Source organism: Dromiciops gliroides, chromosome 6 (assembly GCF_019393635.1).
Source record: "Dromiciops gliroides isolate mDroGli1 chromosome 6, mDroGli1.pri, whole genome shotgun sequence".
Lineage (NCBI taxonomy): Eukaryota > Metazoa > Chordata > Mammalia > Microbiotheria > Microbiotheriidae > Dromiciops > Dromiciops gliroides.
Genome location: NC_057866.1, coordinates 114,430,471 through 115,583,903, shown reverse-complemented (window position 1 = coordinate 115,583,903; position 1,153,433 = coordinate 114,430,471). Strand labels below are relative to the sequence as shown.

The following is a 1,153,433-nucleotide window of genomic DNA, read 5'->3' as shown; positions in this document are numbered from 1 at the left end:
CTTAACACTTACTAGCTGTGTGACCCTGGGCAAGTCACTTAACCCCAATTGCCTCACAAAAAAACCCCAAAAAACAAACAAACAAAAAGATTATATACTAGTTAAAAAAATTAAAACGTCAACCAGTAGAACAAATTTGGAACATTTCAAATAAACATAATAGCATAATAAAATCAAAGACCTTTACAACTGAAGTAAAGATCCATAATTAGAGGAGCAAGGAAGGAGATAACTTTTAGAACTCAGAAAAGGGAAGTATCTGCGACTAAATTAGAAATAAGGAGGATCACATAAGATAAAATGTACAGATTTGATTACATCACAACTTAACACATGGTAGACACATTGTTGTTGTGGTTGTTGAGTAATTTCAGTTTTGTTGGACTTTTCATGACCCCTATTTCGAGTTTTTTCAGTAAAGATACTGTAGTAGTTTACCATTTCCTTCCCCACATTGAGCTTATTTTACAGATGAGGAACCTAAGGCAAACAAGGTTGAATGACTTGCACAAGGTCACATAGCTAGTAAGTATTTGAGACCAAATTTGAATTCAGGCCTCCCTCATTCTAGACCCAGTGCTCTACCTGTGCCACCTACCCATCTCTAGTAGACACTCAAATGTTTATTGACTTGACTTGTTGACTCAAAACTGAAAAGTTTCTGCACTTAGGAAAAAAAAATCAATGCAGTTAAAATTAGAAAGGAAACTAACTGGGAAAAAATCATTACAGCCAATTTCTCTGCTAAAGGTCTGATATCCAAATATAGAAGGAACAGATTCAAATATATAAGAATGATGGCAGCTCCACAATTGGCAAATGGTTGGAGGATATGCATAGGTTGTTCTCAAAGGAAGAAATCTAAGCTATCTGCAGTCATATGAAAATGTTGCCCAAAACACAAAAAATAATGGATAGGGATTGGAGCTGGAATTTTAATAGCACAAAGAACTCTGTGGATGAGGAAACTACCTCTACCAATGTATATTAGCATCGTTTCTGCAATTTATAGCCTTAGAAATTTGTGTGGAGCATTGAGAGGAAAGGTGACTTGGCCAGGGTCATATGTCAGAGTCAGGATTTTAACCCAGGTTTCCCTGGCTTCAGAGTCAAGTCTTTATCCACTAATAATGAGAGTAATAGTGGAAATGTGAAGTAATATTAACTCTGAAGTTCCACCTTACTCTATTGACCAAAAAGATGAAAATGATCATTTTTGAAGGAGTTTTGGGAAAATGAGCACATCAATGCATTATTTACTAGTAGAGCTGTGAATTGGTTCAGTCATTCTGGAGAGCAATCTGGAATTATACCCCAAAAGTCACTTTGACCCAGAAATACCACTACTAGCCATATAGTTCAAAGTGGTAATGGGAAGAGGAAAGAACATATATATATATATATATATATATGTAGAGAGAGAGAGAGAAATATTTATAGCAAGTTTTATGAATAGTAAAAATCTGGAAAATAAGGGGGTTTCCATCATTTGAGGAATGGTTAAACAAATTATAGTGTCAATGTAAGGTAATGTTATTGGACTGTTGGAAATGATGAGATAGATTCAGAGAAATCTAAAACATACATGAATTGATGCAGAGTAAGAAGAACAATGAAAACAATTTGCCCAATAAATACAAGATTATAAAGAAAAACAACTTTGAAAGACTTGAGAACTCTAATCAATGCAGTGACCAACCACTATTCTAGAGGGCTGATGATGATGTATGTTACCTATAGCATTAGCCCGTGAGCTCCTCAAAAGCAAGAATTGTCTTTTGCCCCTTTTTTTTGCAGGGCAATGAGGGTTAAGTGACTTCTCCAGAGTCACACTGCTATGTCAAGTGTCTGAGGCCAGATTTGAACTCAGGTCCTCCTGAATCCAGGGCCAGTGCTTTACCCACTGCATCACCTGGCTGCCCCCTGTCTTTTGCCTTTTAAAAAAATCTCCAGCACTTAGCAAAGTGCCTGGAACATAGTAGGTACTCAATAAATATTTATTGACTGACTGACTGACCATAACCTGGAAAAGAGGTGGGGGATCCATTGATCAGATTGAGATATAAATTTTCAAACATGATTAATTGGTGCATGTTTTGTATGATTGTATTTTGTTACAAGGGTAGGTTTTTGTTTGTTTGTTTTGATGGGAGGGGTGTAGGTTGGAAGGACAAGGACAACTGATAAAAGTTTGCAAAAGGAAGGGAAAAAGATGTCATTGTAGCATTTTTAAAAAGAAGAAAATGGCAGGGGGCAGGTTTAGAATAATAGAGACGAGCTGGACAGCTTTGAGATGAATATGCTGAATGTGTTTATTCTTTTGAAAAATTCAAGCCACATATAATAAAGATTCATAGTTTCATGTACAATCCTGCCTTTCTGTTGCTCTTTGTGTATGGAAATGCTCATATTTGATGCCATTTGTAAAGGATAGAGTAACAAAGAAAGAAAGAAATGTCCCCAGTTCTCATCGAAATTGGTTTCAAAATGACTTAATCGAGTGATAAGGTTTCAGGAACTTATTTTTGGTAGATCAGGTAGAGATTTGAAGATATGTGTGCATCTTCCAGCAACAGCCACATTTCCATTTCCATTCCTACTTGCCTGCATTGTGCTGGGTCTTAATATATAGGCAAAAGATGAACAGGTCTGCAACATGAGGGAACTTTATTGCTGCAAAACTACTTTGGAAATCATTGCAGCATTATATAATTGTGGGAACTCTAAAGGGACAAAGTTAGCAGCAACTCATAAGGACTAATAACTCTACATAATATTATATTCTATTTCACTATATTTTTAATAATATCATTAGGCTATAATAATATGTCATTCTATCCTATTATCTCTCTATTGAGGCACATTCATTGTCCCATAGCATGCAAAGAATAACTCATATTGACTTATCACTTTGTGGTTTACAAGGAACTTTTATTTACATCAAAATAGGTAAAGTAAGTATTTTTACAGATGTAGAAGCTAAGGGTTAAGAGAGGTTAAGTGATTTGCCCGCTATCACACAACTAATAAGTAAAGGAGGTGAGATTCAAATCCAGGTCTTCTGATTCCTGGTTTAATGCCCTTTCCACTATATATCTCTTTTCCATTCCAATATTGTAAGGTGATGTGTTAGTGGTAAGAGGTAGTGGTTTATACAAGTTGTAATGGACCAGAACAGATTCAGGAGTGAGCAAACATTCTCAACCTGACAAACTTAAAACTAGGGGATCGTGGGCTTTTTAAAGCAGATGATGAAGTGATTGATAATCAGTGATTGTTCTCCCCCACCCCTTTGATAAACAAGACTGATGCTGAATAGACCATGGTGGACCAGGGGCTCTTTATGCATTGTACGCACCTTGTCTTGGGTTCAATGCATCCCATGACTGTTAGTGGACAAGACAAAGAAGGTAATATGGGGCCTTCCAATTTGACCTTTCTTTTTTACCCAGGTGTCAGATGTGTCAAAGTGAGGTAGGATTCCATAAAGCCTTTCTATGATTTTGTTTTCTGTTGATCAGGAAATCATGAAGTTGATTTATATTTTGATTCATGGCCATGACTACAAACACTGAAGCATTCTGAGGCATAATGGTTCTGGCAATTTAATTGATCATTAAAATTCCGAGATTTTACTGTCATAAGAAAAATCAAGGTCCACTGGGGGACTAAGGCTATTGGAAGCTGCTAGGAGAGCTGGATTTTGAATAGTTTACTCTCTCAAGATAGATGCAAAACATACATTCTTGAATCTAAAACAGAGATCAAAACAACTCTCTGCAATCTGAGCGGGAGTTGCTCTGTCTAACCTGATCAGCAGATGTTGTGCCTCATGAACTTTTTGCCTTTGGTTGCCTCTATTACCAAGTGTTTTATAGTGACGAGTTATGAATAACATTGATATTAGAACCTGTACGATTAGTTCCTATAACATGTATCAGTTCCTGTATCACTGATGCAATATTATTAACCTGGGTTTGCTTTGGGCCATTAAAAATGTCCAATTTAGTTCAGTGAAGAAATACAATTAGAGAGCCTCATCATGAACTCCACTAAAAAAGTGTTCCTGAAACATCCTTTCTTAGAACTGCACCCAAAATAGAGTCATACAAAAAAGATGTGGCAATACTTTCACTGGGCTACTGATTTCTTTTGGGAAAATCAAATCTCTGAACAATGACTATTAATAATATAATAATAAGCAATAATGAGAAGTGAGTAGTAATAAGAAGTAATAATGAGTAATAAGAGCTTTGAAAGTTATAGTGGTGCATGAATTTCTTGAACAAACAATAGATTAGATATGATTTCATTTTGTGATAGTCAAAAGTGCATACATACATCAGACTTGGAATGTCTGATCTTGATCAGATGAAACCAAATTGAGTTGGGTTTTCCAACTTTAGTTATTTGCCAGCCCTGTATGAATTGAGACCACAATATAGAAATAATCACCACTCAAATTTTATCATGTTCTTTCTCTTTGTCAGAAGAACTCAGTTTTGTCTCTGACATCACTTCTCCCTGTCCCTGCCTAATGGTATTTTATTTTTTCCAATTACAGGTAAAGATAGCTTTCAAAATTCATTTTTAATAAGATTTTGATTTCCAATTTTTTCTCTCCCGCCTTCCCCCCCACCCAACACAACAATCTGATATAGGTTACACATGTACAATTATACATGTAATACATATAATAACAAATATAAATGTATAATAAGCATATTTTCACATTAATCTGATGTCATTTCTTCCACAAAGAATGACCAGGTTTTGTAAGGTAGAAGGGTTAGCCAGAGAGAAAAGGGTCATCCAGTGACATGGTTGGGAAAACAGTGATGGAAGAAAGTGAAGAATTGGTCCAGACTGATAGCAGCATGGTATCCAGATCAGCAAGTCAATGCCGACATGAAAATGGACATGTGATGTTGGTGCACTCTGTTCTCCCTGTCTTTCTTGACCTACTACTTTTCCTTTTCATCTTCATTCTCCTTTGCTTTCTTCCTCATCTCTTCATTCTCTTCCTTAGGCTCAATTCTGGAATGTAGCTCTTGGCCATGAATCACAGAGACCCATAGTCACAGCCAGTAGCCTTCGAAAGCAAGACTACCAGGTAGGGTAAGGTGGGTGGATCCTCAGCTCACCTTTTGTTCACTCCTGATTGAGACAGAACCTTAGAAATCTGAATGAATAAAGAAATCTCCAAAAAATGATTCACTATCTTCTCAAAGAAATGCAGAGGACCTTAAGTTCTTAGCATGAAGTTTATTTTTTTAAACAAAGTTACTATATTGAAATAGAGCAAAAATTCAAGTACAGTATTTGTTTACAGTAACCCACTATTTAAAAGTTAAGATTCTAAAATTTAAATTCTTTGCAAATACTTTTGCTTTTCTCATATTCTCTGGGCTAGGATTACATAGCAGCATGATATGAATCATAATATCTTAGGTTGTTATTCTGCAATGGGCATATACATATATACAAATTGTTGGGTTTAAGCCAAGCTGAATTATTCTATTTCTTAGTGTGCAGTCATCTCTGATATATGGACAGTACAGCTAGGTGCTGAAGTTGATAGAGCCCTGGCCCTAAAATTGGGAGTCTCTGAGTTCAAATCTTACCTCAGACACTTACTAGCTGTATGACCCTGGGCAAGTCACTTAACCCCAATCGTCTTAAACATCTGGGGCCATCTCCAGTTGTCCTGATGTATATCTTGCCACTGGATCCAGACAACTCTGGAGAAAAGAGCTCTCCCTCACTTAAATCCAATTCACATCAAGTCATGACATCACCTCCTGATGTCATGGTCCTTTTCGAGAATGAAGGACAAACAACAACATATGGTCTCAACAAAGAGAGATTGCAATTTGGCAATGAGATGTCTTACGTTTTCAGGTTAGAAAGGTGAATAGCAGCACACTGAAAGAAATGTTGCTTCATTTGTAACCAATAGAACAACAGCCTCTAGTGAACTGAACTATTGTCTAGTTCTGATTAGCCGGAAGATATTTGAGGTTACTCTCCCGCTAGCCAATAGTGGCTTATTTCAAGACAGTCTTAGAATCAAAGAGCTGGGAAATCAGCAAAATTACCAATAAATATGCAGGAGGGCAGGAGGACATTCTGTTGGAGTGATGAAATGTTTATTGGGTTCAAATGAACAAAGCAATAGCCCTGAAAGGGACATCTTATATATGAATTTAATATAAATGCCATGAAAGAAATAAGACAAAATACCGGAAAATCAGATCAAATCTGTACATTTCACCAAGGTTCCTGATGGCTTAGGATCACTCCAAATGTACAGTATTCTGCATATCTTGGTTACCTCCAAAATGTGGTCCATATTACTTTCTTATGTATATGTCATGTTTTTTCTATTTATAATATTGTTTATTTATATTTCTCTCCATAGCATTGATTTTTATCCATTCTCTTCTCTCCATTTGACCCTTGTCATCCCCTAATGCTGTTGATTTCTACCTCTCTTCCCCTTCACTACCAATCTCCTATAAATACCTGTCTACTCCCCTTCCCCATATTTCCTTACTTCCTATTCATTTTCAACCCCTTATGAAAAGGCTCCCCACCACTCCACTAAAACTGTTCTTTCTAGTTAACTCTCTTAACCACTAAATCCAATGGCCTTTTCTTAGTTCTCATCCTTCCTGACTTCTCTGAAATTCTTTGACACTGTTGATGACCCTTCTGCCTAGATATTCTCTCATTCCCTGACTTCTGTGATATTTTTCTCTCTTGGAATTCTTATCTCCTTGTGTAGTTCTTTTCTTGCTCTTTAACTATCTCTCAACCCCAATGTATGAGTATCCCTCAAAACTGTTATAAGCCCACTTCTCTTTTCACTCCACTCTTTCCTTTGCTGATCACATGAACTCCAAAGGATTCAATTATTTTTCTTCTATTCAGAGAAACTCCCATATTTATATATCAAGTTCTAATCTCTACCTTGAACTCCATTTCCATATGGCCAACTGCTTACTAGACATCCCCATCTGGATATACCATTGGAATCTCAAACTCATAAAAAATGGACCACATGAACTTTCTTCCTAACCCCCTCCTCCAAACTTACCCATCTATGACAAGGGCACTAATATTCTCCTATTCATCATGGTCCTCGATTTTTCTTTGCCCTCCCCTTGTTTTGGCCTCTCTCCATCTCAGGTTCAATCAGTTGCCAAGTCTTGATGAGTCTATATTCTCAGAATTTTGCACATCTACTCTCTTCTGCCCCACCTCATAGATAGCTCCAACCTAGTCCAAATATTTTCTCTCTTACTTGATTATTGTAGTCATCTTCTAATTAGTCTCTCCCCTTCTAGTCTTTCTTCTCTCTAATCTATACTGTACAGAGTTGTCAAAATAATTTTCCTAAAGATGAGGCTTGAGCACATAACTTAAGTTGTTCAAAAGCCTTCAGTGACTCCCTATTGCCTCTAGGTAAAAATATAAATGGCTTTGTCTGGCATTTAAAGCCCTCTAAAATCTTTAATTACATTCCAGCCTCATTTCGCATTACTCCCCCCCTACATTTTACGTTTTGGGCAAATGGATCTTGACAAGCAGTCTCTTGTTTTAAGGTTATTCCCTATTCTTGGAATGTATTTCTTCCTCTTCCTTCCTTCTAGAGTCCTTACCTTTCTTCAAGGCTCCATTCAGGTTCTGGTGCTTAGGTACCCTTCCTTGACCCCTGTTGAAAATATTTTCCCCCTTTTCAAATGTTCTAAAATATTTCCTGGGACAGATAGGTGGCTCAGTGGATGAAGCAACAGCCCTGGATTCGGGAGGACCTGAGTTAAAGTCCTGCCTCAGACACTTGACACTTACTAACTGTGTGACCCTGGGCAAATCACTTAACCCTCATTGCCCTGTCAAAAAAAAAGTTCTGCTCTAAAATCTTTCCTTTGCCCCTAGAACTCTCTATTTTTTAATCTTAGTTATCTCTGTACCTTCTGGAACTGCATTTGTCCATAGGAAAATACTTTCTTTGGGGAGATGGATCATATTATTTTTAAAATCTTTTTTTTTCTACTTCTCACAATGCCCTGAACATTGGCTGCCATTGACTTGCCAAATTGAATGAAATCCCAGCTTAAAGACTAAAGGTCTCAGAACTACCATGTCAAATTTTAGTTATAAACAAATATTTTTTCATTTACAAATTCTCTCTCTCCTTTCACTCCTCCTCCACCCACCGAGAAGACAAGAAATACATAGGAAGTCATGTAAAACTTATTTCCACAGTAAATTTGAATTATTAAAAACCTCCACCAAAACCCAAAGCTCTACTGGAAAATAAACTATATATAACAGAAGTTTGCCATTTCAAATACATTCCCCCCACTTTTTTGCTTTTCTCTGGATATTTTGAAAGGTTCACATCTGTTGATGCTTATTTATCAAGTTCATCATTAAAAAAAAGAAAAATATTTTAAATTTAAAAGTAGGGCCCTTTCAGTACCTACAAATCAAGCCTGTTCTAGTGAACACTATATTAAACCAGTGCAATGAGTGCCCATCAGTTTCTCCACTCTCTTATACAGAGAAGCTTTACTTGGTATGGTGCACATGAAAGTGCTATATAAATGCTAACTATTGTTAATCTTAGTAGGTTCCCCTTCTCAGGTACATTTGTTTTGGAAGAAGAAACTCTCTTTTTTAAAATCATAGATGTATTTTATTATTTTCCAGTTACATGTAAAGATAGTTTTCAACATTTGTTTTCATAGGATTTTTGGTTCCAGATTTTTCTCTTTTCCTCCCTTCCCTCCCCCCTCCCCCAAGACAGAAAGCAATCTGATATAGGTTATATATGTACAATCACATTAAACATATTTCTGCCTTAGTCATATTGTAAAAGAAGAAGCAGAACACAAGGGGAAAACCTCATAAAAGAGAAAAAACCCAGACAAATAGAAACAATATGGTTCAATCTGCATTCAGAATCCACAGTTCTTTTTTCAGGATATGGAGAACATTTTCTATCAGGAGTTCTTTGAAATTGTTTTGGATCATTGCACTGCTGAGGAGAGCCAAGTCTATCACAGTTGATCATCACACAATGTTGCTGTTTCTGTGTATAAGAAAAAACTCTTGAAGACAGTGAAAGCCTTGAAATTCTAACTTCTTTCTTTCTTTCCTTCATTTCTTTCTTTTTCCTTCCTTCTTTCCTTTTTTCTTCCTTCCTTCCTTCCTTCTTTTCTTTCTTTCTTTCTTTCTTTCTTTCTTTCTTTCTTTCTTTCTTTCTTTCTTTCTTTCTTTTTTTCTTCCTTACTGTATGGCAATAGGGGTTAAGCAATTTTCCCAGGGTCACACAGCTAGTGTCAAATGTCTGAGGTCAGGTCCTCCTGACTCCAGGGCTGGTGCTCTATCCACTGCAACTTTTTCTTTTTTTGGAAACTCTAACTTCTAAAGAAAAGAACCTCTAAGTATAGAATTTTAGGCAGAATGATAGGGTGAGATGTTAGCCTAAGGAAGCAATTTTTCCTGAAGTGACTGTTTTCATCACATAGTTGATTACACTTCTCCATTCTCATATGCTCTAATCCATAGCAAACTTTCCTCCACAGAATTGCATGAATCCTGTCTCAGAACCCAAAGTCATAAAATTAGGCAGAATATGTTTTAAATCTATTGCTTAGAGTTCATTAAAATGCTCCCCACTTTCTTGAAAAAAAACCCATTATTAGGGGTAATAATAACTAACATTTTATATAGCCTTGTAAGAGTGCTGAACACAAAGAAAATATTAGCTGTTCTGTATGTTATTAACAAAACCCAGTAGAGTTAGATATAAAAACAAATTCCATTCAAAATAACTACAAAAATGTGTAAAACATCTGGGAGTTCACCTTTCAAAATATACTCAGTTTTTTCACAAACACAATTACAAAATTGCTAATACAGAAATGAAGTGAGATTTAAATCACTGGAGAGATTTTAGTTGCTTGTGGTTGAGCCATGTGAATAGAAGAGAAATGACTGTGCCACTGACATTAATTAACAGGCTTAGTGCCATAAAAATCAAACTACCAAATTCATTTGTACAACTAGACAAAATAAAATTTCATCTGGAAGGATAGAAGGTGGAGAATTTCAAAGGAAATAATTAAAAAAGCATAAAATAAAGGAACCTTATGGTACCAGATCTCAAGGAATATTACAAAGCAGTAATCGCCAAAACTATTTGCTACAGGTTTTAAAAATTACTTGTATGAACTGATGTATAGTGAAGTGAGCAGAACCAAGAGAGCGTTGTACACAGAGACAGCAATATTGTTTGACAAAGAACTGTGAAGGACTTAACTATTCTCAACAATACAATGATCCAAAACAATCCCAAAGGATTATTGATGAAACATACTATCCACCTCCAAAGAAAGAACTAATATTGATGGAACACAGACTGAAGCATGATATTTTTCACTTTCACTTTTTTCTTTTATTCAAGTTTTCTTATACAAAATGACTAATATGGTAATGTTTTACATAATCATACATGTATAACCTATATCTGATTACTGCCTCAGGGAGGGGGAAAGGGAGGGAGGGAAGGAGGGATAAAAATCGGAACTCAAAACTATAAAAAATGTTTATTACTTTTAAAAAAATGCTTTAATAAAGTTGCTTAGTAAGACTGACTGATACAATGACAACAACATTATAAAGGAAAGCAATTGTGAAAGACTTAGGAACTATGACCAATGAAATGAGCAAGCACAATCTAGAAGACTGATGATGAATCATGCTTTCCACTCCTTGGCAGACGGGTGAGGAATTAGAGGGACAAAATGAAACACATATTTTTTAGGTTTGGCCAGCATGTGAATTTTCTTTGTGTGGTTATACTTATTTGTAACAAGGAAGGGCTTAATTTATTTATTTTTGAGAATTTAGTGGTGCTAAGAAGGGAAGAAGAAAAAGAGAAAGGTCAGGGACAGCTACATGGCACAGTGGATAAAGCACCGGTTCTGGAGTCAGGTAGATCTGAGTTCAAGTCTGGCCTCAGACACTTACTAGCTGTGTGACCCTGGACAAGTCACTTAACCCTGATTACCTCAAAGAACGAAAAAGTTCAATGAATCATCAAATAGTACAGAGAAAGAAAGCAGAAAGAAGTTGACAAGGGAACACAGACAAGCAGTGTTGGAAGAATGTTTTATCTGTAATACTCCTTTCCTGTTCTTTGTATGGGGAAATAGTAATGCTTGTTTATATTTGCCAAGTTCATATAAAAAGGAAAATTATGGTTTTATTTGTAGTAAAAAAAAGAAACACCAAATATGATTGTTTCAGAGAGACTGGAGAAAATGTATGACAATGCAGAAGGAAATGAGTAGGACTAAAAGAAGAACTTACACAATGACCACAATAATGTCAAGGAAAACAATTTTGAGAAACTTCAAAACCCTGGTCCATGCAAAAAATCCCACTAGCTTTGGAGACAACAGACCTGGGTTTGGATCCTTCCTCTGCTGCTTGCTTCCTATGTGACCTTGGACAATTCATTTCAGCTTCCAGAGCTTTGATTTCCTCACCATTAAAATGAGAGGGCTAGGGGCAGCTAGATGACGCAGTGGATAGAGCACTGGCCCTGGAGTCAGGAGTACCTGAGTTCAAATCTGGCCTCAGACACTTAACACTTACTAGCTGTGTGACCCTGGGCAAGTCACTTAACCCCAATTGCCTCACTAAAAATTAAAAAAAAAATGAAAGGGCTCAACTAGATGGCTCTTGAGATGATGCCCTTCAGCTCCAAATGCATGGTGATGACTAAACAACCACAACAAACTCATTTGTTACTTGAGAAAGTCGCCATTTGCAAAAGAACTCAATTTGATTCATAAATCATCCCAACTATCAATTTGTCAGAAGAGTCTGGAATCTTTGTCTTACCTCCTCCCTTGAAGCTATTGAGGAGTCTCATTCCTCCCAGATCAGGATGACTTGATTACACAATTCTAAGGCAGTAAGTCAGGAAACACTCATTTATTAAGCTTTTACTATGTGTCAGGTGCTTTGACTAGTGCTAGGAAGACAAATACAAGCAAAGAAAAAGACAGTTCCCTGCTTCCTTTCAAGAAGCCTACCTTCTAGTGGGAGAAGACAGTAAATCAAAGGGAGATAAAAAGGAGAGGGGTTAGTATAGCAGAGAGAAGGCCACAAGATCATGGTGATGAAGTCCAGAAGGTCAGAGGCACCCCTGGGAGAAGAAAGAAACATGGCTGGCCCAGGCTTACTCCCTAAATGAAAGCCCTGTAAGGATTGGTGAGAATCAATAGAGAAAGGGGCTGGCATTAGTGCAGGGTGAGACAGCTGCAAGTTCTGAGGGAAGTCCTAGGATGAGAAGCTTCTAAATCCATAAGCTTCTATTAAGTGTCTTCTTCTATGAGTCAAGCACTATTTGGGATACAAAAAGAGTCAAAAGACAGTCCCTGCCCTCAAGGAGAACACAATCCAATGGGGGAGACAACAAGCAAACAAATATTTCAAAACAAGCTGTATGTATCAATAATAGGAAATAATTCACAGAAGGTAGGCACTAGAATTAAGAGGGGTTGGGAAGGGCTTCCTGTATAAAGTGGAGTTTTATTTGTGACTTGAAAGAATCCAGGGTATCTTGGAGGCAGAGATGAGGAAGGAGAGTATTCCAAGCATGATGGACAAATGGATAAAATACGTGGAACCAAGAGATGGAGTATTTTGTTCATGAAACAATATGGAGGTCAGTATCACTCATTCAAAGAGTAGGAGGCAGGGGGTAAGATGTAAGTGGACTGGAAAAGTGTATAAGGTGGCAGGTTATGAAGGGCTTTGTATGCCAGAGGATTTTATTTTTGATCCTGGAGGTGATAGGGAGTCAGTCAGTGGAGTTTATTGAGCAGGGTGTAACATGGTCAAACCTGCACATTTGGAAAGTCACTTTTAGTGGCTGGAGGATGGTTTGGAGTGGGGAGAGACTTGAGGCAGGCAGACCTACCAGCAGGTTATTTCAATAGTCAAAGTGTGAGGTGATGAGGGCCTCCACCAGAATGATAGCAGTATCAGAGGAGAGAAGGAGATATATTAGAAAGAGGATGAAAGGTGAAATCCACAGGCCTTGACAACAGATTGGATGAAGGGGGTGGGGGAGGTTGAGAGTGAGTGAGGAATTGAACATGACACCTAAGTTGCCAGCCTGGGAGACTGGGAGGATAGTGGTGACCTCTATAGCAACAGAGAAAGTAGGAGGGGCAGAGGGTTTCGGGAGAAGACAATGAGTTTAGTTTGAGATATTCTGAGTTAAAGGTGTCTACTGAACATAAAATTCAGAATGTCTGAAAGACAGTTGGAAATGTGAGACTGGAGGTCAGCAGAGAGTTTAGAGCAGGATAGGTAGATTGGAGAATCGTCAGCATTGAGATAGTAAAGAAATCCATGGGAGCTGATGAGCTGATGACCAAGTGAAGTAGTACAGAAGCAGAAGAGAAGAGGATACAGGACAGAACCCTGTGCAACACTTACATGTAATTAGAGAGTGTGACTTGGATGAGGATCCAGCAAAGGAGACTGAGAAGTTGTCTGATAGGTCGAAGGAGAACCAGGAGAGAGGGGTGTCCCAAAAACCTAGAGGAAAGAAAATATCAAGAAGAGGATGATTAACTGTGTCAAAGGCTGCAGAGAGATCAGGGAGAATGAAGATTAAGAAATGCCCATTGGATTTGGCCATTAAGACATCATTGGTAACTTTGGAGAGAGCATTTCAGTGAAATGATGAAGTCAGAGTGGAAGGGGTGAAGAAGAGAAGAAGGAAAGTGCCTTCTCAAGAAGTTTAGCCATTAAAATGACAAAAAAGGAAAATAATAAATGTTGGAGAAGCTGTGGGAAAATTGGAACACTAATTCATTGTTGGTGGAGCTGTGAACTGATCCAACCATTCTGGAGAGCAATTTGGAATTATGCCCAAAGGGCGATAAAGCTGTGCATACCCTTTGACCCAGCAATTCCACTTTTAGGTCTTTTCCCCAAAGAAATCATGGAAAGGGGAAAGGGACCCACATGTACAAAAATATTTATAGCTGCTCTTTACGTGGTAGCAAGGAATTGGAAGTTGAGGGGGTGCTCATCAATTGGGGAATGGCTGGACAAGTTGTGGTATATGAATACAATGCAATACTATTGTGCTGTAAGGAATGATGAGCAGGAGGAGTTCAGAGAAACCTGGAAGGTCTTGTGTGAGCTGATGATGAGTGAGATGAGCAGAACCAGAAGAACATTGTACACAGTATCATCAACATTGAGTGTTGATCTACTGAGATGGACTATATTCTTCTCATCAATGCAATGGCACAGAAGAGTTCCAGGGAACTCGTGATAGAAGAAGATCTCCAAATCCAAGAAAAAAAAAAAGAACTGTGGAGTAAAGATGCTGAATGAACCATACTATTTCTTTTGATTTTGGTGCTGTTGGGTTTTTTTCTATTTTGAGGTTTTGCATCATCACTGCTCTGATTTTTTCTCTTATAACAGGATTAATGCAGAAATAGGATTAATGTTATTATGGATATATGTATGTGTGTGTATAGATATATAGATATATGTATATGTATATAGATATATAGATATAACCTATATCAGATTACCTGCTGTCTAGGGGAGGGAGGAGGGAGGGGAGGGAGGGGAGGGAGGGAGAAAAATCTGAAATTTTAAAGCTTGTATAAACAAAAGTTGAGAACTATCTTTACATGTAACGGGAAAAATAAAATACCTTATATGTAACAAAAAAAAAAAAGTTTAGCCATTAAGGATTGACCAGATAGGGGCGGCTAGGTAGTGTAGTGGATAAAGCACCGGTCCTGGATTCAGGAGTACCTGAGTTCAAATCCAGCCTCAGACACTTGACACTTACTAGCTGTGTGACCCTGGGCAAGTCACTTAACCCCCATTGCCCCGCAAAAAAAAAAAAAAAAAGGATTGACCAGATATAGGATAATAGTTAGTGGGGATAGAAGGATCAAATGATGTTTTTTTGAGGATGGGGAAGACATAGGAATAGTAAGCAGTAGGGAAGGAGCCAGTAGTCATGGAGAGACTGAAGATAAGTGAAAAAGGAATGGAATGGGATAAGTTGTGCAGGTAGAGACATTTGCTATGGCAAGGTGTAAAGTCATTTCTTCCTGTGAGACAGTGGTGAAGGAGGAGATTATGGAAGAAGGCATCTGAGTTATATGGGATGAGGAGAAAGGAGAGGAGAAGAGGGAACTCATGACAAATGGTCTCGATTTTTTTTCCTGCAAAATTTGACGCAAGATTCTAAACATGTTTCTTAAGCCATACACATCTAATACACTATTAAAATCTACTGAGCTTTTGTGAAACTGTTGATAGGAAATAAACCATTGACTATGTTACATGGGCCATTAAGAAACTATCACATTTGTCCAAGTATGGTATTCACTTTCATCTTCTGTAATAACTATGCCTGCAGGCATATTGGAAGGTATACTTGTGGCCTCATTTCTGAGAATTTGCTCCATTTAATTATTTAAATATCTCCTCAAATAAATTTCAATCTTTGTTAATGTTCTCTGAAATAAGTGGAACTTATTGACATTTTTCTGGGCTGGCAGACGAGGGGTAGGTGGTGGTGTCTGATAATGTAGTGGGGAAAGAGGTAATCCAATATACTACAAATCCTTTGCCATAGTATTATTTCATTCTGAAATTGTTTAGGGGTAAAGAATGCCTGAAGGCAGAGGGATGGATTGACTGACTTCTGCAGGTTCCTGCTAACCCTATGATTCTAAGATTATGATTTTATTTTTATTTATTAGCATTTATTACTAAGCCATTTTAGTTGATTAGCATAATGTAATTACTAAAAATGTGCAGCTGACATTTCTGGGAAATTTTTATATTACTAGGAAATGATATGATATCATTCCTGATTTTCAACAATCTAATTAAAACACACAAGGATATTACCTATATATTAGAGCATTCTCTTAAAGCAATTTCCAGTCTGAGAAAGAGCACATTCTGATGCTTAAAGTGGGAGAACTGAAGTTAGTCATATTTAAAGCTAACATTTACTGGTTAGTACTTCAACATACATTATCTCATTTGCTCCTCACAACAACCCTGTGAGATAGGTATGACAGGGATTATTATCTCTATTTTACAAATGAGACAACCGAGGCTGAAAAAGGTGATGTTCCTTGCCAGGGGTCACAAAGCTAATGAATGTCAGAAAGCACAGGTCTGGGATGTTTACCATGTTGCTTTTGACACCAGATCTACAATAAAATTCATAATACCTTTTTTTGGATGTTGTCCTTAGTCTTATTTTGCCATATTAGATCAATCTGGGTATTAGCACTTCTCATAGGATTCTTACAGGATGATGCCACAGTTTTTTACTAATCTGCTTTCGCTCCTTCCTTCCTATTAACCCCCTTGTTCCCACCTCTTGTACCTATTTTTTTTTTGGTGGGGCAAGAGGGTTAAGTGACTTGCCCAGGGTCACACAGCTAGTAAGTGTCAAGTGTCTGAGGCTGGATTTGAATTCAGATCTTCCTGAATCCTGGGCCAGTGCTTTATCCACTGTGCCACCTAGCTGCCCCCTGTACATATCTTTTTACATCTAAGTTGGTTGATAACCATGTGTATCTACATTGGTCTCTTGGAATCAAGGGTCTGTGTTGCTTTGTGCTGTTCTGAGAGTAGGGCAAGAATATGTTACAGTGAAAAATCAACAGACTCCACCCCTATAAGGCTAGAAAATATCTGGGGACAGAATTATGAAGTAATATAACTTTAGTTTTCTCTCTTCTCCCCAATCCCATATCATTTAGATCCTAGCTTCTTGTCTTGTTTTTTTTGTTTGTTTTTTGAGAGGCAATGGGGGTTAAGTGACTTGCCCAGGGTCACACAGCTAGTAAGTGTTAAGTGTCTGAGGCTGGATTTGAACTCAGGTCTTCCTGAATCCAGGGCCAGTGCTCTATCCACTGCCACCTAGCTGCCCCTAGATCCTAGCTTCTTAAACTGTGAGTCATGACCCCATATGGGGTCAAGTAACTGAATGTGGAGGTCAAGAAAAATTTGGCAAAAATAAAAGGTTATGTATACCTATTTTATATACCTATGAACCTGGGCTTGTGTCAAAATTTCTTGGGCAAAAAGGGGTCTTGAGTGGGAAAAGTTGAAGAAGCCCTGATTTATATGACTTCTACCACTATTTCCTCCTTTATTCGTCTCTCACAGGAAGTTGTAACCTTACTCCTTACTAAAACAAATGTCTCTCTACCTGCACAAGTGTTGCCATTCCACCCCATCTCCTCCACTTCCTTTATCAGTATCTTTTGCCTCCTTCCTCTTCTTCAATTTGCCTCCCACTGTGAGTCCTCCATTGCCAATCAAACATTACTTTTGTTTTCGGTTTTGATTTTTTTGTGGTTTTTTTTTTTTTGTGGGGCAATGAGGGTTAAGTGACTTGCCCAAGGTCACACAGCTAATGTCAAGTGTCTGCGGCTGGATTTGAACTCAGGTCCTCCAGAATCCAGGGCCAGTGCTTTATCCACTGTGCCACTTAGCTGCCCCCTACCTATCAAACATTGCTGTCTTAAGTCTGTTAAGCTAACCTCATCTAAGGGAAATCTCTTCCCTCCCTGCCCCTATCACTGGAATTGTTTCTGTTTGTCTCCAGAACTTCATTCTTGAAAACATCCTGACCCTTCTGGCATGGTTTCCCCAGTATAATTTTAGTCTTTGAGATCTTACCTAGCCTTTCTCTTCCTTTGAAATATGTTTCACCAACATTTTGCCTGGATGTCAAACTACACCTGACTTTCTTCTTCTCTATCCCACATTCTAATAATGTAGAGAGTGTGATCAGGAGAACAGGTCACCATTCTTGGGACCAGTTTCCTAGGGAGGAGCCCTGGAACCATATAACCTTCTCTACTACCATGGGAAATTCTTTATGAGTAGAGACACGTCACCAGATAGGAGAGTTAAGATAACTTTCATGTTTGTGGATTTCTGTAAGTACATTGTAAGTTTGGGGTGGAGGGAGGGGAAAAGGACATTCTTCCATGTATCCAAAAAAATTGCATGGGAGCTGAGGTCCCTTAAATTAACATAGACAGGGGGCAGCCAGGTGGTGCAGTGGATAAAGCACTGGCCTTGGATTCAGGAGGACCTGAGTTCAAATCCAGCCTCAGACACTTGACACTTAACTAGCTATGTGACCCTGGGCAAGTCACTTAACCCTCATTGCCCTGCAAAAATAAAAAAAATTAACATAGACAGCAGCTTTATCATGAGATTTCCCAAAGAAACTGTAGGTAGGAGCATAAACTAAAGAGTGTGAATTTATGGAAAGCCTTGAAAGACTGAACCTGGTCCATGTAAGTTCATGGTTTGGAGTTACACTATGAAGACTCATCCAGGATTGTTCATTTAAAAAAACCCCAAAAAACCCACTAGACTAATTGCCCTAGAATGGCATAGATGAAGGTAACCTCTCAAAATTGTACATGATTTTGTTTGTGGTGGAATGTTTTATTTCTTCTATTCTCATTTAAAATTTTTGTTGCTGTTTATTGTTTTTATTTTCTGTTTCATTTTATCTAATTGTCTGTTGACATTTTTTCCTATGTTGTTATTTGTTTGGGGGTTTAGGAAAGACTCTTTTAAGCACAAAAACAAAAACAAAAACAACCTGGATTAAGCCCAGAGGAAATCTGTACAGTTGTATGGTTACAAGTAAATGTTAGCACTAAAATTACCCAGCTATAGGAAGACTGAACCCTCACAGAGGATTGGTAATTTGAGGAGCATCTAAGAACTGTCTATCATAGACACTGCTTTGGGTTATGTAAGGTGCTAGGAAAGGTATTCAGGAAAGGGTACAACTGTTACATTGTGTTAATTTTTGGGATATAGTGGAACCTTTCTAGTTTCCAAGAAAAATGGACAGAACTGGAATTTTAAGCCAATTGACTTGAAGGTATCATCTTGTCATTTGTAGAGATTATAAGATTTTAACTACAGTAAGAGGAAGCATATAGAGTGTGAACAAGAGAGTCTAATCAATTTAATGACATTTAAATGGGGTACCTAACCGTTTTTTATGTCACAGATCTTCTTGGCAGGCTGGTGAAGCCTATGGACCCCTTCTCAGAATAATGTTTTTAAATGCTTAAAATAAAATACATAGGATTACAAAAGACACTATTTACATTTTTTTCTTTTTCTTTCTTTTTTTAGTAAGGCAATTGGGGTTAAGTGACTTGCCCAGGGTCACACAGCTAGCTAGTGTTAAGTATCTGAGACCAGATTTGAACTCAGGTACTCCTGAATTCAGGGCCAGTGCTCTATCCACTGCACCACCTAGCTGCCCCGACACTATTTACGTTGAAATACATTCAGCAAAATAGTTTTAAAACAAGTTTATGGATCTCAGGTTACAAAGCCCTTCATTAAAGGATGAAATAATTGTTGGGACTTTGTGATTCCTTCATTAGATGAAAAACATTCCTACTGAATGGAATGCTTGGCATTCAAGAATCATCTGATTGGATCAGGCTCTTGTGTAGCTTGAACCTATAAAAAAGAATGGACAAATCTTTCAGAGGGTTCAAAGAAATTCAGAAAGAGATGAAGACATTCTAGAAACAAGAGAACCAAAAATATATTATGATGGGAGATCTAGGGGTGGCAGAAAGGGGATGAAGTTCAATTATTGGCACAGTCTGAGGGAACTACAAGTCCCCAAGCCCTAGAAATGGCAGCTATGAAGCAACAGTGTCCGACCTTTTCATTCTGGAAGATGGAAGCTATTGGGAACAACATTGGAAGTACAAAAGCTCCTGGACTTTGAGTTTCTGGATCTGGACATGGAAAGGCAACAGCAGAGCAGCAGAGTTGGAAGCTGTGCATCAAAAATGGTGGAATTTCCAAGGAGTTCCTGAAGAATAACCATTCAACCCCATGAGGAGGTAGTTTTGCTGGGTATTCTCCATTAATACTGGACCTAGTATCCTAAAGAAGAAATGATCATTTTGGACAGCAACAAGTTCTTGGAGAAGAGGCAGCACCATGCTTGGACCATGCAAGAATGATGGATGAGGTCTTAACTTCCAATCAATCTCAAATGCTTTATCCCATTTGAAGAGAGCCTCAAATTTCAGGGTGATGTAATGGATTCAGAGGAATGTTAAGTCATTGGAAGAAAGATGGAACTCACTGCAAAGACAAGGATAATAGCATGAATGTTTATGAACTTCTATGAATCTCCTTTGGGGTAAAACACTGTGTCCACAAATCTTGTTAGTGGTGTGTTTGCATGGGAGCTGAGGATCCTTTTACCCACACTTTTGGAGACTTAGACATGATATAGATTCTGAGATTTCTATAGGAAATTATGAGTAGGGATACAGATAGAAGACAGTTATTTTGTGAATAGCATCCAAAGATTGAACCTAGTCCAGGTAAGCCCTGAGCTGAGGGTTCTAGTTCATGGGTTACAGAAAGCTTAAATGGTTACTTTTCCCTAACAACCAATTCTTCCCTTTTGGTGAGAAATAGATCCAGAAAATAAGTTCTATTTCCACCTTTTGGAAAATGAAATTATCAGTAAGGCAAGTCAAGAAGTTATTAGTTGCTTTTCCTTAGAATTGAGAGAGACAGCTCCTACTGAAGTCTGGATAATCGAAGCCTCTGTGGTGCAAAATTTTCATCACTGTGTGGTTAACTTGGTGAGGAGTTTCTCTAAATTTAGCTAAGTTGGAATTTGGAAAAGAGATATTCAATCCATTGCTAGGCCTACATTCAAAGCCTTCCACCTTGGAAAAATGATAAAGAACTTGCCTCCAATCTCAAATACGGATCTTTCCCTTTCAGTACTTGTTGACTATTGGTGTGGAGTCAGGATGTAGCCTTTAATGGAGCTTACCACCCACTTTGGGCTGCTTTCCCAAGGTCACTTCCATGCCGCAATGAGACATCAGAGGAAGACTTTAGTGGAGGTCATTACACTTAATGGGTGAAAAGACGGTATGCATTCATCATTATAACCACGTTATTGTCTTAAGGCTCCTGAGGTCTGGAGAAATGATGCTAGAATGCATGGTAGCTGTCCCTGAACACTGAAGTTTACATTTGAGTCTGAAATCTGAATCAGCTTAAATTTGAATTAAACTGTGATGCTCTTCATTGGCAAAAAGAAAACAAAATCAAGTCCGAATAACAAATGATCATTGTCAATGATTTAAACAACTCTTATTCATTGCATTTATTTCAAGAATGAGCCTGGTAAGAGAGTGGAGGGCTTAAGTGTTTACCTCATTCTTTTCAGTTTGGATGCCCCCCTTTCTGAAGATCTGGGTACATTAAAATGCAAAATCCATCTCAATAAAGAACTTTACTTAGAATTTCTTGACCTTAATCGGAACTGCATGCATAAATTAAGGAAACTTAAAACCCTATCATACCAACAACTGGGGCAGGCTCAACCATTAATGGAGTAGGTGGCTGCATACCAGGTGTGATTTCAGTGACCCAGGAAGACACCACACTCTGCTTCATCACCCATGCTTAATATCCCACCATTTATTTATTTGCATCTCGTTGTTGTTTCCAGGAATACTCTTTTAAAATGTAAATTCACCTGAGAGGGATGATACATAAAGACTTGGATGGTGTGGCATAATGGAATGAATGCTGGCTTTGGAATCAGAAGAACTGGGTTCAAATCCCAGCTCTGCCACTTAATACCTGAGCAGCATTTGTGTTGAGCTGTTTTTCAATCGTGTTCAACTCTTTGTGACCCCAATTGGGGTTTTCTTGGCAAAGATACTAGAGTGGTTTGCCATTTCCTTCTTCAGTTCATTTTACAGATGATGAAACTGAGGCAAACAGGATTAAGTGATTTGCCCAGGGTCACACAGCTAGAAAGTGGAGTCTTCCTGATTCCAGGCCAGGCGTTCTATCCACTTTGCCACCCAGCTGCTCTTGAGTAGTGCTAAAGTAATGACCTCCATTTCCTAATCTATAAATGGAGAGGGTTGGATTCAGATGACTCCTAATGTCCCTTTCCATGCTAAATCTATGATTCAATGAGTTTAAATAGGAGAAAAACCTTCTATAAGTTTTTCCATGTGTTTGAAGTAGATGATAGAATAGCATTCCACCCCAAATACACTCATGTACAATTTTGAGAGGTCATACTGATCTATGCTATTCTGGGGCAAGTAGTCTAGATTTGGGGGGGGGCAATGAGGGTTAAGTCACTTGCCCAGGGTCACACAGCTAGTAAGTGTCAAGTGTCTGAGGCCGGATTTGAACTCAGGTCTTCCTGAATCCAGGGCCGTTGCTTTATCCACTGTGCCACCTAGCTGCCCCTAGTCTAGATTTTAAAAAAATCAAACAACCCTGGATAAGGCTTCACAGGTGTACCCTGTGTCCCAGCAGCCCAAGCCATACATTCACATGGGCCAGGTTCAATCTTGGAAGGCTTTTCCCCAAAGCATAACCTTTGGCTCATGTTCCCAACCATAGTTTCCCTCAGAAATCTCATGATAAACCTTGTGTCTATGGTAGTACAAAGGACCTTAGTTCCCGTGCAGATGTCCAGCTAACCATATATTTTTGGATATAGCTTTTATGTTATGTCATTGGAAGAATTCCCCACCCCCAAACCAACAAAACACCCACAGAAGTTCATAAACATGAAAGTTATGCTTACTTTCTTTTCTGATGAATTATTTCATCCAATATTTCAAAATTTTATTGCCTATAAATATTTGTAAATTATTTCCAATATCTTAAAAGATTCTAAGAGACTGTCGGGAGTAAGAAGTCAGCCTGCCATAGAGGGAAGAGGTTTAGATTTGAAAGGACCGGTGATATTATCTTCATTTCATAGAGACGAACTAAGAAACTGAGGCAAGGGAAAGCCAAGCATTCAGAACATCTCCTGAACTTGAGTTCAGATCTCTTTTGACTTTGGATACTTGGAGCTTTATTTTTATGCCCCTGGGGATACAAAGCTTTGTCCTATTACTCAGGCTCACACCACTGTCACTCACTCAAACCTTTGATTTTTGTTTCTGTCTCTCTTCATATTAGTGTTCAGGTTTTAATACTCTTTTAATAAATGATTTTTATGTAGAGTTTCTCACTTAAAGCTAGAAGGAACCTTAGAGATCATCCAATTTAACTTCCTCATTGTACCCATGAGAAAGCTGAGGCTAATGGAGGTTTTGACTCAAATTGAGAGTTGTAACAAGCCTTAGGTGTCCTTTCCTTTTACAGATGTGGAAACTGAAGCCTAGGGAAGATAAATGGCTTGCCCAGGTTCACACTGAGTCCTTCCAGCAGAGCTGTGACCCAGATCTTCTGTCTTTAAATCCAATGTTCATTCCAGTGGACCATGCTGACTTTTCCTTTTTTTTACAGTGCTCTCAAAATTCCAAGTTCCACACCCTTCCCGCCTTGGCCCTGCTCCTCCCTCCAACATATTTAACATCCTAAGTTTTCTTTCTATTAAAACCTCTTGATGAAAAAAAAAACTCTCAAAAGGATCTAAAATTTATTCACACTCAAGTGAAAATGACTAGAAGCTTAGGGAACTTGGATTTCAACAGGCATCAAGGAAAGACTGTCCTAACCAAGGATTCAGTAAGTGTGCTAGATCATTTTGATGGAAGGGGGAAATTCTTTTTTAATGCAATCCTTTTGTAAATTGGGGACTGAAGGTATCCAAAGTAGTAATGGAGGTTCTAATGATATAGTAATCCAGGAAGCATCAAATGTTTAGAGCTAATTGAAACCTCAGAAATCATCTGGCAAAACAATTAAGTAAAACAATAAAAGTTTCTCCTCCAAATGCCTGTATATCTACCCAAGTTCCCATAGGTGCTAAGGTGCCAGGATTCAAAACCAGATGCAAAGGCTGACTTTGGAGTCAGCATGTTTGCCACGATATCATATTGCTTTGTGATTTCTATGATGCTAAGAGATCCTTATGCATTTGGTATGGAGATTCATAGTTCTAAGTTATTTTTGCAACAAAAAGACACACAAAAAACCTCTAAGTACAAGAAGAGCTTCTGATATTATCACAGTTCTTCATGAGAGGAATGCCAAAATGGTCATGAGAACTCTTGGTTATTCTGTGTGGAGTGTGTTTAAGTATTCTTTTTCTGTTTCCAAGCCTCCAGTTCATCCCTGTCTTCTCACTCAGGATATGGCCTAACCTTTTACTTTATGAAGACTGAAACTATGTAACACAAGCCTCCTAGGTTGCCCTTCTGAGCTCTTCTAAGACTTTCTAAGTCCTTCACCCTCTCCTTCTTCTGTCCAGTCTCAGAGGATGAGATAGATGTTTTTTATCTTGGCTTTAAGGCTAACCTCTTCACCTGTGATCTCATCTCCTCCCATATGCTCCCTGACCTCACTCCTCCAGTTAGCCCTTCTGTCTCATGCATCTTTAGTCACTCCTTCCCTTTAAGACTCTTCTCTGTGACCTAGAAGTTTGCTTAGCTTTTCCCCACAAAAAACAAAAACAAAAATGAAAATTTCCCCCTGACTCACTAAATCTACGATCTTATCTCTTTTTCCCATTAACTGCCAAATGTCTAGGAAGAGTAGTGTATATATTCCCTGCATCCACTTCCTGTCTTCTCACTTGTTCAAGGAAAGCCTTGGGGATAGAGACTGGCTTTGCCTTTCTTATTCTCACCATTTAGCACAACGGCATATGGTAAGTGTTTAATGAATGCTTGATGAAAGACCAGCTGATTGGCTTCTGCCCCTCTGCCATTCTAATGACATGATCACTATAAAATCATGAAGTATCCCCTTATCACCAAATCCAGTGGCTTTTTGTCTGTCTTAAAGTTCCTTGACTTTTTTACAGGCCATTCAACAGCCCCTTGAATCTTGACAATCTTCATTGGCTTCCCTAACACCACATATTCATGACTATTTTCTTTTCTTCTTTTATTTTTTTTTTCCACTTTTTCTGAATCCAGGGCTGGTGCTTTATCCACTGTGCCACCAAGCTGCCCCCTTATTTTCTCTTTAACTCTCCAACCCCTTTCCTCATTTCATCTACTCTCCATTGCTTCAGTTATCATCTCTATGCAGATGATTCCCAAATCTTTATCCCTAGTCCTGCTCCCCATCAGAGCTTTATTGAGAGCTGCTTGGATGACATCTCCTCCTAAGTGGTCCTTGGATACCTCAAATTCAATATTAAAATGTCACTATCCACTTGGGTCCTCACCACTCTTCCTTCCCCCTCTCCCTTCTAACTTCTATATTTCTCTTGAATATAGAATAATCAGGAGTGTGGTAGGCAAACTTGGTACCTGTCTAGGACATAACACAGAGACAGCTTAAGGAGGAACAGGGTATGACAAGGGACATTCAAAATATTATTTTTTTATAAGGACATCTGTGATGGAGGATGGTTTGGGCCAGGGCTATGATTTCATCTATGTAGGGAATTACAGTACTGATGTGAGTACTCTCTCCCCAGTGTAGTTCTAAAATGAATGTCAATTAAATACTATCTACACCAGGCTGCCTGTCCATATAGTTTTTGATGTCAAAAAATTCCATTTTGCATGCTATATATATTTTTAATTTTCTAGTTCCTAAGTTTATTTTTAATTTATGGCATAAAAAGCATTTCCATATTACAATAAAAAAGATGATTGCACAATATGGTTTTAGTTGGGGGGGGGGAGTCAGTTTAAATGTCTTATAGTAATGACTTCCAGTTGATAGTAACACAGAGCAGGGATACAGTTTTCAAAAGCAGGAGGACACAATTTAAAAATCTTGATTGGGACACAAATGCTTAGTCCTACTAGTGGGTTTTCTATATATCTGTGTACCTAAAAGAAAATACTGAGGTGTAGTAAAAGAGAGAGACACACAGAGAGAGACTTATTTGGGTATTAGGAAATCTCAGGTCTGCCTCCAGTTCTGTCACTAACTACCTATAGAATTTAGGGCTTTGATTTCAGTGGTCTTTGTTTTCATCATCTAGAAACTGATACTTGACCTTAAAACTCCAAATACTCTCTTATAGGACACCCGATTTTACATGCATGAGTAGCATAGAGAGAAGAGAGGGCATTAAAGAGACTAAGTGTAGAAGTCATCTGTTACTATTTATCAAGAATTCATCCTGTGCTCCAATATAAGGAGGAGACTTGAAAGACTTTCCTTTCTGGGATAGTGAAGTTTGATTGTCTTTTTTGGCACATGCATAATCCAGTTCTCTGAAAGGTGGAAGGAGATTAAGAGACAGTTCATAGCTGCCAACCACAAAATCACTCGTTTTTAATAGCTGTCATCAGGAGTTTTTACATGGCCTTAATGTAAATCTCTTTTTGAGTCTACTCCAAAAATAGACTAGATCCCAAGTCCCCGAATACTACTGAGTTCTATTATTTTTTTTATATTATTGTCCCCCAAATAACTTCTCTTTGTTCTTAGAGCTGCTGATATACTGGGAAGGATTTCCCAACACTGTACTTCCCTTACACAGGTCAAGTACTGCTTGGCTCGGCTGGATAGACTTACTTTACCAGTTTTATTTAGAAAGATCACCTTCCTTCCCCTATAAGTAATGCCTGCAAGTCTCAGAACACTGCTGCCCTGGGATGTTGCTATATCAATTACTTTGGCAGCTGCTTGTCCAGAAATCAGGGTGCCCCCTTTCAAGTCCTCTTGCTCATGCTGCCTTCTTGGTCAAGGCTTGTGGGTTTTCCCCCTCTTTTTCAAACAGGTTTTCCTCCACACAGAAAGGCCTCCCTGCTTAATTTAATTTCTTTTCCCCTTCCTTTGTCACAAGCAGATGTCACTTTTACATCTGTGAGTCAGATCAAATGCCCTGTGTCTCCCCAGCCCAGCAGATGTTACCGCTGTTAACCAAACTCTAGCAAAAAGGAAAAAAAGGGGAAAAAAAAAAAGGTAATGGGCAGCTCCCTCTGCTAGATAGAGTTTTGTGAGTGGCAGGTTTGGGGTATTCATATTGCTTTGCCTCCTTTTCCCTCCACAAATACACATAGAGCATTAACTATAACCCTGCCTCCTGCTTACTTAAATATACTGTATTTCTGAAATTATAGCAGATGCAGAAAATGTATAAAACTCTCCCATGTACAAATACCTTCACAGCATTTACAAGGCTAAATTATCCTTGTTAGTCTGCCAAATATAATATACCCAACACAAATCATACACATATAAATACTGAATCTCCATTGAACAGAAAACATCTAAAATCTGAAACCGGTTACTTCATTTCTCTGGGACTCAGTTTCCTCATGTGCAAAATGAGGAGATTAGACTATATAATTAATTCTGGAGCTATTTTTAGCTCTAAAAAATGTGATCCTCTTCATAATCCTATAAATGACACCTATGAGATAATCACCTTCTACTAGTAAACCACTGAAAAATGGAAATTTCTAAATACTTGTTTTCCTTTTTCTATCCAGCATCTTATAACAGTTTTTCTGATTTGGTTGTTCTCATCTATAAGCAAAACAAACATGATAAGAATGAAATATGAAAGAATCACGTTTTAAAACAACTACCAACTCTAGATACTCCATCACCATTATCATCAATCAATCAATAGCTTAATATTTGCTACATCCTGCGGAGTGCCGTGTTTGAAGAGTCTGTAACCTGAAGCCAGTACAGGTGAAGGGGAAAGGGGAGACTGTTCTCTTTTTTTAGAGAAATGCTCTTATTGGCTGGTTCTCAGACCCAGAATGCATCTTGGTTGGTTTATTTTATGTTGTGGACGAACTGATTTCCCAATTAAGTCACTTTAAGTGGATTTTCCTGGGCAGGTAACTGGGAAAAGGAGAATATCTGCTGGATAACGTGTAGACACATCGAGGGACAAATCTTTGCTTTTCCTTTTCTTTTTATTCTCCAGTTGAGAAAACTTACTTCTGGTCGATTCCATGACAGGCAATGACTTCTGTGGTGGGATCATTTGGATGCAGCACCAAATAAAGCAATCAAAAAGAAAATTCCTCTGAAATTCTCACTGGTATTTAATATTTTATTCATTCCCATGTTATTGTGTTTAGCCTGCGGTAAAAACAGCCTCATAGAAGTGAGACATTATGAGGCTGACAAGCGTTTTCCCATGAATTGCTACTTCAATACAATGGCATTTTGTTTGCTGTTTTGTTTCCTTGTCTTCTAACATTCTTTCTGACTTTCAAGGAAAAAAGAAGAAGAAAAAAGAAACCCTCCGATGAATGGCAAAGAAAAGGAAAGAAAAGTTTCTTTTAAACTTTCAACCTTTTTCATTTTGGTACGGGGTAGCATGTAAACATTTTTTTTTCTCATGGTAGATATACCCGGCTGCCCTTCCCTTGTTTTGAGTTTTAAATGACCTTTTTTTTTTCCACATGGCATTGCCTTTGCTTTATTGATTCAGTAAATTGGCAAGGAAAAAAAAATCAACCGTGTACACATATTAAGAAAGGGAAGTCAGATGAAGATGGATCTCTCCATCCATCTATCCATCTATCCATTTATCTATCTATCCATCTAGCTACCCACCCGCCTATCTATTAAAATAAATAGCAGCCACTGTACACATTGCTGGTTGGCTGAATTTGTGATCTAGACAAAAGGTCTGTTTGGGAAAAGGATGCTGAAGCTCTAATTCTATTTGTGCCGGTTGAAAATCAGAAGGGGTTTTTCTACACTTCACGTTTATTAGATTATTTCTTATAGATGGCTTCTTTTTTCCTCCCAGACGCGTGGTGGAGGCTGCTGAAGCAGTTGGTCTATAGTTGGAATAATCAAATTAACCATTTGGTACAACTTTTAGGGGAGAGCTCGCGTGTAGAAAGCACAACTCGAACAAAACAGGAGGTTGGGGCTGGTGCTGTCAGGCTTGGCCCGGCCCGAGCGCCTTTCATCTTCAGAGGCGACGAAGAAACCCGGCCACAAAAGAGGGGCGGAGGGGTAGGGACAAGAGGGACCCGAGGGGGAGGTTGTTACACTGGAAAATAAACCTACACATATTACAAAGGGGAAAATGAAGTCAAGCGCATTTGCGCATTGGACCGTGAGGCTGAGACTGAAAGATCCAGCTCCACTTTCAATTAATGGGATGGAAAGAGAAAGTCAGGCCGGACAGCAGGCCAGCTCTACTCGCCACCTCTGTGCCCGGGGCGTCGCCGGGGCCAAGAGGGGGCGCCGCGAGAGGGCAGGGGCATGAGGAGCCGGTCCAGCTCCGGCGAACAAGCCTGGGCGCGAAGGGGGTGGGGTGGCAAGAGCTAGGAGAGAAGGAGGCGATCCGGTGGCCGGCAATGAGAGGCTCTACGCCGGCCTCCGGAGGCTATAGAGAGGACCCGCGAGGCTCCGGGAGACTGCCTTAGTGGAAAACCCGAGTCTCCCTCAAGTGGCTAGGGTAGGGTAGTGGCAAGTTAGGGCTTTGACTTCGGAGGTGTTTTGCTACACAGTCATTTCAACTTTCCCCGACCCTTCCTCCCCCCCACCCCCAACCCCCCATCACCCTCATCACAATACAACTCCTTCCTAACTCTCCGAGCCTCGATCCCTGGCGCGAGACGCAAGAGTTTCCCCGCGCCCGCCCAGGTGCCACACTCTTCCCCCCGCCCCCCACCCCCACCCCTCAGCCCACCCGTAATCTTCAGTCCTTGGGGTGGGAGCCTGGGAGAGACAGATAGACAGACTGACAGACACAGACATCAGAATTGCCCAGAGCTTCTCGGTAACTGAGAGAGTGCAAGAACGCTGGGGCCATGCCAGTCTGCAGGGTGTACAGGTGCTCTGGCGCCATAAGGATTTTGAATGGAGCTCCTCTGAGCACATCACTCACTTTTCCTTATTCTTACCCCCTCCTCATGCGGAAGCCAATAGGCAGTAAACTGATTTGGGCGGAGGTGAGCGAGGCAAGGAAGAATGATTATCATTGTTATTTCCGATCATAGACCACAAATCTAAGCTCTCTCTCTCTCTCTCTCTCTCTCTCTCTCTCTCTCTCTCTCTCTCTCTCTCTCTCTCTCTCTCTCTCTCTCTCTCTCTCTCTCCCTTCTCCCTTCCCCTTGCCTAGTTCTGTCTTTGTTACTCGTCCCAAACTTCTATACACACATTGTCTCAATGTCTCTCTCTCTCTTTTCTCTGCGACTCCCTTCCGTCCCTTATTTCTTTCTATCTATTCCCTTTTTTGCCACCCCCACTTCTTTATCTCTACAGCCCCTTATGTCAATTTCGATTCCCTTACTTTCATTACCCTTCCCCAGTGTTTCTTTTTGCCTCTCTCTCTGTCCCTCTTCTTTTCTTTTCTCTTCTCTTCTCTCTCTCTCCATGACTCTCCCTATCTTTTCCTCCACTCACTAGTCCCACTACCCGCCCCCAAAATATATGTGAACCCAGAACCAAAATCAGCATGAAGTCGGGAACCCCTCTGCGCCCCCAGAGAAGGGTGCTACTTATCCAGGTTGAGAGGACCGACCTTATCTACTTTTCTCTCCCAACCTGACCGAAACCAATTCACCTGCCGATAGGAGAATTCAGCAATTGGGGTGATGGGGAATTATTATTTTTAATCTAGGAAACGAAACTCGCAAGGGATGGGAGAAAGAATTAGACAATTGGGGCCTTGTGCATAGGGAGGCTTCCCTGTGTTAAGGGTCCGGGGCGGGGGGTGGGGGGAAGGGGGGGCTTAGGGGGAATTCCATGTGTGGTTTCCAGAGGTGAATAGTTACCTCCCCGGCCCAAATGCGTATTCATATTCATGAGCGCGCTGATAAATAAAGACAAATCCCCTCTGTAATAACACTTAGATTCACATCCGTCTTTGCTGGCCTTTAGGTTTAGGGGACTGAAGACAGATGTTTGTGTCGCTTTTCTCCTCTTGTCTGGTGACCATAAAGAAAAACCATTTAGAGCTCTGCAATTTGTTTCCCGCCGCAGTAAAACCTTGTTCACATTTATTCTCATTTCGCCTGTGCACAAAAAAAAGTGTACACAGGCCACCAAAGGCCGTTCTTTATCAAATACACATCGTACAACATGCAACTGCAATAAAACTATCAGACTTCCCCATAAAACTATCAGCGGCCTCCTCACTGACTCCTTAAGAAGCTTTCTCTCCCCCGACTCCTGCTCGCTCTTTGTTATTTCTCACTTCCCTCGGTCTCTTAGTGGTCACCACCTAAAGCCAACCTGAAAAAGACCAGCACAGAAAAGAAAGAGTGGAGGGGGCAAACCTGCCTTGTTTTAGTCCATTGCCACTTCCCAGTCCTTCGAATGGGCCACAAAACGTTGTAGAGCTGAGGAAACAGGAACCGCTTCCTGGTCCATTCACTCACTCCCCGGCACTAGCATCGAATTAAACCATTTCGTTTGGCAAACACTGAAAGCCTAAATGCTCGTGTAAAGACTTTATGAGTTTGTTACTTTAATTACTGACTTGTTACAGAGCATATAAAGGGGGTAATGAATGTAATAAAACTAATTATCTACAGATTTAAATCATATAAAGTATCCGGCGTTTGTTTGTACAACAGTGCGATTCAACTGAGCATTCCCCCTCTTGTCCACCGAGAGGAAGGGTTTAATGAAATATTTTTTCCCTATTCTTCCAATGCCTAACAAAATGAAAATTATCCTCAGTTTAGATTATTGCCCACCAAAGTCTACAAATGCTAACGGCTCTCTTCTTTCCTAGCCCTCAAGTGTACGTATCCAAGAGTCCAAGGAATTTGACTCATACAACAAGTCTGTTGGAACTTAAAGGGAGCCTTAGCTTAGATTTCTCCCCCCAAGGGGAACGAATTCCGAAGACCAAACATTGTTTCCTATTGGCAACTCCAGAAACCTGAATTGGGTAAGACATCAACAGTCTTTTCCCATCCCGACACACCTAATCTGTTCAAATTTGTTGCCGCTTGAAAGATGAATGGGAAATGAACGAAAGGAAAAAGAATGGAAGGAAAGGAAAGGAATGAAAAGGAAAGCAAAGGAAAGAGAAGGGGAGAGGGGGCACATTACAGATAAACTTCATTCCTGTTTATCGATAGTATATTAAACCCTCCCCTCCCCCAGAAATTCTACCCCAACCCTCCCCCCACCCCAACAACCAGAAAATTTCAAACACACAGGCGGACAGGTAAATAAAATCCAGACTAGAGAGCTCAAATAAGCTTTCCAATTTAGAATCCATATGTTTAAATTTAGGTAATTTACTCGATTTTAATCTTTCTTTAAATAAAAAATAAAAGTAACAGCGACAGTGTCAACTCAATCCCTAGGAAAGATTAGCCTTTGATTTTTAAAAATACAATTTATGTTTCTCTTTTTTCTCTGACCAGGTGTATTTTAAAGAAACACACTCTTGCTTCACATAAACCCCCTCCCCACTGGCCCACTTACTCTATTTTACAGGGTGCCTGAGTCTTGCCAATGTCCCAGTCCTTTATAACATTTCATGCACTTCGGGGGGTAGGCTTGTTGTTAAATTGAGCGTGTAACGCTCCTACAAAACAGGTTTTCTATGACATCAAGGTTTCTTCTCCCTAACCGAGGGGAAAAAAAAAAAGAAGGGGGGAAAACACACACACTATCTCAATTTATGCCTAAGGTATATGATCAGTTAAAAAGGCTTAAAAGCTCGGGGAAATTGGATCAGGGAGAATCGTCACCCAACTTTCATTATTTCCAAGTAGTGTGATTGAATTAAAGGGCAGGAGCTGGTTAGAAGGGAGGATCAGGGGATCGGTACGTAATGGTGTGGTATTAAATTCTAATTAGAGATGCAGGAATCAATGATAGGGAGGTTGGACAGCTCGGTCCCCCAGTGCCAGCCCAATAGACTGATGAGTTATTGTCATGTAAAAAGCGCCAGCAATAAGACCAACCGCTTTTGCTATTGTCCAAGTGGAAGAGCCAAGTTTATTATGAGGACTATATGCTCTAGAGACCTCAGGCAAGGCATCTCATAGGAGGCTTTTTCATAAAACTAGGCTCTGCTGGTAGTAAGGAGGCCAGTTTCGAAGCAGGCGTTGAGCTGTGCACATCTCCCCACTGCAGGCACCTTCTCCATACCCATCTTTTATTTCATTTTTCCACTTGGCTGAGCCATCCAGAACCTTTTCAATGTATAAAATGGAATATTCTTACCTCAATTCCTCTGCCTACGAGTCCTGTATGGCTGGGATGGACACCTCGAGCCTGGCTTCAGCTTATGCTGACTTCAGTTCCTGCAGTCAAGCCAGTGGCTTCCAATATAACCCTATAAGGACCACTTTTGGGGCCACCTCGGGCTGCCCGTCCCTCACTCCAGGATCCTGCAGCCTCGGCACTCTTAGGGACCATCAGAGCAGTCCATACGCAGCAGGTAAGGACCTCCAGCTTTCTTAGCTTAGGAAGACGCCTTTCTGCTGGTATATAGGAAGCCTTGATTGCATTTGAAAATGGAAATGTGTTTAGTATTTACCAAACGAAATTTGCTTACACAAATGAAAGAATTTATCACGTTAGAAGCGATTGCAGGGAGGGGTAATTCACTTACAGGGTTACACTATCCTAGTCACACCCGAACCGCCAACAAAATTATCTTAAGCTGCCAAAATGATAGGCATAATTTATTTACTTTGCGATGAGACGTAAAGCTTAGAAAATAATTAAATAACAAAGAGTAAAGCTCATTACTGGCAGTGTCTTAAAAAAAAAGAACTCAACAGTGGATCGCACTTCTTTGGTTGGTCATTTTTATTAGTTTCGGTTTTGTTTTTTATTTTTGTTTTTATTTATTTATTTTATTTTTTGGGAAAATTCTGCACCACTTTCTCCCAACTTCTGAACACGATCGACTTCTTGGAGCTGAAAAGTTCTGAGAAACATTTAAGTGTTAGTTTCCTCCTCGCTGTCTCCCTGATATTCTGCCTGCTGCTTCCTTTACTACTTTCTATCTTTTCCCCTCATTTCCCCCCCTGCGCAGCCTTCGCCTCTTTGCCTCTCTGGCAACTGGGTACCAGTGGGCGGCCACTTTGCATTCGCCCAAAGGCATTTACCCTGGAAAGGAACTCCGCAAGTCCGGAGATTTTTTCACTCAGCCTAGAGTAAAACCAATCCGCTGATTCTCTCTCCCTCTCGCCCACCCCTCCCTCTGGCTTCCCCGGGACAGCTAGCAGGCTACTCTTTTCTCCAGAGGACTGGGATAATCTTTCCACTTTCTCGTGTCCTATTCCCCACATCCGAGATCTCCAGTCTGGGGACGGACCGGCCTTGTGGCCCTTTCCCGGACTGGCCCACGCGGCCCTCTCTCAGGCCACCCGCTTTATTTTTTCTCTCCGATTCTTCTCCTCCAGTTCCTTACAAACTCTTTACGGATCACGGCGGGCTCAATGAGAAGAGAAAGCAGCGGCGGATACGCACCACGTTCACCAGCGCGCAACTCAAAGAACTCGAAAGGGTCTTTGCGGAGACGCATTACCCGGACATCTACACTAGAGAAGAGCTCGCTCTGAAGATCGACCTTACAGAAGCGCGAGTGCAGGTATGTGGGCGCCAACCGTGGACGCCGAGCGAGACGTCTCGGGTGTGTACTCACGTACCTCACGGGCCTTAGGGCCAAGCCTCCAGCTCACCCCAAGCCTGGCTCATCAATCAGAAATAGAAAGGATGCCTTCATTTTGGTCACTGAACTAAGTTTGAGGGAAATAAAACTGCCCCAGGGCCTTGCACACCGTAGACGCTTAGTAAGTGCTTGTTGAAATAAATTGAATTGTGTGCGCATAAATGGCCCACCTACACGCTCATAGATCAGATCTAACTCTTCTTTAGCTAACTATATATTTCCATTCCATTACCACGTTAGCTAGCTACACGTGAGGAGATATATCCGTGGCTCTATGACGTACACGTGTATGCATTTGAATTTCTATACAGCCACAAGTGCCACTATCTGGTTCGGTGTCTGAATGTGTAATGTAGAGTTACTTCCACGGGTAGTGGTGATGTGTCGCCGGGCTTACCGACCTCCTCCAAACAAACAGGAGAAAGACAGCCAAGGTCTGCTAGAGATCCCGAGCCAAGGAACGGTTTGGTCCTTATTCAGGCTACCACAGACAGACTCAATGACAGAAGGACGCATGGAAACTCCTTTTCCAGAAACTTACATACACTTGGGGCTTTCTGCTATGTGATCGCTCTTTGCTTCTGGTAGGATACCAATGCCGTTCCTGGCCTCTGCACACTGTCCTACATTTCGCGTGTGTGCTAGTGCCTGTCTGGAAGAACGAAGGATGTAGGACCCAGGACCTAACCCCGCTCCTTTGAGAGATTAAACTTTAGGACTGAGGGGCCAAGGCCGGATTACTAAACATTTTGGAAAAGTCCTGTGCAGTCTCCCTGAAGTAAGGGCAACCCAACGTGGGCACAGTCCCCGAATTTTCAGCTCTCCGTTGTTCCTTATACCTCTTCCCTCCGCCTACCCCCCACCCCTTCCTCAGCGCTTAAGTCTTACAAGAGGAGGGGCAAAGTGGAGGACTGGGGAAAGGAGACTAGGAAACAGTCCTCGGGGGGAAACAAGACTTCCAGTATGATACACTGTCAGTAGCGGAATTTAGTTGGAAGAGTGGTATCAGTCTAACCTGTCTTTCTTCTCCCTCTACCTTCTTTTTCTGTATTCCTTCTCTTCCTTATCCCTATTCTACCCCATTCCTTTCCCCCCTTCTCTCGCTCTCTGTCCTCCCACCTTTTCTGCGTTTTCTATCTCCCTTCTTCCCTTGCCTGTCTTGCCTACTAGGTATGGTTCCAGAACCGCAGGGCCAAGTTCCGTAAGCAGGAGAGGGCAGCGGCGGCCGCGGCGGCCGCAGCCAAGAACGGCTCATCCGGCAAGAAATCGGATGCGTCCCGGGACGACGAGAGCAAAGATGCCAAGAGTACCGACCCGGACAGCACTGGGGGCCCGGGGCCCAACCCTAACCCCACCCCGAGCTGCGGGGCCGGCGGTGGAGGCGGAGGAGGCCCCAGCCCTGCAGGAGCTCCGGGGGCCGCGGGGCCCGGAGGCCCGGGGGGCGAACCCGGCAAGGGGGGTGCGGCGGCGGCGGCGGCTGCAGCGGCGGCTGCGGCGGCAGCGGCGGCCGCAGCGGCTGCTGGGGGCCTGGCTGCTGCTGGGGGACCAGGACAAGGCTGGGCCCCGGGGCCCGGCCCCATCACTTCGATCCCAGATTCTCTCGGGGGCCCCTTCGCCAGCGTCCTGTCCTCCCTCCAGAGACCCAACGGCGCCAAAGCCGCCTTAGTAAAGAGCAGCATGTTCTGATCTGGGACCCAGCGGCAGCTGCGAAAACTAGCGGGCGAGCAAAGGGTCGGGCGGGCGAGTGGGCGGGCCCAGGGCTATTGTGTTCGCTGCTGCCGCGGCTCTTTCACCTCGAGCCAAAAATGATCACGATAAGAATTATGAGAAAATGGCGTCGCCCCCTTCTCCCCCGCCTCCTCCCCGCGCTTTCCCCAACAAAAAACAAAACTAGAAAACTTTCCTGGCCCCGCACCTGCCAGGGGTCTGGGGGTTTGCGGGGAGGGGTCGGGCAGGGCTGGGGCGGGGCCGGAGGAGCTAGAGGAGCGGCGCTGCGGGGACTCTCAGGGGGCTGTGTCTGTGTGTCCGTGTGTGTCTGTTGGGGCGTGGATGGATGTGTATGTGTGTGGCCGGAGCGGGTTACAGGGAGAGACGGGGGCTGGAACCAACTCAGTGAGTGACTGAAAAACAAACAATCACCCAAAAAACACACACCAAACAAAACGAAACCGACAACAACAAAAGCCCACACACAAAAAAACCCACCCGCTACAACGAAAAAAAAAACCAACAGCAAACTCAAACAGCAAAATACTGGAAAGAGGGGGTCGGGAGAGGGATGAGATTCACGGAGAAACAAGACGAAAATTAGGAGGGGAGGGGCGGACTACTGTCCGAACTGTACTGGGGTCTTTGGACTCTTGGGAGAGCGCGGGCTGACCCTCGCTGGGGCCCTGCTTCTTGTACGGGAGAATCTGGCTGACTTCATCTACCCCTTCGCTAGTCCCCGCGTCCTCCCCGCCGAAGAGATCAGCCGCAGCGAGGACTCCCTAAACTGAGATTTGCAAAGGTCTCAGGTTGTCTGCCACCTGGACTGCTTGCCACCCTACCCTGCCTGGCTGCACCGTGCCCAGCGTCTCCGATACCCTCCGTCACACTACTTCTCGAGTCACAAACAGAAACCCAAAACGAGCAGAACCAAACCCCGAATCTTCGCGGGCTTCCCGTGTTCGAAGATTTCCCTACAAACGATTTTTAATGGCCTTTTCATCCGTAATATCTGCAAAAGTATTTTTCCCCTGGGGGTATTTCTTATTCTGCAGTCTCTTCTTTTTTCTCCTCCCCCCCCCCAAATCTTCCTCCCTTTCTCCTCTTTCTTCTCCTCCACCAGCTTTTACTGAACTTTTAAAGCACTGATTTTATTTTATTTTTTTCTATTGCAGTCCATGCAACTGACTGCAGAGAAATATACCGTGCAGGGAACAGTGCGTAAGGTCGCAGAGCCTGTTTGAATGTCCCTCTCCGGACCCACATCCTTTATGGTAGATGGGATGTATATTTATTATTACATTGTTCATGCAGTTTAGACCTACATCTCTGTTGGGATTTTTATTTTTATTTTAAAAGGCACAAATATAGATATTAGTTGAATGTCGATGCTTTAACTTTTTCTGTGTCTTTCTACAACTGTGTTTCTGTGACTCAATTGTATAGTGTTAATATCAGTACGAGATCGTCTACTCTAGTTGACCGTATAATGTTTTCCCTCCTTGTAGTCTCTTTGGCGTGTCTTTATGGAGTAATAAAGTTCTCACGGGTTCCCTTCCTTTGCTTTAGAGAGACCATGGAATATATTTTTGTTATCAGTTGCATGTTTGTCTGATTTCTTTTCTCCCTGTTGGAATATGTTTGTGAGCATAATTGTCATAAGTTATGTTCAGGAGCTACAGATTTATTTATATGTGGTTATAATGAATGCTTCTATTTAAAAGGGAAATATTTCTACATGTGCATATAGTTTTCCAAGAGTGTACCATTAACTTGATTGTTGATAATAAAAACAAAAACAAGTCTACCAGTGGAGTCCAGCCTTTTTCTTAAATTTTTTTTAAAAATAGATTAACCCAAGAAGAAAATGTTTGAAAGTGGCCGAGTAATAAAAATAGTAATAATAATAATAACTTCCACATATATATTGGAAGGTTTGCTAAGTGCTTTACATACATTATCTCATCTAAGCAATGCATTAGTGCCTACATGCACTTTCTGAGATCCAGTCAATTTCTCATTTCAAAAGCAGAGCAGCCAAGAGAAGTAATCAGGGCACATGCAATCAGGATTCTGCTAGTCTATGCTAATTAATCATTGAGTTAAAGGAAAAATAACACACAAGATTATTCCTGTTTATATTTTGGTATTTATTCCTCCTTATCTGGAGACTTGGGTGACTGGTTATGTGTTATACACTGCTCACATTCTCCATGTGCCTACTCTGTATGATACTGAATATTCATTCTTTGGAGACTGCAGGTACTTCATAGCATCAGTAGCCCAAGGAGCCTCTTTGGCAATGAATGAGGAAAGTTGATTCCATCCCCAGCACCCTTGAGGAGACAAGCACTTCTGGAATGAGAAGAAACCTCTCCCTTGAGTTCCTCCCGAATCCCCCAAACCTACAAATGCAACAGCAACAAGGAAAATAATTACAATTCTTTCCCCTAGATATGGAATCCAAAAATATAGGGAGAGTTCTGTGGAGGTCACTCTTTGCTCCAAGGACGTATAAGGGGCAGGGATTGGAACAATGGAGAAAATAATAACTAAAAAAGGAGGATGGGTGAATTAGAGCTAGGAACAGACAAGGAGGGATCCAGGAGATGGGGCCAAAAAGACTTCATCTGAGGAGGGATAAAAAATAATAATAATCCCAGCCCTAGTTTTGTCACTGGCCAGGATAAGGTTTCCAACAGCCCATTAACATTCCACTTAAAAATGAAACTAATGGTTAACCATTTTTTTTTAAGTGAAAAGGACTAATTACCATATTTAGAACCAGCCTGGAAGAAGTGAAAGTACCAGTCTTATCCTGAAGCTCTACCTAGCTTTGTGAGATCCGGTCCCTATCTATTCCTTTGGCTCCAATATCCCCGGTCTGGAAAATGATGTAATTCTATTTAGAAGCAGTCCCTGCACTTCCAAGCATGACCCTGGTCTTAATAAATAATAAAGGAAATAAAAGATAAGGATTTGGTGCAATTTGAAAGTTTCCATTGAAATCCCAGATTTTTCTTTTCCCATCTCTAGTTCAGTCTTAAATTTTGCAAAGGGATATTTTTTTTTCTAAAAAAAGGGAAAAGATTTTAAATGCCCTTAGTAAACCCTCCAGAAGAACAGTATTGTTCATAGACAATGGCATTAATTGTTCTGGGCTGAAATTCCAAAGCCTCCCAGATCACTCAGACCCCAGAGTTTGGCTATAAATAAAACTTTGGGGGTCAGGAAGAGGCAAAGAGGAAAAGAATTTATATACAAAGAAGAAAGTTCCAGGCTCAGGTATCCCTGGCATCTCAAACTAAAGCCCCTGAGGGCCACTAGAAGGATTAGGAAGTGACTGGGTTTTGCTAGCAGGTCAAATGGAATTGGCATTTGGGAACGAGGGAAAAGAAGGAGGAATAAGAGAAAGAAAAGATGGAGAAATGGTCAATAAAAGGTTCCACTTAGTGGAGGCATGATCACGAATGACTAGAAATTCCCTTAAGTGTTTCTGAAAAGCCCCAGGTCATAGTTTTACCTCCACCTGACCTTGACATTGAGGAAGGGGGGTAATCTATGCTTCAATTTGGAGGTTGCTAGAGAAAAACTTGCTGTTAAAAAGCATCTTCTCTGCCATATGAAAAAATCAAGAGAATTCTATACTACAGTTATGAGAAAGACATACTCTTGAGTAGGGAATTGCAATATATGTTTATATGATATATTCTCTCCCCCTTTCCCCTAAGAAAAATTCTGGGCTATTTATTTATAGTCTCTGTCACCTCTGCTTTTCTTATTGAGCAGCATAGCAAAGAGCTAGTTTAAGATCTGAAAACCAATAACTAAAACCAAAACTAATGCCCTGACTAGGCAGGAGGTAGTGTAGAAATAAGACCTGGATCATGGTCCCTGCTCTGCCACTTCCTAGTGTGTCACCTTGGGTAAGTGACTTAATCTCCCTGGGCTGCAGTGTCCTCAAATGCCAAATGAGCTGTTTGGACCTCAAGCTCTCTAAAGTCCTTCCAGCTCTAAAATTCTATGGTTTTCTATTGTGTTATCTGGTGGCAGGACATTGTGTCTCTCCATCATCTGCTGGAGCTCTTCACTGTGTGAACAAGCTCACTTTCACTTTTCTTCTCCTTTGAAATTTCCATTTTGGCTCATCAAGGCATCCTTTTTCCTGGCAACTTCAGGACCACATGTGACTTCACAAAAGCAGCACGATCTGCTGCCAGGGGGCTAGTTCTAAGCCAAATCTTCATCAATATGGTAAGCTGCAGGAAGGCTGAGAGTATTTCCTGAGAGCTGATAACTGAGACAACAGGAGATTATTGAAACCAGGAGAAATGTCATCCTGGGTTCTTGCCTGTGGATAGCTCAGGAAAATATCAGAAATTCAGGTAAAATATTTAATAAGCACCTGCTATGTACAGAGTATCCTGCTAGGAGCTCACAAATCATCAAGACAAACAGCATATAGTCCCTGCTCACAAGAAACTTATACTCATATACTCAAGGAAGTATAAGACATATTTTCCTTGAGTACACCAGATTATCAAGGAAAATAAGATGGATGTACAAATACCTTTAATATAAAATAGAGCATGCTAGGTATGTCAAAGAGGTACAAAGTGCAATTTGTGGTCTATTGAAGGAAAGTTCATTTTGGACAGAAGTAACACAGAAGCATCCATCTGGTTCACTAGGTGGGGTCCTGAATTCAAATCACATATTTACTTAGCTGTGTGTGACCCTGGGTAAGTCTTTTAACCTTGTTTAGCCTCAGTTTTTTCATCTATTAAACAAAAAGCTGGGGGGCAGCTAGGTGGCGCAGTGGATAGAGCACCAGCCCTAGATTCAGGAGTACCTGAGTTCAAATCTGACCTCAGACACTTAACACTTACTAGCTGTGTGACCCTGGGCAAGTCACTTAACCCCAATTGCCTCACTAAAAAAAAAAAAAAAGCTGGGGCAGCTAGCCCTGGAGTCAGGAGGACCTGAGTTCAAACCCTGCCTCAGACACTTAACACTTACTAGCTGTGTGACCCTGGGCAAGTCACTTAACCCCGATTGCCTCACAGGGTTGTTGTGAGGAGCCAGTTAAATATATGTAAAATACTGTGTTATTCAACTTGTTCCTATTTTTATTATAAAATGGAGGAGGTGGGCTTTGAAGGATAGGTAGCATTTCAATAATCATGATTAAATTCAAGGGCATTCTAGGCATAGTGGATGATATGCTCAAAGGTACAAATTTGAGAACCCCTGGGACATATTAAAGGGATTTGGAAAGCAATCTTTAGTGCAATATAAGCTATTTCCACATCAGATAAAAGAGATAGATCTATTCAACCAGATTAGGGAAAGGGAAGATGATCCTTGTTGAGATCAGGCCCAGCAAGGCTGAGATGAGGTTAGTTGTCATTTTGACAGATGGCTCGGAAAAGTAGAACTGGGAGGATCCAGAAGAACATGGAAAGTAAAACTAGTCACTGAATTGCAGAAATATGGAAAGAAAAATTACCAAGAGGTCACAGACCATTAAAGAGCTGGATCCTCCTCTTTGGCTATGACCTTGGCAACTTCGCTGAGCCTTGGTTTTCTCACCTGTAAAATGAGCAGTTTGGAACAGTTAGCCATCAAGTTCCTTTCCTCCTTTGACACTTAATGATTTTATGACAGAGTGGAACTTAAAAAGAACCTGAGGAATGAATGAGATGATTGCCAAGGGCCATAAAAGGGGAAACATGAGAAAGAATTCTGAGCAAGAGTTAGTTGGGCAGTCTGGTACATGAAGTAAAGATCAGAACTCACCAGGGTGTGGTTGAGCATGTTTTCTGTATGGTAACATATTTACGTCTCTCAGCCTTTTCCCGGTAAGTGAACCAGACAGGGAGTAGCCGGGGGCATAGGACATGAAATGGAGAGCATTTACGTTTATGAAGTGAAGACTGCGGGAATAGATGTCAATACAGATACTCATATATCATAGTCCTGACAGTTGGGATGGCAGGAGCGTGAAGGTTTTCACACAGTCCTCCCTCTCCTGGCCTTGGGTCCAGGTCCCTTTTTGCCACCACGCCTTTCCCAGTATAAGGGTGTAGGATGGGGATGACGGCTCAGGGTTGGTCATAAGAACATTCCAGGGGCAGCTAGGTGGTGCAGTGGATAAAGCACCAGCCCTGGATTCAGGAGGACCTGAGTTCAAATCGGGCCTCAGACACTTAACACTTATTAGCTGTGTGACCCTGGGCAAGTCACTCAACCCCCATTGCCCCACAAAAAAACCAAAACAAAACAAATAAGAACATTCCAGATTTTTATGTTTTTGTTTTGTTCTATTTTGGTGAGGCAATTGGGGTTAAGTGACTTGCCCAGGGTCACACAGCTAGTAAGTGTTAAGTGTCTAAGGCAGATTTGAACTCAGGTCCTCCTGAATCCAGGGCCAGTGCTCTATCCAATGCACCATCTAGCTGCCCCCCAGATTTTTAATAGGAAGGGGACAGTGCAGAGTTCTATGAACTCCTCTGGTAAACAGCCACTATCTGAATCCAGACCATGGACATATCTATGTAATACCACCATTTATAAGAGAATCTGTCACCTTGGTCTCAGTTTATTTTTGCCAAAAGATCTAATCAATTATGAATAATAAGTAGTTCCGGCTCCAGTGTTAGGTTCCCTGTTTAGGATGTTCCATCTCCTGCTTCCATGACTTTGTCTAAGATATGTCCCCATGTTTAAAATGAACACCCTCTATCTCTTGGAATCTCTCATTTCTTCGGACACTAGGCCCTTCCTGAATCCCTGCTAAGGATCAGTACTAAGATTACTAAGAACTGTGAGTACTCTCGACTGCTTTAAATGACTGATGTCATTTTCCAAATGTTTTGTATTTTGTCAGCTGTGTACATGATGTGTCCCCCAGTAGACGGAAGGCCCATAGAGGACAGGGACCGTTTCATTTGTCATTTTATCCCCATTATCTAGGATAGTACTTTGACCACAGAAGGCATTTAGTAAATGTTTGTTCAACCGAATTAAATAGAAGGATAAACAAGCCTCTCTCTGGCTCCCAGAAAACAAAAGTTCAAGAACAAAACCTCTAAAAAAAAAGCCCAAACCCTAAAGTTTAACAAATTCCAAAAGACTAGTCACTCATGCTTATCAACTAAGGTGGGGAGGTAGTCAGGAAGCAGGGGGAGAGTAGGGATGATTCAGCTGTCTTAACAGACCATTTTCAAAAGGTTAGGGAGGAAGAATAAACCACTTGATTCAGTTGACTGGCACCATTTTGATCAGAGGCTGTCTCCATTTTTTTTTAGCCATTAGAATGCCCCAGGGCCAGCTGCTTCCACAGTATTTTAAAGTCCCCACTCACTCCTTTTAAATATTATATAGGAGGTTTATTTATCCTTTTAAAAATATCAGAACAATTCCTGGATTTCCCTCCCCATCCACTCCCAAACTATGAGCCTTCCTTCCTAACAAAGAATAACAATGAAACAAAACCAACCAATTTGACAACTATGTTTGACAGTGTATGCAACACTCTATACTTGTGGTCCCCCACCTCTCCAAATAAAGGAAAGAAATGCATTTTCTCATTGTTTCTCCTCGTGAGGCTCAAGAATAACCATTATAATCACACAGATAGGCAATCTCTCCTTTTATTTATATTATTGCAGTCATGTATTTTGCTTTTCTGATCCTATTTACTTCAGTCAATCAAACAATAAGCATTTATTAAGTACCAAGTGTGTGCCACCTAGCTAAACACTGAGAATATAAAGACAAAAGTTCCTCCCCAAAGGAATTTACATTTTATCAGGTAGAAACATATATACTTATAAATATAGTATATAAAAATAAATAAGTACAAGATAATTTTGGGGGGAAGGCACAAACAATTGGAGGAATAAGGAAAGGCCTCATGCACACTTAAGCTGGGCTTTGATGGAAACCAGGAATTCAGAGGTGAGAATGAGGAAGAAATACTTTCCAGGCATGGGGGGGGGGGGGGACAGCCTATGCAAAGGCATAGAGACCGTAGATACTGTTCTTGAATAACAACAGCTGGAAGGTCAGTTTGGCTGTATTGTAGAGTACCTGAAAGGGAATAATATGAAAGAAGCTTTGAAAGGTCATGAAGGGGTAACTGTCAGACAGAGAAGCCTGTAGTGTATCCTAGATGTTATAGGGAGTCCCTAGCATTTATTAAGCACAGGAGTGATATGGTCAGATCTATTCTAAAGGAATGCCATTTTGGCAGCTATGTAGGGAGGATAGATTGAGAGGGGGGAAACTTGAAGTAGGGAGATAAGTTATAAAGATATTGGAATAGAATGGGCATCAGGGTCTGAATTAAGGTGGTGGTGAAGAAGGAGATGCATGCAAGAGATACTATGGAGATAGAATCAACAAGAGTTGGTAACTGATTGGATATGGGGTGCAACGAACAGTGAGAAATAAAGGATACATTTGTACAAGTCTTTCCATGTTTCTCTGAATTGCTGTTGTTTGTATAATGATATTCCACATTCGTGTGCCAAAATTTGTTCTGCCATCCCCCAGTCAAAAGTTACCCGTGGTTTCTATGCTTTTGGCCACCTTGTTATATCTAGGACCTTTCTTTCTATTATTGACCTTCTTGGGATTCCAAGAGGTAGTGGTAAGGAAGAAAAGGTTCCACATGTGATAAACCCAAAGGAATGACTCTCAAATATAGGAGTTCTTAACCTTTTTTGTCTCTTGGTCCCTTTTGGTAGTCTGATAAATCCTATGGATCCCTTCTTAGACTGTTTTAAATACATGCAATAAAATAGGATTAAAAAGGAAACCAAGTATATTGAAACACTGTTATCAAAATATAAAGTTTAAAAAATAATTTCACAGACTCCAGGTTAAGAAGCCCTCCTCTTAAAAAAAAAAACCCAAACCCCCAAACCAAGAAGTCCTCCTCTAAAGGAATTTCAACTTCTAAGATAGTAAAAAATGGCTTTCTTACTGCTCATTTCAGGGAGCTTCCTAATGTCTCTCACATCACACCATAGAGGTGGCAGCCTACGTTTCCCTATTCGCAAAGCTAGCCCTACATGGACTAGTCCCTAAGTAGGATGTAAAGGGGGAATGTTCAGTTCTTGGGAAGACTGGATCAAACAAAACATTCTTTTTTTTTCCCCAGGGCAATGAGGGTTAAGTGACTTACCCAAGGTCACACAGCTAGTAAGTGTCAAGTGTCTGAGGCCGAATTTGAACTCAGGTACTGCTGACTCCAGGGCCGGTGCTTTATCTAATGTGCCACCTAGCTGCCCCTCAAACAAAACATTCTCTCTCTCTCTCTCTCTCTCTCTCTCTCTCTCTCTCTCTCTCTCTCTCTCTCTCTCTCTCCAATTATATTTAGCAATTTTTTAAAATAAAGAAATGTGAACTTCATTCAACCAGCTAAGTCAGTCTTTCAGCCTTCAGTTTATAGACTATGAACTATAAATGGCAATGAGCTCTCGCTCAGGGTCACTCAGGGAGGGTCCTAATATCATTGGCACAATGACAGAGCCTGAGGTTAGAACTTAGAATTATCTGGTTTTCCACCTTTCACCCACCCGGTTCCCTGAGGTTATGTTTCAACCTCAGCATCATACTAGTAAGAAAGAAGGAAGTCAGATATTAGGAACAAATGACCCCATTCATTGCAGTTCTATAGCCATCTCAGCTTCATTTTGTAGAAATTTGATTTCTCAGTCTTGCTTAAGGCAGAATAACAATAATAACAACAATAACAATAATGAGAGCTGAGAAAAAAAACCCACTATAAAATGCTACTCTTTTTCTGAACTAATTCCGCATCTCCAGAGAATATTAGAATAAGTGCTCCAATAAAAATTTAGAAGGAAAAATTAATCTTTCACGTATGTAACACTCCATATTTTGAAAAAGTCATTTCTAATGTTGTCCTAAGAAGTTTGACTTTTTGAATTGTTCAGCTTATTTCAAAAGCTACTAAAAATGACCTCATTAAATAAAAATCACACAAAGAAAAAATATCTTTAACCCCTGTTTCACCACATGTAGCCTTCATTATATGCATGTATTAGATAAGTGTCAGGTCCACAGACCCAACCTTCAGTGGTTCCCTCCGGCACTTCGGTAAAATGCAAAGTCCTCTATTTTTCATTTGCAGTCATTCATAACCTAACTCCAGCATAAACCCAATATAACTCCAATATAATCTTCCTGCTTCTCCACGATCACTGTATACTCTTCCCTTTCTCCTACTCTTCATTCCAACCAAATTGACCCACTTTCTCTTCCCCAACTTTATATCCTCTCTCCAGACTCTGTGACTTTAAAAAAAGTTGTCCCTTTGCATAGAAGACATCCTCACTGCCACTTTTAAGATGGAAAGTAAGTGACTTCATGCTAAACTTGGAATTACAAAGACCTGGAAGAATTAGAAATCCTCCCTCAGGCACTTAGTAGCTCTGTGACAATAATAACAACAATAATGAAGACTAAGGAGAAAAAAACAAAACCTATAAATGCTACTTTTTTCTTAACCAATTATGCACCTCCAAAGAATATTAGAACGAGCGCTCCAACAAAAATTGAGAAGGAAAAAATTAATTACAATTTCTATTGTAAGCTGCTTTAGGGAAGGGACTGTCTTTTGTTTCTGTATCCCCAGTGGTTAGCACAGTGCTTGGCACATAGTAGGTGCTTCATAAATGTTTACTAATTGATCATTTGAATAATCAGGGTAAATTACTTAATCTCTGGTCTCAGTTTATCTGTTTACCTGTTTTATTTCTTTTCTTTTCTTTTCTTTTTTGGTGAGGCAATTGGGGCTAAGTGACTTGCCCTGGGTCACACAGCTAGTAAGTGTTAAGTGTCTGAGGCTGGATTTGAACTCAGGTCCTCCTGAATCCAGGGCTGGTGCTCTATCTACTGCACCACCTAGCTGCCCCTCCTGTTTTATTTCTTAAGCAGAATGCCTTGGGTTTTGTTTTCGTTTTCATTTTTGTCTTTGTATTCCCAGTGCCTAGGACAGTGCCTTGATCATAGTGGTTGCTTAATAAATGCTTATTGGTTGGGTTTGGACCTTGAAAGATTCTGGAAAGGTTCTGGGTGGAATATTTACCTGCTTTCACTCTGATTTTCTTTGATAAATTCATTTGTACCCTAAACATGTTTGTCTTCAAGGACAATTCTCAGGAGACCATATCTTCAGTATAAGCCTATTTGCAGAAATCAGTACAGCTCATTGTACAAGGAAGCAAGCCGTGGGAAGAGTAATTTTTAATTTGTAGGTGGAAAAAATATGTCTGAATAATTCCACCACTTTGTAGGTGTTCTCGATCTTAAATAAGGATAGCTTTTTTTTAGGCCAATAGGCACAATTGAATCTATTTCTTAACATTATTAGAACCATATTATTTTTATGATCTCTCAAAGTTCTTCCTTGATCCATGTTGATATGAACTTTGTGATATTTTTCAAGTAGTGGGGATAGACGTGTTGACTTTCCCCCATGAAGGTGACAGGGGTAAGAGAGTATAAGATCATAATCTTAGGGTTGGAAGGGAACTTAGAGCTCATCTAGTCCAACATCCCCATTTTATAGAAAAGGAAATTGAGACCTAGAGAGATTAAATGATTTACCTAAAGTCACAGAGGTAGTAGGTAAGAGAACCAGGATTTAAATCCAGAGCATAGACCATATATTTAGAAGGCATCATCAGTCAATTGCCCTTATTTTACAGGTGAGGAAACTGAGGTCCAGTGAGGTCAAGTGTCTTGCCCAAGGTCATATAGGCTGTAGTTGTCAGAGATGGGATTTGAACCAAGACTTCTGTGTCCAGAGCTGGGGTTCTTTCCACAGCATCACTGTTCAAGTTCTTGTCCCCAAGTAGTTTTTCTCTATAGGAAATAGTCTGGTCTGGAAAGGGATTAACCCCCAACTTGGTAAATGACCTGTATGGAGAAATCATTGCTAAAGTATAGACTCTTACATGAGAAAAACATGAACAGCTCTCTTATTTATGCTCTCCTCCTGAGAAATTATACTCTTTTTATTCACAGAAAAAGGTGAAGTATTTTGCTTCGATCTTGAACTCACCTATGACTATCATCTTAATTCCTCATGGGATCATCAAAAAGAGAGACAATCTTCCCAGGGAGTAGATGGATTCTTGGCAACCAGTCAAGAAATAAAGGGTGACTCAAGGACACTTACTAGCTCTGTGACTCTGAGCAAGTCACTTAATTCTGTTTGCCTCAGTTTTCTCATCTGCAAAATGATCTGGAGAATGAAAAGGTAAATAACTCCAGTATCTTTGCTAAGAAAATGCAAAATGGGGTCATGAAAAGTCAGACATGTCTGAAATGACTGAAGAACAATAAGGACATTCAGGTATGTATGTGTGTGTGTATATATATATATTTCATGACAGCATGTCACTAATAAACAAATATTTGGAATATGGTAAAATAATGATTTGGTTGCATGATTTGTTACTATATTTGATATGTCAAAGTGTCCAATGAATATCCAAAGAGACAATGTGGGGTAATGGATTGAGAGCTGGCCCCCGGTTTAGAAAGGCTTTGGTTTAAGTACCAACTCTGACAAATATCGGCTGTGTGACCCTAGACAAATCATTTAACCTCTCAGTGCCACAGACTTGTGTTCCTTTCAGGTGTGTCCAAGCATTATTTAAGTTTGTATTTTATATAAATTTTAATTGTTAATTTTAAAAATTAACTTAAGTTGTTTTCAATTCTTTAGTAAAATGAACACAAATAATGTCTTTTATACTAAAATAATCAATAAATATTTGCCTTAAATAATCTACAAATCCTGAAGAAATATTCTGCTCATCCTTTCCTTGGTTACAGGGGACCCTTCAATACTATACATTGCAGAACATTTGCTTATCTCCATTCTTAAGACAATTGTCAACTCTGGGGAGCTCCCTGCATTGAGAAAACCACAGGTTGGGATTGCTGTTGTTGTTTGGCCTTCGTTCTTGAAGAGGACCATAACATTGGGGTGATGTCATGATTTGCAGTGAATTGGATTTAAGTAAGGGAGGACTGTGCAAGGTCACCAACCTCACTCTCTCTCTTCCAGAGCCATCTGGGTCCAGTGGTAAGATATATTCCAAGATGACAGGTTGGCATAAAAAAACAAACATATAAAACATCAACAATTTATTAATATGTTTTAAAATTTATATATTTGACCTAAAAGTTCAAATATTAAACTAATGTGTTCATAATTAACACATTAATTTAGGTTCACATGTATTTTTTCTTTTTCTTTTTTTCCACATATATATTTTTAGTTGGAACTTTTTGGGGGCACATATATATTTTTAAAAGAGAGATGTTCTATATATCTATGCAGGTAGTAGGCATCAACTAATGACCTCTCCCAAGGACTGTGGACTCTGGGGGAACATGGATTGTATGAATTTTCCGAGTACCCACTGGTGTAATTGGAGAGTGCACCCACTCTTGACCTTGTTCTCACTTAACCCAGCATTACTGAATGCCAAAGATGCCCCCAGCCAGGATCCTACACTCACCACACTTGTAGGGAATGGTGGAGGCTCAGTTTCATTTGGAAAAAGCTAATAATAGAGGATGCAATGCTTAAGCTTTGCAAAGCACTTTCTATGTATTTGATCTTTACAACAATCCTGTGAGATGGGTATTATTATCATCAGCATTTAACAGATGAAGAAACTAAGACTTAGGGAAGGTGTGACTTTCTGAAGATCACACAGCTAGTAAACACCCGAGGTAGGATTTGAATGCAGGTCTTCTCTTTCCAAGTCCAGAGCTCTCTGGATTATGCCACCTTGTTACCACTACAAGCTTATGCCCTGTCCCTTTATCCTTTTTCTCTCCAGGCTTGGCCATTCTCCTGGTAGAGGAACAACTAATCAGCCCCTAATGGGGTACATTTCCTCCCATCTTATTTAAGATTTTTGAATCGATGCTACATGAGGCAGCAGACCGAAGCACACACCCTGAAACTCAGGCTAGTTCTGGGAATTCAGCCTCCTGGGGACAAAAGCATGATTCTAGCTTCTGTTCAAATCATAGGATCAGAGGTTTGGAGCTCGAAGAGAAATTAGGGGTCCTCAAGTACAATCCCCTCATTTGATTGGAAGGGTAAATGGTTAGCTCAGGTCAGGGACATGAATTGAACTTGTCTTCTAGACTCCAAATAAAGCATGCTGGGGAGACAAAACTTTTCCAGGGTTACAAATATAATGAGGATTAGAGTTGGGAATTTAACCGCTGATTTCTGATTCCAAATAAGGGGTCCTTTAGACCACACTGCCTCCCCCTATATCTAACTTTGGGACAGCATGGTCTCCCAAACATCAGTTCACTGGCTCAGGACTCCCTCCCTGTCTTTTAGAGCTATGGAATTACATTGGACCATGCCACTGTGCCGAGCCAACCATCTGGAACAGGGATCAGACAAGTTAGGTAGGAGACAGTGGTAGGGAATCATACAGTTGTGACCATTTTCTAGTTTTCTGCTGCATTATTTTCCCTTTAAATAAACTTAACATGGGAAATTAATATAATAAAAGTATTTCTTCCCTCCTACTTCCTCTCAGCAGAACCGCATTCTGGAAATATTGATTTGCTCAAGCAACACTTAGAAATGGAGAGTTAAAAGAAGACTTGGCAAATCAGACCTGGAGGAGCCAGGCCTGGCTCATGGTTGTCAAAGAAATATTAGCATTAAGTTATCTGGCAATCAGATCATTTCCAGCCTCGAGTGGGGACAGTAGCAGCATTAGCCAGCCCGGACCTTCTGAATGCTTGGATCAATTCACAGAAGCACTTTCAAAGGAAACAAATCGACATGTGACTTTTCCTAAAGATTATGGCATCAGAAAGCAACAGATGAATTTTCAGACATAGCATCCCATCCGGGTGAAAGCAGCTGACTACGTCACAATTAGAAATGCCTCTGGAAAAACATATGTGGGGATAAAAGACATAGAATTTGAGCTCCATGCCCCTCCTATTTTGAAGGGGGCCTAAATTCAGCTCCCACTCCTCATTATCTTCCCTACGCTTTGTATTTACTAATTTGTGTATGTGATATCCCCCAAGGAGAAAGTAAGTTCCTTGTGGGCAAACTTTCATTTTTTTTCTCTTTCACCCAAGTACTCAGCACAAAGTCTTGCATACAGAAGGTACTTAAGAAATACTTGCCAAGTTGATTTGAGAGAGATAGTATGGTATGGGGGGAGGGGGGGAGGGGAGACATTCTATTTGGAGGCAGAGTATGTGGGTTTAAATCCCAGTCCTACTATTTACAACCTGTGGGACTTCCAGCAAATCATTTTTCCTCTGATTCTCAATGTCTTCTCCAAGAAAATGAAGGTTTGGATAAGATGACCTCTGAGATCCCTTCTGACTCCAAATCTAGGATTTGTAAATGGATAGACAGGAGGGTGGCAAGTGTGAGATCTGACTCATTGAGCAAAGAAGAATCTTATTCTTTATTAATTGGACTTCTGGGGGTGGAGCCAAGATGGCAGAGCAAAGCTAGGAACTTGCCTCAGCTTTCCCATATTTCCCTCAAAAACAACATTAAATCAAGCCTCTAAACAGAATCTGGAACTACAGAACCTACAAAAAGAGAGACACAATCCTGCTACTTGAGATAATTTAGAAGACTTCAGGAAAGGTCTGTCTTACCTGGGTGAAAGGGGAGGGCAGCTCAGCACTACTGTCTCAGCTGGCAGCTCACCTCAAGAAAGCTCCGCTCAGTGGGCAGCTCAACACTGCTGCAACTCGACAGCTGAGAGTGGGGCAGCTGAGAGCAGTAAGAAGCTTGCAACAGTGAACCCTGTGCCCCAGGAGCCAACGTCAACTTTTTAAGTTTAAAAATAGCCTACAGGGCAGCTAGGTGGCACAGTGGATAGAGCACCGGCCCTGGAGTCAGGAGTACCTGAGTTCAAATCTGGCCTCAGACACTTAACACTTACTAGCTGTGTGACCCTGGGCAAGTCACTTAACCCCAATTGCCTCACTAAAAAAAAAATAGCCTACAACATGAGCAAGAAACAAAAAAGGACCCTTACCATTCTTTATTAATTACTAAAAAGAAAGATTGATTGAGATATTTGTAAAGTGCTTAGTATAGTGCCTGATGGATGATTAATAAATGCTTATTCCCTTCCTCATACAAACTTTAAAAAAAAGATGGCTGACATTTGTTCTAGTTGTCTTCAATGTTAAAAGATTTTTGCTCTTTGTGCAAGTCCCACAGAGACTTAGAATTTTAGTTCCTATCTTCACCCATAGTTATCTCTTCCAGGTAAATGTTGTTGTGTTGGAAAACTAAGAAAAAAGTATATTCCAATTAGTATTCTCATCCCTATTCCCTGTCTACATTCCCAACTCACATCTACAAAAAATAACCCCTCTGATTAAAGTAAGATCAAACAAGGAATTAACCTCCTTTGTGAACTATCTCAAGCTTTGAATTTCTTTCATGGAATAACTTGCCTATATTCCCACAGAATTTGAATCCAGGTCTTCCTGACTCCAAGGCCAGCCTTCTAGAAATTATGCCAACTGCTCACTAGAGATTTTAAAATATGGTTAAAAACAAAAACACATTTTAATTTATTAAGTGGCTGTGCTTGCCACTACAACTCTATTCTCATACACTTAAGTTGGAAAGAAAAATATGAACTAAAGCAAAGCTCAATAACTTGTTCATTTTTTTCTTTTAGGTTCTGGCACTGGCCTGAATTTGCTTTGGCAAAACAAATATCCTCAAAATAAGCTAATTGATGTGTCATTTTACCTTCTCTGAAGAAAGGATCAAATCATGATAATAATAAAAGCTAAAATTTATATAGCACTTCCTGGTTTGCAGAGGGCTTTACATATATTATCTCTCTTGCTCTCATAATAACTCTATGAGGTGGGTGCTATTATTATACCCATTTTATAAATGTGGAAACTGAGACAAATTGAGATTAAGGGACTGGCTCTGTGTCACACAGCTAGTAAACTTCTGTTGTAGCGTTTTAATTCAGTTCTTTCTCACTCCAGAACAATGCTCTATCTTCTATACCTACTTGTCTCCGGCACTGTGCTAGGTACTTTACAAATATCTCATTTGAGTCTCACAACCATCCTGTGAAATAGGTGCCATTATTATCCCTCTTTCAGAGTTGTGGAAACTGAGGAAGACAGCAGTAAGGTGCTTTATAGAAGTCTTGCTGATATACTCAATAATATACCTGAAGCATTTTTCACAGATCCTTATGAGTCCTTGACCATACTTTGTAACACCAGTTCAGGTGGAAGATAACACAAAACATCAGCAGCTTAAACAGGTGCATTTCTTGGGAGGAGGCTAGTATTCTAAATGACATTCGAGTTTCTCACAGCTGATTTCTTAAAGGCCCATCCAAGTTTGGACACGGACATATACTATTTGGGTGTGGAATTATTTTATAGAATACATAGTTAAATGTGTCCTGAAGGGGTCAGACCCAAAGATATTGGTGCTGAAAGGACTCCCTAAGGAAACCGCAGATCTGCTATGCTTGTAGAAGGCTTTGCTGATTGATTATTGAGAAAACAAGGGGGTCAAAACGAATGGCGAGATCACAAAGACTGACCAAAACACATTCTATTTATTTATTTATTTTGGTAAGGCAATGAGGGTTAAGTGACTTGCCCAGGGTCACACAGCTAGTAAGTGTTAAGTGTGTGAGGTAGGATTTGAACGCAGGTCCTCCTGAATCCAGGGCCAATGTTCTATCCACTATGTCACCTAGCTGCCCCAACACATTCTATTTCAACACACATTCAATGTAGCAGGAAAAGGATCCAAAAGTGGGAAGATCAGAGTGCCCTATAATTTACCACCGTAAAGCTCTAGCCCAGATAGCCTGCATCTGAGTTCTCTCTGTCTCAGGCTCTCCCCCAGTCCCTCTCACCCCGCCCCCTGTCTCTTTTTCTGTTTCTCTCTGTCTCTGTCTCCATCTCTCTCATTTAGAATCTCTGTACAGCCTGGGGCAGCTAGGTGGCGCAGTGGATAAAGCACTAGCCCTGGATTCAGGAGGACCTGAGTTCAAATTCGATATCAGACACGTGACACTTACTAGCTGTGTGACCTTGGGCAAGTCACTTAACCCTCATTGCCCCACCCCCGAAAAACCAAACAAAGCTTTGTACACCCACAGAATTCCACAGGAACTCCTGCAGGGGAAAAGAATATGTTCTAAGAATAATATAGGCTATAACTTGAAGCATCTCTGAATCTCTTTCTAATTAGATCATATGCACACTCTGGGAAACAACGCTCACAGGTTCTTTCCTTTAGTTGGTTAAATATTTTTTCTTTTTTTTTCAAAACAACAACATGAGAGGCAGCTAGTTGGTGCAGTAGATAAAGCACGGTCTCTGGATTCTGGAGGACCTGAGTTCAAATCCGGCCTCAGACACTTGACACTTACTAGCTGTGTGACCCTGGGCAAGTCACTTAACCCTCATTGCCCCACCAAAACCAAAAACAAACAAACAAAAAACTCCAACAACATTTCATTAATGCATTTTATTATTACACTGGGAGAATTTCCCAGTACTATAACTCTATCCCTCATATTACCCTCCCTTACAAATTTTTTTTAAACCAAGACACTCAAAGCAAAACCCTCCAGTACAGAGACCATGCCTGACAGAACAGGTATCATTCCACAACTGTAGTCTACCACCTCTCTACAAAAAACGAAATGTATTTCAACAGCAGTCATTTGGAACCAAAGCTTCATCTGATCGTTCCATTATTGTAGTTGTTTACATTTTCTTGGTTCTACTTTCTTTGTTATGCCTCTGTTCCTGCACATCTTCCCATGTTTCTCTAGGTTTTTTATATTTGCCAGGCAAAAATATTCAATTGCATTCACAGACTTTAGCCCTTCCACAATCAAAGGGCACATTCTCTATGTTCAGATTATTGCTGCTACCAAAGACAAAAAGTTGGACTTCTACAATTTGTGTCCCTGGTTCACAGAGGTCTGCATTTATCCCGTTGAATGTGCAGATGCTGAACAGAGGGGCTCTAGAGGGAAATAAACTTAGAGCTCAGCCCCTCTATGAAGTTGCTGTAAGGAAAGTACCTTGGAATCTTAGAGTATTACAGTAAATGTGAGTGTGTGGTATTGTAAAATAGCAGGGTGGGGAAGGGGATTTATGAACCCTCTCCATCTCGATTTTCCTTCCCTGACAATCTCCATTGCTCGCAGGGGGTCTGATTAAGAAATATGATATAAGGATTCACAACATATTTCATAGTGCCTCATTGTGATTTACTGGAGAGAATACTGGCCTGGGAGAGGCGAGCTCTGGTCCTGCTAAGACTTTCTGTGTGACCTTGGAGAAATCTTTTCATGTCTTTGGGTTTCAGTTTCCTCAGACAAGGATCTTGGACCAGGGATGAAGCTCCCACATGTTCTGTACCAAGATCCTCCTATCTGAGAATTGAGGGTGATTTAGGCAGGTCTGGTGCTAGGAAAAATTTGAAAGTAGTTGGTCTTTCAATTCAATGCAATTTAGTTCAATTCCACAAACCTATTAAGCCCCTGGGGCATCTGGGTGGCGAAGTGGATAGAACTCTGATCCTGGTGTCAAGAAGACGAGCTCAAATCTGTCTTCAGACACTTACTGACTATATGACCCTGGCCTAGTCCCTTAACCCTGTTGGCCTCAGTTTCCTCACCTATAAAATGAGGGGGAGGAGGAAATGGCAATGTGAGAGATGGACCATTTGAGCTTGGAGAATGCCTGGTAGGAGCAGTAGCCCAGTTTGCCTGGAATTAGGTAAAGGGAGCGATCTGAGATGAGATAGGGAAGAGCCAGATTGTCTTAAATGGCCAGGTTAACGAGTTCACGTTTTGTCTAATACATGATGGGTGGCATTGAACGTTTTTGAGCGGAGGAGTTCCACGGTCATACCTGTGCCTTAGGATGATCATTTTGGCAGCCAGAAACAGGGAAGACACAAAGGCTGTGACTAGTCCAGGTGAGAGGTAGGGAGGACACTGTACTAGGGCATCAGCTGGGTGAATAATAAGAAATGGATGCTTGTGGGAGGCATTATGGGAGGTTAGCCATGGAGGCATAATCCTCCCAAGACTTGGGAATTTACTGGACCTGGGAGGTGAGGGGAAGGGGAGAGTCACTTGATACTTTGCCTTTGGGTGCCTGCCCCTCCCCCAAGTCTTTGTTCATCTTCCCGTAGGTCTCTGGTTGCCTACCCAGGTCCTTCGCTGGGCTGGCCATAGGCAGCTGCAAATTCTCTTTTTGTTCCCTCCCTCCCCCAGCCCTTGCAGGCTCTGCACAAGAGAATGCTCCTTTTCTAAGATCCCCATAGAGGTAACCAGGAACTTGGATCAGTTCTGGGGCACATGGAGACCAATCCTTAATGAGCTTTTTCCAGGTCCCTGGAGTAGTGTGCCCTCACTCTGGGGCCACCTACACTATGCAAACACAAGGGTCAGCCATGGCTAAGGCTTGCCTTCCACAGGCCCCTTTCCAAGAGGGAGTTAGTTGAACACTAAATCACCCCTACCACACATGCAGCTCCACTTCAGGGAAGGCTGACTTTCCAACCAATTACTTCGTTGAAACCCCCCAAACGTAATTTTGTTTATTATTAAAATTTTCCAATAATAAATATATCTTCCCCATTAAGTAATCCATTATTCTTCTCCAAAACAAACAGTGAGCTGGAATTACTAGGCACTGCTTATATTAAATTGTTGCTTAATAAATTAAAACTCCTATGGTTATGAATAAACTAGGTCATCTGCACATTTTGTAAATTAGTAGTTTCCTTTATTTATCCTCCCTTGGCCAAAGCTTAGTTGGGGGTGGGGGAGGGTGAAGCAAAATTACTATCATTATTGTTTTATTACTTTCAAGCAAAGTAGTACTCACTGCATTGAAAAAACAGTTTAAAACAAGCCACTCAATCTAATACAGTGGAATCAATATTGTTAAGTATCAATCAATAAGTATTAAATTTATAGACTGTACACTGTAAGCTCTTTTAGTCCCATTAGAGTCTATGATCACTCAATAAACCACTAGATTATAAGCTACCTGAGGCCAGAGGGGTTTATCTGAACTTTAGAGCTCTCACATTACCTGAAATTGCACTCTCTAGTGTTCAAACATGTGAAGGGCCACTCAAGCATAAAGGACCCCTGGTGTGGGCCCTCTGTCTGCAAAGGCAGATCTTAACCCATCTTTGACTTATTACTATGTCCTTAATAGCTACCTCATACTCAGAGAGGTTAAATGGCTTTTCCAGGGTCACAGAGCTAACAAGTGTCACAGATGAGATTTGAACCCAGGTCTTCCTGTGTCAAATTCAGCCAGATATACACCATGGCCCATACTGTTTCTCTGGAGGAGTGAGGCTGATGACTGAACAGCTTTGCCTCATTTAAATTCAATTCACTTGTAAATCAAGACATCACGCTCCTGACGTCATCGGTCCTCTTCAAGAACCAAGAGCAACAAACATTTCCAAAAATATTTGGAGATCCAGTGGGCTACGAGGACTTAAAGAAGGCTTGATTTCCACTCTGTCCCTGTGCTTGTATTCTGATAGTTGTCAATGCTTTTTTTTATCATTTTGAGTATCCATTCTATCCTAACTGTTTTCCTGCCTGGAATATAGTAAGCATTTAATAAGTGCTTGTTGATTTCCTTTTTCTTTTTCAGTTAACAAGATGAGAAGAAGCTGTGTTTCCATATAAATTTTCTCACCAGTGTAGGGTAGGTAAAAAGTCTTGAATCTGGAATCAGACAACCTGGGTTTGAGTTTAGACTCCACTACTCTATACTCATCATCTCTGAGCTGTTGTGAATGAAGGGATGGGAGTAGTCTCTAAAGTCCCATCAGATTCTAAATCTTGTCTGAAAAAAAGTCCTCAAAATTGGTGGACTCAGATAACTAACCAACTACCACCCACCAAGTTAGAAACCCATGTGAATAAGTCAACAAGCATTTATGAAGGAAGCACCTATGAGGATGTGTCAGGCTAATTGCTGGGGATACAAAGAAAAGCAAATGTCTTACCCTCAAGGATCCTGCTCACAGTCTATTGGGGAGACAATATGCAAACAACTATGGACAAACAACATATATACAAGATAAACTGGGGGCAGTCTCCGAGGCAGGAAATTAGCATTAAGGAGGACTGGGAAAGGCTTTTTGTAGAGGGAACTTTAGTTTAGACTTCAAGAAAGTGAAGTTAGGAGGTTCAGATGAGGAAGGAGAGCATTTTGAGCAAGGGGGGCAGCCAATGAAAATGCCTGGATCAGAAGACAGAGTGGTGCATGTTAGGAACAGAATGGAGGCCAGACTCACTGGATGACAATGTCTGTGCCTTTCTCCTTTCTTCTCTCATTTTGGCCTTTTGTTTGTTTCATTTTTTCCAATTCTTTCCATCCCTTTGGGGCATTTTGTTCTGATTGTTTTATTCCTTTTGTTGCATCCCTGAACCCAAATCAAGCAAATCAATCCAATCTTCATCATGGTTGATAAATAATATTGGTGAGATATCCATATTGAGATATCCTGGGGAGCCAAGATGGTGGAGGAAAGGCAGTGAGCTCTCAAATTTGTGACACGATTGCTCCAAAAAACATCCAAATAATGTCATAGGACAATGTCTGGAGCAGCAAAACCCACAGTAGAATGTGCTGAAAGCATCTTCTAACCAAGAACAGCTTGGAGGGTCAGAAGGAGGGAGCTGCTGTGCTGAGATAGGAGTGGAGCCCAACCCCACACTCACCCTGACACAGATCCAGTCCCAGGAAGGCCTCACCAGAGAAGGAGACCCCCAGAGCCTCTGAATCAGCTGAAGCACCAGTGTCATATGGAACTAAGCTCACAGTCTGGTGAGAGGGCTGAGCCCTTGGCAGGGGGGAGACTACAGGAGTCTATGCTGGTGCTGAGGCAGAACTTGGGTTTTTCACCCCTGCTGGGAACCAGGAGATAGGCTTGAGTAGCAGTGGCCGAGGTGGGGGAGGGGCACAGGCTCATGGGAGCTGACAACCACAACACACAAAGCTGATTGATTAGCAAGTAGGTTTGGAGTCATCTACGGACCAGGGAACAGGCCAGGGGAGTGAAAAACCTGATCCTGCTTAAATCATACCACCTGGGACTTCTGAAGCTTGGGATACTGCAGCCTGGAAACAGTGCCCCACTTTAAGGAGCTAAAAGTCAAGTAAAAGAAAGGCAAGATAAGCAGAGAAAGGTGAGGACCACAGAAAGTTTCTCCAGTGACAAGGAAGATCAAGGTGCACCCTATATCTAAAGCTTCCAAGAAAAATATGAATTGGTCTCAGGCCATAGAGGAATTACAAAAGGACTTTGAAGATAAAGTTAGAGAGGTACAGGAAAAAAATGGAAAGAAAAATGAGGGTGATGCAGGAAAGACATGAGAAAAAAAGTCAATAGCTTGAAAAGTCAAATTGGCCAAATGGAAAAGGAGGTATAAAAGCTCTCTGAGATATCCTGAAGGCATTTTGAGACATAGCTCTAGAGTTTGGAAGAGATCATCATAGGATTTAGAGTAACCGATTTTGATTCTTTTTGTTTTCGAAAAGTCACTTTTGAAGAGAGCTGTTTCCAATACTGCCCTCCATCTCAGAATAGAACCTTCCTTTGTAATGAAGCAAAACTGCTAAGCAAAAAAAAAAACCCCATATAGTTATCATACCTGATGATGTATGAGACATTCAATTTCCATTGTCCCCTGCCCCTATACTGAGAAGAGGGAGATATGTGTCATGATCTCTTCTTTGGGACCAAGATTGGTTAATACAATTGCTTAGAGTTTGGCTTCTTTTTTGTTTTTTTGGGGTTTTTTTTTGGTGAGGCAATTGGGGTTAAGTGACTTGCCCAGGGTCACACAAATAGCAAGTGTCAAGTGTCTGAGGCTGGATTTGAACTCAGGTCCTCCTGAATCCAGGGCCAGTGCTCTATCCACTGCGCCACCTAGCTGCCCCTGTTTGGCTTCTTTTTTGTGTGTTTTTTCCCCATTTACATTACAGCAATTTTACATATTGGTTTCTGGTTCTGCTTACTTCAATCTGTAGCAGTTCATAAAAAAGCTTCCCGTGTTTCTTTGAATTCCATATATTCATCATTTCTTACTGAACACTCATATTCTATTAAACTTACATACCACATTTTTCTGCCATTCCTTAACTAATAAGCACCCTCTTTGTTTCCAGATCTTTGTTAATGCAATAAATTCTGTCATAACTTATTTAGTTCATATTTCAACCTTTATTGTTGTCTTTGACTTTATTGGGATATATGCCTAGTAGTGGAATTGCTGGGTCAATAGTTATGTACAATTCTATGGCTCTTTTTGCCATAGTTTTAATAGATAACAATTTCAGAATTGGAAGGGTCATCAGAACTTTTCAGGTTCATTCTCCGGACTGAATTCTGTCTACACAATTTGCTACAAAGTGTTTAGTCAGCCTTCACTTAAAGACCTCCAGTCATGTGACTCATTGTGTCCAGAGGCAGCCCATTCTACTCGTGTGAAGCTCTATTAGGAAATTTTCCATTATATTTGGCCAAAATCTACCCCTTTGAATTATCTGCTCATAGCTCATAATTCTTTGTTCTGGACCCCCTCCCCCCCCCCAAAAAAAAAACAAGTTGAATTCCCTATTCCATGTGAATGCCCTTCAAATACTAAAAGACAGCAATTGCATTCCATCTCTGTTTTCTATTCCCCAGGTTAAATATTCCTAGTTTTTTAAATGGATTCAGACATAGTTTCTAGTTCTCTCATCTCATTGGTTGCTCTCTTTTAAACCCCCTCCAATTTGTCAATGCTACTCCTGAAATACAGCCCCCCAAACTGAATACAATAGATCCAATGACCTAAGGCAGAATACAATAGTATTACATTGAATAGAATACTTTCAGGATAGAATAGAATACTTTCCTTGTTATGTGTATCATGCTTCTATTAGCATTGACAAAGACAGAATTAGTTTTTTTGACTCCCCATGCTAACTCAAATAAGTTAACATATGTGATGCACTTTGCAAACCTCCAAGCACTATGTAAAGGGTACCTATTAGTATTATGTTACATTGTTGACTCAAGTCGAGCCTGAGCCTGTAGTCTTAAAAAATACCAAATCTTTCCCATATGAACTGTGTCTTCTATCTTGTACCTTTATAGTTGATATTTTGAACCCAAATTTAGGAATTAAATTTCATCTTATTAGATTTGACTCATCATTCTAGCCTACTAATATATTTTGTGCCATAATTCTGTTTTATAGTGGACTAGCTAACCCATCCCACCCTCAAGTTCATGTCATCTGAATACACACAGACACACAGACACACTATATGTATGTATATATATATATATATATATATATTCATTTTATCATTTGTCTACATGGGTGATGCCTTGTGGTCCAGGCATAAGCCAAACCCCCATTATCTTTGTATTACCTGCCTTATATACCTCAAAGAGAGCTATAAATAGGAATTGCTAATATCACTGAGAACAACTAGGAGTTCTCTTCTTTTCTCATTTATTTTGAGAGGCAGTATGTGTAGTGGATAGAATTGTTATGGTGGGAAATGGGGTACGGGGTTGGTGGGAGTTGGGATTCTTGGGAATTCCTCTTTAAAGAATTACACCCTCTTGCACACAAAACGTAGTTAGAATAAGGTGATAGTTTATTTAGGAGCAAGGGAAGGGAAGGGTGGGGGGAGGGAAACCATGAAAGAAATCCTTGGACTTTTCATGGGGAGATTTGGCATAAAGCACATGGCTCAGAGGTACCAAATCTCCTCGAACAGGAGACTGGAAGGTACTTTTATAGAGGACTGATGGGGGTGGACCATCTGCCCATGAAAAGTTCCTTTAGTGAGAGAGGACCATCCCCCACTGGTGGTAGCTGGGGGAATTGGGTGAGGGGTGGCTACAGATCCCTTTTCAGAACGCAAAGGGCGCAGCCACACCCAAATTTATCTCCCCAGGGTAAGGGAGACCAGAATGTAGGGTAGGAATCCCAAGCTAGCTCAGTCTTGGTTCAGCTTATCTCTCCAGGCGTTATCTGTCCTCTGGTTTAGTTTCTCAAGGAGAAGCTTCCTTGATGGCCCCAGAGAACTTCTGGGGTGCTCTGCACCCCATGACAGAAGGAAATGACTAACCAGAAAAGGACACCATGACTCTTGTTTCTGGATATTTTGCTGAATGCATCAAATCCCAGAATATTATAGGGTCATTTCAATGAAATTCATGACAACTTAAAAGATTAGTTCAAAAATACATACTAGAAAAAATCCAATGGATGGAGGATGCCTATGGAATGACACACAGCTGAGGGAGCCATCAGTGGAATTAATCCATCAGGATATCTGTCTTGTATAGGAACTCCTCTCAGACAATAAAATGGGCTTAGGCTTGGATAAGAGAAAGAGAGTAGGATGCATTGCATGAGGACACTTGTACAGTGCTTTTTTGTAGATTTGATGTTATTCCCAAACACAAAACCCCACATTTCTTAATTCCCATTTTGATACGCGGGCTATAAATCATGGAATATCACAATCTCTGAGGAGTCACAACTGTAGGTGACCCAAGGGACAATTGTAGGATGGCTGAAGTTCACTAACAATGGCTATCAATGTGTAAAAAGTGGCATGAAAGACACCACTACAGAAATGGATCTGATTCCTTCCAACAGTGTAGATTGTAACCCATGCTTTACTTTTCATTCTGTGCAACTGTTATCTGTGTGCTCCATAAATCCCAATCAAGGGTTCTACTCAGTGTGCTCAGGGGAATCATGGAACACCAGTCTTTAAGGGATGAGGATTACGGATCACCCAAAGGTCAATGAAGAAATGGATGTTGGACAGAGACTATAGCATATTACTCACAGTGAAGTGTATGCAAAATGAAATATAAAATAGATTATCAGAGATGGATGGTCAGGAAGGGAGTTGGCTGGCCATGTAGTGATGGCAAAGTAGAACAGCTAGATATTTCCACCTGCCACATGGGTAGCCTTGTAATGTCAAGAAATCTAGAGGCTGCTGTGAACAAAAATTATCCGTGGATATGTGATTAGAAAAGGAGGAGGTCCAGGCATGTAGTGGGAGCCCAGGTGCTGCAGTGGAGCCCATATCAAGTTACAATATTCACAGTTTGGAACAGAGATTGATTTTTGCCAGAAGCAAGGCAAGCATGTAATTTAAATGTATTCATTTAACTTCCTCAAAAAATTGATTCCTTCCCATTGCTAAGGAAATGACATTATCTGATGTGACAAACATGATTCTTACTCATACTCTGGAATATTTCTCTGTGCTGGTTTTCTCTACAGAATTTTCTCTTTTTCATTTGCTGAGAAATGAAAATTCCATCTCGGTTGAAGGAGTACTTAAACCCCGTAATTTGCTGTGATTGGGCGTTTCTTCTTATATAAATCAAAAGAATCTTATTTGTTAGGTGATGCGGTGAAGAGACCACTGGCCCTGGAATCAAGAGTACCTGACTTCAAATCCAGCCCCAGACTTTTACTGTGTGACCCTGGGCAAGTTAGTAAAAGGGACTTTCTGAATAGGGCATGATCTGACAGCATTCCTCTCCCAACCCCCTAGTCTTGTGGGCCCCTGGGACAATAGAGAGAAGGCTTAGTATAATGGGTAACATGCTGGGCTTGAATTCAGGAAAACCTACTTTCTAATCCTACTTGGAACATCTATGAGGTCTACCAGCCTAGGCTGGGCTCTTGGCCTCTCTTCTTTCTTCCTTTCTTCCTTCCTTCCTTCCTTCCTTCCTTCCTTCCTTCCTGCCTTCCTTCCTGCCTTTCTTTCTTTCTTTCTTTCTTTCTTTCTTTCTTTCTTTCTTTCTTTCTTTCTTTCTTTCTTTCTTTCTTTCTTTCTTTCTTTCTTTCTTTCTTTCTTCCTTCCTTCCTTCCTTCCTTCCTTTTCTTCTTCTTCTTCTTCTTCTTCTTCTTCTTCTTCTTCTTCTTCTTCTTCTTCTTCTTCTTCTTCTTCTTCTTCTTCTTCTTCTTCTTCTTCTTCTTCTTCTTCTTCTTCTTCTTCTTCTTCCAATGAGAAGGTTTGATTGGATGGTCTCCATCGTCCATCCCAGATCTTATGATCCTTCTGAAGGGCACAGATCTGAAGAGCTGACACTCCCTGTCAGCTATTGAGACTGCTGGGATGAAGTTCATGTTGGTTCTTTCATGTTGGGTGACCCCACTAGAGCTAAGAAACCTCTTCCAACTAGTTACTTTTCCAGAGTCCTCCACTTTTGTCATGTCCCAGTCTCCTGGATTTAATGTAGTTAGTGGATAAAATCCCTACATCTGGTCTCTGATATCCTCTAGTCTTCTTATAAATCCTAAAATTCAACTGCTCTTTCCTTCTTTTCTTTGCCCCCCCCCACATTTCAATGAATAAGGATCTATTTTATCTCCCTTTCCCACTAAATTAAAAGAAAACAAATAAGGAAAAACCCTTGTTAAAATATGCATAGTCAAGCAAAATAAACTCGTAATGGGGCAGCTAGATGGCGCAGTGGATAGAGCACTGGCCCTGGAGTCAGGAGTACCTGAGTTCAAATCCGGCCTCAGACACTTAACACTTACTAGCTGTGTGACCCTGGGCAAGTCACTTAACCCCAATTGCCTCACTTAAAAAAATAAAAATAAAAATAAACTCGTACTGGTCCATGTCCAAAAATCTATGTCTCACTTCATTTGAATTTCAAAGTACTCCAAGAGCTACTTGACTTTTGAATATAAGCTTGGTGCTTATGTTTACATTGACTCTGGGAGCTGCAATAGACATTCTCACCTTCAAGATATTTACATTGAAGTGCAATTCTCAGCTCATGTGAATAATTCTCCTAGAAGGCTTGGAAGAGAGTTGTTATTCTCTGGAGATTGGGGAGGAGGAAGGGGAGGCTGGAGAAATCCTGCTCTAACAGCATATACTAACTTCAAGCCTTCTTTCTCCACCCATTGACCCCAGCTGTGTGGGGTCTGTGGAAGTATTTTTTGGTCTTGGAGTTTCTTAATTCCAATGGTATAAAGCCCCACTGGGCTTTGGGAAAACAGGAAGATCCCAGATGTCTCACCATATTAGAAATGTCTGCAAGCATCCCAGAATTTGCCCAAAGCAGAACTAAAACCAGCACCATTGGCAAAATTAGTGAAATGGTACCTAGGGCGATTAGTGCAGAATAGAAGTTAGGGCAAGTAGCCCTAGCCTTTACATTTAATCAGCTGGGGGCCGGGATAGAGAGGGAGACCCTCACAGTGGCTCTGTGATAGAAAGACTGGAAGCTTGGGACCCTGCAAGGCCATTGATAGGATGGAGCAACTGAGGGTCAGGTCAGGCAGGAGCTCACCTGGTTGGCAAGATTGCTGTTGTGGGTAGGAGAAGTAGGGGGAGGGGGCATGCCATTTGCGAACTGCCTAGTTTAACCAGGAAGCTAATTCCTTGAGGCAGCTAGGTGGTTTGGTGGATAGAGCTTTCAGTTGGAAAGAACTGAATTCAAAAATCTGGCCTCAGACACTCCTAGTGTGACCATGGGCAAATCACTTAATCCTGTTTGCCTCAGTTTCCTCATCTGTAAAATGAGCTGGAGAAGGAAATGGCAATCCACTCCAGTATTTTGGCCAAGAAAACCCCAAATAGGATTACCAAGAGTCAGATAGAACTGAGATGACTTAACAACAACAACAAACTCCTATTAATTAATTAGTTTCTATGGTTCTGAAAGAGTAAAAGTGCCACCAAAATGTAAATTGACTAAATTTTTTTTTTGGTGGGGCAATTGGGGTTAAGTGACTTGCCCAGGGTCACACAGCTAGTAAATTTGTCTAAGGCCGGATTTGAACTCAAGTACTCCTGACTCCAGGGCCAGTGCTCTACCCACTGCGCCACCCAGCTGCCCCTAAAATGACTAAATTTTAAATGTGTACAACTATTTAGAACTGTTATTTAAAATCTTTGTGTTTTCTAAATGTCAGTGTCTTGGGGGCAAAGCCCTGCCTGCCCTGCCTTAGGTATTTAGAATAGATGCTTTACCCACTTTTCTTGTATTCCAGATCCCCCTTCCTACTCCTGATGGCTTTGAGTCCTGGAAGCCAGGGTTTCCCGAAAGAAAGTGACATTTGAGGAAAAGATTAAGTTTTTTTGTCCCTTTAAAATTATTAGGTGAACACTTGCTAAGAGCAGAAAGCTGAATAATGTCATTGTTTTAAACTGCATCTTTGACTCCTAGTCACCTTATCCTATATCTAATCTGCTTTGAATATTCTATCACAGTTCTGGAAAGAGATTCTTTGTCTTTGGAGAGTTTCTTCCTTCCCTTTTTTGAGGTTAAGGTCCTACATCCCATGTTAGGTGAGAAAGCACCCCCTCGGCAACAAATTGATTTTATTTGGGGCTATAAAACTGAACTATGTGATTTAGAAGGAAACATAATTATTTCTCCAAGAATTATTACTAATATAAGATGCTAAATGGCTAAGTAAGAAGACAACAAATTAATTTATCACCTAAAAGTACACTTAGAAAATTTTGTTCTAATGATAAAAAATGAACTGAAATAAAACCTAGGATATAAATAAGCCATGATAAACTTTCCTAACTAGTGGAAATAACAATTTTTCAGCAGATGTTTAATTTAACGAATACACAGTTTCTACATTTGCTGTTTTGCCTTCTATGGGGGGAAAACCAAACCCTAAAACATATTTTCCCCTATAATTTGTCAAAGAAAAACTGTGATTTCCTTTGAATAAATGATGAACAAAAATAAAGTTGAGCTTTCTAGTATGGAATCTCAGGCATCCAGCGACCAGGAGAAACACAGTAGAAATCATTCAGTTTTAACCCAGCAGTTTTCATACTGAAATTTTCCTATAGTGGAAAAAAAAACAATTTCCCACCATTCCACTTCCCCCCATCTCTACACAATCCTTTCCCCACCCCCACCCCATCATCAACTCTCTAGGCTCACTATGGGTCTACAGATAAGATGTTGACCAGAGCAAAGAGATTTTGTTTGCCCTGGGAAGGTTTGAAAATTAGTAGTGCCATCCATTGAAGGGTTGGAGACTTCATTTGTGAAACACATGAATTGACTTGGTATCTTTACACCTTACAGCAGTGGCCTCCAAACTTTTTTGAGTGCATATCCTACCAGCAAAATACTTTAAAGCATAGATGCCCAATATATGCATATTTGTTTACTTATAGACTATATACATATACTTTACTATTAACATGTTATAAAACATATACAAAATATTTAAAATAATAAGTGAAATAAAAAGTATTTTAAGTAATTTTTAAAAAATGAGATAAATATGACATAAGCAAATTTTTAAAAATTTAAGTTGCATTTATTAGTGAAACAAAAATCCTTTCTGTTCCTATGAGCAGTATGACAGAATATACCTTTTTATATTTCAAAAAATCCCTATGTGTGTGTCTTGGGTGATAGAGTGGGCTTGGTAGTAATAATTGTTTGTTGGTAATTCATCATTCAGTGAATTTGATTGATGTATCTATTCAAACAGGTAAATGTTGTTTTTTTTAAATAATATATTCTCATTGAAAGGTACACAATAGAACAATCAAATAACAGGTCTTAACAGAGAATAGAAGAGCTTTGTAGTAGAAGCCATGTTTCTCTGCAAGCACCATACACAATGCAACAAAGTAAGTTGTCTTTGATTTCCTTTCTTAAGTTTTAAACAATATTTTATTTTCCCCCAATTACATGGTCACACAACTTAAAAACCCCCAAAACATTCGTTATTTGTTTTAAAAGTTTTGAGTTCCAAATTCTATTTCTCCCTTTTTTCCCTCCCTCCCTGAGACAGTAAGCAATCTGAGATAGGTTATACATGTGTAATTATGTAAAACATTTCCATATTAGTCATTTTGTGAAAGAAAACTCAGAAAGAAAAAGAGAAAAAGGGAAGGAATAAGAAAGGAAGAGAAAGGAAGGAAGAAAAGAAAGGGAGGAAGGAAGAAGGAAAGAAAAAGAAAGTGTGAGATTTAAAATTGGATACTAGAGCATTAACCTCCCCTTTTAACCTTTCCCTTATTTATCTCCCAGACTAGTAAATTAAAGAAGCCTCTGATCTTTAGTTAGAGCTTTTATTGTTTGGAAATTACAAGGTGATGTTGATTAAAGAGATAGGAAAGTAGAAATACAAAGAAATAGTCTTAAATCTAAGCTTAGTCTATATTCCGTATAAAAGTCACCAAAAACCGTATAGGAATCACCAAAAAACCCAAGACCACCTCTGAAGCTGAGAGCCGCATCAAGCACATGCTGTTACGGCAAACCGGGCAAGTAGAACCTCAGTCAGCATCTGTGTGTGCAGTGCAACCAGCGGACAAGGAGAGCCGACCAAAAAGACCTCACTTCCATTCTCTCCTTGCCTTTTAAGCTCGCACCCGGAAGTGGAGTGCCTAACAGATGGAGGTGGAGTGCACGGCTGTTTGTCACGGTCTCCTCCCTGAAAGGGTAGTCCTTCAAAAACTGGTGTACTTTTTACCACAAAAGGAAGGAAAGAAGAAAGAAAGAAAAAGGAAGGATGGAAGGAAGAAGGAAAGAAGAAGGAAGGAAGGAAGGGGAAAAGGAAGAAAGAAAAAATAGTATGTTTCAGTCTGTATTCCGATGACCTCAGTTCTTTCTCTGGAGGCAAATAGAATTTTTCATCATGAATCCTTTGGGATTGTTTTAGATCATTGTATTGCCGAGGATAGTTAAATAATTAACAGTTGACCATTTTACAATATTGCTGTTACTATGTACAGTGTTCTCCTGGTTCCGCTCACTTACTTTGTATCAGTTCATGTAAGTCCAGGTTTTTCTGAAACCATTCTGTTTGTCATTTTTTACAATCTGATTTGCTTTGGATCTAAGTTTTCAAAGAGAACTCCTCTTCTTTTTATGATTCTTCTTAAAGGATGATATCATGCCTTACTTTCTTATTTGTTTGGATATTTTAGTTTTGTTTTGCTTGAAAATAAAATGCATGACTGGACCTTAGAGTGCAGGGAGGAGAGTAATATCTACATAATATAACTGTCAATGGCTTTCAATGCCAAACAAAGGAGCTTATATTTGATCCCAGACTTAACAGAGAGTCATTGGAGTTTATGGTGTACAAGGGTGCCATGGTTAGACCCTGCTTTAGGTAGAACCCTGAGGTAGTTGTGTGTGCTAGATCAGAGAAGAGGGACTCTTGAGATAGAGGCTAAGTAGGAGGACACTGAAATAGGCCAGGTGAGAGGTGAAAAGGGCTGAGCTAGAGTGGTGGCTGTGGAAACAGATAGGAGGGGATAGATGAGAGAGATCTGGAGAAAGAAGCTACAAGATTTGATAACTGTTTGGATACACAGCATAAGCAAGAGTGGGGGGGGTTGAGGATGACATTGAGGTTGTGAACTTGGGTCAGTGGAAAGATGTTTCTCCCTAGATGGGGAGAAGGTGGAAGATAATGTAATGAGACCTGTAAGGGAGAGCACATTCCATCTGTGCTTGTTCATTCTGTACAGAGGCGCCCTGTTCTAACCCAAACTGAAAAGGCATGCAGGACTCTGATTCATTCATTGCTGTTGAGTGCACAGACTGTTCTCTGATAGGTGCCTGCTATAATATTCAACCAAGAGGTAACCTGAGGAGCAGAGCATGGATATGCTGAAAGAAGAGAGGATTTTCTCTATGATACTTGAGTAGATGGTGCCATGGGTGGCCAGGAAAGGGAAGGAAATAAGCATTTCTATAGCACATACTACATGCCAGAGATACATGCTACAGAGATGTATGCAAGCAAGACTTGAGGACTCTGGGAATAGACACTGGCAGCTGGGAGGAGATGGCCAAGGACCATGCCCAAAGGAATTCAGTACTCAGGAGCAGCTTGCACGCAGCTGAGATGAGCCTCCAAGCTCTGGAGGAAGAAAAACGAATGAGACGCAGGAACCAACAGGCAACAGAGAGTGCAGTTTTTCGATGTCCTCATTGCAGCAGGAGCTGCGGCTCCCGTATCGGACTGCACAGCCACACTGTGGCCTGTGGCTTTTCAGGGCGCTGATCCATGGTAGTCCTCGACTGGCGGAAGCCTACTACTACATGCCAGGCACTGTACTAATGGCTTTACAAATATTACTTATTTAATCCTCACAATAACCCTGTAACATAGGTATTGTTGTTATTTTCATTTTATAGTTGAGGAAACTGGCAAACAGAGGTTAAATGACTTGTCCAGGGTCATACAGCTAGTAAGTGTCTGAGGTCCAATTTGAACTCAGGTCTTTATAACTCCAGGCCCAGCAATCTGTCCACTGCCTTAGAGTATTAGATTATATTGGATGAAAGCTAGATATGGTTTGTTGGAGACAAGCACCATATTTGGCTGTTCAGGGATGATGGAATGGAACCCATTTTCCTACCCTCTGACATCCCTTGAGAATTTGCTAGTGCTAAAAATATGTGGGTTGTTTTTTTTTTTTAAAGAAAAAGGCCGGGGGCAGGGGAGCAGGGAGGCATCAAGATCTGTGATTTCAAGAATGCAGAGGACTCCCAGGAAGGCAAGTCATTCTATTAATGCAAGTTGTAGTCATAAAGAGTTGTCTTGGTACCTATTTCAATGGGATTTTTGGTTACTTACAAATAGAGACTGACAGCTGTGGTCCCTGAATCTAGGAATCTATGATTTTATGTGATAAAACTCAGTTCACTGACAGACTGAGCCCACAGTATGGATTCCTATTCTTCATAGACTCTCCTCTAGGTAATGGGTCATTTCTCTCAGTAGCAGTCGTTGTACCCTTAGAACAAAGGGGTACAATGATTCTTCAAATCATAGAGTCCCAAGCTCTTTAAAGGCTGGGACTATTTTTTTAATTTTTATTTTTCTATCTTTTTCTTTCTCTTTCTTTCGCTCTCTTCTTCTTCTTCTACCTCTTCTCCTCCTCCTCCTCCTTCTCCTCCCCTTCTCCTCCTCCTTCTTCTCTTTTGCTTTTGCCAGTGCCTATCACAGTACCTCGAAAACAGTACACATGTAATAAATGCCTGTTGATTTGAAGGTTGGACACAATCATTGTGTCCCAGGATTTGCTGAAATCACTCATTCATTTTGTTCTTGCTCTATTCATCACTGTTCCATTGTCAACAATTATGAACTACCTACAAGAGATATTAGAGAAGTGTCCTTCCTGCAGTAACAAGCACAAACATGTTTTTTTTTTAAATATGACTAGTAAGCTCAAAATAACTTTAATGAATGCAGCAGAGCATTGAGATTTGTCCTCCTAGGCTGACTGAAAATCATTCAGCTTGGGATTCTTTATGAAACCAGGTGCTTCTTGGTCAGACTGACCCCAGCCTGGAGAACAGTGTTGATTTCCAAGCATCCAGCAAGAATTTGAGACACTTACCTCACTTGCCTCATGTCTTGTGTAAGAGAATTAGCAGAAACTCATCCTGGGGTGGCTTCAAAAGAAGAAAATAAGCAGACAGCCTTGTTAATTTAGCATATAGACTTGGAATAAGGTACAGCATCCATCATCTCATCAAAATTCAATTAAAATTTGGGTCACTAGCCAAGAAAAAAAGGAGCCAGTTTTTTCCCCCTTCTGGAAGAAGAGTTCTTGGAACATCACTAAAACCTTAATGGGTCTTTCCTCCCAAAAGCCAATTTGAAAGAATAACTAGTGGGAGAGTCAGAATGACCCCTGATATTAAAAGCTAGAACATGTGTAATCTTAAAACTGTTATTCATTTAATGCACGGTGTCAGGTGGGTTGGGGTGGGAGGCAGCTTTAGCTGGGTACTTGGGAGGAGACTTTAAGGTCTTCCCATTTGGAAGGATGTCCTGTCTGGTTCACAAACTCTTTGGATCCCACACCTCCCCTCTCTCAGTGACTCATGGCAATAGCAGAACTCTCTTCAATGGGCAGGGCACCCAGGGGCACAGTAATCCACTTACCCCACTTCCATTCCATGATAAACAGTGATACTTGCTCTCCCAAACCAGGCCTAACTCATGGGAAAGGTAAGCCTGCAGGGACTGCAACCAGATTTGCAGCATTAAACACAATTGTATTCCAAGATTTCAGCTGTTAACTGTCTTAATTTGTTTTTTTTTTCTTCTTGCAATAATATAATGATGATAAACTTTGACACACAGATGCTCCAGCAGAGAGATTTTGTCTTGCTCCGTGTTTCTCAAAACCAATCTCCTTGGTTGAAATTTGATTTCTGAAGTGCCTTTCAGTCTTTAAGCTTGGTGGCCAGTGACTCTACTTGCAACCCTTATAGTCATGAGAAATAGGGGGTTTGGAGGTAAATTGCCTTTGGAGCTAGACAGACATTTAAAAAAACTTTAGCAGGGGTATTCACCAAGATGAAATAAATTCTTTAACCTTTTAGTATCCTCCTCCTTTAGCGCACTGACTCAAGCATACTTAATAGTAAAAAAAAAATCTGGAGATTGGCTTTGTTTCTGAAAAGAACCAAAACAAAACCAAAACAAACCAAACAAAAGAACCTAAAAGCAGTGTGAATCTCTTGAATTTTAACTCATATGTGACTTGCACAACAATGGGGACTCATTTTTTCTCTTGTTCTTGGATGTATATATTGTATAGTGGAAGCTTTTCATTGGGATTGGTAGAGGGGAATTGGTGACATTATAACTTCCTCCAAACTCCTCAAGGCAAAGCATCCTGAGGGAGTGATAGCAGGTGACATGTGCCAGGTGGGTCAAATCATCCCACCACCTTCCCTCAGACTCTGGTGGATATATCCCACAAGCCCTGGGAAAAGCAGTTCTTCCCAGATCACTGACCCTGCTTCCAACATTGAGGAGAGCAGCAACCCTTATGGAGGAGTCCACACTTTGTTTTGCTTAGACTATGTATAATTACGACAAGATTTTTGGTTTTTTATAATGTGGGGAGGTGGGAGGCATGAAGGAGAGGTGAATATAGGTTTTCTCTCTCTCCCTCCTCCCCAAATAAACAGAGAAAAGGACCTTTATAACTCAGTATTTCTTAAGTTTGAAGAAGGATGCTAGGACGGGGTACGCAAGACCAATGAGATGTTATTTCTATCGCTATTTGTGGTAGAAAAACATGGAGCTGGACTGGACTCCCAGGTGGTTATTCTTGAACAAAACTGTCTTGGGCCACATTTCTTTCCCATCACTCTATTTGACTGAGGAGTATCTGGCCTTTATTATTTATGTAGGGACCTCATAAACAGGAGGGGGCCCTCTTTCCATGAATGCAGCTAGCTTTCCAGAATTTTTATGGGGCTGTAACTATGTTGACTTAAGAAGGCACGTTAAACTTTTTCCTTATGTTAAAAGAACAGAAAAAGGAGCCTGGGAACTACTGCCACATCTACCTAAAACCCCAAATGAAGGAAGGGGCAAATGATAGAGCAGGGGAAATCAGAACTCAGAGACAGAGATGTTGCTGGTGCAAAAACTACAGAAACTTCAGAGAGCTAATGTGAAGAGCAAACACAATCTAGCAAAGCTGAGACAGCCCTGCATCCCAAGACATCCTAGCCACCAAGGTTCATTTTAATGGGATTTGAGAGCAGAGCTGTGGTTAAATAGCTCTCTTGGGGATACAAGGTCCATCGTCCACCCTCCCTCCCCCTCCCCAGCAGAGGCAGTTAGGGATATAATCATAGTCCTTGTTGCTTCTGGGAAGGCTTTGCAGTAACCACCTTGCTGGCTGGTATTGTGCAGTGCAGAGTTAGGGAGCTGGGTTAACAAGCCTCATCTCCTGTGTTATTCACATACATGTTCAGCTATGAATCCTGACTCTATACAGAGTTAGTCACACAGTGCAAAAAAGGCACTTTGTTCATTGCAAAGTGTATATAAATGTTTTTCCAATGTTCATGCTCATAAGAGCATTTTTGTTTCTTTCTACTAGGTTCTGGAGATCAATACCATTCAAAAAAGACCCTAATGAACTGTAATTAATATTCTATTTAGATAGTCTTCCTTGGTTCCCCCTTTTCCCTCTCCACAAGATCAATTAAATAGCTAGAAAGGAACCTCCATTAAATGTCTCGTCCCATTCATGATACTCAAAATGTGGCTTTTAGACTGGATTTAAATTTATAATCTTTTGATCCCACTTCATTCATTCTAAAAGCATTTATTAAGTGTGTACTATGTGTAAGACACTGAGGATATGAAGGCAAAAAAAAAAAATGAAACAATCCCTGTCCTCAGAGCGCTTATATTCTAAGGAGAGAAAAGGAGAGAGAGACACTCACTATGCTATTGAAAAGCAAGATAGAATATTCATCCAAGACAATCTTGTTTAGCCATTTATTTGTTTGGTTGTTTTCAGTTGTGTCCAATCCTTTGTGGCTCCATTTTGGGGTTTTCTTGACAGAGATGGTGGAGTGGTTTTCCATTTCCTTCAGATGGGGAAACTGAGGCAAACAGGGTTAAGTGATTTTCCCAGGGTCCCAGTAAGTGTCTGAAGCCAGATTTGAACTCAGGAAGATGAGTCTTCATGACTCCAGGCCCGGCACTCTATCTACTGCAGCACCTAGTCATTTATTTATTTAATTTTATTTTTTTGGTGGGGCAATGAGGGCTAAGTGACTTGCCCAGGGTCACACAGCTAGTGTCGTGTCTGAGGTCAAATTTGAACTCAGGTCCTCCTGAATCCAGGGCCAGTGTTTTATCTACTGCGCCATCTAGCTGCCCTCTAGCGCCTAGCCTTTTAAACAATGAATTAATCCCTGGAGAATCCATCAGGTTAATCAATAAGCATCTATTAAGCACTGTGCTAGGCGCTGGGGATACAAAGACAGAAGTGAAATAGTCCTTATCTTCAAGGAGCTAACATTCTATGGGGGGAGCATAGTATAAATATAGACATAGTACATGCAAGTTAGCTTTGAAGGGGAAGGCACTAACAGCTGTGAGGATCAGGGAATGCCTCATGCAGAAGGTGGCACTTGACCTGATCCTTGAAGGAAACTATGGATTCTAAGAGGTGGAGTCAATTAGCTTTTATAAGGTACCTATTATGTGCCGAGACAGCAAACAAACAAAAAAAATCAGCTTCTTGCCCTCAAGGAGCTCATAGTCTAATGCGGGAAGGAGGAAACACCAGACAGACAAACAACCAAACAAAAGGATGAAGAGATGAGAAGAGGGAGAATTCCAGGCATGGGGAACTGCAGTCAAAATGCTCAGATACTGTGGAGGTTGAGGTGAGGAGGAAGTATATTCCAGAAAGGTGGATAGGAGAGAAATGGTCTGCATTGGTCTGCAGTTTGGTGCTGAAGCTTCAAATGGCTGATATACTCTTTGAATGCTGGTTTGGAGGTTTTATTTCCCCAACGGCATTGGCAGGTACCTGGAGGTGGGATAAAGCACACTAGATCTAGAAGTTATTCTTTTTCTTATAATATGGAAGAGGTAAAGATGTTATATATGGGGGAAAATAAGAAAGTCAGTTTGGTTGGACCAATAGTGTGTAAAAAGAATGGTAAGCCATAATAAAACTGAAAAGGTATCTTGGGGACAGGCTTGTGAAGGGTTTTAAAGGCATTTGAATTTCATATTAAAATTAATAGGGAGTTCCTGGAAGTTATTGAGCGGGAGAGTAACCCAGTCAGACCTGTGCTTTAGCAAAAATCACTTTGACATCTTAGTGGAGGAGGAGGATTTGAAGCAATGGAGATACTTGAGGCAGGGAGACCAAGAGGGTGGTTATTGCTGTAGTCTAGCAAGAAGATGATGAGGACTTCAAATTGGGTGATGGCTCTCTGTCTTTCTCTCTGTCTTTCTCTGTGTGTATGTGTGTGTGTGTGTGTGTGTGTGTGTGTGTGTGTGTGTGTGTATACAGAAGGGGATAGATGCTATGTCTTTTAGTTTAGATGTCCAGGATACCACAGAAGACCACTTAAAAAAATAATAGCTCACGTTTACATAACGTTTCTTAGTTCACAAAAATCCTATGAAACAGGTAGTACCAAGTATTACCCTTATTTTCCCATGAAACAACATTGGGGTTAGGACTTGCCTAAGGTCACTCAAAGCCTGTGAGTGGCAAGGCTGGTACTCAGACCCGGTTTGCTGATATTTCAATCTAAGACTTTTTCTACTACAGCATATTGCAGCATGTGGATTGAGGGATCAACAGTTCCCTCTATCATCATGGTACAATTCTTGGCACGATCACATGAGAGAACATATATAATGTGCTTTGGAAACCTTAAAACCCTTTATAAATATCAGCTATTATCACGATCAGGATTATTATCATCAACATCATTATTTCAAACATCATTCCAAATTCAGTTCAAGGAGCAAGGAGTTGCATCCCATTTAAAGATGAATTGAGGTCCATGCCCTTTGGAAATATCTAAGGCCATGGTTTGGTATTGCAGATCAAAATGGCATCCTATCGGATGTTATATATGGGACCTCACCTCCCCAGGGTTAGTGGCAAGTATTTGGGAGTAGGGAGGAGGACATTGATTCTTGAATTTACTCTTTTTCTTTTAATATATCACCATCTAAATTGTAGGATTTTTAGAGCTTATGTTTATTTGGTGTTATTAATGACTTGTACTTAAATGGCCAGTTGGTTTGAGCGCAAGCATTAGGAGATGCTGGTTTCTTATTTTCTTTCTTTCTTTCTTTTTTTTTTTGTGAGGCAATTGGGATTAAGTGACTTGCCCAGAGTCACACAGCTAGTAAGTATTAAGTGTCTGAGGCCAGATTTGAACTCAGGTCCTCCTGATTCCTGGGCCAGTGCTCTATCCACTGCGCCACCTAGCTGCCCCTGGTTTCTTATTTTCAATCATAACTTAGGGTAGGGTTGCTAAAGGGAGCACAAATTTGCCATTGGCAAGTTCTTTTGGGAAAATCAAGATAACTGAAAGGTAATCCATCTTCTTCCTATCTCCTTGCTACCCTGGCCCTAACCTTGTTGAGTTTCCTGCTTACTTCCCCCATGTCACTAGGGACCATTCGGTCCTACTAAATATTTGTTGCTCCTGGGATTGGTTGGTTCAAGTAGGAGAGTGGATGCCCATTTAGGAAATTTGATGGATGCTGATATTTTCCCTCCCACATAATGACCATAAAATACCCAGACACCAACCAGACGGGATATGGATGGCCTACAGTTATATAACATTTGAATGGTTGCAAAAAGCTTTACACAAATTTGCATACATCCTTACAACAACCTTGTGAGACAGGTAATGCATGTTGTATTTACAGATGAGTGAACTGAAGCCCAGATCAATTAAATGACTTGGCCAAAGTCATACAGCTAATGAGCGGTAGTGCTGGGACTCAAGGCCAGGTCTTCTGACCCCAAGTCCAATTTAATCTAACATGTTACACCAAGTGACTGGCAACCTTCCAAGTTGTATCAGCTGCCTATATCAAAGTGTCATATTTTCCAGAGATGGCTTTTATGTTTGATTTTTATATTGATGTATTTGGAACTGTAACTAGGATGGAGTGACTGGGATTTAGCCACAGAGTACTAAAATTTAGAGGGTGCTACACCTAGTTATATGACTAATCCCCATCCTGCTCAACTAAATGTCTTAATTACTTCTTATATTATTTTATATCATAATTTCTTCTTATATTATTTTACATTATAATTTATAAGATTGGTTTGAAATGCTTTTTTGTTCTGACCTGGGTACCAAAATTACTATTATTCCTCTGGATAGGTTATTTAGTCCATATTTTACAAAGACATTTAACAGAGAGAATTTTATCAGAAAAAGGATTAAAAATGTGGACAAAGGCCCTACAGTCATTTCTGCCAAGGTCTAATTGAACAATAGCAATGTCTGGAATACTCCATTGCCTTATTGGTGAGAGCAGAGACTAGATACTTTTTCTTATTTCCTTACAAAGTAGTTCTGCAAGCACGTAAGAAACACTTAACCTGGTAATACTTTGGTTCAAACAAGTTGGAAGCAAGGAAACTAAATTCAAATGTTTTCCCCAGTTCCTTTGAGATTTGTTGATTCTGTATGTAGGTAAATGCGGATTGCATGAACTACAGGACATGAGTTTTAAGTATAAGCTTTAAATCCTAGTATAATCCTAGTATAAGCTTCAAATCCACTTGAATATCCATCTTAAAGACATTCATTTACATATAAGGCAATGACTAAAATTAGAGGGAGGGGACTAGGCTGTGCAGTGGATAGAGCTCTGGGCTTATCTGGGAAGACTCCCCTTGTTATAACCATGTGTTGGGTCTGGGGAGGATCACTGTGAATTCCTTTTTACTCCTTTTGTTAGATGGAAACCACAGGCCTGACTAAGGTTCTACTGACATGGTTGTCTCCTTTTCTTCCCCTTCTATATCCTGTTTTGAAGGTGGTCACTGATAATCTAGTTAGGAAGGGTGTGATGCTACCATTGGGCCTTTTCCTTGTTTCTCCTGCTTCCCTTCTCCATCACCTCAGCCTTCAATGTCCCCAGTTAAGCCACATGGCCTTCTTTTAGATATGCCAAACCAAAGTCACTGCCTTTGGGGATTGAGTGACTGAACCAATTCTTCTCACTTTCCTTGAATTCCCAAAGCCATTCGATCAGGCTGGAACATAGCCCTTAATAACTGTTGAATTGAATTGAATGATTCAGTAGACACTCAGAAGTGATAACTTGGAATCTTTCTGAATAGCAATTAACATGAAATGCACTGTATTGTCTGTAGAAGCTGGCTTGTACCTGCAAGTTTCCAGTAGTTATAATCCTATGGTAACTTTCATCCTTAGTATTTTTTAACCCAGGAATGAATTTTTTCCTCCTCCTCCTCATAGTATTGCAAGCACTCACTGAAAATATGAAGCATTGGGCATTAATCTCTAATAACTAATATAGTTAAAATGACTATCTCACCAAATCACAAATAGCTTTGTAAGACATGGAATCAGGAATTTAGAATTAAAGGAACCCTTAAAAGTCATTGAATCCAATCGGTTCACAAATTTAGAAACTGAGGTTTAGAGAGATTAAAAGTTTTACTCTAGATCCTGATCAATCAGTCAATAATTGAGCATCTCCTGTGTGCTAGGCACTGGGCATACAAAATTGGAATAATATTTCTCCTCAAGGAGTTTACATTCTGATAGGGGAAACAAGTACAAATACACACAAATACATACATACATACATATATATATATACATATGTATACATACACATACACACACATATATTATATTCAGATTATATATATGTAGGATATATACTAATAGTATTTATATTGTGCTTTTCTTATTTTATGCTCACAACAACTCTGGGACATGGGTACTATTATTATTCCCATTTTATAGTTGAGGAAACTGAGGCAGGCAGTCTTTAAGTGATTTGCCCAGGGTCATACAGCTATAAAGTATCTGAGGCTGCATTTGAACTCAGATCTTTCTCACTTCCAGTGTTCTATCCACTGTGCCACCTACCTGCTTCATATTGATTAAATATAAATATACACAGGACATACAGATTAAGCATAAAGAAAGTAAATAAAAAGAAGAGCAGACTGCTTTTGGAGGGCAGGTGCTAGTAGTTTTTTGGGGGGTGGGAGGTAAGGATTTGGGAAGCTTTCATGCAGAAGGTGGCCCTTGAGTTGCCAGTTAAGTGAAAGAAAGAATTCCAAGAGGTGGGTATAAGGAGGGAGTATATTTCAGGCAGTTAGATGTGGTAAAAGGAGGAGCTGGGATTTGAAGCCAAGGACCCTCTCACCAGTGTTCTTTCTTCCAAATCAAGCTGCCTCCCCTTTTTGTTCCTCATTTTCTTTGTTCGGATAACAGAGATCATAATTCTTCCTTTGCTAAAATCCTTTTCCGATTGCTGTCTCACCTGCTTCATCTGTGAAGGTCATCTTTGATTCCTGAGGCCACAATGGTGGAGTACATACTCCAGATGATCCTCCCAAGCTGGAAAGATTTTAAGTAAGGATCTGATAATAGATGCTTTTGGAGCAGATGATTTTTTTTTTGCCACTGTAATTCATGGGTGACCACTTACTAATTCCTACTATGCTACTTATTAATAAACTTTAAGGTTTAAAAAGTTCATTAAATATAGTTTCATTTGATCCTTTGAGTTAAGAATAGGCATTATAACTCCCATTTTATAGATTGGGAAACTGAGGTTCAAGACATAAAATGATTTGCTTAGGGTTACACAGTTGGTGTCAGAGGAAGGATTCAAACCCAGGTTTCTCCTGATTCCAAGAGTAGCATCCTTCCTTCCTTCTTCCTTCCCTATTTTCTTCCTTCCTTTCCCTTTTCTTCCCCCTTCATTTCCCTCTTCCCTTCATCTTCTCCTTTCCTTTCCCTCCCCTTCCCTCTTCTGTCCTCTCCCATTCCTTTTCCTTTCCCTTTCTCTCCTCTAAAAAGATACTGAGGATATATAATCTGCATGGAGATTGGGTAGTGGAAAGCACTGAACCATCAGGCAGAGACCCTGGATTTGAATCCATGTTTTACTACCCACATATGACCTTGGGAAAGTTACTTCAACTCTTCTTCTTCATCTGTAAAATGACAGGATTGAACCAGATGGTCTGTGAGGTCTCTTCCAGCCTTAGTCTATGAAATCTAAAGTGGTATGGGAATATCCATGGAGACAAAATCACTCCTCCTTGAATTACTGAAGCAATTGCACATCTTTCCCTTCCCTAGCTCACTGCTTAGGCTTTAAGGTTGGCAAAGCACTTTACATACATTATGTTGTTTGATCTTTGCAAAAACAAACCCTCAGAAGTAGGTGTTATTATCCCAATTTTATCGATGTAGAAGTTGTTGGGCTGCATTCGAACCCAGGTCTTCCAGATTCCAATTCCAGTACTCTATCCATTATGCAAGCTTTGACCTTTTGTGAGAAACATGCTGGGATTGCCAAAAAGACCATTTGATGTCAGTGTTTTATTGAGGTCCCTGAGCCTTTTTACATTTATTGGTCTACATAAATATAGATTTTAAGCCCCCAGCAGGCAGTTCTAAGCTCAGTAGTGCACACAGGCAGATATTTAATAAACAATTCTTGCTGCTGTATAAATCCAACTTACCATGAAATGTTACAAAGACCAACCACTACCATGATGACCAAGTGATTAGTCACTCCAGAAGCCACTTTTCCCTTACTTAACCTGATGTACTTACTGCTAGAAGGAAATGGGCTTCCTGGCCAGTTCTTGATGTATTTCCCAGAGTGACTCACAGCAGGAAGATAATTGGGTAGCAGCTGGAAACGGCACAAAGAATATCAATCACAGAATCCCAGTATCTCAATATGAGAAGGGATCTCAAAGGTCACCAGATCTAAAGTGTGCTGGATCAGGAATCCTTTCTCCCACACTCCTGACAAAGTAGTTCAGTCAGTCTCCTCTTACAGACCTCTGGCAATTTGGAAGAATATTTTGCTTAGAGATAAATGTCTTCCAACAAAGACTGGAAAACCCCTTTTCAGTGATGTTGTCAAGAAGGTTGTTCAGGTCCAGGTAAGAATAGGTGGCCTATGAGGTCACTTCTAACTTTCTGAGGTTGTGCAGTCAATGATCATTGATCAGGTACCTATGTGCCAAGGCAATGTGCTCTAATGGCTCAAAATGACTCTAAATTGTCAGGAAGATATACCGCTAATAAGCCTTTCTGACTTCTACCTGTTGCTTCCAGTTCCATCTTCTGGGGCCAAGCAAAGCAAGTTTAACAAGATTTTTTCATGTAACAGAGCTTCTAATACTTGAAGACAATTATTCCGCCCCTTTGTCCCCCAAGTGTTCTCTCTTGTGGGCTGTATTCAATCTGCACCCCCCCCATCATTGTATCCTTTCCAACTTGATTGCTTTCTTCTCCAAACATTTAACTGACTTTAAGTATCGCAGAAGATGGCAATGGCTTATTATATGTTTACATTTGCCACACTCTGGGTCTTAGAAACAAATCATTAGATACAGAGCTTAGTATAGAAGGACATACCAGGACATGTCTAAGAAATACAACCTGTTAGGTGCTAAACTTTGGGAATGCTATGTTTAATGAGAATATTATTTGTGTAAATGGAGCTCAGAGTGCTATATATTATTTGTCGCTGACATCAGCTCCCTGTCGAAAGGACATACTTCTAATTCTTGGTGGACAGTACTCTAAATCATCTTAATGGTTCCAAAAACTCACAAATAAACAAAAAGAAATACATCTAGGGACTTGGAGTGGGATAGGTACAACTTTTGAACCATCATCCTCAACTAAGCTGAGTTACCCATGTTCTACGAATTCTTGTGTAAGGTGTATGAGACAGGCTAGGGGAGGAAGAAGGGATTGGGAGGACTTTAAGGAAGCTAGAAGGATATCAGGTTTCAATAGTCAGTGTTAAAGGGGACAATCACCCAGATAATATGATTGATTCCCATTTCATGTCTACCTGGGTTGTGACTCCACAGAGATAGATCTTGTTGTCTATGTGATCATCCAGGGCAATGACAAACTCCAGTATCTTCTTCCCTAAAGGGGCTGCATCCTTCCATGGAGGGATCTCACAAAATAGGCCAGAGTAGTATCCCCTCCCCTCCGCCCCATGGAAGTTTTCCTCAATTCATATCTTCCATTCAACTGTACCAAGTCAGAGGGATTCTGCAAACAACCCAATCAAACAATAAGCATTTATAAAAGGTTTATGAGCCAGGCCTCAGGCTCAGTGCTGGGGATGTAAGGAATAAGTAGAAAGTGGTCCTTGCCCTCAAGAAATTTACACTGGAATGGGAGAGAGAACATATATAGATCAGTAAAGGTTGAGTATAGACTAGATGAAGGAGATCCCCTTGGAGAGGATGGCACTGTGGCATTGGCAGATGAAGACACCATGAAAGGCCTCCTGGAGGAGGGGCTGCTTGAAGGGAACCAGAGTTTGTAAGAATTGGAGGTGGGGTACAGCTAGGTGGCGCAGTGGATAAAGCACTGGCCCTGGATTCAGGAAGACCTGAGGTTAAATCCAGCATCATACACTCAACACTAACTAGCTGTGTGACCCTAGGCAAGTCACTTAACCCTCACTGCTCCTCAAAAAAAAAATAATAATTAGAGGTCGGGAGGGAAGGCATTCTAGGTAGGCATGGGCAATGTGGCCAGTACAAAGTGACAGAGATGGGATATAAGGGGGGGGGTGTAATATGGAGTTTGGTTGATTTCAGAGATAATAGGGAATCCCTGGAATTTATTGAGGTGGAGGTGGGGGTAGAAACATGGTCAGGTCTGGGCTTTAGGAAAATCACTTTGGGAACTGATAGGAGGATGAACTGGAATGGGAAGAGATCTGAGGCAGGTAAGAAATGGATCTTCCCTTCCTAGAAGAAATTAAACACAACCCCATAAAACCATAGGAAACCAAAATTCATTTGAGTATTTTATTTATAAATGTACATTTGCTATAAAAGCTGTTGCATTTTAGACAACTTTTTGCTACTCTTCAGAGGCATTTTAGAATAAATATTGTAAATGAAGGTTAGTTTAACTGATATAGCACATTAGCCAACCCAGAACAGTAATTATTCTTCTGGCTGGTCTTGCATATGATGTAGATCCTTTTACTTCATTAACTTTGAATGCTTCAAATAGATAGCTACAGTATATTTTGCATTAATAACACTACATAGAAAGAGCGAAGAAACATCACAAAAGTTTGATAGTGAAACACACATACACAGTTATAGTGGAGTTATCCAGGTTCTCTGAAGAATGAGAAGGGAATAGCTTTGGGAGGATCTAAAAAAAATCAGATCTCATCCTTCCTCAAGAATAATAAATCACTTACTTTTCTCCTTTTCTTTCTTTGTTTCATCCTAAAACTAAACACGCACATATATATTACAACCCAGTGTAGCAAAGCATTGTTTGTTTGTTTTTTTCCTCCCCCTGGGATCTCCAAGATTATTTAACAAGAAATCTATCATCCTTATTATGTTGAATTGGAGAAAACAAGGCCTAGGCTTTCTAAAATGCCATGTAACAGACTCCAAATGAAATATAAATCAAATAGAAATAGGAACAGTTGGCAATTAGAATTTAGAATGCTGAAGATTATTCTGTGCTGGTGACTAGAGTTCATTATGAAAAAAAGCGCATCTTGTGGTTGGAAAATAGGTTTTTATTTTTCTTGACTGGATTCTAGTTTCAATACGTGTATGAGGAGACTCACTAAGAAAAATGCAGAAATGAGGTTGTGGGGACCAAAAAAGAATGTGCAATATTCCTGTATTCCTTATGTAACGGATGGAGTTTCATAGGTTAAAAAGGGTTCTATAAAAATCGATTATGAATGCTGAAATTGTGCATGTTTTGTGCATTACCATGGGAGAGTACTCTGTGAACACCATGCAAAATGTAAACATCAACATTATCAAAATATCTAACAATAAAACATGCAGATGGTTAATCAAAATATCGAACTGAATATCTGTACATTTCCAAAACTATTTTTTTTTCATTTTTGTAAAACAGCAACCACTACCAGGAGAAGTCTCGGGAACTGAAGGTCTCAGGAATGACTTAGTTCCTCTTGAATTCACTGTAACCATAAGTCATCACTGACTATGTGCAATAGCTTTGCGTTTTCTAAGGCACAATTTTAATGAAATGATGTGTAAGGTTCAATCCAACAACATTTCCAATTGACAACGTAGTAAAAATACCTTCAGTGACCGAGGAGAAATTCTGCACAAGCACGGGACTGGCATGCAAAGGAACGTCTAGCATAGCATGTAAATAAATAGTTGCTATCTCAAATAACACATAGAAAAATTATTGCTTATCTAATAATCATCCACGTTATATCCCTTTACTAATACAGCAACATACTATGAATGGGTTCATTTTCGACAATTGTAACAAATCTCCATTAATTTAACATGGTTTTAAGGCAGAATAAATAGGTGTCCCAATACCACCTGCTCTTCCCCTGCCCTCCCATCCCTAGTTTTAAAGAAAAAAACATCCCAGGAAAGTTAAACAAGGATTTTAAACAACTCTCTCCTTTCTTCAGCCAGCTGGAATTCAATATGTGATATATGGGGTTAAGGGAACAGCAAGTCAATTTGTGGTTAAAATTCTCCATGATCAATAGCTGGAACTCTTGACAATGAAGAGGAGAGTTATGGGGAACATGCATATGTCCATTAAAATGGACATGGTACAATGTGAACTGTAGGATCTTACTGGTCACATTAGTCAGTGAAATATCACCTTTTTTTTTTTTTTTTTAAAGCAACAACAGCGGAGGTTCTCAAAGCTCATCTCTGTACACATATGGTATAGGGCACCAGGTACCCAAGGCATACAATGCATCCCTCCTAGGCTGACATGTGACAACTTCTGCTCTTTCTCCTGGGAATGTTGTAAATGATATTGACTGAGAGCATCACGTTATTCCTGCTTGTCGTTGGGACAGAGCCGATTTCCTCTCTCTCTCTCTCTCTCTCTCTCTCTCTCTCTCTCTCTCTCTCTCTCTCTCTCTCTCTCTCTCTCTCTCACAGATCCGGGTAGTTTGGTAAACTGCAATAATCCTGAAAAAAGACAGACTGAAATAATCTCATCTCTGTTTCTCATACTCTTGGGAAATGCCTCCAGTCAGTCAGAGTATAGGCCCAGCAGGCTTTACAAGGGTTCTCTTTATTTGACAGAATAATCTACATTTAATGATGTAACTTTGAAAGTACATGAATGTTAATGGCATAATAATTTATGGGCCTGCCCGTGAAAGGTACAGAACACAGATGGTTCAGAATTACAGCATGGATTATCAAACTAGTATTTTTGTACAAAAAAAAGTTATGGTTCAACAGAAAAATCACTTCCTGTGATTTTTAGTTCAGAAATGCTCCCTCAGCAGAGTGCTCATCTCACGTTGGCATGTCCTGCACTTTCTAGAGTTCATTTTGTAAACTTAAAATGTTTAGTTTCTAGAAATTTCAAAACAAAAGGTTTTATTGCATTTTTTATCATAATTCCCAAAGAGGATAATATCACATTTTGAATCATCAACATATTTTTCCATACCAAAAAAAACAAAAAAAAACCAAACCAAATCCACACAACTTTCTCAAGGATTCGGGATCAAAACAATTCAATATTCTCATAAGAGATACTGTGCAAATGCAAAAGAAAAAAAAAAGAAAAAAGAAAAAGAAAAGAAAACAAACATACATTGCGCTATAAAGGAACAGACACAGTCTCTTAGTATAGCTTTTTAAAAATTAAATGAGTGCCACGAAGTCCCACAAATATGGGCGTTTGTAAGCGATTGTCCAGGACATCCGCAAAGGGAGCAGTGGGAGGCGATTTGTAGGAGCGAAAACCATGTCACAATGTTGTTGGCTGACCAGCACCTAAGTGAAAAGAAAGCCAGAAAGGATTTAGTGACAGTATTTAACATTTCTTGCTTCTTGATTCCATAAACCTATAGAACAGTTTCATAGAGGTCTGCATTTTGTATTTATTCTGCTTTTCAGTTTTGCTAAGCTCTTTCACGCTTAGCCACTCCAATGTATTCTCCACATAATTCCATGCAAGTAATAGAGGTATCCACCCAAAGAAAATGCACCCTGGAGTCCTACCTATACAGGTTCCGATGAGACTCAAGTTAGAAAGAGTTTAAGACCAAGTTTATCATTAGGCATACTACACTGCCTAGTTACCAATAGATATTTGTTATCTCATCTGAGCTTCACAACTCTGTGAGGTGTATGCTATTATTGTCCCCATTTGACAGATAAGGAAACTGAGGCAGGAGTTTTAGTGACTTGCCCAGGTTAACTCAGTTGGTAAGTGCCCAAAGCCAGTCATGCTGTATCTAGACTTTGTGTCTCCAAATCTTGCACTTGGAGTACCTGCTACCCTGATGATTTCGCCCTAGCATTAGTGAAAGACAGAAAAATTGGGAAGCAGGCCATCCTTCAAGTAAAATTGTTTATCAGCACACCAATACACACTCTTTCAAATGCAAAGGACAGCTCCTAATCTCTAGATTTCACTCCAAAGGAAATTTTTGGCATTCTAGATTTTATCTTCTATGGTGATTAAAATAAAAAAAAGACTAGAAAACTTCTCCTCTGATATTACCCCAGAATCGAACAACATCTGTTGGGAATATGTGGTGGGGAAGAAGTCGGAAGTCTGAAGTAAAATGAAAGTGTTCATTTCAGACCAATGGGCTGGGGTTTCTATATTCCTCATGGAAATTTTCATAGCATTTCTCCATCTTCAGCAATAGAATGAGGAGGAGGAACATATTCAATTATAAAGTACCAAGGGTCCTTTCTTAAATGTATTTCATAGTAAGAGATGATTGAACAGAACACAGTATACGGAGACAAGCTCATCCAACACGTAAGTTACCAGGGACAGAAATTAAGCATGTGATAGCATTACGTGTTATGGGCAATTTATGACCCATTTTGGCTGCTATTTGCATAAGATCTTAAAAGTATTTAGGTGGCTTTCAGGAATTCCATTTTAATATGCTCTTATGCTATCAGCTTAAAAACTATTTGAATATATCTCCTTACTCCTAGAAAACAAGATTATGTATATTTCATTTTTATTATTCAATTGAATAAAATTATTTTCATTTACTCAGAAAACTATTATAGTAAACATTCCATACTGATCCCCCCCTCCTCTTTTTTCTCAGATAAAAATAAGGATATGCAAAAACATTTCTAGAGCTTACCTCCAGATCTGATTATTTCCCTGGTATCTGGGATTGCTTCATCCATTCAAATGCATTAACACTCTTCTAGCTAAATGTATGGTTCCCCCCCCCCTTAACTTTCAAAGCTAATTCAGTTTTTATAACAGCAAAGACAGGCATGGGAACCCTTGCTGAAATAGATAAGGGCTTTTAGCCCTCTTTCAAAACTCCATCAGCCCTTCTTGGAATCATTTTTGCTATTCCAATTGCGAGTGAGATTTTCTATGTTTGTAAGGTCAGAAAGGAGTGTATTGTGGATGAATACAGGCTTAAATCAGGTGAACAGATTCATCTCCCCATGTCAGCTTTACTAAAAGTCTGCAAAGGAAAAATGTAGCTGTGTCACCACACTGAAAATATGATTTCCCAGGTTTCAGATTACACAAAATGGCATAACTATACAGATTCAGCATTGTCCAGGGGGGAAAGTGGGGGGCTAAGGAATCAGAGGACCTGGGTTCAAATATCACTTCTATGGGCATTCTGTCCAGAAGCCTGAGCGATCTCCCTAGGCTATGGGATAAAAATAGTGAGCTAGACTAGATGCCCTCAGAGGTGTCTCCAGTTCTAGATTAGTGACACTATGAAGGGACATCTCAATCTATTTTGACCTTTAAAAAAAAGTGCCAGTGAATTCATCTTACATTTTAATACTTAAAAGAAAAAAAATCTTTGAACATGTTAATTCCCCTAAATGTCACATTTTTACGGCTTAATCTGCAAACATCCTTCAAAACCAAGTCAAGATGAAAAGAATCAAGGTCCTCCCCTTCCAACTCCAAAGGGCCTGTGGGATCTTTTACATTCCCCTGGTATCCTCAGTGCAGTTCAAGGTGGGAAAGGATAGAGAACACCATGCAGCATCACTTTTATTTTTCTGCTAAATAATTTTTCAACTTAACAGTGCCCTCTTCTGATTATCCAAGTCGTCACATTCAGCAGGAATACTGAAGAAAAAGCTCCATCCAAGAAGATGAGGGGAAATTACTTTGAAAAAATAGGGGTTAAAAAAAAAATTTCTCCCCTGGAGTAGATTTTAAAAGTAAATCCACCTGTATACCTAAATCTTGTACGTTGACACTCAAGAAGGTGTTATGCATTTATTTTTCTTGCCCCTCAAAGACAATTAAGCCAGATTCATCGGAAATCTACTTTACTTTTCATTCCTACGTTTTTAAAAGGCAATAAGTATAGGTGTGTATTCCACCCCCCTCAACCTTCCACAATTTCACTGTTTAAAAGGAAAACACAATCCATGTGAAATAGATGGATTATAATTAAATGATCACAAAGTAAAATTTCAGTTTTTTCTCAAAGTTAAAGTGTTTATATACTCTATTTAATGATTTTGGTAAAAACATGAAAACCTATAATTTTTCTCATTTCTTTTTGCGGGGGTGGGGGGGGGTGGGTGAGGCAATTGGGGTTAAGTGACTTGCCCAGGGTCACAGAGCTAGTACGTGTCAAGTGTCTGAGGCCAAATTTGAATTCAGGTCTTCCTGACTCCAGGGCCGGTGCTCTATCCACTGCGCCACCTAGCTGCCCCAGTTTTTCTCATTTTTAAGAAACTAAAAAACAACCCACTGTTTTACATTTCAAAGGACATTTTGTTAACCTAAAACAAACCTAAAAATACCAAAAAAGATTCTAGAATTTCTGAGTAATCTTGTTGCAGCTGACTAAAATTTTCTCAGATTAAGTACTCTGGGACTTCATGTTCTCTAAGGGTTTAGAATTTGGAACGGAATTTAGCAAAGTGAAGACAGCAGTTGTGCAATATCGCCCTCTGGTGTTACAAAATATATAAACAGCCTTTTCCCAGAGCACTCCATTTCATCTCAATTCAACTATGAGCTTTTCCTCCCTTTTCTATTTCACATTCTGCTAGGGACTTGGGGGATATCCAGGAGTAGAAGAGATGGCTCTTTTTCTTAAGTTTATGGATGAGTTGGGAATATTGTCATGGTTTGGGGGGGAAAAAGCCTGGAATCTAGAACTAAGAGGACAAATCCTGACTCCTTGACTCATGACCAGGGTTATCTTGGACAAATTGCTTTCTCTCTTAGGCCTCAGTTTCCTTAGCTAGAAAAAGAAGGAACTTTTTTGTTGTTGTTCTTGTTGTTCAGTCATTCTTGGTCATGTCCCAGGCTCTTCATGACCCCATTTGGGGTCTTCTTTTTTTCTTTTTTTGCGGGGCAATGGGGGTTAAGTGACTTGCCCAGGGTCACACAGCTGGTAAGTGTCAATTGTCTGAGGCCAGATTTGAACTCAGGTACTCCTGAATCCAGGGCTGGTGCTTTATCCACTGCACCACCTAGCCGCCCCCCTGGGGTCTTCTTGGCAAAGATACTGGAGTAGTTTGCCATTCCCTTCTCCAGCCTATTTTACAGATGAGGAAGCTGAGGCAAAAAGGGTTGTGACTTGCCCAGGGTCAAAAGCTAGCAACAGTTTGAGGCCAGTTTGGCCTGATGAAGATGGGATTCTACATCCTTTTCTAATTCTTTGTTCTAGTAACCGTATGCGATAAATATATTTCAGTACATAATCAAGAGCTACAACAGGAGGCATATGCTGTAGTGTCGTGATTGAGGAGGTCAGGAAATGGATCCACTGGGGATTAGGTAATCAGAGGAGACTTCACAGTAGACTGTGCAATGTTCCTTCAGGAAAACCCTTGGCCTGGGACAGAAGGGAAATACATTTCCAGCTTAGTGGTTATTACTTGAGTCAAGAAATGGAGGTAGGCATACTCCATATAATACATATGAGGAACAATAAGGATTTGGCTAGATAGGAGTAAAGAACTGATGATGCCTAAAAAGGATTCTAGGGATTTCTTTATAGTTTAATGTTCTCTTGGTGATATCCATGCCCTCTTCTCCCATCTTCAGATAATATTAAATTTACTTTGTATTTTCTTAATCTGGGTACATGTTGTATTACGGAAGTGAGGGAGGGAATAAAGATTTATTAAGTACCTACTATATACCAGGCACTGTGATAAGTGCGTTATAAATATTACCTCATTTGATTCTTTTCTTTTCTTTCTTTTTTTTTTTTTTTTTTGCAGGGCAGTGAAGGTTAAATGACTTGCCCAGGGTCACACAGCTAGTAAATGTCCAGTGTCTGAGGCCAGATTTGAACTCAGGTTCTCCTGAATCCAGGGCCAGTGCTCTATCCACTGTGCCACCTAGCTGCCACACCTCATTTGATTCTGGCAACAACTCTATGAGGTAGGTACCATTATCCCATTTTACATTTGAGGAAACCGAGGCAGCCAGCTGTTAAATGACATGCTCAGGATCACACAACTAATAATGTGCTGAGGCTGGATTTCGACTCAGGTTCCTAACTCCTGGCCCAGCATTCTATCCACTGTACCACCTCACTCCCGCTAAATAGAGCATTTCAAGGTTTGCAAAAGCTTTTTACAAATATTATTTGATCCTCACAACCACCTAGGGAGGTAGGGGCTGTGATTATCCCCAACTTACAAGTGTGGAAACTGAGATAGACAGAAGTTGAGTGACTAGTCCAGGGTCATACAACTAATAAGTGTCTAAAGCTGGATTTGACCTCAGGTCTTATTGACTGCAGGTCCTGTGCTCTATCTACCATGCCTCCTAGCCTTCACTCAATAAGGTATCAACTCCTTAAGGGAACTGGGTTCTATTCCCAGTGCCTAGCATGTTAATAAATGCTTACTGGATTGAATTGGCATTTCCCTTCTTTTCACTTGGATGCTGATCAAGCTCTGTTTACCAGACATGACTTTATTGAAGATAAAGCCTATAGAATTGGGCCCCAGGATACATGTGGACGTTGACACAAGAGATTTCCCGCATCTCGGGGCTCTTGGGGTTGGCTGCAGCACTTACTTCTGGACCTGATGTAGCAGTCATTGCAGTTTAGCAAACCATTCCGAATCCTGACATCTGTTCCACTCACTGAATCTCCAAGTTGTCCTTTGCAGATTCCACACTGTCCGTTAAACGAGAAAGAAGTCATAAGAAACGTGAGAAATGCATCCTTGTATCTACTGACTGCGTGTGTCCTTCACAGAGAGGTCATCACAAAAGAAGAATCCCTTTATATGGATCAAACGTAACCCCACTGGTGTGGGATTTGGATAAGCAAATGACATTCAGAGCACTGACTGAAACCTGTCTGAATCTTTCATGGGGAAAATCTGTAAATAGGACAACAGGAGATCTCTAGAATTTGGCTGAAGCTCTAAGGAAACAAAAAGCTCTTCCTCCTGATATTTCAGCTGTTTTCCATATAGCGATCCCTAATTAACCCTCCCTGGGAACAAGGGTTTTTTGAGCCGCTTTTGTTCAGTTGTGAAAAGACATTCTGGTTTCCTCAATATTGGGTCAGTGGTGCTGGTGCTGGTGGTAGTGACTAAGGAGGAGAATTTGGTGGCTCTTTCGTGTACAGCCTTTTTCTTTTCTTTTTTTTTTTGTTTGTTTGTTTTTGTAGGGCAATGAGGGTTAAGTGACTTGCCCAGGGTCACACAGCTAGTAAGTGTCAAGTGTCTGAGGCTGGATTTGAACTCAGGTTCTCCTGAATCCAAGGCCAGTGCTTTATCGACTGCGCCACCTAGCTGCCCCCTACAGCCTTTTTCTGAGGGAGGCCAAGAGCCTAGAGAATATAGCCAGAAGGTTTATGAGTAGAGTTGGGGGCGGGGGAAGAGGTGGGAGAGTGGTGGCTCCAATAAAGCCTCCGGCTGCCTCAAAGTCACTGGGTGAGGGACCACCTCAACAGGGGTGGGATGTAGGCCAAGTGAGCTGGGCAGTTACTACAACTGGAGGAGAGGGAGTAACCTCACCAGGACTCAACAAAGAAAGAATTTTGTAATTCCCTATATAGCCTCCTTAGATTATTTCTACTTTTTAAAAGTAGGGTTTTTTTTGTGTTGTTGTTTTTTTTTAAGCGAGGCAATTGGGGTTAAGTGACTTGCCCAGGGTCACACAGCTAGTAAGTGTTAAGTGTCTGAGGCCGGATTTGAACTCAGGTACTCCTGACTCCAGGGCCGGTGCTCTATCCACTGCACCACCTAGCTTCCCCAAAAGTAGGTATTTTTTGAAGCTACCAAAATAAAAATATAAAATTGTACATTTGTATATTAATAAGTTCTCTTATTGAAATGAGTTTGCTTGTATTTTTGAGTTGCTTTGTGATTAGAAACACAATATTAACTTAGGGTAGAATCATATTCATCCTAATACTGTGGATACAGAGTCGATCAAGAGGCATCATGCTATCATGTATAGATTGCAGCCCTCAGAGTCAGGACAACTTGGGTTCAATTACCAAACTATGATAGGTGCAGACTGTGTGACTCTGGGAAAATCACTTGACCTCTCATTTAAGCAGGAGGCCCCCTAAGACTATAAATTATGAAACCAGGGGAGGGTGAAGCCAAGATGGTGGAGGAAAGGTTGTGACTGTCTGCGCTCCTGAAAAATTTGTCCACATACCTCCAAAAAAAATGCCATAAGACAACTCCTGGAGCAATATAACCCACAAACGAACAGAATGATACTATTTTGCAGCCAAAGGCAGCCTAATTAGGCAGCAGGGATCATCTGCTGTACGAGGTAAGAGAGGAGCTCAGCACGCATCCAAACCCAGGCAGACCTTGCCTTTGGAGCCTTGTAATCTTTAGTGTCAGTGGCTTCTTCTGAAACTCGGCTCACAGACCAGTAAGGGGGTCCAGCATTTCCCCGGGGGAAATAGTGGGGGTCTCTGCAGGAGCAGAGGCAGAGCACATTGCCCAGGAAGTGGACTTGAGTGGCAGAGGCCCAGTGGGGGAGGAGCACAGGCACACCAAGCTTTTGAACATAGAGAATCAGATTTCAATCAGATTTCTGCTTCCTTAATGGGTTAAAGAGAAAGTGGGCCCATGGTTACTTACAGGCCAGGCAGGCCGAGAATGAGCCTAATCATACTACCTGGGACCCCTTGCAACTTGAGACAATGCATCCTGGAAGCAGTACTACATGTTAAGAAGGAGTTAAAAGCCAAGAAATAGGCAGCCAAGATGAGCAGGCAGAGAAAGCAGCAGACCATCGAAAGTTTCTTTGGAGGCAAGGTAGATCAAAATATACCCTCAGAAGAAGATAATAACAAAGTCATAGCTCCTACATCCAAAGCTTCCAAGAAAAATATGAATTAGTCTTAGGCCATGGAAGCTCTCAAGAAGGATTTTGAAGATAAAGTAAGACAGGTAGAGGAAAAAATGGAAAGAGAAATGAGAATGATGCAGGAGGGTCATAAAAAAGTCAATAGCCTGAAAAGCCAAACTGACCAAATGGAAAAGGAGGTACATAAACTCTCTGAAGAAAATCATTGCTTAAGAATTAGGATAGAGCAAATAGAAGTTAATGAATTTATAAGAAATCAAGACACAATAAAGCAAATCCAAATGAATAAAAAAATAGAGGGCAATATGAAATATCTCTTTGGAAAAACAGCTGACCCGGAAAATAGATCCAGGAGAGATAATTTCAAAATCATAGGACTACCTGAAAATCACGATCAAAATAAGAGCTTAGACATCATCTTCCAAGAAATTGTCAGGGAAATTTACCCTGATATTCTAGAAGCAGAAGGTAAAATAGAATTTGAAAGAATCCACTGATCACCTCCAGAAAGAGGTCCCAAAATGAAAATTTCCAGGAACATTATAGCCAAATTCCAGAGATTTCAGATCAAGGAGAACATATTGCAAGCAGCTAGGAAAAAGAAATTCAAATACTATGGAGCTACAGTCAGAAAAACACAAGATCTAGCAGCTTCTACATTAAAGGATCAGAAGGCATGGAATATGATATTCCAGAGGGCAAAGGAACTGGGATTACAACCCAAAATTCCCTCCCCAGCAAAACTGAGTATAATCTTTCAGGAGAAAAATTGGGACTTCAATGAAAAGGAGTTTAAAACCAAAGCCATCCATTACCTAAGGGAATTGGGCAAGATCTTAAGAGCTCCTAATATTCATTTATCCAAATTTTAGGGATTAGGAAGAATTCTAAGATTCTAATAAATCCAGGGGCTAACAGACTTGTAATTAGCATTTTCCTCTCCGAGTATTTCAGGGTAGAATTCTTAGCTCCTTACAGGAGCACATGTTTCTTCCAGCCACACACTATTTAGGGAAGGGCAAACACCTACAAAGCAAGGTAAACAAATTTACTTGTGCCTTTTAGGGACAACAAGATGGCGGGAGTGAGCCTATATACAGAAGGACAGAAAGCACAGTGGCAATGAGGAACAGCATCAATCTTATAACTACTGGCACGATGTTTTCTCCACACACAGAGTGATAAAACAGGATGTCATGGAATCTTATTTAGCCTGAGAAGTAATGAATACATACCCTGAAGCACTGGATGTGAAAATAAAGGCTAAGTGTTTCGATGATCATAGCTGCTCCTTTCCCCAGAGGAAGTCCGCAAGCAGAGCATAACTTCTTCCCGCTTATAGACCTGCATGAAAACACATTTTCACACCCTCTGGATGACACAGGACAGGATAACTCATCCTGCTACTAAGACATGAAAATGCAAATTTTAAAAGGGCATATTACTGGTTATTTTCACTGCCCCTAAAGGTGACTGAGTTAAGTCATCGAGATGGTCACAAGTACTGACAGGAAGCTTCCTGAAATGCAAGATTCAATTAAGTAAATTCAATAAATGTTCAATTCAATAAGCATTTATTAAGCACCTTATAGTGTTATGGCTCATTTATTTGAAGATAAAAAGACACTGGCTAACTAGGTCCATAGGACATCTTTCACTGTCTTTGTAGTTGGTTACTGCCCTGAAACTGGTACAATTTTAGAGCGGCATGATGCCTCTGGAAGAGTGGCATTCATTCACTCACTCATTCAATAAACATTTATTAAGGACCTATTATTGATGAAGGTTCTGCTTCAATACTCCCAATGAATCACTCTGATCTTATCAGTAGCAGCACTACCTCCAAGGGATCAGATTGTAGACTATACATGCCTTCTTATCCTATGAAATTCTTGTCTTTTGTAAATCCCTCATGGGCTGTGTGTGTGTGTGTGTGTGTGTGTGTGTGTGTGTGTGTGTGTGTGTGTGTGTGTGTGGTGGGGGTCTCCAAGGAATACATAATAATCACAACACACATTTGTATGGTGCTTTAAGGTTTGCAAAGCACTTTACATAGATTAACTCAATTGATCAACCTTGTGAGTTCATGGTTGCAGAATCTACACCCCATATAAAAGTTCCATGACTCCACCTTGAAGTAGGAATCATGTAATAAAGCTGTGTTCTATACTACTTATTCTCTGAAAAGCCCAGGTCATACCTTCTCTAAAATATGCAAATAGCTCTTAGGTAATTTAAAAAACCAAAGCAGTGACTAGGGGAAATGGGGGTGTGGGGAGGGCAAGAGATTATTGGATAGAAGTTGCCCCAAGCACATTTACATTCTAAGGTTTTCTTCTCTTACCCCTTCCCCCTCACCCCATTTTCAGGTGCTCAATTAAATTTCTCAATCTACCACCCCCTCTAGTTACTTAGTAATTAATTACTGGTAAAAGGATATTTGAGTATCCTTCAAGAATACGGTGGTGCTCAATATCTAATAGAAATCAGACAAGGGTTTCAGCTAGTTAAGAGAAGGATGAAGTTCCCTCTCAGCCTACTTCCTGATTTCTGCAAAGGGGATTGTGGAATCCTGGCCAGGAGGTCTATGTGGCCTCGGAAAGGAAAGGAGCCAGCTCAAGACCTGGGTCATTGTATACTGAAGGTTATTATTAGCTCACATGCGCCATAAAGAGTAATTAAAGCCTTGTGGAAACAGCAGTGCCAATGTCCAATGCTTCACTTCTTTATCCTCGTTTGATTCCCTAATAAATCAGAAGCTGAAATAGAATGGGTTTCCCATATTGAGAGAGGTGTGGACAAACCCTGCAAACCAAGTTGGCCAGTACCAATTCAGGTAAAATTATAACGGCTTCTAAGGCCTATTGCTAAGAGTACACCCAAAACAAAATGGCAGCCCCAGAAGAGCCTATTGGCCTTTTGTACCTGTTGGGAGATTGGCCAGGAGGGGTAGGAGAGCATGGAGATAACTGCCCAGCTCTGAAATTCTCATGAGGGCTTGTCCTGAAATGTGGAAAAGAAATGAAGAATTATAACAAGAATAAATAAAACACCAAGAGGCCAGTCACAGGACAGAAGCTTTTTTCTTAGAATAAAAAATCACCATGAAGACAACAAAGACCCTAGCAACTCTCCATTATTAAAAGAAAAGGATGAAAAAATGGCACTTGTAATTTACTAAGGCTTCTCAGTAGATTCTCTGCCTAGTATCTATGATAAAATCAATGTGGCTTTGATAGGACAAGACTAGAAAGGTCAGGGTGCCTTTTCTTTTCTAATATTTATTTTGGAAAAAAGGGTAGGGGCAGCTAGGTGGCGTGGTGGATAAAGAGCTGGCCCTGGATTCAGGGGGACCTGAGCTCAAATCTGGCCTCAGACACTAGACACTTACTAGCTGTGTGACCCTGGGCAAGTCACTTAACCCTCATTGCCCCGCCCCTCCCCCCAAATTTATTTTGGCCTGGTAGGTTTTTTAACTAAAATTCCTAAGATGCTCCTATTCTTCTCTATACTGAAATGTGACCTGCTCCAGAGGAAAATGTCCACAAATAACACAAAAGAATCAAGAAACTAATGGCAAAGTGTCGGTATGTGGGCAGCCTCATTCTGACAAGGCCCTCCCTCTAGGAAAGAAATCTATATAGTCATATATTTAATTAGCATTTCAAAGGCAATATTTTAAATGTGTCAACCCATCTCATCTTGTAAAGTCAATGATCCATGGATATTTGTGATTAAAACTCTACTTTTGTGCTTTTTTTTTTTCTTTTTTGTTTTTCTTTTTAATTTTTTTTAGTGAGGCAATTGGGGTTAAGTGACTTGCCCAGGGTCACACAGCTAGTAAGTGTTAAGTGTCTGAGGCCGGATTTGGACTCAGGTACTCCTGACTCCAGGGCCGGTGCTCTATCCACACTTTTGTGCTTTTAAAATAAAAAAATTTTTTTTTTGGTAAATAGTATTTTATTTTTCCAATTATGTGTAAAGATTTCTGTGCTTTAAAAAAAGTCTATAGGGGCAGCTAGATGGCGCAGTGGATAAAGCACTGGCCCTGGATTCAGGAGTACCTGAGTTCAAATCCAGCCCCAGACACTTACCACTTGCTAGCTGTGTGACCCTGGGCAAATCACTTAACCCCAATTGCCTCACCAAAAAAAAAAAGGTCTATAACTTCCTACCTTGTAAAAAGATACATTCAAAATGCAAGAAATTTAAAAAAAATTAGCGACAGGTGAATAATACAATTCCTAACTCCAGCTCTTTATTTTTGGTGAGGCAATTGGGATTAAGTGACTTGCTCAGGGTCACACGGCTAGTAAGTGTCAAGTGTCTGAGGCTGGATTTGAACTCAGGTCCTCCTGAATCCAGGGCCAGTGCTCTATCAACTGCGCCACCCCTCCTCCAACTCATTTTTAAAAAGTGGCATGGACTCTACAGATAAGCCCCAAAGAAAGAAAAAAAGGAAAAAGAAAGGGAAAAAAAGGAAAAGGAATTTGAACACTCAACTAAGAAAAGCAAACTGATTTAACAAAAAAGTTGAGTAATCATCAACACACTAGAATCTTTTAAATCCAACAGGTGAAATTACCAGCTAAGTTATAAGAAATGTGATGTCAAAACTCCTAGAACCAACAGAAGTCTAACTGCTCAAATAGAAGAAGAACAAGCTTTGGTAATGTGTGGTAGGGGGAGGCAAATTTTTGCCATAGTCTCAGCAGAAATACATTTTCTATATAATTAGAGTAGGCCTTAGATGAATTCCCTATTTCCTGAACCCATATTTCACTTTTAGTCTTTGAGCCAAGTGATTTAATCTGCTTAAAATAATTTCTAATTCTAATCTTTTGCTACTTAAATTTGGAAAAAAACCCAGCAGATCCACATTTCCCCTCTTATAGAGCTTTTAATTTTATTTCAAAATCCATTTTTCTCAGTTTTAGTTTCTATGGGCATTTATTTAAACAATTCAGTGTGAAATATCTTAATAGGCAAGATACCTGATCTGGGCTTTGGAAACTAGTCACTACAGTCAGAACTTTACCTTAGTCACAAAAAGCAACACCAGTACCCCACCGTCTGTTTTTCTTTTTACTTCATTTTTCTATTTGGTGAATGAATAAAAAAAAGAAATCTACCCGGTACTCACTTCCTTCTCTCACTGGGAGAGGCAACCTGATGGTTGATGCTTTGATCCACTGGGAGGGTTTTCTGTTTCACATCTTCTGATGCATGTGACAGCCCAGGTGATCCTGGCTGATTCCATGATGTGTCTGAGGTTGAGGGATTAGTAGCAAAAAAATATTATACATATATATACACAGACAGACAGACAGACAGACAGACAGACACACACACACACACACATATATATATATGCATACATACACACACATATTCATTCATTCATTCCAGTAAAGTTAGGCATACCAAAAAGAACTTTTCAATCATCCCTCAAAGAGAATTTCAGTCCACCTTTGGAGAAGTCAAACACAACCTGGAATATACTTTCTAAAATATGCCCTCAAATGTGGGCCACATTAAAGGCAGTGAGTAGTGCACTAGAGAAAGTCCTTTCTCTATAGAACATTGCTATAACCTGTGCCTCAATGTAGATCAATGCCCAGATGCAGATCATAACCTACCAAGAGAGACATCCATGTTGATAATATGTTACAATAAATTCATTTATCCTGGAAAATATTTTTATTTGGTCAACATGCTTTGCTTTGCTCTCTGTATATATCTGTTAACCTTGCTCCTCTTCTCAGCTATGCCCTTCAGACTCATGCTGACTATTACAGAAGGAGGGTCTAGCAGAACGACGGTTGAATCTCATCAGCAGAACTTGGTTAGGACAGACCCTGCCAGTTAGAAACTAAAGACATCTGGCAAAGTATTTTCTCTCTCTAAGCATCAATTTCCTCAACAATAAAATGAGAAGGTTGGATTAGATGACCTCTAAGGTTTTTTCTAGCTCTGAATCTAGGATCTTGGAAGAAAGAATATTTTCCATGAGAAAGGCAACTCAGTGTCACAGCCCACTTCCCATATTCCCAGCAAAAACCACAATGCTAGGGGTGGCTAGGTGGCGCAGTGGATAAAGCACTGGCCCTGGAGTCAGGAGTACCTGAGTTCAAATCCGACCTCAGACACTTGACACTTACTAGCTGTGTGACCCTGGGCAAGTCACTTAACCCCCATTGCCCCACAAAAAAAAAAAAAACCCACAATGCTCAGAAAAATAAAGTGAGATGGAAATGGAAAAGAGAGAATTAAACTGTGCTAATAGCACTTCACATTTATATCTGAACTTTGCATAAGTCTTTATATCCATTTTACAGATGAGGACATTGTCATCGCAAGTGGTTAAGTGACTTGCCTGTAATTACACAGATTCTAGGTGTCTTTGTGAGACCAGCACCCTTGTCTCCTATAACTGCAAATCTATACACTATGCATGATTCCATGCTGCCTCTCAATATGGTAGAAGGACCATAATACTTAGCATAAGAAGGTTAGAAGATCATTTTATAAAAACCATTAAAGTTAATTTGTTCTGGTTTTTGAGAGGTTCTTGTTATAAACTAAGAAATTAGCAAAGATTTATTTCCTTTTATTCTTACCCTGAGATAACTCTAAGTTCAGCCTCCGGTCTGGCGTGCCAAGCTCGGTTGTTGACAGCTGATGGTCCTGATGAATTCCTTTTGGTACAGAGGTCTCTGGATGTGCTGGGGTCACCTGGGGCACACTGCTAATGATAAAATCATGCAATATTTTCAAAATAGAAAGGAAGAAGAGGGGATATGAGCAGAGGAAAACCTTTGAAATCTGGTATGTTTGAAAAATGGGCATGTGAGTTAATTGAGAGACTTACGGAATGTAGGATTAACTATGACTTAATTTATGTTGCTTCCAGTGGCCTCCCTCTTTTCATTTCCTTTGATCTATTATCCTGTTAACCACTAAGTGAAGGAAGAAGCAATGAATCTTCATCATTTGCAAACAGCCTTAAGAGGCAGGGATCTGACATTCTCCCTTCCTCCCCAAAGAAATCAGCCAGAATGTAACACAGCTGTTCAGCAAGGTGTTCAGATTTGTCTTGGCATCCCCAGTAATAATTGCTAGGTTGTAGAGTTTATTGGGACATATCAGAAATGCTGATTCCTAGAGTCTGGTCATTCCAACTCATGCGACTTTGACTACAGCTTCTCACTGAATAAATGAAAGAGCATTTATTAAGTGCTTACCATCTAGTACTCATTATTCCTATGGATCTGCGATCTCATCCATCATTCTTGTTACATGACTGGGATGCCTGCTTTTCCAGTCACACATCTTTGAGGTTGTGCTTTGTGCTACCTCTCATGTGCAGGCCATTACTGGTAGTCTGCTCTAGCCTACTTATAGTCACTGGGCATCTTTTTATTGCTCCTTCAATCACCTGCAATGTGGTTCTTCTTCTGACATCAAGATTTGTGGACATTCAGTATCACCCAAAGACTACTGATGTATACCTGAGGATAGGAGGCAGCACGTGTGTCAGGGGGTTCAAACTGTATGTCTTCGCTATGTCTTCTCAGGTCCTCACGGAGACAGTCCAGGAGACTGAGGCCAAGAGCCTTGGGGAATCCTAGTGCCCTCTAGGATGCCTGTTTAAGTACATGCCTAGTTGTCTAAGCATCTACATTTTTCTCATCTCCTCTGTTTTGTACAGATTAGGTCAATCTCTTTAAAAAATTATTTATCTTTCAATTAATGAACATTTATTTTTATTTTCTTTCCCTCCCACCTGGATTGAAGAGAGAAAAACAAAACTCTTATAATAAATTGCAGAGTCAGCAAAACAGATTCTCACATTGTCCACGTCCAGAAATGAATGCCTCACTCTGTGACCTGAGTTAATCACCTCTCTGTTAGGATGTGGAAAGCATACTTCATCATTAGTCTTCTGGAATGAAATATGGTTGATCATAGTTCTTAAGTCTTTCATAGGGTTTTTTTTTGGCACAGTTTTGTTGTTGTTACTGCATCAATTGTTCTCTTGGTTCTGCTCACTTCACTCCACATCAGTTCGTATCAGTCTTCCCTGGTCTCCCTGAAACCATCCCTTTCATCATTTCCTACAGCACAATTTGTTCAGCCATTGCCCAATTAATGAATATCCCCTTAGTTTCTAGCTCTTTTGGGCCAATCTCTTTAGCAGCCTGGCAAAGGGGCCAGGACACAGAATCAAGGTTAAGGGCCTTTGATATAAAGGAAAAAGAGAAGGGAGCCTAGGATGGAGTCCTGAGGGAGATGGAGATCAGTGATTGATTACCTAGCAAAGACAAGAAAGAGGAACAAGAGAGAATGGCTTTGTACAAAAACCATGGCATAAGAGAGCAACAAGGAGAAAGGGATGGTCAATAATATGAAAAAACAGAGAGGCCTAATAATTATTGTCTTGTCTACTGCACAGATCAAATGAATTCATGTATGGGAAAATACTTTGAAAACTACAAGGTTCTATATAAAATTGAGGCAATACAATAATGATGAAGCTAGAAAAACTCAGCATTGACAGGAGACATGACATATCTCATCGTCTTCACTGCTGGCCTGCTGTTGTCACCAGACTGGAGGGAACAGTCACAGTCAGAATGTTTATGTGAAACAATACAGCTGGGTGTAGACTATGCCCAGATTTCTGGTGGTTCTCCAAGGGTCTCCTCAGTGTAGGATGAATATTTCACTTGGACAGGTTGGTGGTCTCAAGGAATCCATTCTAACCTAGATCTACAACTGGAAGTCTGCTTTAGGCCTGAGTTGGCTCTGAAATTCCAGGTGGAATGTTGGCTCTGGGAACCCTCCAAAGATTTATTTATGTTTTTTGGGGGGGTTCCTTAAGCAAATCTAGATTGAACTAGGCTGCCTACAATCCTTGTGGAATAGACTAGAAGCACCAGGGACAAGGATCTGCTCACCTGGTCCTCATTCAGACCAGGAGATGGAATAGAATGATGTCATCCTGATATAAATTTGTGCCCGAGGACATGGCCTTGGGACCTTACCACAGCTGGTGCTAGGCTCCTGAGTATGTGAAGGTTACTGCTTTAATACCAGGATTAGAAGTATAGTAAAAGGGAAGTGGGACCCAAGGTGTGTCACAGGGACATTTATGCCACTCCTCTTCCCTTGGGGCTGCTGGTCAATGGTAACTAAGAAACAAGAGAAATTAGATGACCCATTCAGTGGAACTACAAGAAAAGGGTAAAGCCATGTGTGGAGCCTAGGGTAAACAACCGGGTCTTTTGTTAATCAGTATTTAAAAATAGCTCTCTGTGTTTAATACAGTAAGGACTTCCATTTAATAGCCATTATAACATGTCAGAAAAGAGCAGAATATATTATTGGAATAACATTTTCAAGGCTGATTACAACCGGTGAGCAATGACCCAACAATGAGGCAGGTTGGTTTTTTTTTTCCTCTTAAAGGTTGGCAGGAAGGACCATGGCCTTCTCCTCTCTTAGAGTTCTGATCAAAAGTCATACCTTGTTTCCTCTAAAGCATCACTTTTCTTATTCTTCAGCATCAAGTCATTATCTTCCTCCCAGAGTGGTCTTTGCCTTTTTTCTTCCTCTTTAGAATCTTCCAAATCCATCTTATTCTAGGAAATAAAAGGGCAACCTGAAAAATGGGAAGCCTTAAAGCACAGAGGGCAGCTCTTACCAGCCCCAACCCAGGAGTTAAGGATCAACTCATTATTCTTTCATGTTTTCTATGATTCAGAATTATTGGAGGGCTCTAAATCTCAATCAATTGTGACTTTGTTCTGTGTTAGGCCTCTCTCAAAAGCTCGTATCAAAGTGATCTTGCCAGCAACAGCCCCCCACAAGGCAGGGAGGGTGGGGAAGGGAAATCAGAGGCATCAAGGGGTTGTTTATACATATTATGAATCAGCCAGCTCTTTGGTACTCCCCTATCCATTCCCGAAGTGATGCATTTTGGGAATAGGGAACAAGAACAATGAAGGTGCTTTCTTTGGCCTCTTATGATGTATCCAAACATTAGGAAGACTAAGGATTTCAAGAATGGGGCTGGAATTGGCTTTCTTAGAATCCACTTGGGACTGCACTTGTAGGTGTCACATCCTCTGCTATCTCCAAAATCCCAAGTATGCTGGTAACACAATATTAACATGGAGACTTCCTCATTACTGCAGGCCTTTGTATGGTCTTATTAGACTCTTCTAAGGGGTTTCAGTTAGCCCGAATGGGAGACAACCTTACTTTCTTCCACCTGGAAATCATTCTACAGAGATAGCCAGTGTGCTGAGTGGGAAGGTCATTGAATTTGAAGCAGAAAGATCTGGGTTTTTATTTCAAGTATTGTTATAAAATGAGGAGCAGGCTACATCTCTAAAGTCCCTTATAGCTCATTAGCAGCCGTGTGCCTATGGGCCCCCAAAATCTCTCTGTGCCTCAGTTTTTCTCATCTGTAAAGTGGGTATTTGATTACTTGCATAGCGAAGCTTATAGGGTTGGTGGAGGGAAAGTACTTCGTAAGCAATATATAAATGTGAGCTTTGGTTATATTATTGCTTCTGGCAAATGGTTGGGACACCACAGTGGAAACTGCCCCCACAAAGGAGTTTCAGTCATTCTATGGAATGGATGAAAAAGCCCCCAAATCCTCTAACTTTCCCATCAGTAATCTCACCACTGGTCCATTTCCTTCTGTGACAGAGGAGGAGGTAGAAAGCTGGTCGGCTGAATTTGAAGAAACTGTGAAGGGAACCACAGTGTCTTCAATGATCTTGCGCTCCTAAGGAAAAGGAACAAGGTTAGCTAAGGAGAAAAGTAATTCCAAAAGTACATGTTGAGAGGGCACTTTTTACTAGTGAACTTTGGAAGTAAGTGGGAAGATTTATTTTACTCCATAAGGCTTTCCAAAAGGGTGCAAACCATATGAGGCAGGGCTTATTTTTTTTCCAAAATGCAAATGAATTCATACACAGGACCCCTAATTACTTACTAAGCCTAGTTTGAAATGCTCCTAGGTAGCAGATTAAACACAAACTTTGTTATTGCGAGAGAAAATGATACAAACAATATGAGAACTGAAAATACTGTGTGTGAAATATGGCCTTTATGCCTAATATGAGGTGGTATTTTGCTGTTATTTTAAAACCACACTAAAAACTCAGCACTCATGTTCCCGGGTTAACATTGTCCCAAATGATTTTACAGTAATATCACCGATAGAGTGCCAACACACTCCCACCTTAACTTTATAAAACTAAGCTGTTATGTCTTAGGTCAACCATAAAAAAGTCTTAGGCCAGCTAGGTGGTGCAGTGGATAAAGCACCGACCCTGGATTCAGGAGGACCTGAGTTCAAATCTGGCCTCAGACACTTGACACTGATTAGTTTTGTGACCCTGGGCAAGTCACTTAACCTGCCACACACACACACACACAGTGCCCCACCACAAAAAAAAAAAAAAAAAAGCAGAGGATATACTGCTTTCAAATCTAGGATCCTACTATGCCACATTTAATGACCCCAGGCAGTATGTGCCTGCATACAGTCTTCTTAGCCACAAAGTGAAAATAGCAGGATACATAAATGCTTTCCATTATACTACAAAAACGATTCCCTCACCTCACCTGTACAAACAAACAAATCCCACATCAGACAACTATGTTCTCATATGTGGGAGAGGCCGCTACGTAATCGACACCGAGAGTGGGAAAACTTTAACTCTCCATCAAAACTGACTTTATTTTGAGAGTGTATTCTAGGAACTCACTCATTGGGATTTGTTGTTTGGAGGAGAATTTACCACCAGACAGCTCTTCTATACTCTTTTTCAAGGGGGCTACCATTAATCTTTCCTGGTGATGGATAGACATCCACCTACCAAGTTAGAAGACCGAGATTTCACTGAGTTGTGACATATCACAACCTGCTTCCCAATAATTATTCTTACCTCCTCATAGTATCTACGTTCTTCTTCTTCCACTTCCTTTTGTGCTTTCTCCCATTCTTCTTTCAGTTTATCCTGTTCTTTCTGGTATCTCTCCTGTTATAGAATATTTCAGTAAATTGGACCCAACTGATCACTGGGAGTCATAAAAAAGCAAACAAATGAACAACCCCACACTCCATGTGTGCAATATGTTACTTCTTGCTTAATGTTATAAGTGGAGTAGATGACATGCAATGAAGCAGGATGAAATTTTTGTGGCCATTTAAGAGTACTCAAGCTGTATCTGCTAAGGACTTTTCTTCAGACACATTCAGCTACAGAATACTTAGTTGGATCCTAACTTATGGATGCAGAAAATTCTAAAGAAAAAAAAAAAGGAACATAAGCTAAAACCCACCGTTAAGAAATTTTGCATTAAAAAGTAAGCTAAACCTATAGTTTACTTTAACTGGATTTTTCAAAACAGCAGCTCAACACCGTGGAAAGAGTATTAGACTGGGACTGAGGAGAACCTATGCTCACATCTTGGTTCTAACCCTTACTTGCTGTGTGATCCTCAGGGGATGTTTTTTCATGTCTCTAAACCTAAATTTTCTCATCCACAAAATGGCAGTAAAAATATCTGCCCTAAACTATCTACCCCAAACAATCGTTTAAAACATGTGCTTCATAAGACTCCAGTTTTATAGCAATTGTGTGAGTTCTATATAAAAAAAAAAAAAAAGCTGTCGGGGCAGCTAGGTGGCACAGTGGATAAAGTACCAGCCCTGTATTCAGGAGGACCTGAGTTCAAATCCAGCCTCAGACACTTGACACTTACTAGCTGTGTGACCCTGGGCAAGTCACTTAACCCTCATTTCCCCCGCAACCCCCCCCCCCCAAAAGCTGTTGCCAGGGTAGTTCATATACATATACACACACACATATGTATGCATATACATACACATGCATGCATGCATACATTACATACATGTATATGTATATATAGTCTCTTGTAGTTTTACAGAAAGTGGATAAGATGATAATTAGCCGAGTATCTGGATTGCCTTTTGTTTATAGCCTTCCACCAAAATGAAATCTTTTGATATGAATAACTACTGAATTAAGGGAAGCTTTTTAATAGTCCATTAAAATGTTATCACTCTCTCACACACACACACACAAAATGTTATCATGGGGCAGCTAGGTGGCATAGTGGATAAAGAGCCGGCCCTGGATTCAGGAGGACCTGAATTCAAATCCGGCCTCAGATGTGTGACACTTACTAGCTGTGTGACTTTGGGCAAGTCACTTAACCCTCACTGCCCAGCCCCCAAAAAATATTATCACCATTAGAACTGCCCTTCTTGTGTTCAAAAACACTGCAATACCAGTCAGCACATCTGAGAGAACATAAGTGTTCTGTATACGGAAGTCTTTAAAGATTAGTTGAAATATTTAATCAGTAGTCTTTACCAGGAAGAAATTAATAAATCGATGCCAAAAAATCGTAGCTACAATGTAAAACTGTTGCCCAAATGACCAACCCTTCAATGGTTAGGCAGAATGAGGGAAGGAAGGAAACATTTATTAAGTGCCTACTACGTAGCAGGCACTCCGCTAAGCCCTTTACTGATATTATCCCATTTGATCCTCAAAACAACCCTGAAGTGTATGTTCTATTATCGTCTCACTTTACAGCTGAGGAAACTGAGGTCTACAAAGATTAACTACGTAGCTAGTCAAGTGTCTGAGATAGGATTTGAACTCAGGACTTTCTGATTTCAAGCCCAGCACTCTGTCCACTGCACCACCCAGCTGAAGAAATGTTGACATGTAGAACCTTCAGCCATGTATTGTGATTCACTGTCATCGAACAATACTTAAATACAAGTTATTCCTTTGTATTGTTCTTGAGCATCTTTTGGAATATCAAGAAGCCACTATTTTTGACTCCTCCTATAAGCTGGCACACCACCATCCCAGTAGCAAAAGTACATAACTAGACTCTTTTGAAGACTTGTCTTACTCCTATACCTCTTAATGCTCCAGAAGAAGCATTGTTGGGCAACATGAGGCAACCCCAAGCCATGCCAGCCAACTGAACTCCAGGCCTGAAACCCTGACTTTTCAGTGAAGTGCTAGAATTTCAGCAAAAATTCTGCTTCTAAGACTCTGATCCTGAAACTTTAAACACAAGGGCAGGTTTAACAAGCAGAGCTGTGGTGTGGGCTTGGGAGCTTTCAGCCATCCTTTAAGGATACAACTCAACATTCCTTAGCCAAGAGGGCCAATGATCAGAAAGAAGACCTGAACTTTATTGTGTGAACTGGTGAGATAGATAAATTTCTCTTACTTTGCATGGTACCATGTTCCAAAACCCAGGAGGAAACTAGGCAGGGAGGGATGTAAAGGCAGCTATTAGCTGAGGGGCAAAGTGAGACCAAACTCTGCAACAAAAGCCACTTTTCTTAGCCTAACAGCATGAACACTATGATGAGGGGCACATGGGAGGTCCTTTTTCACACACTATGGCATTTTTGGTGTAGATTTTCACCATTTAACTGGGTGGAAGGCCAAGAAATGAGATGCAGGGATTCTATTAGACAGCCACATATACTTTCCATTTCTTCAATTTTATGAGCAGAAAAGCATGTGACTAGAACTAGTTAGCACCATCCAAGTGAACCAGATTTTAAAGAAAAACTGGGCTTCTTTCCTACAAATACATTTGCTTCTTAAAGTCATAAAAATGTTTTATTTCCCCCGGGCTTGCCCTAACTTAAAATACACCAAACTCATCAGGTTCTTAAAAACCTTTAAAACAGAACTAATGCCTTGTTTGATTTGGTTGACTTTCTGCAATAGTTTTGGAATTGAATTTCTAAATTTTGAAACTGCAAATAAAAATTGCTTTATGTATTATTTTCTGTATAACATATAATGTAGTTAATTCTTTTGAAATTCAATGTTCATTTCCTATGGTGGGGGTAGAGGAAGAGAATAATTGAAGAGTTGGAAAGTATGGAATTTCCAAGGCTTCCTTGGTAAACACCACTTTTTTTTTTTTAATTAGAAGAGAAGTGGATCACAGCCAGACAGTGGAGGTTTTGTAAACAGAATATTTCTTCGCTAGAACCTGGACAGAGACCATAGTCTCATTTCAGGAAAGTGATCACACAGCTCTTTGAGAACTGATTTCTATCACTATCTTGTTTGGAATTTGATTAGTGACCAAGGGAGAAGAGATTCTATCAACCATTAATAGGATAACCGGTTTTGACCATGAAAGGTTAATATGTGGATTTTCCCACTTCATGCTAAAAGCTGTTTTCTGTAAATATGAGATAATATATAATGATATCTGAATGGTCCCAGCTAAAATGTCAGATCAGTCAATGGATAAAGACTACCATCTTGCACTCAGAGATTCTGCTCTGAGAGGCATCATGGTATATAATGTATAGAGAATTGGATTTGGAGTCAGGAAGAACTAAGTTTGAATTCCACCTTGGACACTAGCTTTGTGACCATGAGGAAGTCTCACTAAAACCTCTCTGGGACTCGAGTCTCCTCATCGGTAAAATGAAGGGGTTGAACTAAGATGATCTCTAAGGTCCATTCCAACTTTAAATCTATGAACCTATGGCTTTTCAGGCACAGATAAAAAATACTCAAGGCAAAAAGAAAATGAAAACTCGAATTAAAAACAAAGAGCCCCAAATAAGCAAAATCCAGCCATACCTGAAGCAAACGTTCCTGTTCAAGTTGCCATTTCTCCTGCCGGCGGCGCTCCTCCTCTGGATCCCATGCCCAAAAGTTGAAACGCTTAGAAAAATAAAACCATGATCAGAATCCAGCAATATATCTCAAGAGCAGACGGGGCCAAATGAACACAATTAAGCTATAGTCTAACGCCCAAGTGAAAATGCTGAAGCTTAAGTTTTTAACATTTCTAAAGGCCTTTCCTGGTTGGTTAAAAAGCTTTTGTATTTTGTCCCACTTTGGTTTTCTTCCAAGATACTGGCTGGATTCAATGAGTCCTTTATGAGTTAATGAATGCATAGAGTAATTAGCTCCTGGCATGAGGTAGCCTTTGCTTCATCCCCCCATAGGAATGACGTTTTAAAATTTGTTCATATTTCTGGGCACAGGATGTACGTGCATTCAGAACAAAGATCTCAGGTCAGGTCACATATATCAGACCAATCTTATCTGGTGTTTATGTATGCAGTTACACAAAGGGACATGGCACTTAGCAAAACATGGAATATAACTAAATTTTTGGTAAACTCAGCAGGGAAATTACATTTCTGTTGGCTAATCATGGAGTGAGTTGGGCTAACCTATGTGGAATTTGTGTGGGAACTTTGGCACAGATCAATCATGTCAAGTTCCTGGAACTAAGGCAGGGGGTGGGGGTGAAGAGAGAGACAGAGACAGACAGACAGAGATGGAAGACAATCACAGTGAAAAAGAATGAGTCCCTAAAAAAGTGTGCAATAAGGGAGAAGATGATGAATGCAGCAAAAGATAGGCCCCTTTGGAAGGACAACTAAAACTTCCTCAAAGAGGAAGCAATGAAAAAGAACCACAAAAACATCACCAGGATTGGTCCTTGTTCACTTATTTGACATGTATTTATGTAGAAGCTGTCACATACAAAGTACTGTGCTAGACACTGTGGTTAATATAAATATGAATGAGACTTGGTTCCTGCCCTCTAGGAAGTTATAGTTTAGTAAGAGAAAAAAAACACGTACACAAATCACTATGATAAAAGCCAGCAGGTGATAGACAAAATGAGTGGTACAAAGACAGTGATGTAGGATTTCAGAGGAAATAAAGCTAATCTTTTAGAAAGTCCTTTAAAACTAGTTATATACGCAGAAACTCTAAGTCCATTATTTTATAATCAAATGTTTATTATCTTCTATTCAAGTGAGAAGGCAGGTGGCCCTATTTTTTTTATCAAAAGGCCATTAGACATGGAAGCTTATGGATATTTTACTGAAATATTTAGCTTTTCTCTGAGCTACACTTCTTTCCCAAACTCAAAAAGATGCAGCATTTCAGTCCCTTCTCTACCAAGCTAGCCAGAGCAATCTATCTGGTAGATTCTGAATTCAGTAAATACCAGAGTGAAGACCATGGGGCAATTAATTAGCCTATACAGAAATACCAACAAGCTCTGAGAACCTTTTAGGTATTCTATAGTCCACTAGAGGTAGAGTCCCAAGATCGAATCAAGCCCTTTTGCCAGCAAAACATAACTGAGTAAACCAGTTTCTCAGATGCCTATCAGATTATTTCAGTCAGTTTGGGACTGAATCATACGAATACTTCTCTATACTAAGCAGACTGTGGAGTCATAATACCAAGGTACTCAGAGCCATAGGGACAAGTATAATGGCCCACACATTGGGTCCATGGCTTTTTGGCCTCAACTGTTTTGGGTTTTTTTGTTGTTGTTGTTTTGTTTTGTTTTTCAACAGCATTATTCTATTAAGTCTCATGGAGGAAAGAGAACCTATTGAGTTTGTAAGTAGAAAAGCAAACTTGGGGCAGTATAAGCAAGGTCTATGATGGTGAGATTAAAGAAAATGAGAGAGGGAGGGAGAAGGAGAGGGAGAGAGAAGAGAAGAGAAGAGAAGAGAAGAGAAGAGAAGAGAAGAGAAGAGAAGAGAAGAGAAGACTAGTTCTTAAATGCCACAAGGGGGCTCAAATTATTTGTGACCAGCCACTTGTTAAAAAAAAAAAAAGAACACCTGAGGGTTATGTATTGATTGGAAGTAAAAGGAGGGGGAGAGAGAGGGATAGAATTTTAGAGAAAGGTCAAGACTTGAGGTTGTTTTGTTTTGTTTTGTTTTGAGCATGATGTAGAGCCTCATTTACTGGCCTGATGCCCTGGAATCTCAATACACAGTCAAGTAAAGAAAATCGAGACCTAGAGAAATGAAGTGACTTGTCTACTGTCATAGAGCTAGGAAGTGGCAGAGGTGGGAATGAATCCAGTTCCTCTGATATCAACCTACCTTTACATGGTAAAGTTTCCATGATCCCCTCCAACCATCAATACGAAAGTATTTTTTGTATTTAAAAATATATTTTGAATGAATGATTGATGAAATTCATATACTTTGAGATTTGTTATAATCCTGGCTCCCCTTTTCATATTTATTTTTAAATGGTTTACTTTATATTTTATCAATCCTAACTGAAGTACACCAGGCAATCTCCTGGCAATTTGAATAATTTCAGCATCCTGAAAATTGTGAATTATTTTCATTCATTCATTCATTCATTCATTGCTCCAAATTTTCTCTTTCTTGATTAGCAATATGCAAATGAGGTCCCTTAAAATAAATCAAGTATGCTATTAATCAAATCAATATAAACATCACATTTTAAAAAATAATAAAATCAGTTACTTACAGGTGTATTGGCAGGTGATTTCTCACTGCTATTAGACTCTACTGTACAAAAACAAAAACAAAAAAAACAGAAAATGAATTGTTTCCAGCTTCCTTTTCATGATTTCACTTGTGATTCCTGGGCCACTTTAAAACCAATTACTGCTTTTTCATAAGCCAAGAGCATTAGAAAATCATGATGAGGTAGACCACAGAAATAGGGTGGACCCAACACCAAGAGAAGACTAATATATAACATATGTATATATGATTGCATAAGTTAGCACCAGTTTCTAAACTATAGGCAGCAACTAACTATTCCTTACTTTGAAAAGATAGGAAATTTCTGGGATGCACATTGTACTCAGGCTTATGTCTTTTCCCCTTCCCTGCCCTACAGGGGGAAATACTAAGCAGAAAAAAGGCAGGAGAAAAGACCTTGTGCCACAGTTACCAACAGAACCATTACCATTAAATGCTTCTGATCTCCCTGTTTAACAAAACAGAAGAGGAAAAACAAAACCGAAAAATATATATAAATGTAAGTAAATGATGCAGTCTTCTTTTAGGGTCTCAAAAACCAAAACAAAACTGGTCTGGCAAAATGATCAATGTTTTGTTTTGTATTTTTTTAAGGTCTAGAAATGTCACATATACGTTCTTTGTGGAAGAAATAGCTCTTTGCCAACTGTGTGTCAGAAACAAGCACTTGTCTATAAAGCAGAAAGGAAAACAAATACCAGCCGTCATCGATTCACCCCCCAGCAGGTATTCTCATGCCTACTCAGTGCGACAGAAGAAATGGGCAGCTATCCGACACGTCATTTACCTGACTGGGAGAAAAACTGTGAACGTCGCCAAGAGTTCCGAACCCTAAGCGGAACAGTGGCTGTGCCAGGCGACTCTAGATCAGATGTTAGAACAGAACACATTACAAAACAGGAAGACAGGAGGAAAACAAAAATGAACCTCGAGAGAGGTTAAAAAAGGATGTGTACGTGTGGGGTCCTGGTCACAGGTGATGCATGAGAGGTTGGCTTGGCTGAGGCCAAGAGATTTTGAAAAAAAGGGAAGCATTTCAATAAAATGTGCATACAATCTGAATGCTGATACCCCACCTTCCCCCTTTATGGTCCGGATCTGTGAGTGTCTCGAACTCTCTCCACCAAAGCAGACTGACACTTTGTTCAATTGGCCTGAGAGGTGCTTGTACCAAGAGGTTAAATGACTCACTCAGGGTGAGATAATATGGGGTCTGAACCCAGAAGGACACACTAACTTTTTTCAGGTGCCTGGAAGGCTGTTAATATGGGGGAAGAATTACATTTGTTCTGTCTGGACCAGGAAATTGTAAAGAGGCCAGTTTCAGCCTGTGGCCCAAAATAAACGTCTAAATATTAGAACTGTCTGAAAGTACACTGGGTTACCTTTAGTGGGGATGGTTTCCTCTTTCTTAGAGAGTGCTCCCAGCAGAGGTTATATGCCCACTTGTTGGCTAAGTTTTTTTTTTGGTTGTTGTTATTGTTTTTTTGTTTTGTTTTGTTTTATTTTGTTGGGCACTGAGGGTTAAGTGACTTGCCCAAGGTCACACAGCTAGTAAGTGTCATGACTTTGAAGCTGGATTTGAACTCAGGTACTCCTGAATCCAGGACCAGTGCTTTATCCACTGCGCCACCTAGCTGCCCCTTGTTTTTTGTATTTTTTGCAGGGGAATGAGGGATAAGTGACTTTCCCAGGGTCACACAGCTAGTAAGTGTCAAGTGTCTGAGGCCGGACCTGAACTCACATCCTCCTGAATCCAGGGTTGGTGCTTTATCCACTGTGCCACCTAGCTGCCCCTGTTGGCTAAGTTTTATTGAGAATTCCTTTTGATTACAGATTGGATTGCATGGCTTTAGAGGTTAGTTCCAAAGCCCCAATTCTATGATTCTGTCTTCTGACTACCGACTTCTGCACTCTAACCACCATGTCATATGCGGCAGCATATATTTACAAATGTAGTGAGGATTTTTTAATCTAGATCTGTGATTTTACTGGCGCAGGTTGCTTCCAGGAAGGAAACTTCACAAATTAATATACATGTTGTAGTGAATTTTTATTTATTTTGTTAAACATTTCTCAATTAATCTTAAGAGCTTTGCAGATCCACAGTTTTGACACCTCTGCAGTGGATAGAAACTGGGCCTGGAATCAGGAAGTCGTGAATTCAAATCAGCCTTTAGACACTTATCCAGGGCAAGTCTCTTCTTTTTGTTTCAGTTTCCTCAACTGTAAAATGGACATAATGATAGCATCTAATTCCAAGAGTGTGTGAGGATCAAATGAGATAATATTATAAAAGTACTTAGCATGGTACCTGGTCCATAGGAGGCACTATATAAATGCTCATTCCCTCATATTATATTCCTAATTTTCATAACAAATAAATAGTTACTAAAGTATGAGTACATTTTATTGAAATACCCCTCCATTGAGATACCATTTTTCTTTTGTTAGATAGTTGGTGAAAGAACTTTATACTGACAAACTTTCAATGCTTTTTTGTGGGGCAATGAGGGTTAAGTGACTTGCCCAGGGTCACACAGCTAGTGAGTGTCAAGTGTCTGAGGCCAGATTTGAACTCAGGTCCCCCTGAATCCAGGGCCGGTGCTCTATCCACTGCACCACCCAGCTGCCCCTGATTTCTCTTTTCTTACCTGGCTGTACAAATTTGAGACTTCTTTGAGTTTTCCACAGTGCCCCAGGAAGCTCATCACTGGGGGAACCTCCCAATGGCCTTGGTACTCTACCTCATTCACCACCCTTTGTCCCTCTGGTTGGAGGGTGGAGCCATGAATTCACCAATCTCCATTTAAGGAGGGAGTTCAGCTCCCTTCCCTAGCACCTTCCCTCTCTCCCCCATTTCCTTTTGTTGTCTTCCCTCATTAGTTTGTAAGCTCCTTGTGTACAGCTTTGGTTGGTTCTTTCTTTCTTCTCTCTTTCCTTCCTCCCTCCTTCTATTTGTAGCCTCAGTGCTTTGCACAATTCCTGGCATATAGTAGGCACTAAATAATTGTTTATCGACTGATTCACTGGTGGATAGACTGAGAGCCAGGAGACCTAGTTTTGATATTGCATCTATTTTGTTTTGGTTTTGGGTTTTTTTTTAGTGAGGCAATGGGGGTTAAGTGACTTGCCCAGGGTCACACAGCTAGTAAGTGTTAAGTGTCTGAGGCCGGATTTGAACTCAGGTCCTCCTGGATCCAGGGCCGGTGCTTTATCCACTGCGCCACCTAACTGCCCCGATCTTGCATCTATTTTTGATATGAGGAGCCACCTAAAAATGTTTTGCTTTTTGTAATTCATAAGAAGAGATATTACTCAACATCAATTGTCAGAGACCTGGGAATGCTCACTTAAAAAAAAAAGGCAGTTGTTGCAGGGGTGGGGGGTGCCACATAAGGTCATATGTATATAAAGCTCAGTGTTTCTCAGAAAAATACAATGGATAAACAAAAGGCATCACTATATTTTATTATTCAATGAGCAATGCCCTTAATGTGCACTTTTAATTGTCTAACATTTGTAATCATTCTACAAGTATGTATGGAAAATTAAATAATAGTATATCTCCCTAATAGATGTGTTCAATTACAGGAACACAGAGGAAATGCAGAAGCATTAAAGTTTGTCTTGATGAAAACATGTTTAAACTCCTAGGATTTAGTCTAGGTATAAAGGACCATTAAAACTCATCTATACAAATGGTCCTTAATTGTTTTTTTAGATATGCTACAACTTGGGCAATTTACAATGAGTGGGGTAAATTCCTTTGGTTTAACAGAACATTCTCTAGCATAAAATTCCTTTTAAACATGTAAGTGAAGATGTGTTTACATAAGGTAAACATGTTCTGCATCTAATATCCATTTATGTCCATTGGTACTAAATCCAATCTAACAGGAATTTATTGAGTGTCTGCTATATTTAAGGGATTAAAGAAGGTTCTGGGGACACAGGAACCAAATGGATTAGAACCACACTGAATATGATTCATTGACAGGCAATTATTGGCCTTTAATCCCTTAAACACATTGGTTTGAAATGGATACTTTAATGACAGAATGGAAGTAGTTTTCACATTAAGAAGCTGGTACCCACAAATATGTGCCCTGGTTATTTCTCCCCTAAAACAGATGTTTGCTGTTAGGAAGACAGTGCCTAAATCGCTTCCCAGAAAGCAGCATAAACTATGACAGTCAACTCTAATGCCATATCAAAATAATGGTTCTAAGAGTAAGGCAGAAACAGGCATTCAAGAGAAGAGGAAACAAATGACCAGACATCTCTGGCCCACACTCTTGTGTCCAGTTCCAAATCACAGTTAGCAAAATGCTAACAAACTCTACATTCCCCCTCCTCCCTTCTCGCTGTTTCTCCTTCAGCAGTGGAGCCAATTAAGGCCAATGAAGCTCACAGGTGTGATTTATTGTACATTATTTATTAAGGCCTAGAGGAAAACAGTCTCCTGAATGTTGCTGGGGTCCTTGGCTGAGGGAGGGGAAGGCTGTGTCACTGTTGTAGCAGCTCTGTTGGATATGTCAAGTCCATCCCCTACAGCAGTGACATCAAGTTCAAGTAGAAATGGGGGGCACTAAACCATACATAAGGAACCTTGCAGGGCACACGTAGACTTAGAAAAGCTATGTTATAACACAACTATGTTATATTTATTTTGTTAAATCCCGACTGTTTCCCCATTATATCTTGATCCGGTTTGGGCCACCCTTGAGAGTGTTGGGGGCCGCATGTGGGTCGTGGGCCTTGTGTTTGACACCTCTGCTACAGCTGTGGATCCCTGAGTAACAAGGCGTGACCAAAAATGAAGTCACAGCCCCCATCCTCAAGCGGGGTCTGGGAGCCTGGAGCCCTCCCTCCCCCATGAGGCAGCTTTGGTCATAGGCTGGATTATTTGCAGGTTACAGACCCCCATTCTCTGGTCACATAATCCACTAGAGACCCTGGGAAACGATCAGGGCTGATGGCTCCCCCATATATAGGATATGGCTCATCTTTCTTGTAGAAATGAACCTTTCATGAAAGCCCTGAAACTCATATGAAACATTCTCTTTCTCTTTACCTTGTGAATCAAGGTTTGGCAAAGTTGATTGGTCGGTTTCTGGTACTTGGTTCAGGTATGGAAACAACAGAACTGCTTTCGGTTCTGGAGACTTTGGCTTCGTTGCCTGTGTAAATAAGCAGCAGACATGACTATGAAGAGCATTTTAAGTATTAATCGCTCAGGCCGAAGGGAAATCTAAGGTTAGAGAGGACAACATTGCACTATTACAGAAATATGAGGGGCCAAAACATTTGACCTGACTGATCCTTTATGAGTTTCTGCATTTAAAGGACTGTCATTGGAGATTTTAAAATAAGCCAAGGGTCTCAAGCCCCACCCCCTTTTCTTAACCACTTTTTCTCCCAGAAAAACTAAATTCGATGTAGCAGAAGGGCATGCAAAAAAAAGGGAGGCAAAATTCTAACTCAGTTACATAAATGAGTGGGCACTATGCATTGTTCTCTTGTGTTCTCATGACTGACGTGAGCATATTCTTCTCTTACAAATGTCAATGCTTATTCATTCCGTGTTTTCAAGGAATGAAGACATAAACAAGTTTTCCCAAAGTCAGAGTTATAAATGTTGAAAAGTTTGTTAAAATTTAAAACTTTTTTAATGGACAAAATTTTCTTAAACATTTACATATGGCTGCTCCTGGTCTTTTTTATGCTTATAGTTTTAATTATGAGCTATATAAGGCCAAGAAAAATTAAATGACTCACTCTCAGGGTCACAAAGTTGTTATGTTTTGAACTCAAGTCTTCCTGACTCCAAGGCCAGGAACATCCTATCTTTTTTTTTTTTTTTGGGTGAGGCAATGAGAGTTAAGTGACTTGCCCAGGGTCACACAGCTAGTAAGTGTCAAGTGTCTGAGGGCAGATTTGAACTCAGGTCCTCCTGAATCCAGGGCCAGTGCTTTATCCACTTTATCCACCTAGCTGCCCCTATCCTTTTGTAAACCTCAAATAACAATTAATTCTTTACACTTTCTAACCTTATTGTCTGTTACCACCTTCTATATACTGTATGCTCTAGCCAAATTGAGCCAATCCTCTATCATATATCTTATTACAGTATTCCCTATGACCTAATGCTACCTCTTCCTTGGAGGCTTTCCTCATTTCCTCCTCTTTCCCAATCAAAAATTATCCTTCCTTCCTAGGACTTCACATGGCACCTAGTTGCACACTGTTACTATTCCTAAAACGCAGTTCTAAGCAAAATTCTCCTCTTCAAAAATCTTCAGTGGTTCTATAGTACCAATAAGAAAAACAAAAACAAACTCCTTATCCTTTGGTTTCTTCTGCAAAGAGACCTCCCAGTGGGGAACTTCCTCTACCAAGGCAGATGGGCACCTGCTTTCCTGAAACTCGTGACCTCAGAGATTTGCCTAAGAGCCCTGAGATTTGCTAAGGGTCACAGAGCCAATGTTTTATAAGCAATGGGACTTGAACCCAAGTCTCCCTGACCCCTGGCCACTTATAGTCTGAACCTATCTTTTCCCCCTTCTCCCTGACAACTACCCATGCCCCATGAATGTCTATGTGATGGTATAATACATAAGTAGTTGTAATCTTTACACAACAATCATGGGCTTTACACCGATAGCCGGATACCTGCAATCTTTATTTTAATCCAAGATTCCTTCACTCAGTAGGAAGAACTGGAGCCACAACTGGTAAATTTCTCAGTTTCCTTCCAGACCCACCCTTGATTAGAAGCTAATCGCCTTGATAATGCACAGGTGACATAATTAGCAAAGGCCTGTAAACTCTATGTTAGGAATTCAACCTGAGTGAGCATTTAAGAAAAATGGAATGTGTGACCCACTGAAGTAGAATGCCATTATTGAGCATTCTGATACCACAAACTGAAAGATGGGTCATTGCCTTGGGTCACTAAAGAGTGTGAGGAGGATCAGAGATCATCATACAGCCCGATGCCTTTTAAAAAACAAACTCCTTGGGGCAGTGAGGTGGTGCAGTGGATAAAGCACCGGCCCTGGATTCAGGAGGACCTGAGTTCAAATCCAGCCTCAGACACTTGACACTTACTAGCTGTGTGACCTTGGGCAAGTCACTTAACCCTCATTGCCCTGCAAACAAAAAACAACCAAAAGCCAAAAACCAAAACAAAACCTTTACAAAGAAAAAATCCGAGAATTTGTGCGTTGCCATTTGTCCATTCTCTTAATTCCATCACCTTCTGTGACAGCACCAACTCCACTTTCCCACTCATTTCGCTCTCCACTTTCCTCTGGTCTTTGTCTTCTCCCTCGTGTTCTTTAGGCTGGTGGCTGGGATTGAACTCCACAAAGGCCACTGTAGGGCTGGCTCGGGTCACAGTTGTGGTAAAGTGCTGACTCTCTGAAATGAATACAGAAACAGAAGAATGGACCCAATTTTAAAAGAAATATACAAGATTGAAAAAAAAGCATCAAATGAACCATTCATGATACAGTATTCCAAAATATGTTTATCTTTCATTATGGCATTAAGTACTGAACGAGAAGTTAGATCAGACATGGTGACAGGAATGAGACATACAGAACAGCTCATTCATGGCCACTTTAATCTAAAAACACAACACTCCCAATAAAATCTTTAGTTTACAAGTGAATGTCAGCACTCTGAAAATCCCAGAGAAAAAAAACACCACAATGAAAATTATGACTTACATGAAAATCAAACGAGATGATATATTGGAGCAAGTTTAATAATTTACATTTATCTAGGACTCTGGGAAGAGCCCAGGAAAAGTATTATTATAATTTCTCTGATACAGAAACTGAGTTTCAGAGGGATTAAGGGACTCCCTCTGGGGAGAGTGGGGCAGGCTTCAAGCCTAGGACTTCTGACTCCCAAGTTAAGGATTCTTCCCCATGCTACACTACACCAGTCCAAGCACTTGCTGCAGTAAGGCCTTGAATGCCTCTGCTTGTTACAGAATGATCTGTCTACAGAAAAAGAAGACCTTGATCCGAAAATCTTTGGACAGCTCTTAAGAGATATGTACCATCCACGATATTCATCTAAATCCCCTTGTATAATACATGGAGATGGTGTATATTCAACATCCAGTTTATAGGACTTGGAACATAATTTTACTATTTAAATGGTCATAGAGATTTATAGCTTTTACAACATATTTCTGGCCAAAGATTTGTTTGATATGGAGTCTTTGGTTACGGTTAAGCCTCAAATTACAACACTGCTCCCATGGGGAAAATGAATTAGTTTATGGTTGCTAGCTTAGGACTCAGATTTGAGGCATATCTATGGTGGTAAATAAGTCAGGACACAATTTCAAGATAAAGAAATTTTCTAACAAGACCTCTAGATGTCAGTATAATCCTATCATTGGGAAAGGACACTAAGGGCTCATTCCATCCATGTTAGCCGACCTACTGGAAAGGAAACAGGAGACAACATGGTACAGTGGATAGAGAGATGACTTTGGAGTCAGGAAAACAAAAAAAATTCAAGTCTCACATCTAATATATATTGGCTGTGTGACCGTGAGCAAGTCACTTTAACCCTTTAATGCCCCCAAGTAACTCAGACCACAAGTTGCAGAGCAGGGGCTGACCTACATTGGTAGAGGGAGTTTCATCAACCAGAAGCTGCCTACATAAAATGAATAGTCTGGACTCTTCCCCCAGAAACTGAGGAAGGGAGGGAAGGAGGGATAGAGAAAGGGAGGAAGGGAGGGAGAAAGAGAAGGAGGAAGGAAAGGATGGAGAGAGGGACTCAATGCTTTGAATGGTCAGTAGTTTCAATGATGTGATTAGGGAAGGGCCCCTGAAAGATCAAGCTTAGCTTCTGATAGGACTCTACTCAGTGGACATGAAATGTAAAATGGCTAATTAGTAACATCCCTATATCATTTATGTCTTAATGAAGCTTGAATATTAGCACCCCAACTGATTATACTAGTAGTGATAAGTTATTGGATTTTCTTTTAATCATTCTACAACACATGCTGTGATTCTCTTATGCTTTCATTCCCTTTTATGAGTGGGAATAAACCAGTTCCATATCTGACCCTTATTGGTACACTGTGAGCCTGGATTTTTTTTTCTTCTTACAATTCCCTCACCCCCTCTCTTGACTCTGGTTTGGAGCAAAAGAGAACATTACTGGAATTAGCCATGCTCCTTTATGAAGTCCCCATATGGCCGAATTGTCAATGACTGTGAGAATTTCAGGAGCCTACTTCTTCTTTAATTATTTAAATTTTTTTTTTTTTTTGGTGAGGCAATTGGGGTTAAGTGACTTGCCCAGGGTCACACAGCTAGTAAGTATTAAGTGTCTGAAGTCAAATTTGAACTCAGGTATCCCTGAATCCAGGGCCGGTACTCTATCCACTGCGCCACCTAGCTGCCCCGAGCCTACTTCTTCTAATAAGAAGTCAGGCATCCCTCAAAGCTTAACTCTGGGTGAATCACACTGGCAGGTAAAAGACAGGGACGGCAGCCTTCCCCATAAGCTCCTGTGACTAACTTGGAAGACTCTCAGACAGCATTGTATCCCTGGACCTGTGCCTAAGCTTTGTGGATTCTTTGAGAGCCTATGGTCTGCCTAACTAGCCTTTCATGAAAAAAAGACTATGGTTTAAAAGTCCAGGTGAATGACCCCAAAACGGCATTTCCATGGAACAAACCTGGTGAGTCACATTCTGCATTCCCACTTTCTTCTTGTCCACAATCAGTTTCATCCTTCTCAGGGGGTAGTTCAGCTTCCTCGGTGGTGGAAGTCTGTAAAGAAGAGCATTTTCATGAAAAGAGAGAGCCGAAGCACTAATATTTGACCCTTTAGATCTTTTAAAAAGTAGACTCTCGCAATGGATAGAGCACCGGCCCTGGAGCCAGGAGTACCTGAGTTCAAATCCAGCCTCAGACGCTTAACACTTACTAGCTGTGTGACCCTAGGCAAGTCACTTAACCCCAATTGCCTCACTAAAAAAAAAAAAAAGTAGACTCTCTGTGCCTTAAGTCTAAAGGTCATCATCAACTACAGGATTACTAGAGTAGCTTCCTAATCGGTCTCCCCGACTTCATTCTTTCTCCAGGCCAAGCCACCCTGCATCCTGTTATCATGTGGATAGTTTTTTAAAAAAAGAATCATGCCACTACACCACCTTATCAAGTAATGAGCAAATAAACTCCTCAGCCTGGTGTTCAAGGCCATCCATCTAGCTTACCACCTTCTACCTTCCCAATTTTACCTCCTGTCACTCCCCTACATAAAATTCCTGTTCCTTCACCACCCACCGGGCTTCTCTGGGTCCATACCTGTGCTCATACCATTCTCTTTGCCTAGAAGTCTTCCCTAAATCTTTGTCTATCAAAATCCTGCCCATTTCTCAAGGCCCAGCTCAAGGATCATCTGTTCTATGATGCCTTCTCTGATCAGGATGCTTTCCTAAAGGATTTTTTTTTCTCTCCACACTTTAACTTGTAACACACTTAGATGGTATTTACCACTGTGCTGTATTGTTATTTGACAGGTATTTTACATACACTATAAGACCTATTTAAGGGCAGGGAAGGCATCTCGTACATAATTTTATCCTCTAATGAACTTGGCACAGTACTTTGTGTATACTTGATTCTCAATACATATCTGTTGAATAAATGAAATTTATGTTGACCTATCTTGGGATAACTAAGATTAACATGTTATTGTTAACATGTTTTTCAGCAGGGAAGAACTGCTGCCATTACATGGCTAAAAGTGGTTATTCTTTTTATACATTCTAAAAACAAAATAATTCTGGGGGCATTAAAAAAATTGAATTTATACCTTCACAATTTTGTATTTTTTTTCTCCAAAGTCTGTGTCCAAATGTTTTTTTTAAAGTATGAATGGTCTTTAAAGTTATATTTTTAATGGAAAATTTCAAACTATAAGTACATTTTAAATCAAAAAGCTCTCTCAACTCATGGGTAGGAACAATCTAAATGGTGGATTCAGAGACAAAATGTAATTTTTGTTTATAATGGGCCAAGAAAGACTTTTTAGAAGAAGTCTGGGGCAGCTAGGTGGTGCAGTGGATAAAGCACTGCCTCTGGATTTGGGAGGACCTGAGTTCAAATTTGGCCTCAGACAGGATACATACTAGCTGTGTGACCTTGGGCAAGTCACTCGAACCTCATTGCCTCACAAAAAAAGAAACAAAACCAAAAAAAGAAGTCTATATCAAATGACAGTCATATATCAATACTGAAACCATAATGATTAATGATAATACATACTTCTGAAAACAATAGATAAAATTGTACATGACAGTTTCACATAAAAATTTTTAGTGTTTCCTACTTTTTTTAAACAAGTGGTTTGCTGAGATTTATGACTTTTGGAGACTTAATGAAGAGCCCAAAGTGAATGGGTCAAAGTTTCTGGTATTATAATGAATACTTCAAACATAGACTTTATTTTTAGTTGTTATAATAAGAACAATTTGACATGGTGACTAGAACATTAAGATCAACTGAGGAATTAAGTTGAATTTTGAGAATCTGGAAGGCCTGACGCATATCATCATGGTAAAAATGACAGTCACATTGTCCTGTTACATTAATGTGGATAATATTGTCAGAATGTTAATTTCTAGGAATTTCTATACAAATAGAATAAATTATAAAAATTATTTGATGCTGGGAAATGCCAATATGCTATGCCAGATGGCTGAATTATGTTCCTGAGAATGTGAATATTTCTAGTCACCATAATTAAGTACAAAAAGACCCTCTAAATACACCAGCAAACCTCACCAACATGTCAAAAGAATTCATTTTTAAACCTTTTAAACATGCAGTACACCTATAAACCTACTGTAAACCTAAATGCAAAGAAAAAAGTTATTCAAGTATTCTTATCTGATTTAGAATTTATCATTATTATTGTTTTTACTATATAGTGGAGCACCAAGTGGGGAGTCAAGAAGATCTGAGTTCAAATCCAGTCTCAGATATTTATCAACTGTGTGATCCTGTGAAAGTCAACTTAATTCTGTTTGCCTCAGTTTCCTCATCTATAAAATGATCTGGAGAAGGAAATGGCAAATCACTCCAGTATCCTGGCTAAGAACATCCCAAATGGGGTCATGAAGAGTCAGACACAGCTAAAAAAAACAACTAAACAACCACAACTAAGGACTTTAATTGCTTCTCTCTTCAACACTGTAACACGTCACATTTTAACTAGAAGGGTCAGGATGCAATAGTTAGGGAGGACCCAGAAGTGACAGGCTCTCCATGAGTTAAATGTCAGTAACCTCTGGCTAGGAGCCCTTCACAGCCAATATTGTTCCATAAGCCTGTGTGTATAGCTGTAATTAGACACAAAGCTAAAAGTTTCATATAAACAGAACTGCCTAAACTAATAGCCCTACCACTGTATCTGGAAGAAACATAAACATGTTTTCTAAGAGGCTTTTGCTGAAATCTCTTTTTGAAAAGGAATTTGCAGTTGGTCCCAGCTCCTCAAAAACCTTTTTAATACAGTGAGAAATGTTTCAGTAGACATCTGATTGTACATTTCCAGGACCATTAGAAGCATCTTAGCAAGGCATTGAATTATGAAGTAGAATTCCAATAGTTTAATCAGGGTGGAAAAAAAAATTCTTACCTCTAGTCTTAGTCTTATTAATTTTATTGAGGGGGGTGGAAACGGAGCATTTTAGGTACCAAAAAACAGTTTGACATTTGCTAAATGTGAAATTAAAAGAATGAAGGAGAAGAGCAATGGAGCTGGTGAGAATGAGCTGGCCAGTAGAGAATGGGAGGAGGTTATTTGGTACTAGGTGGCAGAAGGGAGCTGGTCTATAGTAATAGGAGGAACTTGGTCAGTGGGTAGGAGTTTGGGGAGTCAAGGTGGCTAGAAGAAGCCAGGGAGGAAAAAGGATGAACAATGGGAAAGGCAGGGGAAAAGTCAAAGGAAATCTTTGGAGTGCCTAAAAGAGCAATCATCTTATGGTGAAAGATATTTAAATCCTGTAAATTTCTTTTTTTAAAAGTGTGTTTGTGTTTGTGTGTGGTGTTGTTGTTGTTGTTGTTGGGGGGGGGCATGTACTTTTCTGAGAAAAGTACACATAAACCACCCTATTTGTATGATTTATTTATTTTCAAAGGGGCATAATCCTCAAAAGCTTAATCTTTATTCCATTTTTAAATGCTAAATGTTATATTTATTGTCATCAAGTTTTAGGGGAGGAAGAAGTGCAACAGATTTATATTTTCTCCTCCTTCTACACAATTCCCAGAAGGAATCCTTCACAATAATCTGTGAAGTAGGCCCAGGCCCAGTTCAGACAGTCATTGCTATAAGTTATGCTGATTTTACATGTGTGACAATGCAGCACGGTAGATAGTGTAAGAAACACTGGAAGTAAAATCTCAAGAGTATTTAATTTGGGGGCAGCTAGGTGGCGTAGTAGATAAAGCATGGCCCTGGATTCAGAAGAATCCGAGTTCAAATCCGGCCTCAGACACTTGACACTTACTAGCTGTGTGACCCTGTGCAAGTCACTTAACCCTCACTGCCCCCCCCCCAAGAGTATTTGATTTGAATACTACTGAAACTGGCTTTGTGACCTTGGGGAAGTCACATACTTGCTATGCCTCAGTTTCCATATCTGGAAAATAGAGATAATAATACTTGCACAATACCTACCTGACAGGTTTGTTGTGGGGAAAGTACTCTGCAAACCTTAAAACTCTATAGAAATTTAAGGCTTTATAGCACTTGGTCATAGGAGCACAGATTTAGAGCTGAAAAAGATCTCAAAAGCCTTAGTCCAATACCTTTTTTTTAAACATATGAAGAAAATGAGGCATAAGGAAATTAAACAATTTGCCTTGGTAGTAAATGTCAGAGGAGAATTTGAACCCAGGGTTTCTGACTATAAAGCCAATGTTATTGTTTTTTTCCCCACTGTACCCTGACATCCCACTGTTCTTGTTGTTGTGGTAGTTCATTTGGAATATTACCTATTGGCTTTTTCTACCCCACTCCCACCCCTTAAGGCTGAACAAGGTCAAAGTGTCATCACAGTAATATCTGGCCAATGAGAATGAGTATGAGTGAGTTTGCAGGATCAACCTTATCCTTCTTTTTTTTCTTTTTCTTTTCTTTTTTTTGGTAGGGCAATGAGGGTTAAGTGACTTGCCCAGGGTCACACAGCTAGTAAGTGTCAAGTGTCTGAGGCCGGATTTGAACTCAGGTCCTCCTGAATCCAGGGCCAGTGCTTTATCCACTACGCCACCTAGCTGCCCTTCTTTGGGGTATTATAATAGTTTCCTAACTGATCATCCATTCTAGTCTTTCACCCACCCATCTCTCTTATGCTTTGTTGTAAGCTCAATTTTATAAAAACTCAAGTTAGAGAGGCAGCATGGTGTTGTGCATAGAGAGTAGGTCTTGGGAGTCACAAAGATCTGTCTCTGATATATTTGAGCTATGTCACCCAAGGAGGAAATTACAATCTCTCAGTGCCCCAGGATCCTCTAGAAAACTTTAAGTTCCAGAGGAGTTGCCAGTCTGATTTGGTGGAAGGAGTCTCCATTCCTGGAGTTATCTTTTATCAATGAAATCACATCTGGACATCTACCCATTCCCCCCAAACCAAGCCCAAAACAAAAACCCTTTCACCTCTTTTTTTTGGGGGGGGGGAGTTTGTTTGTTTGTTTTGGTTTGGGTTTTTTTTTTTGTGTTGGGCAATGAGGGTTAAGTGACTTGCCCAGGGTCACACAGCTAGTAAGTGTCAAGTGTCTGAGGCCAGATTTTAACTCAGATCCTCCTGACTACAGGGCCTGTGCTTTGTCCACTGCAACACCTAGCTGTCCCCTTACCTCTCAAACTCTTCATTTGTTCTATTTGTTTTCATTATTATGTGTTCCACATTCCACCCACCCCAAATAAAGCTAAGGATCATGTCTACCCTATCTTTGTATCTGCTCCTGGTGCCTAACAGAGAACTTGGCACACAGTAGATAAGGGTTGCAGTTGATGTTGAAGGTCTCAAGGCACCTCCAAGATGAGGAAAACCCCCTACTTTTGTGTAATGCCCCACCTTCCCACTAGCATACAAGGAGATTGCCTTCATTTTCCCTTCAAGTCTCTTCTATCAATGAGCTGCCAACCCACACCTCTTCTGTTGAGTCCTGGTCTTGGAGTCAGGACTGGGAGTTCAGATCCTTCCTACCTCTATGACCTTGGGCCACTCACTGGCCCTCTGGGGCCTGCTTCCTTAGAAGGCCTCTCAGGTGCTTTCCAGCTCTATGTCCATGACTCTAGGATCCTTACTGTACCGCCATATGCAACCTCTTTCAGTTTCCTTCTTTTACTCCTCTTTCACACTTTCAATTTTCACTCCAGTTCCCATGCCTTTCTTCATGATACTGCCCCAACTTGGACTTCTTTCCATCTTCCCTCCTGACAATCCATACCTTATATTTTCCTTAAGGTCAAGTTCAAGACCAATTCTCTGAAAAGGTTTCCCTAATTCCTGCTTGCCCACAATGATCTTCGTTACCTCTGAATTCTCAGAGCACAGTTGGAGATGCACTGGATAGAGCACTGGGCCTGGAGTCAGGAAGACCTGAGTTCAAATCCAGCTTCAGACACTTACTACCTATGTGGCCTTGGGCAAATTACTTAACTTTTTTCTGCCTCAGTTTTTCCAAAGTAGAATGGGGATAATAGTAGGAGGGTTGTTGTGAAGACACTGCTTTGAAAAACTTAAAATTATTATTTTACATTTTATCATGCCGTGTCATATATTATATTAATGATGACTTTCCCCACTCCAAAGCACTATGTAAATGCTGGTTCTTATTAAAATTATTAGTCCCAGAAGTCTTTGGACATCTATTTCTTTGAACAACTTGTTTCATAACACTTTCCAATGAGTTTATGTTCAAGAGCAAATAGTGTGTATTCTATTTTTCCCCCATCTCCCATAGCACCAAGAACAGTAGTGAGTAGTGGGCATACAATGGGAACTATAAATGCTACTTTATAGCAATGGTGTCAAACTCAAATAGAAAAGGGATCACTAATCCACATATAACAATTTCCTGAGGACTGCAGATGGATTTAGTTTTAAAATGTAATATTATTTATGTTTTATTTTATTTTAATTTATTTTGTCAAAATTTCCCAATTACATCTTCATCTAGTTCAGGCCACTCTCATGTCTGACGCCTCTATTTTGACTATATTTTCCTTGTAAATACTTTCTGAGATATTTATCAATTTGATCTCATCTGTGCTTACCACATATCTTGCTTTTAATCATTGTTGAAATGAATGGATTTGGACTGAGAAGATCATGACATGCAGTCTTCTAGTAATAGTAGATCAAGCTATGTTAATTTAAAATCATGCTTATTTGGTTTACTTTTGATTTGGGGTCTGTTTCTGAATGGGAGTATCCCAATTCCTCCTCCCCTCAAGGGGAAAAATAACTGACTAGAAAAAGAGGAGGAGGACAGGAGAAAAACTAATTCAAGATACCACAGCACAATTAAGAAAGTAGCATAGAGGGGCAGGTAGGTGGTACAGTGGATAAAGCACCAGCCCTGGATTCAGGAGGACCTGAGTTTAAATCCACCCTCAGACACTTGACACTTACTGGCTGTGTGACCCTGGGCAAGTCACTTAACCCTCATTGCCCAACCAAAAAAAAAAATAGAAAGAAAGAAAGAAATAAAAGAAAAAAGAAAGTAACATAGGAAACTCGGTGCCATCAGGTTAACATTCCAACTCCTTTCACTTCCTTACTGCATTTTCATAAACATCTATTAGGACCAGTGGGTATAAGTAACATGGAGGCAAATTTCACTCCATATAAGTCACATTTTTCCAGCACCTGGAGTTGTCCCAAAGTGGTACAACTATTATGAGGGTACTCTCCATTCACTAGATTTGTTCAGAGACTCTGATCAATGATCACAGAATTATAGGTTTACAGATCAAAGAAGAAGGGATTTAAGATGAAAAGGGGGGAATGAATCATGTTCAGGATGATAATTGGATTATATGTGCTCTAAAGTTCCTTCCAACTGGAAAAATTTGTGATCTGGCTGAGGTTGCTCCCCAGTTTCTGACTTCACAATCTTGCCTGCCCACTGATGAAGGAGGCCATTTGTATAGATGCTGTTCACTCCTGAGGAATTGGGACAATTTGGTGGTGGGTGAGGTGACTCCTCTGTAGGATGCTTTGGAAAAGCATTTTAGGATGAAAGACACTATTTGAAGAGGAGAACACTATTCTTTTGAGAATCACAGAGAACTGGACAAATGGGTCAAAAATAGAAATAAGCCTGGGGCTAATTTCAATCCCCCGGAGGCACTGAAGTTGGGTCTGCCATTGTTAGTCAGTCACCTTATTTTGCCACATAAGCTTTTTTGTTGTTGGTCCTCTGAACAAAATAATTCTGTCTTTGCAATAGAAATGTAATTGCTGCGAGAATGAAATACGGCCAAGAAAATGTTTTCCTTGGAACAACAGGGAATGAAAGAAAATTAGAAGTCAGCTCACTATGGAAAGACTTCCTTAATAAAATGTTTTTGCTAGAGCTAGGAATTTTCCCAGTAGAACACACTTAGTATGTTAATAGTAAAACTTGAGTTTTAAAACATTTTAGGAAAAAAACAAACTTCTTTACCTAACTTCTGTTCTAATTCTATGTTTCTGTTGGATTTCTGAGTTCAAGCTAAATGTGGTTAGGTAAAGCTAATGAGGTAAGTAATACACTATTTATTTTATTTTATTTTTTTAGTGAGGCAATTGGGGTTAAGTGACTTGCCCAGGGTCACACAGCTAGTAAGTGTTAAGTGTCTGAGGCCAGATTTGAACTCAGGTACTCCTGACTCCAGGGCCGGTGCTCTATCCACTGCGCCACCTAGCTGCCCCAGTAATACACTATTAATGGGATGTTTAACTCAAGAGCCTGCAATTCTGAGGACAGGGCTAGACAGTTTGGCAAGTGATGTCTCACCATGTTCACGTTTTGGTGCCATATCTGGGTTTGTTCCAGAATTTCCCAGGCTCCTTGAGGGTCCACTTGGGCTAGGGATGACTCTAGGTTATTTATTTCTTGATTCAATACAAGAGCAGAATCCTTGGTCTTATTAGTTTTAGATCTATACCTGGAGCCTGGACCATAACTAGGATCATATTTTATCCCAGTTGAGAAAACCAAATACCAACTTTATCCCATGTGTGTGTGTGTGTGTGTGTGTGTGTGTGTGTGTGTGTGTGTGTGTGTGTGTGTTTCCTATTGGGTTATCTAGTAAAAACATACTGGGAGGAGGGTACAGTTTGGGAGGAGATACATATTATTTTTGTTGTTGAAAAAATACCTTACCCCAAATAGAAAAACCCCATTATGCCAAAACAGAATTAAACCTTAAAAAGGTTTTGGGCAGCAGTTAGATGGCTCAATCAATAGAGTTCTAGGCTTGGAATCAGTAAGAACTGAGTTAAAATCTGGCCTCAGACACTTACTAGCTGTGTGACTCTGGGTAAATCACTTAACCTCTGTTTGCCTTAATCCACTGGAGAAGGAAATGGCAAGCCAATCCAGTATCTTTGCCGAGAAAACCCCATGGATGGGCAAAAAAAAAAAAAAAAGGTCACAAAGAGTCTGACAGGAATCAACAATATAAGTTTTGGGGGCAGAGAATCTTCCATGTTTGGGATGGGATTAGGGATATAACTTCCATTACAGGAAAGCAATAGTTCTAAATTTTCTTCTTCTTTTTGTAAAAATAGGAGAGACCCCCCCAAAACCCAAACAAAAACAACACAACTTACTACCAAGTACCAATTTGCTACTTAGAATATGAATATTTTTTTGACATTGTTTTTTTAGTTTTAATTTTAAAAAGCGAATACATCACCCCCAACACTTTAGGAACTAAATGCCTCATCCCATATATTTTAGATACATAAATAGACAGACTGACGTGTCATCTCCTTATCTTACCCCAACTGCAAAAGCAGCAGATACCCATAGAAGCAACTCCATTGCTAATCTGCAAGGAAGCTTTGCCTTATTCTTTTTCTTACTTGGGCTGGTTTCTTCCCCTCCCCATTAAAGCAGTCTGCTGTCCTCTTGTATTCAGGGATTCACCATATTGGTATCAAACACTCCCAACTGGTTCTAGCCCTTTTGATGCTGTTCAATTGTTTCAGTCATGTCCAACTCTTTGTAGCATCATTTGGGGTTTTCTTAACAAAGAGTCTGGAGTGCTTTGCCATTTCCTTTTCCAGCTCATTTTATAGCTGAAGAAACCGAGGCAAATAGGGTTAAAGGACTTACCCAGGGTAATGTGGCTAGTAAGTGTCTGAGGCTAGATTTGAACTCAGGTCTTCCTAACTCCATACATGGTGTTCTATCCACTAGGCCACCTAGCTGCCCCAGGGTTTAGCCCTCCTGTAGCTCAGAACCTCAGAACTCAAGCAAGGTCTATAATACCATGCTTATGCTCATCCCATATAGTTTAGCCTGGGATAAGAGAAGATTATCAATGTGGAACTTAAAACCCAGACACCAAGCAAGCTACCCCTGTAGTGTAGGCCTTTAATCTGGGGCCTCTGCAGTCTCTACCTTAACTTCTGCTCTGTTGGGAATAAAATATTTTTTGATCACAAGGAATACACATCACAAACTGGATCACAGGCAGGCACAGAGCTCTCTGCCTGGCTATTACAAGAATGGATAGTCAGAGAGTAATAAGGAACTTCATTTAAAAGCAAACAAAAAACCCCTGAAAAGCTATTCCCCTATAATGAAATCAGCTTTGCATGATATATGTCAGAAGCAGCTATTCTATCATTGGGGTTAAGAGAGAGAATAGCACATAGATTTGAGGCACTTCCCAGTATGGCAAGGGAGAAACACTGTATGTACAATGGGATGTATGGAGAAAGGACTTGATACACAGAGCGTAAAAAGAAATCTATGGCACATATAGAGCAAGGCACTTTATGAATTCATCAGAAATAATGGGAGCAAAAAGGACAGAATTCAAGACACAATGGAAAGAAATATTTCGAATGCATGCAACTGGTTTGTGAAAAATGTCTAATCTTGTGGGCAGCGAGTTCCATAAGCACAAGTTGTTGTTTATTCATTCTAGAAAGCAACTCTAGTAGTGCTTCAGATGGTGCGCCACATGGAAAAGGTCCTTTATAAAACCCTTCAGGTGAAGACCCGTCTGCTTGAAGCAGCCGAGAAAACCAACTTTGCACACTGGGAGGATGGGCATCTGCCTCGATGATAAAGCTGTGTTGCTGGAGACAAGGAGAAGCGTTGCCATGGTGAGGAAATTATTTTTTTAGGTCATTCAAGTCTGACCCTGCATCTCCACAGGGCTTGGATGTGGCAGGGCAGACCTACAGCCTCCCTAAGCTACCTCAGGGAAGCTATTAAAAGGATGGGTTTACTTTTTTATAGAGGTCAAATTCACAAACAATAGGGAAAAGTCATGTCTCCTATTGCACAAGTAGTGAACTAGCTTTCTCAACTAGTAATTTAGCAGTCTGAATTCATATTTCCAATACACTAATTTAAAAAAGCAAAGCAGCAGCTGCTGAAAAAGAAAAAAAAAACCTCCCACCATCACACTCCTAATAGCCTCATTCTAAAAATCTAAAGACAGTAAGCTCAAATTGCAAAATCTCCACTGCCAGTCAGGATCAACGAGTTGGAAAAAAGGTCTAACTTACCCTTTCAAAGCCGTATTATATCTTCAGGGTCTATAGTTGTAAAATATCTTGTTCAGTCAAACAAAGAAAACTCCTCTCTAGTGGGTGGAAGATCTGATCAATTTAAGAACCCCCTATAGATTTATAATTCTTCCCACTCCAAAGAAGCAAACTCTCATCCTCTTTTCTTGCTATTTTTAATGAATTCTGGACTTTAGTTCTTTGTCTTTCAATGTTTTGCTACCAGCAATATAAGCTTCAATCATTTATGAAGGTATTATCTCTGGCTCTGAATAATTTTAGGAGTTCACATAAGGCTGAATTTACCATATATTAGATGTTTTCCACAGGGAAAATTTATATAGCCACAGAACACTAAGATACCCTAATTTGGTTACTGCTCTTTCAAGTTGGACCAATAGGTAAATATTAAATCAGCTCCGTTCGGGGGCAGCGTATAGAGCACCAGCCCTGGAGTCAGGAGGACCCAAGTTCAAATCTGGGCCTCAGACACTTAACACTTACTAGCTGTGTGACCCTGGGCAAGTCACTTAACCCCACTTGCCTCACTAAAAAAAAAAAATCAGCTCTGTTCATGGCAAAGGTTTTTCATTGGCCCCCTTTTTCTTCCAACTATTTTTCCAAATGAGAAAAAATACCCTTTTCTTACTTTTCTTTCATTCTTTCTTTTTTTTTGTCTAAACATCTACAGGTTTGACATACCACTTGGCTACTGGCATGTATGCATTATCAAATTATTTTAACTTCCTCAGGGGTATATATAAAACAACAGGAGTAAAAAAACCTTTTATTAAGTTCCTAACTTTTTCACCAATTTTTGGCACCCCAGAAATGCAAATAGCAAGTAGAAGTGAAGCCCAGCAATTAGGTCCAAGCAAGGAGACCATCTAAATACACCCTAAGTCATCCATAAATGATATCATATTGTCTTTTAACCCAAATCATAAAAACACACAAAAAACCAAAATCAATTTCTACAGAATTTAATTTTTCTCCTTTTAGTGACCTGATTTTAAAAACATAAAGATCTTAAGTATAATAACCCATCTTAGCTTTTCCTTACTGTTAATTCTCTGTTCAGTGAGTTTGCCCTCTTTACACTGATCTCAATGGTACCGGTGTCCTGCTTCAGTTCTACCGGGGAATCATCCACTCTGGCCACACCTTCAAATCTCTGAGATCTAGTTAACGAGGGGGAAAATGTTGCTGTTGTACACTCTCTTTCTTTTTCTTCTTCTACACCATTAAAAGTTTCTCCATTCATGCTGACTTTTCCATCTACCTGTAAGTAGGAAAACAGACACAAAACACAATACAACTTAATAACGAAAGAAAATGGCCATGCAAAACATTAGAATAATGATAAACCCACAGAATCATGGAATCTAAGAGTTTGAAGGGACCTCGGAACTCATCGAGTCCAACTCATGTCCAAGCAGGAAATCCTCATTACAGCATAGCTGACAGTACCTAGCCTTTGCTTGAAGGCTTCCAGGGAAAAGAACAGCACTCTTTCTCAAGGCAGAAAATTCCCTGGCAGGATTGTTCTAGCCATCAGGCATTTTTCCAAATGTCAAGCCTAAATTGACCTTTTTGTAAGATCCAACCACTGGAATTTCCAATTGTTTCTAATTCTGACCATTAGGACCTTGTTCATTCTTAACTTAGCCTAAGATGGCATGATCTTGAGGCCCTCTACCACCCCGCTGCCCTCGTCCGGATGTTCTCAAATTTGTCCTAAAATGTGGCACCCAGAACTGAACAGATCTGACCTGAGTAGGGTAGACCACAGTGGATCTATAACCTGCCTATTCCTAGACTTATTGTTGTTCAGTTATAGCCAACTCTTTGTGACCCCATTTTGAGGTGTTTTTTTTTTTTTGGCAGGGCAATGGGGGTTAAGTGACTTGCCCAGGGTCATACAGCTAGTAAGTGTCAAGTGTCTGAGGCTGGATTTGAACTCAGGTACTCTTGAATCCAGGGCCGGTGGTTTATCCACTGTGCCACCTAGCCGCTGCCATTTTGAGTTTTTTTAGGCAAAGATGAGTGATTTGCCATTTCCTTCTCTAACTCATTTTATAAATGAGGAAACCGAGGCAAACAGTTAAGTGGCTTACCCAGGGTCACACTGCTAATAAGTGTCCAAGGCCGGATTTGAACTCAGGAAGATAAGTATTTCTGATTCCAAGCCCAGTGTTCTATCCACTGGGCTACCTAGCTACGACCTCTTCTCTTAATGCTGCCCAAGAGCATTTGTTCCCCACACTCATTTGGAGCTAAAGACCCCTGACCCCCCTTCTCCCTAAGACCTTTTTAGAACAAATGTTTCTGGTCATGGGTTTCTATGTTATGCTTGTGAAATTGAACGTGAGTGTATAAGACTTAATATTTATTCACACTGAACTTCATCTTTTTCAGATTTGGCTTAGTGATTTAGCCCAGAGGCTTCCAAACTTTTTCAGTTCATGGTGCCTTTAGTGTTTCCATAATTTCTGCAGAGGCCCTCTAGGTCAAAAGAAATATCTTGGGGGCAGCTAGGTGGCACAGTGGTAAAGCACCAGCCCTGGATATAGAAGCACCTGAGTTCAAATCCGGTCTCAGACACTTGACACTTAACTAGCTATGTGACCCTGGGCAAGTCATTTAACCCTCACTGCCCTGCCTCCCCCCAACTCCCAAAAAAAGAAAAAGGAAAAAAAAAGAAAAATCTAATAGTTATATTTAAGTTAAGTCCTGATATTTCCATTTACTAAATAATTAGGTCAAAAATTTAATATCCCATAGCACCCTAGAACCACCATGAGTTTGTGTGGCAGTGCAGTTTGGGAAGCCTGGATCTGGTCTGTATCCCTTTAAATGTTGTGATACTACAGCATCAAATAGAATGGGATATTTGAAGGCTTAGGAGTGTTTTAGAAATTGGAACTTCCAAATTCTGCCTTTTAAACCTTTATAAGAAGTGTTTGCATAACAGTTAAATGCTAACTGGCCATAACCATAAACTTTTAAAAATTCCCATTACATTTTCTTCCTGTTGTCTAGTTATTATTATATCTTTATAGATGAGAAAACTGAGATTCACAAACATTAAGTGGCTACCCTGTGGTAACCCAACTAGCATTAGAAGATGCAAAATGAGGTCTTCCCAATTCCAAGCCCAATACTCTATTCACTAATCCACACTCCTTAATAGTGGTGATGATTATAGTTATTTGAGGGAGTAGACTAAATATGTTAACAATTGCCCATATCTGCATGTCTTCTTCCCTGTTATTATTTGGTATCTGCTGGTCTAGTTACATCTTATCTTTGACCACCAAAGCTTCTTTTCTGCAATAAGGTGGTTCTTCCAGGGAACCTCATCACACATGCTAGAATTGTTAGGGCAGTGGTAGTGAGGCCCAAGAAAGTCTGTTCCAGGAAAAATGGTGCTGGCCAACTGAAGCACCTCTAACTCACCCGTTTCTTGGAAGGCCCCACAATGTTCTTTCTATGACCTACTCAGGTTTTACTGAAACAATGGGAGGGAATGGACGTCTTGCAACAGGGACTATACAGGCTAATGGTACAGTGGTAGCAGTAATGAATTTAAACAGGGAAACTCCTTGAGCTTTTCAAGGCCTAATAAAGCTTTCCACTTCTACTATGTCACCCTGGTTTGTCACTGGAGGAAAAACCACCCCGTCCATATTTAACTCTGGGAAATGGTTTTTTTTTTTTTTAATCAGGGAAATGAGAAGTGTAGCACTGAAATGAAGCAAACACATGAGATAGGGCAAAATACGCTGTTATAAGAGAAGAACTAAACTACCCCTCTATATTACATTCCTATCAAAGATCTTGGGAGTAAAGCAGGTGTTCTTAACTTTTTTGTGTGTGTTATTTCCCGCCCCCCCCCCCCCCCCCCCGCCTTTGCCTCTCTGATGAAGACTATCTTAGAATAATGTTTTAAAATGCATAAAATGAAATGTATTAGATTTTAAATACAATACACTGGGATTCTAAAATGCAGAGGAAACATGTTAAAATTACAATGGATGACCAAAAGCTTTAAAAGTAAAACCAAACCAAGGTCACAGGCCCCAGGTTAAAAAGCCCTGGATTAGAGGGAGCAAGAAATACTCCTTCATAAGAATCACATTTAATGCTCAAAGAAAAGTAGATACCCAGGAGTAAAACCTGTCACCACTGCACAGAATTCTCATATAGAGCAGCTCTGAATGCACAATGCAAATGAACACGACCAATTCTTAAACAAGAACAGGCTACTTTTCTTCCTCTGTCTCAGCTTAGTCTCTTCTATGCATTTCAACGATCCCTGACTTCTGTGCTGGGATAATTCATTAAATGAATGGAGTGATAACCGATAAGAGCAAACCCTATACAATTAAAGGCTTTCAGTTGCTTCTCAAATCAAATCCCAGGCTCCCATTTCTACATGGCAATTTGTTTCAATGGATTTTGATCATGAGAAGCAATTCTGTCACAAAGAAAGGGGTCCATGATCCCAGCAAATGTTATTTCTGGTCATTCCAATGGACCAGGCTTAGAGAATACTGGGAACAGAAGTGATGTCATAAAGGACCCTGGGGAGGGATATCACAAAACTGGGGTTTAAGTCATCTATTCTACTATTCCTGTTTAAAATAAAACATTATACTATATACATGAAGGAGGGAAAGCAGACATTCAGGTTATCCACTCAGAAGCAGAATTAAACAAACCCATTTCCTTCTCCTGCTCTGCATCAAATTCAATACAGTATCATTTGTGAATAGCTTTCTTGTTAGTTTAAATAGGTAATGCTGCTATTGCTGAGCTACATCTGAATCTTAACTCATAGAGCTCAATGTAAAACAATGCTTTGGGTCAGCTCAGGTTGTATGTGCCCACAGAAATTGTCTTTGAGGAGCTGCTTCTCCATTTTATTTCATACTTCCTGGGAGTGAAGTGACAGAAATTCTCAACTTCGCCAAGTCAGTTCTGTCAGGGAAATTTTCATTTGTCCTTTCCACAGAAGCTATAAAGCTCTGACTTTAAAAACATCAGCACATTTAACCCCACTTGCCTCAAAAATATAGCAAATGACCTGAAGACAAAAGGAAGTTGTTTCTGTGATGAAGCCAACGGCATCTCTCTCTCTCTCTCTCTCTCAGCAAAGGTCAGAAAGTTTAGCTCTGTGTACTTTGAAATTAAATGAGGAAGATAAACTACTTTGTGCTAACCAATTAATTTAACTAAACAATGTCCTTGCACTCATAGTTTAAATCTCCTAGCTGTGAATTCCAGCTCTGTCTTCTTCTGTGAAGCTATTATAACCCCATGTGGCTTAGAGTGATAATAGAAGCTGATTTTTGTTTGCCATGAAAAGAACTGAAGACAAAGGATGAATGCTCCCTTGTGATATGATCCCAACCCCATTCTCTCCAAGAATAAAGAGCAGAGTTTGAGGATATGGGCAGGATGCTTCAGTTTTCACAAGTTTCTTGCTTCTGGATCTGGTTTACATTTCTCTGGGTAGAACCTCTAAAGTCCATAATCAATAGGGCTTATAGCTTATATTGCCATCCCACTTTTCAGAGAGAAGGGATGGATAGCCAGGCACCACAGCCAACCCTGACCACCTGAGGTAGCAATGGACCGTCTTCATTTGTTCACATCCCTCTTATTTTTTTTGAAGTAACAATACCCTAGATATGTTGGTTATTTGGTCTCATGGAACCTTCCTCTTAAAGGATGTACTACTCTTTTACAGGCTAGATTTACTTCTTTAATTATATTTTGCAATACCTTTTCAAAGAATAATTTACATTAGTATAGTGCTTTAAAATTGCCACCTACTTAACATAGACTGTGCCTCACTAAAGTAGCCAGGTGATACAGTGAGTAGGGTGCTACAAGTGAAGTTCGGAAGAAGTGAGTTCAAATCTTGTCTCAGGCACTTAATAGCTTTGGGACTCTCAGCAAGTCACTTAACCTCCTTCAGTTCAAGTTTCCTCACCTGTAAAATTGGGAATAATGACAACACCTAACTCCCTGAGTTGTTGGGAAGGCTACATGTTTAAAGAGCTTTGTCGATCTTAAAGAGCTTTATAAATAGCAGCTATTATTATCAATCCATATAACAACCCTGCGAAGGAGGCATTGCAACTATTTTATTCCCATCTTACAGGGGAGGAAATGGGGGTTAAAAAATTAAGTGATTTATCCTTTGGTGCTAAGCCAAAGAGGTGTCTTTTTGATTCCCACTCCAGAACCCAATACACAATGCCATGCTCCTTCTCCTAGGCAGATAACTAGAGCCACTTAGGGGTTCTGAGAAGGCAGAGCTGAGAATCTCCATGATATTCTACCATCTCAGAGAACATATGGAACATATAGGACTTAGTCTTGAATCAGACTGCATGAAGACTAAATCTTTGCTACTATGTTTTAGAGGAATAAGACCTCCTTCCTAATTATTACTAAGCCTCAATCTCTGGAGGAATATGGACTTGGAAGTTATCTGTTTTAGCTCTGTTTGAAAAAGGAATAATTGCATTTTCTTGAATTAAGCCTGCCTTTTCTAATCTTCCTCTTGGGAGTCAACAGTTTCATTGCATACTCAAGAAAGCCACTCCTACCTTAAAGGTTTTCAAAACCTGCTGCGTGTTCTTCGGCTGGTGGTAAGGCTTAGGTGTCAGCATAGGCACTGCTTTTGGAACAACAGTTTTGCTTGGAGAGGTACTGCCTCCTGAAACGCTGGGGTCCAGTTCACTGGGGTGAGCAATGGTAGTTTCCACAGTGGCAGTGAATTTGGGAGGAGGCAGTGACTGTTGCCGCAAATATTTCATGGGATTTGGGTCTCTCAGGGAAGATGAGTTTGGCTCTGTTGAATGGCTTCTTTCCAGAATTTTTGGCATCTCCAAACGCTCCAGGACAGCCTCACTAATAGTAAACCTTTCGATGTACTGCTGGAGGATCCCCTCTGCCTCCTCTCGGGTACGAGCATTCTTGTAAGCCTCATGTAGTTCTCTCTCCCTCCGTTCCCTAAATGGAAGTGGGGGGAAAGCAACAAGAGAGATGTCATTGAGAAATGCTTTGCAAAGATGGCCACGGGTGGGTGCTGGAGCAAGTGCTGAAGGAACAATACCAAAAAATATACTTTTTGACTAATTCCATTATATTTGCAGAGAAAGAATCATTATGTCTAGGACAAGACTCTTGTGATCTTCCTTTTAGATTTATTTTTGGTTTCAGATGGATGAATAGAATATGAGGTTACCACATAGTTAAGACTATAACAAAAGACTTTTAAAAAACATATTGCATGTTAAAAAAAAAGAACCCACTTTTCCTGAACAATCTCTCTGTAGGTTTTAATGCTTTTCCTTCGTTCACTTGTTCCATCACCTCCAGCTAATAATTTTTCCATTTTTTTCCTCTCAGCTTCTTTCTTGATCAAGTCCTGAGATGCGCTTCTTCTACGACTTTTCCAACGAGCCAGGTCCTAGAGAGGCAGAAAAACAACAAAATGATATTTCCTATCAGATTCACATTGTCAAATACATGTCATCCCTTTCCTCAAGAGCTTTTCACTTTTGTCACCATCCCAGCTTTTTTGTAAGATGTGCTTTTCACAGTCAAGTCAAAAAATATTTAGTGAGTGCTTACTATATATGTGCAAAGCACTGGGGTTACAAAAAAAAGGGCAAAAACACATCCCCTACCCTCAAGGAACTCATATTTCAATGGGAGATTATATATACATCGATGTTTGCATGGTGTGAATCATGTAACAGGCTAAATGAAAGATAATCATAGAGGAAGGCAAGAGCAATAGAAAGGGGGTGATGGAAAACTGGGATGGGGAGAGGTCTCCTGTTGAAAGCAGGACTTGGGCAGCTGCTTCAAGGAAACCAGGAAATGGAGATGAAGAGATGGAATAGTCTGGTTTCCTTTTTCCATTTTATTTTTTTCTCAAGGTTGTTCAGAAATGGTTAATTTTGTCTTGTTAGAATGGAATCCCAGGGGCAGCTAGGTGGCACAGTGGATAGAGCACTGGCCCTGACTTCAGAAGGACCTGAGTTCAAATCCAGCCTCAGATACTTGACACTTACTGGCTGTGTGACCCTGGGCAAGTCATTGCCCCACAAAAAGAATGGAATTCCCCTCATGGTCAGGAAAGATACCTATGTACTAACAGTCTTTATTCCTCCAGCAATAGCTCTGGAGTACACTGCATGATAGGACTGTTCACGAGTGGTCGATTTCCAGAGACCTTCATCAGAACAGGTCTATGCTTTCAAAATCTTTTCTACACAATTTACATCTTCTGGGAATTACAACATTACCATCAAGAGTTCACCACCAATTAATTCCAGGTTAATGCAGCTTCCTGCATTAAAATGATGGCCTCCAACCTCCACTTAGTCCCTAAGCTACTTGTGTCATTGGGTCCCTTCAGCGTAGTCAGATCAAGGTTATCTTATGGAATCCAAAGCTTTCATTAAGTAAGGATTATTTGCTTCCCTGGCAATAACTTAGGACACTAGAGGGGAGAATGTATTTAAGGAAGAAATGTGCACAAGTGAGTTTTGCTTCATGTTCAGAGTTCGGAACTGACGTGTAGCTCTAGTTTTCTAATAAATAGGTAAAGGAGTTGGTAAAAGAGAAGATGATTACGGGTTCTACCTGCTGCTTTATTTTACAAGGGCTTTGTCATGAGTCACAGGCAATCAAGAGCTATGCACTATCCCAACTCCCAACTGCCTCACAGCTTTCATGATTGCCTGGTTGCCTCTTCCACTATGTCCTGATTACTAATGTTAGATCACACACATATGGCATATGGGAGTTACTTTTACTAAGCAGCTTATAACCCATCAGTGACTTAGAAGATAAGTCCTCAAGGTTGTTAAGGCTTATATAGTTAAGCGACTCGTTTAATTCCATTGAACTGTAGACAAGATAAAATACTTGGGAGTCTACTTGCTAAGACAAAGCAAGGAACTCTATCAACACAATGATCAAACACTTTTTACACAAATAAAATCAGATCTAAATAACTGGAAAATAAATGACTTGTTCAGGATCACACAGGTAGGTGAGAATTAAACCCAGGCCTTCCTGATTCTAAGCCCAATAATTTTTTACACTGTGACCGACTCTAATGTTTTTGCCTCTAATGCTAGATTAATATTTTTTTAAAACATCATCTACATCATGTCACATTTCTGTTCAAATACTTTCAATGGCTTCCTATTGCCTAGCTTTATAATCTCGCTCTTAATTTGCATTTTACATAGCACTTGAAGGTTGATCACAAGTTTTCTGCATGAAAATCGTGTGATATAGATAGGATGAATATTAATATTAATCATCATCATCATCATTTTTGCAGGGCAATGAGGGTTAAGTGACCGGCCCAGGGTCACACAGCTATTAAGTATCAAGCGTCTGAGGCCAGATTTGAACTCAGGTCCTCCTGAATCCAGGTTGGTGCTTTATCCACTGCACCACCTAGCTGCCCCAATAAGCATTATTAATAACATTAATAACTCCTTAAGGATAAGGACTGGGGTTTTTTTGGTGGGGGGGGCATGGAGATAGTCTTTCTTTGCATTCCCAGAACTCAACAACACCTGGCACATAGAAAATACTGAATAAATGCTTAGGGGTTGGCTGTGTATCATGTAATCACATCCGGTGATTTGGGATTGCCCATTTTACAGATGAGCAGAACTAAGGCTTGGCCCCAGTTCACATATCAAACTTGGGCTTGGCCATTTGGCTTTCCAGACCCACTCTCTCCAAACAATGTCATTTTTCATTCATCTCCAGGCCATCATGTGCCCTTCTGTCAGGGCTGCAATGGGATTTCAGAGCAGCCTCGTGCTGTCCTTACATCTTGCCATTTGTCGTCCTCCTCCTTCAGCTGACTGTTGATGAACTGCAGCTGCTCCTGCCGAGCCTTGCTGTGGGGCTGCACAGCGGCTTCCTCTTCACACCGCATATCAAGCATACTCATGCTCCTGAAGCAAAAAATTAGAAAATGGAACGGTCAGCAGGCAAGCAGGCAAGGTACCTTTCTCCAGTTTCTCTAGGATTCCACCACAGAAGGATGCTTTAAGGCAAAAGGAAAGTCATCTTTCTTCAGAAGCTGCAGCGACTACCAAATAATAGCAATGGCCTACCCTAGAGCAGAGGTATCAAGACTCAAGACTCAGAGAAACAGGGTGCCACTAACCTGCATGTAAGGATCCCCAAGGATATTGGCTTAGAAAACCATGTGTTTAAGGGTTTCTTTTTTACTTAATACATGAACACATTCATCTAAAGTTTTTGTTCAGGCATCTTCAGAGGCTTCCTTTATAATTTCAGAATGAATTTGCATTTTACGTGGCTGACCACATGCTTTCTTCTCAACAATCCTGGGACGTTGGCAGTATGACTTAATTAGCATGTAAATTCCTGCCTTTCGGGAGGGCAGGGACTGTCTTTTGCCTCTTTTTGTATCCCCAGAACTTATGCAGTAAGTGCCAGGCACCGCACTAAGTCCTACATGTTTGTTGATGATTTAATCTGGTTCTGGGATGAATTTGGGAGAGCTATGGGCCCCATCTGACACCTCTGCCCTAGAGTACTCTCCCTAAGCACATCAGCACTGCCAGCCTCTACTATTCCTCTTGGCTAAAAGCAAATCCTGATTGCCTTTGTCTTTAAAGATGAGCTTGATCCATCTTTACTAAGTTTTCAAAAGTATAAGAGACAAAGAAAACTCTTTAAAATAAAATCAGGAAATACTTCTGTTTAAAGCTTCATATTTCCTTGATCTTATAAGGTATTAAAAATAAAAAGAAGAAAATGGAGAAGGGAGGCACTGGAAGGATTTGAGGATACACCCCTGGAAAAACTTGTACAAAGTCTGTCCTGAGACTCACATGCAATGAAAATCATTACATTATGTTCCTTAGTGTAAAGACCCTGCTTCAATCCTTTTTGAATTAATACCAGTGTTTCTGAGCTATTTGAAGTATTTTTTAAATGGAGGAAAAGAACAAAAACTGTAAAATAATATTCACTTTCTATTTTTGAATTTCCCCAAGGATTTTTTTTTGCTTAACCATGTCTCTGAACTTACTCTTTGAAGAAAATAAGGATGCAGTAACTATTAAAGAAAAAATCCTGACAAGCTGTGGCCATGCTCCATGTTTTGCCCAAGATGTTCAAACCTTGTGCAAGAACACAGCTGTTGACACTGTCCTTGGTTACACTAGACAAAGAAGCAACAGGATGAAAACAGCAGCCAGAGCTGAAGGAAGACCTTCCAACTTTTCAAGGGTCATAGAGACATATTCCCAGGAAAAGCAAAGATCCTTTATGCAAATGATAATCGTGAAGGGGAATTTAACCACCTGGAACAGACCCGCATTCACAAGAGTTAACTTCAGGTGCAAGTTTTAAAAAAATAGGTACACACTTTCATCTGAGGTAATTTCACAGCAAAGGACAGATGTCATTAGTGATATGCCCCAAGAGAGCCATTTGTAATCAGACAATCAGCAGCAGAGACATCAGCTGAAGACAGAAGGGTCAGAAGCAGGTACTACCCAGGAAACTAGAAATTTTCTCCTTGCCGCCAATGAATGGAAACTCAACTTCATCTCTCCTGACTCAACCTACATCAGCATCTGGGGTTACATCCCTCTTCTGGTTACAATGCCCCAGTGTTTAGCACAAGTGCCTAGAAAACAGTAGGTGTTTAATAAATTGATTGATTCTTCCACAATTTCAGGGAAAATTATACCTGACAACAGAACAACAAACAGATCTGGTGAAAGGAAGGAAAAGTAGCTCATTTTGCTGCTACACCAAACACGAAGGACATTTCTATTTTAATGTCTCATTACCACTGGTTGGACTAAGTCACAGCCACGAAGATGAAAAGGCATATTAAAAAAGAGGAGCTGTAATTTCTATGGATCTCTAATCTATTTTTAATTATTAGTAGATGTTTTCTAAGACAGCTATAAGATTGACTAAGTAAGGAAGGAGAGAAGGCTATAAATTCTCAGTTAGTAACCTTGCATTAAACCTGACAGATCTGCCATTGACTTTCCTCCTTTCCATTCCATCCCATCCCCACCAGGTCTTACCTCTAAACAGAGCTTTTACCGCCACCTCCAATCCAATCAGTTCAACTTTGGGGTCATTTTAAGGTATCCTGAAATCTTTGCCAAGGGCCCAGGAGGTTTGCTTCTCTGAAACATAACCTTCCTTCTAATTCACCAAAGTGATGGCTGACTTGGGGGAAGAAAAATGGAATCCCCTTTTCTATGGTCAATTTTTAAATTTTCTAAAAGCCAGGCTTTCAGACTGAGCCAGATTTTAATACTAGATAGCCAGGGTACCCTAAAGAGGATTCCAGAAATAATACTATATCTTTTTATTATTATTTTAGATTTGGGTTGGATATTCAGAATAGGAATTTCAGAATCAGACTGACGACTGCACTAAAAAGAGACAAATGGATCTCTTATGTCTAACTGAGCCCTAAAGATAATGAGTTAAATAAAAAGAGGAACAAGTTTTTTCTCTACCCCCCTATACTTCAGGAAGGATAATATCTTCCAAGTTGAACTTTTAGTAACTGGGGCTAGGACTAACCCAGCCAAAGAAATTTAAAAAAAAAACAATGCTGGTTCCTTTTCTGGCCAACTCAAAAAAGGAACCAAAAAGGTTAAGGAACTGATGATAACCCTAAGCAGAAAATGAGCTGAGTCACCAATCAGAAGAGTTTCTCCAGTTCAGAGCCTAGATTCTATCTGCAGAGTGAAAGGAGAAGAGTATTTTTGGAAAGAGGAGATAGTGGAGCCCAGCAGGCTGAAGCACCCTGGTGTGCTTGAAATAGATTTTGTTCCTTTCACAGGTGAACTTCTCTGTAGAATCCAATAGTATCCCCTAATACTGTATTATATAGGAATCCATGATTCTCTAAGGTCAAAGCTAGGTAACCTTAAAAGAGATTCTGGGATTTGTTTCTGTGCTTGGGTCACAGCATAGTATATAGTGACCAAGAGATCCTTGGGATATTTAAACGCTGACTTACTGGGGGTGGGATTATGGGGGTGGAGCCAGTGTAAAACTGAGGAAAAGGATAAAAGGAAGAAATAGTTTGAGACATGAGCATTTTGTGGGATTAGCAGACCACTTGGTTTTATCTCCAATTGAAGTATTATGATCCTTGTACTGTCCTTAAAGGTCTTTCTGGGCATTGTTACTGGGCTAGATTTTAAGACTGTTATTTACTCTGATTCCATTTTAAATCGCTAAAAAGAAAAAAATTTTTTTGAGAGATTCTGAAATGATACGGGTGTTAAAATGGTATTTCAGGAAGGAAAGTCAGCATTCTGCTCAACATTTCTACACAACTTCAGCCGAGGAAGAAGCTAATCCCACTCAGTAGCTTTTGCTTATTTTGTTTGGTCAGACTAGTTTTTGTAATTTGGAAATCAAAAATTTGACACAGGGCCCTCTTGGACTCATGAACAAACCTTTTCTGTGGATGAACTGTTCTCTGAAAGTTCAGCTCAACTTTCTGAAGCCCTTCTACTTTGAGAGCGCTTCAGCACTACCTTTTCTTGTTTCAATCTCTTAAATGTATTTTATGCAAATTGCATAATAGATGTGCATTAATCCAGTTGTGACTTGAAGATATCAAATTATTTCTGAAAATCGAATCCAAGCAGTGAATTTTACCTATCAATTTCTTTTTTTTCCCTTTCTGGCAGATAAAAAGGGAAAAAGACTTATTTTGACTGTACATCTTAACAAGTTCATTTTGCTTTAGTTCAAATGCTCATTATCTGAACACAATCACTATAAGGAGCCATGGCTAAATTTTATGAACTATTTCACTAAGTATGGCCGGTTGAATTCAGTAGCTCTGTTCCTTAATGTGAATTTTCAAAATGCTGAAATATGAACCCAAAATGGCACATTGAAAAGCAATTGGTGCTTGGCCCAGACAAGGCTCACATTCCTTCAAAAAGCACCAACTGTATTTCTAAACCAGCTGGCATCTTTTACCAGGAAAAACAAAAGAACAGAAGGGGCCATTTGGAAAGACTTAATTTTACTTACTTTTATTTATGACTTTATAAAAGTGTTACTTTTGTGTTTTCTGCTCTTAATGGAATTTTCATTCAGCAAACATTTGTTGAGTTCCTACTATGTGCACATGTAACCAGAGCTCAGGCTGGAGAAGTAGACTGGGATCATCTGGTTATTTATATGGTTCCAAGGAGCCAAAAATCAGCAGCACTTTTTGGAAAATTTATCAATGAATCCCTATCACTTGACATCATAATTCCTCATGAACGGTCATGAAGGTTTTTTTTTTTTTGGTTTTGGTTTGTTTTGAGGGGCAATGAGGGTTAAGTGACTTGTCCAAGGTCACACAGGTAGTAAATGTCAAGTGTCTGAGGCCAGATTTTCCCCCAGTCATGAGTTGTGTTTTTTTTTTTTTTAGTGAGGCAATTGGGGTCAAGTGACTTGCCCAGGGTCACACAGCCAGTAAGTGTGTGTTAAGTGTCTGAGGCCGGATCCGAACTCAGGTACTCCTGACTCCAGGGCTGGTGCTCTATCCATTGCACCACCTAGCTGCCCCCCAGTCATGAGTTTTTTAATCAGAGCTAATTCATTTTTGGAGGTGTAAGGTAGCAAAGTATTACTAAGGGATGAGGAAGACAATTCTCAATCTACTGACAACTGAGCAAGTAATTAGCTGACTGACTATTTAGAAGGACTCAGATCTGGGGCTGTTTTCAAATCTGAAACTTTTCTCCCATTTATATCGTGGCAAATTAAAAATGAGCTAAAACATGGGGAAATTGAACATTTAAAAACAGAAGAAGGAAGGACAGATATGAATTATTTTCACATTTGGTTGGAATGTGAATTTTTAACTTCTTAAAAAAGACTAGTTAACTAGTAACCATATTTCTTAGGAGTTCTAATGTACCCTTCTCAACCCTACCCACTCTTTTTTTAAACCACTGAACTCTTAACAAAACCCCAAAGTTTTGGTCCTAAGACCTCAACAGTAAGATGTAAATGTTTTGCCCAACATAGTAAGGATTTGGGCTCTGAGTCTGTAATTAGTGGTTAAGGATTTATTTTCTTTGCTTAAACTTGTGGCCAGTTCTAAGATTCAATTTATGCAAGAATGAAACCTAAGACTTCTAATATTTTTGGGAGGTAACTGAATGACTTAGTAAGCACACAAACTCCAAAGCCAAGAGCACCAACAACAGCACTGCCATTCTGCTGATGAGTAAATGTCAAGTTGGAAGCTTCAGCCATCTATATTAGTATCATGCTCATGTTACTTTCTAATTCATTTCTGCAGCAAGGGAACACATGGCCTCCATTCCAACTTCAAGTGCTTTCCTTCCCTGAAGCAGCACGTGGAAGAAAGCCATTCAAATTTGTTGTAGCATCCCTTGCATTTCAATTAGTGGTAAGTAATGAAAACATGCAGTTTAGACTATTTTATTAAAGGAACCCTATTAATGTGAGACAACTTACTCTGCGTCATCAGACACAGCAGTTCTGGGACCGTATCTACAAGACCAAATACAAAATTAGAAGGCTAACAACATGCAAAGTTAACATTGCAGAGAAAACCAAGTCAAAAATGCTTATAACATAGGAACTCCAAACCTTTTTGTTGAATATACTAGAAAATAAATGGATCATTATGCAAATTTCGATATTCATTAGCTCTATAAATGGAAGAAAAACTTCAAGATTTTTTTCAGGTGCTAAATTTGGGACAAAGCAATGTAAAATGCAAGAAGGGAATCAAGCAAACAATTTGCATATTACCCACAAAAGACAAGTTCAGTTGATTTTGAATATTAAAAAAGAAGATAAATTAACTATAACCTAGGATACATAGAAAAGCCAACATTAAAAATAATGTGTATTGTCACTAGCCACAGTAAGAAAACTGTTAATGCTTTCATGTTTGTAGTAATGGGCTATAACTGACTCCCAACATACAACAAGCCAGATGTCACAGACCCAATTCCCTTAGGTGTTAATGCATTTACACAAATTACAGCAAAGCCAATTGCCAGTATCTGGGAAACAAACCAGAGCACCAATCAGTGCTTCAGCAGCCATTTGACAGAAACGACAATTTCTTTATAAAACTAGCCTTGGAGTTTAACCTCCTACAACTTGAAAAGGAAAGTTTCTTCAGTTATTTTGCATGTTTCTTATAATTTATATTTTATAAAAATATCATCTTTTGCAATAGTCACCTTAGTAGGCAAATACAAATTTGAAACCATTAGCTCTACCTTGCTAAAACATAGACTAAAAGGTATGCAGTATAGAAAACAAATAGAATTCATCCGTGTATTAAATATTTTTTTTTCATCTGTATGTTTTTTAAAAAGCCACTTTAAAATGCACATCTCCTTAGGAAAGGCCAATTAAAGGAATAGCATCTTGACTAAGAAGGAGATTATCTCTGTCCTCTATGGGTAGGGCTTTTTTTTGGGGGGGTGGGGCAATGGGGGTTAAGTGACTTGCCCAGGGTCACACAGCTATTAAGTGTCAAGTGTCTGAGGCTGACTTTGAACTCAGGTACTCCTGAATCCAGGGCCCGTGCTTTATCCACTTCGCCACCTAGCTGCCCCGGGTAGGGAATTCTTTAGGCAATTTTATTTTATTTTATTTAGGCAATACCCTATCTTTGGTTCCCAATAAACTGAATTGAGAAAAAAATCCCCTGGCCAATCTTAGGTGCTAAAAATAATACAAAGAAGGAGAGCAAATGTATATGGATCCCTTTCCTGTAATTCCTCAGAGAAGTAAAAGAAACAAAAAAACCCACACACAATGTTTTAATTACTTTGTGGCAACATACCTTCACCTGCAGTGGTTATCATTCAAAGTGGTGACGAGTATGTAAATGCAAACAGCAAAGCTTGAACTGAGATTGCATAAAGAAAGATGGGTGCTGGCTAAGTTAGTTGTTTCCAAATCTGTAAGGGCTCATCAGCTGGAAACAAGATTTGTTTGTTGTTTCTCTCAGGGAGAATTTCAGAACATGCTAAGATCCAGACTAATATAACCCAATTTTCAAAACTATTATCAAATTACAGCGAGCTTGGCATTCCAATGGGAATCTGTGAGTGCTAGTATTCTGAAGAAAGAATGGCCAGTGGCTGGCTGGACGCTTACTTGATTTATCAATAGGCCTGCTGGAGGTGTAATGGATCTAAATTGATGGTAAACTAAAAAAAAAGCAGATACAAAGCAGTGTTTTCTTGACCAGCCATGATGATGATAGAGAGTAGAGTGACAGAGAATTCTAAATAACCTAAAAGCCAGAAGCAATTTATGTTTTTGGTATATGTTTTTTGTACTTAAATCTGAATACTGGTGATGGGGAATTTACCTTATTTCAAACAAATGAAGTCATCCTATAAGGACCTACTTAGGAAAGGTTTGAAAACTGTCTAGATTTGCCATTCTGCCCTCATCACTCCTCTGTAACACATGACAAACTAGGAATAAAGCATGTTTCACCTCTCAGACTAAAATAAGGCATCAACTTAAAACGGAGCTACTCTTGCTGGCAAAGGAAAGTTAATTAGTGCTTTGATTTCAAAGGTCTTTCTTGCTGATCCTACTGGATACATTCAAAAGAGGAGGAAACAGAAATAATACAAATTATCAACAAAGGACTCAATTATATAATTGGGTGCTGTCAAAAGGGAGCTGAACACAAGACATGTCAATAGGAAGTCAAAAGAGTAAACTGGGGTATGTTAATAAAGACTCATATTTAGGGAAGTGAATTTAACATAAGTTAAAATATGGCATATCTGTTGCATTTATATAATTTTCAGCACTTTTAAAACATCTGAAAATAGTTCTTTTTGGTACCTATATTCACAGGGCAGACTGACATTCATCACATTTTACCTCTGAAGCAAGAAGTTAATGATACAACCCAGATGAGAATACTCTCAAGGACAATGTTTAATCATAGAATTATGCTGTAAAATTACCCTAATCATCCTTACTTATACTAAATTCACTACATACATCTACCATTTTAAACAATTGGGGTTTCTCTTCTACAGGCTTGAACTTTCAACTGAAGTCTGGAATTCCATATTTTCTCATCAAATTTAACTTATTCAGTATTTCATTTTACATGGACTTATTTTCAAGTGGATCAGGTATGCAATGGTCATGCACTGTCTTGGTAGCACTGTGTAAATTGTGGTGTAAAGAACCCAGGTCTGTTATTAACTAGGTGTGTGACCTAGTTCCATAAATGCCCTATGCCTCATCTGTAAAATAAAGATAGCAATATTTACTTTTCTTGTGAGAAATTTATACAATGAAATTAGATGTGTATTTTTAAAAGGTAAAAATATGTTATAAGGACAAAAAGGAATTTTATCCTTATTTCATGACACCAGGGTGAGGGCATGATTCCATTATTATTCAGGAAGAAATGTTGAACTGGTGATGAGTTGTCTGGCAGTCACTGGCAACATTTGGAAAGATTTAGAGTCCCTTCCCTCAAAAAATTCCATCTTCCTGGCCAATGCTTTCAATTTAACAATCCAATACTTGTTTCATGGAATAATATATAATTAGGCAGAGTCAGTGCTTTCCCCCTGGGCTGACTGGGTTAAATACTTTCACTTAGATTGGCAATATAGGGTCTGTCTGATTACATTTTCAAGCAAAACATACATATACCTCTGGGAAAGGATCTTTTTTCATTCCCCATCCTGTACCTAAAATCAAATCATCATCTTGTTGGGTCCCATACATAGTAAGCACTGAGTAATATTATTTGTAACAGGATTATCAATACAAATAGGCTGATTTGCCCCTTAGGGATTTAGTAGAGACCCATCCATATCAGAACTTACCTCCTTTACCCACTGGAAAGTGGAAGTTCCTAACCTGATATTGTTTGCCAAATAAGACTAAGTATAACACATTCAAATTCAATTTTCCCAGTTAGTAGTGATCCCATTCTACGGAAAGGTCAGATAAAATGTCATAGTGTGTTGCCCCCCACCCCCACCCCCAAGTCTACCTTTTGGACCTCAACACTAGAAATAATTACTTCAACTCCAGTGGGTCCAATCAATTCCAGTCTTTCAACAAATAGCGAGCAACAAATGGATGAGTGTCACTAACGCTTTCAAAGAAATACAATTCAACAAGCATTTATCAAGCACCATTTCTCTGGAATCCATCTTGGGGAACAAAATGGCAATGGCATGGCATAACCTTCTGACCTCTCCTCTTTGTTTTGAAGTGCCTTGGTAGATTCCTCCCCGTCCTGCTGCTGCTTCGCAAACGGAACCGGAAGGAACCGGTTTGAGTTGGATCCAGTGTGCTTAAGGAATGCCCCTGTCCTTCTAGCCATCATGTCATCTTTCTGTGGGTCAGGCTTTTTCCTTTGCTCTCGGGCTCCACTGCCAAGCTGGACACCACGAGTTGTCATCTTCTCAAGACTCTTTTCTGCCCCTGTAGTCCCATTCACAGGGGCAACAGAGTTTGCTCTAGGATAACATTTAGTTGGGCCAGTCACATGGATGGTTATTGCCAAGGCTATTTTCAGAAGCACTGCTCACTAGGCATTAAGGGTCTAAGACCAGAGCTAACGTCCACGGCAGCATCAGAAGCATGGATGATGAATGAGTAAGGAACTATTTGAACAGCACAAACTTTCATTATGCCTTTGGAAACTGAGAGCCACTAGTTAGTGCTAGTAGTACTTACGTGGCGGCACATTTCCAGTGAACCTTTTCCTAATCCCAGTGATAAAAAGTCTTTTTGAGAATAAGACAATTCACCGCACACAAAACCAACATGCAAATACAAAAAACAAACAATAAAACCATCCAAATCCTGAAACCTCTATTCGTTCTCACTATCGCAGGAAATCCAGAAGGCAGAATTGTGACCCATACGATGCATAAATTCCTGTCAGTCAGTCTACTACATGCTACATAAATCATTAATTGCAGCGAATCTCTCTCAAGCTGGATGGAATGGCCGTACAGCATGAGACAGCACGACATGAAACGCAGGCAAGCAGCTCACAGTTGTTGGCTCCTGTTCCCACATCTTCCACTCTTCAGTTCAGTCTCAAAATCTCCTTTAGTAAGTCTATCCCCTTTTTGGTCATACTGTGGCAGCTGGTTGGATGTGGCTGAAGCCAGAGAGCACAGTTTTGTTACTGAGGCAACATGCACACTAGAAACGCCTGCCCTGCTGCTAGTGGTTAATCTTCTTTGGAAACTGGGTCCACGTTCAGGTCTCACCTTCTTTGCTGTCTCCCAGATGGTCCTCTAAGATGTAGGCCTTCTGCTTCTGAACCTCACCCATGGCTGTAGATGTGGGGCTCCCTTTGCAATTTTCATCTAAGCTGGAATACACTAGTTTGCTGGTAGTAAAGTATTGATGGTATAAAAGAATAAAGGGGGAAAAGAGTTGGAAAAATGTGGGAGCAGCAAGAAGGCTGATGGGAATTGATTAACAAGTGGGGACAGATAATTTTCTCATTTCTGGGTCTGTAAATAACCGATTTGATTAGTACCAAGAAATTTCCTAGAAATGCTTACCATTTCCAATAGTGATGATGTAAAGAATAAGTTTAGTTGTAAGTATATGAATGTTAGCAGGAGACTTAGACATGACATACAAAGTAAGCCACAGATTCAATATTAATGCTTAAGTAATAGGAATTTCAAAATTACAATTATGAGAGGCTGGAACTCTGACCTCATACCCATACCTATCAATAGATCCCTAAATCTTTACCAAAAAAACAAGCTATGTGTATGCTGTTGGGCTTAGAGGGAGAAAAGGGAAGACATGGAAGCCTTCCCTGTAGAATTTCTAATCTACCTGTGCCTTTCCATCATGAAGTGCAAAGGAAGATGTCACCCAGCAGCCATAGAAAATCCTCACTGCTTGGGGTGGGGGGTGGGGGGAGCTGGATTTCTTGGTTTTATCTGGAGTTTCCTCTAACCATTCCTTTAACCACTTTCTTTTTGAAAGAGAGAATAGCTTCATAATAATCCTCTCCTTTGGAGAGAGGCCAGTAACACATAGTTGGAGTCCTCACTAGCAGGCATTAGAACCTGAGGATGTTCAAAGGCCTGTGGCAAACTATATCATCATATATCAGGTTGCTGTCAAAACTATGACCATATGTGTAAATATCACTGAACTAAGGCCTTAAGCTGCAGGGTACCTATAAAAAGACCCTCACCTCTACTAGAGATCTATTTCCTTTCTAATATGAAAGAATAAAATGAATGGGTTTTGTTTGGTTTTTTTTTTTTTTGGAATACAGGATGAGAATTTAGAGGCCCAGAATTTGAATTTATATCACTGACAACATCCATATTTTTACTCCAAGAGGTTTCACAGAATGGGAAAACCAGCAGGTGATGAATTTTATCATCAACCCTCCAAAATGGGGGGGAAATTTAAAACAAAATTGAAAATAGATTATGTAAAAAGTTTAATTGATAAAACTACAATCAAGCCTCAAAAAAATTAAAGAATTCCTGCCAAAAGGTATATTTAATTGAAACTAGTGATTTTACTGACTAGAATATCAAAATGTGATATTGAAGTTGAGACTCCCACAAACACTCCCACTGGGTGTGACATTATAACTCTCCTTTTGCATTATTCTGCATTCTGCCAGTTTTTATAAAAATCCCTTTTGCTCCCTAGAAAGTTAATATCCAGTTAGAAGAGAGTTCCAATCCTTTTTTTCCACATGCACGGTACAGAATACCTGGAATTCTGTAGATGAGAGAATTTGTCATCCTCTAGGCTGTGAGGAGCTGCTGAATCAGGGATCACATGACAAATGTGAATCTTATCACCATCGCTAGGAATCTCTTCTACTTCCTCTTTGGGGCCAACCTTGCCAATACTAAGCTTCCTCCATTTCTGCTGATCTATCTCTGTCACTGGTCCAAAGTGCACAAACTTTTGCTTGGGGCTAGAAGCTTTTTGGTAGGCCCTGGCTTTGCGGCTTGCAAAGTCATCACGAATTGCAGTTTCTGCTTGGATTTCAGGTGAGGGGGTTGGGATGCGGTTGTTCTCTGTGTCTTCATCACTAATCAGAATTGGAAATAAGTTCCAAAAGTTTCAAAGGAAGATTTAGAAGTAGAAAAAAATACTTAATATTTTTTTTTAAAAATCATTAACATGAAGTATATTTTTATAACAGAAGGAAAATACTTCCTAATTAATCCAAATTATGGAAAGATATGAAAAACAACTTACCTCACTAAACACTGGTACTTAGCTATCTATAGTTACTCAAAAGACTACTTCTAATATCAAAAAACATGCCCCAAACAATTTGGGTAAAGTGCAACAATGGCTCGATTAGGACAAAAATGTTTATAGTAAGGCAACAGGAAGAATGACCACTTATGGAGAAGAGGGTATTGCTAGACAGTCTTCTGACCATGCAACATTTATGGTTTACTATTTTTCAACTCACTGGAACACACTCTTTTGCTTTAAATTTGCCTTAAACTTGAATTTTTCAGGTTATTAAACTAATGTAACACAAGTTTAAATATTTTTTTATTTGTTTTTATTCCCTCAGAATTAAGTTACTGTCAGCAAGAGGGAGGAAAACAAAACACACCTCGTCTTGCCTGATACTTTCAATCTATCCCATGTCTCCAAGTCTGCTTCTGTTATGCTCGAAATCTTCACAAAACTCACAGCCTCCCGGTGTGAGGAGAGGTTACTATTCTGAATCTTCCGCTTGGCCAGGTCATCCTTCTGAATATCAGGAGCCTTCCTGGGCTCTTCTGTCTCACATGCATTGCCTGGAGGCTGATGCAGGCTTTCTTGGTGGATCACAATTTTCTTCACTTCTTCCTTTTGTACCTGATTTCTGCCAAGTTAGCATAGTCCCCATGTCCCCAGAAAATTGTTTGTGAGAAAAGGAGCAAACAAAGTCAGTCAGAGAAAGTCAGAAAGTTAAGGACAGAGTGAAGTGAGAGAGAAGTATTTTCCTCATTCTCTAAAATATGGAATCCACTGAAGCTGAGATTTCTCTCATCCATGCTACCCTTCTAACGCTCCTCTACAAGGAGATAGTTTCTGATTTAGCTTAGGCAAATCAGCATGAACTCACTGAAAGACTATTAAGAATGGTAATGAGGTTTGTTTGACATTAATGATGCCCAATTCCCACACTATTCAAGTTACTTTAATGAATTCAAGTTTTCTGATTGAATCCCTTAGAACTCTGGAATGTCTTTTATAATGCCAGTAAAATGTTTGTTACAAGCTCCACATGATCCAAATTCTAGGATTAGTTTTGAGATAACTAGGACATTATTCACATGTTAAACATTTTAACTGAGTCCACCATTGCCAGAAAGTACATTTTATCTATAGCTAATGGTAAATGTGTCTAAAAAGATAATGGAAGCATTGTTATCTCATGAACAAAGTTATGTCTTTGGTTGATGCTAACGTTAGCCAATTTAGCTAATGGTCAATCTCAAGGAGAATTAATAGAATTTTTTCATTAACTGGGCTTAGAGAGGTATTAATTTACATGTTAATTAATATAAGCTGGCTTGAATGTGTAAAATTAATAGCAATGACAAATTTTACATTTTTATTCCTAAATTAAACATAATCTGATTAATGCTAATAATAGTCTGCAATTAAGTCCTAACAAACGTGCACACATATACACACACATATTCTAAGTCCTAGAACAAGAAAAGAACCAATAAAACATGTTTTAAAAGATTTACTAAGCTTTCTAAAATAGGAAAGCCCAAAAATGTATGTCTATCCACATGTGTATGTATGTATATATATATATATATGTGTGTGTATATGTATACACACATATATATATATATATATGTATACACATATATATATATATATATATATATATATATACACAATGCCTACATACACATATACATATAGCCTAGGTTATTTGGATTAATGTCTAGTTCAAGTAGAAAGCACCATATTTTTATTAATTTTAACAGGGTAAAACAGGAAAATCATGACACAAAATTAAAGTCTTTTCTCTACATTCCCCTCCCCCATTTCTTTGTTGCTCTTTTAGGAAGAACATGTGCTATTCTAGACCAATGCAGAGTTACTGTAATAGAGAGTTAGTAGACAATAAAAGTTAGAAACACCAGGAATGGAAATTACATGGAGAAAGAGGGAAGAAAATATAAAAATCTCTTCTTTTCCTTATTTCAAGATGCCGACCCTTTTCTCATTACATCCAGGATCTGATTGATTCCTTGAATATACAATGAGTTTTGTATCACTGTCAACAATGGCTTTCTCAAAGGCCTTAGGAATACCTCATGACAGAATACAACATATAAACTATAAATACCATTCATAATGGGATGACCTGCAAATCATTGATGCCACGTTCACTAAGCTTTGAATTCTATTGTACTATACTTATTAGTTTCTTATAAATTCCAGGTGGTGAATTGAGGCCCAATTAAAAGTTCCAAAGAACAAACTCTCTATCCTCTAGTTTGATTCTCTTATACCCCAAGACTTCCTTTTCATCTTGGAAAACAGAATAGAAGAAAAATTGGAGAATGGATGGAATTCTCTTCAGGGAAATATTCCAAATAAGATTTACTTCATAATATATGTTTTTATTTTAAAGAAAACCATTTCACCAGGAAACACGTGGTCCAAAAAAAGATGCCTGAGGCCTGGTAATTTAGAATAAGCTCCACATCTTTCCTCAACCAATAGCTGAAAGATATTAACAAGAGCAAAGAGTGTGCTCCATGAATTGTAACCATGACCCTTACAAGTCCAGCTATGATGCTAGTACGATGATACCTTGGAAGAGAACCAAAGTGACAGAGCTGAGTGTCAGGGAAGCATACCAAATGGCTACTGGGTATGCTTGTGGTTACACACACAAATCTAGAGAGGTATGCTAAGGTAATTTATTTTATACTGATCTTGATTCCTCTTTTATTTGGGAGTAAAGGCGGGGCACAGATTATGTGGTATTTCCAGCCCTATTCTAGATAGTACCAAGGACTTCTCTCTATGCCTTTGAGTGAGCAGAATATTCTTTTTTGTTTTGTTTTGGTTTTTGCAGGGAAATGAGTGTTAAGTGACTTGCCCAGGGTCACACAGCTAGTAAGTGTCAAGTGTCTGAGGCCGCATTTGAACTCAGGTCTTCCTGAATCCAGGGCCGGTGCTTTATCCACTGCGCCACCTAGCTGCCCCCATGAGCAGAATATTCTATGGGCTATTCTTCTCAAATAGCTTCACAGGTCTAGATTCTCTAAAGTGTCTGAAACAAATAGAAGTAGTATGAACAGGAGCAAAAGCCACTTCAGATTAGCAATACTACTACTACTACTACTAGTACTACTACCCCTGTACAAATATTTTCATGTAAGAATGCACACCTTGTAGATCCTTGACTTTTCTTCTGTGATGTTCCCTTTGAGGACTGTTTGACACCATCATTCTCTTTTTTTATATAAGGCCCAAATAGCAACTGATTCAGTGGTACTGTAGCCTTGGTTTGGTTCATCCTTGCTCTCCGAGCAGCAAAGTCATCCTTCTCTAGATCAGGAAGTCTATATTCACCACCATCTTCTGTCTCAGATTCATGACCAGACTGACATTTCAGAAAAGGGTTCTCCTTTCGAAGGATAATGTCCGGAACGATTTCTTTCTCTTCACTTATTTGCTTTTGACTAACAGAGCAAAATTAAATGCAACCCCACATGGGTTCATTCAGGAAAGGCAACACCTCCCCCTCCAGAGTGATGTTAGTTAAAAACATTCTCAACACTCTTAGTTCAGACAAGACCTCTGCGTGTTATTTTAATCAGGGATGGGAGAGGAGAAAGCATGTCTTCTGAAGTTTTTTTTTTAAAGCCAGTCACTAGCCACAAAGACAACTTGTCTATGCCACAACACTACCTGGCTAATATTCTGGCCACAGTCTCCCTGTGTTCTAAATGGCTCAGAACTTGGGACTTCCCTTTTTTCATTAAAAAGGGGAACCATTAAGTAGCCCTCTTAACAGTCAAGTGATATTCCTAGTTTTTCTCATGTGTGATTTCTATGGTACAGGGAACCCCAGTAAGGAAATTCTGCCCATTTATTCTAATGAACAAGGTTCAGAGCGGTTGACACAGGGTCACACAAAAGCATGAATCAAAGGGTGGATGTGAGCCTGGATCTTCCTGATTCTGAGAACCACTTTCTAGCCATTAGGCTATGCTGCTTCTCAATTCCTGGCTTACTCAGTTGATAAAGCAAATGAAGCTCCTTTCAATTCAGGGGTCAGATATCCTTCAGATCAATAAATCACTGTAGATTGTTGGGACAAAGAGGCCAGTTCGGGCAAAAATGATAAGCCACAAACCGGCACTCTGGTGGCACACTCAAAATGTGACTAAAGTTGGTTTTAGCGTTGATTGTGTCTTTTTTTTGAGCTTTGTGAAGCTGTTTGGCTTACGAGCAGCTGCTTTGTTGTGTTTAATTCTCACGTGCTATGGCATCTCCACACCTGCAGGCACATACCCAGTGTCCCCATTTGATCAATTATTATCTGATAATTGTTCTTCAGGGTGTAACTCTACTCTATCCCCTCCAGGATTTTCCCTTTTGAAAGGAAACCAAAAATCTTTAAGAACTAAAGAATGAAACTATAATTACTGATGGTGGAATTATTTTCTGGCAGGCTCTGTTTGGCACCCTCTCAAATCACACTATCTAGGTACCTATTCGTAAGGCTGATCCATCAGTTCTGAGAGGAAAAAAAGATCCAAATGAAAATGAAACAGGTTTTTCTACATGGTGCCATATGCTACATTCCAATGTACAATGGAAAGAAGAGATTAAAAAAAGGAGAAGGTGACTAAAAAACCTTAACTCTTTAAACAATCATTGCCTTGACAATTTTTAAAACTGTTTCTGGAGAACTAGTTTAAAATAACTTCTTTGCCTCCCAAAGCTAATGTTTCAAAGAAAAAAGGCAAAAAAAAAAGGTTATTTTGGATGAAACAGTACAATATTGATTCTCTTCTCCATTCAGGTGATTGGCACTTCTGGTTTTGGAAGAGGTGCAAGAATTCTGCAAGGACAAGTGTCTGCAGGAAAACGTTCTGGGTGATGTCCAGGGGTAGAGAACAAATCAGTAAATGTCAAAGGCTTGAAAAGAAGGTTCAAGCCATAGTAAGAGACCAGGATTGTTAGGTAGAGCTCAGAGATCATTGGGAAAGCAGTGAATAGAATATTTCCATTTAAAATATATATTCTACAATGTAGGGAAAGGGGTATGTTTTTACTTTTTTATTTAGTTTCTTTGGGGGGGAGGTGTTGCTCTAAATGGATGAACTTTGGAAAATAGGAGGTCAAGAGAAGTGCTAGGAATAGTGTTGGACAATGGCTAGTTAACAGTTAGCTAACAGTTATTAAGTAAAAACTGATTGTTAGCAGTAGTTGAGTTAAAAAATCCTTTGATACCGGAGCTTTGTCCAGTGACCCAAATATGAGGTTCAAATATATTTGTGATAATTTTATTTACTTCAACATACAGAAATGAAAAGCTACCATTGCCAATATGTAAGGCCAACTTTCAAAGATAAAATCATGGTATCAAATCAAAGATAGCCTCACGTGGGAGGAAGATGGACAACCCAGAGCAATATCCCTCTGCTGTCCCTATGTTTGTGTCATATGTTCAGGCAAACTTTGAAAGACAGAAAGAGCCATGATTTCATCTATATAGAAATTTGTGCAGATCATAACCCAGCTGTAACTTCACATCCTGTGTAATTATTGCTCTAGTCTTTCCATACATCCTCAATTGTGTTGTATCCAACTTGAAGAAGGCCAAAGCTGAATGATTCAGGTCAGTTTGATAAGCCTCTTCATTGAGAGGAATTAGGGGAACATATAGAGCTGACTGATTAAGATCCCTGTATAGAGACCCTGGCTTTACCGGACTTCAGATGAGTCTTATATAACCTATTCATAATTGGTATATTGAAAAGAGCCTGGTATTTACTTAGGAATATATACTACAACAGCTTTTTTCTATCTCAGTATAAAACTCCACAGTCCCACCCAAACAGCTGTAGGGTGTCCGGAACCAGTTGATTACTTGAACAAAGCTGTCTCAGACTCAATTATGTTTACCTTATACCTTAGCTTCACTTCAGCAAACTAGGCCACAATGGGTTCTCAGAATGGCAGTGAGAAGGGTATATTGTCTTGTACCCTCTTCTTGTATAAATGAGCATATCCAGATGGTGTGGATATTATTCAATAAATTCTACAGTTTCATCAACTTAGTGGGAGACTTTAACTACGGTCTTTGAAGCACCTGACCTTGACTGACATACTTACAGAGTTCAACACAACTAAGAGAGACTTTGCATTTCCTTTGGCCCCTTTGACTTGGCCATATATACTCAATTCAACAAACATTTATTAAGCTGCTACTGTTTGTAAGATGACAAAAAAGAGACTCGCTGTCTCCAGGGTAGTTTAACCAAAAAAGCTCATGTCAAATAGCCAAGGGACCCCGAGTAAAGAAACAAGGAAGCCCCAAAGTCTATGATACCACATGTGAATGCCCGGGGCAGCACAGACAATCTCACTATCCTCCAAGACCCAAACAAGGGCAATGACATCTAGCATCATAGGAAAAGAACAGATTCTGTATCTGACTGCTCTCCTGTATCAGTGTGGTCATATGCAACAAAAAAAGGCATCTGGCAAGGGGGCAGGGGGCTGGGGGGAACTTAGAGGAATATGTGTCTGGCATTTAGCTACATCTGCTTTTCCTCCACAGAATCCTTAAATGTCTATTGTTCCTTGGAGAGTTTTTTTCTGTAATTAATTACTATGTGGTTGAGAAGATTCACAGACTAGCAAAAAATACCAAGTGCTGAAACATATGAAAACAATTAGAAAAGAAGTGCAATCACGTGAAACCTATAATTCAGTTGTTAAAAAAAAAGTTTACTTCTCCAATGGGAAACACCATGCAACTGAACTCAAATCTCCATGGCATTTTAATTTGGAGGAAGCAAATCCTGGTTCTAATTTTATCCTCTTAAAATCTAAGTTCTTGGCTTCATTTGTAATGCCCTTTATTTTAAAAAACCAACTCAAGTAAATCAATCATAACTAAAAAAGCAAATTAGAAAGTAGCTTATCTTTTAATGAAAAGAAATACTAATAAATATTAATTTCTGCATAGTATAAAAGTAGACCTTGTTATGAAAGTACTTCCAAAATATATGTATATAGGTGGTATAGTATTCTTAAATTTCTAATGTCATTTGAAAACAAGAGTAAGAACTACCTTTATTGTCTGTCTCTTCTCCCTACCTACTAGGTTATTTAGAAAATAAAATAAGACATAGGCAAAAGTACTTTGAAAACTAAAAAGCACTTTAGTTATTAAACTTTGGGTTCCCCCCTCCTATATGCCCTATTCCCAAGCAACCTGACTCATATCTCGAATTTTGGGCATTTACTGACTTAATGTATGGGCAAGAGGAAATTTCTTAAATCCAACTGGATAATTTGTTGAATCCAGTTCAATGGACATTTTTTAAAAAGTATTCACTAACACAAAAAGAACTGGGGGAATAACAAAGGCAAAACCAGAACAGCCCCTAGCCTCAAGATGCTTAAAATTTACTGACAGGATACAACCGCCACACAGATAAATAAATGCTATATAATTTATAGAGGGAGAAAACACTGACAATTCAATGTATCAGGAAAAACTTCAAAAGAGGAGGAGGACAGAAGGAACATTTGACATGACAAGGGTAGGGATTCCCAGAGGCAGAGTTTTAGGAGGGAGGGTGCTGACACACACTGTGGGGGATGGATTGTCGGGTTTAAAAAATATTTAAGCAAGGGGCAGCTAGGTGGCACAGTGGATAGAGCATTGGCCCTGGAGTCAGGAGGACCTGAGTTCAAATCTGACCTCAGACACTTAACACTTACTGGCTGTGTGACCCTGGGCAAGTCACTTAACCCCAATTGCCTCACCAAACAAACAAACAAACAAACAAAACAAAAAAAAAATATTTAAGCAGAAGAGTCCTATAGGAAAGGGAGGTGTGTGAGCCATCTTGTAGAAGGCCTTAAAGGTCAGGATGAAGAGTTTTCATTTTACACTAGAGATAAAAAAGGAACCAAGGGTATTTGATCTGGGGAGGGGCATGGTCAGACTTTACTTTTGGAACATCATTGAGGCAAGTAAGATTTAAAACAAGGAGACCCAATGTTATGAGGGTTGTGATGGTGTAAGTAGAAAGAAGAGATGTGTTGAAGGTAGGATCCAAGTAAGTTCTTGGAAAGAAGAGTAGATGAAGGAGACGGATCAATCAAGGATGATCTTGAGGACACAAAAGTAGGCTAAATGAAAGGAAGAGGATGGCACCCTAAGTAGAAATGTTGATGTTTTGCTGAGGGGCAAGTCTGAGGAGAAGGACAATAACAAGTTTCATCTTGGGCATATTGAGCTTGAGATATAGATGGAACAGGTAACTGGTGACAAAGAATGTGAGTTCAAGGGAGAGACTAAGGCTGAATATATAAATGTGAGGGTCTCCTAGTTATCTGTATATGGATGACAATTGACTCCATGGGAGCTAATGATGGCTATGAGAAAGAAGAAAACCTCAGTCCTGCACAGAGGCTTGGGATACACCAATGTAGACATGCTGCATTCTGCAGAGAACACAGAACAGAAGTCAAATAGGTAGGAGCAGAATCAAGATAAGAACAATGTTACTGAAACCAAGGGAAGGGGATTTATCCAGAAGAAAGTGGGGAGGGGGTAGCCAACAAGGTCAAAAGCATCTCCACGTTCAGAAACGGTGAAAACTGAGAAAAGGCAAATAAGATTTCACAGCAGGATTTCATATTTGAGAAATCAATAACCTTGAAGAGAGAGGTTTCAGTTAAATTGTGGAGTCAACGGCCACATCGCAAAGGGTTGAGAACTCAGTTGGATACGTGTGTATGTTAGGAAGTAAAGTCAATGAATGTACCTGTTTTTTTCTAGAACTTGTCCATGAAAGGGAGAAGTTTTATAGGATAACAGCCTGAGGGCATAGGAGTATTAAGTGAAGGGTTTGTTTTAAGGAACAGGAGAGGACTAGGCCTATTCACAGATAAATGGAAGGCTTCCGAAGATGGGAGAAAGCTGAAGATCGGTGGAGACAAATGGGGGGTGAACTCCTGGAGGGGATAGGGCAGGAGCAGAAGGGTTCATCTTGCCAAGGAGAAGAGCCTGCTCTTTTTCAGAAGTCCCAATCTTCTTAGTGAAGTAGGAAGCAAGATCATCTGCTAAGAGGAAGGGAGAAGGGGGTGTGGTGGTAGAGAAGTATAAGAGGGAACAGAAGGAATACTGTAGGGACAAACAGGCCCAGCCAAATAAGATAACAGCAATTTGTAGGGGACTCAGTGTAAGGCCCCTAGCAACATTCATGAGCACTAGACTGGAAACAAAGACTACAGAGGGTGGGGTGGAGGAGGGGAGTGGTCCCACCTCCATATAATGGTAGGCCATGGGGGAAAGGAGGTCAAGGATGGAAAACAGTAGAGAAAAAAGTGATTCCATAACAGATTACGATGTCATTTTCACTCATGAAACAGCAATACAAAGGTCAAACTTCAAATTCAAATAAGAGGGGGAAATCATAGTAGTCAGAATAAGGGCAATTTGCATTTATGAGAGGGCTTGTGGGTTTGCAGTGTTTTTCTCACAAAGGTCCTGTGAAGGAAGTAGTGCAAATATTTTATAAACAAAGAAACTGAAATTCTGAGAAATGAAATAACTTGCTTGTGGTTACACACGGGCAGGGTGTGAGATGGGATCTGAACCCACCATTCCTTTTCCTAATATAACATACTGCCTTATATTTACATGTTCAAGCATCCTCAGGTTTTAGACTCCAGTAGTCCTTCCTGCTTCATAATACTCATCTCATTTGTAATTGAATTCTATAAATGGTGAAATCAATTGCTATTTATCAGTATGACAGAATATTAAGGCATCACGAAATGGGCAAATGTGAAAAACGGAAAGACATACAAAGACATACAAAGTGATGCCAAGTGAAGAAAACAACATTCTATTGTCAAATGGGAGCTGGATTTAGAGCCAGAGGATGTGGGTTTGAATCCTGTCTTTGCTAGTGATCATAGGGAGAACTACTGGCATGTGATGCCTTTTTGGGAGGACAGCTTTTAAGGCAGAATTTTGTTCTATCAGATCTAAGGTTTTTTAATGGCTAACAAGAACAACAGCAGGATCTTATCTTCTCTATACCTTTCAGTCAACCATGACAACAAAACTGTTTCTGCCATAGTGTAGACTATAATTTTTGGAAGGCCATTTCCCTGATAAACATTCATCAAGGCTGTTCTTCCCAGTGCATGTGTAGATAAAATTCAACAAGCAACAGTGTTTATTTTTACTTTAAAGTATGGCAAAACAAATATAGAATAGTTATTGAGATGTCATAAGATAGTTGGTAAACACATCCCATGTACCCATCATACTGTTATCTTGGAATTCAATTTGAGAAACATTCACATTTACTAAGTACCGACTTACAGGCTATAAGGAGTACTGGCCCGTGATGAGCATAATCCAGTAAAACAAAACACTCCCTTGCTCACAAGGAACTTAGGTTCTGCTGAAGGATACAACATGTGCACAGAGAAGTACATATCGGGTAACTTGAGAAGGGAGGAAATACTAACAAAGGTTAGATCAGAGAAGGTTTCATCAAGGATGGGGCACTGGATCTGAGCCTGGAAGTAAGACAAATATCTGAAAGGTCACAAGGGATGGAATGGAGAACAGAGGAGAGGAGGGAGTGCATTCTCAGTATGGGAGGCAGCGTATGTGAATGCATGGAGGTAGGATATGGCATGTTGAGTTCATGGAAGTAGGTCAGTTTGGCTGGAATGTCAAGTTTGTGAAGGAGAAAGATATACAAAAGGGCAGATGGAAACAGATTAGGAAAGGCCTTAAGTGCCAAGCTATGGTGTTTTTGTGCTATTATAAGGAAAAATGAAGCCACTAGAGCTTTTCTGAGCCAGGAATCAATTTGGAACCTTAGGAAGTTTATTTTGGTGGCCATGTGGAAAATGGATTGGAAAAGAGAGAAAGCTTAAGTAGCAAAGCAATTAGGAGGATGCTACAATTGTTTTTTGGCAAAAGGTGATGAGGACCTTGAACTAGCAGTCTCAGTATAAATGGAAAGAAGGGGAGGCACAGTATGGAGGCAGCACTGATGGAACTAGGCAACTTATTAGATCCATGGGGGCTGAGGGAGAGGAAGAGTTCCAAGATGGTGTCAAGGACACAAACCTGGGTCACTGAAGATGATAGCACCTTCAAAGGATATAGGGAAGTCTGAAGGAGGATTTATGGGATAAAGAGAATCAGTTTTGTTTAGGACACATTAAATTTGAGATGCATGTGCGACATACAAAGGGAAACTGTCAGCCAGGTGACTAACATTTCAGGCCTGAAGTTGGAAAGAAAGGTTAGGGTGATTAGTTATTTAGATTTGGGAGCAATCTATATAGAAATGATACTTGAACACAAGCGAGTTGAGGGGATCATGGAGAGTATTGAGGAGGGGTCTTTACTTGTTTTTTGTGTGTCATAGACTTTTTTTGGCAGTTTGGTGAAGCCTAAAGGACCCCTTCTCAAAATGATGTCTTTAAAAGCAGAGAAGAAAATACATGGCATTACAACAGAAATCAATTATATTGAAATAATTATCAAAATTTTAAAACACACACACACACACACACACAGAGGTTTACGGACTCCAGGGTAAGACTCCCTGGTACAGAGAAGAAAAGAAAAAGGCCTAGGGCTGAGTTGGGGGCAAGAGGTGCTAAGGAACCTGAGACTGTTGTTGATTCACAGGGCACCAACCATAGAAACTAGTGTCACAAAAAATAAGGCAGCAGAGAATATCCAGCAGAAAGGGGTGGGGCAATACAGTCAAACACTACATAGTTCAGAGGATGAGAACAGGGCCCTGAGATATATTGGTTAAGAGATGGTGAGGAACCTTTGAGAGGGTAGTTTCTAAAGTGGTGGGGTCAAAAGTTGCATTAAAAGCAGTTGGAGGGGGCAGCTAGGTGGTGCAGTGGATAAAACACCAGCCCTGGATTCAGGAGGGCCTGAGTTCAAATCTGGTCTTAGAGACTTGATACTTACTAGCTGTGTGACCCTGGGGCAAGTCACTTAACCCTCATTGCCCTGCCCCCCCCCCAAAAAGAAAAGAAAAGAAAGAAAGAAAAAAGAGAAAGCATCTGGAAAGTGAATGGGTGATGAAGAAGTAAAAGCAACAAGTCTATTTTCAGGAGGGTGGCAGCAAAAAGGAAGAAAGATAAAGGACATTCACTTAAGGAGGAAGCATCATTGAGCTAAGGGTTTTTATGGATATGGTAGATATAGTCATATTTGTTGGTAGAGGGGAAGGAGTAAGACAGGAGAAATTGAATATAAGAGTCAATGGGATGAGCTGCCAAGGAATACAGGAAGAAAAGGGATCCATATCTGCACAAGCAGAATGACTCATCCTATCAAGAAGGGCCACCTTTTCAGAGAAGAGGATGATTTAGAGAAGCTTTAAGTTTGTAAAGAAGGGGAGAAAAGAGGGGCCATGATGGAAGGGCTCAATTTTCTTTTTTTTTTTTAAAAAAAGGCAAGATCACCTGCAAGGAAAAAAGAAAGGAGACGAAGGGATCACACAGGCAGTTTGAAAAAGAGTCTGAAACAGCTGTTTCAAGGAGTATGAAAGTCAATCATGGAAGAATAAAAGGAATTGCCGTGCAGGGATGAGGGGTCGCTGTGAATAGTTGTCTTCCAAGAGTATTTAGCTACACAAGAGTAGGAACCCAGAAAGCAGATGGTGGAGGTGGTCCAGGGTTAGGTATTGACAAAAGGATAACGGGGCAAGAAGACTGGACTGTGAATAATGATGCACAGTTGAACTGGTCAGCTAAAGGGCCCTAAAGAGTGGAAAGTGACACCAGAGCAAGGGCAAAGGACTGTCATAATGAGGAAGAGTAGAGTGAGGACAAAGAATAGGTTCAGGAGAAGTAAGGCACAGGGAGAAATGGTAGGAAATGGATTAGTGAGGAAAACTGCAGAGTTCAAAATCATGATTGTTTGTGGATTCATACTCATAATGACATTATCTGTAGGACCTAAAGTCCCCTTTATCAGAGTCAATTTCATTCAACAAACATTCATTAAGAATCTATATATACTCAATGTCGATTTGGTCTAGAAAAAAAAGACTCTAACATATGTAAAATTTCTTGTCTTTTAAATGAGGAAGGAGGGGAAAGAGGAAGGAATTTGGAAATCAAAATCTAAAAATGTAAACATTTCTTTTAAAAATCAATGTTTTGGGGCAGTTAGGTGGCACAGTGGATAAAGCACCAGCTTTGGATTCAGGAGTACCCGGGTTCAAATCCGGCCTCAGACACTTGACACTTACTAGCTGTGTGACCCTGGGCAAGTCACTTAACCCCCATTGCCCCACAAAAAAAAAAATTAATGTTTCTAAATGTAATTGGAAAAAATGAAATTAAAAAGGGTTAAAAAAATAAGACTCTGTATGCTCAGGGAACTGGGCTGGGGATATGAAATCAAAATAAAACCTGTTCCTAACCTCAAAGAGCTTATATTCTATTGTGGGACAGAGCATTTACATACACATAGTACAATGAAAACTGAGGAGCAAAAGGGCATGGAAGTCGGCCAGTGCTGCGGTTTTGGAATAAGACGATGACTAGGAGCTTAGAATAGGAAATATGTAATATGACTATGCAGATGTGTGTGATCTATATACACATATATTATATGTGTGTGTTATACATATTATATATGACACACATATACATACATATTTATGTAAATGTAAAGATTGATGGTTTGGGTTATTTTATATCTGTTCCTTTTCTCGTTTTGCTTTAGTACAGATGGTATCTGAGGGTTTGGATGGTGTATACATATTTAAAATAACTTCTGCATTAGTTTTCATGTTGTAACATATACATTTGTAATGTGCATATGTTTATCTGTTGGTTATCATAGAAAGGAGGACATTTATTTTTCTTGAAATAAAAGAATATAGTCAATATATTCTATTCAGGACTGCTATGAACCATAGAAATAATTGTATATATTAAGTGTGCCACTGCATAGTAAAAGAGAAAATATTTAATTCAGTGTATGCAACTATGTTGCTTCATGGTTATTAAATATAAATATCTCTAAAGTGATCATTGTTTCAGAAGAATAAATATACTTGTGTATTTTAATATGATTATTACTCTGATATTTATTTTTATTGTTCAGGATTCTCTGATATGTAATAGGAGACAATCATAACTGGATACTTGTGGTAGACTTTCAATTACCACTTAAATATTTAACCCCATTTACTCTGAATCCTTGGTAAATCCCCCTCTCCCCAAACCCAAACTACCAACAAATAGTGTGCTGTGTTCATAGGAGATCCTTACATAGCAAAGTTATTTACTAGGCACTTGAGATTCAGAAGGCAAGGAAGGACTAGCCATCCTTCATAAAACTTTCCTCATTGAATGTTAATATGGACCATTTTCTAATGATGTTTGGATATGAGCCATTTACAACTGGTAGAAAAAGGAACGAAGCACTAATAACAACAGAGCAGTAAGTAAAATGCAATGACTCAGTCAAGAGCAACCATCACATGGTGCTTTGGAGTTATGAAATTCAATCACAACAAATGCATTAACCAATAAAACTACCCTTTATCAAGCCCACACAAGGCGTCATTCCTTTTCAGGCATGTATGCTTTCTAAAATACTTGACCAATAAGCAGAGAAACGTCAGACACATATTTAAACTGCTGCTTATTTTTCTACCCCCCTCAGCTGGGAGAAGCAGGGAGGGGAGGGGAAAGACATGAAGAGAGAAACCAAAGGACCAAGGTGAACCATACTCCAACACATTTCCAAGCACGAAACATGCATGACTATCCTGCACCCACGGAGCTAACCTGGCAAAACGCTGTGCAGCTGGCATGATCTTGATACCAGCTTGCTCCAACCTTCTGCGTTTTCGCATCTCTTCAAGATCTTTTGGTGTGGCTTTCTGGGCTACCATTTCCTTTGTACTCTCTGGAAGAGACTGTTCCTTACCATTCTGCTCATTCAGTTCTAAGCCCAGCTCTGAAGGATTTCCACTAGGATCCGAGGGGGCAGCCTGTGCCTCGTCATCACGAGCCCCCACTTCATTTTGTTCTTCTTCCTCTATGGTTTCTGGGTAGCTATTGAGTTGTACAATACAGTTTGCCAAACTGTAAATGCCACATTGACAGCTGAGCTGAGACCAAATTTGATACCGTTCTTAACCATTATAAAATTAATCTTAGCTTTTAAAATGAAGTCATAATTCAACAAAGGTAAAGATATGACATAGTTACCCATATAATTTGACGAAAAAAGTCCAGATGAATATAAAGTAGAATAATTTCTTAACAGTTAACGTAATATATAATTATTTCAGTAGTTCTTAAATGCTACTGCAAATGTTTTCTACTACTGTTTTCTACTACCTTTATTATTTAATAAGATCATTCCCATTTCAGATCTCATGCAAGAGTAAACCATACAATTAGACAGAAAACATTCAGATAAATACAGTCACCTAAGAGGTTTTGTACTGCTTATCACCTGTAAAGAGTACTGGAAATGGGGAGGGGGTGGTCAAGTGACCTGGGTTTGATTCATGGGAATGATTTATTTTCACAAAGCTAGTAAATGGCAATCACTTAACCTCTATGAGCTTCAATTTCCTCTGATATAAAAGGAAAGTGAAACTACTACTGACTTCTTCACTGTGCTATTATTATGATCATCAGATGGGATAACATGGGTAGGTGAAAGAACTTTGCAAAATATAAGTGCCACACTAGGGTAAAGGCCTACAATGCAATTTTAAAAAACTAGATAAATTACCCAAGATACTTCCTCCAAACTGGGAGAGCCAAAGGTCCTGACAGATGACTATTATTTTCTCTATGGAAGATCTCACAGACTTTCCCTTTAACTCCCCAATACATTATTCAGTCTCCCTAACCTGGCTCTCAAGGAAGCCAGACAAGGCTCTACGACCAGCAGAGTTCTGGGCACAGAATGGAAACCTGTGTTTTCTATTCCCATGTCAACAAGGCAAATGCCATGCCCCAGTGTCATGATTCTCGTGTGACCAAAGGTGAATGGATGGGCCTACCTGAAAGTTCTCTCTCCCCCTAGGGGTGAGGTTGCAGTACTCCAGCTCTTTCGGTACTCTGCTCGCTCAGCCTTCTTCCTTCTCAGAGGTGCAGGTACATAAGCTGTCTGGTTGCTCTTGTTGGGGAGGTACTGGTTAAAAGGCACTGCTGATTTCAGCTCACCATGAGAAGTCCTCCTTGCTGACATATCATCCTTCTTTACATCTGGCAGCTTTCGATGAGGCAAGTCAGATTCCGAGTCACTTCCTCTGCCTAGGGAAGAAGGGAAAAGTATTGACAATCCAGTTGTGGGGGGCTGCCTATCAGGAGAGCTTAAATAGGCCATATGCTTTGCAATGGCAAGTTTCTATAGCGTTAAGAGATTTGTTCAAGGCCATAAGAGTACAGGGTTTCTGGGGCAGCTAGGTGGAGCAGTGGATAAAGCACTGGTTTTGGATTCAAAATCCGGCCTTGGACACTTGACACTTACTAGCTGTGTGACCCTGGGCAAGTCACTTAACCCTCATTGCCCTGTCCCCCCCCAAAAAAAATCTAAAAAAAAAAGAGTACAGGGTTTCTTTCTTCCATTTCTCAGTTAACTATCCTAAAGTATCAATATAAATTGAAATATTCTGGGACACTAGGGGTAACCCCGACTTTAGTGAAGGGGAAAAACAAACTTAAAAGTCCAAACAATAAGATTTTTCAATTAGTAGCAAAATTACAACAGAGATACTATTTTTGCTACTATCATAATGCAGTTTATAGTTTTATTTCATTGACACCTTCTAAAACCACATTCGTTTCAAATGACAATCCCTTCTATACCTCTTGAATCTTCTCTTTTGACAAAAAGATTAAAAAAAAAAACCCAACAGTTGAGCAAAGCCAAATAACACTTGGAATGATAGAATGTGCAACACACCATACTCATAGTCAGCTTCCTTAGCAATAAAGAGAGAGGAAGGTACTTTTTTTTCAACTCTTCTCTAAGGTCAAATATGGTAATTAATTATATAAGGTGAGTTTTTTGATATTTTCATTTTCATTAATACTTATATTTTATTTTATTTTATTTTTTTTTGCGGGGCAATGGGGGTTAAGTGACTTGCCCAGGGTCACACAGCTAGTAAGTGTCAAGTGTCTGAGACTGGATTTGAACTCAGGTACTCCTGAATCCAAGGCCGATGCTTTATCCACTACGCCACCTAGCTGCCCCCAATACTTGTATTTTAAAGATTAACTATAAATCAGCCAACCATGTATTTATTCAATATCCACTCTTGATGTGTCAAGCACTGTGAGAGATAGAAATATGTAATATATGACTCTTTTGCCCTTCATGGTATGTATTAGATGGGATGATATTAATTGGGATAGGATGATAATAAGACATGAATATACACAAAACATTTAAAAAGCAAAATAAAATACTATGTAATCAGGAAGCAGACGTTCAAGGAGTTCCAAGAAGGGAGAGATTAGTAGCTATTAGTCCAAGAAGGCTTCAAAGATGGAGGGGGGCACATCATCTGGACCTTAAAAGAACAGGAAGGATGTAGTTGATGAATGTGGATGGTCCAGAAAGTAGGAACAGTCAGAGCAAAGGAAAGAGGTGGGAACAAGCCTATGATGTGGAAGAGACAGTACAGAGCAGCCAGGCTGGAAGATAAGGCTTATCATAAGGCATGAGAAAGAAGTATGGTTTGGAGAGGTCTGGTGGAGCCAAACTGTGCAAGCTTTTCAAAGACACAGAGTTCTTGCTTGATGCCAAAGACAATTAGCAAAGAGAACCTCATGTCACTACAGAAATGATACTTGAAAGCAGCATAGTTCCTAAAGTAGAAAATTAAAGTTGTTTTCAAATATTTGATACACTGTCTTCCGAAGGATGATGGAACAGTTGACTTGACTCCCCAGTTTCCCCTGAGAAAGGGGGGAGACCTGAATTATAGCATGAGGAAATTGCGGTTAGATAGAAGAATTTCCCCAAAAGTTACTATTGGAAAAATGTTAGTTGTCAGAATGGACTACCAAAAGAGGTTATAAAATCTCTTTCTTTACAGGTTTAAAAAAATGGGGTGTGATAGGGTAGATTCTCACCTGAACCTAAACACTTAGTTAAATGTATATGTGATGACAAGCAAGAGAAATATTGAGGCAACTAACCAGCCCTGAAACTCTTCCTGTGGCATACTACCTTAATCAGATACAAGCCAACACCTGTGAATATGCTATGAAGGGCACATTAAACTATAACAACAGATCATGCCAATAGAAAAGAATGAATAATGAGCAAATTTCAGCTGAGCCATCTATAGCCAAGGACAACTGGCTCAGGAGAGTCTCATTAATATAGGATTTCTTATTTACATCTTTGTAAGTTGTGTGCACTTGGCAAACTCACACTCCCTGACAGGACATTGGTTTTTTTTAATATCGTGGACCCAGCTCAAACAAATCTTAAGGAATCTGTGGGGACAGGATTTCGGCTGGATACAGTTGACACTGGCCTCATTGCTGTCCCTCACACAAGAAACACCTCTTCTCCAGGCTGTTGGCATTTTTATCAGTTGTCCCCATGCCTGAAATTATCTCCTTCCTCATCTGTCTCCTGGCTTACCTTGGTTTCCTTCAAGTTCTAGCCAAAATCTCACCTTCTACAGAAAGTCCCTCTCACTCCCCTTTAATGCTGTTATCATTCTGTTATCTCCAGTTCATCCAATATAAGCCTTGTTTGTACATGGTTGGTTTCATGTCATCTCCCTCATTAGACTGTGAGCTCCTTGACAGCAGGACTTGTATTTTGCCCTTTTTTGCATCATCAGCACATCTTAGCACAACGCCTGGCATACAGTAGACACTTAATAAGTGCTGGTTGATATGTTGAAAAAGCTCTTCCAAAACTTCAGTTTTGTTCTGACCTTGCTCTGAACACAACTCAAAGCAGACACTCTTAACAATTAATTACCCTGGGAAGGATGTTTACTAATAAGAAGCAAATCTTATTTCTCCATAGCTTCTCTCCCATATGTCACCTCTCTACTCACATGACCATCACCCTGATTCAGGCTTTGTCACTTCTTGCCTTGACTCCTCACCATTCTGTGTCATCCCACCTATGCATCTTCCCGAGTTCAAATCTGGCCTCAGACACTTAGTAGCTATGTGACCGGGGTAAGTCACTTAACCCTCTTTGCCTCAGTTTCCTCAATTATAAAATAAGCTGGAGAAGGAAATGGCAAACCACTCTTTGCCAAGAAAACATCAAATGGGGTCACAAACAGTCAGACATGATTAAAAAAAACTGAACAACCACAAATGGTTAGGTGTATTCAGTACTGAAGACCCCAAAAAGAGTCATTAATGAATTGCTGTCCTATTGGAAAGGTCTCTTAGTACAGTGCTCTAGGCCTCTATCCCTGACCCCATACTGTTTAATATTTTTATCAATGACCAAGATAAAGGCATAGGTAACATGATTATTAAATTTGAAAATGCCATAAAAGACAAGAAATAAGCTAACATATAGGTGTCAGTCAGTATCTAAGAACATATTGACAGCCCAGAAAATCTGGACAGAATCGAAAAAGAAATTCAAGGATAAATATGAAGTCTTACTATTAGATGACTACCTCCCCACCCCCAGCCAAGGAAGTCCCTACGTGCTTGCATGAAAAAAAATCTGGGGTGCTGGGGTTTGGTAGGTGGCCAGAAGAAAAGATGCAACCTTTGGCTGTATAAAGGCAAGCATAGCACCAAAGACTAGGGGAGTCACTGCTCTACAGCACTCTCCCCTGGGCTATCCACATCTGGACTGCTCTACTATTCAGTTTCAAAGCTATGTTTGAGCAGTGGTGATGGAAGAAAATTGTACTTGGAGTCAGAGGGACCTCAGTTCAAATCCTACTGGGGCTGGAGTCAGGAGGACCTGGGGGGCAGGGATAATTGTTATACCCACTTTACAGATGAGGAACCCAAGGAAGAGAGAGAGGTGAAATTTGTGCCCTAGTTCACAGAGCTAGTTAAGTAAGTCCTTATCCGAGACTGGATTTAAAATCACTTTTTCTTAGTTTAACTCCAGCACTCTATTCACTGTACAATTTATTTGCTCTGTCTGGAGCACAGCTTCTTAAACTTTTTCCATTTGTGATTCCATTTCACCTGAGAAATGTGACCCTGGGCATATAGGTATATAAAATAAATACACATAACCTTTTACTATTGCCAAATTTTTCATGACCCCCACATTCAGTTACACAACCCCATATGGGGTCACAACCCACAGTTTAAGAAGCTTTGGTCTAGAGCAGCATAATATAATAGAAATTCTGCTCTGGAGTCAGAGGTCCTGAGTTCAAATTCTAGTGCTGCTACTTTACTACTTGGATTAGTTTTGGCAATTCCCCTAACCTCCCTTGCCCTCACCTATAAATGAGAAGACTAGATAGGATCAGTGGTATCGAACTCAAATAGAAACAAGTTCCCTGAACTGCATATAATAAACCCAGTAGGCCACATATTAGCTTAGAAAACCACATATTAACATCATCTGTATTTTGTTGAATTTTTATTTATTTTGTTAAATTATTTCTGAATTACATATTAACCTGGTTCCAGCTGTACATTTTTGACACCTCTGAACAAGATGACCTCTGAAGTCTCTTCTAGTTCTCAATTTATAATATAATAATTTATAATCTGTCCAACAAAAATTTTTATTAAGTAGCTACTATGTTCCAGTCACTATGCTAGGTATTAGAGACATAAAGACACAAATTTGTATAATAGTCCTTTTCTTTCAGGAGTACCCTATTGGAATCTGAGGATCTCAGGCCTATATAACCTTGGTAAACTTCAATCAGCTATCTGACCTACTCATCGGAGGTCTGACCAGATGGCCAGTCTAAAGTCCCTTCCAGTTCTAAATCTATGATCCTAGACAGGGAGAAAGAAGATATATTTTGTGTGGGGGAGGAGAATCGAGAAAGGCTGCACACAGGAGGTGGCACTGCACTAAGCATCCAAGGAAATGCTGTTCAGAGATCACAGAATCCTAGCACTAAAGCTTGAAGAAAAGAGACTGTAGAGAAGCAGTCTGAGATCTTGAACTATAGCTACAAGTTTCAGAAGCAGTAACACGCAGTGTGTACAAATACAAGCCCATTCTCATAGAACCCAGCTGTCTCTCTACCCAGCTGTTTTAGGCAGAGTGAAGCCATCAGCTCTCTCTCTACCTCCCAGACAACGAACAGGTACTGAATGAAATGAATTATGAAGAATGAGATACAGTTGAATTAAGCAACAGGAAGACGCTATTTAGAAGAAAACTTCAGACCAGTTCTTGGCTGGTGATTTTAAAAATTCTCTCTAAATCAGATGTATCCCAGGAACGAACAGACAATCTGGCTATGTTATCCACTGTTGTCTTAATAACTACTGAAACTTCTAGTCAATCTGTTAGATCACCACATTATTAAAACAGATTATTGAAAAGATTCTCATTCGAGATTCCATAATATCTTGGTTCAGCATGATCTTAATAATTTTTTTATAATAAAATTTTAATTTATTTGAAGTTAAGCCTTTTTTGTAGCTGGTGTGATATTCGTTTAAACATTTCCTCTACTGGTACTCAGGGTACATAAACCTTTAGGACAGTTTACGAGTTAATATGTCTGCATAGCATCTTGTTTTGCTGAAATCCAGAGAGGCATGGTTTCAGAAATCACAGCTCAGTAAGTGCTATGATGTAACACATTTTCCAATAGCACATACAGTAACTGAGGCAAAGTTCAAACAAACTTCTGGCAAAGTCATCCAAACCTCTTGCATCACTAAAACAACATTTTTGTGCTTTTTACCCCCAAACCTCTTTTCATCTACTAGTCTATGGAGTTGCCTGGCTAGATCATCCTTAAGCCTAAACCTAAAATCCTAGTCCCCAACAACAAATTCCTTGTGAAAATTTAATCCTGAGACATGTAATTAATCAACAGCAACTTACCATCACTGCTTCCCCTGAGGACTACATCTGGGGAGGGTGTCTGCTGAGAACGGGAGCCAAAGGAGTCCAGACTATCAAAAGAATCATCTCGCCCATGCCGGGGTGGAGAGAGGGAATCACTGCGCTCAGAATCCCAGCAGTCTATATAGCCACTGTCACGAATGCTGCGCTTGGGGCTGTCAATATCATCCGTTTCCTATAGGAAAGAAAAAAGCAAAGCAAAGAAAAAGTTACAGAAACTAATAAAGACCAAATCTCTGTAGTCTCTACAAATGATGCATTCATAGGTAATTGTCCTTTATTTGATTTAAGAATGTGAGGGTTATGTGTGGCTGCCACTTAAAAGTTATTGATAATCTCCTTCTCATTCCTTCCTTTTTGCCTGAATTCTCACAACTATAAAAACACATACAACCTTAATAAAATTTCCAAAGTGACCCAATCCCCTGCACCACACACACACACACACACACACACACACACACACACACACACACACACACACACACACACACCCTTTCAAGCCATAAGATCTTTAACTCCCATGAGTGATTAAAATGAAAGAGTATCAGATCATTTGAACTGGCAAGAAAAGACATGAGGTGAAAAAGAGAAATGAAAAACTAAGACCTTAACCTTGATTTGTCTTTCGGAGTCCATAACTACATTTCTAGAATGGAGAGAAGCTGCTAGCTTAGCCAACAGGACTGGTCCTGTCTACTCCTCTATGTCTGGCAGATGGTGGGCAAAGCACTTGTTTATGCTGCAGAACCAACTAGGCAAGAAGATCCTTACTAGCAGGCTCCCACTCTCCCTCAACCTCGAAGGGAAATTCTTGTTATGAAAGAGAGATGTCTTTCGGAGGCAATCAGCAATGAAAAATATGCAAAATGCTTCTCCCGATGCCTCAGAAGAATTCAGTCATGCTCTTCCCTCTTTGCCAGCTCTTGGCTCTAGGGGGATATGAATGCACTTGGAGCTGACCCACATGTTCAGAGCAGTGAGAACAATGCTTGTCTTTGACAGTCCTGTGATTATAAATTCTTTCCAGCACAAGCAACACATACTAAAACATTGAAACTCCAGCAGAGAGAAAGGTCAGTCGAAGCCATCCTCACCCTCGCGTTATAATAAATCCCTTGTTTTAGCCAGTGTCTTAGCATTAATTACAACAGCCCAGGCTGAGGAAAACAAAAATAACTATGGTCATTCAAAGATAAACCTAGATTTAATTTCTTAACCAATCCTCCCGCCCCCCAAACCCCACTTCCCAGACTGTCACTTATAAATCAGACATTCATAGATTGGCATTTTCTAAGCTGAAAACTTGGAATTTCTGGAGATGCTTACAAATTCATTTCAAGATGTCCTCCCACACTATAGAAATGAAAAGATAATTTGAAATGTGAAAAGTTCTTAAAATGAATATAGAGTTAGCCAGCAGAGATAGGAGCAGGCCTCTGAGGACACAACAGCCAAGGCGGCTGAAGTGACTACCTTCTGGGATGAGTGTGTGACTGTTCCATTGTGTCTCAGTGTAGCTGACATAGCTGCCTCCCACCCCCACCTCAACCTAGGAGGATGCCGGGGTGGGGTGCTGGGGGTAGCTGCAATGTGCAAAGACAGACAAAAGCTTTGCACCAAATAGAAGAGTGGGTGAGATGGAAAGGGCAAGACTAAAATATTAGCACTCTCTGACTCCTTCATAAAAGAGGACCAAGTGCAACTAGAGAATGAGCTGCCAATCCTTTGAGTGGCCACAAGAAAGATAGCTTTCAACTAGCCTCTTCTTAAGGGAGGGTTGGAGAAGCTCGGGGCAGGGATCGGGTGGGGGGATGATTTCCATGAAATAGTTTAGGGATAGTAACAAAAGTTCTAAAAGATATGAACGCACATTAGGCACTGTGTACTATAGTGTGTGTATTCCAGTGAACGGGAAAAGACACCAGCGATTGGATGAAATTAATCTTGTGACTAAAAAGTTGGCTTTTTACTGGTTTAGAATCAATCAATAAATGTGCCTGGTAATGGCAAATAATCATTTGTCCTTTTATAGACTATGCTGATTCTTTAAAATACCATATACATGCATCTGTGTCTACTATATTTCTATCAATTATCATAATGGACAATTGGTCAAAATCAGGAAAACAAGAAAAAAAAAAGTGTTCACAACTCAGATGATGAGGAAGCAAACATTCCTAGCACAATACCTAGACTAAGGTAAACCCCAAACACAGAAGCACTAGGAACGTGATGGCAACCATCAGTTTGGGTGTTCTTGCAGTCATATTAGTAGAAAAAATAATTCCATAGTCAACATAACTACAAAGGCATTTTAATATAAAACAGAATTCAAAAGCAAAAGCAAAAGTCTTATTTTTATTTTTATTTATTTAATTTTTTTAAAGTGAGGCAATTGGGGTTAAGTGACTTGCCCAGGGTCACACAGCTAGTAAGTGTTAAGTGTCTGAGGCCGGATTTGAATTCAGGTCCTCCTGAAATCAGGGCCGGTGCTCTATCCACTGCGCCATCTAGCTGCCCCAAAAGTCTTATTTTTAAAGGCCAAAATATGATTAATTAAAAAAAAACCAATTACTTCCAATATGATTCCCAATTTAAAAATTTTAAATATTTAAAAATTTTTATTTATAAGAAACAATTATATCCTTCTCAATAAGTAAACTTTAAATGAAATGCTCCAAAATTATAAAGAACAAGCACGGCTTAAAAGAAAAACCATGAGAAGCTACTCCCAACTCCACTCCTTTGCTGAGGTGGAAGTATTGTGCATTGCACATATTTTCAGACATTTCAGATGCATTGACCAGTTATGTTGATTTCTTTTTCCTTTTTTTCCTTTTGTGTTTAAAAATATTATTTGTTACATGTGATAGTTCTCTGGAAGGAGTAAAGGAAAAGATACTGGGTGAAACTATGGTGGTGTAAAAAATGATATCAGTAAAGAAACTTTAAAAATAAGCTTTAGGGGGCAGCTAGGTAGTGCAGTGGATAAAGCACCAACCTTGGATTCAGGAGGACCTGAGTTCAAATCTGGCCTCAGACACTTGACACTTACTAGCTGTGTGACCCTGGGCAAGTCACTTAACCCTCATTGCCCACGCTCCCCCCCCCCCAAAGCTTTAATTTAATTGTTAAAGAATCTGGAAAAAATGTTCTCAAAATATACTTTTAAGAAATCAGCCTTCTGTTTTCTGGGACAATTAATAATAAGCATTAAAATATTTTAAAATAATTTTACTATAAGGTTCCACCACCACAAAAACTTCAAGAGCCTTTGCTCTGAAGATAGACATTTTATTTATGTCTACTAACATTTATGTAGTACAATCATGTGTCAGACACTATTAAGTGCTTTACAATTATTACCTCATTTGATCCTCCCAACAATCCTGGGAGGAAGGTGCAATTATTATCCCCATTTTATAGATGAAGAAACTGAGGCAGACAGAGGTTACATGACTTACCCAGGGTCACACAGCTGGTGTCTGTGGCCAGATTTGAACAAAGATCTTCCTGATTCTAAGTGGGCAGTCTAACCACTGTGTCCCTAGCTACTAGTATTTTACAGACCAAAAGTAAAACAGGAACTTACCAAGAGCTGTAAATTCTGAAAATGGGTAAATCTTTTGGGCTGATGATTTGCAGGCTAATGCTCTCATCAGTATCATTGCCAACACTGTTATTAGACATATGGTATTATGACTATCTACTCTCTGAATGGCATTGGACTTTAGAAGCAGTGTTTGGTTCTGGATAGATTATAAAATTATTTATAGTCCAAAAGTGATATGCATTTTTAAAAGAAATTGGGCTGAAGAAGAAGAAGAAGAAGAAGAAGAAGAAGAAGAAGAAGAAGAAATTGTGCTCTCTCAATACCTGTGCTTTTATTGGTATAAGAGAGAAAACGGTAATTAACACTTATGTAGTGCCTTAAGATTGATCAACAAAAAGCACTACACATACAGCATCTCATTTAATTTGCAAATGTTCTACAAATTATGGTCTTGGGGAGCTGCCTGGAGATTTAGTGATTTCAGCAGCGTCAAAGACATAGTTTGAGTCAGAGGCTGAACCTGAACCCAGATCTTCCTGACTCCAAGACCAGCTCTGCATCTTCTATTCCATACTTTAGGAGAAAGCCATGAGAACACAAAACCTTAGAAAATATACTTGGGCACCTGGCCTATGTTGTATCCTATTTCTCCCTTTGTTGTTCTTGTTGGTGAGTCTTTGTGACCCCATTTGGAGTTTTCTTGGATACTAGAGCAGTTTACCATGTCCTCCAGCTCATTTTACAGATGAGGAACTAAGACAAACAGCGTTAAGTGACTTGCCGAGGGTCACACAGCTAGTGAGTGTCTGAGGTCACATTTGAACTCAGGTCTCCCTGACTCCAAGCCCAGCCCTCTACCCACTGAGCCGCCTAAGCTGCTTTCATTTCTTTCTTAGATTGGTGCTATTTAGTAGATACAGTTCAACACTGATCATTATGGATAATCCACTTCAAAGTATTCAAAATTGACTTTAGTTGACTTTAAAAACCTAGGTATTGTTGACCTCATCTAAAATTAGCTGTCAAAACAGTCCCATTCATAGTTATTTGGCATTTCACTATCAGAATAGGTTTTCAAGGGGTGGAAAATATTAGAAGGGCCCAAATATCTCTCCCCCAACTATAGGAGAAAGGAAAGTGGGTGGAGGGGGAAGGAAGTCAGTCAATAGGTTATTACTTTGAGCTCCATCTGCTCTCACACAGCTAGTTATGGGAAAGAAAAACAGTCAAAAGTCAAGATTTGTTCATGACTGAACAGCAAGCCAAGAACAGAAAACCTGGATCAAGTGTTGGAACTGGAAACAGAGCAATGTGGACCATCTGAAAAATGAAAATGTGGTCACCTGTAGTCATCCTTGGCCAGCACCCTCCCATAGGAATCTAAACAGGGTGTCTTGTCATACAACCAGAAATATATGGGTGGGCCCCAGAAACGAGTCAAACCCTCCACAGGCTCCTACCAAAGTACCATCCTGGTATGTATTTTGTTCCCAGATCACCCAGCAGGATGATTCTGACAAGCTCACAATGGGGTCCCCACATACCTACCTGCCATCCAAGGGCATACCAGAAAGGCTTCTGGACACGGGAGTGAGAGGGCATGGGTTGAAGTGCTTACTTGCCATCCCAAGTGCCCAGCTGAACCAAAATGTTCAAGGAGAATAAACAATATGTTAAAAGGCTGGGGCCAACATCACTCTCTGAACTCCCTGCTGTTGGCCAGCTTTCTCTCCCACTGTGAGCAGCCATTTCACTAGGCGTTCCCCCATACGTGCCTGCATATAGACACATGTAAGTATATTTACACAGGCTGAATCTGCATAACACACACATACCACACATACAGACAGACCTGGTGATGGACTGCACATCTGTTTTCCAAGAATCAGCCTAGCTAAGTTTGAAGAGGTTCATGCCTACAAGTTTGGCCACAAGTTAGTTCATCCATCCATCCATCCATCATTGGCAGCAATAAATATGTACAAAGACATCGAGGGACTGGGTTGTGTATAAATACAACAATAAAAGAGAATTCCTCAGGAGCAGTACGATACAGAGGAAAAAGTGTTACCTAGAGTCAGAAGACCTGAGTTCAAATTCCACCACTAGATTTGCTATTTCTGTAACAATAGGCAAGTCATAATCTCTCTGGGTCTGAGTGTTTTCATTTTTAAAACAAAGGTGTTGAACTAAATGGATATGAAAGTCCCTTTAAGCCTTAGACCTGTGATTCTATGAAATTATAGATGCTGAAAATACTGAAGCAATTAAAACTTATCTATGGTCTCAAATGATTACAGCTCATACAATTATATGTGGCATGTGGAATTAGGCCCGAGCTGTTCAACAAAAGGGCAGGTCACCCAAGTATGGTGGCACATACCAATAATCCTCTGCTATGAGGGAGTTGGGACTGTTGGGTTGCTCAGACTCAGGAGTTCTCTTTAAGAGGCAGTGAGGCAAGTCAATTGGGTGTCCACAGGAGGTCTAGCACCAATAGAGTGAACCATGGGAGGACCCAGGAGTGGACCAATAGAATGAACCATGGGAGGCCTAAGGAGAGAGAAACTATTTCAGGTTGGAAGCAGCAAGATAAAGCTTCCATGTTGATCAAAAAAGTGGGATGGAGTACATGAATGATCACTGCAATTTCTGCCTGGGCAACATAGCGAGAGCTGGACTCAATCGGTCAGTCAATGGTTTGGTCTCCATGACCTCTATGACTCTTTTTAGCTCTAAGATTTTATGATTGTGACTCCATTCCCCAAGGTACAACAGAGCACTTTGAAAACCTTGATACACTATATAAACACTACTGATTATTTTCATTACTAGTAGGAAAGTCTAGAGCTAATATAAAATTGTGAACAGGGGAGATTTCAAAAATGAATGAATACTTTGAGAGATGGGGGGACAGTAGCCAAATTCAGGAAATACTTTACTGTATGAGATGCAATATCTTTTAAGTGAGGCAATTGGGGTTAAGTGACTTGCCCAGGATCACACAGCTAGTAAGTATTAAGTGTCTGAGGCTGGATTTGAACTCAGGTCCTCCTGACTCCAGGGCCAGTGATCTATCCACTGTGCCACCTAGCTGCCCCAGAGATGCAATATCTTGACAGGTACTGAGAAACAGGGTAGAAGGGAGGAGGATAGAGCACTAAACTTAAAATGAGGAAAATCTGGGTTCAAATTGTATCCTTACTAGAAACTGCTAGTGGCAAAGAGATTATCATTTAACCTCTCAGCCTCAGTTTCCTCATCTGTAAAACAGGAATAAGATGTTTTACCTACCTTATGGAGTACTTTGCATAAAGTGCTCTAAAATGTCAGTTAGCATTACTATTATTATTGTTCCCTATCCTACTTCTTAAAACAGTAAGGTATAATTTGATATATGTATTCCAGCATCCCTATTTCAATAAGTTTTTTAATCAATTTGATTTTGAAAGATCCTAAAATATATTCCCGACCATACGAACCCTTGATGTATATAAATGTATGCTGTTAATTAAAGACATATTGTATCTATACATCAAAGCAGCCTCAACTGCATTTTTCCTGGGAAACATTTTTAGCAGAGCTCATGTTACTGTATATATAATTCAAGATATAAACACATTTGCATTATTTTTTAAAATTGTCTAACTCAGACTTTAAAAAGAAATTGATTGGCTTTTCTCCAACTTGAACCAAACTGATAAGTGTACTGTAAAAATGAAAATGATATTAGGCTGCTTAATTTTCTTTTCAATATCCAACTCATTACTGTGTCATACTTGTAATGTACATTGGCAACAGAGTGAGAACCATTTTAGTTTGTCCAGATTTTCAGATCCTACATCATATCTAGAAAAAGTCCTTGGTTCTAAAGGCTTAGAAAAATGATTTTTTTCACCTGATACTCAAATTTTATTGCAAAAATTATATGTAATAAGTGCTACAATTAGTCAATATCATTGTTGTTGTTTAGTGATTTCAGTCGTGACCTCATTTGGGGTTTTATTGGTAAATATCCTATAGTGGTTTGCCATTTCCTTTGTCATTTCCTTCTCTAGCTCATTTTACAGATGAGGAAAATGAGGCAAACAGAGTTAAGTGATTTACACAGTGAGTAAGTGTCTGAGGTCAGAAATGAACTCAGAAAGATAAGTTAATGATTTTTAAAATTAAGGTGCAAGTTAAGTGTTCATTTTCTATAAAACTGCATTGCTTTAATCAATTTCCTTCTTTAAAAAAATGAATGAACTTTAGCACTGACATATTTTCCCCAGGCCAGTGAAAGATAATTCTAGTCTGAATTAGATCTTTAGTGATCCAATCCTAATTGGACTCAATGCTCTTGTATGTGAAGGCCAAACAGTTCAGGTATGCAGGGGATATATGTGGCAAAGATTTAATCAATCTTAAAACGTGGTGGTTTGCACATGCCTGAAACATTTTTTGTGTCCCCATGAAATAACTGCAAAGCTGAACTGAGATGCCCTTCAAAATCCAGGAGACTCGAGCTTATTCCTTTTCATCCTTTAACAGCCCTCATAAGCCAAAGATGAAGAGTATAGTTACCTTTCGCATCTGTGCCAACAATCCCTCAAACTCCTTCAGGTTCAGTGTGGTTCCACTATATGCGGTGCAGCTGTTTGCTGCTTTTCCCAGCCAGTAAATGGTAACTAATACCTGAGGGGGGAAAAAAGGAGGCATAAGTACAGAACCCCTTTGTAAGATTACTTTTTGACTTATGAAGGAATCTGTACTCGGCACTAACAGGAAGGCAGAAGAGGGAGAATGTCTGATACTGATTTATTAAAAGCTCACCATCCATGAGGTACCCATTAAATATAAAATTCATTTTAATAAGAACCTAATGTTATGTTAGTCTGCACAAACAGGCTTCATTAGTTGACACTGGACTAAGGTTTTAGGGAAAGTTCAGTAACGGGAATGGGCTCCCAGAGAAAGACTGGAAAATCCTACAACGTTATTTTCAAAGAATGAAAGTGTTTCAAAATTAACCCATCAAAAAGTCTTCAACTGTCTGAACTCTTCATTGACCTGGAGCAATCTGCCAGTAACTTTAAAGAATCACAGTGGAGGTGGGAGTGGGGAGGGGGGGTCTAAGGCTAAAATGTCTCAATTCTACATAGGGGTTTTGCTACATAATACTGATGAGAAGAAAAAATGTAGGAATGATTAAAAGTCTCTAACATGCCTACCATGAAATGGCATTTGAGTAAAGCTGAGCATGGGGGGGGGTGTATCAAGGGGTTGGGGGAGAGGAGGATGGTGACTATAACTCCACAACTATAAGCCAGGGATGTAATGAGCGGTGGAATCAGGAAGTGTATAAGGACTTGATTGGAACTAACAATTAAATTTCATTTAATCTGGAACTCAGTGACTTGAACCTTGCTGATGCTGATGCTGACACACTGATATCAATTCAACACCTCATATGTTTGTGAATCTTTTATTCTCAATTCAATGTCGTGAAGCTGTGGTCCCAAGTTAGTGTGGGTTTTCTATCCCTCAAAAGAAAATGTCGAGAAAAACCACATAACATACATCAATTTGCATCCCCCAAATCGAGGCCAGAAAAGTTTCATTGGAGGGTTAGTGGGTTAGTCCCTTAGAAGGGAACAATCCAGGTCCAGGCAAGGTTGCTCTTTCATTTCCATCTTCAGTACTATTTTATTTGCAAAATTAGGGAGGGTTCTAAATATTTAGTAGAGTTAGCACTCATTCTGTCTTGCCTCCCTTCATTAACCAACCAGGCCTGAATATGTTTTGGAGGACACAGCATTTACACATGGCTTTAGATGGCAATAAGCCCAAAATATGAACTTTGTATTATGGCTTCAATTATATTTTGATTCTATACTTCTGCAGGAACAATCTCCTTCATGACTCTCTCCAAACATCCATTTCCATGCAAATCTTGGCACTTGAATACATTTAACAAGCAAATTTCCAGAGAATAAAAGCCTCCAAATGTGAGTACTTTAACCAGGGTCATAAAGTAACTCTAATTTAGACTAAGTGTATCAGACTATTTGGAAAATCCTAATGGTAAGACACAAAGGCGTCAAAAGACAGGCACCTTTCATCTATGGACTTAAAAAAAAATACAATTGAAATTCTACTAGGAAAGATTCTACCTCCTGTGGAATTTCAGCATGAGGAAGAGGTAGAATGGGAAAAGAGGGTGTCAGTCAAGTTTACAAGCTAACAGGATAAAAAAACAACCCCACCCCACCCCCCCACAAGCTACCACTATACCATAACCAAAAGAATCCAGATACTCTCTGCCAATATTATAAGCATTAGACCATTTCTGATATTCTCCAATTCAAAATGGAATTGGTTTAACCTATTTGCCTTTTGTAACTGAAACCCAACTGGGGAAATGCTGGTTTGGAATAGCAGCTTACTTCATATGACTGTACAATTATAAAGTGTTTTCACATATATTGTTTGCTTTTCTCTTTGGAAAACACCAGTGAATACTTGAAAGGTCCATGTGAAAAATAAATTAGCAAAAATGTAGCCTCCTACAATAGTTGCCACTTCAGGTTACTCTACTGGTTTCTTAAAACAATTTGCTCAAATATCTTAATTTAATAATCTCGTCTGTGCCTACCAACCTGGTGAGAGGCTGTATAACATAACTATTACCACATGTCACTTGGTCTCTTAAGAAACCAAACCACTCACTGAAGATAAGCTGTCATTTCTTTCCAAATTTGGTGTTTGTAAAATTATAATGAAACCCTAAAATTTTGCCACTCCCATTCCCAATAGTGTCATTAATTACTCTATCAGCACAATATATATTTTTATTCCAGTGATGGTTCTTTCTCGGTAAATGAAGGTATCATATCATGAACTGAATTTATCGCTTTGGACATAAACAAAACCTGAAGTATACAATAAAACAGATCTATATGTAAGTAAAAAGTAAAATTGGAACTTACGTTTTTCAGCTTTCTACTACAGTCAATGCTCCTAGTATAGAAGAAAAGGAGAAGGAAAGTAATTAGAAAAGCAAATTCTTCATATATGTATATTTCCTCCAGAAATCTATAAAATATTTTTGGAATTTAAATACAAAATAACTAGAAAGATAACAATAATTTAGACATATATAGCTAAGGATTTCAAAAATGGAACAAAGATCAAGTGGAGGGTTTAGCCTTCATGAGGGAAAAGCATGATTGTAGCACTTTAATGAAATATTATAAAGATGAAGATAGGGACAGAACCTGTAATGACACTGGTCTAGGAACTCCCCAGTGAAGAAGAAACTCTTTCTACAACCCCACTTTCTCTATAAATAGAGGGTTCTTAAAAGTGTTGACTTGAGCAGTGAGAGGCTAAGTGACTTGGCCAAGGTCATACAGCCAGTATTTGTCAAAACTAAGACTTGAACTCAAGTCTTCCTATGTTCGAGCTTACCTCTCTTTCACTATCCCATACTCTTTAATCTATCTTTCTCTAAAATTAAATGCTATTTAGTCATAGTAACATAGAAGAACAATTAGATTCATAAATTTTAAATTCACAAATACTTTAATGTATTTTACACATATTCTCAAAGCTTAATTGCTTAAAACTAGAGGTATGATCATAGTAATTAATAAGGGAGAATGTAACTATATTTCATAAGTCTTACATTTCACCCTAGGGAGCTCAGTCAATACTTATCCTCCCTTAAGCACAAAAAATTTATTTAAATCCTCATAGATTTGATAGTAGATGTTTAAGAAGCAATATAATTAATAAATTAAGTTATTTAAGCTGTGAACATCAGCCAATGTTGGAGTTTTAACTACAGTGTGTATGCATACATGTAAACACAAAAATGTGCATGAATTCAAGAAGGCTTCCAAAATTAAACCAAAGTATGTAAAGACATATATGGAAAATTATTTTATGGTAGACATATATGTGAGAATTCCAAACACTCATGTAAAAGTGTCCACTTCAAAGTTTTCATCATTCAAACATAAAGGATTTGTTTCCTTTTAAGAATAATTAATTAGAAACTGGGAACCTAAAAGGGAAAGGGAAGAGAATAAGCATCTATATAACAATTACTATGTGCCAGGCACTGTGCTAAAACACTTCACAAATATTTCATTTGATTCTAACAACAATGCTGTGAGATAGGTGATATTATTATTCCCATTTTAAATTTGAAAAAACTGAGGCAAACCAACTTGCCCAGAGTCACATAATAGTGTCTAAAGCTGGATTTGAGACTAGATCTACCTGACTCCAGGCTACTACCTTATTCAGTACACCACCTTGCTGCTTTTATTGAATGGTACATTCTAAAAAACTGCATCTCTCTCTCTCTCTCTCTCTCTCTCTCTCTCTCATGTTCAACATATACAGAACATATCAATTTTGTATACTCATACATATGCATATCCTATAATAATTCTGTATAATTAAGTGAAAATGTTGTGAAAATAATACAAAGAAATGGTTGAGAAAATCTCACAATACTCCTTCCTAACACCATCACGTTGCTTTGTTTATTAATATACCTCTCTAAACCTTGGCTTTGATTACTCGTTCTAATTGTCTGACATATGTGCCAAATTGCATGAAATTAGAAATAGTGAAAAAGTCCTTGCCACCAAATCCTTGGAACTGTCCAGTGCTACAACAGGTATAAAATGGTGCTGAAGAAGGTACATTACCATATGGCTTGCTGCTACCAGGAGCAGTGGACTTTTCCATTGGATTTCTAGTTGAAACCTCCACTGCTAAATGTACACTGAACAGCATAACATGTTTCATCCTTCCGTATTTCATTGACTCCCAATTTTTGGTTCTATCCATTACTTATTAAAAAACTAAAGTTTTATATTAAAAAATGTCAACAGTTGCTCTTTAAGATTAGTTGCCATACTTTGTGGATTACAGCATACAAAAATGTAAATAACAAATTAGTTTTTTATGTATTCACCAGCTCTCCTGATCTGACAGAAGAAGAAATCAAAACTAGAGGACATGCTGTTATGGCTTCAATCTAGCACTGAGATAACAGTTTTACAATGTCCCCTTGTACAGTGCATCCTGGGGCTGATATCATAACAAATAAAACCTGCACTCTTGATGAAGGACTTTGGAGGCAGGCAGTTAACTTCTCTCCTGTACCCTGAACCCCAGAAACAAGAGGAAAAACATTTGGTAATCCTGGTACTATGGGTGGACAACAACATTATAACCTTTTTATAAAAATGGTTACATTCGGGGCAGCTAGGTGGCGCAGTGGATAGAGCACCAGCCCTGGAGTCAGGAGTACCTGAGTTCAAATCTGGCCTCAGACACTTAATACTTACTAGCTATGTGACCCTGGGCAAGTCACTTAACCCCAATTGCCTCACTTAAAAAAAAAAAAAGAGAAAAATGGTTACATTCAAACCACGGTAATAGAAAAGGGAAGGACTTAAGGGAAGATGATAGATTAGTATCCTTCTGACTATAATTATCAAGAGGGAGAAAGAGGAAAGAGCAAAACTCAAAGACCAGGAAAAGGGGGCGGGGGAGGAAATGGGAGGACTGAATAACAGGAAAAGAAAAGGAGGGGAAGAAATGGAAATAGAAGAAAAGAAGGCCGGAGAACAAAGAAGAATTGGGGGGGGCAGAGGCAGAGGGAAGAAATAAGAACACAGAAAGTCATTGGGAAGTAACTGTATCCACATCATTAAAACCCATTGGCTCATCTTTTCTTGGACTCTCCTCCCTCCCTCCCCTGCCTTCCTTCCCTCATCGTTTATAATTATAGTCATACTACAATTAGCATAAACTCTTTTGTAATCTGAATGTAAGAGTTTCTAGGATGTGAACACTGAATTCCCAGAACTAGACTCCCTAAAACCCCATGAAGATGACATCAGGACTATACTTTTTTTTTTTTTTTTGGTGAGGCAATTGGGGTTAAAGTGACTTGCCCAGGGTCACAGGGCTAGTAAGTGTCAAGTGTCTGAGGCCGGATTTGAACTCAGGTCCTCCTGAATCCAGGGCCAGTGCTCTATCCACTGAGCCACCTAGCTGCCCCAGGGCTATACTTTTTTTTTTTTTGCGAGGCAATTGGGGCTAAGTGACTTGCCCAGGGTCACACAGCTAGTAAGTGTCAAGTGTCTGAAGCCAGATTTGAACTCAGGTACTCCTGAATCCAGGGCCGGTGCTCTATCCACTACGCCACCTAGCTGCCCCCCCAGGGCCATACTTTTACAAAGGGATAGTCACTTCCTAAGTGAGGTTTGCTTTCTCTGGCTTCCCAGGTGAAAATGCATGGAACTTTTTTGTCAGATAAATCAATTACCATTACTCTTGGCCAACTGTAATTCTTATCAGAAGATACTCAAAGATTATGAAATTATTTACCATGGTTATTTGCTCTACTGAAGAAGTCTCAAAGGGCAAACAAAGTCCAGCCTCTTTGGCAATATTACATATTATATGCAAATGTGTATGTGTACACACATATACATAGCTATCCAGTGCCTAGAATCAGAGTCCCAGAGTGATCTTGTCCACTCCCTGAATTGCAGTCAAGAGGAAAGAGAACTAGATAGGGAATGAAGCCCCTTGGTACCAAGTCTGCCCCTGTCACTTTGTATTTGTGTGACTTTGGACAAGTCACTTTACTCCTCTCTATTTATCAGTTTCCTCCTCTGTAAAATAAGGAGGGAGGACTAACTTATTCAGTCTGAATCTAGTTCTAATTCTAAAACTTTGTGCACACAATCTTTCATTTTACAGAAGATGAGGCTCACAAAGGTTACCTGCCCAACATCCCAAACACAGTAGCAGAGTTAAGACTAGCATATGAACCTCCAAATACTCAATCTAGGTTTCTTTCCACTTACTATTTCCAATTAAATAAGAACATCATTTAGCTGGATTGGGCAAAAGAGGAAAAAAATTTATTTGGATATTTCAAAAAACCAGATGTTTAAAAACTCTTTTCTTGAAGAATATATGATTTATTAGGTGTGTGTCTTCCCCTTTAAATAATGCAGTCAGTAATTCTAGACAGTTTTGAGGTACCTATATAGCTCATTGGATACAGCACTGGGTCTGGAGTCAGGAAACCCTGCATTCAAATCCAACCTCACTAGTTGTATGATCCTGGGCAAGTCACTTAACCTCTCTTTGCCTTAATCCATTGGAGAAGGAAATGGCAAACCACTCCAATATCTTTGTCAAGAAAACCCAGTACAGAGTCATGTAGAGATGGACATGACTGAATGACTGCATAATAAGAGGAATTGTGCCTTCTCCCCCGCCCCCCCCCCAAATCATCATGGGTTAGCCAGCCTTCTGGTGATAAGCCCTTCCAGACTTAACTAGACCATTCCTCAGATGTCCCCAGACTAGACTCTATCCTCGGCCTATGAAATCAAAGATTTTTCAGTTTAATAGCTGTTAAGAAAATAGGATCATCTTTACACCACAATAAGAATCAGAGTAGACTTCTATTTTTAAATTTATCACTAAGACCTCATAAGATCTTTCTTTTTTTCTTTCTTTCACTATCCTGGCCATGAGCTCACCCTTTCATTAGAAACTGGTCAGCACGGGGCAGCTAGGTGGCGCCGTGGATAAAGCACCGGCCCTGGATTCAGGAGTACCTGAGTTCAAATCCGGCCTCAGACACTTGACACTTACTAGCTATGCGACCCTGGGCAAGTCACTTAACCCCCATTGCCCTGCAAAAACAAAAAACAAAAAACAAAAAAAACAAAAACAGAAACTGGTCAGCTTCCTTCACTACTTCACTACTAATATTGTGGTGCAGAGAAATTGCAGCCCAGAAGATTACTGGATTAGTCATGTTACACTGATGCAGTACTTTGCAATGGGCTCAATAAAGGATTCGTCTTCAGAGAACTTGAGGAGCTGACAGAGGAAATGGGTCTCCATGGTCAATTGCTTTCACTGCTTAATTAATTGATTGTAGCTTTATCTGCCTTGTACCTTCAAACAGCCTATTTAAATGATCAGAATTGGCGTCCCTAAATGTTTTGGTTTTAGCCTACAACAGATTTTACACAAATATCTTCACTTTCTTCCCTCCTCAGAAGCTTTTTTACTTTCCAAAAATCTGGACTTCATGACCAGTTTCTTGTGTCTAAAAGAATTATGTTTAGGTTTATCAACAAGTACACAGGAAAGAAAGTTATGCTGTGAAACTCTGATTTTGACCATCACTGTTACATGCCTGTCAGCATTAACAATCTTCTTTGCCCATCCTCAGTTTCCCAGCCCCCAACACAAATGATACATCATTTGCCGCTCTACATAAGAATGTACATTATTACTTACTTGACTGCTACTCTATTTGAAGTGTCCTGGAGATCACCTGGGTCAAAGAGTTGAGATTCTTTAAGCCCGAGCTCTTTGCAGCCTCTTAAGAATAAGATGATATTGTCCTGAAAGAAGGCAAAGAAATTCAGTTTTTCTTTATGGCAGAATATCTTGGCAAACTATTCCCTTTTCTTTAATAGATTAAATTATTAAGAAACTCCAGGGGTGGCTAGGTGGCGCAGTGGAGAAAGTACCGGTCCTGGATTCAGGAGTACCTGAGTTCAAATCCAGTCTCAGACACTTGAAACTTACTAGCTGTGTGACCCTGGGCAAGTCACTTAACCCCCACTGCCCAGAAAAAAAAACAAAAAAACAAAACCCAAAACTCCAGTCATTTATATTTAGCTCAACTTGAAGCTAACTTGTATATTACACAATAAAATAACACTACACAGCCAAGACAAGTCCATTATGTTTTATTTACCTTGGGATACTTAAAATTAAGGCATATTCACATGCCTGGGTATATGCTGTTGCCTTATACCCTTAGTTAAATTTTCTTCTTGTGTGTGTCTTTTCTCCCAGACTAGATTATAAGCTCACTGAGGGCAAGTACTTGTGACACTTTGACAGTAGATAGTGTGGGTGATTGTGACTCATGCAGCATCCTGGAGACTAGGGGAGTTCTTGTGAAGACACAAAAGAACGTCATCCACATCCCTACCTTAACTAGACTTTTGGGAAATTTAAAGAAGGCAAATGGCAGAAATGGAACAGAGGCAGGAGAGGAAACTAGAGAGTTGGACACTGGAGAATATATGGAGAAAAAAACAAAGTGAGCAGCTACAGTCCAACGTAAACAACTAGGCTTCAGTGGAAAAGCCCAAACTATTTGTTTTTGCACCGAAATGGATCACTTTTTAAGCACTTTGGGTATATTGGCCTACTGAGCAGATCTCACTGCTTAATACTTCCATCTGCTGCCCTTCAAACAACCAAGCAATTTTAGCTTTGGTCTAGGGGATCTCATTTTTATATTCATCTTGAGATAGATTCAGTCTCTTCAATCTTTATTCAACTCTTAAGCAGAATTTTCCCCATGGAAAGATGCATTTCCACCAAAATAGCCCATATATTTTAAAAAATTCCTAAATTTGCCTTAAAATTCTCAGCAATCATGATCCTTTCCCCATTTTCATGAGAACATTTTAGCCCAACAAATAACCTAAGATACAGTATTCAGACCAGATTACTTTCACTTGTATCATTTCCTCAAAGAACAAAGTATGAAATGCAAAGTCAAAAACGATTCTCTAAACCTGATCAGTTTCTCTGTCAAAACAATTGCTTTTAACTGAGGAAATTCTGTCTAATCTTTCTCTATTTTCTACTTCCATTCCTGTAGATCATTAAGTTTAAAACTTTCTTGGTCATTTCCCCCCCTTTTGACACAATTCTGGGGAAGGGGGTGGGTGGGAAAAGGCATATGTTATGCCTATGATGTAAAATTATCTTCCTGTTTGAAAATTAAAACAAACAGTTCTGTATTATGCCAGTGACCTCTACTGTCTAAGGACAAGCCTTGCTGAGTTCACAGGGACTCCTCATGGGGTTGGTGGCAGGGTGATGAATGTTGTGGTCATAAAACTCTCCAGGATCATCTATTCAACTAAAAGTTGATTATATCTGTTTGAGTGGAGGAAGTATCCCATTGACCAAATCATAGATGCCAGAAGTGGGTTCTACTCAATGCCATTTCAAATATTAAGGCTATCCTTTCTCCTCATAAAATAATTTGATCACATACAAATACACTGACCCATCAGTAAAGAAATTAGAGCTCATATGTCCCCATTCTTCCCCACCTGCCTTCATTTCCACTATTCACAAACCATTACAAAATACTCCCATCCATTCCCCCAATTATCCAAGGATAGTGCCCCATCATCTCACTCATTGCCCTCACAGTAACAGCACAACAATTAGCCTGGTCACTTGGGGCTCCTGCTTCTTCCCTCCTCATGACAAAGGCGACAACTCTACTGTAAATGGTCCCACATATCTTTCCTCTACCCAAATTCTTCCTAACGATTAAGGTAGTGGTCAACAAATTACCATTATGGAGTTAAACCAGTAAGAACTGGTTCCCACTCTATATTATTCAATAGCAAGTTTTATTAACAGACACTTTCTCATTTGATATATAAGGATGGCTGATGTCCATTTTTTTGAGAGGAAATTTCTTGCTTTCTGAATAATTAAAGAAAAATTAAAAGTATATTCACTATAGCTCTACTGTTTTTAATTTTACTGAATTCTTATTCTTTGAAAATTGGTACAGCACTACATGATACACATGTGTTAGGATTGCTTATAGTATGGTGTGTATATATATATATATACATATATATATATATACACCATTTCTCCCTATATATATATATATATATATATATATATATATATATATATATATATATATATAGGGAGAAAGCATATATTTACATATAATCTAGCTAGATAATATGCAGTAAATTTGAAAAGTAAAATTTGGCTAGATGGATGAAAGGAGAGGAAAATACATTTGGTTTTAGGGTGTTTTTCCTTCAATCAATCAATGAAACATTTTTAAAGAACAATGTTCCAGATACTGTGTTTGGAGCTAGAGATACAAAAATAAATATCCAACATTTTCTGCCTTCAAAGACTTTACATCCTACTCATAGGAAACAAAATATACACATATAAATAAAATTAAATATTTACGAAGCAGATACAAGGTAAGGGGAGGAAATAAAGCAAAGTGGACATGGAATCAAAAAGACCTTTTTCCCTCCTCAACCCCAACCTTGGACACTTAATGTATGACCCTGGGCAAGTCACTTAACCTGTTTACCTCAGTTTCCACAACTATAAAATGAGGATAATAATAAAGCCTTCCTCTTAGTGTTCTTGTAAGGATCAGATAAGATAAAATTTGTCAAGTGCTTAGCTCAGTACTTGGCACATAATATGCACTATATACATGCTAATTCCCGTCCCCTGATAGATTCTTTGATAGAATATTGTCATAATATATGATAGCACTAAGATGTTGTGAATGGCATTTTAGCCAAGGAACAGGCAAATATTTTGTAGATATTATGAGAATTTATTATGATTTGGGGACCCTGCCTTTGGGCTGAGATTAAAAAGCCTTAGGCCCTCAGGGTTTGTTTGTTTTTTTCCTCCACTTCAACCAAGTGGAGAAGCCCCTGGGGCCTTAGAGAACAAGGGCTGGGCGGACAGCTGGGGAAAGCCCCAGCTCCCTCCATCCTGAGGGAAGCTGCCCCAGAGATCCCAGGCTTGTCCTGCCAGGCCCTGGGTGTGCAGCAGGGTGCATGGGCCCCTCGAGCCCTGGGTGTGGTACGAACAGGACACTTGAGCCCCCTGGCCACTGCGGCTGGGGGATTAGCTTGGCTTGGGTGGGTGGGGGGGTGCAGGGAGCCCAAGGTTTGAGGGGAGAGAAGGAAGATATATACTGGGGAGTTAGACAGTAGGGGCAGACTGACAGAGTAGACAGACAGAGAAAGAACAGTAAGAGGAAAAAGGTTTTTTTAGTGAGTTAGAAGGGAGGATGCTGGAGAACTAAGAAAGATGCAGGGGTTCAGCACAGCAGTTAGACAGGAAAGGCTAGAGAGCTGAGAGGTTGGTGAGAGAAGAAACACTTGGGGATTCGTCACGACAGTACAGAAAGGGGGTTCGCTAAGGAGACTGAGGCTACAGTAGTGAGAGAGAAGTTAAAGAGTGAAGCAAGGAGCTTGGAGTTAGAAGAAGGGAGCTGAGCAGTGAAAGCTAGGGGAGCTGGAGTGAAGGTGAAAAAGAGTGAAAGTTGGATAGGAGTGGAGGCAAACAAGTCCAAGCAGCATACCTTCAGGCAAGAGGCAGCAATGGCCCTTATTATATTAAAAACAGTCAGGTCTCCTATAACTTTGCATTTCTTATCTCTTATGTTTATTTTTATAAATAAACCCTGCTTCTTTGATTATTTAATTAAGAGGCTTCTTAATTGTTTGCTTATCAATTTGGGAGTGGAGCAGTGCGGAGAAATTTTTAAATGGCCCATACTAAAATAGCTGTCAGATAGCCAGCCAGTCAAACAGTCAACAGATTAATCCCAGCAAGTCAGTTAAAATATTTTTACAATATTTAGAACCCACCTAAACTCTCTATGGTACTTGCATTAGAATGAAAACCAAGTGCCCCTACATTCCTTGAAAAAATCTCTCTCTCTCTCTCTCTCTCTCTCTCTCTCTCTCTCTCTCTCTCTCTCTCTCTCTCCAAGCAATGAAGGTTAAATGACTTGCCCAGAGTCACACAGCTAGTAAGTTTCAAGTGTCTGAGGCAAGATTTGAACTCAGGTCCTCCTGAATCCTAGGTCAGTGCTTTATCTACTGTACCACCTCACAGATGTGACCAGGTGTGAGAAATCTCAAAATGAAAATGAACATTCTCCACATTGATAGACCCCTTCTTGCCCCAGTATCCAGATTCTTTGTTCCTATTCTCTTTATGTCACACTAAAGACTCTGAAATGTAATGGCAACTATACAACTATGCAAGCAAATGTATAACTTAAAAGATGGAACTTACAAAGGAACAGAGAATATACACATTTGATTTTTTGTATTTGTACCCAGTTTTTTATTTTTATTTTTAATAAAAGTATTTTATTACTTTCCAGTTACATGCAGAGATAGTTTTCGACCCCTGTTTCCATAAGACTTCCAATTTCAAATTTTTCTCCCTCCCCCTCTCTTCCTCTCCTAACTCACCTATGGTATCACCTCTTATGTTTAAATCATGTACCCATTTTGACCTTATTTTAGTATAAGGTGTAAGATGCTGATCTATGCCTAATTTCTGCCACACTATCTTCCAGTTTTCCCAGCAGTTTTTGCCAAATAATGAATTCCTATCCTAGAAGCTGGAATCTTTGGGTTTATCAAACAGTACTGTACCTGGTTTTTGAAAAAAAGTTCTTTAAAGGCTTCATTGATGCATCACCTAGCAAAATGCTTTGCATTTGTAAATGCTTAATATTTAAATCTTCATTGAATTGATTTGAACATAACTGAACAAAATCTCTAGTTTATTTAGGGCAGTTCTGATTAGGTTCAAAAATTCTTTTCAGAGCATGCTACCCAAGAAAAAGGAGATGAGAAAAGATGCTATCTAGGAATTACTGGGGATCCTAATCAAGATGCTCAGTGTGATCACAATAGACTTCCATAGAATTCCCTAACTCCATGCTTGTCCAGATTCCTGAGAAAGGCCTGCATATACTTTTCCTACAGGCTGCCATCCTGGACAAGCATTCACCCTCTCTAATGACACGGTATTTATTCATTGCGTGAACAGTGGGCACAAAAGCACTGTGTTGCCAGCCAGCATGAACAATCTGAGCTGGAAGGTTGAAATTGCTGTAGGTTTCCTTCCAGCTCCTTGATGCAATTTAATGACTATGGACAACTGCCAAGTTCCAACCAGGAGGAAAGCCAGGAGAAAGAACCACCCAGCCAAGAGTTAGCATTGGGGCAAAGCCAAGCAGTGACCAGAAAAAGCAAAAACTTTCAGTACATGAAACGCATCATCTGGCTTGCTCTTCACACTGAAATTTTTCCACATTCATAATTCCAAGCAAAATACATCGTAGTATCTAAATTTTGAATGAGCGTAGGTAGACAGACACTGGTTTACTACTATTTTCCTTGCTGAAAAAGTTAGTATTTCAACTCCAATAAAAGTTTGGCAACAGTTTGTGATGCTTTAAATGAGTATAGACCTGCCATAGTTTTAAATTTATCTAACAAAAAACCAACCACTTTAAGGCAGGTTATAGAATATATGATGGATGTAAAACTTGGCCTATCAGTGATGGAAAAGTTCTTACCATCTCTTGGTTAATTAGAAAGTGCTATAAATTTACTCTCTATTCAATCAGAAGTACTTCCAAGGGGAAATTCTATTCTCTATCTAGAATGTGCAGGGCTGGAACCCTAGAACTTGTGAATTCCCAAACTTTCAGTCACTCAAGAAGCAATAGCCAAGACTGGTACGGCCCAGGAAATCTCCCTTCTTGGTATAGAAAGCCAGATTCTGGAACTAAAAATTGTCCCTTTCCTACTTAGTAATTTGGAGTTCAGAATCCCTGTCCATGAACTCCCTTTCAGGCCAAAGGGGTATACACATGTCTATCAGTGACCCTGTTATCTATCTCCTCTCCTGTCCTCTTTGCCATTCTCTTCTCTGATTTGCTCTCAGCAACCTGTGTACAACCTGTATGCAAACATAGATTATGTTCCTGACTCCAAAACAGTATAGTCATTCCCGGTTCTTGGGGAAAAGATGCAAGGATCCTCTAATCCCCACTTCATAATACAAGTTCACTTTGTAGTACACACTGTTCTGTGTTCTCTATAGTGAAAATGCAAACGCTTAGGTTATTTGAATTATGGTTATTTGTATACATAAATGTTTCCTCTCCAAATAGATTATAAGCTCCTGGAGCAGGGACTATGTCTTGAGACTTTAAATATTCTTACAAGATTTCTAGCATAATACCTTGCATATAGTAAATCATTTCTAACCCAATAGTTCTATCAAAAATTTATTTTTCCTTCCACATACTTACGAGCAACTGGCTGATTCCAATTGGAGGATTCTTAGAATGCACTTTTAAAATTACCTTTTACCTCTATTTTTCAGGCTCTTCCCTTTGATCCCCAGTGGCCTTAGAAGAGATCCTGGGGGGCAGCTAAGGTGGCACAGTGGATAAAGCATTGGCCCTGGATTCAGGAGGACCTGAGTTCAAATTTGGCCTCAGATACTTGACTCTTACTAGCTGTGTGACCTTGGGCAAGTCAGAAGAAAGAAGAAAGAAGGAAGAAGGAAGGAGGAAGGAAGAAGGAAGAAGGAAGAAGGAGGAAGGAAGAAGGAAGAAGAAGAAGAAGAAGAGATCCTGACTTTCAACAGGTCTTCGGGAGGAATTGTTTACTACTTGGCAGATGAAGAAAGATACACCAATTTGTAGTATGAAAATCATTACATTTCTGGAAAAATCCCATCTTTTATTTGATTACCCCAAATCTTTAGAAATGGATTAGGAAGCTCAAGTGATTTTTAGATCTGATTTGAAAAGTTCTGAATCCATTTACAAAACTGTTAATCATTTGTATCTTTGGACTTTCCACACATTACCCATAGGCTCTTTTGAGTGTTGTTTTTTCAAATCTGATTTCATATATATATATATATATATATATATATAGATATATATATATATATATATTATATTTCCCTTAACAGAATTCACTTGAGCATTCAAAACTTAAGGATTTGATTAAGTATAATTCTGCTGCTATTTTTGCTCCTACCATCCTGTCCTGGAAGCTGCCATCACCTGGGGGGAACTTGATTGTTTCCTTACTAAAGGGTGAATGCTACAGCCAAACTCAGAAAACTGCTAATGTCTTTTTCTAGACAGTGTTGTGCTAAATGCCTTTACTAGGGCCACCAAGAAGCAAAGAATTGGAAATGAGAGTATGTCTATCAATTAGGAATGACTAAACGAGTTATGGCATATGAATGTGATAGAGAATACTTTTGTGCTGTAATGAAATACTTGGGAAGAACAATAAGAACTGAGCAGAAACCAGGAGAACAATTTCTACAATTACAACACCTTTGAAAGACCTAGCAATTCTGATCAACATTAATGCCCAACCATAGTTCCATAGGACTCATAATGAATATGCCACCCACCTTCAGATAGAGAGGTGATAGAATACAGACTGAATAATGTAGTTTTCTGAACATATGGAATTTGTTTTGCTTTACTATGTGTATATATTTTTGTTTTGTTTTGTTTTTTATTTGAGGAGCTGCCCCCTATATGTATATATGTATATATTTGTAAGGGTTTTGTTTTTCTTGTTTTCTCAGTGGGCAAAGGAAGGGGAAGGGGAAAAGAAAGAGTGTGAAACTTAAAATAAAATTTAATTGAAAAAAATAAGGCCACCAACACTTAGTTGAATAGTAAACAAACTGTTAGCTGTAGAACTAGTCACTGTAAGTAGAATTTGACATGTTTTTAATATTATCTGATTGCCCAAGAAATTACAACTGCTAGATAAGAACTGAAGATGGCATCCATAATTTTGGACATTGTTTTCTCTTCCCATTTAAGTTCGTGAAAGCCAGTGGTGGAACTATTCTTAGCTAGAAAAGATGGGTAGAAAGAAGGCAATATGAAAAGAATTGTTAATGAGGCCACTTTAGGGAGAACAGATTCTAATCAGGGTAAAACTTTTGATTGTGTGGTAGTACTATGCCAGGTGCTCTTGACAATTTCACTTTCAGTTCTTAAATTCTGGGGTATTTGAAATAAAATACATTATTATTAATAACATTAAAGTATAATTATAAATGGTAATCAGATTTATGGTTCTCTCTTTAGTGTGATTTGGGGGGGAGGGGCAGGGCAATGAGGGTTAAGTGACTTTCCCAGGGTCACACAGCTAGTAAGTGTCAAGTGTCTGAGGCTGGATTTGAACTCAGATCTTCCTGAATCCAGGGCTGGCACTTTATTCACTGCACCACCTAACTGTCCCCTAAGTGTGATTAAAAAAAAATTTTCTCCTTAACATTGTATTATGCACTTTTATATACTTATCTCCAGTAAAATGTCTCAATTTTATAATGGAAATCAAATGGAAATTAGGATTTACCTAGAAATTGATATTGTAGAAAAATTAGGTAGAGGTAATCATCATGCTCAGTTAAACAATCTATCCCTTGACATTTGAGACAATCTTACTATTTGTAAAATAATCTTGTGGAAACTCTGTAGTTGAACAATTAAAATACAGTTTATAGTTCAAAATATGTTCAAACAAGACAGATGTAATCAAACTTCTCTTGCAACCCCAATCTCAAATTGACAATCTTTCTGAGTGGCCTTCAATTGGTTTATTACATTGGCTATGTCCTTATGAGCATAAGACATGACAACTTAGTGTGAACCAAACATTCACTGCAGGCCAATCATCTCCCCACAATTTACTAGACAGATGGGACTTGGCCCATCTCCATCTCTTTCATCCTTTACAATATGACTAAGTATTCACACTTGTCTTTATAGTGCTGCAAATCAAGACAATGGTTTAATAGTTAGGAGTGACCTCAAGAACAAAGTATCGCATGGTTTAGGTCAGACACATGGATGACATTAGACAAAGAAACAGGTTTGTGAAATGGCCAACTTGGTGTGGTAAGTAGGAGCTATACTGATAGATCAAAATAACCATTACCCCTCTCACGTTTGCAGGTCACAACCTCTCTACTGGAGGACTAAACAGTCATCAAGGACGGAAATACCACAAATTAAAACCCAAAGGCAACCTTTGTACTGGCTGACAAACTCACTGCCTGAAGTAATTTTGGTAGTCAAAATTTACAGCTGAAGAAAAAATTCCCTTGATGGCTTCAAGGCAGAGAGGGGGGAAATCCGGGCAAAACATCAATTCCCTCTCCCTCCCCCACAAACTTATCAGGACTCTAGCCTAATTTTGAGCTCCTTTATGGTAATTTTCTATGTAATTCAACAGAAGTGTAGGGAAAAGACTATTGAGTTTGTAATTATACATAAATGAAAAGTACAGGTCATCTTCAATAAACACAAAAATGAAGAAAAGATCAGAATACATTTTCTACAGCTACTTTCTAAGCATACAACTGGCCTAATTTAAAAATGAAAATTACTGAATTGGGACATCCTAAAGAGTTTATAATTTCCAGATCAAGGGAGATATAGTTTCCACTGCATATTCTATGGCGATCAGATCACATCTAGAAGGTTGTATTGTAGGCCCTTACAAACATTGTACCATTTGATCATCACAACAACCCTGGGAAGTAGGTGCTATTATTATCCACATTTTACATATGAGGAAACAGAGGCAAGCAAATGACTTGCCCAAGGTCACATAGCTAGTTAAATCTTGAGGTTGGATTTGAGCTCAGTTTTTCTGATTTCAGGCTCCCACCCTATCCACTGCATCACTTAGCTTCCCTACTTATCAGAATGGTAAAGACTCAAAAATTGTCTTACAAGGAAAAGTTGAAGAACAAAGAAATTATGAGAAGAGAGGACTTGGTGGCAAAAGAACATACATGGGGGCAGCTAGGTGGCACAGTGGATAGAGCACCGGCCCTGAATTCAGGAGTAACCTGAGTTCAAATCCGGCCTGAGACACTTAACACTTGACTAGATGTGTGACCCTGGGCAAGTCACTTAACCCCAATTTCCTCACTAAAAAAAAAAAAAAAAGAACATACATGGTAGTTATGGTCAAATTTCTGAAGGAATTTGATATGAATGAGAATTCATTCATTCAATAAAACATTTTAATCGCTCACTATGTGCTAGGAACTGTGGCTAAGGGCTAAGAGCAAAAAGCAGTTCCTGCCCTCAGGGAACGTTTAAAGAGGAAGACGACATGTAAGCTATGTACAGGTAAATTTTAAAAATACTTAAAAGAGGGAAAGCACTAGAATGAAGAGGCCGGGGGAAGGCTTCTTATAAAAGGTAGGATTTTAGAAGGGACTTAAACAAAGCCAGGGAAGTCAGCAGTTGGGGCAAAGAAGTGTGTTTCCAGAAAGGCAGATTCAATTCGACATAGAGAAGGTCTTTTCCTACAATTAGAAGTGATCCAGTGACAATGATAATATCCACCTTGCATACAGTGAGTAGACACATCACTAAAAGTATTCAAAGTCCCAAATTGGGCTTCAAAAGGATGTTGTGGAAGGGCATTTCTGTATGGAAATGAAACTGAACTAACTAGCTGATATTCAAATACCCTTCCACTTCTAAGATTCTAAGCTTTTTTGATATGCTGAGTAAAACAGCATTCACATTAAATGTGGAAATTATAGTTCCATCTAAATTCAAATTCTGTTCTGACAAAGGCTATCAAAATCCTTAGTGTGAGAGAACCATTACAACATTACTAACAGTTTTCAATTCATCCATATTTCTTTAATATGAATCGAATGGCCCAAGAATAACATGCATAACTGGTAGTTCACTGAACACTAATTTTCTTTTGGTTTTATGACAATTATGCCAGCAGAAATAGCAGAGAAACACTTGAAAATTCTTTTCTAGGATCTTCTCCTCCTACCATCATGCAAGCCAAGGAAACAGAAATAAATAATTTAACAGAAGAAATACAGTTGAGATTCCCGAATAAGGAAATTTCATTCTCACAAGAGATTTTCTACTCCACATTTTAAATTCTACTAAAAGCCTGCACTAGGGAGTTACCAATTAAAATGTTCATGGAAGATATATAATTTGTGGAAGAATCTGAAAGAGGAAGAGGCAAATAAATGATATGCTCACTAAGCAAGAAAAGGTTAAGGGGCAACTAAAAGGATGGAGGAGACTAAAGGATTTCATAAGGAGAAACTATAAGATTACTTTCAGTATGGGGTGGAGCAGTATTTCCAAGACTATAAAATCAGGAAGATCTTGGCCAAGGAAACAAATGTTCATGAAATTCAGAATTCTGAATTAGGGGGAACCCCCTTGAAAGGTGATAAAGGGGAGATTTAAGACAAAGGAAATGTATGTGTAACCAGTGAGTAATAAAATATGTATTCACATCTCCAAATGTTGTTCATGCCAAAAAAAAAAAAAAAAAAGTTAAGTTCAAAAAGGGCTTAGATACTATGATAAATGATCAACTTCTAAAGATTTTTGAAAAGTTGAAGTTATCTATGGAACAAATCTCCAAGGATGACATCACGATGGAAAATCATTCACAAATTAAATTAGGGAGGGGCGGCTAGGTGGCGCAGTGGATAAAGCACCGGCCCTGAAGTCAGGAGTACCTGAGTTCAAATCCGGCCTCAGACACTTAACACTTACTAGCTGTGTGACCTTGGGCAAGTCACTTAACCCCAATTGCCTCACTAAAAAAAAAAAAAATTAAATTAGGGGCTGAAACGTCTAAGTATTTATCACTCTCTGCTGCTGGGATAGAAAGGTGACAGTGTACAAATTTTGGCCACACTAGTTCATTTACCATATTTAGTCATATTTATTTCTCTGTTTTCCTCCTCTCAAATTCTAGCCTTTAAAAAAGGGGTGGGAGGTTATGTAAACATCAGAGTCCTAAACTGCCACCGTTAGCAAATTTCATTAATCTTTGATTATCATCACTTTATTTACTTAAGAGTAATGACTCACCCACAGTTATAGAGCAACCAATAGCAAAATAAACTGACATTGAGACCTAAGACACTTCTCATTTCCTAAAGCAATTCCTTGCCTACACAGTGTGAAATCTCCTTTACAAAGTATGGTTCAAGAAAAAGAAAGGGAGGTGATCTGTGAGTGACTGACAATGATTGGGTATATTTAGGATTTTCTTGTTCTTTTAAAATTTGTGCTTTGGAATGTAAGCAATTATGGGTCCAAAAAAAATACAGGAAACTGAACGCCAATCATTTGGTTAAGAGAACTATTTGGGGGTCAGTGGTATATCTACAGCTCAATCATGGGAAAAGGGAGGGAGTAAGATAGAAATATGCAAGAAGGAGGGGTAAGTTTGGGCTTAAAGTATAGGGGTGCAGGAATGGTTTTCTAAGTTTTCCACCCCAAATATTAGAAGCCAACTGAATTCTTCTTAAATTTTACCTTTCTTTGCCCTGGGGGGGAAACATTTATTTTGCATTGTGCTTCAATAAGTGTATTGGCTACACAAGTAGCTATGCAGAAAATATGTATACATGCAACATGCACATATGTATATAAACATGCAGGGAGAACACTTAATTTTTTTACTGCATGAGCTAAGTGAATTAGTTATGAACATTAATAACCATTTAAATGATTTATAAATTATCATAATAAAATATTATTATTAAATAATACATATTTAAATAATTGCTTCTGTCTGCATCACAGGCTGTTAGGACATCAAAGTGATGTCCTGAACCTGGAAAACTCCTAAATGTTGTTGGACTTTAGTCAATTCTATCCATAGAGGATATTCCACTTTTAGGAATTAATAGTGCCTGGATGATAGAGGAAGAAACTGATTCTCTAAGTTCCAGTGGTATTGTTTGTTTGTTGTTGTTGCTGCTTAATTTTTTATTTTAATAAACATCCTTATTTAAAGTTTTGAGTTCCAAAGTTCTATCTTTCCTCCCCTCTCTCTCCTTCTCCCTCCCCAAGGCAGTAAGCAATCAGATATAGGCTATACATGTACAATTATATAAAACATTATCATATTAGTCATTTTATATAAAAAGACTTGAATAAAGAGAAAAAAAAGGAAGGAAAAGAAAGTGAAAAATAGCATGCTTCAGTCTGTGTTCAATCAATATCAGTTCTTTCTTTGAAGGTGGGCAGTATACTTCATCATTAGTCCTTGGGATTGTCTTAACTACTGAGAGTAGTTAAGTCATTCATAGTTCTTCAGCAAACAATATTGCTGTCACTGTGCACGACATTCTCCTGATTCTACTCACTTCACTACATATTAGTTCATATAAGTCATTCCAGGCCTTTCTGAAATCATCCTGCTTGTCACAGTCGTATTGTTAGTTAAATTAATGACTTCTTCATATTAAAAATTTGGCTAAGTGAATTTCTGTTGAGTAAGAGATAGCTGGTACTGAGTCACCTTGTTTGTTATAATAACTTATCAGTCATTTTGAAGAGAATTCCCTCTAAACCCTTCTTTTCTAAGTGATCCAATCTGCTGCTGAATACTAGCCTTAAAAAGAATGAAGCAGCAGCCCCTAGGAAAGCATTTGAAAGTCCTAAAATACATCTCACTAGAAAGTATTATACTCTTACTGCCTCCCCCGCCCACCTTGTGCATTGTCATGGAGTGAAGTACAATTGCAAAAATTCCTCCTAGATGTATCCATATACCAGTATAATACATTCAAAAGTGACCTTAAGATATGACTCCACAATCTTGCTGAAACTAGTAGAGTCTACCTCCTAAGATAAGTGATGAACATTTCTATCTGACAGTCATACAAATGTGAAGATTGGTGAGCAGGTGACTCAAACTTCTGGTCAGCTCGTGCTTGTAGATTCAAGGGTTGGTTTTGTCTTTGTTTAAACACAGTGTTTAAGGAGGCATTTCACAAAGCAGTTCCATGCAGTAAATGTGTGCAAAGAGACCAGAAGACATCATTGACAGAAGAGCTGGAAGCTGTCTCTGAGCCCATCTCTTCCAACCCTCTCATTTTACACATTAGAAGACTAAGGCCCAGAGAAGCTAAATCATTGCCCCAGGCCTGAACCAGAGAAACGTTCTATCTAGTAGTATCAATACTCATCTGTAATTAAAACTACTGTACTTGATTGCTATTCCAACTATGCACTTAAAAACTCCTATAAGGCCTAACTAGATGACTTTCATTGTCTACGCCCAAGACATCATGTTTCAAATGTAAGAGCTTTCTTGCTATAAATGATAGATTTTTTAAATTAGATGATGAAATGCTAAAGCAGAAATCAGACTGTAAGAAATTTCAAACACGAAACCTGAGGCAAGAAATGTGTGAAAATGAAACAGGTTCTATTACGGCCATCTGGGCAACCTAACCATTCGAGGTCTTTGTTACTGTGCTATCTATTAATGGGACCGAACGTTTCCCTCCTCTTTCTTGTCTCCTGAATTTCTTCTTTTCACATATTAAATAGCTATCTAAATCCAATAAGCAAGAACAATTGACTGATACTATGGCATTGTGGAAATCTGTCCCTCTACTGGACACGACAGCAACAAGAAGAACCCATAACATAACCTTTGCCTGTGCTGCCTCCTAGCAGTATCTGCTACACAGCTGCTGGAGTGCAGGGCTCCCAAGACTTGCTCCAATCCTTAACTCTAAGAGCCATATCACACTGACACAGAGACATCAGTTCTTGCTTAGAAGAACATGGCAACTTGAAGAGGAAGTCCAAACTTTTCTTTACTCTTTAATGTCACCTCTCCTTGCCAAAATGTATGTGTTTTTGATCATTTTTCACGTTCAGGTCTTAGATGAGGTATAGATAGGTTTCTTCTACTCACTAGACTTCCTAATAGTTTTCCATTGTTATCTTCATTCTTAAACCATTAGGAGATAAAATAATAATTTTTGTCCCAATTTTAAAATTATGAGAAAATAAACAAGTTAGATCTCAATCTGAACTAGATCATAGCCTATTGAACGTTATAATACATTCAAGTTTCAGAGCTTTTAAAAAAGTCTAATGACTAACGACAGAATTCTCCTACGTGAGCTTATGTGCATCTGGGGTGAAAGAAGATGTGCACTACACCTATTGTATTATGCCACAATACAGAGTTATTTAACACACTCGCAATTATTAAATAATGCAAATAAAATGAGAAATGCCAAAGACATTCACATCTATAGAGGTAAAACAAGTATGTCCTCATGTAATAAGGTGAATATAGAATTCTTTTCCTAGTTTAGTTTCGAAATTTAAATCAGAAATTTGACTACTTAGAGAAGGGTAGTTACTAAAACCCTAACTAATGCAACACTTCATATATCCCTTTCCTATGACCTGCCAGCCTAGAATGTTCTTTGGTTATAGGACCTTCCCACCCCTCTCTTGTTTCACCTCTTGAGATTTCCCTTCACTTCTGCCTTGTCTCCCCCAGCCAGGTGGGAGCCAAAGTGAACTATTCCATTCACTCAATCCCTTTTCTCCATTAATCTCTGGGCAAGGTCTTCAGTGCAGACAGGTTTGGATGAAAAAGCAGGGGAGCCTCCAAGGGTCCCATTACCACTCCCCCATTAGTGTCCTAGCCCCAGTGCTACTGGTCCCTTTCCGCAGTATCCTCAGGTTTGACATCAACCAAAAACCAAATACTTTTTATTTTTTAACTAGGGCTACTAACTTCCATGACAAAAATACACATGATGGACCTGTTTGCTTTTCCTTTTAAATATAGACAAAACTTAATTAGTCCTTTATTAGTCAAAGACCTTGATAATAGATACCTATAAGCTGGCCTTGGAGTCAGGAAGACCTGGAATTCAAGTTCTGGCCTCTAACATACACTGGCTGTGTGACCAGGGAGTCACTTAACACTCAGTGCTTGTTCTTGGTCTTATTGAGGACTGTTAAGCTGGAGGCAGGGCCAAGATGGTGGGGGAAAGACAACAAAACCAGTTGAACTCTTCCAAAACTCCCTTTCAAACAACTTTAAAATAATGCCTCAAATCAAATTTTGGAGTGGCAGAACCAACAAAAGGCCAGAGAGAGGCATTTGTTGAGTGTAAGACAACTTAGGATACTAGCACAAGAGGTCTGTACATAGGGGTAGGGGGCCAGCAGCACCAGTGGTAGGTCTTGGGGGTGGCTAAGACAGTCACAACAGCAGATTCAGGAGCTCTCAGCACAAAGACAGTAAGGGAGTTGGCCAACTGATCAGAGGTAGACTACAGGGACTCTTTGCTGGCACCAGGTGAGCTGGTGCTGACTAGCAACTCTATTGCCTATATGTAGTTCTCCGTCACTGTTCCTGTGCAAAGAGGGGCACTAACTCTTACAGTTACAGGAGAACAGTGTATCTGATCATAGTTCCAGGGACAAGGGAAGCACTAGCACTTTTGGCTGGGGGGGAACAAGGACCTTCCTGGTAAAGACCAGAGCATAGACCAGTAGATCGTGATCACGTCTTTTCCGGGGATCATATCACCTTGAAAACACCCGAAATTTGCAGATCACTGAACTAGCTCTGAAAATAGCAGCACAAAAAAGCCTGAAGCTTGGGAGAGTGCCTTTCAACCACCAGATGAGCAGAGCCCAACTTTAACATGAAGTTCAAAGTCAAGAAATAGGGATGGAAAATGAGCAAAAAACAAGAAAAGAACTTGATCACAGAAAGGCTATCACAGTGGCAGGGAAGAATAAAAACTCTGAAGAAGAAAAGCAATTGAAATTAGCTACAACCAAATGCTCAAAGAAATGCTAATTGAACACAAGTTCAACAACAATTCTTGGAATAGTTAAAGAACAAGAGTGGTAGAGAAAAAAAGGGACAAGAAATGAATGATAAAAGAAAATTATGGAAAGAGAATTAACAGCTTGGTAAAAGAAGCACAAAAATACTGAAGAAAATACCCCTTAAAATATGGAATTGGCCTAATGCTAAAAGAGTAACAAAAATTCAGTGAAGAAAAGAACTCCTTAAAAAGAAGAATTGGACAATTTCACACAAATGGAAAAAGAAGTACAAAAGCTTACTGAAGAAAATAATTCCTTAAAATTAGAATTGGGCCAGTGTCAGCTAATGATTCAATGAGACAATAAGAACAATAAAACAAAGTTAAAAAAAGATGAAAAAAATTTTAAAGTGAAATATCTCTTTGGAAAAACAACTAACCTGGAAAATAGATCAAGGAGAGAAAATTTAATTATTATTATTGTACTACCTGAAAGTCATGATAAAAAAATTGCAGAGACATTTTTTTAATTTCAATAAAAACTGCCCTAATCTTTGATAGAGAGGGTAAAACAAAAATTAAAATTATTCACTGATCACCTCCCAAAAGAGACCCCAAAATGAAAACTCCCTTGGAAAAATTATAGCCAAATTCCGGAGCTCTCAGGTCATGAAGTAAATAATGCAAGCATTAGAAAAAGTTCAAATATTGAGTAGTCACAGTTAGGATTACACAAGACAGCAAGCTTCCACATTAAAGAAGCAAAGGGCTTGGAATATGATATTCCAAAGGCAAAGGATCTAGGATTACAACCAAGAATAACCTACCCAGCAAACTGAGTCTAATCCTTCAGGGGGGAAAATAGACATTTGGTGAAATAGAGGACTTTCAAACATTCCTGAAGAAAAGACTAAGACTGAATCAAAAATCTGACATTCTAGACAAAACACTCAAAAGAAGTATAAAAAGGTAAAAATGAAAGAGAAATTCTAAGGGATTTAATAAAGTTTAATTGTTTACATTAATATAAGGAAGTTGATACATGTAATTCCTAAGAACTCTTATCATTATTAGGGCAGTTTGAAAAAGTCTACATAGTAAGAGAGCATGGATTATGAGTCCATGTTGGGAAGATCTCAAAAGAGGAGAGGAGAGGGGGGCAGCTTGATGGTGCAGTGGTAAAGCACCGGCCCCGGATTCAGGAGTACCTGAGTCAAATCCGGCCTCAGACACTTGACACTTACTAGCTGTGTGACCCTGGGCAAGTCACTTAACCCTCATTGCCCTGCCAAAAAAAAAAGGGATGAGAAACAAAAAAAAAAGAGAGATGAGAAAGAGGGATGTGCTGGGAGGAGGAAGGGAGAAATAGAGTGGGGAAAATTTACTCACATAAAAAAGGTACACAAGGAAGAGCTTTTACAGTGGAGGGGGAAATGGGGGGAGGGCAGGAAGTGCTTGAACTTCACTCCCATAAGAATTAGTTCAGAGAGGGCAGAATATATATGAACACTTAGTTGGGTATAAAAATCCATGTTACATAGAAGGGTGAGGGGATAAGAGAGACAGAGGGACAGAGAGAGAGAGAGAGAGAGAGAGAGAGAGAGAGAGAGAGAGAATGGGATGGAGGGAAATATAGAGTTACTAATAATAACTGAATGTGAATGGACCATGAAACTGTATATAACCCTTGACCCAGAAATACCACCACTAGGCCTGTATCCTAAAGAGATAAAAGGAAAAGGATATGGATATGGATGTATATATGTGTGTATATGTATGTTTGTATGTAATACGTGTATGTATATGTGCATATGTGATGAAAAGATTTCTAGAATCTCATTTGGGGTGGCAAAGAATGTAAATTTAAAGAATGCTCATCAACAGGGGGAACAGCTGAACAAATTGTGGCATATTACTGTGATGGAGGATATTGTGCTATAAGAAATGACAAGAGAGATGCTTTCAGAAAAACATGGGAAGACCTATATGAACTAATGCAAAGGGAAATGAGCAGAACCAGGAGATACTGTGCACAGCAACAGCAAAATCGTAATCATGATCAACTGTGAAAGACTAAGCTGATCTGATCAATAAAATGATCCATAATAATTCTAAAGGACTCATGATGAAAAAATGCTATCCACCTCCAGACAGAGAATTGATAAACTGAGTGTAAAAATATGATTTTCTCACTGTCCATTTTCTTACCATTTTTTGGCCAAATAGCTAATATGGAAATGTTCTGCATGGTTTCACAAGTATAATTGATATCCCATTGCTTGAGTTTCTCAGTGAATGAGGAAGGTGTGAAAGAAAAGGAGAGAATTTGGAGCTCAAATTTTTTTAAAAGAACACATAAAATAAATACATTTTTACAGAAAATACTATAGTTGTAAATATGAAACAGAGAAAAAAAAGAAAGGTAACATGAGGGAACAGACTTGTCTTGGGAATATTTCTTTCTTTTTTTTTTAGTGAGGCAATTGGGGTTAAGTGACTTGCCCAGGGTCACACAGCTAGTAAGTGTCAAGTGTCTGAGGCTGGATTTGAACTCAGGTACTCCTGAATTCAGGGGCCGGTGCTTATCCACTGCACCACCTAGCTGCCCCGGGGAATATTTCTATCTAAACAACAAAAGAACGAAAGAGATAAGATGAGATAATAATAGTTCACCATTATATAGCATTTAGAGATGATAATATCCTTATATAAATCATCTCAGTTTGATAAAATCAAAAGCCCTTAGCCTGGCATTTAAAGTCTAGCATAGAAGCAGCTAGGTGGCGCAGATGGATAGAGCACCGGCCCTGGAATCAGGAGGACCTGAGTTCAAATCCAGCCTCAGACACTTAACACTTACTAGCTGTGTGACCCTGGGCAAGTCACAACCCCAATTGCCTCACTTTAAAAAAAAAACAAAAAACAAAAAAAAATAAAGTCTAGCATAATTTGGCCCCTACTGATCTTTCCAGGCAAATTTCACACTGCAACCTCTCCCTCTTCAGTATCCTATATGCCAGTCAAACTAGCTTGCTAATGTTCTTCACAAATAGTTGTCCTCCCACTAATGCACTTTTTTACACAAATCATTACCCTTGTCTGGAATATACTTCATCCTCACTTCTACCTCACAGACTTCCTGGCTTCCTTTATGGCTCAGCTCAAAGGAATACAGTGCTGGGCCTGGAATCAAGAAGAGTTGACTTCAGATCCAGTTTTAGACATTTACTATCTGTATGACCTTTGGCAAGTCACTAAACCTCTCTTTGCCTTCAGTCTCCTCAACTGAGGAAAAAAGTAAAAACCAAGTAAAAATGGGGATAATAATAATACCTATCTCAAAGGGCTGTTGTGAGGACCAAGTAAGATATTTGTGAAAAGAATTTAGTCCAGCACTGGCCCTGGAGTCAAGAGGACCTGAGTTCAAATCTGACCTCAGACACTTAACACTTATTAACTGTGTGACCCTGGGCAAGTCACTCAACCCCAATTGCCTCACAAAAAAAAAAAAAAAGAATTTAGTCCAGTGCCTAGCACATAGTAGGTACTATATAAATGATTATTTCCTTTCCCCTCCAACCCGGGCTATACAAGGCCCTTGTGGTGTACCTAGTTACAAGCACTTTTATTTCTTGCACTATTTTTACATACTTTTTATTTATTTGTGTATGTGTTTTATGCCCCTAGTAGAATGTAATCTCCTTGAAGGCAAGGACTGTCTCATTTTTGTCTCTACTTGCCCAGTACCTAGCACAGTGTCTCAAACATAGAAGGCATTTAAGAAATGTTTGTTAAATTATAGTAATGATGATTCTTACCATTCATTTATATTGGTGCTTTAAGGTTCCCTAGCATTAAGTTTTGAAAACAGGTAGCACGCAGTTTACTAGACTCATTTTACAGATGAGGAAACAGGAGTCTCATTAAATTTTGGCAGAGATAGGACTTCCCACTACCTTTCACTGTATCTATAACTAAAAGCTGAGCCCTATGAAACTTAATACCTTGTTTGTTTGACTGAATTGAACTTTTGGAAAACAACCAAGTGATTTACCTCTCTGTCTTCACCAAGCCACGTGTGTATTAAATCAAGGTGGCTAAAATTAAATGAATTAAAACCAAGCCTTGGGTGGCCAGCAGGTGGAAAGTTTTAATGCCTAGGCAAAACCTTCAAATTTTAGCATTTGGAGTTCTGCAATAGGAATGGGGAACACTGTGTCCCTGGAGTGGAATTTAGACAATATTACACCAAACAGTGAAGAAACTCTGACTGGAAGCCATTCAAATCTCCTTATTTTCTAAACGTTCACCTCATGACATTTGTCAGATCACACTCAACCCTAAACCACCATGTACTTACTTTATGATTTCCCCCAATACGTCCAGCCAGCATTCTATTTAAAGCCTTGCGATAATGTTATCCTCAGGGTCCTTGCCACAAAAGACCACCCTATGGGTGAAATTGCTTAATAGTGAGGGTCTTTTGGTTTTTTAGCAACACCCTTCCCCAATCGGGTCCAAGTCAAGTCTGCCTTAGCTGACATTGGATAGTGTCAAAGCTAGGTTGCAATGTACTTAAATGGTACTTAGTGCTAAAGGCCTCAAGTGACCCTTAACCCCCATGATCACAAATCTTCCTGCTGACTTTTGCTGCCTGTACTTTTTCTCCAATTACCATGAACTATTTTACTCTCCTCACTGTTTACCATTTAACCAATTTCATTTGATAAATACTCTAAACAAAGAGACAAAATTTAAATGTCACCTTTTTCGGACACTAAGTTTTAGTAGAGAAAGAAATGTAAAATGCTGAAAAATGATCTGTGGCTTTCATTTGTTCATACAGCCATACATGAGTAACCACCTTATAATGTAATGACTTCAGGGGATGAAGAATCTTAAGAGTAAAAGACTGAGGGGGTGTTATATGTGAACAGGAGAAACTGTCTGACATCCATCAAGATAAAAGTTCTTAACCTTTTGTGTGTCATGCATCCCCCTTTCTCAGTACAATATTTGTAAATGAACACCAAAAAATGGAAAGAAAAACTAATTTTCAGATAAGAGTTTGATAAAAGTAATAAATTTGTTTTTAAAAATCCAAGTTCATCTGCTTCCTGCAGTAGAAGAATCCCATTAGCATTTCCCTTTTCCAATTCTCCTAATTGACCATCTTAGTATTTCTGATCTTAGTAGAATACCAGTGCCCTAACATTTGTATAGTGTTCTGCGGTTTACAACATATCTTCATACAAAATTACAAATTTGAAAAAGGAAGCTTAAAATCCAAACTCTTAATTGTGCAAAGGAACAAAGGCCAACAGATCACGTTCTGCATGCCAACCTTTTAGGAAGGATTTTAATAAGCCAGAGAATATCCACAAGAGGGCAACAGGGACAGCAAGAGGACAAAGATCATGACACAGAGGATTTGTTGACACAATTTGGGGAGGTTTGGCAAGGAGAAAACCTGGAGGCAAAACATGAGAGCTGTCTTCAAGAACCTGAAAGAGTGTGATATGGAAGATTTGTGCTGCTTGGTACTGCAGAACAATGTGAACAAAAGTGGGTAGAAATTTCAGAGGCAAATTTCAGCCTTATAGTAGTAAAAAACAAACAAAAAAACAAAACTTGTCAATAATAAGAACTATTCAAAAGGGAAATGGAGTTAGATTTCTTTACAGTAAATGTCTTTAAGCAAAGCACTTATTGGTGATGCTAGCTGGGGGATCTACAGTCCGGTACAGGTTTGACCTGGTGGACTCTAGATTATCTTCCAAATTGAATTCTGTTACTATCACTCAAAAGGTTAAAAAAAGTAAACTTAGTTTACAGGTGGCTTGTGTTTCAAAAGTTCTTTTATATGTTAGTTTTGTGGAAGCCAGAATGCATTTTTCCCAAAGAAACAATAAATGTTATTGTGAGAAAATAATGGGATTTGGCAGATGCCCCACCTGAAGACTGATTTAGAATTGATTGAATTCAGTGAGACAGAGACTGACTGAACCTACTCGAGGTTGATTAAATTGTGACCACACCTGGTCAGCCCTGAGTAGGGTGTTGTGCTCAGAGGCTGTGGACTAAGAGATCAACAGGAGACCACCCTCAACCAATCAGCTTGAAGGATGGCCCCTTCCAGAGAGAGAGAGACAGGAAGTAGGAAGGTGAGGCTGGCTCCCTGGATCAGCCTCTTCGGTTCTGGAACAAGCTTGTGGTGGCAGAAGAAGGAGGAGAGTAGAGAGGTTTCCTAACTTTCGGAACTTCATGCGTTCCCTCTTGGATAGCTAGGTGAAGGCAGCTTTCTCTCTCTCTTTGCTAACCCCTAATATACTTTAATAAACACTTATAAGCCTAAAACTGTGGCTGAATTTATCAGTAAATCTTAGCTAGTTTCCCCTCCAAAACTGGGGGTGGGAAGGTAAGGACACACATTAGATTTTTTTTTAAATTTTTTGGGGGGGTGAGGCAATTGGGGTTAAGTGACTTGCCCAAGGTCACACAGCTAGTAAGTGTCAAGTGTCTGAAGCTGGATTTGAACTCAGGTCCTCCTGACTGCGGGGCCAGTGCTCTATCCACTACGCCACCTAGCTGCCCCACACACATTAGATTTTAAACAACACATTATACAATATTATAAATGACAGCTAGATTCCTGTTAGCCTACAAAAAATCAGTTGAAACCATAATGTAGTTGAAATTCTTTATAGTGCTAGGAAAAGTAATGCTGTAATATGAATAAATTAACAAAGACAAAAAATTGAATATTATTCATCTTAAATGATTGCTACTGAGAAAAAGAAAGCTTAGAGGTGAATAAAAAGAGAAATGGTGACTTTTGTTGAGATTTTGAGAGAGATCTCTGAGTTCTTTCCAAAAGCTTTAATGGTTGATTGGCTCTCATCCCTTAGGATATTTGACTACACTTAACATCTGCTATCTCTTTCCTTTGACATAATTATGTCACCAGCATAATTGTTATACATATGTTTAGGGTTATTTTTGTTTCACAAATGACAAAACAAGATAAGACAAGATTTTCCTGAAAGAACTAGGCAAGACTTTGGAGAGGGGAAAAAAGAAAGGAGATTAAAGGATATTTGAACATGTGGAAAAGAGGTTGCCTAAGATGAAATTCACTGAGCTGTGAAAGGTGAGAGGAAAATGAGAGGGAAGGAGCAAGCAAGATATGTGCATAATATATCTGACAGAGAAGAAAGGATATAGCAGGAAAAGAGTAATTGAGACAAATAGTACACCATGCTGGCCATCAAATGGCACCATTAGCTGATCATACCTTCTTTGGAATCTAATGTGAATGGAGATGGAGAGGACTGATATAGCCCGATAATGGGGAGAGAAAATATGCAGTTCAACTGCTCCAATGAATGGAGCATTCACAATTTGGGTGATCATAACTTGGGGAATGCCTCTATTTGATACTATATCTAAAAAGTTTCTATTTATTCAATTGGATATTAAAACTCCCCATGACTTTTCATAAATGCAATGATTTGTTTCTGGATTAGTGGCCAAAATGTCTTGACTTATTTCTATGTAGGACTTGGAAGACAACTGGGTATCTCCCTACCACCCTAGAGGCCAGTTATAGATGAATATACAGAACTTGGAAAGTGTTTGGGGATCCTTGGGGATGAAAGACATTAAACTAAAAGTCATATTTTTACAGTTTCAGAGCAAACATTAAACATCATAGGACAGAGTGTGCACAGCAAAAAAAAATACATACACCAGATGAACTTCAGGTGGAAAAGATGAACAATGGAGCAATATAAATCATTCTGAGGAGTCAATTTACTTCTACACATGTTTCCTAAGTTTGCTAACCTCATGACTGTGCATAAATCAAATAAATTTGGGTTCAGCTGTTGGTCTTTGCTTAAAACAGGATCATGTGTCATTTAAAATCTAGTTAACTTGAATTAGGCTAATCAGCTGTCAATCACTCTCACTTAATTCAATCATACTCTTAATTTTAAAATGTAGATAAAACAGCATAAAAAAGAAACCCTTATGTAACATTTGAACTGACATTATTTCTTTGAATGGATTTGGAATATTTTTGATTTCTATATCTAAAATCCCCAATTCTCACTTTAATATCTTGCTGTCTACTTCTGCATTTCAGAAAATTATGTTCCTGTCTATGGCAGTAGAAGCAGATTCTTGAAATGTAATGATAAAGTTTCTCTTGTTTTTCTTCAACCCCTTTATTTTCTCTGTTGGTCCTTTCATAAGACCAATACTTTATAAAGTTATTAGTTAAAGACGAAAGCAGGTAAAGATAAATCAAAATAGAAAATCCAGAAAAACAAAGCATTAACATGATCTTATCTCCTATTTGTCTGATTAAACAGACTAAAGTTAGAGAAAAGCAGGTACTTAAGAGGTACTTAGCAAGTAGAAGAAACCCAATTGAAAATTTAAAGTGAGAAGCACATAAAAATCAATGAAAATAGGAGAAACGTACAAACAAAAAATTTCTTACCCAATGTAAATATCAGAAGGTTGAGGGGTCCAGCAATCCCTTCATGGTCACCAAACTGTGTTGTTTAAAATCTAAATGTGTGGTCGCCTTAAATTAGAAGCTTTAGCACCAGTCTTTGGGCATTAAGCATTTATTAAAGCATACCAGGTATTAGAAAAATGAGAACACATGGAGTTAAGAAAAGACCTATCTAGCCTAGAGTTCCAGCCTGCTTTGGTTCTTCCTCAAGTCCTCCGCCACAAGCCTGCTTCAATCATGAACTGCTTCCAAACTGAGCGTGGAAGCTTTTTATAGGTCTGGAGCAAAAGCAGTCCTTACACACTGCTTCAAGCTGATTAGTTAGTGTCATTCAAATCCATTGGTTCACTGGACTTAAAGGTGGTCTCGAGTTGAGTTCAAAGTCCTTAGCTCTTGAGAAAAATACCTTCTTAAGGGCCAGCCAGGTGTGCTTACAATCTAGTTAACTTGAAGTAGGCTAATCAGCGATCAATCACTCTCACTTAATTCAATCAGTTTAGAGTTATTTCCAGGTGGGCCTTTGAGTATCTGCTAAATCCCATTATTTTATCACAATCATGACAGTTAGGAAGCTAAATCATTCCTCATCTATATAAGCATGAAGAAGTAATAAATGATGGTAATAAACATACTTATTATAGCTAGTATTTATATAGTACTTTAAATTTTTGAGAGCACTTACATTACTTTTCCCTTATTCTATTTGTCCTTTTTTATATAATTTGATTATCTAATATCTAATAATTTCTATATCTAATAAAATCAAATAATTATCTCATTTGATCCTCACAGCAGCCTTGTGAGGTAGGTGCTTTTATTGGCCCAATTTTACAGATGAGTAACCTGAGGCTGAGAGGTTAAATAACTTGCCCAAGGTCAGAGGAAATGTCTGAGGTAGGATTTGAACTCAGGTCTTCCTGACTCCAAGCCCAACACACTTTACTACTGCCCATATCTAATTAGACTGACCACAAAGTCCCATTCTACATACAACCTATAAAATGCCCATGTCTGGGGATTAATATCTAACTAGTCAAACATTCCTTGTTCACTCTTGTCTTCTACAATCCTCAGTACTTCCTCAAATAAATTAAAATTTCCCAAAAAATTCTGCAAAAACTTATGGGAAGGTTAGCTACAGAAGAACTTGTCTACTTCTCCTATGTTCAATGAAAAAATTCCAGAATGACAGTAAATCTATGATGCTTTAACTTTAAAGAGAAGGCATTTTTACCTCCTGTATCATTTTGAGCAACACAATGAAGGTAGAAGTTAACCCTGCCACACTGAAAGAAACGCTTAGACCTGAATTTTAGTGTCCATTTTGTCACAACCAGCTTTATGACTTGGGGCAACTTAAAATATCTTTGGGCTTCAAGGGCTTCACTTCCACAAAATGAATAGACTGGACTACATGATTTCTAAGAGGTTTCTTTCAAGTCTAGCATTTTATGAGGCAGCAGAAGAGTCATGGACACTCAGGAGGAAGTCCATCCAGATGATTCAGAGGAAAAGTGATAGAAGACACTGGAGATCAGTTTTCTGACTGGAAATTGAGCAGAAAGGTCAGAAGGCCTATAGGATGGTACACTGGCTGGAGTTGAGGAGGATGACTTGCCCCAATATTCTCCCAACAGTATATCCTGAATCTAGGGAAACATGGGCTCAATCTTAGAGAGCACATGTGACAAAGGAATACCTCACAGCCATGATTCTTGGTGACCCATAAAATTCCCTTTAGGCATATTATAGCTTTTATGCTGGGCTCCTAAAAGATCCCTTATCAATCAATCAATATTCATTAAGGCTCTATGTTAGGGCAAAACCAAGATGGCGGAGGAAAGGCAGTAAACTCTAGAACTCACGACATAATTGCTCCAAAAAATCCTCCAAATAATGCCATAGGACAATTCCTGGAGCAGCAAAACCTACAGAGGAACGTGCTGAGATAATTTTCCAACCAAGGACAGCTTAGAAGGTCTGAAGGAGGGGGGCTGCTGTGGCGAAAGGGGAGTGGAAAAGGAGGATGATGACTCACAATGCTGGATTGGGAGGAAACATTTAAGGAAGATTTGCCAAAGATGATGGTGAGCAAGTGGTTCCAGAAACAAGAAGAGGGTGAACAAGAAGAGAGACAAAACTGGATGAGCCATCAAGTGAAAAGTCCTTAAAGAAGCATGGAAGGTGGAGCATCTGATTCCGAGAGCAAGGCGACAGAGAATGCATTCTTCAGGGCCTCAGCACTTTGCTTAGAGTCAGTCCTAGGAAATCTGATGTGGAATGTGCATTTCTATATCTCTTCCCCACTTCCTGAATTAGAGAAAGGTTTCTTACTTTTTTCCCCCTTACCCATATCTGAGATTGGGAAATAAAGGAAATCTTGAATGCCTTAAGGTCGAATTTTTATTATGTTATATAACAGATTCTCATATTTAGCTATTTGTTATCATTCAAGAAGATATTTATTTACTATTTCTATTTTTGGAATAGAAGAAGTTAGACATCTATCTCACAGAGCTTTCACAAACAAAGGTGTTGCATTTTTGCACCTATAAGAATGGTCCCATTCTTTTTACTTTTCAAACATCATTGTAATTTTTGGCAATGGTAATGTAGCTTCATCTTTGTTTCTTCAAGTTTTTGTTTTTGTTTTAAACTAAACTAATCCAAAAAGGGAAGAGGATATTTCTTTGTGGTCTTGCTCTTTGTTAAAGAAATTTAATCTTTTCTGAAGGAATGAGAGAAAACAAAACAATTTTACAACCTAGGTGTCTATAAACACCGGACTAGTTACTAAATCAATCAAATATGTGATAAGTGCCTACTATGTGTCAGGCACTGTGCTATGCACTGGGCATACAAAAATTCCCAGCCCTGGGGCAGCTAGGTGGTGCAGTGGATAGAGCACTGGCCCTGGATTCAGGAGGACCTGAGCTCAAATCCAGCCTCAGACACTTGACACTTACTAGCTATGTGACCCTAGGCAAGTCACTTAACCCCAATTGCCTCACTTAAAAAAAAATCCCCAGTCCTTGAGGACCTCACAATCTAGTGTGGAGGGAGGGGAGGGTGTAAACAGACAACAACAGGAAAAAAAATACACATACAAACAAGTTATATACAGTATAAGTGGGAAATAATTAACAAAAGGAAGGTATTTGAACCAAGAGAGGTCGGGAAAGGCTCTTTATAAAAGATGGAATTTTAGTTGGGGCTTAAAGGAAGTGGGGAGACCCAGTAGGTATGTAGAGGAGGAAGAGTTTCCCAGGCAGGGGGGAAGCCAGAGAAATGACCTGTCCTGAGAGATGGAGTGTCATGTTCATGGAACAGCAAGGAGACTCTCAACACTGGATGGAAAAGCACATAGCAAAAAGTGAGGCGTAAGAAGACTGGAGAGGTAGAAAAGGGATAGGTTATAAAAGGCTCTGAATGCCAAACAATTTTGTGTTTGATCCTGGAGGCAACAGGGAAATTCCAGAGTTTATGAAGCAAGTCATATACATTAAAAGCTATTTTGGGAGAAACAATTATCTCTCCTCTAAGGAATAGAATTACCTACATGTGTAATTCCTGCTTTCTCAGGTCTTAGTTGGCATTTGGGTGCTAGAACCGGTAGCTGTTTTTTGTCATAAAAAATAGTCTAGAAATTGCTTTGGAATCGAACCTTTTCTCCCCATGGATTTCTTTAGACTTAGCTGTCAGAAATGACACCCTGTTTTATTTCAGCTAAAAGGGCTTTAAAAACTGTTCAAATTTAGGAGAATTAGACCTTTTCCTCTCAGTTCTTTGGATGTCTGAATGGTTCTTGCTATATTCAAGCCTTTATGCATGCATGGATGTATGCCTTCAACAAACATTTATTGTAAGCACCTACTATGTAAACTACATGTGTACAGCTCCCTTTTTACACTCAGCTGGTAAAAAAGAAGCCCAGGTATATTTTAAAACCAAATTAATTCTTTCCACATAAAAGTCTAGGTTTCATTTCTTCTCATTGGGGACTGTTAAAGTCATTTTAAAAAAATTAATGAGAAAAAATTCCTTGTGCTTGAATGATTTTTATGTTTCCTTTCATGTAGGCAATCCAACCACCAATGCAAATCATAATCCCTTCACACTTCTCATCCTGCATGAATCCTGTTCATTTCCCCCTATATAACCTTCATAAAGTATCTATCCAACATACTAAAGGTTATTTTTTCCCTGTCAATTTCAACACCTTAGGGCTAGCAATGGAACATCTGTTGTCTCTTGTTTATTGGTCCTACCTTTTCCAATAATACATATTCTTGATATCTTTTATATCAAGTCTCTCCTACAAGTCATCATTGGAAACATACTGGAGCCTGTTTACATCAATAACACTGGTCTTAGGGTTTTCATTTCCATTCTCCTAAAGCTACGGTATGTCAGGATTCACTGGTACTGGTATTATCAAGATGGATTTTAGAGATATGGACAGTTTAGGATCAATCACTGAAACATTCAATTTTTGAAGTATGATATAGTTCAAATCTCCTCTTCCGCTATATTACAGACAGAACTCATTAATCATCTGTAATATGTCTTTAGTGTAAACATATTGTTGAGCTAATTCAAAAGGCTGCCCACCCAGTTCCATATCATAATTTGGGCAATATGCACTTTTAGCCACTTCCTTTTTTCAGCTGGGGGAAGGGGGATTTAGTAATCAAAGAAATTTTTCTCACAACATTCTTCATGGCACTCACAATCATGTTTGGCATATATGTTTCTCATATTTAACACTTTGCTTGATATGAATATTCTTTGGATCACTGGAAAAATTATTTCTGAAGGTTATAAAGTATTGCATAATTCTGATTTACTTTTATTCATAAGACACAATATGTGAAGAGAATTGACAAATGTGTTTACTTCTCTACAGAGTCAAATGTTTTCTTGAAACGATGCACCATCCATGGCTACATCTCAGCATATGACCATAAGGAGGGTACTACAGAATATTTCCTATGAAAACCTGACTGCTCCTTCTCAAGTTCCCATTGAAAATGCCCTTGATGCATGCACAGACCATTCTCATAAAGATATTACAGAGACAAGAAAGTAAGTCGTATGGTTTTATAATTGTACTTGGCTTCACCTTCTGGGAAGAACTTGAAGCAAAACCTTGATGGGCAATTTGCTGGGTAGAAGAGATTCTCATTCAGGCACAGTAAAGGGTTGTACTATATTGTGTCTGAGGTCCCTTCCAAATCTGAGACTCTGATGCAGTGCTTTCAAGATACAAAAAAACTGATCTAGAATCAGAGTATGGAAGACTAGAATGCTAGGCTAGCAAGCCTCTGAAGACTATTTAGTTTTTGTCTTTTAAAGTAGGGGTTTAACAATCATAGCTATGGTCAGGGAAAATTAATATGCCAGTAAAATGGTAAAGAATGCAGTTACTTCATTAGTGCAGATTAGGAGCAATGGGAGTCTGACCTAGGATCCCAGAAATCGGAACGGTAAAGAGCAGACTGTTTAAATACAGAGGTGGCAGAAGTCAGCCTTGCTTCGAGTGTTGCGATATCACTAAGAGAATAGTGCCATCATTAACAGGATTGAGAAAGTCAAGAAGAGGTTGAAGGAAGAACGAGATGGTTAGGTTTAAGAAATGGAGCATCTGAGATTCAGAAATACTTGGCAATCATCAGAGAAAGTTTGGGACTCAGTCTACATAATCAATTCAATTCAGTAAATATACTGAGTGGCAATTATGTCCAAAGAATTGTTGAGACTCACAAAAACAATTAGGATAATGGTTGTCAATAGGGAATCAGTCAAGCAGTATTTATCAAACACCTACTACGTGCCAAGAAATATGTTATTATAAAGGACTAGATATTTGTACAGAGATGATAGTTGAAGCTGTTACAGGCAATAAGGCTTATTATTAATAATGATAACTACTTACAATTATTTTTGTCTTTAAGATCTTCCAAGGAAATGTCTTTTAGATCTGTCAAGGAAAAGGATATGGAGGGAGGAAGGAGAGCAAAATCCAAGGGAAAAACTATCTTTATTTAGGTGATGGGAGAAAGCAAGAGAGTTCTTTCCTATACTATAGAAATAAAGGGTTCTACTTTGAGGAAAGAAACTGGAGAGTGCTTTTAAGCATGGGGAATAAGAGCCAGTGGTGACAGATACTGAAAAGGCAAGAAAAAGAAGGGTTACTGATGGATCAAGGTCCTGGAGGAAATGGGAGGGGTGAAGGCCAAGAGCCCAGGTGAAAGGGTTAACCTAGGAAACAAAAGGGCAGGAAGGAAGGAAAATAGGGTTGAGCTTTTTTATTTGTCTCCAATTGTTTCAACAACAGCAATGACAGGGTGTTTTCTTTTAGTTAAGTTTCTCCTATCTCTCTTTAAAAGGTCATTATATAAAAAGAATAATCATAAGGGGAAAAATTCACAGCTTTCAAGTGTGCTATGTTGTTACTAAAGGGAAATTAACATTGATTTTTGCCATCCAATTAGACAAAAGATGTCTTCCTTTATCTGCAATCCCCTTATAATATATTGTAAACATAAAATAAACACATTCAACAAAGCTGAACTTTTATTATCAAAATCAAACATTCCTAGTATTCTTAGAATTTTAAAATGTTTTGAGGACATTAGGCTCTTGGGTCAAAAAACCACAACAAAAGAAGAAACAAAAAAGTTTTCTTTATGCCTAATTACAGTATAGATAGTCCTCACCCTCTGTATATCAGTGGCAATAGGTGAGCTCAAGTTCAAAAGTGCCAGATGGTTGAGACAACAGTTGAAGTATGCTACTTAAAGTAGCTTCTTATAAATGCTAAGACATCTCACAGTGATATCCACTACTCAGTATTGGAAGTTCTGAATAAAGACACTTTTTTCTTTTGTTTTTCTTTTCATATTCCCCCTTTTTTCACTGTTATGAAGTAAAGGCATGCATATCTAGTATGATGACTAAGTGACATTTAAAAATTATTTGTGAAAAATATCGTGCATTTTAAAAAGTAATTTTGTGAGAAAACGGAGCATTTTCAGAAAGGATCACCATTACTTTTTAGTCATTTATAAAATTTTATTTTATTCCTTCAATTATCAAACATTAATTTTTTGTCTCCCTTCCACGTCCTCTACCCTACAATTGAAATGAAAAAGAAAAACAAAGTCCCCATAATAAATATGTATCGCAACGCAAAACAAATTTCTATGCTGGCCATGTCCAAAAAATATGCCTCATTCTGCATATGTAGTACATCATCTTTCTTCCAGGAGGCAAGCACCGTTATTCACCATCCTTGCATAACAGTAGTCAAATTCCAGAAAAGACACTCATCGTTTCAGAGGCTAAAAAGCTAGCCATTAAAACTTGTTAAATTTTGGATATATTCTAAAAACATACCTCATCTTACTTATTTGTCACACGACATTTTAATAGCTTGCACTTTACTTGATTAACATGCAGATTTATCAAGTAAATCACTTAAAATCATGCAAAAATATTTAGCTTGAAAAGAAACTGAAAATATTTTCTTTTAATTTTTTTACAGACCCAATTTAAGTTGAAGAGAAAGAGAAATGATGAAAACTGTGTTATGTGGTATTACTTTCACAAATGAACATCAGAGGAAACAAAAACCATTGCGTTTTTCTATGTGGAAAAAGGTAACCTTCAAGTTATCCTTCAAACTAACTGTACCTTCACCTTCTGTATAATTTTGGATTTTATTGATATGGAAATATTAAAATTAATATGTTTCATTTCTTCTAATATCAATTTTCTGGTGACTGAACAAGGATCTTACATTTAATTTAGAAACAGTTAAATGAATGTATATAAATTATTTCAATATTATATGATTCTCAGCACCCCCTGCTCCTTTTTTCTTTGCCGTCATAATCTCAAAGGGTTGGGGGATAATTTTATATTTGTTTTTGCATTACTGGTCACCAGAGCCAAAAAGTACATCCCCTAATGGTCAGCCTTCTGGTGATCAGACTTTCTGTACTTAGTTTAAAAAAAGAGCACAATTTTTATCATAACTCTAAGAATCCAGAGTCATAATAAGGTATCAGAGTAGGATGTGAATATCTTGTTTTTATTGTGTTTACTTCTATAAGGCACCTCAAATATTGTCTGGAAATGTTAGGGCATAAATCTCAAAATGAATATATTTTAATATAAATAAATAAAATAAAGAGGAAGAAGATGTTAGGGAAAATTGAGGTTTGTTCCTTAAATCTAAAATATCTTTTTTCAGTGAGAACCATCACACCACCAATGGGGGAAAAAAGTATGTCTCCAACTCAGCACAGTAATTTAACTTCCAGTCACAACCACTACAATGATTTTGAATGCCTTTGTTTACTAAGTGAAATTTATAAAGAGAAAAAGAAGGCACTAGTTCAAACTAGCTTTTTTTTAAAAGACATAAGCCATGGGGCAGCTAGATGGCACAGTGGATAGAGCACTGACCCTGGATTCAGGAGTACCTGAGTTCAAATCCGGCCTCAGACCCTTGACACTTACTAGCTGTGTGACCCTGGGAAGTCACTTAACCCCAATTGCCAGAAAGAAAAGAAAAGAAAAGAAAAGAAAAGAAAAGAAAAGAAAAGAAAAGAAAAGAAAAGAAAAGAAAAGAAAAGAAAAGAAAAGAAAAAAAGAAAGAAAGACATAAGCCATAAAAATCATTCCTAAATGCCCTTCCAAATTCTAAGGAAACAGACAAAATCAGTATTAAATGTTTACTGCCAATAAGGATTAGGCCAAACTGATGATTTAGTAGAATTGTATTGTTATGTCCTCTATGTATAATTCAGAGTACACTGTAGTAACTCACTGTAAAATATTTGGAGCACAATTAAAAATATTTGGAGCACAATTTTACTATTGTATCATTGCATCTTGATATATCATCGGTCAGACTTATTATTGAATACTTCATCCTTAGTTAGGAATGCAACCCTCATGTATGTAATTGCTCCTATGGGAAAGCTTAATACACTCTATAACAATCCAATTTATGACACAGTTTCCTGGAAAGCATTATGACAGAAACCTATTAAATACTACCTGTGTCTGATGAGCATCCAGACTGTTTGGCACTAAGAAGTGACTGGGGTTCAAAAGAAAGAACATAGTCTGTCTCCAAGGAATTAATAAGTTAATTCAAAGACACAGAGCAAGTTATATTAATTTCTAATAGAGGTGTCCAATGAGGAAGAAATAAATAGTACTGGTTAAAAATCTCAAGTCAAAAACTTCTTTATGACTACTTAGCAGAGACTTCCTGAAGGAGGTGAATTCCAGGCTTGAACCTAAAATCAGTCATGCAAACTAGTGTCCCTGACGTATTTGATTGATTAAAAAAGCAGTGAGTATCATGAGGCCATTTATTTACCTAAGTTTAGCAGACCTTTAATGCTTTAATAAAAGTTCACTCTCAGAAGGAGAAGCTTTGAATTTTGCATGTTAAAAATACAGAAACATGGGGCAGCTAGATGGTGTAGTGGATAAAGCATCGGCCCTGGAGTCAGGAGGACCTGAGATCAAATATGGTCTCAGACACTTAGCAGCTGTGTGACCTTGGGCAAATCACTTAACCTCCACTACCTTTAAAAAAAAAAAAGATTAGGGGCAGCTAGGTGATGCAGTGGATAGAGCACCAGCCCTGGAGTCAGGAGTATCTGAGTTCAAATCTGGCCTCAGACACTTAACACTTACTAGCTGTGTGACCCTGGGCAAGTCACTTAACCCCAATTGCCTCACTAAAAAAAAAAAAATTTTAATTAAAAAAAAATTTTTAAGATTTTTAAAAATGCAAAAATACAGAGATAGTTACTTGCTCAAACAAACCAGGTAAGGTTTCTTCAAAGTACTACTTTAAGAATGAAGCCTCAGGGCAGCTGGGTGGTATAGTGGATAGAGCACTGGCCCTGGAGTCAGGAGGACCTGAGTTCAAATCCAGGCCTCAGACAGCTGACACTTGCGGGCTGTGTGACCCTGGGCAAGTCACTTGGCCCCAATTGCCTCACCAAAAAAAAAAATTAAAATTAAAATTTTTTAAATAAATAAATAAAAAAGAATGAAGCCTCTATTTAAGGAAGAATCCTTAAATACAGACACTAATAGAGTTGGGGCTGCTTTTGCAGAACTCTCCCCTTTTAGAACTCTTCCCTCCTCCCTCTTTACAACTGCTTCTCTTTAGAACTCCCCTTTAAAGCTGTGTTATCTTCCCCCATCCCCCATTAGATTGTAAGCTCCTCAGGGGCAGGAATATCTTTGTTTTTATTTGTATTTGTATCCCCACTGCTTAGCACAATGCCAGACATATAGTAGGTTAGCACTAATAAATGTTTATTGACTGACTAAAGAAATTTAATACCTAAATTTAATGCAGAACAAATAGGAAATAGTTCACTTGCAGAAAAAGGTAACATTATCAATTACCCCACCAAAACACCCTAAGGACAACTCACCCTTACTACTGTGGTAAAAAGTTTTAACAGTCGGTTAGATAATGGAGAGACGCCAGTTTTTTTTTAGGACCACCCTTTTGGGGAGGAGACCAACAGCATGAGCTACGCACACCAGTCTGCCTGCGGCACGCCAGATTGCCTGCTGAGCACTCGACTTCTGGGGTGCGAGCTTAAAAGGCAAGGAGAGAACGGAAGTGGGGCCTTTTTTTCCTGTTCCGCTAGTCTCCTGGCTGCGCTGCACAGACAGACGCTGACTGGAGTTTGACTTGGCCCAGCTCTCGGTTAACAGCACGGGCTTGACTCGGTCTCTCTCCCCAAAGGTGGCCTTGGGTTTTGGTGAGTTTTATATGGAATATAGACTAAGCCTAGACTTAAGACGATTTGTATTGTATTTCTACTTTCCTATCCTTCTAATCAACATCACCCTGTGACTACCATACAATAAAAGCTCTAACTAGAAAACCAGAAGCTTCTTCCATTTACTAGTCTGGGAGATAAATTAAGGGAAAGGTTAAGTAGGGGAGATTTATGATCTAATATCCAATTTTAATCTCTCACTACCTGTTCTGCTACTATATTCCCCAGAGTCTCAGTCTCCCATATGACCTGCCACAAGACCATAAGACCCCCCAGGCTTTTCCATTTCCCCTGCAACAGAATCTCTCTTTAAATATGGCATAGTGAATAGAGTGCTAACCTCAGAGTCGGGAAGATTGGTGTTCAAATTGTACCTCTGACACAAACTGTGTGCCCCATGGCAAGTTACTTAACTCTTTAGTGTGCTAGGCAAATTTTTAAAACTATAAATTGTAGATATGGTGCCAACTTGCATTTAGAAGTCACTCCTAATGCATTGTTGGTAGAGCTGTGAACTGATCCAACCATTCTGGAGAGCAATTTGGAATTATGCCCAAAGGGCGATAAAGCTGTGCATACCCTTTGACCCAGCAATTCCACTTTTAGGTCTTTTTCCCAAAGAAATCATGGAAGGGGGAAAGGGCCCCACATGTACAAAAATATTTATAGCTGCTCTTTACATGGTAGCAAGGAATTGGAAGTTATGGGGGTGCCCATCAATTGGGGAATGGCTGGACAAGTTGTGGTATATGAATACAATGGAATACTATTGTGCTATAAGAAATGATGAGCAGGAGGAGTTCAGAGAAACCTGGAGGGCCTTACGTGAGCTGATGATGAGTGAGATGAGCAGAACCAGAAGAACATTGTACACAGTATCATCAACATTGAGTGTTGACCTACTGTGATGGACTATATTCTTCTCACCAATGCAATGGTACAGAAGAGTTCCAGGGAACTCATGATAGAAGAGGATCTCCAAATCCAAGAAAAAAAAAAAAAGAACTGTGGAGTATAGATGCTGATTGAACCATACTATTTCTTTTGTTTTGGGTGCTGTTGTTTTTTTTTTCTATTTTGAGGTTCTGCATCACTGCTCTGATTTTTTCTCTTGTAACAGGATTAATGCAGAAATAGGATTAATGTTATTATGTGTATATATATATATGTGTGTATATATATCTATCTATATGGATATGGATATGATATATAGATATATAGATATAACCTATATCAGATTACCTGCTGTCTAGGGGAGGGGGGGAGGGAGGGGAGGGAGGGAGAAAAATCTGAAATTGTAAAGCTTGTATAAACAAAAGTTGAGAACTATCTTTACATGTAATGGAAAAAATAAAATACCTTATATGTAAAAAAATAAAAAAAGAATAAAGAAAAAAAAAAGAAGTCACTCCTTTTCTGGGAGTTTTCTATATCAGTGAAATCAAAGTTCTACTCCCTATCTCTTGAGCTTCTTGAGAATGTAGGTAGAAAGATGATAGATAGATAGAGATAGATAGACAGACACAGATAGACACAGAGACAGATGACAAATATGATAAATAAAATCTGTGAATGCTTTAAATATATTCATTCAATACATGCGTATGTATGTATATATCTCATGTCCAGAACTTAGCACAATGCTTTGCACACAGTAAATACTAAAATGATTCATTTATTCATGTAAATCATTTTAATATAGAATCATCAGAGTGTATAAGGCACAAAGTAATCCAGAAAGTTCAATCAACTGGTCACCACATAGACACATAAATGCATGCCTCTACTACATAGCACAATGAAAAAGGGCAAATTTTTTTTCCCAAGTAAAAACTGACATTGTGTGACAAAGGTCAAGCAAGCACTTAATGCTCTATAGAATTCTATTATTAGACATGTATTCATACTGTCCATGGCAGCTGTCTATATTTCATTCATGCAGATATACAATTATTAGACCCAAACCCTAAATGTCATTCAAATGACAGTAGAATGTGTGTCTAATCAAGAGATTTGGGCTGGGGATTAGGGGCTGGGATGAGATACATGGGAGGTGTACAGAATTATCTATACACTTTTATCCCTCTTCCCTGATTTTAAGAATCTATTTTGTCCTCTGAAAGTTTTAATAATCTGATGACTTATCCAGACCCCCAGATGGCCATATGATCTGCCACTACAATATAAGGACCACCAGGTCTTTCCATCTTCCCTACTTCAGGGATTTTCATCCCTAGCACTTAGCATTATAAACTGGCATATAGTAAGTTCTTAATAAGTGCTCATGGAATTGACCTGAATACAAAATATAGGTGTTGGCAGAATTTATTGGGAAAAAATGAAGATTGAGGTACTTCAAATCAGTTGTCCAGTAGAGGATATGAGTTGTAATTCAGTGCCTTGTATTTAGAGGAGCTTAATATTTGTCAAATTAAAATAAAAATAACTCAATTTTCTATAGTGCATTAAACTATTTTCCTCAAAATAACCTTCTGAGGTAGAAAATGCAAGAATCATCATCCCCATTTTACCTATGAGGAAACTGTAATGTGAACATGGTAAATGACTTGCCCAAGGTCATTTAACTAGTAAGCAGTAGAGCCAAGATTTAAACCCAGATATTCTGACACTAAGTTAACCACCCTTTTCTTTTCTTTTATTTTCTTTTCTTTTTTCTTTTTGGCGGGGCAATGGGGGTTAAGTGACTTGCCCAGGGTCACACAGCTAGTAAGTGTCAAGTGTCTGAGGCTGGATTTGAACTCAGGTTCTCCTGAATCCAGGGCCAGTGCTTTATCCACTGCACCACCAAGCCGCCCCCTCACCACCCTTTTCTAACTCTAAGACAAAGCAAAAAATTAGTGAACAGTGCAACTCAGATGTGAAATACACTAATATTATCTTAGGTTGCATTTATCTATGCAGTGTGAAGATCATAGGAAGGAAGAGTTTCACCGTAACATCCTATAAGGGGCAAGACCATATCTGGCATATTGTATTCAGTTCAAGGTGCCTTATTTTAAAAATGGCAATGGGAAGGCACCCAAAAGAAGGTAATCTTTGTAACTGGTCTAAAACACATAAAATTTAAATAGGAGAATGACAGATATCTCCACATTTTTTTTTCCTTTTTGCGGGGCAATGAGGGTTAAGTGACTTACCCAGGGTCACACAGCTAGTACGTGTCAAGTGTTTGAGGCCAGATTTGAACTTAGGTACTCCTGAATCCAGGGCCAATACTTTATCCACTACCCTACCTAGCTGTCCCTGTCTTCAAATTTTCAAAGCAGAATTGTCCTATGTTGCTTCAAAAGACCAAACTAGGCTGAAGTTACATGTAGATTTCATTTTAGCTCAACCCAAGGAAGAGGAGCTATTGTCTGGAGCTGTCCATCACTGACACTGACTGCCTTGGAAAGTTGTTGATTGGCTTTCAGTGGAGTTACTTAAACTGTAGTTGTTCTAAATTGTGAGGTTCAATTAAATCCAATGAACAGTTATTAAGTGCTATTAAGTGCTTACTATGTGCTAAGGTAGAGTGAGGGCATGAAGCAAAACTCTATACTACAAATACTGCTATTTTCCCCCTACCCAAGAAGACAAACTTCAAATTCAAGTCAACAAAAGTGAGATTAAGCCAGTGAGTTCATTACAACCGGTGAATGCACCTTCTTTCACAATATGACTAGTGCAGAAATTTGTTTAATGTGACTGTATATATATATAAGCTATATCAGATTGCTTTCTGTCTTAGAGGGGGGAGGGGAAGAGGAAGGGAGAAAAATATGGAACTAAAAATGTTATGAAAACAAATGTTGAAAATTATCTTTACATGTAATTAGAAAATAATAAAATACTTTTATGATTAAAAAAACAAAAACAAATGGTGAATGCAGCACAGTATTAGTTAATACATTATGAATGAATGAGTTCAGATTTCTGTCAGCAGGTGTCAAATCTCAATGCAGATATGCCCTGCAAACAGAACACTCAGGGTCATAGTGTTTAAAAGTGAATTTAAACTATCTTTGATGGCCAGGTAGGTAAACAGTTTAAAGAGAAAATCCATAGGAGCACCAGATGCTATTAAAATTAAAGACAACAGTTAAGCCAACAAGAATTTTTAAAGTGCCTACTACATGTCAGACACTGTGCTAAGTGTTGGGGATACAATAGCTTAAGGATTTTTTTTTTAAAGCTGAAAATCAGGAAATGTGATTCATTGTATTTATCACTGTAATCCATAAATACTACCATTTATGGAGAGGAAAAACTGCTAGGTTTCTGTAGGATGAATGTTTTTGTTGAAGATAGTAATAAATCTAATAAATCCAAACATTTTGAAAGTGTATATGTCGAAGATATTGGGCAAGACTTCCTTTTTTTCAGAGAAAATGAGATACTTTTAACAAAGAAAATCTTTTTCAGAAACTAGAACTGTATCATCAAAAGGATTGCTTGCATCATCTGAGGTTGCTTATAGGACCACTGGGAGCAAAAAGCCTCATTCTATAGGGAAAATGTGGAGCCTTAGCAACTGATATGGTCAAAATAGTGCTTGGCAAATTACATGCAAAGCAATTTGGAACAGTTTCACATGCAGACATATGGTGGGAAGTAGAACAGAACGCGTGTCTTAAGACCTTTGTGATCAATTAACTGAGAAGCTAAAATGTTCCTAACTTACATTGCAAATACATAAACAGGATGAAATATGCTCAAACAGGTATGATTAAAGATACGAATTTGATTACATATGTAAAATATGTAATATTTGATAATTTTGAAACTGATGGCAAATATTTGTGATTTATTGATGGCAAACCTAGTAAGAGAAAGTTTCAATATAATTGAAATTTTTTTTTCAGATGAAAATGATATGTGGGAAAAACATACTGGATGCTGAACTGATATAGCTCCATCAATGTCAAGGCAAAATGAAATGGTTTACAAAAGAGGATCTTGAGCAATCTGGACATATTGTGTGCTTCACAAACAATCACTTGTTTGAACAATATGAGGTGTTACATGAAGTCTTTCAAATTCCACAACCTTAAAACTTTTTAACAAACTTACAAAACAGTTATTTAAAAGAAAGACTGAAAATTATATAGTGATATGGAGGCAGAGCATAAGGTACTTCTGCTGGCTTTCTTGTGCCAAAGTACTATAAAAGGGATTTGAACTAAAAGGCTATTTTTCTTGGTGAAAACAGATAGAGCAAATTCATTTTAAAACAAAACAGGTGGGGGCAGCTAGATGGCACAGTGGATAGAGCACCAGCCCTGGAGTCAGGAGTACCTGAGTTCAAATCTGGCCTCAGACACTTAACACTTACTAGCTGTATGACCCTGGGCAAGTCACTTAACCCCAATTGCCTCACTAAAAAAAAAAAAACAGGCACCTGAAACTTGTGAATGTGATATCTTCTAAAAACTGAGTCAATTAGAGGTCCTCAAAATATTCTGATCTAGAAAGATAAAAGTTACTAGATTTATGAAAAGCTCAGGACTATAATATTTCGGTAAAATATTGATTAAATATTTTAATGTTTCCCAATTCTTAAAAAGTACCTGCCCCACAAATTGTGATAGAAATTATTAATATTGATACCTTGGGGTACCCATATTCCCCCCCTTTCTTTCTTAGTACTTTCTCTCCCCCCACCCCCAACTCCAAGGTCTGAGTTCTCCTTGAAAGTAGGATTCATCTAGGCCAAAGAATCTTGAGTGGAGACAGATCAGTTTATCTAGATGGCAGAAGGACTTTACTGATGAGATTTAGACTGTAGCAAATCACACTGAGGTGGAAAGCACTGTGTCCGCATCAGCTTGGGTAGGGTCTACATTCTTTCTCTTACCAAGATTTGAGTGACCTACATCATACATACCCAGACTTCATTTGATTTGATTGCTATGTGATGGATCTCCTACAGTTAGAAAGGTATATAAACTGTGACCCCACCCCCATTAGGGGTCTTTGGTTTGAGAAAGATAACCAATTAATAAAATTATTAAATTACCCAGAAACTATGTCTCTCATATTTTGAATTATCACAAATGAAATAAAAGAAAATACAAACAAGTTTGTTAGTCAGATGATCGGTTTACAGAAAAAAAAAAAACCCAACTCATGTTATTTTAGAGACTGTGAGAAAATAATGGGATTTGGCAGATACTCAAAGGCCCCACTTGGAGATTAATCTAAAGGGACTGAATTAAATGAGAGTGATTGATTTTGCTGATTAGCCTACTTAAAGTTAATTAGATTGTAACCACACCTGGCCAGCCCTTAAGAAGGTATTATTCTCAGAAGCTAAGGACCTGAACTCAAATCCAGACCACCTTCAAGTCCAGTGAACCAATGGATTTGGATGGCACTAACCAATCAGCTTGAAGCAGTGTCTAAGGACTGCCTATGCTCTGGACCTATAAAAAGCTTCCACACTCAGTTTGCTGAGACAGTTCATGGTTGAAGCAGGCTCTTGGTGGAGGACTTGAGGAAGAACCAGACCAGACTGGAACTCTAGGCTACATAGGCCTTTTCTTAACTCCATGTGTTCTCTTTTTACTAATACCTGGTACACTTTAATAAATGCTTAATGCTCAAAGATTGTGCTAAAGCTTCTAATTTAAGGCGACCACACAAGACCTAGGTATTTCTAAATATAACTGAGTAAAGAACCCATTGCCATAAGCAAATATGACACATTTGGTCTTATTTCACCTACACAAGGCCAATTAATGAGTAGTTTTGTGAAAATACATTGAAACCTGCTATTTTAAACTAGGGATTTTATAGTATCCAAGCTGTAAAGTTGAATTCTCTTTTATCTAAGTGATACACATTTTACTAACATTCATAACATCTTATTTCTGCGAAATAGTTTTCTACTATAGCTCTCATAAAGATGCAATGATTGATCTTGTTAGTGACTGAAAAAGAATTATGCATAATAATATTATCTACACATTTTTTTAAATGTGGCACTAAAAATAAGCCCATTGAAAATATTAACAGCATTATCATGGTCATTTTTTAATAGAATTTTATTTTCCAAAATATATGTAAAAACAAATTTTAACATCAATTAAAAAAAAATTGTTCCAACTTCTCTTCCTCCTCTATTCCCACCCCCCACCCACTAGAACTCAAGCATTTCAAAATAAATTATACATGAGTAGTCATGGAAAACATTCCCACATTAGCTAGGTTGTGAGAAAAAAACAGTCAAAAACTCCCCCCATAGAGTATAATCATAGAGTATAATCATAGAGTATAATCATAAAAATTATAATGGATTTTATCAGTAAATACATGTGATGTGGGCTGAATTTAGGGTGATCAAATTGATAGTGAGGCATCCCAAAAGAATTACAAGACTCAGTGACTCAGTTTCCCAAGTTTTATTGAAAGACTATTGACCACAGGGAGAGAACCAAATGGAATATAGAAAGGTATCTCTCAAATAAGGAAAGATAGGAAGTTATATTTATAGTATGGATTAATTGATTATCAGTCTCATTATAATAATCTCCACCTTAGGGAGGTACAGGGGAGGGCTTATCCTAATTTGGAGTTCCTGGGGTCCTAAGCCAACCCCCAAGGTGGGTACCTTTTTCTGTAGAGGTGTGTTTTGGGGGTTTACACATCATAAGGTGAATCTGGGAACCGATTTGGCCTTTTCTGCGCATGTCTCTTTCTGATTCCCATGGCTAGTTTCATTTATTCCTAGTTTGAGTTTCTATAGCCTGTCAATATATCATTGTTATAGTCTAAGGTCTTCAAGGCCTGCCTCCCTGTGTTCCCGTTATGGGTACTGATTTATGTGTGTAAGAGATCTTAGCATCCTGACTTGAAAGTTATCCAATAACTGGGCTCTGAATCCCTCTTAGAGCTCATGTCTGCATTAGAGCTTGGGTCTTAGATTTTTCTATTAACCCCTTTTTTGCCTCCTACATCACATGTGTGTTACACTGTGTTATTATTTGGTTAAGATCTGTGTTACATAAATTGTCATTTTACTTTTAACTGAATAAAATACATGTTAAGAAAATAATTTGCACTGTAAGTTTTATAAAGGGGATGTTACTTTTTTACTACACAAAGTTTGGAAACTATTAATTTAAGCAGAAGTGAGACAGCCATTTCTCAGGGAAGACAGCAATAGGACATATTCTTATTTTGTGTGGGAGATTAGACTAAATTATTTCTAAGGCCCTTTCCAAGTCTCAAATTCTATGATTCTAAGAAACTCCACTCTGTCACTAAATGTTTTATACCTTCGAGAACGGAAAGAATGTCTACTCTTCATACTAACCTAAGACAAAGTTAATTGTAAAAGATTAATTAAACAACTTTCAAATGCTCCAGAGAAATGCCACAATTCCATTGCCATAAATCTATCAATTCTTAGTTCTCCAAAGCTGACCTATTATATAATTATATTTTGCTTTAAGGTTATCATCATCTAATAATAACAAACCCACAAAGCTGAGGTTGGTGGTGTACACACCAAAGCAAACAGCATAAGGAAATATAGAAGTGATCTGAATTACTATTCAACTCTGCAACTAACAGACTGAGATTCACAGGCAAATCACCTTTAGTCTAAATTCCTTTATCCATTAATCTTTTTTTTTAAACAGGGCAATGAGGGTTAAGTGACTTGCCCAAGGTCACACAGCTAGTAAGTGTCAAGTGTCTGAGGCCAAATTCAAACTCAGTTCCTCCTGAATCCAGGGCCGGTGCTCTATCCACTGCACCACCTAGCTGCCCCCTATCCATTAATCTTGAAAGGAAAGATATCTTTTTATGAGGGTAACATTAAGGATTAAATGACAGGCTTGGTAAAGATAATTTTGATTATTCATAATCAAAGGTGATAAAAAATTTTACATAAATATACTGGAAATGCTATGTTTACACAGATACACCATAAACCATGCTAATGATTCGCTCAGATCAAAATTACTCAAAGGCAAATATTTCTTACAAAAGGACTGTCTTGTGTTGTCTTCCATTTGTCCATATGTTTTTATTCTTCATAGCCTGTCAAGTTCTCCATTGCAATGGCATTTAATATTTATACAAACAATAAAAATACAGGGACAATTCTTGCCCACACCCAGACAAACTATCTTGTGGAATTTGAGGGAGAATAGAATGTGTTTGCAACCCATTGCACAAAGAGAGGGTGAGACAAGATTGCCCCAAGCTGTTTCTTCAAGATAGAAACAGTTTAGAAAGCTGCATACTTCTTAATGCTAAGCTGAATAAAATAAGCTAAAGTTACCTGTCTATTATTATTGCTCTTTGGGTTTTTTTGGTTAGGGTCCAGTGAGTAATTTGCATAAATATCCAAACTGAATCAGAAGGCCTAGCTCCAAGAATATGCAAGTTATTTTTTAAAATTTAATATTATAATGTACATGAATATATCCCATTTCAAAATGTGGGTCTCACTCCTCTTGAAATACTTAACAAATATTTTAGCACTATCTATAAAAAGGGACTTTCTAATAAATTATCACTGTAGAGGAAATATTTTCAAGTACTAGTACACTGACAGTATCCATTTAAATATAATCAATGTCAGGGCAGCTAGGTGGCACAGTGGATAAAGCACCAGCCCTGGATTCAGGAGGACCTGAGTTCAAAATCAGCTGCAGACATTTAACACTTATTAGCTGTGTGACCCTGGGCAAGTCACTTAACACTCATTGCACCACTAAATAAATGAACGGATAGCTAAATAGCTAGATAGATAGAAAAAAAAGAAAGAATCAATGTCAATTATTAAATTATTTTTATTTATTCATTAGAGTAGTTCTCGCAAGACCTCTACTTTAAAATATGTTATACTACCCTACTCTTAAAATAGGTTGAACTTTAGTGTTTTACTAATTCAAAATAGGACACCTGGAGTCCAACTTGGTTTGCCTTAGTGAATTTTTAAGCCTGAGAGAAAATGCATGGCAGGAGAATGTCTAAGTGACAATCAAATGAGCAAGAAAGAAGCAAAATTGTGATGAGGGTATAGTACTAATTTCCCCATCAGAAAGAAGAAATAAACAATAAGCTCCTTGCAGAGCAGGCATTAAGTCATAAGGGAGCTGTGGTGAGGAACTCTGACAATGCAGATGTCTGCTAAACTTCAAGTACTATACTAGATACATTCTTGACTTCATGATAATTTCACATCCCAAATGATGGACATTTTGGACTAGGTTCTACCTGAGGGCAGTGAAAATGACAAACCTTGGAGGTGGTTATCATGGTATATACATAAGGAAAGGAATGAACCTCACAATATGACCTATAAGCCTGGAATTTAGAAGGGGCTTACTTAAGCTTTATGCTAGGACTAACTTGATTGAAATCTGGAAGAGACAATCAACAGAATAATTTACAAGTGTACTGATTCTAAACTCTTCCAAATGGGAAATTGATAACTTGATGGACAAAATGCTACTGATGAGTATAAGTAGGCAGAAAAATGGCATTTCAGTGAAGGTTCAAGAGAACACATTGAGGTATTTTTGAAATACAAACTATACATAGAAACTGAAGGGCATAGAAAAGGACTTGGAAATCGGTTCTCTTGAGGATATTCTCCAGATGTGATAGCTCAGTCCAAAAGGCCATGCATATACATAAATTTGCAAAGTATGGGCAATATAGACAAAGGGAGCTACAGAGTCTATGAAAGGAGATAACCTTGACCTTGTGGCTATCACTGAGAATTTGTGAGATGTGAATCATGGCTAGAATATGATTATGAAAAGTATCTACCTTATTCAAAAGGAACATGTTAAATAAAGAGGGTGGCAGAACATAAGCATATTTTAAGAATATATACATACATGAAGAAATTCATGAACCAAAATGAAGAAGCAGAACAAGAGCCATTAGAGCTAGGACCTCCAAGTAGATTTTAAAAAAACCCACAACAGAAGTAACTGTGTGATAGGACTAAACCACAGACCACTCGCAAAGAAAAAAGATGAATGTCAAGACTTACATTTGGATTTATAAACTTTACTGCACAAGTAGGAGATAGGAGAGGAGAAGCCAGACTATGGTCCTTGTGAAAAAATTCTGAGATTTAGTGGACTGCAAATTCAATATGATTCAACAGTGTGAAATGCCAGCTCCCAACACACACACCAGACTCTTCTGCATTGCAGTACGAGGGCTTCAGAACACAGGACAGAAGAGATTATATCTCCTTGTACTCTGTCCTGTTCAGACCAAATATAGAGAGAGTGCTATATTTAATTTCCAGATTCTACATTTTGAAAGACACTGACAAACCAGAGTCTATCTAGAGGAGGGAGGACACGTCGTGCTAGAATTGGAACACTTTCGCCTTGGGAAGAAAAGACTTGCAGGCATATGATAAACACCTTCAAGTATCAGAACAGCCATCACATGAAAAATCTTGGATCCCCAGGGCAAACTAAGTGGAAAGGATATAATCAATATTTTTCATACAATTGCAAATGGTATCTTCCAATTGCTAAAGTACAGTAAATTTGGGGTCCTTTTCACAACTTAAGATTTTTTAGAGAATCTGTTTACTTAACTTAGATACACAATCTTTTTTTTTTAAAGACAGTTAAATATCACTGATATTTTTTTCAGATCAACGAAAAACAAACAAGCAAAACAAGAAACAAAATTCAACTGGCAAGCTTGCCTTAGAAAAAGGGAGGGTATTAAAATTAAAAGGCAAGCATGAACCATAGACCAGTCAAGGTCAGTGATAAGATAAATTGTCAGATAAAGTTGCAGCCCCTTAATTACTTTTTCTTTTTCTTTTTTTAAGGAAAACTTTTTGTTATCTAAATCTCCCCATGGATGACCTTCATTTTTCTACAGTATTTTTTCTTCATTCTGTCAAACACAATAAAAACATACAGTGGCTTAAAAAACAACAACAACAACAAAATTCTTATCCACCATAAAAAGACCTGCTAGAAATATTTTAGTACAAATAAGTCCTTTTCTCTTTTGGAGGATGTCTTTGGGATATAAACCTCACAGTAGTAGTATGTACAGTTTTATAGCCCTTTGGGCATAGTTCCAAATTGTTCTCCAGAATGGCTGGATCAGTTCACAATTCCACCAACAGTGTATTAGTGTCCCAGTTTCCCCACATTTCCCGCAACATTCAACATTTTCCTTTTTTGTCATATTAGCCACTCTGATAGGTGTGAGGTGGTATCTCTGTAGATTATTTAAGATCTCTTTTTAGTCTTCTGTTAGTTTGGCTATTTTATATGTTTGAAGGCAATTTATTTCTTTTGTGTTCTCAGTTTTTTTAGCATATAACTGCAGAGTCAGTTCTAAGAACTTTTTTTAAAAAAAGTTTTCTTCTGTTTCTGTTTTGATTTCATCTTGTTTATTTGTTATTTTGTTCATTTGATTTTCTTCCCTCTCCTATTTAATCAGATTGGCTTACATAGTTTTCTTTATATTTTTTCCCTGTCATTTTCAATATCTCCTCTGAAGCTTAATTTAGGTTCATTTATTTGTTAACTTTTTAATTTTTTAAATGTATATTCAGTTCATTAATCGTCTTTGTCTATTTTAATGTATGTTTGTGGGGATATGAGTTTTGCCCTGAGGACAACTTTAGTTGCATCACATAAAGTGTGGTATATTGTTTCATTATTATCACAATCCTTTGCATAATTATTTGTAGGATTTTAGGATTTACTTCTAGGATTTGTTCCCTGACCCACTCATTATTTAGAGTTTCTCTGTTAAGTCTCCTGTTTGGTTAGTGGTCTTTCTGATCCCTGAAATGAGTATTGGGTTTTTTTTATTCTTTTGTTTTGTTTTGCTGAGGCATTTGGGGTTAATTGTGCGACTTTCCCAGGGTCACACAGCTAGTTAAGTGTGAAGTGTTTGAACTCAGGTCCTACTGACTCCAGGGCTGGTGCTCTATCCACTACACCACCTAGCTGCCCCATTAGTATTGTTTTTATTGCATTACAACCTGCATATGGTGAGTTTATTATTTCTGACTTCTCACATGGTCATTTTTTTTTTAATTCCACATTTTTTCACTAGGTTGGTTTTTTAAAATTTCATTTTCTGAGAATTTTTCTAAAATAGGATTTCTTTCTCTCATTCTCTTCATTATTTATCTTCCCTTTTGTGTGTTCTAAACTTTTATATTTAGATTCATGGGCCTTATACTTACTTCATCTTTAGTCTCTGTATTCCTCTTCGAACTAAAACTCCAAAAGTACCCATGATGTGTTCTAACTTCTAAACACTTTCCTTGTTATTGCCTTGTAGATCTTGCCCCTCCGGGCCTGTTTTGCCTCATTCTTATTGCCTCATTCATGAATTAGTATTTACTAATTCATGCTGGTGATAGAGAGGATATTGCCACACGATAGGAATTTCCCTGTACCCCAGATTGTGCAGTTCAATATTAACTTTTGCCTTCCCCATGGTCATTTTACCCTTATGTGCTATAAAATCTCCCCTCTGGGTCAATGTTCTTTCATATTTCTGGGTTTCAGTCATACCTAGGAGTTATGATCCCTTTTCTCCTGACTCAGGATGAGTGGTTCTAAGCACTAAACCCTGGAAAATTATACCCAGTGTAAGATCCCGCTCTCTTTATAGGATATCTTTCTTCCCCATAGTTACCTCACACCACTTCTGTCCCTTTGCTTCCTTGCCCATTTTCGTCCTGTATTAAAATTCTATCTTGTTCTGGTCCCCCTGACCACACATTCCCCCTTCTAGTCAGTAAAGCAAATAAGTTTATAAGTAGACAGTAGAAAGGGGCAATAGCAGGAAATGAAATTGCAAAAGGAAACTTGGAAGTCATGTACAAACCATCCCAAAGATCAAAGGGAGTATAATTTATAAATTGTATCCTACATTAACCCAAACTCACATCCTGGCAATATGTAATGAATCAATAGAAGTGGTCTAGGTACTACTGTCAAATTTCTAGTCCTGTGATATGTAAATTCCAAACAAATTCCAGACTTACACAGCTTGAGACCAGCAAAACATTAAAAAGGTGCTTATAACTTTGAGATGGCAACTTTGAAGTTTTACTGATTACTTTCAGATGATTCAGATATATTAATGAAGTAACTCCAAGGTGGCACAGATAGAAGTTGGTCTGTTCCCCCCAAAAAACCTATAAAAACGAAACATCAAACTCCTCCCCATGACGAGGACCACCACCACCACTCTCTGCTTGTATCTCCATCTGGTCCATGCTGCTTATTGTTCCCAACTCTAATCCATGTTACATGAGCAATTTTCTGCTGCCCTCTTCCTATCTACCTTACCTACATTATCATCTCTACCTTACCATTCTATCCCCAGTTCCGTATGCTGCTGTCTGCCCTCTGTATACTTTCTCAATTTTTTGCTGTTTGACTCTGTGCCTTAATTAAAGTGTGATTGCATACTCCATTTCCCACTGCAAGTACCCCCCATGAACCAGGCATGCCTGCCCCCATTTCATAATTTCATAAATTATCAATTAAATAAATTATCAATTCACTTTAGACTATCTTCTTCCTGAGAGACTACAGGACTCATTTTCCTTTCACTGTTAACCTTTGAAGTGATTAGGGTATAACACATTCCCCTACAATCTCTTACTCCCTACTAAACCTCTCATTCTGTAATTAGGACACACAAAAATGTTTATTCATTTGTAAGCAGACAATTGTGAAGTTTTAGCCATTAAATTTCAAGAGAGAATGCCCTCTTGGGGTGTCTGGTCTAATCTGGCATCAGACTAACCTTTTGTGAACTTCTTATTTGTCATTGGAATTGTTCAATTTAACCACTAAGTGTCTTGTAGTTTGCAGGACAGTTTTTGTTTTGTTTTGTTATTTTCTGGGAAAATCTTTGGATTCTTTCTATTGGCATTTTGTTTTCTATATTCAGAAGTTCTGGGGAAATTTCCTTGCATTATGGTCTTCTGGTATTTTGACTTGCCATGTTCTTCTGGGAGATGTATAATTCTACTTTGTATTCTGTGTATTTGCATTCCTAATCATTTATTCTCTACTTTGTTTCTTTGGTGAGACTTACCATTGAAAATTCAAATTTTCCCATCGTGTCAATAATTTTGTTGTATGGACCATAAATTATAACAGGAACATCCTGATTTAATTCCACGGTGTCTTGGGAATCTACTGGGTCCTCTGCCTCATAAGATGGTTATTCACTTTTCTTTGTCTTGTAATATTTAGTCATAGATGCCTGAACTCTCACCTGATCTAGAGAACATACATACTTCTGCTATTAATATCTTCTCAGTTGATTTATCTGTTGATGTTTAAGGTCTTTATCTTTAATTAAGTTTTCTTCCTTCTGAGATCTTTTTTCCTTATATTTCTCTATTGGTCACTTTCTGACTCCTTCCCCTTTGATTGCAGTTTCCATAAGGACTGGACTTCAAAGTCTTCTCCCATGCTGGACAATTCAGGTTTGATCAGCCTAAGTTTCATCCCTAAGTGATTTCTGAGGAGATAAAACTAGCCTCTATTCCTATAGCTTAGTGGAATGCAAAACAGTGACACAATGTTGGTGTCCCTCCCCAGTTCCTTCCGTACATCATCTCTCTAGCTGAGTACCACTAAGCACAGAGTGTGGCTTCACAGTTGTTCTGCCCAAGACAAGCTTCTGAGTTTTACTTTTCCACAGCACTGGGGGGAGAGAGAGTGCACAAGAGAGCAAGAGAGGAGACAGAGAGAGAGAGAGAGAGAGAGAGAGAGAGAGAGAGAGAGAGAGAGAGAGAGAGAACACTGAATTCTATTATTTTCATGGGTCAGCATTAGCAGCACTGTTAAAGTGCAATGGATGGTTGGGGATGAAGTATTTAGTGACAGCATTAGGGGTTAGGGATTAGCCTTCTCTGCTGCTAGTTCATTGGGGTTTTACCTTCTAATTATCCTTGGTATCAGATCCTGGAGACCAGTGAAATGTTTTATTTCTTGAGCATAATTCTATATTAGAAATGCACTATGGATCAGAAAAATTTTGCCTAGTCTTGTTGGTCCCAAAGATTTTGCTTTTAAAAAATATACAAAGGTTACATTTTCTCTAATTGGTATTAGGATACTTAATCCTATCATATCACAATTCAATAGTGTTTTTATTTAAATTTTAAAATTAATGTGGCTACTGTATTTTTAAAAATTAGTATTTGCTACTTATATATGAATGGATATTGCACCCATTTTGTCAGTAAGTATTTATTATTAATTAATGTTATATATTAATGTTATAAAGTATATATTAATGTTACATAATTATATAATATAATAATGCTATAAATATTGGCCATGTGGCATTAAACACAAGCAGGAGAAAGCCCCCAGCACCATGTTGTCTCTCAAAGAGAGAGCACATGACCTTGAGGAGAGTTCAGAAGCCCTACATTATCTACTCTCATCTAAGAGGGAGAGTGAGCACCACGAGGCAGCATTCCGAGCCAAGAACATGAGCCAATATGAGGGTCTACTATACATGATCAAAGCCAATTGTTAGCATCATTAAATTCCATTGGTTGACTTTGAGGGTGGTTCAAGTTAAAATGAACTGTACGTGACATCATGATGTAATGACCTAATGGGAGGGACCCTGCAGCAAAGGGATAAAGTCCTCTTAGCTAAACAAAAGGTAATCAGTCTCCATCTCTATTGTGACCCTTGGGCTGGTCCCAAACCAGCTAAAGTTCCTCAAGAAGGGGAAGGAGAGAAAGGGGACTAAAACTGGGTCTGGATCCCCCCATGAAACTTATTATAATAATTATTTTCTCACAGTATGTTTCATAGCTAGCATAAGTAGACAGTGGGAACTTATTTCAGGAAAACTGAGTGTGATCCCAACTAACATACTTCCTAACCAGGTGGACTCTGTGTCAAGGTCACTTACTTTTCTCAGGCTTCAATTTGCTCAACCCTGTAATTTAAGGACAACTGTACCTATTCCACTAAGGTTATTCTACTGTGAGGAATCAAATGAGGTTATTTAAGTGTAAAAGTATTTTGAAAACCTTAAGATACTATAGAAATCATTGTTGGTATTATTCATGGAACCAGTTTCCTGGCAACTAAGAACTTATTGGTTCCTGGCAACTTATAAGAGACAGGGAATGGTACAGAGGAAATCCTGGAGGTAAAATATGAGGACTTCAAGCACCTTGGAGTCACCTGACCTGTTTCGTTCGGTGCTCCTACAATGGGTATGGGCCTTGTCATGATGGGCCAATCACCTCTCAGAGTTTTCAGGGGGGGTTTTTTTTGGTTGTTTGTTTTTATATGTTAGATGGAGATGGATAACTCTTGTACTAATTAGAGCCAAAAGTAATGAAGGTAGATGCATATGTGGACCTGGAGTTAGGAAGACCTGAGTTCAAATCTGACTCAGAAATTTACTAGCTATGTGACCAACCCTGGGTCAGGTCACTTAATCTCTGTTTGCCAATCTTCTCCACTACTAAAATGGGTGATAATATTAGCACCAATTTCCCAGGATTATTGTGAGGATTAAATTAGATAATATTTGTAAAGTGCTTAGCACAGTGTCTAGCACATTGTAAGTACTATATAAACACTAGCTTTTATTGTTATTATCATTATTATTAACCTCACATGGTCATTGAAAAGATTAAATGAAAATACAAATGTTAAGTACTTTTAAAACCTTAAACCACCCAGTAAAGTGTGTTACTGTTGATATCTTAACCAGCTGCCAATAGCAATGATGAATGAGGATCCTAGCATGAGGCCTTGACTTATCTCCAGAGGTGAATCTTGGGGTGATAATACCAGTACCATTGTACTAATCTTGGATGTTCTTAGAATGTAGATAGATCCAAAGGGGTTCCTAGCTGCCAGAGAGAATACAGGTAAAGTTTCTCCTTGTGCCCTGGACTGTCTACATTGCTTTTATTTCCCTATATTTCCAGCATATATAATTGTGATCTAAATACCACTCCCCATGCCCCTTCACACACACACACACACACACACACACACACACACCCATCCTACAACAGGAATTAGTTTTCCCAATAAAAGACAGCAAAACTGTCCATTTGGATTGATTGGCCCCTCTCCTTGCTGGTAGCTTCCTGGTCACCTAAGTGCATAAAAGTCCAACACATGTGCAGTCCAGGCTCTTCTGACTTGGTACCATGAAAATTATCATACCCTGCCCAGATACATTTCCATACTGAGATGAAGGGAAGGGAAAGAATGTGCAGAGAAGCTAAGTGTTATGGTATTCTTGCTATGTTAAGGCAAAGTCAACATCCTTTTGTTAACTATTTAGTGGACTTGCAAGTGTCTCAACTAATAACATAATAGGTAACATATATTTTATATAATAATAATAATAATATAATATAAAAATATATAGCTAATTATAACAATATGCTAATAGATAACATATATATGTGCATATGTACCCACCTATACACACACACACACACACACACACACACCCCTTACTATATGCCAGGCACTGTGCTAAGCACTTTCCATATATTAACTCATTTGATCCTCACAACAACCCTGGGAGTTAAGTATTATTATTATCCCCATTTTGCAGTTGAAGAAACGGAGGCAGACAGAGATTAAGTGACTGGCCTAGCATCCCGCAGCTAAGTGTCTGAAGCCATATTTGAACTTGGGTCCTCCTGACTCCAGGCCCCACGTTCAATCCACTGCACCACCCAGCTATTGCAGCTTGGTGTCTACAGTGGTACAAATGAGCTGGAGGCTGGGTGTCTGGGGACTCAGGGGATTTTCCCTGTCTGTCTTTTCTGCTCCATTACTGCCTTGCAGTTTCCTGAGCTACAGACTGCTGCCCACAGCAGGACTACCCAATAGGCGACAGACGAGTTTCCTTCAAGCCCTGCCAACAGAAATGCTCTGGGGTTAAGAACACAAAAAGCTTCAAATATCTTGCTACTGAGATTTTTTTAAAAAATAAGTTTCTGTATGTATATACACACCCACTACAAACAAAACTCAAGTATTCAAAGGGTTCATGGGTTTGGATCATCTTTCATGGAGACTCTGTGTTCCTGAACTCTTTCGGCAGCTCGATTTGTTCTTATGAGCGTCACAGATTCATTTAATTGCAGCTCATCTTTCAATGCCAAAGCATTGCACATAAAGCATCGAACTTAGGGGCAGGGGGTGGAGGGTAGGAATTAAAAAGAAGACTGACATTAGGTTATATTGTTAATTGTAGAAAAGTGATTGCTCCTAGCTAAAAGGGTTGAATTTCAAATTTTAAAATGCTAAGTAAACATCTAAAAAAAATTTTCAAAAGTAGTCTTGTCAACTGATTACCAAAATCCATAATCTCTGTTTTTTTTTAAAGGCATGCTTCCACAATCTGCTTAAAAAAAAACACCAAAAAGTCTTCTAGGTAAGTGGTCATAATGTCATCTTTCTATGGATCCAAAGTAGTCAAATTCCATCAAAAAAAGGAAATTTCCATGCATTCTATATAGGTAAGGTATTATGGGTCCCTTGATTCTTATCAGAAGCACAGCTACAAATAGCAGAATCCCAGAGGATGCTACTAGTAGAAGCCAATAGAAACAAACTATGCCTTGGTCCAGGCACAGCAGGGTTCCCTCACCATCACTTGGTCACTTCCAGAACTAAGGGAGGGATGCCATAACAGCAAGAGTGAGCCAAAAAGATGGACATTATCATGTTTAAAGCCCTTGCTCCATGTACTTAACCAAAAGATTGAAATTCTTTTAACTAGTAAATTTAGCTTCCCTGAATCCTCCCTCATCTGTCTCTTCTACAAGGGAGTTATTTAAAGAGTCCATCTTGCTTACCTAACAGGTTGGCCTGTTTGAGTGAGATACCAGTACCACTTATTTCAATATTATATATACTCATTAGAGCAAAGATCATAACATCGTTAGGTTTTTACATATCTGAGTTATGTTTCCAGGGAGGCATCATGAAGGAGGCATCATGAAGTTCCTTTGGGCTGATTAAGCATCCTTGAGAGAATATGGGGTGAACTCCCACAGTATGCATCTCCATGTACCAATTCAGATGGGCAATTCACTATAAGTTATAGCGTTATAATGATGCTGAGACATTAAGAGGATAAGATTTTGACTAGGATATGACTACAGTCACATAGCTATTAAGTATCAGAGCCAAGTCTCATGCCTAACTACCTCCAAAAATGCTTTTCTATCAACAGTGCCCCTGACTCTCATAAAACCATAAAGAAAATTATATATGTGTGTGTATGTATCAACAGACCATATTTAGCATCTGCTGGAAACAGCACCCCACTGCCCATAAACCACTGTTTTTAGCTACCAACCTGGAAACTTAGCTATTTTTTTTTTTGGCCAAGAGAATTCTCATTCACCCAAAAAAGTATTATCATCATACAGATATTCCAGATAATTATTTTAAAAGCCAACTGTATATCTTGACAAGTATGTATTATAATCAATTATAAGAGCAATGGAACTTTTTATTTCTGTAATTCTTAAATTCAATATGATTGTTTAATTTACATGATTGGGAAGTTTCCCAATTGGGTTCCAAAATCCCAAAACAGGATGGGAATCACATTTTAGGAATAGTGGAAGGTTTTAAGATTATGCCAACTAGGGGCAGCTAGGTGGCGCAGTGGATAGAGTACCGGCCCTGGAGTCAGGAGTACCTGAGTTCAAATCCGACCTCAGACACTTAACACTTACTAGCTGTGTGACCCTGGGCAAGTCACTTAACCCCAATTGCCTCACTAAAAAAAAAAAAAAGATTATGCCAACTAAAGGAACTAAAGAAGATGCATGTTACACATTACATGATACAAGGTACATGCTACATGATACACATTACATAGTACATGGTACATGATACACAGTACATGTGTACAGTACACAATACATGGTACAGGATAGGTAAGACTCAATTGGAAGTCTCCCAGTTGGGTTCCAAACCCCCAAAACAGGATGGGAATCACATTTTAGGAATAGTGGAAGGTTTTAAGATTATGCCAACCAAAGGAACTAAAGAAGATGTGCGCTACACATTACATGGTGCATGACATATAGTACACAATACATGGTGCATGCTACACGATACATGGTACATGGTACACAATACATGGTGCATGCTATACTATACATGGTACATGGTACACAATACATGGTGCATGCTACACGATACACAGTGCATAGTACACAATTGGTAAGACTCAATTGGTAGTCTCCCAATTGGTTTCCAAAACCCCAAAACAGGATGGGAATCACATTTTAGGAGTGGTGGAAGGTTTTAAGATTATGCCAACTAAAGGAAGTAAAGAAGATGTGTGCTACACATTACATGGTACATGACACACAGTACACGATACATGGTACATGGTGCATGCTACACAATACAAAGTACATGGTAGCATGCACCATGTACTGTGTACCATGTAGCATGTAGCATGCACCATGTAATGTGTAGCATGTAGCATGTATTATATACCGTGTATCATGTACATGATACAATGTGTAACACACATCTTCTTTAGTTCCTTTAGCTGGCATAATCTTAAAACCTTCCACTTTTCCTAAAATTTGCTTCCCATCCTGTTTTGGGGTTTTGGAACCCAACTGGGAGACTTCCAATTGAGTCTTACCTATCATGTACTATGCATTGGATACTGTGCAGTGTAACATGTAGCATGCACTGTGTACCGTGTACCATGTTATGTGTAACATGTAGCATGCACCATGTGCCATGTAACATGTATGTTTACTGTGTGTCATTTAGCATGCACCAAGTATCATGTAGTGTGTGCCGTGTAGTATCATGTACCATGTACTATGTAGCATGCACCGTGTACTAGGTATAATATGCACGATAATGTGTGCATGTTATGTGTAATGCAAGATAGTATACCATGTTTATGTACTGTGCAATGTACCATGTACCGTGTAACACGCACTGTGTACCATGTACCGTGTAATGTGTAATATGTAGCATGCACAATGTACTGTGTACCACACACCATGTAATGTGTATCATGTACCATGTAGCATGTACTGTGTGCCATGTACCATGTACCATGAAATGTGTAGCGCACATCTTCTTTAGTTCCTTTAGATGGCATAATCTTAAAACCTTCCACTATTCCTAAAATGTGATTCCCATCCTGTTTTGGGGTTTTGGAACCCAATTGGGAGACTTTCAATTGAGTCTTACCTATTGTGTACCATGTATTGTGTACTGTGTACATGTACCTGTCCTTTGCCATGTACTGTGTGTCATGTACCATGCATCTTCTTTAGGCTAAACACTCTTAGTTCCTCTAGTTGGCATCATCTTAAAACCTTCCACTATTCCATTTGCCATTCTCTGGCATATCCACGGGCTTATCAGTGCTTTTCCTAAAATGTGATTCCCATCCTGTTTTAGGGTTTTGGAACCCAGTTGGGAGACTTCCAATTGAGTCCTATCATTTTTGTTTTCAGCTCAATATCTAGCCTGATAATATTATTTGTTATCTTTATTCTTTCACCCTATACCTCAGCTGATTCTCCCAACTTTGTGCCATGTGCATTGCTGAGAAAAGTTTTTATTTATGTTTTTATTTGATTTTGAGTCATTGGTTATAGGTCAGAACTCCCAAGTTCAAGTGATCTACCAGACTCAGTCTCCGTATAGAAGAACCACCATGGCTGGCTATTTAACTGGATCTAAGCCCACCTGAATATATTACCATGTGAATAATGAATGTGATAATTCCCAGGCACAGTATGAAAAGTTTTATAACATAATTTGCTAAAATATACATAATTTACTGTATTGCCCTGAACTGCCATGCTAATGCCTATGCTGTTAAAAAGAAAAAAAGGTTAGTCCAGTATACCCTATTTTTTGATGAAACCACGGCTGAAGCAAAGGAAGGAACAATGGCTCTCAAGTTAAGGGACCTTGATCCAGATCCTACCTCCAGTAATGATTCTCTGTGTGACCATTAAGTCACAACCTCTAGGACCTCATTTTCTTCATCTATAAAACAAAGGTATTAGATGAAATAACCTTTGAGTTCCCTTCCAGTCTATAATCTTAGTTTCCTTTGCTAGATATTCAAAAATCGTCGAATTGATGTTCTATATTTTTTCCCATGAAAAATATATAATTATATTCTATATTACTGGCCTTTGGTTAACTGTGATGGTGCATTAGCCTCAGGCCAAAGACCTGCCGGACGCCCCCAGCTTCACTACAGAGATGTATGAAAGCGAGACTTGAGGGCTCTGGGAATAGGCATCGGCAGCTGGGAGGAGATGGCCAAGGACCGCGCCCGATGGAGTTCAGTACTCAGGAGCAGCTTGCACGCAGCTGAGATGGGCCTTCAAGCTCAGGAGGAAGAAAAATGAATGAGACACAGGAACCAACCGGCAACAGAGAGTGCAGCTTTCCGATGTCCTCATTGCGGCAGGAGCTGCAGCTCCCATGTCGGACTGCACAGCCACACTGTGGCCTGTGGCTCTTCAAGGCGCTGGTCCATGGTCATCTGCAACTGGTGGAAGCCTACTACTACTACTATGGTTAACAGACTCAATTCTTGCCTCCTTAAAAATGGTACATTTTCTCTTCTGCAGTCTTATGACACTTTCCCCCTTCTCCACTATTTTTCAAAATTCATTGACAGTGACTCATCAGTCACATCTACATGTTTTTTTCTTATGTGAAGATATAATTTGTCTGGGTCTCATGACTTGAACTCATCAAGGGCAGCTGGATATTTTTTTTTTTTACTTTTTTTGCTCATTTTGAATTTCAGTTCCCTAGTAGCTCTTTTTCTTCTGCCCTTTCCAAAGATGTTTGGACAATATTTTTCATTTTCTCCTGTGGGACAGTCAATCATGTTGCATCCCCTAAGTGTAGGATTCCCCCTAGGGTTTTCCCTGGACCCTTTCTCTTGATAATCTCACCAACTCCCACTGGTTCAAGAGTTATCTCTAAACAGATGCTTCCCAAGTAGACAAGGCAAGCTTTCATGTGTCTCTTGAACTCCAAGTCCATAATAAACAAGCGCATGCTTGGATTTCCACTTGGATATTCTTTAGGTATCTCAAAGTGAAATAAACTCATCTTCCTTCAAAGCCTCCCCCTCCTCCTGAATTCTGGGTTTCTGTTGAGGGAACTCCCCTTTCTTTTAGTCTCCCAGATTAGAGGTTCAGACTCATCATTGACACTTCACTCTCCCTCAGCACCATATCCCATTTTTAATTAAAAAAAAAAATTTTTTTAAGTGAGGCAATTGGGATTAAGTGACTTGCCCAGGGTCACACAGCTAGTAAGTGTTAAGTGTCTGAGGCCGGATTCAAACTCAGGTCCTCCTGAATCCAGGGCTGGTGCTCTATCCACTGCACCACCTAGCTGCTCCCCATTTTTTATTACATTTAATTTTTGGTGAATGTAAGACATCCAAGCAAAAATGCCCAGCAGAAGATGGGAAATGAGAGTCTCAATTTCTGAAGAGAGGTTGGCTCAATAAAGTTTAGAAATTGTTTTTTTTTAAAGGTTAGGATTAATGTCTGAAAAGCTAGGTGGCTGGGCCTAGAGTCAGGAAGATCCAAGTTCAAATCTAGCCTCAGACACTTACTAGCTGTTACCTTGATCAAGTTGCTTAACCCTGTTTACCTCAATTTCCATAAAAAGGGGTCACAAAGAATCAGGCATGATGGGAACAACTAAACAACAACGAGGGTTAATTTCTGAATGTTGATGGGATCTCCCCATAAGAGAGTAAAAGAATGGAAGAGCAGACAGCCAGAGGCAGAGTCTTAGGGGACACCGATATGTTGGGGGGTGGGGTAGGAGGATTCTTAGCAAAGAAAGGTCAAAGGCTACATATTCTTGGAAGTTTAGTAAAACTGGATTTACTTTTTTTCAGCACTTCACCCGGCATAGAGGGAACTAGATCATTTTGAGGTGAGACTGCAGCATTAGAAGGCCTTGTTCTTCATACAGACATTTTACAACTCCAAATGTCTGTTTCATCTGTCATAAAAGTGGGCGGAACATACTGTACCTTCCCTGGAATCTGAGCGTAGTTGTAGGAAATATACTTGTGGCAAATGACAATTTCTAACACAGCAGAACCAGATGAAAAACTGCTTCAGAGACGGGATGGGGTCTTTGTGGATTTAAGGCAAGGGATGACATTGTTAGAACCTCCTTTGACCCACTACACTTAAAAAGGCCCCTTCCCACCATAAGTTACCACTGGAAGTTTTGGGCCTTCACTTTAATGCAAATGATTTGACTTATAACAAAATAATATGTATTCCATTGGGAGTAGACTTTATAAAAAGTACCAAGTAAAAGTTTGCCTCCTCCCCTGTGTTTGTGCCTTGTTACTTCCTTGTCTCCCCATATGATATAATGGAAAAAGCAGTGACTCTGAAGCTAGAGGATATCTGTTCAAATCCTGCCTCTTGACACAATATATTTTTTTCACCTTTGGTCAAGTCATTTAATCTTCATGATCTTCAATTTCCTTATTTGTAAAAGCAGGGGGTTACACTAGATAGATGCCTTTGGAAGTCCTGCCCAACTCTAAATCTATGATCTTATTACTCAGTCTGCTATAACGAATCACAGAAATATCCATAAATTGATGATTTTTATTTTTGGAAGAGACTTTATTCAGACTCTCAAAGTTAGAAGAAACTTCACCAGTCATCTATTCCAATTTGTATTCCATTAAGAAGTCCCTCTAAAATATACCCAACAGATGTTCACATAGACTTTGTTTGAAGACTTTCATTGAAGGAAAAGGAAAAAATACTTTCTAAGAGAACCCATTTTTCTTTGAGATTACTCTAAGAATTATGGTGGTGGGGCAGCTAGATGGCACAGTGGATAGAGCAGCGGCCCTGGAGTCAGGAGGACCTGAGTTCAAATCCGGCCTCAGACACTTAACACTTACTAGCTGTGTGACCCTGGGCAAGTCACTTAACCCCAATTGCCTCACTAAAAAACAAAAAAACCCAAGAATTATGGTGGTGCTCCTTACCCAATTGCAACTACTACTCACTGATCCTTCTTATTAACTTTGGGGTCAAGTGGAACCAGTCCAATCCTTCTTCCATACAACAGTCGTTAACATAATTAAAAACCATCTAAGTCTTCTCTTCTATGCGCTAAACCTCCCCAGTGCCACCCACTGATCCTCACGTAGTAAAATCTTGAGACCTTTCACCATCCCTAGTTGTCCTTGTTCAACCTTCACGTGACTAACACAAAAATTGGAGCTGTGACAAATTCCTTCTAATCCAATAGCAATTGTTTCAGTTGAGCAAGCCTAGATGTGTTTGTTTTTTTTAATTTACATGTTTTTGATATGCTGGACTGTTCTGTGTGTATTAGTTCTAGGAGATGGAAGGTTTGGAACTAGAAAGGATAAAGGCCATGCAGAACTTCTATGGCACAGATCACTGAGAGTGAAGGTTTTAAAAGGAAAAGAAATCTTTCGGGGGAACCAGTATAGCTCATCTCTCATGCTGTTACAGACAGCCATGCTGTTAACAGAGTGGCTAACAGTTTCCTAGTAGATATGTCCTCTTATTTTCACATGATTCATGGCTTTAACATAGGATTTGCTTTAAAACTTGTGTGTGTGTGTGTGTGTGTGTGTGTGTGTGTGTGTTTGGGATTTATGATTTCATAAGTATAGGGAACTCAGTGTAGAAATTTTTTTAGATGCAAATTGGAAACCTGCATTTATATTATAGTCTTAGACTATAATTTTGAGAGTTTGAATGAAATTCTCAGGGTCTAGTTTGTATCAGAGGCAGGTTAGAAATAAAGATGTTTCTGAGTACAAGGCCATTCTTGGATCTCTTATAGCATACTGCTTGTTACACACACACACACATACCTACATATACATATTTATATACATATATATTTGGGAAAACAAATATTTTTCTGGAATAAATAATTTTCTTAACTATGCTTGTTTTATATTTCAGATCTTTGAGGGTTTTTAAAGTTAGTTTAGTTCCTCTCCAATTTGTCCATTCTGGGTTTTAATAACATTTCTCCTAAGGCCATTTTATTTCATAAAATAAATGTAATGTTTGATAAATGATTCTCTCTTCTTTTGATAAGCAAAGACCTTACCATTGTCTTTTTTACTGAGATCAATTTCATGTCTCATTCCACAGTGTCCAGGTAATGGACAACCTGAATTTTGAAGCCTTGAGAAGAGAAATTTGTATATTCTGGAACTGAATATAAGTCTTACACAAATTTTTCTTAAGTGTATGGAGGATAACAACAGGGAAAATAAGTTATAAAAGAGAAGAGATAGAGTGTGAGTACAGGAAAGAACCTGAAAGAATATCTATTCTATTCTTTATTTCAGGGAGAGTCTGCAGGAATAGGAGAGGGAGAGCTGGTCTCAGAGCCAGAAAGAGCTGAATTCAAGGCCTGTCTCTGACACATTCTGGCTGTGTGTGACTGTGGGTAAATCATTTAACTTCTTAGAGTCTTAAAACATCTCTCTAAGACTGGAATCACAAAGAAAGAAAGGACAAACCTGTAATAGTAAAATAAATCCATCCCCAGGAGCTCTGAACACTATTAAGTGGCATGTTCAATCCTTACTCTTTTTATTTGACAGATGGCAAAGCTGGCCTCCATATGGAGAACTTCAAAGAACATAAGCAAGATCTCATGACTGGAAAATTATAAAGCAGACCCCTGAGCTCCTGACTCTCAGTCAGGTACTATGATGTCCATTCTGCCTATCCAATATAAGTAGAAAAGATAACAACTAGTCACTTTGAATAATATAACTATATATATATATATATATATATATATACACACACATACATACATATAAAATTTTCCCCTCTATTTGTTCTTGGCTACTGAGTTCATCTTTTCAAATTCTACAGACTTTAGTCATCCTTTTAGAACAAATAACTTTAGATCAGAAGCATCTTGACATGGACACCTTTCATTCACCATGAGGGAAAATATAAAAGGGAAACCTGACACTTTCTCTCAGTGTGAGTTGTTCTTTCTTAGGGGGGGGAAATAGCGATACAGCAGCATGAGTAAATTCAGCAATAGGAAATTTATAAAGTTAATCTTTCCTCCAGGGAATCACAAATCAAAAGGAAATGGGGAAATGAAAATGCCTCCTTTTCAAAGAAGAATCCAGAAGGCAGAGGGATAAAATGAAGATGCACAATACAGGAGAGCAAGGGAAAATAATTTGAGCAGAACTAGGACCCTGTGTAAAGTAGCCAAGGAGCCAAAAAACACAGCTCCGCTCCAGACCGCTGGTCATGCCACAAGTATTACTGAGGTCAGATTTTCAGATGTCAGGACTGGGGTCAGCCCTGGGAGGTGTAAGAAAACCAATGACTTCTTAAGCTGCAGCCTCTATGGTATTAGCCGGGGTCATGGCCAACAACTTAGGCTAGGGGGCTGTTTACCAATTTCATTCTCTACCACCACCACCACCCACATGGTGATCCATGCCAAAACTTACATGGGAATCAAAGAGAAACAGTTCAAAATCATCTAAAACATGCCCTAGTGATTTCATAAGCTACATTTTTATAGAGATAGCTGTGGTGAGCAATAAATGAAAATAAACTCGAGAACTTTAGCCACACTATGGGATGAAAGAAATAAAGAAAGATTTTGTTTCAGACCCTAAAAGTTCTGTGCCACAAGAAATCTGACAATTTTGCAAACATCCCCCCCTCCACTATGCAAAAAAAAAAAGTCTGGAGAAGAATGAAGAGAAATGAGGATATGTGACATCTTGAAGGCCACTGAAACCAAAATACTAGACATCACATGAAAATAACAATGAAAAATAAAAAGTTTCATCCATGCCTTTAATACTAGTGTCTAGCAACATGAGTCTTAGGCAATGACAGAAGCTTGGCAAAGACTGAAACAGCAGAAGGGACTGGAGTACAGAAAACCCTGGGAACAGAAACAAGTGTCCACAATATATTGCCCAATCTGCAATGCAGGATGTTCTGAAGTCTTGTGGATGTCAATATTTGAGGGAGAGGTCACTCACTCCTGTCCTAATCATCACAAAACCACTTTGATCCTCAACCTTTCATTTCTTATATTATATATATATATATATATATATATATATATAATATATATATATATATATATATATATATGGAAGTGCATTATAGTCTCTTGAGACTACTCCGAGAGTAGCCTTTTGTGCTACTTATCTTTCAAATCTGCTGGTCCAGCCAAACTGACTAATCTATCCTGATTTGGGCCCACATGCTTTCCTGTCCTTGTGTTGGTGAGCCTCTCCCCCTCTAGGCTGGAACATATTGCCCTTTTCATCTTTATCTGTTGAAAATTTTCTCTTCCTCCAAAGAGCAGCTTGGGTACCACTGCCTCCATGAAGCTTCTCCTATGCCCTTCCCCATCTACCCACCCAAACTGAAACATTCCCTCCCTCATTAAATTTCCTTGAGCAGTTTTTCTGGATCTGCCTCTTCTATGACTCTAAATTCATTTTACTCATTTATATTCCTATCTTATCCCCTCTATAGACTGAACTCTCCTAGAGGACAGGGGTCCTCATTTTTTGTCTCTGGGTAGCAATGTTACTTAACACATGGGGATAGGACAGGACTGGACTTAGGACTTTATTAGTATAGAAAACTTAGTGAAGAAACTTTCCTAAGGCAGAAGAGCTCAGAGAGTTGATAGGGCAGAGATCTCAACCATGTGTCCAAACTAGATTAAAATGTTACTGGGAAATATTTAACACAACAAACAAAACTACAATAGAAAATAGGTAATATTAATCTGTGGTTTTCTAAGTTAATATGCAGTACAAGTAACATTTAGTCACCCTGTTTCTATTTCAGTATGAACCACTGGTCTAAGAAGCTGAGAGAATAAGTGATTTGCCAAGGATAACACATTCTGTATGGGTCAGAAGTGGGACTAGAACCCAAGTCTTATAGGAAAAACAAAACAAAACATAACTCTCTATTCACTAAGCCAGGCTCCCTTACATATATAATCGTTACATATTTTACATACAGACTCCCTTATATACATACGTTACATTAAAATTTTAATTAATGAGAGAACAAACTAGTTCCTTCTAAACTATCATCTTTCTGAAAATATTGAGTGAAACTCAAAGGCTCCCAAGGAAAAAGACAAGTACTATTCACACTTGTAAAGAGGAGAAAATAAAGCACACTGATGATGATATTCTCCCCAATTATCTCAATTATAACAAATTAGCAGCAGCAACAGATTGCTTAGTATTCATGGACTCCAGAGTCCTACCTACTTAGATTTGCTTCATTTTCCTTATGACTTAAAGACACACTTACCATTTAACAAAGAAAAGTTTATAGGTTACAGACAACTCATCTATATTCCTTCAAACATGATCTCCCCGAGTACCGGACAATTAGAAAGTTGCATTAAATGATAGCTGAACCAAAATATTTGCCAACAAATTAAAGCTGTTAAGTCCTATTCTCTCAGTTCATGATAATTGTTCCTTAATGGATAAAATAACATCTCAGTTACTGCTTAAGACAATGGACCTTTTCCACACATTTCTAATCCTAGCTCTTCATCTACCATCCCCCACACCTACCCCTCTAACACACCCAACTAAACATATTTAAGCTATTTTTATAGCTTGGGGAGTTAACAAGGCATTTGAAAAAAGAAAGTCAAATTATCTCTTTTCAAAAAGATTTTGCAAAGAAGAATAACTCCTTAGCCAGTCAGTGGCGATCCACTAAAAGGTGAGACTGAAAACAGCTATTTATGAAATAAAAATGTCTATCTCCATTTCCATAAACTGTCTTTCTGGTAGAACTGCCTGGAGGCAGGGAGACTAAAGGGCTTCTGCTAAAAGTCCCTTTCTGCCTCTGTTATTATGTAAAATACTTTTAGTAGAAGTTTTTCCCATCCTAGTCAATAGCTATAGAGGCAAGCCATAAAGAGAGCCCTGTATTCTCCCAGATGGCCCAAGGGCCAGCATCCCCTGGGATGGGGGGTGGTTAAGGTGCTCCTCCATTAGCAGTCAAATGGACCTCAGTGACTAGCTACCCACAATACCTGGGTGAGAGGAACATTAAGATAGTATGAACGGGGGCAGCTAGATGGTGCAGTGGTTAAAGTGCTGGCCCTGGAATCAGGAGGACCTGAGTTCAAATCCGGCCTCAGACACTTGACACTTACTAGCTGTGTGACCCTGGGCAAGTCACTTAAACCCCCATTGCCCTGCAAAAAAACCCCCAAACAAACAAACAAAAAGATAGCATGAACAGTAAAGAAGCTGGAACATGCGAACTTTTTTTTAAAGCAACCCTTTTGGTAGTCTATTACCCACTCAGACAAAGCTGAGATACTGCCATGCTCACATGGGCTGCTGAATCAGCCACTCAAAGAGTAACCCTGCAGGAAGAAGCTGCAGACTCTGAAGCCATTTGGTAGATTAGCACAGCGTAGGAAATAACAGTAAAGCGGGAGAGGACAAAAATGAGTATTTGGCTTAATAAGGATCATAAAATAGATTTCTCAGCTCTTGGAAGATGATGCTATTGCTGCTGGGATTCGGGCTTTGTTTCAGTCCAGTTCCAGAAACTTGGCAATGGAAAATTTCCTACTCATCTATATCTAATGCCATGAAATCTTTAGTATTAGGATAGGTATGCCTGGATCTTGTCAAATCTGCCCATAAAGAGTCCCTGGTCCATCCCCAGCTAACCATAAATATCAACCCAGGGGGAACAAAGGCCTCAGATGGCCTGCTTGGCTCAGCAGCAGTAGATCCAAACTTCTTTCCCTCTAGGCTCCTCTCCCCTATATCCCTAGAAAACAAAAAGAAGAGGGGGAGGGATTCATATATATAAGCAAGAGGAAAGGAATGGGTTCAAAGGGAGCTACTTCAATTAAAACAATAACTTCTCATTTCCAAGCTCCCATATTCCCACATGTTCTCCTTAAAAAAAAAAAAACTGAGGAGTGGAACCATGCTTTGTGCATACTCTTAAATACAACAATTTGACGCTCCAAACTTTTCATAGATGATGCACCTACGGTATTAAGTTTCCGTATTCTGGCCAAAAGTAATTCACTTGTTTCCCTCCCTAAGGAAATTCTGTTCTCCCTTTGTATGAAAGGAGAGCAAATGAAAAACCAATGAAGCCCAAGAAAGATCCGTGGACAAAGTTGTCCTTCAGAAAGAAATTCAAACTTTATTTTAGGCCAGCAGTGCCACCACCCAACATTTGGTGCCAAATATTAAAGCTCAAGTGTATTCCCTCCTTCCCCTACACAGATTTCTAATTTTTGAAATTTATATTTCACTACCCCAGGAGGTTCTTTAATGTGCAGCAAACACCGACATAGCCACACTCAAGATGTGCTGGATGCTTTTCATGTGTGGTCAAAGGCAGTACCAAACACAGTACCCAGACCTTCCTTACATTTTCTTTCCAGAAGCAGGTCATCATCATAGTAAATACACTGCTCTGGCCAAGAGCATGCTGCAGTACACAGACAGAGGAGCCAAAGAAGTTCCTTCTTAGCAGTTGAATGCTGCTGCAATAAAAGGGAATCACTGGAGGAGAGGCTGATGACCACACCTATTGGGGAGGGAGGAGAATCTTGCTGCCTTGAGGAAAGACAAATCAAAACCCCCGAGTGGAGTCCATGTGGGGGCCTAACTTCATAGCTTTAGGGAAGCAAGAGAGACATCATGGGGTGAGATAAAGAAGCCTAGACTGAGAATCAAGAGGCTGGGACCTCTAGTCTCATTTCTTCCAGTAAGGAGCTCATGTGACCTTGGGTAAGTCACTTAATCAATTGGTTTCTGCATCTGTAGAAATAAGTGCTATTCGGCTAAACTTCCTCAATATTTTTAAATTTCCTAATTCTAGATTAAGCTATAAACTTTGGGGAACACACTTACATTTGGCCATTTCATCTTATATGCCAGGAAATTCAGTGATTACTGAGAATTCCATTTCTGCTCCATTTTTTTGACATTCTTACAATTCCTTACTTGAGACATTCTGTGGCACTAGGGAAAATGGTAATGGAGGTTCAAGCTATGGAAAGCATCACACATCTTCCACTTTTTAATTCTTTAATCCTCCCCAAAGAACACAAAATATGTTTATCCACAAATTCCTATAGAAATGCTCTACATGTGGCAGCTAATTACTAAAGTTATTTAAGTTTTAATTAATACCTATATTCTGCCTGTTTCTTCTATGATTTATGATTAGTTATTTTTTAAACTTGTGGGGAAATTTTCAAGTCAAAACAAGATGAGCTTTGGAATGCATAGATTAACATTGTGGGAAAGCTTAATTTAAAATCAAAATGAAACTTGAAATATTTTTTCCTGCATAAAAACTAAGGGAAGGGCAAATTTTTGCATATATTTGGAAATAAGGATAGGTTGAGAATTCCTGCCCGGCAGCCAGCTAATTACAACTAGATGTCTTGCAAGTTCTTGAGAATTTGCTTACCAACACAAACTTCCTACAAAAACAATTTCAGTTGAAGGCAGTTTTCAGGAGAACTGCTGGTTAGAACACAGCATGTTATGATTCTTTCTCATATAGTGCCTTGATTGCACACTGAGGTCTTATTTTGGGGAAACTGTTTTTTCCTATTGCCTAATGATAGAACTCCTTGCAAAGGACATGCTCTATGTACTACTGTGAAATTAATACCCTGTAGAGATCCTTCTTTAGAATAACTATAACTGAGAAGTGAAAAAGCCAAGTACAGTGTAGCCTCTCAGTTTCTTTCTTTTTTTTTTTCCCCACAGAGTTCTTAAAGGGAATGTCCTATTCCTAAGGGGAAAGTATAAGGAACTGATGTAATGTTATAAGCTCTGTTACACTCTGTTAAACAAAAGATAAGGCAGAAATAAGTGGTTCTTTCCTTTACCGAATGCCATTTTCATGGAACAGGAAGGAAAATTTAGAAAGAGAAATTTTAACAGAGTTCTATATATAACCTTCCACCTCTGCAGAGACACAAGAGTGCTATGAAAACAAGAGAGGAAAAATGACTGATTCTAGGTAGAGAGGGTTTCATATCTCATTTACAAATGCAGACCTCTACTCCCAAGTGGATTTTCCTCTGGGGAATGAACAGAAGTCCCCAATGAGTCCCTGTTGGCTTCCCAAACTCAATTCTATTCAACTAACATTTATACAGTATTCATGATGTTCTCTATACTGTGCTACTGATTGGGGTTCCAAGACAAAGACAAAAGACAAAGACAAAAAAGACCCTACCCTCAGACACTCTATGCTATAACCAGCCTAGCCCCAGTGAAAAGGTTGTAATTCAACAGAGTCAAATGGAGAGTTAAGAATGTAGAAGATGAGTATGAATTTCTAGTCACTGTAGTAGCCTGATTCTAATCACTGAGAGTTAATATACCAATGATCTCTTTCTCAAAGTTGTGCCTCTAAAAATGGTCATTAATATATAACTTAGAGCTTCAAATGTATCTAAATCAGGTGAATTTCCCTTCTGGGTCTAAACTTTCCTAGCTAGACCTCATACTAATCTACAAAAACAATGCCTACACCTAACAGATATCCAATGAATTTTTTTGACTGTCATCTCTATGCTGATTCCCAGTTCTAAATATATCCAGTCATAATCTCTTTTCTGACCACCAGTCAACTGCCTTTTGGATATCTGACATCAGATGCCCTGTAAGGATCTCCAACTCTACATATCCAAAACAGAACTCATTAGTATTTTCCCCAAACCCTCCCCCCTCCTCCAAATGTCCTTGATTACTGTAGAGGACATTGCCATCCCCCAGTCACCTAGGATCTCAACATTGTTGTGATGCTCTATTCCTCACTCATTCCTCATACCCAATCTATCTGATGATAGATTGTCCTGTCATTCCTACCTTTACAGCATATCTTGTATATATCATCCTTTTTCCAATTGCTCTCCCTGTCTCAAGTTTCTCCCTATTCCAATCCACCTTTGCTCTCAGTTGTCAAAATGATTTTCCTAAAGCATAGATTTCATTAATTACCCCATTGTTCTGTTCTTAAGTCATCTCTGACTTGTGAACCCATGGACAATAACACACCAGGCCCTTCTCTCCTCCACGGTCTGTCCAGTTCATGTTCATTATTTCCATGACCACTCTCTATTCATCTCATCCTCTGCAGTCCCCTTTTTCTTTTGCCTTCAGTCCTTCCCAACATCAGTAATCTTTTCCAGTGAGTGCTATCTTCTCATTATGTGCCAAAGTATTCAGGTTTCAGCTTCAGTATATGACCTTCTAGTGAATAGCCTGAATTAATTTATCAAATAATATATCACCCCACCCACTCAATAAAGGTTAGTGGCCTCCTATTTATTGACTTTCAAGATCAAATACAAAATCTTCTGATATTTAAAGACCTTCACAAACTGGTCCCTTCTTACCTTCCAGTCTTCATAAACTTCATAAATGCCCCCAGCTCCACATTCTACGTTCCAGCTACACTGATCAGCTTAGAGTCCTTCACATACCACATTCCAACTCCTACCTCCATGCTTTCTCTTGGCTGTCCTCCATGCCTGGAGTTAATTGCTTCCTCTGGTCCTTCTCCTAGCTTCGATAGCTTCCATGAAGACTTAGCTCGAATCCCACCTTCTGTAGGAGGCCTTTCCCATCCTTTCCAACCCTCCACTAATGGTGACTTCCCTCTGATATTACCTTCATTTACACTGGATATTTACCCTTTTATTTACTGAGATTATTTAGATGTGTCTACCCAATTAGAATGTAAGGCTCAATGAGGTGAGGGACCCTGTTTTTTTGGGTGGTTTGTTGTTTTTACTATCTTTGGATCTCCAGTGCATATCACAAGACCAGGCACATCATAAACACTTAATAAATTTTTTTGGTTTTTGTTTTTGTTTTGGTTTTGTTTTTGCAGGCAATGGGGGTTAAGTGATTTGCCCAGGGTCACACAGCTAGTAAGTGTCAAGTGTCTGAGGCCGGATTTGAACTCAGGTATTCCTGAATCCAGGGCCGGTTGCTTTAACCACTGTGCCATTTAGCTGCCCCCTTAATTATTTTATTAATATTTATCTAAAGGTATAGCCAGATTTGTGGTTTATTTTACACTTTGTTTCACACAAATATTTCATACTTTGAACCATGACGTTTTTCTCCTCAAACTTCTAAAAAACATTAAATTTAAGAATCACATTCTAAAGAATAAAGGTGGGGGCAGCTCGGTGGCACAGTGGATAAAGCATTGGCCTTGGATTCAGGAGGACCTGAGTTCAAATCCAGCCTCAGACACTTGACAACTTAACTAGCTGTGTGACTCTGGGCAAGTCACTTAACCCTCATTGCCCTGCCCCCCCCAAAAAAGAATAAAGGTAAGGTATTGTTTCAAACAGATCACAAAAATCAATGAACAAATATTCATCTCAATTCACTTGAGAAACAGGAATGGCAGAATAACAAACATAACCTAACTGGGAGGTAAAAGAAGGTTTTCACTCGCTTTTCATTTTCCAGGACTGAGTAGTAGTTCTCTTTCTGGCAAGACTGGGACAACAGAGACTGGGAAGGAGGACTTCAGTAGCATGAAGGAGACTTAGGGAATAGAAGGTTTGGTTACCCTTGAAGCCCTGATCAAAAGGGTCAGAGTTCAAGAAAATACAAGACACGGGTGCCATGACTCAAAAATTGAATGATGCAAACATTACAAGGACATGAAAATAACCAAAGAAGCAATAACATTCAAATAAGGGAGGAAAAACAATATTAGGAAGCTGCCACTGAATCCACTGAAAAGTCAAAAAATATAAAAGGAAAATGTTACAAGGGATTTGATCAAGGAACATCAGTGATAATATATTTTAAATTATCTATGTCTACATGTAGTATGGATAATATAATTTATGCATACACATAACACAGCACAATGTATTCATGCATGCTCCAATGAGCACTGGAATTCCCCTATGCCTGTCCAACTAACAGTGGGTAGAGCTCCTTTTCTTTTTGCCAACTGCTTCAATTTTTAATTCACCGTATGACATAAGACTTTTCTAGTTATACATTGTGTGGGTGGGCATATCTCTCTGGGTATAAGCCCAATGACCACACTGACTAGGATGTCAAATAAATTGAGACTAAGCCATCCCCCCCAGGGAGCCTCCACCTTCCTGGCGACAGTGAGAGGTGTACCAGAGACCTCTGTGCTATGCTGCTCCTTCTGACTCTTGAATTTTGCAGAGGAGGGGGGGCAGAGAAAGAGGGTGAATTTTTTCCTAATGTGCCACGGGTGAGGAGAGAGAAAAATCTGTCACTAAATTCAACTTTAGCCATATTACCTCACAAGGGCTTCTTATACAGTAGGACTTGCCTTTCAGTTTTACTGGTCCCCAAAAGAATAGGACAAGGACCTCAAAGAGACCTAATCATACAAGTGCCATCTAAATTCATGAAATAGTGCACATTGGTGTGCACCCAGGTACTGCTTAGTATTTATAAAGACTGTACAGAAATTTGGGGTTACATATTTTCTCTTTACAAGAAAATTCCTTGCTAATATGTTGGCTGTTGAAATTTCAGTGGTTGGGGGGTGGGGATAGGGAAGGGGAGACATACATGATTAAGCACTTAACTATGTGGCTGGGCACTGTGCTAAATGTTTACAAATATTATCTCTTTTGAGAGTTATATGAAAGCTTTTTCCCAATTGTGCATAGATCGTGTTTCAAGATAAAGGGTGTCAGCAGTGAACTACAGGCTTAAATGGAGTGAGTCAACCTTTACCTTGATAGCTTTCTGTCTTCTCTCTTTTTTTAAGTCAGCTTTCATCCCAAAAGAAGTAAGGAGAGAGTAGTGCCAGACCTTTGAGTTGCAATGGGTGTAGCTGATAATGTCAGCTTCCGTTTTTTTGGTTGTTTTTTTTTTTTTGGCAGGGGGGGAGTGGAATGTTGGGAACATAGAGTATTGGCAGGAATGTGGTATTGGTTATAAGAATTCTGGTGGGGTGAAAGAAAATTGGAGAAACTGACTTGAATGATATTGACCACAGGAAAATGCAGTTTCTGGTGGGCATTTACAGAAAACTCCTTCTTGGCCCGGCACAAGTTAATTTATTGCCTAATCTTCTCAAAGACATCTGTACATAACTCAAATTTTCTTTTTCTCACTTTCTTGGTAACCACTAGATGACTCCCAAATTGATATCTCCAATTTCTGACCTATCTTTCTTGATGCCACTCAGCATTATATAAGATCAACCAGTAATTCCTATAAATTTTGACTTTGCAATATCTCCTATCTAGTCCTTTTTTCTATTCTCACGGTCACAATGCTAGCAAAGACCCTCATTACCACTCACGCTAGAATATTATAATAGCCTTCTAATAAGTGTTCCTGAATACAGTCTCTGTTTTGATTTATCTATCCTTCATACTACTGCTAGAATGGCCTTTCTTCTGTGTATCTGGCCATTTGCCAAAAACAAAAACCAATTTCAATGGCTTTCTGTTGCCTGAGTAACATCATTTGGATCCCTCATTCGGCCTTCAAGGCCCTCTACAATCTGGCACCAACTTCCCCTTATATCTTTCTCTTTTTTTTTTTTTTTGTGAGGCAATTGGGGTTAAGTGACTTGCCCAGGGTCACACAGCTAGTTAAGTGTTAAGTGTCTGAGGCCGGATTTGAACTCAGGTACTCCTGACTCCAGGGCCAGTGCGCCATCTAGCTGCCCCCATATCTTTCTCTTTTATTAGTGGCTTTTCACATTTTCGGATGGCTCTAACAAAGGTAAAATACTTTCTGCTCCCCCTCAAAAAACAAAAACAAAAACATACAACATTGACAGTTCCATGTTCTTTTACTCCCACTGGAGCCACCATCTACAGGCTATCCCCATAATCCTTTTCTCTGTCTCATCATCTGTTCAATTCCTACCCATTAATTAAAGCCCAACACAAACGCTTCCATCTACCTTTCCCCGGTACTCCAAATCCATATTGAATTTTCCATCCATTCTTATTTACACAGACCCTTTGTTTGTAATTTTCTAATAAGGTTTTAAAGGGTTCCAGACCTGTGATTTTTATCACTATTAGGCAGCTCCATGGTAAGGGAACTCCGTGGTATAATAATATATATTGTAACTATGTTTGTTTGATATTTTATCCCCCAACAGAATGCAGGCTCCTTGATGATGGGGCTCTGCTTTACCTAAACTTTGAATCTTCCCCAGAACCTAGCAGAGTGCTTGTTTACTTAAAACCTGGACTTCACTTGGGAAGTTTTCCTTTTCGACTATTCATTTTTTTAGCAAATTCCCGTGTCTTCATGTTTGCCGAAAATATTAATGATTTTTAAATATTTCCCTACCTTGGAATAGGATCTGTGATTTTCTTTGGTAGAGTGAATTCCAGTAAGGACTCTCCCTTTCCCAATGCAGACTGTCACTTAGTCTCTGAGAAGCCAGGGTCAGATAGCCATGATGTATCAGAGACAGGACTCCAGCCCCGGTCTTCCTGACTCCAAGACCAACTCTCTAGCCACTATGCCAAACTAATTCTTAACATTTCCTTCAAATGTGGTCATGTCTCCCCAACTTTCAGCATTTTTTCTTGTCCTCCTCTGACCTCTGATCAACAATCAAACTACCACTGTTCTTGCTTTCATAAAGCTAGGCAAACACCAACTTCCTTAAGTACACAAGAGGTTTCTGGAAACTTACATTTTAATCCTTTTCAGTAAATCCCATTGCAAGCAATCTGTTTTGTAACTCTATCTTTTAGGTTAAAAAATTTTTTTTCAGTCACTTTTCCAAAAAAATACATTCCTGAGTGGGCTAGGGTGACCTGAAGGAAACCAAGATTTTGTCCTCACTCTGGTAGAATAGCTTGCACCAGCTATCTTTCTGCTGTGATGTGACCTGACTCTGTGACACCAAGAATTCAACCAGGACCAAACCAACTCTAAGTGGCAGCAGCGTTAGGATGATTCTTAAGAAATGAGGCTTTGTTTTTGAGAGAGAGAGAGAGAGAGAGAGAGCGCGCTCAAAGATCTGTCTCCCAAAGCTAACTGCTTATCTCTTTTTTTCCAAAGCAGTAAGTTAATAAGTTAAGTAATAGCTAGTAAGTGTCTGAGGCTAGATTTGAACTCAGGACTTCCTGATTCCACCATCGGTGCTCAATCCACTACACCACCCACCTACCCCTTCCTATCTCTTTTAAGCGTAGTCACTAGAGAGTTGCCAACTTGAACACAACCAACAAAACAAAGTGAATTTGTTTTGATTTTCTAAACTAGAACACCTTCACTTAAAAAGAATCTTCACTCCTGCAACTGAACTGAGCTAAATATCTAATTATCAGCATCTTCCAAAATCTCTGCCTCCAAGGTCTCATGATGACAACAAGCTACCACCTTCTGACAGACAAGTGATGGACTCAGAGTAAGACTGAGACAATGTATGTTTGTTTTTTTAACTACAGCCAAAAAGGGGATTTTGCTGCTTGACCATACATACATGTTTGTATTAAGGGTTTTTATTTCTTTTCTTTCTCAGGGTTGGGGGTGGAAGATGGGGGAACTGAGAGGATTATTGGGGAGGTAGAAGGAAGAGAAAATGGATTTTTATTTATTGAGAAAAATAATTAAAAAAAAACTCTACATTTGGATTAAGGAAAAGTCAGGAGATGCAAGTTCTTAGAAAGACTGTGAATAACTTCTCAAGGAAGACCTTGGTTTTTCCTTGTTGTATGAAATGATTGTATGATCTCAACCTTTCCAAAAAGCTCTAAGATTCTAGGGGACTGGGGCAGCTAGGTGGTGCAGTGGATAGAGCACCGGCCCTGGATTCAGGAGGACCTGAGTTCAAATCTGGCCTCAGACACTTGATGTTTACTACCTGTGTGACCCTGGGCAAGTCACTTAACCCTAACTGCCTCACAAAAACAAACAAACAAAAAGATTCTAGGGGACTAAGATCTCGTTTGTTCTCTTAGAACTACCCCTAAAGAAAAGGAAAAATTCTGATGAAAGGTTAGAAAGGAAGCCTTCGGGAAAGGAGGTCTACCACTACAACCAGATTCCAAAGGCAGGCCCCCACTTTTGGCCACCACCTTCACTGACAAAGAGAACTGTCCCATCTGGGACAAGAAAAAAGCTAATTGACTCAAAGACAGGGATTTGAGGCAAGCATTCTGTACATATGTTCTTTTCACAAGGATGTCTAACATTCCAAGATGAAACAAAATTGAGGATGATCTTTCCTGACCGCTAAACTGGAGCTCCAGTTATGTGGCTTTATTGTGCAATGTTTTGAGACTTGGCCCATAGGAGGGTAGCATTTTTAATTCTTTGGCAAGGCCGAGCCTCTATTTGAGGCTGTCTGTCTGTCTGTCTGTCTGTCTCTTTGGCCGCAGTTAATAGCATCACTAACACCTAACAAAGAATGTGAGCATCTGCGTGCAGCCCTTACCCAGCTTCAGATGTCAGCAATTGTTATAGAAGAAACACAGACCCTGAACTCAGGGCTTGGCTTTCTTGCCATTTTTTTTAACAACTTTAGCCTCGAATTCTTTGTTGAACCACAGTTCGACCCAGGTGCTAAAATACACCTAGTTCTAGGCTTTTAAGTTTCCACATGTTTATAATTTTGGATGACTATTTTTAAACAGGGCTTTTATATTTATCTTCAAGTTAAACAGCTGGGTTATCTAAAGGGATTGCATTCTCAACACCACAAAGCAGTTAAGGCACACTTCTAAAGAGCCTCACATGGTGTCCAGGCACAGGGAATTTCTTCCTAACTCAATTGCTCAGATCAAGGAAGTTGCTAATGCTGACATTATTTTCACCCCCTCAGTCAACATGTCCCTCTCCCTGATGATGGACAAACTGTGACAGAGGCCTAATGGTGCACCGTAAATGATTCATCATTTGCCTCCGATGCCCTAGTTTACTCTGGCTTGGGATTCTGAAATTGGAGATTTTATATGTAACCTTAGTCATATCAACTTATGTCTATACTGAACCTGGCCCAAAATACTGTACTATACTATGCTTACTATACTAGACTATGCTATAATTACTGTACTATTCTGTTCTTACTATACTATAGTTATTATACTATACTGTACTGTACTTACTAGTCCAAATCTCTAGCCAACTCCAAGTCTACCCACTAAGGTTAAATAAAAGAAAAAGACAAAGTTGTTCAAGTACTGCATTTGTTTTCTTATTGTATCACCTTCTCTAGTCTTGGACTTTTAAGCAATACTAGGACAATCTCCTGTATTTAGTGCCCCTCCCCCAACATAATTGCCTTGTATTTCTTTTGTATGTGTTTCACATGTATGTATATAAACACACATCGACATTTATATATCATATATGTAATGTGTGTATATAAACCTATGTTGTGACATATATCATATATGTAGCATGTATCTATGTATATACATGATATCTCACTCATAAAATGCCTTCTCATTGAAGGCAGAAGGTATTTCATTTTTGTCTTTTCCCAGCACCTAGGGGCAGCTAGGTGGCTCAGTGGATAAGGTGCTAGGTCTGGAGTCAGGAAGACTCATCTTCCTGAGTTCAAATCAGGCCTCAGAAATTGCATGACCCTGGGGGCAAGTTGCTTAATTTTATTTGACTCAGTTTTCTTATCTGTAAAATGAGCTAGGGAAGGAAATGGTGAACCACTCCACTATCTCTACCAAGAAAACTCCCAGAAAAATCTCCAGAAAGGGATCATGAAGCGTGGGACATGACCAAAACTGATTGAACACATAGCACCTAGTTAGTGCCTGACACTTAAGCAGGTGTCTACTAAATGCTTGTTGATTGCTTAATTTACAAATGCATGCCTTGATACCATTCTCTTACCTTGAAACAGTTATCAAACCTAACATGCATCCCCCGCAATGAATATTAATAAAAGAGTTGAAATTGTCCAAGATGGCAAACAAATTAAGCATGGTTTAAAAAAGAAAAAACAACTAACAGTATTGCCTAGCATACCTTCTCCACCCCACCAATAAAATCCCATACTTCATTTATATGTATCTATACAATATTATTCTTTGTATAACTCTAAACTCTATAGTTCTAAACAGTACTTTAATAGATATTCTTGTTGAATGTTGGATAGATTCACATATGCATTTGCTTGATATGATAGGTATGTCACTAAGTCAAGGACCTGATACTGTGTTGGTATGAAAACTCCCAACATGGGAAACTCCTTCCACTACAACAGACCACAATCCATGGATGATTTGTAATGTGAGCCTCACCTAAAACTTATGGAGATAAACTCAAAGTGCCAAAGGTAGATTTTGAACCCAGATCTTGAAGCTGAGAATAACACCCTATCCATTCATTATGCAATGCTACTTCTCATGTTAATAGATATGCTCCTAAAAATTATGTATCAAGTAATCACTTGAATGCTCAATAGGATTAATGGGTAATGCTGATATAATTTCTAAATACTTTTGTCAATAAAATCTTATTTACTAAACATAGTAGGGGAATGCTATGTAAAAGCATACTATGATAAATTATTTTGCAAAGCAAATAATTCTTGGTTTATCTATTTTTTTTCTAGTTTACATTTTTATAGATGGGATTTTCCTAATATGTCACTTCTAGTGGGCAAATAAAATACTAATACTAATAATTGCTATGGATGTGATTGGAAAGATTGATTTGTTTTCAACTTTCTTCATTTTATTATTCATGAATGAATGAATTAAAGAAAAAGTATTTACTAAGCATTTATAAGGTGCCTAGCAACATGTTAAGTACTACAAATATAAATTTTTAAAAAGCAAGATCCTTCCGGCACTCAAGGAACTCACACTTTAAGTGGGGGAAACAACATTGAAAAGGTTCATCTGCAGGGCATAATGAAAGATCCAGAATGCTCCTAAATTACAATGGTGGAGCAAATGACAGTGCCAGGGTCTGGAGCACATATAAGAAAGGCAAACATCAAGTCCTGGACCAAGAAGACCTAAGGATACAGTAATAGAAAAGATGGTATGTAGGGGGGCAGCTAGGTGGTGCAGTGGATAAAGCACTGGCCCTGGATTCAGGAGGACCTGAGTTCAAATCCAGCCTCAGACACTTGACATTTACTAACTGTGTGACCTTGGGGAAGTCACTTAATCCTCGTTGGTCCACCCCGCCCCCCCAAAAAGAAAAGGAAAGATGGCATGGCCTTGCAGTATTTTTCTCCCAAGACATAAGGTTAATATATAAAACAAAATATGCATGAGGAAGGCAGCAGGTTGAAGGAGAGCAAATCCATCCCGAGACAGATGGAATCAAATAAAGGAAAAAAGAAATACAAGGTGAAAAAAGAGAAGAGATTTCAACTTTTAGACAGGCAAAAAGGGCAGTTGATTTCTCCATGGATTTTTTTTTAAGAAACTGTTCCTTTGTTCTGAACCAGTTTCAATAGATAAGGAGCCATATTTGATAAGACAATGGAAACAGCACCAATATAATAGGATCAGAGATTTAGAGCTCATAGGGACTTTAGGAATCGCTGAACCCAACTCCCTCCTTTTACAAATGAGGAAAATGAGGCTCAAAGAGATACAGTGAAGTAGTTCAGGGTTGCACAATATGACCCTAAGGGCTTCACATCGTCCACATCATACATCTAATTCCTCTTGAGATTCATGGAGATCAATTCCTTGCCCATGGTTCCAGAGTTCATCTTAAGTGCTTGCCTTAGATATAATTTACTTTCCCTGTTCTCTGGAATTTCACCGTGTGGGTATCAACTTTATGCATAAATTATTTAAGGTTCTTGGGCATTAATTATCTGGGCCTCAAGGTATGACTGATAAAAAATGGAAATTGTCAGAATCAATCTCTATTAACTCTATCACTATAAACATTTTAAGAAAATCAATCTGAATGATCAGTTCTAAAGATTTTATTAAAGAATGGAATTAAGGCATTTTAATGACAGCTTCTGAACTAGCTAAAGTATAAATGGCAAAAAAAAAATCAAGTAACCAATTAACTATACACAGAGAGAGTCAAACTCATCCTCCTCCCCTCCTGCACTTTAGCTCTATGTTTATCAGGTGAGAAAATGTCTCAAAGACTTCGGACTGAAAAATCCTTGAAAGCCACTGGATGAATTCCAGTGATCTTGCACAGTAAACCTGTTTGAGTTGGGTGAAGGACGGTGGCCTGTGGGACCTGCATAAAAACTATGGAGTTCATTCAGAACCCAAGAAATTTGAGCAAACAGGAGAGAGCAATCCAGCCAAACCCCTGGGGAAAAAGTAATCAACATAGGCTGGGGGAATAGGAACAGAGCTCCTGGCCTCTTCCTTAGTCTCATCTTGGTCATATCACCACTCCAGAAGACCAGAAGAGGACTTCATGAACTTGGGTGATCAGAGGACTCCCATTTTCCATATGCATCCTATCAGAGTCCCCAGATCAGCTGAAGAAATATTTGTATTGGGAATCAAGGGCAGGTGGGAGAGAGAAAAGGTTCTGGCAAGAACCTGACCTACAGGGGCATTTGAAGGACTCGAGCCAAAAGGCTCCCTGGACCTGTGAGCACACCCAAGGTAGAACTATCTTTCCTTGGGACTCTGACTAATGGTTATAAATCAATCATCAGACCATGAAGAACAATAGGGGTTTATGAACTACAATATTAGTATAAACCTTCCCTAACTCCTCAGTGCTAATCTTAATTGCAAATGGACTTGGGATGATAGCTCTAGAGTATACTCACCTATTACAAACTTAAAAAAAAAACCCTCAACCCATGTAGAAATTTAACTGCCTGAGACCACATACATTATCCGTGTGACCCTACATAAGAAATTGTGTACACAATTATTTTATTGCCACTCATTGACAAGATAGGAATGAACTGGGTCATGGCCACACAGTTTCAATTCGAAATCATTTTATCATTAAAGTGTATCTCTTGTCTAGATTCTTGACACTTTTCCCAGTGGTTTTCTGAAATTTTGCATACGTATTCACAAACACGGTGACTGTCACTACAGCAAATATCCAACAAACCAGTTGGATTCCACTTGTAGTTCTTACCTTCTTGTCTCTATAATAACCAAATTACTGTTTGTCTATAGTCTTCCCATCTATCCTCCCACTGCATTATCTTCATTTAGAAAAAGGAAACTCAATCCATAAGAGCTAGAACTCTACAGATATCCAAAATCCAAAAAGCTTATTCAACAATACATTACAAAAACAAAAGTGCAGAACAGGGGTGTACCCCTCCCTAGTCAGACCAAATGTAGAGTATCATGAAAAGTTCTGGGTACCATGTTTTAGAAAGAATATTGACAAACAGGGATGCACCGAGAATGGAATGACCAAGATGGAAAAGAGCCTCAAAATCATGCCAATCAAGGATAAATTGAAGAAACCTCCAGATGTTTAGTCTAGAAAACAGAAAACTTAGGGGTAACGTGATAGCTGTCTCCAAATATTTTAAGAGCTTTCATGTGGAAGAGGGATTAAATGTGTTCCACTTGGGCCCAAAGGGCAGAGCTAAGACCAGTGGGTGGAAGCTACAGTAAGCAGATTTGGATTTAATCCTTCCTAAAAGTTAGAACTATCCAAAAGTGCAGTGGGTAGCAAATCCCTTACCACTGACTGGAGGGTGATCACTTTTACAGGCCATTATAGATGGGTTTAATGCTTAGGAAGGGGGGGTTGAACTTGATGACTTCTGAGGCCTTCGAATTCTACAGTTTCATGATTCTATAAGCATTAATTAAAGCAATGAAAATAATACCCCCCCACCCCAAGTCAGAAACCCAATACATCATTTTAAGCAGTTTGTTCTTTTCTTCTCTGGAGAGCAGAGTAGCCTGGGTTATCAACTCCAGGACAGTAGAGACTATGTTTATAGTTAAACTTTGTATTCCCCTAGGGTCTAGCACTGGGCTCTATATGCAGTAGGTACACAATTAATGCTTACTAAATGGTTAAATGCTGAGTAGAGTGCCCACTACAACACGATATTAACTCAGTGCACTATTAGAACTTCTATCAGTCAATGACAATAGACTTAACTATAACTCTCTGTGCAGAGCATTGCACTGATTTGGGACCTTTAAAACTCAAATGAATTTGTCAAGATTATCTTTTAGTTAAGAAAAGTTCTTCTCTTAATTTTTAGGACAAATGAATTAAAGACTGAAATGAGGCAATTGCTCCTATATTCATCCACAAATACAACTGAATTATGAACATCTGACCCAGAAACAAATTCATCTCCACAACAATAAACATCCAAATTAGGGGGAAGGAGGAGACTGAGAAAATATTCAGGTACCACTAAAGTGGGGTTCCCTCCTGTCACACATTTTCAGATTCCTCTGCATCCAAAGGACTGGATACTGTCTCATCCAATACTGCAGCCAAGCATTGAAGTAAATTATGCTGCTATCATCTTTTTCCACTTAAGGCAAAGTCATACTACAGGATACTCACCAATCCCGCAATGGGCGTGGGCAATCTATTGATCTTTTTGACAAGTCCTGGTTTTATAGCATTCAGCAGCCTGTCATGAGAAAGACAATATGTTAAAGTAAGAAATGAAGATGATCACACCAATCATTTTCATCCAGTGATACAAGATGAATGGGGTGGGGGATGCCTGTAAATTTAAAGCAGGTTAAAGGAAGCACACACATAAATAGATCTGGCAATATCAAACTTTGGTTGTGGTGGTTCAAGTTTCAGTATTTGAAATGGTCAGGGCTTTATTTCCATTAATGGGGAGGTGGAAAGAATGGCTGTCCAAAATTGCCTATATTGTTAGTCTTGTTGATATTTATGAAGGGATGAAAAATACCAATAATTTTTTTAAAATTTTAAAGATATGGTTGAGAAGAAAAAGGGAAGAGTTAAAAATAATAATAACAACAATAACAACCTAACATTTACATAGTGCTTACTGTGTGTCAGCCACTATGCTAAACACTTTAAAATTATCTCATTTGATTTTCCCAACAACCCTGGGAAGTAGGTGCTATTATTACTCCTATTTAGAGATGTGGAAACTGAGGCAAACAGAGGTTAAGTGACTTGTCCAGGGTCACAAAGTGAATAATGTACATAAGGCCAGGTTTGGACTCAGGTCTTCCTTACTCTAGACCCAAGGCTCTATCCCCTGTCCCAGTCCGTTTTGTGAGGTATTATAATGGAGAGAATCAGGAGGTAAGCAAACCTGGTTTCTGATAGGCAGCTAGCTAGGTGCTACAGTGGATAAAGCACTGAACCTTCAGTTGGACCTGAATTCAAATCCATCCTCAGATACTTAACACATGTGACTCTGGGCAAGCCAATTAATCACTAGCTGCCTCAGTTTCCTCAACTATAAAATGGGAATATAAATAGCTCTTACATCCCAAAGTCGTTATAAGGATAAAACAATATTTGCAAGCTGCTAATTGAAGTGTCTAATACATAAATACTTGTTCATTTCCCAGCTTCTCCTTCCCTTGATAAGATTAAGGCATATACATCAGCATTAAACCCATGCTTCTTTTCTCTCCCCCAAAACATCTTCCCCCACACTCCCTCTTTCCTCTTACGACAAGGATTCATTTTTCCCAAAAGAAGACAAAGTGCTCCCCCAGGCCTGATTGGCCCCAGCTTCCCTGATGTGTCCAAGATTATAAAAAGTACCCCCAAGGTGGGGTCAATTTCTGAAGACCTTGCAAGTCACCACATCCTGCCCTTCTTACTGGTTACCTTTCCATATGGAGACAGGGCAGGGGTTGGGGGCAGGGGAAGGTGACTTTTCCAGAAAAGCTAAGTGCTAGTGCTATCCTTATTACATATTGCAATTTTGTTAACTGTTAAATGACTTTCAAAGGCTGACATTTCATTCCAACAACAAACCTGAACAAAGAGGATACTGGCTGATGGTTCACCTCCAACATGGGAACAATGTAATGAGATGATTAATAAATAGGAGACTGGGACAGCTATGTGGCACAGTGGATAAAGCACTGGCCTTGGATTCAGGAGGACCTGAGTTCAAATCCAGCCTCAGACACTTGACACTTACTAGCTGTGTGACCCTGGGCAAGTCACTTAACCCTCATTGCCCAGCAATCAATCAATCAATCAATAAATGAATGCATAAATAAATAAATGAATGAATGAATGAATGAATGGATAGATAGATAGATAGATAGATAGATAGATAGATAGATAGATAGATAGATAGATAGATAGATAGATAGATAGGAGACTGTGAGGGAAAAGACTGAGAAAATACCTAAAATAAAAAGGGTGGAATTATTAGATCGGCCCAAGGGTTCAAAAGACCTGGAGGCTGGTAGAAGCAGCCAGTGTCTGGGCACCATGGCAGAGCCTTCAAAAACAAGGAGATGATGGTGGAAGAGTCAGGCATTAGTGGAAGACCTTTCACACAGTGGATAATACAGGCTTTTAAACTGAACTGAAATGACTAGCTGGGTGATCTTAGGAAAGTCATTTCACTCTGGGTCTTAGGATCCCCCATGTGTATTGTAAAAAGGGTATAAATGAGGCTTTCATTACTTATCTCAAAGGGCTGTTCTGGGGGGTGGAAGGGGAATACTTTGTAAACTTCAAAATACACAAACATGAGCTACTACTGAATCCTGTGGACGATAAACTAGGTATGCTATATGGGGTACAATGCCTAGGAGTCACAGGCTTTCTGGAGAAAAGGTATTTCTGGGAGTGAAAATGGAAAATGGGAAAAAAACAAAACAGAACAAAAAAAAAGAAAATTGAAAATGAGAGTGGAGATGGGAATGAAAGCAGGTCTCAGGAGCCTGTGGTTAACTCCTGAAAGACAAACATGGGGAGAGTAGGATGTAAGAAGAATGACAAATCTCACTTTCTAGAGACAGGTCTGTTTTGACTGGCATGATGGTAATTTGTTGAAATAGAGTACGAGAAAATATAGTCTATTCAGAAAGGACAGATTGGGGATAAAGGAAAATTTTGTGTAAGCACTTATTCCCCACATGCAGGAAGTAGGAGGAGACCAGAGGCTAGAAAAATTTCTGGGTTAAGTTTCAAGAGGAACCTTCTGGTCGGGGTTTATTACAATCCTCCAAACCAAGAAGAAAAACCTGGTTTGGCCTTCTTTCAGAAGCTTAGTAAAGATGCCAAGTCCCAGAATATATTGGTGATGGGGATTTTAACTAACCCAACATCCGTTAGAGAAGCAATATACAAATACATCCTAAGGGAGCATTAACAATATGTCTTGAATGTAACCTGGCATTTGATTTTGTCTTCATTGATATAGGTGGGCATGCCAAAGGAACAATGTTGTCCCATGTAAAGTAATATGATAATGGCCACATAATTACCATTCACATGCCCACATAGAATTATAAGACTCATAATGCTGGAAGAAACCTTAGAAAGCATCTAATCCTACACCCTAGTTTTAAAGTTGAGGAAAAGGAAGCCCAGAGAGGTCGATGGATTTATTTGCTGAGTTCACACAGGTTACTACATAGCAGAGGAGACCAGTTTACCAAGGAAAGCATCCAAGGTGGGGAGTCTACCAGATGGGCCCTGACTCTTAAAGCATGCTGGCTTCCTTGGAACACTTGTCTACCTGCCGAACTTCTGTTCCTTTCCTCTTAGGCCTCAATTTCCTAGGAGTCAGCTCATTCCTCAAACTAATCTGGGGAAACCCCTTGCCTTTGGCCTAGGGCATGAATCTTTCTGGCCATTCTCTATATGGAAATTTGGTATACCCTAGATCCAGAGTTCAACTTTTTTCTTTCCAGCTACCATATATTCCAAACCACAAGTGGGTTCCCTGAGGCATGCATTTAAAGCTTAAAAGACTATTCATAGAGGGGGCAGCTAGGTGGTACAGTGGATAAAGCACCGGTCCTGGATTCAGGAGGACTTGAGTTCAAATCTAGCCTCAGACACTTGACATTTACTAGCTGTGTGACCCTGGGCAAGTCACTTAACCCTCATTGCCCTCCCCAAAAAAATTAAAATTAAAATTAAAAGACTATTCATAGAAATAACAAAAGTAAAATTCAGTTAATCAAAAAGGCTTAAAAGACTTCTGTCCAGAAGTCATCCCAGATAGAGAAGATTTGGAACCCGAATGTTTGTGTTTGAATTCTACCTTCTGTGACCCTGGGCAAGTAGATTCTCCTTCTTAGGCCTCAACCTCTCCATCTGTAAATGTGAGGGAGTTAGAATAGATTGTTTCAAATGTCCTTTCCAGTTGTAAATACTATGGTTCTGTGGATGGTTTAAAAAGCTTCCCACTAAACCACTAAATAGCCACCATTGTCTTACACATGCTCCCCCATGAAGAGAGTACTATATCCTTCAGCATTACAGGACACATGTTACATAATAATGAAAGGTACAGAAACACACCACAAATGAAGACAAATTTCCAAATGTGTGTCCCTCCCCTCCAGCACCCTTCCTACTCCACACCCACCCACCTCTCTTCATCAATACCATTTAATCTGTATCTCAGGCAAGTATCCAAGTGTATTATTATTTAAAGCTTTACTCATTCGATCCTCATGACAACCCTGTGAGATAGGGTTATTATTATATTATATAAATACATATTATTATATAATAGGCTATAAGTATTATATCTATTTTACAAATCAGGAGAATGAGGCCAAGAAAGCCTAAATGGCTTGATTTGCCCAGAGTCACATGGCTAAGAAGTAGCTAAGAGAGGATTCGAACTCCAGTCTTCTAGGCGACTCTTCACTATGTAATCTACTTGCCTCCTATTTTCTTATCAGTTTGTCACAATCTTCCTTCAGTTTTGGCCATGTGTGTTGATAGGGTTGTTGGAAAACAACATCTGTCAAGGGTATTAGTCAGGAAATGCTTATAGTGGGGCCTAATGATGTCTGTTTTTATGGTTCTATCACTTAAGCTACAGAATGGCAAAGGAAGGGGCAGCCTGTCAAAAAGTGTGGAAGAAAGAACACTGATCACACCGTGAGGGGAGAACTGGTTTTCAATTACATTTTGAACCCATTAGCTGGATTCAAATGAATGGGGGGGGGTTAAATCACTTTACCTTTCTGAGAGTTTGTCTCTATGAAAAATGGATGAGGGGCAGCTAAGTGGCACAGTGGATGGAGCACTGGCTTTGGGCTCAGGAAGACCTGAGTTCAAATCTGGCCTCAAACACTTAACACTTATTAGCTGTGTGACCCTGGGCAAGTCACTTAACTCCAATTGCCTCACCAAAAAAAAAAAAAAAAAATGGATGAAAAGAAGTACCCTTAACTAAGAGGGTTGTTCCTGAGGATCAAATGAGATAACGTATAGAAAGTGCTTTGCAAACCTGTGTATTAGCTAATACAAAGAGCTTAATTTCCCATTTTCTGGTCATTTTCACTGCAATAACAATGCACTACCACTAAGTGGTGAGAGTTAACTACTGTGGTCAGTTCAAAAACTGGACTTTCACTAAGGTTCAAGTTCATAGCTCTTTGCTTAAAGCTACACAGATTTATCACCACAAGTTTGCCAAATTTGGGAAGATAAAAATGTATTTATCTATAACTTAACAATTAAGCAACTTGGAGTTGTATCCATAGCAAACCTATTAAAATGAATAAAATTTATGAATAAAAGTCATGACCCCCCCCCCATATTTCTATAATAGCTATGTTATACGACTCACTCTATCTTGGCTTTTGCCAATTGTCCCTCCAGTAATTTGTTTTTAATTTCACGGTTTGATACCTTCTCTAACAAAAGAGTCTTTTCTATAACTGCTTCCCTGTTAGCCTAGAGATATATCTATATTGCTTCTGAGTTAGATGATTACTTCCAGGTACAAGTTTTCCCCCCCTTCTTTCTCCATTCGAGTGTCCTGTCTCCTTCTGGTTTTCTCCTAGCCAAAAATCTCTGCTCAGGAAGTATGCTAACTAGTATCCTGCTAATGACAGCTCCTGGTATTATGTCTATCTTCCAAACATAGAAGCCCAAACTTTAAAAACAAATCACTCTAAGTCTTTTAGTCTGCTTTGTACTAGAAACTTAATCTGGTTACAAGTGATAGGGAGGTGACCAACTACTTTCTTGAAGAGTTCTCTGGTCTCCCCTAGCAACTTTAGATAATAGCTTCTTTATCGAATTCTACACAAAGTTTAAAGTGACAACATCCATTACAAATATAATGGCAAATTGAAAACCCAACTAAAGAGAAAAAACTGGCTAGCTGTCACATCAGTTCACCATATGAAATCAGAGAACCTGTCAAACTGGTTGCTCTCAGAAGAGACTTTCTAGAAGTGTGATAATTGTCTTTAATATTTGAGGACAAGGGGACAGCTGGGTGGCACAGTGGATAAAGCAATGGCCCTGGATTCAGGAGGACCTGAGTTCAAATCTGACTTCAGACAGTTGACACTTATTAGCTGTGTGACCTTGGACAAGTCAATTAACCCTCATTGTCCTGCAAAACAAACAAATGAATGAATGAATAAATAAATAAATTTTGAGGACAATGTTGTGGAAGAAGGATTGTTGGTTCCATCTGGCCCCAGAGGGCAGAGGAACAATGGGCAGAATTAATAGAGAATCACATTTAGGTCTGATGTCAGGAGAGACAAGAGACTACTCAGTTGTCCAAAAGCAGAATGGAGAACACTTGAAGTACTGATCTCCCCTTCACCGGAAGGCTTGAAGTAACAGCTAAATGACTGCTTGTCTACAACATTGTAGGAAAGGATTCCTTTTCGGAGTCAGATTGGATTAGATCTCCCCTAAGATCCCTTCAAATCCTCCAGTGCTGTGATGCTACTTTCTGAAAAAAGCATTAAAATTTTAAATTCCACCAGAATATTATTAAAGTACCCTGAAAAAATTCCTTGGGGGAAGTCTCTTAAGTCCCACAGAGTCTAAATGTAGTGCTGGATACTACCCAGTAAAGTACCCAGTAAAGACTTTTTGACTGACTGAAGCAACTGATTCAAGATCCACTGGAAGAATGAGGAGTAATCATAACCACTCCTGAGGTCTGACTCTCCAAGTATTTGTGAACTCACTTAAAATCATGTGATTCATACCAGCCTGAATCAACTGCCCTCCGTTATAATGGCATGTCTGCTGCTGCTGCTGCGGCTGCTGCCACTTCAGAGGGACTTGGTTAGCTGATCTTATCTTCTTCTAAGGTAGCTGTAAATAGTTAAGTCCTATTCTAAGATCCCTCATTTCAGCTCTTCTTAATTTAACCTACAATAGGGGTTTGTCATCTGGGAGCCATGCACAGATTTCAGGGGGTCTGTGAACTTCTAGAGGAAAAAATTTACATCTTTATTTCAATATAATACATTTCCTTTGGAATTCTAAGTATTTTATTTTATATATTTAAAGACATTTTTTCTAAGAATCAGTCCAAAGGCTTCACCAGACTCTCAAAGGGGTCCACAACACAAGAAAACATAAACAGTCTCCAACCTGGAAACCTATTTTGGCCTTTATTTCCTAGAACTAAAAAGTACAAGGGGTTGGGGGGAGGGCATGTATATGAAGTAATGGATAGAGAGCTGCCCCTGGAGTCAGGAAGAGTCATCTTCATGAGTTCAAATCTGGCTTCAGACACTTACCAGGTGTGTAACCTTGAGCAAGTCACTTAACCCTCTTTGCCTCAGTTCCTCACCTGTAAAATGAGCTGGGAGAAAAAAGTGGCAAACTATTCCAGTATCTTTGCCAAGAAAACCCCAAATGGGGTTACAAAGAGATGAAAATGACTCAACACAAAACAACAACAATGGTATTCCTATTTCCATCAGGTTATAAATGCCTCATACTTTATACATAAAAGGCAAAATGTGGATAAACATGCCTAGTAGTTCCACGATTAAGACAGTTTTGTTACTTTCTCATGTAAATATTTCCCTAATGCCATATGCAGTTTACTATACACAATAATAATATTTAACATTGAATTCACATCATCCAACATACCAGATACCTGCTATGTTGCAGTTTGAAGGCTTAAGAACTTTTTGTTATTGTTATTGCAAATAGCAGGTATCCTGTGAGAAGCCCAACAACATTTGCATGGTCAACTATGAAGTCATTAACCTGCATTTTTTTCTAAAGAACATATTTCCTTTCTACAGAAATTTATGCATGAGCACATTTCAATCAACAAGTATTAACTGAATGAAGGAGAAATATTAAGCATTTACTATGTTCCAAGCAATGTTCAGTACTAAAAATATAAATACAAAAGTTAGACTGTGCATGCCCTCAAGAAACTTACATTCTGATGGGGGATGAGGACACAGAAAAGGACTGATGGTCAGGGAAAAGACTTGGGACATGGGAAGTCACAAGCATTGGTGAATAGTGGAGTAACACAGTCCATTTACATACCCTTTCCAGAGTAGTGATTACAGTCCATAATTATCAGAGAAATAGTTTGGAAGGGGTTGAGGGGAGAGGGGAGAGAAGGTAAGCACACATGATCCCATAGAGGACATAACCCAATGGCTTAGCTTTGGTACTAGAGAAGATATAAAGCAGTAAAAGAACAGTCTTTGCCCTCAAGTAATTTGCTTGGAATCAAAGGATCAGAAGGGTGGTAGAAGTTATCTAGTCCAACCCCAGAGTAGCCTCCTGAAAGTACTCAGCCAGCCTTAGCAGAAACACTTGAAGTGACAGGCAATTCATTACCTTCCACTTGATAAAGACAACTCTGACCATTAAAGAAATTGTTCCTGATGCATGGTCACATTTGTTTCTGAAATTGCTCTAAATGGTAAGAGCACAGATCGACCAAATATCAAATTGTGCTTACTCCTGTTTCCATTTTGGTCCAAACAACCACTGGCTAACCTGTGGCTAACCATATGTGGTCTCATGGTAACCAGTGTGTATATTGAGCAATTCATAGCTTGTCCATCATCCTAGCTGTGTGACCCATCCAGGCTCATTGCACATGATAAACTGCCTCTAAGACATCTGACACCCAGGACCTTTTGTGGCAAAGCTCTTTATTTGTCATGCAGGCATGCATGCAGTGAGATTCTACATGCCATTCTTTTTACTGCACACTGAGAGACTACAAGGCTGCTGCTACATCCTCTCTGTGAGCTGAACTTCTGGTACACAGACCTCTCGTAGCACCATAGTGTGAAATATTTCTGTGCTGATCTATATTAATAGAGTGTGTGTGTGTGCATGTGTGTGTGGATATAAAAGGGAAGTCTTTCTTTACACTAAACAACTGACTCTTTGCTGCCCACTTCTCCTAGTTCTGGGAACACTCAAAAGAAGTCTAGTCTTTTCCCCAAATAACAGGGCACTGTTCAAGCTTTGTACATAGGCTTATGGAGTAGAAAACTAGTTCCCCCCACCCAAAAAAAATGTCTTATTCTGTGACTGACATGAATTCTGAGGCTCTCTGAACTTAACAAGGCTGGTTCTGGTTAAACTGGCCATTCGCTGGATCCATATTCAAAAGTTTTCCAAAGTTATAGGACTGGCCAGAGCTTAGTCTCTGCTGGCATATATGCTTTGAGCAGCCACAGCAATACTCACATACCAATGAAACAAGTGGTTCTATCCAAATACAGTGGGGGGACATTAATATGGATCCAACAAGAAAATATTTCAGAGAAGCAAAAGACAAAGCCAGGCTATCTCTATTACAGTGATGACATCTAGGTGAATATGGGAGAAAATACTTCCTATTTTTGACCATAAAGTCTCAAAAAATGTTTCTTTTTTTGTTGCTAGGAGGTATAGGAGAAGCCTAATTTAATTCTTTTTTACAATCGAATCTCCCACTCAGCAGAATAACATTTATTTCTATGTAATAGTTTTGTTTTTTTTTAAGTGAGGCAACTGGGGTTAAGTGACTTGCCCAGGGTCACACAGCTAGTAAGTGTAAAGTGTCTGAGACTGGATTTGAACTCAGATCCACCTGAATCCAGGGCCAGTGCTCTATCCCCTGCACCAATGTAATAGTTTTTACTCTGCAAAAGCTATTATTCAGAAAAATTCAGAAAAAGCTTCTTCCAGTGATACATCATATTAATTCTGACCTATTAAAAGATTTTTTGGAAGGTTTACGTGTCTACTACTACACAGAAGAAATGGAGGAAATATGTTTTCTCTTTTGCTCTCTTAGCTCATAAGGTAACTACCATGCCACCAAATACAATTAAAGGCATACTACTGTAATCTAGATACAATTCCTACAACCCTGGGCTAATCATGAGTGTCTTTTCAGAAGTATATAGACATACTTATGTATCAAGCAAATCATTAATTATCTAAAGCTGTAGGATACAGAAAGTACAGCTAAACAAAATGCACAAATAATTCTAAATATGTACTTTGGACATTCATTTCAATATCCTTGACCCCACTCCCAAGCTACTGAAAGACAACAAAATGAGAGATTTACTGCTTTTGAAAAATTACTAGAAGTGGATCTTAAGTTGTCCAAAAATAGTACACAGATATGTGAAATCTTCAACTATAGAATCAATAGAAGAAAAATTCAAAAGACATGATACACTAGGACCTTATGTTCTATAGTCAAATAATACTTTTCAGCACATGCATTTAAGAGATGAAGCATGGGCATGATCATCTTTATCACCAACAGAAAGGGAACCCACATTAAAAGGACAGAGAAAAGGACTTAAACAGCATGGTCATTGAATGTTCCACTATTTAGCCTTCACTTGGGTTTAAAACTGTTGCTACAGTAACAGCAACATTGTGTGATGATCAACTGTGATAGACTTGGCTCTTCTCAGCAGTGTGATGATCCAAGACAATTCCTAAGAACTCATGATGGAAAATGTTCTCTACATCCAGAAAAAAGAACTGTGGATTCTGAATACAGATTGAACCATATTGTTTCTACTTTCTTTTTTGAGGTTTTTTCCCTTGTATTCTGATTCTTCTTTCACATGACTAATGCAGAAATATGTTTAATGTGATTGAACATATATAACCCATATCAGATTGCTTTCTGTCTTAGGGAGGGGTCTGGGAAGGGAGGGATGGAGAAAAAATTTGGAGCTAAATATCTTATGAAAACAAATGTTGAAAACTATCTTTACATGTAACTGGAAAATAATAAAATACTTTTGATTTAAAAAAACAACAACTGTGTGCTGCCAACTGAACTGGGACTAGACTTGTGATTTCACTGATACAGAGAACTCCTAAATAAAGTAGTTAGGTCTTAGACACTAATCTGTATGTGATGTTTATGATTCAAGAGTTTTCCTGAACATACTTCTTTTTTTTTTAGTGAGGCAATTGGGGTTAAGTGACTTGCCCAGGGTCACACAGCTAGTTAATTGTTAAGTGTCTGAGGCCAGATTTGAACTCAGGTACTCCTGACTCCAGGGCGGGTGCTCTATCTACTGCGCCACCTAGCTGCCCCTGAACATACTTCTTTTTAAAAAAAAGAATATTTTAATTTTAGTTCTCATTTGCATGTAAAAACAATTTCAACATTCACTTTTTCATAATTTTTGAGTTCCAAATTCCATCTTTTCCTCCCTTCTTTCCCCTCTCCTTAAGAAGGTGAGCACTTTGATACAGACTATACATGCGCATGCAGTCATGCAAAACATATTTCCATATTAGTCTTATTGCAAAACAGAACACAGACCAAAAGGACAAATAACACCCCCTGGGGGGAAAAAAAAACCTAATGCAAAAAAAACAAAAACAAGAAAAATAAAGTTTAAAAAGTATGCTTCAATCTGCATTCATTCTTCATCAGTTCTTTCTCTGGGGATGGATAGCATTCTTCATCATAAGTCCTTCATAATTGTCTTAAATCATTGTATTGTTGAGAATAACTAAGCCATTCATAGTTGACCATCATACAATATTAGTGTCATTGTGTACAATGTGATATTTAAAATCTAAATGTGGGTCCTAACCTGCCCCCCGCCCCAGTTTTGGTGGGGAAGCTGGCTAAAATCACTCATAAATTCAGCAAGAGTTTAGGCCTTTAAGGATTTATTAAAGTGCATTAGAAGTTAGTGAAGAGAGAGTCGGTATAGCCAGAGAGAAACCCTTGCTTTTCCTAGCAGTCCACGTGAAGTGCCCCACCACACCAAAGTCCTGGACACCACCAAACCAGTTCCAGAAGTAAAAAGCAAGATCCAGCAAGCCAACCTCCACTTCCTACTTCCTCTCTCCCTCCCCAAAAGGGGAGGTCCTTCAAGCTGATTGGTTGAGGGTGGTCTCCTTTTGGCATAGTAGTCCACAGCCTCTGAGAACAACACCCCACTCAGGGCCAGCCAGGTGTGGTCTTGATTTAATCATTCTTAAGTAGGTTCTCAGTCAGTTTCTAAGTCTCACCCAATTCAATTTCAAATCAGTCTTCAGGTGGGGCCCCTGGGCATCTGCCAAATCCCATTATTTTATCACAACAATGACTTCCTGTCTCTACTCACTTCACTTAGCATCAATTTATATGTCTTTCCAGATTTTTCTGAAACCATCCTGCTCATCATTTTTTATAGCACATTAGTTTTCCATCACAATCATATACTACAACTTGTTCAGCCATTCCCCAATTGAATTTCCAATTCTTTGCCACCAGAAAAAAAAAAAAGAGTGGCTATAAATATTTTTGTACATATAGGACCTTTTCCTTTTTCTTTGATTTTGGGATACAGACCTAGTAGTGGTATTGCTGAGTCAAATACTATGCACAGTGAACCTATTTCTTAATATTAAAGCTGTGGAATACAATTCTTAGAAGAATGATTTATTTAGTAGATTTCTTGAAAGTGTAGCTACCTTTGTGAAGGCAGGGAGGGCTACTGAAATTCCCACAGGGGAAAAATATTGGGGGGGGGGTGTCTTAAAAAGAAAGAGATAATACTCTTTCTATATTATAGGTTCTCTGAAGGTACAGACAATATCCTACTCAACTTATTTCATCAGAACTTAACAAGTGCTCAATGTTTGAGGAAGATGTCCTCCTTCACCTTTGTCTTTTGAATTCCCCACTTTCCATCAAGATTCATTTTAAGCACCATCTTTTGGAGCAGTTAGTGGTAGCAGATAGAGCACCAACCCTGGACGGAGTCAGGAGGACCTGAGTTCAAATCCGGCTTCGACCCTGAGCAAGTCACTTAACCCCAATTGCCTCACCAAAAAAAGAAAAGAAAGAAATTAAGCACCATTTTTTGCTGAAGGCCTTTCCTGGTCTCTCCCTCATTTACCCTACCTCCCTGCCTGACCCCCATAATCAACAGTGTCTTTTCTAAAATCATCACATATCTACCTTACAAGGATTTTGTATGTAAGAGATTGTCCCTTTTACATATGTCCTTTTTGCATATTTTATGTTTCAATTTAAAACAAATAAACAGGCTGTCAGAGACACTCTGAGGACCAGAGAGAAAACAAGTCACTTGTTTTCAATTATCTCAAAGGCAAACCTACTAACTAAATGCAAAGTTAGCCAGTTATCAATTAGCTCATTTACAAATGACTTTTCAGAAATTTATAAAATATCACTGAGAAACTAGAAAATAAGCAACAACAATTAGGCACTCTGAGGAAATGTGTATATTGTCTGCTTGAGCTAGTTCCCCGAACAGCTGTACTTCACTGGGTGCAGCCCAGCAAGGGAGGACACTGCACTCTGTTCCTGCAATACCAGTGTCTGTCTGGTGTTGGAGTACTGGAGCTGAAGAGAAGACTGTGCCCAGGGTTTTATAGTGCCTGCTGCCTAGGTAGTGTAACGATTGGAATAACGCCACCTGCTGGATACTTACTGTAGAGGAGTTCTGCCCATGAAGGGAAGGTCTTTGAGGGCAAGACCAGGAGTCAGGAAGTGACGCGGGCTAGTGGGAGGAGGAAGGAAGAGACTGGCGCTCAGTCTCGCTCTCTTTTCCTCTGGACTCTGGTGGAGAAGGGAGCTAGAAATGTGCTCTCCCTTTAATAGATAGAAATCTAGGCCTTTCTCTCTCTCTTTACCAAATTCTTATTCTCCTTAATAAATGCTTAAAAGTCTAACTCTTGCTAAAGCTTATAATTTATTGGCGACCACTCATTAGATATTTTAGACAGTTTAGCTAGAATTTTACCCCTTAACAGATGGTGACCACGAAGAGGAAAGCTAAACTTCAGTCTTCTGATCTTCTGGTTGGGTAAGAAATTTCCCCTCCCTCTCCCTTTAACTGCTAAGTACTGGCGTACTGGCTGTGTTTTCCTTTAAATTTTTTCGAATGGACCTTTTAAACTCCCTAATTACCCTATTTTTGATTTTAGTCTGTTTAACCAGACAAATGGGGGATAAGATCATGTTAATGCTTTGTTTTTGTGGATTTTCTATTTTTCTTTTTATTTTTGTTAAAAGAGCCAGTAACTTACTCACAGGAGGAAATATCACTCCCTCTCCCAACCATGCTTTTTCAGAGAAACCTGAAGAGATTCCTGCAGCTTTTCCCAATTCTAACACTAATTGTTGCTCTAATTTTGCATGCCTGGAGGCAATGACCCACCCTCTAGAAGCTTTTAATCCCCTAGCACCTGGAGGCAAAGTGGGGGAAGAGGAATCCAGGCCTGAGTTCAAAATCAAGTCGGATTCAAATTGTGCTGGTCCCTCCCCTCCTCCCCAGACCCCACCCTCTACTCCTCCCATGGCCAAGCCCATTGCTTCCCCGGCCTGGGAAGTCCAGAGAACTGATGCGCATGCTCAACTTTCTCTAACTACATTTGCAGCTTCAGGCTCAGCCCTTTCCCAGCCTGGCTGTGCTTCTGAGACAACCTTAGAAAGCCCTTTAAATTCCAGATATGCTTGTTTTGTTCATAATTTTGCTAACCTGCTTTTGTCTTTAATTAGTAATCTTATAAAGCATTTGTATGGTGAAAAGACTGACAGACAATATAGAGGGGTTAAAGAAGAAAAACTTAAGCTGAATAAGAATGACAATCATCACCATAGTTCAAGACTCCGCTTCTTTTGCCATGGAAGTATATATATTTTACAGAAATGTAGAAGTAAGAAGCAAGGTATTGATATGAGTATTGGGGATTTTAGATATCGGAATCAAAAGTGTTCTAAATTCACTCAGATTATTAATAGTATCAGTTCAGAGGTTACATAGGATTTCTATGCTATTACATATACATTTTGAAATTAATGGTATGGGTTTATTTTCATAGAGATTTTAATGCTTTTGAGATTGTGTCTTATACTTAGTTTCTAAAACAAGGAGAATATTTGTAAAAGCTTTTTATAGACATGTGATCAAGTTTATATTTTATAATACTCTTATTGATATTAAGTTCATATTCATTTAGATTTCCTTAGTTTGAATTTCACTGTATTTTATTGTTCAATGTGTATTTTCTTCTATTCATTTGTCTATCTAATTTTGAAACATTGCAAGATGGTTTTGATTTTATTATACAATGTTAATTCTAGGAGTATTGTGCTCCCATATTCTGAGTTGTTTGTTTTTGTTATTTTTTCTCAACTGATTATTTGATCAAACTCTTTAAAGCATTTCCCTGGCAAATTGGTTGCCATGGCAAGTGTAAATTGATTCTAGAAGTATTATTTTTGATAAGCATATTCCCAAAAAAAAAAAAAAAAAGAGGGGAACATTTGTAAAAGTTTTCTATTTTCAAAAAAAAAAAGTTCTTTGAGATTCTGTTGTGCTTTAACTTGTATTTAAGTATGTTCTGATTTTTCACAAAAGTAATTGTATACTAAGTAAAAAAAAGGGTATTATTTGAAATTGTTGCATAATTATATATTATATTTTGAGTCAAGATGTATTCACATTTTTTGCAATCATTTATTATCCTCAATTTTAAATCCATATGAGACTTGGATTATGGGAACTTATCATTTAAGACATTAATTGCCTTTATTCTGAGTTATCAGATGCCAGTTGGCCAAGATGCCATCCAATCACAAGAGGAATACATGCAAGAGCAGACACTGAACTGTCACATGAGGGGAGACATGCATGAAGTCAAGGTATGGCCGAGGGAACGGCTTTTGACAAATGTTGAGGTTGGATTCTCTTGGTTTAATATTTTATTCTCTTTTTCCCCACAATATTGTACAGATGGCTGGAAGTATTCATCCCACCCATCTCACTTCTACACCTGGCTTCTATGCTCCCTCCTATATGCCTGATGCCATGGACATCTCAATCCCATGCATCTGATTAAGTCTGACTCAGTTTCTTCCAATATGTTCGGTGGCATGGACATATATTCCATCCACCTATTTTAAGCCTGAGATACTGTATGGGCAGTACATATTGCTCAAGTGTGGGAATGCTCATATCCCATCATTTCTCTGTTCTTTTATGGTAACCCCCATAATTATCTCAGGTGTCATGATAAATACAGTGTTGAATTTGGCCTTGACACCTGTTACCAATTATATTAGATTTTTAAATTTCTCATAATGGCATGAGGATAATTAGGCAGATGATGCAAAAAGTGATAAAACAAAGATAAAAATTATTTTTATTAATTAATATTGCAGCAATTGTCTTCTCAATTACCCTCCATAAGGGGGGACTATAATAATAATATAATTTTAAAGAATGGTTCAATTTTTGTTTTATTGTATGTTTCACGTGTTAACAACTAAGATTCTGTATTCCCTTAGACATGTTTTTGAGAACTTTCGTTGTTTGATTTGATTATTGACAAAGCTATTTTAAAGTTGTGTTAAGCTCAATTTTGTAGGAAATTTTCCTGGCTGATTACCAGCATCCACACATCAACCCCTGAAAAGACTTCCATTCCACGACTACACCTAGAGGACATCTGAGAAAAGACTTTCAGAGACTTTAAATGAACAGTTTTGATTTGTTCTTTTTGTTGGTTTTTTTCTCTTTCTGTTATAATATACACCATCTGTAACATGTATTCTCTGCAGAGGCCCTCCCTTTGCAAGACTAATGTCAAAGCGTCGGTTCATGAGGACAAAAAAAATCGCCCCTCTGGACAAAACTTTCCTCTCTTCCTTTTCTATATTGTTGTTCACATATTATTAGTTAGCAATAGTTATCATATTGTTTTTACTGTTCCGTCAAGGAAACGTTTTGTTTCTTGAGGAACAACAGGGGGGACTGTAACTATTGGAATAACGCCACCTGCTGGATACTTACTGTAGAGGAGTTCTGCCCATGAAGGGAAGGTCTTTGAGGGCAAGACCAGGAGTCAGGAAGTGACGCGGGCTAGTGGGAGGAGGAAGGAAGAGACTGGCGCTCAGTCTCGCTCTCTTTTCCTCTGGACTCTGGTGGAGAAGGGAGCTAGAAATGTGCTCTCCCTTTAATAGATAGAAATCTAGGCCTTTCTCTCTCTCTTTACCAAATTCTTATTCTCCTTAATAAATGCTTAAAAGTCTAACTCTTGCTAAAGCTTATAATTTATTGGCGACCACTCATTAGATATTTTAGACAGTTTAGCTAGAATTTTACCCCTTAACAGAAGCAAACCAAAGGTGTGCATTGTGGTCATTTAGATTCTTTCTGGCTACATCGCAATCCAGGAGCTCCTGATTTCCAGTCCTCTCTACTACATAATGCAGTCAGGTAGCCTCATGGCCCTTACCTGCCCACTGCTGAGCTGGAGATTTCCCCTGTCTTCTTCCTGTAAAACTGGAACTCTTACAGGAATCTGGATGCCTTGCTAGTTTCCTTAGCTGAGTCCTATCCCTCCCTTTAAAGTCCAACTCAATTCTTATAGCTGCAGTGAAACCTCTTCTAACCATACCAGCCCAGAGTCCTATCTCCTTCCAGACTCCAATAATACCTACTATCTATGTCATTTGATTGGGTTTTTTGCCCTACTGTCTTATCTCTTTCTTCCAAACCCAACACTGGTTTCATTCTAGTGCCCCATCATACCTTTCCCCAATGGCCTCAGAGGTTGGGTTCTCTCCATTCATTACCCTCCTTCTTCCAAGAAAAAATCCAGGATAAACTGGGTTTTCCTTTGAAATATCAATGAATCTTGATCCAAGTTTTTGTGTGGCTAGACTTTACCTGATGTTTATCTCATCTTTCTCTACCAGTTTAAGTTGAAGGAGGGAAGGAGGGAAGGAAGGAAGGGAGGGAGGGAGGGAGAGAAGGAGGGAGAGAAGAAAGGAGGGAGGGAGGATAATGATGGGCGTGAAAGTTTGTTGCAATAAAAATATATAGAAAACCCTAAAGAGGATGATTTACTTGTTTCAAGGACAAGAGGTGATGGAAGAAGCTGTAAGACCATATGCAGTGAGATGAGAAAATCTCTAATCAAAATCAAAAGAAGCAAATTGTTCCCATCTTCCCACCATCTAATCTTGTCATTCAGGTATATATTATCATCACTAAGAACTATTCTAAGAGGGCAGCTAGGTGGATAAAGCACTGGCCCTGAATTCAGGAGGACCTGAGTTCAAATCTGGCCTCAGACACTTGACACATACTAGCTGTGGGACCCTGGGCAAATCACTTAACACTCATTGCTCTGCCAAAAAAAAAAAAAAAAAGAACTATTCTACATCCAAGATGATCAGCTCTGAAATTCTTCTCTATGACCATAATCTAGTCTCTGTTATTCCTTCCTTACCTGCTTCAATACAAATCTAGTCTCTATTATTCCCTCCTTATCTGCCTCAATACAAGCCAAGACATCTGTTTAACAACTCTGTTCTAGATTTACTTTCCTCCTCATTCATTTTCTTAACTATGAAATGAGATATTTGGATTTAGATGATTGTCAAACTTTCTTCTGATTTTGATATTTATACAATTTGGGGGGAAACAGCAGAAGCAAAGCAGCACAGGAGATGTAAACAAAGAACTGACAGGCCATGGTTACAGCTAGGGTTCTCTCTTCCACCCATGCCCCATGACCTTTCATTGTTTTCATTTTATTGACCCTAAATCCTGGAAAATTCATACAAACATCCATCTACTCTGTTCTTGCTATCAAGTGGCTAAATCCTGTTGAAGGAAAAGAGGAAATGGTAATACTTAACTACATTACTTGGTCTCAGAGAGGGAAAATCTTCCTGACAATTGGAGCTATTCAAAAGTGGAATAGCTGCCTAGGAAAGTCATTTGTGGGGCTCCTCACTTGAGATCTTCAAACTAGGGCTGAGTGATCTGTTCATTGAACCTGTACCTCACCAAGAATGACTCCAGTGAAAGGTTAACCATCACCTTCCCATGTCTAATCTGACTCTAACTTCTACCTATGACTTGTACTACTCCTGAGACTAAGAAAAGAAAGTCTACTCCCTTTTTCCACATGGGAGCCCTTCAAACACATGAAAATAGGTGTCGCATCTCCTGGAATTTTCCAGACTAACCATTCTTAGTTCCTTCAACTGAAATCAAGGCCTTTCGTCAAGGCTAGGTCTAGTGGTGAAGACAGCATTGGTCCTAGAGTCAGAAAGAACTGAGTTCAAATCCAGCCTCAGTTACTTCCTAGCTGTGTGACTGTGGGCAAGTCATTTAACCTTTGTTTGCCTCAGTTTTCTCATCTGTAAAAAGGGGATAATAATAGCACCTTCCTCTCAAGGTTACTGTGAGGATCAAATGAGATACTATTTTTAAAGTATTTAACATAGAAACATGCACATAGTAAGTGCTATATAAATGTTAGCTCTTATTATTCATCATCATCCTGTCTGCTCTCCTTAGGATTGTTCTGAAGCTTATGGAATTGAACAGAATTCTCTAAATGAAGTGTGGCACAGGCATAACTCTCGTGTTCCTAGACATGATGCCTTTATTAATACAACCATGAGCACAATAGAGTTTTATTTTGGTTTGTTCTAGTTTGATTTTCTTGGCTGTCAAATAACAATGTTGCTTCATATTGAGCTAGCACTAAACCCCTAGAACTTTTTCCTATTATCTCTAGCAGTCTAGCCACAACTTGATTTTTTTTAACCCAAATGTAGGGCTGGGAGAGAGCATGTCTTAAGCCTTTTAAGGACCTACTATTGTATAGGCACTGTGCTAAGCTTAGTGCATAGAGTGTGGATTTAGAGCCAAGAAAACGGGTTCAAATCCCACTTCAGATGCTTACTAGCTTGTGACTCTGGGGGTCTCAGTATGTTCATCTGTAAAATGAGGGAGCTCCAGTGGGATGGCCTCTAAGGTTCCTGTTAACTCTAAATATCAGTTCCTATGATTTTATATTTAGCCCCTATTAAATTTCTTCTCATTAGATTTTTCCCCAGCCTTTTAGCCCATCAACATCTCTTTGGATTCTTATGTCATCTGAAAATTTGATAAGTATCCCATCGATACATTTATCCAGATAATTCATAAAAATATTAAATAAGAGAGAGCCAACCAATAGCTCCCCGGGACACAAGAGAGGCCTTGATCCAACTCAACAAACAATATTATTAACTATAATTTAGATCCAGGCATTAAAACAGTTCCAGACCCACCCAAATACTTATCTTGTTGACAAAAATTTTGATTTGTTGAGACCCAAGAACTAGCACCAAGTAGGCAGCCTACTTGGAAATGAGAGAATTCTTATTCAATTAAGCTAGTATTCCAAAAGCAGGTAATGTTAGCTGGGAGTACAGACAGCTGTTCCAGCATAGCAGAAGCTGCCAGGGATAAGACTTTTCTGGCATAGCTTTTAAGAACCCAGGTTCACATCCATGTCAGAACGAGGGACATCAGAAGAATACAAATCCTAGCAAAATTTTAGAATGAATAATGAGATAGGCAACTGAACATCTAGAAGAGGAATTAGTGATTCCAAGATGATGGCTTCATCAAGAGTAGGTCATACTAGACTAATCTTATTTATTTTCTTTTTTGACAAGTTTATTGGGTAGAATTCTAGGTTTCCTTTTCAACATAATCATTAATATCATTTTAATAATGCATTCCAGATTTTTGCCAGGAATCAAGTACAAGCTCACTGCTCTATAACAGCTACATATCATACTCTTTCTTGTTTTGAGAATTGTAACAATATTTCCTTTTTTCCAATCCTTTGGGCCTTTAACGCTCTGTAGATACCAGTGCATATATACCCCATGGGTTTTCCACTTGTTATCTTTTGCTCTTACTACATGACTAGACCAATTCCTTTTCTGTTCACACAAGTCCTTTGGGAATAATGCAAAACATCTTTTAGTAATATGCTAATTCCTGCTTATACCCATCATGAAGCCCTCCATTGCCCTGTGGCTCATCATATACCTTGCACATAACAGGCACATAAGAAATATTTCTTGAATAGAAGAGAGATTGTGTCAATTAGCCTTGAAACCTAAATTCTGCTGTATCACATTTTTCCTACTAGGAGAAGTGCATTCTGAGTTTCAAACAATAGACATGCTTTTGGAAGACAACTAGTGTATAAATCAAGGGGGGATTGACTCTGTTCCTTTTTGTAAAAATCTCCTCCATTACCAGCTGCCCCTGTAGTTCCTAGAAGAGTGTCTTGGACATAGGTACTCAGTGAATGTGGGCTGATTAATAATGAAGCAAACCCAAAATAAAAACAGCTGGATCACCAAGACAACAGTAATGAAACAGCAAGTAATGAAACATTAACATTTTAAGAGAATTAATTTTTTATAAAATCCTATTCCATGATTCCATTCCACACTATGTGCCAAGACTATAGTTTGAGCTCAGAGAAACAGAACTTCATGCAAGGATCAGTTCACACACACTGAGAACTCATTCCCACTGGTTTTTGTTATTTCACCCAGTTGCTGCCTGCTTGTTGCCATAGCAACACAGAATAATGGGAAGGGAGGAGGGAGGAAGATAAAAATTCACAGAGTTGTCCTCTAACAGAGGGTTGGGTTGAGGGGTAAGGGGCACAGATAGAGGGGCGGGAAGAAGAGAACAGAGAGGGAGGCAAAGAAGCCTTGGAATTTGCCAATATGTACAGTCACTTCCCAGATAGAAAAAAGAGAAGAAAAGCTCCCTGCTCTTTCTCCTTGGGAGGCACATAATTCTATTTGGTTTGGTACAGAGAAGAAATACAAAAAAGTAATTTTATTCAGAACCAATTTCATTCAAACCACTGGAGAATATGTTACCGAAGGCCATAGGCACTAGGAGAGCAAAGGATCAGTCTCCCAAGAGGAGCATTTTCATCTAAAGATGAGACCAAAAGCTTCAAGCAAAAAAGCTGAAAGAGGCTGAAGTTAAATCTTCTTTTGAACGCATTCAAGAAAGAATAGCAAACTTCCCATATGGCATTGAGCTTTAATTATCTGGAAATGTACAAAATAATGGTAGGAATCTATTTCTGGATATGTTTTAAAAAACCTTGGGACTATAGGAACAACTAAATTCTAGTGTGAGTTTCAAACCAAATGACCAATTATCAAAGTGCTAATGACATGATAGATATCTTAAATTGTTATTAATTTTCTTCAATAAGTATTTGTTGAAAATTAACTACTATAAATATAAGGCACCATATAGTGATGCAAAGACGAATAAGATACTCTCAGATTTCCAGGATTTTAAAGTCTAGAGGAATAGATAACACAAGGCAAAACTCTTAAGTACCAGATAAATAATACAAAATGCTACCGGAATTCAGAAGTATGATGTGGGTGATCTCAGGGGGCTGATCAGATGAAGGATGATTTGAAACAAACCCTGAAGGTCAGCTAAGATTTCAGTAGGGGGAGTCTTTCAAGCAAGTAGACCAGCACAGGGAAATTAAAAAGCAGAGGAAACATAAGGCATACTGGAGAAGTAGACAATAGTGCAATCTGGCAGGAGCATGAAGTATGTGTTAAGAGAATGAGGCCAAAATTTAGGTTGGATAACACTTAATTGATCTGGTAGTGCTATGCGCTATCAATTAAAGCAGTAGGGGACCATTCTGGAGACGACTGAATTAGATGGTATGTGCGAGATGGACTGACACATAGAGAGGTTGGAAGAAGTGAAAATAAGACTGAGAATATGGTGGAAAGTAAATTGGATTTGAAATGAGCACCTAGTTTTGAATCTTATCTCTATTACTACTAGTGTGACTTCAGGCAAGTCAGATCTAGGATGTGTAAAATAAGGGAGCTGGAATAAATTATCACTAAGGTTCTTCTATATCATGTAATCCTTATAACAGTCCTGGTATGAGACACAAATGTATATGTACTTGTATATGTATGTGTGTGTGTATGTGTCTATGTATATTCACACATATATCTATATACATATATGTAAAAATCCACAACAACTTCTGAACATCGATGAAATAAATGGTTTCCACATGGTGGAAAGAATCTAGTAGGCATTCAGATGTTTACTGACCTGAAAAAATTACATATAATGTATTTCCATCCCAAAATGATTTCAAGAAAGGCACCTCCACTGTACAAGCAAAGACCTGCAACCTGGGGGAAATATTTACACATATTAACTCCTTCAAGTAGACAATACTGATACCGAATTAGCTTTCTAAGGAAAGCAACCAACACAACTTGATCATTAACGATGCTTAAATAATAGATTAAAGGGATAAAATAAAGGTGACTTTTAATCCTCCTCTATCTAAAGAAAATCTAAAACTGCAAGTGGCTGCTACAGATAAGCACTGGGTTATGCTAAATTTTTTCTCTTTCATTAAAAAAAAAATACTTTTGTGGTTGTTAAATGAAGCTTAAGAATTAGAGTCAATTATTCCAACAACTGTATAATGAGATATAAGACCAATGACTTCAATGAGCAGTTATTTAATAAGTATTAAATAAGAGAGATTAAGGAGTGGAAATCCCAAAATGTCTGAGGGCAAGAGTTTGCTAGAAAACAGTTATTTTAAATAGTTTCCAGATCATCTTCTGTAAGTTTAAAGGAAATCTATCCATTCCCTCCTAGAGCTGGATAGTTCACATTAAGCATTGAGAACAGAAGATAGATGCTTCACTAGGGACATTATTATTACATAAAATATTTCATGTTCAAGCATTACTATGTATCTGGGTGAAGGTTCCTGAAATGCTGCTATTCATTTAAAACACACACACACACACACACACACACACACACACACACACACACACACAAGATGAGGGGATCTTTATAATTTGTGCCCAGAGAGCAGTATGAATGGGGTCACTATTCCCCACTGTGCCCTGTGTATCTCTAAGAAGTCTCTCTTTAGTAGTAGAGACTAAGGGTGCATTTAGGCTGCAATGCTGCCAAAATACTCTAAAACCAGGGACATTCTGCAGCTCAGAGGCTATGCAGATTCTTCTCAGTAGTTCTCCATCTGTTGTTTTTTTTTTAACTTTCTCAACAAGTTAGGTGGGAGTGGGGCCTGGTGAGAGGGTAGAGGTTGAATTTTACATCTTCCTAAATTTGGGGCCCCATCCGAAACAGGCATATGACTCAAACTGCAGTGTTTCCTTGGACCACAGTACAGCTAAAGATCTTAAATAAAATAAAATGGCTCCAGATGTCCTCACTTGAACCTAAATGCTAATGCTTAATGAGCCTTGGTGCCCCACATACCTGGAATCAGGCCAAGTGAATGATGCCAATGATGTTTTGGCATGAAGATAAATAAGTAACCTACATAACAGAGTCTACTGAATTCTCAGCCTAGGATTCAGTACTTTGAGACCAGAATCTATAAAGGTAAAAGAGACTGGAGTCTGCTTCTGAAGCCAGTCTAGGAATTCAGCAACCATTTGGACACAACTTGGAACACCAAGAATTTTAATAATTCAGAACTTCAAGGTCCTATCAAATGCCTTCTATTGGAATGGCCATAAATGGAAGTCGTCATAGATAAAAGATGAATAAATATCTAAAAGATGGAAAGGTGGAAATAAAGAGTGAAAAAGGGGTGGGGTGGGGAGTTTATCCCCACTAAAAAGCAACAGAGCAAATTAAGCTCCAACCTTTCAGGGATGGGGGTGGGGAGTAGGAAGTAGGCAGCTTTTAAGCCCATCTTAATTATCATTGTCAGCTTTGTGTATTACATTCCATGCTAAATAAAACTAATTTCTGGCCACCTTTTCTTCATTGTACACTATCTATGTTTTCCACTTGATGCCCAAGCAATGAGCCCTAGAAGAATTCAGACCTGCTTACTTTGAGCCTATTCAAAAATAAAATTAGGAAGTCAGAATTGCCTATCAACCTGTAGCCACCCATTTACCTTCAAAATGACCAACATGTGGGGCACCCTAACCACATATAAATGAACATTAGATTATTCATTGCCTTTAGTTAACCAAGTCAGTACTACACTGTCTCTTCTACCCCTACTGGTTGCTTCCCTCTTACTGCCTTTACTTCCTTCTCTAAATTCTTGATTCTGATGTGATTTTCAGTGCCCTTCAATGGCTTACTTCTTGACAAATCCAATGGTTTTTTCTTAGGTCTTGTTATAGAGTTGGGAATTTGGGACTATTAAAGTTTGAACCGGCCAGCTAAATTAAAGGACATGGGTCTGGGGTAACTCATTGTGAAGCTAAACTAAAGGACAGACACCTTGAGAAGTAAGGGAGATTAGCCCATTAGGCATAGCTGCTGCCTGATCAGCCCAGGGGACAGAGATAAATCAAGAAGTCCTCTCATTCAAGCTTTCCCCAGCCCCAAAGGGAACTTTCCTTTGCAAGGTGGTGACCCCCATCTGGTCACCCCATCTGCCATCTATAAGAGCTATTGCCTTTCTCCTCTTCAAAGAGATAGGTATCTAAGAGAACTATGTCTCTGGAACTATCTCCCCTCCAGACTCCTCTCAAGGTCTCCTTTTTCTGGCACCTAAATAAAAGATTATTTTATTCTAATAGGATTTGTGTGAGAGATGGTGTAATTCTTTAAGAAGAATACCTAAGGACCCCCACCACCAATTTCTCCCATAACAACCTCATTCCTTTTGATCTCCCTGAAAATAACAGGACTGCCTACTCCATTCTTTCAGAAAGAAGCTCTTTCCTCCCTCTATTTCTATAACATGGAAACCAGTTGGTTTTCCTCCTATATCCAAATGGCACTTTCCCTATCTCCTTTGCTAGTTCCCCTTTTCTCTTCTACCCTCCCTAGGTTTCCAGCAGAAGATGGTCACTGCTGCAGCTAGCTCCTCTCTGCAAGAGCTATGAGATCCCTGATGGTCAGGTTATCACCAATGAGACAACAACGAGACCAATGATAATGAGAGATTCTAGTGCCCAGAGACTCTCTTAAGTATAGAATCCCATAGAACCCACCCTATTCCTGTAGGTATTCACCAAAACTATGTCTTTGGTCTATCATCTCAGTAAATATAGTTTCAGAGTTTAACCTTTATAATGATAGCCTGATTCTCACCGCAAATTCAATCCAGCTTAAATGACTCAACACCCATCACCTTAAAATTCAAAACGCCCACAAGTAAATTTCATTTTTGTCAACAAGCTGTCACTTACAACTTGAAATCACCTGGACTTGAATGAAACCTCTGCAGGATCTTATAGGACGTATCCAGTCAATTACCCAATTACTAACAACTTCTCCTTCAAAACCTCTCTCTTCAATATGTCCCTTCTTTTCAGTTCCCACTGTATCCATCCTAATTCAAGTCCTCATCACATTATGCTTTGATTACAGCTGACCTCCAAACTTCAAGGTCTTCTCTCCATCCAAACCACCTTACCCATTGTCACCATAATATTCTTCTCAAAACACTGAAGTTATTATGTTCCTCCTCAATTCAAAAACTCCAGTGGCTCTCCAGTGGCTAAAGAATGAAGTCAAAGTATTTCAGACGGGAAGTTAAGTCTCTCCATAATCTATATTCAAACTGCTTATCCTCTTCCTCTTCACCTTCCTCCTAGTCCATTGCAATCAGCCTATTGTTTTCTCATCTCAAACATAATATATTCCCTCATTTGGGGGGGGGGGGTTGTGAGGCAATGGGGTTAAGTGACTTGCCCAGGGTCACACAGCTAGTGAGTGTCAAGTGTCTGAGGACAGATTTGAACTCAGGTCCTCCTGAATCCAGGGCCAGTGCTTTATCCACTGTGCTACCTAGCTGCCCCCCCCCCAATATATTTCCTTCTAATCAGAAGCCTTCGTCCACATTTTCTTTCATGGATACAATGTCCATGACTTTCTCTTATTGTCTATAGACTCTTCAAGATCCATATTCTCCATTTTTCCAGCCCATGTTGATTCCCTCTCTCTTTGAACTTCAGCAACATTTACATCTTTTACTGTTTAAAACCTAATTCATATACTGCCTTTTACTGCTATTTAACTATTCCATATGTCTGTATCTCTTATCTTCCCAACTGGACTGTAAGTTCTCAGAGGGGAATAATTCAACCTCCTTTTTTCTATTTTCTCTCAACAACTAACACAGTGCTACCTACGCACACAGTATACTCAATAGATATTTGAATGCTTGGATGAAAAAAAATGAGTCATGTAGAATCTAGGTACCAAATGATACCTTAGGTTGAATACTTGACTGTTTATTCAAGGTATTAGCTCTAATGATCTATCTATTAGATCTCATATCTATTAGAACTAATGACCTATCTAACTCCATGACTATGATTTGAGCAACAGGCAGATTCATAAACAATACAACAACCAACTCTCTCACCAGTTCCTGGAATTAATATTATTTCATAGTGTAGAACTGTTGTTGTTGCTACTATTGTTGATGTTTTAAAATTAATTTGGCCTGCAACCAACCTGTCTTGGAAGATGTGAACATGTACATATCAGTCTTATGCTGGATCATGTGTTCTAGTCATGACAAAGATCCAAGACAATTATTTCCGGGATTAAGCAATTTATTCATCAACTAAAGTATAATAAACAAGTGTTTGCTAACAGATATTTTATCTTTAGAGAATTATTTTAGCAACAGGGCAGATTTTTATTCCTTTCTTAAAAACTTCTTTCAGCAACTAGGGTATATGCAAGTGTTTGCCAACACCTCCTTTATCTTTAGAGAATTATTTTAGCAACAGGGCAGATTTTTATTCCTTTCTTGAGAAGTTCTTTCATCATTTAAATGTAAACTAGCCTTCAGATCCCCTATTACATGCAAAACACATACTGGCAGATAAATGGCTCTTATAAAAACAAAAACTATTGGGAACTCAATTCGACAAGATTTTTATACCTTACAAAAATGACTATGACCATATTTTTTATTTCATCTGTAGGGCTGTCATTTGTGTGTAAACCAACCCTTGCCACAGTTTTAAATGTCTTTAAGAGAGAATAGGATCTGTTCTGTATAGTTAGATTCATTCATCATGATGAATGAATGGGGGGGAAAAGCACAGATATTAGTGTTAGTCACTCAATCACACACAAAAATATCTATTTCCTCATCTGTAAAATAATAATAGTATCTGTATTATCTAGCCTGCAGGGTTGTATCAAAAAAAAAGCATTTGGAAAAATTTGCATTACTATATATGCAAGTCATTATTGTTGTAATTGTGCATAATAATACAAGAGCTGGGAACAACAAGATGAGGTAAAGGAAATAAGGTAAGGGAAAATTGAGTCACTGGTAAAAAGAGAAATGAGTTCAAATCCTTTCACTAATGTTAACCATGCAAATAGGAAAAGATGACAAGATGGATTCAGTCAAAGTTGGAGGGGCTGTAGGAAGAATCAGACACATTGATACCTCATTAGTAGTGCTATGAATTGTTCCAATCATTCTGCTAATAAATTTGGAAGTGTGCAAGAAAAATGACTCAGCTCTTCATACCCTGTAACTAATGTCTCATTACTAACGTAGTCAAAGTCAGAAACAAAAATCACATATAGCAAAATATTAATAGCAACACTCTGTGGTAACCAAGAATGAAAAACAAAGTGAGCATCTATCATTTAGGAAATGTTTAAAAAGAAAAAAAAGTTGGTCAGGTATATAAGGAATTTATTCAAAATTATCAATAACCATGTGAAAAAATACTTCAAATTACTAATAATTATAAAAGTGAAAATTAAAAGCAACTATGAAGTTCCACCTTGAAAACATGATGAAGGAAGAAAAATACAAAATTTTGGAGGGCCTTTGGAAAAACAGGCATCCTAATGTACTACTGATGGAGCCTTGAATTGGGCCTTCTGATCTGGAAAGCAATTTGAAACCATGTCCCCAAAGCTACATAACTATAGATATCCTTTGTCGCAGCTATGCCAACTACCAGGCCTATACCTAAAATAAATGAAAGAAGGAAGAAAATAATTAATATGCATGAAAATATTTGTAGTAGTTCTTTATTATGTAGTACTAAAAAAGAGAGAAACTGAGGGGAGGTCTTGATTTATCAGGGAATGGGGCTAAATAAATTGCAGTAAATCACTGTCCCATAAGAAATGATGAAACAGACATTTCCTGAGGAGACTGGGAAGACCTCTATGATCTGATGCAGAGTGAAGTAAGCAGAACTAAGAAAACAATGTATACAATGATAATAAAATGAGAGAGAAAAACAACTTAAAAGGACTTTAGAACTGATTAATGCAATGACAAACCATGTGTCTAGGACTGACAATGAATCACACCTCCCACCTCCTGCCAGAGAGATAGATGATGGACTTAAAGACTGTGGTATGGGAGTGTAATTAGATGTTATATGATAGAGGGCAGCTAGGTGGCACAGTGGATAAAGCACTGGCCCTGGATTCAGAAAGACCTAAGTTCAAATCCAGCTTCAGAAACTTGACATTAGCTGTGTGACCCTGGACAAGTCACTTAACCCAAGAAGAAGAAGAGGAGGAGTAAAGATGTTATACGACAGGAAAAGTTGATAAATATGAGGAAGTACAAGAAACATGGGGAGATTTTAATGACCAAAAGTGAAATAATCAGAACCAAGAAAATAATATACACAATGGTTAAAATGACATAAACAAAAATGTTAAGAAGACAAACGGAGTAAATGGAAAACCAATGAGAACAGATAATGAAACACATTTCTTCTCCTTGTAGCAGAGGTGGGGAAGTTTCATAAACTACAAAACTGGAAGTGCCCACCGAATCCTACTCTCTCTCATTCTAACTAAACTGAGGACCAGAGAAATGAGGTGACTTGACTTATGTCACCAAGGAGTAACAAGATTCAAAGCCAAGTCTGTACTCTATCCAAATAACTCACAGAAACATAGCTCTAACAATTTGCATGTATCCATCCTCTGTTTCTAGCTTTATCTCTTGCTATGTCCTTCACATACTCTATAGTGCAGCAAATCTAGGCTATTCTCTACCACTATCCCACCTCTATGGAGTCTCTGGCTTCATAAAGCTGTCCATCTAATATAGGCAATAAGATTTTACGTCTGTGTTTACCTTACTAGTCTACTATTGGACTCCTACAGGGCATGTATGTAAGCTTGCTCGCTCAAAGTTGATACTGAATTCCCTAAGTTCTTAAGTTGTAAGGCTTGGAAAGTCAGTATAATTCATATACTCAAATACCTGTAATAGTAGGTTTTTTAGGTTATTGTGTTTTTTTGCTTTTTGTTTTTTTTAAGTGAGGCAATTGGGGTTAAGTGACTTGCCCAGGGTCACACAGCTAGTAAGTGTTAAGTGTCTGAGGCCGGATTTGAACTCAGGTACTCCTGACTCCAGGGCCGGTGCTCTATCCACTGCACCACCTAGCAGCCCCTGTTGTGTTTTTTTTTTAAACCAAGTGTGAAAAGGACAGGAGATACAAAGAGTCATGAAAACTGGGGGGGGGGGGGGAGAGGAAATCAAGTTGTAGAACCTGACTTAAAAAAACATGGAACCAAGAAACTTAACCCCTAATTTCAGTGACTTCGTAAAATTCTGTAGCTTTAATTTTGAGTCTTTCATTTTCTTCTCCCTTCTCTCTCCCCCAGAACGTTCAGGCTGGAGGTGCAGCAGCACAGCTGATCCCAACATAGGCATACCTTGATTAATTATGCTCTGCTTTACTGTACTTCACTGATATTGCATTCTTTTTTAAACAAATTGAAGGTTTGTGGCAACAAAGGTTGAGTCAGGTCTATCGTACCATTTTTCCAACAGCCATGTGCTCACATCTTGTCTCTGTGTGACATTTTGGTAATTCTCACAATATTTCAAGCTCTTTCATTATTATATGTTACCATGATCTGTGATCAGTGATCTTTGTTGTTACTATTGTTACTCTTTTGGAGTGCCACAAACTCCACAGACCTGCCACCCCCCCCCCCTTTTTTTCTTTTTGGGCCTTCCTATTCCCAGAGACACAGCAATGGCCTCTAAGTGTTCAAATGAAAGGAAAAGTCAACATGGAAAACTTCATTATGACCTTATTTTAAAGAAATCACCACAGCCACCCCAACCTACAGCAATCACCACACTCATCAATCAGCAGCCAACAACATTGAGGCAACACCCACCACCAGCAAAAAGGTTATAACTTCCTGAGGGCTCAGGTGATAGCTAGCATTTTTTAGTGAAAAGGCATTTTTAATTAAGGTATGTGCACTGTTTTTTTAGACATAATACTTTTACACACTTGTGCTTCACTATAGTGTAAACATAACTTTTACACGCGCTGGGAAATCAACAAAATTAATGTTACTGGCTTTATTGTGGTGGTCTGGAACCGAGCCTGTCAAGTCTCCAAAGTATGCCGGTATTCATTAACTCGGGAGTTTTAGCCTACTCTGTTGCAATCCGGGCTAGTTTATCCATACTTAGATAGCCTGGTACCCCTCCACCGCCGAGGGGGGAAGAGTGAAAGGAGGAGCTATTGGTGCTAGACTTAGTGGATGGAGACAACTCATTGGTTTAGCTCACTGTGGCTCCTGAATTCCTGAGACCCTAACAACCCCGGCCTCCTCAGCAGCAGAGACTGGAGGCACGTACAACCCCACAGCAGATTCCTCAATTTGTGTATCTGTAAACGTAGCTTGGTAGTGCAGAGTAAAGCAAAAACTACAAATATTTGTTCAGTATTAATCCAACAGGAGCCCTGTATGATAAATGAAGACAGAAATCGCTATTTCTAGAGACTAAGAGAAGAGAGAGATAAGAGCCAGGGCAGGAAGGGAAGAAAGTATAGAGTAGCACAGGGTGAACAAAAGGATGAAAGCAGGAAAGCTAAGGGCCCTTCTGCGTATTGGCAGGCAAGGCTGGAAAGGTAGGTTGGGACCAAGCTATAGAGGACTTTGAATGCCGGGCTAGATTCTCAGTGGACGATGGGGAAATAAAGCAAGGAAAGAGGAAAAGGATAAACTGCTGTAATAGAAGTGACAATTGTGTCACAAATACAAACATAAAGGGGGCAAGCTAGGTGGTGCAGTGGATAAAGCACTGGCCCTGGATTTAGGAGGACCTGAGTTCAAATCCAGCCTCAGACATTTGACACTTACTAGCTGTGTGACCGTGGGCAAGTCACTTAACCCTCATTGCCTCAGCCAAATAAACAAAAACAAACAAACAAACAAACACCTCATAAATACAAACAGCATCCTCTCTTTCCCCTCCTTCATCTCCCCTAAGGGAAAAAGAGAGAAACAGTTTTGCTAGTGCAAATAGTCTTCCACCTCTCATGAGCATTATTGACCTTTAGTCAAACACCACAAGAGAAAGGCAGAATAGCCACAGAGATCAAGAAAAACCTGTGGCAAAGGAGAAGCCCAACTTACTGAATTCACTTGTCAGAGACAATATCAGAAATGTGGTTAAGCAGGAGAAATTAAGTTCAATCAAACAAATAAGATAGGCCCAGTTCAGAAACTAGGATGGTAGAAGGAGAAATATTCATTAGCCTAGTGCCCGTGAATGTCCTTCTATTTGATCAGAACCATGGGTGGGTTTTGTTTTGTGTGTGTGTTTTTTTTTTCTGGGAGCACAGAAATGTTTTACCAAACACACAGAGCATTGGCTTCTAAACACAGCTGCAAACACCATTAGGATTGGCTCCACTAATAATAACAAGATTAGCCCAGAACAAAGAGAAAGGATTCTCAGATGTAATTTACATATTTGTCAACTGGGGGTTTTAAGCATTCTTTATCATCAGATGCCAACCAAATCCCTACTTTCCAAGTTAAAAAGAAGCACCAAACAATTTCAAATGAGGAAGGCAGCTGTTCTTAAATGTCCCTAAACACCGCTGATTTTATTCTCAGTTGAGGTCATATCATAGATTTAGAGGAAGATACTCCCTTTGAGGTCATCAAATCCAATTCCCTTGTTTTACAAGGGAGGAAACTGAGGCCCAGAAAAATTAATGTTGGGTTCCCCCCTGAGTCCCACAGCTAATAATTGTCTGAAGGGAGATTTAAACACAAGTCTAGCCCTCCATCCAGTTACTATACCACACTCCCTCTTATATGAATTCCTCAATGGTTATTGTTCCTAATTCTAAAATCATCCTTTTGTAAACCTTTGCTATTTGTCCGAACCACGATTGTGTCTGACCCATTCAAGGTTTTCTGGGGAAACATACTGGAATGGTTTGCCATTTCCTTCTCCAGCTCATTTTATAGATAAGGCAAGCAAGGTTAAATAATTTGCCCAGGGTCTGAGGTCTGATTTGAACCCAGGTCTTCCTGACTCTAGGCCTGCCACACTATCCACTGTATAACCTAGCTGCCTATTGAACTGTAAAGGTTCTCCCAAAGACTTTGCTTGTACTGCAATCACCAACTCTTAGAGAAACCTGTTTCACTCTGGGAATCAGTAGTGGGGGAGTGGGTTGAGGATCCTATAACAAAGGTCTACCTAAATTCTTTTTTTTTATCTACCTAAACTCTAACATGGATACACACATATGAAAATTAGACCCAGAGTCTGCTAGCATAAAGAGAAGGTGGAACACACAGCCACAAGGAAAAGCAAATACCCAAAGAGGAAGGGCTAAAGGATTTCAAGGACCTCTTCTCATTAATAATAATGTGTCTATGTACATATTGTTAACCCCAATAGAATGTAAGTCCTTTGAGGGTAGGGACTATATTATTTTTCTCTTATATCCCCACTGTCTAGAGATGTGCTTGTTATGTAAGAGGCACTTGAGAATTGGCTTTTATTAAATGCCTACTGATTGAGAGTGTGACCTAAAAAGTGAACTTCAAATGGGTAGAAGACAGATGGTCAGGATCCAAGTATGTGAAGTGGTGAGGAGGTACAGAGAAAAGAGAGCCAGCAAGAGCCAAATATAAGATCATATTTAGGTTTCAAAGAGGCCCTAGAAGTCATGCAGTGCAGAGGTGTCAACAGGCCACCAACACCCAAATGAGATTAAAATATCATTGGGAGATATTTAATAAAATAAATAAAAATATAATAAAACATAAATAACATTAAGATGAGGTTTGAGAAGTCAATATAAAGCCCAGAAGACAACCCCTTATGCAGATGATAAAACTGAGGCCCAGAAGTTAAATTACTTACTTGAGGATATGCAGTTGAAAAGTAATAGAGCAAGGATTCAACCCATTTGAACTGACTCTAAATCCCTTTTTATCAAATTATGCTGCTTTTTCAAATAGCGAATGCTTATCTGTGTGAGAAGGGAGAAAAAAAGGAATCTGTTTGGGTTGGACTACAGTCCCTCCCAACTCATATTCTTTGATTTTGTATCTGATAGAGAAGAGAAAAAGAATGAATGATATGTTGGGGCCTTTAAAGGTATGGATGATGAGAATGGGAGAAATAAAGGTCAGACACTGAAATGTGAGAAATACTGTTATATTTACAGAATTTGAGAAAGAGGAATTTTCTCCCTGAAATCAAATCAGTGAATCTTGAATGAAATAAGAGATGACTAAAAAAAACCCTGCAGCAAGTGAATTAAGAAACGAATTAAATCCAGATGAGGATTTTAGTCCTGGAATGAAGAATTCAAAAGCTCTTATCAGAAGAGAGAGTTATTACAAGTGTGGGGAACTTACTCATCCATTTAAAAAGAAACATGCCCTTTTAAAATGTATTGTGAAGGCAAATGTTGCTAGGTTAGGAATCACTGTCATCTAACTCCTAGACCCTTTAATAGAGCCATTTATGTCAGATATCAATACCCCACAATATTTATCATTGTTTTAAAATTAATCAGCATGTCATAAAGCAGCTAGTTGGTTCATCCAAAATTCTGTGGGCGAACCACAGCACTGTGCAGCATAGGCACTACAAAATTGTAGAGGACACGATGCTGTTGGGACCTAGAAAGGGGAGAGAAGCCATTTACAGAACTAAGCACAGTGCAATGTAGTGATTGTTCCCAAAGGGCCACAAAGCTTTGGGTGTTCTATCAGAATCCACTTGTGATAGCATCCCCAATGGCTACTTTAGCTGTCACCTTCATGCACATGATTCTCAAGCATTCCAGTACTATCTCACAAATTTCCCATTCCCATTCCCAGCTGCCCTTGAGAGATTTCCACCTGGATATGTGGACACCTAAAGTTCACCTTGTCTTAATGAAGTGCCTGGCACATACTAGGTGCTTAATAAGTGACTGATTTATTGACTGACAATGTCTAAAACTTAGCTTACTGATTTCTGATGGTGAACCATTTGACTTGGGAGCTCAAACTTTCTGGCTTTCTAATGCTAAAGAGGCAGAAGCTACAACCCTCAGCAAGGTCATTTGTATCCTCCAGAGTTGCTCTCAGACTCTTGGGCATGGGGTCCTGAGCATTCAGTGTCCAAGGTGGGGTAGCTCTGTTCACACCACCTCGAGTCTCTTCTTAAGGCCATCACTATTTCATCTGAGCTGGCTCATCAGCCCACGGGACCATGATTACATTTTAATGCTCAAGATCACCTCACACAGAGAAAAGAAAGATATTGCTAATAAGAATTCCTGTCATTAGACAGGTTCACATCCTGACTCTGCTGCCTACTTTCCCCATGGCCCTGGGCCAATCACTTAAACCCTCTGGACTTCAATTTCTTCCATCTGCTAAAGAGAGGTTTGAACTAGGAGATCACTAAGATTCTTTCCAGTTGTAAGTACTTCTTCTTCTACCTATTCCTCTAACTTAACATGAGGGAAGAGAAAGAGTATCCCAATTAGAAGATGGATAAATTTATACTAAAAAGGTCCAAAAGATCTAATGTCTTTTGGGATTAATGTGGAATTTAAGAGACGTTACTCCAAATATGTGTTTCAAAAAGTAACAGGATTTGATAATTGTCCAACTCTAGGGAAGGAGAAAGATTTCCAAGTATCTTAATTTGGCATGCAATGTAAGAAAGCTGCCTGTCTCTCAAAGAAGCCAAGAGATGAGGTTTCCAAAAAAAAAAAAATGCTGTGAAGTTGTAGAGCAGAGAGATTTCAGGAAGAAACATGAAGATTTTGCCATCAGGCTTTTGAGTTGGAAATAACACATGATAGGACCCAACTCAATTCTGTTACAGATATACTTATGCCTTCTAATTACATGAGCATCTGAACATCCCCAAAACACATTATTTACTTGATGACCTGAGACTGTAAATGAACAGAAGGCAAGACTTGCATGTGTGTAAATCTTCTGAAGAGGAAAGGGCTATATACAGAAGCAGGTTTTGCAAATAACAAGCACATGGTGAGGAACCTAACCTGCAGCTGGGAACAATGAAGAAGGAAATAAACCACAGAGAAATGCTATTACTGTTTCAGATTGTTGTGGCATAGAGTTAAGTGTAACATATTTTGTTAAGATGTAGATATTTAATGTTGTTTCAAAGACAGAACAATGAATTTCATTTTGGCTTTTTTTGTTTTGTGTCTTAAAAGGGGAAAAAAAGATTTGGAAAAAACCATTATCAGCTTCCAAATCATGGTAACTATTAAACGCAATCTTTGAAAACTTCAGGTGAAGTTCATGTCCTCCTCTTGCAGTTTTTACAGCTGCTGCTTATTTCATTACTAGTTTAAAAATAGGATTCTGTTGTTTTATTAAGGAAAAAAAACTTCAAATACACCCTTACTCCAGCATTCCAAGATACATATGATCAGTGAAAGAGAGGGAGACAAAGAGAATAGTTCTGAAGCTGGTATTCATATTTTAATCATATTCATTAAAGATGATTCATTGCATTGATCAGGAGTTGAAAACTGTCATATTTTAATCATATTCACTAGAAATGATTCATTGCATTGATCAAGGGGTCTAAAACTGGATGGGGAAGAGAAAAGGGGAAAATAGGCAGAGAGATGGGAGAGGATAAAGAGTAGAAGAGAAAAGACTGACGGGGAGAGAAAAAAAGCAGAGAGGAGAGGGAAAATGAGAGGAGAGGAAAAAGGAAAAAAGACAAAGGAACAAAGGAGAAAGGTGTTTGAGAAATGAGGAGAAGAGAAAGAAAGGAGGATGGAGGAGTAGAGAGGAAATGAGATAGAGAGAAAAGATGAGGGAGGAGAGGACAGGGAAAAGAGATGAAAGAGAAAGAGACAAAGAAGGTAGATTTTCATTTGGTGTTATCTAAGGAAGAAAGATAGAGCCTTGGCCTTAGATTCAGGAAGACCTGGGTTCAAATCCCAGCCCAGACATCAATCAGTTCTGTGACCTTAGGTAAGTCACTTAACTTCTCATGGTCTTCTTGTGTTAACTGACAGGAAGAAAGCTGCCTACCAACAAAGTTGAGTCTAGACAACAAGTCTGACACAAGAATTATTGCTTGACAAAGCACATAGAGCATCAATGAAATCAATGCAAATGGGAACTTTAAAATGTTATGGACAACATGAATGGGATCCTTTTTTTCCCCCCTTTTAATGTCAACAATTCAAATGAATCTTACTTACTCGCAGAGCAGGATGCCATTTTCTAGTCCTGTTCGAAAATCTCTGTCACCAAAACTTCTGCCAGTTACTTGCTGCGAAAGAAAAAGAAAAAGGTATTAATGTTTCCCTGTAATCAGGAAATTCAATATTTTTCCTGTAATTCAATAGCCCAGGAAATTATTAGTGACATTCCAGGAATGGGAAAAATGTGTTATGCCTATGTTTTCTCCCCCAGTCATGTGGTCTTGCCTGAATCAATTAAACCTAAATTTAGACAGTTTTTATGCTACTTATTGTCTATCTTCTACATATACAGCCTTAAAATCATAGCTCTAGAGATGCAAAGGACCTGAAAAGGGGTTTACTCCAATCCCTACCATTTTGAGATGAGGAAACTGAGGTTCAGAAGAATTAAGTGACTTGTTCATTCTCAAACAGGTAATAAAGCATTAGAGGAAAGATTTAAGTCCCTCTAACTCCAGTTAGTTAGAAAGTTAGAAAGTCTTAGGAAATTTCCAGTGAGAAAGACCCAAGTGCTGTTTCTCAGTAGTCCTATCTCATGTGGCATTCTGCTTTTGCAGACTGGGTTAATTTCAGCCTACTACATAGCCTGTTTCATTCAAACCTCATTATATTCAACTCATTCATCCCTAAACATTTACTGAGCACTTACTAAATAACGAGTTAATATTTATATGGAGTTTTACAGTTTTCAAAGTACTTTTTAATATTCTTTGATCTTCACGACAACCCTAGAGGCAGACACTATCACCACCCTCATTTTGAGGAAAAATTAAGTGACTTGCTCAGTCACACAACCAGTAAAGTGTCCTGGCTGGGATTTGAACCCAAGTTTTATTGTTTCCAAGGTAAGTGCTCTATCTACTATGCCACATTGCTTTTCAATTTGTATAAACACCAGACCAGGTGGAGAGGGGGACAGAGAGAGCGAGAGCGAGAGCGAGAGCGAGAGCGAGAAAGAAGGTAGTGGTTGGAATGGAATATAATAAGAATTAACTGAAAACCTAGTTATAGGTTCCTCCAAACAAACTGTTCATTCTGTGTGTGCCTTTCTCTTGATGAACAAGATAAATGCCCATGCAGGTAGGGGATCCTTGCAGGGAAAGAAATCACCACAGTGGTATGCTGCATTCATCTTCCATTTATAGCAGTTCAAACTCTTAATGTTTCTGCATCATAGTTCTGTCTTAAATTTGTCTTATCTTCCCTACCAGACTATCAGTACTTTGAGGGCAAGGCCTGTGTTGAATGTCAAGCAAAAATCTCTTTAGCTTTCTAGCAGATGCTGATTTCTTGTCTTTAATAACAAACAAAAAAAAACCCAACCAAACAAAAAGCCACAGGGGTGAAAAGTGGTGCCACACATTTGATGTCTCAATTTAAAACACTTTTGCTACTGGTCAGTAACTGTCTCCAACTGCACTGGTCAGGAATGATCTCAAGTGCATGGATCATTTATGGAGCCTTTGAAGTAAGAGGTGGCCCTTTACAGGAAAGGGGAAAGGCTTTCATGTGCCTGGAGAAAAAGGCCATCTGTCATCACCCTCTTCTAGCCAAGTAGTTGTTAGGAAGTTTATCTGTATTCTCAGGGAGAGCTCCACCAGTTTTATTTGCGGGTAATGATTTCCCCAAGCTATGTCCCTTTCAATGACATGATACTGACTCATTGAAGTAAATGAACATTTGAGCCTTTTGTTTTTCCTTTTTAAGGTGACTATAGTAAGGAAAACCACAGTGCCACCGAGTCCATTACATAACTTCTAGGCAATGTCTTTTATTATGTGTTTACAATATAACACATTGTATAATATGACTGTAAATGTTAATTAATTGGCTACCTTCACTATTATGTCATAGCTGGAAAGAAGAAAAATAGTGCCAAGAATTAGCTACCCAAGCCCCAAGGATAATTGTTATACAAATTTTAGTTTAGAAATAAGCTAATTTGGGGCAGCTGGGTGGCACAGTGGATGGAGCACCGGCCCTAGAGTCAGGGGTACCTGAGTTCAGGTCCGGCCTCAGACACTTGACACTTACTGGCTGTGTGACCCTGGGCAAGTTGCTTGGCCCCAATTGCGAAAGAAAGAAAGAAAGAAAGAAAGAAAGAAAGAAAGAAAGAAAGAAAGAAAGAAAGAAAGAAAGAAAGAAAGAAAGAAAGAAAGAAAGAAAGAAAGAAAGAAAGAAAGAAAGAAAGAAAGAAAGAAAGAAAGAAAGAAAGAAAGAAAGAAAGAAAGAAAGAAAGAAAGAAAGAAAGAAAGAAAGAAAGAAAGAAAGAAAGAAAGAAAGAAAGAAAGAAAGAAAGAAAGAAAGAAAGAAAGAAAGAAAGAAAGAAAGAAAGAAAGAAAGAAAGAAAGAAAGAAAGAAAGAAAGAAAGAAAGAAAGAAAGAAAGAAAGAAAGAAAGAAAGAAAGAAAGAAGCTAATTTATCTTCCAGAATCTACACAAAGCAATATTCTCTCTGACAAATAATAAATTGCAGGTACAAAAAGTGGTTTAAAATAAAAATTAAGTGAGAAGAAATCACCCAATGAAGATAAGTTTAATTAATAGGTTATGTGTAAATTAGTTGTTCAGGACAGTTATTTGGCTGTGTAGATCACTGGAAAGAGTGAAGGATTTGAAGAAGGTTTGGGTTCAAATGCTAACTCTGAGAGGTACTAACTATATGATCTTGGGTAAATCAATTTCTCTGGGCCCTCCAAACCCAGGGGGTGGGAGTGGAAGACTGTTGTGTGTGTTTTTTTAATAGTTTATATAATTTTATTTTTACAGTGCTTAAATTTCCCCTTCTGTCCACCTCCTCTTGCCTTCCCAGAAAGCTAGTCCTTATGAGAATCATAAAAAGTGGGGGAAATTGTTTTCATAGTTCATAGGAATTATAATTTTACAGATGGACTGTGCAGAGAGGTCATGAAGTCCAGCCCTCTTTATTGGAAAATGAGGTTCATAGAGGTGACTTACCCAAAGTCAGCAAGCTAGCTACTATGTGGCTCAGTCAACATTTACCCCAGATCCTGAGAATCCAGATATTTCACTCAACTTTCTCATTTGTTAACTAAGGGGACTGAACTATGATCCAATAATCTCAGTCTATAATTTTTTTCCCCACAAAAACATTATATAAGTTGGATTCCTAGGATCATAGATATACTACTAGAAGGGCAGTTAGAGGTCATCTACTCCAAACCTGTCACATCACAGATTAAGAAACTAAGGTTTGGAATTCTTTTATTTATTTATTTATTTATTTATTTATTTTGTTTTTGTTTGGGGGGGGGGCGATGAGGGTTAAGTGACTTGCCCAGGGTCACACAGCTAGTAAGTGCCAAGTGTCTGAGGTCGGATTTGAACTCAGGTCCTCCTGAATCCAGGGCTGGTGCTCTATCCACTGCGTCACCTAGCTGCCCCGGTTTTTTTGTTGTTGTTGTTTTTGTAGGTTTGGAATTCTTAAGACTCACTCAAGGTCAAGAAGCATAGCCAGGATTTGAACCCAGATCCTTTGACTTCAAATCTGATTCCCTTTACCAGCCCAATCCTCAAAATCCCATTTAACCATATTCTTTCTGAAACACAGAACCTGAATACCCAATCAAGACATCAAAAACACCTTTTTTCCAGTCTACTCTCCTTCAATTGGATTGAGGATTCCCTCTCCCTATAAGCCCCTGACATTGTGAGTAAGAACTCTTATAGCTTCAACCCACTGTTGTTGGCTTGAGGCTGAAATTACAGTAGAGCAAAGGAGGACAAAGACTGGGGGTCTGGAGGTACAATGAGGAGTGAGAAGGGGGCTAAAGGACGGGCAACTATCTTTTCTTAAAGTAAGCTCTATCTCCTCAAAATCCATGAGCTCTCCATGGTATCACTGTCCACCCCTATTCTGAAATATCCCAAATCTGCCTAGAAAATTCTATTCCTCATGCAGTTTTGAGAATGGGAACCTCTCTGCCTGTGATATCTGAGGTAGGAAACCCCTTCCTGGCCCTCCAACTCATCAACTATTTATCAAATACCTACCAAGGTACCTATGCTAGGTACAAAGAATGAAACAATCTCTCCTACTGAGGAGCTTATATTCTAACAAAAGCTTCTTATGTGAGACAACCCAGGGGTGTCCCCACTCAACTGGGAGGAGTGATAAAAGCCTGATGGAAGCCTCTCAATGGGTCACTGATCAGCTTCTTCTTCTTGCCATGGCCTGAAGATAATTCCACTTCTTTCCTGGGTTCCATTGCTGGCTAAGTCATAGATGTGTCCTGCCCTACTGGAGATCTAATTGCATCCTTACCTTAGTAGGGGCTGTGATTCACATGAATCTTTGGTCTTTCTTTTCTATCACCCTCTACCACCAACCCCTATTATATTTCTGAGCACCTCAAAATTAAGCCACAAGTTTTCTCATCCTTAAGGTAAAATGCACCCAATAATAAAGTCCTATCTATTATTAATATTGATAATTTGATTTTTAGTCATTTTAGTCATGTCCAACTCTTAATTAGATAATTTGGGCTTTTTTGGCAAAGATATTGAAGTAGTTTGCCATTTTCTTCTCCAGCTCATTTTACAGATAAGGAAACTGAGGCAAACAGGGTTAAATGACTTGTCCATGATCACAAAGCTAGTAAGTGCCTGAGGCCAGATTTGAACTCAGAAAGATGAACCTGACTTCAGGCTCCACACTCTATCCACAGCACTACCTAGATGCTGTTAATATTAATAATAGGTGGCATTTGTATAGCATTCTGGGGTTTACAAAGCACTTTATATGTTTTCTCATTTGATCCACACAACAACCAGGGGAGTTAAGTGATGTTTTTGTTCATTTTTTTGGGGGGGGGGGGAATGAGAGTTAAGTGATTTGCCCAGGGTCACACAGATAGTAAGTATCAACTGTCTGAGGCTGGATTTGAACTCAGGTCCTCCTGAATCCAGGGCCAGTGCTTTATCCACTGTGCCACCTAGCTGCCCCCAAAGTAAGTGATGTTTCTATCCCCATTTTCCAGATAAGAAAACGGATTCTGACTAACCCAGGGTAACAGAGCTACTCAGTATCTGAGCCAGAATGTGAACTCATCCTGTTTCCAAGTCCAACACTCTCCACCATACCACCTATTTACCTAAGGAATTACTGGCCACTTTTTGAAAGCTTCCCAAAAACCTCAGTCTCCAAAAGCAATTGCAGAGGATTGGCATATCAGCTTCAGAGAGTATGTAAGAAGGGATTATGAGAGTAATAACTTTCCTTGAGGTGAATTAATCCCCCAACTCTTTGCCCAGGAGGGGCCTCGTACCGGGTAAAAAGTAGAGATGCTATGTGGTGGATAAACAACAGCAAGTCTAGTAGAAAAAGAGAGGAGGGCAGGGAAATCCCAATGAAGAGCAGATGTGAGAGAAGAAAAGTTGTTCTGGACATGGGACCATCCTATCCACATGGGCAACTATTTTAAGATGGCCAGTTTATATGATAACATATATATGTGTGGAGTCAGAGAATCACAGAGTGATTTAGGAGTGGATCCCATACCTTATACCAGAAATGAGTGTTTCAAATGCTAAAAAATGTAAAGATTTGGACTAAATTTGTCAGACATATATTTTATCTCTAAATCGTTAAGAGAACACAAATACTTGGAGGAGTATGGATTCCTCGAAATGTATAAGTGGTATAAGTGTTTAAAATTAAAAAGCACGAATTGAAATTTCATAATTTTTACAACTGGAAACGGTCTTTTTTTAGGTGTACCCTATAAATTTTACAAGAATGACACTCTTCCACATAATTTTGTATGTAAATTGTAATACACATAAAAGTACAAATTTTCTTATTTCTTGAAAGTCAGGTTGTGTTGCCATTTCTTATATATCATTGGCAAAGTAATTCATTATCTCTCTCCAACTTCCTTGATCCCCAAAGAGCCTTGTGAACTCTTCCTCCTCATGTCTACACGAGCTCCCAGCATTTCCCTCAATTATTTATCCCCCACCTTCGTTCCCAGCTGATGAGCAACACCATCTGGTATGAGCTGATCCAACAAGCACCCCCTCCTGCTCAACTTATTCTATCAACAACTATCTTTACCCCTTTCTACCAATCTGGTCTGGGATGTGGGGCGTCCATACTCTTTTAAAGCTAATCTTTGCATCTGGGATCTGGCCACCCCAGGGATCTTGTTTCTATACATTGTCTTGCTCAATCACTCTTTCAAACTCTCCGTTTTCATTCATTCCTTTCCTTCTGACTTCAAACACTGAAAAATTTCCCATTTTTAAAAAAGCAAAGAAAGATTCATTGATGTTTCTGTCTCATTCACTTACCATCCTGTTTCCCTCTTTTTCACAGCCTCATTCTGTAGAAAAGAACCTCAGGCCCACAGGCACTGTCTTCTCAATCCCCTTGCACTCTCAATTCTTCCCTCCTTTGCTAAAACTGCTCTAAGATAGCTCATGATCTCCTTCGGGCTATTGTTTTTATCCCTGTCACTTCATTCCTAGTGCCCTTGAATATGGATCAAAGGTTAGATGTGTCCGAGAGAGACTAGCCCTCTCTTCTTCCTCTACATTTCATTCTGAAAGTTAATCCACAGCCACACCTTCAGCAATCACCTCTATACCAATTATTCCCAAAGTCACATCTTCAGCCTTGCCATCATTCTTGACCTAGAGTTCCCTATTTCCAGTTGCTTCCAGAAGCCACACTTCCCACAAACTCATTCCCTAAAATACGAGTTCCTTTGTTTTCTGCACAGATCATGCAGTCATAATTCCTTACTGGGAACTTTGAGGTCAAGTCCATCCCCCTCATTTTATGGATGAGGAAACTGAGGTTAAGAAAGATTAAGGGGGCAGCTAGGTAGCACAGTGGATAAAGCACTGGCCCTGGATTCAGGAGGACCTGGGTTCAAATCCAGCCTCAGACACTTGACACTTACTACCTGTGTGCCCCTGGGCAAGTCACTTAACACTTATTGCCCTGAAAAAAAGAAAAAAGAAAAGAAAGGAAAAGAAAAAGAAGGAAAAAAAGAAAGAAAGATTAAGGTACTTGCTCAGTGCCACAAAGCTAATGAGTATCTGAGAGGTAGGATTCAAACCCAGATCCTCCTGACACCAAATCCAGTCTACTACATCAGCCTGCCTCTCTGATGACATATGTGATAAAACAAAATTAAAACCCTCTACCCCCATCTACTAGTGACACTTTAAAAAAAAAAAAAGGTTCCTGAGTAGGAAAAGTACACTACAAATGTACTGCTATGATTATTTTTACATATCTAGGTACCTTTCTGTCACTAACCTCCTTAAAGTATATGCCCATTGGGCATATGCCAGTTCAAAGGATACAACAGCCCAGTAACTTTTCTTCTATAATTCCAAATTGTTTTCCAAAAATGATGAGCCAATTCACAGATCTGCTGGTGCATGTATATACACCTGTCTTCCAACAGCCTCACCAACATTGACTTCTTCAATCTATGTCCCTTGGACAGCTTAAACTCAATATGTCTAAAACTGAACTTGTTATCTTTCCCCAAAAAACCTTCCCCATGACCATCAAAGGCACCACCATTCTGCCATCCGCCAGGCTTAAACGGAGATGTCATCCTCATGTTCAACTGTGACCAAGACCTGTCCATTTCACCTTTACATATTCCTCCTTCTCTCCCTCTGACTTTCCAGTCTTCTTAGACCTTACATACTTGTGATCCAGTGACAGTGGCATCCTTGCTGTGCCTTGAACAAGACGCTCTTTCTCCAGGCTCTGGGCATTTTCCTGGACTGTCCCCCCATGCCTCCTCATCTGGCTTCACTGGCTTCCTTCAAGTGCCAACTACCCCTCCCCCCAACTCTTTCCCCTTTTCCCCTCATCCCCCCTGCCCCCCCCACTCCTTTTATAGGAAGACTTTCTAAACTCTTCTTAATTATAAAGCCTTCACTCGGGTGATTACTTCCAATTTGTCCTGTTTATAACTTATTTGTACGTGAACTTTGCAGTTTGTTTCTGTCTGGGAGCTCCTTGAGGGCAGGGACTGTCTTTTATATCCCCAGCTGTTTAGCACATGGGAGGCACTAAATAAATGCTTATTTACAGGTTTACTGATGATGGATTTTCTGGTGAGCGATCAGCCCCATCTCTATTCTCACCTTCCATTCTCTCTAGTGTCTTTTTCTTCTCTCAGTGACTGCTGTTGGCACAAAAATAACTGTTCCTCATTAGGGAAGGTAAGGGAAGAGGCAAACCAGCCTCATGAGCAACAGCAACTCCTCAGGGACGTCTCAGAGAAGAGGGTGGTTCTTCTTGCCTTAGCTTAAAAGCCCAAAGATCACATTCAGGAGATCCCCACTTCCTCCTGACAGTCTGATCTCCCTTCTCTCCAACCTGCTTCTCTTTCATCCTCAACTCTGATTTCATCTGTGCCTCTACATTTTACAGATGCATGATCCCACAGATGTGTGGCTTGTCTTTCCATGCTCAAACTTCACATTAGCTCCCCCTGGCCCTTAAGGTTGAATAACAGAATTGCAGCTTGATTTGTATGCAATCAGTGTTTTCCCCCAAAGGTTGCATACCAAAATTATTTCTAGTAAGATGAAATGCATTTTGAATACCGGATGTATTTCTTGGTAAAGCTAATGAGGATCTTTCATTTGACAACAGTTAAACAAATCTGGGCTTTTTGCTATTAGGTTTCTTTAAAGCTATGTATGCCTGGATTTTATTTCATTTGTAATTCCACATATAATAGAATACTCTGCACATAGCAAGTATTTGAAGAAGATTCTTGGTTAACCCCAAGAAATCTAACTCTAATTCTGAGGTATTATGCCCTTGCTCACACTTAGTTCTGATTGAAAGATCAATACTGTGTTCTTATCTAACAAAAGATCATTCATTTTAAACCGGGTGAGAATCAACGGAGTCCAACCCTTCCATTAGCCATCGCATCTCGTACATAGTAGGCACTTTATAAATTATGCATTTATTAAAGCCTATCCTACCAGACACTGTGCTAAATACTGGGGATACAAAGAAAGCAAAAAGAGTCTTTGCAGTCAAGGAGCTACCAATGTTATGGAGGACACAGCAGGCAAGCAACTGCATACAAACAAAACACATACAAGATAAACTGGAGATAATCCAACACAGTCACTTGCACTAGGGGGAACAGGGAAAGGCTTTTTGCAGGAAGTGGGATTTTGGCTGAGACTCAAAGGCAAGGAATGATTGGGAACAGATGGGTATCTATGATGGAAATCGTAAAGATCTTGGAGGACAAAGACTCAACCTCCACTGGCTGCAGATGCCTGATCCCAATGTAAAGCCAAGAACTAGTTTTCTTGAAACTAAAATATTTCCTGCCATAAAGTCAGTCTTTGTTAAAGATCTTTTATATTTTGGGAATACTAATTAAGTCAATATTTTACAGTATAAAAGCTTCAATTTTTTTTTCTCAAGAAAGAAAAAAATAAACTCCAGTATTTTTACTCTAAAGGGTCCAAATGAGAAAATTAAAAAGCAAAACAAAAACACTCCTTCATGGTTTATACAGACTGATAGTGTTCTTTGTCCTTCCTTTAGGATGGTTATAAATTCAATTAATGAAGTACTTATTAAGCACTGTTGTTCATCCTTTATTTAGAAGAGGACCAACGAGAATCAATGATATCATGAAATTATGTCATACATTCTTGTGTGAATTCGACTTAAGTGAGTCAGTTGCGCAAAGTAGTCAATTTCACTCTGTCTCCAAGAGTCCACTGGCAAGATAAAAGTCAGGAAAACTAATGATGGCCCAGGACGCAATGGATGACCTTGGTGTCTTTGATGTCTAAGTGCTCCACAGTGCCTGCTTGGCCAGTTTCATGGCCATTGGAACAAATTGTTCCCATCTACCCATTCTCTCCAGAGACATCTTCACATACTTGGGGTAGACATCTTCCTAACTTACAGATGGGTGAACCATCAGTTACCCTCAACATGATTTAATCGGCCAAATTTGTTTTATCAAGATGTGGCTGATGTGCATGCTACAGCTTCTTGGAGCCAGAGGTGAGAGTTGAATGCCAGCTGGACATCAAAGGTAGATGAGTTCACCAGAATGATAGCAGACTAAGTTTGGAGGAATTTTCAATTTATCCATTCTAACAGAAGAAAGTCAAATGGTATCTTTAGATCTGGAGTATCCCTTTGTGTTTGGCTTTAAAATACAGGATCTGACTCTTTATTCTCAAATAATTCTTACCTGTCAAACTGGTATAGGGATTTGACCCAAAGAATTGAGTCATAGGGAATGGCTGGTTTACAGTTTAAAATTTGTCAAGTAAAATCCACATCTGGATAATTAAGATGATCATTATTGCTCATTTTTAAAAATGACATAGCAAAGAAAAATACAAAAAGACTGATGTAAAATTCTCACTTGAAAACACCATGAACACTACTGACATGCTATGGTCCAAAGGGTAACTAAGAATAAATAATTCCCTGCTCTACTAAATTATAATCTCCTTGAGAGAAGAAATAAAATCTAGTTTCTTTCTCTCTACACCCCACACAATTCCCTTAACATGAAGCTGGAGCTCAACAGAATTAACGAAGTCCTAAGGAGACACAGCTATGACTTAAAAAAACATAAGACGCAAGAGTCGAACTCATTTTGCCTTTCCAAAGGCAAAGGTTAGATTGGAAAATTGAATTTAATTCAACAGATATTTATTGAGGGCTCTATGCTTGCTAGGTACTGGGGGTATAGGGCTGAAAGACAAAACCATCATAGGCCTCAAAGAGCTTCTAGTCTACTAGTGGAAAATAATATGTGCACAATTGTAATACAAATAAATTAGAGTGAGGCAGGGATAAAAGAGAGATTCAGACAAAGCACTCCAGGAGAATTTAAGGTCAAAGAAATTGTTTTGAGGGGGGTGGAGTGGGGAGAGAATCAAGGAAGGCTTTATGGAGAAGGTAGCACCTGAAGTGACTCTTATGAGGGAGTTTGGAAGATGAAGATAAAGAAGGAATTCCAGGTATGAGGAACATTCAAATGGGGCAAAAGGAAACAGGAAATGGTATGTTGAGTTTGAGGCTAGCATTTATACAGTACCTTAAGGTTTGCAAAATGCTTTCTTTACACATTACCCCATTTGATCCTCAAAACAACTCTGAGAGACACAACACTATTTTACAGATGAGGAAATCAAGGCCTTGGCCTTGTCATTCCCCCAAGGTCACGTGTAGCTATTAAGTAGCTGAGACAGTGTTTGAACTCTTCCTGACTCCAAGTTCAGTGTTCTATGGATTACACTACATAGCTGCTTAATAAACCAGTTTTACAGTTTGTGGTGGGGTGGGGAGGGTCAGTCAAGTCACATCAATAAGCATTTATTAAACACTTTCTGTGTGCCAGGCACTGTGCTAAGTGCTAGGAATACAAATACAAGGAAATACAAATGGAAAGGTAGTCTGGAACCAGATTATGGAAGGCCTTAAATACTGAGGATTTTATGACTATTCTTAGAGGCATAATCAGTCCATCTGTCAGTCAATAAACATTTATTACATGCTAAGTACTGGGGATACAAAGAAAGGCTCTAAACTCAATCCCTGCTCTCAAGAAGCTCACAATCAAATGGAGGAGACAATCTACATACAACCATATACAAACAGGTTATATGCATACTAGACTGGTAACAGCCAACAGAGGGAAGGCAGTATTATAAGGGGTGTCAGGGAAGCCTTTCCGAACAGGAAAGTCACTGAGCTGTGCAGACCCGCACTTTAGAAAGCCGTTTTGGGTGGCTGTGTGAAGGATGGAGTGGAGAGAGAAGAGAGTGGAAACATGGGGATGGGGAGGGCCATTGGCCAACGTGGTAGGAATAGGATGAACCTGAGAGATGCTGTGAAGATAGAATACACAGAATGTAGCACCTGGTTTTCTGTGTCAGAAGTGAGGACAGAGGAGGCATCAAAGATGATACTGATGTTTTGAGCCTCAGTGATTGAAAGGATGGTGGCACCAATAATGGAACCAGGAAAGCTGGGTTGGGGTGCAAGTCTTAGGAGGAAGACTAGTGTTAGAGGGAAGGGAGGTAGTCACCAGTGTCGAATGCTGCAAAAAGGTCAAGGTGATGAGAAGGAAGAGAGATGAGGACACTCATAATAGAGAGATTGACAGTCAAATAGGAGGTAAGAACATTTGCTGCAGGAGGGACTTGGGGCTTGAAGAAAAGAGAAGGTCTAAAATAGCCATTGTGAGACAGAGTGAGTCAGAGACCAATAAAGGAAGTGCTGTACGGCCGTGCCGCCTCACTTGAGATGAGATAATATACATTTGCAAAGGACCCAGGACATATAGCTTCATGGCCTCCTTGAACAGTGTTCCAGTTGCTTGGGAAGAGATACAGAGAAGAGAGATGGTGAAAGCGACAGGGATGAGAATTAGTGGATTAGAAGTAGTGGAGAACAATGGAAGATAAGTCTTTTGGAAGAGATAGAGAGTTGTGCTCGATTCGGCAGCACATATACTAAAATTGGAACGATACAGAGAAGATTAGCATGGCCCCTGCGCAAGGATGACACGCAAATTCGTGAAGGAAGAGATAGAGAGTCCAAGATTTAGACTGTGAAGGGAGGTTAAGTATGGCCAGAAAGAACACTGGTGACAGAAGGGGAAGAAGAGGGAGGGATGGGGTACTGAAGATCATTGTGACACAGAACAGATACAGAGATGGACAAGACGGGGCAGCTAGGTGGTGCAGTGGATAGAGCACCAGCCCTGGAGTCAGGAGTACCTGAGTTCAAATCCGGCCTCAGACACTTGACACTTACTAGCTGTGTGACCCTGGGCAAGTCACTTAACCCCAAGTGCCTCACGAAAGAAAGAAAGAAAGAAAGAAAGAAAGAAAGAAAGAAAGAAAGAAAGAAAGAAAGAAAGAAAGAAAGAAAGAGAGAAAGAAAAAGAAAAAAAAGAGATGGACAAGACAAGGGCAGAAGGGGAAGCAGATCTATAATTAACCTAAGGAAAACAGGACTTTGAGGGTTCTGGCATTTAGGGGAGCATGGGAAAACTTCCTCCTCCAAAGGGTATACTTATACCCTACGATAATCCTCCTCTTCATACCTCAGCTCAGGCCTCTCCTGCCCTATGTCCCTGACTCTGGACCAACACCTCACAGATTGCCCACCTCCCATTGTCATAGAGTCTCCTTCAGAGCCCACCTTCCAACTCTGGCCTGCACCCTTTTCCCAGCATGACTGTGCCTGTGGCCAGTATTCTCTATGCCAGGTCTGCTCCCTCCCACATTTTTATTCTTCTGGGTAACATGCACATGCACACACACACACACACACACACACACACACACACACACACCCCAGGAGATTCTGAACACAGAGTAATCTCAGAACTCAAGATCTCAGAGAACAGGGGTGCTACTAAGGTCTAAAGTGTGACTATCCCTGTAAGGTGGCTATGACAGAGGGGGAGGCAGTAGAAGTTACAGGAAAAGAGGATGTGAAGAGAGGCCAGGGTGTTCAAATACGTTAGTTTCAAAAAAGCAAATATTGATGTCACTAAGGATGAAGGCAAGGGTTGAAGAGAAAAGACTCTAAAGGGACTATAAAAGTACTAAGTTCATGACCAAGGGAGGGGAAAATGACCTAGAAATCAGTAGATGGGAGGGACAGCTACTCTCATCTACTGACAAGGACATCAATAAACACAGACTGCACATAAGAAGTGCTGTGAACTTCAAAGGAAGGAAAGGCTTCAGGGGCTGTTCCCGAAAGCCAGGAGGCAGGAGAACACTATCTTTCCACCTGATCCATGAGGATGGTTTGCAGAGAAGAGCAGCAAGGAAAGAGTGGGAAGGGATGTGGTGTTCTTAGGAACAAGCACCAGGAGATGAAAGTAGTATAAGAGGAAGAGATCAAGGAGGAAGATGGGCTTGTGTAACCAGGGAGCAGGGGTCCTGGAGCACATAGTGGAAGGAGTAGGTAAAGAAAAATAGGAACTGAGAAGAGAGGGAGGACTGAACTGAATAATGTTGTGGGAATACAGTGAGATCCCAAGAAACCTAAAGATCCCAACCCCCAAGGAATGCCTCAAACTTTCCCAAGGGAAAAGCAGCTCTGTTTCCCACCTCAGGAATGGGTGTTGCTGAGCATGACCCTGGCATGCTGATAAGCAATACCAAGGTCTGCAAGATGATAATGCAAGAAGATATGGTTGGATGCTGCATAGCTTACTGATTTATAATTTCCTCCCCTTTGTTTTGTAAACCTACAAAAGACCAGGTCTTCTCAGACTCGAGTGAGCCAGCTTTCCGTAGTGAGTCTGTCTCCCGGCCATATATTCCTCTCCTAATAAATCTCTTTTTATTTTACAAGATTCGTAATGGGCCTCCAATTCTTTGGGTGAGCTAGCCCCCCAATCCAGGTCACAAGTTCCCCTCCCCCCAATAAATAAGGAAGAAAACATAGATGGAAGTAACATTCAAGAAGTATGTGGGCCAATCTGATCCTAATGTCCTAACAAGGATCTTGGTGTGATAGCACCTCTGTACATCCCTCCTCCCAGGTGGAACTCAGTGGTTATGGAGGAGAGTGAATGACTTTGGGTTCTTTCCTTTTAGACTGGATATGCTCCTCTGACCTCACATTTTAAGAAGATCTATGATTTTCATTTGCTGACTGAATCACGTTTCTCAGTTTGGTGAACAACAATTTGGCTTGGATCAGTTCATCTTTTCTATCTGCTCTCTCTCCGCACTGAGAGCATCTGCCAGCTACCAAAGGAATGTGATGCTATTGTGGAAAAGGGGGAAACGGAAAGAAAGAATGGACTGCCTGCTTCCTCATTTGGAGTACCAATGGCACTGGGGAAAAAAGAAGAGGCTCTGATAAGTACACAGAGTCCTATAAAACTCACTGCTAACCGAAATCTGAAGAAGCACTAAATAAAACCTACTGCAATTAGATGGTCTAACTTGATATATTTAGGCAAGAATGAGAAGTAGTCAAAAACCATCCTTATCCATCTTCTCAGCATACAAAGTAGGCAAAGCATTTTCAGATTCAAGCTTTTAAAAACAGCCATAGTTAGAAAATCACCAACTAACTTTTTAGAAAACAGCTAGTGTAGGAGGCAAAATATTTGTTATACTGATTAGATAAACAATTTAAAAATAAACTATTTTCATTGCCAGGTAGGAAATGGGGGGTGGGGGGAGGAGGAAAGAGAATATAAGGCCATGGTATTTTTTCTTCTGTTGCTTCTACCATCTATGTGTAGGGCATGTTTCCATTTGATTTTGTTCATGAGGGACCCCACAGCATGAAACAGTCACATTCTTCAGCAAAGGAAAAAGGGATCTCCCTTTAGTAATGATATAGCTCAGCTAGTTTCCTTAATCAGCATGCATTCATTACCTACTGCACAGATTCTGGAAAAAAGATTTTTCAAAGTTGCTCAAATTAAAGAGAAAGTCTAAATGACATTCTTCAAGTTAACCTAAATAAATAGCTATGCTTCAAAGTTTTCGTAAGGTGATTAATTTATAGTATTTCAGCTGAGAATTCTGTTCTGTGACTGAAATAATAGATCTAGAGAGAGCTTCTCCTTCACCTCATGTCATCAATTCCTCAGCTTTCACTCCACAAAAGGGAGCAGCTAAGATTCCTTCTAACTAGTCAAGGAATGGATTGGTATAGGAATAGTCTCCTACAGTGGTTCTCAGAGGAGTCTCCAAGATCCCTTCAAGGGGCCCTGAAGGTCAAAATTATTTTCATAATAATACTTAGATGTTATTTGCCTATTAAAAACACTCCCTTTCCCAACTAATATCTATTTGGGGCTGGATTTTTCTTCATATATGTCAACCAAAACAATATATCGCAAATGATTGTATTCAGAAGCAGAGATGAGTATATAGCTTTCTTTTATTATGCCAGACTTTGAAGAGATTTAAAGAGATATGTAAAACAATTGCATTCTTTTAGATAACTTTGTTTAGCAAACAGCTTATTTAAAATGTTATTTATATTAACATGTAATAGGTTATTGCTATTTTAAATGAATTAATATTTTACATTTTTATCAGTTTTATTTTTTAACATAGTACATATCAGTAAAAGTTCCCATAAACAAAAGGTATTTGGGGTCCTCAATAATTTTACAGGAATAAAGGACTTCAATTTTTTTAGTGTAAAGGAGACCAAAAAGTTTGAGAACTGTTAGTCTTTTAGAACGCCCTGGGACTTCTGTTAAAAAGGAATCTGGACACCAAACTAGCTTTTCCACTCACTAGCTAAATGGTTTTGAGAAAGCCCTGAATTTCTCTGGGTCTCCTTCCTCCTCTGTGAAATAAGAGATAGAATAGATCCTTTTCAAGTTTCCTTTCAGCTCTAAAATTTGACTTCTTGTAGCTTTTCTCCAGGATGAACTCTGTGAGGTGCCAGGTTCAAAGGAAAATGGTCCTTGCTTGGAGGGAGTGAACTATATGAGTGTCACCATGCTGCTCATCCTTATTCTCAAGAATTAATTTTAATTAATTTAATTAATTTTCTCTTTCCTTTTACCATTCACCTTCAGGGGCAGCTAGGTAGTACAGTGGATAAAGCACTAGCCCTAAAGTCAGGAGGCCCTGAGTTAAAATGTCACCTTAGACACTTACTAGCTAAAACATCTGGGACCATTTGCAGTCGTCCTGATGTACACCTTGCCCCTGGCACTGGACCCAGATGGCTCTGGAGGAGAGAGTTAGGTGACCTTGCACAGCCCTCCCTCACTTAAATCTAATTCAGTGCAAGTCATGGCATCACCCCTATGTCATGGTCCTCTTTGAGAACGAAGGACAAAAAACAACCATCATTCACCTTTACTAGTTTTGAAGAAAGCCAACACAGAAAAACAACAGAAAGCCTGTTTAACTACCTATATTAGTCAACTAGCATTTAAGAAGCACCTACTATGTGTCAGGCACTGTGCTAAGCACTGAGGAGATAAAGAGGGGCAAAAGACAGTTCCTGCTCTCAAGGAGCTCCCAGTCTAATGGGGGACATTCAAAAAACTACATACAAACAAGCTAGACACCAGATACCCTGGGGGCGGTCTCAGAGGGAATGCACTAAGATTAAGGATGACTGGAAAAGGTTTTTTGCAGAAAATGGGACATTAGCTGAAACTTGCCGCCTGGGAAGCCAGGAAGTGGAGATGGGGGGGGGGGGAGCACCAGGCACAGAAAATGGAAATATACATTGAATATAAGTATATTTTGAGGAAAAGATCAACTTTATAAAATAATTACATGGCTGTTTCTATTTGGGCAAATACAAATTAGTCCATTATTAGAAATACAGGAGATACCCATGACAAATTCAAATAGAAATTCAAATCTATGGAGTAATAAATTGTAGACATTAAGGTTTACAAAGCACTTTGCACATGCATTGAGTCTGACAGCTCCGTGAAATGTGTACCATAGTTATTTTACAGATGATGAAATTGAAGCTCAGAAAGGTTAAGTGACTAGCCCATGGCCGCACAGCTATTGGGTATCAGGAGGCAAGATTTAAATCCAATTTTCCTCATTCCAAGCCCAGCCCTCTTTCTATTATGCCATAATACTGAAAATGTCTGCTATATACGGAGGTGGGTGTGTAGATAAAAGATGTCTATTATTTAAGAACATAAGTCATTCCTGCTAGCAAATATTTCCCTGTTTGCCTTCCACTGTTTTTCTAAATCTAATAAATGTTTTATTAAGGGAGGGAATCTGTTATTTTGGCTGAACAGTGATGAAGCAGGTGATCATCCCATTTCATTGAAGCACCACTTATCACGATGGCTCCACATTTCACACAGAACACAGAAGTATGGTGGGCTCAGAAGACAAGTTCCTTTGCCAATGACAGATGCAACAGCAGCAGGCCAAGGCTTTAAATGGAGAGACAATTTCCCAGGCTCATCTGTCCTGGATGCCAAACTCAACTTTTATCTATCTAGCAAAATAATACCTAGAAGCAGGAGAGAGAATTGCTGTCCAGGATATTACAAAGGCATGTAACAAAGCACTGTAACATAGGAGTGCTTGAGTGAAATTAAGGAAGGAATGAGAAAGGCTTTCTTGATAAAGTTAATAAGGGAAAGCTAGCTTTCAATCTGGCAAACAGAAACAAGGCCCTCTCCACCCACATGCTATCTTGAGCTGCCAAAGACAAAGCACAAGAAGGCAGAAAGACTGAGAAGGTAACCTAGGTCATTTTTGCAGCATTTACACTTTTGTGATGATCTCAAAGGCAAGTTTTGGCCATGCATCTACCCACTGGGGTAACCTAGTATTTATTTTATGCATTCTGTACATACTATCAACATTTCCACTGTTATTTTAGATGGCTCATTATAGGTACTTTACAACAGTGCTGCATTTCTGTCCAACAATTATTATGGTAAAGTGTTATTATGACAACTCACTTATATATAATATATATAAAATCTACAAATAAATGATATATTTATATCCAGGTATAGTAATCATGTTATGAAACTACATATTTTATTTATATAAAAGTCACATTTTCCAGTTAAATTAATGTGAAAAACAAAGAGAAAGGGAAAAACTAGTGTTTCCCCTCAAAATTCTATATACAATGACAGGCTAAATAATAAACTATTTTCCTTCCAAGTATTTACAGTCAAGCTTATATTGTTTCCGCTTTTATTTTTAAACTTAAGATTCTTTGGTCTTTAAATATGATCAAATTCTCAGCTTATTGCATCCTTCAGCTTTTATTCTCATAATATATGTTCTTTCTATGTGTACATACACACACACACACACACACACACACACACACACATTCCTTCCTGGGGACTAAGGAAGAAAAGAATGGCTTATTTCTTTATTCAGTAAAAGAAACCTTAAGATAACAAAAATGTCATTTCCGAGCTATTCTATTGTGCAGTGAAGCAAATCTCTGCTAAATGGAATCCATGAGCATTTAAGTATCTGCAATAAATTTTTGGAAAACAAAAAGAAAAAAAAAATACACCACTTACAACTTAGTGACACACAAGATCCAATCAAGATCTCTTAACTACACGGCCACTGAGGTAATAAGTAGAACTAGGTGAACAGGCCAGTGGCTCTTTTATAGCTGCCTGACACAGGGAGGTTTTGTGTGTAATGGGAAGGGAGGGAGGATTAATGTGGGTTGAAACAATCAACAATGTTCCTTTTTTTTATTGCTAGGACACCTGCTGCCTCCCTTAGTGTGCCCTCATCCATAATGCAACATGTTGGCTGGGATGGGCCTGAGTAGCCACTGAAACAATGACCAACCTGGGTGAAGAAGCTCAAACAAGCATACTCCCCTCTCAGCCAAATAAAAAGCTAACACTTTCCCTCTCTTCCCTCTTTGCTCAGGGTTACTATGTGAATACAAAGGAAATTAATGTGTATCAATCGGGCCTTCCAGACACTGTGACATTATCAAGACAGATAGGAAGAAATAATTCATCCTTGAACCATACTCTGGGACAACAAAAGGGGTAGGGGTGATCAATTTATAAAGTGACAAGGGCTTTCTCAATGTGATTTTCACTATGTGTAAATAAATGGATCCATATAGTAACAATTCTAACTACTACCAGATACTAAGTTTAGGTTTCCAAGAAGCAACAAAGTAAGTTTAGGTCCCGAAGAAGTAAAAAAGTAAGTTTAGGTCTCCAAGTTGTTTTGTCTTGGTTTTTTAGAACAACATATCAAATCCTGGTCTGATAGCTCCCAAAGCCTGCCTATAACTTTAAGTTTCAGAGTTGCTGCAGGCACAGAACTTACTTACCCACAGTCATATAGCTAGTGAGAGACAGATATGGGATTTTAATCCATTTGTTCCTGACCACTTTCTGTTGTTTTTTTTTATTTTAAGGATAATCTATTCCACATTATGTTGAGCACACATTCAGCACATTATACTGAACACAGTAGGAAGGGTAACCAAGAAACACCCTCAAGGAGTTTACCATCTAACTGTGGGGACAAAGTAATACTTCCATCAACAGCAGAATGCTGGGTACACATAGGAACAACTTAAAGTGTAAATGAAGAGTAAAGGAATGATTCAAGTAGGGGTTAATATACATATTCTCATAAAGTAAGATCAGCAAAGCTTCCTAGAAAAAAAATTAGTTTTGAGCCAGGTCTTGAAGGAGGCAGTGGTAATTGACTGGTAGATAACAAAACAAAAAAGCCAAGTATTTTTTTTTAATCTATACCTCTTATGTTAATTTCTTTGTCATCCACTCAGTCTTTACTATCTAACTTGCACCTCTTACTGATAACACTTTCTTCCTACAGCAACATTCTAGCCACAAAGTTGAGCATCACTTTTTTTCAGCCCTCATTCTTTTTTATTTCTCTTCAGAATCAAACTGTTGAAAAAACATCTATAGTAACTTCCCTTGGTTTTCTTACCCCTTCTTAGGGGACTCCTATATCTGCTTTGATGACTTTGGTTTAAACTTCCCTGCTTTAAGTGTAATCATAACTCAAGACACTTCTAAGCAGGTTTTACAAAATATTATTGTCACCACTGACTCAAGCTATCGTGCTCTCTCCTTTCACTAGAATACCCATAGAAAGAATTTATATTCCCTGTTCTTTTTTACCACCCATTCATTTCTCAACTGCTTGCCATTTGGCTTGACCACATCACCCTACTGAAAGTGGGTTTTATTTTTTTCCAAAGCTATGAATGAACCAATAATCTTTTTTCATTCCTCAACCTTCTTCATCTTTTTTTGTTTTGTTTTGGCAGGGCTATAGGGGTTAAGTAACTTGCCCAGGGTCACACAGCTAGTAAGTATCAAGTGTCTGAGGCTAGATTTCAACTCAGGTCCTCCTGAATCTAGGGCTGGTGCTCTATCCACTGCACCACCTAGCTGCCCCAACCATCCTCATCTTAATAGCTTTTAATATTGTAGAACACTGCCCCCCCCATCCCATCTTGGTTCCATTGACACTGCTTCCTCTTGGTTTCCTTGTTGAGTCTCCTTTGTTAGATCATCATCCTCCCCTTCCCCCCTCAGCATGAATGATCCTCAAGGCTCACAACTGGGCCCTTTTATATCTGAATCTATACTCCCTCTCTTTATAATCTCATATGCTCCAGGAGATTCAATTATCTCTACACATTTGACTTCCAAAATCCATATATTCAGCAGCCCTAATCTCTCTCCTTAAGTATTATTCCATACCAGCCTGCTGGTTTTCTCTTCTTGGATACCCTGTAGTACTTCAAATTGAAGCTATCCAAAGCAAAACTCTTTATCTTTCCTAATCGTGACCAATGTCCAAACTTGCATGTAAACTGTTATAAAATATGAAACTTCTATAGTTCTACCATCCGTAGAAGAAAATGCAGGGAGGAGGGGGAAGATTTATCTCAGTATTTGAAACTCTTAGACTCTGAAGATGTTTGTATTCAGTTCTCATAATCAGCAAATTTGAGTAGAAACCTGATCCTTTTGTGGCCAGACTAGGAATTATTAAACTCAAATTAACTATACCAAGCGACTCCTCTGTACCTTGCACTATACCAAGGCATTCAGAGAGATGCATATAGCAAAAGGAGTTCCTGCCCTCAAGGCTTTTTATTGGACGTGGCATGAGACAGCCTGGAAAAAGCCCTGACTTTGAAAAACCACCCTGAAAAATTCTTATAGTATATCTCATCATACTGATGCCCCGAATTGCCCTGGTCATAGAAACAGTAAAACTCTAAATATGTATTCAACATGTGCCATTACGACTATGTCCAATGACTTGTATGAAAAGTTGGAATTTCAATATTGACTCTGTTTGAAGAGTACAAGGCCCATTTTAAATTTCCAGGCAATTACAAGTGAGAAAAAATGCTGCCTTTTGCCAGGCCTATTAGTTTGAGGAAAAGCAAAGCAGGAGCCAAATAGGATTCTTTTATGTTTGAGACCATAAGCCAGCACACAGTGGTATTTACTCCAAGGTTAATAAAAGTAAATTACTCCACAGTCTTTGGTCACTGGTATAAAACCTGTGCTCCCTTTTGAGTTTATATTATGTACAAAAGTTCAAAATTTTAAAGAGCCATCCAGCACCAACTGATGACTTACGTATGCTTTTCAATGTTATTACAGGCATTTTCCAGTTTATGTTTGAATTGCTTCTGCCTTCCCTAAGCCAAATACTCTAATGATAGATGTGGGATTTTTCACTCCTCCTCTTCTATCTTTTGACCTAATGATGCTAGCATTTTTTTAAAGTATCTCCTAGGGGGAAAAAAATTCCCCGCCCAAGAAGGAGACTAAATGCTTGAAAAGTATTTTACCCATGAAACATTCTCTCTCATCATGCAAGTTGTTAATAAAGACTTTGCAGATTTTCCAATCTAATTCATTTTAGTTGCCCCACCCCCACTTATTTTTTGGCTAAACAAAACAAAAAGTCAACTGGGACCCAAAAAAGTACATGAAAAGAATATTATAGAGAAGTAGAAAGCACAGATGCCAAGCACGCTGCCCCTAGATATATTGTTAGCTAACCAGATGTGGATGTTACATACAAACCTCAGCATGTTTTGCAGTCCATCACTTCATCAGCCAGATGCTCCAGTCAACAGTTTAGTTTATAATTATTTATCAGACAAGTCTAACTTTGCAAACCTGAAGCAGCAACCATTTGGTAATGTGGGCCAAAATGCTAAACAGGTCGGTTTTCTGCAAAGTGTCCAAAAACATGCTACTGATTTAAACAGCCCTGCAGAACAATCTATCACAGTCCAGGTCAGGGAGAAGTACTGCAGTGTGCACATGTTCATTTCATTACACTCTTATTGCGGTCTGGGGACTTTACTCCTTTGAGTTTCTAAAACTGAGGTAATCACTTCCATGCAAAGAAAAGGGACAACACGTGGAAGTGAGGGGAGAATGTCACTTGTGCTAATGTATCACCAAGAGCTTTTAAAGTCTTAACTCTTCAAAACTGAGAGCATTTAAAATGCTTCCTTGGCACCCAAAGTATTAGTGAGTCTCTGGAACATAACAAAAATCAGGCTGTGGCCCTAAAAAAAATGAGTCTAGTAATCACCTTGCAATTACCTTTCTTTTAGGTTTTCATGAAAGATTAATGAAATCCTTGGGTGTCACTCTGAACATATTTAGCTTTAGGGGTTAGATGGATGCCTTTCAGCCTTCTGTGCTGTTGCTGTTGAATCATTTCAGTCTTGTCTGACTCCTTGTGACCCCATTTGGGATTTTCTAGGTAAAGATAATGAAGTGGTTTGCCACTTTCTTTTCTAGTTCATTTTACAGATGAGGAAACTGAGGCAAACAGGTTTAAGTGACTTGCCCAGGATCACACAGACTGCATTTGAACTTAGGCCTATCCTGACTCCAGGCCTGGTACTCTATCCACTGCACCACTGAGCTGCCCCTTTAGGTCTCCTGTAGGAGAAAGCAAGTTCAGATGGCCCTATCAAACCTAAATGGATCTACTGACAATCTTGATGAATTCAAAGGCTTCCTGAAATAATTCTTAGAGTTCATTTACAAATATTGGTCTTTTATTAAAGAAGGGAGGGACAGAGGGAGGGAGGGAGGAAGGGAGGGAGGGAGGGAAGAAGGAAGGAAGGAAGGAAGGAAGGAAGGAAGGAAGGAAGGAAGGAAGGAAGGAAGGAAGGAAGGAAGGAAGGAAGGAAGGAAGGAAGGAAGATCGAAGCAGTTCATCTGACCAGACCCCTTTGTTTACCTCATTTTAGGTTGCTGAAAAAGAGCCCTGTTCACTTCATTTGGAATCATGATGGCTTGAAGGGGAGAAAAACAGGTAAAGTCATTTTCCTCCAGGTTCCCTAATATTGTGAACAAAATAATTTGCTTCATCTTGTCCGGGTAAATGAATAGAAGGAAATTAAAGCGTGAAGTGAAATTTGTTGAAAAAAGTGTGGATCTTAGAAAGAAGAATGTATAACCCCTCTAGTCACTGAGCCTGGGCAAAGTGAGGACAGTAGGAAGTCCATCCTCATAGGAGTTTCCCTACAGCCAATTGTTTTATTTCAGCTCCTGAGATCAGTCACAAACAAGGGTTAAATAAAGGGCTTATCTAACAAAGGAAAAGAAAAAAGGACACACACCTCTTCAATTACCCGAACCTAAAGAGAAATAAATATAAGAAAAGACTGAGAATATCAAGGCTTACTCCCAAAGCTGACCAGACATTTCCAAAGAAACAGGTTTTGCAGTTTGCAAATAAGTGGTAGAAAACTACTATAGTGAAGGTCTATGAATCAGCTCAAGGACAATGCAGGGGCTGATTCTAGAAGAAATCTGAAAAGTGTTGAACTGGGAAATTATCCTACAGCATGAAACTAACTTCTTTTTTTTTTTTTTTGATGAGGCAATTGGGGTTAAGTGACTTGCCCAGGGTCACACAGCTAGTAAGTGTCAAGTGTCTGAGGCTGGATTTGAACTCAGGTCCTCCTGAATGCAGGGCTGTGTTCTATCCACTGAGACGCCCCCTAGGTCCTGACCTTTCTTAAAGTCAGCCCAGAGTCAGGAAGTTACCTCACTCAAAACCACACCTACCTGAAAGCCTTGTTCCCACCAGAGGATCTGTTCTCTGACCTCAGCACAACTCCATCCAGTGAACCAATAGATTTGAGAGATGTTAGCCAATTAGCTTTGAACAATGTTCATGGGTGGGCTTTGCTCCTGCCCTCAGCAAGCTTGCAGAGACACTTGCTCTCTTTGGCGCGGGAACTGGATGAGAGCAGGAACAGCCCTCTAGGCTTCCCCATTTTCTCTCTTCTCTCTCTTCTATTTCCTAGCTGGGCTTTCCTATCTTTCAGAGCCATGCATGCTCTCTTTACTAATACTTAATAAGCTTTAATAAATGCTTAATGCCCCAAACTGGTGCAGTAGCCTCTAATTTCTAAGTAACAAATATATTAGAAACCCCAGCTAATTTTCCCTACACTTGGGACAGTAATAGGGCCACCACATATAGTTTTACTCTCCACCCATTGATCAGAGTAGCTATATCTTTCACAGTTGATCATAGTTACAATACTCCTGTTTCCGTGTACACTGTTCTCTTGATTCTGCTCATTTCACTTTGAATCAGTTCATATGTCTAGTGGCTTGCCCCCCCCCCCCGAAATCATCCTGCTCTTTATTTCTTATGGCATATTAGTGTGATGGGTAAAACTAAATTTGTGATCACCTTATTCCTGTCCCCAGTGTAGGGAAAACTCACTAGGGTTTACCTATAAATTAGAAGCTTTAGCACCAAGTTTTGGCATTAAGCATTTATTAAAGAGTAAAGAGAGAACACGTGGAATTCAGAAAGATAGGAAAGCCTATCTACTCTAGAGGGGAGATCAAAGTTCAACCTGGCCTGGTTCTTCTCCCAAGTCTTCTGCCACCACCATAAGGTTACAGCAATGAACTGAGAGAGGAAGCAGCACTCCCCCGGAAGAGGCAGTCCTTACTGCTTCAAGCTGATTGGCTAGCGTCACCCCAATCCATTGGTTCACTGGACTTGAGGGTGGTCTCATGTTGAGTTCGAAGTCCTCAGCTTCTGAGAACAATACCTTCTTGAGGACCAACCAGGTATGGTTTCAATTGAATTAATCAGTTAAAATCAATCCCAGCTGGGGCCTTTGGGTGTTGGCAAAGCCCATAAACCCATTATTTTCTTAGATTAGTAAGTATTCTGTCACTATCATATACTATAACTTGTTCAGCCATTTGCCAATTGACAGACGCCCCCAGTTTCCAGTTCTTTGCCACCACAAAAAGAACTGATGGAAATATTTTTGTGCATATAGGTTCTTTTCCTGGAGATGATGTTTATGCTGAGCTTTGAAAGAGGCTGAGGAATCTAAGAGGCAAAGTTGAGGAAGGGGCACATTCCAGCAAAGGACACAGGAAGGAGATGAAATTTTGCTTGATGAATGGCAAGTAAGCTAGTCTGACTAAAGCACAGAGGAATGAAGGAGAAGGACAATAACTAACGTTTACATGGTGCTTACTGTAGGCCAGATCCTCCTAAGAACCTTGGGAGGTAGGTGTCATTATCATCCTTATTTTACAGATGAGGAAACTGAGGTAAAGAGAAATGAAGTGATTTCCCTATGGTAACACAGCTAATAAGTATCTGAGGCCCAAGGCAAGGTTTTAACTCAGGGCTTCATGATTCCACTCCCAGCACTCTATCCACTGTGCAGCTAATTTCATTGCCCCAGGAATATAGAAATCAGGCTAGAAAAAGAGATGAAGCCAGGTTACAAAGGGCATGCAATGCCAAAAATTGAGATTGTATGTGATGCCACAGGCAACAAGGTTATACCACTGGAGTTTACTGAGTGAGAGAATGACATGGTCATACCTTTGCTTTAAGAATGTCACTTTGAGGGACAGCTGGGTGGTGCAGTGGATAAAGCACCGGCCCTGGATTCAGGAGGACCTGAGTTCAAATCTAGCCTCAGACACTTGACACTTACTGCCTGTGTGACCCTGGGCAAGTCACTTAACCCCTCATTGCCCTGCCCCCCCCAAGTCACTTTAGGAGGTAATTGGAGGGAAAGGAAGGGGGTGGCTGATTCATCTTGGTATCCCACAGTGCCCTTTTTATATAGAGAATGCTCTATAAATGTTCATTAAATTACTTTGTATAACTCATTGCAGTGGCATGAGGGTTTTGGTGATTAATGACAGAACTTCAATCAGAGAACCAGTATAGGAACAACAACAAATTTACTCCTTTGCTGATCTTCATTCTATGCCAGAAAAAAAAATATCGCTTCTCAGTACAAAGCACAGCCTAAAGTAGGCCTGAAAGAACTCTGCTAATTTGCTGGCACAAACATACTTTCCTCAGAGTCTCCTTTGGAGACTCCTGCTGGGCTAGCATAGGTAAGGGTTGAGTTAATAATAATAAAGTGGTTAATTACACAGAATAGGTAACAAGGGCAATAAAATTGAAAGCAAGATGTGACTGATCTAATAAGATCTGAACAGACATAATTAAGAGATTTACACATCAAATAATTAGAATACACTCTGCAAATCCAAATTTGGATACATTTGATTCAATACAATATTTTTAAAACTCTTGTGTATATGTCATTGTGCTAAGCAAAAAAGGTTACAAAATGATAAAAAAAAAAAACCCTGGTCTAAAGAGATTTTCTCTCTCTCTCTCTCTCTCTCTCTCTCTCTCTCTCTCTCTCTCTCTCTCTCTCTCTCTCTCTCTCTCACCCCCCTCTTCCTCTCCCTCCTACCCTCCCCTCTTTCCCCTTCCTCCCCCCCCCCAACTAAAGGTCACATGGTATGGTAGATAAAAGTGCTGATCTTGGGTGTCAAGAATGTCTAGGTTCAAAATCACCTCTTATACAGGCAGAGTGATGTTAAGCCAAACACTTAAGTTCCCTGGAACTTGTCTTATCTGGATTGTGATTTGAGTTGGTGGAGGGAGGTCCTCTTCTGCATATATGTAATTCTTTGGATATAAGTGGTTGGTGTCATTTGGAAAAACTAAGTTTCTTGTTTTAATTCAACAGTCTCTCTGTGCCATCCTGACATCTTTGTGCCAAGCAGCCTAGCACCCCAGGGTTCTCCAACTCCTGCCCTGAAGCCCTGTGCTGATTGCTGAGGGTTTTCCATTCCCAGCTTCACCCAGAGCCACCAAGATCATGTCCTTCCTTCCCTCCCCCTACAGTTCTGGAAACAGTATCCATATTACCATTCCTGGAAAGAACATTTCAATTATCCTATCGCACCACTCACAATCCCTGTGACTTCCCAGTCCAAAATACCCCTCTACTAGGCCAGCAATCACTTGTATGTGTTGTCTTCCCTTATTAAAATGTAAGATCACTGAGGCCAGGGACTGTCTTTCTTTTCACATTTGTCTCCACAGTGTTTATATAAAGCACAGTGCCTGGAATATAGTTAGTGTTTAATAAAAAAAAATTTTTTTTGCATCTAATTTTGTCCCCTAATCTCGCTTGGGCTATGCATTCTTTCTTCTCACACCTTTCATCCTAGCCCCTTTTCATCTGTTGTTATTCATTCCTGCCTGACTCTTCATGACCCCATTTGGGGTTTTCTTGGCAAAGATACTGAAGTTGTTTTCCATTTTTTTCTTCAGCTCATTTTACAGATAAGGAAACTGAGGCAAACAGGGTTAAATGACTTACCCAGGGTCGTATTTGAGGCCAACTTTGAACTCAGGTCTTCCTGACCCTAGACCTGGTACTCCATCCACTGTACCACTTAGCTGCCCTAGCCCCTTTTTCTAGAATCCCTTATATCTAGAATCTTCTATTGCAAGCTAGAAGCTTCTAATTTCCTGATTGGTTTCTCCCTGTTTGTGATTTTAGGGATTATAAACCAATCACATCTGCCTGAGTAGGGCTGCCGTGATCCCTGAGCAGAACACACTACCCTGAAGTACAGTGGCAAGAGTTCTAAATGACCTTGAAATTTATCTTCCTGCCATGCCCTGAAAACTGTGATGCCAAAGGCTACCCAGCAGCATCCTGGCTGACTGAGGAAAATGCAAAGCATGTTCAAGGGCCAGGGAATCATCCAGTTTGGTTTGAGCACCAACTACAAAGAGAACAGTAGTATGAGATAAGACTAGAAAGGAATGGTGGACCTAGACTCCAGAGGCACTTGGTATAGGGGAAAGAGCACCAGAAAAAAGAATTTGCACTTTATTTGGTAAGGATTCAGAAGCTCACTACAAAGTATATCAGCTAATAATAACAGCTAACATTTATATAGTGCATTAAGGTTCTGCAAAGTGCTTGTGCATTTATTATCTCGTTTGGACCTCATGATAACCCTATGAAATAAGTGCTATTATCTAAATTTTACAGATGAGGAAACTGAGGCTGGAAGAAGTTAAGTAACTGATGCAGGATGGATTAAGGATAGGAGGGAGAGTGAAAGATCTGTAAGGAAGATAAAACAACAGGCCAAGGAGGTGACAATGGGAATTTGTACCATTGTGGTACAGTGAAAAGAGAAAAGAGAATACAGAAGAGACATCGTGGTAACAAATTGACTAGACTTAGTAAGTGGGTGGCTCAGTGGGTAGAGCACTAAGCCTGGAATCAGGAAAACTTGAGTTCAAATCTGGCCTCAGGCACTTAATGGTTTGTGTGACTCTGGGCAAGTCACTTAACCTCTTTTTGTCTCAGTTTCTTCATCCTTAAAATGGAGGTGATAATAGCATCTACCTCCCAGGGTTGTTGTGAGATTATAATTACAAAGCACCTAGCACATTGCCTGGCACACTGTAAACACTATATAAATGTTAGCTATTCGTAACTACTATTAAATCAATGGAAGAGATGAGAGGTGAAGAGAGGGAGGGAAGAGTCTAAGAGAATGTCAAGTTTTCAAGCACAGGAGAGCTGGATATATTTGAGCACTGCTGACATTAACAGTGATGTCCTAAAGAGGAAGGGGTTTAGGGGAAAACACAATAAGCTCAGTAACAGATCCGTTTGATGTGCAACACTAGGAGGACATCTAAGCAGAAATGTTCTACACATGATTGAAGACTCAGGTTGGGGGTTCTGAAGAGGTTAAATGAAAGGTCATCCTGCAGACAGGTGGTAAATGAAACCATAGAAACAAACCTAAACCCTGAGGAACATCAATTTGAAGGGGGTCAAGATAGGGAGAAATAAGATTTTGCTATTGGTCCAAACCTGTGATTTCATCAGGGTAGAGAACTCTCCAATGCAGACAAGTAACTCTTTTGCAACTTATTTTGTTAGAATTCTTTGAGGTAAGTGACCTACCCAGAGTCACAGGGACAGGCTATATCAGAAGCAGGACTTGAAAATCCAGGTCTGCCTTATGCCAAAACCAACTCATTAAGCTCTACCTATTCTGTCTTTTAATAAGATATAATATCAAACCCACAAACATAAATTAATAAGTGAATCATACTCTAAACAACAACATAAGAATGTTTCCCCCAAATAACTATAACCCAGCCCCCACATTAAGATAAAAATACCCAGGGAGCAGCTAGGTGGCACAGTGGATAAAGCACTGGCCCTGGACTCAGGAGGATTTGAGTTCAAATCCAGCCTCAAAAACTTGACAGTTATTAGCTGTGTGACCGTGAGCAAGTCACTTAACCCTCATTGCCCTGCCCCCCAAAAAGATATAAATACCTTGACCAAGAAACTTAAGTATTCTGTTCTTTGGGGAGGGAGGGAGAAATACTGCAGTAGATTGTAGTTATTATAACTGTGCCAATGACACCAAAAGAACCTCCATAGAAAGAAAAACTTGATATCTGGTATATAAACTGGGAAAGAAAAGATGAAAATAGAAGGATCATATTCTGGCAAATCCAGTGATCTCAGCACTGGCATTGGGGTAGTTTCATGTACTATCATTATAGACTTCAGTATCTAGGAATTTGACAAGCATTGGCAATACTTCATCAAGCACTATATGCCATATGACTAGGAAGAAGTCTACTCCAACAAGACTCCAGAGAAAACAAAGTTTAACAATGTAGGTTGGAATCTTTAAGCGCACACATCACACCTCATCTCTAACTTAGTGGATAGATGGTCTTTGAGTGACGTTGTGGACAAAATATTCTGCATGCTGCAGCCAACCTGATGAGAAGTACCTATCTACAAATGTAGGCTGGCTTTCAAGGCACTGGACATAAAAACCATCCCTGAATCCATACCCAAAGGCAGTTCAACTTACAAGGAAGTGACAAAGCTTGTGTTTTTCTGCTCTGAGCCTTTGAAAACCCAAGGTCACCTCCATACTATGATGAGGTAGGAATTTAGTGGAGCAGTTAAATTAGTATCATAAATCTGCCTGTGATGCTATCATGCATGAAGCCTAGAGTAACCACAACACTGTAATTTGAAAGAAAAAAACACACAACAAAATAGAAAGTAACCAAATGACCAGTGTCCTTTTTCCTGACAGTCAAATATACATTCCCTTTATCAAGGTGGTATGTGGTGTGTTTTTTAAGTGTTTTATGGAAAAAAGTCATGGTGTTCTCAAAAAATTAAGGAATCTCTATTTGGGGGGGAAAAAAGACCAGAAAGAGAGGTGAAGTTTTTACCTTTAATCACTTAATCTATATGCCACATTCTTCCAATTAGAAGCTGTTATGAAGAAAATAGTAGCACTGAAGATTCTTCAAAGCATTCAGCATAGTTGTAGGAAATCCAATCAACTCATCCACTGACCAATCCAAGCAATATGTCCTCCAGGCTATATCAATCCAGTCCTGCTGGACCACAGATGAGTCACACCCTACACTGACTCCTAGCTCACCCTTCGGATTTATGGGGAAGGGAAACACACCCAGATGTGATAGACTGAAAGTTGCTTAGAGGGTTATCTAATTTTTAATCAAAAACTAAATTTTTAGAAAACATTGCTATTTCCAGCAGGTTCCTATTTTCCTTGCTGAAGTTTTGAGATCCATCACCCGTTAATTCTTCTATTCCAGAGAAAATTATAATTGACTCAATAAATTGAATAAAAATTATTTATACTGGTACAAAACACAAATGCATAAATGCCACTTTTTAGGGATCCACATATAGGATGCATGATCTTCACCTCAATAAATTCCCTCAAAGAATACATGTTGTCGTGTGATTTTGAAAATATATTGGGCTCAGACACTTGACACTAGCTGTGTGACCCTGGGCAAGTCATGTAACCCCCATTGCCCTGAGGGGAAAAAAAAGAAAAAGAAAGAAAATATATTGGGGAAAGGAGGAAATTAAGGGAAAGGTGCAGAGGGTACAAAGAACCAGCCACATTTAACTGTAAAGTCACAGAATCTAAAGTAGAATCATTACAGATCAAAGAGTCCTGTTTCCTATGACCTTTCACACTAGAATAAAACATTTTAATGGCCTTTGAATAGTCCTGATACCGGACAGGTTGGATTGGGAAGCAGGAAGAACAAGGGCTGAATTTAGCTTCAGAAACTTACTAGCTGTTTGTCCCCTGGTTAACTTATTTAGCCTCTCTCAGTCTCAGTTTCCTCATCTGTAAGAAATGAGAACGGGGCAGCTAGATGACACAGTAGATAGAGCACCAGCCCTGGATTCAGGAAGACCTGAGTTCAAATCCAACCTCAGACACTTGACACTTACTAGCTATGTGACCCTGGGCAAGTCACTTAACCCCAACTGCCTCACAAAAAAAAAAAAAAAGAAAGAAAGAAAGAAAGAAAGAAAGAAAGAAAATGAGGATAACAAAAGCATCTACCTTTCATGGTATATCTATAAAGTACCATGTAAATAGTAGCTAGTGGACATTCTAATTTCAAAGTGCTTCTTGATAAACAATTCTTTAATACCATAGAAACACCTTATATATCTTCCTTGGATATTCAAGGATCTTTTCACCAAGCTATAGACCTTACATGGCATGGCCTAGATTCTATTCAAAACTAAGGTCAGGAGCTACAGATTTCTTTGTTGTTCATTTTTTAGTCATATCCCACTTTTCATGACCCCATTTGGGGTTTTCTTGGCAAAGATACTGAAGCAGTTTGCCATTTCCTTCTTCAGCTCATTTTACAGATGAGAAAACTGAGGCAAACGGGGTTACGTTACTTGCTCATGGTCACACAGCTAGTAATCATATTGATGTCAAATTTGAACTCAGAAAGATTAGTCTTCTTGACTCCAGGCCTAGTTTTCTGGCCCCTTAGCCACCTAGCTGCCCCATACAGGTTCCTACCAGAGCAAAAAGAAAGAAACTATCGATCAAGGCAAGATACAGCATCTTACCAAGCCAGACCTAATGGCACAAGCCACTCTCTGATACTAAAAGCATGATCCATAAGGGCTGCTATTGTTTTCCCATAGCCATCTCTCTCCAATAAACATTTGCTGCCACACATGCATTCCCTCAAAAATTCAGACATTAAACAAAAGCTTCTATTTAGCAGATCATTCCCATTTAGCAAAATATGTAAATGCCTTTTTCACAATCTAAGGTGACAAGAGAAGTGCTAAAAAACACATACCCACACACCTTTAAAAAAGAACCTTTAAACTACAGACTAAAGAAAACACTGAGTTAGGGTTATACTTACACACATATAATGTAAAGAATTATTGCTGCAATGAACTCAGATCCCTAGTGGCTCCCCAAAAAGACTCTTTATCCTTCACAGAATACTTTAAAAGAGGGTAAGAGATCCAGCTAAAAGTGATAGTTTGATGTAGAGTTGAGCTATTCAGAAGAGCCATTATATAAGGGTCAGGGCATGGAACAAGGGTCTTCACACTAGCCCGGAAAGGATTAAATGCCTCTAAAGAGAATGAAGTCACATGAAACTATGCTTGTGATAGATATCAACTGTGCAGGGGGTCCCAAAAGCCTTATTGTGCTTCTAAGCATTTTGGAACACCCTGTATATATAGAATGTGCTCAGAAATGCTTTTATAGTTCAAAGAAAAACTAGTTGTGCACCTAGCAACTCTATGTGCTAGACTATTATGGATGGGGTGGGAAGACTGGGTCCTACTGGAGAAGATGCTATAATGGTAAAAAGGTAGGACCCGCAGCCAAGTTTTTGATCAAGAAATCTTTCTCATAAGCAGTGGAAATAAATATGAATAACTCAAGTTTTCAGGAGGGAAGACCCATATATTGCTATTCCGATGTTAATAATTGGGGCAACTAGGTGGCACAGTGGATAGAGTGCAGGGCCTGAAGTCGGGAAGACTTCATCATCACTGGCTGTGGGACCCTGGGCAAGTCATTTAACCCTATTTGCCTCAGTTTCCTCATATGTAAAATGAGTTGGAGCAGGAAATGGCAAACCATTCTAGTATCTCTGCCAAGAAAACTCCAAATGGGGTCATAAAGAATCAGACGCAACTGAAAAACAACAAAATGTTGATAATTACAACGTATAGGTCAGACATACACACATCAAGACAGGTAGAAGGAGGGAGGACTGAAAAGGTAGACTCCTTTCTCATCAAATTGGGCCTACCGGAATGGGTAGGATTTGAAGAGGCAGAAAAGATGGTTAAGGACATTTATAAAATTTAGATCAGACATATAAATAAACAGAAACTCAAGACCTAACAAGCTAGATCAGACCTTTTTTTTAAAACCCTCTATAAGAGTTGTTAAAATAAAAGTTGTAATCATCTAACAAGCATGGGGACTCTTATCTGCTAGTAAGTTCTGACACTGATATGTCAAAGGAATCAAATGAGGCTGAGAAGAATTAGTAAAAGGGTTTGGGTTTTGTTTCATTTTGTGTTTTGCAATTTCATTTGCTCAGAACATATTATCAGGAACTGATGTGCTCCATGTAAGTGCTTCTAAGCACTAAGGTGCTGTACTAATGAGAGTTTCATTATTGTTACTAACAGTGAGTAGAACATGCCGACAACAAGGGGAGAAAGTCACAAATGTTACAGCTAGGATGAACCTTACAAATCATGTACTCAAATCCCTTGTTTTATAGAAGAGAAGTAAAGTGACTTTTCCAAGGTCACATAACAAGTAATGCACAGAGCCAGGATTCAAATGCAGGTCTTCTAACTCCAAGTCCAATATTCTTTCCACTATCCACATCACTCATCAATATTCCACACGTGTCCTGCTATTTTTTTTTTTGCAGGGCAATGGGGGTTAAGTGACTTGCCCAAGGTCACGCAGCTAGTAAGTGTCAAGTGTCTAAGGCCGGATCTGAACTCAGGAACTCCTGAATCAAGGGCCGGTGCTTTATCCACTGTGCCACCTAGCCGCCCCCACGTCCTGCTATTTTTACAGCTCATTTTTAGACCTGCTAAATAAGAAAAATCTCCCTCAACACGTGCATACAAATGAGGTAATCAAAAGAATGATTACTTGCTGGGCTACATAAGGGACTGATGCTGGTGAAGGAAACAGAATTTAATATCTGTTAATAAGAGTATCAGCCAAGGAATTTTCAACCCCAGATTATGACCCAGAGATGGGAAAACCTGTGAGAAAATAATGGGGTTCTATGAAACCCATAGAGCTGGACTGACCTTTCTTAAGGTCAGCCCAGAGTCAGGAGAATTTCCAAGGAAATGTAGATTGAACTTCCTGACTACCTAAAGGAAGTTACCTCATGGACCACCCTCCTCAAGTCCAGTAAACCAATAGATTTGAATGATGCTAGCCAATTAATTTTGAGCAGTGTGGAAGGGCCGCCTCTCTGCTCTGACACACTCTCTGGATTTTGGAACTTGGAGGGAGCAGATGCAGCTCCCTACTATCTCTCCTTCTGAGCCATGTGCTCTATCTTTACTAATATTTAATATGCTTTAATAAATGCTTAATGTCCCAAAACTGGTGCAAGTAGCCTCTAATTTCTAAGTAGCAATATATTAGAACCCCAGCTAATTTTCCCTAAAACTTGGGACAATTATAGGGCAACCCCATATAATTTTAAATGCCACAAACCAGATAAATTACTTTGAACAAAAAAGATTCAGATGTCTTAACAGAAATTTTAAAATAAAAGCAAATCTTCACTTTGGTTAGAAATTCAAAATTCAGGCATTTTTTTTTAATCTACTGTTTCTTTTTACCCTTGCTGATCTTGCAATAGCCCAGTGCCTATAGTATACTTCATGTCTCCAAGTCTTTTATATTGACAACATGAAGAAACCTACAATATATTTCTTCTCCCCTCTCTTAATAGTGAAAAGATTTTAGGAGCAGCTAGGTGGCGCAGTGGGTAGAGCACTGGCCCCGGATTAGTTCAAATCCAGCCTCAGACACTTGACCCTTACTAGCTGTGTGACCCTGAGCAAGTCACTTAACCCCAATTGCCTAACCAAAAAAAAAAAAAAATAGTGAAAAGGTTTGCATTATTTCATTTGAGCATTACAGTAAGGTAGTAACTATAGGTATTATTATCCTCATTTTACAGATGAAGAAACTGAGGCACAGAGATGCTAAGTTATTTTCATATGGCTATTAGGAGTCAGAGATGGAATTTAAACCCGGGTCTAAAGAGCTTGGACTTTGTTAAGCAATGGGGAATTATTGCAAGGCAACACACTGCTGTAGAAAGAGAACTGGTGATTCAAGGTAAAACAATTTCAATTCAATCCCCAGCCTTTTTACTTATAACTGCAGAAGTCATTTAACATCCATGGGCCTTGAGTACCTCATCTGGCAAACAAAAGGGTTGGACTAGATCTCTTGGGCCCTTCCAGCTCTCCTCTCTTAACACTGTGATATTTCTGAGCAGAAAGCAGTGTTGGGGCAAGCCAAGCTAGCCCCACAGTGAGTTCCAGATCTTCCTCCACACACACAGTAAACTGAAGCCTAGCGCCCCCCCCCCCCCATTCATTGCAGTCTTCTAAATGAAAGCCCACCTAAGGGACTGCCTTGGAATGACAGAAGTTAAAATCCAATCTGAGCTATGCCCATGGCAACTGGCCCTGGTGCTAAATTCCAAACGTGATACTGACGATTCCCTCAGACTGCCTGCTCAGCTGTGCCCTTTCAAAGGTGAATGCCTGCAAGTGTTCCATAGAATTTAAAAGGCAGGTTTTGTTTGGTTGGTTTTTTTCAAAAGCTTTACTCCACCAAAGTAGATCTAATAGCTACTAGGTACAAAATGGGGGTGGGAATGGAGAGAGGGAATTATAGGATACTCTGACATGGGAATAATAACTTTCATTTCCATAATGGTTTTTTGGGGGTTTTTTTTTTTACTGGGCAATGGGGGTTAAGTGACTTGTCCATGATCACACAGATAGTAAGTCAAGTGTCTGGGGCCGGATTTGAACTCAGATCCTCCTGAATCCAGGGCTAGTGCTTTATCCACTGCGCCATCTAGCCGCCCCGATTTCCATAATGTTTTAATGTTCAAAATGAATTAACAGATATTAAAATAATATCATTAGACTGTGAGTTTCTTGAGACCCAGGGTGATCTCTTGTTTCTTTTTGCATTTCCAGCATTTAGCACAATTTCGGATACATAGTGGGTAGTTAATAAATCTTTATTGACTGATACATCATCTCATTTGATCTTCACAATGACACCTAAGAGTGGTAGTGAGTGCATTATCCTCATTTTGCAGATGAGGAAATGGAGATTTAGAAAAACCAAGTTCAGTGAGGGGGGAAAGGCTGAATTTGGAGGAGTCAACAGATCCAGGTTCAAATCCTAGTTCTTCAACTTAGCTGTATGACCTTAGACAAGTCACTTCATTTTGCTGAGACTCATTTTCCTTATGTGTAAAATAAAGGGGTTAGATTAAACAATCTTTAAGGTCCCTTATCATTCTAAATCTTGATCCTATAAGGTTGTAACTGATAGCTTATCTATTGTGTAAGTGGGACTTCAAGGTATAAATGGAAGGAATAATGAATTTGTCCTCAGAGGATTTGGCTTCCATTTTTAGCTCTGCTTCTTATTCACTTAAGTAGCCTTGGACAAATAACATAACTAGTCAGGCCCTTGGTTACCTCGGCCATAATATGAAAAGGTTAGACTCAATCATATTGATGGTCCCTAGCTACTCTAAACCTATAATCCAATGACCATAAGAAGACAAACTTGCTGAGTTAGGAATAATAGGTTTTTAATTTAAATTTAATTTTTGAATGACACTTTCTCAGACCAGAATTATCAGAATTATCATTATGGGGTCAGGTCAAAAATCATTGTATATACATAAAAACATTTGTTCTTAGGATGATCTCATATGTCGGATTAGAAATGCAATCCTTTCAGTCACTGAGCAAACAGCTGATGGAAAGTTTTTGACGGAAAACCAAGTAAAGCAATATAGAGCACAAGACAGTAGTTTTTGAAGTTTGGGGTTTTGGGGTTTTTTTTGTGGGGCAATAAGGGTTAAGTGACTTGCCCAGGGTCACACAGCTAGTGTCAAGTGTCTGAGGCTGAAATCCAGGGCCTGTGCCACCTAGCTGCCCCCAAGACAGTGGTTTTATTCAATGAAGATCAATATTTCAAATTTTAAAATAATTAACCTTTCACGTGTTGTTGTAAGTTGGTGACATTTCTGTAGTATCTGTTTTGCTTGTCTTACAAGGAGACAGCTTTCAACTATCTCCATGACTTAAGTTCTAAGAAAGCAAATAAAGGAGCATCGGTAGCCCCAGGGAATGCTGGACTTCAGAACAAGTTGAAAGGGATGGGTGGAGGGCCCTGCACTGGCTACTTACAGTAATTTACACAGAAACCACACAAAAGTAAAAGGAAGACCAAGGGGGCTTTTGAAAGTCTTCTGTAAAATGCCCTGCTCCCTCCCCTTTACCCTCACCATTTTTTTTTAATGGTAGTAGAGTTCTTGGGCTCCTACCCCTCCTCTACCTAAAGTACACCCACACAATAAATATCCAAGCTCAGACCTCAACCTATACTGCTGGGGATGGCCTTGAGAGCTAAATCCAGATTTCCAGAAACCAAGAACTCCATGGTAATCATAAACAAAAAGCTTTCCTGTTTCTGAGAAAAACAACAAAACCCAGTAACTTTCAAAGATGCCTAAAAAAAACCTTACAGACTGGCTTTTGTTGGGTTATGCATAAATTATCCCAAAACACATTGTAGCCACTTCCCTTAAAATTCCTGTGCCTGAGAACTACACTTCCTGCCCCACTCTTTCCTTCTATTCCTCACAGTTTCTCATCCCCTTAGATTTTAGTTCTTTAACTCCACTTTTAACTGGCTATGTGACTTGCTCTCAGTTTTCTCAACTATAAGGCAAGGAGGGTGCCCAATTGCCCTTTTAGAAGTTCCTTCTAGCTCTACGAATCTTTTCTAATTCCTGCTTACCCCAGTGACTTACCTAAGCCAAGAATCTTCTCCCATTTGTACTGGGAGATCCCTTTCTGAACAGCCAGCTGGCCACTGTTCTGCCACTTGGCCCCAGGAGACTTGCCTGGGGGAGCCAAGGAGTTAAATGACTGGCCAGGAGCATGTAGCTCAGTCTTCATGGTATCAAATGTTTAAAGCTGGAAGGAATCTTTGAGGCCACTGAGTCCAACCCCATCATTTTACAGCTGAGGAAACTGAGACACAGAGAGGCTAAATGCTTTCCCCAGGGTCACACAAATAGTAAATGTCTGAGCTGAGTCTTAAAACAGAATTCTTGGGGCAGCTAGGTGGCTCAGTGGATAGAGCATTGGCCCTGGATTCAGGAGTACCTGAGTTCAAATCCGGCCTCAGACACTTGACACTTACTAGCTGTGTGACCCTGGGCAAGTCACTTAACCCCAACTGCCTCACCAAAAAAAAAGAAAAAAAAAACAGAATTCTTCCCAAGTCAGAAGCCAGATCCTATCCACTATGCCAAGCTGCCATTTTGGAATTTACTTTTCAACTATCTATGGGAGGGAAATTGCTATGCAAAAATAATAATAATGTAAATAAAATTTCAAAGAAGATGCCTAGCACACTGATAACCTTTTTATTACCCAGAGATAGACAGCAGACAGATGAGAGACAAAGGCAGAGAGAGTGAGACAGATAATACTTCTACCAAACCTTAACACTTAAGAAAGATTTTTTTTATTCCCCTTAAAGCTTTCCTCAACTGTGTTTGAAGCAGTTTTTTATATGCATGTATCCATTTGCATACAAATCCAATCATTATGATTGATTCCATTAATGATTCCCTCAGGAACCTCTACTAGAATACCCTGGCAGCTAACTAGGTTGGAATGGTTATTATTGAAAGTGGTAAAATATAAAGCTGAAATTGTATTTTAACTTCTCTTTTATTTAGATTAGTCTTCCTCCAAAGCAGTCTGAGCTAGTGAGGTTCTCCTTGACTGCTACAAGTGAATGGAAGGAAACAGTTGTATAGATGGTTACACTCAGTCCCGGGAAAGAAAGGTGGAAATGAAAAACTGCTTGGGCCAGTAAGGATGTCTATGGGAATCTCTCTACAATAGGAGGAAGCCTACCCTGGGAAGAAAGCAGGGCAGTGGGAGGGAGGGTTTGGAATTCACAATGGAGGCTACCCCCTAGATTTCAGAATGAAAGCCAAAAGTGAAAAGCGAACAATTTTTTTGGCTTCCATCCTACCATCCCCACTCCTGGCCACCTCATTTGGGGTGGTCTTGACCTAGAAGATAAATCAGCCCATATTATGATCATATCCATTCTAAAGGATTCTGGATTGGTGCAGATCAATTCCATTTTAGTCCAGGTTTCTTCATTCTACTGTACAGAAGGATTTATGAAGCTTTATAAGGTACTCTGCTATAGTAAACCATCAAGCAAGAGCCCTTCACTTGAGGTCAGTGAAATTCTTTCTAAAAACTGTTAAGGACACTCATGTTTCTTTTGTCATCCTATGTATTTTTATGCATTTAAGAACATTATTCAAAGATGGGGTCCTAAGGAAGGAAGGAAGGAAGGAAGGAAGGAAGGAAGGAAGGAAGGAAGGAAGGAAGGAAGGAAGGAAGGAAGGAAGAAAGAAAGAAAGAAAGAAAGAAAGAAAGAAAGAAAGAAAGAAAGAAGAAAGAAAGAAAGAAAGAAAGAAAGAAAGAAAGAAAGAAAGAAAGAAAGAAAGAAAGAAAATCCTGCCCTAAAATGAACTGTAGATGAACCTAAAATTCAGGTTCAGTAAAGCAAACCAGCCATGACCCCAAAGTCCTCTGGACAGTGAATGGCTCCTGGTCCTTCTTGCAATATACAGGGATAGGGGTTCCTAATACTAGCAAAAATCCAGTATAGTCTCCATGAGCAAAGAGGTAGGGTGAATATTTTGAATAGCCATTTTCCAGGATATATTTCTTTTTGTCATTCTACATTCTCAGGGTGCCTAGGATCTAGAATTAATCCACTCAACAAGAATTTGCTCTTAACAGGGTAAAAGATGTAGCTATTAACACATGTTGTGCATTATGAGAAACAGATTTTTAAGAACAGATGGGAAAGGTCCCCAATACACTGCTTTATTAAAAAAAGAATATTTACTTTTTTGCTGGAAATTCTATGAATCATAGTTTGAATTTACATCAGTGAAATAATAATAATAATAAATAACCTTTTACAGTTTGAGCCTTGTCTTACTTTCTTCCAGATACAGAAGACAATGGTGACCCCATTAGGACTAAGAATTTAAACCAATTCATTTTCAGTGCCTGGAGCATTTTATTAAATAGCTTGGTCCTTGTCAAAGGCAATCCAGTAGTTTAATCATTTTTCTCTGATGTTTCTCAGTTATGCATTTGTTCAGCTGTGATGGACCCCTGAGTGTTCCAATTATGAGCTAATCAGAGTATAATAAGAAAAATAACTTATTGCATTTCTAATGGTTTACAAAGCATTTCCCTTACAACAAACCTATGAAGCAAGTAGTACAAGTACTATTACACCCATTTAACAAATGAGAAACCTGAGGATAATGGAGGAGGTTTGTTGACTAACTTGTCCCTGTTCATACATAGGAGTAAAGAACTGAGATCAGAACTGCAACCTAAATCAGAATTTTTTCAAGTTGTTTGTGTCCTATTCTGACTTTGAGATTTCCACAAGTATATTTTCTTTAACACTTACCTGTGATTTCTGAACAGACATTATATTTACTAGACATTAGAATGTGAGCTCCTTGGGGGCAGATACTGCCTTTGCCTCTCTCTATATCCCCAATGCTTAGCATAGTGCCTACCTGATACATTAAATATTTGTTGACTTGACTTGATATTCCTGGTGTAGATGGATGCAGACCACAATTCACCAACATACCAAGAGTTTCCTTTCAATTCAATCCCACACTTACTAAATGCCTACCATGAGCCAGGACTGAGAATACAAAGGCAAGAACTAAAAACAGCCCCTACCCCACGTGGAATTGACATCCTACTGGAGGATACAATATATAAACAGATAAGTAAATAAAAGGTCATCTAAGGGAGGATAAAACTCTTTAAAATAGTGGTACCAGGAAGAGCTTTGAAGAATGGGTGGTAACTGAGATGGACCCTGAAGCGAGCTAAGGACTCAAATGAGGCAGAGGCAAAGGGGGGGGGGGGGGCCCGCTGGGATGGGCAGCTGATGCAAAGACATGGAAGTAGAAAACTGATTATGTAAGTTTGGGGACCAGGGAGTTCAAAGGTTTTTCAATGGAAAAAGGAAAAGTAGAAATAAGTCTATAAGTAGGTAAGCCAGAGCCAGACTGTAAAGGTCTATACATGCCAGGGGGAGGAATCTGTATCTTAACCAAGAGGCAACTGGAAGCACTAGAGAATTTTGAGCTGAGGAATGACATGACAGTCAGACATGTGCTTTAGGAAGATTGGCATGGCAGTTTGCGTGAGCTGTTGTGGCCCAAAAAATCAACATGTGGTGGACAAACTTTTGGTGATGAGCCTTTCCCAAAGTTAGCCAGACTGGTCCTCCAACCATGCACAGTCCACGTTCAAAGACATTCCAGATTATTAGGGCTTGTCAAAGTTTGTGCTCTGCTGGCTTCACTTTTAAGGCCCCAATGGAATGTGTCTGTCCCTTCCCAGCTCAGCTCCAGTGCCGCTCCCTACATAAAGACTTTCCCTCCTCCTCATCTCACATCATCCTGGTATCTTCGTCATTACTTCATCCTTCTTCCCAACACAAACTCCGAACTTTCTTCCTTCATTCCATTCCATCCTCAACTTCTTTTTGTGTTTGTTTGTTTGGATTTTGTGAGGCAATGAGGGTTAAGTGACTTGCTCAAGGTCACACAGTTAATAAATGTCAAGTGCCTGAGGCCAGATTTGAACTCAGGTCCTCCTGAATCCAGGGCTGGTGCTTTATCCACTGTGCCACCTAGCTGCCCCCCATCCTCAACTTCTTAAGCTGATTACCTCCTCTATCATCTCCAGGCTTTTCACTAATCTTCACTCTACTGGCTACAAACAGGCTCACACCCCTTCCGTAGAAAAAAGAAAAAAAGAAAAAAAAAAAACCTCACGTGATATAACCATCCCCCATGGCAATAATTCTATGTATCTTCTTCTTTTCATGGCTAAAGTCCTGGGAAAACTCATCAGCTGGTGACTCCACTTCCTTGTAGGTCTCCCTGGCTTCAGTCAACTCTGTCCACAGTACCATGCTGCCTTTATTTAGTCAAGGTCCTTCCCAGAAGCTACTTTGCTATGAAAACTTTCACCAGAAGCCCAACAACTGAAGGCTTCCCAAAACACACATGGGGGAAAATAGAAGGGGCGGGGGATGGGAAAGCCAAGCAAAATGAGTAAAGGGGTCAAAAGTCCTATTCCTCTGAGCTGGATAACGACTCTTGCTAGTGTTTCTGAATCTCATTTAGCTATTCAGTCCAAAACTGAGATCCTTCCCTCTCTTAGAGTAGCCAAGTGCACTTCACCCATTCAACAAATGATTGACAGCAAGGAATTCATGTTATATTCTAGTCTAGTCTGTTCTCTTCCATCATGAAAATGGAGTGACACCAAACCTGAAAGTTTCTAGCAATATGTCACTATTTTAAAGCAGTTACTCTTAATGTAATGAGGCTCAAACCACAATCCTTCAGGGAAACTAGCTTTTAGTTGTATTTGAGCTTGTAATTCTTTTCCACGATTGCCCATTTAGAACACTATAAGGAGTCGTGTAAATATCTCTAGGTTAATTTTTTTTTCTGTATTACTAACCAAAGTACTCCATGGAAACCAAGAACTCATCTAGACCCTTCTAGGAATGACTGCCATTATGGCCAATATCAACAAATACTCAAATACGATTTAAAGGTCAGTAGCTGTCCCATCTCCAAACACACATTCAGTTCAACTGTACAAACATTTATTAAGCATCTATTATGGACAAGGCACTTTGCAGAAAGACAATTGGGGGGGGGGAAGGAAATCAGTCACTATAAAAATTAAAAGTTAAGCAATATTTTACATATCTATACTTTATGGGAAGAAACTGCTTCTGATATGTTGAATGAGCTTTAGTGGCAATTATTTTTGCCAAAAATGTTGAGAATAGGAATTCCACAGGCACTTCTGACCCCTTCTCCCTTCTGAGTATAGGTATTATCTTTTAAGAGGATCTCATTTCAGAATACCCTTCCTATAATCTTCCAAGCACTTGCCAGTTTGGACAAATGGTCAGTAACTGTTTGGCCTCTCTCACATGTACACAAATCTTAGGCTTAACATGCTCACCTTACCATAAATTAACATAAAGCGGATAAATTATGTGTTTAGATAAGATTCTTCTCTTATTCTAGAAATGTAATAAGCTTCTAAGGAGATAGTCTATGACAATGGGTTACTGAACCTGGCTGACAAGAGAACTATGAATAATGCAGCTCTTTCAAAACTCAAGTCAGTGATCTACTCAGGGAACAAAAGATTATCAGTACTCAGAACTGGGTCCAAATATAGACCATGGAAAAATGTCTTTTTGTGAACTGTGATGCTAACCCCTGAGGGGAAGGAAGACTTGATATAAAGCAGGCCTAGAGAATACAAAGGAATTGTGGATTTACCCATTGGTAGATGGTTTCTAGGGGCACCCAATTTTAGGGCTTTAGGAATTTTAGTGTTTGTCGAGCTTGGTAAGGAGGGGACAACATGTATTAACTCTTGGGCTACTACGATTAGTTTGAGAAGCCCAGCTACTATCCTCAGTTAAACAAATGAGTCTAGACTTTGAAGACAAAAGCATTACTGTGAGAAGTTAGAATCCTGTGTCACTTATTTCAGAGAGACAAGCAAAGCAACCTCTGTTCTAGCCCCTTCTAGACCCTTCTAAAAGATCCTAAAGTGGAAAAAAAACAAACAAAAAAAAAACCCGGCTGGTCTGTGGCTTGATTCAAATGCACTCCTCTGAGCATAAACAGGGGTGCCCATTCTCGAGATAATGCAATAAAAAGCCTTCATCCATGCTCCACTACAAGTCTGATTATTTGCAAATACTTCCAACATTACCTAGCTTTTTAAAAATGAAATTTTTTAAATCAAAAGGAAAGAAAGGGTAAGAAAAGATAAAGACTAAGAAAAGTTCATAGAATCATAGATTTAGAGCTCGAAGGGACCTCTGAAACAATCTAATCCAATTCCATTTTTACAAGAGGCTGAGAGAGGGTCCCGACGTATATAAACAGTCAGATTTCAAAACCAGATCCTCTGACTCAAAGACTAGCTAGCACTTGTTCTACCTCATCATGATGGAGTTTCTCCCTCCCCCTTCTCCAGGAAAGGGAAAAAAGGAAAAGGAGAAAATAAAAAAGGAAAGAGAAAATGGGGGGGGGGGAGAGGGGGGAAGGAAAGATCTGACCAAAATAAGCCACTAATAAGAAGTCCTTAGGTGAAAATGTGACTGGACTTGTGACCATCAAGTCACAAAACATTTATGCAGCCAAACACTGAGGTAAGTAAGACATGGGAATACAAAGAAAGGTCAAAACAAAATAAAACAAAAGATCTCACAGGATCTCACAGGACTGTGAGAAATAATTATTAATAATGGATTTCTTAAGGGGCAGCTAGGTGGCACAATGGATAAAGTGGATTCAGGGGGACCTAAGTTCAAATCTGACCTCATACACTTGACACTTACTAGCTGTGTGACCCTGGGAAAGTCACTTAACCTTCATTGCCCCAGAAAAAAAAATGGATTTCTTGGGGGCCCCAATTTGAGTCTCTGTGTCATATTGGGCTTTCTCCCCCCACCCCTCACTGGAATGTCTAGTTCAGGAAGTTTAGCTAATCTCTTTCAGAGCCAGCCTAAAGGTAATATAGAGAGAAGAATCAGGGTTTCTGTTTTCCACTAGACCCTGATGTCAACATGGTACAGCTCATTTTAATATGGACCACCCTCAAGTCAAGTCAATCAATGGAATTGAATGGCACTAACCAATTGGCTTTGATCAGTATGTATGGAGCCACCTCTATTGGAAGGAGGAAGAGGACTAGACCACAGGAGGATTGCTCTCTTGCTTCCCGGGACTCTCTTGAACTCACCATGTGCCCTCTCCTCTCCCTCTGGGGTCAATATGGTGGGTATGTAATTGTTTAGGTCTGTAAGCCTGTGACTAGTGATGAAATTAGGGAAATGCCACATGGTAAATTTTTTACTAATATTTAATATACTTTAATAATAAATGCTTACTGCCTAAACTGGTACAATAGCCATTAATTTATAAATAGTGATAATTTAGCTAAACCCAGCCTAGTTCCACAATAATTGAATTACATGGCAGACAGCCTGGTTGCTCCCTCTCCATTCTCCCCTCAGGGTAAAGGAGGCCATTCTTTGCCTCACTTCTTACCTAGTTTTAATCACTGAATGGGTGTTGCCTCAGGCAAACTGAGACCTGGGAAAGACCTTAGTTTAAAAAAGCCAAAGTCTCCCACTGAGTCTAAGCTATCTCCAGTCAACAAATATCTTGTGACTCTGGAGGAGAGAGTGAGGTTGGTGACCTTGCACAGCCCTCCCTCACTTAAATCCAATTCACTGCAGGTCCCAGTGGACAAAACAACAACAACAACAACAACAACAACAACAACAACAACAACAACAGTGCTCTCTAAGGACCAGCCAATAATGGTCCATTTGTTGTTCTTGGCATATGGCACTGATAGTTTAGGAAGCTCTTCAGTTAAATATAGTGTTCTAGACTTTAAAGACAAAGAAGTATCACCTATCTTTTTAAAAGGTATAATTAAAGAAAGCAAAAGGGGGAGTTCCTGTCTCTAGTTTACACCTGAACTCCTTTGAATTCACGGCTTCCTTCAAGACTCAGCTCAAGTAATATCTCCTGCAAGAGACCTTTCCTGGTCCTCCCAAATGGCCAGAGCCTACTTTCTAACACAACTTTCCATCTATTCAGTAGGTACTTGTATGTACTTTTAAATTTACATGTTGGCCCCCAAATTAGAATTTAAGTGCTTTGAGGTCAGGAACGTTTTTACCCTTTTTTTATCCCCAGCATTTAACACAATGTCTAGAATACAGAATGGGCTCAATAAATGCTTGTTAATTGATTTATTACTGAAAGGGAAAAGTAAATTGTACATAATCCACATGTACAATTTCCTGTAGGATCCTTTTTTTCTGTTTTCTATGTGGAAATGATGGTTTTTATTTGGTATTTGTTAAGTTGAGAAATTAAATATGTCACTAATGTAGAAGGGGAGGGATTAGACCAGTGATTTATTAGTATAAAGAGCTCCTCATAAGGAAACACCCTCTAGCAATACAGATCTGCATCATTTCTACAACCTCATCAGATTGCCTAGAATCCTGCAAATTAGTGGGTTTGCCCAAAGTCAGGTAGTCAGTATATTTCACAGCAGAACTTTCTAGCCACTATGCCACATTGGCTGTCTAATGACTACCTGAAAATTAATGCTCATTCACTAAATACTTTTGATAAACCACTGTACATGATTTAGATGCATCTTACAGCAATGCCTTCTATATGCCTCAGAGGGAAAAAAAAAAAGGACATATATGGATCAGATAGTTGGCTTATTTAGGGCTTGGTTTGGGGTTGAGTTTGTGGGATTCTTTTAAACAACAGTTAGAAGCATTTAAAATAAAATCTGTTGGAATAAAATTTGCCAGAACCTAGATTCAAACCAAATGAGTAGTTTAAGATTTCAGAGCCATTCATAAACTCATGTGAACTGGAAGCCTTCTTTAGGTATTGGCCCATCTTCTGCATAGATTTCATCACCCTTAAATCACCCTGAGTACAGCTAAGTCTGGTTATTAATATCTGTATTATCTGTGATTCTAAAACCTTTCCAGGCAGCTATAGCCTTGTAGATCAATCATTGTTCTAGTTAAACCTTTTATTATTTAACCTAGATTTTACTTGGTTTACATAAGTCTTTTAATGACATTATCACATATGGTACAAGACAGAGGAAACAAATTAAGGGGGAAATTACGGAACCATATTCTCCTGCCAATGAGGCCATGTTTACTTTTCATTTTCCTTAGGAGTCCTGAATTAAAGGCTCACACCACTCCCAGAAGGAAGTTCAGAACATATTATTTTATCTGGCAAAAGTGTTTTCTTTTCCCAGGTGTATTCCCAATGTCTTCTAAAGGGAATACAGCTATTGCTTATAAATATTGTACATTAACACATCATTATTTCTCCTAAAGGAAACATACTTTTTTGGATGACATGGGTGGGGGGGGGGAACAGGGAGGAGAAACACAGCTGTCTCTATTTCCTATAATTTAGCCATGGTTGTATTTTTTTTTTGTTGTTTTGAGAGAGAAAGAGAGGTCTTCCTCAGATAAGCCCCTATAAGGAGGAGCACAATTGATATGAAAAACATCCATTCACTGCTTAATCTGAATATTTTTTGCTTTGTTCTAAGTACTACAAACAATGTTATTTAAGTAGATTCAGAGCCTGGAAAAGATTCCGGTGTCTCACAGGTGGTCCTAAACCACCATGCTGGCCAAGACAGATGTAATTCCCAGGGATGTCAGGGAAGGCAGTCAATGACACCTCTATCCAATGTGAATTTGTACTCTCTACAAGGAACAGGAGAGACAAAGTGATAATGATGAATTTTTTAAAAAACGAGGATGTCTCCTGATAGCTCATGTTTTCCATTTGGTTCTCCTTAACCAAGCACAAGTGAAAACTATATTGCCTTTCCCTTGATAAAACAGGCATCCTAAATTGGCAGTTACAACCTAAGCTGTTTCCTCAGTTGTTCATGTTCTGCCACCCCCTCCCCAATAAGAACACGAGAATTACCAAGAACCGCACCTTAATTATTCTACAACTTCTCCCCCATTTTATTTCATCATGAAGGCAGGGTGGCACAGATTACTAGATTTGGAGTTAGAGAACCTAGGTTCGAATCCAGGCCCCCTAATTACTATCTTTGTCATCTTTTGCAACTGAATTAATCTTCTCAGTAACCAGTCAATCGAGTGAGTTAGATTTGGTACATTCCGACTCCAAATCTGTGATCCCAATAGTATAACCTATACAATAAGCCAAGTAAGCAAGCATTTGTTAAATGCCTATCACATGCCAGGCACTCTGCTAAGCACTGGATGGGGGATAGAAAGGGTGGCCAAAAATAGTCTGCTCTCAAAGGGTTCACAGTCTAATTGGAGAGATAACATGAAAGTAATTATAGACAAGCAAGACATATAGAGGATCAACTGGAGAAAACCACAGACTGGATCTACTAGCATTAAGGAGGATGAGGAAAGGCTTTTTATAAAAGGTGCAGTTTTAATTGGGTCTTGAGAGAAATCAGGCAAATCAGAAGACTGAGATGAAAAGGGAGAGAATACCAGGCATGGAGGATTTCCAGTGAAAATGCACAGAGTCAGGATATGGAGAGGGATATTTGAAACAAGTAGGCCAGTGTCCCTGGAGTCACTGTAGCTTATTAAATTAGGGAGTGACATGACCTGAGCTGTGCTATAAGAAGATTAATTTGACAGCTTGAGTAGAGAAAGGACTGGAGTGGAAAGAGACTTGATTAAAGTAGGAAAACCAAGCTGTGTGATATTTAAATTATCCAGGAGTAAGATAATAAAGGCCTTTACCAGAGTGTCGGTTGTCAGAGGAGAGAAGGAAGCATAGAGCAGAGATGTAAAGGCAGAATTGACAGGACTTGGTAACTGATTGGATGTGGAGAAGTAAGAGTGAGGAGTCATGGAGGACACCTAGGCTTCAAGCCTAGATGTCAGGGAAAACAGAGGAGCCCCTGACCATGATACAGAAATTAAGAAAAGGAAATGAATCCAGTTTGGGACACGCAAAGTCTTTGAGACATGCAGTTCCAGAAGTGCACGAGGCAGTTGGAAGTGCAACACTAAGAGGTCAGGAGAGAGTCTGAGGTAGGATAAGTACATCTGACATTAACCATATAGATTTTCAAATATCTACATGGTTTATCCCAATAGAAGAGTTTGATATTGATGCAGTTCAAAGTAACAAGCAAATTTCCCAAGTACCTCCTAAGTGATAAGCTCTGAGGATACACACACACACACACACACACACACACACACACACACACACACACAAACAGTACCTGCCCACAAGGAGCTTATATTCTATTTGAAAAACAGAACAAACTGCAATGTGATGGTAAAGCTAGAATTGTTATCCGATGATGCTTATGCAAATTAAAATACTAAACTGTGATGCTCCAAGCTTCATTCAGATGAAAATTAAATTTTAATTTATATAAAATGGACAGTTTTAAGGACCAAAAGCATCATTCCTAAGATACCCCCAAAATAATCATGCCTTACACTTGCATGGTACTTGACTGCTTTTACATATACCATCACCTTGCAACCTTGCAATAACACTGTGAGGTAGGTAGGGCTTATAACTAAGGCCCCCCAAATTTTAACAACTTGCCCAAGTTGACATAACTAGTAAGAAACTGAGCTGGGACTTGAACCCAGGTTACTATGATGATTAAAAATATGAGAGACATAGTTTCTGGGTAATTTAATCATTTTTATTAACGTCTGACAAGTTATTAATAAAAGGATGGTCAATGGCGGTCTCTCAGACTAAAAACTAAAATGGGGGTAGACTTACAGCTTATATACCCTTCCAAACAGTAGGTGGTCCATTGAATAGCAATCAAATTTAATTAGCTGATATGATTGGAAGCGGGTTATATTAAAATGAGGGGGGCGGCTAGGTGGCGCAGTGGATAGAGCACTGGCCCTGGAGTCAGGAGTACCTGAGTTCAAATCCGGCCTCAGGCACTTAACACTTACTAGCTGTGTGACCCTGGGCAAGTCACTTAACCCCAATTGCCTCACTAAAAAAAAAAACAACACAAAAAACAAACAAACAAAAAAAAATAAGGTCTTGGGGTAGCTAGGTGGCGCAGTGGATAAAGCACCGGCCCTGGATTCAGGAGTACCTGAGTTCAAATCCGGCCTCAGACACTTGACACTTACTAGCTGTGTGACCCTGGGCGAGTCACTTAACCCCCATTGCCCTGCAAAAAGAAAAAAAAATGAGGTCTTGGTCTTGGTGAAAGAGAAAGAATGTAGATCCAAGTTGACCTGAGCACAAAAGTTACCACCTAGGTGTAGTCTGCTAGTTAGTCCAAACATGAAGGATTTAGAAAGAATGGGGGAGTACTGAAGGAGCCTAAGATATTGATTTCTCACACTATATCCCAACAAAGACAAGCTTCTTTCTACTACCCCAGGGTACCTAATACCATTACCACCCAGACCAACCATATGAGTGGAGAAAATACACAAAAAAGGAAGGGAGGGAGGGAGGGAGGGAAAAAACTACTGATCTAAGTTAAATATCATTCACCACACCCAACTAAATCTTCACCTAAATAGATAGATCTTGTGGCTTCTCTTGTTTGGTTTATTCTTCTTTAAAATTAAGCTTTGATTAATAAGGCATTTAAAAATACACCAAAGAGAATTTTTAAAATTCAAAAGAGGAAATAGAGTAAATTTTGCTACATTATTAAATGTACAAAATATACAAAACAGAAATTTATGGTTTTGTACAAAATTTTCTGTCTTTTTGGAATGTTTTTAGATCATGAAATTCATTATTAAATAGATCATGAAATTCATTATCAAATAGATTTTTTTTTCTTTCTAAATAAAGCTAAATTCTAAAAGAAATAATCCTGTCGGGGGCAGCTAGGTGGCACAGTAGATAGAGCACTGGCCCTGGATTCAGGAGGACCTGAGTTCAAATGCGACCTCAGACACTTGACACTCACTAGCTTTGTGACCCTGGGCAACTCCAGTTGCCTCGCCAATAAACAAATAAACAAATAAATAAATAATCCTGTCTTTTACTTTATATATTGTATCTAATATATTCTGGGCAAATAAAGTACTTTTTTAAAGAACAATAAAGTAAGTTTAAAATAAACTGAGCCTAGTGACAAACCCAGTTGTTTTTTTTTAAATTCCCATCACCAAAAAACTCTTCCACTGCTCTTTAATCCCAAATTATCAATACCTCAGCATTTATCTGGATGCTTTAGGAAGGGGCTAGAAACTACTTTTTAATCATAATATTACCTACCTCTTTTGCAGAGAGCTAATAATCAACATTCTCTCAGTAAACTAATATGCTATTATATCAAGCAACTGCTCCTTTAAATCAAGGAAACAGCTCGATCCTTTAAATGATTGCTATGGAAACAGCAGCTTCTATCCGTTAGGAAGTTAAAATAGAAACTATAGGGGAAAAAGGGGGGGCGTTATTATGCAGCATTTTGCAATCCAGTTTTGTAAATGAAATTATGCTATTCTGGAACTAAGAGGTCTTCACCCTTCAGAAAGGCATTTTAAAAGCTATCTTATTCCAATGTAAAAGATCCTGGTTCTCTTCTCTGTTTTGAATCTCAGGAATATTTTAGATGTTCCTTTGGGGGAAAGGGGAGGAGGGACATGTGATAACTATGAACAATTCCAAATATTTTATTAAAAATTCCACCACCCCCATCTTTTTTCCTAACCCTCCCCTGCCCCACCTTAAGCCTAGGAAAGAAGTGATGACGGCTTAGAACACAGGAACACACAGGAGGACCTAGCTAGAGCTTTTTTAGAGCTAAGGCTTTTTAAAGCCTCACCCCAGAGAAACAAAAAATCATCAAGCTGCAGGATCTAAAACAAATAGGAAACATAGGAGTATTTCCAGATTTATAGGCATTATTTGTTCATTGAAGTATGACTATAAAGGGGATTTCTGTAAAACAAATACTATTAGAAAGACCGTTCTAAAAAAAAAAAAAAAAGAAAAGTAGCAAGCTTCCAAGTCAGAAAGCCCTGGGTCCCAGCTCTGGCTCTAACACTAGTTGTGTGACCTTCTGCAATTAATTCACTTAGCCAATTAACTCTCTAAGACTCTCAGTTACATGGGTTTTGTGCTTTCTCAATGGAGATGGAGGATGGGGAGACAGAGATAAGAGGGAATGTAAACCCCAGAACAAAATCAAATTGAAAATAAAATTTTTAAATTTAAATTAAAAAAAAGACTCTGAGTTATATATGACTTACATTGGTGGAGGAAGCACCCAACACAGATCAAATCACAGGTCCAAAACATACAACAATAACAACCATGCTGGGCACTGGCTAGGATAAAAAGGTTATATCAGGTAGTCCCTAATTTCTAAAAATGGGCACAAAGTGGCACAATGGATAGAGCACTAGCCCTGGAGTCAGGGAGACCTGAGTTCAAATCTCAAAAATGAGACATGCATCAGAGTAAGATTATGGGGAGTGATGAATATTATACAGACCTCACATAGTACATTCAGAGCAGTTCCCATTCAAGTGACCTTTATAGGTTTAATTGTGCCTTATTGCTTTCTCCCTTTCATGAACTTGAGTCTTCCAGAATTCAGGTCCACCAGATGACCTAGGTGCCTTTCTCAAACCACCTTGAAGTTGCTTAACTGGGTATAAGCTAAGTCTCCCAGGATCTCTGAGGGTATGGGTTGTTTTATTGTTGTCTTTCTAACCCTGGAATCCTGAACATGAACAAGATTTTTTTTTTTTTGGTGGGGCAGTGGGGGTTAAGTGACTTGCCCAGGGTTACACAGCCAGTAAGTGCCAAGTGTCTGAGGCCCCATTTGAACTCAGGTCCTCCTGAATCCAGGGCCGGTGCTTTATCCACTGCACCACCTAGCTGCCCCAGAAGAAGAATTCTTAGCCTGGGGTCTTCTGTGAAATTGCTTTAAAAAAAAAAACATTTCAACACAACTGATTTCCTTTGTAATCCCATGTATCTTATTTTATTCATTGAAAAACATTATTCCAAGCAAAGGTCCACAGACTTCACCAAACTGCCCTGGCCTCAAGGCCTTCCTCGGCTTCTTCTAGGAGTTCAAGTGTAACATTCTTGACAGGGGTGATGGATTAAAGAAGGAGACATACAAAGGTTAAGAACCCCTGACATCCAAGGTGGCAATGCAAGTTCTTTGAGAAAAGAGATAATTTTACTCTCTCTCTTTTAATCCCCAGCAGCTGGCACATAGTAGGCACTCAACAAATGCTGTGTATTGATTCCCTCTATACACAATACATCGAAAAGAACCTCAGTAAAATGCATGGCAAATACAACCTTGGTAGAAATCAACAGTTATGACAGTGTCATGGAAATGCAGTGGGACCCTAAGAACCCTAAAGATCCCAACCCCCAAGGAATGCTTCAAACTTTCCCAAGGGAAAAGCAGCTCTGTTTCCCACCTCAGGAATGGGTGTTGCTGAGCATGACCCTGGCATGCTGATAAGCAATACCAAGGTCTGCAAGATGATAATGCAAGATATGGACGGGTGCTGCATAGCTTACTGATTTGTAATTCCCTCCTCTTTATTTTCAAAAGACCAGGTCTTTGACTCAAGGGAGACAGATTTTCTATAGTGAGTCTGTCTCCTGGCCATATATTCCTCTCTCCTAATAAATCTCTTTATTTTACAAGATTCGTGATAAGCCTCCAATTCTTTGAGTGAGCTAGCCCCCCATCCAGGACACAAGTCCCCTCAACAGTAGCAATATTAATTACAACAGTCTTGAATTATTTTTTCCCCGTTTATCAAACTGTATAATAAGCAGAGAGCATCCAAGCCAATATCCCAAGAGGAGGTTCCAGTTCACACCACGAAAATGAAATGCCAGGACTAATTTAGAACATATAGCCATCGAGGTAGAGTTCTTTTCACATTTCTGGCTCCCGTTACACCAGCAAAGCTAAAGGTCAACCAGGTCACGTCTGACTTGACAGGGCTTATTTGAAGAATGGTCCTTTCTGTGCTCCTTCCTTACAAAATTCAACTGCTCAAGTCTGAAGTCTGGACTTGGCAGAGCTCTTAAATGAAAACAAATGGTGTTAAAGAGAGAGAAACTTCCTGTTATTTAAAAATTGGGGGGGGGGTGGAGAAAGGGCACCCAGAGAGCTCCAGCTTCCTTTCTGGGAAATCTTCTTAAGACAGCACTGGCTGTTAGCATCGGGCACACCTCCACCAGTTACACAGAGCATAACTAACAGGATTTGAAGTTGGCTTTCACAAATATTTGACAGGTAACCCCGGATACTCCTAGGATGGCATGTACTCCTAGATTAAGGGAGTCCTCTTCAGATAAGATAATTAAGGAGGCAAACAAGACTGCATTTTTAGCTTCCTTTACCCAATGTTAAACTTGTCTTCTTAACTGACCTTTTTTGCCGGGCCCATTCCATCATTTCCCTATTATGTAGATAAAACTAGGGATCTGGACTAGAACAGGGATTTCACAGGTAAAGGGATACTCTACCACACACACAAAAAAAATCAGCATCTTCTCTGAAACTTTTAGTCTTGGGGAGTTGTTGCTTATTATGCATAACAAGCAAGATTTGAATCCTAGCTTGAAGGGCCCATTCACATGGCAGCTAAGCACTTTACAGTTATTATCTCATTTGATTCTTACAACCCTGTGAAATAGGAGCTATTATCCCCATTTTACAGGTGAGGAAACTGAGGCTGACAGAGGTGAAGTGACTTGCCCAGGGTCAAACAGTTAGTAAATGTCTGAAGCTGAATTTGAATGTACTTGTATAGGTCCATGTTGTCTCCCAAGAAATGGGGCTTACATTCCCAAAGTCTCCATAGCTGCTATTCTCCATACACCTATCATATACTTAATAAACACTTGATGAAGACACGAAGTTTTGCAGGACTGAATTAAAAATCCTCCCCATGTAGTTGGTGCTTCAGAATCCTGGCCTCTTCATCACTGTGGGGACCAGAGATTCAAACAGAATGTGAGCTCCCTGAGTACATGTAAGGAGTGTTTTTTTGTATTTGTAATCTCAATACCTGGCACATTGTCTGGCCCAAAATGGGGGTTTAATAAATGCTTACTTAACATGGAGGGCTTCTGGCAGATACTTACACCAGTTTTTAGAGGTTACACAAATTGCTGCTTCTTTTTCCCTCCACCAAAACTACTGCAACATCTGCAACACTTACTGAGAGATCCTTTCAGTGCATGACTATGGGATGTACACAGTAAGTCAGAAACCTGTGATTTCCTCCCCCAACTCAGACACCTCCTCTCACACATAGCTTGCTATGATTTCAGGTTTATCTTGTGCTGTTTACCCCTTGCTGTCTACTACCCCACCACCGAAATAGAATGATAATCATTAGAGCTCACACCTCACAAAGCACAATGAATACTAATGTTGGTTTTGGTTTTTTTAAAGATGCCATATTGGTTCTCAGATACCTTCAGCCTGCTAAGAATTTTCAGAGTACAAGCAGTCTTCTCTTCACCAACACTAAATTTCAGAATGATCTGTACAAAGACAGGACAGAAGGAGGAGTGCCAGGCCTGACCCACAGAATTTGGTAGCCAGCTAGTCCAGTTTATACCTGAGCAAGAATCACCTCTGTATTTCCCACAAACTGCCACCCTATCGCTCCATAGTAATGGGTCCCACTACCTTCCGAGACAGCCCATTCTATTTTCAGATGGCTCTGTCAGAAAAACGTTCCTTTCTTAAAGACTAATAACTCTTCCGGTTTGCGGTTTCCATGGACGGATCCTAGTACTACCTTCCCACAGGATGGATAATACAATCGAATCCCTCTTCTCCAAGACTATCCTCAAATACTTTAAGACAATGCTCTCGTCAACTGCTGGGGCTTCAAAAGCTCTAATCTAGGCTAAATGTCAGACTCAAACCCTTCAAGAGGTGCTGTGGGTGGTCTTAAGTACATCATCCTAATCATCCCTCCTCTTGATGCTCTATAATTTAGTTATAGTACCCAGACCCCAAAACAATACCCTAGACAGGCTTTAACTACTGGAACCATTCTTTGCCTAGTCCTGAACTGTCGTTCTGACTGTAGTCTAAGATCACGTTAGCTCTGCATCACCTGCAAATTTTAAAAAGATGCCACCTATGCTTTGAAACATCACAAGGACATCACAGGACCAAACACATACCTGAAATAATCCACAAGGGATGTTGATTCATTGTTGATGACTCTTTTGGTCTGTTCATTGAACCAGTTCTGAATTCACTCATCTATCACCTGCCTATCATCTCTGTAGTTCATCTCTAAGGATGGCATGAATGACTGGCAAATGATAATCTATGCCTATGACACTCTGATAAAATTGTAGAAATGCTCTCAAAAAAGGAAATTTCATTAGGTTGGCATAACCTGCTCTTGATGAAGACAAGCTGGTTCTTTGTGACTACTGCTTCCTCTTTGTGAATATGGGTACCTTGATTTGCTTGAGCCCCTGGATTATCCTGGTAACCAGAATAATTGTACAAGGACTGGCTTCAAAGGCTATCATACCAACAATCATTTGCGTAAACCCAGTTCAAAGTGCAGGGAATCAGTAACTCTGAAGCCAATCAAAGACTTATCTGACTGCAGGATATGTACCTATGGAAATGGACCTTATCTTCAGTTATTCCCCAATTTTAGAATAATCCTTTTTCTTTTTTGAAGAGCTCTATCTTTTGAAGACCTATCACCAAGAAGCCTTCTGATTTGTACATCAAAGGTCACATGCTCCTCCCCTAGAATTCCTCACACACCCCTTCCTCCCTTTGGGAGTGGGCCTTTTTAAGCCCACCTTCCCTCTGAAATTCCTTACCTGCCATTGTATAAACTGTATAAAAACCCTTGTAATCTATTTCATGGTGTCCTGTTCTGCAATAAGCTGAATAGCACCTATGATCAAGCTAGATTTTCTTCCCTGCTTAATAAAACCTTTATTTTAATTTTTACAAGCATTGTCTTTCTCTGATTTTCCTTCCCTTTTAGGAAGAGAGGGATTTAAATCTCAAGAACTGACCTTAGTGTTCTCTGGTCTTCTCCATTGGAGAAAGAGATCTAAATTCCATTAAGAGAGCTCTCGGTTTACATCTTCTAACTTTTCATCAGCTATTCCTTTAAATAATACAGCCCAGAATATTGGGAGGAATCAAAGCCAGGCTCATTAGGGTGTGAACAATTTCTCTGTGTTCCTTAGTTTAAAACAAGGGAATAGTGACCGACTCAGAGTGCTTTCCTTTATGCATAGGCATTGCATTAGAGAGGAGGTAGATTCCAAACATGTTCAGTTAGAATATGGAAGCACACTTTCCAATGGAAACAGAATTAGCAACAGCAGCTAGCTATACAACCAAAGGAGCACAACTGGAATTGTAATTCAGGTACATTATGAGTTAAAGAGGGTTTTGTAGGCTGGCTTGGGAACCTAAATATCATTATTTATACCATTTTTTGTTGAAGGGGCTGATGCACAGAGTTGGGATTTCAATGGTATCATACTCATTGAGATTCCCCCATAAATAAAGCTCAATAATTCACCTGTAATTGACAGTTTTGGTCAGTGGGGCACTCAAAGGTTACACAATTTGACCAGGGTCCTCCAACCAGTATGTTTCAGAGACTGGAGATGAGCACAGTTCTTCCTGACCAGATCTATTCACTATCACTGCGGATCATTGTTTCTCTGGGAAAAGATACTCCAAGTTTCTAACAATTGGCTTACAAATGAACTTTCAAGAACCCTACTTCCCTAGAAAGACATTCTAAAGTATGAACAAACCGATCACTTTTATAATACTGAAGTTGAATTCTTTTTCTTAATATAATTCTGAAGAATTTGATTTCAATTTACTACTTACAGCATATGACCTTGGTCAAATATTCAATCTCTCACTTTATGCCTCAGTTTTTATCATTTGTCAAATAACAATAGAAACTACCTTTATTAACACAAATTAGGGGATAAGGAATAAAAATCGGTTACAAAGCAAATGCAAAATGGTAAAATAATAATAAATATAATTGTAATAAAGCTCAGACTGTTCAGTGGATGGGTTATATTTTTGTTTCATAAGGGATTTTTTTTTTAATTCACTCACCTCACAGTGTCAGAATCATTTAATTCATCTGTAGCCAACTCCTTTTTTTCCCCTTCCAATGAGTATACAGGGATTTTCCTTATTATTAAAGGAGAATGGAATATGCAAAGTCACCCAACCTCACTCTAGCATAACAAACCAAGCCTTTTGAGATCAGTGAGAAAATTCCCCAAGAATGCATAGAACATAATACAAATTGTTAAGTGCGAAATTCCAGAGTCTTAACTCTTAGAGAGCCCCTGTCTGGTGTGGTTTGGGTGGATCAAAAGGACCATGAAACTGGATTGGAGCATCATAAAATAGATTGGTCTGCCAGTAAGAAAATTAAAAGTGCCAAGCAGAAACTTAGGGATTCCCGTGAGTACTTCCAAGCACACTCTTTCCGAAGTCCTGAACATTAACAACTAAAACAAAAATGTCACCTAGCAAAGTGGACCTCACAATTGAGAGCAAAAAAAGATAAGTTCCTACAGACTCTGCCTTATAGCACTCAGCTACTATTTGACTTTTTAGAAAATCTTTTTTTTTTTTTTGGCGGGACAATGGGGAGTTAAGTGACTTGCTCAGGGTCACACAGCTAGTGTCAAATAGTCTGTGGTCGAATTTGAACTCAGGTCGTCCTGAATCCAGGACCAGTGCTTCATCCACTGTGCCACCTAGCTGCCCCTAGAAAATATTTTTTAAAAAGAAAAGAAATTTGACAAAGTCATTCCTGGATAAGAAAATAACAGTTCTTCCCAAAGAAACCCAGTGATAAAGTTATGTAGAGCTCTGTGTGTGTGTGTGTGTGTGTGTGTGTGTGTGTTTGTGTGTGAGTGTAGTTGTTCTGTTTTATTAGGGGATAGAGGAGGTGGTAGAAAAGGGAATATTTCTCTTTTATACGTAATTAGGTAAATAAGTAATAAAGAAGGGGTTGTTTGGGTAGGAGAGTAATATGGTCAGACCTGGGCTTTAGATGGCTTTGACAGCTGTGTAGAATATGGGCTAAAAAGGGGAGAAACTTGAGGCAGGGAGACAAATTAGGTAGTTTTTAAAGTAGTTCAGCCAGAGTTGATGATGGCCATGGAAGTTGCCAGGTGATATATATATTTTTTAAATATTGTGGAATTGACAAGTCTTGGCAGTCTATTCGATATGTGAAGTATGAGAGAAATTCTTAGGGTACAAAACCAGATGACTAGAAAGAATGATATTGGTGTCATCAACAAAGATCTAGAAAAAAATTAAGTAGAAGTGGTTCCTATCTTAACCATTCAAGATATTCACAGCTTTCCCTTGGTACTTTAGACAATCTCTTTCTTCAGCCCATAATGTCCTTTTACTTCTTTTGTTTTGTTTTGTTTTGTTTTGGGTGGGGCAAAGAGGGTTGAGTGACTTGCCCAAGGTCACACAGCTAGTAAGTGTCAAGTGTCTGAGGCCTGATTTGAACTCAGGTTCTCCTGAATCCAGGGCCAGTGTTTTATCCCCTTCGCCACCTAGCTGCCCCCTTCTCCTTTTACTTCTTGACACTAGGCTTCAGATCATATACCTTTTTGTAGCTATGAGTTGGAGAAGAATTCTTAACCTAACAATGGATAGAGGCTTTTTGCATAAACAAAATTAGTGTATTTCCAGTCACAGGAGAACTGGGGGATGGAAGAAAAAAAATCTGTATCAAACATGTCCCATAAGGGCTTGGTATTCAACATATACTGACACTAATGAAAACCAAACGTTATTCCCCAATAGACAAGTGATCAAAAGATATGAATAAACAAAATTTCTAAAAGAATTGTAAACTATTAGCAACCATTTGAAAGAATGCTCCACATCATTAATTTTAAGAGAAAGGCAAATCAAAACAAGCCGAGGTATCACCCCACACTCAGCCAATTGGCAAAAATGAGGGAGGACAGACAGACTGACTCACTGTTGTTTCAAATGTGAATTCCTGCAACCACTCTAGGAAGCAAAGTGGAATTCTGCAAATAAAGTAGGTAAGATGGCTACACCTTTTGACCAGATTCCACAGCTAGGTATTAAGCCTACACAGGACTGTATACAGATACATACTTACAAGAAGGTTCCCATCAAAAGGGAAGGCTTCATATATAACAAAATATTTCTAGCAGAGCTTTTTGTGGTAGCAAAGAGCTAGAAAAAAAATTGGTGTCCATAAAATAGGGACTAGCTAAACCAATGATATACAAGGATGTGATGGGGCTACAGTAAGAAATGATTAAGATTATGAATACAGAGAAACATGAGGATGAGGAGTAAAGTAAGAAGATCTAGGAAAATGTCTACTATGACTCCAACAGTGTAAATGCAAAGAATCACCACCAGAAATAACTGAAAATGACTGCTGTGAAATTTATATATGTGTAAAATATTTATTAAGTGCTAACTATGTGCTAGGTACCTTGCTAAGTGCTGGGGACAGAAAACCAAGATGGTGTTCATTCTCCAAGAGCCTACATTCTAAAGGAGCTAGAAAAGAGAAGAGGTAGAAAACTTGCTGGTGAAGAGATGACACTGTCAGGATAGTAAGCTGAGCAGCAGTGAAGAGAGCATGGCAGAGACCTCAGGAAATGTTGAACCCATTCAGAGACTCACCAATCTGGAGGGCACAGAGACATCTCCAGGTGAGCAAGGTGAGATGGAAAGACCAGCATCGAGCTGAGAGAAGACCTACCTCAGGGCAGCTAGGTGGCACCAGTCTTGGATTCAGGAGGACCTGAGTTCAAATTCAGCCACAGACACTTGACACTAGCTGTGTGACCCTGGGCAAGTCATTTACCCCTCATTGCCCCACAAAAAAAAGCGGGGGGGGGGAGAAGACCTAGACCTACCTTAAAGAAGAGACATAATTAGATATGAGGGAAGTTAGGATGGGGATAAGGGGAAGAAATTAGGGGAGAACGATTGTACAAGTGTGGAACATTATATATAATGACATTTTTCCAATGGATTTATTGGTTTAGCTAATTTTTTTCCTATTCTTCCTTTTTCTTTTTAAAATTTATTTTGGTTGTTATAGAGAATGGCTTTCCAGGAGAGAGAAGGGAAGAGATATAAGAAGAAAATTTGAGGACATAAAAATATAAGGTTTCAATAAAATTAATTTTTCAAAAAGTTTGGACTTCCCCCTCCCCCTTCCTCAAAAAATTTTCCATACAGGTCCAAAGAAGGGACAAGATATTGCAATTAATCCTCAACTTATTCTCTGAAGGTAGTGGGGAGTGGGGTAAAGGGCCTGGGGGAGTTCATTCAAAACACCCAAAGCAATCCATGACTTATATTATTCAGTAGAATTATGTCTTTTTGCAGTTTTTAAAACAGACCCTCAGAGGTCTGCCCCCAAATTCTCCTAAATCAATTGGGGGGGGCTGGGAGGGAGAGGGTTGAAAGAAGGTCAGAGATGGAAGCTCAGAACCCAACCTGAGCCTAAGCAGGGCTTAATTTGTGTCAACTTCAAAATAATCCCTGCCCATAAAGAATTTATTGAATAAACTTTTAGGAATTGAAGGGGAAATGCCTTTGTTATTAAAGTGCATGGTGCCTATTACCTAATCCCTATTCTAGTATCTATTTATAATTTATTTTGATGGATCTTGTGATCTCATTGGTGCTGTGACCCCCCTTCTACCTGCAACCTTTCCATCTCTCATTACCACTGTCATCATCCCCCAAAGTATTATTTCATTGGCTCTTAGTAATACACCTGTGAGGTGGGTACTACAGAACACAGTGGATAAATAATGCTGGACCTGGAATCAGGAAGACCTGAGTTCAAATTCAGCCTCAGGTACTATCTATGGGACCCTGGGCAAATCATTTAACTTCTCCCTGCCTCAGCTCCCTTATCTGTAAAATGATGATGGTAATAACACTACCTACCTCTACAGGTTGTTGTGAAGAAAAAATGAGATAATACTTGTAAAGCACTTTGCCAACCTTAAAGTGCTGTATAAATGCTAGTTATTTTTGTTGTAGTTGGTATTATATCTGGCTATGAGTGATTCTCCTCTATGTGTTCCTATTCCTATAAACCCTCCAGAGATGACTCACTCAGACTCTAGAGAAGCAGTTTTTAACTTAGTGCTAATGAATAGATTTTAGGGGGTCTACAAACTTTTGTTTGTTTGCTTTTCTTAGAATCTTGATAACTATTATTTCAACATAATTGGTTTCCTTTGGAATCTTATGTATTTTATTTTGTGTCTTTGAAACTATAATTTTGAGAAGGGGTCCAGAGGTTCCTCCAGACTGCCAAAGGGGTCCATGACACAAAAAAGATTAAGAACCTGTGACCTTAAAAAAAAGAAGAAAAGAACCTATGACCTAGAAACAGACCTTCCTCTGCTTCTTTTAAGAGTTCGAGGGAAACCTCTTGACAGGAAAATGATGAACTGGAAGTGCAAAATAAGATGTACATTTTCAGACACTGTTAATATGTGAATTCATTTTGCTTGGCTATGTCACTTTGTCAAGAGGCATGTTGGGTTGTGGTTTTTTTTTTTCAATTAGGGGAAGGGAGAATAGAAAGAAGAAAAGGAAGCCAGTGACAATGATCCCAAAAATACAAAGAAAAGAGTGTTATTGAAGCATTTTTTTTAACTGCAGAAAGGATAACCAAAGGAAGCATGGAGAAAGAAACAGATAAACAGGATGGCTTTGAAACAGGCTGAATTTATTATGCATTTTTAAACAAACCAAAGCTGAACATAATAGAAATTTGCAGTTTCACATATACAACCCTTTTCCCCAGTTCCTCTTTGTATATAGAGATGCACTTGTTTGTTGGTGTTTGTCAAGCTCAGAATAATAAAAAAAAAAAAGAAAGGAGAAAAATAAAGAAGGGAAGGAAGGAAAGGAGAGAGAGCGAGAGAGCAAGAGAGTGAGAGAGCGAGAGCGAGAGAGAGTTTTAAAGAGCTCCAAGGTACCAATGTAAATAGCACTTGGATTTTCCTTCTATTTTGTCTCATCATCACTCCATAACGAGTCCAAACGCTTTCCCCTTTTCTCCTTTTTGTGAAGATAATGAGTTTTCTTCCAACTCTGGTTTTGTGATTGCAGTGTTCTATGATTCTCAGAATTTTAGTATTCCTGGAAAAGTTCTGGCATTGTCTTTGGGGGCATTAAGTAGCTTAAGATCACACAAAACCATCTCCCAAATGCAATTCATTCTGATGATCTCCTCTTCACCGTCCATCTGCAATGCATATCTTGGATTGATGGATGGACAAATTCAAAAATCTATTTTTATAACTAAATGTCATATTCTTTTGCAATATATACTTTTCATCCATTTTGCTTTTCTAATATAAATTTAAACTTTCAAATAATTATGGATTTTATTATAAAAATTTTGGAATGATTCCATGGTCCAATGCCACAAATACAAAGTCACCTGTTATCAATAATATTTATAATTCAGTTCTTTGTAGGACATCCTCCTTAAAAGTCAAGAAGCATTTATTAAACACTTAATCTGTGGTAAACACTGTGCTAAGTAGGGATAAAAAAAAACAGCCAAAAAATAGTCCCTACTCTCATGAAGTTCACATTAAAAAATATCTTAGGAGAACATAAAATTTCCTGTTTTATACCTCATTTGATATTGATATGCAAAAGACTGCTGAACAAATATCTACAAAGAAGTATTGATCATAAAATGCTATATAATTTTAATATATGTGTGATGTCTACTTTGAGAAAAAGCACTAAAGCTGCATTTTTTTCTACTGAGCTCAGTGCTTAAAAATAATAAACAATAGAGAGGCAGCTCATATTTTCTATACCTCTTAATCCTGTGTGTCTAAGGATTTGGTCTATTGTAGAAAAACATCTGTGGAATCCTGCCTGTTCTAATCTTAGAAAGCATACACAAACCATTTCATAAAGATTACCAATCAGATATTTTGTTTACTTTTAAAAGCATTCTCTCTCATCTTTACTATGGTAGCTTTACCATCACTGATTAAAAAATAGACTCCAGACATGGTAGCACGTCTGTTGCATTTTGTTTCTATCTGGTTGTGCCTGATAGCTTCAGGATGATCTGGTTAAACTGGACCTGATGTCAAGTATTTATCAGACTTTTCCCTTCAACTGCTAAGACTTGTTTTGTGAGGCTTACAATTGTTTTGTATAGCTTAGATTTCTCTTAGAATATCTTGTTAGAGTCAACGTCTCTTGTCATCTCCCATTTTGGGTGGGGAGGTGGAGTGGACATCTTATTTAAACAGATTGTATGGGAGTTATTATGGATAGAGGATTCATGATGTCATCCTGTTTTTAATGCTTAAAGTTATTTCTTTTCTTTAATGTTTAAAATTCTTTCTTTAATGTATACTGTTCTTTCTTTAAAATTTGCCTTTGCTCTAAATAATCAATATGACTAGGGGGCAGCTAGGTAGCACAGTGGATGAAGCACCAGCCCTGGATTCAGGAGGACCTGAATTCAAATGGGGCCTCAGACACTTGACACTTACTAGCTGTGTGACCCTAGGCAAGTCACTTAATCATCATTGCCCTGCAAACAACAACAACAACAAATAATCAATATGACTATAAAAAGATAGCTGATTTGGAAATAACTAATAAGTTAGCAATTTCATTCTTAATCTCTTAATATATAATAAGATATATAAGCAAACTGGCATCATCTGATGTTCACTATATATAGCGTATTCCAATTCACTTCTTTAAACAAGGCATGAACAGTCTATTATTAACTGTAATTTTAAAATAGTTCATACTCATGTTATTAACCCATATATTAATGACACAGATGATGCTCCATTTTTTAAATCTCCAACAAAATCACAAAAAAGTGAGATTCTATTCCTTTAAAACACCCATCAGTACTTAACAGCAACAGATTAATCATCATTCATAAACCAGGAAGAATGGCAAAAGTTAACTATGAACTAGGTATCATTAGTTCACACTATTATTTTGCCCCACAAAATAAATAAATAATGAACTCGAGCACAGAATTTATGCATCTTTAGTTTCTCCTGAATTAAATATAAAATAATGAAGAAAATGAGGTTTCTTTTTTTTTTTTTTTGCAGGGCAATGAAGGTTAAGTGACTTGCCCAGGGTCACACAGCTAGTAAGTGTCAAGTGTCCAAGGCCGGATTTGAACTCAGATACTCCTGAATCCAGGGCTGGTGCTTTATCCACTGCGCCACCTAGCTGCCCCGAAAATGAGGTTTCTAATCATTTCTACTGACATATTAGCTTTCCTTACCCTGAAGATACAGTCAATTTATCATAAACTAATGAAACCGCAGTAGGCTAAGGATAGGGACCAGAGTGTGATATCAGTGGTCTCTGGAAACTTCTTCTGCCAGTGTAGGTTGGTACCTCTTCTACAACTTAAACTCTTAGAAAGTTGTCTATAGCTTTCAGGAGTTAAGAGACTTGCCCAGGTTTACACACTGAGGTGTGAGAGGTAGGACTTAAAACTTCTGGCCAGTTCTTTGTTGTTGTTCAATGGTTTTGGTCATAGATGCCTCTGTGACCCCCATTTATGATTTTCTTGGCAAAGACACTGGAGTGGTTTGCCATTTCCTTCTCCAGCTCATTTGACAGATGAGGAAACTGACATGCCCAAGAACACATACCTAGTAAGTTTCTGAGGTCAGATTTGAACTCAGGAAGATGGGTCTTCCTGACTTCAGGCCTGGCCCTCAATCCATTGCTAGCCATCTAGTCTCTATGCTATACTCCCTCTCATTCTATACCTAAATGTATTACTTTCCTAAAGCAGAATTTTTTTTCTAAGTCAGCTATGACTCCTTCAAAGTCTTATGGTGCTGTGTATATTTTATTTACAAGAAACCCCATCAATAGGTATCTTTTCCCTTCCTTTAATATACATTTCAACAGGCTCAAATAACATAATAAAGGAGAAAGCACTTGTAAAACAACATAGATACAAACTATTGCAACTTTCTAGATATGGCTTCAAGTCAAGCAAGGGAGGACAGCATTTGTTGAGATATTTCTCTGAACTTTGTAAAGAGCGACAGGAAGTTGATTGCATAATCAGTTTTCATTTAATGTCTAGACTCTAGGAAGCAACTCCTAATCCACTAGGAAGCATACAGAGAGCATGAGGCTGTGAACCAGGGAGGCATCTGGGCAAAGTCTAGCAACAACAATCTAGACATTTAGGAGCAGATTAGAGGATCAGAAGAAACTTTAGACAGTTGTCTAATCTTGCTTATGACTGGATCTTTTTGTGTATTGTGTAGAATTGCTATAATTTCTACCATGAAGCAATGTTATTGGTCCGTTTCCAATTTCAGCACCAAAGGATACAGAATAAAAGTAAAAAATAGAAAAATACTGACCTTGAATGGAATTCTGTCATAATTTAATACAATATGTAACAAAAAAATATAATTCACTTAGCTGAATTCCAATTTTCAGGCTAATAAACCAAAGCTATGTATTTTTAAACAGACTCAAAAAGGACATATAATGTAGAGAATTGGATGAGCCTTCAGTTTTGAAAGTTTCTTCAGAAAAAACAAACAAACAGGGACAAGGTTAATTCTTCTTTGAGCTATAACAGAAAGAAGACTGGATTGGGAGATTCTCAAAACCTGGATCCTCTTCCCAACCCTGTCACTTTTTAGCTATGAGTCTGTGGAAGAGTTTTTCTAGGCCTTAGTTTTCTCATCTGAAAATTCAGAGGGTTGAATCATCTCAGATATGGGTACCTTCCAGCTCAATTACTCTACTTTTGGAATCTATAATTTTAGGAATAAAACTTTACGTAGAGAAATACATTCCAGACAATAGCTAGCATTTATTATAGCTCTTTAACATTTGAAAAACACTTGCTAGTAGTACACATTTGTTGTTTGTGGACTCTCTCCTATTAGATTGTGAACTCTTTGAGGCTGAATTTGAACTCAAATTTTTCTGACTCCAGGTCCAGTGCTCTATTCACTAAGCCAAGTAGTTTGCCTCCAACAAGAAAGTAGGCCTTTTCTTTGGTCACTGGCTGCCCCCTAAACTGCTGGGCATTCTAGTATTAAAAAACAACAATTAGCTACAACAAAATTAGCACTTAGCAAGAAAGGATCTTATATGGCAAGTTGCATTGTGCACTCAAATTTCCCTTTTTTCTTCTTTTTTTTTTCCAGAATCATTCTTCAAACATGCCAAACACATGAATTTACTAAGTACAGATTTTTCTCAGTTGCCCCTGAAACAATGAATTTATGCCTCAGAAATTAGCTTCTTTCTGTCAATATCTAAATGTGGACAAGTTTACTACTAATACAAAAAACAAACAAATGAAAAAACGGAGCATATGTTAGAAAGAACAAGAACATAAAAGAATATGAGTCAAGTGTAGAGAAAAAGACAAATGAAATAAAGTAAAACTTAAACCCAGAATGTAAAATAACGGTGTACAAAGGTGCTCTTAAAACAAAAACAAAAACAAAAAAACCAACCTGCTATTCTGTCCATAAACATGCCAGGCACTTTAAACTACTCTTACTCTCACAGAATTCACAGGAAATAGTTGCATCTCCTTTTTACCTCTGGCTCACATTTTGAGCATTTTTTTTCCCTCCCAATCAGAAGAATTTAGAATAAGAAGGTACTTGGGAAGAGGAAGAGCTCTGACCACAAACCAGATACAAAACCCTAAGAAGAGAAAGTATCACAAAAAGGGAACTAAATGCCAAAGCAAGTCAATAACCAACTGTCTTGATGAAGATCTTTACCTCGGAAGCTTTGACAAAATCTTTCTCATGAGACACCAGAGCACAAAAATTGGGGTGGGACAGAATCTCAGCTTTGGCCCACTGGGGGAAAGACATGAATTCCAGATACATCTTAGCATGGAGAAAAGCTGGGATCTATGTTTATATTTTTTTACTATTATAAAAGGTCCCCAGGGAATATTTTCACACACCAAATGCTTACAGCGCATCTACTATATACAAAGTACCATTCAACTTATATATGAACAAGTCCAGATTAGAAAATGCAGTGTAGAGAAAATTCCCAACATACACATTCTAAGAACCAGAGATTGTGTTATGCCAATGGGGGGTTTTCTCATAGACACATGATTCAGGTGGTAGGTTCTGTCATGGCCTAGAACATGAGCTAACAAGGAAGCCACAAAAAAAGGACCCCAAGGGTAGAACAATCCATACTTCCAACTTGCAGACTACCCAGTACATACCATTTACCCTTCTCATACCCAGGAGTGGGAGAAATGTAGACTGAACATTCATTAAAGTGGACACACACACACAAAAAAGACCAGTAACCAAGTGAGACTTGTAAACATTTTAAAATTTGACATACCACAGAATGGTCTGGTGGTTATACAGGGTAAGGAAACTAAACCTGAAGATTAGACAATGTGATTTGTATGAAAAGATGAAGAGAGACTTGCATTAATATATCAGTGTAACTGATTGAAAATTAACTCTGGTGTTCATTTGTTTGTACAACCCACTGAGGAAGGAGACCTGCTTTAGTAAGATAACCCTAAGTATACTTCTGTTTTGTTTGTTCTGCATTTTTGTAATTTGGGGTATGCGTGTGTGTAAGAGCAGCAGGCGCCTTTTTAAAACACTAGAAAAATAAACAAGAAGCATTCATGTCTCACTACAGTGAACAGCTGTCTTACTTTCAAACATTTTACCTTCCACCTCCTTAAGGAAATGAGTTCATGGAGGTTTTCCCATCAAGGCCTTATCTAACTGAGGTCACTGCACTAGTTGGGAGTGGAGGGAGTACTGAGGAAAGTGAGTTTCCAACTGATAAATATACCATTTCTTACCTTTTCCAACTATCACATACACAGCAAAATAAGACTGGGGAAATATCTCAGTCTGAAAAGTCTATGGAAAAAAAAAGCTTTATTCTCCAAATAATGTTCTTTTTCTGAGTAGGAAAAAATAGACTTACTGATAACATTCAATTATCCAGTACTTTCTGACACATATTGGCTGTGTAACCCTGGACAGGTCACTAAATTCTCCATTCCTCTGACAATTCTCTTAAGACAAGTGGAAGAGCAGGTGTCAATGAAACCACAAATCTTATTTTTTTAAAAGGAGGAAAGTTTTGGTTTTATTTTGAGAATTATTTTACTTTTCTCAAGTCATGTTTACAACCTCATCTTCCATCAAAACCTCAAATGCTGGGAACAAGTGACTTAATTTGAGTTTCATCATTTATTCTGTCTCCTAACGGTGTACTCATAAGACATTAAGTAACTAATGGGAGCAGGAGCCACTGATAACCCCAAACTCTGGCCATGCATACCCAAAATATTGAGTGTTCATTTTAATGCCTTCATATTGAAAACATCTAGCAGACCCATTCCTGGTGTTTAGAGGCAGTACAAAATAACACTGATATAATACCTTACTTAGGAAGAATATTCATGAGATAAAAAGAGACATTAATACCAATTACTCTGTACCTGAATAGGCCGAGACTTGGGTTTTTTCCATTAACTTCAAAATAGTATTTCAAGGCTGAAAAAGTTTGTTTACAAAAGGCCCATGGGGCAGTCATTGGTAGTCCTTTTGGGACAATACAGGCTAAGTGCCAACTACATAATAAACATAGTTTACAGAGACAATTCCAACAGTAACAATGTCTAAAGGGTGAAGAAGTCCACTGGTCACATATCACTCTCTCTAGCTGAACATCCGCACACTGTCCCCAATGTCAATGTCTTCAGTGTCAATTAAAAAGAACATTCACGATCACATCCACCTTCATCTCCTGAGATGAAGAAAACAAGACCCAGAGGTTAAGTGACTGTTCAGGGTCACACAACTCTTATAGCAGAGTTAGGACTAGAAGCTTCATATCCAGATTCTAATACAGTGCTGTTTCCCCTAGAATCCCACCAACCTTCTCCCCTCCTCCTCCAGCACTCTCAAGAGCCAAGGTCAAATGTCAGGAACAAAGAACTTACAAAAGGCCTTATATGTCTGACTTATGTAAAAATTACTCTAATATTTAATAAATATGGACAGGATTTTCATACTTTCTAGAAGCTTTTTAAAGGACTAGACATATAGATATGTAGAGGAAAATAAAGTGTAAGAGGACTGAATGGGCCAAGTTGCAAAGGGTTTTAAAAGCCAAACAGAGGAATTCATATAAGATCATAGAAGTTATGGGGGGGGGCAGTAAGCATTTCTTGAATGGCTGTGGAAGGGGGAGGGGAACAGTGATATGTTCAGGCCTGGACTTTAGGAAGATCACTTTGGCATCTGAGTGGACAGAGACTTAAGGGCAAGGAGACCAAACAGAAGGCTACTGTAATAATTGAGACACAAGGTGATGAGGACTGGCACAAGGGTGATGGGAATGTCAGAGTAGAAAAGGAAGCCTACGTGAAATGTTATGAAGGTAAAATCCACAGGATTAGGCAGCTGATCTGTTTTGAACCTGGGTAAGTGGGACAATGATGGAGCCTTTATCAATAATAGAGAAGTGAGCAGAATGGGAGGGTATGAGGGGAAAGATAATGGGTTCAGTTTTATAAATGTTGAGTTTTAAGATGTCTACAGGATGTCCAATCAAGATTTCCAACAGGCGATTAGAGATGAGAAACTGGAGGTCAGGAGAAAGGTTAGGCCTGGACAAACTGATCTAAGAATCATTCGCATACAGATGATCTGTGATCATGGGAGAAGAGGAAATTGTCGAGTAAAATACTATAGACGGGGAAGAGAAGAGAGTCTTAGCGAGTAAACATGGTTACTGTGACTAGGATGACCAGGATAAAGATCCAGCAAAGAAGACAGAGAAGGGGCTCAAACAGGTAGAAGAACCAGGAGAAAACAATGAGTACCAAGATGAGGGTGATAGTCAAAGGCTTCCTCAGAGAGGTCATTAAGGATGAAGATTGAGAAGGGCCATTAGAACTGGTGATTAAATGAGCAGAACCAAGAGAACATTGTGCACAGGGACAGCAAAATTTTTTTGATGAAGAATTGTGAAAGACAACTATTCTCAACAAAACAATGATCCAAGACTATCCCAAAGGACTATTGATGAAACACACTATCCACCTCCAAAGAAAGAACTGATATTGATTGAACACAGTCTGAAGTATGCCATTTTCACTTTCATTTCTTTTATTTTATTCAAGTTTTCCTGTACAAAATGACTAATATGGTCATGTTTTACATAATTGTACATGTATAACTCATCTGATTGCTTGCTGCCTCAGTAAGGAGAGAGGGAAGAGAGGGAAGGAGGGATAAAAATAGGAAACTATTGTGTAATTTAAGATTCTAAATGTGGATTCTAATCTGTTCCCCCAGTTTTGGGGGAAACTGACTAAAAATCACTGATAAAACGAGTTTAGGTTTTTAAGGGTTTATTGGAAAATAAAAAGAAAAAGATTGAGAACAGAATTCCAACAGCCTGGCATTCCTATCTTTCCTCAAATTTCCTGTGAAGTCCTCTGCCGCCACCACCATCAAGTCAGGAAGCCAAAAAGCCCAGCGTTCTCTGCGCAGGCTCCCTTTCCTCCTTCCTGTCTCCTCCCAGACCATAGGAGGCTCCTCAAGTTGATTGGCTGGTAGCCTTGATAGACAGCACCCATGAGCAAACGTCATTTCCTGACGCCAAGGAAAAGCCACAATGCCTCTGAGGCATTTTCCTCATGGTGGAGCTTTTCCCACAGCAAGTCTCCAGTAGGTGGCGTCATTCCAATCATTACACTATAAATAAAAACTATTAACTATAAACAATAAATAAAATATATAAACTATAATATAAATATATAATATATAAACTATAAAAATGTTTATTACTTTTTTTAAAAAAGAAAGAAAACGGAGCCAATATGCCAGTGGTAGAAAAGAAGAAAGGTATGTCTGAAGAGATTCTTACTTTACAAATATTAGCTTATGTAAAATATAAAAATGAATTAATTGGTAACTGGGGAGAGTTTATAATGTAGGAGATGCCAACGTTCTTCTGGTGGTGGCTTTCTGAATTTCAGGGACAGTACCAATATACATAAATGTAACAAAGATTTCTCCTTGACTTTGTCCAAACTTCTTGGTGGCAGAGAACTAATATTTGCCTTAAAAGTAGTCAACATCTGTTCAATTTTGGTGACACAAAGAGACATAATGCTGCAACTAGGACATTGGAAAGAAACACTAGGACATAATTTTAACTTGTGTATTGTTATTGACTGCATGTAACCTCAGGATGTTGGTCATTTAACCTCTGCTAAATGGCCTTAGCTTCCCCACATGAGGGAGGGGACAATGAAGTAAGCCTCACTAAATCTTAATCCATGTTGAATCCATTTTTGTGTGTTGTCACCAGGCTGACAGGATAGGACTAACACACTGGAGTTCTGATAAAATGGCACATTGAGAGACAGGACATCCTGTCTTTTCAGACTCTTTTCACTTCTGTATGTTTACTTTTGGTCCTAATTTACAGCCTGCAACATGAAAGATGAGACCTCATAGCATAAATTCCCATATATAAGATTTCCCAGAGAACTACTCTAGCACAATCATTCCCCTTCTTTGTCACTCCTCAATATCACTTTTCTGGCTGCATGCAAAATTTCCAAGATCAAATCATCAAAATCTCTTCTTTCCAAGACCAATTTCCGGTCAGCTGTTCACAAGTACTTTGGAGTACTCAAATATTTAAATGTTTCTTAAATGCAGATGGTAACAACTATTTTGGTAACATCTCTTTCCAGTTCTTGGGGCACTATCTGCATTATTCTATGCTCAAAAAATAGGAATTGCTGACTAGCTTCCATTTGAATTTATACTTTTCCTTGACAAGTTCTATGCGTTGCATGCAAAATTCATCATTATAGCACATCTGTGTGAAATCATTTATAGTGTAATTTAACAGATAAAGGAGGACGGGAAATACATAAAGGAACTCAGATAAAGCAAGTCATTTACTCAATGTCAGAGATCTAAATTGGTTTGAACACATGCTGAGGCTAAGGTCATGGGTTCAGCCCACATATGGGCTAAGTTGGAACTTCACCCAGAAAAATGCTGCCCCACAGTTTCAATGCCTCTACTCTGTTTATCCAATGAGAAATCATGAGCTACAAAACCATAATCATAAAACCTAGCAGGTAAGCCAGTGTGAAGGCTCACAGTAATCTACATCCCCAGTGGGGAAAAAAGAACTTAATATTATTGACCTACTATTAATAATGGATCAATACCATCTAATAAACTTAGTTTGATAAATTATCAAGTTTTTAAAGAGATATATGACAGGTGGAAGCTTATGTTACTCAAGCCTATTATTGAAAGATTATATGTTTCAGAAATTTAATTCTAAAGGATGACTTTAACTTGATTTGAGATAAGAATAAACAACTGGTTAAAAATGGACATCAATGCATAAGGGTGTGAGTGTGCATGGAAACAAAGATGAATACGACATAATCCCTGCCTTCGAGAAGCTGAGCCTTTATCATAAGGTATCCTTATTTTTTTGTTGTATCCTAGACTGATGAAGTCTATGAACCCCTTCTCACAATAATATTTTAAATATATAAAATACATAGGATTACAAAGAAATCCAATTATATTGAAATATAGTAATCAAACTATTAAAAAAAAAACACATTCACAGACTCCAGGTTAAGAAGCCTTGCTCTAATAGAATAATAATCTTATTAATTAATCAATGCTAATTATCTTATAGCACGATCAATAATAGAACACAACCTTTTTATTTCAGGTTTAGTATTCTTTCCATTGGCAGCTAGGTGGCTCAGTGGATAGACCACTGGGCTTAAAATCTGGAAGATTCATCCTCCTGAGTTCAAATCTGTCCTCAGACACTTAGTAGCTGTGAGACCCTAAATCACTTAACTATGCTTACCTCAGTTTCCTCATCTGTAAAATGAACTGGAAAAGGAAATGGCAAGCCATTATAGTATCTTTGCCAAGACAACCCCAAATGGGGTCATGAAGAGTCAGACATGACTGAAATGACTGAACAACCAAATTCTTTCCATTAGGAAAAAAAGCAATTGACAAATGACTGGCAGCCTCTGGAGGAGTACACACATAAACAGCTCCTGGCCCACTCTATGCCCTGATAAATGGCAAGAAACCATCAGGCCAGGAATTAAGTACTTATTGGAATGTGATGAAAGGCAGTCCCTGCACCTTCTCAAATTTCTTTTATATTTCCAACCACCTAGCAAACATTGTGGTCAATAAAAACATACTCCCACCATTCCATTAACAGAACTCTCCTCACATCCTGATCTCACTGTAAATTAGCACAGCTCTTACTTTACTGAGAACATAGATAAGATGAACTCTTTGAGAGCAGAACCTGTCTCAACTTTCTATGTATAGCCAAGTGCTCAGAATAGTGAAAGCACTCATTTATTCATCCTTACTAATCTCTCATTTTTTCCTACTTTATACCTCAATATCTTGGACATCTTCACTGGCCTTAGTCTCCTTTGCTCTGGTCTCTGAGGAAAAGAAGGGATTTTTCCTTATCAAAGCCAACAATGCTTCTTATGACTTTGATTACCTTCCCCTCATTTCTTCCAAAAGTCTGCTCTATCAATTATTCCCACCCCATGCCTATTTTCTTTTTATAAATTTATTTTCAAAAATTTATTATATTTCCCTCCCAAATGAAAAACAAAAGCGATTTCTCACATTGGTCATATCCAAAATATAAGTTTCATTCTAAATTTTCATCTTCATCTGGAAGCATGATTTATCATTGCATTGATCAGATTCTGAAATCTTTCAAAGTTGTTTTTCTAACATCGTTGTCATTATATAAATTGCTCTAGTTCTTATCGCTTCATTTGGCTTCATATCCAAGAGATCTTCCCAATTTCCTCTGAAACAATCATTTCTTACGATACAATAATTTTCCATTATATTCCTATACCATAATTCATGTTAACATTTCCCAATAGGTGTGTACCCACTTAGTTTGGGGGGGTTTTTTGCTACCATGAAAAGATATGTTACAAATATTTTTTTGTACATAGGAGTCCTTTTGCTATTTCTTTGATCTCTTTGGAATATAGATGTACTAGTGACATAGTTCGACCAAAAATCTTGTATAGTTTATTAATTTGTGGGAAATCATCCCAAACTACTTAACTACTTCCCAGAAGTGAATTCACTTTTGCAACTCCACCTACAAGTATGTCTATTTTCCTACAGCTTCTCTAATATTTGTCATTTTCCTCTTTTGTTAACTTGGCCAATTTGATGGGTTTCATTTATGGAGATAAAAAAATTGGAGGCCAAGGAAGGTTAAGTTACCTTAACCAAAGTCACAGAGGTGATATATCAATGGTGGGATTTTAAGCAAGGTCCTGATGCCAGATTTTTTTCTTTCCACTGTACCACAAAGACCTGCCTGGGTTTAAGTCTCAGCTCTACAACTCGCTACTTGTGTGACCTTGGGTAAGTCACTTCAACCCTATTTTACTTATCTGTAAAATAAGAGGTCTGGACTAGATGACTTCCAATGTCTCTTCCAGATTTAAATCTGTCAAACAATCTGCAAATGGCTAGACATATTACAGCTAGACAGCAATATGGAAACATCCATGACGGTGTTTCCTTTCCTGACTAAAGGAATTGACTCCTCGGTAAAACAGACATTTCTAGATGGGCCTTTCTAATTTAGACATTTGTGTAACATTTTCCTGGCTTGTGGTCTTCATGATGTCAGTTTTTAGCTAGCTGCTTATTCTTGTCTTAAATCAAGTTAAAAGTCATCACTTCAAAATTAAATATCTGAAACACATGATCTTACATTAATAACTACAAGTAGCAGAAGCTGACACCTGACATTTTCCATCTAAAAATAAAATGAAATCTATCAGATTCTACGGTCACTAATGAAAACTCCCAAACCAGACAAAAAAGAAACCCATGTAAATCCCCTCGTTACTCTGCCAAAAATTTGACAGATACAAATAAACAAATACAAGAATTCATATACACATTCTGTCACATTCTCTTTCCTATGTTTGTCAGTTGACACATTATAGAGAGTGAGCTGCCTGCCTAAGGAAAATTAGGTGATACTATTCAGTGATGACATGCTAACAAATATCTCTGGCTTAAAGCAAGTTTTCCCAGGATACAAGTTGTACATTGGCTCCAGTCTTCTCAAATCATAATTCTATGTGATTATATGATATATACACCACTACAAACTGGTGACATCCTTTGTCTTTTGGCTGCCTTAATAGTGATCATTTATACAGAACTTCAAGGTTTTCAAAGCATTTTACAAACATTATCTCACTTGAGCTTTACAACAATATTGTACTGTGACATATATATAGATGAAGAAAGGCGGAGATGATGAGGCTGAGAAAAGTGAATTCACTTTAAGTGTTTCAGGCAGCATTCAAGCTCAGATCAGTATAAGTTCAATAGTCTATCCACTACAGCACCTGTCTTCCTGTCATATATGTTGTTGTTGTTGTTGTTTGTCCTTCATTTTTTAAAGAGGACCAATGACATCACAAGGGTGATGTCTTAACTTGAGTGTGAATTGGATTTCATTGAGGCAGAGTTGCACAAAGTTGTCAGCCTCACTCTCCCAGTCATCAAACTCCAGTAGGCAAGACAAAAGTCAGGATGACTGGTGATGGCCCAGCATGCAATGGGTGACCCTAGCATCTTCAAGGTATGACCAAGCTCTAAGCTCTCCACAAAGCCAGTTTCAGCGGCTGTCATGGCAGCTGGAACAAATTGTTCTCATTTGACAATTCCAGTGGGGAAAGTCTTTACAAGCTTGGCATAGACTCCCCTCTGTTGGCTACCTTCTGGTTTAGCCCATTTGCCAAGATGTTTTACAAGAGGATGTGGCTCTCTGCTTGCTTCTTGGAGCCACAGGTAAGAGCTGAGTGCCAGGTAGACACCAAAGGTAGATAAGCAGCCCTAAGAAGTACTCAGGGAGCCCTCACACCAGAAGTGCTAGTCTTCCTTTAACGGGCCACACACTCCTTCCTGTCACATATATGTAAATAAGCACTGGCACAGGGTCAGCTACAGGCAGAATTATTAACTGCATAATAAATTGCTATTAGTAGTTGTCCCAATTGTGTCTCCTTCCTTCTAACATCCTTGAAATCCCCCCTGCCCCCGCCTCTAGATGTTTAGGGTCCACTCTTGGCCTAGAATTCCTCCCCAGGAAGGATCCCATGCTAAAAACTTTTTCTTATCATTATTCCTTATGTATGTGTATGTGTATGTCTGTCTTCTGTGAGCCACAGAAAGATATCACTTTATTTTTTTCATACTACTTTGAACTGTTCACCTACCAAATATCAATAATTATAAGAAAATCTAATAGAGTAAGCCTTCATTCTGCACATTCTTTAAAATGTAGGTTGTAAACTAAGTTGTATTGTCTCAAAATGAGTTATTAAAAAGCGACAATAAAAAATTGTTTTGCCTAGTGCTCTTTTTTTTTTTTTTTTTGGTGAGACAATTGGGGTTAAGTGACTTGCCCAAGGTCACACACCTAGTAAGTGTCAAGGGTCTCAGGCTGGATTTGAACTCAGGTCCTCCTGAATCCAGGGCCGGTGCTCTATCCACTGCGCCACCTAGCTGCCCTTACCTAGTGCTCTTTTAACCAGAAATCACAGCTAATAGTTGCAGCTCTACTTCACACACCAACTAAAATGAGACTGATACCATCTTATGACCACTCTTTAAGCAACAACCTCCACACACCATAAGATACTTATGCGCCTTCCATATCATCATTCAAAAGTTTCAATTATCCCTAGGATCTGGTATTCTAGGCTTCTGTTATTATATGTTGTTCCAGGTATAGGGGGATAGAGACTGGGCCTAGAATTTTGGTGCTAATCAGGAACCTCCTTCTTCCTTTGCAGATTGGCACACTGTCTGAAACTTAGACTCTTAGCAAGTTGTCTAGAGAATTGAGAGGTTGAGTGACTTTCCCAAAGTTATGAAGCCAACATGTGTCAGAGGTCTTCTGGGTCAGCTCTCTCCAACTCTATCACCATGCTGCTTCTCATATTTTACTCGATTTTTACAAGTGTTTACTCGTGTTTGCCCTATTAACCAGTTTATTTGATTTCCTGACCTTACCATATGACAGAGACCCTACTGTATGTAGAAGTTGAAAGCTAATATTAGGCTTTTCTAGGTTATTTCTTTTTCATAAATGACACATATATAAATGCCTCTGGTTATTCATAATCAGAAGCACCATCAGCAGTGTTCTCTATGAAAACTCAGAATGGGGGAGTTTGGTTTTCAAAGACTACCATTAATAGCGTCACAAATAATTTACATAACCAGTAGGACCACAACAGCATAATTATGGATCAAATAAAAAATTTGGAGGAAAAGGCAAAACCCTGACTTCCCAAAATAAAAGACCCAATATATTCCAACAGCAAAAACACATTCCACCAAAAGAATAAATTCCAAATGCTAACCAGTTAGTGGGAAGGGGTGGGGGTAGGGAACGTATCTTCTGGCATCAAGAAAATGTCATTTAAGAGATATTCTTGGCATAATCTATGGTGGAAGAACACATGCCAAGAGCCTTTGTCCACTGTTGAGAGACTTAACTATTGCTTCAGAAGCACCAGTCTTTGGGACTTATTTATTTTCTCTTTGATTCCTCTGTCCTAAAGCAGCCCTGCCCATGCGCATTTTTCAAAAATCATTAGCTCTCCAGATTGAGTGGCATCAGTTAATGGGGGTACGGACAGGTCTTCCTCCTGTGAACCAAAATCACTTCTATTGTCCCCTCCCCCCACACACACACAGTCACCACACTCTTTTTTTTTCTTGCTGTGATTAATGAGGCAGGAACATGATTTGGCCAGCAAGCAGGAAGAGGAAGAAGGAGGAACACAGTAGAGAGGAGCAACCAAGCTTTGGCTGCTGGCCAAAGGAGGAGAGGTAAAGAGCCAAAGAGATGGAGGAGGAAGTGACCTACGACGAGATAAGAATCTGCTGTTCAAAGAGAAGTATAAAGAGAAAACGGCAGGTGCAGAAGGAGTCTCTTGGCATGCTGGGACTGCCCTTAAGCCCACTCCAAGGCTCCACCATTGAAGAATACATAACAAGGGCAACAGGGGTCGCATACGACCCAGGCAATAAGCCAGGCACATTAAGAAGTAGTCAGAGGGCAGGGTTAGCAGCAAAAGAGAGGTGAACAAAGCAAGCAAAAAAGAAATCCTCTGACCTTGGGATCAGAGTTCATCCACTGGACAGTGACCCTGTGGCCAAGAGTGGAAAAATGAAAGAAGCTTGCTGAGAGCCAGAGAAGCCACAAATGTGCAAGTCTAAGACTAAGCACCTGAGCAGTGTTCCCGGAATTCCTGAGTTTGAAGCATGCTGGTAGGAGAACACTGTACACAGTATCATCAACATTATGTGTTGATCAACTATGATAGACTTCATTCTTCTCAGCAATACAATGGTACAAGATAGTTCCAAAGGACTCATGATGGAAAATGCTCTCCAAATCCAGAAAAAAAAAGAACTGTGGAATATGGATGCAGATTGAACCATACTATTTCTTTTGGTTTTGGTGCTGTTCTTTTTCTTTTTGAGGTTTTTTCCCTTTTTTGCTTTGATTCTTCTTTCACAGCAAGACTAATGCAGAAATGTCTAATGTGATTATACATATATAACCTATAACAGATTACTTGCTGTCTTGGGAAGGGGGAAGGGGGGAGGGAGGGGAGGGAGGGAGAAAAGTTTGAAACTAGCAATATTATAAAAACAAATTTGAAAACTATCTCTACATGCAATTGGAAAATAATAAAATACTTTTATAATTAAAAAAATATTATAGGCTGGTAAAAGTCTATAAACAATAGACTACTTAGGTATTGGAGGAGCCACAGGAATACAGCCCATGATTTAGCTAATAAATTTGACTTCACTCCTGTGTGTATGGAGGGGAGAGGAGGAGGAGGAAGAGAGAGAGAGAGAGAGAGAGGGAGGGAGCAAGAGAGTGCTTAGATGATAAACTCCATTATGTTTAAAAGCTTTAAAAGCTTAAAAATGCCCAAAGACTTCTAGGTGTAATGATTGGAATGACGCCACCTGCTGGAGACTTACTGTAGAAAAGCTCCACCATGAGGTGAAGGTCTCTGAGGGCAAGACCATGCGTCTTTTCTTTGGCGTCAGGAAGTGACGTTTGCTTGTGGGAGGAAGAAGGGGGAGGCTGGCACTCTGACTCGCGCTCTTTCCTGTGGACTCTGGTGGAGAGCGGAGCTAGGAACGCTCTCTCCTTTTAATAAATAGGAATCTAGGCCTTTCTCTTTCTCTTCACCAAATTCTTATTCTCCTCAATAAGCGCTTAAAAGTCTAACTCTTGCTAAAGCTTATAATTTATTGGCGACCACTCATTGGATATTTTAGACAGAATAGCTAAAATTTTAGCCCTAACATAGGACACCCTGCATAAACATTATTTCTTAACTACCTTCATATAGAATCTTAGCAGTAACTAAATAGTTTTCACATCAGACAAAAATACAGAGTTATTATTCCATATACATTTGGATAGAATGGCTTTTCTTATTGTGTTAAACATTTTATTGTTTATGGATGACAGCAGGAAATAGACATTAGCATAAAACCTGTCTACATCCCTCTTCCCAAAAATTAAACTAGAACATCTCACCAGCTACGCATGTGTTTGTTTGCATTTGATTTTGACAATAAGCTGTCTACTGGAGGACCAGACAAGCCTAGACCAGAGAGGTTTGTCTCCGTTAGGTTGGACATTAAGTAACAACATTTGGGGAGCAATAACCTACAGAGCAAAGACAAATAGAAAAAGTGCTTTGAAGCCTCCTTCCACATCTGCTATGGTGACACGTGGACAAGGAGGCAGAGCATGCTAAGCATCCTTAGAGCCATTTTTAGACTGTTTTACAGATATTAATTTAACTGTCTGCCCTCTAAATGTGAGGTTCTTTGCCAATGAACAACAACTGGTCTGCTCCTGAATGAAATGATTCATTATCAACACTGACATGATTGCAAAAAACCAAGCAAGAATCCACTGAAGTCCTGAAGTGAAGGAGTATTTTCTTGTGACACCTCTATACACACCTATGATACGATAGAGATTTTGCATTACTGCTAAGTCTCTATAAATGCAAATGATGAATTCCATGAAGTGATCACATTTATTTGAATTTGTGCTGCATATTTCCATTCAGATGGAGCCAGCTGACATACTTTACATAATTATAACTCCAAATAGTGCTACCACTTTAGAGTTCATCATTCTCACCAAATGGGACCTAGCTGTACAGTTTCTTGAGTACATGTCTCTTCTCACCCACTACCCAGATGTAGCCTTCCTGAGGAAGGGGACTATGTTTTTTCATCTTTGTAGCATCCTAGCATATAGCTCTTAGTGAATGAATACAAAGATATGGTCTATCAGATCAAAGTCAGAAAATCTCCTCTTTAGCACTTAATTTTCCTTAGTAATTATTTACCACTTATCATTATGGGCTCTGTAGTCAGAGAACCTAGTTTAAATCCTGCTTCTGACACCCCTTTCCCTTTTTTACCTTGCGGTTCTTCTGATGTTAACTGCCCTTCTCGTCCCCTGAATTTTATGTATAACTTCCTGGTCACTGTGTTAGGAAAAGTGTATATACTATAAGAATTAATATGTTTATATAAAGAACTATATGCAGAAAATGTGTATATTCAGGAATCTCTAGTGAAAGATTATAGTTTTTGATGGTACCAGAACCTAAACCCTATTTCCCATAGGTTCAACGTATCAACATCTGTGTTTTTTACTTTCCTGCAGTTTTCTTAGAATGTTACCCCTGAAAAAGTTGATGATTGGCTATAATTATAAATACAACAATAAAATAAGACTATAAGATCTATGGAAAAGAGTGGACAATCAGAAGATAAGGACTCTGTCGTTGAATTTACTAACAATGCTGTGACCTTGCAAAGTTATAGCCTCTCTGTAACTCAGCTTTCTCTTTTACAACATGAGGATAATAACAATTCTTCTAGCTATTCTAAGATAAAACAATATTATACTAAGACACTTTACATTTTGGGGAGTCATAGAAAACAGAGACAGCATCTAATTTACATTTAACTTATCCACCAAATAACTGGATAAAAGTAAAAGCAAATTCCATTCAAATACGGTTGATAGGTCACTTCCAGGAATGGGTGAAAATTAAATCTCACACAAAGTCAACATTCTTGACCATCTTATTCATCTTCTCCAACCAAAGCAAAGTGATATGTTGACCTGTTTCCACCCTCATGGTCTATACAAATGGTTCCATGAACAGTTGTTTTCCACTTTCACTAAGAATAAAACAAGATGTGTATACGGTACAACTTAAACCTATTATATAGAAAATTTAATGTAGTTTGTTCATTTAGAAAGGACTTTATGACTCAAGGATGTGTGAGTGAAATATTGGTACCCATTTTTAAAGAAAGTTCTGAAGAACATCCCCCAAGATTAAGAAAAATGGAAACTAATTCTTTGTGTAAAATGTATATGCAATACTGTAGAAAGGGACAGTGGGTGAGTTTGTCCCCTCCAGTTCCCTGATGTTATTTTATATAAACTCATACACAGTGGAACCACAAGTTTGCATTAATTCTCACATTGGGAATTACTTAGAATAGGTTTGTGGTCACTGAATACAATTCAGATTTGGGATTTGGCTCCCATACACACATTTGTATCCCTGGAATCTGACAAAACATCTGGACCAATAACTGCTGAGACAGCTCTTGTGGTAACAATAGTTCCTAAGGCCACAAAGAATCTTGGAATCCCACAAGCAGTAAGCTGCAGGTGCAGGAACATGCAGACAACCAGAACAATTTTAAGAACTTCAGTTTAACTTCCCCAGTATGGATTTTTGCACCACATATTGAAAAACTAGCTATTATGGTATAAACTATGAGCCTATGGAAATGAGCTTTGGAAAGAAGCTGAATATATTTAATTTCTACATGTAAATGAATGACTGGGATAACAGAATTAGAGCCAGTTTCTAGTCCAACTCACTCCTTTTACATATGTAGAAACTGAGGCCCAGGGAAATCAAACGATTTGTTCAAAGGTCACAGAGATAGTAAATGATAAATCCAGCATTTGAACGCACATCTTCTGATTTAGGCTAGCTTTTAAAATTATTTTCAACTTGAATGAGCAGCAGTTACTTTATGACTGGCTAGTAGAGAATAATTCTAGCTTAACTAGTTTTACTAACTCACTATATTTTGGGGAAGACTAATAGAAAATGTAAGCTTTATTCCTTTTTTGTTTACTTGTTTTTGTGCTTGTTTGGGAAAGAGGGAGTGGGACTGGAGTCCTTATTTGCTTGCCAGACAGCTGTTGTCATTCTAAGGAGGAAAAAAAGGTGGCAAAGACTGACATTAGCTTGCTTGTTTGATAATAATTCACTTTATTCTCTTGAATCCATTCAAACAGCCTGTCAACAGCACAGAAGGAAGAATATAAACCGACTGCACAACACCTGAGAACCAAAAAACTGAGAAAAGAAGGAAAAACTCATCAGAAAGGCAGACCATTCTGCTCTGAATGTGCTATTATAGCCCCAGAACTTCCCCTGACAAAGAGACCTAGAATTATGGCGGCCCCTCATTTTGGTCCCTCTAGTCCCAGCTCCTTCCTGGAATCAGCTTGGTCTGGTATTAAATAAATAGAGTAAATACACAATGTCATCCCAAATTTCTCTTTACAAAATTGGGGCTGTAGAAGAGAAGGGAAGGAAAAAGGGATGCCTCCTCCAACAGATCTGCCCCAACTGTCATCCCCACTCTATCACTTATCTTCAATTTCTCCCTGTCTACTGGCTCCTAGCCTACTACCCACAAACATGCCCATGTCTCCCCCACCCTCAAAAAACATTCACTTGATCCGTATTCTCTCTCTGTCTCTGTCTCATCCAAAAACTCTTCTGCCCTTTGTGACTCGACTCCTTGAAAATGCCCCTCCACTTTCCCCTCATTCTCTTCTTAAGCCTCGACCATCCACCTTCCAACCTCATCATTTCACTGAAACTCCTCTCTCCAAAGTTACTAATAATCTCTTAGTTGCCAAATCCAGTGGCTTTTCCTCAATCCTCATTCTCCTCAATCTCTGTAGCCTCTGACAGTTACCCTAGCCTCCTCTCTCTTGGTGTCTGGGGCATCATTCTCTCCTGGTTCTCCTCCTACCTGACTGCTCCTTCTCAGTCTCCTTTGTTGGCTCCTCATCCAGATGAAGCCCTCTAACTGTAGGCGTCCTACAGGGTTCTTTCCTGGATCTTCTTTCATTCTCCTTCACTTGGTGATCTCATCAACTCCCATGGATTGAATGACCATCTCTATGCTAATGATGATCCGATCTGCCTTCCCCACCCCAGCCTTTCTGCTAAACTCCAGCCTCACATCTCCAACTGCCTTTCAAACAGTCTCAACTGGCTGTTCAGTAGACATCTTAAAAAGTTCCAAAATGGAACTCATTATCTTCTCCCCAAGACCAGCTAACCCCGTCTAATCTTCCCTATTACGTTAGAGGAAAATACCATCCTCCCAGACCCTCAGGCTCATAAGTTTGGTGTCATCCTCAACTCCTCACAATTTCTCAGCCCTCTTCCTATATCCAATCTGTTCCTGGAATTGACTGGGTGGAATGAGAGACATTGTCAAAAGACCATTCAGGATGAAATACCCACGTCAAAGAAGGTGCTGTACTCTATGAGCAAATCAGAACTGGAGTACCTCAAAAGAACTGTGAGATGCACAAATTTAGAGAACTGAACCCAATGTTTACATGGACTATTTATACCCTACCTGTGGTAGAGCATTCTGCACTCATATTGGTCAGACACACTGTAACTTGACTCTGACGGTGACATCATTTTGGTCCTCTTTGAGAATGAAGGACAACAACCAAAGCCTGTCAATTTGACCCTTTTTTTCATGACATGGCTATCACTCTGGTGCAGGCCCTAATATCTGTACTATTGCAATGCCTACCTGATGGATCTTCCTACCACAAGTGTCTCCATGCTCTAATCTATCCTCTATTCAGCCACCAAAGTAATTTTCCTAAAGAACAGGCCCGATCAAGTCACTCCCACACCTCAATAAACTTCAGTGGCTCCCTATCACCTCCAAGATTAAATACAACATGCTTTGTTTGACATTCAAAACCCTTCATAACCCCAACCCACTCCTATCCCTGCAGTCTTCTTACACCTTACTCCCTACCGCAGTCTTCAATCCAGCAACACTGGCCATACTGTTCCACAAACAAGACACTCAGCCCTCACCATTTTCTCTGACTGTCCCTCACATCCCTGAAATGCTCCCTGCCCCACTCCAGTCCAAACTACTGACCTCCCTAGAGTCTTTTAAATCTCAATTAAAATCCTATCTTCCACAGGAAGCTTTCTCTAACCTGTCAATTCTAGCACCTTGCCTCTGTTAATTATTTCCTATTTATGCTCCAGTATGGCTCACTCAAATACAATTCACATGAAAGTCAAGTTATCGCCTGTGATGTCACTGATTCTCTCCCCAAAACGAAAGAAGAACACATTGGTGCTGTATATGCCTTATTTGTATATGTTGTTTGCCTATTGACTCCCTCATTATTAGACTGTGAGCTCCTTGCAGGCTGGGATTGTCTCGTCTCTTTTTATATCTTCAGCTCTTAGCACAGTGCCTGGAACATGGTAGGCATTTAATAAATGTTTACTGACCAACAGACTGAGAAAGGAAAATATAAGAAAAAAATTTTTTTTAGAGAACAAGAAAATATACAGTAAGAGTTAGAAAACCTATTCTACCTCCTGATTTGATGATCCCAATACCATGACTATATGCAAAGATGTTATTAAAAGAAAAGGCTTGTTTGTATAAAAAAATCTATAGTTGTCTCTATTTGTAATGGGGGGGGCACAAACTATTTTCCCAATGATTGGGAATAAACTGTGGTATGTCATTGTTGTGTAATAAAAACGGCATTCAAAAAAGCACAAAGAAATTCAGATAGATGGAAAGTAAATAAAAAGAAAGAAGGAAAGGGAGGAAGGAAGAAAGAAAGAGAGAAAGAAAGAAATTTAAACCAAATACTGGAGTTACATAAGAAACATAGTAACAGCTCATTATAAGTAAACAGTTGGAAAAGATATCAGAATAGGGGAAAGAAAGAACAAACAGGCTATTACTGTTCTTTTGTTAAAGTTTATATCTTTTTCAGAATGTAAATAGTCCTGGTTTTGTGCTGGTTTTTAAAGGATGTTCACTATGCAGGATCAGCCATATAAGGGGGACTTCGATTTAACTGGGTGTCATATAACTAAAACGTATTAAGGTCTATTTCATCTCCCATTAATATTAAATCATCCAGGGGCAGCTAGATGGCGCAGTGGTAAAGCACCAGTCCTGGATTCAGGAGTACCTGAGTTCAAATCTGGCCTCAGACACTTGACACTTAACTAGCTGTGTGACCCTGGGCAAGTCACTTAACCCTCATTGCCCTGCAAAAAAAATATATATATATATTAAATCATCCTATTTCCTTAATCTACATGAATTCAAACGGTATCTATGTTCCATGAGTTCCAAACTCTAAAGATGACAATAGCTAACATTGAGAAAGTATCTAAAGATTGGATATCATCTCATTCAGTGCTCACAGACCACCTGGGGAAGTTGGTGCTATTATTATCCCCATTTTACAGTTGAAGAAACTGAAGCTGAAGGTTAAGTAACTGACTTGGGGAGGAGGGGAGGCTGCTGCACCCAGATATTAAGTGTCTGAGGTTGGATTTGAACTCAGTTCTGTCTTAGTCCTGGTCTAGCACTCTCTCCACTGTGCCACCTAGCTGCCTCTAGGAAATAATTTCCATTTATCCCCATAAATACAAAGGAGTGGGGAATAAGAACTTTTGTACATAAAATTTTTTCTTTGAAAGCATAAGATGGGGGCAGCTAGGTGGCGCAGTGGATAAAGCACCAGCCTTGGATTCAGGAAGACCTGAGTTCAAATCCAACTTCAGACACTTGACACTTACTAGCTGTGTGACCCCGGGCAAGTCACTTAACCCTCATTGCCCTGGGGGAAAAAAAAAGAAAGAAAGAAAGCATAATATTTGGGGGACAGCTAGGTGGCGGAGTGGATAAAAGCACTGGACCTGGATTCAGGAGGACCTGATTTCAAATCCAACCTCAGACACTTGACACTTACTAGCTGTGTGACCCTGGGTAAGTCACTTAACCCTCATTGCGGGGGCCTCCCCCCCCCCCCCGCCAAAGTATAAGATTTGTCCAAATGAAAAAAAATCACCAAAATACTGGAAGCTTTTCAAATTTGGAAATTATTCTTTAAAATAATAACAAACTCCCATTAATAAGTTTTCACAACCACACACAGACAAAACACCTGAAACTGGAATTCATTCTCCCAACCACTGTCCTTTGCATGCAAAATCAGGACTACTAATCAATGCTGATAATTACGAGCAGCACATTACAAAGAGCTTCCCTCACAACCACCCTCTGAGTATGTAGTACAAGCATTATTATTTCCATATAGATGAGAAAAGCAAAGGGTCTGAAGTTAATATGAGCTATCAAAAGTCAAATGAGTGTCCGCATCTGGATTTGACCCAGGTTCAGTGCTCTCCTACTGGACCCTACTGTTTCTGTGAAGGATGTTCAGTTAGTTTAATGTTATTGTGAAGTAGGTGCTATTATTATCTTCATCTTACAGATGAGAAAATTGAGGCCCACAGAGGTTAATTTAGTTGCCCAAGGTCACATGCCTACTAAGTATCTAAGGTAGAATTTGGTTTTGGGGGGAGGAGCAATGAGGGTTAAGTGACTTGCCCAGGGTCACCCAGCTAGTAAGTGTCAAGTATCTGCGGCTGGATTTAAACTCAGGTCCTCCTGAATCCAGGGGCAGTGCTTTTTCCACTGCATCACCTAGCTGCCCCCCACCATCATTTCTTGTAGAACAATTATATAGCACTAATTTCATTACATTCATATATCACCTAGCTGCCCTAGTGTAGGATTTGAACTCAGGTCTTCCTGACCCCAAGTCCAGAACTCTATGCTCAGCACCACCTAGCTTTTCTCTTTATTGGGAGCTTACTTACAATAATGAAATCATGGGTTTGACAAACAAAACAAAAATGGTAATACTCCAATATTTGTCCTATAAACTGAATTTATTGTGGCCAGGTCAGAATTCATTCACACGGTACTTACCTAAACAAATAACTAACAATTACAATAAAATTGAACATCAGAATTTTTGAAAGCATTTCCACTAAAGTTGACCATAGTTTCTTTAGAAAACAATTTTCACCAAGCTTTGGTGGCCCATGCCTGTCACCTTGTAGATTGCTTGAGCTCAAGAGTTCTGAGCTGCACTAGGGCTACAAGCCAATCATGCGCATCTGCACTGAGTAGCACAAACATGGGAAGCCCCTGGGAGTTGGGGCAACCAGGCTGCTTGAAAGGCAAACCATGCAAGTAGTAAGAATAGGTCCAGGAGTAGGCACTGTGCTTCCAGCCTGGGCAAGATTCGGGGCTCAAGGCGGGACTCCGGTTCCCCTCCCATCCCCAAAGAAAGAAAAACAATTCAGCAAACTCAAACCACTGAAACCCCAAATCTAGTTCCATTTATCACCCATCTTCCCTCTCCCTTCTCTCTGAACATATAAGCTATAAACAAAAAATAAGGCAAAACTGGGAAGATGAGAATAAAGCACAGAGGAAATGAATCTTCTCACTGTTTCAAAAATAAATAATTTTACATGATATTCATTGTTTTGCATTCTACACAAACCCTGTCCCTTCCTGCTCCCTGCTTCCCAGTGAATAATGAATTTTTATTTAGACCTGTAATTTCATTGGTGTAGAGAGCTCCCAGAGAGAAAAACCCCCTCTACAAAGGCAAATAGACAATTGTTTGGTAACTTAGAGAAGTTGCCCAGGGGCACTGACAGGTTTATATATTATTCATTGTTTTGTATCACACACACACACACATCCTCTCTTACTATCCACATCATAATTCCAGTGAATAATGGAAGGCACACTTTATTTCCTTTACTCTCAAAAAAAAAAATGGTTTCAGAAACAGGTTATGTCATTTTGCTCTTTTTTTCTAATATAAGAACAGAGAAGAAGGGTTTAGATTAAATATATTTGCTACCCTTAAGTGGGGCTTTTTATTCTTTGAGGGAAGAAAACAATGCACCCACCATGAATCTACTCCAGGGTTATATTGTGCCCATCAGAATACACTGGCTTGTTTAACTTCTCTCAATTTCCTTCTCTCCTCACCACTTTCTTTCTTCAAATCAAATCTCCATCCTCTTTCTCCCCTCCTGCCTAAAGTCAGTTTTCAATTACACTAGTTGCTTGAAGGGTTGTTCGCACGTTCTCCTGAGAAAGATAAACGAAAAAAAGTGGCAGTGTGCTCCCAAAAACAAGCAACAGAATTTCATAAAACCCTTGGTCATCTCACCTCACATTGCTTGCAATGAGCAAACAAATTGCCCTGATGCTAAGCAAAATTAAATGGACAAACATTGGAGGGGACCCCACCAGAAACAAGTGGAAAGCAGGGCTATCAGCTGTCACCTTACTAAATCATTTTAGAAATGCTAGCTATAGCAAGAAGAAAAAAAATTAGGACAGTAAGAATTAACAAAGTTAAAATGTCTAACTGAAGATAAAATTATGGTATATTTAGAAAATTTTGAAAGTAGGAGAACAATAAGAGCAATTTGAAAGCATGCATACCTAAAGAGTATTGCTTGGAAAAGAATTGGAAATTGAGGAGATGCTCATGAATTGGGGAATGAATGAACAAGTTGTGATGTGAATGTAATGGAATACTACTGTACTATAAGAAATTATGAATGAGGGACGGCTAGGTGGCACAGTGGATAAAGCACCAGCCCTGGAGTCAGAAGGACCTGAGTTCAAATCCAGCCTCAGACACTTACCTGACACTTACTAGCTGTGTGACCCTGAGGAAGTCACTTAACCTTCGTTACCCCACCTAAAAAAAAAAAATCATGAACAGACTACTTCTGTGACCCTGGGCAAATCACTTAACCCTCATTGCCCTGATGAACAGATTTCAAAAAAACCTGGAAAGACTTAATGAACTGATGCTGAGTAAAGTAAGCAGAACCAATAGAACATTGTACACAGTAACAGCAACATTATGTCATGGTCAACTGTGATAGATTTAGCTCTTCTTAGCAATACAATAATCCAAGACAATTCCAAAAGATTCATGATGGAAAATGCTCTCCACATCCAGAAAAAGAACTTTGGAGTCTGAATGCAGATAGAAGCATACTATTTTCACTTTTTTGGCTGTTTTTTGTTTTGTTTTGTTTTTTGTCTTTTCTTTCTTGTGATTTTTCCCTTTTTTTCTGACTACTGTGGAAATATGTTTAACATGATTATACTATATATAACCTATATCAGATTGCTTGCTGTCTTGGGGAGAGGTGAGAGGAGAAAAATTTGGAACTCAAAAATCTTACAAAAATGAATGATGAAAACTATTTTACATGTAATTGGAGAAAATAAAATACTATCAAGGAAAAAAGAGTATTTCTCATAAACAAATAAAGAAAAAGAAGAAAAGGTGAGTGTAGGCAGAGAAGAAAAAGAGGAAGGCAATCCTTTACTGAACGAAGGAGAAGATAATGGAATTTTAAGAAAACTTTAAAGGATCACAGATTTAGCACTAGATGGGATCCCAAAAAAATTTTATAAATGAACCTATTGAAGCTCAGAATGCTAAGTGGTATCCCAGAGACACACAGGCCTAGTGGAAGATGTACATGACACTTAGAGGAAAGGGCAGGACAAGACCGCAGAACAGTTTTTGGTTTAGTTTAACTGAAACATGTTATTATGAAAAGGATGAAAAGGAAATGGTTGGAAAGTCAAATCAGGGAGGTCCTTTATGCTGAAAAGTCTATATTTTATCCTTCAGGCAATGCCTTCTACATACATAATTCTGGGCCAACCTGTACTCACTCTCCCATATCTAACTAGTTACCAAATCTTAGTTTCTTCCTCCACAATATCCCTCTCATGTGCCCCTTTCTCTACATACCAAGGTCTCCCACTGGATCCAGAGCCATCACCACTCCTTTTAACCTATGTCTTGCCACCCACTGGAGTCCAGTAACTATGGAGGAGAGAATGAGGCTGATATCTTTGCACAGGTCTGCCTCACTTAAATCCAATTCATTTACAAGTCATCACCCTCCTGATGTCATTGATACTCTTCAAGAATGAAAGACAAATGGGGCAGCTAGGTGCATTTTATGGGAGAGTTCATCCCATTCACATTTACAGTTAAAATTATTAACTGTTATACTTTTTCCCTTCTTTCATGCTATTCCTCTTGACTAGTATTTTGCTTCTGACCTCTGCCTCCCTCAATCTGCCCTCCCTTTTATCAGCTGCCCTTCTTTTTCTTGCCCCTTCCCCCCCACTTCTGCCCTCCCTTCAATCAATACCACCCTTTCCCCCTTCCCCTTCTGTTTCCTTAAAGAGTAAGCTAAGCTCCTTTATACAAATGGGAGTGTATTTTATTCCCTCTCTGAACCAAATCTGATGAGAGTAAGGTTGCAACAATGTTCACCCCTCCCTTCTTTCCCTCTATTGTAGTGGGTTCTTTTTGAACTTCATATGATGTAATTAACCTCATTCCACCTCCTCCTTCTTCTCCTCCCCCTAGTCTTCTTTTATTCTACCCCTTAAGTTTCTTTATACCATCACATCAAAGTTGATTTAACAATACCTTAACAGAAATACAGATCCCAAGAGTTAAAAGTATTATCCTCCCTCATAGGGATGGCAAGCAGTTTAACATCACTGAACAACCTTCCCCCCACCTTTGTTTACCTCTTTATATTTCTCTAGTCTTGTATTTGGAGTTCAAATTTTCTGTTTAGTTCTATTCTTTTTCTTAGGAAGCCTTGGAAGTCCCCCAATTCACTGAATGTCCATCTTTTTCTCTGAAAGAGAATGATCAGTTTTGCTGGGTGGTTGATCATGGGTTGTAATCCAAGTTCCTCAGCCTTCCTGAATGTCATATTCCAAGCCCTACGATCCTTCAGTGTTGAAGCTGTCAGGTCCTGTGCAATCCTGACTGTGCCTCCATGATATTTAAATGGTTTCTTTCTGGCTGTTTGGAGTATTTTCTCCTTCACCTGATAATTCTGGAGTTTGGCTACAATATTCCTTGAAGTGTTTCTTTTGGGGTCTCTTTCAGGAAGTGATTGGTGGATTCTTTCAATCATGATTTTATCCTCTGATTCTACAATTTCAGGGCAGTTCTCCTTAATAATTTCCTGGAATATGGAGTCTAGACTCTTTTCTTGAACATTGCTTTTAGGTAGTCCAATAATTCTCAGATTATCTCTCCTGGATCTATTTTCCAGGTCAGTTGTTTTTCCAATGAGGTATTTCACATTTTGTTCTATTTTTTCAGTCTTTTGATTCTGCTTGACAGATTCTTGGTGTCTCATGGAGTTATTAGTTTCCATCTGCTCAATTTTAATTTTTAAGGCCTTATCTTCCTCAGTAAGCTTTTGTACCTCTTTTTCCATTTGACCAATTTTTTCTCTCATGTGGCCATTTTTTTCTCATTTGGTCAATTGTATTTTTTAAGGAATTGTTTTCCTCAGTCAATTTTTGTGCTTCTTTTTGCTGTGAAACTCTCATTTCTCTTTCCATTTTTTCTTCTACCTCTCTTATTTGGTTGTTAAAAGCCTTTTTGAGCTCTTCAAAGAAGGCTTTTTGGTCTTGAGACAAGATCATCTTCCCACTTGAGTCTTCTTTACTGTCTATTTCTTCCTGTAAATCCTTTAAATGTTTAGTTGCTATGCCATTCAGCACAAATTAAGTATTGATATTAATTCACTGTCTATGGTGTCATTAGGAATAACATAGTTTTCTTGTTTATCTCTTAATCAGAGCTAATTTTGTTACCTTGTCTGAAACAATTGTTACCTTTGCTTTTGTTAATTAACCACAAGTACAATACATTTTACCCCATGCTTTACCAACTATCCAATAGACTACTGGAGATGAGAGACTGGAGGTCAGTAGAGAGGTTAAAGCCGGAAAGGCAGATCTGTAAAATCATCAGCATAGATACCTTATGAATTCTAAATATCAAGTTTATATTAGAGATATTAACTACAAATAGTTTGATTCATTTTCCTTTTGAGGGTCCAACAGGGGGATAAGCATTCCTTTTTGTGATGTAGTACTTTAAAGATATGTGATTTTATTGGTGTTGGTACTCTCTCCCCCAAAGTAGAGTTCAACTCCTTTGTAGGTTAGAAAATAGTCTTTGTTGAGTTACTATGACTGGGAAAAAATTTTCACCTCATCTGTTGAGGAACCTCTCTAAATATAATAAGGCTGGAGCACAAGGGCTAGACAAGAAGGAGTCTCCTGGACACTGTAAACAGATAGCCAAGTTAAAAAAGATCAGACAGAATTTAAAGGGCAAAGTCCAAAGCAAGCCGTTAAGAGCAGGGAATAACTAGGGCAGGAAAGAGCTGGGTAAGCAGAATCAAGGCAATCCTGAAGTTTATAAGAATTATACCTAATGAGCAGAAGACATGAAATGTAACTTCTGATTCTCTTCCCTGTTTATATTCTCTGGTGCTTGGAGGTAGACAAGGACTTACAGTTGACACAGAAAAACAGTGCTTGGCACATAGTCAGCGCTTAATAAATGCCTCGACTTAAATTTCTTTTTTTTTTAAAAAGCAAAAAAAAGATTACTCCTTTATCTGTTGCCTTTCTTAGAATATATAGCATTTTTCAAACTTATACTATATTAATGTTAGCAATTAAATTACACTCAGGTTGAGATTATTTGAATGCAGATCCTTCTGTAGCTGGTAAGACCTTGGTAGTTATAAAATAATGGGGACAGGAAAAAATAATTGTTGCTTTAAAATGTACTACTAAATTAGGAGTATGACAAGTCTAATTGCATACAAAAATGTGAAAATTCAAAATAGCTGAAACTGCAGACAAAGAGAATGCTGAAAGGCTCTTAGGGAAAATGAATTCTTGAATTAGAAGCAATATGGTACTGCAAAGAACCACAAAATCTAGCCTATTAAAAATGATCCCTATATCATTATAATCAGCATCCTGTATGAAGTGGGTATTGTCCTATTACTATAGGTTGTTAAATCCAGCCCTTATTTTTCTATGCTTTCATTTGAAGTCTGATGAGCTTTTTAAAAAAAACATAAAATAAGATTTTTCTGCTCTACGAAATGTAAAAAGTGACTCTGACCCATTTCTTAGGAATTACAATAACCTTACTCAGCTATTCTAAGGAACTTAACAGATAAAGAAGCATTTGAATTTTTTGCTTTCTTCTTTTTTTAAAGGCTTAGGTCTTCCCCATCTCTCTCAGGTTGCAATTTCAACAGGCTCACAGATAATCTCACTGCTGTTGGGTACCGGAAAGAACACTGATCTGTTCCATTTCTGACCTCGGAGGGTTTGTCCTTTCCTTAGACAACCTGGTGGGCTGTGTCACCCCTGATCCTCCCCATGCTCACCATGCTCACTTGGTGCTGACAGTCAATTGGCATAGCCCAAGGCAACATCCAAACTCCTCAATTTAACAAGCCCATCAGGCTCTTCCTCCCCAATAGCTGGGATTCCAGGTGCATGCCTGGCTTCCTTTTTTTTTTTTTTTGGTGAGGCAACTGGGGTTAAGTGACTTGCCTAGGGTCAAACAGCTAGTAAGTGTTAAGTGTCTGAGGCCGGATTTGAACTCAGGTCCTCCTGACTCCAGGGCCGGTGCTCTATCCACTGTGCCACTTAGTTGCCCCCGGCTTCCTTTTTATTTTGTAAAGGAAGGACTATGCAAAAGTTTTGCCCCATTCATATCCAATTCATGAGTGTGAGTCAAGACATCACCTTCATGATGTCATTGGTTCTCTTTGAGAATGAAGGAGGAGTAACAACAATGACGGAACAATTCAGAAGAAAACTACAGATCATTTTTATTTGAAAACTTATATGGCATTAGGGGAAAACGAAGAACGATGGATAGTTGTCAATTCAGTCAATCTGTCACACGGAAACAAATTTAACATTATTCGACATTTTCACTGGAATCAGTTAATAGGGCAAATTTCACATTGTTTCAAATTATACTGCAGCTCTAAATTCTGGCACAAGTAAATAGAGAAGCCAACAATGAACAATGAACTCTTCCAACATTATTACAGAATTACTGTATGATGACATCACTGAGACAAGCCATCCAACATTACTTAAACAGAAATGTTGATACAGATCCACTAAGACTAAGACAATAAAAGCTGGCATCTATCTAGTACATTTTCTTTCAGTTAAAAATTCTAGTTTTCTAGTAGCTGTATGGTGAACAAATTTTTCAAAGCTTAATTTGAAAATCAACCAGTGTTTACTAAGTAAAATCTGCCTTTATACCTTCCCAAAATAAAACTACCTTCCTTGATTTCCTCTCCTTTATGTTTTGTGTCTCCACCTTTAGCATGTTAATTCCCATGAGAAGTCAAGTCATTGAGCATTTATTAAGTGCCTAGAAAGTATCAGGCACTGTGCTAAATGATAGAGATACCAAAAAAGGCAAAAAATTTAAAACTCCTTGTTCTCAAGGAGCTCAAAATCTGATGGAGGAAATCACATGCAAACAACTCTGTTATAAACAAGATATAGAAGGGATAAACTGAAAAAAATAATCACAGAGGGGAAGTACTAACATTAAGGAAAGACTTCTGCAGAAAGCAGGCTTTTAGTGAGGGCTTGAAGCAAACCAGGTAAGCCAGGAGATGATGTGATAAGGGAAAGAATTCCAGGCATGGGAAACAGCCAGTGCCAATATATGAAAAGTCAGGCGATATAGGGTCCTATGGCCCCTGAATCCCAGAGTTTGTGGATGGAAGGAAGGTCTGGAGGCCTGAAAGGCAGAGTTTGGGGGCAGACTTATGAAAGCTTTAAAAGCCAAACAGAGGAATTTATATATGATTGAGGAGATAATAGAGAGCAACTGGAGTTTACTGAATAAGGGGGTGAAGCACAAGAGTTTATTAAATAGGGGGGTGACATGTCAGAACTTGAGTTTAGTGAGATGACTTTGGCAACTAAATGAGTGATGGACTGGAGTGGAGAGAGAAACTTAAGGCTATTGCAAAAGTCCAGGCCTAAGGCCATGAAGGCCTGGGTGATGGGAGTGTCGTCAAAGGAGAGAAGATGGTGCATGTAAGAAATTGCAAAGGTAAAATCAACAGGCCTTGGCAATAGACTAGATATAGGGGAATGAGAGAATGAGGAGCTGAGGACAACAGCTAGGATGTAATCCTGGGTGATAACCTTGAAAGAAGACATCTTTCCCCTACCTCCTTTGCAGGTCCTCCTATATAGAACATTACGATGTCAGTTATTTTTAGTTTATGAAATAACACAAGCATTTTCATAACATAGAATTTTTTTAAAAAGGCGATTGCACATGAAACTGCAAATCTATTATGTATAACCTGCTATTTCTTTTAAATGTATAATAGTTATCATTTAACCTTTTCCCCTTTTTTCTTCTCTCCCCCCAGATTTTTTAATGTATTAATTGTTTGTGATTTTTTTAAATCCTTTTTTCTTAAAAAATATTGTCATGGGGGCAGCTAGATGGCGCAGTGGTTAAAGCACCGGCCCTGGATTCAGGAGGACCTGAGTTCAAATCCGACCTCAAGCACTTGAGACTTACTAGCTGCGTGACCCTGGGCAAGTCACTTAACCCCCATTGCCTAAAAAAAAAAAAATAACAACAACAACAACAAAAAAATATTGTCATAAAGAAGAGTAGCTCCCTGGAAAGAGGGAAGAGGGGAAGGGATACCAGGGTAAATGTAGATGATGTAATATAAGTTTCTTGAGGACAGAGTCTTTCCCTCTCTTCTCTCTTCCTTTCTCTCCCCTACCTCTTTTTCTTGTTCTCCCTCTCCCAGTATTTGTAACCTTATGGCTTATCACAATGCCTAGAACATAGTGAGCCTTTAATAAATTCTTTTTTCAACCATTCACTTCTCAAGGAACAGTGATTTTGTTAGTACTACTTTCTCCATGGGCTTAGATAGAAATATGTCAAAAATTTATACTTAGTTGCCTATGACTTGGCCAGGTTAAATGACTTGCCCATAGTCTCACACAGCTAATGTCAGAAGCAGGATTTGAACCTCTGTTTTGAGGGTTCTGTATCTATCCAGCATGGTAAACTCTCTGACCCAGTTAATTGAATCCAAATTTGAAAGTTCCCTGAGAACAAAGCTGTCATGTCCTACAACATTTACTTTAACAATTCTCTACAGTGCCTCAATAATTCCTCCCAGTGCCCAATATGGTCACGATCAGCACAAAGGGGAAACTCCAAAGTCATTCAGTGAATGAATGAACATCCTCAAGATGCAAAGCACTGAGTCCTGCTATGGCTGATAATGACTCAAACCTTCAAGTTGAGCTTGGCTTTATTTATGAAGGATGTGATTTCTTTTTATGTTTGCCTAAACTCTTTAATGAAGAACATGATTTTTGTATTTTCAAAAAAGAAAAATCAAGACCAATAGTGGTATAATTTCCAGATTGCAAAGCAATATTTATACCACAACCTCAATCCACAACTCCAGTCAGTACTTTGTAGTTTCTCAGCCTAACCCAAAACCGCCTTCAAGGATAGTCCAAAAAGATCTAAAATAATTGAGCTTTCCCAAAATTTTATTGTTGAAAGCAAGTATACAGAGCAAAACATATAAACCCATGAACTAATGGATCCGGGCAAGCTCTTGTTGCATGAAAACATTTTTATTATGAATTTTTGTTCAGATTCAGACAAACAGTGCCTGATCATTACTCAGATATCTTAAAGAAGAACCTTACTCCCATGACCACATTTCTGACCACCCTTGGAATAAATCAGAAACATCAGGGCCAATTTCAGTGTTGAAAAAGTTCCATGGTTACAGCTGAGGCAATAATTATCCTATCTTGAATTCCCCCATTCAGTGAGGTCCATAACTACGAAAGTTCAAATGGTCATAATAGAAACGAACTAAAGAACAGAAAATTGTTATTGTAGGTTGAGGCAACTCTGTTAGTAATGAGCTAAACTGTTGTGCAAATACAGGAACAATGTCAAGAGCATTTCAATTAACCCTTAATTATATATCCCTTTCCCAGTTCTGTTCATAATGTGTCTACAAGTAACAGCAAAATCTATACCGTGCAATCAAATTGCTAAAAAGGACTGAGGCGTGGGGAAAACACTTCACTATCTTTTCTCAGAACATAAAGATCTTGTAGCATGGCCATGCTCATTCACAACCAGGGCACTGACATAGTGATAAGGTTCCTCTTTACATGTGGGTGCTCTGCCCAAAGGAATATACATTTTCTTTGCTGAAACCTTGCAAGATATCTTCAATTTGGGGGACTTTTTTTCTCTTCCCTACTTATTTATTCTAGCACTTTTTAATGGGACAATTAACTCTTTTGTCCTATGTAGTTCATTTATGATTACTTGAAATAGAGCTCTGGAAAATGAGGTTTTGATTTTAAAGCCTGGGATTCACAGGAGCTTCAAATGGAGCTATTGACCCAGCCTGAAACCCAAATCACTAGCTTTCACTGATTGGTCAATAATAAGTCTCAGCCCAAGGCTCACTTGATCAATGTTTAGGTTTGGATGGCTCAGGAGTATAAATAGCAATTGTTTTTATTCTGGTCAGAAACCCTGAGGGTATTCTCCTCCCAGTGTGATTTTTTTTTTTAGTAGGTAAACTAGATCATCTTTTGCCTCATTTCTTACCTAGCTTTAAATCACTGAATGAGTTTTGCCCCCAGACAAACTGAGATCAGGGAAAGGCCTTAGCTTAAAAATGCCAAGGTCTCCCATTGCATCTGGGGTCATCTCTTGTTATCCTGACCCATGTCTTGCTACTGGACTCAGATGACCAGGAAGAGAGAGTGAAGCTGATCACTTTGCACAGCCCTGCCTCACTTAGATCCAATTCACTTGCAAGCCATCATCCCCCTGATGTCATTGGTCCTCTTCAAGGACAAATAACAATAAGATCCTTCCTCCATGACTCACCATTGCCTTTGCCATGAGGTGCACCTGGGTACCATTCCCTTATGTAGCCTTCCATCTGTGGTAAAAATTATTTGTGGTAAAGATTAATATCGAAAATTTTAGCTGAATCATTTGAATGGGGCCACACCTGGCCCACCCTGAGATTGAGCATGCCACTGAATGGCTTTTGAAGGACCTCCCCTTTTGGGGAGGAAAACACGAGGAACTTCCGGAATGTCAATTCAAAAGTGATGGCAGGAATGGAAGTTCACGCTCTCTGGTGGTTGACTTAGTCGTCATCGTGGTGGCACGCTGGTGGCGTCCGGGACCTGGCGGAGCACGTGTTTCATACTCTGTTTTGGGTAACTGCTAAGTTACTGCAGACTGACTGGGTTGGTGAGTTAATGAAGGAAAACCCTAAGTTTAGTGTTAAGACTATCTATCTGCATTTCTACTTATTTCCTTAATTGGTTTCACCTTTGTGGTCTAATTAATTCCCCAAGCAATAAAACCTGATCCTTTATGAACTAAAGCTCAGAGGTTCCTTTTCTTATTGGCCTGGGAGGTGTATGAATGTGTGTGTGTGTGTGTGTGTGTGTGTGTGTATACATACATACATACATACATATATATATATATATATATATATATATATATATATGTAAGTATAAAAGGGGGGAGATTAATGCTCCATATATCCAATTTTAACTCTCACACATCCCAATGGTCTCTTTACCATGGTCTGTTTCCCCTCATACTATACTACTCTACATCCCTGCCTGCCCTCTTCCCCCCTCAACTCACTCTTAAGGTTTCATGAGTCAGGGACATGAATCAGATTCTCTTGGGATCAAGCTGCTACATCTCTCAACTGACCTGGAAGGACCGGCCTCTGGGTTCTTCAGTGACTGAATTTGCCCCAGTGCAAAAATTCATAACTATGGCTCTTGTGACCTATGATGATATCTTCTCCAAGGAAATGAAAGCACATTATAGCTCCTCTTAAACTTTTATTGCTCAGACCACTGTATCCTAGGCTTAATGGAATTAGTCTGAGTCTAAAAGAAAATCAGACAGCAAGAGGATGGCAGTTTTAATTAAAATAAAAACTACTCCAAATAGTATGGTTACTATTTGGGCTTCAGATGCAATCCATCAGAGGAATCATTTCTATGACACAAAGAAATTAGGGCAAGGCTAGGTGGCACAGTGGATAGAGTGCTGGGCCCAAAGTCAGGAAGATTAACCTTCTTGAGTTCAGTGGGTTCTCAGATACTTACTAGCTGTGTGACCCTGGGCAAGTCACTTAACCTTGTTTACCTCAGTTTCCTCATCTGTACAATTAGCTGGAGAAGGAAATGACAAACCATCCCTCTGCCAAGAAAACCCCAAAATGGAATCACAAAAAGTAGGACACAACTGAAAAGACTGAACAACAACAGAAACCACATGTCAGGCTAAAAATCTCAGGTAAATCAGATAAATTATATCTGTCTAAGAGATCAAAAGTTCTCTGAGTTCCATCATAAGTCCAATTCACTCACTTAGAGCCAATATGGTAGAAAAAGAATTTGGAGGCAGAGAAGTCCAAACAAATTTCACCTCTGACACTTCCCTGTGTGATCTTGGATAAGTCCCTTAATCTCCCTGAGCCCAGGTTTCTTCATCTATAAAATGAGGGGTTGGACAAGATGACCTTTGAAGAGCTATGATCCTATGAATCTAATACCCAGTATCTTCTATATGCTCTTCCAGCATCAAACCGATGACAACATGGAAGTCACAGAGCTGAACTTGTTTTTTGCTACCTCCAGCTGAATCCAACCATCCACATACTCAGTAATAGGAGCAGAGACACTAAGAGACTCAGTTTTGTCATATGAACAGATACCCAAAAGCTACAGAATAAGTGAGTCCCACATGACTTAAAAGCATCTTATGGCCAGTGATAAGTTAGTACAGTTTGTGGTGCTGCAACTTTGACCACAAAGCCAATTTAAATTTAGGCCAGGATATGTACAGTAGTCTGAAGAAAATTTGCTCCATGTTTGGACAGATTCTATTGGGCTTTTATCTTAAATCTGCTGACAACATTTATTCCCAAACCTGTTTCTCTTCATTTTTGAGGTATACATGTTATGTTATCCTTGTTATGTAAATTTTTTTAATTTACATAATAAACCCCACAAACATTTTGGGAGGAGTAACAGTGGACCAGATTTCATTTGTGTTGGGAATTCCTGATAAGAAAATGCCCTTCAATTACAAAACACTTTTTGCATGAATAAAATCATATCTAAACAAATTGAAAAATATAAATTGCTCATGGGTAGGCTGTATTAATATAATAAAAATGACAAATCTACCTTAATTAATTTATCTATTCAGTGCCAAACCAATCCAACTACCAAAAAATTATTTCATAGAGCTAGAAAAAAATAATAACAAAATTCATCTGGAAGAACAAAAAGGTCAAGAATATCAAGAGAATTAATGAAAAAAAAATGCAAAGGAAGGTGGCCTAGCTGTACCAGATCTAAAACTATATTGTAAAGCAGCAATCATCAAAACTATTTGGTGCTCGCTAAGAAATAGAGTGATGGGTCAGTGGAATAGGTTAAGCACAGGAGACAGAGTAGCAAATGACTATAGTAATCTACTGTTTGATAAACCCCAAAACTCCAGCTTCTGAGATAAGAACTCACTATTTGACAAAAACTGCTGGGAAAACTGGAAAATAGTATGGCAGAAATTAGGCATAGACCAATATGTTACACCATACACCAAAGTAAAGTCAAAATGGGTACAAGATCTATACATAAAGGGTAATACCATAGGCAACTTAGAAAAGGAAGGAATAGTTTACTTGTCAGATTTATGGAAAGATTTATGACCAAAGATGAGATAGACAACATTACAAAATGCAGCATGGATCATTTTGACTACATTAAAAAACATTAAAAAATATATATTTATATATATATAATTTTTTTTTTTTGGTGAGGCAATTGGGGTTGACTTGCCCAGGGTCACACAGCTTGACCACATTAAATTAAAAAGGCTTTGCACAAACAAAACCAATGCAAACAAGATTAGAAGGAAAGCAGAAAGATAGGAAACAATTTTTACAAGTTGCATTTCTGATAAGGGCCTCATATCTAACATATATAGAGAACTAAATCAAATATATAAGAACACAAGTCATTCCCCAATTGAGAAATGGTCAAAGGATATGAACAGGCAGTTCTGTGATGATAAAATTAAAGCTGTCTACAGCCATGTGAACAAAATGTTCTCAATTACTACTGATTAAAGAAATGCAAATTAAAACTACTCTGAGGTACCACCTCACACCTATCCAACTGGCTAATATGACAAAAAAGGAAAATGATAAATGTTGGAGAAGATGTGGGAAAATTGGAACACTAATGCACTACTGGTGGAACTGTGAACTGATCCAACCATTCTGGAGAACAATTTAGAACCATGCCCAAAAGGCTATAAAATTGTGCATACTACATCTCAAAGAAGTCATAAAAAAGGGGAAAGGACCCACATGTACAAAAATATTTATAGCTGCTCTTTCTGTGGTAGCAAAGAATTGGAAATTGATGGGATGTCCATCAGTTGGGGAATGGCTAAACAAGTTGTGGTATATGAATGTAATGGAATACTATTGTGCTGTAAGAAATGATAAGCAGATAGGTTTCAGAAAAACTTGGAAAGACTCACATGAATTGATGCTGAGTGAAATGAGCAGAACCAAGAGAACATTTTACACAGTATCAACTACACTGTGTGGTAATCAATTGTGATAGACTTAACTCTTCTCAGAAATGCAATGATCCAAGACAATGCCAAAAGGCTATGATGGGAAATGCTCTCTACGTTGAGAAAAAGAACTATGGAGTCTGACTGCAGATTGAAGTACACTATTTTTACTTTTGTTGTTACATTTTTGTTATTGTTCTTGCTTATTCTTTCTTGGGTTTTTTTTTCCTTTTGTTCTGCTTCTCCTCTTACAACATGACTAATGTGGTAATATGTTTAACATGATTGTACTGTATAACATATATCAAATTGTTTACTGTCCTCAGGAGAGAGGAGGAATGGGAAGGAGGAAGAAAAATATGGAACTCTAATATATATATCTTTACATGTAATTGGAAAAATAATTAAAATATTTTTAAAAAAACAGGAAAAAATAAAAGAAACACCCCTCACCAAATGCAGAGGTAACTATTCTGTAACCAAAAGGGATAAAGAATTACCTGAGGGCCCTGAGAGGAAAACTATAATTTTTTCTCTAGTAATTTTATCCATTTTTAAACAAAGATGTTCATCTTTTTCATAGTTCTAATACTGTTTTTGTTCCAACTTAGCCTTAGTCATTAGATTTGTCTTTTCTTAAATCATTTTATCAAAAGGGAACACAACATTGCTTGTTCTTACAAAAACATAATTTAATATAAATAAATGTACAGTCCAACACTTGAGTTTTTTTTTAAAATCCACAGGTACAGGATGGGAGTGGCCTTGCCTGGTAGACATTCAAGAGAAAAAGATTTGCATGTTCTATTTTAATAGTGAAATACAGAGTGCCACATTTGGGATGAATAAAAAAATCTTTCAGTGACAACACCCAGACAGCACAAATAAAATGCCAATTCTTTATTAAGGCATACTTCCGTCCAAGTAGATAAAGCTATTTCCCCCATCAACAGCCCTGTCCTACATAACCTGAGTGCACTAAGGGGGAATAACTGGTGAATGGACAGGAAGAAGGTGGAAGCAGGCAGTACAAAACCTGCATTTACAAAGGATTTACTTTCCCCTAACCACAGAGCATAGAGAGCTCTTAAACATACACAAAGATTCTTTATAAGAGAGGAGAACACATTCTCATGGAAATAGTGTTCTCCACTCAGCTTCTATTATAATAAAGCTAGGCATGTAGACCTAAACTGCTATGTGAGAACTTTAGAAAACCCAGTAAGGAGAGGCTAGTCAGATACTCTGTTAGTATAAAGATAAAACCCACCCACATACAAGTGTTCTAGTAGTTTTACACATAGCACTAACCATCCACTGTATTTCATGAACATAAAAAAAAAGTTTTATAGAGAAAACTATCTTGGGGGCTGGTGGGGGAAGATAGCAAAGATTTTAAAATGTTCCAAAAATCAGCTCCCTCAAAGTCTAAGACTTTGTTGCTATATACACCTTCACAGAGAAGGTGGAATTATTCAAACATTTTGCTACAATATTTTTACTTCAGTGACAGATGCCTATCACTGTCTTTGAATGTGATACTCTAATCCACAGCAGAAACTCTTTTAGGAGAGGCTTGTAAAGAATCACAGCTAAGATTTTTTTTTCTTTATAAAGTATTAATCGGAAAACTTTTTGGCAAAATGGTACTGTGAGAATGAGAGCTAATGCACCTGTTTTTAGGACAACTACAAAATGAACATTAAACAACTTTAACATCATTCCCTACAAATAAGTTTCAGGATATAACTAAAAGGTCTGTTTCCACTACACATGAAGAGTCATTGTCTTGACAAATCTAACTTCACATCCTTTCAAAACTTTTCTTTTTTATGGCGAGGCAATTGGAGTCAAGTGACTTGCCCAGGGTCACACAGATAGTAAGTGGCAAGTGTCTGAGGCCAGATTTGAGCTCAGGTCCTCCTGATTCCAGGACTGGTGCTCTATCCACTGTGCCACCTGGCTGCCCCTATCCTTTCAAATTTATAAAACATCCACTATGGATTTACATGAGAAAATCTCAACTTGGTTCTCACTGCTACACAGCAATCATCTCTTTCTTCCCTAATTGACTCTCTTAAACATTTTCCACTCTCCACCCCTTTTCACCTGAGAAATTTTTACATGACCCCGGGTATACTGGCATATAAAGTAGGTATAACCTTTTACTGTTGCCACATTTTTGTGATCCCCACATTCAGTTATACAGTCGTGACCCACAGTTTAAGTAGCTTTGCTCTAGCACACTCCTCACAGTGGCTATTTCAAACCTCCTCAAGCATTTTCAAGTTCCCTAAAACTTACAGTCTGCTCTTCTCTCTCTCCACAAAAGACCTAACAGCTCCTCCTTTATTAAGAAAATAGAGGGGGCAGCTAGGTGGTGCAGTGGATAAAGCACCGGCCCTGGATTCAGGAGTACCTGAGTTCAAATCCGGCCTCAGACACTTGACACTTACCAGCTGTGTGACCCTGGGCAAGTCACTTAACCCCCATTGCCCCACAAAAAAAAAAAAGAAAATAGAGATTATTCCTCACCAAGTCCCTCATCTGTTCTATTCTTCCCTTGAAGACTTCAGCATCACCCCACGTTGTCTCCTACCTTGTCTCAGTCAATGACAAAGAGATGGCTCTTCTCCTGGCCAAGGTGAAACCTCTCTACTTCTGCCCTCTTCTCAGCTCCTTCTGGAGACTCTCCTTTTGATTATGACCTTTATGTCTAATATTCATCCTCTCCCTGACTACTGGACACTGCTCTGATGTCTCTGAATGTTTCCAAGTCTCTCCCAATCCTTAAAAACCCTTCACTTGACCCTACTACCCACCCACCTCAAGTTATCATCCCATATGAACTTCCCTTTTGTAGCCAGGCTCCTGGAAAAGCCATCCATGCTCATTATTATCACTTTCTCACTTCCCCTCCTTACTTCTCAATCCAACGTCCAGCTACAACACTCAACTGAAACCTCTAATTCTCTAGTTGCCATTTAAAGCCCTTCTCCATCTGGCTACTGACTACTTTTCATCATTTATTTCTAATCAAAATGCTACGTTCCAGTAAAAATGGGCTTCTTGTTTCTTATACATGACTTTACACAGGCTGCCATCTTATGAGCTGTGTGCAATGTGCTCCTCTTCCTCTACCTGCTAAAAGCAGCCCCTAGTTTCCTTCCAGGATCAGCTCAGCTATCACCTCCTAGAAGCCTTTCCTGATTCCCCGAGTTGTTAATGTTTTTTTTCCCTCTTCAAATAACCTCATGTATCATTTTCTATTTAAATGCATCTTCCCACCAAAATATAAACTCTTTGAGGTCAGGGATCTATATCTTCATTTTTGTCTTTGTATTCCTAAATCCTAGCAGAGGAACTTGTCCAGGACATGTGCTTAATAAATGCCTGCTAAATTGACTTCAATATAAGCACCAGGATAGTAAAGATTAATCTCGACATTTATTATGAAATAATGTGCTACTTTGGTGACCATTCACAATTAGCTGAAAGCACAGTAAGACTTAAAGTCTGGAGTCTGATCACACAACTACAATTGTTACAGAAAATTCACTAAATAAAATTTGAAGTAAACATCCAGCATAGGTCCCAACAATTACTCAGCCCCCCACCCCCATGAGAACATGGATCTTGTATACTTGTGTAAATTTATGTTAAGCAAAGAAAGCCATTTGGCTTTGAGTCAGAGCATAGCTATCAAATAAGTTTTGATAAAATGTCAGTTAAGAAGATACTACAAAACAATGACACTGGGTATGGCTACAGAATACTGTAACTTTTCCTCAATCACCCCCTTCCCAAAAGATAATGGCTAAAAAGTGTTGAAGAACATACCAGTTAGATCTGAATAAGCCTCATTTTTCATTATATATTCATTATATCAGACCACATCAAAAACATCTCAAGAACTGCAATTTACCCAAACAAATGCTTGCCCTGAAACAAGTGGAAATAATTTAACCAAACAAGAACTTTCCATTAGAAGAAATATCCACTCTTTCCCAGTCCTCTAATGTAACATAGATGTTGTATTAAAAGAAATGTTCTGTTACTTAAGAAATTTAAATGAAAAAATCTTCAAAGTAGTTCTACCACAAAAGTCAACTACAAATGAACAAATATGATGTTAATAAAATCTGCTGCATAAGACATAATCATGCAAGAAATAATCAAAAGAGAATGCTTTGAAAGAAGATAATTTTCACTGGCCATTTTTCATTTTGATCATTGGAAAAATTTTTAATGAACTTAATTACACACATCAGAAACACCTAATCCTGATGGCAAGAGAGGTGTGCATTATAATTTTAATATTTTAAGAAAAAATCAAGGTACTATAGTAGGGATTTTTTTTAATTTTTAAAAAGTGTAAACTGAAAGAAAAAGAAAAAAAGGAAAAAAGTGTAAACTGATTAAGAAAATTACGTATTTTATTCAGGTATTTCATTTCACAATTACCAAATATTTATTAAGGACCCACAAGCTCACTAGAATATAAACTCCATGATGGCAATAATTTCAACTTATTCTATTTTCCCTAGAACCTAACAGAAGATTCTCAATAACTTCTGTTAATTCAACAAACAAATGGATGTTAGTCTTAGCAAACAGAAAATACCTATGCTCAGTAAAAAATTATGACAGTGGATAAAACACCAGCCTGGATTCAGGAGGACCTGAGTTCAAATAAGGCCTCAGATACTTGCTATGTGACCCTGGGCAAGTCACTTAACCCTCATTGCCCCACCAAAAAAAAAAAGAAAGAAAAAGAAAGAAAGAAAGAAAAGAAAATTATGATATAAAATGTATATTAGTTTAGCTACACAAATACATAAAATAGGAAATCTCTTCTAACCATTTTAGGGTTTTAGGATTTGATGAACATATAACTTGTTCGTAGGCATGTAGTTTCATATTATATAACAAGGAGAGGGGTTTCTTTCCCCAACTGAAATGAGAATAATGTAACATAAAAATCTCAGTGACAACTAAGATATTTTCACATCATTCACCTCACTTTCCTGGAATTTATTCACCAAGAATTTTCCAAACCTTAGAAAAGATCGAAGTCATGACACCCATTACAGGAAACAAAATCTTCAAAAGGAAATATTATTTTACATAATTACTAACATTTAATCATTACATCTTTTTTCACTAGGATACTGTTTCTTTGGGATTTTAAAAATATGAAACAAAGGAGTTTTTAAATGTTTAAATATACTTAGCTTCACATGGGCCACAGCATACTATGAGATAGCTATTCTCTCACCCAGTCAGCAAAATGTAGCACTATAATCCATATTTATCTTGACTACTTAGAAGAAAAATAACTAGATTAATCAAAATTTTTGAATAACCATCTGTATATATGTATGTGTGCATACATACATACATACATACATGATGCCTTTAAATAGGCTACTTTATAAACAGGAATCATTTTGCAATTTTTGTTCCATAATTGTTGGTTTTATTAGGAAAGGAAAATTACTGGCATGTCAGTATACTTTTCAAATATACCACATAGTAAGGTTTCAGTTCTCTCTTTTTTTTGGGGGGGGGGTGAGGCAATTGGGGTTAAATGACTTGCCCAGGGTCACACAACTAGTAAGTGTCAAGTGTCTGAGGTCGGATTTGAACTCAGGTCCTCCTGAATCCAGGGCCGGTGCTCTATCCACTGCGTCACCTAGCTGCTCCAAGGTTTCAGTTCTCTTAAGAAAAGTTATATAAGGCAAAAAAGCGTCTTCCACTCACAACTGTGCATTCAGTACTAATTGCCAAAAAACACATCGCCCTCCAAACATGACTAATGCCAGTCTGAATTTTAAAAAGATGCATAAAAGTAGTTGTAGGAAGAACACCATGGATACTAAATCAGCAGCAAATTAGGATAAAATTTACCCAGAAACAGGAGCAGTGCTTTGATTTTCTTTGATATAATAGAGGAAAGCAATTTCAAGTAGGACCCATAAAAGTCAGTTCAATGGCTCACAGGCAGAAAGACAATTTAATTATACAAAGATTTATTAAGTGCCTACTATGCATCAAGCAATATGTGAAGGACTGGGGATATAAAGACGAAGACAAAAACAGTCTCATCCTCAAGGAGCCTATATTGGATTAGGAGGAAACAAGATGTACTTGGCTAAGTAAACAGAAAATATATACAGACGCGATAGAATTTTTAAAGAGCGTTTTAAAGTAGTTTCAACTATGTCTTTATTAACATTGCCGCAAACAGACCTCTTCTATAGTAAATGCTATCTATTTCCCATTTCTTCTAAAGGATATTGAGGCATTATAAGTATATTTTTTATTTGTAGCAAGCAAGAGTCTATGTAATAGGGGAGATTGTTTCTTTATCACCACCAGTTCTTTAATTTAGACTGACAACTCTGGCATTTCCTGTCTCCTAAATTACTAAACTGTCTCACTCTCTCCCTCCCTTCCATCATTCTTGTGACTTTCTTTTTCTCTTTTCCTTCTCACTTCTCCACAGTGCTACTTTCTACAACTTTCCCACTAGGCTCCTTGAGTATAGCAAACAAGAAAATGGAGCATTTTCTAGTTATATTTGATCAGACCTTCCTTTGACATAACTATAAAAAATAAAATGAATTTTATTAAACCACACATTAAAATCTGTTCCATTCCTGTAGAGTCATACCTTGTATTTTGGTATCTAAGTTGTCTGATAAGAAGAGAAGATATAAGGCACTTGAGAATGAAAGCCAGATTTTTTTTGTTTCTACAAAACATTTTTAAAGGCACATCCTACAGTTTTATAGCAATGAACAGTCTATAAATGTTAATTAATGGAATTATTTCTGAACAGTTTGGATTTAACAGTCCTGGGAACCACCACAAAAGATTTGCTGAAAGGAAGAAAGAACTTTCCTGCTAAGACTTGGAAATTGTTTGATTTTTTGGCTTAGGGATGGGGGGGTGTTCCCCCAGTAAACTCCCCCTCCCAAATTAATATATGACTAAGGTCAGAAGAATAGGAAGAAAGAGAACTGAGAAGGGAATACTTATTTTACTTTTTCACTTTCCCAATTTTCCTACAAGGCTTAGAATGAGAACTGCTTTTCTTTGGGGATTGATTATAAGATGCCTGTCAAGCATCTAATTCCAGTCTCAGCAATCAGAGAAATATGCACAAAGCTACCTTGTACAGTAACTTGGGATCTTCTCAGATTTCAGTTCAGTTGCAGAAAAGACATTCACTGTTAACATTTTCCCAGGGTTTCAGCCAAACTTAATTTCACCTGTTTGCTACCCCATTTGAGAAGCAAGTTTCCATTCCAAATCTTTACAAACTATGTAGAACAGAGATGCTTTTAGACCAATTATTTTTTTTTAATTTAAAAGACCCAAGATCCTTCATTTAGATATTTCAAGAATCTGAATTTACCAGGGTAGGTATACATCCCACCAACATCAATACAAACAGAAACCCTAACCCAATTGTTGGGGGGGGGCGGGTCTTCTTTAGATGTCTTGGCTTAGTGCAATTTAATGAAACTGCTGTACCTGGAGTCTGGAAGACCCAAGTTCAAAACCAAACTCTGACACTAGCTGTGTGACCCTAAACAAAGTACTTAACTTCTGTCTGCCTCAGCTCCCTCACCTGTAACATGGGGATAATAACAGCACCTACCTCCCAGAGTTGTTCTGAGGATAAAATGAGATAATATTTGTAATGCTTTGCAAACCTTAAAGCACTATAGAAATGCCAGCTGTTATCATCATCATCATTTACTTATTATTATCTCATCCTTTGGCAGATGAGTAGCCCACCCTTATGCCCTTGATGGCACTATTGCTCAGGACTCTGTTGGTCATATGTCACCACCCATTTAGATGCATCATCAGTGTCTCCACTGGCCTTTGGGAGATTGGTAACTTTAATCCTTCAGAGATTATGGAGTACATTCCATTACTTCCAACCACAAAACTAAAAAAATCACCAGAAGCACTAACATAAAAATATGGGCCTCTGTTTGAGAAGTTTTCCTCTATTTAAAGCTTGGACAATTTCCCAAAGGTAATCCAACCCAATTCTCTTCAGTTCTTCAGTGGGCCCAGTCTTTTCTCCATCAGTAGTCTCTGTCCATGGTATGTGTCCTGAGAGAGGGGGAAATCAAAGATTCAGAAAAAAAAAATCACAGACCTTGTTTTAAAACGAAACAACAACAAGACCTTTAAATAGATTTTGCTTTGTTTCTGGAATGGAATATCGACAAAATATGAGGATAATCTATACATGCATCAAGAGCATTTTTGATGACAGGATGATAAGGGGACCAGCATGCTTTCACAGACTTCCTTCTACAGCCAACTACGTCATTACATAATTATGATAAATGTAGAAGATACTAAATCTCAATGCAGTGAGTGTTGGTTGACTTTTTGAAAAGAATAAGATTTGGTAAAAGATTCCTCGAAAGATGTTACAACATAGATAATTGAGTTGTTGAGCAAAACTTATCAAATATGGCATACACACAAAAGATATCTACCACACTCTTGGAGGATGTTCAGTGGAGATTCCAAATGACAGAATATTTCCTATGATGGTGAGGTACTGCAGTTGCTCTTCCACACACTTTTTATTTTGCCACAAACCATTTCAAAGTCTCTTAAAATGATATAAGTATTATATAAAAAGAGTTCAGCCTCACCATTCAAACAGGAAAAAAGCAAATGAATATGATATGCATTTGGATGGACAATTCAATGACCTGAAACATCATTGTAGAGATTTAACCAACTTGTATTAATAATAATAATACCTTTCAATAATATTGTTAATGCTTATAAATATGAATGGCTCTCTTAAAATTCAACTTTTCTGTTCTTTGTCATTTTAAACTGCACACATGACAAAGAGAACAGAATGTCATCATCTTGAAGAAGTCTTGGGGAAGAGGAGAGGATGGCTGTCTTTGAAGGGCTATGACATAGAAGGGAATTGGACTTCTTTTGCTTGGTCTTAGAGTCAACAAGTCAATGAGCATTTATGAAGTGCCTACTATGTGCCAGGAACCTTCTAAGTCCAGAGATAAAATAAAAGGTGTGGGGAGAGAAGAAATTAGTGCTTGCTCTCAAGGAATTCACAGTCTAATGGGGAGAATGAGAAAGGTTTGGGCTTGATGCCCCTTTGCTTTCCAAATGCAGAATAGACTATCTCACTAGAAGTCTTCAAGGGAAGGCAAGCTAGCTACTTGTCAAGGTACTGTAAAGCAGGTGTCAAACTCATGGCCTGCAGATGGCAAAACTCCCCAAAGCTGCCCAACCACATTAAAATGGAGTAAGTCCAGGGCAGCTAGGTGGTGCAGTGGATGGAGCACCGGCCCTGGATTCAGGAGGACCTGAGTTCAAATCAGGCCTCAGATACTTGACACTTACCAGCTGTGTGACCCTGGGCAAGTCACTTAACCCTCATTGCCTCACCAAAAAAAAAAAAATTAATAAATCCACATATGTTTCTATTCAAAACACCATTACTGATAGATTATGGATTGTATTTGTGAGTCCCAAGGTCCCTTCCAAATCTGAAATTCTATGATTTGGACTAAGTTAGCACAAATCTTTTTCAGTTTATGAAGACATAGTTTTATCATTTCTTGTACCTATGGATAGCTTCAGTTAATATACACTTCTCATGTCACTGTAAAATGCCACCATTTTTCTTCAACACTTCAAGGCTCTGTGATTTAACCAGTATGGTAATCCCTGTCCAAATAGAGACTATAACTCCTCAATTACTGAGCAAATGATTTTCAATAATTGGTTGTCAGGAAATTCATAACCCTGAGGCTAACCTAGTGGTTAGTGCTCTCAAATTTAAGTAGTCTGATGTCCTTGGACAAATGACCCACACAGTCCAGCAACAGGCCTACACTCAAATACTTTCTAGCTTGGAAGCACTCTCCAGACATTTATTTTCCACTGGCGTATGCTTGAAAACTGAATCAATATTATACCTCAAGGATTCAGACTAAGACTTTGGTGAAGGCCAGCATCTTAATTTAACCAATTTGTTCAGTAATGTGGAAATTCCCAATACTAATTATCACTCAGGCAGCTAGGTGTCTCAGTGGATAGAGTACTTAGTTCAAATAGGATCTCAGACACTCACTAGCCATGTGACCCTGAGCCAGTCACTTAACCACTGTTTACCTTAAACGACTAGAGAAGGAAATAGCAAACCCACTCCATTATCTTTGCCAAGAAAACTCCATGGACAGCATTAGTGTGCTAAGGTCCATGGGGTCACAACACAAACAGACTAAATGAACTAAACAACTGAACAACAGAACAATAAAAAATCATCATTGAAGAGGCCTAATAAGCACCTTAACTGGTGAGGTAAGGAGGTGAGATAGAAGCCAGGAATAGCCTCTGGGAAATTAAGAGTCTAAAGCAAATCTTAAAGTAAGCCGGTGTCAAGTTTAAATAGACAGCTAAAAAAGCATTCACTAAGTTACTTTTTCACTTTAAGTCTTCAGTATTATATTTGATCAGTGCATAAAGTACATATTGTGGGATGGCAAATGGGGGAAAGTGTATGAGAACTATATATTTACCTACATTTATTACAACTATTGCCTTTTGTGACAAATGTACCAAGAAGCACATTAAGAAAATGACAAAGGCCTCAATTATCTATATTTAACAGATTTGTTCTTTCTTTTGGCTCTATGAGAACTTGGTAATTCTGTTAGTGAACAAACAGGTGGCATAAGTGGCAAATGAAAGATTAAGGAAGTGTTAACATATCCAATTCTTATCAGGAGATAGTTAATATGGCATTGCTATTTTTAAAACTAGTACATGGAGATGCCACCCTCAAGAATATGCCAAACTTATAAATACACCTAGGAAAGTGATGAAGGAAATGGACAAGGACCAGGAAAGAGCTTAATAAAAAGAATGTTATTGATGGAATAGAAAAAGATTTATTAAGCCTTCCATGTGCTAGGCACTGGGGATAAAAACAAACCAAAAAAAAATTGAGATAGTCTCTGCTTGAAAAGAGCACATCATGGGGCAGCTAGGTGGCGCAGTGGATAGAGCACCGGCCCTGGATTCAGGAGTACCTGAGTTCAAATCCGGCCTCAGACATTTGACACTGACTAGCTGTGTGACCCTGGGCAAGTCACTTAACCCCAATTGCCTCACCAAAAAAAAAAAAAAGAAAGAAAGAAAAGAGCACAACATAACTGGGGAAACAAAACCCCCAAAAAAGAAGGGTTCCTGAATATTTCTTGGCAGATGAAAAGGCCTGGTAGTATTTAGGCAGGGAAGGCAGCAGAGCAAGAGTATAGGGAGTACAAGGGCTAGAGTTGAGTGAGGGTCTAGAACACCTCCACCAGAATTAAGGACAGAGTCAAATGGGCAATGGGACGGTAAGGGTTGGTCTCATTCTCTCTAGGATGCAGTCAGGATTTCTCCATCATGCCCCTCCATCTAGGTAACTTCTCCCTCAGTCTCCTCTACCCCACCCTTTTCCAGATTCCCTTTAAGAGCTGTTTTTCTCATTGAAAAAGAAAGCTCCCTAAGGGCAGAGATGATTTTATCTTTGTGCTGGTATTTGAAATCCCAGAGTTTAGTAAAGTAAGCACTTAATAAATGTTTGTTGACTGCCTGGGTGACAGCAATTGGAGCTTATCTTTCCTAATAGAGAGTAACAATGACAAAAAAAAATGCCAGGCACCTCAAAGCCAATTCACATCAGAAAAACTCTCTGAAAATACTAAAAAAAAAAAAATATATATATATATATATATATATATGTATGTATGTGTATGTGTATATGTATATGTATCCATTTCTTTTTCACTGAGGCCATTTTGGAGGAGTTGTGCAGTGAGCCAAGCTCTCCTTGAACACCTACCTTCAAGAGATCAATGTGGTAAAATGAAAAGCACAGTGGATATGAAGACCTCGATTTTAACAGAAACTGCAACTTTCTGCATATGGGACCTGGGGCCATGCATTTCTAAAATGGTGGCAATAATATCTAACTCACATCACGGAATTGTCTGGAGGATGAAATGAAGAAGGCTTTCTAAACTGTTTATAAAACTTTGTGACTCTGTGCTGTATTACTAAAAGTAATGTTAGGACATTTGTAATCAAAATGGCTATAGAATTAGTGTTTTTCATGTCCAACCATCACCATGTAACAAAATTTTAGGGGATGGCAAAGGACCAAGAAAAGTTAAGTGGGGCTCTTTTATGTTCTTTGCCAACTCCACAGTCATGATATAGTCTAATGCACTCAATGTTATTGGTTTTTTCATTGAAAACAGGCCTATTAAGTCACCTGGACCAATACACTCACTGAGGAACCCAAGGCCCAAAGGTCACAGGATCACAGAGTTACAGCAAGAAGGAACCTTAGAGAGTCTATCAAGTACAACTTCCTTATTTTACAGATGAAGAAACGGAAGTAGAGTCAAGTGTCAGGTTTCACCAGGCCCTCTAGCTCCAAACGAGCACTGGATGGCACTAATATCCTTGAAAGTCAGTGAGTCGATAGGCATTTATTAAGCACCTACCAGGCATGTTGTTAAGCTAAACCCTGGGGATATAAAGAAAAGTAAAAGATGGTCCTACTGGTATGCTGATGTTTTACATGGTCACACATGTATAGCCTATATCTGCCTGCTTATATCTAGAGAAGAGAGGGAAGGAACCCAGAACAATAAATAAAAATGTTTATTACTTTGGAGAAAACCAATAGAGCAAAGATACTAGCAATAAGGAGAAATGAGGAAAGGTTCCTCCTAGAAGATGGGATTTTATCTGGGGTGTGAAGGAGGCCAGGAAGCAGAGAGAGAGATGAGAAGGGAGAATATTTTCAGGCATGGGAGGCATTTAAGTGGAAATACCAGGAGCCAAGAGTCGGATGTCTTGAGTGAAAAATAGAAAGGAAAGCAGTGTCACTGGATCATAGAGTATGTGGGGGAAGAGGGTATGTACTATATTAAATGCTGGAGGGGCAGCTAGGTGGCACAGTGGATAAAGCACCAGCCCTGGATTCAGGAGGACCTGAGTTCAAATCTGGCCTCAGACACTTGACACTTCCTAGCTCTGTGACCCTGGGCAAGTCACTTAACCCCAATTGCTTCACCCCCCCCAAATAAAATAAAATAAAATAACATGCTGGAAATGGAGGATGAGACCAGGTTGTGAAGGGCTTTGAATGACAGGATTTTACATTTGATTTGGGAGGTGATAGAACCACTGCAGTTTACTGTCTAGGAGAGGGCCATGGTCAGATCTGTGTTTAAGGAACATTAATTTGACAGCTCAGTGGGGGATGGACTGGAGTGGGAAGACATTTGGGGAAGGGAGACCAACCCATTAGCCAGTATAAGGATTTTGAGGCAACTGACTCAAATTTTAGTGATTTACATAAGAGTACTCAAGGACTAGAAATCACAATCTTAGTTTAAGCATTAAGTGATAATGTTATTCTTGTTATTGTTCAGTCATTCAATCATGTCCAACTCTTCATGACTCCATGGACCAAAGGATGTTAATGCTGCCTGTGAGTTTTCTTGGCAAAAATACTGGAATGATCTGCCATTTCCTCCTCCAGTGGATTAAGGCAATTAAAAAGGCTAAAATGACTTGCTCAGAATCACACAGCTAGTGGGTGTCTGAGACCAGATTTGAACTCAGATTTTCCTGTCTCCAGGCCCAATGATCTATTGAGTTGTCTCCAGTAATATTATTACCCTACCCTAATTTCTACAAGGTACTCAGGTTCTTCCATACATAGCAGATGCTTGGTGAATCATCTGACTTTCTCTGTCCAACTACAAAATCTTAAGGGACACCAACTTGGGCTCTTCACAATATATCTGCTTCCTAGTGTAATTTTATAGTGGCTTATGGTAAGGAAATCTGGATTAAAAGCCAAAATACAACAGATCAAAAAATAAAGTGATATATTTGGCATTTTTGTGCCTACACACATTTCCACTACCAATCACCATGAAATCCAAAGTCTTTAAGCACCAAGTCCTGTCACTGCAGTCCTGTAACAACAGCTTGCAAGGGCCAGTATGATTGAGATTTTCAGATTAAGTTTAGTCAACAATAGCTCTTTATTCTGAGACTCCTATATGAAATTTAAGAATATAGCAGGTTCCAAGCAAATGAATATTTCATTCTTGTTTCATGGTATAATTTTTTTAAAGTCCTTTTCATTAGGAGTGTTTAAATGTAACCTGAGAATCTAAGGTCTGATTCTATCACAACTATGGTCCTATTGAAAATGCTCATTTTTTTTTAAAGTACCAGAGCTATGAGCCAAACAGGACTGTCTTGGCAGTGGTGACAAGCCTCAATCATAAGGTGCCAATAACACATGAAAAAGAACTAAATTACTTTGGATTATGTAGAAATATGTAATAACAAATTCTATATGATAGTTAATTTATTCTTCATGAATTAAGCTTATGGATTTTGACAGTCTAAAAAAATCCAAACAAGAAAAGCAAAAACAAAAAGTTGGTCTCTGTGGGAAACCAAACTCATAAGTTTTGCTTCATTCCATTGGTTCCACACTCCAGAATGCTGCTCATCATTTCAAACTGTTATTTCTCCCAGATTAGCAATATTATTTATGACCAAAAAGATTCAACTAAGAAGGTATAATTTTGTAAAACAGAAATAAGTAAATGAAATAAACTAACAAGACTGATATCAAACCATTGTTTGGATAATTTACCTCATCTTATGCATGTAACTTTGTAGATTTATAATATCACAAGCTCTGACCAAGCAGGAGAGGCTGTTAGTACCAGCCTGGAGAATGGTATGACTACTGCCAGAAAATTATATTCCCTAATGAATGACTCACTATTAATCCCAATGATCCTTTTCTTTTTTTCTGTCATCCTCCTTGACCTTTCTGAAGCATCTGACACTGCAAATCTGCTGTCTTCCTTTCATTTCCATGACATTGCACTCAGCTGTTGCTCCTCTGTCTTTTCTACATGATCCTCACTTTCTTTCCTTCCTTTAAAACAAAGGTGTCCTCCAAGGTCCCTATCTTCTTTGGTTTTCTTCTCTTTTCTCTACACCCTCCTCCTTGGTGGGCTTATCCACTCTCATGCCTTTAATTACCACCTTTATGCAGTAAATGATAAAATCTACCCCCCATTTCCCCAGAACTCAAGCCCTGGATTAGATGCCTCTACCTACATCCTCTTCTAATACTACAAATTCAGCATATTAAAAAGTAAATACATCTTCCACACAAAACCCGCTCTCCCTTCTCACTTCTCTAGTCCTCTATTCTACCTTAATCCTCCAAATCCCTCAGCCTGTTAACTCTAGTCACCTTTGACTCTTCCCTTTTGCCCACCATATTTAGCCAATCAACTTCCAATTCCCAACAAGTTCAATCCAAGATTTCTTTCACATTCAACCTCATTTCTACTCACAATGTTATCACCTTAGTTCAGACCCTCCTTAATTATTTCCTATTTTGATACCGGCCTCCAACACATCCCCTTCACACCACTGCTCTTATAAGTAATATTCCCAAAACAACCAATGCTCATCACTCTTCTACTCAATTCAATAGACATTCATTAAACATCTACCATATGCAAAGCAAAAGGGCAACTCACCTATAATCTAAAGTCTTAAACAAAAACCTGAAATTCTGATCAGACTGAATAAAAGAAATTCAACCGCAAACTGCAATAAGTTGACTTGTTCTACTCCAAAACTATATATATATATATATATATTTTTAGTGAGGCAATTGGGGTTAAGTGACTTGCCCAGGGTCACACAGCTAGTAAGTGTTAAGTGTCTGAGGCCGGATTTGAACTCAGGTACTCCTGACTCCAGGGCCAGTGCTCTATCCACTGAGCCATCAAAACTATATATTTTTAAAAAAACTCAACCCCAAGTGGAACCACAAGAAATGGAAGTCAGCACAAGAAGCACAATAACCTGCAGGTTAAGAGCAAACAGGGCTAACCAACCTACCCAATGCAGAGCAGGAGGCAGAGCCTGGCCCCTAGCACAAATTCACCATTCAGGAAGGAATAAGCCTTGAGAATTAAGTAAACAAAAGAAGATAATATTAAAAATTGTGGTAGCTCTAGATCCCCCCCAAAAGGGAGAGAGTAACTCCAAGCAAAGGCTCAAAGAAAAAAGAAGAAACTTTCCACAAGGAATCCTGACGTTAAATACTACCTGTCTCCCGATAAAAAATTTTTAAAAGGTACAAAATGAGACGTACATTTTTGGACATGATCAATGTGGGAATTTATTTTGCTTGACTATTAATATTTGTTTTAAGAGTCTTTTCTTCTCTTTATTTTTTCAATAGAGAAACAGGGACAACATAATAAAGAAAAACAACATAAGTGCAATAACCAACCATGTCTACAGAGGATCTAGGATGAAGCATGTTACCTACGTCCTGACAAAGAGGCAATGGACCCAAGGTATAGAAAGGCATATGTTTGTTTTGCTTTACCATGCTTATTTGTCACAGGGTTGTTGGGGTTTTTTTTCCCTTGAGTATTTAACTGGGGAGTGGAAGGGAGTGTTATGCCTAAAAGAAGTTGACTATAAGTGATACCAAAAAAAGGAAAAAAAAGAAAAGAAAAAGCCATTGAAACATTTTTTTAAAGCACAAGGAGAACAGAAGGAAGTTCAAAAGGAAAAAGACAAGCAAGGCAGTTTTGAAAGGGAAATAGGAAATATATCATATATTCTTTTTTTAAAAAAGGCAAATAGTATGAAATGGAGATTCAAAGTTCCATATACAACCCTCTTTTGTGTTCTGCTTTATATTCAGAAATACTCCATTTTGGGGGATTTAAGTGCAGAATAAAAGATAAAATTTAAAACAAACAAAACAAGCAAAAACAAAAACAAAAAACAGAGGCCTCTAGGAAGGAACTGTAAAGCATTTACCACAATGCTTGGCACATAGTAGTCAATACAGAAAAGCTTAATCCTTTGCCCTTCCCCTTTCTAGTAAGCATATAATGTGTATTTATATATACTAGTTCCTTGTCAAGGACTTAGTCCTTATAGAAACAAATTAGAAAAGAACCAGATGGTCAATGAACATATACAGATTTTTTTAAATTTTGCCAGCTTATCATTAGTAAATTAAGGAAATGCATTCATTTACAAAAGAAAAACTTGTCAAATGGTAAAAGAGCCAAGAGAATTTATTTTTTTATTCAAAATACCACTGAATTCCAAAATGACAAACAGAAGTCGAATACATTCTTTAATTACATATAGAATTTGAAATTACCCTAACAGCACAGGCCTAAGTCTTACTCACAAAGATCATCTCTCTTGCCTGGAATGCACTCCCTCCCCTCTACACTTTGCTTTTTGAAATCTCTTTTTCCCAAAGGACCCTATATTCCTTAGGTGCCAAATACTCTGTGAAGTACTCCCTGATTCTCTTAGCTGGGAGTGATCTCTCCACTATCAAATCTTCTTGGCACACAGGAACCAAATGTTTCCTTGGTCCCTACCACATTTGATTGCATACATGTCTTAAAACTCTAGATTATATGCCCTTGAGGTTAGGGGCTGTCATTTTTCATCTGTGGATCTATCAGTGACATGCACCCAATAGTCATTTAAGCAAAGTCAAAGAGTTCTAGTTTAACTTGGTGAAAATGTCAACATTTTAAACTCACCATTCTTTTTCAGAAATCCTATTGTACTCTTCTTTCCTTCCCCATTCCAATCACCCCCCTACTACAATATTAAGGGAAAAAACTTTAGTTTTTTTTAACCTCAGCTGTATCCATAGAGAATTATCAATATAAGACTAGTCTTGCTATTTTATATCTCCTTCTTGAACTAGATAGCATATTTATAACAATTTTCAATCCTTAAAGCACTAAATGCTAGTTATTGTTATTATGGATGCTAGTCAGCACTAGACACTATTCAGATTTATGAAAATCCAGATGGTTATAATATAGAATTGGAAGAGATCTTAGTGGTCGTCTAAACTCAAGTCCAAACTTTACCAGATGCACAAATCACCTCTACAATATCTTCAATAAGAGGTCAACCCTTATATATTCAAAAAAAAAAAAAAAAAAGGAAAGCTGACTTCACATGGTAGTCCATTCTACTTTTGGATAGCTCCAACTTTACTGGACTGCAATTTGCCAGAGAGATGTCTCAGACCCCCTTCCCTTATACTGAATATAGAAGTCCAATGCAAGAGAGGCCAGCCTGCTAAGTGAAGTGATACACTGGAAGCTTTCCAGAATGTGCACAACTTTAAGGAGATAAGCCCTCAACCCTATTGGAGGGAAGAGGAGAGGATTCATTGTACAAACTAGTGTGCACCTAAGTGAACATCCATATTGGATGGGGCTGGATAAATAAAGCTCTATTCTGTTTTCTACACAAGACTGCTATCTGTACATGGCATAATGCAATAGAATTTCTGAGAATATGAGCATGATCCTTTCCTGTCTGAATAACCACAAAACTTCCATGTAGTATGGAAGGAGCTCTTTTAAAAGTATCACTTCCAATTTGGGATAAGTAGAGGAAAAAGTTTAAACTGAGTTCTATTTGCTCTAGTTGACAGAGTAGGATGTATAGGTATTTCTTTTTTAAAAAAAAACTGAAGAAATGTTGATATTGTGCCATGTCAAGGTCATTTTTCTTTTAAAATAATTTTGCACATCATTTTCTACATGTCTTAAATATTAAAATCCAATATCCTTTCTTAATTGCTATGCAAGGAAAAAGTCATCTGGGGCTTTAATTTTCTGTCTTATAAACCACAGAGTAATGCTTACATTAAAAGTCACAAAGTGTCTGACAATAATCTTATATAGTTCAAAGCTTCAAGTCACTGAAGAATATAAAACCACCTTCCTCAAGCGCACATACATGCACAAAATGTTTTCATTTTACATTCAAAATGGAAGGGCAGAACCCTTACTTTATTTTGCATAATTTGCTACAAACACTACAACTCTATCTTTCCCTTGGTCACAAAGAAATCCTAAAATCTATGGAGAAGTTTTACACTCTTCACATATAACCAACTCTATTAAATTTTGAAGAACAGAATTCCTTAAGACAGACTTTTTTTAAGAGGGAGAAGGATGCCTATGAGAGGCTGAGGATTAAAAAAAATACAACACACACAAATAAGAAACTCATGTCCAAAGCTCAAAGAGATTTTATATTCTATGAAAATGAGGGAAAGTGTTTATTCTGCAAATTCTCTACTAGCAGGATAAAAAGTAATGCCATCTGTAGTTGTTTCATGTGAGAGCATTTTCATTGATCTAAAGATCTGGAAAACCATCCACCCCTACCACGCCAATCCACCAACCCCATGAAAGAATAAACATCTGTTTAACAAACTAAAGAAACTGACAAACACAGTAAGCTTTAAAGTGCCCTGATGGAACTTCAGCAGACTAGCCAGTTATAAAAATAACCTTCCACCCCCCATACTAGTGTTATACACTACACCAGCTGTGATGTGCCAATCTGGGACACTGAATACCAAGCAGCTGTACCCACTTTTAGAAAGTCCCTAGATGCCTGGATAGTGCTGAGGCTGAGATTTGAACATTCCCTAGATCCAGCATTTCTACTGGAAGAAAATAACATGTTGGATATTTATTTCTAATGCTTGGTCTCCTTGAGAAAGTATCACAACCTCAGAAATATGAAACAAAAAAAAATTAAAGGGTACGACCAATCGTGGTGTATTCTGGATAGGCAATCTGTCCACTGAAAAAAACACAATCTGCCATATTATAACTCTCAATGGTATAAATGAGGGACAGGATTCCCATAGGATTGTGATTGATTCTGTAGGTCCTTTTTAGCCAATGAAGTAGCATTTAATTCTGCTAGACCAAAAGGAAAATGAAACACTTGAGCCTTTGAGGCCAATGACATTCCCTCAGGCTTATAAACTCCTGAAACAGAAATTAAGATTTACGTTGATTTTTCTTAGTGACATTTCATTAAGCTAGCATCAGCACAATTTTTTTTTCATGAAAACTCTTCCACAGGAATCACTCTTGGTAGATAGCCAGCAGATCATTAGATTTGGAGTTCAGGAGACTTGAGCTGAAATCCTAGTTCTGGCAAGTACTAGGTACGTGCAACAAAGTAAGTTACCAGCTTCTAACAGATTATAAGTGCTATATAGATTTATTATTCTCGTTACAGAAAAAGAAAGAAGTTTCCCCAACTCTGCCTATTCCCAAGATGGAAAGAAATTGGTCAAAAGATATTATAATTGGGGGACAGCTAGGTGGCAAAGTAGATGAAGCACTGGCCCCGGATTCAGGAGGACCTGAGTTCAAATATGACCTCAGACATTTGACACTTGCTAGCTGTGTGACCCTGGGCAAGTCACTTAACCCTCATTGCCCAGCCAAAAAAAAAAAAAAAAGATATCATAATTACAGACACCTGTTTGAACGACCAGACCCAAAAAGGAGTCATTAATGATACAATGTCAGCTTGGAAGGAGATCTTTAGTGAAGTACATTAGGTATCTGTGCTTTTTTGTTGTTCAGTCATGTCTTACTATATGACCCCATGGACCATACATTTCTCCATTGGATTAAGGCAAACAGTAAGTTAAGTGACTTGCCCAGTGTCACACAGCTAGTAAGTGACTGAGGCCAGATTTGAACTAACGTCTTCCTGACTCTAGGCCCAGCACTCTACCCACTGTACCATCCATCTGCCTCTCTCTGTCTTTGGCTCTATGATACTGAAGGTGTTTATCCATTACTTGAACAAAGACCTGCTTATCAATTTTGTACATGATACCAAACAAGGAGGCCTAGCTATCACAACAGAGAATCAGGATCCAAAACTATCTTGAGAGACGAACACTGGGCTAACATTAATAAAATGAAAATCTTACACTGGGGTTCCAAAAATTGAAATTCACAAATACAAGGAGAGGAGGAATGGACAGAGAGCAGTCTATTTGGCTATTTCAGATAAATGCAAGCTTAATATGAATCAATGGATTTTAAAAGCTAATATATCCTAGATTGCATTCAGAGATATATAATGTCCAGGATGTAGAACACAATAATCCCACTCTCCTCCACCCTAGTCAGATCACATGTGGAATATTGTATTCATTTTAGTCACCATTATTTCAGAAAGGACACTGATAAACTGGAGAGGCAGACAGGATTGTAAAGGACCATAACACTGTGTCATGTGAGAGTTGAATCAGTTTATAGAAAATACATGGGGGAGGGGCAGCTAGGTGGCTCAGTGGATAGAGCACCAGCTCTGGAGTCAGGAGTACCTGAGTTCAAATCTGGCCTTAGACACTTAACACTTACTAGCTTTGTGACCCTGGGCAAGTCACTTAACCCCAATTGCCTCACTAAAAAAAATAAATAAAAAGAAAGAAAGAAAATACATGGGGGGGGGGTGCAGCTAGGTGGCACATTGGAAAAAGCACCGGCCCTGGATTCAGGAGTACCTGAGTTCAAATCTGGCCTCAGACACTTGACACTAGCTGTGTTACCATGGGCAAGTCATTTAACCCCCATTGCCCTGAAAACAAACAAACAAGCAAAAAAAACAAAAAATGGGTATGGAAAGCAGTAAGAGTATGATAGTTATCTTCAAATACTAAATATGTGAAGGGTAATCACCCATACCTGGGATTGGGCCTGCCCTACTTGTCCTTAGAAGGAGGAACTGGAAAAAATCAGAGGTAAAGGGTGGATTAATATAAGGAAAAACTTTTGGTGGCAATTAAAGAAATCTAACAGAATACTGTGCTTCCTTGAGAGGTATATTTCCCCACTACTAGATAGAGGCGGAAGTTTGGATTTTTTTTTTTTTTTTGGAGACAAACAGGGGTAAGGAACTTGCCTGGGTTCACACAGCTATTAAGCATCTAAGCACAGATTTGAACTCAGATCCTCCTGACTCCAGGGCTGGTGCTCTCCCCACTGAGCCACCTAACTGCCCCTGGGTATGTTTGGATTCTTTTTCATATGCTAGTGGTTCATAGGCTTGGACAGAATAGTCCCTGTGGTCCCTTCCAACTTTCAGGTTCTATGGCTCTGAAACTGCAAAACTCTTCCAAGGAGCACAGCCCCATTGCCATGTAGCTGTGGGTCAAGGTCAAGAGCACCAACTCACACAGGTGTCTGTTTCCAAAATCAAGAAAATGGTCTGTTCCAGAGACAGAGTCCACTGGAGCAGCATTGTCTAGAATTCTACAAGTAAAACTTCCCTGAGGCCTCCTACTCACATCAGTTGTCATAAGAGCTTCCCAGCCCTACAATTCCTCCAAGCTACTCTATCTTTTCTCCCCAACAGTGAAAGGATTACTAAGGGTCAGCTCTAAATACAGACCCCACAGTCTCACCTCCCACTCAATTCTCTGCCCCAGGCAGTCTGGCATCAGCAGTACTACTGAATTTGAAATTGTTCTCTGAAGGTTGAGCTCTTAACTGTCACACTTGAATGGCCTTTCCTAAATTCTGATCGGACTTTGACCTTTCTGCAGCTTTTGACACTGTAGATCTCTCCTTCCTCCAGTATCTCCCTGTCCCCCTATTGGCTTCCATGAGAGTGCTCAATTCTGATACTCCTGTCTGACAACTCTTGCTCACTGTCCTTTGCTGAATAAGTCATCCATCTTTCAAACACTGTGGGGGCATCCCTCAAAGTTCTCTCCTGTACTCTTTACCCACTACTATCTCTTTTTTCATCAGTTCCCTTACGTTCAACGGCCTCTGTTCAGATGGCTCCCAAATCTATATGTCCAATCCTAATCTCCCTCCTGAACTTCAGTCCTACATCATCGACCCCCTATTCAATATCTCCACATGGATATCCCATCAGCCTCTCAAATTTATTAAGTACAAAAACAGAACTCACCATCTCTTCCCCCCAAAACTCTTCTCCAAACCTTCCCACTTCTATGGAAGGCACCACCATGAATGGCATTGCCCTTCTCTCAACTTTATAACTTCTGAATTAACCTCAATTCTTCCTTTTCCATCATCTACCACATCCAATCAATAACCGAGTTCTGTTAAGTCTACCACTATATCAACCCTCATCCATTCCCTTCTCTCCACTCAAACATCCACTACCCTAATTCAAGCCCTCATCATCTCTTAATTGTTCTCCCTGTTTCCAATCTCTTGCTCTCTTTAATCTATCATCCACACAGCTGCCAAATCAATATTCCTAAAACACATGCCTCACCATGTCACTTCTCCATTCAAAAATTTCCAGCAGTTTCCTAATGTATCTAGGATCAAATGCAAATGCCACTATTTATTTATCGATTTAAAGCCTGTCATAATCTGGTTGTAACCCACCTTTACAGACCTTCAAGTTATTCATGTGAATATTACATATTATCCCCAAATTTCACATCCTCCCTGTTCCAGCCAAAGTGGCACATCAGCTGTTTCCCAAACCAAACCCAACCTGCTCTATATTATCCTCATATCCCTATTCTTTTTCACAGAGGGGCTCCTCTTCCTCCACCTCTTAGAATTCCAGGCTCAACTCACATGCCACCACCTATGGAAAACCTTCCCTGATCTCTCTCATAGTTGGCATTTTCTCCCTCCAGAAATTGCCTTTTTATTTATATCTTTTATTTTTTTTATTCATTCATTCATTTATCCTTTCCCTTCCCCCACCAACATGTAACTTCCCTGAGGACAACTGATTCTTTTTTCTTTGTATCCCAAGCCCCTAGCACAGTACTTTGAATATAGTTGTTTTTTTAAAGAAAAGAAAATGTATATATCTGTATTATATGTTCAAAAGGAGTAACAAGTACATAATAGATTTGCAGTTTTATGAGCAAACATCTTTTTTTATTATACTATGTTATGGAAATGCTTGTTTTATTCCATAAATCAATAATTAAATAAATAAAATGGTTTTTTAAAAGGATATAGTAGGCACATAATAAATGTTTGTTGAATTGACTTGAATTGAGCAAGGAGTATGGTGTGAGGTCTATGCCTATCAGGTAGGGACTGTGGGGTTTCCAATGAAGTCCCCTTGGAGTCAGTTCCAGAATCCCAGCACAAGAAACCTTATAGCTAAACATTTGTGTTGTAATAAGAGACCCTGGCATGTGACACCCTTGCAAGCTATGAGTTTTTTTCCCTACCCCAAAAAAGAATCCCTAACAGCTTCTTCAGTCCATTCCTCCCCCCAGTTTGATTGAAACCAGTGTTCTTTAAATGGTGGCAGAGGTGCCATGGATGAGCTGGCAAAGTTTCTAGTGGCTGCCTCCATTTCCCTAAAATCTAGAATCATCTTATAATTGTGAAACAACTTTATACCCTCCCAAACAGCAGAGATACAGCAACAGGGTAAAGAGCACATTCCAGTATAGAGTAAAGAATTCTGCCTCAATTATTGTATCTGAGGGGAGAAAAAAAGAAGTCAGTGTAGGGTTAGGAGAAAGCATTCTAAAATATATCCAGGCAAACATTTAGATCACATGGAAATGCATATGCAGATACACTCCCAACCTTTCTGTTTTTTACATCTGAATGTGACTACTGGGAAAACCATAATAACAGGTGTTTATTAGTCATTCGAGTTATAATGGAAAGTGCTTCCCCCCACAACACGCAGCCCTACATATATCATCATGGTTCCTGGCCTTTTTTCTGGCATTCTGCTGTCTTCTAAGGGATCTTAAAGACTAATTCTTGGAAATCACCCTTCCCTGAGGGTGATCTGCATGCAGTGCAAGAGGATCTCATTTTTTAATCACCCTTCATATTTATCACATTTTGCAAGGCCCATTGGGAAAAGAGTCAGCTAGGATCATAACAACATCTGTTAGCTGACAATAGCACTAAGCTCTCTCATCTCTTTTTTTCCATAGGAAAGGCAGAGAGGAGGCTTCTCCTCAGTGTTTCCATGATGTCACTACAATTGTTGAGCAAGGCATTGTTCATGCATCAGAACTACCAGCCATTATTTTTTCACTTAAATGATGTACATTTCATTAATGTTCCAGGCATTTAAATGCCACTAGAAACAATTTCAAACTTCAGAGGGACCCTCATATTATTCATCCCTCAGTGAAACCAGTCACTTGAAAAGCACAGTGCCGACCTACCTGATGCACACAGCTGAGCACAAGGCATATAATAAATACCAATTGATTAATTAATTGAAAATAATCTGTCCACATAAATAAAATTAGTATTTAGTCCCTTCCTCCTTAATTCTCAGGTTTCTCTTCACACACAAAAACCCCAAACTGTAAAACATTCTAAATAATTTGAATGGCTAATTCTCTGACTTACCATATTAGACTCAATGCTACAAGCTATACTGTTTGGAGTGAGATAAGATGCTAAGACAGAGAACAAAGTGGGGAAGAGAAAAGGAAAAGTGAAGAAAGAAAGAGAGTCATCCAAAATGACAAAATGCCATAGGCTTGTTTATTTAAAGAAAGAAAAATGATCTCAATCCCTGTAGACAGAACTCCTTGTGAGAAGAGAACAGCATAAGCACATGATGAGGAGACAGCCAGCTTCCTAAATAATTCCTTCAACTAATACTATTTAACCAAGAGCCAAGCATAGAATAGCTCCGGGGGCACCCAATCACTGACTATCACCGGGCAACTATTTTATAAACTGCTTTTTTTAACTACTCAGAAAAAATAAATAAATAAATAAATAAATAGACCAACCATTTTACTTCTTGACAGCATGAGGGATAGCAACAAAGTCTATTTTCTCTCCATTGGGGCCAAGGAATTCCACACCAGCCTGGCACCTGTGTAGCAGAGTCTCAAATCTACTGGGAAGCCCTGTCACAGAGCTGTATAACATGAACAGTGTGACAACAGCAGGGAAGAGACCATGCAGTAAGAAGGCAATGGTGAGCATAGGCAGGTAACCTCAGTCAGGATCATTAAGATCGTAGACTTCAAGCTACATGAGACCTCAGCAATCATAAGCCAGGTGAAAAGGAAATGAGGCAGGCTACTACTCCAAGAGTGAGAAGTGAGATAAAAGAAGTGAGAAAGTTGGAGTCTAGGTCAAGCAAATTTGGGATTATCTATGAGGCAAGCCCAAAATTCAACAAGGCAACCCCCAAATTTAATGGAATTGCCTTTCTCTGGTTACTGGGCCAGATTCTAGAATCACAATGCCTAGGAAATCCGCCACACCCCAACTAGAAGAAAAGCACAGGAATGTTATGGTCTAGAAAATCTCTCAAGTAACATAGGATGAGTAGAGCATATCTTCTTCTGACATGCATCACCACTCCTTCAACAAGCATTTATTAAGCACCTACTATGTGCTGGGCATGGTGCCTAGCACTAGGGATACAAGGATACAAAATGAAACAGTCTCTGACCCAAGAGAATTTACAATCTACTGAGGAGATCTAACATGGACAAGTTAAGGAAATACCTACAAAGTCCATTTGATCGTAAGCTCCTTGAGGACAGGGACTATCTTTTGCCTCCTTTTGAATTCCCAGTGCTGAGCACAATTCCTGCCACACAGTGGGTGTTTATCGATTCGTTTCAATGGGTAGGGAAATAGCAAGAATAGATGACTCTAAAAGTGCTGTTAACACCTGTGTTCTCAGGATCTCTGGGTGGAAAAGAAAAGTAGAAAAATGTTCAGGTTATGTTGCTGTTTTTATTTTCAGCTGGGGAAGGTGGGAAAGGAAATAAAACTTCATTAAAAAAAAAACAATTTAAAAAATGACCTGTTGTTTCCCTTTTAAAAGCCACAAAGGGGTAGATCCAATCATGAATCTATCCTCCCCAAACCAGAAGACAACTTACTTCATTTTAAGAGTAGCCACAATCATTGAGACTTATTTAGGTTATTCTTCTCAACAAGGTGAAAAGGAGTGTGTTCACTATCCTAGGAGAAGCAGTCCCCATAGAAGAAAGGCTCATTAACTAGTACGCTCATCAAATCTCCCACAAAGCCTGCCCCCATGACTGAGGAACTCATGTGATCCAATCCCTAAATTCAAGTCAGTGAAGTCTGTATAATGTGCTTGCTGTTCTTCCATCATTTTATGAAAGTCTTCATAAATGTATGTTTCATTCACAGAATCACCTTCCATGACATCTGCATACCACAATTTATTTGGCCATTCCCAACTGTTATACATGTAGCTTCTTTCTGGTTTTTGCTATTATGAATATTTCTATTAACATTTTTTGCATAGCCAAGATTTTACTGTCAGTGATGTTAGTGAGAGGAGAAATATAAATTAAGGGGGGATTACTGGGTCAAAGGATATGAATAGTTTTGTATTGAAAGTCTTATTGTATAATGACATATTATCTTCCAAAAAGATCGCAGTAATTTCTGGCTCCACAGGCCCCACTGACTTTTCTATTTTTTACTTTGGAGAAGCAAAGTGGCATAATGGATAGGATGCCAGAGAGTTTAGACTCACATTCCACCTCAGACACTTATTTTGCTGTGTGACCTTGGGCAAGTCACAGGTTAACCTCTCTGTCCTTCAGCTTTTGCTCATTTGTAAAATGAGAGTGTGAGAGTCCCTTCTAGCTCCAGAACAATGAATTTATGATTAAATGGACATCAGGGGTAAATTAGAGTTGCCTTATCTGAGTTTTTCTGTTTTTGTGAGAGCTTGAACCATTTTCAGGTGTTTATTGATAATTCATGTTTCTTTCTTTTCTTTTTTCTTTTTTTGCAGGGCAATGAGGGTTAAGTGACTTGCCCAGGGTCACATAGCTAGTAAGTGTCAAGTATCTGAGGCCAAATTTGAACTCAGGTCTTCCTGAATCCAGGGCTGGTGCTTTATCCACTTCACCACCTAGCTGCCCTGATAATTCATATTTCTTTAAGAATGATCTTAGAAAAACATGGGTAGACTTGCATGAAATAATGAAGAGTGAAATAAGCAGAACCAAGAGACATTGTATAGGGTAACAGCAATATTGTTTTAAGAACAACTTTGAATGAATAAGCTGTTTTGATTAGTATAAATAACCAAGTTAACTACAAAGAATATATGAAGGAAGATGCTATCTGCATCCAGAGAAAGAACTGATAAATTGAAATATGTATAGAAAGATTATACACATAGATACATATTTATGTCTAATTTGGGGGGGAGAAAAAAAGGAAAACATAAATGTACATACCTATTATATATTTAAAAGGAATAGCAAGTTATACATAATAGATTTGCAGTTTCATATACAATCATATTTTTTATTATACTATGTTATAGAAATGCTGGTTTTATTCCATAAATTCCATAAGTAAAATTTTTTTAAAAATGTATCATTCATGTCCTTCAATAAATTATCTCCTGGGGAATAACTCTTTTACTTCTTTTGATTTTCACAGTTCTCCATTACTAGGCCCTATCTCATCTGCCCAAACCCACCTTCATCTTCCCACTGTTTTGTCAGGAGTCAGACTGATATTTTCAAGTGTTCTCCACAGAAACCACATTAATTCCCAACTTTTTCCCCCTATTTTGAATTTCTTCCCCACTTGTCCAAATCCAAACTCTCTTCAAGACCCAAATAAAGACTCGGCTTTTCCATAAGGCCTTCCCTCTCTTCTTTCCTTCTCCAAAGACCTATAGCACTTAGAGTCAGTATCACTCAAGGACTTAATCATGTATCATCACATATTGTTCTCTCATTTTTCATATTTATTAGTTCTATATCTTAAATGATCAGCTGTTTGAAAGAAGATAGGATCGGGGGCAGCTAGATGGAGCAGTGGATAGAGCACAGGCCCTGGATTCAGGAGGACCTGAGTTCAAATGGGGCCTCAGACACTTAACACTTACTAGCTGTGTGACCCTGGGCAAGTCACTTAATCCCAAATGCCTCACACAAAAAAGAAAAAAGAAAAGAAAGAAGATAGGATCATAGATTTAGAGTTGGAAGGGACTTTAGAAGCTATCTACTCCAACCACTTGATTATTTTATACACACACTAAGGAGCAGAGAAGGTAAGCACCTGGCAGGTAAGTAGCAGAGTCCTTGGGTCTCCAAATTCCATTGTTCTTTCCACTGTATCACATTCTGTCTGAGGGCAAGACACTAATTTATACTTCGGGTGTATGTGGAGAAAAAAACAAAAATGGGGATTAGGAAGGTAAAAGCTGACCCGGACCCTCAGGCTTCAGTGCAATGCCATCTCTATGAGAGGAACATCCAGTGTAAGAGATACCTGGGGGATACAGGTAGGACCCATCTAACATTAATTCATTTTACAGAAACACAATGTTATGTAAAAGAAGGCTACAGAGACAATTTGTTCCTTAGAAACCTCAGCCTAAATGTTATATGGGCAATTAGTTGAATGATGTTATGGCAAGGCTTCAATTTCATAGTTGATTTTAGTAACGATGTGTTGGTAATATGATTTAGAAATGGTGCTCTTTGATGAGGGCAATCTTATACAGAGAGGGTGTACCTGTACTAGACTGGAAGCTCTTCAAAGGCAGGGATACCATGACTAACTTATAGTAGTAGCTCTTCAAATGCTTAGCATGCTGCATTACACATGATAGACACTTGTTAAATGGTAAAATCTACATTCAGTTATCAAATATAATTTTGGTCTTTGGGGTCAAATCTATACTAGGTCAAATCTATTTCCAGGCATAATTTTAAGCTCCTCACTGGAGAAATGCATGGTGGGGCAGCTAGATGATACAATGAATACACCATCACCCTGGAGGAGTCAAGAGAACCTTTGTTGAAATCCACCCTCAGACACTTGACACTAACTAGCTGTGTGACCCTTGGCAGGTCATTTAACCCTGACTACCTTACAAAAAAAAAGTGCATGGAGAACTTAAAAGAACTACTCCACATGCTTGTGTATTCAATAATTCAATTCAATAATATTTATTAAGCACCTACTAGGTACCAGGTATTGTGCTAAGTGCTGATTTTAAATCTCTTATTTCTAAAATTATAACTCTTCTCAATAAATTAAATATAGAGCTATAGCTATAAAAAGTACTTTAGTTTATTATTTCCTTTTTTTTTTTTGGCAAGGCAATGAGGATCAAGTGACTTGCCCAGGGTCACACAGCTACTAAGTGTCAAGTGTCTGAGGCCAGATATGAACTCAGGTCCTCCTGAATCCAGGGCAGGTGCTTTATCCACTGCACCACCTAGCTGCCCCCAAGTTTATTATTTCTTAATCACAACTTATAGCTAAAAGTAAATTTCCAAATGATTGAAATTGAAAATTATTTTGTTTAACCTACTAAGACCAGACTGTTTCTTTAGTATTTTCTTTTTTCTTTTTTTTCTTTTCTTTTTTTTTTTGTGGGGCAATGAGGGTTAAGTGACTTGCCCAGGGCCACACAGCTACTAAGTGTCAAGTGTCTTAGGCCGAATTTGAACTCAGGTCCTCCTGAATCCAGGGCCGGTGCTTTATCCACTGCACCACCTGGCTGCCCCCTTCTTTAGTATTTTCAAGTACTAATTACCCATTAAAATAAAAATTTACAAGGTGATACTTTCAAAGAAAAAAAAAATCAGTGCTGACTAGAGGGGAAACAAAAAAACTTAACAAATCCACATTTAGATCAGGCCTGTTCCAGTTGATGAAACAGAAGTTTAAGATTTCTTTTAGTGTGTTACTTACAAAGCAACAATAAAAATACAATTAAGTCTTTCTATCCTTCTCTTTTATTATTTTGTTTTCAAAGAAAATCATTTCCTGCCTAGATTCATAATGGATTATTTGGAATAAGTAGTACGTTTAAAGGCTAAGAAGTAAAAGGAGAAGAAAAGTCTGCAGAAAACTTGTCATGACATTCAAGTAGGTTAGAATGGTTTTAATTTCAACCAATCAATGAAGTACCTATTAAGCAGCTACTACAAGCTAGGTACCTTGTTGTTCATCCTTCATTTCAAAGAGGACCAATTACATCACAGGGTGATGTCTTGACTTTTAAACAAATTGGATTTAAGTGAGGCTGAACTGCACAATGTCATCAGTCTCATTCTCTCTTCCAGAGTCTTCAAAGTCCAGTGGCAAGACAAATGTCAGGATGACTGGCGATGGCCTGGGATAAAGTGGATGGCCTTGGCATCATCAATGTCTGACCAAACTCTAAGCACTCCCCTGCACCCACTTCAGACACCTTCGTGGCTCTTAGCAAATCTGGACAGCATACTAAAAAGCAGAGACATCACCTTATTGACAAAGGTCTAAGCTATGATTTTTCCATTAGCAATGTATGGCTGTGAGGGTTGGACTCTAAGGAAGAGTGAGAGTGCAGAATTGTGGTGCTGGAGAAGACTTTTGAGAGTCCCTTGGACAGCAAGGAGATCAAATCAGTCAATATTTATTTATTTATTTATTTATTTATTTATTTATTGTGGGGCAATGGGGGTTAAGTGACTTGCCCAGGGTCACACAGCTAGTAAGTGTCAAGTGTCTGAGGTCGGATTTGAACTCAGGTACTCCTGAATCCAGGGCCGGTGCTTTATCCACTGCGCCATCTAGCCGCCCATCAGTCAATATTTAAAGAAACTAATTCAGGCTATTTACTGGAAGCTTAAATACTATGGCCACATAAGAAGATAACAGGACTCACTGAAAAAGACTCTGGTGTTGGGAAAGATTGAAGACAAAAGGAGAATAGGATGGCAGAGGATGAGATGGATAGTGTCATGGGATCAAAGAATATGAACTTGGACAGTTCTTGAAGAACTTCTTCAAGAGATAGTGGAAGAAGGGAAACTAGGTGGAGCAGTGGATAAAGCACTGGCCCTGGATTCAGGAGGACCTGAGTTCAAATCCGACCTGAGACACTTGACACTTACTACTAGTTGCCCGCCCCCCCCCGCCCCCAAAAAAAAGGAAAGGAAAAAAATTGTTTCAGCAGTTAGGTGGTTCAGTGGATAAAGCACCGGCCCTAGATTCAGGAGGACCTGAGTTCAAACCTGAATTAAAGGATGTCATCAGTGAAATGCAAGCGTAAATTACAAAATATGTAGCTGTTCATGTAGCAATACCAAGTGATGAGCTGAATAGCCCAAGTATTCCACTAGAATGGTCAACATATCAGTAAAAAGCAAGAAAACCGACTGCTACTGCTGCCACTCCTGCCCCTCTCTTAAGGGAACTTAGGGGATGGTGTGGGAAAAGAATCCAATGGGATGGATAGGTTTTAATCTAAGTAAGCTTCTGGAGAAAAATATCCACAGCAAGGTCATGGATCCTTTTGAGTCTATTCTTATGGGCACAGGAGAGAGAGAAAATGTTATCTTTCTGCTAAGACCATTGTAGACAATAGCTATCCTTAGGTGGGAAATAGCCCTAGTCAGGGTTTCTCCTTGAAGTATGCCACATCAATATATGATTTCATCTTGTATCTTCCCCCATCCTGAGATGCAAAAACTATAAAATCTCAGTATCATAGTCATGGAATTTTACCATACACAAAGTGAACTGAATATCCTTCCTTACACATAAACCTTCCAAACTTTGTGTCACTCTTTTTCCCCAAAAGATTTTTCCATTTGACAGCTTTTTCCTATGTCATTCAGGATTTTACTGGAGGGGGCTGGGGTGCAGGAAAAATGACCTTCTTAGATACTTAAAAACAGGTCTGGTCTGTTTTTTTGTTGTTAGTTTTCTCCTTTGATATTACCTCTTCAGTTATAAGACCCACAGATGAAATCCCGGGTATTTTTCCACTAAGAACATATACGTCAAATCTGTGATTTCACTGGGTGTAAACAGTTTGTCTAATCACACAAATCATAAGTGGTTTCATGAGTTTCTATGACCAAAAACAATTCGGTACCCAGTGACCAAGTTTCTCATGATGTGCCCCAATAACATTAGCTGGGCAGGTCTAGATCCTATGATAATAGACACAGTCTATCACTAGGTAAGACTTGGAACAGCTTCTGTTCCAGTAGCCTGGAACCTAGGGTCACAACAGCACAATGAGGCACCAGAAGAAATACATGTTAGGAGGTAGAGCAGATGACATGTTAAACTTGGAGTTAGAAAGACCCAAGGTCAAATCCTGAGACATTAATTAGCTGTGTAACCCTGAGCAAGTCACTTAACTTTTCTCAAACTGAGTTTCCTCATCTATAAAATGGGGATAACAAAAGCATCTACTCATAGGGTTGTTATGAGGATCAAATTAGTTCAAATGAAATAAGAAATGTAAAGTACTTTGCCAACCTTAAAGCACTGTATAAATTCTATTATTGTATTAAAAGCTACTGGCCGTTTGCCTCTAATACACAATGATGTCTTTTCCAATCCATGTCTTTAAACAAATAGCCCCCTAAAAGTATCAGTTTAAAGGTAATACTTTGTAAAAGGGGGAAAACTATTAAATTAAGCTCAAAATAAAGCTGGACAACAGTAGCCATTCAGCCAGCAACCAACAGGCTCCATCATGAGAGTCTCACTAACACATATAAGGATTGACACTCTTCACAAGTGAGCCAAAGTTCTTCCAGGTCATAGAAGAGCCTTGTGCAGATTATTCAGCTATCAGACTATGAGCCTGGATATCTAATAAGACTGTCAAACTACTCTCCTCTGTGAACACACCTTTTGATTAAACTTAATAACTAATTTGTCCCAGGTAAAATTCTCTAAAGAAAGAATATTCTACATGGAAATCATTCACAGAACCATGGGGAAATAGGTCCAGAGGGCTGTGTGTGTGTTCATTTTAGTGGAATGAGCAATAGAATCAAATCAATGTACATTGATTGCCTGCCATCTTGGGGGGGAGGGAGAGGAAAGGGAGGAAGGGAGAAAAATTTGGAACTCAAAATCTTATGAAAATGAATGTTTAAAACAATCTTTACATTTAATTGGAATTTTTTTTAAAGAGTTAAAAAAAGAATCAAATGAAGAAAGATAGCTAGAGGGTCAGCTAGGTGGCTCAGTGGATAGAGTACCAGCCCTGGATTCAGGTGGATCTGAGTTCAAATCCAGCCTCAGACACTTGACACTTACTAGCTGTGTGACCCTGGGCAAGTCACTTCACCCCAATTGCCTCACCCAAAAAAAGAAAGATAGATCAAAATCCTATCTTAACATTTATTAGTCCTGTGTGACCCCAGGCAAGTTTCCTTATCTTTAAAATGGAGATGATATCAACTATGGGGTTACCCACTTCAGTGTTATCATGAAAATTTTTTTTAAATCATGCATAAAAGTTTAAAATTTTTTAAAACACAGGGACCAGCTAGGTGGTGAAGTAGATAAAGCACCAGCCCTGGATTCAGGAGGACATGAGTTCAAATCCAGCCTCAGACACTTGACACTTACTAGCTGTGTGGCCCTGGGCAAGTCACTTAACCCTCAATGCCCCCCCCCCCAAAATTAAAAACATTATCACATAAAAGTCCTTTTAAAAACACTAAAGCACTATAGGCCATCTATTATCATTAAAGTCAAAGGTCAAGAGAGCTAACTAAGCTGAAATTAAGGACTGGTTCAGAAGTGATGTTCCCTTATACCAAAATCAAGATGTAAAATAAGTAATAATACCAAAGAGCTATGACACCATCCTGGGCCTTATGAAGCCTGTTTATACTGTTATTGGAAAGATATGCCAAACAATTGAAGTATATAAGGGAAAATATTTAAACAACAAAATATATGACACAAATAATAAATACTGTGTAAATTCATAAAAGAGAGAAGTCAACATAGGCCAGAATATCCAGGAAAGATTTCACAGAGGTGGGCATTTCATAGGATACCTGAACTTTTAACAAAAGAACAAGGTTACAAAATGGGGCAGCTAGGTGGCACAGTGGATAGAGTACAAGGCCTGGAGTCAGGAAGACTCCTCTTCCTGAGTTCAAACATACCATCATATGTTTACTGGCTATGTGACCTTGGACAAGTTACTTAAACCCCATTTGCCTCAGTTTCCCCATCTATAAAATGAGCTGGAGAAGGAAATGACCAACTACTCCTGGATCTTTGCCTACAAAACCCCAAATGGAATCAAGAAAAGTTGGACATGACTGAAAAACAACTCAACAACGACAACAACAACGAAATAGTCAACTTTTAATTTCATTTTCTCCTCTTCCCATCAGCAGAAGAATAGAAGCAAAAAGACTGAAATAGGGAAACTGGTAAGATAAGGCCCACATGATTTATATGCAAAGGTTCCACCTCTGAAGCATAAGGTACAAGCAAGGGCACTCATGACATTCAAAGTTTTAGCAAGAGTATTCAAACAATAATCACTGGCATTTTTGTAGCACTTAAAGGCTTACAAAAATGCTTTAAATACATTATATTTCACTGGACCCTTAAAACAAGGTGCCTCCTCTTGTGCCAGCCTCTTTATATCAGACGACCTCTATATTTGATTGGTTTCTAAACTTCACTCTGACCAAAGGCCATTCTGAAATTATTGGCACAATTACATCGGGCCTACCTTACACACCGACAACACGACTGAAGGCAATGGTGAAGGAAAGCAAGAGACACAATGGTTTGCTATCATCTCTACCTAGAAATGGCAATGATAACTTCTTAAAAACGATCGCCATGTATCCAAGAGATTATTGGTTAGTATACGGAGGGGCTTTTATCAAACACAGCAATACCTCATCATATGGTTAATAAATTAGGGACTTATGTTTATTCTCCCCTACACATCCAATGGGAAAGCCAGTTCCACTTATCCTGTGTCCACACCCCTACCCCACCCATAATTTCAAGGGCGGCTAGGTGGGGCAATGGACAGAGCACTGGCCCTGGAGTCAGGAGGACCTGAGTTCAAATCTGGACTCAGACACTTGACACTTGCTAGCTGTGTGACCCTGGGGGAGTCAACCCCAATTGCATCAAACATCCTGGACCATTTCTAGTCATCCTGATGTATATCTTGCCACTGGACCCAGATGTCTCTGGAGGAGAGACTGAAGCTGGTGACTTTCCACAGCCCTTCCCTCACTTAAATCTACTCTGTGTTAAAATAATGGGATTTGGCAGATGCCCAGGGGCCCCCCACCTGAAGATTGATTTGGAATTGAATTGGGTGAGACTGAGAGACTGACTGAGAACCTACTTAAGGATGATTAAATCAAGACCACACCTGGCTGGCCCTAAATGGGGTGTTGTTCTCAGAGGCTGTGGACTATGACATAAACAGGAGACCACCCTCAACCAATCAGCTTGAAGGACCTCCCCGCTTTTGGAGAGGGAGAGAGGAAATAGCAAGCTGAGGCTGGCTCCCTGGATAGCCCCTTTTTGTCCGAGACTTCAATTTGGTGGCAGACAGAATAAGAGAGAGGAAAGTAGATAGACTTTTCTTGCATTACAGGACTACATGTTTTGTCTCTACTCTTTAATAAATACTTAAAAGCCTAAACTCTTGCTGAATTTATCAGTAAATCTTAACTAGTTTCCCCCCAAAAGTGGGGAGGGGGGCAGGTAAGGACATCACATTAGATTTTAAATATCACAACTCCAAGTCATGACAATAACTTCCAGATGTCCTGATCCTCTTCAAGAACAAAGCACAAACAACAACCATCAATACTATAAGCCACTCATTTGGAATTCAGCAGCTACCAAAAACTGGAAACAAAGAGAAAACCCACTGATTAGGAAATGGCTGAACAAGCTATGCTATATGAAATGTCATGGAATATTACTATTTCCTCAGAAATGGCAAACATGATGAATTCAGAGAAAGACAAGAAGACATATACACTGAAAGAACAAAGGAAGAAGTAAGGAATGACTATACACAATAAATACAATAATCTGAATGGAAATAACAGGAAAAGGCAGCTCTTTCTTATTAATTGAAATGACCAATCTCAGACCAAGAAGTAGGAGACAATTAGGGAATGAAACCTTACACATAGGGTCAGATGCTGTTAACTGTTAGAAGAGAAGGTTCAATGGGGACGTATGGGGACAGGGAAATATCAAACAAAGACTGTTACAGAAGCAATAGTCATCAATGAAACTTTTTTCTTTTAGTTCTATAGCTATAATCACCAACTGATCAAGAACATCAACTGACAATGCACCTCCAAGGGCTGCCAAAGGCTTGAGATCTTGCCTTGTCCCACCTAGCACTGACTGTAATCAGGGAAGGCCCTGCCATATGTCTGGGATGGCAGCTCCATTATGCAGTCAGCCAAGTGGAGGCAGAGCCAGGAGAACCAAGCTGTTAGGAACACAAGCCTAATCCTGACCACTCCGCTGCAAATAGCCAATACTTCTGGCTCTGCCCATCTGGAATTCATCTGATGATAAATCAGTCTCCATGATGACTCCTAGGCAAGAAGTACCAGCCCCACTTCCAATCCTGCCCCCCTCCAGGGTGTGCGACCTCACAAGTTCTCCCATCACGTGACCGCATCTTGTAATAGCATTCCTTGTATACAAACAAGTCAAACTATTTAAATGTCATTGTAAGAAAGATGCATTATAGCCTAATTTGCATGTCCATTCACAGATCACTCCTTCCTCCATTTATCTAGCCAGAAAGGTTTCATTCCTATCCCTTGGCTCTCCAAAGAAGACAATAAAGAAAACTTAAATCTTGATTATAATTAAATTATAAAAGTCCTCAAAACCCTACAGGTGTAAAGAATTAGAATGAATGACAAATGACACATGTTCATTCTAGTACTTACATCAGTCATTTAATACTTTACTGATCACTAAATCCTGGATTATCACAAAGGTTAGACACATACAAGCACTAGTTCATTGCCAAGTAGCATTAAAAATTTGATCTTGAAGAGCTAAAGCAGCCTACCAATTTAGTTGTTCCTCCACCCCAAACACACACACACACACACACACACACACACACAAGTGCGCGCACACACTCACTCACTCCCCCCCCCCCTTTTAAATTGAACCAAACCCAAACTGAGAGTTATGGGTTAAGGGGTGGGGTGGGATTAGGGAATGATCAAACTGAGTGTTCACTTCACCAACTAATTTCTCCACCCATGTGAAAACTGAATTGGGTCACAAACAAGCCTCCTAAGGATAAGCAAAAGAGTTGAAGAAAAGCCCTTACACCCATATTGACAGAGTCCAGCCTCTCCCAAAACCCTGGCAGCCTAGTCCAGAATAACAAATGTGAAAACAAGTTGAGCAACTGTGAGACAAAACAGCACAGATTCCGAAGTCTAAGAGGACCTGAGTTCAAATCCTACTTCCGACAACAAAATAGTGTAACCTTGGGCAAGTCACAAACTCTCTTGGGTCTCAATTTCATTATCTGTAAATGTAAATTAGTATGAGGGACTACTGGGGGAAATCACATACCTATTAAACACTTCTGGTCTAAACAATGCAGCCCAGGGGGATTCTCTTAGCAAGAGATGATACATACATTTCTATTCACTAAAGTTCTTTGGAATTTTAGGATTAAAATGTTCAGGTATGGGGCAGCTAGGTGGCACAGTGGATAGAGCACCGGCCCTGGATTCAGGAGGACCTGAGTTCAAATCCAGTCTCAGACACTTAACACTTACTAGCTGTGTGACTCTGGGCAAGTCACTTAACCCTAATTGTCTCACCAACAAAAAAAATGTTCAGGTATATAAGAGTTCCTATTGTTTATCATTGTTTAATATAGAATATACCAAGTTCATAATCTTAATCTTTTTTTTTTTTTAGTGAGGCAGTTGGGGTTAAGTGACTTGCCCAGGGTCACACAGCTAGTAAGTGTTAAGTGTCTGAGGCCAGATTTGAACTCAGGTACTCCTGAATCCAGGGCCGGTGCTCTATCCACTGCGCCACCTAGCTGCCCCCATAATCTTAATCTTAAAGCATTACAGGGTAATTGTATATGCTTTTACATAGCAGAAGTTATTGTATGAGTTCACATGACTAAGATTTTCCTCAAATCCAAAAATAATGGTAATGTGCAGCTTATAACTTCGTTTCTATCGCAAGATATCCTTCGTTTTGTAGCTGAGATGATGTCAGGCAAAATTTTAATTTATGTTTTTACACTAGAACTTGGGATTCATAACCTACTATTTCCAAACTAGCCCCAACTGGGGAGGTCTGGAGAGAAAGCAGATCCTAAGCAAGGTCAATGTTTGTTGACTGCTTTTGCCTTTTTCTTTTCTGAGCTGCCTTGCTCCCCCCATTCTCTCCTAACCCATAGTAAAATTCAACCTGCTCCCAGGGCTATTAAAAGTTACTGGAAGTGTCGCTGAGCAACACTATCTGTACCAACATCAACCTCGCCTATTATAAGTCTGACTCCCATTCGGAATCCAACCTTTGCCAGCCGTGGTAAAAGATAGCCCAGAGTCCCACTGCCAGGTTTCCTGCCCAGTAAAGCATTCCTCAAAAAGGCAGGACAGCCCAGCCTGACAGAGAGAGTTCTCATTAGAGACTTATCTCTGCTGGAACTTCTTCCCTGGGTTTCTTCCTTTCTTCTTCTTTTTTTAAAGTATCGGTATCAAGAATGGATATGCGCTAGCTAACATATACAAAGAGGTGAAGGCAAAAATAAAATACATTGTTTATTATTAACCTATTCCACATAGGGAAGCATTCTGAGGAAATGGTGAAATTCCTGACCAGTAATAGCCTGTGGGAACCTATCACCAAGAGAACCGCGTAAAAAACAAAGCCGTAATAAGGAGGATGTAGCAGGAGAACAATGCAGCTACTTGAGGAGATGAGATTGTCTGAAGATAACAATACCCCCAGGAGTCACTCTAGCAACTATATTACTATATTAGCCTAGGAAGCTTTGTTCAACCGGCAGGGCTCTCCGAAACCATCTGTCAAGGCTCCTGGGTTAATTCTGGTTTGCACAATCAGCATTAACATTTCAAGATTGTTAACCACTACCAACTAACGCAGATTCTTTTTTATCCCCCTCTAGTTGTAGCTTATTATACCCTCGTGAAGTGAAGATACCCTTTCAATGAAATGGAGATGCTGTAAATGAAAGGAGATATGCTCTCTTAATAATGTACATCGAGTTCAAAAGAAAAGTCCCACAACCCAGGCATGGTGCATTTACGGAGTCTTTCATTCTACTAACATGTCCAGCTTTGGTTTTCCTGTTTTGATGGGCATAAATACTCAGAAGATCAAGGACAACACGGATGCAGCCATAGACGGGCCTCCTCGGGAGCTTATGTATAAAACCGAAGGAAATGTGAGAGGAAATTAAGTTCTCCCCATTCGGTGCTGCCTCCTCCCCTCAAACCCCCGAACAACAAACATAGTCTTTTAACTGAAGAACCAGAGCAAAATCTGATAATTACCTGCTTCATGATACTACTCAATCTGAATTACACCACACTTAAAAGGCTGCTGCACTAGTTTTATTTCTTTATAAAGAAACGTGGAACAGACCATTTACCACAATAATGCCACGGATACCCTCAAAGTGTGTTCTTGCCCCAATTTAAGAGATTTTTTTTAACCTAAGAAATTAAATAATTGAAATTAAAGCATCTGGATGCTTGATCCAGATGTCTACTAATGAAGTTATTACAGGTGCTTCACATGTGTCTCAAACAAATGTGACAGCCACTGCTGCCAATAGTAAGGATATTTATCAAAACATGAATTTTCTTTAGTCGAGTATTAAAAAAAATGAGAAGCCACACAAAAGCCTTTGGTACTAGACTTTCTTTCCTCTACCCTCCCTCCCTCCAAGAATTGAGAATACCAGCATTGTTTGGGATAAATGCTTTGGCTTTCTAGCAATTTTTAAAACCAAAAAAGATTCTAGAAACTACTCATACTGCATATTAAGTTCTGTTTTTTAAAAAGATGCTTTTAAAGTCGGTTGTTGGGTAGAAGTCAAGCCTTTTGAGGGCAAGTACTGTCCCTCTTCCGTATTTGCTCTATTCCCAGCAACCACAGCATAGCAGGCAGTTAATAAATGCTTGTAAATCAATAGAAATACAAGTAAAAGTGGAGGAATTTACCTGAAGGAATGATGTCTAATGTCTGTAAGCCCAACATGCATTTAGGTAGTTGGAAGTCAGTCTACAGATTCCCCAATGCAATAGTAACATACGAGGATATAAATATATGTGTGTGCCTGTGTGTAAAAGAGAGGTTAACAGGCTAGAACTCTGAAATGCTTAATCACTGCTTAAACCCCAATCAGTGACAATTGAGAACTGTGAATTCCACCTCAAATTAACTAAAGGAAGTTGGTGTTATACTACAGCAGCATCACCAACAATTGTGCATCTTTTAAAAACTTTTTAAAAACCTAAATTGGTTTTACAGCCGCAAAAGTTGTAAAAAAAAAAAAAACTACAGTCATAATAATAAACAATTATTGCAACTCCAGTACAAAAATTCTCCGTTCCCTTTTCATTCCCAAAGGGGTCCAGGGAACCTCTTGCATATCCTCGAAAAAGACTAGAAATAGCATTTCAAAGTTCAGGTCTGCATCTACTGACACTCATCGTGAATCAGAATAACCCAACTCATGTGGGTCAGAGCCTCCTAGATTAGGAATGAGTGGGTCAACTGATTTCCCTGGCCTGCCACCTTAGACATTAAGAAGTGAAAAATGACAATCGATCATACATTCTGCATTCTTGACCTAAGAAGATTCCACCTCTGGTAACATGGGGAGAAAGTGCACTTGAAACCCCCTGCCACCTCCCTCCCTCCTCCCCCCCGCCCCCGCCCGCCCCTTTCCTTTTCCGACCTAGGGTCTGCAGGAATTCTGCTGCCTGGGACTCTGGAGCCATACTAGTCCTTAGCACCTCAGTTTTGGTCATTGCATCCCTTGTATCCAATATAGAAAGACAGAGAAAGGCTTCACTAGTTGGGGATATCTCTCTCTTCTCCCCGCACACCCCCGGTCCCCAGCACCTAGAGTCAGCCTCTTGCTGTAGACTAGAGTGAGGAGTAGACGGATTTTGGACATCTTGGTGGATCTTTGCAGACCTGGTTGGCTATCAGCCAACACCTCCAATAAATAGGATGTGCACCAAACCAATGGATGTGTGGGTCCTCTCTTCCTGCAGCACTTTCTCGACTGCGCAGAGAAAGGAGAGGCTCAGAGCACGGAAATCGGCTGGAGCCGAGATTTCCAGGGCTGGGAGAGAGTACCGGTTTCCCTCCCCCTCCGCCCGCTACAATTACAGTGCAAACCCCCAATTCAGGTGTCCTTCCGCAGGAGCCTCCCCCTGCCAACATGACAGTGAAGAGGCAGCGCTGTCGCTTTGGGAGACCCGGAGCCGCTTCCCCAAGCCGGCAGGGATGATGTCCGGCTCCAGTCCGGCCGGCTGTCCCTCCACTCCCCCAGCCCGACCGAGGGCGGTCACCTACCTCGATCCACTTCTGTGCCTCGTGGAAGGCGGGCTCCGGAGGAGGGTCGTGCGGCAGCTCTTCCAGACCCAAGCCAAGACTAGCCATTTGCAAACGTCCCCGGTCCTCTGCAGACTCGGCCGCCGCTGGAGATGGGAGAATGGACGCAGGGGTCGTTCTACTCCCCCCCCCACTTCCCTCCCTATCTTTCCCCAGGGCAGGTCCGAGCAAGCTGGAGGGAGAGGTTAGAGGCCGCCACGGCCGCCTCCGCCACCGCCACCACCGCCGCCGCCGCCGCGGGCTGTCTGCCAACACCGCCCCGGGAGACCTGGCGAGGGGGCGGGGGCGGCCTGGGGGAGGGGGAGGGGGAGGGAGGGAGAGCGCACGCTGCTGCAGCGGCCGTTCCCAGCGCCGGCTGCGCTCCGCGGGGGTGAGCGGGGTCCCCGCTGGGAGGCAGCGACGCAGCTCGCGCTCCCCACCTTCTCTCGCTCCTCCTCCTCCTCCTCCTCCTCCTCCTCCTCCTCCTCCTCCTCCTCCTCCTCCTCCTCCTCCTCCTCCTCCTCCCCCCCCCTCGCCGCCTAAAAATAAACAAGCGGCGCTACTGCGGTGCCCACCCCCGACCTCCTTTCCTCCTCCTGGAGCGGAGGTCACACGCCTCCAGACCCGGCAGCGGCCGGGGCAAGGGCGAAGGAGAACCACAGAGCTAGCCCTGCACCTGGGAGGAGAGGGGCGCACGCCCCGGAGTGCTAAAGCTTTGCGGCTGTGGGCGGGCGGCGGGGCGGGTGGCCTTCGCTAGGGACACAGAGAAGAAGTGACAGTGTCCGCCTGCATCCGCAGGACAGTGAGCTGCGTCCCACTCTCCCACAGCCTCTGCAGGCTGAAGGCGGGAGCCAGGACAGCCCTTGAGCCGTCCAGAAACTGCTTTAAGCAATTTGATCACTTTGGGGGGGGGGGGAGGCAAAAGCATCATACACACAATGACCTTTCCCTTTTTCTTTACTGGAATTTGTGTCGTCACATAGGCCATTTCCCTTTGACTGGGAGAGAAGCTGAACGGGTCAGGTATTTTATGCTCCTAGGGAAGGACTGGCTGGCAAAGGGTGACTGCAGCTGGTATGAGGTTTGCGAAGGCCTTTGGTCTGACGCTGGGAAATCCCCAGGCGCTGGGCTCTGGTCCCATGGTCAAGTAGCGAAACCAAAGTGGAATTTACCTGTTTTTCCTGTTACTCCAGTGACAGGTTGAATGGTTGGATGAAGCAAAAGAGATAGTCTTGAATTTCCCTCACCCCCACCCCCTAACTGCTGTCACAATTAGTTTCTTCTCCAAGCCCCCTCCTCTAAATTGAAGGCAGGAAGCAAGAATCCACTAACAGGAATCCAGGAGAAAAGAAAAAGGAAATGAGTAAATGGTGAGGGTGGGATGGGAATTGGGGGTGTCTATGGATGTAGACAATGTAATGTAGCTTGCAAAGGGCATTGACTGGGGCTATGGGGTCTTGGGAGCTCAAGTTGAAAATGACCTGCCTTAGAGATCCAGGGGTTCGTAACCTTGGGTCCGTGGATAGGTAAATGTGTTTATAATTGTATTTCTATGTAATTGGGCTCCTTTGTAACCCTATATATTTTATTTTTATGTACTTTAAAGCATTATTCCAAAAAGTTCATAGGCTTCACAGACAATGGAGTCTCTCTGTCCAGGGCCAGTGCTTTATCCACATGGCCACCTAGCTGCCCCTAATCTAATGTACTTTCTGCTGCTAGTTCCAAGGAGAGCACAAAGTTCTGATCCTGACTCAATCACTCACCACATTATGACCTTGGGCAGGTCATAATCTCCTTGGGCCTCAGTTTCCTTTTATAAGGATGGAAAGTAATCATACTAGATGATTTGGTTCCTTCATAGCCCTAGAAACTTGATCCAATCAATCAATATTTATCCTAAGAATTAGAGGAATTCTCAGGAAATGCTGATTATTGTGAAAAATAATCTAAACACTTAGGATTAGGTTTGCCGGGGTTTATTAAAAATTTACCTGTGCCATTTCAAAGTCAGTGATAAATGTTTTAATGGAGTCATATTATTCAATTCAACAAATATTTATTAATGACTTACAAGCACTGTGCTTTACATTACAGCTACAAAGACATAAATGCAGTCCCTGCCTTCAACAAGTTCACACATCCTTTTTTTTTTTTTTTTTTTTTTTTGGTGAGGCAATTGGGGTTAAGTGACTTGCCCCGGGTCACACAGCTAGTAAGTGTCATGTGTCTGAGGCCGGGATTTGAACTCAGGTCCTCCTGAATCCAGGACCGGTGCTCTATCCACTGTACCACCAAGCTGCCCCAAGTTCACACATCCTAATGGAGACAAACAGCATGAACCTAAATAAGAAAATTTGAGGTGTATGCAATATAATTTGCCTGAGGGAAGATACTAGCAAATGAAGGGATAACCTCATTTAAGAGGTAGCACTCAAACTGAACCTTGAAGGAGGTAGGGGTTCCAAAAGACTGAAATAAGGAAGGAGAGACCATTCCAAGTATGTTAGTTCAAAGGCAAAGAAAGAGCTTGACTGGAATGTAGGGAGGTGAAGGGAAATAATTTGAAAGTCAGCTGGAAAGATAGTTTAGAGCCAGATTGCCAAGAGCTAGCTTAAATGCCAAATCCAAGGAGCATGTATTTTATCCTAGAGGTAAGAGGAAGAAGACACTGATGTTTCTTGAACAGGGCAATGGTGTGGTCATGATAAGTATTTCACTTTAGTAGTGGTATAAAAGATTGGAAATGGTAGAGGGATTCCAGTTGGTAAACTATTGAATTGGTAGAGGCAAGAGATGCAGAGAGCCTGAACTAAGGTGACTGCCTCAATTAGAAAGAAAGGAATAGTTATGAACAATATTATGGAGGTATGTTCAGGAAGACCAGGCCACTGAGTTGACATGGGAAGGGCAGGGAGAAGGAAGAGATGAGGTCAAGGTTTCAAACTTGATTGATTGGGAAGATGGTAGTGCCCCCGACAAAAATAGGGAAGGTAGAAAGAGAGAAGGAAAGTTGTTTTGGACTTGTTGAGTTTGAGATGCATATGGAACAACCAAATGGAGATGGCCAGCAGGTACTTGGTGATCTGAAATTGTAACTCAGGAGGGAGGTGTGGACTAGATATGTAGATTTGGGAGTCATTTATGGAGAGGTGATAATTAAATCCATGTAAACTGGTAACAAAGAGAAAAGTATAGGGAGAAGACTGAGAACAGATCCCAGTGGTACACCTCAGTCTGGAGCCAGGACTTGAATGAGATGACCTTGTCAAAGCAGCTGAAAATGAGCAATCAGAAAAGAAATAGGGAAATGAGGAAGAGCAGGAACAGGAAAATCTAGGGAGGAGAGAATCTTAGGCCACCTATGTTCACTGGTCAACAATATTAAACACTACGGGGAGATCCAATGTGATATGGTTAAAGTGAAGGTCCTTGCAGCTAGGTGGTACAGCACCGGCCCTGGATTCAGGAGGACCTGAGTTCAAATCTGGCCTCAGACACTTGACACTAGCTGTGTGACCCTGGGCAAGTCACTTAACCCCAAATGCCTCACCAAAAAAAAAAAGAGAGAGAGAGAGTATTGATAACTTTGCAAAAAGCTGTTTCAGTCAAGTAGTGGGTACTGAAAACAGATTATTAGGGGTCAGGAAATGAGTGGGAGATGAAACGAAAGCAACCGTAGACTTTTCTTCTAGAATTTTGGCTGTGAAAAGGAGGCAAAGCTATGGGACACTAGTTTGAAAGCATGGGAAATCAAGTAAAGGTTTGGGGTTTTTTTTTAAAGGATGAGGGGATTGGGGCATGTTTGACAGTGAATAAGGTAAAATTGAAGATCAGAAAAAGACAATAAAGGAGAAAGAAGGGAGGGGAACAAAGGCAGAAGTAGAGGGGGTTGGTTCTAGCAAGAAGGATCACCTCTTCCTCAGAGATCTGGGATAAGGGAGGAATGAATGAGAGATAATGCTGAGTATATTTGAAAATTGTGTAGAGAAGCTTCTCATGACAAGTGGCCACCATTTTGGTAAAGTACAAGGTTTAGTCATTTGCTGAGAAGGAAAGGAGAAGGTGGCTTGAAGAAAAAAGAACAGGTTTATAACAGAAGCTGTGCAGAATGCTAGAGAGAGTCAGTCATGAAATAAGGGGGGGAAATGGACATGCAGCAATGAAGGTCCATTAAGGAAAGATTTTTTTTTTTTAAATGAGTCCTATGATTTCATCATTGTAGGTAGGTAATCTAGATCATGGCCTTCTGTGCAAATTATAGTATTAGAAAACTGCCTGGGGCACTGAGGTATCATGTAATTTATCCTCCTCATAAAGCTAGTATGTGTCAGAGGTGTAGATTGAACCCTGGTCTTTCTGACTCCAAGGCCAGCACAATGTAACACTTCCTCTCAGTGAGATTATAGAATATGTATTTATACCATTGGGAGTACTTCCCTCCTGCAGCATTCATTAGCATACTAGTAAAGAGTAGGAACTGTGAAATTCAAACCCAGATATAGCCTCATGTTTGGCTTTTCTTCCTTCCTTCCTTCCTTTCTTTCTTTTTTTGCTGGGGGAGGAGAGGGTAGGCAATTGGGGTTAGGTGACTCACTCAGGGTCACATTTGAACTCAGGTCCTCCTGACTCCAGGGCCAGTGCTATCCACTGCACCATTTAGCTACTCCTTGACTTTTCTTCTGATGACATATAGCCTGGAAAGTTTCCTTGTGTCAGTCCAGCAAGAGACTATGTGTTGGTTGTCTGACGACCAGCCTAGCTAAGTGCCAAAGGGTCATCACCAGAAGCTTGGTCAAGGACATTCTAGCTGAAACAATTCACAAATGCTGCCTACTGAGGTATGCCTGGACTTTCATCTGCATCAGTGGCGTCATCCTTGAAGTTGTTAACTTTGGTTCATGTGTGGGGATTTAGAATAATAAGGCTTTTTAACTAACAATTTTTACTAAACTACCGATATGAGCAATGAGTTAGGCTTCTAAAGACCCAAGTTCTAAGATCTCTGATGATAATCCTGGGGAGATTACAAACCTAGTATCATCATTATCACCGACAACAGATATTTACAGTGTAAAAAAAAGTATTATTAATAAGTATATCTAATCTGGAAAATTTATATAATTGGATTTACATGAAAAATTATGATTATATGAAAAATGATAAGTTTAGAGAAATTATAATTGGGCCATAAGTCCTGCTGTGGTCGCCATTCAAATGTGAAAATATTTTGAATGACTAGCCTAATTTGGGGGGCTAATCTGACTGGGGTACTTAATCTGGGACTGTTGACTGTTTGGCTATCTGACTGCTATTAATTTAGCATGGTCCATTTATAAAGTTCCACCACACTGCTCCCAAATTGATAAGCAAAATATTAAGAAGCCTCTTAATTAAATAATCCAAGCAGAGTTTATTTATGAGATACTATTTAAAATTAAGAATACAGGGAAATAGGGGTAGCTAGATGGCGCAGTGGATAGAGCACCAGCCCTGGATTCAGGAGTACCTGAGTTCAAATCCGACCTCAGACACTTAACACTTACTAGCTGTATGACCCCAGGCAAGTCACTTAACCCCAAATGCCTCACCCCCCCCAAAAAAAATACAAAAAAACAAAAAAGAATACAGGGAAATAAAATGTACAACCTGACTGCATTGCAGTGCGTCTCTTTCCACTTCATCTCTTTCCCACCTGCTGTGCCTGAAACTTCTAATCTTGTCCGCCCAGTCTTTCTATCTTGTCCTTCCCCTCTCTGAGTCTTGTCCACTGGCCTCCTCCTCTTGTCAGTCCTAGTCCTTTAGCCTTCTCCTGCATCCTTGTAGCCCCCTTAATCTTGTCAACCCCCCTGTCTGTCTTCTCCAACCTTTCTAATCTCATCCGCTGCCCCCCTGAGTCTAACCGCCAGGTCTATATATATCTTTCTTATCTCCACTCAAATCTCGGGGCTTTTTGCACTCACACACCAAGCTAATCTGCCACTCAGGGCTGCGGCTAGGGCTGGGGGGATGCTTGAGCATCCCATGCCTCAGCACAGGCTACACCAGAGCCCAGCCTGGACGACTCCGGGATCTCTCGGATAGCTCTCAGGTTGGAGGGAGCTAGGGGCTTTTTTCCCCCAGCTGTCTGACCTGGCGTCTTGTACAGCCCACAGGACTTTTTGGCTCAGCTGAAGCAGAGGGGGAGGGGCACCAGCACCTCCCACACAGAAGAGACTCTGAGGGCCTAAGACTTTCTAATCTCAGCCTAAAGGTAGGGTCTCCAATTCAAAATAAATTTCCACAACTGGCTATGGAGGTCACAACGATAGAATGGTACACTCAGAGTCAGGTAGACCTGGGTTCAAATTCCTTATCAACTACTCATTAGCTATGTGACCTTAGTTGAGACACTTACCCTTTCAGCCTCAATTTCCTCATCTGTAAAATGTAAAGAATAGGGGGCAGCTAGGTGGCGCAGTGGATAGAGCACCGGCCCTGGAATCAGGAGTACCTGAGTTCAAATCCGGCCTCAGACACTTAACACTTACTAGCTGTATGACCCTGGGCAAGTCACTTAACCCCAATTGCCTCACTAAAAAAAAAAAAAGTAAAGAATAATAACACTATCCCCCACCTCATAGCAGGAGCAAATGAGATAACATATCAAGTACTTGGTAAGTTTTAAAGTGTTATATAAATAAATATTAACTATTATTATTATTATTATTATTATTATTATTATAGAACCTACCTTATTGTATACCCTCACTCTACTGGGGATGTAGAAGATATAAAATATGACATGCAGTCCTTGTATTCCGTGAATTTGCTATTAAGACAATATAACAGGGACAAATAACTCATAAGTTGCTCTATGCTAAGTGCACAATGAATGGTCCATAATAATAATGGATCCTTACATTTCTATTGTACTTTAAGGTTCACAAGTTCTTTCCTCAGAACAGCCCTATGAGGCAGCTAGTGCAAGTGTTACTGCCTCCATTTTGCAGCCTTAGGAGCTAAAAGATAAAGTAGCCAACTTGCCCAAGGTCACACACAGCTGGACTGAGCACCCATATCTCCTAACTCCAAGGCCTACACTCTTTCCACTCCACCATATTGCCTCTCATGTCATAAATAGTTGAAGCACCTGACCCAGCACCATATTGTGCTTAACAAACAGGAAATGATGCAAAGTAATGAAATCCCCTTGAGCAATGCTTTACTCTAGCTCTTGGTTGTGTACATAAGTCAGACTGGATAGATGTCAAACCATTGTCATTAGGGGATTAGTAATTTTTAGCTAGTGAAAATGGAAAATGGGCAAGGACTTTGGAACACTTATACCTGAGGGACAAACATAACTATAACAAACACAAGCAATAGGGTATAAAAGATACAGCGCTGTATTTGGAGTCCAGAGGATCTGAGTTGAGTCTTGGCTCTCAATTTTCTAGTTGTGTGGTAGTGGACAAGTCTCTGAGTCCATCTATAAAATGAGGATGGTGCTAGCTGTAATATCCACTTCTTGGAATATTATAATGAAATAAGGTGTGTATAGTGGGGTATTGAACAAGGAACCCCTCCCTGATCAGTTGAGTTGCCTAGCCCACGTGATGAAATTATGGGATATAAGGGACAGGTAACAGACAATGAAATGTAAGCATGTACTTCTTACAGATTTTGAGTGACCCATTTGTCCCTAATGGTAACTAGATGGTATGTGACAGCTAAGTTACATAGTAGATAGAGCACTGGACTCAAAGTTGGGAAGAACTGAATTTGAATCCTGCCTGAGACACTTGCTGGATGTGTGACTCTGGAGAAGTCACCTAACTTACATCAGCCTCAGTTTCCTCATATGTAAAATGTGGATAATGTTAGTCCCTATCTCATAAGGTTGTGGCGAGGCTCAAATGAGATAATATATGTTAAATACTTTGCAAATATTGAATTGCTATATAAATGTTGGCTATTATTGTTAATAGACCACTCACCATTCATTAGGAAGGCAGACAGGTAGCACAGTGCCAGGCCTGGAGTCAGGAAGACTTATCTTTCTGAGTTCAAATCTGGCCTCAGATATGTACTAGCTGTTTGACCCTGGGTAAGTCACTTAACCCCATTTGCCTCAGTTTCCTCATCTTTAAAACAAGCTAGAAAGGAAAATGACAGACTACTCCAATATCTTTGACAAGAAACCCCCAAATGGGATCATGAAGAGTCAAATAGGACTGAAAATGTTTGAAAAACAATTCAACCATTGGATGAAGGCAACTGATGATTGACTGAGAGGATCAACTGCACCCATTATGACCTACATAAAAAGCAAGGCAGGTCCAATCTGAGACTGTTGAGAACCAAGTCAAGTATGGAGGGGAAAACCCCAGCCCTTGAGTTCAGTCTTCACCTTTTCCTTTCTACTACTCAGAGGAAATACTCCCTGCTTCACTTAACCAGTGACCCTGCTGACATAACCATTTTTGCTTATTTTAGCTTATGCATAATATGTCACCCAATGGAATTCTGTACTTTGTATAGCCACTTTAGAACATCCAGGTAATAGCTCTGGTATCAAACTGTATAAAGATAAGGCCCTGGAAGAAGGGGGTATCTCGGATTATGAGGAAGATATGAGGTCCACTTCATTAGAGGGGACCACGGACTCTTTAATAAAGTGCCATTGGCTCAGAGCAGCTTTAATTCCCACATAATAATCCCATAAACCAGGATATCATCTGAGCCAAAACCTGGAAGATGTGGTGACTACCACCAAATAGTTAAGAAGCATCTATCCAAGCAGCATTCTGTGATATCCAATGGGGACAATAGCTGCAAACAGTGGCAATGTACCCTGCAGAAATTCTGAGACCAGGTCGATCAAGAGCAGTGAGACAGAGTAATGATAGCCCTGAGATAGTAGAGGCACAAGTTGCTCCCCCTCTTACGTATGTTGTCCAAATGTATTTCCTATATGTGTGCCTCTCCATTTATGAACCCTGTCAAAAAACAGAAACCTAGCCCCAAGAGAAAACAGAGTAGAGCATAGTTATCTAGACAAGCACCCATTTTATTTCTGCTCAGCAAGATGGACATGTATGCATGGGGAATCACAAGAGAGACCCCTCATTAACTCAGGGAAGGGGATATTTAAACAGCAGGGTCAGAGTTTTAGGGGGTACAGTTAAGATTTGTGACCTTGTTTTTTCCTGATAAATAGGATGTTTGTAAAATCAGGAATCTGCTACTGGTGCTGATAACACTTGGGTTCCTCATTCACAGTCTGACAGTTCAAGCCTCCAGCATAAATAGTAAGGCAAAGGCAGGGGAGAGTCAATATGAGCTCTAACAGCTTCAGAGGGTCTGCTGTTGGTTGCCTCAATAAATAGTTGATATGTCAGCCAAGGTCTCACACAGTTCTCTGGTTACCTGGATAATTGGGGCCTCAAGCAAATTAAGGTATCCTTATTTTTTTCTACAACCCTATGTATGTTCCCACTGATACTGTGTGTATTTATGGGAGAACATGTCTCAGGTTTATAGGGGGAGAGGTTACATTGCTACTGTTCTTACTATGTTGTTGTTCAGTTGGTTCAGTCATGTTTGACTCTTCATGACTCCATTTGGGGTTTTCTTGGCAAAGATATTGTAGTGGTTTGCCATTTCCTTCCTCAGCTCATTTGACAGATGAGGAAACTGAGGCAAACAGGGTTAAGTGACTTACCTAGCTACTAAGTGTCTAAGGCCAGATTTGAACTCAGGTCTTCCTGATACCAAGCCCAGTGCTCTATCCAATGCACAACTCAACTGCCCTGGGTTTTACTATACTATTTCACTAAAAGCTTTTGAGATAAATGTGTCTTCTGACTTCTTGACTAGAGTCAAGGAAAACAAACTAGAAGAAGGGAATAAGCTGTTATTCATGGGATCCATAGGATCATAGATTTAGAACTGGAAGAATCAGTCCCACTCTATAGTTTTGCAGATGAGGAAACAGGCAGAGAAAAGTTAAGTGACTTGCCTGGGGTCCACAGTGTCTGAGGCAGGATTGAAACTCAGATCTTCCTTCTTACAAGGTCAGTGCTTCCTCTTCACCACCCACTGGACCCACAGAATACCTTGAACCTGCAGTAGTCATCCCCTTGAAAACCCAACGTACAAGTGTGAGTTGGTAGGATAAGCTCCAAAAGACACTGCATATATAAAGCACTTTGTGAACCCTAAAGTGCTATGTAAATTGTAGGTATTATTATAAGTCCATTTTCAAATTTATATTTGTTTTTATTTCACAATCTTTTTATGCTGAAAATGCCAGAGAATTTTTAACACTGAATGCTATATCATAAGCAGACATTTTAGGAGATGATTTAATTTGAGAAAATTTCCCATTTCAAATTTCTTTAATCTATTACTTATTTTATCTCTGCTATTTTTGTTGGAAGAGGTAGTCAGTCAGGAAGGTTTGAGGTCCAGTTTTGACTCCCATGGAAATGCTGCTTACCCAGGAGACTCGAATTAAAAATTGTTTAAATTTTTATTCAGAACTTAATAAATATCAACTAGAATGATCATTTACATCTACATATAGAACAGAAAAAGAGGATTGTACATGAAACTACAGGTCTCTATTATGTCATTTACTTTTCTTTTTAAGGTATAATAAGATGAACTTATAGTTTTCAAAGCTATCCTGCTTCTCTGGTTTTCCTTCTGTTCTTTTCTATTGTTAAAAAAATGTTTCAAATACCACTTTCTCCCTCCTCTTCTTTTTCAGTTGTATACCTTTTATTCATGGAGGCAGGATGGTGCTAATGTTAGAGTCAGCCTTCATGTCAGAAAGACCTGGATTCAGATCCAGACTCTGACAACACCCCAACCGTGTGACCATGAGCAAGTCGCCTGATTTCCCAGTGTCTCAGTGTGAGTGGGGGGAATCTCTATCTGAGGAGTTCCCAAGAGCCTAGCTTCTTAAACTGTAAGTCCTGACCCCATATGAGTCACATAACTGAATGTGAAGGTCCCAAAAAAACTTGGCAACAGTAAAAGGTTATGTATAAGGGGCAGCTAGGTGGCACAGTGGATAAAGCACCAGCCCTGGATTCAGGAGTACCTGGGTTCAAATCCGGCCTCAGACACTTAATACTTACTGGCTGTGTGACCCTGGGCAAGTCACTTGACCCCCATTGCCCTGCCAAAAAAAAGTTATGTATACATATTTTATATACCTATATACCTGGGGGTAGCATAAAAATTCCTTGGGTGAAAGGGGTCAGGAGTGGAAAAAGTTTAAGCAGCCCTGCCCATGACTGATGTAATCACAGACCCAAACCACTACCAGTTCATAGACTTAAAAATCTTATTTTAGAACAAGGAGGATTATCATTCAAACTGAATAAACTAAGGTTAATGAAAACTTAAGCAGATCTGGGGAAAGAGGTGGAATTTCTTGTACATCTTTGCCGATTCAGGGCCAGACATTATCTCTGCTTCCCTGTTCCCATGGAAACATGGTCTCAGATGCAGTTCAAGCTAATTTCTTACTGCCATCTGCCTGTTGTGTTACTGAGGTTTCTTTAAGCTAAGACCATGTGAAGATCTCTTGGGAGAATAAGGTTTATTTAGGGTTTCGATTGTCTGCATACTCAAGACAGAGAGATTGAAAACAGATTCAATTGGACTTCTTTGTTTAGAATTTCTTGAAACATAGGAAACGTTAAATATTATATGTTTTGTTATTAACTGTTACTTAAAACAGTTCATATTACATGATGTCTTAATTTGCATAGTTTTATCGTTACATTAAAATCATAACATTGACCAAATTCCTATGCACTACTTGAAATGTTTAATATTTTAAAACTTTAGAGTTTTTTGCCTGAAGAATAACACAAATATTCAAGGCCAAAAAAAGTCTTCCTTGTAAAATATTTTATGTTGGCAAGTTTTTCTTCCAGAAGACACAGAGGAGTAAAATTAATATTAATAATATTCTTTTGTACACTCTAACATAAATTATTACTTGCCCAAGGCAAGTAGCTATTTTCAAGGCTAGAGAATGCATAGATGGTTGTTAACATTTTTGTTCTGAACCTAATAATGTGTGTATTTGGTTATCCTCATAAATTTAATGTAACTCAATTCAATTCAACAATTATTTGAGCTACTTATAATTTGCCCCTACTTGTAGAGATTTCAAAAGTAGTATAATCTAAGCTTCTTGCTCAAGAACATTACATTCTAATGGAGAAATTCATATAAAACAATTAGAAAACAAAACAGAACAGAATATATTTATGTAACCATAACCTAATACCCCAAACTCTGGAATTATTCATGCTGAATTCAATCTTAGTTGTAGGGTTGTCCCCAAAATTTGCTTTTTCTTTAGCTAATTTTTTTCTGGGAGCTTCAGAATATAACTCATGTTTAGGTCTCTTCAGATAAGGGAGGAAAAACTTCCAATTCTAGTATATTCCCTTAAATAAGAAAGCATATTAAATAGCCTTTATGTGATCCCACAGGAAAACAACATGAAGGAGTTACAATAATCAATTCTCTTCCTTCTCTCTCCCTTCCAGTAAGTCCTGTCTACCTTTATCTCAGGGACCTATGCAGACCTCCAGCTGCAGACTACTACCCTGAAGTCTTTACACTTTCTAGAAGGAAATTAACATGAGATTACCAGCCAGGAACTTCCTCACATTTCAGTGAGTCCTGCTTTTTCTCCTGAGACTTATACAAGCATCCAGTCTTATAGTACTACCATAGAGAAACTCCCAGAAGGGAAATGAGCTTCAAGTTTCTAAAGAAGCAGCCTCCTTCCCTATCCAACTTCCTTAATCAAAATAACTCATTCTAACAGAAAAGGTCACTATGCAGGTTTTTTCTTCTGCCTTAGTCCCTTGCTACTCTTACAGTTCAAAGGCTAGACTTTCTTTTTTTTTTTTAATTAATAAAGTATTTTATTTTATTCCCGTTACATGTAAAGATAGTTCTCAACTTTTGTTTATACAAGCTTTCCAATTTCAGATTTTTCTCCCTCCCTCCCCTCCCTCCCCCCCTCCCCTAGACAGCAGTTAATCTGATATAGGTTATATATATATATATATATATATATATATATATATATATACATAATGACAATAATCCTATTTCTGCATTAGTCATGTTATAAGAGAAAAATCAGAGCAATGATGAAAAACCTCAAAATAGAAAAAACAACAGCACCAAAAACAAAAGAAATAGTATGGTTCATTCAGCATCTATACTCCACAGTTTTTTTTTTTTTCTTGGATTTGGAGATCCTCTTCTATCATGAGTTCCCTGGAACTCTTCTGTACCATTACATTGGTGAGAAGAATATAGTCCATCACAGTAGATCAACACTCAATATTGATGATACTGTGTACAACATTCTTCTGGTTCTGCTCATCTCACTCATCATCAGCCCACGCAAGACCCTCCAGGTTTCTCTGAACTCCTCCTGCTCATCGTTTCTTACAGCACAATAGTATTCCATTGTATTCATATACCACAACTTGTCCAGCCATTCCCCAATTGATGGGCATCCCTTCAACTTTCGATTCCTTGCCACCTAATAAAGAGCAGCTATAAATGTTTTTGTACATGTGGGTCCCTTTCCCCTTTCCATGATTTCTTTGGGAAAAAGACCCAAAAGTGGTATTGCTGGGTCAAAGGGTATGGACAGCTTTATCGCCCAAAGGCTAGACTTTCAATCCTCAATCTAGGAACACTTGACACTTCTCCATGACTATGGGCTTCAGGAATATCTATCTTTCTCCACTTCTGCCATATTTCAGACATACCTCCTTGTATCTGTGTTCAGGGAATCAGGATTCCAGAATTAGCTCTTCTTTCTCTATTCAAGAAGCTGGGTCTTATACAGGCACCATCTTCTCCTAGAGCCATGAAATTGGTAGGCTCTATCATTGCATCTTTCTTCCACCTCCTGGACTCTGTGTATATGAGCACATCAATTTCAATGTTCCTCTGGCCATACTACTCCAAGATAATGGTGATGCGAGGAGAAAAAGAGGAAGGGGCCTTGCACAGGGTTTAAAATATACTTAGTTATGCCATTTTATCTCTAACTGTCCTAGACTTTCAACTGAAGTGTCACTGATCCCTTTTAAACAATCCAAAGGGATGGCTCTAATCAATCAATAGAAACATTTTTTTAAATATAATGCAATATTATAACAAAAACAATAACAATAATCCACAATAGCCTGAGGCAATCGAATCAACACCTCTTTACAATCACTATTTCTCTCTTTTTTTTTCTTTTTTTGTGGGGCAATGAGGGTTAAGTGATTTGCCCAGTGTCACACAGCTAGTAAGTGTCAAGTGTTTGAGGTTGGATTTGAACTCAGGTCCTCCTGAATCCAGGGCCGGTGCTTTACCCACTGTGCCACGTAGCTGCCCCTCAATCACATTTTTTTCAATGAAATATGAATAAGCTGACAATTACCCAAACCCAAGAGAAGTCCTCAGCCTTTTCAAGGAGGTGTTAATGAACATGTCTATACCTTCCATTCAAAAATACAAAATCCCATAGGTTTACCTCCTGGTAACCTTTTAAATCTCTCTTCTAAAAACATATAGAGTCAATGCAACTCATGAGAGGCAGTATGGCGTAATCTATAGAGAGCTCCCCTGTAAGCCAAAAAGACCTGAGTTCAAGAACTGTCTCTTATAGATACCGGCCTTGGGTAAGTCTTAGTGCTATTGGCAATTGTCTAAGACTGAGATACATAGAAGTTGCCCACCTGCATTAGTAGAAGGATCTTTTCCATCCTATAGCAGTGAAATAGCAGGTTTGAATCCTATCCTAACCCCAGTAAAAATCTCACTGAAGGGGCAGCTAGGTGGCGCAGTGGATAGAGCACTGGCCCTGGATTCAGGAGTACCTGAGTTCAAATCCGGCCTCAGACACTTAACACTTACTAGCTGTGTCCCTGGGCAAGTCACTTAACCCCAATTGCCTCACTAAAAAAAAAAAAAAAAAATTAAAAAAAAATCTCACTGAGATGCTTTCAGGCATGATACTCTGTATCCCCAAGTATAGAGATCTCTCTGGCAACCTGGGAGGCTTCTTAGTATTGGGAATCTCACTCCTTCCTAAACACTTTGCCAGGACCTTATGTTCCCCCAAAGACTGTATAACAACGTCCATGATACAGTTCTCAGAGGTTCCCAGAATCCTTTCTGAGGGTCCAGGCATCTCATAAATGGGTGGTTCTGTCACATATTCATTTCGAAAACATAGCAACTGTATTAGTTTTCTCTAGGCTCCCACCTGTCTGGCCCCTGATAACTTTTCATGTTGACCAGGATCCCCTTAACAAGTAAGCACCTCAATCTTTGGTATAGGCAATAAGCATGCGAAGAGTTCATAAGAGAGAAATATCAAGGGGAGTTAGGGGATTTGATGGCAGAGATGGGACTTGGTGGGACTTGCCTGGATATTTAACAGATGGAAAAGATCTGAATCATTGGATACCAAAGTGAAAGGAGTTCCACCTTTTGATTGGAGGAATAAGTCTAAGTGCTGTCTTTTTTTTTTTTTGACCAGATTCAAAAAAACCTTCTTGCATAGGCTTGTAACCTTTAATGAAAGCAGATATTATTCACTAGATATGCAAATGAGAAGGAGATGCTTTGCAGTAGGTTTGAATCCTGACTGCTTTTTACTGCTTATGTGACCTTGAGGAAGCCCACTATCTAGGCTTCTGTTGCATCTTCCCTAAAATGAGGAGATTGGATGGGTTGACCTCTGAAGTCCTGGCTCTAAACCCAAACTCTTGGGCAAATAACAGAAGCATCAAGACAACTATCTCTACAAATTTTCTTGACCCAATGATAAAGACAAAAGGGGTTTGACAGTTTTCCCTGAGATAAGGGATATGCTCTCAGATCGTTCCTAGAAGGTATTACACCACAGGGCCTGGTACATAGTAGATGCTTAATAAATTTTATTTGGGGGTAGCTAGGTGGTGCAGTAGATAGAGCACTGGCCCTGGATTCAGGAGGACCTGAGTTCAAATCCGGCCTCAGACATTTGACACTTACTAGCTGTGTGACTCTGGTGGGGCCTCATTGCCCCACCAAAAAAAAAAATGCGAATTGATTCCCTCCAAAGGTTCAGGTCACAACCCATCCATGCCTTCTAATGCAATTGAACTCTTGTTCATATGTTACCATGAATTTTCAAAAAAGGGTCCTCCCATCATACTGGGTAGTCCTTCCTTTACATCTCTTGGTACTGTATAGATCTCAATACATAACCTACCTTTTGGTTATGCCTTGCCCTTGCTATTTCACAATCATCATCAATAAAGATTTATTAAGCACCTACTATGTGCCAGGCATTTTACTAAGCACAGAGGATACAAAAAGAGGCAAAAGATAGTCTCTGCCCTCAAGGAGCTTACAATCTGATGGGAGAGATGATTTGCAAATAGATACTAAGCAAGCTATATACAGTATAAATAGGAAATAATTAGCAGAGGGAAGGCATGAGAATTAAGAGGAGTTGGGGAAGTCTTCCAATAAAAGATGATATTTTAGTTGGGACATAATTGGTTCCTCTTTTCTGGTTCTATATTATATCTTTTTGATGGCATCCTTCATGACACTTCTGTGTCACTCCTACTCACACTCATCTTGCCCTTTGGGTGATGTGCAATTTTATCTCTTTGGAGATGGGCATTTTATTATTTGCAGCTACCCAGGGTATAAATTCAATGTGATTTTTTTTTTTGTTTTCACTGGTTTAAATAAAAAATTACACTTCCTTAAAATTAGTGCCTAGAAAATAATACATCTATGGTATAGAATTTGCTGTCTATACCACTAGATTTTATATATTTCCTTGAACTTATATCAACTAATGCAAAATGAAGTGAGCAGAACCAAGAGAACAGTAGACACAGTAACATTAATATTGTAACAATAATCAACTGTGAAAGACTTAGCTACTCTGGTCAATACAATGATCCATGACAATTCCAAAGGACCCATGATGAAAAATCTTATCTACCTCCAGAGAGAGAACTGATGAACTCAGAATGTAGATTGAAGCATGTTTTTTCACTTTTTAAATTTTTTTCTTGCTTTTTTTTCTTTTGAACATGGCTAATATGGAGACATATTCTTCATGACTACCCATGTATAACTGATATCATCCTGCTTGCCTTCTCAAAGGATAAGGGAAGGGTCAGGAGGAAGAGAGAATTTAGCGCTCAAAATTTTCAAAAATAAATGTATAAAAACAGACAGAAAGCATATATACTTCTTTGACATCACTTTGTGTTAGATAACTTTTTGTGTTTTCCTACTCCAATTAAATTTGAAGTTCCTTTAGGGCTGCTTAAATTATCCTGATTCTTGGTGGTTCTATAGTCCCTAAAGTACATAGCATGTACTTGCATATAGTAGGTCCTCAATAAATACTCCTCACATAGTTAAAGCTAGGCCTTTGGATGTTTAATTTATCATGCAGTCCTCTTGTAATTATGAGTTTTTTACTATGTTGAACTTTTCCATTTATGGTCCTCAGTTTTCTCATCTATGAAAGCAGAATTATAACTTACCATTCTCCCAGATTTTCAAAATCAATAAAACCCAGCCCATTTAGTCAAAGCCGCATTAAAATCAACCAAGAAGCCCTTTTCTATTTTGAGATTGGCAGTCTTCTTTTGTGACGTCATGTAACACAAAATCACCAGGCCCCCATCCTTTTTAGCACATGGGCCTGAGACTGAGAATATTTATTTAGATTTTTTTCTCAATTTTTAAAGTAATAAACATTTTTATTTATAATTTTGAGTACCAGTTTTTATCCCTCCTTCCATCCTTTCCTTCCCCCTTCTTGAAGTAGTAAGCAATCAGATATGGGTTATACATGTATGATTATGTAAAAGATGACCATATTAGTAATTTTGTACATGAAAACTTGAATACAAGAAAAAAAATGAAAGAAAGTGAAAAATAGCCTGCTTCAGTCTGTGTTCCATCAATATCAGTTCTTTCTTTGGAGGTGGATAGTGTGTGTCATCAGTACTCCTTTGGGATTGTCTTGGATCATTGTATTGTTGAGAATAATTAAATCACTCACAGTTCTTCATCAAACAATATTGCTGTCTCTGTGCACAATATTCTCTTGGTTCCGCTCACTTCACTATCCATCAATTCATACAAGTCTTTCCAGGCCTTTCTGAAATCATCCTGCTTTTCATTTCATGTAGCACAATAATATTCCATCACTATCATAAACCACAACTTATTTAGCCATTCCCCAAGTGATGAGCATTCCTTTGATTTCCAATTCTTAGCCACCACAAAAAGAGCTTCTATAAATATTTTTGTACAAATAGGTGATGATTGGGGCAGCTAGGTGGCACAGTGGATGAAGCACCGGCCCTAGATTCAGGAGTACCTGAGTTCAAATCTAGCCTCAGACACTTGACACTTACTAGCTGTGTGACCCTGGGCAAGTCACTTAACCCCCATTGCCCCGCCAAAAAAAAAAATAATATTTCAGGGGCAGCTAGGTGGTGCAGTGGATAGAGCACTGGCCCTGGAGTCAGGAGTACCTGAGTTCAAATCCAGCCTCAGACACTTAACACTTACTAGCTGTGTGACCCTGGGCAAGTCACTAAAAAAACCCATTGCCTCACTAAAAAAACCCAAACAAAAAATAAATAGGTGATGATATTTATTTTGTTAATGAAGTTTAATTTTTTCCAATGAACCAAAATCCATTTTCTTTTCCTTCTCACCTTCCCCAATGGGGAAAAAATCAAAACAAAACTCATGTAACAAGGGGCATCATCAAACATAACAAACTCCCACATTGGCTATGTGCAAAAAGCATTCATCTCATTATACACCCTGAGTTTGCTTCCTCTCTGTCAGGAAGTAAGAAGCAGGCTTCATCATCAGTCCTCTAAGGATCTTTTTCATACCCTGATTCCTTTACCTCAATCAAATGGAAATTTGTTGAAGACATACTTCACAAATCTCCCCTCTCCCAAATTTAATCAGGAACTAGATACTAACCTCTATAAAAATCCCACTATGAGAGCATTTAGAATGCATACTTAAAGGTTATTCAATGGATAGTATGCACTCATGGTACTGTATCTAAGATTTGATTCTAAACTAGGAGCTTTGGCTACATCTCTAAAAAACAACAACAGAATAATTGACCCGCAGCATAGCTATGAGATGACCACAATTTTAGTCCTCCCAAAACCTCAGCACTGCCAGTCACATAAGACTAGTACTATGGGAAATCCTGCCTATTAGTTGAAACAACTGGGTGGAGTTCCCCATATCAGAGGCCTAAAGCTTTCTATACCACCCTGGATGCCCTTGGGGGGAAAGATAGTAGAATCAGAATGTTGAAACAGAACAGGAAAGCAACTTCTCCAGGTTCCTGTGCCAGGAAACCGAGTTCCATGCCAAGACTCAGATTCTGGTGCCAAGACACTAGTCATATGAAGTTCCAAATTTTGTGTCTGATCTCACTGCTATTAAAGGAACAATAGGGTAGCTGGTATGTTGCTTTGGATAACTGCAACAATCTAAAATATATACTGTTTTTGCAGAAGTCCTTGAGCAAGAATCTGTCTCTACTTTTCATATCAAATAGCAGGTCAAAAGTCTCCACTAAGAAATCCCTATCACACAGCTATTCCAAGTCCCAAAGGCCATTTAAAAAACTCTCAAAGAACTTAAGAAGAGCCATATTGGATTAGATCAATTGTGTGGAACCTGGTATTCTGTCTCTGACATTGGCATCAAGGAATAATTTACAGAAAGGCGTAATTGTCCTTGAAAATACCAACGGGGGGTGGGGTGCAGCTAGGTGGCACAGGAGTTAGAGTACTGGCCCTGGAGTCAGGAGGACCTGAGTTCAAATTTGGCCTCAGACACTTGACACTAGCTGTGTGACCCTGGGCAAGTCACTTAACCCTCATTGCCCTGCAAAAAAAAGGAAAGAAAGATAGAAAGAAAGAAAGAAAAAAGAAAAAAAAAAGAAAATACCAACATGGAAAGGTTAGGAATGGTACCCTAGGTATTTTTAATTTTCTTTAATAATCTGGATGAGTCACTCATGACTTAATTTAAATGTCTTGATGTTATTTTTATTTGTAGCCCATTTCCCTTTTCTGTGCATGTTTCATCGTTTTACTATCCACTCTCTAAGTGCTCTGGATCACTGAATGAGCCACTTAGCCCAGACAGTGTCTAGAATGAATGACAGAGAAATTGGCCAGTTTTTAGCATTTTTCTCACTACTCTACTTGCTCAATTAAAATGCAGCAATGCTATTAATGGAGAGCATGCATCCTGATAACTTACTCATTTCCAGAAAGTTGGTAGCTAGAAGTAAAAATCACACAGCAAGATGTGGGATGCAAGACTGGGAAAGGATTGGCTTTAGGGAGAGCCATAACTTAGACAGAGGGTGGGGGAAGGGTTTGGGGCTTTGTCTCAGAGCTATATTTCAAGTGTGCTGAAAGACACCACTGCATTTAACAGCTAGTTAGCAAGAATAATTAGCTAAATAGCTCAGAAATCTCTTCACCCAGGGGCAGCTAGGTGGCGCAGTGGATAAAGCACCAGCCCTGGATTCAGGAGGACCTGAGTTCAAATCTGACCTCAGACACTTAACACTTACTAGCTGTGTGACCCTGGGCAAGTCACTTAACCCCAATTGTCTCACTAAAAAGAAAGAAAGAAAGAAAGAAAGAAAGAAAGAAAGAAAGAAAGAAAGAAAGAAAGAAAGAAAGAAAGAAAGAAAGAAGGAAAGAAGGAAAGAAGGAAAGAAGGAAAGAAGGAAAGAAAGAAAGAAAGAAAGAAAGAAAGAAAGAAAGAAAGAAAGAAAGAAAGAAAGAAATCTCTTTTCCCCAGGTCATAGGCTTGGTTAGCTCTTTCCCAGCCCATCCTACAAGGAATATCCCTCCCTCTTCATGTGGCTTACTCCCTGCTTGTGACAGCTGTGACTTCAGACAAAGCAAACTGTAGTTCCCAGGCCCTCTTGTTGATTGCCAGGGTGCTTCCACTTCTCTGGGACCAACTCTCATGTAATGATGTGGATGAGGCTATATATGGCCTCAACCTAGAAAGTACCTTCTTCTTTTGTTGTTTTTCAGTCTGACTTTTCATGACCCCACTTGGGATTTTCTTGGCAAAGATACTAGAGTGGTTTGCTGTTTCTTTTTCCAGATGAGGAAACCGAGGCAAATAGGGGTTAAGTGACTTGCCCAAGATCACACAACTAGTAAGTGTCTGAGGTCCAATTTTAACTTAGGTCTTTCTGACTCCAGGCCCATGTGTTCTATCCACTGTGCCACCTTGCTGCCCCTGTACCTTTTTCACCCATAGGTAATTGAGCTATGGAATCCCTGGGAATTCAGGTCTCTCCAGCCAAATGAGGTCCTAGGACCAGCAACAAGAGACCTCTGCTTGAGTCAGTGCTGCTGCCTCCTTTTGCTAATCCAGTGCTCAAGAGACAGGAATTTCTCTAAACCCTCTTCACACTCAGGACAACTCTGTTAAAAGAAATTCATGTGTTTTCTCCCCCAGAGGATTCATTAAGTAAAGTATCACTGCAATGAACTGAGTCAGGCAAGCCAATAACTGGATTTCTAGAAGATGATTAATGTCTAGACTCTTTTGTCATTAGCCTACATGTTTGCAAATCTAATATCTGTATTAAATATGTTATGGATTTTTTTCTGAGAAAAAAAAAACTAGCTTAGTTTCTGTTTAGACTTATAACTGCTAACAGGTGATCGATCCTTCCACAGCTAGACATCTATTGTCCTCGTTCCCATAGCTGAGATTTTTTTAGTTGCTTTGTTTGAAGTCCTTTACTTCACTTGCTTTGAAGACTAGGACTGTACTGGGGGAATTATTTATCATCTCTTCTGCTTTCATCTCAGCAGGATATACTTATACCTCAAGCTCTGTGTGTGCATGTGTGTGTGTGTTCCTGGGGCTCTATTTCTGAAACTCTTGATTCATTGAAATCAATATCTAAGACTTACATTAAAAATGATGATATCCCTGAGGTTTGAAAACCTGTTTTCTTCACATTCTTTAAGAGTCTGTTTTACATGGTAAAAGAGGCCAAAAGATAAAGAATGCTATTCACCAAAGAAGGAATTTTCAAAGGGTGATGCTGAGATGTTGATGTTAGTGGGAGGGCAAAGGTTTGCAGATTTCTTTCTAGTCATAATTTAAATAGATCTTTCAAAAAGAAAGTAGATGTCCCTAGCACAACTTATGTGGATACTGGGACATTCTTATAACAAAATTACTTACTGAAACCAAGTCATAACACTAAAATTCTAATTTCCTATGATACTCATTTCAGAAATTTCTGTTGTGCAATTTTCATACACTTAGGGATTTTCCTATAGATGAGAAAGCAGATCTTATATTTGCTGATTCATTTGTTCTCTTATTTATTCACAGGTTTGCTCATACAGTAGGTATTTATTGGGTAACTGCTACCTTCAAGGCTCTGCACTTGATATTGTCTTCTTATTTTTATTGATAAAGAGAAACAAGGTCCCCTGCCTGCTCCCATTGAAGGGCCACTTAAAATTGGGCCCTTCTGATAACATATATAAAATGTATTCATACAGAAGACTCAGAAGCAGTGATATTCCATCTCATTGTGCTAATATGATCTGAACTAAACTGCAAGGAGAATGGACAGAAAGAATAAATGAGACACCCTGAAAGACCATGCCACTCAAAACAAATCATAGAAGACTGTGGCAAAGTCCTTTGCTTGTGAGAAGGAAGGACTCAGAGAGGTAGGAGGAAGAACTCTGTTCCACAGATGTTATCCATTGTGTCTGACTCTTCATGAACCCATTTGGGGTTTTCTTGGCAAAGACACTGGTATGGTTTTGCCATTTCCTTCTTCAGCTCATTTGACAGATGAGGAAACTGAGGCAAACAAGGTTAAGTGACTTGCCCTGGGTCACATGGCTAGTAAATGTCCAAGGCCACATCTGAACTCAGGAAGAATGAGTCTTTAGGCACTACCTAGCTGCCCTAGCTCTGTCTAGGGAGAGATCTAGTTACTGCTGAACAGGGTCAGCCTACTATTGAATTTGGACTTAAACATCCCTCTAAAAGAGAGAAGAAGAAAAAGAGGAAGGTAGTGCATAGAAGAGGGAAGAGAAGGAGAAAAAGAGATGCACCTATGGCAGTGGAATACAGCTAGGCAGAAGAGCAAAAGGGCTTGGTATTGAAGGTAGCAAAGTGTTGTGGGGAGAGCCCAGAGATGGAAATGAGGACACCTGGTATTGAAACTGGATTCCACTACTAATATATATATATATAGGACTGCAACGTATTTAAGACAATGCAATCACAATGCCTTGCACATATGCATATTTGAGAAGAATCCATGATTTTTGTCAGCATGGGGACCTCCTTGTGAGTAAACTCTCATGCAGATAACCAGTATCTTACTTTGTAAATTGCCCCTAGGGAATTGCTTAAAGACCATAGAAGTTGTGACTTTATTATCACATATCTATTATCTATTGTCAAGTAACTTTCAGAAGGATTTGAACCCACAGCTTTCTGACTTCCAATCCTTATTCATTATGCCACATTGCTATTTGCTTTGTACATAGTAGATATGTAATAAATAATTATTGGACTGAAAAGGAATAGATTGAATGAGACATTGTGAGAAATAATTTAATTTTTGTGCTTTTTTTCATCATATATAAGATGAGGGGAATAAACTAAATAATCTCTCCAGTCCCTTTCAGCTATGATCTGAGATCTACTAGAGACTAGAAGTGTAATTATGATAATGAGCAGAAAATAATGGATGAGGTTCTAGGATTGTAGATTTAGAATGGAAAGGAATGTTAGAAGCCAGCTAATCAAATCTCTTTTTGTTTTTTGAAAGGAAATAAAATTTTATCTATTGAACAGATAGAAAAAAGGTTTTAAAGGACGAGGTGGATGAATTCAATTATATACAAATAAAAAATTATTTCCCACAAAAACCAATATAGCCAAAATAAAAAGAAACACAACAAATCAGGAGAAATATCTGGAACAAAGATAACCAAAATTTAACAGATAAAGTATATTGAAAAGCTGACACAATCATAGCACCCATTCTCTAACATCAATGTATGTAGACAATTTGCAAAAGAGTATTCACAAATTATAAACAATCATTTGAAAAAATGTATTAATCTTTGCTCACACAAAAAACTGAAAACGACTATAACTCTAAAGTACTACCACACATCCATGAAATGGACAAAGATAAACAAAAATGACAAAAGTCAATGCCAGTGGGATTGTGTTGAGAAACATATACATTGCTGGGGGAATTGCAAATTGGCAGAATATTTGGGGAGAATAGACTGGCATCACTGTTAGAGATAATATCCCATTATTGAAAATTTAAATAAAACTGAAAATCTAGGAAAAGTGCATTTTAGAATATCTCAGCAATTTAGTGGATTCTGCACTAGTGGAATCCACTTAGTGGAGTTGTAATTTTATCAATATGTGATTTTCCAGCAAGGATGCAGCACAAGCCTGACCAGACCCTCACAGCCTTGGTGACTATTGTACAAGGTTTTTCTATGGAACCTCTATGGGGACTCACCCAACCCACTGGGAACCTGCCCCTTGACCTCAGGACACTGTGCGGATACCAGTTGGGCACGAGAGTGAACTCACAGTCTCTCCCTTGCACTCTGTCACCAGCCTTTTTCCCATCAGCTTTCTCTCTGCTGACTCCCTGTACACCATTTCTCTCCCCTTTTTTCCTACTATCACTAAGACTTGACAGTTTAGGTCATTCTCTTCTCCTACAAAATCTGTGCTTGGGTATATGGAATTTTTTTAAAAGGGTTGTTTCTCTAGATAAGTCCATTCATCCCAAGAGAGAAGAGCATCATAGCATTCCCAAGTGAATCTAGGAAAGCCTATTAACCAAGGGAGCAAAGTAGATTGTGGAGGTGGAACTAAAGAGTGGTAGGGTAAGAAATAATAGAAAAGAGATGGGGAAAATTCAGACGTCTGAAGGAAGGAAGGAAGGAAGGAAGGAAGGAAGGAAGGAAGGAAGGAAGGAAGGAAGGAAGGAAAAACTATTAAGTAGTTACTATGAGCCAAACACTGTGCTAAATGATGGGGACACAAATAGAAGGAAGAAAGAAAGAAGATCAAGAACCACAAAGAGAAGGAGGTCATCAGAGGTGGGGAAAGTAAGCATTCATTTAAGGCAATGAAGGGAAACAGAAGACAAAGAAATGAGGGCTCAGAAGAGAACCAGTCAGGTGAAGCTGGCCACTAAGAGCAAGGCAGCAGTAAGAGAAGAGATCTTGCCAGGATAAACTGGAACTAAGCTCAGGAGGGAAGCATCCTTCTGCTAATTATTTTTCTTAGTTCTCAGTCCATTGCTCTGACTCATTTTTCACATCAACCTTTAAAACCTAATAGAGAGGGGTGGCTAGGTGGCGCAGTGGATAAAGCACCAGCCCTGGATTCAGGAGTTCCTGAGTTCAAATCCGGCCTCAGACACTTGATACTTACTCGCTGTGTGACCCTGGGCAAGTCACTTAAACCCCATTGCCCCACCCCCCAAAAAAACCTAATAGAGAAAAGAAAAAGGCAGAAGTCCTGTGATGTAAGGCTCACTGAATATCACTGATTTTCTCAGACTTGGGCAGGGATGTCAGATTTGTAGATTGTATTTGAGTATGGAAGTGCCAGATCAGGCATCGGCCTTGCTATGACTAATGTTTTCAATGTCATAGCAACAAGCATCCTTATCTCCTATGATAAAATGGAGCCATTTTCTAAGGACTGGGAGAATATATGTGTTTGTGGTGGAGGCTGGCAGCTGGTGCTGTTCCCAGGATTTCTGTGTTTTCCTTGGTCAAAACTCTCCAAGTGCTTTCTTTTTTTATCTTTTTTTTTTTTTAAGGATATGTTGTACATGATGGGAAAGGGTCAATGACTGTACTAGAAATCCCTCTGCCTGAGTCTTGATCCCCAAGGAGTTTTGGAGCACCTCTGAAAGAAATGTATAATGAAAGAGAACCCATCCAGTTGAGGGGTGACCTGAAAGGTCCAGACAAAATCCAAATGCACCCAAAGGATAAGATATTACCCATAGATACTGGCCATGATGAATCTTTGGCAGAAGGAATGTAAAATTGATGTGAACTATAATCCCCAATGGAATAGTTTTACTTTAATTCATAATTTCATAGATCTAGAATTGCAGAATACTTCAGAAACCATAGAGTCCATCTCCTCTTATTTTGATGTGGGATGGAATTTGGGTCAAATTGATCATGAGTCATCCCAAAAGAATTACAAGACTCAGTGACTCAGTTTCCCAAGTTTTATTGTAATACTGTGGGTGACCACAGAATAGTGGTTTATTTATTCTGTTGAATAAGGGGGGAAAAAGACAGTTATATTTATAGTATGGGTAAATTGATTTATCAGTCTAATTATAATAATCTCCACTTTAGGGAGGTACAGGGGAGGGCCTGTCTTTCTCATTATAATAATCTCCACCTTGGGGAGGTACAGGGAAGGGCTTATCCTAATTTGGAGTTCCTAGGATCCTAAGCCAACCCCCATAGCTACTTTCAAAACATCTTCATTTTTCATTTATTTCTGGTCTAAGTTTCTATAGCCTTTCATTTCCTTTATTGTTATAGTTTCAGCTCTTTATGTCCTCTCTCCCTCTGTTCTGTTATAGGCACTGATTTCTGTGGGTAAGAGAACCTAACATCCTGACTTGTAAGTTATCCATTAACTGGGGTCTGACTCCCTTTGAGAGCTAATATATGAATTAAAGCTTGGGTCTTAGGTTTTTCTGTTAACCCTTTTTTCACCTCCTACACCAATTTGAGAGATGAGGAAACTGAGGCACAAGGTTAAGTGACTTGCCAAACAAACATTACATAGAAAATAAGAGGTAGAATTTTTGAACTCAGGTCCTCCTAATCCATAGCTAATGAGTCCTCTTTCCTCTCTATGGTGATGCCATTGATTGGAAGGAACAGGCCCTAGTTCTTTCAGAACAAACAAATTAGGCTTCAGGGGTAGAAATTACTATGTAGACTCTGGCTGCCTTCAGATAAAAGGCAATTATTTCTGAGGTAGTCACTGAGCAGTAAGTTTCCTTCAAAGCCATCTGTATGAGAAATCTTTAACCAGTTTATTTATTCTCACTCACCAACTGAAAATTGTCCTTTCATCCAGTTCGGTCTGCAACTCAAGCCCCTGGGTCTTGTTCATTGGTCTGCTACCTCTGCTGTAACCTCTGCCTATGATGACTGTGTCCATAGCTTGGATTCTACGAGTGACCCCAGTATATATGGAGTCCACGTGGAACTAGACTACACTTTTGTCAGTGGTCAGGGCATACCCTATCCCTGCCTAGATTCTGACCCACTGACAGCCTGAGGGCAGCAGTATCTATATGCATCATTAATAAAAAGAGAAGAAAGGAAACAAAAACTCACTCTTTTTTCCTTTGGTAAGTGTACCTTAGCACTTCTCCACATCCCCATGAAGATGCTGAGTACATTTAATCCATCACTCTCCAAATGTCTTTCACTGAATACCAGTGAGCTGGCTTTTACTAACACTTCATTTAGCCGTCACTAGGTAATTAACTTTTCCCAAGATTTACCTCGACAAAAATCGAGAAGACAGCACTGGTTGATCACTAAAGATCAAGACATCCAGATGTAACGTCTGGCTCTCCTCACTGGTTTTCTTTTCTTTCCTTTTATATAACTTTGTGCTAAGATCAGCAATGAGAAAAATCTAACACATCTTTTCATTTTCTCTTACTACCTTCTTCTAAGTTGCCCTCACTATTAGTTTTCTGATAACATGCCCTACTTGTGACTACAATTCCTACATGCCACTGGCTATGTATATATGTGATAAGAAAGATGGCATAGTGAGGTAGTGAGGGAAGAGAAGGCAGGAAGGGTCCTCAGGGGTCATTGAACCCAACTCTCTCATTTTATAGGTGAAGGAACTTAGACCCAGGGAAATGAAACTATTTACCCAAGGGCACAAATGTAGTAAGTATCAGGGAAGGGTTTGAATTCAGACCCTCTGACTCCAGAACCAATGTTCTTTACATAATACTAAAGCTGATAGTGAATGGGTTGAGAGGCTGCAAGGCATGGTAGATATAGAACTGGCCTTAGAGACAGGAAAATCTGGGTTCAGATTCCTCTTTTGACACATCCTGTGCATGTCACTTGAACTCTCAGTTCAAGACCGGGCTTCTTAAACTTTTTTCACCAATGACCCCTTTTTGCCTGAGAAATTTTTATGCAACTCCAGGTATATAGGTATATAAAATAGGTATACATAAACTTTTACTGTTGCCAGATTTTTCATGAATCCCACATTGAGTTACTCAACTCCCTATGGGATCACAACATACAGTTTAAGAAGCTTTGCCCTAGTTTTCTAAAACTCTTAAGTTTCATCGGTAGGAGTTTCCTTACCCAAGAATTCCCTGTGCCAATGAAATCAGTAATCTATTCCCTATCCTTACTAAGTAGACTTTTCCATTTAGTAATGCAGATAGGGGAAACTGGAAAATTATTGTCTCCAAAACCATTCCTCTCTAATTGGACAGAGTCCATGGTCTTGGTATTAAAAAAGGATAGACAGCCCATGGCAATGCCCAAACATTCATACAAGACAGGGAAAGGGAAGACAAGTACCCACCATTAAAGACTAAAGGTTTGGAGAGACAGTTTAATTCATACAAATGGTCAGCTCCTCGGACACACTCATATCTTTCCTCGATCAAGTATTTATCTCCTAGGATGAATTTCTTCTGTTCCTGAAACCCTTTTCCCACTCCATCTCAGCCCCTTGAATTCTGGTACTGCCTATTGGTACTAGGACAATCTGCCCTTTTGGTTATACTTGCTCAGATCCAGTTCAAATTCTCTTCCATTTCCCTGGAGGAAAATGACCTTCTCTCACCTGAGCCTTCCCTAATCATTGGCATGTTTTGGTCTTTCCAAGATCACAACTAGATTCAATGAACAAGCAAGTCAGCCACCTTCCTTATCCTCCTTATCCCTCTCCCACTAGAACCTGGACTTTGCTCCTAATACCTTGGATTCTGATAGGTGACCTTGTCTTGCCTGAAACCAGGACTCTGTGTCACTATCCAAGTCGTGTTGCTGTTCATGGACAAGTCCCTGTCCCCTCCCCTCTTTCTGGCAGCTCTTTAGAGGTTGTCTTTTCCTACTAGAAGGTAAGTATCTTGACTTGTGTATCACTGACCCTTGGCAGAGTGCCATTAATAAATGCTTTTTCTTTCATCCATTCATTTGTGCATTCATTAATTTAGTGAGTGCATACCACTGTGTTAAACCCTGTGACAGTTTCAAAGACATGTAGCTCTTGCCCACATGACTTGTGCACTGTTTCCCTGGGAAAAGAAAGCTAGCCAGTAAGACAATGAAAGAGCATTTAAAGGTTATAGTGTGTGCTGCTAACTAAAGCTAAATTAACTACTAAATTCAGCAGTTCAGAGAAGGGGAACATCAGCGCAGGCCCCAGAACTAAGAAAGGCTTAACAAAGAAGGCATTTGTGGAAGGAAGTTGAGAACAAAAGGGGGAAGAAATGGAGGGGGGAAGAAATGGCTAAGCAAGGAGAGACAATATTTCTCCAGAAATGGAAAATATTTTAGTCATTAGAATACTCTGCTTCCCAACCATGTTTGATAAGTTATTTGTACTCAAAGCTAGAGAAGTTATTGTCAATATCTTTTTTGAGGCAATTACTTTCTCTGCATGATAAAGAAAAAATCTTAATATATTTGGGGTTTAGGCACAAGTCTGTCAAGAACAATTTTTAGTTAACATTATTCTATACCCAAGAATGTCTAGCATAGAGAAAGAAATGCTTCTATTAGCATAGCCCCTCTCAGGCCCTCTTACATGATTCTACTCTGTTGATTTGAGGTGACATTTATAGAAATCTTGAATAAGGAAAGATAAAAACATGTTAATATTTTATAATTAATTTCATATATAATTTGCATATATTCATATATTATGAAAATTATAATTAATTATAAATGATAAAAGTAGTATTAAAATAATAAAACAAGTTAAATATAAATAAACATTATAAAAATAAAGACATTAAAATTATAAAGTTATAATTAATTTTATAATTAATAACAGTTTGGAAATAGTCACTAGTCAATTCTTCTTTAAACCACTCCCCTTAAGAACTGAAAAGGTTCTCTTCCTACCCATCCCCATCCCCCACCCCCATCAATATCTTAACCTTGAATGAAAAAGAGGACTCTGTCCTTAGATGGGTCTTGGTGTCAATCACTTTCGGCAATGACCTCATCAAGACAAGAATTAGTTCTATGTATTACTACAAGATTAGAATTAAGTCTGGTTTGTGCTCTTAATCTATTTACCTAAGAATGGCCTTACCTTTTGTCCTCCACCAGTTTCCTAAAGTAAAAAGGCTAGAAAGGGTTTTAAATTGGGGAAATGTTATTTCTTAATATTTTCCATTCAATTGAAAAGGGAATTTTAAATGTGCTTCAACATTCATTAATCCATGAAAACAAAGAACTAGAGAGAAACAAGACCTGACAGTGCCATGTAAATACAAAACTGTATTGAATTTGAAAAAAAAAATCAGTAGTGATCCCAAAAAACAGATAATGAAACATACTTCCCTCCTTGTGGCAGAAGGGTGGGGGGGCCTACCTATGGGAAAATATTGTATATATCGTCAGATATGGTCACCTCATTGGATGTTAGTCTTTACTTGTTTTTGTTTTTTGTTTTTTGCAGGGCAATGGGGGTTAAGTGACTTGCCCAGAGTCACACAGCTAGTAAGTGTCAAGTGTCTGAGGCCCGTTGCTTTTGTTTTTGATTTTTACAAGAGAAGGTTCAGTACTAGAGAAGGAAAAAGTATATTTGTAGAAATGACCAAGAAATAGAAAAACAAAAGATATCAATGAAACATTTTAATGATAGATAGAGATTAAAAAAATAAAAGCTAAACGAGCCAACCAAATCTTCCTGATTATTTGGTTCTTGTAGTCTTTTAGCTTGTTTTGTTAGAAAATAGGGAAAATGAAACCATGATCACGAGTTGAATCTTTAGGAGAATTTCTTCCAGAGCATGGCCAGAAACTGCATTCCTCATTTAATCTGATTTGTTACAAATTTTGTCACTAGCTGATGAGCAGACTGGGAGAGAAGGTATGGATGCATCTGTACAGCCAATCCAACTACTAGAAAAACATCTCTGACACTTACCCCCTGCATGGCCTGGGCCAAATCACGTCTCTTGGCCTCAGTTTCCTAATCTGAAAAATGAGAGAATTGGACTTGATGGTCCCTGAGGTCCCTTCCATCTCTAGATGTATCATCCTGTAATCCATGAACTCAACTATAACACATCAAAGATGCATCAAAATCTTCATGCCTGTATATGGACAGGTTTCACACACACTGCCTTTCCTTTCAAATGATAATGATGACATCAAATCAGATAACAGATTCAGCTGAATCCACTCCATGAGTATTTTTTCTTTTTCTTTTTCTTTTTTTTTTGTGAGGCAATTGGGGTTAAGTGACTTGCCCAGGGTCACAGAGCTAGTAAGTGTTAAGTGTCTAAGGCCAGATTTGAACTCAGGTACTCCTGAATCCAGGGCCGGTGCTCTATCCACTGCGCCACCTAGCTGCCCCCATGAGTATTTTTTGAGTGCCTACTTGGTACAAAACTCTGTGCCCAACACTGGAGAAATAAAATCTGAAAGTAGCCCCTGGGGGCAGCTAGGTGGCATAGTGAATAGAGCACTAGCCCTGGAGTCAGGAGGATATGAGTTCAAGTTTGACCTCAGATACTTACAAGCTGTGTGACCATGGACAAGTCACTTAACCCCAATTGCCTCCAAAAAAAAGAAGAAACTTAAATTCTACTGGGAAATAAAACTGGTAAACTAAGCAAAAACAAGATAATTTGAGGACGGTGAGAATGCAGTCAACTGGAGGGGTGCAGAGAAGGCTTCATGGAAGAAGTAGCATTCTGCTGAGCCTTGAAGAAAGATGAAGAAGCAGATAAGCTGAGGAGGGATCCCTTTGCAGACATGGAAGAAGGCAGGCACTAATATAAAGATGGGAGATGGCATGTCAATTTAATTCAAAAGATACTGATTACTCGGTGTAAGGCCCTGTTCCAATTGCTGTGGAGTTGGAGAACAGCTTCTATAATTTGGCTGAAATCAAGAGCACATGAAGGGAAGTAATTCGAAATAAGGTTGATGAAGTAGGCTAGAGCCAATTTGTGGAGAGTTTAAAATTTAACCTATTGAGGGGGCAGCTAGATGGTGCAGTGGATAAAGCACTGGCCTTGGATTCAGGAGTACCTGAGTTCAAATCCAGTCTCAGACACTTGACACTTAACTAGCTGTGTGACTCTGGGCAAGTCACTTAACCCTCATTGCCCTGCAAAAACAAAACTAAACTAAAAAAAAACAATTTTAACCTGCCGAGAAGGAGACATTGTAGCAACAATAACAAACATAGAGACATAAACCATTTAAATATTTTCAGGACACTGGAAGGCTCCCTATGCAAGGTTACTGCTTTTGATTTGTAAACAGCCGCTATCAACTACATAATGAGGGGGAAATAGTTGAAAGCCAAGGAAAAACCCACACCCGATGTTGATAAAACATTAATAATAGCACCCATTTACATAGTTTTAAGGTTTTAAGGTTTACCAAGTGTTTTCTTCACAACACCCCTATATCTATCTATTTGCTCCAAACTTTGGTGTAAGGAGTTCCAGGAAGAAGAAATTCCCTCTAGCAAGGAAAACCAGCAGCTTTGAGTTTTAGAGGGTAACCTAGGGAAGCACCAAACCATTAAAAGACTCACCCAGAATCTCCTGATCAATGGTAGAACTTAAAGCCAGGTCACCTTAACTCAAGGCCTTACCCTAACTTAGACCCTCATCTATTCATTAAAACTGTCATTCTACTGATGAGCCTTATAGAGGTGAGACAGGATGAGCAGCTATGATGAAAAACAAATCTCTCTCCTCTATCAAAGAAGTAGCTGATACTTAGATGCTAAAAGACACTGGGACTGAGCCCAAGGCTTCTAGGTAGCAATATGACTGGAACCTAGGATGTCCTTGGGCTACAGAACAAACCAAGCAGGGAGCACCCTCAGAGGAAGTCTTGCCCTTCAGCATATTTTTAAGTTGTTTCAACAATTTAAAGACCTCTGACAAGGGCTGCTGATGCTCTGGTGCTCTGACTTCCCATTTGGTATTCTAAGCATCTGAGGGCCGCTAATCGGTAGGCCTCTTAAATCATTTAAATGATGTTTTCAGGAGTATTTTCTTTTTCTTTTCAACTCAAGCAGCCCTGAAAAGAGAATCTTCTTTTCCATCACAAAGCTGACTTGAACTCGCCTCCGGCAAAGTTTTCTGGGTTTTCCACTCACTCCAAAGCTTTGCACATGGGACAAAGAAGATGCAAGGTGAGGCATCCTTGGGGATTTCAGAAAAAATCAGACCGAGATCTCCTCATGCCTGATGTTTTAGGAGATATTGGGCATTTCCAGTGGTTTGCAGAAGATATATGGGCTTGCTTGTTTTCTTTTGCTTTAGACCTGCACCACCAGCACCTCCTGTCCCCGACCTCCCCTCCTCCCCCCATCAAAATTAAATTGCTGCAAACCCTGGGGGAGGGGAGTTGGGAAGTGAAGGGTAGCCAAGATGGACCCGGTAAAACTGAAGTGACGCCAGCACAATCTTCCTTTGAAAATGAGCATTTCTGTAGAATGCTGACTCAGGTGCTCTGTCGGAAGCATGCAGGCACACAATGGCCTGCCTCTGCATTAACTAGGTCACAGACTGTAATTCTAGTGGGTACTAACATTTTCAACTGATTTTTTTTTCCTCCTGTGTACAAAGAACTGTTCCCATTCAACGTGATCATGTTATGGGGTTGTGAATTTTTCTTCAGGACACAGCTGTAGTGTTTGGTACAGAAGGATGTTACATGACATAGGTCCATTAGAATTGTCACACAAGGGCACAATCCATTCAGATTAGCAGAGCAAGGAAGAAATTGCATTTGGTTCTATGGATGAGGAAAGAGTCCGTGATCCAACAAGGGATGGAGAGGATGACGGAAGATAAAACAAATAATTTTGATCACGTATAAAACTTTTAAAGTGTTTGCACCAAGAAGTACCATAGAGGTTTCTGTACAAGTAAATCATAATGCCTATGAAATGGCTCTTATATCTGCAAAGCAGAGAAATTCACAGAAAGTCAAGGAGTTCAAAGTCAATATAAAGATGACAAAGCCATGCTTAATGAAAATTTAAAATAACCACGTGTATAAATAGAATTTGATCCTTGCATGTAAATCAAGTGTGATATAAGTCAAAGACATGTCGGCGTCAGAGGACCTGTAGCAAGGTAAGTACATCGCTATACTGTTAGTGGTGCTGTGTGTTGGTCCAATCATTCTGGAAAACAATTTAGAATTATGTAAGAAAATTCATTCAAGTGTTCGCACTTGTTAAAAACTTAACAAATATTATCTTATTTGAGTCTTATAACAACCCTGAGAGGTGAGTGCTATTATTGTCTCTATTTTACAGCTTAAGAAACTGAGGAAGACAGAGGTTAAGAGATGTGCCCAGGGGCAGCTAGGTGGAGCAGTGGATAAAGCACTGGCTCTGGATTCAGGAGGACCTGAGTTTAAATCTGGCCTCAGACACTTGACACTTACTAGCTGGGTGACCCTGGGGAAGTCACTTAACCTTCATTGCCCCACCCCCCAAAAATTGATGAACAGACTACTTGTGTGACCCTGGGCAAGTCACTTAACCCTTATTGCCCTGCAAAAAAAAAAAAGAGAGATGTGCCCATGGTCACCCCGCTAGTAAGTGTCTGAGGCCAGATGTGAATTCAGGTCTTCCTGACTCCAGGCCCCATGCTCTAGCCACTGTACCATTAAGCTGCCTAACATCATCTAAGTTTTAAGGGAAGACAGGAGAACTGAGAGACAGAGGGGAAGGGGCAGAGCGTTCCGAACAAATACAAAGGCACCGATTTGGGAGATGAATACGAGGAATTCAGGCAAACATGGGAACATTCGTATGAAGTAAGGCAGCTTAAATCCCCCCATACCCCACTCAGTTGCTAATGCTTTCTCCTTTTAAATGATCTTTATTTACTCTGTGTGTATGTGTGTGTTTACAAACTGATTGAATACCTGGCTCTCCTTTCTTCTTTCTACATCAGTTGATGCATTTTCTGCTGCTTACCTGTCTTACTCATAGTCCTTGTTTCTTATGTCACAACAATATTCTTTTACGTTCATATGCCACAGTTTATTCAGTCATTTCCCCAGTTGATGTGTATCCAATTTGATTCTATTTCCTTTGCTACTACATAGAGAGCTGCTGTGTGAGTATTTTGGTATATATAAGACTGTTCTGTCTTTGATTTCCTTGGGGAAAATGCCTATTGGCAGTATAGCCAGACAAAGGTTGTGAACACTTAGATGAATTTTCTTACTTAATTGGTCCTCACCAGTTTTCAGCTGGGCAGATCCTCTTCTACTTATTTGTTTTTTTCATTTTTGGAGGGGGGGAAGGGGTGAGGCAATTGGAGTTAAGTGACTTGCTCAGGATGACACAGCTAGTAAGTGTATAAGGCTAGATTTGAACTCAGGTCCTCCTGACTCCAGGGCCAGTGCTCTATTCACTGTACCACCTAGTTGTCCCCTACTTTATTATAAATGCTCTGAAAGTGGGAGAACCATATTTTAAACCATAGATCTAAGCAATACCTAAGTGCTGGTCTAGAATACCAGTACCACATACAATAGATGCTTAATAAATGTTCAGTGAAGTGAACTGAATTGATTCAACTGACTTACATCAGAAAGAGACATTACTTTTCATTAGGCAGAGAACAGATAGCCCTGTGCGTTTCATTGAGTGAAAATGATAAGAACCTGAATTTCCAAGTTAGAAAACCTGGAATTGAGTCATATAAGATTGCTTGTTACAGTAATACTTTGGGCAAGTCATTTAAATTCTCTGAGCCTTAGTACCTTTCATCTCTAAAACAGGGATAACATTTGCACCATCCTTCCCTCCCACACATACACATGCCTATCATGAGGATCAAATGAGATAATATATGAAATGTGCTTTCTGAACTGTTAAGCACTATATAAAATTAAGCTATTGTTATTATTTCAGGGGAGCTAGGTGGCAATATAGTTCATAGAGTGCAGGGTCTGGAGTCAGAAAGACTCATCTTCTTGAGTTCAAAAACTGTCCTCAGATACTTACTGACTGTGTGACCCTGGACAAATCACTTAACCCTGTTTGCCTCAATTTCCTCATTTGTTAAATGAGCTGGAGAAGGAAATGAATGGCAAATCACTCCAGTATCTTTGTTTTTTTTGTTTGTTTGTTTATTTGTTTGGTGAGGCAATTGGGGTTAAGTGACTTGCCCAAGGTCACACAGCTAGTATGTGTTGTGTCTGAGGCCGGATTTAAACTCAGGTCCTTCTGAATCCAGCTCTATTCACTGCGCCACCCAGCTGCCCCCACTCCAGTATCTTTGGCAAGAAAAGGCCAGATGGGATCCTGAAGAGTCAGACACCACTGAAAACAACTGAACAACATTATTATTTCTATCCTTCCTTTAGCTTCTCTCTTAGAAGATACAGAGGCAGTTTTCAGAGGAATAAAAGTAATATACCATCATTTATTCAGTTATTCCTCAAAGGATGGGAACTTGTTCATTTCCAGTTCTTTGTCACTACTAAAAGAACTGCTATTAATATTTTTGTCCACACAGGTCTTTTTCCTCTTTCATTGATTTCTTTGGGATGTAGGCCCTAGTAGTAGTATCACTAAAACAAAAAGTTAACACAATTTAATAACTTCTGGGTTATAGTTTCACATTGTTTTCCAGAATGACAGGACTAATTCATAGTTCTACCAACAGTGTAGTCATTTGCCTATTTTCCCTCAGCATCAATATTTGTCATTTTACTTTTTGGGGGCAACTTTGTCAATCTGATGATTATGAGGTGAAACATTAGAATTATTTCAGCTTGAAATTTTCTAATTATTAGTGAGTTGCAGCATTTTTCATATGACTCTTGATAGCTTGGACTTCTTCCTTTGAAAACTCTCTGTTCTTATCCTTTGGCCATTTATCAGTTAGGAAATGGCCTTATATATATGTTAGAGACAAGATTTTCAGAAAAAATTGCAAAAGTGATTTTTTTTTAGTTAGACAAGATGGTCTCTTACATGCTTTCTAACTTATAGATTCTATGATAACTTTGTATGATAAAATTTTTACTTATTCATACTTTGAAAAATCAGTGAATTCCTGGGGCAGCTAGGTGGCACAGTGGATAGAGTACAGGCCCTGGATTCAGGAGGACCTGAGTTCAAATTCAGCCTCAGACACTTAATACTTACTAGCTGTGTGACCCTAGGCAAGTCACTTAATCCCAACTGCCACACACACACACACACACACATACACACAATCAATGGATTCCTAATTTCTTCCCCTAATTGATATAGAATGCAACTTTGTAGGAGTTGCCATGGATAAAGAACCAACACATTGGTGCTAAACATCTTCATATGTATCTAGGCTATTTTCAGATGATAGACATAACTCATTATCAGGGTCATTCTTGAAGTCTTTCCAAATTAGTAAGACCTATCAGCATCTTCTCTTTAGCAGAGCCTCTAACAAGCTAGAGTCACTTCCATGCCATAATAAGGCATCAAAGTAGAACTTTTGGTAGAAGCATTTGTCATTTTTGCTATATCCTATCACCTATGTAGGGAGAGTCTTGAGATAGGGATAAACCTCACAACATGGCATAGTTTAGAATCTTCCATAGCACAGTCTGAGTGTCTTTAGGATTATGGTCCCATGGATCTGTTACCTTATTGGATGGGAACAACTGTGGTGTGATAGACTGAACAAAAGGGACCAGAAGTAAGAGACCTGTCTGGAGACTGGATAAATATAATTGCCCATAAGGAGTCAGTGGGACTCAAGGGAGCAAGCAGAATCAAGGGTCTGAAGTAAAATTGAAGGCCAGAAAGATCAAAAGAACAGAAATCAGTTTGAGTGACAAATTTATACAAAATGGCTTGCTCAGTGATATGAGTGCACCTGGGAAATTTTAAACTAGGGTGTATAGGACTTGTCCCCTCCTCTTCACAACCTTCCTGGTCAAATGAGTTGCAGCTGTGGACAGCTCCTGCATGCTATTACCGTCTCCTGAATGGGTGGTAGTTATGTCAGGGTGGTGGTGGACTTCAAATAAATTGTAAATTCCTGAAAGACAGGGACCACACCAATGATTTCCATATGTCTAATGCAATCTTCATAAAAATAGTAATTCCCTATTGTATGAATGAATGACTTTAAGGTAACTATAGGTGCATTTATAACAATAATAGTTTGTATGTTTGTGTAACTTTGTTTGCATAGTCTTGCATAATGTCACATAATGAATTTGTTTTGATTATACTACTTAATTTTTTGAAGCAATTTTATATCAATTATCTAATTTTCTCTTCATGAGGTAGAGACTTTACAATGAAGAAATTGAGGTCTAGATTGAATGGCTTGCTTAAAATCACAAAATTAGCAGGAACAGTACAAAGTCAGTACAGTGAACAACAGGGAAATACTCTGGGGCTCTGAGCTACAAGTACCTGGCAGGAGGTTAACTGACAGGCAGGATCAGGCAATAGAGTTAGCTATTATCCTGCAGAACCAATACAAATCACAAATACAGTCACATGGCAAGGTGAAAATAGCCATGGAGTTGGTACAACTCAAACTATGTTCTCATTAACTGCTTCTTCTGTTGGAGGTGGGTAGCTTAAGTTTTTATTTACCAGCATTAAACATCCCTCTAATGCTGGTGATCTGATCAGTCACCATTCCCAGACTTGCTTAGAGTAGCTACTGTAGATCAGGGATTCTATGCCACGAATGCTCATACAGGTCTATATATAGTTTTGGTGTCTTCCTTTCCTATTATGTTTAAGACCCTTTCTTCAAAAAACTTTTTGTGTAAGTTTGTAGTTCCCTTTTGATCAACTCACTTAATAATGAAACAAGGAAGACATCCTTGCAAGACAGCGGGAATTTCTGAGAAGGGGTACCATGATTCTGGTTTTGTCTGTGGGTATAGTAAGGACCATTTGGTGGAGATGAAATTAGGCACAGAAGTTATTATGTGAAATGTTCCCTATACTCCTCTTAGGAACAATTGAGAGGAGTAGAAAATAATGGTATTACACTGAAGTAATTGATTATTTAATTTCTATATATTAGTGTTATACACTACTTGTACTGTAATAAATGATAAATATTAAGGATATAAAAATATAAAAGGTCTTAAATGAAGTGTTAGAGTGAAGAAAGTAGAATCAGAATACCGTCTTACATAATTGACTATGATTAATTATAAAAAATAACAGCCAAGGGGCAGCTAGGTGGCGCAGTGGATAGAGCACCGGCCCTGGAGTCAGGAGCACCTGAGTTCAAATCTGGCTTCAGACACTTGACATTTACTAGCTGTGTGACCTTGGGCAAGTCACTTTATCCCAATTGCCTCACACAAACCCCAAAAAACCAGCCAAAGCTGAAAAAAGATATAAAAGGAAAAAGTAACACAGAAGAAAGCATTTTTATTGTTATATAGTGAAAGTGGTATATATGCATATAAAAAGAAAGGGTTTTGCTGTACCTTTTCTTGCCTAATCTCCAGTCTTTGGAGGAAGGGAAGCTGACCATCTGACTCTCTGACATGCACCTTCCCTCTCATACTGCATTTGTCTCCAGCCCAATTGTTAGCCTCCTTTGGGAATGATGGACATTGTCCAACTTGGTCATACCCTACGTATCCTAGTGTTTCAGAACTCTTACAGGTCATTATCCAAACCCCATTCTCTATCTTCCACCAACCAACTCCTTAGTCACATCCTCCTCAAACCTCCCCCCACTAAAATTCCAACCAAATATCATTCATCACTTTCACTGTGTCCCCCGGAATTCCTGTTCCATCAGCAACAAACTTCCTTTCATCTTAATTTTCTTTCCTTTCCCATTCTTTCCATCTACTAGCTACTACTGAGAATTACTTCTCCCCTGATGACACAGCCTCCCTGGCAACTCTTTTCCAATACTGCCTGCATCTTCATTTATTCCCTTCATTTTACTGGCTGAGGTGGGGGAGTGGTAATCCACCTTGTACCCCATTGACTCTTCCATCACTCAGTAACCTCTCCTTGTTCGAGGTTCATAAAATCCCTATCTACTACCCAATCAAAATAGCTATTGTCTATATATCCGGAGGTCATTTCCATTTCTTCCTCGATGAGTTCAGAACATAACTCACAACTTTTCTCTCCTCTTCGATGCACCTCTTCTTCTTGAATCCAAATTCTTCCTTATCATATGACCAATTGCTGTCTTCAAAGCCTCAGCCTTGGATAACTCCCACTTATGAGGTCTTTACTCCTACACTCATGCTTTTGAAGGAAGTTGGAGAAAATCATGCCACTGTTTTGACTAAGTCCACTACAAATTTATGTTATATAACCTCAAATGGGCAAAAGGCAAAGTTTAAATAACATATGGTCACTACTCTTATGGAAACTCCGTAGTGTTTTGAAAGTAAGCTTGTATCCTGAATGAAGTTGCCCAAAGCTTTTCGAGTTTTGTGTTGGCCAAAGTACTGAAGAGGGGACAGGAACATGCAGAACAATAATGGCCAGTCAGACACTGCCACATTGTATGTGCTTAATAAATGTTTCTTGAGTGGAGGCCTATTCCATGTGCCTTCTAGTATTCTCTTATTACCTTTGAAGAAGGAAAATGGCCTTAACAATTTTCTTAAAATAACCAGAGTAAAATGCTTAAATGTGGCTTTCTCATTTAGAAGAACAAGAGAAACTTCCAGAGGGAAATTGCATCTTTGGGCAGGATGAGAGCCCAAGAAATTCATTAGGCAAACAAGCCATGGGGTGGCTAGGTGGCGCAGTGGATAAAGCACCGGCCCTGGATTCAGGAGTACCTGAGTTCAAATCCGGCCTCAGACACTTGACACTTACTAGCTGCGTGACCCTGGGCAAGTCACTTAACCCCTTTTGCCTCAGTTTCCCCATCTGTAAAATGAGCTAGAGAAGGAAATGGCAACTGACTCCAATGTCTTTGCCAAGAAAATGCCAAATGGGGTCATGAAGAATTAAGCACAACTGAACAATGACTAAACAACACCAATTTGTCAGTTTTATAACAGAAGACAGAGCCCGAGGGAATGGGACACAGAAAAGGCATGGTTTTGTGAGGGGGATGCAGGATCAGGAATGCCCAGAGATCAGGTAGATATCCTAATGAGTGGCGTTCTAAGTAGGCAAGGAGCAGCATGAGAACACTGGACCCCTTACAGGAAGACACTCAATCAGGAGATGAGTAAAAAGGGCTGTTCTTCCTCGTTCTCCCTGGCAAGACACTCTGCGTATTATAGTATAATGGGAATTCAACACATTCCCAAATCAACCTAAGAAAGAGTCGTCTTCGTGGGAAGTACTGGGGAATCTGTTTCTGGGAAACATAACTGGCACATTCATGGACATTGGCCTATCACACGCTTAAGAAGAGCTTCTTTCTATTGGCCATGCAAGCCAGAATTGTTTATATCTTTCAATTTACTTAACTGAGCACAGTATCTCAATTTCTGGTATTCACATCCAAGGATGAAGGACTCCTTCCCTCACAGCAAGTAACGTCATGCATTAAGAGTGGAGAACCTAAAGGTTACCTCCTCCTGATCCACCCTGTTTAGGCCATGTGGGCTTGGGGTGTGGGTTTTGTGCCATTTGTCCCTTTTCATTGGGAGGTACAAAGAAGAGAACTTCTGACCCAGGAACCTGTATATACCAGAATCCAGGAATCTAGGCTTAACCATTAGGGAAACCCTAAGGAGCAAGGAACAAGGTTGCTAGCTAACTCAGTTGGGCTTTGAACTTAAACTTGGTGAGACTAACGTCATGTAGGAACTGAGTCAAACTGTGAGACTAATGCCTCTCCCCTCCCTAGGTGGTGTTAGGAAAATATTTGTATGTTTGCTCTAGCTATGCTTTTGGAATAAGCATTACTTTGTAAAATCTAATCTGACATCAAGAAGTCAAATGGAAATGGTGCTAGTTGCTCATCCTTAAAAAAGGGAGAAACAAGGGGCAGCTAGGTGGCGCAGTGGGTAGAGCGCCGGCCCTGGAGTCAGGAGTACCTGAGTTCGGATCCGGCCTCAGACACTTAACACTTACTGGCTGTGTGACCCTGGGCAAGTCACTTAGCCCCAATTGCCTCACTAAAAACAAACAAACAAACAAAACAACAACAACAACAAAAAACAAAAAAGGGAGAAACACAACAGTGGAAGCTCAAGCCAAAGACAAGAGAGCAGAGACAAGGAAAGGTTGAAGAAAAGTGATAGAGTGGGGATAAGAGAGCCACAATCTGTTGGAGGGCCAGCCTTGGTAAGAAGTGATGCCACTTCTTCATGTGAGAAAAGAATGAAGGAGATAGTGACAAAAGGAATGTGGGTGATATGAGATGAGGAAGAGGGGACGAGAGGGAGCTCATAGTGAAAGATCTCAATTTTTTTGTAAAAATGTAAGACAAGTACGTGAGCTGATGATGAGTGAGATGAGCAGAACCAGAAGAACATTGTACACAGTATCATCAACATTGAGTGTTGACCTACTGTGATGGACTATATTCTTCTCACCAATGCAATGGCACAGAAGAGTTCCAGGGAACTCATGATAGAAGAGGATCTCCAAATCCAAGAAAAAAAAGAAAGAAAGAACTGTGGAGTATAGATGCTGATTGAACCATATTATTTCTTTTGTTTTAGGTGCTGTTGTTTTTTTTTTCTATTTTGAGGTTTTGCATCACTGCTCTGATTTTTTCTCTTGTAACAGGATTAATGCAGAAATAGGATTAATGTTATTATGTGTATATATATATGTGTGTATATATCTATATCTATATGTATATGTATAGAGATATATAGATATAACCTATATCAGATTACCTGCTGTCTAGGGGAGGGGGGAGGGAGGGAGAAAAATCTGAAATTGTAAAGCTTGTATAAACAAAAGTTGAGAACTATCTTTACATGTAACGGAAAAAATAAAATACCTTATACATAAAAAAAGGAAAAAAAATGTAAGACAAGGTTTTCAGCAAAGAGGGTGTGGGAGCTATGAGAGGTTTGGATCGTTATAGCATAAATTGCTCTCCTGTTTTTGCTCACTTCACTCTGAATCAGTTCATACAAGGTTGTTTTTTGAGGTCTCTGAAATCACATTTCTTCATTTCTTAAAGCAAAATTGTATTACATTACACTCATACTTCATAATTTGTTTTCAGCCATTCTCAAATTGATGGGCAGCCCCTTAGTTTCTAGCTCTTTGCCACTATAAAAAGAGCTGCTATAAAATGAGTCAGGGTATGGAATGAGAGAACTGATACATGAATTTACTTTGAAGTCATGATTTTCTTTGGACAAACCTCTTAATCTTTCTGGGTTTTAGTGTTTTTATATAAAAAATAGTGTTGGTTTACATGATCTCCAAGGCCCATTCTAGCTCTAATAACCCTGGTTTCATTTATATCTTTCAATTCGCTCTTCCATATTTGAAAGAACAGATGCATATTCTCCCAAATGAACAAATGGCTCTTTTAACAGTGGAATCAGAACCAATGTGTCTAGTTTCAAGAGCTATAAGTTACATGAAACTATTTTTCTGTTTTTATTTTTATAATGTCAATTTTCAGATGAACAGTATTGCAGAAAATGTTTTTCTGATGAGGAATCTCATCAGAGTGGATACTCCCTCTACTGGTGAAAAGCATAATTCGTCCATGCCTTCCCATTCAGATGATTCAACTAAAAGTTCTTTCTTCATCTGGTTCACTTTAAAAAATATTTTTATCCTTTTTACATCTTGAGAAGACCAATACAAAATTGTACACTAATGTTAATGAAATATTTTTCCAAGGTCTGATGCAACTCTGGCAATTTAAATCACAGAAAATTAATCTGAGCTATGTCATGTCAATGAGAACTTGAAAGCAAGATGTACCTAAAAAATATTTGGATATCTTAATCCCTTTATCTCTATTGGTACTAAGTTTATAATTGCATATCAGCAGAGGGAACATGTGTTTGCACTGGTTCTGATGTATGATTTGGATTCATTGCTACTGATTTTGCATTTCTGACAGGACACAAATCAGTAATTTTTAATTCTGGTGTTTAAAAATAACTAATAAAAAGGGTCTGACTTCATAAAGTAGGTACGCGTAAAATCAATCTAATCTCTGAATAACCTATTACCAATATAAAATCAATGTTTATTTGAGTTCTATGGCTTGTACTTATTAGGTCAGTTACCAAAAGTTTCCCAATGCTGCCACCTACAGAATAGCATGAGTATAGATTTTAAGTAAATGAGTTAAATTTTAAGTAAATTGTTAAAAAAAATAATAATACCTGTACTTTGGCCACACTTATCCAACTGTAGTGGACAATGCAGGCACTTACTTGAATATATAAATATGAAAAAAATCAAGAAAAATAGAAGACATTAGTCTTCTAGGCTTGTAGGCTCATTGTAAATCAGCATTCACAGAATGGATAGTTAACAACCCATTGACTAAAATTCCAGATTTGAAATAGGTCATAGAGGGATGTGATGCTCTGAAGAGCAAAATTTTGAAAATACAATTAATATAGAGATTGTCCAAAACTTGTGTAAGCAATATATCATACTAATATCTATTTTTTGGTTTTGTTTTTTATTAATATTTTATTTTACCCAATTACATGTAAAAGAATTTTAAACATTTTTCTTAAAGTTTTGGGTTCTAAATTTTCTCCTCCCCCCTCCCTGAGAAGGTAAGCAATTCAATACAGGTTATATGTGTGCGGTCATGCAAAACATATTTCCATGTTAGTCATGTTGTGAAAGAAGACAGACAAAAACAAAACAAGAAAAACAAAGACTAAAAATAGCATATTTGATCTGCATTCAGATTCCATTAGTTCTTTCTCTGGAAGGGGATAGCATTTTTCATCTTAAGTCCTTGAGAATTGTCTTGGATCATTGTGTTACTGAGAATAACTAAGTCATTTGCATCTGATCATCACACAATATTGCTATCATTGTGTATAATGTTCTGGTTCTGTTTACTCCACTTTGCATCAGTTCATGTTTTCTTTCCAGGTTTTTTCTGAAATCATCCTGTTTGTCATTTCTTATGGCACAATAATATTCCATTATAATCATATGCCATAACTTGTTCAGCCATTACCCAATTGATGGACATCCCCTTAATTTCTAATTCTTTGCCACCACAAGAAGAGCTGCTACAAATGCTTTTGAACATGAGCCCTTTTCCTTTTTTATTTAGAATTTTATTTTTTCCCAAATTACGTGTAAAAACACATTTTAACACCAATTAATTTTTTTTTGGTTTTTTGTGTGTGTCAGATGTAGTGTTTATTTAGAATTTTATTTTTCCCAAATTACATGTAAAAACAAATTTTAACATCAATTTTTAAAACTTTGTGTTCCAAATTCTCTTCCTCCCTCCCTCCCCCCCCCCAAGAACTCAAGCAAGTTATACATGTGTAGTCATACAAAACATTTCCACATTAGTCAGGTTGCAAAAGAAAACAGACCAAAAAAAAAATTTTAGAAAAAGGAACTAAAAAAATTATGCTTCAATCTGTATTTAGACACCATCAATTCTTTCTCTGGAAATGGATTGCACTTTTCCTAAGTCCTTCAGAGTTGTCTTGAATCATTGTATTGCTGAAAATAACTAAGACATTCACAGCAAATCATCTTACAATAATACTTTTATTTTGTATACAGTACATTTCACTTTGCATCAGATCATGTAAGTCTTTCCAGGTTTTTCTGAAACCATCCTGTTTATCATTTCTTATAGCACAATAATATTCCATTACAATCATATACCATAACTTGTTCAGTTATTCCTCAATTGATGGGTATAGCTTCAATTTCTAATTCTTTGCCACCACAAAAAGAGCTGCTATAAATGTTTTTGAACATGTGGATCCTTTTCTTTTACAAAAAAAAATATCTTTGGTATGCAGACCTAATAGTGATATTACTCAGTCAAAGAGTATGCACAGTTTTATAGCCCTTTTGGCATAGTTCCAAATTCCAAACCTCCAGAATAGTTGGATCAGTTCACAATTCCACCAATAAATTTTTAGTGTCCTAATTTTCCCACATCCCTTTTGGCATTTGTCATTTTCTTTTTCTATCTTATAAGACAATCTGATATGTGTCAGGTGGTAATTCAGATTTGTTTTAATTTGCATTTCTATTATTATTATTATTATTTTAGTGAGGCAATTGGGGTTAAGTGACTTGCCTAGGGTCACACAGCTAGTAAGTGTTAAGTGTCTGAGGCCAGATTTGAACTCAGATACTCCTGACTCCAGGGCTCTATCCACTGCGCCACTTAACTGCCCCTGCATTTCTAAATAATAGTAATTTTATTTTATTTTTTTGCTTTTGAATATTTTTCTTTTTTCCATAAAAATATTTTATTTTCCAGTTACATGTAGAAATAGTTTGCAACATTTGTTTTTATAAGATTTCTAGTTTCAATTTTTTTCTCCCTCCTTCCTTTCTCTCCCCCCTCCCCATTATAGTGATTTTGGAGTATTTTTTCATATTACTGTAGATAACTTTGATTTCTTTGTCTGAAAACTGCCTGTACACATCCTTTGATCATTTATCAATTGGGGAATGACTTGTATTCTTATAAGTTTGACTCAGTTCTCTATATATTTTAGAAATGAGGCCTTTATCAGAAAAAATATGCTGTAAATTTATTTTTAGTTATGATTACTGTGTATTTCCCTCCATCTTAGTTTATCCTACTCACTCTCTTCTTTCACTTTGTCCTTAAAAGTGTTTTGCTTCTAGTTACCTCTCAGTGCATTTCTCTTTCTCATCCATCAATTGTATTTTTTTAGATATATTCCCATTATATTCAACTCACACCAATGCCCTCTGTCTGTGCATACTCCTAGATGCCCTGACAAAGATAAAGTTCTTAGGAGTTACAAGTATCATCTTGCTATGTAGTAATGTAAACAGTTTAAATTTATTGAATTCCTTATGATTTCTCTTTCCTGTTTACCCTTGTGTGCTTCTCTTGAATCTTGTATTTGAAGGTCAAATTTTTTATTCAGCTCTGGTCTTTTTATCAGGAATACTTCAAAGTCCCCAATTTCATTGAATATATATATTTTTTTTTTACTGGAAGATTTTACTCAGTTTTTCTGGGTAGGTGATTCTTGGTTGTAATATTAGTTCCTTTTGCCCTCTGGAATATCATATTCCAAGCCCTCCCAACCTTTAATGTGGAAGCTGATAAACCTTGTGTTATCCTGACTGTGTTTCCATGATATCTGAATTTTCTTCATGGCTGCTTGCAATATTTCCACCTTAACCTGGGAGTTCTGGAAGTAGGCTATAATATTCCTGTGAATTTTCATTTTGAGATCTCTTTCAGGAGATGATGAGTGGATTCTTCTGGTTCTAGAATATCAAGGCAGTTTTCCATGATAATTCCTTGAAAGATGATCTCTAAGATTTTTTTTATCATGACTTTCAGGTAGTCCAATAAATGTTAAATTATTTCTCCTGAATCTATTTTCCAGGCCAGTTGTTTGTCCAATGAGATATTTCACATTTTCTTCTACTTCTTTCTTTTGACTTTGTTTTAGTGTTTCTTAATGTCTCATGGAGTAATTAGCTTCAATTTGCTCAATTCTAATTTTGAAGGAATTATTTTCTTTAGTGAGTTTTGGTGTCTCCTTTTCCATTTGGCCAATTCTACTTTGTAAGGAGTTCTTTTCTTTGATGAATTTTTGCACATCTTTTTCTATATGGCCAATTCTGCTTTTTCAATATTAATATTATCAACACAAATTGAAACCAGAAGACTAAAGGAAGTTGGAGGTAAATGGAAGGATGCCACAGAGATCCTGCTTGAAAAAGAAAAGAAGGGAGTTGGCAGAATTTTATTTTAATTCTTAATTGTATATCCAAATGCTATTAAAAACATCATTTTGTAGGAAACCTGGTCATATCATATTGAACACTGTTCACAATATGCAGTTACAAAAAAAAAGACCACCATGTAGAAAATTGTGACATAACTCACTCACTCAATCAATCAAAAAGTATATATTATTCATGTATTATGTGCAGACACTGTCCTAGGAGATAAAGATAAAAAGTCAGAAATGACAATTCCTTCCCTCAAGGAACTTGAGGAAGATAACACGTACATAGACAAGAATATACAAAAACCATAGAAAATAAATACAAAGTAATTTGGGGGAGGAGGCTGTAGCAATTTGGGATACTAGAAAATGACAGGTGGTAGAATTCATTCCAGAAATGGGGAATAGTCAGTACAAATGCATGGAGACTGGAGATGGAATGGCATCTTTGAGGAACAGCAAGAAGGCTAGTTTGTCTCAATTGTAAAGTATGTAAAGGGGAGTTATATGTAATAAAAGTGAAAGGTATGTTGCAGTAAGATTGGAAAGGGCTTTAAAAAGACAAATGGGGGAGCAGCTAGGTGGCGCAGTGGATAAAGCATTGGCCCTGGATTCAGGAGGACCTGAGTTCAAATCTGGAATCAAACACTTGACACTTACTAGGTGTGTGACCCTGGACAAGTCACTTAACCCCAATTGCCTCGCCAAAAAAAAAAAAAGTCAAACAGGGGATTTTCTATTTTGATCGTCAATATAACAAGCTATTAGAGTTTGTTAACATGGTCAGACCTATGTTTTAGGAACATAAATTTGTCAGTAGTGTGGATAAACTGAAAAGACTTGAGGAAGGGAGGCCAGTTAACACGCTGTTGTAATAGTTTAAGGAAGTGGGGAGAAACCTGAACTAGGGTGGTGACCACATGAACTGAAGCTCAGGAGAGAGACTAGAGACTAGAGCAAATGTATAGTGAAGAGGGCAAAACATTCCATGAAGAACATAAGACTATCAAAATTAAATCAAAATAGGATTTAACATTTGATGACTTTAATGCAAGGGTGGACATAGGGAGGATGGCAAAAATATGTTGAAAATGATGGCTGAGGATGAAGAAACAAAACAAAGGCTTGTAGAATACACAGAGGTCTCATATTTATATATCATTAATATTTCTTCAAGAAGACAGTTTGGAAGTAAAGGACATAATTAGTACAATATAATATCACATCATATGAAATTGAGTATCACCTAACAGAAAGGAAATTACTGGATAGCAATGTGTTTGTGTGTGTGTGGGTCCATTTCCAAATCAGCTGTATATATACTATCAGAAAATCAACTTATGAGAGTAAAGATGAACATCAACACCAAATTAGGGGAAAGAAAAAAAGAGAAACACATGAAATGGAATTAAAATAGCTAAATAACATTTAAACATGATTGCAAGTGGATAAAGGAACAGACATCTACAAAGATAATCACCATTCTCTTACAATGAGAAAACAAAAAAAAAATCAATCTACGAATCAATTAATCCAACAAAAAATTTGATCCTCTTACTAAGCATATAAAGATGATAGGCAGGGACAAATTCTGCTTTGGCATGTAAACACATTTGTAAAATCTTAGAAGAAACGTAGAAGACTATTAGAAGTATTACCTCATAAAACAGCAAGAAACAATCGAGAGAAAGATAATTTTATAGAAAGTTTGGCAAGAATCCCAATTAAAGGGACAGCTAGGTGGCACAGTGGATAGAGCACCGGCCCTGGATTCAGGAGGACCTGATTTCAAATCCGGCCTCAGACACTTGACACTTACTAGCTGTGTGACCCTGGGCAAGTCACTTAACCCCAATTGTCTCACAAAAAAGAGAATCCCAATTAAGCCATATCATCATAGGAAATTTTAAGAATAAAAATGGAAAGAAGACAACAATTAGATGAAAAATGGAAAAGATATGTCAAGGTGGCTGTAGCAAATTATTTTCTTTTTTTAAAAATGCATTTTATTTTATTTTCAGTTCTAAATTCTCTTTCCTTCACCCTCCCCCAACCATTGAGAAAGCAAGAAATATAATATAACACATGAAGTTATGCAAAATATATTTTCAAATTAGCCATGTCCTAAAAAACAAAAAATAGAAACAAGAAAAAGAAAAAAAATATGCTTCAATCTGTACTCTAGAGTCCAGGCAAATTATTTTCTACATCAAAGAAAATGTAGCCACCACTTTTGGACTCTAGCAGCAAACCCTCCAGTATGTTGCATGAGTAATTAGGAATGATGTTTAAAAAAACAACAAAACAAAACAAAACAAAGATCAGAAGAGCAGCTATATCAGACCAAGTATACACAGAGGAAATCTATGCTCGAGATATACAATTTTGAGGGCACCGAAGGATCAATTCTCTAGATAACTGAAAGAAAGGATGAATATCAAACACTTAGAAAAAGTCCTGAATATCATTACTCCCTTTGTCCCCTCCCTCAGTCAGCTAAGGAAGTCCTATATCTACTTTCCTATTACTATAAAATCTTTATGAGCACAATCTACATGTACATCAAGGATGAGAGAACAGCCAATCTTTCTTTTTTTTTTTATCCCTAGGGGATGGGGAGAGTAGCTCCCAAGATTATTAGTGAAATAGTAATAACATGTACTAAACAGTTCCTCATGGTGTTTTGAAGTTCATCTTAACTATAAGGTTGGATAACTTTCAGAGTAGACAAATTTCCAAAGTCTAGAAGTTTTAGTACGTCTTTATTATCAGGATTCACTTTAATGATCTGATCCAGAGTTGAGAATTCAGAAAAAGTTATCCCTCTTTTTTTTTCATTTTCCTAAAATTTGATGGCTATAATTCTCTTTTCAGATGAGTAAGATCTCACAATCTCATTGAAGAGCTTTTTGCTGGGGATGATAGCCAAGACATCACACAAGTGTTTGTTTATGTGTAAGTCACTCTCCAGGAAGATGAGGTACTTTTTGTTAATAACCTTAATCCAAGTAGTGGCCTGGGTGTGATTCATGTTATTTCCAGAGACAGAAAGTCAGGAAATCTTGCATAAAGGACATTCTAAAGTTAACTATGTCTTTGCAGTCATACAATTGATAGAAAGGTACAGAGAAAACAGAACCACACTATTATTATTGACAGTGACAGAAGGTTAAAATATGATTAAGCAACTTATAATTATTTTTATGCTCTCCTGGGAGATTGAGACTTAATGTCCTAAAAATATAAAGTAAATCAACAATTATTTATTGAGTGCTCATTGTGTGTTAGGCACTGCGCCAAGCACTAGGGTTACAAAGAAAGGCAAAAGAAAAATCCCTGCTTTCAAAGAGCTCACAATCTAATGGGGGACACAACCTACAAACAGCTTGGTATAGACATTATACATACAGGATAAAATGGAAATAATCAATAGAGGTAAGGCACTATAGTTAAGAAGGGTTAGTAAAAGGCTTCCTGTAAAAGGTGGGACATTACCTGAAATCTGAAGGAAGCCAGGACACTTAGGAGGGCAAGATGAGGAGGGAGAGAATTCCAGGCATAGGGGACCACCAGTGAAAATTCCTGGAATTGGAAGATGGAGTGTGTGTCTTGTTTAAAGAATAAGAAGGCCAGTGTCATTGGACTGCAGAGTACTTGATGGGGCAGGTTTAAGAAGATAGGGAAGGAGGCTTGTAGTTGGGGTGGGAGGGGAAGGTTTGAATTCCAAAGAGAGGATTTTCTTATTTGATAAAGTTAGATCTGCACATTAGGAAAATAACTTTGACAGCTGAGTGGAAGATAGATTAGAATGGGGAGAGACTTGTGGCAGTCAAACCAACCAGCAGGTTATTGTAACAGTCTAGGTGTGAGGTGATAAGGGCCTACAATAGAGTGATGATAATCTCAAAGGCGAGAACGGGGCATATGTGAGAGATATTACAAAGGTAAAATCAACAAGCCTTGGCAACAAATCGGACATAAGGGGGAGTGAGAGTGAGGAGTCAAAGATGACACTTAGCTTGTGATCCTGGGTGACTGGGAGGATAATGGTATGTTCAGTAGTTATAGAGAAGTTAGAAAGAGGGAAAGGGATCAAGTTGAAAAGGGGAAGAAAACAAATTCAACTTTGGACATGCTGAGTTTGAGATACCTAAGGGACAAAGGGTTCAAGATATTTAACGAGCAGTTGGAGATGCAAGACTGGAGTCTGCAGAGAGGTTAGGGCTGGATAAGTAGATTCAAGAATCATGAACATAGAGATGATAACAATCTATGGGAGCTGATGAGATCAACAAGTGAAATAGTTTACAGGGAGAAGCAAAGAGAGACCAGGAGAGAGTCCTATGGGACACCCTTGGTTAGCAGACGTGACCTGAATGAAGAGTCAGCAAAGGAGACTGAGGAGTGATCAGATAGGTAGGAGAACCAAAAGCGTTAGTGTCATGAAAACATAGAGAGAAAAGAGTACCAAGGAGAGAAGACTAATAGCCAGCTGCTACAGAGAGGTCAAGAACAATGAACATTGAGAAAAGACGATTAGATTTGGAAATGAAGAGATCATTAATAACTTTCATCAGCTGAATGATGAGGTTGGAAGCCAGATTGTAGAGAATTAAGAATGTGAGAGCAAAGGAAGTGGAGGCATTGTAGATAGCTTTCCTGACATGATCTGTAACCTGGAAGAGAAGAGATTCACTGAGGGTCAATACACTGTTAGTTGCTCTATCTTCCCAGTGGTCAAGAAGAGGATTGCTTTGTCAACCACAAAGCACCCATTATTCAGTGGTTGTTGAATACACTTTGTGCTTCTTGTTCAAAGGCCACAAAACCAGAAAATCTCTCACCAATGGAAATAACTGGATCCTAGGGCAAACTGAATCCTAGACATAGTCATATAATTGAGTCTTCCTCCTGAGTTTAGAACATAATGTTAACAAACCAACATATTTTGATATCAACGAACTCATCATTCTCTCTAAACCTGCTGCTTTTCCTGATTTCATTTTGTCTTTGACACCACCATTCATTAACCTTGTCTCCAATGTTTATAACTCTGGCTTTATGTTTTCCTTCATATAATAATGATGATCATGATGATAACTAGCAATGGACAGAACAGACTTGGAGTTGGGAAGACCCGTGTTCAAATTTGACCTGAGACATTTTACTAGCTGTGTGACCTTGGGGAAGTCACTTAAACTGTCTGCTTCAGTTTCTTCATCTATAAAAAAGGAATATTTTAGTACCTACTTCCTAGAGTTATCATGAAGAAAAAAATGAGTTATTTGTGAAACACTTTACAAATCTTAAAAGTACCAAATAAATGTTAGTTATCATTATCTATCATGTCAATCATTTAACATACTGTCAATTCTTCTGCAAACTCTCTTGTACCAGTCTCTTACACTCCTTTCCATTTCCACTACTGCTAGCCCAGTAAAGGCTCCCTACTATCCATTTGGATTGTTGTAATAATTCCTTAGTAATCTTCCCAACCCCCTTTGCACCTCATCTCTAATCTATCCTATTACTTCAAGAATAATATAACTTTTATTTGGCATATTCAATTTTGTGAAACACTTTAAAATTTTTACTTTTGAACTTTACAACCCTGTGAGCTACTGCAGGTATTGCCCTCCATTTTACAGATCAGTTCAAGTATACACCTTTCTCGGGGAATTTGGCAATCTAGGAACTGGAAGAGAAATTAAATGGTGCAGAATACCCAGGGATTAATGAACAAGCACGTATTAAGCATTGACTATGTTGCAGGCACTGGCACAGGAACAAGGTAATATTAGTAGGTTAGAATGCCAGAATTAGGTAGGAAGACAAGGGATCCTTGGGTAGTAGCCAATGAAATGGATTTAACCCTAGGGTCAAGGCTGGATATAGAAATAAGGGAAGGCAGCATAGAGAAGAGAGGTGGATATATTTAGGGAAGGATTAGATATATTTAGATATAAGGGAAAACAGAATAGAGAAAAGGGGTAGCATGGGAACCCAAAACCAAGAAAAGACTAAAGTTAGGTAGTCCTGGACAGTAGCTTTTAAGTTTAGGATCTTTTAGGTGGTACAAGATGAGATCTCAATATTCCAAATGTGACTGCCTATAAGTGAGTGAAGTGGGATGAAGAAATAGATTGTTGGAGTTGAAGAATATGAGCAGGGTGTAGAGGAGTTATGAACATGATGTTGAGAATCAAGATAAGAAAAATCATAGGGTACTAAAAGGTACTAAAATCGCATATGCAGTTGGGACAATCACCTGAAGGAGGGAATCAACTTAAAAGTATTTCAAAATCAAAATGCTGAGCTATCCCTCAACCCATCTCAGGGAATAAGGAATCCCAAATTCTTTCCCTTGCTGGATCAGGAATAGCCTCCAAGCAGAGAAAATCAGATTTCATTTCCTGTGAATACATGGGAATGTTCATTGAAAAGTTTTAGAATGTATGGGAGCTGGTTGATAAATGAACAGATATAAATTGCACATGAGAAAATGAACTAGGAGATGAAAACTAGCTGGAAGCAGGACCACTTAGAATCATCTCTCCATTATTTTCATAGATCATCTTAGGAAGAACCCTGATGTTTTAACTAGTCTAGCCCCCTTTCATGGATGAAGTTAGCTGAGACTCAAGGAAATCAAGAGATTTGCCTATGGGTACCCAATTCATGTATCAGAGAAGTGATCTGAATGCTTTTTTTTTAAACCTAGGCTCCTTCTAGGTGTATGATATATATATATATATATATATATATATATATATATATATATATATATATATATATATATATATATTTTGGCAAGGCAATGAGGTTTAAGTGACTTGCCCAGGGTCACACAGCTACTAAGTGTCAAGTGTCTGAGGCCACATTTGAACTAGGTCCTCCTGAATCCAGGGCTGGTGCTTTATCCACTGTGTCACCTAGCTGCCCTCTGACTGCTCTTTCAACTTCAAACTACAATGGAACCATTTTCTCATTTTGAACAGGAATCGATCATTTGACAACTCAGTCTGATCATGACTAGAGAAGAATATAATGATTATGACAAAGTTGGTTGACTTCAATGGAGATATCTTTATGTATAGAGCTAATCCAAACTGGCCAGAATTGGCAACATAACACAAACTATAATTTATACCTAGTTTTGAATCTTAACAGCTATTAACTTATCAATTAAGGATCCTTATTCTCAGTGTAGTCCATTATACCAGTTTTAGAGGGAATCACCAGACTTTTTTTTTTTTAAATCAGCAGAAAACTTTTATTCTTTTCTATCAGGTACATGTAAACCACAACCAGGGGCTTAAGTTACAGGCACAAGTTAAACTAGCTATAGAAAGCATTAAATATTCCTCAGGGCAGAAGACATCACAATATTGAGGCCAGGGAAGGGGGGGAGGGGAAATTCCCTCAGACATATATGCAATGTCTTAAGAGTTTCTATCAAACTTTTTTCAAAACTTAAAAGTTAAGCTCTGACATTACTTGGGTGTGGTTAGGGCAGGAGCAATTCTGCAGAACCAAAAAGATACAACAGCTGTGTCATAAGTATTTAAGCATCTTTGACTGCACTGTTAGGCATGTGCTTTAAAGCTGAGGAAAGAAGTGAATTAAATCCTTCCTGTGAGGACATCAGGCAGCCTTGCAGAGGGCCACAGCAGAAAAACGAACTTCTCCTTCCTCACGTTCTGTGAACTGTCTACAGATCTCGGCAGCCCCCTGTAACAAACAAGGTCAGAGTTAACATTCAGCAGCAGATAAATCAAAACACTATCCTGCAGTATGAGAGAGAGAAAAACCCCCACAAAATTAATGGAATTTATTAATGTCTCAAACTTCCTATCAGCTGGAAGTTTGAATTGCTTTTGAACAAACCTAAAAGCTCAAGGTAAGAGGGTGAGACCACACAGTATCTTCAATTTACTTAAGAAGGTTTATACTGTTTGTCAGATTAAAAGCTCTCAGACTGTTTTCCCCTCTGTATTTTTTTTTTTTTGGTGGGGCAATGGGAGTTAAGTGACTTGCCCAGGGTCACACAGCTAGTAAGTGTTAAGTGTCTGAGGCTGGATTTGAACTCAGGTACTCCTGAATCCAGGGCCAGCATTTTAACCACTGCGCCATCTAGCTGCCCCTCCCCTCTGTATTTACACCTACATCTAGATTTATAATTTAGAAGCTTTTTGTAGTGTTCCTATGGGGAAGAGGGGGAAAGATAGTAAGGAATGTCTTCCCTTTCCAGCTTTGTTTATAAGAGAGTCAGAAATGATAAAACTAGCCTCTCTAGATTCCTTCCATGGAGATGCTAATGATCAAGGGGCCTAGTGACTATACCAAGTCTCCCAGTTTGTCTAGATTGAGATTTCTCCAATTATCTCAAATTACAATTTTTCTAAGTATCTCAAACTGAATTTTAGTGCTTGAAGGGACCCTAGGAAGAGAATGTAACCCTGTCATTCCACCGATGAGGAAACTGTCATTCATTCCATTACGTACCTGGGTAACTGATGTGCTAGACATTACAGAGGATACAAAGATGAGTGGGACAAGGTCCCTCTTCCTCAAGGACCTTATCTACTAGGAGAGATAAGCATACAAAATACAAGGCAGGGGACAATGTGCTATGAGCAATTCAGAAAGAAAACTTACTTAGGGACCTTAAGGTAAAGGTGGTGGTTGGGCTGCACTTGGAAATATGTACGGATAGGACTTCTCCAATTGGAAATATTAAGAAAGGATTAAGTTACTTTCCCAAAGATATAGGTGGGTCCATTGTTCTTATTATTTCTTCACTGTGTCATAATTTAAGTAAATGTCATCAGGGAAAACTTGCTACTTACTCCCTAACCAATCTGGATGTCTGCTGATCAATTATTCTGGTTGAAGCCACCATGCTTGGAGTCAGGAAGACCTGAGTTTGATTCCTGGCTCAGACACTGACTAGCCATATGACCTTGAACAAATCACATCCCTTCTCAGCCTCAGTTTCCTCATCTGTAAAATGGGATGACAATAACAGTATCTACCTTATAGGGTTGTTGTCAAGTGAGATAACATATATAAAGTACTCCACAAACCTTAAGCTCTATAAATGCTAGCTATTATTAAGTAATTAGATGACAGTAAAATATATTTAAAACTTTAGTGAACTGATTTAAATTCATTATAAGATCTATCAGAATATTAAGAAGATATATCAGAATCACTACACCTTGAAGTAATAGCCGTAAATAAGATATACATTTAAGGAAGCCTTCATTAGCAATAATATCTTGTATCTTACTTAAGGACCTATAAGCAGGTGGGAAGAAAATAAGTGCTTCTATAATTGGACAATTAATTCTATTGTAAATTACTTCTTATATAGAGTTAAAATCTTCCCCCTTTCCCAGTTTCCCCCTCCAAAACTCTTAGTTCTACCCTCTGGGGCCAATCAGAAAAGGTCTGATCCCTGGGGCATGTAAAGGACCTATTTGGTTTTTTTTGTTTTTATTTATTTATTTATTTATTTTAGTGAGGCAATTGGGGTTAAGTGACTTGCCCAGGGTCACACAGCTAGTAAGTGTTAAGTGTCTGAGACCGGATTTGAACTCAGGTCCTCCTGACTCCAGGGCTGGTGTTCTATCCACTGTGCCACCTAGCTGCCCCATAAAGGACCTATTTGAAACCTGGTTCTTCCAGCTTTCCTGGGCCTCAATTTCCTCATCTCTAAAATGAGGGGGTTGGACTAAACAGCCTAGGAGGTCCCTTTCGCTCTAAAATTTAATAAAATATTGCTAGCTGATAGAAGCACCAAAATGTTTGGGAATCAGTGACTAGATTTACCATTTTTGGTTTGGTCCTTGCATATATCAATCAATCAAGTCACTAATGTCCTGGGTATTCCATTTTACAGAGCTAATTTATTTGTTTTATTTCAGTGATTAAACTTCAATCCCACATCCCACCCTTTCTAGGTTTACTCTGACTACTAAAGTCTTTATACCAAATAGTTGATATTTCAGCATACAACCTCTATTAAGTTCTTTGTATGGGATCTACTCATCCCACATTTTTCCTGAGCTAGCAAAGTACTCACTGATACTTACTGAATTAGAACATTTAAATACAGTATCTGACTTTTTAATCAAATGGGCAGCTTGCTGACAGGCCAATATACAAGTAATCTAAAATTTGGATTAATTAATTGCATTGGGTAATGAATTAATACATAACTTGTTAAAATTTTTTACTAGCTACGTCTTGTTTAGGATGAAAAATTTTACCAATAAGAGAATTTGTTTTTATTTAACTCTATACTAACAATTTTTGTAACAGATTTATTCCAATAATTCTACAGAAACTTATTTATGATATGGGCAGCATTTGATACTTTTTTTTACTAAATGAGTGATTATTATAATAGAATTCAGACAGGTTTTTAAATAAAATGTTCTTCAATTCCATAATGCCAGGGTCAGCAGGGTGGGTCTGTTTTGAGAAAAGGGGCGGTATATTAAGAAATGACTATGGCATAAAAACATTCAATAGAATTTCTTTAAAAGACCTGATATAAAAAAAATATTCTGGGGCAGCTAGGTGGCACAGTGGATAGAGCACCAGCCCTGAAGTCAGGAGTACGTGAGTTCAAATCCGGTCTCAGACACTTAACACTTACTAGCTGTGTGACCTTGGGTAAGTCACTTAACCCTAATTGCCTCACTTAAAAAAAAAATATATATATATTCTTCTAGACTGCTACCCCAAGGTAGTCCTTAATCCACAGGACATTATCCTCTTTTCCATCTTAAAAGACCTATCGAAGGGGGGAAAACCCCCCCTAATTTTGGAGTTTTGGCTAGTTTAGGTCATACCTTCAGTACTGAGTCATCTGAAGTGGACCCATGATTTATAGGAAATGGCATTCGTCCATCTAAAAGAAAAAATCAGCAAGGTTAATTTGTAGCACATATCAACATACTGACTTTGTGAGCACAGGCAAATTATTTAGTCTTATAGTTGCCTGCCATCACTGAAGTGTTAAACCTAGTTTACCATCTATATTGTTAAGGGTAAAATTATAGCTAGTCTGTCTAAAATATTTAACGAGTAGTCACCAATAAATTATAAACTTTAGAAAGAGTTAGGCTTTTAAGCATTTATTAAGGAGAATAAGAATTTGGTAAAGAGAGAGAGAAAGACCTAGATTCCTATCTATTAAAGGGAGAGCACATTTCTAGCTCCGCTCTCCGCCAGAGTCCACACGACCAAGCCAGAGTCAGAGCGCCAGGCTCCCCCTTCTTCCTCCCCCAAGCAACGTCACTTCCTGACGCCAAAGAAAAGACGCATGGTCTTTCCCTCAAAGACCTTCACCTCATGGGCGGAGCTCTTCTACAGTAAGTCTCCAGCAGGTGGCGTCATTCCAATCATTACAGTATCAGTAGAGGGAACTGACTATACCAATGAAAATACACAGGCATTTTCCTCTCAAAAAACAAAACTACTATTACCTTGGCTTCATTAATAGTAAGCATAGTGGTAATAAAACACAATAATAGGACTGAATCAGTCTGCACATGTGAAGCTTCATTTCAGGGCAGCGTACATCAACACTTAGTGCTTTATTACTTTTTTAAAAAAGAATTCTATTCTTATATAAGACATACCAAGTTCATAAAGATGGCCATCCACGTTGTTGAAAAGGATGAAATGGAAGTTCACTCCATCATCCACCTAAAGAAGTAACAGACAAAAATGAGAATTTCACAATTTAGGCTTAAGTCTTGACTTTTAACCAATAGATTTTTTAAAAACACCAAACAGAATTCTGGTCAGAAAAACTGCAAATACATTAGAAATTTTAATAGTACCAACATTCAAGGATTTTGTTTGTTTGTTTTTAGTAAAGGATCAACAGTTAATATGGAAAGTATACTTTTGTCAAGAAAATCATAGGACCGAATTGAATTTTATTTTATGTTGTTTTTAGGCTATACTGTCTATAATCCCTACAGGAAAGGACATTTCCTTTTATACTTTGATGAAATACTTTATTTCAGGGACAACGTTGTTGGATGCTACATTAGGATTGATACTTGAGAGACTAAATTTTAAGCAAAACAGTCTATCAAATAAACTACAGAATGATCTTGGCAAGTTCCTTCCATGAGGAACTGTATCACTTATCAACTAGACTTCTAAATGAAAGTTCTCATAAAGAAAAATGAGCAAAGGATTTTTTTCAGATAAGACTTTTTTCCCTTCTATTAGCTGGTCTTGTGTGAGTATTAAAACTGTCTAGGAGATGTGGAAAAATGTTTTGTACACATATTCCCATGAATTACACATCGCAGTGGAAACATAAGTAGGGATAGCCTAGATATTCTTGATTTGCAGATCTGAGTTTACCCGACATTGGCCTTCCTGGGCAACAGCATCATGGGCTGCTTGAATGGCCTGTAAAAGAAACAATTCTATTAGCTCAATGAATCATTAGAATTCATGGGCCACAACTGTTGTCTAGTTTCTCCTACCTCATTCTTCTCAAAGCACTTTGCTCTGTCTTCAGGAGACAGCTTTTCTGTTTCAGAAATAAACTGTTTCAGAACTGACCCATCATCTAAAAATATATAAAGATGCATGTTAGTGCCTAGTAAGAGACCAGGAAGCATGCTAGTCTTAAGAGAAACGCTTTAATTTTGATATCAGTGTAGCCAAGTCATGCCACATGACAGCTAACCAGCCCTTATATGAACCTGACATGGCTGAAAGAGACTTGAAAACATTAATTAGTGATGTACTGCCTGGGTCAAGTGCTAAAGAGTCCAGCCAGGAACCAAACTATTGTGTATTTTTTTGTTGTTGTTGTTCTTGGTAGGGCAATGAGGGTTAAGTGACTTGCCCAAGGTCACACAGCTACTAAGTGTCAAGTGTCTGAGGCTGGATTTGAACTCAGGTCCTCCTGAATTCAGGACTGGTGCTTTATCCACTGTACCACCTAGCTGCTCCTGAACCAAACTACTGTTAAGATGGCATGGACCAGATTTTCTTCAGGGACAATAAAACTGGGCTATCACAGAGTAAGGCTAAAATGCTACATTCACTGGCAAATTCAGTTAATGACTTCCCATTTGGATCTGTAACAGACTGACCATGCGACTGGAAGAGGCTAGGCTTGCTACTACTTCAAAGCATCTTCCTTCTATATAAGATTCCAGTTTAATTCATTCTCTCTACCACCACAAGCCTCAATAACTTCATCTGCTCAGATTACTAGAACCTCAGAATTGGAAGGGATTTTAAAGATTCTTTTCTACATGTCCTGGGAGGAATTCCTTCCATAGCGCTCTGATATCCAGGCCACATCTTGAGTACCTTTAGGAACATGGCACTCACTGATCTGAAGATAGCCCATAATTTCCAGACACCTCTGAAAACGATGTGTTTAGAAACAGACCACATGCAGAGCCAGAGGAGGTTAGAGCAAATATTAAACATAAAGGACTTATTCTAGAATACAAATGGTGCCCAACTATAGCTTTTTATTCTGTCGATAAGCATTAAACACCTACTACTGTACCAAGCACTTGGGATACAAAGACAGATAGCATAGTTGCCAATCTAGAGCTTATAGTCTAATGGGGGGGGTGATATAAAAAAAAACAAACCTATGTACAAACAAAATAAACTGGAAAGTCAAGAGGGAAGGGAAAGTCAATGGGAGGGTCAGGAAAGGCTTCTTATAGAATGTGGGATTTTAGTTAGGACTGGAAGGAATCACCATGGAGCCAGGTGGGAGAGAGGAGGAAGGAGAGAATTCCAGGCATGGGGTCCAGAGATGGGCCTATCTTGTATAAGGAACAAGAAAGTCAATGGTTAATGGATCACAGAGCACATGGTGGGGTGTAATATATAAGAAGACTGGAAAGGTAGGAGGGAGTAGCTTATGAAGGGCTTTCAAAGCCAAACAAAGGATTTTCATATTTTTACCTTGAATTAAGAGGGAACCACTGGAGTCTACTTAGAGGGTGAACATGGTCAGATTTTTTTTAGAAAATCAATTTGTTGGCTAAGTGGAGGATAGACGAAGAAGTGAGAAACCTGAGTCAGGGAGAGCAGTCAGTAGGCTACTTCCATAGTCCAGGAGTGAGGTGATAAGGGTCTGTCCCACAATGGTGGCAGTGTTGGATAAGGGGAAGGGGTGTACATGAGATTGGTCATGAAGGTAGAACCAACAGGACTTGACAAATGATTGGATATTCAGGGGCTTGTGAATTAAGAATTGACACCTAGGTTGTAAGCCTGTATGATTGTGCTGCCCTTGAGAGTAAAGGGGAAGTTAGAAAGTGGGGGAGGGCAATAGTTAACTTTTGGACCAATAAAACTTTCACTGTAGGGTCTGTTAAGAGAACTTAAGAGATTCAACCATTCGTTTGCAAGATTAATCACTTATTGCAGTGTTTCAGTAAAGTTATTAACATGAAACAGCTGGTCTTGCTTATAGTTACCAGTGGATAGCTGGTAGCAACATGCACAAGTAACCCAAAACACAGGATTACTGGCTTTCATATTTGTATCTCCAATGCTTAGCACTGTTCCCTTGCATACTAGGGTGATTGACATTTGATTGATTTGACAAATTTTGTCTGAAAGCACATTTAGACCTTTCATTATAAATTTCTAATCATCTCATGTTGGCTTTGAATCTTTAAGATAAAGGATCATGTCATACTTCATATTTTGATACTAGCCCAAACACTATGGTTATGATGGGCACAGCAGTAGGCAGAGAGTAAGCATCTGACAAATACTTGACTATGCTCACAGCTTAAAATCTTTCAGCACTTGGGCCCAGGATAGCTTGCAAGGCTATTTCTGGAGAACGAGAGATTTTAGGCCCTCTTTGTATCAGGGCTACCTTAATATCATTAAGTTTAGTTTAAGCTTCTGTGCCACTTATTTCCATAAGTCACACTAGAGTATACTGAGAAATTGATGCATTACCTCATTAAGCTTTTATTTTATTCTCTATGTTTCCTCAGATAGTTACTATGGTTACTAGCAAGCAAGTCAGCTTTACTAGGCAGTCTAAAACATCTCTCCTGCCCACTTCAGTCTTTAACAGGCTCTTCAGTCTTAGCTAGGGCACAATAGTACCTTTCACTATCCCTTGATGCTCCCTGTCCTGAACTCCTCAACCTAGACAAAAAAAATATGCCAAATCATGCTTATAGTAAAGCTGAGCTCTCTTTCTGAAGGAAAGCGTTACAATACAGGCTATGCAAAGGCTAAAGGTCACTGGTTAGCAATAAATTACATACTGGCTATAATCCAATGCCCCATAGAGAGATCAGAGATAGTTACCAAGTCATGGGCCTTCATAAACGTACCCTGGAAGTTCATGCATAGGGTTTCTGGTCAATATATTTTAAAACATAAATAGAATATGCATGTGACCTTTGGATCAGAGTTTCTCTTTTTTTGTGGGGCAATGAGGGTTAAGTGACTTGCCCAGGATCACACAGCTAGTGTCAGGTGTCTGAGGCCAGATTTGCACTTATATCCTCCTGAATCCACCGTGCCACCTAGCTGCCCCCGGATCAGAGTTTCTTAACCATTTTCTAATGTCATGGATTCCTCTGAGAGTCTACTGGAGTCTATGGACCCATTTTTAGAACTGTGTTTTTACATGTACAAAATAAAATATCAGATTAAAAAGAAAATCAAATATATTTAAATTATTAAATTAAAAAAATGAATGAATGCCAGGCTAAGGAGCCCTGCTTTAGATTAAGGAAGAGAAATTTTGAGGGAGAGCCACACTTACCAAAGTTCAGTTTGTCTTGATTATTAGCAACTGCATGTATGAGGCCAATGGTGCCACAAGAGTTGCCTACGGTCTGCTTCATGAAGTACACCTTAGGACTAACTTCTTGTCCCTTCAGCTCTTCAATCTGTTTTTTCCTGAAGTTCTCATGCTATTAACAGTAAAATCAACATCTGTTCTTTGTGGACTAAACAGTTCAAAGTTAAGTCACAGGTGGTATTCAAACTTAAAACTGGAATTTTACTACAAGTCTTAGTTTTAAAGGCTGGGTAGGTAGGGCCTTGGAAATGGATTGTCTCCAGATAATCCCAACATCAGCCCTTCCCCCAGCCCAGGTTGGACAGCATCACTCAGAGCCCCACCCTGATGCTGCAGTGCACCATCTGCATTAGAGAGAAGCCCTGGGTTTTGTCTAGACACCACTGCCACCTCTGGCCCGGAATATTAGCTACATCACGAACTCAGAGTAAGCAGTTTAGCTCGATTCCTAAAGATGTATTACCTTACAGTTAAAATCTTAAGCACACCTATATTTCCATTTAAAATATTTCAGTTTGATATCAGGTTAATTTAGACAAATGAATAGCTAGAAATATCTATTAGAAGCATGCTGATTCTAGGGAGACAATATCATACAAGATGGCAGCCCATGAATATTTGCAATTTTTATAGTAAAACCTCTAAGATGAAATTCTTTTCTTCTCTACCCACACTTGTTTGACTTTAACCCTTTAAATCGTTTGAATTTAAAATTAAACCTTTTTGAGGGTTTTTTGGCAGGGGAGTGGTAGAATGAAAAGGGAAAAGATTTAACTCTAAAATAAAGAAGATCTGCATATTCATTAAATATTGCTTTTAATTCTGAACAGACAGACCCTAGATTTTGTTGTTGTCTGGATTTGTGATTTCTTTGGTTTGGGGAGCTCCTGGTGAGAAGATGCTTCTCTATAGTCTTAGATTTCTGAAGGCTCCAAGAAGGTGACTTCCCCAGGCTCAGACACCTGGTATGTGACAGAGGCAGCCCTTGAACCCAGGTATTCCAGACTCAATGGATGGGTCGATTCTCTATCTGCCATGCCATACACTACCTCTCAGATACATAGACTATATTTCTTGTCCTGAAAATTTTTGTGCAGCTTAAAGCATTAAAGATAAAAAATACACTGATTTGTCTATATGGATATATACACACATACATATGCTTATGAATATATTTTACAAAATTGAGAAATAATGGTCACATTCATTTCACAGTGAATTTCTCAAGAACAAAACAATGTTTCTGTTAGAATTTTACAGTTTCTGGCCAGAAACGTTTAGCCTTATCTTTTTCAAATGGACGAGCAGTATGAGCTTTTGTGGCATAAGGATGCCACAACCAAGTTAACATTTGTTGGCCCGGTTCTTTGCTAAATCACACAATAAGAAATTGGCTTTAAGAGCTTCACATAGTTATAAAGCAATAGGTATTTAGCAATAGTACAGCAAGCAATAGTACTGCCACCAAGAGGCTTGTGACCAGAAGGCAGACCAAAAAATAACATATCGGGGCTAAGTACTAAGCAATAGGTTTGGGCTTAAAATACCCTCATAGATAACCTGGAAATCAAGAATATTCCGGTTAATATTTTGTCATTGATTCAAATGAAACATAAATTAACTTTAGAGGAGATTGGATAGTACAATTCTACTTTTGCTTTTTAAAGTTTTGCAGCAAACTATTGCTTAGAGACAATATGCACAGTGGTATATCCACTTTTGAGGTTGATTTCAAAAAGGACACGTACCATAAACTTCCACTTACAAGCGATTTGGCTTAGTCTGAAGACTAAATATCTATCACATCTCATAACAGAATTTTTATTATTTTTAGAGCTGGAAAGAACATTTGAGTTAAAATCCGATACCAATGTGGAGAGGAAATGAAGGCCTATAGGTGGGAATGTGACTCCATTTAAGATCAGTTAGTGGTGGATTCAATACTAGAGAACACATATATGATCCCTGTTTTAAGGTTCTTTTTCTGCTGAAAGGTAGGCTGAAAGTAAGTTTTTGTTTTGTTTAAAAGCTTTTGAGTCATAGATGAGTTCATGCCTTTGAAGAGAAAAATCTATATTGCTACACCCCCAAGGTGTAGCTCTGACGTACTTATCAAAAGCCCCCAAGTCATGGCATGATTGATCTAAGGCCTAAAAGCTATGCCACCATATTGAACGGGCAAGTTAGTGTTGTGCATTTAAAAATCAACCCAGAAGCTAGTCTGAGAGTTGCATTTGCAGGTGGCAACCTCTTTTCTGCTTTGTGTTAGCATCTGACAAGAAACACTATTTTATTGTACCACAAAAATTCTCCAGGCTGCTATCTTATCTTCACAATGTACCCATAATAGTAACTTTGTGTTGCTGCCTAAAGCACAGAATTAGAATCAACACTGATGTGACCACTTCTCAGACAGTTGGTACAGCAAATTTGGCAACTGAATTTTTAAAGGCCAGACAAGTTTACACTTCCTATCAAGGTAGAAAGGGTCTGAGTGCGGATCCAACAAAAGGCTCTCATCTGAGGGTTGTCTTAAGGACTGCCACCAAGAGGCTTGTGGCAGACCAAAAAATAACATATTGGGGCTATGGCAACCCCAAAAGCCAATCAAGCATGGAATGGCTTCATGGTTCATGGGTAGAAGAATATTCAGACAAATGAAAATTATGGATCTTTAGAGTTTCACATACTCACATATGCCATTTGACACTTCATGGCAAGCGGAGGCAAGGGAGTGCTAGAAGTTTCATGCAAACTAGTTTATCCTACCTCTCTTATTTTTTTATTCTGAAACCTTTTATTCCATTATCTGGGCATGTAGTAAATGACCTGTAATAAGACAAACTTTAGTGCTTACTGAGAGAGCATGGTTTCCTATATGCTATGAAAAACATTACTGAAAAAGTATCTTTTCAATCTAAACTGTTAGGTGACAAGTTTATTTGGGAAAGGAGGCAAAGTCATACTCAAGACCTCACCACAGATGCAGTAAGAGAATTCCAGACACAAAGGGGGTAGAGTTGAGAGCTTAAATTAGAAGCTCAGATTTTAGACTAGGAGTATTTACCTCTTTGCTAGTCTAGTGAGGCCCGTGGACCCCTTCTCAAAATAATATTTTTAAATCCATAAAATCCATAGAATTAGAAAGAAAATCAATTATATTGAAATGCTACTGTCAAAGTATTTTTAGGAAGCTGTTTAGGGAACTCAGGTTAAAAGCCTGTTTCAGGCTGAGTTTGAGAATCTACTGTGCAATTCACCTATTTTGATGTTGCTAAGTGATGACCTTCCATTTTGTAGAAAGAGAAAGCAGTTCCAGTCACAGAGCCAGCCAATAGTTATTTAAGGGTTGAAGTTCTCTTTATTCATTGGACCACGGGCATTAAAGAAGATGGTTCCCCAGCTATCCTTAGAGCGTTACAAAAATCAGAGAGACCTGAGTGATGTTAAAAGTAATCTTTAAGACAAAGGCCAAAAGTAGATGAAGGGAGGGGAAAGAATGGGGGGGTATTAATTTGGTAGAAGTTTTTCTGAACTGCCCATAGCATTTTAGAGTTGATGATGCACCTCCAAGATAGAATTTTAGAAACTGGTAAGAGAGGGCTTTGATCTGTCCAACCTTTTTATATCATAGAGGAGGAAATGGAGGCCCAATGGTTTGGCTTGCATCTTTTTTCACTCTTCCTAAATCAGAGATCTTCATTAGCAGCTAAAGATACCTACTCATTCTAGAAAGTTTGACTGCATCTCCTTTTGCAATGACTAGCTAAGGAAGTAAATAAATACGTTCCAAGGGAAAGGAAAGGAAGGCCAGGCTCCTCCTACTCTCTCCCCGCCCCCCTCAGGGCACACCCTTTGTTTTCCCCATCCTCAGAACGACAGCTTCTACACATTTAAGTTTCTAAGCCAGATAACACCACTCTTTCCTTTAACTATGATCCCCACCCCCACGTTTCCAAAGAAAAATCATCTATTGTAAAAAAGACCCAGCTCATCCATATCCCCCATTTCCTACCTGGGCAGTGAGGGGAAACAGTAGAAGCAGCGCACAGGCTGGGGATGGCACGGAGTTCAAAGACTCCTCTTCCAACCCCAGCACGTCCACGAATTGCCAGTCACCCCCGACCCCCAGGCGGGTCAGTACCTGTGGGATACAAGACCAGAAACCAGACCAACCGACCACACCTGCTTAGGGGATGTAGTGGAGCCAGGAAGCCAAGGGCTCCCTCTCATATTCCCTCTCCTCACCCCACCTCCCCACTGGCCCCCTCCACCCACCGCTGCCACCCCCCAAGACCAGGCTAGGAGGAGGGCTCCGCCCTGCTCCACTCTCGGGGTGCAATGACACAGCACAAAGCTGCGCGCTTCCCACACGTGTCCTGCTCCAAGCTGTTGCATCCCAAGCGCACTGGAATAATCTGGACTACATTTGGGGGGGGCATCCACTAGCCTCCTGCAGTGTACTCCCCCACAACCCCTCCACCCAATTAGGTTGCTCTACCTCTCCCTCCCCCCACCTCCACCATTCTAGGCCCTGGCATCGCAGTTACCATCTGGGGTCATGGTGAGCCGGGCAGGAGGGGGAGGGGTGGGTCTGAGACTCAAGACCCATGGTGTGTGTTGGGGGGGCAGCAGAAGGGCTCCCCCCATCGCCCACCTCCGGAACGGACTGGGTGGGGCGGACTGCGGCTATCCTGCGAAAATAGCCAGACCCGGGGTACCCAGAAGGAGACTGCCCAAGATGGAGGAGGAAGAAGAGGAGGAATCCTAACGGGAGCCACCACTCACTTTGTTCAGCATCTGAAACGCACAAGAAAGAGAATAGGAATGGGAGAGGGGAGGGAGAGATGAGAGAGCAAGCTGGACGCCCCACCCCAACACCCCCTGTCCCCCAGACCAGGAAGCTGTGCACCTGCCGCTAACCTCGGGGTTAATCTCCATCGGCTTCAGCTGCATCTTTGCACGTTCCGGCCCGAGTCTCGAGCGCAAGGTGAGCGCAGAGAAAAACAGCCAAGAGCGAGCAAGCGAGGTAGCGGACCCGCCCGGCTGCTCCGCTTTATATACCGCTGGTCGGACTCATTGTGGACGACTGCGGAGGGGGGGGAGCGGAGCAGCCCAACTGGTGGGACATAGACACGCCGCGGAGGATCGGCATTCTACACCCCCTCCCCCTGCAACGGAATGGTACAGCCGGCCCCCCAAAAACAGTGCGGTGTCGGTTTCCACTGGTGAGATAATATGAAAGCTGATAAACACCCTAGAGGTGCTTAGGTGTTATGGGTGAGGCCTTTTCGGTGTGTATCTTTCTTCCCCTGCTCTCTGAGCAAGACATGAGTAAGTCCATTTTCCATCATCTCAAATACGAGGACGAACGGTCACATGCCCCGGTGCTTCCAGTACAGGTTCAAAGTCAACAGGTATTTATTTTTTTTAAATGAAGACTTTCAGGGCAGCTAGGTGGCGCAGTAGGTGGAACACTGGGCCTGGAGTCAAGAACACTAGAGTCCAAAACCATCCTCAGACGATTATTAGCTGTGTGACCTTGGACAAGTCATTTTATCTGTTTGCCTCAGTTCCTTCAACTGTAAAATGGGGATAATAATAGCACCTCCCTCCCAGGGTTGATGTGACTATCAAATGAGACATATTTGTAAAGCACCTGACACATACTATATAAATATTAGCCATTATTGTTATTATTATTTCTTTCTTTTCCTCTCCTCCCAATTGTAAAGCCATCTCTACTACTCCTATTCCACCTTACAGAAGAAAGTACCCCAGTGCCTCCTAGCTTGGGCCTAAAGTGCTCTTAATTTACTAAAAAAAAATTCTCATAATCTTATATACCTTCAAAGATAAGGTGTAGCTCTCTTCCTACAATTGAAATTGGATTGCTCACCTACAGTTTCCTAAGTAAACTGATAATAACATTTTAATCCCTCAATTCTGTTTTGAAGAACAAATGAAAAGTATATTTCTGTCTTAGCATTTAAATGTCAACCAAACCAAAGGATCTCAAAGTGCTTCCTAAAAGTGCCATTTGGTGATGAATATTAATAGACTGATTTTACATGTGGAGCAATAGAGCAGACAGATGCTGAAATGTATACCCTGGGGTCTTCCTGATCTTGAGGAGCTCTTAATTTTGATGGTTGGAGGGAGATGACCTTAGAGTCTGTGATTTTTCTATTCCTTTTGTGATCCCTTGGGATGACAAGCATTTTAGGAAGAGAGAATGTCATAAGCAAAGGTGTAGAGAAGGGAAATTGTATGAATTACAGATGGCACTAGACCTATTTGAACAGAACAGTTTATGCAGGGGGAAGGACAGAGGAATAGAGGGAAATTAAATAGGAAAGGTGGGTTTGGGAAAGACTGTGAAGGGCCTAGGGTGTCTAAGGTCTGTAATAGTTTACCCTGTAGACAGTTGGGAAGACCCTGAAGGTTTCTGAGCACAGAGTAACCTCATCACAATGATGTTTCAGGAAGATTAATTTGATAGTGTTGCATAAAATGGCTTGTAGGCGAAATAAAATAGATTTGGAAAAGGGAGGATGCAGTTGAAATTGTCCAGCTAAGGTAATAAGAACCTGTGTTAGGGCAATCACAGTGGAAATGGAAAAGGACAGATTCAAGAAACATTATGAAAAAAGAACCAATAGGATTTAATGGCTGGTTGGCTACTGAGGGTGAGGGTGATGGTGACAGGGTAGTAAAAGATGATTAAGTTTTTTGAGCCTGAGTTACTGGAGCAATGGGAGAATCATTGATAGAAAGTGGGAGGGAAGTGCATTGTCTTCGGTATCTTTGCTTTTTTTGTTGTTAATTTTTTTTTATGACAAGAATTCTTCAGAGTTAAATCCTTTGAGATTGAAGATTTCTAAAAGTTATAAAGGTTTTCTGAAGGTTCTTTCACTTTAGCTCATAAGCTTTTTCAGAACAGGAATCTATTTGTACCTTGTTCATAATTCTTCACAAACCTAGCATTTTAGTGTTTACACAATGAGAAATGTGACAATAAGGTGAAGGAAGAAACAGAATGAGCAGATATGAGATGATCCCTAATGCTAGTCAGAATCTCTTAAGAGCCTAGTAACTCATCAGATCCAAACTCTGTCCCTCTAGGCCAATAATTAATGGGGAATTGTTTTGACTTCAGTGACAATATTTTCCTTGACTCACTTCTCGGGCCTATCAAGTAAATTGATATATGCAAAAAATCCTTTGAAAAGTATAAAAATGCTATACAAGTTTGACAAGCATTGTTTTCTTAATGGTAACACCATGGTGCTCTTTATGCAAATTATTTGAATTAGAAGCTTTGGCCTTTTTTAATACCTCAGGGTATCCAGGTATCCAGGGCAGCAGTAAGCTATAGTGATAAGAAATTGGATCAGTAGTCAAAAGACCTGGATTTAAATTGCAGATCTGTTATTTTATTACTTGTGAACTTTGAGTAAATAATTTTACCATTATATTGGTTTCCTTTATTAGTTTCCTCCTTGTCTATAAAATGAATGGGGTTGAACTAGATGAAGCCTAATTCTCTTCCAGCTTTAAATTTTCTCCAAATAAAAAAAAATTAGGAAATGTTGGCTGTCATTTTCACTGTCTAGCTAATTTCCTGGGAGCATGTTAGACAAAGAGTGAGGTTCTTTGATTCTTTTTTTGGCGTGGGGCAATGAGGGTTAAGTGACTTGCCCAGGGTCACACAGCTAGTAAGTGTCAAGTGTCTGAGGCCGGATTTGAACTCAGGTCCTCCTGAGTCCAGGGCCGGTGCTCTATCCACTGCGCCACCTAGCTGCCCCTAAAAAAAAAGTGACATTCTTAAAGCAAAGGTATGGCCATGTCATTCTCTCACTCAGTAAACTGGGATGGAGAATTGAGGATAATCCAATTGGGTGGATTTATAAATGTTAGAATACTAATGGATGGATTACAGGTGTTAAAGCACAAGAGACCTTTCATATGTCCTCCCTCTAACCCCCTTGCTATTGCCTTTCCTCTTGGGTATATATGGATGTATATATTTTGTGTGTATATACTCGCACACTCACTCACACACCCCTACACCTATACATTTAGTTGTCTCTCTTTTTAAGAATATGAGCTCCCTGAAAGCAGAGACTTTTTTTTAATGGCTTTGTATCCCTAACACTTAGCACTGTGCCTATCACACAGTAAACAAGAAATAAACTCTTGTTGATTGATAGATTATAGTTTGATTATATAGTCATAAGATCATAAATTTAGACGGGGGGGGGGGGCGGCTAGGTGGTGCAATGGATAAAGCACTGGCCCTGGATTCAGGAGGACCTGAGTTCAAATCCGGCCTCAGACACTTGACACTTACTAGCTGTGTGACCCTGGGCAAGTCACTTAACCGTCATTGCCCCCACACACACACAAAAATAAATTTAGACCCAGGGGGGTTTCTGAGGGCCACCACTTAGTCCACCCATGAGTTTACCGAAGAGGAAACTGAAGTCTAGGAATTTAAAGTGACCTTGCCCAAGGTCATACAGTTAGTAGGTGGCCCAGTTAGGATTAAATTTTAGGCCTTCCAACTGCAAATCTAGTGCTTTTCTTCTTGTATCTTATCAACCTATGGGAAGTCTTTGGTAGCATGCCACAGAGTGCCTTCTTTGGCCTTGTTCGGTAGATGATTCATAATTGAGAACACATGAGTGGGATGATTAGTGAACATTTAGAAAAGGAAGCGGTGCTCACAAAGAACGGCAGGGTTTTATCAACAGTGTGTCATGCCAGACTAAACTTATTTTCTTTTTCTCCAAAACAATATTTCTGGATATACTTTACTGAGATTTTAGCAAATATGAGACAAATCCTCCTATGATATTCTTGTGAACGGGATGAAGACACACCAGAGGATTTTGTTATTTGTTGTGGTTCCATTGTTTCAGTCATGTCCAACTCTCCATGGCCCCATTCTGGGGTTTTTTGGAAGAGGTACTTGAGTGGTTTGCTATTTCCTTCTCCAGCTGATTTTACAGATGAGGAAACTGAGGCAAAGAGAGAGAAGTGACTTGTCCAAGGTCACACAGCTAGTCTCTGAGGCTACATTGAATTCACAGAGGTGAATATTCCTGATTACAAGCTCAGTGCTCTATCTACTGGACCACCTAGCCACCCAGTGGTCAAATGGCTGGATTCAAAGTTTAGTTATTAATTGCTTAATATCAACCCAAGAGGGGGCAGCTAGATGGCGCAGTGGATAGAGCACGGGCCCTGGATTCAGGAAGACCTGAGTTCAAATTCAGCTTCAGACATTTGATGCTTACTAGCTGTGTGACCCTGGGCAAGTCACTTAACCCCCATTGCCCCGGAAAAAAAATCAACCTAAGAGGTCTCCAGTAGAGTGCCTCAGGGATTGGTGCTTACCACATCAATGACTTAATTAATTACTTAATGACTTAATTAACAACTTAAAAGATCGGATGATATGCTTATCCAGTTTGCTGATGACACAAATCAGGTAGGGGTTGCTTACATGTTGAATAACAGAATCAGGATTCAAAGAGGTCACGCTATGCCAGAGGATCTGGCCAAATATGATAAAATGATATGTAATAGAGATTGTTATAAAATCTTATATTCAAAACTCAACTTCATAGATCCAAGATGAGAAGTTAAGTCAAAATATCAATTCAACATAAAAAAAGAGGAGAATATTTGAGGATGGTTTGTGGACTGTGTGCTCCATATTTGTCAATAGTGATGCAGCAGTGCAGAAAATTAATGTGATCTTTGGCTGCATTAGAAGAAGCATGCTGGCTGGGTCTGGGGCTTGTTAGTCTGTGCGTATTCGGCCTTGGACAGACCACATACTTACTTCTGCATCTATACCTGCATCCACATCTGCACCTCAATCACAGTGTTGTGGGGAAAGCACTTTGTAATCCTTATGGAATGTTTTGTTTTTTGTTTTTTGTTTGTTTTTTTTTTTTAGCGAGGCAATTGGGGTTAAGTGACTTGCCAAGGGTCACACAGCTAGCAAGTGTTAAGTGTCTGAGGCCAGATTTGAACTCAGGTACTCCTGACTCCAGGGCCAGTGCTCTATCCACTGTGCCCCCTAGCTGCCCCCTTATAGAATGTTATAAAACTTTTGGGACACTGTAGGAACGCAAATTGTTATTCTTTTGATTATAGTTTTGAAAGCATACTAAAGTGAATTAGCTATTTTATTTTTTAAAAATTTTTATTATTATTATTTTTTGCAGGGCAATGGGGGTTAAGTGACTTGCCCAGAGTCACATAGCTAGTAAGTGTCAAGTGTCTGAGGTCAGATTTGAACTCAGGTTCTGCCCCCCCCCTTCCCCCACCCCCCAGCATAAATGAGAGGCGATAGAGTACAAGACAAAGAGTATTGACATCAAAGGACCTGGTCCAAATCTCTGCTCTGCTTCTGAACTCCATCATGACCTTGGCATACCACAACCTCACCACGCCACTGTTTCTTCTTTTGCAAAATGAGAGGGTTGGACTAGATGACTTCTTAGGCTCCTTCCAGCTCTTAATGTATCATTCTTGTAAAGAGGAAGAATCATCCCAGTTCATGTTTGATAAATTTAGATTCCAGTCTAAATATTTTAAAAACACATCATGCTCTTGTATAAAAGAATTTCTTGATTTACAACTTCTTACCAGATGAGAATTAGGGACACCTTTCACAGTCTGTTTCTTCACAGCTTGCCAGAATGAAGTCTTGGATCTGAGTTTTGGGGAGATACTGGCTGGATCAGATAAATTCCATCACAATATAGCACTGGTTAATTTTCCGTCTCCCAGCAAAGCTATTCAGAATCAATATTGCACCACAGTGACTGTTTCCAGTCTGCATGTCCATTGCTGATGCTGCAGAAATGGTGCCCAGTGGGGGCTATGCCTGGGAGGGGGGGAAGCCCACACTTACCAGCTGAGGCCGTCAAAAGCTTAGCCATTGTCCCAGCCTGGCCGATCTTTAAATAGCTAACAGGGAGGAGGTTTCCTTCAATGCTGTTTATAGTCCTGTTCTAGCTTTGAAACAAGCAAGAAAGATGCTTGTTAGGAATAGACCAAAGCTAAGAGGCTATTGCTGTGTGAGAAATACTGTATGTAGAACTTTAATCAATAAGGATGCTGCAGGAAAGTGGTTTCCAATGAAATCTTCTCAATCCTGAGACCTTCCAAAGCAATTAAGACAATAATTAGTGCAGGGGTTCTTAAGCAGAGATTATTTCAGGCAGTTTGTGCACTTGGACTGGGGGGGAAATTACCTCTTTATTTTCACTAACATCTATCTGCAATTTATCATTTCCTGCACATATGAATTTAATAAATAAAACATTAAATAAAGAAATAAAAGCTAATTTTCTTTAAAAACCCTCTTTGTGAAGAGGTCCATTGCCTTCACCAAACTACCAAAGAGCTCTGTAGCAAGAACAAGGTTATGAACTCCTGACTTAGAGGGAATCCCTCCCAAAGATCCTCCTCTACTGTTTCAGCAGGGCCTAGAGGTGACCCTGGATTTTCAAAGGCTATGCCAGCAAAACCCAAGCTCTGATTGTTCCTCTCAAACTGGGACTGCTTTGAATAAGGTCCTAACCACAGTTTCATTACTAAGGAACAAGTCTAGCTAAAGATGATGAGGCCCATCCATAGGACACGGGCAACCTGAAGGTAAACAGGACAACAATATGCAGATACCTGGTGTCCTGGGTCCTTTCAGGTGACCCAGTTGATAATGATTGGAGTTTTGGCTTGCAGTTCTAGGAATCCTTCTTGATGGAAGAATAAAGCTAGCAAAAGTATGTTAAAATGAAAAATAAAAAAGGTTTCAGGTCTTGGGGGCTTCTCCATGACTTCTAGCTAACCTTTCAGTTCATCTCTTTAGGAAGGGGGAAAAATCAATCTTTGGCCTGTGTAAGCAATATAATAAGTTGATTGATTCCTTCCCCATTTTAAACCAGTTATTTTTGTAACAGCTAAATGGACACAAGATGAGCTTTGAAGTCAGGAAGATCCACCTCCAGCATAAACTGCCTGTGTGGCTGAGGGCAAGTCATGTAATTAACCTCTTAATATCCTGAGAAGTTTTCTAAGACTATTTTCACAGTGGAGGTTCTCTGCATTATTGAAACCTCAGCTCCAGATTTTTGGGGGGCACAGGGGTATCTCATAGGCACCATCCAGATATAAGCAGATGAGAGATTTGTTGGAAGTTCACTAAATTCTCACCTATTTCTATGTTTTTGTGAAAAGTACCAACGTTATGAACAATGTCTCCTTGCAAGCAGAGGGTCTGCCTATAATGTTCACATAAGGCCAGTGGCCAAGATTGTCCTGTTAACTTTCATTTCTGGGTAATATGCATTTTGCATGTCTCAGGAAGTTAAGGTAGATTCTGGTTACAATGTTTTTCCCTTTACATTCAATTTTGCTCTCCACTCACTGGGTGTGATACTGTGGAAGTCAATCCATCTACGCTTCTGTCTGGATCTTAAAAATAGGTTTCATATTACGTGTTCATACTTTTACAGGGATTTTCAAGGATTAATGAAACAGTGTATATATCAGGTGTTCCAAAGTCTTTGAATGAGAGAGGCTTTCTGTAGTACAAAGCAGTATTATTTTTAAGTGAAGTGTACTCTGGTATAGGAATACCTTAAGAGCAAGGATAGCATGATAATAACTTAAGCGAGGATTACAAGATCACTCATCTACACCTCTCCTTTTAGAGTTGAGTGATTTAACTAAGGTCACCTTAAGTAAAAGTGAGATGTAGACCTAGGTCCTCTGATGCCAGATCAAATACTCTGTCCACTACCACACTGCCTTTCATTTCAAATTTCTAAAAACTCAACAATAACTCGATTGTATATATTCACGTGACTCCACAAAATGTATTTTTTAAAAAATTTGTAAAGCTTAAACAGAAAGGTAGAGTGGGAAGGAATAGCTACTTGTGCCTTCTTTTCATATGGAATATGGCCAGCAACAGGATAGAGCTAGCCAGGAATCAATCAGCAAGCATTTGGAAGCTCCAGGAAGCAAGCTTTTGGGAGGAAAGCTGGGCAAGAGAAAGTGGGAGAGTCCAATATCTAAGATCTAGGCTGGCAAGAGCTTCAGGGTTCAGATCCAAGAAGAAAACCAAGGCACCTATCCTAGGTCTAGACAGGGAGATGGAGTCCAGAATTCATCAGATAACAGTCAAGAAGAGCAATTCTGATAGATTGCTGGGTGAACCCTTATTATTATAATTTCTTCTGGCCATAGGTGGCTCTCACTCAGCAGAGCCAGTGATGGTAGGATTACTCTTAGCTGGGGTGTTTGAAGAAATACTAGTTAGTTAAAGGAAGATAAAACAGATTGAAATTTTGTGAGGATGATCTAATTTGAGGGCTATTGAAATGAAAAACTATGATTCTAATTTCACACATTGCTTTTCTTACTTATAACATTTTTTTTTGCAGGGCAATGAGGGTCAAGTGACTTGCCCAGGGTCACACAGCTAGTGTCAAGCGTCTGAGGTCGGATTTGAACTCAGGTCCTTCTGAATCCAGGGCCGGTGCTTTATCCACTGCGCCACCTAGCTGCCCCTATAATAACATTTTTATTAACATCTTTTGGTTTTGTATCACCTATGTTACACAGTGGATCCTTCCTTGCTTTTTCCCTTTCCTATAACAAAGAGGAAAAAGAGGAAAAGAAAAAAACTTGAGCAAAACTAGTCTTAAAAAAGGATATGTAGGGGGCAGCTAGGTGGTGCAGTGGATAAAGCACCAGCCTTGGATTCAGGAGGACCTGAGTTCAAATCCAGCCTCAGACACTTGACACTTACTGGCTGTGTGACCCTGGGCAAGTCACTTAACTCCCATTGCTCTGCAAAAAAAAAGGATATGTAGTGTTCCACCACACATAGTCCCCCACCTGTGCAAAGAAGGAAGAAGATGCCTTTTCATAATTCTTCTTAAATTTATTCATTATGATTTTGTATCATTTGGTTTTGATTGGTTGTTCTTTCCATGTACATTATCGTAATTTGTTGGTTCTATTTCACTTTTTGTATCATTTCATATAAGTCATCCCATGCTTCTCAGTATCCATCATACTTACTGTCTCTTATAGCATGGTAATATTACATTTTGCTCATATAGCACAGATTGTCCAGCCATCTCCCAATTGTTGGGTATCTACACTGTTAGCAGTTCTTGAACAGAAAGTGCTGCTTTTGTTGGTGGGGTTGTGAACTTCTCCAACTATTCTAGAGAACAATTTGGAAATACGCCCAAGGGGTATAAAGCTGTGTATAGCCTAGGACCCAGCCATACCACTAAGTAGGCCTATATCCTAAAGAGATCAAAGAAAAGGGAAAAGGACCTAGTTGTACAAAAATATTTGTAGCAGATCTTTTTGTGGTGGCAAAGAATTGGAAATTAAGGGAAAGCCCATGAGGTGGGGAATGGCTGGACAAGTTATGGCATATGATTTTGATGGAATATTATTGTTATAAAAATGACAAGTAGGATGGCTTCAGAAAAACTGTTAAAGTTGCATATGAACTGATATAAAGTGAAGTGAGCAGACTCAGGAGAACAATTGTACACAATAACAACAGTATTTCAACAATAACCAAATATTAAAGACTTAGCCACTCTGAGCAAGACAGTGAACAAAAATCATTCCAAAGTACCCTGAAAAATGCATTCTACTTCCAGAGAGAACTGATGAACTCTGAATGCAGATTGGAGCATACTTTTTTCACTTTTTTTTTCTGTTTTGTGTGTGTGTGTGTGTGTGTGTGTGCGTGTGCGCGTGGCATGTGCACACACATGCGCATTGTGCATGTGTTTTCTTCTGCAACATTGCTAATATGGAAATATGTTTTGCATAACTTTTCATGTATAATTGATGTAACATATACACACACACACACACACACACACACACACACATATGTATATTTTTTTTGGTGAGGCAGTTGGGGTTAAGTGACTTGTCCAGAGTCACACAGCTAGTAAGTGTCAAATGTCTGAGGTCGGATTTGAACTCAGGTCCTCCTGAATCCAGGGCCAGTACTTTATCCCCTGAACCACCTAGCTGCCCCAAATTGATGTAATATTGCTTGTTTTCTCAAAGGATATGGGAGACATAGGAGGGAAGGAGAGAATTTGGAACTCAAAATTTTAAAAAATGAATGTTAAAAAGTTTTAGAAATGTAAATTGGGAAATGAAATAAAAATATTTTTAAAGTGCTGCTATAAATATTTTGGTATCTACAGAACCTTTCTTTTTATCTTACTTTCTGGGCCTCCTTTTCCTTGATACAGATACATCATTAGCTTATGCTTAGTTGTAATAAGAGTACAGTGTTGGCTCACAGTTGAACAAAATAGAAGGGAAAGAGACTGAAATCTTCTTGAAGCAATTGGGCAAACATTTTCAATAGTCTCAAGTTGTACACTATTATTAAGCACTTCTAATCTGCATATGTTCTTGATGCCATAGCTGTGAATCATGTAAATATGTAAGGACAATTAAAACTATATACAGACAAAATGCCAGTGAAAAGACAGATGGGGGGTATAAGCTGACTATAGCAATTAATGAAGGGAGACTTCCATGTACAAAGAGAGACCATATAGGCTTGGAAACACAGTGTTAAACATATTGAAGGTATGACCATGTTAGAGGTTAATGATATTCTTCAGTAGAGAGGCATTTACTATTTCTTCAACCTTAGAGTCTCTTTCCCTCAATTTAATGTGCTTGTTTATATTCTAGTCATTATTTAAGTTACGAAAGGAGGAGGGGAGATTTAAGAAGGAAACCAGATCCTGAAATACTGGCTGGCCTTCATTGCCATACTAAAAATAGTAACAGAACACTTATTTTCTCTACTAGTTAATGATTGCCCAAGCAGACTTAGTAGTAGAATATGGCAATTCTTTTGTATTGCTCCAACGGGAATTGTAGTTCTTCCCAAAAAGTACTTTTTATGCACACATAAAATTATTTGAAAGATACAGAGGTTTTGATTTCTTTAAACTGAGCAATACGATTTTGGTAAAAAAAATTCAAGTTGCTTAGCTTTTAGAACAGTTTTGCCTTTTGACTCGATTTCTTTGATTTTTTTTCTAAACTGTTTTTTATTTCTTGGGGCAGCTAGGTGGTGGCACAGTGGATAGAGCTCTGGTCCTGTCTGGAGGACCTGAATTCTAAAGTGGCCTCAGACACCTGGACAAGTCACTTAACACCAATGTGTGGGGGGGAGGGGGTTGGAGGTGAGGAGGAGAATGAAAGGAAGAGAGAGAGAGAAATGTAGAGATGAATCAAAGGGCGAAGGGACAGATTACTGTTGCTTGGTTTCTGCTCAGTTTTGGAGATAAATTCCCTTTTGAAAGGTGAAAAATACCTGGTGCTCTTCCAGGTCACTCACCTTCACAACTGCTACTCTACAGGTATCCAGACTACTTAGCTAAGAAGAAAAGTTAGATTCTCACTGTTAAGCACACTGAATCCCTAATTTGTGACTAATTGTGCCTAAGTGTAATGATGAGGAAAAGTTTTACAATACCTCTTTTCTTTACTTTTGGAAAAAAAATAATTTTGATGCTTTTTGATTTTTTTACTCTCAATCATTTCTCAAGCTGCTCCTCCTCATTCACTCCTCTCTGGTGGTAAAGACCAGCAAAACTGACCACATGGGACAGTGTAGGCAACATTGCACACATTGTTAAGCTGCATATAGTGATAACTGTAGTCTGTCCCTTCTCTGCTGAGAAAAAGGAATTGTATTTGATCTTCTATTCAAATACAAGTATCTATGTTGGTGATTGCAGTTCATCTGTGTCCAGATGCCTGTTAGTATTATTTTCCTTTACACTGCTGTAGTCAGTATATATTATCATCTTGGTTCTGCTAACTTCATTTAGCATCAGTTCATCCAAGTTTCTTATTTTTCCTCTGGATTTTTCATATTGATTATTTTTTTTGGCTGGATAACTTTTCATTATGTTCATATATTCCCTTATGAACAACCATCCCCCCAGCTGATGAACACATACTTTTCCCCTCCAGTTTTTTGCTTCCACAGTGCAATGAATATTTTGGCATATGTGAGCTCTTTCTTTGTTTGACATTCTTGGAGTGTATGCCTGGTAGAGTCACCTATTTCTCCCTCACAAATATATTTCTTTTGCTTACATAAAACCTTCCCTCCTGAGAGTTCATATATTACTTTAAACCAAGATCTTTTTTTCTTCATTGTTTCCTTTGAGGCCCCCTGATCTTAGCTGCACAGAATTAGTTAACCAATGAAAAATAAAATTCTGTATTCACTAGGAAAAAGTCTGTAAGAACATACAGAAAATCATTGACTATACTATCATGCAGGATATAACACTAGGTGTGGGGAGGGGGCAGGAAGGGGAGAAGGATAGAATATTAATGTGTGCATTAATTGATGCAAGAGGCATCTTATAAAACTGCAAAATAAAAAAGGAAATCATTTCTAGAGTCTGACTCCATATGTCTCGTAGTTCAAGATTTATGTCTAGCAACTCAGCAGACATGGAGAACATTAAACAATATACAGAATCATTATCTTGAGAGGGAGCAAGCCTGCTGTAATCTATTCCCAGTGAAGTTAGTAGTAAGAGATTCTGAGTAGGTTTTTCCCCCTTCAGACGCTGACCCAGTTTCTTTTTAGGTCCAAAGAACTATAGGCAGAGAACTGAGGATTTTGGTTTTTTCCTTCTAGGAAAAATTGTTTTAAACTGACACTTTCTGATTTTTTTTAAATTCTGGTAAATATTGTCTATTAAGCTTTACATTTAATGAAGTAGTAATAAAACTGCACTATTTGTGTCTACTTGTGGATTTTTTTGTTATTTGTATTTCTATTTCTTTCCCTTTCCTCTGTACAGATGCAGTTTTCTTTTTCTTTGCATCTCTATTACTTCTCACCAACTTATCCTGCAACAAAATAGAAGGCTTACCTTCTAAAAAGTATATTTAAGAAAAACAGATCTAGACATTGGCCATGTCTGAAAAAATGTGTCTTATTCTGTACTTCTGGGCCATGTGCTTCACCCCACTGATACCACTGCTGGTCATATGCCCCAAGGAGATTAAAGACAGAGAAAGGTGTGCGTGTATGTGTGTGTGTGTCTGTGTATATACATATATATATATAAATACATATATATAATATATATAAAATCCATTTTTCTTAAATATATTTGTTAAAAGATTACTTATTTTCTCACTTATTTTCATATGACAATAGGTAGAACCAATTCATGTTTCCATGTTACCCAAAAAAGCTATAATTATGAAATGTGGTATGAATTAAGTCCATTATTAAAGGAGAAGATATATAAGACCAAAATGATGGTAAGTTTTTACTTTTAAGAATAAGGAAAGCTGGAAAGGATTGACATTGTAGGTTAGTGTGTTAAGCTACAGCAACGCTTAACTAGAATATCAAGCCACTGAGATGTTGGGAAGGACTAGAGAGTCCTTCCAAGGATGACTCAGACTGCAGCCATAGTAATATACTCCTTTTGTATGCAGTCTAAACACACGGATGCATCAATAAACCCATATACTCAGAAATTTCATCCTACTGTGTCATGGTCCATTTAACAAAAATAGGTTGTTAGCTCAAAGTCTGCCCTCTTTTGGGACATGCTATCCACAAAGGATTTGTGGGATATGGGATGGAGAGGCTTATCTACCTATCTCCAGTGTTAAGTTTTTAATTCCCTCAAATGTTAACAGTCAACATTCTAATTTCCTTCCAATTGTATTCTTTAAATAGTGTCCCAGGGACAGCTAGGTGGCACAGTGGATAGAGCACTGGCCCTGAAGTCAAGAGGACCTGAGTTCAAATGCAGCCTCAGACACTTGACACTAACTGTGTGAACCTGGGCAAGTCACTTAACCCTCATTCCCCCCCAAAAAAACCCCCACAAAAGCTTATATATATATATATATATATATATATATATATATATATATATATATATAAAATAAAAGCTTATTTAGGCTTTTAAAGCTTAAAACTGCTAAGGCTATTGGGATAATTTATCATATATACATAGGTGAATATTTATTTGCATGTAGTTCAATTCCCTGATTACTCATTGAGCATGACTAACTATTTTCTTGTACTACTCATTTGGCTCTTAGCATGTTTTATATTAGTGTGTGTGAAGGGGGTGGGGACTATAAATTATTTCATTATTTAGATTGTAAACTCTTTGAGAGAGGGGTCAAGTTTATGTTTCTATGTATCTCTTCCCCTGGCTTAGTGCCCTATAAAGAGCAGGTACTCAAATATTTCTTGACTTAATGATGCATGTTTCTTTTCTCCTTGTGAGATTTGCCATAATTTATGTCTTATAGATCTTCTCCTTAAAGAATGAGATTGGGGGCAGCTATGTGGCCACTTGGATAAAGCACTGGCCCTGGATTCAGGAGGACCTGAGTTCAAATGTGACCTCAGACACTTGAGGGCAAGTCCCTTAACTCTAATTTCTCTGCCCCCTCCCCCCCAAGGAATGAAATTTATTCACACCTTATTCCATAATTGTAGCTTTTTCTAGTAGCATGGAGGTGTGAATGGGTTCTAACTATTGTTATCACATGAAAATAAGTTTGATGTATAGAAGGGTTTGTGAGAAGGCTAGGATTCTAATACACTGTTAGTGCAAATCTGAATTGGTCTAGCTGTTCTGGAAAGTAATTTGGGAACAACAAAAGAAAAGCAACTGTCCATACCCTTTGACCCAATGATCACACTACTGGGATCAATGACAGGTGTAAAGGTCCTACATGTGTCCTAATGCTCACAGCGGCAGTACTTGTAGTCTCCCCAAACTGGAAACAAAGTGGATACCCATGGATTGGGGAATAACTGAGGAAACTGTGGGCATGAATGTAATGGAACTCCATTGCACCATAAGAAACAATGAATATGAGGACTTCAGATAAACATGGCAATGCTTGTATGAGATGATACAATCAAGGAAGCAGATCCAAGAGCACAATATGAATGATAACTATAATAATATAAATGAAAACAACACCAAAAGCCAACTCAGTTAAACACGCATTTTTGTTACACTTAAGGGCTTTTATTTATTGTAAGGGAGGGTTTCATGGAATAGGGGGAGCATGTCAGGAAATGACTTATGTAACAAAAATAAAAGTCATTGATTACAATGGAAATATAAGTAAATGAATTGAGAAGGTCTGGGTTAGCTGAATTATTAAAAAGAATAAGCTTTTGATATATTACCTGCGGGGCTAATTTCCTTAAATGTCCATTTTTATAGAGTCACACAAAGGCTTAGACAGTTGTTACTGAAAAGATGAGTAATATCTACTATAAGGGACACAGATTCAATGCTATGTATTTGGGGAGTATTTAATTATCCCTAATTTATTCTAAAGCATACCTGGTTAGAAGTTCACCTTTAATAAGATTGAACTGATTTCCCACTCCAGTGAAAGAGCATGGATTGCCCTGTAAATATAGATTACATTATGCAGCCTATACCAGTGAGAGATGACATTCAGCAAACCTTGAGATATTTACTGTGCTCTTTTTGTGACTACAAATCATATTTGTAGGCTTCATTCATCAAATTTGCTTTGCATTCTGCATATATGACAAAATCAATACGAAAATAAAATGAGGTGAAATAAGCCTCCATACATAACTAAGGCGTTTTCCCAGAGTCATCAAAATGTCATTATGTAGTAAAAACTAAAAGATGACATTGCTCACAACCCTTTTGCACTTCACCAACTTTTCACCTCTGCTACACACCTTGAAGCTTGATGAAATCATTTGGAATCATAGAATGATGCTTAAAATATTTGCATTTAACAGAAATTTCATGTGGAAAATCCCTCTGATTATAACATATACTTACTTTGGAGGGAATAGAGTCTGAAATAGAACTATGTCTCACAACATGATATCTTTGAGGCAACAAGTTAAATGTCAAGGTTGCCACATGACTATGTGGGCCTAGAAAACAGAACTGGTTGCAAAATAGGTAACCCCACCGTTAGGGCTGCTATGAGACTGGGGCTGTTTGTTCCCCAAATTCCATTTTTAATATTAGACCAAGGAAAACCAAGGCAGGTAAATATACTTCTGAGAAAGGTGATCCATTCCATTCCATCCCATTCCATTCCATTATAAGTTGGTTACGTATGCCCAAAGGAAGCTAGAAATATAAATTCACAGGACACTTTGTCATCATGCTTTGTTATGCTCATGAGAAGCATGAACAAAAGATCACTGTGCAGATAATTTCAGCTTATGTGCCAACATCTGTTGCAGAGGATGAAGAAGTAGAGAAATTTAATTTCTAACTTGCCAAGATTCATCAGATTTAAGTCAACCTGTAGTTTAATGTCCTGTGACTTTAATATGAAGGCGAACAAAGGAGAGGGCAGAAAGAAAAAAAGGTGAAAATGAGATTCAAGATTTTTTTCATTATTGGAGCTGTAGAAGGGACTCCCCCACAATGAGGAAACTCCTGCTGCCAATGCTACTCATGCAGACTGGCAGGAGTTCTTCAACTTACAGTCTTAAGGCAATTACCTGGAAGCAGAAAGATGAAGTGATTTGCCCCGGAGTCACAAAGCTAGTAGGTGTCCTATGAAGTATCTGAACCCAGATCTTCCTGGCCATATGGCCATCTCTGTAGGCACCGTCACATTTCCTTACACAATGTGAATGGCCACAGCTTTCTAGATAACTTACACCCATGAAACAATAACAGGATCACTGGTGTGAAATGTTGCAGCGCAATGAAAAGAGAACAAAGAGAATAGACGAGATGACCACAATCATCTTGTGGTATATTTCATGATGAGAGGTGGTGGACTACAACGGAATAATGAATAATATGCAGTCAGATGTGTCCAGTGTTTCAGTTTCTTTTGCTTAACTGTACTTCCTTGTTACAAGAGAGGATTCTGTGTCAGGAGGAAGAAAGGTGAATACTGGGAAATAATGATGGTTCTTTTTTTTTAAAGCAAAGCATAAATTAATATTTTTAAAGGTAACTGAGAAGATATCAATAATTATTGATCCACTTGCCTACTTTCTCATCTATATAAAATCTTTATGAAAATGATCTCTGTGTGCATGAAGCCATGCTGCATGAAATCTAGCTCTCATCTTCATCTCCATCATTTCTTTCCATATGGAATTGCTTTAGGCTATGATAAATACATTTCTGCTTTCTATTTCCTGGATCCAGACCCCTATATCCTGGCCACCATTCCTAGACAATGTTCCTTCAGTCATACCATTCCACCCTTTCCAGGTCTCCTTTATGTATTGTACTTCCCATTAGAATAAGAGCTCCTAAAAGGCAGGGCCTTTCTACATTCCTTTTTTTTTTTTTTTTTGGTGAGGCAGTTGGGGTCAAATGACTTGCCCAGGGTCACACATCTAGTAAGTGTCAAGTGTCTGAGGTCGGATCTGAACTCAGGTCCTCCTGACTACGGGGCTGGTGCTCTATCCACTGGGCCACCTAGCTGCCCCTATCTTACATTCTTATATTTGTATTCGAAATGCTTAGCACAGAGCCTGGCATGCAGTAATCTCTTAATAAGGGCCTTTATCATCCATTTGTCAGGGGGATCTTTGATCAGAGTAAGAAGAAGGAACACACTGTCAGATGTATTTTCCTATAATGATTCACACTTTCACAGTCATACAGTTGACTGAGAGATATAAAGACCAGAACTTCAGACTGTGTTTGTTGTTGACTAGAAAAAAAAAATCATTTGACTTGGTACAGCCAAGGCTCAGCCTTGAGACTCTTTTCAAAGTGTCTCCCATTCAAACGTTAAGATCATAGTCCAGTCCTCGACAGATGCCATTACAGAGATATTTAATCATCTTCTGAATATTAGCCTTACAAGAGATAGAGAATAGGGAAGGATGTGCTTTCCTAAAGTGGGTGACAGCATCATGAAAGTGTGTAAAGTCCAATTAGAAGAGGGATTCCTTGGCGATGTCAAAGTTCTCCAGGTGCTGCTTTTTTTTGAAGATATTATTGTGCCTATAAGAACTCATTAGTGACATTAAGTCACTCAAAAGAGATTGGGTTTGTACAGGAAAACCCCAGCAAAAAAGTCTGTTCATTCCTTAGATGAGAACTCAGAGTTGAATGGACAAGCCCTTGAGTGAGTCTGTCTTGAACAGGTGTTACAATTGGACAATGAGCAAGGCACTGACTTCAATAAGAAGAGATTGGGCAGGGGCAGCTAGGTGGTGCAGTGGATAGAGCACCAGCCCTGGATTCAGATCCGGACTCAGACACTTGACACTTACTGGCTTAACCCCAATTGCCTCACCAAAAAATAAAGAAGAGATTGGGCAGCAATTTGTAAAATTTAAAGATCCTCCTTGATTCAACCACTTACCTTTTTAATAAGGATACTGTCCAAATGATGAAACTATGGGGCTGGGTCTCTGAAAAAACTACAGTCTCACCAAAGCCAGAATTGTAGGCCAAGGGAGAGATAGATGATAGCATTAGCAGTTCTTGGTGTATTGATGAGTTGCTATTGGTGAGTTGCATGAGAAGTGACAGGAAAGACATTATTGAGACCATGCATTGTGGTATAGTGGAAAGGACATTGGTTTGGAAGAAGAAAACACAGGTTTGAATTCTAACTCAGCTGCTTATATGTCATGCAGGACCTTATATAAGTCATTTACCCTCTCTGTGCTTCTTTTTCCGTATCTTTCAAACAAGGGGTTGGAAATAAATGATCTCTAAGGTCTCTTCATTTCTAATCCTATGATTTAGGCAAGTCCCTATGTATGTCTAGAAAAGAAGGTGGTCCAGCCATGAAATGAGAGTGATGAATAAATAATTGAATAAATAGTGATGAATAAATAGCCTTAATGTAGCAATGGTATTTGCAACATATTAAAGATTTAGTGTAAGATCTCTAGTGTTGTATATGAATGGAAGATTTGTGGCAGGCCTTTTCTTACTTTCCTTAGTTGTTAGTCATCTCCCAAAAAATGAATTTGTGTCTATTTAGCATGTATCTAGTATTTACTTGTGAGTATATTGTATGACTTGTTCCCCCTTCCCCATAAAATATAAACTCTTTGAGACAGAAACTCTCTCAAGACACTATGAGAAAAATCTTCATTCATGGAAGGAATATCTGTATTAAGGAGATCACCAATCCATTGAATGGAAATCCCATCAGTTGTTTCAGATTATTTGCACTCATATTTCTGTGGCACTTACTTTAATATTTCTAGGATCTGTGATTTCACCATTGATTGATCCAGATCATACACTCCTTTATGCCTTAGTAAATGGTCTTTTAAAGTTGCTGTGACAAAAACACAAAAAATAAAAAATCCTATATATCCCCTGGTGGGTAATCCTCTGGTGAAGAGGCACTCCTAATTTACCAAGGATGGTCTTTAGATAGCACCCCCAGGGCTGAATTTGTGAATTTTCCAGCTTTGTAGGACCTACTAGAGAATGTTTTCCATTGGCATAATGTTCAAAACCCCAAGACTACTTCCTAACTGTGATGAAATAATGGGATTTCACAGTTACTCAAAGACCCACCTGGAGATTAATCTAGACTGATTGAATCAAGTGAGAGTGATTAACTGCTGATTAGCCTACTTCAAGTTAACTGGATTGTAATCACACCTTGAGAACACCTTCAGAACCAATGGATTTGGATGACGCCAACCAATCAGCTTGAAGCAGTGTGTAAGGACCGCCTCTGTTCCAGACCTATAAAAAGCTTCCACAATCAGTTTGCTGGAGAGAGTTCCTGATTGAAGCAGGCTTGTGGCAGAGGACTTTAAGAAGAGCCAGACCAGGCTGGAACTCTAGGCTAAATAGGCTTTTTTCTTAACTTTCTGAACTCCATGGGAATATCTGTATGCTTTAATAAATGTTTAATGCCCAAGGACTGGTGCTAAAGCTTCTAATTTAAGGTGACCACAATTTAGAGTTTAAACATCACAGTTTGGTGACCACGAAGGGATTGATGAACCCCTCAACCTTCTGATCTTCACATTGGGTAAGAAATTTTATGTTTGTAAGTATGTTAATGCTTCATTTTTGTGGACTTTCTGTTTTGATTTATCTTTACCTGCTTTCGCCTTTTTTTTTTAAGTGAGGCAATTGGGGTTAAGTGACTTGCCCAGGGTCACACAGCTAGTAAGTGTGTGTTAAGTGTCTGAGGCCAGATTTGAACTCAGGTACTCCTGACTCCAGGGCCGGTGCTCTATCCACTGTGCCACCTAGCTGCCCCCCTGATTTTGCCTTTAACTAATAACTTTATAAAGCATTGGTATTATGAAAGAGAAAATAAAGGGATCGAAGAAAAACAAGAGAAACTTTATCATCATATTTCAAGAATCTGTTTCTCTTGCCATAAACTGGGACTTATTTTGCCGAAATGCAGAAGTAGACAGAAAGATATTAATATGAGATGTGGAGATTTTAGATATCGAAATAAAAAATGCTCTAAATTCACTCAGAGAAATAATGTCAGTTCAAATGTTACATAAAGGTTCCCTTTTTATGCCATTGTATTTACATTTTGAAATTAATTGTATGAGTTTGTTTTCATAGAGATTTTCATTCTTTTAAGATTGTGTTTTGTTTTTCCAACTGATTATTTGATCAAATTATATAAAGTATTTCCTTGGTAAATTGATTACTATGACAAGTGTAAATTAATTCTAGAAATACTATTTTTGCAAAAAAAAATTATTTGGAATCATTGTACATTGTAACTTATATTCTGACTCAAAGCAAATTCACAGTTTTTGTCATCATCTCACATTTTTTGCTATCATTATTATCCTCAAATTTTAAAATCCATATGAGACTTGGATTATGGGAATTTACCATTTAAGACATTAATTGCCTTTACCCATGAGAGGAATACATACAAGAGCAGCCATTGAACTCTCACAGAAGGGGAGACACTTATGAAGTCCAGGTACTGCACAGATGGCTGGAAGTTTTCATCCCACCCATCTCATTCTACACGTGGCTTCTATTCCCCTACAATATGCCTGATGCCATGGACGTCTCAATCCCATGCATTTCATTAAGCCTGACTCAGTTTCCTCCAATATGTTTGGTGGCATGGATGTATATCCCATGCACCTATTTTAAGCCTAGCATACTGCATGGGCTGTATATATTGCTCAAGTGTGGGAATGCTCATATCCCTTCAATTCTCTATTCTTTTATGGTAATCCCCATAATTCTTATATTCTCAATTCATGTTTTTAAGAACTTTCATTATATTAAATTTGATCATTGACAACGCTATGCTAAAGTTTAATAAAAATCCAGCAATTGAAACAGTTAAAGAAGAGAATCCAGCTTTCCAGTCCAGAGTCCAGAGCACAGTTTTCCAGACCAGAATGGATATTACAGGTTCTTAATGTCAACAGGAATGTTGCTTAGGTGATGAGGATGACTGATACATCTTTTGTATTTAATTGAATACCACTCAATTCTATTTCATGCCCAGCAGAGTAATGACTTCTGTTTGTAAAAGTAAAACAATGAGGGGGCAGCTAGGTGGCACAGTGGATAAAGCACCGGCCCTGAATTCAGGAGGACCTGAGTTCAAATCCAGCCACTTGATACTTACTAGCTGTGTGATCCTGGGCAAATCACTTAACCCTCATTGCCCTGCAAAAAAAAGGATACAGTATTAACCTTTTGGAGATACCAATTTAATGGGCATTTTACAGTTCAATATTTTTATCTTTATTTGGGGGAAGAGAAGAAAAGTTTTGGTCCTTTCTGGTCATCTCCACTAACTTCGTCTGATTTGTTTAACTGAGGGCTGAAGAATAGTCACTGCATTAGGCTCTCTTAGGTAATTAGAGTAGTTAGAATGGTTTCAGTACCAGGGAAAGCTCCAAGCCAATATAGGTGCTCTCAAACGATAAATTTAAATAATGTTGGCAAATACCAGTTACAACTAATGAAAGCAAATAAAAACATGTTCTCAATGTTAAGATTTCTTATTTCAGTAGGGTTTTTAAAAAGAATGATCCAGGACAAGATAAGCAGCATCTGTAGCAAATAATTATTTTACAACTTTTAAGTGGGGGGGCAGCTAGGTGGCACAGCGGATAAAGCACCGGTCCTGGATTCAGGAGGACCTGAGTTCAAATCCAGCCTCAGACACTTGACACTTACTAGCTATGTGACCTTGGGCAAGTCACTTAACCCTCATTGCCCAGCCCCCCCCCCCAAACAACAACAACAAAACTTTTAAGTGACAGCGACAAGCAATAGAAAGTTGACAATACCTCAACTTTACATCACTGACAGGGTCCTCCATGTTAGTTGGGCACATTTTGGATGCTGGCTGTGAACTCCCAAAACTATCAGTTTTGTCTTTTCTTCCTGCTTTCCTGACATATTTCCTGCCATTTGATGCATTACACTGACATTTCCTATAAGGACAGTGTTATGATTTATAGTTTCATCAGTCAGTGCTGTAAAATTTCTCTTTTGTCAATAATGACTCTTTTAAGTTATTTCTGAAAAAAATCACTTGTGATCATAAGTATTATAGAAGCTTAAGTTATGCCATAATTTCACTATTAAAATGTGTCAACACTTCTCTTATTTCTTTTTTTTTTTTTTTTAGTGAGGCAATTGGGGTTAAGTGATTTGCCCAGGGTCACACAGCTAGTAAGTGTTAAGTGTCTGAGGTCGGATTTGAACTCAGGTACTCCTGACTCCAGGGCCAGTGCTCTATCCACTGCGCCACCTAGCTGCCCCTCTTATTTCTAACTTTATTTCTTCTGTCTACCTAAAAATAAAGTCACATAATTTTCTCATCAGAAAGGTTAGACCACCTTTTCTTTTTTTAATAATAAACATTTTTGGGAGCAGCTAGGTGGCGCAGTGGATAAAGCACTGGCCTTGGATTCAGGAGGACCTGAGTTCAAATCTGACCTCAGATACTTGACACTTACTAGCTGTATGACCCTAGTCAAGTCACTTAACCCTCTTTGCCCTGCAAAAATAAAAAATAAAATTAATAATAATAAACATTTTTATTTCAAGTTTTGTGTTCGAAATTCTTTCCCTCCTTCCCTCCCTTCCCTCCCCCTCCCTGAGGCATTAAGCAATCAGATATGTTATACATTATGCAATTATGTAATACATTACCATATTAGTCATTTTGTACAAGAAAACTTGAATAAAAGAAAAAAATGAAAGAAATAAAGTGAAAAATAGTATGCTTCAGTTTATGTTTAATCAATGTCAGGTCTTTCTTTGGAGGTGGATAGTATGCTTCATTTGGGATTGTGTTGGATCATTATATTGCAGAGAATAGTTAAATAATTCACAGTTCTTCATCAAACAATATTGCTGTCATTGTCCATGATGTTCTCCTGGTTCTGCTCACTTCATTATACATCAGCTCATATGAATCTTTCCATGTCTTTCTGAAATCATCCTGCTTGTTGTTTCTTATACCACAATTTAATGGGCATTCCTTTAATTTCCAATTCTAAGCTACCACAAAAAGAGCTGCTATAGGGGCAGCTAGGTGGCGCAGTGGAGGGGTGGCTAGGTGGCGCAGTGGATAAAGCACCAGCCCTGGAGTCAGTAAAGCACCAGCCCTGGAGTCAGGAGGACCTGAGTTCAAATCCGGCCTCAGACACTTGACACTTACTAGCTGTGTGACCCTGGGCAAGTCACTTAACCCCCATTGCCCTGCAAAAAAAAAAAAAAAAAGAGCTGCTATAAATATTTTTGTACAAATAGGTCTTTTTCTCTTTACTGGGATTAGACAACCTTTTCTTTAAACTGTTCCATCACAAAATTTTGGTGAGAAAAAACTCAACATCTGCCTAGTCCAATTAAAAAAATTCCAACTGTTCTTTCTGTCTGTGTCCCTATCTCTCTTCCTTTCTCACTCCAAATATATGTGTGTGTATATACACATTTATAAAAAACAGTCCCACTATGCTCTTTCCATATAAAACATTCACCAAGTCATCTGGCCTCTCTTTGCAGATTTCCAAGGGGGAAGAACTCACTACCTCCTGAGGTAGATCATTCAATGTTGGGACAATTCTGATTATGAGTGTTTCCTGACATCAAGCTGAAATTTGCCTTTGCAACTTTCAAATCTTGCTCCCACTTCTGTACTTGGAGCCAGTCAGAAAAAGTCTAATCCCTGACCAGCATGATCATCTTTTCAATACTTAAAGACAATCCTGCTGTCTCTTCTGAGTCTTCTCTGCTAAGCCATACTAATTATGGTTTTATTTTTTAATGTACCATTTTTTTCTTTCAGAAAATATTCAAATTAGTGTTGAAATGGAAAGATGGCTGTGTCTTTCCTACTGTCCCTTCTATACCTCTAGCTATCCATTCTAATGTGAGCATTATTTTAAAATAGAATTTACATGAATTATATTGGACCTAGGGTTTAATATCTTCATTATTCCCCATAATACTGCCATTTCCTTTGTTATAACTTCAAATCACCAATGGTATTTTTAAATTCAAATTCATTCATATCTATAAAATAGATTCTTGCTCAGACTCCAAGGTTGGCACCATTGATGAATTTTGGGTATTGTTTATATAATACTTTTCTTACAATTCATGCAATTACGCAAATGTTATTGGTCCTCTTTTACAGATGGGCCCAGAGAGGTGTCATAACTTATATACCTGTAGTCAATAGGTGAATGTGATCTATTTTATCTACTGAGTCATTAACAAAAATATTAAATAATATGGCACCCACATATGACACTACTGGAAGTTATCACATGTAGCATATATTAAATAGATATTTCTTTAATGATTGATTGAATTGAATTTATGTATTACTCTCTACCTGGTACAGAGCCAGTGTTAAACACAATTTTGATCAAAACACTATAACTAGTTATGTATCCACCTAATGGTTGTATGGTCCAAGTTAAACCATGTTTTCCCAATTTGTTGATGCCATTCATTACAGAAAAGAAAGTCTTGCTTAAGTCAATATACATTACTTTCATTTACCTATTATACACAAGATTTATTACATTATAGATCTCAATCTTTCAACTTTATATGTCATAGATTAATTTCAAGGCAGCTCTATAAATGACATTAGGTTTTACCTACCAACCTTGGCACTTAGCATAGTGCCTTGTGTATAGTGTTTTGCATATAGGTGATTTTTTTTTTTGCATATTGCACATAGGGTCAGCTAGGTGGAGAGGTGGATAGAGTACTGGCTGTGAAGTAGGGAGGACTTGAGTTCAAATCTCACCTCAGGCACTTACAAGCTATGTGACCTGAGCAAGTTACTTAACCCCAATTGCCTTAAACATCTGGGGCCATATCCAGTCATCCTTATATATATCTTGCCATTAGACCCAGATAGTTCTGGAGGAGAGAGTGAGGTTGGTGACTTTGCACAGATCTCCCTCACTTAAAATCAATTCACTGCAAGTCATGACCACCTCCTGATGTCATGGTTCTCTTTGAGAATGAAGGACAAAGAACAGAAAAAACAATATAAAGTAGGTGTTCAAAAATATTTGTTAAATTAAAGTGAATATCTGGTTCTCTTTGAAGTATTTATAAGTTGATTTTATGATTTCTCCCCTTCTATTCCTTGCCCTCAGTTATAGACATTTAATTTTCTTTTTCTCAGATTTATCTGTTAGAATGGCATTTTACTAGTTATTAAGTGTCTGTATTTCACCAATATCATAATAGCTGACATTTATATACTACATTAAGATTTCAGAAAACACTTTGCATATATGTATCATATGACCCCCACAATAATAAATCACCATTATAATTCCTAATTCACCCATATTTAAAAACCAGATCTCATTTTTTAATTAACGGAAATCCTCCTTCTCTCTGTCACACCCACCCTCAACTAGGAGCCCTCGTAACAAATATGTGAAGTCAAGCAAATCAAACTCATATTGGCCTCTCCTGTGGGTCTTTTGCTAATGTTTCCAGGACTTGATTCTCATTAGCCAGTCCTGTGTTATACTTGGAGTCTACAGTCTAAAACAGAAAAGGAACATAGAGAGTTTAAAAGAATTATAGATTCCAGGACAAGTTTACAAACAATGAAAGAAGTTATATAAAATATATGCATTTTGTAAAAAGTGTTTCTAGTGAGTCTAATGTAGGGAGAAGTTGTATCCACTCCCAATATTCAAGACAATGGCCCTATACTTGATCCCATATCCAGGCATATCTCCCTGAAAGGGAGTGTGACTGGGGCTAGAAGTTATACATTGCCTTTCCCTCCTTTGCAAAGTATTCACTGCTTTATCCACACAGATCTTCCTTGTGCTGATTTAAACAGGCATATGAGCCTGGATGCCAGAGACCTAGATTTCCAGGGAGAATCCAGGAAGGAGAAGAAAGGAGTCTTTCTAAAACTATTTGATACTGGCTGAGAAATAGAAAGGCAGATCAGTGAAACAGATTAGATAGCTAATACACAGTAGCAAATGAATATGGCAACTTTGTATTTGACAAATGTAAAGATTTAAGTTTTGGGAATATGAATTTCTTATTGGATAAAAATTGTTGGAAAAGCTGGAAAGTAATCTGGCAGAAATTGGGCATAAACCAGTATGTTACACCATTTACCAAGATAAAGTCAAAATGGATACATGATATGGATATAAAGGGAGATATCACAAGAAAAGTAGAAGAAAGTAGAATATATTACCTAACAAACTTATGGATAGGAGAGCAATTTATGAATAAATAACAGAGAGCATTGTGAGGTATAAAATAGATAATTTCAATTAAATAAGATTAAAAAGGCTTTATACAAATAAAACCAGTGTATGCGAGATTAGAAGGAAAGCAGAAAATTGGGGGGAGGAATTTACAGTTTCTTAGATAAAGATCTCAGATCTCAAGTATATAAAGAACTTTGTCAAATCTATAAGAATACAGTTGATAAATGGTCAAAGGATAAGAACAAGCAGTTTTTCAATGAAGAAATAAAAACTTTATATAAAAATTTTTCAAATCATTACACATGTATAGCCAAAACTGGTTGCTTGCTGCCTCAAGGAGTAGGGAAGGGAGGGAGGGAGGGAATGAGAGAGGGATATAATTTGGAACTCAAAACATTAAATAAATAAAAACCAACCAAATAAATAAATAAAGTAATGAAAAAAAACACTTCAAATCTCTATTGATTAGAAAAATGCAAATTAGAGTAACTTGGAGATATTGTATACCTATCAGATTAGCTAAAATGATAGAAAGGGAAAGAGACAAATGTTGGAAGGGAAGTGGAGAAACTGGGACACTAATTCACTATTGGTGGAATTGTGAACTGATCCAACTATTTTAGAAAACAATCTGGAATTATGCCCAAAGAGTTATAAAACTGTGCATATCCTTTAACCCAACAAACCCACCATTAAGCCTGTTTCCCAAGGTGATTAGTGAAAAAGGAAATGAATTTATATGTTCTAAAATATTTATAGCAGCTCTCATTGTGGTAGCAAAGAACTGGAAATTGAGGGGATGGCATTCAATTGGGAAATGGTTAAATAAGTTATGCCATATAATTGTGATGGAATACTACTGTGCTGTAAAAAACACGATGAGCTGGTTGATTTTGGAAAAACATGGGAAGACTTATATGAAGTAATAAAAAGTGAAATAAGCAGAACCAAGAGGACATTGTAACAGTAACAGAAATATTGTCATAAGAACAACTTTGAATGACTAATTAATTTTGAGTATTATAAATACTCAAACTACAAAGGACCTATGAAGGAAGATGCTGTCTACTTCTATGGAAAGAACTGATAAATAGAAGTATCTATAGAATGGTTGTGTGTGTGTGTGTGTGTGTATGTATGTGTGTATAATGGTAGCCTTGTTTGGGGCGGGGTGTGGAGAGGGAAGGAGAAAAAAATTAAAAGTGCACAGTAGAGAACAAAAGAAAACTTAGAATGGAGCACAGAAAATCAGGATAGCTTTGAAAATGATGAATAACATTTATTGCATAGGGGTTGTTTTTTGTTTTTGTTTTTTGTTATGGTGGGATAATGAGGGTTAAGTGACATGCCCAGGGTCACACAGCTAGTAAGTGTCAAGTGTCTGAGGCTGGATTTGAACTGAGGTCCTTTTGAATCCAGGTTTGGTGCTCTATCCAATGCACCACCTAGTTGCCCTCTACATAGGGTTGTTTTTTTAAAGCAAACAGTGTGAAATTAAAATTCATGTTATTTATTGAATCTTCTTTTTATTTTTTGCTGTGTACATGGACATGTTCTTTTTTAGGTGCATGTTTTTATTATTAAGCTCAAAATAAATATTAAAAATTTTAAAATGACTTTCTTTTGTCTGACCAGGATAGGGATAAGTAATACGCTTTATAGACCCAAATGGGACGAGGTGGCTTATTATATATAAACAATGGTACAAGTACATTCTTTGTGAGGAGGTGATTAAAAAAAATACAAAAAAAAGATGAAAATGGGGCAGATCATCATCTCACTTCCCATAAAGTAAGGGTTTTTGTCATCAAATAAATGGTAGCTCATTACACATCAGTCCATCAGTAAACATTTACTAAGCAGGCAGTGCCAGGCGCTGTGCTAAATGCTGGGAAGAGAAAGCCCTCAAGGACTTGCAGTTTCTGGAAGAAAATACACAAAAGGAAGCTGAAAAAGTAAAGGCGGGGAGAGGTAGCTGGTGCAGGTGAATGAATGATGGAGAAATCCAGAGGAGCACAGCCAAATGAAGAGATGGGTGGGTGGCCTGGGCACCTTCTTTAGATAGAGATTTGGGGAAGAGTTCAAATTCTTCAGCCTCTAATCAGTTGGGGAGGTGCCCCAGTGGCAGAGTCCAGGGTTGAAGTGATTTAGGAGAATGAAGAGGTTCCAGGGGCATAATGGAGAACCCCAGAGGAGTACAGCTAGGTGGGAAATGATGCTAATATTAGTTGAGACTCACCAAATTCTAAAGTAAAATTCTCATAACTTTAGTGAAGTTCCTCCCAAAAGAAGGAAAAGTATTTTGCCTGATATTTTGGTAAAGTGAATAATAGTGGATTACTACTCATCTCAAATTAATTTTCTGGTTGATTTTTGGGATGTGATTCCTATAGCTGATAGAGTTAGTATAGTAGCAAAAGTGCCTGTTTGTACATCATGTTTTCCTTCATAAAAGCCTAGCTGGATTCATTTATCATAGGCTCCAAAGTGCTGACCTGGTATCACAAACTTTCATTATGAGTAAAACGAACAGTTACTCTGACAAGGTCACTCTGCTCCACCAACTGCTCAAGTTAATGATTTTTTTGAGGTCTAATCTGGTAACTGCTGGGGGTGGGGTTGAAAAGGTGATGGAACCCTATTAAGAATTGTAAGTGGGACAGCCAGGTGGTGCAGTGGATAGAGCACCAGCCCTGGAGTCAGGAGGACCTGAGTTCAAATCTGCCTTCAGACACTTGACACTTACTGGCTGTGTGACCCCAATTGACTCACCAAAAACAAAAAACAAACAAAGAATTGTAAGCATGGGCAAGCCGTTTAACCCCCATTGCCCCAGAAAAAAAAGAAAACAAAAGAATTGTAAGCACAGGGGGCAGCTAGGTAATGCAGTGGATAAAGCACCAGTCCTGGATTGGGGAGCACCTGAGTTAAATCTGGCCTCAGATACTTGACACTTACTAGCTGTGTGACCCTGGACAAGTCAATTAACCCTCATTGTACTCCCCCCTCAAAAGAATTGTAAACACAGTCAGCCTAGTAGTATGTGTGGGATTAGATGGAAGAAAAGCCCTCTCTCCATCTTTCATGACTCATATGTTCTTTCATGGCACTTAATGAATGGGAGATGATCACTTTCCATCAAATAATAACATCTAGGTATTGCTACAAAACAAATAAATGAACCTGGCAGAGTGATGTAGAGAATTGAACTTGTGTTGTGGAAGACTTGTTAGAGTTCTTGTTGCATGATCTTATGGAAGTCATATAATCTATTTGGCCCTTAGTTTTCCCACCTGTAAAAGAGGGGTGATGATATTTACAGTCCCCATCCCAAAGGGTAACTGTGAGGCAAGCACTTTGTACTCATTAAATTACTCTGTAAATCCGAGATGTGATTTAGAAAAGTAGATAAGATTCACCTTGATTCCTTTAATATTATAAATATTTGATGATATTCTGGCTATTAATATCAATTGAGGCATAGAAGAGAAAGGTGATGGCCAAAGACATTTGCCACTGTGTTGAGTGATGTACAGCCCTCAGTCTTAATGGAATTTAGATTCCCTCTATATGGTCAGACCCCTGTTTAAGAATGACATTGTACTAGTTCTATCAAGTCTGGCAACATGAAATAAAACATTAGTTGATAAAGATAGTCAGTCATCCATTTTTTTTTTTGGTGAGGCAATTGGGGTTAAGTGACTTGCCTAGAGTCACACAGCTAGTAAGTGTTAAGTGTCTGAGGACGAATTTGAACTCAGGTCCTCCTGACTCCAGGGCTGGTGCTCTATCCACTGCGCCACCTAGCTGCCCCAGTCATCCACTTTTAAAATTTTATTTATTTAATTTTTTTTGGTGGGACAATGAGGGTTAAGTGACTTGCCCAGGGCCACACAGCTAGTAAGTGTCAAGTGACTGAGGTCAGATTTGAACTCAGGTCCTCCTGAATCCAGGGCTGGTGCTTTATCCACTGCGCCACCTAGCTGCCCCATCCACTTTAAAAAAAAACACATAACTTATTGTACTTTTGTCAACTAAGAAACATTTATTTTTTCTTCCTCCTACTTCCCTGCCCCCCCAAATAAAAGAAAATAATAAAACTTTTGTCACACATGCACACTTAAACAAAAGAAATTCTCACAGTGGCTATGTTCAAAACTGTATGTCTTATTTTGTTCTGAAGCCATCACTTTTTTTTGTCAGGGGTCTAGTAACATGCTTCATTGCTGTACATCTAGAACCATGATTGATCATTATATTGATCAGACTTCTTCAGTCTACTTCAGCTGAAGCATAATAGATTTTGCTCCTGCCTCTTATTTTTAACTCTTTGTGAATCTTTAGGCTTCAAGTGTATTTCTTATAAATAACATATTGGATTCTATTTTCTGATGCATTCTGATATCTTTTTATGGGTGAGTTCACCCCTTTTTACACTCACAGTTATGATTATTAATTGTGTATTTCCCTCTGTCCTATTCTTTTATATGTCTCTTTCTCTTTGTTTCTCTCCCTTTCTTTATAAAGGAAAAGAAGAAAGTGAAAGAAGAGTGTGCTCAGCAATAGTGTCTAGGTTTGGTTCAATCTACTCTCCTGCCTTTTTAAACATTTTCCTATCCAGAGCCCAGTCACAGATTCTTATCCTTTCTTTTTCTTTTAAAGCCCTCTTTTCTAGCTACCCTCCTTGGAGTTTTCTTTGCTTAGGATTATTCTCTCTCTCCATTTACGCGCTCTCTTATTTCCTTCTTTGACTTGTCTTTCCTCAAGCTTTGCAGTTGAGGGAAATGTGTTTCTGTACCTGGCTTGCATATTTCCTAGGGCTGTTATACAGATCATATCAGATAATATTTGCGAATGTGTTGTGTAAACTGTAAAGCACTACATAGATGTAAAGTGTTATTAATATTACTATTAAAGGAATGGGAATGAGCATTTATATAACAGTTACTATGTGTCAGACACTGCAAAGCACTTACAAATATTATCTAATAATCAGTCAACAAGCTTTATTAAGTACCTACTATGTGCTAGACATCGTACTAAGCTCTACAAATACAAAGAAAGGAACCAGTGGTGTCTCTGTTCTTAAGGAACTCATGTTCTAAGAAGGCAACATGCAAATAGCTATGAGCATACCAGATATATACAATGTAGATGGAAGGGTTTTTTAGAGGGAAGGCCCTAGCAGTGTGTATATGGGAGAGGGTGGATAGGAGGAAGAAGAGACCTGGAAAGGCTTCCTGCAAATGGTGGACTTGAGCCAAGGAGTGTAGAGGAGGGGAAAGGAGAACATTTCTGGCCAAAGCACAGGCTACTTGATGATTTTCCCAAGGAATTAAGGGCATTAGACAAACTTCTCCACATTTCTTTAGTCTTTGCATCACAAGAAGTGATGAAATAAACATCTTTAAATGTTACCCAATCCTTAAGAGCTATTGGGGGGGGTATTTCACAAAAGAATAAAAAAGATCGGGGGAAACTAGATGGCGCAGTGGATAAAGCACTGGCCCTGGATTCAGGAGGACCTGAGTTCAAATCCAGCCTCAGACACTTGACACTTATTAGCTGTGTGACCCTGGGCAAGTCACTTAACCCTCATTGCCCTGCCCCCCACCCCAAAAAAAGAATTTAAAAAATCAATAAAGCAAGAAGTCTGTATAGAAAAAACAAACAAACAAAAAATAAGCACTATGATTATAAGAACCAAGCTTGGCCTTAGAGAAGTGTTGAGAAAATTTATCTGCCTCCCTTCTTTGCAGAAGCAGGTAACTATGAGTAGGTAATATTAAATTTCATTGATGTATCATGTGATTTTGCTGAACTGCTTTCTTTCTCTTTTAAAATTTTTGTTACAAGAGATGTTACAAGGGTAGGAAAGGGGAGAGGTACATATTTAGAAATGAAGTGACATTCAAAACAAAATATATCAATAAAAACAAGATTAAAAAGCAATAGGACTTTTTTCATTAAAAGTGTTTTTTTTTTCAGTTATCAAGCATTGCTTTTTTCTTCCTCCTATACCACTGAAAATGAAAAAAAAACTTTATAGCAAATATACATAGTTGTCCAAAGCAAATCCACATAATATATATTCATTTCATTGATCAGAGTTTTGAAGAATATTGCAGGGGTTTTTTTTTTTTGCATTGGTAGTATAGTAGGAATTGTTCTCCTTGTTATATTCTCAATAGTTCTTTTATTTGAATAAATTTAACTCATAAAAAGGGAGACTCTGGGGAAGATATAGACCCAGAGCAATGAGGCAATGAGGAAAGAGGGTTTTAAGGGAAAGGATATAGCTAGGAGTCAGTTGCCGAAGCCATGTGTGGTGATTTTCAGCCTATGACAGGAGCAAGGGAGTCATCTATGTTCCTTCAGTGGTACCCTCACAAGGTCTCCCTTCCTCCTGCTAGCTGACTTCCCAAGCTATACTCATCACATCAAGGCAGTTGAATGATGGAGAAAGTCAGATAAAGGTCATGGACTTTATAGATTCAATCTTGGACTAGTCTGATTGGTTTTCTATCTCTGGTGTCATAGGTGGGTTTCTGGCAGGTATTGGTGGGGAGATTCCAACTGCAAGTGAATACACATATGGGTTATGAAAATTTCCAGAAAATGGCAGGACGTGAGCATTAGGCAGGAAGTGTCCAGTGTCTGAATCAGAGACAGCCTGCCACAAATGAATTTTATGGGTCCCAGGGTAGCCCATAAACTCTAAAAATTTTTTGTAAAATTATATGACTAAAAAAAAATTATATGACTCAATCCCCCTCCCGCACCCCGCCCCAGTGACTTCTCTAACTCGGAGGCTATTGCCTTAAATATACCAGCATGCCACTAACTTTCTTCATCCTTGGGATGAATTTTTTTGACTTTGAAATACCACATCTTTGAGGTGAAGATTTGCATACTATTATTGCTGATCCCACTTTCCCCAAATAGTTGTTTTTGGAATGTGTCATTACTCCTGTGTTCCTCTGTAATATTTAATCCTAAATATCTTGGCAGTGCTAAAACAGTTTGTGATTTATCATGTTTACTAATGTAGGAGCATTGATTTTTAATTTTTATAGAATATATCAGTTAGAAATATTACTTGCAAAGTCACTGGTTTGGAAACTACTTCCAAGAGAAGGTACTCATATCTCATTTGGCCAAAATATAGACAGAAAATTCATTTTCCACAGGAAACCAATTTGTCTTCTAAGAATAGCATTTCAGAGAATCAAAGAAATTAGAGGTGGAAGAAATCAATTAGAGCTAATCTACCACCTTGTCAGAAAGGGATTGCTTTCTGTGGAATATTTTCTAGTTTTTTGTCCACTTTAATTTTAAATGTCTCAGGGAATGGAGTCCATGTTACATCCCATTGAAGTCTTTCCTTTAATCTAATTAACCTCTTCTGAATTCTTTTTTTGTCATGCTGAGCCTTCATTCTGTCTTCCTTAAATCTGTACCATTACTTTTAATCAGGCTCCCTTTTCATACTAAATAATTCTTTTTCTGGCTGCTGTACTTATACTCTGAGGTATTTTTAAAGAAGTTAGCTTTTACATAATGAAACTATATATGTTTCATTCTTATAATAACCTCTTACATCATTCCTTTATCCCCTCTTTGTACTTCAACTTGCCTCAAAAAATCAGTTTTTTTTTTTAAAAGGGTAAATGTTTTGTTAAAAAGCCTGGGGGGAGGGGCAGCTAGGTGGCGCAGTGGTAAAGCACCAGCCCTGGATTCAGGAGGACCTGAGTTCAAATCTGGCTTCAGAGACTTGACACCTACTAGTTGTGTGACCCAGACAAGTCACTTAACCCTCATTGTTGCAAAAAAAAAAAAAAAAAAGCTTTTAAGGGGAGCATGAATATAAGCAACTAAAAGTGCTTAGTAACTATTTACATTTGAAGTAATTAATATTATTCCATCACAATCATATGCCACAGCTCATTTAACCATTCCCCAATTGATGGGCAGGATGATTTTAGAAAAACCTGGGGGGGGCAGCTAGATGGCGCAGTGGTTAAAGCACTGGCCCTGGATTCAGGAATACCTGAGTTCAAATCTGGCCTCAGACACTCGACATTTACTAGCTGTGTGACCATGGGCAAGTCAATTAACCCCCATTGCCTAAAAAAAAAAAAAAAAAAAAGAAAAGAAAAAAAAGAAAAACCTGGAAAGACAATGAACTGATGCAAAGTGAAGTGAACAGAATCAGGAGAATATTGCACATAGTAACAGCAATGTTATATGATGAAGAACTGTGAATGACTTTGCTATTGTCAGCAGTACAATGATCCAAGATGATACCAAAGGACTGATGATGAAGCATACTATCTGCCTCCAGAGAAAGAACTGATATTGTTTGAATACAGACTGAAGCGTGCTATTTTTCACTCTTTCCTCATTCTTTTTCTTTTATTCGAGTCTTCTTGTACAAAATGACTAATATGGACATATTTTGCATGATTGCACATATGTAACATATGTGATTGCTAACCATCTCAGGAAAGGATAGAATTTGGAATTCAAAACTTTAAAAAATGTTAAAAAATTATTTTAACATGTAATTGGTGAAAAGATATATTGATTTTTAAATGAAGTATTTAATAGTGAAGCATAAAGTTTAATCAGAGCAATTTCTTGCCGATAATCAGGATTTTTTGTCTTTCACTTTTTTTCTTGTATGATTACATTTACTTTCAGTTTTATTTTTGTGATCAGTTTTTTTTATTTTGCATTATTTCATAAAGTTCCAGATATATTTTTATTCGTCATACTTGTTAGTCTTCATTGCAGTATCATATTCTATTTTTCTTTCTAGTCCAGACCTGTGATTTCACTTATCTAGGGAACTTCCATTGAGGAAAACTTCATCTCCCAAGGTACAATAGCAACTTCCTTAGAACTGTCCAAGAACATTGCTCGGGAGCACCAAAAGATGAGGTCACTAGTGGGTCCAATGGCACACAGCTAGAAGATCTTAGGTGTGTGACTAGAACTCAGGTTACTGACACCTAGTCCAATCCTTTATCCACTGTGTCACACTTGTTAGATTTGTGATCTCCAATTCATTTACCCACTCCCCTATTGTTTAGGGTATTTCTAGTTGTTTGTGATTATATATAGTAGTACTACTTTGAAAGTTTTTGAATGTTATTATGTGTGTATATATAACCTATATCAGATTACCTGCTGTCTAGGGGAGGGGGGAGGGAGAAAAATCTGAAATTGGAAAGCCTGTATAAACAAAAGTTGAGAACTATCTTTACATGTAACGGGAAAAAAATAAAATACTTTATTAGTTAAAAAAAAGAAAGTTTTTGAACAGATAACCCTTATGTTTTTAAATAACATTTTCAGAGTATGTTCTAAACAATGGAATATTTCCGTTAAAAGGTATACCTCTTTTTGCAACTGGATTACTGTCAGATTACTTTTCCACTCAGATTCTGCACCTTTGCAATTTTACTGGTAATGAATGAATATTTTTTTCTTCCCCAACCCTACCAGACTTGATTTTTGTTGCTTTTCATAATTTTTGCCAATTTGATAGGTGGGAAATACCTCAAAGCTGTCTTAATTTGTATGTATTTGAATATTAGTGAAATTGAGCATTTTAATGTGATTACTTAACAATTTGTATTTCATCTTATGAAGCTGAGTTATTTGTAAATCACTTAGCATAGTGCTTGAAACATAGTAGACACTTAATAAATGTTTCTTTTCTTCCCCTGATTCTTTTGGGGGGGGGCAGTGACAGTTAAGTGACTTACCAAGGGTCACACAGCTAGTAAGTGTCAAGTGTCTGAGGCCAGGTTTGAACTCAGGGCCAGGGCTGGTGCTTTATCCACTGTGCCACTCAGCTGTCCACTCTTCCGATGGTTCTTATGCTTCCCTGATTTACCCATTACAGAGATGGAATTATCTCTGAATTACACTTTTTCTTTTTATCATTTGAATGTAACAACAGCAAGGTAGTAGTCCAAGGCACATGGGTTCTGTCTCCCAGGAAGGGTACCTGTGTTCTGACCTCACACGCAGAGTGCATTCATCTCTGTGGGAACTTGACCTCTAAAGAGAAAGGTCAGGTTCTCATTGTCAGTTAGTAAGCATTTATTAAATGCCTATGTGCAAAGTATTATGCTAAGTACCAGGCATAAAAAGAAAGGCAGAAGACAGTCACTTTTCTCTAGAAGCTCATAGTCTTAAGCAGAAAACAAAATACATAACAGGATAAATGGGAGATAATCAAGGGAGGGAAGACACTAGAATTAAGGGGAATCATGAAAGGCTTCTTGTAGAAGATGGGAATTAGCTGGCACTTAAAGGAAACCAGGAAAGTTCAAGAAGCAAAGATGAGAGAGAGAATTCCAGGCAGGGGTCACAGCCAGGGAAAATACCTGGAGTCTAGAAATGAAGTGTCTTGTGAGAAGAATAGCCAGGAGGCCAGTGTCACTGGATTGCCAGGTATATGGTAGAGAGTAAGATGCAAGAAGCCTGGAAAGGTAGAAGAGGACCAGGATGTAAAGAGTTTTTAATGCCAAATAGAGGATTTTATATTTTATTTGAGAGGTGATAGGGAACCATTGGGATTTATTAAATAGGAGAGCTGCACTTTAGGAAGAGTGATTTGACAGATGAGTAGAGTACGGACTGGACTTGTGGCAAGGAGACCAGCTGGCAGGCCATTGCAGAAATCGAGGCATGAGATGTTTCTTGGCTTTTTAAGGTCTTTCCACAGAGCACTGGAGAAAAGTCACTCCAAAATATCTTAGGATTCACTCATATTTAGGATCTCTCCAAAAAGCAATAGGAAGGTACTCAATGGAGAATATAGATCAGGTATTGGAAAGCTATTTATTTCCTCCACACAAACACACAAAATCACAAAACTCATTAGCATGCATTGATGGTGACTTAAAACATGAAACAGTAACATAACTCCTTGTGATGAAACCAGTATCCTAGCAGTGCAAATTAGGCTAGTCTCTAGGATTTGAATGTTACAGAGATTTAAGACTCAACCTGGGCCTCTCTAAATGCAGCTTCTTGGTATCTTCTAACTTTATTGACGGGGAAACTCATTGTGAAGTGCAAATATCTGACATCACCCAACACAGGGAACAGATTTTTGGGATTGAGGCTTGGTCCTTCTGAAGAGAGGAAGAAAAGCTTGAAATTTCTGGGTTTTATTCTCTTTGACTTTTTTGCGGGGCCACTTCTTTTGGGAAGGGAGACATTAAAAAATTTCTGTTGTCTTTTTTGTTTTTCCTATTTTTTACATTTAATTTTCTTTTCTTTTTTTCTCCTTTGTGCTTCTTATGCCAGGCTCCTGATATCTGAAAGATTAGGACTGTCCAGTAACAGCCCTAAGGTCATTTAAGTGGCGGAAAGTCCTCCAGAGGAATGTTAAGAATTAAGAATCTTACAAATCTTTGCATCAAAGAGTGGTTAATAGTAGAAGCAACATCCTAGACAATTTCCCCTTGCAGTGTAGGTTGGTTTTCCCTGAAAGGCAAGGACTCCATTTCTGGGACTTGAGTGACCCAGGGACCAAGCTTCAAGGTGCACCTTGAGAAAAAGAAAAAAGTCTCCATGGGAGGAAGTCACAGCTTTTAATGTCTCCTAAGTGGGCCAGTCTTCCTGTCTCACTGCTCAGTCCTTTGAGATGTAGGCTCCCGCATCCCCTTATTGTCACTTGGGCCATTCCAAAGTCCTTAAGACCTGAAACTGTCCCTGGAAGTGGTCAGAGACAGAGCTCAGCTCCACATATGCTCCAGTGAAGGGTGGGCAATCAGGAATGACGAGGAGAGAGAACAGCAATTATCTCCTTCATGTTAGTAATGAGGCACCCAAAACTAGTCGAAAGATCCCTGTTGGATTACCTAGGAAGAATGAGGAGACTCTGCTCCATACATGTACATGTGTAGTCAGTGTAATTCATGCCTGATTTTGGTTGGGGGAATTAAGTACCCCGATTTTCTGTTCTCTTTTAGTCTTTAGCCTCTTTTAGCATGACTTCATTTTAGGTTGGCCTTCTTCATTTAAATATTTTCACAATATTTTATATTCACATATATTCATATATATTAACATAATAATATATTAACATATATTTTTCCAGATTAAATTTATTCATTTTGTGTCATACTCTTTTATTGGAAGGTGATGCTGCTGATTACAAGAATTAAACAATTGTTTAATTTAATTAATTTAATGTAGCAGTTGTTTGTGAGGCCTGTAACCTCTGTGGTCTCACAATAAGCACAGCAAGATATCTGAAAGGGGTTTGAGTGTTGCCTGTGGCTGTGCATGGGGATTTTTCTGAGTGTTTTTAAATAGTTTTTTTTTTCTGCTAAAGATTATTTGTTTAATGAGGTATGGCTAGTTTTACAAAAAAATCAGTACCTGTAGTAACAACTCTAGGTAAATTGAAGAAAGTGCTAAGAAAAGAATGTGATGAATTTTATTTTGTAATTTTGAGTTTATATGTTGAATTTGCCTGAGTTCCTTTCTATTTTTCATCTAATTATAATTGCTCAAGAATCTGGGAATAAATTTATTTGAATTTCACTAATATATATGTTGTTTTGAAGTTTTGGTCCATTGGTGAACATGTTGGTCTTAGTTTTTCTCCCCCTACCAAGAAGAGGTCTTCACAAAAATTTATGGAAAGAAGAGCCACTTTATGGATTTATAATTGGAAAATAACTTTCAGAGAGGAAGAACAATTTCAGCTTCCCAATTCAAAATACAAGGCACCTGAATCTAATTATAATTTAGTTCAACAGTAATTGGCTACTATGTGCCCAACCTTGGGATATGATGACCAAAAAAAGGTTTTTTCCTGAAGGATCATAGATTGGTTGGGTTTGGGGGTGGGAAGGGGTGGAGAACAGCACCACAGATAAGTATAATTTTGTTGTTGTTGTTGTTGTTTTGTTTTTGTAGGCACAGTTGGGAAATAGTACTAACAATTAAAGGAGGAAGGAAAGGTCTCTTGTATGTATATGAGGGTAGAGAGGGTGGGGGACTTGACCTGAGGCTTGTTGAGTGATAGGAGGTAGAAGTGAGAAGGGGACAGCAAGTTAGGCAGTCACTGAGTCAATTAAGTACCTACTAAGCACTGGAAATACAAAAAAGAGGCAAGAGTCCCTGACCTCAAGGACCTTACAATTCATTGTGCAAAGAAGGCTATTTTGGCTGCAACACCCTATGCATGAGAGTGAATAAACCATAATCATCCTGGAAAGGATACTTGATGAAGAATCAAGATTTGTAGATTGACAGGCTATGACAGACTGTACGTAATAAGTTAAAGCTCTCTTCTTGAGTTAAAAAAAAGGGTTGGATTACTACTTGTTATGAGATTCCTCTTTAACTTCTTTTATGGGAAGTACAATAATAGTTTAAACTATTTTCCTTTTCATTATAAATTTAGCAATCATAAAAACCCACAAATATTTCAAAATGCAGATATCAGAAAGAGGATTGCATATGAAATCATGAAGTTCTAATATATATTTTTTGTTTTAACAGTTTAAATTAAATTCAACAGGGCAGTAACAAAATTGTCCTATTTGCATCCTGAATTTCTTTTTTTTTCTTTTGTGTATTTTTTTTTTTGGGTGAGGCAATTGGGGTTAAGTGACTTGCCCAGGGTCACACAGCTAGTAAGTGTCAAGTGTCTGAGACCAGATTTGAACTCAGATTCTCCTGACTCCAGGGCCAGTGCTCTATCCACTGCTCCACCTAGCTTCCCCTCTTTTGTATATTTTTAAATGTATGATTGATGCTCTTTTCTTTTTGTGTCTCCATCACTAAATACTAACTTCCCCTTCCCTCAATAGAAACCCTCCCTTACAAGAAGTATTTATTTTGTCATTTTTTAGTCATGTCCAACTGTTTGTGATTCCATTTGGAGTTTTCTTGGCAAAGATACTGAAGTGGTTACCCTTTCCTTTTCCAGTTCATTTTATAGATGAGGAACAGAGGCAAACAGGGTTAAGTGAAGTACCCAGGGTTGCAAAGCTAGTAAGTGTCTGAGGCTGGATTTGAATTCAGGAAGGTGAGTCTTCCTGACTCCAGGACTGGTACTGCATCCACTGTGCCACCTAGCAGCCCTTACAACAAGTATAGTCAAATTTTTAAAAAAGTTGGTCATGTATAGAAATTCACATTTTCATATATCACCTTTCTTCCAAGATATAGAAGCATGCTTTACTACCCTGTTTCATCAACTCATGATTTCTGTTAATTAAAGTTCATTAGTCTTTTGAAGTTGTTTTCCTTGATATTATCATGATGATCATATAAATTGTTCTACTTGTTCTGCTCATTTCATTCTGAGTCAGTTCATACAAGTCTTACCAAGTTTATCTGGAATTGTTTTTTCATTACTTCTTATGGCAAAAAAATTGTTTTTATTAAATTCACATACTACAAATTGGCCATTTTCCAATGGCCAAGCACCCACTTTGTTTCTAGTTCTTTGCTATATCAAAAATGCTACCCTAAATATTTTGGTATACATGGATCCTTCCTCTCTATCTTTGATCTCTTTGGAATATGTGCATGGTAGGGGAAGATGGAAATGTTGAAAGAAGACAGGAAACACTGAGCTCTCTAAAACTCTCCTACAAACAAGGCAAAACATCACCTCAAAATGAAGTTTAAGTGGCAGAAATAAATAAAAGTGGTAGTAAAGCAGTTGTCCTCCTAATACAACTTGGGAGGACCTTAGGAAAGTTCTAACCTCTGGGAGTGGAGGTTTTGCCCGATATAAGTGCAATCACCTCCAGGTAGACTCTGCTGAATCAATAAATAGGCCTTGGGGCAACTGGGTCTCAGGGAGTTAGCCTCAGCTTCAGGAATTTTCACCTCACAAACAGTGTGGGGTACAGCTATATCAAAAATGCTACCCTAGGGGCAGCTAGGTGGTGCAGTGGTAAAGCACTGGCCCTGGATTCAGGAGTACCTGAGTTCAAATCCGGCCTCAGACACTTGACACTTACTAGCTGTGTGACGCTGGGCAAGTCACTTAACCCTCATTGCCCTGCCAAAAAAAAAAATGCTACCCTAAGTATTTTGGTACGTATATAATTTGGTACAGATAAGCAGAGAAAGATTGAAGGACTCTCTGCTGTTGCAGATGCCAGGCCCAGGCTGCAGCTATGGGTGAGGAGGAGGGAACATATGTCTGGTGAGTGTGGTAGCAGAGAGTTGGGAACCTTGCTGGTGGTGGGTACTTGCTATAGGCACTTGCAGAAGAGTGGAGTGCATGGTTTCATTTCATTTCCAAGGCAGAGGGGTAAGCTGAAGTTTGAAGCCATGGGAGGAACCTTAGGGAGGAAGAGCATTTGTGGTAACAGCATGACTGTAGGCCTCAGCCATAGCTTAGGGGCAGAGAGGAGGGACTGAGAGGTCAGGTTTCCAGACAGAGCTCAAAAAACAAGAGTATGAAAAACCTGAAGTCTGAGACATCATCTCCTAAATAACAATAACAATAATAACAATAATAATAATAATAATAGAAGTAAGCAAAGAAGAAAGAACCTGACCATAGATAGCTATTATGGGATAGAGAAGATCTGGATTCATATTCAGAAGAAAGTGAAGTTTAAAAAGCCACTCCTACTTCAGAGAAAAATGTGAAATGGTTACAAGCTCAAAGATAGTTCTTGAAAGAGCTTTAAAAGAACTTTAAAAATCAAATAAGAGAGGTTGAAGAAAATTTTGGAAAAATATAGGAGCAATCCAAGAAAATAAAGAACGTTATGAAAAGAAAAATCAACAAATTGGAAAAAGAGATACAAAAACTTGAGGAAGAAAATAGCTCCTTAAAAACTAGAATTGGGCAATTGGAAGCTAATGACCTTATAAAACAACAAGAAATAATAAAACAAAGTCAAAAAATGGGAAAATAATAGAAGAGAATGTGAAACATCTCATTAAAAAAACAACTGATCTAGAGAACAGATCAAGGAGAGACAATATAAGAATTGTTGGGCTATGTGAATGTTATGAAAAGAAAAAGAATCTAGATACTATAGTACAAGAAATTATTAAGGAAAATTTCCCTGAAGTTCTAGAATGAGAGGGTAAAATAGAAATAGGAAAAAAAATCTACCCATCACCACCTCAAGGAGATACCAAGATGAAAACTCACAGGAACTAAGTTTTGAAGCTCCCAGGTTTAGAAGAGAATACTGCAAGTAACAAGAAAAAAATAATTTAAATATATGGAGCTACAGTCAGGATAACACAAGATCTAGCATCTTCTACACTGAAAGACCAAAGGGCTTGAAACACTATATTATGAAGAGCAAAGGATCTGGGTTTGCAATCATAAATATCTTACCCAGAAAAAGCTGAGTATAGTGAATTTTTTAAAAATTTGGATATTTAATGAATTAAAAGACTTTCAGGTATTTGTGAACAAAAGACCAGAACTCAGTGGAAAATTTGACATATAAGATACAGAAGAAACATAAGGTAAACATAAAAGACAAATTATATGAGACTCAATAAGGTCAAACTGTTTACTGCTATGTGGGAAAATGTTATCTGTACTCTTAAGAATTTTATCATGGGGCAGCTAGATGGTACAGTGGATAGAGCACCAGCCCTGGAGTCAGGAGGACCTGAGTTCAAATCCAGCCTCAGACACTTAACACTTACTAGCTGTGTGACCTTAGGGAAGTCACTTAACCCCAATTGCCTCACCAAAAAAAAAAAAATAATGTTATCATTAGCTGAGTAGTTTGAAAGAGCATACATAGATAGAAGGCTTGGAGTTGAGATGGGTAATGATAGAATGATTCTAAGAAATAAAATTGGGTAGGAAAAGGTAAAATGGAGCAATTATCTCATACAAACAGAAGCCTGAATGGAAGAACTGTTAAAGTGGAAGCAGGTAGGGCTAGAACCTTATTCTAATCAGAATTGGGTTAAAGAGGGAATAATATAAAAATCTAGGCGGGTACAAAACTCTTCTAAATAGAAGTAAGGGGGTGAGGGGACAGGATAAGGGACAGACTTTTAGAAAGATATGTAGATCCAGAAGTAGGTAGATGAGGGGAGAGGATAAAGGAGGGAACCTAAGAGGGGTGGATAGATTAAGGAATAGGAGGGGAAGGGAAGAGGATGGGGGGGGAGCTTGATTCTTTAAAAGAGTGTAGATTGGGGAGGTAGTGGTTAGAAGTAAATCGAACCTGTCAGGAGGGATAGGGTAAAAAGAGGATAAATACTGATGAAAAATTGGATGGAGGAAAATGCACTACTAGTAATTATAACTTTGAATGTGAATGGAATAAACTCACCCACAAAATGGAAATGCAGAGCAGAATCAATTAAGAATCAGAAAGAATATGACAATATGTTGTTTACAAGAAACACATTTAAAAATGGGAGATACAGACTTAAAATAAAGGGCTAAAGTAGAATTTATTATGCTTCAGTCAGCTGGTATAAAAAAAGCAGGGGTAGCAAACATTCTCACATAAAATTAAAGTTAAAATAGATTTAATTAAAAGAAATGAACAGGGAAACTACTTGATGATAAAATGTGCCATAAACAATGAAGCAATAAACTTATATGCACCAAATGCTATTGCATCTAGATTTTTACCTTTTTAAAAATAGTATTATATTTTTCCAATTACATGTAAAGACAATTTTCAACATTCATCTTTTAAAAAAATTTTTAATTATTTTCCAGTTAAATGTAGAGATAATTTTCAACATTTGTTTATATAAGATTTCCAATTTCAAATTTTTCTTCCTCCCTCCCCTCCCCCCCCACAGCAGGTAATCTGATATAGGTTTATATATATATATATATATATATGTATATGTGTATATATGTATATACATATATGTAATAACATTAAACATATTTCTGCATTAGTCATGCTATAAGAGAAGAATCAGAGTAAAAAAAAGGAAAAACCTCAAAAAAGAAAAACAACAGCACCAAAAACAAAAGAAATAGTATAGTTCAGTCAGCATCCATATTCCACAGTTCTTTTTTTTTCCCCTCTGGATTTGGAGAGCCTTTTCCATCATGAGTCCTTTGGAACTTTCTTGTACCATTGTATTGGTGAGAAGAATCTAATCTATCACAGCTGATCAACACATATCAACATTCATCTTTTGAAAGATTTTGAGTTCCAAATTTTTCTCCTTCCCTCCCTCCCCAAGACAGCAAGCAGTCTGATATAGATTATGCATGCGCAATAATGTAAAAGATTTTCATATTAGTTATGTTGTAAAAGAAGAAACAGCATCTAAATTTTTAAAGAAAAAATTAAATAAATTACAGGTGGAAATAATAGTGCTATGATAGTGGGGGACTTTACCCTTCCCTTGTTAGAATTAGATAAAGCTAACCAAAAAAAAATAATTAAGAAAGAAGTCAAGGAGGTAAATAGAATTTTAGATAAGCCACATATGATAGATGTCTAGAGACAATTGAATGGGAATAGAAAGGAATACATCTTTTTCTCAGCAGCACATGGCATCTTTACAGAAATTGACCATATATTAAGGAATAAAAACTGTATAGTTAAATGAATAAAACCAGAAATATTCATCATATCCTTTTCAGGTAACAATGCAATAAAAATTATATTCAATAAAGGACCATGGAAACAGATTAAAAACTAACTGGAGGGGGCAGCTGGGTGGTGCATTGGATAAAGCACTGGTCCTGGATTCAGAATGACCTGAGTTCAAATCTGGCTTCAGACACTTGACACTGACTAGCTATGTGACCCTGGGCAAGTCACTAAACCCGCATTGCCCCACAAAACAAAACAAAACAAACAAAAACAAACCAAAAAAAGCTTAACTGGAGACTAAACAATCTACTATTAAATAATGAGTGGGTTAAAGAAAAAAGTGTTAGAACAATTAATAATTTCATTAAATAAAATTACAATAATGAGAAAACATATGGGATACAGCATAATCAGTACTGAGAGGAAAATTTATATCTCTAAATGCTTATATCAACAAAATAGAGAAAAAGCAGACCACTGAACTGGGCATGCAATAAAAAAAAATAAACTAGAAAAAGACCAAAAATGCCCAATTAAATACCATTTTGGAAATTAAAAAAAACTAAAGCTGAGATTAATACAACTTTTTGTAATAAAACCATTGTATTAATAAATAAAACTAGAAATTGGTTTTATGAACAAATCAATACAATAGATAAGCCATTTGTTAATATGATTTTTTAAAAGAGAAGAAAATCGGGGCAGCTAGGTGGCGCAGTGGGTAGATTCAAGAGGACCTCAGTTCAAATCCAGCCTCAGACACTTAACAATTACTAGCTGTGTGACCCTGGGCAAGTCACTTAACCCCAGTTGCCTCACCAAAAAAAAAGAGAGAGAGAAGAAAACCAAATCACTAGCATTAAAAATGAAAAGGTTGAATATACAACTAATGAAGATGAAGCCAAAGCAATTATAAGGAATTATTTTGCCCAGTTATATGTGAATAAATTTAACAATTTAAATGAAATGGAAGAATATCTACAAAAATATAAACTACCTAGATTAAGAGAAGAGGAAATAGAATATCTAAATCTATATCTATTTTAGAAAAACAATACCTTATAAAGAGAAATTTAATTGAAAATAGCTACGGGACAGCTAGGTGGCACAGTGGATAGAGTACTGGGCCTCAAGTTGTGAGGACCTGAGTTCAAATGTGACCTTAGACACTTACTAGCTGTGTGATCCTGGGCAAGTCACTTAACCCAAATTGCCTTAAACATCCATGGCCATCTCCAGTCGTCCTGATATATATCTTGCCACTGGACTCAGATGGCTCTGGAGGAGAAAGTGAGGTCGGTGACCTTGCACAGCCCTCCCTCAGTTAAATCCAATTCACTGCAAGTTATGACATCACCTCCTGAGTTCATGGTCCTGTTTGAGAATGAAGAACAAACAACAACTACTACCAAGCCTATACCTTAAAGATATAAAATAAAATGAATAAAGAGACCTTTCTGTATAAAAATATTTATAGCAGCTCTTTTCGTAGTAGCCAAAAATTGGAAACTATGGGGGTACCCTCTTATTGGGAAATGGCTAAACAAATTATAGTATATTAATGTAATGGAACATTATTGTGCCAAAAGAGAAGATGAATTGGTAAATTTCAAAGGAAACTGGGAAGACCTCTAGGAACTAGGAGAATGAACAATACAATGATAACATCACAAAGAAAAATAACTTTGAAAGACTTCGGAAATTTGAGCTACCCAATGATAAACCATGAAACCCAAAGGATAAAGATTGAACATGATACCCACTGCCTAACAGACAGATGATGACCTTAAAATGTAGAAAAAGACATTCTTTTTTGAACATGACCAATGTGGAAATTTGTTTTTCTGAACTATGAGCTATATAGTGAGTACTTTGTTTTTTATTTTTTAAAAATTTGTTCTATGGAGGTGTATTGGCAGGGACAGATTAATTAAAAAATAAAAAGTGAAAAAAAGATTCTTATCATATGTGTGACCTTTATTTCAATATAATTTTTTCTTTGCAGTGGGAAGGGGAAAAAGGAAATAAAAGCCCACCTGGTGCCTTGAACAAATACTACATAGGTGGCTGTCTTTTTCAACTACTCATAAACTCAGTCCTAAGCTTTGAGAATAGAAATCTAGACTGAAACATAATGTATTAATCTGAAAGCTATTCTTCTTTGCTATGGAATTAGCAGGTGTTTGGTTGTGATAAATGACCCCTTGGACAAAAATAGACTTGTTCCACAAAATCTTGACATCTGAGCAGAATAAGGAACAATATGATTTCTTTCCTGTTTCAAGACTTGTCTTGAGAAATCTCTTCCCTTGAATTTCAAGACTTAAAATTAATTTTCACTAATAATAGATATCAAGAAGATTTTTTTTTTACCCTGGAAGATGGTAAGAGAAGAGAGGAGGTTTCATGAGATGCAAACAAGGGCATGTCTTAAGACTAGGCTAGGAGGTGAGATGCTAGGTAAAGTTGTTCCCAAAGCAAGATAATGGTTTCCAGTGAAACAAATGTCACAGTCTGCTAAGATAGGAGCAAGAAATGAACTCGTCCCTTATGTTTGTAAGCACTATTTTTTACCAGACTAAGGAGATCTTGGTATAGAAGTCCTAGGTCCTGTAATGAAACTATGCTTTATTCTCTGTAAGCTTGTAATATTTTTATCCCTTTCTAGTTGCTTCTAAATTGCTAGTAATTGCTAGTAAAATGATTTTTTTAAATGTTTGTGTAGCTAACCTAATTTTTCCCTTCTTTTAAAAATTGTTACACAGATCCAAGCATTCTGGAGAGCCACTTGGAACTATGCCCAAAGGGCTATAAAACAGTGCATACCCTTTGCTGCAGCAATACCACTGCTAGGTTTATATCCCAAAAACATCCCCCAAAAGATAAAAAGACCTATTTGTACAAAAATATTTATAGCAGCTCTTTTTGTGGTGGCTAAGAATTGGAAATCAAAGGAATGCCCATCAGTTGGGGAATGTAAATAAGCTGTGGTATATGATGGTGATGGAATATTATTGTGCTATAAGAAATGATGAGCAGGATGATTTCAGAAAGGCCTGGAAAGTCTTGTATGAACTGATGTATAATGAACCAGCAGAACCAGGAGAACATTGTACACAGTGACAGCAATGTTGTTTGTTGAAGAATTGTCAATGACTTGACTCTTAGCAATGCAGTGATATAACACAATCCCAAAAGACTAATGATGGAACATACCATCAACCTCCAAAGAAAGAACTGATACTGATTGAACAGACTGAAGCGTGCTATTTTTCATTTTATTTCATTTTTTCTTTTATTCAGGTTTTCTTATACATAATGACTAATATGGTAATATTTTACATAATTGCAATGCATAACCTATATCTTATTGCTTACCACCTAAGGAAGGGAAGGGAAGGGAGGGAAGGAGGGATAAAAATTAGAACTCAAAACTTTAAATAAAAATGTTTATTATTAAAAAAAATTACAAGGTAATAGATCAGGAAATGTCACAAACATAGTATTTCCAGATTTTATACTGGCATTTGACACTTGAAATATGCTTGTGGGCAAGGTGGATAGATCTGGATGAGATATAATATAGTTAGGAGGATTTAGGACTGTTTGAATGTTGATTGGTGAACTGAGATCTCTGGTGAATGAATTACTAGAACTATATTACTCAGTTTAAAAAAAATCAACATTTTAAGGATTTAGTTCTTAACTTTTTTTGTGTCATGGACCCCTTTGGCAGGCTGATGAAGCCTATGAATCTCTTCTCAGGATAATATTTTTAAATACATAAAACAAAATGCAAAGGAAATCAATTCTGTTGATTATAAAAGTATTTTAGTATTTTCCAGTTACATGTAAAGATAGTTTTCAATATTAATTTTTATAAGATTTCTAGTTTCAAATTTTTCTCCCTTCCTCCCCTCCCTCCCCCCTCCCCAAGACAGCAAATAATCTGATATAGGTTATATATGTACAATAACATTGAACATATTTCTGCATTAGTCATATCATAAGAGGAGAATCAGAGCAAAAAGGAAAAACCTCAAAAAAGAAAAACACCACAAAAACCAAAAGAAGTAGTATGGTTCAATCTGCATCCATATTCCACAGTTCTTTTTTTCTGGATTTGGAGAGTCTTTTCCATCATGAGTCCTTTGGAACTATCTTGTACCATTAATTCTGTTGAAATAGTTATATATATCTAAAAATAAATAAATAAAAAAATTTTTAAAAAGAAAGGAAATAGTTATATATAAAATATATTTTTAGTTTTGTATTTGTTTTTTGTTTTTTGCAGGGCAATGAGGGTTAAGTGACCTGCCCAGGATCACACAGCTAGTTAAGTGTCAAGTGTCTGATGCTGGATTTGAACTCAGGTCCTCCTGAATCCAAGGTTAGTGCTTTATCCACTGCGCCATCTAGCTGCCCTAAAATATATTTTTAAAAAGCCAAGTTCATGGACCCCAGGTTAAGAAATCCTGGTTTAAATGAAGACAAATGTCAAACTTATCAAATTTGTAAATGACACAAACCTGTGGAATGATTATTTCTGATACACTGGCTAGATATAATTGGGGACCAAAAAGAACTTACTAGACTAGTACAGTGTACTGATGCTCATGGATGAAATTTACATAGGAACTAGATGAGTGATTTCATTGATATATGTTGTTGTTCAGTCATGTTCAACCCCATTTGGGGTTTTCTTGGCAAAGATACTGAAGTACTTTGCCATTTCCTTTTCTAGTTCATTTTTACAGATGAGGAACTGAGATAAAAAGAGTTAAGTGACTTGCCCAGAATCATGCAGCTAGTAAGTATCTGAGACCAGATGAGTCCAAGCCCAGTGTTCTCTCCATCCACTGTACCATCTAGCTGCCCAACTTCAATGAGGAATGAGGAAAATGAGGAACCTTCCTCTATCAATACCTAGACTAGCCCAGGAGTATAGATCTAGTATATGTGAGAGGCACAACTTGAATCCATGTCTTCCTGTCTCTAAGAGCAACTCTCCATTATACCATGCCACCTCTTATTGAAAAAGACCAAAATTTCACAGGGATAAATGTGAAGTCTTACTTTAGGGGTTTAAAAATGGGCAATTTTACATCTACAAGATGGAAGAAGACAATTAAAAACAGTTTGTATGAAAAAAAAACAGTTTGTATGGAAAAATCTGGGGGTTCTACTGTACTGAAAACTCAATGAGTCAACCATTTGGTATGGTGACCCAAACTAAAAATAACCCACGAATATGATTTCATGCTTAATTGAGAGGCATGTATCCAGAACAAAAGAGGTGATGTTAGTCCTTCTGTACTTTGCCCTGGTCAGAATTTAGTGCTTAGTTCTGGACACTGCATTTTAGGAAGGAAATTGAGCAATCGAAGTGCATCCAGAGGAGATCAGAATAATGGGGATTAGTTTAAGGAATAGGGGAGAGGGAAGAAGAATGATTAACCTGGAGAAAAGACAAAACAGACACGATAGCTTCAAGTGTTTAGAAAACTGTCTTGTGGAAAAGGGATTAAAATTGTTCCGTTTCACCTTAAAGTGCAGTATTAGGAACGATAGCTGGAAACTTCAGACGAAGATTTAGACCCTGTGTAAGAAAGAATTTCCTAAGAAATAAAGCTGCTTTTGAGTGGAATGCAGTCTTGGATAGGCAGAGAAGTAGATGATAGATTTTCTAAACTCCATGTGCCGTTCACTCCACTGCTTCTTCTGATAAATTTGTTGTTCAGTCACGTCCAACTCTTTGTGACCCCATGGGCCGTGGCACGTCAATGCTGTCCGTGGGGTTTTCTTGGCAAAGATACTGAAGTGGTTCGCCATATATTCCAGAAGGAGGACATTTTAAGTTATTACAGGTCAGGATCAAAATTGACACACACATGCACATATACAAAGTAGATAGTATTTACACATATGATATATATACTCACACACACACACACACACACACACACATATATACTTTTCTGAAAACATATGGGACTGAGGGCTGGATGATACCTTAGAGAACATAGATATGCTGGAGAAGGAAATGGCAAACCACTCCAGTATCTTTGCCAAGAAAACCCCATGGAAAGCATTAGCATGCTATGGTCCAAGGGGTCTCAAAGAATCAGATGTGACTGAGTTAATGCCATATATGTCCATAAGAAGCAGTGGGGAGAGGGGGCAGCTAGGTGGCAAATGGATAAAGCACTGGCCCTGAATTCAAGAGGACCTGAATTCAAATCTGGCCTCAGACACTTGACACTTACTAGCTGTGTGACCCTGGGAAAGTCACTTAACCCTCATTGCTCTGACCCCCCCCCCCAAAAAAAGAGGACACAATGGGGTTTGGAAGACTTAAATTTGTGTCTTACTTCTGACACATACTAGCTATGCTACCATATGCAGGGCACTGAGAGAAAGACATTTAAAGTTACCTATCACAGGTCTGGACCAAAATTTACACATACACATGTGTGTCCATATGTATATTGTTATATTTAAAATCTGTTATGATGACAAATCTAATGTGTGCTCACTTTAAATTAGAAGCTTTTAGCACCAGTCTTTGGGCATTAAGCATTTATTAAAGTATATTGGAAGTTAGCAAAAGAGAGAGGAAGAACACATGGAGTTCAGAAAGAAAAAGCCTAGCCACTCTGGCCCTGCTGCCACCACTGAGACCTCCAACTGAAAGAAGGGCAGATCCCCTGTCTCCTAGAGCGGAAGCTCCCTGAGGGATGGAAAGAGGGGCGGACCCCACACACAGATCCAAGCTAATTGGCCAGTAGCATTGATTGACATGAATTACAGGTGGTTCTATGAATAGATGTAACTTCAGTATGCCAGGCAGCTAGTCACATGCTTTCTCCTCAGTGGGGCATTGCCCTGGTTCTCACAATGTCTTTCTCAGCAGGGAGGTGGCACCCTGATTCTCACAATATATAATATGTATCTATATGATACATGTATGTGTATATGCATACTTACATACATACATGCACACATAGCTTTGAAAACATACGGGACTGAAAGCTGGATGACATCTTAGCGAACATCGAATCTAGACCCTCATTTTCTAGTTGAGAAAAACTAAGATCCCACCAGCAATAAGAAAGACAGCTGGTGATTCAAAGGCAGGTGTTTTTCCTCTCATCCAGTGCTCCTTCCTTTACAGTATGGTGCTTCATACTTTTCAGTTACTATACTTTAAGGATTCGTGATTTCATTGGTGTGGGCATTCTTCCCATCAGTGCCCTCGCCACAGTTTAGTAGGTAGTCTCCTTCAGTTGGCCTCTAGGTGGCACAGTGGATAGAGCATTGGGCCTCGAGTCAGAAAGACATCTTCCTGAGTTCAAATGTGACCTCAGATACTTAAGTAGCTTTGTGATGCTGGGCAAGTTGCTTAACCCTGTTTGCCTCAGTTTCCTCATCTGTAAAATGAGCCAGAGAAGGAAATAGTAAACTACTCCAGTGTCTTTGCCCAAAATACCTCAAATGGGGTCACGAAGAGTTGGACATGACTGAAATGACTAAACAACAAATCCTTCTGTTGCCATGCCAGAAAAATGAAATTCTAGAAATAGACTGTGCTGAAAATACCCTCTAAGCTTGGGTAAATCCTGCACAGAATTCAAGTCATATCATTGCCATGCTTAGGCAGAAGAGTAACCCAAGATATTATCTCATCAGAAATATGATTTCTCTTTAATTATTCAATGGGAGACCATGTAATATAATTGAAAAAGTGCTGGACTGAGGGCAGCTAGGTAGCGCAGTGGATAAAGCACCGGCCCTGGATTCAGGAGGACCTGAGTTCAAATCCAGCCTCAGACCCTTGACACTTACTAGCTTGTGACCCTGGGCAAATCACTTAACCCTCATTGCCGTGGAAAGAAAGAAAGAAAGAAAGAAAGAAAGAAAGAAAGAAAGAAAGAAAGAAAGAAAGAAAGAAAGAAAGAAAGAAAGAAAGAAAGAAAGAAAGAAAGAAAGAAAGAAAGAAAGAAAGAAAGAAAGAAAGAAAGAAAGAAAGAAAGAAAGAAAGATAGATAGATAGATAGATGCTGGACTTGGGACCTCCTAGCACTGGGAGTCAGCCTTTAATACTTAACTAGGTGTGTGGCCCTGGACACATCACTTAATTTCTTTGACACCCCAGTTTTCTTATCAGTAAAATGTGGATAATAATAGCACAATAAAATGTGGATAATTGTAATACCTCACCCTGTTGTTGCAAATGAGAAAATGTATATAAAGTACTTTGCAAATGTTAAAGCTCTATGTAAATGTTAGCTGTTAACACTTTAGTATTTCATTTTTGTGGTTTCTGTTTTGTTGCTATGAATTAAGTCAACATTGAGCTGAGCCATGATTTTCATACATTTATTCACTCTTTCTACTTTATAGAATCTTAAGCTGAGAAGGTTCTGTAACATGTGATCTGGAGGGAAAAAATGTAGCAACCCCCCCCCCCCCAATCTAACTTCACATACAGAATATTTTCTCTGATAGCTCACAATTCTCCTGAATTCCAAAATGGTTTTAAATGAAAATCTGAATATTTAGTCTTTGGGGTTTTTTTTTAGGAGTACGGGGAGAAATTCTAGCTTGCATATTTCTTTATCTTCAATCTTCTCCTCTAATCCAAATATAGAACAAAACATGGCCACAAAATCTCAATTCCCATTTGCCATCACTCACTCAGTCAGTATGCGGAGATTCTACATTTTTCTCCTGGCATCAGAGTCAGATGTCCCTAGCAAAATTTCAAGTGACAAAAAGTGATTTAAAGAGTAGGAATGGAACCTATTAAGTTCCTTTTACCTTTGGATTGTAAAGTACAGTAGGAGTGAGACGATTGTGAAGCCTGCTTTTTCACAGTATTTTAGGGATCAAAGGTAAACATGTTAGGTCTTTGTTTTAGTTCTGGGCTTTTAAAATGTTTCAGGTTCGAGTGAGAGACTTGGAGTCAGAAAGACCAGGGTTCAAATTCTACCTCAGAGATCAACTAGTTGTACTGCTCTTGGACAAAGTATCAAACCTCCAGTCTCAGTTTTCTCGTCTTTAAAAATGGGGGCAATAATATTCATTTACTTTACAAGGTTGTTATAACCCTGAGGAGATTGAGGGTTAGTGATTTGTCCAGTATACCACACAGCTTTAAGGTTTGTAAACTTCACAGCACCACATAAATGCTAGCTAGTATTCTTATAACCCATTTAACTTCTTATTAGAATATGCCTATATTCCAGAGTAAAATAATCCAGGAATTAGGTTATGGAAAAAGCAGAGGAATGAAAGGCATTGCACACGTCTTATGCAAAAATCACAGACACTGCATTGATCTGAGCCCCGACGTTTCTCAATTTCATTTTGGTTGTTAGGAATTGGATGATATGTGGATTTTGGTTTATGGTAGTGGTCAAAATACTATTCTTTAATGGCTCAAGAACACAGAGGGGATGTTCGTGACGTGGGGAAATGAGAGATCGTTTACTTTGTAAAAATCATGAGGCAAAGAGAATCCAACTATTTTATTAGCTGTGTATGACGGGAGGGGGTGGAGATAGAAGTGGAGGGACGTTGAGCTGCTAAGACACTGAGATGTTCTCTAACAAGTGAGAATAAAGAGATATAACTGTCCTAGAATTAAGCTATTTTTATGAATCTGTATCAATTAAAGGGAAAGAATATGTGCTTTGGATGGGAGGAGAAGGAAGAAAGGAAAGACTGGGTGCGGGAGATTAACACACCTACTCCACACTCCACACCCCCTTGGAAATAGATCATTAAAGGAATTTCCTCTTAGCTACCGTCTCTCAGGGACAGCTTCAGCACGAATCTGGTTTGCAGAGGTTCTAAAGGTTGGCCCTGCTACTGTAGGTTGGACCTGCCCTCCTCTCCACAGCCCCCTTGCAAAACTTCAAGTGAACACAGGACGTCGCTCTCCCTCCTGGGCGAGCTCTCCAGGCACCGCCGCCACGCCTGGCTCACCCCTGCTCTCCGCCTTGCCCTGCTTTGGGGTGGGCGGGGGGAACAGGAGGAAGACTTGCAGGAGGAGGGGTAGTGGGAGTCAGGAATTGTTTCCTGGGGTAAACGTAACAATGTAGGAAAGCGTTTCCGGAAGGCAGATTGCATCAGGTGTAGAAGCCAAAGCTTCCTCGACGCGACCAAACCTGCTCTGCCCACGGAGCATGCCCAGTGTGCTAGGATCTCGCCTCGGTGGATCTCGCCCGGGAGAGCTCCACTTCAGGTTTTAGCGGTGGTCTGGGAGGAAGAAGGCAGCCGCGAGAGGGGAGAGCATCTCTTAGCCGCCGAGCATTCCAGAGCCAAAGGTTCAAGGACCTTGGAGACCTCCTGGCCCTACTCATTCGCGTCACAGGAGAGGAAACTCATGCCTGGGTTCATCCAGGTAGCTGGGGGCAGAGCCAAGATGACTCCTGGGGTCTTAGGCTTCTGAGCCTAGTGTTGTTTGCAGTGCAACCGCACTGCGTCCTGCTTACAGCCCGAAGACTGGAAATTTACTTGGAATAAGATAAGAGGCAGAACAGGAAGCATTTAGGATGAGGGGTGTGAGTGTCCATCATTCACACTGACCAGCCGCATTTGAGACTTATATTTGTTATTGTTCAGACACTTTGTTAGGGGGCAGCATCCCTATCATATAGTTCTCTCCATAAAGAGAACCCTACTTAACGTGAGCATCCCAGCGTGCCTCCTAGAAATAAGTGAATAAAGACATTTCAAAAACTAATGCCCTATCTCTGTCTCTCATTATGGGAAGGGAATCGTAGAATGAAAGATTTCTAAAAGTGGGAAAGAAGTTTCCAGCAAGCATATCCCCTGTCCTAATCATAGCTGGGGGGTGGGGGGGGGGGAGGGAGGAGGAGGAAATGAAACATCCAGTTAGTTTTCAATATTTATTCAGATGTTTGGGGGGGGGGTGTTTGAACTCCCCCAGGAGGTTTTACAGGTGGGCGTGGGTGTGGGTGGCTCAGACAGAGCTGAACTTGAAATCACGTGTTGCTAGATGCAGAGGAAATGGCAGGAATGAATAATCCTGCCTCTGACATATACTAGCTTTGTGACCCCAGGCAAGTCCCTTCATCTCACTGGGCCTCTGTTTCTTCATATGAAAAATGAGGAGGCTTTAATACAATGACCTCAAAGGTCCTTTCCAGCTCAAAATCTAAGATTCTGTGAGGGACACAGACCATCTGTCCTCTGCTTCTTCTTAGATGTTCAGTTTAGCTTTCAGTCTCTACCCTCTTTCTCCATCCAGTAATTCCTTTTCTCCCTTTTAAATGTTTTATTGATTGCTAGTTACTTTTTTAAAAATGCCACTGTCACTTGCCAATGATTCCCTCACCCTCTCTCTCTAACCCCAACTATAGGATCATTGGAACCCTCCCTGAAACAAGCATTTAGGTAAAACAAATCAACACATTGTCCCTGTCTGATAGTCCAGCAAATCTCTGCCAAGAGTTGGAAGGCTTATGTTTCCAACAGCCCTCTCAAGTCACAGTTGAACAGCAGCTAGGTGGCAAAGTGGAGAGAGTGCCAGGTGTGGAGTCAGGAAGATTAATCTTCCTGAGTTCAAATCTGGCTTCAGATACTAGCTGTGTAATTCTGGGCAAGTCACTTAACCCTGTTTGCCTCAGTTTCCTCATATGTAAAATGAACTGGAGAAGAAATAGCAAACCGCTTCAGTATCTCTACCCCCCCCCCCAAAAAACCCATATGAATTCGAGAAGTCGTCTGACTTCTGTTAAAGGAATTTCCTCTTAGCTACCGTCTCTCAGGGACAGCTTCAGCACGAATCTGGTTTGCAGAGGTTCTAAAGGTTGGCCCTGCTACTGTAGGTTGGACCTGCCCTCCTCTCCACAGCCCCCTCGCAAAACTTCAAGTGAACACAGACGTCTGAACAAATTGATCAGTGTTCCAAAGTCTTTCAATGTTTTTTTCTTTTTTGTAATTATTCACTAATTATTATTATTATTTTTTTGCGGGGCAATGAAGGTTAACTGACTTGCCCAGGGTCACACAGCTAGTTAGTGTCAAGTGTAATTTGAACCAGGTCCTCCTGAATCCATGGCTGGTGTTTTATCCACTGCGCCACCTAGCTGCCCCCGTCCACTAATTCTTTTTGTTTGTTTGTTTGTTTTTTTGTTTTTAGTGAGGCAATTGGGGTTAAGTGACTTGCCCAGGGTCACACAGCTAGTAAGTGTTAAGTGTCTGAGGCCAGATTTGAACCCAGGTACTCCTGACTCCAGGGTCGGTGCTCTATCCACTGCGCCACCTAGCTGCCCCTCCACTAATTCTTTTTTTTCATTTTTTTTTTTTGGTGGGGCAATGAGGGTTAAGTGACTTGCCCAGGGTCACACAGCTAGTAAGTATCAAATGTCTGAGGCCGAATTTGAACTCGGGTCCCCCTGAATCCAGGGCCGGTGCTTTATCCACTGCGCCACCTAGCTGCCCTCCTCCACTAATTCTTTTTTTTTTTTTTTTTTTTTTTTAGTGAGGCAATTGGGGTTAAGCGACTTGCCCAGGGTCACACAGCTAGTAAGTGTTAAGTGTCTGAGGCCGGATTTGAACTCAGGTCCTCCTGAATCCAGGGCCGGTGCTCTATCCACTGCGCCACTTAGCTGCCCCTCCACTAATTCTTAATAAAGATTGTTAGGATTGATGAAGCATACTATCCACCTCCAAAGAAAGAACTGACATCGATTAAACACAGTCTGAAGCATCTTATTTTTCACTTTCATTTTTCTTTTATTCAAGTTTTATACAAAATAACTAATATGGTAATGTTTTATATAATTGCACTTCTGATTGCTTACTGCCTCTGGGAGGGGGGTGGCAGGGATAAAATTTGAAATTCAGAGTTACAGATAAAAATGTTAATTATTTAAAAAAAATAAAATTGTTGGGAATAAGATTGATAGATGGACATTAAAATGGGTTTGGAGGAATAGTTCATAGAAAATAGATTCACAGATTAGGAAAAGGGAAATGTTCATTCATTAATTCAATATTTATTAAGTTCCTACTATGTGAAAGAACTGTAGTAAACCCTTAGAGAAGGTTAAAAAGCTAAGTATAACTTAAGGGAGCTAAAAACCAGTTTTTGCAAGAAGGCACATTTTGGAGGAAAAAGGTGGGGTGGCGGGGAAAGGCAAGGTGAATGGGGCATTCCTTTTTGAAATGTCTTTGTTCACTTATATCTGGGAGGCATGCTGGGAGGTTCCCCATAAGTAGGGTTCTATTTATAGAATGAACCTATAGGGGCCAGCTAGGTGTTGAATTGGATAAAGCACTGGCCCTGGATTCAGGAGGACCTGAGTTCAAATCTAACCTCAGACACTTGACACTCACTAGCTGTGTGACCCTGGGCAAGTCACTTAACCTTCATTGCCCTGCAAAAATAAATTAAAAAAAAAAATGAACTATAACAGATATTGTTGTTGATAGGGATGCTGCCCCCTAACAAAATGTCTTAACAGGAGCACTGGAAATTACAGTGGTGTAGTGGGAAAAAAAAATGAAAACCAAGCTTAGTGTTAGAGTCTAAAGAAGTGTTTAAGCTCTAGCTTTGATGCTTATTAGCTATTGACCCTGGGCAAGTCACTTAACTACTCTGAGGCTCTATTTCTTCATCTGTGCGATAGAATATTAATACTTATGTGATTTACCTCTTTGGGTTGTTCTGAGGGAATGGCTTTATAAACCTCCAAGTACAATATAGCAATAATAACTAGCACATATAATAATATATAGTATACATACATTATAATATATAATACAGTATAACATATAATAATAACTAAAACTAGATGGCAGTTTGTATGAAAAGTGCTATAACTTGTTATCTTGCTTGATCCTCACTACAACCCAGTGGAATAGGTATTTTGAGTATCTCCTGCAGCTGAGAAGTTAAGTGATTTGCCTAAAGTCACACAGCTGCTAAATGTTTGAGGGAGAATTCGAACTCAGGTCTTCTCAATTCCAAGCTCAATATTCTACCCCCCACCTGTCTATATAAAGTAAAACTGATAAACATCTTAATTACTCAGTATTTATTACAAACCTGGCTTGTACTGCTACATAGTACATAGTAGTTACTCAGTGATTTTTGAATGTAATTAGTTCTGTAGTTAGGTAACACCCTGGATAGAGCATTAGGCCTGAAGTCAGCAAAACCTAAATTCAAATCCTACCTGAGACACTTAATAGCTATGTGACCCTGGGGAAGTCACTTAGCCCTCAGCTTAATTTTCCTTAATTGTAAAATGGGAAAAATAATACCACCTACTTCCTAGGGTTGCTGTGAGGATAAACTAAGATATTTGCCCAGTGTTTGTACAAAGTTTAAAGTCACATATAAATGCTAGCCATTATTAAGAGCTAATCTTTTAAAATCTTCTATGTTCCAAAATTGCGACGTTACATTTCAAAACTGGGAAAATGTAAATGAGAGAAAAAGATTGAGGTTTGAATAAGAGTTTTCATATTTTGTCTTTACTCTTCTGATAGTCTTTTTCCTTTTCTTGTTTTGTGATTGGCTGCAGAAGGAAAAAGAAAATAGGATGAGTGGGGGAAGGTTGGGAGATACAGCAGAAGGAAAATGTGTGATGACTAAGGATTGAGTGGAGGCAGTGGAGAAGATATTTAGAGGTGATCAGATGTAGACTCTAGCAACGATTTCTCTTAGAAAGTATAGGCATATAATAGAGGAGGTTGATGACAATTAAAAAGTAACAAAAATATTTTGTTATCCAGCCACCTGGACGACAAACAGGAAGGGAACACCCCCCCCCCTTTTTTGCGGTTGTGCAGTGTCTTGTCTGTGGCCTTCCAATTCCACTAGCCCGGAGGAAATCCTCCCAACCAAAATAATCCTCGGCCGCAGATGGGAATGGATGAATGGTGATGTGAGTCCCAGATACTTTTCTCCAGTGCCTTCCTCCTCCCTCCCGGCCCCTCCCTCTTCCGTGCTCTCTGCCTCCGCCTTTCTCCAGTTCCATCCCAGCTCTGTCCGGCTCCCTCTATCCTCCCCTTTCCCAGCTACCGCCAAATCCTGGAGAAGTGGAATTTCGGCCCCGAATCTCCCTAAATGTGACTCCGGGCGCGGAACCGGGCATGCTCAGTCGGCAGAGCCCGTTTTGGTCGCAAGTAGGAAGCTTTGGCGCTACACCCCGCAGCTGATCTTGGTGCTTCTCGTTCAGGAGACCGGCTAGAGAGTAGCCTACGGGGCGCAGGAACAAACGGCTGCAGCCGCATGCCGAGCTGGGTGAGCCCCACTTTCTTCTCTTCCTTTCTTCTGCTCCCCCCAGGGTCCTCCCTCCCTTTTCCTGAGTAGGGGGTTGAGGAAGGAGTGAGTGCTTGGGGGTGGGGGGGCGGGTGGGGGAAGAGACCCAGGAAAGCTGCCTGTACGTATGCGCTCACGCCCGGAGGGGCTGCTGGCTACTCCTCCGCTCTGGCACTGCTGCCACGGGGAACCACAGCCGCAGTCACAGCTGCAGCAGCTGCCGCCGCATCTGCAGCAGGGCTCCCTACCCCGGCCACGGAGTTGGGGAGCTCTACGTGCCCGGTTCCGCTCACCCCTTCCCGGTTGCCGCCGGCGCCACTGCAGAGCCTGGAGGCTCGGGGTGGGCACACACGCATACTGCTCCAGGGTTGAGATCCTTCGGGTTCCTGGCCGCCTCCCCACCCCGTATTCGCCTCCCCCCCCGCCCCCGTTAGCCTGGGCTATGCCGAGAGATGGGGCGGTGGGGGGTGGGTGAGTGGGGGGAGGAGGGCTGGGCATAGAGGGGAGAGAATACTCTGGGAGGTGGGGGCTGGGGAATGGAAAAGTGGTGGTGAGCGAGAGACTGAAGAGCGCAGCCCTGCCCCCCTCCTGCCCCCCATTCCCCCTCCAGCCCCGGCCTCTGCTGTGCGTCTGGATGCCACCCCTCTCCGTGCGCACGGCAGCACTGTCCTTGTTGAGAGTTGGGTTGTGGGGCTGGGTTCGGATGTGTTGGAAGGAAACGAATGAGCCGGGTACCCATAGCCCTGACCTGGAGCAATCCAAAATGCTGTGGGGGAAAGTTCATCCTCCCCCTGGGGACATTTAAAACTAGAAAATGGCCGAGTGAAAGGGATCAGATTATGAGAAGCCCCAACCTGGGCTGGAATTACCTTTTGATCCCAGACGGGGAAGATGGGGGTGGAGGTATGTCTAGATATGACATTTGGCTGATCAAATCCATCTAGTGATAGCCGAGTAAGGGAGATAATGTCTGTCCGGGTGGAGGGCCCGCCCCTGACAATACAAGGTAGCCTTGCTGTCAATGGAAAGCGGGAAAGAGCTTGGACTTCAATCTTATTTCACTGATTTTGATGGGGGTGGGGAATTATCGTTTAAAGTTGTGGCAGTTTAACAATCAAGTGTTAAGTCATATTGCAAGCCGGGACTGCTACAAATATTTTTGGCTTGTTGGTAGCGTTGGTAAAAATATAAAAAATGAGTGTGTGTGTGTGTGTGTGTGTGTGTGTGTGTGTGTGAGAGAGAGAGAGAGAGAGAGAGAGAGAGAGAGAGAGAGAGAGAGAGAGAGAGAGAGAGAGAGAGAGAGAGTGGGGGGGGGGGGATGAACCATAGATGGAGTTCTGAGAAGGGAATAGTGGAATAGGCACCAGACAGCATTTGCTCGAGAGAGAGAGAGAGAGAGAGAGAGAGAGAGAGAGAGAGAGAGAGAGAGAGAGAGAGAGAGAGAGAGAGAGAGATCCTAGCCGTGATGATACATTTCTTGGAGATGCATTAGGTCAGCTACCAAAAGAATTACCCCAGAATGATGCCAGAAGTGTCACTTCCCAGAAATGGGGCAACTGTTCATGCCAGCTGGCATTGGTTTGTAGCCACTTCCTTTTTCATATGGACTGATTTTAAAACCGACAGTGGCTGCTACTGGATTTGGGATCTCTGCTGTTCTTATTTTTTCTTGAAAATTGGTCATCTTACTTTGCATGCTTCCCTAAAATTCCTAGGATACATGCTACTTGAGACTGGTCAAGATATATAGAGTAGCCAGCCTTTCAGGAATGGACTGTTTAAAAGCTGGGCTCAAGAGCTCTTCATCACTGGGGCTTTTCAGTATTGCTCAGTTTTATTTAGCCTGAGATTCCAAAGCATTGTTTATCAATTGTTGATCAAACAGAGTGATTAGATGTCTATGGGGAAAGGTGCAGTTTTTCTAATGAAGTGAAACTTGTCAAAAAACACAAGGAGAGGTTGGAGAATCAGGTGTTGGGGAAACTCTGAGGAAACGCAGGTGGCAGTAGAATACAAAGGTCTATGAGCATTCAGCAAGAACTTCATAGAGAATCAGGAGACTGAGTTTTTCTTCCTCCATCATTATCTTTATTATTGTTTTTACTCACTTGCTATGTGACCCTGAGGAAAATCACTTAATTTGTTGGTAAACTGAGGATGATACTGCTGAGGAGACAGACCTCAAAATGGTATTTGCTTTCAGCTTTTGAGAAAGATCTCAGAAGTGGGGCTCTTTTTTCCAAAGGAAACTATTACTTTCAATATATTTGTTAATACTTTAACAACTACTTCTTATTGTATCCCTCAGTTGTCTTGATTTCTCAGAAGCAAGTATACAGTTGTTGCTAGCTAGATGGATGGTGCAATGAGAAGAATGATGGACTTGGAAGAAAGGAAGACCTGATTTCAAATTCAGTCCCAGATTATCTTTTAACTTTGTGACCCTGGACAAATCACTTGAACTTTCTGGGTCTCTCTTTCTCCACCTCAAATAAGAGAGGATTGGACATGGTGGCGTCTAGAGCCCTTTTCAATCTCAACAATGTCCCTATTGGAATGTATTATTTAGAGCTATAAGGAAAGTAATGGTCTAGTAATCATCCTTAGAACTGATCTAGTGTCTAAGCCCTGCTTTTTACAGAGGCTCCAAAATGTGAAACGATTTACACAAAATAATGTTGTTAGCAAATGGTAGATACAGAATTTAAATTGGGGTCTTCTGACTTCTGGTCCTGTGTGCATTCTACTGAACCAGCTTACAAGGGCAAAACCAAGCTACTGCTTTGGGTTGAAACCTAAACTAAATTAAAGTAATTCCAGCCTCGGCCTTACAAAATTGTCTAAGAAAGGCTTAGCACTTTTGATGCAGAACCCTCCAAGACAAACTATATTGATAAAAAGCAAATCTAATGCATACTAATGCCTTTTATTCCTGCCAACTTATGTTGAGGGAGTTCTTTTCCCTAACCATATATATGTGTATATGTACATATAGAAAATTTAAACAATATATATTAATTATAAATTATCATATTTATATATTATTGTATTATAATTATATACACACATAACATTTAAATAATTTTCTTGCCCTGACAGCAAATAATGCCAAAAACCTGGCTATCTTATGGTAGTGTTTCATTGATTACATTGAACCCTTTACATTGTTCTTCCATGAGGACAGTGAACATTTGCTATAACATTGCTTTCCAGGAGCTTATGAAAAACTAAAAGAAAATATTCTCCTAGGATCTGTTATACAAGAAGATATGCAGTGTGGCTATAAAGTAATAACTACTTAAAACCCAAACAAACAAACAAACGCTCCACAGCCTACTCATTAAGAGAGATGTTATAATTCAAAGTAGTCACTTTGGGAGGCAATATGCTTTTTTCATTGCTCAAAAAAAATTTTGGAGCTGTGTACAATTTCACAAGAAATGAGAAAAATCAGTCTCACTAGTTTGTCTCACTTTAAAACAACAACAACCCCAAATTGGTATTATCTAGCTTAATCATTTTTTGGTCTTATTTATGACTTATTTTTAGAAGCCTTTTAGCTGATCCCCTCCCAAAATCAATTCTCAAAGAAGAATTAGATCCACAAGTGTTTCGAGCAATGGTAGTATCATTGGGATGAGGGTAAAGATGATGCTTTAACAGAGGTTATTTGAATGTCTGGGGTGTGGATGCATGCTCCCTCATATTAGTTATTCTGTTATTGTCACATCAAGGAATGTGAAAATATTCTAAACAGATTTTACTGTCATTCAACAAGGTTTTTTCCCCTCTCCTTTTAAAACATTTTGCTTTGATTTCCTTTGTTTAGGATTAAATTCGAAACATCAGGTCTTCAAAAGGATTTGAGTACTTTGGGGGAGAAAAGGCTACATTTCAAACAAGGAAACTACTTTGTTTTCAATTGCTCAGTAACACTGTCGCACTACAAACAAGGAAGAATATTTAACGTAAATTCAGATGATTCCTTCAAATATTGCTGTTATTGTTAGATGGTAAGATAGTTGAGGGTAAAAGCAAAGTCATTGTGATCTTCCTATTACACCTGGGCCCAGGACAGTGTTTTGTATGGAATAGGTGAAAATGAATGTTGGTTGGATTGAATTGAATTTTGGGTGTTCTGCATCTTAATGTTTTGTTGGTAGAGACTTCATTTGAAATGCCCTAGGAAAGCCACTTATTCTCGCGAGGCCTAATTTAAAGAAATTTAAAATTTTAAGGTTCTTTTCAGCCCTAAAGCTGTGATATTCCTGGAAGTGGACGGCAAGGAAGAAAAAGATATTTTTAAAGAAAATGAAGGAATCTTCCAGACTTCTAAACTGGAGTGATTCAAGTCTTTGATTCAAAGATTTAGAATTGCAATAGACCTTAGAGATCATCTAGCTCAAGCTATCTCATTTAAAGAGGAGGAAACGGAGGCTCAATGAGGCCAAATAATTTATGTAAGGTCACACAGGTTGTAAGTGACAGGGCCAAAATTTGAATATAAATTCTCTGATTACTCTTTTCCATTGAACCTCATCCTTGACCTTGTTCTGCCTTGGTCAATGCCTTTCTGTTTGTTGGCTGATAACTTTTCATTCATTTATTTATTTATTTTCAGCAGAATGACATTTACAAAATTAACTTTCAGTGTGTCAAACTGGTCAGGTTTGGGTTATATTTCACTGGGTGACAAGTATTTTCCTCCAATTTTTCTGGAGATCAGAGCAAAAGAAGGAGTTTTCTTCTATTAAAGGCGTTGCTAATATAGGAAAAGGAAATTCTACTGAGAATGCAAAGGAGTTTGTAATCAGGTTGTTTTAGGACATGGGGAACTTTAAAAGGCTTTCTCTTTCTTCCCTTTCCTTTCTCTACCATGTCTGGAAATGCAGATATTAGTATTGCTTTAACAGGAACTTATTACCCATTGCTGGTAGGGCCTCCCCCCAAAGGACTCCATTTTACTGTACTCAGCTGCTGCAGTGGTAGGAGTTCTGGCCATGGGAATTTGCCTACTCATCATTGGCAGGAAGAGGAATGCCCTTTGATGATGGGGCAGAGTAAAGAAAAGTGATCCTGTTTAATATTTTTAGAGCACTTTGCTTTAAAGAAGTACATGCTCTTTTACCTCATTAACGTTCAATGAGGTAGGTTAATGGCAAGAGTCCTCGTCCCCATTTAAAATACACAGACAGTAGGTAAAGAAATATTTGGGGCTTCTGACAGGAGCTAAAACTTAGGGTACTTGGTCCCCTTGGGAAAAGTCTTCACAATGAAAATGTGCTGGGAAATAGAGAGAGAGTCCAACCTTTGAGAGAGAAATTCACTGTCAAAAAAAAGTCTGCTGACAACTAGAGGGACTCCATCAGCTGGGACTGTAGATTTCCTGTGGATAGCTCTATGTGGAATTTCATCTAGCACCTCAAATTTGACATTCAAAGCTGAACTCATCATTTTTACCCACCCCCAAACTTGCTGCTTACCCCTATTGCTGTTGAAGGTGTGTATCAACTTCCTTCCTGTCACCCAGGTTTATAACTTCAAAGTCATCTTTCAGTCTTCCTTCTCTTTCTCTCCTTATATCCAACAGATTGGTATAAATGCTTGTTGAGCCCAATTAGCACCCAAATCCTGCTAATTCCACTACTACAAATGGTTTCTTACTTGTACCTTCCTTTAATTACTCTACTATTACCATAGTTTTGGTCAAGAGCTCTCAACACGATAGTACAGAAGCACTGGGTTAGGGAACATTTCGGGTTAAAAGACAAATAAAAACATAGTTCCTGCCCTTGAAGTGCTTACTTTCTGAGGGTTGGCAATCGAGGAATCAAATTGTGTGCAAGTAAATAAATACAAAAAATATGCAAAACAAATGGCTGGAGCAATCATTAAAATACTGAGTCTGTGGGTCAGGAGGACCTGAGTTCAAATCCTATCTCAGAAACTTCCTTAGATGTTTGACACTGAGCAAATTATTTAACTATTCTGGGCCTCAAGTTCCATGTCTATAAAATGAAGGCCTTGGAGTTGGGCTCTCCAGGCTTTCTTCTGGCTCTGAATCTATAATTCTTATATGATGTAGTTTCCAAAGGGAAATAATATTAATAAGTGGGAGCATCATGAAATGCTTGGGTAAGATGTGGTATTTCAGCTGGAAAGCTTGGAAAGAAGCTGGGTTTTTTTTGTGTGATGTGGAACTGAGAAGAGAAAAACTCTAAAGCCTATGGTATTACATGTGCAAAAGCCCAGAGGCTGGAGATGACATGTCTTGTATCAGGAAACTGCAAATGATCCAGCTTAACTGGAACTGAGAATGTTGCAAAGGGAAGAAAAAAGAACTTAGACTGGAAAGGTTTGTAGGGAGGCAGACTGTGAAGGACTGCTTATTAACATGCCCCATCTCCCCTATCCTGAAAAACATCAACAAACAAAAACCCTTCCCTTGACCCATCTATCCCTGCTAGCTATCATCCTTTATCTCCTTATTCTTTTTTTTTTTTTTAAGTGAGGCAATTGGGGTTAAGTGACTTGCCCAGGGTCACACAGCTTGTAAGTGTCAAGTGTCTGAGGCCGGATTTGAACTCAGGTCCTCCTGACTCCAGGGCCGGTGCTCTATCCACTGCGCCACCTAGCTGCCTCCTATCTCCTTATTCTTATGGTTAAATTCTCCACTTTCTTTCCTCTCACTCTCTTTTTAACTCTTTGCTATCCTGTTTCCAGTCTCATCATTCAACTGAAAATTCTCTAAAGTTACTAGTGTTCTCTTAATAGCCAAATTGAATGGCCTTTTCTCAATCATCATTCTTTACTTCTCTATAACCTTAAACTTTGTTAATCATCCTCTTCTCCTTCCTACTCATTTCTCTCTAGGTTTTTGTGACACTGCTCTCTCCTGGCTCTCCACCTGACTGACTGCTCCTTTTCTGTCTCCTTTGTTTGATTTTTATCTGGATCATGCTTACTCTTGGTGGGTATTCCCCTAAGACTCTGCCCTGGGCTTTCCTCTCTTCTTCCTCTATGTTATTCCCTTGGCGATCTCATCAGCTCTCAGGGATGCAAATATTTCTTTACCAATGGAATTTCTTAGATCTACTTACCTAGCCTTAACCTTTGGGAGTTGTCTTCCGATCTCCAATCTTGCATCTTCAACTGACTAAGGAATATTTGTAACTCGATGCCCTGTAGACATGTTAAAGTGAATGTGTTGAAATCTCTCCTCTCTCCCAAACCTTCCCCTCTTCCTAATTTCCTATTACTATTCAGGATACTACTGTTCTCCTGGTCACTGGAGCTGACCTATATATGTAGGTATGACGATACCTATATCGTCCTGGAATCCTCTCACTCTCCATATCCAACTGGTTGTTATATCTTGTCATTTCTGTCTTCAGAACATCTCTGGTATATGCCCCCTTCTCTCCTTCAACACTACCACCACCCTGTTGCAGGCCCTCATGACCTCATATTATTGTAATAACCTACTGGTTGGTCGGCCTGCCCTAAGCCTCTCCCAACTTCAAAGTCTACTTAGACGTCAAATGGATCTTCCTAAGGTTCAGGTCTGATCATGTTATTTCCCTATTTAATAAATTCAAGTGGCTTCTTATTGTTCCAGGATCAAGTATAAAATACTGTTTGCATTTTAAACCCTTTCATAACCGCCCCCCCCCACCCCCACCCCCGCGCCCCTCTCAGTCTTCTTACGCTCTACTGTGTTCCCAGCAGTCCAGTGACACTGACTGGTCTCCTTGGAATTATTCACACACTACCCTCTGCTGACTCCCTGCATTGTCATTGGCTGTTTCCAGGTCTGGAAAGCTCTCTCTCATCGTCTCCCCCTCCTGGCTTTCCTGCTTTCCTTTACATCTCAGCTAAAGGCCCACCTTCTGCAAGAAGGCTTTCCCAAGGGGCAGCTAGGTGGTGCAGTGGATAGAGCACCAGCCCTGGAGTCAGGAGGACCTGAGTTCAAATCCAGCCTCAGACACTTAACACTAGCTGTGTGACCCTAGGCAAGTCACTTAACCCCAATTGCCTCACCAAAAAAAAAAAAAGGCTTTCCCAGCCCTCTTTCATCTTAGTAACTTCCTTCTGAGATCACCCAGATGTCATGGTCATCTTTGAGAACAAAGGACAAACAACAACTCCCTATTTATCCTGAATATATCATATTTGCACATATTATTTGCATGTCCTCTGCCCCCATTAGACTGTGTCCTCCTTGAAAGCAGTGGCAGGGTTTGTTCTTTTGGGGTGGTTTTTTTGGTTTTTGGTTTTTGCCTTTTTGGGGGTAATTCCTTAGTGCTCCTTACAGTTCCTAGCCCTTAGCACTTGTGGGCTGTACCTACCTCAGTAAAACTGTCTCAGCAGATGGGCTAACGAGGTTGAGGGTGACCGACAGGCTTCAAGTGGGTCTGTGAGTTAGGGAGTTCTCTCTCCAGTGTGAAGATTCTCTCCCTCTTCCTGGAATGGGCGGACTAGAACAGTTTGTTCTAATGTCATGAAAGCAGCTGAAGTAGGTGCTGTGGAGCACACGGAGCTTGGTCAGACATCAGAGGTGCCGAGGTCATCCACGGCATCCCTGGACCACCCCCAGTTGTCTTGACTTTCGTCTTGCCACTGGACTTCTCTGACTCTGGAAGACAGAGTGAGGCTGACAGCTTTGAAAGTGAAGACATCACCCACCATCCACTATTTTATCCTAACAGCGTGATGTCATTGGTCCTCTCTGAAAATGAAGGATCACCCCTACCACCGGCACAGATGCTTAACAAATGCTAGATGACTGACCACAACATCAAGAGGACCCAAGTTCAAATTCTCTCCAAAACATCCTTAGCTGTTCGACTTTGGGCATGTCATTTAACCACTGGGCCTCAGCACCTGAGTGCCAGATAGAGAAGTTTGTCTTTTTGAGTGTGGGGGTAGGGAAGACTTGTTGTAGGAAAACATAGTCGCTGGATATTTTGGATTAGAGACTGGAAGCAATCGACAGCCACGAAACATGGAGCAGTTCACAAAAGCAGATTTATTCAGCCATAGTAGGGAAAGGATACTGATCAATAATTTTCAGTGTTGACTCAGAGTTAATTCAGTGTAGCACCACTTCCTATTCTCGGTCATGCTGCTAGACCTTACCATCCAAAGTCTCAGGCCCCATTATCATGAGCTCCCTCTGGCTTTTTTATACTCTGGCAACTGAAGAGCCAAGGCCTCGGGCCTTCCTCCCCTGAGCCAACCATTGCCCAAAGACAATTTCAGTACCTTCTAAGGAAAACGAGCTCTCCCAGCTCATGTGTGGGAGGATTCTTCATCTAGCTCTCCTACCACCTCTGTGTTTCAAGATCCTGGCAGCTGTGTGAAGATTGGAGAATTCAGGCCCTCATCACTTACCTGGATTATTCATTTAAAAAAAATTTTTTTTGGTGGGGCAATGAGGGTTAAGTGACTTGCCCAGGGTCACATAGCTAGTAAGTGTCAAGTGTCTGAGGCCAGATTTGAACTCAGGACCTCCTGACTCCAGGGCCGCTGCTTTATCCACTGTGCCACCTAGCTGGCCCCTGGATTATTTTTTAATAGTTTCCTATATATCTTTCCCATCTTCAGTTCGTCCTTCACATATCTGCTCAACTAATATCTAACTTGTTGTTCTGACCAGGGCTAACTAGCTTGGGTGAAAAACTAAAGCAAGTTGGGGGCAGCTTGATGGTGCAGTGGATAGAGCACCAGCCCTGGAGTCGGGAGAACCTGAGTTCAAATCCAGCCTTAGACACTTTACAACTTACTAGATGTGTGACCTCAGGCAAGTCACTTAACCTCAATTGTCTCACCAAAAAAAAAAAAAAAAGAAAAGAAAAGAAAAAGAAAAATTAAAGCAAGTCACTGTTGCTTCTAGGACAAAATAAAAGTTCCTTAATCCTGGTATTTAAAAACCCTCCATAGTTGGGCTCTAGCCTCCCTTTCTGGTCGTTTCTCACTCATCATAACACTCCATCCAAAGCTGCACTTCTAGCAGTTCTTCAGCCTCCCCCTCCTTCCACATTCTTTAAGCACCCTCTTACTGGAATGCCACTCATTGAAACCCCCAGGCTCCTTTTTGCCTTTGCACAGTGTATAGTTTGTCATATCCCTACATTTATAGATGGTAAGCTTAAGCTCCTTCAGGGAAGAGATTGACATTTTTCATCTTTGAGTCCTCAGAGCCTAGCACACGGTATGGCCAGGTAGAACAGTAGGTAGTGCTTGCAGCCTGAAGTCAAGAAGATCTGAGTTCAAATCCAGCCTTGGACAGTTACCAGCTGTGTGACACTCGGCAAGTCACTGAACTAAGTTTCCTGATCTGTAAAATGAGATAATAGCACTTACCTCCCAGAGTTGTGAGGTTCAGATGAGGTAATAATTGTAAAATGCTATAGCACATAACACTATATAAATATTAGCTGCTGCTGCTTCTCCTCTTCTTCCTTCTCTTCCTCCTCCTCTTCTCCTTCCTCCTTCTTTTCTTGTTCCTCCTCTTTCTTCTGTCTTCTTCTTCTTCCTTCCTTTTCCTCCTCCTCTTCCTCTTCCTCCTTTTCCTGCTTCTCCTCTTTCTTCTCTGTCTGCTTTTTCCTCCTCCTCCTCATCTTATATTGAATACATTTGTTGAATTGGGTTGTGTTGCAGAGTCTTCGCTCTTTAGCATAGCAGACAGGAACTCAGGCTTTTGAAGTATAATACTACCAATGATTTTCCCCTGAAGAATGCTAAGATTGAGATGATTCATTAATTCAGGAGGCCTTTATTAATCACTTAGTTATGTTCCCAGTACAATGCCTTATCTAGAGACAAATACAAGAATGAAATAATCACTTCCCTCCAGAACCTGGCATTCTGTTTGGAGGATGAATCTACACATATAAGTAAATAAAAATATACATAAAAGTAATTTTTGGATGGAAATGAAAGAAAATCAGGGTAGGCCTCCTGTGATTGGTGGCACTTGAGCTGAACCTTCAGGAACCATAGAAATTCTAAGAGGCAGAAGTGAAGAGAGATTACATTTTTTTTTTTGGTTCTGTGCAAAGATGCGGAGGTGGGATGTGGAACATGGGGCATAGGACGTAAGCCAGAGATTATTTGATCCAAGCAAAGGCAAAGGTTTGGGGAGAGATACCATGAGGAGTTTTACATTGTGGGACTAGTGGGGTGAGAATAGAGAGGAATGGAAGAAGACTAGTGGTCAGAGAACTTTTAGGCCTCAGAATCTTAGCTTCGGCTTTCTGACCAAAGCCCACTTCCATTCTGGTGATCAGAAGTCTCTTTGGTGTACTTGACTGCAGACTGGCACTTGTGAGGTGGCTGGCTAGGCTATTTGAAGCTCTAGAGATACTGGAAAATCATTGGAATAGACTTATCATTTTAAGAGCTGAATTGGTACATTTGGGAGTGAAGGTAGAATTTGCTTCAGGATGGAAGTAATTTTCTGAGTGCTTTGGGAACAAGAGAGCACATATGCCCAGAATAGGATGAGCTGGCCAGGCCAAGGAGAACTGAGAAGATCTTCACTATTAAGAATGGGAAGTGATCAAAATGTGAATGAGGATTTTCCTGGAGTCAAGGCCCACGGAGTGATAGGTCCTGGCACTTGTTTCATTTGAGGCAGTCCTTGGCTATTTTGTCATGCTCAAAACATCCCTGAGACAAGAATTTGGGGTTTATCATTCTAGGAATTGCTCAGGAAGCCACAGCTAGAGAACTGAGAACTGTGTACTCTATAGTGCCCTAAACATGCTATTATGTAAAATATCAGACCCCAGGTGAACCTTGGAATGACCAGGGAAGACTAACTGGATCACCTAAGGATATGTCACAGATCTGTGATTGTTTTGGTTGTGTCTTTTGTCTTTTTAAGGTCAAAAGCAGCAAAACAAAAGAGCTTGTATTAGGCTTAAAAAACCACAGCAACACATAACACGTTAATGGTGTAAAAGCATTGCTTATTGACTGAGGCAGTGCAAAGAGCACTTGTTTTAAAGTCTAAAAGGCCTAGATTCAAATCTAGGCTCTGCTGTTTACTTTCTGCATGCGCACAGAAAAATCATGCCACTTCTTGGGCTATTAGCTTTCTCTCTCTTTTTTTTTTTTTGGGTGAGGCAATTGGGGTTAAGTGACTTGCCCAGGGTCACACAGTTAGTTAGTGTCAAGTGTCTGAGGCTGGTTTTGAACTCAGGTCCTCCTGAATCCAGGGCCAGTACTCTATCCACTGTGCCACCTAGCTGCCTCCAGCTTTCTCTTTTGTAAAATCTCAGGGCAGACTAGATGATCTTGATGCTGTATTGAGAGAGTTTTTTTTAAAGTTGGCCAAGTCCTTTTTTTTTTTTTTTTTTTTTTTTGGTGAGGCAGTTGGGAGTTAAGTGACTTGCCCAGGGTCACACAGCTAGTAACTGTCAAGTGTCTGAGGCCAGATTTGAACTCAGGTCCTCCTGATCCAGGGCCTGTGCTCTATCCACTGCGCCATCTAGCTGCCCCAGCCAAGTCTTTTCACATTGTCCATAAGAGGCCACCCAACTAGAGTCCATCCTTAGAATTTTGGGAGAAAGTTAAAGATGAGACTCTCTGAAATAGAAACCAACAAATCAACAATGAGACTGAACGTCTAAGAAAATATTCCTAACCTCTCCTTATTTGGGTGTTACCAGGTAGCACAGTACAGTGCCAGCCCTGGAATCAGGAAGACTCATTGTCATAAATTCAGATATGGCGTAAGACACTAGCTGTGTGACCCTGGGCAAGTCATTTAATCCTATTTTCCTCAGTTCTTCATCTGTAAAATGAGCTGGAGAAAGAAATGGCAAACCACTCCAGAATCTTTGCCAAGAAAACTCCAAATGGGGTCACAAAGAGTCGAACACGATTGAACCACAACAACCCCCATACCTAGGATTTATGAGTTTCAGAAATTACAGTGGCTTCCAAATCTCATAGATTTTGAGTGTTTCCCTTAAATCTTATCAAGAAGAAAATCACCTTTTGCTGAACTGCCTTTTAAAAATTTATTTTTCATTCTTTGTTACAGGGGAAGTCTCACTGGGTTGTGTAAGGGATAGATATATTTGTTCTAGCACTTGCTATCTTGTGTGACCTTGGGCAAATCAGTTACCTTCTCAAGGCCTTAATTTCCTCATCTATAAATTTAAAGGCTTAAACCAGATCAGGAGTTCTTAACCTTGGATCCATGGAGGGGTTTGTGAGTAGATTTTAGGGGGTCTGTTAACTTGGATAGGAAAAAAATAATTACATCTTCATTTTTCCTTCCTTGGCATGTTTTTCTTCTGCAACATGGCTAATATGGAAACATGTTTTGCATGACTTCACATGTGTAATTGATATCATTGCTTGCCTTCTCAATGGGTGGAGGAGGGGTATGAGGGAGGGAGAGCACTTGGAACTCAAAATTTAAAAAAAGAATGTTAAAAACTTTTTTATATGTAATTGGGAAATATTTAATGAAATAAATAAAACTATATTTACAAAAAACCCCTTTTCTTGATTTCTCTAGTTTCTGCTTTCCCTTAGGCCTAATTTCTGGGCATCACAACCAACAATTTGTGAGGTCCCACTGGGGACCCAACTGGCCTGCTCCAGTTGGGCAACACACCTCCTTTCTCCTTTCTCCCTTTTCTCTCCTTTCCCCTCACCTCCCCTTATCTCTAAACATGGTCTAGTTACTGAGAATAGTGTGCCTCAGTTTCCTCATCTCAAAAATGGGGATAAAATAATTGTGCAGACTTCTGTAAACCAGCACAGTGCCTTACATCATGGACTGTGAACAAATGTTTGTTGAAATAAATTTAATTAACCTGCAGACTACCACATACATGAAGTAATCAAATTGTAAAGTAATAAAAAACCAAGAGCTTTTTTAGATATAGGGAAAATCATTAAAGTAGGTTAAAATTGGCACATAGCTGTGTACAGATTGCTGATTAAGCAAAATAAATAATAAACATGTTGGGCCAACATGGTCTTGTTTGTAAATCTGGTAAACCACCTGTATCTTTAAGCAATCAATTTAAAGACCATTTTGGTTTGAAGGTAATTGTCTCCAAATTATCCAGTGACATCAATCTATGTTTTGAACCAACATCCTGCCCAATTATAGTCTTTAAAAAAATGCTTGAAAGCCATCATGGGTTTTCATGGATGGTACTGTTGGTTGGCATGCAGGAGATGTTAGTTAAAACAGCGGTCTGCATCTCCTGAGTGCTCTGAGGTTAAAAAGGATGGTTTGCATGACTGCTTTTCCAGCAAAGCTCAGGGCTGTAAAATAGAAGTGGAATATTCCAACCCCTCCATTCTTAACTGGAGAGCCAAGCGTGACCAATGGAGTAGCAGAGAACCTAGGGAGGATCATAGATTATTGGGTAGTTTTTGAAGACTTGCTGGAAAAAAAAATTCAGCCTTCCATTTATGAATAAAAAGAGATTAAACCCCAGTATCCCAATGCTGCAAACCATTTTTATTTCATCTAATGGGATGGAAACTTGTTAATGCAGTTAAAATATTTGCAAGCCAGATGGGGCATTGGTATCCCCCTTGATAGTAAAGGAACCAGAGGGAGGCACAAGTGCATTGAGTAGATTTTCTTTGGAGGGTTCATGGACAAACACAGTTTCAAAGGATGAGAAGGTACGGAGAGTTGTGATCTGCCCTGATCAGAGGATCTTTCACGGTGTAAAAGTAATGGAGAGGAAGTCCTCTATTAACATAAGTTCAAATATCACATCAATATAATGCTTGTGTATCAGACTGAATTTACCGATCTTGTATATTGTTGGGATAGTATTTGAATGTTGCCATATGTAGTTTTGATTTGTATTTCTTTGAGGAGTTCCAAGAGTATTCCATGATTTTTCTTTTTTTTTTTTTAAATTCATCTTCACAGAGTCTTGCTGCAGTTGGTAATACCATATTTCCTCATGTAATTTCTCCCCTCTCTCAACTTTGATGAGGAAATAAATCATATTCTCCCCTCCCATATACCCCACCCACACTACCTTTTAGGGTCTGATGCTGAGCCTCTAACAGTCTTCAGAAAAGGACTGTGGCTACGGGAAATGGAAGCTCTGTATTGCTGTGAATGTCTTCACAGACAACAGCTTAGCATAGTTCCTCCATTAGGAATCTGCCATGCAGGTCGTACTTTGGGGAGCAAAGGAATTCATACACAGTGTCCCAGAAGTCTTAGTGCAGCTTTAAGTGATTAAAGTTCTTTTAAGCTTTTAAAGCTTAGGGTTTTTGGTTTTTGTTTTTAAAAGCTTTAATCATTTAAAATTGTACTAAGACTTCTAGTACATCCTATACTTTAAAGAGACTAGGTCTGCCACTGTCAGGAGACCACTGGCTAAAATATTGGTTGAAAAATGAATGTGGAGGAAATTGTGTGGATAAATAAAAATTCTCTATGTATAGAAGAGAAAACTAGGAGATATTCGTGGAATGTTGTGGTTGACCTGGGACTGGAATTCAGTTTTCATATCCAACTTTAGTTTTTCTGCTAGGTTTTGCAGCTAATATGTGTTCAGGCCCTGTAGCTAGCATACTCCTTTTCTCTTAGCATTTAGTGTTTTTTTTTTATGTATAAGGTATTTTATTTTTTCCGTTACATGTAAAGATAGTTCTCAACTTTTGTTTATACAAGCTTTACAATTTCAGATTTTTCTTCCTCCCTCCCCTCCCTCCCCCCTCCCCTAGACAGCAGGTAATCTGATATAGGTTATATCTATATATCTATATATCTATATACATATAGATATAGATATATACACACACACATATATATACACATAATAACATTAATCCTATTTTTGCATTAATCCTGTTACAAGAGAAAAAATCAGAGCAGTGATGCAAAACCTCAAAATAGAAAAAAAAACCAACAGCACCCAAAACAAAAGAAATAGTATGGTTCAATCAGCATCTATACTCCACAGTTCTTTTTTTTTTCTTGGATTTGGAGATCCTCTTCTATCATGAGTTCCCTGGAACTCTTCTGTACCATCGCATTGGTGAGAAGAATATAGTCCATCACAGTAGGTCAACACTCAATGTTGATGATACTGTGTACAGTGTTCTTCTGGTTCTGCTCATCTCACTCATCATCAGCTCACGTAAGACCCTCCAGGTTTCTCTGAACTCCTCCTACTCACCATTTCTTACAGCACAATAGTATTCCATTGTATTCATATACCACAACTTGTCCAGCCATTCCCCAATTGATGGGCACCCCCTCAACTTCCAATTCCTTGCTACCACGTAAAGAGCAGCTATAAATATTTTTGTACACGTGGGTCCCTTTCCCCCTTCCATGATTTCTTTGGGAAAAAGACCTAAAAGTGGAATTGCTGGGTCAAAGGGTATGCACAGCTTTATCGCCCTTTGGGCATAATTCCAAATTGCTTTACAGAATGGTTGGATCAGTTCACAGCTCCACCAACAATGCATTAGTGTTCCAATTTTCCCACAGCTTCTCCAACATTTATTATCTTCCTTTTTTGTCATTTTAGCCAATCTGATAGGTGTCAGGTGGTACCTCAGAGTTGTTTTAATTTGCATCTCTCTAATCAATAGTGATTTAGAGCATTTTTTCATATGGGAATAGATAGCTTTGGTTTCTTCATCAGAAAACTGCCTGTTCATATCCTTTGACCATTTCTCAATTGGGGAATGACTTGGATTCATATAAATTTTATTTAATTCCCTATATATTTTAGAGATGAGGCCTTTATCAGAAGCACTGGCCTCAAAAATTGTTTCCCAGCTTTCTGCCTCCCTTCCAATTTTGGATGCATTGCTTCTGTTTGTACAAAAATTTTTTAATTTAATATAATCAAAATCATCCATTTTGTATTTTATAATATACTCTATCTCTTGTTTGGTCAAAAACTGTTTTCCTTTCCAAAGATCTGATAGGTAGACTATTCCTTTCTCTCCTAATTTACCTATGGTATCACCTCTTATGTCTAAATCATGTATCCATTTTGACCTTATTTTAGTATAAGGTGTAAGATGTTGGTCTATGCCTAATTTCTGCCATACTATCTTCCAGTTTTTCCAGCAGTTTTTGTCAAATACTGAGTTCCTATCCCAGAAGCTGGAGTCTTTGGGTTTATCAAACACTACATTACTAGTGTCCTTTACTACTGCATTTCCTGAGCCTAGCCTATTCCATTGATCTACCACTCTATTTTTTAGCCTGTACCAGATAGTTTTGATGACTGCCGCTTTATAGTAAAGCTCCAGGTTTGGTGCCGCTAACCCACCTTCCTGTGAATTTTTTTTCATTATTTCCCTGGATATTCTTGATTTTTTGTTTTTCCAGATGAATTTTGTTATTATTTTTTCTAGCTGTATAAAATAATTTTTAGGTAGTCTGATTGGTATGGCACTGAATAAGTAAATTAATTTAGGCAGTATTGTCATTTTTACTATATTAGCTCTGCCTATCCATGAGCAATTGATATCTTTCCAATTATTTAGATTTGATTTGATTTGTGTGAAGAGTGTTTGGTAGTTGTGTTCATAGAGTTCCTGGGTTTGTCAGCATTTAGTTTTGTTATTGGAGAAGAATGAAAATGGAGAGGATAGCAATTTGACCTTAAAAAAACCACGCGCACACACACACACACACACACACACACACACAAAACCAACTTCTCATTTGCCTTGTGAATTCATTAAACATGTTAAGTGTCTACCATGTGCAAGTCACTATGCTTGGCTCTGGGATACAATGACCAAAAAAAAAAAAAAAAAAAGAAACGGTTACTTCCCTCAGGAAGCTTATATTCTATTGGGGTAATACACAGCTAAGTCTAATACAGGGTGATTTCATAACGGAGAAAGCACTAACAACTTGGGGGAATCAATGAACCAACAAGCATTTTTTGAGTACTGTGTGTCAAGCATTCTAAACATTGGGGATATAGGGGGAAAAGCAAACAATAACAAATCATTCCCTACCTTCAATAAGGATCTTACAGGCTAATGGAGGAAACTGTGTGTACACACATGCTCGAGCATGTGTGTTCACACACACACACATGATAGATGCATAGTAGATAAAATAAACTTCTTACCTTCTCAATGGGTGTAGGAGAGGTAGAGGGAGGGACAGAATTTGGAACTGAAAATAAAAATTAAAAAATGGAAATTAAAGTAGAGACAAGGTAACTTTAGTGTGTGTGTGTGAGGGATACTGTATCATCAAAGGTCTCCTGTAAGGTAACTTGTGAACTGAATCTTGTAAGAAACCAGGGATTTGAAAAGGTGAATGTGAGTGGAAAGAGCATTCCAGGCTCAGGGGACTTTGAGTGGCAAGGGACAGGAGATGTTGTGTCCTGTGTGCGGGGACAAGGAGTCCAGTATGGCTGGACCATAGAGTTCATGGAGAGAAGTAATATGTAAAAAGACAGGAAATGTAGGAAGAGGTCAGGCTAATAAAAAATTTCAATGCCAAAGTACTTCTATTTGATCCCAGAGGTAATAGGGAGCTTGTTGGAATTTACTGAGTAGGATGGACACATGCCAGATCTGGCTTTAGGAAAGCCACTTTGGCTTGTGTGTGGAGGATAGACTGGAAAGGAGAAAGGCTTGAGGTAGGGAGGCCAACTGAGATGCTATTTCAGTACTCCAACAATAGTGATAAAGTCCTCTGTTATTGGAGAAAAGGGAGTGTACATCAGACTTGTTGGGGAGACAGATTTGGTAAAGGATAAATAGATAAATAATATAATAAATAAAAATATAATAAAATAATAATAATAATAATAAAATAGATAAAAGATAAATAGGATAAATGAAAGTGAGGAATTGAAGATGACGCCAAGATTACCAATACTTAAAACTAGATGTTTCAAACTGAGCACATCCAATGCACTTTGTGATATAGGACTGGAGCGCAGGAGAGAGACTAGGGCTGGATATATAGTCTGTGTGCAGTCATTTACATAGAGCTGAGAACGGAACCTACAGGTGCTGATTCCATCATCAATTGAGAGAGAACATATGGAGAGAAAGGAGAAGGCCAACAAGAGAGGCTTGGGGTAAACCCACAGCTGTTGGGTGTAATGGCAATAAAGATCCAGCCAAGGAAACTGAAGGAAGGTCAGATGGATAGGAGGGGAATTGGGAGGGAGCAGTGTCACAAAAACCTAGAGAGTATCCAGGAGGAGAATGGGATCAGCAGTGTCACAAGAAGAATGATTGAGAAGAAGCCATTGCATATGGCAATTAAGAGATCATTGGAGGGACAGCTAGGTGGTGCAGTGGATAAAGCACCTGGCCTGGATTCAGGAGTACCTGAGTTCAAATCAGCCTCAGACCCTTGACACTTGCTAGCTGTGTGACCCTGGGCAAGTCACTTAACCCTCATTGCCTGGCAAAAAAAAAAAAAAGAAAGAAAAAGAAAGGAAAAAAAAAACCCCAATGCAAATGCCACCTTTCCTGCTCCCCCGCCCCCCAAACCAGTTCATGCTTTCCTCCAGAAATGACATTCTTATATGTATATGTTTTCCCCCATAGGATACAAGCTCCTCAGTGGCAGAAATTACTTTCCTTTCATTGTCCTTTCTCCGTGACCTGGCCCAGTCTCTGCTTTATTGATTAATTGAAAAGGGATCATGAGTGTACGTACAGGTGTAAATCTGGAAGCACCTTATAATCTACCTAGTTCAATCCCCTCATTTTACAGATAAGGAAACTGAGGCCCAGAAAGATGAAATGAATTGCCCGAGATGACATGGGATTTGAATTCATGCCCTCTGATAAAAAACCCAGCACTCTTTTTCTCTGGGAGATCCAAGATTCTTAATTTGTGATCTGAGAATTTGTTTCTTTTCTAAAAATATGTTGATGACTGTGTTCTGTAATTCTGTGTTTTATCTTATGCATTTAAAAACCTTATTCTGAGAAAGGATTCACCCCATGGCCAAAGAGTTTCCTGACACAATTGGTTAAGGACCCTTGGTTTAGATAGTAAGCGGTGTGGTTCCAGTTGTCATCATTGTATGCCACTGCCAGTTGTACCTCGATGGGGCCGGAGGAGCAGATGAGTAACTGTGGCTACTGAAGTGGACCGGTTGCAAATTGTTTGCTTCACTTTGAGTCATTGCTGACAAATGTCAACCCTTAGGCTGTTTGTTAGTCACCAAGTATTAAACAATGAGGCTCTGGACACTCCCTTGGGCACATCTGGGAACTAAAGTAATTAGGCGATTGACTCAAAATGTAGAGGCATTCCAGTATGCTCTCTGAGGAAAGAGCCATCTCTACACTACTGGAAGGTCTCTGTCAATCTTCTGACTTCAGCCTCCTTCCCTCCTCCTGCATCTGACAAGTGACTTTTCTTTTGTATTCAGCTTTGCTAAGGGGAGCCTGGGAAATAGGAAGGAAGGAAATCTCAGGGAAATTCTCTTTAATTCTTTTCCTAATTGGGAAGTGACTGTATTAGTGGGAACTTATAAGTGAGTCATGCTGAGCTGTAGTATGTTGAACATTTTGTAAAGGATACTTTAAAAGGGTTAGAGCTGGAAGGAACTGCTGAGGCAATCAACCACAGATTACAGTTGAGGAAACTGAGGCCCACTGCCGCTAAGTGACATGTGGCAAAGTGCAGAGACTTATGGACCTGGAGTCAGGATAACCTGAGTTCAAATACTGCCTCAGATACTTACAAATAGCTGTGCGACCCTGAGCAAGTCACTTAACCTCTGCCTGTCTTGATTTCCTCTTGTGTAAAATGAGGACAATCGCAGCACCTCCAGGGGTTGTTGTGATGACAAAATTAATTGATATTTGTAAGGAAGGGGCTTTGCTAACCATAAGTTGTCTTTGGGGAACTTGCAATCTAATGACTAAAATGGTAAAAGTAAAGATAAGTGGGAAAGAATTAGATAAAGAATATTTATAAAACAACATCAAAGATTTGAGTTTGGTGTTTTCTGTGACTATACCATTCAAGAAACTTTTGTCTGAAGGCCCAAAACACAAATTTTAAAGATTCAGTGTACGTTGAGTTGTTCTTAGTGCTTTGTTTTATCATTATTCTTCTATTCTTATGGAGCATTTTGTGGAAAAGGACATTTTTGTTAACTGAGATAGCAACAATGAGCATATATGGGGAGGGTCTTTAGCCTCAGTGGGCATGGTTGAGATGTATGGAAGTTAGAGGGAGAAGATCCCGTTTCCTAAAGTGGGTGGCACAGGACACAGAATTTACATTTATGTAGATACTCTATAGAGGACATAACAATTAGAGACAACTGCTCACTTTTGAATATTGAACATACAGTGTTAAATAGAGTTTAGTTTTGAACCCCAGGGAACCTGAGGAACCTATCATGTTCCTGTCTGGTTCTATGAACCTAAAAGATTTTAATTATCTGGTTAACTGAGGTACATTTTTGTATCCACTTTTGTGGAACTCTTTATTTTTTCCTAAGATGCATTATCTTGTGCTGACCTCAAGGTTCACATCTGGCTTCTCTGATATGTTCTGTCCCTGTGCCCTTTGTGAGTCAAGTCTTTGTTCGTCACATTTAACTCCTCATGATCCCATTTGTGGTCTGCTTGGCAAAGATACTGGAGTAGTTTTCCATTTTCTTCTCCAGCTCATTTTACGGGTGAGGAAACTAAGGCAAACAGAGTGAAGTGACTTGCCCAGGGTCACACAGCTAATAAGTGTCTGAGGCAAGATTTGAACTCAGGAAATGCCTGACTCCAAGCCCCGCACTCTATCCGCTGTGAGGAAAGTCATTTAACCTCTAAGTGCTCTAGGCATCCAAAGTGAAATTAAGACTCAGGTCTTCCTGACTCCTAGCCCATAATGTTTATAGCCAGTTTATTCAAGTACTGACTTGGACTTTGGATATTCTTAGATCTTTTTAGTTAGCAAACCAACCAGTCGCAGGGATTTCATCAGCTTCATTGTACTTTGAATTTACATTTTCTCAGTGGTGCCAGTTCCAATTTCTGTCCTTTAGAGGGGAAAAAAAAAAGTAGTGGTTGGTCATAGGTTCCACTTCTGGTTTAATCAAGGTTTTATTGTACTCAGGTGGCTGGCTGCTTGTTCTTTGACATCCTCAGGTTAAGTGGTTTTGCACAAATGGTAACAACTAGGAAAGTGGCCACATACAGGGGACCAAGGGCAAAATTTCTAGTGCTAATGAAAAAGGATGCTTGGTTAACTTTGCTTTTACAACTCAAACAAATGAACACAAAATCCACCATTATGGAGTCATTAAATTTTTACATTTGACTTGCCTGTCCCACAGGCTCATGAATCTCAAATTATGAAGCAATTTGTTATTACTGCTGTGCTTTTACTACCACAAGAGAGGGCTAGTGCAGTCACAAGTGGACAAAACATGGATTTCCCCCAATAAATCTTCAATCTTGTATTAGTAAGAAATGAATAATACGTGGTTTTTTTTTAAGCAGAAGAGAGAGAAGGGACTTTTTGAGCATTGTAACTTTCAGTTCAGTATATTGTGAAAGCTACATAACTAATCTGTCATTAGACTTCAATATCAACAGGGTACAGCTTGAACTCTCCTCTCTTCTCCTTTATGCCTGTCAAGAAAACTTGATTTTTAATAGACCTGGCTTCAGCTGCCAGCTGCCAGTTGCCACCAGCCATGAGACATTAAATAGAATATACCAAAGTTAATTTCACTGTTCAACTGAGCAGCCAAGAAGTAGTGATGAATCTGGTCATCTTTTTCTGTTCATTGTTAGATGTCCTTATCCTGTGTCCTCTTATATCCAATTCAGCATTTGATAAATAGGGTGATTAAGAAGTCTTCCTAGAGTTGATAATGGCTGTATTGTTGGAGCAAATAAGAAAGAGGTTTTATGCTAATGTTGAAAATTTCAAATTGCTAATATCAACTTAGAAAATCTTTTGCAAAGGCAAATATTGGAGTTATGATTGCTTATGGTGCTTCTATGATTGGGAAGGATTTATGGACAGTTAGAATTATTTATAAATGATTGTGAAGCATATTTTAAGCACAAATTGCTTTGTATGTGTTAAATAGCTGGAAGGGAGAAGGCCGCATCATATTGGATAGAAATATTGGAGGTATTTTTTGACTGCCAAAACAAAACTGGGTAAGAATGGGAGGATTGTACCTTGAAGAGTTACAGAGGCTCATAGATTACATAGGTTCATAAATTGAGAGCTGGAGGTACCATCTAGTCTACCCCCCCCCCAACTCCCTCCCCTCCTTTACTGATGAGCAAACTGAGTGAGGTTAAGTGACCTCTTGTCCATGGTTTCATAGCTAGGGAGGCTTTTAGAAGTAGGATTTGAACTCAGAGCTTCCTGACTTCCTGACTCTATTATGCCATTTTGACTTTCTTATCAGATAGGGTGGGAAGGGAGCAACACTCCCAGGGGCAGCTGGAGTGTGGGTACAATCTTATTGGGAGGGGAAGACAGTCTGGGAGGAGAAAGTCATAGCGTGTTGGGAGTCTCTTATCACTATTGGTATCCTTTTACAGATAGCAAAAGAGTTGGGAGGAAAGAGAACAGGGCTCACCTGTTATGACCCTAGACAAGCCACCTGACCCTCTCAGTGCCCTGGGCATTTATATAAGTAGAAATCGACTTATCTGGAGTTTCCTATACCAATGAACTCAGGTGTCCATTCGATGTTAGAAAGTGGAGGTAGTTTGGAGAGGTGCGGGTCACCCACATTATCAGTGTCCGAGCTGGGACTCAAACCCATGCTCTCTGCCTCTAAATCCAACTGTAAGCACAGGTCTTACCTTGGACGATTACATTTTGTCTTTTTCAAAAAGTAAATCTATTTATTCATTTATTTATTCATTTGTTGTGCATTTGGCTGAATAGAGTATTTCCTGAGCAATTCTTTGGTATTTTTGTCTATTGGGTAGATGCTGCATCCTATCCTGTGGGCAGGGGTGGACAGGAGAATTTAAACCTAAGGATCCAGTGATATGATTCCTATCTGTAGTTTGACCATGATAAATACTTAAGATTAGCGTGGTTACAAGGGAAGAATGTTTTACATGAAGACTACTTATGCCAATACAGGATATCCCTGCTAACTTGAATGAGGAAAAAGTTCCCCCTTGCTAAAAAAAAAACCAAAAAACCCATTTCTGCTTTTACTATACAAAGCTTACATTTTATTACAAAATAAAATCCTACCTCAAGCTTTTCTCTTTTCTGATTTAATATCTTTTTGTTGGCTTCTGTAGTACATTTTCCATTAAGCAGCTCTGAAAAAAACCCTGTGAAGTAAGGGACAGATGGAAAACTACCAAGGCAGTTAGGCAATCTAATGCAAAGCATTAATAGCAAGATAAGTGATAAAATGTTTACATTTTCTCTTTGCTTTGTGATATTCTTTTTTTCAAAGAAGCCAAAAATACATGTATTGACATTTGTAGTCGCCAAGATTGGCTTTTTGATTGAATTTTTTTAAGAGACACTTTGTGGTCACTTTTTGCTTCATATCATTGACTGAGACCCGAGGCTTGGGCTCAGAATAGCATAATGATTTCCTGTTGGGGTTATGATGGGACTCTCTTTTTTTGGAACATGAAGTTGTTGAGAGTTTATATGGTGCATTGGGAAGCCACTAATTTGGCTCTGCTAGAGCTACTTAAGGGGCAAACACATTTTAAAGACTAGAAGCTTCATTAAGCATAGACACACAGCCTGGGTAACCTGAGGTGGATACCAGACCGGGGAGTAAAGCACTCATAATAATCAGGTCTTGGAAAAAGGCTCTCAATCACTGCTTCAGGGCATGGGCTAAGACCTTGCTTCAAAAGTTGGCAAAATGGTGGCTGCTATTTTTAGTTCCCCTTTTATGTGATTTTTCTGCAGTTTGCTCATTGCTACTCCTGGATGGTTTTTACCTATTTTAATTAATGTTATCTTGTTGTGCTTGGGCCCTGGGGCTGCCTTAGTGAAAGGTATAATTTCAGAAGCCCAATAAATAAAATAACTCTGGTGTGGGAAAACCCCATTAATCACATTTATGGTTACAAAATATTCAGGTACATCCATGTAAAACATTCCTGGGCGGTGAATTGTACAGAAAACATTTTGAATCCTTGCTTTTTAGTAGTTCAACTGGCTGTTATCACACAAGGACTGGTGCTGTAAAGCATCCACAAAACGTTTCATTTGGCAGGAAAAGGTTTTCTGTTTAGTATAAATTATGTGGAGGAGTCAAGAAGGAGAACGCGTGTGTGTATGTATATATGTTTATAGATATGTATATGTGTGTATGTGTGTATATATGTATTGTCTATGTTTATATATTTGTCTGGTCAGTCATTCTTTCCATTGTGTCCAACTCTTTGTGATCCCATTTGGGGTTTCTTGGGCAAAGATACTGGATTAGTTTGCTATTTCTTCTCTAGCCCATTTTACAGGTGAGGAAACTGGAGCAAATGGGGTTAAGTGACTCACCCAGGGTCACACAGCTAATGAGTGTCTAAGGCCAGCAGAAAGATGAGTCTTGCTGACTCCAGGCCCAATACTCCATCCACTGTGCCACCTAGCTACCCCCGCCCCCCACACGCAGAGAAATGGATATTATTTATTCACAATACATACTAAAAGGTAGTGTGGTGTGATAGAGAGCTGACCTAGATACTAGGGAGACCTGGGTTCAAGTCCTACTTCTGAGACATATACTGGTTGTATAATACCAGGCAAGTAACTATCTTAGTATTCTAAGCTGCTCTCTAAGGGTGTAGGTATTAGAAAGGATGCTTTTGTGGAAGGAATTTGCTCCCCCAGAAATACTATGCCCCAATGAAATCACAGGTCTAATTCCTATACATTATTTCCTGTCCTCATTTCTACATCTGAATCTGTACCTTATCATTCCAATAGTATGTAAGCTTCTTGAAGTCTGTGACTGTTTTCATCTTTGTCTTTGTATTTCCAGTGCCTAGTATAGCTTGTGGTATACCTAATAAATCCTGGTTGAATTGAAGGAAATAGGATTTCCGCTGGTCCCGTTCCCCCCCCCCCCCAGCAAGTTTATTTGCCAGTCAGCTGTGTTTTCTGACTTTTTTCATATGCAAACAGACTGTTTAAAATCTACCTCCTTGTAATTTCATCAGGTGGATTTGAGGAATCAGATGATCAGGGGCTCCCCTAATATATAATCTGTTACATTTATTAAGCTGTGAAGGAAATGGTTTTTGGAGCAGAAAGTTGGTGACATTTTTGTTAATTCACCTGTCTCTCGACTCCCCCCTTCAGAATCTTATGATTCCTTGTGCTGCACTAAAAAATTGTCCTTTTAATTTCTAGCTCTAAATATATTTGATTGAATTGTTTGGACCCTGTCCAGGTGGAATTCCACTTTCCTTGAGATAGCTTATGTCAAAGTGTGGCCTAATGCACTTGCCATTACATTTTTAAATTCTGAAAGAAGATCCTCTGTCAAGAAAGAATAGATAAAATTTTTTACTCTTAGTATGTTTTTGTTTTTGTTGTTTTTTGCTGGCCAGTGGGGATTAAGTGACTTGCCCAGGGTCACACAACTAGTAAGTGTCAAGTGTCTGAGGCCAGATTTGAACTCAGGTCCTCCCGAATCCAGGGCCAGTGCTTTATCCACTGTGCCACCTAGCTGCCCCTTGACTCTTAATATGAAATGAATGTCAGTGAAGTGGAAAGATGTAGGCAATTTCAAATGATAAACCTAGAGCAGTGTTTTGTTTTGTTTTGAACTAGGAGCAGCAGAGAACAGTTTTTAAATTTTTTTGGAAAAAGATCCTTAAAAAAAAAACCCATTTTCATATTTCCATGTGCTTATTTCCCTATTTCCATAGGCTTATTATTATCATTGACTCAGACTCTGATTACTTATGAATCTCATTCCTGAAACATATTTTTTTAATCTGAAAGTAAGCCTGTAAATAAATTAAGTGAAGATAGTTTTAGCATTTCCCTTCTCAGGTGCATGCAGATTCTACCATAATATTTAATTCATTGAGTCAGCAAGCACTTCTTGAAGGGAGAAAGTACTGTGGTAGAGGTGTACAGTCTAAGAACCTGGGTTTGAAACCTGACTCTTATTTCTTTGCTGTGTGACCTTGGACCAGTCATATGGGGTTATAATTTTAGTTACATGGGACCCTAGAGGTCATCTTGTCTGTCCCTTTCACTTTATGGATGAAGAATTTGAGAAATACAGTGAATCGTTGCAGGTCACACAGCTAGTAAGCATCCAAAGTGGTATTAGAACTCAGGTCTTCCTGAGTGAGGTCCAGTGAGGGTAGGTTTGAGGTATGTGCTAGACTAGAATCAGGTCCCTTCCAGCTCTAGATATGTCATCCCATGATTCCCCATCCACATAATTTCACTAAAAGGGCCTCGTGAGAAATGAGAGGAGACTTTGAAGGCTTGCTAAGAGCAGGAGAAGAGATGCAAACATGGTAGGACGCCATTTACTGAAAGGAAAAGGTAGTCTACTAAGTGATGTTTGCACCTAAATTGTCTTGAGGCCTTTAAGGTGGAAACTGCTGACAATAAAAATAGGCCTGGTGGCCCTTCAAGGTTCACCTCTGGGACTGGAGAGGAGAGAACATGAATCTTGGCAGCCATAGCAACATGAAATGATTTACTTGGATAATTACTCACTCTACTTTGCTCAGTTTAAAATCCCCATAAAAAGGGGGAGAGGGAGTGGAGGAGGGTATAGAGAAGACAACATACGTATTCTCTGCTTTCAAGGACCTAACTTAAATATAAGATAACAGAAGAATATAGTATGTGGTAATGGCTTACTAATTTGAAACAATTGAGGGAAGTCTACTTTGAACTGGTGAAAAGCTTGAATTTTATAATACTTTTTAAAGGAAAACTATAGGACTTCCTGAATACATATAGAGTGTCCCAGAAGGCTTAGTACAATTTCTAGCTATAATAGCTTAAAACTGCTCTAAGACTTTTGGGATACCTTGTATAATAACTCAGAAGTTCAGACAGTTTTGCCAAGGAGCAGGTCTTTCAGAACTTCTTTAATAAACAGAAGCAAAAGACCTGAATCATTTGCAAACTGAACAACCTGTTGCTAAGCCACTGGGAGTCAACTACTATTAAGGTGTTTTTTTTTTCCCCTCATGTGTACAATAAAAGGAAATATAACTTTAGCAGATAGCAACATTTATCTTCTTAAATTTGGGAAAGCAGAGAGACATTATAGTGCCTACAGTTATCTGAACAATTTCAATAGAAGTATCAGGTCATACTTATATATAGCTTTAGAATTAAAACCCATAGAGCTCAAGGAGGATTATTGTCATTTTCCAGGTAAGGACACTGAGCTTTAGAGAGTCTTTATGTCCATTACCCGCCCCCCCCCCCATCCCCCCGTCCCCCGCCCCCAGCCCCCTCTGTGTGGTAAGTGATGAGATCTTAGGGCTTCACCCTAGGACTTTTAATGAGAAATTCCATGATCGAAGTTTTTTTTTTTTTAAATACTCAACAACCTGGAAGTTGGAGTGAATTTGGAATCTTCCTTGATTAGCCTGGACTTGGTGAAGACTTCAGTTTCTCCAGCCTACAAGAGAAATACAAAAAAGTGATTATTCTTGTTGAGGGCCATAGTTGGCAAAAATAAAACATGACTTTAAAATTATTTAGTTGCATCTTCTCATAAGACTTGCAATATGATAGCACCTCCTTAGTCATTTACAAGTGCTTTCCTCGCTGAAAACTTTAGGGGAATAATGCAAGTATTAGAATGCCCATTTACAAATAAGGAAACTGAATAAACCTGGACTTGGACCTACATCTTCTAGCTGCCAACTGCTGTGGTGCTGGTTATATTCTATACCCTCTTTGGACAGTAGTGGTGCCTGCCCACCTTCCTTTCTCCCTTACTCTCTATTCTTTCATCAGAGTAGGGCACAGCATGAACTGTTGAAGTCTAGCTGTCTACATAGTTTCCTGCACAAGCAAGAAAGAAACTAAAAGCCTTTTTCAACAAATTTATACCAGTTCTGGATTCTAAGCATTATGGTGGAGAGGAAATCCTGGGCCTGGCATCAGAAGAGTAGGGCCTAAGTCTGGGCTGTGCCACTTGACAGCTACCCTAGAGAAGAACCTTCCCATGGAACTCTTGCTTGCAGGAAGAAATCACTGTTCTTTTTCTCCTTTTAGTCGAAAGAGCACTTGGCTGGATGTCAGAAGGCTAGGTGTTCAAGTCCTATCTCTGACACTGAGAGACTGTGGGCAAGTCACTTAGCCAAGTTTCTCCATTTTTAAATAGAGGATGATAATAACTGCACTAATAAACATGAACTCTCATTTTGGCATTTTAAAGGAAAAGTCAAATCTTTAGGAAATGTATTCTTTTAGGACAGAAATGTCAGACAAGTGGCCTCTACCCCACACTCTCCCTTTTTTTTTTTTTTTAAGTGAGGCAATTGGGGTTAAGTGACTTGCCCAGGGTCACACAGCTAGTAAGTGTTAAGGGTCTGAGGCCGGATTTGAACTCAGGTACTCCTGAGTCCAGGGCCCGTGTTCTATCCACTGTGCCACTTAGCTGCCCCACCACACTCTCCTTTAAAAAGTAATTAGGAAACATTTAACAAAATAAATAAAAAGTACAATAAAACATAGATAATGCTAATATGTGATTTTCTAAGTCAATATGCTGCTCATAGGCATACCCTGAAGGAGAGAAAGGAAATACATTCCAAGTAAATTACTACCATCACCTCTCTTCCGAGAGACATCTCAGGACCCCGACCCAAGAACCTTTGGAATAACAATACTTCCAGCCCAGTGCTTACTGCCATTGTCTCTGTCTCTGTCTCTGTCTTTTTTTCCCCCTGGGCAATGAGGGTTAAGTGACTTGCCCAGGGTCACACAGCTAGTAAGTGTCAAGTGTCTGAAGCCAGATTTGAACTCAGGTCCTCCTGAATCCAGGGCCGATGCTCTATCCACTGTACTACCTAGCTGCCCCCACTGCCATTGTCTCTTGAAGCAATCCCTGTGGAGATGGATGCAGCCTGGCATTTGTTTCTGTAGGTGCTACAACCACAGCTACTAGAGACCCAGAAAAGAGAGTTCTTATCACAAAAGCTTTTGGCACTGTCAAATGGTTTAACATCAGTGTGAGAAAATAGTTATTAATAATTAATTTCTTGGGAGGACCCAGAAATCATTTTCAGTCCTTTCTCCCCTTGACTCCAGAAAGTCCAGTTCTTGAGGAACTTCAGCAAATATTGCCTGGGATAAGCCCAAGGGGAAAAAAGAAATGGAGCTTGATTCTTTTGTCTAGTTCAGTGAACTGATGGGATTAAACCACACCTAGATCCTGGACTTTGCCTATGCCCAGTCCATTATGTCATTAGTAGAGTTCATTTTAATTTAGACCACCCTTAAGTCTGTTAAGGGCTAAAATTCTAGCTAAACTATAAAGTATCTAATGAGTGGTCGCCAATAAATTATAAGCTTTAGCAAGAGTTAGACTTTTAAGCATTTATTAAGGAGAATAAGAATTTGGTAAAGAGAGAGAGAAAGGCCTACATTCATCTATCTATTAAAGGGAGAGCAGGTTTCTAGCTCCCTTCTCTGCCAGAGTCCCCAGGAAAGAAAGTGAGCCCAAGCACCAGTCTCTTCCTTCCTCCTCCCACTAGCCCGCGTCACTTCCTGATGCCAAAGAAAAGACTCCTGGTCTTGCCCTCAAAGACCTCCGCTTCATGGGCGGAACTCTTCTACAGTAAGTCTCCAGCAGGTGGCGTCATTCCAATCGTTACAGTTATGTCAACTAATAGAACTGAATGGTGCTAACCAATTAGCTTTGATCAATGAACCTGAACCCATGACCATTCAGGGTCATTGTCTTGGCTCTCTTGGTGCGTGCTTTTCCTCTTAGGACGGGGTAGGTTTTGTAGGTCTTCTGAACTCTCCTTGAAACCACACGCTGTCTTTCTGAGAGACAACATGGGATTGGGGCTTTTCTCCTGCTTGTGCTAACTTCTACTCGGTCAGTTCTTTACTGGTATATATGATATTAATAATAAATACTTACTGCCAAAATGGGTGCAATAGCCATTAATATGTACCTAGCAATTAATTTGTAAAATACAGTAGTAGCAAATAATTTTAGAAAACAAATCAGAAACAGATAAGAATTTATTGGTGAGAATGACATTTAAAAAGAGGCATTGCCATCTGCTTTGCTGCTGCGTCCCAAAGGACCATGGGACCTTTCCATCTCACTTACAGCTGAAATCGTCCACATGCACATTAGAATGCGAGCTCCTTGATAACAACAGGACTGTCTTCATTGTTTATTTGTATCCCCAGCACTTAGTTTAGTCCTTCATACAAAGTAAGCATGTAACAGATGCTTTTTTCACTCATTTATTTATTCGTTCATCATCTAAGTCAGTGAAAATTGAGACTTCTAGAGAAGGAGATTCTTCAACTTCCCTGGGAACACATCCCAACAGTTAGCAGCCTATATGGAACAGATACCATAGATGGACAACTTGAATAATCCCTGAATATCCTTGAAGTACTATTAGAATTCCAGCAAGGCATCTAACACGTTAGGTTTGTCCTTGGTGAGAACTGATTAGAAAACATACTGAAGAACAATTATACACAATGACTATATTGATGTAAATGAAAATAACATTAAGATAAAACCAAATTGAATCATTTTAATACCTAATTCTGGTCCTGGAAAACAGATGATAAAATGGTCCTCTATCCTTTGAATTAAGGTTAGGGAGTAGTGTAGAAGCAGAGGACTGACTATCTGTCTGTCTCTCTGTCTATCTGTTTATCTATCTATCTTGTCACTGTTAGATGAAGTCACTTCATAAGTGATGTTTTATGGTTTTTCTTTGTTTCGAGGGATGATTTACTGATGTTGGGGATGGGGCAGGGAATATACAAAAATAAATGTTCTCAAAACAGCATCCATAAAGCTTCTATTTTAAAATAGCACATGTAAGAATGTCATATGATGATAAGGTAGATGGGGATTGCATGGAATCTCTATCAGGGGAGGAAGTGCCAACCTGAATGAAATATCATGTCTTTCAAGCTAAAGCAATAGTGGCAAACTATAATTGTGGTGGCATTGTACCTCCAGCCCCATGGTTGAGGATCCTTGGAATTAGGACTTCTCAAGGTTTAAGGTTCTGCCCAGCAACATGGTGTTACATTTTTTGGAACCTGGGTCTTTTATTTATTTTTGTTTTCCCTGAGGTTGGTCTGATGGTGCCCTGGGGCCTATCTGGCTATTGAGAAGTGAGGTCTTTTTGAGGTATTCATCTTCTAAACTTCAGCCAGGTGAGATCTGCCCCAGGGATCACTCCATTGTGTTGAGAACATTATCTCCCTGGGGTGTAAGGATTCTGGAAGTAACTGTGTGGAGTATTATGTCTAGTTGTGATCAAGAGATTTTAGGAAGCTGTGGTTAAGCTGCAGAGTGTCCACCCACATGGTTAAGGCTGTAGAAAGAATTCATCATATGAGAATCAGCTGAAAGAACAGAGGCTGTTTAGCCTGGAGAAGAGAAGAATGGAAGTGATGGGGTTGAGGAGATATGACAGAGTCATCAAGTATTTGAAGGCTATTGTATAGAAGAGGGAATGATCTATTTTGCTTGGTCCAGGAGGACAGAACTAGGAGCAATAGATGAGTGTTGCAAAGAGGAAGATTTAGGCTTACTCTCAGAAAAAAACACTCCCCAATAATTAGAGTTGTACATAAATGAAATGTGCAGTGTGAGGAGTCAGTAAATTCCCTCTGTCCAGAGGTTTTCAATAACAACAACAACAAACATTTATTCAGATTTGTAAAGTTCTTTGCAAATATTATCTCATGGGGCAGCTAGGTGGCGCAGTGATAAACCCTGGATTCAGAAAGACCCGAGTTCAAATCCAGCCTCAGCCATTTGACACTTACTACCTGGGTAAGTTACTTGACCCCAGTTGCCTCACCAAAAAAACCCAACCAAACAAAGAAACAAACAAAAAAACCCCAAATATTATCTCATGTGATCCTCACAACAACCCTTGGAGGTAGGTGCTATTATTTTTCCCATTTTACAAATGAGGAAATTGAGGCAAACAGGGATTGTGATTTGCTAAGGGTTCCATAGCTAGTGTGTATCTGAGGCTGGATTTGAACTCAGATCTTCCTGTCTCCAGTTCCACTGCTCTATCCACTGTGCCACCAAGCTGCCTGAATCCATCTTCACATTTGTGATCACCAGTTACTTTTTCTGTATGTTCCCTAACCAAGGTTATCAAGGAATCTTTGTTGAAATGAATTTAACTTGTCATTAGAAAGTAGAATCCAGGGGCAGATAGGTGGTGCAGCGGATAGAGCACTGGCCCTGGAGTCAGGAGGACCTGAGTTCAAATCCAGCCTCAGACACTTAACACTTACTAGCTGTGTGACCGTGGGCAAGTCACTTAACTCCAACTGCCTCACTAAAAAAAGAAAAAAGAAAGTAGAATCCTATGAGGAAAATTGTACGCTCTCCATAAAATGGAATATTTAACAATAAACCCAAGTTAATAGTTATTTTTGAGAATAAGGACTCCAGTACACAAGAAATTGAAATAAAAACAATAGATGTGGAAACGTGATTCCTCTGAATTACTATCATAAAACCATGATCCCCAAAAAAGAGTGGTCTCTTGCAATAATCCTTGTGAAACATGGCATCAATTAAGCTTTGGTACAATAAATGTAATACAGAATTACTGCAGTATTATTACTCCCTAAAAATAAAACAAGGAAGACTTTAAAGCAAGTTAAAATAAATTCAATAAATATTTGAACATGTTGCTTTTATTTAAAATTTCAAATAGTGGATTTATTCTCCCCCCTCCCCCGCCAAAAAACCCCACCAAAAACCAAGTTACAGAGTCTTAATTCTGATCTCCATTGAACCAAAGAATATCAGAGTCAGGAAGGACCTTGGAGGCCATCTGGTCTCTATAAAAATAATAATGAATAAAAATCCTCTCTACAACATAGGTAGTTAAGTGTTGGTGTGGTGGATAGAGCACTGGACCTAGAGTCAGAAAGACCAAATCTAGCCTCAGACACTTACCTTGGGCAAGTCACTTGGCTTCTATCTCCTCAGTTTCCTCATTTGCTTAAATGAAGATAATAATAGCACCTACCTCCCAGGATCAAATGAGATAATTTTAATTTTTTTGTAGGGCAATTGGGGTTAAGTGACTTGCCCAGGGTCACACAGCTAGTAAGTGTTAAGTGTCTGAGGCTGGATTTGAACTCAGGTCCTCCTGAATCCAGGGCTGGTGTTCTATCCACTGTGGAGATAATATTTATAAAGTGCTTTGTAAACTTTAAAGTGCCACGTGAATATTAACCACCATTATTATCATCTTCATTATTACTATTAATAAGGATCAGGTAATACCAGACTAACCTCTTTTCCATTTTTTTTTTGACAGGGTTACTAGACCTAGTAGATGAGGAAATTGCCAGATAGAGTTTATTGATATTTTAGCAAAGCATTTGACAAATTTTCTCATGTTATTCTAGACAGGAAGGGAAGGAATAGCAGTTAGATGATACCTGACTGTGTCTTCCAAATTTTTCAACCTAAGTCGTGGATCCAGGCTTCACTGATGTGTGGTTTCCCTATAATAATGAAGATTTTTACCCCTTCTTACCCTCATCAATGGTCTTCACCAGTCCTGTATCTAAGCATCTTCATTACTTGGTGGCTGTCCTTCTAGCCATCCTCCCTTGCTTTTCCAAACATAGGAAGGCTGGTCTTTGGATGGTAGACACACAGCCGATGGATCCATATGCTAAGCCTTTTTGACCTGGTATAGAACCTTCCAGAGCTTGGTCTTCAGAGGTGCCTTCAAGAATCCAAGACACGGTGAGACATTGAACGGGACCATTGGTTCTGGAAACAGCTAAAAAAAACCAAAACCCTCCAAACTTTAGATAATATCAGAAGGCTTGTGCCTGCATCAAACACAGAAGGATGTGCTATTTTTTTCCAACCCAGCACCAGGACAAGGCAGTTAGCACCAGTGATTCAAAATGGGACGAGTTAAGTCCAATAATGCTATAGATACATTCCTATCCAGTAGAATCATGTTTTAAAATAGGCTTTTTCTTGGGAATAATAAACATAAATGCGAGCTACTTTCATTTAGTCCTTTAAGGTTTGGAAATCACTTTATATGTACTATAGTTAGCTGGAAAGCCACCTGGTGTAGAGGAAAGAGTGTGTCAGGAAGACCTGTGTTTGAAAATTGCTTCTCATCTTATGTAACCAAAGGCTTAAACTCTTTTAGTCTCTGTTTCCTTTTGGGTAAGATGGGTATACCAAGGCCCAGAGTACTTATGGCACAGGGTTGTCATGATGTTTAAATGAGATACTGTATGTAAAGTGTTTTGTAAGCCTTGAAATAATGCCAAATATCATTACGTGTAATGCTTTTTCTGTGGGGAAATGCATTCGGATTTCTCTGCAGCAGACCTGTCAGGGAATCTTGAGACTGTGGCCCATACATAAGCTGAATGGCCTCTATCTTGGTATCTCAGTGTTTTTGTTTTCAAGACAAGCCAGATTTCATCTGTGATCTATTCATTTGTACAGTTTCTATTTTTCTTTGAGTTACCTGAGCCAACACAGAAGGATAAATGGCTGACTCTGCGATTTTCCACTTTGTATAAATGCAACTACATATACTGATCTTGGAGCAGAAAGGTTGATATTCTTTCTCTCAAACTTTTAGCTAGCTTCTCCAAAGCCAGTATGTAACATCCTAAAAGGACCACACGTCCCTGCTTTGGTTGAAAAATAAGTTGTTGTTCAGTTGTTTTTCAGTTGTGTTCAACTCTTTGTGACTCCATTTGGGGTTCTCTTGGCAAAGATACTAGAGCGGTTTGGCATTTCCTTCTTCCAGCTCATTTTATAGATGAGAAAATGGAAGCAAACAGGGTTAAGTGACTTGCCCAGAGTCACACAGCTAGTAAATGTCTGAGAGGCCATATTGGAACTCAGGAAGATGAGTCTTTCTGACTCCAGACCCTGCAATCTATCCACTGTGTCACCTAGCTCTGACTATAATGACAGAAAATTGTTAATACCAAATGTTAGTTGCCACTCCCATAATGATCCTAGTAATGTCAGAATTTCCCATAATGTCTTTTAAAAAAAAATTTTTTTGTGGGGCAGTGAAGGTTAAATGACTTACCCAGGGTCACACAGCTAGTGTCAAGTGTCTGAGGTCATATTTGAATTCTGGTACTCCTGAATCCAGGACTGGTGCTTTATCCACTGTGCCACCTAGCTGTGCCGCGCCCCCCCCCCCAATGTCTTTATATTCCCACTCTTAGATACCTGCTCTTGATTAGGTTGAGCTGAACCACACCCTAAGGGTTCCCCCTCCCCCATTTTACCTTGTAAGGGAAGCTTGAGTTGGCTCTCAGCTTCTAACATCCATGCCCCTTTCCATTGGGATTCATGGCACGAAGGGCAAAACAGCCAGAATGAAATAGTTTTCCTTGCTCGGATTGCCAAGGGCCACTGGGGTCTCATGACCATGCCTTGTTACCTCATATCACCACCTTCTCCTTTCCTCCTTGATTCTGTGAAAACAACATTTTGGAGGGTTTGGTTTCTTAGAGCCTTGGTGTGATCATATCTTAGGGCCAGTGCTATAAATGGGCAAGCGCATGATGATAATGTGAGTTTTTTTCAGTGATGGTGGAATTTGGTTCTAATGTATTAAGGATCTTATTAAGAACTGACCTTGCTCATGTCACTGTTACATGATATACACTGGTAGATGAGAGTAGAATTAAATCATGTCATATTAATTAAATTGCTTCTCTGTCCTGGATGCTGTGAGAGAAACAAAGATAGTTTAGGCCTAGATCTTCAGAACCAAGCTAGATAGAAGAATAACTGACATTTTTTTCTTTTCAATCAATTTGTATTTTCTTTTTAAATATTTTAAATATCAAATTAACTGTAAAAATCCACATTTAAAATATTATGTTTAATATGTTTATATTTAATGCTACATATAAATATATGCATATATTTAGTAAAATATATTAAAGCATAATTATTCAAAACATAATTGATATTTCAAAATATTAATTTAATCAAAATTTAATGAAATAAAAAAGTTAAAATAAACTTATATTGACATCTTTGATTTCTTATTCCATAAGAATTTTTCTTGCTTTCCCTCTCCCCTATTCTAGTGATCCAGGCTTTATAACAAATATCTTAAACGAAAAAACTGAAAGAAGAGAAAAAAATCATCCAAAAATCGATTAATATATTAGAAAAAATCTGAAAATATATGCTGTGTTCCTTACCCATAGATGGATCTCCCACCTCTGCAAAGGAGTGGAGTGGGTGGGTGTGTCTTCTCATACATAACTCAAGATTGAAATAGTTGTTCAAAGCTGCCAGAGAAGGTATGTTACTAGGTAAGCGAGTGGTGCAGATTGTTAACTGTAGGGAAGCTGAGAGGAGGAAGGCTGTGCTGGGATGGAAAATTTAGTTAATGAAGCCAGGTTGAATATGGAAAGTGTTTGTTAAGTATTTGAATAGGGAGGAGAAGGAGGTGGAGGAGGAGAAAGGAGAGTTTTAGAACTGCATGTGAAAAAGCTCTGCCGGCAGAAAGTGGTACCAGACCCTACATTATCCACATTTGACAGCTTCGCTTGCAGAGGCACAGAATGATTAAGTGACATAAGCAGTATCCCACAGCTTAGTGAGACCTAGGTTTCTTGGTTTCCAGTTCAATGTTCTTTCCATTCCAATTCCTGTCCCCAAATAGAAGAATGGACCTGTTCAAGTGTTATGATTGTGTATCCTCTGATATTATGGCACCTTCATTCTATTTCATCTGTGTTATAGTAGGAGTCAGAGCCCGAAGGGACCTTAGGGATCATCTAGTGCAGCCCCCTCATTTAACAGATGAGGAAACTGAGGCTCATAGAGAAGTGATTTGCCCAAGAGACTTAATCCAGATCCAGGGCCTCTGAATTCAAATTGGGTCTTTTTCTTCTATTACACTATACCTGAATTGGGACAGCGAGGTGGTCCAGTGGATAAACTGGGGCCTGGAGACAGGAAGACCTGAGTTTGAACTCAGCCTCAGACATTTATTAGCTTTGTGATCCTGGGCAAGTCACTTAACCCTGTTTGCTTCAGTTTCCTCATCTGTAAAAGGAGCTGGAGAAAGAAATGGCAAACCACTCTAGTATCTTTGCCAAGAAAACCTCAAATGGGATCATGAAATGTTGAACACAATTGAAATGACTGAACAACAACATGCCCTGATTAATATATAGATATAGATATGTAGATAGGCTAAACTAGTAATGTTTGATTCTATGAAGTTGGAAGACTAAGCCTCATGCTTTTTTTTTTTTTTTTGGGTGGGGCAATGAGGGTTAAGTGACTTGCCCAGGGTCACACAGGTAGTGTCAAGTGTCTGAGGTCACATTTGAACTTAGGTCCTCCTGAATCCAGGGCTGGTGCTTTATCCACTGCGACACCTAGCTGCCCCCTTCATATGCTCTTTATATAATTTATAAGTGTTCAGAAACTCAAATTTAAATATTTGCTAAGGTCTTTCAAATGAGAACCCTGGCAGTTTTTTCCTTAAAAAACAAACAAACCCCAAAACAATCAAGCTCTCTTCGTTAAATTGATCCTGTTTGCAGTTGATCTCCTTTAGTAGTTGGCTCTTGCATTGTTCAGTTGCCCAGTCTCATTTTTCTTAAAGTTAAAACAATAATATTTTAAAAATTCAAGCCATTGGTTTAAAGTGGATGAACTGGGGAAGTCTCTGGCTCTGCTGGGATTTGTTTTAGCGTCACAATCACTGAAGATGAGTCAGTGAAAATATTTTGCAATATTGAATGACTGACTTTGTGACCTTCTCTATATTAGTTTTTGAGATATATATATTTTATTCGCTTGTAGACTGTGGGCTCTGGTGGCTCAGCTTCTGTTTTTTCTCCTGTAGTAACCAAGACTCTTCTGAATTTAGCAGTTTGTTTTAATCTGTTTAGGACTGTTGACTGCTGAGAAAATCTGTACATAAAGCTCAGATTTAAAAACAACAACATCAACAACACACAAGACAATGACAAAGTTAGCAAAGTGTTTATTTTCCTCTTAAAAATTGCCTGGTTAATGTTATCTGCAGCTATATTGTTCATTATTCTCTAAGAATTCCAATTAAACAGATCTTGCTCTTTTGGAAATTGTTTTCCTAATTCTTAGATAATTTTAACCATGTAAAAATATTTTCATTTTATTGCTTATATGAGCATTGATTTTGGAGTCAGGCTTGAGTTGGAATTCCAACTCTGCCACTTAAGGAACTGTGTATGACCTTGAGCAAATCACTTAACCTTTCTGAGACAGTTTCCTCATCTGTAAAATGGGAGGTGGGGGGGGAGGTGATGATACTTCTCTTTCCCTGCCTCACAGAGTCGTTAGTGAATCTTGAACAAGATGATGAATGTGAAGTGCTTTGTAGATATTAAAAGTGCTCTTTGAGTGTCAGGTATGATAATATTATTATCGTGTTCCAAAGTTGTCTTCTTATGGTGCAAGTATGACTAGTTTCTTGAAGCCTGTGCCTACTTGTGGTTGTTATTTTTCCTTTGTTCTGGAAGGGGGCCATGACGTCGGGGAGTTGATGTCATGACTAGCAATGAATTGGATTTAAATGAGGGAGGACTGTGCAAATTCACCAGCCTCACTCTCTCTTCCTGAGCCATCCAGATCCAGTGGCAGGATATTTATCAGGACGACTGGAGATGGCCCGGGATGCAGTGGGAGACCTTGGCCTTTCAAACTAACATAGGTAGTGATTGTCAAACTGGAAAGGCTTCTAGTCCAAGGCCTTGTGATGGATTGTGTGTCTGTTAGAACTATGTGGAGAGCTTCATCACCAGAAAGTGGTCAGAGAGCAATTAATTTCTTGGCTATAGCAGCTCACGAGACTATACTAAGGCATACTGTATTCCGAGTTCCTGTGGCCAATATTCCCATATTATTCAGAGCAGGGTTCTGTAGTCCTTACAATCTGCCACATCTAGGCCTTGTCCTTAGGGCATGAGGTTTTCTCTGACCTCACCCTCAACATTCCCCAAACTGGCTTTCTTAGTTCTTCTTTCACCTCGAAATTTACAATTTCTAATACAGCTAAGCTGCTATTTCCACGTCCCCTTCCCTTACAGTCTTAATTTTGAAGCTTCATGCCCTGTCGTATCTTTTCTGAGGTTCAAAATTCTATCAATCTAATTGAGCTCAGGAGAGGTCTTTGATTTTAGCTTTCTTTTAAGCTTCAATGTGGCTTCAGCCAGAAGCTCATTTATTGTATTTTTAAAGCAAAATGATGAAGTATTTATTGTAATTGAAACTCTCCTCAAGTTTTCAGCCCCTTTCCCCCATACCCCTTCCAGTTTCTTTGATGCCATAACAATGCAGATGTTCTTCTAGTAGTGATGATTGACATTTTAGATGAATAAGAAAACTAGACTTTTAGTTGGAAGACCTGAATTCAAATTTTGACTGGCTGCATGACCCTAGACAAATCACTTCACTCCCTCTCTGAAAAATTGAGCTACTACCTGGTTAGGATGTTATGAGAATGTCATCAAATGAGATGAAGTAGGTAAAGGGTATCCCAAAGACTTAGGGCAATTTTGTTTTAATATTTTAGTTATTGTGATTTGGGGGGGGGCGGGGGAAGGGTGAGAAACAAAAAGCAGCATTGAGAGCTTGCCGGAGCTAGTGATCACTATAAACTTACCTTAACACACGTCACTGAATTTAATTAGATATTCAAAAAGAACATATGTAAATTTCTGATGTGCTTCCCTTTTCCATGGTGCTTTGCAATGTAACATTCTTTATTATCTTTAAATGAGCTGATTTGGTGAGTGAATGTGGTAGGGTAGAAAAAGCAGCAAATCTGGAGTCAGAAGAGTTGGACTGGAATCCTTTTGCTGTCTATGCAACCTTAAGTAAGGCACTTAACCACGGTAAACCTCAGTTTCCTCAAATGGGAAAAAAAGAGGGCTTTGCATTAAATAACCTAAGGCCTCTTGCAACTCTAAGTCTAGCATCCTGTGTTCCCAGGACAGTCAGGAGGAATCCTTTGAAGAAATTACTGACAACTTGAAATCTCTTGTTTCTCTGTGCTCTCTTCAGGTTAAGAGGGAAAGCAGTTGAAATTTCAGTAGTATTTCGGAGGCTTGTCACTATATGGCTTAGAGCTGTGTTTTGGTTGCCAGTTTTGTTATATCTTGTTTAAAATGTGATTTGCATTGGAAATATAATATGCTCAGTGCAGTTAGAGCTTCTGGCTAGCCCCCAATGTCCCAGTGCTAGGAGTGGGTAGAAATGGGAATAGATAAAGATTGGGCTGCCTGGGGAATTAGAGTTCTTTCTCACTGGAGGGCTTCAAGTTAAGACTGAGATATGTAGTAGAATTGGGCTACCTTTCCTCTAAGGTACCTTCTAACAGTGAGATTCTGTGGTGATAATAGTAATCATCTATGTCGCACTTCAAGGTTCATAAAGTGCTTTACAGATGTAATCTCATTTGATCCTCACTAACAACCCTGGAAGGTGGGTGCTGCCCCCATTTACAGAGGAGGAAACTGAGGCTGAGAGATAGTAAGTGACTTGCCCAGGATTGAACAGCTAGCATCTGGGGCAGAATTTCAACTCAGATCTCCCTGATTCCAAGTTCAAAGCTCTATCTTCTGTCCCACCTATCTATCTGATCAAATAAAAGTCCTTGCCCCTAAAGAGCTTTATACACTTTTTTTTTTTTTTGCTATTTCCTCATTTGAGTGAATCTTCAAAAAGGCCCCAATGACTACAGTGTCCATTAATCTAAAAAAGTGACTGCATATGAAAGCTTTGAAGTACTTTGAACTTTTGGAAAAGGCACACGATATGAACTGCATTAAGAGTAGTTATGATTATAATCCTTTTTTAAAAGGTATTCCTGTGGTCAGGAATTTGGATCCTCTTGTACTGACATGAATTCCTCCAAGAATTACCAGTTATTTCTAGTACTGTTGAATTGAACAGTATTAGATATCATGTCTATCCAAGTGGGCTGATGATATTATGAAGCTGAATGTTTTATACACAGAAAAGTGTGATCAGCTTTTTGATGGTCAGGTCAGTGGTAAGGAGTAGGAATAGTGGTACCGAGAATCTAACACTGGAGCTGAAAGAGAAATCAATTGTATTGGTTTTGGGAAGTACATTATGTGACTTTTATGCTATTGTGATTTTTCTTAGTAATAGTTTTGTTGGCCATGAGTATCAAATTCTTCCACTTATATCCCACTATGATGCTTCGTCATGGTTTGGAGGTGACTCCTAGTGTTGGAAGAATAAATCCCCCCATCAAAAGCATTGGCAGGCTCTCCCAAACTCATCAAAGTTCAATTATGGCCCCTACAATAGACAGTGTGGCTCTTTTCAGAGAATCAGCAGAGTCGAAGTCATCAAAAGGTTGGTGATTGAATTGTTTTTATAAAAGGTATGAAGGAGGAATATCTTCACTTATAAATTTGGGCCATTTTTGAAAAAGTATTTAATTTTTAATTTTTTTGTTTAGTCCAGGTATCAAACTCAGATTTCCTGCCAAGCCAAAAATATTCATCATACTAATGCTGCTTTTACATGGTATGGCCCTTGAAATTAATGTTCTAATAAAATTACAGTATTACTTGTTTATTTTTCAAAGTGGTCTCCCAACTACTAGTCATATGCTTCTTTTATTAGCCTCCATAGTTTTTAACTTAGGGTAGTTTGCATTTCTTACATATAGACCATGGCTTAAAACATAGCAATGAATAGGTCCTGATCAGGGATGGAGTATAGCTAACAGGTGCAGCTAAGAATGTGACTCCTAAAAATCCCCTTGCCGATAAATTCAAGGAAAGAGTCATCAATAAAACTAGTGGCCTTAGATATCTACGTACCAATGTACAAAGTATAAACAGGATGGACTAGTCAGAGGTCAGCAAACTGTGGCCCAATCCATTCCACTCACTATTTTTATATGGCCTGGGAACTAAGAATGATTTTTACATTTTTCAACATAACTTTAAGATGCATTTTTAATAGAACTTTATTTAGAAATGTTAAAATTATTCTTGGCTACTGGACCATATAAAAGCCACTGTCTGGCCAGATTTGGTCTGGAGTCTGTAGTTTGCTGACCCTTCCACCAGAGACTGTAATGCAGGTAGTCAACTTTGACTTGGTAGGACTAGATCTGTAACCCTGGAATGTTATATTTTATTAAAAAAAATAAGTAAAGGGGCAAGGGAGGGGAGTTGCATTCTATATTAAGATAGACTCGTGAAAATCCAGGAAATGGGGCGGAAACATAGGGAAAAGCATTTGGATTTAGATGAATGGAGACATAAAAGGCAGTGAGACTGTCATTGGAATATGTCACAAGCCACCTGGTTAGAGAGAGGAAGCATACAACTTTGGGAAACACGTCATAAGCCTGGTGTAGTCATTATACAATAGGAATGGGGAATTTCTCTTATCTGGACAGAGATACTAGAGCTGTCTCTGTCTCTGAATTTCTCTCTGTCCCTCTGTCTCTGTGTTTGGCTTGTTGTCTCTCTAATTTCTTGACTTTCCTTAAGGATAAGTTCTTCATTCAAAAAGTAGAAGAATCAGTGAGAGGAATTTCTATCCTAGATCTGACTCTGACACGGAAGAACAAGTTGCTGTGGTGAAAATTATGGGGACTTGAGTCTCCCTGTCTTCAAATTTGTAATAGAGAAAGAGAGGAAACCTAGGGAAAAAGTACTCTAGATTTTGCAGATCAGATTTAAAAGTTTCAGAAAAGGGTTAGCTAGCATCTCAGAGACTAAAATTCTACAGAGGAGTTCATCCTAGGAGAGGGAATAGCGAACCCTCAAGAATAAAGTACTAAGGACACAAAGAGAAACAATTCTAATGTGGGAGAACGATTCTAAGGAGACCAGGGTCACACGGGAAATTCATCAACCAAATGAGGTTGGTTTTAAAAGGACATGCATAGAAGTGAAAGCAAGAATGGGGTAACAGGATGAATTCTTAAGCTTCCTCCAGCTTTGTAAGTATGATGTCTAGTGCAAAACCTCAGAATGAGCTGAGGATGGCAAAGAAAACAAAGAACAACAAAAAGGTCTTTTAAACAATAATGGTAAATAATAATGACAAACGTAAGATTTGCAAAGTGCTTTATATAAATTATCTAATGTTTTGCTGTACTGGGGAAAAAGGATCCAAGTAGGGGCCACATGATCACTCTCAACAGAGAGGAGGTACTTTTTCTTTCTATGGAAAATGATCTCAAGGGGCAGCTAGGTGACACAGTGGATAAAGCACCAGCCCTGAATTCAGGAGGACCTGAGTTCGAATCCGGCCTCAAACACGACACTTACTAGCTGTGTGACCCTGGGCAAGTCACTTAACCCTCATTGCAAAAAAAAAAGAGAAAGGAAAAAAAAAAGAAAATGATCTCAGGACTGGAAAGTATAGAACAATAAGAATGATGATGATGAAAGCTAGCATTAATATAACATTTACAATGTACCAGGCAATACACTAGGCACTTTACAAATAAAATCTCATTTTATTCTCACAACAACCTTGGGAAGGAGGTACTATTTTTATTGTTAAATGATAATTGTGAAATGCTCTTCAGGCCTTAAGTCTCTCTATAAATATTTGCTATTATCATTCTCTTTTTGGACCATCCTTAGATTATCATTATCTAAATCTCTAGATCATACCCAGTTTGGATGCCACATTTTAGGGAGGGCATGGACAAGCTGGAGAGTATCCAGAGCAGGGCAACTAGGATGGTTAAAGAGTTCGAGATCATGTCATTAAAGGAAAACATAAAGGAGCTGGGCGTATTTAGCTTGGAGAAGAAAAGATCTAGAGGTGGCAAGTATTTGAAGAGCCAATCTGTGGAAGAAAGAGGAGAGTTATCCTGCTTGCCCCTAGGAGGGCAGAACATGCAATGGAGATAGTTTGCCAAGGGACAAATTTATGCTTGATAGCTGGAAACATTTCCCAACAGTCAGCTCTATCCCAAAATGAAGTGGGTTGCCTTCAAAGCTTTTCTGTCTGTGAAGATATTTAGGCAAATTCTAGGTGATCACTTGCCAAGTGTGTTGTCGAGGGAATTCATTTTGGGGTACGTGTCAGACTAGATGGCAGCTAAGGTTCCTTCGGATGCTGACACTATGATTTTATGAAATACTTGGAACCTAGTGAAGAGGAAGCCATGTTGTACAGGACCTGTGTTCAGACCCTGCCTCTATCACTTTAAGATGCTAACTGGGACCTTTGGAAACTCATCTGACCTCTCAGCTTCAGTTTTGTCATCTGTAAAAAGAAGCTATTTGATTAAATCACCTCTAAGATCAGTTTTAGCTCTTAAAACAGTCATCCATTCGATCTTGTCAGTTCCTTGTGGGCCAGAGACTGTCTTTTAATATCCCCCATGCTTAGCAAAGTGCTTAGCATGTAATAGATGCTTTATAAATGTTTAATGATTGATTGATTGATTGTGTGATCCTTAATTTGCATTGGCAACTTAGCCATTGAAATTGACCATTCAATACTTAAAAATTTTTTATCTTCTTCTCACGATGCCCTAGATGAGCTTCTAGCTCAACTACTGGACTACTGGATAGCCATCAACAGGGTCCTAGGGTCTTATAAGTGTGCAGTATTATTAGGATTCCTTAATAGCTATGTGTAGTAGAACTTGAAATTGCTACCCCTAAGTAATGAATTTCCCTATGAGTGCTATTAGAAAGGATAATAGTGTTTGGCTTGGAGTGACTGATTGGAAGGATTACAGAGATGCTAGTACAAAAAAAATACATAATGTTGCCAAGACTTGTTCCACTTACGTGCTTCCTTTTCTTTATCAGAACTGTAACTACTACCAAAAAAATGGTGTTAAGGACAAGAACATATGACTGATATCATTTTTATTAAAATGAGTCTCATTAATAATTTTACACCTAAATTGCTCATCTTGCAATGCTTGTTGCTTGTCTTCATATATTTTTTTAACTTTTATTGTGAAGCCAAGATTCATGTTCTACTCCAATAATCTTCTTGCCGTCTCCCAGTGCCTTTGCATCTCCTCCCAAGACCCATTATCAAATGTAGACTGACATTGCAACTGGAAAGGGTGTGTCATTCCACTCTGCTGTGGCTCCTCTTAGCCTTTGACTTCCCAGAGCAAAACTACTTCCCTGCTTCCCTGGTCTTGCTTTTATATTAGTATCCCCAGTGCTTAATGCAGAGCTTGGCATGTGCTCAATAAATAAATAATAAACAAACCAATTAATTAGAGTGCTTAGTAAATGCGTTTTCATTTTCCCTTAGCTTTATAGTTTCTTCTAGGTAAAATAATAAAAAGAATTAATTGTCTTAATTTCAGCTTAAATGCAATGGAATCCTGTCTTTCAAAGGATTAGAATAAAGGAAATGCCAAGTATAGGAGCAGTGGATGAAAGATTGAACCGTTTTGCAAACTGCTCTTTTAAAATAACTCTTACATCTTTGCGATCTCATTTGCTTTTCTCTTCCACCTTACCTTTTGGAAAAGAGCAACTTTTTTTTTTTTTTCTTTAAAGCAACACATTAAAGAATGATTTGGGGAAATGAAATAACTAACTACCACGCAGGATTTGCTCGAAGATAATTGTAATCAAAATAGGCTGCAGTTTAGTCTGGTGGAACCAATGTCCTGTTTGCATGCTTTCATTGTTTAAAGGAAGGAAATCCTTCAAGGTTACAAGTTTGAGTACAGAGCTGTGAAATACCTCTCTCTGACTGTACTTGTTTGAATAGGTTGGCTTTTTTCTCATCTAAACTTCGTATCCGGTTTGATATACTGTTTGGAACCCTTATCCAAGGTTCCTTTGTAGAGGATCTGGTCACTGGGCTTTTATTCCTTCATGCTGTTGGCCATCTCTCAAATGTGCTCGTTTCCCATCCCTCACCTCTGACCCCTTACTTCCTTCAGGAACCCAAAGATTCTAAGTCAGGGGATCTGGGTTCAGATCTCAGCTCTGTCAGCTAGTTACCTGTATGGCCTTTAGCAAGTCACTTAGCTACTTTTGGTTTTTGGTTTTTGTTTTTTAGTGAGGCAATTGGGGTTAAGTGACTTGCCCGGGGTCACACAGCTAGTAAGTGCTATGTGTCCGAGGCCAGATTTGAACTCAGGTACTCCTGACTCCAGGGCCGGTGCTCTATCCACTGCGCCACCCAGCTGCCCCCATGGCTTAGCTACTTTTGACCTGGGTTGCTCATCTGCAGAATAAGGGCAGTTCATGGTACAGTGAATAAATAGAGTTCCAGGCCTAAAGTCAGGAAGACTTGTCTTTCTGAATTCAGATCTGGCCTCAGACATTTCCTAACTGTGTGACCCTGGGCAAGTCACTTAACCCTGTTTGCCTGTTTCCTCATTTCTAAAATGAGCTGGGAAAGGAAGTAGCAAACCAGGCCAGTATCTCTGCCAAGACAGTCGGACATGACTGAAAAAGTGCTGAACAACAAAAATTAGGGCATTGAACTCGATACTCTCAAAGTATACTTCCTGTGCTGCATCTGTGATTCTACACGATTCTACAATCTCTCCTTCTTCCTGAAGCCTTCCTGATGAATGACTGCTCTCCTCTCTAAACTCTGAAGACGTTAGAACGTCTTTTTTGTTGTTGTTCAGTTGTTTTTCCAATCGTGTCTGACTCTTTGTGACCCCATTTGGGGTTTTCTGGGCAAAGATACTGGAGTGATTTGCCATTTCCTTCTCCAGCTCCTTATAAAGATTAGGAAACTGAGGTAGACATTAAGAGACTTGCTCAGGGTCACATAGCTAGTAAGTGTCTGAGATTGGATTTGAACTGAGAAAGAGGAATCTTCCTGTCTCTAGGCCCTGCACTACCTAACTGCCCCCTTCTAATGTATAAGACAGTTATATCTCTTGAGTTCAACATTCCCGGTTTTTGCACGTGTACTGCCTTTAAAGCAGTGAACTTTTACACAACTCAGCTGATACCTCTCAATTCCTTTTCTCCTCCAATATTAGTCCTCCCTGACCTGAATTTACATTGTATTATGTTATATAGGCTTTGAATTTACTTATCTATATTCCCATTGTGTTTCACCAATAGGATACAAACTCCTGATAAGCAGTGACTGTTGTTTCTTGTCTTTGTGTGTTCAGGCTAGTACTGTGCCTTGTGCCCATGCTAGTTGCTTAATAAATGTCTATTGAATTGCATTTGTGTGCTGATGCCTCCTGGACTACACTGTCAAACTCTTGAGGCAAGGCAAAATATGTTAGGCTCACAGATTTAGAGCCGGAAGGTTTGGTAAATGGTTTGAAGGCCAACCTCATTTTTTAGACCAGACAACCAAGTCCTAGAGAAATAAGGAGCCTTGCTGAAGGTTACCCAGTTAGTAAGTGGCAGAGCCAGGCTTCAAATCCAGGTTCTCTGAGGTCAAGAGCAGTGGTCTTCCCACTGTACCAGGTGTTCCATAGACAGTAGGGTTTCTAGAGCTTTTGAAGATCTGTGCTTCTAACCCCTTGGCTTTGAGATACTCCGTTCACTCTTTGCCAAACACCAAATGACTGGAGAAGTTCTTGTTGTTTCTCAAACTCAATGCTCCATCTCCTGTCTCCTTGCCTTTATGTTGTCTCTCGTCTCTCAAATGGGCTCTCTCCTTCCCTGCAACAAGCACTTTGTTAGCTGCCTACTATGTGCTAGGCACTTTGCCGAATGGTGAGGATATGAAGAAAGGCATCTTGGAATCCTTTGTCTCCTTCAAGACTCAGCTCAAAGGCTGTCTTCTTTATGAGGACTTTCCTGCCTCCCCCAGCCCCAATGTATCTAGTATCTAGTATCTGCTTTGTTGTCTTGTATATACTTTTATCTGTGCATCTTGGAAGGCAGGATTGTTCTTTATCTTTGTATCCCCAGTGTCTAACATAATGACAGGTACATAGTAGGCACCTAATAAATGCTTGTGGATTGACTGATTTTGTCAAGACTGTTAAGTGAAACTGACAAACAAGTGATGCTCTAATTAAGAGTAACTACCAAATGGGAAAACTGCTGATAACCTCCATCCTTTTGAGTATACTTTCACCCATAATTGTAAGTGTCAGAGCTAGAAGTGGGTTTAGGTATCATCTAACCCAATTGCCTCATTGTTTGCATGAAGAATCTGAGTCTCTGAGAGGTTAACTGATTTGCCCTAGGTCATGCAGTAAGCAGAGGAATTTAGATTCACTCCAAATCCAGTTGCTTTTCTCATTACATTGTGCCCACCTCAGGATAATTTGTGATTTCATTGTTAGAATTTCATTTTTAAAAATTTTCTACATCTTCAAGAACTTTTCTTTTTGCGTGTGTCTCAAGCCACAGGGTCATATCTGTTTCTTCTCTGTTTTCTAAGGTATAAGATATTTATGCTTATTTCTTTCCTTTGTTATTATAAACTCTGAGGTGATTTCTTGATTCCCTTTTTTCAGTTCTTATCTCAGATTTGTTCCAGATCAGTGATCTCCACAGTGGAGTAATGGTTCATTGAGCTTTGGGAAGAAAATGCTAGAAGTTCAATTTTTTAAATGTATATACAAATGTGTGTGTGTATACACACATTTTTAATGTATATACAAATATGTGTATAGACACACGTATTTTTAAAGAAAGAAACTTTATTAACAGTTATATGGATTGACTGGACATACTCAATAGGTCCATGTGTCAGATGGTCACATGTCTATCAGAGTGGCTGACAGTGACTGCCACAATTACTTGTTTGCTTTTAGCATATTGAAGCATTCCAGTTTATGGCTGACTGGCTAAATGGAATTACAAATTGTATTTTCTAATATTAACTAAACTAACCCCCACAAATGGACAAGTGGCTTTAAAAAAGATTAGTTCAAAGAAAATGTGAATTAAAGATAATGCTAATAATGCGTGAAAAAATAAACAAGAAAATGACCAAACTGACTTCTATTTCTAGTACAAGCTCTTTGTCACCTATATCACTAGACAGAAAACAATGTTGATCTGAACGGATCTGACAATAAGTTGGCCAAAAATCCGTTGAAATTATCAAGAAGATTATTTAAATGGATTTATATCTGCCATCGTCAATGGTGAATCTTGCCCTAGGTGTATATGGTGCCTTGAGATATTAGCTAATAATAGTTTGAAGTTATCATGATTATTTTGGTTTTAAAAAACTAAGCTTTTGCTGTCAAAAACAATGAGTGTCTCTAATAATAATAAAAAACAAACAAACATCTGTACAGTTAGAAAACTTTCTGTGATTCCTAGCCTTTGTGTGTGTCCCTCTGGTAAAACCCATAGACTCCTCATAATAATTTTTAAAAAATATATAAAACAGAATACAAAGGATTACAAAGGAAGTCAATTATAATAAATACAGTTATCAAAATATTTAAAAATAAAGCAAATTCATACACCTCAGTTTATGAATCCCTGTTTTACAAGAACAAGAGATTGATGTTAAAGAAGATGGAAATTTACTAGCTGAATTTTAACCAAAACTTTTGCATAGCTAGTGAGTAGGATTGAAAAAAGCATTATGATTTAGTATCTACTTCTATTGATATATTTCTTCTTTTTAGCTCAATGTATCCCTCTGAGTTCTTTTTTTCACCAATGATGACTTATTCTTAGTAGTAGTAGTAGTAGTAGTAGTAGTAGTAGTAGTAGTAGTAGTAGTAGTAGTAGTAGTAGTAGTAGTAGTAGTAGTAGTAGTAGTAGCAGCAGCAGCAGCAGCAGCAGCTAGCATTTATATAGTGCTTTAAGGTTTATAAAATGCCTTGCATGTATTATCTCATTTTGTCCTCACAATAACCCTCTGAGGGAGGTGCTATTATTATAACTAGTTCATAGATGAGGATATAGGCTGATTGCCCAGTCACATGCTATTTATCTGAGGTAGATAAGTCCTGTGCTCTATACTTTCTATTAAATCAAGTGTCAGAATAAACTTAGCTTAGAACCAGACATTCAAGTATCACATAGAGGTTAAGGAAAAAAAAGATTTGCAAAAATAGTGAAGTATATTCAATCACTTTGCTAGGAACAGGGAGACCATCTCAGATATTTTTCTGGTTTGGTCTCCAGAGTTCCCAATATTATTATTGATAATAACATTTCTATTGAGAACAAAAAAGTTTTTTGAACCTAAGGCAATAAATGTACATAATATGTTTATATGTATAATATAAATACACAAAAACACACATGTGTGCATGTATGTGTGTGTGTGTGTATATATATGTTGGGTACTTCAGGCTAAAAACAAATTTACTGATGGGATACACAGTAAAAAACCACAAAAAACTTTGGACAACACAGCTATGGAAATATAATGCTTTAATGGGGAAAAATTATAGACAAATGTAGAAATGTATAATTTGTTGTAAAATGAAGACGTTTGCCTCTGATGGCATAAATGTTCCTCTGTATTTAATGCATAAAAGCTGCAATTGAATAAGGCCAATTTAAAATTAATCTTAGTGAATCAGTCAATAAGCATTTATTAAGTGCTTTAATGTAATATACTAAGATACTGTGCTAAGGAGAGGGATTGGGGTTGGAGATATAGATATACAGAGAAGGACAAAAACAGTTCCTGGGATCAAGGAAGCTTGTTCATATTCTTTTTTTTTTTTTCCTTCAGGGCAATGAGGTAAGTGTCAAGTGCCTGAGGTCAAATTTGAACTCACGTCCTCCTGAATCCAGGGCCAGTGCTTTATCCACTGTGCCACCTAGCTGCCCCGCTTGTTCATAGTCTAATGAAGAGATGACATGCAAATAACCATGTCCATAGAAAGCATATAGAGGCTAATGGAAAGTTCTATCAGAGGGGAGGCCAGTGACAGCTGGAGGGAATCAGGAAAGAGCTTCTTCATCAGATAGGATTTCAGCTGAGTTTTGAAGGAAGCCACAGAAACTGACAGGTAGAAGTGAGGAACGGAGCATCTTGGGCATGGAGGACACTTGGAGCAAAGGTATAGAGATGAGAGCTGGGTGAAGAACAGTAGGTGGGCCAGTGGAGCTAGAGGTGGTGGCATATGTTATGAGGAGTGAAGTGGAAGGAGACCGGGAGAGGTAGGAAAAGGCTTTAAATAATAAACAGAGGACTTCATAGGTGCCTTGATTTGATGAAATAACGTTCAAAATTGAACTGAAAGGGAAGTTTTTATTTCAAATTTTGTAGAACTGTTTTAATGAGATTTGTAAAAACAAAACAAAACAAAAAGAAAACAAACAAAACCCCCAAACCCCGAAGAGAATAAACTAAAAGCCCACATGAATTGAGTCCTAGTTGGAAGTTAAAAAAAAAAAACCCAAACCAAACCTTGGATCATCTCTTCCATTCCCCATGTTCTCAATCACTTCATTTACTCATACATCTCTGACTTGTATGATCTAGATAAGTTGTTTTGTCTCACTTCTTTGCTCTTGTTTGACCTCACTTTCCTTATATGTAAAAAAATGTGGTTGGACAACCATATTAACTTGGGGTTCATTTACTTGTCTTGTAAAAATATTATATTGATAACTATTTCAACATAATGGATTTGATTTTTAATCCTTTATATTTTATTTAATGCTTTAAAAAAAATTCTAAGAGGTCCATAGTTTCACCAGACTACCAAAGGGGGAATCCATGATAAAAATAAAAATTAAATACAAATGAAGAAATTATGGACTGAATGATCTCTTCATGTCCTTCCAGCTCCAGTTCTAAGGTTTACAATACTCTAGTTGCTTCTGAAAACCTGTATTTTGCTCTTGTTTGTTATGATGTATTTGTGGATATTAAAACCAGTTTGATGGCAAATTTGAAATGCTAAGAGGAAAATGCACCTTTCTAGGTGTTTGGACTATATAACATTTAAAAGATATATGATATTATTAACTTGGCTTTTTGAGAGAATCTACATTATAGGGTTTTTAGTATGCAATCATCTCTTTCCTTAAAAGAAATTATCATCAGGACACATTTATAAAGCACTTAATTGTACATAGACTTGCATTCCCATGCTGCAAAGAGAAACCAGCTCATTCTATCATTTTGATAATAGGAAATTAGATGTTTTTTACTCTTTTGAAAAAAAAAAGTCTTCTCTGCTCATTTAGTCTTAAAAATTTGTACCAAAGAAACCGATTGTTTTTCATGTATGTTTGCATTCAGAATGAAAAGTGAATGTAGCAACTGAGATTAAAAAAAAATTTTGCACATGTTGCCAAATATCTGTGCAATCCTGGCACAAGAATAAAAATAGAGGTAGCACACATATGTATGTATGTATGTATTTTGTAGTGCTCTGTGGTCGGCAAAGAGTACATGTATACTGTATGGTGTGTACTATCTTATTTGGTCCCTCCCAACAACTCTGTGAAGGGTTAATAGTATTCTTTTTTTAACAAATGAGAAAACTGAGGCTTAGAGAAGTTGTCACTGGCTCAGTGTCACACAGATGGCTAAGTTAAGTGAGGCTGAACATGAACTGAGGTCTTTCTGATTCTAAAACAAGCACTGCATCCACTCTACCACATTGCACAGAGCCAAAGAATTGCAGAAATTATTTTTTTCTTTTGTGCTCATTATTCTCATGTCACAAAGCCCAATTAAAAAAAAAATGCTTGATTTTTGGAAAATCATCAAAAATATTTTAGGTTAATGTAACTGTCCCATTACTTTTTGACCCATAATACTTTGAATACCACAGGAAAAATGTTATTCATTTCTATCCTTATTCCTCTGCTCTGCATTTTTTATTATCTGACATTTACCTGTATAAATTTAATTACTTTGAAATTCTTTCCATATAACCCCACTATGAGGAGGTTTGAGGCACATAGAAGATTAAATATAGCATATGTTTAATTTCCAGAATGAAGGACACTAGCAACTGGGGGGAGGTGATGGTGGTGATGGCACAGATCAGTATAAGCTTCCTGAAAGAGGTGAATTTGTGTTGAACTTTAAAGGAATTTGAAATTCTCTTCATTGGCAGAGGGCAGAGTGAATTTCTTTCTTTTTCTTTTTCTTTTTCTTTTTTGCAGGGCAGCGAGAGTTAAGTGACTTGCCCAGGGTCACACAGCTAGTAAGTGTCAAATGTCTGAGGTCAGATTTGAACTCAGGTCCTCCTGAATCCAGGGCCAGTGCTTTATCCACTACACCACCTAGCTGCACCAGGGCAGAGTGAATTTCAAGCCTAGGAGAAATTTGTGCAGAGTCAGAAGACAGAATATGGAATGTCCTGTTCCTATAAGGGATAGATCAGGGCTTCCTTAAACTTTTTCCACTTGTGACCCCTTTTTGCCCAGAGAAATTTTTACATGACCCCAGGTACATAGGTATATAAACCAGGCATACATAACCTTTTAAAGTTGCCAAATTTTTCTCAACCCTCCACATTCAGTTACTTGACTCACAGTTTTTAAGAAGCTTTGGGCTAGACCAAGTTTGGTTGAATCATAGCGTTCATGAATGAGAGTGATATTAAATTGATCTTGGGAAAGAGAGGCAGGAGCCAGATGGTGAAAGGCTTTAAATGTCAAACACAGAATTGTGTATTTTTTCCAGAAGCAGGAGAGAGGCCCTAGAATTCTGTTAGTCTAGGAGCAAGGTGGTTAGACCTTTGCTTTAGGCAATGACACTTTGCTAAGTGGTTGTGTGCAGGTTGAATTGAAAAGGGGAGACCACCCTTGAATCAGGGTAACTCCTTAGGAAGCTTTTGCAATTGTTCAAGTGAGTGATGATGAAGGATTGAATGAGGGTGATGACTGTGAACAAATATAAATATGTTGTGGACTTTGAATCGGCAAATATAAGAATTGGAAACTGATTGGATGTCAGGAAAAAGGAAGAATTGAGGCTGACTTTGAGGTTGTCAACCTTCGTGGGAAGATGGTGGTTTCCTCAACATAAATAGGAAAGTGAAGAAGAAGGGAGATTTGGGGAAGAAAGATGAATTTGATTTGAAGCATCCTGAGTTTCAGATCCATCAGCAACCCCTTATTAAGTGCCTATTCTGTGCTAGACACTGTTGTGGGGCATTGGGGATAAAAAGACCAAAACAAAATAGTCCCTGCCTTCAAACTGCTTACATTCTATTCAGGATGCCTCTGGGACATCTAGTTCAACATGTCCAGACAGGCAGTGTGTGATGCAGACTGGGGATCAAGAGAGGACCTGGAGAGAAAGGAGAGAATAGGGCCCCATGGAGCCCTGGGGATGATGTCATAGTCTAATCTCGCTTTTTGGGCCATCTTACTCATTGTCTAGGCAAGCCACACCTGTTAACTTATTTCACTCCTCCTCTAATTTAGCAGCCTTTAGGCTTAATCATTTTTCATTTCATGGCTGTTGACTGAACCACCCTGTTTTTATTGAAGCTTCCCCAGGGCATCAAACATTCTAGCTATTGTCTCAACCTTGCCCACAGTAATCATTTTTTTTGCCAGTCTAGTCTTCTTTTCCCTGTAATGTTGTGATTTCTTTGTCTGTATTTGTTTTCATTTCGTCCAACTATTTTCATTTTATTGAGCTAGAAATAGCTCTTATCTGTACCTTTTGCTTTTCACCCTGCTAAGTCTGCCCACCTCAGGGCCCTGGTGACGGCTTTCTGTAGCTTTCCTTGGGGAAGTAGTGAAGAGTGGAAGAAAACTCCCAGGATTTGGGCTGAAAAGCCACGTGGACTTATGAAAGTCTTATAAACTCTGCGAAACTCAGCTTCTCCTCTAAGACTAGGCTAATGATGCTTCTACCTCACTGAGCTGTTCTGGAGATCACATGAGCTAAAGTTTGTAAGGTGTCTTAGACATTTTAAAGCACCAAATAAGTGCAGGCTCTTATTATTATTATTATTATTATTATTATTATTATTATTATTATTATTATTATTATTATTATTATTATTATTATTATTATTAGAAGTGCCTTAGAATAGAGGAAAAGGTCAGGACCATAGAAGTCAGAGGCTCACTGTTGATCTGGCAAGTGTCAGCGTGGGTGACAGAATTCTACAGTTATATTAAAACGCAAGCCTTTGTGTTATTTGTGGATGTCAGCTATTTGTATTCCTTATGAAGAAAGGTGTCTTTAGCAAAACTGTGAAGCAGAAGAACGCTTGAGTAGCTCGAACTTCCCTTGTCCTCCTGCCTTAAACCAGATATCCTGTTCTCGTCGAAACAGGCTTTAAGGGGGCAGCTAGGTGGCGCAGTGGATAGAGCACCGGCCTTGGAGTCAGGAGTATCTGAGTTCAAATCCGGCCTCAGACACTTAACACTTATTAGCTGTGTGACCCTGGGCAAGTCACTTAACCCCAATTGCCTCACTAAAAAAACAAAAAACAAAAAAACAAAAAAACAAAACAGGCTTTAAGGAGGGACCCACTATCAGTGGGTCATACCTTAGTGTGAATTTAATTAAGGCGTTACATCTTCCAAGTACATAAGCTTTAAGTGTGGAACAAAGGCTTTCATTAACAGAATTTCAGGCTTAGCTACCTGTACCTTCTGAAGGTGGTTTAGAACTGGCCTTACCATCAGAGATAACTCTAGTTGTATTTCTCAGACTCAATTCACAAACTTAAGCCAAAACATAATCCTAACTACATAGGATGGGAAAAGGATTTAGAATCAAAAGGGACCTTACCTAGATATATTTTAGGTCAATCTCCTCCTTTAAAAAAACATGGAAACTGAGGGCCAGAGAAGTTACATAACTTGTTCAAGGTGACTGATAATAGTCACTATTGGAACCCAGTTATATTAGGGAAAGGCAGCTAAGTGGTTCAGTCGATGGAGTGCCAGAAGTCTCATCTTCCTGAGTTAAAATTCAGCTTCAGACACTTACTAGCTGTGTGACCCTGGACAAGTCACTTAACTCTTCTGCCTCAAGTTTCCTCATCTGTAAAATAAGCTGGAGAAGGAAATGGCAGATTGTGGTAGTCTGAAATTGAACCCACAATATCTCTGAGGTATGCTGGTACAGATTTTAATTGTGTGTTACTGGTGACCAAAGCGAGGCTCGGAGAACTTTGCCAATTTGCCTGTGATACCCTGGCTGTGACTTGAGTCCAGCCAATTCTTCAGACTGCAAGGCCCATGCTTTGTCCACTACTCCACAGTGCCTATCATTTACTTTATCACATAATAGGAAAAGACAAACCTATGGAAAGCATCTGGATGCTGTTTGACTAAGGCCCATTTTGAGGTTGTAGGGGAGGGTTTTAATGCCTGTGACCTAAAGGGGTAAGCTGGGGAGGCCCCCACTTTCTGTCCTGTGTGTAAATGATAAAATCAGCATGCCACTAGGATATGATGCTGCTAACGAGTAGTTTCTTTTCTAATGTAGCTTAAAAAAACCCCAAACCCTGCTATAATGGGCAATAGTCTCCAGATAAAAAGAGTAAAAAAGGATTTTTTAAAAAGATGGAATAGGTGAATGATATGTAGAAGTATAATATAATCTAAAGAGTATAATCTAAATCCATTCTGCATATTATTTTCAGGAAGGAGCTTTTTTCCCACCTCTGCCAAAGCAGAGGCCATTTAATGGATTTTGATTCAATATGTGTGATAACTTTCTGGTTAATAGCCCTCCCTTTTTTTTTAAGATTGTAATTTCTTTGAGATCAAGATTTGTGCCTTAAAAAACTATCTTTTTATCCTCCATGCATGCCTACATCAGTGACTTCCATATAGCAGACACTTAATAATTGGCAAATGGAATTGAACCAGTGTTTTGGTGTGTTTTTAGTTTCCTAAGGGATCCATAGTGGCCACCAAGTTGAGAAAAGAAAAATATATATAACCCGAAGGTCCGTGGTGGGGTTCCCTTAATTACAGATTCACTCAACTTCTGCCAGTCTGTGGTAAGAGAGGTTTCTAACTTAGAATAGGAGCGGTTAACCTCTGGCTCATGACTTCTTAAGGGACTTAACCAGGATATGACAATCCCATTTATACTTATAGTGGTCAACATTCAAGGAAACTAACAACCTTAAGTAATGCCCGAAGGTTAGAGGCAATATTGTCGATGCTAGGAGAAGCAAACTGGGAAGCTCTTGAGAGCAGAAACTGCTCTGTGATTGTGTAGATATCCCCACTGCCTGCATGTAGGAAGCACTGAACAAATGCTTCTTGAGTTATTGAATTAAATCAGAATACAGTAACAAAAGGATATGGAAGTATCTAAGAGTCATTCAGAAATAAACAATACTGTACCCCCTCAAAAATGGCTCTGGTTATTAAAACCATATCCTGGAAATAAACTTCTTCTTGGCAAGAGCCATTCTTTGTTTGACACATTTCATTTGTTTTCCTGTGCCAAGTACATTTGTGCAGTTACAGATTAGAATTAAAAGCAGGGTTTGTTTTTTTTTTGGTGGAAGCTGGACAGAACAATATTTTATTTTGCATCTGAAATATGTGAAAGCAAGTCTCTGTTAGAATAGAAAGAGCAGACTGAAGGGCTTCAGCTCCTGAAGGTAATACTCAGATACTAAGAAATTGGAATGTAATGAATGACTTTTCAAACAATTTTTATATGAGACTTGCGATTTCACTGATAGAGGGAATTCCCAATAAGGAAAAGCCCTTCACCAAAATAGATCAGCACTTAACTCTACTAGATACCATGGATATAGGTTGCCTGAGGTATTTAGAAGTTAAATGACTAATCCAGGGTCACACAGCCAGTATGTGTCAGAAGCTACACTTGAATCTGAGGCCAGCTCTATCTCCACTGTGTGTGAAATGTTTCAGTCTTTAACGGATGATTATTTAACTTGTCATGTTGTGATTCCTGACCCTACTGTAACAGGATGGAGAGAGTGGTGGGCGTTTTTGTCTAGGGAGGCAGATTGTTGCTACTCCTATTAAACAGATGAAATCATGTGATGGTAGAAAATTATCTTATAATAGTTAAGCCCCTAAAGTGAAAGTTTACACGAAGTCTAAATAGGAATTATATGCAGTATCACTGCAATTTTATGATACCTTGCTTTTTAAAAACTGAGTAACTTACACATTCAAAAATGTTACTGATACATTGTGGTATAGTGGAAAGATAAATCAGTCAGTAAACATTTACTAACCACCTACTATGTGCCAGGCACTATGCAAAGTGCTGAGGGTACAGTGAATAAAAAAGACAGTCCTGTCCTCAAGGAGCTTATAATCTTTTTTTTTTTTTTGGTGGGGCATTGAGGGTTAAGTGACTTGCCCAGGCTCACACAGCTAATAAGTGCCAAGTGTCTGAGGCTGGATTTGAACTCAGGTCCTCCTGAATCCAGGACTGGTGCTTTATCCACTGTGCCACCTAGCTGCCTCCAAGGGAGCTTATAATCTAATGGGAGGCTGGGAGACAACACACAAAAGGGGAAGGGGGGCGGCACCATTCCTGGAGTTGAGACTAGGCAGAGAAGCAGATGCAAAGCAGAGTAATCTGAGAGTCCAATTTATTAAGTCCTTTATTAAGGAAGGCAATGGGAGGATTTTGGTACCCTACTCTCCAGCCCTCCAGTCAGAGGAGAGAGGAGGCTGAGGGAGTTGGTGTCAATCAAGGCTTGAATTAGCAGCCTCTTGATGCTAATTATCCTGGGAGGGGAATCTTATTTGGTGGAGCTAAAACCAAGCAGGGCAGTGGATGGAGTGGAGAATATTCTTTAATGGATAAACATTTAGTTTTGAAGGCCACATGTTTTGATCTGCTCCAATTCGTATCCTTTTTACCTGAACTCACCTACCTTTACACTTTAGCTACAGATGACTCGCCGAGCCTTTGAGAACAAAAAAGTTAGGCTGAAGAAAAGCAGTCTCTTTCTCACATAGGGTCTCCACTTTTTAATTTTAGGCCAGTGGTCCATTCTCTAGTGTAGTCTTTATTTGTAATACATCTTTTAGGTGTGAAATCTATGTCATGTAAGAAGTTAATCAATTCTCCCATTCGCTTCTCTACTCTGTAATTTTGGATGATGTTTGATGTAAAAAAAAAATTGTAATTCCTCTATAACTGAAGTAGAGTCTTTGAGATTTAGTGTGTGTGGGGAAATTTATGACCCTGAGGCCAATTCATTGATTAGGTAGGCTAGTCCTCTCAAAATAGAACACTATCCATCACTGGGCCACTTCTCGGAGTGGTTTTGTCACACTTCTGAGACCTGATGGTCTAGCCCTCTAGAGCCCAAGGTCACCTGCTTTATTGAGCATTGGAGGAGAACTTAATTTTTTCCCAATCAGGAGGAAAAATGTTTATCTAAGAGCTCAGTGTGTTGATCGGTCAACAATCATATATTAATGCATTGTGTTTGGCCCTGGGAATACAAAGACAAAAGTGAAATAGGTCCTGCCCTCAAGGAGCTTACACTCTTAGTTCTTTTCTTTCTTTCTTTCTTTCTTTTTTGGTGAGGCAGTTGGGGTTAAGTGATTTGCCTAGGGTCACACAGCTATTAAGTGTCAAGTGTCTGAGGCCAGATTTGAACTCAGGTCCTCCTGAATCCAGGGCCAGTGCTCTATCCACTGCACCACCTAGCTGACCCTCTTAGTTCTTAATAAATACATGTTTAATTGTTTTTGATTTTGTTCAGTTCCTAAATGATCCTTAATCAGAGAAGAGACAAGTGAATTATGGTGCAATGGAATTGGGATGGAAACCCATTTGTTGAACATGTACTATGTGCCAAGTAATATGCTAAGGAAGAGAACCCTTGTTTTTAAAGACCTCAGAGTTTAATACAGGGAAAACATACATATAGGAGGGGTCAGCTGCAGGGTAAATCATCTCTGACCGTTTGGAAAGCAGTTAGTGGGACTACAGTTTGAAGTGGAATGAGGACTCTGGGTTACTTACCTCAGAGAGGAATAAGGGTGTGTGTGTGTGTGTGTGTGTGTGTGTGTGTGTGTGTGTGTGTGTGTGTGTGTGTGTGTGGTCAACATCCAGATAGCAAGGGGCTAACAAGTGCCTTATGGTAACTGAGCAATGGGGGCCCTGGGGCAAGAGGAGAAAGGTTCCATGAGGCCTGATCCTGATTGGTCCACAGGTGCCTACAGGTAGGGGAGATGGTCCTTGGCTCCACACAGTGGGAGCTCAGACTGGTCTTTCAAAGGTAGGTAGCTTGTGACAGGGGAGGGGAAGGACACAAGAAAGGAGAAAATGGAAGGTGCTTGGTGAATCAGTAATCCTGGGTTCTAGTCCTGCTTCTGTTACTGACTAGCCATTTGACCTTGGACAAACTTATCTCTTTGTCTCATCTGTCAAATGAGTTTGTTTGACCAAATATTCCCTCAGATCCCTTTCAGCTCTTAAATGCTATGGGGTAAATTCTTCAATGGGCCTCTTGAATTTTAACATAATAGATTCAGAATTTGAAACGGGCAATGGCTCTTGTCATAGTCTGGCTTCCTCTATGTTTCTTTGTGTGGATGGCTACTTAGACTTCATTTCAGCCACTCACGGAACTATTGTAATAGTTCACATTTAATTAATAATAATAATAATAATAACAATTCAGAAAATGTTTAATAGATAAATCAATATCTATTAAATAAACACATGAGGAATCTGTAGAAATGTTGCCATTTAATTTTTCTATCAGACATTAAAAATACATTCCCTAAAAGATCCAAAGCAACGTGGGACATATACAAACTGAAACAGCAGTTTGGTTGAGTGGCTGGTTCTGGAGCAACCTCCTGCATTCCGTTCCCAATTGGCAATAATTCTTAATGGGCCAGATCTCACAAGGTTCAACTTCTCCCTGGGTAAAAATTAAGGATTTGTGAAGGAGCATTTGCTTTGGGAGGCCACCTTTTAGTGATCTGAAGCAGTAATTTCATTAAAGTCACCCTGTTGGCCTGACTTACTTTACTTTCAGGGAATGCTATACCCACATGCAGTCACAGCATCTGGACCAATATTCATTCTGCATTATTGAGCAGTTTCCACAACTACCCCAAACTGGGGTGTGTGTGTGATCAAGTTCTAGACTTGCATTTAAAAACTTCAGAAGCTTGTAATGAGTTGTGAAGATAACCATTTATTTGGCTTCTTTAGTCTCTATAGTAAAAAAAAAAAAAAAAAAAAGAGGTATCCAGCCAGGCAGGTTATTTCTGTGGGTTAATGTTCTATGTAGTTTACAGGTGAGACTAGATTCCCTCTGCTTTTTTTTTTTTTAATTAAAGAAGCATTTGCTGTTTTCACGATTGTGAGTCATTTGGGTCCCTACTACCTTAATCATATCCTCCTTGCTGTTCATTTGACATTCTGAATGATGAAAGATCTTCATCCTCTCATACTATGTAGTTTTCTCATTTTCAGTGTCTGTAGGGACGGGGGAGCTGGGAGTGGGGGTTGGGGAGACAGCCACATGTCTTATCAACGGGGTGATTGGCCAAGATTTCTGAATTATTTCTTTAAGGACTGACAAAAACCCAACAACTTTGTGGAGGCTCTCATTTGACTTGATAAAGGAAAAGTTGGTTTTGGCCTCTAAAATAAAAAATTCTGTTTTTCCAACTTAAAAAAAAAATCGTGCATGTGTACAGGAAATGCTTCTAATGTAATTGATATTCCCCTTGTTAAAACTGTGTTGTTACTGGATGGATTCCAGCATGTGTTCTTTTCCTTATTTTTAAGAAAGTATTCCACTCTCTGCCAGAATATACACAAATATAATCTATTCAAACCCAGAACAAGGACTTAAAATTAAAAACAACCTTAACTGCAGTTTGACATTTTATACAGTGTAAAACGTACAGTTTTTTTTTCCCCTGGAAAATTATGACCTACCTAAGGATTAAAACAAAAGCTTTATGGAAATCAGAATTTAAGTTTAACTTCTCTGTTATTTCAGTAAAAGAAACATGTTTAATGGTTTGGTTCATTTGAAGCATTTCATGATGTTGAACATCAGCTCATGGAGATAGGTGAAATTTATCAATAGAATAGGACTTTAGAGCTAAAAGAGACCTTTGAAGGCATGTGGTAGAAGGACGACCAGATTTGTACAGGAAACACAGGTTCAAAACTGACCCTGCCTCTTACTACCCATGTAATGTTGGGCTGCCTCTCTGAGTGTCCATGTTCTCCTCTGTAACATGAGGGGGTTGGGTTAAAGGTTCTCTGAAGTCCCTTCCAAAAAACTAAATCTGATTTCTTCATGACCCCTGTGATTTAGTCGACCTCATTTTATAGATTAAAAAACAGGGAGGGGACAGCTAGGTGGTGCAGTGGATAAAGTACCAGCCCTGGATTCAGGAGGACCTGAGTTCAAATCCGGCCTCAGACACAACACTTACTAGCTGTGTGACCCTGGGCAAGTCACTTAACCCCAATTGCCTCACAAAAAAACAAAAAACAAACAAAAAAAAAACCAGGGAGGGGTTGTAATCAATCAATCAATCAGTCAATCAATCAATGATTTATTTATCCTAAGATCAGGACACATCTTCTGACTCGCTCCTAGTTCATTTCTTTCTATAGTACTCTCTTAAAACTATGCTTTTTTTGGGGGGGGGGGAGCAGGACAATGAGAGTTAAGTGACTTACCCAGGGTCACATAGCTAGTAAGTGCCAAGTGTCCGAAGCTAGATTTGAACACAGATCCTCCTGAATCCAGGGCCGGTGCTCTGTCCACTGCGTCTGTCACCTAGCTGCCTCTCGATATACTTTTTAAATCAAAATCAGTTGAAGAGTGACTTAAAAATTGGAGGTATTTTTATCCCCTCTTTGCTCCAATTCCTTAGAAGTTACATTGCAGTGATGACCAATAAAACAGTTCTAAATCACTGGTTCTCAAACTTTTTTTGAGTAATGGACCCTTATGGCAGTTGAGTAAAGCCTTATGTGACCATGGATTGTTGACTGCATAATTGAAGAAAATGCTAAATTTCAGTATAGAGATTAGTGAATATAAAGGTATATGTTTTTTTACCATCCAATTTTATATCCCCCCTCCCGCCCAAATCTATCCCTACGTGCCCTTAGATCCCAGGTTAAAACCCCATACTCTAAATCATTGGCAGCTACAAAGTACTTTCTGATTTTAATCTTTTATCAATCAGCACTGCTACCACTATCTAGAGTAATGCAATGGGAATTATTGAATAATAATTATTAATAATAATTATAATTATTAATAAAATGCCCTGAATTGAAGTTTTGGGAATTGTTGTGGACTTTGCCATTATTCAGCTGTATACTCTTCTTCTCTAATATGAGAGTTTAGACTCAATCTCTAAGATCACCTCCATCTCTAAAGTTCGTGATTCCATTTAACAGGAGTGATTACTAGGATAGACAGAACATTTTTGATAAAAATATTAATGTAAGATTTATTGATGCTTTTCCTGATGACTTCTATAGTGAGTGATAAAACCAGTAAAGCTGTTAGTTTTAGATGTTTTTGAAACAAACTCCAAAGTTATATCTTTGATTATGTTTCAAATAATTAAAGAGCCTGCTTTTTATATTCTTTTGTATGCAAATGTATCAATAACAAGTCAAAAAACATTTACTAAGTGTTTGCTATGTGTTGAGCCCTGGGAATACAAATACAAGTAGAAAGAAAGTCCCTGATCTCAAGAAGGTTACAGTCCCACCAGAGAAGCCAGCACATAAAAGTACCAAGTGGGTGGTCATAGTGGTGGGGATGCTGGGGGTTGGGAGTTCAGCATCGAGAGGATCCATCCTACCAGAGGGAGAGGCCACAGGGCCACTGGGTACTTACTTTCAGAGAGTGAATTTCAGGGCCAGAGTGAGAATAACTAGGGCATGGTGGAGAAAGCCTGGAAAGCAGCAGGTCCTAGTTACTAGAAGCCCTTTTCTCCTTTTATCTGCAATAATCTTGGTCCTTTATTTAGTTTTAGAGGTTCCAGCCTTCAAAATTCCCAATAACTACTTCAGAAAATCCTCCAGTCTATTTGTTATTTTGACTGTGAGTATATAATTTTGGACTCGTCATTCGAATTGCCTTGTTCTGACTTCTTAAACCCATGTACAGTCAGGCTGTGGTACCATGAATCTGGTTATGATGGAACATTTTGGCACTTGGACAGTAGTAAAAAGTTAGCCAGACGCGGAGGCATTTCAGAAGATGGCAAGGTTTTAATTCACTTTGGCGTATGTTTGTTTTGGTTTTTTTATTCTAGCAAAGATATTCAAACTAAAAGCCAGTCAAGTCACAGTTCCAGTCTCTAGCAGGAAAGAACAATTAGAAAATTCATGAATCTAGATTCTGTTTAAGTTTCTCCTAGGAAAGATAATCAATCGTTTGGTAGCTTCAGTGAGATTTTGTGTCTTGATTATAGATGTCAGTGGATCAATATTGACTGAGGCCAAATTCCTTCTAGTTAATTCAAACACACATTATCATTTGCAAACTAATGATTTGCCATGGCAGTCAAAGTCCTCCATATTTGGGTTCTAGACTCGTTTTTTAGCTTTTCTTCTCTGATACCTCTATCACCCTCTTCTCATATGTGGCCTATTCCTGGTGGGTCTCTCCCCCCTCTCCAGCCCATCCCCCATTCAACTTCCGCTCGGCCAAGAAAGTTATTTTCCTAAAACACAGACTTCATGCACTCCATATGCAGCTAACCTAGTCTACCCAGTTTTCTGAACTTGTCCTGTGCTTTTTCCCACCCCATTTCCATATTCCTGGAATGTTCTTTCCCTTTTCTTCTCTGATTCTGCCTATTAAAATACTTCCCATTCTTTAAGATGAGGCTCAGGGGCTGCCTCCTTCAGGAAATTTTCCTTTATCGTCCCTAGCTGGAAATAATTATTCTCTCAGAGGATCTCTTAGAGACTTCTGTACTTTCATATACACTTAACATTCTAATTTCTTTAATAATATTTCTATACCAGTAATAAAATAATATAATAGTATAGCCTTTTGAGGTATCTGACACATTTTCCTTCCAACCCTGAGAGGGAGATATACAATTTTTATGCCCCACTATTTTATAGATGAGAGACAGGGGCTCTGAAAGGTTAAAGCATTGTACTTTGCATACAGAAGCAATTAATAATGGTTTGTTGAACAAATGATAAACTTCTTAAGCTCAGAAATCAAGTTTTCATATCTGTTTTCTCAGCAGCCTTGATCAATGCTTTTCCCTAGTAGAGAAGTGATATCTGTTGAACTGAACTGAAGGTGGTTGTTGTCTGTCCTTCATTCTCAAAGAGGACCATAACATCAGGGTGATGTCATGACTTACCGTGAATTGGATTTAAGTGAGGGAGGGCTGTTCAACGTCACTAACCTCACTCTCTTCTCCAGAGTCATCTGGAACCAATGGCAAAATATATATCAGGATGACTGGATGTTTAAGGCAATTGGGGATCAGTGACTTTGTTCAGGGTCACACAGCTAGCTAGTAAGTGTCTGAGGTGAAATTTGAACTCAGGTCCTCTTGACTCCAGGGCCAGTGCTCTATTTACTGCACCATAAGCAAAAGGTTATCCTAAAGCAAATTCATGTTTGTCCAGGGACATTAACCTGTATAAGAACAAAAACTACATCATCTCAGAGTTGGAAGAGATCTCAGAGACTATCCAGTCTAACCCATACTGGAATAATGGTCACCTACCTAGCAGAGGCTTAAAACCGATGAGGGGGAGCAGCTGTTTATTTCACTTTTGGACGGCTCCAGTTTTTAGGAAGTTTTTCTTCACATGGATCTTGAATTTGTTTCCATATAACTTTTGCCCACTGAACCTGGTTCTGCCCTTTTGGGCTAAGTAAAACCAGACCTAATGTTCCTTTCCTTTGATAGCCCTCCAAATTCTTTTTTTTTGGTGGGGCAATGAGGGTTAAGTGACTTGCCCAGGGTCACACAGCTAGTAAGTGTCAAGTGTCTGAGGTCGGACTTGAACTCAGGTCCTCCTGAATCCAGGGCCAGGGCTTTCTCCACTGTGCCACCTAGCTGCCCCTAGCCCTCCAAATTCTTGAAGATAGTTACCATGCTCCCTTTCTTCTACCTCCCACTTATCTATAGACTAAATATCCTCCATTTCTTAACAGGATACTCCCTCAAATGACATATGACATATGACATGGCCTCAAGGTCCATTGCCATCTTGATTGTCCTCCTCTGTTGCCATTCCAAGCATATCAGTGTTCTTGCTAAAATAGAGCTCCCAGGCATATAAAAGAGATGAGTGTTTTGTTTTCTCTGATATAGACATTTAGCAACAAAAATAGCTAGAACTTCCATTACTGACCTTGTCCCACGTGTCTCATTATGGAAGGATGACAAGACTTTAAAACATCAATTACATAGCAATTGTTCATGACCCCATTTGGGATTTTCTTGGCAAAGATAGTAAAGTAATCTTCCATTTCTTCTTCTGGCCCATTTTACAGATCAGGAAACTGAGACAAATATGGTTCAGTGACTTAACGAGTATTTGTTAAGCATCCTACTATCTGTCAGGCATCGTGTTAAATGCTTTACAAAAATATTATCTCATTGATGCTCACAACCACCCTGGGAAGTAGGTACAATTATTATCATCCCTATTTTTCATTTGAGGAAACTGAAGTAGACAGAGGTAAAATGACATTCCCAGAATCACACAGCTAGAAATGTCCGAGACCAGATTTGAACTCTGGTCTTCCTGACTCCCCACATAGTGCTCTATCCATTGCACTAACTAACAGTATTTCTAGGAGGTGGTTTTTTTCTTGGTTTTGAAGGAATGTAAGCCCTGCCCATTTTTAACAAGTTTCAAATGCTGGTCTACTAACAGACTATGTCTGTCATCAGATAACTAACCCAGCCAAATTCTGAGATACTCATCCCTTGAAGCCTGGCCACTAAGTGAAGAATTTTTTGGCCACAGCAACCCCAAAGACTGCCTTCCAAGTCACAGAGGGTTCATGATCTTCCCTGGGAGGCAAAATACCTGTACTTAAAAAATCTCAGATCTTCAAGTCTTGAAGTAATAATAGCCAGAGCAGAATTCTTGGAGGGATCTTTTTTTCCAAAGGATTCCCCCCGCCTTTAATAGCATGTGTGCTTCCAGATGGCATAGGGCTATTGTTATCATCCCCATCAGGCCTCTCACAAAATGTGGTCGGTCACATCATCATGAAATGTGGCCTTTTTGTCATAAGCAGGCTTACAATTCACACCATTGTTACTCATACTTTTCTCTTCTCCCCAGTGGGAGAAGGATGAGGTTGTTCAGGGGCATGGAGACATTACGAGTTGAGCAGGCACAGCGAACCCCTTTCACTCGGGGGTGGCTGGGTTTGTCACCATCATCCATGTTCGTTTTTTCAGGCATCTGAGTTTCTCTTCTTTCTGCTGCCTTTTCTGCCTGCTCACATCTTCTCTGATGGAATTGTGTGGCTCTGGCTGTGATTCTGGCTGATCTGGGTGGTCCTGGGTGTCCTGAGGACCATCGGACAGGGGAGGTTTAAAAAGGGAGAATCAGAAAGAACAGTGACCACAGAACTCTGGGTCAAGCACCAGATTTGGGACGTTTCTCTTGAAAGTAAATGAAAACCAGCCCTCCCATTTGATGTTAGCCAAAACATGTGGAGCTTTCTTAACCTTCCATCCTTCCCAGCAGATTTGAGTGTTTTGGAAATGAACAAGTCAAGGCTTGAAGGCATAATTCAATGCTACCTAATTACAGACTGGAATGTATTTCTCACCTGTCCTTGCTGGTAGCAAGGCAGCAGGTGTCTTCTTATCTTGCTGAACATTTGACCTATCCTGCCTCTGATCAGCCTCGATTTTGTTCCCTCCGTTGTTCTTTGAAAACCCTTTGACTTTAGTGTTAGAGGGGGTGTCGGATATGGAAGGAGAGAGCGGCTTCACCCTTTCTGTTCCCTTACTGGGGATTAAATTTTTTTGCTTTGGGAAATGCATTTTTTTGTGCACTCAAGGACACCCATGTGCTATTGGTACTTCACTCAGTGTCAGTAGTTTTAAAAATGATCACAAGACAAGCCTGTTACTGTATGGGAATCTCAGGAAGCATTTGGCATTATGGGCAGTTTCCATTCAAGATGCCTGCTGCCGAGGAGCCACGGTGCTTTTGGCAGACAAGACATGCATTGTGATTAGGTGGTCTCTTCCAGTTGCCTCTAAATAGGTTTTCTGGACAGTTAGAAGAAAAAAATACAGTGTGACCCTGGGCAAGTCACTTAACTCCAATCGCCTCAGTAAAAAAAAAAAAAAAAAGAAGAAGAAGAAGAAGAAAAAATAACCCTGGGGTATTGAGGGTGTTAACATAAGTCCTAGTAAAATCCCTGTGGGAGATTTTGTAGTAAACTATAGTTCAATTCCATAGGTATTTATTTGTGGAGCCAATCTTTGTGGCGGAAAGAGTGAATGGGAGGGCTGAGTTCTAGTGCTGGCTCTCACTTAACCTCTCTCATTTCGGCTTGTTTCTCTCTGGCTCTTTCTAGCTCTCACATGCCATGATTTTTGTCATGTTTGTAAAGAAGTTTGGGGGTCTAACTGGGAAGACAAGACTTAGAAACATCGATTAGATAGCAATTGTTCATTTGTTTTTCAGTTGTGTTATGGTTTGTGACCCCATCTGGGTTTTCTTGCCAAAGATACTAGAGTAATTTGCCATTTCCTTCTGTGGCTCATTTTACAGATGAGGAAACTGAGACAAACAGGGTTAAGTGACTTGTCCAGGGTCACACAGTTGGCAAGTGTCTGAGGCTGTATTTGAACTCAGGAAGTTGAGTGTTCCTGACTCCAGACCCAGCACTCTATCCACTGTACAACCTGGCTGCCTTAAATATCAATACCAGACAGTAAATAATTAACTGCTAGAATGAGTATAGAGAAAGGAAAAAGATATGGAATCTTAGGAAGACAGACATCTGCAGCCTGTACCTCCCTTCAGCACTGAGAGTTGTTATTCCTCATTGGTGGATTGATAAGGGTTTCAGGTACATTGAATAGGTTTGACCTCTTTGCCCCCAGGCCTTCTTCATAGATAAGGAATAGACAGAGGCCTACTTTTTCAGTGCTAGAAAGGAGCCTGCCATTGGACCAGTTACTTCATTGATACAGGAAACTCTTGGATAAGGAAATTTATTGATGCAAGTGGGACCTTTCGCTGCAACTCAGTCTTAGAGCTTAAATGACTTGTCCGGTGTCATTACATGTCAGAGACAGAAGAGGGCTTGAAGTCACGAATCTGAGTTAGGATCCAAACTCATACACTTAGCTGTGTGACCCTGGTCAAGTCACTTCACCTCTGTCTGCCTTGGTTTCCCCAACTGTAAAAATGGAGATAATAAAGCATCTACCTCCCAGGATGGTTGTGAGGATCAAATGAGATATTTGTAAAGTGCTTAGCATGATTTCCGGCATGAAGTAGGCAATTAGAAAGTTCCTTCATTTCCTTCCTTCCTTTGTTCCTTCCCTCCCTCTCTCCTTCCCTCCTTTCCTTCCCTCCCTTTCCTTTCTTCCTGTTTCTTCCCTTTCTCCCTTCCCAGGGGTCCATGAATAGTTTTGGGGTTTTTTTGGAGGAGTACATGAACTTGAATGTGGGAAAACTACATCTTAATTTTTGTGAATGTTTAAATGGAATTTAGCATTTCTTTCAATTATTTAAGAAACATTCCATGAAGAGGTCCACTGGCTTCATCACGCTGCAAAATAATTGAGACCCAAAGGAATCAAGTGATTTGCCCAAGGTCACTTAGCTAGTAAGGGCTGGATAGAACCAGCAGGTGAGAATTAAATGTTCTTTGGCTCCAGGCTAGTGTTGTTTCTATTCTTTTGTGCTAATAGTAGGCAGGACACTGTTGTATCTGGATCTGTTTTTGAGTTATTGAAACCCTGAGAGCTTTGTGGACTTAGTATCTGAAAATAACACCAGTTATTTCATTTAGTTTGTTTTAAATGGTCTTACAATATGCAGCGTGTAGTTTATTAAATGAAGGCTTCAGGCGAGTTAGTCCCTATTGTGCACTGATGGCTTTAATAAAATGTGAAAATGAGAGTGACTGCCCATTAGCCTCTGGTTTTGTTTTGGTTTTGTTTTGGGTAACTAGCTTCAGCCTTCTGTATCAAGAACTGTGTTTTGAGGGATCAGAGAATCACTTGTTTTACCATTTTATTTTTCCTGATATCTCTGGGACTCCCCAAGGTGCTCAGAACGTGCTAAAAGAGTAGGCGTAATCGTTAAACTCAGTGCAGAGATCTTCCTTGTCCAATTATTAAAAACCAGTCTCTAGAAGGCACACTTACCTATACTGTGGGAGGATGCTTTGGATCTTCCATGCACCTACCCTCCTCTGCCAAAAAATGGATGAGTCTCTTACTCTCTTGAAGATTTCACCTGTAGGTAGCATCCTCCTATGTAGAGCCTGCTCTCCCTTTTTTCTCTTTTGATCTTTCTCTTTCTCTACCCCCACCTTTTGCTCTGTCTCTTGCTCTCCTCCTGTCTCCTTCCTGTTCTTCATCCTCTCTCTTTCTCACTCAGTGTATCTATGAGGTTTCCTGGGGTAGTAGGGAGAGAATTAGTCCCATGAAAGTCTGGAAGAACTCTGGTTGAGTCCTACCTTTGACATATACTGGCTCAGTGGCCCTGATCTTGACCTCTCAGTGGTCCATGACAACTCTCTAAGACTTTCTAAGCTACATTGCTGGAGGGAGTTTTCTCACTGGGAGTTCCCTATGTACTCAGTGGGTCAGTCTCATGTTTCCTTCCTCCCTCTACCCCTTCATGTTAAACAGCTACTGTGTATGAGACACTGTGGGAGCACTGGAAATCTGAGCTCAAAAGAAAGCAGTTCTTGCCTTCAAAGTGCTTACATACTGGATGCTACTTTCTCTGGGAAAACTCAAGCACAGAGCATGCCCTCTGGTTTCTAAACAAGCTGAAAATTGACCAACCCCATGTCCCCCTTAAGTGTTGCTGATGAGGAGATGAGAACCCAAGACTCCCCAAGACCACAGTGGCCATAGTGACACAGGTTACTTCTTTTCCCTCTCCAGTCCCCCCCTCCCCAACCTCGACTCAATTATACACCGTGTTCATTGATAGCAGGCTGGCTTCAGCGGCTGTGTGCACTGTATAAAAGGAACCTGCCACATTCACAATTTCTTACCCCCCAAACACATGAAAATTTTTTGGTGGCCGCTCTTCCATATCTTTTCCTGGAGTCCTATGAAGCTGTGAAATACATTTTCACATTTGAGATGCTATCTGGATTTTATTTTGTTTTTGAAACACACGGAGCAAGTTGCTTTTAAGCCTGCATTCCTGTGGGTGATGATCCCCTCTCGCCATGTCCAAAGAATTCAGAACATGCTTTTTGCCAAAGCATTCTTGTGGTTTTCCATGGGGCAGATCTGTGTGTTCATGGATTTTTCTTTGGAGCTGCTGTTTTCCATGGTTAATTAAAACATCTGGCTTAAATTTTCTGGGAACATAGAATTTTTCCTCAGTGGTGACTAAGTAATGACCTCAGCCCCTTCCTCAGGATTAGGCCACAATGTAGAATTTAAGGGTACTTTTTGGGAAGGTGTTTATTGTTGTTTCTTAATCACTTGTGTTTTATTGAAAAAAAATTCAGGTTGCTGAACCACATATTTATATGTATGTTTTTCTGTTGTCCATAAATGTGAAGTCATGTGATTGATTCTGGCCTTTTACCCTCAGGTCAGAGCTATGGGTGAGCTGCTCCTGTTTGAAGGCCAGCGCGCTGTGGTCGGACCTGCCTAGCTGTGGAACGGAAAGGAAGGCTAAATGGGAAGTCCATAGGAGAAAGCTACTGAAAAAGGAAGTGAGTGAAGGAGACCTAAAGAATTGGCAGTTATATATTACCAGAGAGCATAGACTGGTCTCAGTATAGAAGAGCTGAAGTTTTCATAACTGCTTCCCCTTCCCCTTCCCTTCCCTTTCCCCTCACTCCCTTCCTTCTCCTTTCCTTCCTTCTCCTTTCCTTCCTTTCCTTTCCTTTCCTTTCCTTTCCTTTCCTTTCCTTTCCTTTCCTTTCCTTTCCTTTCCTTTCCTTTCCTTTCCTTTCCTTTCCTTTCCTTTCCTTTCCTTTCCTTTCCTTTCCTTTCCTTTCCTTTCCTTTCCTGTCCTGTCCTGTCCTGTCCTGTCCTGTCCTGTCCTGTCCTGTCCTGTCCTGTCCTGTCCTGTCCTGTCCTGTCCTGTCCTGTCCTGTCCTGTCCTGTCCTTTCCGTCCTGTCCTTTCTCCTTTCCCTCTTCTCTTCCCTTCTCTTCCTCCATTCCTTCCTTCCACCAGAGAATCCACTTGTACAAATTGCAATCTACTCCCTCTGAGTCTAAAATTCTTCATCTATAAAATGGGGCTAATACCATCTGACACAAGTTCATGAGGTCCTAGATTTTTAGGTTTTAAAGCAAGAAGGGATCTCTGCTACATTTCTTCATTTTGAGAAGCTCTCATTTGGGGAATATGGTTTATATTGAGGGCCAACCTATATTCTGATATAGTGCTAGGAAAAAAATGGACTTATAATAGCCTATGTTCTTTTTTTTGCTGAGGCAATTGGGGTGAAGTGACTTGCCCAGGGTCACATAGCTAGTAAGTGTTAAGTGTCTGAGTCCGGATTTGAACTCAGGTTCTCCTGAATCCAGGGCTGGTGTTCTATCCACTGTGCCACCTAGCTGCCCTTAATAGCCTATATTCTAATATGATATATAGTCCAAGGGAAAAAAAATAGACCAATAATAGCCCAACACAACATTCTTGACTTTGGCTGGGAAAAAAACCCAATGTCCCAACTCATAAATCCCAGCCAAAGCTGAAATGCCCCTAGAACTTTTTCTTCATTCTATTTTCTCATTGTGAAGAGGGCAAGAGTCTGAGCACACAGAGGCTATAGAGAGATACCCCTGACACTGTTGAGAAGTACCTGGTTCTGCTTCCTTACATTTTCTTAGGAAGATTTTTTTTCTCTTCTTGCTCTATCAAAACATTATAACATTGAAATTTTCAGGGAGGTGGGTTTTGTTTTTTTTTGTTGTTGTTGTTTTTGTTTTTCTGAGAGGTACGCATTTGAAATAGGCAGAACAAATGTACTAAGGACACATGTGAACAGACCCCAAAACAGCACTGTTATGGACAATGGGAAAGAACCATTGAGGAATCAACTTGACACATGGTTGTAAGAGATCCAGTGACTCCTCCTGCAGCAGCGCTGGGACGGCAACATGCTGCGATTATTCTTATTGCTGTAGCTACTGACCCTATTAATCATGCTGTATTCTTGGAGCTTCCCCCCACGGAGTTATCTCAGGTGAAGGACAGGTCTTGGCAGCTCCTTAATGTGGTTTGGAAAGGCCATAGGAGTTTCCCCAGGTGAAGCCAGTCACACATGGCTAGCCTCACCTTTAGTTTGCAGTGTCCGGTTTTCTCGCGTACTACTCAACTGGTTCATTGGGATTTTTCAGTTTAATAAGCATATGTTAGCTTTTGTTTCCTCTTACCCCCTGGTGGGCTCCTTTATGATTAAGTGATATTTAAAAATAAAGTAATAGCAATCATTAGTACAGAATGGAACACATTGGCATAACCTAGATCCTTCCATATTTGGAGGTTTAAGGCCCATTAGGGAGGTAGCACAGCTGGCTATGAGATTAGCATTGGTTTGGGATTAAAGAATTCTGTGCCCATGCCCCCTCCTCCCCCCCAAAAGTGTTCTGCATGAGGGAAGCCAGGTAGCCTCCATCCTGACAGGCAGGGTTCTCAATGTCCTTAGATGAGACTTAAATAGATTCTGATTTGACTAGAATAAATGGTCATGAATGCAGCAGGTGGAGGAGATGACTTCAGAAACTTTTTTTAAAACAGTGATTAGTTGTGATGATGTCTTGGTTGTCATCATCATTAATTGATGCTTTTTGTTTTAACAATTTAGTTGTTCAGGGACGTTCCCCCCACTCCAATGTAGACATCCATACAATTGAGCTGTCCCTTGTAACAAAGAAAAACAGTGAAGCAAAAGCAGTGATAAAGCCAATGTGTCTGACCGGTATGAAGCAGTTCTGCCCTCTCTCTGCTAATGGGAGGGAAGGTACATTTCATGTAGGTAAACTTTTTGAGGTTCTTTCCAGACTTAACCTACTAAGTCTTATGGTGATTCTAAAACTCAGGTTTTTAGAAATTATGTACATTGAAAAGCATCTTTTTTTGCGGGGCATGGGGCAATGAGGGTTAAGTGACTTGCCCAGGGCCACACAGCTAGTAATTGTCAAGTGTCTGAATCCAGATTTGAACTCAGGTCCTCCTGAATCCAGGGCCGGTGCTCTATTCACTGCACTACCCATCTGCCCCCACAAAGCATCTTAATTCATAAAGTTCTAAGAAAACTTTTTAGTTTGAAGCTTTTTTTTTCTTGTGAGAAAAGCCATAGAGCTTGTATATTTTTTCCCCAATTTTGTTTTCTTTTTTCCCCCCCAATTTTCATATGGAACTGGGATTTTTAAAAAATTTTAATTTTTAAAACATTTTATTATTTTCCAGTTACATATAAGGATAGTTTTCAACATTTGTTTTTACAGGATTTTTCGTTCCAGATTTTTTTTTCTCCCACCCTCTCTTCCCTCCCTCCTCCCCAAGACAAAAAGCAATCTGATACAGGTTGTATATGTACAATCACATTAAACATATTTCTACATTAGTCATCTTGTGAAAGAAGAATCAGAGTATAAGGGAAAAACCTCAAAAAAGAAAGAAAACCCCCCCTAATCCAATAGTAGAAACAGTATAGTTCAATCTGCATTCATAATTTACAGTTCTTTTTTCTGGATGTTGAGAACATTTTCTATCACAAGTTCTTTAAAACTGTTTTGGATTGTTGTACTACTGAGAAGAGCCAAGTCTATCCCCATTGTTCATCATACAATGTTGTTGTTAGTGTGTATTGTGTTCTCCTGGTTGCTCCTCTCAGTCAGCATCAGTTCATGTAAGTCCTTCCAGGTTTCTCTGAACTCCTCCTGCTCATCGTTTCTTACAGCACAATAGTATTCCATTACATTCATATACCACAATTTGTTTAGCCATTCCCCTATTGATGGGCATTCCCTCGATTTCTAATTCTTTGCTACCACAAAGAGAGCTGCTATAAATATTTTTGTACATGTGGGTCCTTTTCCCTCTTCTATGGTCTCTTTGGGATACAGACCTAGCAGTGGTACCACTGGGTCAAAGGATATGAATGGTCCCACAGCCCTTTGGTCATAATTCCAAATTGCTCTCCAGAATGGTTGGATTAGTTCACACCTGGGACTTTTTTTTAAATGACTGTGCAATGGACAAATATGCAAATAGAGACTTCCCATTTTCTCTCAACTCCAGAATTTTAAAATGACAAAAGCAAAACATTGAAAGTATCATAAACATAAATTTCCTGGGGCAGCTAGGTGGCACAGTGGATAAAGCCCTGGCCTTGGATTCAGGAGGACCTGAGTTCAAATCCAGCCTCAGACACTTGACACTTAACTAGCTGTGTGACCCTGGGCAAGTCACTTAACCCTCATTGCCCTGCAAAAACAACAACAACAAAACCAAAACATAAATTTCCTAATAATAAAAAAGAAAATCCTGGAATTCTAAAGCAGAATTCAGCTGTCTCAAAAATGGGCCATGTGTCCCACTAATTATGAGTTTATTTTTGGATAATCGACAATTATACAGAATTGGACTGAGATTATTATTATTTATAATTTGGTTAAATACTGGATAGATTGTGCTCTTAGTGGTCCCAGATTGCCCTCTGACACACAAACCCATCTCTTGGATACCAGTAATTTCCCATTGATGCTAAATGGCTGCAAATCACAGAACACCACAAACTACTGCTGTACATAACTGAAAGGAAGGACATCAGAAAGCTTCCTGGTGACTGTGAGCAGGCTGCTGCATGCTACTAGATATGTCTTTAGAGCTAGAAGTGGCATCAGAGGCACTATCAGGGGTGGGTATAACCCCCAAAGGAGGTGGGCTGTTCATGTCAGGAGAGTCAGAGATAAGAGACAGCTTGAATGGTGTGTTAGTTTGCTGAAATTTTCAAAGAATGAGAATCAAGACTTTGCCCAGGCAGGATCACTATGTGGTTCTTCTCTGGAGGATTGGTAGATAGCCACAGAGAAGAATCACACACTGTAAGAAAGCAAGTATGGGAGGGTTGTTAGTTGCATCAGTGGAAGGGAAATCAATCTACCAGAATAATCCACCAATTGGTGGACAGACAGGCTGGGGTGCTTTGCACTAGCCTGAAACTGAGTCAATTTAGCGATAAAAGTCCTCAGGGGACTCCAAGTTAGAGAAAGATTCTCAGATTATAGGTATTGCACAAGTAAAGATAACATGCTTGGTGAAGACAGGCTTCTTTGTCATGAATCAGAGTTTTTGGCTACAGCTGCATATGCAGAGATTATTCTCTGCAAGAATTCACATTCTTGAAGCCTTAGCCAGTGGGGACATCCACAGAGCTTTCTCTTGCTCTTGGTGTTATAATAAACTGTATGCCTTTCTTATAATCTCTCATTTTGTGGATTCCCCGAATAATTGTGTTTACAGTTAATAAAAGGCCTTCTTTCCATAAGCAGCTTCACTTTAATATCATTTGTGTATTCCTTGAACACTTGCTGTGAGTCAGGCCTAGTGCTAGGTGCTGGGAGTACAGAGACAAAAATAAAATAGTCCTGCCCTTAAGGAACTTATAATTTAATGAGGGAAATGCATATAAATTATAAATAGAACATATATACAAAGTCATTTCAGGGTTATGGGAAGGACTAGTTCTTGTAGATGGCTCTTGAATGGAATTTTGAAGCAAGCTAGCAATTCTAAGAGTTGAAGGTGAGGAGGGAGTGTATTTCAGGCTTGGATGACCTGCCCAGAAGTTGAGAGATGAAATGTCTTATAAGAGGAAATATTAATGCATCTGGAATGTTAAGTAGAGGCTGGGAGATCAATTAGGAAGCCTCTGATATAGTCAAAGTGAGAGGTAATGAAGACCTGAACTATGGTGGAAGTTATACGAGGGCCAACAAAGGGGTGGATTTGACACATATTGTGGTGGCAGAATCATAAGACTTTGTAAATGATTGGATGTGAAGGGTGAAGAAGGTGTAAGAGTTGAGCATGACTCCAAGGTCTCTACCCTGGGCTCCTGGAAGGATGGTGGGCTGTTTAACAGAAGTAAGAAAGTTGGGAAGAAGGGAGGGTTGGGGGAGGGGTTTGGCAGTAGGGATCATAGATCTAGGGGAGACCTTAGAGGTCTATCTAGTCCCTGCCCTGCCTTACCCCCCACCAATCCCTTATTTTATAAATGAGATTCAGGTAGACCTAACCAAAGTCACACAGGTGACTGACCACATAGGTCATCAAAGATAACATTTGAACTTAGGTCTTCTCACTTCAAAGTCAGTGATTATTTCTCCTCTAGCTAGTTGTGCTTTAGATGCCTATGGGACATCTAGTCAGGGAGGTCCAGTGGGCATTTGATGACCTGAAATTCAAGTTCAGGAGAGAAATTGGTGTTGGATATTTAGATTTTAGAGTCATCTGCATAGAGTTGAACCTATGAAAGCTGATGAGCCTTCTCAGGGTAAAGATAGAGAAGAAGTTCCTGAATAATTTGCTTTAACCACAGGCTTTTTTTCTTAGCACTTAGGTATTTTATTTATTTTAAAATATTTAAAAATCTTTTATTTTTTCCAATTACAATTAAAAACAATTTTAAACATTTTTTAAAAATTGTGAGTTCAAATTCTCTCCTTCTCCTTGTTGTCCCACCTCTCTGAAGTAGTAAGGAATTTGATATATGTGGTCATGTAAAATATATTTCCATGTTAGTCATGTTAAGAAAGTGCCAGGAAGTCTTTTCTTCCTGAGTTCACATCTGACCTCAGACACTTTCTGGCTGGACAACTCACTCAACCTTATTTGCCTCAGTTTCCTCATCTTTAAAATGAGCTGAAGAAGGAAATGGCAAACCATTCCAGTATGAGTTGGAGTCATGAAGAGTCATGAACAAAAGAAAATATAGCCCCCCAAAACCTCCCACAAAAACCCAAAATACCCCATGGAAGTAAAAAAATAGTATGATGCATTCTGAGTCCATCAGTTCTTTCTCTGGAGATGTATAGCAGTTTCCAACATAAATTCTTCTGAATTGTCTTAGATCATTGTATTGCCAAGAACAGCAAAGTCATTCACAGTTGATCATCACACAATATTGCTATTATAGTGTACAATGTTTTCCTGGTTCTGCTTAATTCACTTTGTATCAGTTCATGTAAGTCTTTCCAGGTTTTTCTGGAACCATCCTGCTGAAACCATCATTTCTTATGTCACAATAGTATTCCATGAGAGTCATAGACCACAATTTGTACATATAGATACTTTTTCCTTTTTTTTTCCAGTCTCTTTGAGATACAGACTTAGTAGTGGTATTGCTGGGGTCAAATACTTTGGAAGCCCATACTTTGCTTTAAGATTGTTAATGAAAGGGGCGGCTAGGTGGCACAGTGGATAAAGCACTGGCCCTGGAGTCAGGAGTACCTGAGTTCAAATCCGGCCTCAGACACTTGACACTTGCTAGCTGTGTGACCCTGGGCAAGTCACTTAACCCCCATTGCCCTGCAAAAAAAAAAAAAAAAAAGATTGTTAATGAAAAATTCAAAATATGAAAACAATACAAAAGAAGAAATATTCTTGTTTTATCAATCACACAGCATATCCCATGGTACAATGTGTATCATGCAGAGGAATGTGTGTATACTGTGTATGTGTGTGTGTGTGTATTATAGACTGAAATACATTCTTGTAGGTATACTCATATATGCGTGTGTGTGTACATAGGATTTAAATTTCATATTCATTGTAACAAAAAATTCAAAACCTCAAGTACATTGAAATAGTAATTAAATTTAACCAGCTTATAAAATTTTTAAATACATTCTGTATCACCTGTAAATAAGTTGCATCATGTATGATAAATAGCTATTTTACTGATAAGATTTATATGTATATATTTCTTCTTTAGAATTCTTTTCTTATGACTTTTTAAATTGCCTGTTTTCTAACTCTTCACAAGAGAAGGTCTTCCAGGGTCTAGACTTAAAGTTAATGGGCAATAAATTTATGGATGTCAAATATGAGCTGCTGGTGAAAGTGTAGTATTTACTATTATGGAGAACTAGATTAAGGTGGCAGCTATGGGATTGAAAGAAAGAGACCAAGCTGAGCGATGCCATGGAAAAAGATTTGGATAGTATGGCTAGTCCTGGGGAAAAGAAGTGGGTGATATTTATTGTCTTGGGCTTCCACAACATGACCTATTTATGAAAAATCTCTGTGTTAGGCAGCAACCTCAGACAATTACAGTTATCCCTTTTCCATCACCACTTTCCCCATCACAGTCTCAATATATTGCAGCTTGGCAAGAGAAATTAAATGAGAATGAAATTGGAGCTTTGCAGAAGCCATAGACAACGTGCAAAGACCAACAGATGACAAGGAAAAAAAGTTTAGAAACTCAGAAATGCATAAAATATATGTGTAGTATTATATAATATAAGCACATTTGATCTTTTTATACCATAATAATTCAGACTTCTTCTCTGATATGAAGGGAGGGCCAAAAAATTTACTTGGATTTTCTAGATTGTGGGGGTGCTGTACCTTTGTCCCCTCAGATGTGGAAAGGAGAACTGTACAGAGACTGACTTCCCCTTAAATGTGATTCCACTGGCCGGCTACTTTTACTTCTTAGTTGGTCCCAAATCTCTTCTGATGATAGCTGGTCTATCATCTCTCTGTCAAATCACATTGTCAAAAGTGCTTGTCTTTGATGATTATCTGATACTGCCAAAGAATGCATGGGGGGGTGAACTCTGGAAAATCAGATTACATTTTCTAGAGCCATTTTTCCAGATTACCAGATCTGTCTCCCCAGAGCCAAAATTGTCAGAGGAATAAGTATCTTTACAGTTGGTAATTCTCCATTTAATGAAGATAGGCTTGATTTTTATTACGAAGAATAGACTTCCTGATTTGTAAAATGAAGGGGGTTGGACTTGGTGACCTTGATGGTCCTGTCCACTGAGACCCTGTGATCCCTGCTATAATTATAACACATCCACAAAGGACTTAAAAATAGATCATTAGTTTGCTTAATGCAGAATTTTCACCAGTATCTTGAAAGAAAATATGACACCCCCCCACACACACACGCTTTGATATATAGATCACACTTTAAGGTTTGGGAAACCTTTATATACATGATCTTGTTTGATCCACACAACAACATGATGGGTATAATATTGTACTCGTTTTACAGACGAGAGGACCACAGCTTAGAAAGGTGAAGTCATTTGCCCATATCACATAGAGCTAGTGTTCCAGAAAGTTGGAGTTCAGGTCTCTCCTAACTATAAGCAGTCCTTCCATCATATCACACCACCTCTGTCAGAGTTCAGCATCTGTGTGGAGCTTCAGAGTTCTCATGGAGGAATTATTTAATTTGAAAGGGAGGCAGATTGTAGCAAGCACTGGGAGCAAATGAGTGGAGAGGGACTATTTTCAGGTTATTTTTTCTGATTTCTCACCAATCATTTTTTCCAACTTTGGGAATTTTTCATGATAACACATACAGAATGCAGACCTGCCTTTTGATGTAGCTGTGTCACCCTCTGGAACAGCTGATAAATCCTAAAAACAAAAAAATAAAAATAACCCCCCCCAAAACAAACAAAAAAACCCCAGTCCAGCAGTCATGAAGGTTAGAGGCATGTTCTTTCCCCTACACCCAGCTAGCAACTGAAGTCTCCTACTTCTCTTTAATCTGGGATTAAATTCAAGCTTTTACAATTTGCAATGCTTTCTACCTTTTTCTAATAGGTCAGGCCATGCCTAGCATCCTTTTTTTCTTATTTCTGCCTGCGACATCCTGGAGGGTTCAATTCTTATGTTTTCTGCCCCTTCTTTTTAATCTTCTTATTTGAACTAGAGTTGCCAAAAGGCAGGTTCACTGCCAATTTTTCCTAGGTTTTAAATGTAGCAATGTGAAAACTGATACATTTGTTCACCTGGGTATTCTTTTGTCCCTACAGTCTTCTCCTAGTGTTAGCAACATTGAAATATGTGTATAGAGTTAGATGGATGTATTTTCTCCTTTAAAAAAAATTTTTTTTTTGCTATCTTTGACAGATCAAAAGATGGCATCCTGTGACTTCCCCAGCTATACCATTGTGGTATTTATTTATTTATTTTTAAAAATACTACTTCTTTTAAATCTTAGTGACCAATTCAAATAAAGGTTATATGCCAGGAGGATATAACCTAGTTTTTTGCTTTGAGAACTGAAATAAAAATGACTAAAATATTTGAGTTTGAATAGAACTATTATATCTGGAGATATTGAGGTTCAGAAGATTCAACTATTAAATAAGGGTTACAGTGAAATTTGTGACAGATGTCGACTCCTGTTTGCCATGAAAGCTTAATTCATTTAGAACAAGATACAACTCACTAGCTTATAGCAATAGCATAAATAAATTTTTTAAAAGACCAGAGAGAATCTTTGGCATTTACTTTCTTCAGTAGAGATGACATTAGTTATATTTAATGTTTATTTAAAAAGGTTCCTAGCAAATAGATTATGTTAGAAATATTGCATGTTTTGATTGCTAACCTTTTTATTCATATCTTGGCACCTATTAAATTGTCTGGTTTCATTTAAATGATCTCAAAGACATAGCAGTTGGGTGACATACAGCCAAATAGTCTTTTATTTTAGTGTAATTACAGACATACGAACAAGCTGTGTCCACCTTTGTCCTTTTCATGTCCTGTAACAAAACGTTCAGATTTATAATGTCCCAAATAGGATCTATATTCACAACAGGGCAGCTGTTCAGAATTTGTCTTAACTTTCAGCTGTCAAATGATTTTCAGCATCTATTCAAATAAGGATTGAGGCTTTACTTTGTTCATGAGCAAAATTACACTATTAAATCACTGTTGACCAAAAGACAAGAACAACCACCCAAAAAACCCCAGTTCTTTTACAGAATACATCCAAACCAGGAGCATATGAGAAATTAGTACAAACACTAATCAGTCTAACTTATATACCTAAACTACTTTCATACACTGCTATTTACTTTTTAACGAATCTAACATTTTTACACTTTACTATTTACTTTTTAAAGACTCTAACACTTTATTTTTCATGTGATTGATAATGCCTTTCAAAACTGATATCTCATGGTGGCCTAAAGGTAATCCTGGTTTCTCAAAAACTGCCCCAACTGGTTAGCCAGTTCCTAACAAATTGGACAGGATTTGAATTGCACCAGGATGTGTGTTGTCAAGTAAGCAGCCCTCCTCGTTCACAGAAGTTCTTCATTCATGAAGTTGTCCACAAGATGATTAATTTTCCAGTCTTCTCATGTAGAGGAGAAGTAGCACAATGCTTGACCCGTAGTAGGTGCTTAATAAATGCTAGTTAACTGACTTACTCATATGAGAGCTGCAGCCTTTGTTATTAGAAGGGATTCCCACCTTGACAAAAATCAAAGATCCCCAAAGAATGGAAAAAATGGCTGATAATTAAGTTAAGATCATTCAAGAATACTTTTTCACATGTCCTTATGATAATTGTAAATTTCTTGTTTTTTTAAATTAAAAAATAATTTCTTGGTTTTAATAAAAAAACCAAAAAATTTAGAAGCATGGAACTTCTGGCATTGGAGAGGAACTTGGAGATCATCAGGTGTAGTTGTCTGGTTCTTGGGATGAGGAACATGAGAAATGAAATGATGTGCCTATGGTTACATACCTAGAAAGTTTCAAGGCTGGAATTATATCCTAGTTCATCCTATACTTGAACAAGAATTCCTCCTACAGCATAGTCAACAAGTGATCATCTGATCTTTGCTTGAAGATCCCCATCGAGGGGTGAGCCCACTCCCTAAGGTAGCCCTTTTTACTTTTGTCAGGAAATCTCATCTTCCTCAAACCTAAATCTGAATCTCAGTGTCTTCTCTACTTTGTCCTAATTCTGCCAATGAGAGCCAAACAAAATAAGCCTTATTCCTCTTTCACATGATCACCTTTCAAATACTTGAAAACCCTTAGTAATCTTGTTCCCCCTAAAACTTCTCCAGTTTGAACATCTTGACATCATTTAGCCCATTTTCATATAGTCCGATTTCAAGCCCTTGCTCTCTTTTGACAAAGCTAACTTTATTTTTGTCCTTAAAATGCAGTGCTTAAAATGGAACCCAGCACTCCACAAAATATGGTCTGAGCAGGATGGAGTACAAAAGGACCATCACTTCCCTGCTCTTAAAAACTATATCTCTCTCAATGTAACCATAGCATTTTTGATAGCCTTTTTATAGTTTTATCTTGTAAATATCTAAAAACTAAAATAGGTAAGAGGGATCCTGATGGCTAGTCCAAGGGTTCCTTGAGGAGAAATTTGCAAGGTAGCAAAAAAAAATACTAGCACCTTGGACAAATTGTCCTTTACACATTTGGAGCAAGTATTCAGATGTTGGGTTCCTTCAATTTTTTAAACTAAGAATAAAAAACATATCTCAATAGCAAAATGGAAGCATTACTCACTCTATCAGGTATTCATTAAGTAATGTCTTAAACTTTATATTGATAAATGTAACCAAAAAATCCATATATACTCAACCATCTGAAGAAGGAGACTTTGACTTGCTACAGTGTGAAGGTGCGTATCTTTTTGCTTAGTTTCTTGACTGTATTTACTTAGCAAACCACATAACTGAAAGTGGCTGTAAAAATCCCTAGAAGCTGATCACTAATCAGCGAAGTTGTTTGCTAAGAAAGGCCTGTTTAGACTTGAAATAATAGCAGTAGGTACTAAGAGAAAATTCTACGTGGCCTTTGAGTAACTTTAAAATTCTGTATATCAGTTTTGCTTTTCTTTTAATCAAATTCATGGGAGCAGAGTTTCCAGAGGAGATGGAAACCTTCTTACCATCCTCCAAGAGCACTATCCATTTAACTCTTCACCACTTGGCAGTCTTAATCTGAAAAATATTGTTTCAATTTTGTCTCTTTATACTTTAAAATATTTTAGATTAATTTTGGTTTTTGGAATGGTCTATCCATAACAGTCTCTCTTTGCGGGGAGGGAGATAAGGTAAGAGGGGCTATTTAGTTAGAATAAGAACACAGGGGCTTCAGTTATTATGAAATAAAAATCATCTTGGTTTGTTTTTCTCCAAGTACCCAGCAAGATGGCTCCAAATGCAGAGATCACTTTCTTTAGAAAACATCTGCAGTTTTAACTAACTTTGATAAAATTACTGCTAATAGCTCTTTAGGGGTTAGCAGTGTGATAGCTTTTCAGACTTTTTCAATGGCCTTTTGTTTGGACAGATGTTAGCCATGTGGAATTAAAAAAAAAAAGTCTTTCTATTCATGTACTGTACTTCTCATCATTTTACCTTCTCTTCCCCGTGGGAATTATCCTAATTCCTGACTCTTCAAATTTTATAACTCCCAGATGTCAAGGTTTTTGGATAGAGTGGGCAGACTGTGAATCTGGTGTGTCAGTTTCCAAGCCCAAAACATAATAGGTTAGATATATCTATGTACACTCCGTGACATATTTTACTTAAATCTGAGAATATTGATTAATCTTGTCTGTGAGATAAACTGTGCTTGCTACTTGTGTGCCTGATAAAATAATGATTCTAAAGAAACTGATGAATAATAACAACTGGCATTTGTACAGCGCTTAAAGGTTTACAAAGCATGGGTTATTTCATTTGAGTCACGCAACAACCCTGGGAGGTAGGTGCTATTATTCTCACCACTTTATATATAAGGAAACAGAGGCAAAGAGGATTTAAGTTTCTTGCTCAGGGTCACATGGCTAGTAAATGTCTGAGGCAAAATTCAAATTCAGGTTCTTCTTGATTCCAAATCCAGCAAGCTATGCATTGTGCCACCTACCTGCCTCCAATGCGTGATATAGTCCCATCATCTTTTTTGTTTGTTTGTTTTTGCCCTTCTGTGAGATTTGCCTTTCTGTAATTCAACTGAAGACACGTTTATTGGATGGGGTCACCCCTCTACTTGATTCTCTGGATGGCACAAATGGATTATAAATGCCCAAATGAGTCATATAAATTTTCAGAGAAGGGAGAAATCAGTATAAGCTAGAGTAGCACCATCAGATTTCAGAGTTGGGAGAGTCCCTAGGGACCGTTTTATAGATGAGGAAACTTAGGTCTTGAGTAGATGTGGGACCTGCCAAAGGTAACACCACTAACAAGTAGCAGAATCGGGATTTTACCGCACTGCTCTTATTACCATTCTGTACTGCTTTAAAAGAAAAAAACAAAAACAGCTGGGCCTTGTGGGATAGGTAGGATGCAGAATAAGGAGGGTATCCCAGGCAGGGTGAAAGGCATGAACAAAGTTGGGAGATGGGAATGTACATAAGGGGTTTATGAGAGAGTGAGGAGATCATCCAAGGTGGAGCTAAGATTTCATTCAAGAAGTGCTCTTTGGATATGGTGAGTGGGACCAGGCTGTGAATGCCTACATTTAAGATTTTGGAATTTATCCCATAGAGGGGTGAGTCACAGAAGGGTTTAGAGCATAGGAGTCATTTGGTAAAGTGTTATGTTAGGAAGTTTAATTAGTTTTCCAGGTTTTGATCAGAGAGGAGAGACTAGATGTGAGGAAACTAATCACAGTCAAGTACCAGGGACCTGGATGCAGGGTATTGTCAGTGGGAATGGCAGACCTGTGAAAGATCTAAGCCTTAGACCTTGCTGATCTTGGTCAGTTTCCCAGAAATTCCATCACCTCCTTGGAATTGGTTACAGGGGCTTTGCCATTGCCCGGGGGCTTTCACTTTTCACTTTCCAAACCTCATTGATTGCTAAATCCTAGTTTGAGGTGATCTTAGTGCTCCAGCCTGCTTGACTTCCTGAGCTCAGAAATCTGACAAACTTGATCTTTAATTACCTTTCTCCCATCTGCTGCCGCCTGCCGCTGCAACCAAATACCTGATTCAAGTATCTTACCTGTTTCTCTTCTTCTCCCTGCTGCTGTACTCTCCAGATCACAGGACTCTATTTAGTAACAAAGAAAAAGAATTTAGAAGAAAAAAATTAGGATAAGATAATTGAAAGTGCATGCAAAAGGAAGTTTATGAAAGTACTTCTTATTAACTTTTCTAGAAACAGTATCCCAGGCTGTTGACTTATGATCCTTTGTATTGCCTGCCCTTTTGGTTCTATCCCAAGAGAGGGATTTAGCCAATCCAGGTCCTCTGTACCTTGATTATTTGTTCTGTCTACAATTCCTGGCTAATTCAACCATTTTGGAAGCATAGTAGGTAGACTTAGCTGCTCTACATTCCTGTGCAATCAATCCCCTGGCTTCCTTCATCCAAAATGGCATATAAAATGGAAGTGTGACATGTAATTAAAGGTTTCAGTATTACTTTAATCTGAAAGTACACAAAGAGCCAGTGGTCATGATGGATATATATGTTTCTAAGGGAAAAAACAAGATTTGATGATGAATTAAAGGTCAAGTGAAGGGGGCAGGCAATATAAAATGACTTCAGGGTTTGGGTCCTGAATTCTGAGAATAATTATGATACTATTAGCAGCAATATGAAATTTGGGAGAACTTTTATCCTAGGTCTTTCTGCATTCTCTCAGTGATTTAATTGACTCCATTATTACAAGAAAATATATTGTGGCTAAATTTTTTTTCTCTATTGTAACATGAGTCCCAAGTAAATTGAAGCAGTGGATGACTTGGGGGTGGTTCTGGCAAGTTTTTCCCAGGTCCCCTTTCCTCTTTTCTATCATCTGAACTAGATTTTCTTTTAGAAATTATGAACTGTTAACTACATTTGAATTCTCCATCCCAGAATCACAGACACTCAGAGTGGGAAGGAGCTCAGAGATCTCTAGTCCAGGCCCTGCTCAAACACGAATCTCCTTTAAAACATTCCCAACATGCATTTATTGGGACTTCTGTAAAGACTTGTGTGGTGAAGGGGGGACCCAGGGTAAATCATGAGAGGCATTATGGTATAGTGGAATCAGAAAGCTACAGGTTCAAAACCCACCTAAGACAATAAATGTGTGACCGTGGACAAATCTCATAGCATTTCTGGACCTCGGTTTCCTCCACAATAAAATGAAGGGATTGGATTTTGTCACCCACCTCCAAGGTCCCTTCCAGCTCCAAACTGTGATCCTATAATCTTGAAAGATTCATACTAATAACCATGAAGGTATATTGCACATGAGCCAACACAGGGTTTATCATGGGAGAAGCAGAATTTGGCTATAAAAGTGCCCCTGGTTCCTGTTCATGCACTCAGTTTAGCAAAACATCACATACAGAACAAGGTGCTTGTTGGGGGGTTTTTGTTTGTTTTTTGATTAAAAACAACAACAATAACAATGGACAGAAAATCATAAGCACTTATAGGACTTGTGCCCTACTCAAATCAGAGTCAAGACAACTCTTCCCTCTGGTGAACTGCACCTATTCCGGGAATCTTTTTTTTTAGTGAGGCAGTTGGGGTTAAGTGACTTGCCCAGGGTCACACAGCTAGTAAGTGTTAAGTGTCTGAGGCCGGATTTGAACTCAGGTACTTCTGAATCCAGGGCCGGTGCTCTATCCACTGCACCACCTAGCTGCCCCTATTCCAGGAATCTTAAGAGTTGCCAACACATGGTTCTTTCCTAGCATTCACTCGTCCGATGCAGGAAAAGACTTCAGGCTTTCTCAGGCACTTGAAGCATTCTCTTTCTGCTGAGTCCCTTCTGTACACAACCTGCATGACTTGAAATGACAAAGAGCTGAGAAGGGGCTGCAATAGTCATCCAAAGATCTCTTCTATACCCACCCCCCACCCCAAGTGGCTATTCAACCTTTGCCTTTGGGCTCATTTACCCTAGTGTTCTTTGCTTGATTTCTTCATCATTTCAGTGACCGATTTCACATTTTAGTAACTTAAGTTCTACATCCCATCAGTCAATTTCATGTTCCTCAGAAAAAAGCATCCAGGGGGTGTGTGATGGTGAGCTTTCAAAGCACTTCAATCCAAGAAGAGTGCTTCTTCACATTTTATTCTATCGTACCTTAGTGTTTTCTAAGAGGAGCAAGACTAGCATTGTAGTTGAAGGGTTTGGAAGCTTCTATCTCAAATTAGGAGCTCAAATGTTTTGGCTACATGGTTATTTTGCTGGTCTTTTGGAACAAATTTTATGGTTCCTGGGGACAAGTGATCCTGAATTCTAATAGCGTCTGCAATCAAAATAGTTCTCATTCCAAGCCTGGTATAATAGGGTGTGTTTGAAAGCCCTAGAAAAGAAAAAGAAAAAATTAAGCAACACAGTCGTGTTCATAGTAAAGTACATGGCGCTTCATTAAAGTAAAGTACTGTATTGGAATGAGCTTTGTCATTGGGCCAAAAGGTTGGTAAGTCAGTCTTCTCTGAAAGGTTAAGGTGGCATGGAGTACCTTGGCTGGGAAATGGAAGACAAAACTGAGTGGAGAAGGTGCTGAGTGGGACATGCAAAGAGCAAGGAAGAAGGCAGGGTGGAACAGTGACAGAGGGAAGGGTAAGTAGGGGATTTTGAGGGGTGGTGACATTCACTCCAAATAAACTTTGTTTATATCTGGCTTGCAATGTTTGGCAAATATGGTGGCTCCCAATCTGATAGTTCTGAAACACCCCGCAGACTGATGGGATAGGACATATTTTCTGTTGCAGTGAGACAGCCCACCTTGGAAATGGCTGCAGTTATGATTTGTAGTGAGAAAAATATTCTTTCAAGGAGGCAGTTAGATCAAGGTGGCTATTTAGATCATTGAAAGATTTGCTGCATTCATTGAAAACTGGAGCAGAAGTTCTTTTTTTCTAGCTGAATCAGCTCAAGAGAGAGAGTGAGAGAGAGTACATTTTCTACCATGTGGTCTGTGGCAGACGATGGAATTTGTGGGCTTTCCATAAAACTTGTCACTACATTGGCAGCAACAGCCATTCCAGTTAAAAAAGCTCCGCAGTCAGGATTTTTAGAGGGACTATTTGTCTTAACTTATTTCATATTAAAATATGAAAGTCAAATCAGTTATCATTAAAAAGAGTATAGACTTTAAGAGAGTATTCTCAGTCAAACAGAGAGTAAATCTTTTTTGGCTTTTTTTGTCCTATGCTCTCAAATGTTATTCACCTTCAAAGATTTCTCTCTTCTACGGTCACCAAACTTTCTCTGTGCAGTTTTGTGAGCATGAAAGAGGGACATACTCTACAGCTGTGGAAGCTTGCAAGGGGTTTTGTGCATATGTGTACTTTTCTTCACTTTCCTAACTGATTAATAATGTACTGATCAAACTCACATCGTGTCCTTGATCACAAAGAGGACCAAGAGGTATGTGGCTGGTTCCCAAGACAGCCCCCAATTGAAAACATGCGTTCTACTTAAGGCAGTTTAATAGCATGCATTCTGTATAACAACGGAGTATTTTACTTAAAAATGTGGATATTTGTCCAAACATTTAAAGTAAAATTGCATAGCATGATAGAAAAATCAGGAATGTTCAAAAAGCTGTTGTCCTCATCAGTAAGTATAGCTTTTCAAAAAAGTTCCCATTAAAAAAAGAAATAGGGGCAGCTAGGTGGCACAGTGGATAAAGCACCAGCCCTGGATTCAGGAGGATCTGAGTTTAAATGCAGCCTCCGACACTTGACACTTCCTAGCTGTGTGACCCTGGGCAAGTCACTTAACCCCAATTGCCTAGCCAAAAAATAAAATAAAATAAAACAAAAAGAAAGGAAATACTTTCTTCCCACCCCACCCCCCTTATAATTATATTAATAATAGCAACTAGAATTTAGCACTTTAGGAATATTATCTCATGACAGCCCTGAGAGGTAGGTACTATTGTTATTTTACAGATAAGCAAACAGAGATAGACAGAAGTGCCTTGCCCAAGGTCACAAACTACTAAGTGTCTGAGGCTGGATTTGAACTCCCTCTGGTCTTTTTGAGTCCATTTCCTATTTACTGAGACAGTTCCTCTAACATTTCATTTTAAACATTTAAAACACCTATTATTCCATGTTAAGCCACCTCAGAAATCTTCAGTGACTTCCTATTGTCTGTAGAACAAAATTCAAAATCCTGGGCCTGGCATTTAAAACCCTCCATAATCTGGCCCCTGTTGTCATTGTGTTGTTCACTCTTTTCAGTTCTATCCTACTCTTCATGACCCCATTTGCGGTTTTCACGGCAAAGATACTGGAGTGATCTCCCATTTCCTTTTCCAGCTCATTTTACAGATGAGGAAACTGAGGCAAACAGCATTAAGTGACTTGCCCAGGGTCATACCGCTAGGAAGTATCTGAGGCCTGATTTGAACTCGGGAAGATGAATCTTGCTGATTTCAAGCCCAGCATCCTATCCATTGCACCATCTAGTTGCCCAATATGAGCCTTTCCTAGTCTTATTTTATATTTACCTCTTTGTATCAATCCCCAATGCTGGCACACACTGCTTGGTGGTATAGTGGGTGTTTAATAATTCTTTGACTTGAGTGGAAAGGATTGTATCATGTAACATTGGCAAAATGTGTCCCATTTCAGTTCTGTTTTTTTAAAACACACATATACACATAAAAGATGACAATTCTCTGATTTCTCCTCCCCCTTTCCCTGAAAAAATTAAAAGGCTGGATCACTAATTGAGTAAATGAATCTCGCCTCTGCAAAACTCACTTTAATTCTTTGAAGACAGAAGTGCTATTTAGTAAATTGCTTTCCAGCACCCTGAAGTTCTTGGAAGGCTTATTCTTCTTACTGGCACAAAAAGTTTATTCCCAGAGGATAATTCATTCCCTATAGAGCTCGGGCTTTTTATCTAAGAACCTTGGGGGATAGATCAGTTTATTAAACATTTGATCTTTTTGATGTTTGGTTTTTCCTTACTTTAGATTGCTTTAGTGTCGAAGGCTCATGAGTTCAGAGAAAATCTGTACTCAGGGTGGTCAGCCTTTCCTTTGGGTCTTTCTTCCAGAAATCTTTCTTTTAGGTTATTTTGAAGTAAATTGGGTGTGTGTGCGTGTGCGTGTGCGTGCGTGTGCGTGTGTGTGTGTGTGTGTGTGTGTGTGTGTGTAGGAGGAGTCGTAGTTAAAAACAACAACGTAAGACTATATTAGTGTTAACATTTGCTTTCCTGGCCCAAATTTCTGCGATGTGACTAAAACCAAGGCTACTTACACAGACAGATACATACATATATACATCTCTATCTATAGATATATCATAGATGTCTTTCTGCAGACAGATATCCATCTAGCTAAGTATAGACATAAGTATATAGATATACGTATCTAGATATCTATAAATCCATATCTCTATATATACCTAGATATCTATTTGTACCTATATCTCTATCTCTATAAAGATAAATCTGTCTAGACATGCATCTATCTAGATATATATTTGTAGATATATCTAAATATGTATAGATATAGATATATCTGTATCTATAGATATAGCATATATATTAACTAGATATCTATCTATTTGAGAAGTTAGATAGGGGCCCTGTCTCCTGATTTTCTACACATGGTAAAAATAGAACCCTATTTATATTTTTATTAGTCCATTTAAGTTGAAAGTTATTTATTTTACTTGAAGGTCAAGAAAAAATGTCACTTTAAAAAAGCTTCCCATGGTTTTTTTTTCCTCCCCCCTGCAAAAGCTAAAATAGCTTGCTGCCTTAGTCTTTGAATATGTAGGTGATTCAGGGCCTACTGCTTTTTTTTTTTTTCACTTAGATGCAGGCCTTACAACAAGTGAACCCTAACTCTTTAAATAAAGTTCTTACATAGGGGCAGTCTTCTACTTGAATTCTATGTTTATTTGTAAACTACTTGTTTGGGCAGTCTTCTACTTGAATTCTATGTTTATTTGTAAACTACTTGTTTGGAACCAAAATACAGTTTTCCAAAAAGTGTTATTTTTATGAAGTTGTGTATTATATATTAACATATTTTATATATATATATTCACACATACATATACACAACTGCACATGTATACACACATGTACATACACTTCCATCTCTTTCTGTCTCTGTCTCTCTCATCCATCTGTGGATGATGGGCAGTTTGATTCACAAGAAGAGACTTTAGCCATTGTTTGTAGCACTATTTCTGTGGAAAAAGGCATTCAGAGTTAAACATTGTGTTGCCCCCATTTCAGTGGTCATTATCGGGCTTCCTCTTTTACCTTTCTTCTTATACCTGTTTCCCTATTTGCCAGCCATTTTTAATTCTTTGAAGACACAAAAGTACTTCATAGTAAATTACTTGTTTCAGCATTCCTGATGTTTTCACAATAGTTTTCCTCATGTGTGAGTTTGCTTGGAGATTAAGGATTAAGAACTCAGTTCTTAATTTATTGTTTCTTTACCAGTAGAGAGAATTTATTTTTGGTGTCTAAAGTATTTTTTCTGCCCCAGTATTAACTAGAGATAATTTATTAATAATTTATTTTTATTTTACAGTGACAATCTAGAAAGTACTAAGTAGGTTATAAATTCACTTTCTGTATATTTAATGCATTCATTAAAATTGTTTTTGTACTTTATTACATATACATAGGATTCACTTAAATTTTCCTTTTCTAAAGCTAACTTTGGAATATTTTCCTAAATTATAGCATAGCCAAAGAGATTATCTTTTGTTTTTATGATAAACATTTTTCAATTAATACTATTTTCCCCTCAATTACATGTAAAGATAGTTTTCAACATTCATTTTTATAAGATTTTGAGTTCCAGATTTTTCTTCCTTCCTCCCTTCCCTCTTCTCCCCAAGAGAACAAGTAACCTGATATAGGTTATAAATGTATAATCATGTTAAACATATTTCCACATTAGTCATGTTGTTAATGAAGAATCTGAACAAAATGAAAAAAAAATGAGAAAGAAAAAACAAAAAACAAAAAAAGTGAAAATAGTATGCCTTGATATGCTTTCAGACTCTTTCTGTGCATGTAGATAGCATTTTCTATCATGGATTATCTATCAATTGGAATTGTCTTTTGATCACTGTATTTCTGAGAAGAATTAAGTCTATCACAGTTGATCATCACACCGTGTTGCTATTTTTGTGTATAATATTCTCCTGGTTCTGCTCACTTCACTCCTTTCACATGTAAGTCTTGCCAGTTTTTTCTGAAATCTGCCAGCTCATCATTTGTTACATATGCTAGACATTTTTCATCTATGCACCTTGTATGTTTGTGACTTGTATAAAATTGAAAGTGCTATATGTCTGATATATTGAGTCATCACCCATATAAGTGTTTTTATTAAATACTGATACATTTATAGAACTATGCTGGACAAAAAAGAACCTTGTCCTTAAGGACTATAAATTGAAAGGTAATTTGTAGTCTGTAATTTACATCTATTTTATTTCTTACAGTGTAGGCAGTCAAGGATAGTTCTGAGCTCCTGAAGTCCAAGCAAGACAGTGTAGTTTATTTGGAAAAGGAATTGTACATGTATAACCTATACTGATTGCTTACAACATTGGGGGGGGAGGGAGTGAGAGAGGAATAAAATTTGGAACTCAGAACTTTAAATAAATAAAAGCATTTATTAGGGAAAGGGAATTGTATTTGAAGTTAGAGTAGCCAGGGTTCGACTCTCACCTCTGTTATGGACTAGTTGTAGAAGCTTGGGCAAGCCACGAATCCTCTCCAGGTCTCAGTTTCCTTATCCATGAAAATAAGGGGATTGAGAGGTACCATCTTATACCTTTTGTACCTTATTGTAGTACCTTGGCTAATATGACAGAAAAGAAAAATGACAAATGCTGGAGGGGATGTGGAAAAATAGGTCTACTAATGTACTGTTGGTGGAGTTGTGAAATGGTCTACCCATTCTGGAGAACAATTTCAAACTATGCCCAGAGGGCTATAAAACTGCACATTTTTTTGATCCAGCAATGCCACTACTTACTAGGTCTACATCCCAAAAGGATCAGAGAAAAGGGAAAAGGACCTATTTGTATAAAAAATATTTTATAGCAACTCCTTTTGTTTGTGTGTGGTGGCAAAGAATTGGTGATAGGATACCCATCAGTTGTTTGAATGGCAATAGACAATTTGTGGTATATGATTGTGATGGAATACTGTTGTGCTATAAGAAATGACAGGTTTTGGAAATTTTGGGGAAGACTTATGTGAGCTGATGCAGAAGTGATCAGAACCAGAGAATATTGTATGCAGTAATAACAATAGTATAATAGTAATCAACTGGGAAAGACTTAGCCACTCTGATGAATACAATGATCCATAATAGTACCAAAAGACTCATTATGAAAAATGCTACCTCCAGAAAGAAAACTGATGTACTCTGAGTTCAGTTTGATATATTTATATAACCTCTCTATAAAATTTCTTTTTGCTTTTTTTTTCCTCCACCACGGCTAATGTGGAGATGTGTTTTGCATGACTTCATTTGTACAATGAGTATCATCTTACCTTCTTAATGGGGGGGGGTGGAAAGTGGGGGAGAATTTGGAACTGAAAATAAAAATTTAAAATAAAAAAAATAGGAATCTGGATCTCAGAACTAACTTAAATAGATGTTCCATCCTTTGCAGGCTAGAAGAACTTATGATAACCTCTCAACATGCATCTCAATATTTTATTTGATCTTGAGAGTTTAGAATTTGCAGCTTTTTAATGTAAAAAATGCAACTGTAAATTTAAAAACTTGAATCTAAATCAGGTTCTATATGACCCTGTTTTGTAAGTGACTTTTATTTTGACAAGGTTAAAATCAGTGGCTCAGTGTCAAAAATATGTAGTGCTTTTAATATTTGCTGCTATTTAGTTATTGACCTCTGTTCCATATTTAAAATTTCTTTTTTTTTCCATCCATGAATGTTTACATTATATGGTTACTATAAAACTAAAATATATTGGGCTAAGAATTAAAAAAATAAGGAGGTGGGACAAGATGGCCTCTGAGGTCTCTTCAAACTAAATCTGTGACCTTATTGTCCCTTGGACCTTGGAGAAAACGGAGGTGGTGGTTTTACCTACATAAAGAAGTAATGGATTTTGTGATTATTCTTCGAGGGCCCTGGAAATTGAGACTGATTTAATTAATACATGGCTCAGACACTTAAGTCCTATGCATCATAGGACTTTTCTTCCAAGGACTTGTTCCACACAGTTAAAACAAGCAGGAATTCATAATAAAATTCCCTTTCTGGAACATAATAATATCTACCTAATAAGAACTCACATTTATATGGGTTGTCCCAAAAGTCTCAGTGCAGTTTTAAGCCTTAATAATTTGCAATAAACCATAATAGCTTAAAACTGCACAAAGACTTTTGGGTTGCCCTCTGTAGGGCATTTAAGTTTTGCAAATTGCTTCACACATATGTTCTCATTGGATGTATTGTCTGTACATTGCTAGAGAATAGAGATCCTTGTGCAGAGCACCCTGTCTGAAACATGTTTACAAAGTGGTGCTTGGGTGAAGGTAAATACAAAGACTGGCTTTTAAAGCAAGGCAGGATAACTTCTCCATCTGAGTGTTGTCCGTGGGGGCAGGAATCACCTTGGGAGGTGATTAAGTCTTAAAGTGATTGCTCGAAGACCCTTATTTTGGAGTCATCTTTGTGGTGTTTTAAAGGGGTCTGGTTGGGAATGTGTAAGCAAATGGATGCCCCTGTGTTCTCATTCTGACCAGCTCATTGGTGGTTTTAAGTTTGACTTAGATCAAATCTGGCCCTCAGTCATGCCTGGTAACTTTTCTCAGCCCATCCTGAGGTGATCAGCTTCTCCACCAGACTGACTTACTCTTGAGGGACTGGAGTATTGATAGCGTTAATTTACTGGGGGGGGGGTAATTTTTGCAGCCTGGGGAGAGGCAGCATGTTGTAGTGGATGGACTTTTCTTGGCCTAGAGCCAAGAAGACCTGGGTTCAAATGCTGCCTCAGATACTTAGTTTTGATCAGTCACTTAAATTTTCTGGGCCTCAATTTTCTCATTTGTAAGTTGAGGGGGTTAGATTTGAGATTCCCCTCCTGCTCTAAGCCATGAGCCTTTGCAGGTATCCTTTATCTGAGGCCTGCCCTTGGAAGGATTAAGGTGTCTGGGAAACTGAAATTTTTAATTGTAGGCATGGAATGCAAATAAAGGAAGTTCAATGATCCCGGAGGCACTATATTTGTTGTAGGCTGCAGGAGAGCCCTGTGGAATAAGCCCTCTTCCATTACAAAGTCTTCCTTTCCAGTGACTGGACATCCTATCATATAGTGTCATTATCCCTTGGACAGTGCTGAAGAAACCCAGCATCTTTGAATGTGCCTTTACTTAAAGCTCTGTAGCATTCGCCCACCTTTATTTATTTATTTTTTTGGGTGAGGCAGTGGGGCTTAAGTGACTTGCCCAGGGTCACACAGCTAATAAGTGTCAAGTGTCTGAGGCTGGATTTGAACTCAGGTCCTTCTGAATCCAAGGCTGGCGCTTTATCCACTACGCCACCTAGCTGCGCCCCCTACCTTTTTTAATGCCATTTCTTGAACACCAGATTACATTTGTAACAATTTACACTTGTTATATTGGTTCAAGGTTTGCAGAAGAAGTCTGGAGAACCTGAATTTAAATCTTGCCTCAGACATTTATAGTTTGTCTAAGTCTCTTAACATTTCTAAGCCTTGGTTTCCTTATCTGGAAAATGGGGATAATAGTAACTACATCACCAGGTTGTAATGAGGATCAAAGGAGATAGTGAATGTAATGCATTTTGCAAATCTCAAAAATGCTTGATGATGATATCTATTCATTTAACTCATTTGATTTTATTTCAAGAGGGAGGTACTACAATATTATCTTGAGCTTTCAGATGAAGGAACTGGGACATGTTATTTATGTGTGTGTGTGTGTGTGTGTGTGTGTGTGTGTGTGTGTGTGTGTGTGTGTGTGTGAGAGAGAGAGAGACCTTGGACAGAATATGTAGCAGCAGCTTTGATTCTCAGTTTCCTTGTCTGTAAAATGAGAGTAATGATATGGTGTGGCCCAAAAGGTTCAGTGCTAATTTTAGGCTTTACTTGCTTCACTAGTGTGCAGCATAGGCACTAATTGACTTTACAGAGTTCTTGTGAAGAAAGCATTTTGTAAATCTTCAAGAACTATATAGGGGCAGCTAGGTGGCACAGCGGATAAATCACCAGCCCTGGAGTCAGGAGTACCTGAGTTCAAATCTGGCCTCAGACACTTTCTAGCTGTGTGACTCTGGGCAAGTCACTTAACCCCCATTGCCCCGCCAAAAAAAAAAAAAAAAAAAAAAAAGAACAATATTAATGTGATTTACTGATTTTTCTTTTTTGGAGGTGGTAGGGAGGGGGAGCTGATTTTATTGAGGCAATTCTAGAGGCAATTCCCCTCCACTGATGTAGATCTGTATGTGCTTTGCAATTTAGAGTCTTAGAGAATTGTCTAGTATGCTGAGAGATGAAGTTGTCCAGGCTTGTCCAATGTCCCACAGCCAGTGTATGTCTGAGTCAGGACTTGAACCTAGGACTTTCTGAGTTGAAGGCCAATTCCATGCAGCCTCTCATGGTTATTGTTGATGTTACTAAACAGCATGTTTTAGCTCTGTTGTACTTCACTGATGCCTCTGTTTATAGAATCTCTCTTTCAATGGGCAACTTTTGCACCTGGCCAATCTTGACCACTTAAAATTTTTATTGTGCTTTGCTTCAGGTGCAGTAGGTGAGACTGTGTGTGTGTGTGTGTGTGTGTGTGTGTGTGTTTACATATCTACATGTTTGTATTTTTAGGTTAAAAAATGGACCCTGGACTCAAGGAGACTTGAGTTTAGATTTTGCCTTAGAAAATTCCTAGCTATGAGACTCTGGGTAGGCCATTTAACCTCTGCTTGCCTCAGTTTCTTCATCTGTAAAAATGGAGATAATAGAACCTACCTCTCAGGGTTGTTGTAAAGATCAAATGAAGGGGCAGCTAGGTGGCACAGTGGATAAAGCACTGGCCCTGGAGTTAGGAGGACCTGAGTTCAAATCTGGCCTCAGACACATGACACTTAATAGCTGTGTGACTCTGGGCAAGTCACTTAACCCTCATTGTCCTGACCCCCCCCCCCCCCCAAAGATCAAATGAAATAGTATTTGTAATGCATTTTATAAATCTTAAAGCCCTGTATAAATGCTAGCTATTATTATTGTTGTTAGTATTACTATTATTATTATTTTAAACTTAAGAGGCATTTTAGGAATTACATGAGAAAAGGCCTGTCTCACAGTAATGTTTAGGCTTGGTTTGCTAAGTTTGCTTTCCTCTAAATTGCATTTTCCACCTTGATCTTCCATCTTCTCCAGAACTGACAGAGAGTGTTTTTGGCAGTTTCCAAAACAATCAAACGTTCTCAAAGGGCAAAGATTTGCCACAGTTTGGGAGGTTCAAAAGAATGTTCCCCAGCCTCTAAAGGCAATGCCAAGAGGTTTGCTAAGTGTTTGAGCAGCAGCAACATTCTTGGAATAAATGCCCCGTTGGTCTCTTAAGGACATCACTTTAAAGGCAAAGACAATCATTGGGAGGTAGAAGTTTTAGTATGTTTGTTTTAAAAGAAATCTTTCACATGATTTTTTATAATCACACCTAATGTCAACTTGTATATGCCTTTAAATAAGTAATGCAGTAGAGTTGAATGCTCATTGTTGTCTTTATTTGGTTCAGGCAGCTTAGACTGAACACCCTCCCCCTCTACCCCCAAGCCACCTGGTATTGCCTGAGGTCCAGACTGCAACATATAAATAGGAGCATTTCTGCCCTTCAGAGTTTATTGTCCATCATAGACCAGATAAACAGAGGTGGTAGAAAAAAATACTGCTTGTATTGTACTGGAAGGGTTAAGAACAAAGAAGATAGAGAATTGCTGACTTCCCTCCCTAGCCAGGGAAGATTTTTTTATAGAGAAGGTAGATCCTGTACTTTTCTTTCTTTCCTTTTCTTTCTTTCTCTTCCTTCCTTCCTTTCTTCCTTCCTTCCTTCCTTCCTTCCTTCCTTCCTTCCTTCCTTCCTTCCTTCCTTCCTTCCTTCCTTCCTTCCTTCCTTCCTTCCTTCCTTTTCCTTCCTTTTCCTTCCTTTCCTTCCTTTCTTTTCTTTCTTTCACAGGGCAATGAGGGTTAAATGACTTGCCCAGGGTCACACAACTAGTAAGTGTCAAGTGTTTGAGTTCAGATTTGAACTTAGGTCCTCTTGAATCCTGGGCCCATGTTTTATCCACTGTGCTACCTAGTGGCCCCTGATCCTCTACTTTTCTGAAGAATTTCTAGAACCTGAAGATTTGTCAGTGAGATTCATTCCTGAGCTTTCTCTTTGTTTCTGCTATAATCATCCACAGAATCCTAGTTTTAGACAATGTCTGAACGGCCATCCATAGGAATATATTACTATAAGCATATATATTTTTCTTTTTTTAGAAAAAAAAATAATTTTATTTCTTTTAATTAACAAAAATATTTTTCTTCCTTTTACCTCCCTTCCTCCATAGAAAAAGAAAGAAAAACAAAGCCCTGGTAACAGTTAGGTATTATTCAAGCAAAGCAAATTCCTGCATTGGCCATGTCCAAAATGAAACATGCACTATTCTGCCCATCACCTCTCTTCAGGAAGTAGATGCATATTTCATTATGGGTTCTCTTGAATAGTGATCGGTCATTTCATCAATTGGAGAACTTAGAGCTTTCAGGGCTACTTGTATTTATAGAGACAAATGTTATTGCATGAATTGTCTCCTGATTCTGTTCACTTCATGCTGTATCAGTTCATGCAAGTCATGCCAGATTTCTCTGAAGTTGTCCCTGTCATCATTCCATTATATTCACATCAGTTCATACATTTCATTTTTCTCAGTGGAGAGGTGGGGAACTGTGGAAACAGAGTGTTACATATGCTGTCAGATATGATCATTTTCTTCTATCCATCTTACTCAACTGGGGAACTTGGCTAGTGGAAGGAACACTAGCTTTGAAGTCAGGAAGACCAGGTTTCCATCCCATTTCAGATATTAGCTCTGTAACCCCGGGCAATTCACTTTTCCTTGCTCAGCCCCAATTGCCTCATCTCTACCCTGGGGATAATACTAGCACTTACCTCTAAGTTGTTAGGGAGATCAAATGAAATAATAGAGACATAGAAGTTGCTTTGCAGAACTTAAAGTGCTTTATAAATGGGGATTATTAACTGCTTTTCTTCGTCACAATGGTAGTTCTATGATGGTGACATTCAGAAATGACTGCGGTCTAAAAAACCAATTTATCAATAAAGCATTTTTTAAAAGCTGAATACTTTTATTTTTCTTCAAAGTAAGATTGCACACACTTTGAGGATAGGACACATAGTTTGTATCCTCTCCTAGGTGCCAAGTTCAGTGCTCAGCAAAGCCCCCCCAAAGTTACCAATGGACTAATAAATAGCATCATGGCGAGAACATCTTTCAACAAAGTCCGTTATATTATTTGCAAGTATGTACACATTCTACCTCTAGGAAACTGTGGAATAATAGAATTTCAGCGAAGGCCATCTATATATTCATTTAAAAAATGGTCACCCTTCATCTGTACCCAATATTATATTTTGCTCTATTGTTTTATAAGTCCTAGGTCTTTTTGGTGTTACCTCTTATAGTTGTAACTCTTCTCTCATATTTAATTAAACTACAAGTCATTTAATATTTCCAATGGAATAATTATGTAAATAGAATAGCAATTGCTATTCAAACACCAGAGCTCCAAAATCCATACACTTTTGGCAGATGTGATGAAGACTGAAGAACAAGTTTACATTTATATAACTTTAAAATGAGATATGGCGCAGAGGTCCCAAGGGTTACTTCTCTAGCAATGGCCAGAATTCTGCATTATTCATCACCATCCCTTTCTGCTGTGATGTGTATGCGCTTCTCAAATGCAGGATACCTTCCATTGTTGGACTGCAGCAGAAAAGATGGACGTGACCTGAATACTTATTTCCCAATGGCTCCTTCTACCAAAAATTCATCCAAGTGTAACCAAATGTCATGGGATGGCAAGGTTTCTGCCCAAAGGGGGCCTTGTTGTTGTTTCAGTTTGATTGCCTCATTTTCCAAATGAGGAAATGGAGGTCTAAAGAGTTAAGGTGTCATTGGGTTTACGATTCTATGGAAGGAGTTAGGCTATTAATGAATGTTTCCCTTGCAAATATACATCCCTTAATTACCTTTTCCCAATTAACTTTCTCCGATATGTTTTAGTGAGGTAAATCCTCAAAGGATTATTTTTCCTTATCTCACTGCCAACTGCAGAGTAAGGCCTGCTTTTTATTTCTCATGTTGGACCAGCTCTTAGCCACTTAGATCTCTGGTTACTTTTCAAAGTAGGAGAAGAAATTTGTCACTGCCAGAGTATTGGCAGAGTTCTTCTGACCCACTTGGACCGAGACTCCCATTATATCCTTGCCATTTTTCCTCTGCCAACAATTCTTTTGGTATTCCATTTAAAGAACCTGAGAGACGAGTTTTCTGGGTTGGGCTCCTAGTATATGTGTGATTATCATCTTTCTTTTTGTGAAGGATTATGATTTCTTTTAATTGTTGAGTAGAGATAGTAAAGGGGCAGCTAGGTGGTACAGTGCATAGAATGCTGAGTCTGGAGTCAGGAAGACTCATCTGCTTGAGTTCAAATCTGGCCTCTGATACTTAGTAGCTGTGTGACCTTAGGCAAGTCACATAATCCTGTTTGCCTCAGTTTCTCATCTGTAAAATGAGCTAGAAAGGAAATGGCAAACCCCTTCAGTCTCTTTGCCAAAAAACAAAACAAAACCCCAAATGGGGTCACAGAGTCAGACATGACTGAAATGACTGAGAACTACCAAGAACTACCCAAAAACTACCAAAATAACTGATCAAAATTAAAATAAACTGACCTCTTGCCATATTTCCTCCATCTTGTAATGGTGCAGCTGATTTTTTAACTTGGATAATGGGCTTTAGAAATTATCCCTAGTAAATTTCATGGTATTTGAATCGGTAGAGAAGGTATCTACTTGTATCGGTAACGGACATTCCTTATCTGGGCCTTCCCTATTACCGGTGAGGTTACAGATCTGCCCCCTGTCCCTGTCCTTGATTTGGCCCGTTATTTCAGCCTGTTGAGAGAGTTTTCAATGCTGAACCATTTATCTGACATGTTAGCTAGTCCTCTTAGCTAACTGAGAAAAAAAACAACACACATCAGTTACTGATAAGAAAATGTTGAGTAGAGCTGGCTCAATGACATATTCCTCTGGCACTTTGCTAGTGACCTCCTTCCAATGATATTAACCTCCCTTCTTTGGCCGTTCATCTAAGACATGTCATTTAATATACATCTCTAAGCATGAAGAATAAATGTTACAGGACTTCAGAGGAAAGAGAGAGGGTTCATCTTCCAGCCGCTGAATCCTGTAGTACTTTTTGTCCTCATCTGGCACTGACCATGTTCTGCCCTGTGTTATCATTATTTATGTGCATACCTTACCCTTTTTTCTGGGTTGGAATACGGTGTTCAGTTTTAGGTACCATAGTTTAGGAAGGACATTGACAAGCTGTAGGGCATAGAGAGAAGGCCAAATGAGATGGTAAGTGGATGGGAATCCATGCCTGATGTAAAATGTTTGAAGGAACTGAGAAGCCTGAGAAATGAAGAGGCAGAGGATAGCTCTTGTCAGACCTTTGTCAGGTGGAAAGGGGATTATAGTTATTCTGTTTGCCCCTCCCCCCAGGAGGAAAACATGGAACATTGGGGTAGAAATTGCAAAAACATTTTAGTTTTGTCAGGAAAAAGCTTCCTGGAGATTAGAGATCTCTAGAAATGGAATGGTGTGTTTTAGGATGTGGTGAGTTCTCCCTCACTGGAGGGCTTGAGACAGAAGAGGGATAACCCCTTCCTGGATATATTGTGCTGGGATTCTTTAAGAAGGGGGTATATGGGTTAGACTAGATGGCCACTCATGTTTCTTCCAACTTCCAGTTCTTTGGTTATAAAAATTCTATGATTGGGGGCAGCTAGGTGACGCAGTGGATAAAACATTGGCCTTGGATTCAGAAGGACCTGAGTTCAAATCTGACCTCAGACACTGGATACTTACTAGCTGTGTGACCCTGGGCAAGTCACTTAACCCCAATTGCCTCACCAAAAAAAAAAAGTGTTTCGTAATTATGTTCATATAGTTCCTGGGTTTGTCTTGGCAGATAGACTCTCGAGTATTTTATATTGTCTTAATCTACTAGACTCTCGAGTATTTTATATTGTCTTAATCTACTTTAAATGGAATTTCTCTTTCTATCTCTTCCTGCTACTTTTTGTTGGTAGTATATAAAAATGATGATGATTTATTTGGATTTATGTTATATCCTGCAACTTTCCTAAAATTGTTAATCATTTCAACTAGTTTTTTAGTTGATTTTTTAGGGTTCTCTAAGTATACCATCATATCATTTGCGGAGAGTGATAGTTTTGTTTCCTCATTGCCTATTTTTATACCTTCAATTTCTTTTTCTTGTTTTATTGCTATAGTTAGGATTTTTGGTACAATATTAAATAATAGTGTCAGTATTGGGCATTTTTGCTTTACCTCTGATCTTATTGGGAAGGCTTCTAGTTTATTCCTATTATAGGTAATGCTTACTCTTGGTCTGAGGTTCATACTCTTTATCATTTTAAGAAAGGCTCTGGGGGCAGCTAGGTGGCTCAGTGGATAAAGCACCAGCCCTGGATTCAGGAGGGCCTGAGTTCAAATCTGGCCTCAGACACTTGACACAAGCTGTGTGACCCTGGGCAAGTCACTTAACCCTCATTGCCCCCCCCCCCAAAAAAAAAGAAAGGCTCTGAAATAGAAGATTTTAACTAAGTGCCTTACAGTGGCCAGAGCATATATATCAACATTTGTTTGCTGTTTCCTTAAGTTACCAAGTTCTTGTCAGATCTATGTTGATAATATGTCCAGGATCCAGTTAATTAGGATTATTAACTGTGTTTTAAAAGATACCATTCTTTGTATGAGAAGCAGTGTAACTGATAGTGTCCTGGACTTTGAGTCAGGAGGACATGGGTTAGAATTCTATCTTCAACAGTGACTAAGTGACCATGAGCAGGTCACTTCACTTCCTAAGTCTCATGTATCTATTTGTTGATTTATGGGGGACATGGCCAAAAGCATGAGCACACTGTGAGGAGGCATGTTGGGATTTGTATTGCTAGAGATTGTGCCCACATGCATGGCTCCTAGGTCCTTTGAATTATTCTGCTACTTGGCACCCTTTCCCTCTTGTTGAAAGCTCATTATAGCAATGGCAGAGCCTCGTTTCTGTTTCCATTCTTTGTACAGTCTAGCAAGATACCCTGTTGAATTAACGTTCTTCTAATGTTTGTGCCATTGAAAGCAGTATAGCTATGATTAGAGAAAAAAGGAAATAGATGTGGGGCTTTAAGAGAAACCTTTAATAACTTTTTAAGCATGTGTTTAGCTATGTCTTCAGTCTTCCTAGACGCTGTCTTGAGAATTGTCTTTATCTTTATTCAGAACAGGATTTCAGAATAAATAAAAGCTTCGTTTCAGATATTGGGATTTGAACAAAGGAATACGAGGATGTCTTTGCTTGATGTTCTCCTTTAGTATTCTGAATAAGTAAATACGTACACATTTTGAGCTGTGTGTTTAAATTTTGCTCTGTGTTTGGGCAGGCCCAGTCCCAAGGAATTTGTTCCTTGCCTGAAAAATATTAAAAATGACAGGACATTTTTTTCCAGGGTCTGAGAACAGTTTTTCTTGCCAAGTCCTTTTCTTTTTAAAGTTTTACTTAGTAAAAGTAGCTGATTTAGTCAAAGATTTCTTTGTCTTTTTCAAGTCAAAGTATGATTTCCCCCCTCTCCTCCATTTTTTTTTAATGTATAAGGTATTTTATTGTTTCTGTTACATGTAAAGATAGTTCTCAACTTTTGTTTATACAAGCTTTACAATTTCAGATTTTTCTCCCTCCCTCCCCCCTCCCCTAGACAGCAGGTAATCTGATATAGGTTATATCTATATATCTCTATACATATACATATACATATAGATATATACACACACACATATATATATATACACATAATAACATTAATCCTATTTCTGCATTAATCCTGTTACAAGAGAAAGAATCAGAGCAGTGATCCAAAACCTCAAAATAGAAGAAAAAAACAACAGCACCCAAAACAAAAGAAATAATATGGTTCAATCAGCATCTATACTCCACAGTTCTTTCTTTCTTTTTTTTCCCCTGGATTTGGAGATCCTCTTCTATCATGAGTTCCCTGGAACTCTTCTGTACCATTGCATTGGTGAGAAGAATATAGTCCATCACAGTAGGTCAACACTCAATGTTGATGATACTGTGTACAATGTTCTTCTGGTTCTGCTCATCTCACTCATCATCAGCTCACGTAAGACCCTCCAGGTTTCTCTGAACTCCTCCTGCTCATCATTTCTTACAGCACAATAGTATTCCATTGTATTCATATACCACAACTTGTCCAGCCATTCCCCAATTGATGGGCACCCCCTCAACTTCCAATTCCTTGCCACCACGTAAAGAGCAGCTATAAATATTTTTGTACATGTGGGTCCCTTTCCCCCTTCCATGATTTCTTTGGGCAAAAGACCTAAAAGTGGAATTGCTGGGTCAAAGGGTATGCACAGCTTTATTTCCCTTTGGGCATAATTCCAAATTGCTCTCCAGAATGGTTGGATCAGCTCACAGCTCCACCAACAATGCATTAGTGTTCCAATTTTCCCACAGCCTCTCCAACATGTATTATCTTCCTTTTTTGTCATTTTAGCCAATCTGATAGGTGTCAGGTGGTACCTCAGAGTTGTTTTAATTTGCATCTCTCTAATCATTAGAGATTTAGAGCATTTTTTCATATGGGAATAGATAGCTTTGGTTTCTTCATCAGAAAACTGCCTGTTCATATCCTTTGACCATTTCTCAATTGGGGCCTCTCCTCCATTTTATGATAGCTTTGAATTGGGGACTATATGAAGCTTTTTAGATGTTTTTCTTGACAGTATAGATATTTTCTTCAATCGGTCAACAAACATTTATTAAGCTTTTACCATGTATTGATGGCACTGTATTGATGGAATCACAAACAAAAAACAGAAACAAAAATCAGTCTCTACCCTCAAGGATCTTACATTCTGAAGGAAATGGCTTTTAAAGTTTCATGTGTTTATAAATATGAAGTAGCCTGGTGGGTTTTTTTTTGTTTGTTTGTTTTTCGGGGCAGTTGGGGTTAAGTGACTTGCCCAGGGTCACACAGCTAGTAAGTGTTAAGTGTCTGAGGCCGGATTTGAACTCAGGTCCTCCTGACTCCAGGGCCAGCACTCTATCTACTGTGCCACCTAGCTGTCCCTCCCCTGTTTGTTTTTTTTTTGGGGGGGTGAGGCAATTGGGGTTAAGTGACTTGCCCAGGGTCACACATCTGGTAAGTGTCAAGTGTCTGAGGTCGGATTTGAACTCCGGTCCTCCTGAATCCAGGGCCAGTGCTTTATCCACAGCGCCACCTAACTGCCTCTCCCCTGTTTGTTTTTTAATAAAATTAGAACCAGTTACCAAAAAAGGCATCTTCAATGAGTTAGGCTGCTACTTACTGCTTAGAGTTGGGGAAGACCTTGTAAATAATAATCTACTTGTATGCTCACAGATTTAGAACTGGAAAGACTAGAGCTGAGAGGAGGTCATCCAATGGAACCCTTTCCTACAGATGAGGAAACTGAGTTACAAGGAACAGAAGGACCACCTTGCTCAGGGTCACACAGTTGTAAATGACAGAGCTGAGATGCAAACCCAGGTCTTCTAGCTTCAAATGAAGTACTTTTTACATCAGATCCCACTATGCTACTTCCCACCATACCATCAGATGCTATCATATCCCATGATAAATTTCAGAGATGGGCAGCCTTTCAGAAGCGGGATTTAACCTGGGTTTTAATCTTGGCTCTGCCACTTAGTGCCTTTGTGACCTTGGGCAAGTCACTTACCTCTTAGGTCTCAGTTTCTTCATCTCTAAAATGAGTTGTTGTTGTTTTTGTTGTTTGTCCTTTTGTTCTCAAAGAGGCTATCAGGGTGATGTCATGACTTGCAATGAATTTGATTTGTGAGGCAAGGCTGTGCAAAGTCACCAGCCTCACTTTCTCCTCCTGAGCCATCTGTATCCAGTGGCAAGATACACATCAGGACAACTGGAGATGGCCCTGGATGCTCTAAAATGTGAGGTTTGGACCAGATGCCATCTAACCTTCCTGTCATCTCCTGTGATCTTCATATTTACTTGGCACCATTAGTACTACATTTGATTCTCACAAGTACCCTTGGTGATGTCAGCATCATTGCATTACTTTTATACCTGAAAAAGCCTTAAGTGCAGAGAAGTTTTACTTCCTGGGGATTCCTGGGCCCATCAGTGGTACAGCTGATGTCTAAGACCCTTGATTACAGAAGTGTATCCTTCACCAGACCCAACTACTCAGTCTTTGTGTTTTGTTTTGTACCATGGGTTACCATGGACCAAGAATTCATCATTATGTGGCCAGCTTGTTGGTAATGAGCTCTTTGGTATTTAGTGAGGTTTGTCCTTGAAAAGCAGACATTGTCTGTGACCCGAGCCATACTTGAAGTCTTTTCAGCTTGGCTTGTGCTCTGCTGACCTAGCAAGGTTTTTCTGCTTTAAAAATCTGCTTCCTTCCTTCCTACCAAGTAGAGATTTGAATGGATAAACCCAATTCTCCTTTTAAAAAGTAAATGTCACTTGGGAAGGAGGCTATCCATGTTATGCAACTTTATGGGAATTCACTTAGCTGCAATTTCACCTTGAGGTAGACTAAATTATTATTGAATTATGAAATTTAAAAAATAAGTTTTAAAATGAGATGAACTGGGAGCTTTGTTTTTAAGAAGGGACTAGGTGGGGCAGCTAGGTAGTGTGATGGATAGAGCACCGGCCCTGGATTCAGGAGGGCCTGAGTTCAAATCCGGCCTCAGACACTTAACACTTACTAGCTGTGTGACCCTGGGCAAGTCACTTAACCCCAACTGCCTCACTTTAAAAAAAAAAAAAAAGAAGGAACTAGGTAGGCCTGAGGTTGACTTTGGGTACCCAGTAGGTCACATAAGAGCATTGGTTTTTGGGGGGAAATGAAAACAGGAGATGTGAAAGGGGTTCAGAAAGAAAGGAGGCTGGACTTGAAATTTAGCTTAGGGTTGTCATTCTGGAGTGTTTCTAACAATCTTCTCTGTACTTTCCTAGCAAGTGACTGTGCTTTATACACGGGCTATGTTGAGAGAATTCATCCCGTTTAGAATATAACAACTACTTATAGAGGCATTTTAAGGAACAAAGTTTCTTCAGTGGAGCTCTTAAAATGATGATTATAATAGTACCTGCCAAGGGGGCAGCTAGCTGGCACAGTGGATAAAGCACCAGCGCTGGATTCAGGAGGACCTGAGTTCAAATGTGGCCTCAGACACTTGACACTTGACTCTTGTCTCTTTACTAGCTGTGTGACCCTGGGCAAGTCATTTTACCCTCATTGCCTGGCTAATAATAATAATAATAATAATACCTGTCTTCTAGGGTTATTGTGAGGATCAAATGAGATAATAATTATAAAGTGCTTAGTACATTACCTGGCACGTAGTAAGCATGATAGCTATGTGAACCTGGGCAAGTCACTTAACCTTTATTTGCCTCAGTTTCCTCAGCTATAGGGTGGAAATAATAATAGCACCTTCCTCTCAGGGTTGTTGTGAGGACCAAATGAGATAATAATTGTAAAATTCTTAGCACAGTGCCTGGTTCATAGTAAGCACTATATACATGTTAGCTGTTGTTATTATTATTACACTCTGCCTATCTCAATAAAAGCACAGTGTATATGGTATTTGTATCCTAACATTCAAAGGGATCTTAATGGTCCAAGTGTAGTCTAAGTGATCTAGTCTAACCTCTTTATTTCTTAATTGTTTTTAAAAAATGGTTTTGGATTCCTTTTGCTTTTTATATCATAGTTATTTCCAAATATAAATCAATCAATAAACATTCATTAAGTTCTTACAATGTGCCAGGCATTCCCTCTCCTGGTCAATGTATTTTCCTTTTAACAAAGAAGAAAAAAATAATTTAGCAAAACCAAGGCATACATTTTACATAGCCAACAGTATATAATCATTCCACATCCATAGTTCCCCCACCTCACCAAGGAAAGAGAGGGGTATTTTTCTACATCTTTTCTTAGTGGGCATATTGCATATAGCTGTTTCATTCTTTTCATTTGCTTTTTTGTATTTGTTGTGCATATATTTTTTTCCTGGTTCTCCATACTTAACTCTATGTCAGTTAATAAAAGTCTTCCTATGTTTTTCTGAGTTTCTCATTGTCTTCATTTCTTGTACCATAATAATAATATTCTATTGCATCATATACAACCATTTGTTCGGCTATTCTTTTTTTTTTTTTTAAGTGAGGCAATTGGGGTTAAGTGACTTGCCCAGGGTCACACAGTTAGTAAGTGTTATGTGTCTGAGGCCAGATTTGAACTCAGGTACTACTGACTCCAGGGCAGGTGCTCTATCCACTGTGCCACCTAGCTGCCCCATTCTTTTAACCAGTGAGTGCTAACTTTATTTCTGGTTCTTTGCTACTACACACACACACACACACACACACACACACACACACACACACACACACACACACCTCCCTCCTATGAGTATTTTGACATGTGAGATGTTTATTTCTGTTTTTGACCTCCTAGGACTCTGTGTCCAACAGTAAGATCACTTAGTTCAAAGGAATAAGAATCAAGTGACTTTTTTTTTTCTTAATTCCAGAATGTCAAGGAAACTTGGGCTCCAGAGGAGCAAGGGGACTTGCTTAAAGTCACAGTTAGTAGATGTCAGATCTGAGATTTAAATCCAGGATCTCTGGCTCCAAAACCAGCACTTTCTCTAATGTGACATTGTCTACTGGATCTGTCTTTAAAACAGTATTTAACTTAATTTTTGAACTTTGACATAATTGTATGTAGTCCTTGTATTAAATTTCTGGTCACAATATTTAGACATTTATTAAAATACATTTATTATAAAAATGTTGAAAAGACACAACAGAATAGATGTTACATACTTGAAGTGTTTTAGGCAGAGATTTAAAAAGCACAAATGTCAAGACTATGAGTCATTGTCTAAAGCAGGAGTTCTTAAACTGGTGTCCAAGGACACATTTCCAGAGGTCTGTGAATTAGATGGGCAATAACTGGCATCTTTATTTCAGTATAATTGGTTTCCTTTGTTTGTTTAGTTTTTTTTGGTGGGGGGTGAGGCAATCGGGGTTAAGTGACTTGCCCAGGGTCACACAGCTAGTAAGTGTCAATTCCTCTGAGGCCGGATTTAAACTCAGGTACTCCTGACTCCAGGGCCAGTACTCTATCCACTGTGCCACCTAGCTGCCCCAATTGGTTTCCTTTGTAATCCCATATATTTTATTTTATGCATTTAGAAACATTGTTCTCAGGGAGGGTTCTATAGGTTTCACCAAAAACAGAGACTATCTATAATCGAATAACTGTTAAGAGTCTCCAGTAAAATAACTTTACTCTTCTGCAGATGGCCATGTAGCAGACTCTGAGTTGTCAAGAGAATCCTTAATTTGAAGATTCAGAGTATGTGCATCATTTCTATTATATTTTACCAAAGACTTTCCTTAGAATCTGTATAGTAGGTAGTGTAAATAGAAGGGTTTCTATTTTATAGATGAGAAGACTGAAGCTGAGAAAAATTAAGTGACTCTTTGAATAAATACTAGAGGTCAGGCTACTGTTCTCTATGATTAGCAATAGCAACTTCTTTTTGGTGAGTAATATTGAAACCATTTGGTTTAGTAATATGGTAGTTTGATTTCCTTATTTCGCCTTTATTGAGAGTAGCTAAAATATTTTTAAAAATATTAAACATTTTTATTTATAGTTTTGAGTTCCACTTTTTATCCTTCCCTCTCCTCCCTCCTCCCTGAGGTGGTGAGCAATCAGATATAGGTTATACATGTGCAATTATGCAAAACATGACCATATTAATAATTTTGTATAAGAAAATTTAAATAAAAGAAAAAAAAGGAAAATAGGGAAAATAGCATGCTTCAGTCTGCATTCAATCAATATCACTTCTTTCTTTGGAGGTGGATAGTATGTTTCATCATTAGTCCTTTGGTTTTGTTTTGAATTATTGTATTGCTAATAATTGCTATTGTATTGCTAAGAATAATTGTCATTCACAGTTCTTCATCAAACAATATTGCTGTCTCTGTGCACAACATTCTCCTGGTTGTGCTTACTTCACCATACATCACTTCATACAAGTCTTTCCAGGCCTTTCTGAAATCATCCGGCTTGTCATTTCTTATAGCACAAGAATATTTCATCACCATCATATGCCACAGTTTGTTTAGCCATTCCCCAATTGCTTTCTTTTTTTAAAAGTTAACACATAATTTTATTTTTCCTTGCTCCTGCTGGTTCCTTAATTAATTACTTGTTCCTTTCTTTCTTTTTTTTTTGTATTTTCTTTTTTTTTTTTCCCATTACATGTAAAGATAGTTCTCAACTTTTGTTCAGATTTTTCTCCCTCCCTCCCCTCCCTCCCCCCTCCCCTAGACAGCAGGTAATCTGATATATATATATATATATATATATATATATATATATATATAACATTAAACATATTTCTGCATTAGTCATGTTATAAAAGAAAAATCAGATCAATGAGGAAAAACCTCAAAATAGAAAAACAACAACAGCACCAAAAACAAGAGATAGTATGGTTCATTCAGCATCTATACTCCACAGTCCTTTTTTTTTTTTCCTGGATTTGGAGATCCTCTTCCATCATGAGTTCCCTGGAACTCTTCTGTACCACTGCATTGGTGAGAAGAATATAGTCCATCACAGTAGATCAACACACAATGTTGATGATACTGTGTATAATGTTCTTCTGGTTGTGCTCATCTCATTCATCGTCAGCCCACACAAGACCCCCAGTTGATTTCTAATTCCTTTGATTTCTAATTCTTACCCACTACAAAAAGAGCTGGTATAAATATTTTTGTACAAATAGGTCTTTTTCTCATTTGGGGGAACTCTTTGGGATATAAACCTAGCAGTGGTATTGCTGGATCAAAGGATATGCTCAGTTTTACAGCCCTTTGGGCATAGTTTCAAATTGCTCTCCAGAATGGTTGGATCAGTTCACAACTCTACCAACAGTGGACTAGCATCCCAGTTTTTCTGAATCCCCTCCAACATCCAATATTTTCCTTTTTTGTTATATTTGCCAGAGAGTAGCTAAAATCTTGATAGCATTTCTATTTGATTAGAAAAGAACTAGAAATATGAATTCGAATTTGGGACCCAACATTTTTATGCTTTTGGTTAGCATTCATCCCTGAGGTTAAAAAAGACCAATAAGTTTGCCTTGTATACAGCAGAGATATGGTTACTCACATTTAAGGTAAAATGAAACTTGTGTGCCACCACTGTGTAATTTTTCCAATTTAAAACCCTTCTGTGGCCTATAATCTGAGCTCAGAATGAACACTTGGAAATGAGGAATTGCATTAAAGTCTTTGTTTAGCTGTGATTTCTACAGACTTCTTCATAGCCCTCAACTGAGAAATTACAAGAAAAGGCATACGTATTACCATTTGAAGGAGCTTTCTGGTTGGCTTGGGGCTTGCCTGGAGGCCGCTTTCTTTATTGTTCAGGACCTGTGTTCCTTGGTTTGTCTTTTTTTTTTTTTAGACCAAGCTTAAGTGGTACTTAAAAACTGAATTCCTGGCCTGTGACTGTTTCAAAATGTATGGTTTTGTTAAATTTAACTAAATGGTGAACCTTTTAATAAATCTAAATTCTATTAGTTCTGATGTGTCCTTTGACTTGAGGAATAAAAATTTTTTAAAGTCTTGGGTTTTTATTTTTTCTTATTACTTTCTAATAAAAAAAAAATCCCCAAGTGAGACCTATAGTATCAAGAAAGAAATTTAATTGCTCACGCTTTTCCTGAATCCTTTTCCCATTTAGATTAGCTTAATTTTGATCTCATCTGAAAGAAGTTTAACCTCCTGATTTGCTCTGAACTTAATTTCTTTCATATAGTACAATAGGTGAAATATTACCATTTAATAATAAACAAAATCAAAGTGCCACTAATTCAAAATGTGGGATCATTTGGATCAGGGAGCCAGTTTAGCACATTGGAAGGAATGTTAAACTTAAAATCTCAGGGACCTGTGTTTAAATCTCGGCTCCGTTACTTTACAACTTGTGTGACCTTGAGGAAGTTACTCCAGATCTGAAGTTTGAAGTTTCTCATGCATAAAATGATAGAGGGTGGAGTTAGATGAGGTTTGGCAGCTAGGCGGCTTGATGGTTAAAGCATTTGACCTAGAGGCAGGTTGACCTGAGTTAGAATCCTGCCTCAGACACTTAACTAACTATATGACCCTAGGCAAATCACTAAACCTATCTCAGCCTCAGTTTCCTTATTTGTAATGTGAGAGCCAAATTGGATATTCGGAGCATTAATCTCCCCCTTTAAACTTTCCCTTTTTTTATTGCTTGGAATTAATTAGACAACAAGAGCTGAAACCAATTAGGGAAATAAAGAAATAGAAATACAAATGATAACCTTAGATCTAAGCTTAGTCTATTCCTTTATATAACTCACCGAATCCCAAACTGCCCGCCAGACCGCGAACCCCTGAAAAGACTGAACACCAAACCACGTGCACTCCTTTCAATCCTGCTCCGTTGCTGCTAAGTTTGCCGCCAGAGAGAAAGAACTTCCGTTCCTACCCTCACTTTTAAGTTGGCATCCTGGAAGTTCCTCACGTTCTCCTCCCCAAAAGGGAGGTCCTTCAAAAGCCACTTCAGTAGCATGCACAATCTCTCAAATGATTCAGCTAAAACTTCTGATATTAATCTTTACCACAAATAATTTTTACCACTGTAAAATGGAGATTCTCATAGCACCTGCTTCTCTTTATTGTTTTAAATATCAAAATCAAATCAGTGTAGTAAACATTTGTGGCCTACTATGTGCCAGGTACTGTGCTAAGCATCAGGGGTACAAAAAGAGGAAGAAGACAGTCTGCTGTCAAGAAGCTTGCAATCTATTGGGTGGGGGGGGGAAGCAACATACAAACCAAAAAAAAAAAAACCCAAAGCAAATTATATACAAGTTAAATGGAAAATAAGTAAAAGAGGGAAAGCACCATAATTAAGAGGCGTTAGGAAAGGCTTCCTGTAGAAGGTGGGATTTTAGTTGGGACTTAAAAGAAGCCAGGTCAGTAGTCAGAGAAACTAATGTACAGTTTGCAAACCTTCAATAAATGCCACCACCACCAGTACTACTACCACTATCTCTACCACTACTAGTTACCACCCTTCCCCAATCCCTTCTAGCTCCATGATCCGGATCTGTTAGATGTTTATTGTGTGTAAATTACTTAGGCCCATCATGTGGGGATATGAAGATAAAAATGACATCTTCTCTGCTTTCAAGGAGCTGCTGTTCTACCGAGATGTTTGGTACAAAATAGAATGTGATAAGAGTAAAGAGAAGGAAAAGAGAGGAAAGTAAGAGAGGGCAGGGTGTAGAGAGACGGATATCTGGGAAAGCGTCAGGGAAGAGGGGTACTGCAGCTTTCTTTGATCCATCGTTGTCTGTTTATTCCATAACTTAGAGTTGCAAGAGATCTCAGAGGCCAACCCCTTCATTTTACAGAGGAGGAAAATGAGTTGAAGTACTGGTTATTTATCTTCATAACTCTTCCATCATGGTCCTATTTTATCAGGCATCATTGGAGAATAGGATATTCTGAATGACTGATATTTCAAGTACCTGAAATGTATCCCTTTCAAATATTAACCCTTTCCTTTAAGTATTTTAAATAATCAACGAACATTTATTAAATGTCTACTATATGCCAGGTACTCTTGGCAAAATGCACTATATACTTAATTATTTTGTGCAAATTAAACACAACTTATCTATTTCTGGATGATACAGGGCCACTGTTCTTTCTGCTGATTTGTCATTTGTTAATTGTCTACTATATGCAGAACATCTTGCTAAGGCCGATGAGAAAATGATGATACTTTGAATTCCTCAAGGTGCTCACAACCCTGGTTCTAATTCTACTCAGCACCATAGTACGCTGCCTTTTAAAGAAAGGGACAAAACTGGTACCTGAATAACAATAAGAAATAAGAAATGAAACAAGTATGGAAAAGCTCTACTAAGTTTCTGTCATGAGGATCATCAGTAACTTTACACTTTACTTTTATATTCACACACCCTCAGGGACTATTAAAGCATATAGAACTTTTTATCATTTCCTAAATGCCCTTGTGGTTCTCTGTGCTATTTAATAGTTTTGTTTCCTTCAATATAAGCTATCAGCATGTCTTCCTTAAGTAGAATCTTCCCTCTTAATTTGAAATTTCTCATCTGTTGTGGGCCAGGAAAATAGATAACTATGCTTTTTAGAATCATACCTAAAATAAGTATAATTCTTCTCCAAGTTAGTTTCAGAGAGGCTCCTTGGTATTTGGATTTTAATATGTATTTGAATTCTCAGAATCCTTTTATTGCACCCTTTAATGTAGAGGCAGGTTTCTGAATAGTTGAGATTGCTTGATAAATTACTTTTGAATAAATAAACTGTTACTATATTGTGGTTTTGGTCTGTCTTCATTATTTCTAAAAGAAATCATAATTTAAAAAAACAGGAATAAAATTGCTACTTGCTTTCAGATTTTTGTTTTTTGGGTTTTTTTTAGTGAGGCAATTGGGGTTAAGTGACTTGCTCAGGGTCACACAGCTAGTAAGTGTTAGGTGTCTGAGGCTGGATTTGAACTCAGGTACTCTTGACTCCAGGACCAATGCTCTATCCACTGCACCACCTAGCTTCCCCTTACTTACAGATTGTATAATAAATGTTTATTCTTTATTTCCATTTATTATATCTCTCTTTGCGGATGAGCTTGTCTTTGGGAGATAGGACTGGCACATTCAATTTCTGAAGCCCTTCGTCCCCAAGTTATGGTATAATTAGAAGCCTAGATCTTGCCATCTCATCTCATCTCATTTCTTTTTTTTTTTTTTTTTTGACTCTGAAATGTACATTTTTACCGTGGAAAGTTTCCAAGAAGCTTGCCCCTGGCCTATGATGCCTTATTCGGGCAACAGAACAAATTACTTCCCAGATTTGAACAGGGGTCATTGGCCTAGTTTTAGACTTACGTGTCTTGTCATTTCCGTATTTCAGAGATACTTCTATTTCATTTGCCCTAAGATATTATGAATGACCAGTGACTTATTTGGATTTTAGTTCTGACTTTGGGGTTTTAATTTTGGTTCCTATTCTATTTCCAGACTCCTTTTGGTCTGTCTGACCTACTTGAGTGAGGGCTATTAATTGACAACGTCTTGGAGGGACAAAAGGAATTGTACCATCTGTACTTTGTACCAAAGACCTGGGAAAAGTAAGTTATTTTCTAACTTGCCTTGGGAAAAAAAAAGCCGTTATTTTTTCTTCAAAGTTTAGAGTGAACTCTGTCTGTGACATCCATGGCTTAGCTGACTCCCAGGGTGATACTTTTTGCCCACTCTGTGATTTTTCAAAGCCAAGAGGGGAAATCGGTGGATCTGTTCTATAAAGAACCTTCAAGAAATTGGATAACCTTTTACAGTAGGCTGTTTCTGCTGGGTTTCACACATCAGGCTCTTCAGGTTGTGATCAAACCTTTATCTGGTTTGAAATGGATGGATTATCCATCCCAGGCAAGCCAGTATCCTGTGGTGCAAAACAGAACAGAAAGTAAGCTGCTTTTCTCAGTATCAGGATTCAGTGTGCCTCCTATTTCAGGTTGGCTCTCCCTTTTGAATGTGTAAGAAAAAATAGAGAGGTTGCAATGGACTCTACTTAATTGAGAAGAACCAAGAATAGGATGTGGAAATACTGAGTTGATGATTCACAGATTAATCAAATGGTTTAATTCTGGGGGGAAATTGATTATCCCCTCAGGCCCATGGTTTTTGCATCGTATTTCTGGTATTTTAAGTACTCTTTAAAGTTGATGCATAAATGTGGGGGTTTTTTGCTCTCCTGAAAAAAAAATGCTTTACTGGCAGAAGGTTCAGTTCTGCCAACTGAGCGTTCTGATAAGAAGGTGGAATGAGCATGAAAGAAAAATTATAAGATAACTTATGCAGTTTGAAAGTCTTAATTTACACAATTTATGGCTGAAACATTGCCAAATGCCAGGAAAAATGTAAAAAATCATTTCTGACATTTCCCAAAGAATCAGTTATGGAGAATCTATGTTGTTTTCCGCATAAAAATACCAGACAATTATCTAAATTATGTAATAGCTCCCCTGTGTTTTAAGCACCTATACTTACTTTCAACCATGGCTTCTCGGATCCAGAAGGGTCCTTAGCGGTCACTTGGTGCAACCATCTTTTCCACGTGGGAATTCTTTTTGCAGGATCCCTAACAGGCTGTCTGTTATGCAGACTTTTTTTGAATACCTTTAATGACAAGAGCATTCATTACTCCTTGTGAGGCAGACCATTTCATTTTAGGGGCAGCTATGATTGTGCAATGACAGTATAGAGTTCTAGGTAGAATCCATTTTTATAGGTTTCATTTTTATACACCATGCATTGTTTTTGTATGCCGTGTGTTAGGCATTTTGTAATTATAAAGAAGGAAGTGTTTTTTAGTTCTGAAATATCTTTGAAGGTAAAAATACATCTGTGTGTAATGAATGCAAATGAAAGTCTAAATGAAGCTAGATTTCTATTGCCAGGCATTTTGGAATCTATTAACAGTGAAAGAGTTGCATGGGTAGTCAAATTTGCTCCAAACAATACTGAAACTACTTAGGATTTGTCCATTTGTTCCATGTCTGGGGGTGATAGAAAATAATGGCATTGAAAACAAACTCTTGGGAAATCTTCCCCAAGTACTCAATCCCTTTCATAATCAATAATATTGTCATCTAAAACAACCAAAATGACCACAATCCAAACTATTTTCAAGGGAATTAAGAAATTTCTAGAAACGTCTTTTAGAATCCTAGGATGTAGGGGCAGCTAGGTGGCACAGTAGATAGAGCACTGGCCCTGGAGTCAGGAGTACCTGAGTTCAAATCTGACCTCAGACACTTAACACTTACTAGCTGTGTGACCCTGGGCAAGTCACTTAACCCCAATTGCCTCACTAAAAAAAAAAAAAATAGAATCCTAGGATGTGATGATCGGGCAGTTAAAAAAATGCAATAAAGGAAAACTTGTGTAAATTGGTATCCTGTCTTTGATGTATGTTTGGATGAGGAGTAAATTAGTCGTCATAAGTCCTTCATCTTCCACCCCCTAACCCCCTGCAAAAGTACTGATGTGGGAAATGGGTTGCCCTCAAGTTCTCAAGACTGCCTTGAGCATTTGGAGTGTGCTTACTGCCCTTGTGACTGCGAGTCATTCACTTCATCTCAGTTTCCTCAATTGTAAAGAGTTTGGACTAGATTGCCTCTGAGGGATCTTTCCGGCTTTAGATATATGAACCTATAAATATGTGTGTGGCTGACTCTAGCACATGGTATCCTTGGTGCTTAATTAGTGATTTTTTTTTCAATCGTTCCTTCTTTATGGGGCTAAATTGCCTCTCTCATTCCTTTATTGTTTTCCCTTCTTTGGTGTGAAGCTAAAGCAGGATATTACAGACCCTCATAAGACTGTAGATTCAATGACAAAAATGAAATGTCTTTAATTTACTGCCTTCGGGAAAAAAGATTGTCGGTTATTAAATTATTAACTATTAAATTATTGCATTAAATAAAAATCCTTTTGACTGATGGTTAGGGGATATTATCGTTCTGCTATGAAATCCAGCCCTCCTCAGCTCCTCCCCTCCTTTTAAAAAAACGTCTGCACAGGTATGAAAGCTGCTTGGCTCTTGTTGACAAATGGAGCCCAAGTAAGCAATATACCACAGATGGGCCTGTGAAAAAGGACTCCCCTTTCTGTTCAGGAACTGTTTATTTGGCAGTTCACAGAGGGGAACAAAGGCCTTTTCTGACATTTTTGTTTGGTGGCCAGTATTTTCAAAAGTAATCAGTCATCTGGGGCAGCTAGGTGGTACAGTGGATAGAGCACCGGCCCTGGAGTCAGGAGGACCTGAGTTCAAACTTGGCCTCAGACATTTGACACTAGCTGTGTGACCCTGGGCAAGTCACTTAACCCCAATTGCCTCACAAAAAAAAAAACCACCACAACCCCCCCAAAAAAAATAATCAGTCATCTAATCTTTCTTCCCTCTTTGTTTTTGCTTTAGAGGAGAAATGAACCCCTCTATAACTAGCACCCCTAAATAATTTGCCTTCACATATTTGAATACTCTTCTTCAACCTCTTCTGAGAAATGCCTTCAGAATTTTTCTCACATACACAAAAGTGGGGTTGTTTGAGGTGAATTAAATTGCTCAGTGAGTATTTATTAGAGAAGGGGGAGGGAATTAGCATTTCTGTGGTACCCACTAGGTAACAGCACTGTGCTAAGTACTTTTACAAATGTTATCTTCACAACAACCCCATTTTACAATTGAGGAAACTGAGGGATACAGAGGTGAGAAGTGATGACCCAGCTGGTATCAGAAGTCAAGTTTGAACTCAGGTCTTTCTGACTCCAGGCCCAGTAGTCTGTCCACCGTCTCACCAGCTGCCTACCAAGTTCTACGTGCTGGGCACTGCGCTAAACTCTGGGTATACAAAGAAAGGTAAAGACACATTGACATGAGGGAGACAACATGAAAATGATGGCGTACATTCCTCTGAATTTGGAAGATAGTAAATGAAACCTAAAACAAATGAGCTACTTATTGTTGGATCCCAGTTCCTTTCTTTACTCCATAGTGGCTTTTAGTGAGGGACAGCTAGAAACAGACAGAGCATTTTACATGAATGTATGAAATGGTTGTTTATTATATTCTGTATATCTTTGTATACGTGTCTCCCTTCTTGAAATGCAAGGGTAAGAACTATTTCACTTTTGTACATGGTAGGTGCTTATGACACATTTGCTTTTTGATTTTTCCTCAGTGTGGGTAACTTCCAGTATGAGATATTCTGTATTAATAGATAGAGGCAGCTAGATGGCTCAGTGGATTGAGCACTGGGTTGGAAGACCTGGGTTAAAATGTCATCTCAGACATTTACTAGCTGTGGGCCCCTGGGGAAGCCACTTAACCTCTATTTGTCTCAATCAGCTGGAGAAGGAAATGGCAAATCACTCCAATATCTTTGCCAAGAAAACTCCATGGACAGTTGGACACAACTAGACAACAACAAAACTGTTTTTTGTTTTGTTTTGGGTTTTTTGCAGGGCAATGAGGGTTAAATGACTTGCCCAAGGTCACACAGCTAGTAAGTGTCAACCAGATTTGAACTCAGGACCTCCTGAATCCATGGCTGGTGCTCTATCCACTGCACCACCTAGCTGCCCACAACAAAACTAATAGAGATTGCAACCCATATATGACCCACAGGTTAAATAACTTGCCTAGAGCCATGCAGCTAATGTGTGTCAGAAGTGGGATCTGAACCCAGATTTTGCTGGTTCCAAACTCCACTACTCTCTGTCCAATCTGCTCTGCTATACGTAGACTTCATTCAGTGCCTCCACTTCCAGTATACCATACTATCTGAAAAAAGGAATCAAATGGAAATCTTTCTCCATCCCCTGCAGCGTTCATGGTCATCAGAAAGAGCACGACCAGTCGACTCTGCAGTAGTGGATACGAGTTTATCGTTAGAAATGTCCAATGGCTGTCAAAGGTTCTTAGTGTATAAGGCCTTTTGTTTTGCTTTGTTTGGGTCCTTTGTTGTATTCCAAGAGCCCTGATGACACTTTCTTCCCACTGAATAGACCATGTCATCAGCTGCCTGCCTATTCTGTGCTATTAGGATGATCAGATTTATGTATTTCTATCATGAGTAAATGGACTTTCTTCACTGACCTCCTGAGAAATTCTATCAGTGGGGTGGTGTCTGAAAGAAAGCCTTTGGGGGACATCTGCATATGCTTTATGGGTAAAACAAATTTCAATCCAAATTAAGCAGAAGATGAGAGATGTTTTCTAGAGCTTTCCATAGTGTTCTGTTTTGAAAGTAGCGTGTTCTTTATAGAGTGGTAGTGCAGCTTCATGGATAGAGGGGCTGGCCTCAGTGTCTGGAAGAAAGTCCTGCCTTTGACACATACTATTTATGGGTGAGCAGTTTAACCCTCTGTGCCCCAGGCAAGTTTTTGAGACCCCAAGCTATAGAAGGATTGTTGATCTGTGTCAATGCTGGGAATATCCACAAAAGGGAGTTCTTGTATGGAATGCTGGACTTAGGGAAAGGCAGCTACAAAATGAAAATAATAAAATATCTTTTGTATCAACCTTACCAGAGTATAAAGCTCAAATGTAGTAATGTATTGCAGTGCCTTGCAAGACTCAAAGTGCGATGTAAAGGCCAGTTATTATTGGGGTGGGGGAGGTCTGTTATTTTTCTTGCTTTATAGTCAGTCAAGTTTTTGTGTCTTGTTTTGGGGTGGGGCAGGGCAATGAGGGTTAAGTGACTTGCCCAGAGTCAGACAGCTAGTAAATGGCAAGTGTCTGAGGCCAGATTTGAACTCAGGTCCTCCCAAATCCAGGGCCAGTGCTTTATCCATTGTGCCACCTAGGTGTCCCCTGTTTCTTATATTTGTTAACTTGATTGAGCTTATGCCACAAGTAGCATTTTAACTTATTGAAGTAGAACATTATTTTAGAATAATCACTGCCAAAAGAAACACAAGCTGTTGATTTTTCTCTTTTCATTAGAATACATTTGATTATCATCAGCTCAAAATTGCTGTGCTGCTGTGGTCCTTGAAGGCCTTCCTTCTACACAATTTATTATGTCCTTGGTAGTACTCTTCTACCATGAAACAGGATAAAGTAGCTGGTTCTCTGAATTGTAGACTTCGTGCAAGGCTTCCTGTTTATGTATACCTTCTTCCCGTGTACTAAATTTAATTTAAAAGTCTAACAAATTGCAGAAGATATGACCATTTGAAAACTTTTATCCGTTATTATTTTTGTTTTATGACGAAACACTTGGGGCAGCTACGTGGCGCAGTGGATAAAGCACTGGCCCTGGATTCAGGAGAACCTGAGTTCAAATTCGGCCTCAGACACTTAACACTTACTAGCTGTGTGACCCTGGGCAAGTCACTTAACCCCAATTGCCTCACTAAAAAAAAAAAATTTTTTTTAAATCAATTAGTATGATGAAACACCTGTTATAAATTCAAACAGAGGTGTCCTGTACTTAAGTTAAAAAATGACCAAATATTTAAGTCAAGGATAGAAAGGGCTAGACAAAATTTCGGGCAAAGAGGTCTAATGAGGAGTTTCAGTTGACTTGTCAGCTCAATCAATGTGAGGCATTGGTGTCAGGGGCAGAATTCAAACTCAAGGGGGTCTTCTTGGCTCCACATTCAGCATCCTGTCTGCCGAGTCATACTGCCTATCTATTGTATTGTTATTGTAAATTCTAAACAGTCCCTCAGTTTACCCATTTGTAAAGTGAAAGGAGTCAGACTCAATGGGGATTTCCTGCATCCCTTTTAGCTCTGAAATGACATGACTGTTTGAAAAGCACAAAGTTTCCTTTTCATTTACAGTCAAGTGGACGTTTATAAATGGCTCCTTGATTTTAGGGAGATTGCCAGATTGATTATTTTCAGGAAATTCCTAATTGTCACATTGAGGAACTGAAATTAAAATTAAAATTAACTTCTTGCTGGCAATTTTTAGAGATGGAAGGCTTTATTTTGCTGACTAATTACTGTGGCATAACATAATACAATCTCTTGCTTATCAAATGCATGCTTCGTAATTTCGTCTTCCCCAAACCACAAGCGGCTCTTGCAATTGAGGTTCATCTGTGCTTCTTGGGTCTTCCCTACTGAGATTAAGGAGAGAGGCAAAGCAAATGTTTCCCCAGTTTAGATACTGAAATTGTCAAGCAGAACACTAGGCTTGCAATAATAATAATACCTAACACATCAGTATGTGTATATATGTATATATGCACACATAGATGGATGGATGGATGGATGAATGGAGAGAGAGAGAGAGAGAGAGAGAACACGAAAACTCTAATGTTTGCAAAAAACCTTACAAATATCTCATTTTATCCTTCAAACAATACTGGAAGGTAGGTGCTGTCATTGTTTCCATTTTTACAGCTGAAGAAACTGAGGCAGACAGAAATTAAGTAACAAAAACCATCATACTGTAAGTAATAAACAAGTAATAACAATAATATAAGTAATAACAAATAATAGTTAACACATATAGTATTTTAAGATTTGCAGAGCACTTTATAAATATTATATAATTTTATTCTCACAGCAGCCTTGGGTGGGAAGTTGTTATTATTGTCCTCATTTTATAGACAATGAAACTGAGGCACAGAGAGGTTAAATGACTTGCCCAGGGTTATACAGTAAGTGTCTGAGGCAGGATTTGAACTCAGGTCTTCCTGATTGGAGATCCTATTCTATCCCCTGCAACAACTGGCCTCTAGATCAGGAGGAGGAGCAAGTTAGAAATCATGGTTTGTTTTTTTTTTTGTTTGGAGTCATAATTACCCATTTCTATGACTCTAGTAGTAGTAAGTTACCTGCACCAAGTAGAATGATAATCTAAATGGAAAGAAAGTTGGATTTGGAGTTCAGAAGACTTGAGTTCAAATTTTGACACAAATACTTACTAGCTGGGGGACCTACTTCCTAGGGGTGTGGTGGGGATCAAATGAGATAACATTTGCAAAGTTCATCAGTATATGTCAAAGCTCTATATAAATGCTTGTATTATGAGGCTGAGCTGCCTGAGGGAAGAGCACAGACATATCTCTAGTACTGGCTTAGGACGTGCTAGCTGATGGGCAGCTAGGCTACAGGGTATGGATGGGGCTTACAGGGAACCTGACTCGGAGACAGCTCTGTTGCAGAGAAGAAAGCAGAAGGCACCTGAAAAAACTTGTCTGATGTATTGCTGAAGAGTTGTTCCAGCTGGCAATATCGTAGAACTGCTTCAAGACTGAGAGAGGAGAGAGCAGATCGATTCAGAGCTTGGAAGGCACCTTAGAGATCAGCTGGTCTTCAGGGATACATAGGATTGTCGATATGTGGAGTTGAAAGATTCTTTGGATGTTGGCTAATCCAAACCCCACATTTTCCAAATGGAGAACAAGGTTTTAACTTGACTCAAAGTCAAACATGTACAGGAATTGGACCTGGGTTGTTTGATGGCACATAGTAGGTGTTTAATAAATGTTTATCAGTCGCCTCTAATATCTACTCTATGGGTCATAGGCAAAAATGCTATTACTGAAGACCCTGTGGCTGTTTGCCTTGTACAGGTTATGTTTTAATGACAGATCTGAATGATAGAAATGAACTTGATCTAGACCAGGTTAGAAACCCTATAGGGTTTCTAATTAATGTAGTTTATTTTAATGAATCTGTTTCATCAGATTTTGATTGTAAGCATTTAGAAGCCAGGCATTTTCCAGTGAATCTGCCCGTTGAAAGATGAGGCATCAGCATACTCCATATGCAGATGAGTGCCTTGCTTGCCATTTGGTAATAAGATTTCTAGTCATCTCTCATTCCATCCTGATGATGGATAGGGGAGGTTTTTGTGAACACCATTAGATATGAATATTCAAGAGGTTTTGTTTGGAGAGTGAGATGATATTGGGAAATGGGCTCCTTCATCTTTGGCCCATCATTTGTAAGCTTTCAGCATTATTGATTTGCAAGCCTAGGGTGTGCTAAGCAAATGTGAAATCATACATCCCTTTGTTTGACTCTAAGAAATGTACACAAAACAAACCAGGAAGCAACCCCATTTTTTCCCTTTATTGTTATGTTCTTTGATCACCAGGCTTTGAGGAGCAGCCTGCCTCATCGTCTATAGCAAGACAGGTCCAATTGGATATTCATTCTTAGCCATACTTGCATAGGAAGCCCTACCTGAAACTGTTACAACCATTGTATAATACTCGAGAGTGAAGAAGTCTGAGGAGCCTCAGTCATCAGGAAGCAAGCAAATCCTGCTTCTTAGCACATGTCCTATAGGAATATTCTAATGTGGAATATTTGACAGCATGCCATATAATAGAGTATTAGATTGAGGCTGAGAAGACCTAGGTTCAATTTCTCAACCCACCATTTACTAGCTGCATAAAGATAGATCACTGAATAGCTTTCATCCTCATTGTTTTTATCTGCAAAATGAAAATGAAAGAGTTCTATTACTTATCTCACAAGAGTTGTGGATGGTTAAATTAACACTTAGTCTTTCTGGGGAGGGATTGAAACTTGGGATTTGATCAGTGTTGGGGGGCTCCCAATATGTAATTCCCCTCCACCAATGAAGATGAGCATTTTATCTATAAATGTGGGTCTTGGAGAGTTGAAGGTGGGGGAGAGATAAGGAATTGCTTGGAATTTAGGTAAATTTCCTGGGGGTATCTAGGTTGTACCAGGGGGTGGAACAGAACCCAGGCCTTCCTGATTCCTTCAATGTCTCTCTGTCCACTACCAATGGTATCAAACTCAGATAGAAAGGGTGGCAATTGGGGCAACTAGGTGGTGCAGTAGATAAAGCACCAGCCCTGGATTCAGGAAGACTTGAGTTCAAATCCAACCTCAGACACGTGACACTTACTAGCTGTGTGACCCTGGGCAAGTCATTTCACCCTCATTGCCCTGCAAAAAAATAAAAAAATAAAAGGAGGCAATTGATTCATACATAAAGATCTTTGAAGGGAGAGAGGTGGTGGAATGCATATAAATATGCATAAAATGACATTTATTTAGTTTTAAATATAATATTTTCTATATTTTATTGTATTTTTATTTGTTTTGTTAAATATTTCCCAGTTACATTTTAATCTGCTTTGGGCATTACTTGGGAGGCATCACTTGGTAGGCCAGTGTTTGACATTTCTGTACTGGACCTTAAAGCACAATGTGGATATGAATGATTATAGAATTATAACAATGTTACAGGACTGGACGTGTTTCCTCATCTCTGTCCTGTAACATTGTTATAATTCTATAATCATTCATATCCACATTGTGCTTTAAGGTTTTCAAAGTATTTTCCTTAAACCAATTTCAAGGTAACCATTAGGATCATAGATTTAGAGGTGATTAAGACTTTAGAGGTCATATAATCTTGTCCTATTTCCCCATTTTATAGATGAGAAAATTGATGCTTATAAAGGTAAAGATTTCCTCATAATTACTCAGCTAACAAGCGGCAGAGTTGGGTTTCAGGTCCAGATCTTCTCCCTCCAAATTCAGGGCTCTTTCTACTAAGGCTACCAAAGGACCTTCTTGTACCAATGCATTTATTCTTATTTTACAGATGACCAAACTGGGGTTTTTAGAGGGGAGGTGACTTAGTTATAGCTGGGAAGTATCAATACGGACTCAGTCCTAGGTCTTCTGACCCCAAATCAATGAGTGCTGCTTTACTTAGCCTGCTTTAGCTTGAATGGGCATCTTCAACTGGTCATTTGATCAATCAATAAACATTAAGTGCCTGCCTGCCTCAGGTACTGTGCTAAGCACTGGAGTTACAAAGAGAGACAAAAGATAGCCCCTGACCTCAAGGAGGTTGCAATCTAATCATGGAGACAACATGCAAATAAATATTTACAAATGACTATATGCAGGATAAATGGGAAATAATTAACAGTGGGAGGAATTAAGAGGGGCTGGAGAACACTTCCTGAAGAAGCTAAGATTTTAGTTGGGACTTAAAGGAGGCCAGGGAGGTCATATGTTTTATATACATATATGTGTGTGTATTAGCAACAAACATTTATTTTATTTTTTCCAATTACATGTAAGGGCAGTTCCCAACATTCATCCCCATAAGATTTAGAGCTCCAAACTTTTCTCCCTTCCTCCCTCCCTCCCTTTCCTCCCCCCTCCTCAAGGCCGAAACCAGGTTATATATGTACAATCCACAAGTGTTCTCTTTATCATTTCTTTCTATGGGGGTGGACAGTAAGCTTCCTCATTAGTCCCTTGGGATTGTCTTAGATCATTACATCTCTGAGAGTAGTCAAATCATTCACAATTGCTCACCTAACAATACTGCTGTCACTATGCACAATGTGGGAGGTCATATGTTTTGGAGGGGAAAGAAGCAATTCATGGATTCTGTCCTCACACTAGTGATAATGACTATGAGAGAGAGTGGTTGCCACGTTGTTGAGTTACCATACCCATGACAGATGAGGGAGACATCAGGTCTGTGGATTAGCATACTGCTTAATTCTATTTGTATTAATTGGTGCCAAACTCTACTATCATCCTTCTCTGGGTCAAATTGCTTAGAGATATTTGCTTAAGACTTTGAGGTTGACCAGAGGGTTAATTTCAAATGCCATGGTTCACTTAGTAAATCAACTTTGCCTCTTGCATGGGTGGGTATAGATAATAAAGGGTCAGGTATGTGGTTCAATGGATAGAGTGCTGGGCTTCGAGTCAGGAAGACTCATCTTCCTGAATTCAAATTTGGCCTCAGATACTTAGTAGCTGTGTGACCCTAGGCAAGTCATGTAACCCTGTTTGCCTGAATGTCCTCATCTCTAAAATGAGCTAGAGAAGGAAATGACAAACCATTCCAGTTTCTTTGCCAAGAAAACCAAGAATGGGGTCACAAAGAGTCGGATGTGACTGAAATGACTGAACAACAATAGCAAAGATAGATAATAAATGATCTTTTGTGGAATCTTTCACAGATATGATCTCATTTGATACTGAAAACAACTTATGATATTAGTATTGGTATCCCCACTTTACAAATAAATAACCTGAGACTTAGAGTAACTTAAGTGACTTGTCCAAGGTCAAAGAGCTAATAAATATGAAGAGGTGCAAACGCAGGACTCTCCTGCCTCCTCATCCACTACTTTTTGCATTATACCATAGTGTCCATTCATTCATTTGTTTTGACTAGGTAAAGGAGGCCATTCTTGGCCTCATTTCTTACCTAGTCTTAATCACTGAATGGGTGTTGCCTCAGGCAAACTGAGACCTGGGGAAAGACCTTAGCTCCCTGTGTTATAGTCCTCATTGAGAATGAAGGACCAACAATAACAACATACATTCTTAGGATCCAGAGTCACAAGGGAACAACTATTTTCCTCAAGGGGCTTTTATTCCATCAGGAGAGTCAAGATAGAAATAGATAAGTATACAAAAAATATTAACAAGGGGATTTGGGAGGGGGGAGGGCCCTGGTAGGAACTTGTTGGGGAGGAGGGGGCATCAGGAGGGTTTCAAGGAAAGGGTGGTGTTTGAACTAAGTTTTAGAAGAAATCAAGAATTGGAGCCCATGCCCAGAATAGGGATATGGAGGAATACATTCTAGTCTGGGGCACAAAGTCAAGACAACTTTTAGTGGAAATATGAATTGTCAGACTATTGTGGAAAGCACTGGTAGGCATAGCGAAGGCAGAAGGGGAGAGGAATTTTAATTATGAAGGTGATATATCACTAGAAATTCAAATGAAAAAACAACTAAAAGACAAGTTGGATATTATTTTGGAGATTCATTCTAAAGCTCTAGTTTCGAAGGATCTCTACAATAGAACTGGCTACAGAAATCTCATTAGCAGAGGGTTTGAATGATGTGCTAAGGGTGGCCCTGATCTGTGAATTGACAAGCACTTTCAGGTTCTATTGTAATCAGCTTACCAGCTTTCATAAATCTTTTTTTTTTTAATTTGTGGGGTAATGAGGGTTAAGTGACTTGCCCAGGGTCACACAGCTAGTAAGTGTCAAGTGTCTGAGGCTATATTTGAACTCAGGTCCTCCTGAATCCAGGGCTGGTGCTTTTTCCACTGTGCCACCTAGCTGCCCTTTCATAGATCTTTAAGAGAAGTTTTGTTTTTGCTTATGCTCTTGATGCTTGCTCAGAATCAGAAGGGATTTTTTTTAATAGAAAGTATTATTCAAAAGCATCATTACTTCTGGCCTCTGAAATACTCTGGGGTGTTACAGCACTGCTGTGGTAGCCATCTGTGAGAACTGAAAGTTTCCCTGGGGGTTGATTTCCTAACTTGCATTTGCTGCTGCGGATGGAAAAAGGACAAAAGGTATAACATAATCCTGCATAGAAAGTATTGGTGCAGGTAGATGTGTGACTTTCTTATTTCCATTCTGCACAGCCTCCCTCGAGGTGAAAGGAAAAGACAATCACTAAGAAATATTTGTGTTGCACTGGGGCTCAAGAGGAATAGGAATAGCTCTTATAAGCTGTTATTATTCAGTGAACCACCAGTTTTCGTCTCACAAGTTATTTATTTTTCTTTGAAATTTTAACATAAAACTCTTTTGCTTTTTTTTCCCGCTGGAAAGTGTTATATGTTAACTTGTTAGCAAAGTATCAATAGATAGAATATTTTTCTGGCCAACTGTTTTTACCATAGAAAAGATGGGTGTGGGACCCACTTTCTTACTGGGGAAAATTGGGGCTGCACTTTTCTGACAGTGGAAGAATAGGAGCAAAAAAAAAAAGAGAAGGTAAACTGTTTTCTTAACTCTTTGGATTGAGTTTCTTTTTCTGCATCCTCTGTGCAAAGATAATTCACTTTGTTTTAAATCAGCATAACCTTACTGATTTTATCCATGAACCCAAGGATGGTAAAACACATTCCTTGGGGCATGAGTATGAACTTACAGGCAAATATCAAATGACTTTTTATTTATTAATTTTTTATTTTGTGGGGCAATGAGGGTGAAGTGACTTGCCCAGGGTCACATAGCTAGTAAGTGTCAAGTGTTTGAGGCAGCATTTGAATTCAGGTCCTTCTAAATGCAGGGCTGGTGCTCTATCCATGTACCACCTAGCTGCCTCCCACCTCCTGCCAGGCAAATAAATTCATTCTTCTTGAAGTCGACACTGTAGCCCCTCTGGTCACTAAAAGCATCCAGCAAACATTCGTAGGATGAACGAATGAATAAATCAACCAAGAAATGAAGATCAGTAACATCAAGGTATTTTAGTCATTATTAATTTCATCTAGAACCACCAAATGGTAAATGACTCAAATGAAAATATGAATATTTTTTTCTTTGCAAGAACCTCTGAGGTCCCTTCCAGTGCTATCTCTAGAGCTAGGATCTTAGCCAACTTTCTGAGACAATTTTCAGGTTCTTCAGGTCATAATTCATTCCCAAATCGCCATCTCATGGTTAGAAAAACTAAAGTAGAATTCCAGGATTCAGGAATTGGGGCTTTGATGGTTTTCAAGATTGGCTACCCCCTACTTTTAAATACTCCATTTAGAGAAAGATCTCTACATAAGAACATCTGCTCCACTTTCTACTCCTTTGCTGTTGCCCACAATAGCTGATATCCTCCATCTGGAGCCTCTCTTGTCTCAGAACTAGAATCTGGAACTGCTGCCACCCCAGGACTGCCCATTGAAGCTCAGTTGGTTTTTCTTTTTTCCTTGGAGGAGCTGATGAACTTAGAACCTCTGCCCTTCAATACATTAGTGGCCTTGGGGGCACTCCGTAAAAGTGAGAAATTTGCCCATGGTTGGGGAAAGTACTTTATATGGATGGAATTCTTGATAGTGTCTTGGCCATTTTACTGGTTTACTAAATCATGTGACCAGAGAAAATTCACTATCTGTAAAGTTATCAAATCTACAGAGGGTCAACAGAGAGCAGGGACTTTCTCAGAGATGGGATGGGAGCTCAAGTCACAGAGAGTTTCATATTTTAATAATCCTGGACCATGTTTCACATATCCTAGATTAATTCAGAACCCAGTTCATCTAGCATTTCTTCTTCCCCAGTTCAGAGTTCTCCTGGCTTGGTGAAGTTGACCAGCTTTCATATGAACAAAGGGAGGATCATGGGCCTATGGGTCAAGGATGATGGAAACACTGTGCTGGTTGCTGGAGTAGTATTCCACTGGGTAGATAAAATTATAAACTACTCCCATGCTCATCAATGGTAGAGTGATAGATAGCCTGTGTTTCTGTTGGCTTGCAGAAGGTCAGGTATAAGCTAGGGATGGGTTGCTATTAATACAATAGCACCTCAAGCTGGTGGCGCCTGGACCAAGTACAAATGGAGCCTACGCAAAAAGTTCCAAACTGGCTTCTCTTTCTCCTTTTTTCTTCTTGAAGTCTCTCCTGACTGCTGCAGCTCTCAACAAATCTCTGAGATTTCTGAACTCGACAGCATTTATTGTCTGTTGTACCATTCATTTGACACTTACCATATACCTCTCTTTTAGCTTTTGGTGATTTTTCTGTCATAATCCCAGATGGAACGGCAGGTTCTTAAGGCCTTCTTTCTTTTTTTCTCTCCTTTTTTTTTTTTTGTAAAGCTCTTTCCTTTCAATTTCTAGCTCCTAGGAAAATTGCTTGAAATTATGATATTTGATATTACTACAGTGCCTTAACACTTACTAAGCACAGTCATGCACATTCTTTCTTTTAACCCTCACAGGTAAGTACTACAGGTATTGTTTCTGTTTCACAGATGAGGACATGGAGAGCTTGTGATTTACCCACGATGCGATAAGTGGATTCCAGGCTTCTCTTGATTAAAAGCCCAGTCCCCCAACCTATTGAAGTGACTTAGGAGCTCCTGGGCTCTAGCCCTGCTTCTTGTCACTTAGTGCCAATGTGACCATGGATACCATCATTGAGCCAGTCTGAGCCTCAGTTTTTTTCTCTGTAAAATGGTCACAATGCTACCCGCAGAACCTAAGTCACAGGGTTGTTAGGGAGTTCACATGAGATAATGTTTATAAAACACTTTACAAATTGTAATATGCTGCATAGCCTCATTTGTCATTATTACTCTTATTATTACAGCGTGCTGCTTCTCCTACAGCACATCATCTCTCATGCTCACCAGTCACTCAGTAAATATTTGTGGATGTATTGATTGAGCACATCCAGGGATATATCATACTCCACCAGCCAGTTATGATCCTTGAGATGTTTCCAATAAAGAGAAGAGAAGGCGGTGATAGGACAATCAATATAAAATGTATATTAAGTGGAAGTAGAATAGGAGAAGAGAGAAAGATGAAATAGGTCTGGGTTTTGGTGTTGTCAGGGGGAGGAAAGTGAGAAAAGAGGAGTACAGGGAGGTCCAGAGAGTTGATTGTCCTCTTCTGTTTGACCATTTGGCCAGCCAGACGACTGGAGATAGCCTGGATGTCTGAGGCATTTGGGGTTAAGTGACTTACCCTGGGTCACATAGCTAGTAAGTGTCTGAAGTCAGATTTGAATTCAGGCCCTCCCAACTAAAGTGCTGGTGCTATATCCACTGTGCCACCTAGCCTCAACTTTTGATACATATTGACTGTATGGCCCCTGGGCAAGATGCTTGAGTTCTCATTGCTCTAAGCAACTTTCCAAGACTCTAAATAATAGAGAAGGTAGAGACCTGGAATGGTAAAGGAAGTTTGTCATTGGGAGCTCCCTATGCCAATAAAATCACAGGCCTAATGCCTACCCTCTATGGTAATATATTCCTAGACTAATGTTCTTATATAACAAAATGACATCCAACTAACATATCATTATTATTTAACCCAGTCTTTATTTCTTGTGAATGTTAAGTACAATTTTAGGCTCTTTTCACTGGAATTTGGCAATGTTCTATCTCAGTCTTACCAAACATCCTGATTATGCTAATAAATAACTTAATTATCATGGATTTGTTGCCACAGAAAATATCTATTAGTTTGTTATACATCTTGTTATAAGTGGAAAGAAGGGGAAATAATCACTAGCTATTTGGAAAGTCGGATAAGTAGGCATTTATTAATTTGTTTCAGCAAGATAAAATTTGTTAATAACAAGTGATGGCCCAAATAGTGGTGACTTAGAATGGGTAATCATAGATAAATGTGATAATGTGCATGTTTATAGAACCCAACAGCTTTCAAAATATTCATAGCATCATCAGTAATTTTGATCTAAAATATCAGCGTTACTATGGCAATAGCAATTTAATTCAGATGCATTTCCATTTAATCTGTAAGTAGAGAAATACATTATTTTTTAAAACATAAATCTTTATCATAAGTAGAAAGAAATGGCTTGGGGGAAGTTACAGATGGTAAAATTTCATATTTTTTTGTTGTTCTGTCATGTCTGACTCTTCGTGACCCATTTGGGGTTTTCTTAGCAAAGATACTATGGTGGTTTATCATTTCCTTCTCCAGCTCATTTTATAAATGAAGAAACTGAGGCAAACAAGGTTAAGTGACTTGTCCAGGGTCACATAGCTAGTAAGTTTTTGAGGCCAGACTTAAACTCAGGAAGATGAGTCTTCCTGACTACAGGCTCATCACTCTATCCACTGTGCCACCTAGCTGAACTCCTTCCCCCCTCAAATGATATTAACTTTATTAAATAACGTCTTCTAAAAGACCTTCTTGATGATTTTGAAATATTCACATGGGATTTCCATTTTTGATTCATGGTAGAAAAGACATTATTAGAACAAGCTTTACTGGTGTCTTTGATATACATTAGGTTAATAGACAAAACCCATATTTTCCCTTTCAAATTTGTATAATTTTTTGTATTGTTAGTATTCCAAGATGATTGCAGTGACAATGTGTCAGGTAGAGTGAGAAACAACATTCTTTTTCAGGTTTTATTGCTACATTTTGTTTTTGCATCGTCTTCATTTCTGAATATATCCTTTTCCCCCCTACCCAGCAAAGCATTCCTTGTTTAAAAAAAAAAAAAAGAATGAAAAAGAGAGGGGGGGAAACGCAGTTCAGCAAACGAGAGTAAAACATGAATCAAGTCAGCCAACTTAGATGATGTTGTAATCATTGCATATATATTTCTTTGCTGATACAAGTCTTTCCATATTTTTTCTGAATTCCTCAAAGTTATCCTTTCTTAAGGTTCAATAATATTCCATTACATTCACATGTTATGGTTTGTTTAGGAAAAGACATACAAGCAGATACATTTTTGTCCTTTTTGCTGTTGTCTTTCTTTCATAAAACTCCCTGTCAGCTCCTCTCTATCTCTCTGGGCCAACGTTCTTCCCATTTTGTCACTGACTATCTTCTCTCCCCACCTTTCCTAACTTTGATGTCAACTAAATGTTTTCTCTATTGTGGCTCTCTCTGCTTCTACCCTAACTTCCCCATCTCTGAGGAAGTGATCATGGTAGTGAACTATCCTTGTCACTATAGTGAAAAATGCTTGAGAAGGAAGAATATATTGTATAGAAGACTACATTACCTTTAGTGACCCTAGTGCAGTTTGAAGTCTTGCAGATTCCCTTTTCTGCAAAAGGGAGCATTGTTTTATACACACATTTTGTGTCTGCCTCCCTGGGCAATCTTTGTTTCAAATTCATTGATGTCTTATATAGAACTGAAATTAAGAATATGGGCAGGTTAACAGATACTCAAAAATGAAACGACTTATACTTTGAATGTAAGATTTATGATTTAACACCCTAGTAGAATCTAGTCATAAAAGATCTCCCAGACAAGCATTTCCCTGCTCAATGTGAAACATAATTTTGGATTACATAGGTGGGTAAAAGAAAAAGGATAAAACTGAGAAAATGTTAGCTGGAGACCATAATAATATGATAATATCTGGGCAATTACTGTCAATAATATGCCCATTCAGACAAATTCCCATTGAAAATGTGCCTTCTTAGGTAGTTTGCTTTTTATGAGCAAAACTGTCAAGCTGTCCAATTATATGCCACTTTAGCATGGACTTTCTAAGTTCTATAATTGCAGCTTGGCAAGGGAAAATAGATTTTCCACTTGGATGTGTAAAAGAATGCTGGGTTTAAAGAATCAGCATATTACCATAATTTTAGTGAGAATCACTTTAACTTCTCTGTTTTCCATCACTGCTTTTCATTTGTGTCATGTTTTAATTGTTGTCATAAAGTTAAAGCAACCTTGTGTTATTGGTTTTTTCCCCCCTCCAAATGAATAATTCCTCACAATTTCTTCAGTACTAAACTACCAACTGACAAATTTTGGAGATGAGATCAAGCATTAAAAAAATAACTGAAACAATGGAAAACCTCAGGATCTTAAAGGAGTAGTTGAAACCCTGAATGTTTAATTGTTTAAGGTCTATTCTCTATGTTGCGTTTTATTTTTGTTTATTTTTACCTTTGGCTTTCTTTGTTTTCCTGGGCTACCATTAAAACTATTGACTATTGGATTGCCAATTAAAGGGCCACTTATTATAGCTTAATTAACCTGGGAGCAACTTGGGAAACTGTGCAAAGTATTCAGGAAAACTGCATTCTCCTAATTATGTAAAATGTTAGGTGCTTGAGAAATTGAGAGTTTAAGTGGTCACTTTAAGATTATCTCCGTTTTATCCAGTAGTTATCTTGTTTGTACTTAGTTGCCTGGGCTTTGTCTCCTCCAGTTAAATTGTGTGCTCCTGAGAGGCAAGGATAATTTTTGCTTTTCTTTGTGTTTTTAGCAATTAGTACAGTGACTCCTCCATAGTAGAGAATTAATAAATGTTTGTTGTTGTTGAATTGAACATACAGCCCTAGGTTATATTACATAAAACCAACCCACTTAACTCATCCACCTTATTTCCCAATGGTCCATGCCATGAAATCTCTGCTTCATTTATACTAATTCTTCTCTGAACATACTTGTACCAAAGCTGAAGTGGTGATATATATGTAGATGAGCTTATTCATCCTGTCCCATCACATTTCAAAGCTTGGGCAATGGGGATTTTTCATTCCTTTGGTTCAATGTAGATTGTTAGGTCTCTTTTGTGTTCCATGGCTCACTAAGGAAGCTTTCAAATGTCCAGGAGCTCCATGAAGTTTGTAGAACATCATCTGTGATTAGGAATATTTGGAGAATCTCACTGTTATAAGAGAATCAATCCTAAATGCTTTTTCTAATTTCTCCTTGTGGAGTAGGGGTGGGTATAAGTTTTCTTGTTTAAAAAATTACATTTTTAATGAACAAAAATCTATTTTCTCTATATCCTACTCTACCCCCCCCATTGAAAGAAAGAAAGAAAAGAGAGACAAAGAAAAAAACCCAACTCTTTAAAAAAAAAACCCAAATATACATAGTTGAGCAAAACGAATTCTCACATTGCCCACATCCAAAACATGTATGTCTCATTGTCTATCTTAAGTCCATCATTTCTCTTTCTGGAAGTGGATAGATTGCTTCATTCTCAGTCCTGGAATCATAACTGGCTCATTGCATTGATTGGAGTCTCCAGGACTTTCAAAGTTGTCTTTACAATGTTCTTGTAGTTGTAGAAATTGTGCTCCTGGTTCTGCTTTCTTCACTCTGCATCAGTTCATGAAAGTTTTTCCCAGCTTCTCTAAAGCTGCCCTTTTTTCATTACATTCGTACAGAATAATTTTTCCATCCATTCCCCAACTGGTGGGCATCCCCTTATATTCCAGTTCTTTGCCACTATCAAAATAGCTCCTATAAATATTTTTGTACCTGTGGACCCTTTTCTGCTCTCTGTGATGTGTTTGGGGCACAGGGCTAGTAATTATCCCTGAATTTTCAAAGGCCATTTTACCAAAGCACAAACTTTGGCAGATGCTGTCAAATTGGAAAGGCCTCCGGTGTAAACACAGTTTTAAAAAAAATTACTTATCTAGGACCTACCTGAGATAAGTATACAGAGACTCATTATGGAAGGCTGGTCTTCCTCAGGGTTGGTAGTTGTTTGCATGTTGTCCCCTACTGTGAACTCCTTGAAAGCAGATACTGCCTTTTCCTTTTCCTTTTCCCAGCATGTAGCCCCAGGCCTAGTACAAAATTGGTGCTTTATAGATCTTTATTGACTGATCTTGGAGATGGTGGGTTCTCCCCTCTTAAGAAGTCTTCACCAAAGCCTAGATAACCACTTGTCTGGTGTGTTGTAGGTATGATTTGTACCAGGAGGCCACTAAAGGGCCACGTGATTCTGTGAACTGGTGCAAATAGATTAGTGATCTATTGGAGCTGCCCCAGAAGTATGATGTGGTTGGGAAGGAGAAAGCAGCCTAGCTTAATGAAAGAGAGGCAAAGTGCTGTAGGGAAAGCACAACAGATGTGAAGCCAGAGGACCTGGATTTTGACTCAGTCATGTACTGCCTCAGTGAGGGAATTAGACTAGGTGGCCTGTGAGATCCCTCTCAGCTCTGAATCTGTATTTAGATTTGGCCATATCAATCCTATGAAGTCGGCACCCCCCAAAATGTGCCTCAATCCCACGCAAACATGGTTCTTAAAGTGATGTTGCCTTGAGTGGTGGGAGAAGGGAGCAGAGAGTGCTAAAAGTCACATCATTCTTAAATGGTCTAGAAACATTAATTTGCCAGTAGGTACTTTGAATATGCTTTCTGGGGTATCATTTATTTAAGAGCCCGAAGGTAGGATATTTGCCTGCTTTACAACCCCTTAGTTATTATTATTTTTTTTTTCAGTGAGGCAATTGGGGTTAAGTGACTTGCCCAGTGTCACCCAGCTAGTAAGTGTTAAGTGTCTGAGGCCGGATTTGAACTCAGGTACTCCTGACTCCAGGGCCGGTGCTCTATCCACTGCGCCACCTAGCTGCCCCCACAACCCCTTAGTTATTGACCTGAAGAGTTGTTTTTGTTCAGTTGTTTCAGTTGTGTCGACTCTTTGTGACCCCGTTTCGGGTTTTCTTGGCAGAGATACTGGGGTGGTTTGCCATTTCCTTCTCCAGCTCGTTTTACAGATGAGGAAACTGAGGCAAACTGTGTCCAAGGTCACACAGTTAGTGTCTAAGGCCAGATTTGAATTACCCAGCTTCCCCAAACTGAAGAGACTCATTCTTTAACATATTTCTCAGGAAGGCAGATATGGAAATAACTTATAAGTCCATAGCAGCCTTCTTTCTTCCTTTTTTTTAAAAAAGCATTTCTATCATCTAGGCTGTCATATTGCACTTTGGGCTCTCTCGTGCTGTGATGATTAAATTGCCTGTTTTCTTTGAGACGTATGCCAGCATTGCTATATGGGAATCAGAGTCCTATTGTGATCTCTAGAGGGGACATAGCAGGGAGTGAGGATTGGGGGTGGGGGAGTCCTTAGATTGGCTGAGATAAATTTATCTCTGCTTTTCACAACATAGTGTGATCAATGTAATTCACTTGTACAAGTTGGAAATGAGACTCTTGTTTTAACTGCTTTTTGATTTTTCATGAGCACCAGTAGAACAAAGAAGAATCTGGGAGTTTGTGGGGTAGATAAAGCTTGGGTAGTCGATAGAATTTCAAGCAGAGCTGACACCTCCAAACCAATGAATATCTTTTAAGGTGTTTTATATTCTTGCAAGGAAACTAAGAAGACTGGGTGATTGATCTCTCTGTTAGACTTTGTGAAATAACTCCACCAGGCAGGCAAATGGTCTGTATCCTCTACTCTTGCTTAGCATTTATGTTTGTATGTGTTCTTCATGCTGGACACATTAGAAATGCTCTTAATGTGCAGCTTTTAAAAAATTATCTGTTCTTTTGTCCTGAAAAACTTTGTCCATTGCTGGTTACAGTAGGGTCCTGTTTAGAGACTTGGCTCTGATTCACATTCTTACTGTGCTTGATTCTTGTCTGAAAAGCCTCTTCATACCCAGTCCAACCAACACTATCTATCTTAGCTACCATCCCCATCTGCTAACTGAGTGTGGATTGCCAGAGCTATATGCAGATAAATTACCTATGGTTCAGCCTCCTCCAATCTGAAACCTAATTGCTGCAGTACATAGAACTGATTGATGTATCTTTCCTACAGTATTGATATTTTTCCTCATATATTTGCAAACTTTTAGATGACTTTGGTTTCTGTTCCAGTCTGATGTTGTATTACTTCTTCCCTCCCCCCAGTCACACATTCTGCATTCCATCAGTACAACTACCAGCTGAAGTCACAATTTTATTTCCCACCCTTTCTGTAAAAACCAGTTCTTATGCCTGGACTTCATTCCTTCCTCATGCCTACCTTTCAAAATCCTTATCTCTCTTTAATACTCAGGTCAGACGCCACTCCCTCTGAAATCTTCCCGGATTCCCTCAGTTAACAGCAAAAGTAATAATTTATAATAATAACGGGGAAGCCATTCTGATTTATTTATGAAAACAGCCGGTCTTATACTTGCAAATCAGTATTTGGTTGTCAGAACCCGAAATTCACATAAGGATTATTGTTTAAAGAGCCTGGACTTATTGGACATGATAGAAATTATATGATGCTGCTCTGTCATCAGTAAAAAGTTAGTATCTTTAGACTACCTAGCAAGACATGGCTAGAAGGAAATTTTAGAAATTCATTATCGTTTGTGGACTGACAGATGATAGATTCCTCATACTATCAAAATAGGACTCAAACTCTTTTTTGGAAATTCAATTAATCCCTCAAACTGGAGCATCATCACAAATTCTTGCCTGCAAATGCCTGGATAGAACACTGCATCACGGAAATTTAAGAATGATATTTCTAATAGAAGTTGCCTTACCAAATACTCATACCCTACAAGCTACATGGAACAAATAGCTTTTGAACTATAGATTTCTAACAGAAGAAGCCAAAAATCATATGGGAAAAGGATGAGGTACATGTCATCCCTATCGTCCTGTCTGCTACTAGAGTTATATACCAAGAATGCTTTCAGTGAGCCCGCAGAAGATAAGCTTATAACCTAATATTTTTATTCAAGTACAAAAAGCATTTATTTTTATTAGTCCTTAAAATAGTTCAAAGAATATTCATATAAAAGTTACTTGTTCCTGGTTTGTTCTGGTAGCAACTTTGTTGAAAAGATGATTCAAGTGAATTAGAGTAATAATAATCACTGACATATATAGTTCTTAAAGGTTTACAGTCTTACTACTTTCTCCCTCCTTCAATTTCCTCGTGTTTGTTTAGCTATATACATGGCATAGCACTTTAGTAGACTGTAAGCTCTTTGAGGGCAGGGTCTGTTTCATTTTGTGTTCTCATCTTGTAGCATAGTGCTTTGCATATAGCTCATACTTTTTGTTGTTTTTCATATCCACTTGTTTGGCATGAATGGTTTTTCAATTTTTTTCTTTCTTCTTTTCAATTATATTTCTATACCCCTTCCTGAATTTATCTATTCCTAAGAGTCACAAATACAAAATATAAATATAGGTACCACATAATTTGCAAACTGGTTGAGTTCCAAAAGGTTATGGGTTAGTCATATATAACACATCTTCTTCATAGAAACAATGTTTAAAATGATGGCTTTGGTCTTATAGACAGAATCTGGGGAAGAGATTTGCCCAGGACCACTCTGCTTCAAGAGACAGCTAGGTCATTTGGTGAATAGGGTGCTGAGTCTAGAGTCAGGAAGACCTGAATTCAAATCTGGCCTCAGATACTTTCTAGCTGTGTAACCTTGGACAAGTCACTTAACTTCTCTTTGCCTTAATCCACTGGAGAAGAAGAAAATGACAAACCCCTTCAGTATCTTTGCCAAGAAAACCCCATGGACAAAATGGTACACTAGGTCGAAAAGGGTCAGACGTGACTGAATAATGACAACAACACTCTTACTAAATGTTAGCTTTGGAATTCAAATTTGGCTCTTCTGAAACCAAATCTACCTTTTCTTCTGTCTCATGCAGCACTTTGAGCCTTTTATGATGAGTTATGGAATGAAAGGTTAAAAGAATTACTGGCTTTGGGAAGTAGATGGGGAGATTTTTAGACAGGCTACCCATGATGTTACAGTAGACAGACCCAATCTTCAGGGCCCAAAGGCAACTGGGTAGCCATGGGCACATCACTGAATCTTTTGGTTAACCTCAGCTTACTCATCTAAAAATGGATCTAAAGATGCTTCTTTCCTCCCCAGGTATTTTAAAGTTTTCAAAATTCTGTATAAGTAATGCTGCTGCTGCTACTGCAGCTGGCCTCTTCAATGTGCCTTGGGGTGGGGTTGAGGGGTGCGAAGGGAAGGTGACGACTTAAGTACACTGATATCCCCAACCCTGTCTTTGAAAGGAAAGCTGCCTAGTGGTCCAAAGGTCACTCCTGTCCTCATCCCAGCCCCCTGATGCATGGAGGAGCTCTCAGGAAGGAGGTCTCCCAGGGTGAGAAGCTGCTTTGGTCATTCCATTTCTCTGAGCTCTGACTCCATTCAGAGCTGGCTTTTTATTTTCTGCTTCCTCAGTGTGATATCCTGCTGACCTCCTGAGCCATCCTTTTCTGAATTCCCCTGGCAACAAAATCAGTCAGAGTTTCTCTTTGTACCTCAGCTGGCCCTTAACTCCTCATTTCCCAGATACACATTCACAGGATGTTTTGTCTCATGCTATTCCCTTCCTGCTTCTGCACTCTTTGTCATCTTGTCATCTCAGCCTCTTCTTCTTAGCGAGCCATGTACAAAAACAGAACCCAAGACCTTAAAAAAGACCCCTAGTTTCTCAAAGCTTCCACTTTCTCCTATTGAAACTGATAGTTAATGCAATCAACTCATATTTGTTGGTGTTAGAGAGATGACCACCCCAATGCCATTTACAGGTAGCTGTGCATTTTCATAGTTGTCTTCTGAAAATAGCCATGCCCTTAATGCAAAGGAATAAGAATAGGCTTGAGAATTTGAGGTCATCAGAAGGGTCAGGTGGTAGCATGGCAGATACTGAACCTTGTACTGCCCCTGAAATCAGTTTGTGAACAGAACATGCTGCTCCCTGCAAATGGATAGGCCATTCCATACAGGCACATCCGCAGAAATGTTTGTGTTATAGGCGGGTGCTCTTTTAATGAGAAAGAACTAGAAATGAGGGGAAGGAATGAAAGGAAGCAGTGAAAGAAGGAGGGTTACCCATGGGTTAGGAAGGGAAAAAATCCAAGTGTCTGCTTTCAGTGAAAGCCCTTAAGGAATATGAATGTGGCTGTACTTCCGGCCTGCAATGCACTTTCTTCCCATTCTGCTTCTCCATAGTTTTCCTCATGGTTCTGCTAAAATGCTATTTTCTACTTCAAGCCTTCCCTGAATCCTTCCCTCCAGTTACTGGTCCCTCTTTAAACAGCCCTCCCCAACAAAATTGTGGGGTTTTTTCAGTCATTTCCATTGTGTCTGGGTCCCCATTTGGGGTTTTCTTGGCAAAGATACCAACGTGGTTTGCCATTTCCTTCTCCAGCTCATTTTACAGAAGAGAAAAAGGAGGCAAATGGGGTTAAGTGACTTGCCCAGGATCACATAGCTAGTAAGTGTCTGAAGCCAGACTGGTTGTTCTATACAACTTATTTGTTATGTACGTATCATCTTGACTTTTGTCTTTGTACCCCCAGCCCCTAGCATAAAACCTAGTAGGTGCTTACTAAATGCCTATTGATTGGTTAGGTTATAGCTTTTCTATTTATTAAAATGCTGTCAGAAAACAGGTTGTTTCAGAGCATATAGGAAAGTAAATGAGGTAGCGTGGCATGCATAATATAATGAATAGACAGCTGATCTCTGAGTTAGTAAGGTCTGTGTTCAGGTCCCAGCTCTGGTCTGTACTTACCCTGTGATTCTGGCCAAGGTGGAAGTGACTGTACAGGGGCAGCTAGGTGGCGCAGTGGATAGAGCACCGGCCCTGGAATCAGGAGTACCTGAGTTCAAATCCGGCCTCAGACACTTAACACTTACTAGCTGTGTGACCCTGGGCAAGTCACTTAACCCCAATTGCCTCACTAAAAAAAAAAAAAAAGAAGTGACTGTACAGGTGCAGATCTGCTCTGATTACAAATTCCTTGCCAGGCACTCTCTAGAGCAGTGAAATAAAAACCAACTAACTCACCAAACAAAATTCCCCAGGCAGTTAGAAAGTGTGTTTATCTGAGAAAAAGAATAGACTCTCAAATGAATATTCCCCATTATATTTGTTATCCAGAATTAACCCAAGCTATCTCTTGTATTGCTATAATAAGAGATTTCAGATTTTATATCCAAACAAATATATACATTTGGGTTCCTAGTGTCTTTCCTTACAACTTCAGGAAGCCTTGTGGAAACCATATGCTTTTCAGTCTAATGTTTTGATTTTTTAAAAAATATTTTTTCAATTTACAAAAATTATTTTCTCTTCTTCCCACTTCTTTCTCCTCTGTGGAAAGAGAAAGAAAAGCATAACCCTTGTAACGAAAATGCATCATCAAGCAAAATAAATTCCAACATGGGCCATGTCCAAAAAATGCATGTCTCAATCTGTACCCTGAGTCTATCATCTCCCCCTCAGGAAGTGGGTAGCTCATCATGAGTCCTGGGGAATTGTAGTTAGTCATTATGTTAAAATGTTAGGGCTTCCTTAGGGACTTTTAGGATTTACAATATTGTTATCTAAATCGTTCTCCTGGTTCTACTCACTTCATACTGCTTCAGTTCAAACAAGTCTTCCCAGGTTTCTTTGGAATCATCTCCTCCATTCTTTAGTCATTCATTCATTCATTCATTCATTCATTCATTCATTCATTCATTCATTCATTCATAGTTTTTCCCTGCCTTACATGTAAAAACAAATTGTAACATCGATTTTTAAAACTTTGTGTTACAAATTCCCTCCATTCTTTACAGTACAAATACATCACATTCATACTTTGTTCAGCCATTTCCCAATTGATGGGCATCTCCTTAGTTTCCAGTTATTTGCTGCCACAAGAAGAACTGCTAGAAATATTTCTGTTCATTCTTTCCCACTTTCTTTGATCTCCTTGCAGTATAGACTTAGGAGAAGTAGCTAATATTACAATTGTTTTAAAATCATTTGGGGTGGGAGAGATAGCATTCTGGAAATCGCTTATAAGAAATAGATGACAAATGCTTGTTCCTAGTGCTACTTTGTGGCTAATCAACTACAGATTAGGGTTTTGTTTTTGTTTTTGTTTTGCCCCTAAGGAGAGAGAATTTTTTATAATAATAAATACTTTAATTTAAAGTTTTGAGTTTCAAATTCTATCTCTCATTCCTTCTCTCCCCTCCCCTCTTCCTGAGGAAGTGAGCAATCAGATATAGGTTATACACGTGCAATTATGCAAAACATTGCCATATCTGTAATTTTGTATAAGAAAATTTGAATAAAATAAAAATGGAAAAAAGTGAAAAGTAGCATGCTTTAGTCTGTGTTCAATCAATATCACTTCTTTCTTTGGAGGTAGATAGTATGCTTTGTCATTAGTACTTTGGCGTTGTCTTGGATCATTGTATTTCTGAGAATAATTAAGTCATTCATAGTTCTTCATCAAACAGTATTGCTGTCATTGTCCACAATGTTCTCCTGGTTCTGCTCAATTCACTATATGTCAGTTCATATAAGTCTTTCAAGGCTTTTCTGAAATCTACTTGTTTATCATTTCTTTTAGCACAAATTTCATTCGTACAAAAGCTTTTAAATTTTATATAATATTCTATCACCATCATATACCACAGTTTATTTAGCCATTCCCCCATTAATGGGCATTCCTTTAATTTCCAATTTTTAGCCACCACAAAAAGAGCTGCTATAAATATTTTTTGTACATATACGTATTTTTCTCTTTTGGGGGATGTCTTTAGGATGTAAACCTAGCATTGGTACTGTTGGATCAGAGGGTGTGCACAGTTTTATAGCACTTTGGACATAGTTCCAAATTACCCTCCAGAATTATTAGATCTGTTCACAACTCTGCCAACAGTGGATTAGCATGCCAGTTTTCCCACATTCCCTCCAACATCCAATATTTTCCTTTTTTGTTATATTTGCCACTCTGATAGGTATGAGATGCTACCTCCGAGTTGCTTCAATTTGCATTTCTCTGATCAATAGCGGTTTAGTATATTTTCATATGACTATAGCTTTAATTTCATATTTCTTGATTCCATATATCATAACTTCATATTCATTTTGATTTCGTATTTTTTCATAAGACTGTAGCTTTGATTTCTGAAAACTATCTGTTCACATTCTTTAACGGTTTATCAATTGGGTAATGACTTTTTTTTCATAAATCTGACTCGGTTCTCTATATATTTGAGAAATGAGGCCTTTATCACAGATCCTTGTTTCAAAAATTCTTTCCCAGTTTTCTGCTTCCCTTTATTATCTTGGTTATATTAATTTCATTTGTGCAAAAGCTTTTAAATTTCATATAATCAAAATTATTTTACTAAATGTAAACATTTAATAAACATAACAACTAAGGCTGACTTATTTTAAATTGTTATTTTAAAGGGTTTTTGTTTCCATGAAGTTATTTCATATTTTGCAACTCTGTGTATGAATTATGGTACCAGATAGTAAACTTGCTAAAATTCATCCTAGCAAAGTTGATTGGACAGAATAAAGAACCTTCCTACCATTAGGGTAAAATTTTTAGCCAAAAACAAAGGCTCTGATCCTTACCCCCTTCTCTGGCCCAATACATACTAATAATATGTTTCACAGAATCACAATGTTAGAGGAGGAGGAGACTTGAGAGATCATCCATGGCTACCCTCTCTGTTTGACTTATGAAAAATATGGGAAAGAGACTATGTAATTCTCAGTCATTCATCCAACAGTCTTTTGTTAAAAACACTTGCTTTTAACATTCTGTTAGATGTTGGAGACACCAAAAAAAAAAAAGTGAGTCTATTCCTGCCCTAAGGAACTTGCATTCTGTAACAAAGTTACATAATTAATCTGGCTTCCTTTTTATTATACCATAATTCTGTACATAAAAGATTTTATTACTCTGGTTTTTCTGTACACTTACTCAGGTGCACAGTTAAGTACCCACCTCACTGTTTAGGTGCTCAGCTTCTTTGAGAATTGCTGTAGCTTAAAAATTCTTTACACTATGGCCAAAAGGTGATTAATGTCTCTGACCTTACCCAGATGGCTCTATACCTGGGTCGATAATAATTGGTGGAGGGAGCCAAGAGGACCCCTAGTACAATTCCACAGGGAAAGGGAGTGGTCCATCATCAGGAAGTCTCTCCAGTGACCTCAAAGGGTTTGGGAAGAAAGGTGGATCCTCAGGGAAGAATATCACCACAGTGATAGGACCCTGTAGGTGGTGGCCCAGAGCTGAGGGAGGTAACATGGCAATGGAGGACCAGGAGGTGTGGAAAGGAAGGACAGTCCTCAGATGTCAACACCTTGGAGTAAAGTCCCTAGGACTCTACCCTAATTATAGTTCTTCAGTCTACTGCTAGACCTGCATTCAAATCCATTCTAGATAATGAAATAGGAACTGATGGAACTTGGGCTGCATTGATTGATCCTTATAGCCTTTGATATGCTTTTGGTAAATGGTAACTGATTCAATTTTTCTCAACTATCATCCCTCCTGTAATTTTAAATGGATTTCAATGAAATTTCATATATGTATGTATATATATTATATGTGTGTTTGTATAAATAGATAGATGCTAGAGCAGCATGTGAACCCAGAATAAAGACCCTTCATTTTAACATTTCCAATACTCAGAAAAATTGACTTCCCTTTTAAGACAATTTCTATCCTGTGTTTGTAAGTCAAGGTTTAACATCTGTAAAAATCATCTCAAAGGTACTATTTCTTCCTTTGAAGCTACTCAGGCCTTGTGCTTTTTTTATGTGCTTAGAGAATTAGAATGTTTCTGCTTTGTGACAAACCAAAGCTAGAAATTCAATCACTTGTGAGTGATAAGCAGTGAACTACTTGTGGATTTAAAACCCAGTATAGATGCTGCCCTAATTACTATGGCTGGAAGGATCACCCCCTCTAATGAGGAGGACATATTCCTTCCCTTGGTGATTCCACAGGCTAACTGATCAAATTTTTCCAATCATAGGTTGGGGGAAAATGTGGAGAGAGAGAGAGAGAGAGAGAGAGAGAGAGAGAGAGAGAGAGAGAGAGAGAGAGAGAGAGAGAGAGAATATGAATTGACAACTTTTACTACTAAGGCTTGAAAGGGCTAACTTCCACTTCCTTTTTCTCTTTTATCCTTCCTGAATTTCTTTCTAATGCTGTTCAGTATTTTTTCCTTTTTTTTGGTGAGGCAGTTGGGGTTTAGTGACTTGCCCAGGGTCATACAGCTAGTAAGTGTCAAGTGTCTGAGGCCAGATTTGAACTCAGGTCCTCCTGAACCCAGGGCCGGTGCTCCATCCACTGCGCCATCCAGCTGTCCCTCAGTACTTTATTTTTAAAAGGATTAACCTATGGTTTCCCCCCACCTTAAATTAATAAAATTGTACATTTTGTCTTGATTCTGAACTTCCAGAGATCATATCAGTAGGGGGCAAAAAAAACAAACAAACCCAAAAAGCAAACAAAAAAGAAAAAAAAATACTTAAGAGGAAAAATGGTTGGAGTATCTAAGTTTTGACTCGATTATATCTATTTTTTTTTGAGGGGCAATGGGGGTTGACTTGCCCAGGGTCACACAGCTAGTAAGTGTTAAGTGTCTGAGGCCGGATTTGATCTCGGGTACTCCTGAATCCAGGGCCCGTGCTTTACCACTGTGCTATCTAGCCACCCGATTATATCTATTTTAAACCAAACTGATTTGATCATGACCTGGAAACATATTGAGTTGTTTGGTGTATTAGACTTGCAGTAAGGAGAACTGAGTTAAAAACTCTCTTGAGACATTTGCCAAATTGGATAGCTCTCATGCCTTGGTTGGGAATAATACTTGCATTATCTACCCAGCAGGGTTGTTGTAAATTAAAGTGCTCTATAATTTTTAGGAATTATTATTTTTTACCTACTATGGGGGGAAGGAAAGATATACCACATATACACATATGTATGTTGCAAAATATTGCTTTAAATGTGTGCTAGAATTTTGAGAGAAATTTAATATTAGTGCTCTGTAAATTGTCATAATTGCCCAATTCCCTTGTCTTTCTTAAAAAAAAAAATTAGGACATTTGTTTCTTTCCATTCCTCCCATACCTCTGGCAGAGATTAGCAATATACATTTTTGTTTCTGATTCAACCAGTTTTTCTTCTCAGGTTATTTTTCTTTTTGTTTTTCCTCCCTTCTAACTTGATTTCTGGAAGTTTGGGCTCGAGGCAAAATGTGAGATTTTGTTAACTTAAGGGGTAAATCATGAGTTAATCCTTTTAGAAATAAAGTGCTATACAGTTCAGCAATTATACTTTTGAGTTCCTTTGAATACACTGGTTTGTAGTTCATTGGAATTTGATTCACTCAAACTCTTCTAGAACAAATAGGTGGTTGCTTGACCAAGAAAACACTTTTGGGCACCTTCTTTCTGTTGTCCATTTCATTATCCCATGCAACCCAGCCAGCAAAACGAAACAAACTTTTTTGCTTTTTTCTTTTTGTGCCAGCAAAGTCATATTAAAAACAAACAACCCAACCATTAACCCTTGTTAATGTGATAAGCTTTTCTTACCAGCTCTAGCTCATTCTGAGCTGTCTTTATGAGTACATGTGACACTTTTGTCTTCATCTTCCATTGCCTCTTTTGTAGGTGGGTTCTACCCTTTGAAGGATGAATTTATTAGTAAAGCAAGCCAGGAAATTATTGATTGCCCTGTTTTAGACAAAAGCCTTGAGGAAATGTCAAGATAATTAGTTTCCCATAGCTAGTCCATCATGCCTCCATGCTAGACCTGTGATCTCTTTCCCAGTCTTCTCATGCATGTGTATTTCTTTTTTTCCATCCAGATGGTCTGTAGTATCATTAATGACAAGATTGTTTTTGTTTTATGCCTCCCTCAATCTTCATCCAAGTACTTTCTCCCATGTTTTCTCTTTAATTTCTCTATTTCTTTATATGAATATATTTTAATATACATGTATAATATATAATTTCATAAAAGAATGTAAAATATATACCACAATATAGAATTATCATATGTGTATTACAGAATGTTCTTTATTCTCTATATAACATAGGATATATATCACATACTTGTGTGTATATATGTATATGTATAATATATGCAAATTCCCCCACACACACTTTGGTTCTTATCAAATTAACAGTACCCTTGCAGAGCCCTATAGCTCTCTCCCATTATAGGTCCCACCCACCAAGTCTCCTGGATTTCTAAAGGGTCAGATTTGCTTTCTTTCATCAAATTCTCCAGTTCATCTCTCTTTACTCATATTTTGATCATTTGCATAGCTCTTTCATGCTGTAGCTTTTATTGGTGGTTTGTTCTTGGGCAGCTAACTGGGCTTCAGAGACACTGGGATAGGGAGAATATGAGGATGTGAGAGCATGCTAAGGAATTAAGGAATGAGTCTTGGAAGGGTTATTCATTAGAGAAAGAATTGATGAGGGAGTCAAATGATTAGATTTCTCATGGAGTCTACCCTTGAAATCCAACCCCAGGGCAGGTGTCCTGTGAATTCTAGCTGGCCTACCCAACTGGAGGCAGGAACAGGTGGAGGTATGACCTGGGGGAGTTCAGTCAGAAGGCAGTAGGTGGCAGTGGAAGATGAGTCTGGTGGCCTCCAGAGCACTGGAGAAGGTCATGGGGTAAAGACCTAGGCAGAGAGAGGAGTGGCTGTTATGAGACTGACTCAAGGCATTGAGGTGAAGACAGATTCTGGAGGCAGGTGGCTGGACAGAACTGAAGCAGAGCTTGCTGGGAAGGCCCTAAGGCAAAGACAGAACCTCAGAGATTGGTGGCAGGGACCTGAGAGTATGAGAATCAAAAGAGATCACACATGTAATGTGCTTTGTAAGCCTAAGAGAGGTATAGAAATGTTAACTACTATTATTATTGATAGTTGTTATTATTTAGCTTGATGGACATAGGTGGCTTATTTATCTGATGACAAATTTGAAAAAAAAATCTGTTGACTTAAGGAAAATGTCTGCTATCCACTTGAAGTAGTCAAGGGAGAGGAGACAGAATGTATTAGGTGAAGAAATATGTTTAATGTGATTGTACATATATAACCTTTATCAGATTGCTTGCCGTCTTGGAGAGTGGGGAAGGAGGAGAGGGAGGAAGAAAGATTTGGAACTCAAAATCTCATGAAAACAAATGTTAAACTATCTTTACATGTAACTGGAAAAAATAAAATACTTTTTTGATTTAAAAATAAATAAAAAAAAGAATAGATTAGGCAGGATTAGAGGATTGAAGAAAGAAGAAAGAGGTTACAAAAAATGAGGAAAGAAAAATTGAAAATGGAAGTGAGAAAGAATGGAGAGAGAAAAGTGATGGTACAAAAAAGGTTTTTGGAAAACTGCTTAGGGGAATTTGCAAAGTCTGGCTTTTGATTTAAGAAGTTTCCTGAAGACAGCGTCCCAGATTGAGTTGCTCAAGTTGGAACATTTTGTGTATTAAAAAGAAAAGCTCTACAGAAATATTTGAAAGCAAAATTCTTCCATCTGGGGTGAGCAGTGTGTCTGACAGACAGAAAGCAGAGGACCCAGATGACCTCTCCAGCCCTGAGTAAGTTTACATTTTCCGTAGAGCAGTGGAGAATGCCTTTTCATTTTAACCACATTCTCCACATAGTTCTGTTTTGGCTCTTGACCTACTCAATTAGTTAGTTTCAGTTATTTGACGTCAGTGACTTCACTGCTGTGCACGGGTCTGCTTTGCAGGTGGATTCTTGTTCCTATACATGTAAAGAATCCCACAAAGAGCCTGTAGACAAGTTTCTTAGAGATGCTAATATTTTCTTGTTAATGTGACCTTCCCTGTACTTGTTTTCCATCTTTTAATTTTATTTATTTATTTTTTGTTTGTTTTGGTGGGGTAATGAGGGTTAAATGACTTGCCCAGGGTCACACAGCTAGTAAGTATGAAATGTCTGAGGTTGGATTTGAACTCAGGTCCTCCTGAATCTAGGGCCAGTGCTTTATCCACTCTGGCACCAACTACCTCCCCATCTTTTTATTTTTAAATAAAATTTTGTAACTTAATTGCTAGATTTGCTATTGGTGCTAGATACTTCCAGATTTTTATCTCTACTGGGGGTAACACTTTGTTGTTCAGGGACAAGGGTATCTGGCAACTTCAGCTAACTGACAACCAGGCAAGGAAGAGGAAGGGAGTAAAAAGGCTCTTTTTGGCTAAATCAGGCAGCTAGATGGTACGGTGAATGGAGCAGTGGGCATGTAATCAGTGAGACCACCACTGTGCTGGGGCCAGTTATGACCCTGCAATTTCCTGCCTGAGTTTAAATCCTGTCTTGTACACACATTTAGCTGTGTGGCCTGGGCATGTCTTCTAGCTTCTGTTTGCCTCACTTCTCTTACCTATAAAATGGCAATAATAATAGTACCTACCTCCCAGAGTTGCTGTGAAAATAAAATGAAGTCATATTTTAAAAGCAATTTACAATTTAAAGTATTCTATTAGTGCTATTAATTCTAGGTAGTGTTGAGATTATCTCAAAGCCAATGTCCCAAGGTTCATGTACTTAATTCTCTGGGTGGGTTTTCATCCAGAACCTATTTGTTTATATTTAATTTTTTTCATACATGATCTTAAGAAATTTTTATTGTCTGGTTTCTGAGCCCATGAGAGGAGGGAGGAAGGGACAGAAAGAAAGAGATACCGAGATAGAGACAGAGAGACAGAGACAGAACAAGAGAGCAACAGAGATTTTTTTATTAGGGTTTTGTTTTGGGCTCCCTCCTGTAAGAAGAATTTATTTGCTTTGTTCCCTTCATTAATTCTCATGCCATCTTGTCTCTTCTAAAATCTTATTCTGTGATTTGTGGTCTGTGTCCTTATTTGTTCCTTTTAAAGTGTGTGTGTGTGTGTGTGTGTGTGTGTGTGTGTGTGTGTGTGTGTGTGTGTTCTTCATGGAATTAAAGCTTCTGAAATATCAGGTTCAAATTCCTTTTTTATTTTTTAAACAAATTTTTGTTATTGTCTTAATACATCTAACCCTATTGTTGCTCTTTTCTGTTGTATTTGTGAGGGAAGTAAGATGGATAGAACAATGCCCCATGGTGTAAAGTGCCCAGTGTCTCAAGTCCAGGGGTCCACTTTAGGGGTTCCTGCCTTGCTCTTTATTGTTCTGGGAAGCCTATCTTGATCTTGTCCTTCACCCCACTTTCATGCTGCTGGTGTCTCTAGAGTTTTCTTTTTGTGTGTTTGATATATAGTCTTGCACATACATGTTGATTCGTAAGATTTTGAAGCCGGGGACATTTTTGCTTTTCAAATTTCTAACCCCAGTGCCTAAGACTGAATGGTGATTGAGATATGTTTGTTAATTAATTGATCATTGCCATACATTACTAACCTCTCCCTGCTAACAAATCATTAATTATGAGACTATTATTTTCCCCCTTCACTCTTTGCCCTTAACCACAATAAAAACACCTTGGAGGGAAAGTCAGTTCAGTTGTCTTCTAATTCTCTTTTTTTTTGTTTTTTGTTTTTTTTTTTTGTGGGGCAATTGGGGTTAAGTGACTTGCCCAGGGTCACACAGCTAGTAAGTGTGTCAAGTGTCTGAGGCCACATTTGATCTCAGGTCCTCCTGAATCCAGGGCCCATGCTCTATCCACTGCGCCACCTAGCTGCCCTAATTCTTAAAAGGGAAGGGAGGCATAAACCCTGATCTTTCAAGGAGAACACTATGGAGAATCACATTCTCCTAAAGGTTTGATATAGTCATAATTTTTTTTTTTTTAGTGAGGCAATTGGGGTTAAGTGACTTGCCCAGGGTCACACAGCTAGTAAGTATAAGTGTCTGAGGCCGGATTTAAACTCAGGTACTCCTGATTCCAGGGCTGGTGCTCTATCCACTGCCCCATAATTTTACTGTATTATAATATTATGGGAGACCTCCAGAATTATGGTTTTATAAGTTGTATAGTATTGTTGATGTTCAGTTGTATCTGCCTCTTTGTGACCTCATTTTGGGTTTTTCTTGCCAAAGATACTGGACTGATTTGCCATTTCCTTCTCCAGTTCATTTTTTAGATGAGGAAACTGTGGCAAACAGGGTTAAGACTTGCCCAGAATCACATAGCTAGTGTCTGAGGCCAGATTTGAACTAAAGGAAGATGAGTGTTCTTGACTCCAGGCCCAGCACTCTATCCACGTTGCCACCTAGCTGCCCCATTTTAAATGTTACCGAATAGGTTTTTAGTACGTGACTTTAGCTTTCATTTATTTTTTAAGAAGCCCGGACTAATATATGTGTGTGTGTATTTATATATATCTATATGTATATGTATAGAGATATATAGATATAACCTATATCAGATTACCTGCTGTCTAGGGGAGGGGGGGAGGGAGGGGAGGGAGGGAGAAAAATCTGAAATTGTAAAGCATGTATAAACAAAAGTTGAGAACTATCTTTACATGTAACGGAAAAAATAAAATATCTCATTAAATTGGGGTTAAAAAAAAAAAAAAAAAAAAAAAAAGAAGCCCGGACTAATTAAAACAGTGATATTTCTGCTTATTTATTGATATGCTTTTAAATGTCCATTTTAGAATAACAGTGATGAATCTATGAGTAATAAATGTTAAAATGAGAGATATGACTGTAAGGCACTAAAAAAGAAGCTAGTAGATCTGAGAGGGCTATTGGTGTTTGATGTTTATTTGGCAAGTCTCCTCCTCTCTTCTACCCAGCTCAGCATACTGAGGATTCTTGGAAGAGGTGTTAATGGATCTGTTAAGGAAAATTGTCCTTATAAACTATTTCTGGTCTTGAATATATTATGCCTGACCCCATAAATATAGTGATAAAAAGTTGCAAAGTAAACACTTGGAGGCATCATAAATACATCCCTTGCTGCTTGCCTAAGGCAAGTGCCCTGTTTATCTTGATCTCTTCAGATACCCGGTCTAGGAACAGAATGAGGCACTGCTGCATTCACTTGCTTGAATGATTTGTTTCTCCTTTGAGATACCATGCAGATGAAGTGGACAGAAATCTTTTTAATTTTACAGAGATTTTATAAAAACATTCACTTTTATTTTAATAGTTGGAAAAATTACATTGATAAGTCACCAAGAATATAAACCTCTCTCATCAACATTCTTGTCAAGTAATGTTTCTTGATGTCCTTATGCTGCGTTAGACTCCTGCTGTGTGCTAAATGAAATGTTACACTGGATGAAGACTGCCTGGAAATGTCCATCGTATTGTAAGGGTCCTTAGTAATGGAGTCTCAAGTGAATTAGGACATCATTGGCTATATTGGCAGGTGTTCCACTTACATTGAACTGATTACATGGTTTTTGAAAGTATATTAGTATGATTCTGAGAAGTGTTCGAAAAGAACTTGGAAAGCCAGAAAATAATCTTTCCAATGTGTTCCGCATCATCCGTGGCTTTAGGTTTCTTTGTTCCATGATTTTGTCTGTACAAGAAAATTGGTGTGGAAACTTTCTCCATCAATAGAAACTGGCAGTTTGTCAGTTAAAGTTTTAGAGAGTTGCCTGAAGTCCTGGGAAGCTAATTGAGTTTTCCTAGAGCTCATAGCTAGTCTACATCAAAGTCAGGGCTTGAACTTATCTTTCAGACTCCAAGGTTAGCCCTTTAACCACTATGCCATGCTGTCTCCCAGTCAATTAATAAAATTGCATAATCTTAGAGTTGGAAGGATTAGGATTATATTGTTTTTGGTTCCCTTTTCTAAGAAGAATTTCTTTGCTTTGTTCCTGTCATTAATTCTCTCATCTTGTCTGTTCTACAGTTTTATTCTCTGCTTTGTGGTCTGTCCTGTCTTATATCCCCTTCCCCCAATTCTGCTGTATAGATAAAAGAAACAACAATAACAAAACACCCTCCTTTTGGTTGACCTTAACCTTCCTTACATGGGTCATCAAGGTGATAGAGTGGTCCAGAGTCAGGAAAACTCATCTTCTTGAGTTCAAATCCATCTGCAGACACGTAGGAACTGTGTGACCTTGGGCAAGTCACTTAACCTGGTTTGTCTCAGTCTTATCTATAAAATGAGCTGGAAAAGGAAATGGCAAACCACTCCAGTATTTCTGCTAAGAATACTCCAAATGAAGTTATGAAGAATTGGACATGACTGAAAAACAACTGAACAACAAACCCTTCCTTACAAATTTCAATTTATTTTGACTTTCAGCACTCTAGATATTATTCTTATAAATCCATTCAGTATGAGTCCTTTTTCCTTCTTCCATTACCTGTTCTTGCTTCCAACCTCTGTATGTGTCTTTTACAAATTTAAGTGGCTTAGTGAGTTCCCTGTGCATCCACATTGTGAATCTATACAGCTCCCTCCTATCTCTGTCAGAATCTGCTTCAGAAAGAAGCAGTCTAAAGACAGAAAGTCTTTAGACTTCTATGCTTAACAGCTTTCTCAATCTCCTGAGCTGACCTGTGGAATTTAGTATCCAAGATCCTACCTTTCCTTTCTTTCAATTCTTTGAAATTTGATCTGTCTGTAAGCAAATGAAAGTATTTTATTGTGCAAAGACAATGGGCAAGTTTTTCCCTTTTTGCAAATATTTTTAAATTTAAATATGTGGAAATATCGGTTTGATTTAAGGGAGAACTTTAAAAAAACTGTTCTGATGGCTTTGTTTACTTAATATCTAGAGCTAAATCGAATAAGTTTTTGTGACAATAAGCACTGCACTGTTAGACTGTAGAAAAATAACTACTGAATTTGTTTTTCTATGTTTAGAAGTCTTATCCACATTTTTCTATTTAAATAAAGCCTGTTTACTTAAGATTTTCTAATTTTCAAGACTTTCTCATCAACAAATAAGTCATTCAAGATCCATCTGCTTAAGTATTTTCTCCCACTTGGAGGGAAATGAATGATTTTAATTCATTTTGGAGCCCCCTGAGAGGTTAGGAAGTCATTGTCTCTTTCACCACCCACAAGCATGATGGGGAAGCCATTTTTCGATGCATGTCTCCAGTCAGCTTCTGACAGTTCGTTCACCCTCTTCTGGTTCACGTCACTAAAGAAGGGTCAATTAGAGAATCCCATCAGTCTCGAAAGAGCTGCAGGATCAGAAGTTGACAGTGGATTTAGCTGTTGTTGTTAAGCGAGCTAGAACATTAGGGTATAGTCGAAAAAGGATCCACACTAATAACCTGGGCTACCTGAAAGAAATGTCAGGCTTGATTTTTCTATAGAGAAGTACAAGTGCCCTGTTTTTTTTGTTTGTTTGTTTGTTTTTACAGGGCAATGAGGGTTAAATGACTTGCTCAAGGTCACACAGCTAGTAAGCATAAAGTGACTGAGGCCGGATTTGAACTCAGGTCCTCCTGAATCCAGGGCTGGTACTTTATTCACTGCACCACCTAGCTACCCCTCCCTGTGCTTTTAACCTTATATTTATTAATAGTATTTATTATGTCATCTTCATTTCTGAATTCCTTCTACCTTTCCTACCCTCATAAGAAAAGAAAGATGGAAAAGAAAAAGCAGTTCCACTAAGTCAACTACCACATCATTTGTGTATGGTAGAATATGCAGTACTCTTCACCTTTTGTCGCTCCACCTCTACAAAGAAAGTGAATTTAAAAATAAACTTGTGTGGAAATGCTTGTTTTCATCCATAAATATAAAATAAAATACATTTTTTAAAAGAGTGAGGGGCAGCTAGATGGCTCAGTGGATAGAGCACTGGCCCTGGATTCAGGAGGACCCGAGTTCAAATCCAGCCTCAGACACTTGACACTCGCTGTGTGACCCTGGGCAAGTCACTTAACCCCAACTGCCTCACCAAAATAAATGCATAAATACATAAATAAATAAATAAATAAATAAATAAAATGAGTGAGACAGCAGTGGCATTAGTATAATCCAAGTCATCATCAGGTAGGGTATGGCTAACTGAAACAACATTCCCTGGGGACCAGTCTGCTGTAGCTAGAGTGATCAGGATGGCATCCAATAGGAGGGAGGGAATAAAGAAGTGGCACATCTTCAAAAAAACCAGTAAATAAATCTGGTCACCAAAGCTACACAATGTTCAGTTTGCACTGTTGTTTTTTTCCTTCCTTTGGGTTGTAGTCATTGTATACATTGTTTTCTGGGTTCTGTTTGCCTTACTCTGCATCAGTTTACATAAGGCTTCCCATACATCTCTGAATGTTTCATATTTGTTATTTCTCACAGTTCAGTAATATTCCATGACATTACTTTATCAAAGTTTATTTATCCATTCCTCCCCCCCCCCCCAGGGAGTGATGCCGTGTGTGTGTGTGTGTGTGTGCGCGCGCGCACGCGTGCACACTTTGGTGGGGCAGTGAGGGTTAAGTGACTTGCCCAGGGTCACACAGCTAGTGTCAAGTGTTTGAGGGTGGATTTGAACTCAGGTCCTCCTGAATCCAGGACTGGTTCTTTATTTACTGTGTCTCCAAGCTGCCCAATGTCTTATATTTTAATGTCCTGTTAAAAACCTGACAACTATGCTGCTGTCTCCTATAATATGGTCTTTAAATGGTGTAAAAAATTAATTATTAATAACTATAACTAACCTGGAAAAATTATATAATTGGATTTATGAAAAATTATGAGTGTATGAACAATGATAAGCTTAGAAAAATTATAATTGGGCCATAAGTCCCTTTGTGGTCGCCATTAAAATGTGAAAATATTTTTGAATTGACTGGGCCTAATTTGGGGGGGCCTAATCTATGGATGACTAATCTGGGGACTTCTGACTATATGGCTATCTGACTTCGTTAATTTAATATGGGCTGTTTATAAAGTTCCACCACACTGCTCCACTCCCAAATTGATAAACACAGGATTAAGAAGCCTCTTAACTAAATAATCCAAGCAGAGTTTATTTATGAGATATTATTTGAAATTAAGAATACAGGAAAATAAAGTGTACAACCTGACTGCTTTCCTGCAGTCTCTTTCCACTGCGTCTCTTTCCCACCTGCTGCGCCTCAAACTTCTTGAATACAATAAGAGCCTTCCGGCTTCAGGGCACGCTACACTTTCCCTGGTCAGCTATTTTCTTCTAACTCCTCTTAATCTTCACTTTCTTCAGCCTGTACCTGTGCTGACCTGCTTCTGTGCTCTCCACTGCCTCCTGGTCAGTCTGTCCTCTGCTCCGTCCTTGTCCACGCTCCCCTCCAGTCACCCCTCTCCAGTCTTGTCTCTATCTAGTCCATCCTCACTCCTTCTTTAGTCCATCTCCCCTCCTTAATCTTGTCTATCTAGTCCGTCTCCCCCCTCCTGTCTCACTCCCAGGTCTATATATACCTTTTCTTCTCTCCACTCAAATCTCGGGGCTTCCTTCGCTCCCACAGACCAAGCTAATCTGCCAGCTGGAGCTGCAGCTGGGGGGGGGGGTGCTCTCGAGCCTCATGCCTCACAGGCTATCTTTCAGATAGCTCCGCTCAGGTCAGAGGGAGCTGGGGGCTTTTTTCCCCCCAGCTGTCTGACCTGGCGTCTTGTATAGCCCATGGGGCTTTTTCCGCTCAGCTGAAGCTGAGGAGGAGGGGGAGAGACCCTGAGGGCCTAAGGCTTTCTAATCTCAGCCTAAAGGTAGGGTCCCCAAATCAAAATAAATTTCCACAATGGTCTTATGATACGGAGATTAAAGCAGCAAGGACTTTTGGCCAGAGAAGGTCTCTTGATATGATGAAGATAGTGTGATCACAAACAAGTAACCTATCTTTAACTTCCTTCTAGAGTGTCTCCTGAGACTCAGAGAGGGGAAATGACTTGTCCACAGTCACACAGCTCTTGGGTCAGACTTCAGTTTTGAATTCAGGCCTTCCTAACTACAAGTCCAGCAGTCTATCCAGTAAACTATACTGCTTTTGTTCGACACACTCAATGAAAAAGCATTATTGATAAGTTGTTAGTGGTAGTTGCTGTTTTCTCTTCATCTCTCCCACTTCTTCCCTACCTCCCCACCTCCACCATATTGCCCTGAGCTTATGATGCTGTATCCCACCAAACTACATCCCCAGATGTCCATACCCAAATGTCTAAAGTCTAAAAAAAGAGTAAATACGGTTTGCATGAGCAAGACTGGGACTGTGTTCTTTTGAATTTGTGCTAAAGCTTTGAGTGTTGTTTTTTTGTTGTTATTCTACATTTAAAATTTAATCAATCAAAAGAAAAAAACACAGGGTTTTGTGTTGTTTTTGTTTTTGTTTTGTTTTGTTTTGCTTCTATAACATCCATAACCTTTAGTATTCTCTTCTTCAACAGATCGTCTTTCACCCTGCTCTGTTCAGGTTTGTTTATTTACAACATTAATTTTAAAGAGCAGCTTTGACCATCTTTAATGAATTAGTAGAGGCCCAGGGACTTGAAGGGCACTATTTGTCTTAAGTCAATTTGATGTCAGCTATCCATGCTACTGAGTATCACCCCCCCACACACACTTTTTTCTTTAAGAAACCATATTCAGGTTTTGACAAGCCTGCCAGATTATTGGCATTGATGCTGCTTGTAAGTGCTGGGTTGATGCCATCTTTGGGCTTTAGGAAAAAAGGAAATGGGTACCATATGAAAGTAATGAGGCTAGGTTGGCTTGTTCTCTCTGCACCATCTTCTCAATAGAAACAGTGAAGAAGTCTGATTAAGGACTTTGGGTGTCCAGCACAGTTCTTTACAGTGGCCACGTATTAATTATAACCATTTGTTGCCTTGTTTGCCTGTAGCTATTGAGAGCCTTGCTTCATCTCTGCTGATGTGACTGAATAATTTATAAACATGGTTATGGTGAAATTTGTGGTGGTCATTAGCATTTTAATGGAAAAAAATGCTGTCATTATCCTAAATCTCCCTTTTGTTTCTCCTTTTTTTCCCCCTCTCCTTTCCAGCTAAACACCCTCAGTCTTTCCTAAGTACTTGGAAAACGCTGACAATTCTGGGTCATGTGCTGACTGGCCACTATGGGCAGGCGATACCCAGGGGCTCACCATCATCCAAGCAATTCATGTATGTACCTTTCGTTTTTATTAGAAATTTGTAGTGTGCTGAATTGAACTATTTGTGTTGTGAGGTCTAAATGAGAGTACTTAGAAATGCGGAGAATGGCTTATCCTGGGGCACCTTTTAATTTTGAAAATGATTTTTAGATGGAGAAATTCTGTCTAAATTGGGGTGGCACATTTAAGTGTCCCTTTAAGATTAGACATGTGTATTAGCAAGCACCTCTGGTCTTACATGCCCCTATATGTAAAGAGGCATCTTTTAATGAGGCATTTAGGTTCCCAACAAAGAAGAGCCCTTTTAGAGAGAGGTAAAATGCTAAACTCTATTTCAGAACATTATCTTGTTTTTATCCTACAGGTGTTTCACAAGGTTTATTTCAACCCTTTATGGATCATAAAATCCTATAGCTTGAGTCCAGTAGTGAGGTCATCCTGTCTCACCTCTGAACTCTAGGCAGAACAGTGCTTATGTGCCTCCCCAGGGAGAGAGTTTTTGCCTCTTAATTCCTTACATTTTCCAAACAAAGAGAGTCTGCAATCGAGTATCCTTAAGTGAGGAAATATGGTGTCTCATAGTACTCACACTCAAGAAGCTCTGCCAAATGTCTTACTCATAATCATTTCTGCTACAGTTTAAGCCTTTTTGGTATTGTTATTTGTCCACCCATATCAGATATCATAGCTGCCCGTCTCTAACCAGCCCAAGCATCTCTCCTGCATTCTGGTTCTTTGTTACTAACTGCCTCTTGGGTAGAATCGCTCTTTTCATCTAGAACCTTTCTTTCTCTCAAACTTCCCAATTTCTGTCTAGGGCATCATTATCCAGTTCAAAACCTGGGATTCCTTGATCACACTTACTTCCCATAGCCAATCAGTTGCCAGGTCTTGTCAATTCTACTTCCAAAATATATCTCTTACATCTTGTCCCTTTCTCTCTCCTTATAGCCACCACCCCCTGAAGGGCCTGAAGGCCCTTATCCCCTCATGACTACACTGCTGCCATAGCTGCCTCATTGGCCTCCCTGTCTCAAATCTCTGCCCTCTTTAATCTGCCTTCCCCACAACTGCCAAAGTGATGGTTCTATAATACAGGTGCCAAAGCTTCATGTCATTACCCTGATCAGTAAGGTCCAGTGCCTCCCTGTTACCTCCAGCTTTAAATACAAATTCTTTTGTTTGACATCTGGACCTGCCCATGCCTTGGCTTCAAACTTCCCTTCCTGTGCTTGTTAAGACATTGTTGACTTTCATGTACTCTATGGTTCAGGCAAACTGGTCTTCTTCCTGGTCCTCACACACAACACTCTCTTCACCTCTGTGCTTTTCCCCAGGCTGTTCTCCACACCTGGAATAGACTCCCTTCTACCTCCACCTCTACTTAGAATAGATAATTTTCCTTCAATACTCAGCTCATATGATGCCCATATAAAGCCTTTCATTAGCATCCCCCATTCCCACAATAGCTAGTGCCTCCCCCTGTAAAATTAACTTTACATATTTCGTATAAACTCTCATTTGTGTGTGATGGAATGGAAATTCCTTGAGGGCAGGAACCATTTCATTGTTGTCTTCTTCTCCCCAGAGCCTATCACAGAGGAGCCATTTAATAAATGTTTGTTTATTGATTGCTCAACAAAAGCCTTCTTCATGAATTCTTTCTCTCCCCACTACCTCCAAAGAAAAATCACTTCTTTGACCAATGAAGTAGCACTTATATAATGCTTTAAGGTTTGCAAAGTGCTTTACATGTATTTGATCCTGAAAACAGCTCTGTGAGATAAGTATTACCACTGTCCATTTTACAGATGACACAATGACAGGCTCAAAATAGAGCTTAAGTGATTTGTCCAGGGTCTCCCAGCTAGTAAGCATCTGAAACAGGATTGGAACTCTGGTCTTCTTAACACCAAGGCTAACACTCTTTCCACTCACTGTGTTACCTAATCTTGAGCCCGTTATCCAGTCCTGAATTTCTTTTTTTTTCTTCTTTTTCCCTGAACAGACTTTCTCACTTTGAAGTTAAATGTATCCCAACTGACTTGTAAAGGAAAACCCTTTGGACTCTTGGAGTAGATGTGGGTGCATAGAATACCTTAAGTGTAGAGAAGCCTCCAGGAACCACAGAGAAAAGAGATTCTTATATAAATCTTTTATAATTTATATTTCTTATATAAATCTTTATAATTTGTATATAATTTAAATTGTAATATATAATTCTTATATTATTTTGGTTCTGTTTGAATTGGGCTTAGGGGTTTGTATGTTTTTTTTTGGTATAGGCAGTGTTGCTAATAGGAGAAAAGAGCTAAATGAAGTTCAGAAGGAAAAACAAAGTAAGATAGTTTTAAAAGTAACATATTGTGGGAGCAGCTAGGTAGTGCAGTGGATAAAGCACCAGCCCTGGGTTCAGGAGGACCTGAGTTCAAATCTGGCCTCAGACACTTGACACTTACTAGCTGTGTGACCCTGGGTGAGTCACTTATCTTCCTTGCCTGGCAAAAACAAACAAACAAAAAACAAATTGGAAAAAAAGAAAGTAACATATTGAATTTATTACAAACTTTTAAAAAACAAGCTATAGGTAACAAATAGTCATGTTTTCACATATAATTTTTGTCTATACTACTTTTCATATAGGGCTATGTTTTTTTGGTGTTTGCTAAATTCAGAATAAAAATTTTTTAACATGTTAAAGAGACAGGTAGTGGCAAATTATAATTAGTATTTCCTCATAATAATGCAAGAAGGGGCGGCTAGGTGGCGCAGTGGATAAAGCACTGGCCCTGGATTCAGGAGTACCTGAGTTCAAATCCGGCCTCAGACACTTGACACTAGCTGTGTGACCCTGGGCAAGTCACTTAACCCCCATTGCCCTGCAAAAACAAAACAAAACAAACAAAAAAATAAAGCAAGAGACAAGTAGAGCAAAAAAAAAAAATCAGTTTAAAGAAAACCTGGCAAGAAACCCAACTAAACAAAATAATCATGGGGATATTTATGGATGACATTAGAAGGAAGACAACAAACGGTTGAAAAATAGAAAAGGGCTACAAATATTTTATGACAAATACTTTACATTTTCAAGGACAGTAGTGCTACCATATTTGTATTCTAACATTGTCACATAGGCAATGAATGAGGAACTGGAAATAATGCTGAAATTTTTAAAGATAGGAAAAGAAGCTCAATTTTAAGAAATACATGTTGAAAACTAAGGAAACAATCAATATAGGAGAAATAAGGTCTTTCATCAGGGCAGAGGAGCTATATCTTGACGTATGGCAAAGCAAGAGTGCTAGGAATACTCCCCTGCATTTCTTTTCATTGCTTTGCTCTGAATTCTGCCCTCCAACTTTTTTCAAAGCTAGAGGCTGTGATTTCTAAATAGATTAATAGAATCCCAGAATTGGAGGGCGCTTTGAAGACCATCTAATTCATTCCCTTGTGCCAGGTGTGAATTCTCTCCAGCATATCCCTCATGTGGTCATTCAACTTCTGTTTAATAGCCAATTAGCATTTATTTAGGTTTGCAAAGTGATTCACAGATGTTGTCTCATTTAGTCCTCATAGTATCTCTTCCAGGTAAGTTCTGTTGTTATCATCATCTCCATCATACCAGTGAGCAAGCTTAGTCCTAGAGAAGCTAACCTTGCTCAAGGTTACACAACTCCTAAGTGATTGAGATGGGATTTGAACTCCAGTCTTCCTAACTCTAATTCCATTGTTCTACCCACTGGGCCACTTAGCTAACAACCCCAGCCCACCCCAGCCCCTATACCCATCACAGTGGGGAATTCATTACTTCATAGCTTTAAAGCTGGAAGGGATCTCACAGGCCTTTTAATTCATCCTCCTCACTTTACATAAGAGGAAACTGAGTCCCAGGGAAGTTTATTTGAACTTGGATTCTCTGACTCCAGAGCCAGGATTCTTTCTACTGTACCACGCAGTTCTTTCCCCTCTCTCCCCCCTTTCCATTTGAGATAAGGAAGTTTTTCCTTATTGAGATGAACCCTGCTAACCTCTTCAGCAGTGATGCTAGCCACCAACCGAACAAGCCGGACAGGTGTCTCGCATAAGATAAATTTTCATGTATTTGAAGATATCCATCATATTTCTGTGATCCTTCTCTTGCTTTTCAGGTGTATTCTCTCTCTCTTATTTTTTTGGGGGGGAGGGGAAGCAATGAGGGTTAAGTAAGTTGCCCAGAGTCACACAGCTAGTAAGTGTCAAGTGTCTGAGGTCGGATTTGAACTCAGGTCCTCCTGAATCCAGGGCCAGTGCTTTATCCAGTTGTATTCTCTTAACAGTACCTATCGAAAAGGGTGGGTTGCCATTTTTCCCTTTGTAGGTTCCGCCTGTTACATTATTTATTCATGACTTTTCTTTCCTTTGTGTAGGGAATTTCCAATGATAAAACTCAACTTTTAATCTTAGAAAGTTGCCTGAGGACACTGTGAGGTTAGTGACTTGTCTTTGGTCCCACAACAAATAAGGGTCAGAGGTGGGTGGGAGTAGATCCCAGGGCTTCCTGAGTTGAGACCAGTTTTCTGTCTACCACACTAGGCCACCTCTTATTCTTTATTTATAAAATAGGATTCTAACATGAATAAATGAATAAGAGATAAATACAAATCATGGCTCTGAACAGGTCAACTGCTGTTTAACTTCCTGTGCATTTTCTATTTTTTTAGTTTATCTGTAGCGAGTTTAAGAAATTTCAGTCTTTTTTTCCTCCTCTTTTATTCACTTTCAGTTGGTGTGTGCTTAGAGAAAGGCAAGTTAATTTTTATGTTTGCCCAAAGCAAAATATAAATATTAAATCTCAGGAAAAAAATTACAATGTATTCCAAATTTGAATTTAAAATGACTTCACATTTACCTACATTTCACTTTATCCATTCAATTTATCTCTGCCAATAAAAACAATTAAAAGTAGAATGCATTAAGCTTTTGGTTCACTATGAACTGTGGGTCTTTCAAAATTCGTTTTACCAAGGTAGTTCTGGCCTAGCTTTTATATTTATGGAACTTTTTTTTCTCCTGAAGAGAATTTCTTATGCTTATGAATAACAGCTTTATTGAATGTCCATGATAAAAACGGTTAGTAGGAAAATAATTCCTGTCACTTCATCATTTTCCATAATTTTTCCGTCCTCACATTCCTATTTCACTTCTTAGTTAATATTTATTTCAAGCCCTATTAAATAGAGTTCTAGTATCATTGTTCATCTGTTTCAGTCATATCCATGACCCTGTTTGGGGTTTTTTTGGCAGAGATAGTGGAATGTTTTACCATTTCCTTCTCCAGATCATTTTACAGATGAGGAAAGTGGGACAAACAGGGTTAAGTGACTTGCCCAGGCTCACACAGCTAGGAAGTGTTTGAGATCACATTTGAACTCAGGTCTTTTCTGGCAATTTCTTCTATCAGATGCATGACCTTCAACTACTTTTTCTGAATGGAAAAGACATGTCAGAGATCCTACCCATGACAGTACAGAAGTCTAGGGGCTATCTTCTGACGCTTTCAAGACAGAATCTTCTTAAGGTATAGTTAAATTAAAGTATAGTATCATATTTGATTTCTGCATCATATAAGAGAAGTTAAATTACTTATTATCTTTTAATAATAATGGGAATGATAGCATTTATATAGCACCTACTATGTGCCAAGCACTATGCTAAGTGCTTTACAAATATTATCTCATTTGATCTTCACAACAGTCCTATGAGGTAGGTGCTATTATTATCATCATATTACAGTTGAAGAAACTGAGGCAAATAGGATAAGTGACTTGCCCAAGGTCACATAACTAATACATGGCTAGATTTCACTTTTCAGAACATCAAAAAACGTAATGAAATTAAGAATAATTTTCATAATTAATTTGTTTTTGAAAGTTTTTGGCATGTAGAGAGGAAATTTTCAGTCACTCAGAAAATTAATTTTTGTGGAGTAGCTTATTCCCTAACAAAGCTGAGTGAATTATATATTAGCCTATGTCTCTTTGTCCACCAGAAAGTTTTAGAAGTGATTTACTTGGTACAGAAAAAGAGTTTGAAGGAATCTATGCTTTCTCACTTAAGTTATCTCCTACCAAGGGCTCTTATCAAAGAAAATGTCTTCTTATCTAACACTGTAAGCCAATATAATACTAGACATTGTAGGAAATGGATTTGATATAGTCATTGCCCAGGCTTGCAGGTTTAGTGACCTCTCTGTAAAGTGTACCACTTCTGCCTTTCATCTGCTAGGGAAGTTGATGTCTTTCCCCCATGATGAGTAAAGGATGTTGTCTTGATCTCTAGAGTGGCTGTATTATCAGTTCTGTAAAAGTGGTGTTTTTCCTGGATGTAGAAGGTACTGATGCTTTGGGGTCATTGGGTGTCTTTGCCTGACTCTGTTGGTCTTCTTGGATTTCTGTTTTGGTATTTTTTTTCAGCTCATTTTTAAAAGTATTTTATTATTTTCCAGTTTCATATAAGGATAATTTTCAACATTTGTTTTCACAGGATTTTTAGTTCCAAATTTTTTTTCTCCCACCCTCCCTTCCCTCCCTCCTCCCCAAGACAGAAAGCAGTCTGACATAGGTTGTATATGTACAATCACATTAAACATATTTCTATATTAGTCATCTTGTGAAAGAAGAATCAGAGCACAAGGGAAAAATCTCAAATAAGAAGGGAAAAAAAAACAGTTGAAAAGTAGAAACAGTACGGTTCAATCTGCATTCATAAATCACAGTTCTTTTTTCTGGATGTTGAGAACATTTTCTATCATGAGTTCTTTGAAACTGTTTTGGATCATTGCACTGCTGAGAAGGGCCAAGTCTATCCCCATTGTTCATCATCATTGTTCAATGTTACTGTTACTGTGTACAGTGTTCTCCTGGTTCTGCTCCTCTCAGCATCAGTTCATACAAGTCCTTGCAGGTTTCTCTGAACTCCTACAGCTCATCGTTTCTTATAGCACAATAGTATTCCATTACATTCATATACCACAACTTGTTTAGCCAATTCTCCTATTGTGGGCATTCCCTCTATTTCCAATTCTTTGCCATCACGAAGAAAGCTGCTATAAATATTTTTGTACATATGGATCCTTTTCCTTTTTTTATGGTCTCTTTGGGATACCGACCTAGGAGTAGTACCACTGGGTCAAAGGGTATGAACAGTCCCATAGCCCTTTGGGCATAGTTCTTGGATTTCTGTTGATCCCTTCTGGCATGGAGTTAAGGCAATAATTGTGTGTGTGTGTGTGTGTGTGTGTGTGTAAGAGGGAGAAAGACTTTTTGTGAATCAATTCAGTGTGGGAGGGGAGGGGTTATGGTAGATTTGTGCGTGAGTAATTTTAAGTAATGTTTGCTTATTGAAATGTTGAGTTATGCTAGTGGTAGGGTAGAAGGAGCTATAGCTACTTAGCACCACTGTCCCCTAAGACAAGAAGTGGGTTCTTGACTAGTAAGGGCTAAACCCACCTGCCAACACAGAATTAAACTCTTCTCCGTGGAAGGATATAGTATCTTCTCCATCAGTATCATATTTTTTTTTCCTCTGGAGAACTCTTAGTACAGAAAACTCCTTAGATTGGTGCAGGATGAGCAGCTCATATATAACATAGCACAGAGGCATCACCCATTGGCTCGGGATCACTCCAGAGTGCTTGCTTAGGAGTTGGATTAAGATGTATCTGGGAAATATATAAAAGAATAAATAAAATACAGTAAAACATAGATAATATTACATTTTAAAACCCTCAGGGATCCTTATGTAAGGATTCGTGGTCCCTGTTTCTATTGGAGTTTGGTACCACCACCTTAGCAACTAAGGTGGAATTGTCCAGGAACCCATAACCAGTAATTGTCAGAGGATTTGGACCCAAGACTCTCCTAACTCCAAGTCCTGCCCTCTCTCTGCTAGACAAAGGAGTTCATAACCTTTTTTTGTGTAATGAACCCCTTCTCAGAATAATGATTTTAAAGGAAATGCTGAATTTCAATTAACTGTTAGTGAAAATAAAGATGTTATATTTGTCCCTGTCTGTGGTCATACACTTCTGTTTAAGAGCTCCTGCACTGAAGCACATTGCCCAGCTGGTCTCATATATTCTGTAACCCTATCAGTAATGTATCTGGACATTGACAGGGGTTGTCTAAGTGCCTGCCCTCAAAGAGTTTACATTCAAATAGGGGAAGACAACAGGGGATATTGGAATTTGGAGAGGAGAGAAGACAAGGGGCAATGTAGAAAGTGAAGAGATGGAGGTGGTATCTGGGGAGAGTCAAGGTAAGAATGAGATGAAGAATGGCTGGTATCACTCTGAAATTGGTGATTTCAGGAAAAGATTCAACGATGAGTAGAGGGGGGTCCCTAGGTTGGATATTGTCGAGGGTGGTAGTTTGGCAGTAAAGGAAGAGATGATTTGGGGGAGAATTGAAGTAAGAGTAAGGTAAAGCATGGTTGGGATTCTTTTCAAAATAGGGTGTCATACCCTTTGACCCAGCAATACCACTTTTGGGTCTTTTTCCCAAAGAGATCATGGAAAGGGGAGAGGGACCTACATGTACAAAAATATTTATAGCTGCTCTTTATGTGGTGGCAAGGAATTGGAAGTTGAGGGGATGCCCCATCAATTGGGAATGGCTGGACAAGTTGTGGTATATGAATGTAATGGAATACTATTGTGCTGTAAGAAACGATGAGCAGGAGGAGTTCAGAGAAACCCGGAGGGTCTTGCGTGGGCTGATGATGAGTGAGATGAGCAGAACCAGAAGAACATTGTACGCAGTATCATCAACATTGTGTGTTGATCTACTGTGATGGACTATATTCTTCTCACCAGTGCAACGATACAGAAGAGTTCCAGGGAACTCATGATAGAAGAGGATCTCCAAATCCAGGGGGGAAAAAACCAACTGTGGAGTATAGATGCTGAATGAACCATATTATTTCTTTTGTTTTGGTGCTGTTGTTTTTCTATTTTGAGGTTTTTCCTCATTGCTCTGATTTTTCTCTTATAACATGAATAATGCAGAAATATGTTTAATGTTATTATGTATATATATATATATATATAAATATATATATAAAATCTATATCAGATTACCTGCTGTCTAGGGGAGGGGGGAGGGAGGGGAAGGGAGGGAAAAAAATCTGAAATTGGAAAGCTTGTATAAACAAAAGTTGAGAACTATCTTTACATGTAACAGGAAAAAAATAAAATACTTTATTAAAAAAAAATAGAGTGTCACAGAGGGAATGTTTGTATTGGGTAGGAGGTTAGACTTGATGATGTCTGAAGTCACTTCTGTATTTTTTTTTTTTAGGGAGGCAATTGGGGTTAAGTGACTTGTCCAGGGTCACACAGCTAGTAAGTGTTAAGCGTCTGAGGCCGGATTTGAACTCAGGTACTCCTGACTCCAGGGCCGGTGCTCTATCCACTGCGCCAGCTAGCTGCCCCCTGTATTTTTTTTTTAACCTGGACAGTGGAAAGATAGACCAGGCTGAAATTCTACAAGATTCATAGGATTGGTGTCTACCAATGGGGGGCAGCTAGGTGGTGCAGTGGATAAAGCACCGGCCCTAGATTTAAGAGGACCTGAGTTCAAATGTGACCTCAGACACTTGACACTTACTAGCTGTGTGACCTTGGGCAAGTCACTTAACCCTCATTGCCCCACCAAAAAAAAAAAAAAGGAAGACACCGATAGTCTAAATGCAGGGGTCTTCGCAGGAAGTATTAAGGTGGCAGCAGGCACAAAGGGACCCAAAACAGGAAAGTAGATCTTTGATTTGGAAATCTACTCAAAGCAAAAGAATAGGCAGGATACAGATACTGTCAACCAAGGCTAAAACAGATGTGCCATGCTAAATGGGAGACCAGGGATGTGATTCAGAGGCTGTAGAGATGGGCAAAGGGCATTTTTTTTAGAGATTCAGAATATGCAGAACCAGACATGATAAAGGCAGGCAGGCAAACCAGGGTCTCATGTTCAGAGGTCATGCCTGAGCTATAGCCATAAGTAGCAGCCCAGCTTGAGCACATGGTTCCGAGATCTAGCTCCCTAAAGAGGAGCAGAAATGGAACTGAGGCATTGGCAGAAATTAGGCTGGATGGGAGGAAACAAGCAGGGGATGGAATTCACACCAGGAGACTGTGTACTGCATCTTGGGATCTGGAACAGGCCAGCAAGTCCAAACAATAGCATAACCAGGGTATGACTGGTTTATCTCAGAGCAGAGGTAGTCTGCCTCCTGCCCTTGCTTTCAACAGTTTTCCTGCATGTTGCTCCTTGGAAAGGGGGAGGCTTCTACAAAACAAATTCTTAATCTGGGGTCTACACATTTTAAAAAAAACATATTCTGACAACTATATTTCAGTATAATTGGTTTTCTTTATAATTCTATGTATTTTATTTTGTGAATTTAAAAACATGATTCTCAGAAGGACTTTAGCAGATTGTCAGTGGGGCTGAGGGGTCCCTGACAAAAAAAAGGAAAGACCCCCTGCTAGAGACTCTATGATTGCAATGGAGGGTCACCTGGGGGTGTCCTTCTGTAAATAAATGAACAAAGGAAATACAAGAATGGAGTAAATGAAGAGGGAAGGTAGCAGCAGGCCATGGTAATCAGAATGACCTATATAACTGAATGGAGTCCACAATATCTGTGTTTGATTTGCAGAAAGACTTATCTGTGTTTGACCTATATTGGTTGTAGAGTAGAATCTGAGTCTTTTGAAAACTCAAGATTGTCAAGTCATTCCCCCAATAACAGTGGGGGTGGGAAAGTGTTAATTGAAAATAGCCAAGGCACAGTAGCATCGCCAGGGGCCTCAAGTTCAAATGCTCAAGTTGATGGAGGTAATGAAAAAATGGATATGGAATGGGCTTGGTATCAGGTGACATCTATTCTGGTCTTGGTTCAGCCTCTAATTAGCGGTGTTACCTTGGGTAAGTGACTGAATCCATCTGGGCATTAGGTTTTCTTATGTGTAAGACCAGAACTGTATCTTATACAAGAAACCAGGAAAGGCTTCTATTAGAAAGTATTGCTCAAGGTATGTGTGAAGAATAGTAGGTATTCCAAGAGGAAGAAATAAGATGAGAGTTTGTTCCCAAGCACAGGGAGGAGAGCAGCTGGGGTCAAGAGGTGGGAGATGGGATATCATACCACTTATGTCAGAATTGCTCAGTGTAAGTAGAGAGAAGTAAAGAATCAAGAGATTGGAAAAGGAGAAAAGAGCCAGGTTTTGAAGAGATTTTAGGTATCTGAGGATTTTATATTTAATCCTAGAGATAATTGGGAACCAGTGGAGTTTCTTGGGCAAGGAGGAATATTGTAAGATTCAAATGAGATTATCTATGTAAAATATTTTAAAGACTTTTAAGTGCTAGATGAAAATGTTTGTCATTATTCTGCTTACTCAACACATATAGTTTGCCCATTTAAAGGGATCTAGGTGGTGCATTGGATAGATTCCTGGGCCTGGAGTCAGAAATTCAAAAGTCAGTCTCAGAAACAATCTAGCTGTGTGATGTTGGGCAAATGACTTAACCTCTCTCTGCAAAAAGGAGATAATAATGACATCTACCTCCTAGGGTTGCTGTGAGGATCAAATGAAATAATCAAACGAGATTTGTAAAGAACTTAGCACAGTTCCTGGCACTTAGTAGGTGTTTAATAAATGCTTGTGGGGGCAGCTAGGTGGTGTAGTAGATAAAGCACTGTCTCTGGATTCAGGAGGTCCTGAGTTCAAATCCGACCTCAGACACTAGACTCTTACTAGCTGTGCGACCCTGGACAAATCACTTAACCTTCATTGCCCCTCAAAACAAAAACAAAAAACAAAAAATAAAAAAATGCTTGTTCCCTTCCCCATTTCTATTTTTTTTCCTTGTGGGGCAGTGAGGGTTAAGGGACTTGCCCAGGTTCACACAGCTAGTGAGTATCAAATGTCTGAGGCTGGATTTGAACTCGGGTCCTCCTGAATTCAGGGCTGGTGCTTTATCCACTGAGCTATCTAGCCACCCCCACCCCTTCCTCATTTCCAGAAACAAACTAGGAAAAATTCCTTTTTTTATAATGTTATACATGTGAGTATCTACCTATGATTGACCACTTACTTTTGCAGCATCCCCCAGAATGGCTCTTATTTCATATTCGTAGTAGGATGGCACCTTGTCTAGAACAGCAATAAAGAAAAATCACTTTCATTTTTCCTATTTTTATAAAAGGCAAATTTAAATTTCATTGTCCAAAATAATCCATTTTTCCTTGACTTGGAACAGTGTTCAATATGCACCTTTTGTGGAGGAGAAGTAAAGATAATGCCTTTTCCAGTACCCCACCCCTCAATAGTGCCTTCTCATCTAAGTTTACTTTGCATTTACTCTGCTTATATCTTGTATATACTTATTTATAACATGTTGTCCCTCCAATTAGAATGCAAACTTCCTGAGGACAGGAACTGTTTTCTCTTTTTCTTTGTTATTTCCAGAGATTAGCATTGTGCCTAGCATGCATGGAGAGCTGAGTGATTGTTGATTGGTTCCCTTCTTTGGTTGGTTGATTCTCTTCTTGTAGAAAAGTTTCTTTCTTGTTTTGCTTAGCATAACCCCTTTAATAAGATAGAAAAAAGAATGAAACAATACTATGTGAAATTTCTTGAGCAGTAGGAATTTTTTAATTTAAAAAATCTAATACAAAGTTTAATAACCATCAATGAAGACAAATAATGAAATAAACATACACAATAAGCAATCAATTTTTTAAACCCCATGGCATTTGGCAAAGTAGAACCAAATAGATTAACAGACAAGAAAGAAGAAATTCATTTGCTTTGTGCCTTCCAAATCAATCTGTGTAGTTTTATTCAATGTATCTATACACTAGGGATCTGTAGCTTGGGAAAGGAGCTTGCTTGACTTCTGGCTGCATCGAATAAATAAAATTTAGGAAGTTCTGTGCGTTGGGTACCTGTAAAGAACTTCTCTGCTCTCTTGTCACATCAGGCTTTAGGTTATAGGGAGGAATGGAGGCCAGTAAACCTCATGTCCCACTATTTTTACACATGACCACAGAAGAAAATGAGCCCCAAAGACAGGAAGAGTAATATGGTACAAAGAACACTGAGTTTGGATTCAGAGGACCCCATTTTACATCTTGGTTTTGTGACTTTGAGGAAATTCTTTCCCCTTCCTGGGCCTCAGTTTACTCAAATATAAAATGAAGGGATGGGAGAAGGCAGCCTGGTACTGTGAAAAGAACACTGGCTCTGAATTTAGATGACCTCACCTTTGGCACATAATAGTTGTGTGACCGTTGGGCTTCAATTTCTTCATCAATGGAAGAAAGGAATTTGCTAGATGACCTTTGAGCTCCTTGTAATCCCAATTTTCTTGCCATTCTCTGTTATGAGGTCCTTGAGTTAGTGTTGAAAGTTGTGGCTTGATGTATCAACTATAAGAGAACTTTTTAATTTTCAAAGGAATTTCTTTGCATAGAAAGGTGTACTTAGCATACGAATAAGGTGAGGAGAATGTATTTTCCCAGAGAAATTGGCCAGAACAATTTTTGCTAAAAGATGTAGCAGGAAAAGACTGGTAGGGAAATGTTAAGAGTTTTCTGTTTTGAGGGAGGCCATTATGGGAGGTGAAGAAGGTGAAATTTTGTGGCCCTAGGTTGGTCTTTTAATGTTTAATTTTTTTTTTTCCTCCTTGAAACCCCAACTGCTTCTTTGTTAACCAAGTTAGGTTAGGTAAACCAAATGGATACAATTACCATGTTTGACACACCCCTGTCTCTGATATGCCCTTCCCTTCCCATCATCCTTGATCCCCCTGAAACCTCCTTGCTAACGCCTTTCAGAAAACCGAGCCTCATGGCAACTGAATTTGTGTGTGTGTGTGTGTGTGTGTGTGTGTGTGTGTGTGTGTGTTCCATTGCCGCCCAATAGGAGGTAGGGGTGTTTCCTTATCTGTCCTATGGATCCATAGAGGCTGTTTCCTCTTTGTGACCTTTCTTTCCATTTATGTCATTGCATATGTCATTCTTCTGCTCTCCTTTCTTCCTTCTGTTTTCGTTCATACGAATCTCCTCATGCTTCTCAGAATTCCTATCTGCATAGCTTCTCTAGGTCCAATATTGAGGTAGCTAGAAGGCGTTTCTGAAGAACGGACAAGTCACTTAATCTCTCTCAGCCTCAGTTTCCTCATCTGTAAAATGGGTGATAATAATTGCAACCAATTCATAAGGTTGTTATGAAACTCAAATGAGATGATGTCTATAAAGTACATTGCAAATCTTAAAGGGCTATTTATATGTTATTATTATTCCCTTACATTGAGATATATTGCAATTTGTTCAACCCTTCTCCCATCAATGGGGATCCACTTTCTTACTTTCTTGCTAACACCAAAAAGCGTTGCTGTGAATTTTTTATTTTAGTATAGATGAAGTTTTCTTTTTGTCTTTGTCTTTCTTTCTTTTTCTTTCTTTTTGTTTTTGGTGGGGCAATGAGGGTTAAGTGACTTGCCTAGGGTCACACAGCTAGTAAGTGCCAAGTGTCTGATGCCGGATTTGAACTCAGGTCCTCCTGAATCCAGGGCCAGTGCTCTATCTACTGTGCCACCTAGCTGCCCTGTCTTTGTCTTTCTTAGAGTACATGCCCAATAGCAGTATTTTGGGGTTAAAGTATATTAAGCTAGTCAGTAAGTTTTCTCATATGATTTTGAATTGTCCTCCAGAACAGTTGGACCAGTTGATGATTGCATTGTCTGTGTATCCCCTGTGTACTATTGTGTCAATCTTCCCACAACGTGTCCTCCATTGTTTCCATCTTTTATTGTTTTTTACCAGCTTGATAGGTGTGGACTGAGAACTGTGTTGTTCGATTTTTCATTTCTCATATTCATAGTTTGGAGTGCTTTTACATATGGTTGTTTGTAGTTTGCATTTCTTCTTTGGAAAACTGTTCTTATCCTTCACTCACTTTTTTTTCCTGGGGATGTGGCTTACTTTTGGAAACAGACCAGATCAACTTGTCTCACCAGGTTTGCTGGAAGCTTTCTCGTTTTTGCATAATTCAAGGCAGTCATTAGGGACATGAACTCTCCTTGAACTGAAGTAAATTCCATTAAAATACTTGCCAACTGAGACCAGCAGAATCTTGAGAAGGGTGACTGCACAGTTAGAAGCACGAGTGAAGTCTACCCCTTATTGTCCCTCTCTCCTCCCAAAATAACAACTTGCAGCAGATGTAGATAGTATATGCAGTGTATTTGCTTGCATGGCAAATCTATACTGCTACATAGTTAGTTGGACAGAGAATGGTGGCATGTTAAAGGGATTTCTGCCCTTGCTTGAGTCTCTCCCTCTCAATGTGCAAAAGAATGCTTTAATCTGTGGCATGTGCAAGATATCCCTCTTCCCCTGAACTGGTTTCAGTTTGTATGTGAAAACTGCCCCTCTTCTCTTAGAATTTACTAACAAGATGGCAACCAACCCAAATTGCATACTATTAATTTGGAAACTGATAGCAAAAATCCCAGTGGGACTGAGGAGAGTTTTTTTTTTCTGTCATGCCTAACAAGAGTGAGCATGAGAATGTGAGAGTGCTGTCCAGGAGGAGTGACTTGGCCCCTACATCTTCTTGAAAATCCATGCATAAAAGAAGCCAGATGTGGTGACGGGTTGAAACTCTTCTTCTCATGCTTTGCCAGCCAGTAGAGAAGCACAGTATTTATGGAGGTTTTCCTTTTTTTCCCTTGAGGGTCAGGAGTTTAAAATACATTTATTAGGAGGCAGTCAGCAAACAGTTGCTGAGTACCAGTTCCATGCTAAGCACTATGCAAAGGGATGCAGAAAGAGTCTAAAATATAGTCCAGAGGTAGTTTATGGTCTTCCTATTTGTGGGTATGAGACTAGGAGGCACTAAACAGCAGTGAACATGGAGACATTATATAATTAGGTGCTAAATTATATACTAGAATAGATGAGAAATAGGTAGGTTTAGAGTTTCATGGAGCTTACTTGATAGGGTTAGGAAGGGATGTGATTGGAAAAGTGTGGGCATAGGCATGGTTACAATGAGGAAGAGAGTTGTATGGAGACAACTTGAGTGTGAGATTTGAGAATGGGTGTGGAGAAAGGAAGTGCTTTGTGATAAGAGTCAGACTCCAGAGACATTTACTGCAGAGTGCAGGGGCGGGGAGGGGGGGACTTGGGTAGCAAGGTATTAGTAATCTTGGGGAAAAGTGACATGGGAGACTACTAGATTCACTGAAAAAAATGAAGGAATGAGGTCAGTACAAGGCCAGCCAACATACGAAGCTGGACCAGACGGTTAGATAGCCAATCCTGAGGAAAGAAGGGAGATCGGTCTGGAAGTTGAGAAGCTTAAGGAAATGTTCTTCCCTCCTGTCTGGTGTTTTCCAGGATAGACCTGGTGCTAGAATGACCCAGATCTTGCCTTAGGCAAAACCACTGAACTCTACCTCTCTGGGCTGTGAGTCAAGGTTCTTAAGCAATTAGGTTCTTCTCCTGCCGTCTAGTCATATTGCTAGTTTACACTTGGGCACAGAGGAGAAAGTGATAGTAGATGTTTTAAAAATGTAATTATCTGCATGGGAGTTTCAGCCTTTATAATAAAAACATCCCAAGTTAATCGATGTGGGGAACTGGCATTTGGTTTGCAAGGACAGTGTACACCATTACATAAGTTACCGTGATAGAGTTTTAGAGCATGAATATAAAAGTGGTGATAATCTTCATTCTCTGCGATGGTTGACACTTTAATGTACACTTAGATCTGGAATTACTTCCTAAAGTATATAAAAACAGCTTTTGGGAAGTTCCAGTATAGGCTATGAAAACAATACCTAACTTATACCAAAAGATTTTCATAAATGGCAGTGATGAGTTGTGGACTTGAAATTTAATCCTTAGTATAAATGAAGTCATTCATGTGCACTTGTCAGAAAGAGGTGCCAATGAACCATACTTCATGGGCGTTATCTTCCTCATTGCCATTTTTATGATAGCCGTAGTCAGGTTACTGATGAAATAGATTGTGTCTATTTACGGCTTCATAGGAAGCCAGAACATTACTGGAGGGAGATAACGTAAATAGCCTGGAATTGTGACAATTTAAAGCTTTGAGGGGCTTTATTTGATTTGAAGATAATGGTAATACTAAGTTTTCTGTTTCCAAATTTCTGGTGGCCAAATTCCATCAGAATGTAATTTTAGAAAACTTTGTAGACCCTTCTGCACTATTAGGATCAGAGGACACTGATATTAAGAGTTGGAGAGGAGCTTTAGAGACCATCCAATCTAGTCTGATTATTTTTACAGATGAGACAATTGAGGAATAATGACTTGTCTAAAGTCACATAGACATGAAGTGGCAGAGCTGGAATTTATACTAAAATACTCTGACTTCATATCCAATGCCCTTTCCACTGTACCATCCTGTCTCCCAGAGAGGTAAACTGTTCTGTAGAACAGAATGAGAGAGGCAGCTAGGTGGCGCAGTGGATAGAGCACCAGCCCTGGATTCAGGAGGATCTGAGTTCAAATCCGGTTTCAGACACTTAACACTTACTGACTGTGTGACCCTGGACAAGACACTTAACCACAATCGCCACACCAATAAAACAAAACAGGGGGCAGCTAGGTGGCACAGTGGATAGAGCACCGACCCTGGAGTCAGGAGTACCTGAGTTCAAATCCGGCCTCAGACACTTAACACTTACTAGCTGTGTGACCCTGGGCAAGTCACTTAACCCCAATTGCCTCACACCAAAAAAAAAAAAAGTCTCTGTCCACTAGACTGACCCATCCCTTCATCCATGCCCTGTAGTTTCATGATGGGTAAATGACCCCATGCCCTTCTTTGAGTCTACAGAAACGTAATTTTGGGGGATGAATATTGTGAAGGGAAGGTCATGCCTCAGAAATAGGGCTAGGGAAAGGGTGGTGATGGATGATTGGTCCTGGGCCTCACTAGATCTGAGTTGGCTTCATTGGGGAATGTTTGATGGTGAGCTAGAGGGTGACAGGGGAATAATCACACCTTTGAAAATATGGTTTCACCCCAATACCACAGTGAAAGATATGGTGGGAAGAACCTTCAGGAAAAGGAAGTGGCATAAGTCAAGGCTCTGAGGAGAATAAACAATGGGAGTGTTGCAGTAATAATGCTTAGCCCAGTTTGTCAAAATCATGATATATTTAAGGTGAATAATAGGATGGGACCATACTTAGGAGGACCCTGAATGCCAGGTTGAGAGTCTTTTAAAATTGAATTTGATAGTCATTAAGAAACCATGGTTCCACATAACCACAAGTGTTGTGTGTGAGAGAATATGATTGAAACTGTACTTTAAGAAATTTAATCTGGTAGTAGTGTAATGATTTATTGGAGTAGAGAGCATGGAGACCAGTAAAGAAGTGATTGCAATAGTTGAGGCATGAATAACTCTGTTCTAGATGCTGGTGGCAGTAAGAATAGAAAAGGGGGAAGAGGGATGGATGAGAAAGATGTTTTGAAGAAAAACTAGTCAAGACTTCATAAATTGACTATTAATCTAGTTAACACTAATTAATATTAATATGTCTCCCTCATTAGATTTCTTAAATCTGTTAGCCCATAAGAGTTTTTTAGAGGGAAGGAGGTTGCCTTTCTTCATATATCCAGTGCTTATCATGGTGCCTGGTATATGGTATACAATAAATGCTTGATGCAGCTGGTGGCTCAATGGATGGAGGACTGGACCTAGAGTCTTTTGAAAACCTGAGTTCAAATGCTGCCCCAGATACTTCCTAGCTTTGTGGCCCTCGACAAGTCACTTAACCTCTGGTTGCCTGACAAAAAGATTCATTGGAGAAGGAAGTGACAAGCCAGTATAGTATCTTTTTTTTTTTCTTCAGTCTGGTATCTTTTCCAAGAAAACCCCATGGACAGTTGGTCCACAGGGTCACAAAGAACTGGATACAATTGATTTACTGAACAATAACAATAGCATTCAATACACGCTTGTTGACTTGATTTGGTATGGAGAGAAATGGCATATAGGGAGAGGAGTCAAAGATAGCTCTGAATTTTTTGCTACTTGGATTGATGGGAAGTCCCAATAAAGGGCTGGTTTCATGGCAGGTGGCCCCTGGTAGGTAGTACTAAATACACTTTTTTCCTGTGGCTTACTCCCTTAATTCAATTGGACTGTTGGTTGTTTGTATCCTTAACTGCTATGTAGTAGAGAGCTCAGGGAGAAGAGATTAGGATAGAGGATTAAAGAAGAGGTTCTTAACTGTGTGTGTATGTGTTTTGGCCCCCTTTTCCAGTCTGGTGAAACAGAGAGAGCCTTTCTTGGGATATTTTTTGAAAAATTATAATTTAAGGAAATGTTAAATTTCAGTTAGTGTTTAGGAAAAAAAATGAAGATACATTCTTTTCCATTCAAATTTGTGGACCCCCTGAAATCTATCTGAGCCCAACTTGGACCCCAAATCAAGATCTTCTGGATGAAAGGATGCAACTTTAAGCTTCAGGAACAATTAAATTAGCCTTTCCTTTAGGGTCCCTGAGACTGAACTTTTGTCTTTTTATTCTCTCTAATTTTTTTTTCTTCATTTGTCTGGGAAAGTAGATTTTAGGCTTAATTGGGCCAGGCAACTTACTTTTCCTTGTTAAAAAATGCTTCCTAGGGGGCAGCTAGGTGGCACAGTGGATAAAGCATGGGTCCTTAATTTAGGAGGACCTGAGTTCAAATCTGCCCTCAGACACGTTGACACTTACTAGATGTGTGACCCTGGGCAAGTCACTTAATCCTCATTGCCTGCAAAACAAAAAACAAACCCCAAAAAACAAAATAAAAAATGCACCCTTTGTTTAAAGAAAGTTTCATTTCATCCCTAATTCCAGAGACATCATCTTTGAAACATAGTTATGACACTAATGTGGGTTGGTGATCCTTAACCTCTGTGAGCATTCTACAGAAAGGGAAGCTGGTCTGTTGCTGGGAATAGAGGGCAGAAACCTGAAATGCAGAGGAACAGAAAGAAATCATTCGAAGATAAAGTGAATGAGAGTCCTGAAAAAAAAAATACCCAAGTGAGAAGAAAACATGGAATCTGGGACTGGGACTTGTATTTCCATAGCATACATAGACCAGTTAGATTTCTGTTCCCTATAATGCCACTATTACAAGTCATCTTCAGGTATAGCCATAAGCTAATATATCTAATTTTTTCCCTGAGCTTTTCTAAGAAACGCATACTATTGATTTAGTCCTTCAACACAAAATTATTAAAAGCCTACTCGGGGGCAGCTAGGGTGGCGCAATGGATAAAACACCGGCCCTGGGTTCAGGAAGACCTGAGTTCAAATCTGGCCTCAGACACTTGACACTTACTAGCTTTGTGACCCTGGGCAAGTCCCTTAACCCTCATTGCCCCGCAAAAAATTAAAATTAAAAAAACAAAACAAAACCCTACCTCATCTTCCTGAGTTCAAATCTGGCCTCAGAACCCTATTAGCCATGTGACTCTAGGCAAATCATGGAACCTTGTTTGCTTCAGTCTCCTCACCTGTGAAATGAGCTGGAGAAGGAAAAGGCCAACCACTCTAATATCTTTGCCAAGAAAACCCCAAATGGGGTCATAAGGAGTAGGACACGACTAAGAAATAGCTAAACAACAAAAATTGTGCTGGGTAGAGATGGGGAGGTCAGAGAAGAGACCTAGCACGTGGCCTGTGCCCTGAAGTTTTTTATCCTTTTGTTGAATGCACACAACACAAGAAAACTAAAAATGAGAACATCTACCAGAGAAAAAGAATAGAATTAGACCCCACAAGTGCCAGAGGAATATGGATGCCAAAGAATTATTGGCAGGGTCAGCTTGCTCTGCTGACCTTTGCAGTTAGGTCATCTCTGAGTTGAGTTTTAATGGAAGACCTGAATCACTGGGAAAAGGGAAGGGTCCCAGGCAGGGGGAATAGAGTATTGCCAAGAGGACAGAGGTGAAAGAGAGCATTTATTGGATGTATGATGGAGGGGCAAAAAAGACAAGAACTACTTCCTGCAACAGATTCTGCACCTCCTGCAATGCCCGATTAAGAGTAATACATAATAATAATTCATATTTACATGCTCTAAGGTTTGAAGACTTTCCTTGTAAAAACTCCAAGAGGGAAGGCCTGGTACAAGGTTTATTTTCCCCAGTCTAAAGATGGAGAAAACGAAGGCTCAGAAAGATTTGGACTGATAGATCAAGGAGACACTGTACATACAATTTAGTAGGTTTAAAAAAAAAGTTTCCCATGCTATTCTTGTGATGAATAATAGCTAACAACAATGATGGCTAGCATTTGTAGAATGCTTGAAGGTTTGCAAAGCTCTTTACAAATTTTATTTTATTTTCACAACAATCTCTAGGGGTAGGCGCTGTTATCCCCATTTTATAGGTAAAGAAGCTGAGACAACCAGGTTTAAAAGACTTTGCCTGGAGTCACACAGCCCGTGAGTGTTTGAGGCCACAGTTGAAAAAGATGGAAAGATATAGGGGTAGACAGTAGTGGTCAAGTGGATTTGGCACTAGTTGAATAACTAAACCGAAGAGTCATTAATTTATTGCCAACTTGAAGTTTACTAGGATTATAGATCGAGAAAGGACTTCAGGGGGCATTCAGTCCAGTCCTCTCATTTCACAGAGGCCTAGGGATGCCACATGACTTAGCCCAGGCAGGCAGGCGACATACAACAAATATTTATTAAGTACTCATTATGTACCAGGCTCTGTTGCTGAGCCCTGGGGATACACATACAAGCAAAAACAGCCCCTGCCTTCAAGGAGCTTACATTCTAATAGAGACAGACATCACATAACTGGGAGCGGAAAGGAAAGAGGTTAGGAAGGAAGGGGAGAAGGATTACCAAAGAGAGAAGGGGGCATGGGAGGGTTCTGTGAAAAAAGACCCAGGCACAGAGGATATTTCCAGGGTGTGGCAGTAGATGAGTCTTAGTGGTAAAGTCTGGCGAGTAGGAAGCATACCTGGGAGGGGAATGAAGCATACTTGTCCTGGGCTGAGGTAACCCAGCTGATAATAAGTAGCCCCTCTGACTCCCGAGGGTCAGTGCTCTTCCAGGTATAGACTGCAGGCAGAAGGGAGTTGAGTGCCTTAGAATGTTCATGGGTGAGGGCGGCTAGGTGGTGCAGTGGATAAAGCACTGGCCCTGGATTCAGGAGGACCTGAGTTCAAATCAGCCTCAGACACTTGACACTTACTAGCAGTGTGACCCTGGGCAAGTCACTTAACCCTCATTGCCCCACCAAAAAAAAAAAAAAAAAAGAATGTGCATGGGCCTGGACAGTTTGGCATTTTTATCAGTGACTTCAATAGATCTATCTTGTGCTTATTAAATTTGTGGATACACAAAGGCAGCTAACAACATTGGATGCCATTTGGGATCCCAAAAATGTTTGATGGACTTTCATATTGGACTGAATCCAATAGAGGAACTCACAGAGGGAAGTATAAATCTTACTCTGTGTTAATTTTTTTTAAAAAATCAGCTTCCCAGGTATGAGATAAAAGAGGCATAGTATCCAAGGGTGTGCGTGCGCACACATGCCGTGTGTGTGTGTGTGTGTGTGTGTGTGTGTGTGTGTGTGTGTTTTAGACCATGCCACTGTACTTAGCTCTGATCAGACCAATCTGGATTGTTGTGGTCAGTTTTGCTTGGTACATTTTAGAAAGGACATTGTTAAGGGTGCAGCATCCAGAGGAGACGGATCAGGTTCTTGGAGGACCTTTAAGTCCTGCTATATGGGAAGCAGTTGAACAACACAAGAATGTTCAGCCTCTTCTGTGAAAAGCCTTCAGGAATAACTGATTGCTCTTCTCAAGTATTTGAAGGTGATTCATGGAAGAAAGGTTAGCTTTTTTTCTGAAAGGAAACATTTTCTGGCAAGTAGAGCTATCTAAACTGGAAAGAACAGCCTAGGGAGGTAGTGGGTTCCTCCTCATGGAGATCATCAAGCAAAAGTAAGGTGACCATTTAGTAGATATGGTTAGAGGGGATCCTCATGCAAGCACAGGTTGGGAAAGAGAGCCTCTGTGACTGCTTTCAACCGAGGTCCCATGATTCTGTGACTTGCACATGGTTCATTAGGTTAAGAGTCAGATTTGTTGATGCCATTTAAAAAATTCTAAACTTAAGAAATACCAATTAAAACACATATTTTCACAGTAAAATAGACTAGAAAAGGAGAAATTGTATGTGAAACTACAAATTTTGATCATGTTCAGTTTGCGTTTCCTTTTAAGTATATAATAAATTCTACGTGTAACTTTCAGTGCAGATCCATTTGTCTTTGTTCCCTTCTGGCTTCCCTTCTCTTCTCAGCACCCTAAAATTTTATTATTTATTTTTTAGACATTCTTTTAAAAAAACTGAGATCCAAATTCTCTCCCTTCCACCCCTCCCCCCCACTGACAAAGCAAGCAATATGACATTAATTATATGAATGAAGTCATGCAAAACATTCTCATATTATCCATGCTGGAAAAAAGGCAAGAAAACAGAAAATTATACTTCAGTTTGTACTTAAAGTTCATCAATTCTCTTTCTGGAAGGGAATAGCATTTTTAATCATGAGTTCTTCTAAAGTGTCTTCATCAGAGTAGCTAAGTCTTTCACAGTTAATCAATATTACGATATTGCTGTTACTGTGTACAATGACCTCCTGGTTCTTCTCACTTCATTCTGTATCAGTTCATTTTAGTCTTCCCAGGTTTTTCTGAAACCATCCCCTTTATCATATCTTATAGCACAATAGTATTCGATCACAGTCATTTTCCACAGCATGTTTATCTATTACCCAATTGGTGGGCATCCTCGCAGTTTCTAATTCTTGGCACCACATAAAAAAGAGCTGCTGTAAACATTTGTGGGCAAATAGGTTCTTTTCTCTTTTCTTTGATCTCTTTGGGATACAGACTTAGTAGAGGTATGCTGGGTCAGAGGGTATGTACAGTTTTCTTCTGAGCATTTAAGAAAAGGTTTCAATGACTCCCTTTTTCCTTCCAAGGAAAGGAAAGGAAAGGAAAGGAAAGGAAAGGAAAGGAAAGGAAAGGAAAGGAAAGGAAAGGAAAGGAAAGGAAAGGAAAGGAAAAGGAACAGGAAAGGAAAGGAAAGGAAAGGAAAGGAAAGGAAAGGAAAGGAAAAGGAAAGGAAAGGGGAAAGGAAAGGAAAGGGAAAGGAAAGGAAAGGGGAAAGGAAAGGAAAGGGGAAAGGAAAGGAAAGGGGAAAGGAAAGGAAAGGGGAAAGGAAACGAAATGAAACGGAGTCATTGAAACCTTTTTTGTGTACTCAATATATCCAAAGCACTTTACCAGATGCTGAGACAGACAGATGGCAAAGACCTCAGGGAACTTCTACTCTAGTAATGACTTAAGACACAAATTCAGATGACTATAATATAAAATATTGCATGAGGTTATTAGTTACAAAGCAAAGAAACTATATAAGATTATCAACAAGAAAATAAAGAGGATTTTTGTTAATGAAGGTGGACTTTAATATGTAAGTAAAATACAATAGGTGGAGAAGGGAGGGAGAATTTTATAAGCATAGAGAATGGAAAGGCATAGGAAACAGGAGCAGGGCATTAAAGTAATGGTGGTGCCAATATTTTTAGGACCTAAAATGCCAGATGGAATATAAATCTTGTTTGTCCTAGTAATTTGTTGCTGTTCAGTCTTTCACTCATGTCTGACTCTGTGACCCTATTGGGGTTTTCTTGGCAAAGGGACTAGAATGGTTTGCCATTTCCTTCTCTAGCTCCATTTTATAGAAGAGGAAACTGAGGCAAATAGGGTTAAGGGACTTGCCCCAAAGTCATACATTAAGTGTCCGGGACTGGATTTGAACTCAGGTCTTCCTGACTCCAGGTCTGGCTCACTATCTACTGTGCCACCTACCTGTCCCCTGGCATGTAATGGGGAGCGACTAAATGCTTTTTGAGTAAAGGCCTGACATGACCATAACAATATGATATGATCAAAACCTTAGGGCTTTCTAACACCAAAGGTCAGGTGACACCAAGATCATAGAAGTAGTAAGTAAGCAGCAGTCAGGATTGGAATTCATGTACATCGTACAAATCCAGTGGCTTTCTACAATAACACATTGACTATTATAAAATATTTGCTAATATATGGTATTCTCATTCACGTGGGTTTATCTCCTTTTATTATTACAGCAATCCTATGAGACAGGCAGGGAAATTACTGTCTTATAGATAAGGTACCACAACTAGTAAGTGATTGATATAGACAACCAACTCAGCCTTCCGACTTCAGTCCATTGTTACCTCCTCCATTTCCCGATAATAACCTTGCCTTGATTTTTATGTGTCATGATTCTTTCAAGGACCTGGAGTATTTATGGCTAGTATGGCTGCACAAATGAAAACAGGCCGTAACTCTTTATCAGTAAGAATATCACCTATAATCACTTCCCTACCAATGTCTTCCACTTTCCTCTTTCCCCTTCTGCACAAGTCTAATCTAATGTAATGGGTCACTTAGATGATTAGGAGATGGAATGACCCAAATACTGTATTTCATTCCAAGTCATGAAATGTTGGAAGACCTGCTCTGATAATGGACTATGGATACCATTGAGCTACAATAACCAGAAGAGCTCTACTCCTTATCAGAAAATGACCTTCTGCTGAAATTCAATGACTTAGTGTCCTTTTTCTTAGAAAAGTATTCTTCCCCCTCTTTCTGGTATAGAGGGGACTCTGGGTTCATTCACTAAAGCCATGCCAAACAAACGCATGTTCTGGAAATATTAAAGAGATGCAGACTTCATTATTACCTCATGAGAGACTGTTTCTATGTAGTCTGGTAACAAACTTAGCTAAATTGAGAGAGTTTTATCACTAAATTGGTCTTGGGGGATAAATCTTTTGGCCTCTGACAAGAGCATCTAACCAGTTAATGGAAGAAGCGCACCACACCAAAAAAGCACATATCCATGAGTACTGAAATAGGAAAGATGACATTAAGCAAAAAATAAAATGAATTTGTAAAATCTGATTGTTTTCATTCTATTTAAACTATATAATGACAAAATAAGTTGAAGATTTTATCATTGTCATTAGCCTAAAGCTAATTTGTGTTAAAGCACCTAGGAAATAATAAATAAAAGTAATTGTGCTTTGAACTTATTTCTAAAAAATACTTTTTGGTCAGAAGGTTTTCTTTGATACTAAAACAAAAACAGTTCTTATTAATAAATGATACTTAATAACTAAATATATGCTTTTGCTAAATAATAAAGGTAATAAAAATGAAGTTGTGCTAAAGTACGAAACATTAATTATTTTAAGAAAATGAACTGTGTTTCAAAAAGAGCTTATTTTATAAACCAGGGGCTACCCCTTCCATTACCAAAGGTAAAAGCTTGTGAAGAACAGTATTGATTATTAAATTATCAAACGCCTAAAATAATTAATGGAGTTTGAGGCTATCATCAAATGACTGAACAAAAACTCTAGAAAACAAACAAAACAAATCAAGAAATCGTATGGTAAACTTGATTTAACAGCTTTGAGGAAGTTTTATTTCCTTTAAGGATATTGTAAAATTCTAAGTGTTGAACTTAAAACTCAAGCTGAGCCATGCTCCATGTTGACAGTGTAACAATGTTCAGTATGTGCAATGCCTGGCACATAGTAGGCTCTTAATAAATGTTTATTTATTAATTGATTTGATATGTCCTAAGAACGCATGAGTAAATAACTGGCCAACAGTTTGTGTCTTGGGCTGTGTCACAACTCTATGGAATGATATTACCCTTGAATATTGAGCTACAAAATATTCCATTCACATCGAGTTACTTTGTATTTAATTCCCTAATCAGTAACACAACTACATGTTTATTAAAGAAAAAACCTCCATTTACATAGTATTTATGAAAGGGTTTCAACCTGCATCTTTGGAAGGCATACCCACATCAATGAAATCACAGATTCACTTGAATTTCACAACAGCCTTGTGACATATACAGGTATTATCACCCCATTTTACATATGAAGAAACAGAGACCCTGACAAGTTAACTGCCCAAAATAACAGAAGTAACAAATGACAGAAGTGGGATTGCAGACACCAATTTTAACCTTCTGTTCATTCTGCCATATAGCATAAGGATGCTCAGATGCCTAATAACAGAAGATACAGTAGAGGCTTTCTCTCTTGAAGAATTCCTCTAACACCATTCCCACCAGTTGGCATACTACCTGATTTGGAAGATTCCGTTTCTGACCTTGTACTCATCTTTTAAAAAGAAGTTTCCCTTCCAGGAATAAACCTATATGACAAGTACATTTTCTGGTTCTTATTCACCTAAATTCAGCAAGCATTTATTAGGCATCTGCTGAATGCCTGGCACTTCCACAAAGAAAAGGCAATACAACTATGGAAAAAACAGTCTGAGTCCTCAAAGAGTTCTCATCCATTAAACTGCCAGAGATAGCTCAGCAGCACCATACATACCCCTGATCATACCCCTGAGTTGCATTGTGGGTCAAATAAAGAGACCTTGGTTTAGCTGAGTTGTATTCTTCTCCTTTGTTCTATCCATAAGTACTAATAACTCTGAAATCCCACCATTTGATCTTTCTTTTGCTGAAAGGCAGAAAAGAGACTTTATGGTGTTATTTCTGATTTTTCAGATGGGGAAATGAGAGAAGTTGATTAAAGTCACATTCGTAGCATTTCATAGCAGAAGCAGGAACAACTCAAATCCATATCTGACTTACCCCTTCCAGTCCTCTTTCCATGGAGCCATGTTAATCCCTCACCTCCCAAACTGGTTCATTAGTAGAGCCTTCCAGATTGGTTCATCTTGCCCAGGAAGCAATTGCCCTCGGAATGGCTCCCCTTCTTGATTTAGATGTTGTCAAATGACCTGTGTCAGTTTTATGGGGAAACTGGAAGTCCCTTTTTCAGAAACGCCTACAGTCTGGTTCAGATGAAATCATTTTCCGTGGTCAATTTAGCAGATCCTCGCTCTTTAGTTTCCTTTAATTATCTTGTTAAGAAACTAGAGAAGACCATCTGCTTTATGAGGCAGTTCATTTCTTATGTTTTCTCTAATAGATATATAAGAGGCCCTGTTAAGCAAATTAAGGCTTCATCTCATTCTTGTTTGTGACCATTTTAGTTGGAGGTCTTGAAGGGCCGCTACCAATATTTCTTTGTCCTGCTGTGCTTCTCTTCTTCTTGATAAAACAGAAAGAAGATGTTCTGTTACTTCATGAATTGTACCTATGGTGAGGCCCTTTTCAATAGTAGTGATCTGTCTGGTAGTGGTGAATGTCAGCACCATAACTAGGTAATGTTGTACCCAAGGCCAGAATGTAAAATTGTACCTGTTCTCCCAGTCCCCTTGGAATAGCAGATGCTGGTTTTCTACACTTCTTACTTTGCTGAGCCAATGTCTTTGTTTAGCTGTGCATTTCATCAAGACAAGACAATGTCCTGGAGCATATTTTTATATTTTAGTAAACACTTTATTGGACTAGCTGATTTATTTTGGGCCCAGTCTTCTTGTGTTCAGTTGCATTTTATAAACATCTTCACCAGAGAGTGGGAGTAACAAAGAAGGAAGATAAGAGGAGACTCCTTAACATCATCAGACAACATTTATTCAGTGTTTACTTGGGTACTGATGATAAGAAACCACACAAGATGCAGTCCCTGGTCCTTAAGAAGCTTACAGTTTAGTTGGGAGGACAAGCTGTGGACATAACAAGATGAATGATAAGTATAGGGTATCTGCTAAATGATGAGTAAAAGGTATAAACAGCAAGTGCATTAGAAGTTGGAATAGGGAGTATTGTAGCCAGAAGCTTGAGAGAATGGGATGGGACTCTAGGAGGGGTAAGGACTTCCATGGATGATAGTGGGGAGAGCATCACAAGCAGAAGGAAAAAAGGGGGGGGGATAAAAATAAGGAGGTATTCTAAAGACTCATGCAATGGTAATAGCTTTTATGAATAGATCTTTAGGATTTATAGAAGCCTGATGGTGGACTGAGGACTCAATTTAGAGTCAAGAAGATCTGGGTTTAAATTCTGCCTCTCACATTTAGTGGCTCTGTGATCTTAGGCTGGTTCTTAACCTCTTTGAATGTCATCTCAGGTCCTTATATATAAAAGGAGGATAATAATTCCTGTATTACTTACTTGGTAGATTATTGTGAGGTTCAAAAGAGATAAGGTATAGAAAGGGCTTTTGCCAGCTTTAAAACGCCACGCAAAGTCTTATTTTTATTCTCTACACAAAGTCATTGCATTTGATAATAATTCTAAAAAACCCTCTAATATATGTAGTGTAAGTAGTGATTTTGCATTTTACAGGGATGCAGTAAATTGTTCAGGGATGTGACCTAGAAGTGTTTGAACCTCATTCTTCTGCCTCCACATCCAGTGCACCATGTTAGGTGAGAATATAGTTGTCGGGACAAAGAGAGGCCAGAATAGGAGTCTCTTAAAAGCCAGACTAAGGAGCTTATTTCTGTAGGCAGTGGGGAACCATTGAAAATGTTTGAGCAGGGGGCAGCTAGGTGGCACAGTGGATAGAGTACTGGCCCTGGATTCAGGAGGACCTGAGTTCAAATCCGGCCTCAGACACTTGCCACTTACTAGCTGTGTGACCCTGGTCAAGTCACTTAACTCTCATTGCCCTGCAAAAAGAAAGAGAGAGAGAGAGAGAGAGAGAGAGAGAGAGAGAGAGAGAGAGAGAGAAAGAAAGAAAGAGAGAAGAAAATGTTTGAGCAAATATACGCATTGAGGAATGCATCACACCAAGTGGTATTTTAGGAAGAGTCACCTTCTGGATGTGATATGTAGATCGAGTTGGTTCAGAAACAGAATAGAGGTAATGAGACAAAATGGAATCCTCTTCAAAATATTCTATACTTGAGAGAATAAGGTCCTGGATTAGAGTGGCAGCACTGAATATAGAGAAGAGGAAGGAGTCAGCATATCTTTTTTATAAAGAGTTTTGATTGGTCAGGAGGTTGTAATGAAGTTGCTTCCCCTATGGCTATGTGAATTCACTCAGCATGGTATCTGCAACATTTTAGTCCTTTTTCAGTCATGTCCAACTCTTTGCCTCAGTTTGGAGTTTTCTTGGCAAAGATACTGAAGTAATTTGCATTTTCCTATTCCTGTTCATTTTACAGATGAGGAAACTGAGGCAAACAGGGTTAAGTGACTTGTCTAGGGTCACACTGCTAGTGAGTGTCTGAGGTCAGATTTGAACTCAGTCTTCCTGACTCCAGGCCAGGAACTCTGTCCACTGCACCACTTAGCTGCCCATGCCTGGCACTTAATAAAAGCTTATTGCCTGGTTAAGTTTGGGAGTTTCTGCTATATATAAGGCCAGCGTCTCCTTATCTACCTTCATCAGGAGGATAGAGCTGCTTTTCCTGTCTTAGAATATGGGTGGGTTTTTTTTTTTCCCCTTTGTTTTGTTTTGATCTAAATGTCCTCATGTTTTCACATGAATGCTCTCATCTCCAGCCAGATTGGAAGTTTATTTAGCCCTAATAGCATCATCACGGGGCATATCAGCAATATGGATTTTCATTAATAAGCCTTCTGAGAGCCTGGCTAGAAGGAGAAGAGCCGCTGCCAGGCTCTTTGCACTTAAATGGTTTTATATTTTGCTTTAAAATCACAACTGGATTGTTAATGTAATATGGGGAGTGGTCAGCCATTGTCTTTTGTCTCCTAGCTAGCATTTAGGTATTATTATTTAAGAAAAAAAGGACATATGGATACAAGTATGCCTTATGTGTCAGAAAAGCTGAATTAGAATCCCATTCCACATTCCCCATAATGAAGAAAATGAGCAAATGTCTTGATTAGAAGGTCCAATTTATGAATTTGTATGTTTCGCTCTTATAGTCATCAGCCTCAGTTGTAAAAGTAGTAGAGTGATTATATCAATTATTTTATAATATTAAAGCCTTCTCCAAACTGGTTTTAGATTATGTAACATATTCATTAGAAAGCAAAAAAATGGTTGAGGGCTAGCCAAATGTATCTCATTTTGAACCTCTCTTTCATAATGCATTGCCATACACACATAAGACAATAGGAAGAATGTGTTTGTGGAACAGTAGTGGAAAACACAAGAAAATTAATTTTTGTTTTCATCTGATAAAAAAAGCTTTTGTAAAGGGTGGAGAGTTGATCAATTAACTCTGTTTCCTATGGAAATTGTATATTTTAAAGAGTCGTCAGAATCTTAATGGTCTAACCTTTTTTAACTTGCCATGCAAACACATTCATCTGTAAGCTCCTCTTCTAAACACTCATCTCTCCCTCTCTGTCTCCTGTATGTAATTAGACGTGGACTGATAACAGAGACCATGGAAAGGTGAACTTTAAAAAAATGACTAAATTGCTTTAAGCCTCCAGAAAAGGGTATAGAACAAGTAAGGAGGCAGGCCAAGAGATCAGCATGGAAGAACAATCCATTGCTGTTTGCTGTCTCTAAGCAGTTTGGAATAAGCCTGTGCTTTTAATTATATCAGAGCAATGAGCCTTACCCTCAGTGTATGAAAATATAATTAAAAATATATTGTGGGTCAATAGACCAGATTGTCAGGCTGTTATCTGAATTGTAAAGTAGGAAACAATGCTCATTAAAAAATTGCCAACTTGGAAAGGCGTAGACTAGATTTTAGAAACATAATCTTTCCAGGTGTGCGGTTTCTGGATTTGAATATAATTGAAGAACTGTGCCCAATTTTTCTTTTTTACACTGTTCTAATTGCTGTGCTAAATGACATCTTTGTTGTTAACTCTTGGTGGGGAGGGAGGTTAGATGAGGACAGTTTCCATCTAGTCTCTTATTGTGCTCTCAAATTAAAAAAATAATAATAAATCCAATTTTGCCAACTGTCAGGTTTAGGATTTTTTTTTTGGTCGTAATAAGATAAAAAACTGGAAACATTTTTTAAAAATTAAAATGTTATTACACAATATGATTTGTATGTGTGGAATTGAGAAAATGTGGTGAGCAGGCTTTGGGGGTACTGTTTAATATTGGCATGCTATGAAGGCTGAGTGTACTTCAAGTTTTATTTAGAATGCCTAACTATTTTTGAAAAGGTTTTTAATGAGATGCTTTTTTTTATCCTTTCATGTTTTTGGTTATTGGGTTTTTAATTTCTTGAATGATCCCTCTTTTCAGATTTCAAATTATAACCTATTTCCTGATCCATTGCTGGCGCCCAGTGATCCATGTCAGAAGTACTTCCAGGTCAGATACTCTTTCACGTGTTTCAATGCAGAGATGCATTTGCCTCTTTAAAAATTATTATCTGACCTCTTGTTTGTTTCAGCCTTATACTTGTGATTTGAAAGCAGTTTTTTTTTTTCTTTTGGACTGTGGCCATTCCCAGGTAAACTTACCTAATATACTAATCCATTTCCTTGACTGTTACAGCCCAACAAAAGCAAATGTACAAAACTAGGAGCAGTACTCATACTAAATTATACAAAAATAAAAAACTGACTTGAGCCTATATTAAATCATAAAAAAGCTTAAGCTGAGTAAAGCAGAAAATGTAAAATGATTTCAGAGTTTATTAAATGTTGTAAAGGCTATAAGCCATAGAGGCTAGTGTTAGTCAGCTTTGATTTTCTCTAACTCAGCTCTAACAATTATGTTCATTCTGTTGCCTTCAGTCACAAGCGGAGGTGCTAAGGAGATGCTGGTTGGAAATCCTGCTTCTTCTTCCTGGGGTGCTTTTCATTTAATTCCTTTGGCAAATCTTTGAACGCTCCAGCACATCCTGTTTTGTTAGGTTTTTGGAAAGGACAATGTGAATAGGTTTTAAAATTAGAATTAAATTTTAGTTGTTGCCGACTGCTGAATTAAAAAAAAAATTCTGATAAAGATTTAAAGAACCATGGTGTAAGGCTGATGACAGTAACCAGAGAAGTATAGGTTGGTTATTTCCCTTTGAGGTGTGTACAGAGACATGTTATTCAGCATGTTTATAGCCTCAAAAAGGTGAATTTGTACTATCAAAAATGCTTAAAGGGAATATTTGTTGACTTTAAATGACTGCAGTGGGACTTACTGACTTTGAAAGTAGGCCAGTTTCACCCTCCATCATTATACTTTAAATATTACATTTCCATTAAGGAAGTCAAAAGACTATATAAATAATAAGTCCCCTATCAGGGTATTTAAGTAACAAGTAACAGCCTTTTTTTTAGATAGCTAGGGAAGAGAAAGGCTATGAAATGATGTACCCATGATGCCAGTTCCAGAGAGGTCTCAGTCAGAGATGACTCTGATGAGATGATTAGATCATAGTGTTTCATGGCTTAAAAATAAATAAATATTTGGCATGATAAACGCTTGGATATTGTGTGTTCCCAAATAGATAAAGGGTTTTTATGTGTCAAGAATTATTTTGTGAACCTTTTAAAAAATGTTATGTCTCTATGATTTTTTTAAAGGGTGAGATTGGAGCAATTGTGCCCCATTAGACAATTAAGTATATCTAGGAACAGAGTCTGGGTCTCTGGTTCAGATTGTTTTAAAAGGGGACTAAAATAAACTTTATGATATGGACTTATTTTTGGAAATAGACAGGTATCTGAAATGATGAAACACAGTCTTTCCTAGAAGCCACTTAGACCAACCTTAAAGACTGCTGTTGACGGTTTTTGATTCTGTAACTTTAATGTATTCGTTTCATTTAGTTCTATTTCACTCATCAAATCCCCTGGTAATTGTACAAAATATATTAAAAACAATTATCTAGCACTGTATTCCTGGATCCTGTTGTTTCACTAGTAATTAGACAATGCAGTTCTTTTTTTAAAAAATTACATATCTCATTTGTCAGTGTTCCTTTGAAAATAAAAGCCAGATCATTTGTATTACCATGGAGTTACTCCTTTTGCATATCTTGTTCACATGAAAACTTGAACAGACTATGAGGGGATGTTCTTCAGCCTCCATCTTGGCAGATCTTCAAAAAAAGGCTGAGTATCCATCTGTCTTGAATGGTTCAAGTGTAGACCTACTTGGAGCTAGAAAGGCCAAACCTCTTGAGAAGCCTTCTAGCTCTATGATTCTAAAACCGTTCAGTTTTTAAGTATTTATCTCCCTAAAAGGGAAACTACTATTACTTATGTTAGAACGCAAGTATGCAGGGTCTACGTGTGTGTGGTCACTTTGCATGTATTTCCCTATTTTTGTGCTAGCTACATCAAGAATTTCTTACTACGTCACTTTTTGTGTTACTATGGCAATGAAGACAGAAGCGTATTATTAGCATGTGGACGAAGATCGTTATATACTGTCTTAGCTTTGCTATTCTGTTTCATATTTTCGAAGGATGGTCACGTCTATTATGGCATGTTTTAAATTTTTAAAAAGAGGGAAACATCTTTTCAACACAATTATCAATATCATTCTGTGTATTTGTTAAAGGAATTTTCCTATACTACCTCCTTCTCAAAGGTACCCCCCCTTTACTCAAGGATCCAGTTACACTTTAGGTTAAATCATGTGATTTATAGTAGACTTTCCTCACTACAACATAAATGTTATTCTTTCCCCACCTAACACCAGCCTTATAACAAAGCTCTCCTTGTATGTTATGTTTTCTTTTGCACATACAAAATAGTGTCATTTAAAAACACATACTCAGTGGGTCAATCCTTCAAGGACCTTTTATTTTACCAGCATGGGGACCCCCTTCACTGGCAGCTCACTGCTCCACTATGATTTAGTGGAAAGTTTTCTGAGTATCACTTTGACCAAAGCATTAAAAATCCTGTGGCTCATTTTGTGATGAGTCTCTCTGAATGTGACTCGATTTGTCCTGGGATAATAGACCTATAGTTCCTCATTGGTCCCATATTTAAAGACTTTCTACCTCTAATTCGACTGGCATAGCCCCCAGGAACCCAGAGTTATCCTTATACCATAATGAGGTCCCAGAAAAGGACTTCAGTGAAAATAGAAATGATTATAAGATCATAGATTGGGAGCTGGTGGGGACCTAACAGGCCATCAATCCAGCCGCTTCATATTACAGATGAGGAAGAGGCTTGAAGATGTTAAGACTAGTCCAAGATCATATAGCTAGCAAATATCTGAGGCAAAATTTGAACTCTGGACTTCCTGATGCCAAGCCTAATGCTATATCTTGCATTCTAGGTAGAGACTCTAATGATGGGAAAATCACTGTTTGCTGTTTACCAGGATTCCCTTCTAGTAAACCAGAATTTTCCATTTAATAGAGTTCCAGTTGATGATAATTAATAATAGAGTTCCAAGATGCTGACTTTTAGTTTATAGGTATCATAGGGAAATTTGATTTGTTTCTTTCAGCATGACACCTCAAGATTCGATTCTTTAGCTAGGAGAAAGGAAGCTACTTCAAGGTCTCCCTTACCTGTATGAGGATTGATAAACCTTAAACTGTGGAGGAGAGGCCAGGAATAGTAACCAGGACAGAAACTTTCCTAGAGTCCCCATACTTGTATGCTTGTTAACTAAAGGACTAAACTTTTTTTTTTTTTTGGCAGGGCAATGAGGGTTAAGTGACTTGCCCAGGGTCACACAGCTAGTAAGTGTCAAGTGTCCAAGGCTGGATTTGAACTCAAGTACTCCTGAATTCAGGGCCAGTGCTTTATCCACTACTCCACCTAGCTGCCCCCCTAAGCTTTTTTTTAATATCAATAAATACACTAGAATATTAAGTGGGTTTTGCCTCTTTTTGTTACAGTCATTTAAGGAGATTATCCATCCATTCCATTGATAATGCTATTTTTCTCAACAATATTTTAGGAGCTCCTCATTTGAACTGCCTGTGGACCTAACTTGAGCCACACAATCAGTGAGCCAATAAGCATTAAGTACTTACTGCACCAGGCACTGCCCTAGGACCTGGTCATGTAACAAAAAAAGCAAGACAGGGGCAGCTAGGTGGCGCAGTGGATAGAGCACCGGCCCTGGAGTCAGGAGTACCTGGGTTCAAATCCGGCCTCAGACACTTAACACTTACTAGCTGTGTGACCCTGGGCAAGTCACTTAACCCCAATTGCCTCACTAAAACCAAAAAAAGGCAAGACAGTCTCAAGGAGGTTACATAAGAAAATTAGTCTAATTTCTGCTGGTCTATAGGCCTACTGGTTCTATTGCTGGGTCAGAGGGGATGAACAGTGTAGGAACTTTTCTAGCATAATTCAAATTGCTTTCAAGAATGGCTCTACTAATAGTTCATAAATGTTCCTGTTTCTTCCACAGCTTTTCATCCCTGTTCCTTTGTGTGGAAGTTAAACTATTTAATTCTTTCTTTCACCGAACTAAATAGGTTGGCCAAGTAGTTTTATATTCATGTGTCAGGGTCTTTTGTTTTGTTTTTTACTGAAAAGTTAACTCCCTAGCTTTATTAGCTCCCTTATTGCAGGCTTTACTCAGATTGATGTTTTGGGGTAGGGGTTTTATTTTTTCATTTTTCCAAAAAACAAGGCCATTTCAATATTGAGGAATGTCAAGACAATTATTGGAAGATCTGATGGGACTTCCAAAGGAGTTATGGATATATTTTGACCACTGGAAGCATTATTGCTGTGTCTAACTTACCAAGAGTATTATTTTGAAGTGGGAGCAACATTAATTTTAATGTTTTGTTATGATCAAACAAGACAACAACAACAAAATAACATTTATATATATATATAGATATATATCTATATCTATATATATCTATATAGATATATATATATATCTTATATGGCCTGCATTAAAATTCCAAACTGACGTAGCTAGGGTGGGGTAAAGGGAGGTAGGGAGCAGGATACTAAAATGAAATCATTTATATAATTTAATTCTGGGGAGGGTTAAAGGGTGGAAGGGATGTTGCACTCTCCCCTGACCATAGAAATTCTTTTATTTTAATCCAATCTAGTTTTTGGCCTATGACCAAAGCTATTTCTATGGTCATTTTCTTTCTTTTTAAGAAAAATAAATTCATCAGTATTGGTATTACCATTTCCCAGTATATGCTTCTTCCCTTCTTCCCTTCCCCTTATAAACAAAAAATAAAAAGAGGAAGAAAAAATAGTCCAGGAAAACTAACCAGCAGATTAACCAAGTCTGATATTATATGTAGTATTCCATATCCATAGTCCCCTGCCACTGCCAGGGTCGGGGTGGGGGATATTCTCATTTCTTTAGGGACAGGTTTGGCCATAATAATCCCAGCATTCAGCTTTGATGAGTCTTTTCCATTTGCATTGTTGTAGTTATTTTATGTGTTTTCCTGATTCTGATTACTTCACTTGGGATTAATTTACATCTTCCTTTGTTTCTTTGCATTTATCACAGTCATCCTTTTTTTCTCTCTTTTTTAAAAACATTTCTTTTTGGTATGTCTTTTGGGAGGCAATTGGGATTAAGTGACTTGCCTAGGGTCATATGGCTAATAAGTGTCTGAGGCTGGATTTGAAACTCAGGTCCTCCTGACTCCAGGGCTAATGCTCTATCCACTGGGCCACCTAGCTATCCCTGCCATTACATTCATATACCACAATTTGTTTAGGCATTTGACAGACATTTGCTTTCTCTCTAGGGTTTTTTGTTTGTTTGTTTTAGGGTTTGTTTGGGGCTTTTTTGCTACTTTAAAATGCTTTGAGAATTTTCTGCTGTTTAAAACCATATAGTGGTTTTAGACTATTTTTCAAAAGGAGAGGGTGTGACCACTTGGCATTTGCTTTCCTGAGTAACTTCAGGAAACCAGATAAATTTCACCTCTCCTTCCTAAAAGCAAAAACTTCAATTCACTTTACTTCCTTAAAACTGTGAGAGCTAGTTCCAAACTTATCATTCCCAAGACTTCATATAACAATAAGGCTCTTAACTTTTTTTTTTCCTAAGGGAAAGTCAAATTGCTTAGCAAAAACAAAGAAAATGCTATACTTGTAAATAGGTGGGGCTCTGCAAAATACAGTTCAACCATTAATCTGATTAATCCAGATGCTGGTTGGGGATCACAGTGCAAGTAGAAAAATGAAGATGTAGGCTTCCTAAAGGGATATGTTTTTCAGTTCTAATGAGTAGCAAAGGAAATTGTGAGGGATTTGGTGGTGATAGTGTTTCATGTAAAGGAGGGAGTCCAAGCTACTGGGTAAGCTTGGTTATGTTTCAATATACCAGCGAAGTCTTCATGTGACAAATTGGCTGGAAAACATTAAAGGAACCCAAGGTATAAGAAGACCTTGGCAATTTAATGGTATTCAGCGTGAATTTTCCTTGTTTTATTAAAAGTCTGTCTATTGCATTGTACACGGTATCAACAACATTATGTGTTGATCAACTGTGATAGACTTGATTCTTCTCAGCAATACAGTGGTCCAAGATAGTTCCAAAGGACTTGTGATGGAAAATGGTCTCCAAATCCAGAAAAGAAAAAAAAAAGAACTATGGAATCTAGATGCAAATCAAGCCATGCTATTTCTATTGTTATTTGTTGTTGTTGTTTTTCTTTTTTGAGGTTTTTCCTTTTTGCTCTGATTATTCTTTCATCACATGACTAATGCAAAAATATCTTTAATGTGATTGTACATATATAACCTATATCAGACTACTTGCTGTCTTGGGGAAGGGGGAGGGAGGGAGAAAAATTTGAAACTAGAAATCTTATAAAAACAAATGTTGACAGTGGATAAAGCACTGACCCTGGATTCAGGAGGACCTGAGTTCCAATCCAGCTTCAGACACTTGACACTTAACTGGCTGTATGACCCTGGGCAAGTCATTTTTAACCCTCATTGCCCCACAAAACAAAACAAAAAGTATATCTATTATATGGTTTCAACCTTCTTTTGCCCTTATTCCATACTCCTCATTTTCCTCTTCTTTGCTTATTGGATTTAGAGCTAAACCTGACTTTAGAGATCTTTTAATATTATAAAATAACTTGTTTGATCACAGCACCATTTTTATAACTGAGTTTAAGGACTCCACTGGTGTAGCCAGGGACCCAGGTCCACTTACATTATGAGGACCTGGGATCTAGGAGGAAGTTGAGAAAAGTAACATCATTAGGTTGCTAGGTTACTAATGCCCCTTTGCCCTAAAGTGTAGCCAGTGCTAATTATCAGCCAATTTAAATTTTTTAAAGGCTATATGCAAAATAGGGAGGCAAAGGCAGATAATTTTGAGGATTAATACAAAGATATAACATGATCCTTTAAGAATTCTGTGGCATGCACAAGCTTAAACAAGCTGAAGCTCAGGAAAAATGCTACATACCAAAAAAGTGTTGTTGTCATCATTGTCATCATTTTCTTCATCGTTGTTATCTACACTGGTGAAATGACTAAGATTAAAGAAGGGATGATACTGCTGCTCAGTAAGCTGATGGACCAGTGATCACAGATGATTGAGAGAAGGAAAAACTATTCAACTCTTACTTTTCCCCCAGTATTCTCTGTCAAAGAGAGTTGTCTTCGGGCTAGAAAGGACAGAATAAAAGAAATGGTTAATAGGGAGTGGGGAAACTAGATGAAGAGGGAGATGAGAGCCCAGGGGAACAGAAGAGCTCTATTCCAGAATTTTGAAAGAGGACACGATTGCTAAACCACTGTCAGAGATCTTTTATCAGAGAATCAAAGGTGTACTGCAGGAATGGGGGAAAGGGTGAAGAGGTTTTTAGAAAACTTTCTGATCCTCTCAGGAAAATAAGGAGAGAGTTCCACATTACCCAAAGGCTCAACTACAATTCCTTTACCTGTTTTAGAATATGGTAACAATAGAACAGTTATTAAACATCTTGATCATGAAGATCCATTGTGGCTTTGTTAAAAACAGATCATGCTAGACTAACTCCACTCCCTTTCTTGACAGGGGTGACTCCATTAGTTGTTCAAGGAGATTATGGCAAATACGGTTTACTGAGATTTTAGCAAGATGTGTAACAAAAGACTCTTGTGCTATTTTAATGAAAAAAGATAGAAAGAAGTAATCTCAACACCAGTACAGTTGAGTGGATTTGTAATTGGTAGAATAATAATCATGAAAGAGTAGTCATGGATTTGATCTTGAAATTTCATGTCTAGTGGAGTACCCCAGGCATCTGCTTGGTCCCAGGTAATTTAACATTTTCGACAGTTACATGGAAAAAAAAGGTGCTGATGGCATAGTTACCGAATTTACAGAGGATACAAATTCAGGAAGGATGGCCGACACATGTTATCACCAAGTCAGGTTCAAAAAACAGCTTGACGGAGGTAATAAGATGAAATTTAATAAGGCTAAGTATAAAGTCTTACATTTGGTTTCAAAAAGAAAATCAAAATCACAAGCACAAGATGGGTATAGTATGACCAGATGGCAGTTCATCTTTAAAGGAGCTAGAGATTTAATGAACATGCAAGCACCATATGATTCAGTAGTATGACACAGCAACCCAAAATAGCTATTATGATCTTAGATTGCATAGTATCCAGGACTAAGGAACTAGGAGTGCCAGTGTACACCACCCTGTTCAGACCACATGGGAAATACTGTGATGAGTTCTAGAAGGAGACCACGTTTTAGGAAAGAGTCTGATGATAGGTAGTAGATGATGGTCGAGAAGAGAGTAACTAGCATAATGAAGTGCCTTGGAACCATTTCCATACAAGATCAGCTGAAAGAATTGGGGATACCTGGTTTGACTTGTCCCATTGTTATCAGAGTTGGGCTTTTTGTGCTTGGCTCCACAGGAAGAATGAGTAGAAATTGTAGAGACATAGATTTAGGCTTGATGGAAGGGAAAAACCTCCAAATAATTGGAGCTTTAAGAAGAAGAGGAGGCATGAGGGAATTGGGATCTATACTGAGGGAGGGAACGACTAAGTATAAATCTGAGGGGGGACAAAGGGCCCAGCTTCGTGAGCTTGGCACAACTTGGCTCATTAACCTTTAATAAAAGGTTGGAGCTTTAATAAAAGTGGGATGTACCACTTCATAAGGTAGTGGGGTCACTTTTTCTCCATGTACACAGGCACTACCCTATGTCAAGCCCTCACTGCCTCTCTGGTGGACTGTTTTGGTAGCTTACTAATTGGTCTCCCTGCCTGAATTTTCTTCCCATTCCAATCTCATTCAATCAGCAAGCATTTATTAAGTGTCTGCTGTGGGCCTGCACTTTGCTTGGTACACCCTCCATTCAAGTGCCAAAGTAATTTTCCTTAAGCGTAGGTCTGCCCTTGTCATTCACTCTCTCTTTTTTTTTGGGGGGGGGGGATGGGACAATGAGGGTTAAGTCACTTGCACAGGTTCACACAGCTAGTAAGTATCATGTGTCTGAGGCTGGAATTGAACTCAGGTCCTCCTGAATCCAGGACCAGTGTTTTATCTACTGTGTCACCTAGCTGCCCCCATCATTCTCCTTTTAACTCATGTAACTCCTAATGACCTCCTCAATCAAATATAGTCTTCTGGCATTCTTCTATAGTCTATTCCCCTCCAATCTCTACAGATCCAATCAGCACATTCTGTGATTCAACTTTCCCAACCTACTTTCTATTATTCCTCAGCCACAATATTCCTTATAACCTTCCCATACCTTTGCTCTGATTGTCCTCTGTGCCTACAATGGCTTTCTTCTTCACTTCCATTTGTTTTCCCTGGCTTCCTTTAAAGCCCACCTTATGTGAGAGACTCTTCCAGGACCCCAATACCACCTTCCCCCAGCTGCTATAGTGCCATCCTCTGAAATTATATTCTATCCACTCTCCTTGTATCTCATCTATCTTTCTATCTAGTTTTATATATATATATATGTATATGTATATGTATATGTATATGTATGTATACACACACACACATATATATATATATACATAACTATATATATATATACATATGTACAGTTACATAGTTATTTACATGTTGTCTCCCATACCATTGGGAGCGAAGACTGTTTTTACGGTTTTTTGTGTCTCAAGGCTTAGCACAGTACTTGGCATTTAGTAATGCTTAGTGAATGACTGACTCTTCAGTAGAGGTTTTCAAACAAAAGATGGATATTCACTTCACATGTGTTGGGCAGGATAGATTCTAGTTCTGGTACTGATGTACAATAACTTGCCTCTGAATTTCCTTCTCTTTCTTTCTTTCTTTGGGGGGGGGGTGGTGGTGGTAATGAGGATTAAGTGACTTGCCCAAGGTTACACAGCTATTAAGTATCAAGTGTCTAAGGCTGGATTTGAACTCAGGTACTCCTGAATCCAGGGCCAGTGCTTTATCTACTGTACCACCTAGCTGCCCCCTTTTCCTTCTTGTTCTTAAGATTATATATTTATTTGCAAAAACCAATGTAAATTCTGAGTTAATGTTGATCAACTAAGTTGGGCCAAGCTCACAAAGTTGGGCCCCTTTTTCCCCTCAGATATATACTTAGTTGTTCCCTCCTTCAGTATAGATCCCAATTCACTCATGCCTTCTCTACTTTTTTTTTCCTGTTTCCCTTTTTATGCTTCTCTAGGATCTTGTATGTCTATTCAGTTCAGGTCTTTTCATCATGAATGCCTGAAAGTCTTCTTTTTCATTGAAGTCCCATGTATGCCCCTGAAAGATTATACTCAGGTGTTTTTTTTTAATTTATTCTTTTGCATGGCAGCGAGGGTTAAGAGACTTGCCCAGGGTCATACGGCTAGTATCAAGTGTCTGAGGCCGAATTTGAACTCAGGTTCTCCTGAATCCAGGGCTGGTGCCTTTTGCACTGTGCCACCTAGCTGCCCCCGATTATACTCAGTTTTTCTGGGTAGGTGATTTTTGGTTATAATTCCAGTTCCTTTACCCTCCAGAATATCATATTCCATGCCCTCCAATCCTTTAATGTAGAAGCTGCCAGATCTTGTGTTATCCTGACTGTGGCTCCACAGTACTTGAATTGTTTCTTTCTGGCTGCATGCAGTATTTTCTCCTTGAACTGGGAGCTCTGGAATCTGCCATGCCTTCTCTTGTATGCATTCTCCTATACATCCTCCACAGAGAACCCTTCTAGCATTCTGGAGTCTGTCTCCTAGGTCTTCTGTTGTGTTCTGGGTCCATGTTCATGTGTTATTCATAATTATGGCAATATTTCCATTATTAAAAATTATCTGATAATTTCACATCTTTGGATTATGTCCCCCCCAATTATCAAGAATTTATATTAGATGCCTATTATGTGCCAGGCACATTATGCTGAGTGTTGGAGATAAGAAGCAAAAATTTAACAGCCTCTGCTCTCAAGAAGTTTACATTATGTTGTAAAGGATAGCATGTCCAAACAGAAGTACATCCAAAACAAATACAAAACAAAGAGGAGGTACTTTAGGTAATAAGGGCTCTACTAGCTGGGGGTGAGGGGGAAGAAGATCAGAATGGGCTTTATGTGCAATATGGTATTTCTTTTTTTTTTTTTTTTAAGTGAGGCAATTGGGGTTAAGTGACTTGCCCAGGGTCACACAGCTAGTTAAGTGTTAAGTGTCTGAGGCCGGATTTGAACTCAGGTACTCCTGATTCCAGGGCCGGTGCTCTATCCACTGTGCCATCTAGCTGCCCCTGCAATATGGTATTTCAAGCTGAGTCTTGAAGAAAGTAAGGGATTCTCCAAGGTAGAGGTGAGGAGGGGAGTATGTTCTAGGTATGGAGAATGGAATCGGAGATTTTAAACAATTAATTTCATCTTAGGAATCTTATTGATGTAGTTCCAACAACTGTCCCACCACTGCGGTACTGACATGGTTCTCAGTCATAAAAGTAATAATCTTTTCAAAAGATGACAGGATGGTTTAAAAGGGGGGAGACGAAGGTCATGAGAAACACGTGATAAAGATAAAAGAAAATCTTAGGATTTACTTTTGTTACAGCTAAAAAAAAAAGAAACAAGACTGTATCATAATATATAAAATATATATTATAATATATTATATATAATAATATATAATATATATAATATCATGATAATTCCTCTCATTTTAGGGTCTCCTTTTTGTGTTAAAAAACAGGCTCAATGTATACCAGGTTTTGTTTGTATGATACTGAAAGGCAAATCCAGGGCAACTTGGGCTTCCCTAGTTTTACACTTAACTGACACAAAGTGAGTGATGAGGTTATTTAGTACCATCCTCTTTTTTTTTTCTTTTAGTGAGGCAATTGGGGTTAAGTGACTTGCCCAGGGTCACACAGCTAGTAAGTGTTAAGTGTCTGAGGCCGGATTTGAACCCAGGTACTCTTGACTCCAGGGCCGGTGTTCTATCCACTGCGCCACCTAGCTGCCCCTACCACCCTCTTTTATAAGCTATCAAAGGGAAGTTTTGTTTTCTTGAAATCTTAGAATAAGGATTAAGTGAAGAAGCATGATTCTACAATTTTATAAATATTCTTCTTTTCAAGAATAATTTTGTATTCACTTAAGATTGACTTACTTGACCACCTTTGAAATTTTGCAGGCAAATCTCCATTGAATTTCTTTTTTAACAACTTATCTTCAGATATCATTAGTTCTTGAGAAGGGAGAAAAATTAAAATATCATGTTTTAATATCTCAGCAGTAGAAACTGTGGCTTTCTAATCTCTAACAATATATTATCAGGTTATTCTATTCAAATACTTAATGAGAGGTAAAAAAAAACCCACTTGTTTCTTATTCATAATTTTCATTTGTTTCAGAGACTAAGTGACCAAATATTGTCAAGATGAGAGAGATACTATAATGTCAGAAATCCTAAGAATATAGTTTATATCACTAAAAGTACCCAAATCCAAATATTAAATATATTTTATCCATATCACTCCACACTCCATATTCTCTTCTTATGACCTTAGTTTCTTTTTTTTTTAAATACCCTTATATTTCTTAAGCATTTCCCATATGGCAGGTACTGTGCTAAATGCTGAGGATACTAAGGAAAGAACAAAATCAGTCCCTGTTCTCAAGGAGCTTGTAATCAAGTGGGAAAGTCAGTACATAAAGTAGTATATGTAAGGTAAATGTAGCATAGATAGATAGATGGTACTTGCTTTTCTAAGATAGGCAATTTAAGTTTTCTATTTCCTCTTCTATTAATCTGAGCAGTTCATATTTTTGTAAATGTTCACCCATTTCACTTAGATTGTCAGTTTTACTGGCATATAATTGGGCAAAATAATTTCTAATAAATTATATAATTTCATATTCATTGGTTGGGCATTTACCCTTTTCATTTTTTGATACTGGTAATTTGGTTTTCTTTCTTTTTTAAATAAAATTAATCAATGGTTTCTCTATTTTGTTAGTTTTTTTAATAAAACTAGCTCTTATTTTTTATTTATTCAATGTTGGTTTTTTACTTTCAATTTTATTAATCTCTCATTTGATTTTTAGGATTTTCATTTTGGTATTTAACTGGGGATTTAAAACTTGTTCTTTTTCTAGTTTTTTAAGTTAATTGCCTACTTTACCTTTATGCTCTGGCTATTTTTTGATTGATTTATGTGTTTAAAGATATAATTTTTCCCTGAAGTATTGCTTTGACCCCAACACACAAATTTTGGAATGTTGTCTCATTGTTGTCATTCTCTTTAATGGAATTATTGATTGTTTCTTTTTGTTTGTTTTTGTTTTTGTTTTGTTTTGTTTTTGCAGGGCAATGAGGGTTAAGTGACTTGCCCAGGGTCACACAGTGATTGTTTCTTTAATTTGTTCTTTGACCCACTCATTCTTTAGAATTAGATTATTTAGTTTCCAATTAGGTTGTAATTTATGCTTTCATAACCCTTTATTGAATGTAATTTTTATTGTATTATGATATAGGAAAGATGCATTTAGTATATTCTGCTTTTCTACTTTTGGTAGTAAGGTTTTTATGTCTTAATAAACAATCAGTTTTTGTGAAGGTGCCATGTACAGCTGAGAAAAAATTATACTCCTCTTTATTCCCATTCAGTTTTCTCCAGAAGACTATTGTATCTAACTTTTCTAAGATTCTATTCACCCCTTAAACTTCTTTCTCATTTTATGGTTCAATTTATTTAGCTCTAAGAGCAAAGAGTTAAGGTCCTGCAGTGGTACAGTTTTGTTGTTTATTTTCTTCTGTTATTTATTTAACTTTTTCTTTAAGAATTTGGATGCTATGCCATTTGGTGCATATATGCTTAATATTTCCTTCACTGTCCATAGTTGCCTTTAACAAGATCTGGTTTCCGTGCTTATCCCTTTTTTTTTTTTTTTTTTTTTTGCAGGGCAGTGAGGGTTAAGTGACTTGCCCAGGGTCACACAGCTAGTAAGTGTCAAGTGTCTGAGGCCGGCTTTGAACTCAGGTCCTCCTGAATCCAGGGCAGGTGCTTTATCCACTGCGCCACCTAGCTGCCCCCCCACCCCCCCACCCCCGTGCTTATCCCTTTTAACTCTATCTTTTCTTTTGTTTTGTCTGAGATCATGATAGCTACCTCCTGCCTTTTTTTTTTAATTTTTTTTTTTTTTAGTGAGGCAATTGGGGTTAAGTGACTTGCCCAGGGTCACACAGCTAGTAAGTGTTAAGTGTCTGAGGCCAGATTTGAACTCAGGTATTCCTGACTCCAGGGCCGGTGCTCTATCCACTGTGCCACCTAGCTGCCCCATCCTGCATTTTTTTAAAACTTCAGTTGAAGCATAATAGATTCTGCTCCAACCCCTTATCTTAATTCTATATGTGTCTCTCTGTTTCAAGTGTGTTTCTTGTAAACAAAATATTGTTGAATTCTGGTTTCTAATCCATTTTGCTTTTTCCATTTTATGGACCAAAAATGCTCTTTTCTGCTCTTGAACTCTGATCAAGAAGTTGCTGTAGACAATGGATTTGTCAAATAGCATCTGCTCCTATGTCCAGTGCTAGAGCAGGGATCCCTTGTTATATTTTTCTGACCAATTGCCAGGAGCCCTCACTGTCTCTGGCTTGAGGGCTCCCCAAGCTGCTGCTGCTGCTTCTTCTGTGGACCCCATCTAGTCCCAACACTGACATTTCATCCAAGTGGGCTCTGGGCAGCCCATACCTCTGTTTCATAGGTCTCTTCCCAATCTTGGGCTGGAAAAATGTCTCGCTCTGACATCTTATTGGCTATGCCACTCTGGAATTCAATTTCAGGCATTACTTTAAAGTTTTTTGAAGGAGAATATTCAAAGAGCTTAACTGAATGCTTTCTCTTCTCTGCCCTGGAAGTCTATGATGCATATTTTTAAAACACTGACCACTTTGTAAAATTTTCTCACAGTCCTGACTTTTCTAGGAATTGAACTATTTTCTTAGTAGTGCTTGGTAGAATGATAGATTCTTAAAGATCTTTTCAACTATAGCAATCATCTGATCCATACTTGCATTTGCTGCATGTATATACACTATATTACCATCCTTAACAGATAGCCAACATCTCTGATGGTGAGAGATTAATGCTCTCATTATGCAATTCAATTCAACAATCATTAAATAAGTCAACAGGCATGTATTAAGCAGCTGTTGTGTACCGGCAATATGCTAAGCACTAAGGAATATATTATGGGATATATGAAGAAAAAACTAAAACAGTCCCTGATCTTAAGGAGCTTACCTTCTTTTTTTTTGTGAGGCAATTGGGGTTAAGTGACTTGCCCTGGGTCACACAGCTAGTAAGTGTTAAGTGTCTGAGGCCGGATTTGAACTCAGGTCCTCCTGAATCCAGGTCCAGTGCTCTAACCACTGCTCCACCTAGCTGCCCTGCTGGAGCTTACATTCTATTGGGGGAAGACTACACCAGATCTGTGATTTCACTGGTAGAGGGAACTCCCAAGTGAGAAAACTTCCTTTACCAATTCAGGTTAGTGTCTTCTCTGCAATTTACACACTTAGAGAACTGCCCACTGTGCTGAGAAGTAAAGTAGTTTCACACAGTTGATAGGTTTCAAAGGTGAAACTCCAATGCAAATCTGCTAGCTTTGAGGCTAGTTCTCTCTATTCATGTTGCCTTTCCAGATCCCTAATTGAGCTGTTCACCCAGGGTACTCCTGTTTGCCAGTATCATTTTCAAATGTGGCACCTAGAGCTCAATATAATCCTCTACAAATACAAAATAAATACAAAATGATTTTCTGGGTAAGAGTGACACCAACCACTCAGGGATGCGACAAAATTGGTCTTTCGTGAGACGCAGCACATACTTGACAGCTATAGTTGTCCATTTAGAGGGAGTTAGGGGGTGCATGGATATAGCACTGGGGCTGCAGTCAGGAAGACTTGAGTTCAGATCCAGCCTCAGACACTTAATAGCTCTATGACCCTGGGACAAGTCATTTAACCTCTGCCTGCCTCAGTTTCCTCAACTTTAAAATGGGCGTTATAGCAACACGTACCTCACAGAGTTGTCATGAGGCTTAAATGAGATAATATTTGTAAAGCACTTAGCAGTGCCAGGCACATAGGTGCTATGTAGTGTATAGTAGGTACTATATAAATGTTTACTTCCTTTCCCTCTCTTTAGGTTTTCTTTGTACCCCCAGTGTTTAGCACAGTGCTCGGCACATAATTGGCACTTAATACATGTTTATTGACTCACTGACTACATGGGAGCCCTTCATATCTTTGAAGGTAACTATCTTGTGCCCTTGTTTCTTAACTGGACATCCTTCACTTCCTGTTCTTTTCACTAGAGGTATTCTAGTTTGCTAATGTCCTTCTTAAAATGTGGTACTCGGGGCAGCTAGGTGATGCAGTGGATAAAGCACCAGCCTTGGATTCAGGAGGACCTGAGTTAAAATCTAGTCTCAGACACTTGACACTTACTAGCTGTGTGACCCTGGGCAAGTCACTTAACCCCCATTGCTCCACCCCCCCAAAAAAAGTGGTACTGAGAACTGAACATAATGCTGTAGATGTTTCCTGACCTCTGCAGATTACAGTTCAGTTTTTCTGAACACTGTATCTTTTTTATTAATAGCCTTATTATCGTGTTATAATTACATGTAATAGATTATATTACATATTATTAATATTTAATAATAATTAATGACTTCACAGCAACTAGATCACACTCTTCATTCATTTTGACCTTGACTTCATCTAATACCTCAAGCCTTTTCACATATCTCTCTCTCTCTCTAGTCTTACACTTGGGTTGTTGATCTTTTAATCCTAAGTATTGTCCCGTACATTTTTTTCCTTATTCAATTTTACTTTATTAGCTTCAGCACTGTATGTTTCTCCATCTGGTCACAGGGATATCATGAGTAAATTTGTCAGCTGCCTTGCCTTTTAATTCAAGATCATTTTGAATAGATCTAAGTTCTCAGGGTGCGGTATTGGGCTTTACAGTTTATTTATTTATTTTCCCTGGCTGCCTTCATTTTGAAGATTAATTTTCACTTGTCCCTTAGATGATTTCATTATTAAGTGTCCCAAACCAAAGTATGTACATGGTTTGATTGTGAAAAGGATTCATATGGGGAACAAAATGGTCCATTTTAAAAATATATAATTTATAACCAGAAAAACTTTTAGGAATGTGATAAAGGCAGTACAAGTGGTTGACAGCTTGGGTATCTTTTTTTTTCCTTTCTTTCTCCCCCTCCTTCCCAGGAGCCCCCCCCCCCCGGGCAATGGGGCAATGAGGGTTAAGTGACTTGCCCAGGGTCACACAACTAGTAAGTATCAAGTGTCTGAGGCCAGATTTGAACTCAGGTCCTCCTGAATCCAGGGCTGGTGCTTTATCCATTGTGTCACCTAGCTGCCCCCAACAGCTTGGGGTATCAAAGAGGGTGTCAATTACCACCAGCATATAAAAGTCATTCTTGTACATTGTACAAAATTTGTACATTTTACAAAACCTAGGAATTGGAAATAATATCCTTTAGGAATACTTCTGTGATTACTAACGAAGTAAGCCAAAACTTTTTCCTAATAACAACTAGATAGGGGGCAGGTTGGTGGTGCATCGGATAAAGCACCAGCCCTGGATTCAGGAGGACCTGAGTTCAAATCCGGCCTCTGACACTTGGCACTTGCTAGCTGTGTGACCCTGGGCAAGTCACTTAACACTCATTGCCCTGCATAAACAAACGAACGAACGAACGAACGAATGAATGAATGAATGAACGAACGAACAAATAAGTGAACAGATAAATAAATAAATAAATAAATAAATAAATAAATAAATAAATAAATAAGAACTAGGTAGAAGATAACCCTTCAGATCATACATAGTATTGCCTTATTGTCATTAAGATTTCTGAGTTATTAAAAAAGATTTAGTAACTTTCAGATATGGTGTAGATTAATACAGATTTTTAAAAAAGAGATGGCTAGTGGCAAGAATTGGTTTTGCTTTAATTGAAAAAAAAGTTATTTTTTAAAAGGTAGTTTCTGGAGAAATCACTAACTTGATTAAAACCATAGCATTGTAATTACAATAGAGCCTGAAAGCTCTTCACTCTGAAGGGTCATGTGTTTCAATACAACCTTAACAACACTGGATGAAATTCAAGATAGATGTTCTTTGGAATGGGTGTCCTAGCTTGAGTATTAGGAAAACTTCCTCAGAATGGCAGTAGAAAAACAAGATTGCATCTGCCTACACAAGGAAAATTCCATCCACAGTTTTTCATGCCTTTGTGCTTCTGTTTTGCCTGAGGAAAGGAAATAGTAGTCCAGTCCCTCACAGGTATTTAAGGAATGCTAAGGCTCCATTCTGTTTCTGGTTTATAGTTTGTGGGAGCAGTCTTTAAAAGGATTCATAATGGATCAAATAAGAATAAAGGGAAAAGTAACTCCCAGTAGGCTGCAAAAAGCTTGGTACTTAGTAATTCTTCAATAGTCCATTTTATTCTCTTCTATCCTTGTAAAACACATGGGATAAATCATGTAAAGCGTGAGCCTTATTTGAGATAAATGCAGCTGTCAAGTTGTTTCCTAGGAGTTCTGAGGGGGCATATGATGTTGGCAAACAGCTGAGTCTGTATTTCATTTCAGAAGTATATTCAAATTCTGTTCAGGGATCTAACATATCACCCATAGCCAAGGGCACAATACATGGTATGAGTGGATTCTCTGTGTGTATGATATATATACATATGTGTGTGTGTTGTTGGATTTTTTCCCCACAATAAATTTAAAGTTACTTCAAAATAGATCTGAATACAAGTATGATGTCCAAGTCAGAACTATGTAAACAAAACCATTAAAGGAGCATACACAGCAGCAAAGAACTGTGTGAGATATTTTATATTTCCCTCATTCATAATGCCCTTCCTAAGCAGAGTTGAGAAAATGACTGTGGCTATATCATTGAGTAATGACCTCTCAGACTAATTAGGGAATGGGAGTCCCAAGAAGATTTCTTGCCAATTTTCTTATACCCTGGAGCATCAACAGAAAGGGGAAGAATTTTTTAAAAAGAAGAAAGGGGAAGCTATGTCTAGTTTTTTGTTTGTTTGTTTTTAAGGTGAGACGCAATTTTCAAGATTATAGAAAAGGGTTTCAGTGTCTCCGGAAAAATGCTTAAATAAAATGTCAGTGTTTGGTCTTTGACTGAGGTAACAATAGCTTTTGTCATATCTAAGATCTTGGAGCCTTGATCCCCATGTTTCTTTGTATGAATTGAACTTACATAGAATGCATCCGTCCTCCGTAGATCTACTTGAAGCATGAATGGTAGGGGAGAAGGAGAATATGAGTCCACACTATGTAATAAAGATATGTCTTATAGGGAAGTGTTCATTCTTTTGAGCTAATATATGGAAACATTTGTTCACTCTGTGTGCTAAGTAGCCCAAATATGGCCCCTCATGGATATTCATTGTCCTCTTTTTTTTTTTTCCAGTTGACTCTGGTGCAGACACCTTGGCCGTGTTTATGGCCAGCAACAACACAACAGACGTTGTGAATAGAAACGGTCCTGCCACACCACCAAACACCCTTAATCTTCGCTCCTCCCATAACGAACTATTGAATGCTGAAATAAAACACACCGAAACCAAGAACAGCACACCTCCCAAATGCAGGAAAAAATATGCACTAACTAATATTCAGACAGCCATGGGCCTCTCCGATCCTGCTGCACAGCCCCTCCTGGGAAACAGCTCTGCCAACATAAAGCTGGTGAAGAATGGTGAGAACCAGCTCCGGAAGGCAGCTGAACAACAGGGGCCTCAGGATCCAAACAAAAATGTCTCCCCCACTGCAGTCATAAACATAACTTCTGAGAAGTTAGAGGGGAAGGAGCCAAATCCCCAGGATTCCTCAGGTTGTGAAATACTACCATCCCGGCCCAGGAGAACCAAGAGCTTCCTAAATTACTATGCAGACCTGGAAACCTCAGCCCGGGAACTAGAACAGAACCTGGGGAACAGCCATGTGGTGATGGAAGAGAAGTCTGGTGGAAGCCAGGGCCAGGCCTCCACTGTGATTGGGAATGGGGATGTGTTACCACGGAAACCAAATAAGCACCAGTCGAGTCCAGAGGATGGTCAAGTAGCCACTGTGTCATCCAGCCCAGAGACCAAGAAGGACCATCCTAAAACAGGGGCTAAGACTGATTGTGCACTCCATCGGATTCAGAACCTGGCTCCAAGTGATGAAGAGTCTAGCTGGACCACGTTATCCCAGGACAGTGCATCCCCTAGCTCCCCAGATGAAACAGGTACTGACTGTTGGGAGGAGGGCAAAATCTAGAGTATAATAAGATCTTTATGCTCCTGTGCCCTAGCCTAAGAAACTTACTTCTTGGTTTTACCCAGCTGAAATTGGATCTAATGACTTGGGTTAAAAACCCACATTGTGTACTCTTTAGGCTACCATTATTTTCAGCCTGGTATCGTTGTTTGGTATGTTTGGGGGGGGGGAAGGTCCTCAAAACACTAAGTATAGCAAAATCTTAATTTTATGTTTGTGATGGTTTTGATGGGACCTGGGCTGAAGTTTATCTTGGTGTTGCCTAAAAAAGGGGGCTTCCTAAATATTTTAATAAGGCACATAGAATCATGAGAGCAGTCTTCTACCTGTTTATAAGAACAGATTATTGTAAAACCCTTCAGAAAGTCTCTGTTATATATAAGCACACTACTGTGTCAATTTCAAACCATTTTATTCCTTTTTTTTCTCATGACTTTTCTGCATCATTCTCAATTCTCTTTCCATTCTTTCCTCCTTCTTTCTAAATCTTCCTTCTCTCTCTCCTACTTTCTCTTCAAAGTCCCTTTTGAGTACTTCCATGGCCTGAGACCAGTTCATATTTTTCTTGGAAGCTTTGGATATAAGGGGCCCTGAGATTGTTATCCTCTTCTGAGGGTGCACCTGGATCTTCCTTGTCACTGAAGAAACTTTCTATAATTCTCAACTTTTTTTGCTTGCTCATCTTGTAGTCTTTTACTTGACTTTTCACTCCCCACTGGGGCTACACTGTGCCAAGCTTCAGAGGGTCCCAGGTGTTTTGGTTTAAGGGAGGGCAGTTTTTTCACTCACCTGGCATGTTCTCTGGTCTGAAGATAACCTTAAGCCAACTTACTAATTAACCAACCAACAAAGCTTTCTGTGCTGTGGTTTTTAGTTTTGATGAGCCTGTGCCTCTCCCCCACCTGGACCTCCCCTTGCTCAGGATCTCTTCCTGGTTTCCTGCTGGGGTGGGACAGCTGAATTCCTCCCTAGGTCCCTCTGACATCCCAGCCAACCGTTCAGCCCTCTCACCTGACCACAAGCTCAGTTCTCTGAGCTGGTGCTGTAGCTGATTCAGAGGCTGGGGGTAAATTCCTCTGGTGCTGCATGTCTGTGGTCTCTATAGGTGCAATCGTGGGGCTGGACTTTACTGGCAGCCCAAATCTGTCTAGAGCTGGGAAATAATCTCAACCCGTATTTTTGTGGGTTTTTCTGCTCCTGGGGTTCTTTTATTGCTGTTTTGGGGTAATTGTATCAGGAGCTCTGTGTGTCTTTCCTCCGCCATCTCGCGCCCCCCCCCCCATTCCTTAAATGCTACTTTGGAGTAGTTCTCCTAATGACCTCTAGTCATTATTAGACTTGCTAGACTAGTTTAAATGACAATATATGCTTTCATTTATATTTAATAACTTATATTTAAAAATTAATTTAAGGGGCAGCTAGGTGGCGCAGTGGATAGAGCACCGGCCCTGGATTCAGGAATACCTGAGTTCGAATCCGGCCTCAGACATTTAACACTAGCTGTGTGACCCTGGGCAAGTCACTTAACCCCAGTTGCCTTACCAAAAAAAAAAAATTAATTTAAGTTGTTTTCCCTGAGTATTTAGTTTGGAGTAGTGAGCGTTTTACTGTTTTTGAGCAGTTTGGTAAAACTGTACATAGAGTTAGCAATGTCTTGGCCCAGATGTGAACTCTCTTTGGCTTCTTGCCTTTTTAAGAACTGATCATAGAATCTAGCAATTCAGAGGAGGCTCAGACAGACAGTGAAGGAGTACACTTAAAATATCAGGTAATAGGTAGAAGATATTGGTGTTTTATAACATAAATCTTTTTTTTTTTTTGCAGGGCAATGAGGGTTAAGTGACTTGCCCAGGGTCACACAGCTAGTAAATGTCAAGTGTCTTAGGCCGGATTTGAACTCAGGTCCTCTTGAATCCAGGGCCAGTGCTTTATCTACTGCACCATCTAGCTGCCCCCACTAGCTGCCCATTCTTAATGAATAATGCTTTTAAAATGTTGTTTTCAAGTATATACTGCAGATTGTGCAACAAGAGTGTTTGTATCTGCTTTTCAAAAATCATTTTTACCCTGACTTTTGGTGGTCTAACTTTGAAGAGATGTTATGTGCCCTAGGCTCATGCATTCCAAGTTACAAAGCTGTTTCTAGTATAAAATTGAGGGCATAGCAGGGGAGATTGACTGTTTTCTCCTCCAGCTTTTTCATCACTTTTTTTTTAACCCATCATGCATTTAATGCATTAGATCTTTCTGTATGCTTGTTGCAGGTAGTCCATATTGGATCACTAAAGGATACAGGGAGGGTGGAAATAGCAGGCACTCTGATGCAGCAGGAAGTGAAACCACTGCATTGGCATTCATAATTCCCAGCTTCTAGTTCTGTGATCCTGAGCAAGTCATTTCATTTTCAGATTTCCCATTAGCCCATCTGTCAAATGAGGGAGGTGTTAGACTAGATGCTCTTAACTTCCTTTTTTTTAGTCTAGAAAGACATTGTTGTCTGGTGGATAGAAAACTGGCTTTGAAGTTCAGAAGATCTGAGTTCAAGTCCTCCTTTAGACACATCTTGGTTGTTGAACCCTGGGCAAATCACTCTTAGTCCTCTAGGCAACTCTCTAGAAAGATAAGTTACAGGTTGTGCCTGGCAACCATGGGTATCTCTTAAGGTTCTGCCCTGGACCTCCTTCTTTTCTCCCTATATACTATTTTGCTTGGTGATCTCATCAGTCCATGGTATTCATTTATCACGTAGGCAAATGATTCTCAGATCTAATTATCTAGCCTTCACCTCTCTACTAATCCCCAGTCTTACATCTACAGCTGCCTATTGGACATCTTCAGTTGGATGTCCCATAGACAACTGAAACCCAGAGTGACCAAAACTTAACTCACCTTTTTCCCCAAAACCTCTCCGTTTCTCTTAATTACCCTATTACTTTTGGGGGGTGTGATGCAACTGGGGTTAAGTGACTTGCCTAGGGTCACATAGCTAGTAATTGTTAAGTATCTGTGGCCGGATTTGAACTCAGGTCCTCCTGAATCCAGGGCCGGTGCTCTATCCACTGCGCCACCTAGCTGCCCCTACCCTATTACTTTTGAGGATACTACCATCCCAGTCAACCAGGCTCAAAACTTGGGTGTCATCCTTGACTCTTCACTCTTTCACTCCCCATATCCAATCTTTCCCCAAGTCCTGTTGTTTCTTATCTTCATAGCATCCTTCATATACTTCCACTTCTGTCCTATAATACCACCATCACCTTGGTGAAGGCCTTTGTGCCCACATGCCTGAGCTATTGCAGTCGCCTGCTTGGTCTCCCTTCCTCAAGTCTGTCCCTACTCCAGGCCATCCACTCAGCTGGAAAAATGATCTTCATAAAGACCAGGCAGGTCTGGCCATGTCAACCCCATATTCCGTAAACTTCCTATTATCTCTAGCATCAAATATACAATCCCCTGTTTGGCTTTAAAAGCCATTGCACTGTCTTCCTCTCCATGTCCTCGGTGACACTGGCCTCCTTGTTCCTTTAATATGACACTTCTCTTCTGACTCTGGACGTTTCCATTGGTTTCCTCCATTCTTAGAATGTTATTCCTTCTGGATTCCTTCAACGCTCAGTCAAAACCTCACATTCTGCAAGAAGCCTTTCTGGATCCCCATTAATGGCAATGTCATCTCTCTGAAATTATGTCTGATTTACCCTGAATATATCTCGTTTGTACATAGTTATTTGGATGTAATTTTTTTCTCATTGGACTGTGAAGTCCTTGACTGCAGGGACTGATTTTCTATTTTTTTCTTTTTTGTATTTCTTTATACTTGGTAAAGTGCCTGTCACATAGTAGGCAGCCAATCAATGCTTGTTGACTTGATTCAATGAACTGTGGAGAAGCCACTTACCAGGTTTGGTACAAGAAATTTCCTTCTCTGGGTGTATATACCAGTGACGGCACAGGATCAATACTTATCCTTAGCCCATGCTCTAAAAACCTATGATTTTAAGAAACAACAGTTATACAATGGCAAATTTACTGAGAACATAGCGTTGTTTTTTTCCTAAACACTCATCATTTGCAACATTTTGCTATAAGGAGAATGGCTTTGCTAGAGATAGACCAGGTAGTTCTAGTAATAGCTTGGAATGTATCAGATAAAAAAATTGTTGATTAGACTTAAGTGAGGTTTGTGTTTCAATTTGGCTATCGGAATTTGTCCTGTGATCATTTTTAAGTAGCCGCAGATTCCAGAGAAATTTGGTCTGTGGTTTGAGGTTACAGAGATGTTATTGTTCTCAATTTGTATTTATCCAGTAAACATTAATTGGCCCATAGTAGACACTGCATAAATGTTGGCTATTATTGCTCTTATTGTTATATTGAATTTCTTCAATGTGCAAAGCACTGTGTGAGGTGCCAGTGTAGATATGAATATAATAAATTATATAATTCCCAGTCTCAAGAGGCTTACGGTCCTATAGTTCGTTCAAGAGTTCTCAGCCTGGGCCTGTGAATTAAAAAAAAAAATGATAACTGTATTTCAGTACAATTTGTTTTCTTTGTAGTCCTATGTATTTTGTTTTATGCATTTAAAAACATTAGGGGTCTGTAAGTTTTACCAGCCTGCCAAAAGGGTCCATGATACAAATAAGGTTGAGAACATCTGCTTAGATATATAAGATGAACCCAAATAACCTAACTCAAAGTTAGAAGTTGATCGAATGCCTAGGAAAGTTCAGACAGGATGGCAGAGCTTTGAGGAAGGGAGTAGTCTCTTCTACCTGGTAGTATCAGAGAGGGCTTCATGGAGGAAGTGGCACCTGAGTGGAAGGGGGAGGGAAAGGATTTCAACAGGCATAGAAAGCTATGATGCTGGCATGGGAATTAAGCCAGGGGAGTACAAGGGGGTGGGCAGGCAGGAAGGAACAGGATGAATGAGTGTAGATAGGATAATATTCTGTTGAAGTTCAAAGACAGCCTTGCACTTAGAAAGTGAAATACCACAAACACATCCGTGTGATATAAAGATATAAAATATATACCCACTGTGTTCCTTTTCACTTAGGAGACATTGGGCTCCACTTCAGTAGACAGTGAAATCAGCCAAATCTGTGGTCATTTGGTTGATGATTGGAAGTCCTTTGATCTTTTGTTTAAATGCCCCCAAATAATACCCTTATTGATGAGATCATCAAAGCATTTGAATATTGGCGTTTCCTAAAGTTATAATCAGATTAGTGCAATTACAGTCAGTGTGCTCTAGTATAAGGAAGGTGTTTCTGATGTTCACGGCACTCTCATTTTCCAGTTTTGTCATGGTTTTTCCTTTATGATGGGACACTGGTGCCTGCATGCTCCCAGATTTGCAGTGCATATGAATTAAACACTTAAGTGTGCAGAACTCTCTGGGGTGGTGGGATATACAAAGGTTAGATAAAACTTTTTATCTCCTCCCTCTTATAATTTATCTTCAAGTTCTAATGGGAGAGAACACAGATAAGTGCAGAAATACTGCCCACAGAAGTGCAGTAAGCAGCTAGATGGCACAGTGGATAGAGTTGGACTTGCAGTCCTGAGGTCCCAAGTTCAAATCTGGCCTCAGAAACTTACTACCTATGTATACCCAGGCAAGTCATTTAACCTCATTTCTCATCTTTAAAATGTGAAAATAATAACACACCCCAGGATTGTTGTAAGGATTAAATGAAATAACATTTGTAAAACATGTTGTAAACCTTAAAGCGCTATATAAATGCTAGTTATTATTAGGGAAGTATGACAGAGTACTGCTCGGGTGTCATATGGAGAAATGTGTAAAGCTATTAAGACAAAATATCTTTGATTTTACTTGATTCAACTGACCATCTTTACCCAGTGTAGTTGGGAAATGAAAAGTGTATCACATTGATAATACGAGAGAATTGTTTTCCATTTAAATGCTTGTAATTCATTATTCCTGTGTAGCTGGATAAAGAGCTTTTAATTTCATATAACAGGATACATTAGCATATCAGTGGAAATATGCAAAGGTAAAAACAATTTGTATTATAAATGAAATCAAGATGAAGGGAAACTTAGAGTTTCCTAAAGGCATTGCTGGGCCCATAGAATTCATCCCCAGGTGGCCAAGAGATGATGAACTTTTCCATACTTGGCTAGATTGGTCCTCAAAAGGAAGATACTGATTTTTTTAATCATAAAAGTATTTTATTATTTTCCAGTTACGTGTAAAGATGGTTTTCAACATTTGTTTTCATAAGATTTTTAGTTCCAATTTTTCTCCCTCCCTCCCTTCCCTCCTCTCTCCCCAAGATAGAAAGCAATCTGATATAGGTTTATATATATATATATATTACACAATCACATTAAACATATTTCTGCATTAGTCATGTTGTGAAAGAAGAATCAGAACAAAAGGGAAAATGCTCAAAAAAGTAAAAACAACAACAAAAGTAGAAACAGTATGGTTTAATCTTCATTCAGAACCCACAGTTCTTTTTTCTGGATGTGGAGAACATTTTCCATTATGAGTTCTTTGGAATTGTCTTGGATCATTGCACTGTTGAGAAGAGTTAAGTCTATCACAGTTGATCATCACACGATGTTGCTATTACTGTGTACAATGTTCTCCTGGTTCTGCTCACTTCACTTAGCATCAGTCCACTTAAGTCTTTCCAGGTTTTTCTGAAATCTGCCAGCTCATCATTTCTTACAGCACAATAATATTCCATTACATTCATATACCACAACTTGAAGACACGGACTTTTGCCAAAACCACACTGGAAGCCTATCTATCTATCTATCTATCTATCTATCTATCTATCTATCTATCTATCTATCTATCTATCTATCTATCTATCTATCGATATATATTGGGGGGCAATAAGGGTTAAGTGACTTGCTCAGGGTCACACAGCTAGTAAGTGTTAAGTGTCTGAGGCTGGATTTGAACTCAGGTCCTCCTGAATCCAGGGCCGGTGCTCTACCCACTGTGTCACTTAGCTGCCCCTGGAAGCCTTTCTAGCCTAGCAGAATTGGATGGTGCTTCTGCCCTCTCAATTTCCAGAACTAACAGTCACTTCCACTCTACAGTGAGACACCAGAATAGGTTAGTTTTAGGTTATCAAGAGATTAGGTGGAACCCTTCCCCTGCCCCACATGTTGAGTGTACCCACTGTGGCAAATTTATGGGAAGACACCAACATCAGATGGACAGGCATCCATGGGATATCATATGAATCACTGGGGGTGGTAATAACCTTTACTGATGAGATCATTGATTGGAATACTGCAGTTTGCTAAGCTACAATCAGAAAATTAATGCAGTCACAACTAATTTGATTTAGCAGTAGAATCAGAGGATCATTGCTCAAGAGCTCAAAGAGACCTTAGAAGTCATCTGGTCCAAGTCCCTATTTTACAGCTGAGGAAACTGAGGCCCAGGAAGATTGTGTGATTTGTGTACGGTCATAGTTATTGCCAGTCAGGATTTCAACTCAGGTTCTCCAGGTCCAGAGACAATGCTCTTTTCCTCTGTATCACACTTCAATGAAATGATAGCAGTTTAAAAATGTATTGAGTGAGTTCTTTTCTATTAAGTACATGTGACACCAACTTAAATCAATTGGGTGAAAAGACTGTTTGATTTTCATTTATTTTAGGCAAAATACAGAACATTTTAAAGTATGCTATTTTTTTAGGTATGCAACATTCAGTGACTCAGCTAGATTAATATTGCCTAATGAAGAGTGTTAGTGGACTTTGTTTAATGAGTGGAGTAATTTGTAATTATTAATTGTATGCAAATGATTTTTTGAAGATCTTAAAACAGTTTGTTCCCTGAAGTAATTGGAATATTCTCCTTATTGATTAGGTTATTGAGTCTTTACAAAAATGACAACATAGAGCTGAGGTAGCCACAACTGTATTTGAAGCAGGACTGTCACATTCAGGTATGATCCAAGAGAGTCATACCTCTTTGATGCAGTCACATTCAAGTATCAGTGGAAGCAGAGACCTGTGTCATTTAGGTTCTGGGGTGGGTCAGTTGCCAATGTTCATGGTTCCAAAATAACCATATATGCCTCATTTAAGGCATTGTGCAGTCTGTTGGGGTTGGTGATTGTGGAGGCTGTCACTGCAGTTTGCTAAGGCATCATTTGGGTGCTACTTGTGGTCAGACTGGAGATTTAGTCTCAATGGCTTCACACTGGTGATCTCATCATGATTCTCACATAAGAATGAATAATTAACAAGAACCCACCCAGAGTTGTGTGGCTGAGGGTGCCTTCCACTTTGCAACATAGACTGACAACTTCATGAGAAGTCACTCTAGGGTTATGAATTCTATACTTTTCAATTCCATCACCATCAAGCCCCTATTGTGTGCTAAGAATTGTGGCTGCTTACCATCCAAATAGAGCATATAATCAAGGACATAAATTACTGTATAGAGCAGAATAAGGATGAAGGTGAAGTCTAGGCACAGTACCCTTTGAACTTTTGAGGAGAGAGATTCTTTTGAACTTCTGGGGGAATAGAGGAATGGTATATGAAGCAACTCGGTCCCCAGCGTTGAATTAAAGTAAGCTTCCCTAAGGGTCTCTTTCTCTTGGCCACTATTTCATCTGTCTTTCTAGTCTTAGGTGTCCACACAAACCAAATTGTAAACTGGGTTTTAACTACTTCACAGGGTCAGGCTCCTTGGCAGAAAGAGTACTTGGACTTGAAATGAGAAGACCTGGGTTTCAGGCTTGGCTCTCTCACTTGCTAACTAGGTGGCAAAATGGAACTTGGGAGCATGGGACTTGGAGTTAGGAGTACCTGACCTCAAATCTTGCCTCAGATACTTACTAGCTCTGTGACACTGGAGAAGTCATTTAGCTTTTCTGTGACTCAGTTTCTTCATCTGTAAAATGGGGAAAGTAATAGCACCTCTCTCTCAGGATTGTTGGGGCAGCTAAATGTCACAGTAGATAGAGTGCAGAGCCAGGAGTCAGGAAGACCTGAGGTAAATCCAGTCTCACACTTAACTAGCTGTGTGACCCTGAGAAAGTCATTTAATCCTTTTTGCCTCAGTTCCTCATCTGCAAAATGAGCTAGCTAGAGAAGGAAATGGCAAACCACTCCCTGCCAAGAGAACCCCAAAATGGGGTCAGAAAGCGTGGGCACAAGTGAAATGACTCAACAACAACAAAACAGGGTTGTTGTGAATTTGAAGTAAGTTAACATATGTAAAGCACTTTGCAAACCTAAGTGTTAGTTATTATTAGCTGTGGGATCCTTGCACAGTATAGTAAACTCTCTTAAAATGTCAAAGCCCAAGTTTTCTTATTCATAAAATGGGATTGATTCTTGTTATTAGGATCAATGACAACAGTGATAAATAGAATGAGAAGTAGCATGTGTGATAGAAAAGGAGCTGGCCACAGAGCAGGGAAGTTCTGAGTTCAGGTCTTGTCTATGATACACACCCCATCTGTGTGACCCAAGACGAAGCATTTATGTGTTTTAGGCAACTCTCTAGGATGATAAGTTGCAGAGAAGTTGGCAGCCTGTACTGATGGGGGGAGTCTCCTCATGGGGCATTCATTATCTATAATGAAATCACAAGTCCAGCCCTGCCCCTCCAAAAACAGTATGCTCTCTCTATGGCCAAGGGAGCGCTCTCTATTTTTATAGTCTTGTAATTGAGTTACTACTTTGAACTGTTGGTGTTTTTCTTAATTAATATTCTCTACTCTTAAAAAAAAAGAATTAAGGGGGGAAACTTCTAAACATGGAATAATTGTAGTCTTTTAAAAAAAATTCCTTTCCCTTTCTCTCAGATTCTTTGATTTTGGTAAACTTGGTTTCTGCTCATGTGTCCTGCAGAATTTCTTTAAATCTTCAGAGTACTGTTGTAGAATCATTTGCCTTCATGCCATCCCAGTGGATAGTTGTGTGACATGACAGAAAGAGCTAAAGAAGACAGATGTGATAGTTCCTTAAAATAGCGCCCACACACAGTATACTTGGGTGATACAAGACTGGTTATTTTCTCAAATGAATTTTTATACCTTAAGGGTAGGTTGTATAGTGTGGTGCTTTAAAAAATCTCATCCTCTAAAAACGTGGAGGGGGGGGGAAGTATTATTTTCCTGAATTAATATTACCTCTTGGAGAATTCTAGGGACATATATCATTAAGCAGTCACTATATACCATTAAAATACAAAAACAAAACAAACAAAAACAACCTTTGTTGTTTCTTTTATTAACAAAATTTGTTTCTAGTTCTTTTTTCATGATAAGTAATAAGCCATAGGACAACTGAAACTGGCTTCCTCATCAAAATATTTTTTGGTGTATTGAGAATAAATAAATTTAAACACAGGTGTCAAATTCAACAGACATTTATTAAACCCCTGCTGGGTGCAAGATTAAAGTAATTTAGTCCACTCTCCCGAGTTGTTCCCAGTGGCATTGAGAGGTTCATCCAGAAACAAGGCCAGGCTCACAGCTGACCAGGACACATTATTTTTGTCATTTTTTACCCAGAAGAGCAATGTCATCTAATGGTACCAATGGAAGTGATTATTGGGTTCAAATTCAGAATTTAAAAGTGACATTGCAGGTAATGCCTGTCTTTGGATTAAACGTTTTGAGAGGAAGTATATTCTTTGAGATCATAGAAGATAATTTATCAGCTATCAACTTTCAGAACCACTCCTGGTACAATTATCTTTTTAAACATTGAAGGCTTGCATTATCAGCTGCTTGCTGGTTCTCATTATCCTGACAAAAAAAAGCTGGTATACGACATGTTGCTTGAATTAAGAAGCATATGTAAGGAGTAAATGCAAGATCCAAAGAGATCCAAAGCTATGCAGACAAGGGTTTCCCCAAAAGTCGTTTAAGCTTTAAAAAGCTTAGAACTGCCCATAGACCTGGCAGAGTCACAGCCTCTTCCCTCTATGGTCCCAAGGCAGCCCTTGTCAACTGGCAACAGCCCTTCAACTCAGTACATTTTCCATCACTTTGAATGACTTCGCAACAAAGACCCATATAAAGGACTTATTAAGATGTGATGCCGTAGCTTGGATTTCATCTTACAAAAAGGTCACCGCTTTACTAAAAGCAATGAATGTGGTATAACTCCCCTTGCTCATAGTCTACAAGTTTAAGTTTTCAAGTAGACATAGAGAGATGTTTACATATCTTCCCAACCCCACCCCCCTGTCCCACGCTCGCCATTCCATAGAGCACCTGATAAAAACCCACTAGTTAGTTGAAGGAGCATGTATGCTCACCATTTATAAGAGGAAAAGCGGAGAGGCTGACCAGAAGTTATTGTGGCAGCATTACACTCCCAGCTGACATGCCAAGTTTATTAACACAAATTCTCTTCCAGCCAAACTGTCCTGCTTAATGTAGCTTATACACAGTATTCTATCTTCCATCTGTGTGCTTTTGCCTGGAATGTTCTTCCTCTTTGCCTCTGTCTCTTAGAGTCACAGAGTTTCTCTGAGGATCAGCTCAACTGCCATCATCTCTTACAGAAAACATTTTCTGATTCTGCCCTGATATTGAGTCTCCTATTCCCTTCCTCCACCATTACTTTAAGTTTGCTTCATATATATATATATATATATATATATATATATATATATATATATATATACACACACACATGTATATTTTTATTTCTTAATATAACTGGGGGGAGTTTATCATGTTATTTCCCCTGATAAAATTCAAGCTCTTTGAGGACAGGGACTGATTAGTTTTTGTTTTTGCATCCATAGTGTTTATCACAGTGCCTAGTATATATTAAGTACTTAGTAAATGGGTGTTGGTTGGTTTATCTTTCTTTCTTTCTTTTTTTTTTTTAGTGAGGCAATTGGGGTTAAGTGACTTGCCCAGGGTCACACAGCTAGTAAGTGTTAAGTGTCTGAGATTGGATTTGAACTCAGTTCCTCCTGACTCCAGGGCCGGTGCTCTATCCACTGTGTCACCTAGCTGCCCCTGGTTGGTTTATCTTTTAGGTTTACACATAACTTTGTGTGTATATGTACACATTATCCCTTTGAGTATCACAACATCCCTATTATTTAATAATAACAATTATTATCATCCATATGATTCAAATGAGGAAATTGATACTCAGGTAACATGACTTACTGATGGTCACACACCTAATAACTGTCAGAATGTGGATTTAAACCAAGGACTTCTGGTCTCAGATGTCCAACTTTTACATGAAACTTCCATTTTCCTTCACTGGCAAGATGGCAACTGCATTCTTATTTGCATACACATCATCTTCCAACACAGACTCCAACAACTGTAGTGAAATGTCAATTATTTGTTCTTTTTTTTTTTTTTTTTTTGAGACTGGGTCTATCTTGCTGAGTCTGGATATGCAGTATCCATTCATAGGTCTAATCCCAGTCCTGATTGGCATGGAAACTTAAATCTGCACCATTTTCCCCCCAACTTGAGTCAGTTTTTCCCTCTTTAATCAGCCTGGTGAGTGGGCCATGGGAACATACCATATCAGTGTAAGACTTAGTGTGGAGTCCTTCTGCAGCTTAGAACTCCTGAACACCAGTAATCCACCAGCCTCAGCCTCTCTAAGGAACAAGAGCTAAAGGAGTAGCTTGTACCACCATGCCCACCCATTCATTCACATTCTTTTTAAAACACCTGTTATGTGAAAACCCAGGAGCTACAAAGTATATTAAGAAGATACAATCCCTGCTTTCAAAGTATTTGTAGCCTAGTTAAAAAAAAAAGACACATGAACAAATGGAACATAAGGTAATTTATAAGTGTCTTAAAAGGGAGACATGTTTCTGAAATGTTGTGGGAGTTCAGTGAATGGAGAAATCACTTCTGCTTAGGGTGATAAGGGAAGGCTTCATGAAGAAAATAACATTTGAAGTGAGTCTTGAAGTTTGGGTAAAATTTCACCAGGAAACAATATAGTGGGGAGGGGGGTATAAACAAGGGAAAGAAGGTAGGAAAGTTTAGGCCATGGGGAATGGTCCAGGTAATGTGCCTAGAGAAGGAAGCAATTCCCTCCCGTCATTCCCTATTCATAGATAAAGCAGCAACATCAATGAATAAGAGGGAGAAAATAGTTTGGGGTATTTATGGAATTCTTTTATCTTGGTTGTCTAAGTCAAACTCAGTTATTCAAACTCTACCCACTAAGAAAAAGAAATCATTATCAAAAGACCATTATCTAAAGACTTTCTATTGTTTTCCATCTGTGACATGTCTTAAGGAATAATCTAAAAGACGAGTCCATAACCCTTATGTGTCACTTATGACCTTGGCCATATACATAATCAGAATTCATAAACTTCAAGTCAGCTCAAATAATGTGAATTATTCTATATTCTACCAAGAGTTCATATACTACTTTTTCCTCATTTCAGAATTCCAGTCTGCAACACTGTAAAATAGAAGTCTAATTGTTAAAAGATTTAACTAGGAGGAAGAAATTACTTGACTATTAAAGCAATGTATTATTCATTCCATATGAGCATTCGTGTTTCATTTATGATAGTTTAGTTTTCATTAGTTTTACTCGTGAACATGATTTCATTTGAGATTATCAGGGATGCTATTTTACTTGCTTTTGAAAGGAACAGTCTTTAAATTTTTTTCCTTCTTAAATATTATTTAAAGAATAAAAGTACCTCTTCTTAAAGAGCTTCTTGTCTTTAAGCCAAAATGTTGCATGGGGTTGGGGTGGGAAGGGTGGAGGGAAGAGTAAGATAGGGACAGCTCTGTTTCCTTATTTGCTCAATCAGTGCAACATTGCTATTTATACAATTTTACTTGGAACAGATTTTAATCTTGTGCTTTTATGTGCTAAGGAACATTCTGACCAGTTAGGTTGCAAATGTTTCATGGTGGAGACAGACATTCCAATCCTCCTTCTGCTGCCCCTTTCCTGAATTTAAAGAAGGGGTATTGATGGAAAATTAGCCTGGCTCCTTGTTTCTTACCATTCTTTTTGTAAAAATGCCAAAAGACAAAGGTTGAGAATGAATCTTCTTGTTTCAGGTGGTCACAGAAATAAATTTACTTTTAATTTGCAGAGGCTATTTAGAATGTTTCGTGCTTCTCCCCATTATCAATGATAATAAAATAACAAAATCTGACTGTTGGGTTTAAACCTACAGTCCTAGTCCTGAAGTTACCATAGGTATGGCTGAGAAGGCTGGCTTCATCCATCCTTTCAATCTAGTCCAAAAACAAAGACCTTTACATTTGTGTAGTACTCTTGTGACCTTCAGTTATTTTGGAATTGTCATGTGGAAGAAGAGGTCAGTGTATTTTTTTTACCCCAGAGGGCAAAACAAGCATTAAGGGAGATACATGGAGTTATATTTCTACTCAATAAGGAAATATAGAACTTCCCCCCCAAAAGAAAAATATGGAATATGTTGTCTTCTGGGATGGTTGGGGTAGGAATCATTTGTTGTGGATATTATAGACCAAACTCCCGTGACCTGGGGGGGTCACCAAGAAGTCTCTACTCATTTTAAGATTCTTTGAAGTTAGATTGTGAGCTCCTTGATGCAGGGTCTGTCTTTTGCCTCTTTTTGTTTCTCAAGTGCATGGTAGGTTTCACGTACTCCCACTAGACTATAAACTCTATGAGGGCTAAGAGCATTGCTTAACTTAAACTTTGTGTCTCTCCGAGTGCCTAACACAATTCTCCAACCAAGGTAGATATTTAAAAAGTGCTTGATGAATAGAATAGAAATGTAGTGAAACTTTCCCCATTTCTCTTCCTCTTTCCTATGGTAATGAGAATGGCTTTTCATTGAGTACAGGCTTTGGGTTTTCCTGTCACTCCTTTATGAATATTTTTAAGTTGGTAGCCAAAATCAATCAGAACTACAGTCTCATTGGTGAAAAGCTTGTGTGAGGTAGGCATTTTCTGCTTGTGAAAAAAAATAAGCTATTTATATAAGACTGAATCTTTGTAGGGGCAATGTTTTCATATGTGTATTGGAACATGGCACATTTTTAGAATGTTTAGTAACTCTGAAAGGAAAAACAGCTCAGGAATCTGTAACACAGGCTGAGCCAAACGTTGAAGTACAAATATCATTATTATAGAAAGATAACTTGCCCATAGACACTCCATCATACTGTGTGTGTAAAAGGGGGAGGGAGGGAGGGGGAAAGGGGGGGCGGGGGCAAGAAGGGAAGGAGAACTTTAATTAATTAATTAATTAATTTTTGTGGGCCAGTGAAGGTTAAATGACTTGCCCAGGGTCATATAGCTAGTAAATGTCAAGTATCTGAGGTCGAATTTGAACTCAGGTCCTGTTGAATCCAAGGCCAGTACTTTATCCACTGCGCCACCTAGCTGCCTCCAAGAACTTTAATATTTCTTCTGAAATCAACAGAAAATAACAGCTCCTTTAAGAAGGATTAGGACAGGATGGTAACAAGACAGATTCTTGGTATAGGGTAAAACAAAAGGAAAAACTAATCCCTTTCCTGTTTGTCTGTGCTAATCTGACTGAATTGTCAGTGCGCTAACCATATCAGGTCTGTCAATCCAATAGAATGTTTACCATGAAGGAAATACTTACATGTTCTCCATTGAAACTTCTTTTAGAAACAGTCTCCAATAGTGATATATAAGAAGGAAATAAATCAATGAAATCATCCCCCACCCACCCCCATGTTTACATTGAGAAGCATCATGTTGATCGAGCCTTCTTGGAATGTTTCTTCTATTCCCCACTGTAGATTTCAGAGGACTGCCCTGGTAAAGTTCAGCTGGGCTTGTTTAATTGTTGAAACATCATCAGAGGGTAAATCTGCAGCTAGTTTTCTCTTCCTAACATCCTTTCCCTTACAGACCACCCATATGTCTAAAGTAGACTTCCTACTTCTGTAGAACATCAGCATCGGGGGCAGCTAGGTGGCGCAGTGGATAAAGCACCAGCTCTGGATTCAGGAGGACCTGAGTTCAAACCGGGCTTCAGACACTTGACACTGGCTGTGTGACCCTGGGCCAGTCACTTAACCCTCATTGCCCCACAAAACAAAACAAAAACAAAAACAACAATAAAAGTATCTGAAAAGTCATAAAGGTTCATATTTGATTATGGTTAATTTATCTTAAATGTTTATTTGAAAAAATTTCTTAAGTTGATCTTTTAACATATGAAAAGTATTATTATAGTACAGAGATGAGTTGTTTATCTGTCATACCAACTCGAGCTAGGCCCTTTTTTCCAGTGCAGCAACATACCAGTACCCAAGAGCAATGTAGTTCAGAATGTGAACATAATGGTCTGTCCATCAATGCATGTAAATGAGATCAGGTAATTTTCTTTCTTTCTTTCTAAGTGAGACAACGGGGGTTAAGTGACTTGCCCAGGGTCACACAGCTAGTAAGTGTTAAGTGTCTGAGGCCGAATTTGAACTCAGGTCCTCCTGACTCCAGGGCCGGTGCTCTGTCCACTGGGCCACCTAGCTGCCCCGAGATCAGGTCATTTTAAAAAGCCAATACAATAGGTGTGCTACCAGACTCTGGTCTGGAGAAGAGAGAGATATGAGAATTCAAATATAAGGCATGCTGGGTCACTTGTTTCACAGCTACCTAATGAGGGGCTTCATTTCCTTTTCTTCTTCCTCATCCTCACTACCATCAGTGTGATGTATCTGCAGACCCACCCTCTACAATCTCCACTTAAGATTTTTTTGGTCATCACTCATTCGCCAATTTGACTTCTTACCTTCATCTCAAGATGAACCACACATGTTGTTTTTCAACTCCAAATCAACAGGAACGACATCTCTGCCTGCTTCAGCAAGGCTCTCGTTACATGGTCTGTAGTGCCTTGTCCCTCCTGTACCACTTGTCCAGTTGGGTCAGTTACATGATACTTGCATTTTGGGCAGATTAACTTGCATACCTGTTACTTCAATGGCCCTGACCTACTGAATCTTTTCCCAGGGGTCTCCCCAGGGTAAGGCTATTCTCCTGTATGCAACAGCAGTCATTGTCAAGTGAAATAGCAGACCAGGGAATTAGTGAAAATCTGAGAAGTTTTAAAGAAATACAGTTTTTTCACTTAATCATATACAACTATTGACAAGTAAGGGGTCCTGTCCCAAAAGTTTCTAAGTCCGATGAAGGAAAAGAAACAGTGAAGTCTCTGAGCCGTAGAAAATAGGTTTATTGAGAGAGGTTACCTGTCTCACAATAAAGCTGGTCAGTCAGGGGTAGGACCTGAGCAGTACCAGTCTCATACTTTTATACCTCTATGAGGATTAAATGCTTATATACCTTACTATTTTAAGACATAACTCCTCCCATTTCATCTACATTACAAAGTCAAATGGTACAGTTCATAAATTCAGTATAAGTTCTGAGATTTTTACAGATGTTCCTTTAACTGTTAATGGACAGGGAGACCATTGTCTCTAGATACAAAGGTCATGTCCTGTCAGCTGATTGGTTGACCATCTAGGACATCAGTTTAAGGACTAAGTGTTCATATACATGACAAGGTGTCCTGGTCAGTTATGATCTTAAATGCTGATTGGTCCCTTCAGCTTAGAAGATACTATATTTAGGGCCTTGGTTAAGCACAATGTATCACAGTGAATATAGTAAAAAGGACTTAGTTATTCAGAACAAGAGCAAGTTCACAATTCATTGATACCTGATAACACTTTACTGCATGGGCTTAAGCTACTAAGGATTATATTAGAGTACATTATGTATGCTCTATGCTATAGTATTATTAACTTAAGAAGTCAAGTAGAGTAAATCACCGTTTGTAGTCTATTATACTGATTAATATCACAGTTAAATCTCTTATATTTAAAGGATGCAGAAAATCTCACTCACAGTCCCTTGGGATCCACCTTAATGAAAACATAGTGACTGGTCAGTACCAATTCATTCAGTAAGCAGTGCTTCAAAAATGTTTAGAAAATAATTTGTGATCTCAAATAAATTAGATACAAAACCCCTGTCCTCCAACCTCCGTAATATAACTTTTATTATTTCCTAGTGCAAACAAAATGAACACAAACTTCCAATGAGTGTTGAACAAGTTAATGATTGTTACTGTCTGTGAGAACAAGAAGTCACTGTGAAGTCTGCAATGATGGTGTTTCTTTAGCCTAGACATGAATGGGTACAAGTGAAGGAATCTCCACATGAAAATCAGCCTGATATTGTGGATATACATTTTTCTGAGTAATCATCTCTATTAAATTAGCCTCCCTTCCTTCTCTTTCCTACATTTTCAGAGTAAGGGAGTACAAATGTTTGTTGTTGCTGTTTGCTTTTTAACCATATGCATCAATGCCCCCCCCCCAATAGTCAGCAAGGTTCCTTGTGGATATTTTTCTTCCTTGATTTGAGTTTTCAGTCTGCTCTTCATACTACTGTTATGGTGGGGTAGAACAGATATGAAAGAGATGGTCTATGTTAGAATGCTCTGCTTATGATAAGACCTTGTCGCCAGGCATGCTCTTGATAGCACTTAGTTGTAGGCAATTCGGGAAGTTTAATTATGCCCTGAGATCTGCATCATGCTCTTAAAAGACTCATTGGGATACACGTCCTCTCAGAAATGTCTAAGATAAGAAGCAGTGATAATATCCCAAGGGGGAAACCCTCTAACTTCAGCCAACACTCTAAAGAAAACTAGAAAATTAGAGCGTCTGCAGATTTGAGGAAGAAAATCAACCTGGCAAATAATCAGGGCTGTGAAGTAACACATGATCTTATTTATGTCGTATAACAAAACTTTGATCCGGAAACTTTTCTCCTTTCCCTTCTTCCTCATTTAAAAGGAGGGGAGGAAGAAGTAGAAAGAAAAGATTTGCCTTTATCCTTTTCTCAAGATGAACATTGAATCAAGAGCAAAGCAGTTTAACTTTCCTTCAATCATATTGCACTCGACCCCTTACTTAAAACTCTGCAAGTGGAAAAAAAATAGTAAGATTGCCTTCTCGGGTAATCTCGGGTAAGATTACTCCTTCTCGGGAATTGTACCCATTTAAATGTGGCCTCCCTTACAGTATAAACCAAGAAATTGGAGATATCGGTGGAGTGGTTTTTTAACAAGAACCACAGGAAAATTGGGAAATTGTTTGGTGGTAAAACAGGTTTAAACAAGCATTTATGACATATTCTGCAATAAATTCAAAATTAATCAGTAACTTAAATATAAAACAAAAGTCACACCATCTAAGAAGAATGGGAAGTCACATCATTCACAATTACAGAGAGGGGACCAATTCCTATAAATATATAGAATCAGAGTGGTCCAGCTTACCTTTTATAAAACATTATTTCCAGACTATGTGACTGTCTTCAGATATTTAAAGAGTGGTCATGTGGTTAGATTTATTTTGCTTGGCCCCAGAGCCCAGAACTAGGAACGTTGGGTAGAGAATGCAGCAAGAAAAACAGCCTAGGGGGCAGCTAGGTGGCTCAGTGGATAAAACACCGGCCCTGCATTCAGAAGGACCTGAGTTTAAATCCGGCCTCAGATACTTGACACTTACTAGCTGTGTGACCCTGGGCAAGTCACTTACCACTCATTGCCCTGCCCAGAAAGGAAGGAAGGAAGGAAAGACAGACAAACAATTTAGAACAGACTCTCTAATGAGAGATTGAGTTCTCCTTCATGGGTAGTCTCTACACTGAGGCTGAATGACCATTTTCTCAGGAATGTTGAGATGGTATTTTCCAGCTACTGATAGACCGGACTAAGATTCCTTCCTACTCAGAGATTAGATGCTCTTAGTATTTATGGCTTGTTTCTCATATCCCACAACATAAGGAAATGCACAGGAGTACATTAAGGCAAATAGCATGTTTGACAGAATGGTACAGTTGAAAGAGATTGAATCTGGGGTGGAAGGACCCTTGCTCCCCATCACTTATTACCTATGTAATGACACAAGAGCTAACAAGTCTCTTAACCTCTCTGTGCTTCACTTCCCTTAGGTTAAAATGAAAGAATTGGATGTAATGGCCTGTAAGGCACCTGCCATTTCTAAATCTCTAATCATATAATTATACTACAACCAGAATTCCATGTGTTGTCTTCTAGATTTTCTACAGACATTCTCCAAAGAATGCCTTTAAGGGGATTCCATGGCTTTGATTGATTACTCTAGGTTTACAGTTTAGTCTGGCTATTTGCTACTTAGACCATATGTGACTGCCTCAAGTATTTGCAAAGTGGGTTTTTTAATGTGTTGTTTAAAAATGGAATAGATTAATATGGCCAGGATTTGAGTTGTCAAATATCTTCTCTCAAAGGCAAGCACCAACTAGTAGGAAAGTCAAATGGGGGCTTTAAAAACAAAAAGCAGCCCAAGACAGACAGACCTAAGGCTTTTGTGAAAACATCTAAATAGACTGGAAGTTTTAAGATCAAGCTTCATCATGGTTTTCCTCCTCATTCTCTTCCTTACATATATGTCTGTCTGATCATAGATTTAGAAGTGGAAAGGAACTTAGTTCTTCAAAAAATAACCATTTTCTAAGGGGACTAAAGCCCAGAGAGCTTAGTAACTTGCTAAAGGTAAAAACAGGCACTCATTTGGAGGTGTTGGATTTCATTCTGTGTCTTCTGGCTGGCCTCTGGCTAGGTGGTGTAGTGGATAGAGCACTGGGCTGGGGTCAGGAAGTCACATCTTTGTGAGCTCAAATCTGGCCTTGGACACCTAATAGCTGTGTGACCCTGGACAAGTCACTTAACCCTCTTTGCTTCAGGTTCCTCATGCATAGAAGGAGGAGGAAATGGCAAACCACTCCAGTGTCTTTTCCAATTAAACCCCAAACAGGGTCACAAAGAGTCAGATGTGACTGCAATGACCGGACCACCACAACAAAACCTCTTACTCCATATCAAGCATTGCATCCACTGAACTACACTCGACTGTGGCTAAAGCCTTGTACTTCTAATTTCTTGGGCATGAGAGGCTGGGATGCTTAATATGCTGTTGGAAATAGAACATGCTGAAATGGAAGTTTAGAAATGATGGCAGTGGTTTGGAATAAATTTAAGTGTTATTTAATGATTTTGTGCCCATGTGGACACACTTAAATCTTCTGAACAATTCCTGAATGATGAAGCTTTTGGTCTGGATTCCAGAGCAATGACGAGATTCCCACAAAACCTCTTCATAAATATTGTTAGGTTTTTTGGAAGTATGTGGAGTTCAGAATAATAGGTTTTGCAAATTCCAAGGTGAGTTTTGCATTAGCTTTTGGGCTAAAATTGTGGTTGTGGCATGAATTATTTGAAGTATCTTACTATCCCTGAGAAGCATTTGTGGTAAGGTGAAAGAATAGTGAATTTGGAATCAAGACCTGAGTTCAAAACCTGTGGGGATCTTGAACAAGTCACTTAACTTCCCAGAGCCTCAGTTTCCTCCTCTGTAAATTGAGATGTTCCTTGAAGGTACTTCCTCAAGCTAGAGGTTTGATCCTGTGATCCATCTTGGTTCCTCTCTGTATAATACTTTCTTCCTGTCAGACAACTGTGATTAGCTTTGTGGTTAGTCTGTCTCCAAAGCAAAGCAATCAGAATGGTGAAAGGCCTGGATACTGGCATACAGGGAGCAATTTAAATAACAGAGGATGGTTAGCCAGGACAAAAGAAGTGACTTAAAATTTGTTTTCAGCTATTTGAAAGGAAGCCACATAGAGGAGAGAGAAGACTAGTTCCATGTTGTTCTAGAGAGCAGAACAAATTTACGGTTACAGAGGGGCCGGTTTAATTTCAGATAGGGAAGAACTTTGTAATAATGGAGAGGGCTGCTTCAGAAAGGGGTCACTTCCTTAGAGGGATTTAAACAGGAGCCAGATGGACACGTGTCAGGGATGTTTGGGAGAGAACTGGACTATATGACCTTCCCAACTCTGATTCTATCATATGACTAACTCACATTGGAGAGCATTTTACAGTTTACAGCTCTGACTGAGAGTTGTAACAGAGAGTAATTGGAGTAGGAGGAACAGAGGAGGAATAGGGACTAAAAAGACTTTTCTACATTTCATAGAAAAATTCAGGTGAAGTGTCTTTTCTAAAACCACACAGGGAGTGGGAGAAGAAAGAGAAAGAGGAGGAAGAAGAAATAGGAATAATAGGAGAGGGGGAAGAGGAGGGGGAAGAGGAAGAAAAAGAGGACTAAGAGGAGGAAATTAGTAAGAGAGAAGAGGAGGAGTAGGAAGGAGAAGGACTTGGAATGGTAATATTAAGATGAGTCTATATTCTACTATAAAAAAGAAAGAAGTTGTTTTATTTAAATATGTAATAATTTGTAAATTTAGGTATAAAAGAATAAGAGTCAAATACTAAGTAACTGTTAGTTACTTAGGACTGTTTCTTTCAGAATTCTGTTGAACAAGATGAAAAGGAGATAAAAATTATAGCAGTAATAATTGTCATATGGTGCTTTGAAGTGTGCAAAGCATTTGACATGAATTATTTCACTTGAACCTCAGAATGTCTTGTGGAGTAGGTACTAAAGCTATTTTTATGTCCATGTTATCAGTGAGTAGACTGTGACTTGTCTATGGTCTCGTTGTTAGTATATTTCTGGGGTGGAATTTGAAATTTGGTCTTCCTTTCTCCAAGACTAGCATTTTACATGCCAAGTAGATGACTGGACTCAAGCTCATGTCTTCTAAAGCTACATTGTCCCTCATTTATCTATGAAACCAACACAGGCAAACTTGCATAAGTATATATGTGTATGTATAGATAGACAGCAACATGCAAATTTTATTATAATAATAATGATTGCTAATGTTTATATAGTGCTTATTATGTGTACAGCACTATGAAATGCTTTACAATTGTCTCATTTGATGCAATATACATAATTATATATGTGTATATGTGCACATATCTATATATCTATCAGATATATGTGTGTATATTTATATGTATCTTAGATAGACAGACAGATAACGGAGTTTGAGGAGGCTGGGGCAGACCATTGTGCTCCATCCACTTCTCTTGTTCCCAGAATTTTATGTCACTTCAAGACCTTTTGCCCAGTTGCTTTCTGAGAATAGTACCATCTGATCAGAGTAACTTGCTGGTAAACCTAAGTGTTTTGTGGACCTAAAAAGAAAGAGCTCCCGGACAAATGGCCCGGTCCATTATTGTTTTTTTGGGTTTTTTTAGTGAAGCAATTGGGGTTAAGTGACTTGCCCAGGGTCACACAGCTAGTCAGTGTTAAGTGTCTGAGGCCGGATTTGAACTCAGGTACTCCTGACTTCAGGGCCGGTGCTCTATCCACTGCGCTAGCTAGCTGCCCCTTGGTCCATTATTTAAATGGAAGTTCAAGGAATTTGGAGTGCATTGAGTCTCAGAGGGGTCACAGGCCTTAGGATTATAGGAGCAATGCTGGAAGCAATTTTAGAGATCTGCACGTCCAGCCTTCTCATTTTGGACACGAGAAAGTAGAGACCCAGGGGAGTTAAACGATTTGCCCAAAGTTACATGGGTGGGTAGCAAAACCAGGATGTGAACTTTTGTCATCCAATGTTAAATCCAGGGCCTCTGTTTTTATTACATATACTGACTCTCCATGGGCCATGTTTCTCCCTCTGAAAATGTGAACATACTTGAATTTCATACTTGTTCTAGGCCCATTGCCTGGGGATGAACATATCTTCCTCAACCATTCATGGAATGCACTTTCTTTCCATCTCTTCCTTGCAGAACCCTTTCTTCTTTGAAAGTTCAGCTAAGAGAAACCTTCCCTCAATCCTTCTTACTAAAATTATACAGTCCTTCAAATTTTAGGGGGTACATCCTATAATCCCATCACTCCCTACCTACCACTCCTAGAACATAATAGCCTTGAAGACAAGAATTGATGTCATTTAATCTTTCATTTTTTTATTTGCTTGTTTGTTTGTTTGATCAGTGGAGTAGTGCCTCTTGGTGGGGCCATATTGTTTTCAGTTGTTTTTCGGTCACATCTGAGTCTTTGTGGCCCCACTTGGGCTTTTTTTGGCAAAGATACAGAAGTGGTTTTGCCATTTCCTTCTCCAGTTCATTTTACAGGTGAGGAAACTGAGGCAGACAGGGTTAAGTGACTCACCCAGTACCAGAGAGAGGCCGGATTTGAGCTCTGGATTTCTTTGATCTAAGCCCCGTGCTCTATTTACGGAGCCACCTACCTGGCTCCAGAACAAGGGTCGAGTACCTGGTGTTAGAGAGCTTTTTTGATGCATCCGGTCTCTGGAATGACCAGCAAGGACGTCCAGAACAAATTCCATGGAATGCTATGGTGAGGGCTCTAGGAAGAGCCCAGAGTCAGCTTTTTTGAGAAATGGGGCTGATGTGGCACACACATCTTGGGATTGTCTTCAGTGTTCCTGTGGTCAATTCTGCATAAAATAGAGTAGGATATGTTTCAGGGGGAAAAACATTTGAAGCTCCTTTGGAATTTAGAGAAACTTAATGCTTTTTATAAACTCCTCTTTCTCTAATATGCAAGGTAAATAGGGGGGGAAAAGAAGAAACAACTGATGCGCTTCACTGATTTCTGCTAAGCTCATCTTGGCATGGGTTTGGTGGTGTGTTTTTTATTTTTGTTTTTAATAAAAGCTAAGCAGTGACAGGAGCCAATGATTTTTATAAGTCATGAATTCTAAATCCAAAAATATTAGTTTTGCTCACAGTAAATGTGACTTTTCTCCAGGAGAAGGTTCTGCCCCCTTCAGTAAATTTTAATTCATACTCGTGTCCAGCAGCAAAAAGCACAAATAACACATCATCAAGAGGCAACAAGGCAGAGTAGATAAAGGGGCCAGCTTTGGAACAGGAAGCTGGGTTCAAGTTCTGGCCCTGCCAAATCTTCTCTGCCCTCATAGCATCTCTTGTATCTGTCTCCTCTCCACTCAGCAGTCTTTGTTCAGTCTTTCATTACCTCCCACCTGGACTATTGAAGACTTTGTCTACCACCATCCAGTCGTCCTCTCTAATCTGGCTTCCACATAGCAGTCAAAGTGATTTTCATGAGCATGTCTGTTTGTATCTCTGTGTCTGTCTCTTTCCCTCCCTCCTTCTCTCTCTCTCTCACTCTCACACACACACACACACACAGAGTAAACTTCAGTACTTTCCTCTGACCTCTGGGTTCATCTGTAAATCCCTTTGTTTGGCCTTTGAAGCTCTTCACAGCCTAACCCCTTTCTGTCTTTCCAGTCTTCTTACCCATGACTCCTTTCCACTGACCCTGTGGTACAGATATCCTGAGTCATACACCATGTTCCACTTCCTGTCTTCCTACCTCTGAACTGGCCATTCCCCATGCCTAGAATTCAGTTCTTCCTCACCTCCACCTCTGCTTCTATCAAGACTCAGCTCAAACTCCACATTGTGCAGGAGGCCTGTCCTAGTCCCTCTAGCTCCTAGTGCCTTACTCTTTATGCCTACCTTCCATGTACTTAGTGCATATGTCTGTTGTCTTCCCCATTAGAATATAAGTTCCTTGAGACCAGAGACTATTTTTTGCTTTCCCCCATCCCCGCTGATGAGCACAGTAAATGTTTAACAAGTGCCTTATGGGTTGACACATACTAGTCATGGCTCTTTAGGTCATATCACTTCTTAGTGACTTGGCAACCCCAAAAGACTGTCTGTCTTCTGATTCGCTGCATGCCTGGAGGGAGATTCCATTCCAATGAAATTTCACATCCAGAAAAACAAAACAGCAGGAGTCAGCGTTTGGCAAAAGTTCCTTCAGTCTCTTGAAAGTGAAACAAGATCCTGAAATTACATTTCCTGCTTTCAGAGTGAGTTCAGAAAATAATTATAATCAATAGGGGGAACTGATGATAAATAATAAATTGATGTATTTACCTTATACCCCACCTTATCTCTAAAAATCTATGTCCAGGGGGTGGCTAGGTGGCGCAGTGGATAAGCACCGGCCCTGGATTCAGGAGTACCTGAGTTCAAATCCGGCCTAGGACACTTGACAATTACTAGCTGTGTGACCCTGGGCAAGTCACTTAACCCCCATTGCCCCACCAAAAAAAACCCAAAAAACAAAAAACAAAATCTATGTCCAGAGACATACAATACTTCTGGCCTGCTTAAAGAAGAAAATGAGGTGAGCTATATCAAACTTCATTTTCATTCCCATCATAGAGTAGAAACTTGTGTATGACTACTAACTGAGAGGCAGCCTGGCCCAGTAGATAGAAAGTCAACCTCAGAATCATCAAGAAGACTTTGGATCAGGCCGTGCCTCTGACACACGTTGGCTATGTGACAACCTCCAAGTAACTATCTTAGATTATAAATTATAGACCATGTTCTGATATACACTGAGTCTCCTCACAGAGAATTCCCTACACCAATGAAATGATATGGTTATGATGAAATGATATGTCCACGAGCATACTACTGGGCATAAAATACTTTAAATGAGTCTCGACCTCATTTAATGCTATTGGGAATTAGTATACCACTGTAATGGAAAGCCCCCTTCCAAATTAGCTTTGCATTATAGATTGTCTAGAGCCAGATTCCAGTGTACCTACATATCCTGTTATCAATTTCACCAGATAAATAAATGCAATCTTGAAATTGAAGTTTCTTTCTCCCACTACTGTATAGAACCGTAAAGTCGTGGAGTTGGAGGGCATGGTAGAGGTATTCTACTTCAGCTGTCCTCACCAAGCAGGAATCATTTCAATAACCATGACATATGGATGGTCAGCTAGCCTCTCTATTAGATCAAAGCAGTGGGAAATTGGAGAGATGCCTGATGGCCCAGAGGTTACCTGGCACGTTTGCTAAAGTAGGGTGTGGAAACGGAAAGCAGACACAGTTACCTATCTAACTCCAACCTATCATGTCTTGTCCCATCAAAAAGAGCATCTGTTCATTCAATGGATATTTTAAAATATCATTTTATCATGTTATTTTCCCCTATCCACCCAAATCTACACAGAGGAGTTCTCTGTTAAAGGTGATACCATTCTGAGGGTGTTGAGGGCTAATTCTCAAAGCACCTGAAAGAGAAGACAAAACCAAAATTTTGGAAAAAATATCAGACCTAGAGTCTCACACTTTCCAACCATGGGGCTACTTTCCTATTTCTACCAAATTTTCATGACAATAACCTAAGGCATCCATGTGAGGTAGTAGAAGGGAAGAAAGCAATCTTCTGCAAGTGGCACTGAAGTACAGACCACATCTTTGCAGTCATGTTAACTGAGAGGTGAAGAACATATACAATACCACTGCACTTATTATTGTTTGACTATTAAAGCATTTTCTTCAGCAGACCATCCTGGACTAGAAATCTCTAGACTTAATCCATCAGTGCATCTATTGGACAGATCATTGTGAATACTTAATGAATTGGGCTCAGTTTTGAAAGGGCTACAGAGGAAGAGAGAAAGCTGGATTGTCTTTGGGACATTGTGTAATGCTTTTAGTGATCCCCAAGCTTCTTCCTAAAACCAAGGCCCACCAACTTAAAAGCAGTATTCTTTTATTGTTGTTGTATGGCTTCTAATTGTGAGATATACCATGGCCTTCAAAGAATTAAAGGTGAATGGGCAGTGTGTAATAAAGAGGAACATGATAGACATGAGTGGTCTTCAACATATTGATGTTTTTAGGTCATTTCAGCCATGCCTGACTCTTTCTTTTCTTTTCTTTTCTTTTCTTTTCTTTTCTTTTCTTTTCTTTCCTTTCCTTTCCTTTTCTTTTTTTTAGTGAGGCAATTGGGGTTGCCCAGGGTCACACAGCTAGTAAGCGTTAAGTGTCTGAGGCCAGATTTGAACTCAGGTACTCCTGACTCCAGGGCCGGTGCTCTATCCACTGCGCCACCTAGCTGCCCCAACTCTTTGTTTTCTTGGCAAAACTACTGGAGTGGTTTGCCATTTCTCCAGCTCATTTTTTTTGTTTAGTTGTTTCATTTGTGTCTGACTCTTCATGACCCTATTTGGGCTTTTCCTGGCAAAGTTACTGGAGTGGTTTGCTGTTTCCTTCTCCAGCTCATTATAGAGATGAAGAACTGAGGCAAACAAGATGACTTGCCCAGGGTCACACAGATAGTAAGTGTCTGAGGCTGGATTTGAACTCACAGGGATGAGTCTTCCTGATTCCAGACCCAGTGCTCTGTCCACTGCACCACCTCACTGCCCCCTTCAACATATTATGCAAGAAAAGTGGTGTAGTTGATGCCATTAGATAAATGTATGAGTCTAATATGTTGAAGAATAAGGAATGGCCGCTGGATAGTCCATGTTCTCCATCTGTGTTCCTCCAATGTCAAAATTCCAAAGGGGAGTCCCCAGCATGAGGTGTTCACTTCCCCAAGTAGAATTTATGACAGGACATAGATAACCAGAAAACCCGGACAAGATGAGAAGGAATGGAAGGAAGGGCTTGTCATCCATTTCATTGAGATCATAGACCCATGAGAACACAACCAGACAAAAAAGGTCCTAGTCTCTCATGGATCTTTTAGTAGTGCTGGTCATGATGTTGTACCAGCATTTATCGAGTGCTTTAAGATTTTCAGATCACTTTACCAATAGATCATTTGATCCTCAGTACAACCATGGGAGGCAGGTGTTATTTAGTATCCCTCTTTTAGAGATAAGGAAACTGAAGCTGACAGAGATTAAGTGACTCGATTAGGGTCACACAGCTGGTCTGAGGCTAGATTTGAACCTAGGCCTTCCTACCTCCAAACCTAGTTTTCTGTCTACCTTCTAGAACTGAAAAACCCAAAAGCATGGTTTTGAGCCCTTGTCCTGGTCCTTAGGAGCAGGTAATCCTGAATCTGAGCATCTGTAAAGTTCAGGTGATGTTAGTTAGCACCTTACAGGGTTGTTGGGAGAAAAGTGTTTTCCAGAATTTGAGAGGTACATAAGTGGGAGTTATTATCACAGGTGATGATGTTCTGGGAAAATGGATAAGACACATATACAAATAACTATAATTCAAAACAGGATAAGAGTTTTCATCTCTAATAGGGAGAGAGTGCTCCAGGTCACTGGTCAGAAGCGGTGTGTGGGGGGCAGCTGGATAAAGCACTGGCCCTGGATTCAGGAGGACCTGAGTTCAAATCCAGATTCAGACACTTGATACTAGCTGTGTGACCCTGGGCAAGTCACTTAACTCCTTATTGCCCCCCCCCAAAAAAAAGAAGTGGTGTGTGACCTTATGGGAATTCTCCTGACCTACTTAGTGGAACCAGTCACACCCTGATTGTGTTCAGTCATTTTATTATGGAAAATGTACTCTCACCTAATTAGAAACAATGTTTTGAGGATTTACTCTGAAGATTAAAATGTTACTCCCTACCCCCAAATCAACAAAACCTAATCAAATATTAACCAAACTTTCACTGGGAATATGTGAGGTCCTTGATCAGACATCAACTAGTGGTGAAGAAAAGGGAAGCACCTTCCTATTTGCCAGCCCCAAACTTGGATGTTGCCTCAATGTCTTCTTCCACATTTTTAAAATCAGGCTATCTCATTCCTTATGGACTGTTTGACAAGGATTTGAAAACATCTTTTTACAATCGAGATGTCAGCACCTGATTGTGTCAGGAAGATCTTGGCCTGGCCATTTTTAGCCATGCCTTTAAAACAGACTTCCTGATAACCTGGTTTTTCTTAGAGAGGGGTTAAAGAAGACCTTTCTACAACTTGACTGTCATCACCTGGAGAGAGCACACCCATTGCCTGCCAGTGTTTCCGAAGCAGTGAAAGATGGGGGCTCAGATGATGAGAGATCATAATGTAGATTAAACATATAACCTTGCTTAAATATTTTTTCTTTCAATCTGAGCTCTGCTTCAATTCTTAACATGATCCAAAAAAAGGCTAGTTATGGCATATAGTTAACATTTCCAGCTAATGTATGGATTTCTTAATCACAATAATTTATTGGTCACATGTTAATTTAATTTTACTCCTACTCTGTGCAAAAAGAAAAATCTGTTTCCTGGGTCATTTTGGCTGACATGATTTTTGGCTTTGCTTTAAATTATTGATTACAGTTAAAGGGGGGGGGACTTTGTGATGAGAACAGCACTCTCAATAATAGCCTTTCACTAAATCAATGTCTCTTATTGCTGCAGTGCCCTTTTGGGGAACTGAAGGTTAGTTAGTAGTCTCAAGAAGATTTTTGCCTTCAAAGACTACATCTTTGTAATAAAATTTTCAGACTTTTTCACCCCCCTTGATGCTCCTCCTCAACCCCTCCATATTTGTGCAAGCTGTTAGGAACACGACACATTTCATTCCTTTAAATATTTTTCTTTTTCTTTTGGTTGGAGAGAGGGAGGGAAGGAGTTGGGTTGGTTAAGTCAAGGCATGATTGATACTTACAAACTTGTGTCCAGATCTTGTCTCTTGAATGGATTTGATCAGAACATGCATCAGTGTCTTGCAAAGAGAAATCAGCTCAATAGAGAATGCACACACAGCTTTAATCCTATTATCCAGGGCTTGTTTTTAGCTTCTTGGGATGGGCAGTCATTTGTATGACCAACATGTGGAGCATCAGCTATGCAGTGGTACACAAACAGATGTGTGTGTAGGAGGTTGCTACTTTCTCCCCACAAAATTCATTTCCAGTTAAGCTAATTAAGTAAATGCTTGTTTACAAATGAGGCTATTTGCCTTGCTTTGATTGGGAAACTGATTTGGAGGCACCGTAGAGAACAAGAAGCCTCCGGGAAATGTGTCTGAAAAACTCAGAGGATGCTGGTAGCAGATCAACTGAGAGTGGAGTGTTCAGAAACAGCTCGAGGTTGTAAGTAATTCTTAATTGTGTATATTTCATTGGATTAGTGTACTCATTGTCTGCTGTGTCTTTGTGGCCTTTCAGACTTGTGAGTTGTAGCTTTACTGGTAGAATCACAAAGACAATAATAAGCAGTTGGTTAGAGGTTGAGCACTTTGAAATTTGCCTTGCACATGATGAAATAAATACTTGGCAGCAAAGAGGTGTCATGCTGTTAGATAGTATGGTGACCGAGGCTGAAGTTTGAACTACTAGAATCCATTAGAGAGCTCCTGTTTTCTCCTTCACATGTCACTAATTTCTCCTCTGGAACAACTTAGTAAGCCATTCAAGTAGAAAGAAAGTCTCTGCCTCTAGATCATAAGGACCAGCAAGTACATTCAGGCCAAATGTTGGAGTTCAAGGTAAAGTAACTTTTTAATATAATGAAATAAAAACGGGATCTGAATAGTTAGACTTAGCATTGGCAGGGCTTCTGGCCCAGAGTTTGATGTCTGGAAATAATGCTGAACTCAACTTGCCAGAAATGACCCGTGTCCTTAGTCTAGCGTTGCTGCAAATTAATTACTTGTGCTATATTATTTTTTATTATATTATTATTTTTGTTTAGTACTTAGAAATTTAATGTAGTACAGTTGGGGTGGCATGAAAAAGATTGCTTTAATTCTATTGTGTCTACAAAGAATATTTTTAATAGCTACTGAATTTATCCTCTTTTTGTCTTCTCCAAATTATAGTTTGTAGATCAGTCAATATGTTGGTCTTGAAATGCAGTGTTACTGAAGTGGATTTTGTAAGGTAATGAAATCAATATTAACCTGAAATGACTGGATTCAGACCTGGCTAACATAGTACTTTTTATAATGTACTGTCCTCAAAGTGTATGACACTTGCATCTTATTCCACTTAATATAACCTAAAGAAGTCAGTTTCTCCTGAAAAAGATTGCTTCTGTAAAAATGCCAATTAGTCCAGTGGAACACAATCAATTCAACTGAATAAGCATTTAAAAAATTATTTTCTTCTTTTATATTAATGTGACCTTGATTTCTGAATGTGTCTCTTCCCCCTCCCCTACCCAATAAGCCATCTGTTATAACAAAGATGTAAAAAGACAGAGGGAAAAAAATGACCAAAACTAACCAAGAAATCAAGTAAGTCTGGTAGTATATGTAGTTGTTTTACACCCAATATCTCCCCCCTTTGCAAAGAGGGAGAAGGATTCATTTTCATCTTCTCTTGGGTCATTATAATTACACATTTACTTTTCTTTTTACCAGCTTTGTAGTCATTGTGTATATAATTTTCTTTGTTCTTCTGATTTCACTCTGCATCAGTTCATGCCTTTCTGTTTTCAGTTTTCTTCATATTCATGATTTTTTGTGGCACAGTAACTTCCCATTATATTCACGGACTTCAGTTTGTGTAACCATTGCCCATTTGATGATGATCATTGACTTTGTTACCAGTTCTTTGCTACCCCAAGAAAAAAAAGGTTGCTTAAGAATATTTTGGTGTTTATGAAACCTTTTTGTCTTTCATCTGTGCTTAGCAGTGGAATCTTTTGGTCAAAGAGCCATGGAGATTTTAGTCACTCAGCATAACTTCGAATTGTTTTCTGTAATGATTGAACTACTTCACAATTTGTCAGCTATATTATTAGTCATTCAACAAGCATTTATTAAATACTTATTATTCCTCAGACTCCATGCTAAATGCTGGAGTTACAAAGAAAGGCAGAAACATAGTGTCTGACCTCAAGGTACTCCCATTCTAATGGGGGGAGAGAATAAGCAAAAAATGTACATATAAGATATATACAGTGTATGTGGAAAGTAATCTCTGATTTGGCATTGGGGGAGGAGCAATTTGGAAAAGACTCCTGCAAAAAAATTGGATTTGAGACTTTTTGAAGTAAGCCAGGAGGTGGAGATGAAGAAGGAGAGTTTCTCAAGCTTGGGAGGCCGGGAGTGGAAAAGCCCAGAGTCAGGAAATGTTCCTAGTGTGTAAGAAACAGCAAGAAGGCCAATGCTGCTTGGTCATAGGGTAAGTGGAGGGGAATAAAGTGTTGGGAGCCAAAACATCTTGCATAAGGAATAGCAAAGAGGCCAATATCACTGGATTGCAGAGTTTGTGGAAAGGAGTAATATTTAGTAAGAAGACTGGAAAGGTAGCAAGGGACCAGGTTTTAAAGGGCTTTAAGAGCCAAAAAAGAGGATTTTATATTAAATCCTGGACATAATAGGGAGCCAGTAGAGTATGAGTAGAGAGATGGCATGGCCAGGTCTGTGCTTGAAGAAGAATACTTTGGCAGTTGAGTGCATAAAGGACCCAGGGGGGGAGATTTGAGTCAGGGAGACCAACTAGATGACCCCATGTACATCAATAGTTTCCATGGGTTTTTCTTGGCAAAGATACTTTCTACCAATTGGGAAAAGCCAAGCTTGGTACTCACTGAATAGTTGACACTCACATACCCTTGTTCTTGACCTAAGGGAGGAGAAGAGGCAGCTACATCCCTGATGTTCAGTGTGACAGCATTGTGGCCTGAAATGGATCTGCTCACCCAGTTTTACCTGAATGTGTTTGTTTTGGATTTTCCTTGTTAAGATGCTATCATGAAGTTGCTTCCATTTCCACCAACTGTATTGATCTCCTGTGTGTGTTTAGGTTTTATCTATTCTGTTAAAACTACTGAAACTGCTGGAGATCCTATTGATCCTGAGGAAACACTAACTGGCTGCTGTGTTATTTTTGGCATGGGAAGAGGAAATTTCAAATGGCTATCAGCTGCCCTGTAAATAGAGGAGCAGCTGAAAAGTAGCTAGAAGTCAGCATACTTTTGAACAGCAACCACATGAATTGATCTGGGTTCTTTTCATTCCATTTTGGATATCATTTGCTTGCTTGAAGAAATGTTTTTAAGGGATATATTACACGGATATATCAGTTAAAAATTTTGGTTTGGTATGTGAAACCACAAATCTATTATGCAATTATATCATTTTTAAAGTAACATTTTATGTTTCTTTCTTCAAAAATCAGTTCCTATTTAATGTATCAAATTATCAAGATGAATTTCTTAGAGTTGTTCAGAAGTTCAATAGCAACTGACAGAACTATGTGGAAGCTAAAAAAGCAACCCTACAACAATTGAAGGTTGTGTTCATAGACAAGTAGCATCCTAGCCGTGAGATCTAATTGTTCTGCTATGCTCTGGACTAGAGTATAGCAAGTAGGGTATTAGAGGGGTATAGCAAACCATATCAGGAGGATTATGTTCAGTTCCAGAAGCCGATAATCAGGCCTCATATTTATAGATAGTACCTTTTAGGTTTATAGAGCATCTTCCAATTTAAGTCCAGTTTCCTCAGCTTGTTCATATAACTTGTTACCACTTCCTGATAACAATTACAATAACAACAATAATGGCAACAATAAAATACCTCTTACTATGTGTTAGTCACTGTACTAAATGCTTTACAAATACATTCTCACTGGGAGCAGCCAGGTGGCTCAGTGGATAAAGCACCAGCCTTGGATTCAGGAGGAGCCGAGTTCAAATCCAACCTCAGATACTTGACACTAGCTGTGTGACCTTGGGCAAGTCACTTAACCCTCATTGCGAGGAAGGAAGGGAGGGAGGGAATGAAGGGAGGATCTCATTTGATCCCAGGAAGGCAAACAGCAGTTATGTAATACACTCAAAGTCCCACGGCTAGCAAGTCTGTGAGTTGAAATTTGAACTCAGGTCTTCCTGACTCCAGGCCCAGTGCTCTATCCACTGCAGCACTGCAAGCTGCCCCCAGCTTTGGCAGCTGTCATTGATAAAGGGCTTTCACATGTCGAAAGTCCTATGATTCCTTTTCTCATTTGGGCCTCTCCTAGCAATCTCAAGGTAAATAGAACATAAATGATGAGGAAACTGAGGCCCAGAACTGATTTATTATCCCTGAGAGTCTCTGATTCTGAATGCAATAGTTTCTATTAGCTTCCTATGTTCTCTCTAATCAATCAATAGGAATTCATCAGTTACCTACAATGTGCCAAACATGTTGCAAGGTTGTAAAGGTTAAGAAAGCATAATCTCATGGAATTTACTTACTAATTGGGGAGATGTGTGTGCCTGTGTGTAGTATCTACCTATATTTATGATACAAAGTAGTTAAATTACAAGATGCTTAGTCAGGGTTAGCACTAGAAGTGGTTCACCCTTAGGAAAGGTTTTATGCAAAGGAAGATGGTACTTGAGCTTGAAGGAAGAGAGGGACTCCTTGAAGTGGAGGTGAGGAGCAAGTTCATTCCAGGCCTGGGTGGAGGTTAGAGCTAGGGTAAAGAGATGGAAGTTGGAATGGCATGTGAGAGTAATAGAGAAAAGTCTAGTATGGTTGGATCACAGAGTAAGGCAGGGGTCATAGGACAATAATGATCCATTAAGGGTAGAGAGAGAGGCTATGCCAAGGTCATAGAGGGCTTTTAAAAGCTACACAGAAAAGCTTATATTGGATCCTTGAGATAATAGGGACCTGGTGGGATTAATTGAATGGAGGAGTCATGTGGTCAGATCAGCAATTAAGGAAAATTGCGTTAGCAGCAAGGTGGAGGATGGCCCCAGTGGTCAGAGACTTGAGAAAGGAAACCAATTAGGGGACTGTTGAGATAATCTAGGTGAGAGGGGATGTGGGCCTTAGCTATGTCAGTTGAGAGATTGGGTCAGATGTGAAGAGATATTGTTATATTTGTATTCCCGGTGCTTAGCACAGTGCCTGGAACACTGTCACTTAATGAATATTTAATGATTGTGATAGAATTTGGTAGAAATCTACCAGCTCTCTCATTTTTAAATGTTTTTTAAATTTTTTCTAATTACATATAAAGGCAAATTTTAACATTCATTTAGAAATGTTGAGTTCAGAATTTTCTCCCTCAGGACATCAATTGATATAAATGCAATTGATCTATCAGTCAATAAGTATTCAGCAGTTTCAGTTGTGTAATGATTTTAGAATTTAGACTGAAAAAAAAAAAGGTTGTGGAGGAAATGAGAGAAATGACTATGACAAAACCCTTACTCTACGTGCCAGGGGCTCCTACTAAGTGCTGGGGATAAAAATTCAATTAAACTGTCTGGCACCTAACCCTCAAGAAGCCTACTCTCAAGAATGGTAAAGGTGACCCTGGGAAGCTAGAAAGGAATAGGGGGAAGGATGCCCTCTGTGGATCAAGGGGGTATCCAGAGGGTGAGTCGAGTGGGGAGTGAATGACCTAATTGGGGCCCCACATGAAATAGTCACCCAGGCTACGGAGTCACCAGAGCAGACTCAAGGGAGCAGGTTTCTCCAGAGGAAGGAACAGAGTGCTAAGGGGTCTGATAACTATGTCCTGAGGAACAGTTGAAAATGTTAGGGATGGTTAGCCCAGAGAAGACTGATGAGACATGCTTCAGTTAGGACTAAATACTGGAAGATCAGAAGACATGAAGCATAGAGTCTGTGCTTGATAAGAGAGGTAAGGTTGATTTTTTGTGTGTGTGTGTCATGGGAGCAGGTATAGTAGGAAAGAAAGCTGGACTTGAAGACAGGAAGCTCTGGGTGCTTATGGTGTCTTTCTTTCCCCTCTCCCCACCCCCAACCCCCACCACATAATTCTTTTGGGTCTCAATTTCATCATCTGTAAGATGGGGATTGTTCTACCTGAGGCAGCTATTTCTCAAGGTTGTTGTAAGAACCAAATAAGCTAATATATAAAGCATTTTTCAAACTTGCAATTGCTATATAAATATTAAATTGAGCAAACTTTTACTTAGAACCTACTATATGCCAACCCCTGAGATTACCAAGGCAAAAATGAAACCATCAAAGAGCTAATATTCCTCTGTACTAATGGAGAAGGAATTCCTTGCTCTGTGGAAAACACAGCAGTAGATAATTGAGACATGACTTTTTCCCCCTACTAAATCACTTTTAAGTTCTATTTCTAGTTCTGGCTTTTCTCCCCAACAAGCTTGGGAAAATCATATTACTTCTCTTACTCTGATTTTCTTTGTTTGGAAAGCAAGAGGTTGAAAAGATGATGTCCATGACCCCTTCTAGTTTCAAAGTTTTGTTATTCTGTGAAATCTGCATCACAGATGGGTGAAGTAACAGAAGAGACAAGGAGCTGAAATCATCTTCAAGAGAAGATAGGAGAACTGGGAATAGTGAATTTAGCTAATTTCTTCTGCCCTTTTTGATGCCTCCCTTCTCAATTAAGTGCTTTATATTTCATATCTTGTACCAGTGAAGAACAATGACATTAAAGATCAATAACACATTTTTTGGATTAATAACCAACATTTCACTATTCAAACTGATTCCCAAGGAATGCATTTTATAGAAGAGACTTAGATTATACTTTTCTGTTATAGGTTCTTGGGTCTTGTTGAAATTGTAGCAGAGGAATCATAGAATCAGAGTTGGAAGAGACTTTAGAAGTTATATTTTTTTAATTGATACCTTCTCTTTTTACATTACCTAAATTTTCCAATTTAACCCTCCTTCCCCAACATCCCTTAAAGTAAAGAATAAAGAAGATGAACAACAACAAAACAGTTCAGCAAAACTGACCAGCCGTGGCTCAAGTCCAATATTATAGGCAGTTTTCCACACTCATAGTGGCCCCTCAGCTCTTCTTTTTTTTCTTTTTTGGTGAGGCAATTGGGGTTAAGTGACTTGCCCAGGGTCACACAGCTAGTACGTGCCAAGTGTCTGAGGTCAGATTTGAACTCAGGTCCTCCTGACTCCAGGGCCGGTTCTCTATCCACTGTGCCACCTAGCTGCCCCCTCAGCTCTTCTTTTCATGTTTCTTTTCATTTTTCATATTCATTGTTTCTTATAGCACAGTCATGTATTTTACAGTCAGGAATCTACCTGCCATAATTGTTAGCTATTCCCTAGTTGTGGGCATCTATTTTATTTCCAGGTTTTTGTTGCCATCTAAAATAATACCATAAGGCAGCTAGGTGGCGCAGTGGAACAAGCGCTGGCCCTGGATTCAGGAGGACTTGAGTTCAAATGCGGCCTCACACACTTGACACTTCCTAGCTGTGTGACCCTGGGCAAGTCACTTAACACTCATTGCCTTGAAAAAAAATTAAAAAAAATAATACTATAAACATTTTGGTGTATTTGAGACCTTTTTCTTTATCAGCAACACCCTTGGAGGATATGTCTAACAGCAGAATATTGGGGTAAAAAATAATAAATGTTTTAGTCACTTTCTTAGATGTAACTGATTTTTTTTTTAGTGAGGCAGTTGGGGTTAAGTGACTTGCCCAGGGTCACGCAGCTAATAAGTGTTAAGTGTCTGAGGCCGGATTTGAAATCAGTTCCTTCTGAATCCAGGGCTGGTGCTTTATCCACTGTGCCATCTAGCTGCCCCTGTAACTGATTTTTAAATTTCAATGCAGGACTAAATATTTATCCTTGTTGGTTTGGCTCATTATTTTAGCCTCTTAAGATATTTTTGTCTGATTCTGTCATCAATTTTTATTAGTTATTCCCTTTACATATTTCTGTTATTTGCTGATGTAGTGTAGGCATTGTTTTCTATAAATTTTAATTATAATCACTTATAAAAAGGTTGATCTGGACAGGGCAAGAGCTGCCATCTGTGACAGAGCACTAGAGAGATTCTTTCAGATTCCCTGAGCCAGTAGACAATGCTTCAGCCATTGTTTAGTGATAAATCTACCTGTGGCTGTGGTCATGCTACTTTTCTCTACCACATCCACAAGGCTGTCATGGGACTTTTCCCACTGGAAAACTGTACACTCTGTTACGATTGCATCCTTTTCTCAAGTCACGAGAGTCTCAGGTTTTGGAAATAAGAGTAGAATTTCTTCTAGAGTGAAAATGTATGCCACCTAGTGGATAGATCAGAAGAGAATCAGCTGACTGGACAAATTATTAGTCTGTATGAAACAAAAGCACTGATTTTTTTTAGCTTAGGTGTTATAGCAAATTATATACGTTACAGAAAATTTAAATAATGATATAGTTACCTTCATTTAAGAATTACTACTAACTTTACTATATAATTCCTAAATTCTTTACCCCCAAAATGTTTTTTTTTCCCCCAAGATGCTCTGGAATTATTTTTGAAAATTTTTTATTTGCCTGTATTTATCTGCCTTCTAGGAGAGAATAAATGAAACTTATTTTATATAAAATCAAAATGACCTTAAATTATTCAACTTTAAAAGATCATTATTGCTGGCCTCCCTCTCTCTCTCTCCCTCCCTCCCTTCCTATCTTCCTTCTTTCCTTTCTTCTTCCTTTCTCCCTCCCTACCCTCTTTCATTCATTCCTTCTTCCATCCCTTCTTTCTTTCCTTCCTCCCTACTTCCTTTCCTCCCTCCTACTGAATTTAGAGGGAGATGGAAGGCAGGGCCATCCTCACTGGGCCAGGTTTAAAAACAAACAAAAACAAAAACCTCACCAGTCCCCAAAGGAAGCCATTTCAGGAACACTTGGTACTCAAACCATTGCTATTATTTGCCTATGGAACATTGCTGTCTAATCCTAGAACATATTTCTTCTCTCCCCCTCCCCCTTCCAGCCTTCTTTTAAAAAAACCTTAGTATTGTGTCTCCTCCAGAAACTGTTTAGTGACTCTGGCTTATCATATGATGTTTCTGGCAGACATGCCTTGCCCCTAGCCAGTAAAGATTCAGCTCATACCACTGAGAACTCTGTCTGGCTAGATAGCAGTTTGCCAGAAAAAGATATGGGTGTGTTAGTGAACTTGATATTCTATGTAAGTCATCAGTGTGTATGGCAGGTCCCCCCCCCCCAAAAAAAAGCCAATTCCATCCTTGGCTGTATTAACGAAGTCCAGAAATAAGGAGATGATAGTCCCACTGCTCTCTGCTCTAGTTGGACAATATGTAGAACAAAGGTTCTTGTCTGCGTCATGGACCCCTTTAACAGTTGGGTGAAGCCTATTGATCTCTTCTCAGAAAAATGTTTTTAAATGCTTAAGATCAATTCCATAGGATTATAAAGGAAGCCAATTGTGTTAAAATATAGTTATTGAAGTATTTCAGAGGGAAAAAAGTTTGCAGGACCCAGATTAGGAACTTCACGACATTCCAGTGTGGACCCTCTAATTTTTATAATAGGAGCTAATAACTCCCACCCTACAAATTAGGAGAAGAAGGAATAGTTTACCTGTCAGATCTATGGAGAGGGGAAGAATTTATGACCAAATGAGAGAGAACATTATGAAATGCAAAATGGATCAACTTGATTACATTATATTAAAAAGGTTTTGCACAAACAAAACCAATGTAACCAAGATTAGAAGGAAAGCAGGAAGCTGTGAAATAAATTTTATGGTTAGTGTTTCTGATAAAAAGCCTCATTTCTAAAATATATAGGGAACTGAATCAAATTTATAAGAATACAAGTCATTCCCCAATTGAAAAATAGTCAAAGTATATGAACAGGCAGTTTTCAAATGAAGAAATTAAAACTATCTATAGACATGGAAAAAAATGCTCTAAATCAATATTGATTGGAGAAATTAAAATTAAAAGAACTCTGAGGTACCACCTCACACATATCAGATTGGTTAATATGACAACAAAGGAAAATTATAATAAATGTTGGAAAAGATGTGGGAAAATTGGAGCACTAATACATTGTTGGTGCAGTTGTGAACTGATCCAACCATTCTAGAGAGCAATTTGGAACTCTGCTCAAAGGGCTATAAAACTGTGCATACCTTTTGACCTAGCAGTACCAGGTTTGTCCCAAAGAGATGATTTAAAAGGGTAAGGGACCCACATGTACAAAAATATTTATAGCAGCTCTTTTTGTGATAGCAAAAAATTAGAAATTGAGGGGATACCCATTAATGGGGGAATGGCTGAACAAGTTGTGGTATATAAATGTGATGCTATACTATTGTGCTATAATAAATGATGAGCAGGCAGATTTCAGAAAAGCCTGGAAGGGGCAGCTAGGTGGCCCAGTGGATAGAGCACCAGCCCTGGAGTCAGGAGTACCTGAGTTCAAATCCGGCCTCAGACACTTAACACTTAACTAGCTGTGTGACCCTGGGCAAGTCACTTAACCCCAATTGCCTCACTAAAAAAAACAAAACCAAAAACAAACAAACAAACAAAAAAGCCTGGAAATAGTTATGTGGACTGATGCTGAGTGAAGTGAGCAGAACCAGGAGATGATCAACTGTGATAGACTTAGCTCTTCTGAAGACAATTCCAAAAGACTTGTGATGGAAAATGCTCTTCACATCCAGAAAAAGAACTATGGAGTCTGAATGTAGATCTAAGTATACTATTTTTTACTTTATTTGCTGCTATTTTTTTCTTTCATGTGGTTTTTCCCTTTTGTTCTGATTCTTCTTTTACAACATGACTAATATGGAAATATGTCTAACATGATTGTGTGTATGCGCGAATTCGTGTGCACACGCACACACACACACACACACACACACACACACACACACACCTATATCTGATTGATTGCCATCCTGGGGAGGAGGGAGGGAAGGGAGGGAGAAAAATTTGGAACTCAAAATATTACAAAAAATTAATGTTGAAAACAGTCTTTACATGTAATTGGAAAATAAAATCAAATATTACCAAGAACAAAAGAGAAGAACAACTCCTGCCCTAGAGACCACTTTAGCAGAGCACAGTAACCTGGAGGGAAAAGGTCAGAAAGACCATCATGGCTGAGATGACGTCATCTCCTGGTATGCTGCCTCTCACCTTGGCCATTGTACACATTTGCTCTAGTGTCACTGAAGAAATGACCAACACTAGCTGTAGAAGTCCTCTTCTTTCCTGCTGGTGTTCTCTGGCCTGAGGAGACCTCTACATGACTGAGAAACCACTATTAAAGCTATTCTCTTTTGATTTCAGAAGCCCAGCTATCCTGCCCTTTTCACTGGGCCGTTGTGTACTTTGTAGACTATTATATGCATATCCCTTTTATAACTCTGAATTTTTGTAGATTGGGGTGTGTGTGTGTGTGTGTGTGTGTGTGAGAGAGAGAGAGAGAGAGAGAGAGAGAGAGAGAGAGAGAGAGAGAGAGAGAAGAAGAGAAAGAAGAAGAGAAAGAAGAGGAAGAAGAAGAGGAAGAAGAAGAACAACAACAACAACGACAACGACAACAACGACACGTAAACAGTTTTTAGTGAATGAAACGGGATCTATGTGGGGGATTTTTTCCTCCTTTTGATCATTGTTCTATGACTAAATAACCAAAGAAAACGTACTGAAGTTCAAACACAGATAGAATAAAAAATATGAGAGGATTTATAATGTTATCATGTTGCATTTCTGTGTTGCAGTCATTGATTTGAATTCATTAGTAATAAAAAAAAGCAGGGACAGCTAGGTGGCACAGTGGGGCAGCTAAGTGGCACAGTGGATAAAGCACTGGCCCTGGATTCAGGAGGACCTGAGTTCAAATTCAGCCTCAGACACTTGACACTCGCTGTGTGACCTGGGGCAAGCCACTTAACCCTCATTGCCGAGAAAGGAAGGAAGGAAGGAAGGGAGGGAGGGAGGGAGGAAGGAAGATGGATGCTGATTGGACCATAGTATTTCTTTTGTTTTTGGTGCTGTCGTTTTTCTTTTTTTTTGAGGTTTTTCCTTTTTGCTCTAATTCTTCTCTTGTGACATGACTAATGCAGAAATATGTTTAATGTTATTTTATATATGTGTGTGTATGTATGTATATATATATATATATCAGATTACCTGCTGTCTAGGGGAGGGGGGGAGGGAGGGAGAAAAATTTGAAATTGGAAATCTTATATAAACAAATGTTGAAAACTATTGCTACATGTAACTGGAAAATAATAAAATACTTTTATTTTTTAAAAAGAGAGAAAGAAAGAAGAAAAAGGTGATCATGTGATAGGGTCTATCTTTATCCATGAATAAAACATTCCATAATATTATATTCATAGTGTTAACATCTCCATATCCATAAGGGGCCATTTACCAAGTAAGATGGGTGCTGTTTTTGATGGCTTTACCTGGAAAGTGTCAGCAAATATCCATCAGAAAACCCATGCTTGATTCCAATCAGGCAGCTTTAGTTACAATTTCCAATAGGGCAAATAGGAAAGTTATGGGTTGTTGTTGTTTTTTAACTCCTAGAGGAAACATGCTCAAGTTTAAGGTTAAGATGTGTTTCCTAGCCTGTGATCATTTGTGCCACAGTGATTTTTTTTAACCCCTTAATATAAGGAATGAAGTGGAGAATGTTAGTTTGTACCCTTGTCAGAAGTGCCAAATACTTTTTGAGCTTAAAAGAAAGGAAAGTAAATTACTGGCAAGACAGTCTTAGCAATGCAAAATCTAGGTAGGAGGGAGTTAGAGAATAATTGGTGGTTTTCTGAATATAGATGTTGATTTTTAGGGTGGCAGTTTCCCCTCTTACCTTTCATTTGATTCTGATGCTTCCTGTGGCGAAGAGAATTGAGTGTTAATAGCTACCCACTGTTGCACTCTGATCAAGCTCATTTCTCCTTGAAAGCCTTGCTGCATTCGGTGACTCCGCTTATGACCTTGATTGAGAAGATTTTTCCCCTGTATGCTAATTGAAGTGTTAGTTCCCTTATGTTAGCATCTTTCTAAGCAGGTCTGTAAGTTTGTCATCCTATTTAGCTAAGCATCTAAATGTAATGAGGTCTAGTAGTAGTTTGGAATTTTGTAGAGTAGGTAAAGCAACAAATGGGCTAATAAGGTAGACAAAGGAGAAATATATAACTATGAAATTAACATATGTAGCAAGCTATGGTGAAGATCGAGTTGTCAAGTTAAAAGTTGGATTGAATCAACTAGGAGGAATTTTACTAATAGGTGTAGACCATGCCATGTCAAAAAGGGATATGTTGCCACTTATTGGGCAGGAAAAAGGAGGCTACCTAATGTTTATGTGGAATGCTACTGGCTAAGTGGGTCAGTGAGGACTGAGATGAGGGATTGAGGATAAAAAGAGGGACCAAAATTGAGGTTAATCTGGTTGTTTTCCATCCCAACCCACACCAAGATTATAGGTTATATTGAGGGGGTGGGGCAGAGAGATCATCTGAGGGTTTATTATTCATAGCATAAACGAAATTCAAAAACCAGATACAAACATTTGCCCAAATTCTCATCTTCTGTAAGATTTTTAGTTCTTGTTTGTAGCATCTTTAAAAGACTCTACAAGTACAGGCTAAAAAGGACCAAAATTTAGGTGACCATATTTTAAATAATTAGTGAAGACAGAAAATGGAATGACAAACTCAGAATCAGGACAGCCTGGATGTATTGGTATTTAAAATAAATACCTACATCAATAAAAGTAATGCAAGGAAATGTATCTTTTAATGAACTCCTTACCTTTCTGTTCTGGCATATGAATTCCAGGTATATGTGATACAATGGCCATTTAAAAATACTTATTATGTGTCTCCTTTGTATATGTGTAACTTTAGAGTGGGTTCTCTATCACTGGAAATCTTCACGCAAAGGCTGTGGGAAACTTGGCTGTGTTGGGCTGGACAAAATGGCCTCTGAAGTGCCTTCCAACTTGAAAATCCTGTGATTCTATCATTTGTAGACATAAAGCAGCTAAGCTTTGTGGGGTTTCCATTTGTTTGTGATAAAGAGTGGTGACGGTACTTGCTGTTTTTGATTGGCCTGGTCCTTCTTTCTTCAGGGGATTTTTAAAAGATTACCACGGTGACCTTGATTTAAACATATTTCCCTTAACATTTCAAACTTAGATAATGTGTTCTGCATCCTGATTGAGTCTCCTCTTCTCTTTCTTTAAACATGCATGTGATTTTTTTTCCATAGAGATATTATAAGGAAGATCATCAGGTTGTCATGACAACAGTTGCATACTGTGAGGAAAAACTCTTTAAAATGACCAGCTTCTGGCCTCTTATCATTGATGTGTAATGATACTGAAATTAAACAAAGCTACCTAATTTGCAAATATTATCTTGAGTCTGTTTTTTAAGAACTGTCATTTCTGGGTTACAAACCATGCCTTTTGGAAGAATGTACAAATTCACTGCCAGATACAAAATTGTATACAGCTCAGAACTATACTACTAGGTGATTGGCAGGGGGCAGGGGGGGGGGGAGAGGAGGGTAAATAAGAGTGTAAGTCAATGTAAATTCTTTAGCTTGGAATGCCTCTATGTAAATTCTCAGCATAATTAAGACCACTACGAAGAAGGGTTTGATTACAGTGTCAAGGACTGGGGACATTCACTAGAGAAATATTCAGGTTAAAGAAGAAACAATTCATGTTGATATAGGTGGGTTCTCTCCTGTGCTTCTTTTGGGCTTTCTCCCCAAACTTATAACTGAGTGAAGGAGGGATTACTGATTTATAAATGTAAACCCTCATTTGTAAAAATCCCTGTGATTCAGAGATAGTTATTCCTCCTGTCCCCATCAAGAAAAATATCCCAGCCAGAAGAGTAAATAACCTTCTAGAAAGTCCTGTTTTGTGCTTTTTTAGCAGAGATAACTGGATCAGCATTTCATATAGGGACATATTAGAAATACTGAATTTTGGATTCTTCCCATTGGAAAATTCCTGATCCACAGATTTTCCTGTGTTTCTTTGTTATAGTGCATGCTCCAATGATGAAATGTAGAAAAAGAGTTGAGGGAACATGTGTGGCACCTCCCTTATGGATACTGCTTAGGAATCCCCTGTTGAGAAACTGGATTATCAGTTCTCTCTCTTTAGGTGGTCAATGGATGGGAAGTCCCTAGTATTTTTTGACAAGGGTCATGATTAATATTTCTGCCCAAATGTTTCATACCTGATTCTTTTGCCTAAGTTTCTATTTTATTATTGTGGGGCAGCTAGGTGACACAGTGGATAGAGCACTGGCCCTGGATTCAGGAGGACCCGAGTTCAAATCCGACCTCAGACACTTGGCACTTACTAGCTGTGTGACCCTGGGCAAGTCACTTAACCCCATTTGCCTCACCAAAAAAAAAATATCGTGAGCTTGACAAATGTAAATAAACACGAATCATTCCTTTTAAAAAGAATAGAAAAAGAGGATTGTACAGGATACTACCTCCTAATTCATTTTGTTCTGGGACTGGCCAGCTGTAGTACTCATGTCTTATAATGGCCAAGAGAGAAGCCTGGGGGGCGGGGGAATGTGATAACTGACTTTAAGTATTTGGTGGATTTTCATGTGCAGAAAGTATTAGATTTGTTCCATTTGGCCACAGAGGGCAGAACTTGTAGTAATGGTAGAAATTACAGAGAGGCTAATATGGCTTTGTTTTGTTTTGTTTTTTGGTGAGGCAATTGGGGTTAAGTGACTTGCCCAGGGGGTCACACAGCTAGTACGTGTTGTGTCTGAGGCCGGATTTGAACTCAGGTCCTCCTGAATCCAGGGCCGGTGCTCTATCCACTGCGCCACCTAGCTGCCCCTAATATGGCTTTAATGTCAGGAAAATCTAACAGTGTTGTCCCAACACTGCTCAGAATGAGCAGCCTCATGGAATGGTGAGTCCCCCTTCCTTAGAGATCTTCAAGGCCAGGATAAATGAAAGACCGCTTATCTGCTGTGTCCCAGTAGAGATTCCTTTTGTGTAAGGATTTGGAATACAGTCAACTACGAGGTTTAGTGAATAGAGAGCTTTAGGCCTGGAGTTTGAGACCTGCATTCAAATCTAGTTGCAGGCACTTTAAAAAAGTGTTTTAAAGTGTTTTAAAGGACATTATATTATCATCTCAGCAGCAATACAAATTTTAGTGTAATATTTTCCTTCACTGTGTTTCAAGGACTAAACAGTAAACTCTAAAGAGTTATGATACACAATGGACTATCAGTTTATTACCCCTGCCCTCATAGACTGGGACTGTCATTTCCAACAATGGAACCATTACAACAAATTAAAAAAAAAAATCAAACAAGCGACCAATTGGAGGTCCGAATTGGAGTTTCAAATGGGCTTATTGATTATATTGACTGTTGCTAAAGTGGACTGAGGTAAGAATAGCTATCACAGTATTCAGAAGTTATACAGTATTCAGAAATTATGTGATCCAGCCTTAGTTTAGGACACTTGGGAGTTTTTCCAATTATTTTAAAGGATTTTGGGAAACTTCTCAAAATGCAATTTATTTCAGTTTAAAAACAAGGACATCTACCAGTCAGCAACTTTAGAAAGTAGTCTGGATATGAAGTTGTGCAGAAATAGGGTGTTAACAGTTCAAAAAGAAATAAGATCTCACTGGTGTAAAATGCCAATGTTTGCTTCCAAACAACTTTGAAATTTTACTTTATTTAGATATTTTTCAGTTATTTAAGGTTGATTTCAAAGGTTCTAAGGAAAACTTAAAGGTCACCATTCATCATTGCTTAGAAGGCTTTTGTTTCAGACCCTAAACCTTCCCTCTACTTTTCCCCAACCCTCTTGCTTCCCCAAGCATTTCTTTTTTTTTTTTTTTTTTTTTTTTTTTTGCGAGGCAGTGGGGGTTAAGTGATGCCCAGGGTCACACAGCTAGTAAGTGTCAAGTGTCTAAGGCCGGATTTGAACTTAGGTCCTCCTGAATCCAGGGCCGGTGCTTTATCCACTGCGCCACCTAGCTGCCCCTCTTCCCCAAGCATTTCAAGGTGTTTTCTGAGTTATTGCTGTATTTTATGCTTTTTTGATTAAAGAATAAGTGTAGATTTAAAAACTACTTACTGTTTATGCTACATCTCATATTTTTATTTCCTATCACCAATAATGGTTATAAAGATTAAAGCTTTTGAATATTCTTAATTATGTCTATTACCTTATTTCTCATTTCTTAAAGGAACATCCTATTTTAGTCTACATGGACTCTTTCAAGGACGCAAATTTCTGGTGTACTTTTGTCTTCTTTAAGCTGTTGATTGAATGATCAAAGTGCAGATTTGATACCACATATGGGATTTGAAAGGGTCCTGGCCCAGTCATCTCAAAATCTAATGTTTATAAATAAAACATCAGCAACAAAAATGTTTCTCCCTCCCTTAGGATTAAGCTTGAAAAATATTCTGAAACTTTCAATTTTATTGTCTAAAAACTTAAATTCTATTTTTCCCCTTCTCCCAATTTGGATAAATGACAGTGTGACTTAATCGGTAGCTTAGCAGGCAGTAAATTATGCTTTCAAGACCTTGCTGGTGGACAAATCACTGAACCTCTCAGAGCCTTAAGCAACTTTCTTAAAGGGTTTAAATTGAAGCTGGAAAGCTAGATAGATGGCTCAGTGGATGGAGTGCCAGGGCTGGAGTCAGGAAGATCCAAGTTCAAATCCAGCCTCAGCCACATACTAGCTGTGTGACCCTGGGCGATTTATTTAACCCTGTTTACCTCAGTTTCTTCATCTGTAAAATGAGCTGAAGAAGGAAATGGCAAACCACTCCAGTATCTTTGCCAAGAAAACTACAAAGGTGGTTATGAAGAGTCAAATGACACTGATGAATGAACAACAACAGCACAAATTGCAGAGGAGTCCCTGGTAGGGAATGTTTCCATGGGGGCAGTGGGGTGGTTCCCTAGACTAATGAAGGCATAGCTATGCTCTTCTCCTTCCCCCCTCCAAAAAAGCTATGAATATGAAAAACAGATGTCCTAAAGTTTTCAGGGCCGTCCTGATGTTTTTTAAATGAACTTTTTAGTGAATCTTTGGAAGAAGAATTTTCTTTCTTAGACTACCCCAGTTGTGGTTCGGCAAATATATTGCTCACCCCTGCAGAGAATTTGAAATCAATGTGCCATTTTAATACCATTCCCCCTCTTAGCCAATCTTTTGGGTTTTTTTACTTTGCACACATCTTCAGAGAGGATTGTGATAAATTAACTTTTATACTTCATCACAACACATCTGTGATCCAATGAGCTGAACTTTTGCTTCCACAAAGAAGGGAGCACAAAGATCCTTGATAGCAACTGCGCCCAAGTCTTAGATCAGATTCTTCTCTTGTATGTACCCCCAATTCCCACTGCCATTCTATTGCATTTCATGTCTATCAAGGAAGACTCTGATGTGGCATCTTATTTAGTTTCCTTCCAAAGCATTTCTCCCAGCACTTGTGACGTCTAAGGGTCATTTGTATGGGTTTAGCAATATAATTTCTTTTTTTAAAAAACTATGTGGGGGGCAGCTAGTTGGCACAGTGGATAAAACACCGGCTCTGGATTCAGGAGTACCTGAGTTCAAATCCAGCCTCAGACACTTGACACTTACTAGCTGTGTGACCTTGGGCAAGTCACTTAACCCTCATTGCCCCACCAAAAAAACTATGTGCACCTTCATTTTCTTTCTTTATCATAAAAGTATTTTATTATTTTCCAGATACATGTAAAGATAGTTTTCAACATTTGTTTTTATAAGATTTCTAGTTCCAAATTTTTCTCCCTCCCTTCTCTACCCCCTCCCCAAGACAGAAAGCAATCTGATATAGGTTATATATGTACAATCACATTTAACATATTGCTGCATTAGTCAGGCTGTGAAAGAAGAATCAGAACAAAAGAGAAAAACCTCAAAAAAGAAAAAAAAGTAGAAACAGTATGGTTCAATCTGCGTTCAGAATCCACAGTTCTTTTTTAAGGATGTGCTTAGCAATATAATTTCAAATGATTTTATTTCTTTTGTTTAAAGAAATAATCAGGGCAGCTAGATGGTGCAGTGGATAGAGCACCGTCCCTGGATTCGGGAGTACCTGAGTTCAAATCCGGCCTCAGACACTTAACACTTACTAGCTGTGTGACCCTGGGCAAGTCACTTAACCCCAATTGCCTCACTTTAAAAAAAAAAAGAAAGAAAGAAAGAAAGAATCAGAGGCATCTAGGTGGCACAGTGGATAAAGCACTGGCCTTGGATTCAGGAGGACCTGAGTTCAGATCCAGCCTCAGATACTTGACACTTAACTAGCTGTGTGACCCTGGGCAAGTCACTTAACCCTCACTGCCCTGCAAAAAAAAGAAAGAAAGAAAGAATCAAGGGCACTGGGCAGGGGAAGACATTAATATGTTGAAATTAAAGCCCACTCTTCTCCCCCTAAAAAGAGAGAAGGACCATATAAGTCCTCGTTTTCAGATGGAAAATAACTACCAACAAATTTGTGAAGAATGAGTTGACTCAGCACATAGCAAAAGTATACCTTATGAGAATGGGAAACCTATATTTGTGGACAGTAAAAGACATTTTTGAAGTATAATAAGCCTATAACTTTCCTCAGATATTGCCTTTGAGGCTTTAAGAGTCTTTTTCTCCAAGACAATAATTTTAGCCAATCAGGGTGGCATCTGAAACTGTCATTTAATTAATAAGCTGGTGGCTAAACAAACCCAAGAGTTCATCAGATTTACTTCCACATTCTTTCTCTCATAATTTATTTGAATGCTGAGGTGCTTCGGGGAATCACAAAAGAAGGATAACTTGGAAACCTGCCATCCTAGAGTATAGTCCACTATAGAGAGAACCCACAATTCAACAGGTGGCCATCCCAATGTTTTTACTTGGCATTCCAAATCCTCTGAGACCTTGATGTCACAGAACTTTCCCAACCTTAGTTCTTATTATTTCCTTCCATATACTGGACACTCCAGGCAACCTGAAGCACATATTTTGGAGGGGGATTTTTTTGGGGGGAAGGCAAGGCAATGAGGGTTAAGTGACTTGCCCAGGGCCACACAGCTAGTAAGTGTCAAGTGTCTGAGGCTGAATTTGAACTCAGGTCCTCCTGAATCCAGGGCCAATGCTTTATCCACTGTGCCACCCAGCTGCCCCTAAAATAAATTTTTATTGATATCTTTTTACATCATCTAAATTTTCCTTTGACTCCTGACCTTTTCCCTTCTCGGAGAAATATCCCTTATAACAAATAATTTTTCCTTAAAAAAAAAAAAGAAAAGAAAAGAAAAAGGAGGAAAGCAATTTAAAACCATGCCCCAAAAGTTACTAAATTGTTCATGTTCTTTAACTCAGCTATACCACTATTAGGCTTATATTCCACAGAAAAGAAAGAGGGAAAGGATCTATAAGTATAAAAAGTATTCACAGCAGCTTTTTAAAAAATCATAGTTTAAAAAATGAAAACTGAGGGGCTGACCTGTTGGAAAATGGCTAAACAAATTATGGTGTATGAATGTAATAGGATATTGTTGCACCATTAAAAGAGTGAAATGGATAGTTTTAGAAGAAACTATCTGAATGGATACAGAGAGACGTGAACAGAACTAGGAAGTAATTTATACAATGAGAAAAATAAAACAAACCCAACTTTGAAAGACTTTAGAACTCTCATCAGTGTGTGATAAACCACAGATCTGGAGGACTGAAGATGAAGCATACTACTCACCTCCTGCCAGAGAAAGATGATGGCCTTCCAAAACTTTAGAGTCCTATATTGTCAGGCATAAGTGAAGTGGGAATTTGTTGCTGGATTATGCATGTTTATAAAGAAGGTATTATTTTGGGGGCAGAGTTCTTGGGCCCCAGGGTAGCAGTGGGAGCAACAGATTATAAATTCACATAAAAATAAATGTCTGTTTTTAAAGAGAAAAAAGCTTCCCCTTAGGCAAAGTATTTCCTGTAAATATGTGGAATTAGATAAAGTGCTATAGTTGAATGCAAACACAGAGATTAAAGAAAAAATAAGCAAAACTGATCAATACTTTGAAAAAATGGAAACTTAGATATAACATTCCATACTTGCATCCCTCCCTCTGAAATGCTGAGGTGGTAGGGGTGGTGTCTTTTCATATCTCCTCTTTGGAACTAAACTTGTTATTTGTAGTTTTGAAATATTCCTTTTTAGTTGTTTTGTGGTTCTTTTCATTTAGATTGTTGTAGTCATTATGTATTTTGTTTTCTTGGTTCTGCTAACTTCACTTTGCATCAGTTCTTGTTTTAACTTCGTGTTTCTCTATTTTTATCATATTTTTCATTTTATAGCACAGTGATATTCCCTTATATTTTTCACATTGCCACAATTTGTTTAGCCAGTTTATGACCATCTATTTTGTTTTCAGTTCTCTGCTCCCACAAAAAGTGCTGTTATATTTCGGTGTATAAAGAGCTTTTATTTTTATCAATGACTTCCTTGAGGTATGTGCCTAGCAGTGGAATATTTGTGTCGAAGGTTATAGACCTGGTTGTTACTTTATTTGCATAATTCAAAATTGCTTTTGAGAATAGTTATACTCATTCACAACTCCACCAGCAATCCATGAGTGATCCTATCTTTCTTTCCACATTCCCTCCAACATTGACCATTCTCATCTTTGGTTATCTTTTTGTTTGTTTGTTTGGTTTGGTTTGGGTTGGGTTTTTTGTGGGGCAATAAGGGTTAGTTAAGTGACTTGCCCAGGGTCACACAACTAGTAAGTGTCAAGTGTCTGAGGTCGGATTTGAACTTAGGTCCTCCTGAACCCAGGGTGGGTGCTTTATCCACTGCACCTCCTAGCCGCCCTCTTGGTTATCTTTTGCCAAGTATAGCACTTGACTTGCCAGGTAATAGTCTCTTCTATATTTATTACATGTAGTATGCACTGTAGTTATCTACATCTGTACCTTCTCTCCCGACCAGGCTGCATGCTTCATGTGGACAAGCACTATATATGTTATCTAAAATTCATATTTCTCTCCAGGAACTTAACAATGTCTCGTGTTTCCCAAATCCCTGTTACTTTAGTTATGTATATTTTGGGATGTGCAAACGCAAGCATGTATATTGTATGCATATTTATTCATACCTATATTCTCTCTGTCTTTCTCATAGGTGTATGTGTAGCCTAAGTACCTTCTACACAGGATAAGGAAAGCCAAAAAGTGGGTGTACCCTTTGGTTGAAACTTCTGTTGATTTTCCTATTCAAGATTCTTTTTGACGCTTTTGCTTTTAGGAGTCAAAATGCAAAGACAACCCTTTCAAATTGTTCTAGCTTCTACTCTCTATGGCATGGAATCCTTACAAATTTCTAGAATGAGTTTGTTATTCTGAAGTTTTCAAGAATGATTATCCCATGTACTTTCATGTTCCTAGAATTTTATTTTGAAGTTTTTTAGCTCCCTAATATTGCCTGATGCCAGAGCCTCTTTTAGGAAGCTTAAAAATAAGGACACTCCTATATATGTAACCTGGGCAGATGGAGTCTCTAAATACCTCTCTCCCTGCTTTGCAAATAGTCCCATCTTCTTTAGAAAATTCTGGGCTTTGCATCTATCTCTCTTTCCCTCCCTTATAAATAAACATTCTTCTTACTTTATCTGATGCAGAATAAGGTCCAGATAATTCTATAGATGTGCAGCAGTTAAGTGTGTTCCTCCTCCTTCCCTTTTTATATCTCCCTTTGTTATGTGTGGCTAATGCCACATATTTATATAGAATTATTTGCCTTTTTTTTAAAGTTATACACACTAACTTGAACAAATGTCCTGTTGTCCTCTTATCTTTTTTCCAGATTTCCTTAATACTATTGTTATTTTTATTAAAGTTGTCATATAGTTTTCTCATTCTGCTTTTTTTCACTTGGCATCACTCTATATGTCTTTCTATATATCTTAGTAGTTTTTGAAGTCATTTCTTATGGTAGAATCATATTCTACTATGCTGATATCACAGTTTGTTCAGCCATTCCCCAATTGGTAGGTATATGAGACAGTCTAAATGTTTTGCTATTGTGCATAAAGCTGCTATGAACAATTTTATACAGATAGTGTTTTGTTAACGGAAAAAATAGACCTTAAAATACTGTCATGGGGGCAGCTAGGTGGCGCAGTGGATAGAGCACCGGCCCTGGAGTCAGGAGGACCTGAGTTCAAATCTGGCCTCAGACACTTAACACTTACTAGCTGTGTGACCTTAGGCAAGTCACTTAACCCCAATTGCCTCACTAAAAAACAAACTAAAAAAACTGTCATTGTTGTGAAATCACTGGGTCAATTTTTAAACTATTGAATATTATGTTTCTTTCCAAAAAAATTGTACCAATTCCCAACTCTACTAATACATTACTCTTTATTAATAAGTTCATTTCTCACAACATTGCCAACATTTAATTTGGTCATTTTTACTGGTTTAATAAATATTTTATCTGAATATTCCAAATAGATTACAAATCAAACCACCTTATCCAAAATTGCTAAAATTATGGCCTTTCAAAGAGTAGGAATAATTAGGAAAATAGTATCCATTCTGTGATCTTTGGTCTTGTGCCCATGACTGTAAGGGAAGATTATATTTGTGACCCTGAAAAAATAAGGGAAAAGAACATTGGTTCTATGTAGTCCACCATGAAGTCCATCTGCCATAAAAGAATCTGGTGCCAATTGTACTTGTTCCCATATAAATAAGTGTATAGGAGTGAAAAAAAGATTCATGCTTTGGTTGTATTTTGTGTGTTCCCTTCCTCCCATCTCTCTGTGAATAATAAAAAAAAAAAATCAGGGACTAAGAATAGTAGGCTTACTGAGGAGTTGTTGGATGGACTCATGGTTCATTTTCGTTCTATCTTAACTTCAACTTTTATAGAATATTGTCATTGAGAATTGGTTGCTTTAACTTGAATGAATATTTCATTCCTGACTTTGCTAATCTGTTTACCAAATCTAGCATCTAAACTATATAGTACTTGGTATGAAATGGAATTTATTGCTATAAAATATCTGGTTAGTGGTAGAGGCTGACAGCTGTAGGAGAATGTTATTAAAACTTTACCACATTGTTCTATACAGACTTTATTATGAGCCACACTTGAAAAATACAAAATTTTATGTGTAGAGACACCCCATCCTAAGAAAATATTCCACTCTCAATCTCTGCACTTATATCTTGGAGATTTTTTATAGCTGAAAAAGAACCCTAGTAATTATTAGAGTTAATGGATTCTGTCAGCAGTATGTAGTATAGGGATAAGCAAAGTGATCTGTCTGGGTCAGAGTCACAGGAGGAAACTGAGTTAAGATAACAAAGCAGTTGAACTTTATTGACCCAACAAACAAGCTTCCATTCCGTGTTCCATGAAGGGTCTGGAAGCAACAGAATTTAGACCCCTGTTTTTCATGAGAATTCCTTCTACAATCTGAGGTTTTTCCCTTTTTCCATGTCTTAATAAACCCATAATGGTCCTATGTGTTGCAAGGCTTCATATGTTCTATCATCATGCACTTCAGCCTTGAGTAACTGTCTTAGGGTTCCATTGTATCCTCAGAGAAGGAGTTTTCTTAGACTTGGCTAGGCAATTAGAAGTGAAAAAGACAGAGATGAGCATCTTTCTCCATGGTACCCTATCAAAAGTATAAATGAGTTGATTAGATTTTTTTAGAGTTAATATAGGTGGGGGCAGCTAGGTGGCGCAGTGAAGAGCACCAGCCCTGGATTCAGGAGGACCTGAGTTCAAATTCAGCCTCAGACACTTAACAATTACTAGCTGTGTGACCCTGGGCAAGTCACTTAACCCCAATTGCCTCACAAAAACAAAACAAAACAAAAAGTCCTTTGTAGAGTTAATATAGGTGCACATGCCTTTCCAAATAAGAACATCAAAGTACAGATTTCCATCAGAGTTGTTGGGATTAGCTTTTCCAATTACCTTGTGTTCTTTAAGAAATTATTACACCTCAGAGTTGTTTTCATGTTGTCTCCCACATTAGAATATCAACTCCTTTAGCACAGTACATTCCTTGAGAAAACCGAAACAATATCAATTATTAGCAAAACAGAGAGAAACCCTCAGAAAGCAAATCCTTCCATATAGTTCTGAACTCTATAAAGAAGATGAGAATGGGGCAGAGACTTAACAGAGGAGATCAAATTAGGGAAGCCAATGATGGTGTAGGTACAGATGGCAGGTCCTGATGGGATTGGCACCATGGAAACCAGCCAAAATTCCATTATTCCTTCCAGAAGCCAACAGAGGCAGAAAAAGGAAGGGGATCTACCACAAACCCCAAGAAGTAGATCTGGTCTTTCTGGGCCTGTTTAAAGATACTTGTGGTTTCTGTGAGAGAACTGGGTTTCTCTACAACTTTCCACATAACCGTTTTAATTGCAGCCAATTGGGAAACAGTAAAGTAGAGAAGAAATTGATGGTGGTTAAGAACAGGATAATGCAATTCAAAGTTAGTTAGGTTGGATTCTGGAGATAAGAATTGGGAACAGATGATGGGTTCATTATGTCTCACTTTTTACATGTTAGAAAGTTTTCAAAACTATTCTACTATTCAATTTACCTCTCTTCTAAGAAACCCATTCCAAGAAAAAATGTTAATGTGTTCAAGATTTTCTTTGGTATATTTCATTTGACAGATTCACTGCTACTGGAAAAATTATGCAGAGCATATACCCTTCTAATGATGTCACTAACATCATCTTTGTGTCTAAAATATGCCATGGATCTTTATTATTCATACTACAATTAAAGAAAAATTAGAATTCCCCACTTTGAATTTTTTGATTGGTTCAACAAATATTGATTGAGTACTTACAACATTTAATATAGTCTACTAAATGTTAAGGAGGATATAAAAATGAATAATATCCTCCTTATCCTCTACAAGTTTACAATCTAGTTAATTATAATTATAAGCTTACATACTTTTTAAAAGTTCCTATATTCTGTAGATACTGGTGAAGTTTGTTGCTTTTTTTCAGTCATTGCCTCTATTAAGAAACTTTAAACATGGCTGTACCGTCCTCGAGTTGAATTGCATGCTTTCCTTAATGATTTAACTTTTGACGTCATATTAAGGAGTTTTGAAAAAAATTTCATTGGGATAGGAATCTTTTACTTGAGGAAAAGTCCTGTGTCAATGCAGGTGAGCACTTCCTTTGCAGTTTACAGTAGTAAAAAGTTTCCTGGGGCAGCAGGAGGTTGTGTGACTTGCCCAGGGTCTCACAGCCAATATAGGCTAAGTAGGAGGTTGGCTCTTTCTATATTATCCTGGGTTACCTTTATGAATATTAACCATTTCAAATGTAATAGTTTTTAAATCTTTTTCAAGCATATCCCGATCATCACCCCCAATCTTTGAAATGATACCATTTGTTGTATTTCCCAATCTCCACTGTTTGTAATACCTACTTTCATAACCCATATAAAAATGCATATTATCCTATGATCTTACAGGATAGTGTAGAATGTTGGACTTAGAGTCAGAAAAACCCAGGTTAGAAGCCCACCTCTGACATTTACTAGCTGTGTGACCGTGGGCGAGTCACTTAAACTCATTCATCTACAGGATGAATGGGCTCACTTAATACAATCTATATAACACTTTGCAAACTTTGAAGCATTATATGAATGTGCATCATAATCATCATTACCATTAACAAAATGTACTTGCTGGGGTGTTGTGTGTTTGTGTTGAGGTGAGGGTGGGCATGTTGAATGGGATAATCATGTTGTGTGATTGACCCTAAGAAATGAATGGAATTATTAATTCTTGCTCTGTATTTTCTAATTACCTTATGTGTTTTGGTTTCCAAATTTTACACTTTTAGAGACACCCTTCCCCACCCTCAGGATCTTTTATTTGATTCTAATTTTGGTGAATGGTACTATGAACAGCCATATGTATCTTCTCTTTTCCAATAGTGGATTATTTTCTATTTGCATATCATTTAGTGAACATTGGCTAAAGCAAAAATAGTCTCCAGACTATTGTAGAGAACTGTGTTGAGTAATGCAGCACATTTGGTAGATAGTTCAGCTTATACTTCAGTCCTGTTCCATTTAATTGGTGTTTTCACATAAAGCACCCAGAAGCCATTTGAATGAAACCATTTCCACAAAGGAGTTTGTTCAAATGAGATAATGTATGTAAAACACTTGTAACTATAAAATACTATATGAATGTGAACTCTTTTTATATATAATACTTTGTTTTGAAAATGATAAGTGTCCATTCTTTCCAGCCAGCTTTGCTGACATGCTGGAAATTACCCTTTTGATTAACTTATTTTGGCATCTCAAACTATGAGATAAATGATGCCCTTTTAAGGAAAGCCCCTTTGCTGGTTGTTGTTGTTAATGGCATTTCATCAATGTTTTGGTCACATAAATTTGCTGGAAGTTTCATTTCTGTGAGCCAAATGAAAAGATACTGAAGTGGGGAAAGGAGCCAAAAAACCAGAGTCTTTCAGTGGTTTTAGTGTAACAATTGTATGTGTGTATTGGGGAAGAGGAAGAAGGAGGAGAAGGAGACAAAGAAGATTGAAGGAAAAAGAAGATGAATCAGTTTGGGATGAAGATATTTAAAAGACTAAAATAGACATAATTGTTGAATAGCTTAGTATCTGAAACACATTTAACTCTCTAGGTGATAGAATTTTTGAAGAATTTTAAAAGAAAGACGAGCTGCAAGTAAACTCATTTTTACAGCATGTAATATAAGCATACCTAGAGGAAAAAAATATTTAAAGAAGCATCAACATCTCGAATTTTGTCACAACTCTTCATGCAGTGTAACAGCAGGAAAGCCCTCATTGAGTAAAACATTTTACTTTTCACTGACCAGACAGCTGAAGTGGCTCAAACTTCACCAATAACTGTCAAGAAGTTTTTAAAAGCTATTTTTAATCAGCTTTCCCAGCATCTTACAAGGCACTCTCTGATTCCTTGAACACACAGTGATGACCACCTGAGAGTGCTGGTCACTCTCTTGGCCTGGGTTTCCTACAGAAACAGTAACACTCTGTGTGTGTGTGTGTGTGTGTGTGTGTGTGTTTATGTAAACTTTAGTGACATTTCTTTGAAAAACTATAGGGTCAAGACCCTTAGGCCCCTTCCCTCGAGTTCAGAGTCTCCTATGCATGATTCTTCTGGGAGCGACATGCTGTAAAGCCATTCTTCTGTTTTCTTTTTTTTCCATACTCAATAAAAGATTTAAATATTTTGGAAAACAAAAACAAAACAAAACAAAAAACTATAGGGTCAAGGACAAAAGCCCTTGCAAAATCTGAGCAACCTGCCTCCTCCACAATTGAACTTCCCACAGGTTTGCTAACAGTTCTCTTGGTTTTGTGGGGGTATCATCTTCATGAGTTAAAGTTAAGTCAGCCTATGAAATTGATATGAAAAGTGACATTTTTGAGGATATACTAGTTATATGTCCTGGCTGGGGAATGGTTAAACAATATGGGATAGTAGAATGTCAAAAGACCTAGTTTCAGATCCCACCTTTGCTACTACCTCTGTGACCTTGGACAGATCAGATCATTTTTCCTCTTTGGGGATCCTCCCTGTAAAGTAGGGCATTGGACTAACTGGGTCCATCCAAGGTCTAAATCCTATGAAATATATTACATGTAAGGAAACTATTCTTTTTTATAAGAGAAGACTCATTTGGGGGGTGAGGTAGAATTGGAGGGGCAAACAATACCATATATTTGGAAATAAGACTGATGTAAAAACAAAAAGAATCAATAACACTTTTAGAAATTACAAGCACAGAAGATATGGAAAAACAACTAGAGGAGGATGAGGAGGTAGAAGAGAAAGAGAAGGCGGAATCAGCAGGTCAGGAAAAGGAATGTGAAATTTGCATTTTAATAAGTTAGACATCTGGCGCAGTCAAGCACTTGCTGTTTGATCCTGTAAGGGTGCTAGCACATCATCATTTCTTTTTCACCCTCCAAAGAGCAGGAGCAAAGTGTGGCCTGGAAATCTGATCAGCACAAGCTTCTTTTCCCTGGACCCCGTGATTTGTCAGAGAGCAATTGTTGATCGTGGTTTATTTCCTAGGCTGTTGAGGGCTGGGACCAAATCTTACTAATCTTGGTATTCCCCACAATGCCTAGCACAGACAGGGCTCTCCACATAGTCAGTTTTCAGTATACTTTTATTTAATCAAGGAATGCATGCTGCTCTGAAGACCTGTGGGGAAATTTGAGTTTTATGCCACAGGCATTTTAAAAAACAACCCTCACACCATGAATTCCTTCTTTCCTATGGCCTCCACTGCCATGTGGAAAATGGCAACTGCTTTTCAATGTTAATTGCCCTTTCTGCTGACTCTCTGCATGAATGCAACGGAGTTTGTTGGATGCAGTGTCAACCAGGGCCCCTACCTCAGCCCTGTTGCCTCTTTTGGCAGCTTACCCTTTGAGTGACTACCCCAGGGCCAGACCAGTAGCACACCCCTGCCTGTGGGGTGATTAGAGAGGGCAGGACAAATGTTCTTTCTGTCCTGTGGCCCATCACAGATGTGTTTCTGTTTTAAGGCCAAGTATTGCTTTTGGCTCAAGAATGCTGTAGCACAAGGGAGACTTTGTTATGCTCCCAGTGGTGCTATTTATACACTCTGACTTCCTAACCACTGCTTCCTGCTCCCTCTGAAAAGAGCCACAAAAAACAACGGAATCCTTCTGAGTGGTCCCAGAATATAGGTATGGATTTCAAAACTTTAGGATCAACATGGAAAATAGCATCAGTGTTTTCTCCATCCCATCTATGGCCTTAGGTGGATCATAACTTTGATCCCTTTAGGGAATGGGGAAGTTATGATCTTTACTAGAGTGTGTCTCCTAAATTTGATTACTGCCTTCAATGCATTTTCCAAGCTTTTGAGCTTGACATTTAACACATTTGTCTCTTCTTCCTTCCTCCTTAAACTAGTTGTCCTTCCCCCACTATCTTAACCCCTGTCTCACATGAAAAGGCGGTCTTTCTCTTTGCCAAGGAAAATTCCTCTACATAAGAGAGTTCCCCATTGGTTTACCCTTGATCCCATTCTATCCCATCTTCTCTAACAGATTGCCTTTTCTATCAGCTCTGCTCTCTCACTATCTTCAGTTATTCCCTGTCTAATGACTGCTTCCTTGATGCTTAAGAACACAACCACATCATCCTCATTCTAAAAAAACACCACAAACCAAACAAACTAACGAACGAACTAACTAACTAACTAACTTGATCCATTCATTCCCAAGCAGTATGGCTTGCAATTTTTTCACTCAACTGAGGATGCTTGTTCCAAAGTTACCAATGATTTCTTTTAAAATAAATATTATTTATTTATTGACATTTTTTTAAAAAGTTAAGTTCCTGAATTCTCTCTCTTTCCAGTCCTTCCCCTCACTCTCTGAGAAGATAAGCAATACAATGTCAGTTATAGATGTGAAATCATGCAAAACATTTTTCCATATTAGCCTTGTTGCAAAAAAAAAAGAGGCAAGAAAAATAAAGTGAAAATATTATGCTTCAATCTGCACTCAGAGTTCATCAGTTCTCTCTCTCTGGAGGTGGATAGCATTTTTTGTCATGAGTCCTTTGGAATTATCTTGGACCAATGATCTCTTAATTGACAAATCTAATGGCCTTTCCTCAATCCTGAGCCTTCTTGCCTAGCTCTCTGCATCCTTAGACACCTTTTGAATACCTTTCTCCTTGATGCATTCTTCTCTCTAACTTTTGCTGACACCTCTCTCTTCTAGTTCTCCTAGCCTGTCTAACTTCTTCCTTGATCTTCTCTACTGTATCTACGTCCAGGTCATACCTGCTACATAAGGTGTCCCCCAAGCCTTTGTCCTGGACTCTCTTTTCTTCTTCTCTTTTGCTTGGTGATCTCATCAACTCCCATGGTTTAAATTATCTCTATGTAGATGATTCTCCAATCTCTTTATTCAGCCTTAACCTCTCTCTTGACCTTCAGTCTTTCAACTTCAGTAGCCTATTAGACATTTCAAAGTGGATATCCCATAGATCTTAAACTCAGTATGTCCAAAATTTAACTCATTATTTTCCCCCAAATACCCTCCACCTTGCTAACTTCCCTCTTTCAGTTGAGAGCACCAACATCCTCCTAGTCTCTCAGGCTTGCAACCTGGTTGCCATCCTCAACTCCTCAATTCTCTCCACCCCACCCCATACAATCTGTTGCCAAATCCTATCAATTCTACCTTTAAAACATCTTTTATATATGCTCTCTTTTATCCTCTGACACTGCCACCAGCCTAGGGTATACCCTCATTGCTTCATGATTGGACTATTATAATAGCTTTCTGGCTGGATTACCTACTTGAAGTTTCTCCCTGCTCTAGTCCATTCTCCACTAATCTATCAAATTGATCTTCCTAAAGTTCAGGTGTGACCACATTACCCTCCATTCAGCAAATTTCACTAACTCCCTTTTATCTCCAGGATCAAGTATAAAATCTTCTGTTTTATTTTTAAAGCCCTTAAACCCGGCCCTTTACTAACATTCCTGTCTACTTACAGTTCATTCCCCCCTTTGCACCTTATGATCCAGTGACCTTGGCTGTTCCTTTCACACAAGGCTCCATCTCCTACACCATGTTTATTCCCCATACCTGGAATGCTTTTCCCCCTCACCTCTGCCTTCTGGCTTCCCTCAATCTCACTTTCTACAAGAAGCCTTTTTGAATCTCCTAGATGCTAATGCCTTTCCTCTCAAATTACCTCCCATTTATCATGTCTTTATCTTGTCTGTACATAGTTGTTTGCATGTGGTCCTACTGCATTAGATTGTGAGCCCTTTGAGGACACGGATGGTTTTTACTTTTCTTCTTGTCCCTAGGGATTGATAGAGTGCCTGGCACATAATAAATGCTTTTTTTCCCTTTAAAAAATAACTTTAATTTCTCTTATCAAATCTTTTTTTTTCTGAAAATCAAAGAGATTTATGATACTTAAAGCACCCCCCCAACATAACATTGAGTTAATTTTCAAAACCCTAGCATCTGTCTCTTTGAGAAAACTAACAATTAAAAAGGGAAGAAAAGAGAATTCCAACAAATGACAAATACAGGAAATTATCAGAAACTCTTTTCCCAATATAATTTCCAATATAAATTACAACTTACTGTAAATGAATAATATTTGTATAATATAAAATGCTTCAAACATATTTCTTGTAAACAATGTATTGCTGGATTTTGCTTTCTGATCTAATCTCCTTCCCTACGAAGTTTTGTAGGATAGTTTATCTAAGTAATGTTTTACCATGCTTTTAATTACATATTTCCTTCCATTGTATTCCATTGTATTTTTTTCTCTTTGTCCACTTCACTCCCTTTACAAAAAAATCAAGAAAAAAGTATGTGGTTAATACTAGTGATTTTAGGATTCACTTCTTTTTTTTTCCCTACATATAAGGTATTTTATTTTTTCTGTTACATGTAAAGATAGTTCTCAACTTTTGTTTATACAAGCTTTACAATTTCAGATTTTTCTCCCTCCCTCCCCTCCCCCCTCCCCTAGACAGCAGGTAATTTGATATAGGTTATATCTATATATCTATATACATATACATATAGATATATATATATACACACATATATATACACATAATAACATTAATCCTATTTCTGCATTAATCCTCTTACAAGAGAAAAAATCAGAGCAGTGATGCAAAACCTCAAAATAGAAAAAAAAAACAGCAGCACCCAAAACAAAAGAAATAGTATGGTTCAATCAGCATCTATACTCCACAGTTCTTTTTTTTTTTTTTTCTTGGATTTGGAGATCCTCTTCTATCATGAGTTCCCTGGAACTCTTCTGTACCATTGCATTGGTGAGAAGAATATAGTCCATCATAGTAGGTCAACACTCAATGCTGATGATACTGTGTACAATGTTCTTCTGGTTCTGCTCATCTCACTCATCATCAGCTCACGCAAGACCCTCCAGGTTTCTCTGAACTCCTCCTGCTCATCATTTCTTACAGCATAATAGTATTCCATTGTATTCATATACCACAACTTGTCCAGCCATTCCCCAATTGATGGGCACCCCCTCAACTTCCAATTCCTTGCTACCACGTAAAGAGCAGCTATAAATATTTTTGTACATGTGGGTCCCTTTCCCCCTTCCATGATTTCTTTGGGAAAAAGACCTAAAAGTGGAATTGCTGGGTCAAAGGGTATGCACAGCTTTATCGCCCTTTGGGCATAATTCCAAATTGCTCTCCAGAATGGTTGGATCAGTTCACAGCTCCACCAACAATGCATTAGTGTTCCAATTTTCCCACAGCTTCTCCAACATTTATTATCTTCCTTTTTTGTCATTTTAGCCAATCTGATAGGTGTCAGGGGGTACCTCAGAGTTGTTTTAATTTGCATCTCTCTAATCATTAGAGATTTAGAGCATTTTTTCATATGGGAATAGATAGCTTTGGTTTCTTCATCAGAAAACTGCCTGTTCATATCCTTTGACCATTTCTCAATTGGGGAATGACTTGGATTCTTATAAATTTGATTTAATTCCCTATATATTTTAGAGATGAGGCCTTTATCAGTAGTACTGGCCTCAAAAATTGTTTCCCAGCTTTCTGCCTCCCTTCTAATTTTGGATGCATTGCTTCTGTTTGTAAAAAAATTTTTTAATTTAATATAATCAAAATCATCCATTTTGCATTTTATAATATATTCTGTCTCTTGTTTGGTCATAAACTGTTTTCCTTTCCAAAGATCTGATAGGTAGACTATTCCTTTCTCTCCTAATTTACCTATGGTATCACCTCTTATGTCTAAATCATGTATCCATTTTGACCTTATTTTAGTATAAGGTGTAAGATGTTGGTCTATGCCTAATTTCTGCCATACTATCTTCCAGTTTTCCCAGCAGTTTTTGTCAAATACTGAGTTCCTATCCCAGAAGCTGGAGTCTTTGGGTTTATCAAACACTACATTACTAGTGTCATTTACTACTGCATTTCCTGAGCCTAGCCTATTCCATTGATCTACCACTCTATTTTTTAGCCTGTACCAGATAGTTTTGATGACTGCCGCTTTATAGTAAAGCTCCAGGTTTGGTACCGCTAACCCACCTTCCTGTGAATTTTTTTTTCATTATTTCCCTGGATATCCTTGATTTTTTTGTTTTTCCAGATGAATTTTGTTATTATTTTTTCTAGCTGTATAAAATAATTTTTAGGTAGTCTGATTGGTATGGCACTGAATAAGTAAATTAATTTAGGCAGTATTGTCATTTTTACTATATTAGCTCTGCCTATCCATGAGCAATTGATATCTTTCCAATTATTTAGATCTGATTTGATTTGTGTGAAGAGTGTTTGATAGTTGTGTTCATAGAGTTCCTGGGTTTGTCTTGGCAAGTAGACTCCCAAGTATTTTATATTATCTACCGTTACTTTAAATGGAATTTCTCTTTCCATCTCTTGCTGCTGGACTTTGTTGGTCATGTATAGAAATGCTGATGATTTATGTGGATTTATTTTATATCCTGCTACTTCGCTAAAGTTGTTAATTGTTTCAAGTAATTTTTGAGTTGATTTTCTAGGATTCTTTAAGTATACCATCATATCATCTGCAAAGAGTGATAGTTTTGTTTCCTCCTTGCCTACTCTAATTTCTTTCTCTTCTCTGATTGCTAAAGCTAACATTCCTAGGACAATATTAAATAATAGGGGTGATAATGGATATCCCTGTTTCACCCCTGATCTTATTGGGAAGGCCTCTAATTTATCTCCATTGCATATAATACTTGCTGATGGCTTTAGGTAGATACTGTTTATTATTCTAAGGAAAGCTCCACCTATTCCTAAACTCTCTAGTGTTTTTATTAGGAATGGGTGTTGTACTTTGTCAAAAGCTTTCTCTGCATCAATCAATGCTTTTTGACTTTACTTTGAATAAAAATGAGGTTTTTGATTAACTTTCACACTTAGGTACAAAGCCTGCCTCAGATGTATACACTATGACCCTGGGCAAGTCACTTAACCTTAAAGTTGTCTGAGCAACCCTGTAAGACTATTTGTTGTTGAGAAAATGGTGCCCTGCATTGTTAGGAGTTTCTTCACCTAGTTCAGTTCCATGTACTAATGAAATCACAGATTTGGTCCCCATCCTGTCTCCATCAATACTGAGCTTTACAATTTTAAAGGGCTTTCCTCACAAACACCCTTATTTATCATCCTCATTTTATAGATGAGGAAAATTGGGCTCAAAGAGGTTTTGACTTAGCCAAGAGTTGTACGTATAGTATGTGTCAGACTCCTGCTCATCTTCTGAATAGGTCATTTTCTTTCCACACTACACCAGGCTGCCTTCCTAATAACAAGAAAAATAACAATACATATTTATATATTTCTTTAAGGTTTATAAAGCACTATCCTCACCAAAAACAACACAAAACAAAACAAAAAAAATGAACCCTGGTGGATAGGTAATAAAATGAATGAGTAAACATTTATTAAACACTTACTGTGTACCAAGCCCTCTGCTAAGCAATGGTGATTCAGATACAAAAGCAAAGACAAGTAATATAATCCCCATATACTTGATGCACAATAAATATTTTTCTTGAATGTTGAATGAATGAATGAATGAAGCACATAAGCTTTATTTTTTTAAATTATCATAAAAGGAAAATCATTCTAACAGAGAATAAGGGCTTCCCTGCCTTCTTAAACAGAGTGTACTAAACATAATCCATTCTTTCCTTCCCTTACCCCCCTTTTTGAATCTTTTGAATAATTGATGCAGCAAAAATCCAGAAAGGGTGGGGAAAATAGAGCCAAGAAAGCAGATTAACCTTAAAAAAAAAGTAGGACCCTTATTTCTCCAATACATTACAAATGGAAGAAAGGATAAGTGAAGATGCAGAGATATTTTGAAGTAGGGGGTCTCCAGACAGACATTTGGAAGAGAAAATGAGGGAAAATGAAAAGGTTTATGTCAGGTAGTTTCTGTCTTCTCAGTACAATGGGAGGTGAGGTCATTTCAGAGTAAGGAAGCATGTCCTATATTATTGTACATTGTTTTTTTTTATATTTATCATAATAGATGCTATGTGCATATATATATGTCAGAAACTTTGACATTTAGTACTTTTAAAAACTAACACAAAACTAAAAAGGATTCTTCATCTATTTCATATAATACTTAGCAATACCTTCTTTTTCATCTGTCATTCCATCTATCTGTTTGTAACCTGTTTTTCATGTTATTCTATTTGGCCATCTGTGATATGCTGAGATACAGAATAGGTGGGCAATTTCCAATTCAAGTTGATCTCTGGGTATTCCTCTTAGCGAGAGACTGAAATGTCATTATGCAGTTGGTTTTGTGGTGCTTTTCTGCTCTGAAAGAGCTTGTTTTTCAACCTGCTATTCAAACCATCATATTGAAGTACCATTTAATTTGATTTAGGGCACTGTGGCCTTTTAGTCTTTTACTTAGAAATCTTTACACTTCTCTCTTTGTCCATAACTTAACTTGCCAAAGCTTTTAACTTGGCCAAGGAGCTTATGAATTATCGATGCTCATACCTTGAAACCTACTGGACAAATTGAAGCAAATTAGGGATATAGGGAGTAAAACATTCATCTTGATGTGGGGCATGACTTTTTTTCCCCTTTGAAGGAAGTAGCTGATTTCATAGCATATGCCCTACTCATTTCTCTTAACACCTGAGATTATTAGAGGGAAATCCTTGGAGGCTTAACCTTGAAGTCTGTGAGGGAAATTCTTTCTGAACAATGTACCCATAGAGATAAAGAACAGCTGGCTAATACAGTTCCTCTTGTCTTTGTCCAGGGAGGAGAGGTCTCAGGTCGAGGTGGCTTATTTTCTTTCCTTCGTCCTCTCTCCCCCCCGCCCCCAAACCCCGCCCCCCCCTCCCTTTCTATGCCCTCCCCGCAAATCTATGATCTTTCCACTAAGAACACTCATTGTTTTGAACTTAGTAGGAATATTCTCTTCTTCTAATAATTCAGCTGTTCAGGTGATATGAGGGAAATGCATTGAGAGGCATCATAGTGTATTGTATGAAGAGCTTGTCTCAGAATCTGGAAGGTTGAAATCCCACTTCTGTGATATACTGGCTGTTAAATCCTGGGCAGATCACCCAACTTTTCAGTGCCCAATGAACTCTCTCTGACTGAGTTGCAGAGCAGGCTACATTGGTAGAGGGAGTTACTCTGTATCAGTGAATATCCTATATTCTATATCAGTGAAATCACACATTTAGTTAAAAATAGAATTTATTTAAAAGAAGGAAAATGCATCTATGCTCACCTCTTCAAAGTTTCTCTTTCTCTTTACCCTTTTTGTCTTTCTCCTTTGTTCAAGGAAGAGATAACCCTTCTTTTATTTAGGGTCTGAACTGTACTGTTTCTTTGAAAGAAAATTTTATTGATGGTCTTTCATTTTTACATGGCCTAAAATTTTCCCTGTTTCTCTCCCTCTTTCCTCTCTGAGAACCATTCTTTATATCATTTTTTTAAAGAGGAAGAAGGAAAAAAAAGAGGAAGAAGAAAAAGAGGGGGGAAACCCAGCAAAACCAATAAATACATTAAAAAAATGTATTGACAATATATGCATTTGATTTGTACTCTTAAGCCCATCCCTTTCACCTTCTCTGGGATTCCAAGCTGGTTTTACCATCTTTATTTTGCCATCATAGGTTCTCTCTTTTCTGCCCACCACTATTCTGGCAATGGTAGCTGCTGCATCCCTAGAACCTGAAGGGAAGAGAAAGAATTAAGGAAATGGGACGCGATAGAACAGAGCTCCATAAACATCCTCTGTAAGAGGCAGGACAGGAAACAATGACTTTGATATGTGGCTAAAGATCGATCGCCCTGGTTTCTATGTGCTGATTTTAACTCCTCCCCAAAACCCTCTTCCCTAAAGTCTACCTAGTAAACTGATTAGTTTTAGACTCTCCTAAGCAAGAAAAAAGGCCTTTTCCAGGCCTTGTTAATGCTTGCCCAGGGTCACACAGCTAGTAAGTGTCTGAGGGCAGATTTCAACTCAGGTCCTCCTGAATCCAGGACTGGTGCCCTATCCACTGCATCACCTAGCTGTCCCTATGTAGAGCTTTTGAAAAATATTTTTTTATTTATTTCATTAGGTATTTCTCAATTACATTAAAAAAATATTTTTAACATTGATTTTTTTAAAAATTGAGTTCCAAATTCTCTGCCTCCCTCCCTTCCCTCCCCATTGAGAAAGCAAGCAATATGATATTGATCATACTTGTAAAATCATGCAAAACCTATTTCCATATTAGCTGGGTTGCAAAACAAAACCCAAGAAAAATAAAGGAAGCTTAAAAAATAGGCTCCAATCAGCACTCAGAATTTACCAATTCTTTCTCTGGAGGTGGATGGCATTTTTCATCTTGGATCCTTTGGAATTGTCCTGGATCGTTGTGTTATAAAGAGCTTTGGAAGCATATTGCATACATTTTCACATTTGGGACTGCAGAAGACCCTTATGAAGTAGGTATTACAGATGCTATCTTCCTTTTTTTTTCAGATGAGGGTAGATCTGGTCTTAAAATAATACTCTTCAAACTTTAGTCCAAGTTAGGGAAACCACGTTGGCCTTTTTCCTAAGTTCCTGATGATTCCACACTCTGGGCAGGAATATCCAGCTGTTATGTGTGCATGCTAATTCTCCAGCTGTTTTTATACAACAGAGATAAATGAGTGATGCTGGAGACTTGAGAAGCTTCAGAGGTTTTTGCAGATGACTGCATTCTGTTTTGTGACCAGGTTGTGTAGCTATATTACTTACCCCTCACAAGGGGAGAGGGTCCAAACCCTAGGGGGATAACAGTATCCTAAGCTTTTCCTGGAAGGTCTCTGGTTTTTTGTTTTTCCTTCCTTCCCCCATTTAGAACACCAAGACAACCCCCAACTGATCTAATAAACAAAAAAACCTAATGAGCATAACCACATGTTTGTTTCAAGTTGTTTCTGCAAATTTGGGGTGACTTAAAATTATTTAATCTTGCTTAATTTCCTGAGGAAAAAAATTTCCATGATAATTTGAGACACATGGCGGTTCTGCTGCTGCCAAGTTTAAACTAGAAAACGGAATGCTGATGTCAAGTGATTGCATGAATACACATCTGTGCCCATAGTCTTGGTGAAGTTTAATCAACATCTTTGTTTGGATCCTTTTTTTCTTGTTTTGCCTGCCCACATTATGTGATGACATTTGCACATGAAGATAAAGGAACATAAAAAGCATTTTCATTTCAATCGCATTTTCAAATTGGCTGCAGGCTTTTGCTGCACCTTGTACTTAGAGTAAAGTGATTCCCACCCTTAACCATTCAGTCTTCTCAGTTTCACTAGCTGTTGAAATTCTTCCACCTGCCTTCAGAGTCCCCCAATTCTACTTCACCCTTTCCCAATTTTTAATATCCTTTTCTCCCCACCGTTTAATTCAGCTAATGTTTAGGAGGTGCCCAGTGTGGCAACATACAATGCTAGGGCCCTGAAAAAAAAAAAAACCGAACGATGCGAGATGCGGAGACAAAAATGGAAATAGATCCTGTCCTCATGGAGCATATATTGCGTTCTATTGTGGATACAGGATGGTATCACCTTCTGTAGGAAGCCTTTGCCATCTCTCTTAATTCTAGTGTCTTCTCTCTCTTGATTATTTACTACTTATCCTGTATAGAGCATGTTTCTACATGGTTGTTTGTACGTTGTCTCCCCTGTTAGATTTGAGCTCCTTGAGGGCAGGAACTATCCATTGCTTGCCTTGCTATATGCAGCACTTAGCCCAGAGCCTGGCACATAGTAGGTACTTACTCACTGTGTCTTGACTGACTCATTTACTCACATACATGAATAAATAAACACAAAATGTAAGTAAAATAATACAATGTAATTTCAAGAGGGGGAGTCCTCCTCTTTGGGGAGGCACCTGAAGGGTATCTTAAAGAGATTACAAGGTAGGGATTACAAGAGGATGGAAAGAAAGAGGGGTGTATCATGTGGGGAGCTTCTCATGTCGAAGCAAAGAGTGGGAGATGAATCATAACATAATGGGGGGGGGCAGCTAGGTGGCGCAGTGGATAAAGCACCGGCCCTGGAGTCAGGAGTACCTGGGTTCGGATCCGGCCTCAGACACTTAACACTAGCTGTGTGACCCTGGGCAAGTCACTTGACCCCAATTGCCTCACTAAAAAAAAAAAAGAAAAAAAAATAACATAATGGGGAAAACTAGAAGGTGAGTGTGGATAGTAAAGGGGATAATAGGAAATAACTAAAGAAAGGTAGATGGAAGGCCTTAAAAGCCAATGTCACGACAGATTCAGTTCTGTGCTTTCATTTGAAAACTCTGCGGAAGAGAGATTGGACTGAGAGAAGGGAGAGTCGTTCAGAAATCATTGTAGAAGACCAGGTGAGAGGTAATGAGAGCTTGTACCAGGTCAGAGGGTAGGAAGATGGGAGCAAGCGTGACTTAAAGTCTGTTTTGTGCCAAGCCCTATGCTAAGCACTTCACAAATAGGAACTTTCTCCTCACAACATCCCTAGATGATGGGTACTATTATTATCCTAATTTTTACAGCTGAGGAAGCTAAGTCAGACAGAGGCTAAGTAACTCACCCCAGGGTTACATAACTGGTAAATGTCTGAGGCAGGCTCATAACTCCAGGCCCAGCACTTTATCCACCGCAGCTCTTAGCTGAGGAGAGAGAGAAGGTGACAAATGGGAGAGACGTGTGTGAAGTAGAATCAATTAGACTCGGCCATGGATTGCATTTGGGGAGTGAGGATGAGTGAAGAATCCAAGATGACTCCAAGATTGTGAAGCTACATGACTGGAAGGGCAATGGTACTTTCTGTACTCACAATGCCTCTAAAAGGCCTAGTACACAGTTTAAAAAAAAAGAAGAGATGTGACAAATATAATTGGCTCCTCCTCAGCATGGAGTGAGTTAACCTCTATTTTATAAAGTTAGTTTGAATGTCAGCATTTTGTCTTTTTGTGATAACTTCAACTCATACATGTTACAGCAAAGACTCAAAGCTGCCAATAGATAATAATGTCCAGGTGGCACCAATTGAAAATAAAGGAAGGGTTGGGACAGCTAGGTGGTGCAGTGGATAAAGGACCAGCCCTGGAGTCAGGAGAACCTGAGTTCAAATCCGACCTAAGACACTTGACACTTACTAGTTGTGTGACCCTGAGCAAGTCACTTAACCCCAATTGCCTCACCAAAAAAATAAAAAAAGAAAGAAAGAAAGAGAAAGAAAAAGGAAAATAAAAGAAGGGACAACTTTCCTATGTAGCCAGGACCTTGAACAAGTTTGCTAGCCTACATTTGTTGAGGGGTTCCTAGATGCAGGTTTGAGGACAGAAGAGAGAACCAAAAGGAAATTCCTACTTGACAAGACTTTAAAGACTAATGGGAAAGGTAAGAAGAATACCAATAAAAGATATTTTGGAAAGCCAAATAGATAGAAATTTGGAAACCAAACCAGGATGGTGTATTTGTCTGCTCTCAGCAAGGTTTGAAAAATTGCCTCTTCTTGCATTTGAATAGGACTGCTGCCCTGTCTGTGTTACTGCCCACTGGAGCCCTTTGACAGCCTGCTGAAATCTATAGACCTCTTCTCAAAGTTATCTTTTTAAATCTTAAAATACATAGAATTACAAAGGAAACCAATTCTATTGAAATACACAACACCGTTTTTTTAAAAGTTCTTAGATCCCAGGTTAAGAACTTCTGACTAGGAACTTTGGGCCTTTACTGAAACACATGCAACTGGATGCATCACAAAATACACATGCTGTGAAAAATAATGCAATTTTCTGGCAAGAAAATACTTGGGAAGAGGGAAGAAGCATTTATTAGGCATCTACTCTGTGCCAGGCATTGTGCTAAGCACTTTACAAATATTACCTTATTTGATTCTTACTCTATGGTTCGTAGGGGGTCATCTAGTCCATCCCTACAGATCAGGGACTGTCTTTTGTCTTTCTTTGTATTCTCAGTACTCTTAGCAGAGGGCCTGGAACATAGTAGGCACTTAATAAATATTAGTTGACTAATTCAGGGCTTCTTAAACTTTTTCCACTTGCAACCCCTTTTTGCCTGAGAAATTTTTACTCGACCCTAGGTATATAGGTGTAAGGGGTAAAATTCTAGCTATACTGTCTAAAATATCTAATGAGTGGTTGCCAATAAATTATAATCTTTAGCAAGAGTTAGACTTTTAAGCGTTTATTAAGGAGAATAAGAATTTTGTAAAGAGAGAGAGAGGCCTAGATTCCTCTATCTATTAAAGGGAGAGAGCATTCCTAGCTCCGCTCTCCACCAGAGTCCACAGGAAGAGAGAGAGTCAGAGTTCCAGCCTCCCCCTTCTTCCTCCCACAAGCAAATGTCACTTCCTGACACCAAAGAAAAGACTCATGGTCTTGCCCTCAGAGACCTTCACCTCATGGCGGAGCTCTTCTACAGTAAGTCTCCAGCAGGTGGCGTCATTCCACTCGTTACATAGGTACGTTAAATATTTTGCAACCCCCACATTCAGTTATGCAACTCCATATGGGAGCATGACCCACAGTTTAAAAAGCTTTGAACTAACTGACCCCCCTGTGGGTTATTTTTTTCCTGATGAGGAAACAGGGCGAAATGATCTGCCCAGAGTCACTCGGGTCATGAGTTGCAGTGTTGGAACTCCGACCCAGGTCCTCTGATTCTACCTTCAACATCCTTTCCAAGAATACGATATATGACTGTGTTTTGCCAACATATAGGTCTAGCTCTCCACCTGAACACCAGCAAATTAATATGTAGTTGTATGGAGAGTGAGGAAATGCAGAATATCTTAGCATGGTTGCCAGCAGCCAAGAGATTTATTCAACCTAAAGGTTTAACTTGTTCAGTGTGTCATTTACAGTGAAAATAAGTAAAGGCTTATAAATTGTTTACATTTTGACTGCTTCCCACAGTACTGGCAAACTTGTATTATAGCTTCAGCATATCTGACAACAAGGTACTGATTTTAAATTCAGTATGTTATAAAAACCACCTCCCTTTTGGCTTAATGTCTTAATATTCAGTGCCAAGTTGAAGTGAGTATGTGAGTGTATGTGTGTGTCTGTGTGACTTGTACTTGATGAGTTACTTAGTTAAAATTCTAGCTAATCAAGTTCACATTGATTGATGTTACCTATACCTGGAACACCCCAAGCTTTTGATGGTTCCAATTACATACGAAGTGACTAGAACCAAAGACCTACGTTCTCAGATCTTATGTACCATCTTAAAGCTCCCTTTCTTTCTCTAGATCTGCCTTCTGTCCTCAGATATTTTTTCTTTTCTTTTTCTTTGTGAGGCAATTGGGATTAAGTGATTTGCCCAGGGTAACACAGCTAGTGTCAAGTGTCTGAGGCCAAATCTGAACTCAGGTCCTCCTGACTCCAGGGCTGGTGCTCTATCTACTGCACCACCTAGCTGCCTCCCCCTCAGATATTTTTTCTTTCTTTTCTTTTCTTTTTTTTTTGCGGGGCAATGAGGGTTAAGTGACCTGCCCAGGGTCACACAGCTAGTAAGTGTCAAGTGTCTGAGGCTGGATTTGAACTCAGGTCCTCCTGAATCCAGGGCCGGTGCTTTATCCACTGCGCCACCTAGCCACCCCCTCAGATATTTTTTCTAACCTGACTTGTCTTCCCAGGATGACAAGTTCTTTCTGTTTGGGAGACCTACACTACTGGTTTACTAGATATACACCTGGTGTATAAAATCACCCCTATCGCTACTAAATCTGGAAGGACAGACGATGTTTTTACCTTTTAATAAAACCTCTTGTTTTATGTTTTTTCTGCTTCCCAGCCGACATATGGAGTGATCATTCATTTCAAACGGATCCAGATTTACCACCTGGATGGAAAAAAATCTGTGATATTGCTGGGATCTATTATTGGCACATACCAACAGGAACAACTCAGTGGGAACGTCCAGTGTCCATCCCAGCAGATCTTCAGGGCTCTCGAAAAGGGTCCCTTAGTTCTGTAACTCCATCTCCCACACCGGAGAATGAGGTAAATCTTTTTGATGGTTTATTCTATTGACAAATACATGGCACCTCTATTTTAATCAGTTGCTCTTTTTCAAACAGGTCATTGAGGTAAGCTTTAGTTATAGTATATTGGATTTAAAGTGTGAATAGTGTTCCCTTTTGTGAATAAAATTAATGTCCATTTTCCATAATTTTTGTTCTTAATGACTCTTAGTCTTATGAAACAACATAACAGATACAATAGTAAAATGATTATTTCCCTAGAGTATTATTCTACTGTATTTTGCTCATGTCAAATAAAGTATCTTGGCTAAATATTTTATATTTATTGTGACCCTTGTCAACCTTTGCTTGGTAGGGTTAGTGGGTGGAATTGTTCAATGTAATAACACTTAAGGTTCATTAAACACCTAGTTTTCACCAGAAATCCTAAGGATTTTACAATGGTAGAACTGAAAATATTTTGGCATTAATATTTAGTATCATAACATTTCAGCGTTCAACTTCAGTTTGGTCTTTAAGTAAAAGGTGTGAAGATTATTTTACTCTATAAATGATATATTAAAAATGACTTAAAAGACTACTAAGAGAAGCAGTGCAGTGTAGTGAATAGAGCAATGGTTTGGGAGTCAAGAAGCCCTTGAGGACAGGAAGGTTTGATGCTAAGATTTCCAGCACCTTGGACAGTGCCTGGAACGGAGTAGGTTTTTAGTACTAATGCTTGTCATCACCACCAGCACCACCACTATCTTTGTGTTATTAGACTTGCAGAGTACTGAGTCTGTCTTTTTACTGCCATACAGGATTGTCCTCCTTCAGAAGGTCTCCAGAAAAGGGTATTCCCTTTCTTTCCTTAGCAATAAGGTTTAGATTGTGGTGATAATAAGATATTAGACATTCTTTTCTTAATATAATTTGTTTAATCTTTAAGTATCATAGTACAAATTATTTAGAAACTCATTCACTTGAACGAAATGATAATAACTAGAATTTATGTAGTACTTTAGATTCCCAAAATGCTTTACATAAATTATCTCATTTGGGGCAGCTAGGTGGTGCAGTGGATAATGCTCCAGCCCTGGATTCAGGAGGGCTTGATGTGCTGTGTGACCCTGGGCAAGTCCCTTAACCTTTATTGCTCCACCCCCAAAAAAAATTTAATTAATTAATTAATCTCATTTGATCCTCTTGACAACCTTGTGTGGTAGGTGCTATTACCCCTGTTTTACAGATGAGGAAACTCATGCTAGTAGAAGTCAAGTGACTTGTTCAGAGTCACACAGCTAGTAAGTGTCTGAGGCCTGATTTGAACTCAGGTCTTCTCGACTCCAGGTCCAGCCCCTAGCTGCATAGGAAAAGTCAGGAAATTGAATTCTGAAACAAAATACATTGTTAATACATACTCCGTTTAACATTTCCATGAGTTTTTGAAGATTAGTGAAATAAAAGACAAAAGGATTCCTTGTCAATATGATAGCTCCACACTTCACCATCAAAAGTTTATTTTGAAACTGTTGGTGATTTTTCTCCTGCACATTCAAAAAGCATCTTGGAAGTTTATAAACGGCATGAAGTGTTTGCCCCTGAAATCTGACATACAACTTCTTCCCTAAGTCATTTGTATTAAATAATCCCCTAAACCACTTGGATCCTGAATTTTAGAAGCAGAGAAGAAAGAAAATCACATAAAATGTCTTTATTCTTACACACACACACACACACACACAACTGCCCTGCCATTTATCTAATTGTTGATTTTTTTTTTAAGTGAAAATGTTTCTTTGATTAATGAAATGGCATCTGAAGAGAGGTGTGATCAGTTTTATGTTGCTTAGGGGACAGTTGTCTCCATTTTCCTCTGCATCTTAAGTACTACTTGTATTAGGTTTCTGTGTTATTGTATTAATATAATGGTATTCGAGCAGCTCGAAATTGTGCCTCAGTGAGTTTCCAAAGTACTTCTAAGAAGTGCCCTTATCTAGGCACTAGAGAAGATGAAAGCTATTGATTTCCTACGCTCGCGATGGGTGATACCTTCTGATATAGCATATGAAACACCCTAAGGGCTACTGTTTCCTCATTTTTAGAAGCTCCCTGGCCCCGATGGGCGTGCCGATTTACTTAGAATTGTAGAGCGGGGAAGAAAACAGCTAATCCAGCCTCTTTACCTTTTTTTTTAGTGAGGCAATTGGGGTTAAGTGACTTTCCCAGGGTCACACAGCTAGTAAGTGTTAAGTGTCTGAGGTCGGATTTGAACTCAGGACCTCCTGAATCCAGGGCCGGTGCTCTATCCACTGCGCCATCTAGCTGCCCCTAGCCTCTTTACTTTTAAAGATACAGATCTGGAAGACACCCCAGCAGCTTACTTATCTAGTTACACACAAGACTTAATAAAGTAGAGGCAGGCCTAGTATGCAGGGCTCCTGCCTCCTAATTCAAAGTTCATCCTCTTTCTCCTTAATGGCTGCCTCTCCTGTGGAGAGTAAATTAAATGAGTTGTTATTCTGTTCACTGGTCTGCTCCTTAATATTTCTCTGAATTATATTTGTATGATCTACTACCCTGTTCCATGTTCACCCAATAAACTGTGAGGGATCCCAAGGAGTGTCAGGGAGGAAGCTTATTAGCATGAGTAATTTTTTTGTCCTATAGGATTGTGATGGTGGTGTGGGTATATATAATGACAGAACCTGGCATTCAGGAAATACTAACTTATGCCATGGAAACTGTGAACATGGTTTTCTCAAGCCTTAGCAGAATCTTGAGCCCTAGTAACAGAAGGGCAGAGACTTTGAGTCATAAACATTACTCAAATCTGTTTACTAGGTCAGTGCAACAACCTGTTTTTTTTTTAAATCACATCCCTGATTTGTACCCATAGTAAGTATATTTGATTCATGGAAATCCCTTCTGAGACTTCAAAAGAAAAAAATTAATCTTAATAGAATAGCATCCTAGAGTTTCATTATAACATTATTTATGCCAGCAGATGGGAATCCAGTACGTGGAAACACTTTACTATAGCCCCAATTCTTTAGTGATTAGCATTATGGTAAGGTTCTAATGTACATGTGTATATACATGTATATTTCTAAATGTGTGTGTATAGATATAAATCTGTATGTATGAGACCTTTATTTGCAATGTGCTATTCTAAAAGTCATAAATCATGTTATTAGGCAGCTAGATGGTACAGTGGATAGAGAACTGGAATTGAGAAGACCTGAATTCAAATCCCTCGTCAGGCACTTTCTAGCTGTGTGACCCTGGGCAAGTCATTTAACCTCTGTTTACCTCAGTTTCCTCATCTGTAAAATGGGGATCATAATAGCACTACCTCTTTAGAGTTGTTGTGAGAATCAATAAGGTAATATTTGTGAAGTACTTAGTACAGTCCCTGACACATAGTAGGTGCTTAATAAATGCTCCCCCACCCCTTTAGAGAAAGAACTCTGAAATTATTTCTAATGCTTCACATGTTCTAAGAAGATCTCTCCCACCCCAAACCACTCTTAGAGAACTAAGAGTTCTAGCTCTGGAGTTAGTAGAAGTGGGTTCAAGTTCTGCCTCTGACTCTATCATATGACCTTGGAAAAGTCCCTTAACCTTCCTAATTTTTTTGTTTCTACAACTTTCCTTCTCCATCCTATCTTGTCCCCTCTTGCTTTTCATACTAGTCTTTGAAATTATCATTACTGCATTCATTTTTTCCTCTTTGCAAAAGCATATTACTTTCTAAGTCTGATTAATCGTCTGGCATCTTCTTTCAACATTCAACTTAAGTGACTGGCATATTTTTCATATTCAAAAACTGATTATATTTTTGACATCTTAATGTTTTCTTATTTAAAGAGTAGTATTTTTGAAATTTTTCAGGCTATAGTCAGCAAAGTATTTGAATATCTGCTCAGCAAATGCTTCTCAATGATGCTAGAATATTTTAGGTATTTCCTCTTTTTTAGTTGCCCCTGCTTCCATTCCTACTCTTTTTTTAGAAAGGATGGGCAACTAAGTGGTGCAGTGGATAAAGTGCTGGCCCTGGAGTCATGAGGACCTGAGTTAAAATCTTACCTCAGACACTTACTAGCTGTGTGACCCTGTGCAAGTCACTTAACCCCAATTTTCCTTAAAGCATCCAGGGCCGTCTCTAGTCATCCTGATGTGTGTCTGGGTACCTGAGAAAATGAAAGAACAAAAATCAAAGCTTGCTGGATTAAATGGTACACAGAATAATAGATTTGTGTCCCATATAATCCTTAATTTAAGTTTGCTTTAGATTAAGGAAGCTTGATTTTTCTCTCCAGTGCCTTTTTTAAAAATCACGAATTTCTTATAGCCTTGAAAATTTGTAATCACATTTATTTTAATATTATAAGGAGAAAAAAAGTGCTTTCATTTTAATAAAATTTTATCAGAAAGGATTGATTGTTTATTGAGTACCCAGTAAGGTAGATTATGTGTGTGTGTATACACACACACACACACACACACACACACACACACGTGTGTGTGTATATACATACACAAATCCAAAGGTGTATATTCACATACATATATACATATATACATACATACATACACATGCATATATATAAATATAATTTTTGTACAAATCTGGTTCTGGGAATTTTAAAGTATATAAATTCATCAGAGTGTCCTCGGGTTTTTATTATTTTCTACTATTTCTCTTGAGTCTCGAAGAAAACATTCGAGTATTTGTTCAGTATAGTGGAAAGGAAAGCAAAAACATTGGTTTTTTCTGAGATTTGGGAAGGAAGGAGCTGTTTGGATTCAAGCAGTAACAGTGCTCCTGACAGACCATTGCTTCTTGCTTTGTACAGTGCTCTAAGGAAATAATTTCATAACCCAAAAGTGTTTTAAACCATGAGAGCCTGTTGTATTGCATGGGATAGTGCTTTTTATCAGTTGAAGGAAGCTGCGTTCCATTTCTTACAGCTATTTTTGTTGCACCAAGTTTCAGTGAGAAGTCTCTTTGTGCTCCCTACTAATCTCCTTTTCCCCTTCATTGTCTGTTTTTTTTCTTCTGTTAATGTGAAAATAAGTTGACTTCAGTATCGTGTTTCCTTTTACTTGAGTGTTGCCAAATCTCCTTACAGCATATTTTCTCATTAATGCCTCCCCTACTCCCCATTTAAAATTCTGTTTTATAGAGTAAGTTTGATGGAGACCTAGATAAGTATAACATTCATGCTCGGAAACATTGATTGTATTTGATTTTGAGATCACATTTAGAAAATATCCTCATTGTCTGTTTCTAATACATGTGAACTTTCCCCTTGTTCCAATCATTTGTTTTGGTAAGTAGTCGTAGAACCATTTTCCCCTCCTGCCCCTCTCCCCTCCCACCCCCATTCTAGTGAAATTCCTCTCCAATTGCCATTCTAGAATTGACTAACTAGTTAAAGTTAGAGTTGATCTGTTCCCTAACTCATCCCGTGAATATCAATGCTAACAACGGTGTCTTGTGTTTTTTTTGTTCTTTTTTTTTTTAATTTTATTTTATCAATGTGCTTCTTCCTATGTGAATAATTACATGTCTAGAAACAGCCATGGAGTGATTTTGCTGTTCTGAATGGGGGAAAGATTAATAGTGACATTTGGAAGGCAAGTATATTGTCAGATTTTAGAACATTTAATACTATATTTTTTTTCCTTTTTCCTTTTTTTTTTTTTTTTTGCATGGCTGTGGCTGTATATTTTTCTTCTTCATGAATACCATTCATATTATAGGGATAGAATGATTGGGGTTCTTGCTAGGGACGTCCAGCTCACAAACATGTTGCCTTTGTCTGATTTTTTTCCTCTGGATGAATTCAGTCCGAATTCCACAGGGTAAATGTGTCATACGAATAAGGTGCTTGCACTGAATGACCACCTACTAGTCTGACTACCCTCTGCATGCCTTTGCCTACCTTAGCTCAGCATATACTATATGCTTCTATGCAGGGAAGATGGTTTTTCCATCTAATATTCGAGGTATTTGTAGTGGAAAGGGCACCTCATTCTAGAATAATAAATTCTAGCCTTTTCTCCTAGGACTTGCATGCAGCCACAGTTAACCCAGATCCCAGTTTAAAAGAGTTTGAAGGAGCAACATTACGCTATGCATCATTGAAACTCAGGTAAGGTAGCGGAAGGTTCAACTTGAACTGTGTTTTGGCTGTATCTGTAGCCAGAACTTATGGTGGTGAACCCAGTGTGCCTTTCATTTGTCCTTTACAGACATGCCCCACAAGCGGATGATGATGATTCATGTAGCATCAACAGTGACCCAGAAGCCAAGGTGAGTAGAAAAATCTCCTTTCATCAAAATTTCTACATTCTGAATTGTAGAGTCCTTTGTTGTCTCTTTAGTTATATTTCTGATGGTTTCGTATCAGCTGCGCTGAAGTAGTCACACAGTTGGTGCAGTGTAGTAACCGTAGCTACCTCATATTCCCCAAATGTGACTGTTTCTTTTCACTCTGCTCTTCATGTCTGTGTCCTTTCTGCATGTCCACATTGGGAATGGCAGCATCTCAATGAACAGGGCTGATTCATGGAATCTTAAAATTGGAAGGGACGTCAAAGGCCAACTACTCCAAGCTGGAAAAATGAGAAATCCCTCTTCGACATGCAGACCCCATAGTCATCCAGGTTTTCCTTGATGGGGACCTGGTCTAGTGGGAGGGAGTCTCCTAAGGCAGCCTTATTCCACTTTTGAGTAGCTACCTCTATTTAGTTGTTATTTTACAGTGGCCTTAGATCTGCCTCTGAGACATGTCCATGAGTACTGTTGTTCAGGCGTTTTTGTCACATCTGAGTCTTCATGACCTCATTTGGGGTTTTCTTGGCAAAGATACTGGAGTGGTTGGCCATTTCCTTCTCCAGCTCATTTTTTTTCCCGGGGCAATGGGGGTTAAGTGACTTGCCCAAGGTCACACAGCTAGTAAGTGTCAAGTGTCTGAGGCCGGATTTGAACTCAGAAACTCCTGAATCCAGGGCCGGTGCTTTATCCACTGCGCCACCTAGCTGCCCCTCCAGCTCATTTTACAGATAAAGAAACTGAGGCAACCAGGGTTAAGGGACTTGCCCAGGGTCACACAGCCAGTAAGTGTCTCAGGCTGGATTTGAACTCAGGAGATGAATCTTCCTGACTCCAGGCCTGGCCTTTATCCACTGGGCCACCCAGCTGCCTATTGAGCACTGCTAGTCTTGCCCTATGAAGCGAGCAGGGGTAAGTCCCTCTTCCTTATGACAAACTCTCTAATATGTAAATAGCCATCATGTCCTTCTCTAAGTTATTTCTTCTCCAGGTTAACCTTCCTTAGTTGCTTCAACTGATCTTTGTGTTGCAACACCTCTCACCATTTTGGTCCTATAGCTTGTCAATAATACACTTGTTAGAACAGGGAGGTTAGAACTGAGAGCAGTCCTGCAGTTGGAGTCTGACTAGAGCCGAGCATAGCCCGGCTATCGCTTCCTGTGTTGATGGTTCGTCATGCTTCTTAATGGACCTTATGGCTCTCATTTAGTTTTTGTAGGCTCTCATAAGGCCAGAGCATCCACTAAAACCCCCAGATCTTATTCACACAAGCACTGTTTCTTGAACTCCCCACTGACCCACCCTTCTGGGCTTACAAGTGGTGCCTCCCCTGCTTCAGTCATTTGCGTAATGTAAGAATCAAAAATTATTATCCTAATATCTTTTTTTAGCTTGACTAATTATCTCGCTCTCTTGATGGGGAAGGCAGGAAGAACTTTCAGTTCTTTACATGATCAGCAGAATAGTCTGTGAGTCAGAAAAGAGAGTGGGACCTTTTTGAGGTGAATGGATTTGATTATACTCAGGGATTCCTAAAATAGGTATCACATTATCTTCTTCCCTCCTTTTGGAAAGAAGGATGGATGGTTTAAGGGTGTACTGGGGGCTTGCAAATATTTCGTACAATCTTCACACCAATCTGGATGATAGTTGCTATGATTATCTCATTTTACCAGTTGAGGAAATGGAAGCTGACTTGCCCAGGGTCACCCAGTAGTAAGTGTCTGAGGCCAGATTTGGAATTGAGGTTTCCCTGACTGTTGGCCCAGAGCTGTAGCACCCAGCTGCCTCTTAAGTTAAAAACAACTGACCTAAGGTGGCGCAGTAGATAGAGCACCGGCCCTGGAGTCAAGAGTACCTGAGTTCAAATCTGGCCTCAGACACTTAACACTTAGTAGCTGTGTGACCCTGGCAAGTCGCTTAACCCCAATTGCCTCACTAAAAAATAATTTTAAAGTATAAAGATTTTAGGGGGCAGCTAGGAGGGCAGTGGATAGAGCACCAGGCCCCTGGAGTCAGGAGTACCTGAGTTAAGATCCGGCCTCAGACACTTACACTTACTAGCTGAGGTGACCCTGGGCAAGGTCACTAAACCCCAATTGCCTCACCAAAAAAAGAAAACAAAAAACAACTGGCCTAGTGTGGGAATGGGAGTGGTTCCCTTCCCCTCCCTCAAAACCCTGCATCAGTATCGCATCTTCATGTCCCAAGAGCCCCGAAAGCACTAGGTTGAACGGAGAATACTTTTTGAAGTGTGTTAGCATCCCTGGACTGTGGCTCCTCTGATTCCTGAGTTAAGTCAGAATTCCATGGTCTCCCTATCTTGGATTCCATCCTAGAAAGGAATATGATGACAGTTGTTTCTCATTTCTGTTGACCGAGCACGTGAAATTCCTAGCAGCAACTAAGGGGACAGCCATTCCTAGGAGCACGTGGCATTCTGAACAAGGCCTTGCACGCCTGCAAACATGCTGGGCTTTAAAAGATAAAACGGATGGCAAGGGAGAGATGCATAAAAGAGAGAGGCTGTGGCCGAATCATTTGTTTTTCTACCAGGCGTTTTACAAGGGCTATCAGCAAGGACTGCAAGAGGAAGGATCCACAGCAGAAATATTTGTGCCGCTAACTGCCGGGCCAGGGGAATCTGTTAGAAAGAAAAAAAGTGGAAATCGCCAAGGGTTATAGAGGAGGGGGAAAAGAGGGAAGGGGGTAGAAGGGGTGGCAGGACATGGGGCATTTGGACATTTTGTCCCTCCCTGCCCCCCTTCCCCTCATCCCCACCCCTACCCCTGGTTATCTGCTACGTACCATTTTACTTTCCTTGGTCCTCTGCAGACCAGCTTAGTATTAGCCAAACTCCCTTCAGAAGCAGTGGGAGATACAGCTGTGCCCAGCAGCCCCCCAAAAAAAACCCCGTATTAACATAATCTAGGTTCTCTTGTATTTTTTCTTTGCTAAATATTTCCAGTTTACATTTTCATCTGCCTCCTTAATGAGTGGTGGGGGTATTTTCAGGAGCTTGTCTGTCTGACACCTCTGTTCTAAACCAATTCCATGGAATTTCTGGGATGTGATCAAGATGAGCAAGGCCTAAGAGCCAGCATTAGCTCGCTCTTTTGTCACCATCCCTTTCCACTGGCAGTGCCCTACATCTATAGCCATGTTGCCTTCATGCCCAGATTGTTGCAATAGCTCCCACCTGTTCTCCTCACCTCCCTTCTTTCTCCTCTCCATGTGTCCCTGCAAACTATGGCTAGATGAAACTTTATAACACATCATTTTCATCCTATCATCTCATGCTTCAGTGAATGTCACTAGGCTGAGCCCTACTCTCTATATCCAATTAGTCAAAATCAAATTCATCAAGCATTTATTAAATATTTACCATGTGCCTGCACCCGTGCTGTGTAGTGCTAGTGATACAGAGACAGGAAAAACTGGCAGTCCTCAAAGGAAGCCCCGGCTCCAACCCAGGATGGTCTCAAAGGAAACCTCAGCTTGAAGCTTGATGCTCTCCTCACTGTCCCATAAATAGCACCCGTGCCTTCCCTCCTCGCTGCCTTTGTTCATGCATTTCCTCCATTTGCCATATAGATGTTTGATCATGGATTCAGAGACAGAAGGGAGCTTCAAGGTCACTTAGTCCAGAGGTGTCAAACTCAAATAGAAGTGGAGACCACTAAGCATCTCTGGGGGCCATATACTTACTCAGACATTTGACTTAGAAAAGCACATGTGTATGTGCTTCATTTTTTAATTAATGCATTACCACATTAAAATCAGATAGAAGGGGCAGCTAGGTGGTGCGGTGGATAGAGCACCAGCCCTGGAGTCAGAAGGACCTGAGACACCTGACACTTACTAGCTGTGTGGCCCTGGGCAAGTCACTTAACCCCAATTGCCTCACCAAAAAAAAAAAAAAAAAAAGACCAGATAGGAATTCTATCTAGTTGGGGCCACACTTGGCAGGATGGCCCATGGGACATGTGTATGACACCTGATGTAATCCAACTCCCTCATTTTACAGTGAAGGAAACTGAGGCCTAAAAAGACAAAGTGATTTCTCAGAGGTCACTAAAGTTGTAGGGTGAGGATTTAAATCCATGTTTTCTGAATCAGAACCCAGCACTCTCTTTGCAAAGCAGCATGCTCCCCTTTATGCACATATAACCATAGATCTCTTACCCCCATTGCCCTACCCTCTCAGCTCTTCATTTGATTCTCCAGTTTTTTTCTCTCTGTCCACTTGCCTTCCTTTCCTGTACTTTGTGAATGTGCCCGACCTAAATAGCAAAACAACTTTTCTTTTGCCTACCAAAAGAAAACTTTTTCTTTTTCCTTTTGCCTGAGTGACCCAAATAAATCTCTCTGTGTGGGCAGGGACTGTGTCATTTCCTAATTTAGTCCTATATGGTGTGCTTTGTGCACAGGGATTAATCTTATGCCACACCTAGTACCTCCTGGGATGGTGCCTGATCAGTGTGAGTGTTGTTAAAAATAACAGTCGCTGTTAGGAAAATGGCAGAGTCAAAACTGGGAAGAGCTACCTGCTTAAAAATATTCAGTATGTGTAACACAGGGACTTGTCTATTTTTTGTATCACCAATGTTCCTAGCAGAGCTATGCCTGCAGTAGTAGGCTCCTAATCAATGTTTGTTGACTTGGATAAAATAGATTTTATTGAGAAATTGATTGATATCTTTGATGAAGTGCCACATTTTCTGTAAAGGAAATAGCCTGCCACCTTGTGGACGATTTTGAAAATTACATTCAAAAAGAAATGTATTGAAGGTGTTTTATTGTTATTTTATCTCATTAGAAGAGGGCCAGAGACCACACCTGTGATTTAATCGATTGGGAATTCCTTTCACCTGTGCTGATTTGTATGTAACTCACATGTAATTTATAGTCTGGGAGAATTGCTTGTTGGTCTTTAGCTAGTGTTTCTGAGTCAGAACTTGGATCCAGGTCTTTCTGAAGCCAAGGAGTGCCTTCTCTCTACTATACCTTTCTATGTCTCTTTTTAAAAAAAAATGTTGTAATAAATTGTTACTTTAAAATGTCTGAAAGAATGTTAGAAGAAATATATGAGGGAAAGTTAGGTGGTGCAGTGGATAAAGCACCGGCCCTGGATTCAGGAGGACCTGAGTTCAAATCCATCCTCAGACACTTGACACTTACTAGCCGTGTGACCCTGGGCAAGTCACTTAACCCTCATTGCCCCGCAAAACCCAAAAACAAACCAAAAAAAAAAAAAAAAGAAAGAAAAAGAAATATATGAGGCAGACAGACAAGCAAATGGTGTGATGTTGAGAACAAGGGCACTAGAACTGGAGGGTTTGAGATCCTGGCTCTGACAGCTTACAAGCTATGTGATATACATAATTTGTTTGAGCCTCAGTTTCCTCATCTGTAATATGGGGATAATAAAACCTGCCCAAATACCTTTATAGGGTTGCTAGTGTCAGATGAGATAATAGCTGTGAAAGGGTTTCATAAACTGTAAAACCCCCTAGAAGTATCAGGAGTAGCTGTTCTTATTAATAATAACCTTATACTAGGTACATCACCCTAAGGCTATTCCTGAAAATATTTCTTGGTGAGTCTTTAAGAGTGAACAATAAGGGGCAGCTAGGTGGCGCAGTGGATAGAGCACCGGCCCTGGAGTCAGGAGGACCTGAGTTCAAATCCGGCCTCAGACACTTAACATTTACTAGCTGTGTGACCCTGGGCAAGTCACTTAACCCCAACTGCCTCACTAAAAAAAAAAAAAAAAAGAGTGAACAATAGCGTCTAATAATCACAGGAAATGTGTTTGAAAGTCCCCGTAGTGAACAATGTTCCAGTCTGATCTTTTATGTTTCTTTGCACTGTTATGTGCCAGGTATTGAACTAAGGGTAGAGGCTGTGAAACGAGACAAAGGACAGTCCCTACCCTTAAGGAGCTCACAGTCTAATGAGGGAGCTAACAAGCAAACAAATATGTACAGACCAGCTCTACAAAGGATAAGGAGGAAGACAGTAAAGAGAGCAGTCACTAGAATTAAGGGAGGCTCTGAGAAGAAGGAGCCCAGGAAGCCAGGAGCTGATTAGGAGGGAGAGAATTCCAGGGACGTGGGAGAGCCAGAGAAGATGCCTGGAGGCAAGAGATGGAGTGTCTTATTCAAGAAGAGCCAGGAGGCCGGTGTCACTCGATCAAAGAGTACTTGCTTGGGAGCAGGGTGTGAAGACTAGAAAAGGAGGAGGGGGAAGGTTGTGAATGGCTTTGCATGTCAGGCATTTTGTGTTTGGTCCTGGAGGCTATAGGGAACTGCTGAAGCTTAATGAGTATGGGGGCTGGTGTGGTCAGATGTGTGCTTTAGTGACTGAATGAAGGACAGAGTGGACCGGGGAGAGGCTTGAGGCAGGCAGACCGTCCAGCCAGCTGTGGCAGTGATGGAGGTGGGAGTGATGAGGGCCTGCAGTCCCCCCCCCCATGGTAGACATTAGGGAACGTCTAGTCCACCCTTCCTTCCAAACTGTTGGCCCAAAGCCCCAATGTAAGTCCTTTAACCTCTCTGGGTCTCTTTCCTCATCTATAAAATGAAGGGCATGGACTCTGTGGCCTCTAATTTTCCATCCAGCTCTAAACCCACAAGTTTATAATCCTAGGACTAAATAGGAACAGGCCTCCATTCAGAACTGAAGGTTGGAACTCAGAGTTGTCTGGTGTAATAGGACATCGGCCTGCCACTCTGCCTTTGTCCACAGGTGGCCTTGAATAGAAGACTCTACTGTGCGGATGGCGTTCCTCTCTGCAGGTAGATCTAGGGTTGCATATAGGGACAGCTATGTGGTGCGGTGGATACAGTGCCCATCCTAGAGTCAAGAAAAATAATCTTCCTAAGTTCAAATATTGATACTTACTAGATATATGACCCTGGGCAAGTCATTTAACTCAGTTTGTCTTAGTTTCTTCATCTGTCAAACGAGCTGGAGAGAAAAATGGCAAACCACTCCAGCGTCTTTGCCAAGAAAACCCCAAATTGCGGTCATGGAAGATTTGGACTCAACCGAAAAATGACTCAACAACAAAAAGATGTAGGTTCCCAAGAAGTGAACCTTGGCAACCTGCTACAGTATGCATTGAAAGAGGTTCTCTTGGGGGAGCTAGATGGTGCAGTGGATAAAGCACCGGCCCTGGATTCAGGAGGACCTGAGTTCAAATCCGGCCTCAGACACTTAACCCTTACTAGCTGTGTGACCCTGGGCAAGTCACTGAACCCCAATTGCCTCACCAAAAAAAAAAAAAAAAAGAGGTTCTCTTCCCAGCCCTTTCCAAAGTATGAGCAAATATTTGCCACAACGAATGTGGCTCTTTTTAGCAAATGGTTGTGTTTGTTCATGTGAAGTGAGCCAGAACAGCAAAGGGCCCAAGTATACTGGAGTAAGTAGAAGAGTTAAAGAAGGAAAGGGGGTGCAGGTCCAAGTGGTAAATCTATCGTCATTATAGCTCTTGTAGGTCCTACTTATTTGGATGTATGTATTCTAAGTGTTTGCATGTTTCTCTTGAGGTGGGAGGCAGTGGCTGGCCATGGAATCAGGAAGACATTGAGTTCAAGTCTTACTTCTGACATGTTTCAAAGACTATAAGTTGCAGAGTAGGTTCTTTGGTAGACATCCAGTCACCATCTATATGTTATAATTCTTAAGGATATCTGGGAAGGAGGGGAGGAAAGACAACTGTATTTAACTTAAAATGTGATCTGAGTACAGATATTTAGGCTGCACACAACTTTTTAGAAAGACATTACTCAAAATAAGATATAGCTTCATGAGTATCACAAGTATAATAATGTTATTACTATAATAATGTATCACTTAAAAATAATTATTGGGGAGCAGGTAGGTGGCTACCGGCCCTAGAGTCAGGAGTACCTGAGTACAAAATCCAGACTCAGACACTTGACACTTACTAGCTGTGTGACCCTGGGCAAGTCACTTATCCCCAATTGCCTCACTTAAAAAAAATTAAAAATTAATTATTGGGGGGCAGCTAGGTAGCACAGTACATAAAGCACTGGCCCTAGATTCAGGAGGACCTGAGTTCAAAATCCGGCCTCAGACACTTGACACTTACTATCTGTGTGACCCTGGGCAAGTCACTTAACCCTTATTGCCCTGCAAAACAAAACAAAACAAAACAAAAAATAATTATCAAGAACATCCCTTTTTGATCATTTATGTTAAAATAAAGGGGTAAAACCTCCATCCCTTTGACCTCAGTGGGAGGCAGTAATTATTAACATCATTTAGTTAAGGGACAATGAGACTATGAGAGCTCAATTAATTTCCCAGAGTTGATGCTGCAAGTCTTGGCAGAAAGAGGCTTATAACCCTAACTGCTTGGGCTTTAGGCTAGCATTTGCTCCAGTGTCCTAAACACCCTGCTTCCTAGTTGACATAAAGCCTAGTGCGTAGCCAGGCTTTCAGATGCCAACTTTGCTATTTAGCACTAATTACAGTTTTGACCTTTCCAAAGCTGACATTGCTCTTTGGTTGATAACTCGGTGGGGATTGTGCTGTTGTTGTTGCAGAGCTGCACACTCGCTTCTTTTATTAACTTCTGTTTCCTGCCCTAGACATTTGCCTCAATGAACAGATGACAGAAGTGGCTGGTTTTTGAAGAGTAGCTTTCCAAGGCAATGATGTGCTTAGCACGATGCCAAGCTTAATAGTAGGTGCTTAATAAATGCTCATAAACTGATTGACTGATGCATCGGTATCCAGGGCAATAGCTGGATCCTGTGATGGGTAGATGCCTTAGACGGTTAATTAGGGAAACCCCCAAATCCTTTATTGCCCTGAAGAAATGCACCACAGGAAACAGTCGAGATGATGGGCTGGCAACCAGTGGTAACAGCAGTGGTGAGAGTCTGTGGCAGCAGGTGCATGAAAAGGACAGTTTGATATTGGCAGCAGGAGCCGCTCAGACTAGCAGTAAGAGAGAGGCATCCACCCTAGGGCACATCCTATTCCTCAGTAAGCTGAAAGCTGAGCAGACTCCAGGAACAGGTGAGAGCAGCAGTAGACTGAGTCTCTAACCCCGGGATGGCCAGCTGGTGTCAGCGTGGACCAGGAACCTGTCACACTGGCTCATACTCCAAGTTACATCGAAGCTTGACAGGACTACAAAAAATGTTTACACAGAGGCATGTAAGAGAAAGGCAGCAAGCACTAGACAGTGTTCTATGGAGGGTTTGGTATTACCAGAACAGCCTGCACCACTCTAATCCAACAGATCTTTATAAAGTACCTACTGTGTGCCAATAAATGTAGTATAGAATAAAAAATGAAACAGTCCCTGCCCTCAAGGAACATTCATTCTATTAGAATGTTCGTATCTGTGGCCATGATAGAGGGAAGTGTGTGTGTGTGTGTGTATCTTTGTGATTTTATTCATTCGGTCATTCTGTATTGAGTGCTATTTGCTATATAGTAGAAAGATAAATGGGAAAGTGAGCATAGTGGATAGAGCACTGCACTTGGAGTTGGGAAGAAATGAGTTCAGATTCTTTCACAGACAATTATTAGCTGAGTGACTCTGGACAAGTCACTAAAAAAAACGACCTCTTTGTCTCAGTTTCTCCAATTGTAAAATAGGGCTAATGGTACTACCTACTTCCCGAGGTTGTTGTGAAGATTAAACGAGATGTTTGTAATGTGTTTTATGATGCTTAAAGCACTATATACATGCTGTTAGGAATAAGACACAAAAAACAATTCCTTGTCCCTGGAGAGCTTGCAGCCTAGTATAGATGTAAAACAATTAATAGGAAAATATAATTATGTAGGACAGATTCAGACAAAACCCAATGATAGATCAAAGGAGAAAGAGATTACTCTCCCCCCTTGAGGGATCTCAGGGAAGATTTCCCTGAGAAGGTCACACCTAAGCTGAACCTTGAAGTGAGATTCCAACAGGTCTGGATGGGAATTGGGGAACATTCCAGGCCCAGGTGACTCAGTGGGAAATGGAAGACTGTTGAGTTCAGGGAATGGTAAGTCTGTCAATTTCAGAGGAACCTAGATAGTAATACCTAATTGGTATTGGTGTGAGATAAGACTGGAAAAATAGGTCTAGCTAGATCATAGGGATCCCTTCATTTATGGTCTAACCCAAGGAGTTTTGGAATTTATTTGGTAGGCAGTAGGGAAGTTGTCAGATCATTAGCTTTTTAATTAATAAAAGAAGCTGAGAAAGGACTAATTTACTCAAAGATCATTTATTCTAAAAATGGTGACTTTGGGGAGGAGGGGATAGAAGAGGAAGGAAGGCAAGGAAAAGTTAAATCTTCCCCTTATTATCATTCAACTTGTATGGGGCTTGTATACATTTCTTATTCCAGTGGAGGAGGTGAAAAGAATTGAAATAATTCTTTTGCATAAATTTCATTAAAGCATTCTGCTTGATTTTTACTTTTATGCTGTTATTTGAATAGCCAGCTAGAAGAAACTGTTAGAATTTGGGCCCTGGCACTCTGGGAAATGGTGCAGACATTTTTCACCTTAGCACACACTATCCAGCGTAGAAGTTGCCATGTATAAAGATTAACTCTAAGATTCATCTCCTGCTGGGGCAGCTAGGTGGCACAGTGGATAAAACACCTGCCCTGGATTCAGGACGACCTGAGTTCAAATATGGTCTCAGACACCTGACACTAGCTGTGTGACCCTGGGCAAGTCACTTAACCCCCATTGCCCCACCAAAAAAAAAAAAGGAGAAGAATATCATCTCCTGAGCTAGCTACATCAAGCCAATTCTAACTTCTCAAACGACATTTCTGAATACTGCACTGTGTCTCTTTATGGCTTTTAATTTATACTAGATTATTTCTGTTGCTTCCCATCATCATACAATTTGAAAATAAATGAGCTTCAGATAATAGAATGATAGAATGTTAAGCGTTGAAAGGAAACTTCAAGATCACTTCTTCCAACCATCTCTTTTGACTTAGAACACTTGAGCCCAGAGGAAGGGAAATCACGTGTTCAATGTCACACAGTCAAATAACAGTGCCTAGCCATCCCTCCCACTCCTTGGCTCTTTCTGTTATGACGTCATGTTCTCTAGAGCTGCTTTGGGTATTTCCCTTGATTTCCATTCCAAATGTGTTCCTGTGCTTGTTTCTTCCCCCTTTAAATACTGCGGAACCAAATACTTCACATTAATTCACTGCCCTTTCATACATCGGTTATACATTTAGTGGTCATAAGTATTGGTTGTGTGTATTATCTAAATATCACCTCAGTGGTGGAATAATAAATGAGGGGATAATAAATGCTTAGCAAAGTAGTCCCTGATGTAGGACCAGGTCTGGACATATTTTTGTACAGTCTGAGAAATGAAGTATTTAGTAAGTGTTTATTGATGAGGTTGGTGCTTTCTCTGTCTTGCTCATCAGAATGAAGCTAATCACTATATTGATTTCGGCTGGCTTTTAAATAACTACGTAAAGATGTTGAATGCAGGTATTATGAGGTAATAGTCAGCACTAGGATCTCTCAGAGGACCTTATCCAGGTCTCTGAAGACGGGAAGCTAGCAAAATCATAAGGATCATTGATCATCAAATTTAGGGGTATATGAGCGCTTCGAGATCATGTAGCCCAACCACCCCGTTTTACAGATGGAGACTTTCAGGGACTTTCCCTGAGTTATATTAGTAGTAAATAAGAAAGTTAGTATCTGAGCCCCCTCTTACCCCCACTGAGAATAGCTTATACTTAGCCTGCCTCTCTCTGACTCCCCAGATTATGACGTTTTAATAGACAGTTTTATATCAGCACATCATTATTAGCCCAGTGAGGGTCTTTTTGCCATCTTAGAGACTGTGCTAGAGAGGAGGGAGATTCAAAGAGGTGAGAAGAAGTTAAAAGCCCCCCACAACATTTCCTTGGCCACACAAATGGTCTGTGTTCCAGTTCTTGGAGAACATGGATGGAAAAGTTGATTCTGCCCATGGTTTGGTTGGCTTTTTTCTATGGCATCGGCATCGGGAGAGGCGATGCAGCTGTGCCCTCCTGATTTTTGCAGAGTGGAATTTTAAATGATTTTCATTTGAGTAATGTAAGGTGTCTCCATGGGTGCTACAGAAAAATTTGCATAAATGAATAAGCAGCCCTTCCAAGGAAATGTGTTCACTAATTCCCTTCCTGATGTAGCACATGTGACAGCCTGGACTTGCTGATTTGTAGAATCGGGGGTTTATAGGTATTCCCTTGCCTCCCTTAAATGCGGAGCTGTTCCAGACAAGGACTCACCCTGGTTTATAAGTGGAAGAGGGAAGCTGCATAATCTCTTTCCCTCATTCTTCCTAAAGATAATGCTTGGATAGTGCCTCCAGATTCATGTGTTTATTTTGCCAGGGGAGGGTGAGAGGTAAGATGTTTATCTCCCCTTCCTTTATTAATGAGTGGTGTTGTTATTTCTTTTGTTTCAATTTGCCTAATAAAGTTCTTCCCATCTTCTTTTGCCTAGAAACCACCCCTGCATCCCCTCTTAGCTTAGAGTCTGAGTGGGTGAAGGAACCTCAAGAGAATTTACAAGAAGGTAGATGAAATCACCCAGGTGCAGTTTATGGAGAGAGAAAAGATGATAACAAAGGCTAGATCCGCAGGGAAAGGCAAAGTTGAAGGGACAATGGAAGAAGAGCAGCCAACAGAGAGACAGAGGATTGGTTCCTAAAAGGAGAAAGCCAAAAGAGTTTATGTCTTGAATCAAGAGGTTTAATGAAGGAAAACAAGGGGACGTAGTATTCAATAGTATTAAATTCTGCAAAGATCTTGAAGCAGATGAGCACTGAAAAAAAATTAAAAAAGAAACTAGAATTTAGGCAGCACTGGTGACCTTTAATAGAAGAGTCACAGTAGCATCTAGGGGAATGATACATTGCAAAAGAAGGCAGTGTAGAAGTAGAGATAGGAAGGGTAGACTGAGAAGTTCTGTGTTGAATGAAGGAGAATGGCCAAAAACTCAAAGGAGCTGTGAGATTAGAAGGATTTTCCAAGTTTCTTCCAAGATGGGGGAGTCTGAATACTTTTCTATGCAGAGGGGAGAGCCAGTAAGAGGAGAGAGTGCAAGCCAGAGGTTCTTCATTTGTGTTTGTGTCATGGACCCCTTTGGCAATCTGGTGAAGCTTCTGAATCCCTCCTCAGAATGATGTTTTTAAATGCACAAAATAGGTAGGATTGCAAATGAAGCCAGTTCTTTGGAAGTGTTGATGATCAAAATATTGAAAAGAATAAATAGGGGCAGCTAGATGGCGCAGTGGTAAAGCACCGGCCCTGGATTCAGGAGTACCTGAGTTCAAATCTGGCCTCAGACACTTGACACTTACTAGCTGTGTGACCCTGGGCAAGTCACTTAACCCTCATTGCCCTGCAAAAAAAACAAAAACAAAAACAAAACAAAAGAATAAATAAAATAAAATAAACCAGGGCAGCTAGGTGGCGCAGTGGATAGAGCACCAGCCCTGGAGTCAGGAGGACCTGAGTTCAAATGCGGCCTCAGACACTTAACACTTACTAGCTGTGTGACTCTAGGCAAGTCACTTAACCCCAATTGCCTCACCAAAAAACAAACAAAAAATAAAATAAAATAAAATAAACCCTTCACAGATCTCAAGGTTAAGAACTACTGTAGATGAGAGACAATTGGTGCCTCAGGGTCAGAGAAAAGAGAGATGTTGTAAGGCTTGAAGGGAAGAATTTGCCTTACAAAGGTGGCATGCTTCTTCCTCTGAGAGGGGAGGGAAGCAGATGAGGATGGATGGTGGTATTTAAGATTTTGTGTGGAGAGAGGAGAGGAGGAGAAAAACTCCCACGTAGCAGCCTCCATATTTTTAGCCAAGTAAGAATTGAGGTCTTTCTGTAAGGGTGTTAATGGTAGAATCAGGTGGAAGATTCCAAGTGCAGAAGGCTGGAAACAATTGCTGTTTGAATGTGAATTGTGGCCTACTAGTGATTAATAACAAGGATTTCTGTAATGAGGGCCCTACCAAGGCTGCCTAGATAAATGTAGTATGATTTCGTGACTTGCCCCAATAATGTTCAGCAGCCCAGAAAATGAAAAGCAAGAGTAAAGGAAGCAGCCATCTTTAGCCAAAACTAGAGATGGAAAAGAATGGTATCAAGGCCAAAGGGACAAGAGAATAACAGTAGCAGCAGTGGTACAATTCATTTTCCATAGCATTGTTCATGGTTTCAAAACACTTTGCTTGCAAAAACAATGTTGATTCAGGAGGACCTGAGTTCAAATCCAGCCTCAGACACTTGACACTTACTAGTTGTGTGACCCTGGGCAAGTCACTTAACCCTCATTGCCCCATCAAAAAAAAATCATTAAAAATTAAAAAACAAAAACAAATAAGCTTCGAAAAAAAACACTGTTGAGACAAAGTAGGACAAGCATGATATGCCCATTTTGCAGCTTGGAGAAGCAGTGATTTGCTCAGAGGCCAACAACTGATAGATGGCAGAACACAGACTTGGCAAGGCACCCTGCTACCAAGGTCAGTCCTCTTTCTAATGGACAGTGCTGCCTCTGGGGAGCTAGGGCATGAAAAGGAGCACAGCTGGAATGGCTGACCATGAATTCTGTTCTGGACAAGGAGAGAAGTGAAGTCAGAAGCCAGTTGATGGACTAGAAGAATAAGGAGGAATAGGGAAGAATAAGGGTTGAGTTAAGGGACTGGAGGAGGTAATGGGTACAAAGATCAGGTTCAGTTGCAATAGGTAATCGTGATCAGAGAGGAAAACAGAGATGGGACATTTTTAGTATGAAGGATGAGGTCCAAAGTGTCTTTGGTGACAAAAATAGGACAGAGATGAAGGTCCATGAAACAGTCAAGCCAGAATGCTGGATGGTATGGGAATTGAAGTGCCAGGGGATGAAAATGGAGGAGGTGTGGGGAGTAGAAGAACTAGGAGCCAGGTGCTGAATGATTTTCTTTTTGGTAAGGCAATTGGGATCAAGTGACTTGCCCAGGGTCACACAGCCAGTAAGTGTCAAGTATCTGAGGCCAGATTTGAACTCAGGTCCTCCTGATTCCAGGGCCAGTGCTCCATCCACTGGGCCACCTAGCTGCCCCTGATTTGAAGAAGGTGGAGTCGGGTTAGTGGGGAGGAGTTCCTGCAGCAGGTCTGGAAGTGATCTTCAGGAATAAGGAATAGCCTTGCCCTTTCAATTAGCCCCCCAGAAATGAGAGATATGGAAGAAGAAACTGCCCCAGATGTAAGGGACCAAGGGGTGGTGCTCTCCAGGGAATGCCAGGTTCCAGCCCAGGTAAATAATTGGAAAGGGGGGGGGAGAGCTTGCTGTTGGGAGAATGAGAGGTTCCAAAGGGCATAAGGACAGTGGCTAGCAGAGCTGCAGAGGAGTAGAGGGAACCTGGGGAAAGTTAGACTGAGATGGAGGAAGAGAAGAGAGGAGATGCTGAGGGGACAGATTTGTGTTTGGAATGGTGACTGTGCCTAGCAGGAATCAAGGAGGCAGGATCTAGCAAGTCAGGCTTGATAACAGATGTTTAATAAAAACTTTATATGTGTAGCACATGCTGTCAGCTGCTGGCGATACAATGAAGATGAAAAAGTCTGTGTCCTCAAGGAGCATCTATTCTACTGGCCAGACCTAATGCATGCACAGAAAAGCATACTATAATACTTAGCTTGTAGAACAGATCTAATTCAAAACTGACTTTAAATAGAATGATGCAGGAAAGTCCTTCTGTAACTAAAAGATGGTAAGGATATATGGGGGTGGGGGTGGGCGAGTTTCCATGTTAAACAAAGTCTTGGATGGTGGGGCTACAAAGTTTGAGATGACACAGACCCTGATCTCCAGGAGGTTACAATAGGATTTAAAGATGTATACTATAAGTAACTCTGATACAAGGGGAAATCCTACTTAGGCACATCTAGGATATTGTTTACACATTAAAGCTCTGTGTTTTAAAAATTAGATCAGTAAAATAGAAAGTATCCAAAAGGGGATGTCCAGGATGGGGAGGGAACAAAACGATATCAGAAGAGGAACATTTGTAAAGTTTTAGCCTAGGTAAGATTACAAGTACAAAAGTGTCTTTTGTGGATGAAGGATTAGGCTTGTTTTGCTTGGGAAGGCAATGTTCGGCCCGATATAAGGAAACATTTTCTAATTATTAGAACTAATCCAAAGTGGAATGGCTTGTTTTGGAAGGTTCTGTATGATTCTCAAAGTAATGGGTGGCACTAGGGCTTAGTAATTAAGGGAGAGACATGACCATATCAGAACTTAAGGAAATCCCTTTGATTTCGGTGGGGAGGATAAATTGGAATGATGAAGAGATATGAGGCAAAGGAGATCAATTAGGAGGCCATTGTCATAGTTTAGTCAACAGACGAAGAGAACATGAACTTCAGGCAATGGCTGTGTAAGTTGAGGAAGGGAACTGGATATGAGTGATGTGGAGATGGAAATTGTAAGACTTGGTAACTGATTCAATATGTGAGGAGATAGAGATGAAGGATAGAATTCGACCAGGTCATAATGTGAAGAATCAATGAAGCAAGAAACCAATTAGTAGCTCATTATAAATAATCTAGGTAAGAAGTTGTAGGTTGCCGTGTGTTAAACATAATAAGCTTTGAATTGAATTTCCGAATGACGTTTTCATTTTTTCCACAGAAATAAATATGAATTTCCTTTTGCCAAGAAGGGAGGAAAATTTCTCCTTTACATCTTAAGAAACGCACAAAAGCAGTTATGTCTTTTGGAATGACTTTGAGTAGGAATATGAAAGGATATTTCCAATAATGGAAGGCTTTCCCTCTGCCAGCACTCCAAGCCAGGGTAGCACTTCTCAGAGCTGGATTGGGAAAAAACCCATAGATTTTGCTATACAGTCCCTTTTTCATAGTTTTTATTACTCTTGGGTCATGTCAAAACTATTGATTGAAATCTGTGTCGGTCATGCAGACCATTCAAGGGCGGGAGAGAGGGAGTTGTGTGTGTCCCTAGCAGCCATCCGTCTTTGTGGCTTACAGGGCATGGCAGGGACTGCCTCACATAGCTGTAGCAGAATTGGTGGGCTGCCATTAACTACATTAAGGCACTTTCCCTGCTGAAGAGTCAGACTGCAGATAAATAATGCAGCATCTAGAAAGCGTTTTTTACCGCCCCCCCCCCAAAAAAGCATTTTATTATTAAAAAGTGAGTCATGGTCCTTAAACATGTATTTAGGAATTCCAAAGTGGCACCTGAGCATCGTTTAACTTAACATTAAGCCCATTGAGTACCAGGCTTTTATTGGAGGACTCAAAGAAAAGTATGCAATGACAATGCAACAATAGGCACTGGGCCAGGATGCAGTAGCCCCAGATTAACTGCCGTGGTAATGGGCTGCTTGGTGGCTTTCTCTTCCTAACAACCGCTAGTTGTATAAAGATCGTCGTGTTTGGTCAGCATTGTGTCTTGTCAGACTGTTAACAGGTACATATAGGCTGCAAGCAGAAAACTCTGTATTTGTATCATGCAGATGTAAATATTTTTAGCCCACATATGCCGAGTTGTGAAATGCCATATTTTCCCACAAGAGGAAGACTATATTAGAAACATAATTTTCAAAGTGGGACTCTCAGGTCTCAAGCACATTTTTGTGAAATAAAGAATCATAGACACTGCATCTCTATGGTCTCTTCCCTCTCTGTGATTCTCACTAGGACAGTAGCCCCAAAGGTTATCTGGTCCCCTCTATCTCAGAGTGGGTTCAGGCTTAGGCAGGAGCTGACTCACCTGCTCTGAAATATCTCCTGCTAGAATTGAGCAATCGGGGGTGGCTAGGTGGCACAGTGGATAAAACACCAGCCCTGGATTCAGGAGGACCTGAGTTCAAATCCAGCCTCAAACACTTGATACTTACTAGCTGTGTGACCCTGGGCAAGTCACTTAATCCTCACTGCCCTGCAAAAGAAAAGAAAAGAAAAGAAAAGAAAGAAAGAAAGAAAGAAAGAAAGAAAGAAAGAAAGAAAGAAAGAAAGAAAGAAAGAAAGAAAGAAAGAAAGAAGTGAGCAATCACATTGTCCATCCCCCTCCACTGTGGAGGTGTGAGAATAGCTGTGTGGAGCCCTGTCTGATCTCTCTTAAAAGCTAGGAAAGGGTGAAGGAGCTGTTTGCAAATGAATGTGAGATAAAAAACAGTGGGGTCAATTAATTTGCCATATGGTCATGTTTTACATAATTGTACATGTATAACCTACATCTGATTGTTTACCACCTCAGGGAGCGGGGAGGGCAGGGAGGGAGGGAATGAGAGAGGGATAGAATTTAGAACTCAGAATTTTAAATAAATAAAAATAAAAATCATAAATAAAATAAAAAGATGGCAGAGGGAAGGAAGTAAACTCTCAGAGCTCACAACACAATTGCACCAATAAATTTACCATAAAATTTAACTTAGAAAAGAATGAAGGCTCTCCAGGTACTGAGATTTCCATGATCTCCTCTGATTATTGGTTTCAGCACCTGAGTATAGTAGAAAGAGCACACTGACTTTACAGTCAGAGGAAGTGGATTCAAATCCTGTTTTAGTCTTACCCTCTATGAATGGGGGTAAGACAATTAACCTCTTCAGACCTTGGTTTTCTCATCTGTAAATGAGACATTTAAACTAAAGGCTCTAAGATCTCCTGGCAGATACAAATCTAATTCTCTGCTCTGTTTAATTGCTCCCCTGGCCAAAAAAAAAAAAGTCCTAACTTTTGCCAAACTAAATTCTCCTTAAAATTTAAAATCTACTTTCCTTTTCTTTGCTTCTCTGTCAGTGGAAAGCAACAGATAAACAGCATATACTTGAAGGTAATCATATGTATTCTTTCTCTGGGGCAAGCAGTCTCTGCCTCTTTCATTAAATCTGTCATCATTTATTTACATTATTTTGGGTTTCCCTTCTAGTACCCTCCTCATTTTCTATACAATATGTCCTTTTAAAAAATGAATCTAACACTTCATAATAATCCCTAGCATTTATATAGTGCTTTGAGGTTCGCAAAGCACTTTACATATGTTACCTTATTTAATCCTCATAACAACCTTGTGAGATGGGTGCTTTTATGAAACTCATTTAATAGACTAGGAAACTGCTGCTTGGAGAGGTTAAATAGACTTGCCCAGGATCACATAGCTAGTGTATGCCTGAGGCAGGATTTGAACTCCGATCCTCCTGATTTCAAGTTCAGCATTCTTCCTACTAAGCCACTTAGTTGTTGTTTGTTCTTCACTCTTTAAGAGGATCATGACATGGAGTGATGTCATGACTAGCCTTTGTAGTCATATCCCTTGTACCTAGCCTAGTGACTGGCACACGAATGCTTAACAGATGCTCGTTAATTGATCTAATCTAACGCATACCTCCCCAAGAATTTCTTCTGTGGTCTACTAGGCTGGATCTCCTCCTGAAGAAGCCCAGGAAACATTTTGGACAACTCTGAGTATTGGGAAGTTTTCTTCTGCATTAGGCCTTTGTCTCTGCAATTTCCACTCATTGCTCCTGGTTATGTTACCTGAGGCCACTAGGTGCCTCCATAACAGGTAGATCATGGGCATGGAGTCAGGAGGTACTGAGTTCAAATTCAGCCTCAGACATTTAGTAGCTGTGTGACCCTGTGCAAGTCACTTAACCCTGCTTGCCTCAGTTTGCTCATTTGCAAAATGAGCTGGAGAAGGAAATAGCAAACCACTCCAGTATCTCTGACAAGAAAACCTTAAATGGAGTTATAGAAGAATTAGACACAACTGAACAACAATAACAGATATGTCGTCATTTCATCAGTATTCTGAGTAGATAACATATCTCTTCATAGTGAATGAATTTTTGAAAAGTAACTAGGATGAAGCAGTGCATGTGGGCATGCTTCACAAATAGAACTTCCCAGTTATGATATTGCACATATCCCGTTCTTAAGCCATCTTCAAGGGGATGCCACATATTACTCAGGCTATTATTGGATTGTCTGATGATGTCTAGCACGGTTATGGGTCATTGCCATTCTGTTAGAGCTGGATGGAGTGTGCTGCAGGGCCTCGTAATGGAAGTGCATCTGCAATAATGACATTTATTGTGCAGGAATTCTTAAGCTGGGGGTCTGTGAATTTGAGTGTTTTTAAAATACGTATGTTATTTTGGCAATTGTATTTCAGTATCATTGGTTTTCTTTTTCCTTTGTATTTTATTTGGTCTCTTCTAAAATATTATTCTAAGAAGGTGTCTGTAAGTTCCACCAGACTCTGAAAGGAGCCCAACACATACATGCATGTGTGCATGCACACATTAACCTGTGCTTTAAAGGATGAAGGTCTCTTTATCCCTTATTGACTGGTGGTTAGGACTTATAGCCAACCTTGCTATTTTAAGCAAAAGAACAAAACACAGAACCACAAAATATTAGAGCGGGAAAGAAATTTAAGGATCAGCCGGACCAAAGCATTCATTTTACAGATAAGAAAACTGAGGCTCTCGAAGGGTTATAGAGGTTGCCATTGGGTTACAAAGTTCTTTCCACTACACCAGACCACAGAGTGGGGAAGGGACCTCCCTTTTGGCTTAATTTTTTTAAAAATTTAACTTTTATTGATATCTTTTGTTTACACATCACCTTCCTACCTGAATATAGCTCTCCTTCCTTCCCTACCTGGTCAGTCATCTCTTATAGCAAATAATTCAAAAGGGGACAGGGGAGGAAGTAGTTCAGCAAAAGTGACCCATATAAAGCAGCTGAGCCTGACAGCATATGCAGTGTTCCACACTTGCCTTGGTAAAAAGGGGAGTACAGATGCATACTTTCATCTTCTGCTGGACAATGCTTTCCCAGTTAGCTTTAAGTGCCCTTATGTTCTGAAACTAAGCCCATTCAGAAAAAAATTTCTGAACAATTTAAAAGCCAATACAAAAAGATAGATCTTGAATTTCCCTTTTTTGCCATTCATTCTGATCCCCAAATCTAACTGGAGCTCCCAAAATAGAGAATTCCAGTCCAGGACTCCCTCCTTGTTTTTAGCAGACTGAGTCCAAATCAGTTGGCTTCTCAGTGATTTTAAAGGCAAGCATAAAACGACAATTGTCCAGGAGATGACCTAGATAAAACAGCCACTTGTCAAAAAGACTGATTTTTGGTGGAATCGCGAATGTATCTGAATATCCTTTAAGGCCTATTTTTATTCATTATAATAGCTGCATTTATATGGCACTTTAAGGTTTGCAAAAAGCTTTACAAATATTATCTCCTGTTTATCCTCACAACAACCTTGGGAAGTGGGTGTTATTATTGTCTCCATTTTCCAACTTTCCATTTATTTATTTAGAATTTTATGTTCCCAAATTACATGTAAAATAAAAATTTTTGACATTAGGTTTTTATTTATTTTGCATGGGGCAATGAGGGTTAAGTGATTTGCCCAGGGTCACACAGCTAGTAAGTGTCAAGTGTCTGAGGCTGGATTTGAACTCAGCTCCACTGGAATCCAGGGCCGGTGCTTTATCCACTGCTCCACCTAGCTGCTTGACATCAATTTTTTAAAGCTTTGTGTTGCAAATTCTCTTCCTCCCTCCCTCCCCACTTCCCCACCAAGAACTCAAGTGATTCAATATAAGCTATACATGAGCAGTCATGCAAAACATTTCCACCTTAGCCAGGTTGTAGGAAAAAAAAAAAAAAAGAATACAGGAGTTGCTGGATACAGGAATGCTGGAGTTGAGGTAGAATTTGGTTGTTTTACCCAGCTGGGAACTGGAAAGCAATCTTGAGTGGCAGTGGCCCAGGTGAGGGAGGGGTGCAGACTCACCTGGAGCTCACAACCACAGCAAACAAAATTTTGTTGCCTGGTTGAAGAGCAAGTAGACTTGGAGGACCAAAGCCCAGGCCCAGTGAGTGAAGAACCTGCCCCTCCTTAAATCCTGCCACCTTGAACCCTCTGAAGCTTGGGGCAGTGCATCCTGGAAGCAGTGCCCCACTTTAAGAAGGAGTTAAAAGTCAAGAAAAAGGCGGGCAAGATGAGCAGACAGAGAAAGATGTGGACCATGGGAAGTTTCTTTAGTGACGAGGAAGATCGAGGTGCACCCTCAGAAGAGGATAGCAACACCAGGGCGCCTACATCCAGAGCTTCCAAGAAAAATATGAATTGGTCTCAGGCCATAGAAGTGCTCAAAAAGGACTTTGAAGATAACGTCTCCATTTTCCAAATGAGGAAACTCAGGGTGAGGGGGATTCAGTGATTTGCCCAAGAACATGAATGGAGGGAGTGTCCGAGGTAGGATTCAAAGGCTGACTTGCTTCCTGACTTAGTCCAAAGCTAACCAGCCACTGTATCACCTAACTGCCTCATTAAGAGATGAAAAATATGAATCTTTAAAGTGGTCCAAGGACCAGCAATAATAATTATGGTAACAAAAACTTACATATACATAGTTTACATTTATATTGTTCATTTGTTTGACCCCACCCTGTCAGGTAGGTATTAGCTAGGTAGGAATATTTTCAAGGAGGCCCTTTAATTGGTTCAGTAATACCCTGAATTAGAATCCTCCTCCTGATGCTGACTCACTGATGGTACCTACTTTGCTTTAATTTTCTCATCAATAGGCATAGTAATGTAATTGGGCTTCCAGTGTGATAAATAACTAATAAAATGAACACGAAGTACTTTTTCAAAGTGCTATTTAAATGCCACATTAGAATTCTAGACTTGACTCTGAGATGCAAGAAGAGCTTTCTTCTTAAGAATAAAATACTGGGGGAGGGGAGACAGCTAGGTGACGCAGTGGATAAAGCACTGACCCTGGAGTCAGGAGTACCTGAGTTCAAATCCAGCCTCAGACACTTAACACTTACTAGCTGTGTGACCCTGGGCAAGTCACTTAACCCCCATTGCCCCGCAAAAAAAAAACCAACAACAAAAAAACAAACAAAAAAAAACAAAACAAACAACAAACCAAAAGAATACATTACTCATGATTGTTGAGGTGAACCAACCCCTTCCATGAGTTAGAGAGGCTCGAAATCAATCAAATTTTAGCAGTGTCACTTCATTGCCATTTAAGCAGAATGAAAACATAGTGGGTGGGTGTTTTTTTGTCTGTTTATTTGTTTGTTTGTTTTTGCTGGGCAATGAGGGTTAAGTGACTTGCCCAGGTTCACACAGCTAATAAGTGTCAATTGTCTGAGGCCAGATTTGAACTCAGGTCCCCCTGAATCCAGGGCCGGTGCTTTATCTACTGCCTCTCCATTTTACACAAGGACATTGATTCTCAAAGAGGTTTAGTGCCTTGCCCAAGGCTATACAGGGAATAAGTAAGGGCCAGAACTGAAGCCCTGCTCTCACCTTTTCAAGGACCATCACATTTTTAACATTGCCCCAAATAACGTGGTTAATCTCTAATTCTAATCTTAACCACTTATTAAGTAGTACCCTCATGCAGTGGTTTTCAACTTTTGTTCCATGGAACTCAAGAATTTTGTGGAATTTTTCTAGGCTTTGATAATATTCAAAATATTTGGATGGAAATAATAGGAGAGAAAAGCAGAAGTAAGAATGATGATAAAACTTTAATGTAACACTTAAAGGTTTACAGTGTTGTTCTTGCAACAGCTTTGTGAGGTAGAGAATACAAGGTAGTGTTGTCCCAATTTTACAGGTGAAGAAACTGAGGCTCTGAGTGGCATGACCTTGGTCAAATATATATTGTTGGGGAAATATACTACAGACAATTCAGCCAGATGGAAGTGTGGATAATGCTTTCCTGATAATGTATTAAAAAGCTGTCTTGGAGAACTACTATTTTGTAGACATCTGGGCAAGTCTTACCCTGCTAAAACCAGAGTCTGATGATTTGTTTGTCTTGCCTGATAGTTTCATCTCTGTTGGAAAAGGAATGTGATCAGGGAAAGTATTACTCAGAACTTAATTTGGATAAGCAAATCACAACTTGTTGATAAATGAAAAAGATGGTAACCTTGGAAGAAAATAGCCATGTAAACAGAACGGGTGCAAACAGAAATATACTGGACTTAGTCAGCTATGTAAACTAGAGTTTATGGGGATATTTTTAAACGTTCAAAGAAACCTGATAAGCATGATCTCGTGGTTTAGGACTCTAAAAAGAAAAGTCACTAAATTTTATTTCTGATCCCCATGAAGAACCTCTCAAGTGACATCTTCCCTGCAGAGGGACTTCTTAGATGAGCTCGCATCATACAAGGATATAACCAAAAGTCTAAAGAAGGGGAATGTAAGCAAGAATAAATACAGAACAGTTGTATAGCTTGTAAGATCAGTATCAGGAAGCTCAGAATGAGTGTATGCTTGTGACAAAGTTAAGGACAATCAAAAGGATATCTCAAGCTTTCTTTAGAGCAAAAGGAACAAGGAGAGAGACAGGATCACCTCTTGGAGTAGATGATATTGCAAACACATGATAAAAAGAAAGCAGGACTAGTCAATTCTTATTTTCCTTCCATTTTCTTTATTGAAAAAGTGATCTTTAAGCCAGGGTGCATACAAAGAAAAGTGGTTAATGACAAAAGCCAACAAGTGGTACAGTGGATAGATGGCTGGTCTTGGAATCAGGAAGACCTGAGTTCAAATCCCACCTAAAACACTTATGAGATGGGTGACACTGGGGTAGGTGACAACCTCTATGTGCCTCAATTTCCTCAACTATAAAATGGCGGTCATAATAGCAGCTTTCTTTCTGGGGTTGTTGTGAGGATCAAATGAGATCCTTTTTGTAAAATTCATTGCACTATATAAAGCACCATATAATTGCTAGTTGTTATTGATATTTTTAAAGAGATATTTGAAATGAAGAAACTACTTCAAATGAGTTCGGGTCTTCAAGTCTGGATGAATGGCATCCTAGGGTGTTGAAAAAGCTTCCTCGTGGTTTATAGTTCTTGAGGAATCCTGGAGAATAGGAAAGATGTTCCAATTTTTTAAAGGGGAGAGGGGATGTATTCCTTGAACTATAGAATGATGAACATGATCTCAATTCCTGGTACAATTCTAGGACACATTATTATATGGATGTTTTTTCATTACTTAGTAAAGGATGTAATGATTACTAGGATCTAGTATGAATTCACTTAGCATAGAAAGAGCACGGGGCTTTTAATGGAAAGAAAGTCAGCCTGATTTCAGGACCTCTCCGTTTAGCTCTGCCTCTGATTCGTGCAACACTGAGAAAGTGACTTCCCATCTTTGGATTGTAGTTTTCTTATTTGCAAAGACTTGGTCTAGATCTTCCGTTTTGAGCATTCTCCAAGTTATTCCAGGCTAATCTTCTTTCTTTTTTTGATGAGGTTTCTAATAAGGACCGTTAGATCAGAGACATAGTCTACCTTTATTTCAGTGAGACATTTTGCAGAGCTTTTCATGGCATACTGGAAGCCAAAATAAAGATCACTAGGCTATAAAAAACAGTTAGGTGGGTTCCTAGTTAATGCCCCAAAAATGTTGGTTAATGGGTTGATGTAATCCTTGGAAGAGGACTTTAGAACAATATCAAAGCATTGTCTTTATCCTTAGCCTTGTCCTGTTTAATATTTTTATAAGTGCCCTACTTGAGGGCATAGGGTGTCAGATATTGAATTTGTGTACTTAAGACACAGGAAGAAAAGGAGAGCTGATACTTTGGATGATAGAATTAGGAAACAAAAAGTTCTAGATGGGCTAGAGCTATCAGCCAACTCTAACAAAATGAAATTTAAGAGCAATGGGTATAAAATCCCACTTTCAGATTTAAAAAAAAACCTTAACTTTACAAATACAGGAGGGGGGAAGATATAAATTAACAGTTTATAGGAAGAAAAGTTGAGGATAAGTCACTTCATTCCGTGGGCTTTGGTTTTTTCATTGGTTTGATAAGGTGGGTAGACTGATCAATCAATAAACATTCATGCAGTCTCAGCCAGGTGCCAGGCTTTGTACTGGGTACTAAGAATATAAAGACAAAACAAGAAACCATTCTTTCCCTCAAGAAGCTTACATTCTATCCGGGTAAACAGGATGTACACATATAAATAAATACAAGATTTATGGCTTTTGTGGTCTTGTCTAAACTCTCTATCTATGACCCAAGTCCTAGCTGATGGCCATCTTAGTCTGAATTAACAGTGCGATGTGACTATCAAAAAACTGACTTAAGATACTTGAGGGAAAAGTACAGAATACTGAATGAGAGAAAAATGGATCCATTGCACTCTCATCTGAATTGACCACATCCAGCATGATGCTGTTCACTATGAGGTACTAAATGTTTATTGATTTCTTTTGTTTTTACATCACCTTTATTCTTAATTTAGCTCTTCCTCCTCCTCTATCTAGACATACTTTAAACTGAGTCAAAAGTAGATTTTAAAAAGCAATTCAGCAAAATTAATTCATACATCAGCTGACTCTTACACTATATATAGTGTTCCACACCCATAGTCTCCCACCTCTTCAATGAAGGGAGGGAAGTGAATTTTCTCATCTTCGGTGCTAAACTTGGTTATTTATTATAGTTACTTAGTTTTGTTTGCTGTTTGTTATGTTCATCTTTTTCCTAATTTGGATTCCTCCCCTCAGTCAGCATCATTTCACGGAAATTTTCTTGTGTCTCTCTGAATTCTTAATTGTTTCATGAAGGAAGATACTAACTCTATAAAGAAGAACTTTCTAACATTTGGGAATTTCCAAAAATGCAATGACACTTGGAAGGGGAAGAATTTCCCATCACTGGCCATCTTCAAGAAGAGATTAGAACTACGTGTGGGAGATATCATAGGGAGAGATCCTCTACTTGATGGGAGATTGGACTAGCCAGATGACCTCTACTCTTCTCCCTAACTTCAAGGCTACAAAATATACATATTATTAAAACACAATTGATGCACAATTAAGATGCATAATCGATGTTCTGTTTTAAATACATGTGTCTGTGGATATTTCTTGACTTTAAAATGTTTGAGTGTCCCTGCCTTAAGACACCTTTCTAGGGGGCAGCTAGGTGGCACAGTGGATAGAGCACCAGCCCTGGAGTCAGGAGTACCTGAGTTCAAATCCGACCTCAGACACTTAACACTTACTAGCTGTATGACCCTGGGCAAGTCATTTAACCCCAATTGCCTCACTAAAAAAAAAAAGAACGAACGAAAGAAAGAAAGAAAGAAAAAGACACCTTTCTAGCATTTAACTAAATGCAGGGAAGAGGGAGCTAGCATGGTTCGTTAGAGAGTGGATTGGTTTAGTCCTGTCTCTGCCTAGCTTGTGACCATAGACAAAGACCCTTCTTTTTTTTCTTTTTCTTTTTTTTTTTTGCAGGGCAATGAGGGTTAAGTGACTTGCCCAGGGTCACACAGCCAGTAAGTGTCAAGTGTCTGAGGCCAGATTTGATTTCAGGTCCTCCTGAATCCAGGGCCAGTGCTTTTTCCACGGTACTATCCAGCTGCCCCCAACTAAGACCCTTCTTGAGCTAGAGGTCTGATGAAGACCCTTCTAGTTCTAAAAAGCCTTTCTTTCTTTCTTTGATTGAGTTATTGGGGAAATGTAGCCACTGTGCTTTTGTTTCAAAACAATGGTCTGTATAGAGTCTCTCCCAAAGATGCATTGGCCCAACTGAGTTAATATAGGTAAAATGTTTTCCAAACTGTAAAACACAACTTAAATGTTTGCTATGACGAGTATTACTTGATTATTTTAATGCTGTTATCTGAAGATGGGTATCTCAAATTTACAAGAAGGAGAAGAAAGAAAGAGACCTTTTTTACTCAAGCAGAACTGTAATGTCCCCCAGCTTTGGCACAAGGAATCCAGTGACCTCTTTGGCCTCTCCCCAGCCTGGTGGCACCAGAAGAATAAAGAAAAGCCGAGGGCTGTTCTGGAAGTAATTTTGTGTTTCCTTGTTTAGATCTCTCAGTAAGGTAGGATAAATGAGTTTGCAGTCATCCTGAATGAAAACAGGAAGCTCAAGGGTCCCCAAAGAGAGTTCAGTAGTGTATCTGGCCAGGGTGCCACCTCACGCCCTTTCAGAGTCACTTTCTTTGGGCTCGAGCTCTTCCTGCTCTGGTTCAAACCTAAGTTTTAGAAATTGGCAACACAGTGAGTACTGTGTGCTCCTATAGTATAGGGGCCCACTGAGCACCTTAGACAGAGCAATGACTTGAATGTGGAATGTTCTCCTCAATACAAGAGCACAGAATTTTGAGGGCCTGACATTTTCATTTGGTGATGAACTTGATTTTTAAATCCCTGGCGACATCATTGGGAAACTGGGCCAGGGCCATGATCTGTGCACATCCGAGGAGGGAATGAAAGCATTTGCCCACTTTATAATGGAACTGGGTTTTCTGTTTTCTTCCTTCTGTTAAATAAATTTGCTTGATGGAATTTGCCAGGAGGTTGAGGAATTTCTGCCTGTGGGAATTTGCTAAAACTAATGGTTATGTCTTGTCTTTTTGAGTTGCCATATTTTTTTATTGGTCTACTTGCTGGTAACTAATATATTTTAACAGTTATCAATCAACAAACATTTATTAAGTGCTCGCTGTGTGCCAAGGACTACATACTAGTTAAGGAGAATACAAAACCAAAATGAAACAGTCCCTGTCCTCAATATTTGTTGGTTCAGAATACATTTCTTGGACTTAGCTCCTATACCTAGAGGCAAGCAGGTAGCCCAGTGGGTAGAGCACTGCTCCTGGAGACAGGAAGACCTGAATTCACATCAGACACTTACTAGCTGTGTGACCCTGGATAAGCCACTTAACCTCTGACTGCCTCAGTTTCTTCCCCTATAAAATGGGGATAATAATAGTGCCTACTTCCCAGGGTGGTTGTGAGAACAAAATGAGATCATAATTGTAAAGTATTTAGCACTTTATTAGATGTTTGCTTCCTTCCTTCCTGCGCTTTATCTGAGTCGTTGTCAACTTCTTTTATGCAGCCAGAAGAAAACTGTGTCCTTAATTTCTCCTTGCAGCAGGTATGGGGTGGGGGGGGGTAGTAGCCATTTGAGTTCCATGTCTCTGTTTACTACAGAGGAGAGGTCTGATTCTGTGACTGAGGTGGTGAACTGAGGAGAAGTAGTTTCACTCTTCTCTGGTAAAAACCATTTGATAAATAATGTAATGATCTGTGTTGGGACTAACTGCAAGGTTAGAAAGTCCCTCTTTTTCTTCTTGCTCAGCAGCTTTGGTTAATTTCCACTTGTGAGTTCAAGTGGTGAAGGGTGAAGGCGACAACTCAAAACTCAGGAAATTGGGCAGCCAGGTGGCTCAGTGGATAGAGTACTGGGCCTGGAGTCAGGAAGACTCCTCTTCCTGAGTTCAAATCTGACTTAAGACACAATAGCAATGTGATCCTGGGCAGATCACTTAACCTTTGTTTGACTCAGTTTCCTCATTTGTAAAATGAGCTACAGAAGGAGATGGCAAACCTTTGCCAAGAAAATCTCAAATGGGGTCATAAAGAGTCAGACATGACTGAACAACAAAAATATTTTAATTAACTCTAAAAGTTAGTGGGGGGAAAATGGTCAGAAGAGCTAGGTTCAGGTTGTGGCTTTGCTATTTACTACCCAGAAGTAACATTTACCTCTGGACTTTGGTTTCCTCACTTGTAAGATGAGGGGAGATCACTCATAACTCTTGATTGGTGGGCTCAGGATCTTCTTTTCTATATTGTGTCCCCAGCTAATTATAATCTTCCTACAGTTATTTAAGGATTTGCACACAGCTTTGTCTTTTCGGGTCATTTTTCTCATTTGATCCTCCCAGCAACCCTGTGTTGTTTTTTTCTTTTTGTTTTGTCCTTTGTGCCTTCAGCACCTAGGATAGTACCTTGCAAAGAGTAGGCTGGTAATGAATGGGTATGGAATTGAATGGGTAGGGCAGGTACTATTAACCCCATTTTGTCAGTGAGGTAACTAGAGCTCAGAGTGGTTTAACTTGTGTTTAACACATGACTAGAAAGGAGTGGACTTCTGACACTAACCACTGTATTCTTCCTTAACAGATGGAAATGAATTCGATGCTTTTTGCTTTATTTTTATTCATCCTCTCCCTTGTGGTTAAATGCATTAGATGTGAGTCCATTGTGCAGTTTACACTTGAATTGCCAGACTCCAAAGATAATTGGTAGTGGAAAAACGTAACTAAATGGCACTAGTGGGTGCAGACATAATCATGCTGCCGAACCAGGGTCCCTCCTGCAGGGCTCCATACCTAGTCTTCAGCATGGCTGCCCATTATGTTACAGGCATTTTGAGGGAAAACAGCATGAACAGATGTACAGTAGCCCATTGAGGTCAATGGAGTCATGCTGTTTTGGGTTTCTTAGGAAGCAGAGAGGGGAGGGGGTCTTACCACAGAGGTCATTAACATAGGAAATAATTAATCAGGTTTATTCTTCTACTTCAGCCTGATTTGAGAATTAGGTCAACCTTGGCTTGAGATTCTCCATGGACTTCCCTGCTAGGTCCTTCCAAGTATACTGGAGTTTAGACAACAAGCTGATCCATCTATGTAGATCCAATAAGGGATATGCCTATCTCATAAAGCCTTGTGTGCATCAACAATGATTTATTATATGTGTAATAAATTCTTAAGACCCCATCAATATCCCATGCCAGTCCAGACTACTTCTTCATCTCAAGACTTTGACTTGCCAGCCACAAGCTCTGGAGAAACACTTTTCAGGAAGTAGCTTCTTAGTTCATGAGATATCTATCTGGTATGGCAGTCCTTTGATCCAAGGCACTAGATTCAAAGGATCCCATCCTCTAGTTAAAAATAAGTTTCCGGGGCAGCTAGGTGGCGCAGTGGATAGAGCACCAGCCCTTGAGTCGGGAGTGTCTGAGTTCAAATCCGGCCTCGGACACTTAACACTTGCTAGCTGTGTGACCCTGGGCAAGTCACTTGACCCCAATTGCCTCACCAGAAAAAAAAAAAGTTTCCACTGCTAAAGCACACAATGTTTTCCCATGTGTTGGAGAGACTTAAGGACAGAAGGCTGTCTTTGACTCTGTATTCTATTCTTCCTTGTATAGGTATCTTCTGTTATTTAGGAATAATCAGAGAGTTGGGCAATTCAGGTATAAAAGTAATGAGTTCAACCTAAAAATGCTGATTTGTGTCCCAAAGTTAAAAAAAAAAAACAGCAAATTGAGAACCAGAAATATTAAAAATCTAAGTTATCTCCTTTTTAAATGCCATTCTTTACTTAATTTTATATAGTATAACATATGTACATATTGACTATAATTTTGTATAGCATAATAAAAGCTAGGTTTTAATATAGAGCCCACTAGGTGGCACAGTGCGTAGAATGCTAGGCTTGAAGTCAGGAAGACTCATCTGCCCTTGAGTTCAAATCTAACCTCAGACACTTACTAGCTAAGTGACCCTGGGCAAGTCACTTAACCCTGTTTGCCTCAGCTTCTTCATCTGTAAAATGAGCTGGAGAAGGAGTTGGCAAACCACTCCAGTATCCTTGCCAAGAAAACCTCAAATCGGGTCATGAAGAGTCAGACACGACTGAAATGGCTAAATAACAACAAAAGCATTTATATAATTTCTATCTGCCAAGCATTGTGCTGAGTACAGTATCTCATTTGATCCTCACCACAATCCTGAAAGGTAGATACTATTATTATCATCCCTATTTTATGGATGAAGAAACTGAGACAGAGATTTAAAAACTTGCCTGAGGTTACATAGCCAGTAAGTGTCTGAAGCTGGATTTGAACTTGGATCTTCCTGACTCCAAGTCCAGCCCTCTAGCCACTGTGCTGTCTAGTTGACTATACACAAAAGCTACCTGTCTGACTTAGTAACATCCTTGTCTTCTTCAAGTGAATAATTACAAACTATTCTGTTTAGCATTTAAAGTCCTTCACAGGGGGCAGCTAGGTGGCGCAGTGGATAGAGCACTGGCCCTGAATTCAGGAGGACCTGAGTTCAAATCTAGCCTCAGACACTTGATACTAGCTGTATGACCCTGGGCAAGTCACTTAACCCTCATTGCCCTGCCAAAAAAAATTTAAACAAATAAAATTAAGTCCTTCACAATTTGAGAACTTTCCTTTTGGGACCAATTTCACCTTGCTCCCTCTTAGTTCACAGGCTATCCAAAATGGTCTGCTTGCTTCCTCCCTATGTCCCCCTCTTGCCCCTGCCTCTGTGCTCGGTGTCTGTCAGAATGCTTTCTTTTCTGATCTCTCTCCTCAAGTGTCAGTGCTTGCCCATCCCTCTTCCCTTTGATAATTTTGTGTATTTTTTATTTTTTACTCTTCTGGTTGCATCTTTTTTTTTCCCCTTCTTTGCCACTGCCTTCTATGTGTTTCTTTTTTTGCCCCCAGTGCCTGAAACGCAACAAACAACAGCAGCAGCAGCAGCAGCAGCAAAGACAACCACAACAACCACAACAATAATAGTTAGCATTTCTGTAGCTTTGAGGTTTTCTGTGCACTTCCCATATGGTATCTCATTTGTTAGCCACCCTGTGAGGCAGGCTTGTAATAAATGCTTGTTGAATTGCATTGAATTCAAGAAAGTAAAGCCTACACATTTAATTATAATGGATATTGTATTGCATAGTAATTAGAAATAAATTATAAGCAGCTCACTCAAATGACTGTAATTAGTGTTACTTTGACAGACCCCAACCAGAATTTAGCTATTCTCTTCACACTGGTCTCAGTCTAGGTAACTGATCAGTTTGCCCTGAAACCCCAGATCATTAAACCGTCGTCATCGTCATCATCATCATCGCCACATACAAACCCACCATTTTAACTCTTGAAAGACTTGCTGCCCAGCACCGGGGATCTCTCATGCTGTGGTTTTCCATCTCCTCTCTGTAATCTCTCCTATTTACCCAGTCTTTTTCTCTGCTATTCTTCCACTCTTGGACACACTCAGACATCTGAGGAGTCAGTCCTTGAGGACCTTCCCCTACATTGGGTTTTTCCATGCTTTCAATGCTAGAAGGTTTGAAGCAAACAGAAGTCCCAGGACATGAGGCTGTGATTTGTTTGCCTAGATTTCAAGAGTGTGGCTACTCCCAGGGAAGCCAGGTGGCACAGTGGAGAAAGCACTGGCCCTGGATTCAGGAGGACCTGAGTTCAAATTTGACATCGGACACTTGACACTTACTAACTGTGTGACCCTAGGCAAGTCACTTAACCCCGATTTTGGAGGTGAGGGTGGGGGTAGGAGGGTTGACTACTCCCTTGCCTCTGAATCTCTGGCTTCTGGAAGTCTTAGAACAGGGAAGATAGGGTTAAAGGAAAAGCCTTCAGGACAGTCAGCAGTGCCTCTTACCCCTCTGGCTCCCTGACACCACCTTGCCTAAACAGGGGCTTGCCTGAATATGAACATGACTGCAGGGGAAAGAGAAAGTTTTGCCTAAAGAAAATTGCCTGGGGCAGCTGGGTGGAGCAGTGGATAGAGTACTGGCTCTGGATTCAGGAGGACCTGAGTTCAAATCCAGCTCCAGATACTTGACACTAACTGTGTGACTGTGGGCAAGTCACTTAACCCTGATTGCCTCACTAAAAAAAAAAAAAAGAAGAAAAAGAAAATTGCCTAAAACTCCTTTCATTCCTAAATTAGAGACAAAAGGTTTAAAATGAAAATGCATAGGAGTCAACACAGTGATATTTATAAGTCTTATAGAATTGAATGACATCAATCCTGTTAGTTTTGGTAGGGGTTAGGGATTAGAAAGCTGCAGGGCAATGGCTCTTTGGAGGGATCCAGCTGCTGAGGGGGCAGGGGGCGGGGGGGGGGGGGAGAGACAGGATAGGCTGGAATACTGCCTTACTGGTTTTCCCTGGGCCTGCCTTAATTGTCTTCATCTTTGCCTGGACAAACAAGTTGTGGGTCTTTGTGTGCCGATACTATCTCGCTGCATCTCTTGGGAAGTGGGAGGAGGAGGAGGAGGAGGAGGAGAGGGAGAGGGAGAGGGAGGGAAGGATAGAGAGGGAGAGAGATCCTCTTTGCCTCAGTCTCTTCCTCTGTAAAATGTCAATGATAATACCCTCCTTACCTGATAGAAATGTGAAGATGAAGTAGATGTTTATTCTCAGCTCTGTTAGGTCAGCCACGGGCTTGCATGCAGGCTTCCTCTATCTCAACCCACTCATCCATCAAATTAAACCATAACAAGCTGTCACCTCCATCCCCTCAGGGAGACCACATGACCCCCAGACCCTGTAGCTCAGCCTGAGACCCTCCTCTGGACAGACCTATGCGGTGCTGTGTTTCTCTCATTTAAATGAGGCAGTAGGCTGGCTCCTCAACTCTGTACCCATCTCCAGAAGCTAATCACTTCATTTGACCTGATAGTTTGAGATACTTCTTCATGATCACGCGAGAATAAAACATTAGACACAGGAGGGCAGCACTGGACAATGCATTTTTCCTTTTTGAGTTCAGCTTTCTGTAGCGAGACATGGGGCAGTGTAACATCCTCCTTTTCATTTGACCAAGAAGGGTGGTGATGAGGTTTTTTGGATGGGTAAAAAATCAAAACAGTAGCTCAGGCAAAGGAAACTTACCATGCCATGTGTATGTGTCTATATCCATTAAAAAGAGGAAGTGGTTCCTAGCGTAGGCACTGTGCTTACTGTCCCCTGTAGGTATATACAGCCCTTCTGTAGGTATATTCATGCAATTTGAAAAGCTTTGTCTTCTGGGCTAAGATGGAATGTACTGGGATTTCAAGACAAAACCCAAGTCCTTTGAAATCAGCGCTTCTCAGAACAGTGTGGAGAACATCACAGAGGAGCTAGAAGGGAATGACGGACATAGAAGTTCCAGTGCCTGCAGTTAACAAATGAGCACATGAAAGTGCTATGTATATGCTAACTATTATTATTAAGAAGAAGTAGAGGCAAGATTTCAAGACAGGTTCTGTGTTTTTCAATACTGGACTCTTTCCACATCCTCTTTTAGTATAATATAGTGATTGATTACATCTTACATAGTGTACCTGTATTAAATATAAATCTTGTCCAAGAAAAAAGAATTCTGATTCCAAATGAGATTTTCCTTATAAACGCTAATAAAATCTATTGGGGAGGGGCAGCTAGGTGGTACAGTGGATAAAGCACCAGCCCTGGATTCAGGAGGACCTGAGTTCAAATCTGGCCTCAGACACTTGACACTTACAAGCTGTGTGACCCTGGGCAAGTCACTTAACCCTCCACCCCCCCCCAAAAAAAGATGAAGGAAAATCGATTGGGGACAGAGAAGGCAAAGAATGAGAAGCCACTGTCCTTTTTCATTTTCTTTATCAATCAATACTTTTGAGCAGAGCTGGGATTCAGGATAGACAGCAGCATAGAACACAGCCAGGTAGTGGCACAGAGAAGTGCACAAAGAGGGGAACTTTTTCATATTCCTTTTCATAAATGCATGTATTTTGTTTGTTTGTTTTTGCGGGGCAGTGGGGGCTAAGTGATTTGCCCAGGGTCACACAGCTAGTAAGTGTCAAGTGTCTGAGGCTAGATTTGAACTCAGGTCCTCCTGAATCCAGGGCCAGTGCTTTATCTACTGCGCCACCTAGCCGCCCCCCAATGCATGCTTTTTTTTTTTTTTTTTTAGTGAGGCAATTGGGGTTAAGTGACTTGCCCAGGGTCACACAGCTAGTAAGTGTTAAGTGTCTGAGGCCGGATTTGAACTCAGGTACTCCTGACTCCAGGGCCGGTGCTCTATCCACTGCACCACCTAGCTGCCCCAATGCATGCATTTTTAATGCCAGAAAACTCTGCTCTCCCTGGCAAGTAGTTTTGAGGTGAGGGCAAATCAAACCTAATGTTACCCTGAAGTTTCAGAGCCTTAGGTGAACAGTGCCCTAACAAGGCAGAGGGCTCAGTTAAGAAGGATCTAGTGTAGCCTATGATGACCAAAGCTTCCATTGTACTTCCAGAGCTGTGTGGAGCATATCTGTTATCCCTTTTACCATTTCACATTACATTTATCACAACATACCAACTCCTGCTCTTTCCTTTAACCTTCCCATTGTGGAGAACCAAATTATCTTCATATTATAGTATGGAAGTCTAATGAAAGCCCATTGGTACAGAGTGATAGATGTGGAATAGTCACTTGTCTTCTAAAAGCTCATAACTCGAGACCACAAATGGACAAAATTATGAAAACCCTCAAATAGGTCATCCAAGAATTGTGGGGAAAGGAAGCTGACCGGTCACATTCAACAAAAGTGAAGAAAAACCAATGGATTGCTCAGGTGCTCCATCAGTAGCCATGTGAACAATGTAAACAGCTTTGAAAAACACTTCACAACATTTTGTAGGCATAGTACAGTGGAAAGGCTACCAGCTCTCATGTTAGAGCACCTGGATTCAAATCCTGCTCTGTACCCTCCTCCGTCTGTGATGATAGGCAAGTACGTAAACCTTCTGGGCCTCCCAGTTCCTCATCTATAAAATATAGGCACTGAACCAGACTCCTCTATGGCCCCTTCTAACTCCACAGCTGTAATCCTCCAGTCTCATTCGACATTCACAGCAACCCTGGGAGGCACATGCTGTTGTTATTTACAGTTGACAAATGAGAAAACTGACATCCAGAGAGATTGTGTGTTGCCAGTGACCACATAGCTAATAAATGTAAGAGCCAGGATTCAAACTCAAGTCCTGCTTCCTTAAAGTCTGTTACTTATTCAAATTATCTTATCCACATCAAGCACTCTGCAGACCTTTGTTGTTGTTCAGTCGTGTCCAACTCTTCATGACCCTATTTGGGGTTTTCTTGGCAAAGATGCTGGTGGGGTTTGCCATTTTCTTCTCCATATTGTTTTGTACACTGTAAGGTGCTATATAAATGGTAGCTGTCACTGTACCAGTCGTGTAAAACTCAAACAGAAGCAGGCCACTAAACCGTGGGTAAGGATCCTCATGGGTACTTAAATCAACTTAGAAAACCACATGTTAACATTATCTGTGTTCTTTTGTATTTTTATTTGTTTTGTTAAATATTCCTCAATTGCATTTTAATCTGGTGCCCATGTTATTTGCAGTGGGCCTGCAGCCACATGTTTGGTTTTGTGTGTGTGTGTGTGTGTGTGTGTGTGTGTTTTGGCAGGGCAATGAGGGTTAAGTGACTTGCCCAGGGTCACACAGCTAGTTAAGTGTCAAGTGTCTGAGGACGGATTTGAACTCAGGGAGTCCTGAATCCAGGGCCGGTGTTTTATCCACTGCGCCACCTAGCTGCCCCCAGCCACATGTTTGGCAATGCTATACAATATACTGCCTCTATAATTCAGAAATTAGAGCAAGGCACCTGGGAAGGTTTTGTAGGAGTATCTAGACAAGGTTATCTGATTCTTGAGTGATCTTCACTTTAACAAGACCTTAGATCTCAACCCTGATATTAGCTGAGATATATGACAGTACCATGGGCTTACTATAGAATTAGAATTTCAGAACTAACTAACTCTCTCTCTGTGTCTCTCTCTCTGTCTCTCTTTTTGCGGGGCATTGAGGGTTAAGTGACTTGCCCAGGGTCACACAGCTAGTGTCTGAGAGAGAGAACTCCAATACCTTAGAGATGATGATGTCCTGTTTTACATATAAAGAAACTGAGGCTCAGAGAAATGAGATGACTTGATATTATCATTGAGTCATTTTTTCCTACCATTAAAATAGTTTGGGGGAGTGTAAATGCTTCTGATATCTAGAGTACTTTAAATCAACAGAAGTTGGAAGGGGTTGAAGTCAGTGTTGAAATGTTAGGCGAGAAAGGAATTTAAAATGTGCTGTGATATTATGGACTTGGAAATATGGTGGGCAATTAAAGGCACAAGACAAGGAAAGATAAAAATTATTGGAATTTAAATTCTAGAATGGACCAAATTTTTTGATCAGTATGGCAAGCTATGTATCATGTGAATATATGGTATATCTAAATACATACATGCAGTAATTTAACAGGTATGCTGGATAACACTATTCAGTTAGTGAGGCGAGGAAGGAAGATTTCAAAGTAAACAGGCCTACAAAATCATCTGGCTTGGTCACAAAAGAGACAACTATAAACTGTGAGCCACAAAAAACCTTTATATTTCTGGTTTTTGCATGTGGACAACAGCATCTTGATTCACAATGTATGTAACATACATTCCAGTCCACTGCAAATGTTTTGGGACCGGAATCTTTCCCCCAAAATGTAAAGTGACTAGTGATACTAATATCTGTGGTCCTGTATCACAAACACATTTTAACACACACAAAGGAGGGCATGAGACACCCTAGGCATATATAAGGGTAATCAGGATGCATCAGAGCAGTGAGGGATACATAGAGTTGTGCAGGGGGAAACCGAGGATAAACCCGGGTGGAGGGACAGGCAGTCAAGGATACAATTAGAGAAACTGCCTGAACCTCAAGTCTCATAATCTTGTCTTAAACAAAAGCTGAAAAGCAGTCTTGGTCTCTAAGAGGCTACCCTTTGAATTTGGCACAGAGAGCTTGCCCCAAAACTCTTCTCACTCCTCCTCTTTGGGAATGGGGAATCCCTGAATCTTTTGTCCTTCACATACTAGATGGTAGCTTTGCATGCACCTTAGGGCAGCAATGAGCCAAGCCAGGACCATGGGTTTTAAAGTGTAGGGCAGGATTTCTCTCAGGTGTGCCAGTTTAATTTTTCCTTTTCTGATGACACAGGCAGGGAGACATGCCAGGGATTAGCCACTGGGGCCCTTCACTGTAGAAGTTTTTGATAGAGAAGGTTCTAGGATGAAAGATTCCAGAATTGGAGTATTCCAGAAAAGGAGAAGAACCAGGTGTGAAGCAGTATAGGAGAGGGCTTCTCTAGAGCAGAGACATCCTGTTACACACGAGCCTTATGGATGTTGTAATACCAAGGAGTTTTCAGATTCTTAGGGTACGCATATATGTGACTCGAATTATGTAGTAGAATCCTATAAATAATAGAATTATTTTTATTATATTATATTTTTGGAGTTAGGGTTTTTTCCTTTTTCTTTGTAAAAGACATCATATCTGCTTTAAAAAAACACACAATAACGGCATGTTCTGTCAGATGAGTGCTCTAGTTAGTTAAAACAGCCTTCTGCTTTATAATGTAACGAATGATACATTGTTTGTTCATTTATTTATTTTTGTGAAGCTACATATCCATTTGGTGTCTTAGAAGGAAAAGAGATTGGCTGGGCTGATTAGACAGTTTGTAAGAGTTCATTGACTGAATCTCTCTTTAACTTACTAAAATTCACTTTGTTAAACTTTTAGAAAATGATATTTGTCATCCTCTAGATTCAAACTTGCAGGTGAAGTGTTCTGAATTCCAGTTTGAAGAAAGAGTAAATGTTTGAGAATGTAGCTGCTGTGATGATAGGCTCTGGAATTCGGGTTAAAGGTATATCTGTGCAGAAGGAGATGTTTGTTTATGAGTTGCCTGTACTGACAGCCTGCATTCTCATTCATATTCTCTCTCATTCTCATTCTCTCTCTCTCTCTCCCTCCCTCCCTCTTACTGACATGGTGGCATTCTAAGGAATATTTTGCCATGTGGTTTTTAAAATACCCTAAAGCTTCATTTGATAAAAATTCTCATTATTACATAGAAAATAGATCAACAGAAATGGACAAATACCAGTTTATCCATTGGAATTTTGCATTTAAAAGAAATGGGGTTTGCCCACATGTTGACACGCGTGTAATTCTTTGTTGTCTTCCACTGTCTTTCAGTGCTTTGCTGTCCGCTCTCTGGGATGGGTAGAAATGGCAGAAGAGGACCTTGCCCCTGGTAAGAGCAGCGTGGCTGTGAATAACTGCATCCGACAGCTTTCATACTGCAAAAATGACATCCGAGACACAGTCGGCATTTGGGGAGAGGTGAGATCACTTCACAGAAGTTTCTAAAGCCTTCCTTGTAACCCCAGGCTTCCAGAAGGCAGAATAATAGTGCTATATGCTTAGAAAACATCTCCAGGGATTTTCAAAGCATTTCTCACATGCGTTTATAGGAAATGCTTGAAAGATCCTATTTTCGGTGCTTGCTTTCAATGATTAGCTCTGTCTATGTATTTTATCTGCTCTTTCATATTCAAAACCCATTCAAGGTGAGGGGTAACAGTTCCACAGTTCCCAGTGACTTAAAAACCTCCTTCTTTTATTTAATCCTTCCCATTATTTTATCCAGGCATCTAGACAGCACAATGGATACAGCCCAGCAGGAACTCCTGAGTCCAAACCTAACCCCAGACACTTACTAGCCATGTGGCCATGGGCAAGTCACTTAACCTCTTTGCCTCAGTTTCCTCAAGTGTAGAATGGGGATAACAGTAGCACCCACCTCTCAGGGATGTTGTAAGGATCAGAAAGTGCTTAGCCCAGTGCCTGGCACATAGTAGGCTCTATATAAATGCTTGTTCCTTCCCCTCTTTCTTTCCTGTCATTTTTCAGACTTTGCCTTAATGTTCTGTCTTGAATTCACCTCCCTCAGAAACCACATTTTAAATCTCTGGTTGGTACAGTTTTAGAAAGGAGATTGATATGTAACATAATCTTAAAGTTTTATGAAGTCACACTGAATTAAAAAAAAAAAGACAAGCTTCCCACCAACCTTCTCCTCAGGTGGCTCTGGTAAAGTAGAATAAGATTTAAGAGCACCCCCACCCCCACTCCCACCATTCTCTTCTAAGGGCTGTTAGCCCTCTCCATGGTGCTGACTGTGAAGAAACTCCGTTTCTGTTGGGATTATGTAAAAACTGGCATGCCCTCTTAAAGCATCGGCCTCAAATTCAGAGGGAAGTTTTTGTTCTGAGATATAATCTTTCCCTTAAAACCAGAAAGTAAAGTCTTGTCATTAGATATTAAGACTGACAGAAAAAAAATCCATTAATTGACTTAAAGGCAATGATATGTTCTCTTTCTTTTACACAAATATTTAAACCAAGCAAGCACACTATTTATATTACCTAGTAAAGGGTGTGTGTGTGTGTGTGTGTGTGTGTGTGTGTGTGTGTGTGTGTTCAGAAGATGGAGAGACATGGAAGGAGTACATTCCTGTCATGGGAAAGGGAAGGTAATGAGGCAGAAGAGTTCAGGGAGTGAGTACTTGTTTGTGCTGGCCTATACCCAGTGTAGTTAGAAACATTATCTAAGGTGGATTGTCAAGATGTATGGATATATTCAGTGCCTTAGGGAAACCCCACATTGTCAAGGAGGTCTGTGGCATGGAGATGGGGGCTGGGAGCTGGGGGATGAGGGAATGACATTCAAAGCTGAGTAAAAGCTTTGAATGTCATGATTCTCTGCTACCCTCTATATGAGTTCATTACCAAAACATATTTGTTTTTTATTGATCAAATATGTGCAAATATAATAAGATCACTGTCATGATTGTATATTATATAAGGAAGGATGACAGTTAGATGGGCACTGTAACAGACCTCAGCAGAAATGGAAAGCATTTTGTCCATAGTAGAGCTATAAATTGCTATCTCAGTATTCAGTTAATAGAATGAGTATTCAGTTAATATTTGTTGCCTTTATTAAAAATTCACATGTGATTTATGTGAGTGAGATAGTTTTGCCCCTTATATTTATTTGTTTTGGGGTTTTTTTCGGGGCAGTGAGGGTTAAGTGACTTGCCCAGGGTCACACAGCTAGTAAGTGTCAAGTGTCTGAGGCCGGATTTGAACTCAGGTCTTCCTGAATCCAGGGCCAGTGCTTTATCCACTGTGCCACCTAGCTGTCCCCTGTATTTGCCCCTTATGGAGGAAACCCCTGTTTCAGTGAACATTTGGTGATTGGAGATTGACATTCTCATTTTAATTGTCTTTCATTGCCATCTGCATAAGGACTAATTATGCTGGCTCTAGAAACATCAGCCAGTCTTTGTATTGCTGTGACCAGGTAGCCCTCATTCCCGCCCAGGAATCCTTTGATTCAATTCCAGTTGATTCCCTGCCATATTCCCTCCAGAGGCTATGTCAAACTTCTTAAGGTTCTGAGTCCCTAACCTTTCCTCTCGCCCATCATTCTCTACCTATGGCTCAGTCTCCCACTTTGCTGTGAACATTCAACAAATACAACAGTGAACATTTATTAAGCACCTCCTTTGTGCAAGTTCCCATGCCAAGTGCAGGCGATACACAGATGAAAAATGACACAGTCCATGCCTGAGAAGAATTTAGAATAGAATGAAGGGAGGGAGGAAATGATCCACATACACAAAGGAGTGTGATGCAAGATAGACTGTAACAAGAGTGATCCAGACAGAGTGCCCAAAGGACATTGGAGAAAGGAGAAATTGCATTAGCTGTTGGGAGGAGATGGAGGGGTGGGGAAAAGGAGGGGGGAGAGAATCAGGGAAAACTTCCTGGAGATGGTAGCTCCTTAGCTGAGCTTTAGAGGAGAATGGTTTCAAATGTTGGAGATGAGAAGAGAGGGCTCTGTCTTTATACATCATTCTCTCCATTTGGAATCAAGAAGCCTGAGTTCAAGTTCTACCTTAAACATTCAATGCCAGACCATGGGCAAGATGTTTAACCTCTCAATGCCTCATTTTCCTCATCTCTATTCTTTTTGGGGGGGGGGTGGATGAGGGTTAAGTAACTTGTCCAGGGTCACATAGCTAGTAAGTGTCAAGTATCTGAGGCTGGGTTTGAACTCAGGTCCTCCTGAATTGAGGGCCAGTGCTCTATCCACTGTGCCACTTAGCTGCCCCTCCTTAGCTCTAAAATGAAGATAATAATATGTGTACCACCACATGTCAGGGTTGTTGTGAGAAAAAGTTTGACAATCTTGATGCATTATGTAATGATAACAACAACAACAGTAATAATAGTAATAAATAATAGGAGCTAACATTCATATAACATTTTATGGTTTGAAAAACACTTTATATCTATTATTTCATTTGCTCTTTGCAACAACCCTGTGAGGTAGATGCTACTATGATCCACCATGCCTAAGTTGTAGCTATTGTCCATTATTAAGCCTCCTCCCCTCTCTCTCTACTCGAACTTCTCACCCCCCATCTTTTTTTCTCCACAGGCTCCTTTACTCCCTTTGCCTACAATTGTTTTTAGAATGCTAACATTCTGAATGAAAATCTTTTCCTCAGCCTTGTGAACCCCTTCTTCTATGATCCCACCTTCCCTTCACAACCATTGACTAATGACTCTATTCCATGATCTTTTCTCAGTTGTCATCCTCCTTAACCTCTCGGTAGAATTTTAAACTGTTAGTTGGTGTAGTGTGGTGCATATCAGATAGATTGTTGGACTTGGTGTCCAGAAGACCTTTCTTTAAATCCCGTAGCTGTGTGACCCTGGGCAAATCACTTCATGTCTCTCAGCCTCTTCATTGGTAAAATGGTGATGATAATACTTCCTGCTTCCCAGGGTTGTGAGGATCAAATGAGACAGTGAATGCAAAAATATTTTGCAAACTTTTAGGACCCTCTGCAGGGTCCCAAAGGTCTCAGTACAGTTTGAAGTTTTAATAGCTTAATAGCTATAATTTGTGTATAGCTTAAAACTAAAATAAGACTTTTAGAATGCCCAAATAAGTATTGTTGTTGTTGTTGTTAATCACCTTCTCTGTCTTATAATTCTCTTCCTTGACACTTGGTCTCCTTGTTCTCCTGCAACCTCTCCAATCATTCCTTTTCTGTCTTCCTCAAATTCTCCTTCAACTTGCCTCTGGTGATGGCAATTCCTCAAGGTTCTGCGCTTGGCCCTCTTCCATTTGTTTTTTCTAGACTACCACTGGCGACGTTACTTACTCTCAAGGTAACAATTATCATTCCTCTAAAGGTGACTCCCAAATCTCTGTCCCTCGCCCTATCTTTTCTCTCAAGCTTCTCACACACAGCTTTCCAGCTGCCTGTTGAGCATCTGCTTATGGATTTCCACTGTCAGTGCAAATTGGACCTTTTTTCATCCCCCAAAACCTCCTCCTTCTTTTGACTTCCCTATTTCTGTTAATGGCAAAACTGCCTTCCCTGTTACCCAGACTTGAAATTTCATATCCATTTTTAACTCTTTCTCCCTCTATACCCAATTAGTTGCCAAGCACTGTCAATTCAACCTTAAAAAAAAACCCTTTCTTGAATTCATGCTGTTCTGTTTCCATGGCCACCACCCAGGTTCAGGTTCTTATTGCCTCTGAATTGAACTATTGAAATAACCTCTTAACTCGTTTTCTTACCTCCATCTTTCCGCATCCTACTTCATCATTCACACCCACTGCTGCCAGAATCATTCTCCCAAGCACATCTTTTCCCTGTTAAAAGCTACAGCAAATCTAAACTTTTATGAATGAAGTTCAGATGACCTACTAGGCCCTTGAAGATCTTCCATCATCAGAATCCACATAGGAGGTTATTTTCAGAGGTGTCAAGTTTGAGATGGCATCAGGACACTGCACTGGAGAGATAAGCTGTCAGGAATGCGTGATTCATAGAACAAACTGATAGCATTCAAAACATTTCAGGGCCATTGTTGAAAAGACTCAAAAGAATGCAATGTTTTTTATGCACTTTCAAGAATCTGTTCAAATACTTGATAGGCTAATTGCAAGTCATCATGTATTTCTAAGGATTTTATTATTTCTTAGCTAAAATAATAACATTTTTTTAAAATTCTGCATTTCAATATTTCCACTAATTAAGAGTAGCCTGTGTTTTGCTTGGTTTAAATTAATAAAGGTTTGCTACTTTTGTTTAGCCTTACTTCTGGCTAATTCTGGCTTAGTTCTTAGACTTAGTTCCTCAAAATAATGTCTTCTGGACCTCTCTTATCTTTCTAATAGATGAGTATATAGATACGTCAATTAAATGAACTCATCCCTGAAGTGTGTTTTTCCAGATGGCAAAGAGAAAAGGGAAATATACTTCCCAGTGACTCTACATGTTTAAGAAGGATTGTCTGGGGGCAGCTAGGTGGCGCAATGGATAAAGCACCGGCCCTGGATTCAGGAGTACCTGAGTTCAAATCCGGCCTCAGACATTTGACACTTACTAGCTGTGTGACCCTGGGCAAGTCACTTAACCCCCATTGCCCTGCAAAAAAAAAAAAAAAAAAAGGATTGTCTGTAGCACCTCTGGGCGATATATAAGTTCTTATGTGATACTGATGCTAACAATGAAAAGAATTAAACTACCATATAAAAAAATTGTAAATGTGTTCAATAAAAGAAATTAAGCTACAGGAATCACACTTCCGGGCTACCTCAACTACACACAGATATGGTCATTCTCATAATCTCACCATCATCCACAACAATTCTTCTTCCATCTTAATGAACTCTAAAATTTATTTTTGTGATTAATCATAACCTTCTCTCACGCTGGGTTTCCATCTGCCTTATGAGTCCTTCTTTTCTTTCTCTTCACCATGACTTCCAATTCCTCTATCCCTCATTTCTTTCCCAGGCCCTTACTGCATTGGCTATACTCTTCTTCCTGTTGACCCCCTTGGTGAGCCAGTGCAACTCTACAATAATCTTGTCTCTTGAGTCCCTTGCCTCCCTTGGCCCATCATTGGTCATACCTTGTCACACACAAGTGGTGGACTTGTTATCTTTTCCCTAAAACCTTATCTTCCCAACTTCCCTATTACTATTGAGGGCACCATCATCTCCCAGTCACCCAGGCTCATGAACTCAATACCATCTTCAGATCCTCTCCTTAATTTACTCCACATATCCAGTGTGTTACAAAGCCTTGTTTGTACCTTCACATCTCTCACATATATCCCTTTTACTGTGCTCACAGTCACCTTGATCTCATCATCTCATACCTGTACTATTGCAGTAGCCTTCTGGTTGGTCTCCTTCCCTCAAATCTCTCCCCATTGTATGCCGTCCATCCCCCCCCCCCCCCCGCCCCCGAGTGATCTTTCTAAAGCAGAAGTCTGACCATGTCACCCCCTCTACTCTTTAAATTCCAGTGGTTTTCTATCATGTTCAGAATCCAGCATAAACTGCTCTTGGCATTTGAAGCCCTTCTCAACCTGGCCTCTTCCTCCCTTTCCAGTCTCTTTACACTTTAATCGCCTCCACATCCATGATCCAACAATTCTGGCTTTTCTTGTTTTACCTTGCACACAACACTCCATTTTCCAATTTTCTGCCTTTTTCCTGGAGGAGTCAAGATGCTTCACCATTCTCCCCTCTAGATACTACTATTACAGAACTGTTTCCCCAGTCTTGGTTTTCATTGTTCTCACCTTCCTCAACTTACTTCACATTTCCTTAGCTGCTTAAGGGTAGGCACTGTGTTATTTTTCATCTTTGGATGAAAGATCCCTGGACCAAGCATAGTATCCTTTCCCTAGCAGGCGGCTAATCAGTATTTGCTTTGTTAAGTGACTCAAAGCATTTCTATGCTGCCTAATATTTCACTCACTTAAATATGTTCATTTTCCCAACCATATTGCAAGGTCCCAAGGGGAAGGGAATGAACAGTGTACAAGGATAATGGTCTTTTATAGTGTGGCATCCCCATAGTCCCATCATGGCACAGTGTAGGCACACAATAAATATGTGAGTTAACTGGCTGCCATCATTTATCTTTTTCATTTCCTGCTAGATGTGTAATATTGTTTATTACCACAGTATTGTCTAAAGCTCTTTGCCTATTCTTGTGTAGAAAGTAGATTTCACTTTGGGGGAGAATCCCTCAACAAAATGAAAGGTTTGTAGCCATCTCATGGTGCCATGAATCTCAAACTAGAAGGGAACTTGAAGGCCGCTGTCCAGAGCAGCATCCTCATTTTCTAAATGGGGAACATGGGGCCCAGAGAGAAGTGATTTGCCCGAGGTCACATAAGTAGTAAGTAATAGAGCCAGGATTCGAGCCCAGGACTTCTGACTCCAAATCCAATGTCTTTTCCACAGTAATTTTGGGAGTAGGGATTAGGGGAGGGGATGCTAAAAAAGTTAAAGATAGAATACTTTAAAATACATTTAAAAAATTTTTAAGCCTGCATTAAATCTAAAAATATAATACAAAAAAAAACTTTAAAACTAGAAATGTTTCTTTCTCCAAGTCTTATATTTTTTTACCATCTATTCCATTCTTCACTAGAATTTTATGTAGTTATTACACATTCATTCTATATTATTCCTTCTTCTCTGAAACGGGGATGAGAGTACTTGTATTACCTTCTTGCTGTCATAGGTTTGTTATGGAAAGCAGGTGCACCTGTTCATTATGGCTGAGGGGCTTTCCTTCTCCCTGCTTTTTGAATGTCTTACAGTATTTTGCAAAGTGCTGTGTCAGTATAAGCTATTCTTAATGGTGCTAACTCGCATGTTCACATCCTTTTCACTCGTTTGCGAGTTCCATCGGGCATGAACCTTTTTAGCTTGTTTCTTCTAGCCCTTAACAACTGTTCTTTACAATCATTAAGCAGATAGCAGTTGAATCAAAGGAATAATAACCAAGAGTAGACTTCTTGTGTGACACAACTGCAGACGCTCTGAAATTTGAGTCAGAGGGCCTGTTTCCAAACATCAGCTCTGCTGCTTAACTACCCATGTGATCTTGTGCAGTTAATTCACTTCATCTCCCTTGACCTCAGTTTCCTCAGTTACCGGGGGTTGGACTAGATATCTTCTAAATTGTATGGTTCCTACGATCCTCTGGTCCCACTCCCTTTTACCTTACATATCCATTTACTTGCCCAGTCCTGTCTTCCTTCTCTTGGATCCCATTTTCTTTTCTCTTTCTATTGCTACCAGGATAGTATAAGCACTCATTACCAGCCACCTAAACCCTCTAGCCTCCTGAATGATTCCCACCTCCACCCTCTTCCATCTTTAATCCATCCTCCAAACCTTTCTGTGCTCTCGGCACCCCTCTCTGCTCTGAGTCCTTCGGGGCCTCTCTGTTGCCTCCTGAACATAATTCGAACTCATATTGGAATCTGGCCTCAGACACTTGACACTTACTAGCTGTGTGACCCTGGGCAAGTCACTTAACCCCATTGCCCTGCAAAAAACCCAACAACAAACAACTCATATTGGAAGCACTCAAGGCAGTGGTATTGTATCTTGAGCTTTCCCTAATCTTTCCCCACCCCAGGCTTTTGTCATACTGTACCCTCTAGCCAGACCAAACCATTTGATAGCCTCTCTTCATGCCCCATGTTTCCCCACTTCCTCATTTGTCCTCACCCTGTTCCTTTTGCCTCAAATACTTTTACTCTACCCTCTGCTTTCTGAATTCCAACCCAAGCTTTAAAAGTAAACACAGAAGCAACCTCTGCCAGAAAGACTTTCCTTGGATATCATTCACATGGATATCACACAGAACTGTAGTTGTCCCTATGACTGTTAGGTACTATGTTGTAACAGAGTTGCATGTGCCATATCATTTCAATGGGATCAGGGACTGTTATATATTTAATAGTCTTATTTAAACTGCGTGTCTCTTCCAGCACCCACTCAGCACTCTGTTCACACTGAGTTCTTAATAAATGTGTATTTAATTCCATTAATCTTCCTTGACTGTTTTCTACAGAATCATTACAAAATAACTCTGCTTATCCTCCTCCCCCCAAAAAAGGTCAAGTTGTCCAAGAAGCATGAAGGAGACACCTTGTTTTCTTGTTGAATTTTAGGGAAAAGACATGTATCTCATTCTGGAGAATGATATGCTCAATCTGGTTGACCCCATGGATCGGACTGTCCTTCATTCTCAACCCATTGTGAGCATCCGTGTGTGGGGCGTGGGCCGAGACAATGGCCGGTGAGTTAAGCAAATTGTTCCTTTATATTTTGAGTCTTGAATTGACTTCTGATTTATGCTAGTCATCACTGTACTTAGTGTCCTTGGTTCTGAGTTTGTTTTTTTTTAAATAAACAAATTTTGTCCCTGATTATTTCTGCACTCACAAATGAAATTTGGCAATGTTCTAAGTTTATAATCTTTAAAAATGAAAAGCACATTCAAATAGGTATGTGCAAGTGTGTGTATATATAGACATATGTATGCATACTTATGTATATGTACGTGTTATACATAGATACATATTATGTGTGTGTACATGTGTGTACATATATATATGTGTGTGTGCATACAGACTCATATTCCTACCTGATAAATCTTCTAGGCTTTTCACTGCCCAGGTCAAAAGTCCATTCGGTCTTCTGTGTTTTCTGTTCTGCAAATTCTCTTGTTATCTGGATTCACAACTTATGCCCCATTCAGTGCTTCCCCAGACTTTCTCAGAACCCTCTCCTTTCCTTTCCTTCCCTTCCGCTTTCTTCTGTTCTTACTTTACTCCCCATTGTTATTACAGTCCAGTGAGAGGGCTTGAAAGTAGAAGTTTGTGTAATATGTAGTTGTAGTTCTTCTGTCCATAAATAATGTTTATTAGGAATGCAATAGAGACTAAATGGATGCTTACAATTAAAAATTTGTATGCAATCTATTTCTCTTCCCAGACCTTCATATTCTGAATTCTGTCAAAATTCCTTTCAGTGTGTATTTCTGAACAAAATCTACTATAATCTATTTTCCAGCTACAATATAAGTTCCTTTAGCTATCGTAACCCAGTTTTGGGTTTTTCTGGTTACTATTTTTAAAGTATTCTGGCTAACTGCCCTTAATACGCCCTTATATACAAGTTGCCAATTATCAAAGAATTTGCATATAATTAAATATGCATAATACTAAAAGTATTAGATTTACTTTTCTCTTTGATTTAGAAGGCCCTTCCCTATTTCACAAATGCCTTGGGGTTGTCATTGATGGTCTTAAAATCACTACTGTATGTGGATGTGAATATGTGTCCATAACTGGTGGATAACAGGGTGTTTCCAATACCGTTCTGTTGAATAGACAAAGGACAAAAGCATTCATTCCAATCCTTGACCTTCTTTTGCCATTAGGTGCTAGTCTTGGCTTTTGGCTCTTCTCACAGTCATGCTGGGCATTGGCATTGGGTGGGGAGGCAAAGCTTGAGGTTAGGGAAAGGTGATTTGGCGGTGCTCCAAATTATAATCCTGAAGGAGGCATGAGAATGAAGGATGAGAAATACTCTGCAGAGGACAGGGCTGAAATGTGTTCTCTGCCTGCTAATTAGGTAAATTTTCATGGCGAGCTGATTGCTCTTTGAACTGTCATGTCTGGACTGGGAACCTAGCCAGTGATGGTAGGCCCTTTAGACAAGAGTGAGTTGATTCAGTAGCATGTACTTGCCTGCCAAAGCCACACTATTAGATTTGAGTATGTGGAGGGAATTTAATAATGTTATAAGGAGTATTTTCCAACCCAAACCACTCTCCCCTTTAACACCTTGATGTGGCTGCTTCTCAGGAGGAAGTTCAGAAACTAGGAAACAGGGAAAGGGAGGGACCTAGGAACAGGCAAAAGATACAGGGAAAGAGTAGGTGATGGTGGTGGTTGTTTTTGATGATTGTAGGCTTTAAAGGTTTTGATTACTAGTAAAATTTGATGTGAAATAGTGGTTGGATAATAGTAGACTATACACATCATTGTAATTTTTCACTTTTTTTTTTTTGCGGGGCAAGGGGGGTTAAGTGACTTGCCCAGGGTCACACAGCTAGTAAGTATCAAGTGTCTGAGGCCAGATTTGAACTCAGGTACTCCTGAATCCAGGGCTGGTGCTTTATCCACGTAATTTTTCACTTTTGTTAGATATTCTGGGTTCTTGACCCAGCATTAAATACTGGGAGAATTTGAAAGAACATAGTACAACATCCAGATTGATGAATACATAAAATTCTTATGAACAGAGAGAAATTTACTAGCACCTATGATTTTGTGTATATATGTATGCACGGATGTCTGTGTATGTGTGTGTATGTATATATGTATATCAATAGAGAGAAGACTGTGTTCTTTTAAAATTAGTTATGAGTTGATGCCTGGAGGTAATTAGTCAAGAAACATGCTTGGAATTGACTATCAGAGGAAGAGGTTTTGCTAGCTTCAGAGGCACAGGCTTGTATTTTCCAACCATTGAAGATTTCTAATTTACTACAAAACAGGGAGAGTTCTTAAATGGCACCAGGATAAACTAAGTCATCCTGGCTCACTCTAGGTCTTGGAGCAGAAGCTAGATGACCATACTTCTGATAGTGGTGTATAGGGATGGAGCAGAGATTCTAAGACTCTGTGACTTGATAGTGCTTTTATAACCTAGACCCACCCCTACTCCCCAACCCCTTACAGGTGAATAGGTTCCACCTTCTTTGTAATCATATACTCCTTAATCTCTGTAAGACCTTCCAATTAACTATACTGATGGTAGTAGTAGTTATTCTTTGATGTTTCAGGAATTTGTGCATTGGAACAAAGCTGAAACCTAGAATATCCAAGGGTGTGCTTTTGCCAGCTTGAACTGCAAGCCACTTGTTAAAATTTCAGGGTGATATATCAGATTACCTGCTGTCTAGGGGAGGGGGGAGGGAGGGGAGGGAGGGAGAAAAATCTGAAATTGTAAAGCTTGTATAAACAAAAGTTGAGAACTATCTTTACATGTAATGGAAAAAATAAAATACCTTATATGTTAAAAAAAAATTTCAGGGTGAGCACTTACACCTTGGAAATCAGTAAACACTACAAATCAGGATTTGATTTATTGTTTGGTTGAGTGTCTAGACTTAAGAAAGTGATAGCAAAAAATGTTAATAACCCAGATTAAATTTAAAAGTGTGTCATATATCATTCGGGCCAGGGGCAGGGGGTAGTTGTTAAACATTTACCAGCATACTGCTGCCGATAACTCCTTCCATACCGGCCATCAGAATAGGTCATTTAAATGTTGGCAACTCTTGTGCTGAGCTACCTTTTGAAGCAATGAATTAAGAAGTAGGAGAAGGGAAAGCAGGTTCTCTCTCCTTATTGGTCCCTTGAGCTTTGGACTCCTTGGATGAACGTGTCTCTGAAATTACTGTGTTTTTACTTTCTCTGCTTCCAGTTTTTATTTTTCTTTTAAGAGCAAATGCAATTTGGAATGCTGGAAAGGAAAAGGGTTTTAACTTTGCATGAATAAAACATAAAAGCGTTTCATTTTGCTTGAGAAAATGAGCCCCATTTCCCATTTTCTTTAGTAGCTTTCCTTGCTGAGCAAATGGAGGATCTTTGGGGACTTCTTCATATAGTTAAAGGGAATAGTAAAAGTCTGCTCTACTCAGGGCTTGAAGGACAGAATATCTTTTTTCCAAATTCAGAACAGTTAATGGCATCATTTCAAAATTAGCAAAGAAAGTTTAGTTTGGGCAGGTAACTCCCCCCTCCCCCCAGGGAGTCAGATGATCTTCATGGAAATTCTTTATGTGGTGAGTTCAGTATTACCCCATCAGTGAATCCAGTGATCTCATTGATCTTTCACTGTGAATGACATGATCAGTTAGAGGGAACAGCTAATATTGCTCTCAGTGGAGTTTTTACAACTAGGTCCCGATTTGTGCAGATAACAAATCCTGGGAAGTGGTTGTGTTATTTAAACTTATACTACATATTTCCATTGGGCTGGAAACGATTACCATATTTTACATAACTATAACTGTACATAGTATGAATATGGATACATGTTACCTCTTAATGGAATTCATTATTCACTCCAGTTAGGACTTCTTCCTTTAAAAAACAAGCTAACATCTACAAAAAGTCCACTCCTAAATCATAAGAATAGCTAACAGAATAGACATAATTGTGACTAAACAAAATTATGAAAGCAGATGGACTCAGAATGGTTGAGTGAAAAATGATACAAGACTTTTATCTACACATAAGCTCCAAAATTAAAAAAAAATTAATTGTTCTCATTCCTGAAAACTCCTAACCATCATTCAATGGAAAGCATGATTTGAGATACTGGGTTCTCATCCCTTTCTGTTCCTACCCTCCTCCTTCAGTGAAAAGCAGTCTTAGGCTAAGTCAGAAGCTTGAGTTCAGTCCTGGCTCCATGCCTTATCTGTGTGACCTTGTGAGAAGACACAACCTTTACCTCCCTGCCTGACCCTCAATTTTCTTATCCTTAAAATGAGGAGAATAGTATTTCTATAACTTACTTTATAGGGCTGTTGAGTTTCAAATGAGATAATGGATAGAAAGTGCTTAGTTGGTTCAAGGCATTATCTTCTTGTTAGCAAAGTCACTTCTTGATGCCAACTAATCAAATGATGCTCTCATGGGATCCACTACTAGAGGAAGAGGGAATTAAGGGAGCATTTGGCCTTCGTGAATTCTTAAGTGGTGAAGGCCTTTGTCACCTAGAACCTGAACATGAGTTCTGACATCTCAGAAGGTAGTGACCCATTTTAGATGAGCAAGATCAACTCCAGGCCCAGCCAGACAACTTGTGATCTGCCTGGCTACCATGTGTATACACTTCCTTCTGACCAAAACACCATCTCCAAAAAGTGAGATGGGAGAGCAGCTGTGGGTTTGAGGGGAAATGCCCCCCAAAATGAAGAGTAACATTTATATATGATGCTTAGATTTGTCTACTCTGCCTCTGGTGTCTCAGCAGATTAGTAGTAAAGGAGAGTAGACAACAGGGGCCTTATTCATGAAAACCATTCTAGAATTTTGAAATCTAAATGGGAACAGAAAGAAAAAGGGTTTATTGAAAATTGAGAGTTATTGTCTTTTTTAAACTTAACTCAACCTACAGGCCATTGAGCTCCTGATGTGAGAAAATGAGAAGTATTTGAAAGTGCATAAGCAATCCTCTTAGACCAGTAAAATCTTATCCATTTGGACATTACTAATTCAAATGCCTCCCTATCTATGAAGAATTTTCTAAGCAAACTAATCATACACACATAACTGGTGCCTGGGAGAATCTTAAATTTACATAAAGAAATGTTATATTTACTTGAGAATGTTAATAGTTTACATATAAGCAGATTCTGGTCATTTCAGTATTTCTTTTACTAAAGGAAAACCAGCCAGATAACCCTTGAAAATACTTTGCTATTGACCATCTGTGCTCCCTTTAATCTTGATCTTGGCTAAAGAGTAGCCACACGTGCAATCCATCAAAGAGCCTGGTCAGTTTTGCAAACACAACACAGCCCCCTGTGTTGTTATTGAACCTGGCAGCTTACCCTGTTTTATCCTTAGGAATACAAATGGTGCCAGAGCCCTTTACAAATGCACTGATCTTGGGCAAGCAGACCCCAGACACCTTTGAAAACACCAACCACAAGTAAGCCATATGCACAAGGAAAGTGGTCAAATTCTTTTTGGTTCTCAGTCATTCCTTTGGGCTCTTCTGTCACTTTAACTGTTTCTGCTTCTACATCTGGGGCAAAGGGCCTGGTCTGATCAAACAGCTTCATCATTTAGCTGATTAATTAGAATATGATGTAATACAGAGCGTAGGTCTCCAATCCATTCTCCCCTTCCCTGCCTATCATCTAACCCTTTGTTCAGCCAACTATATAATTGGATGAACATGAATTATTGAAGAGACAGATTCTGATGGTGAGAATGCATGAAATGGTGATAAGAAATATACAGGCAATGCCAGTGTGCAACCCCTGGCATGTTAACTGCTATAACTTTAAGAGGAGAATTCATAGAAGAGCAGGATCATATCCTGACCACCATGTGTATTCCCTCCCTCCCCACTGATAGCTCTCCAGCTCTTGCTCTGGGAAAAGTAATTAAATCAGTACTACCGTTACTACTAGAAAGAAGCCGCCATGAGGGTGGGACTCTTCAACCATTTCATTCATAATCCCTGTGACTCCTCAAGCCAAAGCTCCCACCCCATCCCCTATTCCCTGGGATGTGTTGTTCTCCCATAGTAAAATGACCTCCTTGAGGTCAGGCCCCAGTGCCTGGCACAAAGTAGACATTTAAATGCATTTTCATTCATTCATGTAAAGCTAGGAAAGCTTCATGGAGATGAGGTTTGAACTAGGCGCTAAAGGATAAGTAGGGTATGGGTGTCCAAGGCATATACTGCCTTCTCCAGTCTCTATTTCATTCGGTTAGAATTTATTGAGCACTGCGATGTGCCTAGCGCTGTGCTTGCCACTGGAGAGGAGATAGAGAAACATAAAAGTCACTCCCTGCCCTTGTGGCTTTCCACAGTATGGATGATGGGACAAGAAGTACACCCAGGAAACATTTCAGTATTAGGGGAATACAGGATATGGTAACATACCAAAAGCAAGTTATATTAACAGCAAATGCTCCAGTGGTTCAGAGAAGGGAGAGATGGTCATGGTCTAAAGTAGGGCTTCTTAAACTTTTTCCACTTGTGACCCCTTTTCACCTGAGAAATTTTTACATGACCAAATTTTTTGTGACCTCCACATTCAGATACACAACGCCATATGGGGTCTTGGCCCACAGTTTAAGAAGCTTTCGTCTAAAGTACTTTATTTTTCTTCTTGTCCTTCAAATAACTTTTCCTACTTATGTCTTGAACCCACCAACATTACAAGGTGGTTAAACTAAGCACATCCCTTAGCCCTATCAATTATACTTTTAGAGCTATAGAGGGCTGCCAAGTGCTGATTTCAAATTTCTCCACTTTGAGGACTTATCCTTAATATTGACTAAATATTGCATTGAACATGAGAAGAACAAGGATAAAGACCATCATTGAGGAAATGTAGGACAGAAAGAGGTGTTCATGGATAAAGAGCTCCACTGGTCTCCTAACTATGTCAGGAGAAATTGAGGAAGGGTCTCCAGCATGTTGAGTGGACATGCCATGAAGAACTGTTAGGGCAGTGTAGATGAGAGCTCCACAGGAGTAGATCTAGATAGGTTGTGATGTGATCATTGATAGGAACTCCACTTTGAATAAGAGGAAGGGAGAGAGGAAAGAAAGAAAAGCAGCAATGAAAAAGGGAGGAAGGGATTTATTGAGCACTTTATATGGACCAGATTCATTAAAGGTAAATTTCTGTTTGTGTCCTAATTCACCCACCCAGTTCCTGCTTACAACTCATTCCCATTACTGACTGAGGTCGCCAGACTCTCTCCCCAGGGAGCTCCACTTTTGGAGGCACACAGATAAGATTTACACCCCAAGATCTGAATTCCACATCAAAGAGCCAAGTTCAAACAAAGCAGGGAGGGAATGGAAATCAGAAACCACAGATAGGACCCTGAGTCTTTGACCTTTTATCAGTTTAACATCTGTAAATGTAACCAATTGCCTCACTAAAAAACAAAAAACAAAAACAAACAAAAAAATGTAACCCCAGCCATGCTGCGTCATGCTGTAATCTTGTCAGGACAAGGTAACTGTTTTTAAGCAATCATCAGCACCGATGAAACTTTAGTGATAGATTAGATAGAGATAGAGATAGAGATAGAGATAGAGATAGAGATAGAGATAGATATGCTGCTTTCAATCACTTCCCTGAGACCCTAACCGAAGGTCCATTGGTCTTGCTTTGAATGAACTTGCTTTGTATATTGATAGATCCTATGCTGTCAGGGATCAAGGGGTGGGGGTAGGGGAGTCTTGAATGATAATGATAGGGTGATATGTATCTTTGGATTGAGTAAATCAAAGTCATTACAATTTTCGCATTGCTAGCTTTTGAGCTGTATTTTTCTTAGGGTAATTTGATGGGGTCTAAGTTTGGAAGATGGAAGGTTTCCTAATGGTACCTGGCCAGATGATTCTTTAAACCATGCAATAATGAAAGATTGATGAAATACTGAGATCTGCTGATGAAAGTTTAATCTTTAGATATGTCTGCTAGTTCACCTCTGGCAAAAAAAGTCTTCTGGGAGATGGCAATAATTCTCTCCATACGCTACACTATTATCTTGACCTCTAGAGTTAATTTCTTTTTAATGCACTACTGTGATAAGCAAAGTCTTCAAAATTTACTTGGCCATTTTGCTGACTTAAACTGGTTATATTTTATATCTTTAAAAGTGACTTTCTTGTCTCCTATTAATCATGCTATGATGCGCCCTACTACTTTTTTTTGGCATAGAATAACCTTTAAAGGATGACATTATAAGTGATTGTCCAAGGAAATTTCCCCAAGAGAATAGTGTGGAACTTTTTAAACAGTGATCATAGATGCACTGAGGCTACCTGTTTAGGAACTGCTTCCAATAGCATTTCCATTAAATGTTGATTTCCATACCAGCATTTTCAGCTCTCTTTTGTACATTGTCTTCCCCAGTTAGAATGTAAGATGCTTGTGGGCAGGGACCTTTTGTTGTTGTTTGTTTATATTTGTATCCCCAGCACTTTAGCAACCTGTCAGACTGATAGTGAGCACCTAAGAAATGATTGTTACCTTTCTCTCTCCTTCCCTTCCTTCCTTCCTCCCTCCCTAATTCCTTAAGGAGCTTGCCTGAACAGCCTACAGTGTAAAACCTGGCTAGTGATGGAGTGGCAATTACAAAAAGTGAGATGGCAGTGGGGAGAGGGAGGGTGGATACTCTGAGTCCCAAGACACCCTCGAGGTAATTTGCTACCATACTCTGGCAGGTCAGCACTAGCTTTGTAACATATCACTTGAGAGCATTAAAAAGGGCTGAGAGGGGGGCAGCTAGATGGCGCAGTGGTTAAAGCGCTGGCCCTAGATTCAGGAGGACCTGAGTTCAAATCCAGCCTCAGACACTTGACACTTACTAGCTGTGTGACCCTGGGCAAGTCATTTAACCCCCATTGCCCCGACAAAAAAACCAAACAAACAAACAAACAAAAAAAGGGCTGAGAGGTTAAGTGATTTGCCCAGAGTCACAAAACCTGTATGTGTTGATGTGACTGGAACCCAAGTCTTCCTGACTCTGAGGATCACTTTACACCATACTGCTTGTACTGCTCTGTGTCTCAAAATGGGGGAAATAACATCTATATTTCAAAGGGTCAGGAGTAATAGGAGATAACAATATCAAAACAGATATGAAAATGCTGTGGAAATAGAAATTACTTTTAGTAACACATTATCATTATTACCTTAAAAAAATTCTGGTAAATTAAGTTCTAGGTCTCCCTAGAGATTGCTGATCTACTGACATAGATATAAGGACAAGAGCAACAAAGCATTAAAGAATTGGGTCGGGGCGGCTAGGTGGCACAGTGGATAGAGCACCAACCCTGGAGTCAGGAGTACCTGAGTTCAAATCCGGCCTCAGACACTTAACACTAGCTGTGTGACCCTGGGCAAGTCACTTAACCCCAATTGCCTCACTTAAAAAAATAAGAAGAAAAAAAAAAAAGAATTGGGTCACCGTTATTTGGTCAGACATCCACAAAGAGATGTGGCAATTCAGTGCAGTCGGTGAATCTACATTAGAGACGTACTTATTCTACATCTTTCTAGTCCTTTCCCCACTTCCACCCGACACACCAACCCATCCCCTCCCCTCCACACACATCCAGAATGATTAAAAAACGGTCTCCAGGAAACTGATTTTTTTCTTCTAAACTTTTAAATAAAGCCACCTTTTGTATTGTTGCCATGAATTTGGAGCTTAAAATTATGGGAGTTTTTTTTTCACCATAAAGCAACATGATTAAGGGGGAAAATCATGCTCAGAATTTGATTCTTGGTTACTATGCCTTCTTCTGTGGGCACGAAAACAAAGACCCGGTGGCTGACGTCCCCCTGGCAGACAGTAATCAGGATGTGTGAGGGCTGGGGTGGAGGCGGTAGGCACTTCCTAATGGGATCAATATTTTCACTCATATCTCTCTCTTTCCCTTTGGTCTCTTTCCTTAGAGAAGAATGTAATAGATTAATGTTTTCCACTCTATCTCTCAATGGCTCAGAGCCTTTGGATTCAGTTGTGGTTAGAAATACACAATTTTTTACATTTCTTGTTTTAACTTCAGCAAGGATGTGCTCTCTTGTGGGCTACCCTTCGTCACCTCCTCACCCTGAGGTGGACTCAGAAGGAAGGGCACATTAGAAATGACAGAAAGGATTTAAAGTCAGAACCCCAAAATAAAGAGCAAACCATTGACAGAAGGAAGAAGTTGCTGGTAGGAGAATTGTGTACACTTAGGCAGTGCAGAATCAGACATATGTTCCAAATATCAATAAGTAAACCAAATAGTTATTTTTAAATAGAAACATTAAATCTCATAAACCTCACCAAGAGTAATTTAGGATATAAATAAAGGAAAGAAGAGTGGGTGAGAGACTAAGCTGCATTAACATGCATAGTATGAAAATGAAGTGAAGAAAAGGGAAAAAAACAGGAAAATCTTGATTTAGTCAGACAATTTACATCCAAAACAGGAGGGGGGTGGGTATTATCTTGATGTACCCACAGATAAAAGAAGGTCTACCAATAGAGGAAAAGGAAAAAGGAAGAGGTTTAGATCATTCTGAGAGAGTGGTCCAGCTTTCTGGCAAGATTGAAGAAATAATCTCTCTCAGAAGAATCAAACATGTGACACACAACATTCTTGAGAGGTGTGGTCCAAACCAGATTACAAGGTGATGGGGAAATTCTTAACAAAATAATAAAAATACAATAAAATGTAGATAAAATTACATTTTTAAACCATTGTTGTTTGTCCTTTGTTCTTGAAGAGGGGGTGGTGTCATGACTTGTAGTCACCTGGATTTAAGTGAGGGAGGTCTGTACACAGTCACCAACCTCATTCTGTCCTCCAGTGCCATCTGAGTCCCATGGCAAGATATACATCAGGAGGACTAGAGATGGCCCTGGATGTTTAAGGCAATTGGGGTTAAATGACTTGCCAAGGATCACACAGCTAGTAAGTATCTGTGTGAGATTTGAATTCAGGTCCTGCCCTATTTTAAAACAGACAATATATGGCCCACGGACATCCTTGTGCACAGATTAGGGGCCCCCATTCCCTTTTCTTTTCTTTTTTCTTTTTTATATTTGTTATTATTGACATTCTTTTTTTCCTTAAATTTTGAATTGTGACTTTTCTCCCACCCCTCCCCAACTCACTGAAAAGACAAACAATATGATGATCAATTTTATACATTTGAAATTCTGCAAAACATATTTCCATATTAGCCATGTCACAAAAGAAGCAAGAATCATAAAGAAAGTGAGAAAATTATACTTCATTTCGCACTCAGAATTAATCAGTTTTTTCTTTGGAGGTAGATAGCAGTTTTCATCATGAGGCCTTTGTAATTGTCTTGGATCATTATATTGATCAGAGTAGCTAATTCTTTCACAGTTGGCTAATCATTACAATATTTCTGTTACTGTGTATAAAGATCTCCTAGTTCTACTCACTTCATTTTGTATTGCTTCATATAGGTCTTATAGGTCTTTCTGTATTTTTCTGAAATCAACCCCCTCATCATTTCTTTAGCACATTAGTTATCTGTCACAATCATATGGCACATCTTGTTCAGCCATTTCCAAGCTGATAGGCATCAGTTAGGGAATGGCTCAATTTCCAATTCTTTTCCACCTCCAAAAGAGCTCTATATTTTTTTGTATGTTTGGGTCCTTTTCCTTTCTCTTTGATCTCTTTGGAGAACAGACCTAGTAGTGGTCTTGCTAGGTCAACAGGTATGCCCAGTTCTAGAACCCTTGGCCAATAGTTCCAAATTGTTTACCAGAATGGCTGGACCAATTCACAACTCTACCAAAAGTTTCTTAGTGTACCTATTTTCCCTCATCTCCTTCAGCATTTATCATTTCTGATAGGTGTGAGGTGGTTTTAATTTGCATTTCTCTCATCAATAGTGATTCAGAGCATTTTTATATGACTGCAGGCAGCTTTGATTTCTTCTTCTGAAAACTGCCTGTATAATTATATCCCTTCACTATTTATCAGTTGGGGAATGGTTCTTAATTTTTACAAATTTGACTTGTTTCCCTGAGAACTGAATATGTTTGAGAAATAAGGCCTTTATCAAAGAAGCTTGCTATAAAAAAAAATTTATATTATTTCAATTGTCAGTGGTAACTTTTAGCAAAATGTTGTAATTGTCTATTTTTTGCTTTTTCTTTGTCTAAGATCTTGATTAATACCCCTGCCTTTTATTTTCTACTTCAGCTAAAGCACAATAGATTCTGCTCCAACCCCTTATTTTAACTCTGTGTGTGTGTGTGTGTGTGTGTGCGCGCGCGCATGCGTGTGTGCACACGCGTGTTTCTGTTTCAGGTGTTAATTATCAATTGTGTATTTTCTTCCATCTTATTTTATTATATTTATCCTTTTCTTTCTCTTTTTATCCTGTTTCTCCTCTAAAGTCTGTTTTGTTTCTGGCCACTGCCTCCCTTAATCTGCCCTCCCTTTTTACTCATCTCTTTCCTCTCCTGTTGTCCTGTTGGTTAAGATAAATATTTTAAAGTGCGTATATGTAGTCTTCCCTCTTTTCCCTCTTTCTGATGAGAGTGAGGTTCAATCATTGGGTGCCACTTCCTACTTTCCCCTCCTCTTTAAGAGCCTTACATACCTATTTCATGTAAGATAATTTCCCCTATTCTACTTCTCCCTTCCCCCTTCTTCCTCTTTCTCATCCCTTCATTTTTTTTTGAGATCATCCCAACATAATTGGCTCATACTCATGCTCTCTCTTTATGTAAACTGCGTCTAACTGCCCTATTAATGAAAAGGTTCTTAGAAGTTATATCTATCATCCTCTCATATAGGAATATAAACAGTTTAACTTTGAGTCTCATGATTTATCTTTTATTTTTACCTTTATATAATTCTTTTGAGTCTTGTGTTTGAATGCAAAATTTTCAACTCTGGTCTTTCCATCAGGAATGCTTAAAAGTCCTCTATTTCATTATACATCCATTTTTCCCCCGGGAGGATTATACTAAGTTTTGCTGAGTAGGTTATTGTTAGTTGTAATCTTAGCTCCTTTGCCTTCTGGAATATCATATTCCAAGCCCTTTGATTCTTTAATGGAGAAGCTACTAAGTCTTGTGTTATCCTGACTTTGGCTCCATGATATTTGAATTGTTTCTTCCTGGCTGCTTGTAATATTTTCCCTTCACCTGGGAACTCTAGAATTTGGCTATGATGTTCCTGAGAGTTTTCATTTTAGGATATCTTTCAGAAGATGATAGATGGATTCTTTCGATTTCTATTTTTCCCTCTTGATCTAAGATATTGGAGCAGTTTTCCTTTTTAATTCCTTCAAATATGATGTCTAGTCTCTTTTTTTGATTATGGCTTTCAGGTAGTCCAGTGATTCTTAAATTATCTCTCCTCAATCTGTTTTCCAAGTCAATTGTTTTCCCAATGAGATATTTCACAATTTATTTCCTTATTCTTTTGATTTGATTTTATTGTTTCTTGATATCTCATAGAATCATTAGCTTCTACTTGCCCTATTCTAATTTTCTTCAATGACCTTTTGTACCTCATTTTCCATTTGGCCAATTCTGCTTTTTAAGGAGTTCTTTTTTTCAGTGAATTTTTATGCCTTTTTTTTTTTTACCATTAAGCCAATTCTATTTTTTTAGAGTGTTATTTCAGTATTTTTTGGTGTCTTTACCATTCTTAGTTTTCTTTTCACAATTTTCTTGCATCACTCTTATTTTTTGCCTGTTTTTTCCTCTCCACTCTTATCTCTTTAAAAAAAATTACAGAAATTCCCATTGGGGTTGTGCTCAATTCACTTTTGAGGCTTTGCTTATAGTTCTTTTCACATTGTTGTCATCTGAGTTTGTATCTTGGTCTTCTGTACTAGCAGTAGTTTTTATAGTCAAATTATTTTTGTTGTTGCTATTATTTGCTCATTTTTCCAACCTATTTCTTGACTTGAAACTTTTAAAGTTGGGCTCTGTTCATCTTGGGGTGGAGTGGCAGTATCCCGAGCTTGAAGCGTTTTTTGTGCTGTTGTCTTCAGAGCTAGTTCTGGGGGTCTGCAAGTCTTTGGTGCTTCTAAGATGGTACGATTTGGGAAGAGGTGCAGCCACTGCTATCCTAGTTTGTTCTCTGGTCTTTACCCAGGAAGGGCCCCTGTTTCTCTGCAGCTGCAAGTGTTCGTGTTCCTCAAGACCCTGGAACTGTGCCCAGGGCCTGTGTTCTCCTGCAGATACAAGTCCTAGCACTCCTCTTTGCCTTGGAACTGTGACCCAGGCCCTATTCTCTTATGACTGACCACAAGGACTCTACACTCTGAAACTGCAACCCAGAACTGCACTGGGGCACTGCAGCAGGGCTTTGCATCCACTGCCCCCAAAGGGTCTGCTGCTGTCTCTGTGTGACCACTTTACTGAGCCGCTTATCATCTCTGGGCTGAGAGTTCTTGAAGCTGCTGTTGCAGCTGCCTCCAAGGCCCACTGCTAGTGCTGCTGCTGCATGTGCTCCAGGCTGGCCCACATGCTGGATTCACAGACCTCTCCTGACAACCTACTAAGTTACATTAGGCTGGAGAAAATGTCTTCCTGTGACCTTTTGTTGACTCTATAGCTGCAGAATTCAATTTGAGGCATTAGTTTAAAGTCATTTGGAAGGGAATGTTAGGAGAGTTCAGCTGGTATGCTGCCTTTAATCCACCATTTTGGCTTGTCGCCTTCCCTCCCCCCTAACCAGTGGTCCCCCATTTCTGTTTGAATTTTAAATCACTATTCCAGACCACCGCTTAAACTTTTTCCACTCTCATCCCCTTTCACCTGAGAAATTTTTGTGCAGCCCCGGGTATATAGGTATATAAAGTAAGCATACAGTAACTTTTACTGTTACCAAATTTTTTGTGACCCCCACAATCAGTTACATGCCCCCATATGGGGTCTTGACCTACAGTTTAAGAAGCTTTGTTCTAGAGTATGGTCAGAAGCCATCCCAGAAAAAGTGTTCTCTTTCATATATGACCATGAGCCTCCTTCCTCATCATCTTTAGATCTTGTTTGAGTAGTTTATCCTAGGAATAGCTATGTATTGCCCAGAGCCAAGTATTCTCTCTCTTACCTAGTTCCCCATTTTTACCAGCCACACCAATCCACTGTTAGATTAATAGACAGTCGGTGGAGCTCAAGAAGTTTTTACTGATACTAAATGTCCTGTTACTTTTATCTGACTTATGGGTAACGTGCCCTACTATCTATCTGAAAAAGGACAGGGCCAAGAATGCTCCTCCTTTCAGTATCTACTTTTATAAAATACCCTGAACTGGAAGGGACCTTAGAACTGTAAATGCAAAGCACCACAAAATTATCAGCTATTACGTCCGGGAGGAACGTTGGTACAGCCCAGACATAGTTTTCTTCTGATAAAGCAAATCAGACCGTTGGATGATTTTTCTTTTTTGTTTGTTTGTTTTGGGGGTTTTTTGTGGGGCAATGAGGGTTAAGTGACTTGCCCAGGGTCACAGAGCTAGTAAGTATCAAGTGTCTGAGGCCAGATTTGAACTCAGGTCCTTCTGAATCCAGGGCTAGTGTTTTATCCACTGTGCCACCTAACTGCCCCCTGGATGATCATTCTTAATCAAGGCTTCATTGCCACCACCTCAAGTTCAGATCAGAACCAAGCCTCCACTGTGGCAAATCTTAAAGAGGTAGTTTGTTTAGATGGCACTTGTCTCTCCGCTCCCCTAATCTCTCCCATCTATTCATCTTTAAAGGAGAGATCTGAGGTACGGATGTGTAGGAAACGAAGCAAGTAAAAGAGGTGCTTCGGTCTGTAGCTCAATGAAATGGGAGGTTTATACATCAGCCCTTATGCTCACTCAGAACCCAGTACAGGGAAGGTAGTAGCACATTTGCAGAGGAGAAGAAAAAGTTTGGTTTGGGAATTAGGAAACCTAGATTGCAGTCATCGCTCTGGCCCTTACTACCTTTGTCAGTCAGACATTTGTTAACCTCCTACTCTATTCCAGGCACTGTGTTATAAGCACAAGGGAGACAAAATGAAAAGGGGTGGGGATGGGGGGACCAAAAAAACCCCCCAAAACCAGTGCCCGCTCTCAAAGAGCTTATTGGAGGAGATCACAGTCTAATACCTTCACCTCTCTGATGCTTCATTGTTTCTTCTGTAGAAGGGGGAGGGGTGATAATATTTGCACTCCTCACTTCTCACTTTACAGGGTTTTCACAATGAAAGCACTTTGGAAACCTTAAGTGTGCTGTATATATGTGAGATATTACTACACGTTATGTATTCAAGAGAGGTAGTCTATAGGGCAGCTAGGTGGCACAGTGGATAGAGCACCAGCCCTGGATTCAGGAGGACCTGAGTTCAAATGTGGCCTCAAACCTTTGACACTTACTAGCTGTGTGACCCTGGGCAAGTCACTTAACCCCAATTGCCTCACCAAAAAAGAGAGAGAGAGAGAGAGAGAGGTAGTCAATGTAGAGAAATACAAATGTGAGGTTCTAGAACAGGCAGATTAAATCAGATTAAAAGATCAAACATAAATGAAAGAAAGAAAAAGCTTAAAAGTCGACTTTTCCATTGATCTGTAAGATACTTTGTCTTCTGCCAGGACAGGGACAAAAGAATGCCTTTCTTCAAAATATAGATCCTCTGGAAGAGAGATATCATTTGAAATACAAATAATCTCAAAAGTTAACTTTAACTAAGCAGCCAGAGGGTTTCAGAAGCACTCCATCAGGAACCACAAGGTTCAAATGGAAATAACACTGCAAAAGAAAGAGTGTATGATTCCCTAAGGGTGCTGACCCAATTCTATTACCTCCTACTACCGAATATCCCATAAAGAAAACAAGCAGCGATTACAAAAGACTTCAGGCCTAATGGATAGCATAGCATCTTGTAATATATTTTCAGTACATAGTAGTCTGGAACAGTTGACTATAGCACTTTCCTACCTAAAAGAAGAGTTCTGGTTTATGCCTATGTGACTGATAGCTTCAAAGTTGCTTTATCTGTTTTGGTGACATAAAGAAAGCTGTAGAAAGATATTTATTAAGAAAGCTAAAACCAGGCATCATTTGTTAAAAACTCTAAGGCAAGAGCTGAAAATAAAAGGGATTGAAATACCATTTTATAGTACAGTGTAGCAAAAATTCTAGTTTTCCACAAAGCATGTAACATAGTTTGAGTGTTCACATCTTGGATTTCCATTTGCGAGACCATTATTAATCCTTACTTAGGACTGAGAGCCTTGCTCTCAAAGCTGGCTACACGCAGAAATTATGTTAGCCAGACCAGGGAGAACATGGGGAGCTGCAGGGTGGGAAAGAAAAGGGAACCACTCCAACTTCTTCACTGTTTTCTGAGGACCAACCTGGCTAAGGTTGAGAGTGGAGTCACATCACCAGGAAGCCATGTGGTGATGAGTTCTTTGGCCAGGTTCTGGTGACATGGAAAGGCAGTGGGGCATTGAGGATGGAATGCTGCACTTGCAGTCCAGAAGACTTGGATTCAGGTTGTGATGAAATAATGGGATTTAGCAGATACTCAAAGACCCACCTGGAGATTAATCTAGACTGATTGAATCAAGTGAGAGTGATTGACTGCTGATTAGCCTACTTCAAGTTAACTGGATTGTAATCACACCTGGCTATTCCTTAAGTGAAGCAGTGTGTAAGGACCGCCTCCGTTCCAGACCTATAAAAAGCTTCCACAATCAGCTTGCTAGAAAGTTCCTGATTAAAGCAGGCTCGTGGAGGAGGACTTGAGGAAGACCCCAACCAGGCTGCAACTCTAGGCTAGGTAGGACTTCTTTTTCTTAACTTTCTGAACTCCTTGTAAATATCTGTATGCTTTAATAAATGTTTAATGCCCAAAGACTGGTGCTGAAGCTTCTAATTTAAGGCAATCACACAATATAGATTTTAAACATCACAAGGTCCTACCTCTGTGGGACACTTACTGTGTGACCTTGCACAATACAAAGAACTTCTCTGAGCCTCAGACAACTCTGAGACTGTGATGTGCCTCAGTGGAGGAAGTTGGGGTGGTGGTGGGAGGGGGGAGATCTCCTATACTGCCCATGAAATTGAAGGCCCTTGATGAAGTGGGAGTATTTTAACTTCATCATTTTGTAGTTTCCAAAGTTCTTTATATACATTAGCCCATTTAATCCTCCCAACAACCCAGTGGAGACAACATGGTTCTGTGCAAAGAGAACTGATTGGACTAGGCTTCTAATCCACCTTTGGTCTTTAACTACCTGTGTGACTTGAGATAACTCTGATTTTACCACCCTGGGCCTTGGTTTCATCATCTCTAAAATGAGGGTAATCGATGGACTCAATGACCTCTGAGGTCTCTTTCAGCTTTAAATCTATCATCCAATGAAATAATTGGTACAGGGGCAGTTAGGTGGCGCAGTGGATAGAGCACCAGCCCTGGAGTCAGGAGGACCTGAGTTCAAATCTGGCCTCAGACACTTGACACTTACTAGCTGTGTGACCCTGGGCAAGTCACTTAACCCCAATTGCCTCACCAAAAAAAGAAAAGAAAGAAAAAAAAGAAATAATCGGTACAAATATTATCCCCATTTTATAGATGAGGAAACTAAGGCCCAGAGAAGTTTAGTAATTTGACTAGGACCACCGAGTTATTCCATGGAGGAGTCAGAATTGAACCTTGGTCCTTTGAAACCAAACTGATTGGCCAGGTCGGTTCTGCTCCCTTGCTTTTAACTCTTCCTTGTGCTGTATTTCCTGACAGATGGTTCCCTCATCCTCTTCTAGGCTTATCTAAATATTGGACATTCTTCAAGGTCCCGGTCACACTTCCCCCACAAACTTGTCACTGGTCGTTGTGTCCCTTGGTGATTTTCCCCTTCTCTAGACAGCTGTGATGCTTACAGGTACTGCCACCCCTCTGTCATCTATTGCCTTTTTGTCCTATTTGACTTCTAATGAGGATGTGACATGAGTCTTTCCCCTTCCCCACCGAGACTGGAATGGCCTTGAGACCAGAGGCCCATATCTTCTACAATAACCCTGTGAGGTGGAGACTACAGATATTTTTCCCATTGTGTGGGTGAGGAGGAAATGGATTCAAGGAGGTTGAATGACTTACCCAGGATCACACAGCAGAAAAGTAATCTGAAATGAGATTTGAACTCAGCTCTTCCTGATACCAAGCCCAAGAAAATCACATGAATTACAAAATTTCAGAATGGAAGGGATCTCAGGAGCCATCTGGCCATTCCTGGAAAGGAATTCCCTCTAAAATATACCTTAAACAAGGTCACCCTAGCCTTTGCTTAGATATTCCAAATCAGAGGAGACCCCTCCCCCCGCCCCCAGACACACACCTTCTAGAGAAATAGTTTCATTTCAGGATGACTCTAATTAGTTGGGAAGTTTGTCCTTACATCAAGCTCAAATTTGTCTCTACAGTTTCAACCCATTGCTCCTAAATCTGCCCTTTTGAGACTAAGCAGGACAACTCTGGTCACTTCCATACGACAGCCCTTCAAATACTTGAACACAGCTCTCCTGTCCCCTCTAAATCTCTTCTCTAGGTGAAATTTCCCCAGATCTTTCCATTGATTAGTACAGTATCAACCTGAAGTGTTTTTTTAACCACTGCCCCCTCCTCCTCCTCCAATTTGATATTCAGAACAGAAATTCTGTCTGTCCCATTCTGGTCCAACCAGGGCAGAAAACAGCAGCATTATCCTCTTCTTATCTCTCTCTCTCTCTCTCTCTCTCTCTCTCTCTCTCTCTCTGTACCCCAAGACCACAGTGACTTTTCAGGAAGCCATATTGTATTGTTGACTTATATTGAGTCTATAAAAACCCCAAGATCTGTCTGTCTGATCGTGCCTCCCCATTTTGTACGTGTGAAGTGGTTTTTATGTTCAAGCCAGGTATAAGATATTTCTCCCTGTTGCATTTCATCTTATTAGATTCAACTCGGGATTCTACACTGTTGAGATCATTTTGGATCTTGAGGCTGTTATCCAGGGTGTTAGCTGTTCCATCTTTTTGTTATCTAAAAACTTGATAAAGAAATGCTATCTATACCTTTATCCCAGTCATTAATGACAAGGTGAAGCCACACAGGGGCTAGCACAAGTCCTAGGGGAACTCCACTGGAGACCTTTCTCCAAGGTGACATTGAAATGTTAAAGGTTACTTTTGGGGTCTGGCCATTCAACCAGTTATGAATCTATCTCACTGAACCATGTTACACATCACCACCACACACCTGGACCCCCACCCCCACTCAGTAAACTCTAGTGGCTCCCTCCCTACCATCTGCAGGATTGAATCTAGAATCCTCTGTTTGGCCTTTTAGAGCCCTGCCCCCCACCTGTCCAGGCTTCTTAGACCTTACCCTCCTAACCCCACATTTGCTCTTCAGTCCAGTGACATTGGCCTTCTTGCTGTTTCTCAAACAAAACACTCCCATTTCCCAGCTCTGGTCATTTTCACTGTCTGTCCTCCATGCTTAGAATTCTCTCCCTCCTCATCCCTGCTTCCTGCTTTCATTGACTTTCTTCAGATCTCAGCTAAAATCCTACCTTCTACAGCAAATCTTTCCCAGGCCCTCTTAAATCGAGTGCTTTCCCTCTGTTGATTATTTCTAATTTATCATGTATATATGACTTGTTTGTGCATCGTTGTTTGCATGTTTTCTTCCTCATTAGATTTTGAGCTTGATCTTTCTTTGTACCTTCAGTGGTTAGCATAGTGTCTGGCACATAGTAGACACTTGATAAATGATTATTTATTTACTGACTGACTCTTTACCATTTCCATAAGAACAGCTGGAGAGCCTTTGTCAAATGCTTTGGTGAAGGCCAGGTAAACAATCTATGGCATTCACCTGATTTGACAGTTTAACAACCCTTCCCCCAAAGGGAAATAACATTAGTCTGGCAGGATCTGTTCTTGATGGAACCATTGGGGTCACTGCTCATTCTTCACTCATTATTTAATCATTAATGCTTTCTAGAATTTTACCATGAATTGAATGAAAACTCTTTGGCTTATAGTTTCAGTACTTTGTTCTATACCCTTATTTGAAAATCAGGGCATTTGCCCTTTCTCAATTTCTTTCATGCTTCTCCCATGTTCCATGATTTTTTCAGATATCACTGATAATGGCTCAACAATCATATCTATGATCTCCTTAGAAATTAGTTCTGTTGGGACATGAGTTCTCCCCATGCTCTTGCACAAAGTAGAATCTTAAGCTCTTTGGCTTCTATTATTGGGTTGTTTTTTTCCCATCTCAAAAGTAATTATGGCATCTGGCATGTTAGTGCTCAATAAATAATAGGGATATATTGTTGTAATAAATAATTATGTCTCTCTGGCAGAGAAGCTACACCACATATGGAAACCGAGGGATATCACAGTAAAGCCTGTTATCCCAAGAATTGGAGTAGATTCACACACACTCATTAACTGTCCAAAGGCCCTGGGAACTATTGTTTGGCAACAATTCAGGAAGCAGCTCATCTAGACGGTTGCCAGGCATTCTAGGAAATATTGAATCCTAGCCATAGATTTTTTGGAATAGATTTAGCTTAGCCTAGGACTTTCCCAGTAAGGTTACATCAGATTCATCTGTTATAATAATCATTACAATAAAAAGCATTGTGAGAACTAAAGAAATGCTCTCAAAACTTTGGAAAGTGCCTCTTAGATATCTGCCCTGGGGCCTAGTAGCACATGTGCTATATAGTGTAGTCTGTTGCTCATTGAACATTTGCTAAATGCATGAATGAATAAATTTGCATTTCAGTAGAAAAAGTTAACAGTTTCTATGTCCTGCTCCTTTGTATGAGGACATGCAAGGGCTCTGTCTTCTTATCCCTGTCTCCTTTCTTTTGGTGGTTTCATTAATTCTCATAGGTTCACTATCATCTCTACAGACAATTGCCATACTTAACTGTCTTTTCTCTCCCCTGAACCCAAGGGCCAGGTCACCAACTAACTGTTGGGCATCTCCAATTGGATGACTTATAGGCATCAGTGTGTCGAAAACAAAAATTGTTATCTTCCTCTCCCACCACAACCCCCCCCATACACACACACACACACACACATATCCTTCCACTTAGCTAAGTTCACAACCCTGAGGGTACCCTTCCCTTTCCTTTATCTCACCCACCCTTCTATCCCTTTATCTCTTACTTCCCATCTCTCCAGCTACCACCCTGACTACTCAGGCCCTTGTCTCCTTTCTCCTAGAAGATTGCAATGACTTTCTCATTGGTTTCCCTAACTCATGTGTTTCCCCTCTCCCAGCCATCCTTCACACGACCACCAAATGGATCTTCTGAAAGCACACATCTATCTGATGGTGTCACTCTCCTGCCAGAGGAGTTCCAGTAACCCCCTCTTACCTCTGGGGTGAAATACAGACACTTTGTTGTACCGTACTTGTCCTCAATGGACATTTCAGCTGAAGTGGCCTGACTGCCATTTCTAGGATATGACATTCTAGTGTCTCTCTATTCCTGGAATGTATTCATGAGCTTCCTCCGAAGCTCAGCTCCAGTGCCACCTTCTGCAGGAAGACCATCCTGATTTCCCCTCCTATCAGTTGCTGGTGCCCTAACCCACAAAATTACTTTGTAGATATTCTGCATGATATTTTTATGTATATGTTGTTTCCCTTACATAAGCTCCTTGAAGACACCTATTTATTTATTTATTTATTTGTCTGTTTGTTTGTCTATTTATTTGTTTTCCTGCCTAGAACAGTACCAGGCACATAATAGGCACTAATGAAATGAGTTTTCTCCCATAAGGTGTAAGGAAATGATGGATTCAGATGTTTATGGACCTAATTTTGGGCTGTCCCAGTGACCAGTGGCAGCTCCCATCACTTACATATCAAGTTATTCAAGAAGAACAGAGCGCATTTTCTCATTTGTGTGTAAACTGAATTCCATGTGCTGGAGTACTGAAGCTTTACCATATTGGCATTTTCTAACAATAGGCGTATGGTGCTAACAACAACGTATCCTCACATTTCCAAGCCCGTTGCCTGAGAGAGTGAGGCAATTACTCCTCATTTGTGCTCAGCAGAGCTTGTCTTCTGACAGCCAAGCAAGCCCCTGCTTGAACCGAAGTCTCCTGGGCTCTAGCCCCGTGCCAGCTTTAGCATCTCAATTTACAAATTAAAATACTCTTTGGAATGGCTAGTTGATCAAAGACCTCGGCTATGCGCAGTCAGTCATCAGCTCTGTTTCGTAATCATGTTATTGGCTGTACCTGTAATGTTTGTACTGGTCTGGAAAACGGTGATTTCAGTTCTGTGAAGCGTGATAAATCCTGCCTGGATTTATCCTTCTAAAGCCAAGGTGCTTAATCCTTTTTGGGTCTCGGATCCACCCTTGGCAGCCTGGTGAAGCCTATGGACCCTCTGTCAGAATAATGTTTTCAAATGCATAAAATCCAACACGGTGGATTTCAAAAGAAACCAACTATATTGAACTCCATTTATCAAACATGAAAAATTTAAAAACCCATGTTAAGAACTCTTATACTGAAGCTAATTTGCTAACAAAATCCTTGAACTGTGGACAGACCCGTGAATCTGTCTATGAAGGGCTTTTCGGTAAAGCCTCCTTTTCCAGGATCACAGTATGCAAGGTAAGTTTAGGATATATAAGTAAGGAATAATTAATAAAGGCTGAAAAATTACCCTAAACTTGATTTTCATAATGCCACCTCTCAGAAGAGCCCTGGAATCCTTTTGAGGCATTAGGCTCCCTCCGTCAGACAGAGGATGGAGTACAGTTCATGTATGGATTTATTATCACATTGGCCACATGGCACAGTGGAAATGATCTGTTAGTATTCCTTTGTATTTTTAATATCTAATGTTCAAAGAGCAATGAGTTCTTGTCCCTATGAAAGGCAGAAAAAACAATCTGTGGGGCGGCCAGCTGGGCTGGTGTGGCTCACAAGCAGCAGCAGCAGCTTTCCCTTTGAAAGCTGTTCGTGGCCTGTTCTCCTTTTCTTCCCAGGCAGATGTCCACACTTCTCTGAACCCTGCCCCACCCCCTCTGTTATTATTTATTCCCTATTGACCTTTTTCTTTAAGTGTCTGTGCTGCCTCGTCTCTAAAATCTGACTCCAAGCTGCATTTGTAGCCTGATTTCCCAGTATGTACTATGTGCTCTAGCCAAGTCAGAGTAGTTGCCATGCCTAGAATACACTCTGTATTTTCCCACATTCTCTTGGTTCACAAATGCTAGGAATGCTGTGCTTCCCCACCCCCGTATTTAATGGACTATATCATAGCCATCTTTCTTGTTTTCTTATTTAATTAATATATTGTTTTTAATTAACAAGCATTTCTTTTTTTTCCCCCTTTCATCTCCTCTCACTGAAAAGAAAGCTTTGTAACAAATATGCCCATCTTCTGAAGGACCAGCTCAAAATGCCCCCTCCTCCATGAAGCCTCCTCTAACTTCTGTCCCCACCCCAAAAAAAACCCAAAACAAACTCTGAAAACAATCTGTACCCCATCTGTTTTAAAAACTACTTTCCATTTCTCCTCTGCACATAAATTCTAAATCTAATTTGTCCTCTATTTATCTATGTGTGTGTTGTATCCTTTTTCCCAAATTATAGGTCGCTTAAGGTTAGGAGCCTGGTCTGTTTATTTGTCTCTCTACCAATGCATAGCGCCATGCTTAGTACATATCAGTGCTTAATAAGTATTGGTAGAGTGTTGTTGAATGCCCCCCTCCTGTAACAGAAAATAAGTGACTACAAGCATTTATTAAACATTTGCTTTGTGCCAGTTACTATGTGAAGCATTGGGAATTACAAGCAAAAAGAAAGGTAGTTGGGGCAGCTAGGTGGTGCAGTGGATAGAGCACCAGCCATGGAGTCAGGAGGACCTGAGTTCAAAACCAGCCCCAGACACTTGATGCTTACAAGCTGTGTGACCCTGGGCAAGTTACTTAACCCCAATTGCCCTGCAAAAAAAAAAGAAAAGAAAAGAAAAGAAAGGTAGTCCCTGCCCTCAAGGAGCTTACATTCTAAGGGGGAAAATAACCTATAGAAGCCAGCTAAAATGGAAATGATATGAAGGTACCAGCACTGGGACATTATAGAGAAAGTCTGGAAAAGTTGGGAATGTATCCCAGAGAGGAATGAGAACACGGTTGGTCTGGGCCTTTTCCTTAAGATGGAGTTTCTAGGAGGAACCAGCCACTCAGAAAGAGAGGTCACGAGCGTGGAGGGTACTTCCAATGTGTGAAGTCCAACACACACACAGAAGTGAAGTCCAATGTAGAGTGAGTCTAGGATGAACACATTTTCTGGGGGCATTGGAGAGAAAGTCTGGGAGTCAGGCGTGCAATCTGAAGTGGCAGCTAGGCGGTACCATGACAGACCTAGAGTAAGGAAGACCTGAAGCCAGGTCCAGCCTTGGATTCTTGTTAGCTATGTGACCTTTAGCAACTCATGTAACCACTCTCTGCCTCAGTTTCCTTAAGGGTAAAATGAAGATACCACCTACCTCACAAGTTATTGTGGGGATAAAATGAGATGGTTTTTCAAGTGCTTTGCATACTTTAAAGCACTACGTGTTCAATTTTTTTGATTCCTAAAATAGGCAAAATAAAGGCAGTAATACTATTCTATTAGTCTATCCTTTTCTACTTCCACAATCTAAGACTCCAGCTATGTCTCCCTTCTATTTTTTCTCATTGGTGTCAATTCTAGAAGTTACAACGTCCGCCATTCATGGGCACATCAAAGGAGTACTGATAGGTTAGTAATGTTAAAGAAAAGTGCAATGAATTTTGATCACTCTGATACTTGGGAGTGGGGCCAGACCAAAAATGTTTGGACTCCTTTGATTAAAACAGCTCAGTGTGGTAGAAGGAGCACTTGCCGTGAGAAGAACTGAGTACAAGGTCTGAATCTTACTCTTAACTGGGCAAATCACTTGACCACAGTGGGCTTCAGTTTCCTCTTCTATAAAACGGGAATAGTATTATACTACCTACCTCCCTCAGTTGCTTCAAGGAAAGTGTTTTGTAAGCCTCCAAGTGCTCTATGGATCTGTTCTCATTACTAAGAAGAAGAAGAATACATTGTTCAATCTAGAACCTGGGCAAATCATTTTTTTTAATTGGTTAAAGCAACAGTGTTTTTTAATCCAAATCATCCATCTAATAATAATGTGGAGAAATTCAAGCCCATGCCAAATAGTTACAAAATAATGTGGTTTGCATATGTAAGGTGAATTTTTACATTCCAAACAAAACATCTGTAATTAAAGATGTGTAATTACATAACAAAACTATTCACTGTATTTGGTCTTCTATAGATTTTTTAACTTTTTATCTCAAAGTTCAGTAGGCACATGATAATGTTTCTCCCTTACATGGTGCTGTGACAGGCAGTGATGAGTAAAGCTTGATGTGTGAATGGTGGGAGATGGTTCATTTTGCTTGGGGGCCCTCAGTTGTTGACTACTGGGGCATAGTCAACAAATCGGAATTATTTAGCACCTTAGGAGAATAGACTGCTTCCATTTGTGTCATTTTAAATTAATGATTGTACTTTAAGATGCAGTAAAACCTCATTAATTTAGATGCCACTAATTTGGAGTCTGTGATTATTTCAGATAAGAGACCAGATTGTACTCTTAGCAAGATCAGGGGATGAGGAAACTTTTCTAGGCAAATTCATAGCATGAACAAGGTTGGGGGAGGGGGAAGAGAAATGTCTAAATTATTCAAGAGCACTCATCTTAAGGAGCTTTCTAGTACTTCACAAGCATTCCCTTGTGTGCCCAATGTGGAGTTCCCTTTCCCTACCATATCTTTCCCTTAAACACTTTCTCATGTTTTGTTCTTCCCTGTGGAATATTCTCTCTCCTCTTCTTTACTTAACAAATTCCTGTCCATCCTTTAAAGTCCAACACAAATGTCACTGTTTCCATGAAGCCTTCCCTGATTTCTTCCCTTCTGACTTCACATAGCATTTGGTTCTGGATCTCTCTAATGGTATCGTGTAATAAATATTATACACTGTAACCGTTTTATTCTGTCTCCCTGCTAGACTGTAAGCTTTCTGTGAGGAGGGGAGATATATCTTTTGTAAATTTTATATCTCCCCCCAGCTTCTAAACATTAATTTTACTTTAAACTGATTTTCTTTTAATTCTAGCAGCTTCTTGGCTTGTCATCTAGCTTGATGATAATAAGTATAACAGAGTGTAAGCTTTGTGCCTAGCAGGTACTCAATAAATGCCTATCAAATCAATGAATAAAATAATTCATCAAAATTTCCCTTTTAGGTAGTACTAATTAATATTCACTGAATGCTTTCTATGTGCATAGTTCTCCATTAGAAGCTCTGGGGTATGTGTGTGTGTGTGTGTGTGTGTGTGTGTGTGTGTGTGTGTGTGTGTGTGTGTGTGTGTGCCTCTGTGCCTCTGTGCCTCTATGTCTCTGTGTTCCTTGCAAACCCTATTCCTTTCCCAGAGGGAAGTAGTGCTCGAGGTCTGGCAGTGTTAGCACAAGAGCCCTCGCTACTAATCTTGTTGCTCTCTGAGTGGCACTGGGAATCTCTGCTCTAGCATTCATGAGTCTCATTTCTGAATTTAGAGTCTTGGGCCATTCAGGCGTAGCAAATAGCAGCTCACTGACTATGGACAAACTCCAAATGCATAGCTTTCTCCTTACAGCTGTCACTGGGTTTTTGCTTATAAGAAAGAGACCAAGAGAAGACCTGGGTCCTCCTTCTGTCTCTACTACTAATTAGGTCTATGCAAGAGGCAGGTACCTTTTCTCCCCCATTATTCCTTGTAGCTCTCTGCACACCATGAGTACTATAAATGAATGGGGTTTTTTTTAATTTAATTAACCGGATTTTTTTTTTTGGGGGGGGGGCTTCTTCACTTTGCTTAGGCCTCAGTTTCTTCATCTATTAAAATAAGAATAATCTCTGCTTTCTTCTAGTGCTAGAATTCTGATCCCAATGAGAACCATTATGCATTCAGACAGACTCACTATCATGATTTTTATTACGTTTCCCTAAGCTCTAAGACTGTCTGCATTTGGAATTATACATCTATCTCCTGAGCTTTTTCAAAGGTCTTTAAATATGTGTTTTCATTTAATTAATGAAGAATAAATTAATGAAATTATATGATCGCTTTACACTCACTAATTAACAAAGCGGATCTGAAACTGAGTATAGTGAGTCTTCTCCTTTTTGTTACTTCTGTATTACCTCAAGTGAAAATTTCTTAAGATAACTGAAATGGAGGTCTCTTACAGTTGCCCAGCTCATTATAATGCTCCCACAGAAAAGTTGCTTGAATTGAATGAGTGTCTGCTCCTAAGAAGTCATGTAAACCTGTTCCCACATTGATGGAATTTGTAGATTTAGAGACAGACGGGATCTCAGAGTCCATAGAGTCTAGCTTCCTCATCTTAAATATGAGGAATACCAAGGGGCAGAGAGGTCAAGGGTCCTGGCTAAAGTCACACAGAAAAGATGGAATTCAAACAAAGGTTGGGGAAATCCATTGGTAAATCAGTTCCTGTGTTGTCATGGTAGCTGGTTGAGAAACTGATAGGAGATTTGATTGTTTTTGGCCAAGTTCATTCAGCAAGCAAGGGATATCTACTCTGGGCTCAGATTTTACTAGGAACATTGAAGTATGTGTGCACTTAGTGTCCTTTATCCTTTAAACCAAAAATTGAGCAATGTTGGGGTGAACTTATCGGGGAGGACCTGGACAAGAATTAGAGGAGAGATGAGTAGACATGGTTAGCTTGTGATCTGGGTTGCTGGAGGGAACAGTCATATCTATGAGATCCCAGATTCATTTGGGCATTTCAATGATTGGATGAAGTATATCCCTTTGGCAAGGTGTCATTAAAAACACATTGACTTTTCTGGAAAGCAGGAAAATCCAGGACATGCTTTCTCTATATGAGCAGCTCCCTTTTTTCCCAGAGATTTTGCAAACTTATTTGACCTTAAGCATTATTAGGGCAAGGCAAAGGTAGGTCTTATTTAATTTTTAATCTTCTCCATTATATTCAATGAATGTTTGTTGCATTGAACCTATTGTAGAGACATGTGCAGATACATTTAAAAAGACTCAAGAATGACAAAATAGAAGGAAAAACAGTATATGTATACTAAAGATGAAAGTCAAGGAGGACATCTTGGAGGAAGTAGGCCCTGGTATCTGGAATTTACTGATTAGTTAATGGTATATCAAGAATTAGAAACTCCATCTCCTGCATTTTCTACTTGAATTTCCCAACTTGGCACTTCCTTTTTTTAAATAACATTTTCCAATTACATGCAAAAATAATTTTTAACATTCATTTTTTTAAAAATTTGAGTTCCACATTTTCTCCCTACTTCCCTCCCTTCTCCTTCCCTAGGATGGCAAGCAATTTGATATAGGTTATACATGTGCAATCATGCAAAACATATTTCCTTATTACTCATTTTGTGAAAGAAAACACAACCCCCCCAAAAAAAAATCATGAAAAAATAAAGTGAAAAATGGTATGCTTTGATCTGCATTCAGACTCCATAGTTCTTTCTCTAGATATGGGTAGCATTTTTCATCATGAATCCTTTGGAACTGTCTTGGATCATTGTATTTCTGAGAATAGCTAAGTCATTCGAAGCTGATCATCATACAATATTGCTGTTACTATGTACAATGTTCTCCTGGTTCTGCTCATTTTACTTTGCATCAGTTGGATTCCCAGGTTTTTCCGAAATCATCCTCCTTGAACAATATCATTCCATTATAACATATTATTATAGCACATTATTCCATTACAATCATTATACCACAGCTTGTTTAAGCCATTCTCCACTTGATTGACATCCCCTGAATTTCCAACTTTTCACCACCACAAAAAGAGCTGCTATAAATATTTCTGTCTACTTGGCACGTTTGAAAATAGAAATTCAGAGTAGCACTGTCTCACACACCTAGAAGGTTAAGGTTTAATGTAAAGACACAATAGATACTACTTTGGTTAAAGTCATAAGAAATAATTGCATTGTAAAGATAAAAGGTATCAATAAAATCTATTTTTAAAAAGAAATTAGGAAACAGTCAATTGTAATAAGAGACTTGGAGTTGGAGTCAGGAAGACATGAATTTGAATTCTTCCCCAGACACTTCCTAACTGTGTGATCCAGGGAAAAATCACTTAACCTCAGTCGGCTTCAGCATCCTCATATGTAAAATGGGCATCATAATAGCACCCATTTCACAAGGTTATTGGAAGGATCAAGAGGCAACATGGACAGTGCTTTGCAAGTCTTATAGCACTATATAAATTCCAGCTATGATTAGCTATTGTTAGTGGCTTTTGTTTTGGCTAAAAAGGTTGTAAAGATAGTAACTCTTGTGCTCTCCTCTTTTTCTATGATCATCGAAAAAACCTGGGTCCATTCCATTGGAGCTCTTTGGAATCTTCTCAGCTGCTGAAGTTTCTGAAGGCAGACAACTCTGCCAAATGCTATGCAAAAGTTAATCCAAAGTGACATTGTCTCAGAACCAGGAGTGTAAAGTCTGATGTTGTAACTATTGGAATGACGCCACCTGCTGGAGACTTACTGTAGGAAAGCTCCGCCGGGAGGAGAAGGCACCTGAGGGCAAGACATGTGGCTTTTCTTTGGCGTCAGGAAGTGACATTTGCTTGTGGGAGGAAGAGGGGGCCAGGCTGGTGCTCTCGCTCTTTTTCATGAGAACTCTGGTGGAGAGTGGAGCTAAAAATGCGCTCTCCCTTTGATAGATAGATGAATGTAGGCCTTTCTCTTTATCTTCACCAAATTCTTATTCTCCTTAATGCTTAAAAATCTAACTCTTGTAAAGCTTATAATTTATTGGTGACCACTCATTGGATATTTTAGACAGCCTAGCTAGAATTTTAGCCCCTTACAATGTGAAGACAAATAAATATAGAGGGTATAGGCGCCATTTCTCCTGAACCCCTCCCCACCCCAATTTTTGTGATGAAATTTCCTGGGCCGCCTGAGTTTTCTTCTGTGATGCTTATGAATCTTTCTTGAGTCCTGTGTATCCCAAACACTCCCCCATTATCATGCCTCTTTGTGTACTTGTTTTTCCCCCCAACTTGATTTAAAAGACATAAAGGAGATGGGGGTGGCACGGGTTAAGGAATGTAGAGAATAAAGAGAAGCCCCAGCTCATGTCTCCATTACCACTAGCAATGAAAAATTCCTAGAAAAGCTCTTAGCACCGTAGAGGCTAAATTTGTAAAGCACTAAGAGAAATCAGGATTCTAGAATTAACCGTTACTACTGAAATTGCTGAGTCAGGGGTGTGACATCATTAGAACCATGCTTTAGAAAGGTCACTTTAGCAGAGGAGTATGGAGAGATCAGAGGCAGGAAGACTCACCTGTAAGCTATTGCAGTATTCAGGTGTGAGGTGATGAGGGCCTGACCGAGGGTGAGGACAGTATAGGAGGGGAGGAGGGGATGCATGTGAAAGATCTGAGAAAGTAGAATTGACAGAACCTGGCAACAGATTGGATATGGGAGCTGACAAGGAGGTCTAGAGGATGATGCCTAGGTTACAAGGTAACTTGGAGGGTGGAAAAGTTCAGAAGAGGAGAGAATTTGGGAGGAAAGATCCAGTTTAAACATGTTGAGTTTAAGATGTCTAGAGGACACCCAGTTCAGGATGTCTACTAAGCAGTTGGAGATTTGAGGATTGAGACAGAGGTGAGCAGAGAGATTAGGGTTGGATAAATAGGTCTGCTCTACCCCATCTCACTCTCCAAAGTTAGATGTGAGCTCTTAAGTAATGAGTCCCATGTCCTGGCATAGTGGATTGACCCAGGGTCAGGAAGCCCTGGGTTGGATATCTGTATGACTTACTGGCCAATTACTGGTTCTGGGATCCTGTGCAAGTCACTTCACCTCTCTGAGGATCAGTTTCTTCACCTGTAAAATGAGTATCTATGTCACAGGGCTGTTGCAGGGCTCTGATATGATAACATATAAAACACTTTGCAGACCTTCAAGCGTTATATAATTGTAAGCTATTGTGGTTCTTATAATGAGTCTATTTTTTAACTCTCTCCAACTCTCAAGACTATTGTCTACCTTCTTTTCCTGGCCATGCTCTCCTTTGACAGTGCTCTATTCTGCTTTTCCTACACAGAAATGAGCCTGGTCAGCAGGGCATGATGTGGTGACTCACCTGACCCAGGCAACTCTGAGTGGTCCTGACATCATGTGGGAGGGCTTCTCCTATGCCTCTGTGTGACGAGAAAGCCACAGTTAACTGACAGTTAGTGTCAAGGGTCTGAGGTCGGATTTGAACTCAGGTCCTTCTGAATCCAGGGCTGGTGCTTTATCCACTGCGCCACCTAGCTGCCCCCAAGGTTCAGTATCTTTTCAGAAAAAACTAGCCTAGGCCAAACAGGGGAGGGGTGTTAGGAAAACCTAGCTCAGCTCCCATGGAATGGAGGCCGGAGGTGGGACCCTCTGGCAAACCCTACCACACTTACTCTAGGAATATGTATATGGGGGAAAGCTATAAATAAAATAAAAATTTAATAAAAATTTACAGATCAACTTTTAGGATACTGCCTCTACATATATTACAAATCAGACATGTGTAAGCATGTCAAGGCACCTATTAAGCTGGTTTAGTAATTTGAGCTACAATCTGCAGTATCTTTTTTTAACTTTATAGATCACATGTTTGGGTCTCCTCTGTGTTTAATTCATTTATTGTTCTGGTCCAGAAGACCACCTCTTATGGCCCCGACAGAGGCTGCCGTATGTAGGCTAGGGATCTATCTTGTTCCATCTGGTTCTCTGTCATAACTTTCAGGAAAGTGCCCAGGACAATACATTAGAGAGGAGCCTGTGGAGGGTGGACGTTTGTGTCATTATCTTTTCATTTCTCCATCTTCGTGTCCAGTGGGATTGTGCCCCCCAACCCCCCAGTAACCATCCCCTACTCTGCTTTCTCATGGAACCTGCTCTGACCCTACCATGAAAGCACTATGGATTATCATTTGTAGTCCCAAGAAAAGTGCATTGAGTCAATCATTATCAGGTGCCTGCTCTGGGCAAAGCTGTTGGGCTAGGACTTTCTTCAAGGAATTTGCAGGAATAGTCAGTTCACCAGCATGGTACACAATGTCCCAGCCTAAGTGGATTTGGGATTTGGAGAACTAAGCACTGGGCGAGTGACTGTGATATTAAATTGTGAATGTTTAAATTGTCATCTGGACCCTGATTCTGGAGTTGGGAGACAGCTTGATTCAAAACTTCCTTTGAGGTGAAGGTAGAGAAAATTGTCATAGGATCCTCCATCTCAAGTTGAAAAGGACCTCGGGGTCATGGTCTGATGTCTTCATTTTACAGATGGGTCAGCTGCAGTTGAAAGGAGTGAAGTGACTTCCCAGGTAATGTGAGTCAGAGGCAGGATTGGAACCCAGGTCCTCTGATCCCAAATCTTGTAATCTTTCCAATGTACCCAGCTATGTCTTGTAATAGCTGTTATTGTTGCTCACTCTAAATTGAAAAGTATCTTTGTGGTTGCATTTTATATCTTGTCTCATTCATATTTGTATATTCAATGTATATCACAGTGTTTTGTTCTGTAATGAGCTAGCAGTGTGAACATTATTTTGTTAAAGCACCATGACTTCCTTGCTTAATGTTTATACCCATCTAATCAAACAAATTGAAATTGGATTGTAGCTGTTGTACATGCATAAGGAAGCATAATGTAGCTGTTATTTTCCAGTTAAAATGCAGGTCTGGATGAGATAAAATTGATTTTTCTAAGCTATTTGGGGACATTGTGTGTTGATTGAATTTTCACTTAGGTTTTCACAGACAAGGGGAAAGGGCTTTATTTATTTGTTTCTTGCTGATGTCATTCTTTAGAAATATTTCACCCTTATTAGGGCTTCAGATACCTTTATATATTGGGTTTTTGTTTGTTCATTGGTTCATAATTTACTTGAAATCGCCACAAACCTGAAAGCAGTTGACAATTTATTGAGAAAGGGGAGGGGAATAAAAATTAAGTACAATCCTATTATAACATAGGCTGTTTCTACAATAAAGATACTACCAATCCTGTATCATCAGGGAATAATATATATTTTTTTATAATTGAATTGTCCAGATAGCTGAAGATTGTTCCCTTAAGTTCCACCACTCTAATTTTGACAAGTTCTGATAGAAGTCTATCTGAAATGTGTTACATGTTCTACTACCCTCTTACACAGAAAATGCAGGATATATTGTTTTAAGAGTCATCACTGGATCCTTAGCAGTGTGCGCAGTGCTCCACACCCATAGTCTCCCACTTCTGCACACACCAGTGTTTGTCCTGTCTTCACTAATGTAGATCACAACCTTCTCCACGGTTTTGGTAGAATCGCTTCATGAGTCCTCTGGTGGATAAGTCTCTCTGAATTTGGTTAAGCAAGTGCTTGGGCAACAGACAGTCTGTTGCTGGGCTCATTCCTGATGTTTTTCCAGCTTGACGTAGGACCAATCAGAGCTTGGGCATCTCTGACACCATCTTTGAGAACCCAGGGTCACTTCTCAGCTGTGATAAGATGCTGGAGGGGGTTAACAGAGGATACTGAACATAATTGAATTTTTCCTTGATTTTTAACACCGACTGTGGTATCTCAGGTGATCGCTCTTATAAGCCATTGAAGTACGTACATAGGTCTGTTTGACCCTGCAATAAGGTCTCCCCTCCCTGAATTTACTGTACTTTTAGTTGGTGCTTTTTATAGTTTTTGCCTCACTGACAGCTGTCACTGCTCACTGCTGTCAATGTGCATGCCTCTGTCAGCCTCATCTCCCTCCTCATCTACATTTTCTAAATTTGCTTTATCCCAGGGAAGTAGATAATCAAGCCCATTGGTTCTTCCTTTAGTTTTTGAGTGTGATTTAACAGTTTTATTAATATCTTTTGGTTTTGCATCACCTTCATTTCTGAAATTATTTCCCCTAACTAGCAAGTCAACCCTTCTAAACAGAGATTGAAGAAAAGAATGAGAAAGAAAAGGTTAGCAAAGCCATATTCAACATGTAGTCCAGCTAGTGCTCCCCATGCTCTCCGTTCTGTCATCCCCAATCTCTGAAAAGATGGGAAGGTGGGAAGGAAGGTACCTTTTTCCTTCAGCTCTTCTCCAGGGCCAGGATCTTTGGTCATTACAATTATACAGAGCTCAGTTCCTTCTTCTGTTCTTTCCATTGACATTGTGGTAATCGTTGTGTAGATTGTTTTCCTGGTTCTACCTGCTTCGAGCTACTTCAGTTTCTGTTTCATTCCATATATCCACATCTTTCATATTCATCCTTTCTTCCAATGCTTGATACTCCTTTCCTTTACTAACCACCCTGTTGAGTTCAGCAGTTCACCTGTCAGTGAATATCTACTTTGTTTCCAGTTCTCTGCAGACTCAGAAAGGACCAATATGAATAATTTCTACGTGGGACCTTTCTTTCTGACTGACCTCCTTGGTGTATAAGCCCAGCAGTAGGATCTCTCAGCCAGAGGACCTGGACATTTTAGCCACTGCTAGCATAATTCCAAATTGCTTTCTGGGAGCATTTGAACCAGCTCACAACTCCATTAGTAGGGTATTAATTGGACCTGTCATTCCACAGCTCCTCCAACACCAGCTCTTTCTATCTTTTGTCATCTTTGCCCAATTTGTTGAGTGTGAGGTGGAACCTCAGAGTTGTTCTGATTTGCATTTCTCTTATTTTTAGTAATTTGGAACAAATTTTGGCGCAGTCATTAATAGTTTGCAATTCTTTTGAAAATCTTTCCTATCTTAGCTCTTACTTTAGACAAAATTCTGATAAGTTGAGTATATAATCTGTCCCATTAGTGAAGTTCATGAGCTTTAGTACATGGACTTTGAGACAGATGCTTTGTCTGCTGAGATTTTTTTATTACTTCTGTGCTTGGAATTGCTTTCTAGATAGTCAAGGTCACTTTTGGATAAGTGAGGTATTGCTATATATGAAAAAAGACATCCCATAAATCAATAATACTCATTCCTATGTATAGGGCATGGCAAAGATCACAAAATGCTTTGTTAATAGCAACCCTTTGAGCTTCTTCATTGGTAAAATGGCAGGGGGAGTTTGTAGCACATTTAATGTTCCTTCCAGCTTCAAATGTATGATCCTATGATAGATAGCACTGCTACTCTTAGCCTATTTTGCAGATGGGGAAGCATGGCTTAGGAGGGCTAAGTAAGTCAGCTGGCCTGAGTCACACAGCTAATGAGAGCTGTAATAAATACTCCAGAACAGCCAGATCTTCTGACTCAAGGGTCAAGGCATTCTTTACTACATTATCATGAACCGAACATGGAACAACTGATTGGTTTAAGATTTGAAAAGGAGCATGACAAGGCTGTATGCTGCTTATTTATTTCACTTATATGCAGAGTACATCATGCAAAATGCCAGGCTGCATAAATCAAAAGCCAGAATTAAAGTTGCTGGGAGAAATATCAACAATCTACCTCATATGCAGGTTATACCACTTGTGGCAGACAGAAAGTGAAGAGGAATTAGGAAGCCTCTTGATGAGGGTGAAAGGGGAGAGTGTAAAAAACTGGCTTAACATCAAAAAACCTTGGGCTCAAAGATCACTGCAATTAGCAACTGCAGCCATGAAATTAAAAGACCCTTGCTCCCTGGAAGAAAAGCTATGGCAAATCTGGACAGCATCCTAAAAAGCAGAGACATCACCTTGTCGACAAAGGTCCATATAGTCAAAGCTATGGTTTTTCCAGTAGCAATGTATGGCTGTGAGAATTGGACTATAAGGAAAACTGAGCACTGCAGAATTGTGGTGCTGGGAGAAGACTTTTGAGAATCCCTTGGACAGCAAGGAGATCAAATCAGTCAATATTTAAAATTAATTCAAGCTCTTCACTGGAAGGTCAAATACTGAAGCTGAAACTTAAATACTTTGGCCACATAATGAGAAGACACAACTCACTGGAAAAGAGCCTGATATTGAGAAAGATGGGAGGCAAAAGGAGAAGGGGACGGCAGAGGATGAGATGGCTGGAGAGTGTCCTGGAAACAAGGAACATGAACCAGGACAGACTGAGAGATAGTGGAGGATGGAATGGCCTAGCCTACTGTGCTCCATGGGGTCACAAAGAGTTGGACAGGACTGAGCAATGACAAAATCAAATCGTGTCCCTCCCAGCAAACACACCTGCCCATGCAAAAGCTGAAAACAGCACAACTATAGAATAGGAGTTAGTTACCTCTCGCAATACAAGAATTTAAAAGGGAGTTTTACTATGCCTTCTGTGTGCTTCTGGGGAATTAAACATGACAGAAATTTCCTATTAGCAGAATTCTTCCTTTAAAATTATCTTCTGATGCCTCATCATTGCATGTAAGTCAAACTAGGTTCATGAAGCTTATACCAGTAAAATACAATCTCAGGCAGATCCTTCTGACTCAAGAAAGTTGAGACTCATTTCTTTCATCTGAGGTGAAGAGGCAAGCCACTTTTAGGCTCATTACCAGGATGGCCATGGTGAACCCATGATGGGTTTTTTTTGGACAGCAATTCTGCTCAGTTATAGAAGGGTTGTCCTCCAGAATAATAATGACGGGTGTTTATATATCACCTAAAGGTTTTCAGAGTATTCTATATACTTTATTTCATTTGATCCTAACGACAAAGGGCTCAAGGTACTATAAGAAAAGGAAATTTCAAATCCAGCTTTGCCAGTCATTCAGAATGGTTCTGTTGGCCTGTAGAAGCTTCCTAGGTTTTAGAAATGAATGGTCGAATCACTAATTCCCCCAAAGAAACAAATGAAGAGAGGAAAAAAGGATAAGAGAGGGGGAAATCTCCCAAAGAATAAAGTCAGCATATTTGAAGTGGGACCCTGGGATTTTCTCTTCAGCTCCCTTCTGGCCGTGCCTAAGCATTTTGAAGTGCTCTCCCTCGCCTAACTTAGCACCATTTTATCACTACTGGCATTAGACGAGGGCGGGGGGGGGGGGGGGGCAGCTCAGCAGCTGCATACCAATGAGGGAGCAGTGTTGGGGAGGGGGCCCTTTAACTCGGGCAGTGACTCCACTGAAAACAAAGGCTGCCTTCTTTGAAAAGTGGGATTGGCAGACAAGTACGGGATGTGAACTCCAGACAGAATCCTGTATTTGGGGGGGGGGGGAGAAATACCACCTCTTCGGTGATCCTGAATTTGCTTTTTAGAATCTAGTTCCTCGGAATTTATTAAATCAAAATTCACGTTCTGATCTTTGAGCACAAAGGCATCCTGCTATTGGGTTCCAGCTACTTCCCTTGAAGTGACAGTTGTATATTTTTAGGAACGTAACCCCGGAGCTCAACTTTCCCAAAGAGGATATTAACATTTTTGATATGGCTTGAGTGTACTTTTCACAAAACTCAAAAGGGAGTGCCCAGTAATGGAGACCATCGTCGCAGGAAACATCCACCACTTCGTTCTTGTCCTGAACTCTGTGGTCTTTTTGCCTGCCCCCCCTCCCCCCAGGCCATGAAAGAACCAGAGCTCTCCTCTGGCCTCTGTTGGCTCGCAGCTGTACCCAATCAGCATGGCCCCTCCACACTGCCAGTGGTAGGGAGGGCGGGAGTACTCCCGAGGAGGAGAGCTGGAGCCGACGTGGTTTTGTTTAACTTGCTACAAAATGAACGAGGCGCTGTTCTCTGGGGGGATTCGGAACGGGTCATGCAAGTGCCCGGAGCGGCAGGGAAGCACAGGCAGTTGGCTTCATCACCTGATGGTGTTGCACGCTACAGTGACCGAGGAATAGGACCGACCGCGCAGAAAACCGGGGAGTTCTGCCCGCAGATCTGCGGGGCTGGACATTCAGTTCCCGTCTGTGGTGCAATTTAAAAGGTAAGTCATTTGGAAGAAAAGGCAAGCCACCACTTCTGCAAGGTAATTGCCTTTGTCTACCGGTGTTTTTGCAGGAAGAGGAAAAGACTTGAAAGAGCTGGTAGCTGCTACAAAGCCCCGGGAGTTCCTTGTGTGACAAAGGGAGTCCTGGGCTTTTGCCTTGCAAAAGCTGACACAACCACCTTCAGCAAAGCAGTGCTAGCAGAACTCTGCTCTGTGTGTGTGTGTGTGTGTGTGTGTGTGTGTGTGTGTGTGTGTGTGTGTGCCTGTCTGTCTGTCTGCACGGGTGCTGCCCGGCTCTGTATGCAAGATACTACTTTTTTAAGTGGTACGAGAATGAAAAAAGTAGTTCAAATCTTTACAGGAGCACCGATAATAGTAGCATTCATCTTTAATTCCAACTCTCCAGCTCCCCAGAAAGCTGTGGTTACCGGTTTTATTGTTGATTGATTCAAAATGGACATTTCAAAGGGCCTGGGTGTAGTTTCTTATTATTTATTGGTAGTCCTTTGCATTTGGGCAAATAGATACATAGATATCAATACATCAGAGATGATTTGCTCAGGGTAAATGCATCTATGTGAGGCTTTTGGGGTCAGGAAAAAGTATTATTTTGGCAATCCATTCTTTGGCTTTGTAATCCCTTTTTTTGGTTATATATTTTGGTAATAATAAATGATGTTTGATACAGAAAGCTGTGTACAGCAACAACAACAACAAAAAAACCTATTTGATTTAATATATTAATAATGTGGCTGCCATGAGAAGAAAAAAAAATTTTTAAGCACCAAGAAATAACAGGTTTATAGTGTTGCTTGTATTTTCAGTGTACATGAACCAGCTTGGTTCTTTTAATTGAAAAGGAAACTTCAGGCTTTAAACATTGCTTAAACACTAGATCAGGTTCCCAGGGGACCTGCCCCTTTTCCATCATCTATGTATCCCTCTACTGATAATTACAACCTGGTGCACGTATTGATTCACTAATTGATGTATAGCTGTGAATCCTCATTACTGAACTGGATGAGAGAAGGTGGAAGAAGAGGCAGTCCCATTAATCTTCTTTTCTTTTTATAACTGCAGCTGCACGCTTGGGTTTGATTTGTAACACAAATGGCGGGGTTCTATCTGCTCTCCTTATTCCTGTACTCATTTCTGTGTTCTTGGTACTAGAATATTAAGCAACTTGGATCTTGTGTAATAAACTCAGTTCATAAGCTTCACTATGTTCCTTTTAGTTGCTACTTTTAGTTGGAAGGCATTATCAAGTTCTTCAGGCATTTCCAAAAATTTGATTTGGAAAATTGTTGTAAATGACTCTTTGTAAATAGCATCAGTGAATTCATTGGACAGAATGGACAGTGAAACTTTTGTTGTCATAGTGATTTCTATCAAGAGATTAAATGAAGTCTTTCCACAAAGAGATGGCCAGATCATGTCATTTACTGGTTGTCTTTGGTGAGCAGAAACCATGCTTGCTATCCTGCGTCTCCTACCCCTTCCGACTCTTCAGAGGCACTAGCCAAGTTGTATTAACACCAGGCACATCTAGTCCTCAGAGCTCACAGATCAGCCACTTGTAGGGGAATCTCTTCTATTCAGTTTACTTCCCATTCCAACAAGCTCTAATTGTCAAGATTAGAAAAGACCCCAGAGATCTCACAAACCCCAACGACCATCCAGCTTCTACTTGAAGACCATAATTGCTGGGGATATCACCAATTCTCAAGTGATAGGTTGCTACATTTGGGGATAGGTCGGAAGAAGTTTTTCCTTCTTTCAGGCTAACATTGACTTCTTCATCTGACACCCTTCATGCCCAGTTCTGAGTCTGTAGGCCCAGGATAAAACAGGGGAAGTCCCTTTTTTCCTGTACACTCAGTCTTCTCTTCTTCTCCAGACTAAAATTCCTAGATATTTCCCCTCATAGACAGGTTTTGTAAAAAAAATTTTAAGATGCTGCCTCAATCCTAAACTCTTGTAGTATTTATTTGAACCTAAATCTAGGACTTAATTTTTTTAATCTGTCTCTTAATTGGATAGAATACTGGATCAGAGTTCAGAAAGACCAGAGTTCAAATGTGACCTCAGACACTACTAGCTATGTGACCCTGGACAAATCACTTAATGCCTGCCTGCATAAAACTGGAGAAGGAAATGGTCAACCATTCCACTGTCTTTGCCAAGAAAACTCTGTCAACAGTTGGTCCACAGGGTTACAAAGAGTTAAACATGACTGAAAAACGGAACCAAAATGTGCCACACACTATAGAAATGCTGGGGATACAAATAAAGGCAAAAGACCCAGCCCTAGTCCTCCATGCTAATGGGGGAGACAACATGCAAATAAAGAAATATGTAGTGTGACCCTGGGCAAGTCACTTAACCCTCATTGCCCCGAAAAAAAAAAAAAAGAAAGATACCAACAAGATATGTACTGGATCAATTGGGGATAGTCTCAGAAGGAAGGAACTAAGATTAAGAGGTTAAGTGACTTATCCATGGCACACAACCAGTATGTGTGAGAGACCAAAGACAGGACTTGAACCCAGATCTTTCTGAATCCAGGCAGGATCTCTGTCCACCATGCCATGCTGCTTCTCACTCTGCGTTCTGTGAGACTAAAAATGGGGATGTCCTGTCTCATAGAATCAGACCTCTAGAAGTGGAAAGGGCCTTGGAGATCTAGCTTCTTGTTGGATAAATGAGTCCATAGAGACTGATGTGCCAGAGGTCACACAGGGAGAGAAGGTAATCATTCTCCTGCCTCTCAAGCTCTATCCCTGTAGCTCTGCCAGGATATTCATAGCCTCTTATTACTGTGGTCCAAACTGGGTTTTGAATTTCTTCTGTTTTCAAGCTTGCTGCTTCTATCTTTGAAAAGCCCTTGCTGATTTCCATTTAAATGAGGCCACCTTTTCTGCTTTCCTTCCCTAGCCAGTGAGCTCTCTCCTTTTCTGGTGCTATTAACCAGGCTGAGGTTTCCCTGAACTTTTCCCCCACCCCCTTCTCTCTCTCTCCCTCTCCTTCACTGGCTCCCTCATGGCCTCTCCATAGCTCATTAACATCTTTGTGGCAGGGGAAGATGTCAGAAACTGAAATTTCCCTGTGCTACTGACTAGGATTTCTGAAAAAGTTTTGGTGGGGGAAATACTTGTTTAAAATAAGGTTACATTTTAATTCTCCTTACTTTGGATAATCAAGAAATGACTTGTTCTACTTTAATCATTTCAACTTTTTAAAAACCTCTGTCCAGGGTATTTAACGGTCAAATCTGTATTATACATAGAAACCAGTATTTCTAACACTGAATAATAATAATAATAATAATAATAATAATAATAATAATAATAATAATAATAATAAGGGCGGGTAGGTGGTGCAGTGGATAGAGCACCGGCCCTGGATTCAGGAGGACCTGAGTTCAAATCTGGCCTCAGACACTTGATACTAGCTGTGTGACCCTGGGCAAGTCACTTAACCCTCATTGCCCTGCCATTAAAACAAAACAAAACAATAATAATAATAATGGTGGTGGTGATGATGATGAAGATAGAATTTATATAGTGCTTTAAGGTTTGCAAACTTCTCTACAAATCTCTTATTTGATCATTGCAACATATCCTGGGAAACCCTAATTTTTATTATTATTCTGGGAAGTGCTATTATTATCCCCAGTTACAGATGAGAAAACTGAGGCTGACAGAGATTAAGTGATTTGTCCAGGGTCACATAGCTAGTGCATGTCTGAGGATGAGTTTGAACTTGGATCTTCCGGACTACAGGTCCAGCTCGCTATATATAGAGTCACTAATATAAATGCATACTCCTAGCTTGTAGTGTTTACTTTTCTTTTTCTATGCATCAGTTTTTAAAAGTTTACAGTGAGATGGGTAGAACTGATGAGAAGACACAACTCAGCTATTTGGGGCGGGGTTGGGGGGGGGAGAGAGAGAGAGAGAGAGAGAGAGAGAGAGAGCAAGTGTGCATGATCTGTAAATAGCATGAAACATGAAAATATTTCATTTTCCATTTTTAAAGCCTAAGTTGTAACTCTTCTGGCTCTGATATATAACTAGATTTTTATTCCGACCCCCCCTCCCATGGATTGTGTGTGTGTGTGTGTGTGTGTGTAGATACACACACAATTTATATATATATAATTTAAATATATATAAAATATATTATATAATTTTTATATGTACATACATTACATGTGTATATCCACATACATGTATGTTTGCAGTATTGTCTTCATGTAGTAAGTGCACAGAAGTAAAAACCAGGGCCCATCTGATAGGAGGAGAAAAGTTTTCAGCGACAGGACTCTAATCGATTTTGTTGCACAGTGAGTTTTGACCTGAGCTTTTCCTGCTCTTGTCCATGAAAAGGCATTCCCAGGAGCAGCAGCAACTGGAGCAATAATGGCAGATGTTTCTAGAGCACATAGAATTTTGCAAAGAACTTTACTATTTTATATTCCAAAAGGATGTTTGTGCATTTGCCTTTCCTTCTACTTTGCTGTCCTTCTACCTTGCTGAGGTTATTTTGAAATCTCGACTCAGCTTGGTGTCATGTAGCGGATGAATGTTTTCTCCATTGCATAGTCACCGCAATTTATGTAGTCATGTTTCATATTTTACAAAAGCACTTTCATGTCATATGTCTTTGAATCTTTACAACAATACCAGGCGGGGAAGAGAAAATTCACTCCCCACATTTCATAGCTGAAGAAAACACTCAGTAACAGAAATGAGGGGACTTGCTGGGGCTCACACAGTCACCATGGGGGAACCAGGACCCAGTACCCAAGACCCTGATTCAAATTCTGACACTCTTTCCACAACATCTCACTGCTTCTTCACTATTGAATGGATGGAAATGGAAAAATGCAATTATTTCATTACTCAAATTGTGGGAAATCCCTCCATGCATTCCCCAGTTGGATGATCAACCCTTTGTAATTGATTTTAAAGTTATTTTTCTGTAAGCACCACTGTCCCTTGGGATAAAGTGGAAACTGTGCTCTGTGGTACTAACTAGGACTGTTAGAGTAACAGCTAAGCTTATGTGGCAACTTATTCTTTGATTTAATTGTAATGTCCTTCGTACCTCTGCAAGTCGTTCTGGGAGCCTTTTAAAAAATATTTCTTTATTTTCTAGGAGCTATTTTTTAATTCTATACCCCATTTTTCTTGTATCCACAAAAAATAAAATAAAGTGCTTTAGTTTTTGTTGTGCCTTCTTCCTTTAATAAATCAAAAGTGCTTCTTTTTGTTGCTTCTTTAGGCTTTTGAGATTCAAAAGGTTCAAATGCTTGAGTAATTAGAGAACTCGAGTTTTGAAACTCGAGTGTAGAGCATATTGTGTTGGGTGTGTTTGCCTTCCTTAGAAAGGCCCATCAATGTAAGTAAGCCCATTAAAAGTTATGTAATTGGGATCATAGGCAGATGAGGAAGAACTGAGGGGATTTTGATTGCACTGGCCAGTCTTTACCAGGCCTTGCCCAGTGATCTTAGGAGATTCATGTATGTACAGGGATGAATAAATTATGATGGCCTAGATAATTGCAGAGAACAAGAGCAGCAACAAGACACTTGTGCCCTCAATTAGCCTGATTCTGTCATTTTCAAGTTTGGATCTTTGCTCGGTTACCTGAAAATGCTCCATTTCTAGTTGTCCGGATTTTCTTGTAACAAGTGCTGTTGGACTTTGAAATGGGCTTTAAGATATCATAGAGCCTGTGGTTTCCCACCCCCAACCAATTCATAATATAGGCCAGTAACATCTAAATTCTCTACTATGGACAGCTCTCTGGAGTCTCAGCTCCTAGGAAGCTCAAGAAATGGGACCTGGGAATTACAAAGGTACCTGGGAAGCTTGGGAGGAAGAAGAGTCAGGCAGTGTTTGAATTTTGAAGATGTCTGGTTGACTCCTAAAAGAAGGAAGGACTTTTGTTTGCAAAATGTTTGCAGACTGATAACAATTTCCTGGAGGAGTTTGGGGACTTGGGCTGCAGTCCGTACATATTCGGACACCCTGTTTAGACTGTTATTATCAATCCCATAAATGAAGCCAAATGTTCAAGTCTTTGTTTTTGTTAAAGCAGCACACTTGGAGCAAGAAGTCATTCACTTGGGTTTGGCTGCAATCTAAGGGGCTTCAGCTAAACCCACTTTAAGCTTTAATCTTCCAAAAAACCTGGCAAGATTCTCAAAAATTGAACTCCAAGAATCAATTAGACTCTACTGTGACTTGTGATTCCCTTCTACTACTGAGTTTTCCTTTCAGTTCTCCTCTTGAAAGCTTATCCCCTCTGCATTTTCATGTGCATTTCCATTTATTTCTTTCAGATGGTTTGGGAGGAGAGAAGCTGGAAAAAAGGAGACTTGCTGAACAGGGAGGTTAGGTGTTTATTCAAAGCAAGCCCAGAGACCCCATCCTTCTAAGACTTTATAGCAACTTTTAACCCTGACCTTGGATGTGCATATCACGAAGAGGCTTTTTCTTACATAATCTTAGCATCCAGGCCAATGCATTCAGTTGTTCTAATTAGATAGCAAAAAAGTTGATTTCTCTCAGGGTAGAAGTCAAGAAGATTATCTCAGAAGTCAATCGTGTTATTGATCTGCAAACTGAAGGAATTTATAGAGCATTTTCTTGAGCAGAGAAACGGTTTTTCACTTTGATAAATGTTTTGAAAAAGGCATCAACTTAAAGCCCAGGAAAAGTTAATGTTGTTTACCATGGAGATGATCAGGAAGCATAGATTTCCACTGCTTTCAAATAGACTCTCAAGAGATTAATAATGTTCACTGAGCTTGGTTGCTGTCCAGAGAATGGAAATATGTTTTACTAGCATTGTTTCTGATCACATGATAACTAAAAATCATTTTAAAGTGCCATAGCAAATCCTTTAATGTAGTTGGAGAGAAGAATTATAGTCAGCTCTCATTTATCCAAAATTCAACATGCTTTCAAGTTTCTGTTGTCATAACCAAATGGAATAGGTGAAAGCTCCTTTGTTTTCTGGTGTTCGGTGTCTATTATTGTATTTAAATGTAGTTTTTACTCAGATTGTTTAGGCATCTGGTTGATTGTTGTAATCACTAAAGATGTCTAATTTATTACCTTTTTTTTTTGGCCGGGGCAATGAGGGTTAAGTGACTTGCCCAGGGTCACACAGCTAGTAAGTGTCAAGTGTCTGAGGCTGAATTTGAACTCAGGTCCTCCTGAATCCAGGGCTGGTGCTCTCTATCCACTGCGCCACCTAGCTGCTCCCTCTAATTTATTACCAAACAGGAAGAGGCGTTAAATGATACCAGTATAAAATGAACCACCCTGGCTCACTCAGTATCTTCAAACAAAGGCTGAACGTCAGCTTTTCAAGCATGGTGTAGAATGGATTCTTGTGGTGGGACTAGATCATCTTTGAGGTTCCATTCCACTCAGAGATTCTATTCCCTCCAAACCAAAAGATGGCTGTTACAGTGAACCTGAGAGCATATATATGCATTAGGCTCAGACAAGGGGTTCATAATCCAATTGAATTTTCTGCATAGAATGGGAAGTTAGGGGAGAATCATGAGTAGAGGGAGAAATAGGGACCAAACTGGCCATTTCACTCATGTAAGGAACCCTCAGATAAAGAAACCCCCTCCATCAATATACCAATGCAGGTTGACACCTTTCTGTCAGTTATAGTCTTTGAGTTGCTTAGAGCACAGAGAAGTTAAGTGACTTACCCAGGGTCACACAGGACTTCCTGGCTTCAGAGGCCAGCTTTGTGTGCTGCTAAGTAGGGTAATGACATAGGAAGGCTAAGAAGTTGTCATTTCCTAACTCAAACTTCAGTAGTATGGCTTCTTAATTTCTTGAAGTGTTAGGAATTCACAAACTATCAGACCTACTTGTACTCAAATGTTAATACGGAAGGAAGGAGGAAGGGAGGGAGCCAAATAGAAATGATTTGAGCATTTGTGATCATTGAAGATTATTGATAGCAGGAATCCCAAACACATCTCACTTGATCATATAGTAACCAGTTCAGTATCTGAGAGAAAACATGAGGGAGGAATAAATGGATGAAAGTGGGATTCAGAATAAAACCCTTAAGAATGAAACATGCGGGGCAGCTAGGTGATGCAGTGGATAAAGCACTGGTCCTGGATTCAGGAGCACTTGAGTTCAAATCCGGCCTCAGACACTTAACGCTTACTAGCTGTGTGACCCTGGGCAAGTCACCAAAAAAAAAAAAAAAAAGAATTAAACATGCCATCTTGGCTAACTTCAATTGCTGACTCTTCTTTAGATTTGTCTGAGGGAGGCTCCTTGGCAGTATATCCCAGCATGCACTGCCAGGTGTCTCAAGCCTTCTTGGTGGAACACTCGTCTACATCCTCTCGAGCTGCTCTTGCTTTGTGCATTACAGATAGTTCTCTCTTTACATAAGGGAACCATTCTGCAGATCTCTACAGAATGTGAATTTGCCCATAGATGTGGGGAAGGGAGGCAGGAAGGAAGGGGGAAAGCCCACAGTTCAAGGATACACTGCTGCTAGAGACAGAGAAACAAAAGTGGGAGGAGGAACATAGTGGGGAGGGTCCAGGCACTTGAGGGCCTGACTGGAACTGATGAGAACATGGGGTTGCTGGGGGAGGCAGTTGGGACTAGATATAGACTCAGGAGAGGATAGGAGAGGATGGGCAACACATGAGGACTGGGTATAATACTGAGTATTGACCAATGGAAGACAGACACGTGGAGCCAGACATGTTGGTGGTTGGACAGAAATGGGCAAGCTCTCTTCTCTTGGTGTCTGAAGTCTCGAGCCAAGCCCCTGATTTGGTGGCAGTAATGGCTCCACGTGGATGTTCTGCTTTCACTTGGAGCTGTTTTTTGTTTGTTTGTTTTTTCAGTTTTTGTTTTTTGGGGGAGAGGGGCAGTGGGAAGCCACAGAGTTCAGAGCAGAGAGAGAACATGGTATTGAACAGTAAAGTTATGATGGCCAGATTGGGGGAGAATGTGGATTTCTTTCCGAATTCTTTATGTGAAGTTGAATTTGTGTAACACATAAAGTGAAAACTGTACAAGCTTACTTGGTGTTTAAGTGTTTTTAACAGCTCTGCTTTCAGGAAGCTTACTCTCCCCCAGTTTCACAAATAGGGCTTAATTTACCAATTTTATCTTGCTTTTCCTTGATTGGAAGTTTATACACACCTCATGAGAATTAAATAAGAAATGTGTGTTTTCTTTCTTCTCTAATAGCCAGAACAACAGCTTTCTAATTTGGCATCGTTGAAAGCTGAAACCTCTGTAAATTCCATTTCTTCCAAAGACATTCTAGTTCCTGACAGCTTTGTGATGCCCTTCTCTCCCTCCCAGCAGACTATGTTGCTGCCCTGTCTTCTCAGAAAGCTCTATGACTTCTATCTCTGGATAGAGATGAATATTTGTCACCAAGCCACAAATAGTTGTACCTATAGATTCAAATAACTTAGTTTTGAATCTCTGGCTTCTCATTGGTTTGTGTTTTACTTATAATTCCCACTGTTTGGGTACAACACACTAGCCTGTGCCCCGACATAGTCAAAGGATGGCCTGATGTAATGTGTAGGACTGTGCTTGGAAAAGTGACATATTAAGGGTTCTGTCCTCTACTCCTCACTCTGTGTCATGTTAAATACCTCCTCAAAGCCCCAATCCTAATGTGTAAGCATCCTTTCTGCACTCTTCCCAGTCATGGTTAGAGATAGCATTTCTATAGGCAAGCTCAAGGAAAAGAAATGGTTAATGCAGAAATATGCTTAATGTTATTTTATATATATATATATATATATATGTATGTATGTATGTGTGTGTGTGTGTGTGTGTGTGTGTGTGTGTGTGTGTGTGTATCACCTATATCAGATTACCTGCTGTTTAGGGGAGAGGGGAGGGAGGGAGAAAAATCTGAAATTGGAAAGCTTGTATAAACAAATGTTGAGAACTATCTTTACATGTAACTGGAAAAAAATAAAATACTTTTATCAGAAAAGAAATGGTTAATAACAGACATCTTCAGCCTTTCTCTGGTCAAGGACCCCTTTGGCATTCTGGTGAAACTTATGAACCTCTTAAGACTCAGAATCATGTTACCTGTGTAAAACATGGAGAATTACAAAGGAAACCAATTCTAGCCAAGTATGGTTATCAGAACATCTTTTGGAAGTTCACAAACCCCAGATTAAGAACCCTGAGCTTATAGACTTCATGTTGGCCCTGCTAGATAAGCCTTAAAGTGTGGACTCGATGTCATTTTCATCATCATCACTCTTGTTAGAAAGCATTTTTCAAGCATAGGGGTGGTGCTGGACTAAGGTTCGTTTATATAGAGACTCAATCTCCTTGGAGATTCAAGAGAGAAAACTAAAAGTAATGGATTGAAGTTGCAAAGAGGCCACTTTGGCCTTGATATTGGGAAAAATTCCCTTCCAATTAGAGCTATTCAAAAGTGGAATGAACCCCCTTTGGGAGGCAATGAGTCACTAGAGGTGTCATCAGGCAAAGGTGGATCAGAGCCCTTGTTTGGGGTGGGGGTTGTGAGGAGCTGGGGGAGGAGAGTTCTTGTTCAGCTCCAGACATCTGAGGCTTCTCTTAACTCTTATAAAAAGTAACAGTACACAAGTTAGATATGGTCAGGCTGGACATTCGAAGAGGTTGTTGGTAAACAACTGTGATGCAGACAAGCATCCACAAGTATGAGCCAGTTCACAAAGAGTTATGCAGACAAAGAGATCAAGTCTTTACATACGTGCAGCCAGTAGTGGAAAGTGTTGGGTAGGAGTCACATAGCAGGTTGTTAGGAGCTTGGAGGCTCAGGTAGAGTGGAAGGACAGGGCATCTGCTTTGTTTGTTCTTAGTTGGCTGATGAAGGTCATTGTCATTCTGATGTTTTTATGGGGAATTTCCTTTTAATTTGGATGTACGATAACAAATACAAAGCATTTCTCATCTTTCAGGTAAGGGGGTTGGCTTATTTCAATGGAAACATTGCAAATTACATATATGTCCTGCATCCCAAGCAACTACTAGGGACATACTGATGAGGCAATCATGAGTTATTTCAAGATAGCATTACGGGGCAGCTAGGTGGCTCAATGGATAAAGCACTGGCCCTGGATTCAGGAGTACCTGAGTTCAGATCCGGCCTTGGACACTTGACATATACTAGCTGTGTGACCCTGGGCAAGTCATTTAACCCCCATTGCCCTGCAAAAAAAAAAAAAAGATAGCATTGCATTCGTTTCTTTCATTTTTCATGCTGGATTCTTACGTAGCAAAGAAAAAATAAGAATATATTTAGCTCTAAATTTAACTTCCTTTAGTCTCAGCATTTGCATAAAACAAGTTTGGGTTGAGGAATATCTCTGGTAGATATACACAGGGAAGCTAATTATGTAAGATAGTTGTGATCCTGACGGCTTTGAATGATATTTTGAATATCACTTGGAGAAATCTTTGTTAATAGCAGGTTTTCTTTGGGGCATTGAAATCAAGTGTCACCTTCAATCCAAAGAGAATCTCCTTGGATAGGTTTGGCATTTAAGGGTGTTGAAGCTTCTTATTTTACTTTTTTTCAGGTCTGCCTTCAAGAAAAGGTGTTGCTTTTGTATCACTTACATTACGTTAGTGAATTTGTACTTGATCTAATTTAGAATGCTCATCAAGTCTGCTTTTTTTCCCCATCAAGTGAAAGAAACGTGGAAGGTGTTTGCCACAGTGTAAGCAAAAGAATCTGTATCAATCACAAAGTCCAAAACAGGACAGCGAAGTCTCAGGATCATCTTGAATGGAGGTTGATACCAGGATCCTTTAGACTTCATTTTTCGTGTGACTAATTTGATGAGGCTCCTAGGTGCAGAGACCATTGGACTTGGGTTCAAATTTTGGCTGGCCGGGCCAATCAAAGATATAATCAAGGGGCAACTAGGTAGCGCAGGGGAGAGGCTAGGTGACACAGTGGATAAAGCACAGGCCCTGGATTCGGGAGGACCTGAGTTTAAATCCAGCCTCAGACACTTGACACTTAGTAGCTGTGTGACCCTGGGGTAGTCACTTAACTCTCATTGCCCCGCCCCCCCCCCCAAAAAAAGCTATAATCACCTTTACTTTAGCACAGAGAAGAATACAATGTAGTTAGTCTGAGGAGGTAGGAGGAGACCAGTGGTTAGGGCCCTGCCTTTACTTCCCCCTATCTGGAGAAAATGCAGGATCAGCTGAGTTTTGCTTTCCTCTTGTTCACTATTTGACTGTAAGGTCTTTGTGGGCTGGGATCAGAGCTTACTTGGTACAATGTCTTGTGTCCTTCGTTCTCAAAAAGGACTAGGACATCAGGAAGTGATGTCATGACTTGCACTGAATTGGATTTAAGTGAGGTAGGGCTGTACAGAGTCACCAGCCTCACTCTCTCCTCCAGAGTCATCTGGATCCAGTGGCAAAATATGTATCAGGAGGACTGGAGATGGCTCCCTTGATAAATATTTGTTGAATAATCAGTGACCAAGTGATCCAAACTCCCAGATTAAATTACCTTCTCCAAAACTTCCCTACCAAGTTTTCCAGCCTAGCCCTGATCAGGCCATTGAAGTCTCTCTACCTTACACTTGGGGGGGGGGGGGGCGGGGGTGGAGGGGTATGAGGTAGTAGCAATTGGGGTTAAGTGACTTGCTCAGGGTCACATATCTAGTAAATGTCTGAGGGCAGATGTGAACTCGGGTCCCCCTGACTCCAGGGCTGGTGCTCTATCCCCTGAGCCACCTAGCTGTCCATACACTTTATTGTTGGGTTTTTGTTTTTGTTTTTTTGCAGGGCAATGGGGGTTAAGTGACTTGCCCAGGGTCACACAGCTAGTAAGTGTCAAGTGTCTGAGGCCAGATTTGAACTCAGGTACTCCTGAATCCAGGGCTGGTGCTTTATCCACTGCACCACCTAGCCGCCCCCGTCCATACACTTTAAACTCCCAGATAACTTCCCTCTTTCTCGCCCCCCCCCTCCCCCCCAGAGTCTGCAGCAAAGATGTTCACCATCTGAGGGGGAGAGGAGGAGATGTGTCCTAGTTTTGACCAGACAGTCTTGTGCCCTTCAGAACCTCCAGACCTTGCTTTCTCCCCTTCAGGCTGTCTCATAATAGCTCCTGAAGTTGCTCTAGGGTGACAGAAACAACATGGAATTGTAGGGGAAATGCTGGATTTGAAGCTAGAGGACCTGGGCTACTCTCTCTATTACCTTGAGCCAAGCTCTTCGCTTCTCTGGACCTCAGTTTCCTCATCTGTAAAAGGCCTACATAACATCTAATTCAGGGGTTCTTACCTTGGGGTCCATGAAATTTTTTTTTGAAGTTCTCTAATGTTTATTTTGATATAATTGGTTTCCTTTGTAATTCAGTGTATTTTATTCAATGCATTTAAAAACGTGATTCTGAGAAGGGGTCCATAAGCTACACCAGCCTGCCAGAGGGCTCTATAACAGCATAAACAAAGATTTCAGGGTCTCGAGTTTCCCCATTCTTCCCCATCCCGTCTCCCCCAGCACTCAATCCATGACCCTATGTGATGATGAGCCTGTACCCAGAAGTCCCGAAGAGGATGACTGTCTAGCCCAGGGGATAATAAGTGCACTGTGGAGAGCCTGGGAAGAATCAGAGCACGATGCCTGCCTTATGTGGTCGAGGGTTAAATTGTGAGGTAGCCTCTATGAAGTTCCACCAGAGGACTGCTTATAATCCAGCTAGCCCCAGGATGCCCAGCAGCTCTCCGGAAGTACTCCTCCATGGGAGGTGACAGCTGCTGGGCCCTTTCAGAACTTAGACAAAAGCACTTTCCCAGCCCACCATCTGTTCAGCTCCAGCCACACTGACAGCTCAGAGTGGGAGGAGGCCCCAGCCCCCTGGACACCATAGTGTAGGAGAGAGTGTATCAGCTCCCACCCACCATCTAAAGCCTGTATCTACTGGAGCCTATAGGGCAGTGGACTTGAAATCAGACAGACCCTGATCCAGATCCTGCTGGGCGAGCCTGGACAAATCACTTAACTCCCCTGGGCCTTAGTTTGCTCATCTGTAAACCACTGGGGCCTTATGCAGTAGCCTCAAAGGTACCTTACCAGCTCCAAAGCTATGAGCCCATGAAAACAGAACTTCAGTTGGATATGCGGCATGATGCCCTGACCAGCTCCATTCTGCTTGTTGGAAGACAGGAATCTACAATAAATTGGTCATTAAGGAAGAGGGAATAGACAGATTGGTGGGTTAGTGAGGTAGGTAGATATTCTGACATTAGTAACAACAGTACCGTCTCTCGTTTAGATAGGGTTTTTTAAGTACTTTCCTCATAACAACCTTGATAGATTTTTTTTGGGGGGGGGGGGCGCAATGAAGGTTAAGTGACTTGCCCAGGGTCACACAGCTAGTAAGTGTCAAGTGTCTGAAGCCGGATTTGAATTCAGGTCCTCCTGAATCCAGGGCCAGGGCTTTATCCAATGTGCCACCTAGCTGCCCCAATAGATATTTTTGATAGATATTTAATAGTATAAATATTCATATATCCATGATGAAGAAACTGAAGTGGAGAGCAATTAGTTGCCTTGCCCATGATGATATACAGTAGCAGGTATCTCATCTAGCTGCCTTCTCCTACAGACTGTCCCCTAGAGACAAAGAGCCAATATGCTCACCAGCAAACCTCATAGAGCAGGAGTTCAGTTTGGGGGTCATGGACTCCTTGGGTGGTCTAATGAGCCTATGTAGAATCATATTTTTAAATGCATTAAATCAAATACATAGGATTGTCAAGGAAACTAATTTTTGAAATATCATTTTTGAATTTTTTTTTAAAGGTCACAGACAACAGATTAAAACCCGCCATGGTTGAGACACGCCTTGTCTAAGGGATGCTTTACCTTCCATTTTAAGCCACCCTGTTTAGAGCTCAGCAATCTAGCATGGTAGCTACTGGTTCATGCACACTCTGAAGGCTGAGTTTGGGGTAGAAGACAATGAGTTTGTATTTTTCTCATGTTTTAATGGTGTTTGCCCATCCCCATAGTTGCCTTCTGTATAATGCATTTATATGACAGACTTTTGATCTCCAGTGTTCCACCTTGTTTAATGAATGATCAGAGCAAGATAATATTGTCTTTTTTAGAGGTTGGTGGGTTAAAAGCCTCTTCCCAGGGTTCACTGAGTGTCCGGTGGAGTCCTGGAAATGAAACTCCAGACTTAGTGGAGTCCAGTGAGCCAGTGCCCCAGCTCCATAAGTGTTCTCTTTCTTTCCCTCAGTTTTTGCCACTTCTTCTTTCCTTACACAGTCTGTTTTGGTCACTCCGTTGGTCTCCTATCTGCAGTTTTCTCCCACCGTCTCTGCCTCTCCTAAGGCTTCTCTCTTTCACCACTCCACTTTGTCCCCAATACTCCATTCTGAGAATGTCACTATGGACCCCTTCTTCACGTGTACAAAAGGATGATCCAGCAGCAAAGAGAATGAAAAAATAGACATGAAGAAAGTAGCTGTGTCTAATGTCTGAAATGGCAGTAAAATCATTTCAGCAGCTGGTGACAGGTGGTACAGTGGATAAAGTGCTGAGCCTGGAGTCAAGAAGACCTGAATTTAAATCCAGCTTTAATTGTGTGACCTAAAACAAGTTAGTTAACCTCTTTTTGATTCAGTTTTTTTCACCTGTAAAATGGGAATAATTATATTCCCCATGTCCCAGAGTTGTTGTGTAGATCAAATGAGAAAATAACTGTAAAACAAACTTAGCATAGTACCCAGCACATAGTGGACTCTATATAAATGTTAACTATTATTATCTGTTGTTGTTGTTGTTTACACAAAAGATAATTTTTCATCTCACAAGTTCCTTTAAAATACCAGCTGTTTGTTGAGGGGAGGGGGGACAAGAAGAATGAAGATGTGGGTTCATTATGTGAATGTTTACTGCAAGATTTTTCCCCTATTTGTCCATGGTATTTTAAGCTGGATTACTTTCCCACGTTGGTATGCTGCCTCGTAAATTGAGCCAATCTGTCTTGGCTTCATTGTGCACTGCCCAAAATGCATACTTAGGTGTGATTGAGTTCAGCTGAAAGAACTACTGGACTGGGGCATGATGGCAGTAATTAGGTGGGTGAAAAAGACTGGGTGGTAAATGCTATGTCATTGTATGCCAACATCCTGCTCTCCCTGTGAATGTGAATGCTAACGTGCTGTTTTTGCTCTGTTCCTTCATGCTGTCCGGGATTCAGAGAGAGGTAAATGATATTCTTTTTTTTTTCATCCTCAGTGTTTATTTGTCTGGCAACGCTCACTTGCTTTCTCCATAAAGTCACGCCACAATCACCATCATCTCTGTCTCCTAAACACAGGAGGTTGTTGGTTTTCCCTCCAAGCTGTCCTTGTATGTGTCCCATTGTCAGCCAGTGTATGGAAATAAATGCTTCGGAGGGTCTGCATTCTCCATGGTATTTCGGCCTATTTGGCAGCGATGCACTGAATGATTAAGCATGTAGAGGAACTTGCTAATTCATGCTAGTGACTAGGAGGATTCAGTGAACATGTTAGTGAGCAAACATGGGAGAAATGCTTAGGCAGTGCACCATGTCATGTAGCCAAACCTTTCTTGCTTGAAATATTATTGTTCATACTTCAGACAATATGTAAGTCCTCTGAGATCATAATTTAAAGTAAGGAAGTCCTAGGGGCAGCTAGGTGGAGCAGACACTGGCCTCAGACACTTGACACTTACCAGCTGTGAGACTCTGGGCAAATCACTTAAATCCAATTGCCTCACCAAAAAAAAATTTAAAAAGGGGCAGCTAGGTGGCACAGTGCATAGAGCACTGGCGCTGGAGTCAGGAGTACCTGAGTTCAAATACAGCCTCAGACACTTAACACTTACTAGCTGTGTGGCCCTGGGCAAGTCACTTAACCCCAATTGCCTCACTAAAAAAAAAAGAAAGTGAGGAAGTCCTGGCCATAGACGCTGCCTCTGATTCCTTTATTATCCATGAGTTCAGATCAGAGTCTAAAGTAAAGTATTTGAAAATCTTTCTCCCTGATCCTCCTTCCCTTTTCTTCTCCCCTTCCTCCTTTCTCTTTCCCCTTTCTTCCCCTTTCCCTTCCAGCTTCCTTTCCCTCCTTTTCCCATTTCTCCTTCCATTTCTTTTCCCTCTAATTTTCCCCCTTTCCCCATTTCTGGTGTGAAAAGTTTTGTTTTCTTTAAAACTACAACCATTAAGTCACTGATATGTTTACACGAAAGTGAATATTTCATTTGGCACTGAGTATTAGCCAGACCCTTGGGCTGCATTGTGCATTAGCCTATTTTGTACCTTTTAAAATCCAGAGATTGAAAATTACCGTAAACTCCATGCCCTGGGCCAAAGGCAAATCTGGCTGCCAGTTTTTGTACATTCAGAAAGTAAAGAATTGTTTTTACATTTTTAAATAGAAGGAAAATTTATTTACAAATTTTAGGCAGTTGTATACTGACACCTGATAAGACTATTCCAGATTTGTTGAAAAAATGGGATGTTTCTCTCTCTCTCTCTCTCTCTCTCTCTCTCTCTCTCTCTCTCTCTCTCTCTCTCTCTCTCGTCTCTGTGTGTGTAACTCTGTCTGTCTCTGTGTATATCTGTGTATGTGTCTGTGTCTCTCTCATTCACTCTCTCAGAATGGGGGGCGGGAAAATAAATGAGAATTATCTGGTTTATTTCTAAGTTTAGTCAGAGTCATCAGGGTTACTTCCTTTCCTCTACTTTGGAATTGATCAGAAAGTTGCTGGAAAGGAGGGGAGTTTGCAAACTTGACTGCTTTTTAATAAATTCTTGAAGTTGTCCTAGCCTGGGGAGGTGAGATGGTGGTTCTTGGTAATTATGACAGAGCATCTTAATACCACCTTCTTGGCCCCAGGAGCAGAGGTTTCTTAAGTCAGAGATGACAACCTCAGCTCAGGCTTGGTGGTCAGGCTAGCAAGAGTCCACTTGGTGAATTAGCTTTGTTTAATTGTCCTAATTAAGGCAAAGTTGGCACTGAATCAGCACTTCCCTTTCCTCCCACCTGAGCCTCCTTGAGTATTTCCAGGTGGCAGAATCTTTAATCTTCAATTTACATATTTCATACATTGAAAATACTTTGGTGGGAATTTATATTTACCAAGGTGACCCAACAGGTTCCCTCTTACCCGTGATCCTTTTCCTGGGCTTGCAGACAAGAAAAGACCATTGTAAAACCACAGAACAGAAATCTGAACTTTGAGAACTGTTGAAGTGTACATTTGGCACACATTCTGTGGGATACGATTTTTAAAAACAAGAAAACAAAGAAAGTCTTATGTGTTTGTGGAAGGTGGGGGCCAAATGTTGGAGAGTAAAGTCTCCACCCGCGCTGTTGGGGAAAACTGTTACAAAGAGGAGGAGGAGCTAGCAGTACACTGCTGGAGGAAGGGGAGGAATGGCTTACTCCAGTAGCATTCACTGTATTCATGGTACAAAGGAGAGTTGCTTTCCGAGGTGAATGTTCATTTCTCGTTAGCATTACCGCCCAAATGGGTTCTTTACTACCTAGCTTTGGTGCTGCATCTACATATATAGTACATAGTTTCTGCCCTAAGAAGTTGGCTTCGTTTTTATTCTGAAATAAAGCATTTCATTCACCTTAATTATGGTCTCTCCCCTTCCCTCTTATACATTTTGCTTGCATTTAGTCAAGTGATGGGGAGATGGGGGAGGGTAGAGTTGTGGACATGCACATCAGAAATGCTATGATTATATTGCATTCCTGTGTTTTTCCCATTTGGCTAAATCTCCTCCTCCTCCTCAATGGTACTTTATGCACTCCTTTAGTCTTCAGGCTAATCAGGTATAATTGGTCACATGAAAGGCTGGAAATGTAATATTTGGCCCTGAGACTTTTGCTACTGGGCCCTAGTTTACTATGGGACCAGCTATGAGGAAAATTGCCACAGCAGTACATGGTTTACAGTTCTAAAGAGGTCAACTCCTATATCAAAGTTGAACTTAACTGTGATAAAACTGTGATTGGGTATTTAAAGGTGCTCTAGTTTTCAGTCAGTCAATCAATAAGCCTTCTATTAAGTTCCTGCTTTGTTGTAGAAATTGTGCTATGTTATGGGCCTGGGTACCTCATTTGAATTGCCCTGGATACCCCAGAAGTTTTGTGGGTAAATCAAAAGAACCTCCTCCTTGAGAAACTAAACCAAAGGACAGACACATCTAAAGAGATAAGCTGCACAGGATCTGAATTGAGTTAGCTCCAGGACCACCACTCTTCATTCCAGTCTCCCCCACCCCTCGGGGAGATAAGACTAGGTGTGGCTGCTGCCTTTGTGGCATTAGGACAGAGATGGCTTGAGAGAACCAGAGTCGACCCTCACCCAACTTCCCCCAGCCACCACCAGTAGGGGATGGTCCTCCCCCAATAAGGGAACTTTCCACAGTGAGATGATCACCCCCATCAGTCCTCTATAAAAGTATCTGTCTGTCTCCTGTTTGAGGAGATAGGTATCTCAGAGCCACACCTCTGTGCTATGCCTTCTCCCCAAGGATTTTGTCTCTTGGTTTCCTTTCCCTAGCCCCTAAATAAACTATTATTTCATTCTAATTGGATTTGTGTGCAAGAGGGTATAGTTTTTTAAAGAGGAATTCCTAAGAACCCCTACCCCTCTCCCAAACCCCCACCTGATTTCCCCATAACAGGTGAAAGATAAAAATACAAAATTGAAAAAATTGCTGCCCTCAAGCTTATATTCTATGACTTTCTAGGAAGAGGATAGTCCTTTTGTTGGCTGTTTTCCTCCTTCTGGCTTCCTTTCTATTCCTAGATGGCACAGTGAATAGAGTGCTAGATTGGAGTAAGGAAAACCTGAGTTCCAATCCTGATCTTACTAGCTCTGTGACCCTGGCAAGTCACTTAATATCAGTCTGCCTCAGTTTCCTCATATTTAAAATGGGAGTATTGTAAATAGCATCTACTTCTCAAGGTTATTTTGAGGATCAAGTGAAATAGAATTTGTAAAACTGTGCCTGACACATAGTTGGCACTTAATAAATGTTTGCTTCCTTCCTTCCTTTTCTCTTCATCCATACCACTTATTGCTCCATTTCCCCTTTTTCATGTAATTAAAAAAAAAAACTAAAGATGAATGATTACATGGTGATTCTTCCTTCTTTGCTCTGCATATGTCCTCCCACAAAGAATTACATCCTCTCTTTCTCCTTTAAGTCAAGTCAACAAGCATTGAACTGCTATGTGCCAAGCATTGTGCTAAGCACCAGGAATAATGAGAGAGACAAAATAAGACAAGCGCTGCTTTCAAAGAGCTCACAATGTAATGGAGAAGACAACATGCAAACAGCCATGTACAAACAAGCTATGTTATATAGACTGAATTGGAAATAATCAACAGAGGGAAGGCACCAGAACTATGAAGGATCAGGAAAGGTGTCTGGTAGAAGCTGAGATTTGAGCTGGCACTTTGCTAAGTGATAGAGAAGAGGAAGGAGAGAATTCCCCGGCATGGGCAATAGTCAGTGAAAATGCATAGACTTGGGTGATGGAGTGTCTTGTGTGATTATATATGGCAAGGAGACCAATGTCACTGGATAGGAGGTGGAAGGAAACCAAGTTATCAAGAGTGATAAGTGCCAAGCACGAGGTTTTACATTGGGTCTTAGAGATGATGGAGAACTCTGGTGATGTATTGAGTAGGAGGAATGATATGGTCAGACCTGCACTTCAGGAAGATTAATTTGTTAGTTGAGTGGAGGGTAAACTGGAATGGGAGAGCAGACTTGCAGCATGAAGACTAACCAGCAGGCTATTATAATAGTCCATGCATGAAGTGATGAGAAATTTCACCAAAGGGATGGACACCCCAGAGGATAGAAAAGGACATATATAAAAGATGTTAGGAAAGTAAAAATCAAGAGGATTTAACAATATACTGCATATGGGGGTGAGAGAAAATGAAGAGTTGAGGACGCTACCAGGAGCCTGGGAAATTAGGAGGATGGTGGTGCCCTTGACAGTAACAGGGATGTCCAGAAGAGGAGAAGGTGTGGGAGGCAAGATAATGAGTTCCATTTGGGACATTTTGAGTTTAAGATGGCTTATGTGACATCAAGTTTGACTTGTCCAATGGGGCAGCTGGAGATGTGGGACTAGAGTTTTAGGAGAGAGGTTGGGGCTACATAAGTAGATCTGAGCATAGAGATGACTGAAGCCATAGGAGCTGAGGAGACCACCAAGCAAAGTAGGGTGAAGGAGGAGGAAGGAGGACCTAGGACAGAGTCCTGAGGGATACTCACCATTAGTGAGTTTGACCCAGATGAAAATCCAGCAAAGACCAATGAGTAGGAACAGTCTCACAGGTAAAGGGAGAACCAGGACAGAGTATTGTCATGAAAACTTAGAGAAAGGAAAATGTTAAGAAGAAGAGAGTAATTGACAGTGTCAAAGGTGACAGAAGTCAAGGAGGAGTATTTTTAAAAATCCATTAGATTTGGGGGGGGTAGGGGCAGGGCAATGAGGGTTAAGTCACTTGCCCAGGGTCACACAGCTAGTAAGTGTCAAGTGTCTGAGGCCAGATTTGAACTCAGGTCCTCCTGAATCCAGGACCAGTGCTTTATCCACTGTGCCACCTAGCTGCCCAATCCATTAGATTACTTTGAGGAGAGCAATTTTGATGGAATGATGAGCTCAGAAGCCAAATTGTAGAGAAGAAATTCTAAGAGGTGAGAGCAAAGAAAGTGAAAGCATTGATTGTAGATGACTTTCCCAAGGAAATAAATCACAAAAGGGAAGGGACATATGAGCAGTAGCTAGTAGAGATAGATGGATCAAGTTTTTGAGGATGGGGAAAACATGGACATCTTTATAGACAGTAAGGAAGTAGCAGAAAGGGAGAAATTGAAGATGAGAGAGAGAATGGGGACAATAAAGATAGTAATCTTACAGATCACTTTCTCTAAGGGAACTTCCCATCCATTGCTGAATGTTTTCTTGTACTACACACACACTCCATGCCAACACTACCCTTGTCTGTACTTATATTTGCACTTATATAATGAAGGTGTTTTTAAATCTTGTCTCCTATATAATTTCTCTCTTCCTCATCTGTGGTATGAATTCCATAAGGCAGAGATCATGTGCTCTATTGTTTTTTTAATTGCTCCCGATCATATCTATTTTGGATTAATACTGCCTTTGAGCAGACAAAAGACCCCAGCCAAAGTTGTAAGAGGGATAAGGGCCATGGGGGTTGGAGACAAGTTCCCTGAATTTGACCTTTTAAAATGCACACTTTTTTTCTTTAATAAAACACTTTTTCCCATCTTAGTGGACTACAGAATCTTCTTAATCCCCAGTTTGTTCACTGCCTTCTAAATGGCAAATATGGTAGCATTTTAAATAATCATACATGTATAACCCATATCTGCTTGCCCCCTCAGGGAGGGAGGAGAGGAGGGAAGGGAGGGAACGAGGGATAAAAATTTGAACCCAAAACTATAAATAAAAATGTTTATTACATTTAAAAATTAGATAAAACTGACCCCAAAACAAACAAACAAAACCCAAACGATTGCAGCACTAATAAGGAGGAAACATGCAGAAATTGTCATGTACTGGCCTTATTTGAATTACATCAGTGCTGTAGAGAAGTTAATTGCTTTAAAAACCACCTGAAGAATGCAAACCCCACCCCCTCCCCCTGCAAATTAGGTCATTTTCATATGGGTGGTTTTGTTTAAAGAAATGAAGTCAGGATCACTTTCTGCCCAGCTATTGGGGAAACCTGGCTTCGGGCAACAGCACCATGGACAGCAAAGCCATTCCCTGGCAGAAGACTATGATAAGCAAGGAAGAAACCCAGAGAAATATTTACTCTTATGGTAGTCTGTTTAAGCAAGAAAGGTAAGATGTAGAATTTGGAGTGATTTTTAAAAGCTAGTAGTTGATCAGAGATTAGAAATAACACCCTCCAAAATGTTCCTATTCTTTCAGAGGCAACGTATGGTAGAAAAAAACAGAAGATTGGAACTTTAGAGCAAATGGAGTTTATTTGTAGTTCTGCCATTTGCTAACTTCCTGTGCAGGTGACAACTTTTTTAGAGTCTTAAATTCATTTTATGTAAAATTATTTAGGTTGGATTAGATTATTGCATTGCATTAGATGATCTCTAAGATTTCATCCAGTTCAAAATGTCTGTGATTATGGAAATGGACCAAAGAAATCCATTAAGTTAAAGTTTGTTTATATTACAAACCCATGATAGTTCCAGTGTTCTTTGAAAAGCTTTCAGAAGGTTTTGATCTAGAACCTCAAGCATAAGGCAATTAGAGAACAAATGCAGAAAAATCCCCCTTTATCTGTAATATACATACAGAATTTCAGGGTGCTATTCAATTCTAGGCATTGTGCTATATGCATTCACAAATATCTCATTTGAGATAGAGTAAATAAAGAGATGTGATGACTATTGTGCAGGTCAAATTGGGTAACAGTTGAGGAAAGATGTCTATAAGGTGTTTAATGACCCAAATTTGTTACTTTAATCACTGAGCATTTAATAAGTGCTTGCACTTGCCAGACCAAAGAAGGAAATAACAAACCACACCAGTGTCTTTGCTAAGAAAACCCCAAATAGGGTCACGAAGAGTTGGACATGACTGAAATGACTGAATGACAAAAATTGCCAGGTGCTGAGCTTGGCACTTGGGATACAAACCCCAAAATGAACTAGCCCCTGCCCTCAAGGAACATCCATTCTATTGGAAGGAGATAACATGTGTAAAGAGAAGGGACCACTCCTTTGGTGGTAAATAAATGCTGGGATTGTCCAATAAAAAAGCTGAACAAAGCTGAGAGTGGGGAAAGATTTCAGAGAAAAGACACACAGTTCTGTGATCACCATTTTAAGCTGGAGTCAAAATTTCTAGTTTGGGAGTCCAGTAGCTAAGAATGCTATGAAACTGAAGAACTTTAGTTGACTTGCATTGAGAGATTTCATCTGTCAAGGAAGAGTCCTTTTTGCCAGTAATGCCTTCCATAAACAGAACAAAAAAAGATCTCCTCTGGAAGAATAACTAGAGGAAAGCTATGATTATAGGACACAAAAGCACCAAGATGAGGAGGGAAAGGTGCATGGTCAAGCAAATGAATCAAATCCTCTATAGATGTGGTCTAATGAATAGAAATAGGAAGTTCCAGTGAGCAAAGCCCCTTTTGTTGATCATGAAGAAAATACATTATATTTTCATTGATGTTAAGAAACAGATGGATGAGAGGCTGCAGCATGGAGACCTAGAGAAGAAAGTCATATAGGAGGCCTCATCCCATCTTTTAATATAGTTGTTGGTCTAGTCACGGAGTGAATCTCTTGGAGAAAAACTGAAAAGTGGTCCTCAGTACATTAACTTACTGTTGATAGCGCTGATCTGTGAATTGATCCAGCCATTCTGGAAAACAATTTGGAATCATGTCTCAAAAGTTACCAATTTCTGAATGCTTTTTGGCCCAGTGATACCACCACTAGACCTCTACCCCAAAAAGATCAAAGGAAGGGGGAAAGGATCCTATATGTACAAAAACATTTGCAGTAGCTCTTTTTGTGTTGGCAAAGAACGGGAAACTTAATGAGAGAACCCATTCACTGACTGGATGAAATATGGTATATTGGGGCAGCTAGGTGGCGCAGTAGATAAAGCACTAGCCCTGCATTCAGGGGGACCTGAGTTCAAATTCGGACTCAGACACTTGACACTTGCTAGCTGTGTGACCCTGGGCAAGTCACTTAACCCTCATTACCCTGCCCCCCCAAAAAAAAGTATATGAATGTAATGGAATACTTTTATGCAATAAGAAATTATAATGGGGGGGAGGCGCTATTTCAGAGAAGCCTGGGATGACTTGCATGAACTAATGCAGAATAAAGTAAGCAGGGCCAGGAGAACACTAGAGAATAACAACAATGTAAAAATGAACAAGTTTTAAAAACCTAACTGAAGGGCAGCTAGATGGCACAGTGGATAAAGCACTGGCCCTGGATTCAGGAGTACCTGAGTTCAAATCCAGCCTTAGACACTTGACACTTACTATCTGTGTGACCCTGGGCAAGTCACTTAACCCCCATTGCCTGCAAAAAAAAAAAAAAACAACAACCTAACTGAACACAGTGACTAAGTATAATCCAAAGGACAGATGATAAAGAATCTATCCCCTACCTTGGAGAGGTGATGGTCTTGATAAGCAGAATAGGACATGCATTTATAGACATGACATGGCCGATAACAGGAATTTATTTTGGTTCACCATGCATATTTGTTAGGAAGGTGGGGTTTTTTCCCTCTGTTCTATATGACTGAGTAACCTTTGGGCTGGGGGAATGAATTTAAGAGAAATCATTTTAGTTGTTTGTTTTTAGTCCTTCCTAAAACATAAGGGACTTAAAAAAAATAATATCCCTCTTAAATGCTCCTCTGAAATCTCTTAATATAATAATGATTTAATGAGAATATTTAATTCAATTTAAATCTGCCCTTTGAGTTTACAACCTATTACTAATTGTACTTGCTGTTTAATGATGGAGTACATAAGTCTAGAGTCAAAGAACAATTTTGAACATAGGTAAATGGTAAAAATCCAGACCTTATTTTAAGAAATTCAATTGAGAGGTTTTTGGATTCTGTTCTGAATAATAATTGGTTGAGATCAGCCATATGTTTTCACACTCTCAGAGGAAGCCAGTCATCTAGTCTAAATTTTGGAAATTCATACTTGTGACCTAACTGTCTATCTTTTTACAGATCCACATATTCTGGGTTTGCAACTATTTTAGGTAATCACTCTGTATTCTGTCTAGGAGAAATTAATAGACACATGCAAATGTTTTAACCTTCAGGGTGGCAGAGAAAAAGGAAACCAGTTTTCTCGTGGGAAGGAGTTAAATCCCTGAGATCCATAGACTCCCTCATTATTATTAAGCCAATAGATGTATTTTAGCCATCCTGGTGTGTTTTCCTTTCACCTGGGAGGGATTGTAGAAAATTGAGACTGAAATTTTGTTAGACTGTCCCAAAATGAAGCATGCGATTGCTGAATTTTGTCATTTGGGAAGGGGCAAGTTCCAGATGGTTACATTTTAAAGATTAATCATGTTTCCCTGAGGAAGAGAAAAATTAAGATTAATAGAAGAAATGACTCCAAAGGGGTGCCATATGTAAGAGTGAAGGGCATAAAGTTGAGCTGTGATAGCTTTGATCTATTGTTTATTGAACAGATACTGGCCCAGGAAATTTTATCCTCAAGTATGTAACTTTGCTATTATTGCATTTGTAAGCTTGCCAATATTAATGGTGAAGAAAATGGATTGGAAATTTTGCCTCTTTTCTCTTTCTCCATACCTGAAACATTCGAGTTTTGTTAGAAATCGGACAGACTCTATTCAATTTACTCTACAGAGTAAATATCTGCATCTGAAGGAAACATGGGTCAGGGATGGGGTCATCTTTGAATCCCGACCTAACATAATACTTTGCATGTATCAGTTTTATGATAGTTCAGTAAATACTTATTAAATTACTAAAAGATCATATTTTCAAATGCAATCTCTTCCAACTCAGGCCTACTCAAATGAAAGAATACTGCTTTACCCTCATTGCCCTGCAAAAAAAAAAAAAAAAAAAGAATTCTTCTAGCACCATAATTAAAATCAGCAAAAGGAGAGACAGCAGGTCATAAAAGGTTGGGCTAATGGAATGAGGAAGACCTGGATTCAGATCCTGCCTCTGACACATCCGAGCCTCAGGACCATTCCTGAATCATTTAACTTCTCAGTGCTCTCACTCACTGTTGCATAAGAGTTGAGATGGAGGGAGCTTTCACACTGGAAGTTCCCTTACCAATGAAATTAGCAAAAATTCTTTCAATTAAAAATATTTAAATTTCTAAGTTTTAAAAAAATAGTTTATCCAGTTAAGCAAGTAAAATGTGCCCCCCCACACTATTATTTACAGTTAATTTTTAAAAATAATACTACATTTGTAAAGTCTAGCCCTTCTTGTATTTTCACATATTCTAGATAAGTGGGGGGCAAAGTAGTGAGTCTCAAGTATTCCAAGGATACAGGACTGAGGACCAAAGATCAAGAAAAACCAAGAACTTGACCTTTACTTTCCTCATGCTCTGCAGCCAGTAGGCAGTGTGAAGGTCACAGCATCTGTCCTCCTGGTGGCCCTGTCCTCCAATATGGAGGACATATTGAAGCCACATAGGAGAGCTCGAGGCTTTTTAATCTTTTTGTTCCCATGGATCCCACTGGCTGTTTGGTAAAGCCTATGGACCTCTTCTCAGAGTCATGTTTTTAAGTGCATAAGCTTACAAAAGAAACCAATTCTATCCATGTGCAGTCGTCAAAACATTTCCTTAAAAACCAAGTTCATGGCTCCCAGGTTAAGAACCACCAGTATAGGGGAAGAAGCCTCAAGTTGGTCGTCAAAGACCTGGGTTCACATTTTGGTTCTGCCACCAACTAGCAATATGACCTTGGATGATTCATATAACGTTCTTGGGCCTCAGTCTTGTCATCTGTAAAATAAAGCTCTTTGTCAGGTGTTCCCCACAATCTTGACACTCTGTGGTTTCTGGAATTCTGTGTATGTTCATTATCTCGGGGTAAATCTCACGGAGTCTAGGGCAGAGGAAGGCAGTAAGAATGAGGAATGCTGCTGTTTGATCATGACAAAAAGGAGTGAGGAAGTGGCCAGTGCTGGAGGCTGCTACTTAGCCAATCAAGAACCAACAGCAGGTATTTGCTGAGGATCTACCACGTACTTAGGCCGGTATGAAGTCCTCTGGGGAGATGGGCCCCACCCTCAGAGAGTTTACAATTTAGTTGGAGAATGGTGTGATTCTAGAACAAGAAGGGGACTGTTGTAAAATCAGAGCATATAGTTCAGCCTCCTCATTTTACAAATAAAGGATGGAGGTGCAGAGAAATTTCATAATTCATTCATGGCCACACAGCTAGTTCATAGCCAAGACTTTTAATTCTCAGTCTGAAATTATTTCTCCAACCATCATTGTCTTCAAGAGAAAGCTAACATAGAGCAAACAATGCAGAACAGAATACAGTTGTCATATTGTGCTGTAAACATACTTGAATATGATGGAAGTTCATAGGTGACAGAAATAGTTGAGGGTTGGAGTTGTCATGGCTTTAAAGAACAAATTGGGGGGCAACTAGGTGGTGCAGTGGATAGAGCACTGGCCTTGGATTCAGGAGGACCTGAGTTCAAATCTGGCCTCAGACACTTGACACTTACTAGCTGTGTGACCCTGGGCAAGTCACTTAACCCTCACTGCCCTGGAAAAAGAAAAGAATAAATTGGCAGAATTTCTAAAGGAACAGCATGACCAGGGATGGATGATTTCTTCCTGGGCCATTGAGCAACCCAGTCTATCTTTGAGAAATGGAGATGAAGATGGAGCAGATTATGGAGGGGTTTAGATGCTAAGCAGAAAAGTGTAGACTGGATTCAGGAAGATCAGGGTTCCAATCTGGCCTTGCCCATTTCCTAGCTGTGTGGCCCTGGGCAAGTCACTTGACCCCCTTTTGCTTCAGTTCCTTCAGCTACTTCCCGGGGTTTTTGTGAGCATCAATGAGATAATATTTGGAATGTGCTTAGCACATTGTAAGTACTATACAAAGGTTACCTGCCACTATCACCATCATCATCTAGGAAACCTTTGGAAGGACTTACATTCAGGAGGGCCCAATAGTAATGAAGCCTATTGTGAGAAAATAAGACCTGAACTTGATAGTGCAAAGAAAAGGACTTTAGATCAGCTTACAAGTAACTTGAGATTCTCTTTAGAGCTAGTCTTACCCTAGTGGAACAGGGACAACTGTCCAAGGTTCACATTTAAAGGAAGTTGGCCTAGTACTGTGAAAAACTTGGAAAAGTGACCAAAATTGTCCCCTTGCCTATTGAGAGCTTACAAAGTGCCATCCTCGACAATTCCATCACGCCCCAACCTGCCGCGTCCCAGGGTCGGCTCTCTCCTGGGACACGTGCAGGCTTCCGTCTGGTTCCCACATGGACAACAGGTCCCTGTCATCACCAACTTAACAGGAGCAAACCTCAAAGGTAGCCCTTTTTTGTATTATAGCCGTTATCACAGGGTCTTTTTTAATTATGGATTCCAAAGAGTCCACCAGGTTATTTTCTTTTAATAAAATTAAGTTTTCTTCTAATGGTGCCTGTGCTAGGTCTCCTGATCTAATGATGTTTTCAAGGCACTCAGTCAGCTAGGTTAGCAAATGAATATATCTCAGCTTTGGGCTTCTGTAAAAGATGGTATTAAACTTTGATCTTTTAACTGCTAGCCTGAAGACTGTAGGAGAAATTAAATTGCATGCTTCTCTTTCCCCACAGAAGTAGCCTGATTGGCATTACTTTCATCAGTAAAGCAGCTGATGAAGCCAAGCTTCAGCCTCGTGCTCATCAGGGCATCTGAGCCAAGCACACAGTCTGAGGTTGCCTCATTTGCTGGGAGATCTTTCAGCAAGAGGGGTGTTTGTCAAGCTGCAATCCTTTGGGACAATTTCTGCCTGTGGTGTTTGTTCTGTGTCCCTATGTAGGCTGTGATTTCCGGTCAGCATCCTAGAGCGATGGTGCATCTCTTTCCTCCTTTGGTGCCTAGTTTTATGCCCTGACTGCTCTTGTTTTGTTTCATCTACACTGGCTTGTCTGTTTCATCGCTCATGCAAATTCATGTGCAAGTCTCTTTCTTCCATTTAATGATGCTGTCTGTGCCTACATTAAGTAGAGGGTTGTTTTCAATTTCAATCTTCATTCGTTCACAGTTGTTAGTGGTTGTAAGTTCAGTGCCTTTGATGTGCAGGAAGGTGCCATATTTTGATTCCTAAATCTCCTTGTAATCTGATTCCTCAGACTATCCCTCTGCTTCAAAGGAGCCAGTTTAAAAAATGCTTTTTTTCTAACCAAGACATACAATACATTCTGTTCGCTAATGACTCAGATGTGCTGGGCGCTTGCTCCATTAACTCTTAAAATTGGCATCATTGGTGAAGAATTGCATTCTAATGTGTCAATAAATTTTGTTTGCACAGAGATTTTGCTTATGTAGCAAGAGATAAAGACACAAGAATTTTGAAATGTCACGTGTTTCGATGTGACACGCCAGCAAAGGCCATTGCCACAAGTCTTCACGAAATCTGTTCTAAGGTAAGTTTGTGTCAATTGATTCGCCACAGTGAATCCAACTGTGATTCACCACCACCAGTCCAACAAGCATTTATTAAGCACATGCTGTGTACAAGGCACTAAGGGTCATGTGGACATAGATGAAATTAAAAATTCTTACTTCTCTCAAGGAGCTTGCATTCTACTAGGGGAGTATAGCATGTAGACGCTTTCCTTCAGTGCTTGGGCTACATTTCAGAGGTTGAAATAAAAAGGCATAAAGAAGAAAAGGTGGCCAGAGGAGGCCCATCAGGTAAATTTTAGTCTGCTCAGCCCACATCCCTGGGGAGGCACTTCTGCCCCACCCACCTCCATAGACATGCACCAGAGTCCCTAGCAGCTGACTAGGGCTCATCTAGCTCCCTTTCCCACCCACAGAAATGCCCTTTACAACCTCCCTAACAGGTAGTCCTCCCACCTCTCCTTGAGAACTTCCAGTGACGAAGAATTCCCAGTTTTCCAAGCTAGCCAGTAGTATGGATGGGCTACTCTGATCATTATGCAGTTGAGCTGAAATCTACTCCCTGTAACTTTTACCTGTTGCTCTGTAGCATCAAATTATATAAGTCTCTGAGCTATGATAGGTGAGAAGAGATGTCATGTGTTTCCCGCAAATCTTTTCCTCTCCAGTTTAAACTTCCCTAATTCTTTCATCCCACTCAAATGTGTCCTGATTTCAAGTGTCCTCATGATCCTGTTCATCTGTCCCTAGATAGCCTCTAGCCTGGTGCCCAGAACCAAGAACACACACCACACCTAGTGTGAGCAGTGCAGAGGACAGCAGGACACAGAGATGAGCTTGACTGCGTTCTCTGTGGTGGCCCAGTGGCTTACAGTCCACTCATGGCCAGCTCTAGTCCCCAGTCCTTTTGCACGTGAATTCATCTCATGCCAAGTCTCCCCTGCCTTGTTCTGGATGATCTCTAAGGTCAGGTACCATGAGCTTATGGGTATCTTAGGCACGGATTGGGAAGATAGTTTCGATCCACAGGTTCTTTAGTAGCACCACTCAGGTCATTGCAGAAGGTCATAGTCAACGACCTTGTACGACCGAGGTCAGACTGGCCCCACTGGCACTTTATCGAGGTTTTCTATAGGGCTACGTAATGGTGGCCATCAGCATTGTGTGTGCTTTGAGTGCACGACCTATTCTCACTCTCTCAATTAGTGCCCCTTTGGGAATGATGGCAGCCATTTCCAAAATGCCCGGCTGGGGAGAGGCCGTGGAATGGACTGCCCTTGACCTCACCTGGACACCTAAAGAAATGAAAGCAAGGGGGAAAAGGTCCCTGGAACTTAAACTTAGAAAATTAATTAGAGGGGCAGCTAGGTGGCGCAGTGGATAGAGCACCGGCCCTGGAGTCAGGAGGACCTGAGTTCAAATCCAGCCTCAGCCACTTAACACTTACTAGCTGTGTGACCCTGGGCAAGTCACTTAACCCCAATTGCCTCACTAAAAAAAAAAAAAAAAAAGAATAACCAAGCCATTGGCCGCTCTAGCCTATTTCACCTTAATAAATGCTGCCCTTTGCAAAGAAGCACCTATAAATAATTTGGCTAAAACTCTTAGACAGGGGAGTGACAAGACTCAAAATCTCCAGCTTCCTTCAATACTTATCTTATGGGTCATATCCTATGTGACGGGTAAAACTAAATGTGCGTGGTCACCCTATCCATCCCCTTGTGGGGAAAGCTAGCTAAGACAACAGTTTAACAGTTTAGGTATGAAACATTTATTAAAATATATTAGAGGTTAACAAAGAGAGAACAAGTGTCTCAGAAAGAATAGAAAAACCCTAACTACCTCAACCACTCCTGGTTCAGTTGCCAACCCCACAAGGTTCCAACCACCAACTCCCTAAACCAACTGCCTCACACAGTGCTTCAAGCTGATTGGTTAAGAGTGGTCTCATGTTGATGTGAGGTAACTTCGGGACACTGGACCTTAGAAAGGTCAACCCATGCTCTCACAACAGGGGGCCTCTGGTAATAATAATATTCTCATACCTACAAGAAGTCTTTCCTGAGCTGTTAAGCTATTAGCTATTAGTACTCAAGAGCTCCCCAAAATTAACATGTGTATACTTAATTTATTTACATGTTATCTATTTACATGTAAGCTTCTTGAGGCCAGGGACTTTTTTTTTTTACCTCTAGAACCTATCACATTGTCTTGCATGTGATAAGTGCTTAATAAATTCTTGTTAAATTGAATTAGAATATAGAGAGGTGTTTGGGGTTTTGTTTTTTGTTTTTGTTGTTGTTTGTTTTTTTGGAGGGGCAATAAGTGTTAAGTGACTTGCCCAGGGTCACACAGCTAGTAAGTGTGTCAAGTGTCTGAGGCCGAATTTGAACTCAGGTTCTCCTGAATCCAGGTCCCATGCTTTATTCACTGCACCACCTAACTGCTGCATTAGAATATAAAGCGAAGAAACATTGATAACTCCCAAGAAAGAGAGAATATTTTGTTTGGAAAGCATTGATGACCTTAGTAGCCTTACACACTTAATCAGTCTGAACATCAACTTTTTTGATATACAGAGAACTCCTAGTAACCCAAAAATTAGCGGTGACATTTATGAAGACAAATGTTTTGTCAGCTGGCACAAATCTGAGTTTGCTGACCGACCCACCCATAACACAGATATATTGGTTCAGGCCACTGCTCATATTAGAGAGGGGTTGAAGGCAGGCTGAGGAAATACTGCTTTGAAAGGATTAGGAGACTGTTATCCATGGAAAATTGTCCCTGGGAATAATGAATACAAATCTCCATCAAAATATATGGTAAAGTTGAAATCTAAAAATAAATAGTAGAGAAGAGCTTGATAAAATTGGAGATGAAATGGAACACACTTATGGGATGACCCAGCTGATAAACACACATAAAGCATGTCATGCAAACAATGCTATGTTTTTCCTCTTATCTCCAGATTATGGCTGAACGGAAGAATGCCAAAGCTGTCGCCTGCAGCTCATTACAGGAAAGAACTAATGGGAACCTCGATGTTCCTTTGCAAGGTATGTCATCAGGCTTGGGTTCTTATTCTCTTTAATAATCCTCTCCTTCTTCCTGGAGAAAGTTCAAAGATGAAATGTTCTCTTCTAGCTGCATGTTTTCTTCTTAGAGCAGCTGAAACATCATTCTCTATAACATCCAACCAGAAGATCCATAGGCAGCGCAAGCTCAACATGTCCAAAACAGAACTCATTAACTTTCCCCTAGAACCTACCCTTCTCCCAAACGTCTCTATTTCTGTTCAAGGCATCACCATCCTTCCTGTTGTTCAAGTTCACAGTCTTAGTGTCATTCTCAATTTCTCATTCTCACCCCAAATTTCCAGCCAACTGTCAAATATTACCACTTCTGTCTTAACAATATCTTTCATATATGCCATCTTCTCTCCATTCACAAAATCATTCCCATACTTCAGGCATTTATCATGTCTCACTTAGACTATTGCAGTAGCCTCCTTATTTGTTTCCCTGACTCATGTCCCTTCTCTCTCTAATCCGTCTTTCATCTAGCCATCCAAGTCATTTTCCTAAAGCGGAGATCTAATCATGTCACTTTCCTACCCAATAAAGTTCAGTGGGGGGGAGCTAGATGTGCAGTGGATAGAGTATTAGGCCTGGAGTCAGAAATACCTGAGTTCAAATCTGGCATCAGACACTAGCTTTGTGACCATGGGCAAGTCACTTAAGCTGGTTTGCCTCAGTTTCCTCATCTGTAAAATGAGCTGGAGAAGGAAATGGCAAACCACTCAGGTACATTTGCCAAGGAAACTCCAAATGGGGTCATGAAGAGTCAAACGTGATTGAAAGGGCTGAACAACAAAGTCCAGTGCCTCCCTGTTGCTTCAAGGATCAAATGAATATGCTGTCATTTAAATCTTTTTATAGGGGCAGCTAGGTGGCGCAGTGGATAGAGCACCGGCCCTGGAGTCAGGAGTACCTGAGTTCAAATCCGGCCTCAGACACTTAACACACACTTACTAGCTGTGTGACCCTGGGCAAGTCACTTAATCCCAATTGCCTCACTAAAAAAAAAAAAAAAAGCAATAAATCTTTTTATAACCTGACCCTGTCTTACCTTTCTGGCCTTATTTCACTGCTCCCTTCTGTATACTCTATTGTCCAGCCAAACCATCCTTTCTGTTGCTCACATAGAACACTTTATCCCATTTCTGGACCTCTAAGAAGCTTGGTCTCCATGCCTATCACCTCCTTTCCCTTTCTACATGAAGCTTTTCCAGGTTTCCCCCAGCTTCTAGTACCTCCCCCAGCAAAGTTACCTTTTATCTGCCGCGTATGTCTTACATGTAACTACATACATGCAGACTTGTCTCCTTTGTCAGAATGTAAGCTCCTCAGAGGCAGGGACTGTTTGCTTGAGTCTTTGTATCCCCTGTGCCTAGTACATAGTCATTCAATTAAATACTTGTCGATTTTACTGATACCACCTAAGCCTGTAACTACAGTCTGATGTTTCTTCACAGTATTTTATTTCCCCTTTAAAATTATGTTCAATTTAATTCAACTTAGCAGACATTTATTGAATATCTACTCTGGGGCCCTCAAAAATCTGTGTGCCTCAGGGACACATGGTTTAAGTTCTCTGTGTCAGTGGATTGGACTAGGAATGATTTTTTTTGCCAGACTAGTAGTAAAGAATGTTGATTTTCTTGCCTTATGAATCATGTATTATTTCAGGGACGGCAGCCTGCATAAAGAGGGAAAGATGTTGTGGGTTGATAAATTTTTGTATGTGTAGTTAGTTATTTCACATCTAAGATTCTACTCTTCATGATTAAGTAGCCTCCAGGCCCAAATATAACCTAAACAGCCAACTAGCAGACAATCGCAGTTATAACCAGGTAGAATAAAATAAGCAGCTTTAAATGCTGCCTCATCTGGGAAGGCCAATTTAAAAGGCTATGACTTACGCTGTCCCCCAAAGGCAGATATGAGAGCTGAAGTAGTTATATAAGAATTATAATCTCTGCCCTTAGAAAAAAAGCAGAGGGGCGGCTAGGTGGTGCAGTGGGTGGAGCACCAGCCCTGGAGTCAGGAGTACCTGATTTCAAATCCGGCCTCAGACATTTGACACTTACTAGCTGTGTGACCCTGGGCAAGTCACTTGACCCCAATTGCCTCACCAAAAAAAAAAGGAAAAAAAGCAGAGAGGAAGTAGTCTGTTTTAGGTTGGATTTTTTTTGGGGGGGGGGTGGCAATTCTTTGACATAAAAGTGTGAAGGCTTTAAATTATTTTTTAATTTAAATTTTGTGGCAGCTAGGTGGCAAAGTGGATAAAGCACTGGCCCTGGATTCAGGAGGACCTGAGTTCAAATCTGGCCTCAGACACTTGACACTTACTAGCTGTGTGACCCTGGGCAAGTTACTTAACCCTCATTGCCCCGAAAAAAAAGTAAAATAAATGAATGAATGAATTTTAATTTTAACATGTGGGTCTGTAAGTTCCAATAAAGAGCCATTCTTTTTTGTTCCCATGTAGTAGATTTTCCAACGCCAAAGACTGAGCTGGTACAGAAGTTCCATGTGCAGTACTTGGGCATGTTACCTGTTGATAAACCAGTAGGTATGTAATACCATTATAGTCTCTTTTTTATGAATGTTTATGGGAATTCTCAGGGGTGGGGGGAGGGTGTTTTGGGGGAAGGGGGTGGTGTGGTGCTGGCATGACTATTAGCCTTTAGGGGGGGATTAGCATCATTTCTATTGTTGTCTGTTCCTTTCTTCTAATTCTTCCATCTTTCTCCACTTTATCACTTTTTGTCCTTTGCTCATAGCTGAATCTTATCCACCACCCGTTTTTCTTTCTTTTTATCTCTTCTTCCCCTAACTCTAACCTTCACTAGCTAGCCAACATATCATCTGAAAACCTGGTCATTTCTGAAAGGGACAAAGCATAGGAGAGCTGCTTCCTTTGGTCTGCTTTTCAACAGAAAGGGAGATGTCCTGTCTGGGAGTTGGATACTTTTGTCACATTCTCTGACTTGGCGAAACCACATCTGGGATGTTGTGTTTTATTCTGGGTGCTATGTTTTAAGGACAGCATTGGAGTATGTGCAGAGCAAAGTGACCAGTAGGGTCACTTTGTCCCAGAAAAGAACTAGTTGAAAGAACATGAGGTATTTAGACTGGCAAATAGATGACTTGGGTTGGGGGCTGAGGGCAGATGATGATCTTCAAATATTTGAAGGGCTGATATGGGGCAATGGGCTTAGACTTGTTCTCTGTGAGCACAACTGACAGAAGCTGCAGAGGAACAAAGTCAAGCCTGATGTCAGGAAGAACTTCTTGTCAATAAGAGTTGCCCCAAGGTGGAATGGACTCCCTCATCTGAGAGTTATTTCTTCTGTGCTTGAAGTCTACAGGAAAAGACTGGATAACCATCTGTTGGATATGTTGTGAAGGAGATCCCTGGTTCAGGGACAGGTCAGACTATGGGGCTAGTCAGGTCTCTTCTACTCTTATTATTCTGTAAAAAGTTCTTCTCTTTGTTAGAAAAAGTCCCAGACAAATATAACAGAAAAGGAAAATATTGGATGTCAGAAGGGATGTGGGAAAACTGGGATGCTAATCCACTGTGGGTGGAGTTTTGAACAGGTCCGACCATTCTAGAGAGAAATTTGGAACTGTGTCCAAAGGGCAACAGGACTGTGGATACCCTTTGATCCAGAAATACCACTGCTAGGTTTATATCCCAAAGTCATTCCAAAAAGAGAAAAAGACCTATTTGTACAAAAAAATATTTATAGCAGCTCTATAAAAAGAATTCCAATTCCAAAAAGAATTGGAAATCAAAGAAATGCCCATCCATTGGGGAATGGCTAAACAAGCTGTGGTATATGATGGTGATGGAATATTATTGTGCTATAAGAAATGGCAAGCAGGATGATTTCAGAAAGGCCTGGAAAAACTTGCATAAACTGATGTATAGTGAAGTGAGCAGAACCAGGAGAACATAGTGCATAGTGACAGCAATATTGTTTGATGAACTATGAATGACTTAACTAACCTCAGCAATACAGTGATCCAAGACAATCCCAAAGGACTATTGATGAAGCATTCTATCCACCTCCAAAGAAAGAACTGATATTGATTGAACAAAGATTGAAGCATGCTATTTTTCACTTTTTTCATGTTTTTTCTTTTATTCAAGTTTTCTTATAAAAATAACTAATATGGGGGTGGCTAGGTGGCACAGTGGATAAAGCACCAGCCCTGGATTCAGGAGTACCTGAGTTCAAATCCGGCCTCAGACACTTGATACTTATTAGCTGTGTGACCCTGGGCAAGTCACTTAACCCCAATTGCCTCACACACAAAAAAAAGGTACTCTAATCAACTATTATTCTGGAGGACTGATAACTGCCCACCTCATAATAGAAGGATGATATGCAGAATAAGGAGCACATTTTTGGAAGTGATTAATATTGTAATTTGTTCCACTTAACCATGTTTATGGAATTAAGTAAGGATGGGAGGGGGAAATGCTTGATAATTAGAAAAAGTAAAAATTTAAAAATTTTTAGAAAATAAACACAAAGCACATTTCCTGAGCCTTCTGTCTATACTCATAATAAATTCCTTTTTTTCCTTGTCCTTAGCTTCTCCATGTAAAAGGAAAGAAATGATTTAGGACATGATAACTGCATTACAGGACAGTGTGCTAATGTATTAATAAGGCAGCGTTTAGATAAAACTAAGGTAGATGATAGATAAAATGCTGTATGATGCTATAGGTGACTAATGTGGAATAACAGTTCATCTCTCCACAAAATGAGTTACCCTCTACATTTGGTCTGAAAGAATAAAGACAAATGAAAGTGAAAATTCCCCATCAATATATATTTTTCCTGTGTGCCTTGTTAGAGTGGTATCCCTACCCCTTTGGTCTGAATAATATGCTAAGACTATTATTTGTAGGATGTCTTTTGTTTTTATATTTGTGGCCAAAAGAATTTGGGAAGGGTAGATAACAGCAATTACATTTCAATTTGATACTATAGTTATCTTGTTTCCTACTTAAGAATCTTGAAGTGAATTTATGTGCCCTCTTGGTGATAGAAACCAGTCCTAGTTTTTATCCATGGTAGAGACCAGGTGAGAGGGGGCAATACCTTTCAAGGAGGCTGCCATCATCCTTATTCTGAGAAAATTGCTGAGAAACAATTTTGCCTAGCTTTTCCTCCCAGATGGCTTGAGACATATGATCAGTCTGATTTCTTCAGTCAGTGAACTTTCCTGAGTATTCCTCTATAAACTATGGTTGACAAGCAAAGAGTCTTTTATAGTTGTCTATCCCCTATGCTGTTTTCCTCCATAGGTATGGATACCCTGAATAATGCCATAGAAAGTCTTATGAGTTCATCCAACAAAGAAGATTGGCTGCTGGTTACCATGAATGTCGCTGATGCCACTGTGACTGTCATCAGTGAAAAGGTATGGAAGAGGGGCAGCTAGGTGGCACAGTGGATAGAGCACCGGCCCAGGAATCAGGAGGACCTGAGTTCAAATCAGGCCTCAGACACTTGACACTTACTAGCTGTGTGACCCTAGGCAAGTCACTTAACCTCGATTGCCTCAAAAAAAAAAAGCTGGAATATTTTGGTTTGGTCATTTGTGTGTCTGTTATATTTGATGTGTAGTTCAATTTTAAAGCTTTGAGATTTATTTTTCTCGTTAAAATTTTGATTTACTTGTTTACATTAGTAATAAGAATGTTTTAAAGAGAAATTGCCAGTTGTCTGACTTTCACAGAAGTTGTCTTTTGATTAATTATGGTAGCTGCCCTACCTTTTGGTTCTCGAGTTGTTGTTGAGGGACTTTGATCTTTGAATAGTGAACCTCCCTGGGGATCCTAGTAGTACTACTAGAAGCAGATCAGTAAATTCTGTCCTCAGTGAGCACATGACCTTTTTGGAGAAACAAGACTGACTTGGACCTGTGAAATAGGTAATATAGTGCAGTGTTAAATATAAAACTAAATACCAGTTAAAGAGGTAGGGAAAGAGGGTGTTCTTTCCATAAGTACTATGAGAAAGAGGGCTTGATTCTTCTCAGGTCTGATGTAAAAATATCTATTAAAGTCATGGGATAGATGTGTTTTTGGGCAATTGGATAAATCAGTCAGTCACTCAGTCAACAACCATTTATTAAATGCCTACTGGTCACTGTGACTCTTCTAAAGATTCTCAGAGAATGAAACAGTTCCATTATATTCTAATACTCTATAACACAGTAATCATGATTGAGCTTGGTATTAATGGTTGTGTTGTCAGTTAAAATATTGGATTGATGGTTGTCGGTTTTCCATTGCCCTTGATAATGGGGAGGACAAATGAAATATAATCAGAATACCTTTACCCAGTAGCTTCCTTTTATTTCCCCCTTGGTTCTCTTCTTTCCCCAAATGTATTAAGATAAAGATTTAAGTATTAATTTGGTAACTTATTAGTCATTCAAAACAAACAGCCCAAAGAGGAGTAGGGGGAGAGGAGAGGACTGTTTGGATTCCACATCCTGGCTAAGTGCAAATTGACTGATTTAAGTTATGTCGATATTCATGACCATCCCGATCATTCTAGACACATTTATATTTTGTGGGTTTTTTGGTGTGGTTTTTTTTAATGGGCTTTTTTCAAGTTAAATTTGGCAGAGCTTTTCATACCAGTGGTTTCATTTCACTGTGCTTTGTTGAAAGGCCTTTCAGAAAGTTGTTGCTTATGAGTGTCAGCCAAAGCAGATCATAAACACTTGCTGAGTAATCATTTCTTGTAGAATGAAGAGGAAATTCTGGTGGAGTGCCGTGTTCGATTCTTGTCTTTCATGGGAATTGGCAAGGACGTGCATACTTTTGCCTTCATCATGGACACAGGGAATCAACGTTTTGAATGCCATGTCTTCTGGTGTGAGCCTAATGCAGGCAATGTATCAGAAGCTGTACAGGCTGCATGCATGGTGAGTAACCCCCACAACTGGGAACTATCCAGTTTTTTTTGTCCTCTTCTCTCTTTCCCTTCCCAACAAGTTTTCCCCAAAGCTAAAAAATTATCTCCAAATCCTTATATCTAAAGCTAATACTGCATAATGGCAAAACTGTTCCCTTGCTACTCTCCTCAAAGTGAACTTATACCATGACTTCTCCATTAATACAAGTAAAATTTATAAAGCCACTTTACTCAAAGAGGCACTTCTAGATAAAGCTATAAAGGATCCAGTGGCATTAAAAACTAGATAAGCTATAAACATTGGGACCATGCTTCTTTGGGTTGCCTTAACTGCATTGCCTTGGGGTGCTACGTAAAAGCCATTCATTTATGCTTTCAAAAATTGAAACTTTTTTTTTAAAATGGAAAACTTGGAATTTGGGGGCTGGTTTACTAGTTCTCCAGGATATTTAATTTTAAGAAAAACTCCAAGTGTATCCTCAAAGCATATATGAAAACATGATTAAAAGACAGTTCTGTGGTAATGGACAAGAGGAATGTCATGAATGAATGCTATCTAACAATCCTAAACTTTATTTCAGTAGATTTCACTTCTGCTCCCACCAGACCTCTCAACAAGAACTATTTAAATAAAGAGCATAATTTACAGGTTTCAATTTTACTGCCATTACTTCCAGTGCTAAACCACTGATGTTGTCTCTAATTGATAGTAAAATGCTTGAGGCAGCCTGGTGGTCTTTGAAAGGCCTGAATGATCAACAACTGAATAACTGACTGGCATTTAACTGTAAATGTAGGGAACTGCTTCTTCATTGATGAATATAAAGTTTTTATTAAAGCTTCTATTTGCTAGTTTACTAAAAGATAACATTTAATTTTCTAGATCTAAGCATAATTGCATGTCGTTTCTCCCCTTATTGCTTTCTTTCTTTCTCTCTCTCTCTCTCTTCCTCTCTTCCTCTCTTCTTTCCTTCCTTGGTGTTTGGCATTTCTGGTAGAGATATTTGGTTTTAGTTCATGATTGAAGGGAGCAACAAGTGCATATTAATTGAACATATTATGTTGTATGATGCAAAACTGCTAACACGTTTCTCATCCCGACTGGTCAGTTTTTTTCAGTCCTTCACTTTCTGATCAGTGCTATCTTGGGGTTGCTTAATTCTTTCCAAAAGGCAATCTGTGTAATTAATTAGTGAAAATACAGTTAGTATCTAAAACTAAGTAGCAGAAATATGTCGAGTGAGTGGGGACATAATTCATATAAGGCCTTGACCCACTTTCCTCTATTTCAGTTTTCCTCTGTCTGATCAGGTTCTACTTGAGTCAGGGCTATGGTTGAAAACAATGGTCTGCTGCTTCTTACTCTAAAAGAATAATTGACTTCAAGAATGAATTAGAAAGAAGGGAAGAAGGGGCAGCTAGGTGGCGCAGTGGATAGAGCACTGGCCCTGGATTCAGGAGGACCTGAGTTCAAATCTGGCCTCAGACACTTGACACTTAACTAGCTGTGTGACCCTGGGCAAGTCACTTAACCCTCATTGCCCTGCGAAAAAAAGAAAAAAGGGAAGGAGGAGCCCTCACGAGGAACCAAACTGGCCAGGCAGGAGAAAGTGAAGAGCAAATTAAAAAGCACAAGGATAAGTGAAGCACAACTGGATGCTGAAATACTTAATGAGGATTAAGATGAGTCAAACAGACCACTACAGTCATGAGATGAAAGGTTATCGCCCTTTATTCTAGCTACATAATACTTAGGGAAGTTAAGTTCTTAACTTTGTTATCAGTTTCAGCAATTTGCTTTCTCAGATTCCCAAATACAATTTTCTCTTACCTAGAAACAAAGCAGCTTTTGTTTGGCTTTATAAAGAGCATTTATGGTCACTTACTTGGCAGTTTCATCGCATTAATTCGCCGGCTGAAGCTGCTGAAAAACCAGCCCAACGTAAGCCCTTCTGGGAAGGCTTATCCGCAAACATATTGAGGGCAATTTTTCTCCTTTTTCTGCTACACCCCAGCATCTCCAAACCAGCCATTTCCCTATTGATGCAAATGAGAGACCATACAGCTGAATGTTCAGTTCTTGTAAACTTAAAAGGCTGGAATTAATCTCAGCATCTGTAGCATATAGATCAGAATATAAGCTTCTAGAAATTCATTTTGTAGACTTCATCTTTGAAGCAGCTTTAATTGCATTCCATTTTTCATATCTTTTGTTTTTATATCATATTTATTTCTAAATATATGCCTACCTTTCTCTCTTGCCCAGCGAGTCACCCTTTATGACAAAATTTTAAAAGAGGTTTAAAAAAAAAAGCTTGGGGCAGCTAGATGGTACAGTGGATAGAGCACCCGCCCTGGAGTCAGGAGGACCTGAGTTCAAATCCGGTCTCAGACACTTAACACTTACTAGCTGTGTGACCCTGGGCAAGTCACTTAACCCCAATTGCCTCACTAAAAAAAAAGCTTGGCAAAACCAACTGACACATCAACCAAATGTGACAATATATGCAATATTCCATACCCATAATACTCCCCACCTCTGAAAATAAGGTAAGCAACCTTAATTTTAAAATAAATTTTACAACATTGTAGTATTTATGTGGCTGTATGGGCCTCGGTAGAATTTGGTAGTGGAAGCGTGTGTTGAAAGTCATCACCTAAATTCATTTTTGTTCTTCCTGGGCCATTGGACTTTATGTGAAATCTGAAGCTTGGTGAGGAAGGATGCCTAGCAAATACTTTGGACATAAATAGTAAGCATCTGATAAATATCGATTGAATTGGATTAGATGTGGCTGTTCCCAGAACATGCAGGGTGCATATGAACCCTGTGCTCCCTGAATCTTATGATTTTAACATAGTAGATTTGGAGCATCTATTTCAAATTCCTTATTTTACAGATGAGGAAACTGAGGCTCAAATTTCAAGTAACTTGCCTTGAGTCAGCCATGGAGACAGGGCGTTAGCTGGGATTTGAACCCAAGTTGCCTGCCACCAAATTTATAGGCATCTCTCCTACACCTTGGCTCTTTAGACCACTTTGCTGTTGTTTTCTGTCTTCTTTTTTAACCAATTGTGTCATTTCATTCCCTCTATCCATGCAAATCAGTTCCTGCTTTGCAACCTTGGGCCCTGAGAGGTGAAGTTGCTCACCCATGGTCACCATGTTTAAGAAGCTGGATGTGAGCTCAGGTCTCTCTGAGACCAAATCCCCTATCCACTGTGTCATAATGCTTTTAAAAGAAGATTTGTTCTAAAGCCAGCACTGAATTGTTTAAAAGGTTTTGATTAGGAGAAAAAAAATAAGTAAACTTTCCAAGTTTTCATTAAATGAGAAGAAAATAGCAGTGAGGCTTGTTCTGTTGTTATATGTCTGTGCAAAATTGTCTATTGCACTTAATACTAATGATTTTTTTCACACTAGGTTGACAGTTACTAAGCTGCTATAAGCCATACCCCATTCTTTATTAAAGAGTGACATGAAATCCGTTAAATAAGCTACTAGTCTTTGTAGACTAATGAGAAATTTAGTAAAGTGTCGTAACTCTTCTTTGTTTAGTTTTCATGGGAGATATTCAATTCCATAAACATTCAGTAAGCATCTGCTCCATACAAGCTTCCGTGAGAGAAGCTAAGGGAAACAAAGACAAAACAGGGTGGTCCCCATCTTCATGGAACTTACATCCTATTACGACTGTGGGGTACCCTTGTTCCAGGCAGGTGGCTATATTTGCTCAAGCTAATATACAGTGAGCCATAAGAGGTAGAAATGGGTAGGAACCATAAGGGTGACACTGGTAAATAGCCCCAAAGCAAATTTATCAGGCCTAATTGTCTTTGATTTATAAGATAGTGTGTGTGTGTGTGTGTGTGTGTGTGTGTGTGTGTGTGTGTGTGTTTGGTGGTGATGAGTAAGTAGCTCTGTATCAAAATCACTCTTGTACAATTCTGGGAATGGAAAAACTGGATGGGTCACTGGCTTTATTTTTAGGAACTGTCTTAATATTTGAGGGTGAATTATTTACAATGCATTTAAAATATACCAAGACAACGAACACAAGAAATGTCTATAAACTACTAACCATCATAGACCATGTTTGTTTTTTTTCTTTACTTGCAGTTACGGTATCAGAAGTGCTTGGTTGCCCGACCTCCTTCACAGAAAGTTCGGCCACCCCCTCCTCCAGCAGACTCAGTGACCAGAAGAGTCACAACCAACGTAAAACGAGGTGTCTTATCTCTCATTGACACTTTGAAACAGAAACGTCCTGTTACTGAAACGCCATAACTGCACACAGTAAAGGATTGTTATACTTACCTGAAGATCTAGTAGCTACATACACTACAGAAGAAACACGAACTATTTTGCCTTCCATTCAATTGGTGATGCTTTGTCTTCAGAAAATAAATCCTTAACAAAACAGTGTTAGACAAGCATGTTCTCTCGTCCTTGCCACCATCATGTGATATGAAAAGAAGCATGAATAATTTTTTTGCTGTCAGTGAGTTACATCATGAGCGGTGGAAGGTCTGTTATTGTAAATATTCTGAACAGGACCTAAATTCACACACACAAGAGAAGAAGGTGGCCACACCCCTCCTAGCAAACTAAAGGCTAAGTCCTTGGAGTGAAGAATGCCTGAGGTTATTGTTTCACTGTCTTTTTGAGCGGGATTTGTCACAAGCAACTTTTAAGTCCTTCAGCACTTTGCCCTGTTTGCAACACTGGAGTAGATACTACATCTTAGTTAGCATTGAATTCCTGTAGGATAGAATTACAAGGTTTTTTATTTGGTTTCGTTTCTTACAAAATAACATCTGTTTGTTGACAAAATTGTTTGTTGACGTTGGTCTAGAAACCACCTGACCGCTTTGTTTGACATGCTTTTGAACCATGGACACCTTTTTATGTCGACTACTGTTTATGTATTATGATGTTGATGGGGAGGGGAAAATTAAGCTTGAAAATTGTCAAATTGCATCATTTTGAGGAATCAAAAAAGTCAGCCTTTCATTTCAGACAATTACTTCCATCAGATGATTTTCAAACTAACTCTAAAAAATGAGAATTGTTAAATGAAAGTGTGATGCATTTTGGGTGGGACGTATTCCAATATTCTGCCTTATATTAAACAATGCAACTAGAGAATGTAAGCTATTTGCTGTAGCTCAGTATCATCATTCTCTATGTAAACACCGTTAAAATGAAATCCACCTATCTATACCTTTCATCCTTAGAGTTTGATCTTGATCTATTATGCAAATTGTAATTGAAGGAATGCCATTCACACAATGTTATTCATATACATTTAAATTTCACCACTTGGTGAAGTCTTATCTGCATTTAGCCACCTTTTAGCTGGTATTATGTTGAGATTCTGCACCTGGCTCAGTCTACTTGACTACATTTTACTTAGAAATCTCTGCTTGAGTTTGTCTATCACATTTTTTCATGGTAACAAATTATACATAGCAGTAACAATATCAAATTTGTGCAGGATATATAGATTTCTGTGCCACTAATAGGTGCTTTTCCTCCTTTCTCTTGATTTCTTTCAACTGTTTAAAAATTTGAAGTATTTTTTTATTTCCAATCAGAACAAAATATTCCTAGGTATGAGATAGAATACAGAGTTCTAATATTTTCTGCCTGTTTGTTTCTATTTAAACATAGGACCTAATTGAACAGATAGAAAAATCTAGACTTATTGATTCTGTTACTTCAAAAGGACATTATCAAGGTGATTAATTTAAATATTGATCATCTGTGTTCAGCTTAGAACATCAAATTTAATTTTTTCAAATCTAATTATGGAAGTATATTAATCCTTTACATTTGTAATATTTGTACACCTTTCAAAGTATTTTTCAGTCATTACCTCATTTGAGCAAGACAAAACTGGTGACAGATTTCGGGGAAAAACTGAAATTCCAGATAAGTTGTGACTTGCCTGAGGTCAAGTTATCGAGAGAGCCTGGACGCCAACCCAGGTCTTCCTGACTTTTATTTCAGTGTCCTTTCTACTCTATCAGGCTGTCTCCACACCAGTCATAAGAGTCCTTTCAAAAGCCTGAAGGCAAACGCAAAACAAACAAACAAACAAAAGATAACAAGTATGGAAAGATTCATTTTCAGGCAATTCTGGAATTCTTATAAATAAACAGGGGAAACATATGTCCAGATAATGCTGAGCACATTCATGCAGAAGAATTTACTGTAGAGTGTCAGTCTCCTACCCCACAAAAAAAGAATGTGTGCAGTAGAAGCAGGAGCTACACTGAATTGTTCCCTGTTCACCCATACACCTGTTTTGGTGAAACATCTTAGGGAACATAGTTGCTTCTGTCTATATGGCTTATTTAATCTATGTGTCAGTAAATTGAAGTTAGTAGTATTTCTTTCTGCTTACCACATTCTGATGAGTTTTTAAGGTATTTGGTGGTTGGTCTCCTAATGTTAGGCATTAATGTACCTCTGGAAACAGAAGCATTTTTTCCCAAATCCTCAACTAATGGAACCCACTGAGTTAATCATTCCAGCCTCTCTTGGTATCCACCATCTGAAATGGCTAGTGTATTTAGAAGTAAATTCTAAATTATGAAAACCCTGACTATGTCCTTTTCAGAAGTTCCTATTCAAAATTCCACCCAGGATTCCATCATGTTGACATTCCAACTTGGTGATTTCCAAGGCAAAATGACATTCAATATGAAACTTTTTAAAAAATCAAATAAGCCACTTTCATTTAGAAGAATGCCATCAGAACTAAGAGTTCATTTTTCTTTATTTTTTAAGTTATTTGTTTTGTTGTCAGGATCAAGAACACTGAGCTAGCTTTGAGCAACAAACTGATTTATATATATATGCAATTATAGGAAGCATTAAGACAAATAATAGACATTACATATGAAAACATATTTGCAGATATTTTGCTTTTAAAATAGCTTTGCATATTTACCTAAATGCTAATTAATTTTATAAAACTGATTATTTTAAACAGTATGTTCAGACACTTTCTGCCATGGCCAAAAAGTATGTATGAAATGTATGTGTGTGTGCTTGTGTGAGTGTGAGATTGAGAGAGAGGGAGAATACCAATGTTTTACCCAATGTTGTAGTGACACTTCAGTTATCTATGCATTCTTTCTATCTAGTGATTCTGTAAGCAGGCAGCCATGTGCACTATGCCTTGTATGTCTTGTGTCATTTTTGAATTAACCTGTTAAATACAGCTTAAAATATTTTTATTTTATTTATTCTATTTTTACTGAAATATACTGCATTATTATGTTAATGTATTATCTTTACTGGACATTATTTCACAATGTATCCAGTTCTAAGTAATCTCCGTGTATTATAGGTTACCAAAAAGGTGGTTTTGTAATGATTTGTAGTCATATTTTTATTGGAGTATGTAGAAGAAATGGCAAAATGTGTAAAGTTCATTTCTTTTATTTTTTAAAAAGCAATTAGAAAGATAGATGCAGACATACCACCTCATAATATGCTCCTTGAGAACAAGGAAAATGTAGCCAACACCGTCTATAGCTTAAGCTTTTACTTTGCAAACTGAAACACTAAGTTGTACTTTTTAGTGTCCTTTAAAATACTTGCTGTTTCATTTACGATTGTATACATGCCCCTTTTTTTCCCACCTCAATATAAGACCATCTACAACTAATTAGAATACTATTTTAAAATGCATGATGGGTTATTAATCCCACTTCCATTAAAATGAGTTCTTAGATGATAAACTGTGGGCATAGTAACTTTAGAGCTTAACAAACTAACTCTTTCCTTTTTTAAAATGGAAAGTTGTGAGACTATCCTGAACTAATTTGCTACAAGCCCTAATTCTTCCTTTTCCTGTGTAGCAAACAAAATGTTTCTAATGTCCTTTTAGAAGATCTTTATTTCCAAAGCAGGTATCAGTTCAGCTTGAATATTAAAAACATTATCTCTGTATTCAGAAAGCTTAGTTATCGTACTATGTGGTTTAAACATGTGCTATACAGTCAGCAAACGGAAGTTCAAGTTTCAGGGAAGGACACTTGCTCACGGTTTATCATGTTAAAGAGCTCACTTCTAATCAAAGCAGCTTATTCCAAAAAGAAACTTTTGCTTTCCTTTGTTTTTTCCTTTTGCTGTTTACCACTTTTACACATTTCAATGTAATTTGTTGTGAGAATAAACTTAGCTGCATAAAATGTCTGACTCATTTATATGAAATAACAAAGTCATATTTGGGGGGATAGAAACTTAAACATTTAGTTTATGTTGGCTGTTTTATTTCACAATCTCCTCCAAAATTGAACTGCTTTTAAAACATCAATTTAGTAATCTAAGATGTCTGCTATTACCTTTTTTCATATTTAATTACAGGTGAAGGCTTTGATTAAATTTGGTCTTGCTATCTCCCAGATAAAACTGGTATATTAATGGCATAGTATTTAAATTCTGAATAAAATGCCAGTGTGGTACACAATTAGCAACCAGAAGGGACAGATATTGTTTGGGCAGAGAACCAAAAGTAACTCTTCCAATAGAATTCTACAGAGAGTAGTCCTTGGCTATAAGAAGTGCTCTATTGCAATTACTGTCTGCAAGGAAACTGGTCATCTTTTAATTGCCAAAGATCCATAGCCTTTCTCTAAGGTCTTATTTTCTTTGAGCCATTCTGTAGTTCACAAAACTCCTACTCTTTCCTATCTCCGCTTCCATGACAACACTTTTCTGATGTTCTAGCTTTCCCTTCTCAGTCTTTGTTGCCTCATCTTTTTCTTTCTAGCCTGAAATGTAAGGGTGCCACAAAGTTTCTGTCCTCAGCCTCTTGTCTCATCTATACGCTTTCTCCCTTTACAATTTCATCCTCGTGCTCAAGTATCACCTGTAGGTTGATGACTAACAAATCTGGTTTCTCTATTGAGATGCAGTTCTTGATTTTCAGCTGATTGCTGAACAATCTCTATTTTTGCTAAGGGCTATAGCCTCCTCCCAGGCTTAAAGCTGTCGTCTCTGATTCTTCTCTCTCCCTCAATCCCTATATTTTACCTCCACTGTAGTTCTCACATCTGACCTCTTCTTTCCACTTAAACTGACACACTTTTCCCCAAATTAATAATAGCCTCTTAATTGGCCTAGTCTCTCTTGTCTCTGATCCATCCTTCACACAGTTGGCAAAATAATCTGTTTAATGCCCAAATCTGATCACATCACAACCCTGCTCAAAGATGTCTAGTAGTTTCCTATTGCCTATCTGATAAAATTTAAAATGGAGGACTAGCTATTCCCTGAGCTCTTCTTGCCCTCTCCCACTTGCACATTCCTATAGGCTGTCTGTCCTCCATGTTGGGACTATATTTCTCCAGGTTTCCATCTGCTAAAATTTTCATCTTTGTATCTCTAGCTTCTAGCATAGGGCCGAACAGTTAGTAGGGGCTAAATAAAAAGCTTGTTAAAAATACTATTGGGGGGACAGCTAGGTGGCGCAGTGGATAAAGCACCGGCCCTGGATTCAGGAGGACCTGAGTTCAAATCTACCCTCAGACACAACATTAGCTGTGTGACCTTGGGCAAGTCATTTAACCTTCGTTTTCCCACAAAAACAAAAGAATACGGTTGAACTGGTCTCTCTAAAGAAGGGTTAGTTAACAGTCTAATTGAGAATAGGAACTATTCTCTTTCACTTACCATGAGAGCCTGAGATCCAGAACTAGTAGTCTTTTCTGAGCATTAAACTCAAATGTAATTTTTGGAAGAGAAAAAAAAGCTATCAGGTTTCTCACTTGGATAATTGTGATATCACACTATAACACAAAAGAACTAAGGAACTAGGGGAATCAATTTGTGCTCTTCATGCCTTTTCATACTTCTATTTCTAAGCCATAAATACTCATTCCACAAAATGTCATCTGAAAATCTTCTGATTGCTAATGCAGCATACTATTTCAAGTTTGGCCTTAAAATTCAACTTTTTTCTCATGGAAATTCAAGAAAAAAATATGTATTTCACTTCCCAGAAGAAATAACTGACTAAGCGTGATGAGCACTCTGTCATTAAAATGTTTTCACATTTGCTGTGTGACCCTGGGCAAGTCACTTAATCCTCATTACCCCACCAAAAAAAAAAAAGTTCTCACATTTAGCATTTTAAAATAGTCTTGGGTTCAGTGACTGCCTATAGATAATCTGATGTAACACCAAATCCAGATTACATAACCACTCAATCAAAACTCTTTTACCTGAAGGTTGATGGAGGTACTCTAGACATCTTTGTCACCCTGCCATTGAACATGGAAGCAGGTAAGGCTGAACAGCACAGGTCTCATAATGGACCAAGGGATCTCACAAACTAAGTGAAGACAGTAATGCATTAACATCTTCATAATCTGACATCGTAATCTAAGAGTTGATTTAAAAAAAAAAACAACCTAGGGTATGTGGCTCATTTCCAGCAAGACTTAATGTCTCAACTGTCTAAGCCCCCTGGCTTAATCTCCAGGTAGGATATATTTCTTAATGGTATTTTCTTTCATTATGAAAAAGTTTATAAATATTTCATCATTAAAGCTCTATCATGTTATTAAAAGTTTACATTAAAAAGAAGCTTGAAGCCTTAATTGGACAACTGTTTAATTGAGAATGTTCATATAATGCTAAATGTAAAAAGAAAAGTTTGAAATAATTTAGTGCAATGATTTATATTATTTGAAATGCTAAAAAACCAAATAGCTAAAAGTTCTAACAGAACTACAAAAGCCAGATGCAACAGAGATGGGGAAAAATACCCTAAATTGCTTCATAATGTTGGAAGAATTAAATCTTTTTTTTTTTTCATCAGAGTAAGCAGACATAAAGTCTTAGAACTACTTCTACTGGAAAATGGAATACTGGAGCCATGGGAAATAATGGGCTTTTTGCTGCCAAGATGAAATATATGATTTTTAACTAAAACAGGTTCATGGAAGCACTGAGAATTCTAAACCAGTTATAGATTAGAGAGGAGGATGAACACATGGTAATTAGATAAACTGTGATATTTGTGGTTCACGATTTCTACATGCATGATGTCAGTAAGATAAAAAAGAAAACTGTTACACTCCTTGACATTTTTACAAAATCCTAATTAGTACATAAGAGCTCTTCCTTTGAAGATTCCAAGTAATATAAGTTTTCCTTTGTAAAAAGTAAGAGCCCTTTTATTCCTTTTTTCATTAACATTTAACCTATGAAACAATATAAACCTCCAACTAAAATAGAAAACAATTTATTAAAGTGAAAATCACAATTCCTTTTTTTCCAATATATAGCTAAGATTTCATTTTTAACATGTTAACATACTACTACAATTATACCAACTATGGTATTTTAAAAATTCTATCGTATATAGCCACCTGAATTAAATATTTAGAAATGAGTAATTTATACAACACTGTTCAAAACTACTGAACTTTGGGTGTAGAACATCATCTAAATTCAGATTTTAAGAAACTGTTTTTTGAATAGTATAAAAAGACACTAAAGTTGTAACTTGTTCTACTTACTGTCAAACAATTTCTGTTGCCATGATGAAAAAGTCAATAGACCCAGAAATGACAATCAAACTAATTCTTAGTAGGCAGTTGATAATACTTGGAAGATGAATTGGCAATTAATATAATTAACAAAATGCTATTATATATTTTAGCAGATTGTGCAACAGAAATGATTTGCCAAAGTTTGATTACTGTTTTCAATTTGAAATAACTTGTAGCTTTTCACATTTCACCTGATCTTTAAGTGGAACTAGAAATCTTTAGGGGTTTCTTCAACCACTGGTGTTACTTGGATCCAACGATTTTATATCTTCTTAGAATTGATAATATTCAGGAGTAAACTTGCTTTCAGTCATCATTTTTAAAAGCTTTTAACTTAAGTGGTCAAAAGACAGCTGTGCCCATTTTACTCTGCTCAGGACCCTGGAAAGTTCACCTTATGAGAGATATTTTTCATTGTGTAAAAGAACATCTGTTCTCTACGGCTCATGGGGTCATTGGAACCTCCTGTTGTTCCTGCTTGTAATCAATCTCAATATCAGTACAAAGCAGTCTCCCTAACTTCTGAATATTAAAAATTCAGCTTAAAGGCTGAATTGGACATGCTGTCTTTTGAAATTACATCAAGATGCAGGTTGAGATAAGAATCCAACAGTGTCAGCATCTTTTCTGTAACTATGTTCCTATAACTGTCTTCTTTAAAGTTAAGTTCTTAAATAAACCTGGTGGGTAAGATAAAAAATAATTATCTTCAGGACACTAACTACTACTTCAAATTTCTTTTAAAACTGATGTCCTATTGACCAAGTTACAGAAGTAATAAAAGTCTAACAACTGATAGTGAATCTACAACTGTTGCATTCTAAATAAATAAAGCACCGAGCTATCCAGTTTGGTGAACTCTGCTTTGCTTAATTTCCTGGACTACATTATTGTCACTTATCTTAATTCTCTGAATGTAGTGTCCCATTTAGATTCACAGTAGAGGCTGGATGACCTAAAGGATGAATATCTGTGCTAGGATATTTAACCTTTAGAGAAGGGTCGAGCTTGGTAGAGAAATGCTCTACCCTTTGACCCCAGGAAAATAATAGGTGATGATCAAAGCCACGGTTGAGGATGCCTCACTGCAGAGGAAGGTAAGTTTTCTTTAGGTTTTTCCAATTTTTTGGTTGATGAAGGCGCAATTATGCTGCCAGTCTTGCCTCCAATCCAACGGTAATAGAAATGCGCTGGAATCTGGTTTTTGTTGGCTTGGGAACCAGAGTATGACATCATTACTGGAGGCAAAACAATCTCTACAGGTTTCAGTGCAACCATTTTATCCTCAGGGCGTGGCCTTATAGTGCTCGTCTGTCTCTCCGATACCTTGGACGTGGAAGGCATGTTCTTCATAAGCGCAGGCACCAATGCGTACGGGGGCATCTTGCCAGCTTTTTTCTGTGGGGGAGTACTTGTTTGATTTGTATTTTTCTGTGGAAGACATGCTTTGATTGTTGATGTCTCTGAACGATTAACATGTGGTCTCAATTCTCGGTTCAGGAACTCTGCAATTTTTATTTGTGTACTCATGCTCTCGTTAATAGAAGTTTTTGCCAGTGATGTTTTGGATTTCTTTTTCTTCTTCTCCCTTTTTGATGTTTTGGCTAACTCAATACCATCTAGCAATCCCTTGGCTGCAGCCCGTGCCAAAACGTCTTTGACAGACACTGTTTCAGATGGGTCCCGCTGAAATTTTTAAAAAAGTGTTCTATTAAACGATGCACCTCTAATATTTTAAATGTAGCACTTTCAGCAGCAACAAAAAAATTAGTATCTTTATTATAACCATATGGTCAAGAGTAATAGCTGAGTAGTAATCGATCAGTTCTACTTATTCACAGCCCTTGCCTTAGAGTATACTCTTCAGCAAGTGACTTGGACTCTGTTTTCCATTTCCCAATCTGTGAACTAGACAGAAGGAAAAACACAACATTCCCATTTAACAATGTGCTGCAAAATGTAATGAATGATAGGTAGCAAAGTGCTTTAGATCACTAATGAAGGAGTATATACATTCAGTGTAGCATCCATCTTTCTCTGTCAGCATTTTGCTGTCCATAAGCAAGCATAATGCTCTATTCATTGAGCTATGAAGTTTACCAAATGTTTAGAAAGTCTCTGGATTGCATTGGGAGGGTAGAATATACTTTTAGTAGAAAGAGAAGCAATCTGGGAATTAGAAGACACGACTAAATCCCAATTCTGACTCCATCCCTTATTTGCTCTCTAAGCCGAAGTGTCTTCATCTACTAAATGGAGGTAATGTTTATCTCATAAGTTACTGTATACAAAATTATCTATAGCTACAAAAGCTACTGTTATTACAATAAACACTAAAATCATAATGGAGAATGATTAACAATATTGTTTTTAATAGTTTTTATTTTATGGGAAGCTTAGTGGTGAGGATATAAGATACACAAGGATGATTAACTACATAATCTGGACAGGTTTCATGAAGGGGATGACTTTTGAATGTGGGAAGAAATGGAGACTAAAGCTATGCAAGGTTAAGGGCACAACATTGAAAAGGGAAAAAAAAAACCCAAACCCAACATAGAACTAAAACTAAAAAGACAGCTAAGAAGGTAATCACTAGATTTTACTATGAGAGTCACAAGATAACTCATTTCAGTAAAGGATAAGAGTCTACCTTGGGCCAACAAAGTACTATTTTAGGTGACAGGGTTGCAAAACAAATATGTCATTGCCCTAACAGATCTTACTATAGCACATATACACACGAGTCAATACAAAATTAAAAGTGTTGCATAAGTCTAAGCATAATATTAAGCTTTACTTGTTTAAAACTGCCCTAAGACTTTCGGGGCATTGTATATGCAAGGAGAGATTACTAAAAACCAGAAGGGTGCAGAAAGACTTCATGTAGAAGCTATGCTTTGGAGGAAGCCAGTCAGGTGGAAGTAGGGAAAGCGCACTTCCAGATATGCAACGGAAGCAGATTTAGAATTGTAAATTCATTCTCCTGCACACAGAATCATGTGCCTCAGGTGCCATGCTTCCCCACCCGTAGTGATTCCTTTTCCTACTTTGTTTCTTAAAAGATGAGAAGACTAGTGTAAAGTGTACCTGACAACATTCCTTTAGTACTGTGTTTGGCCCTAAGGCATAAGATGACCCCCCCAGTTATTGGATCCATATTGAATATAAATACTACATCATTTGTAGTACAGTTTTTTTTAAAGGCCCCATCCTTGCCATAAAGACATTTATACCCTAAAAGACTGAGATATGAAAGCAATGACTAATGTAAATTAAGTATAGGTAAGTACAGTAATTCTAAAAGTGATAAATTCATTTGTGTAGTGAACATTAGCAAATGTAGAAATGTCTTTGTTAGTACTGTTAGGAGAAGACTGACTCATCAAAGAGCATCATTCTCAGGGAAAGCAGAGGTTGAAAATGGAGGGAAAGTATGTCTCAATTCTACTTAGTAATATATCATTTATACTAATTAATCACTAGTTCTGTTGTCTTATTAGCCAAAATCATTTGAAAGCTCAAAAAGAGACTTGGTGATCATAAAAATGAAATAGTGAACCTTATGTAGAGAAATTTGCTACCATGCTTACAATTTCATTTTATTAAAGCACAGCAGCAAAAATTCAGTTCAACATATTGAGCAACTATTGTGTACTAAGCAGTAGAGCTGAAAGGTGATAGTGTGGTACAATAGAAACAGCACTGACCTTGGAGTCATGGGGTCTGATTTCTACTATCTGGTGACCTTGGTCCAATCACACACTCCCTAGGCCTCATCTATACATCTATGATGATTTCCTCATCTACAAAACAGGACTGATCTTCTAAGTTCCTTTCCAGCTCTAGTTCAGTGATCCTAAGAACAAAACATGGCTTCTACTCTTAGGAGTCTAACAAGTATAAATAATACATGGACACAAATATAATATGAGTTCTAGAATGGAGAGTGAAAGAGACGTATAAATTATGATGGTTCTTAGGCACCTAGGATCTCTTCTGAGTGGAGAGATTAAAAAAAAGTCTTCATGGAAGAGATGAAATTTGGACTGACTCTTAAAGGACAGATAAAATTTCAACTGGCAGAATGTGGGAAGGGCATTAATTCTCAAGAGTGGCCATAGCTTTAGCATAGGTATGAAATAATAGGGCAATGGGAGCAATGACCTGAACAATTGGGGTGGGGGGGGGCAGCTAGGTGGCACAGTGGATAAAGCGCCAGCCCTGGAATCAGGAGGACCTGAGTTCAAATCCGACCTCAGACACTTGACACTTACTAGCTGTGTGACCCTGGGCAAGTCACTTAACCCTCACTGCCCCACAAAACAAAAACGTTGGGTTTTCTTTTTCTTTTTCTATGTCTGAAGCCAAGTTGACTGAGAATTATAAAAGTAAGTCACTAATGATAACTCACTACTCTCAGAGGAAGAATTGGCCCTCCATTAGAAGATCAAGGGATAAATGGAATCAACAAATAAACCTGAGTATAAGTAATTATGAAAGCTGAATTTAGTTGTGGAGGGAAAGTTCTATATTCAAGTGTGGGGTTGGGGTCAGTTTTAGACTTACCTCTCTTGTTAGGACAGCAAGGAAACAACCATTGGTAATTTCAGATGGTTCTACTTTGAAAAATTTATCAATAGATGAACGGATTTCTTTTACGGAACAGAGGGGAAGTACAGGAGGACTGAGCCTGCAGAAGATATTAACAAAAATAGGTTGTAGTCAGAACAACTTGAGGTTTGAAGGGGAAATGAATATACTGACAATAAGAGGAATAAGCCATCGCATTTCAAGGTTTACAAAGCACTTTCTTCACACTTGTCCTGAAAGGGAAGTAGCATAAATATATTTATCCCTGTTTTGCAAAAGAGGAAAATAAGGCTGAGAGAGCCTGGTCTATGGTCACAAAGTAAAATATCAGAGCTAAAATTTGAACCCAGTTCTTCTGCCCCAAGTCAAACATTTTTTCAACTACATCATTCTACTCAACTAAATTTCCAATATAAAATAAAAACAATTTCATTATGCCTTACTAATCAAGCAAAAAGTCTGGTCTAAAAATTCCTACATGGTTTTGTTGTTGTTGTTGTTTTTTAGTGAGGTAATTGGGGTTAAGTGACTTGCCCAGGGTCACACAGCTAGTAAGTGTTAAGTGTCTGAGGCCAGATTTGAACTCAGGTACTCCTGAATCCAGGGCCGGTGCTTTATCCACTGCGCCACCTAGCTGCCCCTAACCTCTCATCTTTAAGGGGGTTGGAGTACATCACATCTAAGATATTTGTTGTAGCTCTAAAATTCTATGTTCATTGTATCATGTGGGTATTTCTTATATCCCCTGTGAAACTACATGCTCATTCATTGACAGAAGAGAGGGACCATCTTATACTATATTTTTATCAAAGCATCCAGGACAGTACTATTCATATAGCAGGCATGCTTAATAGAATTAAATTATATTTAACCCATAAGTCAAGAAATTAAGATGTTTTAATACAATAGGAATTTAGCCTACCTATTAATTAGAACTTCAAATTCCTTTTTATCGTGGGTTTCATTCTTTTATACTTACCTTCTCCAATTAACTGAAACCTGGCTTTCCCCTCAGATTTCCCCTCACTTTACCTTCCTACCCAGTTTTGACTATATCAATCACTTAAATCTGCCTCTTCCATTCTTACTCCTGAAATCGCCTCATACTGATGAAGGAATTTATGAAATTGTGCTGAGTGTGCTGCAAATTTAGCTTATCTAACTTCAGATGTGTCTTCACAGCAATCTTATTTATCCCTTAATGATATTACAACATAATAACCAATCTTAATTGGTTCCAACACCTTTTTTTTTCCTCAAGTCCCTCAAGTCCCCCAGCTCCAAGTTCCCTCACTCTCAGCAGGTGATCTTGCCTCCCACATTACTGATAAAATTGAGGTCACCCAACTTGAACTTCCTCAGAGACTAGAGTACTAGAGTACACTATTCTAACCCAACCAATGTCCTCACTCACTCATCCATCCTTCCCTTCAGTCTCAGATAAGGAGGTAGACTTCTCTTTACCAATGCTATCTCTGCACCATATTCTAGATCCCATCTCTTCTCTGACCTTGCTCCCCTCTTTTTTTTGTATTTTCTCTCTTTTTCCCTCACTATCTGCTACTTCTACTTGGCCTATAAACATGTTCAGTTATCTCTTATTCTTAAAAAAGGCCTACCCCTGATCATGCTATGCTCCTCAAGCTATTGTCTGATCTCATTCTCCTTGCTGCTAAAATTCCAGGAAAAAGAAGGGTTTATACTTGCTGCCTCCATTTTCAAATATTGATGTTTTATAATCTGGATTCCAACTCATCATTTTACTGAAATGGCTCTCTCAAGGCTATTAATGAACTCCTTATAACCAAATCAGTTATTTTTTTCTGTTCTCATCCTTGACCTCTCTGTGGCTTTTGACATTATGAACCACCCCACCCGTCTTGATATCCTCTCCTCCAAGTGCTTTCTGTGAAGGAAGAACTGTCCTGTACCATCCTCCTCCAACAATGACAGGTTTTTCCTTTATTCTTCCTCCTTTCACCCATCAAATGTGTATCACCTGTAAAGCCTGGATGTCTTCCCTTTCTTGATGATTTCACCTACTTTCCATCATTTCCTAACCTCTTCTCAGAGCTCAAGTTCTGTATTTCAACTCCCTGGTCATCATCACTATTTATATTAACCCAATGACACCTCAAACATTAACATATACAAAATTTAAATCACCATCTTCCCCCAAAAACATTTCTTTTCTCAATTTCTCTTTCTGTTGATAGTACCAGAATCCTTTTCATATCTCTGGCTTATAAATTTTGACCCTTCCCTTTCCCTCATCCAGTTGCTAAGTTTTCTCTATTTTATTTCCATACTATTTCTGGATCAATCATGGACTTTCTATTTTTCCATTTCAATAACTGGGACTCCTAATTTCTTCTCACCTCACTGATCCAACCTTTACACACCCATTGTTAAGTAAGCTTTATAATATTCCAACTGAATTATGATACTCTTCTGCTCAAAAGTCTTTCATCATTCCTCACTGCTTACCAAATAAATTATAAATTTATGATCCTGTCATTAAAGGGATGCCTCAATCTGGTTCTAATCTAAATAACTGGAGAAATACTAATTGCTAATTGGGTGGTTGTGCCAATATAATAAAAATGAGTGCCAGGGCAGCTAGGTGGTGCAGTGGATAAAGCACCGGCCCTGGATTCAGGAGTTCCTGAGTTCAAATCCGGCCTCAGACACTCGACACTTACTAGCTGTGTGACCCTGGGCAAGTCACTTAACCCCATTGCCCCGTAAACAATAAACAAAACAAAACAAAAAAATGAGTGCCTAGTTCAATTTACTTATATCCTGCCATACCAAACTATAGTATAAAAGATTTGATTTATAGAACTAGAATCAAAAAATTCATCTGGAGAAACAAAAATCTATGCTACCTAACAATATAAGAGTAATATTGCCAAACTGGTACAATGGGAAGAGCCCTGAAAGAATGAGTATGTTGAAGCCAGTTCTAACAGGCCAATTGTTAAATTTTCAATGTGAGCATTTACACCTTGGAAATTACCAAATATGACAACTCAGATCTTGAATTTATTGTTTTATTAATTGTCTAGACTTTAAAAAGTGATGGAGAAATGTTAATAATGCAGATTAAACTTAAAAGTATGTGCTAATGTACTTTTTTTTTGGTCAGGGCAATGAGGGTTAAGTGACTTGCCCAGGGTCACAAAGCTAGTTAAGTGTCAAGTGTCTCAGGCTGCTTTTGAACTCAGGTCCTCCTGAATCCAAGGCTGGTGCTTTATCCACTGCGCCACCTAGCTGCACCCCCTCCATGTACTTTTTAAAAGGTCTAGTTAGGACGGCTAGGTGGCACAGTGGATAGAGCACCGGCCCTGGAGTCAGGAGGACCTGGGTTCAAATCCAGCCTCAGATACTTAACACTTACTAACTGTGTGACCCTGGGCAAGTCACTTAACCCCAACTGCCTCACTAAAAAAAAAAAAAAAAAGGTCTAGTTAAACATTTACCAACACATCCCTCCCTAGAAGGTAAAGGTTTTAGAGAATGAGTTATAAAAGGTCTACTATTTAGTCTCATTGAGGTATAACAGAAGGTTCCGAGCAGTCCTGTAAACAATTGGCTACAAAAATAAAATTTTTACTATATGAAGACATTTAATTACTTAGGTAGACTAAGTGAATCTTTTTTTTTCCCTTACCTATAAGGTTGTACTTTATTATTCCCTTCAACTCCAAGTTCCAGTGCTTTTTTAACAACAACTTCATTTTCTTCTGGATAAACTGAACATGTGCAGTAAACAATTGCTTGTGCTTTGTTAACTGTATTTAATGGAAAAATGTGGTCACTATTCATGTTAACAATCCTATTCAAATCTGGTACAACTCAAAATATTTTCATTTTTCTTTTTCATCTAGAACAGTAACATCATCCTTAGTAGCCTTTGCATATAAAGATAACTGTTGGTATGCCATTACATTTAATTCAACAAGTGTATTTTAAAGTACCCACTAAATATAATCAATTAAAAGTATTTATTAATTAACTACCATATGCCAAGTACTATGGCAGGAGCAGGAATTTAAAAACAAAAACAAAACAACCTCGGCCCTCAAGAACTTACATTCTTTCAAGAGATATAACATATACACAGAAAGTTAAATTCGAAATGTGTACAAATTAATTTGGAGAAAAACTAGCAGCTCAAGGGATCGGGAAAGGTTTTATAGAGGTATAGAACTTGAATCTGTTTAAGGATAACTAAATTCATAAGAACTGACAAAGTCACTTAGGAGCCAGTACTTACACACACACACACACACACACACACACACACACACATATACACGATGCTGCATACTGAGGACACAATGATGAAAAACAACAAAGTCTCTGTCCACAAGGAGTTTACAATTTAGTAGCAAGTTGGAGACAAGTCCATATAACACAAGTACATAGGAAGGTTCAGAGGAGCATGAGAGATTTGCTTCTCAGCACAATTACAGAACATTGCATTTATATGGAGATCACTCTTACAGAAGCCTCAACCCTATTAAAGATAGCCCTAAACCTAGAAATAGGCAAAAAGGACTATAAAGCCAACAAAATAGTTGTCTAAATTTCCCTACGCTGAACCATGTATTTTATTCCTTAGGTTCACACTTAGGATCTTGATGTATTATTTGATAGGATAATTTTGGTAGCCTTGTTTATTTTAACAAACTGAGCTTCCTAGAAGATTTGAAGCAGCAAACTAGACAAGAGGATAGAGTAGAGAGAAGAGTTTTTTAGAAACAGACATAAAGCCTGCAGAAGAATCAAGAGTAACAGAATAGTTATTATGATATAGTACAGAAACTGTTTCATCATGAGGAATTCTTAGTCATCTGGAGGGGATTAATTTCTGTTAAGTAACCTATGTATAAAAAAGTATAAATACATACATCCATGTATATGTAATTATATTTTAGAAGATTTTTATCAAAATGATTAAATATAAAATTTGGCATTTAAAGGGATAAGTTCAAAAGTCAGGAAAATTCATTTATGTAGAACATCTTGATGAAATGGATAAATGAGGTATTAGGTATAAGGTAATGAGGCATATATTTGAGGGCAGAACAACACTGAGATGAAAGGTAACTTACACTGCATTGCATGTTTTAGTTGTTCATACTGCTGTTCAGCAAGAACATTAAGTTTATCTTCTGCAATAGAGCCTTGAGAGTGATCTTTAAGTAATTCAGCATCTAAAGAGGAAAAGGAAGCAATGTATTTAATACATTTAAGATATAATTAAATGCTGGTAATAATTATTTCTTCTATAAATTAAAGTTTTTATATATGCTATGCATCCAAAGTTATAGTCCTTCTAATTGCCCAGTAAATTTTTTTTTTTCCTTTAAGATTCTAAGAAGTTATCCTAGGCTATCCAGAAATTATCCAATCTAAAAACAGCTGATACAAATCTAGCATTTTGTAAAGAGTGCTTCATACCCTCACAACTGTGTCATGTCTCTGTGTCATAGATGATGAGCCTGAAGCTCAGAGAGGTGAAATGTCCTGCTCCGGGTCAGTTGAGCTTCTACCTCCTCAAACATGGAACACATGCACAATCTTGCCTGCCTTCCTCCTTCAGGAGGCAGACTGTGTTCTGCATCGTTTCAGCATCCTGGGCTTAATGAAAAGAGCACTGGAGGTGGAGTCTAGGAGATAAGTTGATATTTACTTCTCCTATGACCTTGGGGATTTAGTCAATCAATGATCTATGCTGTTTCCTACCCACATTCCAATTCCACATAACACAGGATCAGCCATTTTCCTTTAATTATATCATCTACCGCTTCAATTACATTCCTAAATAATATAAAATTTTATCAATGAATAGCTTAAATGAATTAAAACAGAATTTTCCCAATAATCCTATAGCTCTATTAGCTTTACAGGGAAATCAAGAGAGCATGCAGATTTGGAACTATGCCCAAAGGGCAACAGAACTGTGCATACCCTTTGATCCAGCAATACCACTGCTAGGTTTATATCCCAAAGACATTCCACACAACTTGCCCATTTTCTTTTCTAGTTATATGTTGTTGGTAAGTTGTTTTTCAGTCATGTACAACTTTTTGTGACCCCATTTGGGGTTTTCATGGCAAAGATATTGCAGTAGTTTACCAATTCCTTTTCCAGATCATTTTACAGATGAGGAACTGAGAGGCAAAAAGGGTTAAGTGACTGTCCAGGGTCACACAGTTAGTGTCTGAGGCTGGATGGAACTCATGAAAATGAGTCTTCCTAATTCTAAGCCCAGTGCTCTATCCACTGCAGCACTTACCTGCCCTATATTTCTAGTTATACATTTCTCTGATGACATATTTTATACTGTGTATCATCACTGACCTTTCAGCAACCTGTTCCTTTAATCCTTTGGGACTGTCCATACCTCAGAGCTATATAGTATCTGTGTAAGTTCAATGTGCTAAATGGGCTATCCTTTCAATAGAATTCTCATAGTCTGAATTGTAGGCATTCTTTATCCATCTCCTTTATAGATGCTTTTAAAAACTATATATTCACACATTTTCTCCCTTTCTTCTATTAAGAAGCAATCTAAACAGGGTAAATGCCATTATGTATTTTTATTTGTGCATAGGATGCCATGGCTAAAGAATGTATCACCTAGTGGGTCAAACCCTGTAGTGATGACTCTTTTCATACTTAGATAGGCTGCTCATCAAAATCAAATGGCCTTGGGACAGCTAAGTGGCACAGTGGATAAAGCACTGGCCTTGGATTCAGGAGGACCTGAGTTCAAATCTGACCTCAGACACTTGACACTTACTAGCTGTGTGACCCTGGGCAAGTCACTTAACCCCAATTGCCTCATCAAAAAAAAAAGCAAGTGGCCTTTCAATAGGATCAATCTCTTGCTGTTAAGAACTCTTGTTATGTTAAACCTAGATGGTGTAGCATAAGCCCCAGTTCCCTGTTTTTCCTTTCACAGAAGCTAGAGATCAGCTGGTGATAATTCTGTGTTGTTTGGTATAACTTCATTTAATAAAATTCTAGTTAACATGTCATTCTCTAAAAATAAAGTATCAGAAAAAAGAGCCTCAATAAATTGTGAAAATATAATTGGGAAGCTAACAAAGTATAATAAATTAGCTATTATTAGGCAGAAGTATATTTCTACTAGAAAACAAATGTTCTTGAAATATCAAATTAATAATCATTTAACATCTCTAATTGTTTAAAACATTTAGCTCATAATGTATAATTTAAACACATTAAATATGGTATTAATGTAAAAATTTTAAAAGCTGGTCATCTGCTCCAATATCAATAATTCGAAAATTAATATTAAAAACAATTACCTTCATTCTCATTTAAAATAAATTCTATAGGATTGCTAACGCCCAGTCCTGAGCAACGAGGCAGCAGAAGAATAACTTTAACTTTCTGTAACCTTTGATCTTTTGCTTCGATGTCAGTAAAATTTTCATGCAGCAGTTCAATGTCTGATAGAAATGAAAAACATAAGAAAAATTATAATAAAAGCATTGCTAAAGATATCCATTATCACCACTGTTATTCAATATTGTACTAGAAATGTCAGTGATAGCAACAGGAAAAAGAAATTGAAGGAATTAGAATAGGCAATGAGGAAAGAAAACTATCACTCTGCAGATAATATAATGGTATACTTAGACAATAAAAAACTAGTTGAAATAATTAACTTTGGCAAAGTTGCAGGATATAAAATAAACGCACATAAATCATCAGCATTTCTATATATTTAGGGGCAGCTAGGTGGCGCAGTGGATAAAGCACTGGCCTTGGATTCAGGAATAATACCTGAGTTCAAATCTGGCCTCAGACACTTGACACTTACTAGCTGTGTGACCCTGGGCAAGTCACTTAACCCCAATTGCCCCGAAAACAAAACAAAACAAAACAAAAGCATTTCTATATATTTAGCAACAAAGCACAGCAGCAAGATATAGAAAAATTAGGGGTGGCTAGGTGGCGCAGTGGATAAAGCACCGGCCCTGAAGTCAGGAATACCTGAGTTCAAATCCGGCCTCAGACACTTAACACTTACTAGCTGTGTGACCTTGGGCAAGTCACTTAACCCCAATTGCCTCACTAAAAAAAAAAAAAAGATATAGAAAAATTCCACTTAAAATAACTGTAGACGGGGGCAGCTAGGTGGTGCAGTGGATAGAGGACTGGCCCTGAATTCAGGACAACCTGAGTTCAAATCTGGCCTCAGACACTTGACACTAGCTGTGTGACCCTGGGCAAGTCACTTAACCTTCATTGTCCCATTAATAATAATAATAATAAATAAAATAACTTTAGACAATATAAAATACTTGGGAGTCTACCTGCCAAGACAAACCTAGGAACTATTTGAACATAATTACACATCACTTTTCACACAAATAAAATCAGATTTAAATGACTGGAAAAATATCAATTGTTCATGGGTAGCCTAATCCAATATAATAAAAATGACAATTCTATATAATTTTATTTACTTACTCAGTGACATACTAATCAAACTACCAAAAATTTTTAAAGAGCTAGAAAAAATAATAATAAAATTCACCTGGAAGAATAAAAGGTCAAGAATATCAATGGAATTAATGGGAAAAAATGAAGGTACCCCAGCTATACCAGCTCTCAGGCTGTTTTATAAAGCAGTAATCATCAAAAATAAACTGGTACTGGCTAAGAAAAAGAGTGGTGGACCAGTGGAATAGATTAGGTACACAATATACAATAGTAAATGACCATAGTAATTTAGTGTGTGATAAACCCAAAGACCCAAACTTTGGGGACACTATTTAACAAAAATTGTTAGGAAAATTGGAAAACAGTATGGCAGAAACCTAGTATTTACCAACATCTTATATCATATGCCAGGATAAGGTCAAAATGGGTACATGATTTAGACATAAAGGATTATACCATAAACAGGAGATCTGAGAAGAGCTAAGTCTACCACAGTTGATCATCATACAATGTTGCTGTTACTGTGTACAATGTTCTCCTGGTTCTGCTCACTTCACTTTGCATCAGTTCATGTAAGTCTTTCCAGGTTTTTCTGAAATTATCCTGCCTATCATTTTTTATAGTACAATAATATTCCATTATAATCATATACCACAATTTGTTCAGCCATTCCCCAATTGATGGACATCCCTTCAATTTCCAATTCTTTGCCACCACAAAAAGATCTGCTATAAATATTTTGTACAAATAGGTACTTCTCACTCAAACACACACACACACACACACACACACACACACACACACCTTTTTTTTATCCCTTTGGGATACAGACCTAATAGTGGTATTGCTGGATCAAAAGGCAAACAGTTTTAGAGCCCTTTGGGCATAGTTCCAAATCACTCTCTAGAATGGTTGGATCAATTCAGAACTGCAACAGTCCCAATTTTCTCACATTCCCTACATTTATCATTGTCCTTTTCTGTCATATTAACCCTTCTGATAGATGTAAGGTAGTACCTCAAACCAACTCTGAAATTCTTTGAGTCTATTACTTCATTCTACAGGTAATGACAAGTTATTCAAAAAATTTTGACCATGGAGTAACATTTGAAAAGGAGTGTTTCAAGGATATTTATTGAGCCTAAGAGTTCATCTCATACCCACAGGTTTGAAAGTATATATGATCTACTTCTCTAATTTTTTATGGTATGGTTTTTAGTATTCAGGTAACATATCCATTTTTAATTTGTGGTGTATTGTGTAAGAAGCTAGTATAAACCTAATTTTTGTCAAACTGCCTTCCAGTCTCCTCAGTAGTTATCATCACAAAGAGTCTTTCCAACAGTAATTGATGGTCTTGGATTAATCAAACACTGGGCCACTCTTTTTCATTGCTTCTAGTTCTTATTTATTTAATCTCTTCCATCAACCTACTCTCCTTCTTTCTAATAAGTACTAAATAGTTTTGATTATTATTGTTTCATAATATAAAGTCTTGAAAGGTTACCTCCTCTTCCTTTTCCTTTGTTTTGTTTTGTTTTTTGCATTGTTTTCTTTGAGTTTCTAGGCCTTTTGTTCATTTCCAAATACATCCTGTTTTTAAAAAAATCTAGCTCTATTAAGTATCCTTTTGGTAATTTGATTGGCCTAGCAATAATTCTATAAATTAACATGGGTAGTATCATCATCATTTTAATTAGCACAGACTAACCATATAGTCCAATTAATTATTTGTCTTCTTTATTTTGTAGTTGTATTTATATAAATATTGCATTGTCTTAGTAGGTTAGCTCACAAATATTTTATACAGTTTTAAGTTATTTTGAATGAGATTTGTCTTATTAGCATTTCTTCTTTGTTTTTATTAGTACCATAGAGAAATGCTAAATTTTTTATAGATCTATTTTGTATCCTGCTACCTTGGCTTCTTCTAATTATACCATCATACCATATGCCACCAGCAAATAGGGATGATTTTGCCTCTGGAAATGTTTATGCCTTTAATTTTATTCTTTTGTTTTATTGTGATAGCTATTATTTCTAGAATTAAATCAAATATTGGTGAAGAGGGAGAATATCTTGGCTTTATTCTCATTTGTCTTGGAAAAGCTTTTACTGTTTCTCTATTTCAAATAAAGTCATAACTTGATTTGAGATGTCTTTGAACATATTAAAGGGTCCCTTAAATGCCTAATATTTTTAGGGTTTTTAATATGAGACCATAACATTTAAAGGATTTCTCTTGAATAGGCTGAAATAATCAGGTGGTTATTATTTTTGTCATTTTGGTGATTAATTATACCACTTATTTTCTTAATGCTGAACAATCCCTACATCACAGGTATTAATCCATCTCAGTCTGTACCAAAATATCTTCTGGATATGTTGCTATAGTCTCCTGACAAATTTATTTTTAAAATCTGCATCAATATTAAGGACTATACTCAGGGGTGTGCTGGTAGCAGTTCAAATCAGCTTGCAAGTGCCAATGGTTAAATTCCTAGTGCAAATATTTATATCTTGGAAATCAGAAAATGCTACAAACCAGGGCTTGATTTATTGTTTTGACGATTATGAAAATAGGGGCTGGCAAACTCCAGCCCACAGGACAAATCCAATCCTCCTTCCTGTTTCTGTATGGCCTCTGTGCTAAGGATGATTTTTACCTTTCAATTAACACTATAAAAAAAATTCCTGGGGGCAGCTAGGTGGCGCAGTGGATAGAGCACCGGCCCTGGAGTCAGGAGTACCTGAGTTCAAATCCGGCCTCAGACACTTAACACACACTTACTAGCTGTGTGACCCTGGGCAAGTCACTTAACCCCAATTGCCTCACTAAAAAAAAAAAAAAAAATTCCTAGCTCATGGGCCATACAAAACAGGCAGGGGGATTGGATTTGGCCCATGCTCCAGAGTTTGCCAGTCATGGTCTAGACTTAAGAAAGTGGTGGATAAAATGTTAATAATGCATATTAAACTTAAAAGAATGTTCTGTGTACATTTTTTGGAGTCAGTTGTTACATATTTACCAATACATTTCTGACTACACTCTTTTTTTTAACTATCTCTATGAAAGAAAATTCCTTTTGTATGAATTCATAAAGAAATAAGCAAAACCAAAATAATATAATCAATAAATAATTAATGCCCAATAAGTAAATAATAAAATAAGAATATGTATATATTATATACATATATATGTGTATATTAAGAATATAGTAAAAGTAATGATCACTGGAAAAAAACAAATTCTGAATAAGTGAAAAACCAGTGATGGTTCTGGAGGATGCATCTCCCTACTCACAGCAGAGAGGTAATGAAAACCCAATTCTCTTACAACTACTCCAGTGGGGATGAAAAAAGTATACTAGACCCTGAAATCCAGGAAAAAAACTGGAGTAAGTCTATTTCTATCGCAGGTACACACAAAGAAATAGTCAGAAGCCTATAGACATTAGGGAAAGATTCCAGTCAGAAAAGCCTGGCCCATGACTGCAGATCACAGAAACTTCCCAGCTTAAAGAGCAAAGGAAAGCCTGGAACCTACAGAATTATGTGGAGAGACTGGAACCCAAACCAGAATATAGCCAAAGACTCCTGAATTCACAGCTTTATTGTTCTGACCCTGAACCAGTGTTCAGGAGCCTGCAAGTCTAGGACGAGGAGGGCATCAATCAGGGTACACCTGTGAACAAACCTCCCTGATATATCAGGGCACTAGAGATACTCCTAAGGTCCTTGAAGAATACTGTATTATTTAACAAAACCCTAGGTAATAGAGATCAGAAACAAAGAAGGCTGTACCATTCCTTCTAGAAGTGCACAGGGCCTGACCCCAAAACAAAGTCCTAACATAGGAAGTAAGGTGGAAAAAATGAGTAAACAAAAGAAAACACTAATGACAAAGAAATATTATAGAGCACAGAATACCCAACACAAGCCTAAAAGAAGACACCAACTTGACATCCACAAGCAAATGTTCAAAGAAAATGACAGATTTGCCACAAGCTCAATTAGAATTCCTAGGAAAAAATGAAGCAAAATTGTGCTATAAGAAATGGCAAGCGGGGTGATTTCAGAAAGGCCTGGGAAGACTTGAATGAACTGGTGTATAGTGAAGAGAACAGAACCAAGAGAACATTGTGTACAGACAGAGCAATATTGTTTGATGAAGACCTGTGAAAGACTTAACTAGATATTGATGGAACACACTTTCATTTTTTCCTCTTTTATTCAAGTTTCTTGTTTTCTTATGAAGTCATTGGTTTCTGTCTGGTTCAATCTAATTTTCATGGAGTCTATTACTTGATTTTTTGAATTTTTGTTTTATTTTGTTTTCCATTAACAAACATTTATTTTCCCTCCCAACCACTCCTGCCATTTTTCTATTGATTTTTTCCAATTAATAAACATTTCTTTTCTCTCTCTTCCACTTCTCCCCAGCCAATTGAAAAAGAAAAATGGATGGCTAATGAAACAGAAGACTTCCAAGCAACCCAAGCAAAGGCCAGACCTGAGCACTTATTTTGAAAAGCAAACGGAGGAGTCAAGGAAATCAAAGGTAAATACATTTGAGCAAATGGAGCTGTGTGATAATGACACGTTTACATTCTAATAAAGAGAAAAGAAACAACTATCTCCTCATAAGACTGTAAAGAAGATGGGCATAGGGAAGCAGTTTTGTTACATTTTGATGATCTTAAGAGGGAAAAAAGGATACACCAGGGAATATAGAAATAAATGTACCTTTGCTTGACATGGTAAATATTAGCTGCCTAAAACTAAGAGCCAGTGTTAGATGTAATGGAGATTAACTAGAAGCCTTTCCAATAAAATCAGAGGGAAAACAAGGACGTCCATGAGATCACTCCTTTTATTTGACATAATGCATGCTAGAAAAGATAGAAATAGTAATTGGGTGACCTTTTCCTAGATATTTTTTCCTCCCCTGTCTTCCAAAAGCCTTTTTATTTCTATTCAGGCTATCATTATCTTCCTAGTCTCCTTTACCTTCCATATCCAATCAGCTGCCAAGTTCTGTTGATTTTATTTCCTCAACACATCTCTTACATCATTCTCCCCACTACTCACATAGCCATCATTCCTATTTCCAGTTCTGATCACCTCTATACTAGCTTATTAAAAAAAAAGCTTTCTTATTGGTCTCTCCACCTATAGTTACTATCCTGTCTAATCCATCTGCTAGGCAGGTCGAATTAATCTTCTCAAGACAAAGGTCAAGTCTCTCTCAATTTGGCTCCAACTTACCCTTGCAGTCTAATTTTATATTCATACAATGTAGGTTCTAACCAAAGTCTATTGTTAGCTATTCCCAAAACTCTATAGCCTATATTCTATCTCTGTGTATTCATATAATCTATGCCCTAAACCCATAACATATTTCCTCTTCATCTCTGGCTTCTTCCTAGTTTAACACAGGTTTTACCTTTCCATGATTCCACCCAGTTTTGTGTGTTCTCTTCTTCCTCTTCTTCCTTGTAACATACTTTTCATATACATGTTGTATTCCCCACTCAGTAGAACTCTTTGATGACTTGGAATATTTTGTTCATGTATCACCAGAATTTAATATAATCTCTTATATGTAGTAGGTTCATATTAAATATTTGTTGAGTTGAATAGTATTCAGAGCAAAATCATGTGTCCTTTATGCCTTTTAATCAGTGTTATGACTGATATATTCAGCTGAAGTCTGCCTATTCCCTTATCTTATTTTCCTCAAGGATTCCCATTGGTAACTAGTCATTTCTTGTCAAGAAATAGTTATTTTTATATTGTTTTTAATTGATCAGCACATTCTGCACCCTCTTAACAGCAAAAATGTGTATGTGTGCATGTGTACACATGGCTTTTGAGTAGGCTAAAAGCCTCTGGCTTCCCCATTTCTTAAACTTGAAAGACTATTTGTGACTTTTGAGAATGTAGTGTCATTATGGCAATTAAGACATGTACCTCAAGAATAGGATATAGGATACAGCATATGTAGGGAAAACTATAGTATAAAAGGAATAAATAAAAATATAAATAAAGGGAAGACTGCTCCCCCAGCTATTCCACAAAAACCTGGAAAATGCACTGGACTAGGTTCTGATCAGGAAATCAAAGGAAAAAATCACAGTGACTGACTTTTGAAGCACAGGTTAGAACAGGGAGGTAAATAGAATGGGGCTCCATCAGGAATAGCTACATAAAGCATTCCAGCATAAGGAATAAGGGAAGACTTGCCACCAGCAAGGCACCAGGACAAGAAAAAGTTGCAGATATGGTGCAGGAGAGTCAGACCTTGCTCAAGGAGCAGGAAAAGGTATCAACGGACAGTTTTGTCAGTACCTACCCCAGTTCAGGGTCAGAGATCCATTGTGGGCAGAGGAAGGGTCCTATACGAAAGAGTGACAGTCCAGGGTGAAGAGTGGCAATGGGCTTTAGGCTGTGTACTAAATGAAGAGCAAGTACAAAAGCAGCCACACCTGTGAGGCTCTGGCCTTGACCCTGGCCCTAACACAAAGTCCCAAGTCAGGAAGTGAGGTTGGAGGAATAAGCAAACAAACAATAAAAAAGAGAACCCCAAAATAAAGGGTTATTGTAACGATAGGAATACTTGAGAAACAAACTCAGAAGAAGAAAAAAGATCTAATAAGCAAACCTCAAAGAAAAACACAGTTTAGGCACAACTTAAATTCCTAAAGAGTTGAAGCAAGAGTTTAAAACCTTAAGTATGATTTTATAAATGAAATGAGAATGCTAGAGGAAATATTAATGGGGGAAAAACAGAAGCTATGGAAAAAAATTAGAAATCAAAGTAACAACTTGGAACAAAACATACAAAATCTTACACATGCAACACACTCCTTGAAAATTAGAATGGAATGCCAAGATGGCAGAGTAGTGACAGCAACCCAGGCCAACTCTCCAACATTTCCCTCCAACCAACTTTAACAAAATACAACACCCATTTCTATTCAAAACACTAGAAAGCATAGGAATAAAATGATAAATAGCATCTACCTAAAACTATCAGCAAGCATTATCAGTAATGGGGATAAGCTAGAAGCCTTCCCAATAAGATCATTGAAGCACTACTATTCAATACTGTACTAGAAATGCTAGCTATAGCAATAAGATAAGAAAAAGAAATTAAAGGAATAAGAACAGGCAACAAGGAAACAAAACTATCACCCTTTGCAAATGAAGGTATACTTAGAGAACCAGAGAAAATCAACTAAAAAACTACTTGAAACAATTAACAAGTTTGGCAAAGTTTCAGAACATAAAATAAACCACATTATTAGCTTTTCTATATATTACAAAGTCCAGCAAGAAGAAACAGAAAGAGAAATTCCATTTAAAACAAATGCAGGGGGCAGATAGGTGGCGCAGTGGATAGAGCACCGGCCCTGGATTCAGGAGTTCCTGAGTTCAAATCCAGCCTCAGACACTTGACACTTACTAACTGTGTGACCCTGGGCAAGTCACTTAACCCCCATTGCCCTGCAAAAAAAAAAAAAAAAAAAGGAAAGAAAAAAGAAAAAGAGAGTTTTCCTAAGCAAAACAAACTATAACTATAGATCACAAAGAAAAAGGAAAGCAAAAATAAGAACGTGTCATTGAGCTCTGGTCAAGGGAAAGAAAAGAGAAGGGGAGCAGAAGGAGATCATATCCCACTTAGAGCAATAGTGCTCAAGCAGACTCCTCCCTCACCATTCTCTTTTTCATACAGAAGGGGCAAGAAATGGATCAACACAAGGACCAACTGTGATTCCAGAGAGCTCAAGATGAAAAATGCTATCCACCTCCATATAGAAAGTTGATTAGTCATATCATTTTTGAACATGCACTTTGTTTTACTAAGCATATTTGGTAGAAAGACTTTGTTTTTGTTTTTATTTTTTCAAATAGGTAGGAAGAGGGGGCAGCTAGATGGTGCAGTGGTTAAAGCGCTGGCCCTGGATTCAGGAGTACCTGAGTTCAAATCCAGCCTCAGACACTTGACACTTACTAGCTGTGTGATCCTGGGCAAGTCACTTAACCCCCATTGCCCCGCCAAAAAAAAAACAACAAAAAAAACCAAAAAACACATACAAAAAAAAAAACCCTAACTAATCAAATAGGTAGGAAGAATTTTGGTCAATTGAAAAAATGAAACAAAGGGTTTTTTTTCCTTTTTTAATGAAGATGTAGGTTGAATACAGCTAATATTTGCAGCAAGTTTCTCTGATAAGGGTCCAATTTCCGAGATATATAAAGAACTGATTCAAATGTATAAGAATAAGTCATTTGGGCAGCTAGGTGACACAGTGGATAAAGCACCAGCCCTGGATTCAGGAGGACCTGAGTTCAAATCCAGCCTCAGGCTGTGTGACCCTAAGCAAGTCACTTAACCTTCTCTGCCCCACCAAAAAACTAAACAAAACAAAGAATAAGTCATTTAGCCAATTGATAAATGAGTCAAAGGATATGAAGAGGCAATTTTTTTTTTTTTTTAGTGAGGCAATTGGGATTAAGTGACTTGCCCAGGGTCACACAGCTAGTAAGTGTTAAGTGTCTATGGCCAGATTTGAACTCAGGTACTCCTGACTCCAGGTCCGATGCTCTATCCACTGCGCCACCTAGCCGCCCAAGAGGCAATTTTTAGAGTAAGAAATCCAAAAATGCTCCAAAAATAATAATCAGAGAAATAAAAATTAAAACAATTCTGAAGTTATACCCATTGGACTGGCAAACTTGACCAAAAAAGGGAAATGACAAAAATTGAAGGTGGCTGTTAAATTTCTTTTAAATGCTCTAACCTCTTCAATTTATAGACAATCAGGTACAGAAACATGAAGTGATTTATCTTATGTCACACAGGTAGTAAATAACCAGGGATTTGAACTCAGGTCCTCTGACTAAATCCAGCATTCTTTCCATTATAATATACTACCTTGCATTTGAATCTCCAGAGTCTATTCTAGCTCTCAAATGATGTGATTCGTTGAGGTTTTAATGATTATTTTTGTATTTGGGGCCAAGATAAACATTATCTTGATTACAAAAGACCTGTTAACTAAGTTGTTCCCATATAAACAGAGATAAAGGAGAGAAGAGGAAAAAAAGATATTTTTGAATTTGGAAATTAAGTAAGGATTTTTAGAGTTTACTTTTTACAGATACATAAAGATATAAGATTTATCTCTTCTTCAAAAAAGCAGAAATCTAGCAGTAATTCATTTCTCATGGAATCTCTGTATTAAAAGGGATATAATGGGTCATTTAATCCAATCTGTTTCAGTCACCAACCTAAAACAAGATGCCAAAGAAAAATCAAACAGCTTTCACTTGAAGACCTCTAGACCCCTGGAGTCTTGTACTCATTAATCCTCCTGAAGGTATTCATTCTACCTTTGAAAAGCTCTAATTGTTAGGAAGTTTTTCTTTGCATCAAAAAAAAAAAAAAAGCTGCCCCTTTTCAACTTCTCCCTGATCCTCTGGCTTCTGCCCACTTGGACCAAGTAGAAATAGTCCTACAATGCTTCTCCCACCTGATAGCCCTTCAAATATATGAAAAGAGCCTTCATGTCCTCCTGAAATTTTCTCTTCTGCAGGATAAATATTCCCAGTTCTTTCAACTGATCCTCCATCGTCTCTGCAACAACCTAGTTGCCCTGTTCTGGACCTGTGCTAGCTTGTCAATGTCTTTCCTAAACTGTAATTCCTAGAAGTGCAGAAACACTTCCTCTCCTTTTCTGAAAACTATGCCTCTTTGAATGCACTGTACAATTGGACTAGCTTTATTATATTTACAATCTGATGCTGACTGTATAACTTGTGACCCACTTATTTAATCTCACTTTTTCTGTTTTTTCATTCATTAAATGATAATACCAATTCATTGCTTGTAGTAGAATCAAATTAGATTTACAGGTAAGTATTTTAAAATGTTTTAATGTTGCATAAATGTTGTATTGGTGCTGCTTCTTATATAGAGCATTAAAATTCTAACCTGCAATTCAAACAATATTAACAAAATTCTACAAGAACTACCTTATATACCAACATATAGATACTGAGAAAGAAGATCCTAAGAGTGCGAAAACACATTAAAATAAATTTTTATCACTTCTAAAATATAATAGAACACTAAATTCCAAATAAAAATTAATGTTTGACACATACTTTTACATCCCATATTTGTAAAAAGATCCTTCAGTTCAGATTCCTTAGCTTGTGATTTTACTCCACATACATATATTTTTGAGGTACTCTGATTTGTCAATGTTGACATATGAGCAACAGTGTACCAGGAACCCATGTTAACCAGTAAAATGTCATCATCCATATTCAACAAGGTCTTTACAGAATGGACAGCAAGACTTCGAGATTTATCCTACATGGGAACAAAGAGTGTTATCAGAAATCACAAAAGATATGATTCAGATGACTTACTTTATCTGTTTTACATTAATGGAAATATTCTTAACTTTTTAAGTATCTTAATTTTTATTTAGCCAAAGGAGTCTGAACAGCAAATAAATTTGATAACTGAACTAAACCTAATATATATATGTATGTATGTGTGTGTATATATATATACATACACATACATACATATATATATACACACACACATATATATATATATATAGTGCTTTGTCTTTTACATAGTCAAAGAAGACAAAATAGCTAATATTGGCAGCAAGTTTCTCTGGTAAGAGTCCAATTTCCAAGATATATAAAGAACTGATTCAAATGTATAAGAATAAGTCATTTGGGCAGCTAGGTGACACAGTGGATAAAGCACCAGCCCTGGATTCAGGAGGACCTGAGTTCAAATCTGGCCTCAGGGACTTGATACTTACTAGATTAATATGTTATAAAAACACCATTTATAAACATTACCACAGGAATTGCCCAGACACAGGAGCCCATACCCAGGTCACCCTCTCATTATCTTTGCTGCCATAGCTCAGGGATGCTCAGAGTTCAAGGAACAGAGAGCAAGAGATTTGGGGATCAGAAATCAGGAGTCCTAGGGATGCTCTTGCCATTTCAGCTACAACTATAGGATAAATAGGCCCTTTGCTTGTTAGCCCGAGAATTTAAACAAGTGGCTAACACAGTGCCTGGCACACAGTAGATGCTTAATAAATACTTGATTAACTGATTATCCGTCATTTATAACATTGGTTCCACAAGAAAAATAGATTATAAGTTTCAAAACACTGACTGGGAATATTTATCCTGTAGAAGAGAAAATTTCAGGAGGACATGAGGGCTCTTTTCATATATTTGAAGGGCTATCAGGTGGGAGAAGCATTGTAGGACTATTTCTACTTGGTCTAAGTGGGCAGAAGCCAGAGGATCAGGGAGAAATGAACTTTTAGAACACAAAACATCTATAAGTTGGGGTTTCCTCTGGTTATGATACAGGGATAGGGATAGAGAACTATAACTGGAACTATAATTTTGTTATTACAAGCAGTTCTCAGATAAAGAAAGCAATGCAGGTCAACATCTTCTCTACAAATTATAGTCTTAGAGAATAGCCTAGAGAACTGAGAGGTTAAATGACTTTCCTAGGCCCCAAAGCTTTGTGTCAGAACTTGAACCCAGGTCTTCTGGACTCTAAGGCCAGCTTTCTAACTACTCTGCCATGTTATTCCATTTAATTCCTACTTAATCTTTTTTCTCTTTTTTTTCTTTTTTGGTGAGGCAATTGAAGGTTTTTTTTAACATCTGCTATGAATGATCCAACATTTTCCCCATTTATTCTAAATATGTTCTTATATCTTTTTTTCTTTCTTTTTTTTTTTGAGCTGGGCAATGACTTGCCCAGGGTCACACAGCTAGTAAGTGTCAAGTGTCTGAGGCCAGATTTGAACTCAGGTCCTCATGACTCCAAAGCTGGTGCTCTATCCATTTTGCCACCTAGTTGCCCCCCTACTTAATCTTTTGATAATGAAATATTAATCCAAATGATAAAGCTAAAAAAAAATCTGGAGTTTTGTTTACTACAGAATTCCGTTCTTAGTTAAGTCATAAATGGCATTTAAGCTTCAATACCTTTTTCAGAAAGCTATGATCTTGGATATTCAAAGATTACCAAGTAAAGATTTCCCAAGGTAAACTTCTTAACCCACAAGAGATTAATTTATTCTCTGATGCCAGTTGCACAGGAATAAATTGTGGGGGTAAGGAAAGAGAAGTCATTTCTATGCTGCTTCACAAGGGATTAAAGTTTGAAAAATTTGGGCGTGCAAGGTTAAATTATATTGAAGTTGAAATTCAAAAAAGCTGTAAATCTTCCATAAGTATGAATAGAAAGTCAGTATTCTACATTTAAAATATTTTGATGTGACATTGAGGCTTAACCTTTGAGAAGGTTGTTGGAGGAAAAAAAATTAGGACTACTCATTTTTTTTTAGTAAGGAGAACCTTTAAAAGGAAACGTTAGCTCACCTGAAACAAAAGTTTATAATCTGCACAAAGTTCTATATTAAGAAGTTCACTTTTAAGATGAGATGGGAAAATTAAGACATCACTGCAATGTTGATCCATACAAAAAGATTTACACTCAAAGTCAAATGCAGATTTTACTTTGGTGTATCCTTCTTTCTTCAAATCATCACAAACACCTTCAGGGCTGTTGATACAACATTCAATTATTTACTTTGACCATAATTACAATAAGATTAAATTAAATATAAATTTAGTAAATTTTTGTTCTATTAACATGAAAAATATTCAATACACCCAAGAACACTAATCTGGATTATGTAAAGATTTTCCTTATAGGTATCTAGTGCAACTTTGCAGGGTTAGTCTACAGAAGCGTACTCTAGAATTTAATTTAGAATTAAAATTTCAAATTAAACCAGGAATCAAGATTTAAAAAATAAATCATTTCACTTATTTTTATACAAATATTCTCCTTCAATAAAAGATTATCTCAAATTTATACTTAAATTACTTTTTAAGTTTTAAAACAGAAAGAGGATGGGGACTGGCTGGACCTTTGATTTCATTGGTGTAGGCAATTCCCAGATGAGGAAACTCCCTCTACCAACACGGGTCGACATCTTCTCTGAAACTTAGTCTTAGAATTGCCTAAAGAAAGGAGAAGTTAAGTAACTTCCACATAAGGAAAATAAATATTTGAAATCTTACCTGACTTTGCAAGTATTTACCCAGGCATAAAGTGGCAAAGTAGAAGCTCTTTGTTCCTGTTTTCTAACAGTTTCTGGTAGAATGTGGTAAATTGAGAGAGCATCATGTTTAATTCGACATCTTGCCAGTGCTGCAGCCAATTTTGTTTTAAAACTAAAAATATAAAATCCACTTTTTACTGAAAAGTGCATTTAAAATACAGGACTATCAATATCCCACTAGAAATGTTAATAAATTCCACTCCAAATTTTAGTAATTCCTCTTCATTCGTACTTTATGTTTTAAAATAAATTTAATAAGGTTTACCAGATTTTGAAATGGAAATCTAGTAACCCTACTTATTTTCCTGTGCTCCCCTTTCATATCTATCTCTTCGTCTTAGGTCTTTCAGTATCTTCCTAGGTCTCTATTTCTAGCCATTTGTAGCATGGACTTGAACATTCATGAACCTGATTCTGGCCCTCCCCTCTCCTAAATATCTCATACCTAACAATGCTTGTATACAAACAAAAAAGTTTAAATAGTATCCTGAAAACTCCGTGATTTTAATTTATATCAAACCCAAAAAGGACATTTTTAAAATAAAAGCCCAAATTATGATGATACAATGTAGGCTATTAATTCCTAAAGTAATGGAGGGCTGTCCAGGGCAAATTACACAGTATACAGTATATATTACACAGCACTCCTATGACATTTTTATCTTTGATATTGTCTAGAGGAATAACAAAGACAGCCTTGAAGACAGGGGGAAAAAGTCACAAAACAAAGGGGAAATAAGCTACCTGAGTGTGTTCAACAGAAGGGGCATGGGGAGGGGAGAAGAGTTGTTGCCAGACAACTAGTCATAATCACAACCAAGGTCCCTCGAGAGTAAGTGATAAGTAGGCTGAAAAGGAGGTTTTAAATTAATACTGTATTCATTTTTATCAAGTTTGTCTCAATTCCTTTTTCTCCTACCAAATGCCTCCCTAAATTACTACTTAGTTCAATTTACCACTAAAGATACCCAATCATCCACCCTGAAGCATAAATTCCCCCAAAAATACAAGATCTAAGGCTGCCATGTCTGAAAAAGGCTCTGACCACAACAAAATTAGATTGTTTTAGTTCCTATGTCTAAGAGTTATATGATACCACAGCAATGGATGTTGGATATATGTGTATATTAAACTATTGTAATTCTAAGAATGAAGATTTTTGGTCAATATTTCCAGTTCATAAAGGTGTGAGCTCCTCCTACTGAGCAGAGACCATATTTAATTTTTAGTGTTTCCTGGTCGAGTGACTCTGAAGTGTTAAGTCCTAAGGGAAAACAACCACCACTATAGTGCCCCAGGAAATTACAGGAAAAAACAACAACTATAAACACTTTTTCCAGATTTTTGTGGGGGGAATATTTTTTTTCTTCTTCCTGATAAATTTTACAAGTTTAGATTATATCCTTTTAAACACTGGTGAATAAAATATTTGTGAGAAGGCATTTATATATTGCTTGCTGACATTTAAATCATCTAAGTCATTCATTGATTAATTTTTCCCCTGAGGCAACGAGGGTTAAGTGACTTGCCCAGGGTCACACAGCTAGTAAGTGTCAAGTGTCTGAGACCAGGTTTGAACTCAGGTCCTCCTGAATCCAGGGCCAGTGCTTCATCTACTGCGTCACATAGCTGCCCCCCCAAAATTATGTATATTATTTTAAAAGGAAATAGGCTAGGAAGGAAAATAGTAAACCTGAGCACTACATTGGTATCCACAAAATAATGAAAGAACTAGCAAACTAACTCCATCAAATGGGTATATCCTTAATGCAAGATTTATAAGAAAATGGAGGTTTCAAATGAAATAAGAAGGATTGGCTACAATATGCACCAGTGGGTACATGGAGTGCATATATCAATGAGATTACAGTTCCATCAAAAAAGATTAAATTATAATTGAATTCCTATTAATTTAATATGTTGTTATATTCAAATATACTTAGCTTAAACAATGAGGAACAGCCTGAAGGAGTTACTTATTGCTCCAAATTAAAGGTAACTCCATTATTAAATTTGTATATGATAATCTGCGTTTATATGTAATCTAGCTACTAAACATCTTTTAATTTTTCCCCTCAACACAATTGTGAGACTAATTTATAGCATATGGGAACATTTTCTACCACAAATTATTTTAAGAGGAAAAAAATATTATCAAATGAAATATATATTTCCAAATGCCACCAAGATAAACAACCATATCCTTATATAAAAGTAACATACTGCAAACATTTTAAAAATCCCAAGTTGAACTATATTAAAAATTGTCCAAGCACAAAGTGATGAGATGCTACTCTAGAATGGTGGTCGTAACAGAGGAAAGAAGTGGGCATATTCCAGAGATGTTACAAAGATGAAATTGACAGGCCTTGACAACAGATTGAATGGGGGGAGGGGGGGAGTTGGTGAGAAATAGTGTTAGATAATGTTGGATAGAGTCAAACTCAATAACTTCCAAGGTTTGTTCTAGATCTAAATCAATGGTTCTATGATGCTAGTAAAGTGTTCATGCTAGACAATTTTTAAAGGAAAAAACAAACCTACCAATAGCCATGTGAGAAAATGCTCCAAATCACTACTAATTAGAGAAGCGCAAATCAAAACAATTCTGAAGTTTCACCTCACATCCATTAGATTAGCCAAGTTCACAAAAGAGGAAAATGACAAATGTTAGAGGGGCTTTAGGAAAACATTCAAACCAATTCACCATTGGTAGAGCTGTGAATGGTCTCCCCATCATGGAAAGCAATTTGGAACTATGCCCAAAAAGTTACTAAACTGTATACAGCAGGGCAGCTAGGTGGTGCAGTGGATAGAGCACTGGCCCTGGAGTCAGGAATACCTGGGTTCAAATCTGGCCTCAGACACTTAACACTTACTAGCTGTGTGATCTTGGGCAAGTCACTTAACCCCAATTGCCTCACTAAAAAAAAAAAAACAACAAAAAAAACAAAACAAAACTGTATACAGCGATACCACAATTAGGTCTGTATACCCCCAAGAGATCAAAGAAAGAGGAAAAGGATGTATATGTATAAAAATTTTTATAGCATCCCCTTTAATAGTGGCAAAGAACTAGAAACCAATTACAGTTGAAGGCATCAATTGGCTGAACAAATTATGATATATGAATGTAACTGAACATCATTCTGCTGTAGAAATGATGAAAAGGATAATTTCACAGTAACCTGGGAAAACTTTTATGATTTGATGCAAAATGAAGTGAACATAAAACCAGAAGAACAATCCTTACAATAATAACAACAGTGTAAAGACAAAACTTTAAAAGAGTCGAGAATGACCAATTACAATTCCAGAGGACTATTATATTCACCTCCCGAGAGGTAAATTGCAAAATGTGCAAAATTAGATTTATTTTTGGACATAGCCAATTATTTTGGATGTAGTGAACTCAAGAGTTTGTTTTGCTTAACTATGCATATTTGTTACATGAGTTTTGTTTTTCTTTTTTTTTCAATGGAAGGAATGTGGGAGAGCAAAGATATTTATTTTTGCTAACTGAAAGAAATTTTTAAAAACATGTTCTTACTGCTACTGCTTCTACAACATCAACATTATCACTAAAGTTTTCTTGATAATACTCTCAAGAAACAAACTTATTGTAAGCTACTATATACCCAAATAAAATCTCTCAATGACTTCATCACTGAAAAGATAGCATCTAAAAAATCAAGAATATTTTAATGAAATCTTGCAAAACATTCTTCTGCAACACTTTTTTAATAACTGTCAAACAAACTGGGGCAAGCATCTTCAAATTACTAAGACTATCAAGCCATTCGCCTAGCAAGCATTAATTGAACAAAAACAGGGTCAGATTGTGAATAGGTAATACAATCTGTAAAAGGGTAATCAATAAAGCACTCTGTCTTTGGATATTGGGGGGGGGGGGGTGAAGAGTGGTGAGAAATAGTGTTAAATAATGTTGGATTGAGTAAAATTCAATGACTTGCAAGGTTTCATCCAGATCTAAATCAATGATTCTATGATGCTATTAAAGTGTTCATGCTAGATAATTTTCAAAGGAAGAATGGTGATGTTCTTTAAAATTTACCAAAAAAACAAAGACACTCTTCAAGAGAATAATAGTTGGTTATGTTAAGATGTCCAAAAGTCTTAGGAGTACTTAAAGAGACATGTCTATCTACTGAATGAAGATGCAGAATTTCCTGAATATTCTAAGGCCAATTTATCCAGTAACACTATGTGACAATGAGAAATTGCATTTTTAACACATATCCCTTAACAAATGACCTAAAGAAAATCAAATTATGTTTTGAGTATAAGTATGTTTCCATTTATCAGGACAGAAGTCAATAAAGACAAATACACAGGAAGAATTTTGTCGATCAATTCATACTAAGGAAAATCTCTTGGATCCAAGATTCAAAGGTATAAATTTAAGTATATTGCTACTTTTTTTTGACCAGGCAACAAGCTACAGTGGTTAATGATGAGGTAGGAACAGAAAGCATAATAACTTGCTTGGTTTTATAATGATTTTTTTTCCTGTTCTAAAATTTCTTCTTGTTTCTTATATGCTAGAAAAAACTAAGATGCTAAATTCTTTAAAGTTTGTCAGTCAATTGATCAAAAAGTATTTATTAATCATTTACTATGTGCTAAGCATTGAGAATTCAAAGAACAGCAAAACATAATTCTTACCATCAACCATCTCAGTCTAACGGGGAGACAAAATGCAGACAATGATGTACATACAAGATTCACTCAATGTAGGCAAATTGTAATCTCAGAAAGAAGGCACTAATAGGGTAGGAAGAAGGAAGAGAAATGTCTCTAGCAGAAAGTAGAGTTTAAGCTGAGTCTTCAAAGAGGTCAGGAAAACCAGGAGCTGAAGATCAGGGGACAGACAGTGAAAAGGTACCTAGGTGAGAAAATGAGTGTCCCGTCCAAGAAGCAGCAAGAAAGCCAGAGTCCCTGGATCCTAGAATATGTAGAGGGGAGTAAAGAGGAAGAAGAAGTAGCCAGGTTGTGAAAGGCTTTAAAAGCCAAGTGGAACATTTTATATGTAATATAATGTAATGGGAAGTAATAGGGAGCCACTGGAGTTTACTGAAGAAGGGAAAGGGAACACATTTATGTATCCATTTTAAATAAAAATTAAAATTCATTTAAGGTATAATAAAATATATTTTATAACTGAACATACCAAACATTTTTTATAAGTAAACCTCATTATATGGTTATTATGGGACCAGCACTTTCCTCCCCTCCGGCGTCCCCTCTGGCTTCCTCCCAACACACAGTACACTTCCTTCAGCCTTGGCCTCCTTGATGAAGCTTCCTCCCCCCACCACAATTTACTTTCACCCACTTTCTCTAGGAGTCCCTCTGGTACAACTTTCTTCCTCCTCCCCACAAAACCTGACTGCTGCCACTTCTGTAATAGCAGGCCCCAGCTTCTTGGCCTGGAGCCAATAAAAAGCTCAAGCCATTTAGACTAGGACCTCTCAAGATTCAGTGGGTGCTCAAGACCAAGAGATTATCATATACCATCGTTTCTGTGTGAAGGAAGCCTCATCTACAAAAACTGAAGATAAGTGTCACTATATCCTTCCTGAATATCCTTACTGTCAGGGCGAAGGAAAGCTCCTTTGTTAAATGACCAGTCTCTAGGGAGTGCTTTGTTTCATCCCTACATTGAGCCTGAACTAAGAGGGCATTGGCTTTAGAGCTGTGCAGCATCTGTCTGTAGAGAAGAGAGGGCCTCATGAGCCATATCATGGCTGAGTAAGGGGAAGCGCACTACAATTCTGGATCATTTCTGGGCTGATCAATGGCTGGACACCTCATGCTGTTAGAGCCTTTCTGGATGTGTGTGGGAAATCCTCTCAGTGGAACAAGGAATAGGTTCCCACTGATCCAGAGCAATTGGCCCAGTGGGTGCAGGAGGTACTGAAAGAGAGGTTATTATTACCCATTCTACAAAAGTTGGACTGCCAGCATTACAGGGCTGAGAGTAACTGGCCAAGAGTTATCCAGCTACTAGAGACAGAACTCTTAGCTTTCCTGAAGAGACTGGAGACTTAGAGCCCCAGGCAGAAACCAATGCAGGGGACAAATAGCCTCTAAACCAGAGGTAGCATCAGAGCAATAAGCTAGGGGAATGATGTGCCAGAAGAGTTCCAGGCTTACCCTATTACTACACTCCAGAATGGGGCGTCCCCCATCAGAGGAACAGGGCATGGGTCAGGTTTTTAACCACAAAGGAACTTTTTAGATTAGAGAGAAGTTCAAACAACAAACTGAGGAGTCAAAGGAGAGATGGCTCTTGAGGACATGGTCTAATGGAGCCAATGCAGGGATTCTTTTTGCTGCCAACTTTCAAAGACTTGGGGAGCTTTTCTGAAGACTTACTTTTATGGAGTCAAATAAATCAAGTCACTTAACCCTGTTTGCCTCAGTTTTCTCATCTGTAAAATAAGCTGGAGAAGAAAAGGGAAAACCACTCCAGTATCTGTGCCAAGAAAACCCCAATTGGGGTCATGAAGACAACTGAAACAACTGAACAACCAATAGAATGAAAGCAAGCTTTAGCTATAGGTCTTCCCCTGCGCATTACTATACAGGCCTGGACAGATCAACTGGTGAAATCTGAGTAGGAAATTGAGAGCCAGTAGCCATGAGGGAAATATAGCTATAGGTTTGAATAAGTGTCCTGAGCATAGTTGGAAAAGACTCCATATCTGCCACCCACCAAACAGGGAAAAGCTTCGGGTGTGGCTTTCGAAATAGTAGATATGTAAGTGATTGATCATTAGCCTATGGGGCTACTAGTGAAATTATACCCCGAAATCCTGGATAAAGGCAATAACAGTCCTTCAGCTCCTCCCAAGCCTAATGCTCCCAACCCTGCTTGGAAGGCCTGTGCCACTCAGATCTCTCTATTCAGAGTTGAGGAACTTTGGGAATAAAGCTGTCTAGGGCAAAAGCTAAGGTTTCCCTGAGGCCCAGATCCCAGCTGCAGGATCCCAAGGGGACCGGAGGCCATATGCCCAAGTTGTGGTAACCTGGAAAAGGGGGGATGCCAAGTACAAAAAGGCTAATTAGATACTAGCAGCCAGGTTACTATAATTTCAAAGGACAGACTATTGAGGGTAGGGGCATATTGGTGGAATGCCATCCAACAGGGTGGAAAACCCTATGTTGATCACAGTTGCAGCAGCTATGTAGAGGAGGATGCTGTGCCAGGGAAGCTGGAGCTATTGGGGGAAGAAAATGCTGGTTCTATAACATCCCACCCCTTAGTGGCAAGGTGTTAAAGATCTCCTAAAGGGCCTTCTATCATTTAAATGCTTATAGGGTTTTCATTGAATAGTTCTCCCATCATAGGTAGTAGCAAGGAAGGAAAAAGCAAAACAAAAACAAAAATGAGAACCAATTCACAAGTTGTAAGTGAACAGGGCTCAGAGCATAAAAAAAATGAAAACTAAAAACTCTAAAAACTTGGGAAAAAAGCAAAAATGTGGAAGAAAAACAAAAAACAAACAAAAAAAACCCCAAAATTTGAAAAACTACTATATAGAGGAAAAGCCATCATGGCGAGGAAAATGCTGCTCCTCTCACATACTACAAAAAGGTAGAGTAGTAAGGAATTAGAGAGGCCAAAGACTTGTAGACCATACAAAAGGATCATACCTATCCAGCATAAACATTTTCTTTGAGAAAAGAATCAGAAGTCATTGAATGTGATATGTACTGAATAGCATCACGAAAGTGAAATTGGTTACAAGTCATTCCTAAATCAGTCATATTTGTACAGTCAGATCACTGCCTTGATTAGAACAAAGATAAAAAATAATACAAAGCTAGAATAAAGAATAAAAATTAGAAAAAAGTAATGATGAGAGTAATTAAAAACAACTCCAATCTGACCTATTTCGATATGTTATTGATGCTGAAAGTAAAGAACAGATTCAGAGCACTGTCACTAAATAAAGTAATTGAATACATTAGTCTAACCAATACAAATCAATGACCATAATTAGGAAAGCTTAAAGACCACCTTAGTCATCAGATGCTTAACTTATCTGTCACGCAGTAAAACATGGCAGACAAGAATAAGACTAGTTTAAAATATATAGGGATGGGGCGGCTAGGTGGTACAGTGGATAGAGCACTGGCCCTGGAGTCAGGAGTACCTGAGTTCAAATCTGGCCTCAGATACTTAACACTTACTAGCTGTGTGACCCTTGGCAAGTCACTTAACCCCAATTGCCTCACTAAAAAAAACAAAAAAACAACAACAACAAAAAAATATATATATAGGGATAAGAACTAGATATGTGATTTCAATAGTCTAAATACACCTAGGTAAGAAAACATCCCCTGGGGGCGGCTAGGTGGCGCAGTGGATAAAGCACCGGCCCTGGATTCAGGAATACCTGAGCTCAAATCCAGCCTCAAACACTTGACATTTACTAGCTGTATGACCCTGGGCAAGTCACTTAATCCCCATTGCCTCACAAAAAAAGAAAACATCCCCTACCAATACAAGGTCAGTATCTTCTCTGCAACTTATAGTCAAAAGAGTTGCCTAGAGCACTGAAGAGTTAAGTGATTTCTCCAGGGTTATACAGCCATTACATGTCAGAGGAAGGACTTGAACCCCAGGTCTTTCTGGATTTGATACCAGCTCTTGTTAAGAATTGATATTTGAGGTTTTTATGCCTCGGCATGCACTGGCCTGGGGCTCCACAAACCAAACAGTGCTCCACCCACTGGTTGTAGCCATTGCCAAGGCTCTGGCACCACTCGCAGACATCTACATGGGCCTGGCAAAATTGTAATGATTAGAAGCCTAGTGAGGGCAGTCATGTGACTGTCAGAGCAGCCATCCCATTGGCTGGGGCTGTGTGGGGTGTTTCTAGGTTTGGGGGAGGAGAATTGGGCATTCGAGGTGGAAGCTAGAAAGAGACAGGCATTCTGCTGCATATTTTCAGCTGATTCCTGGGCGGTGGTATTTTTTCAGGTATTATAATTTCCCTTTCCCCATTTTATTTCCTTTCCCTTGATCCTACTGATCCTGTTTGTGTTTTTTTTTTTTTTAAGTTCGTTCTTGTTAAAATAAATCTTGTTCTGTTTTGAGGGAGGCTGCCAGTCTCCTTCCTTGCCCCAATATTGTGGCGAGCTGCTTAGCTAGCACTCCCCAATTAAAAACTCTCCAATCACTGTCAAGTTATCTCTTTTGGAATATATACCTTTTTATAAAATCTCACCAAAAAGTAAGGTAGAAAAAAGCTCTTTGAGGACAAAGACTATTTTTGCTTTTTTGCATTCCTAGCACTCAGCTCAGTGCCCAAGTCATTGAAAGTGCTTAATAAATATTTGCTCATTATGAGCAGTATCACAACATAATAGCAACAGTGAAGGGAAAAATAGTTTAAAGAAAGTTGAGAAGAAACTCAATTAAGCAAAGTCATCCTGATGCATTTAAGGATCAATCCAAAAGGAGAACAAATAAATGAAACAAAGATCTGCAAAGATTTTAGAATATTCTTTTCATTGTTGCATACACAGGAACCACCACATTTAGACTATTAACATAATAGCTCGGGGGCAGCTAGGTGGCACAGTGGATAAAGCACTGGCCCTGGATTCAGGAGTACCTGAGTTCAAATCCGGCCTCAGACACTTGACACTTACTAGCTGTGTGACCCTGGGCAAGTCACTTAACCCCCATTGCCCTGCAAAACAAAACAAAAAAAAACGTAATAGCTCTAAAAAAAATTCTCAGAAGATAATGGTACTGAAAAGAAGAAAAATAGGAAAAGCATCTGAACTATATCAATTATACACAGAGGAGGGTCATTCTGGAAGAAACATAATTTTTAGAGAATTAAGGAATCAATTCTGAAGGAGGGGAAGTTACTAAAGATGTAGAAAAAAATCTCAGACCTTATCACAAAATAACAATAATAACAACAACAACAAGAAGACAATGACAACTTGGAGAGAAATTATAATTACCAAGCCATATGCCTAACTTCCCATCTATGTAAAATTTTTATGAGAAAAATCTATATATGGCATTAAGGGTATTGTTGAGGAGGGTATTAGAAGGGAACAGGTAGTTTTCACCCCGATATTCCACAAAGGATCACACATTTACAATCAAACAATGGACTAAAAGAAGTAGACAATAAGATCCCACTGTGTTTATTGTTTGATGAAGATAAAAAGCACTTGATTCCCTAGAGCAAAATACCACATTAAAGGCTCTTTCTCCTCCTTCAGAAAGTTATCTTCCATATAAGTGACAAGATTCCTTAAAAGATATAACAACTGGGGGCCGCTGGGTGGTGCAGTGGATAAAACACTGGCCCTGGATTCAGGAGGATCTGAGTTCAAATTCGGCCTCAGACACTTGACACTTGCTAGCTGTGTGACCCTGGGCAAGTCACTTAACCTTCATTGACTAGCTCAAAAGAAAAAAAAGATATAAGAACGTATTTAGAATAAATGGGGAAAATGTTGGATCATTCATAGCAAATGTTTAAAAAAATCTTCAAGCTTCGAACTTTTCATGTTTTAATTTCCCATAAAATCTTCACTCATTTTTAATCATAATTAAAATACACATGACATGTAAGCATCAGTAGCCTAAAAAAGGTGGTATTCTAAGTATCATTTTTTAATTATACAAAAATTTTCATGAAGAAAAAATACCAAGCCTACATTTATGCCTGTTAAAATATCTCTGGCATCTATGTTTTATTTACAAAGGAAAATTTCTGAGCCACTTGAAATTTGGCAGTTGAATTGCAGTCATTTCATAGATATTCTGACATATTACTTCATATTCTATATTATGCCTTAAGGAAAACTGATTAGAATTTTATAATTACCATTGTAATTTTCTTTGATTCTCACTGATAATATAATTTACTGTTTTTAGCAAAGAGACTATGAACAGAATAACTGTTGAACTATGTTGTTTATAATAAATAATTGGCTCACTAATCCTTTTATATATATAGCTGCGATTTTTCTTGTTTGTTCCAACTGGATTTTTCTAGAGCAATAAGTAGCCTGAGAAAGAATCTGGACATATGAACACACACATGTGTATGACTCTGCTTTAATTTGCTCATAACAGACTAGGAAATTCATCCAATTTTCATGCTTTCTGATAAAAACAAATTTAGAAATTTTTTCATTATTCTCATTATGTATACAAGATCTGCCTTTCAAAGTAAACTTTTAAAACCTATTCAATTTTAAAATAGTTCTTTTTAATGAACTTGTTCCTAAGGCAATTTTTGAAAGAAAATTCAGTAAACTGTTAAAGTTGTACATCACTCAGTAATATTCCCTACAGATTTTTGACACCTATCTATAATGAACATCATGTATTATTCTGTCAATGAAAATATGAACTTTAAAAAATTTTGATCTTCCTTTTGCTATTAGTAATACCTGTTAAGAAGATTCTCTACTTCCTGAACTTCTGAAATTGACTGTTCCTCATTTGAAATGAGTCGACTTTGAAATTTTCTGTCTTGGAAGTCATACAGCATCACAACAACAAGACTGGTCAGAGCATCTGGCTACCAAATAAAATACACACAAAGAAAATAAAGTGACATACAATAGCAATATTTTCTACTCTTTGGCAACTATAGGGTTATTCGGAATAAAGAAGCAGAATATTATTATAATATTTCTTCTACTCCCCAAGAAGAAATGACCTAATGTAAATTAATCTTTTAACATAAAGAATGATTATAATTATCTGTATATATTCAAGAGGAATGGGCATGGAATCAATCTTAGAAGTGAAAAAAAAATTCAGCAGATTATTTCCCAGAGACTCACCCACCTTTTTCTATTTTTAACAATTTCTCTAGTATTACGCAATCAATTATTAATGGTTATAGAAGACTCTTAAAAAACCCAGAAAGTACAGATATCCCACATTATATTTTAAAAGTCTACTTACTATTGACACATTTGGATAGAAACAGCTGTCTATTAATATACTTTCCAAAATATCTTGATCTAAAGGACAAAGAAATATGTCTTTAATATGACTATCGCTGAAACTAAAAAAAAAAAAGTCAACTTTGTAATGATAATACATTTCAAGTAATCTCATTAAAAGCATTTATTATTGGGGGGCAGCTAGGTGGCGCAGTGGATAGAGCACTGGCCCTGGATTCAGGAGTACCTGAGTTCAAATGTGACCTCAAACACTTGACACTTACTAGCTGTGTGACCATAGGCAAGTCGCTTAACCCCCATTGCCCTAAAACAAAACAAAACAACAACAACAAAAAAGCATTTATTATTGATGTTTTCTTTCAAAAAGTACTCCATTTCTCCATAAAGATTTAGGGGCACAGAGATAAAAATTAAAACTTTATTATACTTTGAACACAGTAAATAATTTAACCTGAAATATACTTGATGAGCCAACACATCCATGAGTAATTCAGAAACTCTCTGACCCTCAGTTTCTCCATCTTTAAAAGGAGTATATAATATTTGTACTACCCATCTCATAGGATTTGGTTTGGTTTGGTTTTTGTTTGTTTTTAATCATAAAAGTATTTTATTATTTTCCAGTTACACATAAAGATAGTTTTCAACATGTTTTTATAAGATTTCTAGTTCCAAATTTTTTGCCCTCTCTTCCCTCCCCCCTCCACAAGAAGAAAGCAATCCGATACAGGTTTTATATGTACAATCACATTAAACATATTTCTACATTAGTCTTGTTGTGAAAGAAGAATCAGGACAAAAAGGAAAAACCTAAAAAAAAAAAAAAGAAAAAGTAGAAACAGTATGGTTTAATCTGTATCCTGATTCCACAGTTGTATTTTCTGGACTTGGAGAGCATTTTCCATCATGAGTCCTTTGGCATAATCTTGGATCACTATATTGCTGAGAAGAACCAAGTCTATCATAGTTGATCATCACACAATGTCATTGATACTGTGTACAATGTTCTCCTGGTTCTGCTCATTTCACTCAGCATCGATTCATTTAAGTCTTTCCAGGTTTTTCTGAAATCTGCCTGCTTATTGTTTCTTACAGCACAATAACATTCCATCACATTCATATACCACAAAACTTGTTTAGCCATTCCCCAATAGATGGGCATCCCCTCAATTTCCAACTCTTTGCCATCATAGGGTTTTTGTAATATAATTTTTGCAAACCTTAAAATCCCTTATGTTTAATTATTTAGCAATATATGATGAATCCCAATTATTTCAGTAGAAAGCAAAAACCAAAATTGCTAAGATATATAACTCTCAATTACACTTTTTAAAAATTTATACCAAATCAAGTGTATTAGTGTACTAATCTATTCAGTTTCTACTCTGAAGTAGTCATGTCTTCATGAAAAGGGAAAAGCTTCAGAAAAGATTCTGATTCTGCCTGAGTCTTTATATATTTATCTCTGGCCAATCTCCCCTGTGTCTATATCTGCTGGGACCCCATTTTCCCTATGGGTGGATGGGGGTGAGGGGAGATACTTCTTACTTCCAAACAGCTAAGTGTGCTTCCCTGACCATATGCCAGGGAAACAAGACAAGATAAATAATACCCTCTAATATTTTCTCCTGCCAAAAGACAGTAAAGAAAGAGAAGGAAAAGAACTCAAGCCCACCAAGACTAGGGTTCATGAAAAACCCATCCAGCTCTCTTGAAATTGTACTCTATTTGGCCTTCTTAAACAATGCCTCCCAATTTTCCTAACTGGCTTACAGATGTAGTATCCCTTAAAGAGCCCACCCTTCCAGCATAATAGGTATCCAGGGAATTCCTGGAGCATGATGCTGCTCACTCCTTTCTTTCTCCTCAGCCATCCTCTACTTTCTTCTCCCTTTTCCTGACATAGGCAGACTGTTAAATTATCTAGAATATTATGGACAGAAGCTAGAAGCTGAGGTTCTTGGATTTTTTTCCCCCTTCTATCCCTGTCCTCCCTGATCTCAAATATGCAGCCACAGTATTGTTTACACAACAAACCTCAGTCCACAGCTACAGTGGGGAACCAACAAGTGTATCCAAGCCCAAGATAATGAATACAGCTAGGAGAGGATAAACTAGGAAATGTCACAGACTGGATTTTCATATTTGGCATCAAGCTGTATAATCTGAACGTGTAAATTCCATTATACATAGTGTACCTACAAGTACCTGAATTCCATTAAATTTGATCATAAATGTCTTTTAACCCTAGTTACTTTGTAAAGATCTCAAGAAATAGGGGGCAGCTAGGTGGTGTAGAGGATAAAGCAAAGGCCCTGGATTCAGGAAGACATGAGTTCAAATTCGGCTTCAGACACTTGACACTTACTAGCTGTGTGACCCTGGGCAAGTCACTTAACCCTCACTGCCCTGCCCCCCCACACACAAAAAAAAGAATCTCGGGAAATAAATTATTAGAATAAAAAAATTAGAAGAGCAACTACTTGGTTAATGGCATTCATTTTCTAGAGATCTTTATAGGAGGTATTCTAGTGTAATGCAAAGTGCAATGGATTTGATAACCCAGGTACCAGATAACTAAGGTTCTAGTCCTGGCTCTACCGTGTCTTAGCTATGACCCTGGTCCCATAACACTTTGCCTCATTTTCCTCATCTGAAAAGAAGAGATAATAATACTTGGTCTAGATAACCCACAAGGTTTAATGAGAATCAAAATGATATAATATATGTAAAGTGTTTGTAAATTATGTGTTATTATATAAATTTCACTTTTCTAACTGGACAGGAATTCAGATTATCTACAATTCCTTCCTTTTTCAGATAAAGAAACTCTGGTCCAAAACGGTCACAGATTTTGAGGCGGAAGGCACCTTAGAGGGCACCTAATCCAATCTCCTTGGTATAAAAAAAAGGAGAAATTGAGGCCCAGAGATGTTCTCTCAACTCTAAATCGAGGGTTCTATCCTATAATCTGTTCAAACAAGGTGAGTAACTTGACCAAAGTTACAAAAAGCTAGCAAGTAGCAGAACCCATGCTTGAACCTAGATCTCAAATTGTCTCAATTCTAAAAATAAGTTTAAGAATTTCTAGGGGCAGCTAAGATGGCGCAGTGGATAAAGCACTGGCCCTGGATTCAGGAAGACCTAAGTTCAAATCTAGCCTCAGACACTTGACACTTACTAGCTGTGTGACCCTGGGCAAGTCACTTAACCCTCATTGCCCTGCCCCCCCAAAACCCAAAAAACAAAAACAAAAAAAGAATTTCTCTGAGATTGTCTTTGTGTTTCTTACCTCTCCACTTCTAGTTATTTCCATCTCCCTACTTCCTCTACCAAGTCCTAAGAGGTCTTACCTTTGGTTTTAAGCTAAAGAACCATTAAACATTCTTTCCAGCTCTAGTTCCACCATTTTCTTTCTGAACTAACATTACAGGGTTTTTTCCTAGCAAGCTGAAGATACAGACTTTCATTCACATGGAATTCAAAGGGGAGGGAAATCAATAAATCAATCAAAAAGCAATTATTAATGGATTGTTACTAGGCATCAGGCACTATGCTGATAAATCTTAATATCAAAGAAAAAGAAAAAAAAAAGGCTTTATCATCCAGGGGCTTACATTATAATGGGAAACACACACGCAAATCAGAACAAAGTAAATAATAGAAGATAGGAGGTAAACTAAGAGGACTGGGGTTTGTAGGGGACCTAGAAAGGCTTGCTTTTTGGAGAAGGTCGGAGTCTGAAAGGAAGCTAAAAGTTCTAAGAATAAGAAGCTGGGAGAACATTCTAGGCTTGAAGAACTAGTACAAAGGCACAAAGATAGGAGGAGCAGCAAGTGGACCAAAATGACTGGATTGTAGAGAGCATGAAGGGCAAGATAATGTCAAAACAAAACAAAACATAAAGGTAGAAAGGGTCTAGACTGTGAAGACCTTTAAGTCACAGCTTCTGTTTGCCACAGTTTCTTACCTCCCAGGGTTGTTCTGAAGTCAAAATGAGATAATATTTGTAAAGAGACTGGCACCTAGCAAGTACTATATAAATGCTGGTTGTTCTTAAATAGAAAGAACAACAAAATGGAAACTGAAGACTGAGAAGCTTGGTCCCAAAGTTGAGATAAGAATGTACATCCTTACTTTCCTTTCTTTGAATTAGGTGGGGAGACTAGGGGTGTAGAACACTTTGGGTAAAGTTGAACTTAGTTGATATGTTGGTAGGTTTGGCTGAACAGATTTTTTCCCCCTCTTTTTCTAGATTCTTTATTATACAGAATTGCTCTCCTATAGGGGTCAGAGATATACTTGGAAATGTAGGTAATATAAAAACAAAAAGTGTTGATGAATATTTTAAAAAATAAAATAAAAATTCATTTCTTGTCAGGGACAGACATTAACCAAAAATTAGTTATTAGTAATTTTATGTTAAATTAAAAGGAATTTTCTAGTGGCGTACCCCCAGGGATATATGTTTCAACCTCAGTGCCTTAACATTTTTATTAGTGACTTGAATAAGAACTTAGCATTCTTATCAAATTTGCAGGTGGAAAACCAACATACCAGATGACAATCAAGACTCAAAAAGATGTATGTAGACAGAATGGAACACTGGGCTAAATCTAGTAAAAGGATATTTAATAGAAATAACCACGTAAAGTCTTATACTTACTTGGTTAGAGGGTAATTCATCTAAAAATGGAGGTGTTAATAGACTGTAGATTCAGTGAGTCACTGGGATATGGCCGTGCTTTCAGCCTATGTTGAGAGGCCTTCTAATAGGAACTGGAGAAACGGAAGTCCTGCTGTACTGTGGCCTGGTTAGATCTGGCATACTGTGTTCAGTGATGGAGGCCAGAGCAATGCTACTTAAATGATAAAGGGTCTTGAGATCATGGCCCATGAAAATCAGTTGAAGGACCTGGAACTATTTTATCTAAGTCATAAGAGCTGAAAAGATTATTATGGAAAGGGGGAATAAAAAAATACTGGATAGGGCAGCTAGGTGGCGCAGTGGATAGAGCACCGGCCCTGGAGTTAGGAGGACCTGAGTTCAAATCCGACCTCGGACACTTAACACTTACTAGCTGTGTGACCCTGGGCAAGTCACTTAATCCCAATTGCATCACTTAAAAAAAAAAAATACTGGGCCCCAAAGGGCACCATGCTATTGTAGCAAGAGCATGGAAATTAGAATTGAGAAATCTGGGTTCAAATTGCTACCAGTGTGGTTCTGGGCAAGTGAGTCAGCCTTCCTGGGCCTCAGTTTCTTCATCTGCAAAGTGAGGAGGTTGGACTAAATGGTTTCTGAGGACCCTTCTAGCTCTAGGTCTACTAGAATAACTTCTCTTTGTGTATGTTTTCTCACATGTAAGATGAGAGCATTGGCTGCCTGATCTCTAAACATCCCTTCCAAGTCTAAATCTATAATCTAATTAACTAGAAGCAAAATTTTACAAAGGGATACATTTTAAATAGATATAGGAAAAACCTCTGGAAGGAGCTGCTTCAGGAGAGTGTGAGTTCTTCTCATTGGAGAGCTTCCTTCAAGCAAAAGCTGGCCTTGCTGATATGTTATTGGGCTAGGGGAGGAGGGGGAGGAATTCCCATTCAGGTTTTTGTTGGGACTAGGTAGCTTCAAAGGGCCCCTCCAATTCTCAAACCGAATGTCCCCTAAGCTTCTTAAATAAAACATGTGTAAAACAGAAATAATTCTCTTTCTCCTAAACCCTCCCCCTTCTGTTGTTCAGTTGTTTCCAACTCTCCCTGACCCCACTTGGGGTTTTCTTGGCAAAGATACTGGAGTGACTTAACATCTCCTTCGCCAGCTCCTTTTATAGATGAGAAACTAAGGCAAACAGGATTAAGTGACTGGCCCAGGGTCACCCTGCTATTAAGTGTCAGAATGAGTCTTTCAGGACCCAGTGCTCTATCCACTGCTACCCTTCTAAACCTCCCCATTAGTGTCATGGACATCACTAATCTCTCAGTCATACCAAATCACAGCTTCAGTGTCAATCCTCAACGTCTCACTCTCACTTACCCCACATAACTAGTCTGTTGCCAAATCTTGTTTCTACCTTCACACTCTCTCTCCTATACTATGTCTCCACTTTCCTTCTCTCTACTCATATAGCCATAACTCTAGTTCAGGCCCTGATCGACTCTCACCTGGAATACTGCATTATTCTTTCTAATTGGCCTTCCTGCTTCAAGTCTCTACACTCCAATGCATCCTCCACTTAGCTACTCAGGTGACTTTCTTCCTAAAGCATAAGTCTGATCATTTTACTTTCCTGATCAACAAGCACCACAGACTCCCTATTTCTTCTAGGATCAAATATTAACTCCTCTGATTGGCAATGAAAGTTTTTCACAGTCTGGCTCCTTTCTGCCTTTCTGGGTTTTCTACACCATAGTTCTCCCTCATTCCCACCCACTCTCCCTCCCTCTCCCAACACAAACTCTCTGTATGACAGTAATACTGGCCTACTGACAATTCCTGGAACATGACACCTCATGTCTCAGCTCCATGCCTTTGCACTGGCTGTCCTCCACGCCTAGAAGCAGGTGTGCTAGTCAAATGTTTAACAACCAGCTCTCTGAGGGAAAAAAGTCATGTATGCACAACATACTTTTAAACTTAATCTGCAATGGAAGGATATCCTGGGAAAGCTCCAGATAAATCAGAAAACCTCAGGGTGATGAACTTGGAAACCCAGGGAAGTGGCAGCAGGAAGTGATCAGGACAAACTAGGCACTCAGGACTCCATCTTGAAATGTCAGAGAGGACCCTAAAGTTCCAGCACTCTGATCCTACATGATCCAAGAGGGCCAGACCCCAGGGGTCATGGAGTTTAGCAGAGGGAGTCAGGGGATCCAGAACAAAAATAGCCAATCACTCCACCCAAAACTGCATCAGCTTGTAGAATCTAGCTCTGGTTCAAAGCTCCAATTTCAGAATCAAAGCTAGAGATGGCTAAATCAAAGAAAATACAACCCAATAGCAAAAATTATTACACATCTAGAGATCCTTCTAAAGGAAGAATAAGTAAACACTCTAACACATACAAGAAGAGATTCAAAGGGAAAAAATGAGTTTTATACAAGGACTAGATAAATACCTAAAAGAAATGAAGCAAGAAATAAAAAACAAAATCTCTGGGGGAAAAAAAAGAACTAGAAAAAGAACTGCTTAGAAGTAGGAAACCATAACCAAGAAACAGATTTCCCACCCCCAAAACTAGAACTGACCAAACAAATCAAAGCCTGCATAGAATGGTGAGACATATTAGAACAAAACTTTAAAACTGAAGAAATAGAAGAAAATATAAAATACATGATATCAAAAACAACTGCCTTGGGGGGGAGGACAAATTGTTTAAGAATTTATTGGGTTCCCTAAAAACCATGATTTTTTTTTTAAAGCCTGGAGATACTGATTCAAGAAATCATAAATGAAAACTGCTCAAATCAATTAGAATTAGAGTCAAGTTATAAAGAATCCACCAAGTAGTTCCTGAAATGAACCCCCAAAAGATAAAAGCTCAAGAATGTCATAACCAAAATCCAAAGCTCCACTTTTTCTTTTCAAAGAAAAAATATTTCAAGTGTATATAAAGGAGTCAAAGTACCAAAGACCTGAGTTTCCACTGAAATTCAGAGGAAATCTTGGAATTCAATATTCCAAAAGACAAAAAAGCAAGTCTTACAAAGAAGAGTAGCTTATTTTGCAAAACTCAGTATTATCCATTGGGGGGGGAGGGGTGTGCCGAGAATGAATCTTTAATAAAATAGAGGATTTTCAAGTATTTCTCATAAAATTATCAGAGCTAAGAATTGGAATTCTGAAATACAAACACAAAAGCCCAAAGAAACCTCAAGTAAGTTTATTTAAGCTAGTCAGTGTTTTGGTGCTAATATTCTAATAGGAAAAGAAGAAATATGTGTCCCTTAAATCCCTTAATTATTTCAAAGGGTACTGAGGGAGTTAAAAATAAGAAAAACAGAGGTCACGGAAGTAGATTAGTTCTGAGGGTCTGAAGAGGGAAAAGAGAAGAGAGAGTAAAAAGTAGAATACACTAATAGAGAAAGCAGGAAGGAGGAGGTATAACTTGCCATTTCTCATAATTGGGGTATGTTAAAAGGGAGAAAGGGCGCTGGGGGAATGGGCATCAGATAAAACTATTACCTGAAAATAACAAAGAAGGATTTTGAGCTCAAATACACACACATACACAGAAAGAGATAGAGAGTTGGTGTAGAAATTATACATCCGACCCAATAGGGAAACATGCAGGGATGGGGGTGGGGGGGGAGAGATGATTAAGAGGGAAGTGAATAGCCACAAACCAAACAAATTTCCTGAATTTAAGGGATTAAAAGGTAGAGAGGAGAGAGGAAGAAAAGAAAAGAACCAACATGGGGGGAACTTATTTTCTTAGACAATTGGAGAATGGCTAAACAAACTGTGGTATATACATGTAACAAGAGTATGAAGTTACAAGAAATGATGATAAAGAAGGGATTTCAGGGCTTCCTTGGTAGTATGAACTGATGCAGAGTGAAGTGAGTAGAACCAGGAGAAAACTTTCTACAGGCCCAGCAACAATGTCCAGAAAAACAACCTTGAAAAGCTTAAAACTCTGATCAAGACAATGAGCAACTATGTCTCCAGAAAACCTATGATGAAGCATGTTCCTCACCTCTTGACAGAGAGGTGATGGAAAAAAATGTACAGAAAGAAATACATTTTGGGGTGTGAATTCTTTTTGCTTGACTGCTTATTTTGTTGGTCAGTTTTTTATTTTCTTCTTGATTTTTATTTGGAATAGGGGTGGTCAGGAAGGGAAGAATTAGCAAGTGATTTTTTTTAAAAAGTACATTATAACATTTTGTAAAATGTAGAAAAGTTTAGAAAGAAGCACAAACAAGGAGGATAGTTTTGAAAGTAACAGGTACAATTTATTATATACTTTTTTTGAAAAGTAAACAGTATGAAATAGACACAGTTCTTTTGTGTTCTGTTGTGAAAATGCTCTTTTTTAGTGTTTAAGTTCAGAATAAAATTTTTTTTTCAAAAAATTAAAGTCAAAATCTGCTTCCCTAAAATCTCCACCCAATCCTCCCCACAAGCTCCACCATCCAAGGCCAGAACTGTTTAATAGTTCTGAATGTGTCTAAAAGTTCCATGTGAGAGCCCTTCAAAGACATGGAGACAGCTATCATGTTCTCCCACCCCCGTCTTGTCTTCTTTAGCTTAAAGTTCTTTCAACTAGTCCTCTTTATGGCATGACATCAAAGGTCTTCATTCATATTCCTGGTTGCCCTCCTCTAGACACTACCAAACTTATCGATGTCCTTCCTAAAAAGTGGCAGAACCCAGAACTGAACACGATACTCCAGATGAGGTCTGACTAGAGCAGAATACTTATTCCTAAAACTGCCATTTAATTTGGCTCAAAACAACTTTTCTGTTTGCCATATCATACTGTTGGCTTATTCTGAGCTTAAAACCTACTAAAATCAAATTAAACAATGTCTAGTCAAGCTTTCTCCATCCCCTACTTAAAAAGTTTATTTTCTGAATCCATTAATAAAATGTTACATTTATCCCTATAACCTATGGCGCAGCACATCTCTGCATTTAAAAGGAACAGGTTCAATTTTAGTGATCTCTCACAGATAAGTAAAGTTTTTACCCCTCTAATGATATAAGAATTTGGCTTTTTGTCTTGATTTCAACAGAAAGGGGGAAAAGTCATTAGATTACATGCAAGCGCCCAGGCAAAATGGACTATCACAGTGGCTTTATTTAACCAAACCAAAAAAAAAAAAAAAAGCAAAGACTAATGTATGAGTGCATCTATAAATAAATATACTAACTACCTTGACTTGCTTGATCTCCCCAATTATCCAGGTTACAAAGAAGAGCTGGGGGCAGTTAGGTGGTACAGTGGGTGGAGCACCGGCCCTGGAGTCAGGAGTACCTGAGTTCAGATCCGGCCTCAGACTCTTGACGCTTACTAGCTGTGTGGCCCTGGGCAAGTCACTTAACCCCAAATGCCTCACTAAAAAAAACAAAAACAAAAACAAAAAACAAAAAAGAAGCGCTGTATGAGGACTGACTATATTAATTAAGACATAGAGGGGGGCTTGACATACCAACAATCTTTTGCAGTGACCAAGAGTAAACCCAGCTTGACATGCAGAAAATCAGCAACTCTGAAGCCAATTAAGACTATACTAGCTTTGAAGCTGACCCCGAGTCATTTAGTGGTTTGTGGACCTTCAAGAGACACCCTTCTCTTCAAAGACTCTCTTGACTATTGGTTATGGAACTCTTGGACAAATATTGTTTTATGTTTTTTGAAGACATCCTTATCATCAGAGACTTGCCTAACTTTGGTTATAGGGCTCTCAAACACATCCTGTTTTTGGAGATATCTCCTTATCTTATTATCTGTGCTCAAGTCTAGAACTACGATCTGCTTATCACCAAGAATGCCTTCTAATTTGTGTATCAAAGAGCCACAGCTCTGACACCGGGAATTCCTCATTCCCCCCTCATCTTGGGGATGAGGCTCTCTGACTCATTTCTTTCTAAGCCCACCTTTCCCCCCCAAAAATTTCTTACCTTAAAAGGTCTATAAACGGCGCAGCTAGGTGGTGCAGTGGATAGAACACTGGCCCTGGATTCAGGAGGACCTGAGTTCAAATCCGGCCTCAGACACTTAACACTAGTTGTGTGACCCTGGGCAAGTCACTTAACCCCAATTGCCTCACTAAAACAAACAAACAAACAAAAAACCTGGCAGAACTGGACCTTTCATTTTCTGGGTATCTTCCCCTTTGGGGGAAAGTGAGATCTGAATTCCCTAAAGAGAGCATCTGCAAGGGACGGCTAGGTGGCGCAATGGATAAAGCACTGGCCCTGGATTCAGGAGTTCCTGAGTTCAAGTCCGGCCTCAGACACTTGACACTTACTGGCTGTGTGACCCTGGGCAAGTCACTTAACCCCATTGCCCCGTAAAAAAAAAAAAAAAAAGCGAGCATCTGCCTCCATTATACCCTTGTATCCAAGCCCACAGCAAAAGCAACTCTCCTCCCTTTCTAGGAGGCCTACCTTTCCCACAGGAAGCCCAAGTCAGCTACACTTGGGATTGTGACTCTCTAGTAACTCAATATTAGTAGAAAGTTGATACCCTTTCCAGGACCTTTACATGCTTCACAAATCACAACACTAGTCAAGAATAAGATCCAGATCATGGCTAGCTAGCCTTTATTGTTCCCCAGATCCAGACCTGAGGTACAAAATAATAACAATAATGGCTTTGAGGTCAGCAAAGCACTTTCTATACCTGGCTAAATCCGATCCTCACAGTAACCTGCTGAAGTACTTGCTAGTATTATCCCCATTTTACAGAGGAGGAAAAAGGCTGAAAGAGGTTAGGTAACTTGTCTTGAGCCAAATAGCTAGAAAGTATCTGAGGTAGGATTCCTGACTCCAGGTCCGACATCTATCAACTCTGCCATCTAGCACTCCTCCATCACTGTCACTGCCTCAGTGCCATTCCTGTGACTATGTGAATAGCCCCTCTAGCAAATCCCTACAGGATACTCCTCCAAGGAATGGAGTCCCTCTCAGTTCAAATAGCCCCTCTCTGCTCTGTTCCCCACCACATACAAACCCCATCACCCGCACTTTCACTGCCCGTAAACTTCTGATCTGTAAACCTTTATAATAAATTTCCATGTGGTGTTAAAAGTGCATTTTAGTACCCAGGGCAACATCTGTTCACCCCTTAGCAAAGAACTATTAAGATTCAAATTTTCCCTGACAAATAGAATTCAGGACTATCTTAACCATAAGGCTGTACCTGAGCAGACTCTCCACATCCCTATTAAGTATCATCTTGTTAGACAATTAATTCTGATAATTTTTTATCCTGGTTTTGTCACCGAACCTGTTAGCTATTGTCACCTGCAAATTTGATATTCATGACAACTATGCCTTTATCCAAGTCATCAAATAAATATGTCAAAGGGCATAGGATCAAGGAAAGATCCTTGTGGTACTGCCCTAGAGACAAATCCAACTGTACTACCATCTAATCCAGATCTGCCCATATCATCCACAAGTAGACACTAAAATGGAGAAAATGAGCTAATGTGGTAGATTCAGGAAGAAGGAGATAGGCTAAGATATATAAGACAGGAAATAAAAACTAAAGGCAAGTTTGCTTGCTAAAATTAATGTCAAAATGTATTAACATTTCATGCATTCAAATGTGTGTTACATTATCTCTGTAGACCACTAAAGCTATTTGTTAATGTTTAAGCAATCAGTAAGATTAATAAAGTCTTGGAATTCAGAAAATAGTACCATAAATAGTACCTTAGAACCTATAAAGAGTAATGATAATGTAATATGACTGATTTTTTAAAAATAACGGATTATACATGTATAGATAAATGTGTCCTTTAATGTAGTTAGCTTGTTTTTATTTATTCCAACAATATTATCATTGCTCAAAATATTTTTGAAATATCAATTTGCTGGGCTCAAAAATAAATTTCATTACTTTTGTAATCACATTTCTGTCCAGATACAATACAATCAGTCCTGGGTCTAAGAAATTAGCATTCTGAAAAATCAAATTCATACTCAAAGAATTAATATTTGCACCCACTGGTGATATTTAAAAGAATGCACTATGGGGGCAGTTAGGTGGATAAGAGCACTGGCCCTGGAGTCAGGAAGACCTGAGTTCAAATCCAGCCACAGACACTTGACATTTACTAGTTGTGTGACTCTGGGCAAGTCACTTAACCCCAATTGCCTCACCAAAAAAAAAAAGAAAGAAAGAAAGAAAAAAGAAAAAAAGTATGCACTCTGAAAGCCATTCCCAAAAAAGGATGTTATCAAAAGGAAAAAAAGCAATATTATGTGGATAATAAAAGGCAGGTATATTTATATGTACAGGAATCTATGCCTAGTCCTTGGTATACATTTTTTTTAGTGAGGCAATTAGGGTTAAGTGACTTGCCCAGGGTCACACAGCTAGTAAGTGTTAAGTGTCTGAGGCTGGATTTGAACTCATGTACTCCTGATTCCAGAGCCGGTGCTCTATCCACTGCGCCACCTAGCTGCCCCCCTTGGTATACATTTTGAACTCTGAAGGGAAAAAACTTTCATTGGGATAGATGAATTACTTCATTTTAATTTTTAGTCTACTTTGTAACTACACCAAGTATGAGTGCCTAGCATAAAAATTTATAGATAAGATTATAATACAAAAGTAAAGGCTAAGGGGAGAGATACACTTAGAGCAAGTGAAGAATAGTTTAAAATATACTTTATCAAGAAAACTATCCTCCCTATCAATTGCCCTTACTTACCATTTCAGTGGAGCTGCCAAGAATTCTCTTCAAAACTTGCAAACCAATTCAACATGCTTTTCTCCAAATTCAGTCAAAAGATAGCATTCACATCTCTAAAATTCTAAAGTTATCCATTTTCTCCATCACCTTGAAACCCTGTTTCTACTTACATTTTAGAGCACTGAAAGCTAGTTCATAGGACAAACGCTGGGATTTTTCATCTTCAAAATCCGGCAAGGACAGCACTGGTTCACTGCCATACCTTATCAAGACTTTGTCGGGTTCCTTCTCAATTCTAATGCCCTGAAAAATATTAGCTGCCTTTATATAAACAGTGTCCTGATATCCATTTTTTTCATTTAAACATATTATACTTTTTTCTTTGGATCCCGATTCCTCCGTATGTGTCAGGGAAGTGAGTTTTGATAGTTCATTTTTAATATCTTCTTTGGAAAACTCCAGTTCATTTGTAGAGTTGAGCATACTTCCCAGTGATTATGTCAGTAAAATAAGCTGGAATCGTAAATCATGAATCATTGGGCTCCGTGAGTGATGGTGTCACCCGCATCCTAATCATGGTTTCTGCCGGGGTGGAGGGAGAAAAGGGATCTTGGTCAGTCAATTACCAATTCAATTACCCTTCCGCCAGCACAGACGAAGCTCAGCAGGGGGACCTGGCTGAGCTGCTGGTCTCCTGAAAGGAGTCACCTCTAAATCGTATGGGGAAGGGAGGGGGGGGCAGTTATTAAAGCTGGGAGGGGGGGCGGCGTAACCCAAGCCTTCCACGCTTCCCCCCCCCCCTTCACTACGAGGAAGCATAGACGAGAGAGATAAGGGGGAGGGGGGGTGTTTGAGGAGCCCAACCCCCTCCGGCCGCTTCACTCCAAACCCCTGCCCGCCCACTCTGGCCCGCCCAACCCCCGGGCTGGGCCGGGCTCTCTGATGGCGAGGGCAGCCCAGAAAGAGGAGCAAACGTGCCCAGAGGACAGTCACCCTTACCCAAAGCGGGCAGTGATGACGCTTCCCTAGCCAAGGGGTGGATGGTGTTTCCCCCAACGCGGGATAAGGCAGCTGCCGCACTTAGGGAAAGGGTCGGACCGTATCTACAACAGGTGAAGGACGAAACCAATCACTGTCACAGTAGCCAGGGCCGCTCCCCCGCCTCAATTGCCTCGGGACGCGTAAGAGGCGGGGTCCTGAGCCCTCCCCCGCACTGCACACGGCCCCACAGTCCCTCCCACTACTCCCTCGGGCCCCGGAGGGCGGGGCCCAGGGAGGCCGTTTCATTTAAATATAGATGGTGCCACCGCGTTCCTCCTCATGGGGGCGAGGTCCCCGAGCTTTCGCCGGCCGGTCCTTCTGCCACGTGAACCCCCAAAACTTTTTAGACCTAGTCCTACGGTATGGGCCCTCTGCGTCTCGGGCGACTGAAGGGGACGAAGGGATGACGGGATCCAGACGTGGAGAGGCCGCCTCAAGGACGAGGCTTCCCCCCTCTCTAAGGAAATCGTATCGTCTGGCGCCCGAGTCTCCATAGTAACGGGGTGGAACAGGTGGGCTCCGCCTGGGCTGAGGCGGCAGGGCTGCTGGGGATTTTCATGCCCTCTTCTTGCTTCTTCCGAGGAGTTGCATCCCTGCTTCATGTTGGTCCCTTCTCCTTCTCCTGTCTTTTCCCTTTCCTATCACCACATCCTTCTCCCCGACCCCCCCCACCCCCACTTTCCTCCGACGTGAGATACCTTCTGACACTTCCAGCCAAATGGTATAAGCCTTGGTCCCGTTATCCGAGATCCTTCTTTCACCTAAAAGAAATAAACACGCGATTCCCTTTTTCCCAGCCTTCATCATCAATTTTACCCACTTCATTCATGCCCCGGTGGAGGCTCCACCGTGATGTTTTAAAATCGCCTGTAGGGCTGGACCAAGTTTGTTTTTTTTCATCTGATAACATCTAGTGTAGAAGAGAGCTTCAGAAAATATTTATTGAATAAAATGAGCATTAACTTAAAAAAACAATGAAAAAGTGGATTGAAAATTATCTGTTTGTCGCTGCTCCCCCCCCCCCAATCTACTTTTAAATAGATACTCCAAAGCCCATCTAATAAATCGGGAAGACGTCTCTCTGGGTAGTCCATCAGTTGCCTTTTCTTCCTCAGTAACATCCCTTGAATCTGAGCTCTTCTTTTAACTCGCCCTTAGGTGAGGTCTTCATCATCACCCCTCACCTATATTATTGCCACGGCTTCCTAGTTCCATCCCTCACTTCACCTCTTCCCTCGTGCAATTTCATCCTCCCACAAAGCTGCCAAAGTTTATTTATACCCGAGCGCGAGTCTTACCACGGGACTCCCAGTGTCTAATTCATTATCTGGGGCAGCTGGGTGGTGCAGTGGATGGAGTGCTGGGCCTGCAGTGAGGAACTCATTCACGTTCCTGAGTTCAGATCTGGCTTCAGACGCTAGCTGTGTGACCCTGGGGCAAGTCACTTAACCTTGTTTGCCTCAGTTTCCTCATCTGTAAAATGAGCTGGAAAAAGAAATGACAAACCACTTCAGAATCTTTGTCAAGAAAACCCCAAACGGGTCACAGAGAGTTGGACACCACTAAATTGTTATTTAACAAATTCATTATCTGGAACATAAAAGGAGACTGATAAATGCTTGATTGACTCATATTACTGCAGGTATATAAAAGCATTAGAGATTTATAGGACTAAGAACTAGTCTTGTCCTCCAGGAGTTTTCTTACTTTTAGGAGGTTCAAGGGACAAATACTAAAATGAAAACAATCCCTGACCTCAAAGAGCTTACATTCTCCTGGAATGACATATATCAGTTAGGCATTTTCTCAATACAGGGATGGTGCTATGGACATTTAAGAGGACTACACATTTTTTTTTCTGTATATCTTTTAATATTTGAGAGCTTGGGGCAACTAGGTGGTGCAGTGGATAAAGCACTGGCCCTGGATTCAGAAGGACCTGAGTTCAAATTTGGCCTCAGACACTTAACACTTACTAGCTGTGTGACCCTGGGCAAGTCACTTAACCTTCATTGCCCTGTTTTTAAAAAAAAGAATCAGTTAATATTTGAGAGCTCTTTACTATGCCCAAAGGGTATAAAACTGGGCATACCCTTTGCCCCAGCAATACAGCTATTACTTCTGTATCCCAAAGAGATAAAAAAACAAAAAAAGGAAAAGGAAATATAAATATATAATTGAGGGGATGCCCATCAATTGGGAAATGACTGACCAAGTTATGGTATATGATTGTGATGAAATACTATTGTGTTATTAAAAGTAATGATGCTCTCAGAAAAACCTGGAAAGATTTACATGAACTGATGCAAAGTGAAGTAAGCAGAACCAGGAGAACCATGTACACAGTAATAGCAATATTGTATGATGACCAGCTGAGAATGACTTGGTTAGTCTGATCAATACAATGATCTAAGACAATTCAGAAGGACTTAAGATGAAAAATGCTATCCATCTCCAGAGAAAAAACAGAGTCTGAATGCAGATTGAAGCATACTTTTTTTTAACTTTAGTTTTCTTGGTTTCTTTTGGTCTATATTTTGTTTCAAAAGATGATTAATAAGGAAATATATATTTTTACATGTATAGCCTATATCAAATTGCTTGCCTTCTCAATAAGGAGGGAAGAGAGGTGGGAGGGAGAAAGAGAATTTGGAACTCAAAAATTAAAAAAAAACAAATGTCAAAAACGGTTTTACACGTAATTGGGGGAAAATAAAATATTAAATAAATAAATATTTAAAAGAGGATATAGATATATATGAGCTCTTAATCCAAATCTGGGTTTCTTTCTTTCTTTCTTTTTTGGTGAGGCAATTGGGGTTAAGTGACTTGCCCAGGGTCACACAGCTAGTAAGTGTTAAGTGTTTGAGGCCGGATTTGAACTCAGGTACTCCTGACTCCAGGGCCGGTGCTCTATCCACTGTGCCACCTAGCTGCCCCTCCTAAAACTTTTAGAGTGAAAAAGATATGTGTTAATGGATTAATTTTTCATGTCTATAATCTTCATAATTTTTAGATTCATTCATAACCTTATTTATAGTAGGAAAACAAAATTTATTTTCCTAGCCTTTCAACTTCCACTCAAATATAATGGAATTAAGTTTCATGTTTTGTGTAGCAATCTACTCTATAATGTTATGGAGACAGTTTGTACTGTACAGAATATGTACTTTACACTCTTATGCAACTGGATTACTGTATATACTAACTAAATGCAAGATGAGGCAACAATAGGTAAGATTAAGTAACTCAGTACTCTCATTAAATCCAATTGTATTGGTCAAATACACCCCAAAGTGGAGTGCATTAGTGGATATTAGTAACTTTCTTAGATTCTAAATTGCAGAGAATATAATGACCAGCATTTTAGTAGGGGGAGTTTCCTCACCAAAAAAAAAAAAAAGATGTGGACTGGACCTGGGATTTCACAGTTCACATCTTTTTTTTTTTTAATTTCAAGGTGAAAACCAAATATTATTATGGTTGAACTACTTCAGAGTTCCTATCATCCTAGAAGTGCATGGAAGCATGAGAATTTGAGTAGTTTAGTGATAATAATTCAATCCCACCCCTGAACAAAAACTGCTCTCTCCAAGAATCTCTTAATTGTTCAATCCAATTTTTTTTTTAGTCTTCATTCTTTTTTACCTACCTGTAGCATTAGACACAACTCTTAGATACTTGGTCTTCCCTGGCTTTTCCCAACTCTCCTACGTCCTGGGTTCTCCTATCTGTTTGCTGCTTTGCTGGATTATCATTATATCTAGCTCTCTAAATATGGGTGGTAAAATAGGTCAGCTAATTGACATGCCCTTACAATAATCATTGGTGATATCTATTTGGTTACATTTTGCCAGAGTAAGAAATGGAAAGAGTTAAGAGGCGGTACAAACTTTGCAGTGGCAGGTTTGAAAATGGTGGCAGTGAAAGAACATGGTTGGGTCTGGGGTCAGCTAGATATAATAAAGCCTAACCAATTAGAATATCCTAGTCTCAGGGCAAGGGTTACATAACTCCTTTAGGGCCTGATCCCTGGAAGTTCAGGGAGACAATTGTTAATTGTTGATCTGTTTTGTTTTTGTTTTTGTTTTTGTTTTTTAATGGATCTGCTTTCTTTACTGTTTTCATTCACAGAAGTCTTTGTGTTTCTCTGAATTCTTCATATTTTGGTCATTTTGTACTGAAGACTGCTAGGTGGCATAGAAAATAGAGCCCATGACAGTTCAAATACAGTCTCAGACACTTAGTAAGTGTTGTCTTTGGGCAACTCAACTTATCTGTAAAGTGGGGAAAATAATAACCCTTCATATCAAATAAAATAATATATATGAAATACTTTGCAAACCCTTAAGTGCTATATAAATATTTGGTATTATTATTATATTCCATTTTCTGCATACACCAAAATTTGTGGTCATTCCCCAATTGATGAGTAGCCTCTTTGCTTCCAGGTTTTTGCTACCACAAAACTGCTGCCATGAATATTTTATATATCAGCCTATCTTGTTTCACATTTGTCCCACCCACCCCTATATCCCAGACCAAAGTTCCCTCTTCTTTTCTCATGTAATTTCATCTCCAGCCTCCTTGCTTTTTGTCCTCCCTGCCTGTCATGCTCTCCTTACACCCATCTTCCTCTTGGAATCTCTAGCTTCTTTCAGGACTCAGCTCAGGAATGACCTCCTTTTATGGTCTCCCCAGTGTAGTTCAATTTACTTTGTATATTATAGGTTTCATTTTATTTATCTATGTATATGTTGTATCTGCCTAATAGAATGTAAGTTCCCTGAGGGGCAGACATGTTTGTTTATCTGAAGTGCTTAGTTCTGTGGGTCCTGTTTTGTTAAAAAAAAGTTAATCAATGGGGGGCTGCTAGGTGGTGCAGTGGATAAAGCACAGGCCTTGGATTCAGGAGAATCTGAGTTCAAATTTGGCCTCAGACACTTGACACTTACTAGCTGTGTGACCCTGGGCAAGTCACTTAACCCTCATTGCCTTGGGGTAAAAAAATTAATCAATGAATGACTTAGATGATTTAAATGTCAAGTTTTCAGATGACAAGAAGGTAGAATGAAGGATAGCTAATGGGCTGCTTGGTGGCAAAGTGGATGGAGCTGTGGACCTGGCATTTGGATAACCCTAATTGAAATCTGGCTCAGACACTTACTAGATGTGTGACCCTCTGTTTGCCTCAGTCTTCTCAATTGTAAAATGGGGATAAAACTAACACCTACCTCCCAGGGTTGTTGTGAGTATCAAATGAGATAATATTTGGAAAGTGCTTAGCACAGGCCCTGGTCTGTACAAGGCCACCTAGCAGACACTTCATAAATGCTTCTTTCTTTCCTAATATATTAGATGACTAAATTGGGATGCTTTTTTAGAGTGAATTGAATACAAAACCACAAAAATTATTTTTTTCAGTGGTATTTTATTTGTTCTAAATTTTATGGTTTGCCAGTGTACAAGTAGGGGGTCTACCTTACTCCAATCAAACACAGAAGGCCCAGGCTTCTTAATTGAATCCATCACCCCCCCACTCAATTTCTATAACTCATAAAGTACTGTATGCCCTGATACTTTTATGAGGTAAGAATGCTCCTTTGACTTAGAAATTTTTTTTAAGATTCAAAACATTTAAATAAGCTTCCTGTGCCTCAAGGATAAAATATAAATTCCTTATCTTGGCATGTAAGGCTCTTCATCATCTGGCTCCAACCTACCTTTCTGTCCATATTTCACATTAGTCCCCTTCACGTACTTTACAGTTCAAACCAAATTGGAATACTGACTGTTCCCTGCCGTTGGTGTTTAATTTTCCATCTCTGTGCAATAATAAAATGCCTGGCATGTGCTCCCACTTCATCTCCACTTGTCAAAATCCTTATCTTCAAGGCTTAGCTCAGGTACTACCTCCTCTGGGAAGCTTTCCCTGATCTCTCCCCTCCTCCCCCCTCAGATTCCCTTATCCAAAAGATAAACTAATTGAAGGTATGAACAGTTTCTTTTTTGTCTTTGTAGTCCCTAGTACAAAGAGGCAAAATGTAACAGTGTCTCCCAGCCCCCAACAAAAAAGACTTGGGTTCAAGTTCCTCTGACTACCTCCTAGTATTCTAAGAAACTCTCCAAGACTAAATCACAGAGAAGGGATTAACCCCATTGGTAGAAACAATGGTCGCCTATCAGTTCTATGTACCAATGAAATCACAGGTCCAGTTCCTCTAATACTATGATTTGTATATGGTAGATGTGTAATAAACATTTGTTGAAATATATCAGTTAATACTTTAGTGTATGATCATTCAACCATATCTGAATCATTCCAACATTATTCTCATCGAATCACCATATCTTGATCTCATCTACAAGAATATTTTGAGAAATCCTGTCAAGTGCCACTGAAATATATATGACATTTCTTTAATGTCCCAGTCTGGTAACCCTGTCAAAAAATAGGTGAAAATGGTCTGTATATTTGTTCTTAATGAACCCATACTAGCTGTTAATAATTACTATTTCCCATTCTACCATTTCTAATTTCTCCCAAACTATTCATACATATTCTAAAATGCTCCCAGGGATCTATATATCAAACTGACCGGCAAAATGTCTAAATATCTTAACTTTTTAAAAAAATAAACAAAAAAATGAATGAATGAATGAATGAATAAGTAAATAAATAAATAAATGTCTACCTTTCCCCTTTTCAGAAATCAGAATAACGTTTGCCCATCTTTAGCTCTACAGCACCTTTCTCTTCTCCAACAACTTTTCCATGTCCATCAACAACAAACAAGCAATCACATATACAAATTATTTTAGTACTTTGGAATGTACTTGGTCTGGTCTGGGTGATTTCAACTAACTTGAAGGCAAATAGGTGATTTTTTTAATCATGCCCTCACTTCAGTTTCAATTTCCTACCAACCATCTTTCCTGTCTGAATATTATAGTTCGGGGCGGCTAGGTGGTGCAGTGGATAAAGCACTGGCCCTGGATTCAGGAGTACCTGAGTTCAAATCTGGCCTCAGACACTTGACACTTACCAGCTGTGTGACCCTGGGCAAGTCACTTAACCCCATTGCCCCACAAAAAAAAAAATCCTCATGAATATTATAGTTCTCTGTGGAAAAAACAGAGACAAAACAGCATTCAGTAGTTGCGCTTTCTCTGTTATTATCACAGACAGTGGCCCTAGTCCTTCATTGGTAGTACTCAACACCAACATTGTTTTAAAAAGAAAGCCCTGCAAGTTGAATTTAAATAGAAACAGACCACTAAACCATTCTTTTTTTTTTTTTTTAGTGAGGCAATTGGGGTTAAGTGACTTGCCCAGGGTCACACGGATTTGAATTCAGGTACTCCTGACTCCAGGGCTGGTGCTCTATCCACTGTGCCACCTAGCTGCCCCTAAACCATTCTTAAAGATCCCTGTAGGGTCACATACTGACTTAGAAAACAAGATGTTAACATTATCTATGTTCAATTGTTTTTATTTATTTGGTTAAACATTTCCCTAAAGGATCCTCCTTGTATGTGATATCTAGACTTCCAAAGTCTAGTGTAGACAGATCTTGGCTTATATCTGGTATTGCTGTCCTCACCTATCATGTTATAGATGACTAAATCTCTTTCATTAAAACAGGAATGCCTTTTCTTAAAAGAGAAGAATCCAATGGTGACTTAGACAGAGACTTTGGGGAAAATATTTAGCTTAATACAAATATATGTCTATCCCAATGCTCCCAACTCTTTGCCAGTGTCAGTCATTTCTTCTTTTTCTTTCTTTCTTCTTTTTTTTTTTTTTGCAGGGCAATAAGGGTTAAGTGACTTGCCCAGGGTCACAGTTATTAAGTGTCAAGTGTCTGAGGCCAGATTTGAACTCAGGTACTCCTGAAACCAGGGCCAGTGCTTTATCCACTGTGCCACCTAGCTACCCCAGGTGTCAGTCAGTCATATATGATCAATCATTTGACATGCATTTTGCTCCTATAAACTGGAAATATAATTTTAAAACAATAAGACCAAAGATATAAACATTTTAACATTTTTGAGTCATATATTTAAGAAAACTTATCTGAATTATCTGAAAAAAGTATCTGAATTTTCTATATGCTAGCTAAGTGGTATTTACTAGCCCCAGCAAAGATTTGTAGATTTAAATTTGATATACACATAGATATATCTATATTTAATTTAGTTTACAATAATTCTCTTTGCTTTGCCTTTGTTTTCAAATTAGGACTGATACCAGTTGCCACTCTATCATATCTTTAAAGCATTTAGATATTCTTCAATAAAAGGTTCTATACATTTAAATTCCAAAGTAATATCTTCTATTTGTTGCAATGGGTAAAAAGTTATTTTCTACCCCTTGATTAAATATTTTAAATAAAATGCCCAGCTACACATACATATTAAAAGACTCATTTGTATGGAAAACAAATGTTTTCATGCTTCAAGGATGTCATTTTGCTACTGTGGGTCCTTTCTCCTTTAATACAGATTATTGACAAACATTTCATCACCTTGTAGCCAGCTTAATCATGAGCCTTTCCATCTTTAGCCAGGCAAGTCCTCAGACAACAGTCTATCGCCACTACCATATGGAAGACAAAGAACAAGATATTAGACTCTATTCCCTTAAATTGTATTATGGGTTACCAAGGAGCTAGAAAGGGAAGCCTTAATTTGCGTTCATTGTTCCCATCTGTAAGATGATTTAGAAACTAAATATTATCCCTACTATACAAAGCATAAGTAGATAATTAATAGTATTAAGTCATGACCTACTCTTTCCTTGTGGCTGTGTCTACACATGTTTTAATGAAGTTAAGAAGTGTTATTGCATTAATTTGATCAGTATTAAATGTCTATTTGTATAATTCAAACTCCATAGTGATTTTTTTTTTGTTTGGAATTATCCAGATTGACTTTAAATTATAATCAAATCAATTGATAAATGCCAAATCTTTATTTTCTGTGAGCAGACATTGCTGGCCAGAGTAGTCCTGATCTACATCTCAATAAATTATTTTAATTTTTGGCCCCAAAGGGAAAAACTATCATTTCTCAAATAAGAATATACACATAAGAATAGTACAACTTCTCTAAGTAAGTAAACAAACTCTAGCTCTTCAGGTACAAACATGCCCAAGGCACATTGTTCTATAGACTTAGTTAACAAGATTATCACTATAAACTACTGAGAATAATGGCAATAAACAAGTAGGAAAGGACAGTCTAGTTATGAACTTTTTTTTACAAGTCTATTTTTTTTTTTTTTTGGTGAGGCAATTGGGGTTAAGTGACATGCCCAGGGTCACATAGCTAGTAAGTGTTAAGTGTCTGAGGCCAGATTTGAACTCAGGTTCTCCTGAATCCAGGGCTGGTGCTCTATCCACTAGTCTATTTTTAATAATCACTTTTTAGCAGGAAAAAAATGCTGTGTTTAATTTGGTCAGAAACACATAGGATCTTAGGTTTCCAAACAATCAACAAGATATTTGCTTTCATTTTAATTTTTAAGACCTCGTACCTTTTTAAACATTTATTTATATGAGAAAGTGAAGAAAACAACAATAAACTAATTAGATTATTCCAACCCTACTGTAAGTTTCAAAAATGCTTTATCACCTATTTTTTTGGTAATGATCACACTATTAAAATAGTATCCTTGAGTATTGGAGCATTTCTGCCTAATTTATTTGAGGTAGAAAATAGTAACTATGAAAAAAATGGTCTGTTCATTTTCTTATATTCTGCCTAGGAAGTTTTACAATAGTAGCTGACTATGAATTAGCAATGAAGAACTGCAGTTTTAAAAAATCAGAATCATAAATTAGAAATGATGGAAGCACAAAATAATTCTTTCATTTGAAATACTTATCAGAAAAAATGGTCTTGGCTCTTACTGGGCCATTAGCTAAATTATTTTGGCATTAGTAAAGAAAAGAGTTGGGAGAGTTAAAATGCCTCTGAACATTTTGTCTTACCCATGATTTAGATGTCATCACTAAATTCATGCATGAGTAAATATTCAGACCTCTGGATGAAGTATTGAGGCCAGAGGACGGCACAAAGAGTAAAAGAGGCAAATTTAAGCATGACTTAAGGAAAAAACATCCTAATAATTAGAATTATCCAAAAATGGGATGAACTGCCTGAGGAGAATTGGGTTTTCCCTCTCTAGAGGTCTCGATGCAACTTGCAAAAGATAATGTATAAAAGATTCTTTTATTCAGGTATGCGCTGGACAAGACTGGCCCTTCCAACACAGAAATTCTGTCATTTTTCTGCCCGTTAGTAATTTCAGTCTTGTTTTATATGGCGAGAGGGGAGATGTGGCCTTCCCCTAAGTGTTAGCCCTGGATCCATTATTTGATTGACAAGAACCTGGGCCTTGGGTTATCTTCTCCTCCCTGGCTGTTGCCACTATCAATCCATTATTGATGAAACCAATACCACACCAAAGTCACTTTACCCACAAAGTTTATAATCTACCAGAATTTAAATGTTTGAGCAAAAGTAGGGAAAAAAGAAATACTAGATGGGGGGTGGGGAGAACCTCCTTTCCACTTGATTGATGAGAAGTTAATTAGGAATTATAAATAAGTTAGTTGAATATTGGGATTTCGTTTGGGAATTTGTAAAAATAAATAGTTGGGGGGGGAGCAGCTAGGTGGTGTAGTAGATAGTGTTCCATGCCTGGATTCAGGAAGACCTGAGTTCAAATCCAGCTTCAGACACTTGACACTTACTAGTGGCAAGTCACTTAACCCTCATTGCCTTGCCAAATGAATGAATAAATAAATAAACAAACAAATAAACAAATAAATGAATGAATGAATGAATAAACGAATAAATAAACAAATGGATGGATAGATGAATGAATGAATGAGTAGATAAATAGATAAATGGATGGATGGATGGATGGATGAATATATGAATGAATAAATAAATAAATAAAAATAAATAGATAGATAAGTGGATGAATGAATGAATGATATGGGGCAGCTAGGTGGCGCAGTGAATAGAGCACTGGCCCTGGAGTCAAGACGACCTGAGTTCAAATGGGGCCTCAGACACTTGACACTTATTAGCTGTGTAACCTGGGCAAGTCACTTAACCCCAATTGCCTCACCAAAAAATAAATGGTTAGATTCGTATTTAGATTAGTGAAAAACACAAACAAACAAAACCAAAAAAATCCCCAAAGATTTGTACAGTTGTACAAACATAATAGGCTGTTCTTTTTCTAAATTAGTTTTGGGGAGCCATCTGCTGGTAAATTCATGATATATCAGTGTTAACTATTCCAATTTCAATCTGAGGGAAACTCATTTATATAGATTCCACATAAAGGCTATCCTTGCTATAAATTTAGAACAAGATTCTCTAAATTATGTCTGACAGGCTATTGGTGACTCAAAAAAAAATTTCTCCCAACCCCATTTTCTCCAAATATGAAAAAATTGAATGGTTTATGTAAACTATGAATATATGAATATACATGAATTGACAGACTATGACAGTAGCTATAGATAGCATGAATAATTTCATCCTGCTTTCTGTTTTTCTTCTTCATACTATCCTTTTTCTATGCCCTCCCCCCATTAAGTGAATTCCTGCCCTTCTACAAGATTTCAGCAATGTGGTCTCAAAATGAAATTGTATATTTGTTTTAAGATAGTAGCAACAATCTGGTTTTAAGAACACAAATTTTTTTTCTTCAGAAAGATATATTCATCAGACTTAGACAAATAAGTGTAACCCCTCTGGCTTCCAGACCCCAGTGAGCAGCTTCTATTCTCATTGATTCTGGGGGAGCATGCTACTCAGAAACTCAGACGTGTTCCCATTAACAATCTGCCAATAAGCTCAATTATTGTTGGCAAATATTTTTTCCAAATTCTATAGTAAAAATAGTAATAAGAAAACATTCCTGTCTATAAACTCACAGCACAGTCTCTCATTAACATAACAATCATTCATGAAAGAGTGGCCTCTTTCGTGTAGTGAGGCACACAGGTGACAAAAGCAACTCACAATTTCTGGTACTGAAGGTCCTTAAAGTCCTATGTCCTTTTTCTCTTTGTATGGTTCTCACTTAGCTCCCCTGTGTGCATGACATCTAAGCTAGGACAGGTTGCTCAGATGATCTCTTAAGACATTGTATCTCTGTTGGACAAACCAATCCACTGGCTTCTTTTTTTTTTTTTTTTTTTTTTTGGTGAGGCAATTGGGGTTAAGTGACTTGCCCAGGGTCACACAGCTAGTAAGTGTTAAGTGTCTGAGGCCGGATTTGAACTCAGGTCCTCCCGAATCCAGGGCCAATGCTCTATCAACTGTGCCACCTAGCTGCCCCTGAATATTCTTCATTCTTATATGGACTTTTATGTGGGCAGTCCCCACACCTGTTCTCTCTTAGAAAAACTAGAAACCCTCAGGACAGTTAGGTGGTACTGTGAATAGTGCTTCATGACTGGAGTCAGGAAGACCTGAGTTCAAATCTAGCCTCAGACTCTTACTACCTGAGTGACCTTGGCCAAGTCTTGCCTTCAATTTGCCTCAGTTTCCTCATCTGTAAAAATAAGCTGGAGGAGGACACAGTAAACCATTCCAATATCTTTGCCAAGAAAACCCCAAATGAGGTCATAAAGAGTCAGTTGAGACTCAACAACAGAAGAAATCCTAAGTGCAGGATGGGTAGAATCCTGTTTAGTTCTACTTCCCCGCCCCACCTCTCACACAGGGCCTTTGCACAAGGCTTGCCACATTCCTGAAAGAGAAGAGCTTTCACCTATCCTTTCAACAGTTCTTCCAGAAAGAGGACTTGGGTTTGCTTGGCAAGAGAACACACCCTAACTTATAAATACCACCTGGCCAGTACATTTCCCAAGTTTTCATCTCTGCAGGACAGACCACAACCAGTCTAGGACCATTGGCCCAATAATCACTAACTGGCTCTGGGGTTCAGTGTTGCTCAGCTTTTGTGTTTAAGACTAAATTTCTCCTAATAGTCTATAAGAATGAACAGCTAGAGAAAAGTGAGAGAAACGGGGGTAAATTTTTGTGTAGAATAATCCAATCCCACACGAAAGGGGCTCACCCTTTACAAAACCTTTACTCCTAGGGGGCAGCTAGGTGGAGCAGTGGATAGAGTACTGGCTCTGGATTCAGGAAGACCTGAGTTCAAATACGACCTCAGACACACTTACTAGCTGTGTGACTCTGGGCAAGTCACTTAACCCTCATTGCCCTGACCAAAAAAACCCCAAAAAACCCACCTTTACTCCTAGATGTAAATTCTTTTTTTTGTTTTGTTTTTTGTTTGTTTTTTTAATGAGGTAATTGGGGTTAAGTGACTTGCCCAGGATCACACAGCTAGTAAGTGTTAAGTGTCTGAGGCCGGATTTAAACTCAGGTACTCCTGACTCCAGGGCTGGTGCTCTATCCACTGTGCCACCTAGCTGCCCCAACTAGATGTAAATTCAATAAGGGGGAGGGACTGGATCTGGAGGAAGGATAGATCAAAATGATCTGAATCAGGGGCTCCTCTTTCCCTGGAGTCTAAAAACATGCAGTTCAAATTCCACCTCCCCTGAGTGACTCTGGGACTGACAAAATTCCTGGTGCTTAAAGTTCCTCAATTGTAAAGGGTGTATGGGGCTGGGGACCGGGTTGGGGGGAGGGGAGTATCTCAATGCCTTGGGAAGCCCCCTCCAGCCCCAGATCTATGATCCCACGAGTCTGTGACCTCTTCTCCCTGCCCCAGCCCCCTTCCTTGTGAAGACATCTACCCTCCCAGCCTTCACTTGATCCGTCTCAAACTTCCAGCCTCCCTCCTCCTGTGCGTTTTCTACTACTCCCCCAGATCCCTCGGGCCCTTTTTTGCCTTTCCTGTCCCTCTACAGATGGGCTTCACAGTGATGGAGAAAGGAGCACCTCTCCCTTCCCTTTCTCCCAGAGCAGGGTCCTGAGGCTGTCCTCTCCCCTTCTCTGAAGGCCCTGGGGAGCCCCCGGTCCTAAAGCTTAGGTGGGCTGTGGGCTTGGGAACAGCATGGAGCCCCCATAAGTTTTCACCACTTTTCAGGGTGCTTCCTTCCCCATTCACCTCCTCCGCGGGAGAGATCTGTACCTGCTGAGGCTGGGGGATGTTTGTGAGAGGGGAACGGGAGAGTCCACTTTTGGCCCTGTATAAGCGTGTAAAAGTTTTCTTGACAAGCTTAATTTGAGGGCAGCTAGGTGGCGCAGTGGATAGAGTACCAGCCCTGGATTCAGGAGGACCTGAGTTCAAATCCAGTCTCTAACACTTACTAGCCGTGTGACCCTGGGCAAGTCACTTAACCCCAATTGCCTCACCAAAAACAAACAAACAAACAAAAAAACAAGCTTAATTTGGCCGCTTCACAACTCTACCAATTGCTCCTGATTCTGTACTCAGGGAGCATTAGCTCCAATAGGTTTAATTATCTCTTTGATGATGACTTCCACAACATATATGTATGTATCCTTGTATACTTATGGATATATGTATATTGTGTTTATAAGTATACATACAGGGGACAGCTAGGTGATGCAATGGCTAAAGCACCGGCCCTGGATTCAGGAGAACCTGAGTTCAAATCCGGCCTCAACCACTTGACACTTACTAGCTGTGTGACCCTGGGCAAGTCACTTAACCCTCATTGCCCCTCAAAATAAATACATAAATAAATAAAAACTTTTTTTTTTTAGTGAGGCAATTGGGGTTAAGTGACTTGCCCAGGGTCACATAGCTAGTAAGTGTATGTTAAGTGTCTGAGGCCGGATTTGAACTCAGTTACTCCTGACTCCAGGATTGGTGCTCTATCCACTGCACCACCTAGCTGCCCCAATAAAAACATTTTTTAAATTATATGTATGCATACATCTATTTCTATATCTATGTACCTATATAGCTTGTGAGCTCCAAACCCATTATCATTAACTTCCAAAGTTGGGCAATGTATTAGGAGTGCTAAGATACATGCACACATATAATGACAATATAAATTAGAATGTTGTTGGTTCATATGGGCTCATGGGCAGCTAGGTGGCACAGTGAGAGTTCAGGACCTAGAGTCAGGAAGACTCATCTTCCTGAGTTCAAATATGGCTCAGATACTTATTAGCTGTGTGACCCTGGACAAGTCACTTAGCCCTGTTGGCCTCAGTTTTCTCATCTGTCAAATGACCTGGAGAAAGAAATGGAGATCCCTTTCTGAATTCTACACTCTACCCAAACTGACCTTTTGGGTTTTCTCTCATAAAAAATTATTATCTCTGCCAAGAAAACCCTAAATGGGATCATGAAGAGTCAGACATGACTGAAATGACCGAACAACAACTACATGTCCCATAGATATCTCAAAGTCAATATATCTAAATAACTCATTTTCTTTCCCCTTTCTTTCTCCTCCTCCAAACTTGACAGTTTCAAATGAGAGTATCATAATTCTTTCAGTCATTCAGGTCTGCAACATCGAGATTCTTTTCCCTCCCTTATCCTCACACCCCATATCCAATTAGTTACCAAGTCTTAGTGATGCTACCTGCACAACTTCTCTCACCTAAAACATCTCTCGCATACATCCTTCTTCTCTTTCCTTACAAGCTTTCACCTTAGTTCAGGTCCTCAACAATTCTCACCTGGACTAATTAGCCTCAGAGCTTCCAGTCTTTTCCCCCTTTTCCTGCGGCTTCCAAAATAACTTTTCTAAGGCACAAAGCTAACCAGATCTCTCCCTGTTCTAGAAGCTTTTGTGACTCCTCTACTTATTGCCTCTTAGACTGGAAACTCCTCAACTCGGCATTTTAAGCCAATGTGACTTCACTACCTTTCCAGCCTTATTTCACATTATTTCCTGCATGCCCTCTACAAACTGGCCTAATGGACCTTTACACAAGCTGTCTCCTATGCCAGAAATTCACTCTTTATTCATTATTACTCTAGCTTCCTTCAAAGGCAAAAATTCAGGAACTGTCTCTTATGGGAAACCTTTCTTATTCATCCTTGTTGAATCACTCTCCTCAAACTACCTCATGTATGTCCTTATCTGTTTATAAGTAGTATCAGTAGAATGCTGATTCCTTAGGGGCCTGGACTGCTTCTCATTTTGTCTTGGTAATTACAGCACCAAGCACAGACTGTAGTGGGTGCTGAAAAAAAGCTACCAGATGATCCAAGGACTGAGCTCCTTCCCTAATGCGTCACACTCATGCCCCTGGGTTTTTGCTTTCCCCTTTTCCCCTTCCTCCCCCACCTCCAAGGAAGGCATCTTCCTTGCCCTTTGCCCCAGGTACAAAAATTCCTGTTTCCTCTCTTCTTTTGGGTTTCTTTGACACTGCTCTCTCCTGGTTTACTATCAACTTTGCTCAATCATAATACATTTTCCATCCCCCACAGTTTTGTCTTGGGCCCTCTTTTTTTTGCTTTTATGGGTTCAATTATAATCTCTATGCAGATGATTTGAACAGAAGATGATACTTGATTTCAACTCTGAAGGAAATAGAGCATGTAACAGGTAGAGTTGTAGAAGAGCTATATTGTAGGCATAGGGAACAGCCTGTATGAAATCACAGATAGAAGATAGAGTCCATTATGAGAGAAAAGCCAAAAGGTCAGTTTGGGGAGAGTGGAGAGTTAAGGAAGCGAAGATAGGTGTATGGTTGGAAAGATAGTTTGGAGACAAATTGTCAAGATCTTTAGATGCCAAACTGAAGAATCTGTACTGGCTTCTAGAGATAATAATTGGGAGGAGCCAGTGGAGTTTATTAAGTGGTGAGTTAACCTTGCATTAGGAAAATCACTTTAGCAACTGTATAGAGTATGGCTTGAGGAGAAGAGAAATTTGAAGAAAGGAGACTGTGGCAATCCTCCAGGTGAGAGGTGAGTAGGACCTAAAGTGGGGCACTAGCTGGTGTTCTCTTGAATTCTAGTTTCTCTATCACCAAGTCCTTGTTGTTCTACTTGTAGATCATCTCATTGGAATTTCAAACTCAACCTGTCTGAAACAGATCTGATCATTTTTTCCCCTTAACTCACCTGTCCTCTTAGTTTTTTTTCTGTTAGAGGTACCACCAACCTTCCAGTCACCTATTTTAAATATATATGTTTTCCAATTACATATAAAAACAATTGTTTTTAATTTAGAATTTTTTTCCAAACTACATGTAAAAACAAATTTTAACATCAATTTTTAAAACTTTGTGTTCCAAATTCTCTCCCTCCCTCCCTCCCCACCCCCACTTAAGAACTCAAGCAATTCAATATAAGTTATACATGTGTAGTCATGCAAAACATTTCCATGTCAGTCAGGTTATGAAAGAAAACAGACAAAAAAACTTTAGAAAAAGGAACTAACAAAAAAAAATTATGCTTCAATCTGTATTCAGATACCATCAGTTCTTTCTCTGTAGATGGATTGCATTTTTCATAAGTCCTTCAGAGTTGTCTTGGATCATTGTATTGATGAAAATAACTAAGTCATTCACAGATCATCTTACAATATTGCTGTTATTTTGTATACAGTGCATTTCATTTTGCATCAGCTCATGTATGTCTTTCCAGGTGTAAAAACAATTTTTAACATTCATTTAAAATTTTTTTTAGTTCCAAATTCTCTCCTTTTCTTCCCTCCCCTACTCATTGAGAAGGCAAGCAATTTTATATAGGTTATACATGTGCAGTTATGCAAAACATATTTCCATATTAGTCAGCTTATGAAAGAAAACACACACAAAAAAAAAAAAACAAGAAAAATGAAGAAAGTTTTTTTTAAGTATGCTTTGATACATTCAGACTCCATCACTTTCTCTGAAGGTGGATAGCATTTTTGGTCATAAGTCCTTTGGAACTGTCTTAGATTGTTGTATTGCTGAGAATAGGTAAGTCATTACAGTTGATTATTGTACAATATTGCTATTACTGTGTACAATGTTCTCCTGGTTTTGCTCGCTTTACTTTGTGTCAGTTCATGTAAATTTTTTCCAGCCTTTTCTGAAAACATCCTGCTAGTCATTTCTTAGAGCACAGTAATATTCCATCACAATCATTTGTCACAACTTGTTCAGCCGTTCTCCAATGGACAGGCATCTCCTCAATTTCCAATTCTTTGCTGCCACAAAAGACCTGCTATAAATATTTGTGTGTGTATGTATGTATGTATGTATGTATATGTCCTTTTCCTTTTTTGTTGTTTATTTCTTTGGAATATAGATCTGGTAGTGGTATTGCTGGGTCAAAGGACCAACTGTTGTTGGGTGGTTTTTTTAAACAGTGGTGTTACCCTAACTTTTTTCTTCCACACCCCCATATTTAATGACCAAGTCCCATCATTCTACTACCACATCTCTCACAACCATCCCCTTTTCTTCACTCTAATGGTTGCCACTCTTCTTTAGGCCCTTGTTTCCTTTCACATGGGAATAAAATATAATGATATTTTACAGAGCTGCCAAGATAATCTTCCTAAAGCGCAGACCTAAGTCAGCCCCCAAATTTTCAAAATTGACTCAAAAATTGACCACCTACCTATTAGGATAAAGTTCAACTCTAGGCAACCTATTTTGTTTGGAGACAGCTTTAATTGTTAGGAGGTTTCCCAGTGTTCTTTTGAAGAGGAGTTATTCTTCCCACCCTTCCATATGTGGTGGGCTTCAGCTTCTCAGTACTCTGATCCCACAAGGGGGAATCCTACCATACAGAATCAAAATCACAGGCTCAGAATTGGAAGGACCCTCAGGGGTCATCCAGTGAAACACAATCTACTACAACGTTCCTGATCAGTTAAGAACTCCAGGGACTGGAACTGACTTCTGCCCTAGGCAATAATCCATCCCACTTTGAACAATTCTAATTGTTATGAGTTATATCAAGTAAAAATTTCTCTTAGTGACTTTTACCCATTGTTCCTAGTTCTTCCTTCTGGAGTTAAGGAGCACAGACTCTGTACCCAGACATTTAAAGGCTCCAACCTACCTTTTCCAGCCTCATTTCATATCACTCCCTTTCTGGCATTCCCATGTTCCAGCCAAAGTAAACTATAAGCTGTTTCCTGAACTCAGCACTTCATCTTGGGCTTTTAATTATTTGCATAAGTCATCCCCCTTCCCCAAACCACTGTCCTGGAATGCACTGATTCCTTTCTGTCTTATTCCATATCATACTTCAAGACTCAACCCAGATTCCTTCCTCCCCTTAAGTTTTTTTTTCTTCCCTCCCTCTTCAAATTCCTTTGCATTTATTTATCAATGTATATATTGTATCCCCTCATTAAAATGAAGAGTGGAAAGAAAGATAGGTATAAGGGTGGAAATCCCCTGAGGGCAAGTATTGAGGGTTTTATCTTTGTATTCCCATACACATAATTCACACACTTATTGAATTGAATTATCTTTAATATGCCTCACATTGGCCTAAATGCTTTGGAGGAGAAGGGAAGGGAAGCAAATAAGCATTTATATTATGCCTACTATGTGCCAGTTGCTAAGCTAAACACTTTACAACTATTATTTCCAGTAATCCTCCAGACAACCTAGGGAAGGTGGTGCTATTGTCATTCCCATTTTACACTTAGGGAAATTGAGGCAAATAGAGGTTAAGTCACTTGCCCAGGGTTATACAACTAGTAAGTGTCTGAGGTTGAATTTGAACTCATCTTTCTGACTACAGTCCAGTGCTTATCCACTGTGCCACCTAAATAGGAGACAGAAGTATATGGTATTGTTTCTTACCACCGCCACCCCCGCCCAATGTTCTTAAAATGTAGTTTGACAAATGAAACAATATACGTGACATCATTAAGAAAAATAGATATTAATTTTGGTGATAGCATAATAAATAGAATATATTTAGTGTGATATAAAACATATTACAACAAAAAGTGTATTAAGTGAAAGAACAAATTCCAAAAAGACCTTAGTGTCGGTAACATTGTTATCAGAGGTAGAAATTATAGAAGTGTATTCCAAGATGTGAATTCCTTTCCCACTTATCTTTGGCAGAGCAATTATTCCTTCTTCCCTTACTGATGAGGTGGACCAAAGCTTCTTAGCACTCTCAACCAACCAGGGAGCATCCCCACCACACAGAATCAAACCATCCATTGCCAGCACAGGAAGAAACTTCAGAGGTGACCTAGTCCAAACCTATATCTATTTCTCCCTGCAATTTGACTACATTTTCCTTTAAGTATTTGGATATTCTGCTATTTGATGCATACATATTAAGGATTGGGCTGGCTTTAAATGTTTTTCTTTGTTAGGAAAAGGATTCTTATTGAAGGGCACTTACAGGCCATGGTACCAAAATCAAAGGCAATGACAAAAGGGGTGGGTGGCATCCCTGACATCAACTTTGCATAGGTGACTTTTACCCTCTTAGCGTCTTCTCTGGGCTTTTAGGGAGCACAAGGTGGAATGAGTAGTCTCTAACTCCTTACAGTCACAGAGCCTCCTTGGTCTTCATCTTAAAGTTGCTGAGAGAAAAGATTGGGACTTGATGTTATTCCATTATTCCAAACACCTCTCCTCATTTTGATGTTGTGCATGTGCCCTATCAAAATGTTCTCCCCAGTGAGCCACAGGAGATTGGCTTTTGAGGACAAAGATACTAATTATTAAAATAATATCTCTTTCTTTCCAACTTTGTTTCTTAGGAACTACTGCTTGATTCAGTCTCCGTGAAGGAACTCCCTGCCCCCAATTCATTTTATATTAATGAAAATTCATCTTTTGTGAAATCCTTCTCACTTATCTGAGAATCTTGGCAATAATGCAAGACTAATATTCTTTTTGATACCAGGAATGAGCCTGGCTAATTAGAGAAAGTTCTGAGTCTGGGTAATAACACCATACACAGTAATTAAAGTTTTATTCATTCCTGAGGCGAACTTTATGCCTTCTTGCAAAAGAGAGAACTTTCAAGTCTGCTGTACAGAAAACGTCCAGCAGCTAAATCACAGCAGAGGGCACCAGCTGTTTCAAATACAGAGCCCCATTGTTGTACATGCTAGCATGATCTTCTTTTCTGCTGTTGTTCTTCTCTGCTGGGATCCTGTCCTTGTTTGTTCGGCTTCTCCAATGGGGCATGCAGTTTATACTGTTGTCAAAGTGCTTTTAGAGTGAAATAATGGGGTGCTCATGAAAGACATTCAGGCAATCTGATGAAGAGATGATTTTGACATGGCTCAGCTTCAAGGAATTGTGTGCTTTATTATCAAGAAAAACTGCAAAGTTAATGGACTCAAGGGGAATGTCTGTATTCTGTCCATTGCTTCTTCTTCAAGTGAAGAAAACAACTTATAATGGTCCTTCTTCTGGGAAGAATAATCCATAACTTCACAGGTTTGTTGAAATTCTTCTTGCCTAATCAAAATATTGCAGAAAGAATAAATGCAGGTAAGACCCAAACAAATGCTACTTCAACATGACAATTACTTTAGGCAATATATATTGATAGAGACGTTATTTGCTGGTTTTGTTCATAAGACTAGTAGATTGAGGATTGAGATGTTGTTGCTAAATTGATGGCAGTAGATGTATTCACAAAATAAGCCATGAAAACTGCCTTCTTCCATTCTCTAACTCTCTAAAACAGAACCCTAACTGCATAAAACATTGTTGCCAATGAGATAGTTAATGTACAAACTGAAAATTTAAAACTTTCAAATATATACCTATGGTAAATATGTAGATACTGTAAAATATAGACTGTAATTCAGTTTCTGGTAGGAAATTACAGAGGCTATTAAAATAATTCATTGTAACATAATCTGTTACTTGGGATAAAGTTGCCTGCCTTAGCCATTTAATTAGAAAATTGTAGCCTGCTTTTTATATCTATGGTCAACATGATTTAAAAAAAAAATGGATTTTATGACAACTAGGTTAGAACTGTGCTGTGATTATCTGAAAAGTGGCTTGAAATTGAAAATGTTTTTCATGATCAGTCAAACCAAATATTTATTAAACATTTGTGACTTGCCAGTCACTGATCTAGACTATTATTACCTATTATGCGCTCAGCATTTGGGGAGATATAAGAACTGGAATGTGCAGTACATTATTTGAAGTAAGGACTTAGATGTTTATTGAATGAACCAAATTTACCATTTATATGGGGAGTCAGAGATAAAATACATGAAATAGAGAGCAATAGATAATAACTGACATTTCTCCAGTGCTTTGAAGTTGGCAAAGCACATCACATAAATTATCTCATTTGAGTGGCAATCACGTCCTGAGGTAGTGATTACAACCGTTGTCTGTTTTATAGGTGAGGAAACTGTACAGATGAGAGAAGTTAAGTGTCTTCTTCATGGTCACTCAGCCAGGAACTGTTAGAGACAGGACTCAAATCAGATCTTCCTGACTTTAGGTTCAGCACTCTATCTACTCTGCCACCAGAAGAGCAGTGTACAATCAACTGCCAAGTGCTATGATGGTGACAGAATCATAGAACTTTAGAGTTTGAGGGAAACATAGATTGTTGTTGTTGTTGCTGTTGTTGTGTTGTTGTTATGGTGTTGTGGTGGTGGTGTTTTTCAGTCGTATCTGACTCTTCTTTACTCCATTTGGGGTTTTCTTGGTAGAGATATTGGAGTGGTTTGCCATTTCCTTCTTCAGTTCATTTTATAGATGAGGAACTGAGGCAAACAGGGTTAAGGGACTTGCCCACAGCTGCACAACTAGTAATTGTCTGAGGCCAGATTTGAACTCATGAAGATGAGTTTTCCTGATTCTAAGTCTAGAGCTCTTTAGTTAACTTCTGGATCTTCCAGAAGAAGAAATAGAGGTGGGGGCAGCTAGGTGGCACAGTGGATAAAGCACCAGCCCTGGATTCAGGAGGACCTGAGTTCAAATCCAGCCTCAGACACTTGACACTTACTAGCTGTGTGACCCTGGGCAAGTCACTTGACCCTCATTGCCCCACGCAAAAAAAAAAAAAAGAAGAAGAAGAAGAAGAAAAGAAAAGAAATAGAGGTAAGTGAGAAAAGAGAGTTAAAATGAATTGTTCAAGATCACATAGGTAAGAAGTGTCAGAGATGGAATTCAAACTGAAGTCCTTTTGCTCTAAATCAAATGAACTTTGGCTATACCACATAATTTTCATTTATGGTTTTTGGTTTTTTGTTGGTTTTTTTGTTGTTGTTGTCAAGCGTCTGAGGCCGGATTTGAACTCAGGTACTCCTGATTCCAAGGCCGGTGCTCTATCCACTGCGCCACCTAGCTGCCCCAATTTTCATTTATGGTAAAGCATCATGTCCAAGAAATAAATACTTTTGAGATTTAGGAAGGGGAAGAAATAGACATGAATGTCCTTAATAACCTAACAGTTTGAGTTAGGTATAAAACCAAAAGGCAATATATCTAGGTATATTTACTACAAGGTATTAACAGGCGTGGTGATACTTCAGCAATATTATTAGGAACTTTATTTTTCTTTGCCAAATTTATCTAGTTTGTGACAGATAAGTATATTGACACTTTAAGTTAGGGTTCTTAACCTTTTTTGTGTTATGGACCCCTTTAGCAATTAAATCAAATGGTTAAGCCTTTAGAGTCCTCAAAATAGTGTTTTTAAATGCATAAAATACATAGGATTACATAGGAAGCTAAATATATTGAAATAGTTACCAAATATGTTTTTTTTTAAGTTTATGGACCCCAGATTAAGAAGCTTGATTTAGAAGAGAAACTATAAAATTTATAGTTGGAGACATATGCTGGCAGTATCTTAAAATATTTATATTATTAAATTTTATATAGCATTCTTTTGCTGAAAATATTTTAAAGTGGTATTTTCAAATAGTCAAATGCACAAAGGATTTGTAATTTTCATCAGCATAGCAACTTCTTTTTTCAGAATTCCATCCACCAATGTGAAATACAACCCATGTATAACTTAGATAAGTCCTAGTGAATTATCTGAGGCTTGTAAAGGTTAAGTAATTCTGACCTTGGATGGATTTGACCAAAGGGAAGATTTTAAAACAGATTTTCCTCACACTAAATCCAATGCTGCTATCCATTTACACTATGCTGTTTCTATGCTTTTTAGGATAGTGTAAAAATGGAACTCCTTTTAATCTTGCCAATTTTAAAATTTAAGTTACTTCAAGCATATATTGTTTCATATACAATATCATTTTGATTCAACAAACATTAAAGACCTAAAAGTTACTTCAAACACATATCTCCTCACATACAATATACTTTTATTCAATTCAACAAGCATTTATTAAATATGTACTATGTACAAATTATCGATCAAGGAGTTGGGGATACCAAAACAAAAAAGTTTATCTCTGCCCTCAGGGAACTTTCGTAAGATTTAAGGCTGAAAGAGAGCTTGGAGGTCATATATTCCAACCCTCTCATTTTACAGATGAGGCAGCTGAGGTCTAGGGGGTTAAGTGACTTTTCCAAGGTCACTTAGACTAATTCTTTCAGAGGTAGGATTTGAACCAAAGTCTTTAGGCTCTGAGTCAATGTTGTTCCTTTTGCAATCATTACTTCTCCCTTTTCTAATTTTCAATCTCTATCTACTGGATCATTTTTCATTCATTTTCCACTGTGTACATATATATATATATATATATATATATATATATGTCTTTCCCACTATCCCCTTAAGCTATAACCCTATATAAAGTGGTCTACACTGCCTCCACTGCCTCCCTTCTCACTTTTCTCATTCCCACCATCTGCCTCCTTTACTCTTATTCATATGTAGCCAAATGGAGCTGAAGGAGGTCATGAAACTATGCTGATTTAGTTCACTGCAATTTTACATTATTTATTCTCAACTGGATATTCATTGTGGCAAAGAAATCCTTTTCCTCCTTAGGTGATCGATTCTTCTTTTTTTTTCTTTTTTGTGGGACAATGAGGGTTAAGTGACTTGCCCAGGATCACACAGCTAGTAAGTGTCAAGTGTCTGGAGCTAGATTTGAACTCAGGTCCTCCTAAATCCAGGACTTTATCCTCTGCACCAACTAGCTGCCCTTAGGTGATTGATTCTTTATCCCACTCTCCACAGTGACTATTCAACCCTTCTGATATCTATATAAGCCTTCCTCAACACCCCAGTCTCCCACTCTCTTAGCTCAGGACCTTGACTCATACTTCACTGAAAAAAATTGAAACCATTTAACAAGAACTCCTGATTCTTTTCTCCTCATCCCCTATCACTAGGACATCTTCCTCCACTATTTTCTCTTTCACCCCTGTTTCTAGTGAAGTCTCTAGTGGCCTTGGCAAAGTCAAAGGCAAAGTCTACATGCAATCTTGATCACTTTCTTTTCCTGGATACTCTCTCCTCTCTAGTTTTTAGGGCACTGTTCTCTTACCTATCTGACCTTTCCTCAACCTTTTCTGCTGAAACTCCAATTACATCATGCACACTAGCCATGAGTATCCCTACAAGGCTCTGTCTTGGACCGTTTTCTCTTTTCTATCTAGACTAGACAAATGAGGATTTGGTGGTCTCATTGGCTCTCACGAATTCAATTACTATCTCTATGCAAATGATTCTCATGTCAAAATATGTAGCCCCAATCTCTACTCACATATCATGATCTGCTTTTTAAACATCTTGAACTGTATTTTTCATAGATATTTCTTTTTTCTTTCTTTTTTTTTTTTTTGGTGGGGCAATTGGGGTTAAGTGACTTGCCCAGGGTCACACAGCTAGTAAGTGTTAAGTGGCTGAGGCCGGATTTGAACTCAGGTCCTCCTGAATCCAGGGCCAGTGCTCTATCTACTGCGCCACCTAGCTGCCCCTTTCATAGATATTTCAAACTTAACAGTCCCAAGCAGAACTTATTCATTATCTTTCCCCAAACCCACCCTTTATTACTGTCCTTGCCATCATCCTCCTAGTCATTGAGTCCCTGGTTTTCATCCACTCCTTCTCAGTCTCATTCATCCTACATTCATTCCATTGCCAAATCTTGTTTTTTCTACCCTTACATTGCTAGTAAGGAGAGAAGGATTTCCTTTTCTCCTCTCACACAGTCACCAACCTAGTTCAGGAATTCATCATCCATCACATCAACTTTTACAATATTCCAAGACTCTCTCCATGTCAATCCATCCTCCACTCAACTGCCCAAGTCATTTTCCTAAAACATAGTCACAACCATGTCATTCACTTACACAATAAACTTCAGTGGCTCCTTATTACCTCCAAGATCAAATATAATTTTTTGCTTGAACTTTAAAGCTTTTCCTAACCTTGCTCCTTCCTAATTTTTTGTTTTTCTTAGATTTTACTATCCTCTACACTCAGTAGTTCAGCTACATCCCACATTACCACTATCTATTCAACATTTCAAACTGTATGTTCCATAAACATCTAGAACTCAACAAATCCCAAATAGACTTTGTTGCTATCTCACTAATAAACTTCCCTATTTCTGTCAAGGGTATAACTTAATCTTTTTATTCAAGCCTGACTTTCACCTACATAGCCAGTTTTCCATGTGTGTCTAAAACATCTCTTTTAAAAATAAAATTAATATAAAACATCACTTGAATCACCCTAGCAGGATTGTCACCTAATTGGTCTCCCTGCCTGAGGTTTCTCCCCTTGACAATCCATCTTCCACATTGCTTCCAAAGTGATATTCCGGAGCGGGGGCAGCTAGGTGGTGCAGTGGATAAAACACTGGCCCCGGATTCAGAAGGACCTGAATTCAAATGCGACCTCAGACACTTGACATTTACTAGCCATGTGACCCTAGGCAAGTCACTTAACCCTCGTTACCCAGCCCCCCCACCCCCCAAAATTGACCAAAGTGATATTCCCAAAACATATGTCCAACCATATCACTCTACCTGCTCAATAAATTCTATTATCTCTCTCTTACTTCTAGGATCAAATGTAAACTCTGCATTTGTATTCAAAGCCCTTTACAACTTGTCTCCAGGTTATCTCCAGGTTTATTTGGTATCATTCCTCATCTAAACTATTCTCCTTGCTATTCCCCAAACTCAGGATTTCATGTCCCATCATTATACCTTCACTCAAGCTCTTTCCCATATCGGGAATGCACCTTATCTTATCTCTGTGTCTTAGAATATCTAATGCCTTTCAAGGCTCAGCCCCTATGCCATCTGCATTTCTGATTCCCTATCCTTCATCCCTCAAGGAAAATGTAAATTCCTTGAGGGAAGGGGCAGTTTTTCATTCTGTTTTTGTATTTCCACTGACTAAGTAATCCCCTGACATAGTATGTATCTAATAAATTCTTATTAGATTAAACAGGCCAAGAGCTACATTCAGTACAGGACAGTTCATAATGATGATAATAACAACAACAACAATGGCAATAATAGCTAGTGTTTATATGGCACTTTAGGATTTGCAGAGGGTTTTACAAATATGTCATTTTATCTTCACAACAACCTTGAGATACAGGTGCCATGAGGAAGCTGAGACAGAAGGAAGTTAACTAATTTTTCCAGGGTTGCACAGCTAGGGATCTCCCAAATATTCTAATAAATCCATCAGAAAATTGTATTGTAAAAAACCGTGGCATATCGGATAGAGGGCCGGGCCCCCTTGCCATAAAGACCAGGGTCAAATCCAGTCATTGATATTTATTGACAGTGTGAGCCTAAGCAAGTCATAAACCTCTCTGTGCCTCAGGCAAGTCTCTGAGATTATATATTGTACAACAAATGCAGATTTTCATTAATAGAAGGAGTGTCCTCAAGGGAGTTCTTTACACCAATGAAACTCCAAGTCTGGCCCAAACAAAAACAAAGATTTCATTGTGAGAGATAGTGTTGTATAGAGGCTAGAGCCCTAGGCTGGGAATTAAGAGCCGTGATCGCTAGAATGCCACTTTTGACATATGACATATGCTAGCTGCTTGACCATCCTGAGCCTCAGTTTCTTCATCTATAAAACTTGCACATACTTTACAGGGTTGTTGTGAGAATTAAATAATATCATGTATATTAACATGCTCTGGGGGCAGCTAGATGGCGCAGTGGTAAAGCACCGGCCCTGGATTCAGGAGGACCTGAGTTCAAATCCGGCCTCAGATACTTGACACTTACTAGATGTGTGACCCTGGGCAAGTCACTTAACCCTCATTGCCCTGCAAAAAACCCAAAAAAAACCAAAAAACCAAAACAAACAAAAAAAAAAACCCATGCTCTGTGAACCTTAAAACACTAAATGTCAATTTCTATTATTATGCATATTTTGGAACTATATTTTCCAATGTCCTATTTCCATAAGATTATGTATACCCAGTATAATGCTAATGTTTAATTTATATATCACATACTTTGTCTTCTTAATTTTAAAATACGGTTTTCCTAGTTATTGAACTGATGATACATGCATGCATAGGTATGTTTATCTTTATATTTGTGATTCATCATAATTAGTTCAAGGTTTAAAATTTTTTATGACTTTTAATCCACTACCCTGTGATAAATTGGGTAAGACAATTTAGCCTTTTTTTCTTTTTTTTTAACGGGGCAATGGGGGTTAAGTGACTTGCCCAGGGTCACACAGGTAGTAAGTGTTAAGTGTCTGAAGCTGGATTTGAACTCAGGTAGTCCTGACTCCAGGGTCGGTGCTTTATCCACTGCGCCACCTAGCTGCCCCCTACAACTTAGCCTTTTAAGTATTGGTCTGCAATTATCTAGACTCCTTGGAGCCTCAGTTTCAAATCTTGTTCATAGTACTCTACCTCTCCTTCTTAGGAGGGAATTAAGGTGAATGTCATGCAGTTTCAAAGAGGGAAATTTTTTAAGGATAAGTATTTTTTTTGCTCCATGAAGGTGTCAAAACTATATGATCGAAAAGTCAGGCTTTACTCTGGGAATATTAATTAAGCTACTTGAGTAAGGGGAAATGACAGCACTGGATTATTTTTGCTACCCACTCTATCTCTCTGAAACAATCTATTTATGATGAGAAGGCATTTTACCTGTGTCTTATTCTTCCCATAGGAAGGCACACTATTAATCTAACATTGGTAGGCAGGACTGACAAGAGGTACCCAACCATGTTGCATATGTTTTTATTCTTCTCAGAAGCATTGATTTTTTTTTGCACTTGTTTTTGACATCCATTATAAAATTTCAAAGAAAATAATAATGGTAGTAACAATAATAGCTAAAATGTATATAGTTCTGTAAGGTTTGCAAAATGCTTTACATATATTATTTCCTTTGATCCTCTCAACAACTCTGGGAAGCTGGTGATAGTATCTTCATTTTACAGATGAGGAAACTGAGGCTGAGAGGTTAAAGGGTCACACATAGCTAGCAAATGTCTACAGTAGGTACATCAATAAAAATTCCCTATAAAGATTTAGGTTTTTTTTGTGATGGTTTTTTTTTTTTTGGTGAGGCAATTGGGGTTAAGTGACTTGCCTAGGGTCACATAGCTAGTTATTGTTAAGTGTCTGAGGCCGGATTTGAACTCAGGTCCTCCTGAATCCAGGGCCGGTGCTCTATCCACTGCGCCACCTAGCTGCCTCTATGGTAGGATTCAAACTCAAGTCTTCCAGAATCCAAGGCCAGTAGTCTGGCTTCTATATAAAATTCTGTTCAGATTGGGACAACATAGACTCTAATTAAAAAAAAAAATCCTTACTAATTATATAGAACAAAATATAATTATATTTAATATAATTATTAACAAAAATATTTTATGTTCAATGCATGCAGTTATGTATAATGGCTCTCAAACTTGTGCCTTGAATTGAGTATTTCTGAGTTTCTCCAACTCTGAATATTCATTCACTTCTGCACTTTGACAATATGACAATGCTGTCTCATCTTCAACCGCTCCTCTCCTGCTGGCTTTCCTGGCCTCCCCCAAGTCCCCTTCCTTCAAGTTCCACCTTCTACAAGAAGCCATTGCTGATCCCCCTCAATGCTAGTGCATTCCCTACTAGATGACATGATAAACATTAAACACTTACTGTGTGCCAGGCAGTTTGCTAAGTGCTGGGAATAAAGAAAAAGAAAGTCTCTACTCTTTAGGAGCTTACAATTTAATGGGAGAAGACAAGGCAATTTATCCTTTGCATGTCTTGTTTCCATATAGTGGCTGGCATGTTGTCTCTCCCGTTAAACTGTGATCTTCTCCATTAGACTGTAAGCTCCTTGAGAATAAGGGCAGTCTTCTGGCTTTCTTTGAATACCCAGTACTTAGCACTATGCACAGAGTAGGTGCTTAATAAATGTTTATTTATTGACTGTGCAGAGATGTCCCTTTCCTGAATTGGTTTTGGTTTTGTTTTTGTTTTGTGAGGCAATTGGGGTTAAGTGACTTGCCCAGGGTCACACAGCTAGTAATTGTTAATTGTCTGAGGTCAAATTTGAACTCAGGTCCTCCTGAATCCAGGGCCGGTGCTCTATCCACTGCGCCACCTAGCTGCCCCTGAATTGTTTTAAAAATGTAACTTTTTATGAATAAGTTGCTATCTGGGAATTTGGGGATATAAGTTCATCTTATGATAAAGTAATTATTCTTTAATTTTGCTGTTTGGTTGTTTTGGTTGTGTCCGACTCTTTATGACCCCATTCAGGTTTTCTTGGCAAAGTTATTGGAATGGTTTGCCATTTCCTTCTCCAGCTCATTTTACAGTTGAGGAAGCTGAGGCAAACAGGCTTAAGTGACTTGCCCAGGGTCACACAGCTAGTATGTGTCCAACAAAGGATTTGAATTCAGGAAGATGAGTTTTCCTGACTCCCGCCCTCACAGTCTCTCTACTGCACCGCCTAACAGCCTATTCTTTTTTTTTTTTTTTTAGTGAGGCAATTGGGGTTAAGTGACTTGCCCAGGGTCACACAGCTAGTTAAGTGTCAAGTGTCTGAAGCTGGATTTGAACTCAGGTCCTCCACCTAGCTGCCCCCAGAACAAATTTTTTAAGCCAGTCCAAAACCTCTCTTATGAGTACTACTAGTAGGATACATGCTTTTAAGCAGTTTTATCTGTTGCTATGATAGATTTGCATCGATCTATGCATATTTTTTCATCCTTTTGTAACCAATGATGCTTATTTGAAAAACTACTGGTTAAGGTTTGCAAATTCAGACCCTCAGCTATTTGACTCATAAATTTCCACTGAAGCTGTGATGTCCTTAAACGCACCATGCATGGCCTGCTTGATTTAACAAGTCCCAGATGAACGTGAATTCAAAGAAAAGCATTATCAAAAAGTGAGACTGCTGGGGGCACCTAGGTGGCACAGTGGATAAAGCACTGGCCCTGGATTCAGGAGGACCTGAGTTCAAATCCAGCCTCAGACACTTGACACTTACTAGCTGTGTGACCCTGGGCAAGTCACTTAACCCTCATTGCCTGGCCAAAAAAAAAGTGAGACTGCTGCTTTTTTCCTTCTAGCCCTACCAAGGAAAATGAGTACTGTGCAACCACTATAAACCAAAGCCTCCCCAGAGGCTCCAGTCTGGAGCCTGGATCTTCTCATAAGGTGCCCTGATGTAGTTGCCTCAATTGACTTCCTGTGGCCCCTTACACATTCTCTGAAGCAAACGTGGCATTCTATTTGGGTCTGTATCTATTCCTTGCCCTCTCTGGTCCAAGGCTGACCTGTAGGCTAAAACAGTATGATTTGGACTAGATGAGCTAGTTCCAGACCAATCTAGTTCTGGGACAGCAGAACTGGCCTTGGGGAATTAGAGGCAAGAAGAGAATGGGAAAGAGAATGAAATGATGCTCACTAGATAATCCAGCTCAGTGGATGTTCCACTTTATTTACTCACAGTTTTAAAGTGAAATAATAAACCGTGCTCTTTATTTTAAATCCCAATATGTTCACTTTTTCAAATAATTTATTTCCCCTTTGGGATCTGAGGTAACCACATCCTCTTAAGCAGAGGAGGCACTTAACAAATTAACTTTTGTGTCACTCTTCAAACTGGCCGGCAAGGGGAGTTAGAGGAACAGCTAGAGTTGTTTTTAGAAGCTAAAGTACATACTTACCTGTTTAGTAGCCAAAATGTCTCCTCTACCATCTTTTCTGTGAGATGCTACTAATGTTTATGCTTGTGAACTAGATTGGCTTGCCTTTCCTCTGCTATTTATGTGTGTTCCTACTCAAACATTAGTAGTTGGAGTCCAAGATAGGAATACCACTAAAATTTCAAGCATGGCTGGTATAATGGAATATTAAAAATTGGGTGGATCTTCCTGTGATTATGACATGCAAAAAATACTGTTGCAACAGGAGGAAGTTCAAGTAGTTTTAATATTGTCAGCATCCAGTGGGGTTAAATCAAGGTGGACTTAAATAAAGGGTAGGTGAACTATTTTTTTTTCTTTTTCTTTCTTTCTTTTTTTTTGGGGGGGGGCAGGGCAATGGGGGGTTAAGTGACTTGCCCAGGGTCACACAGCTAGAAAGTGTCAAATGTCTGAGGTCAGATTTGAACTCAGGTACTCCTGAGTCCTGGGCCGGTGCTTTATCCACTGCACCACCTAGCTGCCCGGGTAAGTGAACTTTAAGAACAGTGAGCTGGTGGGCTTAAGGAAGTTGTTTTCAAGTCTCAAGAAGCTTAATGAGATTTATGAAGAGGATTTTCTGCAACAGTTGATGGGGGCTTCAGGTTAAAATAGGAAAGTTTAGTTTAATTCTTTAGTGTAGTCAAAGCCTGCTAGCCATAAGCAGGTATCTCTTGCCATGCTGTGTAGAGTCCAAAATGAGAAAACCAGGTGTAATCTGTCTTTTCTTACAAAAGCATCTAGTCTGCAACTACTGTGATTATGATTGCTTCTATTGGCTATTGCAGCCAGAATGTTGAAGCTCACTCAATATCTGCTTATCTCAATAGGGCAGATATAGACTGAGGCTCAATTTTGAGGGTTTATTTGTAAGCAGTTAATACTCTCCAGGGCAGCTAGGTGGCACAGTGGTAAAGCACCAGCCCTGGATTCAGGAGGACCTGAGTTCAAATCCAGCCTCAGATACTTGACACTTACTAGCTGTGTGACCCTGGGCAAGTCACTTAACCCTCATTGCCCTGCAAAAAACAAACAAAAAACCCCAAACAAACAAATTAATACTCTCCACCTCATGCTCCTTAAATTAGCTAAAGTTTTGGGGGGTTTTTGGGTTTTTTTTGTTTTTTGCAGGGCAATGGGGGGGTTAAGTGACTCGCCCAGGGTCACACAGCTAGTAAGTGTCAAGTGTCTGAGGCCACATTTGAACTAAGGTACTCTTGAATCTAGGGCCGGTGCTTTATCCACTGCGCCACCTAGCTGCCCCTAAAGTTATTTTTTTTAAAAAGAACTAGTTGATATTGGACAGATTGTGGAAAGACAGATGCATGCATATACTATTAGCAGGGCACTGTGAGGTGGTCTAACCATTCTGGAAAACATTTTGGAATTGTACAAGAAAAATCACTAAATTGTTTTTGTGCTTTTGCTCCATAGATGCCACTACTGGGCATGTGTGTGTGTATATACACAATACATATGTGTATATATACATAGAAAGCTATAAAAATTGTGTGTGTGCATACACATGTATACATGTATACATACATATGTGTGCATATACACCAAGGAAGTTGATGTCAGAAAGGAAGGTCCTATATATAACAAAATAAGCAAAGAAGCACTCTGTGGTAGGACCGCCCCCCAAAAAAGAAAGAAAATTAAATGATTACTCATCAATCAGTAAATAATTAAAGCAATATTATTGAGGTATAAGAAATGGTGAATGTAAGGAATTCAGAGAAAAATAGGAAGATCAAGGGGCAGCTAGGTGGCATAGTGGATAGAGCACCGGCCCTGGAGTCAGGAGTTCCTGAGTTCAAATCCAGCCTCAGACACTTGACACATACCAGCTATGTGACCTTGGGCAAGTCACTTAACCCTCATTGTCCAGGAAAAAGAAAGAAAGAAAAATGAAAAATGTACAAGGTGCAAGAGCAAAAAAAGGATAACCAAGAAAAAAATATATACAATGACTAACAGAAGTCAAACACTGATGAATAGTCATGAATAATCTTAGCCCTAGAAAATTAATAATGAAACATTACCTATGTTAATGTTAATAATGAAACATCTCCTTCCCCTATTTGCTACCAGACCTTGTCGATGTGCTGGTTGCTTTTGATTAATTTTGGAGGAGACTGTGTTTTGTTACAAAGAAGGGCTCAGTTGGGTAGCATGATTAAGGGGAAATTACTATGTAGTAAATACAAAAGGCAATAATACATTATTTTTAAAAATAATTAATATTTTTGTGGTTTGTATTGTAGCCACATACAGTTTATTTAACAACCTCTAAATTAAGCTCCTTTCCTGTTCAGATAAAAAAAAATCTTTATTACAGAGCCAAAAAAGAACATAAAATGCAATTCAATCCCAAATCTCACAGAAAGGAACAAAACTCAGAACACTCATAGATAAAGTCCCTATAAAGTAGAATTGGAGAAGTTTAGTAAAGATAATTATTTGCATTTCATCTCACTTGCTTCCAGTTTCCATAGACATAGTCAGCAACTACTTAGCTGTGGTTCTGATTGCTTCTATTGGCTATTGCAGCCAGAATGTTGCAGCTCACCCAGTATCTGCTTATCTCAAGCACTATTCACTTCTCTTCAGCGGTAGTCATTGTCCGCTGCTCCAGTTCATCCTCTTGCTAAGTGCTATGAACTTTTCTGGGTGTCCCTCAAGTCTCCACATGCCTGGATTCCTTCTTCTTCTTCTTCTTCTTTTTTTTTTTTTTAGTGAGGCAATTGGGGTTAAGTGACTTGCCCAGGGTCACACAGCTAGTAAGTGTTAAGTGTCTGAAGCTGGATTTGAACTCAGGAACTCCTGACTCCAGGGCCAGTGCTCTATCCACTGCGCCACCTAGCTGCCCTATGGATTCCTTCTTGCTCTGAGTAGTTTCCACTCTCTTCCAGTCAGCAGTGATTGCCCAAGCTCAGGGCATCAAAGATAAATTGAGTCCTTGCTCTTCTCTAAACAATTCTTACTCTCTGGATATAGGCTACCATGGAAAAGTAAGTCCTTTCCCTATTGGGTATAGCCACTATATTCTAGAACCCTAAAATTATTCAACTCTTCATTGGACCAGGGATAAGTGATCTTTCAGAGGTGCCTTTGATTCCATCCCCTCTAGTCACTTCTAGCAGCTTGCACTTCTGACCTTTTCTCTCCCTAATTTTCCATCTCTCTATATCAAATAGCTGCCTTCACACATACCGGGATCTCTTTCATCCTTTCAAAACAACAGCAACAACAAAATCACTTGACTTTACTATCCTCACCAGCTAGCTTCCTATATGTCTCCTCCCTTTCACAGCAGAACTCCCAGAAAAAGCTATTTATACTTGTGGCTTCCAATTCCTCTCCTCCTACTCACTTCTCAAATCCTTGTGATCTGGATGCTGACTCTTCGATTCTACCACATTTGTTCTCCCTTGTCAGCAATGATCTCTCTATTGCAAAAACCAACTTTTTCTCCTCCGTCTTTATCCTCTTTTACCTCTCTGTAGCATTTGACATTGTGGACTATCCCTTCCTTCCAGTCACTCCCCTCCTCCCTGGATTTTCATGACACTGCTCCCATGGTTTTCGTCCAGCTTTTTTGACCAATCTTTCCGTCTCCTGTACTAGTTTATCATTCATGATGTGGTGGGAGTAATATCCTAAGTCCTTCCCTCAAGGAAGTTAGGCAAATGTTTTCCTGAAAGACAACAAAGCTGTATCCAAGACTTGATTAGCCTAGGAGGCTAAGAATACTTCCTGGTAGCCTCTGGATGTATTGATGAGGCATTGAAAGGCCAACCAACATGAAATTCAAGTACTTCAGACTTGGCATATGTCCCAAGACTGGGCAAGTCACAACACCCTGCCCTGCTGACCAGATAGATTTCCATACTATGCTATGGCAAGTAAACCTCCTTTTATAAACGGTTGAACTGATCTACAAGAGCCTCATTTTATTCCAACATTGAAACTGAACTAACAAGAGACTGGCTTGACTCAGACCCACCCCTAACAAACATTCTTTCCACTATGACTTTGTCTGTACCCTTGGGCTCTGTTCTGAACCCTCTTCTCTTTTCTCTACCTACTCTCTTGGTGATATCCTCATTGACCATGAGTTCAACTGACATCTCTATTCAAATACTCCCAAATCTACGTATACAGCCACCTCCCCTCTTTTTTTTTTCCTTTTTTTTTTTTTTTGGTGAGGCAATTGGGGTAAAGTGACTTGCCCAGGGTCACACAGCTAGTAAGTGTCAAGTGTCTGAGGCTGGATTTGAACTCAGGTCCTCCTGAATTCAGGGCCAGTGCTCTATCCATTGTGCCACCTAGCTGCCCCCACCTCCCCTCTTTTTAATGCCAGTCCTGCATGGTAGATATCTCCAGTTGGATGTTCCATGAACAGTTCAAACAAAACATGTCAAAAACAGAATTGATCAATTTCCCCCCCACCTAGATTTGGCCCCTACCTCTCATTCAAACTTCTCTATTTCTATTGAGAGTACCACGAATCATTCTTCTAGTTATTTAAGTTTGTAGTCTAGGAGGCATCCTCAAATCTTCCCTCTCACTCACCCCACCCACATCAAATCAATTGCCAAGTTTTATCGATTCTATTTCTTCACCATCTAGCATATGCATTCCCTTCCCTCTACTCATACCACAAACACTTGGACTTAAGCCCTCATCACCTCTTGCCTGGATGATTGCAATAGCTTCCTAATTGGTCTCCCTGCATCCGCTCTCTCCCTTCTCCAATTCATCCCCCTTGCTGGTGCCAAAAAAAAAGCTATTCCTAAAACACAAGTCTCATCATATCATTCCCCCGGGCACTACTTTAATGGAATCCCCATTGCCTTTCGTATAAAATACATTCTCTTGTGCCTGGTATGTAATGCCCTTCACTATCTGGCTCCAGTCTATCTTTCCAAGCTGGTTACATGTTACTTCCCTATACACTCCACCTCTATACTCAAGCCAAACTGGCCTTCTTACCATTTACCATATATGACATTTTATCATCAGCTGCTGAGCCTTTGTTTAGACTGTGCCCCACCTCCCATGCCTGGAATAGTCTCCTTCCTCACCTCTGCATCTAAGAGCTGTGCAGGACCTCTTTCCCAAGATTAGCTCAAGTGCCACTTCCTTGTTGGTTCTGCCAGCTGTTAATGCCCCCAAATCCCTGTGTATTCTGTATATATGCTGTATTTACTTATCTATGGACATGTTGTGCTCAGTAGAATGTGATTTTCCTCAGGAGAATGTAATTTCCTTCAGCAGAATGAAATTCCCTTGAGGGAAGGGACTGTGTCACTTTTTTCTCTGTATCCTCAGCACCCAGAACATTGCCTGGGACATAGCTGGTGTTTAACAGGTACTTGTTCACTGATGGCTGATTCTTGTTATTACACAGGTGTGAGTGTAGGTATTGTCTCTTGGTAGAGGTAAGGTCACACACATTCCAAAGAGTTTAGTATACTACCAGGAAGACTCCAGGATGTAAATAGATAATAAGAGGAGAAAAACAGACTAGGTCCATCTCCTCCGCTATGGCTTTCATGCACACACATTCTCCTTTCCATCAACTGAACATTCTATCATCTAAATTGCCTGGTGTATAGTAGACATCACAGTAGTTCATGATTCAGGAACTCTTCCCCTAATTAGTTGTGTGATTTTGAGTAAATAGCTTCAATTCTCTGGGCCTCAGTTTCCTCATCTGTAAAATCAAGATGTTGGGCTACATAATCTTTAAGGTTCTAGCTCTAACAGTCTATGACTCTGTGACAATGCATGTCACAAGATCCAGATTCTTAGACCATTCCAAGACTCATTTGAGTCCCTTTGCTGAGGTTCTGTCATAGTAATATTTAATTAACTAATAACAACTGAGGAAATGTCTTCACTATATTCACTTAGATTCGATTAAGGTCAACAATTACTTCTTTTGCATGTATTACAATTATTTATCTCTGCACTTCTAATACGATTTCTGCATTTCTCTCAGATACTGACTATGATGTCTTATCGTTAGTTGAAAAATCTACTGAAAAGCTTGGCATAATCATCAAATATTTTGGTTTATCCAAGCCTGGCCAAAATTTCAGTGTTTTGTTATATTCTTTTTTGTTGGTGGTGGTGGTGGTGAGACAATTGGGGTTAAGTGACTTGCCTAGGGTCACACAGCCAAATTTGAACTCAGGTCCTCCTGACTCCAGGACTAGTGCTCTACCCACTGTACCACCTAGCTGTCCCTGCATTGTTATATTCTGCTTGTTTCCTGTATCCTCCTATTTCACACAAACAACATGTTCTCTGCTTATAGCCATGCTGAGAAGAGGTGTGTTGTAACAGAATGTTGGGGTGGCAGTCAGAAAAGCTGGTTCTAATCCCAGTTGTGCCACTAATTACCTGAATGACCTTATGCAAGTCATTTGACCTCTCCGAGCTTTGATATCTATATTTGAAAAATGAGATAGCTATACTAGATGATCCCCAATGTGATAAATTCCTGAGATGTTTAAAAGGAAAGAAAGAAAGAAAGAAAGAAAGAAAGAAAGAAAGAAAGAAAGAAAGAAAGAAAGAAAGAAAGAAAGAAAGAAAGAAAGGAAGGAAGGAAGGAAGGAAGGAAGGAAGGAAGGAAGGAAGGAAGGAAGGAAGGAAGGAAGGAAGGAAGGAAGAAAGAAAGAAAGAAAGAAAGAAAGAAAGAAAGAAAGAAAGAAAGAAAGAAAGGAAGGAAGGAAGAAAGAAAGGAGTTCCTGCTTTCTAGGAGCTTAGTCTAATAGAACTCACAGTCCTAAAACTATTCAAGTCTCATTGCCTCACACTGACCATTGACTTCCTCATGTTTATGTGTTACAGCTCCAGGTCCTTAGGTCCCTAATTTCCTTTATATAGCTGGACTTCAAATTTTGCCCTGCAGGTGCTAAAAAGAATATGCTTGAAGTTAGCTTTTTATGGAATTGTTCCCAGATAAGTCAGCTAACTATATGTCTATTTAGTTGTGGACTAACTAAAAATACTTCGTGTATTTCTTTCTTACTTCTCAAATTCTTGATGTTATAAATTCAGCAAATCTATTATACTTCTTCCAGTTAGGTTTTTGTTTTGTTTTGTGGGGCAATAGGAGGTTAAGTGGCTTGCCCAGGGTCACACAGCTAGTAAGTGTCAAGTGTCTGAGGTCAAATTTGAACTCAGGTACTCCTGAATCCAGGGCCGGTACTTTATCCACTGCGCCACCTAGCTGCCCCCTTTCCAGTTAGTTTTATGGTACTATGGATAAAGTGCTGATTCCTTCCCCGCCCCCAACCCCCCGCCCCGCCCCCCCCCCCCGGCGCCGCCCCCTGCAGCAAGCACGTAATGACTGCTGCAAACACCAGCAAGTGAATTTTGTGTTCAAGGCTGGTGACCATGAATAAGATAACCCACTACACGCTTCTTTCTTTCTTTCTTTCTTTCTTTCTTTCTTTCTTTCTTTCTTTCTTTCTTTCTTTCTTTCTTTCTTTCTTTCTTTCTTTCTTTCTTTCTTTCTTTCTTTCTTTCTTTCTTTCTTTCTTTCCTTCCTTCCTTCCTTCCTTCCTTCCTTCCTTCCTTCCTTCCTTCCTTCCTTCCTTCCTTCCTTCCTTCCTTCCTTCCTTCTTTCTTTCCTTCTTTCCTTCTTTCCTTCTTTCCTTCTTTCCTTCTTTCCTTCTTTCCTTCTTTCCTTCTTTCCTTCTTTCCTTCTTTCCTTCTTTCTTTCTTTCTTTCTTTCTTTCTTTCTTTCTTTCTTTCTTTCTTTCTTTCTTTCTTTCTTTCTTTCTTTCTTTCTTTCTTTCTTTCTTTCCTTCTTTCTTTCTTTCCTTCTTTCTTTCCTTCTTTCTTTCTTTCTTTCTTTCCTTCTTTCTTCTTTCTTTCCTTCTTTCCTTCTTTCCTTCCTTCCTTCCTTCCTTCCTTCCTTCCTTCCTTCCTTCCTTCCTTCCTTTCTTTTTTTTTTTGGGGGGGGAGTAGGAATTGCAAAAGACATACATAGATTGTGATGTGCATTGCAAATCTCATTACATTATCTTCCCTTGGAAATTCCTCTGAGCTTACCAGTTTCCATAGAAAGTATCCCCTTCTCATTTCCCAGGTTGTCAGCCTCTTCCTTAGCCTTGACTCCTCTCTCAGCTGAAACTGCTCTCTTGAAAGCTGCCAATGATCATATAATTGTGAAATCAATGGCCTTTTCTCAATCCTCACCCTTTAGGACCTCTCTTGCAATATTTGACGCATCGATAATGCTCTTCTCTTGGATACTGTCTTCTCTCTCTGCATTACTACCTTGTATTAAACTATGTTATTTGTATTTATTAACTTCATATTTAAGCCATATACATACATATGCATACATTCATATATATACAGACACACACATATATATGTACTTATTTCTCACATTAGAATGTGAAGTCCTCAAGAGTAGGAATTGTTTCATTTTTCATCCCCAGTGCATGGCACAGTGCCTGGCACAGTACCTGGTACATAGTAAGTGCTTTATAAATTGTCGATTGGTTGCTGAAAATAATAAGTAATAATAACAACAATAGCTAGCATTTATATAGTGCTTTAAAGTTTACAAAGAGCTTTACAAATAGTTACCTCATTTGATCCTCACAACAACCTTCAGAGGTAAGTACTGTTACTATCCCCATTTTGCGGATGAGGAAACTAAAACAAACAGGTTAAGTTACTTTCCCAGGGTGCCGTAGCTATGAAGTCTCTGAGGTGGGATTACTCTCACATCTATGCCATTAGAGAAAAAAACTTAGAAACAGGATTTTCTAAATTGTTTAAAATTCTTCCAAAGGAAGAGTTACAGTGGAGTTTGAGGCTCCTTGTTAAAAATATAGAACTTCAACAACTTTCTGATTTTTAAGAATAATTGATTTATATCAGAGAATATGGAAATTTACTAGCTAAATTTCAACAAAAAAAACCTTTGCATAATTGTTGGTCAGTATTGAAAAAAGGAGCAAGCATAGTTAATGACACAATATTTGTGTTTTGATCTACATGTCTTTGTGAGGTCTCTGTCTCTGTCTCTCTCTTTTTTTTTTTTTTGGTGAGGCAATTGGGGTTAAGTGACTTGCCTAAAGTCACACAGCTAGTAAGTGTTAAGTGTCTGAGACGGGATTTGAACTCAGGATCTCCTGACTCCAGGGCCAGTGCTCTATCCACTGTACCACCCAGCTGCCCCATCTCTCTCTTTTTTTTTTTAACTATATTAACCATTAAAATGAAGTGGCAGAGGGGTGGCTAGGTGGTGCAGTGGATAAAGCACCAGCCCTGGATTTAGGAGTTCCTGAGTTCAAATCCGGCCTCAGACACTTGACACTTACTTGCTGTGTGACCTTGGGCAAGTCACTTAACCCCTACCGCCCAGCAAAAAACCAAAAACAAAATGAAGTGGCAGAATAAACTGAATTTAGAAACAGACTTTTACTGAATCCTAAAATGTTGAACCATGATTTTAAAAAATAACAAAGCATATTCAATCACATTATTCTCACTAAATATCACTGTAATTAATTATTAATAATGATGTTTAGTGGAGGGAGGAGTTTTATATCTTGATAAGTAAAGTATTATTTTAAAACATTGCTTTACCATTTTTCTATACTTTTACAATTTCTATTTTTACATAAGTTTTATAATATACATAAATATTAGTATAGTGGCATATGTATGGCATTTATAAATAAGTAAATATACATATAGTGGGAGCATATGTACATATTTTTTTTCTATTGATAGGGGTGAATAATCAAAACTGTTTGAAGACCACTGCTGTGGATAACTAATGAGTGACTTCTTTTGATTCTGCCTAGGTAATGATATGGCGAATTCAGATTTCCATCAGCCAAATGACAACTTTTCTATTAAAAAAAAAACTTTTTATGGTTTCCTAAAGTTTTCAAGTTAAACAAAACATTATTGTCATACAAAAAGGCCTAACTTAAGTCTGTGCCAGTTTTTAATGAAATTCTATGTACAAAAAGTACTCGCTGTGGAAGTAGTCTTCATACATGGCCTCTTAATTTTGTGAATTTGTACCCAGTTTTACTATAGTGGATACAACACTCTCTTTGTCTACCCAGGTAGCACTATGTCCTTGAAAGCTAGGAAAATTATTTACACATTCTTTGCAGCATTACACATGAGTACTCATGTATAAATGTCACTCTGCAACTTGTACTGACTATACTGGCTATTACAAAAAGTGGTCGTATATCTTACTTCCACATTTCTTATTAGCCAGGAACTAAGATTTCTACTTCTTGCCACTGGCACTATATAGTATCCTGATTTCAAATAAGGATGATGAATGGTAACTATTTTCTTTATTAACCAGTAGATGTTTATTTTGTATTTATTTTGTTGAAGGTATTGCTTGGTATGGCTCAACACTTGAAAGGCTGTGATTTTTAACTTCAGGACACAGATTTAGTGAGAATGATCTGATTAGTGCCATTATTATTGTTAATATTAATTTCCTTTAACCTCAGTATTTGATGTAAATTATATCAAATTAAGTAGCATCATGCATTATTAAGTATTTTATATTAATAAGAGTTGGAACTTTTCTGTTTCAATTCTCCATTAATCAAGTACTTGGGAAGTAATCTATTTTTGCTTCCAGGAAAAAAAAATATATATATATATTTTTTAAAAATAGGCCTATTTCTGAAAGTGAATTGAAGCCAAATCTTGATGAAAAGTTTTGTATTTATGTAACATCATTAGCCCTGGAATCTTGAGCAATTTCAGGGTGGGATCTGTACTTTGATAAGTGAACTTTGCATCATCTTTCTACCTTAAGGCAGAATGAGACTTTAACTATCCAGTACAATGATGGTCTCTTCTACTTTTTGAGGTCCCTGGAGAAGTCACAATCTTTAATAATCTCTTGGTTAAAATATTCAACATCTCTTATTCTTAGTAAATTCCTCCTTAGGGCACTGAGAACACAGACTCACTAAAATGTTGTTGGTGGAGTTGTACAATTAGTTTCAACACTAATCCAACCCTTCTGTAAAACAGTTGGAATTATGGGAGTAAAGTCACAATAGTGTACGTGTCCTTTAACCCAGTAACCCTACTTCTGAACATATCTCCCAAGGCATCCAAAGACAAAAAGGACAGTCCTATTTCAACCAATGGAACATTTATTAAGTACTTAAATGTCAAGCTTTGTGCTAGGTTCTAGAGATTCAAAACAAAAAGCAAACAGTCCCTGTCTTTAAGGAGTTCACATTCCAATGGGGGAGACAACATATACGCATATAAATATATAATTAATATGTTAGTTTTGGAAGGGTGTACACTAGAACCTAGGGGGAAAGGGAGAGGTTAGAACACCCAGTAGGCTTCATTTAGAAAGTGGAGCCAATTTGCCTGGAATACGTAGAATGGTGTGTAAGAAGTAATATGTGAGGGGGCAGCTAGGTGGCGCAGTGGATAAAGTATGGGCCCTGGATGCAGGAGGACTTGAGTTCAAATTCGGCCTCAGACACTTGACACTTGCTAGCTGTGTGACCCTGGGCAAGTCACTTAACCCCCCATTGCCCCGCCAAAAAAAAAAAAAAAGAAGTAATATGTGAGAAGGCTAACAAATTGAAACCGGCTTGTGAAGGGTCAGTGCAGCTGGATATCTCAGAGTGTGAGGAATGAAGTAGAGTATAGGAAGACTGAAGGGGTCAAAAGGGGCAGTGTTGTGGAAAAAAAAAATCTAAATGTCAAAAGTGGGGGGTGGTGTTTATATCTTGCTCTTAGAGTCCATGGGGACCATTTGGAATTTGTTAAGCAGAGGGGACATGATCAAATCTGCATTTTAGGAAAATCACTGGTGGAGGGTTTGAAGCAGGGAACAGCCTATGGAGTGGAAGGGGTGTATGTGAGAGCCGTGGGCCAGGCTAGATTCAGGCTGGTCTCGTGTTTCAGGATCAGAATCATAATGAAATGAGACACTTTTAGATGATCTGATAGTTCATAAAAGAAGTTTGGGTTTTTTCTTTCATTTTGGGGGTGGTTTTGTTTTTTTATCAATCACATGGGCAATATACTCAGCAAGGATGTAGTATTGATTCAGGTGAGCACAGCTTCCCTGCCTCTGCTTTGGCCATGCTGCAATTCTGATTCGCCTGAGAGAGAATCATCCCTGCCTCCTCATAGGCTAAATTTTCTATGCAGACCCCAGGACACTAAGCCAATACCCTGGCTCTTAGTCCTTTGAAACTGTTAGGTATTATAACAATTCAGTATTAAGGATGGTTTCAAAGTCTTTTAAGGAAAAACTAGCCTAGCTTATGTGGCAGATATTGCTCCTGTCAGATGTTGTGGAAATAGAAACACAATTTGGCAAATGATTGGAAATGTTGAGTGAGTGAGAATGTGAAGGTGAGGATGATACCAAAGTCTTGCGCAAACCCAGTTGACTGGAAAGATGGTGGCTGTAACAGTAACAGGGATGGTTGTAGTGTAGTTCAGGATTCTGGCAGAACTGGGGAGATTTGAGTCAGCCATCTCTCCTCATCCCTACCTTACCCACCCCCGTCAAATAACAACAACAATAGTCAGGATTGTTGTAAATAAAGAAACTATGATGAAAGAAAGAAAGAAAGAAAGAAAGAAAGAAAGAAAGAAAGAAAGAAAGAAAGAAAGAAAGAAAGAAAGAAAGAAAGAAAGAAAGAAAGAAAGAAAGAAAGAAAGAAAGAAAGAAAGAAATGTTAAGGGCTAAAATTCTAGCTAAACTGTCTAAAATATCTAATGAGTGGTCGCCAATAAATTATAAGCTTTAGTAAGAGTTAGACTTTTAAGCATTTATTAAGGAGAATAAGAATTTGATAAAGAGAGAAAGAAAGACCTAGATTCCTATCTATTAAAGGGAGAGCGCATTTCTAGCTGCCTTCTCCACCAGCATCCCCAGGAAAGAGAGTGAGACCTAGTGCCCATCTCTTCCTTCCTCCTCCCACTAGCCCACATCACTTCCTGACGCCAAAGAAAAGACTCCTGGTCTTGCCCTCAAAGACCTTCGCTTCATGGGTGGAACTCTTCTACAGTAAGTCTCCAGCAGGTGGCGTCATTCCAATCGTTACAGAAAGAAAGAAAGAAAGAAAGAAAGAAAGAAAGAAAGAAAGAAAGAAAGAAAGAAAGAAAGAAAGAAAGAAAGGAAGGAAGGAAGGAAGGAAGGAAGGAAGGAAGGAAGGAAGGAAGGAAGGAAGAAAGAAAGAAAGAAAGAAAGAAAGAAAGAAAGAAAGAAAGAAAGAAAGAAAGAAAGAAAGAAAGAAAGAAAGAAAGGAAGAAAGAAACTATGATCTTAGATGGTTTATTTTGACCCCAGGTGAATTGATCTCATGATCAACTTTAATTGTTGTTTGTCCTTTATTCTCAAAGAGGACCCTGACATCAGGAGGTGATGTCATGACTTGCAGTGAATTGGATTTAAGTAAGGGAGGGCTTTGCAAAGTCACCAACCTCACTCTCTTCTCCTGAGCCATCTGGTTCAGTGGCAAGATATACATCAGCACAACTAGAGATGGCCCTGGATGTTTAAGGCAATTGGGGTTAAGTGAGTTGCCCAGCTGATGTGTCTGAAGTGAGATTTGAATTCAGATCCTTCCAACTTCAGGGCCAGTGCTCTATCCACTGTGCCACCTAGCCGCCCCATCAGCTTTAATACTGACAAGGAGCTCTTAAACCCTGAGAACTTTCTTGCTCATTGTTCTTAACCTCCTTGCCACCAGCTTTTACTTGCTTTTTCCTTCTTGTGAAGTGCTTTTGAACTGCCTTGTGTAAGGGGCTAAAATTCTAGCTAGTCTGTCTAAAATATCTAATGAGTGGTGGCCAATAAATTATAAGCTTTATCAAGAGTTAGATTTTTAAGCATTTGTTAAGGAGAACAAGAATTTGGTCAAGAGAGAGAGAAAGGCCTAGATTCATCTATCTATTAAAGGGAGAGAGCATTCCTAGCTCCACTCTCTGGTTTCCATTTGTTTAATCCTAATTCTTAGGCAATTATTTTCATCAGAGAGCTTTTGTACCTCCTTTTCCATTTGACTTTTCAAGCTGTTGACTTTTTCTCATGTCTTTCCTGCATCACCCTCATTTCTCTTTCCATTTTTTCCTCTACCTCTCTAATTTTATCTTCAAAGTCCTTTTTGAGCACCTCTATGGCCTGAGACCAATTCGTATTTTTCTTGGAAGCTTTAGATATAGGGGCCCTGATGTTGACATCTTCCTCTGAGGGTGCCCCTTGGTCTTCCTTGTTACTGAAAAAACTTTCTATGGTCTTTACCTTTTTCTGTCGGCTCATCTTGCCTTTCTTTTACTAGACTTTTAGCTCCTTAAAGTGGGGCACTGTTTCCAGGCTGCAGTATCCCAAGCTTAAGAAGTCCCAGGTGGTATGATTTAAGGAGAATCAGGTTCTTCCCTCACCTGGCCTGTTTCCTAGCTCCACTCTCAACCAGAGTCCTGATGAAAGAGAGCGCCAGCCTTGCCCCCTCTTCCTCCCACAAGCAAACGTCACTTCCTGATGCCAAAGAGCCACATGTCTTGCCCTCAGATGCCTTCTCCTCATGGTGGAGCGTCCTGCAGTAAGTCTACAGCAGGTGGTGTCATTCCAATTGTTACACTTGAAGACTGTTTTTACCTAAGAGTATTTAAGTATGTTTTTATTTTTTTTTTTAATTTTTTTTTTGAGGGGCAATTGGGGTTAAGTGACTTGCCCAGGGTCACACAGCTAGTAAGTGTTAAGTGTCTGAGGCCGGATTTGAACTCAGGTACTCCTGAATCCAGGGCCGGTGCTCTATCCACTGCGCCATCTAGCTGCCCCAAAGTATGTTTTTATTAAATGGATGCTCAATCCTTTGCACCAGCTAACTCAGGTGAGGAATAACAAGGGTCTGCAAAACCAGATCACACCAGCTGTGAGCCAGCTGTTGGCTCTTCAGTGTGATAATTTGTACTTCAGAAATTCACAAACCCTGCAAATCGGGGCTGGATTTATTGTTTTGCTTGTTTTTTGAACTTAAGAAAGTGATGGAGAGGGCAGCTAGGTGGCACAGTGATAAAGCAATGGCCCTGGATTCAGGAGGACCTGAATTCAAATCCGACCTTAGACACTTGACATTTACTAGCTGTGTGACCCTGAGTAAGTCCCTTAACCTTCATTGCCCCACCAAAAAAAAAAGAAAGTGATGGAGAAAATGTTAATAATGAAGATATAGATGCATATATGTGTGTGTATATATATATATGTATTAATGTGTGCATACACATATAAATATCTATCTCTCTATATGTATATGTATATGTATCTATCTATCTATATCTATATCTATATCTATCTATATTGTGAGGAAATAATAGGGTTTGGGGAACACCCAAAGGCCCCTACTCCAGGGGATTGATTGGATTAAGAGTGATTGGATTAGGGGCAGCTAGGTGGCACAGTGGATAGAGCACCAGCCCTGGAGTCAGGAGGACCTGAGTTCAAATCCAGCCTCAGACACTTAACACTTACTAGCTGTGTGACCCTGGGCAAGTCACTTAACCCCAATTGCCTCACTAAAAAAAAAAGTGATTGGATTGACTGCCTTCACTAATTAACTCACTTAAAGTTAATTCAATTAAAACCACCCCTGTCTGGCCCTCAAGAGGGTGTGTTCTCAGAGGGTGTGAACTCTGACTTCAACATGGGACTACCCTCAAGTCCAGTGAACCAATGGATTTGGGTGATGCTAGCCAATTAGCTTTAAGCACTGTGTAAGGACCTTTCCTTCAGACCCAGAAAAAGCTTCCAAACACAGTTAGACTCTCTCAGAAGTGCTCTTTGTGGCAGAGGACTTGGAGGAAGAAGCAGGCCAGGCTGAGCTTTATTCTCTCTTCTAGGCTAGAAGGCCTCTGGGCTAGATAGGCCTTTTCTTAACTATTCTGAGCCAGGTGTTCTCTTTTTACTAATACTTGGTATGCTTTAATAAATGCTTAATGCCCCAAACTGGTGCTAAAGCTTTTAATTTATAAGTAATAACTATATTAGGAACCCCAGCTAATTTTCCCGAAACTTGGGACAGAAATAAAGCGACCACACATATAGTTTTACATGCCACAATATGTATATACCAAAGAATTTACTGTAGCACTTTTTCTAGTAACAAAAAACCCTAAAAATCAGTGAATGCCTATTTATTGAGGAATAACTAAGTAAATTATAGTTCATGAATGCAATACTGTATCTATTACAATGAAAGAAATAACTAACATGAGCAATCAAAAAGCTAAGACTAGTTTCAATAGTCTCTCCTACAGAGACTATGGATATTGTACTGAATCTTTAAGAGGGAATACAATCATGGGAAGATGTAATTTAACAATCATCCAAGAAGAGTCTATGAAGAGGCTGGCAATTTAACTCTCATGACTAAAGATAAACTGAGAAAAAGGAATAAGAGAACTTCTTTCTTGAGAGGAAGAAATTTAACTGTCAAGGAGAAAGAGCCCGAAGAGACATTTCCTGAAAGAACTGAGTTTAATTCTTGTCCTGCAAAGAAACATTGTGAAGAGAATTCTTGAGATGAGACTTTAAATAGAATCTTAAGTTGATTTTGTAGATTATGGTCTATTATATTTCTTGCTTGGAAACATTGTTGAGCTTTTTAAGAAGCTTAAAAATTCTTTGTATTAGAATTGGAAATTGAGGAGATCATCAACTGGGGAATGGTTGGAAAAGTCATGGTATGTGATTGTAATGGAATAATATTTTGCAATAAAAAATGATAAGCAGGATGATTTCAGAAAAACCCGAAAAGACTTCTATGAATTCATGCAAAGTGAAGTGAGCAGAACCAAAAGAACAGTATACACAGTAGTAGCAGTATTGTACAATGATCAACTGTAAATGACTTGGCTATTCTTAGCAATACAACAATCCAAGACATTTCCAAAGGACTCATGACAAAAAATGCTATCCACTTCCAGAGAAAGAACTAATGGAGTCTGGATGTATGGAAGCATACTTTTAAAAAACTTTATTTTTCTTGGGTTTGTTTGGGGTTTTTTGGTCTGTGTTTTCTTTCACAAGCTGACCAATAGGGAAATATGTGTTTCATGATTGCACATGTATAACCTATATCAAATTGCTTATCATCTCAGGTAGGGGGAAGGTGAGAGAGGGAAGGAGAAAATTTGGAACTCAAAAAAATGATGTTAAAATTTTGTTACATATAATTGGGGAAAAATAAAATAAAATGCAAAAAAAAATCCTTTATATTGTTTATTGAAGCAACTAGGTGACACAGTTTGTAGAACACTGGTCTTAAGAGTCAGGAAGATCTGGGGCAGCTAGGTGGCACAGTGGATAGAGCACCGGCCCTGGAGTCAGGAGTACCTGAATTCAAATCTGGCCTCAGACACTTAACACTAGCTGTGTGACCCTGGGCAAGTCACTTAACCCCAATTGCCTCACAAAAAAAAAAAAAGAGTCAGGAATATCTAAGTTTCAATCCTACCATGAACACTCATTAGCTGTGTTACTCTGGAGAAGCTACTTAATCTCTCTAAGCCTCAATTTCCTCATCTGTAAAATGAGGATAATAAAAGCACCTACCACAGAGGGTTGTTGTGAGGATGAAATTATTTAACATGTAAAATGTTTTTCAAATCTTAAATCTTAGCTATTTAAATGCTAACTATACATATAGTAAACTAGTAACTAATCATATAGTTAAGAACTTTGATGTTTAATTCAGTGAAACCAAGGGATTTGATAAAATTCAGCAAAATTTATGGAAAAAGAAGTTTCTCTCTCTCTTTTTTTTTTTTTGGCAGGGCAATGGGGGTTAAGTGACTTGCCCAGGGTCACACAGCTAGTAAGTGTTAAGTGTCTGAGGCCGGATTTGAACTCAGGTACTCCTGAATCCAGGGCTGGTGCTTTATCCAATGCGCCACCTAGCTGCCCAGTTTCTCTCTTTTAAAAAAAAATATTTAGGGGAAGCTAGGTGGCACAGTGGATAAAACACTGGCCCTGGATTCAGGAGGACCTGAGTTCAAATGTGGCCTCAGACATTTGACACTTACTAGCTGTGTGTCCCTGAGCAAGTCACTTAACCTTCATTGCCCCACATAAACCTCAAAAAACCAAATATATATTCTATAAATAAAATAAACTGAGGTAGGGGGCAGCCTCAAGTCAGGAAGACTCATCTTCCTGAGTTCAAATCTGGCCTCAGATACTTATGACCCTGACCAAGTCACTTAACCCTGTTTGCCTCAGTTTCCTCATCTGTAAAATGAGCTGGAGAAGGAAATGGCAAGCTACTTCAATATTTTTGCCAAGAAAACCCCAAATGGGATCATGGAGAGTCTTACATGATTGGGAAATGACTGTACACACAATTAGCTCAGAGCTAATTGGCTAATGAGAGATTGTACATTTTTTATTAATTTATGAGAAAAATATCAAAATATACCAGCGGATTGCTTTAGAAGCCCAGATAAGAACTCATCAAGAAAATGACCTAGTAGCAGTTAAAGAGTGCAGTGACCCCACCCAGAGTAAAAAAAGAACATGGGAAGAACTAATGCAAAGTCAAGAAAACAGAATCAATAATAATTTTAAGGAAATCCACTATAAGAGGCAGCTGGAATCTGACTAAATGCCATTATCAATATTGGTTATGGGAAACAGGGGAATCTCACATCCCTCCTCTAGACAGTGGGAGAAGTGGGTCAATATCTATTCCAAAAGTCATGCACACTGACAGACAGATAAGGTGGCTGTTTCAGTTGGTTTTGTTTTACTGTTTTTCTTTGTTATAAGGGAGGGTTTTGGGGCAGCTAGGTGGCACAGAGGAGAAAGCACCAGCCCTGGAGTCAGGAGGACCTGAGTTCAAATCTGGCCTCAGACACTTGACACTTACTAGCTGTGTGACCCTGGGCAAGTCACTTAACCCCAATTGCCTCATCCAAAAAAAAAGTTCTATAAGGGAGGGTTTCAAGAAATGTGGGTAACTGGATTCCCAGTTCCTGTACAAACCCCTTAAGGTACCAAATGCAAATGGTGTACAAGCCAGCCTTTCTTTCACCCCACAAAAAATTCAGAAGAAAAAAAAAGACCCCTAGATGTCCACAAACAGATAAAGAGATGAAATACTCAAATATTCCATCAATTCTTCAACCTTCTCCCAGAAGGGAACTGAACTTGAAGCTACTATCAGCACAACCCTTTGATATTCTGATGAATCCTTTCCTACCCAGTCCTACACAAGGCCCCTAAAACTTGTGGTATCACCTCCGGCACTATCCAAGTACTTAAACCTAATCTCCTGCTTCTCAAAGACGTGGCTTTATCCCTTCAGCTGCAGGGCCCACCCACATTGCCACTCTTCCTCCAGTAAGAAACATGCTGTTAAGGAAATAATAGGAGATAGTGAGGTTAGTGACCTTGCACAGCCCTCCCTCACTTAAATCCAATTCATTGCAAGGACAAAAGACAACTACGAACAACAATATTTGAAATGCCACTGCCTGAAGTCTCAACCTTAGGAACTCTCCAACCAAGGATGTTGCTGCCCAGAGGATCTTGCTTCCTTATCTAATCCACATGGCAGGACCACACTGTCTTAAGGAACTCAAAAATCCCCTCTCCTCCACGTAGAAATTTGGGATCCTCAAACATTGTCCATGAAATATCCTTTCAGACAAAGTAAATCAATATGTCTGGTGCTGTCATGTGTTTCTGTAGGAAATCTGTAAGTTCCCTTGGATGTTACCTTTTTGTGAGCTGGGAAAATCAACCCTTGGGATCACTTTGAATAATAGGTAGCATTTACACGGCACTTTAAAATTTGTGGGTTACATTACATATGGTATCTTATTTGATCCTCACAACAGCCTTATGAGGTAAGTGTTATTATTATCCCCACTCTATGAATGAGGTCATCGAGGCTAAGAGGGGTTAAATGACTTACTGGTATCTCAGTTAGCAAATGTCTGAGGCAAGATTCAAACTCATTCAAATTCAGGTGTTCCCTACTCCAGGTCCAGTACTTTATCCTACTGCACCAAGTACCACACCAAGCTGTCTCCCTTAGGCTATATGTAAGCAGGTGTCTATTGTTGCCATGTACTTCTGCCCCCAAGTTGTCATTACTATTTCTTTGGGGAAGGGAGAAGCTGCACATGGATATCCTTGAAAAGGTCTTAGAGCTTCTCAGACAAATCAGAATTTCCAGGGCAGAGTCCCATCTAGCCATCCACAATGACTATCTTTTTTGTTTGTTTTTTTGGTGAGGCAATTGGGGTTAAGTGACTTGCCCAGGGTCACACAGCTAGTAAGTGTCAAGTGTCTGAGGCCAGATTTGAACTCAGTTACTCCTGAATCCAGGGCCGGTACTTTATCTACTGCGCCACCTAGCTGCCCTGGCAATGGCTATCTTAATATATACCTAAGCACTGCTTCCTTCGGCCCCGCCTGGAATTGCACCCTGGATTGTCCTCTGCAGACCATAATTTCCCTGAAATCCTCATCACTGGGGGACAGAACCACCCAAAAAAGCCATCTCCTTGTCTGGGCCCCATGCCTCCGCTAGGTGGTGCAGTGGATAAAGCGCCCATGATTCAGGAGGACCTGAGTTCAAATCCAGTCTCAGACACTTGATGCTTACTGTGTGACCCTGGGCAAGTCACTTAGCCCTCATTGCCCTGCAAAAAAAAAAAAAAAGATGTGGAGAATGTCCAGAAAAAAAGCACAAATAATGATGAATGACCTGGCCTAGAAGGGAAAAACTCTGGATTAAGAGCTGAGTTCTGCAACAAGCATTCAAGCCACCCCCGCCCCCCAATCCCCCCAGCCCAGCTGGATTGAATCTAGGTCCCGACTAGTGTCCCCTGGCAGATAACATGGACATCTGCATAACCTGAGCCCAGGTTGGGACCCCGTGATGAAAGCAGGGTTGCAGCCGCTTGCCTATCAAGCCTGAATGCCTTGGCATGATTTTTCCAATTATCTCTGAAGCCTCCCTGACTCCTTGTCCCAGGACACTATAGAGGCATCCTTCCCCAGGATCCCCAAAGTCTTCTGGGAGGCAGAGGCAAACTACTTGTCCAAAGGCATCACCAGCCTTCTCTCCAACAGCAGGATGGGACCAGTAAGTACCAAAGTGTCAGCCATGTCCTCCTTCAAGTGCCATGAGATGGGACCCTCAGAGACATGACAATTTTTTTTTGTTTTTTTTTTTTGTGGGGCAATAAGGGTTAAGTGACTTGCCCAGAGTCACTCAGCTAGTAAGTGTCAAGTGTCTGAGGCCAGATTTGAGCTCAGGTCCTCCTGAATGCAGGGCTGGTGCTCTATCCACTGCGCCACCTAGCTGTCCCCAACATGACAATTTAACAACTAGCATTTACATAACTAGACATACGGATTTACACAGAGCTTTAAAGAGTTTCACATACGTTATCTCATTTACTTCTCACAACCCTGGGAGGTAGACAGAAGTAAAGAAGGCAAAGTGATTTGCCCAGGGTCATAGAGAAGGTAAATATCTGAAGCAGCATGGGAATTTCCATCTTCCCAGCACCAATTTCAGCCCCCTCTCCACTGTCAATGAGACTAGACATCTCAGTCACTAGCTTTGAAACCTCAGAAATAGTTGATCTGGATTTGTTCTCTATTGCTTGGGGGAGGGGGTGCTAGAAGTAGTGAGCATAATCAGGAGGCAGGTTTTACCTCAATGTATGGAGCAGTCGAGAAGCAACTTGGCCTAGACTGGGGTCAGATATAGACAGATCTTTTAAACTCTTGGGGACCTTTTGTTTTTCAAAGAGGACCAATGACATCATGGAGTGATGTCTTGACTCCTGCTTGATTTGGACTGAATTAGAGCTGAGCAAAATCATTAGTCTCACTCTCTCCTCTAAAGTCATCAAAATCTAGTGGCAGAACAAAAGTCAAGATGACTGGTCATGGCCTGGGATGCACTGGTTGGCCGTGGCATCTTCAGTGTCTCACCAAGTCTTTTTTTATGTTAATTTGTGTGTTGTTTTTTTTTAAATTACTATTTGCAATGTAGATCAGTTTTGGCAGTGAGCATATATTCATTTATTAATATTATATACCGGTAAAGGATTGATTGACCACGTCTCCCTAACTTCTCATGGTCTCAGGCCAAGTGGTAGAGAAAGCTGGAAGAGAGCTTCAGCATGCCAGTTAATACAAGCAGGAGAAAAACCCTCAAAGGCCCCAGAAGACCTAGAAGGGAGAGAACCAAGTGGGCTCCTGGCCTCTTCCTCTTTTTTTTTTTTTTTTAGTGAGGCAATTGGGGTTAAGTGACTTGCCCAGGGTCACACAGTTAGTAAGTGTTAAGTGTCTGAGGCCGGATTTGAACTCAGGTACTCCTGACTCCAGGGCTGGTGCTCTATCCACTGTGCCACCTAGCTGCCCCCTCTTCTCTTTTGATAGAGGAAGATACATTTGATCAAAGCTAATTGGTTAGCATCATTCAATCCCATTAGGTTGACTGGACTAGAAGGAGATCTACATTAAAATGTACTCTACAGAAGACATCAGGAAAAAGTATGCAAAAGACCCTCATTCAAGTTGCTTAAGACAAAGTTCATTATCTAGGTGTGGTTTGAGCCCATCAGTCCTTCCCTGTGCTAGAAAAAAGATTATCTCCATTTCTTTTGTTCCCTTGGGTTTGTCCTGGGTCAAAGAGAACTGGACTCCCTGGAGTGGAGGGGAGAAAAGACTGAGAAACTGATCTCTGGGTCCCCCAAGAAATCCATTATTAATAATTATTATCTCACACTTCTAAATCATATGAATGTACTACTCTACTAATATATTACATTATGAAGCATAAACAAAAAAGACATTAAAAAGAAGACAAATATGAAATAAACCATTTTAAAAGATTTTATTATATTTATTATTGGTGAAAAAACCTTGCTCACTAAAATATTAATTTGAAAAATCTTTAAGTATTGATGTTAGTAATATATTCTATGTTCTGAGCAGTTAACTACATTTGATGTCTTGTATTTACTTCTTATAACATCTAATATATTCCACATCGGTTGTTTAAAAATTCTTGGTGTGATGTGGGCTGGATTTAGCGTGATCAAATTGATCATGAGGCCCAAAAGAATTGCAAGACTCAATGACTCATTTCCCCAAGTTTTTTTGAAAGACTGTTGACCACAGGGAGAAAACCAAAAGAAATATAGAAAGGTATCTCTCTGTCCTGCCTCTTTATGTTGATTAATGTGGGTAGGAGAACCTAGGCCCTGACTTGTTTCCCAAATCTTAAGTTATCCATTAACTGGGGTCTGAATCCTTTTTTGAGCTCATATCTGAATTAGAGCTTGAGTCTTGGGTTTTTCTGTTAACCCCTTTTTTGCCTCCTATATCAGGTGCTTTATCTAAATTCTTAATTCACAAAACAAGTAACTATTTCTTCAAATTTGTTTTTAAAATATATCAATCATTAATGTGATGATAGTAACTGTAATAAACTTAAATTTAAGAATTCTTCCCTCTAAAGGAGAAGTAGGTTGATGGCTGCCATCAAAGTGGACAGGTATGCTGGTTCAGATTGTATAAAATGGTGCCTTTTTTTTTTTTTAGTGAGGCAATTGGGGCCAAGTAAGATGGTGTCTTATTACATGACATTAGGTTAAAGGCTGAATGGTTTGTGGATATCCCAGAATATTTTAATTTTTGTACTTTTTGTGCTTCTGTATTTAAACTATCATAAACAATTGTTATTAATCAATAACAATTGTTATTTTTCAGTTGTGTGCAACAACTCTTCGTAACCCCATCTGGAGTTTTCTTGGCAAAGATAATGGAATGGTTTGCCATTTCCTTCTCTAGCTCATTTTACAAATGAGGAAACAGAGGCAAAGTGACTTAAGTGACTTGCCCAGGATCACAGAGCTAGTGTTTGAGGTCAGATTTGAATTCAGATCTTCCTGACTCTAGTGCCTCCTGGTCCTCTATCTAACCGTTGTTTCTGGGGGAAAAAGACTTGATAAACTTCCCTGTAACTCCCCAGACCAAAACTCCAATTCCTGGCCACTATCTCCTTATCTGTGCTATGTTCTATTAAAATCTTAGCCCCCTGTAAGCAGGGACTGTCTCACTTTTGTATTTACAGCCCCAGAGTTTAGCACAGAACCTGGCACACAGTAGTTTTTAATGAATGATCTTTCTTTATCTTTATTCTCTTTCCTTCTTTTCTTCTCTCTTTCTCCCTCCATCACTGTCTCCCCTTCTCCTTCACTATCTCCCTGCCTCCTTTTTCTCTCCCTTCCTTCCTCTCTCTGTCCCTTTCTCCTTTCTTTTTTCCTTCCTTCCTTCTTTCTTTCTTTCCCTTTCCTTCCTTCCTTTCTTTTTTTTTTTTGAAGGGCAATGAGGGTTAAGTGACTTGCCCAGGGTCACACAGCTAGTGTCAAATGTCTGAGGCTGGATTTGAACTCAGGTCCTCCTGAATCCAAGGCCAGTGCTTTATCCACTGAAGCCACCTAGCTGCCCCTCCTTCCTTCCTTCCTTCCTTCCTCTCTCTCTCTCTCTCTCCCCTTCCTTCCTCCCTCCCTCCCTCCCTTCCTTACTTTATTCACTTTTAGTCCAGGTATATATGATAATGGAGAAAAAAGGTTTTAGTATAAGTTTGATTTCAATATTTTGACCAGGAGATAGGCAAAAGCAACAGAAACAACCAACTGTTAATTAGCACAAGGAAAAAGCAAGCCCCAATGAAGTAAGCAGCTCATCTACAACTTCCCATTTTTAGTTATCCAGGTCTTTTTTGTTTGCCCACATAATGTGATCTTAACAGTAAAAGTTTGTTATGTTGTTCAGTAGTTAGCTCAGAAATCTGATATTTCTTGTGTGGGTGTGTGGGGGGTTTTTATGTTTACATAGAGTAAGTGAAAACAAGTCACTTTCTGGTGCAAATACTCCATAGAAATTCTGTATCCTAAAAAAAAAAAAAAGCAAGGGGAGATGTGATGGACTTTGTACGGCAGGCTGCCTGTCTGCTTACAACTCTTTCAGAATCAGTGCTGAGGAGGTGGGGGCGGGGGTGGGGTGAGAGTGGGGGTTAGAAATGGCCTTGAAAGCAGGAGCTCTGAAACTAGCCCTGACTCTTGCACTACTTTAATCAATCATATTCTTAGATAAATCTCATGGTCTCTCTGTGCTTTGGTTTTCTTCTTGGTAAAATGTGTTCTTCATTTATTTTATAGGGAGGTTGTTGAGATAAATGAGATTGTTTCTTGGAGTTTCTTGGAAAGAAGGTATTACATAAACACAATCTACTAGGTTGGTAACCATTACTGTAAAATAATATATTTAATTGGTATCCTAATTATTTTAATGTGCTTTGTATTTGAATCGTGCTTTATATTTTTTTCAAAAGAGCTTTATAACATGGACAAATTCTGTAACTGGTGTGGTTATGCCCATTTTTCAGATTGGGAAATTAGCATAAATGGTTCTGAATATAGTATAATATATATAGCATAGAATACTATAGCTATAGTATAGGTGTATATATATATATACAAAGGTTTGTCATGCCGGGGTGGGAGTGGGGATAAGCTCCCACTCTCTATAAAATGCTCCAATAGCGTGTGTCTCAAATAGCCTCTGACAACCGAAACCCAACTCCAGGCCTTCTTGTGGCAGAACTGTTTCCACTAACAGGAGAAAGGGCAAAGGCGAGTCACTGGCGCCTTAAAACCAGTCGCTTCGGGCAGGTGGGGCTCATCAGTCTTGGCAGGCAACCCGCCTAGGGGAAGGAAACCCTGCTTTTAAACCTCTGCTGCCTTGTGGCTATACCCATATATGGGAAAGACTTCAGGAGTTAACCCCGAGGAAAAATCAGTTGTCAGAGTCCCTTAGGCAGTTGGATGTTGGACATCACATCCCTCTGGCAATTCCTGCGGCGGCACTGGTACCAAACTGTACTGGCTCTGCCTCTCCACCAGTGTCGAGGAGAGGAAAAACCTGCTGCATGGGCAACAGCTTGTTTTCCATATTGATCCGCCCAGGCCAGCGCCCTGGAGAGGATACTCCAGCTACTCCTCATGGGGTAGATACAACACGGGATGCGGCAGTTACTGGTTATAAGTCACTTAGGAGCTGCGGCTTCCGTATTGGACTGCACAGCCACACTGTGGCCTGTGGCTCTTCAAGGTGCTGATCCATGGTCGTCGGTGACTGATGGAGGCCTACACAGGTATAGTATGCCTAAAGTTCATCTACATGGAAGATTTTGATTTATATATAGTTCAATTCAATTTGATAAGCATTTATCAAGTGCCCACTACGTGTCAGACACTGCTAAGCATTGTTAGAGAACCATAATTATCAACTCATCTCACCATTTCCAATGGTACACTTGAGAACATTTAAAGCAATTCTCCTTTTTTAAACTCTATAAATTGTGTATTTTTTAAAAATGGTGTGAATTTTTTGTGCTAGCTGAATACTTATATAGTGGGACCCCCTTTCATAGAAGGGGAAAGAATTGCTAACAGGAGAAACAATATGCTTTATTTCAGTTATTATAGGTATGCTGGAGCAGTAATGAAAGACATTATGACTTTGCCTTTATTAAGACTCTTCTGGGGGGCAGGTAGGTGGTGAAGTGGATAGAGCACTGGCCCTGGAATTAGGAGGACCTGAGTTCAAATGTGACTTCAGACACTTGACTTGTACTAGCTGTATGATCCTGGGCAAGTCACTTAACCCCAATTGCCTCAAAAAAGACTCTTCTGGAATAGTCCTGGGTACTAGTCCTATTAAGTTTTTTTGTTGTTGTTTTTTTGCGAATAATTTAAACATTACATTTGTGGAATTATACTGTTTTAATTCTTGAAGCTATGAGAAGTTCCCAATGATTATGATTAATGTTGAAGAATGGAAAATGGTTTTGGTTGTTTGATTTCATTCTTTCCCCTCATTATATTAAAAAATATACCACTAGGGGCAGCTAGGTGGCGCAGTGGATAGAGCACCCGCCCTGGATTCAGGAGGACCTGGGTTCAAATCTGACCTCAGACCCTTGATACTTACTAGCTGTGTGACCCTGGGCAAGTCACTTAACCCCAATTGCCTCACAAAAAAACCCCCCAAAAAACAAAAACAAAAAACCCCAAACAAAAAAATATACCACTGTAATACAAGTCTTGTGAATAGGGAAAAGGAAAATAAGGGAAAAATAAATTCTCTAAGTATGAATTATTGATTGAAATTAAATCTGTGCATAATAATAACTGACATCTTATATATTGTTTTAAAGTTTACAAAGTGCCTTGCATACATGATCTTGTTTATTGGTGCTATTCCCCAATCCCTGAGCATTTTTTATATATCTTATATTTATTTATCTATGGACGTTATATTCTCCCAAGTAGAATATAAACTTCTTGAGAGCAGAGACTTTCTCACTTTGTGTGTGTGTGTGTGTGGGGGGGCAATGAGGGTTAAGTGACTTGCCCAGGGTCACACAGCTAGTAAGTGTCAAGGGTCTGAGGCTGGACTTGAACTCAGGTCCTCCTGAATCCAGGGCCAGTGCTTTATCCATTGTGCCACCTAGCTGCCTGGACTCTCACTTTTGCATCAGTATCCTCAGTCCTAGCACAATGCCTCACATTATATATTATTATGATGATTAGTAGTAGTAGAAGTATTAGTATTTTTGTGTGGGGCAATGAGGGTTAAGTGACTTCCCCAGGGTCACACAGCTAAGTAAGTGTCAAGTATCTGAGGCCGGATTTAAACTCAGGTCCTCCTGAATCCAGGGCCAGTGCTTTATCCACTGTGTCACCTAGCTGCCCCCCATACTATATATTATTTTTGTTGTTGTTCAGACTCATAATTTAATGTGCTGAAAATGACATTCTCTTCCAAAGAAGATCCAGCAACTGTTATGTAGTTTCTAGTCTTAGAAAGTTGCCTTGGGCACTGAGAGGTTAATCAACTTGTCCGGAGTCACATAGCCAGAATGTATGTCAGTCACTCAATTGATAAATATTTGTTAAGGAGTAGCTAGGTGGGCAGTGGATAGATGGAGCACTGGTCCTGGAGTTGGGAGGCCCTGAGTTCATATCTCACCTCAGACACTCATCAGCTGGGCAAGTCACTTAACCCCAATAGCCTTAAACATCCAGGGCCATCTCCAGTTGTCCGGATGTATATCTTGCCACTGGACCCAGATGGCTCTAAAGGAGAAAGTGAGAGTGGTAACCTCACACAGCCTTCTCTTACTTAAATCCAATTCAGCACAAGTCATGACATCACTCCTATGTCGTCGTCCTCTTGGAGAACAAAAGACGAACAACAAAAAATATTTATTAAGTACCTTCTATGTGTCAGGCATGGTGCTAAGCACTAGAAATACAAAAAGACAAAGGACAGTCTCTGTCCTGAAGTAGCTTAAAATCTAATGAGCAGGCAGCTAGGTGGCACAGTAGATAGAGCACCAGCCTTGGATTCAGGAGGACCTGAGTTCAAATCTGGCCTCAGACACTTAACACTTACTAGCTGTGTGACCCTGGGCAAGTCACTTAACCCCAATTGCCTCACCACACACACACACACACACACACACACACACACACACACACACACACAATCTGAGCAGGGGCAGCTAGGTGGCGCAGTGGATAAAGCACTGGCCCTGGATTCAGGAGTACCTGAGTTCAAATCCAGCCTCAAACCCTTGACACTTACTAGCTTTGTGACCCTGGGCAAGTCACTTAATCCTCATTGTCCTGCAAAAAAAAAAAAAATCTAATGCCGGAAGAAGCAAACAAATGTGCACACTGGATAAGAAATAACAAGGCAGGGCATTAGAATTAAGAACAAGTGGGAAAGGATTTCTGTAGAAGATGGGATTTTAGGTGGGATTTGAAGGAACCTGGGGAGGCCAGGAGGTGGAGATGAGGAGGGACAGAATTGCAGGCATGGTGAAATGCCTGGAGTCAAGAGATGTTTGTGTAACCACCAGGAGGCTGGGTCACTGGACTGAGGAATATGTGGCAGGGAGTAAAGTATGAGAAATGCAAGGTGGAAGTGGGGCTAAGTTATACAGGGCTTTACACACCAAACCAACTGAAGGCTCTGTATTTGGTTTAGAAAGCTATTGGAGTTTATCGAGTAGGGAAGATGCCACTTTGGGGAAATTTCCAGTTTCATTCATTCACTTTGTTGAAAGTCTTCTACCAGAAACAGAAAGCTAAGGACTAGAGAGAAAGATACTGTACTTTCCAAGTTTTTCTGACCTACCCTTCTGACCATTCCCTCTCAGTTTCCTTTACTGCATTTACATCCGGGTCATGCCCACCAATGATCCGTGTCCCACTGGTCTCCATCCTGGGTCCTCTTTTCTTTATCCCTCTCTGCTATTTCACACTGGGATCTTATCAGTCCCTATAAACAAATGCTAATTAATGAACTGACTAAAAAAGAGAACCAGAGAAGAAATCAGTTAACAGGATAGGTCTAATGACACAAATGAGAGAAATTGCTAAGATCAATAAGATTCCCAAAGGATAAATCTGAAATAGGCAAAATGCTCCAGTTTATTTTACTTTAAAATGTAACTGGTCATGGGGCAGCTAGGTGGCGCAGTGGATAGAGCACCAGCCCTGGAGTCAGGAGTACCTGACTTCAAATCTGGCCTCAGACACTAAACACTTACTAGCTGTGTGACCCTGGGCAAGTCACTTAACTCCAATTGCCTCACTAAAAAAAAAAAAATGTAACTGGTCATAATGGATGTCATCTAGAGAAGCCCTTTTAGTCCAATATTCTGTAATTGACTATCATTATTATTGATACTATTCTTAATATGCTGGTGGAATTCTGGTTTACTAAAAAAAGGAAAATGATAAAAGCTCTCCAAACAAATGGAATGATGCCAAGTTGGGTGGAGTTGGTGTTTCCTTCTGATGACAAGTAATGGAGCAGGAGAAAGAAACTTTGTTAGCCTTTATGAAACTGACATTAAAGAGACTGGGTTGAAACCTGTTTAGGGAGAGTGGCTGGAAACCATTTTGGAAAATACAAGGAAATCTTTGCTAACATAAGAGTCTGTAAAACCCAGGCTAGATTATCATCTAGCTGGATGACTCTGCCTGAAGACTGGGCTGGGAATTCCCAAGTCTGACAAGGTCAAAATTCCTTTTTCCTTTATTGACAAGGATTCTGTGAAGTCAGGGTGGGTACTATGCGTTCCACAGCTTAGGGCAAAGACTGCCTCTGTCTTTCCCCGTGCAAGTACCAGGAACTAACTTGGGTTCCTTCCCCCACCTCCTGTATCTGCTACCACCTGTGTCAGACAATAGACATTCTTTCCTATCTCATCTGCTATTTCCTTTTCTTTTTGTTCACCTGTATAGATTGCCTTGAAGTTTTCTGAGTGCTTTCCTCTATTTAAGGGGTGGGTTGGGGATGGGGAGTCCATTTCTCTACATGCCTCAATATGGACCCATCCTGGTGGTGAAGGTACCTTTTCACCCAGTACCTAAGTGGTTCAATAGATACAATTGGAGTTAGGAAGACCTGAATTCAAATTCTGCTTCAGACCCTTAGTAGCTTTTTACCTTGAATAAGACATTTAACCTCTCTCAGCCTCAGTTTCCTCATCCATAAAATGGGAATAATAATAGCACTTACATTATAGGGCAGCTAGGTGGCACACTGTCACCAGTGCCAGGCCTAGAGTCAAGAAGACTCATCTTTAGGAATTAAAATTTGACCTCAGATAGCTGTGTGACCCTGGGCAAGTCACTTAACCTCTGCCTACTTCCTCGTCTTTAAAATGAGGATAAAAAATAGCTCCTGCCTCCAAGTGGTGTTTTAAGAATAAAATGAGATAATATTTGTAAAGTGCTTTACAAATCATAAAGTGTTATATAAATGCTAACTATTATATTACACAGTTCTGAGTATAAGGAAATGTTGGGGGCGGGAGGTTGGTGTTTAAATTCAGAACAAAAAAATTTTAAAGAAAATAATGTTGCTTGGGAAAATCTGAAATTAGTGCATAAAGAAATATCATTTTCAATAAATAAGGTAAAGGATGGACCTAATCAATAGCTCCATTTCTCACTTAAGCTTTTTTTTTTTTTTTCAGTGAAGCAATTGGGGTTAAGTGACTTGCCCAGGGTCACACAGCTAGTAAGTGTTAAGTGTCTGAGACTGGATTTGAACTCAGGTACTCCTGACTCCAGGGCCAGTGCTCTATCCACTGCACCACCTAGCTGCCCCTAATAGCTCCATTTCTGAGAAAATGAAGAGTTGGTACTAGTTGAATTCCCAAGAAAAAAACATGGAGCAAATAGATAAAATCGTCTCTAGCTGTGATTTCTGAAAGGAAAATCTAAATTTGCCTCAAGCAGTTGATTCTGAGAATTAATCAGGGAAGCCTTCTATGCTGCAACAACATTATCACAAGATACTTGTGGTATGCTCAGATGTTCTCCAGAAGTACTTTCTACAGTTTGGGGGTTATATGGACTGCTGACTCCCTTTCTTCCTCTTTAGGCAATGTCTTTACTTAATTGTTCTTACCAGAAAGTGGACAAGGAAATAAAGGATAGTATCCCATTTAATCATTTTATATATATATTACCCATGATAAAATATTTGGTGGGGTTAAGTGTTTAAACCATTGATTAAAGTTAGAAAAAGGCAAGTCTTTGGATTTCAATGATCTGTGCCGTCTCACTACTGTGGATAATCAATGATTGTTATGCCATGATGTTCTTTTTTTTTCCTCAAGAAAAAGCAATCAAATCTTTAACATTGTATTAATTAGGTGTCAATTTTATTCCAAGCTTTCATGATGTTCTTTGATTGCCAGCTTTGGTTGCATACTCAAGAGTTCTAAGAAGATGCACCATAACAGTATGTCATGATCACATGTATTTATGAGATGCTAAATGAAACTAGAATCATCCTATTTCTTGGTCTGGTCTTATTTCTTGGTGCCTGGCATCACATTGGGCACATGCTTTCCAGCTACTTATTAGGTTTGTGCGTCTTTTTCCAGTGTAAATCTGCTCACCACTACAGTTGCCTCTCTCTGTCTCTCTGTCTGTCTGTCTCTCTCCCTCCTTTGCTCCCCCTCTCTCCCTCTCTCTGTCTCTCTCCCTCCCCCCTCTCTCCCCCCCTCTATTCCTCTCTCTCCCTCTTTCTTCCTCTCTGTCTCTCTGTCTGTCTGTCTCTCTCCCTCTTTTGCTCCCCCTCTCTCCCTCTCTCTGTCTCTCTGTCTGTCTGTCTCTCTCCCTCCTTTGCTCCCCTTCTCTCCCTCTCTCTGTCTCTCTGTCTGTCTGTCTGTCTCTCCCTCCTTTGCTCCCCCTCTCTCCCTCTCTCTGTCTCTCTCCCTCCCCCCTCTCTCCCCCCCTCTATTCCTCTCTCTCCCTCTTTCTTCCTCTCTGTCTCTCTCTCATCTTCCTTTGTCCCATGACTGTAAGGTACTAGCCTTAGAAGTCAAACCTTAAAAGCTTTACCACCAACTCAAAATCTTATAAAAATGAATGTTGAAAACTATCTTTACATGTAACTGGAAAAAAATAAAATACAATTTAAAAAAATCTTCACCATTAATACATACTGGTGCTAGTAGGTTGGGCGGACCTTCCTGCGAGTTTTAAGTGTGCGATGCATGATTTTCGTGAAACAGAATATCCACATTATATAAATTGCAGTAATTAGCCTTTGACAGATTCGTGCAAAATATTTGTGTATAGCTTCCTCAAACGTACTAAGACATCTTACAAAGAATTATTGTCAGTGTCTCATAGGGGGAAACAAAAGGAGAAGATAGTGATCTCTACGATTTCTCCATGCTAGTATTGCATGTGCTTGGAAGAGGCCCAGATTTCTCAAAGACCTTAAAATGTCAGCCAGAATATATTGGATCCATAGAAGAGGCAAAGGTTGCATGTCCTTCTTCCTACCGAGATAAGCCATTCGTTGCTATTTCTAATTGTGCATGCCTTTTCTTAGTTTTCCTTTCTGTTCATATCTAAATGATGAATGAATAAGTGATTTGAAAATGTATTTATGTAGTCACTCTGTGCCAAGCACTATGCTAAGTGCTAGGGATAGAAATATAAAAGGAAGCAAGTCCCTGCTCCTAAGGAACTTGCCGTTTAAAAGAGGTAGACGATGCATAGAGATGAACAGCATTTCTCTTTGAGAAGTCACAGGGATGGCGAGGGGAATGATGGAGGACTTTGTTGACCTCTTTCCGGTAGCAATGATGATGTTGCTTTGATTTTCATTCCAGATCTGGAAAACTGGGGAGTAGGAGGAATGAGGAGAGGAGGTACCAAGGAGAACAGCGTATGAGGGAGCAGGGAAGATGACTGAGACTGGATGGGCATAGTGAGCCATATAGAGTATCCACCAGTCACGACAATATGAGTCTTGGAGCCATAGTTCCAGAATCAAGAGATTTCCATATCCTAGGGAATGTTCTATGATGGTTGGCGAGTGGGGTGTATATGAGTTAAGGTCCAGTGATCTGAAGGGTGGAATGCAGGCAGGATAGATGGCAAGCAGATATCTGTAGTCTCTCCAGAGAGTTCTAAAACAGCTCGACTCAATGGTATGTTGGTGGAAAGATGTCAGTTTCTAAAAATGCTAGGGGAAAATGCTCAAATCCATATAGACATTCAATTCTATTTAAGGGGATAAAATAAAGATGAGGGAATTGGGAGCAAATCTATTGTACACTCCCTAGGCTGAGCACATAAAACATGGTACATATATAAGCAGTCTCCAAATTTATGATGGAGTGCTCTGAGTCCCCAGTAAAAAATGGCTTGGCTCTGCTTATCTGTTCAAGAACACATGATTATTGATAAGAGGCTCCAATGGCCAGAGATAATTTTTGTTTAAAGATAACTCATCTGTGAAATGAGGTGGTTAGACAAGGTAATCTCTATGTCCCTTCCAGCTGGAACATTTTCTGAGATTTTCCATGCCTGATTCTAAAGCCTGCCTATCAAACTGCTTGGTACACTCCCCAGGGTGTTACTCTTCCAACAGTATGCTGTTTACCTGGGAATTCTCCAGATTCAAAAATCTGGAGTTTCAAGAAATGCAGCTTCCTGGGGCCACTGCTACTCTTTAAATACAATCCCATCCGGGAAAGAACTCTTCAGGGGGGTTCTGCACCTGTTTTGCTGCTTGCTGATTTTGGCAATGACAGAGCCATCATTACTAGGTGTCCCAAGGCCGGATGACGTTTATTTGTTAAACTTTGATTTTTGGCAGCCTAACTACTCCTGCTTTCTGCCACAGAGCCTTTCTTATTCAGGATCTGCCGGTGGGCATTGGCTAAATGCCCCTTCCCCCATATTGCCTTCACTCATTAAAATCCTGTTGCTGGCCATTCAACATGGAGAGAGAAAGAATAATAGAGTAAGGCTTATAGACATTAACTTGTGTGAGCCTCATTACAACATTTGAGGTAGGTAGAATGGTATTATTACCTTATTTTACAGATAAAGAATCTGAGGCCAGTGACTTTCCCATGAGTGTCAGAGGAGGCATCAAGATCACAGTTTTAGTAGCAGAAGGAATTTTATGGATCATCTGGTTCACCACTACCCAAGTTCCAACTCCAGATCCAGCATGCTTTTCATTGCACTATTAACCCAGGCCTCTCTGTCCTTTAAGTTCAGTGTTCTCTCTAGAACATCACATCGCCTCTCAATTAGCAACTGTAATGATTGGAATGACGCCACCTGCTGGAGACTTACTGCAGAAGAGTTCCGCTCATGAAGTGAAGGTCTTTGAGGGCAAGACCAGGAGTCTTTTCTTTGGCATCAGGAAGTGATGTGGGCTAGTGGGAGGAAGAAGGAAGAGCCGGGTGCTCTGACTCGCTCTCTTTCCTGAGGACTCCGGCAGAGAAGGGAGCTAGAAATGCGCTCTCCCTTTAACAGATAGGAATCTAGGCCTTTCTTTCTCTCTTTATCAAATTCTTATTCTCCTTAATAAATGCTTAAAAGTCTAACTCTTGCTAAAGCTTATAATTTATTGGCAACCACTCATTAGATATTTTAGACAGTTTAGCTAGAATTTTAGCCCTTAACACAAAGGAGATAAAAAAAATTCCCAGGAATAAAATAATATAATGCTTTTCATGCCACAGAATTTCACCGTGTAGAAGCTGAGACTAACAAGATGAAGATCTGTGTGTGCAGTGTGAGGAGCTAGTCTTGTTTCAAAGTCACACTTTGTACTCAGCTGTTTCACTCATGCGTGTAAAATGATTCATGGGTAGAGAATTGGCTCCAAAGAATCGTTGGCTCCAGAGCAGGCACAATTGTACTTTGGTCATCAAAGACGGTCAACCAGCCTATCTTAGCCTGGAAAACACCCAAGGGAAACAAAAATGTTTTGTTTTTTATCAGATCTTAGAAGATACATAGGTAATGACGTATATTCAGTCAGCATCCTATCATGAAGAATAAGTTTTTTTAATAGGAAGGAATCTAATTCAGTGGCTCGAATCCAGATAGGGCAATGCAATAAGAAAAAAGAACTGGGTTTGAAGCCTTGCTCTGATATTTACTCTCTGCTTGACCTTGGAAATGATTCTTTACCTTGCTGGGCATTAATTTCCATCTCTAAAACAAAGGAGTTGGATTAGATGACCTTTGTGGTCTCCTCCAGTTTTAAATTCATCCTCTAGCCCAAAGAGATTGTGACTTACCCAAAGTCATGAAACTACTTACTAGCCAGATTAGGCCCCAAAGCCCATGCCTCCTGCCTATACTATCCTGACTTAAATTTAAACACAGTCCTTTAATTCCATGTTTACATAATGTCAACCTCACATTTCAAAAGGCCATTGAGTTTATAAATGGTCAAGGACTGGGAATTTTTTGCACTTTGGTAGAAAATTAGGAAGAAGAGAATCACAGAATCATAAAACCTTGGAACTGAAAGTACCTTTGGCGGACATCTAGTTCAAACAATACCTCAATAAGAAACCCCAGTCCCTCTACATTATTCCTAATAAGACTTCAAGAAGTGGACATGAAGAGTGTTATGTAAAGTCAGCAAGTATCAGCAGAACATATTTTAAAAATGAAAACAAGTTCCCTCTCACTGACTGGGTGGTGGGGTGGGGGAGGTGGGTGTGTGGGTATGTATGCTATCTTCCCACCTAGATAGCATGTTATTTGAGGACAAGGACAATTACCTCTATTTCAAGCTATTCATTTCTCTTTTGTATCTTTTCCCTGCAGTGTTCTGACAGTCCTGCTGCATTGTGGAGAGATTTCTGCCCAAATATCTTAGAGCTGCCTGCTGAAGGGCCTGGTTATAGAAGTTATAGAAGACCTGAGTCAGATTCCAAAATGACTTTTCCTCTTATAATTTTTTTGTCTTTTTAAATAGTTTACTGACACTTGTTTCTTTCATACATCAGTATCACTTCCTTATGACTTCCCCTTCCCTTGCTTAGTAGAAGCCTCCCTAGTAACAAAGCGCAACTAAACAAAATAAGCCAGGTCTGACAAAGTCTTCCGGTCTACCTCCTCTCCATTGGGAAGAGGGAGTCCTCCTGCTCCATCCTCAGTCCTTGGGAGTCATTTGGTCACTGTAGGGTGCAGAGTTCTGATGGCCTTCAATGCTGTTTCCCTTACACGACTGTGGTCATTCTGATCATGATTCCAGAGGACTGTTACCTCCTGACAGAGGGACAATGGATTCAGGAGGCAAAAGGAGACATATGTTTTTGGCTATGGGGAATGGGGAAATTAATTTTGCTTGATGTTGCATATTTGTTTCAGTCTTTTTTTTTCTTTTAAATTAAAGAGGGATGAGGAGAGAAAATAAATACTTGTTCATTGAAAAAAAAAGTTAAAATAGAAAAATAATCACCCTGGTCATTGTAGAGATTATTCTATTGGCTCTGGGGCAGAGCCAAGATGGCAGAGAGAAGCCAGTGACTCCCTAAGTTCTCCTTCTGTTCCCTCAAAAAGAACATTAAATCAAGCATCTGGACAGATTCTGAAACTACAGAACCTGCAAAGAGACAGAGAGACACAGTCTTCCAACCAGAGATAATTTAGAAGACTTCAGAAAAGGTCGGTCTCACTCAGGCAAAAGGGAGGGAGGCTCAGTGCACCACAGCGCAGTGTGCAGGAGAAGGACAGAGCAAGTCAGCAGGAAGCTGTGGGCCACAGCTGAGCAACTGAGGCCCCTGGATCCTGGCACAACAAGCTGGTGGAAAAACAGAACAGTGGCGAAACCCACCTGCACCAACCTAGAGGGCAGGTTGCCAGCTGGAGGGCCACCCACAGGACAGGCACGACCAGGCCTACTGATCCCAGCGCGCTCAGACAGGAAGCCCAGGGCGGTGAGAAATCTACAAGCCATAGAGGCCTCGGTGTAGAAAGCCAGTGACACAGCCCATTTACCCCAGCATAAGAAGCTTGAAACAAGGACCCTGGTGTCCCCAGAGGAGACCTCAACTTTAAAAAAAAAAAAGCTGCAGTATGAGTAAGAAACAAAAAAGAGCTCTCACCATTGAGAGCTTCTGTATCGACAGGGAAGAGGCAAACACAAAATCAGATGAGGACAATACTCCCAAATTGCCTACATGTGAAGCCTCAAGAGGGAAGATGAATTGGTCTCAAGAACAAAAAGCTTTCTTGGAAGAGCTCAAAAAGGATTTTAGGGGCAGCTAGGTGGCACAGTGGATAGAGCACCGGCCCTGGAGTCAGGAGTACCTGAGTTCAAATCTGACCTCAGACACTTAATAATTACTAGCTGTGTGACCCTGGGTAAGTCACTTAACCCCAATTGCCTCACTAAAAAAAAAAAAAAAAGGATTTAAAAAATTAATTGAGGGCAGCTAGGTGGTGCAGTGTATAGAGCACTGGCCCTGGAGTCAGGAGTACCTGAGTTCAAATCCGGCCTCAGACACTTAACACTTACTAGCTGTGTGACCCTGGGCAAGTCACTTAACCCCAATTGCCTCACTAAAAAAAAAATTAATTGAGAGAAATTAAAGCAATACAAGAAAATTATGAAAAAAGAATCAGCAGCTTGGAAAAGGAAGCACAAAGGTTGACTGAAGAAAACAATTCCTTAAAAAATTCACTTGGCCAAATGGGAAAAAAAGTGCATAATCTCACTGAAGAAAAAAATGCCTTAAAAATTAAAATTGGACAGTTGGAAGATAATGAATCCATGAGACACCAGGAATCAGTCAAGCAGAATCAAAAGAATGAAAAAACAGAAGAAAATGTGAAATACCTCATCGGAAAGACAACGACCTGGAAAACAGATCCTGGAGAGACAATTTGACAATCATTGGACTGCCTGAAAGCCATGATCAGAAAAAGAGTCTAGACACCATATTCCAGGAAATTATTAAGGAGAACTGCCCTTATATTATAGAATCAGAGGATAAGATCATCATTGAAAGAATCCACCAATCACCTCCTGAAAGAGACCCCAAAAGGAAAACTCCAAGGAATATTGTAGCCAAATTCCAGAATTATCAGGTGAAGGAGAAAATACTCTAAGCAGCCAGAAAGAAGCAATTTAAATATCATGGAGCCACATTTAGGATTTCTCAAGACCTGGCAGCTTCAACATTAAAGGATTGCAAGGCTTGGGATACGATATTCTGGAAGGCAAAGGAGCTTGGATTGTAGCCAAGAATCTATTACCCAGCAAAACTGAGCATTCTCTTTCAGGGGAAAGGATGGACATTCAATGACATTGGGGACTTTCAAGGTCTCCTGATGAAAAGACCAGATCTGAATAGAAAATTTGATCTTAACATACAAGACTCAAGAGAAGTCTAAAAAGGTAAACGGGGGAAAAAAAAGTTACTCAATAAGGTTAAACCGTTTACATCCCTACACAGGAAGATAATACTTATAACTCTTGAGAACTGTATATTCTATTGGCTCAACTCATTCCACTCTGCATCAGTTCCTACAAGTTTTCCCTTTTTTTCTGAGTACTTCATAATCAGGCTTTCTTATGAAACAATAATATTCATAATTAAAGTCTTTAATCAGGATACTTAGTGAAGATGCAAATCACTATGCCTTCCTGGGTACTGAGAGACTATCCGTATATTTTGGACCTTATCTTGACTTATCAACTTAGACCCTGTTTTGCTGTTGGGAATGTAGATAATTCAGAGAAGGGACAATGGAAGGGAGTTGTTTGGGACAATAGATAGAACATTTAGAAACACATCCCTCACATACTCAGGATTACCTTGCCTTGCAAAGTTCTCACATGTCAATCTCTCTTGCTGAAATCCAAGCTGTGAAGAAAAGTGCATATCCAGACTGTTCTTGAGTGTAGAAAAATGTGGATTGTGGGCTGTGGATTGGATAAGAAATGGAGATCAGAAATTAGAGATGGGGGGTGGACATGGAGGTATGTCTATTGCAGTGCAGAGAAGCTTGGAGTAAGAAACCTGGGTGTTCTAGTCTTGGCTCTGCTACTAACTTGCTATGTGAACTCAGGCAGGAAGGAAGAACCTTTACCCAAGTCTCCAGAAATGACTGGGAATTTGAGAAAAAGTGGCTTTGTCACCTTAGAGTTGCTGATAGATCAAGAAAATAATGCCAGACACAGGATGAAGCTTACCATAAATTTGGGAAAAGCAGATTTCAAAGAGTTAAGAGAAAGCATAGATAGCACTCTAATGGCCCAGGAAGTGCAAAGGGATGAGAAGCCCTTCAAGAACAAAATTCTGACAACACAAACACAAACAATTCCAATGGGAAAGTGGGACTAGGAGATAGCTAAAGAAATTGATGTGGCCGGGTAGTAAATTTATTAACCAACTAAGACTCTATTTTTTTTGCTTTTAAAATAGATTTTTATTGGTATCTTTTGTTTTTACAAAGCTAGGATATCCTCCTGTATCTCTCCCTCTCTCTCTCTCTCTCTCTCTCTCTCTCTCTCTCTCTCTCTCTCTCTCTCTCTCTCCAGAGAGCCATCCATGTACTCTGACCTCTGCAAAGGAGCAAGAAGAGGTTCTCTTCTATCTTTTATTTGAGACCAAGTCAGTTCTTTATAATTTCATAACATTCACTACCTCATATTTGAAAAGGACATGTAGATGGGGGCAGTTAGGTGGCTCAGTGGATAAAGCACCCGCCCTGGATTCAGGAAGACCTGAGTTCAAATTTGACCTCAGACACGTGACACTTACTAGCTGTGTGACCCTGGGTAAGTCACTTAACCCCCATTGCCCCACAAAAAAAGAAAAAGAAGAAAAGAAAAGGACATGTACAGAAGACAGAAGCAAAGGCAGGTAACCAAGATTAGTTTAAAAAAAAAAAAAAAGGTTAGCACAGACCTGTAAGAGTTCAGAACTATGAGAACAGGATTAATTAAAGCCCAGAGCACCAAAAGAAGTCACTGATAGGATGAACTACTTGTCAGTCATTTATTAGAAATCATAACAAATGGAAGTGATGCTATAAGGTTGAAAGTGGCTAAAAGTTGTCCTAATTTTCAAAGAGAGGTTAGATTAATTCTTCATGATATAATCTGGTACACTTAATGTCCATTACTGGAAAACTTTTAGAATTGTTAAGGGTTTATTTTGTGAGCACATGGAAAGAGGCAGTGATTACTAAAAGTCAATATAAGGCCATCAATAACTAATCACTCTAAGCAGAGTTTCTTAACTCTGTGTGTGTGTGTGTGTGTGTGTGTGTGTGTGTGTGTGTGTGTGAGATGGACCCCTTTAACAGTCAGGTGAAGCCTATGAAACTTTTTGCAGAATAATGGTTTTAAACGTATAAAATAAAATAGGATTAAAAAGGTAGCCAATTATATATAAATATGCTTATAAAAATATATTTTTTAAAAAGTTGATGGGGGCAGCTAGGTGGTGCAGTGGATAGAGCACCGGCCCTAGAGTCAGGAGTACCTGAGTTCAAATCCAGCCTCAGACATTTGACACTTACTAGCTGTGTGACCCTGGGCAAGTCACTTAACCCCAATTGCCTCACAAAAAAACCAAAAAACCAAACAACAAAAGAAAAAGTTGATGGACCCTAGGCTAAAAGCCCCTGCTGTAAACCAACCTCATTTCCAATTTGACAAATTAAACTGGTAGATCAGGTGAAAGCCATGGACATAGTATATCTGGAATTCAGTAAGGCATTTGACAATCTTTTATAATATTCTTCTCTACAAGATGGAGGCATGGCCTGGATAATGGTACAGTTAGGTAAAATTTCAGATCTGGTAGAATGACTGTCATAAAGATTATGATGTTAGTTTGAGTGAGTGTCTCCCATGGAGCACCACAGAAGTCTCTATCCTTGGTCCTGTTCTGCTCAGCATTTTTATCAGTGATGCATATAAAGACCTAGATGGCTTGTATATCAAATTTTTAGATTACACAAAAACTGAGAAGGATAACAAATACCTTGGATGGCAGAATCAGGATATAAAAATAGCTAAATGAAATAGAATACTGGGCTGAATCTAATAGGATTAAATTTAATAGGGATAAATTCAAAGCCCTATGTTTGAGCTCAGCATTCAAGCACATAGATATAGGTGTATGTATATAGTCTAGGGGAGATGTGACTCAGCAGAAGTTCATGTGAATAGAACCAGGAGCAGTTAGTGAATGAGCTCAAGATGAGTCAACAGTGTGATGTAGCTGGAACAGCAACAATAACCCAAATACATTCTAAGGCTATATAAATAGAAATTTAGTGTACAGAATAAGAGAGACTAATCATGTGAAAGTAGACATGTGACTTAGTAATTATTGATGTCTACTCATTTGCCTATTTTTGACCCCCTACTCCAGTTGCTGAGTAAATAAACCTCCACTGAGCGGCAACTTGGTTACATTTTGATTTTATATTAAGAATATAATTATGCTGCACACTTCTTAGGTATTTCAACTCCTAGGTTTCTTGGACAGAGTTCTCACATTTAGAGTGACAACAGTTAAATGAGTATTTATAGATAGCTAATATTCTTACCATTCTCTACTGAAAAGGTATGAAACTGCCAAATGAGATTAAAATGTAACTGGGAAAAGTCTAACAAAATAAATAAAAATGCAATGCAATATAATATTATTTAAAAGGAAGGTTGATCTTTCGATATTCTGTCATGGGCAAATATCTGAAATGTGTTCATTTCTAGGCACCAGACTTTATAGTCAAATATAAGCCCATCAATAGAATGTAAGATGCTTGAGAACAGGAACTATTTTATTTTTGCCTTTTTATCTTTAGTGCTTGGCACCATACTCTGACACATACTAGGTGCTTAATAAAGGGTTGTTGTTGTTCTTGCTGTTCATCCTTCATTCTCAAAGAGGACTATGACATCAAGGTGATGTCATGACTTGCAGTAAATTGGATTTCAGTGAGGGAAGGCTGTGCAAAGTCACAAACCTCAGTCTCTTCTCCAGAGTCATCTGGGTCTAGTGGCAAGATATATATCAATATGACTGGACATGGCCCCAGATGTTTAAGGCAACTTGGCAATTTAAGTAACTTTCCCAGGGTCACAAGTGTCTGAGGTGATAATAAAGGTTTATTGAATTTTAGGAAGGGCATTGCCAAGATGAAATCTAGAATAAGAAAAACAACATGGTGAGGAGCTGAAATTTTGGAA

The 1,153,433-nt window shown here is 39.1% G+C and overlaps 5 protein-coding genes and 1 non-coding gene across 22 annotated transcripts; 3 read left to right on the top strand and 3 right to left on the bottom strand.

Moving 5' to 3' along the window:
* The first annotated feature begins 32,992 nt into the window (after positions 1 to 32,992).
* Positions 32,993 to 36,402, top strand: PHOX2B (paired like homeobox 2B). The gene is made up of 3 exons (XM_043973119.1): positions 32,993 to 33,427; positions 34,401 to 34,588; positions 35,840 to 36,402. The coding sequence occupies exons 1-3, from the start codon at positions 33,187 to 33,189 to the stop codon at positions 36,353 to 36,355; spliced, it is 945 nt and encodes a 314-aa protein (XP_043829054.1). The 5' UTR covers positions 32,993 to 33,186; the 3' UTR covers positions 36,356 to 36,402.
* A 49,321-nt stretch (positions 36,403 to 85,723) lies between these two features.
* On the bottom strand, positions 85,724 to 461,794 carry LIMCH1 (LIM and calponin homology domains 1). 7 transcript variants are annotated; one of them, XM_043970433.1, is made up of 34 exons: positions 461,491 to 461,794; positions 315,164 to 315,234; positions 277,933 to 278,002; positions 193,945 to 194,051; positions 188,574 to 188,604; positions 186,169 to 186,279; positions 178,026 to 178,221; positions 172,039 to 172,291; positions 170,804 to 171,073; positions 159,130 to 159,423; positions 156,330 to 156,584; positions 155,460 to 155,786; positions 153,970 to 154,091; positions 153,749 to 153,857; positions 152,938 to 153,204; positions 149,180 to 149,215; positions 143,496 to 143,622; positions 140,941 to 141,098; positions 140,233 to 140,638; positions 134,673 to 134,891; positions 122,531 to 122,624; positions 120,071 to 120,234; positions 117,887 to 117,992; positions 112,790 to 112,830; positions 110,099 to 110,182; positions 106,376 to 106,468; positions 105,103 to 105,207; positions 103,935 to 104,050; positions 101,027 to 101,154; positions 99,550 to 99,673; positions 97,332 to 97,409; positions 95,642 to 95,750; positions 92,136 to 92,238; positions 85,724 to 86,893 (listed from the first exon to the last, which is right to left on the bottom strand). In XM_043970433.1, exons 1-34 carry the CDS (start codon positions 461,575 to 461,577, stop codon positions 86,868 to 86,870), a joined length of 4,887 nt encoding a protein of 1,628 aa, XP_043826368.1. In that variant the 5' UTR covers positions 461,578 to 461,794; the 3' UTR covers positions 85,724 to 86,867. The 7 variants fall into 7 exon arrangements, with proteins under 7 accessions (XP_043826368.1, XP_043826371.1, XP_043826370.1 ...); XM_043970436.1 differs by having other exon boundaries at positions 101,027 to 101,151; XM_043970435.1 differs by having other exon boundaries at positions 112,790 to 112,827.
* On the top strand, positions 327,655 to 327,761 carry LOC122733059. The gene has a single exon (XR_006353668.1). It is a non-coding gene; the product is annotated as a U6 spliceosomal RNA (small nuclear RNA).
* Positions 461,795 to 517,047: 55,253 nt separating the features above from the next.
* Positions 517,048 to 530,720, bottom strand: UCHL1 (ubiquitin C-terminal hydrolase L1). The gene is made up of 9 exons (XM_043972394.1): positions 530,572 to 530,720; positions 530,437 to 530,448; positions 529,664 to 529,792; positions 525,610 to 525,760; positions 522,317 to 522,402; positions 522,192 to 522,239; positions 521,450 to 521,516; positions 520,658 to 520,716; positions 517,048 to 517,526 (listed from the first exon to the last, which is right to left on the bottom strand). Exons 1-9 carry the CDS (start codon positions 530,602 to 530,604, stop codon positions 517,440 to 517,442), a joined length of 672 nt encoding a protein of 223 aa, XP_043828329.1. The 5' UTR covers positions 530,605 to 530,720; the 3' UTR covers positions 517,048 to 517,439.
* A 60,407-nt stretch (positions 530,721 to 591,127) lies between these two features.
* APBB2 (amyloid beta precursor protein binding family B member 2) lies at positions 591,128 to 1,023,321 on the top strand. Of its 11 annotated transcripts, XM_043970487.1 has the most exons (21): positions 591,130 to 591,304; positions 664,159 to 664,282; positions 709,116 to 709,225; positions 752,564 to 752,681; positions 757,078 to 757,138; positions 758,112 to 758,228; positions 784,970 to 785,038; positions 804,590 to 805,408; positions 879,858 to 880,066; positions 885,607 to 885,669; positions 886,102 to 886,187; positions 886,288 to 886,348; positions 926,154 to 926,300; positions 935,045 to 935,172; positions 951,638 to 951,643; positions 1,004,345 to 1,004,459; positions 1,007,411 to 1,007,498; positions 1,009,993 to 1,010,076; positions 1,012,831 to 1,012,946; positions 1,014,285 to 1,014,464; positions 1,018,575 to 1,023,320. In XM_043970487.1, exons 7-21 carry the CDS (start codon positions 785,020 to 785,022, stop codon positions 1,018,740 to 1,018,742), a joined length of 2,289 nt encoding a protein of 762 aa, XP_043826422.1. In that variant the 5' UTR covers positions 591,130 to 591,304; positions 664,159 to 664,282; positions 709,116 to 709,225; positions 752,564 to 752,681; positions 757,078 to 757,138; positions 758,112 to 758,228; positions 784,970 to 785,019; the 3' UTR covers positions 1,018,743 to 1,023,320. The 11 variants fall into 11 exon arrangements, with proteins under 11 accessions (XP_043826419.1, XP_043826418.1, XP_043826425.1 ...); XM_043970486.1 differs by lacking the exons at positions 757,078 to 757,138; positions 758,112 to 758,228; XM_043970482.1 differs by lacking the exons at positions 757,078 to 757,138; positions 758,112 to 758,228; positions 784,970 to 785,038 and having other exon boundaries at positions 1,018,575 to 1,023,321.
* A 2,384-nt stretch (positions 1,023,322 to 1,025,705) lies between these two features.
* Positions 1,025,706 to 1,079,484, bottom strand: NSUN7 (NOP2/Sun RNA methyltransferase family member 7). Its single transcript, XM_043970493.1, has 13 exons — positions 1,079,421 to 1,079,484; positions 1,078,681 to 1,078,784; positions 1,077,852 to 1,078,263; positions 1,064,303 to 1,064,361; positions 1,063,780 to 1,063,910; positions 1,052,279 to 1,052,431; positions 1,051,571 to 1,051,754; positions 1,049,288 to 1,049,498; positions 1,037,971 to 1,038,114; positions 1,035,745 to 1,035,846; positions 1,034,298 to 1,034,418; positions 1,030,601 to 1,030,724; positions 1,025,706 to 1,027,717 (listed from the first exon to the last, which is right to left on the bottom strand). Exons 3-13 carry the CDS (start codon positions 1,078,162 to 1,078,164, stop codon positions 1,027,091 to 1,027,093), a joined length of 2,169 nt encoding a protein of 722 aa, XP_043826428.1. The 5' UTR covers positions 1,078,165 to 1,078,263; positions 1,078,681 to 1,078,784; positions 1,079,421 to 1,079,484; the 3' UTR covers positions 1,025,706 to 1,027,090.
* Between the last annotated feature and the right edge of the window lie 73,949 nt (positions 1,079,485 to 1,153,433).

Coding starts and splice junctions, on each gene's coding strand:
- APBB2 (XM_043970483.1), top strand. CDS start 752,636: ATGGGCAGGCGATACCCAGGGGCTCACCATCATCCAAGCAATTCAT. Junction 805,409..879,857: donor TAGCTCCCCAGATGAAACAG/GTACTGACTGTT, acceptor TCTGCTTCCCAG/CCGACATATGGAGTGATCAT. Junction 1,014,465..1,018,574: donor CTGTACAGGCTGCATGCATG/GTGAGTAACCCC, acceptor CTTTACTTGCAG/TTACGGTATCAGAAGTGCTT.
- NSUN7 (XM_043970493.1), bottom strand. CDS start 1,078,164: ATGCTCAACTCTACAAATGAACTGGAGTTTTCCAAAGAAGATATTAAA. Junction 1,063,911..1,064,302: donor TCTATCCAAATGTGTCAATA/GTAAGTAGACTT, acceptor TTTATTTGGTAG/CCAGATGCTCTGACCAGTCT. Junction 1,052,432..1,063,779: donor GTAGAGAATCTTCTTAACAG/GTATTACTAATA, acceptor TTATATTTTTAG/TTTTAAAACAAAATTGGCTG.
- UCHL1 (XM_043972394.1), bottom strand. CDS start 530,604: ATGCAGCTGAAGCCGATGGAGATTAACCCCGAG. Junction 522,403..525,609: donor TCAAGACAAACTGAACTTTG/GTAAGTGTGGCT, acceptor ATATATTTTTAG/ATGATGGGTCAGTTCTGAAA. Junction 522,240..522,316: donor AGTGCTTTGAGAAGAATGAG/GTAGGAGAAACT, acceptor TTTCTTTTACAG/GCCATTCAAGCAGCCCATGA.
- PHOX2B (XM_043973119.1), top strand. CDS start 33,187: ATGTATAAAATGGAATATTCTTACCTCAATTCCTCTGCCTACGAGTCC. Junction 33,428..34,400: donor GAGCAGTCCATACGCAGCAG/GTAAGGACCTCC, acceptor CTTCTCCTCCAG/TTCCTTACAAACTCTTTACG. Junction 34,589..35,839: donor TTACAGAAGCGCGAGTGCAG/GTATGTGGGCGC, acceptor CTTGCCTACTAG/GTATGGTTCCAGAACCGCAG.
- LIMCH1 (XM_043970433.1), bottom strand. CDS start 461,577: ATGGCTAGTCTTGGCTTGGGTCTGGAAGAGCTGCCGCACGACCCTCCT. Junction 278,003..315,163: donor AATGGCATCCTGCTCTGCGA/GTAAGTAAGATT, acceptor TTCTCATGACAG/GCTGCTGAATGCTATAAAAC. Junction 178,222..186,168: donor TGTTGGCACAGATGCGAAAG/GTAACTATACTC, acceptor TCTTTCCTATAG/GAAACGGATGATATTGACAG.